The 1,153,433-nt window shown below is 42.3% G+C and overlaps 7 protein-coding genes, 2 long non-coding RNA genes and 1 other non-coding gene across 23 annotated transcripts; 4 read left to right on the top strand and 6 right to left on the bottom strand.

Annotated features, from left to right (window-relative positions):
• Positions 1-65,534: 65,534 nt before the first annotated feature.
• LOC101108663 (cytochrome b-c1 complex subunit 7) lies at positions 65,535-70,220 on the bottom strand. The gene is made up of 4 exons (XM_027973204.3): positions 70,189-70,220; positions 67,366-67,437; positions 66,368-66,534; positions 65,535-65,721 (listed from the first exon to the last, which is right to left on the bottom strand). The coding sequence occupies exons 1-4, from the start codon at positions 70,205-70,207 to the stop codon at positions 65,644-65,646; spliced, it is 336 nt and encodes a 111-aa protein (XP_027829005.1). The 5' UTR covers positions 70,208-70,220; the 3' UTR covers positions 65,535-65,643.
• A 129-nt stretch (positions 70,221-70,349) lies between these two features.
• On the top strand, positions 70,350-76,064 carry LOC114116394 (uncharacterized). 2 transcript variants are annotated; one of them, XR_009595006.1, is made up of 2 exons: positions 70,350-70,430; positions 73,015-76,064. It is a non-coding gene; the product is annotated as an uncharacterized LOC114116394 (long non-coding RNA). The 2 variants fall into 2 exon arrangements; XR_009595007.1 differs by having other exon boundaries at positions 73,012-76,064.
• A 251-nt stretch (positions 76,065-76,315) lies between these two features.
• MTERF3 (mitochondrial transcription termination factor 3) lies at positions 76,316-97,122 on the bottom strand. 2 transcript variants are annotated; one of them, XM_027973202.2, is made up of 8 exons: positions 96,924-97,122; positions 93,383-93,731; positions 91,736-91,888; positions 87,218-87,407; positions 82,626-82,773; positions 82,177-82,248; positions 80,638-80,799; positions 76,316-76,581 (listed from the first exon to the last, which is right to left on the bottom strand). In XM_027973202.2, exons 2-8 carry the CDS (start codon positions 93,714-93,716, stop codon positions 76,387-76,389), a joined length of 1,254 nt encoding a protein of 417 aa, XP_027829003.1. In that variant the 5' UTR covers positions 93,717-93,731; positions 96,924-97,122; the 3' UTR covers positions 76,316-76,386. The 2 variants fall into 2 exon arrangements, with proteins under 2 accessions (XP_027829003.1, XP_014953402.2); XM_015097916.3 differs by having other exon boundaries at positions 97,047-97,122.
• Positions 97,123-97,459: 337 nt separating this feature from the next.
• Positions 97,460-167,949, top strand: PTDSS1 (phosphatidylserine synthase 1). Of its 3 annotated transcripts, XM_027973201.3 has the most exons (13): positions 97,460-97,763; positions 112,161-112,252; positions 125,193-125,237; positions 127,929-128,053; positions 134,982-135,140; positions 138,847-138,998; positions 141,025-141,166; positions 143,879-143,991; positions 146,696-146,761; positions 155,431-155,530; positions 163,755-163,823; positions 164,825-164,894; positions 166,860-167,949. In XM_027973201.3, the coding sequence occupies exons 1-13, from the start codon at positions 97,585-97,587 to the stop codon at positions 166,967-166,969; spliced, it is 1,422 nt and encodes a 473-aa protein (XP_027829002.1). In that variant the 5' UTR covers positions 97,460-97,584; the 3' UTR covers positions 166,970-167,949. The 3 variants fall into 3 exon arrangements, with proteins under 3 accessions (XP_027829002.1, XP_042110391.1, XP_060249479.1); XM_042254457.2 differs by lacking the exon at positions 112,161-112,252 and having other exon boundaries at positions 97,657-97,763; XM_060393496.1 differs by lacking the exons at positions 97,460-97,763; positions 112,161-112,252 and adding an exon at positions 122,671-122,746.
• A 123,769-nt stretch (positions 167,950-291,718) lies between these two features.
• LOC121820315 (selenocysteine insertion sequence-binding protein 2-like) lies at positions 291,719-292,818 on the bottom strand. The gene has a single exon (XM_042254064.2). It carries the CDS (start codon positions 292,816-292,818, stop codon positions 291,820-291,822), a length of 999 nt encoding a protein of 332 aa, XP_042109998.1. The 3' UTR covers positions 291,719-291,819.
• A 33,479-nt stretch (positions 292,819-326,297) lies between these two features.
• LOC132657196 (uncharacterized) lies at positions 326,298-348,959 on the bottom strand. The gene is made up of 3 exons (XR_009595005.1): positions 348,761-348,959; positions 341,606-341,818; positions 326,298-340,384 (listed from the first exon to the last, which is right to left on the bottom strand). It is a non-coding gene; the product is annotated as an uncharacterized LOC132657196 (long non-coding RNA).
• Positions 348,960-349,282: 323 nt separating this feature from the next.
• SDC2 (syndecan 2) lies at positions 349,283-471,101 on the top strand. 2 transcript variants are annotated; one of them, XM_060393495.1, is made up of 6 exons: positions 350,917-353,419; positions 353,698-353,780; positions 451,606-451,717; positions 459,558-459,694; positions 467,434-467,569; positions 468,684-471,101. In XM_060393495.1, the coding sequence occupies exons 3-6, from the start codon at positions 451,633-451,635 to the stop codon at positions 468,845-468,847; spliced, it is 522 nt and encodes a 173-aa protein (XP_060249478.1). In that variant the 5' UTR covers positions 350,917-353,419; positions 353,698-353,780; positions 451,606-451,632; the 3' UTR covers positions 468,848-471,101. The 2 variants fall into 2 exon arrangements, with proteins under 2 accessions (XP_014953400.1, XP_060249478.1); XM_015097914.4 differs by lacking the exons at positions 350,917-353,419; positions 353,698-353,780 and adding an exon at positions 349,283-349,793.
• LOC121820380 (large ribosomal subunit protein eL39-like) lies at positions 424,928-432,909 on the bottom strand. The gene is made up of 2 exons (XM_042254557.1): positions 432,898-432,909; positions 424,928-425,080 (listed from the first exon to the last, which is right to left on the bottom strand). The coding sequence occupies exons 1-2, from the start codon at positions 432,907-432,909 to the stop codon at positions 424,928-424,930; spliced, it is 165 nt and encodes a 54-aa protein (XP_042110491.1).
• Positions 471,102-505,633: 34,532 nt separating the features above from the next.
• CPQ (carboxypeptidase Q) lies at positions 505,634-1,080,918 on the top strand. Of its 9 annotated transcripts, none has more exons than XM_042254454.1 (9): positions 505,634-505,991; positions 607,098-607,146; positions 637,149-637,614; positions 703,531-703,738; positions 771,459-771,666; positions 888,438-888,549; positions 955,911-956,002; positions 998,224-998,425; positions 1,080,378-1,080,918. In XM_042254454.1, exons 3-9 carry the CDS (start codon positions 637,149-637,151, stop codon positions 1,080,539-1,080,541), a joined length of 1,452 nt encoding a protein of 483 aa, XP_042110388.1. In that variant the 5' UTR covers positions 505,634-505,991; positions 607,098-607,146; the 3' UTR covers positions 1,080,542-1,080,918. The 9 variants fall into 9 exon arrangements, with proteins under 9 accessions (XP_042110388.1, XP_060249475.1, XP_042110385.1 ...); XM_060393492.1 differs by lacking the exon at positions 607,098-607,146 and adding an exon at positions 636,891-636,937 and having other exon boundaries at positions 505,634-506,152; XM_042254451.1 differs by having other exon boundaries at positions 505,634-506,152.
• On the bottom strand, positions 720,240-720,311 carry TRNAC-ACA (transfer RNA cysteine (anticodon ACA)). The gene has a single exon. It is a non-coding gene; the product is annotated as a tRNA-Cys (tRNA).
• Positions 1,080,919-1,153,433: the final 72,515 nt, after the last annotated feature.

Below are 1,153,433 nucleotides of genomic sequence, written 5' to 3'. Positions count from 1 at the left end.
CCCGGTCTTCTCCCTCCCCTCCCCCCTCCCGCCCCCCATCCCGCACCACCACCAACTCGGTCGCCTCCACTTGGCTGGGAGCGTGCAGCCCCGGGAGGAGGCAAGCGGCGGCGGCGCCCCCCAGGGACAGCTCCGAGCAGGCGTCTCTGCAGCCGACTGCGCGTCGACTCCGGGCGGTGGTACCTTCCTTTCCCGGCCCCAGCCTCGGGGCCAGTCGATCGCTCCCCCTCAATGGCTAGCCCAGGGGCCAGGGAAGCCTCTCGCCGCGCACGCCTCTACGCCGGGCGTAGGGCTCAGCCCAGAACAGCCCCGTTCTCTCGCTGGGGTTACCGCTTTCCACAAAGACCAGGCGTCTGTTCTCGACCCTCGAGGTCACGCAAAGGCCACGAGTCTTTAGAGTCTGGATGGATGCTGAGAGCTGCCGCGCTCTTGTGCAGGCCCCAGCCTCTCTCCTCGCAGTCCCCAGCCTCTTCGGACGCTGGGTTTAGGCGACTCTTTTCTCCTCCAGCTGTACCCCCGGTCCTCTCCCCTCCGGAGGCTTGGCCCCCGCCTCCAGTGCGTCCCCATTTTCCCCTCTCTTCTTTCCCTTCCGCCTTCCATACTTCCTCCTTCCCCAAGTTCCGTCTGCATTCCAATCCCTCTTTCTCCAGCCTGCTTTTCTTCCCACACTGCCCTCCCATCTCTCTTTGCCTTCCCACCCTCTCCCTCCTCGGACCCCCCCCCCTTCCCTTTCAGTGGACCCCTCCCTTTGCAACTCTGCCCCAATCTGTTTCTCTTCAGCTCAGCCTCGCCCCGTCACGAGTTTCCTTTATCTGTCCCCAGATTCCCCGTGCCTGTCTTCTCCACCCACTGCCTCACTCATTCCCGGGCCTGAAATCGAGGCGGAGCGGCTGCCTCTCACGCGCTGGTCTCCGTGCCCCTGGAGCGCTGTGGACGTCGAGTTTCCCCGTGCGTTTACTGGGTGCTCCCGGCACCAACCATAACATGCTCTTGAATCGCCCCAGCCTCTATGGGAGGTTGCCCTTCCATTTTTCCACTTTCACAGATTTAAACAATGAGACTGAGAGGGGATAAATGACTTTTCCAAGGACGCTCCGCCAGAAGGATGTGCGGCCAGAAACAGAATCTGAGAGCGCGGGCTCCAGACCCAGTGCTGGTCCCATTCCTGGGCCGATGTCCCTACTTCCTTCTTGCTTTTTCCTTTTCTTAATGGTTTTACTTGCTGTCAGATGATTTCCTCGCCCACACCGCATTGTGTACGTGTGTGCGCGCGCGCGTGTTCCCAGTCTTCATACTCGCCACCCTCTCACTTTCTTCCCCCTTCTCCCTTTTGCTATTTCATTCCTTCTTCTGTCCCTGCAGAGACCAGTCACCTGACTGCGTAAAGAGGGAGTCTTGCTTCCTTGCTTCCTTCGTTCCCAAACTTCCTTAAGGTCTGGACACTGGCCTCCCGAGGTAATGGCAAACACCCAAGAGAACCTGTTTCCTTTCATCTTCAACACGATCTTATGAGGACAGGGTTGTATCATCCCCATTTTACAGCTAATGGAACTGAGGATGAAGTTCACACTGCTCCAGAACCTGAGTTCTTGGCTATGGGCTAAGGAACCGGCCAGTCTCCTCTCAGTCTCTGTTGCGGATGTTCCTCCTGGCTCTATCACAGGCCTACGTATGACCCAGTTTTTATTTCCAAGATTATCAAGTTCTGAGACTTTAGACTCAAAGATGCCTTACCATCACCTTTTCTTCCTTCCTTTCTCTGTGCTTCCAAATATTTTTTTACAAACTTAACATAAAAGGAAGTGGAACTGAACAAAACAAATTGTTTTTCAGATTATTGCCACTACAACAGACTTTCAAAATGTGCTTGCCATTATGGGCCCCTTGTAACCTGCCTCTGTCTTTTATGTACTTACGATTGCCACACAGGGATAGATGTTATGTCATATCCACCCCTTGTCACTTAACGTTCCGTCCAAAGCATGTCTGCTCATCCTTCTTTACATTTTTTGGTTTGATTTTGTTTTATTGCCAAGGCCATTTCCTTGGACATCTTTCTTCCGTGTCCTTTCTGTCTCCTCTGCAGGTCTTCACCAGCCCTCCGCCTCCCTGCACATGCCACCTCTCCCAAACCACAGACTAAAACCCCTTGTTTCCCACTTGAAGAGAAAGCATTTCCCCTTCTGCCTGCTGCTTGTATTCTCCCGTGTCAACCCAGAGAGGCCTCCTCCTTGCGGTCTCTCTCCATCCCTTCCCTCGGGGAAACAAACACTTGTGGTTTGGGTTATCAGTGTTTTAATTTCTATCAGTATGGAGTCTGATTAGTGGTGATTCATGGTTTCAGATCCCCCCAGTCAGTAAGAAGGCTTCCTGCCTGCAGCTGCTGTCCTGTATGTTCTCTCTTCTTTTTGCTCATGGCAATTATTATCTGCCACAAGTTATCAGTAAACAGGAACCAAAGTCATCAGCCTATCGTACCTTAGGAGCACTGGACGGAGTCATGGGTAAGAGGATACAACACCAGGACAGGGACCACATAGGATGTGGTCTGTTCTCCTGGCAGGATTCCGCTGGTGCAGATATTATCCTCCTTCATTGCTATCAGACTCAGGTCCAAGCAAAGAAGGTGTTGGCTCTCCTTTGCCTGAAAGTTCTTCTAATGACACTGATGAGCAGATGGACAAACGCAGTGAACAGGGCCCAAGGTCACAAGCCAGTCGGGGATCTACTCACAACTAGGAGGGAGGCAAGTCTTTCTGACTCTTAATCCAGTGCTTTCCCTATATTAAAAAACTTTTCACATCTCAAGTATTATGACAACGATCCTTAGTAAGGGATAAAGCTGTACCTCTTCTTCCCTCGTGGATATGTTTCAAATAAGAATTTCAATATTAGCAAGGCCGCACAGAGGCCTTTGCTCTGTGTATGTGTGTTTATGTGTCGTAAAAAATAAAGATATGAGAACAAACTATGATGATCTGTCTCTAGACCTTCTCAGAACATTTTGAGAACTTGAAACAATGTTGTAGAATTTTTCAGTCCAGTCTTAGATTCTCTTGTAATTTCTTCAGCTGTTTCTTGTCCAGTCTTGGATTCTCTTGTAATTTCTTTAGCTGTTTCTTCTATGAGGAACAGCAAAAAGGGGGAGAGGTTCTTGAACTGAAATGAGAAGTTCTGGTATAAGCACCTTTCACAGCTTAATATTCTTTTCATGGTTAGATTTTTTTTCCCCCCCAAAGAGAAGGGAATACCATCTGCTGTGCAATATGGTGTATCCTGCCCCCCTGTGGACACTGAGGGAGTTACCGGTGGTGAATCAAAACTGCTGGACCTGGTGAAGTTTTCAGGGGCTTGCAAGGCAAGCAAGGGATAGTGACATCTACATTAACACTAGCTTGAGAAATTAGAGGGTCCTTTATTAGGTGTGTGAAGCCTTCGGCAACAAAACATCCATAAATAAAGATCTACCTGCCCAGAGATACAGAATCAAAGCAAACAGAATTGCCCTGTTACTATCTGAAAATTATGGTGTTGTCTTTAAAGCATTATTTCATACTAACCCAGAGAGAGAAGATTCTCTTAAGTAAATAGCTCATCTTAGGGTAGGGGAAGGATGGAGTGGGAATTTGGAGTTAGCAGATACAAACTAGGGACATATATAGAGAGAATGGATAAACAAGGTCCTACTATATAGCGCAGGGAACTACATTCAATATCCTGTGGTAAACCATAATGGAAAAGGATATAAAAAAGAATGTGTATAACTGAATCACTTTACTGTATAGCAGGGATTAACACAACATTGTAAATCAACTATATTCAATTAAAATAAATAATACATTAATTTTAAAACAGCTCATATCTTGCATTGTGCCATTTTTTCATTAGACTGTCACTTGAAAAGCAGCTTCTATGACAGAAGTGACAGAAAGATTAACTCTTTAGTATGGGTCCTGCGTGCTTAGCCGCTCAGTCATGTCCGACTCTGCGACCCTGTGGACTGCAGCCCACCAGGTTCCTCTGTCCATGGGGATTCTCCGGGCTAGAATACTCCAGTGAGTTACCAGCTCCTCCTCCAGGGGGTCAAACCCACGTCTTCTGCGTCTCCTGCTTTGCAGGTGGATTCTTTACCCGTTGAGCCATCGGGGAAGGGGGCCTACCCACAGGGGAAGTAGACATTCTGTAAAGTCTCCTGAAATATATTCTAGGAGGATAGTCTAACACCTGAAATGTGCACAAATGAAATAATTTCTTTAGTTTGTGGTACTGTTATCATAATGTCCCAGTTAAACAAGTGGGGATCAGGTACGATCCCCATTCATATTTCACTACCACTATTATACTATTCCGAATAAACTGACACTGATAATCTGAGAACAGTGACTAGTTGATACCTGTATGGTCCAAGAGAAACAAGACTTAAGACTGGCAGGGTTTTGATTGAAGGAAAGCTAAGGACGAAAAGACCCAGGGCAGTGGGTTTAAAATTCTCTTCCTTTGAGCTCCGAGAGCTTTCAGCAAGAGGCGTGAGGAGGAAACCTACCACTGAGGCCCCGGCGCCCCGCATTTCCACAAGCTGAGCATCCCTGCTCTGTGTTTCTGACCTTTCCTGACTTCATCTTCAGGCAACAGTCCCTCAGAAAAGAAAAAAGAAAATACTCAGAGTACTGAGCAACCTTTCTCAAAGGAGGTCAAGGGTGAAAAGTCAACAGAATCCTGAGCAACAGGAAGAAAGAGGAAAAGTGGTGGAGAAGGCAAAAGAGGGGAAAAAAAAAAAAAAGCCCCTTAGGAAATGGTGCACATGAAGATCAAATGCTCTTGCACAATTTAGCCTTAGAGGTAGCAGCCCCCGATTGCCCCTGCTTTCCCCAGTGCGATATGGAGACCTATTGTGCCACTGGGTCTGTCTGCTTTGGCAATCGTCTGTCACTTCAGAGGGAGGTAAAAATGCATCCGTCTGGGGTTTTTATGTAGGCTGCATACAGCTAATTATGCAAATTCTTATTACAGATGCATGTGTGTGTATGCTGTGCTCCGTCACTACAATTGTGTCTGATTCTTTGCAACTCCATGGACCATAGCCCACCAGGCTCCTCTGTGCATGGGATTTGCCAGGCAAGAATCCTGGAGTGGGTTGCCATTCCCTTCTGCAGGGGATCTTCCTGACCCAGGGATCCAACCTGAGTCTCCTGAGTCTCCTGCTGAGCCATTGGGGAACCCTGTATGTAAATATGGTGACCATTAATTACTCAGCCGTTTGGATTTTTTAAATGTAAAATAATTCTCTGGAAATTTTATTATTTCTCAATTTGTATACTTTTGCTCTGGAATTACATTTTAAAACTTCAATCTAACCAGCTCTCATATTCTCTTAAGAATTTCTTTTGTTAAGTTGCTTCTCTAAAAAAGCTTAATTTGTTTGACATAGTGATCTTTTACTGTATTTCACTGTGAATTTGTGGCAACACTTTTCTTCTATAATGATTCGACATGTTTCATGTTTGTCCAAATCATCTAGATTAAAAACACATTGCAGTTTGCTAATAAGTATTGGGATACTTAAACTGAGCAGACAAAATGCCTTCTCAAATGAGCATCTAGTATGCTTCTGAGAGTAAAGATGATTAAACTCTAGAAATGATTTGATCTTTGCCAAATCTTGCATAGAAAATTACAATTACATAGGAAATTGTCTTTCCTATTTAGGATCAGACTTGGTTTTAAAAATCACTACCAACTTTGTCAACATTAAAATAGGAGCAATAAAGATGTGAAATTTCACACAAGGGATCTACAATATTTGGATAATTATAAGCATATGGCTACTTTACATGAGATCTCTATTAAAAGTGTATTTACTAGGGCTCTGGGAAGACAGAGGTTCTCAAATTCAGGGTTTATTTACATGTGCTGAGAATGTCATGTTTACTATCAATGTATCATAATCTATTCTTGCTTCAGAACTCTAAGCAGAATTAGCTAAATGATCACAGTATCTGTTGTTTATTGCTCTGTTTTCTGTTTGTTAATATCCCAGGCTTTACTTGTAAAAGAAATGGCAAACGACAATTAACTTGGGGAATGTTCTCAATCATTATAGAAACAATTCCATATATTTTGTTAGAATTTAGGGCAGGAACCTATACTAGTGGATTCAGTAGATCTGAATCTACTATTCAGTAGATTCTAGTGGAATAGAAAGGGTTAGTGGAACAACGATTTGATTTCCTGTTCTTTTTGAAGACACTTCAATGTATCCATTCCTAGGAATCACTAAAAACAAAGACAAATTTGTTGTTTACGCATTTAGAATTAATTAAATGAACACTTTAAATGTGAAAAATGGTTGAAACTTTATTTGGAAATTGATAAATATGAGATTTAAGAGTTTGAAATGTCACCACAAGCCCTACTTTTCCTTGAAAAGCTTTCCTCCATGACTTTGCTTCTCAACTTCTAAGATGATGAAATGCCACAGCTACAGCTTATAATGAATTGGTCTTTAAAAACAGAGTCAGAAAGTAGAATAGTGGTTGCTAGAGGCTGGGGGGAGGGGGGAATGGGGAGTTAGTGTTTAATGGGTACAAAGTTTCAATTTGAGAAGATGAAAAAGTTCTGGAGTTGGATAATCATAGCGGTTGCACAATAACGTGAATATATTAAATGCCACTGAATTGTACACTTAAAAATGGCTAAAATGGTCCCTTTTAAAGTGTAGTTTACCACAAAAAAAAAAAAAAGAAATACAAAGATTTAATAAAACACAATTCAAGAAATGCCTATTTGTAAAACAATATGCTTAAGGGCAGAACTTTCTAGACAGCTTTGTAGACAAGTTTGGCTTTTAATACCTTTACACGGAACATATCAATATGCATAACCAGGAGTGGATTTATGCCTAACTACACAAATGTCAATGGAAAATTGCATTAGTCTTCGGGGGCTTCCCAGTTGGCACTGGTGGTAAAGAACCCACTTGCCAAAGCAAGAGACATAACAGGACGCGGGATCGATCTCTGGGTCTGGAAGGGCATGGCAAGCCACTCCAGTATTCTTGCCTGGAGAATTCAAAGGACAGAGCAGCCTGGTAGGCTGCAAACGACTCAGACATGACTCAGCAACCAAACAACACTAGTCCTTTCAGAATTAAAATCCATCCCTTCTTCACCTCTCCAAAACACAGGGCAACTGTGCAAAATCCCTTTTCTTCACATGATTATTTTTTCCCTTGAATAAGACCATTTCACTTTGCCTTCAGTTATGTCCACTCCCGCCTCCTTCAGACTTTCAACCACTGCCCCTTTCACCCTGAGCTCTTGCTACTCGGCTCAGCACTCAGCTGTCACCTGTCCCCACTCCTGGGTCCCAAGTCTCTCTTTATAACACCCCCCCCACCACCTCCTCTTTCTCCCTGCCTTGTGTTTCACTCCTGTTCACTTCATCATTGTTTCTAGTCTCCTTGAACTAGCTGCCATTGGGAACTGCAGCCCATTTTAAAACTTTCCTTTCACATTGATCCTAATTAAAGCACCAGTTAGGATATTTGGTGCTTATATCTTTCTGTTTTAGAGGGAATTTGTATTTTCCTCTTTAAGAACAACCAAAAAAACCTACCCCTTGAGACTAATCTCTTTCCTTTCCTGTTTATTTACACGTATGTCCCTTAAGAGATTTATTTTCCCACAGTGGTCCTGAAAGGGTGGGAGGGGGGGACCCTATCTCCTCCATGAGGGTTTTATTATTTGATATTTGTTAAAACAGAGCATCAGTAAATATGGACTGCTTCCTTGTGAAGTATATTTTTACAATTGGGTGGAACAAACAGGACAATTCCCTTGCTGCATTTTTTTGTCAAGGTTCAAATGGCTGTTGAGGATTGTCTGACCCTCTGTTAGAAGTCAGTTCATGTTTTAGCAAAATTAGACAGTGCTCGACTGGCCAAGAATATCAGTGTAGAAGTGTAACACAGTAATACCTGAAATTATGGTTTTCATTGCTGAAGGTCTCTTTTACAAGCATCTTCGATTCTCCTGGCATTCAAGCCTCCTACTGCAGGCTAGCCCTAACCTTTCTCCCATTACTCCTGGCAGTTCTATTGACACCTGGTGTCCTGGAACCTTTGACCCCGCCTGTGTATCCTCACCACTGACTTCCTGCACAGGCATGGGCCTCACCTGGAAGGCTGGCTTGTCTGCATCCTCTCCTCATCTGCTCTTAGCAGTAACAGTTACAGTTCCATGGTGCCCACTTCCACCCAGCACCTGCTGTGGCCTGATGTGGACTGTGGGGGTGTGGATGTGAAGGGCAAAGAAAGAAACATGCTTGGATGATTTTATCAGCTTCCCTGCCTTGCATGCTCCTTGACCACCTACTCATACACAGGCACACACACACTCACACCTCTTCTGAGAGTAAGAAGCATTGGTTGGGCTTCCTGTTATAGAGGTGATAATATTCTAGGGCCATATATATCACAGACCTTTTCCAGAAAAACCACAAGGAGGATAGTTCGAGTCTTTGAGAAACTCCCAAGTACATGACAAGGAGAAACACAGAAAGTCAGATTCGAGGAAAACCTGAGAGGTCACTTATTTCAATGGGCCCCAAATAGGTGCAGGTACCACTAGGTGTTGCTAGTGGTAAAGAACCCACCTGCCAATGCAGGAGACATAAGAGGCACGGGTTCTATCCCTGGGTTGGGAAGATCCCCTGGAGAAGGGCATGGCAACCCACTCCAGTATTCTTGTCTTGCCTGGAGAATCCCATGGACAGAGCAGCCTGGCAGGCTATGGTCCACAGGGTCGCAAAGAGTCGGACACGACTGAAGCGACTTAGCATGCGTGCAAATAGGTGGTGTATAATAATGGTACAGCTTGCCCAGGCACAGATCCTGGCTCTCCTATTGCAGGTCTACAGCCTTAGCACGTAGACCTTGGCAAAACCTCTCCTGGGCTTGCCTTCCACAGCTATGGCATGGGGGCCAACATAGCAGCTCACCGGCAGATCTGCAGTGAATTGTGCATGTAAAATACTTGGAATAGAGATCAGCACATAGAAACATCTTCACTGTTAGCAACATTATTATTTTACAGGCTAGAAAAAGAGGCTGAGGTGTATCCTGAACAGGGTCTCATGGTTGGTGGCAGCTGGGTTGCAAAACCACGTCCTCCTAACTCCTGTTCAGCCAGGTAAGAGAAAGAGGGCTGCCCCTTCGTCAGACTCAACATGATTCGAAGGGCTGATCTGTTTAGATCAGAAAGAGGACTGATCGGAGTGTAGAGAGCCTTATTAATGCCTTCTAATCACTTTCCAGGCATGCTGGATTAAAAACAAATGGGATTTTAATATTGTGACCCAATTCCAAATGCTCGAGATTACAATGTTTTACAAACTGTGGGTTGTAACACATTAGTGGGTTATCACATCAGAGTCATGAGTCATGGCCTGCAGCTTTTTTTCACTGAAAGCACAGAATGGAATGAGATAGAATAAAATACAATAGGATAGGAAATACCAGTATGTCTTATGCTACATAGTACAAATATTCTCTTGGAAAACTGTTGTTCAAAGGGTGTGTGTGTGTGTGTTTGTGTGTGTTGTGGGTTGACTCTGTAAAAATCTGGGGGAGCCACTGGGTCTTTGTTGCTATGCAAGGGCTTTACCTAGCTGCCGCAGGCAGTGGGGGTCCGGGTTGGGGGCTACTCTTCATCATGTGCTTGGACTTCTCATTGAAGGGGCTTCTCGTTTGGAGCACAGGCTCTAGGCGCGCGGGCTTCAGTCTTTGCAGCACACAGGCTCAGGACTTTTGGCTCGAGGGCCTTAGGGTGCACCGGCTTCAGGAGTTGTGGCCCACGGGCTTAGCTGCTCCGCGGCATGTGGAATCTTCCTGGACCAGGGATCGAACCCACGTCTCCTGCACTGGTAGGCAGATCCTTATCTACTGCCCCAACAGGGAAGTCCAACATTCTTAAAAGTACTTTTATTAGAAAGGATTCCATAATACTTTTTAGCAAGGCATACAGCTATTCCTTTGGAATAAATGCCCTATTCTACTAGTTTCTTTGCCTGAGTGCTCACTTACTTCAGTGTCATTCATTCCAGGCAAAAGAACAGGAGAACAGAGGAGTCACGTATTGAGGAGGGTGGGGGGCAGTTTCCAGGGAAGGGCAGGGGCTGCTCACGGTGGTCATTCTCCAGAAAACCATCTGGGACCAGCCCTGACCGCAGCATCCAAGTTTCCAGCAAGACGGGTTGCATTGGCCATGTGATTAATGGCCAAAAAAAAACATTAGAGGCCATCAGTTCGAATGCAAGGAGGATTAAAAGCTGGAGTCAGTGTCTCCCAGGACAGAGCTCACCCAAGGAAGCCCATTAAACAAGCAGATGTTTCCTTAAAGGTTGTCTGCAAAATGTGCAAACTGACAAAATGTTTACAGAATCCCTAGGACTCCACCAGCTAGGCTTACCTTTTAACAAATTGTTCTGATGACTCTACAATTAGCACAGTCCTGGGGTTATCTTTCTTACGTGGCTGCAGATGAAAGCAAACCGATAACTGAGGCCAATTAATTCAAGCTGCCATTCTCCCCCACCCCTGAACACACACACAGACACAAAAACTGGAAGAGATCTTCACAGCGACTGTCCAAAGGATTATTTCATTCGAGACTCTTTTATAAACTCAGATACATAGGCAGCAAACTTAACCTGGTTGTTCCTGGCTCTTTCCCTGCATGCCTGTGTGCTAAGTGCTTGCTTAGTTGTTCAGTCATGTCCAACCCTTTGTGACCCCATGGACTGTAAACCTACCAGGCTCCTCTGTCCATGGGATTCTGCAGGCAAGAACATTGGAGTGGGTTGCATGCCCTCCTCCAGGGGATCTTCCCGACCCAAGGATCAAACCCACGTCTCTTACATCTCTTGCACTGGCAGGCAGGTTCTTTACCATTAGCACCTCCTGGGAAACCCAGCTCTCTCTCTGGCTCCCATCAAATCCCTGTTTCTGAAGTCCATTCATTTAGAAAAACGGAATACTCGCTTGCCCTATCCTTCTCTGTTTCTCCTTGCCATCTTGTCTTCAATGTGGTTATCATCCCTTGCTCCCTGGCTCCCCACAGCACTCAGGATGCCACGTATGCTAGGCACGCTACACTGCAGGTGTAGAGAAGTTACACAGCCACAAGGCCCAGAAGGTGACTGATAAAGTAAGTTTAGAGGTCTTTGTCCTCGAGCGGTACCCCCCTGGAGCCCACCTCTAAGGCCTTTTCACTGGTGCTCTCTCTTCCATCCTCCTAGCTTCTGCCCTGTTTCCTCACCACCACCACCACCACCCGTCCTTTCTCTTGTAGATTGTCCTGGGAATCTCAAAATCCCACTGCTTTATTATATAAATCAGATCAGCTCCTGTCTCCTCCCTCACTGCTGCTCAAAAGAAATGAGGCCCATGAACACGCCTTGCAAAGCAACAATCAACCAGGAGAGCCTGCCTCCAGCCGTTACATATCAGAGCCTGCAAACAGGTTGGAATTTACAGCTTCATTTTCTTTTGCTTTCCAGCTTTCTGTTTTGAATTGGGCTACATTCTTGGGGAAGGCATCCTTACCTCGGCCTGAAATATGTAATCTTTAAATGCAGAAGTGGTACTCATTTCGTAAAAAGTTTGTTTCTAATATTTAATAGCATTTTCCCTCTTCTCACTATTATAGACATGTCAAAAACTTTCTTGACTCAGAAACTGATTTTTAAAACCTGTGACAGTCTTCCTGACCCAGGAGTCGAACCTGGGTCTCCCACATTGCAGGCGGATCCTTTACCAACTGAGCTATCAGGGAAGCCATGTAAATCTGAGGTGGATGATAAATCTGTATTTTACTATGTTTTAATATTTTTACTATTTCACTATTTCTAGTATGACCTGCCTGATGTTCCAATAAGGTCTCGTCTCTTTTAAATATTCAAGTAATCATTTGCTGTTAACAGAGTCCCAGTTACTCCTGTTCTCTCCTCTTACTTCCTTGCCACCTCCAGTTGAATGGTTTGAGAACCTCAGAGACTTAACTGAGTCCAAGGAGCCAGCCTTTCCCTCTTTCTCCAAAATTTAGCTCTTAAACGTTTGGGTTCTCTGGCTAAAGCTTTGATGTTTGTGCTCCAGCTCTGTTCTCAACTCTGCCTTTCTAACAAGATGTCAAAGTCAAGAGTGACTCCCAGACTCAAATGTACACTGACCCTCCCTCTCTCCTTTCTGTGCCTTCTCCTCAAGGATTTTTGGGATCCTTTCCATCATGGACTTTAGTTGAGACCACCTCAATCCATCAGAAAGATTCTAATCAGAAAACAAGTGCTCTGAAGTCTTGATTTCTTCTCCTCCTACGGTAACTCTTGCTTATTCCCCATCCTGCTCCCAAATCACCAGATCTACGAAGGAGCATTGGGAAAAGCATCTCTGCTCGGCCACAAAAAATCCGATTACACTTGCCCCTCTGCCCAAGGCCAATGAGCACTCACATATCTGAGGACTGTCCATGTGACTTTATGCAAAAAATAAGATATGCTCCAAAGTGACAGACCAAACAAGTGATAAACAAGTTCTCTTGCTGGACAAAGCAGTCATAATAAAAGTTATAATTTAAATTCCCTCTCATCACACTATGTTTTAAAAAATCATGTATTTGTAAATAGGTCTCCCCATTAAAGTCTTTATTGTTGTTCTTCCTATAGGGCAGGTTATAGCTTACATGAGAGTTTTGGGGAGAGATTCCTAATAAAAGTAATTTGAGGTTCAAATACCAATGTTGGCATCTGTGAGATATAATGCATGCGTCTGACACTTAATAAAACTCTGTAAATGTTGTAAATTGCCTTCCCAAACCATTCCTTTAGTCGCTGTTAACATCTTTGGAATTTTGGTGATCATACGCTGAATCTCTTTATGTTTAAAACCTAATTCAAGTGATAAACCTGAAAGAAAGTAGAGTTGGTATGAATCACGAGTAAAAATAGTTGTTTTGGTAATATGCCAGAGGACACATTGATTCTTTCAAAGTTTAAAACAAGGACATTAAAATCTGGAGATGTCTGTGCTAATGCCCTTAAGGAATCATAGCTTCCTGCTTCTGCGGTAACTTGAATTTTAAACCCCTCTCTTGAGGATAAGCTACTCACAGTCTGATGACTATCACGGAGATCCCAAAAGCAGCTATTATAATCACAAGATAGAGGAACTGTACCCACAGGAGGCCTGGTCAGGTTATCAGTACGGACCCTACACCACGTGCGTGCTAGGTCACTTCAGTCGTGTCCGACTCTGTGTGACTCCATGGACTATAGCCCGCCAAGCTCCTCTGTCCATGGGATTCTCCAGGCAAGAATTCTGGAATGGGTTGCCATGCCCTCCTCCAGGGATCTTCCCAACCCAGGGATCGAACCCATGTCTCTTACATCTCCTGCATTGGCAGGTGGGTTCTTTACCACTAGCGCCACCTGGAAAGCCCCCCTACACCACACAGAATGGCAATAAAAATTTCAAAGTACTTTCTGAGCCTCTGCTCCCCAGCACGCTCACCCCAGACGTATCGAGAGGTGTAGAACCGAGGTTGGGCCAGCCCTGGTACTCGACCCGTCCCCCCTCACCTCGGTGATTGGTCTGCAGTTGAAGAAAGATGAGTGCTGAGCCAATCAGGATCTACACCCAGATTTCTCTAAGAGAACTTAGGAAGGAGGATCGCTTTACGCTACACGGGCAAAGCTGAAAAGATGTCATCAAAGAACTGCCAGCAACTCTGGTTCCCGTCCTCCAGAGAAAACTAGCTCTCTGGAGTAGAGAATGGAGCCCACATCCCAGAGAGGTGAGGGTGAGAGGAGAGCCTTGAGAGGAGGAGTCTCTAGAGCCACCATCTGTAGTTCACCCCTGCCCTCTTCAGCTGAAGCTAGTTTCAGCCTGTCACTTGCAATCAAAAGAGTTTTGAGTAACTGGAAAGTTGCTTCCAGCTACTGAGGTCCCCAGACGCAAGCCCAAGGCTAACATGGTCAGATGTTCACTTCTATGAGTCATAGCAAGAGTGCATTCTGACGGATCCTAATTGCCGGGTGCACTTGCTCCGGCTGGGTTTCTGGCATTTGCATTTGACTTTTCTGGATTCATTTTCTCTTTCCTCAATTTCTCCATGAGTCGGTGGCCCTCAGGAGAAATACTGTTTCTGCTCCTCCTATAGAGAAGTACAATCCATTTCCTTCTATGAATATGATCAAAAAGAGAAAAAGAAACATCTCTCAAGTCAAAAGGAAAGACAGGAGTGTCAGCTCCATGTGAACAGGAGGAGTCTGCCAGAGGTTCCTCCTTAGGGAGGGACTTGTCCTACCCAGGCGCGTCGGCTGGCTAGCTTTGAGAGCTTGTTGTTGATTAATCACTGTCAGGTCTGACTCTTTATGATCCATGGACTGCAGCACGCCAGGCCTCCCTGTCCTTCGCCATCTCCCAGAGTCGGCTCAAACTCACGTCCGTTGAGTCAGTGATGCCATCCAACCATCTCATCGTCTGTTGTCCCCTTCTCCTCCTGCCTTCGGTCTTTCCCAGCATCAGGTTCTTTTCCAATGAGTCAGCTCTTCACATCAGGCAGCCACAGTATTGGAGCTTCAACTTCAGCATCAGTCCTTCCAATGAGTATTCAGGGTTGATTTTCTTTAGGATGAACTGATTTGATCTCCTTGCAGTCCAAAGGACTCTCAAGAGTCTTCTCCAACAGTTCGAAAATATCAATATTTTTGGTGCTCAGCCAACTTTCATATCTGTACATGACCACAGGAAAAAACCATAGCTTTGACTAGACGGATCTTTGTCTGCAGAGTGACGTCTCTGCTTTTTAATATGCTGTCTGCGTTTGTCATAGTTTTTCTTGCAAGGAGAGCTTATAGGGCCCCGATTTATGCAGGCCTTGTCATGGATGCCTGTGTACTCGTATACCTGTCACCCGGATGCCATGCAACGAATATGTGCAGAGTGAATGGGAGCATGATCAGGTAGAGAATGATGGAAGGAGAAGGGTGTCTTTCACCCTCCAGACTGCGTTGTTCTCTTCCTTTCTTCCAGAAGCACTGTTTACATTCCAGTCCTCACCCTACTGCACAGCAGTTCCCTTTCCTATATATTTATCCCCCATAAGACAATGAAGAGCCCAGGGCAAAGGGGCGCCTATGGAACACAGAGGAAAGTAGTGTTTCAAAAGTTATTAATTGAATGGTGGGTGAATGAACAGAGAGTCTGAGTTACGGATTTTCTAAATGTATTTTTATCATTTTCTAAACCATAACAGCTACCAGCGTTTCCAAGTGAAGGCTACCAGCATTTCCAAGTTGGCCCTGAGACCAACTTTTATGGCCCTGTTGAGACTCAGTTATAAATTCAGTCTGTTTACACACAATGAAAAATTGTGGACCAAAAGCTTCGGATCACACGCCTTAGCAATCTTTGCAGTGTTCGTTTGCTTAACAAGCGCCTTCTCCATAAACCTACTGTGGGTCAGGTGGATTCAAAAATACGCCCAACAGAAGGGTCCTGATGGCTGTGTTGATCCCCGTGGGGACCCCCTGGAGAGAGAGGCTCTGTGGACAGTGCTGGACACCAGAGGCCTGATGGAATGCTGGCTCTTCAGGGCCAGGGAAAGGATGAATCTTTCAAGGTGAATGAAGAGGCAGATCTCAGAAGTGCTTCCCCCTGAAATTATTTCAAAGACTTACTCAGCTTCCATAGAAAGCCACGTGCTTCTCACGCCCAGAATCACTATTTGTCCTTATGTCTGGAATTATCAGTGCCTTCTTGTTGTCGTTTAGTCCCTAAATCATGTCTGACTCTTTGTGACCCCGTAGACTGTAGCCCACCAGGCTTCTCTGTCCATGGGATTCTCCAGGCAAGAATACTGGAGTGGGTTGCCATTTCAAAACTTCTCCGGGGTGGAAGGGCGGGGATCTTTCTGACCCACCTGTCTTGCATTGGTAGGTGGATCCTTTCCCACTGAGCCACCAGTTAGTTCCCTGAAAACCATTTAAACCAGCCTCCTGGTTTCTTGTTCATCTTGAGATCAGGCAGGAAGGAGTCAAGGAAATCCTGCCTTATTTAACTGTTAGTGGCCTTACTTCAAAACAGTGAGCCAATTATCAACTCTGAAATGGATCTAAAATACTTAGTTTTACTTCACGGGGTCATACCTGTTAAGTTCTCTCTGATCAGAGCTGCAGCGACTCCAGAAACCAGGCTGATGGTGCCCTCTGGTGATCAAACAGCGACATGAGCCTTTGAAATTCTGGAAGCTGGGGTAGGGGGAGGAAATTAATTAATGCCCCCCCCTCCCTCCCCCCCCCCCACCCCGGAGAGGAACTGTCTTCAATACACCCTGATAGTCCTGTTCTTGTCTGAGATGGGGAGAGTCCAGCACCGCTGCCCTGGAAACGTGGCCTGGTAGCCCAACATCATCTTGGGGGTTTGCTGGCCGGGAGGTCAAACCCAGCCTCTTGTTACATTAATTAGTTACCATTAACATAGAATGTCACTCTCCTCCCCTGCCCTGGAAAGAACAATGTTCCACGGACCCACACTCAGCATGTCCCTATTATCCCAGCTGAGACAAGGCTGAGGAGAACCTGTAGCTTAGATGCATTGGGTGTTGGGTATAAAGTGATTAAAGAGGCAAGCACTGAGCCTGGGGTGGGGAGGGGTTGGGGCAGAAAGAACCACAGAGAGGCCAAAGCCTGTGCTCTGGCCTGCATGCGTCTGCACGATGGGGAATCCAGTGCCCAGCCTGACTTCCTCCCAATCAGCAGGGATGCAACCCGTCAAAATGTACCTATGATCCTCCCACCTTCTCCCCAGAGTGGCCCAGTCCAGTTCAGTTCAGTTCAGTTGCTCAGTCGTGTCCGACTCTTTGCGACCCCATGAATCGCAGCACACCAGGCCTCTCTGTCCATCACCAACTCCCAGAGTTCACTCAGACTCACGTCCATCGAGTCAGTGATGCCATCCAGCCATCTCATCCTGGGTCGTCCCCTTCTCCTCCTGCCCCCAAATCCCTCCCAGCATCAGAGTCTTTTCCAATGAGTCAACTCTTCACATGAGGTGGCCAAAGTACTGGAGTTTCAGCTTTAGCATCATTCCTTCCAAAGAAATCCCAGGGCTGATCTCCTTCAGAATGGACTGGTTGGATCTCCTTGCAATCCAAGGGACTCTCAAGAGTCTTCTCCAACACCACAGTTCAAAAGCATCAGTTCTTCGGTGATCAGCCTTCTTCACAGTCCAACTCTCACATCCATACATGACCACTGGAAAAACCATAGCCTTGACTAGATGGACCTTAGTCGGCAAAGTAATGTCTCTGCACCCAGCCAGCAGCAAATGCAGCACGTGAACTTGGCTCAAAGGAAGTGGGTGCCCTTAGAATGGGCCTCCATTCTGGCACTGGGCATCTCTATGGCAACCACCAGAGGATGGATCCCGCCCATCCAACTGTTCCAAAAATCGTGACAGTGGGCTCTAATGTTCCAAGGGATGAGGAAGTAGTTTTTCTTCTGATCAAGTAGCTTCTGGAATGCTTAGAGAAATGAAGGAATCGCGTGACTCTATAGGCATTTTTAACCAAAGATGAATTTTTATGAAACTTGAATGGGACATAGGCTGAAATTGTCTAGGATCAAAGCCTAGAGAATTCTGGATTGTTAGAAACAAAACAATAATCAACCTGACTGTCCTTTTCTGGAAATGAAATTAATGATGATGATAATAATATCATTGAGTTTTGAGTGAAAATATAAGTGCTTTTAATACATTATTCATTATTGAATGTGCCAAGCATGGGATATACAACAGTGGGCATGTCTTTGTGAAATTTACATGCTAGTCAGGGGAGGCAGACAATAACCAAGTACATAAGGAAAGGACATTTCAAATCATGATAAGAGTTACATAAACAATAAAGCATAGTAGTGTGATAAAGGTGGTCAGGAATGGCCATTTTTGATGGGGTGGTCAGAAACGAGCTCTTTGTGGAGAGGATATTTTCTCTGAATCCTAAATGAGGAAAAGAAACTCGCCACACAAATCTGATGGGAGAGGCCTCTGGGCCAAGGAAACAGCACGTGCTAAGGCCCGGAGGTGGGAAGAAGTTTGGCATGTCTGGGAAACAGAAAGACAGAATCCTTCTAACTGCTCATGACATATTGTTGTTTCTTGTTGTTCTTATTTTGCAGATGAGAAAAAGCTAGAGAGATAAGTAGCTCCAGACCCTGTAGCTCAAGAGATGGAGCTGGGACCCCAGTTGGGCTTTTCCCCCAAGAGACCAGCCCTCTTGAGGGAAGGCATGCTGTTCTTCATGGGAGAGGGCCAGGGGCCGAAGCCCTGGGATGGCATTGATGTCCCAATTCCCCCAGCTTCCCATGTACCTAGTGACCTCACTGCTTTTTTGTGAAATGTTCACCTTCTCTTCTCCTTGAGGCTCCTTCCCTACGGCTCTTCTCTTTCCCAACTCAGGGGCAGCTCCAGGAAAGAAGGGATCCTGCATTCATTTTTCAAAGCCACTGAGATGAATGGGCTAAGAGGTACAGAGCGATGTGTGAGACAGCAGAGGAAATCTGACCCGCTGCACCCCTTTCAGGAGAAGAAACTTTAGCGTGAGAGGAGGTCATTTAGTCCATCCTTCTGCCACAGAGCAGGTGGAGGGCGTGGGCGGGGAGCGGGGACTCAGACAGCTTCAGGCAGATAAAGACCTGGTCCTACTATAAGAAGCGGGGCTAAATATCTCTTCACAGATGGAACTTGCTGATTGTATAGGGGAAAGTCTATAAATGCAAAAAAATTATCGACAAATAAATACACTCAACTAAATTTCCAGTAGAAATACAGCGAAGCCAATCCTGTGTTCATGTGTATTGACTGAAATGGAAATATCCTCCCCTGCACGCTTTTAACTTGCCCTTTGAGTTTTCCCCTGAGCTTGGGGCATCCCTTGGAACAGTAATCAATTCAGTCACTCAATTGAGTCTGACTCTTTGTGACCCCATGGACTGCAACACTCTAGGCTTACCTGTCCATCATCAACTCCTGGAATTTATTCAAATTCATGTCCATTGAGTCGGTGACACCATCCAACCATCTCATCCTCTGTCGTCCCCTTCCCCTCCCACCTTCAATCTTTCCCAGCATCAGTGCCTTTTCCAATGAGTCAGCTCTTCTCATGAGGTGGCCAAAGTATTGGAGTTTCAGCTTCAGCATCAGTCCTTCCAATGAATATTCAGGACTGATTTCCTTTAGGATTGATTTTATTGGAATTGTAATAGTAGTAGCTAACTTAACTGAAGGCTTATAATATGTCAGACTTTGGCCCCAAATACTTCATGGTAAATTTTGAAGCAGGTCTAGTTATTATCATTCTACATATTTTAGTGAACAAAGTCTTACTTAGCTCTTACTCTGCATCAGGTACCATTGTAGTCCTTTCCACATATTTCTTCACTTAATCCTCATTGTGCGCTTATGTGGTAGGTATTACTAACTCCATTTTATGGATGTGAAAACTGAGGCTAAAGGCAATTAGGATGAGGCTTATTTAACTTATATGCAGAGTACATCATGAGAAACGCTGGGCTGCAAAAAGCACAAGCTGCAATCAAGATTGCCGGGAGAAATATCATTAACCTCATATATGCAGATGACACCACCCTTATGGCAGAAAGTGAAGAGGAACTCAAAAGCTTCTTGATGAAAGTGAAAGGGGAGAGTGAAAAAGTTGGCTTAAATCTCAACATTCAGAAAACGAAGATCATGGCATCTGGTCCCGTCACTTCATGGGCAATAGATGGGGAAACAGTGGAAACAGTGTCAGACTTTATTTTGGGGGGCTCCAAAATCACTGCAGATGGTGATTGCAGCCATGAAATTAAAAGACGCTTACTCCTTGGAAGGAAAGTTATGACCAACCTAGACAGCATTTCAAAACCAGAGACGTTACTTTGCCAGCAAAGTTCCATCTAGTCAAGGCTATGGTTTTTCCTGTGGCCATGTATGGATGTGAGAGTTGGACTGTGAAGAAAGCTGAGTGCCGAATAATTGATGCTTTTGTTGGAGAAGACTCTTGGGAGTCCCTTGGACTGCAAGGAGATCCAACCAGTCCATTCTAAAGGTGATCAGTCCTGTGTGTTCACCGGAAAGACTGATGCGAAAGCTGAAACTCCAGTACTTTGGCCACCTCATTCGAAGAGTTGACTCATTGGAAAAGACCCTCATGCTGGGAGGGATTGGGGGCAGGAGGAGAAGAGGATGACAGAGGATGAGATGGCTGGATGGCATCACTGACTCAATGGACATGAGTTTGAGTGAACTCCGGGAGTTGGTGATGGACAGGGAGGCCTGGCGTGCTGCGATTCATGAGGTCACAAAGAGTCGGACACAACTGAGAGACTGAACTGAACTGAGCTAAGTAACTTGTCTGGGTCATAGACCTAGTAACTGAGAGAAGCCAGTTCAAGTTCAAGCTGCCTTCAGAGACTTCATCCTGAGTCTATTTACAGCTGTTAAGGGGAGTTTTTCATCTAACAGACTGATAGGGTAGGAGGGCGGATTCTCACCCACCATCCCGCAGCCTGCAGTTGCCTGCCACCAGCTCCACCCGGCAGAGGGCAGTAGGAGCCTGACCCCAACCCTGCCTCCCCCCAGGGCAGGAAAACATTTCTTGCCTAAAGGTTCTCCCAGGAAGGGAGGCTCCCAGCCCTGCCCTGGTCTCTCCACACCTCTCAAATTCACCTACACCTTCAAATGAGCTTTTTTCACATCTGATCTTCCCACATCCCTGTCACAGTCTCCTGCCTCAGCCCAGCAACCTCAGAGCTGCCAGAGACTTCCTCCTGGAATCCTCCAACCCTCCCACCGCCGTGAAAGGCTCCCCTGACTGCAGAGAGAGACCCGCAAGGCCCACCCAGGTCCGGCTCCCACTTGCCTCTGCAGGCCTGTCCTCACCCTCCCCGGGGGACCTTGGCTCCTCTTGTGCCCAAGTACTTTGTTCCCTTCTGTATTTCTGCCTTTCCTTTTCTTAAATCTAGTGTGCTTGGCCCCAGTCTCTTTTCTCCCTTCTGCACTGAGTGAGAGTGAAGTCGCTCAGTCGTGTCCTACTGTTTGCGACCCCATGGACTGTAGCCTACCAGGCTCCTCAGTTCATGGGATTCTCCAGGCAAGAGTACTGGAGTGGGTTGCCATTTCCTTCTCCAGGGGATCTTCCTGACCCAGGGATCAAATCCAGGTCTCCCATGTAGTCAGACACTTTACCCTCTGAGCCACCAGGGAAGCATTGTTTACTCAACAGAAAATGATAAGGAATTCCTGGGTGGTTCAGTGGTTAGGACTCCACGCTTTCACTGCCCAGGGCCTGCTTTCAGTCCCTGGTTGGGAGACTGAGATCCCACAAGCCGGGTGGGGCAGCCGATACCTGTGTGCTTATGTGTGGCGGTGGTGGTGGTTTGGTTGCTAAGTCGTGTCCAACTCTTGCCACCCTATGGACTGTAGCCCTTCTGGCTGCTCTGTCCATGGCATTTCTCATTCAAGAATACTGGAGTGGGTTGATATATACGGGTGTATATATAAACACATATACACCAGTGAAGCCCATATATATGGGCTTCCTCGTGGCTCAGGGGTAAAGAATCCGCCTGCAATGCAGGAGATGCGGGTTTGATCCCTGAGTAGGAAAGATGCCTTAGAGGAAGGCATGGCAATTCACTCCAGTACTCTTGCCTGGAGAATCCCATGGACAGAGGAGCCTGGTGGTCTGCAGTCCACAGGGCTGCAGAGAGTTGGACATGACTGAAATGACTGGGCGTGTGTGTGTGTGTATATATACACACAGTGATAAATGATAAAGGCATTTTCTAGGTACCAGCCACTACTTTTTAGGGGTTTTTAAGTATTTATTTCTATTATTTATTTGTTTGATTGCACCACATCTTAGCATGCGGGATGTAGTTCCCTGACTAGCGCTCAAACCCTGGTCCCCTGCATTGGGAGCCCAGAGTCTGAGCCACTGGACCACCTGGCAAGTCCACTGAGCATCATTCTGACTTGTATCATCTTACTTCTCACCTATAGGATGTATACGATTATCACCCCCACTTTTCAGATAACATTCCCAACCATAGTGGCAGAGCCTGGATTTGAGCTTTCTCTAGGACACCAGTGTCGTAGCTCATAACCCTCTTGTCACACAGTCCCCAGGGCTGCTTCCAGCACAAAATGCTCTGAGGTTCTCCTCTGTGACGATGTACCCAGCGCCCCTGCAGAGTTAATACATTTCTTCCACTTCTCTTATATGCACGCCTAGAAAAACGTTGTCCTGGGGGCACTCTCTCCCTCGGTAACTGCTGCTTGCTTTGACCCCCAAGCTTAACTGGAACTTAATGGTCATTCAATGATGCTGGCCAAGCTCATTGGTCAAATGAAGACGCAGGACTCCGGACGGCTGGGTCCATTGCTGGTCACGCTGCTGGTGCCAAGTTGCGCTCAGGCTCAGGTTTCTGGTTCTTGGTGGTGGCTCCTCCTTGCTGGGTCACTGCCTCACCTGCCCAGACCTCTCTGCAGACGTGCAGATGGCAGCTACATTTGGACAGTTCTTGTCTCTGAGGCATAGAATGTGGCCATGAGAATTTTTTTTTATTAATTCTCAAAAAATTTTCCTTTCTTCCAAAAGCATCCATCATCTGTCACTGGTGTAATGATGGGCACCTGCAATTCTATTTAAAACATTTCTACCTTAATGTCTTTCTCTATATAAAGGCAAATACCTTACAGGAAAGGGTAAGAGACGAAGCTTTTTCAAGCTGGTCACAGGGTGAATTTTATGCTGAACACAGCTGCCTAATGAGCAGAGACAATGGTCCCACGTCATGGGGGCAGGGGCAGGAGTGGCTCCTAACAGGAAGGAATACCCAGAAGGGAGAAAAGCAGGTTGACTCGAGAAATGACAACTAAAGCAAGGATTCCAGAAGCACCCAGCGTCCACGGACAAGACTCTGCAGTGGCTTAGGGGAGATTGGTGGATTGATAAACTCACCAGCTTCAGCCATTTGAAGTATCTGGGGTTTCCAAAGACAAATACTTCATAGTAGGTATGTAGACAATTATAATTGTGCACTGCACTCTGGACCCTGCTTCCCTAAAACAGAAGGTGCCTCAGTATATTTCCCCAGAATTGCTCCAAGACCCCTTCTGTCTCTCCCGCTCCTCTAATCCTTGCCCCCACTGCCTTGCTGATATCACATCTCTTTTGGCCTCCACAGCTTGGTTCCTGCTCCAGAATCCCGGCTCTTGGATTTGCTACCCCAGCTTCCCCTCCTGGCTCCTTGAGGATGTAATTCTGAGTCTCTGTTCTCCAACTGGACATGTCCCCAGTTTTGACATTGGCTCAGCTTTGCAAGATCTGCTCAAGCCAGGCAGGCCCCGGCTCCCATCACTCACCCCTGGGCGAGGCGGGATCTTGTCCTGATGGATGACGGCCAGGAATCCTGAAGTGGACTTGACCAACCCTCTGAAACAGGAGGCGGTAAGCTAGACGGGCAACATGGTGCCACCCGGTGACTCAAAGCAGCCCCAAGGTTCTTTCAAGATCAGGGTCCCGTCGGATAAATAATTCGGCTGTTTTATGTTGACTCTGGCTGAATATAGGGGAATCTGAAATGATTGATCACAGTGATTTTATTTACACACCCATGCATGCGTACATGCCCCCACATACATGCACACACAGGCATTTTGAGATTTTCATGGCAATCTCTAAGATAATATGCCTTTACACATGTGTGGGCCCTCATGTGGATGCACTGTCTTCTGATTTAGCATTTGACAGCCTGGTGCAGGGAGAGACGCCCGTAGAGAATGCAGGGTTGTTGTTCCCAGGTGGGGAGGTAGTGAGCTGCTGTGGGTTCCCTGTCTTGACTCCCAGCACTGAGCTTCTGTCCTCTCCATCTTATAGCAGCTGGGAATTGGGAACCAGGGAATAAAACTCCTCTGTTGGTCTTCCTCGATGGGGGCATCGGAGCCTGATGTTGGCTTAGAATTACTGGGGGATATATTAAAATTCCCATCATCCAGGCTGCACTCCAAACCATTAATATCAGAATCTTCAATGATGAAATTCAGTCATCAGTACTTGGAAACCACCCAGATGATTCCAGTAGGTAACCAAGGATGAGGACCACTACTGTCAAGAAAACTATGTTTCAGGTTATCATCGTCATTACTAACATCATCTCCATCCTCATTTATTTAACTTCTTGCCACATTTTCCCTGGTGACTTGGTAAAGAACCCGTCTACAATGCAGGAGGCGCAGGTTCAATCCCTGGGTCAGGAAAGTCCCCTGGAAGAGGGCATGGCACCCCACTCCACGATTCTTGCCTGAAGAATCCCCATGGACAGAAGAGCCTGGCGAGTGGTCCATGGGGTCGCAATGAGTCAGATATGACTAAATCAACTGAACATGCACACACGCAGACACAGCTTCTCCCAAGGCTGCATATTTTGAATCAAAAAAATCACTTGGCCAAGAATAATGCACTAAGGATTTTTTCAATTCCATCATTAATTAGCTGTGTAACCTTAACTAACACCACAGTTACTAATGGTATGGATGCTGCTGATGATAACAGCTTACCTGGATTGAGTCCTTACTGTGTGCTAGAAACTGTGCTGAGAACTTTATATACTTTAGTTCACTTAACGCTCACCTAGGAAAGCATTAGTTTATAGGAGAAAAAACTGAGGCTGAGAGAGGTTAAAATCAATTGCCCAAGGTCATAGAATGCTGGAGACGTGGGTTTGATCCTTGGGTAGGGAGGATCCCTTGGAGAAGGAAATGGCAGCCCACTCCAGTATTCTTGCCTAGGAAACCCCATGGAGAGAGGGGCCTGTACAGCCCATGGGGTTGCAAGAGTTGGACAAGACTTAGTGACTAAACCACAACACAGAATAAGTAGCAGAACCAAGATTCAAATTCAAGTTGCCATACGCAGAAGCTCGCACTCTTAACTGCTTTTCAATGCCTCCCTCAGTAACTTGCCCTGATTACAGAACCGGTGAAGCTGAGAATGCAAGCTTCCCTTCCACGTCTGCCCAACTTCAAAGCTCACCCTTTAACTAGGACAGCGCACTACTCGTGGCATTGACACAAAAGTTAAGTCAGGTTGGTGTCTCTCCTCCTGACCTACTCTCTTTCCTGAAAGAAATATGGATGAAAAGAAAAAACCATGTTCATGGCTAGAGAGAATTAAATGACCTAATCCAATGAAAAGGGTCCCTGCATTGAACTACAATTCAGGGGACAAGCAAGTGAATCTCCATCTAAAAGTTCAGGGATTTCCATATATAAGAAGAAAAACACACGTCATAGGTAAGATTTAAGACCAGAAATTGTAGGTTTGCAGGCTGGTAAATTTTACTCACACTATATTCCATGTGGCAATAGCAAACCAAGTCTCTGATTTCTTTCATTTCTTTAAAGGCTGTAAAAAGGGTATATACATTTGCAAAAATTTCACGTGATAGACAAACACAGGCCCTGTCCCATAGTAGAAATTAGGTTGTGTTTTCAGATCTCCCCAGAAATAGGTACATAGGAATGCCTAAACACATCAGGCAGTTTCATTTCAAGATGTTTTGGTATCCTGGGTCAGAATCTCACAGGAATGTACATTCAGATAGCTCCTGGGAAGCTTCGAGGACCTCTAAGGCAAGGTCTGAAATTGATTAGAGAAATATATTCCAGGGACATGTTTTGTATGGCCTTCCTGGAGGAGACTGTCATCACTCTTGGGTGAGACCCGGGAGGTCACAGTAATTCACACTTGACAACAGGACCTGGTAGGTAGGACTGGGCGAGAAGCCCACAGTCATCCCAGTGGTATGTGACTGAGGGATGGGTGTCTCTCCCCTTGCAACCAGGTGAAGAAAGCGCTTTCAAAACCCGCTCGCCCAGGACATTTCCCTACGGACTTATTCTAAGCAGGGCAGAGCGCGGAGGAGGAGGTAGGAGAGAGTCCACTGGTCTCAGACCACATCAGCCGCCTGTAACGTGAAAAGTGATGGAGGGAGATTTTTTTAAAAAAGGAGGGATGTACAAGAGAGAAAAAGGATGAGAGAGAGAAAAAGATGTCTGTTTCATTCAGGAGCTTCACTACCACAATCAGAAGGAGAGGTTGCCAAAACTAGGGGTCCCCAACCCCAAGAACATGGGCCATGCAGCAGGAGGTAAGCAGCGGGCAACAGAGCAAAGCTTCATCTGTGTTTATAGCCACTCCCCACTGCTCACAATACCACCTGGGCTCTGCTTCCCGCTCCGTGAACTCAATAAATGTAACATGCTTGAATCATCCTGAAACCCCCATCTTCCATGAAGTCGGTCCCTGATGCCAAAAAGGTTGGGGACCCGTGGCCTAAAGTAATGAAACAGAAACATTCAAGCTGTTCTCCATTTAAGCCAAAAATCAGATTGGTCTCTCTTGTTCATTCATGGGTTCATTGACACATTCAACCAATACCAAGCCCCCACGTTGGAGGTACAGTAGCAAACGAAAGCCCCGTCGTATGACTCATTTGAAAAGACCCTGATGCTGGGAAAGATTGAGGGCAGGAGGAGAAGAGGACGACAGAGGATGAGATGGTTGGATGGCATCACCGACTCAATGGACGTGAGTTTGAATAGACTCCGGAAGTTGGTGATGGACAGGGAGGCCTAGCATGCTGCAGTTCATGGGGTGGCAAAGAGTCGGACACGACTGAGCGACTGAAATGACCAACTGACGATGATTACAGTCTATCGGGGGAGATGGACAATAAACAAAATAACCAAATGAACACATGCTATTCAGTTCAGCCTCTCAGTCGTGTCTGACTCTTTCGACCCCATGGACCGCAGCATGCAGGCCTCCCTGTCCATCACCAACTCCAGGAGTTTACCCAAACTCATGTCCATTGAGTCGGTGAGGCCATCCAACCATCTCATCCTCTGTCATCCCCTTCTTCTCCTGCCTTCAATCCTTCCCAGCATGAGGGTCTTTTCCAATGAGTCAACTCTTTGCACCAGGTATCATAAGTTTATCATAAGTTTATGATAGGTATCATAAGTTTAAAAAAACAGAACAAGAATAAAGCATTGGGAGGGGGTGCCAGCAGGGCAATCTGAGGACATGAATTTTGATCAGAGCCCTGAGCTGGTGAGTATCCCTGCTCTGCCAGAGACAGCTCTTCAGGCAGAAGGAACCATGAGGGCAAAGGCTGGGAGGTGTGAAAGCCTTGGCTCATTGGAAGCAAGTCCTCACAGTCAGGACCTTCTGGACCAGCTCAGGGAAGCGGGCCACCTGTATCTGAAACTCAGGCTTCTCTGAGTTCTTCCTGCACTGTCCCTATCTAGAGCCCATCCGTGCATATAATGATGACTTGATGTCCCGAAGACACGATTGACTGGCAGCTAGGTAGTGCTGACCGACCTGTGGACGGGCCCCATCATCACGTGATCGATTAACACCACAGATTAACATGTATTTATAAGCTGTGCATATATTTGTACATGTGCCTTATTTTTGTGGTATATTTTCCAAGAAATATGCCATAGAGGTTTAACATACTGGGAAATGGTCACTTTATTTTACTCCAGACATCTCAGTATAGTACAAATGATGACAGAAAGATTCATTTGTTTATGCTTGTTTTTTGTCTTGATACTAGGGGATAACCAAGAAAACATAGTTTTTAGCATTTGTATCTCTCCTTCATTTCACTGGAGGGGAGCCCCCGGGCCTTGTAATAATCTGGTGGACCTGCCTATCCCCTGCTGAGCTTAGCTCAGAATAATGCCTGGTAAACCCAACACAAAAGTGAAAGTGTTTGTTACTCAGTCATGTCCAATTCTTTGGGACCCCATGGACTACAGCCCACCAGGCTCCTCTGTCCATGGGATTCTCCAGGCAAGAATACTGGAGTGGGTTGCTGCGTCCTCCTCCAGGGGATCTTCCTGACCCAGGGATGGAACCCACATCTCTTGTGTCTCCTGCACTGGCAGGCGAGTTCTTTACCACTAGCGCCACCTGGGAAGCAACATGATTCCTGGGAAACAGCCCCACAATGCCATTCAGAGCTCCCTCGTAACATCTTCATTCCTCTTGATAACATGTTGGCTTTTTCCTGAAAGGACAGCTCGTCTTCCTTTTCTTTTGCATAATCATAAACTGCCACAACCTTTTCCAAGGATTATAAACTGCCACAACCTTTTCCAAGAGCCCAAGGCAGGTCCTCTTCAGCATAAGGATCTCTATGCTCAGCCACCGCCACTGTTTCTCGTTGTAACATTCTGGGAGAGGAAGTGGAGGGGGCGTTTCAGATATGCTGCACGTATGTTTGTACACAGCAGATATTTGTACATGTTTGTGCTGTCGGGGGGGGGGGGGCTTCCCAGTTGGTGGTAGTGGTAAAGAACTCACCTACCAATGCAGGAGACCTGGGTTCAATCCCTGGGTCGAGAAGACCCCCATGGAGGAGGGCATGGCAAGCCATTCCAGTATTCTTGCCTGGAGAATCCCATCGACAGCAGAGCCTGATGGGCTACAGTCCATGGGGTTGCAAAGAGTCGGACACAACTAAAGCGACTTACCATCCATGCAGGTGCTATGTAGTCAAATACATAAAGTGTATAGAGTGTCTAATGCTGTGTGTACATTTTAAAAGTATGAGGCTCACTTTTTATTCAATGCAATATAAAGATTAAATCAAATGTTGAATTTTTTAAAATAAAAATTTAAAGATATTAATATCTTGATAATTTATAATATCTGTAACTCCTCTTGCTGAGTGACTCTTAATGACTTTTACATAAATTGTAATATATTAAATTACCATTGAAAATCAACTGATATAAATATTGAATAATAATATCAATGTGATCAAATTTTTCAAAACATCATTCTCACAGTCATTTTTCCAACAAAAATATAACAGTTGGAAAGTAAAGTAATTTCTTAAAATTATTTGTAGTGAATTTAACTTTTTATTTTAACTCAATATGAGAAAGTAGCTTTAGCTGCTAGATATTCGTTTGATATTGCACTAATAGGCTTTTTTTTTCCAGCACTTGACCTAATTACTGGTGGAATAATTTTTGTAAAAGAGATTTATAAACAATAAACAGATTTTTATTAAGTTAACTCTTTGCATTTAATTCTCAAAGACAACGGCTCTAAGGGGCAAACACAAACAATATTCACAAGGCAGCTAATCTCAGCCAACAAGCACATATAGGCCACCTCTCCAAATGCAATTCCAAGATGGTGCAGTCAGTTGAGAGGAAGACCTCCAATCACAGCCATCTCATCACCATAGTTTTGTAGCACTAATCTTCCATACATTTTGTGCATTTTCCATGAAGTCAATGTCAAAGGTGCTGGTATCCAAGAAAACCCATGGAGAGAAATTAAACAGGATAAAGATTTTGTCAAATAGAGTTGACCTTTGGAGGGCCACAAAGGACTGTACTGTGTTGTTTTTTTTGACACCCAAGAACCAGTGTTCACCCCCCGAGGTGCCCCACTGCCCTGCTAAGAAGCATGTGCCCTAAATTGTGAGCTCCTCAGTCATAAGGTCTGGGTCCTTTTCGTCCCTGTATTCCATCCTCAGCAGAGAGAATTTCATAGAGTTGATACTGTTTAAGTATTTGATGAGTGAGGGAAGGAGAGAGGAAGGTAATGACTGAGTTAGTGAAACAACCTGTGCTCAGACGCTCAGGCATATCCAGCTCTTTGCAACCCCACTAACTGTAGCCCATCAGGCTCCTCTGTTCATGGATTCTCCAGGTAAGAATACTGGAGTGAGTTGCCATTTCCTTCTCCAGGGGATCTTCCCAACCCAGGGGTCAAACCCCCGTCTCCTGCATTGGCAAGTGGACTCTTCACCACCGGTGCCACCTGGGAAACCTAGTGAAACAATAAATATTGTTAATCTGAGACGGTTGTACACTGGAGTCCTCAGTGGAAGAATGATGAAGGAAAAGAAAGAAAAAGAGGACATTCTTGGAAGGAGAAGCAGGGAAGGAGGGGCATGGGGTGGTTTTCAAGTAAGTGAGAGGAGATCTGGGCCTGAGGGTGATAAAGCTCTGTGTTGGAGAGGCAGCGTGGCCTGGCAAGAAAAGCAAGCATCTCAAAATGAAAGCTCTTTGCTTCACTTCCAAATCTAACATTGATTGGCTAAGATTTTAAGCAATTTAGTAGCCTCTGTCTCAGTTTTCCAACTTTCAAAATGGCGAAGATAAACGTGTTTCTTATAGAAATGATCAGAAGTAAATAAGATGTCAAAAGCTCTGCAAAGGGAAAGTAAGTATAAAATATTGAGCCTGAGGCGTGGAGAGAGATGGAGGGGCCAGGCTATGACAAGCCTCAAATGCCACGTGGAGATGCAGAATGGACCAAGGGGAGCACCGCTGCTACAGGTGATTGGAAAGAGCAAGAAGACTGACGTTTACTGAGTGGCTGTTCTGTGTTAAGCATGTATCCCTTACCTTACGTAATCTCCTGAGCCAATCTGTAAAGTAGATCCCGATATTGTCATTTTGCAGCTGAGAACACGAAGGCTCAGGAATATTAAAGCTGTTAGACTATTAAAGCTGATACAATTGTTGACGGATTGGGTAACGGCTGCCAGGGGAAAGGAAGGAACAAGGAATGATTCCTAGGTTTTTGCTTTATCACCAGAAGAATAATATTGCTACTTACTGAAACTGGGAACACTTGGCAGGACGAGGTAGGGGCAAGTTTAAAACTTGGTGTGGACATGTTGAGTTAGACATGGCTCGGAGACATTCAGATGGAGGAAAGTGGGACGTTGGAATTTTCCATGTGAAGCTCGAAAGAGAGGTTAGAGTTGGAGCTGTAATGTGGGGACTCATCAGTATAAATGTGTTTCCTTCTTTAAAACCATGTTACTGAGACTACCGAAGGAGTTATGGGTAGAGAGGGAAAGAAGAATGATGTTAGGAGAATGCCGCATGTAGAGGTTGGGAAGAAAGAACAAGCGGAAGCACGTGGTGCCCTGGTAACCGCGTGAGTCGAGTGTTTTGAGAAGGAAGGGGTCACCAACTGGGACAGATGCTGCGGAGAGGGAGAAGATGAAGACTGAAGGTGGACCTCGGTGGCAGCACGGAGGTGACTGGCAACTTTGTCCGGAGGGATCTCAGGGTAGTGATGGTAATACTGTGCTGTGCACAGTCGCGCAGTCATGTCCGATTATTTGCGACCCCATGGACTGCAGCCCACCAGGCTCCTCTGTCCTTGGGGACTCTCCAGGGAAGAATACTGGAGTGAGTTGCCATGCCCTCCTCCAGGGGAACATTCGCAGCCCAGGAATTGAACCGGGGTCTCCTGCTTTGCAGGTGGATTCTTTACCAGCTGAGCTACTAGGGAAGCCCAGTGATGGTAATAGACTCCCTAAAATTGGGAGAGAATTGAGGAAAGTGTGAGATGAGCAAGAAGCAGTGAGTGTAAACATTCCTTTGCAAATTTTTTGCCAGGGAAGGAAAAGGGGCTGTATGCAGAAGGGGAGGTTGGGTGAACAGAGAGTTTTTTAAAATGTGGAAGATGTTACAGAATGTTGATATGCAGAAGGGAATGATGAACCGGAGAAAGGTTGATGAACCAGGAAACCGAGGGGAGACGTAGCATGAGTGGAGGGGCTCCGCATGAGATTAGAAACAAAAAAACCAACAAAATTGATCTTTCATATCGAGAGGGAAGGCAGGACATGTGGGTCAATGTACAGACAGGTTGTTCCTGTGGCAGACAGAGGAAGCAGTTCTCTTCTGATTGCTTCTAATTTCACTTCTATTTTCACTTCTATTTTCACTGTTGTGGAAGTAGAGGCCCTCACAAAGAGTGAGGGAGGGAAAGGGGGGACAGTTGTTTAAGGAAAGAAGGAAAGTATGAAATAGTTGTCTTGGGAAAGAAAGAATGAATTGACGAGAGAAAGAAGGTAGGCTCACGAGCTGGTGCAGAGGGCCTACTGGAGACTTATGTGTCATGAGTTTAAAGAAGGAAAAGTCAGCTTGTGCCTCTTCCCCCAGGTGAGTTAACTGCTGGGGTGCAGGCACGGCAGAGTTGTCAGAGAGTTGGACTTGATTAGAGCTGAGATGTTTCCAGTGTCATGGAGCAATTGCACGAACAAGAATTTGAGGGCACATGTAAGAGAGCGGGGCTTCCCTGGTGGTGCTAGAGGTAAAGAACCCGCCTGCCAAGGCAGTAGACAGAGGAGACTTGGGTTTGATCCCTGGGCCGGGAAGACTCCCCTGGAGGAGAGCATGGCAACCCACTCCAGTACTCTTGCCCAGCAAATCCCATGGACAGAGGAGCCTGGCGCACTACAGTCCATGGGGTCGCAAAGAGTCGGACACAGCTGAAGCAACTTAGCACGCAGGTAAGAGAGTAACTACCATCACAGACTACAGAATCCGAGCTGGGTAAAGAGGGAAACAAGCAGGTTGGGAGGGAAGAGAGGCAGTGGTAAGGGACAGTGAAAAAGTGGTAAAGTCAGTGGGTTTGAGATGCGGATAAGAATAAAGAAATGTTGGTGTGGGAGTACTAATGGAAGGGATGAATGTGGGATGCTGGAAATCACAATCTTGAAGGTGGTGCAGTTACTGAGAATGGCAAGATTTAGGATAAGACCACGGGAGTAGGTAGTTAACAGGGGCTGCAAGAAAAAGGTATGGGAAATGACGAGGTCACAGGACTGAGGCCAGAGTATTGAGTGGATTATCTCTATGGATGCTGAGGCCACCAAATGTGATGACAGTGGGGAAGACTCAGAAATGCAGCTTCAGGGATCCTGGCACAGTGTTTCGTGATCCTCATGATGTTCAGTCTTCATGTAGGAATCCCCATCTCTGCAGCTGTGCTGAGTTTCCATTCCTCGCAACCATAAAGCCATAACGAGTTCACCAGGAGCTCCTCCTATTTTCCACTAAAAAAATAAAATAAAATTGACTTTCTATTTTATCTCCCCTGAATTATGCTGACTAGAGCTAGCAGGAGAGATAAGATGAGGTTGGGTCCTAAGGTAGACAAGCAGAGGAGAAGACTGAACACATTTCAATTTATTTATTTTTGATAGTAGACTGGATCAGGTTGCTCTAGAATTACTCTGAACTTGGAGAGTTTTAAGATACTTGAAATCTCCTTTATTACATACTCTAACCATGGTGGATATAGGCTGTGCTTGACACATGCAGGTCAATCAACCACATTTTGCTTTTTAAATTCTACTTTTAAACTTTGATCTTTGTCTTCAGTTCAGTTCAATTCAGTCGCTCAGTTGTGCCCGACTCTTTGCGACCCCATGAATCACAGCACACCAGGCCTCCCTGTCCATTACCAACTCTCGGAGTTCACTCAAACTCATGTCCATCAAGTCGGTGACGCCATCCAGCCATCTCATCCTCTGTTGTCCCCCTCTCCTCCTGCCCACAATCCCTCCCAGCATCAGAGTCTTTTCCAATGAGTCAACTCTTCGCATGAGGTGGCCAAAGTACTGGAGTTTCAGCTTTAGCCTCATTCCTTCCAAAGAACACCCAGGACTGATTTTTTAGATCCCTAAATATCCTTTTTTGCAAAGGAACCACAAAAAGTTTCCAGTCAGCTCATACTGGGTTCTATTGATTCTTGGACAAGATTTATGATGAGTTATAACTCAATTGAATCACTTAGAAAAAAATCATTTTCAAAAAAAAAAAAAAGAAGGAATAAATGAGAAAATATACACAATGATGTCATTTGACAGATTTTGTTTCACCGAGACTCACTGGCACATCATTGAGTGGGCCTGAAATTTCCAACAGCCCCTATGTTTGGGCTGCCTTTGATAGAGGGGAACCTGCAGGGAGACATAGCTGTAGCTGTCCTTCCAAAACGCAAAGAGATCATGCTCAGAAACGAATTCCTACAATGGTTGCTTAATGTGTGGCAGATGTGCCTCACAAGCTGGAATAACATCCAAATGCTGGTCTTTTCCCTGTTTCTCTGCAGAAAGACCATGTAACAGAAATGGATCTATCTGGTGAATTATCACTAATGTTCTCTAGATGCTTTGGTGTCCCTGTGGGTTGGCCCAGATAACTTGGAAACAGCTGCTGCCCAACAGAACACATGGAAGAGACAAACAAGTGCAGCACATCCCAAGACAAAAACAAAATCCTCAAGGACGTCCCCAAGCCTGTCATGTCATCCAAAGGCACTTGGCATATGGAATTCTTGCTTTCCTGCCCAGTGATAGCACCAGCAGTTTGGGAGAGGTATTAGAACCCAAGGCTCCTGTGGCTGTCTGCCTTTTCCTCATCAAGGAGTCATAAAGGGATTCTGGACATAAGCCAGAAAACTTGCCTACACATTCCCAAGTCCTAGAACTAACCACACTAAAACCTACAGCTCTGTGAACCAAAGCACTAGCAGCCCCAGCCCAAAACAAATCCTGGCACGAAGAAGCTCTGTTTGGTGAGTTATTTTCAGAATGGGTGCTTAATGCCACACTGCATGTACGTATGTGCATGTTTAAGCTCTTTTAGGTCCTGAGGCTTTCTATGAAAGAGGGGAGGGAGGCAGGAAGACTAACCTCAGTTCCTGGGTGAGAAACTGAGATGTGAAAAATAGAAGTAAATATCTGTATTAATTAGAAGAAAACTAACACCTGATGGAGAGTTCCTTAAAGGTGCAGACTGTATCTTACTTATCTTTGAGGTGTTTTGAGGATTAAGAACTAGTATATGACTTGAATGCAAATTGCATGTTGGAGGAATTTTGGTTGAAATTAAATGTGTTATACCTACAATGCTGCAGGTACATATAGTGTCTTATATGATCCTGGAAACTATCCTATCAGATAGATGTAGTCCCTCCCATTTTATAGATAGGAAAGCAAACTCAGAGAGGTTCAATAACTATTTTGAGGTCACGCACAACTGGTAGAGTACAGTCTGTAAATATCAAGTCTTGACTTCTCCTCTCCTGATCATTCTTGTAAATTAGCAATTTTACTAAACCCTGCTCAAGGCAAGCCTTGACCGCAGCACTTAAAGTGTGTTTGTCTGTCTGTCTTTGCACCCAGAACATGAATTTCATGAAGGCAGGAACTTTTCTTAGGTGGTATGTTTAAAGGAGAACAGTATACCCTGGGGCTGGTGTCTTATTTGCCTTTGTATCCTTATTGTCTGGCTCAAGTCTTGGCCTGTTGTAGATAATTATATAAGTAGGTGGGAGGTGGGAAGGAAGATTCAAGAGGGAGGGGACATATGTATACCTATGGCTGATTCATGTTGGTGTTTGGCAGAAACCAACAAAATTCTGTAAAGCAATTATCCTTCAATTAAAAAACAAATTTAAAATTAAAAAATAAATAGACACATAAAAATAAATAAAATTAAGACATAATGTAAGTAATAAAAACTTGAGTAAATCAATAAGCAAATTGACTGTGAGTCTAAACTAATCTGCTGCTGCTGCTTCTGCTAAGTCGCTTCAGTCGTGTCCGACTCTGTGCAACCCCAGAGACTGCAGCCCATCAGGTGCTCCTGCCCCTGGGATTCTCCAGGCAAGAACACTGGAGTGGATTGCCATTTCCTTCTCTAATGCATGAAAGTGAAAAGTGAAAGTGAAGTCGCTCAGTCGTGTCCGGCTCTTTGCAACCCCATGGACTGCAGCCCACCAGGCTCCTCCATCCATAGGATTTTCCAGGCAAGAGTACTGGAGTGGGGTGCCATTGCCTTCTCCGCCAAACTAACCTACACAGGAACAAACATGGACATGACCTACATTAGTTAGTTCCAAACATGGAATTAACCTACACATGGACATGATCTGCATTCAGGAATTTTCATACATATTATTTAATGACTGTGAGTCTCACCGTGAAAACGATTTCTCAGTGATTACTTCTTCCATCCCTTTGACCATGTATTGTGGAGACATGACTGGAAAGAAGCAGGCTCTTTTGGGAACAGAACTCTCAAAGCTTTAGCACAAAAGAGCTCTTGAAGGAGACCTCCAAGTATGACTAGGCCTGGTGATGGGGTCTTGTCATCCTCTCTCCAACCATCTGCCACCTACTTTGCCATTGCGGGTGTCCCAGAGGACCTGTGGCCCTCCACCCCTGATCCCACATCAGTATTATCCAATCTCTGGCCTTTTTGTCTTTGTTCACATGGACCCCTTTGCACTGGATTCTTTTTTTCCTGCTCCATCCTCCGCCTACCTACCCCCAACTCCTATTTAACACTTATGACTCAGTTTAGATGCTATCTCTTTTCAGAGGCTTTCCTGGATTTCTTTCCAGGCTGGCAAATACAGCTTTACTTGGTATTCTCATGTGTTCTCCTGATCACATTTCTGCCTTCTACTAGGCTATGAGTTTCTCAGGGGCACAAAACTGTGGCTTGCTCATCTTTGTCTCACCATATCAGTGGGAGCTTAGAAAAGAAGAAAAAAAAAAGAGAGGGAGAGAGAGGTTTTCCATAGCTGAGGAATTTGGGACAGTGAAACATAAGGAAAGAGGGTAGCAGTTTCCAAAAGTGGAAGACTACTTAAAGAAAGACTAAACTGGCTGGAACATTTCCAAATATCAGAGAAAAGAATGCAGTTACAATAGGACCAACAGAGGGACAGAGACAGGAGGGAACAGAATGAACTTTCTTGGCGTTTGCTGCCTGTAGCAAGGGAACAGGCCAGAGCAGAAGCAATCTGATTCTCTAGGTATAGACATTGCTGGGGTTTTTGTTTTCGTTACTTCAGTGATTCTTACGGCGTCTGCTGGACTTTTTATAAGTTTAAATGGCTGAGCCAGCTTTGCATATTGCACATATTCTGTAGAAATGAATATTTATGCTGAGTTAGTTGGACAAATACACAACTCATTGGAGTTTCTTTCCCCAAAGCTCTCAAAGTGAAAGAAACGTCAAATCCATGTATAATGGGGTTTGCTGAACCTTCATCCCACGCCTCTGCCAACGCGGGACTAGGAGAAAAGCGATTCCATGTCTGTTAGGTGGTTAAAAAGTAGTTGCATAAAATCATCACTGCGTATCATTTTCATAGGGCCCCAATTCGCTCACACCAAGTAATTCTAGAGTTAGGAACCTTTCCAGAGAATTCCTGAGGCACTATACCGGGATAAAATCTGGCCCATTGTGAATATAAAATGGCAATTTTATTTAAACAGTTGTAGCTCCTTGGGTCTCTTCTGGCTGACTCTAATACTGCTCCTTGTCTATATACTTTGGACACATTTTCACTTTCCTCTAGAAAGAGTTTTATTGCTTAATCATCTTCCTCTTGCCGCCTCTCCCTTCTAGCTGAGTTCTGTATTGGAACAATGGAATAATGTTGGCTTGGGGGCCTGTTGATGAATTTCATAGCAAAGCTATCACTAATAATCCCTAATGTATGTTCCTACCTTTGGCACAATGACCAAGCCTCTTAACCTTCCTACGCCATCATATTTCCAGCTGTAAAGTTCAGTTGATAAGTCTTAATGCCTCAAGTTTCTCAAATGCTACATAGCCTATCATTTCTTTGCCCAGAGTGAGTAATGACTTTCAACAGCCAAATCTAAAAGGCTGACTTCAGTTACTGTCCCACCTGTGACACTTCTCTGGCAAACATGGGCTAATAAAATGCACATGACCTGGAAAATCTGTAGTCCTTTTTTTGCAAGGTATTTCTAGTTTATGACCATGAATTGAACTGATTACTCATTGGCCAAATAATCTCATCATCAGATTTAGCCATCAGGATGAATGTGAACCTCATCCAATAATAGGTTATAATTTAGTTTTTGACTAGAGAGAAAAAATAGATTGATTTATGCAGCCAGGAAACAGGTGTTGGGTATGTGTGATGTGCCAGGCATGGTGAAGGGTGGTAAAGGTATTGGTTGGTTATATTTTCCCTAATTGGTGAGAATGAGCTAACCAAAAAGGAAAAGTCTCTTAGAGTTATGGGTAAAGCGGTTCCCATGACAGTGGGTGTTGACAAGGATGCTTACTGGAGCCCAGTGGGTAGTGTCTGAGCAAGGACTCCATCCTGGTTCCACTCGTCTGGTACCAGCTCCGGATGGCCACGATCTTATCCTTTGTCTCTACTAATCCTTTGGCCAGAGTAAAGGACAAAACCCACCTCTTTGGACACAAGTGGTGTCCATGGTAGGGATGGCACAGCTGCTGAGCCTAGATTTGGAAATTTCCTTTACAGTCTGTCCTAAGAATACCCCTCAAGTAATCATTTTGTCTTTGCAACCAATTGTCTTGAAACAGAAGCCAGTGTTTACTGCCTTGGTGGTTACCCCATTCTGTCCCTTCTTCAGCTCATCTTCAATGCCACTCACTATGAGATCTAATCATATTACTTTATGGCTCAGACAGCTTTTTTTATTTTTTATTTTTTTTGGCTCCTATGTATCCACCATGTCAAGTGCAAACAATTCAAACTGTTCATGTGAACTGAGGTCATTTCTACCTCTTTAATGAAATATATTACAGTGAGAAACCATAGCTAACCTTTACTGACAGCCTCATATGCACCTGCTGCTGCTGCTAAGTCACTTCAGTCGTGTCCGACTCTGTGCGACCCCACAGACGGCAGCCCACCAGGCTCCCCCGTCCCTGGGATTCTCCAGGCAAGAACACTGGAGCAGGTGTTCTTCTCACTTTCATTTCCTTCTCCAATGCATGAAAGTGAAAAGTGAAAGTGAAGTCGCTCAGTCGTGTCCGACTCTTTGCTACCCCATGGACTGTAGCCTTCCAGGCTCCTCCACCCATGGGATTTCCCAGGCAAGAGTACTGGAGTGGGCTGGCATTGCCAGTGTGCTAAATGTTTAACTCATTTTGTCCCCGTAACAAGAGTATGAAATTTATATAGCTATTAGCCCAGTTTACAGATGAGCAAAATAAAGCCCAAAGAAGGGTAGTCACTGGCCCACAGTCAGCTGTCTCAGGGCAGAATTGGAAGTCAGACCTAGACCTGCCTGCTTGACCTCAAGCCTTCTCTGCTTGCTGCCTCTTGGCAGACTAACAGTGACCCCCTTCCTCCTCACCCCCATCTTAACAGGGTGGCCCAGGGCAAGAGGACAGGTGGGCATCCCCTGAAACCGTGTCCCTTTCCTCACAGTTCTTGACGTAGGCAGAGACCTGCAGACCAGCTTGCCAGCTGAAGGCCAGAGTCCTGAGGGACACAAGAGCAGGCCCCTTGGTTCTGAGAGACGCCAACAGCTCCCTCGCCCACCACCCTGAGACAGGACAGGGCGTCATAGACGTGTGGAGTCATGCTGGCAGACGCCTCCTTTGGACAAAGTAGAGGAGGCGTCCTGTGTGTCTTCGAGTTCATTTCCGCAGAGGTCTCATCTTCCTCCCCCGCTGTGCCCACTTCTTCAGTGCCGCTCACTGTGGGATCCGGTCACATCACCCCTCAAAGGGCTTCTCTGGCCACTATAGGTGCCCATACGTGGCAACCCCACGCCACATGGCGTGACCTCTGCCTCTGTGGGGTCCACGGCACCCCACCCAGGTTCTGTCAGCTCGAGGATTTTGTTTCATGACCCCGACGGCCGCTAAATCCCTTGAGGACCCACGCAGCGGCCTGTTTTTTTTTGGCCCCGGGAGCCCGACCATGCGGTGAAGGGTTGAGCTCCATCCTCAGCTCTCTGAGCGGCTTTCCTTTGCACCAACCCACCAGCCACACCTCAGCCCAAAGCAGAGTGAACAAAGCCCCCCGTCTGTGTGGCCAAAGCCCCGGGTTTGCGCCACCAGCAGAGCATTCGTGTTGCAGACGACAGAGTGCCTCTCTGGCCCCTGCTATCTGACCCCTGGCCATCCTCCCAGCCACGCCTCGGGGTTTGATCCGCTCCAGCCTCACCAGCCTCCTGCCACTTTTCCAAACCAAGCCCATTTCCCGCCTCAGCGCTTGGTACACTCTGGAGAGTCTCTTCCCCCGCTTTCTTCAGGCCATCTCAAGGGTCCCCTCCTCAGACAGGCTGCCCCCAGGCACCCTACCAAAATCGCAACCCCGACCCCCTTCTCCGGTCCCAGTTCCTCCACAGCACTGACCCCTGCCTACCAAATCATCACTCCCCTCTTCGTCTGTGATTGCTGTCACCTCCAGTAAAACATAGGTTCCTTGAGGACGGGAATTTTGTCTCTCGCCTCTCAGAACAGTGCCTGACACGCAATAAGCGCCTAATGCATGTCTGTTGGATGAATGAATGACTTCCCTAAGGGACTGTGAGGGCCGCCAGAGCCGGCAGTGTGTCCCACTCACTCTAACCTCCAGCGCCTAGACGGTGGGCCCAGGACAGACCACGAGCCCGTTACTGACTTATGATGCGGATTAGAGGTACGTGGTGCAGAAAAGCACCGGGCCTTTCCTGAGTGCCCCGTGACAGACCCCTGCCATGTGCCTTGGGCGCAGGGCTTTGTTTCCTGCTCACGACATCCTGAGGTGGCTGCGCCTCCACTCGATGGGGCAGGAGACGCAGTGTCAGAGCAGAGGCCGTGTGTCCCCCGTCATGGCTAGTGAGGAGCAGAGCTGGGATTCGAACCCAGCTCTCATACCAAGCCTCTATTTCTTCCTTCGTCTTGCCTCTCCTGAGACCCTGGCTACATTCAAACAAATGGATATTTGATTCATATATAGTCCTGTAATTAATGAAGTAAGTCAAAGCGGAAAATTCAGAAAACTTTTTTCTAAGGAAGTTATTTTACCGTCTCTGACTTTGAAATGTATTTTTCCCACAGGTCAGTGATATTTTCAGCTTTCAAGAGGAAATAGAATGCAAGTGATTATGATAACAAACACAACAGGCATTGAAACCGATTGTGAATATAACGTGCTGGATAAAGCATAGCAATTGTGAGGCATAAGTTATTGTTATTGCCTTCAAATTAGCCACATCTTTCTCAGAAAAATTAATTAACTTGCTCTTGTGGCTCTTCTGCCTCAAACTCAACATAAATTTATTGCTCAAAAAAAAAAAAAAAAAAAAGGACAGAGCCCAAGGGGTTTTCAAATACACTCCACTCCCCAGGTCTCAGTGGAAGACTTCCTTTTCTTATAGGTGAGCTTGGGGCGTTTGGGCTGTGCCTTGCTGGGGTGTGAGCAAGAATGCAATACCAGACAGAACTCTTGCTCGAACTGTTCAGAGAGGACCGTTTGGAGACTGGGGGCATATTTTGCAAGAGGAGTGAAGCTTGGAATGATTTTATAAAATTACTGATTTTTAAATGTTTTGCATTTTCCTAAGTCTGAAGTCAGTACCATTGCCAAATGACGCCGTTATCCCAGCAGTTGTCGTCCGTGTGCTCAGAGTCAGTTAAGGACATGTCAGGAGCCAACCAATCTGCCTGTAGACATCTAGAGGCACTGGTTTGCACTGCTTTGACTCAATAAAGGTTTTGCAGAGTGATCATCCTGTCAATTAAAATGAAACAGCACAAAATGTAACAAAGGTTGCCCCTTTTGCTTAAGAGCTAACTTGTCTTGGCGGCGTTAAATACAACCTGTGTACTGTTGACTTGTCAGTTACATTGCCAGTCCCAAACCCTCACGTGGACTCCAGATCCATGTGTCAGTATCTCCATTTAGATGCCTAATAGGCATCTGAGAACTCACACATCTCTGCACTTAACTGGCCCTTCATCTCACCCGTCAAAACCAGCTTCTACCGCTGTCTGCCTCATCTCAGCAGGGGCAACTCTATGTTCCCAATGGCTCAAAACAAAAATCCTAGAGTCATCCTTGACCTCTCCCTTCTCTCACACAAGGCATCTGGTCTACCAGAGAGCCTACTGACTTTGAAGTGAAGTGAAGTCGCTCAGTCATGTCCGACTCTTTGCGACCCCATGGACTGTAGCCTACCAGGCTTCTCCGTCCATGGGATTCTCCAGGCAAGAATACTGGAGTGGGTTACCATTTCCTTCTCCAGGGGATCTTCCCGACCCAAGGATCAAACCCGGGTCTCCTGCATTGGAGGCAGACGCTTTAACCTCTGAGCCACCAGGGAAGCCCACCTTTGAAATATACCCCGTCTGGCCCCTTCTCCCCACTTTCACTCCACCACTGGTGCTGCCCATCCTCATGGTTCATGTAAACCTCAGCAGTTGTCTCCTAACTGATGCCCCTGTTTCTGCCCCTTGTACCCCACACCCCAGCATAGTCTCCAAAGTGATTTTTTTAAACAAATGTCAGATCATGTTGTTCTACTACTCAAAACTCTCCAGCGGTCCCCCCATCACTCAGAAGATAAGTCAAATTCCTAATATGACTCTGGTGCCTTTATTACTTCCCTAGGTCTTCTGTAACAAATTGCCACAAACTGATCACTTAAAAAACAACAGAAATTAGTCCTTACCGTTCTAGAGGCCGTATGCTGAAGTCAAGGTGTCGGCAGGGCTGTGCTGCCTCTGGAAGCTCTAGGAGATAATACACTCCTTGCCTCATCCAGTTTTCAGTGCCTGCCAGTGGTCCCTGGCTTGTGACTCGTCTGTCACTCCTATGTCTTTCCATCACCTTGTCCTTGGTATATCTGCCTTATAAGGATATGTGCAATTGCATACAAAGCCCACGTGGTTAGTCCAAGATAACACTGCAGCTACAGAATCACTGTGGATGGTGAGTGCCTCCATGAAATTAAAAGATGCTCGCTCCTTGGAAGAAAAGCTATGACAAACCTAGACAGCATATTAAAAAGCAGAGGTATCACTTTGCTGACAGAAGGTCCATATAGTCAAAGCTATGGCTTTTCCAGTAGTCATGTGTGGCTGTGAGGGTTGGACCATAAAGACGCTGAGCACCAAAACTGATGCTTTCGAACTGTGATGCTGGAGAAGACTCTTGAGATTCCCTTGGACAGCAAGGAGATCAAACCAGTCAATCCTAAAGGAAATCAACCCTGAATATTCATTAGAAGGACTGATGCTGAAGCTGAAGCTCCAATACTTTGGCCACCTGATGCGAAGAGTCAACTCACTCGAAAAGACCCTGATGCTGGGAAAGGTTGAAGGTAAAAGGAGAAACGGATGGCAGAGGATGAGATGGTTAGATAGCATCACTGACTCAAAGGACATGAATCTGAGCAAACTCCGGGAGATAATGGAGGACAGAGGAGGCGGACACGCTCCAGTCCCTGGGGCCACAGAGAGTCGGACACAACTGAGCGACTGAACAAGTCAAGATCCTTAATCATATTTTTGTCATAGAAAGCACTATTCACGCTTTTGACAATAAGAGAATATTCACAGGACCCAGGGGTTAGGACACAGACATATATTCTGGGGGCCATCATTCAATCGCTGTGGGTCCTGCATAACCTGCCCTTGACTCCTCCCTGGCCTCATCTCCTGCTTCTACATACTCACTGGCCTCCTTGCTGCGCCTTATGTGTTGCTGTTGTTGTTTAGTCACTAAGTCGTGTCTGATTCTTTTGCAACCCCATGGGCTGTAGCCTGCCAGGCTCCTCTGTCCATGGGATTTCCCAGGCAAGAATAGTGGAGTAGGTTGCCATTTCCCTCTCCAGGGGAATCTTCCTGACTCAGGGATAGACCCCACATCTCCTATATTGGCAGGCGAATTCTTTCCCACTGAGTCACCAGGGAAGCTCAAGTTCATTTCTGCCACGGCCCCTTTGCATTTGCTGTTCCCTCTGCGGGAATGCTGGCTCTCCCACCTCAGGTTTTAACTCAACATTCATCTTCTCAGTAAGGTCTTCCCTGGACACCTATGTAAAATTCAAATGCCTCCTAGCATTTCATTTACCTCTTCTCTGCTTTACTTTTTCTCCTTAGCACTTATATTGCAGATTTTCCCATTTTATCTAACTTATTATCAGTTTCACATAACTATCTATTGTCTGTCTTCCCCCATCAGGATGGAAATAACCCAAGGGCAGGGGCTTCCGTCTGCCTCATTCACTGGCACGTCCCCAGCACCTAGAACAGTGCCTTGCTTGGAGTCTTTCAGTGAATATTTGTTGAAGGAATAAACGACTGAGCACTTAGCTACTCGCTACACACTGTGCAAAGGGTCATCACCTCATTCTAATCCTCACAACAATACAAGGTACAAACTGTTATCCCCACCTGCAGAGGGAGAAACGGAAGCTTCCAAATTTAGTAAGGCACCCAAGACCACACAGCCATTTGAAACCTAGCCTGGATTCAAACCTGCCTGTCTGACCCTAAGCCTGTGTGCACAGTGGCTACAAATACCACTGAACTAGCTTGCTAGGGCTGCCATAACAAAGCACCACAGACCATGTGGCTTAAAACACAGAAACATATTCTCACAGTTCTGGAGGCTACAAGTCTGAAAGCAAGATATCGGCGGTGTTGGTTTCTTCAGAGATCGCTCTCCTTGGCATGCAGATGGCTCTCCCCTTGCTGTGTCTCCGTATAATCTTCCTGGTATGCATGTCTCTCCTGATTTCCTTTTCTTATAGGGACACTCAGTCAAACGATAGATGACATCACTCTAGTGGCAGAAAGTGAAGAGGAACTAAAGATCCTCTTGATGAGGGTGAAGGAGGAGAGTGAAAAAGCTGGCTTAAAATTCGACTTTCAAAAAAACTACGATCATGGCATCTGGGCCATCACTTCATGGGGAACAGATGGGGAAAAAGTGGAAACAGCGACAGATTTTATTGTCTTGGGCTGCAAAATAACTGCAGATTGTGACGGCAGCCATGAAATTAAAAAATACTTGCTCCTTGGAAGAAAAGCTATGACCAACCTAGACAGCATATTAAAAAGCAGAGATGTCATTTTGCCGACAGATGACAAAGCTATGGTTTTTCCAGTATTCATGTACGCATGTAAGAGCTGGACCATAAAGAAGGCTGAACACTGAAGAATTGATGCTTTCAAATTGGGGCGCTAAAGAAAACTCTTGAGAGTCCCTTGGACAGCAAGGAGATCAAACCAGTTAATTTTAAAGAAAATCAACCCTGAATATTCATTAGAAAGACTGATGCTGAAGATGAAGCTCCAATACTTTGGCCACCTGATGCAAAGAGCCGACTCACTGGAAAAGACCCTGATGCTGGGAAAGATTGAAGGCCAAAGGAGAAAGGGGTGGCAGAGGATGAGATGGTTAGATAGCATCACTGATGCAATGGACATGGATCTGAGCAAACTCTGGGAGATAGTGGAGGACAGAGGAGGCTGGCATGCAGCAGTCCATGGGGTTGCAAAGAGAGCTGGGCACGACTTAGTGACTGAACAACAGTCAAATTGGACTAGGGCACTTTCTTAGGACCTCATTTTGGAAGCCCTGTCTTCAAATAAAGTTTCATGCTGAGGTGCTGGGGATGAAGACTGCAATGTGTGAATCTGGGGCACACAGTTCAGCCCATAGAGCCACTTCTCCATCAGACAGTCACAAAAGAAAGGGCTCCCCTATTCTTAAATCTTTGATCCATACTTCATTTCTCTCTGACATCTTTAATCTTCTGATCTTGAGTGGCTCCTTCTGTTTCACCCACAAAAACATATAAATCCATTTAATTTTTAAAAATCCTGAGGTTTTCCATCCCCTTCAAGTTCATATCCACTCTCCACTGCCAAACTTCAAAAATATCCTCTTTTTTCATCACTTAAAATCATTCTCCTCTCTGGGGAGGGAGGTGGGAGGGGGGTTCATGTTTGGGAACGCATGTAAGAATTAAAGATTTTAAAATTTAAAAAATAAAAAACTAAATGAGTTAAAAAAAAAATAATTCTCCTCTCAACACCATTGGTATTGCTTTTGCTGAAGTCACAAAGCCCAGGCCAGTGGCTGCTTTCAAGCTTCCTACCCCTTCACCCACCTTTGCGCAGGGCCCAGAGGCCACTGGCTCTCACCTCATGCCCTGTGTTCATCTCTGACAAGAGGATGCTCCTTGGCTGCAAAAGGGAAAAGCAACTCGGGGGTAATTTCCGATTGTTGGAATAAGAGGTGATGTTTTCAGGGTTTGGTATTCAGGGTTACTACTTAGAACTAGGCCTTCCCTGGTGGCTCAGATGGTAAAGAAACCGTCTGCAAAGCAGGAGACCTGGGTTCTATTCCTGGGTCAGGAAGACCCCCTGGAGAAGAGAATGGCAACCCACTCCAGTATTCTTGCCTGGAGAATCCCATGGACAGGGGAGCCTGGTGGGCTACAGTCCACGGGGCCGTAAAGAGTGGGACAGGACTGAGTGACTAACACTATCATTTAGGACTAACCCTAAATATAGGTTACCATGGCATAGTGGGGACACATTGATACTACTTGCTCACTGTTTATCTGAAACTCAAATTTGTTTGTTACATGGCAGTTCCATAAATATTGAATTTAGGTGAATGGCCTCTCCTGACTTTGCACCTTCAGCAACATCTACTAGTCACAGTGGTGATCTGGGGAGTGAGGATAGCAAGGTGGTGCCCAAAATGGGCAAGGATTTGAGGAAAGGAGAACATACATAAGAGACTGTAAGTTCAGCTGACTAGGAGAGAGGTAAGCCCACCTAGCAAATTCCCAGAGATCTGGAAAAAAGATGCACCAAGGTACCTACCTTATGAAAAAGAAGTTCAAGCCAGTTGATTTCAATATGAAAGGAAGCAATCATTCATATCATCTGTAACATAACTGAGAATACTTCAGCCAAGACAGAGTGATATATATGTACCCAACATGACTTCAGCGACTGGCTAACAAGAAAGCACTCTGGGAATATCCCACCAGGAATACAGTTAGCCTTTGGAAGATCCTGTGAAAGATCTGGCAGGTGTTCACGCGCTGTAGAACTGTCTCTAAACAGTGCTACGTCCACGTTAGTGGAAAGAGCTACTGCAGAAGTTTCAACGCTACCATCAGGTTTGCAAACTAGCATTACGAATGTGATAAAATATGGAGAGAGTAACATGGAAACTGACATTCCCATAGGTAAAATAGATAGCCAATGGGAATCTGCTGTATGGCTCAGGGAACTCAAACAGGGGCTCTGTGACTGTCTGGGGGGGCGGTGGGGAGGGAGATAGGAGGGAGGCTCAAGAGGGAGGGGACATACGTATACCTATGGCTGATTCATGATGATGTTTGACAGAAAACACAAAATTCTGTAAAGCAATTGTCCTTCAATTAAAAAATAAATTTTTTAAAATGTATGGGAAAAAATATCTCACTACAGACGTGAGTGGTGCTAAAGATATGGGAATTGGCTTGAAATGCTGTACAGGCACCTTGTATTGAGTGGGACGTCAGATCCAGGATCCAGCAGATCCTTGGAAGGGCCTGTTTCACTCACCTCCTACTGACCCCACTGGCTATAGAGATGGCCAAACAGGTGACACTTGGCACTGGCCAGGTAAGATGAACAGCAGTTTATTAATCATGTATACTCACAGCCTGGGAGGAGGACCCTGAATGCCACATGAAGTCATGAGGGCACTGTACTCAGGAACTGAGTGAATAACCAGGGACTGTGGGAGGCAAGCTTTGCAGTATCAAGGTGTGTGTGTGTGTGGTGGTGGTCCCTGGCTCCCTTTGGAGATGCAGCTGACCTGTTTGAATAATTCTGTGGGCTTGCAGGGAACTGGAGCCTTCTGTTCAGGGATGAGCAAGGACTGTGCTGGTTCCTGTGATGAGGTTTGTTTGGCCGGTGGGTCTTACCTCCAGGAGCCATGTGGGAAGGGGAACCTGTAGTTAGGCCATTCAAAGCCCTCCTGATTTTACAAGAGCTGTCAAAGCAGCACAAAATATGGGGCCTTGATTTTAGACAGCAGGGCTCCCCCGGGCCCCGGCTCCCCTTGGTCCCACATGTTCCTTCTTCAAGGAGGATTCATCCCTGTAGCCTAAAGCTGGTCCCACCACCATGTCATGTCTCCCCGAGACGAACATGACATGCAAAGTATTGTTGGACATCTAGGACGCCACCAAACTTGAAAGAAAAGGTTGAAAGTATGACTTTTGCTTCACTGGCTAATAAATGCATGTGGCATCTTCTGAGGATTGCTGTTTCCATTGTACCGTACCTCCTGAGGAAGACAGCTTGTGGGAGAAACTATAATACTTCTCATGTACCTCTCGTCTTCAGACTTCTATTCAAATCGTGAAAGGTCAACTGTGGCCCTAGTGGTCTAGAGGCTTGGAAATGCCCAGGGGGCTGACCCTAGGGAAGCACAAGCAACCCCTTCACATCTATTCTCAGCACCCTTCTCCCCTCACTCACACTCACTCTCCCATGTGTCTGTCCCTAGGGCTCTCTGTGGATTTTCTCAGGAGCACTAGCGCCTGGTCTACTCTGGAGCATCAGATTTACTTTCCTACCTGTGTGGTGAACATTTCCACATGACATCATTAATTAATTAATCCAACCATTTATCAGACATTTAGTGGGTAATAAGTGTTCTAGATACAAACATACCTGAGGCATCTTGCTGTCTCCATGGAGTCTACACTTGAGTGAGGGGTGTCGTCCAGGCACATAAACTCAACAGTTCCAACATATTATTACCATCTTCTATCCTCAGATTGATTCTTCCTTTTCCAACTAAAGACATCACCATCCCACTGCCTGCTAAACCTTACAGCTCCAAAGTCATATCTGTTTCCTCTCTTCACCATCCTCACACGTCCCACTGAGCCAACAGCATAACAATATAATTGCAATAAATAAACGACTTTGTTACAGCCCCTTAACCTCCATCTCCAAGCTTACTACTCTAAGCTTAAGTTATTGCTCTTAAGGTGCCTTTTAAGCATAGATTATTGTCTACAAAGGGTTGTACTTTCTGCTTTATGCATATTGGCTATTTATCTTTAAAAGATCTTTTTAATCAAGGTTCTCCTGATGTTTAAGGTGAAATGTCTAAAACTTCAAAGAGTCTGAAAACTCCTTTGTCTAAAAGACCACAACAAGCCATCAAATACGGTCTGGTTTTTTAAGGCCAGATCTGAAGTGGGGAAAGAAACATCTCCGCTGCTGAGAAAGATGCTGATAGTGCTGTTCAGAAAGGGACCCAGAGGACTCCAGTTTTAAACAAACTGTAATAACAAGACACTGTCAGCCAAAAGAGAAAGCTGATCCCCCGACGTGAAGGGTGCCAGCGATATACCACCTTCCTCCGCTCAGCGAGGCTGCTGACGCCCGATGACGCACCTCCCACCCGCTTTGTGGCAGAGCCGATCAGTTCCCTTTGAATGAAATCTTTATTCAGTTCAACCGCTTCAACACTCCTGGGGGAAGGGAGAGAGGACAAGAGAACGATTCCAGAAACAATGGAGCCCCAAACGCCAAGTTTCTGTTCTTGTTACTGTTCAGGTTTTGGCCCCGGGAAGACGGTCTCAATTCCATGTTTTTCGTTAAGCTGGTTTGTTTGGCAAAATCCACTGATAAATACAAAACTCTGAGGTCAGTCTCACCTTACTCGGAAAAGGGGGGAGCTGGGAAGAAGGTCAGCTTTCTGTGGTCGAGGAGACTCTGGAAGCCACTGAGCTGCTGTTGACAACGGGAGGCAAAGATATGGGCCAGATAATTTTTTCTTTACAAATGTGTGAATCTAGAACTTTTTTTTACCCCCTCTTTACAAACCCAACATACAAACGATCCTTTGTTGAAGGCTTCATACCAGAGCCCGGGTGGGGGAGGGGAAGACAGGGCGGATGTGTGGGTAGAGTGAACCGGGTGGAATCCATAGATAGAGGTCAAGATGTGGTTTTTTTAGGGAATAAACGCCCAAACTGATCCCTGCCTCTTCTCCCTTATTTTCTTATCCTCAGCTACTCATAGGCAGTCATGTCTTGCCCCGTATAAAGGCAAGACGGTGAGGGAAGTGGGAGAGGGCAAGGGCTTGCGTACCCGCAGAGCAGGTGGTCAGTCTGGGAGAGTCAATAGCGGCTTCTTGGGATCCAGACTTGTTTCCCTGGTGTTGTGCCCCCCTCCGCCCCTCCCCTGGGCCCCTGCAGCCACTTTGCTGCTGCTGCTGCTGCTGCTGCTAAGTCGCTTCAGTTGTGTCCGACTCTGTGCGACCCCATAGATGGCAGCCCACCAGGCTCCACCGTCCCTGGGATTCTCCAGGCAAGAACACTGGAGTGCAGCCACTTTACTCCAGGTCAATAACATTAGCCATTTTTCTCTTCCCAGTATTGTCAGCTGCTCTCGCATAAAAACAGAGTCTAAATGTGAAGAGGAATCCATTTCAATGCTGGAAATTGAAAGGCCAAGGTAAATAATTTTGTGTCAACACTTGTCAAATCATAATAAGTGCCATGCTTTAAGTGCTTCCTAAGTGCTAAGCACAACTCATTGGAAAAGACCCTGATGCTGGGAAAGATTGAAGGCAGGAGAAGGGGACGACAGAGGATGAGATGATTGGATGGCATCACTGACGCGATGGACATGAGTTTGAGTAAGCTCTGGGAGTTGGTGATGGACAGGGAAGCCTGGCGTGCTGTAGTCCATGGGGTCACCAAGATTCAGACACGACTGAGCGACTGAGCACCATTCTGCATGCTTACCTACTTATCACACAGTCTTATGAGATGGGTAATATTATCATCATCTCATATTATATAAGTGGGGAGATAGGCTGAGAGGCTTAGCAGCTGGTCTGAGGTCACACAGCTGGAATCTGAACCCAGGCAGTCTGACTTCAGAGCCTGTGCTCTTTAACCGCCCCCCACACAGACCTGGCCTGTCTCCAGTATGTGACTAGTGGCAAGTAACCTAGACAACACTCCCCCCTGTCCCCCACCACACACACACACACCCACTTATTTCCATGGATAAAGGACAGCAAAGCAGGGTTGTCCAGAAGGACAAAGATAATCACAGTAGGAGAGGGTAGCAGCCGCACTGATTCCCTGAACCGGCTGAGATTACAGGTCTCACTGTGCTGGGCCAGGTGCATGCCCCTCCATGCCAGGATGCCAGCCAAGCACTCAGAGAGGGCTGAGCAGGGCCTCACCACTGTGTTGCTAGTGATGGGTGCTTATCCTGGTGGGAGGGAAGGCAAAGCTAGTAAACTGCCCTCCACTGTGAAGGAGACTGATGTGCTAATACTGGCATTTATATATATATGAAGTAGACATGTTGCATGTCATCCAGTGACCCACCAAAGATATGTAGCTTGGATTCAGTCTGTGGACTAGAAAATAAACATCATGATGGGCATAACACAGCCAAAGGTCTCCGGGTTGGTGTCTTCGTCAGTTCGGGCTGCTCTGTACAGACAGAGAGGCCTAGGCAACAAGCATTTAGCTCTCACAGACAGGATGTCCAAGATCAAGGTACCAGCAGGACAACGTCTGGTGAGAAATCGCTTCCTGGTTTGTAGACAGCTGTTTTCTCATATCCTCACATGGCAGAGAGCCAAAAAAAGAGGAAGCGCTCTTGTATGTTTTCTATAAAGGCACTGATTGCATCTTGGTGGTTCCACCCTCATGACCTAATTACCTTCCAAAGGCTCCATCCAAATACCATCACATTGCGGATTGGTGTTTCAACATATGGATTTGGGGGGAGGGGGGACACGAACATATGGTCTCTAACAGATGCCATTCTATAAGTCTGCATCAGCATCGTTAAAAATTACGCACACGCACACAAGGCACAGTCCTGAATTGATTCAGAGAGAGCTCTGGCTCACTGATGAGCACCTCTACCCAGGCCTCATGCAGCCGGAAACTGTCTCGTTGTGTTCAGCGTGTCACCCTTGTCTCCCCACTATTCCTCTGCCTGGAATATAGAAGTGCTCAACTTGTTGCTGTTGTTCAGTCACCCGGTCGGATCCGACTCTTTGTGACCCCATGGTCTGCAGCACCAGGCCTCCCTGTCCCCCATCTTCTCCCGGCGTTTGCCCAAATTCAGGTCCATTGCATCAGTGATACCATCTAGCCATCTCATTCTCTGATGTCCTCTTCTCCCCTCAGTCTTTCCCAGCATCAGGGTCTTTTCCAATGAGTCAGCTCTTGGCATCAGATGACCAAAATGCTGGAGCTTCAGCTTCTGCATCAGTCTTTCCAATGAGTATTCAGGGTTGATTTCCTTTAAGATTGACTGGTTCGATCTCCTCACTGTCCAAGGGACTCTCAGGAGTCTTCTCCAGCACCACAGTTTGGAAGCATCAATTCTTTGGTGCTCTGCCTTCTGTATGGTCCAGATCTCACAACTGTTCATGACCACCAGGAAGATCACAGCCTTGACTATATGGACCTTTGTCAGTAGAGTAATGTCTCTGCTTCGCAACACACTGTCTAGGCTTGCCATGGCTTTCCTGCCAAGCAGCACTCGTCTTCTTATTTCATGGCTGCAGTCACCATCTGCAGTGATTTTAGAGCCCAAGAAGAGGAAATCTGTCACTATTTCCACCTTTTCCCCTTCTGTTTGCCATGAAGTAATGGGGCCAGATATCATGATCTTGGTTTTTTCATATTTAGTTTTAAGCCAGTTTTTTTCACTCAGCTGCTACTGCTGCTGCTGCTAAGTCACTTCAGTTGTGTCCGACTCTGTGCGACCCCATAGGTGGCAGCCCACCAGGCTCCACCGTCCCTGGGATTCTCCAGGGAAGAACACTGGAGTGGGTTGCCATTTCCTTCTCCAATGCATGAAAGTGAAAAGTGAAAGTGAAGTTGCTCAGTCGTGTCCAACTCTTAGCGACCCCATGGACTGCAGCCTACCAGGCTCCTCTGTCCATGGGATTTTCCAGGCAAGAGTACTGGAGTGGGGTGCCATTCACTCAGCTAGAACTGTTAAATTCAGTTACACAGATTGTCCTGTTTCTCCATGTAATTAAGGTCCATCTATACCTTCTCCCCAAAACTTCCAGTGCGTTCATACCTCACTTAGTGGCCCCTAGATTCTGACCACACTAAACCACCTCTGTTGACTCACAGCAGAGATGGCTACAACTTGCAGTTATTGCCAGTATTTTCATAATTGAAAGGAAGCAAAAGTTCCAGAGTAAAGATCATACTGGGTCAAGAAGAATGTAAAGATTTTCCAGACTATCAGAGAGAAATCTAAAAATACTAATATCTCTATATTTTGTTTAACTCAGTCACAACTCCTCCATTTAAAAAACAAATGTGTCCAGTGAAAGAATCTCTTCAAATATTTAAACAGCTGCCTTCATCCATCTCTCTACTCTCAAGCCCCTATCTTAAATCTCTGGACCAAAGTCCACAGATCCTTTCCTCCTAGGAATGATGAAGCTATGGAATTAAGGTTATAAATTCAGTCAAGCTCCAGGACCAAGTTCCAAGTTGAGGTGTTAAGGTCTAATGTTGATATTTTGCTTTTTAAGTCAACCAAGTCATAATTTGAAACAGTTGTTCATCGGCAAATCAATTTTCTTACTTTTTTCCTGATCTTCAGATAACAGTCTCAACAATTAAAAGTTTAAAATGGGGGTCAGTGAGCTAAGCTATGTTTTTAGGTCTCAATACTCAAGTTCGTTAACTCACAAAATCTTATACCAAAATTTCAATGTGAATTGGAAAGAAAAGCAACTGGGAGGAAAAAAAAAAAAAAAAGAACAATGAACCATTGCCCAAAAATGTCTGTTCCTTCTTTTGGCTCACGCATTTGTGCTGTGAATGTTTGAGTAAGGTAAAGACATAAGGTCCTCCCTCTAACCCCGGAGACCAGTTCCAGCCATGAGTCAGCATGTTCTCTGTCTTCTCAATCAATTTCCAGTAGGAAGCTCTCCCTCTGAGAAAAGGCATCTGATTGTGTTGCTTCTATGCCAAGTTCTGCTGACCAAGTTAAGTCACTGAGTCTTGCAGTTTTCCAGCTAAGGGCGTTAAGGTTTGACCCTTGCTTTGGAAGGCAATTTAGGACTTATTCTTTCTGTCATCGGCAAACTTCCAGGGAAGTACCACAAAAGCAACTTTTTCCTAGTTGGGTATTGAACATCATTCGAATGGTGGCAAAAAAAAAAAAAAAAAACAAAACAATGGCTTATATTCTGAGAGCTCTGCCAGCAAGTGAGATCCAAAATACTTTATAGATGATAACAGTGACACAAGACATATTGAAGGGTGAGAGAGTTCCAAGATTTAAATTAGAATAGTGCTTTCTGGTGAGATGCATGCTATTAAGAACTAAAAGAGAGGTGAAGAAATGAAGTTAAGGATTGGAGAATCATAAATATCTTACTTACGAAGAAATGAAGAGAGAGAAGGCATTACTGTCAGGGGAGGTTTGGAATTTTGCTTTTTCGTATGGGAAATACATACATGTTTGAAATTGGTGATCCTTAAGCAGAGGTGCCCAGATGATTCTGAGGAGTTTTTTTTTTTTAACATACTAAATCAGAATCTCTGCAGCAGTGATGGGTGAGGGTTAGATATGGATTGTGGAAAAAGCACTTCAGGTAGTTCTGACATACACTCTGGTTAAGAAAGCTTGTACCGCATACATGTCTTTCTTCCTTTATTTCTAAACTACAGCTTAATTTTTCCAGTGCCGTTATATTAAAAAAAAAAGCTCAGATTATAAAAGAAATTCATTGAAAATTTGGAAAACATGGAAAAGTACATTTAAAACGTCTAAAATCTCCTCTAAGCCTGTTTTGGGCTTCACTTCAGTGCTCGGGCTTCTCATTGCGGTAGCCTCTCTTGTTTCAGAGCACAGGCTCTAGGCACGTGGGCTCAGCAGTTGTGGCTCACAGACTTCGTTGCTCCATGGGGTGTGGAATCTTCCGGGACCAGGGTTCAAACCTGTGTCCCTTGCATTGGCAGGTGGATTCTTATCCACTGCACCACCAGGGAAGTCTTGGCATATTGTCAATATCCCATGTACTTAGGTTACCTTTGAGAATATCACGGAGTCAATAAAATTCCAACAGCCATTCCCTACATTGTTGGACAGCGATGCTATCCATAAGCTTGGAATTAACATCCATGTATATAAATCTCTATATTTTTGTCTATTTCCTTCCCCCCCCTCCCCATTCTGAGATGTACCTGAGATTACCCAGAATCACTGCGGCAAATGGCACGTCCTTTGAAAGACTCTTGGAATCTGCTGACTTTGGGAAAGATCTTGTCTAACCTGCACACCCACCAGGAGTATATTTAAGTGAGAGTGACTCTGGTTTTTTGTTTGTACACTTTTAAAACAGATTGTGTGACTTCGATTTCAAGTTTTTTATTATAATAATAAAGTTCTTTTGGAGAATGGCAGCCTGATAAAGGACCCCAGTGTACTTAAATGAGCTGCCTGAAGAAGAAAGACCGAAGAACTCACTGAGTTCGTGTTACGCCCCCCTCAGGCCTCCAGCCCAGGCTCCTCTTCCTCCAGGATGATGCTCCTGGTGACTGGTTCATTCCTGCAGCGTACACATGGTGGCGTGTCCACATCAGGGCCCCCAGCATCCGAGCATGCTCTTGGCGAGTCTCAGGAGGTAATCCTCAAGTGTGAGTCCTGGTGGAAGGCAAAGCCCTTCCTCTTGTTACCAGAGCTTTAGAAGCAATGCACCCTCTTCTAGCAGTTGGCATGCGGTGTCTGATCTGGGCTCCACCAACTGGATGTTCCACCTCAAGCAAGATTTTGTCTTTTGGGGACAACACAGGCACAGAGCTAGAAATTAACCAGGCCAGCAGCAGGGTCCAGCAGCTGCAGTGGCCAGTGCAGGGCTTCAGCTTCATCCTAGGGCAGGACGGGGCACTGTGTGTCCTTGAGTTCATCCATCCTTTTCTGGAGGCTTCTCTCTTGCCTTCTGTGATAGGCTGAATAACAGCCTGCATCCCCAGAAATATCCTGTAAATCCTTGACAGCTGTGAATATGTTACTTTCCATGACAAAAGGGACTTTGCAGATGTGACTCAGTTAAGAATCTTGAGATGGTGAGATTGTCCTGGACTATCTGGGTGGGCCCAGTGTAATCAACAAAGATTCTTTATAAGAAAAGGTGAGGGAGAGGGCATTCGTGATGGGAGAAGGCCATTAGCTGATGGCAGCAGGGATTGGAGGGATGGAGCCACAAGCCAGGCAATGCTGGCAGCCCTGACAAGCTGGAAGAATAAATGAACAGAATCTCCCACAGAATCTGCAGAAGGAATCAGCCTTGCTGACCCCTTGATTTTAACTCCCTCAGACTTATGGGCTTCTGACCTCCAGAATGGTAAAACAGTAGATTTGGCTTGTTTCAAGCTAAGTTTGCCCTGATTTGTTACAGCTGCAGTAGGGAACTCATACACCTCATACACCTTCCATTGATTTCATGATATTCTCCAGATGAGATGTCTTTTGAATTCAGCCACAATCCATTCCAGTTGCTTATCACCCCCCCTCAGCATGGGGTTGGATCCATGCTCCATGCTTCCACGTCATCCCCTGCTTTCCTTGATGAAGCCCTGCTCACTCCGAGTGGTGACACTCTACCAGCTGGGCTGCCTCCCTCTCCTGACTGCAAACTCAACAAGCAGGGAAGTTGAGTGTGCTCCATCTTTGGACCCCAGCATCTGGGACAATCTGTGAATAAATGTTAGTAAAATGAACAGATCAGACCTTAACTGTATGTAAACATGTGCCAAAAAGGTGAAAGCACCTTGTTGTCATTTAGTCAATTAGTTGTGTCCAACTCTTTTGTGACCCCATGGACTGTAGCCTGCCAGGCTCCTCTGTCCATGGGATTAGCCCAGGCAAGAACGCTGCAGTGGGCTGCCATTTCCTTCTCCAGGGGATTGTCCCCACCCAGTGATGGAAACTGTGTCTCCTGCATTGGCAGGAGGATTCTTTACCACTGAGCCACCAGGGAAGCCCTGAGAAGTATAAAAAAAAATAAATCATTTGAATAGATGGAGAAATATTTCACAGTAAGCTCCTTTTCTATGTGTGTGTGATCCCATGGTCTGCAGCCTTCCAGGCTCCTCTGTCCATGGGATTCTTCAGGCAGGAATACTGGAGCAGGTTGTCATTTCCTCCTCCAGGGGATCTTCCCGACCCAGGGATCGAACCCATGGATCTTATGTCTCCTGCAATGGTAGGCAGATTCTTTACCACTGTGCCACCAGGAAAGCCCTCCTTTTCTGTAGACAATGGACATTATTTAAAAATGGTATACTTATCTGAAAGTGAAATTCTGCTCTGATTTATGACAAGAGTTTTAAAAAGCTGACTTTCATGTGAACATGAAATACTAAACATACAATATGTTAGCGAAATCTCTTGGACAGAACTGAAAGCAGAGCAAATGTAATCAATTTATGATATTACTAAAGCCTAAGGGGAAATGAAATGTCCGTTTCAGGAACACTGGGCGTGTCCATGTTTCTCACACTTCAGTATTATTGTAGGACACTCCAGCGGCTCTTTGCAAAACCTTGATGGTCTGCTAAACCTGGCTTTATCCAGTCTGGTGTGAAACACACATTTAAGACACTTGGGCTTACGAGAGCTCTCTCCCTCGCATGACAGGGAGTTTTAAAGGATTTTCTCCCCTCCCCACCCCCACTGTGTTCCCTAAATTTTTTAAGCCCTTGGACTCTATCCTACAAAAATGTAAAAGCACAAGTGCACACAGATATTCGCTGCAGCTCTATTTGTAACAGCATTCCCTTGGAAGCAACCCAAATGTCAATCACCTGGAAAGTGGTTGAATAAATTACGGGACATCCATAATCTGGAGGGCTGTGCATTCCTTAAAAAGAATGAGGTAGTTTTATACACAGAGTACCTGCTTTAAAATCATAGTTCACTGCTCTGCTCAAAACCCTCCGGGCCTTCCAGTTGTATTTACATAAAATCCAAACTTCTTCCCCGGGAAGGCGCTAGTCGTAACAAACCTGCTTCCCAGTGCAGGAGATGTGAGACGTGGGTTTGATGCCTGGGTCAGGGAGAGCTCCTGGAGAAGGGTATGGTGATCTGTTCCAGAATTCTTGCCTGGAGAATCCCACAGACAGAGGAGCCTGGAGGGTGATAGTCCATGGGGTCACATAGAGTCAGACATGACTGAAGCGACTTAGCGCACCCAGGGATAAAGCACCCCACGTAGGCACTGTGCCTGCCTCTCTGACCTCGGGGTTTTCTCTCCCTTCTCCACTGGGATTCAGTGTGATGGCCTTCTCCAGCAGCGTCCCCTTACTGGCTCCCTGCCACCACAGGTCCTTTGCATTTGGTGTTTTCTCAGCTAGGAACGCTTTGCACTTGACCTATGTCTCTCAGCTTTAGTTACACAGTAAAACCATCTGCATTCCAGGCCACATCCCAAACCGATCAATTCAGATTTTAGGGAGTGGTACCCAGGCAACACAGTGGTTTTGGTTTGGGTTGCTTATTTGTTTTTAAGCTTCCCAGGTGGTCTCCGGCACAGAGACCCAGGGTGAGTTCCCCTGGTGGCTTCTCTCCAACATTCAGGACACAGTTTAAATGTCACTTCCTCAGAGAAAAAATGATTGCACTACTTTTAAAGCTAGATAACTGGTAGAGTTTAAAAAGAAAAAGAAAAGCAAAGGACAAGTACAAAATGACATCGAATTTGTAAACACAAAGACGGCAAGTATGAGATGGCATACCCCGAAAAGACAGCAGAGCAATATAAAAGCAGATGGAATTTAAATTTCAGCTTGCCCACTGGCTAACTGTGATCCTATAGCCATTACTGGCTCTCTATGAGCCTGTATGAAAAGCAGATAATCATACCCACCTTGAAGAGTTTTTTTAAGGAATAACAAGACCACATCTGGCACATACTGAACACTAGGTAAATAGTATTAGCCATGATTAAGTAACAAACGGTTTGTTGAAGCAGTAATGTCTCAGAATTTTAAAAAATATAGAAAATGTCAAATGTCTGGGGATCAGAGAGGGCTTCTCCAAGTAAGTGGAATTTTACTTTTGTCTTAAAATAAAGCTAGAATTTGGCAAGCAGAGAGAATGGTGAGGGTTTCAAGCGGCACCCCCAGGAGCGACAAAGGTTAGAAGCAGAATTTTGCAGAGTGCGTTTGGCGAGAGGGAGTTAAACAAAAAGAAAGAGTTTGCCCAGAAAGACAGTGCAGCCCCATGTCAGGGTGGGTGAACGTTCTGTTTTCTGTCATACAGCATCTTTTTAGCACTGGCATTTCCCTGAATTAAATTGTGTGGAAGAGTATGTCTCTGATTGGAAGCAGATCCATCAGGCATAGAGGCAGAGAGGGGGCGGCAGGAGACACTGCCTTCGACAGGAGCTTGTGTGATCTCTTGGATGCTGACTCTGGGCTATGAATTGGCCAACCTCAAGAAAGCAGGCTTGTAAGTTTTCCCAGGGACAGACCACAGACTAGTTCTGCTGCCGGTGGTGCTCCCAAGGGAAACCTCGACTACCCTCAGGGCGTGGGAGACCAGCTCTGTGTGAGTCAAGGTTCTCAGCTGCAGGTCAGGCTCCTGCAACCAAGGGATATTCAACGAAGGATCTACTGAAAAAGGACAGGCAAGGTTAAGGGACCAACAAGAGATGGATGTGGGGAGGAAGAGAGCTGCGGGAGTCCTCCGTGGGACGGCCGACCGGCAGCCCAGCAGGAGTGAGCTGGGGGAACAGACACCCCAGTCCCTCTGCTTGTCTGTCCTCTTCTGCAGGTAACTTCCCATTGGCCGATCCCAAGTGAGAAGCCAGAGGACAAGGCGTCCGTAGATGCAGGCCATACACGTCAGTCTCTGGGGCGCAGAGTGGGATGGAGATGTGCAGAGAGTGGATCTGGAATATCCAGCAGGGGAAACAATCTTACAGAAAACAAGTGCACAGAAGGGGCTGATGACCGGCTCGCATCCGATGCTGGGAAAGGTTGAAGGCAAAGGAAGGGAGCGGCAGAGGATGAAATGGTTACAGCATCTTTGACTCACGGGTATGAATTTGAGCAAACTCCGAGAGATGCTGAAGGACAGGGAAGCCTGGCGTGCTGCAGTCCATGGGGGTCGCAGAGAGTGGACACGACTTAGCGACTGAACAAGAACAACCCTCCAGGGATCCCCCTTAGTGGGTCTCCTCCTCCTGTGTCTCTACCTCCCACCTCCACCCCTGCGCATGAGCTTGATCATCCAGCCTTACCAACTGGACCTCCTGCTGCTGCTGCTAAGTCACTTCAGTCGTGTCTGACTCTGTGCGACTCCATAGACGGCAGCCCAGCAGGCTCCCCCGTCCCTGGGATTCTCCAGGCAAGAACACTGGACCTCCTAGTATCTCTCAAAAATATACTCAGCTCACACCATATACCCAACTCCACAAGGATTAAAGATTTATGGTTTTACTTCTCGCAGCTAATAGTACTAGATGAAAAACCTCACTGGATATTTATATAACCATGGAGTAAAGCAAGGACTTCTCAGACATGACCTTAAAGGCAAAACCACAGAGGAGAAGACTGATAGACTGTACTACATAAAAATTAGAAGCTTCCATTCAACAAATCCCACTATAAACGAAGTTGAAAAGGCATCCAAAAAATAACCAGAACAACATTCAAACAACAGAATAAGAAAGTATCTTTTTAGCAAATTTGAATAAAAGGAGTACTGTCTAAATATATAAAGATCTCATGCAAACCGACCCAAATTGGGCAGGGACGGGGGAAAGCAGGGGAACCAAGAAGAAAACTAAACAAATAAAGAAAATGCTGTGAAAATAAAAATAGATGCATAGGCAAAGAACATGAACATGATAAAGGAGGAAAAACAACTTGGTAATAGCATATGGAAGCATGTTTAACTACTCAATCCAAGAAACACACATTTAAACAAGAAACCCTTTCTCCACCCAAATTCACCAAGATTGTTCTTAATGAAATACTTGGTACAGGCAGGCGTGCACTGAAAAGAACCCTCATGATTGCTTACTTGTTGTTGTTGTTTAGTCGATAAGTTGTGTCAGACTTTTGTGACCCCATGGACTGTAGCCTCTGTCCTTGGGATTTCCCAGGCAAGAATACCGGGGTGGGTTGCCATTTCCTTCTTCAGGGGAACTTCCCAACCCAGGGATTGAACCCACAACTCCTGCATTGCCAGGCTGCTACTTTGCCACTGAGCCACCAGAGAAAGTACAAATTATTACAGTCTTAAAAAAGCAAATTGGCAGTTCAGGATTGAGAAACTTTTAACATTCATCCCCCTTAACCTCACTTGAAAAATTTTGGGGATTTTTACTTGCTGGAATCTACTCAAACACTCTCCTGCTCACAAAGTACAAGCACCTCAATACGGCGTGCAGCTTCCAGGCTCCACCACCCTCACCTCCCAGACGCCACTCCGTAAGTGTGAAGTCTCTTTCCTTGGCAGACGCCCTGCTTTGCACTTTCCCATTTGCCTTCCTCCACTTAGCTTGGCTGGCTGTGCTCACTCTTTTGGATTCCGCTAAGTTGTCAGTGGGTGTTCTCTGATCACCTGCCAAATTGACTTAGTTTTCCCTTTTCCACGTATCCGTAACACCCAATGTAGTTTTACAAGTAATTTACACACTTGTTTACATATATTACATATTTATACATCTATTTACATGTCAATCTCCACCATCTTGGTTTCTCCCTTTGTATCTCCTGTACTGGTGATTTTCAAGTAGAGGCAATTCTGTCACCCAGAGGAACATTTAACAAATGTCTAGAGACATTTTGGGTGGCCAGAACTGGAGGAAAATGACGATGCTACTGAACACTCTACAACATACAGGAAAGCCCCACAACAAACAATTCTCCAGCCCAAAATGTCAACAGCGCCAATGTTCAAAAAGTCCATCCTACACCTAGCTTCTGCCTAGCATGAGACACAGAAAGCACACACCAAATATATATATATGTGTTGTTTTTTAGTTGCCCAGTTGTGTCTGACTCTTTGCGATCCCACGGACTGCAGCACGCCAGCCCTCTCTGTCCTTCACCATCTTCCAAAGTTTGCCCAAGTTCATGTCCACTGCATCAGTGATGCCTTCCAGCCATCTCATCCTTTGATGCCTTTTTCTCCTTCTGCCCTCAATCTTTCCCAGCATCAGGGACTTTTCAAATGAGTCAGCTGTTTGCATCATGTGACCAAAATACTGGAGCTTCGGCTTCTCTGTCAGTCCTACCAGTGAATATTCAGGATTGATTTCCCTTAGGACTGACTGGTTTGATCTCCTTGCTGTCCAAGGGACTCTCAGGAGTCTTCTCCAGCACCACAGTTTGGAAGCATCAATTCTCTCGCACTCTGCCTTCTTTATGGTCCAGCTCTCACAACTATACGAGACCACCAGGAAGACCACAGCCTTACCATACGGACCTTGGTTGGCAGGGTAACGTCTGCTTTCCAGCACAATGTTTGTTTCTCATTGCTTTCCTGTCGAGAAGTAATCGTCTTCTGATCTCATGGCTGCAGTCACCATCTGCAGTGACTTTAGAGCCCAAGAGGAAAGCTGTCACTGCTTCCACTGTTTCCCCTTCTATTTGCCATGAAGTAATGGGGCCAGATGCCATGATCTCAGTTTTAATATTTAGGCTAACGCTGGCTCTTTCACTCTCTTCCTTCACCCTCATCAAGAGGCTCTTTAGTTCCTCTTCACTTTCTGCCATCAGAGTGGTATCATCTGCATATCTGAGGTTGTTGATGTTTCTCCCTCCTGTCTTGATTCCAGCTTGTAACTCATCCAGCCCAGCATTTCTCATCATGTACTCAGCGTATAGGTTAAACAAACAGGGTGACAGCAGACAGCCGGGTGGTACTCAATTCCAATCAGTTGTTTCGTACAGGGTTCTAATTGTTGCTTCTTTATTTTATATATATATATATATATATATTTTTTTTAATGTATATGTGTGTATAATGAACAAGCCCAATTTCTTCTTCCATACAATGGTTGTAATTATATCCACGTCAGAAGGTTGCAGGGAGGATTAGAAGACAACACACGAACAGTGTCTGCTACAAGACTGATACTCCATCAATCAATATTAGTTCATCATAACAATAAGTGCATAAATTAAAAATACAGACGAGGATGTTTTGTTCCTAAAATAATGACTCATTTCATAAACTGCTTCATTTTGTAGCTGAGATGTCCATCTTTAAAGGATAATGACTGCCTAAATAGTTGGCATCTAGTTTCTAGTTTACTGGCACACCATGTTTTAAATGTATGTATAAGGAATTAGAAGCTGAGTCTTGTAAAACAAATAATTATCTTTTCTGACTTATAGATACAATTTCATAGGCATGTATAAAAATTTTCTTTAAAATAGAATACTAATAGAACAATGATTCAATTGAATAATAGCAGAAATTTCACAGGGATTTATTTTGAAATTACATTTTTGGCATTTATGCCAAAATAGGCAAGTGTATTAAAATACAAAGTTAAGCAAATAATACATTTTTTTTCAACTGTAGGTGAGATATAGTCAGAATCCAGAATAACACTTTAAATAGTTTGTCATAATATATAACCCACTCAAATACTAACAAGCTTTCTGTAATCTATGCTAAAAATTAACCTTTTAACAATTCAGTTCTTCCTCCTTGCTCAATTGTTAACACATACAAAGAAATTTCTTAGCAAAATATAGTTCAGAGGCACCATCTGACCTGAGATCTCAGCTTATAACATGTTGTGGCTTTTATGTTTTTTTATGTTGTGGCTTTTAATATGAACACCAGTATAACCAGAATTTAAACAAATTATGGCAAATAAAATATATGTATTTTAACATCTTTAGACTTTATTAAGTGTTCCTTATACAGTCATCTGGTATGTTTAAAGAGTGAGCAATCATATAAAAGGAAATATGGTCAAAACTGATTGAAGTAATAAAATCCTGAAACTAAATAACATCTCATAATTCATTACTCTCATATATTAGATTTCATTACATCAGTATATAGCTTAGTAGTAAATTCTCCTGATGGCCATAAACCTCATAAGGTGTTGTCATCCTGAAAAATGAAGGGGAAGGAGTGGGGGTACACAGTGGATAAACCTTCAGCAGTGGCGGTGCTGGGTCCCTTTAAGTCAAGTTGTAGCGCATCGCCACCTAGTGGCTGAATCTAGTACCTCACTCTAATAAAGGAATCTTTTGCCCTTTAAAGTGAAACGTTTGTCAAAATTTTCTTTCTGTAACAAAAATATATGTCGAATGTACATACCCACTTCTGATTGTTTCAGGAATTTTAACTACAGGCACCCTTCCTTTATTAGGTTTCACATATATATATTTTTTACAAATGGGAGGTTTGTGGCAACCCTGCGTGCTGCACGTTTATTGGTGCCAATTTCCAAACGCGTTTGGAACTCATGTCTTTGTGACATTTTGGCAATTCTTGGAACATTGCAAACTCATTGTATTTGTTATGGTGATCAGTAATTTCTGATGTTATTAGTATAAGTTGCTGAAGGCTTAGATGATAGGATTTTTTAGCAAGAAAGTATCTTTTAGTTAAAGTACATATATTGGTTTTTTAAAGCACAGTGTTACTACAGTTAATTGTACAGTTGTAATTCTTACATGCACTGGGAAACCAAAAACTGTGACTCACTTGATTATAGTATTTGCTTTATTCTGGTGGTCTGGACTTGAACTCACTGTATCTCTGAGGCATGCCTCTAAATACAAAAATTGTTTTTCACACTTGTTCAAGGTAAAATCCCAGTTAGAGATGGTCTACCATACACAGCACTGGCTTGTGGAACACTGTAGACTGCAGGTTCCACGATTCCTTTCCCTACTTGCTGTGGTTCTGTGTTCTCACTTTCAGCGAAGTAAGCATTTTAGAATTTAGGGGTGGGAATGATGACATTATAGAATGGTTCTAAAATGTAACTGGACTATAGCTTTACTTTTAAATATCATTACTATCCAACGCTTACAACAGATCTTTTTTTTTTTTTTGGCTGCACCCGTAAGCGTGTAGAATCTTAGGTTCCCTGACCAAGGACTGAACCTGTGCCCCCTGCAATCAATGGAAACACGGCATCTTAACCACTGGACTGCCAGGGGAGTCCCACAATAGACTTTAATGGTCGTTTCCTAAGTGGAAAAGCCACTGGGAGCTGGAAAGTGTCTCGCCTTTGTCCACTTTTTATTTTCTGATATCACATTCCTGGCAAACTAGGAGGTGCATCCTCTCTCCTTTTGTTCAGTAACTTTCGAAGTCTGAAAGCCAGTCTGTGCGCTGTTTATATATGTTATGCTAAGTCGCTTCTGTCGTGTCTGACTCTGTGATCTTATGGACTGTAGCCCGCCAGGATCCTCTGTCCACGGGGATTCTCCAGGAAAGAATACTGGATGGCGTGGGTTGCCATTTCCTTCTCCAGGGGACCTTCCCAACCCAGGGATTGAACCCACATTGCTTATGTCTCCTGCACTGGTAAGGATTCTTTACGACCAGCCCCACGTGGGAAGCCCCGTGCTATTTACTTCAGATAAAACAACGTCCCTGGTGTTTGTTTCTTGCTCCAGCCCATTCTTGCAAGGAAGGCCCTGCTGGGGCTTTGAGATATCTTGCTAATCTACAGTAGCAACATAAATTGAGTAGTTATTCAGAATAAGGTTTAGAACTCCAAAACTCCAACAATAATTATATTTATTTAAAGTAATACATTTACAGCCCAAATAGTTCTACACTGTACGTTTCAGGTTTAACCAACTTCATAAAAATACTTGAGAACAGCTGAATTATTTCTTTGCCCATTCTTCTCTCTCTTTTCTTTCCCGAATAACCTCTTTCAGATACGGTTCAAGGTAGAATTTATCCTAAAGAATGAACAAAAGAAAAATATTATATGCCATCATCACATACTGATATATCCCAAATATTCAACAGGTATTAAACAACAAAAGAAATCTACAAAACTTATTTCCAACTTAAGAAAATATATTCTCAAGCAGACTAAAAACTGTCTGCTTTTCATTTATGTAAAATGCCACAAAAATACTGTAATAAGCCGTTCTGATAGGTTATCAGAGGGTCTGTCAAAGAGAAAGGAATGAGAGCCCACAAGTCTGGCCTAGTTTCAATGCAGCCCAAGGGGTGAGGATTGCTTCAGAGTCCTTTCCAGGAGCCAGAAAGCCACTAAATGGGCCGATCACATAAACACCCTTTCTTCAGGCGAGCAGAGTGCAGAAGGAGAGCATGGCCAGGGAGGGAGAAGACCCGGATTCTACTCCTGTATCTCTGTCTCAGGGATGGGTTTAGTGATCCGGAAAGTCACTTCATCGCTAGATCTCAATGCGTTTATCTCGAAAACAGAGCTAACATTTGCTCTAAGCCCATGAGACTGTCGTAAGGATGGAGATCTGACACGACTTTTAAGAACTCTGAAGCACTATACAATCAATGTCGTTTCTAATATTCAGCCCTTAATGGCCAGCATTATCAAATACACAAAAACTGTCCCACCTCCTCATATTTTGTCCACTGCTCTTTAGGCAGGATCTGCTGCCTCATGCTGAGGTCCAGTGCTCTCTTAATGCGAAACACTCTGTCATTATAAAGGTTCTCAGGAAGCCTTCTTATGGCTTCTTTTACATCGTCATTCTCATGTATTGTGTCATCTCGCATTAAGCCTATGGTAAAAAACAAAGTTAGAATGAATATGCATCTTGAAAATAACTTTTTAAAAAATAAGTAAAATTTTGACTTATAACTTAAGTCATTAACTTGGGTGATATATCCAGAAATAATTATGATGGAAACTCAATGCTATTTCACATACAATAATGGGTTATTTAATGGATTATTTCTTAAATGGTACTGTGGAAACAATGAGTCTTTAAAATATATTTCCACAAAGTTCACATTTTATCTACAGTAATTTTAAAAACATTTAAAATGTCGACTGTGTTTTTAAACACTTATCAATAAACCACATCTCTACCTTATTATAGTTTGTAATTCTGAGCTCAAGGAATTAAAGAACCTTAAAATGACAGTGTACTAAGGAACCATTAGCATTTAATGGTGCTTCCATCAGGCTTCAGTTACAAAAGATGAAGTTCACCACAAAGTATAAAGTTCTAAATAAAGTTCAGAATCAACTAACTGTAAAGACAGCAGACAATTTTAACATTTGAAAAATCTCTACTTTCAAAGTTCACATAACTTAAATTTTAAAATGCTAAGGAGAGGAGCTGAGAGAGGGAACATATAATAAGGAAAATGTTCTGCTCTCATATTTCAAGAACATAAATCATGTCCACCTCATACATTTGGGACAATTCCATCCCTCTCTTCTCAATAATAAAAAGGAAATGGATTTAACAATAAAATGACTTAATTTTAAAATTTAAGGTACACAGGTACGAATAGTTCATGTATTCTGAGGATCCATACTAACTCCTACAAAAGCACTATACTCAGAAGAAGAAGAAAACAAAATAAGAAGCACAAATACTCACCCAGTTTATTGAACCCGGCAGCGTTGTAATACCATTTTCGAATACCCTCCAGCCACTTGCTTGATGCTGAAACTGATAAGTCAGACTATTAATTGCTAATAATCCTACTTCCTATGCAAACACAGGAAGGAATTTCTTTTAAAAGCATATACTCTATATATTGTAGGTAAAAACTGCTTACCTTGTCTATCAACAAAAGTGACTGCAGGTAAAAACTGGACAGTAAGGAAAAAGGATAAACTCAAACACCTGAAAGACCTATAGGTATGATTACAGTCCCTCACTATCTGCAAGGGACTGATTTCAGGATCCCCCTCAGATACCAAACTCCAAGAGGCTCAAGTCTCCCATATAAAACAGTACAGTGTTTGCATATAATCCAAGCATGTTTTCCTATTTTAAATTTTCTCTGGGCTGTGCTTAGTTGCTCAGTTGTGTATGACTCTTTGCAACCCTATATGGATTGTAGCCCGCCAGGCTCCTCTGTCCCTCAGATTTTCCAGGAAAGAATACTGGAGGGGTTTGCCATTTCCTCCTCCAGGCAATCTTCCCAACCCAGGGATCAAACCCACATCTCTTGAGTCTCCAGAGGGATTCTTTACTACCACTGCCACCTTAATACAATGTAAGAGCGATGTAAATAGGAGTAAATACAAAATAAATGCTATATAAATAGATGGCTGAGAGCAGCAAGTTCAAGTTTTGTTTTTTTTGAACTTTGTGAAATTTTTTCTTCAAAATATTTTCCATCAGGAGGTTGGCTGAATTCTCCAGTGTGGAACCAGTGGATACAGAGGGCCAACTGTACTGCCACTCCAGCTTTTCAAAGTCAAGCATCCCATTCCATCATGTCCCCTTGCTGCTGTTAGAATTAAAGGAGTGGGGGACGGAAAAGAAACTCCATCATTTGCAATTTCAGAAACAGGTTACAGGAAATAACTCTTTTAATAACTTTTCAAGGGAGCTGGAGTTGTATGAAAAGATGAGATTTCAGGATACACTAGCAGATTAAATGACCCCCATCTTCCAAAACTTTTATTTTACATTACTTTTATTTCACTTGGCTACTCTCTTTAAAAATGTATGTATTTCTGGGAGGGTTTTGATCCCATATGGACTAGTAAAAAAAGCACATTTCCCTCTTCCCCAGCAGCTAACTTTCCTTGGAGGGAATGAATATTTCAAAGCGTATGAGGAGAAACAGGTAATGTTAAAACTCTTTCCGAAACAGAACTGAGCTTGATGGGTTACCCAGTAGGAGTTAAAGGCAACATGACAGTGTCTGATGTTTACAGGAGAGATGTGGTACAGAGAGGGAGGTATGGAAAGTTTAAATTTTCTTTTAAAATTTTGTCTTAGGGATAGTCCCTAACCAAGGAAGGAAAACAAACTCTCTTTTGATTCAACCTCTTAGACATCACAGCTTTGGTAACTCTCTTTGGAAATTAAGCACCAGGTGTATAATGTTGCTTCTAAAATAACAACAAATCGTCAACAATCTACAGACACATTTGTAGGAGAGAATTACTTGAAAACATATTTACCAGTGATGGTAATAATGTTTAATATCCACTGAACACTTACTGTGTGCCAGGCACTATTCTATTTGTTTTACTCCCATGCCTGAGTTACTTACAACCCGCAAGTCCTTGCAAAAGAGCAATAAGTATTACATGAATTATCCCATCCAAGATCAGAGGCAGCCAGTGATGGAGCTGAGGCCAGGTCTATGTAGTTTGCAAACACAGCACTGAAGCACAATGTCTTCAGTAGTTGTCTAGTTAAGGAAATAATGAATTTTTAAATGTCTCCGCCACTCCCCAAAAGCTCAATGTCATTTAGGTTAACGAATTGTTCTGGCAATCTGGTGTTTCCTAATAGCTTCACAACTGTTGGGGGTACCGAAATAGGGAACAACGTTTTTTAAAAAAGCTAGGAGGTATGTGTGTGTTCACTCGCCTGCGACTCTGCGACCCCATGGACTGTAGCCCATCAGCCTCCACTGTCTATGAAATTTTTCAGGCAATACTGAAGAGGGTTGCCATTTCCTACTCCACAGGATCTTTCCCCACCCGGGGTTCCAACCCGCGTCTCCTGCACTGGCAGGCGGGTTAGGGACTGACAAAAAAGGGGGGGTGGGGAAGGAGCGGGGAGAGGACTGTATTTTTTCACGTTGTTTAAATATTCCAGTAATATCTGCGTTCTATTCCATAATAAACACATCTGTTCCAATACCTAGAATAGATGCAAATGTCTCCAAATCCAAAGACCAAGTGGATGTTCCAGATAAGCCAAGGTTATTAAACTGAAGCTTCGCCGTAACCCTCACTCACTCAGCTGCCTCTAAATTCCGTTTGAGAAGCGCGAGAGAGGTTCAGCGAGGCTTCCAATCCTGTTTCCTCCGGCCACTTCGCCTCAGTTATTTTACCGCCTACAAGGAAAACTGACACTGTCCTCCTCGCGCTGACAGAACGGACCTAGCTAACGCACACGACAGCGCCTGGCTCACAGTAAACGCTCGGTTCACTTCGGTTGAGAGCCACTATCTCCTGGTGCCCTTGAACTTCTTCTAAGGTCGAGAGGAGAAGGGCTCAGAGCTCGAGCATCCGGAGCGCCAGGGCTATGGGGGCCACCGCGGACAACTTCACCAACAGCCGGCCCTGGAGACGGAATGGGGGTGGGCCCAAGGTGGGCTGGAGCCGCCTCCTTCCCTCCCGCCATAAACCTGCCCTTTTAGACCGAGCACAGGGAGAGGAGCAAGTTGCTGCAAGTATAAAAGGTTCAGCGCAGCGATGCCCGCCAGGCAGGCCGCCCGTGACTTACCAGCTGGCCGGCCCGCCATGTTGACCTGACACAGAAGCGTTGCCTCCTGGGTAAGTCCTAGAGGTCGAGCAGGGCCCAGGGCGCAGGCGCGTTGCGTCACGTCGTGCGGCGCGTAGGGCGGGGAGACGCTCGCGCAGGCGCAGTTCTGGCGGCCAGCCTTTGGCCTCTGAGGACGTACACCTGTCGGTCACGATTATGCTAATCTCGTAGGCGTGGAACCGCGACACGTTCCCTGCGACAAGGTGGGAAAAAACATTAGGCGAGGAATTAGAACTAGAGAAGGAAATGGCAACCTGCTCCAGTATTCTCGCTTAAAGAATCCCATGGACAGAGGTCCATAGGATCGCAAAGAGTCGGACAAGACTGAAGCGATTTAGCACGTACGCAGGCAAGGAATTAGAACACCAGATCTTTAGCCTGGCTTCTGTTAGTGACGATCTCTGAGAGGTTGGGCAGTAATAACTGCGCCCTTTGTGTCAAGCAACACGCTAAGCGTTTTATGGACTTATTTTAATTTCATTCTAAACCTATAAGATAAATACGGTGATTGTACCCATTTTAGAGAAGAGGAAACTGAAGCTCTGAAAGGTTGCGTAAATTGTCTAAGGGCACTTAAACTAGGAGGAATCCAGATTCACCTTCCAGAATCTGAGACTCTAGATAAAATGTCGTTCAGTTGCTAAATCCTGACTCTTTTGCAACCCCATGGGCTAAAGCCCAGTCAGGCTCCTCTGTGCCTGGAAGTTCCCAGGCAAGAATACTGGAATGGGTTGCCATTTCCTTCTCCACAGGATTTTCTTGACCCAGGGATCGAACCTGTGTCTCCTGCATTGGCAGCCAGATTCTCTACCACTGAGCCACCAGGGAAGCCCCAAAGATACAACTTTGGCACTCCGCGATCCTAGGGCCATATGCTACACCACTGACCCAGGGGAAACTAACCCTCTCTCACCTTCAGTTTCTCCAGGTGAAGTTCTACATCAAGCCATTTCAGTGATAGTCTTGTTGAGAAGAACAATTTAATACTAAATTTGAACTGTAGCAGAATTTTAATGCAATTTTAAGGTAAAAGTACATTTTAAAGGTTTCAGTCCAACTTAAGTCTAAAGTGTAAAAAACTAGGGACAGCAGGATCACAAATTGTTGAGGTAGAAGAATTTTACTTAAGGTTGCAGAACAGAATAGTTGGTTAATTTGTGGGTGAGACAGGCCCAGGGGACAAGTCAGACCATCTCTTTACACCTTTTATCAAAATAAACTCCAGGTGTATTAAAGAGATTTAAAAGTATTAAAACAACAACAACAACAAAATACCCTAGAGACAAAACAGTCGGGTTTGTTTACGATGTTTGATGCTTACTGAGTTACTGATGAACTTCTGCACCAATACTGTCTTGGGCTGCTCAGTGTATGGTAACAAATCATAGACTGGGTAGCTTAAAAAACAAATTTACTTTCTTACAGTTCTTTCCAGTTAGAAGCATAAGATGAAGGCACCAGAATGGTCAGTTTCAGTTGAGAGCTCTTTTCCTGGGGCTTGTATAGGGTGCCTTTCTTACTGTGTCCTCACGTGGTGGAGAGAGCAAGCTCTTTTGTATCCCTTACAAGGACATTGATACCTTCATTTAAACATATTATCTCCCAAAGTTTTGCAGTTTGGGCGGGATGGGGGGGGGGGTGGGTGGTGGTGGGAGGACACAATTTGGTTCATTGCAACTACCCACCAGAAACTACTTGTTTTCTTCTGTCCTAAGCTGAGATTTGGGGCAGTATAGAATGCCATCTAATTGTAAATTTGAAAGGTTTAGTGGTCTTAGTCACAATCCAGATCTAAAATCTTGTTGGCTTCTACCTTTTTTTTTTTTTTCCTCTGTGACACCACAATTTCTCCTATTACTCAGCACTATATGCCATACTAAAAAGCTAATGAATGCCTGTTCCCAGACTAGATTAGCCAAAGTGAAGTTTGGAAGATAGGAAGACATGCAGTACATTTGTAGCTGGTAAATTGCCTTACAAGAACTTAGTAAATTGTTCTCCCTTCTTCCCTACCCTTCAAGTTTGTTTGCTGCTTAGAGGGTGAAGGTGGCAAGAGAAGGAAAACCTTTTCAAGGGATTATACCCAGGACTGTCACAAAATCCAGCCCCTAAAGAGAAGGCAATGGCACCCTACTCCAGTACTCTTGCCTGGAATATCCCTTGGACAGAGGAGCCTGGTAGGCTGCAGTCCATGGGGTCGCTAAGAGTCGGATATGACTGAGTGACTTCACTTTCACTTTTCACTTTCATGTGTTGGAGAAGGAAATGGCAACCCACTCCAGTGTTCTTGCCTGGAGAATCCCAGGGGCGGGGGAGCCTGGTGGGCTGCCGTCTATGAGGTCGCACAGAGTCGGACACGACTGAAGTGACTTAGCAGCAAAGGTATTAGGATGATCACAAGCTGGAATCAAGATTTCCTGGAGAAATGTCAACAACCTCAGATATGCAGATGATACTATAATGACAGAAAGTGAAGAGGAACTAAAGAATCTCTTGATGGGGGTCAAAGTGGAGAGTGAAAAGTTGGCTTAAAACTCAAGATTCGGAAAACTGAGATCATGGCATCTGGTCCCATTACTTCATGGTGAATAGAAGAGGAAAAAGTGGAAGCAGTGACAGATTTTATTTTCTTGGGCTTCAAAATCACTGTGGATGGTGATTGCAGCCATGAAATTAAAAGATGCCTGCTCCTTGTCAGGAAAGTTATGACAAACTTAGACAGCATATTTAAAAGTATCCCTTTGCTGATAAAGGTCCATATAGTCAAAGTTTTGTTTTTTCCAGTAGTCATGTGTTGACAGAAGAGCTGGACCATAAAGAAGGCTGAGTGCTGAAAACCTGATGCTTTCAAACTGTGGTGCTGGAGAAGACTCGAGAGTCCCTTGGGCAGCAAGGAGATCAAATCCTCAAGGAAATCAATCCTGAATATTCACTGGAAGGATTGTTGCTGAAGCTCCAATACTCTGACCACCTGATGGGAAGAGCCGACTCACTGGAAAAGGCTCTGATGCTGGGAAAGATTGAAGGCAAAAGGAAAAGGGGGCAACAGAGGACTCTGCTTAGATAGTGTCCAACTCTGGTTAGATAGCATCAGCAACTCAATGGACATGAATTTGAGCAAACTCTGGGAGACACTGGAGGACAGAGGAGCCTGGTGCACTGCAGTCCGTGGGGTTGCCAAGTCAGACACGACTTGTGGCTAAACAGTAGGTATTAAGCCTAGAAAGCCTGGACATTTGCTGATAGCCATTAGAACTGATTAAAACATTTTTTATTTTCCTTCTGGCATATGGCAGGATTGCACTTCTCCATCCCTAAAGATAGGCATGCCTGTGTGATCCTTTGACAAAGAAAAATGTGAGAAAATTTTAACAGCAATTTTTCACATTCCTTTCCCCTTCCATAGATGGGCTACATTCCAGACATGATTGAAGCTCCAACCTCCATCACTCAGATAATGTGGAACAGAAACTATTTGGCCCCAAGTTGGACACGTGTGAGATTAAAAACGTCTCTGGTTCTAAATCATATGTGGCTTTAGGGTTGTTCATTACAGCAGTATAGCTAGCCTGTTCTGAGTGGGTAGTTAACTAAGGCAAAATGAAGTTCTGAGCCTTAGAAAGACCAGGCAGTTTGGTTCCATGCTATGCCTCCTGGCTGAACCTTCTTCCACGTTCCCTGTTTACTTTTTATAATTTATTGTTGGTTGCACTGGGTCTTCATTTCTGCAAGTGGGCAGCAATGCTCTAGTTATGGAGAGCATGGGCTTCTCGTTGTGTGGGCTTCTTTTGCTGCAGAGCACAGGTTCTACAGCTCCTGGGCTATAGACCGTGGGCTTAGTAGTTGTGGCGCATGGGCTTAATTGCTCCACCACATATATCTTCCCAGACCAGGGACTGAACCTGTGTTCCCTGCATTAGCTTTAGCAGGCAGACTCACCCACTGTACCACCAGGGAAGTCCCTGTGTTCCCTGTTTATTGAGCTCATCTGTTAGAGAACTCCATGAAGACATGTATCTATGCCACACTCACCACTGTATTCTAATCTGTTGAGGGAATGAGTAAAATAGATTAATAGGAAGACCCCGACCAATTACGAGATAGTTTCTCAGTTTTAGGACATCTAGCACACAGAACCCCAGTGCACAACTAACTATCCCTAAAGTTAGTTGCTTTAAAACACCGGTGCTCCTAGTTCTGCTCCATGTGGACCTGCTGGGCCTCTTCACTCCCTTCTGTGGTGCTCAGGGGTTAGAGCTGGGTCATCCCAGTGCACCTTCCACCTCGTTTTCCCACTAGAATCATCAGACTTTTTCCATCCTGGCTCAGGGTTCCAGGGGGACAAGCACAGATGTACACGTGTTCCATGAACCAGAGTGACCAGAATGTGCCGCCTGAGTCAGCGTGGGAGCAGACTACAACGGGAGTGCAGATACAAGTGTGGCTTCCTGGGGGCCACCAGCGTCAACAGTCTCGTGATCCTAAGGCAGATATCTGAAGCCATGATGCCTCATCTCACAAATAATCAGACCCTGTGCCCAGGATCACGTGTCTAGATGGGAAACAGGAAAAAATAGTATCATTTCATGCTAAATCTTTATACCCTGGCCATAAGACAAAGGTTTGTTATGTGGCCTTTTACTACATCTCATTGCTGTCTTTCAAACGATTTTCCTATCCCTTTTTCTTTCCAGATTCTCAGTAGCCAACTGTGGGCAACTTTCAATATTTTTCTTTGCTCAGGAACATAACGGTGCAGACAAACCAAAATCGAATCTGTTCTCTGGCAAGATGTAAGAGAGTAGTAGTTACTAGATGGATAATATGGCATGCTCTGAACTCCTAACAGGTAAACAACCCACTCAAAAAAATGGGCCAAAGAACTAAATAGACATTTCTCCAAAGACATACAGATGGCTAACAAACACATGAAAAGATGCTCAACATCACTCATTATCAGAGAAATGTAAATCAAGACCACAATGAGGTACCATTTCACACCAGTGAGAATGGCTGCGATCCAAAAGTGTACAAGCAATAAATGCTGGAGAGGGTGTGGAGAAAAGGGAACCCTCTTACACTGTTGGTGGGAATGCAAACTAGAATAGCCACTATGGAGAACAGTGTGGAGATTCCTTAAAAAAACTGGAAATAGAACTGCCTTAGGACCCAGCAATCCCACTGCCGGGCACACACACCGAGGAAACCAGAATTGAAAGAGACACGTGTACCTCAATGTTCATTGCAGCACTGCTTATAATAGCCAGGACATGGAAGCAACCTAGATGTCCATCAGCAGATGAATGGATAAGAAAGCTGTGGTACATATACACAATGGAGTATTACTCCGCCGTTAAAAAGAATACATTTGAATCAGTTCTAATGGGGTAGATGAAACGAGCTGATTATACAGAGTGAAGTAAGCCAGAAAGAAAAACACCAATACAGCATACTAACGCATATATATGGAATTTAGAAAGATGGTAACGATAACCCTGTATGCGAGACAGCAAAAGAGACACAGATGTATAGAACAGACTTTTGGACTCTGCGGGAGAGGGAGAGGGTGGATGATTTGGGAGAATGGCATTGAAATGTGTATAATGTCACGTAAAAAACAAATCGCCATTCTAGGTTCGATGCAGGATAACAGGATGCTTGGGGCTGGTGCACTGGGATGACCCAGAGAGATGGTATGGGGAGGGAGGTGGAAGGGGGGTTCAGGATTGGGAACTCATGTACACCCGTGGTGGATTCATGTTGATGTATGGCAAAACCAATATAGTATTGTAAAGTCAAGTAAAATTAAAAAAAAACAACAACAACAACAAAGAAAATAGAGCTATCTTGTGATGAAATTATTTTAAAAGACCTTGAAAACAAGAAGGAAAATTCTCCACTGTTCCCACCTTTCCCAGGACAGCACACCAGCCTGGTAAACAGCCTCCCTTTCTCTAAGCTTGCTGTATTTTAGGTCTCTTTCCCAAGAAGGAAGGAAATGGTTGAGTCAAATGTGAGTTGAGTCACCAGAAACTTGGAAGAAGCATCTATCAGAAGTGTCCTCAAATTTATAATAGAGGTCTGAAGCTTTTATTTGAAAATATATTTATTCATATATACATTCACTTTACATTATTACATTTTAACATTCATCAAAAACTAAAGAGTTTTTAAGAATTTCTCGAAGTCTTGTACTGATGCCTTGGCCATCCCTTCACAAAATATTCCATCAGGCACAGATACCAATTTGTCTAAAGAGATGTAGTTAGGTTTTGTGGGGTCATACTGTGCTCTTCCTAAATAGGCAAGAAACAAATGTCTTTCTTTGACTTTAAACAACCTTGTATTAAATACCTAGAAAAGAAAAAAAGAATTAAAAAATATAGAATTAACCACATGTTCAATAAATATGGTAAATGCTAGAGTGTTTAAACCCTTTGGCTTCTACTAAGAAATTATGATTAAAAATTAGGAACTCAAAACTAAATTCAGAACAATTCTAAAATAATGAAGTGCTGCACTGTAGGCAAAGGCCAGATTTATTTGGAGAGACCGGAGGAGCTGCTTAAAAAGCAAACCCGAAGGTCCCACCCCAAATCTACTACATCAGAAACTTTGAGAGTGGGGCCTACAAGTCCTCCAAGTGATTCTGATGCTTGCCAAGCTGGAGAACCCAAGTAAGAGATGGTGCTTTATGGCATGAAAAATTGTGTAAGATTTCACAATCTGCGAAGCTTCCCTATTTCCCTTTCTTTCTTTTTAAATTCCTGTTGCTCCCTCTGACTGGTATTAAAATGAAATGAACCTGGACTTCAGGGGAGCAACTTAACTGCTTTGGAGTTAAAACTCCTGAGGAATGGGGTAAAAGTATAGTGTGCTAACTCAACACGAGATTGGCTTGCTTCTGGAACATCTTTTTCTCTCTCGGCAGAAACAAATTATGCGCTACTCTGCCTTCATTGTGGTAACTATTCTGATTATCGTATTATTATTGCTCAAAAGACATAAGAAGCGTTTAGGTGTTTCTTATATATGACACGTCCAGTCACTCTCAGCTTACACAACATACAGACAAGACCACACATGACTCTGAAGCTCCCAAACTATTATTCATTTCCTAAATATAATAACGCTTTGAGGCAATTATACAGCTTACGACTAGATAACTATATTAGTTTCCCAGTGGTTCAAAGTGAATTCATTATCATCGATTTAGATTTGTATGATCTTTCAAGTCCCAAAGTCACTGCTGAAGTTTCTTTCTCTCTCTCGATCCCCTTCTGCCCTAACATGGACTTCAGCTCTGCCTTCACAGAAACCCATAAGGAAAGAGGAGAAACAAGGGATAAGCCTCGTTCCTGAAAGTGATTTCTTCCTTGTTATTACTCTCACTGCTTTTGTTACCTTTTACCTTCCATGGTCACTGCTCTGAAATGACTAAATTAACCCTAGTTTTAAAGTTAGAAGTGCTTCTCCATTTTTAATTAATCATAAAATTATGTACCAACCAGAACGGTCATTTGCATGAGAAAATGGTTTCATACTACTAAGATTTTAAAGCACCAGCCAAAACTCTTACGCCTACATCAGTTCCCTCACAGTCCTAGCTGTCAGTTTAGCCCATGTTTCCATTAATGAAGCTTTTCTTTTTTTAAAGGGAAAAAAAAAAAAAACCCTACATATGAGTCTGAGAATCCTCCCAATGTGGAAGCCACACATCTATAACCGGGCTTCTCAGAAGCTAGGATCTGGGGTACCTAACAACAACAAAAAAAATCTGTGTTTTTAAACAACTGATTTTGATATCTCTGCTACTGCTAAGTCGATTCAGTCGTGTCCGACTCTGTGCGACCCCGTAGACGGCAGCCCACCAGGCTCCCCTGTCCCTGGGATTCTCCAGACAAGAACACTGGAGTGGGTTGCTATTTCCTTCTCCAGTGCATTAAAGTGAAAAGTGAAAGTAAAGTCGCTTAGTCATGCTCGACTCTTAGCGACCCCATGGACTGCAGCCTACCAGGCTCCTTCGTCCATGGGATTTTCCAGGCAAGAGTACTGGAGTGGGCTGCCATTGCCTTCTCCGTTGATGTATCTAGTCAAGCTAATATTTTTCTCTACTTGCAAAATTTCTGTCCATTGTTAAACCCAACTCATTCTACTGACAACTCAAATGTCACTCCTTAGAGTAGCAGTAGATCTCAGGAGAGCATGGGTTTTCAAACTGACTGCCAGAGTTCTAATCCGAGCTCTGGCCCCTGTTACCTGGGTAACCTTAGACAAGCTACTGATCTCTTTATGCTTAATTTCTTCATTTGGGAAGTAGGGACAATAATACTACCTACCTTATATGGGCTGCTGTGAAGATTAAATGAATTAATACAAGTAAAGCAGTACAGCCAGAGCTGGCACATAGTAAATAAGCAAACAATAGCTGTTGTTATTTCTAAGATCTTCCTGCCTCTCCTAAATTAAATCAATAGCTGTATATGGTATCTGGCTAAGACTCTAACATAATGTAAAGCAATTTACATTCTAAAAACCTGTCTTCCACACTAGATTATAAGCTCCATGAGAATACAGACCATGACTCACTGATTTTTACATCCTCAAATCACCTTCTCTTATCATGCTCTAGTCTCACGGAATTATCTATCAACCAAGTGGAAAACTGTTATTGCTTTTTAGTTGAAGATTACTTACTTTATGATGGTTCCATAAAGCCAAATTTGCACCCCTGCAGGCTTCTAACGCTTCTTATAATGAATACTCATGCATTTGATGAAACAAAAATTCTCTATTAAGGGCCCATTCACAGTGAAATACGATAGGTAAATAAATGTTGTTTGTGAGGAAACTGTACCTAATGCAGGCTAGTTCTGAGAGTTGTATTAAAGTCATGTTTCATTGCCCACCTTTTCATTGAGAACACATGTAGCAAATGGAGGAATCACTTTAATGCAATTCAATCTTTCATTTATCCACTGAATACTTACTGAGTGTCTATTCACATGCCAAATAGGAAAGAAGGATGACTTTCATTCATTTGTTCAACAGATATCTATCCAGTACCTACTAATTGGTCCCCTCTAATTCCAGGTGCAGGGAATTAAGCAGTGTATAAATCAGACAAGATCTGCTTTCAAAGAAACATTCTTCTGAACAAGCAGATAATGTCACTCACCAGCTAAAGAACAGGAAAGTCTGATCAGCTTAGAAAACATAATTATGGCTTTGGCATGATGACTAACTGGAGCTAAGAACTACATGCTTTGATAAGAGATCATTACAACATGGCTTGTTAACTAATGGATTTAGGCAGACTGTGAATAAAATACATTTAGAATGGAAAAAAATCTTTAAGTGATCTATTTCCATGTGAATAGAGAAGCACACAGGAGAGAACAAGTTAGATTCCAACAGGCTGAATGAAGATAAGGTAAAAACCAGAGAAACAGATTCATCGCTTATTTTTCCTCCAGAGATGTATATGGATACCCTTCTCTCTCACAAGTAATCCCACTATTACATTTGCTAGATTGTGGTCTCGATACAAAGATGGGCAAAAAGAAATATGGCCTTATATGACCCAGCAATCCCACTGCTGGGCATACACACCGAGGAAATCAGAATTGAAAGAGACACGTGTACCCCAATGTTCACTGCAGCACTGTTTACAATAGCTTGGACATGGAAGCAACCTAGATGCCCATCGGCAGACGAATGGATAAGCAAGCTGTGGTACATATACACAATTGAATATTACTCAGCTATTAAAGAGAATGCATTTGCATCAGTTCTAATGAGGTGGATGAAACTGGAGCCTATTATACAGAGAGAAGTAAATCAGAAAGAAAAACACCAATACAGTATATTAACGCATATATATGGAATTTAGAAAGATGGTAATGATGACCCTATATGCAAGACAGCAAGAGAGACACAGATATATAGAACAGACTCTTGGACTCTGTGGGAGAAGGCAAGGGTGGGATGATTTGAGAGAATAGCACTGAAACGTGTATTACCATATGTGAAATAGGTTACCAGTCCAGGTTCTATGCATGAGACAGGGTGCTCAGGGCTGGTGCACTGGGATGCCCCTGAAGGATGGGATGGGGAGGGAGGAGGGAGGGAGGTTCAGGATGGTGAACACATGTACACCCGTGGCTGATTCATGTCAATATATGGCAAAAACCACTACAATATTATAAAATAATTAGCCTCCGATTAAAATAAATTAAAAAAAAAAAAGAAATATGGTCTTAATACAGCTCTCCGAACTGGACTGTGTTTGGTCTGATTCTTTCACAAACAGCACGGGCTTTTCACAAGCTGAGAGCACGGTGTGCTTGCGGGAGTTCTGGACGAGGGGTGACGGCAGCTCTCCAGGACCGAGAGCTGGGAGCGCCTCACCTGCGGGAACCTGACCATGAGGTGGTGGGGCACGAGCATCACGTTGTGCACGTAGTCAAAAGTCTCGGTCAGTTTCCTTTTATTTGCAGTTAGCATCTTCGGGATCTTGGTGATCATGTGTTGAATTTCATTCTGCTGAAAACCTAGTTCCAGCTGAAAAACCTAAAAGAAAGCAGAGTTGTGATGGAGCACGAAAGTCACTGCTTGCTGTTGTTCAGTCCCTAAGTTGAGTCCAGCTCTTTAGAGACCCCGTGGACTGCGGCCCGCCAGGCTCCTCTGTCCATACGATTTCCCAGGCAAGAATACCGGAGATCTTCCCGACCCAGCGATCAAACCTGTGTCTCCTGCATTGGCAGGTGGATTCTTTACCACTGAGCTACCAGGGAAGCCCATGAATCGCCAACACCAATAGTTATTTTGGTAACATGTCAGAGGACACATTAATTCTTTCAAAATTTAAGGACATTAAAATCCGGAGATGGCTATGCCAGTGCCAGTAAGGGTTCGTGACTGCTTGCTTCTGGGGTAGCCTGAATTTTAAACCTCTCTCTTGAGGGTGAGCTACTCACAGCCTGATGACCATTACGAAGCTCACCAAAGCAGCCATCATAATTACAAGATAGAGGAACAGTGGCCACAGGAGGCCTGGTCAGGTTATCTGTATGGACCCTACACCACACAGACTGGCAGGAAGATTATCAAAGTGCTTTCTGAGCCTCTGCTCCCAAGCACACTCCTAATCATGTCACCTGGAAATGCTAAATGTTAAAATTCCAAACAGAGATGATTGAAAAAAAAAAAAAACAACTCCAATGTGGGATAGGTCGGTCCTCTGTGTGCATTCATAGTATCCTATGGTTCCCCACCATCCATCGCTCTCATCACTTTGCAGGCGATCCCTTCCACTGGACTGTAAACTCCACAACGGCAGGAACTGTCTCCCCAGAAAAGAACATGGGCAGTTGCTCAATACAAATTTCTTCAACAGCTGAGTATCGAACACCTTAGGCACCTCAGCAAATAGGCCTTATATAATAATTTCAAATCCCGTGACCACTGTGAGACACTAACAAGTCAGCTGCCCCTGGTTCTACACAGCAGTAGCGTGTCTGGTGTGTTCTCTGATGGAACTAGAGCTGGGTCCTGGCACAGCAATGTGCTGGCACTACCCTCTGCAAAGAAGCTCCCAGACGCTGCCGCTCGTCTCCCACCCAGGGGACAACGACACAGACCCTCATCCTGGGCAAAGGAAGTGGCTTCCAGGTCCCACCCAGATACCTAACCTGCTCCTCTAGGATTACGGTACCAATGTCTGCAAGGCAACTGACTCATGTAACACCTGCTCAATATGTGAAAAAATTATAAACTAAAATAAACCACCTGCAGTATATTTATCATACTATTTCCTAGGTCCACCTTCTTAGAAATCCATTCTTTTACAATCTGGTTTTCTTTAAGATGATGAGAGCAAAACCCATTACCTTCAGAGGACTTAAACACTTCAGAAGCAGGTTTCTCCAAAACTTACTGCTGTCCTACCTTCAGGTTTTCCTTCACAGGCTCCAGACTTCCAGTTAGTAGCCGTGGGAGACGAATTACCAGATCTCTAGTCTACAGTTATAAAACAATCTATTATTAATATACATGCATCTATATGTTTGGAAAAAACAAGGCGTAAGTAGGATATAAAAGTAAAATTTTAAATATGACCCAGGAGAGAAATGCTAAGGAGCCCAGAAATACAAATACTTATTACTGTTTGAGGAAAAAAACAAATGCCCAAAATAATAGTTAAGGAAGCCACTTGATGGAATTATCATAAAATGATATAGCAATATCATTAACCTAGTAAGGTAATCCATTCTTGTACAGAAAATACCAGGCATTGATAGAATGCATACAGGCCAGGCATCAGTTAGAAACATGAGCTTCAACAGTTACTAAATGTAGCTGACATGGAAGCATATGAATTCTCCAGTTCTCTTTACCTTCTTCACACTAAGTTCAAGCTCTTTCTGAAAAAATCCCAGTCTGTTATCCAATCTCTCCACTGAAAAACTCAGAAGGAATGGTGCATTTCTGACCATCTGTGCAATATCCGCCTTACTGAAATTTTTTGACTGTAGATAAGCCACCCTAGAGAAACAAAATACATGCACATATCGTAAATATTTACTAGTGTCTTGCTACCTTCGAAAGTAACTGTTTTTGAAGCATTCACAAACCAAAAAAAAAAAAAAGTTTAAGCAAACACATTCTATATAATGACCCAAATATGGTCAAACTAAATGGCTTTCCAGGCGGCACACTGGCAAACAATCGCCCGCCAATGCAGGTGATGTTAGAAACTCGGGTTCAATCCCTGGGTCGGAAAGATCCTCTGGAGAAGGAAATGGCAACCCAGTCCAATATTCTTGCCTGGAGAATTCCATGGCCAGAGGAGTCTGGCGGACTATGGTCCATGGGGTTGCAAAGAATTGGATATGACTGAGCAAGCATGCACACGTGGTTAAAACAAAACAAGTACCCATCCAGCTTTTCCATTTATAATTAGAAACAGAAAATATTTCTGAAATCCACTAACAAACAGATTTGCTTTTCAGTTAATCTGACTTGTTTTATTGGTTGGTTAAAAAAAGAAAAGAGCTTCTGTTTTAGAATTTTTTTGCTAAGAATAGAAAACAGAAATTAAGAGATTCAGAACTCTTTTTACAAAGAAAAATCAAAGCATGCGGCTAAGACTGGAAAGAAGAATTTTTTTTTGGCTGTCTCATTGTCTCATGGCTTTAGGGTCTTAGTTCTCTGAAGGGAGCTAAGCAGTGGACACACAGAGTCCTAAACTGTCAGATAATTCTTAGAATGTATTTTCATAAATAATTTTCACTATAGTCTTTCAGTATGTATTTTGTTAACAACTGAGAAATTTCCTGCTGTTTCTGGGAACCAAAATAAGGCAGTAAAGTCCAGAAAGTATGACTATAAAGTAACATTATTGATTTTAAAATCTATAAGCATTAGTGAAAGCCATTTTAAATGCCTAAAATATTCTAGGACATTATTTTGTTAGATTCTTATCAGAAAAACAAACAAACCCCTGTAAGCTAGGTAAATTTCTCACATTGCATTTGAAGAAACACAGATTAAGAGAAGTTAAATAACTTGTTTTAGGCCACTAGCTAATTAATGACAGAGCTGAAATTTGAACTTAGGCATGCCTAACCCTCATGACTATGATATCTTTATACCATGTGTCAGAACTTATATTTTACACTAAATGACTATTACTCCTTTAAACCAGGCCCTTAGAGGAGATGAGAGAAAAAAAATTGATAAAACTACACAAAAATTTAAATGCAAGGCAAAAAAAAAAAAAAAAAAAAATCACCAACCAAGTCAGACAAGTGACAGTTTGGGAAAAATATTTACAACATGTCATAGAGAAAGAACTAATTTTGTTAATACGTTAAAAAATGCTTACCAAAAAAAAAGAAAAAGGCCCAATTAAAAATGGTAAAGGACACATTATAATTTATAGAAAAGGAAATGTAAACAGACATTCAACATATGAAAAGATCCTTCAAACATCTGATGGTCTAAACATTATTTCCAAAACTACAAGGTAATGTTTTTATCAATACAATGAACTGAAATTATAAAGCTCAATGACACTGTATTATAAAGATAATAAGGAAGCTGGCACACGTGCACACTGTTGGTGGGAGTGTAAATTGGAAAGCCTACATGAGGGGCATGGCAACCCACTCCAGTACTCTTGCCTGGAGAATCCCATGGAGGGAGGAGCCTGGTAGGCTACAGTCCATGGGGTCGCAAAGAGTCGGACATGACTGAGCGACTTCACGACGAAGATAACATGAAGGGCAATCTATCTATTAAAATTATAAATGCATATACCCTTTGACCTAGCAATTCTACTTCTAGAAATGTGTTCTACAGATATATACCAATATGTGTGAAATGATTTCTATAAAAGGGGAGTCACTGCAGCTTCTCTGTGACAGTAAAGACTAGAAAATAACCACTGTGTTTACCAAAAGGGGACTAGACAGATCTGTAGCATGAACCAAAAAAGGGTTAAAAAGAATAGGAAGAGCCAATAAAAAACTATCTCCGAAATAGAGTTAAGAATGTGAGGTGCAGCATAGTTGTATAAATACTACCAACTGTGTGTGTGTGCGCTCTTGTGTATGAGTGCATATAGACATACATGCTGGTGTATGATAAAATATTCTTAGCTAGTTGATAAAAAAAATTGGTAATAGTACCTGCCTATGTAGACAGGTCTTGCAAGGCTGATGAGGAATAGGAATAAGTAGGCTGGAAAGGACAATTACGATTTTTTTTTTTTCTTTTTTTTGGTCACAGGAGAGACCAATATCTGATTAAAAAACACTATTGAAACTGTTATCTACTGTGATAACTTTTCCCATAAAAAATTAAGATACAAGGCCCAGCCAAAAAAAAAAATTCTAATAACTTAAATGTATACCATTCATTTGATTCTTAAAAATAATCAACCAACTCTTTAATGTTTCAAATTCTCTTCATTGAAAAGCAAACAAGTGTATGCAGTCAGTGCAATCACAGAAATTCTAGAAAATAAATCTGTACATACCAGAGCCAGAAGCTAAGTTCAAAAACAGATTATACCTTCGCCTCTTCCAGGAGAAGCTTACTTTTTTTTGTATCACATTTTAAGTTTATGTGGTAAATTACCTATTAAAAAATTCCAAGTAATTCTTTTAAAAAATGTTCCAATTTAATTTGACAGCCAGGTTTAGGACCCATTAGACTATACTCTGTATATGAAAATAATCTTTGTTATTCTCATATGTGTATGTATGATCTTGAGCAAGTTAACTTAACCTCCTTTTAAATGTATGCCTCCTTCATGGAATTAAAAGTAGGGAGGCAGTACAGTATAGTAGCGAGGACTCTGAAGTTAGTTAGACTAAGTGGATCTGAATCTCAGCTTTGCCACTTAGACTGGCTGGAGTATCTAGGGCAAATTATTTAACCTCTCTCTGCCTCTCCCAAGGATATAAATAATAGTGCATTGGGCAGCCTCTGACATGGTTCCCAGTGATCTCCACCTCTTGGTATGTACTCTTCCTTGGACTGCATCCTGAGCGAAAGGGCAAGCTGGTTTTTACAGGGGGAGAGGAGGAGTGTTCCAGTCAGGGGCAGAGCTGGCCACATCAGACTGAGTCCCCTAGAACCATTTCCCTTCCTTCCGACCTCTGAACTGTAACAGCCTGTCTGTGTTACACCAGACTATAAGTCACATGAAAGGAGAGAGGACATCTAAGTGCCTTGCTTATATAGTAAGGGCTCAAATTATTAAAGAATAATTATGTAAGAAATACGTTTTTTTGTTGTTGTTCTGTGTTTTCCTAACTCAGAGACCTTCAAGGAACTACGGAGCTCTCCAAAACTGGTGTGAGAACAGTCTGGGTGAGAAGATGAGAGGCAGATTAGTTAGGAGAAGGTTGCAGCATTCTTCATGTGAGACGACGGGGACCCGAGGTCAAGTATTCAAAGGGAAGATTAAGATTTGAGAGCGATACAAATAGAACCAACAGACCTTGGTTATTTCTTAGATGTGGATGACAAAAGACCCGAAGTCCAAGTCAATATCAGTACTTCCGATTTGGGCAGCAGAGTGAATAGTGCTCTCATGCAGTGGGTCTGGGAAAACCTGATTTAGGTGAGAGGTCAGAGTGTCGATAAATCCAAGATGTGAACTTAAAAGACCCAGACTCTGTCTTACTCTCTGTGATGTTGCCAATGCCCAGCAGGATTCTCACCTCATAGGTCAACAGTACCTGACTGTATCAATTCTCACAAATTCAATAAATTCCTTGAATACTGAGTAAAGTATACAGATATTTATGAGTGCTATTTTTTTTAAAAAAAGGAAAAACCAAAATAGCCAACTGACAGAAGCAACTAAGCAAATTATACAGTATTTGCCAAAAGAAGGTTAAATATCTACCATCCAACATCGGCCAGAAACAACAATAGAAAACATCAGGCTTTCATACCTTCCATTCATACCTTAAGGTGTGCTCTCAGATAATTCAGCCATTTGTTAATGGATTAAAAAAAAACTTATCCCAGTTTCCAAAGAGAAACAGCAAAGTAGTGGCTTAGCAATAAATTGAAAGCATAAAAATAATAATAGGTAGCTGAACAAAAGAAGTTATTTACATACTTAATTTTTTATTTATTTGGCTGCGCCAGGTCTTAATTGAGGCTCATGGGATCTCTGACCTTCACTACAGCATGCGGGATCTTTAGCGGCATCCCTTGGGGTCCAGTTCCCTGACCAGGGATCAAATCCAGGTCCCCTGCACTGGGAGCATGGAGTCTCGGCCTCTGGACCACAGGGAAGTCCCTAGATACTTAATTCTGATCAAAGAAGGTCCATAACAAAAAGTCTCATTCACATTCATTACGTTAGCAGATCCTTGTGCTGCTGAGACTTAAGAGAAAAACTTACGAATGTTATTTCTTCACAGCCCCTTCTTGGGTTATGTGAAAATCAATCTAACAGCCCTACCTGGTCTTCAGATTTTCAAGGTCTTCAGAGAAAATAGCATAGTTTTTTGTCAGGAATGGTCCCAGCTGGGTGTCCTCTATGCCCAAATCTTTAAGAAACAGGAGCATTTGCTTAATGTCTTTTTCAAAATCCAGTCGCAGGAGGAGGTTGGCTGCATCGGGATGTTTTTCTATCTTGGATAAATCCACTCCTGGAATAAATGACAAACCCTGTGTGAAGATACCTGTCTGGCTGAGTCATTAAATGTCATGTATAGAAACAGAAAAATTACTGATGAAGGCAAATGACCTGTTCAAAGGAGACCTGAATCAGGCCAACAGAAACTTCTAATTTGGTTGCAGAAATAAAAATACATTAAAAGCTAGTATTTCTTTCAAAGTCATGTATAAAGGAAAACAGTGCATTTGGGGCTAAATTTCCATCCATCGTCATCATCATCTTTATCTAAGGGTTCTTGGATACTATTGCAGGTGCTTATGAGCCCTTACTGATCTCCATGGTAACTGCTTCACTGATCATTCTGCAGGGTAACAAGCCCCATGAACTGCTACTTTCTTTGAAGTTTATCATTTTAGTTATAAGCATTATTTTAAAAATTGGCGTATGAATCCCTACATAGGAAGAACAAAAGCGAACCCTATATCTTACTCAATTTACTCATACTTCTTTATTTATACTGTCTTTAGCATAAAGACAGGAGACTCGAAGGAACTCATTTAACAGCTCATGAAATATACAGTTCTCAAGTAACAACGAAGCAGAAAGGACACCACCTTCCACCTTCACAAGGTCTCAGAATCTGAGGTAGTCTAAGCAAATGAGACAAGAGACAGGAGAGGAAGTCAGAAGGGGGAGAAAGCAAGTTATTGGACTTTGGTTATGGATATAATTAGATGTCCATCTCAATTAAGCAAGGAATCAAAGTAACTTTTGATTCAAAATTCTCATGAAAACTGAGCATTTTATTCTCTGATTTTTTTATCTGATTAAAAAAAAATCAAACGTGAATAGGAAAGGCCTATTCCTTATCGTAAACATGAGATAATAAGGTATAATTTTGTTTAGATATTCTTCTTTTTCTTTTTAAAATTTTATATTCTTAAAAATATATCTTCAGGTTAAAAACTCTCAAACTGTTTTTAAGATGTAACTTTACAGTCTTAATAGATCCAAATATAATTCTAAACGCAAACTTCTTGACATTAAACAGGCATTGATATGATGATAAGTAACAGAAAAATAGATTATACAAACACACACACACAGAGAATGAAGACTAAAAACAGATCCAAGATGAACTAAAAATCTAGTGTTCAAATAATAACATTTAAAATCAGTGGGGGAAAAGATGGACTGTTCATTAAAACACAATGTGACATCTAGCTATGTATTTGAAAAATAATTACTAATTCCTTCTCTAGCTGATACAAAAATTAATTTCAGATCGATTAAGACTCTAAATATACACTAACTCTAAAATTACTACAAGAAAGAAAACACAGACTTAAAGAAAGTAGTAATAAGTTTGACTACACTAAGACATCAGACAGACCCATTGCATGGCTTTCTGTAATATATGCATTTGTTTAGAAAAAGGTGAAGAAGCTCCTCAACAAACTGGCGATGGTGGTTACCTTCGTAACGCGCAACTGGAGGTGGAGAGGAAGTTAGGTTCTTTCTCCTTAATAGCTACAGTTTTAATAACTAGATGTAATTCTTCTATAGTATAATTTTAAAAATCGTACTAACAGAAAAAGATTTTAAATTACTGGGTGGGTGGATAAATAGGATAGAAACTATCTTATTTATTTACTTGCTAAACTATCTTATTTAAACAAAGTTCTAAAAATTTGTGATAAATGTGGGAAGGTATGCTTTAAAAATCACATCAAGGGTTTGGACTTCAGTTTAACTCAGTATTGCAGCTGACGTGTGCTCAAGTGCCTCGCTCAGCATGAGCTGTCACGCCCTGACTGTGCTGAAACCAAATTCCTCAAAAGCTGCTTCTTAACAGCAAAAGGAGGGCAGAGTCTCACCAGGAGGGCACATTGCTGTCAGCACAAATCACGTGGGCTGACTCAACGATTTCATTAACTTGAAAAAAAATAGTCACTGATGCCTCTTAGGGACCAGGCAATTTCTGCGGATATAAAGAATGAATAATACATGATGCTAACTTCTAGGTGACCACAGCCCTAAGTTGGCTTTCACCCATCAGTTCAGTTTGGTTACACACACTCTGTGTATCAGCCAGCATCTGGCAGGTAACAGAGGTTGCCCGAGCAAGTTCAAATGAAAAAACTTTAATGAAGGGACTCTGTACAGTGGTGTGAGTGGTTACAGGAATAAACAAGGGCACCCCTAGTGCTAAAGAGACAGGGAGGAAAGGAGTCTCCTGTGAACCCAGAGGGAGCTGCAAGCTATTAAGCAAGGGCTGCTCTCGGTAGGAGCTGTCGCCATGGAGCAAGGCAGTTACATGACCCAAGACAGGGAGGGGACACAGAAAAAATGCTCCCACCTGCCGTCCCCCTCCTCCTGCATGTGCCTCCCACAGCTAAAGCTGCTCAGAAGCCAGCTGGCAAAGGAGCCCGAGCACAGAGGTGAGCCTCCTGGGACACAGAACAAGCAGAGAAAGGCAGAAAACAGATCTGAGAAGCAGAGAAGAACCAGGACACTTGGGTCCTCAAAAACACTGTACAGCGGCTTCCTGGGTGGCTCAGTGGTAAAGAACCCGTCTGCCAAGGCAGGAGACGTGGGCTGGATCCCTGAGTCGGGAAGATCCCCTGGAAAAGGAAATGGCAACCCACTTCAATTAAAAAAAAAAAAAAAAAAAAAACTATTTAACAATGGGACTGTGGTTCCTTCTAGGGCACTGTCTTTTAAGTTACTGCCAGGACGTGCTGTTGAAGGATCAGCATATAGATGAAGGAATGGCTTAAACATATTTCAGAACTCTAAGTATACTGACGATTATTCAAAGGCAGGGGCCACATGCCCTTTCCGTGGGACCTCTCCCAAGGCTGAGGACGTCCTAGGCTTCCCTGCTTGCAACGGATGTCATCTTTCTCTCTCGTTTGAGCCCACAGAAGACTTTTATTTGTATCTCTTATGTGGAATTTATCACTGTACCTTTCGTTTTTGGATTTCCATCATTGTTTAGATGCTTCTTAAGACCTGAAGCTTCTTGAGAACGAAGGCCATTCCCTATACATCTGAGTAATTGTACAGGGACATATGTGTAAACAATTATAAAGGTGTTCTTAGTGTCCAGACTGAGGTAAGCAGGGGGGATGCCTAGAGGAGAGTCACTCTGTCTGAAGGGTCAGAGAAGACATTTGGGAAGTCACTTGAACTTCAGTTAAGTTTTCCACTTGTCAGACCTGGCCAAACAAAAAGGAGGGGAGTGGCAGGCAAGTGGAGCTGAAGGGGTGAGCAAGGGCCAGGCCAGGAAGAGCTCAGAGGATTGCAAGTAGGTCACTGACACAGTCAGATCCACATTTTAGAAACAGCACTAATATTAGAGAGATTACCAGGGAACACTGCTCCAAGGAGGACTATCACGTTAAGAAGCTCCTAACTTTTTCCGGAAAACGAAGGCAGTGACCAAGACATGAGAGAAACAGATGGGTCTGTGACAATCCCGAGCCTATCCTGTTCCTCTCAATCCCTCAATTCATTATCTGGGAATGTAGAATAAGAGAAACACCAGATGCAGAGATAACGGGAAAAGCAGAAAGTTGCAATAAGGTGTTAGGTTTAAAAATAAAAGAGGACTCATCAAAGTTTGCAGGGAGATCTCTTGGCTGCCTTCAATGCTAGGTGCATCCTACTAGTCAACAAGCTAAGATAGTTACAGAGCACACCTAAAGATGCCATCCAAAGCAGAACAGTGGGCTCCAGAGAAAGGTCAGGGGAGTAGGAAAATGGAAGGAAAATCATCTGAGAGGGTTAGGAAAAACTGTCCTGAGCAGCCACTGGAAGATGTCTGAAAGTTCAAAGAAAACTAAAGAATTCAAAGAAGGGAATCAAACAAAAAACAAAGCAATTACTAACTCCAAGAAAATGAAAGGTTGTACAGGAAGAAAAACAATCATAGCACACTTCCTAGAGAGCAGTGAGCAATATTTAGAATTATAATGGGATCAGTGACTAATGATTTATTTTTAAAATTGTTAATATAGCCTATTGGGAGAATTGAAGAGAATGAAGGGGAAGAGGATGTGTGTGCAAGAGATTAACTGATATCTAAAACTAATTAAACAAGCAACAGCACTACAAGTGATTACATGGGCATTTAGAGATTAAATACCAACAGAACGAGCTGTAAAAGCAGATAGTCCAGGATGCAGGTCAGGAGAGATGAAGCTGGGAGTACGGTTTTTCACTGGAAGCCTTTTCACACTATTTGACTTTTAGGCATGTGCATGTACTTTGATAAAGATAGAAATGCTAATTTTAAAAGGCAAAAAAAAAAAACCCCACACAAAAAAAAAAACTGTGTGGGTTACTTAGACTTACCCAGAAGCACTAATTTCCTCAGAGTCTCGGAATGATCCACATAATCTCGAAGTGTGACTGAAGATGGGGGCAATGGAGGGCCTGCGATAATCTGAACAGCCTCTTCGTCAGAGATCGGCTGCAATGGGGACAACGGAGGCACATCGTCCAGTCCTTTGCGGCCAGGATGTAGGAGAGAAGCAAGTTAGCTTTCTAATCTGTATACTTAAACGTTCTTTCTACAAAGGCAGTCTCTTGCCTAGTTTGCTTCTTTTTAAATCTTGGCGTCATTTCTGAGTTAAACATCTAAAAATTCCATATATTTTCTCCCTTCTAAGAGGTAAGGTTAAGACTATTTAGATAACAACTACTATTCCTCCAAAGTAAGGAATGTGTTGAAGTCCAGGACAAAATTCCTTTCCTTCACTGTAATCAACAGGTATGAATGCTTAATGACCTATAGTACTTCTGAGAAAGATTGAGTCTACTACCATAGCTTGTTAACTTGGCCAAAAGTACAACATACTCTACCAGCCTGAACTGTATGGGTTAAAGTCTTCATATCCTCAAATGTCATTTTGATCGGATCTTTTCTCCTCCAAGTTATTCTCAAATATGTTTGTAAGAGGATTTCTACGATTCTGTTTTCATCAACTGCAATCCTTTGCCACAAAGTGACCCTCTCTAGTACAGCCTTGAGTCTGAGGTTTTGTTACGGCCCTAGCAGTAAAGAACCTGCCTGCCAAGGCAGAAGACACAAGAGACACGGGTTCGATCCCTGGGTTGGGAAGATCCCCTGGAGGAGGGCATGGCAGCCCACTCCAGTATTCTTGCCTGGAGAAGCCTATGGACAGAGGAGCCTGGCGGGCTACAGTCCATGGGGTCGCCAAGAGCTGGACATGCTGAAGTGACTTAGCATGCAGGCACCCAAGTCAAACACAGTATCAAAGACCCTGGGAACTGTAACCCACCTGGGGCTAAGGAATCAGAGCCTTGACTTTATGTTCTATTTTTCTGTCTCCAATCTCTACCCTTTCTCATTTCTCACAGCCAGTCTCCCCTCGCAGCCCTCATCCCCCAGCTCGCTTGTGTTTATAATCTACTTCACATTATCTCATCTGTAGTGAAGTATTTATTCCTTGCATAGGAATATTCCTAGAATGGGACGCACAGGCAGAAGAGTGACTAAAGAAATTTACACGAGGGAGTTTTTGGGGTGTTCTAGTTGATCTTTTGGTTCTATTTGTTGACTGTGGTGGCTGCTACAGAGCTTAAAGCATGATGTCAAGATGCATAAAACTGTATACTCAAAAAGGATGACTTTCACTTGAGCAAAATTATACCCTGATTAGGTATACAGAATAGGGTAAACTAGATCCTAATAAACCTTTTAGAAATATCTAAATAAAGAACATAGAAAGCAAGGGCTATTGGCATAGCCATAAAACAATCTTAAACATATTAATCTAAAAACTTTTTCCTTAGTAAGTCAGAGGACTGATAAAAGCAGATTATTGCATAATAGAAGCAAATGAATAGAAGTGGATCGTCCTTTTTCTTTCCTGACACAAAGTATGACTTGAAATTGGCTAACAAAATATAAACAGGTAGCTTGTTCAAACTACCAAGGTGAGGCAAAGGGGAGTCTTCTGAAAGTTGAAAAAGTACCTTCTAGGGACAGCTCAGGATCAAGGCCAGGCATCTTTTGCGTCTTCTGTGGCAGCTCATTCACGGAAGGAAGCAAAGTGCTTTGGGCACAATTAATCTCTCGCCTACTTGAGTTGGTGGACTGGGAACTATTCCACGTGGAGGAAGTCCTGTAAGTCCTAAAACCCCACTGGAGAAAGCAATCCTCAGAGGACACACGGGGATGAGCAAAAATGCCACACAACAATGCTTTCCCTGGCCTCTGAAAACCTTTTCTGAGTTGCAGAGCAGTCATGAAGCTACTCAACTTAATTGAGTTGAGCCATCTGGGTATCTGTTGGGCTGACAGCGCCATTTTTCTTAGAGTTGCCTACAAAAGAAATACATAACCATCAAAAAAGAGAAATTTATTTCACTTAAACATTTAATACAGTATTCAAACCACAAAAAGGTAAAACCGGAAATTATTTTTGCTGCTTAAAAGGTGTTTATTACTTTAGATGACTAAAGCGGTCAGATGTTTTCAAGCATGGGAAAAGCAAAAAACAAGGCAGTTTCAGTTACAAGCCAAAAGACAGAAACTTCCGAAATGAAAAGATAAAGATATGCTTTACAATTTAAAAGCAGAAAGCAAAATCAGTGGCATGAGAAAAACATTTAAAACAAACATCTGTAAATATTAAAATTACAGCTGAATCTGCTAACTTAATATTTAAAGAAAACAAGGTTATGCAATTAAGTGCTCTTGAAATTTGATTTGAAGGACATCTGAGAAGCAGATTGATGATCAAAATAACACTGAATTATTCAGATGCATTTTATGTATGTACATTAGTCACAAAAACAAGAAGAATTCTACTTAGTCTTCAATGAATCATCAAAATATTATCATTGTAGAAGGTCATTTCTTGCTTTATTCTCAGGGTGGAGCACTATTGATTATTTCATAGGTAAAGCTGCTCCTCAAAAGAGAATTAAACAAAACCAAATTCTGTTGGACTGCAGGAACAAAGAAAAAGACTTTCAAAATGGAGGTGGGGGGTGGGGTTCAAACTAATAAGCAAAATGAAAGATAGAAATGTATTACAAGCAATCAGCACTGGATATATGTATATTTTGACTGAAAAAGTGGTTGTTTATAAAGAGATTTTTTTAATCAGGAAATGACTTTTATATTTAGCCAGCTTAATTAAAGGGTAAATGATGCATTTTTTATATAATAAGACAATCCATTAAAATATAGCATAGAGTCCAGGATGTGGAGAATGCCCAACATGTTAGCCATATAATAATCATTATATTCACTGATTACACAACCAAACATAAATGAGTTCGGACTTAATTGCTGCATACAACTTTTTGATTTGTTTCTCTCCATACTGAATTTCAGCTTGTTTTATGTTTGGAATTAGACCAAATAAATGCTTCAGGGTCTAAGCTCTTCTTAGAGATGTGCAGTTTAGGAAAGTCTCCTGAAAGTAATATATACAAGTGAAATGTCTCTCTGTCATTCTGAAATGATTTTAGAGAGGAAAAATGTAATTACAGCAGCCTTATGAGTGATTTTTGTTAAACTCTGGTGGGAAATGAGCCTCCAAATCTGTCGTGTTTTTCCTCAGAGCTGCAACATCCATTCTCTGCACAGCAGTCACATGAGGGCATTCAGCTGGAAGCCAGAAGACCATAATTCTGCTACTGGAAGATAAGTTTCTCAAGGTGGTTCAGCACGACTGGCCCATGATGGAGGATTCAATAACCATTCTTTAAAAGGCAAGTTTTTAAAAGGTTATGGGTACAATAAGATGATTCTTGAGCTCTAAAATGTTCTGACTTCTCAGTTTGTCCAAGCATTCTGTCCTCCTTCAAACTTCTGAAATCTCCGATTCAAAGTCTCTAGAGCCAGGCTCAAATCAAAACTCTACCCAAAAGAGGGGAGAGGGTGAGATGTATGGAAAGAGCAACATGGCAACTTACATTACCATTTGTAAAATAGCCAATTGGGAATTTGCTGTATGGCTCAGGAAACTCAAACAGGGGGTCTGTATCAACCTGGAGGGGTGGGATGGGGCAGGAGATAGGAGGGAAGTTCAGGAGGGAGGAAATGTATGTATACTTATGGCTGATTCATGTTGAGGTTTGAAAGAAAACAAAATTCTGTAAAGCAATTATCCTTCAAAAAAAAAAAAAAAAACTCCCCCCACATCAGAACGATCAGCTTTTGCATTCTATCCATATTCATTATACGGTCTTTATACAAACAATGGCACCCCACTCCAGTACTCTTGCCTGGAAAATCCCATGGATGGAGGAGCCTGGTGGGCTGCAGTTCATGGGGTCGCTAAGAGTCGGACAGGACTGAAGCGACTTAGCAGCAGCAGCAGCAGCAGCAGCGTACAAACAACTAACGTTTATCCTTCTGTTTTTCTTTACAAGTGCACTGTCTTTGCTACATCATCATTTCATTGCCATGTATACTTCTAACAATTGACTATTGTTCGTTCACGAGAGCAGGGCTCTCTGTCTTTATGCCTGCATGCACCGTCCCAATCTCTGCATCCCCCGGCCCAGAGTCTCGCACTGCTCCCGCGTTTTCTGGGCAGAAATGAATCGGTTGCAACTACGGTGAACTCATTTGCTTACAAAATACTTAAAATCTGGTAAAGGCGTCTGCGTCAAAAGCCAAAAGCCTTAAGTAAAATTTGAAGTCCACTCTGGTTATGTTTGTGGTTATGTATGGATGTGAGAGTTGGACTGTGAAGAAGGCTGAGCACCGAAGAATTGATGCTTTTGAACTGTGGTGTTGGAGAAGACTCTTGAGAGTCCCTTGGACTGCAAGGAGATCCAACCAGTCCATTCTGAAGGAGATTAGCCCTGGGATTTCTTTGGAAGGAATGATGCTAAAGTTGAAACTCCAGTACTTTGGCCACCTTATGCGAAGAGTTGCCTCATTGGAAAAGACTCTGATGCTGGGAGGGATTGGGGGCAGGAGAAGGGGACGACCCAGGATGAGATGGCCGGATGGCATCACGGACTCGATGGACGTGAGTCTGAGTGAACTCCGGGAGTTGGTGATGGACAGGGAGGCCTGGCGTGCTGCGATTCATGGGGTCGCAAAGAGTCGGACACGACTGAGCGACTGAACTGAACACATATAGACTAGTTCTCCACTGTACACCTTAGTAGTTTCATTGGCGCTTAAATACATTCGACGAGGGTGCAAGATTTCGACCTCTGGGAGGCTTAGATCAGGAGATTGAAAGATGGGGAAGAGGACGGCTTGGGAATCAGGGGCCTCGGGAACACGACCTGACCCCCCACCCCCCCCCGACCCCCCACCCCCCCCCGACCCCCCACCCCCCCCCCCGACCATTCTACCAGGTCCGTTTTAGGTTCCCCCAAAACCAACTTCCGGAGGAAGCCCCCCTCACCACGTAGACCTCCTTCCGCGTGTCCCCCCCGCCCCATCACCCAGCGCCCCCACCGACCGGGCAAAGCGCGCTAAACACACCAGCGTCGCGGCGCGCCCTTCTCACCCGCCAAGAGAAAAAACAACATCGCTTACCCTCCGCGGGGCCGCGAAGGCCTACGGGGCCACGCGGTTCAGGGGCCCGGCCTAGAGCCGAGAAGGAGTAGGGTGGTGGGGGCCGGACCTGGAGCCCCCGGGCAGGGAACGCGCCCCCTTTACCTGTGGCAAGGCCTTCGCCGCCCGCCCAGCCGGACCCCGCGGGCCGCCCCTCGGCGCCGCTCTGCCAGCCGGCGCTAGCTCTCCCGTCGGCCCACGTGGGCTGCGGCCGGAGTGGGCCAGACCATCGGCGCGGCTGCGCGGGTGGGGAGAGGGCGGCGCGCGGCGGAGTGGACAGAGCTGGCCGCAGGGGGCACACGGTCTCCCTCCCCTGTGGGCGCCGCAGACCCTTGCGATGGGCTTGGGAAGGCGCCGCACGTCTCTACGGACGCCCCTCCCGGGATCCCGGGCCGGGCGAGCCGCCTCCACCCGCAGCCCGAGGCCGCGTGGACCACGCCGGCCCCGCCCTCCTGCGCCGGCCCCGCCTCCCCCGCGCCGGCCCCGCCCGCGGCTCGCCCCGCCCGAGCTGCTCACCCAACCCGGCCCCGGCGTCCGCCCGGCAGCCCGCCCGCCCGCTGCGGCTCGTCCGGCCCCCGCTCCCCGACCCCAGGCTCCCAGCCTCCGCGGGCCGGGGCCGCGCCGCGGGACCGGGAGGCGGGCCATGGCGTCCTGCGTGGGGAGCCGGACCCTGAGTAAAGATGATGTGAACTACAAGATGCATTTCCGGATGATCAACGAGCAGCAAGTGGAGGACATCACCATCGACTTCTTCTACCGGCCGCACACCATCACTCTGCTCAGCTTCACCATCGTCAGCCTCATGTACTTCGCCTTCACCAGGTGCGGGGCGGCCCAGGCGCGCCCGAGGGCGAAGGGGAAGGGGCTGGCTGGGGACGCGGCGGGGCTGGGGGCGGGGAGAGCCATGGCCGGGAGAGGAAGCGGGCTCGTTCTGCTCCGCGCGCGGGCTCGCCCGCCGGCGGCTCTGTCCCCGAACACACCCAGCTTCGCTCCCCTACTGCTCCTCGGGGACCGGCGCTCGTCCCTTCCCTGCGACCCACGCCCATCCTCCACCCACCCTCACGCCTGTCCTCATACCGCCTCTCCCTATGCAGCGCCTCGGGCCACCCCGGGAACACGCGTGGCCCGGCTGGCGCGATCGCCCTCCCTCCCTCCTCCCTGGCTCCCAGCATCGCTCTCCTCTCCACGCATCACGACACCGGCCCCCTCCTCTCGGGCCTCCGTCCCCGCCTAGCACACCGCATGATTCATCTGGTAGGCACCACTTACAGCACATGTCCCCGCTGCAAACACCCCAGTCTACGGGCGTCTTTCACGCGCCATGCCCAGGCCCAGGACGTAACCCAGACCTTCCCCGCCGAACTCCTCCAGGGTTCAGCACTACCTGCCCACAAAAATGCACTCCACTGTGCGTTGTACGCCAGTCGTCTCGCATAACCCTTCCTGCAGCCCCAAACACGACCGCCTGTACCACAACACAAACTGCCAGCCATGCGCACACACATCACAGCCAACATTCCAGTACTGCCACACAGACACCAGCCCATTACACAACACACGGTGCCGGCTCTGTTCTGTTCTTATCCCGGCATACATGCTGAAATGAGACATTGTCAGGCCACTGTAGCAATGCCCCGTGCCTTGTAGATGATATGGAAAGGGTTAAATAAAACACGCACACCACACACACTATAGCACAACTCTCTTAACGCCTGAAAACATACATGCACACTCACTCAAAGCACTTCTGATGTACACCTGTGCCTAGGAGCTACCCCGTCCAACTCTTGTTGGCCCATGGCTTATAGCTACCTCACTGAACATGAGGTCCCTCAGCCCCAAGCCAAGGAACTGATTCATGCCTAAAGGACAGGTATACCTTGGGTCCTACTTAATAAGGGTTCATATTTTCTGAATGAACCTCTTTAACGAAAAAAATGTGTGTTTATACCAACCATGCTTAAGCACTAACCTAGAGATGTGGAGTTTTGGAGGCAGACTAGTGGTCGCAAGACTATTTGTGTGACCTTGGTTAAGTTGTTTAGCCTTTCTCTGAGCCTCAAGATTCTCCTCTGTATAATTGGGATAAAATAGGTCCTTACCTTATATGGAGTTAGAGAATTAAATGAACATGTGTGAATGTATTTAACAGAGTACCTGGCACATGATGCATAGTTAATGTCAGTGCAGTTCAGTTCAGTCATGTCTGACTCTTCGCGACCCCGTGGACTGCAGCACGCCAGGCCTGCCTGTCCATCACCAACTTCCGGAATTTACTCAAACTCAGGCCCAGTTCAGTTCAGTCATGTCTGACTCTTTGCGACCCCCCGGACTGCAGCACGCCGGGCGTCCCTGTCCATCACCAACTCCTGGAATTTACTCAAACTCAGGCCCACTGAGTCAGTGATGCCATCCAACCATCTCATCCTCTGTCATCCCCTTCTTCTCCTGCCCCCAATCCCTCCCAGCATCAGAGTCTTTTCCAATGAGTCAACTCTTCGTATGAGGTGGCCAAAGTACTGGAGTTTCAGCTTCAGCATCATTCCTTCCAAAGAAATCCCAGGGCTGATCTCCTTCAGAATGGACTGGTTGGATCTCCTTGCAGTCCAAGGGACTCTCAAGAGTCTTCTCCAACACCACAGTTCAAAAGCATCAATTCTTTGGTGCTCAGCTTTCTTTATAGTTCAACTCTCACATCCATACATGACCACTGGATAAACCAAAGCTTTGACTAGACCTTTCTTCTCTCCTAATATATTTATCCAACAATCAGTGGTTTTCAGCCCATCCACAGAAACTGTACGGGAGTATATTTGGTGACCTCAGCATTGAGGGAACTTCTGATATTTAGCAGGTGGGGGTTAAGGATGCTAAATGTGTAAACGCCAGGGATAGCATTTAAGACAAAGAATTGTCCCTGACTCACAGGCACACGTGAGCACTTACACACTTGTATGCATGGCAAGTGCCAATGGTATCTCCCTTGAGAATCAATGCAACTTTTTCAGATTTTCATAAAACTGATAATGTCCTCGTACATCACACTTGTTCCTTTCCTCCACAATCCATTTAACTCTCGGTTCTTATTTTGTAAGTGTTTATCTATTTGTGTGAATCTATCTAAAGGCACAAAGCATATGAAACAATTAATGATTGAGGGAAACAGCTACTTTTATGGTAAAATATTCTGTGAATTCTCTGCTGTGGAGTAAGGACAGATATTTTCAGAGTATCCAACTAAGAATAAGCTTTGGAGAGAAGTCTTGTCCCTAATTATGGTTATCCTCAAATACTTATCATGTCATTTGATTTTACCACCTAGTATCTGTGTCTGTGTGGCCACTTAATATTGCTTAGCCCTTGCTTGCTTATCAGTACATAGGGTGAAAATATTTAGTAATACCTGATAGGATTTCATTTTAAATATTCATCTTTTTAGATAATCTGTATTTAGCTTGTGGGTGCTAAGTCTTGGTGACTCTATGGACTGTAGCCCACCAGTCTTCTCCGTCCATGGGATTCTCCAGGCAAGAATACTGTAGTGGATTGCTATTGCCTGCTCCAGGGGATCTTCCCGACTCAGAGACTGAACCCATGACTCAGGTCTCCTGCTTTGTCGTTGGGTTCTTGACTCAACGCATAATGAATAGCAATTGCTCAGTAAACGTTAACTATTATTATTACATCATTTCATTATGTGCTGCTGCCTTGTAAATTAGATTTTTCATTGAGTGAGGGTGTGGTGCGCTCTATAATTAAGAAAAAGAATAAAGACTTTGGAAGAATGGACAATGCTTTGCCTGGAGAACATATATGCCTGATTCATATTAACTTCAGTTTTACTTTGTCTCATGTGGGTTGGCAAGGATGGAGTTAGTACAGGAGTTTCTTTGGAAATTGGAAAAGTAATTACGCTATTTTACTTGAAATAATAAGAAGCAAGAATGAGCAGTGTGTTTCAACCTTGTACCTTATTATTCTAGGCCCTTTCAGAACAGATTTCTCTTCCTCTTTTCTAATATAGAAAGTCACATTCTTTTGGAAGTTCCCTTTTGCAGCATGTCCTGCCAAAGCATTCAGTAAATCACAGCAGTGAAAGTATAAGAAATGAGTGTGAATTTTAACAGCTTGTCAAAAGTAATAGAAAAGGCATAATCTGAACTGTAGGTTATGGTCTTTTCCAAAATTGATTATGATTTTACTTCTCCCACTAATTTCACAGAGACAGAAATCATACATTAAAGAACTACTTCAGAACAAGTTCCATGTTATATGAAATCATAAGCACCATTAGTACAATTAGTACTTATTGTCTTACTCATTTTTTGTAGTGATTTGTGACCCTTTAAACTGAGACATTACAGTGATCACTCTGTCTTCTTCCATAAAGATTGAAAGTAATGACTTCTTAAATGAAGATTAATCATTTTGTGCTCTTTTGCAGTAAGAACCTTATTTTACAACAGGGTTTGAGTTGGTGACTGTTCAGTGCAGTTCTTTCCGTAAAACTTTAAAAATATGTCTTAAAGTTTGTTCTTCAAAAACCAGTAGTTGAAGAGAGCCAGGGGTAGAATACTTTCCCGGTGTCAGATTACCAGTATGCATGAAACACTACCTGGGTCATGACACATGGTGCAGAGACACAGCAAGAATTTGGGATTGCAAGGGTTAGGTGCCTTACACAGAAGTCCAAGACAAGTTTGTATTCGTCCAGTAGTGCTTTTGTTAAATGGCAACTAGGCCAACTCACTGTTGAATCATGGCGTTTCAGTCTCTAGTCCCTATCACTGTCATTCACAGTAAAGCCAGATGCTATTGAATCCTGCTGCCTAAGATCGGAAAAAGCTCACTTTGCCACATTTTAAGGTAACCAGTTTTAGAAATCAAATGCCTCAGCGTATGTCTTATAAAAGTGTATTCAGCCAACGTGGGGCGAGGAGAACATTTGTCTTAAGGTCTGAGCTTGCCTTTCACAGGTTGGTAAACTTGGACATGTTGAATAGCCTTAGTTTCAGACACTTGGGCTTTCGATTTGAAAATGCCAAAATTTACTAGATCTCATTGGTAACAGGTTGCTCTCTCCTCAGGAGGCGCCTGGCAGTAAAATAGTGAAATCATTCTCTCCAGTGACACTTGTCCAGCAAAAGTCATCACTTGCCCAGAAGAGATTGCCTTGCTGCAGCTTCCTGTTCAGAAGGGGTCATCCACTCACCTGGGCTAGTTTTTCTCCTTAATGTGGGACTGAGGAGGCGGATGAGGGCAGGCACATGGCCAGACTTTTGATTGATTGATTTCTACTTGTTCGTGATAGTGATTTTCACTTCATTTCCCTTAGCGGCTCTGGAGCTCCAGCTTTTCTCCACCTTCTGTGTCTCTTCCCTCCTGGAGACCTGCCAGCCTTCCCTGTTTTTTCCCTTTAGACCATATCAATTCCCATTAGAAACTGTCTCCTGATACTGCTGATTCAGTTGTCTCGAGCCTATTTCCTTTAGGTACAGCGTGTTCTGTCTTCCCCAATAACAGAAGGCCTTGGCTGTCCTTGTTCTCGGACACCAGCAACGTTAAGTGATTGTCCACGGCAGCTGTGTGCTGGGTGACACCAGCCTTGGAGGCAGAGGCGTGTCCTGTGTTAGGCCCCCTCTAAAGAGGTCCAGTTAACCCTCTTAACATTTCTCTTCCTCACTTCCTATGTAAATCACGGGTTTTTTATTGGATTAAAATAAGCGCCTGTTTACATCCTTTCTTGTCCTTATTTCTGGTGTTTTATGTCCTTAATTGGAGAAGGAAATGGCAACCCACTCCAGTGTTCTTGCCTAGAGAATCCTGTGGACAGAGGAGCCTGGTGGGCTGCTGTCCATAGCGTCGTGCAGAGTCGGGCATGGCTGAAGCGACTTAGCATGCATGCGTGCGTGCATGTCCTTGGTAAGATTATTCATTTCTCGAAAGGGAAAATATGTCATATTTCTTTGGGGTCTTTGTGTGTACCCCAAAGATACACACATATATATTTCCTTGTGTCATATTTCTTTGGGGTAATGTATATCATGGGGTAATGTATGTAATATATATTTCTCTGGGGTAAATAAGCACCTGGGTGACACACAGAGCTACGTGGTTTAGCTGACGCTTACCTTGGAGACGTGCACGCCTAGTACTGCTGCCTAGTGTCTAGCACTTTATATATAGTTCTGTTACCAATGACAGTGCAGTTTGTCTTGTGATAGAATCCCTCTCGCCCCAGATTTCCGTAGGGATGTTCACAAGCTTTTTAGGGTCAACAAATGTGAAAGCCGAAGACTCGTTCAGGCAGCAAGGACTGCTTCCTGAGCCCTCGGTTGCACTCAGTGTGGTCAGCAGCCCATGTTCTGCCCAGCCCAGGTCTCCGGCATCCTGGAGTTCATCTAGCTTATCTTCTACCAGGTCCAGCCAGGCCTCAGTAGCGTTCAGAGCTGTCCTCCTCTGCCATGCCCAGGCTTTAGCTCACAGACCCCAGCTCTTTGGCAGAAGACACGCCCAGGCCTTGACTGCCCTTCCCTTCAGACCGTCCTCCACACTGCTTTCCTCACGACCTTTTAAAGTCAAGATCTTGATCCCGTTCGTCTACTTACAGTCTTTCCCTAGATCTCTATCACCTGTCGGGAGTGCCTGCTGGCCCCTGAGGGCCTTCATTATAGGGCCTTACACCTGCCTCCACTGTACACAGCACACGCTGCCGGCCCAGGCAGCCCCACACCTGGTGCCAGGCTGGTACCTCCCTCTGACTTGAGAGTGCCTTCTGCCTGCCCACGAGCCCATGGCATCCCTGGCAACCTTCCCGATGGTCCCTTCCCAGACCCCTTTCTTGGTGGTTCCTGGAAGCTCAGAGGAAGAAGTGTTTATGTACAGTTAAGTCTCCTACATATGAATGGGTTCCTCCAAGGATGCATTCATAAGTCCAGTTTGTTCAGAAGTCCAGAATTCGCCAAGATACCCAGCTAACGCAATTGGATAGCAGGCTGCAGTTTCACTCAGGCCTGATGTTGATGGAATGCACATTTCACATCTCTGGACGTTCAAAACTTGAAGGTTCATAGGTATGGGACTTACTATACTTCCAAATGTCTTTTATTAGTATTTCTCTCTCCTATTGTAATATTTGTTTTTATATTAATTTATTGAGGGCAGATATCTTAATCATTGCAGAATACACACCCAGTAAAATGCTAAATGAGTCAAATATAAAAAATCATTTATACAATATGAATTTTAAAAAAATATCACTCTTCTCTGTCAGTTGCTATTTCAGCTCTAATTCTCGAAAAGAATTCTTTAACATTTTACAAAATGAAATGAATGTGGTCTTCAAAGCTAATGTCAAAGTTAGTTAACATTGGTCCACTTTGTAACTCAAGACTGAGTTTTCCATTGGGAGAGAGGCTCCTTAACAGTGCGTAGCCTCCTGAACATGACCCTATCTTTGTGTCTCAGTTTCAGAGATTCCTATTAAAGAGATGGAAAGGAGAAGATGGCAGGGGGAGAGGGGACAACCAACTCCGCATTTAGGAGTCAGGGTTAAGGATTCCTTACCTTCTTGGCCCCAGGAAGACAGCCATGGTTAAAGATTGGCTAGAGTGGAAAGTTAGCTTGTTGTCCCTGGTCTTTTTCTCACTGCCTGCAACCTGTTCAAGTTTAAAAATCCGAGGCCAAAGCTTTTAGTGTTCAAACCTTTGTTAAAAAAAATGTTAGGGCTTTCCTTTCACTTGTCCTGCTTTTCGGGTTCTGTCTTTGGTAGTTGTTGTTTAATCACTAAGTCATGCCCTACTCTTTTGCAACCCCATGGACCGTAGCCCGCCAGGCTCCTCTGTCCATGGGATTTCCCAGGCAAGAATGCTGGAGTGGGTTGCCATTTCTTCCTCCAGGGAATCTTCCCGACCCAGGGATCGAATCCATGTCTCTTGCATTGCAGACAGATTTTCACCACTGAGTCACTGGGGAAGCTTCTCTCTTGGGTAGTTACCTGCACTAAAACAGGGTGGCATGAGGTTTTTCAGCCCCTGGCTAGTCAGCACCGAGGCAGGAGAATCACCTGCAGGGGGCCTCTGGGCCTGGGCCGTGGTACCTCCTCGCGTTTCCTGGGTCACGCATCTGCTCCATCCTGGCCTCTTCCTCTCTCTGGCACCCACCACGTTGAGAAGGCCTGCTCTGTGCCAGGCCTTGTGCTGGGCGCTGGAGCTGCTGCAGATGAAAGAGAAGGGATCTTAAATGACAATTTTCCTGTAGTCTGTCCATTTGGTGTTTTTGCTGTGTATGGTCAGGGCTACCCCAGCTTGCTGCTGGAACACCTCCTAAATTTAGCAGAGCAAGGGGAAAAGAACTTTGCCTTCCTGAGCTCTATGGGTCAGTGTAGCAATCTTGACCTCCAGCCAGCATTCCAGAAGCCCGGGCACCTACTTCATTCTGCCTCTGTTTGTTGTAACTGTGGGCAAGATAAAGCAGGAGCTTTATTTTCCTCATCCTTTAAGTAATGGAGAACCGTGGAGTGGTTCAACCAAATGGCAGCTGGGAAAGGTCTTTGGAAAGTTCAGTGGCTCCAAGACCGAGGTGCCTGTTGTTAGGAGTCTCAGAGGACCTAGCAAAGAGGTCAGGGCGCTGCTACAGCCTTGGAGTTCTAAGTCTGAAGCCCTCTTATTTTTTGTTGCCATAAAGCAAAATGTCTTAGTTGAGCAAGAATTCTGAGACCAGCAAAAGTCAAGATGGGGCTCTGGCAGCCCTGACTGCAGATTACAAGCTTCCCTGGGAAGTGGGACCCATATTGCCCCCCTGGCAAAGCCTGAGGAGATTGGTACCAACTCCACAAACAGGGGTCAATCTTGTGTGAACGATTGGGGTGGGTTTTTTAGGTTTAGGGGGTTTTGTTGTGTTAATCAGAGGCTGTTCCAGCAAATTAAAAACTTTTGTCTCAGGCCAAAGTTATACTAAGATAGTTATTTAATTTTTGTGTCTTAGTGTGTTTTTCATCACGATTCTCTCAAAGAATCAGGACTATGTCTGTTCATCTTTGTCCACAACGATAGGTGTTGGTTAGCTGAGGGAATGAGTAGGCAGAAATTACAAATTAATAACTGACAGGCCATCTGTGCCAGGCACTGTTCTAAGTCCCTCACATGTGTTAAGTTATTTTATCCTCACAGCAACCCATTGAGATGGAACTGTTACTCTCCTGTGATATACTGAGGAGGAAACCAAGGCACAGAGAGGCTGGATAATTTGCCCGAGGTCACACAGGCTGATAGTGTGAATTCAGAATTCGGGCCCAGGCTGTTTGGCCACAAACCTGTCCTCCTTGTCACTGCACCGAACAGCCTCCTAAAGGGGAAAACACTTAGCCTTTGGGGTCAGTAAAATGCAGATTGTGATCATTTCCCCCTTCAAGGGTGTTAGGAAGATTAAGAGAACTAACATGCAGAAGGCAGCTGTAGCTAGCCTTCTGAGAGGCACAGACCCAGTGGATGTCAGGAGATAGATGCTTCTCGTCCTCTGATGGAAGGTCTCTGGAATCCGTAGTGTGGTCTTTGTAGCCTTTGCCGCCAAGTTGCTTTTCATGATTAACTATGGAAAATGTCCGTATTCCTTGGCGTGTGGTTAGGTCTCTGGATGACAGGGAGCTGAGGGTCTCACAAAGTGGCCCCGATCGGCTAGTGGGGAGGCTGGTGGGCGGGGGGCAGTCTCCTCAGTCACCCATTCCGTTCTTTCGATGCACCCACCTTTTGTAGGCACTGTGCGGGTGCCCTCTCTGCTCTCAGGAAACTCAGAAGGCCTAGTGGGGACCCCTGGTCTGATCTGACTCAGATTTCTTCTTTCGCTCACCGGCCTACCCTTTGGTCTGTGATCACAGGAGTGTGATCTTCCTGTACACATGTTTTCAGTTTTACCAAAGAGCTTGCTGTCCGTCTTTGATACTTTTTTTTTTTTCTAATTAGGCAAATATAAAATGGCCAACTTTTCAGGCTCGCTGCTATTTTATTCAGAGTTAATCGGCCTTTTTTTCTTTTCTTTTTTTAACTCCCCAAACTAGGCCATTCTTTGATCCCATCTTTCTAGTAAGATTGCTCAGAATTTACACATTTGCAGCTTCATTGTTGATCGCCGATCTCAAGTTCTTACAAATTTAATGTTGATGTATAATCCACTTTTTGGAAAGTAATATATTACATTGCTTAAAATCCAAGATATTCCACTGGGTTTATGGTGAGAAGTCTCCCCCAACTCTTCATTTATTCTCCTTGGATAAAACAGAGTGACCGTTTCTTGGGTGGATTTCCAGACACCCTGTGGAGCTCGGAGCACAAGTTAGAAGTTACGTATACCTACGCGTGCTCTTTGTTTTGCACAAAAAGTTGCTTACTATACTCCTGTTCTGCAAATTGCTTTGTTTACTTCATGATCTCTTAAATTACTCTGTACCAGTTAATTAAAAGCATCTTCATTGTTTTTATGGCTGCCTACTTTGCTGACAAAGGTCTGTCTAGTCAGAGCTATGGTTTTTCCAGTAGTCATGTATGGATGTGAGAGTTGGACTGTAAGAAAGCTGAGCACCAAAGAATTGATGCTTTTGAACTGTGATGTTGGAGAAGACTCTTGAGAGTTCCTTGGACTGCAAGGAGATCCAACTGGTCCATCCTAAAGCAGATCAGTCCTGAATATTCATTGGAAGGACTAATACTGAAGCGCCAATGCTTTGGCTACCGGATATGAAGAGCAGACTCATTGGAAAAGACCCTGATGCTGGGAAAGATTGAAGGCAGGAGAAGGGGAGGACAGAGGGTAAGATGGTTGTATGGCATCACCAGCTCTATGGACATGAGTTTGAGCAAGCTCCGGGAGTTGTTGATGGACAGGGAAACCTGATGTGCTGCAGTCCATGGGCTTGCAAAGAGTCAGACACGACTGAGGGACTGAACAGCAACAAGTACTTGCTTGTGAGCCAGAGCCGTAATTTTTTAACATCTCCTTTAGTTGTTTCCTTGCTTTGCTAAAACATACAATGCTGTGGTGAGCAGCCTTGTACATATGTCATTTTTGCATAAATGAGGGTATATCTGTGAGATATATTCTCATACATGGAATTGCTGAGTCACAGAGTATATGCATTTTAAATTCATGTGTTGTCAAAGGCCCCCCATAAAGGTAGTGTGTGAGAATACCTGTTTATCAATTTCTTGCCTTTTTCCATAAGGTAAGGAAGAATCATGTTAGTCACTCAGTTGTATTCGACTCTTTGCATCCTTGTGGACTGAAAGCCCACCAGGCTCCTCTGTCCATGGGATTCTCCAGGCAAGAATACTGGAATGGGTTGCCTTTCCCTTCTCCAGGGGATCTCCCTGACTCAGAGATTGAACCTGGGTCTCCTGCATTGCAGGCAGATTCTTTACCATATGAGCCATCAGGGATAAAGCAGATAAAAGTGGTCTTTGTATTGTTCCAGTGTGTCCATATCTTGCCATGAACATGATTGAGCATCTTTTTTTTTACTTGCCTGAGAGCTACTGGATTTTTTTGCTCAGTGAACTGTCTCTTCATATCCTTTGTCCACTCTTCTATTTGTTTTTCTCTGTCCATTTGTTGTTCTTTCTGTTAATTGATTTGGTAGGGAGAGCTTTGTAATTAGGCGAGTTAACCCTTTGCCTTCATATGAGTTGCAAATATTTTTTCCAAGTTTACCTATCACTTTTCCTTGGACTTTGTTACTGATTTCTTTGTCATGCAAATTTGTCAGCTTTCTCCTTTGTGACCTCAGGGGTCTGTATCAGGCTTTAGAAAGGCCTTCCCCACCCTGAGGTTGTGGTGTCTTTCACTTTTCACTGTCATGCGTTGGAGAAGGAAATGGCAGCCCACGCCAGTGTTCTTGCCTGGAGGATCCCAGGGACAGGAGAGCCTGGTGGGCTGCTGTCCATGGGGTCGCACAGAGTCCGACACGACTGAAGCGACTTAGCCGCAGCAGCATAGGGTTTTTTTTGGTTCTACCATCATTTTTTTTCTAGAATTTTGTTTTGTTTTTACTTTTAGTTGTTTGAGTCATCTAGAATGTATTTTGGTACGAGGCATGAGTTATGAGGCTCTATCTTCTTTTCCTCGGCCACAGTTGCTCATTTTAGCCTCGCTTTTATTTTGTGACTTACCAATTGCATGCCCAGTCCACCTCTCGTATACCATCCCTGTGCATCTCCGATGAGTCAATCCGATGAGTGGGATTTAGGATGACAGGTAAGTTTTCATAAGGCAGTTTGGCAAAGGGGAAAGATCACTATCTTCAGAGTCTAGCAGGCCTGGTTTGGAAGCTGGCTCTGCAACTTCTTAGCTCCACAATCTTGAGAAAGTTACTGAACCTATGTGACCTTTGTTACCTCATCTGTAAGATGTGGTTGATAACAGCCCATATTGCAGATGGATTGTGACAATTAGAGATAACGTGTAGAAACTGCCTGTTCAGTGCCTGACGCACAGCAGAGCCTTGATAGACAGGACCTGTTACCCTGGCTGTCGTCGTTAGCAGTATCAGTAGTGTGACTTGGTCTGAATGAGGACGTTCTGTCCCCGCCCCCGCTGTGTGTAGCCATTCTTCAGTAAAAGCTAATGTTCCTGGGAATTGGATACAGTGCTCCCCTACATAAGCCAAAGGACATGGCAAGTGCCCTAGGATGATCAGCCTGGCATTTTAAAGTTGTGTTTATAACCTCTGGGCAAATGTGGAATTGTTAGGATGACTATTAAAATAAGATTGCACTTTGCTACAAGAAGTCTATCCTACTGTAAAGAATGGTTTTGTAATCAGATTTCTGAATCTAACCACCAAGTGTTGTTTGTCTAGGATGAGTTCAGTGCTGTTTGGCTATGTGATGGTCTAGGAAACATTTAAGACCCGTATGACATCTTATTTCAGAACCTTATGTCCGGTCTTGTCATAACTCTGGAAATAACTTCATGGGGTGCAGAAACTTCACGGTCTAAACAGGAGTTGGTACTTAAGTTAACACTTTTAAACCACCACCCAGGACTCAGTCCTCACTGAGGTAATAATTCCTTCATCCCATACCTTTTCATGTGCGTATTCTCATACTCAAGATCTTTTTTTTTATGCAAACTTGGTTTTCTTCTAAGATTCTTTTTTGACCTTCTTCTTTTAGTAACATTCAATCTTCATTTAACATTTGTCTTTTGAAAACTTTCACTGTAGACAGTCCTCCTCCAGATAAACCCAGTTTCTTTGATAATTTTTAAATGTATTGCAACCAGTTTCATCATCTCGAAACTATGCCATTCCATTGTGTTTCTTCTCATATTTTCTCTTACTTATCCTACTTCTTTCTAAACTGGAACACTGAACTTCCCTTTCCCAAGCGTCTCGAAAATTATCAATCCTTCAGAAAATCTTCCAGTTGTTTTTCTGTTTTCCTACTTTTGTTTGCTTCTCTGAGCCCCAGATATGTTACTAGAATCTTTTTTGTTAATGTAAACTGTTAAAACCTAACATTTTCACCGTCAACGGTAAGAAAACTTCCATTTTGGGGATTTTTGTTGTTTAGACGCTAAATCATGTCAGACTCTTTTGCAGCCCTGTACTGTAGCCCACCAGGCTCCTCTGTCCATGGGATTTCCCAGGCAGGAATGCTGGAGTGGGTTGTCATTTCCTTCTCCAGGGATCTTTCCAACCCAGGAATTGGACCTGTATCGCCTATGTTGGCAGGTGGATTCTTTACAACTGAGCCACCAGGGAAGCCTTTGGGGAATTTTACTTCATTGTAAAACAGTAAGTTTTCTTCCATAATAATCAGTCCAGAAATATAATGAGGGCCTTCTGTGTCCCCAGGCTCTGTGGATACAGGTGTGAATAATTCCCTGCCTTTAGGAGTTTACTTTCTGCAGAGAAGACAGATAACATATAAACCAACAGATGTAATCATTTCTGTTTACTGGGGTTATGGAGGAGTTCTACACAGTAACACATGAGGAATGACCAGGCTGGAGCAGGGCGGAGCAGCTTGTCTCCTTCTTTACAATTCTTATGTTTAGAATTTAAATACAAGTTTAACTCTGGTCTTTTGTTTCCTCTTTATTTTTCCTGTAACATTTTTTACTAGTGCTTTCTGGTGGCGTTCCACTGCCCCGTTTTGTTCATCCCTTGGATAGCCAACCGCCCATATTTGACATGTGACTACATAATCTCATTGCCTCGTGTCCTTTCTCCTTGTTTTTTGAGATAATTTTTATTTAATTTATTTTTGGCTGTGCTGGGTCTTCGTGTGGGCTTTTCTCTAGTTGCGACAAATGAGGGCCACTCTCTAGTTGTGGTGCTTGGGTTTCCCCGTTGCAGTGGCTTCTGTTGTGGAGTATGGGCTCTGGGGCGTGCAGGTTTCATAATCTTATGCTTCCTTTCTGATTCCTGAACAGTTTTCTGCCACAGCTTCTGTAGTGAAGGTCATCTTTGTGTGTGTGTGTGCTCAGTCAAGTCTGAGTCTCTCAGACCCCATGGACTGTGTAGCCCACCAGGCTCCTCTGTCCGTGGGATTTCCCAGGCAAGAATGGTGCAAGTTGCCATTTCCTTCTCTAGAGGATCTTCCTGATCCAAGGATTGAACACGTGTCTCCAGCGTCTCCTGCATTGACAGGTGGATTCTTTACCACTGAGCTGCTTGGGAAGCCCCTTTGTAAAAGAATGATGATTCTCAAATGCTTGTCTGCGTGGAACGTGTGTTGGGGTGTAAGGTTGACAATGCTTTTATCATAAGAACTGGACTTTACTATGAGAGCTGTACTATTTTAGGAAATACCATACTGCTGCTGCTGCTGAGTCGCTTCAGTCGTGTCTGACTCTGTGCGACCCCATAGACAGCAGCCCACCAGGCTCCCCTGTCCCTGGACTGGGTTGCCATTTCCTTCTCCAGTGCATGAAAGTGAAAAGTGAAAGTGAAGTTGTTCAGTCATGTCTGACTCTGTGCGACCTCATGGACTGCAGCCTACCAGGCTCCTCCATCCATGGGATTTTCCAGGCAAGAGTACTGGAGTGCGGTGCCATTGCCTTCTCCGAGGAAATACCATAGTGAATAGTAAATAGTGAATGTAATGGCTTAGCTCAGCAAAATAAAGTTAGCAATCCCCAGGGTTTTAGGACATGGAGCTCGTACTCCTTCTAGACTGACTGTAGATTCAAAAATAACACTCAGTGTTCCTTTTCTGTTTTCAGGGATGACTCTGTCCCAGAAGACAACATCTGGAGGGGCATCCTCTCTGTAATTTTCTTCTTTCTTATCATCAGTGTATTAGCTTTCCCCAATGGTAAGTGATGTAATGCTTTATCACATTTCTCCCCTCCGTTGTGTCCTTGTTGGTATTTTTGAGATGCATGTCATCTAGAAGATGAAACTAGAGGGTGGAATTAAAAAAAAGAATCTGAACGTTGCGTGGTGACTCGGGGAGCAGGCTCTGGAGGCAGACTGCCCATTCCTAGCTCTGTCTCCTCTGTCCTCCTTTAAGACATTTCTGTCTGAAATGGAGAGAAGTACAGCGGTAACAGCAAACTGAATTAATACCATAAAATACTCTGAACAGTGGCTGACGAATCATAAGCGCTCGGTGAATGTCAACTGTTGTTCTTCTTACTGTTTTTGGTATTATCAGCCAAGTTGTAAAATATGCAGTTACTGCTCATTTACTCCTTTTTGCTAAGGATGGGGTCAGTGCTTTAATGAATATTACTTAAATAACTTGCTGTCTTTAACTGGAAACTTTTCTGGGATATGAATTTCCATTATCAGGTTAAAAAAAATGATTATTGTGACATTTTCCTCTTTCAGTGTTATGGAGTGAGGCAAAAGCCTTGGTTTAAAAACTATAATTTCATATTCTGCCACACTTAAGATTCACCCCTTTCCTCTGAATGGTCCCTAACAAGTTATATTATTATTTTTTTATTCTGCTTCAGTACTTCCTCCCTGGAATATTCTTTACTTATTCTCTGCAGGTGATTTTCTAAATATTCACTTTTTGTATCCTGTTTCTTTAACATTCAGGGTATTTTGTAACTGTTGCCGTCTTTTTTCGCCAGTTGTGCTCCATGAGCCCTGCTCAGGTTTTAAATATCATGATTTAAGATGTGCTTCTTCTCCATCCTCCTATCTATTCAGTAGAGTATAATCTATAATATACTGAGCTCCTTATGAACGTTACCAATGCTACCTGGAGCTGCACCCTGGTGATAGGATTCCAATACCAATTCCATTGTGTGTGTGGGTATGGAGGGGTGGTGTCCATTGCTGAACATCAGCTGGGCATCCTGCAGTTCTACTCAATTTGACACTGTCTGCCTGGGGATAGATTGGATTCCGCAGGTTAAGTTCCAACCAGCTGCTCCTGCCTCCACTGAGTCACAAGTCCAGGGTGTCCCCTGTGCCTCTGACCCAATGCCTGAAGATCAGAGGTTCCCTTGACCTCCTCTTCAGGTGTGATTAATTTGCTAGAACAGCTCCGGAGACCAGTTTACTCTCAGATAACTGAGAATATTAACCGACAGCCAGATGTAGAGATGCTTGGTGGAAAGGGGGGAGCCTTTTCCTTGCTTTCTCGGGGCGCCATTTGCACCAGATTTCCACGTGCTCACCAACCCAGAAGCTTTCTGAGCTCTATCCTTTTAGGTTTCATCACGTTGGTAATGACTGATTAAATCTTTCAGTTCAGTTCAGTTCAGTCGCTCAGTCGTGTCCGACTCTTTGCGACCCCATGAATCGCAGCACGCCAGGCCTCCCTGTCCATCACCATCTCCCGGAGTTCACTCAGACTCACGTCCATCGAGTCCGTGATGCCATCCAGCCATCTCATCGTGGGTCATCCCGTTCTCCTCCTGCCCCCAATCTCTCCCAGCATCAAAGTCTTTTCCAATGAGTCAACTCTTAGCATGAGGTGGCCAAAGTACTGGAGCTTCAGCTTTAGCATCATTCCTTCCAAAGAAATCCCAGGGTTGATCTCCTTCAGAACGGACTGGTTGGATCTCCTTGCAGTCCAAGGGACTCTCAAGAGTCTTCTCCAACACCACAGTTCAAAAGCATCAATTCTTCGGTGCTCAGCCTTCTTCACAGTCCAACTCTCACATCCATACATGACCACAGGAAAAACCATAGCCTTGACTAGGTGGACCTTAGTCAGCAAAGTAATGTCTCTGCTCTTGAATATGCTATCTAGGTTGGTCATAACTTTTCTTCCAAGGAGTAAGCGTCTTTTAATTTCATGGCTGCAGTCACCATCTGCAGTGATTTTGGAGCCCCCCAAAATAAAGTCTGACACTGTTTCCACTGTTTCCCCAACTATTTCCCATGAAGTGATGGGACCAGATGCCATGATCTTCGTTTTCTGAATGTTGAGCTTTAAGCCAACTTTTTCACTTTCCTCTTTCACTTTCATCAAGAGGCTTTTTAGCTCCTCTTCACTTTCTGCCATAAGGGTGGTGTCATCTGCATACATGACTACTGGAAAAACCATAGCCTCGACTAGACCGTTGCCCATTGGTAATTGATTTGCCCGCCAGCCCCTCCCCCATCGCCAGAGGTCAGGGCAGGACTGAAGGGTTCCTATCTCTAATCACCTTATTGGCTCCACTGGCCTCCTTCCTGAGCCGCTTCATTAAGGTAGCAAAAGACTCTTACACTTAGGAAATTCCTGGAGTTTAGAACTCAGTTCCAGAAAGGGGACAAAGATCAAATACTTGCTTCTTATAGATCACAGTACTCAAGAAAGTCCCCTGCATACGAGTTCTGTTCCAGAATGCATTCGTATGTCCAGTTTGTTCGTAAATTCAACAACGTTGGGTATCCAACTAATACATTCGGCCACATAGTACATTGCTATAATAGATTTATTATTTGTTATTTGTGTTATTCACACAAATAACATTTAAAAAAACAAACCCAAAAGATAAAGCATTGTTGGTCTCAGAGTACAGTACTTTGAAAAGTACGGTGTGTTAGTCGCTCAGTTGTGTCCGACCCTTTGCAATCCCATGGACTATAGCTCTCCAGGCTCCCCTGTCCATGGAATTCTCCAGGCTGGAATTCTGGAGTGGGCTGCCACGCCCTTCTCCAGGGGATCTTCCTGACCCAGGGATTGAACCTGGTCAAATTCTTTACCATCTGAGCAAATTCTTGACCATCTGAGCCCCGAAGGGAGCCTGAGAAGTGCAGTCGCACCAGCTATACCGGGGTTCTGGACACCTTGGGCTTGAAATAAAGACACTGGACCGCTGTACTCTATACCATGAAAGTGAAAGGAAAGTGAAAGTGAAAGTTGCTCAGTCCTGTCTGACTCTTCGTGACCCCATGGACTGTGTAGTCCATGGCATTCTCCAGGCCAGAAGACTGGAGTGGGTAGCCTTTCCCTTCTCCAGGGTGTCTTCCCAACCCAGGGATTGAACCGGGGTCTCCCAACGTTGCAGGCGATTCTTTACCACCTGAGCCACAAGGGAAGCCCAAGGAGACTGGAGTGGGTAGCCTATCCCTTCTCCAGCGGATCTTCCCCACTCAGGAATCGAACCAGGGTCTCCTGCGTTGCAGGCGGAGTCTTTGCCAACTGAGCTCTGAGGGAAGCCCACTCTATACAGCAAAGTACACAAAAGCACAAGCACTTGTAGAGGATGCATGCACGTGAGAGTGCACACCAGACGCACGAACTAACTTGCGTGATTGGACACACACATGCACGTTCGCACCGTTGAATGTTTACAGCTTGAAGGTCCATATGTAGGGGTCTTACTGTGTAATAATGGCAAGTCTTCCAGGTTTTGCAAAATGCTGCCAGTGGAATTTTGTTCTGTATTATTATTTCTTTTCATGAGCATTTTCTTTTTCCACATTTTTTATATTTATTTGTGTGTGCTGAGTCTTAGTTGGGGCATGCAGAATTTTTAGTTGTACCTTTCAAACTCTTAGTTTCGACATGTGGGAATCTAGTTCCCCGAACGGAGATTGAACCTGGGCCCTCGGCATTGGAACCGTGGAATCTTAGCCCCTGGACCACCAAGGAATTCCCTGTTCTGTAATTTTGTGGGTTCTGCTGGTATCGTAATAATCCAACCAGTAAAACCATGATTCTGAATCCTTCGGGGAGTGGATAATTCTAGATGACCAAGTTATTTGGCAGCTGAGTCTAGTTCTCCAACCCCTCAAGCTTTTAGATTTTTACTTTTATTTTTGTGTTTTTAGTGAAAACCTTTCAAGATATGAAAACCTGTGTCTTAGTGTAGGCTGCTGTGATAGAATACCGTGGACTCAGTGGCTTACACAGAAGATTTCATCCTGTAGCAGCTGTGAACCTGTCAAGCCAAGCAAGCTCCGTGCTTACAGAATACGAGAGTCAGCCAGGTGCAGAGCAGACACTGCCAGTCCCAAAAGAAGAGACTGGGAGGAAGGAAGGGGGGACAAATTCTAGGCCAAAACTTAGGAAGGCAAACTGAGATTTCAGGGTTTGGGAATAATGCTCCTGGACTTGACGCTCTGCCGTCCAGACCCCCCTGGGGCAGCGGTCTGCCCCCGCAGCTTGCCCAGTCGGGGTTGAATCCCCGAGACTCCAGCAGACTCTTCTCCCTGGCCCTACTGGGCATCGGTCTTGCCCTTTGAAACCAAGGTGGAGGCCATCCTGATCCTGTCCCCGCCATGGCCCTGATGGATGATCTCTGAGCCACCTTGGGGTCCCTCTTCCTATGTCTAAAAGATAGCAAATGTTCACAGTCAAGTAGCTCTGTGGTTTGGCCCTGAAGGATCCAGAAAGGCCAACCGTCTTCACCCTCAGGGTTAGAATTTCAACATGTGAATTTGGGGGGATGCAAACCTTCCGTCCACAACACCTGCATACCTTACGTGGATAATGACCAAACATGATTTGGCCTTTCCTTGGTGGTGAAAGTTCTTTAAATACGTAGTGATTGCAGCATGGAGAGAAGATGTTCAGGATACAGATAGGTCATGGAATGAAGGGGAATTGGCCCAGCTGTGATATCTACATCCTAGGAAACATCCCCAGTGTTACAGCTTCTCAAATTATTTGTCTTACTTTCTTTTTCCTCCCGCTTTCAACACACAAGGGCTTCGCAGGTGGCATTAGTGGCAAAGAACCTGCCTGCCAATGAAGGAGACATAAGAGACTCTAATTTGATCCCTGGGTCAGGAAGATCCCCTGGAGGAGGTCATGGCAACCCATATCAGTATTCTTGCCCGGAGAATCCCCATGGAGAGAGGAGCCTGGTGGGCTGCAGTCCAAAGGGCCACAAAGAGTCAGACATGACTGAAGCGACTTAGCACGCATGTAGGCCCCAGCACACAACATCTCAAGAGTTTAGGATTAGGGACAGCTTGGACTTCACGGAGCCCATCTTCTCTTTCAAGGGCGCTGTGCCGTCGTGCAGCTTAAGTGGCCACTTGGGGCATCGAGCATTTTCTACACAGTGGTGGTCCCCCTGAGCTCTGGAACCTGGTCTTAACAAAGGTGGCCTAAGAATATAGCCCAGAGTAGATAGTAAACTGCATCTTGGGTTTGCTGCCAACACAAGGTCTCCGGGTGCCTGAGCCCCAAGGGAAGATGAACAGGTGACAGTTCAGCTGGTGGCTCCTGACACTCCCTCAGCCCCTGCCTGCTGTGTCGTGTGTAGACCAGTGGCTTACTTCCCAGCCATCGTTTGATGCCAGGACCGCTGTTGGTCTGTACCCTCTCTTCCTGTTTCTTATCTCATTTGTCCCCCACCATCTTTTTTTTTTTTTTTCTTCTTCTAATTTTTATTTTAAATCAGTCAGAACACCGTATGTGCTCAGGAAACTAATCAATCCAGAGATGTGTCTGTTCCCCCAGCCTCCTGTTCTCCTTGGCTGGGTGTTAATTCCTGCGTGTTTTTTCACAGCTTCGCAGGTTTCTTTTCTGCTTTTTTAGAAACATTTAGGCTTGCTAATTCTAAGAGCTGTGCTGGAAGTTTAGGGATTCCCAGACTCAGCCCTCCATAGCTGCGATTTTACAGCCTTCCCTGCTGGGGGACTCCAGCAGGCACTGGGGCTGTGGTGCTTTCCTTAAGGTCCCCAAAGCCCTGGACGGTGGGGACTGCATCTGTCGGATGTGACATTTCGAATGCTTTCTGCTCTTTTCCCTCGTGAAGACCTGTCGTCTTCAATGTCCGCGTCACCGGTTCAGTCTCTCATGGTGGGCCTGGGCTTCTGTTTTCCCTTTTGGAAAGATAAAGGCTGTTTGTTTTCATGCTTTCCCTGGCTCCCCTGACTGTGTGATAACACGCAAAGCAGGGAGGACCCGCAGGGTCCTGCTTGGTTTACGGCTGATCCCAAGGCCGGCCAGTCACTCCTGGACCACCCTCAGCCGCTGCCGCCAGCCTGGGGTTAGGGCCCAGCCCTGCACGGTCTTGTGCTCAGCAGAGCCCTGGTCTTGTCTCACACGCGGCCCATCATGGGGTGCCTCATCTCTGTCTCCTGTGTGTGTCTCTCTCTCTGTTTCTCCTTCTCTCTGCCAGTCACTGGCTCTTCTTTCTCCCAGGAGCACTGTCTCAGGGCCTTGGTTGGCCTGTGTCTGGGATGCTTGGACTCCACGTCCGCAGCGGGGAGGCTGTGCCTTTCCTTCTCTGGTGATCAGACCCTTCGCCCACAAAAAGGACAGAGACCTTCAGAATTCTGCGCAAGAAGGGTTAGGATGTCAGGGAAGCCGTGCTTGGAGGGACTGTCTCGCAGCCACGTGTACTGAGCGAGGCCACTATTGTCTGCCTTGTTCTCTAAAGAGCCAGTTACTCTACGTCAGATCAGTAAAACCCTAAGTTTCCACATTAAAGAATGCTGTCCTTGAATATTTTTTTGAATCAGGAGGTGGCATGGAGTTGATGGGACTGGGGACCTGGTTGGCCCTCCTGGGAAAGGGTCCCCCCTGGCATGTGACTGGCCCCTACCCCCAGCTGGCATTCAGACGCCAGCCTTTGTGGGAGCTGTTCCGCTGGATGGATGAAACTCCATTTCTCTGAGTGGTGTGGACATGCCTCTTCCCATTCCAGTCTTGCCACCTCGTCTTCCACTCTCCCCACCCTTGGCGCAAATTCTCGAATTAAGTATTGGAATGAATGGGAGGAACGGAGCCCAGCGTCTGCCTTCTCCTTGAAAGGCAGTTTTGGGGAAGTGCCCACAGTGGATGGCATTCCCAGAATGGCTCTGTTTTGGCAGAGTCACATGCATTTCTCCTTGACCTAGTAAAGGTTGCCCTAAATGTTTACGAATCAGCCTGAATTTGGTTATCTCCCTATGTCTTGTGTGTGTGATCACGTTCACGTATGCTCTGTGTGCCAGGACTGGTCTGCTCCTACAGGAGGGGGCCCTGTGGTTCTTCGGGAACAGAGTCCAGATGACAAAGACCCTTGACTTTCTCCATAAGGTCTATAACAGCTGGTATGCTTTTGGCCTCAAATAATAGGAGATGTCTTTCAAAGTGGCTTAAAGAATAAATAAAACGTTTGCTTTCTTGCATCCACGAGAGGTTCTGCGAGAGAGTGGTTTAGGGTTGGCTAATTGAGCAGCTCGGTGACACGTGAAGACCCGGGCTCTCTGCCTGTCTTGTGGCCTTGGGACAGCTGCGGCCCTGCTGGCGTGCGGCTGTGGGCGGTGTCCAGCCGCAGAGGGGCCCCTGTCTTCCCCTGAATCTTAGAGTGAAGAGGGCTTTTCTAGAAAGCCTGCAGCGCACGTGCCCCCCATCTACTTTGGTTAGGCTTAGGCCCCACCCAACTCTGCCCCTGGCTGACCTGAGGACAGGCATTTGGTGGTTGGAGGACCTCCCAGGCACATTCATAGATCTCCTGTAGATCTCCGCTGGCTGGAAGAGTGGAAGAGAACCAGGATTGCCTCCATCAGCTTAGAATTTACCGCTGGGGTTCATGGAGGAGGAGTGGAGGAGACTCAGGCAAACTTTTTCATTTGACAGTCGACAGAGTGAGTGACGGGGTGGGTTCCAGAGTTCCTTCCTTGCATTTGATAAACGCACAAGGAGAGACACCCCAGGGGGAGACCCGGGAGGGAGAGGGTGTGTTACCTATACCCACTTCTTTTCTGTCACCTTTTCTCCCATTCTCTCTCTTCTGGTTTCCTTGAAGAAAACATTTTAAATACCGCCTCCACCTCCTTAGAGCAACTGGCCCTCCCATGGAAGTGTAATTTTAACTATGCCACTGTGGCATTGGAGTGTAATTATAACCGCGTCACGGTCACCGGAGTGAAATTTAGAAACCCGCTGCCTCTCCAGCTGGCTGTGAGATTCCTTTCAACAGGTGACTTCTGTGTGCCTTTCCAACTTTGGAGGGCCTCCTTTACGCTCCTCCCCTTCCACCCTACCCGACCCCAGCCACCCCAGCCTTATCCTGGGCCCCCGTTGCCCAGCCCACGGTGGTCTTCTCAACAGATACGTGGTGAATTAAGTAATGAATCTGTCAGGAAAGAAGTTCACAGAATTAGCCCTCTCTTGTCCTCTTCTCATATGCAAGAGGAGCACCGTTGAGCTCTTCTTCAGGGTATTTTGAAGAGGGTGAGATCTCTAGGATGTCTTGATTTTTCCGAGTTTACATTTCTATTTGTCCTCATCTGATTTCTCTGAGCTTAGATAGTGCGAATCACATCTCCTTGAGGCATGAAGGCGATCCAGAAGATTCATTGTCTCCTAAATTGAAAGAAGGAAAAAATGGTATAATCTCCTCCCATTCTCTGTCTTCTGCCCCACGCCTTTTTTTGTTTTTTTGTTTTTTTTGATAGAAAAATTATTTCTTAGGTTTGAAATTTGCTGAGAGATCGTTTTTTTCCCCACCTTTTCTGGGTTTTTCCTAGAGGAATTTAAACTTTAAACTAGTACTAATCAAATATCTTGCAATTTCCTTTGTCAATTACACCCGATAAAGCTGAAAACGAGGTAATAAAGAGAGAAGGCAGATTGCGAGGCTCCCAGGCACAGTCCTTCCGCTGCTGGAAAGGCAGCTTCTGACTTGGGTTAAAAGGATTCTCGCTCCCTCGGGTTGGTTCGTGGAGCTCAGATGTTCGTGGATGTGACCATAGGTTGCTGGCAATTCAAGCTGTGATCTTATGTTTTGATTTCCGAGGAAGTGTTTTAAACGCGTGCTCTCCGGCGGCAAAGATGTTTGGTTTCTGTTTTCTTTTGAAATCAAACTGGCTCTTAATATCTGATTGAAAATGAGGTATTCCAGTCATAGGGACTGATAAGAAAGTAAAACATGTAGATTTCATAATGTGTCTTGTGCGAAAACCACCTTCCTAAATCAAACCAGCACTGGTTTCTCCATCACCACCCCGAGACGCCTGCCCTGTCTCTCCTGCGTAATTGAACTGAGGACCCAGACTTTTCCAGGCAGCTTTTACGAAATCAGAAATAAAGTATAGACAAGAAGTCCTGCCACCTCCCCCTCCACCGCCCCCGGCCATGAGATGGGCCACCCCTCCTGGGTGTCCTGGCTGTAACACTGAGCAGAGGAAGACCACCGAGAAAATAGTTTGTGGGGGGGTGAGATCTGTGGGCAGGTATTGGGATGAGGTGAAGGATCCAGGATGGCTCTGCCCACCTGGGCAGGTGGATGCTGGAGGAGGTGTGGTTTTAGAGGTGACTTGATTGGCATAGCCAAGTGTGCGTGAACACCAATGAGTGTAAGTATCAAGGCTCATCCATCCTATAGGAAACCGCCAGCCTCATCCTCCATCTTTTAAAAGGCAAAATAGTATTTTTAGCAATATTACTGTCTCTGATAGTGAAGAGTCTACTGTTTGTGAGTCATACTGCTGGCATCTACTTCTGAAAATACTACACAAAAGCATTCAGAGTTTCTTCTTAGAAAGAAGAGGTGGTGTTGGACAACTGAAATAAGGCCTGGTTTAAAGTTAGCTCCTGAAAGATCACCTAACATTCCAGGCTGGCCTTATATCTCACCTTTTGTAGGTAAAAGGCCCTGGTGGTCTATTCCCGCCTACCTAGTTCAGGACAGAGCTCCTTGGGGCTCCTCTGTTTCTCTTCTGAGACTCCCCCGCATCAGATTTCTGAAGTTTTCCTCAGATCAATGCAAGGAAGAAAGGGCAGTTTTTAAAATCGTATTTTATGAGAAACATTTATGATGTAATATTATGGTATATAGGTGGGATATTGGAGAACAGAGGGAAAAATTCCATAGCCGTAAATCAAGATAAGGCTTTAAAAAACCGAACTGCAGTGCAGTAAGATGGACATTCTCTTTCCAGGCCCTGGGACATGTCTGTATCAGGAATGACAGCCAGATAGAGAGACATAAGTCTTGTGCTGAAGCAGTTGCACGTTGGGTTGCAGAGAGCTTAAGGCCCCATCAACCCTGCATTCCTCAACCACCCTATCCTCTTACTTACTCTGAAATTGTCCTCCTTCGGGTTAGCCAGAAGAAGGGGCTGAGTTCTGCTTTCAGAAGGCCACTCGTAGAGTAACCACAGGCTGACGATAACTTTGGAGGCCTTTCTGCTGGTCAGTGTGCGGGGTCTTGTATCAGTTCCCTGCCCTCTCATCCTTCCCATCTTTCCAGACCTTATCAGTTCCACATCGAAGCAGCGCTAAGCTCCATTCACTAGCTTGTTTCTCTCTGCCCCTTTCCTGGCCCCGAGACAGTCCTGGCTCAGACCCTCCACTCTGTGCCTCCTCCCCAGCCCCGGTCTCCCGAGCTGGCCCAGTTCTGACAGTTGATGGAACGGTACCATGAATTCTGCAAACCTGAAGTGGAGTCCTGGAGAGGTGTGGCCGTGAGTGAGTTCCTTATGCCCTGATGCCTTTATCTGTAGAAAGGGAACGATGGTGATCCTTGCATCACCTGCCAGGAGGACTAAGAGGTGGTGTGTCTCATCCCCCGGCCTGCTACCCAGTAAGGGTTAAGGAAAACACTGCTGACTGTTATGAGTCAGGAGTTCTCTTGAGAATAACACTCTGTGGTTTCAAAGTGTCAATCCGGCATGGAATTCTGTTGCAAGCCAAATAATAGATTCAGTTTCACCTTGTAAAAGGAAATCATAGAGAAAGCTGGAGTCCCCTGTTCGGTCTGAAAGGTTAATTCAGTAGTTTGGATGGAGTAACGCTTGCAAACCAGACTGCTACTGAAAGACAAGTCATTCCTGGTGACAAGTGAAGCTATTACCTAGCATCCGTGAAGAAGAGCATTTGAAGGAGAAACTTAACTTAAAAGATGACAAATGTAACTATCAATTTTCCGATAATTTGCAAATAAAGTTAACCAGGTTGTGTTACCTGGAAGAGGATTCTGGTTTATGCTTCACTTTGCCTTTTTTGAGAAAAAAAGCAGCTGATTAAAAAGAATACAGGCATCCCTTGCAATCCGAATCTTTGCTGTCAGAACTCAGAAATCAAACAGAGTTATTAACCTGTTATTAAATTCCTCAGTATCTGAGCTCTCGCTGCTTGCCATCCAAAACTCAGACACCATATTCACTTGGATGAATCAGAGTCCCTCACAATCTTAACTTCAAAACTCTCAACATGTAAACCCAGAATCTGAGCCAGTATTCCTCATGTGAATTTGGTTCATCCAAAGAAAGCAGTTAGAGTATGTTTCAGTGTAGCCTTTTTAAGAAGAAATAGGCCATTTGGAATGAGTTACAGAATAAAAATTACAATGTAATGTTTGCTTCAGAGAGGATTCCAGGTCACAAGCAACAGAAGCTGACTCTGCTGATGGAAGAGCCTGTTCTAGGATGTTAACTGGCTGGAGGAATCCTGGGAGGGTTAGGAAGCCAGGCCCCGCCCCTCCTGGCTAACCTCTGAGCTGGCCCGTCACCCAGACCTGGTCCATGAGTGAGCCTTGACCGGAGTCTGTGCCACTGTTGCGTCTGCAGTGCATACTAGATGGAGCCGCCTCTGCTGTGGCGTGTCTTCACCAGCGTGAGGGGTGCCGCCTCCCACCACTGACCCTGGCGCCAGGACCACAGGGATGGAGCGGGGAAAGCAGCGCTCAGCATACTTCCCTCTACTGTCCCCAGCCCCTGACGTTCCCTGGCACAGGTGCAGCTATAGGATCGGGACCCAGTTATAAAGAAGGCTGGGCTGCAAGTTCTGGCCTCTCTCCTGGAGATAAGGAATCATACCACTGGAAATCCTCCAAATGCAGGAAGGCCTGGGCAGCCCCAAACTAGGTCAGGGGCCCTCTAGAACAGTGGTCAGTATTTGCCAGCTGTAACCCTTCAGTTAGTGGTAAATCAGTTTAGTGGATCAAGGCCCAGATTACTTGCATTCATTTTGTTACTTTTTTTTTCTTTTTAATGAGATAAAATAGAAGGCAACGTATTGTTGTTTCACGTGTAGTAAGTTTCATCCTGTGAAATTTTGGCTTCCGTTTTGTGAAATCTGTATCTGTGTATCTGAACTGGTGAGAGGTGTTTTGTTACCAGAGGTCAGGATCAAAGGCCCCCGCACCAGCATGTACCCGGGCTCCAAGGGTTTGCTCTCAGGGTCACTCCCCATCGCAGTTGTTTTCCAAGCATGGTGTTTCTCCCTTTTATTGTTGGTCCGTCACAGTCTTGTCTGTGTGTGTGTGTGTCTCTCATACACACACACCCCCTCCAAGCACGATGTTTCTCTCTTTTATTGGTGGTCCATCACAGTCTTGTTGGTCTGTCTGTCTCTCTCACACACACACACATACACACTCCAAGCATGGTGTTTCTCTCTTTTATTGTTGATCCATCACAGTCCTGTCTGTCTGTCACATACACATACACACACACACACACACACTCCAAGTACAGTGTTTCTCTTTTTTATTGTTGGTCTATCACGGTCTTGTCTGTCTGACTGTCTGTCTCTCTCTGTCACACACACACAGGATGTCCAGAATGGAGCTGTGAAATTTCTTGTTAAGATCCAGTAAGTATTACATGCAGTGAAAGGCTGGTCTGGTGACCTACTCACTGTCATTGTGTCTGTGGGAAATTATCATCTGATTCTGAAGACAAAGCTTTAAGGGAAAAAAAAAAAAGCCTCTGTTGTAATTCATGCCTGTTACAATTGTGGGGACAGTTCTTTCAACCTAGACTTTGACCTCCCAGAGTTTTCCTAGAAAAAAGTTTTGACAGTAGAGAGGGTTTTTTTAACTCCCTAACTCTGTGGGAATCAGCCGCACTATCTTTATTTTGGTCTTGGTTTGAAAGCCGTCTGATCTGACCTTCTAATGTTATCTCCGCAGGTCCCTTTACCCGGCCTCATCCGGCCTTGTGGCGAATGGTCTTCGGTGAGTTACACATTAGTCAGTTTCAAAATCCATTCTACTCTCAACAGATCTTTTTTTCCTATATGTTAGAGCAGTTTTTCTTACCGCTCTACTGTTAAAGCTTAGTGTTCCTGGTACCAGTTTGTTATTAAAATGCTTTGCCATGAAATGATGTGCTGGTGATAGCAGAAATTCTTGTACACAGGAACTGTTTCAATCCCTCCGCCCCCACCCCGACCCCGCTCCCCACCCCCGCCCCGCCCAGCCTCCCAACACTGCTGTCCATTAACGCACAGGATCTGATGGGAGGGAGTGCGCCTTGTTCTTCCTGATGGTGCTGTTCGTTAGTGAAGCTCACGTGCATTGTATAAGCGTGTTTGCCTCATCAGCATCCAGGAGGGAACAAAACCCCAGCAATCTCCCTGGTGTTGCAAGTGGGAAAGAACTCAGAAAAGGAGAGGTCTTAGCAGAGAGCCCGGATTTGAACTACAGATTAGTGATGAGCGTCACATTCACCTGTTGGGTCTCTTACGACGTTTACTTGATCTCTAGTCCAAAGAGTGAAACCACCCAAGTGGATTTAAATCTAATCTTCAAAACTTTGGGGCTTGGCTTCATCTTACCTAAGTAATCATCCAAAAAAAATTATTCAGGGTTCAGAAAGGGCAATCTTATGTAAAGGGGCCCTTACAATGGAGATTATGCTCGTCTGTTTATTTTTCACCCTTCAGAGGTCATAAGTAAGTCTCTCTGAATTCAGTGGTGAGTCTCGGTCGTGCGCTCAGCGGGTGTTCACCGAGTCCTGAGTGGGTGGCTCCTGGGGGGGGAGGGAGGGCAGCTGTAGCCAGCACACTGGGAAGCAAATCAGTAATCTGAGCAGAGCAGATGTCTCCAAGTAGCAGGAAGTTTATTAAAACCACAAGAAGCGACATTGACTAAGTAGCTGCTTTCACTTGGAGGTGATGGGAGGCGCAAAGGAAGTGTGCTTATGCAGAAACCTGCCTGCAAAGAAGGATCCAGGCAAAGATACTAGAGGCAGGCCAGACCAGGAGAGGCAGAGCTGGGCATAGGTGGGACTGCACGGCTTGGGAAGGGCCGGGGGATGCCACGGGAGGGTTTCTTTCTTTTTTTTTTTTTTTTGCAGGTAGATACGTGACTCATTTCCGTTTCTTAAAAGATAGCTCTGGTTGTATTATACTTACAGCTCATGGACTTAATATGGCCACTTAAAAGTTGTGAGTCATTTTCAGCTAGATGGCTACATCTTGTTTTTCTAATTTCATATGGTCCATTCTAGGTAATGAGCAGTTTCATTTCTTCCCTGGAGTCCTGGAACCCTTTGATAACCTGATGAGAACTATAGACCCTTTCCCAGTGTACACACACACACACACACACACACACAGAGGCACACATACAGTTTTGCATATAATATTCAGGCCTTCAGGGATGTTGAAGCCCAGCTGTGAACTCTTGTTCACAGAGGGCCTCCTGGTCCACACTTTCTTTGTATCCCAAAATAATTATTTCAAAAAGGTCATAATGAGAAGGTGTTGTGGGAGGTATTTGCAGTCAAAGTCTGTAAAAGTAGCTGGTACATAATAATACAGAAGAAGGCTATCTTACAGACTTGTCTAAAAACGCATGCACCCTGGGCCTGGGATACACGACCAAGTCAGCTGAGTGTTCTCAGCCAGCCCCCGCCCCGAGGACCAGGAGAGGCCCCGTCCACCAGCCCACGCTGTAGCCGCCTCGGAGGATTCCATTCCAGCCACAGATACTCTCTCCTCTGGAGCGGCTCCCTGGGGACCAGTGCCAGCCCACTTTGGATGGGGTGCTGTGGTCCAAGGTCGTTTGTATCACAGCGTCTAGATGTCCTCCACAAGCATTTTCATCCCAGCAGATTCTGAAAGAAGAGGGAAAGTAAAAGGGAAAGCCATTGGTGGCTGGTTCTCAATCTTTCTAAAATATCTTTGCAGGCTTTTGCCTTCTTACGGTAGATTATTGACTTTCTTTTTTAAATGACATGGGGGCGATTATTAGGCTACCACTTACAATATGATATGACCGTATCATAATGCCCACAGGGGTTAATGTGGGGTGTAAGTGGGGGGATGAGTGACCTTGGGCCACTTCTCACCCCTCAAACCCCAAACCGGGCCATCTGCTAGGCCTTCCTTGCCTGCCTCCAGTCCAGTCTCCATGCAAGTGGCCAGAGGCCATCTCCTGAAATGTTCCCCAGGTCACCTCATTTTCCTCTTTGGATCCCATAAGGGGCTCCTTCTTTGACTTCAGGTCAAGTCTGCGGTCTTCGCAGTAGCCCTGAGCCTGGCCGTCCCTTCCTAGCGGCCTCACTCCCTTCCCGTCTCTGCCAGCTCCCAGCCACGCACGGGCTGCGGACCTCTTTCCAGGAACCCCCCTGCTCGCCTCTGCCTGCCTTCCCAGCCCGAGTGCAGTGTCCTCTCGTCCACCCCCTTGCCGGTCGTCTGCCACCCCTCCAGCTCCCAGCATCAGCACCCCTTTCTCAGAGGGGGTTTACTCCACCCTTCGGTCTAGATGAGGACCGAGTGTCAAATTCTCATCGAAGGAAAGGCCAGCGTGTTGCGTGAGGGGTCTCCACAGCCCACATTTCAGCACCAGTGTCTGCTTGGGGCCGTCGAGCATCTTGCCGTCTCCCTTCCCGGACCTGAGGGTGTTTCCTGTTTCCTGCAGGGCTCAGTGTGCTCTACTTCCTGTTCCTGGTGTTTCTCCTCTTCCTGAACTTCGAGCAGGTTAAATCCCTGATGTACTGGCTAGACCCGAACCTTCGCTATGCCACGAGGGAAGCGGATGTCATGGTACGTACTTAACCGATATGTGTTGGAGAAGCTGGTTGACCCCTTGGGTGTAGGAGGTAATGTTGGCTTCACATCTTAAATTGGTGCTACATAGACATTTTCCCCTTATTTCCTACATAGATAACCTCGGCTCCATGTCTCTGGGTGGGCTGGTGTGGTGCCTGGTTCCACGACGAGTGATCCAGGCCAGGGATGTGAATCCTCTCTCAGCCCAAAGAGGGTGGTGGGAAGAGATGAACGGTACCATCAGCCATAGGTGGGAACTCTGCCCCTGACACTTGTAAGCTGTGGGGCCTTGGGCTGTGGACCTGTAGCCTGTCCCCTCTTTTGTAAAGTGACATAATACTTACCTTGGATGTTTACTGTGACCTAAACGAAGGCCTAGCATGGTGCTTCACACCATGGTGCCGTCCTCCAGTGGTGGCAGCTCAGCTCCGTCAGTGTCTCTCGCAGACCCTCTGCCCCCCGACTCCAGCCCTGATGCCCCGATCCTTCCCCCCTGCTTGCCATGAAGGGGCCAAGTTGTAATGAGGGAAGCCATTTCATTCATTACTTTTATGAAGCCACAATAAATAATTTTGTCCTTGGCTAAAATGACTAATGTGCTTTGGCTTTTAGTGAAGAGATTATTTTATACTGTAATACTGTTCCTTTTCCAATTTTTAAAAGGCCTGATGTTTAGTACAGGTTGAAGAACTGCCTAGCGACAGTCAGAAAAGAAGAACAGACATTTAGGCCATAGGTGGGTCCTTGTTTAACAAGCAGGAATGGGGTACAGAGGGAGTTAGCTCAGAGTCTAAAAAGTGATCATTCTAGCATCGCTGAGATTGGTCAGACTCTTCTTGGAATGGTATTTCCAAATTGTGTCTTTAACTTTTATGAAAGGACGTGTTAAAAGACAAAAATAAGAAGGCCAAAAATTATTTGAAAGTCTCAAGGAGCAAAGTCTGCCTTGAGATCCTTCCTCTAAGGGAAGAGAAAGGCACAGGGTGACTGCCAGTTTCTAACGATGCTGATCATAACAGTCAGGGTGAGGTTGACACCAGTTGTTTTGATTGTGGATTATCTGCTCGGCCAGGCCGAGCTGGGTGCTTTATAGATAGTGCTTTACATATAGTGTGTATGTTCATATCCCCATTTTACCAAGGAGGAAATAGAAGCTTAAAATAAGATCCAGCTGGGTCCAAAACCTATACTTCTCCTTAGGACAGTGCCTCAGACATATAGTTACAATAACGAGTGTTTGATGCTCCCAGGTGTCTTATGAAACGGAGACTAGGAGAAGGATATCCCAGGTTATAGTTATTACCCGCCATGAGTTTCTTGAGTCAGAATGGTCATATGATGAACTAACTTCCAGGTAGATTTGCTGGCGTGTCAGGCTTCTTCTCACAGTGGGTCGGGGAGAGGAAATCTCATAACACTCTGACATCCACCTTCCTTAGGAACTTAACATCACAGGGACATCCAGTTGTCATGTCACTAATTACAATCCCCCAAAGAGCTGACACTGGCATTTAAAATCTAGTTTCCAAGGACCGGCTAATTCTCTCTCAGCAAACAAAGCAAAGCCAGAGGCAGTTTTCAGCTTCTAGAATTCCAGCTGGTGCTAGCCTGGCCTTAGTCCTCTCCATCTCTAACTCCTCGTCACTTTTTACTTCCTTAAAGTAAGCTTTTACAGTTCTGAGGACTTGTTCCTTGCTGGCTGTAGAGACACGCATTCCTTTTTTAGGACTTGTGGTGAGGAGAAGTGTCTTTATGTAAGACAGAAGCCTCTAGTCCCTGGTTCCCTGGGCCTTCTGCCCTCCCCATTCCCTCAGCCACCACTGGTTCCTAATCCTGATACCTGGCTCATCCATGGCAGGCGCCACATGTTGGAATGCAGACACCCCTTCCCCCTGAAAATTAATATTATAACTTGGGGTTGGGAGGGTAGTCATTGAAATCCTATGAGAGACAGTCTTTTATGTAATTTTCTGAAAAGTTTACTATGTTTCTAAATATTTGTTCTGTTCAAAAATATGTGATCTAAGGTTCAGACAGGCTTTCAAGCGCATCTAATTTATAGACTGGATCATCTGGAGCAGCAGTCTGTTGTTTAGTAAATACTCCCTGGGTCTTTTCTATGTGCTGGACGCCATGCTGGTGGTAGTGGGGGAAAGGCACCCCCCACCCCCCACCTGCGTGTCCTCTCAGGGCCTAGAATCTACAAGAAGGCAAATTAAACAAATTAATTGCTGGCTCTTTTCCTTAGAGAATTGTTTAAGATAACTTTGATAAGTTTTAAACATTTTATCAGCACATGCCTAATCTTGTTTCATCCCACCCTCTCACTTCCCCTAACACACACACATCTTATTATCAGACATCAGTATTTAAATATATGGATTTTTAAAAACGTAACCACAATGCCATTTTTAGTTGCTTAAAGTTAACAGTATGCAGTGTTCACATCTCTTCCCCAGTTGTCTCATAAAGGTTTCTTTCTTCTTTTCTTTAATGGTTGACTTGTTTGAATTAGGATCCAGACAAGGTCTCCATGTTGCCTTTGTTGCAGCTCTTGTGTCTCTTAATCTGCAGTCCCTCCATGCTTTGGTTTAACATCAGTGTTTATTTGTCAAAGAAACCATATTGTTTATCCCACAGAGCCTCTCACTTCTGGATTTTGCAGCTTGCATTCCCAGGGTATCATTAATGCATCCCTCTGTCTCCCTGTCTTTCCTCTAAACTGGAAGTTAGATGTAGAGGCTGGATGGGATCCAGATTCCAGGCAGGTTTCCATGGCAGGGCTGCTCATAGGCGGTGCCATGTACCGCACTGGGCCTCACAGTGTCCAGGGGTCTCTCTTTTATGATGTTCAGCTTGATCATAGGGTCAGCATCAATTGTATGATGCCCTATCAATCACCTGTATGATCTGGGAGGAGAAAAGTGGAATATGAGCCGAACATTGTAATACGTTGAAAGTGAAAGTCTCTCAGTCACGTCCAACTCTTTGCGACCCCATGGACTATATAGTCCATGGAATTCTCCAGGTCAGAATACTGGAGTGGGTAGCTGTTCCCTTCTCCAGGGGATCTTCCCAACTCAGGAATTGAATCCAGGTCTCCTGCATTGCAGGCAGATTCCTCACCAGCTGAGCCACCAGAGAAGCCCAAGAATACTGGAGTGGGTAGCCTATCCCTTCTCCAGGGCATCTTCCTGACCCAGGAATTGAACCAGGGTCTCCTGCATTGCAGGTGGATTCTTCACCAGCTGAGCTACCAGGGAAGCCCAGTACATTGAAATATTCACCTAATTCTCAAAATGCTAAATGTGAAAAAGATGTGTCATAGAATCAAGAAAGTGTAATGATTTCAGTACACAGTGCAGTGGGATAAATAAAAAGATCTGGGTGCTATTAGAACTTGTTTACTCTGAGAGGTCAAGGAACGCCTCTGTAAGAGCTGATGTTTATTCTTGTTGTTCAATCATTAAGTTGTGTCCTACTCTTGCGACCCCCTGGAATGCAGTACACCAGGCTCCTCTGTCCTCCACTATCTCCCGGAGTTTGCTCAAATTCTTGTCCATTGAGTTGGTGATGCTGTCTAAGCTTACAACCTGAAAGTGAGTGGGAATTAGCCAAGCAAAGTGGGAAAATAGGGGGCCGAGGCCATTATTCAGGAAGAAGGATCAGTCTGCATGGAGTCCCCAGCTGGGGACCTGGGATGAGTCAAGAGTAAAGGAGAGAAGGAATGAGAGGCAGAGGAGGGCCGTTCCGGAGGCTGGGAGGTGTGGACAGGAGGTAGGGTTACTTTGTGAATGTAGTTAAGAGACCCTGAAGGTTTATAAGCAGAGGAGGTACCTGATCTCAACTGATAAGTGGGTCGGTAAACATCAAGCCCCATCTCCAGTCTGGTTTTGAAAATGGGGGAAAGAAGAGTGTACAATATCAGCTGACTTCTTCCTGGTTAAAGCTCAGCGGAGCAGATGGCTTTAGACCCAGGCCACGTGGCAGTACTAATCCCTTGCCCCAAATTAGGTTTCTGCTCCGCTGTCCCATTGGACATCCACGGGCTTCCTCCCACAGGGCAGAACCTGACTCACAAACATTTCTCCAACGGTGAGGGGCCTGACGGGACCCTGTGCTGTCTGTATTCGAGTCATTTCCCAAGAGGGGGCCCTAAAGAGGGTGGGTATACGTGTTCTTTCTGCTTCCACGGTTACCAGCTTCCCCAGGGAGGAGTGAGCGACAGAGCAGGGCAGGAGGCCCAAGATCCTCCCACACTGGAAAGGCTGCCCTTCCAAACACACACACACACACACCCAATCACGCACACACCCCCAAACACACCCCCTCAAATATCCCCAAGCACACACTCCCATACACTCACACACCTCCAAACATGCTCAACCCCCAAACATGGACATACCTCCAAACACACACATACATCCAAACATGCACACACACACCCTCAACATGCTCACACCTCCAAACATACATATCCCCAAACATCACACATCTCCAAACACACACACCCCCAAACATGCACACCTCCAAACATACACACACATACACCGAAACATGCACACACCTCCAAACACACACACCCCCAGACACACACATCGCATCCCCAAATATGGACACACTCCCAAACACACACACCCAAAGCCACACACACCCGAACACACACACATTCCCAAACACGCACACGCCCCCAAACACACACATGCTCCCAAGAGCACACAAACCCAAAACTGTCTGATTTATGATCTGCAAAATCGTTTCATTTATAGAGAACTGATTTCAGAGAGACCCGTTAAAAGCTTTGCAGTCTTAAACTGGAGGTGGGTAGTCAGAGTGTCAGCTATACACTTTATAGTTTTAGAAAGCTATCGCAAGCAAGAAATAACAATGGCATTGAGTTGGAAGAAAAAACACATTGGGAGGTAAAGTGTTTGGTCTAGTGTTGGGCAAAGAGCGGAGAGGTGGAGCCGTCCAGACCAGTGGCGGGTCGGCTGGGAGGGCGGGCTCCGTGCTCCCCCTGCTCCCTCCTCCCTGCAGGGCCCTCGGAGTCCTCACTGCACGCCTCTTCCTGCCGCTTCCAGGGCTGTGACTGTGTGTGCTCCCCACCTGCCTTAAACCGCGGCGCCCGGTGTCCCTCCCACGACCAGGACCTCGACCTCAGGATCTTCCAGATGTGACCGCTGGCACATTTGTTCCTAATGATTATTTGATAATATGATAGTTATACACTAGCAGACACACTTAGCTCTTTGTGGTGCCTTCAGAGTACCTTCCCGTTTGTTGAAGCACAGAAATATTCTCCTAGAGAGTAGAAAGGCCTCCAAAGTGGTCTTCAATCCATGATTGCCCTCAGAGCAGCCTTCTGAAGATGGAACTCAGCCCTCTCTTATCTAACCCTCCACCGCGCGCTGCAGCATAAGTAAGAGGATAGGGCGGCTGCGGAAACGGGAGTTGACCGGGCCTTGAACCCTCCTTAACCTAATGAGTAACTGCTTTAGGCCGAGGGTGTCTCTGTCCTTCTGTGATTCCTGTGACAGGCACGTGCTCCAGGGCCTGGAAAGAGAATTGTCATCTCATGGCAGTGCTGTTTGGCTTTTTAAAAGCCTTATCTTGACTTGAAGTGAAGTCGCTCAGTCCTGTCCGACTCTTTGTGACCCCATGGACTGTAGCCTATCAGGCTCCTCGTCCATGGGATTTTCCAGGCAAGAGTGCTGGAGTGGATTGCCATTTCCTTCTCCAGGGGACTTTCCCGACCCAGGAATCGAACCCGGGTCTCCCGCATTGCGGGCAGATGCTTTACCTATCTTGACTTACCCCTGTTGATTTTTTTCCCCTCTTTTTTCCTAGATTTTCCACTTACACATCATCATCCCATATTAGAAAAAAAAATAGTTTTTAAAAATGTCCTTTCAGCTTTGCAAATTAGAGTGCATTTGTTCTGAGAAAGCTTCAGAAATCTGAGGCTGTGGGTTTCAGAAGAGAGAGAGGGGCACCCCGGTACTGTTTTTGCTCCTTTAGAGAGTATTGTTTCTAGGATTTGGAAATATTATACTTTACAGGAACTCCACCAGCTGACTGAAATCTTACTCCTTCCTATCTGATTAATTTGGGAAAAGCGAATGCGAAATGTAGACCTCTCTGAGAAGTGTTGTCATATGATAACTGCTTTCATAATAAATACAGAAATCAAAGGGAATTGATTTGAAAGGTTTTCAAAACATATTAAAAAGAAAAAGATATTAGAGATGGAACCTAAATTCTTGAAAGCTTTATAGTGTTTAAATATTTCGATTATGCAATATTATACATTGTTGGGTAGAGGAGTGATTCTGCTTTCTTCTAATTTCTGAAGTTGGATATTTCAGCTTTTCTTCTTTCCTAATAAAAACATTTAAGAGTGTGTATTTTCCTCTAACTTCTGCGTACTAGTATCTCATCATTTTGATGTGTAGTATCTTCATTATCATTTAATACTGAGTGTATTTTAAATTTCTATTATGACTTCTTTTTAACTCCATGATATTTAGAGGTGTGTTTTAAAATTTCCAAACCTATTTGGTTTCTGTTTATTCTTTATTTATTAGGATTCTGTGTTTTTGTTACTGATTTTAACACAGTTGCCCTGTGGGCAAGTGACATGGGCTCTGTGATGCCACTCCTTTAAGATGGGTTAAGCCTTTGTAAAATGATTTTATTTCCCACTTTATTTAAGCTTTTGCAATTCAGAACAAAGCAATTCTAGTGTATAAACTCTCATTCTTGTCCATTTTTCCTCAAACATCTTCAGTTACTAAAACTTTTTATTGGGCAGGACACATATTAGTTGTCAAGATCACATCAGTTGTTTTCATTTTATTGTCCAGACCCTGAAGCAAGTTGATTTCTAGAGCATTACTAATTATTTCCGTTTTATCTTAAACAGGAGTATGCTGTGAACTGCCATGTCATCACCTGGGAGAGGATTATCAGCCACTTTGATATATTTGCCTTTGGACATTTTTGGGGCTGGGCCATGAAGGCCCTGCTGATCCGAAGTTATGGTCTCTGCTGGACAATCAGTATCACCTGGGAGCTGACCGAGGTAAGAAGGGGGCGTGGGCTGCTGTCTAGATGCTATAGTAGAGACAGTTTGTAAGTAGGAGGGAGACAGTCCGTCAGTTAGCAGTCACGTAATCTGTTCTCCAGCTCCTGTAGCATGAAACTATTTAAATCCCAAGGGATATTTTAAGCCTTTGTCAAACACACAGAGAAGCTCCTTGTCAGCTTCAGGCCTGCTCTATCTTACAAGCCTTAAAGAGAAACAACTGGGATCAAGCTAAAGAATGTAGTTAAAATCCCAAACAACACAATTCAGTGGTAATGAGGACTTCCGCTGAGAAGTTAACAGGCGCTCCACCCACTAACTAGTTTCCAGTTTGAGATAAATAGAATTGTGGTGTTTGGATCTTTATGAGTGCATCTAGGACGCTTTGTAGCCGAAAATGAATTCCCAGTAGAGCTCAGCTATCTCAGTAATCAAAAGTTTATCTCATTTACTGAACTGAAGAGATATATTCTTGAAAAACTATTAGTGAAGTGACATTCGGGGAACTGGTTCATTTATTGTTCAGTTATTATATTCTTAATCATTCCCAGGGAACAGAATTTGGCTATGTGCACAGTTATTTCTTGATTATGATTATTCATCAGTGATTGTGCACAGGCCCGTCATTGCCCTGATCGTAACTTAGCGAGGGTACCGGTTAGATAGTCACTTCTATTAACATGCCTTTCGCAGCCCCGGAGGCTGGAAGCCTGAGTTCGGGGTGTCCGCCTGGCTCACTGCTTCCTAGCCTGTCCCGGGCTTCTCCTCGCTGCTGGTGGTTTGCTGGCTGCCTCTGGTGTTCCCTGGCTTATAGATCACCTCAGTGTCCACCTTCGTGCCCACGTGGCCTTCTCCCCGTGTGGCTTCACGCGGCGTTCTTTCTGTGACACTAGTCACACTGGATTAGGGGCCCGCCCTCCTCCAGGATGACCCCAGCTTGCTAATTACAGCTGCAGTGACTGCATTTACAAATAAGCTCACTTTATGAGGCCCTGGAGGTCAGGACCTCCACCGTATGGGCCTTAAGGGGGCCACGATTCAGTGCGTAACGGTGCCTGCCACTGTTTGTATGTCATCCAGAATCTTCCCCGTGGCCTGGAAGGGTGGCGTGTACCCCAGTGTAACAGTGGAAACGAGCTCCGAGCCGAGAGTGGATCCAGGGATTGCTTGTCCGTGAGCACGCCCGTGTCTCTGCCCCTGTACCTCACACTCGCTCTCCGACTTGTAGGCGTCCTTAGGACCTCACCGCCGTGTGACCTGTGCGAGGCACTCGGCCTTCCTCACCTCCTTGGCCTCCTGCCCTTCCCTTCCTTTGTTCTCTGGCATCCTGTCATCCCCAAGTCCTGACACCTCTTCTCTAGACACCTCTCCAGGTCATCCCTCTGCTCCCACTTGTATCTAATCTACTCTCTTCCTAGCTGAATTTCCTGTCTGCTCCTGCAGCACTGTCTATTTCAAAGTGATCCTTATAGACTGCAACCCCATCACATGCTTCTCCTACAAACTCTTCCCTGTTTGTCCATTGCTCTTAAAGCAAAATCAGGATGGGGGGCCAGGGCTCTGAACAGCCTGCGAAGGCCAGTGTTAGGGTGTTAGCTGGCCCTGCTTCCCTGAGACCTCTCACCTGCCCTCTGCTTCCTGCCCTGCCCAGTTGCTGTGTCCTTACCTCCCAGGAAGCCCTCCTTTGAGTTCTTCCCTCTGTGCCCTGCATCCTCCGCTGGCCGGGCTCACGTTGGTGCCCCTGCAAGTAGAGCACAGCCCTTCTCCAGCCCTTCTCCTCTGAAACACTCGGCCCATGTTAGATACATGACAGGTGTCTCTTTTCTGCTAAACCTCATGCCTCCAGAGGGCAGGGCCCACGTCTGCCCAGTCCCAGACCCCAGGGCTCTGCCTTACACGGGCAGACGCCCCCAGATCCATAGTGAGTGAGTGAAGGTGACTCTTTTCCAGCTCCCCCGACTCCTCTCTTTCTGGGCCGTCTCACCCCTGAACCCGGCACTCCCAGGAAAGGCTCCTCAGGTGGATGCCAGTGCTCCACATCCACTCCCCGGCAGAGTTCTGTTTCAGCAGGTCTGTGTCATGGGCTTCTGCAGAAGTTTCTCTCTGCCTCATGTGAGTTAATGCTCCATGTCATGGCTCGGACCTCAGAGTCAGTCCCAGGCGGTGCGCCACCTGCCAGGGCTCAGCCCACAGCCCCTCACCCTCACACACAGTAGCTGTTCTGTATCTTCTCAGCAGCAGGCGCATCAGGAAGACAGAATCCCTGTATTTGTGTGGTTTTGCAGTCTGTGAAAGGGCTTTCTACATGGCACTAGTGAAAAGATCCCACCTGCCAATGCAGGAGATGTAAGAGATGTGGGTTCGATCCCTGGGTTGGGAAGATCCCCTGGAGGCAAACAGGACAACCCACTCCAGTGTTCTTGCCTAGAGTCCCACGGACAGAAGAGCCTGGTGGGCTATAGTCCTCAGGGTCGCCCAGAGTTGGATAAGACTGAAGTGACTTAGCACACCTGGGTGCAGTTTATGAAATGCTTTCGTGAATAGTTCTAATTTGTAGCATTTATTTTATTACTTCAGAGGTTTACAGTTATGGGGTTGCCTCTTTCCAGGCATTATCTTTATAATTTCAGACCCTCTTAAAAGCGAGTCTTCACACAGTACATTGCGCTGCTCTGGACACAGCAAACAGGTCCTTTGTTTTGGACAGAACTATTTCTGTAAAAGACTTCCGTTCCACCCTTGATCTCACTGTGCCTCTTTTCTGGAATATCTTCACTTTCTTGTCCATCTCTTGAAACCAGTCACTACTGTCCTTAACCACCCCACTCCAGCCTGTCTCCCTTGCAGAAATCTGCCACAGTTGCCATCTCTCAGAATGCATCTCTTCAGTGTCTCTGCGGTTCCCATTTATGTCCCCATTGTAACACTTGCCACAGCTTACGTGATTCTGGGGTTCCGAATACGTGTCTGGTTCTGAATAAAACTGGCTTGAGATCAAGGACCTTGGTCCGTTTTGTCTCACCACCTTGTATCGCTACATTGTGCTGCTGCTGCTGCTGCTGCTGCTGCTGCTGCTGCTGCTGCTGCTGCTAAGTCGCTTCAGTTGTGTCCGACTCTGTGCAACCCCATAGATGGCAGCCCACCAGGCTCCCCTGTCCCTGGGATATTGCTACGTTGTAGGCACTTAATGAAAGGTCATCACTGCAAATCGGTTAGTGTGATATTTCCTGTTAAGCTAATTTACAGCTTACTGTTTTATTCAAATATCTGTAGACCGTTTCTGAAATAGACAGCTTAAATTCTCAAGCTGCTAGTTTCGAGGATTCTGCCAGTGCTCTGTAGGCAGTTGAGAAAACTTTGCTCCCTTCCTTCTCCAGGGTCCAAGTTACATTGTCATGAGCCAAGGTGATTTATTGGTAGTATTTTTCAAGATGGGTCATCATTTCTTTAAAACCCTTTGTTAAAAATAAATTTAAAAAGGCGCTGTTTGGATTAGCAGTATTTGCAAACTGTCATGAAATAAAGAATAAGAGCCTGGTTACAGAACTTGGTTTTATTTGTTTTTTTTTTTTTAATACATTCAGTGAAACCTAAAATGTCAAGTTTGAACGAAAGAGCATACTGTTAAAAGGAATGTTATCTTTCAGGATGGTGCCCCAGGTCTGTTTTATTTTTCACAACCGTCATCTCTCTTGTTTCCCAGCTTTTCTTCATGCATCTTCTCCCCAATTTTGCCGAGTGCTGGTGGGACCAAGTCATCCTGGACATCCTGCTGTGCAACGGGGGTGGCATCTGGCTGGGCATGGTCGTCTGCCGGTTTTTAGAGATGCGGACTTACCACTGGGCAAGTTTCAAGTGAGTCGTCCTCCTCCGGGCCCTGCGTCACCATTTCTCATGATGTGAACTTAACTGCTCAGTATCCCACAGCATGAGTGCGTTCTCTGATGACGAGGAGTAAATTATACATTGGTCACTGGAGCTCAAAAATGGTTCTAAACCCAGTTTCGGGCACTGATCCGGAAAACGCTGAATCATTTATGAGTTTCTCAAATCCACCCCCTCTTTTTATATCCTTATTCCCCAGCCTGCATTCCGACTCCCACGGCTGGATTGATGACTGCCCTGTCCCCAGGTTAACCCCTCTAAGCCTTCCGCCACCATTGCCTGAGAGATGGTCTCAGGACCATCAGAGCTATCACGTCATTCCCCTGTGATGGTCTCTCATGGGCCTGAGGACAAAGTCCACAGGCTTAGTGATTATAAGTAACCTATGTATTACGTGTCAAATTAATTTGGGCAGATGGTATAAGGGGAAGATTTCACAGTGTACTGGATCTGATTAACCAGTTTACTCCATCCCCTTCGCGAGTAGTCCTTTCTTTGGTCACTGACTTGAAAGGACTTTTTAATATATTTTGAGCAGTATATAATGTAACAAAATCTGTAGCAGTGCTGGATTTTGCTCTCAGCAACCTTCATACACAGTATCTCATTTGAGCCTTACATCAACCCTAGGGGTAGACACACCACCATTCTTTGCATTTTAGGGATGACAGTACTGTGGTTTCAGTTTGGTAATTTGCCCGAGGACATTCACCTAGCAAGCTGAGTCTGAATTTGCATCAGGCTGCCTGGTTCCTTAAACACTCTGTTATGCTTCCCTAATTTTGTACATTTATACTCAAATTCAGCTTGAGAATCATTCTGTCAAGTTCCCAAGACATATGCACAACAAATGAACAAAAAAGGCCCCCTGGTTTCAAGTTACGTTAAACATGAAGGACTACAGATCAGGTTGGATTAACCTCTTCACCCCGTTAAGTGTCCAGGTCTCCATCACATCGTATCTTTATCCCCATCTTTCTCTACCTCTTTCCGTGAAGTTTCACCATTTTCTAGTACAGGCCCTTCCTCATTCTTGTTGATTTTGGGAATAGACTCTATTTCTTTGTTGGCCTTGTGCTGCAAGCCTTCTTGAAGGAGGTTTTCTCACCGCAGGCTTGTTGATGGGCAGGTGAGTGGGTAAAGAAACAAACCTGGGTTCCCTTACTACCCCTTCTATCCCCCTCCCCACTTCAAGAATGAAAGGCCTGGTCTGTTTGTCCTTGCGCCTTCAGCATCTGAAACAGTGTCCAAGACCTGAAGGTCCTCGACATAATGTTCTTGTTGAATTAAAAACTCTTTACCATTAATTAAATGCTTGGATTTCGGCTCCCCTGGTTTCTCCCACGAGGGGACCAGAATCTGCCCCCAGCTCTGAGGCTTAGGAGGTGCGCCGGCATCAGCCAGTCCGTGTCTTGGAGCCTCAGTAGTCTCGTTTGGTGGACTGCTTGTTTCTATCACTGGAATATAAAATTTTTAATTGAGTGATTTCTAGGATGAAACTCAAGAAAGGTTAAAAAAGTCATGGTTCATCACCTGAAACTTAACCGACACAGCTATAGGGCCAGGAGCCGCTACGGGTCACCTCCTGAACAGAGCATGTTCTGTGTTTTACCTTGCGCCCCCAGGCTGGGGTGGGGGCGGTGAGCCACGGTGGGAGTTGCCTCATTGCACCGTCCTCACCCTTCCTGGCCTGGCTCCAAGTTGCTGTCTTCAGTGTCCCTCTGCATCTCTTGTCACCAGCTCACAGACTGTGGCCTGTGATGGCCCTGCAGTGGCCTGGCCTTTGCGTCGTACCTGTCCCTGCCGAGGCTCCCCGCCAGGTGTGACGCTCTCGGCGCCTCACCTGTGAACAGAGGCCGCTGTTGGACAGATGCTCAAACAGGAAGGGGTCTTTTGTTCTGGGTACTGGTTGTAAAATAGTCAGTGCAGTTTTTTTTTCTTTTTTGTCCTTTCTTATCTCTTTGAATTTTCAGCAGAACTGTTTCTCTCCTTTCAGGGACATCCACACCACCACCGGGAAGATCAAAAGAGCCGTGCTACAGTTCACTCCTGCCAGCTGGACCTACGTGCGGTGGTTTGACCCCAAGTCTTCATTTCAGAGAGTGGCTGGAATATACCTTTTCATGATCATCTGGCAGGTAATTTTTTTTTCAGATGCTCAGAAGTAGGAAAAAAAACAAAACCAAAATAAAAACCATCCATTGATTTAGGGTTCATGCTAGTTGACATTGCTTATCAGCTCCATGCGTTAAAAGATGTACTGTTCTACAGCTGACATACAGAATAATTCAACAGTGATGCTGTTACATTTAAGGTCTTGTTTCATTGTGAAGATGTTTTAAAATACGGATCATTGAATTGCAAATTGGAAACAGATTAAAATTCCCTGTAAAAACCTTGTGCTCAGCATCTATCACCCAGTGAGTTAGGCATTGGATTGCTTTCTATCCATAGAACGGTCTTTTCAGGACCAAAGTAACAAATGTAAGGCTTTTTTTTTGAATAGTCCAGACTCAGTGTTTGAGTGCTAAGATGATGCCTCAGCTGTTACCACTTTAGGTAATTGGTGAAGCGCTAAATAAAGAAGCTCGCTGAGGGGACTGGAGCCCCTTGGGGACCTGGGTCCTCTGGCGTGGTATCAGCAGTGGGGAGAGGCCCTCCTTCCAAGCAGACTGACATGATGCAGACAGCCTGGGGTCCCGGAAAGAGATTACCAAACAACTCTTTCCTGGAGGCAGCCTTTTTTATTGACTCTCCTGTTCACAGGTTAATTGTTCCACAGCTTTGGGAGAGTAGCTAAGGAAAACTAGTTTTCACCTGAATTGTCTTCCAGAATCTTCAGACATTATATTTTGAACATATGAACAACATATTCCCAACACAAGGAGAAAATTGGCTTGTGTCACTTGAAAGATAGTCTTTGTCCACAGAAGGATGTGGATGAGTAGGTATATAGTCACCATGGTTTGGGGAAGTCAGTGGATAAAATGGGCATAGGGACTTCCCTGGCAGTCCACTAGTCGGGACTTCACCTTCCAGTGGAAGGGGTTGCAGGTTCAATCCCCAGCCAGGGAGCGAAGATCCCTTATACCTCGAGGCCAAAAAACTAAAACATGAAAAACAGTAGCAATATTGTAACAAATTTAATAAAGACTTTAAAATGATTTCCATCAAAAAAACTTTTTAAAAAGGAGGGGGGTTATATAAGTGGATGACGGTCAAGTTTTCCCTCCTGGGGCAGTGCCAGGGCAGGGAGAGGTTCCCTTTGATTGTGAGTACCTCGGAAGGATTTGGATTTTCCTAGGATGGCAGAATTCCATGGCCCTCTGTTCCCTGGACCGTGAGCGCTATGCAGGGGTCAGTTTCCTATACGTGGTGATGATGAGTGAACCGTTCTTATTTTATATCCTTAAAATCAGCACTGCTGCTGCTAAGTCACTTCAGTCGTGTCCGACTCTGTGTGGCCCCATAGACGGAAGCCCACTAGGCTCCCCCGTCCCTGGGATTCTCCAGGCAAGAACACTGGAGTGGGTTGCCGTTTCCTTCTCCAGTGCATGAAAAGTGAAAGTGAAGTCACTCAGTCATGTCTGACTCTTCGCAACCCCATGGACTGCAGCCTACTAGGCTCCTCCGCCCATGGGATTTTCCAGGCAAGAGTACTGGAGTGGGGTGCCATTGCCTTCTCTGAAAATCAGCACTATGATCCTCCAATTAAAAATAAATTTTTAAAAAACCCAGTACTGTGGGGAGAGATGCACATTTTAGGTCACTGAAGTGAACCTGCTGGTCATGTGATGTACGTTTTTCTTTTTCTTAATAACTGTGTTAATCTTGGCCGTCCTGGGTCTCTGCTGCTGCACGGGCTCTAGTTGCGGTGAGGGGGTCTGCTCTCCATTGCGGTGCTTGGGCTTCTCGTTGCGGGGCCTTTTCTAGTTGCGGAGAACAGGCTCTAGGTGCACCGACTTCAGCAGCTGCAACACGTGGGCTGAATGGTTGTGGTGCCCAGGCTCAGTTGCCCCGTGGCATGCCGGACCTTCCCAGACTAGGGGTTGAACCCGTGTCTCCAGCATTGGCAGGCGGATTCTTTTCCACTATCACCAGGGAAGTACTCATGTGCTCTTAAAGTAGTGACCTTTCCTAATCTCTGCTGCTCACTTCATCTGGAGGGGACAGGAGGGGCCTCTGGCCATGGAGCACGGATTTCCTGATAGACACGTTTTGTGCCGCCAGGATGGGTCACGTGTTGGCACTGGGTGCTGCCCTCAAGGGAGCAGTCTCACTGCCAGGTGAAGCCTGGACCAGCCCCCACACCCACTTTTAAGAGCTTTTCAGCCTTTCGTCAAAGATCTGCTTGGTTCCCGGCACAAGCTGAATGAGCCCATAGTCATCTCTCAGTCACGCACAGCATCTCAAGCTTTTTTTGGCTATTAAAGAGCCTGCTTCCCTGCTGTCAGATGTCTTTTTGACCTGGCCTGATTTCTGTCCAGCTGCGAAGGTGTTCCTCAGCACAGATTTGTTTTCCTGATTTTGCTCTGGAAGCATCTCCCTCCCAACTGTCCCAGCAGCTCATGCCTGTGAGCCAGGTCACAGTCACATGAACCTGGAAACACGCTGAATGGCCGATGCCCCTCTCAGCACCCAGCACCTCCCCTGGACCCCTGCTTGGTTGGTGCCCATGTTGTCCTGGCTGTACCTGGGCTTAAATAGCAAACCCTTAAGAGACCCGATATATTTTCTGGAGATGCTTTGAACATTCCAGTTATTTTTAGCTATAGAGTGTCCATTGAAGGACTAGATGCTCATGACTTAGCTCGAAGCACCAGGTTGACTCACGCCTCCTTCTTTTGCAGCTGACCGAGTTGAATACCTTCTTCCTGAAACATATCTTTGTGTTCCAAGCCAGTCATCCATTAAGCTGGTGTCGAATTCTCTTTATTGGTGGCATCACGGCTCCCACAGTAAGGTAATTCTGTGTTAGCCTGACAGTCATTTGAACATGTTGACCTGCTTTGCAGGTCATTTTGCCCATCATTTCTCCTGTGTAGCATTAAGGAGGTCATATAAACTAGCAGATTTTCCATGAGAATGTCATTCTAGACAATTGTACTTCCAAGGGAACAGAAAGACTTATATATCCAGAACATGAGGAAAACATTCTGCTTCTCCAACCTCAGTAACATGAAGACTGACACCACCCCATTACATTCAGACCCCTTATGATCTTCCCAGCTGTTCTTTTCCCCTGTGCTTGGTCACCAAGCTGTGTCTTTATGACTCCACAGACTGTCGCCCGCCAGGCTCCTCTGTCCGTGGGGCTTCTCCAGGCAAGAGTACTGGAGTGGGTTGCCGTTTCCTTCTCCAGGGGATCTTCCTGACCCAGGGATCCAACCTGTATCTCCTGCATTGGCAGGCAGATTCTTTACCACTGAGCCACCTGGGAAGCCCTTTTTGCCCCTGTAGCATCCTATTTAAAACAAAATGAGGAAGAGACATACTGAGGTATTTTTCATGAGATTATCAAAAAATGCAAACATTTTTATGGTGGATTGAAGTCATAAATTTTGTTATTTTTAGAGTGAAACTTTATTAGTTCCATTAGAGCCAGTTAAGTTAATTTCCTTTTTCAAATGTCTTTCCTGTGGTCCTCCAGGATAGCAGGGACAAGCTTGGGTGTTCATCCTCCAGGGAAGCTGTCCTTGCCCTGGAGTCACGATTCATGAAGGACCCTAGAGATGAGGTGCTGTTCACAGACTGGAGTCCCCCACAGGGACCCATCCCAGTGAACTGCAGAGTGAAACACTTCGATCTGTTTTGTTGTTCCTGTTTGCAAAGAGCGATTAGGATTTTATAACTAGTATGGCGTCTCCGCATTATCAGTAGAACAATTGTTCTACATTGTTTCAGTAGAAACACCCAAAGTCTGTGCACCGCTGATTCAAAGTAAACTTCTTTGGGAACTGTGGGATAATCTAATTAATTATTTTTAATGTGTGAGTGAACTACACAAGTAGAGGGTCTTGTTTGCCAAGGAGAGTGGGTGTTTTCCTTGGTCAGACATAGCCCTCACCCCCAGCTAGCACTTCTGATTGTCCTTATTCATTATTACAAATATATATTAATGTATACAGGAAGGTAACAGTTGGTACACCGCAGCCCTTAGGCACTTTATGGACTAGTGATCTGCTGAAATAGTTATCTCATGAATGCAGTTTTCCTTTTTGTGGGTTGGCACTTCCTTATCATAGTTAAAATTTGATTTAATCTGAGGCTTACTGTTATTTTCAGGAAAGATTAGCAGCAGTTCCTTCATAAAATTAGGAGCAATCAACAAATAAGTGGGGAAAGAAATCTCTTAGAAAACAGAACAGCAAATCACATGTGATTTATCATGAAATTTCCTTATTGTTAAATATTTCACAGCAAAAACTAGAGACTCAAGCAGAAACTAAAAATCCAGTGTTTGGGCTCTTTGAGAGCTCCTTAAAATTTTTGCCAAACTCTACGGGTTTTCAAACAATTCTTTCTTTTGTTTAAAAATTAGCCACTTCCTCTGTTCCTACATCACTTGAGGCTAAGGAGATGGTTGACAGGCATCTTGGAAAGATGGAAATGCTAATGGATTTTAGGTTCCAATGAGTCAATGGCAGGTCCAGAAAGAAGCGAAAACTCAGGCTTCAGTATCAATCATATATACTTACCAGGTCTCTCTTTTCCTCTTTTTTGGTTAGACTTTCATATGACTCTGCTTTGAGAAGATATTTGAGTGAATATTCTTTTAGTCTAATATAATGTGCAGTATAAGGGCATGGATGCAGTTAGTAAAGTAGCTGAACTGGTAAAAGCAAGTTAGGTAATGAAAATGTGAAGTTAGAGGAAAACCTGAATTCTTTACAGCTAGAATTCTTCACTTTGGGGTACAGAGCCGATAGTTCATGAATGAGCTTTGGGCATTCGTGAACCCTCTGAAGTTTAATGCAGAATTTTGTGTGCATGTTTCATGTGTGAAAAGATTAGCATTGAAATTATTTCAATTTTATGTGCCTTTATCATAGCTTTCCTCAGACCCTCAAAGGGGAGTCTGTAACCCCAGCCCTTACCCCGCTGGTTCAGATGTCACCTCCCCAGGGATGGGTCGAGTTTCAGGGGCAGCTCTAAGACTCCCAGCCTGTGTTGTCCTATAGGCAGCCTCTCCCACATGTGGCTACTGAGCACTGGGCGTGTAGCCAGTCACCTTGAAATATTTCTGAGAGCCAAAATGTGTAGCTTTCCTGCCTGGTTACAGTCAGCAGCCTTTGTCCTGGAGAGAGCCAGAGGAGACAGTGTAGCTGAGCTTCTGGAACTGCCTCCATGGAGAGAGGCTGAAGCGCCCACCTGGGGTGACTTTGGCTCGGGAGTGTGGGAGTCTGCCTCTGAATCAAGACTGCCTCTGCCAATAATCTGGCTCTTTAAACCACCTCCCTCCATCCCAGTCCAAATTCTTAGCCTCTTACAGGAAGGTTTCAGCAGGCACTGGCTTCCTATTCCTTTGGATAGAACTAGACCAGGCGGCTCGAGTATGTGGAACAAGGCAGACAATTTTTATATTCACACTGTCAGAGTGAGTGAGTTCTGTATTGGCTTGCTGGTCTTCCAGAGGCTGTCAGTGAATTCTACCTTTGTTCTTTCAGACAGTACTACGCTTACCTCACCGACACGCAGTGCAAACGCGTGGGAACACAGTGCTGGGTGTTTGGGTGAGTAATCTGTTATCATTTGAAACCACTTATGTCTGTAGATTTCTTGAGTTCTTTCTTGACCCTGCATTAAGTGACTTTCCGTGCAGTTTTATTTCTGTGTGTCTTTCGCTTTTAACATTCCTGTTTCTGATTTAAATTTAGACTAGTTAACTGGCAAGTTATAGAAAGAGGATGTAGAAATTATTTTTTTTAAAGACAGTAGGAAATCAAAAGATATTTTCCACATAGAATTGGAGGCCTTGTTTCCTGAAATAAATAAGGAAATGAATTGTTTGAATTCCCTCTGAAATCGATAGTAAGTTTGGGACAACGTCTTGTGATGGGCTTGACCACGCTTCATGTTACTTTCACACCAGAAAGGGTCTGGTTTTATTGTCCCAAAGAAAACTAACACGTAGCCACATGGTCACAATTTATCATCTTATTATAGATACAAATGCTGTATCTGAATTTATAATTACTTAAATGACTTGAAAGAAAGCATAGATTATCCAGTTTCACCCCCAGTATTAAACGTGAAATGCTGTTCAGTAACTCAGGTAATTGCTTCCTCTGTACAACACCATCCACATCTCACCATGCTGTCTAGCAGTAGAAGTTCCAGAGACGTCCAGCACGTGTGTGTGTGAAGTTCAGTCACTCAAGGAGCCTAAATTCAGGACCTAATCTAGATTTTAAACTGAGCATAAAGAAAATCTGATGAAAACCACAACAAATTTTTAAACGGAATTTTTTTTCCATGTAATGCATATTGATAATGTAGAAAAGAATAAAGATCATCCAAAGACATCGACTTTTTAGAGATACTTGCTGCTTACGTTACATTGTCATTTCTTCCAAACGTGTGTGTGTGTGTGTCCAGCTCTCGTGTGTGTGTGTGTGTGTGTGTGTGTGTGTGTGTGTGTCCAGCTCTCACCCAGATTCTGGAAGGGTTACTCAAGTTTCCCACCGCCTTCTTTCAAAAGACAAAAGGCCTTTGTCACTGTTTCTGGCAAACTCTGTGATGTAAGCTGATTTTCCTACCCAAAGTAGCTTAAAGGGTAATAGGATGTATTCAGTTTCCATTGTTGACTGCTCTGGTGGGAGAGAGAATCTACATTTACCAGACTCCTTACATACTTTTGTCGCAGGAAGGCAGGTTGCCTTCTTACTGTCTTGTCTGAGGACTGGGGATCTTCTCTGCCTTTGAGCTCTTCCTCTGTCCCATGCATCTTCTTTCCATGTGCATTTTTCTTTTCACATTTATAAGTCCTTGCCACAGTCTTATTCTGCTGTGACTAGAGAACTCTGTCTAGTCACCTGTTGAGGAAAAAGGAGATGGTGGATCAGAGAGACAGGCAGTTCTCCCTAATCTGGTATCTTGAAAGTTTAATCCCTGTGGTGGGAGAAATAGCCAAGAGCTAGGCCAATGAGTGGGAGCAAACGCAGAAAAGCTGCCCCTTACTGGAAAATGGTGAAAGAGGGTCAAATGCAAATGATCTGAAATAAATGCGAGGTCATTTGGCTGATTTAGGATGCTCTGTTGAGAATCAAGGACTCCCAGAATGGTGATGTCAAGGTCAGTGGACCTTGAGATTAGTGGGCTGTGCTGAAAAACAGCAAGTCCCTCTTCATAAATCGTGCAGGGTGGACCCACCTGGAGTGTGAACGGGCAGGAGCAGCCTCTGTCTGGTCGGCATGGTGGGCCCGTGATGGTGCAGCAGGAGGCCTGGCCTCAAGTCTCTTCTCTGGTGTTTGCCTCTCGGGGGCCACCACCTCCCATCTTTTTTTCTTTCCTTCCTCCGGCTTCCCTGCCACCTTCGTTTTTTTGGTTTCTTTCATCTTCTATCAAAACAGCAAACACCGAAATGTCTGACTTCCTTTAACAACTTTGTTTTCATCACTAAGTCCTGTCTAACTCTTTAGTGACCCATGGACTGTATAGCCCACCAGGCTCCTCTGTCCATGGGATTCTCCAGGAAAGAATACTGGAATGGGTCACCATGTCCTTCTCCAGGGGATCTTCTTGACCCAGGAACTGAACATGTGTCTCTTGCACTGGCAGGTGGGTTCTTTATCACTGAGCCACCAGAGAAACCCCTTCTTTAACAGCTGGTTGATGCTTTATAGTTTTCTTTTCACTAACTTTGGGATGACTTTCACTCTATCACAGTATGGAGATGCAAGGGAACAGAGGTGAAGCCCATGTAGTGGGCACTTTTCTCCTTTGTAAGTGTTACACCCTCAAAAAGCTGGCATTAATTGTCACTAGATGTAATGAAATACAGACCTTCAATGTGGGCTCCACAGTTGTGCCATGGAGCTGAACTTACAGCCTTTGGTCCCTAAACATCCTAGGCCCAACTGAGACAGGACTCCATCCATCCGGAGAATGGGAACCCATGGGGAGAAGTCGACGTGGGAGAACCTCTTCTGGTTACTACATCTTTGTGGGTGTCAGGGCCAGATCGAGGTGGACAGATGGCCCAGGTGTGCACGTGAAACTGTCTTCATCTTCACCTTTCTCCCCCTCCCCTCCCCATTATAATTGAGTTTCTGTGCCTCCAAAGGAGAGCATTGGGCTGGTTGATGAAGAAAAGAGGTTGGATCCCTTGGCCCTGGAAGGAAGGCTTCCAAGCTGTGGCTGTAACAGGAGTGAGCAGTCACCTTTCCTCCTCTGGCAAGTCCTTGGGTTGGGTCTCCAGGGGTTGGGTCAGAGCTGCTGGTCCCCAGGGCCCAGGCCTGGAGCCCGGCTGCTTCCGAACTGCCTCTCACCACACTAGCTTCCTCTCCCGAGTTGTCCCAGCCCTGCTGTGACCTGAGACAGTAAGCGTCTGCCTCTGCTCCTCTGCACATCGCGCTGTCCAAGGGCAGCTCCACGTCGGCACGTCCTTCTCCACCCTCGCCTCTCCCGTCTTCTCTGTGGCGTCTGCCATCTCTAGACTGTTTCCTTCCTCCTATAGCAGCTGCCCTGCAGGTTTTCTTCCTCCGTTGCTGCTGCGTCTCAGTCTCCTTTGCTGGCTTCCCTGCCACCCCTCTCCCCTCCACAACTTCTTGTAATTATGCTTCAGTTCTTCCAGGCTTCTTCTTAAGGGTAGACACAGCATGCAGCTCAGTGTCCTTACAGGAGGAGGGAGTGTTTGGAGGGAACGGACAACTGGAGGAAGCCTTTCCTGCCTCCTCCACCTTCCCCAGCACTCCCAGGCCACCATCATCTTCCTGCCGACCGTTGCTCACAGCCTCTCATACTGCCTTCCCTCTGGTCCACATGCATCTCTGTTTCCCACCCTCAGCCCTCACATTGCAAGGGCAGCATCCTTGCCAGGTTCCCATTTCCTGTTTCCAGTGTCTTCTCCTTCATCCCATCCTCCTCCAGACTGACCACCCTTTGTCCTGCTGCTCCCTGCTCCCTTGCTCAGAAACACCTACTGACAAGCCCCAGTCTTCTGCAATAGTCACAAATCTTTTTCAGCAACTGAATCCTTTTTCTCCAATGATATCTTCCTCCAAACCCTGATATACAGCAAAACAACTGAGCAGGATCGTTCTGGGCGTGTCACCCAGGACCCTCCGCCCCCTTCTCCCCCTCTTCATCCTGCCCCGGGGCTTCTTAGGAAGTCCAGATGTTCCATGGAGCACAACTGAAAGAGTTCTCTACCTCCTTAAGGCCCAGCTCAGCGCTCACTTCCTCCCCAAACCGGAACCGGAACTCATCTGAACCGGAACTGGAACCACCTCCTGAAGTTCTGCAGTGGCTCCTGGCTCCCTGTGGGACTGTATCATAGTTGTGTAGCTTGTATACATGGCTTGTTTCCACTGGTAGAGAGTCAGCTCCTGGCCGCTGGAGAGTGACCTATCCGCGCCCCAAGCTCTCGCGGCCAAGTGTTTTGTGCAGCTGCAGGGCTGCATCTGTAGGATGCACACAGGCTGTGGCATCTTGAGAATCCAGGAGCAACCTGTGCTACAGATAGAAGAGTCTCTGCTCGAGGTTGACTTGTCTATGCAGCTCACACACACCAGGCTGAGCGCTTTTGTGCCCCAGTTTCAATAAGACCGTGACACATTCTTGTTGTATCCACCGAGGATTTCCTGATGCCGGGTTCTGCGTTAAGGTCATTTTTATTTATGAGTGGCCAGCCTCACACCAGGCAGAGGCACCTCAGGCAGCCCAAAGTTGATTTGACTCCTGCCCGTGAGAACCTGCTGGTCATAGCAAACACTCTCTACCAACAACCCAAGAGAAGACTACATGACCATCACCAGATGGTAAACACTGAAATCAGATTGATTATGTTCTTTATAGCCAAAGATGGAGAAACTCTATACAGTCAGCAAAAACAAGACTGGGAGCTGATTGTGGCTCAGATCAGGAAGTCCTTATTGCCAAATTCAGACTTAAATTGAAGAAAGTAGGGAAAACCACTAGACCATTCAGACATGACCTAAATCAAATCCCTTATGATTATACAGTGGAAGTGACAAAAGGATTCAAGGGATTAGATACGATATACAGAGTGCCTGAAGAACTGTGGATGGAGGTTTGTGATACTGTATAGGAGGCAGTGATCAAAACCATCCCAGAGAAAAAGAAATGCAAAAAGGCAAAATGGTTGTCTGAGGAGGCCTCACAAATAGCTGAGAAAAGAAGAGAGGGTAAAGGCAAAGGAGAAAAGGAAAGCTATATCCATTTGAATGCAGAGTTCCACAGAAGAGCAAGGAGAGATAAGAAAGCCTTCCTCAGTGATCAATGCAGAGAAATAGAGGAAAACAAAAGAATGGGAAAGACTAGAGATCTCTTCAAGAAAATTACAGATACCAAGGGAACATTTCATGCAAAGATGGGCACAATAAAGGAGAGAAACAGTATGGACCTAACAGAAGCAGAAAATATTAAGAAGAGGTGGCAAATAGATGGGGAAACAATGGAAACAGTGTGAGACTTTATTTTGGGGGGCTCCAAAATCACCGCAGATAGTGACTGCATGAAATAAAAGACATTTGCTCCTTGGAAGAAAAGCTAAGACCAACCTAGACGGCATGTTAAAAAGCATAGACATTACTTTGCTAACAAAGGTCTATCTAGTCAAAGCTATGGTTTTTCCAGTAGTTATGTATGTATGTGAGAGTTGGACTATAAAGAAAGCTGAGCACTGAAGAATTGATGCTTTTGAACTGTGGTGTTGGAGAAGACTCTTGAGAGTCCCTTGGACTGCAAGGAGATCCAACCAGTCCATCCTAAAGGAAAGTGAAGTTGCTCAGTCGTGTCCAACTCTTTGTGACCCTGTGGACTGTAGCCCAACAGGCTCCTCAGTCCATGGAATTCTCTAGGCAAAAATATTGGAGTTGGTTGCCATTTCCTTCTCCAGTCCTAAAGGAAATCAGTCCTGAATATTCATTGGAAGGACTGATGCTGAAGCTGAAACCCCAATATTTTGGCCTCCTGATGTGAAGAAGTGACTCATTGGAAAAGACCCTAATGCTGGGAAAGACTGAAGGCAGGAAAAGGGGATAGCAGAGAATGAGATGATTGGATGACATGACCGACTCGATGGACATGAGTTTGAGCAAGCTCCGGTAGTTGGTGATGGACAGGGAAGCCTGGTGTGCTGCAATCATGGAGTCACAGAGAGTCAGATACGACTGAGTGACTGAGCTGAACTGAACATGCTCCTTCACGATAAGGACAGCAACAAGCATGAAGGGGAGGGAGAGTCCTGGGTTCTATCCAGCCACAGATTGGCCGCCTTGCTCAGCCTGGTCAAGATCCAAGATTGAAATTGGCTCTAAGTTGAGGGCAATACCATGGAGGGGCTGCCCAGGGTGAGGTGGTTGGTGTTGCCTCAGCTGCCAGGCTTCATAGAGGCTCCCACAGTACCCAGGCCTCTGGCCTCAAGCCCCAGGCCGACAGCAATTTGAGCCCGTAAGGAAGTGGTGTTGACCTCCCATGAGGGTGTTACGTTTCAGGACTCCCTCTAAGGGCCAGCATTGCTGGGTATGGGGTCTGTGAATGGCTGGGGTGATGCATCCCTGTTCCCGCTGCTCCCCACATCCCACATCTCCAGGTCCTCACCTCCACGGTCTCCTCACAGCAGTTCTCTTCCAGCCGCCAAAATGAGTCTCCACAAAATGAAACTAGTTCAGCCTTCTGCTGCAACGCCCCCAGGATTCTCAGGTCCCTCAGACTGAAAGCCGAGCTCTGGGGTGGCCTTCGAGACCCATGTCACCTCGTGACCTCACGCTGCCCCTCCGCCTCCGTCCTGACCCCCCTCCCCCACCCAGTCTCTACTCAAGGTCACCTCCATGGACAACAGTTTAGCTAAGATTCCTCAGCATGTGGGGACCAAGTCATCCTGAAGTTCCTGACTGCAAAGCACTGGTCTTGAGAGCAAATTTCAGGCCGTTATGAAGTCACCTGAGTGAGTCATGACCAGCATTTTTCTGACAATGAAATAGGGTAGGAAAATGTCAGCAAGGGGACAGTTGTTTTGTGTGTGTTGGGGCAGGTTGTTTGTGTGTGGGAGGGGGAACAAAATGAAAATTGTGTTTCCTGCCGTGGGACTCAGGTCACAGAAGTCTGAGAAACACAGCTCTAATCAGCTGGTCACCGAACTCTCCAAGGGCGCCTCGGTCAGATGACTATTTAGAAGCCTGTCACAGTAAAGCCCGCTGTTCTGTCCGCTCAGGGCGGGTGGGCAGACTTCCTTCCGGTTGCAGTCCCTCAGGCGGGCTTGCTTTCTGTGTCCGCCCACAGGAGCGCTTCCCGAAGCTGCTTTGCTGCCCCCTAGTGTCGGCTGGTGGTCTCGATCTCAGGATGACACCGACCTCAGCCCTGCTCCCTCTGGCCTCCCACGATGCTGGGCTGAAATGCGGCTTTCTCACAAGGGCTGTGCTTTATTGGGCCGGGGTGTGTGTGTGAGTGTGTGTGAGAGTCGTCTTTAAAGATTCAGGCAACCACTCCTAAACCTTGTTCGGTTTGTCCCAGGGGACAAGACCACCCCAGACTCACTAGAGATCCATACTGGAGACTTCCTGCTTTGGTGGTTCTGACTCCAGGTGTTTAGCTGTTTAGAGCTGTCCATCCATTTGACGGTGGCAGTGACCTCTGTGTCTGCACTGGGGAGGGGTCCTGGGGTCTTCCGGGCCCCTTCCTGCCTGATTTCAGAGATTATGCCTGCAAAAGGACAAGTCCCTGATTGTCTCGCTTCCTTCCTGAGCAAGGAATAGCTAGCGTGGCTTTGTCAGAAATCGCTGTTTCTGGGCAGTCACTGGGATGAAGGGATGAGCTGTGGTACCCCACCTCCTTAGTTCTTACCTTCAATTTCTGAACCATAATAAAGGCCTGATTTTAATATTCATAAATGAAATTCTATAATACAAGATTTGCTTTTTTCTTTGATGTTTTAACTCAGGAGTAAAACATGAAAGTTTTTTAAACATTTTTTTATTTAGCAAAATTCCTTACGGATGCAGAGAATAAAGGGTTTTTATTGTCAGCAGAACTGGACATATTAAATCTGGAAATTCCTAGATGGCTGGGAGGGAATGTGATCACTGCCTTCAAGTTACTGAAAGCCTCACCTGGAGGCTCACACTCCCCTGTATGACTGTAGAGGGCAGAGTTAGGACTGGGGTGGGAGGAGGCAGCTACCCGCTGGAGATAAGGAACAACTTCCCCAAAGCTAAAGAGACTGAAAGAGCAGAAGAAGTTGCCCACAGAGGTGGTGGATTTCCTGTCTCTGTCAGGGTCTCAACCAAGGGGGTGTCTGTCCACCTGTCGTGATGGCTCTGACCGAGATGACATCAAGTGGCCTGTGGCTATGAAAATGTACACACTGAGATTGTGGTCTGTGAGGAAGGAAGATGTGAAAAATAACTTATTTCCAGGGAGGAATAAAGGGATGAATAAGCAGAGCACAGAGGGCTTTTAGGGTAGTGAAACTATTCCTTCTGACCCTCTAATGGTAGATGTATGTACACTAAGTCGCTTCAGTTGTGCCCAACTCTTTGCAACTGTAGTCCATGGGATTCTCCCGGCAAGAATACTGGAGTGGGTTACCATGCCCTTCTCCAGGGGATCTTCCCAACCCAGGGACTGAACTTGCATCTCTTACGTCTCCTGCCTTGGCAAGCAGGTTCTTTACCACTAGCACCACCTGGGAAGCCCAGTGGTGGATACGTTACACTTTGAACATCTATGCAAACCCATAGAATGTACACCACCCTCAGAGTGAACTCTGAGGTAACCTGTGGACTTTGGGTGACTGTGTTCATCATTTGTGACAGATGTGCTGCCCTGGTGGGGGATATTCATAGTGGGGAAAGCTGTGCGTGCGTGAGGGCAGAGAATGGTCAGAAATCTGTACCTTTGCCTCAAGTTTACTATGAGCCTGAAAAACTGCTCTAAAAAAATAATCTGAAAAAAAGAAGAGAAGAATAACAGTAAAATAGCTTGTTTAAATTAAATCTATATATATATATATATATATATAATACATATAATATGTATTGTCTCTAAAGAAAGCACAGTAGACTAGAACACTGTCATTTTGTAGGGGACTTCCTTCCAGTGTTTGGAGCAGAAATCTTTTGACCTGTTGAACTTTCTGATGGAATTATGCATGTTTCTGGTAATGTGTTACATTCTGATAAGATGAGTTTGTTATTTAACCTCTTGTTCTGTGTCACAGGGTCATTGGTTTCCTGGAAGCTATTGTCTGCATAAAATTTGGACAAGATCTCTTCTCTAAGACCCAAATACTCTATGTTGTGCTTTGGCTTCTTTGCGTGGTAAGTCATTACTTTTCTACCTTGAAGTGCTAAACTCCCCATGGTCTCTTCTAAAACAAAACAAGACCCTCTTGTGCACCAAGGTTTCTTAGACATTTATAGACAAGACATACTACTTGTAAGTAGCCCAAAATTAGCCATGGGATGAAGTTCAAGAACAAATACATAGGACCACATGGCACCCCAAATTGGTCCCCTTTGTAGGTCTGATCACATGCCCCCAGCAGGTACATTATACTCTCATTTGTTTCACTTGTGAGCATTCGCCTGCGTTTGCTGAGAATGTCAGGTCTGCCTCGAAGGGACGATAGTTACTGTACCCTGTAATGTGTGTATTACCAAGTGTTTATATACAAAATGACAGACTGTGGTTTACAGGCCATGTAAGGGGAGGGGGTTTGGAGGTAATCAGGCCACGCAATTTCTTTTCCCCAGGCCAATGTTAGATAGGCCATGCTTGTGTTGGGTGTGTTTTCCTCTCTGAAGGGAAGAGTCCTGGGGGCCTCCAGCTTCATTGTCCCAGGACTTTTCCCTCATCTGTCAAATGAAACAGGATCTTACCTAAAAATTTTTAAAATTTAAAATTCTGTGATTGCCCTTCTTAATTTGTTTTGTTACTCTGGAGAAAAGTCTTATTTTACATTTAAGATTCTTTGCTTTTACTTACTTAGTCTAGAAAATTAACTCGGGCTTTTAAAAATGTTTATTATTATCACATAAATTTCAAACATGTCAAGTAGATAAGGTCGCTCCACCTTCACGTACGCATCACCCAGATTTAGCAGTTACCCACCAATGGCTGATCTTGTGTTCTTCTGTTCCACACGCACCATCCCTACCCCAGCTTACTAGAAGCAGGTCCACTTTTCCTATTTCAGGATGTCTCTCTAAAAAGACAGGAAGGCTTTTCTTTTTATGACATTATCACACTGGAAAAAGAATTCATGCCTTCATACTGTTAAGCAGCTGATCAGTGTTCACATTTCTCATGTTTCCTTCAAGTTTGTATTTTCTAACAGATTATTTGAATCAGCATCTACTCATTGCAGTTGGTTTGCATGCCTCTTTTAATCTACATGTTTCTCTCCATCTCTAGCACTCTCTGCTTTGCAGTTTATTTGCTGAAGAAACAGAATCTTTTGTTCTGTAGGTTTTCCCCTCATCTGGTTTTACTGATGCCATCCTTACTGTCATTTATCAGATTTCTTTGTCTTCTGTATTTTCGATAAATTGGTAGCTGGATCTAGAGGCTTAATCAGATTCCAGTCTTTTTTTGTTTGTTTGTTTGTTTTTTCCTTTTGGCAGGACTGAACTTTGTATTTTTTAAGTGTTTTTATTGTCTTTCATGGTGTCTATTTTTAGGATTACTTGTTAGAAATCCTAACTGTGCCAAGGTACCTTAAGCCTGTGCATTGAACAGTGAAAGGGGAGAAGGATCTCTTTTGTCCTCAAACTCCAGAATTCATGCTCAGGTGTATTTTTTCTGTCACAGTGAGACAAGATGTAAGGATTGGTTCCTAGTCAGACGGGCCAGGAAATGTTACCCTTTGCTCCTCACGTTTCTCTCTGGCACGGGCACCCTGGCTCTGTGAATTGTAGCGGGTACTCATGGCGGGCAGGGGTGGGCACAACCCTCACCTGGCGCCAACGGGACCACAGGCAAGTTAAGGCCAGCGAGACTCCTGAGATGTGGACAGAAGGTGCTTTTTATCACAGCCTATTGCAGGGCCTCCTCCAGGGGCATCAGTCGCCAGAAGAGTCTCCCCACGGCCGGCTGTGTCCAGTGAGCTGTCTCCGGGCCCCTCCAGTCTCTAACTTTTAGAGGCTTTCACTGTGTTTTACTGATTAGACACTTAGCATCCCCCTCCTTAGGTTGGTGAATTTTGATGCACCTTGTTGTCTATGCGATGGTAACTGTATTGAGGACACGACCCGTTTCTCAGTCTCTCCATCCCTTAGCGTGGTCCCTTGTAAGTCCGTCACGTGGCCGAGTGCTCCTCAGAGCTGCCCTAATGTGGAGCCGCACAGGTAGGTGACTGCAAAGATGAGATTTATTCATGCTTACCATGCACCAGGCACTGCTGGAAGCACTTTTCACACATTGTGTATTTGAGCTTTACACTTTGAGGGGAAGTACTTTGTTATCCTCTTTCCCAGATAAAGGCACAGAGAGGTCCCCTTAACTTTCCTAAGGTCGTCCTGGCCGAGCCAGGGCTCAAACCCAGAGAGTCTGGCTAGAGATATCCCACTCCCCCCTCCACGGGGGTCCCCCTCGGAAGCCCTCGAAGGGCATGTGGGAGTTACCTCTGCCAACTACTGATGCTCAGATATCATCTTGGTGTGTGCGCACAGAGCTGGAGGAGCTCTGGAGAGAGCAGCCGACAAGCTGGGGTGCAGCTCAGCCGATCAGGTGTGCTCGGGGTCACCCGGGATCACAGTGCATGGGTCCTCCCATTCCACGGGCGCCCAGCCGAAGCCCCGAGGCGAGGCGGCCGCCGCCTCCCGACGTCACCTCTTCGAGTCAGCCATCAGGTTCCCTGCCATGTGACCCAGCTCCACCCCATCCTCTCCCATCTTCTCCATCCTGTCCTTCAGATCCGTTCTCCACTCTGCTGCCAAGGCGGTCTTCCAGAATTCAGAATTCAGGTCGGAATCCCTTCCTCCCCGCTTAGAATCCGTCCCGATTGCTGGGGCTTGAGAGGGCCCAAGAGAACAGTATTCCCCCCCCCCCCCCCCCCCCCCCCCCCCCCCCGGTTCAGAGCAGTTAGGAGACAGGCAGGAAGAACGAGGGCTGTGGAGTCAGAAGCAGCCGCTTTATGACTGAGAGCCCACGTTCTCAGTCTCCACGTCCGATGCCAACGAGGGCCTTCCAATTGCGAGCCCCAGGAGCAGACACACTTTCCTCTCCAGCCTCAGAAAAGCCGGCCTCCCCAGGCTGAGAAAGGAAATGGCTGGCTTGCTCATCCCTGTTCCCCAGTCAGTTAAGACACACCGCCCCCTGGGGAAGGGGTGAGGGAAAGCGCAGGGTTACCCCTGGAAGCTCCCTCTGGGGGGCAGAAAGGGTGGGAAGGAAGACGGGTCCCCAGCGCACACCCAGCAGCGGAAATGCGAAGTCGTGCCCGCGTGTTCGGGCCGTCACTGCCTGGATGGTTCTCACACCCAGCCCTGCAGCCCCCCTTCCTCAGGCTCCACCAACCTGTTCCCGGTTACCGAACACCTCAGCGCATCGTCCTTCCAGACCTGTCCTGCCTGCACCCGAGAGGTTTCCTTTGCCCACGCTGAGTGCTTTGTCCTGCCTTTTCCTCCACCTGGCGAACCTTAATGCCAAGACCAACCTTCCATCTGCGCCCCGCGTGCACTACACTCCGGCCTGCAAGGCAGACAAGAGGACCCCCTCCTGGGGGGAACCGTCCCATTCTGTACATACCTCCTCAAGCTCTGGCCCCAGCGTGACATTTTCTGTGGTGGTTATGTCGGTCTCCTCAACCTGGCACTTCCTGCTGCTCACAGAGAATAAGTCTCCATCGTCCTTCGGTCCCACAGACGCTAGCACAGCGCCTGAGGCACGGGAAACACTCATCAAATGCGGGGAGACGAGGGGGATGAGGTCCAGAGACGGAGACCAGGGGACCCAGACACGTATGATGAGACAGGCAGGTGTGAAGACGAAGCGCCCCCGCGCGCGAGGCACGGGAAGATGGCGGCCTGTTTGAGGAGCCAGGGCGAGAGCAAGGCGCAGGACGAGGGGGCGGGACGTGTCTGCCTGGGACCGGCCCTGTGTGTCGGCGGAAATTCAGGGATTTTTCGGTGGAAAGACTGCCTCGTGGAGTAGCCGGAGGCCGGGAGAGCGTGGAAGGGAGGGGACGGAGGAGGGCCGAGCCTGAGGGTGTCGCTGGGAGCTCAGGGGAACCTGTCCCAGGCAGTGGCATTGAGGGTGCAGAGAAAGGGCGGCAGGAAGCCGGCCGAGCAGGCGTCCCCTGGGCAGAGCTGGGGAGGGCGGCTCCGGCTTTCCGGTTTGGGCCACTGGTGGCTTCCAGCACTAGTGACAGGTTGAGGCGCATCCGAGAAGCTCGTTGAAAGGAGGTGTGTTAAGGTGTGAGGGGCCATTAGACTTTGTAGGTGAAGGTGTCTTGTGTCATTGGAAGTTCTGGTCTGTCCAGGAGCTCTGGAAAGACTCAGCGATGGAGACGCAGGAGTCAGGAGGCGTCCATGCTTGGGGTAAATGGTAGGAGACATCGGCTTGGTAAGAGTCGGGGGCCATAGTGAGGGGAGGAGAAGCCACATTCTAGACGCTGGGCCGGGGACGAGAAACCGCCACAGGAAAGAGGACTTTGCAGATAAGTAGAATCCCCCAGTTAGTGTTGTCAGTGACGAGTGCCCTGGAAGGGGAGCTGGCCTGAAGAGAAACCTCTGGCTGGGATGATTAGGAGTCCCCACAGCCTTGCACATTCATCAGTTAGAGAAAAAGAGTGGAAATAAAGTGTGGGTTTAATAAATATTAAAAAATGTGTGTGCCCGGCACATTTTATAATCACGGTTTTTTATTAAAGATCAAGATTGGTCTCAGCCTTAGGGGGCAAACATTTTTCAGTAAGAGAACACAGTTTACGCCATGTCTGCACGCTAAGAGAAACAAAGCCCCCAATTATTTGCCTTGATTGGGAAGAGAGTATACGCAGAATTTGTGATGAATGTAGAAATAAAGGCCCCGTATGCTGGTTGATAAGCTGCCACAGCACCAGTTGTCTAATGAGTCTGGGTGGATTTGAATGCTGGTAACCATAATATGGAAGCCACACCTGAGTCTGTGTGGTGCCTTGGCTCTTAGCCCTCACGTTTTTTCTTTTTTCTTTTTTTCTTCTCTTTCTTTAAACAAAATCTGCACAATTGCTATTTAAATGCCAGGCCTTGACATTTTAAGTGGGTACTTGCCTAGATTTCCAGAGGTGTGATTGCAAACCCATAAATTACAAGCTTTTGTCTCCTGGGACAAGTGTGAAAAGGGCCTCTTGTACCCAGGTGAAGTGGTAAATGTGGCTACCACAGCAGGTCCTCTGCATGGCTCGTGATGATAAGCATCTGCCACGCAGCACCTGCCAGTGTTTGCCTGCCCTCCTACAAAGCAAGGTCTGCCCAGCTGTCTGCTCCTGGAGCAGCCCCAAGCTGCCAGACTGCCCTCCAGGGCAGGAGAGAAAGCTTGGGGAAGACGAGCCCCGCACGCCTGCCCTCTGGTGGGCGAGATGCGCAATGACGACCCTCGCAGCACAGTCACCGACTGGTCCCTGGAGGTGGACCCCCACCTCCCTCCCCTCCTTGTGCAACCTAGGCTGTCCTGCTCTCTCCCCCAAGGAGCTGACATACTTAGTTTTACGTGCTACAGATCCCCTAGTCTTTCCGCTCTTGCCATGCCGTGAAAACGGTACATTTAATGATGCTGTATATTAGAAATCTGAATAAGTACTGGACTGTGTTAAAGATTAGAAGTCGTTTTTTCATTTTATAATTTTAGTATATTCATTCATGGCTTAATTTTTCGATGGGGAGATACGAGCTTTCTTAAATTAAAAAAACACCCTAATATACACCAGTTTCAGTAAGGATTTAATTTTTAAAAAATGAACTAGTGGGTCTTCTTATATTTCGTGTTATCTCTCCGCCATTCCACTATTCCCACTTCACTGGCATGGAAGGACCAGGGGAGCACTCAGACTCCTTTCTTTTTCGACCCGTAAGGTGACTCCGTGCACCCAGCAGACACTCTGTGAATGTCACTGACCCGGAGGAACTGGACCCGGGCTATGCTACAGGCCGCCCGTGACGAGAAGGCGCAGCCCTTCGTTCCCCTGCAGTCCGGGCTCCATCCTCCGGACTGCGGGCTGGGCACACTGGCTCCTCCCATGATGCCTTTCTTCCCCCAGGAACGGGTAAATGGACAGATAAATAATGGATAGCGCTCTAAAGACATGTAGACCTGAAATTCGCATTTATTTTGATAGACACCCCTAAAGTTTGATCCAGGTATGTAAAGAAACCTGTGTTCCGGTTTCAGTCTTGCCACCCTCTAGCTGTGCATCTTTAAGAAGGTCATTCACCTCTCTGAGCTTTATTCCTCTGCTGTGAGATGAGGATTAATACTTCTAGATTTAAAGTTATGACTCTTAGGAAGAACTGAAATTATTCAAGAAGTGAAGATTACAGCATAATTTCACAACTATTCCCATGACTGAGTCAAGGGGACAGGTCCCCAGCAGGAAACGCAGTGGAAGAGATGGAGGTTAGACCTTGAGGAGGATGTTCTGTCAGTGGGTTCCCAAAGTAAGGAATTCTGAAGAAACAGAACAGCAGAAGCGCTGAGGAATTGATGCCTTCAAACTGTGGTGTTGGAGAAGACTCTTGAGAGTCCCCTGGACAGCAGGAGATCCAACCAGTCCATCCTAAGGGAAATCAGTCCTGAATGTTCATTGGAAGGACTGATGCTGAAGCTGAAACTCCAATACTTTGGTGACCTGATGCAAAGAGCTGACTTGTTGGAAAAGACCCTGATGCTAGAAATGATTGAAGGCAGGAGGAGAAGGGGATGACAGAGGATGAGATGGTTGGATGGCATCACCGACTCAATGGACATGAGTTTGAGTAAGCTCCAGGAGATGGTGAAGGACAGGGAAGCCTGGGCATGCTGCAGTCTGTGGGATCACAAAGAGTTGGACACGACTGCGCAGCTGAGCACCACCACATAACAGCAGAACGGGCACTTGTTTGCTTGGTTTTGGCGACTCCCTCATGGTCACAAGGGGAAGCTGAGGCCCGGCTGGGGTCCTTTCCTGTCCTGTCACATGGTGTAGTCCAGGCAGCCAGGAACTTCCCCCAACTTTCAGTTTTTTGACACATTTTTAAACTCTAGATTTTTAGGTGCTATTTTTTCCCTTAAATTAGAGCATAATTTAGGGTATAGGGGGGCTGGTGGGGCACACCAGGGGGAGTGGAGGTGATGCCAGCCTCTGGGTAACCATGGACTATGCCTGTGTCTTTTCACACAGTCTCACAAGACAACTTGACTTTCTCTTTATTTTCCTATCTACCTAACAGAAAAACAGAAGCAGCCAGAACTGGGGTTGCAGTGGGGCCGCTGAGACTAAACAGCAGTGCCACGCCTAGGGCAGTGGTGTCCTGCTGGGCCCTGCCACCTCCACGTGGGCCTGTGTCCTCAGGGTCCCCCTGCACCACTGTGACCCTACACGGAAGGAGAACTGCTTTTTCATTCAGAAACCCTCTTCCTGGGCTTCCCTGGTGGTCCAGTGGTTACAAATCCACCTGGCAATGCAGGGGACGCTGGTTCGATCCTGGTCAGGGGAAGATCCCACCTGCAGTGGGGCAGTCAGCCCCTGCACCCCAACTCCGAGCCCACGTGCCCTAGAGCTCATGCTCTACAGCAAGAGAAGCCAGCATAATGAGAAGCCTGCACACCGCAACGGAGAGGGGCCCCCGCTTGGCACAACTAGAAAAAGTCTGCATGCAGTAAGGAAGGCCCAGAGGAACCAAAAAATAAATATTAACCAAAAAAATCCTGTTTCCCTCAGAAGGTGACCGGCTGAGTCCTCCTAACTGACTCCAGTGATGGGGGCCAAGGTGCAGAGGATGGACTGTGAGAATCAGACCCTCAAAAGAGGTACAAGATAGAGGCCCATACGTGCTCTTGGCCAGAAGCCACAGAGCTGCTCAGAAAATGCACCTACCTGATCCCACACCTGGAAGAGATCTTCATTCTGACGGCAGAGTCACAGTGATAACCACGGAAAGTGAAGTGACGTGAAAGTCGCTCAGTCGTGTCCGACTCTTTGCGACCCCATGCACAATACAGTTCATGGAATTCTCCAGGCCAGAATACTGGAGTGGGTAGCCTTTCCCTTCTCCAGGGGATCGTCCCAACCCAGGGATCGAACCCAGGCCTCCCACATTGCAGGCTGATTCTTCACTTTACCAGCTGAGTTATCAGGGAAGCCCAGCCAACCACGGAGACACTGGTAACCGAGCGGTCTTCCCCGCTGCCTCCCGGGGTCGTCGCTGCCGCACCCAGCCGTGCTGTAACCGGCATCCTGGGGCAGGAGGCAGAAACTCCTCAAGACGCCATGTGTGAATTCCCATCGAAATCCTAACGTTCAGGAAAACGGAATTTTGGGTTGCACCCTCACTCTAAAACTGTTCTGTGCTTGTTTTTCTCTTCCAGGCTTTCACCACCTTCCTGTGCCTGTACGGCATGGTTTGGTATGCAGAGCACTATGGTCACCGAGAAAAGGTATAGAAGGGAAGGTAGAGATGGCTTTTTGTGTCTGATCACGCCCTCCTTGGCACTGTTGCCGGGAGCACAGTCACGGAGGATGGGGCGTGGCCGGCAGATGGGGCGTGGCCGGCAGAGCGTGGGCAGGGCATCAGCCCCCCGCCCCCCAAACACAGCCGGTTCAGAATTCACTTCCTATAATTTCCGTTCTTGCTTGGGACTGCCCTGTTCAATAGCTCCCGTACTTTTATCCTTATTTCTTAAGAGGGTTAAAACTTCTAAAATTATTTGTTAATTCTTTTTGTTTGTTTTTAATTGCGGGGCAAGCCCTGGACTAGTTTTTGCAAAGCTGGGTCTTTCACCCTGTGCAGGCCTCCTCCTGCGTCCCAGCCTGGGGCTCCCTTGCTGAAACTCTCGCCCTGCTTACTTCGTTTGCATGCATGTGTGCGGGCATGCTCAGCCACTCGGTTGTGTCCTACTCTTTGAGACCCCATGGACTGTAGCCCGCCAGGCTCCTCTGTCTGGGGGATTTTCCAGGCAAGACAGATGGAGGGGGTTGCCATTTTAGTCCTCCAGGGGATCTTCCTGAGCCAGGGATTGAACCCGAGTCTCCAGTGCTTCCCGCGTTAGCAGGCGGATTCTTTACCACTGAGCCACCTGGGAATCCCTCCTTTCCTAGTAGAGGGGGATTAAGGTAGAGGATTGATGTGAGTGGGCTTAAAACGCAATAGCAGTCTCGTCAACTGGGATTTTTTTTTTTTTTTTTTTTAGTGAAAATAGCAGCTTTCATCCTCTATTTATCCTTTTAGCCTAAGGAGCTAAAGGCACTTTCTGGAAGATCTGTTCTGCATCACTTGGGAGTAGCCTTGCTCTTAGGGCTGAGAGCCTGAGCACCAGGCGGTCCCGCCCTTGCTGGTGGGGGTCCCTAGCCCCAGAGAGGCCGGGGTGGAGCACCCTTCCTTGTTTGCTCTCCCCCTGGGAGCAATCCATCCCACCGCTAAGCCTGCCTCTCTCCCTAGACCTACTCAGAGTGTGAAGATGGCGCCTACACTCCGGACGTCTCCTGGCCTCACGGGAAAGGTTCAAAAGGTATTTCTCGCCCTCTTTCTCCTGCTTATTGCTCAAAGCTCCCAAAGTCCAGTAAAGGGATTTCTAATCAGAATTTATCCTCTGAATACTGATAAATATCTGGAGCCCTAAATGGTCTCCAACCTACTCACTTGCATGTCTCCTGTCACTTATTAAAAAACAAGCAAAAAAAAAAAAAAAAAAGAAGCAATGTACTCATAGGTTCTGCCCAAGAAACTTGGCTTCATAAGAAGAGGCACCATGTGGTTCTGCCTCTTCTGAGATAGGAGGACAGAGCGAGACCTCACTGTCTCAGCCATCCTGATGGAGATGTTCCTTCCCTTGGCTTTCATTGTGAGTGAGAGGGGTTAGGAAGAGTTGTGTACCAGGAGAGAAGCCTTTCAAAAAAGAGGCGGATCTGCTTGATCGCGTTGATTCAAGAGACAGACCATCGTCAGAGGGATTTCAGCAGTGTAGTCAGGGATCTCCCACTGGCCTTTCCCCAAAGAGCATCCTGGAAAGATCCGGGGCCACCTGGTTATTTTTAAAGAATTTGGCTTGTAGAAAAATGATCCCAAGGAGGCTCCACTAGACAGTACTTGCTCGTCAGTTATGAACTGATCATGGGACTTGACTAAAAGGAGAGAAGCAAACACCAGAGACCTTGAATGTCAGCTGTAAGACTGGCTCAGCAAAGCGGGGGTGAGGGAGGGACAGCTCTGCTGAGTCACTCTCCTGAGTTCTTCCGGGTGAGGCTCAGCACAGCTCTCCCTGGGAAAACGCTGCAGAGTGCTGGTCACCCTGCTGGGGGCGGTTTCTCCTGAAACTGTGGAATGCGGATGGAGGTGGGCACAGGGTTTCTCCCCACGGGGCGGCTCCCTTATTCAGACCCAACCCCGCCCCCGCGCCCCCCCCCCCCCCCCCCCCAGCCCAGAGATGAGTCCATGGCACTTCCAGGTTCTGCAGTGACGAGACTACAAGATATAAGCGGTGGTAGAGATATATTTAAATGAAAGGTAGGCCAATGGTTTAGAAAACAAACAAAACCTGAGCGCTGGAGCAGAGAATCTTGGCTCCACTTCTAGGCCAGAGGTGGTCCACGTGCCCAACTCTGGGGCAGAGCCAGCCTCCTGCCAGGAAGTTCTGATGACCTTCCAGACCTTACACACCCCCTGCCCAGAATGCCCACCCCCACCCCACCTCCACTGCCCTGGCCCCACCGTCCAGCTGGCTGGGAACCTGCTGATTGCTCAGCACTCAGCCCATGTAGACGCCTTTCTCTGAGCTCCCACACAACGGAGCGTGACAAAGGATGCCGGCCCTGTAGACCCTGAGCCTCTCGAGGGCCTGCGGCGTCTTCCCGGGTGACTTCCGGCTGCCCGTCCTGAGTGGTGGGAGGCCTCCAGGTCAGACCCCAGAAGTCGTGTAATAGCTTTCACACCTGTCAAGTCAAGAATTCGTTCCAGTTTAGGGATTTAGAAACTACGGTTTGCAGCTGACCAAGGTGGGGGAAACTTCACTGGTGCACCCTTTGGTTGCGAAGGTAGATTCGACACCAACGTGTTGTAAGTTTTCACGGGGTCTCCTCTGCTCTGACGTGATCTGTGCTCTCACTTCTGGCCCCCATCGCCATGGACCACAATCCACCCTGCGGGGATGTAAAACATCCTCAGGACACCCAGGCCCTAGCTGTGCTGGTTAGCCGAGGCCCGGGGCTTCCATCAGTCAAGTCAGTCAGTTCAGTGGCTCAGTCGTGTCCGACTCTGCGAACCCATGGACTGCAGCACGCCAGGCCTGTTGATTCAAACTCGCGTCCACTGGGGTGTCTATGTGTTGGTTTATTAGCAAGGCCACTAGATGGCGCCGGAGGATCAGTGGAGGAGCAGCGGGCGGCCCTGGCAGGGAGAGCTGGGGCAGAGGGGCAGAGCCTGGGCCCGCATCCCGCAACGATGCTGAGGGCTGACGTGTCCGATTCCTCTCGACCAGGTTCTGAAGACGGCCCCCCCAAGCATCCAGGCAACAGCGAGAGCCATTCTTCCAGGAGAAGGAATCGACATTCCAAATCAAAAGTCACCAACGGAGTAGGAAAGAAATGAAAAGACCCTGGTTCATAATAATCCAAGATGTGTCCAGGGAGTGCCTAGAACTGGGAGGGGACGGAATCGGCTGGACTTGCCGGGAGGAGGGAGGTCGAAAGGCACAGCGTGATCGGGAAGGAACGGGGGCTGGAGGGGGGGGGGGTCGTTATTTGAGAGCGTGGGTCTTGTCTCCCACAGACCCGGCCCCGCGGGGCAGACGATTGCGGGCGGGGGTCGGGCCTTTGGGGGTCCCTGGTAACTTCAGCACTTGGCCGCTGGTAGCAGGACGGGAGACTGTAGCTCTCTACTCAATTGCCGGAGCAGCTTTATGCTTCCTGTGTTGTGGGTGCGGTTTAAACATCTTCACTGAGACAGGGCATCCCACCGGGACAGTTGATGGACAGGTCACCACCGTTTTCTTGCCCTTCCACTTGACTGACTGGTTTTAAGCCCACCCTACTTGTGTGTGTTTTATTTCCTTACTGCTTGTTTTTTAAGTCGGGATGCTTATATAAGCCTTCAGAAGCCACTGCTGAAGTTGAATTGGAGGAGGGCTCCCCTTCTCTCCTAGAGGAAAAAAAGTGGGGAGCTTTGGTGTTACATTTAGCAACCTCCTCCGCCTTTTAGGACCTGAAACCACATGTGACAGGTAGAAACAAACCTGCGGAAAGGTTAGCTCCCCACATAGGATCCTGGGCGTTAGACCAGAACGTTCCCGTTCCCTCTCCAGCGTCACTGGTCCAGACTTAGCCACAGCGCACTGGCGGGAACCTGCCCGGAGGCAGTGCTCGCGCGACCCCTCCCCCAGCCAGGTGCCTTTTCCATTTTCTTTGTTTTCTTTCATGGTGTGTTGCTGACATTGTCTTTTAGTCCCATGTGAGGTGCTGGTGAGTATTCCCTTTCATCCGTGCCATGCTCTAGACCACTGACCCTGATAGTTCACCACCTCTGATGGATCCCTGTTTTAAATAAAATGGTTCGCGTTAAAACCCATCAAATTTGGCCTCCGTTAAGTGCTCATTTCTTTGCATCTTATTGATACTTTTCACTGTTTGTAAGCAATCGCTGTTTTTCAAGTGGCTTTAGGATTCTGTGAATATGTTTGTGTTTTATGTAATGAGAAGAAAAGAGAAAATATATATATGTATTTTAGAGGGCTTACAGACACATGTTCCTTTTCCTAAACTTCCCAAGGGATCAATAGGAAAGGAACAAGATAGTCATTGTTGTCTTTTGCGTGTGTGCGCTAGGGGAATGGTTACATCAGCCAACTTGGATTGATTTTTCTAATAAGTGACCAGTACCCAGTTGATTTTCTCATAAACTCGCTGAAACCAATCGCTTTGTTCCTTCCTTTCACAGAGCGCAAAGGTTTCGATGCCTTTTCCTTCTTTAAGGAAATCTTTAGCCATAGCCGTCATGTTTTTTCTGCAAAGAATTCCGGAGTGGAGGGGTTAAATGAATCATTCAAAGCTCAGGTCACTTCCTGTGCCCTGGGCCTCTGGCAGCCACTCGGTTGAGAGCCCACGCAGACTTGCTCCAGAGAAGTGTCGCCAGCCGCTGGGCTAGCGCGGGGGGCTGCGGGGGTCGCCGTGCCGGCCGCAACTCTGAGCGTGCACGTGCTCTTAGAACAGCAGCCACATCCTTCCGATTAAAGTCCCAAAGAGAAGCCAAGAGGCGCCCGCTCTGTAGACCCGTTTGCGCTTCCATCACTGTCTTAAACAGGCACCGTGTAACACTTGTCTTACTTCGGAAGTTAGGTGAGTGTGTTTTGTTTGGCTTCTCTGAGAGCTTGAAGGTACAGAATGTGTATCCTGGACATAGTGTTCAGTTCCACTTCCTCGTGCTGGACCACGTCCCTGAGCATCTCCAGGTTCATCTGACCAGTAGCTGGTCCAGCTAAGGAAGGGGTTGCTTCTCTAAGGCTGCTCTCAAGGAGGCCCTGCCCAGTGTGGGTGACCTGGAAGCGCGGAACACACATGAGACATTGTTCCTCCATGGCCTTGTGCAGAATGGCCAGGAAAGTTCCCAGATGCTTTCCACACCCTTTCTTTGCCATGAAACTTCTGTTTCCCCTTTCAGTAAGAGCTCTTACTACAGTGGTTCCAAAACCAGTGCTTCCCTTGGCCAGCCAGAACCACAACTGCCGCTCCTCCTAGAAGCTCTGACTCTACTTTTTCCACCCGTTTCTAGGAAAGTAGGCTTCACCTTGATGGAAAGAGATCTGAGTTGTCATGTAATATCAGAAACAATTCAGTTGCAAGCGATCTCACCTTTGTCATTTACAAAATGCCCTGTTATAAGACACCATTGTTTTGGAGGTGATCCTCATAGAATGCTGTGTGTATATTTCTCTGTAAGTAGCATCACATCAAATGTTTCGTTGTTCTTTTTGTTTGTTTGTTTGTTTGTTTGTGTTTCGTTGTTCTTGTTCAGTGTCTTAAGTCATGTCTGACTCTTTGAGACTCCATGGACTGTAGTCCGCCAGGCTCCTCTGTCCATGGAACTCTCCAGGCAAGAATACTGGAGTGTGTGGCTATTTCCTCCTCCAGGGGATCTTGCCGACCCGGGGACTGAATGTGTGTTCCCAGCATCTCAAGCGTATTCTTTACCACTGAGCCACCAGGGAAGCCCCAAGTGTTTTTGTCGTTTTCCTCTTTGTCATTCTTAAAGGTCTTTCTATGGCCTATCCCTGCTCTTCCTGTGTCTGTTTTCACCATTTGTAAAAGCCTTGGGCAGATCGCTCCCACAGCAGTGCTAAGACAGTTCATTGACCTGTTTTATGCATTTTGATGATAAAAGACAAAACGCCAGTCTTATTTTCACTATGATCACTTCTGTAGCGAGTTCATGAGAAAAGTACTCACCTAGGGGAAATAAAGTTCTTTACCAAAGACATCAGGCTCAGCCCTCCTGGTGTCCCCCTGAAGCCAGTCCGCATCGTCTTTAAGTGATACCTCCCTTTGTCAGGGATCTCCCTGTGGAGTCAGACCCTTGGGTTGTCTTATTTGTTGGTAATAGTGCACTTGGTCAGGCCCTTACAGGAGAAAGCTAAATGCAGGGTGGAAAAGAAATATTTAACCACTAGAAACCAGAGGAACTGCGCACTCTAAACAGGGGCATTAACTCTGGTGCTCTGTGCTGTGTGAATTATGCTCAGTGACCGCGGCAGCCCACTGCATGTCCACCAGGTGGGCTTCATGTACAGAGTTCTTACTGCTGTGAGAACCAGGGATGCCCCAGCTAGGTGACTGTGGTCCTTAATGTAGTGCCCACTTTTATGATTGAAGTCAGCTTATGAGGAGAGCTGAGACTTCTGTTCTTTAGTGTTTTATCCAAGGGCATCTCTTGCCTTCATTGTGCGTGTATGTTGCGAGGGTTGTATTATTGGGTTCTTTGCCAGTTTCAGCATTAGTAATGGCTGCAACTGAAGGGCTGAAGACTCTCGTGGCTTGGCCACAATAAGTTTTTACAGCATTTCACTTTATCAGTTCATTCTAAACCTGATACCAGGACCATCACAGGTGAAGGTTACCAGATTTTTTAATTGAACTCTGATATTATCTTTGATGCAGTAAATACAGCTTTTTAAATTTTACTATCATCTGTGAATTTAAAGAACTCATTAATGTCTACCAAAGAAGAAGGAAATCGTTGGGGGTGTGTGTGTGTTTATTCAGTGTGTGGGAATGCTGAAATGTAAAACTCTTCCTTGTCTCCTGTATTTACTAAAGACTGCCTTTAATCCCTTTCAGAGATTCATCTGCGGTTCTGTCCACCTTGACATTTCCTTTCTTCCATCCCCTTCTCATAAACCCGGAGAGGACAGGAACATCATTCAGAAAATAGAATTTGCCTCAGAGTTTTGCTTTTCCAGCTGATGCAACCCACCAGCCAACCTCCTTAGCCATTCTGGGCTCAGGCTTGAACCTCTTGGGCCCCAGGTATTAATTTTGTTTGTTTTGTTATCCGAATGCTCTGGAAACATTGCCTGCAAATTGTGGGCACTGATAACGCCCCAAATGGCAGAAAGGTTTTCTTCCATGTGCCTGGCCTCCTGCCCTCCCTGCCCCCCACCCTGCACACGATCTCCCCAGGCCCTCAGATATCAGTATCCCTCTGTGGGACACACTTTTCTAGATGCTGAGTCAAGGGGCCTCATGTGTAGCTTTACAACCACAGGAAATAAGGTTTATTTGCCTTTCAGAGAGGAAGGGTAGATGAACCTGAGACCAGGACCTAAAATATTGTATCCTCATGTATGAAGTCTACCTACAGTAGCCTTAACTACAGTTGTTGAACTGCAGGCAGGGTTTGTGTAATAGTCCATCCTGGAAAATCTGGACTGTAAACCTTGCTGTTCCCACCCGCCTGACTCCTCAGTCTCATCAATCCAACTACATCCATCCCAAGGCGATTAGAGATATTATGGGTGCAACCCGGGAAAATCTTAGGAAGATTCCCCAGGTTTCAGAAGGCCTAGAATCCTCTCCCTTCTCTTAGTCTGGATGAAATCCAGGCCAGGAGCTGGGGGGGGGGGGGGGGGAGAGTTCACTAAGGCCACTGCTCACAAATCTTCCAGACACAGGCATGCAGGGGACTGGGATCCTTCCAAAGACCTCTGGACAGGGGCTCTTGGAACCCCCCCTTCTTCCTGTGTGTCTCCTGAGTGGCCACCACAGCACTCAGCTGGCTTTCTAGAGAGCTGAGTACCAGCGCAGCCCTTGCAGTTCCAGGAGAAAGGGGCGCCTGAGACACCTGCCCCTCCCACTTCCCTGCCCGTGCCCCTGTGATTGTGTTCTTCCATCCTCTGAGTTTGCTGTTATTCCTGTTTTCCAGAGTTGTGGGGCCTAAGGACTTGACCAAGAGCACCCTCAGAAGTGTCAGATCAGCCCAGAGACTAACGCAGTCTCTCCCACTCCAGGCTCCTTAGTCTCGTGTGCATGTCTTAAGCCCTATTACCAGCCCTGAGCCTGCACCCATGCCCCCCGCCCGCTTCCCTCCCAGCCGGCCTCAACAAAAGGATGATGAGAAGCCCCGGGTGGCACCCACGCCTTTGCCTCCCCTGCTCCAGGGTTCCCTGCGTAGTGGTGTTCAAACCTCCAGGCCACGACAGATGTTGACCCTCGGTGTGGTTTCAGCTGGTTGCATGCTAGGTGGAAGGGATGACCGGAGTCACATGCTCCTTGAAGCAGGGTCCTCTCGCCATGTGGGTTCTTTTCGCTGATGTTTTGATGCATTCTGCAAACCGTTGGAAGGCAATTCTTCCTGTGTGTAGCGGCTCCCTCTGCCCTCAGGAATTTGATTTACAACCTGGCCAGGCCATAAACCTCAGCTCTTCTGAAAAACGGCGAAGTATGGGAAAGAATGTAAACTATAAATACTGAATTCCTATGGTCAGCAATAATGTAATGGCCTGGCTTGTTGTGTTTTGTGTTTTTTTCTTTAAATACGGCATCCATATGGCTTTCATTTCTAAGGGGCTAGGTTCACCACCACCCACTCCCCATCATCACCATCACATATTTCCTAGGGAACAAAGATAACCGTGAAATGTTCCACTGGGATAGGGTGTTTTTTCCACAATGAGAAGAAGCACTTTCCCATGTGATGACTCACTGGTCCAGGGTGGACATGCCGCTCTTCACTGAGAGGTTCGGGACCCTAGGTCACAGCGCGACATCACCACAGTCCAGTCGCTCTGCTCCAAACCATCGCCTGTTGTTGTCACTTAGCAAACCCCACCCCCAGTGTTGACCTTCTAGGAGGAGGCTTTCCTGTAAGATTGTTGAAGTCCTCGCTCTGTCCCTCTGACCAGTCTAGGTTGGCTCACTCACTGGAAGCAGACGTCTCACTTCCACTTGCGCCACTGCTGGTGCCGTCATCAAAGACAGCTTCAAACTCATCCCGAAGACCAGCCAGTGGCTGGGTTTGAATTTTCGTTCCATCAGTGGGTCAGCTCCTGGTTTAAATTTCACATGCAGGGCAGAAGCAGCTCCTTGCTCTGCTGAGGCAGGACAGAGCCGCTGGTCACTGCATAAATTCCTGCTGCCCTCCTCTGCAGAATCCAGTGCCTCAGAGGGCTGTGCTGGTCCTCAGCATTTCTGCCTTTAAACGCAACCATGTCCCCAGTACAAAAGGATGGGTGAAAGCTGAGAAAACACCCAGGTCCCAAGCTACTGTTAGAACAGCCCTAGTCTACCATAGCATCTATTAAAGTCAATGGGATTGTGTTTTCTTTGGTCAGGAAGTGTGCTAATAGCAGAGGAGGGTGTGTGAGAAAATGATGCTCGAGCTCACAGGGGTGTCTACCCACAGAAATATATAGGTTTGCACGCACCTTTTCACCCCCACGCTCGCCTTCATGCCTTCTCTCCATTTTCTTTGGGTCGTATTTGATACATAAAATGCCAAGCCCAAATCTAGCATGGAACCTGTCAGGCCACACATAGGGTGTGGAGGAGAGGGCCAGAGTTCTCAGAAATGTCCAAGGGGAGGTTGCTTACATTTTGACCACCAGGATAACCTCAGATGCAGTTCTATTCCTCAAAGTTGTGTCTCTGCCAGAAGGTACTATGTATGTACCTCTAAGTAATTTCAACAGAAATCAAAGATAAGCCCAGCAGTGATGGTCATAGAATACTTGCGTGTCAACTGATGGTTACTTTTGTGTGTCACTGACTGGGCTAAGGGCTGCCCAGACGGCTAGTGAAATGGTATTCTGGGATGTGTTTTTGGTGATGGTGTCTCTGAAAGAGACTGGCATTTGAATCCATAGACGGAGTAAAGCAGCTTTACCTGATGTGGGTGGGTGGGCCTCACGCAATCTGTTCAGGGCCTGAATAGAACAGAAACACAGAGAAAGGGTGAATTTGCTCTCTGTCTGCTTGATGTGAGGCATCCTTCTTCTTCCCTTGGACATTCCTGCTCCTAGTTCTCAGCTTTCAAACTCAGACTAGAATTTATACCCCCCTGCCCCATGCATAGTGAGGCCTTTGAACTTGAACTGAATCACAGCACCAGCTTTCCTGGTTCTCCAGCTTGCAGACAGCAGGTTGTGGGGCTTGTAGGCCTCCGTAGCTGTGATAGCCAGTTCCTATAATAGCTCTCCTCATATATGGAGACATATATATATATATATATCCTGTTGGTTCTGTTTCTCTGGAGAACCTAATACCGCCAGCCTATATTTGGACTAAGGTTTGTAAGTCAAACTTATAAAAAGAAATGAGATAGTTGGAGTTGTAGAGTAAAGAATGCTCCAAAATGTGAATGCTGACCTGTAAATCAACTTGGATTGTCAACTGGTTTTCCAGATAATGTTGCTGTGAACAGCAGAATTGCCTTTTAAGTTTAGACTAGTGGTGTACACACAACTTCTTGAATGCTGCTGTGAAGATGGCCAGGGTTGTGAACCTTTCCCAGAGGTGTGTAATAAGGTTGGCCAAAGAAAAAAAACAAAAAGTTGACATCGTACCCTGGACTCATTGCCTCAACCTTTCGCACTTGCCCTAACCCAGTCCTTGACTGTTAAAACATCTTTGCCATTAAGGCCATACCACCATGAACACACCTGATGTCGTCTGAAAAATCACTGCAAACAGTTGTATCTCCTTTGAGAAAATCCTCTACTGAGTAGCTGCTCAGGCTGGGAGAGGGAAAAAGAATGTTCAGTTTTTCCAAATAAATTTCTTCATATTTAGTGTGTTGGCATCACCCAACTGCTCTGTTGTTGAGATGCTAATGTGACTGGCAGATAGTGGTTTTGTCCTACATGACAAAATCAGTTCAGGTCAGTCGTTCAGTCGTGTCCGACTCTGCGACCCATGAATCGCAGCACGCCAGGCCTCCCTGTCCATCACCAACTCCCAGAGTTCACTCAGACTCATGTCCATCGAGTCAGTGATGCCATCCAGCCATCTCATCCTCTGTCATCCCCTTCTCCTCCTGCCCCCAATCCCTCCCAGCATCAGAGTTCTTTTCCAATGAGTCAACTCTTCGCATGAGGTGGCCAAAGTACTGGAGTTTCAGCTTTAGCATCAGTGCTTCCAAAGAACACACAGGACTGATCTCCTTTAGAATGGGCTGGTTGGATCTCCTTGCAGTCCAAGGGACTCTCCAGAGTCTTTTCCTACACCACAGTTCAAAAGCATCAATTCTTCGGCACTCAGCTTTCTCCACAGTCCAACTCTCACATCCATACATGACCACAGGAAAAACCATAGCCTTGACTAGACGGACCTTAGTCAGCAAAGTAATGTCTCTGCTTTTGAATATACTATCTAGGTTGGTCATAACTTTTCTTCCAAGGAGTAAGCGTCTTTTAATTTCATGGCTGCAATCGCCATCTGCAGTCATTTTGGAGCCCAAAAATATAAAGTCTGACACTGTTTCCCCATCTATTTGCCATGAAGTGATGGGACCAGATGCCGTGTTCTTCGTTTTCTGAATGTTGAGCTTTAAGCCAGCTTTTTCACTCTCTTTCACTTTCGTCAAGAGGCTTTTTAGTTCCTCTTCACTTTCTGCCATTAGGGTGGTGTCATCTGCATATCTGAGGTTATTGATATTTCTCCTGGCAATCTTGATTCCAGCTTGTACTTCTTCCAGCCCAGCGTTTCTCATGATGTACTCTGCATATAAGTTAAATACACACATGACAAAATAATTAATAGTAAAAATGAATGCTAACTATTTGCTGAACACCATGCTTGGTGCTCGCCATGGTTCATCCACCCCTCCAAGCTTATGGGACAAGAGACAGGAGAGGCCTTCCAGAGAGAAGCAGTGGGGCCAGTACCCAATGAGCTAGGAGTCTGGAGCCCATACTCCTTGGCATCTCAGGGATCAGCATGGGGCAACCCAGCCATGTGTCCAGCATCAGCTCTTACCCCCTGCACCCAGGGTGCCCCATCCCCCCACTGATAGCACTGTGGGATCCCTGCCACTCCCAATGCCCACCAAGCACACTGTGCTTTCAGGCTGTGCAGCATCTGTGACGCACCAGGAACGTCTGCCTCTGCACTCTGCCTGATCGTTTCATGGTCCTGCAAAGCTCAGCTCAGATGCTCTGTGCTCTGTGCAGCTCCCCCGATCCCCGACGTGCACGGCCACGCTCCTTCCCTGTGTGCTGTGTCCGCCTCGGAGTAGGGGGCTCTCTCCAGTCTCCCAGGCTCAGTCCAGGCTCCCAACAGTGTCTATCGCCAATGCCTGACCCACGGCAGGTGCTCAGAAAATTCTGTGAATGAGCCTGAGAGTGAGCGGGTTTGTGGGCCAGGGGCCACAGACCACCCCTTCCAGGATGGACCCGCAGTGTGTGACTGCTCCATTTCTAGTTTCACGGGAATCCTGTACAGAGTCTTCTGGTTCAGGTGCATCTTGGCCTGCCTTTGAGTCTGCAGTTCTGCTGCCTCCACTGTTTAATTTTTCTTCAAGAGGACTTTTTGGCTCACTGAAAAATTGAGCAGAAGATAGAGTTCCCAGGTACCCCTGCCCCTCCTTATGCATAGCCTCCCCCGTTATCAGCGTCCCCCACCAGAGTGGGACGTTTGTTACACTTGATGACCTGCACTAACACATCAGGATCACCCAGAGTCCAGTTTACCTTTCCGTTCACTCTCGGTGGTGTACACTGTGTGGGTTTAGACAGGCGTGTAATTCCCACCATTTTAGCATCATACAGAGTATTTCCACTGCCGTTGGTGGTGTGGATCCAGGTAGAAACTGGCCAGCATTCTGAATCTGCCTTGCAGCCTGCTGGGATGCTCAGTTTAGACAACATATAAAGTTTCCTGGATGCAGGACAAACCCAGGCCTATGGAAAGAGCAGCAAGGTTAAAGTATGTGATACTTTGAGCAGTGACGAAGGCATAACCAGGGAGCTGACGTGTTTGCTCCAACACCAAGAATTCCAGGACAATTTGTTATTCAACCGAAGCCAGTGTAGTTGCTACGAAAAATAAGCCTGGGAACATACCTTTTCCTTCTTTTTGTCTTTTTACATACCCTTTCTATTCTCTAGGGCTGTGGTGAAGACGTCAAAAACAATAGCTGATGCTGTTTGCTATTCTCTTTCTTGCAAGAGAATAAGAGGCAGGGCTCTGGTCAAAACATGGCTCTTATATGCTAAAGGTATCAGCTTCCTGAAAGGGTTTGACAAATGCTAACATACTCTAAGAAACCGTCGTTGGACAGGCTTAGGAAAATCCTAGGTTTTATCAGGAATTATTTTTGCCAGATTAAGCCTAGTCTGAAGGCATCAATTACCTTCTTTCTTTTTCTTAAAGTTTTATTAAATAGAAGGGAAATAAAAACTTGGCTTGTCTGATTTGCCAAAACCCAAGTAGTTACAGGACTAGTATCCCAGAACCTCATAGGCAGGTGTTAGAATGGGCTAAGAATTCTCTGTCAGCTTGTTTCAGCACTGGTGGTATTCTGGAGAAGAAAATGGCAACCCACTCCAGTATTTTTGCCTGGAGAATTCCATGGACAGGGAGCCTGGCAGGCTACAGTCTATGGGGTCACAAGAGTTGGACACGACTGAGTGACTAAGCACACACAGAAAAATCCTCTGTGCTCTGACCATTCATTTCTCCCTCCAGGATTTCAGGCAACATTGGACCTTTTTTTATTGTCCCCATAGTTTTTGCCTTTTCCAGAATGTCGTATAGTTGGAATCATTCAGTATATAGCCTTCTCAGATTGACTCCTTTCACTTGCACTGAAGATTCCTTCATGGCTTGATAGCTCATTTATTTTTTAGGGCTGACTACCATTCTGTCATCTGAATGGGCCACAGTTTGCTTATCCACTCACCTACTTGAAGACATCTTGGTTGCTTCAGTTTGGGTAATGATGAGTAAAGCTGCTATAAACATTTGTGTGTGGTTTTTTATACAGACATACATTTTCAGCTCCTGTGAGTAAATCCCAGCAGGGCAGTTGCTAGATCATATGGTAAGAATGTATTTAATGTTATGAGAAGCCACCAAACTGTCTCCCAAGATAGCTGTACCATTTTGCATTTCTACCAAAAATGAATGAAAGCTCCTGTTGGCCTCCTTGCCAGCATTTGGTGGTGTCTGTGTTCTGGATTTTGGCCATTCTGATGTAGGGATATGTAGTGACACCTTGTTTAAATTCTCATTTCCCTCCAGACATGATAGACCTGCCTCCACTTCTTCAGCTAGCGTTTTTATCTTTGTGCCGACACCCTGGCATTTTGGAGGGCTGCCTTGCTTCCTTTTTTTTTTTTTTTTTTTCTCTTTAAACTTCCACCAACAGTGGAAATTGGTAGAGCCCCTTTGGAGTGTTAATCAGAAAATACCTTATTTTCAAGTTTCTTAGAACATATTTCCTTTGAAGGTGATGACTAGGGATCACTTTTTGATTCTCAACATGCAGGGGAGGGGTGCAGACTATAGGTACCAAAGGCACCCACTCTCCTGCTTAGGATTTGTTTTGATATTGTAAACTCCAGAAGAATGGTCTGATTCTCTCCTTTGGATCCTGGTTCATCCATATAACTTAAAGCTCAGAAAGTTTTGTGGGGCGCTCCATTTGGGGATTCAGAATTGTAGAGCTCTTTTAGAAAAAACTAATATATAAAGCTCTTACTACCAGTATTTGATTTTTAAAAAAGCAAATGCCAAGCACTGTTTATAATAGCCAGGACATGGAAATAACCTAGATGTCCATCAGCAGATGAATGGATAAGAAAGCTGTGGTACATATACACAATGGAGTTTTACTCAGCCATTAAAAAGAATACATTTGAATCAGTTCTGATGAGATGGATGAAACTGGAGCCGATTATACAGAGTGAAGTAAGCCAGAAAGAAAAACACCAATACAGTATACTGACACATATATACGAAATTTAGAAAGATGGTAATGATGACCCTGGATGCGAGACAGCAAAAGAGACACAGATGTATAGAACGGACTTTTGGACTCTGAGGGAGAGGGAGAGGATGGGATGATTTGGGAGAATGGCACTGAAACATGTATACTATCATGTAAGAAACGAAGTGCCAGTCTATGTTCGATACAGGATACAGGATGCTTGGGGCTGGTGCATGGGGATGATCCAGAGTGATGATATGGGGTGGGAGGTGGGAGGGGATTCAGGATTGGGAGCTTGTATACACCCGTGGTGGATTCATGTCAATGTATGGCAAAAGCAATACAGTATTGTAAAGTAAAATAAAGTAAAAATTTAAAAAAAAAAAAAAAAAAAAAGCAAATGCCATATGGCCCCAGCTCTAGGTTACCTCCTGGGGCAGGAGGCTTGGAACAGGCCAGGTGAAAGAGGGCTGGAAAGTGGAGGCATCACCAACTTTGCAGTAAACCTATCTCCACTGGAGCCAGTACGACCTGTGCTTCACCTGCTGGGGGAAATAAACCACATCTTGGATTCTTCCGGTTAACTGCTCAAACTGCCGTTATCAGCAGGAAACGTAGCCTTTCCCCCTGCAGCTTTTTCCCACCCACTTAAGCACTCTAAGAACATTCGGGGATTTGTTCTACTCCGTGAGTCAGAGAACTGAGCGATTCCATCAGTCGTGGAACAGTCTGATTCAGGTGCCCCGCCGCACAGAGCAACTGTCCACTGGGCCAGGACCCCTTGTCAGGCCCCATCCCATAGTCACAGTGTCCCCACGTGGGCAACCAGCTGGCACCACCATACCATCCCCAGAGCAGGAGACTGGGCCAGCACCAGGGAGTCCATTGAATGTTCAAGCCTCAGATCCAGCCTTTCCCCAGACCCAGCTCTTGTTCCTTGGGGGCCCGGTTCGCCAGCCAGGCCCCTCCTGTTCTCTCATGGATGAGCTTCTGTTGGGGCCTCAGCATCCATCACCACCAGGGGCAACCTAATCCATCCGGAGATTCCCCCAAAACCAAGAGTGGAGCTCCTGGGCCCCTCTCCTGCCCACTCTGCAGCCCTGGCTCCTCCCGCTGGCAACAGCTTGCCAACAGAGGGTGTTGCCAGCGGGTGCCTTGCCAGGTCACAGAAGCGGTCCCCCACTTCTGTGGTCCAGTCCTGTGGTTCTCTCTCCATAAGGAGCTGCCTGGATCTGACACAGAGGCGTTCCTGCTCCCGTGTAAGCTGCTTCTTTCCTGATGGAGCCACAGCACCTCTGGTTTTCAGATGGTGACCACGGTGTTCGTGGGGGTTCTTTCCGGAGCCACAGAGTCTGGGCTGCCAGCAACTGCATCTGCTGTGTGTCTAGGAAAGATGTCCGTCCTTCCGTATCTTGCCGTGCCTGGTAACTGCTTTAATGAAGAAGGAGCTGCAGCGAAAAGGCACTTCTGTTGGTGACTCTCCCCCAGGTTGAAATAATTATCTTTCATCCTGCTAACTTTAGCCTCCTGGGACCAGTTAGTTTGGGGAACTGTTTTTGCTTTTGAACGCAAATGTTCTTCCCCCTTGCATCTGCTCCCCACAAGCTTTCCAAACACGCAATGGCAGACCAGTGAGTTAGAGTGTTTTATCCCCTGAAGAAAGCGCTTATGTGGTTTTTGAATATATGTTTCCTCAAGAAAACCGCCCCCATGTGGACCATCCGCCTTTTGTGAAGAGGCATCTAGGTGAACCTGACTTCCCTCCAGGGTTAACTGAGCCAAAAAAGAATCACTCGCTTGGCTGCAGGGAGAGGGCAACCTCTGTTCTGCAAAGTTACCATCCCCATAACCAGCCAGCCAAGCCCTTCTGCTGGTTGAAGCCAGTAGACAGGTTTTATTAAAAGATGATGAGGAAATGACCCAGAAGCACACATTTTCACCTCTTTTCCAGTCCAAAGAGAGTTGCTCCCAGGTGCTGTTTCTGCAGTCCAACTTCTGACTTGCAAACTGTTCAAGAAGGAGGTGGTGGGCTGGATGGCTCAGAGCCCGCATGATGTAAGTTTCATGTTGTAACACATACATGTGCAGACAGAGGAATCAGACATTTGGAGGAGGGGCTCAGGGTCAGCCAATGGTTGTACCCCTATAGTTCATATGTCAAGGCACCAAGGTCCCCCTCATACCGATCAAGGTGCCCACTATCCAAAAAACAAAGCAAAACAAAATCAGTGTTGGTGAGGAATGTGGAAACCATTTTTGTGCACTGTTGGTGGGAATGTAAAATGGTGTAACTGCTGGAAAACAGCATGCTGGATCCTCCAAAAAGTGAAAATAGAATTACCATATGATCCAGTTAATTACACTTCTGGGTATATATCCAAAAACTGAAAGCAGACTCATAGAGATACTTGTACATCCATGTTCACAGAAGCACTATTCACAATGGCTAAGATACAGAGGTATCCCAAGAGTCCACTGACAGATGAATGGGTAAGCAAAATCTTGGTATGTACATATGGTGAAATACTCAGTTCAGTTCAGTCACTCAGTCATGTCCGACTCTTTGGGACCCCATGGTCTGCAGCACTCCAGGCCTCCCTGTCCATCGCCAACTCTGGGAGTTTACTCAAACTCATGTGCATTGAGTCGGTGATACCATCCAGCCATCTCATCCTCTGTCGTCCCCTTCTCCTCTCACCTTCAATCTTTCCCAGCTTCAGGGTCTTTTCAAATGAGTCAGCTCTTCGCATCAGGTGGCCAAAGTATTGGGAGTTTCAGCTTCAGCATCAGTTCTTCCAATGAATATTGAATTTCCTTTAGGATGGACTGGTTGGATCTCCTTCCAGTCCAAGGGACTGTCAAGAGTCTTCTCCAACATCACAGTTCAAAAGCATCAATTCTTTGGCACTCAGCTTTCTTTATAGTCCAACTCTCACATCCATACATGACTACTGGAAAACCATAGCCTTAACTAAAAGGAAGGAATCCTGGACTTCTCTGGTGGCGCATTAGATAAAAATCTGCCTGCCAATGCAAGGGACAAAGGTTCAATCCCTGGTCCAGGAAGATTCCACTTTAGAGCCCAGGAGTCACAACTATCGAGCCCTCCTGCTGCAATTACTGAAGCCCACATACCTGGAGTCTGTGCTTTGCAACAAGAGAAGTCACTGCAATGAGATGCTTTCGCACGACAACAAATAGTAGCCCCTGCTCGCTGCAAGTAGAGAAAGCCAGCGTACAGCAATGAAGACCCAGTGCAGCCCAAAATAAAATATATAAACATTTTTTTTAAGAGGAAGGAATCCTGCATTATGCTGAATGCAATAATGCAGTCACTAAGGGATGAATATTCTGTATGAGTCCACTTACCCGAGGTACTTAGAGTAGACAAAACCATAGTGACAGAGAGTCGAATGGTGGTTGCCAGGGACTTGGGGGAGGAGAAGATGGAGAATCGTTGTTTAATAGGAGCAGAATTTCAGTTTTACAACATAAAGGGTTGTGGGGGTGAATGAATGACAGTGATGTTAACAGAACATTATGAGTGTATTTTCAACCACTAATCTGTACCCTTGATGACTAAGATGGTAAATTTTATCTGTATTTTACCACAATTTAGAAAAACAATTGGATTTTTAAAAAAAAGACACCTAGGCCCAGAGTAGTGAAGCCACTTGCCAGGGTCACACAGCTGGCTGCACCAGGGCCAGGCTTCAGGCTGCCTCCAGAACCCTGCTGCAACTTTCCTGCCCAGGACACCTTATCCTCCCACAAGTCACCGAAGAAGAAGATGAACCGTGTGTGGCTTGTGCAGCTGCCCAGGTGCATGCATTTAGGGGACTTATCCTTTATACCAAACTCCTTTTCCCCTCGCCCCATCACTTTTCTCACCTTCGGAATTTCTCACCTTCAGAATCCGACTCCACTCTCTGAAGGCTTCTATCACTAACAGGTTTAGAATTTTAAAGCACATGTACAAAAATAGAGTGCACAAAGTGCACTGAGGACGCTGATGAAAAGGTGGCAAAACTCCCATAAAATTAGAGTATTCCGAGCGGCCAAAGCCTGGGGTGGTCTGAGGAGCTTGGGAAGTGCTGAGAACAACTTTTCAAATGACGGTGGGGAGAGCTTTTGAAAGTCATATACGCAAGGCAAAGAGGGAAAGCAAAAGAACAGTGTCTCCTGTTTGGAAAAAGAGTTCCATCTGACGATGTCCTTCTCTGCTGCAGGTCCTTTTGAGATGTCTATTAACTCTTTATTATGTCAAATTAAGTTTATCTAAGTCAAGTTCAGGCCCTCCTGCACATACCCCCACCCCATCTCTGTACTTCAGCCATTCTGACCTATTTTCCTTACTTGAATATTCATCATGTCTTCCCCATCATATCCTGTTCCCCACTATTTCTCTAGCAAATTCACCCACATCCTTATATTCTCAAACAACACTTGGGCAGGAAGACCTTTGTTGACACTCAGCCTAGATTATCTGCTCCATTGCACCATCCCTCTCCTTTTGTAAATCTTAGTTCTTGTTCAACAGCTGTCTTCCCTGCCAAAGTTATTAACTTCCAGATTATTTTTGGTTTGTCCACTCTCAGATACCCAACACTTACCACAACAGCACTCAGAAAATATGTTTTGGATGAAAGAATTCTTCAATGAGTAGATCATATAGAAGACACGACAAGTCAATACAGGCATGACAAAGAAATGAAGGGAGGGAGAGATATGGTTAGCCAGAAAAGAACTGAATGAAGTGAGGGATGCTCCAGCTAGGTTTAGAAGAAAATGATATGAATTAGAGGAAATCCAGGAAGTCAATGAAAACATGAAAGTCTGAGGCAGGGTAGTTAGGAATCTGCCTTGACTAAAAGGCTGAGTGATTTATATTTCATTTATATAGTCTCCATCAACAGAATGATATTCAGCCTGGAAAAGACAGAGTATGCATTAGTAGGAGGGAACAGAAGCCCGAGATGGCACCTAACTGTGTTAAAAATGTCATCTCTAGGTAAATGTCATGTAAATATCATGGTGCTGAATTTCAGAGCTGTTGTGGGTTAAACCTGGAGAAAAAAAGAAAGTGTCATTTAAGAGAGAGGAGGAAAACTGTCGATGCACAAGCTTGGTATAAAAGCACAATAAATTCTAGAGTAGGTTATTAAAGATGCCCTGTGTCCATACGTTTTGAGGAACACATTAATCACTGGGCATTAACAGAAGTTCAATAAACAAGCCATGCAAGCTAATGTGTCCTATTTCCACAGGATTACAAGATTGGGAGATCAAGGGAATATCACAAATGAGGAAAAAACAGCATAAATCCCACCTAAGATAAAAAAAGAGATTTAAAAGAAATTTTAAAAACCACCTCACCTTTGAGAAACCAGGGTGCTAGTATAGTTCCTTTTTGAGAGTCACCATGCACGTTAGCTCATTAAAGACTCTGAGAAGGTCTGTAGCAAAGAACATATTTAATATTATCCCCTGAAGCAAATGGTCTACAGAACACACTTGGAGAAGAATGTTTTGGACAAATTTCAGCAAAGTAATTTGTTAAGGTTTTTTTTTTTTCTTTTTCTTTTTTTAGTATCAGCTCTGAAGGAGGTGGAGAAATGTGGATTTAAAAATACCTGTTGGGATCAGAGCCAGGTAGACACCTGTACCTGAAGAGCATTAATTAACTGATTAATAGCCACCTGCGAAGGGTCTCGAATGAAATGTCTCAAGACTCTGCCCTGTCTCCTGAAATGTTCAACATTTTATCACAACATGGAAAATCTACTTCTAAATTTTTATTTATTTATTTATTATTTTTGGCTGAGCTATACAGTCCCTGGAATTCTCCAGGCCAGAATATTGGAGTGGGTAGCCCTTCCCTTCTCCAGGGGATCTTCCCAACCCAGGAATCAAACTGGGCTGTATAACCTTGGACAAATTTCTCAAGATCTCTTAGCCTCAAAGCGCTTTGATAAGAAATCATCTTCCCCATTTTGTGGGGTTATTTTGATGGTCCTGGAGCAGGGTGGGTGGTCACTGCATGCTTCTCTTCTCTTTCTCCCATGTGAAGAAGGGCAGTTGGAGAAACTAGAAAGGTGATTTATTGGGTATAGATCCAACAGAGAGACTGAACCAGTGGGGAAATCCCCCCAAAGGAGGTAGATTTGGCTGATGAAAAGTAAGAACTCCATAAGAACCAAAGCTGGAAAACAAAGATATGGGCTTGGCTAGCTTTAGGTTGGCCATGGCACCACCACAGATTCTGTGTAAGAGATTTCTGCTTTGGGTGGGTGATAGGATTAGGTGACTCCCAAGATACCTTCCAGCTCTAGAGTCCATGATTCTGTCTCAGTAGACTGTTGATTGTTCTCTTCTATATGCAGTCAGTTCATAGATATTCAGCTTCCACTCATATATATACTTATTTAAAGTATATATCTAGAGCATCATATACAGATACTTATTTAAAATCATTCTTTGGTCATTCCCTGCGGATGAGCTCTTTCTTGTTTTAGGGCCTCTTTAAAGCCTAGTTTAGAGATTTGTCCTTATTGGGAACTTAATAAATGGTGAAGGACTATTAAGAGAGATCAGTGGTGGTCTGATGACCACACACTCACACTTCAGACTCATACAGGCATGTGTTCAAATCTTGGCTCTATTTCTTGCCGTGTGACCTTGAGCAAGTTTCTCTCTGGGCCCCCATTTCCTCATCTATAAAATAGAGATAGTAATAATAGCTGTAAGAGATCAAATGAATAGGATATTCTAATTTCTTAGGAAAACAGTGTCTTCCATTTTTGTAGTTGCTGTCAGAGTGAACTTAAACCTCTTTGTTGCTGTTGTTCAGTTGCTCAGTCATGTCCGACTTTGTGACCCCATGAACTGCAGCATGCCTGGCTTCCCTGTCCTTCACCATCACCTGGAGCTTGCTCAAACTCATGTCCAGTGAGTCGATGATGCCATCCAACCATTTCGTCCACCTACATAGGACTAGTAGAGAGATTTTCCAATTACACAGTAAGCAACTTATGGATGAATTGGTTCCTTCCTTTACATACTTATTTAAAAATATTTTCTTGTAAACAATGTTCTTGGCTATCATGCCTTTTCTAAAACCAGCTTGAACATCAGGGAGTTCACGGTTCACCTATTGCTGAAGCCTGGCTTGGAGAATTTTAAGCATTACTTTACTAGCATGTGAGATGAATGCAATTGTGCGGTAGTTTGAGCATTCTTTGGCATTGCCTTTCTTTGGGATTGGAATGAAAACTGACCTTTTCCAGTCCTGTGGCCACTGCTGAGTTTTCCAAATTTGCTGGTATATTGAGTGCAGCACTTTCACAGCATCATCTTTCAGGATTTGAAACAGCTCAACTCGAATTCCATCACCTCCACTAGCTGTGTTTGTAGTGATGCTTTCTGAGGCCCACTTGACTTCACATTCCAAGATCTCTGGCTCTAGATGAGTGATGACACCATTGTGATTATCTTGGTCATGAAGATCTTTTTTGTACAGTTCTTCTGTGTATTCTTGCCACCTCTTCTTAATATCTTCTGCTTTGGTTCAGTTCAGTTCAGTTCAGTCGCTCAGTCATGTCCGACTCTTTGCAACCCCATGAATCGCAGCATACCAGGCCTCCCTGTCCATCACCAACTCCCAGAGTTCACTCAGACTCACGGCCATCAAGTCCGTGATGCCATCCAGCCATCTCATCCTCTGTCGTCCCCTTCTCCTCCTGCCCCCAGTCCCTCGCAGCATCAAAGTCTTTTCCAATGAGTCAACTCTTCACACGAGGTGACAAAGTACTGGAGTTTCAGCTTTAGCGTCATTCCTTCCAAAGAAATCCCAGGGCTGATCTCCTTCAGAATGGACTGGTTGGATCTCCTTGCAGTCCAAGGGACTCTCCAGAGTCTTCTCCAACACCACAGTTCAAAAGCATCAATTCTTTGGCGCTCAGCCTTCTTCACAGTCCAACTCTCACATCCATACATGACCACAGGAAAAACCATAGCCTTGACTAGACGGACCTTAGTCAGCAAAGTAATGTTTCTGCTTTTGAATATGCTGTCTAGGTTGGTCATAACTTTTCTTCCAAGGAGTAAGCGTCTTTTAATTTCATGGCTGCAGTCACCATCTGCAGTGATTTTGGAGCCCCCCAAAATAAAGTCTGACACTGTTTCCACTGTTTCCCCATCTATTTCCCATGAAGTAATGGGACCAGATGCCATGATCTTCGTTTTCTGAATGTTGAGCTTTAAGCCAACTTTTTCACTTTCCTCTTTCACTTTCATCAAGAGGCTCTTTTGTTCCTCTTCACTTTCTGCCATAAGGGTGGTATCATCTGCATATCTGAGGTTCTTGATATTTCTCCTGGCAATCTTGATTCTAGCTTGTGTTTCTTCCAGTCCAGCATTTCTCATGATGCTTCTGTTAAGTCCATACCATTTCTGTCCTTTATTGAACCCATCTTTGCATGAAATGTTCCCTTGGTATCTCTAATTTTCTTGAAGAGATCTCTAGTCTTTCCCATTCTGTTCTTTTGCTCTATTTCTATCAGCCATGTGGAATTCCAGGATGAAGGAAGGTTGTGTTAAGCAAGTAAGAGAAGGCCATGAGCCTGGAGAAGGTGAGTGGGATGGGGGTATAACTGGAGAGAAGGAGTGTGATGGTGGGCTTGACCTCACAGAACCTTGTTGATCACAGAATGAATCCTGGATTTCTTCTCTAACACAATAGGAATCCATTGAGGAGTTTTACACTAAGGAGTGACGTTAGCTGATTTGTATATCTAGAAGATCATTCTGGAGGTTAGATGGAAAGTGGATTGGAGAGGGCAAAGGGTGGAGTGGTGAGTGGAATCTTGCAGATGATGCTTTAGACCAAGGTAGAGACAGAAGAGATGGAGAGAAAGCAGGGTCAGACATACTTGGGACACATGAAGGTTCATAACAGCACTATTCACCATGACCGACAGGTGGAAATGGACCAAATGCCTAGAAACTGTTGAATGGATAAACAAATATGGTGTGACCACATAACCCTGCAGTGCAGGAGCTGTAGAAGACCTGGGTTTGATCCCTGGGTGGGGAGGACCCCCTGGAGGAGGGCATGGCTACCCACTCCAGTATTCTCGCCTGAATAATTCCATGGACAGAGGAGACTGGCGGGCAACAGCCCATAGAGTCACAAAGAATTGGACACGACTGAAGCAACTTAACACACACACACGCACATGCGTCCATATGGTAGAATATTGTTCAGCCATAAAAAGGTTGAAGTTCTGATACAACGTGGATAAACGTAAAAAGCATTATGTTGAATATAAGAAGCTGGTCACAAAAGACCCCATATCATATGATTCTATTCATATGAAAGTCCAGAACAGGAAAATTTACAGAAGTAGATCGGTGGTTGCCTAGGGCTAGGGGGAGAGGGTGATAGGAAGAGAGGAGAAATGGGGAGGGTCTTTTTGAGATGGTGAAAATATTCTAAAATTAATTGTGATGATGATTACACATATCTGGGAATATACAAAAAGCCATTGAGTTGCATACTTTAAATGCATGAGTTATACGGCACATGAATCATATCTCAATAAAGATGTTTGATATAAAAGACCCCCCACTTGGGAGGATGACATACTGGTTTGGAAAAGGAGGCACAGCCTCTCGTCTCTACTTACTCTGCTTCATTTGCCTTCCTCTCTGTGCACAAGGACCTTTGCCAACAAAGGTCTGTCTAGTCAAAACTATGGTTTTTCCAGTAGTCATGTATGGATGTGAGAGTTGGACTATAAAGAAAGCTGAGCACTGAAGAACTAATGCTTTTGAACTGTGGTGTTAGAGAAGACTCTTGAGAGTCCCTTGGACTGCAAGGAGATCCAACCAGTCCATCCTAAAGGAGATCAGTTCCGAATATTCATTGGAAGGACTGATGTTGAAGCTGAAACTCCAATAGTTTGGCCACCTGCTGCGAAGAACTGACTCATTGGAAAAGACCCTGATGCTGGGAAAGATTGAAGGTGAGAGGAGAAGGGGACGACAGAGGATGAGATGGTTGGATGGCATCACTGACTAGATAGACATGAGTTTGAGTAAACTCCAGGAGTTGGTGATGGACACGGAGGCCTGGCGTGCTGTAGTCCATGGGGTCGCAAAGAGTCGGACACGGCTGAGTGACTGAATTGAACTGAACCGTGCTCAAGGAAAAGGGGGCTGACCTAGGGCTTACTCTGTGTTCTACCCAGCCCAGTGACTGGACAATAGAAATCTCTGTAGCCCCAGATATGATCCTCTGGATGGAGAATCATTGTCTAGTGTGGGTCAGTGGCAGGGAAGCGGAGTTCCCCAGTACTTACAGGCAGGTCCGCCCCTTAGCAGGGCCATATGGGATGAGTAGCTCCCATCCTCGGAGGTCATAGGAGATGATTCTCAGATTTTTCAGACAGAGCTACCATGTAATGCACACCTTCCATGTGCCACATGCAGTGTTAACTGCTGTCATATCCCTAATGCCACTTAATCCCTTATCTATACTGTGAAAAAGCTTCTGCTGACTAAAAGAAAGCATTCTCCATTGGGCTCAACTTGTGGTTTATGCACAAGGTCACGTCAAGGCCACCACTGGTAAAAATCATCTCCCCAAGGGTAGGAAGGGGCCTCCTTGAAATGCGATTGCCAGCCACAAAGTCTGGGTTACAGAAGGCGGTGTTTTCCGGTCACTGAAACACAGGGCTCAGAGTCCCTTCTGGTTAGTGAGCTGCACTGGCCAACAAGAAGTATTTCTGAAAAACACTTTAGAACCCATCTGATGGAAGAGAATCTGTTAGAAATAATATTTGGCTCTTAAATAGTGATCTGTGAATTGCCTGTTTAAAAGTCCTTCTTGGCCTTTATTAAATCTGATGTTACTCTTTAGAAAGAATGATTGGTAACCCCTGAGGCTGAAGGTGGGGAGCGAGACACAGGGAAAAATTCGTCTTCTTTAACTTCAGCAGTGTCTACGGAGTAGGCAGAATCCAAATCCAAACCATATTTTCCAAAAATATTTTTCCTCTTAATTCTTAAATCCATGTGTACTATATGAGAAATCTAATCCGTATGTTTCTTACTCATTTACACTTTACTCATCAAAGCGTTTCCTCTGAAGAATTATTTGATGTCCAAGGAGACTTTAGAGACATTTTTCTTTTCAACAAGGCTTTGTTCTTAGAAATAAAGAAGTTGCTGCATTTATGCATGCAAAGAATAAATGAACTTGAACCCCAGAAAGGTTAAACTTTGTTTCAAGTAGATTCTATATTCAGAAGAAACAATTTGAGAAATGAGCTTTCTCTTTTAAATTTTTTAAGGGCGGGGGTGGGGGAGAGCCTCCAAACGGATGCTTGGGATTTCATGCCAGTTTCCTCTTCAGCTGTTGCTAAGTGCCCTTAGATAAAATCCACCTTTATCTCTGAGGTAGTCTTTGACTTTTTGTTAGAAGAGGCTGCGTCTAACTTGATCTCTGTCTCAATCTGTGACAGAATGTGCCCAGAGGAAGGCAAGGGTATGCTGAAATTCCGAGTACATGTTTGAAAGAACAAAGCTCTTGAAAAATGTGCCATGGAACTACGAGGCAGGACCACCACCTAACCCTTCTGTTAGGACGAGGAGCAACCCTGGAGGGAGACGAAAAGAAGTTTCTGGTTCCAAGAAGGCATCGGTAACCCAGAAACCTGGATGTCAAGGCAGGGCATGGCTTTGAAGGGAAGAAGCTGAGTCTGTTGTGTCTGAAGTTCTGGAAGAACTGCCATCTAGGCTCCTGGTGCTCTCTGGAGAGTGGTCAGTGCTGAATCAGAGGACTAGCCTCGTGATGAGGGACTGAAAGCCATGGATGGACCTCCAGAAAAGGAAGCTGGGAAGCCCACTGAACGCTGGACCTTTGGGACAAGTGCCTTGCATTTCTTACAATACGATAGGGGTGCATCTCAGTGGGGGCTCTGCAGCCTCTGAGGCAGAGTGTGGGAAAACAGAAGGGAGGCTTTGGGCTGTCCCAGTGATTGGAGGAGGCCACCCACCTTCCACAGGCACAAAGGGTATACAGGGATACAAGATGTCCTACCATGCAGTAGACAGCTCTGCTCAATGTATATGAACTTGTAGATAGATTTTTCACTTAAATGAATATCCAATGGGATATTTAGAAGTCAAGAGGAACCCAGAGTAATTTTTTGGTCTCTGAGCTTAGAATCTAACTACAGTTTCCAAATATGCATATACATTTTGCTCCAATTAAATTGATGCTCAGTTTCACAAAAATGGAATCATGTAGATAAAACATTGTACTTTGCTTTGCTGGAACTGAACAGTTGTTGCATTTCAGAAAATCACATCTCTGATGGCAATAATTTGCTAGAATTTGAGTTAGTTCTCTGCATTAATAGCAACTCCATCAAAGGTGATTCTGCCTATGTATTCAAGCACCTGATTACTTTGTCTTCAAGTACTCATGTCCAGCCATAAGTTGAAATACATTTTTCCCCCCAAATAGATTCATTTCTCTTATCCTTCACATTAGAGTTAGGCCATTGTATTGCTTTTTAAAATTATTCCTATAGATAAGTTGTATTATCTATAACTTTCATTCCAAGAGAATAAAGGAGGTGTATGTTAAAAACAGTTAAGATGATAAGTGTGTATTACGTTTTATGTATTCTTTACCAAAATTTAAAAAAAGAACATGAAATGAATGTTTATATTATTCATTTAACCCAGTTTAGTTCAGTCGCTCAGTCCTGTCTAACTCTTTGCGACCCCATGGACTACAGCATGCCAGGCCTCCCTGCCCATCACCAACTCCTGGAGTTTACTCAAACTCATGTCCATTGAGTCGGTGATACCATCCAACCATCTCATCCTCTGTCGTCCCTTTCTCCTCCCACCTTCAATCTTTCCCAGCATCAGGGTATTTTCCAATGAGTCAGTTCTTCGCAGCAGGTGGCCAAACTATTGGAGTTTCAGCTTCAACATCAGTCCTTCCAATGAATATTCAGGACTGATTTCCTTTAGGATGGACTGGTTGGATCTCCTTGGAATCCAAGGGACACCCAAGAGTCTTCTCCAACACCACAGTTCAAAAGCATCAATTCTTTGGCACTCAGCTTTCTTTATAGTCCAACTCTCACATCCATAAATGACCACAGGAAAAACCATAGGCTTGACTAGATGGACCTTTGTTGGCAAAGTAATGTCTCTGCTTTTTAATATGCTGTCTAGGTAGGTCATAGCTTTTCTTCCAAGGAGCAAGCGTCTTTTAATTTCATGGCTGCAGTCACCATCTGCAGTGATTTTGAAGCCTCAAAAAATAAAGTCTGACACTGTTTCCCCATCTATTTCCCATGAAGTAATGGGACCAGATGCCATGATCTTAGTTTTCTGAATGCTGAGTATATCCCAGTATAGTATCCCAGTTGAGTATTTAACCCAGTATATCCCCAAATGCTATCATTTCAACATATAATTGAAATATAAACTTAAATTAATCAATAGAACAACTGTCAATGAGATATTTTATATATTCTTTCTTATACAAAGTCTTTGAAATCTGTGTATATTTTATTCCTACAGCAACTCTCAAGCCAGACTGGCCACACTCCTGGTACTCAATGGCCACATGTGGGTAGTGGTTACCATACTGGACAGTGAAGTCCTAGAGAACAGCTAACACTTGCTGAGCAGACTCTAAGTGCCAGGTACTGCTGTGAACACTTCAGATGGAATGGCTCATTTAATCCTTATAACGGCTCTATGAGATAGACACAATGACTGTCCTCATTGCATGTGAACAAACTGAAGCTCAGAAAGCCTGAGTCGCTGGCCCGAGGTCACACACCATTATGACCTCAAGCAGAAAGCTAAATGCAGGCATTCTGGCTTCCAAGCCCTGCCTTAACCAATGCTGTGGACACCGTGGTAGGACTTTCCCCTCAGACTCCTTTTCTGACCTTGGGGCGTCTCCACTGCCCTGGCAACCTTGGGGCAGCAGGAACCTGGCTGGCCCACCAGGCAGGCTGGTCTTCCTGGCCACTCCTGACAAGCATGGCAGAAGTGTGGGCCAGCCCTTCTGAGAAGCAGACAGTTTCCCCTGCAACCTTTTCATTTGTATCTAGATTTCCACGCAGAGAAATGGTGGGTCTGGCAAAGGAAGACAAATTTCATACGATATCACTTATACATGGAGTCTAAAATATGATATAAATGAACTTATTTACAAAACAGAAATAGACTCACAGGCATAGAAAACAAACTTACGGCTACCAGAGGGAGAGGAGGGAAGGGATAAATTAGGGGTTTGGGATTAACAGACACACACTGCTGTATATAAAACAGAAAAAAAAAATAGATAAACAACAAAGGTCCTACTATATAGCACAGGGAACTATATTCAATATCTTGTAACAAATTACAGTGGAAAAGAATATGAAAAAAATATATCTATGTGAAATTAAATCAGTTTGTACAGCAGCAGCTGTACACCAGCAACTGATACAACATTGTAAATCAACTATTCTTCAGTTTAGAAAAACAACAAAAAAAGTAGTGGGTCTGGGCAAATGGAGTCTGGACAAAGCACAGATGCGGCAGAAGATTGTCCCAACTCATGCATCTAATAAAGACTTGCTCCCAAGACCTTGCTGGTGAATTGTCTGCATTCCAGTAACTTTTTCTCCTGGGTTTTCCTTAATAAGGACAGATTTCTTCACTTCCTGGGACTCCCTCAAGATTATACTGACAACTTCCCCATTAATTATCGAATTATGCCCCGTCACAAAATGATTACATTTGCTTCCTACCTAAACACCTCCTCTCATTGATGAAAAGTCTCGTTTAAACTAATATCCTTTAACTTGCTTCATTTCAACACCTCCGTAGAGGCTACTAACAAGCTGACTCCTTGCCCAGCTGGTCCCTCCGCCCTTCCTTCTGTTCTCTGTTCCAAGACCAATTTAGATCTGGCGGAACAGGAAAGGGGAGGACTCACCCTCTGAATCGGAAGCTTGGCTGGAACCTTCTTGAGGGATGAGGACACTTAGCACACGACCTTGAGTCTGAACCCCCCTCAAGAGGGAGACTCCACCCGCTGCTTCCAGAAGCAGGAAAATTGCCTGAGAGTTCGGCCACTGGGGTAAAACGGCCTCCCAGCTTAATGAGTCAGGTAATTATACCCAGGTTCCCTTTACAGGGGCCTCTTAATTATTATTTAATAAAGAGATGATTCCAGGCTGTGACCTGTGAGGCTGGTGGCTTGATAACCATCTCGCTGGAGGCGTGCCTCCCCTCAGACGTTGTCCTTTTCTGGCAGGGAGATGGGGTGCTTTCAAAGGACCCCTCAGGCCTGCTTTTGAGAATATCACGTGCCAAGAAACTCCTCTTCCTGGCACTGTCTTCTCTGGGGTGGTCAGATGGGCCCCTTCCCTGGAGTGCTCTGAATCAGGTCAGTCTGTTCCTCTGAGTAACCCTGATCTCATTTTGTTGGCAGCAGGCAGCAGCCTGAGGCCCTGCTGCCCGCTCACGCCAGAGCCACCGGAAGCAGGAAGAGCTCCCTGAGCTCGGGGTGTGAGCCAGACTTCGTCCCAAGTGCTTCTGAGGCCTGCTCATACATCTCTCCCCATTTTACAGATCAGGAAACTGAGGCTCACTGGGGTTATGCACACTGTGCAAGGCCATACAACATATGGAACTGGGAGAGCAAGGATTTGAACCCACATCTCTATGGCTCCAGAGCAGAAAGGCTTAATTCCTGTACCATACCACTTGGTGTTAGCTGGCCAGAGAGAAAATTATCTGGATCATGTTTTTCAAGGCCAGAACTTTGGAGGAGTATCTAAGGACATCCATTGTCATCACTATTGATGGTGCATCATGCTCTTGGTCCCTGACCAGGGACCTATACTGCAATCATGGTTTCCCTGCCCCATCTCAGTATATGAGACCAGGGACGATGGGCTTCTCATTCTGGCCAGACCCCCAGGATGTCTTCCCTGGAAGTTTACAAAACTGGAATTAAAGAAAAGAGATGCTTTATCCACCCCGGTGGCATCAGCAACTAGGTAGATGTGAGCTCCAAGTGCCCAGGGGTCATGGTCCAGGCTTGTGTAAAAACGCAAAGACAATGCTGACAACACATAAAGAGAAAAGTTTCCAGTTATATTCAAGCCCCTGATTCAAATTCTTGGGACACAACCTGTGTATTTCCTGCAATTCAGCTCTGTAAATCATTAAAGTTCCACTGAAGTTTCTATCACTTGTAATAAAACTGTTCTAACACACCATGCTCTGGAATTTGGTCTACTGTGGACAACAGGGAGCTTCTTAAGTGTTTTGACGTGTGCGGCAGAGTGGCAGCTGTGGCCTGGTAGAGAGGCAGGCGTGGGAGGGCCACGCAGTGAACAGGAAGACCACATGGAGCTTCTTGCAATGCAGGCAGCAACTGAGAGATGACTAGAGGCAGAATCAAAGTGACTGGGGATGGGGTCAATAGACACTTAGCTGGGAGAAGTTTTTAGATTTGATGATTGATTAAAATTGGGGAGATGATGCTGGAGATGCCCAAGATGATTCTGAAATGGATGGTGATGCCACTAGCTGAAAGGGAAACGCAGGAGGCAGAGTGAGCCTGGGGGAGGTGAATGGTGACATCAGAGGTAACAGGCTTGGCCGTGGAGAGCTGACTGGTGTCCAGCTGCCTGTGGCTCTGTTACGCTGCGTGATATGTTCTGGCCCTGAGACAAAGGTGTGCTCTGGCAATCACCTGCTGGTCACAGCCTCAGTCCTGACTCACCCGTCCTGACCTGTGCAACACCCCCCTGTCCATCCGTCTCTCAGTTCCCAGTCATCAGTGGTTCTATTTTTGTCTTCACATCACCCTGCAGACTTGTCAGAACTGGTATTGTCTTCCATAGATCCTGGGCTTTTTTCCATGGGATTCTGTTCTTCCTGCTGCTCTATTGAATTGAGCCACCTTGGATGACTCCCTGCCTAGAGTGGAGGGGAGAGATAGCTAGCACTGTTAAAAACAAACAAAGGAATCATGCTGTAGGAAACTGACTCCAGCCAATTTGACTGCTTATAATTATTTGGTGTGTGTGTGTGTGTGTGTGTGTGTGTGTGTGTGTGTGTGTGTGTGTAGGGTATCTATAGCTTACCATAGTTAAAGGGAGCTGAGGATTATATTGATAGATCTCCTCTACGAGGACTGCCCAGCTAAGGGGTTGATTGCATTGGGTAGGTTGCACTGAAAGCAAGACTCAGACCAAATTCTTCTATACAAATATGTGCCAGTCATAAAACAGGCACGACAAACACGCACAATCTTTTTTCCTAAATTCAATGAAATCTTTGCTGTCTGTCTGACACACACCTTGTACAATGAGACAACATTCTAGTGACAGAATTCATCTGGGCTTCTAGTCAGAATCAGGCAACAGCCTTATTTGTTAAGTGTGGCTCACAGATTAGGTGGAGTCTTAGGCTTGGCGAGCCAGTATGAAGGTTGTAAGCCCTTGAATTTGCAAGATTCTTCACCCTGCTCATGTAAGCATAGGGTGCCCATATTATATTTCTAAATAGTCACCATATCTTTTTCAACATTCATGTAATGAATGAAAATTATTTCTAATTGAACAAACTCTCTACTGAGATTGGAAGATAAAGATTGCTGAGATCTACCCAGAAATAAACCCATGTATAGACGGCCTTCTAGTATTTAACAAGGAAGCTAAGAAGAGTCAATGGAGAAAGGAGAGTTGCTCCAATAAATGGTGATGGGGATCTTCACGTGCAGAAGAATAGAATTGAATCCCTATCTTACACCACTCACGGAAGTGAACTCAAAATGGATTAAAGACTTGAACATAAGACACGCAACCATGAAACTGACAGAATAAAACACAAGGAGAAAGCCCCTGATGTTGGTCTTGGCAAAGGTTTTTTTGGTTATGACACTAAAAGCACAAGTAACCAAAGCAAAAACAACCAAGTGAGAGGACATCAAACTAAAACCTTCTCGCACAAAAAAGGGGAGAATCACCAAGATAAAGAGCAGAGCAGGAGAAAACATCTGCAAACCAAATATGGAACAGGAGAAAATATTTGCAAGCCATCTCTCTGATGAGGTGTTCATATCCAAAATATAGAAGGAACTCATACAACTCGATAGCAAAAAAAAAAAAAAAAAACACCCAAACACTCCAATTTAAAAATAGGAAAAGGGCTTGAATAGACATTTTTCCAAAGAAGATATACAAATGGTCAACAGGTACATGAAAAAATGCTCAACATCACTAATCACCAGATAAATGGAAATCAAACCATAACAAGATATCACCTCACACCTGTTAGAACGGCTATCATTAAAAGACAATGGATAACTTTTGGCAAGGGAGTGAAAAAAAGGGAACCCTTGTACACTGTTGGTGGGAATGCAAATTTGCACAGTCACTACGGAAAACAATACAGGGATACCTCAAAAAATTAAAAATATAACTACCATATGATCCTGAAATCTCCTTTCTGAGTATAAATCCAAAGAAAATGAAAACGTCATCTCTAAGAGATATTTGTGCACCTGTGTTTATTGCAACATTATTCACAGTAGTCAATACTTGGAAACAACCTAAGTGTCCATATTAAAAAAATGTTATATATAACATGACACATTATATTGACTATGCTAAAGCCTTTGACTGTGTGGATCATGACAAACTGTGGAAAATTCTTTAAAAATGGTAATACCAGACCAGCTTACCTGCCTCCTGAGAAACCCGTATGCAGGTTAAGAATCAACAGTTAGAACCGGACATGAAACAGCGGAGTGATTCTGAATTGGGAGAGGACTGCGTCAAGGCTGTATATCATCACCCTGCTTATTTAACTTATATCCAGAACACCATGCGAAATGCCGGGCGGGATGAAGCACAAGCTGGAATCAAGATTGCCAGGAGAAATATCAGTAACCTTGGCTATACAAATGACACCATCCTAATGGCAGAAAGTGAAGAGGAACTAAAGAGCCTCTTGATGGGGGTGAAATAGAAGAGTGAAAAAGCTGGCTTAAAGCTCAACATTCGAAAAAGTAACATCATGGCACCTGGTCCCATTACTTCATGGCAAATAGATGGGGAAATTCTCAACATCACTAATCACCAGAGAAATAGAAATCAAACTGAAACAAGATATCAGGAAATAGTCACTGTGGATCGTGACTCCAGTCATGAAATTAAAAGACACTTGCTCCTTGGAAGAAAAGCTATGACAAACCTAGACAGTGTATTAAAAAGCAGACACATCACTTTGCTTACAAAAGTCCATATACTCAAAGCTATGGTTTTTCCAGCAATCATGTACAGATGTGAAAGTTGGACCATAAAGGAGGCTGAACACTGAAGAACTGATGCTTTCAAACTGTGGTATTGGAAAAGACTCTTGAGAGTCCTTTGGACAGGAATGAGCTCAAACCTGTCAGTCCTAAAGAAAATCAACCCTAGATATTCACTGAAAGGACTGATGCTGGAGCTGAAGCTCCATTACTTTGGCCACCTTATGCAAAGAGCCAACTCACTGGAAAAGACCTTGATGCTGGGAAAGATTGAGGGGAGGAGGAGAAGGGGGCGACAGGGGATGAGATGGCTGGATGGCATCACAGACTCAATGGACATAAGTTTGAGTGAGCTCTGGCACATAGTGAAGGACAAGGAAACCTGGCGTGCTACAGTCCATGAGGTCACAAAGAGTCGGACGCATCTAAGAGACGGAACAACAACAATAGTGTAATATAATGCATTATAGTAATATCATATAACATTCTATATTATATACACACAAACAGATATATTATGTATACACACACACACAAACAATATTTGCCCATTAAAAGGGAAGGAACTCTTGCCTTTGCAACAATATGAATAGATCTTGAGGACATTATGCTAAGTGAAGTAAGTCAGATACAGAAAGACATATTTGATGTTTTCAGTTATATTGGGAATCTAAAAAAGCCAAACTCCTAAAAGTAGAGAATAGAATGGTGGTTGCCAGGGGCTGGGGGTGAGGGAGGTAAGAGATGTTGGTCAAAGGTACCAGCAATAAGATGAATAAATTCGGGGGATACAATGCACAGTAGGGTGACTATAATTAATGACATTGTATTAAATATTTGAAAAGTAATTAACCTCTAATTAAAATAAAAAAAGTTTAACAACAAAAAAAAGAAAGCTAATAGAGTAGATTTAAAATTTCATCACCACAAAAAAATGATAATTATATGAGGTGATGAAAGTGTTAATTACCTTTATTGTAGTGATCATTTTGTAGTATATACATGTATCAAATCATCCCACTGCACACCTCATACTTACACATATTATAAATATCTCAGTAAAGCTGGAATTGAAAAAAAGATGGCTGAAGCTCTGGTAGAAGTTACCTCTGGAGTGTGACATCCAATTAGCATCTATCAAAACTTATAAAAACTCTGGAATGTGTAGTCCTGAGCAGGGTACTTCGAATATTAACAAATTGCTCCTAGAATGTAGATTAAAAATAACACATGCATCTCTCTGTCTAGGCTGAAGTATTTGAAATTAAATTGTATGGCATATAATTCATGCCATATACCACCTCAGAACCTTTGCAGAAGCATTCACCGTGGGTGATGTCTTCATCACCTTCTCACTGATTTGCCTGGGTAACTCTTACTCGATCTTCACGATTTAGAATAGCTGTCACCTCCTCCACAAAGCCCTCCCTGATCCTCCCTATCCCTACCAAGGCAGAACTGAATGACTCTCATGTCTCTCATACCATCTGGGCTAACTTTTCATCACTGAGAATCAACTGGTCTTTCCCCATCACTTGATGATAATCCACAGTCCTTTTATCCCTAGTCCCAAGCAGAATATCTGGCCATTAGCACAGGCCCAGTTTGCTTGTAAAATTGAATTTAACTCACACAAGAAACCAATTTTCTTCTTCTGTTTCATTGCTTCCCATCCATGTGTTTGGAAAAGGAATTACCGGTGATGATTTGTTGGATACATAACTGATGAGAAGGAAATAAATGAGACGCAGTCCTGGATAGACCATAAGTATGAGAATAATTTGAAAGTGACCAAACATAGAATCATTTTTAGTTTGTTTTACTTTAAATGCTCCAAGTCTTCACAGAGTTTGCACTTAAGGTGGGCTCTGGAGCTTCTGCTGGCTGATCTCTGATATTTATCCTGAAGAGAGAAAGCAATCAGAAGTCTTATTCACTGGATGCTTTCCTAGAAGTCCTGCAATTCCTAGTGGAGAGAAGGTCGGTGAGGTGTTCTCTGCCAGACAGAAAGCCTGCCAGGAGACTGCTGACCCCATTTTATCCAAATACACAGACTTGGACTTGACATTTGCAAAGTGCGGCTACACAAATGGTGGTAAAATGATGCCCCACCTATTCAACCCGCATCAAAGTGGCTAAATGGGGTTTTCAATGGTAGAAAATAGACTCGGCAGAATACTTAGATACAGCCATTTATTCCCAGAAACTCTTTCCCTTGCAGCTATAGATGTGTAATTTTAAATCAGAGCAAGCCTGTGTCTCATTGGACTTTTTGTTTTGTTTAAATAGTGAAGAAGGAGAAAGGATGATGTGGAATTTGCGCATTCGAAAAATGTCAGGTTTACCCTCTTGGAACTGTTGTCCCCAGAGGCCCCTGGAAAGGGACTGGAGGCCAGGAAGGGGCGCGATTCCTGTTTCTCTTGCACATCCCTATCCACAGCTCCGACCTTCTCCCCACCTCAACCCCCTTTCCCGAGTCACCACGAAGTCACCCCAGAATCAGCAGTCTGGGCAGGAAATCAACTCAGGACAGTTCTAACACGAAGTGGAAAAACTGCGGTTCTGGGAAGGAGATTGGGCAGCAGCCACTGAGGAAGCCGGCTGGCATTCAGGTGGAGGACTGGTCAGGGATGCGTGGCCTGGGGCTCGTTATCCTTCCTTGTGGGGAGCAAGGGCTTCTCTGAAGAGCACTTGGATATAAGTTCTTTTAATGCAGGTCATTCTGTGAATAAACTCTGGTGTATCTGTGTTCTTGGCTCTTAAAGTTCGTCACTCAGTTGTGTCTCTTTGCAACCCCACAGACGGTAGCCCGCCAGGCTCCTCTGTCCATGGGGATTCTCCAGGCAAGAATACCAGAGTGGGTTGCCATCCCCTCCTCCAGGGGAATCTTCCCAACCCAGGGATTGAACCCAGGTCTCCCGCATTGCAGGTGGATTCTTTACTGTCTGAGCCTCCAGGGAAGGATGCTGGTTTAAACCTAACCTGTGGCCCCCTTCGGCTATTTGTTGGATACTAGGAAGCTGCTTGACCTCTGTGAACCTCAGCTTATCCAGCTACAAACCCTCTTGCAGGGCTCTCATAAGAATGAAACGAGGCTATACAATTGCTGACATTTATGGAATGCTTACTCTGTACAAAGCATGTGTTGAGATCTACATGAAGGGTGATTCTATAAAACAGATATCATCCCTGTTTCATAGACGAGGAAACTGAGCTGAGAAAGCTTGACTAACTGGAGCCACACTGCTATCAAACAGAGAAGCTGGCATTCAACACTGAGTCGTCTAGCCCCTGTTACTCTCAACCACTCTGCTCTAAGGGTTCATTGGATGGTTGGCGAAATGTTTTGCACAGTTTGAAACAGAGTGAACTCTCAGAGTAGGATTAACTATGATGCCATAGCGATGATGTTAAAAGAGAGCTGACTTCAAACTAAGCTGAATCTGGAGGCAGACCATGGAGTGACTTGCTCGTTGTTGTGATTACCCATGTGATGGTCCTTACTTGACAGCCTAGGGATAAGCCCCCACAGCTCTGTCAGCATCCTTTTTAAGTAGAATCTCACATACAGCTGGCTCAGGGTTTTTTAAAATGTTATCAATCTGTCTTCCGTGTCCTCTAGTTCAGTGATAAAGCAGCACCTACTGTCTTAAGTCAGGTTCCTTGGGGGGAGGGGGGAAACAACAACCCATAAGCAGAAAATTGATAGGCAAGTGCTCTAGGGATCATCGACTATGGGGAATGAAGGCTGAAGGCCTGAGCAGAGAAGAGAATTGCACTGCAGTGCAGTCCCAACAAAGACCTCAGCCTATCCCACTGGGACCACTGGGGCCAAGATGGTCTGTGGTGGGCAGAAATCTAGGATAGTACAAAGATGACTGCCCTGCGGTGTACATGTGGCTTCCCAGGTGGCGCTAGTGGTAAAGAACCTGCCAGCCAGTGCAGGAGACACCAGAGACACGGGTTTGATCCCTGGGTCGGGAAGGTCCCTGGAGGCAACCCACTCCAGATTCTTCCTGCCTGGAGAATCCCATGGACAGAGGAGCCTGGAGGGCTACAGAGCATGGGGTCACAAAGAGTTGGACACGACTGAAGAGACTTAGCACGCAGCACGCAATGTACAGGCCTCATGCGATTCCTTTACCTTGAGTACAGGCAGGAGATGTGAATAGGGTGGCCTGTCACACCCACGGCTAGGCTGCTAATCAGTTGACTTGGAGTTATTATAAAGGAAGAGTATCTGGGTGGGGCCTAATCAGGTGAGGCCCTAAATGGATCTGAGCCCTTCCAGAAGCCATTCCAAGCATGAGAGGGAATAAAGGAAGGGCTGCATTGCAAGAGGCAGCAGGAAGGCCCTAGAAAGCTGAGAATGGTCCCTGGTCAGCCCAGGAAATGGGAGAGCCATCTTAGAGTCACAAGAAACTAGTTCCGCCAGCTCCTGATGGGACTGGGAAGAAGACAGTGACACCTCAGATGAGACCACAACCTCTGGCTGGCACCTTGGGTTCAGCCTGGTGAGACCTGAGCAGAAGATCCAGCTGTGCCGTGCTTGAACTTCTCACCCGCGAGATGACAAAGGGGTGTGGTTTATGCTTTATTATTTTAGTTTAATTTTTTCTTTTGAGATAGTTGTAAATTCATGTTGTAAGAAACAGTACAGAGAGATGCTGTGTACTGTTTACACAGTTTCTCCCAAGGGTAACATCGTGAAAATTTATAGTACAAAATCACAACCAGAATACAGACAATGAGACAGTCAAGACACAGAGCAACACCATCACTGCAAAGATGCCCCATGTAGGCCTCTTACAGCCAGTGCCCCTTGCCTCCTGCATCCCCTTCTTCGGTTTATCTTTAACTTTCTGCAGCCACTAGTCCGTTCTCTATGCCTGTAATTTTGTCATTTCAAGAATGTTGTATGGATGTAGTAATACAATGTGCAACATTTTGGAATTGGATTTTTTTCGCTTAGCATCATTCCTTGGAGATTTATCCAAGCTGTTGTGCGTACCAATTTAAGTCTTTTTTACTGCAACGTATTCTATGAATGTACCACTGTGTGTTTAGCCATTTACCTGTTAAAGACTATTTTGGTGGTTTACAGTTTGGAGCTGCTACCAGAAAACCTGCTTTGAGCGTTTGTGTACAGCTTTTTGTTTGAACATGTTTCCATTTCTCTGTGATAAATACCTAGGATTGAAACTCTGGGTTGTACGCTTATTGTACAACCTTTTTGGCACCAGGGACCAGTTTCCTGGAAGACAATTTTTCCCCAGACTGAGTGAAGGGGATGGTTCAAGTGGTAATGCCAGTGATGTGGAGTGGTAGATGAAGCTGTGTGGCCTGGTTCCTAACAGGCCTCGGACCACTCTGCTTCCATGGACCATGGTGGGTTGGGAACTCCTGATTTAAGGAATGGCCAAATTTTTCTAAAGTAGCTAAACAATTTTGCCTTTCCACTAGCAATGTATGAGTGATCAAGTTTAATGCCATCACAACTGTTTAGATTTTCTGATAGATGTATGGTGATAACTCATTGTGCTTTTAATTTACATCTCCCTAATGGCTAGTGATGTTGAGGCTCTTTTCACAGGGTTATTTACTATCTCTATATCCTCTTCAGTTGGAGAAGGAAAAGGCCACCCACTCCAGTATTCTGGCCTGGAGAATTCCATGGACTGTACAGTCCATGGGGTCGCAAAGAGTTGGACACGACTGAGTGACTTTAAATGTAAATGTATCCTCTTCAGTAAAATGTCCCTTCATGCCTTTCCCCTCAAATCTAATTGGATTGTTTTTCTTTTATCATTTAGTTTTAAATTTTGAGAGATCTTTACATATTTTAGATACTAGTCCTTTGTTGGAAAAATGGTTTGCAAAAATTTTCTCACTGTCTGAAAATTATCTTTTCATTCTCTAACAGAATATTTGCAAAGCAAATTTTAAAATTTTGATGAAACAATTTTTTTTTATTGGTTATGCTATTGATGGCAAGTCTAAGAATTCTTTGCTTAGCCTTGGATCCCCCAAATTCTTTCTGAGGTTTTCTTTTCTGAAAGTTTCATAGTTTTACACTTTGCATTTAAGGTCATGATCCTTTTAAGTTAATTTTTTAATAAGATGTCAGATTTAAGTTGAGATTCATTAAAAAAAACAGCGTTCTTCCATTGAACTATTTTTGTAATTTTGAAAAAAACTAGTTGGGCCTATTTGTGTGAATCTGTTTCTGGATTCTTGATTCTATTCCACTGATTTACATGTTTCTCTCTCTCTGTAAATATCACAGCTCTGTCTTGAAATCAGGTGGGCTGATTCCTTCCATTATATTCTTTTACAGTACAATTTTAGCTATTTTAGTTCATCTGCATTTCCAAATAAATTTTAGAATAATTTTATCTATATGTATAAAAAAAAATCTTACTGGGATTTTGATAAGAATTGCATTAAACCTGCATAGAAATTTGGGAGAATTGACCTCTTAATTATGTTGAACCTTCCAATCCATGAACATACTATGTCTCCATCTATTTAGATTTTTGATTTCTTTCAACATTGTTTTGTTGTTTTTAGCATAGAAGTTCTGTAGATGTTTTGTTAGATTTACACTTAAGTATTTCCCTTTTTTTCTTTTTTTGAGTAATTGTAAGTGGCATTGTATTTTGAGCTTCGATGTGCACCTATTCATTGATGTATAGAGATACAATTACCTTATTATATACAATTGTGCATATAGAAAACAAATGTATACAATTTTTGTATGTTTGTCTTATATCTTGCAACTTTGCTGAACTCAGTGATTTGCTCTAGGAGTTGGGTTGTTTTTGTTTGTTTATTTATAGATTCCATGGGATTTACTACAGTCAACCATGTCATTTGCAAATAGGGACAGTTTTATATCTTCCTTTCTGGTCTGTATGCATTTTAATTCCTTTTTGGGCTATTCATTTGGTTAGAACTTCCAATACTATATTGAGTAAGAGTAGTGGAAACAAACATCCCCTACCTTGTTCTTAATCTTGGCAGAGAAGGCGTTCAGTCTTTCACCATTAGGTGTAATATGAGACTAGATACTTTTCAACAAGCTGAGAAAGTTGCCCTCTATTCTTATTTTCTTCTGAGAGTTTTATCATGAATACATGCTGAATTTCGGTAAAAAATTTTTGCATCAACTGATAAGACCATGTAGTTTTTCTTCTTTAGCTATTAATATGATGGATCACAATGATTGATTTTCAAGATTGAACAGCCTTGCATTCTTTGAATAAACCTCCTCTGGGAAGGTGAGGAAGACCACTGGGAATGCTTTGTTGAATTTTAAGCCTCTTAAGAACAAATGGTGAGGCTTTCACCAGGCAATTAAGGAGGGAAAGAACTTCCATGGCGAGGTATTACAGTTACAAAGGCACTGAGGCATGAAACTGGCTTCTTCGAAAAAATGCAAATATATCAGAATGTCTGGAGTGTTGAGACCCAGAGGAAGAATGGCAGGAATGAGACTAAGCTGTAAGCAGAGCGCAGTTTCAAGGCTTTGTAGGCTGTGCTGTGGACAGTGGCCTTTCACTGAAGGTGATGGAAATCACTATGAGGCTGGACATAGGGAATGATCCTGTGAAGTTTCCCTTTTGGAAACCCCATGAAAAGGGAGCTGGAGGACTGAGCCTGGAGAACCTGGTGAATCAATAGGAAGAATCCTGGAACGGAAGGATGGAGTCTCGCAGCACCACTAACACTGAACGTACCATCTTCTGTCTTCAAATGCTTCTCCTCAGAGCCCCTGACTCTCCTTAGCCACTTGCCCAAGGTCATCTCAGACTCTTTCCTTTCATCTTCTACAATTGATTGGTTGACAGAGCCTCTGCGTCCTCATTTCTTCTGTTCCTTTGCTCTACTCACTGCCACCAATTCAGTAAACCTGTAGTATTCCTTTACCGCTCACTGGCCTCCTATGTCTGCATTTCCTCCATCTCCAGTTCATTCTCCTGGGGTAGGAAATGGCAACCCACTCCAGTGTTCTTGCCTGGAAAATCCTATGGACAGAGGAGCCTGGAGGACTACAGTCCATGGGGTTGCAAAGGGTAGGACATGACTGAGCACACACAAAATTCATTCTCTGTCCTTACCTCTGCTTTCATCTTTAAAATTCTCTAGTCAGATCGCTTCTATTTCTCTATAAAAACTTCAGAAAGGGGTCGCTTGGTTTGGATCAAATGGAACAGACTCCTGGCTGCCTGGGGGCATGGACTGGGGTCTTAGGGGAACTGCTTTGGAAGGTATTTAAGAGAAATCTCATGTGAGTTGTCAGGGGGGCTACAGTGCCAAGAGCCGCCTCTACAGCACAGAGCACTGATGCCTAAAAACATGCCCTCTCTTCAGCATGCCTGACCTCTGCCAAACTGCTCATTTTTTTTCTTGTGGCCTCCCTCTCAAGCAAGCTGGTTAATGACAGGCACACAGAGACACTCAATAGGTACTTGGTGAACTGAACTGAATTGAACATAGTTCAGCCAGCTTCCACTGTTTCTGCATCTATTTGCCATGAAGTGATGGGACCGGATGCCATGATCTTCGTTTTCTGAATGTTGAGCTTTAAGCCAACTTTTTCACTCTCCTCTTTCACTTGCATCAAGAGGCTCTTTAGTTCCTTTTCACTTTCTGCCATAAGGGTGGTGTCATCTCCATATCTGAGGTTATTGATATTTCTCCCAGCAATCTTGACTCCAGCTTGTGTTTCTTCCAGTCCAGCGTTTCTCATGATGTACTTTGCATAGAAGTTAAATAAGCAGGGTGACAATATACAGCCTTGATGTACTCCTTTTCCTATTTGGAACTAGTCTGTTATTCCATGTCCTGCATACAGATTTCTCAAGAGGCAGGTCAGGTGGTTTGGTATTCCCATCTCTCTCAGAATTTTCCACAGTTTATTGTGATCTACACAGTCAAAGGCTTTGGCACAGTCAGTGAAGCAGAAATAGAATAGAATGTTTTTCTGCAACTCTCTTGCTTTTTTGATGATCCAGCGGATGTTGTTAATTTGATCTCTGGTTCCTCTGCCTTTTCTAAAACCAGCTTGAACATCTGGAAGCTCACGGTTCACGTATTGCTAAAGCCTGGCTTAGAAAATTTTGAGCATTAATTTACTAGCGTGTGAGATGAGTGCCATTGTGTGGTAGTTTGAGCATTCTTTTATTTTGGGGGGGCTCCAAAATCACTGAAGATGGTGACTGCAGCCATGAAATTAAAAGATGCTTACTCCTTGGAAGGAAAGTTATGACCAACCTAGATAGCATATTCAAAAGCAGAGACATTACTTTATCAACAAAGGTCCGTCTAGTCAAGGCTATGGTTTTTCCAATGGTCATGTATGGATGTGAGAGTTGGACTGTGAAGAAGGCTGAGCGCCAAAGAATTGATTTGTTTGAACTGTGGTGTTGGAGAAGACTCTTGAGAGTCCCTTGGACTGCAAGGAGATCCAATCAGTCCATCCTAAAGGAGATCAGTCCTGGGTGTTCATTGGAAGGACTGATGCTAAAGCTGAAACTCCGATACTTTGGCCACCTCATGCGAAGAGTTGACTCATTAGAAAAGACCGTGATGCTGGGAGGGGTTGGGGGCAGGAGGAAAAGGGAACGACAGAGGATGAGATGGCTGAATGGCATCACCGACTCGATGGACATGAGTTTGAGTAGACTCTGGGAGTTGGTGATGGACAGGGAGGCCTGGCGTGCTGTGATTCATGGGGTCGCAAAGAGTCGGACACGACTGAGTGACTGAACTGAACTGAACTGAACTGAACAGCCAGCTTATTGCTTTACTATTATTTGCAATTTAATCTGTGTTTCTGGGACTTTTCTTTCCCCCTGCTCTTACTTACCTCAATGTTAGAAAATCTCTCCTTTTTCTGTGCTTTCCTGTGCTTGGCTTGGAGACAAAGGAAGCAGGTGCCCTAGGGTCCTAGCTACCCAAGACTGCTGGCTGCTGTGTCTGTACACCAGGGTCGTCCTGCCAGGCTGTCAGGGCACATTTTGCTGTGAATTATGACAGTCTTTGGGGGCAGGGATTGAGCTGTCTTTGTGATAAGGGTTGGGGCATGACACTCCAGTCCCTGCCAGTCCAAGGACAGAGAGTATTTATTTAGTAAATGAGTGTTAATATTTGGTTACATGCAAAGCCCCCAGGGAGTCATTCCAAGAACACAAATGGACATCCCAGGCTTCAACTTCCCTGATCCAGTCTATCACCATCCCCAGCCCCCACCACACTCCTGAATGCTCAAGATGGAATTCTTGGCCTTCCTTCATTATCTTCCTTTCTGATCTGTTGCCTAAGTCCTCTCTGGGCCTCTTTTATGGCCCTATGCTGCCCAGGCATCCACTCTTGGCATTGTTGCTGCCTGACGCCTCCCTCTTCCTGTCCCAGGTCATTTGTTCAAACTTGTGGTGTCTCCACTTATAATAGCTATTAAGGAATTCTTCCCCAGTCCCCACCCTCTCTGCTCTTGAGTACTATCTACTCACCTCTTGACCATGATGACCTTCTGGTCTTGGGTCATCTTATCTTCAGTGTCAGGAACAATGGTGGTGGTGTCAACAGTGAGAAGAGCGGCCTCAGGGTGGTCCAAGTGGTTGCAAGGATGCGCTGGAGGCTTGGCTGAAGGACAGGAGGCCTGCACAGTGGAGAATTCTAAGAATTATCTCTGGGAAGGAATACAAAGACACAATGGCAGCTTTTCATGACATCCTATAAAAATCAAGTCTCTGTTAATATTTCACCCAGTCTTGTAAGACTGGTGGTAGTAAAAGAAGCTTTATGTAGATAAGGTGGCTGGATCTCACAGCCACAAGTCCCAGGGAACAGCTGCCTCTTTAATTTCTTGCCCAAGCCCTGCCCACAGTGTGACTCTCTATTTAGTCCATCCAATGAGACCATATTGAAAAACAGACACCCTTAACCAGCGCACTTAGACTTCAGAGGACCCAGGCTCCCTGGCTGTGTGATCCCATAGCATCAGCAATTTCCATCCTCAAATATTGTAAATGATCACTTGGAGCATTAATAAGCATACATGGCTGTCACTAGTCTGCCTTCCCTGGTCTGTCTGTATGTCACTCGTCCCCATAACCTACATCATAGCTCAGTGACTGCCAGAGATTGATGCTCAACAAATATCTGTTAAATGAATGAAAGAATAGGTAGATGACTGACTAAATGAATAAATGAATGAATGAATTTGGCTCACAGTTCAAGGACAGCAAAAGAGAAAACAGACCCAGAAAGCTACTTACAACTAAGGAATCTGGCTTACACAGTGTAACTTACCCATCTCCAGCTTGTGTTCCTCTCCAGGGTCTCCCTGCCTAGCTTCTGGCATAACCCCACACCTCTCCCTTCCCACCTAGTGCACTCTAGCCCAGCTAGACCTCAAGATAGATGCACCGGGCAAGGGGAACAGGAATTCCCCCCATGGTGGATAAGTTGAGTCTGAATCCACCCTCTAAGATTCTAGATTCCTGTATGAAGGCCTACATCTTCTCGGGATGACATGTCTCCTCCTTTAGGGGGTGTGTACTTCCTCTAGGCCAGAAGGGTAAAGAGCTTTCACCTCCCTTGGCGATGTTCATCAGTTTCTCCTAAAGTACTCTATTGAGAATTAGCAAGAAAGTGTAGGTGATCCTTTAACAGTGTCTGCCATGGCTGTGGCCAGGAGGAGAGAGAGTTTCTATGGTGCATATTTGCCTATGGCCTCAGCAGGACAACCTGCTTTATACAGCAAAGAAATCTAAGAGCCACAATTAGGGGCATCGTTTCATACTTATCCTTTAAGGAGTTAAAGTTTCCCTTGTCAGCCTTCATAGGTACGATTCCTCTACAGGAATTTGTGCTAAGTCGCTTCAATCACACCCAGCTCTTTGCGACCCCATGGACTGTAGCCTACCACGCTCCTCTTTCCGTGGGATTCTCCAGGCAAGAATACTGGAGTGGACTGCCATGCCCTCCTCCAGGGGAATCTTCCCAGGCCAGGGATCAAACCCGAGTCTCTTATGTCTCCTGTACTGGCAGGCAGGATCTTTGCCACTAGCGCCACCTGGGAAGCTTGGTGAGGGACATTTTGTGTGTCCTTTTCTGTTGTAATTTTTTTCCTTCTGAGATGTAACAGAAGCTGAAGGAAGCAACTGCAACAGGATAGTATTTCTTAAACCCAGTTCTGTCGTTATTATTTTTGTAAATTTTATCATTTTATTATGAGCCTTTAATGGGATGCTCCTGGGCTTCCCTCATAGCTCAGTTGGTAAAGAATCCACCTGCAATGCAGGAGACCCCAGTTTGATTCCTGGGTCGGGAAGATCCACTGGAGAAGAGAAAGGCTACCCACTCCAGTATTCCTGGGCTTCCTTTGTGGCTCAGCTGGTAAAGAATCTGCCTGCAATGCACAAGACCTGGATTTGATCCCTGGATTGGGAAGATCCTCTGGAGAAGGGAAAGGCTACCCACTGCAGTATTCTGGCCTAGAGAATTCCATGGACTGTATAGTCCACAGGGTTGCAAAGAGTTGGACAGGACTGAGCACCTTTCACTTTCATTCTCTTTGGCAAGCATCATCCCTGAGCTCTGTCAATGGTGATGGCTAAACCAGGGACAGGGTACTCATGGGGCCTCTTGTCCTCCTTGGGTCTGAACCACACATTCCGATGGGCCCCAAAGGGAGTCTGGCTCAGCATCTACACCAGCACTCGCGAGATTGAAGCTCTTGTTGGGAAACCAAGAAGCAAGGGCAATTGCTGGGCTCCTTGATTAGTAAGAAGTATCTCCAGAGCATGCACCCACTAGGCCTGTGAGTGATGGCAGCCGGGGAAGGGCCTGAGTGGGTTTAGGTGGGTTCTTGGATTGAAGCAACACAAATTTATTGAGCAGAGGAGGCAGAGGACAGCCTTTGTCTCACAAGCCCCTGGCAGTGAGCTACAGAGCCAGAGCAAAACAATAAAATGTCATGAAGAGCAGAAACCAAAGGCGGGGAGACAGACAGCTGTGCAGAGGAGGGGAAGGAGCTGGCAGGAACAAGATGGAGAGGTGGCTGAGACTGAGCGTGTGTGTCCAGTGAAGTCGAACATTTTCTTTGCAGATTCAAATTACCTTGTGAATTTTTTTCTAGTACTTTCTCATATCTCTGGGAGCAAATATGTGCATGGGGCATGTCTAAAACGGTTGTATTTAAAGCAGTTTTTGAAGAAGCAGGTAGAGATAAGCTTCTAACTTTTAAACAGGGGAAGGGAGGGTTTTTTTCCCTGACTCAGTAATGTGGCAGAGCGAGTAGCAACACACCTCTTCACTCAGAATGTCTCAGCTTCCCTTCCCACATTGTCTCCAGCTGTTTCTCAGATAGGACTTTTTTTTTCATTTTTATTTTATATTAGAATGTCTCAGTGGAAACTTTCCTATTTCTTTTCGTGGGACTTCCCTGGTGGCTCAAATGGTAAAGAATCCTCCTGCAATGCAGGAGACCCAGGTTCAATCCCTGGGTCAGGAAGACCCCCTGGAGAAGGGAATAACAACCCACTCCAGGATTCTTGCCTGGAGAATTCCATGGACAGAGGAGCCTAACGGGCTGCAGTCCATGGGGTCGCAAAGAGTCAGACACGACTGAGCAACTAACACACACACACAATATAGCTGATTTACAATGTTATGTTGATTTCAGGTGTACAGCAAAGTTTATACATACACAAATTTTTTTCAGGTTCTTTTCCCATATAGGTTATTGCAGAATACTGAGCAGAGTTCCTTGTGTTGTATATTAAGTCCTTGTTGCTTAGGAGTCTTTAATGTTTCCCTTTCTCGGTGGGCAACATACCTGACTTGAAAGTAAAGGACAGCATCCTGTAAAATGGGTAAAGACTGAATATCTACAAGTGTTTATTTTCTTATTGTTTAAAAAAATCATTTTACTAAGAAGTTGAAGAGACACAAAACTCTGTGGATGATTTTAAAAGTGCACTGATATGAATGGAGAAGAGAAAGCTCATTCTGCCTCTTCAGTCATCCCACTAGTGTCTGACACAGAAGATTGTTTTTTTCCTTTCATTCTTGATATTTCCATTAAATAATGGAATTTATTAATTAATAATTTAATAAACCATGATAACAATAGCAGTATATAATATCTGTAGTGATCATGTAATTTATTATCCAAAATGGGGCTTTTGAGAGTGAAAGGGAGTGCTAACAATCTTTAATCCAGGATAAGATGCTGGGAAAGACTGAGGGCAGGAGGAGAAGGGGACAACAGAGGATGAGATGGTTGGATGGCATCACCGACTCAATGGACATGAGTTTGGGTAAACTCCGGGGGCTGGTGATGGACAGGGAAGCCTGGCGGGCTGGGGTTCATGGGGTCGCAAAGAGTCAGATATGACTGAGCGACTGAACTAAACTGAACTGAATTGAACTGAAGAAGCTTAATCTTATATCCTGACATATGTTCACCCTAATAACAGAAATAGCACAGATTCTAGAGTTAGACCCAGATTTCAGTTCCAATTCCCCGCGTACCTGCCTGCCACGTGAGTGCAGACATGCTTTTCACCTCCGAAGCCCCTCTTTGTTCGTTTGATATTAATACTTACCTTGCAAGAGTGTTCCAAGGGTTAAGTGAGATAGTATATGTGAAGTCAGCCAGCCTGGCACAGGGCTGGTATCCCAAATGCACACATGTTCTTTGCTTCCTAGCACTATTCCAGAGTTAGTGAATTTGTCCCTTTCCTCATTTAGTCATGCCCTCCTGAGTGAATTGGACAAGTGTGTTTTTTTTTTGGTTTTTGGCCATGCCACACAGCATGTGGAATCTGGGATCTTAGTTCCCTGAACTGGGATTGAACCCACACCCCATGCATTGGAAGCATGGAGTCTTGACCATTGGACCACCAGGGATATCCCAGACAAGCGTGTATTGAACAAAAGCAACACATCTCCACAAGGGATGTTATGGAAACTTGTGGAGGTTGTATATCTGCCACTGTTGGCATTGAGCAGGAGGTGTCAAAGACACTAGACATCTTGAGATATGCAGAAAAATCCTGGACAACAAAGGCTTGTCCTTCAAACTCTCTGGACCTCTTAGTGTCCCAGTGGACATTCATTTTGGTAAAAAAAGAAAAAAATCTCTTCATAAATCTGAGCTTAGAGACCAATTTTATTTTACACATAAATGCACAGCATTTTTCACAGAGTTTCAATATGCATTAGATTTTCCAGGAACGTTATCAGCAGTGTAAATTAAGGGAAGGCCTGAAAGATGATGCTGTGAAAGTGCTGCACTCAACATGCCAGCAAATTTGGAAAACTCAGCAGTGGCCACAGGACTGGAAAAGGTCAGTTTTCATTCCAATCCCAAAGAAAGGCAATGCCAAAGAATGCTCAAATTACCACACAATTGTACTCATCTCACATGTTAGTAAATTAATGCTCAAAATTCTCCAAGCCAGGCTTCAGCAGTACCTGAACCATAAACTTCCAGATGTTCAAGGTGGTTTTAGAAAAGGCAGAGGAACTAGAGATCAAATTGCCAACCTCCGATGGATCATGGAAAAAGCAAGAGAGTTCCAGAAAAACATCTATTTCTGCTTTATTGACTAGCCAAAGGCTTTGATTCTGTGGATCACAATAAACTGGGGAAAATTCTTCAAGAGATGGGAAGACCAGACCACCTGACCTGCCTCTTGAGAAATCTGTATGCAGGTCAGGAAGCAACAGCTAGAAATGGACATGGAACAACAGACTGGTTCCAAACAGGAAAAGGAGTATGTCAAGGCTGTATATTGTCACCCTATTTATTTAACTTCTATGCAGAGTACATCATGAGAAACGCTGGGCTAGAAGAAACACAAGCTGGAATCAAGATTGCCGGGAGAAACATCAATAACCTCAGATATGCAGATGACACCACCCTTATGGCAGAAAGTGAGGAGGAACTAAAAAGCCTCTTGATGAAGGTGAAAGAGGAGAGTGAAAAAGTTGGCTTAAAGCTCAACATTCAGAAAACGAAGATCATGGCATCTGGTCCCATCACTTCATGGCAAATAGATGGGGAAACAGTGGAAACAGTGTCAGACTTTATTTTGGGGGGCTCCAAAATCAGTGCAGATGGTGATTGCAGCCATGAAATTAAAAGACGCTTACTCCTTGGAAGGAAAGTTATGACCAACCTAGATAGCTTATTGAAAAGCAGAGACATTACTTTGCCAACAAAGGTCCGTTTAGTCAAGGCTATGGTTTTTCCTGTGGTCATGTATGGATATGAGAGTTGGACTGTGGAGAAAGCTGAGTGCCGAAGAATTGATGCTTTTGAACTGTGGTGTTGGAGAAGACTCTGGAGAGTCCCTTGGACTGCAAGGAGATCCAACCAGTCCATCCTAAAGGAGATCAGTCCTGGGTGTTCATTGGAAGGACTGATACTGAAGCTGAAGCTCCAGTACTTTGGCCACCTCATGCGGAGAGTTGACTCATTGGAAACGACCCTGATGCTGGGAGGGATTGGAGGCAGGAGGAAAAGGGAACGACAGAGGATGGGATGGCTGGATGGCATCATGGACTCGATGGGCATGAGTTTGGGTGAACTCCGGGAGTTGGTGATGGACAGGGAGGTCTGGCATACTGTGATTCATGGGGTCTCAAAGAGTCGGACATGACTGAGCAACTGAACGGAACTGAACGCTTTGTTCAGAATTTTACCAAGAGTTTCTCACCATCTCAGGAACTCCTGTTACTAGTAGCAATACATCTGCAGTGGACTGCAATGGTAAAATGGCGAAGATTATGTCAGTCACTAATACAACACAACTGTCTTCAGCTGCAGGGGATTCCCCATAGAGGAATTAGCATCTGACTTCATGTCTGCTGGCATGGCCAAGCTTGAAAATTTACATAATGAAATCACATTTTTTCTTACAAATTATTTTTCTTTTCACTTTTTTCATTTTTATTTTATTTCTTTTTGATAACAGGACATTGTATTCACCAGGGCTTCCCTGGTAGCTCAGTGGTAAAGAATCTGTCAGCAGTAAAAAAATCTGCCTGCAATGCAGGAGATGTGGGTTTGAGCACTGGATGGGGAAGATCCCCTGGAGGAGGGCATGGCAACCCACTCCAGTATTCTTACCTGGGAAATTGCATGGACAGAGGAGCTTAGTGGGGTATAGTCCACGGGGTCACAGAAGAGTTGGACATGACTTAGTGACTAAACAGCAACACTTGTATTCACAGCAGAAACTGGTAGATGCCCACCAAAAGGCAAATTCTCCTCTGTCTCCTGGGCCCCCAACTAGACTTGATTTCCCAGCCACCCTTGCAGTTAGCTGTGGTCATGTGACTGAGTTCCAACCAAAGGCCTCTGAGAAATGATGCACAACACTTCCAGGCCTGGCCAGTGAAAACCTCGTGCACTCACCCCTCCATGTCTGCTTCTGCTCACCACCAACTGTTTACCTGCCCAGTCCTATGATAGGAACTAGAAATAAATTTCTGTTGTATTTAAGCCATTAAATATCAGGTCTATTTGTTTTAGCAGTTGGAGAACCTTAACTAAGTCAATGTGGTTTTCTTTTTTTAATACTCATACATGGATTTCATGTTAAGATAGTAACGAGGGCATTATAAAATATTAGCTATAAAAGGGGCCTTAGGTTTAATAGAGTTGAGAGCCACTAACCTAGATTGTGGAAGGCTTTCTAAGAACTATAAACTGAAGAACACATTGACCAAATTCATGAAGTCCAACATAGAGTGTGTACAACTACAGACACACACGTGTGCAGTTAATCACTAATTCCAGGCAGTGTGTAATGAGAACAACTGAATTATACAGATCAGTAACCTCCAACTTTTTTCATTTTGCAACTTCATTAGCTAAAAACTTTGTGAGCAAGCACACTCTCTATATATCTTCATTTTTCATAGATTTCAAGACACTATCAACTGTATATCACATTTTACATCCCATGAAGAGAGAAAAATATTTTTGCAAATTAAATTGGGACATAAAGCTTTTTTTAGGCATCAGTTGTAAAATACATCCTAATATGAAGATGTTAAAATGTGAACCAATGAAGATCTTAGAATTGCTGAAAATTGGTCATATACTTCTAAATGAATATATTAAGTCCATTTAAAAATAGTCACAAAAATTGGTATTTAAAAGGCTGAAATTTATAAGCAAAATTTTCGCTACTTTCATGTTGTACACCAAAGGATTGCCATAGGCACCCCACTTTGAAAACCACAGACATAGGTCCTTTGTGGGTTCCAAAGAGAGAGGGTTCCTATTGGCCATGCCTGTGAGGCTCTGGAAAAGTGGAGCAGAGTCTAAATGGAAGATGCTTCCAAGTACAGAACAGAGGTGTTTGGGGGACCAAGAATGGACCTCGGGTCTGGAAGTGACTGAGATTCTGAGCTTCCGTGTTAGAGCTAATGACAGAAATACTGCAGCCAGGAGAGGAACCTAGTCTTGGGAGAAACGATAAATAACTCAAGGGGAAAAGAGGCTGTCCAAGGAGGCCCACCTTGAACAGAGTGAGCAAAGGATAGCTGGGCTCTGGATTTCACGTCTGCGTGGGAGAAGAATTTCAGTAGGTGCCATGTAAGTTGGATCTGGTAAGCCAGGTGTGGATTTCCTGCGCCCAAATCTCCTCACTACTGACTGTCACAGCGCCTGAAATTTCTCCTTTGAAAATTAATCTTTGTCAGATAAAGGACTGGAGGCCCCAATTAAACTACAATTCCCCTAATGAAAGTAAGGTCTTTATTTCTTGTGAGTTAATATTTCAAAGGGAACAGGTTGCTGAGAGGAAAACGGTTTAGAAATACAGTGGGAAAGCTGGAGGTGAGAGAGAGTAGTAACCCAAAGTGGAGAAAATGTACTAACAGGAGAGATGGGAGGCTATGGCACCTACTGAAGGAAATTTTATGTTCACAATCTGCTTATGGAGTCTTGGATTCTGCACTGAATTTTATATAAATAAATTACAAAACATATAATTAACATAAACATATATATATATTAATCACTTTATGAGAAGATGCACATCCATATATACTGCAATCATATATAACACACACACAATGTATAATATAATTATATGTAATATATGTCTTTATAAGTATTTTGATCATATACATATTCCTGAATTTTTTTCTTCTGTGAAAACGCACATACATATATTTGATACATAATAATTATTATATATAATTATATTCAATTGAATAATAAAAAGAATAGCATCATTATTATATTAGAATTATAATTATGTGTCATGTACTATGTTTTCTTACAGGGTGGTTTCTAGCAAGAGAAAAATGATGAGAAAACTCAGAAATAGCCATTTTTAACATTTTCTCAGCCTAAAAGCAAGAGAAGAAATCATAAGTGAAAAGTCCCATTAGGTTTGAATAGATAATTTCAAAATTCTGTAACAAAGGGAAAGTACCACCAAAACCAAGACTAAAAGGCAAACAGAAGAATACATTTCCAGTAAATACAACAAAGGCTTGCTCTCTTTGCTGCATAAAGGGCTCAAGCAATTCAATGAGGGAAATGCAAAAACCCTAAACATAAGCAAGGATGCATACAGACAGTCTGAAAAAGAAGAACTCTCATTAGTCGGTGGATACAAGGTCCGTGAGGAAGGGACCATGTCTGTGTGTTCACCATTGGAGCCCCAGGCCCTGGTCAGTGCTGTGTCACCTGTTAAGTAAATATTTGTTGAATGATTGATTTAATGAATGAACTCATTAATATAAGAAAAAGTCAATCTTGTGCTAATCAAAAGCATGAGAATTAAATTTTTTTGTCCATAACTAGAACAAATATTTTTTAAATGGAGGAATATCCAAAGAATATCTAAAGGAATATCCAAAGTAATTAATATCTGTTGGATCATTGAAAAAGCAAGAAAGTTCCAGAAAAACATCAATTTCTGCTTTATCGACTATGCCAAAGCCTTTGATCATGTGGACCACAACAAACTGTAGAAAATTTTTAAAGAGATGGGAATACCAGACCACCTGACCTGCCTCTTAAGAAATCTGTATGATGATGTGATCACTAATCTAGAGCCAGACATCTTGGAAAGTGAAGTCAAGTGGGCCTTAGAAAGCATCACTACAAACAAAGCTAGTGAAGGTGATGGAATTCCAGTGGAGCTGTTTCAAATCCTGAAAGATGATGCTGTGAAAGTGCTACACTCAACATGCCAGCAATTTGGAAAACTCAGCAGTGGCCACAGGACTGGAAAAGGTCAGTTTTCATTCCAATCCCAAAGAAAGGCAATGCCAAAGAATGCTCAAACTACCGCACAATTGCACTCATCTCACACGCTAGTAAAGTAATGCTCAAAATTCTCCAAGCCAGGCTTCAGCAATATGTGAACCGTGAACTTCCTGATGTTCAAGCTGGTTTTAGAAAAGGCAGAGGAACAAAAGATCAAATTGCCAACATCCGCTGGATCATGGAAAAAGCAAGAGAGTTCCAGAAAAACATCTATTTCTGCTTTATTGACTATGCCAAAGCCTCTGACTGTGTGAATCACAATAAACTGTGGAAAATTTTGAAAGAGATGGGAATACCAGACCATGTAACCTGCCTCTTGAGAAATCTGTATGCAGGTCAGGAAACAACAGTTAGAACTGGACATGAAACAACAGACTGGTTCCAAATAGGAAAAGGAATACGTCAAGGCTGTATATTGTCACCCTGCTTATTTAACTTCTATGCAGAGTACATCATGAGAAACTCTGGACTGGAAGAAACACAAGCTGGAATCAAGATTGCTGGGAGAAATATCAATAACCTCAGATATGCAGATGACACCACCTTTATGGCAGAAAGTGAAGAGGAGCTAAAAAGCCTCTTGATGAAGGTGAAAGAGGAGAGTGAAAAAGTTGGCTTAAAGCTCAGCATTCAGAAAATAAAGATCATGGCATCTAGTCCCATCACTTCATGGGAAATAGATGGGGAAACAGTGGAAACAGTGTCAGACTTTATTTTGGGGGGCTCCAAAATCAGTGCAGATGGTGATTGCAGCCATGAAATTAAAAGACGCTTACTCCTTGGAAGGAAAGTTATGACTAACCTAGATAGCATATTCAAAAGCAGAGACATTAGTTTGCCGACTAAGGTCCACCTAGTTAAGGCTATGGTTTTTCCTGTGGTCATGCATGGAAGTGAGAGTTAGACTGTGAAGAAGGCTGAGCGCCGAAGAACTGATGTTTTGAACTGTGGTGTTGGAGAAGACTCTTGAGAGTCCCTTGGACTGCAAGGAGATCCAACCAATCCATTCTGAAGGAGATCAGCCCTGGGATCTCTTTGGAAGGGATGATGCTAAAGCTGAAGCTCCAGTACTTTGGCCACCTCATGCGAAGAGTTGACTCATTGGAAAAGACTTGGATGCTTGGAGGGATTGGGGGCAGGAGGAGAAGGTGACGACTGAGGATGAGATGGCCGGATGGCATCACGAACTTGATGGACGTGAGTCTGAGTGATCTCCGGGAGATGGTGATGGACAGGGAGGCCTGGCGTGCTGCAATTCATGGGGTCGCAAAGAGTCAGACACGACTGAGTGACTGAACTGAACTGAACTGATGCAGGTCAGGAAGCAACAGTTAGAACTGAACATGGAACAACAGACTGGTTCCAAATCGGGCAAGGAATATGTCAAGGCTGTATACTGTCACCCTGCTTATTTAACCTCTATGCAGAGCACATCATGAGAAACACTGGGCTGGATGAAGCACAAGCTGGAATCTCAAGATTGTGGGGAGAAATATCAATAACCTCAGATATGCAGATGATACCACCCTTATGGCAGAAAGCAAAGAAGAACTAAAGAGCCTCTTGATGAAAGTGAAAGAGGAGAGTGAAAAAGTTGGCTTAAAGCTCAACATTCAGAAAACAAAGATCAAGGCATCTGGCCCCATCACTTCATGAGAAATAGATGGGGAAACAGTGGAAACTGTGAGAGACTTTATTCTCTTGGGCTGCAAAATCACTGTAGATGGTGACTGCAGCCATGAAATTAAAAGACGCCTGCTCTTTAGAAGAAAAGTTGTGACCAACCTAGATAGCATATTAAAAAGCAGAGACATTACTTTGCCAATAAAGGTCCATCTAGTCAAAGCTGTGGTTTTTTCAGTAGTCATGTATAGATGTGAGAGTTGGACTATAAAGAAAGCTGAGTGCTGAAGAATTGATGCTTTTGAACTGTGGTGTTGGAGAAGACTCTTGAGAGTCCCTTGGACTGCAAGGAGATCCAACCAGTCCATCCTAAAGAAAATCAGTCCTGAATATTCATTGGAAGGACTGATACTGAAGCTGAAACTGCAATACTTTGGCCACCTGATGCAAAGGAATGACTCTGGTAAAGACCCTGATGCTGGGAAAGATCGAAGGCCAGAGGAGAAGGGGACAACAGAGGATGAGATGGTTGGATGGCATCACCGACTCGATGGACATGAGTTTGGGTGAACTCCGGAAGTTGGTGATGGACAGGGAGGCCTGGCGTGCTGTGGTTCATGGGGTTCACAAAGAGTTGGACAGGACTGAGTGATTGAACTGAACTGAACTGAATGTAATTAAGTATAATGAAAAGGACTTTCTCATGGGAATCAACGGTATGACTCAAAAGGAAAGCAGTTTGTCAACAACATTAACCTTGATGTGTCAGAACTTTTCACTGCTCACCTCCTTCTTTTTTCTAAACTCTTCTAGTATTTAATTACTTTATTTAGGTTGCATGGGGTCTTCATTGCTGTGCACAGGCTTTCTCTAGTTGAGGCAAGTGGCTCTGTGCTCTATTGTGGTGCATGGGCTTCTCATTGCTGTGGCATCTCTTGTTATAGAACAGAGGCTCTAGGCGTGTGGGCATTAGTAGCTGCAGCACGTGGCCAGCAGTGGTGGCTCTTGGGCTCAAAAGTGTGGCACATGAGTTTAGCTGCTTCGCAGCATACAGAATCTTCCCAGACCAGGAGTCCAACTCCAGTCCCCTGCATTGGCAGGCGGATTCTTTACCATTGAGCCATCAGGGAAGTCTTCACCTACTTCTTATGCATGGCAAAAACATACCTCCCCACCCGGCTTCCCCTCCTTGGAGTCAGAACTCGCTGTGAACCTAGTTCTGCCCACTGGGTTATGGGCAGAGGTGATGATGTGAGTCACTTCTGGACGGAAGCAGTTAGCAACATGCCCCTGAAGATGTGATCATGGAAGAGGCCCCGCTGAGAAGGTGGAGCCGAAAGACTGAACAGCCTGGACTGCAGAAGGAAGACAGCAGCTTCAGAGAGTAACCTGAACTGAAAGATGATGTGTGGGACTAGGAGCTAAACTCTTAATCACATTTTGTTAGGTCATCGAGACATGAGGGCTGCTTTTCCTGTGGCACACCTAGCTTATTTGATTAATATGTTTATTTCATTCTGTTCACGTGAATATCTATTGAGCTAAGCACCTACTATAAGACAGACCCAGAAATTCCATTTATGAAGAAAGAGAAAATCATCCTAAATAAGGAAAAAGATATTTATATATGAAGATGCTCATTGTAAGGTTATTTTAAAACCAACATTCCCATAATAGAACAGCAACTCTCAAAAGGAAAATGTATCACACGCACTTAGTAGATATTTATAAAGAAGTAATACATGGGAAAATATCTGCGACTGTCATTCTCTTAAATTTCCTATGCATATTGAAAAACCAGATTGAAAGAAAAAACACGAAAAATGTTGAAGTGTGGTTTTGTTGAGTTGTGAAAATTAAGATCATTTTTCCTCTTTATTTCTTTCTACAACAGTAGAAATTTTCTAAGTATTTAAAAATAAAATGGTATTAATTTTCATAATGAAAAGCAGCCATCCTCTCCTAATGTTTAGTTTGATAACAAATCGGTATTTGTGTTGTATCTTATTGCTAAGATTTTATTTTAAAAAACTTTGGAAACAAACCTTTCCCAAGTTACTCTAAAATCCAAATGGTGGATGATCTTTATATTTTTTGCTACCATTTATTTGTAGAAATGCAGACATTTCAAATTTTAAGGAAAATTTTTCTATCTATTCATCTTTTTAAAGACATTGCAAACTCCTTATTGATGTTTTTAAAACAGAATCTGATCTTGAGCAAGATCCTCCTCCTCTCTGGAACCCATTGTCTTTGTCTGAACAACAGAAGGCTGGGTCTAATAATCTCTTAGACTCCTGCCAACTCTAGAAGCCTAAGATTCTATATTCAAGTGAAATAAGTAGTTAATAATTTCAGATGGCAGAGGTGTCATTCAAGCAGGTTTTGAAAAAACATTTGTCTCATCAGTTGTGTGAACAGGTATCTATGGAAACAATTTATATTTGCATTCAAGGGAGATAATCATGTATGAATTTATCTCCATATTATCTTCACAAAGATAAGCTGTACTGGGGCAAAGCTTCTAATAGTATGTACTAGTAGATACAGCTTTAGACCTGTTTGGTTGAATCAAGTAAAAATCAGGTTGAGATACCATCAGAGTTTCCAAGACTGGACGGTTTCACTTGAAAATAAGCTATAGGGATCCAGAAAGTCACAGTATTCAGTAGACACAATTTTCTGAAGCTTGAGAAAAACACTCTTGGAAGATGGCAGAACTAACCAAGAAAACATGGAAAGCAGAAGAGAAAAACTAGAAGCAACCAGTATCATTTTTTCTTCAACCTGAGTCATTTTAAAAAATTATTTATTCTTGATGGAAGGATAATTGCTTTATAGTACTGCACTGGTTAACTGGGTCATTTTAAACCAATGATTAGCTGCTCATCTCTGAGCCCGAGCTTCTTCTGCATGTAGAAAAGGAGAGACCTTAACCAGAAGATGTCTAAGATTCCTTGCAGCTCTAATATTAACAGTGACTGAGCTAGCATTTAGTATTTTTGTTATCATGTGATGTCTTTCAGCACCAGATGAAGAACCCAAAATCCAGGTTATGTGTTCTATGCTTTGATATTGTCTAATAAGGAGCACTGGTATCTTCCAGTTAACAGTTCTCAACTCCTCTACCTGTATTATTCAGGACTCTGGACACCAGTGACAAAACCTGAACATGATTTAGCTTAACTGGAAAGGGGGAGCCTTGGCTCGTGTAAACACATCGCTGAAAGAATGTGGGTCAGGTGACAAAGGACAATGGATTCAGAAACTCAAACTCTGTCCAGACTCTCCCAGCCCTTTGGTGTCGAGGGCTATGTGTATCATGTCCCCTTTATCATGAGTGTTGTGACTATGGGCAGCTCTGGGTCCTAAGCTTAGGACCAGAAAGAAAAACTAGCTCTCCAAGTAAATCAGGTAGAGACACTGATCACACAGCTTGGGTTACTGCCCAATGCCTGAGTTGATTATCATGCCCAGAGGTGGGAAATATGATGATCTGGCTCAGCATTTGCCCAGTCTTTGCTGTCAAGAAGATTTGAGTCTGTAATTAGGAGTTGAAGGAAAAGATGCTGAACAGAAAAATTTAGCTGGTGTACTTGTTTTCTGCTTCTTGTATGTAGCAAGTTATCACAACCATAACGGCTTAAAACAGTTCCATCTGTGAGTTCACAGAGCTGTAAGTCAGAGGGCTGTGCTTGGCATGACTGGATTCTCTACTCAGGATTTCACAAAGCTAGAAGGCCTTCACAAGGTTTTGTTCCCCTTGGAAGCATGAGGTCATCTTCTGAAGCCATGTGGTTTTAGCAGTATTCAGTTCCTTGTGGGTGTGGGACTGAGGTCCTCGTTTCCTTGCTGGCTGCTCTCAGCTCCTAAAAGCTTCTCACCTACCTTGCCGCATGGCCCCCACCATCCTCAAAGCCAGCCAGAGCTGAATCTGTCTCACTCTCCCAGTCTTTTTCACCAGAAAGAGCCCAATCCTTTTTAGGAGTTAATTTGATTAGTTCAGCCTTGCCCCAGGATCATCTCCCTATTTTAAAGTCAATTGATTTAACGCCTTAATTATATATGCAAAATCCCTTTGCTGGAGTACCTACCTTAGTGTCTGAGTAGGAGAAGGCAGCAGAGGGTGGGATAAGAGGGTGGGATAAGAGGGTGGGAATTGGGGACCATCTTAAAATTGTCCCAACTACCACTGTTACCTGAGCTTAGGAATATTAAATCAATCTTGAGCAGACCTATTCCAAAAGGCCAATCATTCCAAGACTTGAGTTTACTCGTGTAAGCAATTAGTCTGATAAATGAATTAGTTGCCCAAGAGTTGGGTAAACTCAAGCCTTGAACTCTTAGGCAACTAATTCATTTATCAGGCTAGTTGCTTGACTTGTATATAATGAAATGATTGAATATATTTGTTATTATTAATCTGATTCTCAATTTTAGGAAGATGGAGTGTAAACTAAAAGCAGAGATTGCTTAGTTTAAAGCACATTTTAAACACTTTCTGCATGCTCTTGCCCTGTGATCCCCTAAACTCAATTCAGTTCCCTGTTGTACATTCTTATGGGGCCCTATTCCTTTCACTTGCGATGCTCTTCACTGCTTATTCAACACCAGCCCTCTAGACTACATATTGATAGCATTAGTGCCTGGCGCACAGAATAAATATTTCTAAAACAAAGAGGACAGGTTTCACATCATACCTCGGGTGGACTTGTGGGCTTAGGGCCGTGCCAGCACACATGGTAAGCGTTCCATCAAAAAGGACTTCCCTGGTAGGCCAGTGGTTAAGAATCCGCCTTGCAATGCAGGGGGGATGCTGGTTCGATCCCTGGTCAGGGAACTAAGATCCCACATGCCGCAGAGCAACTAAGCCTGCATGTCACAACTACTGAACCCAAGCACCACACTGATGAGTTTGGACTTGAACAACGGGAACCAATGAGAGTTTTTGAATGGGGAGTGGCGTTAGCTGTGTGCATGCATGCGAAGTCATTTCAGTCACTTCTGACTCACTGGTTAGCTGTGCATTCTCAAGCAAATATTTTGTCATTTGGAACCTCAGGTTTCTGGTGAGAGGAGTTAGGTTGCCCAAGGACAAAGAGACGTGCACATCCTCTGAATGTCGTAATTCATTGCATAACTGTATGAAAGTCACGGCATTTTGCCTTCACCTTTCTGCACTCCTCAAAAGGCAAGACAACCTGCTAAGAGACCAACTCTGTGAAGCTCATTTCACTTCTGTTTATTTAAGCGGGACTACTCTTGTGACTGCCTCTTGAGAAACCTGTATGCAGATCAGGAAGCAAAAGTTAGAACTGGACATGGAACAACAGACTGGTTCCAAATAGGAAAAGGAGTACATCAAGGCTGTATAATGTCACCCTGCTTATTTAACTTATATGCAGAGTACATCGTGAGAAATGCTGGGCTGGAAGAAGCACAAGCTGGAATCAAGATTGCCAGGAGAAATATCAATAACCTCAGATATGCAGATGACACCACCCTTATGGCAGAAATTGAAGAACTAAAGAGCCTCTTGAAGAAAGTGAAAGAGGAGAGTGAAAAAGTTGGCTTAAAACATTCAGAAAACTAAGATCATGGCATCTGGTCCCATCATTTCATGGCAAATAGATGGCGAAACAGTGGAAACAGTGTCAGACCTTATTTTTGGGGGGCTCCAAAATCACTGCAGATGGTGATTGCAGCCATGAAATTAAAAGATGCTTACTCCTTGGAAGGAAAGTTATGACCAACCTAGATAGCATATTGAAAAGCAGAGACATTACTTTGCCAACAAAGGTTCACCTAGTCGAGGCTATGGTTTTTCCAGTGGTCATGTATGGATGTAAGAGTTGGACTGTGAAGAAAGCTGAGTGCCGAAGAATTGATGCTTTTGAACTGTGATGTTGGAGAAGACTCTGGAGAGTCCCTTGGACTGCAAGGAGATCCAACCAGTCCATCCTAGAGGAAATCAGTCCTGGGTGTTCATTGGAGGGATTGATGCTGAAGCTGAAACACCAATATTTTGGCCACCTCATGCGAAGAGTTGACTCACTGGAAAAGACCCTGATGCTGGGAGGGATTGGGGGCAGGAGGAGAAGGGGACAACAGAAGATGAGATGGCTGGATGGCATCACCGACTCGATGGACATGAGTCTGAGTGAACTTTGGGAGTTGCTGATGGACAGGGAGGCCTGGCGTGCTGTGATTCATGGGGTCGCAAAGAGTCGGACACAGCTGAGTGACTGAACTGAACTGAACTGAACCCTTGTGACTGAGTAGTTCTTTCTAACCCTGTGTTGTTTCTGCCTGGGCAGAGGAAGTATCCAAATGTGGAGGGGATTTGAAATCCTTTATTATGGGGAAAGTCTCCCATCTGCTTTGCAACTTTACTTCTAGGCAATAAGCAGAGATTCCTTTCTAGCTTGTTAATATTCATTCCAAAAACTATTGAAGGAGATGAAAGCTTGAGTTTAAATTTGTCAAGTATGTTTTAGCAGCAAAAAAAAAAAAAAAAAAAAGAAAGAAAGAAAGAAAGAAAAGACAATTGAAACACAGACACACACAGACAGACACACACTCACGCAGGCTTGCTGCTGTTGTTGTTGTCATCCCATCCTGAGGATTACTTGGTTTAGAAAGCTGATAATGCACTAAACACTTCCTATAAAATGTCCTAGCCGGGGAGTGAGCTATGTGATAAGGATCCCATATATGGGAGTGTGACTAAGCTCTGAGAGAAAATACGGCAGAGATGGCTGGCTACAAATCTGGGATAATTCCTTGAGAAGGAAAAAAAAAGAAGGAAGGGTAACAAAACCCGCGGTGCACAGGAAATGCCTGGCTCGCGGAGGGCGAGCACGTTTGTGTGGGAAAAACACACAGCTTGACCAGCGCCAGCTCCCAGCAGAAAGATGTTTTCAAAATACTGTCTCCCCAACTTTCAGATGTCTAAGAGGCTCTTTGGGGACTTTTGAAAAAGACCTTGGCCCTTCAGGTCGGGACATTTTTGAACAGCCTTTCTCACAGGCTTAGCTCTGTGTTCCTTGCAAACTGCTAAATCCCTCAACCTCTAGATTTTGTTTTGAAGTCATAAATTTCTCTCCAGGCATCTTGGTTTTCAGAAACCAGCAGGGCATGTTTCATTTGTGAACAACTGGAAGAAAGCAACTTTACTGCCAACATTCTTTTTTTAAGATTTTTTTTTAAACTTTCATTGCCTTTTAATTTTACATAAAGGTATGCCCTGTCTGCCAGATGTTGGAAAGTGCAATGGAATTAATGTAGCTTAATCCTCAGAATCGCACTGGTTTGCTAGTCTAAAAATACCTCAACCGGCTAAAATGCTGGGCTGAATTTGCAAAATATAAACGAGAAGAGATAGATGTAATGCCCCTCATTTAGCTTCAAAAATTCAGCTGCACGAGTGCATTTAGGAAGTTATCTACCTGTAAGTCCACTCATCCTAGCCCCATTTCCCTGCAGACCAGACCACTGGAGGTGGTTTCAGTGGGGTTTGGATTATAGCCCCAGCCCTGACCCTTGCAGATGTGTATGTTTGGGGCAAGCCACTTCACTGAACCTCAGGGTTCTCACCTGAAAAATGAAAAAAAAAAATAAATCTTTTCCCAGAGATGGGCAAACATGAAATGAGATCGCAAATTAAAGCATTGATCACTAAGTTCTCACCAAATAAATGCCTGTTGTTATTAGATCATCAGCCTCACCCTATAGCTCAAACAGTAAAAAATCTGCCTGCAATGCAGGACACCAGGGTTCGATCCCTGGATTGGGAGGATCCTCTGGAGAAGGGAATGGCAATCCACTCCAGTATTCTTGCCTGGAGAATTCCATGGACAGAGAAGCCTGGTTGGCTACAGTGCATGGGGTTGCAAAGAGTCAGATATGACTGAGTGACTAACACACACACACACACACACACACACGCACACGCACACTCTACATGGGAACCACTTTGGAGGATACCAATCAGTGGGCCCCACTCAGCTTTTGGTATTTCTGCTATAAGCCACATTTGTAAGGGTCAGTACATTGAAAATGTTAACGCTAAAGCAAGTTTCATCAGAATAACTTAATACACACAATCTGCTACCCACTCCAGTATCCTGGCCTGGAGAATTACACGGACTGTAGAGTCCTTGGGGTCGCAAAGAGTCGGAAATGACTGAGCTACGTTCATTTTCACTTTCACAATCTGAAGAACATTATTTTTTCAATAAAGTTCATTACTATTTCAATAATTATTTCACTACTATTTCAATAATTGACTATATATTTTTTCCTTAGTGAAGCAAGTAAGGATTTATTAGGAAGGAAAAAAAGTACAGTACATGTGGATAGACACATGGATGGGCTCAGACAGAGTCACTGAGTGGAACCCTCGTGGCAGTTTGAATCACTTATGTGGGACCTTTTTTCTGGGCTTCCTTTGACCAGTCATTCTGATTTGCCTGGATCCATCCATGTTTGGTATATCTCAGGATCCTCCCACGTGCACACACATCTCTCTCTTTTTTTTTAACCTTAAGCTTTTTCTTTTGTCTTGAGATATAGCTGATTAGCAATGTTGTAGTAGTTTCAGGCAAGCAGTGAAGGGACTCAGCCATACGTATACAGGTATCTATTCTGCCCCAAACCCCTCTCCCATCCAGGCTGCCACATAATGTGGAGCAGAGTTCCATGTGCTATATAATAGGTCTTTGTTGGTTATCCATTTTAAATATAGCAATGTGTCCATGACCTTCCCAAAGTCAAGTTCATTTTCTAAGTCTGTGGTGTGCACACATCTCTTAGCCAAGACGGATCCAACCGCAAAGGTCTGTGGGTTGATTATACATGTTTTTTACTGTTTCAGTTGACATCTCTGTATCAATCTTTCTTGTAAGTCCCAGGTTGAATGTCAAGGTCACTGCCCTCTTCCCTCACCTCCTTGGGAGGCTGGTAGCTCAAAGCAGCTCATGACCCAGGTAGAGTTGCCATCAATCCTCTTCGTGTCTGCTTTCTTATTCCTGCTCACATTAATGTGCTAATTTTAATCTCTTTCCTTTTCTCCTGGGCTCACTCACTCCCTCTCTCTCTGATACTTAGAGTCATAAAGTTTTCAGACGACTGTTACTGCTACTGCTTTGCCTCTTTATAGGGACTGTTTGGGTTCAAATCCTCTGTTACTTAAATCTTTTGACCTCTGTGCCTCCATTTCCCTACCAGTAAAATGACTTGGAGCATGAAAAGACCTGCTTCTGACAGTGTTATGGAGATCCACCTGTGCTGTGTTCGAGGCCACAAGGCTCAATGAAAAGAGTGAGAGCTTTAGACCTGGAGGCGCCTGCCTTCAAATCTCAGTTCAACCATTTTTCAATTGTGTGGACGTGAACAGTACCTTCATGTCTCTTGGCCTGATTTCTCATTTGGAACATAAAGCAGCAGTCTGTTGTTGCTTGCCCCATATCCATTTCCCATTTTCTTCAACCAATAAAAGCCTGATTGCGTTTGGAGCTGAAATATGCTCAGATAAAAATTTTTCATTTCCACTCTCCCCTCTGATACTGGCTATGAACTGGAAGTAGAAGCCACCGAGGACAGTGGATGGAAGGTTATTCTAAAAGAATAGCCTGGGCTGCTGTGAGCTTCTGCCTTTGCCTTTCCTCTTCTCGTCCCCCCAGAATCTGAACACAATGCCTGGAGGGACAGCAAGCGGCCCCATAACCCCAACGTGCTAAACGTGAGGATGAAGACTATACACTAGGGAGGGCTGAACAGAAAGAGGGAGAGCCCTTCTCTGATCACCTCACAGGGTTCCCAGCAAGTGCTGGGCTGCCCACTCCCAGGCTTGCAAAACAAGTTACCATTCAAATAGATCCCCATCTTTTAAGTTTTTATTGGTCAGTTTGTCTGTTATTTGGAGTCAGACTCTTCTCAAAATGGACATCCACAAGAACTAAAGTGATACTTGCTTCCCAGGATCCTTGTGAGAATAAAATAGGTTCAGTGTACAAAGCGTTTAGGGCTTTGGCATCTGGGCACACGGAAGACTTCTAATAACTGCCCATTCCTTTCCTGCTTCCCATCATCACATTTTGCATTCTCCTTGGTACACAGAATTACCAGAGCTATTTGGGGACCATCTCGGATGTTTTGCTCTTAATGTGCCCCTAAGTATGAGTTGCCCAACTGAACGTGATCCCACAGTCAGATGGTCACTTCCTAAAGCGCAAATGTTTCTAGGCCACCTTCCTGGAACAGAATCCCAGGACAAGGGATGCTAATGGTCAGGCATTCTCTGCACTAATGCAGGGCATTTATGATAAAGTCCACCCCCATATTTCAGTACTGACATCTTTACTAAGAAAAGGGCCTGAAAACCACTGTCCTATTGGGTACCTTTATAGGGCTTCCCTGGTGGCTCAGTGGTAAAGAACCTGCCTGCCAGTGCAGGAGACACAAAGCTGTGGGTTCAGTCGCTTGGTTGGGAAGATCCCCTGAAGGACCCAGTCTAGTATTCTTGCCTGGAGAATCCCATGGACAGAGGAGCCTGGTGGGCTACATTTCCTGGAGTCACAAAGACTCGAACACGACTGAAGTGACTCAGCATGTATACATATGTTTAGCTTTAAAAAGAAAAGGTATGAGGGACAACATATGGCAGCTTTCTTCAAATATCGCTTGGGTCCTGGGGAGACTCTGCCAAGTATTTAGCTGTGTGGACTTGGAAACAGCAGCTTCTGGAAACCCTTCCAGTTCTAGGTAAGATGCATTGTGGGTCCTGGGCTTTGAAAGGATGAGCAAAGTATAACTGAGCAAGTGTTTAGTGAATTGATTAATTAATTAAAGAGTTAAGTGTTTAGCCCTGATGTTTTTATGAGTAAATGTAGCTTAACTCCCAATATCCAATTCATTGGTGAGAATGTGCCTTTGTGTGAAATGGGGGTCACTTGGCTTTGGAGTCATTTGAAATCCAGCCTCTCTCTAATGAGCCCCTGTCTAAGAAAGTCCAGAGAAAACTATCTTGAAGGGGCAAGACCTGCAGCTATCCCCATCCCAATTTCAAAGGCAATGGTTATACAACTGAAATTAATAAGGCCAGAAAACTGATTCATGCAAAAATAATTTTTTTCTTAGCCAATTGTTTTATTTCAACTGAGTTGGTATCACACATTCTTGGCATCCCCTCCAAGAAGTCTCCTCCAAAAGTCGACTCATTGGAAAAGACCCTGATGCTGGGAAAGATGGAAGGCTTTCAAAAGGGGAAGGGAGCAGCAGAAAATGAGATGGTTGGATAGCATCACCAGCTCAATGGACAAGAATCTGAGCACACTCAGGGACATAGTGGAGGACAGAGGAGCCTGGTGTGCTGCAGTCCATGAGGTCCCAAAGAGTCGGACATGACTTAGCAACCGAACAACCAAAACAACAACAACAGACAAGAAGTCTACACAATAAGCCAGAAACATATGAAATGCAGCCTTTGCTCTCAGAAATGTTATATTGACTGTACTTAAAGTTATTAAATCTTGAATGTATGGAAGAGAAAATGTCATAATGACACCAGTGGAGAAGAGAAAGCACGCACAAAATCTCCTAACATGAAGACAGCATGTTGAGAATCGAAGCAAGAGGGAATTGTTCATTACTTGTATCTGGGTTTTATGCCATAGTGAAAAGCACTTGGCTACTACAGTTGGTTTTATGTACACCTCCTCTATAACTACCTAAGCACTCCATTGGGCAAAAATTTAATCAAATATCTTGGTTTCTAGTAAGTACATTTGAGGCAAGCATCAGTGACCAAAATAAGAAAATCTGAAGTATTTCTACCTACTTGGACACAATAAATGTTCACTTCTCAAATTCAGGTTGAAAAGGAAGGAATTCTCTCATGGAAACAAGGGAATGAGTTCTCTCATTTTTTATATTTTGGCTTAACACATTCATTTTATCAAGGACTCAGCATTAAGTTTGAAGTTCCAAAGCACCAGAACTTGTTTTTGAGGTGATATTGGAAAGCAGCATCACATTTTTTTTAATGCACTTTCTCCACTATCCATAAAAGTGAGTTGAAACTTTCCCCATCACTCTGCATTTCTACAACCTGCCTTAAATTTGCCTTTCTATTCAAATTTTGTCAAATTTCAAGTAAAATCCTCTTTTATAAATTATGAGAAATTTTGAAAAATGAAATTAAGCTACAGGACTCTGGCAATGAGGGAAATGATGAGGTTCAACTGTATGCTTTCATTATGACTTATTTTGATCCTCTAAAAAACCTTGCCTTTTCCCCTTTTTAAATTTTTTAAAAATTAAAAGAGGTATACAATTTTAAGAAGTTACACTCTATAGTTACTGTAAGACTTTGACTATGTTCCCTAGGTTTTACAATACATCCTTGTAGCCTGTCTCAGTAGGTTGTACCTCCTATTGCCCCACCCTTATATTTCTCCTTCCCCATGGTAACCATGAGTTTGTTCACTGAATCTGTGGGTCTGTTTCTTTTTGTTTTATTCACTGAAAAGTGAAAGAGAAGTCACTTAGTTGTGTCTGGCTCTTTGCAACCCCATGGACAATAACCTACTAGGTTCCTCTGTTCATGGGATTCTCCAGGCAAGAATATTGGAGTGGGTTGCCATTTCCTCCTCCAGGTAGCTTGTTTGGTTTTTTTTTTTAGGTTTCACATATAAGTGATATCATACAGTATTTGTCTTTCACTGTATACACATTTCACTTAGCATCATGCCTTCCAAGCCCTCCATGTTGCTGCAAATAGCAAAATTTCATTTTTAATGGTTAAATAGTGTTTCACTGTGTGTGTATATATGTGTATATATATTATATGTAATACACACATAACATATACATTATATGTATAACATTTATGCATAACATATACATTATATGTGTGTATATGTGTGTATGTGTGTATATGTGTGTATATGTGTGTATGTGTGTATGTGTGTGTATGTGTGTATGTGTGTGTATGCGTGTGTATATGTGTGTATGTGTGTGTATGCGTGTGTATGTGTGTATGTGTGTATGTGTGTGTATGTGTGTATGTGTGTGTGTGTATGTGTGTGTATGTGTATATGTGTGTATGTGTGTATATGTGTGTGTATGTGTGTATGTGTGTGTATGTGTGTATGTGTGTATATACACACGTATAATGTATATGTTATATGTCATCCAGTCCCATTGCTGCTACTGCTTAGTCTCTTCAGTCGTGTCCACCTCTGTGCAACCCCATAGACGGCAGCCCACCAGGCTCCACCGTCCCTGGGATTCTCCAGGCAAGAACACTGGAGTGGGTTGCCATTTCCTTCTCCAAGTCCCATTACTTCATGGCAAATAGATGGGGAAACAGTGGAAACAGTGGCAGACTGTGGCCTTATTTTTTTGGGCTCCAAAATCACTGCAGATAGTGACAGCAGCCATGAAATTAAAAGACGCTTACTCCTTGGAAATAAAGTTATGACCACCCTAGACAGCATATTAGAAAGCAGAGACATTACTTTGCCAACAAAGATCCATCTAGTCAAGGCTATGTTTTTTCCAGTAGTCATGTATGGATGTGAGAGTTGGACTGTGAAGAAAGCTGAGCACCAAAGAATTGATGCTTTTGAACTGTGGTATTGGAGAAGACTCTTGAGAGTCTCTTGGACTTCAAGGATATCCAACCAGTCCATCTTAAAGGAGATCAGTCCTGGGTGTTCATTGGAAGGACTGATGCTAAAGCTGAAACTCCAATACTTTGGCCACCTCATGCAAACAGTTGACTCATTTGAAAAGACCCTGATGTTGGGAAAGATTGAAGGCAGGAAGAGAAGGGGACAACAGAGGATGAGATCGTTGGATGGCATCACTGACTCAATGGTCATGAGTTTGAGTAAACTCCGGGAGTTGGTGATGGACAGGGAGGGCTGGCGTGCTGCAGCCCATGGGGTCACAAAGAGTCGAACATGCCTGAGTGACTGAACTGAACTGATATGTATATACACGCACCTATGTATTTATGTATAGGCTTCCCAGGTGGCTCAGTGTTAAAGAATCTGCCTGTCAATGCAGGAGCCGCAGGGGATGTGAGTTTGATTCCTGAATTGGGAAGATTCCCCAGGAGGAGGAAATGGCAACCTGCTCCAGCATTCTTGCCAGGATAATCCAATGGGCAGAGGAGCCTGGTGAGCTAGAGCATGGAGGGCTACAGTCCATGGGGTCGCAAAGGTCATACACAGGTTGTTTCCATACTTGGCAATTGTAAATAATGCTGCTCTGAACACTGGGGTGCATGCATCTTTTCAAATTAGTGTTTTCATTTTTTTTCAGAGTACACGCAAGAGTGAAATTACTGGGTCTATGACTTAAAAATTGGCAGTTCTATTTTCAGTTTTTTGAGAACTCTTCATATTGTTCTATACTGTGACTGCACCAATTTACATTCCAACCAACAGTGTACAAGAGTTCCCTTTTCTCCACTTCCTTGCCAATGTTTGTCATTTGTGTTCTTTTTGATGAAAGGCATTCTGACAGGTGTGAGATGATACCTCATTGTGATTTCAATTTGCATTTCCCTGCAGATTAGTGATGTTGAGCATTTATTCATGTGATTATTGGCCATCTGCATTTTCTCTTTGGAAAAATGTCTATTCAGTTCTTCTGCCCATTTTTTTAATTGGGTTGTTTGGGTTTTTTGATGCTGTTCTATGAGCTGTTTATATATGTTGGATCCCTTTGCAAATATGTTCTCCCATTCATTAGGTTGTCTTTTCACATTGTTACTGGTTTCATTGCTGTATAAAAGCTTTTAAGTTTAATTAGGTCACATTTGTTTATTTTTGCTTTTATTTCCTATTCCTTAGGAGATAGATCCAAAAAATATTGCTGTAATTTATGTCAAAGAGTTTTCTGCCTATGTTTTCCTTTAGGAGTTTTAATGGTATCCAGTCTTGGCCACCTTATGCAAAGAGCTGACTCATTGGAAAAGACTCTGATGCTGGGAGGGACTGGGGGCAGGAGGAGAAGGGGACAACAGAGGATGAGATGGTTGGATGGTGTCACTGCCTCGATGGATGTGAGTCTGAGTGAACTCCGGGAGTTGGTGATGGACAGGGAGGCCTGGCGTGCTGCGATTCATGGGGTCGCAAAGAGTCGGACACGACTGAGCAACTGAACTGAACTGAACTGAGCTGAGTCTTACATTTAGGTCTTTAATTCACTTTGAGTTTATTTTTGTATCTGGTGTTAGACTATGTTCTAATGTTCCAATTTTATTCTTTTACATGGGGCTGTTCAGTTTCCCCAGCACTACCTGTTGAACAGACTGTCTTTTCTCCATTGTATATTTTTGCCTTCTTTGTTGTAGACTAATTGACCATAAGTGCATAGGTTTATTTCTGTACTCTATCCTGTTCCACTGATGTGTCTGTTTTTGTGGCAGTACCATACTCTTTTGATTACTCTATCATTGTAGTATAGTCTGAAGCTAGGAAGCATGATTCCTCCAGCTCTGTTCTTCTTTCTGTTCTTTTTGTGTTTTTCTCTTTCTTTTTGTGTTTTCATACAAACTGTGAAATGTTTTTTTCTAGTTCTATGAAAAATGCCACTGGTTATTTTGATAGAGATTGCATTGAATCTGTAGATTGCCTTGGGTAGTATGGTCATTTTAACAATACTGATTCTTCCAATCCAAGAACACAGTGTATCTTTCCATCTGATTGCATCATCATCAGTTTCTTTCATGAGTGTCGTACATTTTTTGGAGCACAGGTCTTTTGCCTTCTTAGGTAGGTTTATTCCTAGATATTTCATTCTTTTTGATGTGATGATAAATGGGACTGTCTCCTTAATACCTCTTTGTGATATTTCATTGTCAGTGTATAGAAATGCAACAGATTTCTTTTTTTTTTTTAATTGGAGGATAGTTGCTTTACAATATTGTGATGGTCTCTGCTGTACATCAATGTGAGTCAGTTATAATTATATATATATATATATGTGTGTATTACATCCCTCTTGTGCCTCCCCACCCCACACCATTCCACCCCTCTTGGTCATCACAGGGTGCCAGACTGGACTCCCTGTGTTACACAGCAGCTTCCCACTGGTTATTCGTTTTACACATGATGTACATCAAAGCAACTTTATCAACTTGTCCTGCCCTCTCCTTCCCACGCTGTGTCTCCCAGTCCATTCTCTACATCTGCATCTCCATTTCTTCTCTGTAAATAGGTTCATCAGGACTATTAATATTTTTCTAGATTCCATATATATGCATTAATATATGTTATTTGTTTTCCTCTTTCTGACTTACTTAACTTTGTATAACAAACTGTAGGTTCATTCAAAAAAAGACACCCCATATCCAAGGACAAAGGAGAAGCCACATGGAGATGGTAGGAGGGGCATAATCAAGATAAAATCAATCCCATACCCACCTGGTGGGAGACCGATAAACTGGAGAACAATAATGCCAAAGAAGTTCTCTCACTGTTGCAAAGGCTCTAGGCCTCACATCAGACTTCCCAATCCGAGGATCCAGCAAAGGTTTGGAAATTCCCAGGGAATCTGACTTTAAAGGGCAGCAGGATTTGATTACAGAACTTGCACAGGACTGGGGGAAACAGAGACCCTTGGAGGGCATAAACAAAACCTCATGCCCACCAGGACCCAGGGGAAAGCAGTCACCCCACAAAAGACTGAGCCAGACCTGCCTATGAGTGTTTGAGGGTCTCTTATGGAGGTGTGGGTCAGCAGTGGCCTGACGCAGGGACGGGGCACTGGCAGCAGCAGTTTTGGGAGTGTGCACATTATTGGCATAAGTCCTTTTGGAGGTCACCAGTAGCCTTACTATAGAGCCTGTAGACTCTAGGACCAGGTCACCTGACGGTCACCTGACGGTCACCTGTCCAGGCCAAACAACTAACAGGGAGGGAGCACAGCAAGCAAATGGATTAAAGATTTACTGAGCATGGCCTTGCTCACCAGAGCAAGACTCAGTTTTCTCCACAGCCAGTCCCTCCTATCAGGAAGCTTGCACAAGCCTCTTATCCTCATCCATCAGAATGCAGACAGAAGAAACAAGAACTGTAATCCCACAACATCCAGAACTAAACCCCAATCACAGGAAACTAATCAAAATGATCACATGGATCAGAGCCTTGTGTAGCTCAGTGAAGCTATGAGCCATGCCATGCAGGACCGCCCAAGATAGATGAGCCATGGTGGAGAGTTCTGACAAAGCATGGTCTACTGGAGAAGGGAATAGTAAACCACCTTGGTATTCTTGCCTTGAGAACCTGATGAACAGTATGAAAAGGCAAAAAGACATGACTTAGGAAGATGAGTCCGCCAGGTCAGTACATATCCAATATGCTACTGGGGTAGAGTTGAGAAATAACTCTAGAAAGAATGAACAGACTGGGGCAAAGCAGAAATAACAGTCAGTTGTAGATATGTCTGGAGGTGAAAGTAAAATCCAGTGTTATAAAGAACAATACAACAATATCACATAGGAACCTGAAATGTTAGGTCCATGAATCAAGGTAAATTGGACATGATCAAGCAGGAGATGGAAAGAATGAACATCAACATCTTAGGAACCCACTCCAGTACTCTTGCCTGGAAAATCCCATGGATGGAGGAGCCTGGTAGGCTGCAGTCCACAGGGTCGCACAGAGTCGGGCACAACTAAAGCGACTTAGCAGTAGCAGCAAAATGGGTAGGAATGGGTGAATCTAATTCAGATGACCATTATATCTACTACTGTAGACAAAATTCCCTTAGAAGAAATGGAGTAGCACTTGTAGTCAAAAAAGAGTTCTAAATGCAGTAGTTGGGTACAGTCTCAAAAATGACAGAACGATCTTGGTTCATTTCCTAGGCAAACCATTCAACATCACAGTAATCCAAGTCTATGCCCCAACTACTGATACTGAAGAAGCTGAAGTTGACTGTTCCCGTGAAGACTTCCAAGACATTCCAGAACTAACACCAAAAAAAGATGTCCTTTTCATCATAAGGGATTGGAATGTAAAAATATGAAATCAAGAGATACCTGGAGTAACAGGCAAGCTTGACCTTGGAATATAAAATGAAGTAGAACAAAGGCTAACAGAGTTTGGCCAAGAGAACATACTGGTCATAGCAAACAGCCTCTTCCAATAACACAAAGACAGTTTTACACATGGACGTCAGATGGTCAATACTGAAATCAGATTGGTTGTATTCTTTGCAGCCAAAGGTGGAGAAGCTCTATACAGTCAGCTAAACAAGACCTGGAGCTGAATGTGGCTCAGATCATGAGCTCCTTATTGCAAAATTCAGGCTTAAATGGAATAAAGTAGTGAAAACCACTAGACCATTCAGGTATGACCTAAGTAAAATCCCTTATGATTATACAGTGGAGGTTACATATAGATTCAAGGGGTTAGATCTGGTAGACAGAGTGCTTGAAGACCTATGGACAAAGGTTTGTAACATTATACCGGAGGCAGTGATCAAAAAAATCCCCAAGGAAAAGAAATGCAAGAAGGCAAAATGGTTGTCTGAGAGGGCCTTACTTACAAATAGCTAAGAAAAGAAGAGAAGTGAAAGGCAGAGAAGAAAGGGAAAGATATACTCAACTGGGGGGTCCCACTTGCCAAGGAGACATAAGAGATGCAGGTTCTTTCCCTCAGGGAGGGGAGAGATAAGAAAGCCTTCTCAAGTGCACAATGCAAAGAAATAGAGGAAAGCTATAGAATGGGAAAGACTAGAGATCTTTTCAAGAAAATTAGAGATACCCAGGGAGCATTTCATGCAAAGATGGGCTCAATAAAGGACAGAGATGGAAGAGACCTAACAGAGGCAGAGGAGGTTAAGAAGAGGTGGCAAGAATACACAGAAGAACTATACCAAAAATTCATAATGACCTGAGTAAACATGACGGTGTGGTCACTCACCTAGAACCATCCTGGAATGTGAAGTCAAATGGGCCTGAGGAAGCATTACTACAAACAAAGCTAGTGGAAGTGATAGAATTCCAGCTGAGCTACTTTAAACCCTGAAAGATAATGCTGTTAAAATGCTACACTCAATATGCCAGCAAATTTGGAAAACTCAGCAGTGGCCACAGGGCTGGAAAAGATCAGTTTTCATCCCAATCTCAAAATATACAATGGCAAAGAATGTTAAAACTTCTGCACAATTGCACTCATTTCATATGTTAGCAAGGTCATGATTAAAATCCTTCAAGGTAGTCTTCAGCAGTACATGAACTTCCAGATGTACAAAGAAGATTTAGAAAAGGTAAAGGAAACAGAGATCAAATTGTCAACATTTATTGGATCATAGGGAAAGCAAGGGAATTCCAAGAAACCTCTACTTATGCTTCATTGTCTGTGCTAAAACCTTTGATTGTGTGAATCACAAAAAATCATGGAAAACTCTTAAAGAGATGGGAATACCAGACTACATTACCTGTCTCCTGAGAAACCTGTGCAGGTCAAGAAACAAGAGTTAGAACTAGACATGGAACAACTGACTGGTTCAAAATTGGGAAAAGACTCTGTCAAGACTGTATATTATCATCCTGCTTATTTAACTTGTATGCAGAGTACATCATGTGAAATGCTGGGCTGGATGACTCACAAGCTGGAATCAAGATTGTTGGGAGAAATATCAATAACCTCAGATATGCAGATGATACCACCCCCATGGCAGAAAGTAAAGAGGAATTAAAGAACCTCTTGATGAAGGTCAAAGAGGAGAGTGAAAAAACTGGCTTAAAACTTGACTTTCAAAAAACTAAGATCATGGCATCTGGTCCCATCACTTCAAGGCAAATAGATGGTGAACAAGTGGAAACAGTGACAGATTTTCTTTTCTTGGGCTCCAAAATCACTGTGGATGGTGACTGCAGTCATGAAATTAAAAGACACTTTCTCCTTGGAAGAAAAGCAATGACAAATCTAGACTGCATATTAAAAAGCAGAGACATCCCTTTGCTGACAAATATTCATATAGTCAAAGCTATGGGTTTTCCAGTATCCATGTATGGACTTGAGAGTTGGACCATAAAAAAGGCTGAGTGTTGAAGAACTGATGCTTTTGAATTGTGGTGCTGGAGAAGATGCTTGAGCATCTCTTGGACTGCAAGGAGATCAAACCAGTCAATCCTAAAGGAAATCAACCTTGAGTATTCACTGGAAGGACTTATGCTGAAGCTGAAGCTCCAATACTTTGGCCACCTGATGTGAAGAGCCGACTCATTGGAAAAGACCCTGATGCTGAGAAAGACTGAGGACAGAAGGAGGAGGAGGCTATAGAAGATGAGATGGTTGGATGATGTCACCAACTTAACGGACGTGACTTTAAGTACATCCTGACATGGGGTGGCAGACTTATTGACTGAACAGCAACAACAAAGTTTCATCCACATCACTACAACTGACTTAAATTCGTTCATTTTTATGGCTGAGTAATATTCCATCGTATATATGCATCACATCTTCCTTATCCATTCTTCTGTTGATGGGCATCTAGGTTGCTTTCATGTCTTGGCTATCGCAAACAAAACATGCTGCAATGAACATTGGGGTGCATGTGTATTTCTGAATTGTTTTTCAGGGTATATGTCCAGTAGTGGGATTGCTGGGTCACATGGTAGTTTTATTGCTACTTAAGCAATTTCCGTACTATTCCCCATAATGGCTGTACCAATTTACATTCCCACCAACAATGCAGTAGAGTTCCCTTTTCTCCATATCCTCTCCAGCATTTATCGTTTGTAGCTTTTTTGATGATGGCCATTCTGATTGGTGTGAGGTGATATCTCCTTGTAGTTTTGCTTTACCTTTCTTTAATAATGAGCAGTGTTGAGCATCTTTTCATGTGTTTATTTGCCATCCTATGTATTATTTGGAAAGATGTATGTTTAGGTCTTCTGCCCATTTTTGAATTGGGCTGTTTGTTTTTCTGATATTGAGCTATATGAGCTGCTTATGCATTTTGGAGATTAATCCTTTGTCAGTTGCTCCTTTGGCAATTATTTTCTCCCATTCTGAGGGTTGTCCTTTAACCTTATTTACTTTGCGTTGCAAAAGCTTTTAAGTTTAATTAGGTCCCACTTGTTTATTTTTATTTCCATTACTCTAGGAGGTGAGTCAAAGGAGACCTTGCTGTGACTTATGTCAAAGAGTGTTTTGCCTATGTTGTAGCTATAGGCTTTATAGTTTCTGGCCTTACATTTAAGTCTTTAATCCATTTTGAACTTATTTTTGTATTTAGTGTTAGGAAGTGCCCTAATTTCATCCTTTTACACATGACTGTCCAGTTATCCTGGCACTACTTAATGAAGAGACTGTATTTTCTCCATTTTATATTGTTTCCTCCTTTGTCAAATATAAGTTTTCCATAGGTGTGTGGGTTTATCTCTGGGCTATCTTGTTCATTGGTCTATATTTCCATTTTTGTGCTGATACCATCCTGTCTGGATGACTGTAGCTTTGAAGTATAGTTTGAAGTCAGGAAGGCTGATTCCTCCAGTTTCATTTTTCTTTCTCATGATTGCTTTGGCTATGCAAGGTCTTTTGTGTTTCCATACAAACTGTGAATTTTTCTGTTCTAGTACTGTGAAAAATACCATTGGTAGTTTGATAGGGATTGCATTGATTCAGTGGATTGCTTTGGGTAGTATACTCATTTTTACAATATTGATTCTTCCAATCCAAAAACATGGTATATCTCTCCATCAGTTTGTGTCAACTTTGATTTCTTTCATCAGTGTCATATAGTTTTTTGCACACAGGTCAAATTTCTATATATGAATTTTGTATCATGCAATTTTACCAAATTCATTGATGAGCTCTAATAGTCTTTTGGTGGCATCTTTAGGATTTTCTATCGAGTTGGTCAAAAAGTTAGTTTAGGTTTTTCCATAAGATAGTACAGAAAAACTTGAACAAACTTTTTGGCCAAACCAATGTATATATATAGTATCATGTCATCTGCAAACAGTGACAATTTTACTTCTTTATTTTTTTCTTCTAATTTGGATTCATTTTATTTCTTTTTCTTGTCTGATTGCTTTGGCTAGGACTTCAAAAATGATGTTGAATAAAGTTGGTGAGATGGGCGTCCTTGTCTTATTCCTAATCTTAGGGAAAATGCTTTCAGCTTTTCATTGTTATCGTGTTAGCAGTAGGCTTGTCATACATGGCCTTTATTATGTTGAGGCATGTTTCCTCTGTGCTGCTTTCTGGAGAGAGATTTTTTTTTTTTCATATGTGTATGTTAAATTTTATCAAAAGCTTTTCCTGCATCTATTGAGAGGACCATATGGTTTTTATTCTTTAGTTTGTTAATGTGGTATATCACCTTGATTGATTTGTGGGTTTTGAAAAATCCTTGCCTCCCCAGGATAAATCCCACTAGATTATGGTGCATGATCCTTTTGATATATTGCTGGATTCTGTTTGCTAGTATTTTGTTGAGGATTTTTGCATCTATGTTCATTAGTGATATTGGCCTGTAATATTTTTTTGCGATATCTTTGTCTGGTTTTGGTATCAGGGTGATGGTGGCCTCACAGAATGAGTTCAGAGGGATTCACTGCCCTGCAAGGTTTTGAAACAGTTTCAGAAAGATAGGTGTTAACTCTTCTCTAAATGTTTAATAGAATTCACTTGTGAAGTCATCGGTCCTAGCTGTAAAAGCCCTATAGTTTGTATGTTTAATTTTCTTTAAATCTTGTAAGAATGGGAAGCAAGCCTCCTTTTGGGGAAGGCAGGAGGAAGTCATGTGAAAATGAGTTGGTTCCTCAATACACGTCGGAGCCTCTGCCAGTTTGGCAGTGTGTGACCAGGACATTGCAAGGGAAGCAGTGGAGAGTGGGGCCTAAGGAGGAGCCAGGTCCCCATACTTAGGGTTTGTCAGACAGCAGCAGAGGTCTTGTGTTCACCTCTAAAGGCCACATTTTAATCCAGGCATTTCAAAACCAGAGAGCCTCCAGGGAGACCCAAGGGCAGAATCCTGAGGTGCTGAGGTGTAACATCTATTCATCCTACAGCTGCTTAAAGGAGAACCTGATGTCCACTGTGAAGAGATTCCCCAGCAAGGGCAGAATGGCTGCCTCAATGCTTGAAGCTTTGTCACTCATGAGGGGCAGCAAGGTCAGATTTAGCATCCAACAGCAGCTCCATCAGAGTGGAAGATACAGAAAGTTGGTCTCAGATGGCTGGAGGAAGTCATGGAGAGGATGTAACCACTGGTTGACCCCCAAGCTGCACCCAGGAAATAGAGGCTCCTCATTCCCTCACCTGTCCTTGGAATGTACGTTCCCACAGGGAGCTCTCCCAGGGACCTGGCTTTGAGAGAGTAAGATGTTGCTGAGGCCATCTGGATGGGATATGTGACTGAGCCCAGTAAGTGCTTCATATAAACTTTAAGATTCTAGTGGGCAAGTGCTGAGATCTAATCATCATATAGCTGCCCCAGTAGTGAGAAGCCAACAAGCTTCCTAAGTAAGTTCCCTTGTTTATTAAACCTGCTACCTTGCAGTCTGAAGTAATCTGCTCGGTCTTTCCTCTCTCCTCCTTATGTGTATGCAGGGGCCAGTTTGTGAACTAACACACATCAAAATGAAGAAGCCTGTTCTGACATGGAGAACTGCCCCCAAATGAGAGGACTGGCCTCATCTGAGGGTCTGGAGGTCATCCTAATAATGACTGATGGCTGTAAATCTCTTTAAAATCTACAACAAACTCTCATATGTATCATCTCAGTTGAGAGGTATGATCCTTGTTTACTAAGGAGAAAATAGAAACGCTGAGAGACCGAATGACTTTTAAAAAGTCGTAGAATCATCTTAGAGCCTCTGAGTTAGAAGAGACAAAGAATGTTATTCAGACAGAAAAGGTATTTGAGATGCAAAGACCGATTTGAGACTCAAATCAATTCTCCTAGCCTCCTTGTCCATGCCTGCAGATTATGTCCCATTTCCTTTCAGCTTGTTTTTTGTTTGTTTATTTTCTGGGAATTTTCAAATTCTGTCTGGGGGTCTTGCTGTGTCATTCTTCACCCCTCTTTTCTCCACCCTCAACCACAGCTTAACAAGATGTTTAAACTTGAGTGAATTTCTTAAACTCTCCAAGCCTCAGTTTCACCATTTACCCACTGGAGGTGATGGCAGGATTCATCTCTTAGGCTTCATGCTATGAATTAAATGAGACGATGCATATACATCTCTGGACACAGAATTAACACCCAATGGATTTTCAGCTTGATTTTTACCTTTGCCACACCTAGTCCCTGGAGAAGGAAATGACAATCCACTCCAGTATTCTTGCCTGGAAATCCCCATGGATAAAGGAGCCTGGAGAGCTACCGTCCACGGGGGTCGCAAAGAGCCTGACACAATGATACAGAATTAGCGCCCAGGGGGTTTTCAAGTAGATTTTACCTCTGCCAGCACCCTGTCCAGGCCTTTGTAATTCCTCACTGGGAACCATTTACGACTGCCTCCTAACCGGCTTTCCCACACCTGTTTGTGCCCTGTCCAGTTGATTCTCCATACTGTAGATGAGGAGCCTTCCTAAAATTCAAATCTAATCATGTCGCTTCCTGGCTTAAAACTTGCAGTGGCTTCTGCTGATTTTTAGATAAAGGCCAAGACCTGCAACAAGGCCCACAACCCGGAGTGCGGTCTGGGCCCTGTGTGCCTCTCTGGCTTCACCTCATGGCAACCTCCTCTCGTTCAACACTGACCACTCCAGGCTCCTTCTCTCACCATCTAGGCTCTTTCTCCCCTCAGGGCCTAGAATGTTCTTCCACACCTTCAGGAAGCCCGATAGCCTCCTGCCACCCTCCACACTCTCAGCACCCCATTTCCATCCCTTGGTGGCACTAGGCCCACCACAGCTGTGTATCTGTGAGTATTTCACTGCAGTGTGTCACAGTGTGTCTTGAGGACCTTGCTCACCGGTGTTTCTCAGCATCGAGTATGGGGCCTGTCATTTAGCAGATGCTCAAAGAACATTGAGTGTGTACGGTTGCGAGAGCTGGACCATAAAGGAGGCAGACTGCCAAAGAATTGATGCCTTCGAATCGTGATTCTGGAGAAGACTCTTGAAAGTCCCTTAGACTGCAAGGAGATCAGACCAGTTGATCTTAAAGGAAATCAACCCTGAATACTCATTGGAAGGACTGATGCTGAAGCTGAAGCTCCAATATTTTGGCCATTTGATGCAAATTGCTGACTCATTGGAAAAGACCCTGATGCTGGGGAAGACTGAGGGCAGAAGAGGATGAGATGGCTGGATGGCATCACTGATGCAGTGGGCATGGACTTGGGCAAACTCTGGAAGATGGTGACGGAGAGGGAGACTGACGTGCTGTAGTCCATGGGGCTGCAAAGAATGGGGCATGACTGGGCAACTGAACAGCAACACGAAGAATGTGAACTGACTGGAGAAAGGCTTTGAAGCAGGCCCTTCCATACAGATTTCTGTGAGGCTTAAGCTAGAAGGTAGGACTCGATTTACTCCAAGAGCCCTTCCTTCTCTGGAATTGGATGATTCCACATGACTGAGCAACTTCACTTTCACTTTCCACTTTCATGCATTGGAGAAGGAAATGGCAACCCACTCCAGTGTTCTTGCCTGGAGAATCTCAGGGATGGGGGAGCCTGGTGGGCTGCCATCTATGGGGTCGCACAGACTTGGACACGACTGAAGTGACTTAGCAGCAGCAGCAGCAACAACAGCATGCTACCTTGTACATTTCCCTCCCTCCCCTCTCCAGACATTGTCACCTTTAGATGAGCTCACAGGAGTCTGTCAACAAATCCTTGCAAACGTATAAACAAATGATTCAGAGCAGTAGAAAACAAGCCTTGAACTGTATTCTGTGCAAATTCTCATCTTGACATTATTTTTACTCCCCCACAGAATGTGAAAAATATCAACTCTTGTCATTGTTGGGGAGAATGCCCATTGGTACCAACCATTTCTACAGTCCCTCTGGCAGTATCTTATGAAACTCAAGATGGTCAAACTTGATAACTCAGAAATTTTATTCCTTAGTAGACATCTGAGAAACTCCTGCACTTCTGCCCAGCACAAAGAATGACTGGCATAGCAAACATACAAGCATAATCACCTAATTTCCATCAACAGAAAGAAGAACAAATAATCTGTAATATAGTCATACAGTGGGATACACTAGACCAGTAAAAGAAATAAGTAAACCAGAACTTCATGCGTTAGCATGGTATCTTTTTAAAAAAGTTTAATAATGAAAGCAAATCTCAGGAGAATATACACCAAACAATTCTATTTAAGGAAATTTTAATTTAAGTAAGTGAAACCACCAAATGTGTTGTGTAGGGATTCTTAACAATGTAATAAAAAATATAAGGACCTCAGACAGAATGGTAAACAGTAGAGCCCATGTAGGGCTGCCTCCAGAATGGAGAGAGTTGAAGGTGATATGAACACGGGTACCCAAGGGGCTTCAACAAGCCTGCTACTATCTTATTTCTTAAGAGGGACAGTTGGTAAACTGCTTGTCATTATAACAGTATCTCTGTCGTTTTGTAACATATCTGAACTATTTTATAATAAAAAACACTTTAAATATATTTGAAGTTACTGATTCAACTTAAAACAAGAGCAGCCACTCTGGGTTTTATTGGGCTCCTATGCATGTGTCTGGCTGGTGGTAAAGGGTTCCTTCTTCCCTTCCTGAGATGAGAGGTGCCAGGTAAATTCTAAGCTTTCTTGCTGTCTGTGACCCTAGGACCCTCTCTCCCCGGGCATATTCTCAGAGGACACTAGTGAGTATTAGGGCCAAAAATTTGAAAGATGTTTGCCTTTAGCCTGGGGACCAGGTACAAGATCCTTTTTGCTCCTTTCAGGATGTAGCAAGAGAAAGGGCTGAAAAGAAAGAATGGAGCAAATAGATCAGAATTTAGCTCTAAAGTAGGCATTATTATGGACTTTCCCAGTGACTCAGTGTTAAATAATCCTTCTGCAATGGATGAGATGCAGGAGACATGGGTTCGATCCCTGGGTCGGGAATATACTCTGGAGGAGAGCATGGCTACCCACTCCAGTAGTCTTGCATGGAGAATGCCAAGGACAGAGGAGCCTGGTGGGCTACAGTCCATAGGGTCACAAAGAGCGGGACATGACTGAAGAGACTGGGCACAGGCATTTTTATAGATGAATCTTTACTCTTCTGGCCAGAAGGAAGGCCAAGCCTTTTGGTATTGACATCAGATGTGCAAATAAAAACAGTTTATTCCTCCCAAGAAAGCCCATGGCAAAAGCTGCATGGCCTCCTGTTCCCCTCCACACCACGTACTACACACCTGTCTTTCAGCATTGCTCAGAGGTAGGGGTAAGAGGGATGTCATCCTACATTAACAGGACATTTTATTTGTCTCCTGCTGATAAACTCTATAAAATGATGTCAATGCAATATCTGCTTCTGAATCTACCATCTTACTGGCTCTTTGCTCCTTCTACGAAAGAGCGTAGGGAGATTATAGAGTCACCAGGGAAAGTCAGACAGGGCCAGTGATGAGAGCAGAAGGGCCCTGAGCTATGACTCTGGCCCTGGAAGGGTGCTTCTGTCCTCCTGAACTCCAGGTCACACCAACATTTCTTACCAAAAACACCTTAGACACAGCTCTCGGTTTTCCCTACTATCCTAACTCAACACCTAAAACAGGTCAAATCCACTACATTGTGGGCAAACACGTCATAATTAAGGCTTGGGAAAGATGCTCTTAGCGTGTCTGGTTTATCCTCAGGGCTAAGACTGCAGGAACCCCTTCTTTGACCTGCCTTCCTGCCTTGGATGACCTCAGTGGTTGTGGGATCCACTTCAAGCCCTGCCTTCCATCCTGAGGTAATTGTAGCCTCTGAAAAATAGTATCTCACAGTGAAAATCAAGTTTGTGATTGCTGTGATATAAATCAATACAAATGCAAGTTTGTGTTGCTGTAAGCTTTCATCTTACTTTCTGTCTCAGGGCAGCCCTAATTCAAAGGCAAGCGGGTAGCAAAGGGTGAAGACTGGCAAGGGGATAGAGAAAGAATTGGGGGGTTGCAGGGCAGCAGGGAGGGAGTCAGGGGCTGCAGGACAGAGGGGCCGGGCCCAGCGTTTAAAGTCACCCTGCCCCCCTACTCACTGTGTGAGGTGCTCCTGTGACTGGCCTGTAGCCTGCCTCTCCTCTCCTCTCTCTCGCTCTCACTCCGTCTCTCTCTGTCTCTCTCTCTCTCTCTCTCACACACACACACACACACTCCTATGAGGGTAGGCTCTGAGCCGACACTGCCTGAATTCAGATCCTGGCTATGCCACTCAGGACCCTGATGACCTGGGCCATGTTATCAAGCCATTGGAGGCCTCAGTTTCCGCCTTCTTTCCCAATAGTCTCTGCCTTGAACACATTGCCGGGAGGATGAAATGAGTTGATATGAGTCACATACTTAGTACTGGCACAGAGTAACTCTGACACTGGTGTTTTGTCAATCAAACTAGAGGGTAAGGGAAGGGCAAGGGAAGGGATAAACTGAGAGACTGAGACTGACATACACGCTACTATATATAAAACAGATAACTAATAAGGCCATGGTGTATAGCATAGTGAACCCTACCCAGTACTCTACAATGATCTACATGGGAAAAGAATCGAAAAAAAAGTGAATATATATACATGTGTGTGTATAACTGATTCACTTTGCTGTATACCTGGGACTTCTTTGGAAGGAATGATGCTAAAGCTAAAACTCCAGTACTTTGGCCACCTTATGCGAAGAGTTGATTCATTGGAAAAGACCCTGATGCTGGGAGGGATTGGGGGCAGGAGGAGAAGGGAACGATAGAGGATGAGATGGCTGGATGGCATCACTGACTCGATGGACATGAGTCTGAGTGAACTCTGGGAGTTGGTGATGGACAGGGAGGCCTGGCGTGCTGTGATTCATGGGGTCGCAAAGAGTCGGACACAACTGAGCGACTGAACTGAACTGAACTGATACCTGAAATTAACACAACATTGTAAATCAACTATGCTGCAATACAAATTAAAAGAAAAAACAGCTGTGAAATTTCCCATTCCTCATCCTCTCCCTACTTGTCCAGCCTCAACTCGCCCCTGTAAAACTCTTGAAGACCCAGGCGCCTTCAGACTGCTGTCCCCAGCTCTCCCCTAAGCAGTGAGCAAGGTTGGGAGGCCAGGGACTCAACCATAAGGGTTCAGAATAACCACTATTGTGCTGGAGGACAGCCCAAGGCCCCTCTTGCCTCAGCCCTAATTCAAAAGCAGGTGGGTAGCAAAGGGTGAAGACTGGCCAGGGGCTAGAGAAAGAGTTTGGGGGTTGCAGGGAGTTTGGGGGTCACGTTTTCTCCGTCTTGCTCAGGGCCACTGAGGAGGAGGGGACATGTGGCAGCCCTTGATTGTTGGTGGGGCCTCTGGTTCCATCAGCCTGCCTTTGAGTGGTGCTGGTTAGACACCGTCCTACTCTCCCTCTCTGCTGTTAGACGGGGATTATAAAAATCGCAGCGTCTCACACTCTTCCTTTCTCTGCCCTGCAGCCCTGATCAGGACTCTTGCCACATGTGCCTGGAAATACTGACAATGTTTGTGAAATGATTAACACGTGCCTGGTTGTGGGCTAAATAGGGCTTTTCAGGTGGCGCGAGTAGTAAAGAACCCACTTGCCAATGCAGGAGACATAAGAGAGGCAGGTTCGATCCCTGGAGGAGAGCGCTTTCTTGCCTGGAGAATCCCATGGACAGGGGAGCCTGGAGGGCTACAGTCCATGGGGTCAAACCAAGTCAGGCACAACTGAATTAACTTAGCATGCACACACGTGGGCTAAATGCTAAACTTTAATCCCCCCAAGAACTCCTTGAGGTGGGTACTACTACCAAACGCATTTTTCAGGGAAGGTCAAACACAGGCCAGGGAGTTTAAGTGACGTGACCAGCTCTTACCTTCCCTTAGACACTTCATACTCAGCCCTGAACTGGCTTGATTCTTGCACCTTATCTGTTCAGGGACCTCTCAGATGTTGAGGGAGGGTGTGGCTCTGGTCCTCTTCTCTTCCATATGGGTTTCCTGAAAGCACGTAAAGTGTCTAACTCAGGGCTGAGTATCGAGTAAGCTGTTAACGAACGGTAGCTATTATTATTACATAATATTTATTGAACTTGCTGTATTAGGCCCTGGAAGTGGGCCAAGAAAATAGGATACAATTCCTGTCCTCCAAGTGCTTATGTTCTAGCATGGGATGGGTGAGTTGGGGAAAAGACACTGGTACCAGAGTAAATTGCAGATGCTTTTGGTAACTGCTGAGAGGCAGCCTGGACTGAGATCATTCGGGAGACATCTTGGAGGAGGAGGAAGGATGGAGAACATTTCAGAAAGAACAGAGGTTGTCTAGGACAGGATGCAGAGACTCCATTCTCAGAACCGCGGCAAGACAAGGGTCAGCATTGGGGAGGTCTCGCAGGTTTGGAACTCACCCCTGTGATCAGAATCACTGGGTGTCCAGGCCTGCCGATGACAGGACGCAACGTGTGGCTGTGCCAGGAGCAGGACTGGAAGTCTGCCTGTGCAGTGGGGTCTAATGGCTGCATTTCATCATGCGGAAGTCTCAGAGTTTATTTAACCATTCATTTTTTGTTAGGCTTTTAGCTTGTTTCTCAATGCCCCCCTATTATAAATAAGGCAGAGAGGCAAGATAGTAATAGACATGGAACTGATCATCAAAGAGGCCTGTGTTTGAATTCTTTCTCTGCCCCTTGTAAGCAATGTGACCACAGGCAAGTTACCTAATCTCTTGAAGCCTCAGTGTCATTATCTATAACATTAAAATGATAATGCTACCTAACTCACTGCATTGCTATGAATCCGGGGAAACCACATTTAAGTGACAGATACTATCTCTATATATTTGACTGCTTATCATGTGATTATTAGGTGCCTGACTCTGTTCTTAACAAGGCAGTTGTGAGGATCCTATGCCTTTTTAAGAAGGCCTTGTCACTAAGATCCTGGTGCTCCATATAAGTGAAACCAGCAGGGTCTTGTCCAAGGTTACGAGGCAGAAGGAGGACGGTACTCAATGTTGATAATCATGCGCCAGGGGCTTTCCGGGGGCACTGGTGGTAACGAACCTTCCTGCCAATTCAGGAGACACAAGAGATGCAGGTTCGATCCTTGGCTTGGGAAGATCCTCTGGAGGAGGGCACGGCAACCCACTCCAGTATTCTTGCCTGGCGGGCTCCTGTCGGTGGTGTTCCAAAGAGTTGGACAGAACTGAAGTGACTTAGCACGCACGCACACACGCCCTCATGGGCAGAGCCCACTTCCTCAGCACCCCTCTGCTCTCCTGCTCAGTAAGTGCTAGCTGGTACTGCATTTATCACCGTCATGCTGCTGTGGGCACTGTGACAGATTTGGGAGAGGCTGAGGGCGGCTCTCAGTCACTTTCAGATTTTTAAGCTCCTGGTAGAAATGAGAAAATGTCCAACAGGGCTTTTTACCATGTGGTGCATTTTAGGTGTTTATATTTCTCACATTCACAGTAGTAAATGTTTATTTTAAAACATGTAAAAATTCAACAATAGACCTAAGAGATAAGCCCTCGGACTGAATTTCCCTCCAAGGATGCACTGAAGCTTCGGTGTCCCTAACACGCAACCCAGAACCTCCCCCAGAGAAGCAGTGTTGGGGTCAGGAGCTGGTTGGACGGGGTTGCTTATCTTCGAGTTATGGGAGACGACCCCCGCCGTCGCTGCTGCTGAGCAGTCTTCCGCAAGGCTGGTTTGTGGTGAAGATGAACAGGAGAGTGACTGGAGGGGACTTGGCATGCAAAGTAAATGCTAAACATTCATTGTATAAATGTTAGCATTTTAGGATCCTGGAAATAATGCCATCCATTTATTTACAAATACCCACTTTCGTAGCAGGCAGTTATGTTAGATTCCAAGCAGCTTTTCTAAATTTTTTTTGAGAAATTGCCATCCTGTTTGTTCTTAGGGACCAATGCTGAAACCACTACCACCATCCCCCTCCTTCCTTCCAAATGAGAGTATAGACTAGAACTCAGTATTTATTAAACAAATGCTATTTGCAAAGTCCTGCGCTTGGAGTTGTAGCAACAGCAGTGACATTAACCGCGGCATTTACTGAGTGCATCATCGGCCGGGGCCGAGGCTCAGTGCTTCCCACACATAGTTCTTACTTAATCCTCAGGACAGCCTTATGAGGTCAGTGTGTTATTATCATCATGATTTTTCAGATGAGGAAAAGGAGCCTCACAGAGGAGGTCTATCAGATTCTACGTCTGTTGGCTTATTGTTGGGACTCTGCTCTTACTGAAAGGCCCAAGTTACAGGTCAGACTGTCCCTTTGCAATTAAGCTTTGACATCTGTAAAATGGGACTAGATTATTTCTAAGATCACTTCAAAATTCTAGCTTTCTGTCAGATAGTAGACATTTCATATAATCTGGACATTTTTCTTTCAAATTGTACTTTCCTGTGGATTTTTTCTTAATTTTCTTTTTTTTTTAAGCTTGTAAGCTAGAGAGAAAAATGTATACATCTTGATGAATGAACGGAATGAACACCCACTTGTAACCAGCACCTAGAAAAGATTCATAGGCTTCTATTTCAATTTCAGAGATCTTACGTCATTAATTCACTCATCTAGTCAATATTCACTGAGCACCTACACTGTGCGAAAAAGGTGATGCAGAGTCAAGAGAACGAGAAGACGTGCCACAAACTGGGAGAAGATATTTGCAAAAGACACATCTGATCAAGCACTTGTGTCCAAAATATAAAAAGAACTCTTAAAACTCAATAAGAAAACAAACAACCTGACTAAAAGATGATTCAAAAGCCTTAAGAGCTACCTCATCAACACACATATATATATATATATATATACACACACACATCAAGCGAACATGTAAAAAGATGCTCCATATCCTATCTCATCAGGGAAATAGAAATTAACACAGCGAGATATCACTACATACCTATTAGAACAGAGAAAATCCAGAACACTATCAGTACCAGATGCTGGTGGGGATGTAGAATAATAGGAATTCTCACCCACTGCTGGTGGAAATGCAAAAAGATACAGTCACTGTGTAAGACAATTTGGCAGTTTCTCACAAAACTAAGCATATGCTCTTACCATATAAGCCAGCACCACATTCCCAGGTATTTACCCAAAGGAGCTGAAAACTTAGGTCTACATGAAAGCTTCCACACAGATATTTATAGCACCTTTATTCATCATTTTCAAAACATGGAAGAAACCAAGATGTCCCTCAGTAGGTGAATGGATAAACTGAATTCAGATGATTCAGTGCTAAAAAGAAAGGAACAATAAAGCCATGAATAGACATGGAGGAACTTTAAATGCATATTACTAAGTGAAAGAAGCCCATCTGAAAAGCTACATACTGTTTGATTTCAATCATATGACATTCTGAAAAAAGGCAAAACTATGGAGGCAGTAAAAAAAAAAATCAGTGGTTGTCAGGGAGGTGGATAAACAGGTGGAACACAAAGGTTTTGGGGGCAATGAAACTATTCAGCGTGATGCTGTAATGGAGAATGCATGTCACTGTATTTTCCTTACAACACACAGAATCAACATCACCAAGACTGAATCTGAATATAAACTGTGGACTTTGGCTCCTAGTGATGTGTCAGGGTGGGTTCACGGATGGTAATGAATGTACCGCTCTGCTGCTGGATGTTGATAATAATGGGGGATTGGGGCCAGGGCATATGGAACTCTCCACTCCTGGCTCTGTTTTGCTGTGAACATGAAACTGCTCTACAAAATAAAGTCTATTTTTAAAGATTATGCAGAGTGGAAATTGTCATGAGGAGCCCCTAGTTTTAGCCTTGCCACTATAAAACCTGGGACAGACTACTCAATCCTTTCTGGAAAATAAAGAAATAAGACTTGATAAGATCAATGCCCCCCTTTAACTCTAGATCTTGTACCAGAAAAATTATATTTAAGAACTTAAATCATTCCATAAAGCACTTTGGTTTCACTTGAACTGAATCCCTCTTCATATTTAATTTTCTCCTGTGACTCCATCAAGATCAATTAAACAGAGCATGCTGTGTGCTGTGCTTAGTTGCTCAGTCTTGTCTGACTCTTTGTGACCCCTTGGACTACAGCCCTCCAGGCTCCTCCGTCCATGGGGATTCTCTGGGCAAGAATCCTGGAGTGCGTTGCTATGCCCTCCTCCAGGGGATCTTCCCAACCTAGGGATCAAACCCAGGTCTCCCACATTGCAGGTGGATTCTTTACTGTCTGAGCCACCAGGGAAGCCCAAGAATACTGGCGTGGGTTGCCATGCCCTCATCCAAGGGATCTTCCCAACACAGGGATCAAACCCAGATCTCCTGCATTGCAGGCAGATTCTTTGCCAGCTGAGCCACCAGGGAAGCCCAAGAATACTGGAGTGGGTAGTCGATCCCTTCTCCAGGGGATCTTCCTGAGCCGGGGATCTTCCTGAACCAGGAATCCAAAGAAGGCCTCCTGCATTGCAGGTGGATTCTTACCAGCTGAGCTACCAGAGAAGGTAATCATATCTAAAACCTTCCTACATTTGTTAATAGTACACAGAGCACAGACTCCAAACAGAACTGTGAAGAAAGCAAGCCTCCTGTTGCTGCCCCTCAGCTCCCCTTCCCTTCTCTTCCATCTCCCTGGAGCCTAGGTTTCTTGGGCTCTTCTTCCCGCTTTAGAGAGACTTGCTGTCAGGAAGGGCCCTCTGTAGCTCTGTAGTTCTCTAGTTCTCCCTGACATGCTTGCTTCTCCTGGATCGTGAGGAATCACCATGGCTCCTTCAGTTGTGCCCTGAGTCCTCAGACCCAGATCTGTGATAGCATCAGAGGTGCAGGCCTCTGTTTCCACACCCAGCTCCCTGACAGGACTCTAAGCCTCATTACAATAAGAACCATCTCTTCCTCGGAGCACGGGCTCCGTTTATATGTGTGAATAAAGTCCCTTCCCATCAAACATTGCTGAGAAAGTCTGCTTTGTCCACCTCCTATGGGGATACATTTTCTCCTCATGATTCGCGGATCCTGTGTTTTCAATTTTCCCACTCACTGAAACGTGTTTGTAACCTCACTTGTGTTTCTGCAGTCATTCAAGGACACGTGCAGAACAAAAGTGCACACCTGTGTCAGATGGTCTTTGTTCAGGTGTGAGTTTTGTGCTGTGAGTTCAATGTGAATGAAGCAACACTATGTGCTCAGTAAGGCGTCAACAGTATATATCCATAAGGTCACGTATTGTCAGCTGATGAAAAAGTGACCAGAGCCCGCAGGAACCTAACCCTCCTTTTCCGCTAGGTGCTCATATCAGTTCAGTTCAGTCGCTCAGTCGTGTCCGACTCTTTGCGACCCCATGAATCGCAGCACGCCAGCCCTCCCTGTCCATCACCATCTCCCGGAGTTCACTCAGACTCACATCCATCGAGTCAGCGATGCCATCCAGCCATCTCATCCTCGGTCGTCCCCTTCTCCTCCTGCCCCCAATCCCTCCCAGCATCAGAGTCTTTTCCAATGAGTCAACTCTTCTCATGAGGTGGCCAAGTACTGGAGTTTCAGCTTTAGCATCATTCCTTCCAAAGAAATCCCAGGGCTGATCTCCTTCAGAATGGACTGGTTGGATCTCCTTGCAGTCCAAGGGACCCTCAAGAGTCTTCTCCAACACCACAGCTCAAAAGCATCAATTCTTCGGTGCTCAGCCTTCTTCACAGTCCAACTCTCACATCCATACATGACCACTGGAAAAACCATAGCCTTGACTAGATGGACCTTAGTCGGCAAAGTAATGTCTCTGCTTTTGAATATACTATCTAGGTTGGTCATAACTTTTCTTCCAAGGAGTAAGTGTCTTTTAGTTTCATGGCTGCAGTCACCATCTGCAGTGATTTTGGAGCTCCTAAAAAGTAAAGTCTGACACTGTTTCCACTGTTTCCCCATCTATTTCCTATGAAGTGATGGGGCCAGATGCCATGATCTTCATTTTCTGAATGTTGAGCTTTAAGCCAACTTTTTCACTCTCCTCTTTCACTTTCATCAAGAGGCTTTTTAGTTCCTCTTCACTTTCTGCCATAAGGGTGGTGTCATCTGCATATCTGAGGTTATTGATCATATCAGTATTTGCTAATTCAGCACTTATAGTGACTTTATAGAACTACTATGAATAATAACATTCAAGTGTATTTGCTTTTTTTTACAGGGAGAAAAGTATTGACTCTCTTTATAGGAGTTCTCTGACCATCACAAACAAGTGAGTTTATTTGGCCAACAAACAAGGTGGAACGCATGACCAGTCCCCAGGTCCCTGAACTCATGGTCCTCCACTGAGTGCACATGGTTTACAACATTCTGTCCAGCTGTCCCTAGAACATTTTCCAGAAAAGTAAAAAGAACAACCAAATGTCTTGCTGCTCCCTTTCCAGCATGTGATTTCACTGTGGGAAATCTAGACTTTGCAATAAAGGAAAGGCCAATTGTTTTCAACACTTAACTCTATTAGAAACATCATTAATAAATAATCAGCTTTTTAAACAACTTACCATGAGAAAAACAAAATATAAATTCTTACCCAGTCCTCAGACCTTCAACACTCTAAATTCAGATTCTTTATTAAAGATTAAAAGGCAATTTATGTATTAAAATATGAATTGTACTGAAGCTCTGCACTGAAGATTAATATTGAGCAAAACAACTTTCTACTGCTCAGTAAAAGTGAAGAAAAAAGTATCAAAATTTAGCACTTAGAACTTGAATCTTGGGTCCACAAACTTCAAAAGATTTTTTTCCCCCTCAAAAGACATAATGAATGAAGGCCATAACTTTAAAAACAAATAGGAAAAATAAAAATTATAAACACAGATATTGTAATAATTCAACCAAGCAGTTAAGTTTCCAGAGGCTGCTTAAACACAGCTTGGTGGCTTAAAATAACTTGGTAGAGAGAAATTTATTCTTTCCCAGTCCTAGACGCCAGAAAACAAAGCAGACTCACTGGGCTGAGATCAGTGTGTCAGCAGGACCATACTCCCTCTAGAGGAGAAATTGTTCTTTGTCTTTTCCAGCTTCTGATGAGCAATGCATTCCTTGGCTTTCGACCTCATCATTTTGTGGTCACCTTGTTTTCTTTTATGTGTGTGTCAAATCTCATCCTATCTCTTTCTTACCAGGATTTATTGGATATTGGTCCACCCAGATAATCCTAGATTTTATCCCCATCTCAAATTCTTTAACTTAATCAAAACTGCCAAGTGGTTGTTGTTGTTGTTTTTCTGTATAAAATGGCATCTACAAGTTCCAGGGATTGAACCCGGGTCAATCCCTGGGTCGGGAAGATCTCCTGGAGAAGGAAATGGCAGCCTACTCCAGTATTCCTGCCTGGAAAATCCCATGGATGGAGGAGCCTAGTAGGCTACAGTCCATGGGGTCAGAGAGAGTCGGACATGACTGAGCTACTTCACTTTCTTTCTGGGTGGCAATGGTGGCTCAGACAGTAAAGCATCTGTCTACAATGCTGGAGACCCGTGTTCAATCCCTGGGTTGGGAAGATCCCCTGGAGAAGGAAATGGCAGCCCACTCCAGGATTATTGCCTGGAAAATCTCATGAATGGAGGAGCCTGGTAGGCTACAGTCCATGGGGTCCCAAAGAGTCAGACACGACTGAGTCACGTCACTTAGAAGATTCCAGGGATTAGGAGATTCAGTTCAGTTTAGTCGCTCAGTCATGTCCGACTCTTTGCGACCCCATGAATCGCAGCACGCCAGCCCTCCCTGTCCATCACCATCTCCCGGAGTTCACTCAGACTCACGTCCATCGAGTCAGCGATGCCATCCAGCCATCTCATTGTCGGTCGTCCCCTTCTCCTCCTGCCCCCAATCTCTCCCAGCATCAGAGTCTTTTCCAATGAGTCAACTCTTCTCATGAGGTGGCCAAAGTACTGGAGTTTCAGCTTTAGCATCATTCCTTCCAAAAGAAATCCCAGGGCTGATCTCCTTCAGAATGGACTGGTTGGATCTCCTTGCAGTCCAAGGGACCCTCAAGAGTCTTCTCCCACACCACAGTTCAAAAGCATCAATTCTTCGGTGCTCAGCCTTCTTCACAGTCCAACTCTCACATCCATACATGACCACTGGAAAAACAGTAGCCTTGACTAGATGGACCTTAGTCGGCAAAGTAATGTCTCTGCTTTTGAATATACTATCTAGGTTGGTCATAACTTTTCTTCCAAGGAGTAAGCGTCTTTTAGTTTCATGGCTGCAGTCACCATCTGCAGTGATTTTGGAGCCCAGAAAAATAAAGTCTGACACTGTTTCTACTGTTTCTCCATCTATTTCCCATGAAGTGATGGGGCCAGATGCCATGATCTTTGTTTTCTGAATGCTGAGCTTTAAGCCAGCTTTTTCACTCCTCTTTCACTTTCATCAAGAGGCTTTTTAGCTCCTCTTCACTTTCTGCCATAAGGGTGGTGTCATCTGCATATCTGAGGTTATTGATATTTCTCCCAGCAATCTTGATTCCAGCTTGTGTTTCTTCCAACCCAGCGTTTCTCATGATGTACTCTGCATAGAAGTTAAATAAGCAGGGTGACAATATACAGCTTTGACGTACTCCTTTTCCTATTTGGAACCAGTCTGTTGTTCCATGTCCAGTTCTAACTGTTGTTTCCTGACCTGCATACAGATTTCTCAAGAGGCAGGTCAGGTGGTCTGGTATTCCTATCTCTTGAAGAATTTTCCACAGTTTATTGTGATCCACACAATCAAAGGCTTTGGCATAGTCAATAAAGCAGAAATAGATACTTTTCTGGAACTTTCTTGCTTTTTCTATGATCCAGCAGATGTTGGCAATTTGATGTCTGGTTCCTCTGCCTTTTCTAAAACCAGCTTGAACATCAGGGTGTTCATGGTTCACATATTGCTGAAGTCTGGCTTGGAGAATTTTGAGCATTACTTTACTAGCGTGTGAGATGAGTGCAATTGTGTGGTAGTTTGAGCATTCTTTGGCATTGCTTTTCTTTGGAATTGGAATGAAAACTGACCTTTTCCAGTCCTGTGGCCACTGCTGAGTTTTCCAAACTTGCTGGCATATTGAGTGCAGCACTTTCACAGCATCATCTTTCAGTATTAGAAAGAGCTCAACTGGAATTCCATCACCTCCATTAGCTTTGCTGGTAGTGATGTTTTCTAAGGCCCACTTGATTTCACATTCCAAGATGTCTGGCTCTAGATTAGTGATCACATCATCGAGGGCAGGGGCGGTGACCTTGAGGAGCCACCCCAAGCCCGAGGCCAGGGGCGGCAGCTGGGAGGAGCCACCCGAGGAGTGCTGGCTGCGCAGGCACCAGAGGGCCTAGAGGAGCTATCCCACATTGAAGGTCAGAAACGGTGGCGGTAAGGAGATACCCCTCATCCAAGGTAAGGAACAGTGGCTGTGCTTTGTTGGAGAAGCCGTGAAGGGATATCCCACGCCAAGGTAAGAGAAACCCAAGTAAGATGGTAAGTTGCAATAGGGCATCAGAGGGCAGACACACTGAAACCATACTCACAGAAAACTAGTCAATCTAATCACACTAGGACACAGCCTTGTCTAACTCAATGAAACCAAGCAATGCTTGCAGGGCAACCCAAGACGGGTGGGTCATGGTGGAGAGGCCTGACAGTATGTGGTCCACTGGAGAAGGGAATGGCAAGCCACTTCAGTATTCTTGCCTTGAGAACCCCATGAACAGTATGAAAATGCAAAATGATAGGATACCAAAGAGGAACTCCCCAGGTCATTAGGTGCCCAATATGCTACTGGAGATCAGTGGAGAAATAACTTCAGAGAGAATGAAGGGATGGAGCCAAAGTAAAAACAATACCCAGTTGTGGGTGTGACTGGTGATAGCAAGATCCGATGCTGTAAAGAGCAATATTGCATAGGAACCTGGAATGTCAGGTCCATGAATTAAGGCAAATTGGAAGTGGTCAAACAAGAGATGGCAAGGGTGAACGTCAACATTCTAGGAATCAGCGAACTAAAATGGACTGGAATGGGTGAATTTAACTCAGATGACCATTACATCTACTACTGCGGGCAGGAATCCCCCAGAAGAAATGGAGTAGCCGTCGTGGTCAACAAAAGAGTCCGAAATACAGTACTTGGATGCAATCTCAAAAACGACAGAATGATCTCTGTTTGTCTCCAAGGCAAACCATTCAGTATCACAGTTATCCAAGTCTATGCCCCAACCAGTAACGCTGAAGAAACTGAAGTTGAACGGTTTTATGAAGACCTACAAGACCTTTTAGAACTAACACCCCAAAAAGATGTCCTTTTCATTATAGGGGACTGGAATGCAAAAGTAGGAAGTCAAGAAACACCTGGAGTAACAGGCAAATTTGGCCTTGGAATGTGGAATGAAGCAGGGCAAAGACTAATAGAGTTTTGCCAAGAAAATGCACTGGTCATAGCAAACACCCTCTTCCAACAACACAAGAGAAGACTCTACACATGGACATCACCAGATGGTCAACACCGAAATCAGACTGATTATATTCTTTGCAGCCAAAGATGGAGAAGCTCTATACAGTCAACAAAAACAAGACCGGGAGCTGACTGTGGCTCAGATCATGAACTCCTTATTACCAAATTCAGACTGAAATTGAAGAAAGTAGGAAAACCGCTAGACCATTCAGGTATGACCTAAGTCAAGTCCCTTATGATTATACAGTGGAAGTGAGAAATAGATTTAAGGGTCTAGATCTGATAGATAGAGTGCCTGATGAACTATGGAATGAGGTTCGTGACACTGTACAGGAGATAGGGATCAAGACCATCCCCATGGAAAAGAAATGCAAAAAAGCAAAATGGCTATCTGGGGAGGCCTTACAAATAGCTGTGAAAAGAAGAGAGGCGAAAAGCAAAGGAGAAAAGGAAAGATATAAGCATCTGAATGCAGAGTTCCAAAAAATAGCAAGAAGAGATGAGAAAGCCTTCTTCAGCGATCAATGCAAAGAAATCAAGGAAAACAACAGAATGGGAAAGACTAGAGATCTCTTCAAGAAAATTAGAGATACCAAGGGAACATTTCATGCAAAGATGGGCTCGATAAAGGACAGAAATGGTCTGGACCTAACAGAAGCAGAAGATATTAAGAAGAGGTGGCAAGAATACATGGAAGAACTGTACAAAAAAGATCTTCACGACCCAGATAATCATGATTAGGAGATTAGGACATACGTATCTCTTCAGATGGGGCATTACTTAGCTTGCCACATGCAGTAAACCTAATAATTCTATCTATGTACTTGTGACATAACCTAATGAAAAAGAGAGGTGCCTGTGAGAACACCCCCTCTGTTCCTGAGACCCCCACACTTCATAGTCAGTTGAGATTTATTTTTTTATGATAACAATGATGATAACTTTCTCAAGCACCAGCCATGTGCCTACTCCTGTTCTAAGTATCCAAGCCTTGCCCCACAGAATCCTCACAATGACCCTACATGGTAGGACAGCCATGCTTTCACATTTTACAGGTGTGGAAATGGAGGAGGCTAAATCCATCAAAATAAGACCTAGTTTCCCCTACAGTCAGTCTTTCCCATGAGGAAGCTTCCATAAGCCTCTTATCCTTATCAGAGGACAGACAGAATGAAAACCACAGTTCCAGAAAACTAATCAAACTGATTACATGGACCACAGACTTATCTAACTCAACTGGGTGTTATTTTTGCTTTGGCTCTGTCTCTTTATTCTTTCTAGAGTTATTTCTCCACTGATCTCCAGTAGCATATTAGGCACCTAACGACCTGGGGAATTAATCTTTCAGTGTCCTATCTTTTTGCCTTGTCATACTGTTCATGGGATTCTCAAGGCAAGAATACTGAAGTGGTTTGCCATTCCCTTCTCCAGTGGACCACGTTTTGTCAGAACTCTCCACCATGACCCATCCATCTTGGGTGGCAAAAACAACACCCAGTTGTGGATGTGACTGGTGATGGAAGCAAGGTCCGATCCTGTAAAGAGCAATATTGCATAGGAACCTGGAATGTCAGGTCCATGAATTAAGGCAAATTGGAAGTGGTCAAACAAGAGATGGCAAGGGTGAACGTCAACATTCTAGGAATCAGTGAACTAAAATGGACTGGAATGGGTAAATTAACTCAAATGACCATTATATCTACTACTGCGGGCAGAAATCCCTCAGAAGAAATGGAGTAGCCATCATGGTCAACAAAAGAGTCTGAAATGCAGTACTTGGATGCAATCTCAAAAACGACAGAATGATCTCTGTTTGTCTCCTAGGCAAACCATTCAGTATCACAGTAATCCAAGTCTATGCCCCAAACAGTAATGCTGATGAAGCTGAAGTTGAATGGTTCTATGAAGACCTACAAGACCTTTTAGAACTAACACCCCAAAAAGATGTCCTTTTCATTATAGGGGACTGGAATGCAAAAGTAGGAAGTCAAGAAACACCTGGAGTAACAGGCAAATTTGGCCTTGGAGTACAAAATGAAGCAGGGCGAAGACTAATAGAGTTTTGCCAAGAAAATGCACTGGTCATAGCAAACACCCTCTTCCAACAACACAAGAGAAGACTCTACACATGGACATCACCAGATGGTCAACACCAAAATCAGACTGATTATATTCTTTGCAGCCAAAGATGGAGAAGCTCTATAAAGTCAGCAAAAACAAGACCGGGAGCTGACTGTGGCTCAGATCATGAACTCCTTATTGCCAAATTCAGACTTGAATTGGAAAAAGTAGGGAAAACCACTAGACCATTCAGGTATGACCTAAGTCAAGTCCCTTATGATTATACAGTGGAAGTGACAAATAGATTTAAGGGACTAGATCTGATGGACAGAACCTCCTCTATGGATGGAGGTTCGTGACACTGCACAGGAGACAGGGATCAAGACCATCCCCATGGAAAAGAAATGCAAAAAAGCAAAATGGCTGTCTGAAGAGGCCTTACAAATAGCTATGAAAAGAAAAGAAGCCAAAAGCAAAGGAGAAAAGGAAAGATATACCCATTTGAATGCAGAGTTCCAAAGAATAGCAAGGAGAGATAAGAAAGCCTTCCTCAGTGATCAATGCAAAGAAATAGAGGAAAACAGTAGAATGGGAAAGACTAGAGATCTCTTCAAGAAAATTAGAGATATCATGGGAACATTTCATGCAAAGATGGGCTCAATGAAGGACAGAAATGGTATGGACCTGATAGAAGCAGAGGATATTAAGAAGAGGTGGCAAGAATACACAGAAGAACTGTACAAAAAAGATCTTCATTACCCAGATAATCATGAAGGTGTGATCACTCACCTAGAGCCAGACATCCTGGTATGTGAAGTCAAGCGGGCCTTAGGAAGCATCACTACAAACAAAGCTAGTGGAGGTGATGGAATTCCAGTTGAGCTGTTTCAAATCCTGAAAGATGATGCTGTGAAAGTGCTGCACTCAATATGCCAGCAAATTTGGAAAACTCAGCAGTGGCCACAGGACTGGAAAAGGTCAGTTTTCACTCCAATCCCAAAGAAAGATAATGCCAAAGAATGCTCAAACTACCGCACAATTGCACTCATCTTACTTCCCCTCATAGCTCAGTTGGCAAATCATTTGCCTTTAATGAAGGAGACCTGGGTTCAATTCCTGGGTCGGGAAGATCCCCTGGAGAAGGAAATAGCAATGCACTCCAATATTCTTGCCTGGAGAATCCCATGGACAGAGAAGCCTGACAGGCTACAGTCCATGGGATCTCAAGAGTCAGACACAACTTAGCCACTAAACCACCACCACCACCACGCACTAGTGAAGTAATGCTCAAAATTCTCCAAGCCAGGCTTTAACAATATATGAACCATGAACTTCCAGATGTTCAAGCTGGATTTAGAAAAGGCAGAAGAACCAGAGATCAAATTGCCAACATCTGCTGGATCATGGAAAAAGCAAGAGAGTTCCAGAAAAACTATTTCTGCTTTACTGACTATGCCAAAGCCTTTGACTGTGTGGATCACAATAAACTGTGGAAAATTCTGAAAGAGATGGGAATACCAGACCACCCAACCTGCCTCTTGAGAAATCTGTATGCAGGTCAGGAAGCAACAGTTAGAACTGGACATGGAACAACAGACTGGTTCCAAATAGGAAAAGGAGTACGTCACGGCTGTATATTGTCACCCTGCTTATTTAACTTATATGCAGAGTATGTCATGAGAAATGCAGGACTGGATGAAGCACAAGCTGGAATCCAGATTGCTGGAAGAAATATCAATAACCTCAAATATGCAGATGACACCACCCTTATGGTAGAAAGTGAAGAGGAACTAAAGAGCCTCTTGATGAAAGTGAAAGAGGAGAGTGAAAAAGTTGCCTTAAAGCTCAACATTCAGAAAACGAAGATCATGGCATCTGGTCCCATCACTTCATGGCAAATAGATGGGGAAACAGTGGGAGACTTTATTTTTGGGGGCTCCAGAATCACTGCAGATGGTGACTGCAGCCATGAAATTAAAAGATGCTTACTCCTTGGAATGAAAGTTATGACCAATGTAGTCAGCATATTAAAAAGCAGAGACATTACTTTACCAACCAAGGTCCATCTAGTCAAGGCTATGGTTTTTCCAGTGGTCTTGTATGGATGTGAGAGTTGGACTATAAAGAAAGCCGAGTGCCACAAAATTGATGCTTTTGAATTGTGGTATTGAAGAAGGCTCTTGAGAGTCCCTTGTACTGCAAGGAGATCCAACCAGTCCATCCTAAAGGAAATTCAATATTCTTTGGAAGAACTGATGCTGAAGCTGAAACTCCAATACTTTGGCCACCTGATGTGAAGAGCTGACTCATTTGAAAAGACCCTGAAGCTGGGAAAGATTGAAGGCGGGAAGAGAAGGGGATGACAGAGGATGAGATGGTTGGATGGCATCACCGACTCAATGGAAATGAGTTTGAGTAAACTCCAGGAGTTGGTGATGGACAGGGAAGCCTAGTGTGCTGCGGTCCATGGGGTCACAAAGAGTTGATACGACTGAGCAACTGGACTGAACTGAACTGAAATCCATGTTAACTGAGGCACAACCAACCTTCAAAACTGAGAGTGTCCAGTTCCCACAACTCTGTCTCTGGTTGATTGGGAGTGCACCACACCTGACTCCCTGGAGAAGAACATCCCTTGAGCAGGAGCAGGAGCCGCTGCTGCAGGTGTTCCAAGACTGCTTGGTGTTACACAACTGGCTTGTGGGCTCTGGCTCCATGACCTCCACATTACCCTAAAATATAACACTGTACTTGGAGAATAAGAATATCCCTTTGTGTCATAATGATAGCGTAGCTATTCAGAATATTTTAAGTTTACATGAGCATGCAGGCAAATCTTACTTTCTTACAGGTGGAGCTGATCTAACACATTCACTCCCTTTGATTTTGGATCCCGTGCTGTGCTTTGCTTAGTCGCTTAGTCATGACCGACTCTTTGCGATGCTGTGGACTGTACCCTTTCCCTTATCCAGGGGATCTTCCCCACCCAGTATCGAACCCAGGTCTCCCACGTTGCAGGCAGATTCTTTGCCGCCTGAGCTACTTGTCCTGGAGTAGGCTGTCTCCTAGCTTGTGCTCACGCTGCTCTTCTCTGCTCAGTTCCCATCTCCTTTCTGGTCATCTGGCATCACACAGTGAGCACCTAGTATATGCAGGGTATTGGGCTCAGTGCTGCCCATATAAAGGCAATTAAACAGGAATCCTCCCAACAGCAGATTCTAGAGCCAATTTATTCCAACACTCTTCAAACTGGTTAGAGCTAGTCACTGGTTTATTTATTCCATTCAACAAATATTTATTGGGCATCTTCTTTGTGCCAGGCATGAAGGGAGTGAAAAATAAAAAAGGTATCTAACCAGCCTTAGAGAGGGTAACTAATACTTCCAGGAGGAATTACGAAGCTTAAAGATGGATAGGAATTGTCTAGATTCATTTCCAGGGAGTAGAGTAACTCTGCAAGGCTGGGTGTGAGGGGACCAAGGAAAAAGTGGCAATGGATAAGGGTGAGGGGTTAGGGTCAGAACTTGGAGGGGCTTGAAAGCTATGTCAAGATTTCTAGACTTTATCCCAAGGGGGAAAATGAGCTCTTGAAGATGTTTTATTTTTTAATAAATAAAAGGTTTGTTTACATTACGAGAAGCATACAGACTCCATACAATACATGCCGACAGAAGTAAAAAGAGTACATTGTGTATCTCCCACTACAAGTTCACGCAGGATGCAGCATGCTTGGGGCTGGTGCATGGGGATGACCCAGAGAGATGTTATGGGGAGGGAGGTGGGAGGGGGTTCATGTTTGGGAACGCATGTAAGAATTAAAGATTTTAAAATTTAAAAAATAAAAAACTAAAAAAAAAAAAAAAAAAGAGTTAGTGCCCTAAGTATATAATGCATATAAAAAGAAGGAAAACAATAAAAACTTTAAAAAAATTGGCGGAGATTATATCAATGTCAATCTCTTGGTTGTGATACTGTACAAAAATCACCTACAACATTACCATTGGAAGACATTAAGTGACAGGTATTACTATTGCTATTATTTCTCACAACAGTATGTGAATCTACAAAGATCTCAGAACAAAATTTTTTTTTAAGGCACACACATACAAAAAAAAAGTCAAAGAGATCTTCTTGGGAAGGAAAATACTGATGTAGTAAAACAGCACAATGGAACCGCTGGTAGCTTCTGAACACCAATGAGAGCAGCCCGTCCAGTGGAGCTTTGGATGCAACTAAAGGTTCAGCTGTGGGTCTGTAACCCACATTTTCACTGCAAAAAACAAACAAACAAACAAAAAACCCTGAGAATGCTTAGAGCATTGATACATGAAGGAAAAAATGGAATGACTCAGATGGCAATAAAATTCTAAGAAAAGTAAGACTGTGTGGTTAGGGAAAGAGGTGGCTGCTGGTCGATGATTCATAAGTGGGTTTAGATGTCCCTAACACCCACCTTACCAGCAAATAAGTTTATGTTCTTTCATTGGCTATTGTAGGATACAGTACTCCCTAGAGTCTTCCTTGCCTGCAGGAGCCTCCAGTGATGTTTCTAGCAATGTTCCTTGGATCCTAATGAATACGTGATATAAACTGCATAGCGAAATTAAACCCACATATGGAGTAGGACATGCTCAGGTCCTGATCCTCAACTCATAAGATGAAACATGCCATCACTAACAGGTTAGAACTTATCAGCCTCTTGAAAGGTTTTTAACAATAGGAGTAATGTAATCAAATGTGTCATCTAGAAGATCTCTTCGGCAGCAGGACAGACAATTTATTTGGGAGGGGGGTGAAAGTTCAAAGGAGAAACAGGAACTTCCACTAAAGGGGCAGTGGCAATAGAGAGGAGACAGACTCCAGAATTATTTAGGAAGCAAAAAAAAAAAAAAAAAATTGCTATCTTAATCATAAGAAATTCCCATTACAGGTTGGCTCTTGAATCTGCTGGGATCAAATTCGGCTGTAAAGCAGAATGTTCAATAGTAGTGGTTTAAACAGGATTGATGTTTATTTTTCTCATAAAAAGAAGTCTGGAGACTTCAGTTCAGATGTGATCTGGTGGCTCCAGAGTCATCAGGGTGTCAAGTTCCTCCTGTTCTGATCTACATTGCTAGTACATAGCTTCTGTCTTTAAAATTACATTTTGGTCCAAGATGGTGGCCAGAGCCCATCTAACTGGTCCACATCACTGCTGGTGGAAAGAAAAAGGGAGAAAACTGAACCATCAACTTCCACAGAGCATTCCCAGGACGTCCACATCCATCAATGTTTACATCTCATTGGCCAAAACCAATGGCTACACCTACGAAAGAGGATGATAGGGAAATAATATATTCTAGCCCTGCTATCATTACCAGTATATATGGAGTGGATATCTGATGAATACTTAACAATCTTTGTCACAGCCATCAATTAAATGAGACACAGAGAAGGCCAGAATATCCTAGTCCTCCACGGGATGAGTCACAGAATTTGGTGGACGCTGTTATGTCTTCCAGGTATCCTTCCAAGAAGGACTTTTTGTCTCAACTGCAGGGAGCGTTTTCGACAGAGAGCTTTCATCTGTTAGACTCTTCTGAGAGCCTTTGCACCCAAGGAGCCTAGACAGCCTACACGTAACGACCACTGCTACATGAATATGAAGGCACGTCCACCTTCATCCAACTGAGGACAACTCAGAAGGACCATGCTAGCTCCACATCCTTCCTTGGAGTTGGCCAAGGCTATCGTTGAGTTACATGGTACCATGAATTTTCAAGCTAGAAACTAAACTCCCCAAAGAAATGACTAAGTTCCTGTTTCTTGCCACAAATTTCTCTCTTTTTTCCCCTCAGAAGGGACTCCTACTTTCTTGCCCTCCCTTCCACAGCATGCAGGCCATGTTCACTCTTTAATAAACATCCTGTGTGCCACGCTCTATATCAGAGTCTGCTTCCCAAGCAGGTCAATGTGGCAAGGAGGGAGGGTACATCTGCTGAAGGTGTCAGAAACTCCAGAAGGAGGCGAAACGTTCGCATTTATTGAAAGCAGAATAGGCTAGAGAGACGGAGACATGCTGCTGTGCACAGAGCCCCTTGTTCTATTTCCTACTTGCCTTTCACGGCTGCCAATGCATCTTCTACGTCCTTTCCAATGTGTAACTATCTGTCTAGGTTTGGATAACCAGATCCTCAAACTTGTTAAAACTGTGCGTGAAGAAAGGAAAATGGCCATTGGGTGAGAGCTGAGTCTCCCTGGAAAGGAAGTGTCTGAGCCGGCTCATGGACTGCCACCATCATTAGTGACACTTAGAGCCTTTTTTTTTTCTTTCTTGGATCTTGACTAGGCTCCAGAAAAGTGAGATGGGACTCAAAACGCAATAAATAAGAGAGGGAAAAATTACTCTACTTTTGAGGCATTTTTCTCTCTAACTCAGAAGCCAACTTTCCTTGCTCTATCTGGGGGTTTACAGAATCTGGCCTAAAACAGTCTGTCATTACAGACACCCCTTCCTCTGGCTTTCCGGGTGACCGAGATGGTAAAGAATACACTTGCAAAGCAGGAGACCCAGGTTCGATCCCTGGGTCAGGAAGACCCCTTGGAGAATGGAAAGGCTACTCACTCCAGTATTCTGGCCTGGAGAATTCCATGGACAGAGGAGTCTGGTCGTGGGGTCGCAGAGTCTGACACAACTGAGTGACTAACACTTTTACTTTCCTCACTTCCTCTGGGGTTCCGTCTGCCCATTTGTGAAAGCTGGTCTGCACAAATGTTCACTTAGAAAGAGAGCACCTGAGCACCCAGTCGTGTGTGAGGGGTGCTCATGAAACATGGAGAAAAATCACAGACGGGCCAGCACCACGTCATCACCCAGCTCTCAGGCAGGCGGCCCTTCCCGCGGAGCCCCGCCTCCTCACCGGTGCGGATGAGGACCTGCAAACACTACCTATGCGCCTAACACTCCGTGGTCAGAAATGCTTTTCCGCTTTCAGGACTCGGAGCGAACATTATTCACATCGGGCCTCTGAGTACACCCACTTCTGGGAAAAAAGAGAAACGCGGCAAGAAAAGGACACTCTGCCATCGTTTCTTCCTGGAGTTTAGATTCTGGGTTAGGAAGCAGCAGCTGCTAGCAGCACAAGCCTGTGCCCTATGTGGCTTTTGAGGTTTGCACACTCACAGATCTCTCTGTCTCTTCCCATTTGTCTCTGTCAACAACTGACACTGCAGTCTTTATTCAAAAATTGAATTTGAGATGGCACCTTTTCTCACAAAAGCACTTCTCAGGACAGGGTGAGCAAGCGGTCCACAGCAGTTTTCTCCTGGTTTTTTATTTTATTTTAAAATTTTTAAAAAACATTGGGCTTTTTTGTTGTATTCATTTATTTATGGCTGCATTGGGTCTTAGTTGTGGCATGCAGGCTTCTCACCCCACATCATAAGGAATCTTTGTTCCCAGATCAGGGATCGAACCCATACCCCCTGCATCTGGAAGGCAGATTTTTAACCACTGGACCACCAGGAAAGTCCTTCTTTGGGTTTATTTTAGTGAAAAGTGCAAGGAAAAGATTCTCTCTGTTTGAAAAACCCAAACTAAGCTCACACAAATCTGTAAATAAAATTTCTTAGCTTCCAGGGTCTGATATTAATGTTTGTTGTATGAATACGTGAAACAGTGAATGAAAGAAGTAAGGAAATGAATGACAATTACTGAGTGAATAAATGGAAGTGAGCTCAAGAAGCCTGCTGGTACGAGGATAAATTCAGCTCATGAAAGGTGTAACACAGGAATGCTGGGAGGAGGTGGAGGGAGCAATCACATCGGGTGAGATCCGTGAGGCTCAAACTGGCTGTATCTGGCAGAGTCGCCAGGAGGGTTCACAAATCCTGGAGTCCAACCTGTTAAATAAGAGTCTTTGGGGGTGGGCTCTGGCAATGGTGTTTTCAAAAGCTCCTTAGGAGATGCCAATGTTCAGCCAGAATTGAGAACACTGGGAGAGGAGGACCAGAAAGGGATTCACCAAGGAAACAGTTTTTGAAAACAACCTTTAAGGATGGAGAGAGTTTTTTTTTAACTTTTTATTTTATAGTGGGGTGTAGCCAATGAATGATGTTGTGATAGTTTCCAGTGAACAGTGAAAGGACTCAGCCATATATATGTATCCACAAGATACATGTACCCCAACCCCAGCCATACATGTATCCATTCTCCCCCAAACACCCCTCCCATGCAGGCTGCCACATAACATTGAGCAGAGTTCCATGTGCTATACATTAGGTCCTTGATGGTCATCCATTTTAAATGCAGTGTTGTATACATGTCCATCTCAAACTCCCTAGCTATCACTTCCCCAAGGATGGATGGGGAAGATGGAGTTTTGACTTGTAAAAATGAGCAGGAACCAGGGAAGATGTCCTGATCTCCTTTCCCTCCCAACTGCAGTTTCAGACAGTCTAATTGAATCGTCTAATTCAGACAGATATTGGCAACTGGTAATGATGCACCTAGGCAGTGAAATGGCTTTCTCCCCTCTGGACCATCTAAGAGCCTGGTCACTAGGTTCTGAGGGACTCAGGGGAGGGGCTGAACACTGAGTATCCCGGCCTGAGGGATCGCCCATCCCAGGGAATGTCTGTATCCATTGGTATATCCCAACTCAAGAGCTGTATAGGGAGGTTGAGGCCATTTCCTCCTTGAGGTTGGTGTCTCATAAAAAAGATGGAAAATGCAAAGTCTCCCTTCCTGAGGTGCCTTCGCAGGGATGGGACAACCTATCACTGGTTCCACTGCCAGCTCCTGTGGCAGGGACCCAGAATGCCTGCCACTGCTCGTGAAAGTGATGCTACAGAAGGTTCTTAGCAGCTATACCCAAGCCCCAAGGGATAGACAAAGAAAAACAATACATTTAGGCTAACAGCTAGGGAGAGAGAAAGAACAAACAAAGCAATCAGAACATAAAAAATAAAGACATAAAATGTTGGAGCTACTGGAGAAGATAGTCTACAAACTATACACAAATATAATAATAAAAAGAGAAGCTGTGGAGACTAAAGAAAAACCTTGAGAAGACAGCCTGTCATGCAAACAGACAAACGTGATTTTTCAGATCAAAACAAACTGAATTAAGAAAAGAGTAGTTGAGATTCACCTCAGGGCCTGGAGGATCAAGCAGAAGAAACAACCTAAACCACAGAAACGATGGCTTCTGTCAGGGAAAACAGCAACTCCAGCTGGAGGAGGAACAGCTGGAGAAGAGGCAACAATTAAACAATGATGCAAGACAATTTCCTACAGATGAAGAAAGATTCATACCTGTCTTGCAAGTTTTCACCAGATACTACACCCACGTATATCTTGGTCAATTTCCAAATTCCAAAGGTAAAGCAATCAATATTTCAGTTCACAGGTGAAAAGAATGAGAAAGGAAAATCACATTGGCCTTTAACTCTGCTGCACTAAAAACTAGAAAAACATTTATAGACTTTGGAGAAAAAAAGGATTGCCACCTAGGATTCCTTTGCTGGCCAAGTTAGTCTTTATCGATCATCAAGAAAGAAAGATATTTGGGGTGTGCAAGAATTCAGAGAACATATTATTCCCATAGCCTTTCTGGAGGAAATACTAAAGAAAGGGCTCTAATTAAAAAACAAATGAATCATAACAGAGAACTCAAGATCAGGAAAAAAGAGTGAGTAAAAGGAAAGAGTCGTGAGCTATGATGCTTGCTATTTATATAAATATATGTAATATATCAATCTATCACTGTAGGTTGCCTGAGGATGTGTAATATAAATTCCAAATAAGGACTCTTGAAATAGGCAATGAATGTTCCCAGGAAATTCTAATAATAATAATAATCTGCAATGAAGAGTTCTTCTGTATCTTAGCAAAGCCTAGAAGTGGGAGAAGGATGAAGCAGCAAAGCAAAAGCACTTATATCTCCTTTGGAGAAGGAAGAGGAGGGAGAGAGGAAGATTAAAGCCTTCTAAAGGAGAACCAGTAAACATGAAAGATGAGTGAACTAAATAGGAAAGAAAATCACATAAGATGCTATTGATTAAATCCAAAGGCTTGTTCAGACAAAGTTCAGTAGAACTGATAAACCCTTTCCTAGTCTCTTTAAAGAAAGACAGAACAAAGAAATAAACAAGAACACCTGAAGCTCACATCATGGTATGTCAATTACACCTCAGTGAAAAAACAGACAAAATTGAAAGTGAAAAAAAGTCATCATCATAGATACAGAAGAGATTAAAATAAGTTTAAGAATGCATTACATGTTATTCTATGACAATAAATTGGAAGATCTAGAAGAAATTACCAAAATTAATCCAAGTAAAAACTTGAGTAACAGTTTTAGTGGGAGAGAAGAGAAAGGTTGTTAAAGATCAGCCATTAACAAGGGTATCAGGACATATGGTTTAACAGCTCAGTTTTCCAGTCTTCAAAGAATAGATAATATCAGTATTAATTAATTTATTCTAGACCATGGAAAAATTGAAAGCTTCGCAGTTTATTTTATGAAGCAAACATGATTTTAATGCTAAAATCTGATAAAGATAGTTCAAAAAAGGAAACTGTAGGCCAGTCTTATTTCTAAATAAATATTAACAAATAGAATTTATCAATCTGGCAAAAAATAGCACACTGTAACCAAGCAGATTTATTCTAGGATTACAAAGCACAACATAAAGAAATCTATCAACATGAATATTTCCATCAATAAGTTAAAAATGAAAAACCATATCCTATCAATAGTTCCTGAAAAGGCATTTGATAAAGTTGAGCAGCCATCATTATTAAAACTTTAAGGAAAATAAGAATGAAAGGGTAGTTGTTGGATATAATTGTCTCTTTATCAAAAATCAGTGGTCCATATCATTCTTATTGGCCAAATACCAAAGGCATTTCAAAAAGTCAAAACCAGACAAAAATACCTACTGTTGCCAATTGTAACTCAACATTTTCTTTGAGATTCAGAGATTCAAACAAAGCGTGGTAAGGTAAGAAAATGAAGGACTGAGGCTGAAGCTCCAATATTTTGACCACCTGATGCAAAGATCCAACTCACTGGAAAAGACTCTGGTGCTGGGAAAGATTGAGGGCAGGAGGAGAAGGGCACGACAAAGGCTGAGATGGTTGGATGGCACCACCAACTCAATGCACATGAGTTGAGCAAACTCTGGGAGCTGGTGAAGGAATGGGAAACCTGGCAAGCTGCAGTTCACAGGGGCACAAAGGGTCGGACATGACTTAGCGACTGAACCACAGCAAAGAAAATGAAGAGATTAGCACAAGCATGTGCAAGAGGAAATAAAGTATTGGAATGTTTCTTTTTGCTCACAATTCTGTCTCCGCATTTCAGATTTATGCCTGTTATTAGTGTTCCTGTTTAACATTGCCTTGAAGGTTTTTAAAAATAAAATAAGAACATAAAATAAATATAACAACCAGCACCCCACAAGCCCCCCATCCTCCCCACTCCTAGTCTCCTCCAACACAAAGGTGGAAACCATCTATTATCTTGACTAATACCATACTTTGCCTTCAGTAGGTTTGGTTTTTAGCTGAATAAAATGTGCTTAGAATTTCCATGGACAACAAATGTTCAGAAGATAAGAAAAATAGGGGGAAAAGTAACAATAAGAGGTGTCTAACTCTATGGGATATCAGAGCACTCCAAAAAGCCATTGTAATCAAACCACTGTCTGCAGGAAGAGACCAACAGTGAGAGGGACAGAATTTGGATGAAAAAATCAATCCTGGTACATGTGAGCATCTAATACATGACAAAGTTGGTAAGTCAAGTCACCAGGGAAAGAATAAATTATTTAATATGTGATACTAGTCCAGCTTGCTAGAACAAGTTAAATCCTATCCTATGCCATATCCACAAACAAATTTTAGACGTACATAGGACTTATTATATTTCTATGAAGTAAAACAATAATTAGCTTAGAAGAAAATCTAGGTAAATAGATTGGGAAATCTTGGTAAATAGGTTGGGAAATCTTATCAGGACGGGAAACTCAGAACCTCTGAAAGAAAGACATATTCCACTTATTTAAATTGAAAATGCTGCTAGGATAATAGATTTGGAGGGGAAAGTTTTACAGATAACTTGATAAATGATAAATAATGACACTATAAAAAGAGCTCCTACAAATTGCCCAATTAGAAAAATGGGCAAAGAGTATGATAGATAATTCGTAGAAAAGTAAATCCAAATTCTCAATAAACTTGAAAAGGTGCTCATGCTCACCAGTAGTCCACAGACTGCAAATTAAGTTTACAGCGAAATATCACTTTACAAAGATCTGAATGGAAAATATTAAAACAAGAGTGATAGAGACTGTTGCTAGCAGGGGTGTGGGTATTCTCCATACTTTACTGTTGAAAATATGACGGGCCATTTTGAAAGCAATGTGGAAATACATGATAAATTTTAAAATACACATGCTTTTCAAACCTGGAATCTATTCTGTAGAAGCAAGAACATCAGCACATAAAGATACATGAGTAATAAAATTTATTGCTTCACTGTTTATAGGGACAGAAACTTAAAACAAAAATATCTTATCAAGAGAAAGATAAATAATGGATAAATTATGAAAGAGTATCATCAAGGATTATTATGTAGCCAATACAAACAATGAATTAGAACCAGAGGACAGGGATGTCCACAAGATATTTTTGAATGAGAATTGGAATATGTACAAAATCCAGGACCTAATTTTTCCAGAGAAAGCAATGAACTACCCAAAACCCTACATAGAGGTTCTATCAGTTTATTATCCATCTACCTTTCTATCTAATCTCTCTATGTATTGTGTATATATTATCTTATATCATTATACGACAGTGTAGAAAGTTAAAAGGTTATTAGCATCTGGTCATCTGGGGGTAGGGGATTGGGGCACAGAGTTGGCGGGGTGAATACTTGAGAGGACTAAGAAGCGGGACATTGCAGGGAATCTATGGATGGGAGTGAATAGCTGCGCTCATCTCTCATGGGGATTTCGAGGGTTCTGGGTATACCCAAAGCTCAGACTCCAAGGATGCTGGTGGGGGCTGTCTTGGGGGATACTACGGCCAGACTCTCCTTGGAGCATGTGGGTGTGGGAGGTATCACAGAGCAGGTCTCCCGTCCCTCTCAGCACCTGACCTGGTGAGATCACAACACGATGAACACCAAGCACACCCTGGGGCACCCCTGGTCTGGGATGTGCAAGACCTCATGCTGTGTTCAGGGTGATTGCTCCTGCTGGTCTCCTGCCCAGGGCACCCTGGTAACCATGGGATTACTGTGTGTACGGAACCCAATAACCCTGGGGCCCTTAGGACCCAGTCTGGTTAGGCAAAATCCTATTGAAGTCCACAACTACTTATTAAAAATAAACCCTAATTTTCACTTACATCTCATAAAAAACATTCAGGGATCCAATTCCTATTCCATATCAACCATCTCAAACTACCCTATTTTTGGGTTTTACTTTGAGACGATAAAAATGCTGCAAAGCTAGGTAAGGTGGGTGGTTCCACCGCAGGGTGAATGTAACTAAATGCCACTTAATTTTTTCACTTTAAAAGCATTAATTTTATGTTATGCGAATTTCACCTCAATAAATCATTTAAGGGGGAAAAAAAGATGCCCTTTCTCTCCCAGCCGAAAATTGCTTTTGTTATCTTATTCTCAGCTCTACCAAAAACATTCCTCAAAACCCAGTCCACAAACCCGTCCAATTTATTCCCTTCTCTCTTCCCTCCTGTTTCTAGTTCTGTTTGCATTCATCCCCCATCCTCTATCTCAAATCCCAGGAGACAGGCTGGAAAACATGAATTCTGCACGGGGGATGGGGGGGGGGCTGTTGAGAAAAGAGGGGAGCTGAGGGGAAAAAGATACATTTTCTTTTAACAGGTGGTGGTACTGACCAGGCTCAGCTGGTATTACTCATTAGTAAGTGTGCCTCTTTCACCTATGGGAGTTTAAGGTAATTTGGGTAGCAGCCACCCTCAGCAGCTTGTCTTCCCACACCCTGAGTCACTGCCCCTGCCTGTCAGGACAGCTGTTCTCAGCCCCTCCCGCCCCCCGTAACTGGGTGCCCCCATCTAAAAGTTACTTTTGGAAGGGGATAGGGAACCTCCCTTGTTGGTGGGAGGGAGTCAGGTTGGGAGAGCTCTGCTGGGCAGCATGCAGTCTTGCAAAACAGGTAGCTTTGTTTACTTTTCTCCATTTCATTTGCAAAATTGTACCCTTTACTAAAACAGCCTTGGGACTCAAACACAACAAAGACAGGCACAGTAAGATGGCATTTCATTAAAATACAGAAATACAAGTAGTCAACATCTTGATGGAGCAGTAGAAATCACCACAATTAGCAAACATCCAAGCAGCCACTGCCACTTGGCTGCTCAGCCACTGAGAGGGCAGGAGACGGGCGTGTCCAGCTCAGCCCTTCACCCTGCTCATCCCGGGCAAGGCGGAAAGGCAGGAGCAGGCCAGTCTGCAGCGTCTGGGCCTCCAAGGCTCCAAAAGCCACCCTCCAGCCCCTGCCTTAAATGAAGGTGGGCTTCCTGTGCTTTTATGGGTCAACTGTGGTTTTAGGGAATCAATCTGATCATATTACTAATACCAAAAAACACTTGGAAAGTCATTATGGTACAGCAGAAAGAGCTTCCTACTCCCACTCCACCCTCCCCACACTATTTAATTTTTCTTTAAGTCAAATTAAGTGTGAAGTGAAAGTCACTCAGTCATGTCTGACCCCATGGTGGATACAGTCCATGGAATTCTCCAGGCCAGAATACTGGAGTGGGTAGCCATTCCCTTCTCCGGGGGATCTTCCCAACCCAGGGATTTCAAATCCTGGCTCTGTCCCTTACCAGCTGTGTTGAACTTGTACAAATCACGTCAATTCTGGAGGCTTTTGTTTGCTCATCTCTGGGCAAGGTCAGAGTGATATCACTGGTTTACTAGGAGTCTCAGTTCAGTGGGGACATAAACATGAAATGGTTTATTTTTCCTGAAATTGCTTCCAAACTCTCCACTCCACCCCCAACACCGCCCCAATCCGCCAACCCCTCCGACATTTCTCACTGGGTAGCAGCTCCTCTGAATGACGAGTCAGCCCAATTCCATGTATTTCAGTTGCTTTTTATCATTAAGGGGTTATATTCAGTCCTTAAGATTCTGCTTTGTTCGTTTTAAAATTTCAGTCTTCTATCCATTTCAAATACTTCTATCCATTTCAAATACCTCTTAAAATTGCCAGACGAAATGCAGGATGCCCGTTAAATTAAGAGTTTTAGATAAATAAGTTTTTAATATATGTACTTCTCATTTTGCTTGTTAAATCTGGGAACCCTCCCTCAAGCACAGGCTTTAGAGAGGTGGTTCTCAACCCAGGCCATTCATTAAAAATTTCAATGCCTGTGTTCCATTCCAGATCAGTTAAGTCGGCATATCTGGGCATACCATGAGGTTTGTTTTTTTCTTTTAAGTTTCCCCAGGGTTGAGACTATTCCAGGGTTTTGCAGGGTGGTCTGGCTTCCTCTGGTTCTACCAACATCTCCCACTTCCCAGCATGCTTTGCTTTGGTTTTTGGACGTAGAGAAAGGTGAGGCCAGTCTCATTTTATTAGACTACTGATTGTAAACTAGTAACCCTCTCCACTGGTCACCACGGTGCTTCCATTTGGCACCAACAGGCTGTTTGTTCCCAGTGCATGCTGCTGCTGCTGCTGCTAAGTCACTTCAGTCGTGTCCAACTCTGTGCGATCCCTTAGATGGCAGCCCACCAGGCTCCTCTGTCCCCAGGATTCTCCAGGCAAGAATACTGGAGTGGGTTGCCATTTCCTTCTTCAGTGCATGAGAGTGAAAAGTGAAAGTGAAGTCACTCGTCATGTCCGACTCTTGGCAACCCCATGACTGTATGTAGGTGGGAGTCCAAATATGGGCTCTCCTGTGAAGCACATTTTGTTGGTTCTCTGGAGGGCCTGTGTGTGTGTGTGTGTGTGTGTGTGTGTGGGTCTTCCTTCTGTGTGCCCCTTGGTGTAGTTGTGGAGGTGGTTTAGTGTCCAAGTCATGCCGACTCTTCTGGGAGCCCGTGGACTGTAGCCCGCCAGGGTCCTCTGTCCATGGGATTTCCTAGGCAAGAATACTGGAGTGGGTCACCATTTCCTTCTCTGCTCCCTGGTATAGAGATCAGGTTTTATTTGCTTCTCCAAATCAGCTCTCTGCCGGAAGTAACTTCCACCCCCAACAATTTCTTGCTGCTTGCTGCCCAGCACCATGTTACACTCATAATAACTCAGGCTTGTTGAGGTTTTATAAGTGCCCAGCCCTGTGCTCAGCTATTTCAAATGTTATCTTGCTTTAATCCTAGAAATAGGGTGAATTCCCGACTTTTCAGATAAGTAAATATTAACTAGGAGAGTTTAAGTAATTTGCTGTAGGTCATACAGCTAATAAAAATCAGAGCTCAAACTTGGCTCCAATATCTTGCCTTTACCACTATAATTTAGGAATACTCCTATTGTAATGCGATTTATTAAACTTATCTTGCTGTCTACTACACAGCAGGCACTTAGTAGATATTAGTTCTCTTCCTAGATAACCTCATACTCGAAATCTATCATCATTGAGTACAATTTTATGCCTTTCAGTTCATGTTACTCGGAAACAATTTAAAGCTTTGTTTCTTCATCCCCATATAGTAATCTATTAACTAATTTACTCTTTTAAAACATATAGTATATGCCAGGTTCTGTGCTAGCACCAAGATAGAGAGTAAGAAAACTTTAGCATTCATTTCTTGTGGCTGCTGCTACAAATTACCACAAACTTGGTCACTTAACAGAAATTTATTCACTCACAGTTCTGGAAGCTGGGAGACTGAAATCAAGGACCACGTTCCCTCTGAAGATTCTAGGGGACCATCTCCTTGCCTCTTGCAGTTTATGGTGAATCAAGGTATTCCTTGGATTGTGGCTGCATCACCCAATCTCTGCCTTGGTCTTCACATGACCCTCTCCCTGTGTTTAATATGTTTCATACTTTTCATTGATTCTAGGACTTACCCATATAATCCAGGATGATTTCACACACCCTAATGGCAGAAAGTGAAGAGGAATTAAAGTCCCTCTTAATAAAGATGAAAGAGGACAATGAAAAAAATTGGCTTAAAACTCTATGTTCAAAAACTAAGATTCATGGCATCTGGTCCTACCCCCTACTGGCAAATAGATGGGGAAAAAAATAGAAACAGTGGCAGATTTTATTTTCTTGAGCCCCAAAATCACTGCAGATGGTGACTGCAGCCATGAAATTAAAAGACTCTTGCTCCTTGGAAGAAAAGCTATGACAAACCTAGACAGCATATTAAAAAGCAGAGACATCACTTTGCCAACAAATGTCCATATAGTCAAAGCTATGGTTTTTCCAGTAGTCATGTACCGATGCAAGAGTTGGGCCGTAAAGAAGGCTGAGTGTCAAAGAATTGATGCTTTTGAACTGTGGTGTTGGCGAAGACTCTTGACAGTCCCTTGGATTGCAAAGAGATCCAACCAGTCCATTCTAAAGGAAATCAGTCCTGAATATTCTCTGGAAGGACTGATGCTGAAGCTGAAGCTCCAATACTTTGGCCATCTGATGACAAGAGCAGACTCCTTGGAAAAATCCCCGATGCTGAGAAAGATTGATGGCAGGAAGAGAAGGGGATGACAGAGGGTGAGATGGTTGGATGGGATCACCAACTCAATGGACATGAGTTCGATCAAGCTCCAGGAGATGGTGTAGGACAGGGAAACCTGCTGTGCTTCAGTTCATGGGAATGCAAAGAGTCAGACAAGATTTAGTGACTGACCAACAATGACTCATCTCAAGGTCTTGAATTTAATTACATCTGCAAAGACTCTTTTTACAAAAAAGGTCACAGTCACAGTTTTCATGAGTTAGGAGGTAGCCATATTTTTGGGGGGGGGTGGAGGGTACTATTTAACGATACAAAATTATAATGGCGCTTCCCAAGTGGCGCTAGTGATAAAGAACCTGCCTGCCAATGGAGGAGACTTAAGAGATGTGGGTTTGATCCCTGGGTCGGGAAGATCCCCTGGAGGGGGACATGGCCATCCACTCCAGTATTCTTGCCTAGAGAATCCCACAGACAGAGGAGCTTGAAGCCTAAGTCCATAGGGGTGCAAAGAGTCAGACATGACTGAAATGACTTAGCACACACAGCACAAAATTATAATGTGGTGTGTTGGAGAGAACTTGAGTTTGGTCTTTGGAGTGAAAAAAAATACATATATCAAATTCCACCCAAGGCATTAACTCAGGCAAATTACTCATATTTTCTAACATGCCAGTTCAGGTCTTCTGAGAAACGGTTGGAATTAGATGTGCAAGAGGCTTGCTTATTGGAGGACATCCCTGTGGGATTCCTCAGGGATCCTTACTTGTAGTTTCACCAGATGGACTGTTCTGCATGATATATCTAGCTGCAAGGGAGTCTAGGAAGAATATATTAACTTCCCCATCTTTATATTGTACAGATAGGCAAGAGGTAGAGGGGATTTTGAGTATCTGATACATAATACCTAGATAATACAATGCCTGAACCATACAATATTGGTGTTCACAGTGCCTGTGGCATGACATTTGGAAGCTTCAGTTCCTATCATGGAAGAAAAGTACCTAAATTGGCCTAAATCTTTGTTTGAGGAGGAGGGAAGGGTCATCATGGTGATGTTTGGAAGTGTACTGGTTTGCCAGATGAACGAGGACATTTCAGGCAGAAGATGTGCATATGTAAAGATGAAGATCTGTGGGTCAGAAAGGCCTGCTGAAGAAATGGTCAGCAGTTTGGGAAAGTTAGACTTTCATCATACCAGCACTTGATATTTTCTGTTTTCTTTTTCTTCTATATAATTGCCATTTGAATGAGTATGAAGTGATATCTCATTGTGGTTTTAATTTGAATTTCTCTCATGATTAGTGATGTTGAGACTCTTTTTATGCATTTATTGGCCACTTGTACATTTTCTTTAGAAAAATGTCTGTTCAAGTCCTTGCCCATTTTTTAATCTGGTTGTTTTGTTGTTGGATTGCAAGACTTCTTTATATATTCTGGATATTGATCTCTTATCAGACTGATAATTTGCAAATATTATTTTCCATTCCATGAGTTGTCTTTTACTCTGCTGATACTGTCTTTTGATGCAGAAAAGTTTTATATTTTGATGAAGTCCGATTTTTAATTGCTTTTTTCCCTTGTTGCCTAGGTGCTTAGCATCATACCCAAGAAATCATCACTAAATCTAATATCATGAAATCTAAATCCCTATGTTTTCTTCAAAGAATTTTCTAGTTTTAGTTCTTATACTTAGGGCCTTGATCCATTTTGAATTAATTTTTATATGTGTTGAAAGATAAGAGCCCAACTTCATATTTTAAGAGTGGGCTATCAAGTTTTGAGCACTTCATTTTAAATAAATTTAGATATATGGAGAAATTCACTGCAATGCCTTTAATTTTCTTTTTCCCTGAAGATTGGTACAAACTTCATCAGAGTCTGTGGGATGACATTTGGAAACCATAGTCTAAAGGAGAGACAGTGATGGCCTGAACCGGAGCTGCAGAGTGGTGTTGATGGAGAGGCCCAGTGTGGGAGATGCGGAATCAATAGAGTATCATGCTCTTTGTTGATAATGTTTGGGCATTTTTCAAACATCCTAATTTCCAAATATAAACTTCAATATATTTGTGGAAAGATGGTATAGTTGTTGTTCAAATTCCAGCTCTGCCCTTACTATATGACCCCTCATCCATAAAATGACATTAACAGTAATACCTCCTTATAAAATTGGCAGGAGGATTAAGTCACTGAATATTTGTAAAACCCTTAGAAGAGTGCCTGACATATGGTAAGTGCTGCTTAAATAAAAAACTACCAACTAGAAGTTTCTGGGGTCCCTGATGGACCACTAAAATTTATCCCCTTTCCAGACACACATCTGCCTCCTTCCTCTCCTGACCCATGGCAGAGTCTGCTGGGAAGGCAGTCGGTTGACTCTCCCTAACTTCTACAACATAGACTGATCTCTGGGGACCAAGAATAAATAGTTGGCCTGTTATTGATTAGACCTTGAGGTCACTCTTTCCAGTGACTATTGATCTATTTAGAACACTATGCAGTCACTGATTTACAGAACAGCATCCTGAGCATGCAGAAGAAGACACCCCGCCTAGAATGGCAAAGTTAATGGAACATTGCTCTGGCTGGGCAGAATCCTTCAGGTGATGCCAGCATTTAAAATCATACAAGGATCTATCTTAAATGCTCGGTCATTGTCTTTTTCTTAATCATACACTCAATGATTCAATATATCGTGATGTTTATTACATTGTGATTTATAGCAAGGGAAGATTGGAAATGGCTTATGTGTCCAACACCAGGGGACCAGTAAATAAATTAAAGGCAGCTGCATGACAGCTCTCAACAGATAAGATCCACGTTCCCACCAATAGGATCCCTGGGCCGCCCTGGATTCTGTACACACTGCATCCTAGTTATCAAACTCTCCTTCAGTTCTGTGTGGTCACCTTGTATCTATCCAGTAATTTCCCCCGCTTTGCTTAAGAAGGAAGAGCTAGTTTCTGTTGCGTGTAAATGAAAGAACTTTCATACCATACCCTAATTGCTTTAGGGACACGCATCTTATATCCTCAAGTAGACGTTAGCTCTTCGATGCTAAGGACTGTTTTCTCTGTACCTCTCCGAGTTCCAGGAATAGCAGGAAAGCAAACGCTGTGGATTTCCCTCAAGTAGGTGGGAGGCCTGAGGGGGAACCTAACAAAGTACTCCTGGATGGTCGGCATGGTCGCTGGGAGGCTTAAGGTGTGGGGAAAATGACGAGAAATAAGGGCCACCTCCCATCTAATCAGTATCGGACGAGGGCTTTTCAAGAACAAAGCTAGCTTTTAAGAGGAGAAAAAGTCTGTTATATAAAAACATTCTCTTTGCTGCTAGTCCTTAACCTGCAGGCCCAGCTCACGGAGAGGGTGATCAGCCCCTCGGGCCCTGAGCTGAATCCCGCACTATCTAATTAGAAAGGGTCCCGGGGACATTTCAAGGGGCCTTTCTGAAGTCAGGCTTATACCTGCTTCCAAACTGAACCCTCCCAATCAGGTTTTCCTTTTCTTTTTTTTTTTAAATTTTGTGATGTGGACCATTTTAAAATACTTTACTGAATTTGTTACAATATTGTTTCTGTTTTATGTTTTGGTTTTTTGGCCTTGAGGCATGTAGGATCTTAGCTCCCCAACCGGGGATCCCCCGCCACAGGCCCTGCATTGGAAGGCGAAGTTTTAACCATTGGACCACCAGGGAAGTCCCTTTTATCTTTCTTTTTTTTGGAAGAAAACAATTTCATAGATGATGTCTACTGTGCAATGAAGTTTTTGTACAGTATCTATCCCTCCTCAAATGAAGTACATCTCGACAGGGGTAAACCACATGGCCACTGGCCTGAGCTCGGTGGCCTGCCCCTCCTGTGCGCCTGTCTCTGTCTCTTTCTGTCCCTGATTTCCTCTTGGGTCTCGACTCTGCTCCCTTCAGCAGGAATGACAGTGCTCAAATTCCTTCCTGGCATCATCGCCAGTCTAACACTCACCTCTTCTGCTTAGATGTGTGTCCCCCAGAAAGCCTTCTCAGATCCCACTCCAACCCCCACCTGCCTTCTCCCCTTCCCCATCTCTGAGTCCACTCCCCACACCCCTGGCTAACACACTGCCCCTGTTCACACTCTTCCCAGCACTTTCACACTGAAGAGCAGCAGTCTGCTTGCCCGTCTCTCCGCTAAACTGCATGGAGACTGCATGAGGCCAGGGACTGGGTCTTACCCCCCACTGCAGTCACCGCATTGGCGCCTGGTATAGAGTTCACTCATTCACTCAGCGATGAAGACCGAATCCTGTGTGCCAAGCACTGGGAGCAAATGATGAGCTGAAATACAATGCCTGTGCTTACGGAACTGCTCATCTAGCTCAGAAGGCAGAGGTGAATCAAAGAGACACAAGTAAATATTATGAAACATCTCTGAGGTGCTAAGCTCTGTGCTAGATACAGGACACAATTCTACACTGTGATCAGAGTGGAAGAATACATCTGTGATACAATGGAGAAATGCACAGTGCCACGAGGCTCATGATAGGGGACTTGACCTTGTCCAGGTGGGTGGTCAGGGAGGGAATCTCCTGAGGAAATGACCCTCTTAACTTCTTATGCCTGTGCTTTGGACACAGTAAGAGGGATGTGTGTGTGTCTAGATTTACATGCCAATCTAGATATAAAACCAGAGCTAGAACTGGAGATGATAGAGGGATATCCCGAGATGGGAGGGTGAGCAGCAGGTAGCTAGGCAAAGAGGAAGGAGTCTTCGTGGGGTATGCACAGCAGGTTCAAAGGCTCCGAGGTGGAAGGGATTGTAGGGTGTCCGAGGCCCTGGCCGGCATGTAGCCCCCAATACAGACATGGAGGCAGATGGCTGCAGAGACCGAAGTCAGTAAGTCTGCATCGGACGGCCACTGCAGCCGCAGCACACTCACTACTGGAACATGGCCTCCATGTCTACCTGCCACACTGGCTGGGGTGGTTCCTCTTTCAAGCAGGGGTACACCTCCCTGCTCTCAGCCTTTGCTTCCCCTTCCAGCTTGCTGATTACCTGCTGATTTATTCCAGTTGGTTCATGGATGTGGCCTCTCAGGGTTCAGGCCCACCTGCACAGTCTCACTGGTACTTCCTACGCACACAGCTCTCTCCTCACACCCTGCTGTCTACTGCCTCGTGAATCCCCTTGTCACACAATCTGCTAGGCAGAGTGACATCAGGGAGCCAGACTCTGTTATAAAGGTACTGTGAAAAGGCATGCAGGTGGCTTAAGCCACATTCCTTAAATAGTACCAAAAAAAAAAAAAAAAAGAGGCCCAATCATTTTCTAATTTTGCTCTTAAAATTTTCTCTCCTATCTTATGTAAAGCTGAAGAAATCTTTAAGATGATAACTTGAATTTCCTTGAAGGAGTTAATGTAAGGCTTGTAAACCTATCTGTGCTGTTGGAACAAACTAGGGAGATTCCCTTTAGTTTGTTTTTCTCTTTTCACATGTCTCTTTGACGGATCAAATAATATCCAGATGTTGGAGCGTGCTAAGTTGCTTCAGTTGTGTCTGACTCTTTGTGACTCTGTGGACCATAGCCTGCCAGGCTCCTCTGTCCATGGGGATTCTCTAGTCAAGAATACTGGAGCGGGTTGCCGTGCCCTCCTCCAGGGGATCTTCTCAACCCAAAGATGGAACCCATGTCTCATGTCTCCCGTACTGGCAGGCAGATTCTTTCCCACTAGTGCCGCCTAATTGGCTCTAACTACTTTTTGCTTTTCCTTTGCAACTCATGGGCTCCTGGGACAATTCATTAAGATTCTGTGTATGACCCAACTCCCCACGCCTCACCATGTAGGAAGCTCAGGAAGGGACAGCACAAGAGAGGGAAGACAACAAAATCAAAGCGTGAGAGACCTCCATGACAGTTGTTCATCAAAGGAAACTGGACAGTGAGAAAAGCGCCTGGGCCACTCGCCTTGGGGTGTCGGAAGGCTTGCTTCTGCCATAGGGCCCTCCCTGGGGGACAGTGATCAAGTGACAGCTGGGCAAAGATGAGATGGCTTCAACCTAGGATGAGTTTGCAAGCAGAGAGAGGGAAATCACGGCCATCTTCGGTCAAGGAATGAAGACATGGAATGATGACGGCCAGAAAGGGGCTTCTCCAAGCCAGAGACATCACTAAGCAGTTGGCCGCCTAAGGAGTTCTTGTAAGGTATCTTGGATCTTTAAGAAGATATTCTGTAATTAGAGGCCAGGCTAAAATGACGCCACTGAAGAGACTGGTATCTTCACTTTTCTTGTGGATGTATTTTTCTGTCATAAAAAGTGGCATATATAGAGGAAAAGCATAGACACAAATAATGTGATCCCATCACCCACAGCCTGTGGATATTTCCCTAAAGTCTGCATTAATCTGCGCATGTAAAAGTACCCTCAAACTTTCCCCCAAATTAGGAAATCTCATGGCATAGTCTATCTTCTAACTTGCTTTTCCTTGCTTCAAAATGTATAACGATGTATAATATCAATATATATAGATTTGTATGACGTTTTATGATAAAACAGTACTCAATTATATAAATTTTGAGCAATTTCATTCCCTCCAGCTTAGAAATTTGTCTTTTTGCATTTTTTAATCATTATAAACAATGTTACAATGAAGTCTTTGCCAACGAAACTCAGTACATAGCCATGATGATTATCTCAGGGTAAATTCCTACAAGTAGAATTGCTGGAACAAATGGCATATTTTTAAAGAATTTGAATAGGATTACAGAGTACCCTTATAAAGATCATGCCAATTTATATTCCTGGGTCCTGTCGGCAATGTAAAAGCATTCCCATTTTCTCCCATTCTCAGTAAAGTGTATCTTACAAGATGTTAATTCAGGAGAATGCTGGCAATACTAATTAGGCAGTGAAGAGAAGTAAGCATCAAAACTTGTTCACCCCAGTCTCCTTCCATCGTGAGCTTCCTCACGCTCCTCTGTTCTGTCTCCTTGTTTTCTCCTTGGCATGATTTGGGTACCCATCTCTCTCCTGCTTTAAGTCTTAACAGGTTTGAAGGTACGGAACATGTCTGATTCGATTTATATTTTTCTGTACTCTTAGGGCCTAGCACAGAGTTTTGTTGGTAATAGATTTGTTAAATATTTGTTCAATAAGGTAGGTTAATTGAATTAAAATGCATGATTTCGATCCAAAATAGCTCAAGAGACAAAGTGACACAGTGTAGAAAAATAGCTTTCGGTAAAATTATGAAAAGAGTGAAAATGAGGGTTTTATCTTGACATCCGAAAGCTGCTTAGCAAGAATCTGTACTCTTGGGTTCCTAAAAGAATCCTTGCCAATGTCGCCCACAGTCAACAGGCTCATTTAGTTAGTCATTCATTTATTCAGACAGTTACTAGGGACCTGTCAAGCACCAAGCACGTCAGTGAAATGAACCCAGTGGCTGCACTCAGGGATTTTGCTGTGGAGCTGGAGAGCTGAAACATACACATTGATTCCACGAGAGATGATGAGTACCCATGACGTGCCAGGCCCCAGGGATACAGAAATAAATAATATCTCAACCATGACCTCTAAGAGCTTATGATCCCGTGGAGCAGAGAAACTGGAGAGAAATAATTTCACCATGGCGTGATGAGGGCTCTGCCTGCCATAGCAGTGCACCAGCAGAAGGCACCAGTGTGTGGGAGGAAAAGAGTGAGCTTCAGGATCAGGCAGACCTACATTTGAATTTCTAATCCGCTTTCCAGTTCTGGGACCTTGGGCAAGCCACTTCCAGCTTCAGTTTCCTTACACCAGGTTTTCTAGGAAACAATGTGTGTGAAAGGCCTTCAGTATCTGTAGGTGGTAAGTGATTGTGGTTAGCAGGATGAGGGAGAGGAGCGGGTGCTAGGATTGAACCGGGCGGGATAAAAGGGACATTACTGGGCACAAAACGTGGAGAAGAACCTTTCAAGGAAAAGGAACAGCATGTGCAAAGTGGAAGCATGAAAACCACTTGTCCATTTGGAAAATCACGGTTGTTTAGTGATGTTGTACCAAACAACACAGAACAAGGAAGGCCGGGGAGTAAGGAGCAGGAACTGAGCAAAAGACAGATCACCGCATGGCTGCGTATGTCCTAGTGAGAAGCCTGGGTGGTATCTTCTGTAGTTGATATGTCCAGTACAGCAGCCACTAGCCCCATGTGACCCTGTAACTGTATGTGAATGACAGACATTGAAAGCAGACTGCCAGTTACCAGAGGGAAAAGAGGGGGGAAGGATAGCGTAGCAGTTTGGGATTAGCAGATACAAGCTACTACATATGAAATAGATAACCAACAAGGACATACTATATACCACCAGGAACTATACTAAATAACTTGTAGAACCTTATATGAAAGTATACGCAGTACCTTATATGAAAAAGAATATAGTTTGTTCCAGAACACACGCTGAAGCTCCCAGCTGGAAGTCCGAAACAAGCTAGGCAGCCACCACAAATGGGCTGGTGTTGGCAGACAAGATCACAATGGCCCTGCAGTAGCACACAGGGTGGAGACTGGCACCAGCAGCTGCAGTGGGAAAAAATAACAGCCCAGAAGAATATATGATCCACCCTGTGCAAGAACTCAAGATCCTAGAAGTTCAGTTCCTAAAAGTGTTTTCTGCACAGAATGGGCAAATTGCAATCACCGTTGATGAATAATTAAAGAAATAAAGCTTTTGACAGAGGATGAAATTGTTGGATGGCATCACCAACTCGATGGACGTGAGTCTGAGCAAACTCCGGGAGGTGGTGAAGGACAGGGAAGCCTGGGGCGCTGCAGTCCATGGGGTCGCAAAGACTCAGACACAAATCAGTGCACGATAACAAAGCTTTCGACATTCGGAGTTTTTAGAAAAGTGTCAATATCTGAGATGCAGAATTTTATATCTTTGGCTTCTTTAAAGTTAGCAATACAGACAACATAAAACTCTATTTTTTTTGGTCTGTATTTTGTCAGGCAATATAGACAAAAAAAAAAAAAAAAAAAAGAACTCTAATCTTCCAATTTAAAAAAATTCACATTGGGCTTCCCTAGTGGCTCAGTGATTAAAAAAAGATTTGTCTGCCAGTGCAGGAGACATGGCTTTGATCCCTGATCCAGAAAGATCCCACATGCTGCAGAGCAACTGAGCCTGTGGGCCGCAACTACTGAACCTATGCTCTAGTGCCCAGGAGCCTCAACCACTGAGCCCACATGCCACAGCCACTGGGGCCCGCGTGCCTTAGAGCCCATGCCCCACAGCCAGAGAAGCCACTGCAATAAGCCTGTGCGCCACAGCTAGATAGTGGCCCCACTCTGCAGCCAGAGAAAGCCCGCACAGCAACAAAGACCTAGCATGGCAAAAAATAAATAACTATTGAAAAGAATATATATATTATATATATATATGTATAACTGAATTCCTTTGCTGTGTACCAGAAACTAATCAACACTGTAAATCAACTACACTTCAGTCAGACTGTGAATCAACTATTCAGTTCAGTTCAGTTCAGTCGCTCAGTCGTGTCCGACTCTTTGCAACCCCGTGGACTTCAGCATGCCTGGCCTCCCTGTCCATCACCAACTGTTGGAGATTACTCAAACTCATGTCCATTGAGTCAGTGATGCCATCCAGCCATCTCATCCTCTGTCATCCCCTTCTCCTCCCACCTTCAATCTTTCCCAGCATCAGGGTCTTTTCTAATGAGTCAGTTCTTTGTATCAGGTGGTCAAGGTACTGGGGTTTCAGCTTCAGCATCAGTCCTTCCAATGAATATTCAGGACTGATCTCCTTTAGGATGGACTGGTTGGATCTCCTTGCAGTTTAAGCAACTCTCAAGAGTCTTCTCCAACACCACAGTTCAAAAGCATCAATTCTTTGGTGCTCAGCTTTCTTTATATTCCAACCCTCACATCCATAAATTTAAAAAATGAACCGAAATAAATAAATGTAACTGATTAAGTATGAAATAAAATGTAAAATTCAGTTCCTCAGTCACACAAGTCACCTTTCAATACTCACACTTCATCCCAACATTCATGTGAAGCTAGTGGCTATCATGTTAGACAGTTCAGATAGAGAACATTTCCGTCATCAGAGACATTCATATTGAACAGCGCTTCTCTAGAAGTCAGCAGACCAGAAGTATTGGTCTCATCTAGGGGCTTGTTAGAAATGCAGACTCTCAGATCTCCACACCAAGTGAAGTGGAATCTGCATTTCACAAGATGCACCCCGTCCCCTACCCTATCCCAGGTGATTCGTATTGCACATAGACGTTTAAGAAGCACGCTCTCTAGAACGCAGAGCCACTGAATGGGTTAGGAAGAGACAACATGGTCAAACTCACAATGTTTTTCTTTATACCTTCTGTTCAACATCCCCCCATTTCCCCGACCCCCACCCCTCCAGCAACCACCATTCTACTCTCTACCTCTATGAGTAGAGACAGAATTGTCCTGTGCCCATCAATAGCAGGTTCATGCATGTTGTAGCAAAGGTCAGGATTTTCTTTTTTGAGGCTGAATATCATACATCTATCTCTCTCACATTTTCTTTATCCACTCACCCATTGAGGGATGCTCGAGTTGTTTCCATTCTTAGCTGTCGTGAACAGTGATATAGTGAACATGGAAATGCAGGTGCCTCTTGGTGGTGGTTTAGTTGCTAAGTCGTGTCCAACTCTTGTGACCCCATGGACTGTAGCCTGCCAGGCTCCTCTGTTCATTGGATTCTCCAGGCAAGAGTACTGGAGTGGGTTGCCATTTCCTTCTCCAGCAGGTACGTCTTTGAGATGTTAATTTTATTCCTTTCAGATATACAGTACTCAGAAGGGAGTTGCTGGACCATACAATAGCTACATTTTTAATTCTTTGAGGTACCTCCATACCACTTTCCATAACGGTGAACCAACGTACATTCCCACACATTGTTCAGGTGTTCCTGTTTCTCCGCATCCTTTCCAGTATTTATCTTTGGTGTTTTGATAACAGCCATCCTAACAGGTCTGAGATGATATGTCATTGTGGTCTGAATTTGCATTTCCTTGATGACTAGTGATATTGAGCATCTTTTCATATGTCTGTTGGCCACTGGTATGTCATCTCTGGAAAATGTCTAGTCGGGTCCTTTGCTCATTTCTTTAATTGGGTTATGTGTTTTCTTGCTATTGGTTATTCCTTGTATATTTTGGATGTTAACCTTTTATCCGATATATGGTTGGCAAATATTTTTCCTATTTCCACAGGTTATCTCTTCATTCTATTCATTGTTCCCTTTGCTATGCAGAAGCTTTTTTATTTCACTTTTAGAACAAACTTAAAGACCTCAGTTTAAGGATGAGTTCACCAAGCAGTCTACGAACTGCCTCTAACCATCCTGGCACAAGAGTATTCAAGCACCATCCTTCAACTATGTTTTCTTTAGGGAAACCATCAACTTGGGACACAGGAGATTTAAGCATCCTGTCCTGTGTGCTGATCTTCAATCCTTGGTGGCTCTTGAACTGTCAGGACTTCATATTTCGATTTAGATTTTTCTTTCTTTTTCTTATTCTTTCTTGAGGCTTCATTTTGCTCAGGATTGCCACCTTGTGATGCTTTGGACTTTTCAGTAAGATGGACAACGTGTTTCTCTTTGTAGGGAGGCTCCAAAGATAAAACTTCAGAAGATGGCATGCTATCATTTTTAGGATCTCTTGTACACGAAGAGGGACTGGTAACAGCATTATCGGTTACAGACTCAGTCCAGTGTTGTTGGGGCTGCTTTTGTATCTTTGGTATCTCACTGTTCTCTGGACTCTGCAGTTCAGGAAAATCCAACCTGGTAAATCCAAACTCAGGCTTGGAGGCAGATCCACTCTTTTCAATGATTCTGGATTTCCTGTCTGTTCGTTTATAATAACCATCTGATTTCAAACTATTCTCAGCATGAATGGACACACGAGGTGAACCTTTGACTGATTTTAAATCAGATGATACAGGTCCATCAGTCTTCTTACTGTCAAACTTTTGTTCATCATAGGTTTTCTTCTTAAACACAGCTTTTGTGTCTTGTGGGAGAGGGCACGTGTGCTCACTTCGTGGCTTCACTCTTTGAAAACCTCCAAAACAACTGGGTTGGCTGTCATCATATGGGGAGCCAGGCACTGGGCAAACATTTTGTGGTGACTGCAGGGTGTAGGGAGAGTAGGCATATGGATGAAGAGGGATCTCAGCAGAGAAATATTGAGATGGAAAAGCTGAAGCTCCAAAAGCCATATCATCAGTATAGAGTTTCTGTTCAGGCACTGCTAGTTCTTGGACACACGGATAGTATGAGGTGGCTGCACAGCTGGGGAAAACCCGTGCTTCTGAAGACTCTGACCATCCCACATTGAGCCCAGCAAATTTGGGGACAAATGGTTTGACATCTGCTGACAACTTGATGCCATGGCGGGGCGGCTTTCGGCCCATTTGTCTATTTTTGCTTTTGTTTTATATGCTTTGGGGGGTCATTAAAAAAATTAAAAAATTATTGTCCAGACCCATGTTTCCCCTACGTTTTCTTCTAGCAATTTTACAGTTTCAGAACTTAAGTTTTTAACTCATTCTTGAGTTGACTTTTGCATATGGAGAGAGATGAGAGTCCAATTTCATTTTTATACATATTGATATCTGGTTTCCCCAGGACCATTTACTGAAGAGACTATCCTTTCCACATTGCGTATTCTTGGCACCATCATTAAAGATTGTCTGGTCATATATATGGGGGTTTATTTCTAGGTTCTCTTTTTCTGTTCCATTGGTCTATATGTCTTTTTTATGTCAGAAACCATATTGTTTTGATCACTGTAGGTTTGTAAAATAATTTTAAACCAGAAGGTGTGATGCCTCCAGCTTTGTTCTTCTTTCTCAAAACTGCTTCAACTATTCAGGGTCTTTTGTGATTAGAATTTTTTTTTTTCTATTTCTGTGAAAAATAACACTGGAGTGTTGATAGGAATTGCATTGAAATCTGTAGATTACTTTGGGTAGTATGGGCAGTTTAACAATATTAATTCTTCCAGTTCATGAACACAGAATATCTTTCCAATGATGTGTGTCTTCAGTTCCTTTCATCAATGTTTTTCAAACCTCCATTTTAGAAGTTTATTCTTGAATGAGGATACAGAAAAGAAAGCAAGACCAGCAGAAGAGAGACTGGTTAGGAGACACTAGCAATAGAGCTACTGTTGCTGCTTTTGAGTAAATTTTTAAAAGGCAATTTTTCTTCATCGAAGCAGCCTAGACAGGCCTGGTGAGCAGAGTGCAGGCTACATTTAAGCCTTGCTTCGGCCCAGGCAACCTTGTGCAGTGAGCCAAGTGCATGATCATATGAGGAAGCATCTTGGCAGTTGTCCAGGTGAGTGATGCGGGAAGCCTGAAGTACATAGCTTTAGGATATTGATCAACAGCAACAAGCAGCACTATATGTAGCGTTGCTTTGTAACAAGCCATGTGTGTTTTACACATACAAAGCAGAGGTAGTGGCAGTTGTGAGAAAATAAGGATCTGCACCACAAGGACCAGTAAGGAGGGCTGGCCTCTTCACATCACGTGCTAACGGGCAATCCTGCCCTGTAGAGCGCCTGCTTAATTTCACATCAGGAAAGTGATTAATTTCCTTAGACCAATGCTGTTATTTCTTGTGTATAATACCCATAATTTGAGATTTGAACACAATTCCAGTAAATTATACTAATCACAGAAAAACTTCATTAAGCTAATATAGGTTTATTCAAAAGAGTGCCATTTTAAGCAATCAGTATTCTCAAGTTGAAACGTACATACTTGTTTTACAATAAAGGAGATTGTATACTTCAAAACTTTGTTCATTGGAAGCCTGGTTTTTCTAAAGTAATCTGAGTTTTAGAAAATGTTAACTCATTTGGGGAATGGTCACCTTTTAAACTGTGGGACATAATGCTGAAAAAGATTAAAACAAACAAACCTACAAGTAGCCTTATATGGAAAAAATCTTTAAAACTCAGTTCTCCCTAGTCTGAATACTTCTGGATTCCTCAGACAAGGCAAAGTCTTCTTTGTGCCCTTTGCAATGGCTTTATATAACATGAGTTGAGGCAGAAAAAATGTCTACCATTTGCTACAAGAGTGTCGTACACAACGCATAATTATATTGGTCAGAGTTCCTGCAGGCATTTGATTGACATACTCAGCCAGGCTATCAGAGGACTGTTGAATAAAAGGATCATTCACAGCTGTGTAGGTGGGCTGAAGGGAATCAATGGGGACTGTAGCAGCATGCTGCAGAGAAGGCAATGGCACCCCACTCCAGTACTCTTGCCTGGAAAATCCCATGGACGGAGGAGCCTGGTAGGCTGCAGTCCATGGGGTCTCAAAGAGTTGGACATGACTGAGCGACTTCACTTTCACTTTTCATTTTCATGCATTGGAGAAGGAAATGGCAACCCACTCCAGTGTTCTTGCCTGAAGAATCCCAGGGATGGGAGAGCCTGGTGGGCTGCCATCTATGGGGTCACAGAGAATCAGACAGACTGAAGCGACTTAGCAGCAGCAGCAGCATGCTGGGTCTAGCAACAGCTGAGAGCTGTTACCAACCTAGGCTGGAAGGGGGAAAGGGAGAAGGTATTTTTTGAAACTCTGCCAGTGAAGGCTGACCGTAAGGAGCCCTGGCCTTTGATAGAAAGATGCAACTAACTTACCCAACCTGGAAGGAAGGAAAATGTGGGAATAAATGTCCCAGCCTCACACATCCCTTCTCCAGGCACTTCATGTTGGCCAAACCTAAGAGGAAGCCAAATGGTAAGAGAGTCTAATGCTGCAGTCCCTTCAGGAAAGCCTCCCCAAACAAAAAGCTACATAGAGAAGGGTGAAGCATGAACAAACAATACCCAGCACTCACTTCAAAACCACAGACACAGTTAAATACTTATTTTACATGTTCATAATACCTTATGGTTAGCAAAGAATTTCAAATATCCTTCAAATATGCACCTCAGAGCAAATACTCCATATATATTTATTAAGTCAATGAGATATATTATTTTCAATTGATCTATTTTTTCTTATTCCTAATAATTAGGTTTCTTTTATATTTTTTATTATGGAAAAATATTCATAATTTACCATTTTAGCTATTTTAAGTGGCCTATGTGCATTCATGATGTTGTATAACTACCATAATTACCCAGTGCCAAAAGTTTTTCATTATCCCAAATGGAAACCCCATGCTACAAGTTTATTTTTAAAGTGACGGACTTCTGTGCAAAAATTTGTGGAAGATAATTTGTATATAAGAGCTATTAAATGGTGTGACAATTTTCCTGTTAGAAAAGGATAAAGGATAAAAAAATAACCCAAGTTTCAATATGGCTCTGTCTAGAAAATCCCATGGACGGTGGAGCCTGGTGGGCTGCAGTCCATGGGGTCGCTACAAGTCGGACACGACTGAGCAACTTCCCTTTCACTTTTCACTTTGATGCATTGGGGAAGGAAATGGCAACCCACTCCAGTGTTCTTGCCTGGAGAATCCCAGGGACGGGGGAGTCTGCTGGGCTTCCGTCTATGGGGTTGCATGGAATTGGACATGACTGAAACGACTTAGCAGCAGCAGCAGCATAGATACATAGTGAAATACATGGAGTTACTATGTTGGTACAGGTGTAATTGCAGTTTGGGACCATGAATTTTAAATCATTATAACTCAACTCAAATATATCTTTATTAATCAAAATAGTAACCAATACAATAACACCTTTTTTGCCAGTGAGAAATAAGTTTATCCCTGTAGCATGAAAATCCACGCTTTGGGATTCAACAGCTCTTAGAAAGCATTTTCTGCCTCCTGCTGATTATGGAAGCGTTTTCTCTACAGAAAGGTATCGAGATGCTTGAGGAAGTGGTAGTCGTTTGGTGAGAGGTCAGGTGAGTATGGCGGATGAGGCCAAACTTCGTAGCCTGATTCGTTCAACTTTCAAAGTGTTGGTTGTGTGATGTGCAGTAGGGCGTTGTCATGGAGAAGAATTGGGCCCTTTCTGTTGACGAATGCTGGCTGCAGGCGTTGTAGTTTACAGGGCATCTCATTGATTTGCTGAGCATGCTTTTCAGATGGAATAGTTTTCCTGGAATTCAGAAGGCTGTAGTGAATCAGACCGGAAGCAGACCAATGACCGCTGACCTTTTCTTGGTGCAAGATTGGCTTTGTGAAGTGCTTTGGAGCTTTTTCTCAGTCCAACAACTGAGCTGGTCATTGCCGGTTGTTGTATAAAATCCACTTGTTGTTGCATAAAATCCACTTGTTGTTGCATATCACAACCCAATCGAGAAATGGTTCATTGTTGTTGCACAGAATAAGAGAAGACAACTCACCAAAATATTTTTTTTCTGATTTTGTCAGCTCATAAGGCACCCACTTATCGAGCTTTTTTCACCTTTCCACCTTGCTTCAAATGCCGAATGACCATAGCAAGGTCAACAATGAGTTCTTTGGTGACCTCTTGTGTCATTGTAAGAGGATCTGTCTCGATGATCCTCTCAACTGGTTGTTGTCAACTTCTGACAGCTGCCAACTGCGCTCCTCACCTTCAAGGCTCTCGTCTCCTTTGCAAAACTTCTTGAACCACCACTGCACTGTTTGTTCTTTAGCAGCTTCTGAGCCAAACGTGTTGTTGATGTTGCAAGTTGTCTCCACTGTTTCACAACCCATTTTGAACTCAAATAAGAAAATCACTCAAATTTGCTTTTTGTCTAACATTTCCCTAGTCTAAAATAAGTACAAAATTAATAGCAAGTAATAAGTCATTAGCAAAAAAAATAGTGAGAAACGCACATTAAAATAATGTATAACATAACCACATATATTTTAAAAAGGTATTCAATGTCAAAGGCAAATTCAGTTCACTTCAGTCGCTCAGTCGTGTCCGACACTTTGAGACCCCATGAATCGCAGCATGCCAGGCCTCCCTGTCCATCACCAACTCCCGGAGTTCACTCAGACATCCAGCCATCTCATCCTCTGTCGTCCCCTTCTCCTCCTGCCCCCAATCCCTCCCAGAATCAGAGTCTTTTCCATTACTTTGCCAATAAAGGTCCGTCTAGTCAAGGCTATGGTTTTTCCAGTAGTCATGTATAGATGTGACAGTTGGACTGTGAAGAAAGCTGAGTGCCAAAGAATTGATGCTTTTGAATTGTGGTGTTGGAGAAGACTCTTGAGAATCCGTTGGACTGCAAGGAGATCCAACCAGTCCATTCTGAAGATCAGCCCTGGGATTTCTTTTGGAAGGAATGATGCTAAAGCTGAAACTTCAATACTTTGGCCACCTCATGCGAAGAGTTGACTTATTGGAAAAGACTCTGATGCTGGGAGGGATTGGGGGCAGGAGGAGAAGGGGATGACAGAGGATGAGATGGCTGGATGGCATCACAGACTCGATGGACGTGAATCTAACAATGCAAAAACTGCGATTACTTTTGCACCAACCTAACACACAGAAATATTGGGTTTCTCTCATAGCTCAGCTGGTAAAGAATCTGCCTGTAATGCAGGAGATCTGGGTTCGATTCCTGGGTTGGGAAGATCCCCTGGAGAAGGACATGGCAACCCACTCCAGTATTCTTGCCTGGAGAATCCATGGACAGAGGAACCTGGCAGGCTACAGTCCATGGGGCTGCAAGAGTTAGACACGACTTAGCCACTAAACCACCACCAATACACAAAACTGACACGTCGACTATAGTTAATTCAAATATAGGACCTGGATATTTAAGGAAACAACTTCCTGTTGACCACCTTTATGATCAAACTGGCCAGAAAGTCGATCAGTGTGACTGTTCGGATGTTAATGCCTTCTGAGAGCACCTCCTTTTTCCTTTTCCAATGAGGAAATAGTCATTTTTGATTCTCAAAACTTGCCAATGAGGCCAAAACAAATTCCTGAAGGAGTTTTGAGCAGGCGTAATTTCACAGTCAGAGTCTGATGCTGGGAGGGATTGGGGGCAGGAGGAGAAGGGGATGACAGAGGATGAGATGGCTGGATGGCACCACTGACTCGATGGACGTGAGTTTGAGTGAACTCCGGGAGTTGGTGATGGACAGGGAGGCCTGGCGTGCTTCGATTCATGGGGTCGCAAAGTGTCGGACACGACTGAGCGACTGAACTGAACTCAACTGAATTTCACAATCGCAGCTGGCCTGTTAGTGGCAGGTACTAGGTCCAGTACTGCGTCGGCCATTGACTAGCTGCGCATTGCAGAGCTCGCCCACCTCACCTCCCTTATCTGTAAAACAGCGGGTCTGGACTTTGAGCCCTAAAGCATCTTGTGACTCTAGCCTCTGTCCAAAAACTTCTGAAGCTTTCACTGAAAAAGTCTCACAGTCTAAAGACAGCAAATATCTAAACACATGGTATTTACCTTTGTGATGAAATAGCCAATGTGGAATTTGACCCTTTTGACCAATCATGGAGGTGAAAGTCAACATTCTGTGCATGTAAAGCCAGTGGAGAAATAAGTAAGCCAGATTCACTGACTAATGTACTTTTTAATGGGTATTTTAATGACAAGGAGAAGCTGGTTCTGACCTTTTATCTGAAGCACAGTTCTCCCAATGGTGCTGGCAGACTGGCACTGATCCATCCCCACCTGGTCTCCTTGGTAACCAAGGGCCTAGATCTGTGAGATGCTTGCAGGACATCTGGCCAGGATTAAGGCGCAGACAACCATGATAAGAGATCAAGCCCGTAGCCCCGGCCTTTGAGGACCCCTTGCTAATTAGGGCTGGGGTGTGGAGCATTGCTGGCAGTCAGGTTGGTACATTGGTTGAGAAGGTAGGAATCAGACTGCTCGGGACTGAATACCAACCTGTCTCTCACTAATGGTGGAACCTTGGGCTAGTTTTAATTTGCCTCTCTAGGCCTTCATTTTCTTACTTGTAAAAGGAGTTTATTAAAAGTACCTTCCTCGTGTGGTTGTCAGTATTAAATGCATTTAAATACTGAAAGTTCCTAAGCAAGGGCTCAACATGAATTAGCCAGCAGTAGTAATAGTGAGGAGCTTCCCTGGTGGCTTAGATGGTAAATACTCTGCCTGCAGTGTGAGAGGTCTGTGTTTGATCCCTGGGTTGGGAAGAGCCCCTGGAAATGGCATCCCACTCCAGTATTCATGCCTGGAGAATCCCATGGACAGAGAAGCCTAGCAAGCTGCAGTCCATGGGGTTGCAAAGAGTCAGACTAACACACACACAGTTACAATGAGATGATTATACAACACCGATAAGAAAAACAGAGCTTTTCTGAGATGACCACATCCAGTATTGTTGTAGGGAGATCCTAGCAAAGGTGGTGGGGCTATAAAAAGACAGCTGGAAAAGTCTCTGGTCTGTTATTTAACAAATACACAGTTAGACTGGGCTTCCCTGGTGGCTCAGTGGTAAAGAATCCACCTGCCAAAGCAGGAGACATGAGTTCGGTCCCTGGGTTGGGAAGATTTCCTGAAGGAGGAAATAGCAACCCACTCCAGGATTCTTGTCTGGGAAATCTCCTGGACAGAGGAGCTTGGTGGGCTACAGTTCATGGGGTCTCAAAGAATCTGATACGACTGAGCATGCACGCACACACACACACACACACAGACATACACACATATGCACACAAGGTTAGACTATCAGGGCAGGGTTATTTGAACAGCAGGAGAAGATCGTGAAGGTTGAAATCGATGGCTTTGGCAACAGACAGATCTGAGTTAGGATCCTAGCCCTGCAGGTTACTAGCTGTGTAAATTTAATTTAATCTGACCCTTACTCTCCTCAAACATACAACGGGCAGAATCTACCTCAGAGGGTGTGTTGATGATGAAGTGGATAAAGTATGAAAAGTGCTCAGCACCCTTCCTAGGTCCCATCCTGCTCCATCTGGTCCAGTGGTTTCCCATATCACTCCCATATCTCCCATACACTTATTCATTCATTTCATCTGTCAAACATTTTCTAAGACTAGCTTTCTGTCTATTACCAAACCTGACCCCAGGAATTCCAAAATGATTGAGATGAGGTTCATGCTTCTGAATATCTAAACAGCATAAATGTCCTCCTAAATATCCTAATGTCCCAGTCTCATCTGGAAATGAATCACAGATCTGCCCAGTCACAGGAGAGTCACCTCAGAGAGCCCCAGGCACTGGTGTGAGATTATGGAGGAGGAGAAGTCAGGAGAAGGGTGAGGAGGTCAGGACTAAAGGAGGCATCTGGAAGGTGGCTGGGGAGAGGTAGTGTGGTCTCGGGGTGAGGGGTGCAGGCCCATTTCAAAGGCTGCCTTCAGCATCCCAGATCTCCTCCCATGAACTCATACAACATGGGTAAAGTTGCTTCATCCCTCCCTGGCTCAGCATCCTGGGCTGTAAAATGGTGAAATGAAGCTTCCTCGGCTGTAAAATGGTGAGGTGATAATATTTAAGAATAGTGGCTCAGACAGTAAAGAATCTGCCTGCAATGCAGGAGACCCAGGTTCAATCCCTGGATCGGGAAGATCCCTTGGAGAAGGAAATGGCTACCCACTCCAGCATTCTTGCCTGGAGAATTCCTTGGACAGAGGAACCTGGTGAGCTACAGTCTATGGGGTCTCAAAGAGTCGGACTAACACTTTCAAGAATTAAATGAGTTGAAACCTGATGAAGCATGCACCTTGTATTAAAAATTATTGTTATGGTGTGGGTGAGAGAAAGGGAGAATTTTTCATGCACTAAGATATCAGAAGCTTTTCTTTGTTTTTTAAACTGGACATTGTCCACATAATGCTGCCACTGCACCCCTTGAAGTTGACAAGGGTGGATCCTTAGTTTATCCCCAAAGAACCCAGTCTCACTCGTGGCTTATCAAAAATAGTGGGGCTCCCAAAGGCCTGGGTGCATGCGTGAGTGCTAAGTTGCTTCGGTCGTGTCCAACACTGTGCGACCCTCTAGACTGTATAGTCTGCCAGGCTGCTCTGTCCATGGAATTTTCCAGACAGGTTGTCATGCCCTCCTCTAGGGGACCTTCCGGGCCCAGGGATCAGACCTGCATCTCCCGCGGTTCCTGCATTGGCAGCTGAGTTCTTTACCACTAGCGCCACCTGGGAAGCTCAAAGGCCTGGGGGAGGTACTTATTTACCTGCACTTGGGGCCACTTTGCAGTAAGAGCTGGCTCATTATTATGTGGGAGCCTGGAAACCCCTTCTCTTTGGTCACCTACCCTCCCACAACCACTTTCACCCCTAGGGTCCCAGCTCCATCCTGTCATTGGCCCTGAGTGGGAGCTAGTGAATGGCATCTCTCAGGGCTCCACTCAGGTCCATGACTGAGGTCCTGTTTGCCCATGTTTTGAAATTCTTCAGGAAGGGCACCCACTGCATAAGTCAGACTCTTTCTCTTTAAAAAATATTTATTTGTGTTATTTCTTTGGCTGCACCAGTTCTCAGTGGCAGCTCACAGCATCTTTGATCTTCATTGCAGCATGCAGAGTCTTTAGTTGTGGCGGGAAGGATTTATCTAGTTCCTTGACCAGGGTCCGAACCCCAGACCCCCTGCATTGGGAGCATGGAGTCTTCACCAATGAACGGCCAGGGAAGTACAAGTCAGGCTCTTTCAAGCTAAAACCAATCTCTTCCCAGAGGATAATTTGTATTTTATACTAAAGACCCCTTCCCTGCTAAGGGAGAACAGGGAGGGACAATAGGGATGAAAGCATTTACCCTACATAAAATATTAATGTCCCTACTCGATCCTCCACACTGAAGTCTGGCAGAGAGACCGTTTCGTGGCTTGCTCTAATTATAAGTTCATCCAATGCCAAGCTTAAGCCCCCAAGGTCTAATTTAGGAGGGTTAAGGGTTTAGTGGAGGCTTTGCATTGCTGAAGAGCAGCTGGAGAGGAGCATTGCCTTGTGCCCCAACTAGGATTCTGATTTCCAGCAGCATCCAAAGAAAGTCCCATCGTCCCCGAGACTCAGTGGCCAGCACGGGCTCAGTATGTCACCACAAAGCTCATCACCGGATGCGTTTGGCTTCCCTGCCCAAGTTCGGGAGAGCTCTCTTCTCGTTTGACGGTCTGGAGACAACTAAGGCTGTCTTCATCTTCTGTGCTGCTGGCTCGTTTCTGTCTGGGAAGAGCAGACGCTGCTAGGGCTTCCCTTTGCCCTTGACAGCGGTGAAGGAGCCCCGTGGACTGATCCTTCCCATCATAGGTAAGGACCAGTAGTTTACAAGAATTTAAACAGCAAGCAGCATTTCTTGAACAACTAACGAACACAGTGCAAATGGCTTGGTCCAGTGAGAGAAGAGAGATGAGAATGCCAATCACCGTAAAAGGAGAAAAGACCGGAGGGAAGAGGTATATAGACCCTGGAGCTGACAGAGCCAGAAGCAGCTTCCCCAAATCAGGCGCAAATTGTCTCAGAAGTAAGGTGTAATTCATAGAGCATCTGTATGGGATATTGCACTTATTTCAATTAATTCTCTCACCAGAGTCACTGATAAGTACCGAAACCAGGGTTTGAATCTAGGTTGGTTTGAACCCAAATCCATTTCGCTGCATCCTGCTGTTAAGGAACCAGGGAGGCCTGGGCAGGTGGCTTGGGTGATGGGACCTCAGGCCAAGAGAATCACCTCCTCAGCAGAGGGAAATCTCTGTGGGGTCGAAGTCAGACTGAAAAGGCCTGTGTAGAAATCCCTTCCTAGGTCTGAAGCAGACACAAGGCATTGCTTGTTGCTGGGCCCTGAAGGGGCCTTAGAATTGTTCTCAGCGGCACATAGCAGGACCACTGTGGATCAGATTCGGAACATATCTGCCACATAGAAGAAGAGAATGGATCTGGAGGAGACAGAGTAGGTCTAAAGGAATCTCACAGAGCCAGAGGCTCAGGAAGGATGACTTGAATTGTCTCCAGTTGCATAAGGAGGGAAAAGTTAATAAAATTCCACTGCTAAAAAGTTGAGGCTAATGCTTACCCAAGGAAAAGGAAGCGAGGTCAGGATGACTTCTTTTTTTTTTTTTCTCTAGTCTCATGCTAAAATTTCACCAATACTGCGGGTAAACACTTGTTGACTACCCCCAAATTCAGACTCCAGAATGGTACTGAAAGCTTAGGAAGGAGTGCCCCAAATTGGGCCTGGGCAAAGAAAACTTAAGAGCAGAACAGATTCATACCAGCTGCTTGCTTTGCTTTCTCTAATTAAAGCACTCTCCAGTTAAGGAGAAATGTTAAAGGCTACCCAGCTTTGGTTGAAACATGTATGTTGGACTGAACTAACTTGAGACATTACTCTGACTCAGCCAGACTTTGATTAAAAACCTGCATCATTTTCTGCCTCAAGTTTTTGAGCACTAGGTTGATGTCTGAAACCCCAAAAAAGGTTAATCTCCACACTCCATTAAGAGGAACAACGATTTCTCAGGTAGTTTTTTCTTTTTTTTTCCTGCCTGCAATATCTTTGTAATATTCTTCCAAGGGCTCCTGTGGGCTTAATATATATGACATTCAAAAAATAATAGTAAATGAATTTCTATCCATTTCACTGAGGGAGTTTTTCTCTCCATTTGTAACCTTTTTTTTTTTTTTTTTTTTAATGATTATCTTTGCCTTGCAGGAAACAGAAGTAGAGGTGATTTGGGGCCATCTGTGTAATTCTGGGATCAGCTCTCTGTGATCAAAATGGAAACAAATCCCAGATGAGAGCCCCAACTGTTTGAGAAGAACATAGCAAAGCCCAGTGTTCCTGACCAAGTTGTCACATACAGAGCAGAGCTATGGATGAGAGCTGTACAACACCTGTTGCCTGGGTAACCATCCATCCACTGAGCCAGCCCTGAGTCATAAGTGGGGTGGGGAGGAGGTCTGCTAGGATAGAGAGCAGTGCGAACTCTTCTCTTCCTTCCCCACCTCCATACATGGCCTAAGGATGCCACACAAGGTTAACAGGAACCTGCGTGTGTGTGTGCTCAGTGGCTAAGTCGTGTCTGACTCCGTGATCCCATGGACTGTAGCCTGCCAAGCTCCTCTGTCCATGGGATTTCCCAGGCAAGAATAGCAGAGTGGGTTGCCATTCCCTTCTCCAGGGGACCTTCCTGATGTACCTCCAGCGTTTCCTGCATTGGCAGGCAGATTCTTTACCACTGAGCCACCTCGGAAGCCCCCGTAGAAACGTTCTAGATCTGTATCCCTAAAGACCTAAAGACCCCTCTTCCCCTAACCCTCATTCAAAGATTCATGGACCTCCGTTAGTCTCATCACAAAAGCTCTCCAGATTCTTTTTTTTTTTTAATAATATATATATTTTAAACTTTATTTTTAACAGCAAAACATTTTGTATTGGGGTATAGTTAATCAACAATGTTGTGATAGTTTCAGGCGAACAATAAAGGGACTCAGCCACACATATACATATACCCTTTTTCCCCCAACCCCTCTTCCATCCAGGCTGGCATATGACACTGAAAAGCTCCCCAGGCTCTAATCAGTGCTAGCGCATTATCAGTGCTAAGCAACACTGCTCAAATGCTGGTCCTCTACCGGTGCCACATCGTCTGCACACCAGCACCTGGCTCCCAGGCTGCACTTTGAGTAGCATTAGAGCACTGATGCCTTAGAACCACTATGGCAGCCCACCAGACTCACACACTTACCTGCAGGGACGGGAAAACCTACTGTGTGGTCTTCCTTTCATGCATTTCATCACATCCTTGATACTACACACAAATTTAGAGAGAAAAATTAATAAATATGCCTTTGCTGAGTAATTAGTTCCAGTTCTCTAAAAACACCCTTAAGTATATTCCCCAAAGAATTGAAAATAGGTATTCAAACAAAAACTTGTACACAAATGTTCATAACAGCACTATTCACCATAGCCAAAAGTTGGAAACAACTTAAATATCCATTAATAGCTGAATGGATAAACAAATTTGGTATATCCACACAATGGAATATTATTCAGCCATAAAAAGGAATGAAATACTGATATATATCATGACATGGATGAACCCTGAAAGGGTTTCCCTGGTGGCTCAGTGGTAAAGAATCCACCAGCCAGCACAGGAGCTGGAGGAGACGTGGGTTTGATCCCTGGGTCAAGAAGAGCCCCTTGAGGAAACGGCAATTCACTCCAGTATTCTTGCTGAGAAAATCCAAAAGACAGAGGAACCAGGCAGACTCCATGGGGCTGCAAAGAGTCATATACGACTTAATGGCTGAGCACAAAACATGTATTGTGCAAGCACAAACCTTGACAATATTATCCTAAGTGAAAAACTAGGCACAAAAGGTCACATATTGTATAATTTCATTTATATGAAATATCCAGAAAGGTACATACGTATAGAAAGGAGGTCAGAGGTTGCCAAAGACAGAGATGTCATCTGAATTTTACCTCAATTAAAAAGGAGTATGTATAAAAGAAAGGTGGAAAGAAAATGTATAAAAAAGAAAAACAAATAAAAAGTATTCCCCAGAGTTGCACCACCCAAAATCCAACACTCTTCTCACTTTCTTCCAGTTTATGTTCCACAGAATTCATATTGCTTTTATAATTTACATTCTGTTTTCATATTTAATGTTATTTCCAAAGTATCGCCTATGGTCTATATAGGCAATATAGAGCTTAAATGCTGGGTAAAGCTCTTTGATACTTATTTTTAAATTGCTTCTTAATATTATTGTTTTAATTTATATACAGATATCTGCAGTATATGAAAATATATATTTATGTACATCATTGCCAGCACTGACTAATCTCCTAAAAGATAAAAAAAGGGAATAGTGTATGGTTGTTTTAATACTATTTCATTTGCTTGTTAGTAGGCAAATAGATGGGGAAACAGTAGAAACAGTGTCAGACTTAATTTTGGGGGGCTCCAAAATCACTGCAGATGGTGACTGCAGCCATGAAATTAAAAGATGCTTACTCCTTGGAAGAAAAGCTATGATCAACCTAGATAGCATATTCAAAAGCAGAGACATTACTTTGCCGACTAAGGTCCGTCTAGTCAAGGCTATGGTTTTTCCTGTGGTCATGTATGGATGTGAGAGTTGGACTGTGAAGAAGGCTGAGCGCCGAAGAATTGATGCTTTTGAGCTGTGGTGTTGGAGAAGACTCTTGAGGGTCTCTTGGACTGCAGGGAGATCCAGCCAGTCCATTCTGAAGATCAGCCCTGGGATTTCTTTGGAAGGAATGATGCTGAAGCTGAAACTCCAGTACTTTGGCCACCTCATGGGAAGAGTTGACTCATTGGAAAAGACTCTGATGCTGGGAGGGATTGGGGGCAGGAGGAGAAGGGGATGACCGACGAGATGGGTGGCAAAGAGTTGGACATGACTGAGCGACTGAACTGAACTGAACTGAACTGAAGCTTGTCGTCCTACATCTTTCTTTTTCAAATAATACATGTTTAGTAGAGACTTCTTTGTTTTGTCTTTGTCCGAGTAGAGAATAGCTAATTATTATTGTTTAGGGGAGAAGTTAATAGTAAAGACTTTAAAAGACTGGAGTAGACTAAATTAGACACAGTCGTCCCTAAAGAAGGAACTAAAGAATTGGAAGATTGATACGATCAAATAACCTGGAATGCAAGACTGAACAGAGAGAAAATATGCAAGACAAGCGCATATAAGATAAAAGTTTACAATCCTGGTGAAAATCAAGTAGGTTACATCTGTGAAGGATCTGACCTTGCATGAGCGAGGAAGGTGGTTAAACACTCTGCAAGACTATTGTCTTCCAGAATGATGCTGGAAGAGCTACGTTCCAGCCCTGAGAGATGCTGCCAGAGAATCACAGAAAGAACACAGAAGAGCATCAGGACAGATCCTGAGATGCAGTCTGTTCAGTCTCACACGTGCTTAGCTGGTTACACCTCAGGGTATGGAGCGGGGGATAGTGCCAACAAAAGCTGTGACTGTGGAGGCCACGTAGTCTGTCTTTTCCAGGAATTGATCGATACTAAATTCCAGGCCTGAAACTAAGAAATAACAGCAACATAAAATTTTTAATTTAATCTGGAGTTTTATAGTATTGAGATGCTACTCACACGGAAATGTGGCAAAAAGCCACCAGGGTCACACTAAATTACTGAGCCTTGTTAATGAGTAGCTGAGGATGGGACATAGGCCCACCATGTCACTGGCTGGCTTTGGACCCTTGCTCAGAGCCTTGCTGATCCTTAGCTTTTTCTCCTTCCTAAGCCTCAGCTTGGTCTCCTTGCTAAGCATCCCTTTTCAGGAATGCAAAGAGTAGCTGAAAAGAACAGTAATTTTAGCATTACAATGACCACGGCCCAACCTTAGTCTTGTCTCTGCTATTCTTTAGTAAATCCAGGGGAGAATCTCACAAATTAACAAGGACTACTGAGGGTGGTGGTCTGTGAAGATGCAGAAAAGAGGACCCTCTCTTTTCCATTTTTGAGTAAAAACAACAGGAAAAATGGGTTCAACTTTAGTGTGCCCAGGGAGAAACTGTGATTGAAAGTGACAAAATTTGTTGAAATCCTGAATGCATGACAGAGGAACTTCACCTTTGGTGAGAAGAAGCTATGTTCTCAGTGGTCATATCTCAGTCCTTTGAGGCTGAATTGTGATATACAGCAGGAGTTTCTCACTTTCTGTAGCTCAGAGTATGATATCCTGCAAGCCAATTCTGCCTTTCAACCAGAGCAACTCTGCTCACAATCATTTATATATTGGAGTTGTATTAATATACTGCTTGAAAACACAGTCCTACTTAAACTCAAAATCTTTTGCACAGAAAGGGAAACAATAAACAAAGCAAAAAGACAATCCACAGATTGGGAGAAAATATCTGCAAATTATGTGACCAATAAAGGATTAGTCTCCAAAATTTACAAACAGCTTAGGCCAATAACAGCATCAAACAGCCTACTCAAAAAATGGGCAGAAGACCTGAACAGACATTTTTCCAAAGACGACATACATATGGCCAACAGGCACATGAAAAGATGTTCGACATCAGTAGTTATTAGAGAGATGCAAATCAGATCTACAATGAGATATCACCTCTCACCAGTCAGAAAGGCTATCATCAAAAAATCCACAAACACCAAATACTGGAGAGTGTGAGAAGAGAAGGGAATCTTCCTAGACTGTTGGAGGGGATGTAAATTGGTACAGCCACTGTGGAGAACGCTATGGAAGTTCCTTAAAAAAACCTGAAAGGACGCATGCACCCCTGCGTTCACTGCAGCACCGTTTATAATAACCAAGACATGGAAGCCACCTAAATGTCTACCGACAGAGGAATGGATACTGAAGATGTGATACATATAGACAATGGCATATTACTCAGCCGTTAGAAAGAACGAAATAATGCCATTTGCAGCAACATGGACAGACTTAGAGAGTGTCATAGTGAAGTCAGATAGAGAAGGAGAAATAGCGTACGGCATTCCTTATAGGTGGAATCTAAAAAGAAATGACCCAAATGAACTTACTTACAAAACAAAAAGAGACTAACAGACTTAGAAAACAAATTTATGGTTGCTGGGGGGAAGGGAAGGGATAGTTAGGGAGTTTTGGAAGATCATGGACACACTACTATATTTAAAATGGATAACCAACAAGGACCTACAGTATAGCACATGAAACTCTACTCAATGTTATGTGCCAGCCTCGATGGGAGGGAGATTTGGGGGAGAGTGGATACGTGGATATGTATGGCTGAGACCCTTTGTTGTTTATCTGAAACTACCATAACATTGTTAATTGGCTATACCCCAATACGAAATAAAAAGTTTAAGATTTGGAAAAAAAAACGATTCAATTAGAAAATTTAGTTAAGTAAATCTTGGGGAAGAAATAAACACAATGATACAGGTAACTTAAAAATAAAAAGATGGGTAAGGTAGACCACGCAAACACTAATGAAAAGAGAGCTAGAACGGCTGCATTAATAACAGACAAAGTAAATTTCAGTTCCCACGGATAAAGATAGACACCACACCACAACAGAAGTGTCATTCACAAGGTAGACTCAAGCCTAAATGTGCACGCAACTAGCAACAGTTTCAAAACACACGAAAAAAAAGCATATAGTACTAAAAGGAGAAATGGAAAAATCCACAGTTACAGCTTTAATATTCTTCTCTCAGGACTTGATAGAATAAATAGAAAATCCATAAGGATATATGAATTGAACATACAATCAACCAACTACATCAAATTGGTGTAACATCAGCTCTAAGAAATACTGATCCCTGGGCCCCACCCCAGACCAATGACATCAAAATCTCTAGAGGGTGAAGTCCATGCAAGGGTATTTTTGCAAAGCAACCTCAGTGCTTTTGCTGTATAGCCACCATTGAGAACTACTCTTTGAAGTACTGAAAAAGTGATAGAAAATTATCTGGGGGCACAGATGAATTGCCAGGGCCCTGTCTTCAAGGAGGGTGTCACTGGGTTTGAAGAATATGCTTGAATTTATCTCGTGGGAAAGGATTAGGAGGAAAGGCCTTCAGGCATGGGAACAACATGCACCAAGCCACAGAGATATGAGAGGGTATTTAGGGAATGAAGTACAAAGTATATCTATTGTGCCACCTTACACACACACACAGACACATACACACACATGCTTGCACATATACATACATATACATATACATATATATATACATATATATATATATATATTAGCCGCTCAGTTTTGTCTTTTTGCGACCCCATGGACTGTAGCCCGCCAGGCTCCTCTGTCCATGGGATTCTCTAGGCAAAAATACTGGAGTGGGTTGCCATTGTAATTCGAATGCTTATTTCCTACTGTTAGGGTGAACAAATGACCTAAACTTTCACAAAACTCTACATGGAGAAGGGATAGAAAATATTTGAAGATAGGTTCTCACTGCGTAGGAGAAATCTGGGGAGTGAAAATTACTAAAAATCATTTGTTTGTATCTCAATTTACATACAAGGATTTAAATAGTGTGGTAGACTGAAATACTCAATCCATAAGTGAGAGTCGTTCAGTCACGTCCAACTCTTTGCAACCCCGTGGACTGTAGACTGTCAGGAGCCTCTGTCCATGGACGTCTCCAGGCCAGAATACTGGAGCGGGTAGCCATTCTCTTCTTCAGGGGATCTTCCCAACCCAGGGATGGAACCCAGGTCTCCCCCATTGCAGGCGGATTCTTTACCCTCTGAGCCACCAGGGAAGCTCTAAATCCATAAAGCCCACTGGAATAGAATGGTTTTGTGTTCAGCCTGGGCGGGTTTGGCTTTTCCTTTTGCTCCCTCTCTAGCTCTCTAGTCTCACTTCTGTCCAGTCTCCCTCTGCCCCCGTACCACCTTGTAGTTTATTCTTTAACAGCAGAAAGAACACTGGACTGAGTCACCTCCATACTTCTTGCTTCTGTGCCTTTGCTTATGCCGTGCTCCTTGCCAGGATGGTCTCACTCTCTGCTCCCCAGCCCACCCTGGTTAATCCTCTACTCTTCAACTCAGGTATCACCTCTTCTAGGAAGACTTCCTTGAATGGAAGTGCTTTGGTTGGCTCTTAAAGATCCTTTAAGATCCTCATTTGTAAATTCAGAATACTTTGCATTTTTCTGCATTGTCTTTGGATATGCAGTAAAATTTTATAATTTTATTTCTTAATTTTGAAGCACAGATCTGAAGGAGGTTCAAAAAGCTTATGTCATTTCTGAGTCTCCCGGGAGCAGCTGGAATCCTCTATTGTGGTTATTTTGCAAGAAGCAGATTTGAAAGATTGTAGCAAACAGACATTTGTTTGTCTTGGGTATTCCAGAAAACATTGAGGAAGGCCTTAGAAAACAAAACTCTAAGCTGCGGCAGGTGGTGTTATTTCAGAGAAGAAATTAGGCATTAATGAGGTTGGTAACACTAGACCCTGATGTCTATCTCCTCTTCGTGTTGGGAAGTTGTTGGAGGGATGCCAGAGTGCTCCATGGACACATTCTAGGCTTTCTAAGAAACATAAAATTGAATCCCCAGAGGCCCTTTAATGTAGGGTGAGGTTTGTCGGCTGTAAAGTTTTTTAACTGGAAGTGAAAACCTCAGGTAAACATTCATTCTCTCTCCCCCTGTGGCAGGGGACAGAAAGAGAGAGCACAAAAGTCTTGACAGAGTAAGGAAATTAACCTGGCATGGTGATGGTGATGAGAGTTTTCATGATGGGACATTATAACTCTCCTTTGGGACAGAACCGCCTATTGCCCTGCTTAATGATCTGACTGTGTAAGAACAAGACTATGTTTGATAAGATGTTACGTGAAAATAAAAGTAAGCTACAGAATACTACGCGAAGAGCCGACTCATTGGAAAAGACCCTAATGCTGGGAAAAGATTGAAGGCAGGAGGAGAAGGGGATGACAGAGGGTGAGATGGTTAATTGGGGCTTCCCTTGTAGCCCAGTTGGTAAAGAATCTGCCTGCAGTGCAGGAGACCCAGGTTCGATCCCTGGGTTGGGAAGATCCCCTGGAGAAGGAAATGGCAACCCACTCCAGTATCATTGCCTGGAAAATCTCATGGACAGAGAAGCCTGGTGCCTGCTGCAGTGCATGGGGTCACAGAGCCGGCCAAGACTGAGCGACTAACACACGCACAAATCAATGGACATGAGACTGAGCGAGCTCCTGGAGATGGTGAAGGACAGGGAAGTTTGGCTTTCTGCAGTCTATGGGCTCACAAAGAGTTGAACATGACTTAGCAAGTGAACAACAGGCTACTAAGGTCTTCCCAGGTGACTCAGTGGTAAAGAATCCACCTGCCAGAGCAGGAGATGCAGATTCAGTTCCTGGGTCAGGAAGATCCCCTGGAGAAGGAAACGGCAACCCACTCTGGTATTCTTGCCTGGGAAAGCCCACGGACAGAGGAGCCTAGCGGGCTACAGTCCACGGGGTTGCAAAAGAGTCGGACAAGACTGAGCAACTAAACACCAGCAACAGATTATTATACTTGATGTTGTCCTAACTCTATTTAAAACAGGGACAAATGCTTTACAAAAACAATTGTGGGGAATGTCATCAACTTTTCAACAGTGATCGTCTATGGCTCTTGAGACTACAGGTAATTTTAAAAGATTCTTTTCCATAATGGTTTATTAGAAGATAGTGAATACAGTTCTCTATACTATGCAGTGGGACCTTGCTGTGTGTCCCTTCTTTATATAACAGCTTACATGTGCCAGCCCCAACTTCCCACTCCATCCCTCCTCCAGCCCCCTCCCCCTGGAGAACCGCAAATCTGTTCTTTACAGGTAATTGTTTTTGCTTGCTTGCAGTTTTTGGTATTTTATCTATTTTTTTGTACTGAGCACATATTACATTTATAGTACAGAAGCAGTGAGCTTTATTCAATAATAGTAAATTAAAAGATGAGACTGTGTGCAGGAAGAGGGCACGAGCTGGACCTGAGAATCAGATCAGTCAAGCCGTGAACTTGCCGAGTGAAGATGTGGACATGGTTGTTCCTTATTCTTTGCCAGTTTGACAAATGGAAAAGGTAATAACTCAGTGTTTTTAATTTTTCTTATTTTAATACCAGTATTATTGAATCCTTCTCTTTTGGAAAAAAAAAAAAAACCGAGAAAGCACTTTGGGAGTCTGCCACACAGTATGATACCATCAAAAGGGCACCCACAGTATTCTCTGTATATACCAAATTCACATTTCTATCATCAGGGAGTTTTCCTTCAAAACTGGCTGAGCTTCCAACGAATGCATAACTAAGGTTTATAGGACTCTGTGTTCTACCAGGGACTCTGTTAGCCTCATGCAGAAAATACAAACTCAGAGTGAGCCCATGGGTGGTAGGGGAGGTGGGTGGGCTTTGGAGAAAAACTGACAATACAAAGAGGAGAAGGCAGGCCCGTGGCTACACTTTTCATACACAACTGGTACCCAGGTACCTCCATGCCAGCCTTTATGTGCCACCCCTGGGCTGGGGCCAACCCTCTGCCACCTGGAGGAACCTGGTAACAACACTGTCCACCTATCAGAAGTGGGGTCGGTCACTGACAAAGAGTCAGGGCTTGATTAGAAAGTGACAAGCAAGGAGGAGGTGAATCAAACCTCACAGGTATTTCTGTGGCTCCTGCTCTCTGGTGCAGACCCATTGAGAGTTTGTCCAGGAAGCCGAAAGAATCATTCTGTTTCTCAGAATCACAGTGAAGTGTCACTCCGGGGATTCCCCTGAAAGTCCTCGCCTCATTTTGAGCCATGACTTGTTGACGTTCATGCCTATGGAAAGAGTTAATGTTAATATCTGTTAGGATCTCTCTACATAGACGAGCCACTGAGAAAATGTTCCTGAGCTTCGGGATGCTGTTATCATACCTGGTATCATCATTACCGTCATTACTGACTTTCACTAAATCGATTGTGTAATCTTCATAGCATTTGATGACTATCCTTTGCTGAATCAATTTTCTGAACAAAATCTTCCTAGTCTGACTGTGTAACTGAATGAGGTTTTAGAACACAGCAAGCATGAGCTTGATGGCAGGTTTAGCAGGGTGTGGGAAATGAAAAACAGGAATACTTACAATTAGACAATGACCAGTGACAACTATTATTTACATAACAAACACTCAGTGATACCAATAGCATTAATGACTAATATTTGAATTAATTCTGTATTTTAAATTCTCATGTAGTGAAACCAACTCTGTGTGTGTGTGTGTGTGTATACAGCGCTATGCATTTTAATATTTGTAGGGATTCTCCTATCCACCAGCACATCAGGGTACAAAACAAATCCATCGCTTCAGAAAAGTCCCTCCTGTTGCTCCTTTGCAGTCACACTCTCCCCATCCTTACCCCTGGATACCGGTCTGTTCTGTATAACTACAGTATTGTCCTTTGCTCTGGGTTGCTTCAGTCGTGTCTGAGTCTGCGATGCGATGGACTGTAGCCTGCTGGGCTCCTCTATCCATGGGATTCTCCAGGCAAGAATACTGGAGTAGGTTGCCATTTCCTTCTCCAATAATACTGTAGGTGGTTGCCATTTCCTCCTCCAGGGGATCTTCTGGACCCAGAGATGGAACCCACATCTCTATGTCTCCTGCGTTGGCAGGCGAGTTCTTTACCAGTAGCGCCACCTGGGAAGGTCTTACGGTCTTTTAGAGACTGTCATATAAGTGGAATCATACAGTATATAACTTTTTGAGATTCTCTTTCATACAGAATAATGCTTTTGAGATCCATGCAAGTCACTGCATATATTAGCAGCTGGCTCGTTTTTGTTGCTAAGTACTCCACTGCACGCCTGTGTCACAGTTGAGGCATCATTTGCGGAAGGACATTTGGGTTGTTTCCAGTTTGGGGAAATTAAGAATAGGGCTTCTCTAAATATTTGTGTACAGATTTCTGTATGAACACAAGTTTTTATTTCTCTAAGGTAAATGCCTAGGAGTGAGATTGCTGAGTTATATGGTCTATATTTAAAATTACGGGAAAGTTTCAGAGTAGTTGTACTATTTTGCATTTCCATCAACTATGAAGGAGAGTTCCAGCTGTTTTCCATTCTTAGCAGCACTCTGAGTGGTCAGTAATTCACCGTTCTACTAGGCATCTACTGATTTCTCATTGTGACCTCAATTTGCATTTCCGTGATGGTTAATAATATTGAACTTCTTTCCTCATGCTTCCTGGCCATCCTTGTATCCCCTTTAGTGAAGTATCTGTTCATCTTTTATCTGTATTTTAGTTGGTTTGTTTTCTTACTGTTGAGTTTTGAGGGGTTTTTAAATATATTTTGGATCTAAATCATTTGTAGAAAATTTAATTAGCCAATATTTACTCCCAGTTTGTTAGCCCCTCTTTTCATCCTCTTAACAAACAGTATATCTCACAGACAAAAAGGTTTTAATTTTGATGAACTTTAACTTATGGTTGTATTCTTTTATGAATCATGCTTTTGTGTCATCTCTAAGAACTAACCCCAAGTTAAACAAATATTTCCTCCTGTGTTTTCTTCTAAAAGTTTTATAGTGTTAGATCTATGATCTATTTTGAGTTAGGTTTTGTATAAGGTGTGGTGTTAGGTCAAATTTCTCTTTTTTTTTGCCTATGGATGTCCAAATGTTCCAACATATTTGTTGAAAAGACCATCCTTTCTCCATTGAACTGCTTTTGGGCCTTTGTCAAAAATCAATTGACTATATTTGTGTGGGTCTATTTCTGGGTTCTTTATTCTCTTCCATTGACCTATGTGTCTATATCCCTTTACCAGTACCTCCACTGTCTTGATATCTATAGCTTTACAGTAACTCTTAAAATCAAGTAGTGTGATTCCTCCAACTTTATTCTTCTTTCTCAAAATTTCATCAGCTACTTTTCAATGAGATTTGCTATGAATCCAACACCATGCCAAGCACCTTATGTGAATGATCTCATTTAAGCTTCACAAAAAACCTTTGAGGAACTGCGTCAGTTCAAGTCTGCCAAGAAGCAGATGTCAAGGTGGATTTAAAAGTTCAAAAGATTTATTGGGGGCAATTTATATAGAGGATGAAGGGGTGAGGGAGCAGGGGTAACAGGGAAAGATTTCAGGTCATGATGCTGTGAAAGGCCTGACACTGTGAAAGGAGCAGATCAGGAAGGAGGCTGAAGCAGGAGGAGACGCAGACTGTAGCACCGCCTGGAGAAAATCTCAGCCAAGCTTACAGGGAACAATCGAGAACAAAACTTTCCCACTAGAGGAGCCCCATGTTGAGCAGCGATCTCCAGGCTCTTGTACCGGACCCCTACCCGACGTGCTAACCTGTCAGCTGGAAGCAGCCTGAGGAATGTCTGGCTTCTCTATAAATGCTGCAGAGGACTTAAAACTTGGAGAGATCTGATTCTAACTCTTAGTATTTCCCCAAATGCAAATTTCATCTCATGATTAAATTTAATGGTAACATTACAAACAAAATAATTTGAATCCCGCCCCACCTGCTCAAAAATGAAGATCTCACTGTTAAGAGTTGGAAACTCTATGACATTTTTCTGCTCTGGCAAGATCCAAATATTAGTAGAACTCAATATATAGTGCATTTCCAGTGGCTTTGAGATCCACTTCCCCGGCCACAGACACAGAACTGGACCTGGAATCTATTTCTTGCCCTGGTTCCTCATTAATTGATCTTTTTTTCCCCTTAAGAACATTACCCCTTTCTCTTCTTCCTTTCTTATCTCTCCGTGTAAATTTCTTCAAAGATCAATGTCAACATCCACTCATATCCTCCTATCTGGTCAACAGGAGCCAGCTGTCTTCTGTTTTATTAAAAACCACATTCAGAATCTCTTTAATCAATGTGCTTATTTAACATCTGTAATAAAATGCTAAGAAATGAAAAAGCTTCTGTACGATGTTTATCATTGGCAAAACTTTCACTGCACTTTGATACTTTAGGGTGCCCTGTTAAAGCATTCAAGATATTTCCATTTGTACAAGACATTTTTAGTGAGATTTAAACGTGTATACTGACCAGCAGCTGGCAAATCAAGACATTTTCTCCACTGATTTTTCACCAATCTTTCTATCCTTAGGAAAAGAAACAGAAATGTGAAAGGCGTTTTTAATAACAGCAATGATAACATCGATGTAACTCCCATTTTACAGATTAGCAAAGTGTGGACCTGAAAGTTAAAGTGACATCTAAAGCAGAGATTGTGATGAAAATCCAAGTTTCATGACTCAAAACATGTTCTCTCTTCTCTATACATGCATGTCTGTATATAGCATCATAATTTGTAAACAGAGAAGACAAACAAACCTTTAAAAAGTAAATAGTTGACAGAAGGTTTGGAGTGTTTGTGAGCATGGAACATGCTAGGCATCACATGTTTATGTAGGAGCTCAGCCACTCACGCTAACGAGAGAATAACCTCAAGAAGTTTCAGAAACAGTTGGATGAATGAACGAATGATTGAGGGCCTGCCTCAAACCCAAGCAAAGCCGCCACTGCCAGCATCGGGGTCCAGAGGGTGACCACGGAGTCCCACCCATTTCAGATCATCTCTTCTGTTCATGATGTCACATTTTCCTCCCATTTGCCTTAAAATAGGCAAGCCTCTGCTAAGAGGCAGTGAATGGAGAGGTTTTCCCCCAGCCCTGGACAAAATGCACTTTCCCCCTCTGGGAAGGCATGGAAATGAGGGGTCAACCTTTTCCAGAGAGCGCATCTAGGTGAAGTAAGTTCACGCAGAGCATCCTCCTTCTACCCTGCTCGCTGTGACCACCACCCCATCACTTAACTCACCCCATTGTCTACATGTTTGTCTCCGGCATCGCTGAGTGAGCAATGTGATTTCAGAAGCACACTCAACCACCTTTATACCCTACAGCACCCATCACAGTGGGCTTCCCTGGTAGCTCAGCTGGTAAAGAATCCGCCTGCAATGCAAGGACAACCCGGTTCTATCCCTGGGTGGGGAAGATGCCCCTGGAAAAGGGATAGGCTACCCACTCCAGTATTCTTGCCTAGAGAATCCTCATGGACAGAGGAGCCTAGCAGGCTACAGTCTATAGGGTTGCAAAGAGTTGGACATGACTGAGCAACTCAGCACAGCACACAGCGCCCATCACAGCTCCTGATATAGTTGACACTCCTTAAGCAACGGTCCAGATGAAGGAATGAGAAATAAATGATCAGTGTCAGAGCTAGGTTTTCTAGTACTCTGATGAGGAAGAGGAGGAAGATAAAATGATGATGATGACACTAATGATATCAGTTAACATTTATCAGCACTTATTATATACCAGGCACTCTGCCACATGTTTCACACACACAATCTAATCGAATTCTCACATCAACCTTTACAAGGTCGCAATTTCCACTGATCACATACACATCCTAGGAAGCTGGGGCTTATTAGGGTTGAATAATCTGCTTAGGACCACACAATGAGTATATGGCAGAATTATGTCTGTTGGGCTCCAGGGAGAGTAGCCTTAACTTTTATGTTATTCTGCTGGTCATACTGTCCAATCCAGAAAATGAATGCATGGTCCCAACCATGGTGTTTCAGAGAGGACAGGAAAGATTCCCTGAAAGATCTGGGAACCAAGTCACCTTTGCAAAGGGGAAAAAAAAAACAATTTAGTGGAAGTTAGGGCTCCATCTTCAAGGAGCTTACAGCCATAATAAGGAGATGAGATCAACATACATATTATATTAATGAGATGACCCAGACACATGAAACCGACTGTTTTGATATCCACCCATTTATCTAGACAGCCATACCTCTACCAGTTGGTACATGCATCCTGTATGCCGCATACTATGCTAAATGCTTTACGTGCGTGCTTGCATGCTTAGTCGCTTGAGTCGTGTCTGACTCTCTGCGACCCCATGGACCATGGCCTGCCAGGATCCCCTGTCCATGGGATTCTCCAGGCAAGAACACTGGAGTGGGTTGCCATTTCCTTCTCCAAATCTTTACATCTACTTTTAAAACAATCCTTCCAAAAACTTTTAGAAAGTAGATATTATCTTCAATTATAGATGTTCTGGTTAGGAAAAGTAAGCAATTTGTGCTAGACCACAGAACTAAGACCAAATGGTGGATTTGAGTTTCTGAGCCAGGTCACAGGACTGCAGACCCAAGATGACAAGCTGCATCCTCCGAGTACTCTGAACCAGGAATGGTAGCGATCTGGCAGTTACCCCATTAAAGCAGAATGTGTTTCCAAAATGGAGACATCTTGATGAAAAATGAGGATTCTTAGCAAAGACTTGTCGATCTTGTATAAACAGTTGTTTTCCAGATTGGCTAATCATTCAGCCAGGATCTTATGTACGTAGGGAGCAGATAGATATTTTATCTTCTGCTCAAAGGTGATAGGTCTGTATAAGGGCCACATGAGGCATCCTGAGTAATGGGGTGATGGAACATGAAGGGGATAGAAGTCCTATAGCCCAAAGACTCTGGAAGCCTGAAGAGCAGCAGGTCTGCAGTTAACGAGGGAATGATGAAGGCCAAGTCCACAATTTCACCCAGAACTGCCTCTGTTTAAGGATGTGGAAGAATCATGTCTTGGAGACTTATTCTTGGAGGTTATTCCGCTTATTTTGTTATTCTGCTTACATAAGCAGAATATTGTCTAGTAAAAGAACTAACATTTTGGAGCACTTAATATATGTACCAGTATCCCAAGCAAGTTTTACAAGATTTCTAATTAAGTTTTGCATGAATTATACCTCATTAAATTCTCACAACTAGCTATTAGGCAGTTGGCTCTCAAGAAAATAAAAAAGGATTGAAATAATGAATACTATATGTATTAATCTGTGCCTTGGGTTAATTTAACTTAACAATTTGTTTGGAGCTATTTCCAGATGCGCATATACTGATCTACTACCTTCTTTTAAATGGATACACATTATTCTATAGTATTGAGGTACCCTAATTTATAGAACTATTCTCTTGTCGTTGAATGTTTACGACATTTCTGTTCTCTTTATGCAAGCAACAATCCAATGAATGTTTTTGTTCATACAACCTTGTATACATTGCCAATATTTCTATGGGATAGACACCATCGTAGAGTGTCACTGTTCTTTTTTAAAAATGAAATACCCAAACTTTATTCACTGTTGAGTTGAAGAAACAACTCTAACTTCTGATCTAAATTGGCTTTTGAAAGATTCTTTTTCTGTTTTAATATAAAGTTGAAAAATATTTTTTTCAAGATAGGAGGCATAAATTATAGGCCTCCTATTTGGATAATAGACCAAAAAGCTACTCACAATCATAAAAGAGCTTTAAAATTCTATTCTGTGCTTCAGCATGAGGCAAATAGAAATTTTCAGAATAATGAATATAATTTGGGGTGTTTTGATGTCAAGTTTAGGCTTTACATTTTATAGTAATGCTTTCCATTACTCCTATTTTCAAGCGTTTTTTTGTAGATTTGTTCTCTTATACAAATTTGGGGGGAAATGTACTAGTGACTCCTCACGTATTTTTTTTAAAAAACATATTTTGCCTCTGTACATACTTTGACTCAGCTACCATTCCTAAATCCCTGAATTTGTCATTTCAGAATTAGAATGCCGCAGTAGTGGTAGTGGAGTGGGAGGTATAAACTATTGGGAATAAGACAGGTTCAAAGATGTATTGTATGAAACAGGGAATATAACCACTATTTTGTAATAACTGTGACTGGAAAGTAATCTTTAAAAATTGTATACAAATTAAAAAAATAAATAAAGATGAGGAAAAGAAAAAGAAATGCAGTTGGTGGCTAGAATCCTTAGGAGGTGAAGAAATAAGCGAGACTACAATGTTGCCTGTGGGGTCCTCCTCCTGTGAAGATGGCTTCTACACCCTGAAAGCATTACAGATAAGCTACTCAAATGTGCATCAACAGACGAATGGATAAACAAAGTGAAATATATACTTACAGCGGAATATTATTCAGTCTTAAAAAGGAAGGAGAGTCTGACACATGCTGCATCTTGAATGAACCTGTCAGACATTTTGTTAATTAAAATAGACCAGTCACAAAAATACACAATCGCTATGATTCCACTTACACGAGGCATCTAGAGTAGTTAAACTCAGAATGTAGAATGGAGGCTGCCAGTGGCAGAGTGCGGAGGAAATGGAGAGCTACTGTTTAATGGGTGTAGAGTTTCAGTTTTGTGAGATGAAAAAGTTCTGGATATCTCTTTCACAACAATGTGAATATACTCAACACTGCTAACTGTATGCATACTTAAAAATGATGAAGATGGTAAATTTTATGTGTATTTTATCACAACTTAAAAAATTATAGATGCGGACTTCCCTGGCGGTTCAGTGGTTGGGAACCTGCCTTGCAGGGCAGGGGGTGCAGGTCTGAACCCTGGTCGGGAAACTAAGATCCTACACGCTGCGGAGCAACTAAACTTGAGTGCTGCGACTGGAGAGTTTGTGCGCTGCAAGGAAAGACCCTGCCTGACGCAGCAAAGATCCTCTGCGCCGCTACCAAGACGCGAGACAGCCAAATAAATAAATATTTAAAATTTTAAAAATTAAACACTTTAAAAAATTTACAATGATTTAATCCAAATAAGGCATCTGCTAGACTCTGAGGCACCTACTCTCTAGTGCTCACATTTAAAGTTGCATTTTTAAACTTAGTTACAGGAGTTGGTGTAGCCTAGACCCCAACACGTTGACCTCAAAAATGTCAAGTGGCTAAAACATACTGAAAGATCATTTGTCTCACAAAACAGTCACTGGCAGGTGGTAAGTAATTGTTAGTTAAATGAATGAATGAGTGAAAGTGGCTTATAAGATGTGTATGAAAGTGAAAGTGGCTCAGTTGTGTCTCTTTTCGACCCCGTGGACTATACCGTCCATGGAATTCTCCAGGAAAGAATACTGGAGTGGGTAGCCTATCCCTTCTCCAGGGGATTTTCCCAACCCAGGAATCAAACCAGGGTCTCCTGCATTGCAGGCAGATTCTTTACCAGCTGAGCTACCAGGGATAAGATGTGTATACAAGCCCCAATACCAAGTATGAATCTCAGTTTATTAACTCAGATGTGAAAGAAATGAGAGTTTCTTCTTCCAGAGTTAAAATTGCTTGCATGCTAATCAGTTGTGTCCGACTCTTCGTGACCTTGTGACTGCAACCTGCCAAGCTGCTCTGTCCATAAGATTTCCCAGGCAAGAATATTGGAGTCAGCTGTCATTTCCTCCTCCAGGGGATCTTCCTGACCCAGAGATAGAACCTGCGTCTCCTGCACTGGCAGACGAATTCCTTACCATTGAGCCACCTATAATTAAAATTAAAATATATTAAATCTTCCTTCTGCCAGGCTAGGTGGCCAAAGATAAACCTGAGGCTGCTCTTTGCACACTGTGGCAGTATGCTTGTGCTCAGCCGCTAAACCGTGTTCAGCAGTTTTGTGACCTCATAGACTGCAGCCCCCCAGGCCCTTCTGTCCATGGGATTTTCCAGGCAAGAATATTGGAGTAGGTTGCCAGTTCCTTCTCCAGGGGTAGGCAGAATAACCACCTTCAAAGATGTCCACACCCTAATCCCCAGAATGTATGAATATGCTCAGTTCAGTTCAGTTCAGTTGCTCAGTCGTGTCCAACTCTTTGAGACCCCATGAATCGCAGCACACCAGGCCTCCCTGTCCATCACCAACTCCCGGAGTTCACTCAGACTCACATCCATCGAGTCAGTGATGCCATCCAGCCATCTCATCCTCTGTTGTCCCCTTTTCCTCCTGCCTCCAATCCCTCCCAGCATCAGAGTCTTTTCCAATGAGTCAACTCTTTGCATGAGGTGGCCAAAGGACTGGAGTTTCAGCTTCAGCATCATTCCCTCCAAAGAAATCTTCAGCAAAAGTACTTTGCAGATACGATGAAATAAGGGAAGATTATCCTGGATTATCTGGGGGGCCAAATGTAGGCACTAGGGGTTCTTATAATTGAAAGAGGGAGGCTGGAGAGTCAGAGTGAGAGAGAGATGTACCAATGCTACTCTGATGGCTTTGAAGAAAGACGAAGGGGCCACAAACCAGGGGATGTAGGAGCCTTCTAGAAGCTGGAAAAGGCCAGGAAGCAGATTCTCCCCAGGTCCTCCAGGAGGAACTCAGGCCAGCTGATACCTTGATTTTAGCCCCATGAAACCCACTTCAAACTTGTGATCTCTCAACTGTAAAGTCATAAATGTGCATTGTTTTAAGCCACTAAGTTTGTGATAAGTTGTTTTAGCAGCAATAAGAAACTCATACACACCATCCTCACTTTGCTGGCATGGTAGCTAAATTCTGGAAAGGGGAGGCAACAGTATGCAGAAAGGTTGTATAGAGCACAAGGACTCAGATTAGAAAGCGTCTGGATTCAAAACTCAGATCAGTCACCTGTTTGGCTTATAACCTGATTGAAGTTACATAACTTTTCCAAGAACGGCTACTTTCTCACCTGTAAATTAATACTCTCCTCTGTAAACTAAGATCAGTACCACTTCTTTGGGCTATTGCGAAGAATGAATGTGTTCATTTAGGTGGAGGACTTAGCACAGGGTCTGGCATGCAGTAAACACTATATCACTTTAGCTGTTATTGTGATTACTATTACTATTATCATTTGGTCTTGGGTCTTAATTGGTCCATGCTGGTTCCTGCCAAGTGAACCCTAGACCCAAGTCTGTCTGTGTTTCAGTTAATTCTCTTCCAGAATGTTCTGCCCACTCTGGAAACATGATGCTGATTCCCATACCAATCTGAAACAGGGACCCTCACCCAGATCCCTTGGAATCCTTTTTATCTGCTGGTTGGTGTGCTTGGCCCCCTTGCTTCTGCTTGGGCTCAAACTAAACCCTCTCCCCTGCAACCTCATCCAGAGGATTGCCCTTGTGCAATGGAAGCCACTTTGCCCAGAGTGAAGATGCCCTCATCCAAGGTCAGAGCTCAAGGGAAGGGTGTAAAAGTTTTGCTCATCTGTCTGAAGGCAGGACAGACTCTGCAATACACTTTACGCTCCAAAGCTTGAAGAGGACTGGATGCAACCCACCTCTTTCCCCTGCACTCCCCACCCTACAGACACCTCCCGCGAGAACTCCTTCAGTCTATCACTTGCAGACCTCCCGCGAGAACTCCTTCAGTCTATCTCTTGCACGTGAAGTGCATCTTCGGCTCTGGTTCTAGGAAACTTCATCCGAAATGTGCCCTAAGTTCTTGAGACACATAATAGGGGCTGTTTAGGGCACATGATAGGTGACCTGAATGAGAGATGATAATAAGAGGATGTGGGACTGCAGAGGAAGGAAAGATTTGGGCCGGAGGAGCAAGGAAGGAGATCCACCCAGTCCATCCGAAAGGAAATCAGTCCTGAATATTCATTGGAAGGACTGATGCTGAAGCTGAAACTCCAATACTTTGGCCACATGATGCGAAGAGCTGACTCATTGGCAAAGACCCTGCTGCTGGGAAAGATTGAAGGCAGGAGGAGAAGGGGACGACTGAGGATGAGATGGTTGGATGGCATCATCCACTCAACGGACATGATTTTGAACAAGCTCCGAGTTGGTGATGGACAGGGAGGCCTGGCGTGCTGCAGCCCATGAGGTCCCAAGGAGTCAGACGCGACTGAGAGACTGAACTGAACTGAACTGAGCAGGGAAGGTGTCGCAGGTGGCCTGGGCCGACATTCCAGCTGTACGTACCTCATCAAAAAAGCATCCTTTTAGACCGGGCTTTGTTGTCGGCCACCTTCAGATGTCATTGTGTCCTATGCACACAGAATGCGTGATGCTATTTTCAACTCAACCTTAGTTGTTACAAAGTCATTTTTTTTTCTTCAAAAGTAATGATGCTTCTAGCCCTTAAGTTTCTCCTTAGGTCCTCTATGTTAAAGATAAGACTTAAAAGCTCAAATATTTTTTGTACCTGGAAACCAAATACAAAGTTTCCAAGACAAGTAAAATTATGTTTATAGTTTTTCCTGAATGGATTTTTTGAAAAACAAATAAACCATTAAAATTTGAAACATTTCACCAATTTATACTATGATCTTGTTATTGTCCCTTTAGGTGACATACTTATATGTAAGCATTTATTGCCATTGTGTCTCAGAAAGTCAAGATTTTACTTCGTTACATTTTCTGGGGTTTGCATGTTTCTGCTCCTTCCTGACATTCCCCACTATCTAAGACAACTCCTGCCCCCATTTCAACTCTTCTCTGTCACACTTGCCATACAAATGCCTCTCACGTGCATGCTAAGTCACTTCAGTTGTGTTCGACTCTTTGCGAGCCTATGGACTGTAACCTGCCAAGCTCCTCTGTCGAAGGGATTTTCCAGGCAAAAATATTGCAGTGGTTTGCCATGCTCGCCTCCAGACCCAGGGATTGAATGCATGTCTCTTGTGTCTCCTGCATCTACAGGTGGGTTCCTTACCACTAGTGCCATCTGGGAAGCCCCTGACATAAGCCTTTTTAAAATTTTTAAACAAAAGAACCATGGCCAATGGCAAGCCATTCTGGGAGTGATAAGAATATCATATGAATTCCCTGAGAAAGACGTTGACTATATGTTCCATTGGAGCCACAGATAACAAACCTAAAGGACAGTGAGCAACAAGGTCCTACTGTAGCACAGAGAACTATATTCAGTATCTCATGATAAACCATAATGGGAAAAAATTATTTTTAAAAACAATGTATATACATATACATGTATAGCTGAATCATTTTGCTGAGCCACAGAAATGAACACAACATTGTAAACCAACCTCACTCAATAAAAAAATCTAAATTAAAAAGTCTGAAGGACAGCGTCTTTCCCAACACATAAAAGTGTTCAATGAAAGGAAAAATCAACAATGGCCAATCATCCACCATTGAACAGGACAAGAAAAATGGTAAACAGTGACTCTCCACCACCCATCTGCTTCTCTGTCCCCTTCTTTCTTATGCATTGGCACCTTATCTTTTCTGGACTGTTGCCAGGGACCAAATGCGACCCAAACTGAACGGTGGGAACCGGCTCTGAGCTGATTCAGTTTGGGAACACAGCCCCTCCTCCAGTCCTGCTGGGACCCCCTGGAGAGCCGGGCCCTGCCAGGGTGGCGGAAATGCTGCATGTCCTCCCCTGGACCAGACGTGCCGGCCCATGAAAGGGGGACTCAGAAGGGCCTCCGTACCTGCCCTTTGTCTGTGTCTCACTCAGAAACACACTCACAGGTATGCCTGGACACTGGCGAATGGAGAGTCTCCAATGTAATTCTTTGATCTTTGCTTGAATGACAAAAACGACGCTTTTACTTCTTCCCATTTCTTTCTTTAAAATATACATTAACATATGCTTTGGGGCTTTTGTGTAGTTTATTTTTTTCAGTAGGTCTTTGCTTTCCTGTTTTTAGTTCTAAACCAAGAATGGAGATAGACCAGGATCCAGATGCCTTCTGAATCACTTCAAGGGCAAATAAGGAATTGCACTCATAAACACAGCATGTAGTAGTTAATCATACTGAAGTATTTTTATTTCTAACAAAAGCCTTGTAAAATGTCATCTCCATTTAATACAGTAACAAAAGCAGATGAAAAATAGAGTGATTTGGTCAAAACTCATCAGATTATGGCAGAGGCAAAGCAAGAAACCAAGAACTCTTTGATCCGAACCCAAAGAGCTTGTGTAACTTCCAGTTTAATGGGGCGAAAGTTGTGAGGACACATCTTTGAACATAAAACAAAAACAGAAATATAACTTCTAGCTCATTTACTAATTCTCAGAGAATGCAGCCTCCAGTTTTAGAGTTTGAAAGTCTATTTCAGCATTTGAATGGTTTTAGCACCAACCTCAATTAGGGCTTTCTTTAGATTGCTATTTGCGGCATTCCTTTATAAGATCCTTTTCTAAATAAAAGAAAATCAGTGTTAACATATCATCCCCCTATCCCCACCCCTAAATGTGTATTGCTGTTTCTTATTGTCCATAAAAGCAATAAAGCTATCATCAACAACTTCCACCTTCGTGACTCACTCCTTGGGTACCTGTCTTGAGAACACTAAAGCTGTGTGGAAGAACCATAACTCAAATGGTCCCTTAGAAAGAAGTACTACCTTTCAGTCTATGACAAAGAATCTGCAGTGAGAATGTTAAATGCAAGCACATTGAGAGGTATTTAGAGGAAAACATCACCAGGGAAGAACACGAGAAAATAGCAGAAAGAGATGAAATAATTTATGGCCTTTCTCCAAATTATCAAGTTGGGGTAAGTTTTCTGGATTTTATCCATTTCTTTACAAATATGAAGATACTTACGGCTTTTATTGCTAGGTAAAATATCTATCCAAGAATACGATCTTGTATTTGAATTGTAAGAAGGGCTTTCTTACTCTGTTTTCTGCACATGATTGGCTAAAATGGAACTATTGTCTACTTAATTATTTCTGCCCCTTGTTTCCCTGTTATTTAAAGAAGTTTCAAGATTTGAGAATTAGCTTTAAACTCATAGTTTGCAAATCATTTTTTGGCATTTGCTGGTGCTGTTACTGTGTAAAACAAGTATTATTTCTAACTCTATTCGTGTATTTATTCCCTCCCTTTGGAGGGCAAAAATAAATTGACTTAGACTTAAATAAAATTAAATGGATGTAATATTTTTCAGGGTTTCCCTAGTGGCTCAAACAGTGAAGAATCTGCCTGCAATGCAGGAGACCCAGGTTTGGTCCATGGGTTGGGAAGATCCCCTGGAGAAGGGAATGGCAACCCACTCCAGTATTCTTGCCTGGAGAATCCCACGGACAGAGGAGCCTGGAGGGCTATAGTTCATGGGTTCACAAAGAGTTGGACATGACTGAGTAACTAACACTTTCACTACTTCTCAATATTTTTCAATTAAAAAAAGATAAATATTCTCTATGCTATTAATGATCCCTGCCATCCCCGCATCAGTGCTCTCTTTTATTGTCCAAAAGGGAAGCAAATGTTTTATAGGTCAGTGAAAGTTTTAATGGACAAGTGTTCAAAACCTTTATCTATAATTCTAATTTAAACTAATTTGAGTTTATGACCTTTAGGGAGATTTGTGATCCATGTGCAGATTATTATTACAATAAATTATTTTCCAGTAGGGTTCAATATAAAGGAAATGAGCATGATTCTATGACTAGGCAGAGGAGAAATTTTCTAAGAAAAACAACCAAGGGTTGGAATGAGAAATTTTTTCCCAGTGATATCTTAAAATGTGAGTCAGATACTAATTTGTCCTGGGCGATTTAGTTGAAGCATCTCTGGGGGCTGAGTGATGAATTATGTGACTCTGAAGGCTCTTTCCATTCCTGCAATGTGATGATAAATTTGGGCATTGCATTAGATTTGTGTTCTTTCAAATGGGTGACATGGCTTTCTCTTTGTTGACTCCAATGAGAAAAATACCTGCTGTGAGATTTTTCTTCTTAGGCTTTCTGTCACTTTTCCTATTTGAAAACAATGACGATGGATACAATTATCTATAAAAGGAAACAAAGTGAAATTGAATCCCTACCTCATACCAAATACAAAAATCAGTTATATATGGATTGAAGATTATTTGTCAAATGCAAAACCTTAAAACATTTTGAGTTTTCTAGGTGACTGACCATTGAGCTTTTAAATACATCAACCTGTAATGGCCATCAAATAAAAGCTTGAGCTATTCAACTACAGTAAAACATAGAACTGTGGTTCATCAAAAAGACTTTTCAAAAGTGAAAAGATAAGACTGAGGGAAGGTATCTGAAACATATATAAAAGATAATATTGTTATTAAGGTATACAAAGAACTCCGTCAAGTTAATAAGAAAACGACAAATAATCCAATAGAAAAGCAGGAAAAAGAAATGAAGAGTCACTTCACAGAAGAGGTAATGTACATGGCCAATGCGAATCAAGACTATGAGACAGCATTTTATACCCATTTAATTGGCAAAAATTTAGCAATCTGACAATGCCAAATATTGGAAAGGATGTGAATCGAATGTAAATCGCTACATCCATTCTGGAAAATAGTTTGGCATCATCCCGTAAAGTCATGTCTCAGGACGCTGCAATTCTACTCCGAGGCATGTACTTGTGCAACTACCCAAACACTCATATTTTGGGGAATTAAAAAAAGGATATTCACTGTAGCCAAATAGATAAGTTATTCTGTGACAGTCACCCAATAGAATGAATGAACTACATCCACGACAACATGGGTGAGTTTTAGTTACATAATATTGAGTGAGAAAAGTAAGTCTGAAATATTAGAAAACAAAGCAAAATGAAACCACATATTGTTTAAAAATAACATTAACAGTAATAAAGAAAATTTAGGATAATTGTTTCTGGAGTTGAGGAAGATAGCACATGGGTAGGTTTAACTTAGGGATCACTGTAGATCTTACATTGAATGGCAGGTTCTTAGATTTTCATTAAATAATTGTTAATAAAAAATAACTGAAAAGAAAAGATAGTTATGCTCAAAGAGGAGAGTGTGAACCAAGTATTATGATTAACTAGGTTTTATATATAAGGTCTCCCTAAGCTTCCAAAAGAAATAAAAATAAGACTAATGTTTTCATAATTGGATTATTTGTGTTTTTGTATTTCAAGTCTTATAAAATATCTATGAACCTCCATTCATAGATTCTATACTACTTAACCGTGTGTACATCCACCTTCTCGCACTTTATCTCTTCTTAGTGTTTCCTTTTTGGGTTGCAGTTGAAAAAATGAGCAAAAAAAAATGCTTTAATGTTTTTCTCAAAAATCAGTGAGCCTAGAAAAATGACTTTCTAGACTTTTATCTTTACACCCAACAGCACATGAGTGCACATCTCCCCTAATTAACAGCAGCGACTTCAGAGTTCGGTGAGGTTTTCACTTTTGCCTACGGGGCCACTTTTTCCTTAATCAGTCTTGCTAGGGGGTAATACTTTTATCAATCTTTTCAAAGAACTGACTTTTTAATTTATTTTCTTTCAGTTCAGTTCAGTCACTCAGTCGTGTCCGACTCTTTGCGACGCCATGAATCGCAGCACACCAGGCCTCCCTGTCCATCACCAACTCCCAGAGTTCACTCAGACTCACGTCCATCGAGTCAGTGATGCCATCCAGCCATCTCATCCTCTGTGGTCCCCTTCTCCTCCTGCCCCCAATCCCTCCCAGCATCAGAGTCTTTTCCAATGAGTCAACTCTTCCCATGAGGTGGCCAAAGTACTGGAGTTTTAGCTTTAGCATCATTCCTTCCAAAGAAATCCCAGGACTAATCTCCTTCAGAACGGACTGGTTGGATCTCCTTGCAGTCCAAGGGACTCTCAAGAGTCTTCTCCAACACCACAGTTCAAAAGCATCAATTCTTCGGCGCTCAGCCTTCTTCACAGTCCAACTCTCACATCCATACATGACTACTGGAAAAACCATAGCCTTGACTAGTCGGACCTTAGTCGGCAAAGCAATGTCTCTGCTTTTGAATATGCTATCTAGGTTGGTCATCACTTTCCTTCCAAGGAGCAAGCATCTTTTAATTTCATGGCTGCAGTCACCATCTGCAGTGATTTTGGAGCCCCCCAAAATAAAGTCTGACAGTGTTTCCACTGTTTCCCCATCTATTTGCCATGAAGTGATGGGACCAGATGCCATGATCTTCGTTTTCTGAATGTTGAGCTTTAAGCCAACTTTTTCACTCTCCTCTTCCACATTCATCAAGAGGCTTTTAGTTCCTCTTCGCTTTCTGCCATAAGGGTGGTATCATCTGCATATTTGAGGTTATTGATATTTCTCCTGGCAATCTTATTTTCTTTACGGTTTGTCTATTTTCTATGTTGTTAATCCTGACTTTACTAGTTTCCTTCTTTCTACCCATTTGAGGTTATTCTGCTTTTCAAGTTGAAAATTTAGGGAGTTGATTTAAAACCTTTCTTTGTTTCTAGCATAAGTATTTAAAGTTATACACTTCTTGGGACTTCCCTGGTGGTCCAGTGGTTACGAAACCACACTTCCACTGTAGAGGTCACGGGTTCAATCCCTGGCATGAGAACTAAGATCTCTACCTGCTGCACAGCACAGCCAAAAAATAGAAGAAAAAAAAATCAAGTTATGCATTTATCTCTAAACGCTGTTTAGTTATATTTTACAAACTTTAATATTTTCATTCACTCAAAAAATCTTTCTACTGTATCTTATGATTTCTTCTTTGACCTATCGGTTATTTAAAATTAGTTCAGTTTCCAAATGTTTGAGCCTTTTCTAAGTATCTTATTGTTATTACTTTTAAATTTTTATTAGCTTCTAATTAGTTTCTACTGTGGCCAGAGTACATATTCTGCATGATTTAAATTGCTTCTGAAACTTATAGATGCTTATTTTGTGTGACAGATTATGGTGTACCTTGGTGGATATATCTTGAGAAGAATGTACATTCTGCAGGGGCTGGGTATGGTGTTCTGTAAATGTTAATAAGGTTAAGTGGAGAGATAGGCTTGTTCATATCTTCCATGTCCTTATTGATTTTTAAAATCTATGTATCCTGTCAATTACTGAGAGCATTAAAATACCCAGCTACGATTGTCTTCCTTAGTTCTGCCAGTTTCACTTCATGCCTTTTGAAGCTCTGGTTCTAGCTGCATACATATTCAGGATTATATGTTTTCCTGATGAACTGACATTTTAACACTATGAAAAGTCTTTTAAAATCCTTCGTAATATTTTTTGTCTTGATGTCTATTTTGTCTGGTATTAGTACTGCTACGTTTGATTTCTTAGGCTTACTGTTTACCAGGAATGTTTTTCCCATTTTTAAAATTACAACCTAGTTGGGGCTCAGTCAGTTCAGTTCAGTCACTCAGTCGTGTCTGACTCTTTGCAACCCCATGAATCGCAGCACGCCAGGCCTCTCTGTCCATCATCAACTCCCGGAGTTCACTCAAACTCAAGTCCATTGAGTCAGTGATGCCATCCAGCCATCTCATCCTCTGTCGTCCCCTTTTCCTCCTGCCCCCAATCCCTCCCAGCATCAGAGTCTTTTCCAATGAGTCAACTCTTCTCATGAGGTGGCCAAAGTACTGGAGTTTCAGCTTTAGCATCATTCCCTCCAAAGAACACCCAGGGCTGATCTCCTTTAGAATGGAGTGGTTGGATCTCCTTGCAGTCCAAGGGACTCTCAAGAGTCTTCTCCAACACCACAGTTCAAAAGCATCAGTTCTTCAGTGCCCAGCTTTCTTCACAGTCCAACTCTCACATCCATATATATGGGGCTATACATCTATAAATGCATTCCGAGCCTTACTTTATTTTTCATAAAGCAGTCTACTTTATTTGTTTATGGCCATGTCATGGGGCATGTGGGATCTTACTTCCCGGATCAGGTATCAAACCCATACCATCTGCAGTGGAAGGAAGGAGCCTTAAGCACTGCACCGCCAGGAAAGCCCCAAGTCTTACTTTTTCATCCAGGCTGATTTCTGCTTTTAAGTGATATGTGTAGTCAATCTGCATTTAATACAGGTATTGCTACAACTGGGTTTAAATGTACCATCTTGCCCATTTTATTTCATTTGCCTCAAATGTGAGATAAGGTGACTAAACATTCTGGAAAACAACTCAGTTCCAGGCACATCCTAAAAAGTTTGGTTACCCTCAGGTCACAATATGGATCCTCACCTTATCAACATCTAATTCTAATTACTATTCTACCACTTCATATAAAAAGTCAGAGCCTTAGCACCCATGCCATTCTTTTTGCTATTTCGCTCATGGATTTTATTAACACTAAGAACACATTATAAATTTTAGACTAGAATTGTAATTTTTTTTTACTGTAAACAATCAAATTTTTTTTTTTAAATCAAGAGAAAAAAGATTTAAAAATGTATACAGTTGACCCTTGAGCAACATAGATTTGAACAGCATGGGTCCACTTATACACAGAGTTTTTTTCCCCAGTAACTATTACAGTCACACGATCTGTGGTTGGTTGAATCTGTGGACGCAGAGCTACAGATATGGAGTGTTGAGTATGGGGCTTGAGCATCCACAGTATTAATATATTTTGGTGGTGGTTTAGTCGCTAAATTGTGTCCAACTCTTGAGACCCCATGGACTCTAGCCTGCCAGGCTCCTCTGTCCATGGAATTCTCCAGGCAAGAATACTGGAGTGGGTTTCTGTTTCCTTCTTCAAGGGACCTTCCAGACCCAGGAACAGAACACAGGTCTCCAGCCTTGCAGATTCTTTTTTTTTTTTTTTTTTTCCTATCTTACAGTCTCTCTCTCTCTTTTTTTTTATTCTTTACCAAGTGAGCTATGAGGGATGATCCTTGGTATATTTTGGTGGGTCCTAAAACCAGTTCCCCCATAGATGCTGCAGGATGACTGTACGCATCTTTACCATTCCCTGTATGCCTTCATTCCTGCCTGTAGATTTAGCTTCCATTTGGTACCATTTCCTTTCAACATGAAGAATTTCCTTTAATATTTCTTACAGTGCATATCTGCTGGCAATAAGTCCTCTCAGCTTTTGCTTATTTGATCATTTCTATTTCATCTTCATTTTTCAAAGATACTTTTACTAGATAAAGAATTCTGGGTTGACAGTTATTTTTTCCCCTTCTAGCACTTTAAAGATAATTTTTCACTGTCTTCTGGCCACCAAAGTTGCAGAAAACTCAGTCAGTAATTTCTGTTTTTATTCCCCTGAGCCTAATGTGTCTTTTAATCTTGACTTCTTAAAGATTTTATCTTTATCATTGTTTTCCATCAACTTGACTAGAATGTGCCTAGGTGAGGTTTGTTTTGTATTCATCTCACACACTATTTGTTGAGCTTCTTGACTCTAACTTTGGAAAGATCTCAGCCACTGTTTCTTCAAATATTTTTTCTGGCCCGTTCTGTCTCTCTCTCGCTTTGTCTTTTCTTCCCCTCTTCTCTCGCCTCCCCTCCTGTTTCCTCTCTTCTGTCCTTTTCTCTTTTCAGACACTAATGCATAGGATTTTCCAGGCAAGAGTGCTGGAGTGGATTGCCATTTCTCTCTCCAGGGGATCTTCCCAACCCAGGAATGGAACCCAGGTCTCCCGCATTGCAGGCAGACGCGTACCGTCTCAGCCACTGGGGAAGGCAGTATATATATATATATATATATATACATTAGACTACTTGATATTGTCCCACAAGTTAAAGAGACTCTGTTCATTTTTACTTTTCTGATATTTAACTTTCTGTTCTAGAATCTTCATCTAACTCTTCTTTTATAATTTCCATTTATGTGCTAATATTCCTTATTTGTTTAATCCTTTTTTTAATGTATTTATTTTTAAATAGAGGATGCTTGCTTTACAATATTGTGTTGGTTTCTACCAAACATCAACGTGAATCAGTTATAGGTTTATCCATGTCCCCTCCTACTGAACATCCCTCCCCTGTTTAATTTTTACATCCATTTTTTCCTTCAAGCCCTTGACATATTTATAGTAGTTATTTGAAAGTCTTTATTGGCTAAATATAACATCTTGGCCACCTCAGGGTTAATTTTTATTGAGCACCGTTTTTTCCCCCCTTAATTATTGGTCATATTTTTCTGTTTCTTTGCATGTCAAGTAATTATCAAAGATATTCTGGATATTGTGAGGAACACCTTGTCAGAGTCTGGATTATTTTGCCTTCCATCAAAGAGTATTGAGTTTTTTTCTGGCAGGCGGTTACAGTAGTGGTAGATTTTCATGTCAGGCTTGGTTTTATGCTCTTTAGGGTAGGTCTATTTTGATTTTATCTTTAGTCCTAAGGAATGGCTGGAACTTACTCTTAATACATGGTCTTACTCTGATTTTCAACTGAATGCAGTGATGTTTGCCTACTCTGGCTGGTCCAGGCACCCACATCAGCCAGCACTGTGCAATCTTCCTTATCTCTATTCTGCTCTTAGCTTCACAATAGCTGTGTCCTACTAGGCTGCTAGCCCTCTCCAAGCACGTATGATGCATCCCCACCAGAGCTCCGGGGTCACCTTTGCCTAGCAACTTCCTTACCAGGACTCTGCTCACAAATGCAGCCTTCCGCAGCCCCAGTCTTTCATCCCTCCTCCTCAACTCAGCCAGACTGCTATTGGTCTTTCCCTTCCTGAACTACAGGCCAAAAATTAACCCCAGGAAGAAAACTAGGGTAGCCATAGACATCCTTTGTGTATTTCCCTTCTCTCAAGAACCACAATCCTGTACTTCCTGTTAAGCAATGCTTTGAAACAGCAACCTCATTTGTTTCGCCCAAATTTATAGTTGTTTATGATGGAGGGGGGAGCAAACCCAGTAGCAGTGACTCCATTCTGGTCAGAAGGAGAGGTGACATGACTTGATTCTTATAAGCTTTCATTCTGTTTTTATAAAACTTTGAATTTTTTATAGTGTTGCAAAGGAAATTGAATTATGACTTATAGTCACAGCTCAGAGATCTAATTTCTCATGCTTTTGCAAAGCTGTCACATCCCAACTGCTCTAAGGTTTTTTTTTCCTCTCAGTTGTCAGGATATTTTTCTGGGACACTTGTGACCTTTCCTTCTACCTGATGTTTTCCTTCTCATGTCAAACTTAGGCTCACTACCCACAAAGTTTCTTATTGATATCTTCTGGAATATCCACCTCAAAATTTAAATTCTAAAAATCCTAAACCCTTTGAAAAAATCCAGCATTCAGTCATTATTTGTGCATTATAAAAATGATTCCAGAATCTGTGCATTATAAAAATAGATTCCAGAATCTATTTTCAGTCTAAGCCATATTTGGGCAAAAGATCTCTAATACGTGATTTTTCTTACTTTTATGTATGTTGAAATTTTGTATAATAAAATGTTATAGCAAAAACAAAAAGAAAATTCCAAAAGTTCATCATTAGTTCTCTCTCATCTGTCCTAAAACTATTTCCTTCAAAACTAAGTGATGCTCTTAGTTCCAAGTCTAGGATTTGATGGGTGAGTATCTCTCCAAGATAATTCTCATTACTCTATAAGCATCAATCACTTTCCTGTTATCCTTAATCTTGTCTGAGCTTGACTATTTCATTTAATCTCTCCTAATTAAATAGCTCCTAAATCTGCAGGCATTTTTGCTACTTTCCTCTAGAACCTTCAAATGGCCTTTTATGTCTCATTTTAAAGCACAGTAACCCCAGCTGCATCTGGTTCTCCAGGAGAGCATTCTAGACAAGAAGATAAACATCACCTAGTAAGAAGGTGCTGAGTCCACACCTCGAGTCTTCTTTAGCTTGATACACATAAAAATCTTCTAATTATGTTCTCTAATGACAATACAAGTCATTTGACACTCGGTATTAAAAAATAGTTTAAAAAATCTGCAAATAAGAAAACCAAAATGTACAATAGAAAACAAAACTGGAAACTTCCTCAGTGAGATATTTATAAATTTTTGCTTAAGCCTTTAAACAGCTAGCAAGTAACTAGTGTTTCCAATTCCTGACTAAGAAGAATTTATGGAAGAAATTTCAGAAGATTCAAAAAAAAAGTTCTAGACATGCTGGTCTGGGAATCCTGCCTCTAAAACTTAAAAGCTGAGTCAATTTGAGCAAATGAGGGGAACTCTCAGAGTCACAGTTTCTAGTCTGTTATATGAAGACATTTCGTGGTTTGCACGAAGTTTTCCCTGAGATGTCCACCTTGCAAAGAACACTTGCTCTTTAAACCTTCTCTGTTCTCACTAAATGGGTTTCAAATCCTAGATCTGTCTGACTCCATAGCCCATTCTAGCTACTCTGCCATAATTTCAGTAGTGTATTTCATTTCAGAAAATATAAAAGATAGGGCTTCCCAGGTGGCTCAGTGGTAAAAGAATCCTCTTGCCAACGCAGGAGATGGAGTAGATGCAGGTTTGATCCCTGGGTTGGGAAGATCCCTTGGAGTAGGAAATAGTAACCCACGCCAGTATTTTGCCTGGAAAATCCATGGACAGAGGAGCCTGGCGGACTATAGCCCAGGGGTTGCAAAGAGTCAGACATGCCTGAGCCACTGTGCATGCACACAAAAATAAAGAAAGAGAGACTTCCCTGGTGCTCCAGTGGCTAAGAAATCACCTTGCAATGCAGGAGTTACAGGTCTGAGGGAATTAAAACCCCACGTGTGGTGGAGCAACTAAGCCCACGCCCAACAACTAGACAATTTGTTACTGCAACAGAAGATCCCTCATGACCCAGCAAAGATCCCGTGTGCCACAACTGAGACCCCAGGGCAGACAGATAAATAAACAGATAAGTAAATATTAAAAATAAATACAAAATAGCTTAGGAGGGTCCATCCACAGTGATTTTGGAGCCCAAGAAAATAAAACCGTGGGCTTTTCTCTTCCCCTTCCATTTTTTCCCCTCGACTCATTGGAAAAGACTTTGATGCTGGGAGGGATGGGGGTAGGAGAAGAAGAAGACAACCAAGGATGAGATGACTGGATGGCATCACCAACTCGATGGATGCGAGTCTGAGTGAACTCCAGGAGTTGGTGATGGATAGGGAGGCCTGGCGTGCTGTGATTCATGGGGTCGCAAAGAGTCGGACATGACTGAGCGACTGAACTGAACTGAACTGATGTGCCGTGAAGGGATGGGGTAGGATGCCAGTGTCTTAGTTTTTTGGATGTTAAGTTTTAAGCTGGCTTTTTCACTCTCTTCTTTCACCTCATCAAGAAGCTCTTTAGTTTTTCTTCACTTTCTGTCATTAGCGTGGTATCATCTGCATATCTGAGGTTGTTGATATTTCTCCTGGCAGTCTTGATTCCAGCCTGTGATTCATCCACCCTGGCTTTTCACATAATACACTCTGCAGAGAAGTTAAATAAGCAGGGTGACAATATACAGCCTTGTTGTACTCTTTCCTCAATTTTGAATAAGTCTGCCATTTCACGTCTGGTTCTAACCATTGTTTCTTGATCTGCATACAGATTTCTCAGGAGACAAGTCAGGTGGTCTGATATTCCTACCTCTTTAAGAATTTTCCAGAGTTTATTGTGACCCATACAGTCGAAGGCTTTAGCATAGTCAATGAAGCAAAAGTAGATGTTTTTCTGGAATTTCCTTGCTTTCTCCATGATCCAAAAAATGTTAGCAATTTGACCTCTGGTTCTTCTGCCTTTTCTAAATCCAGCTTGTACATCTGAAAGTTCTCAGTTCATGTACTGTTGAAGCCTAGTTTGAAGGATTTTGAGCATTACTTTGCTAGCATGTGAAATGAGCACAATTGTATGGTAGTTTGAGCATTCTTTGGCATTGCTTTTCTTTGGGATTGGAATGAAAACCGACATTTTCCAGTCCTGTGGCCACTGCTGAATTTTCCAAATTTGCAGACCCACTGAGTGCAGCACTTTAATAGTATCATCTTTTAGGATTTGAAATAGATCAGCTGGAATTCCAGCACCTCTACTAGCTTTGTTTGTAGTAATGCTTCCTAAGGCCCACTTGACTGCACATTCTTGGATGTCTGGTTCTAGGTGAGTGATCGCACCATCATGGTTGTCTGGGTCATTAATGACCTTTTTGTAGCCTGAGTGAGGAAAATACATTAGATCTCACACCTGAAAATAAAACTGAGAAGAAAATTCACCTGAGAAAACAGATGAAAATACAAGTTTAAAAAAAATAAGTGCACTTAAAGAGCTCAAATGCATCTGCAAATAAATAATAAAAATTAATACTAAAAATATGATTTCCTAATAAAAAATAAGAAGGTGAAAAATAATCACTGCTAAGATCTAAAATGTATTTATTTATTATAATATAGGCTTTGTGTTTAGATGATTTTGCACAACTGTAGGCTAATGTGTTTGAGCACGCTTAAGGTAAACAAAGCTAAACTGTTATGTTCAGTAAGCTAGGTGTATTAAATACATTTTTGACTTATGACATTTTCAATTTACAATGGTTTTTATCAGCACATAGCCCTATCATAAGCTGAGGAAGATCTGTATTAGCAAATAATAGCAAGTTCTCAAAAACTGATAGACTAAAAGCAAGTAAGTTTTGTTAAAGGAATGTGGAAGTGGCTTGCTATTAAAAAAAAAAACAACTCACTCTCAGGGAACATCAGCACAATTTATTACATCAACTAGCTAAAGGACAGAACCCATAGAATCTTAGCAATAAATCTTGGAACAGAAGGGCTTTCATCAAATTCAACAACTATTCCTAATAAAAACTTATAATAAGTAATGAAACATTTCATCTGCTAAAAACTACCTGCAAACCAACCACAAGTATTATTTTAAATGCTAAGATACACTAAATTATTTTCCTTAAAATCAGGAGCTAGATTGGAATGCCCTGTTATCACCCTCATTGTTTATAACTTCTGTTGTTAAATAACTGGCATAAATATTAGAAAAGATAATAAAACCACACTTTTTGCTGATGATATAATTGTATGCCTAGAAATCCAAGAGACTCTATTAAAAAGATATGAGAGTAACTAAGACTGAACTGAACTGAACTGAAAGAATTTTAAAAGATGGTAGTATACAAAATGTAAGACAAAGCAGTTTTCCTCTAGCAATAACTTCCTTGATGAAATAGGAGAAACACTATAACAGTGCTCGAATATATATTAATATGGGACTATCTATAAAAAGAAGCTCACATGATCTATAAAGATCTATAAGAAACTATAAAATCTTATCAAAAATGGAAAGATCTTAACAAAGTTGAATATAAAATTTTCTGGTTTGAAATAACTTAATATCATAAAAACATAAATTGTCTCAAAGCCAATAATAAATTTAGTTCAATCCCAAATAGAATTCTAAAATGGTTTAACTGTCTAAAATATTCTTAGAATTTATATGGATGAAAAAACACCCAAAGATATCCAAGAAAAGTATGGAAAAGAAGAAAACAATGTGTAGTTAGAGAGTAGGAAGATTGGTTTTGGAAATATCAGAAGGCACTGTATTATCAAGGTAGTCAAATGATTATGGTATGACATGGAAACAGACAAATCAGTTGTTAGGATAGTTAATTGGAAATAGATTATAGTATATATAAAAATATACGTAAGATGGATTAATACCACCGTTGTAGATTGATGTATTTAGAGCAATTATGCAAGAGCTCATATAAGAAAAAAAAGCATGTTACCATGTAGAAAAATGGGAAAAGGGATACAAACAGATAATATACATAAGACCAACTCCAAATATAACAAATACAAACAATGCTTTAGCGACTTCCCTGACAGTCAGTGGTTAAGACTGCCTTCCAATGGAGGGGGTGCAAGTTTGATTCCTGCTCAGGGAGCTAAATGGAGAAGGCAATGGCACCCCACTCCAGAGCTCTTGCCTGGAAAATCCCATGGACAGAGGAGCCTGGTAGGCTGCAGTCCATGGGGTGGCTAAGAGTTGGACATGACTAAGTGACTTCACTTTCACTTTTCATTTTCATGCATTGGAGAAGGAAATGGCAACCCACTCCAGTGTTCTTGCCTGGAGAATCCCAGGGACGGGGGAGCCTGGTGGGCTGCCGTCTATGGGGTCGCACAGTCAGACAGGACTGAAGAGACAGCAGCAGTAGCAGCAGCAGCAGCAGGGAGCTAAAATCCCACATGCCTTGAGGACAAAAAAAAAGAAACAAGATTGTAACAAGTTCAACAAAGACTTTAAAAATGGTCAACATCAAAAAACAACAACAACTACTTTCTGGGTCATCCCCATGCACCAGCCCCAAGCATGCTGCATCCTGCGTCAGACATAGACTGGCGATTCAATTCACATGATAGTATACATGTTAGAATGTCATTCTCCCAAATCATCCCACCCTCTCCCTCTCCCTCTGAGTCCAAAAGTCCATTATACACATCGGGAGGTGGGAGGGGGGTTCATGTTTGGGAATGCATGTAAGAATTAAAGATTTTAAAATTTAAAAATAAAAAACTAAAATTAAAATTAAAAAAAAAAAAGAAAAAAAAAACAAAAACAAAAACAAAACAACAACAACAACAACAACAACTTAAAAAAAAAAGATGCCCTAAAGTACTGCTAAGTCGCTTCAGTTGTGTCCGACTCTGTGCTACCCCATAGACGGCAGCCCACCAGGCTGCCCGTCCCTGGGATTCTCCAGGCAAGAACACTGGAGTGGGTTGCCATTTCCTTCTCCAATGCATGAAAGTGAAAAGTAAAGTGAAGTCGCTCAGTCGTATCTGACTCTTAGCGACCTCATGGACTGAAGCCTACCAGGCTCCTCTGTCCATAGGATTTTCCAGGCAAGAGTACTGGAGTGGGGTGCCCTTGCCTTCTCCGCCTAAAGTACTAGTACTAGTACTCAGCAAAATGCACCTAACACTAGCAATAAGCTGTCATTTCCTACTTATTAAATGGCCAAGAAGAAAGTTAACATCTATTGCTGGCTGCAACGCGGAGAAAGAAAAAGCATACTCTCAAACATCCCTAGCGGAAATGTGAAAACTTTCTGTTGTGAAACTGTCAAACAACATCTCATAAAATTAAAAATATTTATACTTTCCAACCCAACAGTCCCGCTCTTAGGAATCTAGCCTCCAGAAAGAAAATCATCATGAATTAAGGAAATATATAAATGGTATTTCCCCGTAAGATTGTTTTTAGGAAACCACTGGAAACAGATTGAATGCCTTATTACAGGGAAATGACTGAATCAAGTGTGAAATACCCATACCAAAGGAAATATGCAGCCATTAAAAAATTAGTGAAAGTTCTGTCACGTGACTTGGAGGAATTTCTACAAGATGAAGGAGGTGTTTAATGTGATCTTTTTTGCAAAACAAGTAAGAACAAAATTAACCAAATACTTACGTGTGTGTCACGTATTTGTGTAGGTTCCTATATAGGGTTATACGAGTTGGGAGGGAAAGGACATTCAGACTGGGCTGTTCACATAAGCCACCTTGGGCTGTTGGTGTTGGGGGGTGGTGAGTGAGCAGGTGGCAAGAGGTGCTTTCACAATGCACACTGGACTGAAATCTGCAGAGAACGTCTCTTCCTCTGTGATGGGGGCATTGCTAACAGCTACAAAAAAAAAGAGCAAACATTAGACATACTGAATTTTGACGTTATGATACAGTATATTTTTTTCCTTCCCAGAAACAGTTTGCTTATTTCTATCTGAATTCAAAAGAGTAAGGGTTTTTTTGTTTAACAATTCAATTCTCTTTACTTCTTTAGAATCTACAATTTAAAATTTTACACTCCCTCTCTGAGTTTTCATGTAGGTTTAAATTTGTTATGGTGCACATTTTTCTAAAGGTAGAATGCTGGATTCTCGTTTACTATGCCCTTATTGACGCTATTTTTTGGTTTGTTTGTTTTGTACTTTTAGACACAACAGAACATATTTATATGAGCAAATTTTATTAATATTCAAATATTCTATCCTAGGTTATAATTAACAGGTGAGAATTAAGTGTCTTAAAAGTCTCTTTATTTGGTTGAGGGGGCATCAGGGAAGGCTACCTGGAGGAGGTGTTGTGACGCACAGTAAGCCTTCAAATGTTTGCCAGTGAGGACCCTTCTAAACTGACACTGAACGGTCAAGTAAGAATTAGCCAGAGAACTGGGAGAACGGATAGGTTATTTCAGACAGAGGAAACACTAATAATGACAAGGGCATTTATTGGAAACTATGTACAAAATAACTCAATAACTGCTGTGATGCATGAGCCTACAGATTCCGCACATTAACCTGACTATTTCCAATCTACAGATGAGGAAACTGAGACTTAGAGTCAATGGGCTGTTGGGTGTCAAGGCCTCTTAAAGCACAATAAAGGGTGGAATTATGAGTCAAACTCCAGTCTGTGTGTTGCCGAACTCTGAAGCTATTATTCACTGTAGGGTACTAACAGCAGGTATAAAATGCAAGATTCTGTCACCTGAGTGAGTTAACAGCTCACCCAGGCGTGACCACACTGCCTGTTCCACATTTCACTACCTGAAAGAATTTGGTAACGTTTCACATCTGGATGTTTGTGCACTTTGCCAGCTAGACCTTTTAGAAATATGTTCAATGAAGCAATTGCCAGTGTTAGCCTGCAGGTGGTCCCAATATTGATACTATTCTATTCAAAGAAATATTTATGTATTCTATTCTGCTTTCAGAATATTTAATATACCTAACTCTAGGTAATTCAATGATGTAAATACCTCTTTCCTAATTTTTTTTCTGAAAATCTAAATAACTTTTATGGTAGGTTGTCTTCACGAAACCTGTTCTTTACTCATATATGTATAAAGCAGTCAATGGCAAGGATTCCATTCTATTCCAAGTGAAGGAAACATAGTCAAAGCTCTCATTTTCAGCTCTGTCTTTGTCTGAGATCATTTGTTTACCAGGAACAGAAATCCTCTAAAACTAGCTAAGGAAAAATGAGGATTTTACCTTAAAGACTTGACTTTACCAGAGTATTTTGTAGATTCCCAAAGGAATCGAGTTGATTTGGATCTCAAAAAGAGGCTAGGAAAGGAACTGGAAAAAAATCAGGAATCTTACATTGTTCTGGGGTCATGTGTTCTCTGATTCTCTCCTCTCTGTTCACCTGCTTTATTCTTTCGACTGCAGATCAGCCCCTTCTGTTTCAGCACACAAGAACCCTATCTGGTTTTGGATAACTCCCAAGTCAATGTACAATTGAGTTAGACTCTAAGTTCCCTAGTTTAAATGATCTGAAGGGTGAATCTGGCCCACTAATAAATTGCCTTCTCCAACATCCAGCCCTGGTCTGCATAATTGTGAGCAAGCGGATGTGGGCTTTTTAGTATATGGTATGTAGGGTTCCCATCCAGGGTCTTAGAGAAGATGGATCTCTAAGAATAGTGGGGGGAGAGGGGCGGTAGAGCTTGCTGCCGTTAAAGTAATAGTCTATGCAGACAGTAGTAACAAGAGGAATACCATTTTACATCAGATCAACCAAGATTAGATATTCCTGTCCAATTGGAATACAAGTGCAGTGCAAATAATTTGAAGATACCTTTATGGAACCTTTCTAATTTCACATATATAGCTCTTGGGAAAATGTTGCTTGATGCCCAAGAATGATATATTCTATAAATAATGTTTTCTTTATTTCATATCTGATTTTAGGGTGAAATTTGACATGGACCTTGTCACAGACTTGTGACTTGAGGATAACTCTCAGTTTAAAATGTGTTACTGTAACATATTTTAAGAAAATTCATGTGCCTACCCCACAAGGACCAGGCATGTGCAGGCGACCCATGTATATTTGTCAAATGAATGGATGCCAATTTTGCCAGTCTTTCAAGAACCATGCCATTCTGTTCTGTTCAGTTCAGTTCAGTTCAGTTCAGTCGCTCAGTCGTGTCCAACTCTTTGTGACCCCATGAATCGCAGCACGCCAGGCCTCCCTGTCCATCACCAACTCCCGGAGTTCACTCAGACTCACGCCCATCGAGTCAGTGATGCCATCCAGCCATCTCATCCTCTGTCATCCCCTTCTCCTCCTGCCCCCAATCCTTCCCAGCATTAGAGTCTTTTCCAATGAGTCAACTCTTCGCATGAGGTGGCCAAAGTACTGGAGTTTCAGCTTCAGCATCATTCCTTCCAAAAGAAATCCCAGGGCTGATCTTTAGAATGGACTGGTTGGATCTCCTTGCAGTCCAACGGACTCTCAAGAGTCTTCTCCAACACCACAGTTCAAAAGCATCAATTCTTCGGCGCTCAGCCTTCTTCACAGTCCAACTCTCACATCCATACATGACCACTGGAAAAACCATAGCCTTGACTAGTCGGACCTTAGTCAGCAAAGTAATGTCTCTGCTTTTAATATGCTGTTTAGGTTGGTCATAACTTTCCTTCCAAGGCTAGGGAAGCCAAAAAGAGTGTTCTTCCTTCTGTGTTATTCAGGGGATAATTTATGTACTCTATGATTTGACTTTCCTGCTTGTGTCCTGCTGCCCAAAATGAGACCATTTTGTTCAACATTAGCACAGACTCAAATTATGAAACTCAAATCAGCCAACATCTCTGGCAAAGGCTTGACAGAGGTGAACAGGGAGAACAGTGTGAAGACTGAGGCTAAGAATAGATTTTCTTGGATGGCCTGTGGATATTCATCACGGCCTCCACTCACTTGCCGTTATTAGCACTGGTAATATCTGGCTGGCTAGATTTCATCATAGTCTCAGGTTCTATTCTCTTCTGGGTGAATTTAGTCAGGGCTGATGCTACTAAATGGATTTCTAACCCAGAGCCTTGGGAACATTCCAGGGGCTGCTGAGTGGAAGAACCAGCAGGTAGCATTTTTTTTCCCCTCTGCAGTTTCTTGCTCTGACAGTTCCCCCTGGAACATAACACCTGCTAGTCCACAGTTATCATAGGATAGATACGTAGATACAAAATAGGTTCTCATTTTTATCTTTTATGATTCTGAGCCTTAGTCTCTGCATTCTGTTTTTTTTGGTTATATTTTCTTTCGAGATTCTTGAGAAAGGGCATTTATTTTTAGCAATCAGTGAAGCTATTTGAAAAGTGATTGGTTTTGCTACTGTATTTGCTGTGCCCCTCAAAGCACAGTCCTGAAATAAGGACTTGAAAACAGAGGTTAGAGAGGAGCCTCTGGCTCTAGTCGCAAGCTAGACATAACTGTATTTGATACAGTGCACCAAATTCTACTGAATTTTAGTCCGTTATCAGTTTAAAAATATTTCAAATAGGTAAAAGCACAGATAGGTGACTATCCGTAGTGATAGTCAAACTCATAGATTGAGTGATCGTGTCCCACCACGTGTGCTTCCCTGACAGCTCAGACGGCACAGAATTTGCCTGCAATGCAGGAGACCTATGTTCAATTCTCGGGTTGGGAAAATCCCATGGAGAAGGGAATGGCTACCCACTCCAGTATTCTTGCCTGGAAAATTCCATGGACAGAGAAACCTGGAAGCTACAGTCCATGGCGTCGCAAAGAGTTGGACTGAGCAAATTTCACCTTCCAAGAAATCCTTATCTCCAAGGTGATGGTACTAGGTGGTGCGGCTTTTGGGGAGGTGCTTGGGTAATGAGAGCATAGCTCGCGTGGATAGGACTTGCACCCTTACAAGAGGCTCCAGAGAATTCTTTCTACTACATGAGGACGCAGTGAAAAGACAACTGTCTCTAAACCAGGAAGCCTCTTCTCACCAGAAACTGCAGCTGCCAGCGCCTTGATCTTGGACTTCCAGCCTCCAAGTGCGAGAAATAAATTTTTGTTGTTTATAAGCCTCCTAACCTATGACATTTTTCTTAAAGCAGCTCAAATAAACTAAGACACAGGTCTTCACCATTTTCAAGTTTAGACATGTGTCTAACATTGGGGACAACCCTGCTCCCACTCAGCCGGGTGAATTGTTTTGTAGCCAGCTCTTATGTAAGTGCTTTCACAGTCTGTGATTTTCCCACGGTCAGATTATCCTTTCGGCCACACCTGTTCATGCACTTAAGCACCAAGTCTTAAATATTTGTTATCATGTACCTGATATTATGTGACTCTCAAAATAGTTGCTGTCGTTCAGTCACTACATTGTGTCCGACTCTTTGCAACTCCATGGATTGCAGCATGCCAGGCTTCCCTGTCCTGCACTATCTCCTGGAGTTTGCTCAGATTCATGTCTATTGTGTCGGTGATGCCATCCAACCATCTCATCCTCTGCTGTCCCCTTCTCCTTTTGCCCTCAATCTTTCCCAGCATCAGGGTCTTTCCCAATGAGTCGGCTCTTTGCATCAGGTGGCCAAAGTATTGGAGCTTCAGCATCAGTCCTTCCAATGAATGTTCAGGGTTGACTTCCTTTAGGATTGACTGGTTTGATCTCCTTGCAGTCCAAGGGACTCTCAAGAGTCTTCTCCAGCATCACAATTTGAAGGCCTCAGTTCTTCGGTGTTCAGCCTTCTTTATGGTCCAGCTCTCACATCCATACATGACTACTGGAAAACCGTAAAACAGTACCATCTCCTTATTACATAAATTCTCCTACAGATGATTTATTAAAAAAATACCAAGTCACTGAGAGTCTCAAAAATGCCAAGAGATCTGGGGTATGTCATCAGTTGCATAGATGCATTCCTTTCACAGATGCATCTGCTAATTCATTTTTACCAGTCTGCCTAAGCTGAAACAGACAGCAGTCTCCATGCTCATTAGGTGGATGACCCAATAAACATCAGTAGCTGTGACAGCCAGTCGAGAAGTGCTTTTTCCTCTTTCACTAAAATTCTAGTTTATTTGATGGGTTCTTAACTGTTGGGGAGATGGGAGGAGTGGCCTTGCCCAAAGCCTGGAGAGCAGACTGGGTCTCTTTTGGGAATAGAGATGACGTTTCTCTTATATTGTTCATTGTCCTTTGGAAACTCGTTGTAGAAGCTCTCCATCTCAAGAAATTCTTCAACCCATGGATGAATTCTATGGAACCCACAGGTTCTGAAACCCGGAGACTGGGGTTTGAGTCTCCCTACTTGGAAGCTGCTGACTCTGCATGTTTAGCCAGACCCTTTTCTGTGGGGGGTGGTGGGAGTGGGGGCAGGAGGGGATGGGATACGGGGTATTGGTGAGGGGAGCTAAGAATACTTTCATCCAGGTTACAGGATGACAGTGGCCCTTGGACTGGCAGCCTGGCAGAAGTAGGAATGGCCACATTCAGCTGTGTTCAAACCACAGAGAATCCACCTTAAAACACCGTCACAGTTCATTCTCCCCAAAACCAAGCAAGACCCAGTCCCACATCGATCCGCCAGGTACCAGCTCAGTTTCTGTGGAAGTTACAGCTCCCAGTCTCCTGATATTTTTCTGTTCTGTCCACTCTTCCATTTTTCCAAACTACCTCTTGGATGCCAACCCCTTAGATTTGCCTGTTGGGAGCCTGGTAGTTGGGACTTTTAAACCAAAGAAGTGGACCTCTCAGACTCAGTGCTTTTAACGTTTCCTCCGGCTCTCTAAATTTCTTTCTCTGAGACTTCTTCCATGAAATGTTACTAAGACATTGTAATTCTCACTTAGAGCATGAGTCTAATTTATTCCAAGTTCAAAAATTTTCACTGTCTAGTATCTGTGCGTGCTCAGGTGTGTCTGACTCTTTGTGACCCTTTGGGCTGTAGCCCCCCAGGCTCCTGGGTCCATGGGATGTTTCAGGCAAGAAAACTGGAGTGGGTTTCCATTTCCTCTTCCAAGGGATCCTCCCCACCCAGGGATGGAACATGCATTTCTTGTGTCTCCTGCAGTGCAGGCAGGCAGATACTTTTGCAGTTTTAGATCAAAGTTTATCCAAGAAATATCTATTGTGTATTTTATGAAGCAGGAATGAGAATACAGTGGTGAACAAGATAGAAAGTTCCCTGGTTTCCTAGAGCAGCCATTCTAGGAGCAGAATGGTTCCATAATTCATTCACTTCAGAAGTCAGAGGGAAAAATAATGCTAGAAATAGGAAAGAACTATGCAGTTTGCCATGTTGTATAGTGTCCTATAGACCCGGAATTGAAAAAAAGACTTCACAACAAAATGTTTCAGATCGATTACTTCCATCCAGGAAATAATACTATTTTTTGCAAACTAGAAATTACTTTATCCCTCTTTTCTTTAAAGTTCTCTTAAATCGGTGATTATTCAAGGTCTCCATCCAATTCTCATCAAATTGCCCTATTTGTAGCTTCCTATTTCTGTGCTGAAATGGAGCCTATAAAATACCTCAGGGGCTTAAACTGTGTGAGGCAAAATGGTACTTAAGTCTTTAGTTGAAATTACAAGCTTTGAAAGTGTTGCATTTTTAATTTATGGGAGTATTCCTCCACTTCCTTTTTTTGGGGGGGGTGGTTAGGGAGAGTGGGAAATACTCAATATACGTTTACTATATTGACTGTCTTCTCTTTTAAACACAATTTTCATGAACTGGAGACTTAGAAACACTTCATACTGCTTGCATCTGTAAACTTCGTGGCTTCCCGCCCCCCACCCCGAGCAGTTTCTTACCGCTAGTCCAATTGTCGCAGGCAGAAAAGCTATTAATAAATACATATCTCGTTTTTCACCGATCTTTCTTCCAGAAAAGTGCAAGTGAAAAGGAAATAGAGAAGAAGGAGTACGGAGGAGGAGAGAGGAAAAGGAGGGAGAGACTAGGGGAGAAAGAAGCCAGAGAATGAAGGCGTAGCAGAGCGCTGGAGCATGGACTGAGGACGAGCGGACCCGGCGCAGCCGCGGCGCGGAGCCGCCTGTGGCCACTGGTCCCCGGAGCTGCCAATCCGGGCGTAATCCTGGAGGAATTTCTCCCGGGTTTCGCTGGGAGTCACACTGCCGCCTCCTCTCCTCGGGCGGCCCGGAGGAGTCCGGAGAAGCCGGCTGGGGAGGGAAGAGGGAGGGAGCGGGAGGAGGAAGGGAGTGGGGGGTGGAGGAGGAGGAGGACCCGGGGAGGGAGGCGGCGGCGCGGGAGGAGGAGGAGGCGGAGGAGGGGCGCCGCGGCTGAGCCACTAGCCCGGCTCGGACGCGCTACTCTCCAGATACTCCGGGAGCTGCAGCCGTGCGGATCGCGCGCCCCCGCCGCTCTGCCCCCAAACTTCAGCTGCAGCTACATTCCAAGCCATCTAATTTATTCCTCAAAAGAATCAGAAACGGAGCAGCGACACAGGGAAGGAGTCCGCGGAGGAGTAAAACCACAGCAGAGCAACAAGAGCCTCCGAGCCGCCTCCCCCGCCCGGAGCCACAATCCGGCCTCGGGAGTGAAGGAGCCAACAAGTGAGAAGGCGCCGCGGTCCCGGGGCGCAGCCGGAGGAAGCGGGCGCTCCGGAGCCCCGAGCCCCCCGAGTCCCGTCGAGTCCCCCGAACCGCGGTCGCTGCGGCAGCTCTGCTCCTGATCTTTCTGCGCGAGCAGCGCCGGGCGCTGGGCGAGAAGCTTCGTGTTCTCCCTCGTTGCAAGCGGGCAGCTGGGAGCCACCGGTCCCGGAGGAATATGCGGCGCGCTTGGATCCTGCTCACCTGGGTCTTGGTGGCCTGCGTGTCCGCCGAGTCGGTGAGTTGGGCCGGGCGGGGGTCGCGCGCCGTTTAAGGTGCGGAGGCCGAGCCGAGTCCGCAGACCCCGCGGAGAATCGGGGAGCGCCCCCTGGGGGATGCCCCCCCACCCAGTCCCCCGCTGCCAGACGTATAGCTGGGGATCCCCCGGGGATCTAAGGGATAAATGCGCTCCACGCCTTCTCCCCTTTCCCTTTCCGCAGAAAAGCGCCTCTCGCTGAAGTTACCCCGAGGTACCCCGGGATGAGAGCGAAGGTATTGCCGTTTTGTCGAACCGCGGAGGCCGCTGAAGACGTTCCCAACTTATTCACCCTCCCGAGGGTCTTGCTGCGTCGCCGAGAAGGACCGATGGGGAAGGGGGACGGGAGAGAGGAAGCGTGCATAGGGCTTCGAGGGAACTGGTCCCCCCCGCGCGCTCCCCGAGACTCGGGGACGGCCTGGAAACTTTGGGGGTCCTTTCCTCCATGCACCCTCCCCCCGCGCCACCCCCCCCCCCCGTCCCCCGCGCCAGCTTCCCTACTGGATTGAATGCAGGTTCTGGGAAGATGGGGCTAAGCTTTTTAAGAAACCCGCGAAGTGTCCGGAGAGGAAAGTTTGCAAAAAAGTTCTTTTGTTTGATGTTCCCAGTGGCTGGGGTGAGGGAGCAGACACTACGGGATAACGCGACCCGCGGAGGCGCGCAGTCCTGGGTCCTGCTGGGGGCGCGGGGGGAGTGCGTGGAAAATGCACCCGAAAATGCCGGGGTGCGGACCCTGGACTCCCATTTCTGCCGACCCGTTCTGCTTGAGGGTCCAGGGGGCTCGCGGGCCATCAGGGGCCGGAGGGCATCTCTGTATGGATCGCGTTCGAGCGCGGCAGCTGGGCGAGACGGGGGTGCGGATGGCACTGCACTCGGCCTCGGGCCGCCTGGCCGCTCGCAGCCTGAAGCTTCCAGCCTGACGCGCTCGCTCTCGCGGACCCCGGCCGGGGTGCCCCCAGGCCCGGGGGAGTCTCTTCTCTGGCTCCGGCTGCGGGCAACCCAGCCTCCCTCCCCGGCCTTGGTGGTGGGAACTGGGTTTCCCCTCCTCTGGCTCGAGGGTTGGAGCTGGTTTCCCTACGACGCCCAGTGAGCGCCCTCTACAGGGAAATGCCTCCTGGGCTTGCCCTTGTGCCTGGCGGCCCCTACCTGGTCGCCCCGAGCTTTGTCCGGCTGGGTGGAACCCCGAAACACCCGCGAGCCCGTCTGCAGCCTCAGCGCGGTCCGGGGCCTCGGGTAGGGAGGACAGCTGTTTCTACCCTCCTCTCGTTCCCCATACCTCCTCCCTTGGCTACTTATCAACGTGTCCATTTCTAATAAATCGGACCGTCCCTTCCAAGACAAATCATGTCATCTTTAGGGGTGGTTTTGTAAGGTTTTTTTCCCCCTTTCGCCTTTGGCGTGTTATTCTTCCCTTCTCTCCCGGCCCCCTCCTTTTTTTTTTTTTTTCCTTTTAAATTGATACGATTTAGGATTGGGGAACCTCTTTGGCACCGAGCAGCCGATGTGGCATTTATCATGTGTGCGGAGGGGCTCTGGGTGTGCTAGCAGGTCGCCAAACGTTACGCGGAGATTGGAGAGCGTAGACTGAACACATTTGGGTGCTCCGGCTGGCTGTAGAGCTCCGAGCATTTCTCTTTGACATACTATCGTTTTTATCCGTTGGGATTGGTAATCTCCCAGCCAGTTATGAACTTTGGCTCTTTGCACAGATTCTCTGTTTCTTTCAGAAAATCATTACTGTTCATCTTGTTGCAAAACAGGGCAAAGGGAGAACTCTATCTAAAGATTTTCTAGTGAAGCCTGCGTGAAAAGCTGTGCGGGGCTAAGGAGGTCCCTTTTTGCTGAGTCCTGTTTGGAGATTTGCTAGAAAGTGTTACTATTTGAGGATTCTACAGGAAGAATATTTCCCTGGGTTTTTTCTTAAATCCAACAGTGATTCATAAGGAAGCTTTTTGGCTGAACGATACCTGTCTTCTCCGGTGACACCCTCCCCCCTGCCCCAACTCTTTGGGGTTCTAGTATTTCTCATTTCCAGCCAGAATTGGATGCTTTCCAAATGAGGTGTTTCACCGTGGTAGATACCATTTTCAGGAATTGGAATATCATTCAAAAGGGTGATTAGAGATTTTTAAAATGTCAACTGTAGCATGAATGAAGACTGTAGCAGAGAGTCTGTGAGGGAGGCAATTTTTCTCAAAAGCAGCTGTTTTAAGGCCCAGAAAGGCCAGTAGTTCATTTAAATTACTTTTCAGTCTCTATTTGTTTCAAGTATAGCCACATAAATGGAAAACTTCATTTTTCAACATTTTAGCCATTCTAGTACATTATTTCCAGTACTTTTCATTTTAATGGGAAAACTGCAACTGTTTTCCAGGGAGTCAGAAATAGTGATCATCTGGACTCAGAGCCTCTCTTTTTTTTGGAAGGAAAAGTGTCCGCAGTGCATTCTTGAGTTTTATACCAAGTTCAAGGGGGAAAAGAAAACGAGATTCTCAGCAACTAAGGCTCAAGGCTATCTGTCTGTGGAAGGGAACCAGTGCCCCTTGGTTTCTGCATGCTGGAAACAGCAGGGAGAGCCTGGTCATGGCCGTGCAGTTATACTTCCCACTGACCATGCGAGGGGAAAGACTGACGGAGTGTGGCAGTAGTGATATGCTGCCGTTTTTCTATCAATTTTTTACATGATTGTTTATCTTTAGAAATAATACATTGCAGATTGCTATAAACACGTAATGTGAACTGGAGATATGTTTAAGAAAAGGAAGTGTTTTGAACTAGTGGAATTTTATACCCATGCTTAGATGTGTGTAAATTAAAAGAAATTGTCAAATCATCTGGACCCATGCATTACCTCTCATGTATTATGAAAGGCAGGCATTGGAAAGTTTGCATTCGAAGGAAAAATTAAATTGGAACCATATAACCTTTTGCAGTTCCTTGAAAAAATAAATTTTGGCTGCTCTAGTAATGTAGCTAATTATACTTGCTAGGGAATCTTAGAGGAACAAGGGCTCTTTCTCTGTTAGTTGGATTTTAGCAGTAGGTAGATGTCTCTTAGGAAGGAAAGATCTTATTAAGATCAGGCCTGTGGAAGAATGGGTGTCCAGAGGAATCTGAGTACACCTTCCAAGTCCTACTTCTGGGACCTGGAACATGTAATTTTGATGGTGCTTGCCATTTGAGGGACTGTGTAACATGATTACAAATGTGGCATCTTGAATAATCACTAGTTTGAAAAAGATTTCAAAAGATCATCTTTTTTTTTTTCCTGGGCAGAACTAGTCCTCAAGTCTCCAGAAGCCCCCCCAGTGACCTCACTGGCCAACTTAAGGGGCCAGGAGTCTACTCAAGTTGGCAAAGCCCAAGGTTGACCCAACCACACAGAGCCTGGCCAGCTCTGTCATTAAGGTTTATAGGGAGTCCGGTTAAGTCACTGTGCTATCGGGCTGTCTGCTGGCAAGAATCTTGGGTCACAAGAGGAATGTCATCTGAGATTAGATTCTCACGAGATTGTCTCTCCTCCACTGCCAAAACTCAAACCAGAAGATCTTGCCCATCGTTTTCTTCTTCGTAAGACAGAAGACCTGCTGTTCATGCCGCTGTCGAAGGTACATTCATGTATTTCAAAACCACCTGATTCTTTCATGCACCAGGAGCCAAATAAAGTTTTAGAGAAAAGCAGGAAGTAATGAAGAAGAACTGACTTGTTTTTGCAGAAAACAAGCTACTCTTTTTTAGTCGCCTCTGCCAGTACCCTCATCTTAATTCTAGACTTTTAGATTTGAATCTTGAAGTCAGGTCCCTGATGTATTCATAGTTGTTGATTTTGTGACCAGTTGACCACTGAATGCACTGACATGTTGTTCATTCCATGATATTTATTCAGCATCTACTAAGTGTTTGGCGTAAAGGCGTGAGGAAACCAGGCAGCCCCTCTGTCTTCTTGGAGCTCATGTGTTGGTGATCCAGGTAGCATTCCTTTTCACATTTTTCTTGGAAAAAAAAAAAAAAAGGGGGGGGGCCTTGCCAACATGTAAAGCTGACCTGGTGGCTCAGTGGTAAAGAATCCACCTGCCAGTGCAAGAGACTCCAGTTCAATCCCTGGGTCAGGAAGATCCCCTGGAGGAGGAAATGGCAGCCCACTCCAGTATTCTTGCCTGGGGAATCCCATGGACAGAGGAGCCTGGCAGGCTACAGCCTGTGGGGTCGCAAAGAGTCAGACACGATTTAGCAACTGAACAAGCCAGCATGTTTCCCATGTTAGCAGCCATGTCAGTGCCCTTCCTGGCCCAAACATTTATCCTGTTGGATTTGTTTACAGGATAAATCAAGCAACACCGGCTCTTTGATTTATCCTGTGCCGCGTTGTGTTTCCCTTGTCACCCTGGTGTGGCGTCTAAGTACCTCTGCCTTTCCAGGTGGCACTGGAGGTAAAGAACCTGCCTGCCAGTGCAGGAGACATAAGAGACCTGGTTTGATCCCTGGGTTGGAAAGATCCGCTGGAGGAGGGCATGGCAGCCCACTGTAGTATTCTTGCCTGGAAAGTCCCATGGGCAGAAGAGCCTGGTGGGCTACAGTCCATAGAGTCGCAAAGAGTCGGATGCAACTGAAACCAGTTAGCAGAGCGCATGGCACAGCTAGCCACCACCCCGGCCCACCCCTCTCCATCACGCCTCCCCACCCTCGCCCACTGGCCTCGCTTTCATGAATGCGCCCTGGACATTGCCACCTGTTCAGTGTTTCTCCTTTTGAATTCTGTTGATTCATATCCCATGCTCCCAGGGAGCCTTTTGTGATTGATCTAGCCATATTTTTTTCTTTCTGTAAGGCAGACTGACAATCCGAATCACTGAAAGTATGTAAAAAATAAAGATTTCAGGGCCTTCTAACAATCAGAAGCCTAAAAGGGGTTGGGTAATCTGTATTTTTATGAAGCATCTCAGATGATGCTAATAAAGTAGCCACAGTTGGTAACCACAGGTCCAGTCATACACTTTACCCCTTCTTACAAGCTATTTTGTATTAGTCCTGAAGCTCCCCCTGGGTAAGAACCTATGACCCTGAGGGCCAAGATAGAGACAAAAGATTTGGGATGGGGAGATGTTGGTACTTGGCTGCTTACTTCCTGTTAGGACTTGGACAAGATACTAAATATTTGAGTCACTTAAAAAAATACATATATGTGCATATGAATTACACTTGAGAATGCCTCTATAACAGGACTGTTGCGAGGGTAAAATGAGGGAGCATGGGAATGGTACCTAAGGTACAGAAAATAACAGTATTTATCTTTTTTTCTGTCTTGGACTCTGTTTTCTTGGCTATGAAATGAGAGAGCCATATTTGATGTTCTTGAAGCCCCTGAGCCCTCTGGGGGCATGGAGATTGGCCCCATCTGAGGAGAGGGCCCTTGTTGCCATAACTTTGACCCCTGCAGTAAACGCCTGCTGATGCTCCATATTTAAGCGCAGGTGCCCATGGCCTGGGAAGTTGGAGTCTGTTAGACCTGCTGACGCTCAGCTTTGCTGTGGCCCCTGAAGATGGTGTGGTCTGGAATCAACTGAATCCCCCAGCCCCAGAAGAGGACCTGGGCTAGTTTCCTGCAAGTTTTGACTCTCTCGACCTCCAGTTTCATCAACATTGTAGTGTTGGTGTGAAGAATAAACAAGTCCAGGGCTTCCCATCCGTATATATTCCTGGTTCCTTCCCTGTCTGTGTTGGTATCCTTCAGTTGGATCAAGTTTCTAGCAGGTCAGAAAGAGAGAGTTACAGTGGCATCATGTGCTTGAGTGCCCCTGGGCATCTAGAATGAGATGGCATGGGAGGTGAGGCATGTTGGGGATCTGTGAGTAGAGATAGGAGGCATTTTGATTCTTTAAGAGTAGAAATGCATGGAAGAATTTCTGGGGTGATTGCCTAGAGGGGTGATTGGCTCTGAGTAAGAAAGGATTCTTGAAATAGATGGTGTATGTCTGTTTTTCCTCTGTTGTCTTAAAGAGTTGATGAGACTGGGGGAAGGCCTTAAAGCCACTGGAAAATTCTCCATTTGAATCAGCAGAGTGAGGCCAACTGGTATACCTGTCAGTGCTAGGGCGAGCCAGGGCATGGTCTTAGACTCCAAGCTATAGAAAAATGTTATTAAAAATGAGATATGTTTTCACATTTCTCTCCTCTGCTGTTGAATCTGTTCTGTGAGAAATGTCGCAAAGATGCAGTTGTGTCCTTTATAAAGCATTTTGATGTTTATTGTCTTTTCTTATGATTATACATGCACGTGAAATATGAATAGTACAGATGTTTAAGGAGAATGGACAATTAATAGAGTTTAGTCTCATGGTAAGAATGACACATAGAACAAGATACCCAGTGAAAGGAAAATTATTTTTTAAAAGTTCTTATCAAAAAAGAGTAAGTTAAAAATTGTGTTTTTGTACAATTTATTGTTAAGTATAAAGGCAATAAAAGTAAACGTATAATGTTGAAGGCAAAGGTGATGTTTTGCACACCCGTAATTAGCAATCATAATCCCTGTGGGACTTCAGCTTTCCCATCTATAAAATGATGAGATGAGCTAGAAGAACTTTCTGTCTTTTATATTTATCTTTTTCTATGTGCTTCAGGGTATAATTGGAGCAGTGTTAAGATTAACCTAATCAATAAGTGATTATTAAGCTCCTGCCAAATATTTACTATTCTATTACTGGAGCAAGGAACTTACTCATGTTACGGAAAAGCAAGTCATTTCTACTAGCTGGTGGTAATCAGTTAACTTGAGCTAGGTATTCATCATGTACTGGGATTATATACACCACTCTAAATATTCAGGATCTAATGTTTAGTGTTTTCCCATGTATGTTCTCATATAAGCCAGTGTATTATAGCCTCAAGAGCAGTTAATGTGATAGAACTCACTTTCATTCTAGAGGGAAGACAGCATGCCTTGTTGATGCAATTTGGAGGGCTTTTTGAAGCATAAACCACCGCAGGGATCTCAGGCTACTCTTTTGGTTTCTGGCCTTGACCTTCATTTGCAGAGATGGGCCTTTAACTGCCTTCCCTGTGGGTTCTTTCTATAGCGCTGGAGCCCAGCGTCAGTGCTGTGAAGACAAGACTCAATGAGCAGAAGGTAGAGTGGCTCAGAGCCTGCGCGTTGGAGTTAAGACGTGCCTGGGTTAGAATCCACTTACTGTGTCACCTTGGGCAGGTTTCTTAACCTCTCTGTGCTTAGCTTCCCCATCCGTAAAGTGGAATATCCTAAAATAGGGTTTTAGGACTATGTAAGACAGAATACATTGGAACTTTTAGCACAGTAGCGTATCTACACTCTATGTCACATGTTGCTGCTGCTGCTAAGTCGCTTCAGTCGTGTTTGACTCTGTGCGACCCCATAGACGGCAGCCTACCAGGCTCCCCCGTCCCTGGGATTCTCCAGGCAAGAACACTGGAGTGGGTTAGTCACTAGTATTCTAATTCCTGGTTTTCCGCTTCTAAAGTGTGGGGATTTGACATACTATATGGGCTCATCTGATAAGTTCAAGTCCAGAGAGCAGCCCAGAATAGGTATGATAGAACGGTTTTTCATAGCTGGGTTCTTTCTCGGACTTGGGGAGGCCTAGCTCTACCCTGAGATATTGGGGACATTTTTGTATTGATATACTCGAGATACTGTGGGTTAGGTTCTAGGCCACCGCAATAAAGCAAGTATTGCAATAAAGCAAATATCACAATAAAGCAAACCACATGAATTCTTTGGTTTCCCAGCGCATATAAAAGTATGTTTATACTATACTGTATTCTGTTATGTTAAAAAAAATAAATGTACATTATCTCAATCAAAAATACTGCTAAAAATGCTGACCATCATCTAAGGCTTCAGCAAACTCTAATCTTTTTGCCGGTGGAGGGTCTTGCCTTGATGTTGACGGCTGCTGACTGATCAGGGTGGTGGTTACCAAGGGCTGGGGCGGCTGTGGCAGTTTCTTAAATTAGACAACAGTCAAGTCTGCCACGTAGATGAACTCTTCCTCTCACGATTTCTGTGTAGAATTTGGTGCTGTGTGATAATTTTACTCACAGTAGCAGTTCTTTCAAAACTGGAGTCAGTCCTTGCATACTTTGATGCTGCTTTATCAACTTAGTTTATGTCATATCCTAATCTTTTGTTTTCATTTCAGAAAGCTCTTTGAAAGATCAAAAAGATCTATGAAGCTATTCATAGCGTCTTCAGGAGTAGATTCCATCTCAAGAAACCGCTTTCTTTGCTTATCCATGAGAAGCAACTCCTCATCCATTGAAGTTTTATCATGAGATTGCAGCAGTTCGTTCACATTATCAGGCTGTGCTTCTAATTCTAGTTCTTTTGCTATTTTCTTCCCATCTGCAGTTACTTCCTCCACTGAAGTCTTGAACCCCTCAAAGTCATCCCCTCCAAGGGTTGGAGTCAGTTTCTTCCAAATGCCTGTGAATGTTTATATTTTAATTCTTCCCATGAATCCCAGATGTTCTTAATGGCATCTAGAATGGTTAATCCTTTCCAGAAGGTTTTCAGTTTACTTTGCCCAGATACATTAGAAGAATCACTATTGATAGCCTTACGAAACGTATTTCTTAAATAGTAAAAGTTGAAATGATCCATGAGCTGCAAAATGAATGTTGTGTTTGCAGACAGGAAAACAGCCTTCATCTCTTCTCTCAGCAATCACCAGGTGGATTGTTAGTGAACAGTAACGTTTTGAAAGGAATTTTTTTTTTTTTCTGAGCAGTACGTCTCAACAGTGGGCTTAAGATATTAAGTAAACCATGTTGTAAACAGAGGTGCTGTCATCCAGGCTTTGTTGTTCCTTTGACAGAGCACAGGCGGAGTAAATTTAGCATAATTCTGAAAGGTCCTAGGATTTTTGGATTGATAAATGAACACTGGCTTCAACTTCAAGTCACAAGCTTTATTAGCCCCCACCAAGAGAGTCCTTTGAACTTGGAAGTCAGGCATTGACTTCTCCTCTGTAGCTATGAAAGTCCTAGATGATATCCTCTTCCAATAGAAGGCTGTTTCATCTACACTGAAAATCTGTTTAGTGTCGCCACTTTGATGAATTATCTTAGCTAGATATTCTGAATGGCTTGCTGGAGCTTCTACATCAGCACTTGCTTCTCACCTTGTACTTTCATGTTACAGAGATGGTTTCTTTCCTTAAACCTTAAGAACCAACCTCTGCTAGCCACAACCTTTTCTTCCACGGCTTCCTCACTTCTCTCAATCTCTGCAGAATTGAAGAGAGTCAGGGCCTTGCTCTGGATTAAGCTTTGGCTTAAGGGAATGTTATGTCTGGTTTGATCATGAAACTTTTTCTATATCAGTGATGAGGCTGTTTTACTTTGTTCAGATTTGTGTGTTCACCTGAGTAGCGCTTCCATTTCCTTCAAGAACTTTTCCTTTGCATTCGTAACTGCAACTGTTGGGCACAAAAGGCCTGGCTTTTGGCTTCTCTCAGCTCTAGACGTGCCTTCCTCACTAAGCTTACTCATGTCTAGCTTTTGATTTAAACTGAGAGACTCTTCCTTTTACTTGAACATGTAGAGGCCACTGTAGGGTTACTAACTGGCCCAACTTCAATATCATGTGTCTCAGGGAGCACGGAGGCCAAAGGAGAGGGAGAGAGACAGGGAACGGCTGGCTGGTGGAGTGGTTAGAATACATACAGCATTTGTTAAGTTTGTTGTCTTAAATGGGCAAAATTCATCCCCCAAACAATTACAATAGTAACATCAAAGATCACTGATCACCATAACAAATACAGTAATAATGAAAAAGTTTTCAAAATGTGAAACAAAGCCACAAAGTGAGCAAATGCTGGTTGGAAAATGGCACAGACAGACTTGTGAGATGCAGGGTTGCCTCAAACCCTTAATTTCTAAAAAATGCGGTATCTTTGAAGCACCATGAAATGAAGTATGCCTGTGCTCAGCCTTTTCTGTAAATGTGGGCAATATGAGAGAATGTGTCATTGATTATTTCTGGCCCATGATAAGTTTCTGCAGTAATTTCATCTCTACAACTCTCTCCAAAGGAAATAATTGTAGTTGGGTAAATGTATTTATTGAAGCCTTACTTATGATAGTTAAAAAACTAGAAACACCCTTAGTGTATAATACTAGAGGAATGGTTAAACAAAAGATTCTGAGTTACACATTAAATATCATATAGACATTAAAAATGGATTTGAAGAATGTTTATAACTTGGAAAATGTTTATAATAGAAAAAAATCTGATGTACAGCTGTATATAGACAACTGTGTAAATCAACTTCGATTAAAAAGCTGTACAGTAAAACCCTGATTATCTTGAATAAATCTGTATATATCTATACACATATGTGATGGTAGTCGTGGCTTAGTTGCGAAGTCGCATCCGACTCCTGCGACCCACGGACTGTAGCCTGCCAGGCTCCTCTGTCCATGGGATCCTCCAGGCAAGAATATTGGAGTAGGTTGCCATTTCCTTCTCCAGGGTATATACTGTGTATTTATGCATCCACAAATCTATGCATATAATGAAATTGCATAGAACTAAATGAACACAGACATAAACACAAATGAATGCAGGTAGAACTGGGGAAATCTGAATAGGAATGGTTGATTGTATCAATGTCAGTATGCTTGCTGTGATGTTTACTTTAATTTTATAAAATGTTACCATTGGGGGAAATTGGGTAAAGGGTACAAGAGAAGTTTCTATATTATTTCTTACAGTTTCAGGTGAATCTCAACAAAAAATTGAATCTCAATTTCAGGTGAATCGGAACAAAAAATGTGAATCTCAGTCAAAAAATTGTATTAAAAAAGTGGCACCAGATCTAGGTGGTTTTACAAACAAGTTCTGCTGATCCTTCAAGGAACAGATAATTATTCCAAAGCTTAGAGAATGACAGAAGACTGTTCTTTCTCATTTCATGAGGTTAGAATTATGTCAGAAGCAGATAAGCTAAGCACAGGAAAACAAGTGTTTAGGCCAGTTTTAATTGTGATCATAGATGCCAAAATTTAAAACAGAATGTTATCAAATTGAGTACAGAAGCTTACTGAAAGAATAATAATGAGTTCAAGTAGGGTTTATCCAAGGAATGCATCAACATCAGAAGAGCAGTGCAGTCATTGACAGTTTAAGGGGGATAATGATATGATCATCTCAACAAATGCAAAAGAGCATCTGGTAAAAGTTTCAGTTCAGTTCAGTTCAGTTGCTCAGTCGTGTCCGACTCTTTGTGACCGCATGAATCGCAGCACAGATAAAAGTTTACAAAAATGTTAATGTAAGGGTCTAATATCTGGTTAAGTGAAGACTTTCTGTAGAAGGCTTGGTACATCTGTGCTGAAGGCTCAGTTCATTTGACATGTTTAGGAACCAGAGGGACCACTGTTTACTGAGTTGTTAGGCAACGGTCTGCCTGCGTGAATGACAGGTGTGTGACATCGCAGTAAGTGTGGGTCATAACATATATAGATCCAACTCACATGCAGTTGTATTCCTAGTGCTGCCACGCTTCACTTGCGCGCCCACCCTAATCAAGATAACACAGGGGATGATATTGCAGGTTTTGGAATCAAGTATACTGCGGTTCGGTTCCTGGTATTACCACCTGAAAGCCATATGACCTTGGGGCACAGTTGCTTATCATTTCTGAGCTCGTTTTTTTTTTTTTTTTATTCCAGTGTAAAATCGGGAATTATAGTATTTTGCCTTTGGGTTAATTTTCAAGACTCACCTCTATAGTGACTGAACACTTCCAACAAAAAAAACTAACCCATAGTAGATGTTTTAAACTCATTTGGTTCTTTCCTTTCAGCGTTAAGTTTTGTGATTCTGGAATGTATTATATATGCATCAATACGTATGCATGTTCCTTGTTTCTCGCTTGCATTCCGACCCTTGGCACCAAGGGACATACATTTTCACACGATTTATGACCAGTTTGTTTTTCACGAAGCAGGGTGTGATGTGGCAGTTTTTTTTAAATTTCCTGCATCATCCGTTTCCTGGATTATATTGAGGTGAAGCTCAAAATAGACGTGCATGCAGGTTGGAAATTTAGTTAAGACTTGAAATATCTGACCTAGTACCTGGGATTGTAACTGTAAAATGCTTCAAGGTGTCAACATTGGAATCCTATTGTAAACACTGATTCATCTGTTAGGTGCACTAATGAATTAAAATCTTAACTTTATTTATGTCTCACCTCTAACTCTTTAGCTAAGAGTAGGGAGTATTTTTTAAATTTTAATTTCATGGCTGCAATCACCATCTGCAGTGATTTTGGAGCCCAGAAAAATAAAGTCAGCCACTGTTTCCACAGTTTCCCCATCTATTTGCCATGAAATCAAAAGATGCTTACTCCTTGGAAGGAAAGTTATGACCATTCTAGACAGCATATTGAAAAGCAGAGACATTTCTTTGTCAACAAAGGTCCGTCTAGTCAAAGCTATTGTTTTTCCACTAGTCATGTATGGATGTGAGAATTGGACTGTGAAGAAGGCTGAGCGCCGAAGAATTGATGCTTTTGAACTGTGGTGTTGGAGAAGACTCTTGAGAGTCCCTTGGACTGCAAGGAGATCCAACCAGTCCATCCTAGAGGAAATCAGTCCTGAATATTCATTGGAAGGACTGATGCTGAAGCTGAAACTCCAGTACTTTGGCCACCTGCTGAGAAGAACTGACTCATTTGGAAAGATCCTGATGCTGGAAAGATTGAGGGTAGGAGGAGAAGGGGACGACAGAGGATAAGATGGTTGGATGGCATCACTGACTCAATGGACATGGGTTTGGGTGGACTCTGGGAGTTGGTGATGATGGACAGGGAGGCCTGGCGTGCTGCAGTTCATGGGGTTGCAAAGAGCCAGACATGACTGAGCGACTGAACTGAACTGAGCTGAAGGGAGTATTTTAATTGTATTTGAGTTGATTAGGTTTTGTAGTTGTCCTGATTAATTATTGGATGAAGATTTATATTTGGTAAGGCAGTTGTTGTTGTTTAGTCATTTGACTCTGTGACCCCATGGACTGTAGCCCACCAAGCTCCTCTGTCCATGGGATTTTCGAGGCAAGAATACTCGAGTGGGTTTCCTTCTGCACGATCTTCCCAACCCAGAGATTGAATCTGTGGCTTCTGCCCTGTCTCCTACATTGTAGGCGGATTCTTTACTGCTGAACCACTGGGTAAGCTGTGGTAAGTTAATTCATGTTACTGCATATCAAACAGGTGCAAAGCTCTTGTCTCGTGAGTTAAAAAGAAATGACATGATACCTACCTTCAAGCCACTATTATCTATCTTTTGATTATTCAGGGCAATTGCAGATGGGTTGGGCCCATATTTAACATATGCGCTCTCTGTAAACTGTCTATCACTTTGTTTTTGTCTGAATCTCTTTTGGCATATCTAGCAATCACAATTGCCTGAGAACTACAGTTGAGAAGGGTAAAAAGAACCGCTTATAGAAGAGAAGTCACTGCTTTCCCAGGCAAACAAAAAGTCTTCCCTAAAGTGGGACCGTGTCTTAGAGAGAAAACCAGAATTAGACGCTGGGTTTTGATCCTTCTTTCTTTTCCTCCATCTGCTCTGCAAGGAAAGACTTCTGAATATTAAAATGTACAAAAGGCACAAAGAGCAAGAAATTGTTTAGAACCTGAGTAGTCTATTGATATTTATATCAGGGGAGAAACAAGTCTTACGTTTCATCCAATTTAATTCTCCACACTCTGTAAGCTTTGGAATCTTAAAGATTAGACCTAGATCTTATATTATGTTTGAAGAGTTGATGAAAAGGTCATAGTTGATGAATGAAAGAGGTATAAAAGTGTTGGGATGATTTTCAGTGTGTTCTTTTCGGATTCTGCCTTTTCAGGATGTAACAGTGGATTTGGGGGCTGGAATTGACTTGTCCAAGATCACATAGTTAGCTAGTGGTAGACGTATAAATTGGGCACAGGCTATCTCATTTATTGCTGTTTTTCTTCTTACCATAACACATTTCCTATCTGGCTCCTTCTTCCTCATTCCCTACACTAATGACTAGCACTTAATACACTGACTTCTGGCCATGTTTGATGAATAAATGAAGTTCCAAGTAGAATGTACATTATTTGTTATATACGCTGCATCAACGTGGTTCATGTGTTTTTGTGCAAAATGAATATTTAAAGTGATGTTTAGATCGTTTCTGAATTTCTAGCCAGAAAGGTGCTCCTGCTAACTCCTTTATTGTCTGTGAACCTTTGGGCTCATTTGGGGAGGAGGGCAGAGAGCACTGAGATCCGGAAGACCCATAGAGATCAGGGACTGAAATCAAATTGATTTGTAAATCTTGGGAAGATCGTAGGCAGAGATAAAAGCTTCTTGGAGATTAGAATAAAAACTAGAAGCAAAATCCTCATGAATTAATACCACATTTTATTTGAGTAGCAAACTGCTGTTACAGGTTGAGGAGAACATTCTTTGGATTTTTAGACTAAAATTCTGTCAGTGCCTTCAGGGAAAAGAGTCTGTGCAACTGAGTGCCCAAGTAGAAGTGCTTTTTCCAGTGTTGGGTGAAGGTTTATCTTCTGACATCTTTTCTCTTGAATACTAATGTTGTAAATCTTAGTGTAATAATTTAAATACGTTTGAGCCCTAGTTTTTCAGAAAATAAGTCTGTGGGATGATATTTTGAAGAAATGAATTTTGTTAAAAGACAACAGCATGAGACATTACCACCCTGATCTCCTCTGTGCTCAGAACTCTAATCGGCACTTCCCATTTATTGCCTATAATTGGTGGTATTACTTGCCACGGCTGTATTTTAGGTGACTGAGCAGAAGTCAGATCCTCCATTTTTCTGCCTTTAGATAGTCCTGGTTTGATACTATACTCTTTCAAGAGAGCAGTGAGGGTTTAATCACTTTTTAATGCAGTCTCTGATGGGTGCAGCCCCCATTAGTGATGGGTCAGACCCTTCATTTGCATTGTTGAGCTAATAGTCTAGGTCAACCATTTCCTAATTTCTTTACCAATATTCAGCATCTTACCTTGAAAGCTTTTCTCCACAAGCTTCAGTCTGGTAATAGAAACTCTTTAAATGCCAGATCTGTTGGTACCTGGCTGCAGGGCTTTCAGCAGGTTACTTAGTTTTCTCATCTATGAAAAGGGGATGAGTCACAGTGGCCGTTCATCGAGATGCTGTGAGGATTAATGAGCACTTAGGAGAGGGCCTGGCGTGGACTTGGCGCTGGTCTCTGGCTGACGTGCATTGAAATGGATGGCTAATAAGATATGTTGATCAAAGAACCGTTTTTGAGGTTTTAAAACCTGAGGCTGAGAAAAATGATGGTGCTGCTGACCAGATAGGAAAGACAAAAGGAGAGGCTGACTTTTTCTTTCTTTCTTTTTTTTTGTGGCTGTTGTGTTTTGGTGATAAGAAGAGGTGTCTTTCCTCTTCAGCTCCTAGTCTTCTGTGAAGAACAAGTTCAGAATCAGTGATTCTCAGTCTTTCCTGGACATTAAACTCACCTAGGGAGCTTTTCAAAGCTTTCTGTGCCTGGGCCCCACTCAGGACCAATTAAACCAGAACCCCAGCCAGCTGGGAAAGCTCCCCAGGTGATTCTCACTTCTAGAAGATTTGAGAACTACGGTTCTGGATGCTTGTTTGATCTTCGCCCAACTCCTAGGAAAGACTGAGGGCAAGAGGAGAAGGGAGCGACAGAGGATGAGATGGTTGGATAGCATCACTGACTCAGTGGACATGAGTTTGAGCCAACTCGGGGAGATGGTGAAGGACAGGGAAGCCTGGTGTGCTGCAGTCCATGGGGTTGCAAAGAGTCAGACATGACTTAGCGACTGAACAACAGTAACAGCTTTGAAGGAAGTCTGGCACGCAAGATTTTGTCCTCTTAAACCCCCTGTCCACTGCATGTGACCAGCCACGTGGAACACAGTGGCTTCCCAGGACAGATCTGCTGCTGGGCACAGCCTAAGCTGCATACAATTGGGAAATACTCACACCCTCCCAGGGCTTCCCTTGTGGCTCAGCTGATAAAGAATCCACCTGCAATGTGGGAGTCCTAGGTTCGATCCCAGGGTTGGGAGGATTCCCCTGGAGAAGGGAAAGGTTACCCACTCCAGTATTCTGGCCTGGATAATTCCAAAGAGTCGGACATCACTGAACAACTTTTACTTTTCATGCTCTCCCAGGCTTTTCAAAACTTTTCTACCCTGCTCTTCAACATCTCTTTCTGCTGGTTCACACTCCTGATAATTATGTTGGTAGATTAGGATACGTGTGAGAACTCTTTAGACAAAAGATTATACGTGTATAAATTAAATTTGTCCGAGGACGTCTTTAAAAATTTGAAATATATCCCTCGCCTTTTGAAAACTCTCCTCGGTGGAATGAAGGGTGCCTGTCTTTTTGGTCTGGTTGCAGAAAAGCATGTTTGGTCAGCTTGTTAGATTTGCCTGAGTTCAGGCTTTGAGCAGAGAGATGGTGTGTTTGACTGATTGGAAATGTATTCTAGGGCTTGTGTGAATGTACTGGTCATGTGTAAGCCGTCTACACGTGTCTTAAATGATGGCCCTCTTATTGTAACTGCACTTCAGCTTTTTGGACCTGGTTCAAGTTGAATTAATTCCATGGAACTAGAATGTTTCCGGTTAGAGCTGGGAAGAGAGAATGCTTTAGGCTGTCCTGTGAATAAGACATCCGAGTTGTCTTTAGTTCTTGCTTAAGTAAAAAAGCAGCAGCCCATTATCCACTCTATTCATAGTTTACTTTGTTCAGATAGCTAATTCGGGAGCATGTTTGCCCTCGCTCAACTCTAAAACACAGTTTTCCATCCCTTGAATAAAAGGGGGTATCTTTAATTGACTCCGGGGGAAAAAAACCTTGTTTAAGAATTCTGGAGTTCTCAAAGCTTTTAAAAACGGCTCCGCAGGATAACATTAAAATGCTGACCCTTTAGAAACTGCCATTCAACATGGATCTGTCCTACAGTACAGTTGCAAAGAAGTAGTATTCTGAGCAAGCTGTTAAAGTGAGCTGTTTGCTATGATTCATAGGCTTTTAAACCTGATGAGTCTGTAATAGCCAGAATAAAATTCAGCGTTATTACTGTTTATTATTTTGGTCAGAACAGGGTTAAGTGTGTCCTTAGAAAAATACTAACCTTCACAGAGACTAGTCTTAGAAATTTAGGAAGCGGACATGTGAGTTCTTCTCCCCTCCCCCAGTGCAGGGCATGGCAACCCACTCCAGGATTCTTGCCTGGAGAATCCCGTGGACAGAGGAGCCTGGCGGGCTACAGTCCATGGGATCACACAGAGTTGGACACGACTGAAGCGACTTCGCGCACACACACCCGCAGTGTATCCTGATAGATGTTCCAGAGCACCGATAGAATAAAACTGGCAGATAAAGGCATTTGCTCTTAGTGGAAATTTTGGTCTCTTGGAGGCATTATTAACTCTAGCATTTGCTCAGGGGGTCTCAAAGTGGACAGATCAGAACTTCTGTGTCACCAAGGAACGTGTTAGACATGCGGGTTCTGGGCCTAACGCCAGGCCAACTGAATCAAGTCTGTGGGTGGGATCCAGCAATCTGAGTTTCTAAAAGCCCCTCAGGTGAGGTCTGTGGCTCACTAGAGTTTGAGAACTCCTGAGAAATGGTTCTTGTCCCTAACAGTCCAGGCGCCACTAAAGGAGGGCTCCTGGGGGAGCCCACATGTCAGTGGGCTTTTGTTTTGTGTCGCTGTTTGTTTTCAGCTGCCGTGGTGATTCTGCTGTGCAGCCAGGCTTGTAGACCACTGTTTTAGGGTGTCACTACCAAAAATGTGGGCCCTGTTTTGGCAGCCTGAGCATCACCTGGGAGCTCATTAGAAATCCAGAACCCCAAACCCCACCTGAGACTGCTGACTTCTAATTTGCATTTTAACAAGACTCCCAGTGACTCATAGGCACATTATAGTTGGTGAAACACTACTTTATAGAAATAGTGAGTTCCCTTTATAGAAGTCAGCCCCTAGAATGCCCTTAATTTACAGTTCTGTTGAGGAGACAGAATAGCTGCTTCGGCTTCCATCTGATGTTGACTCAGGGAATCAGGCAGTGGTTGGGAAGAAAGGGATGGCTTGGTAGATCCTCCTGGGACTGTTAGGCTTAACGATAGCCCGTAGCCATAGCCATAGCCATTTAAGCCATAGCCATAGACATTTAAGCAGTGAAGACACGGTCAGGTGCGAGTAACAAAAATCCTAGCTTGGATCGGCATGAGGAATAAAAAGGAAGTTTTCGGCTGAGATAATGCAGAAGCCCAGGAGTAGTTTTGCCTTCAGTCTGAGCTGCATCCAGAAGCTAAAGTATCAGGTCTCTCAGTACAACTTTCCTTTCTTAGGTTTAACTCCCAGGACTTACACTGATTAAGGTAGCAGCTCAGCTGTTGTTAAAAAGAGATCCCCAAATATACTGTCTTAAAATAGCTGTTTTATTTCCTTTTGACATAACAATCCAAAGACAGGGCTGCTGGGATGGTTCTGCTGTTTTCACATGCAGCTCTCGTCTGTGGCTCCAAGGTGGCTGCTTCATCTTTACTGTCTCCCAGCCAGGAGAAAGGGTCAAGGAGAAGATGGGCCCATTCCTCTTTTTTTTTTTTTTTTTTCTTTCAGCCATACCCTACAGCATGTGGGACCTTAATTCCTCAACCAGGGATTGAACCAGCGCCCCCTGCGTTGGAAGGTGGAGTCTTAACTGTTGGACTGCCAGGGAAGTCCCTGTCCATTACTCTTAAGGCCATAGCCTGGAAGTGTATGCATCACTTCCACCTATTAATACACCCCATTGGTCAGAGTGTACAAAATGCAATGCAGCTTGGGTAATGTAGTTTCTCCACGGGCAGCCACATGCCTGGTGAAAATCTGGGGAGGTTGTATTACTAAAGACAGGAAGATTTTAGATATCGATGACAACTTGAAGAGACCACTCCCCTTGCGGTGGCAAGATGGGTCTGGCAACTCCAGGTTAGCAAGCAGCCCATCTTCTCAGCAGTTGTGGTAGAAAGAGCTTCTCTTTGCCAGTTATTCTACTAAGAATCTGAGAAGAGCTTGTCATTGACTCTTGATTGGCTTGACCTGACTGTGTCTGGCCTGGGCCACAAGCATCATCCCTGGAACTATAAGTGGAGGAAGAGACTGAATCCCTTAGATGGTGCTGGGAAAGGCTTGGCTCTCCAGATAAAAACGGGGGGACTGTTAACCTGAGGGGGGAGAATGAACGCTGTCAGAGTGGGACACTTCGTCTTCCCTTCCCTGTGCCCTGGCTCTTAACTATAATCACTTTTCTTTCCTCTTTCAAGCCTGATCTTCACCTTACTTTATTTTTCCAGAATAAGATGTTTGGCACACACAACATTTGGCCTTGGGGCTTACACTCCTGAGACCATGTCTTGGAAGTGGGCTCATATCTTGCAGAGGGAGAGGGGGTCATAACTGGGAAGGGGTCCTAACTGGGAAGTGGAGGTTTGTAACTTGGATGTAGGTTCAGGCATTGCCCTTTATCCATGTGAAAACTCCTATATCCATCTATTTAGTGACCAGTTGAATAGCAGATGTATTACAGAGTAAACTTACACTTTTAACTGGCATTTGGACCTAGACAGGAAAGGGAAGTGGAGAACTTGGGGGTGCTAAAGCCAGGGGTGGGGGAGTGTTTACCGTCAACTTAGTTGTGTATGGAATATCTGAAGATTATTGGCACGTTAGATAAAAGACATTTTAAGAGCAAATGTATTTGATGAGTTTAATAAACATAAGAGACTACAGCAATGTACTTTTGATGTTTTATTTTAGTGATTGGTAAATATTAATAAAGGAGAAGATAAATTTGTTTATCTTTGACTGGTAAATGCTTTTTTAAAAACATTCTAAATAGTTTGCATCTTTAACAGCGAAAGATTGTATAAACAGAGGTCTTTAGTACATCAAACAGTGATGAATGTTATAAAAATGATGAATTATGCTGTTTACCTCTCATTCTCAAGGTTTTGTTTCCTTTAATATGTATATTTTAGTAACTTATTCATTGCACAAAAGATCTGAGGTGGTTTCCAAGACTGCAAACTTTTCCACAAACTTTAAAAGAAATGGTATAAGTGGTTGAAGTATATGCAACAGGAGCATTTTTAAAGCATATACTATGTTTAAAAACAGTTGTAACAGTTAAATGATAGAAAAATAATGCATAATATTCAAAATTACATGCAGTTTCCAAGCCTCTCAACTGAATGCTTATTGTCCTTTTTAATAAAAATATGGATTGCAGGCATATCTGATATAAATGAGTTAAAATTTCATTTGCCCATAACTTGGTATATTACGTTAATAAGATTTATCCAAAACACTATTGTTGGTTTAATAAACATTAAGAGATGCCTCCTAGTGTTTGCTGTTTTTCTCCTTGGGCATTCACTGCTCTTGTGAGCCTTTACCAGACTGCTTTTGTAGTTTTTTGCCTTGAGGTAGAAATAGAGACAGAAAACCCAGAAGATTCAAACCAGTTCCATATCATAAACTATTTGCAGATGTGTTTAGTATTCATTCAGAAAAGCCTTTTAGTTAATTTCATATAAAACTACTCTCCTTTAGCATCTCCATGTGTGAGAGCTTGTATTTATTTTACTGGAAAATTTAAAAACAAAAATATTTTTCTGGAAAGCATCATCATCTTACAAGCACCAGGAAGACATAATGTGATGGCTTACATCTGACCCTTTGCCTTCTTAGATCTTTCATTGTTTTGGACAGTTAGGAATGAAAAGGGTGGTAGCTTCCAAGGAGACAGATTTTGATTGAATAAACGAAAGCCCTTTCGGAAAGGTAAGCAGGGATGGAATAGGCCACTTCAGAAGTAGTGAGGCCCCAGCCTAGAAGTAAGTGAGCATGTGCTTGGATGGCCGTTTGGGATCTTTAGAAGAGATTCAGAGCATCAGGTGGCTGGGAGGTTAGTTGACCTTTATTGCTTCCTTCTAACCTTAGATTCTGTTGTTCTTATAATATTTTAAAGTTAGACACTGAGCAACTTAAAATAGACTTCCTTTCCTAATAACTTGGTTTTAGACTACACATTGTTTCCTTAGTTAAAGGACCAATTTTCTGTCCAACTTATAATTGGACAGATTTCAATTGGCCAACTGTAGGGGACAGGGAAACTACTGAAATGTGCCATTGCCTCAAACTTCAAGGGACCTTGACAGGTGCTTAAAACAGGCAGAATGGCCAGCTTGATTGCCTAATGTGAGCCAGAGAGGTGTGTACCTGGGGGATGAGCAAACTCAAGTCACAGAGAGGGGCCAGGACTTGAGGGCGAAGGAAGAGTCCCCAAAGGACGAGAAGCAGCTGGCCTCCAAGCCAGCATGGAGGATGTTGGGGAAAGGAGCCACCGTCCCAGTGTGTCCCAGCGGCGGGAGGTCAGCTGAGCTGCCCAACCATTCACTCCTCCATCACTTTGTGACACACAGCCAAGGTTCTTTGCTTAGACCGGATGAGACAGTCATGCTCATGATCACCCATGACCCATGGGCTGTGAAAGTCGCTCAGTCGTGTCCGACTCTTTGTGACCCCATGGACTGTAGACCACAGAATTCTCTAGGCCAGAATACTGGAATGGGTAGCCTCTTCCTTCTCCAGGGGGGTCGTCCCAACCCAGGGGGTTGAACCCAGGTCTCCCGCATTGCAGGCGGATTCTTTACCCGCTGAGCCACCAGGGAGGCCCTTATGACTTTCCTTAAAGGCTTAAGCTACTATTGTGAAAAACACCCCCGAAACAAATGATGGGCTGCAGGTTAGGAACTAACAGGAGGTCGGTAGGTTGGGAACTGTTTCTCTACCTCTTCACTGTTGTCCACAGAGCACCTGCTTCGTGTTTTCTTGTTTACTCTGCGTGAAGCAAGACTGCTGGCCAGGTAGCCACAAGACTCAGGTTCCTGTAAGCTGGCCTTTCTCTGCCGGTAACCAGCAGTGACCCCTGGCACATCTCTTGGCCTCTTCTGTCTCATTTTCCCTATTTCTAAAATCCATGATCTCTGCCACCGAACGTGCTATAGCTCTATAATGGCTGCACTTTTTTTTTTTAAAGGAAATACTTTTTTTTTTCTCCTTTCTGCCTACTGCCTTGGAATAAAGTTTTCAAAATTCCAGTCCACATTGTGACATGGTACTCTACTCTCTTCTCCTTTGTCAGCTGAGTACATTGGTTCCAGTTGTCATTTAGAATGCTATAATCTTCATGACTAACCATTTCCTCTCTCAGAGACGCCACTCCATCTAGCTGCTGTCGCTCAGATTTCTTCATCCCAGATAGGAGGATGGAGTTTGCTTCTGAATATGGGAAATAGAAATTTTTTGGAGTATGAGGTGAAATTCTCGCAGTAGGGAGAATGTGGTCCACCTGCTGGAGGCAGGAAACAGCTGCAGTGTGAAGGCCAGCTGTCCTTTTTCTGTGGATCAGAGTTCCCAGCAGATTTCTTTCCTCATTTTTAGGCTCTGAGTATTACACACTACATGTACAGTTTTGTTGTCCTGGAATCTAACAGTTCTGTTGAAAACTGGCAAGCAAATGTACTCTGGAAAGTTCCTGAGGCTTCGAGTAGCTCAAGTATGGTATTCGGCGGGGGGGGGGGGGGGGGGGGGGCCGGGGGCGCAGGGAGGGGGGTCCCAAGGACTGACTGAATCTCCTCTTCCAAAGGTGGTGGACATTTCACCCGGTACGATTCAGCCACAGATTTTCAAATTTGAATATCTCCCAAATGCCTGTGAAGTTGATGGCCAGAATTATTATGAAAAATGCTGCCCAACTGTGATCACGACACACCCACTGATTTACAGTTCATTAGTCCCAGGACTGCCCAGAGATGCCTTTCCAGGTGGATGGGTCTCCTTGCTCAAGTACTGTCCTCACGCTGCCTGGATTAGAACCATCTTGGGGGAGGGAAGGGGTGGTTTATTAAAAGTGCACTTTCTTGGCTCCCACCCTCGACACTGCATTTTAATGTCTAAATACTGACGTTATAGAATAACTGCTCTAGGCTGGAGAACTAGAAAGCTTGGAAGGACTTTCTGTGGACTCCACCTCTCTGCTAATAACCTTTTCGGTGTGTTGATTTCTGGTCTGTGTGGTTTAGTCGTTAAGTCATGCCTGACTCTTGTGATCCCACGGACTCTAGGCCGCCAGACTCCTCTGTCCGTAGGATTTTCCAGGCAAGAATACTGTAGTGGGTTGCCATTTCCTTCTCCGGGGGATCTTCCTCACCCAGGGATCGAACCCAGGTTCCCTGAATTGCAGGCAGATTGTTTACTGACTGAGCTACCAGGGAAGGCCTGGTCTGAGGTCCTCAGAAAGAGGGAATTTGACACTGAACTCAGGATCAAAACATACCTTGCATTATCTGAAAACAATTTATTATTCAAAAAAATCATTTGCTTGGCCATGCATCACTGGCAAACAGTCTTTCTTTTTGCTCTTAGTAGTTAATGTACATGTATTTGTGTGTATATATATGTATATATAATTTAATAGCTTTAAGATATAACTCTTATACCACAAAGTCACCCATTTAATGTTTACAGCACAGTCTAGTGATTTTGGTATTTTCACAATTGGCAACATTTGCCACAATTTGATTTTAGAACATTTTTCATCACCCCAAAAGGAAACCCTCTCATTCCATCAACAGTCACCTTTCATTCCACCCCCACTAAGTCCTAGGTAACCACTAATCTGCCTTCTGTCTTTATAGATTTATAGTTTTGTCTTTATAGATTTATAGTTTTGTCTGTTCTGGATGTTTTGTGTAAGTGAAGTTATATAATATGTGGTCTTTTGTGACCAGTTTCTTTCACTTAGCATGATATTCTCAAGGTTCATCCATGTTGGTGCACAGATGAGTACTTAATTTCTCTTCCTTGCCAAATAATATTTTGTCATATGGATGTACCAAATTTTTTTTACCCATTCATCAGTTGATGGACATTTGGATTGTTTCAACTTTGGGGCATTTATGAACAGTACTGTGGGGCTAGTGGCTCAGATGGTAAAGAATCGGCCTGCAATGTGGGAGACCTGGGTTTGATCCCTGGGTCAGGAAGATCCCCTGGAGAAGGAAATGGCAACCCACTCCAATATTCTTGCCTGGAGAATCTCATGGACAGAGAGGCTGGGTGGTCTACAGTCCATAGAGTTGCACAGTCGGACATGAGTGAAGTGACTGAGCAGGATGAACAATACTGTTCTGAAAATTTATGTACAGGTTTGTGTGTGGACATATGGTTTTGTTTCTCTTGGCTATATACATAGGAGTGCAATTGCCAGGTCATATGGTAACTCTATGTTTAACATTTTGAGAAACTGCCAAACTGCTTTCCAAAGTAGCTGGAATATTTTATATTTCCACCAGCAGTGCACGAGGGTTCTCAGCATCCTTGCTAACACTTGGTATTATCTGGCCTTTGATCATAGTCCTTCTAGTGAGGGTGTCATGGTACCTCATTGTGGTTTTCCTTCTACCTAATGACTAATGATGTTGAGCATCTTTCTGTGTTCCTACTAACCACTTGTATTTCCCTTTGGAATATGTCTGTTTAAATCTCTGCCCACTTTAAAATTGGGTTATTTCTCTTATTACTGAGATTTGAGTGTTCTTTATATGTTCTAACTGCAGGTCCTTTATCAGATACTCAGTTTGTAAACATTTTCTCCCATTCTGTGGATTGTCTTTTCATTCTCTTGGTAGTGTACTTCAAAGCACAGAAGTTGTAATTTTTATTAAGTCATGTTTATTTTTCTTTTGTTGCCATATATGAGGAGCCCTTTCCTCACTTTATTCCTATGTGTTTTAAGAATTTTCTGTTTTTAGGTCTTACATTTAGGTTTGTAATCCATTTTAAGTCAATTATTAATTTTTGCATCTGTTATGAAGTAGGGGGTACAGCTTTTTTTTTGCATGTGGTTACTAGGTATCCCAACATATTTTGTTAAAAAGAATATTCTTTCCTCCATTGAATTGTCTTGGCACCCTTGTTGAAAATTACCATAATGACTAGTAGACCATAAATGTAAGGATTTATTTCCAAACTCTTGATTTTACTCCATTTATCTATATGATCTATATGCAGTATTTTATGGACAAATTTATCTATGTAAATTTACATATATTTATCTGTTAAATATATTTCAGTCAGTTCAGTCACTCAGTCATGTCCGACTCTTTGCGACCCCATGAATAGCAGCACGCCAGGCTTCCCTGTCCAACACCATCTCCCAGAGTTCACTCAGACTCACGTCCATCAAGTCCGTGATGCCATCCAGCCATCTCATCCTCGGTTGTCCCCTTCTCCTCCTGCCCCCAATCCCTCCCAGCATCAGAGTCTTTTCCAATGAGTCAACTCTTCGCATGAGATGTCCAATGTACTGGAGCTTCAGCTTTAGCATAATTTCTTCCAAAGAAATCCCAGGGTTGATCTCCTTAAATATATTTAATATCCATTAAATATATCTATTAAGTTCAGTCTCTCAGTCATGTCTGACTCTTTGTGACCCCAAGGACGGTAGCCTGCCAGGCTTCTCTGTCCATGGAATTCTCTAGGCAAGAGTACTGGAATGGGTTGCCATTTCCTTCTCCAGGGGATCTTCCTGACTGGGAGATCAAATCTGGGTCTCCTGCATTGCAGAAGGATTCTTTATTCTCTGAGCCTCCTACCTGGTGGCTCCCTGTGTGTGCCTGGCCACCCCTTAAACAATGGTACGTTTTATCATTGTTGCCTACATGTGTAACTATAAGAATAAAGGTATATCCTACTGTTGATTTCATATTTTGTTAGTAATTCTGGTGAGAAGAGGCTAGGAAGCACATAAGAAGGGGGATTGAAGTGACCAGTGCTCTTCATTTAATGGTATGAAAAGCCTAGTCACGTGCTCTGAGGATATTTCTTCGTTATTTTAATATTTAATGATAAAATATGTGGCATAGAAAGAGTAAGAAACAAAAATTTGCTGTGACACCGTGTGGTAATAGTTAGGAAGATGGCCTTACCTTGAGAGCAGTTACCTTGCAGATAAATAGTTGAAACTTCTTTCAGAAATGTCTAACTTTTGTTCTTGGGTTCATGCGAATATTAGAGATACAGGCTTTTAACTGTTCACAGCTGGTGCATGAATATAGTGGTAATAATAATTAGGAACAATACAGTTCACCTCTTAAGTTGTTAATTTTAATCCACTGAAGTTTTTTGATCTGAAGTCTGGCAGCGTCTTCCAGTGGGAACATTTGGAGGGGTTCCATCCTAGTTTTCGGTCAGGAAGTATGCGTGTCTGCCTTGTCTTGCTAATTTGTTACAATGATTTCCATGGTTTGACTTTCATGTCTTCCACCTAAAAGCACACACAAAAAACCAGCCCACACTCAACAAAACCCTTACTGTATACAGGGCCCTTGAGCAGGTGCGGCAGGCACCAGGAGCCTGGATCAAGGATATCTGCGGAGCTTGTGGCCTCAGGTGTGGCCCCTTACCTGATGGAGATGGGAGCCTTGTTAGCAGAGGAAAAGTGAGTTTGAATTACGAGCTTGTGAATGGAGGCCAAACCCCAATGTGGTTGACACTCATTACTTCCTTGGGATGAAAAGAATGCTTCCAATTCCCTAGCTAGTAGAAGCAATCGTAAAGCTGATTTTATAAGTTATTTATTCCTCCCACCTTGCTTTTTGTCAAGTCTTCAAATTCCACAGTATTAAGACAAGTTTCTGGAGGCATTCACTCTCCATGACTCCATTTAGGGAAATTTTTCTAAGTGATAAATATTTATTAGCGAGTAAGTATGGATTTCCCTGGCTGTCCAGTGGTCGATTCTGCATTTCCACTGCAGAGAATGTGGGTTCAGTCCCTGGTCAGGGAACTAAGATCCCACATGCTGCATGGCACAGCTAAAAAAAGAGGGGGGAAAGAGAGAGAGAATAAGTATTAAAAAAACGTGTATTCTTGAACAGTGATTTCAATGGAAGTAGTATTCTGAGAAATTTTAAAGCAACAACAAAACAGATTTCATATGAGAACATGTAATTATATCAGATTGTTAAAAGATACCTCTTTCACCTTGGATACCTCGGGGAGAAAAAAAATCTTAAATTGACATTGCATATGTGAAAGAAATGTAAATCCTAATTTTGGTTATTTTTAGAAGTTAGTAGTAGAACATTAATTACATGAACAAATTTATAGCTTCTCATAATTCACACTGACCCCTGGTTTGGCCGAGGCGGCCCACTCTTGTGTTCTGGAACTAAGTGATTTCTCCTAGCACATCCTCTTTGCTTTTCCCACAAGACTTCCTGGAATAAGACAGCGTTCGCCAGGTAGAGTTGATATAAGAATCCTGCCTAGATAACTTTGTGATGACAACCTTTTTTGCTTTTAAAAGTATGCATTGTAAAAAACTCCCTTGAATCTACAAATAAAACCCATTTTATGAAGCTAGGTTGTTATTCACATTGTATTTCCAGGAAAGCAAATTGGAATTAGTTTTCATTTCAGAGCGCCGTGAAAGTGAAGTGCAGCAAGTCAGAGAGCCGCAGGAGAGGTTGTGACCTTGTGGAAACACCAGGTCAGTATTGGGAATTAGTGTGAGATCCCCAAATGCAGCAATTTCTAAGTGGGTGATTTTTGTCATTTTATTCACTTTTGCTAGCTCATGAAAAATTGTCAGAGTGAACAGAGGGACAGCATTAATTCCCTGAATAAGGAACCCTTACCTCCCTACCCCTCAAAGACTGTTTTTTCATCCCAGCCTATTTGCAGGTGATCAGTGTGCGGACACTGTATGTGCTTACGTCTTCTAAGTATTTGCTTCTGGAGAACCAGCTTGAAAAAGCAAAACAGAAAAATCCATTGGCATTTTGAGAGTTGAATCCACAGAAGATGTTGTTTGCAATGTGCTGAAAACATAAGGTTCAAACAGCCGGAACAGGCCTGGTGCCAGGCAGTTTTACTGTGAGAGAAAGAGGAGGTCTGAAGCAGTCCTTTTAGGATTATCTCCAACTCAGCAGCTGCTGTCTGAGTTTGATTATGCACATCCTGCTCCGGGAGACCTGCCTTAACCCTGGGCCCCTGGGGAACCTCAGGCCTCTCTTTTAAACAAAAGGCTCTTCCCCTGGACACCCAAGGGCAAAAGCCAAAACAATATGGAGGTTAAAAGAAAGTGGAGCTTTTAAAGACTGGATTTGAGCGAACAGTCTAGGAAGGAAACTTGAGTGCAGAAGTTTGGAGTTTGCAAGAGCCTTTTAAGACCCTCTGATTTTACAGATGAAGGAGCAGAGGCTTGGGGAGGTTAAGTGACTTGCCCAGAGAGAACCAGTCAGAACTGAAATCCAGATCTCCTTGCCACCCTCCTACCCCCCAACCCTCCCCACCCTACCGGCCCCACCAGCCCGGATTTGTATAGGATCACATGCTTTAAAGATGGGATTCTCACACCCGTATAAATGACGCATTGTATATTTTTGAAAATTGAGCCGAAAGAGAAGAAATGTTGAAAGAGCATTGGAGTTAGGAGCTGACCAGGTGTATTCAGATTTTTCTTTCAAGCAGCAGAGTTTCCTCAGTGTGTAAATAAGTGGACCAGTAAATAGATTATTCCAGTAAGTTCTGCGTAAGATTTTTAAAGGTCAGTTCAGTTCAGTCGCTCAGTTGTGTCCGACTCCTTGAGACCTCGTGAGCTGCAGCACGCCAGGCCTCCCTGTCCATCACTAACTCCCAGAGTTTACCCAAAGTCGTGTCCATTGAGTCGATGATGCCATCCAACCATCTCATCCTCTGTCATCACCTTCTCCTCCTGCCTTCAGTCTTTCCCAGCATCAGGATCTTTTCAAATGAGTCGGTTTTTAAAGGTAGAACCAGGCATATTGGAGAGGTGTTGGGAGGGAAAAGTTGAATCTAGGAAGATGGTTCTGAAAACTAGGAAGGATGTTTGGGTAAGGAACTCTTATTCAATGATTGTGGTATCTGGAGCTGGGCTACAGCCTCTGAGGATTTATGATCTCCAGTCTGGTGAAGGTAGGTGGGCTTCCATTATCTGTGTTGAAGAATGCCTGTGGGATCCTTGAGCCTAAGGCTGTCCAGGTAACTAAAGGCTTTGTCAGAGAAGATAGCTGCCTAGAGTTCTTGGAGAAGAATGCGTGGTTGGTTGTTTTACATTTGTGTTGGGAAGTGAGAATTGCCCCCTGCCCTATGGTTGAAATAAGATGACATTTTCTTCCTTTTAAAGTTTCAGAAGCTAATTTCTTACAGAAAGTAATACTGAAATCCAGGAATATTACTAAAATGTGGATACTTTCTCTTCTTGCCTGGTTAAAGGACTGAGCTGGTAGAGTTTTGTTCGGTATAACGGCACTGGGTAACATTGTTGACCTAAAAGGGTTTTGATTAAACGAGAGAGAAAAATCAGAACAATCTTATTCACTAACATGCCAGTCGGATTTGCAGCCTATTTTTATACTTTTTAATAGTGGAATTTTTATTCTCCTTTTAAGGTTATATTGAGTGTGAGCTGAGTATCCTTTTCTACACGCCACCATCCTTTCTGTGAAACCTAAGAGAAAAAGACTACATTTAGGATACCCTGAGATACACTGGGATGTGTTTCTTTGCACTTAATTTTCTTTCTAGGATTTTGGTGACATCTGTAGCTGAAAATAAAAGGAGCGATGGGTGATCCGGAGCATGTCTCAAACAGGCAAATGTGAGAGTCTTCCTTTGGAGCTATGCCTTAGGAATGTCTTTTATTTAGTGGCCTAATTAGGACAGGCCTGTGTCGGTTTATTGATTGACAAGCTTTTGAAGTACCTGTTGCCTGCAAGTGTGAATTTTTAAAGCAGTTACCTGATTTTCTTTTTTTCCCCTCTGACTGTTAGGGCATAAGAAGACGCTGTATATTATTTTCCTTGTTCTTCACCAAAGACAAAGTTTTGAGTTCTTTGGGAAAAGAAGTTTATCCGAAGGTCATGAGTCCTTTCCTCCTTTGTTTCCCTTAATTGATAGCAGCAGCTCTTTGTCCCATTGGGATACATTGTCTTAATGCTATTCTTATGCTGTAATGATATTAAAGGAGGCAGCTGAAGTGATTTTCTCTGTAGGCAATTGTTCCGTTTATGATATATTATAAAACTTTTTGAAGAGCTATTTATACGTGTAAGAGAGGGGAAGTAGCTTAAGGATCTATGATCTTTGAGATAGTTACTAATCTATCTAATTGGATCTTTAGAGCAAAATGGGCAGTTTGTGGATGTGTAGTGTAAGATGAATTCTGTATAAGTACTACCTCTGAATTGTCAGCTTGCCCAGAAGTGACATTCCTCAGCTGGGAACTCTCTCTGGGTTGTTGTTCAGTTGCTAAGTCACGTCCGATGATTTGTGACCCCATGCCAGCCTTCCTTGTCCTTTACTATCCCCCAGAGTTTGCTCAAACCCATGTCCATTGAGTCTGTGATGCCATCCAACCATCTCATCCTCTGTCACCCTCTTCGCCTCCTTTCTCGGGGAAGGGTGTGTGTATATATATATGTATATATATATATATATGTCTATTTCTGGATTATTTTCTCACAAGTGAAGTGTCTTTCCCACCTGCTGCTCTTTGCCTGGGGTTGGAATTTTTCCCTTTTACTGCTTGTCACTTGGCCTTTGAATGGAAATGTGTCCTCCCTTTCAGAGTCAGAAGATTGTGTAATTCATCAGGAGAAATTTCTCCGAAGACTTATTAATTCAGTTGCTCCATGGCAAACTCCACACACTACAATGATAAACTTCTGAATTTGAAATCTCTTAAAAATTTTTTTCTTCCCAAAATGTGTACAATGAATTTCTGAGCTGCTAAAAATCCCACCTTGTGTTGGACTGTCATTCTCTGTGATCTCGTTTTAGAGGATTTGGCTGCTTCAGCTAAACCACATTAACATGAAACTCAGTCTTTTGAAGTGTAGAAGCTGTGTGGGAAGAATAATGGGAGATCCTAGGTTTCCTTGAAGAAGAAAGAGGGATGTATGGGGAATATACATGAATGTCCCTTTCCCCAGGCCTCAGATGGTAAAGAATCCGCCAGCAATGTGGGAGACCTGGGTTTGATCCCTGGGTTGGGAAGATCCTCCGAGGAAGGAACTGGCTACCCACTCCAGTATTCTTGCCTGGGAAATCCCAAGGACAGAGGAGCCTGGTGGGCTAGAGTCCATGGGGTCACAAAGAGTCGGACACGACTAAGTGACTAACACACACACACACACTCAACCATGTTTGGAAATGTGACTTAGTAATTTTGGTTGGGAGTAAAGCTTGTTCCCGGTGCCTTGGGCCTCTTCCAGTCCTAGGTATTGTTGGAGAGGAACCTTTCATTCTTGGCGTTCTGGGGGAGATTTACGTCTGTAAGCCGGATAAAAATACGTGGCAAGGTGATTAGTTTAATTGGCCCACTAGTATAATTATTCAGTAGGAGGTGACTGTGGGATGGCTATTCTAGTCCAAAATGCCTGGGAGGAAGGGGGAGGAGACTCACTGAAAACAGCAGCAACCTTACAAAACGCTGGTTTAAATGTGCATTTAATAGCAAATTATCCTGTCACTTTAAGAAGGATGGAGGGATTCTTAACCAAGTGGGATTAGAATCCAATCCCCCCCGGCTCCCCCCAAAAGAGAGGTGGGCTTTTTTTTGCAAGGATAAGTGTGGGGGAATTCTGTGAACAATCTCTCTCCCCTTAAGTAGTACCGGGGGTAACAGGATTTAGTGGATGTAAACTCGCCCCAACCCTCAGCTAGTCATCCTTCCCCCAGGTGTTGCGACAGGCAGGGTGGCCGCAAGCTGGTGTGGCCCCAAGAGTGGGGGTGTCTTGGCTTCTTTCAGAAAAAGCCCAGTGGAAGGGAATGTGGTAAAGCGGCGTGTTTTTCTTTCACATCAAAGGGCAGGGAATGTTGTGCAGACAGTGAGCTAAGGAGGAGGGAGCAGCCCTTTCGGTGCGCGCTTTGGGAAAGTATGTGTGGAACGTGGTGGTTCAGGGACCAGGGCCCTCCTCCACCCCCCAGAGGGTCCAGGTGCCTGCCTGGTTGCTGTGTTCCTGGAGCCCAGTGACCGGAGGCTGAAATTGCAGCCAGATGAACTGAAAATAAAATTGATGGCTTTATTGGACATTCTTTTTGTGAGATTTAACTTTCTAATGTGCACGTTTATCACTCTGGGGATGGCATTATCCGTGGTTGACCTTTTGTTTGGGGGAGCTGCCACTCGCTGACTGCTGCTCCCTTCAGCTCTGCTTTGATTCCTCTCCACATCTGCTGAACATGTGAGATAAATACATATATATGTGTGTGTGTGTGTATGCATGTATATACTTTTTCCTCTGAAGCACACTGACAACTGGCTAGAAAGATTTAATGAAAATCAGTCAGAACTAATTTTAGCTAGCTATTCCAGTTTAGGGTCCCGGCTCTCCTGGTTTCTTTTCAAATGTAGACATTATGGCTTCCTACAAGTTGCTGGGGGGAGCATGGGGCAGCATGGGGAAGGCTCTTTGGGCAGGAGGCTGGGGGTCTTTGGCTTATTTCCAACCCGCTCCACACTGCCCCCCTTTAATGATTTGGGGGTGGCTGGGAATCATAAGCCTGCAAGGCTTGTTATCAATGTGCTCAGTAATATTTAAAAATCTTCCTTCCTTCCCTTCCTCCTTTCCAGTAGGCATCAGAGCACGGCTGTGGTTACACCTAATAAACCTCAAAGACTTCCCTGGACTGTTTAATGGGACCTCATGGCATGGCAACCCACTCCAGTGTTCTTGCCTGGAGAATCCCCATGGACAGAGGAGCCTGGTGGGCTGCAGTCCGTGGGGTCACAGAGAGTGGGACACGACTGAGCACGCACGTGGTGGAGTGTCATGCGCCCTTCCATGGGTGGTGGGTGAATTCTTATTTTGAAAAGATGTGACGACTGAGGACTTTGCAATTATTACAGTCTTTCATGGGATCAGAATTTGAGGGAGACAAGACTTAGGCCGTTATGTAACAGGTCATCGGAGCTTCCACATGAGCGTTGGGGGTGCTGGAGGCGTTGAGTCACAAACATAAAATTGCAGTCTGTGTTTCCGCTTGCTCCAGAGAAGTGGCTGGAATGCCTGCTCTCCTTCAGGAGAATCCCGGTCAGGATGTCACCGTCTCCCCAAGTGCTCCCGAGTGTTGGTGGCTGCCCACTCCCTCTCCCTATGACATCCTCGGTCTCATCTTTGGCCAATCTGGAGGCAGGAAGTAGTGGGACTTCCGGTTTGGGTGTGGGGTCACTAGGGCAGGAGGCGGCCTTGTCGTGGACGTGGTCATCCTCTTACCTTGGCGTTGATGCAGCCTGCTTTCTGCAGCAGCTCCACGCTCAGCCTCCCACCTGTGCTTGGTGAATACTGCTCGGCCTTGCTGCTGCAACACTGGATGGTCGACTTAGGTCCCTGGACAGATTCCTTGTCAGAACACCCTTCCCAGTAGAGGGAGGCTGCACCCTCCTGCCCCTGTGTCCTGGTGGGACTGCACTACCTCTGAGCTGCTTAGGAGATAGGGACAAGGTTCTTGCCCTGGGATCTGAAAGTCAGGCCCTGTTGCTCTAGTCTTTTCCTTCTCCTTAAAGCTTCCTTATGACAAAATCTTCCAACCCTCCAGGCAGGTTTGCTGAACTCAAACAGTAGGTAATGCTTAGAAGCGTTGAGACTCTCCTCCTCCAAGATCATGCCTTACGACAAACTGGATTCCCAGGTCTTTATTGATTTCTGGGGGTTTCCCTTGATAGTTGCATGCCCCCCTCTCCTCAGGAAAAAAGCATTATTTGGCCTTACTTTGGCCATAAATAGAATCAGAATGAGACAAGGAACTCATGTAACTGAAAGGGTGGTCATCACAGTGCTTCCAGAGGGGAGGACTCAGGATGTTTGCATATCTCTTATCAGTATACAGAGCTTTATTAAATTTTATAAACTTACCAAGATCACTCATCATGGTAACTCTGTGGGGTGGGCATCATTGACCTTGTTTCACAGGGAAGGAAAGTAGTCACCCCTTGAGGTTGGAGGAGAGGTTTAGCAAAACTAAGCATTTGATCCAAAGTAAAGCATCCAGTGGTAGAGATGGTCTTGGCTCTTGGACTTGACTGGTAGTGGTTTGCCCTGGAGTATGTCTCTGTGATTTGGGCCTGGCCAAAGTGGCTTCGTACCGATTACTGTAATAGGTCTAAATTGATTAGATTTCAGTAAATATGTACTGATCATCTATGATTCAAGATTTAAACATAGGAATCTTTAATGGCAGACTTGAAGTTTTGTAGGGAATGAAGCATCAAAAATCATTTTACAGAGGCAAAAGAAAAAAGTTACAAGTTTACATGCTTGATGTACAGACCGAAACCACCCTGTTATTACTTAACAATATGTGTTTCTCGTTTTGCCTGGTGTGGCCAATAAATGCAGAAATTTCTTTACTCTCTTCTTTGCATTAAAAAAGTGGAACAAATGTCTCTAGCCTGTTTTCAATGCTATGAGGGAGAGAGAGGAACTTCTTTCTAGATTATAGGAGTGCCAAGGGAATGGTCTCCTATTAACAGTGGATAGATTGTGCCTGGAGACCGGTGGAAATGCCATCCCCATTGAGGGGAGGAGAGTAAACAGTTGAGCAAAAAGTGAGGAAAGGTCTTTCCCATTTCTTTTTGAGTACGAAGGGCCTTTGTAAGACCTTGGGGTATATCACAAAGACAAAATGGTCAAGCCAGGGAATCCAGAATTGGATTCTACATTGATTCCCCTGCATGTCACCGTGGGTTTCACTTGGCTCTGTTGACCCATCCATAAAACTGGTATGGTGATACAGCTTCGAGGGAGGCTTGGAAGGTACTCACAAGGTCCTGGATCTGCAGGGGTGAAGGTTGGGAGCTGGCCACCAGCCTGGAGGAGAGAGGCAGGTGTCCTCTGGAAGGTGATGACTCCATGCAACTGTCTTTCTGATGTCTGCGTGGCTCCAGTTCCTAATACTTGGCTCTATGTTCACGTGTCAGAGTCACACTTTGTTTTCCATGACTCCTGTTAATTTTTGGCACGGACGCTAGCACGGTGATTGACCCATAATGGGTGCTCAGCAAATACTGGTTGAGCGAATGTATCCCAAGGGGAAGAGGGACGATGTGCCTATTCACAGGTGGGAAGAGACCATGCCTGCAGACAAGTTTCGAGCTTCTTTATTTCTGCCTCTGGAGTGTCTGAATGCATGCTTCATAGCATTGGAGGCAGTGCTGCCATGCCATAAATAACCCCAGAATTGGTCTTTGTTTCCCACTGCGTTGCCCAGGTCACGGCTTGTCAGGAACAGGTACCAAGGGAGGTTCCGCCCTTCTCCCGCCTCTGCTGGGTGCTTTCTGCCTAAGCTAGCCACCCATTCTCAGGGCTATGTTTGTCCTTCTCACAGAGAAATCTGATCATGGCACTCTCCTTACTAGTAAGTGCCCTCAGTGGCTCCCTGTCACCCCCAGTAAAGCCCATACTCCTTGCGCCCTCTGACCTGGTCCTTCTACTGTGTTGGATATCAGGACCCCCTTGGGCAGCCCTGCAGGCTGTTTGAGGGTGAAAGGCAGTGGAGGGGGGTGGTGTTGATCTACCAGATGGAGTTAGATCTGCTGGGTTTAACCGGGGAGTTTTAAAACCTGCTCTGAGTTGGTCTCCAAATGAGCTGAAAATCAGTATATTTGGCACACATCAGTACAGTACACTAAGAAAAAGGCGTTGGATGTTTGGAATAGGTGCAATAGTTCATGTTAAGGGACAGAGAAAAATCACGATGCTAAAGGATCTTTGCATATAGTCTTCAAAGACCTATTTGATAAAAAGTGTTTTCAACTGACCCTGTAGTTTATTTGGAAGAATATATATATGTTGTATAGGTGCATGTGTATCTACACTTGCATATATATTTTTATTTGGAAAATAAATGAGACAGAGACTTGTATTATGGAGATTGAAAATTACTGTAAAGCTATAATAATAAAAGAGGATGACGTGGGTGTAAAAATGTACAAACAACCAAACAAAATAGCACCTCTCAAAAATTTTCAGTGTGTGGAATAACAATTATATGGTAAGTCCTTGGGAGAAGGTACTGGTTATCTGGTAAAGGAGGTTGTGAAGTTGGATACTTAAAAAAAAAAAAACCCACACAACCTATTTAGATCTTTGCCTCAGGTCATCACCAAAATACCATTCTTGTGCATTGGGTTATGTATTTTTAAAACCCTAAACCAAAAAAATAGTGAAGGATATTTGATCTCTGAGTAAGGGTGTCTTTTTAAGGCTGAAAGCAAGAAGCAGTGGTTGCTCAATTAGGTACATAAAATTATTACTTATACTGAGGAATTATCAAATGACCAGTGATCACTAGTACCAAAAAATGCAAGCCCAACAAGTGTGCATTCTTCTAACATCGTATCAGGCAAGACTTAGAAAATGCAGAGACTTCAGGACTCATTCAGTTCAGTTCAGTTGCTCAGTCGTGTCTGACTCTTTGCGACCCCATGAATCGCAGCACACCAGGCCTCCCTGTCCATCACCAACTCCCGGAGTTCACTCAAACTCATGTCCATCGAGTCCGTGATGACATCCAGCCATCTCATCCTCTGTCATCCCCTTCTCCTCCTGCCCCCAATCCCTCCCAGCATCAGAGTCTTTTCCAATGAGTCAACTCTTCGCATGAGGTGGCCAAAGTACTGGAGTTTCAGCTTTAGCGTCATTCCTTCCAAAGAAATCCCAGGGCTGATCTCCTTCAGAATGGACTGATTGGATCTCCTTGCAGTCCAGGGGACTCTCAAGAGTCTTCTCCAACACCACAGTTCAAAAGCATCAGTTCTTCGGTGCTCAGCTTTCTTCACAGTCCAACTCTCATATCCATACATGACCACAGGAAAAACCATAGCCTTGACTAAATGGACCTTTGTTGGCAAAGTAATGTCTCTGCTTTTCAATATGCTATCTAGGTTGGTCATAACTTTTCTTCCATGAGTAAGTGTCTTTTAATTTCATGGCTGCAATCACCATCTACAGTGATTTTGGAGCCCCAAAAATAAAGTCTAACACTGTTTCCACTGTTTCCGTATCTGTTTGCCATGAAGTGATGGGACCAGATGCCATGATCTTTGTTCTCTGAATGTTGAGCTTTAAGCCAACTTTTTCACTCTCCTCTTTCACTTTCATCAAGAGGCTTTTAGTTCCTCTTCACTTTCTGTCATAAGGGTGGTGTCATCTGCATATCTGAGGTTATTGATATTTCTCCCGGCAATCTTGATTCCAGCTTGTGCTTCTTCCAGCCCAGCGTTTCTCATGATGTACTCAGTACTCATTAGAATGCGCTTAGACATCCTTTCAGGAAAGAAATGTAGTTTAAAAGAGTCTAGATAATTTAAAGTGGTTTGGATTTTATATATACTGGGGGAATATTTCTACTTAAAGACTAATGTAAATTATTTAAACGTGGAAACCTCTAGTTTTATAACCTTGGTTTTTCATTTTAGTTTTGTGGTTGCTTTTTAAATAACAAAGGCCCTTTGGACTTTGAGTTGTCCAAAAGAGAGATACCTGCACTTTAATGCTTTTAATCATATACTATTCCATATAAAATAGGGCAGAGAGATTAAACCATCAGGGAAAGCATAACTTATTCAGGGGTTTTGTGACCCTTAATATTCTAGAAGACCATAGTGAGGCATTATATGTAAAAGACAAGTCAGCCTAGACTCCAGTTTCTGAACTGTTCACATTGTAAGTCACAGAGTGACTTGGAGTACACTGCTTTAGCTCTCTGGGTCTTAACATCCTCATCTGTAAAATGGGAGAGTTGCGTTAACTCACAGTTTCCCAGCTAGGATGCTGCGGCATAGCTGTGCTGAGATTTTGATGTGTCTGAGCCCTCGGGGCCACTGAACAGAGCCTGTGGTGGAGGCCACAGACCTGTCACCTCCAGCTAAGAATAGCCACTTCTTTCTCCCAGTGGGTTGTGCAAATACTACCCAAAATCACACTTAACTGCATCAAACCCGGATGAAGCAAGTTGTTCTACTTTTAGATTCAAGAGGTAAAAGCTAGGTGGGGAAGGAGATAATTTCAGATATCACGATGAACCACTCATCCTTTTGACTATTCAGTAGTGTGTTTAAAAATAAACAGAGGAAAATACATCAGAATGTTATCAGTGATTGTTTTTGGTGGTGGGCTTATGGATAATTTTTTCTCTTATTTCTAATATTCCGTGTCTTTCAAATTTGCTGTGTTAAGAATGGGTTAAGTTTAAAATGAGAATAGTCAACTAAAAACAAAGTCTCCCTGTAGCCATCGTCATATTCCAAAATTTCATGAGTACAGGGGGCCACTGTGGTTATCAGTGTTATGATTCTGACAAAAATAAAATGCCAAACCCAGGACCCATTTCTCTTTATGTAAATGTCCTGGAGGATTTTCATCCCAGGGTTTCTTGCTTGGGCCCGTTTATGCTGTGAGGAGTAACCTTTGAGCAGAGGCCTGCTGTTGAGGGAGTTAGAAGCCTTCTCTTTACTCAAGGGTCGCCTACCCCAAAAGTCATCTTCTTCCCCAAATGCTTTCTGCCCTTTCTCCCGTCCCTGAGACCCCTAGAATTACTGAGTAATTCTTCTCTCTTTGTTCTTCTTGATCCCCAGTGGGTATATAGTTAGATGTCCCTTGTGCCCGCTCAGCTAAGCAATGGAGATTCTGTTTTTAACTTGTCCTCTCTAAGGCAGCCCTTCTAGGTTCTTTGTCATTATTATTATTTTTTCCTCCCCCAGCTCCCTCCTGCTTATTTACATCTTTCTGATAATGAGTTGCCTGGAACTTTCTGACCTGATAGTTTAAACCACACCAGAGATTGTGGGCTTTTTTTTTTTTGCCTCTGGTTGGCTTTGCTTTACTTTGAGGAAAAAACAATATAGACATTAAAGGTGTTTAAACCCTATTTTCTCTGGCTTCTTAAAAAAGCATTTTTGATTGACTCCAAACATTTTAGTTCTCTGAAAAGTGTGATTGTTTTGTCTAAATGTTGGAGGTGGCAGGCCCATGGGTCATGAGAAGTGCCATTATAATTCTTCAGCATAATTTTAGAATGATTAATAGGGAGGCTACTGGGGCATATAGTAATGACTCATAAAAGTCAGAATACGCTATAATACTATATGTATTAAGACTGTACTAAATATTGATTCCTTCCTCTTATATAACACTTTAGTGTCTTACAGGGTGCCTTGACCTTCTGAACAGAGATAATAAACTAAGGTATTCAGTAATAGAAATTTCCAATTGGTGGAATGCTAGTAAAGGACGTTGTAATTATATATTTGATTTTTATACCAATGTTGTTTTCCTTGAGAGATGCCTCTGCAGTCTGAGCCATTGTCACAAATGTTGAGTGTTTCCTGATTATACAGCACCATACTCTGCATTGCAGCTGATAGCATCATTAGTCATTGGCCATGGGCCGTAGCTCAGACTTACAAGATGTCAGAGTTAGTGGGGACCTTGAGGTCATCCAATCCAGTGCTTCCCAGTCATTTTCACTTCATAGAACACATTGAAAAGGTTTATACACTCACTGCGGGGATACAAATGGCTGCTTTTGGCTGGAGGTGTGGTTCTGGGGCCTCCACTGTGGGCTCTGTACAGATGCCCCGAGGGCCTGGGGGCATCAGAAGCCTGGCACAGCTGGGCCAGCACATGCCAGTTGGGGAACTGCGATCTAATCCAACCCTCCCATTTTACAAATGAGACATCTGTGTTTACACATCAAGACCTAGAGAGGTAAAACAGCTTGTTCAAGGTCACACAGTGAATTAGTGATGTTATAGTAGATAGAATTGGAGCATTTCCGAGTCTGAAATGGCTTCTCTTTTACATAGAATGATCTTTTTCAGGATCGTTAAGGACCATAAAGACCTTTTACAGGGCATGTTTTCCCAAAAGGTTTATTATCTCTTTGCCCTATTTTATAAAAGAGAAGTACATGCTTAAGAGTAGTAAATCATACATATATTTCAACAATCCAAAGAATAAAATGTTGTTTAAAAAAAACAGTAAAATGAAAGTTGCGAAACTGGAAACGGCACAGTATATATAAAAATCACCAAAACCATTTTAAAATATTTTATTTACACAAATCAAGAGTGTACTCAGTGTTTAAAAACTGTAAGTTTGGGAGTTGTCTTGCTTTTGAAATTCAAGAGATAAAAGTACGATGGAAAAGGAGATGAAAAATGTTAATCACAGTGAACTGCCGTCACCTCCATCCTTACATTTAAGCCCTTTAAGAATACTAAGTAGCTGTGGTTCTCTGGGGTAGTTTTAGGATTCGGTTCTGGTAGCTTCTGAGTTCTCCTTCCCCCCCATGGTATGACTCACTGATTCTAGTATCATCACAGCTTAGTTCAGACTTACATACGTCCATGTGTGTGCCAGTGAGGATGGTATTGGAACAGGGCATCTAGTTTTCAGTTCCAGGACTGAACTACAAACTCTGTGCCAGTTTAGGACAGTTTATGGCATGCTAGAATCTTGACATCAGATGGATTTGTTCCATCATTACCTCAAGATGTGTAAGTCTAGACCAGCATCACCTACCATTTACAACTGTGTCTTAATCTCTGTCTCCTTTTTCTCATCTATACAGTGGGGAAATCATGGTACCTGTCTGCTAACTTTGGGCACCGGTTAAATACTTTTTATAAATGCAAAGACTCAAGAATAACATCTGGCACATAGCAAGCCCACAATAAATGTTAGCTACTGCTATTATTTGCCACCATGATTGTCTTGGGGTAAGGGGCAGGCGAGGCCTTCTGACGTGGGTAAGAGCTATAATTCTACCATCAGTTTCAGACTAACACCTTTTATAAAGGTAGCAATCACCTAACTGAGTTCTTGCAGCACCAGGGAGTGTGAATCTTGCCAGGTACCTCCAACAGGCTCCTTTTGAGGGGGGGTTTTGTTGGACTTTCTCCTTTAGAAGAAAGATAAAGAAAGCTTGCCTCCTGGGACATGGGGAAAATGTATTTCCTCCCATATTTAACATTAAGTTCTGGTCATTATTTTGTAGACTGTTGTGGAATAGGAAGGAGAGATAAAGATCCCAGCTTTTGACTTTCCTAAGACTTGCAGCTAACCAGTATCTTCAGCGTGGTACTTTCTGAGCCATGCGCTCCTCCAGATGGTGTGGGGGGAAGGGCTAGAGCTTTGAATTCAGACAAGCTGGCTTTGGCTTCTGGCCACATGTGACTGAGCTCGTCCCGGCTGTGCCTTCACCTTCTCTGGTAGTCCTCCAGGTGGGAGCCAACTGCTACAGGTGTACGAGCTATCAGGGATGCGGAGTAAGAGGCGAGCGAGGTGCCTGGCACGTAGCCCGTTTGCCATGAATGTGCCTTGTCTCTTCTGAGTTCATTGTTGCCAGAATTGTGGTTTCATTTTTTAACTTTATTACTTGCATCTTTGGGCAGTCTTGTGTGGTAGCCCAGGGCTGTTTCTCACCAGTGGCCTTTCCATGGTGACTTTCAGCTAATGGTCCTCAAGCTCCTCGTCCTCTGCCTTCTTCCCCCACTAACTTTTAAGCATCATCCTGAGTTTCTTCAACCCCTTTAGTTTTGTCACCCAAGTTGTCAGTCCCTTCATCATAGTTGCTAGCCTCACTGCGCTTCTTGCTGTCTCACTGTCCTACCCCTTCACCCATAGGATTGCCAGATAAAATACAGGATGCTCAGTTAAATACAATTTCGGATAAATACCTAATTTTTTTTAACATGAGTATGCCCCTTGCCCTATGTGGGACATATTTATACTAAAAAGTATTCATTATGTGAAATTCAAATTTGACTGAGCATCTCTTATTTATGACTCTGGCAACCCTATGAATATCTGTTACCAGTTACACTGCTGTGGCATATTTTGGCTTTAAGAATGCCAATAGGAAAAAGAGAGGCTTCCCAGGTACCTCCTGAGGCTGCGTTTTGACTGCCTTGAAAAGAAAATGCCCAACGGTTAGGAGAATCTGACAGTTGGTAGGAAGCTCTGTGATGTCAGTGCAGGGGATACATATCCACTTTGATTTGGCAGATTGATACGATATTAAAAAAAAATGGTCATTTAGCAGTTCAGCGTTATGTCAGGCAGTTTTATGAAACGCAGAAATGGCTTTTTCATGCAGCTCAAAGGCATGATGTTGAAATGGAAAACCCAAACAGGAATGATCTGTGTTCATCAACTGTGAACACTTAAGGAAATGTCCATGGGGAATACCCAGTCATCAGATGACATGGACTTACCCTACAAAGAATCTAATTTATGGGTGAGAAATTTGAAAACTAAATGGCTTACGCCAACTTTTCTTTTTCTTCTCTTTGTTTCTTCCCTTTCACTTCTCTCCTGAAAGACAGAACTAGAGCTGTGGACAAGAATAATCATGGGAAGGTTGGTTATTGGCTGAGTGCTCCCAGGTAGAGGTTTCGCTGGTGGCTCTGTGATACTTGTTGAGTATCCTCTGGGTGTGGGTGGTCATCGTATTTCCTGAGTGCCTTGTGTGTGCCTGTAGGGCTGCAGGGCTGTAGGTGCCAGGGCTGCAGCAGCAAGTGGCCTAGGCCCAGTTCCAGCTTCATGGAGCTTGTGCTCCATCAGTGGGGGCACCTTGAGAAATACAAAGATGTGCCAGGTTGGGAGGAAATCCTGGCCTCCAGGAGCCCGATGAGGATTGGCTCATGTGTGCTTTCCCTCTGTTCAGTCAGAGAAAGGGTACGTCGTTGGCCAGAGCACTGGAAACCTGTCTGGGCACTGTTGTTCGGAAAGCTCATCAAACCTCAGGTCCCTCATTGGGGAATTTTACGCCAGAATCTTCAGTCCAACCTGACGGCGGCAGGCTGTAATAAAATAGCTAGTCAACCAGCCAGTCGATCTGTCTTCTCAAAATAACGAAGGGATCTTCCATGTTTTGTCAGATAGCATGCCTGCTAACACTGGCACATTAGCGGTACCTTCATAGTTGTCTACTGTTATGAAAAATGGTGGAACTTGGTTCATTCTAATGACCTTATGATACATTTGAGGGGACTGAAAAGATTGTACTGTGATAGGTGTTTCTTGCTTACCAGGAGAATTTAGAAATGGTGCAGAATAAGAGAGAAGACTGGTGGTTCTGGAAGTTCTCAATTTTTTTTTTTAAGATAAGAGAAAAAGCCTGATTTTAAAGCCCTTGGAGTCTGAACTGTTGCCTGTATTCTAGAAGCTTCTTGGACTGCTTGAGAACCTCAGCCTGAAGTTTTTACAGGACCTCACAGTGTCCAGATATTTCAGAGCTGTCACAGAGTTCTCCATAAATTCTGGAAGCAATATACTTAAGGAATAAATGCCTGCTGTGGAGTACTCTTTAAGGCTCCTTTCTCTGTGACAGTAATGAGGTGGTTATCAAAAAGACTGCCTAGAAATCAGTGGTTTTAGGTGTTCAGGGAAGTCAATCTAATAACTTTTCTTCTGAAAGATTTTTGCTTTGGGATATTTTGTTTATTTTGTACTGGTTTCAAATGCTATTTTAATGAGCCTAGTATTTTGTAGTGGGCCTATAACCTAGCCATGAATTTTAAGGATAATTTAGGGGGAAAAAGTTCATTCTTCTATTCCTTAAGGGCTAATATACTTAAAAATATCTGTCAGCTTTGTCTTTAAAATCTTTTTATTTACAAGTGACCCCTGACTTTAAGCCTAATTGGTTTCCGAACGTTTAGTCTTGAGGCCTGGCCATAACACAAACTCTTGTTTCCTGTAGGCTGTGTTGAATGTAAAGCTTATGTGATGTATTGGGCTTCCCTTTCTGGAAATCTGCTTTATAGTGTCAAAAATAACAAAATGGATATGAAAATATATCAGAAATTAAATTGTCCTTTTTAAAAGACAAATGTTTATTAAATATTTTAGATGAAAGATAGTTTAAAAAAAAAGAAAGCTTTGCTGTAAATAAATGTTACTTTGGGGAAATTTTCCTGCCTAGGTTGGATTGATTGAAGTTGTTAGTTCAGTTTCCCTTAAGCAAATATAGGTATTTTTGCCACTGCTTCAAGTTCCTTAAAATTGTATTATATAATGGAATGGTCTGCCTGAGATTCTCTTGTGCATGAAAATTGATAGAAATGCCGCTAAGTTTCTTAATTGCTGAAACCTGAAGGAGGGGCAGTTGCTGCAGCAACTTCTGTAGCCACCGGTACTCCGATATTTCAGAAGGATCTTCTTTGCTGAGCTGTGAATGAAATATTAAGAATTCATTCAAGTCTTCAGAATGAGCAATTGCTGGAGAAATTCATTTGCCCTAAGTACAGTTAGAGCAGACAGCTAGCTGGATGTGTGCCGTCCCTAGGAGCATCAGCCGTGCCAGTTCACTGACCGAGGTGTTGACTTTTGGGGGTCTGATTGCCATCAGTTTTGTTACCCTTGTGAGGATCTTATAAGAGGAGAGCCAGTTGCAAATTGAGCTGTCTTTGGGGTTTGTTGCCTGGCCATTATTAGGATGTTCTCCTTTAATCTATGTGTGTTTGTGTCTCAAAACAGTGAGCAAAACCAAAGTTTTGGCTAAGAGAACAAATTTATGCTGTAATCATTTGTTGGTTTTTCTTTTCAATAAGAAAACAAAGCAGGGCTTGGCATTACTTGTAAATAACCAGCACTGGCCATAGAATTTCATATTGGAGTTCTTTCAGAAGTGACATTAAAGGAGGATCTTTTATCTCCCATGTTGTCAAAGATGAAACACATCTAAATGTGAATGAGATGATATTAAAGCATTTTCTGCAAACATCTTGGGCACTTCTTTTTTTCTTACAGATCGTCTCATTTGGTTTTGTGCTTTGTAGAGTTGCATACACGGTAAATTACTTAAGAATGTGTGGATGTGTTGACTCTTACTTTCTGGTTGAATTTTTGTTTTTAAAAAATTACTGAATTATGTTAAGAAAGGAAGAAAACCATTCATCTTGCATGATTGCTCATGGTCAAGGAAGCATGAATCTATAAATCATTGTGTTAAGTGTGGTAGTTATTTGCCTAGCACCAGACCACAGGGATCAAAGGAAGACAAGAGGAATGACCTGTACTCCTCTTAAAGTCTCCTGACCACTTATTAGTGATTAAAAGGCAATAAGACATGAGTTTAATGAGGTTTTCACTACCAGTGCATTCTACCCTCATTTTTTTCGTTCATCCTGTTTGCTTGTGTTAGATAACATTTCTGGTCTTCTTAGTCTTGTGGGTTACTCCCCTCCTCAGATTTTCTAGTTTTCTAAAGTGTCCTTTTTGGATCAAGGTCTATTTTAACAGTTTCCTACCCTTTGGGAGGGCTTCCCAGGTAGCTCAACTGGTAAAGAATCTGCCTGCAATGCCAGAGACCTCAGTTCAATTGCTGGGTGGGGAAATTCCCCTGGAGAAGGGTTAGGCTACCCACTCCAGTATTCTTGGGCATCCCTGGTAACTAAACTGGTAAAGAATCCACCTTCAATGCGGGAAACCTGGGTTTGATCCCTGAATTGGGAAGATTCTGGTAAAGAATCCGCCTGCAACATGGAAGACCTGGATTCAATCCCTGGGTGGGGAAGATTCCCTGGAGGAGGGCATGGCAATCCGCTCGGGTATTCGTGCCTGGAGAATCCCCATGGACAGAGGAGCCTGGCGGGCTACAGTTCACGGGGTGGCAAAGTTCCAGACACGACTGAGTGACTTGAGCACAGCAGCACAGCACGATTTGGGACGTCATTTGAGAGGAACAGACAGAAGCAGTTCGGACTAATTAACATGGCTGGGAAAATAGGGCCATATTGACAGGAAGAGTTCCAGAAGAAATGCTTCTAAAACAAGTCATTATATTTAGCTTCATGAAGATAATTCGATCAGGCTTCCAGGAAGTGCTAAGGAGTAGGAAGAAAAGTATGTTCATTATGAACAGCACCTCTTATCTACGTGCTTCTGATGTCTATTTAGAATCTCAAGATGGTGGAGGAAGGAGACGGGAAGCCGCTCCAGGTGCGGCGGTGAGTGCCTCGACGACTCAGAAGTCTGCTGCTCTCGGCAGGTCCCCGGTGCCCCTGCCTGCCTTGGAGGTCACCCTTATGGAGACAGTGGCTGCCCAGAACACCGCCCCCAGCCAGACACACACACAGAGCTTTATTTAAACTTTGGTGGTTTGTGGAAGTCAGGATCTGAAAGGCTTTATCAATTGCTTATTCATTCTGTAGTGGCTTTCTCTTTGCAGATGAAGAGGCTACCCTCCTGGCCTTCGTGAAAATAGGTTTTCCTCCTGCCCTGAAACAGAAGCTTTAAAATATAAACTGATAAAGGCAAGGCGTTTTACCAGGAAAATTTCAGTTCACACAGGCCCAGTGAGTTATTAAGTCCCATACTCTCCTTGAGTGGTAGGGCATAGAAGAGAGCCTTGGGAAGCATTTTCTTACATTTTTTTTTTTTTTAATTGCAAGTTCATCTCTGTTTCTCTGAAAAGTGAAAGTGAAAGTTGCTCAGTCATGTCCAACTCTTTGTGACCCCATGGGCTATATAGAGTCCATGGAATTCTCCAGCAGAATACTGGAGTGGGTAGCCTTTCCCTTCTCTGGGGGATCTTCCCAACCCAGGGGTTGAACCAGGTCTCCCACATTGCAGGCAGATTCTTTACCAGCTGAGCCTCCAGGGAAGCCCTTAAGAAAGAGACTTAAAACTCACATTTGAGGAGACTGTGTTCCAGTCTCTGAGGTACTTTGATTCAAAAGGTATTTATTATTAAAAAAAAAGCACATATGTACAATGGGTTATTACTCAGTTTTAAATAGAGGAAATTCTGAGACCTGCTCCATGGATGAACTTTGACGAGATTATGCTGGGTGAAATAAGCCAGTCGCGAAAGACAAGTGTTAAGTGTTGTACGATTCCACTTTCATTTATGCGAGGCACCTAGAGCGGCCAGATTTCTGGACACAGAAAGAAGGTAGAAGGGTGGTGGCCCAGCGGCTGAGGGCAGGAGAAATGGGGATTTGTGTAATGGGTACAGAGTTTCAGTTTTGCAAGATGAAGAGCGTGGATGGTAGTGATGGGTGTAAGACACAGTGACTGTAAACACTCCTGAACTGTACAGCTGAGAATGGCTCACGTGATATATTTTATGTTCTGCATATTTTCCTATGATTTTTAAAGATATTTATTTATCTGGTTTTTGGGTGCCCATTATACTCCAGTGACTGACACAAGTGTCCCCAGGTTTAGGGGAGCTTTGCAGGTCAGTGGGAGGTGAGGGTATGATGGCTGCTGGACTGGGGGTGCACTTACATCTTGGTAAAGGATGCTTTGGCCCTAAACTCAGGTGAACCTGCACCGAGCCCTGAAAAAGGATCTCACCTGCTTCTCTGTGATGCCCATTTCTGCCTGGCTTCGCCTCCCAACACATGGTGTAGCTTGTTGCTGTGTCCCCAGAGCCCGTGCCTTCAGGATCCCTTGAACCAGTTTTCTCCTTTAACTGGTTTGCTTTCTGCTCCATTCCAAAATCCAGCTCTGCCCTTCCTCCTTGGCCTCCGTTTTTGAATCACCTGTTTGGTGTGTGAGGCTCTCCAATTTTATAGCCCATATCATTTTCCTCCTTTGGACTGTCCATTCAGGGAGGACATGGGCTCTGTGGCCCTCTGACCTGGGCAGCACCCAGCACAGTAAAATGCACTTAATGAATGTTTTGGATGAGGATGAGCCTCTGAAGTTGGAAGCTGACGTTGTTGATGCCTATTTAATTGAAGGTTACTAATGCCTCTTTAACAGTGAAGGATAGTCTTTCTTCCGTTTCTACCAGAGACCAACAAGCTGTCAGGTTTTCCAGTGGTCCCATAGGGTCGCAGAGTCAGACACCATGGAAGCGGCTTAGCACACACGCGGTCTTAGCATATGTCCTGGGTTTTCATACCTGATTTTCTGGCTTAATTATTAATAGCTCCCCTCTTTCCCTCTCTGAAGTGCCCTGGTTGAACGATAAATTTTATTGCTACTGTGGTTAAAAGGAGGAACTTGTGGAGAAAATCAGTTATTAAGGAAAAATGGGGAGCAGAGGAATGCAACTTGAAGCTGCTAGATATTCAGGAGGTGAGGAATTTGAGAAATAGCTGCAGTCTGGCATGTTAGGGGGTTCTTTGGATGGAAAAAAGTATTTGACTCTTAAATTATAAGCATGCTAGTTAAATTATAAAGCATATGCTAGTCTAATATGTTAGAATTTGAAAGTCTTGAGGGCTGTATGGGATCAAAGGAGGATTTATTTTAATTAGTCACATTATAGAATCCTTTAGTGCAGGTTAACAGGTTAATATGTTTACTTAGGGCTTCAAACATTTTTATGGCTAATGGCAAAAGAGTTCAGTATAAGGTACAGATGTGTGTATGTGTCTTGCATTTGTTTCTTGTCGTCTCTTAAAATTCTGTTTTTTCTGTGAGTATGTATTTGACTTAGATAATTGTATAGTGGATATTCGTTATTGATTGACCCTAGCTATTTAAAAAAGCCAAGATGATAATGAAGGAAACTAGGTAGGACCATAGTAATATCTTTATAATTATTAAGGGAGCATCTTGTAATCTGAGGAAAATAAGTGGTTGTTTTTTTTTTTAATTGAATATCATTTAGGACTTTTTTATGTTGCAGTTTTTAATTTAAACAAATTTGAGCTGACTTTCTGTCAAGGAGGTGTCTTTGTTTATTAAACAGAAAGACTAGCTGTAAGATGCTTTCAGGATTGGTTTTCTAGCAGCCCAACAATTTTAGCATCATCTTGTTTATTTCCATTTTTCCACTCTGGCATCTGCTTCTGCCTGAGCCTAGAGTTCCCCTTGCTGTGGACAGTCATATTATTTGAGGGTTTTTTTTTTTTTTAATTGAGACAATGTGTACTTTAAAATATATTTTAAAACTTTTCAAAACCTACCCAGTAATATTGCCTTACATTTTGAAAAGCTTTATAATTTTACAAAGGATATTCGCATCCATGTATTGGAATAACACTTTTCTTGGGTGGGGAAATTATCATTCGCATTATATTTTGCATATGATGAAACGGAGTGAGAGACTTACTCAAGGTGTTATAGCTGAAGAAATGAACCTGAACCCAGGTCTCCTGACTTTGTGTCCTTCGCTCTGCCAGAAGGATCCTTCTCGTTTCTTCCTGTCTAGTTATTGCCAAACATAGTTTTCCTCCAATTTTCTTTCCTTGGAGGCTTAATTTGAGGTTGGGCCACACTATTGTTAGGAAAGAAAGAACCTGCGAGCCTTTGGACTGATTGGACATGGTTTCTCCATCAGCAAAGTGACTTGACGGATATAAAGTCATCCCTGTCCTACAGGTGTACCCAGGAGAGGTCAAGGAGCATCAGTTCAATTTTCCTTTCAACAGCTCTGCCTCAATTGCCCGTCCCATCCCATTCTGATCATAACGATTTTTCCTCTGTGTTCCTAAGCTCTTGCCCTTCCTGCTTGCTGACTGTCCTCTCAGTCCCAACCTCAAAAACTGGGTGAACTGCTGCTGCTTTTTTCTCTATTTATTCTGGTCATCACTGCCTCTCTCCTGAGCTCCTCTAGTACCTTGACTTTCTCTCATAGCACTTACTACACACTGCTTTGCGCTCTAGCTATTTGTCTTTATTATATACCTTCCCACAAGACTGTGCTGAGTCCTCAAGGGTAATAACCATTTCTCGTTCATCTTGGTGTCCCCTCCGCCCTTAGCACGGTGCCACATATCTGAGAAGCTTTGCAGTTAATTTTTTTGAATAAATGAGTGGATTTAGGAATGGTTATGCCCACTCATGGACTTTCCCAGTGCCTCAGCGGTAAAGAATCCGCCTGCAATGCAGGATACACAGGTTCGATCCCTGGATCAGGAAGATCCCCTGGAGGAGGCCATGGCAACCCACTCCTGTATTGTTGCCTGGAGTATCCCGTGGACAGAGGAGCCTGGCGGGCTACAGTCCATGGGGTCACAGAGAGTCAGACACAACTCAAATGACTTCGCACGCTTGCACACATGCCTACTCATAAGATTTGAGGATTGAAGCTTTTTGAAACACATGCATATTCTAGGGCGGTTAATTATTGGTATAATTATTACCCGAGTTGTGCATAACTTAAAAAAGTAATTGTATATTTTTATGCAGTAGGTTATCATGTGGAGTTTTACGCCTGCACTACTTTTTATGGGCCTGTTTAATTAAATGGCGCAGGGGTTTTTGAGACGCTGCTGGGAGGAGGGGGAGGGGCCGAGCTGAGGTCTTTTCCAGAAGCTCCGTGATCTGGCTCTTCGCACTGTCGGTATATCCTGTTAGGCTAAGCCCTAGCACAGCTGTCTCCACCTGACTGGGTTTGCTCTGGTAGCTGGCATCCATTGCATTAGCTGAGAGAGCAGGTTTAAAGACTTTAACTCTTCTCTGCCTGGGCTCTGTTTCAGAAATATTTTGGGGGCGTTTCGGAAAGTAGAAACTCAACAGACAAGATTTTGGTGGTTTTGAGAGTTCTTTCTTTTAATGTTTACATATTTACATTCATTCCATGTTCTTCCAATTCTGTAGAACCAGGACTGGGCTAATCACTAGTATTTTAAGGACTAAGTGTTAGTCACTCAGTTGTGTCCGACTCTTTGCGACCCCATGCACCGTAGCCCGCCAGGCTCCTCCATCCATGGGATTCTCCGGGCAAGAATCCTGGAGTGGGTTGCCATTTCCTCCTTCAGGGGATCTTCCTGACCCAGGGATGAAACCCAGGTCTCCCACATTGCAGGCAGATTTTTTACTGTCTGAGCCACCACTGAAGCCCATTTTAAGGACTAGGTAGTTCAGATGTGTGAAGTTAGAGAAAAATTCACTTGAGAGAGGCTCATGGAGCTTCTGGAAAAGACCTCGACTCTGCCCCTCCCCCTCCTCCCAGCAGCGTCTCGAAAACCCCTATGCCATTTAATTAAACAGGCCCATAAAGTAGTGCAGGCTTGAGAGAGATCAGAATAGATCAGTCCATGTTGGGGAAGGAAGGGCTTTGAGGTAGACCTCTTGAAATAGGTAACATTTAAGTAGGTGGAGAATATTTTCATGTAGAGATAAGAAACAGAACAAAGTCTTAGGTGAGAATGAACACGTAAATATTAGGAAGGAGGCAGGCAAGGAGAATCTCACCCAGGCTTCAGTGAAAGATGATTTGTGAACAATGGTTCGCAAACTGTGGGTGCATAAGAAATGTCCACGAGCTCTGTAAGCAGGCTCATTCCTGCACCTTACTCTGAAATTCGGTCAGTTCAGCGTGTTCTGAGGTTTGGGGTGTGGCCTGGGCATCTACATTTCTGACAAACGTCCTGCTGACCATGAGCTCCCCAGAGTGCTGGGACCCCCTGCTTTGTGGAGTAAACAGGATACCCTGATAGGGTAGCAGGGATGACATTTGGCATCCCTTCCATTTTTGGATGGGATTTTGTGACTTAAGGTGGGGAGACCAGAGCTCTGGCTGGAGGAGTGGTTCTGGGGCTGCTGAGTTATCCTGGTGAGGTGGTACAAGCTGTGAGGGGACAGGGAGAGGGGAAGATCAGCAATTAAAGGGCAGCTTGCAAAGAAAGTATTAGCTGAAGAAGGAGTTTGCCCTTCTGTAGACTGCTCAGACAGAGAAGGCAATGGCATCACACTCCAGTACTCTTGCCTGGAAAATCCCATGGACGGAGGAGCCTGGTAGGCTGCAGTCCATGGGGTCGCTAAGAGTCGGACACGACTGAGCGACTTCACTTTCACTTTCCACTTTCATGGATTGGAGAAGGAAATGGCAACCGACTCCAGTGTTCTTGCCTGGAAAATCCCAGGGATGGGGGAGCCTGGTGGACTGCCGTCTATGTGGTCGCACAGAGTCGGACATGACTGAAGTGACTCAGCAGCAGCAGACTGCTCAGAAATTGCAGAGGAATTTTCCACTTCCATGATCTATCGCATTTTTTAGAAAGGAAAGCCTTTACATCCACCCCTTGAAGGGTCCAACAGTGGTCCCTCACAGAGTCCAAAATAGCCTAAGGTCAGAGAGTGGTCCGCTTTGACTAGGAGTCCTTGGGTAAACTGGACTTTTAGGTTCCTGGATGGAACCTAAGGATTTCATGAATCAGCTGCCAGAGACTGTAGAATTTTTTGTGGACAGACCAGTTTCAGGGTGTGGTGAGGGTCCACACTCTTTCTTATGTTCTCAGAGGAGCCCTTACTAGCATTTCAGTTCAGATCAGTTGCTCAGTCATGTCTGACTCTTTGCGACCCCATGAATCGCAGCACGCCAGGCCTCCCTGTCCATCACCAACTCCCAGAGTTTACCCAAACTCATGTCCATTCAGTCGGTGATGCCATCCAACCATCTCAACCTCTGTCGACCCCTTCTTCTCCTGCCCCCAATCCCTCCCAGCATCAGACTCTTTTCCAATGAGTCAACTCTTCACATGAGGTGGCCAAAGTACTGGAGTTTCAGCTTCAGCATCAGTCCTTCCAATGAACACCCAGGACTGATTTCCTTTAGGATGGACTGGTTGGATCTCCTTGCAGTCCAAGGGACTCTCGAGAGTCTTCTCCAGCACCACAGTTCAAAAGCATCAACTCTTCAGCGCTCAGCTTTCTTTATAGTCCAACTCTCACATCCATATATGACTACTGGAAAACCATAGCCTTGACTAGACAGACCTTTGCTGGCAAAGTAATGTCCCTGCTTTTGAATATACTATCTAGGTTGGTCATCACTTTCCTTCCAAGGAGTAATCATCTTTTAATTTCATGACTGCATTCACCATCTGCAGTGATTTTGGAGCCCCCCAAAAATAAAGTCTGACACTGTTTCCACTGTTTCTCCATCTATTTCCCATAAAGTGATGGGACCAGATGCCATGACCTTAGATTCATTTAGGGCAAGCTAATTTAGTAGAAGGAAATGGCAACCTACTCCAGTATTCTCGCCTGGAGAATCCTATGGACAGAGGAGCCTGGCAGGCTACAGTCCACGGGGTCACAAAGAGTTGAACACGACCGAGTGACACGCAATGACATGAGTTTAGTCCTTGGGCTTCCCAGGTGGCACTGGTGGTAAAGAACCTGCTGCCAAAGCAAGAGATGTTAGAGACACGGCTTTGATCCCTACCTGCATCAGGAAGATCCCCTAGGGGAGGGCATGGCAAGCCACTCCAGTATTCTTGCCTGGGAAGTTCCATGGATAGAGGAGCCTGGCGGGCTACTGTTCATAGGGTTGCAAAGAGTTAGCCACAACTGAAACGACTTAGCACAGCATAGCACAGCAATTTAGTACTTGACTGATTGGCTGGCCTGCTGTCTCTCTCTTCTCTGTTTTAAAAATCTGAAACAAATTCCTGTTAGTGAAAAAATCAGCCAATTAAAGAACACAGAGGGCTCCAGTTCAGAGAATGGAGTGATGGAGGAGACACGGACCTCCCAACAGAAGACCCTTTCTTTTGTGTGATGGGAATGCCATCCTCATAGTAAACTGGAGGAAAAAAGAAATGGGGCCAATTTTTGTAGAATGTACGATGGAGTTTTCTGTTCCTCAGTGGTCTCAGCTAAAAGTACAAAGAAAGGGAGGTGAATTATTAGTTATTGCCATCAAGTTTGGAGCTGAGAAAGAAGGCTGGTGTGTGAAACAGGACTATGTGTGAATGGATTTCTCAAGTGTTTCATTAAAGATTTGTCAGAATGGTTAGTCCTCTAACCATCTAGAGTCCCTTACCTCTGATTCCTTATGTGAAATTACAAAATGCTTCTGGGAAGAGGGCTTGCACACGCCTTTTGTTTGAATTTCCATATATTGATTAATGGGCCCAGCCGTGCATCCTGCTGTGAATTCCCGCTGTTGATGGGAGCCCTCACAGAAAGCAGAGCTCTTCTGAACCAGCACTTTCCACGCAGACCACAGGCTGCTATATTGGGTGTGACCATTTTTTAAAAAGCCGCTGTGCTAGAATGAAAACGGACCATTTCTAAATGGCCTATTGATTCGCAAAACCTTTTTGTGTGAGGTTGAATGGTCTCATATCCGAGTTGAGTGGAAAGCGCGGGCTATTTTCAATTTATTATTGTGTCTCAAAGGCTTGAGTTGATGGCGTTTAGGCAGTGATGTCCCATCCCCCGCCCCCCCGCCAACCCCCTGTTGAAAGTTCCACTCACATCCGATACCTCGGATGTACATTTGAAAATCTGGTTCAGTAGCTTATCCTATAAAAGTCTCCCACAGCCACACTTACAGTGTGAGTCACAGTTGGTAAATAAGGATCCAGGAGGCCTAATTATGACTCAGGCTCACCCATAAACTTGGGGACCACCTCCCCAGCAACGCTTTCCACCATTATTTAGGGAAGAAGCTGCTGGCAGTTGTTAGGGTTTGCCTTCATTCGCTGTATCACAGTATTTAATCGTGAGGTTAGTCTGGACTCTGCATAAAATTTGCACATGGCAATAAATGGTATCAGGGTGTACCTAGATAAAGGAGTTTTCACCCCCCTGCTGATATAGGATATCGAAGTGGCTCTTATGTAAAACTATGGGGTCTGAATTTAAAGGATACTTTGTCTTGATGGCTGACCTGACTTGGGTGGTCCCTGGTTTGGCTTTTTATGCAAAGTTTTAGACAGGTTTCATAGATGTTACAATAGCAGCAACAATAATAATAAAGGTAGTTGAGATGCCCACGCTTTGTCTTTCCCCAGACATGAAAGGTCAAGGAGGAAGAAAGTTCTAAGGATCACAGATGCTTTTTGCTGCAGACTGCAGTGTGATCCATCTTGATAGAAGGATTCTACTCACCTTCAGGCAATCTTCCCTGTAGGGAGCGAGCTGCCATCCTTTCTCTGTTCTTAGCCTATATTTTACCCCATCATCTCAATGCTTCCTTTTTTTTCTTCTTGAAGTGACAGGAATATTCATGAAAGGTGAGGAACTGCTGGAAGTAACCATGACCTGAAATGGACCAATGAAATTGCTGGTCTGAGCCCTCTGTTTAAATTGTCAGTTTTAATGGGTGAGAATCTGCTTTGCCGTGAGCGCAAAACAGGGAATTTGCAGCTTTGAGGGCATGCGCTTCACTCCTCTTGATGTTGATTTTGGTGGTGAGTAGGACCACAGCAACAGAAAAAGCTCTGATCCCCAACTTTAGAGCCTCCTAGACGAGAGTGTGCGCATAGAATAGACATCATGCCATGCGTTTTTGCAGCATATTATGTGTGGGGTGAAATTTCTTCTTATCACTGTTCTAGCAAATTGAACTCAAATGTGTCTGTGTACCTTTTATCTCTATCTGTCAGAAGCATTTCTTGGGTAGTCTGAGTGTAGGCATCCAAAAATGGAGTGTTGAAAGAACACTCTTAAACTGAAATTGAGATCCTTAGTTCTTCAGGTAAACTTAGGGAAGAGTGTTGTATGAAAACAGTTGGCATAGCAGTGTTTCTAAAATGTTCTCCTGTTTTTCTCCTTTTCATTCATTTTCCTCCCAGGAGGAGATCTTGATATGGGGAAAAAGCAAACAAATTCCCCCCCCCCCGCCCCGGCAATGTTTACATATGTTTCCTGCTCTTGAATCACAGTCCCCCTAAACAGCTGGGAGGCTTGAGGGTCTCCTGCCAATGTGGGATACCCGAATAACAAAAGTCTTATCTGTTAGTATTATCTAACTCAGAAAAATGGAGCTGAAGTCTATTTGAGAGCTGTCCAGCAACTGCTGTGAACTGAGCAGCCTTTTTAGAAATGAGTGGCTTATGAGATGTTGGGAAAGGGGGGTTCAACCCTAATAACAGTAACTCTAGGAAGCGTTAATACAGCTTGTAGATAGAACCATTGTCTTCACAAGTAGGCCCGTTGGAACCAATAATTCGGGGAATGTTTATTAATTGGCCCTTTGTTTCCCCTTAGTTGGTGTGTCTTCGGGGACAACATGGTTTTAAAAGACCTTAAATCAGTTTTTCTTCTAAAGGCTATAGTAATAACTTCTGTATGTTTGCATACCCTGAAATGCCTTACTATAGAAATTCGATAAGTACTGAATATTACTCAAGAATTTTATAGTTTTAAATTTAATGAACATTGTTTAAAACAAAACTTATTTCTTTAGGTTGAACCAGAGCCTAAAAACTGTTGTAGTGATTAACTGTCTTAGTCTTTTAACTCAAAGAATAGAGTTAGAAGAACTTTTCTGATTCATTGGGTTTGAAATCCAGCTCCCTTTTGAGACTTCTCTCTTGCATTTTGGTGTGAAATTTTACACTTGGGCCTCTGGGGTTTCTGTAGTAGTGTATAGTCCCTCCAAATATGGGCAGCTTAGATAGGCTGGGACCTCTTGGCTCACATGAAAATTTGAACCCCCAGCCCTTGTCAGTGATCTCATATTTACAAGTGTGTATAATGTAAAATGTAAGAATTAAAATCAAAGTGGAAGATGGGATAGTTGCCCCAGTCTAAGTGTAGGATTTTTGATTGAATCTAGCGATAATTCAGTTCAAGCAGTTGATGGAGAATGCTAACAGTCATTCCCAGAGAGAGAAAAATTCTACTGAAGAAGAAAGCTTGATGGCCATTGATACTATCATTATTGGCACACTTTGTAAGCTGTGCAGTGAGGAGGGAGTTTTGATGCCCCCCCCCCACATTGTGCACGTGTAGCACCTCCATTGACTTGGGCCAACCAACAAACAGACCCCTAGAACCCTGGAGAAGTAACTTAGCCCCAAACAAGACCCCTGACCTCCCTTCTCCAGACATGCCTCATTAAAAGCTAAAGTGCTCCACTGAAGTATATTACAAGGATTCTTATTTAAACTAGCCAGTCATAACAATTCCAGTAGTCATGTATGGATGTAAGAACTGGACTATAAAGAAAGCTGAGCGCTGAAGAATTGATGCTTTTGAACTGTGGTGTTGGAGAAGACTCTTGAGAGTCCCTTGGACTCCCAGGAGATCCAACCAGTCCATCCTAAAGGAAATCAGTCCTGGGTGTTCATCAGAAGGACTGATGCTGAAGCTGAAACTCCAATACTTTGGCCACCTGATGCAAAGAACTGATTCATTTGAAAAGACCCTGATGCTGGGAAAGACTGAAGCAGAAAGGGAAGGGGGGACGACAGAGGATGAGATGATTGGATGGCATCACCGACTTGATGGACATGAATTTGAGTAAGCTCCGGGAGTTGGTGATGGATAGGGAAGCCTGGCAAGCTGCAGTCCATGGAGTCGAAAAGAGTCAGACACAACTGAGCGACTGAACTAAACCGAATTGAACTGAATTATAACGATCCATTGCCCTTTTCTAACTATTCCTCATCAGTATTTGGAGGTCCCAGGAACCTTTTGTGTGGGTCCTGATTCTGGAGTTGCAGGAGTCAAATTGCTTCTTGTTGATGAGTGACCTGATCATTTTTCTAGTCCTAGTATCATCAGCTGGAGAAGGCAATGGCACCCCCCTTCAGTACTCTTGCCTGGAATATCCCATGGACGGAGGAGCCTGGTGGCCTGCAGTCCATGGGGTCGCTAAGAGTCGGACACGACTGAGCGACTTCACTTTCACTTTTCACTTTCATGCATTGGAGAAGAAAATGGCAACCCACTCCAGTGTTCTTGCCTGGAGAATCCCAGGGACGGGGGAGCCTGGTGGGCTGCCGTCTATGTGGTTGCACAGAGTCGGACACGACTGAAGCGACTTAGCAGCAGCAGCAGTATCATCAGCTCCTGGTTCCTACCCACTATCTCCATGATCATCGGTCTGGAAAGGTCCTTGGGTTGCACATAACTCACAGGCTGCTATTGAGGAAGACTTGAAACTTGTCTCCTGCCAGCCAAGTCCCACCTGAGCAGGGCTGCTGGCAATAGGAGGTGACTGTCCCCAGGGAGCTCCAACTTGCTTCTAGCCCTTTGGCCCATTAACTCATCCCATGGGGGAGGTATTCTTCGGCCCACGCCCAGGCAGGTGGTGTAGGTACATAGAAGATACCTTCTACGTGCTTGCTCTGGGTTCCTACAAACCCCCATAAATTCGCCTCTCACCCACTAAATGGGATTAAGGGAGAACCTGCTTAAGAGATAAGAATCTTATCTTATTTCTTGATAAGAATAATTTTTCTTCTCAAACCCATCTCTACATAGGACATTAGGAAAGTCACTTCATCAGTAAAAAATTACTAGTAACTAATGCTATGCACTGCTTATTTGAGTGCCAAGCAGCTGTCCTAAGCGCTCTGTGTCTGTTCAGTTGTGGAATCCTCCCTGCCTTCATGTGAGGCGGGTATACTGTTACCCAGCCCAAGTCACAGATGAGTTAACCAGAGAGACCCGGGGCAGATAAGTCACTTGCCCGAAGTCACCAGGAAGGAACCAGGAAGTAGCCTAACCTATCCAGCCCCAAGGCTTTGTCCTTAAGCTCTTGTACTGCTCATCACCAGTGCAAGCTAGTTTCAGGATGGGTCATTTTGGGTTCTAATGGGCTTTTCGAATGGTTGACTCTGCTTGTTTATGAGAGCAGGCAGATCGTTTTGAGACTCTATGGAGAGACAGATACCAAGGAAGAAACCAGTTATAGAAAAAGTTAACTAGCTCAGCGAGCTTGCCAGGCCCTCTGCTCTGAGACTTCAATCTCTCCACTCTGATTCCACCCCTGCCCCTACCATGAACTCAGGTGCCAGAGTCTCTTGTGCCCACTTCCTTTTTCTTAGAATATGTTTTCTCAGATATCTCCATTTCCATCAGTTCCCCTCTTCCTCCTTCCTCTTCCTTGAACAAGATCAGCCTGAGTTCACTCTTGGGGGGCAGGGTGAGTGCCCCATGAATCAGGGACTTGATCGGCAGTGTGAGGGACCAGTTCTTGCTGCCTTCTTGGAGGACTTGATGAGTCCTGGTTTGGGAAAAGGAACAAACTTCAGCATTCTTTAGCAGAAGCCTTGAAACATTGGTGTGTATTTGACCTGCCCCTGACTTGATGGTGTTCTTCTCCAGCTGGGCTTGGCTTAAAGCCTTACTTCACCCAGACTTTGTTCAAGCTGATGTCTCAGTCTCCACGTGAAATAAGGAATGAAATACAGATTCTAGTGTCTAATGTTAAACTCTAACTTGTTTTTACTCATGAGTTCCATCTTGAGACTCTCTTCTACCCAGAGGTCCCGAAGGCCTTCTTTCCCTCTTTCGTTTTGATATATTAAAGTTCTTAGATTATATTCCATGTTATTGATCTTGGCACATATGGGTTTCAAAACTGAAAGGGAAGTAAATGGTGTGGTGTTGTTGCCATGCATTTGTTTGAATTCTATCCAGCGTCTAAAAGGAAGGCGTTCTATCCAGCCGCTGTTTTTTGACTTAAGATCAGTTTGCACTTTGCCTTTTAAAAAATGGATTGTTTCATTCAGTACATTTGGTGCTTGTGTACCTAGGCATTTATTCTGACTCAATATCATTGTCAAGTCCTAACTTTTACTTAGGACAACATTTTCTAATATTCTTACTTATAGGCACTCTTTCTCTGCTTTCAACGCTAAAAGGGACAAAGGTTTTAGGTTTTTGTTCCTAACTCTTAACATACAATTAAAAGTATTTTTATACTGTTTTGAAGGCTGTCTATTTTGTTCTGTGGTTCTGTTGTTCTGTAGAAGGGATACTTTACAATCCTTCAGTGTGTACTTAGTTAGCTTTTCCTAGAGTGGTCTCCCCTCCCCCATCCCACGTTGGAAGGGAATGATGAAATTCCTGGGGCTTCTTGAGGCTTCTTGCCTTTGTCAGCCGGTAATGCTTCTCCAATTCATTAAGCTTATAAGAGTTTTCTGGTATTGAATGGAAAAATCTTGTAAGTATTTCAGTAATTTCAAAATTGCTATTTTATAGTCAGACTGATGAAGAGAAAAAAGCAATTTTAGGTTTGAAGTTAATACGTAATGAAAATTTCACATTTTAAAATGATGCAAAAATCTGACACCTTTATTTTACAAAAGTTAACACCTTTATTTTACATTGAGGGAGAAATTGCTAAAAGACATAAAATAAGTTTCATTTGATAAATATTTGTAAGGAAAAAAATGTGTTTTACGAGGCTTACTTTTTAAATAGACTCAATCCCTTTAAAACCAGTATTAATTTCGGAAAATACTAATTACAGGCATTCAATTTTGATAACGAATCTGTAAGTATGCTATACTCATGGATTGTTTTAGAATGTACTTTTATAAAATTTTATACTGTTTTATTATTTTGATTTTTAAAACATATTTTTTTGAAGATTCCTGTAGCAGTTTTAGCTGCAAATGACCTAGAAGTTACACTGTATAATATGAAAATAGCCTAAACTGTGTGTGTGTGTGTGTGTGTGTGTCTACTGAGTCATTCCTCTTGCTAAATTTGATTGCTTTAATCTCTTCCTTTTAGGAAGAGATAAGGGTCATGGGAAGTTGTAGAGATAAGCAAGCCTTACACCAACATCAGTTTTAGAGCACCCTGCTTTTTTTTTTTTCTTGCTTGCTATTTTTTGGCAGCAAGAACTGCACACACAAAGAACGAAGTAGATGATAGAGTCATTTATCCATCGTAAAGAACCACAAATGTATTTTTTTCTTTATGCTTTATTGCTCTACTTTAGAATATTGCCTTCAAACCATGAAAGCCACTTGTACTTACTTATGTCTAATTATATACAAGGATTGGTAAGCTTTCTGTCTAGTTTGGCGCCAAGTTCTCTGTGTAATAAGATTATTGATTGATGACATACAATTCTGGATTAATACCAGAGATATTTTTCCTGAGGAAGTTTACATGGTGGTAGTTAAGATTCTAGTATATTGAAATATAATATATGGTGTATTGAAATATATGAATAGCTGAAGAGCAGGCTATCCATCCATAAAAGGTCAGAGTGTAGGTTAACATCTGAATTTTAATTAGGTCTTAAGTTTTGTAAATATCATTTCTTTCAGTGAAGCACAAGTATGAGAATATTACCCTTAAAGTGTGTTATACCCACCTGGGAAGCCTCCCACCTTTGGGCACATGTTTCCTAATTTGATGTTAAAAGGAGAAAATAGAATTTATGCAAATCATGGTTTATGTTCCAACATTTAATTTAAAATAACCAGTAATCTTATAATGCCGATGATTTTCTAAACACTTTACAGAGCGACTTCACATGCTTTACCTAATGTATTCCTCACCGGATGCTGGGAGATAGGTCTTGGTACCTTCCTTTGACACACTGACCGAGGCAGAGGTTGGCACCCACTTGTTTTTGATCTGGAACTTGGGACTAGGAAGCACTCATCTGATTTGGGATCCAGTCCACTTTCTATCGTTGCTACATGGAGCTTTTTGGGGTTTTGTTATTTCCTCTTGTTTAATGTTAAGGTATGGACACACCATTACCTGCCTGCTGCACGTCTGGCCTCTGCCTGCTTCTCTGCCCCATCTCCTCATGTTGCCTGCTCTCCTGTCACCCAGTAGAGTGGGCAGATTTCAGCTTCTCCTGTGGGCCACTTCCTTGCTCCAGGGACTTTTGCATAAACTGCTCTTTCTTGTATTATTTTTACATTTTGGCCACACTGAGCAGCATATGGGATTTTAGTTCCCCGACCAGGGATTGAACCCTGCCCCCTGCCCCCTGCAGTGGAAGCACAGAGTCTTTAACTGCTGGACCGCTAGGGTTGTTGTTGTTCAGTTGCTCGCTCAGTCGTGTCTGACTCTTTGCGACCCCGTGGACTGCAGCATGCCAGGCTTCCCTGTCCATCACCAACTTCCGGAGCTTGCTCAAACTTGTGTCCATCGAGTCGGTGATGCCATCCAACCATCTCATCCTCTGTTGGCCCCTTCTCCTCCTGCCCTCAATCTTTCCTAGCCTCAGTGTCTTTTCCAATGAGTCAGTTCTTCACATCAGGTGGCTGAAGTATTGGATGCCCAAGGAAGTCCCAGAGACTATTATTTCTGTGTGAAACCTTCTTCCTGTCTGTTTCTCTTTTCTTTCTTCCTTTAGTTAAGGCCTGTCCACCCTCAGCTCTCAGAGCAGTCCCCTTTGACCACTCCTCCCCCACCCCCAGCACACACACAGGCACGCACACTCTCGTGGCTCTGCTCACCTCCCCTGGGAACGCTTATTTCTCCAATCTGTTTTCGTGGCATTTGATTGACTCTCATTAGACCAAGCTCCAGAGGGATGGGGCTCTGTTCAGTTTTGCACCTTGTGTTATAAAGGGGGGGCGTACGACCTCCTTGTGGGGTCTTGAGGGATCATCACAAATGGCCGCAGAGGTTACCCCCCAGAAAGGCATATGAAATTAAAGGCGTTATCACACTCACAGGTCCTGGGAGAGGGAGGCCCAGCGTGCGGCGCGGGGGGGCTGTGTTCGAGGAGCTCCAGGGAGCACACTCAGCGGGGCAGGTGGGGGCGGGGATGACCCTGGTCGGGTGCCTTCACTGGGTTCAGGTGGGGAATACAAGCACGGGAGGTGAACTCACTGGTGTGTTTGAATGTCACTAGCTCACAACTGGGGGAGGGCAGGAAGGGGGACGTGTGGTAGGGCCAGCTTTATTGCACTGGGGCAACTGGTCATCTGCACGAGGTGTTGACAGCCTGTCTGTGGTGATTTTGAGGCAAAGGAAAATAAGAAGTTGGAAAAATTTACACGCATTATATTCTCAGCCTTTAGTATGGTGCCTAGCACTTCAGAGGTTTCATATTCCTGGATGGGGAGGTGGATGGATGGTTAATACAGACTTTGTTTTGTCTCCTTTCTTAGGCCACTAGAATCGGGGGGCGCTCATGGGATTCAGTTAGCATTCATTAAGAGTAGCTGATGTGGGAATTCCCTGGCAATCCAGTGATTAGGACTTGGGCCTTTCACTGCGGTGGCCTGGGTTCAATCCCTGTTCAAGGAACTAAGATTCCGTAAGCTACAAATCAGGCCAAAAAAAAAAAAAAAAAAAGAGTATCTGTTATGGCACTCAAGTAGATTTGAATAACTTAGAAATGTTTTGTTTAGTTCAAAGTCCAATCAGTTCACCAGTGTCTACTGAGTATGAGCCAGGGTGTGAAGTGTTGTAGCTTTCTGGTCTTCTTTATGTCTCCATTGTAGCATGTACTCATAGTTTATAGAGCAATGAGAATGATTCAGGTAGTTGAAAGAAGCCACCAGGTAAACGTGCACAGCTAATAAATACTGATATTTATTTAAGGGAGCTGCGTAAACATTTAAACGCAAAATGTATGTCACTGGAGGAATTTAATAAAGTCAGCGAGATTAACATTTTTTCCCTCTGGTGTATAATACTTCAGAGTCTTGAAAGTTTTCAGAAAATGTGGCTACTTCTCAGTTACTCCTGACAACACTTACTCTTCAGATTTAATAGCATTTTCTGCACCAATGTCCTTCCTTTGTTCATCTCTCAAACTCCCTTGATTGACCCTGCACGTTGAGGCATCCATACAAATCCACAGGCTTAACTTATTTGCCTGCTGTAGAGAAGGTTCGAGTTAGTATAAATTTTCTCTTGGTCTAAGAATAGTATATTTCCAGCTTGAGCTGTAATAAATTGTTAAACTTTTAGTGAAAGCTGGACCTCTCAACTTCCTCTTGAGCTTGGTTGTTAAACCATAGTTTGTTTGCAGTGAATTCTCAGAATATCACACAAACACGTATGTTCAAATATGATTAAGTGACATACTTGGAAGTCCGAGTATGAACTGGAAAATTTATGGTTTGGATTATTTTTGTAAGGTAAGTTCAGATTTTTCATCATTAGATTTCCCTCTTTGGGGATGATCATTTGAGAAGTTTAACTACATATAAGCCAGGTTTAAGAAATTTTATTATGTTTAAAAGAGAAAAAACTAAACATGGAAATGATTCTTCCTCTTTGGCCACACTACTGCCCTCATGCTGTGGATCTTAACTTTCAACCAGTTTTAAGACTGGATCAGTTGAACATTTTGTCCTATGTGTGGTCACTCCATACCTTTATATAAGGATGGTGATTCTTGCTAAACAGTATTTCTATCTCTTTGATACTTGCCCCAAGCCCAAGAACACAATACCTCTGTTGTATAGTAGGAAAGTCCTAGAATACCAGGCTGGATTTTTTTTTTCGGCTGGCCGGGGCAGGGTGGGGGGATGTTTTTTTAAAGAAGATACACAAGTGCAAGAGGAAGGTAAGTATGTTAAACTGATCCTGAGGATAAATGTCAGGGCGTGTCTGAACCGTGTCTACACTCAGTGTACTTTGTAAATAAAGCCCATAATTGGTACGCATGAGTAGTTAGCAGTTCTAATTGCATGAAACCCATCTGAGAAGGATCCATTCTGTTCTTGGCGGTTGAGGAGATTGTAAGTGTAGGGTAGAGCTGTGTGTCATTTAGAAATGGTTTGCTAGGGCTCAGACATGCTGCTTTTCTGGTGGGTGGAGATGGGGAAAGAGGAAAATAGCTGGATTTGTCTTGATTCTTGGGAAAGAAGAGGATTTATGATTCAGGCTCAAGGCTTTGGTAACTAGGAACAATGCCCAAGCAAAAGATATAGCGAATGGTGGCTTCATGGCAAGAAGCTGAAAGACCTTCATTGATAAGGATGTTGCCTGTTTAGGCGCCTGTGTTGGTTGTTGTCTTCAGTTGATACCTTGACATGTATGGAGGAAATCTTTTCAAAGTGAACCCAATGACAACGTATTTCTGAATGTTACCTTTTAAAATAAGCTTTGAATTCTGATGACTAAATTCCTGACACCTAGTGGGTGCTATGAAATATTTATTGGAAGAATGAATGTGATTTTTAAATGGAGTAAGTTCAGTCCCTCAGTTGTGTCCGACTCTTTGAGACCCCATGAATTGCAGCATGCCAGGCCTCCCTGTCCATCACCAACTTCCGGAGTTCACTCAGATTCACGTCCATCGAGTCAGTGATGCCATTCAGCCATCTCTTCCTCTGTTGTCCCCTTCTCTTCCTGCCCCCAATCCCTCCCAGCATCAGAGTCTTTTCCAATGAGTCAACTCTTCTCATGAGGTGGCCAGAGTACTGGAGTTTCAGCTTTAGTATCATTCCTTCCAAAGAAATTCCAGGGCTGATCTCCTTCAGAATGGACTGGTTGGAAAAGCAGAGACTTTACTTTGCCCACAAAGGTCTGTCTAGTCAAGGCTGTGGTTTTTCCAGTAGTCATGTATGGATGTGAGAGTTGGACTATAAAGAAAGCTGAGCGCTGAAGAATTGATGCTTTTGAACTGTGGTGTTGGAGAAGACTCTTGAGAGTCCCTTGGACTGCAAGAAGATCCAACCAGTCCATCCTAAAGGAGATCAGTCCTGAATATTCATTGGAAGGATTGATGCGGAAGCTGAAACTCCAATTCTTTGGCTACATGATGCGAAGAACTGACTCATTAGAAAAGACCCTGATGGTGGGAAAGATTGAAGGCAGGAGGAGAAGGGGACGACAGAGGATGAGATGATTGGATGGCATCACCGACTCGATGGACATGAGTTTGAGTAAGCTCCGGGAGTTGGTGATGGACAGGAAAGCCTGGCGTGCTGCAGTCCATAGGGTTGCAAAGTGTCAGACGTGACTGAGCGACTGAATTGAATTGAACTGAAGTCCATATCAATCAAATATCCATGTCTGAATCATTTCCGTAAATCATGTGAAATTTTTTATTCTTCTGTGTACTAAACTAAGTGATACATATTAATTAAGCACCTCACTAGAAAACTCTTAAATCATATATTGTCTTAAATCTCACCTATAAAGATAATTTCCAGATTATTTCATGGGTTGCTAGTGAACGAACTGGTTTATTTTTTGACTGTTTTGCATGACTTATTGGACTTGGGAAGTAAGTCTACTCATGGTAGTTTAACGACTAAGTTATCTTCTTTATACACAGTTCTGATCTATGTGCTTGTCACGTGGGGTCTCCTCCCCAAAGAATGATGATGGAAGCATGCTTACTGTATTTGGTACAAGGTTCAGTGGTGACTAGATGGGATGTAATGTGAAAGAAGAGAGTCAAGGCTGAATGGTCAAGAAGGATGTGAGACTTGAGGTAGGCCTAAAAGATACAGGATTTTGAAGGCTAGTGAAAGTGAGTCGCTCAGTCGTGTCCAACTCTTTGCAGCCCCACAGACTATACAGTCCATGGAATTCTCCAGGCCAGAATACTGGAGTGGGTAGCCTTTCCTTTCTCCAGGGGATCATCCCAACCCAGGGATTGAACCCAGGTTTCCCGCATTGCAGGTGGATTCTTTACCGGCTGAGCCAAGGGAGAAGAAGGGAAGGGATTGCTGGAGAATCCCCCCTAACTTGGAAATGGAATTGAGTGTGAAACAGTGAGGAGGGCGACCGACTTGGGGCTTTTATAATAGATGGGAGATGAGGAGGGGTTGGGTGCCAGTTGGAGCATTTGGAATTTAATAAGATAAATAATAAGGAACTATTGAACATTTCTGAAAAGGGAAGTGGAGGAATGAAACTGGGGTTTTAAAGATAAGCTTGACTTGGTATGTTTATGAGTACTTCTCATGACATTAGCATAACTTGCAGTTTCCATAGCCCTAATGACCAGTAATAATTTAGTGATTAAACTTTTCTGAGTATTAGGTTTTTGTCTCCATTTTTATGTCTCTTTAAGTCAGAGTACAGATAAGTAAGTTCAGTCCCTACCCTGCAGGAGGAGAGGTAGAGGAAACTCAAGAGATCTTCAGCCAGATTCTAGCCAAGCTGGAATTAATCCAGGAATAGTAAGTCAACTTTGCTCTTCTAGCTACTACTGACCTTCCTAATGTGAAATGAATTGTAAATTCTTGGGGAAATGAAAACACCTAAGTCATAGTTTCTGAGTTGTATTCATCTTGATCTCAAAGATGACGAAATACTGAAAATTGGTACTCTCCTTAAGTGTTCATCTGATGTGGTAACAGCTTTTTTGAGATATAATTCACATGCTCTACAGTTCATCCATCTAAAAAGTATACAACTCAGGGGTTTTCAGTGTGTTCAGAGTTGTGCAGCCATCACCACACTCTAATTTTAGAACTTTTTCATCAAGCCCCTGAATGAAGACCAATATCCATTAGCAGTCACTTCCCTCCTGCTCCTAAGCCCCACGCCATTCTCACCTCATCTCTCATGCCTCCCAGCTCTAGGCAACCACTAACCAACCTTCTGTCTCTATAGTCCAGTTGATATTTATTTAAACTAGTAGTTTACAGAATGTTACCACAGATTTTGGCATCAGAAGACCTGGGTTCAAACCCCAGCTTCCTAGTACAATGACCTTCAGAAAAAAATCAGCTTTGTAAGTCTGTTTTCATGCTTTTAAAACATGAAAGCTACTTCACAGCTTTTTGTTAAGATTAAAGGATGTTTATATAAAAGTATTAAGTGAGGTATGCCTTCCACAGGAGGTATATAACTGAATTATTAAAGGGTTTCAAATATTGATCCTTTAAAGTAGTTGGTGAAGCATAATACAATGCGTAAAATTGTCTAGATACAAAAGGACAGAGTTTCTGTTTTTAAGGCTATAGTTTTATTGTCGGTGTGACTTTAGCGTTTGACTTTTAAGATGGAAGAGTGCTTCTGGATTTCCCTATAGAACCAAATATAGTGCTACTTAAAGCTATTTTTGGATCACAGACTCCTTGGAGAATTTGATGAAGGCTGTACACATACGCTTGATTTCATTTCTTTTAAAAATCAGAAGGCTGATGGATCCTTTAAAACTATCCACATACTCTCTACATAGTATATTAAGAGCCCATAGTCTTTTAAAAGAGAGAGAAAATAGCTCTTCAAAGCTAGAGTGAGCAGTGCCACCCACACACTGGCAGGAAAATACAACCTTTAACTTGAAGGGTATTTGTTGATCTCCTAGTTTTTAATGTCCACGTCAAAGTGTGCCCAGTAAGTGTTTGGCCCAGCAAAGGGGACTTTCTTCTAGGCACAGAAATGTACACACATCTCACGCAGAGAAGAAATGGAGGGTAGTGTCCCTGAAAGTCATTGCTGGGGAGAGGAAGAAAAAACGAGAGCATCTATCATATTGTAAGCAGTGCCTGCTCACCCACCCCCTGGGCCTGCCCATTTTAGAACCCTTGTATAAACAAGCGCTGATTCCCACTGGTCCGCGGGGATGCGGGAATTCACAACAGCCTTACTGTACGTGAGCGAGATGGCCTTGATTGAGGTTATACTCCAGATAGCTGCTGCTTGATACCGCTCCACTCTTGTTTGTTTCATCGCGGTTCTGTGACCCCATGGTGTGGCATCCCTCAGTAGATTTAACAAAGTTCTTATCATATCAAAACAGCAGATTTCTTCCTTATCGTATCTATTTTCCCAGTTCCTTCCCTTAGCTGGAAATGTTTATTATTGTGGGAAAATATGTAGGTACCAGCAGTGAAAGGATCTGACTAAGAACAAAGTCCAGAAGGTTGTGATGGGGAGAAAAGATGAGCTGAAAGCGAAATGAGTACTGGTGAACACAGCACAGCCAGGAGGCCCTGACAAATAGGAAGACCACTTGCTGTCCAGCCTTTGCATCATAGTCCCCTACCAGATGTGTTTTCCATAAATCTTTTCTCCAGTCTGTGGCTTCTCTTCTCGTTTTCTTGACTGTATAGCTTGCAGGGTAGACGTTTTCAATTTTAATGAATTATTATCGATTATGTCTTCCATGGATTATGCTTTTGGTATTGTCTCTAAATAGTCATTCTCATACCCAAAGTCATTTAGATTTTCTCCAATGGGATCTTCCAGGAGTTTTGCGTTTGACATTTAGGTCTATAATCCATTCTGGGTTAATTTCTCTGAAGCATGAAAGTCTGTGTCTAGACTTTTTTTTGGCGTGTGGATCTTCCCAGGTGGCGCTAGGGGTAAAGAACTCATCTGACAGTGCAGGAGACCTAAGAGATGCAGGTTTTATCCCTGGGTCAGGAAGATCCCCTGGAGGAGGTTATGGTAGCCCACTCCAGTTTTCTTGCCTGGAGAATTCCATGGACAGAGGAGCCTGGTGGGCTACCATCCATAGGGTCGTAAGGAGTTGGACACGAGTGAAGTGACTTAGCACGAGTCCAGCACCATTTGTCAAAAGGCTGCTTTTTCTCCGTTGTACTCCCTCTGCCTCTTTGTTAAAAATCAGTTGGCTACACGGTTGACCTTTGAATTATGCCGGTTCACCTATATGTGGGTTCGTTTTTTTTTTTTTTTAATAGTAAATATTACAGTCCTACATGATCCATGGTAGGTTGAATGGCTGGCATGATAGACAGATGGGGAGGATACAGGCAACAGTGGATACAGAGAACAAACTATAAGTTGTGTGTGGATTTTCAACTGCAAGGAAGGTTGTCACCCCTAAACCCCTGCACTGTTCAAGGGTCAGCTGTACTTCTGCATCTGTTTCTGGGCCACAACCTGTTAGTGACTTAAAGTGACAGAGGTGGTACGGTTACTGAACTGCCCTGCCTCCCTTCCTTGCTCTTGGCAGGACTTCTGCAGGCGATGGTCAGCCAGGGGAGCCAGAGGGCAGGGGGCTGACATGGCGGCCCCCCCACCACCCCGTGATCTTAGGAGCTCTGGGAGTTTCCAAGGAAAAAACTCTTTGTTGCTGGGGTAAAAGGGAAAGGTTCTGTAATAGAATAAAAGTGAATCTAACGCTTGTTTCCTGCTGTTCATCAGGTTCCCCATTCATAACACTTTCATTCTTACTGATAAGATAATTAGAGCAAAATTCTCTGTAACTACTAGAACCAGGGATTCCTTTGAAACAAATATAATTGGTAATCCTCACCTTCAATTCTTCATTCTAGGGCAACCTAAAATACAATTAGGGCTGTTTTCAAGCAGAGCTGTTGTGTTTAAATTACCCCACTTCTCTCACTCTCTGTATCTACAGGCTGATCTCAATTCCAGATTTCCCACTTGGGGACTTGGATGGTTCTGCTATTTGGTGATAAGTTAGTAAATGTAAGAAAGAAATTCACTATGAAATTCTATTCTTTTATTTTTCTTTTCATTTGCCCCGCAAATATCACTTAACTTTGTGGCTTCAGACCATCATTTTCACATGCCCGCATCATTTCTAATCTCTTTTTCTGGCTCTGAGCCCTTTTCTTTTTCACTGTTCTGATCACCTGGTAGACGTTTTCCTTGAACGCTCTGTTGGTATCCCAAACACCAAAACCAGCATTGTCTGGTCTTCTCCCAAACGTACCTTTCTCATTGCTTTTCTATAAATGGTGTTGGCAAGATGTCTCTGCTGCCAAGCCTTACTGAAATTTCCAATCTTGAGACCTTGTAAACCCCTCCTTTGTCCCTATTTCATTATTTGGCTCTAGAGTAGCCTTCCTGATAGCTTTCCATCAAGGCTTCCCAGCTCTTCCTAATCCACCCTTCTAAGGATCTCACTTCCTGCTCCCAAACTTTCAAGTATGCCAGCATTTTGGTTGTTCTTTCACAATTCCCAGTTCAAAGTTTGGGCATCCTGGGCTGGCACTCGATATCTTCAGTTTCCTGGTTTTAAAACCTAACTTTTCTCTTATTTCTACTACATTTCCTCATGCTCTTTTCTACCTGAGCATTCTTTCTGTGTCCCACCCCATTTCATATAAATATCTTGTACTTTTTTCCTTTTGTGTCTTCATTCTCTTCTAAGCTACTGGGCCTCAGACTTCAGTGGGCATTAGAGCCACCTGGTAGTCTGGTTGCAGCACAAATCACTGAGTGCCACCCCCCGAGTTTCTGTTTCAATAGGTCTGGGGTGCAGTCTAAGAATTTATGGTTCTAACAAATAGCATCATGCTAAATGCTGGGCCCAATGAAGCACAAGCTGGAATCAAGATTGCCGGGAGAAATATCAACAACCTCAGATATGCAGATGACACCACCCTTATGGCAGAAAGTGAAGAAGGACTAAAGAGCCTCTTGATGAAAGTGAAAGTGGAGAGTGAAAAAGTTGGCTTAAAGCTCAGCATTCAGAAACTAAGATCATGGCATCTGGTCCCATCACTTCATGGCAAATAGATGGGGAAACAATGGAAACAGTGAAAGACTTTATATTTTGGGGCTCCAAAATCACTGCAGATGGTGACTGCAGCCATGAAATTAAAAGATGCTTGCTCCTTGGAAGAAAAGCTATGACCAACCTAGACAGCATATTAAAAAGCAGAGACGTCACTTTGCCAACAAAGGTCCGTCTAGTCAAAGCTATGGTTTTTCCAGTGGTCCTGTATGGATATGAGAGTTGGACTATAAAGAAGATTGAGCACCGAAGAATTGATGCTTTTGAACTGTGGTATTGGAGAAGACTCTTGAGAGTCCTTTGGACTGCAAGGAGATCAAACCAGTCAATCCTTAAGGAAATCAGGCCTGAATATTCATTGGCAGGACTGATGCTGAAGCTGAAACTCCAATACTTTGGCCACCTGATGTGAAGAACTGACTCATTTGAAAAGACCCTGATGCTGGGAAAGATTGAAGGTAGGAGGAGAAGGAGATGATAGAGGATGAGATGGCTGGATGCCATCACCAACTTGATATACCTGGGCAGAAAAAGATACCTATCCCATTGCTTGCTAATTTATCAAAGTTTGTGAAGTAAAGAATGGACATAGAATGACTAAAATGCAATGGAAGGCATGAAGTCAGTTTTGAGATATGAGTTTGAGTAAGCTCTGAGAGTTGGTGATGGACAGGGAGGCCTGGCGTGCTGCAGTCAATGCGGTCGCAAAGAGCTGGACACGACTGAGCGACTGAACTGATGAACTGAGCAAATAACCGGGTGATGTTGATGGTATAGAACTCCACCTTGGACCTTGAGTACTGCTCTTCAAAGCAATTTTCAAAGCTGACACGGAAGTATTACAGTCCATATTTAATACATTTGGGTTAAATTTAGCTCATAAGGTTGTCCGTTACCCACATCTGTGCACTGGAGTTCGTGTACAGCAGTGCTAAAATGGAGTTTTGAACTTAAAAATGTGTATAATTTAAGCTCTTACTCTGTGCCAGCTGACAGGCCCTTTGCCTGTAAAAGCACTGTTGAATTAAGGGTTATACTTCTGTTTCCTCTCTACATGCTACATGAGGATACTTGTCATCTTGACTCGTGGGCCACAGTTGGCCTTGCTCTGTCATTACAGACCAGCAGGCTCTCCAGCCAGTCAACTGCCAATTACCAAACTACAGGGCTGTGCCCTGAAAGTAATGCCAGCACCTCGGTTGTTTTCTGTTCCCAGGCCTGGGTACAGCCTTGTAGCTTGGTGGCTTGGTAATTACACCCTTTTAAAGACTCAGGTGTCCCCATGTGTCCTGATGAGAAGGCTATACATTTCAGTCTTATTTTTAAATGTAGGGATCTATCCTTGTCCCATTGGAAAATGGATGTGTAGGCCGCCTGTACCAACAGCAGGGGGTAGGAAAGAGCAGGTAGGAAGGTGGTGTGGGCTCCAGCTTCTTAGAGCCACTTCTGCGCTTTTCACTTTTCAAGGGCAAGTCCAAGGGTGCGTGAGTTTGAGGAGGGTGTCTGGAAGATAACGAGAACCTAAAAGAAGACTTTTCACTCGTCTTCTCATTATAGTTACATTCTCTGGGTATAGCCTGCAGTCCTTTAAACTTCTAGCCTGTGGCCTGGCCTCACGCAGGGAAGTAAAGGACCTCTTTGGGGCTTCTTTTGTAAAGTATTCTGAAGGGAAAGTGTGAAGAGTGCTTGCTGCTGAGTCAATGTGCCTAAGATGTAGTTACCTCTGGACTTTTAATATCTAACCCCAAACAAAACCTCCTGAGGAAATGTCTTCTGATTGTAGGTATCTTTTCCTGTGGTTCGTCTTAGAAGTTTTCTCATTTCTGTGTAGTTAGGTGATGAGGTTGACCTTGCTGGTGCTTTGCAAAGTGCCTTGCCCATTGCTTTGGGAGTTGAACTTTGTGATCCTTTAGAAAACTGACTTCATGCCTTCTGTTGCATTTTAGTCATTCTGTGTCCATTCTTTACTTCACAAACTTTGATAAATTAGCAAGCAGTGGGATAGGTATCTTTTTCTGCCCAGGTATATTTATTTATTCTTTAAAGTGGTACATTGAGGAAAGGAAAGTAGTTTTTAGGAAAATTGTAATGCATTAAACATGTACAATAAAGGCATAAAGCATATCAAGTATTTTAATTACACTTTTTAAAAATGAATATTGTATAACTGAATTATTGTATGAATGAATAGTGTACACTAATGTACTGAGGTCTTATTTCTGAAGTTTTTTTAGAAATAAGATTACTGTTTAATAATAGTCTGGTTAAGTGTATACATTCGCTGTCTGTAAGTTCAATTTTTAAAAAATTCTTAGAATGTTTTTCCAGAGGTGAAAGTTATATTAGAGATGCCCAATCTCTTATTTCATAGGTAAGTGCAGTGAGGTCCTTTGTTTCTTGTTAGATAAGAAACGGAATCTCTTTGGGTTTCCCCAGTGGCTCAGCAGTAAAGAATCTGCCTACGATGCAGGGGATGTGGGTTCGATCCCTGGGTTGGGAAGATCTCCTGAAGGAGGGCTTGGCAACCCACTCTAGTATTCTTGCCTGGAGAATCCCATGGACAGGGAAGCATGGCCGGCTACAGTCCATGGGGTTGCAAAGAGTTGGACACGACTTAGCATGCACATGCACACATGTAATGAGGTCCTGATAAATCACACTGATTTCTGAAACCACCCTGAGTCCGACTTTATCTTTTATTCAGTTGCTATCTCAGGGTCCTGTGGGGTTGTCATACTGAAAAGAATCGTCTGTGTTTCTCTATGTGGAGGAAATAAGCTTAGGTTGAGTCTTGGTTTAGTAGTGTTTTGGATAAACAGAGCGCACATGAGCCCCAGCACTGGTCTTGTGTGGTCTCGCTTGTTGCGGTAGGGACAGGGTAGGCAGTGGTCTGTGATGCCAGCACCGGCAACACTGCTGTAACTGCAGGGTTGACAGTGTTGCCTTGTGGCTGTCTCAGTCTCCCTGACTCCCACTGTAGCCCCGTCACACATCCACATAGATTGGGAAAAGCTACCTTTCCTTCCACCAGCCCTGCCCTAGGTGTGTCTGATCAAACAGGCCTCATAGATAACGGTCATGAAGAAACTGAAGACTTTTGGAGTGAAATGGTGTTTCCCTTGGGGGTGCAAAGGGAAGGGTGGAAGACTGGGGGATCAATGACCCAGAGTGTTGTGGAGTTGGAGTTCTGCAGCCAGTTTAAATACCTGAGTTGTCACTCGCTGGAAGACTCGTACTGTAAGTGGAGAATGCCATATGCGTGATGCTCTGGAGATCTGGGCTTGAGTCTGCCTTCTTTTCTGCCCCTTACATCACTTATTAGCTGTGTGATCTTCAGTAGGATTCTAGACTCACATTTTTTAATATACTTTTTAAAGACATTTATATTTTATATTATAGTTGATTAACAATATTGTGATAGTTTTAGGTGGACAGCAAAGTGGTTCAGTTGTATATACACACGCATCTGTCCTTTTTCAAATTCTTTTCCCATTTAATTGTTAACATAAAATTGAGCAGAGTTCCCTGTGCTACCTATAGTAGGATATTGTACCTCTTTTTTTTAATTTTTAAAATTTATGTAATTTTAATGGAAGGATAATTGCTTTATAGTGTTCTGTTGGTTTCTGCAAAACAGCAACATCAAGCAGCCATAGGTATACGTATGTCCCCTCCCTCGTGAACCTCCCTCCCCATCCCACCCCTTTAGATTGTTACAGAGCCCGGGTTTGAGTTCCCCGTAGAGTCACTTTTCTTTTTTTTCAAACAAAAGATCTTATATATTTATTACCAAGCCAGCTCACTAATACAGAAACACTGAAGCAAAGAGACACATCATTTTCCCAGTAAAGCACATTTGGCTGTCGAGACAGTAGTGATGTTTTCACAGCGATATGGTAAGATGCCGGTGACCTTGATACAGCATCTATATGTGTGCCAGCTCAGGTGAGCGACTCCTTACAGACCCAGCTCGGTTCTTCTCCAGTGTCTCCTCTTGGAGCTGTACCTGATTCTGTTATACATTATTATCCAATCCGTTGGGGCGTTCGGACAGTTCTGCTTTTGTTTCTTGGCCATGAATTGCTTGATCCTGAAAGTCTTATGAGAAGACTTGGTGAGAACAGAGAGAAGTGAGAGCATCTCATGACGGAGAAAAAAAGAGAGCACCCCTTTTGCTGTTGATGGTGCCCACTGCCTGGTCTCCCTCATCTGGGTGCCAGGAGCGTTAACTGCCTCACCTGGCTGTGGGAAGCCATCACTGGATGATGTGGAGATATGGCATAAAGCAGTGAAATGAAATGTCTAGTGTTTTATCATGGTAATTATCCTGGTTATAGTGTTTATTATATTGGTTGACTTTATTGTGGGTTTCTTAGATGCTTTCTCTTAAAGAAATTGGGAATTTTAATTTGAAAGCACAGTTCATGTAAAAGCATTAGAGTTGACTTTGGTAAATTCATGAACTTAAACACTTAAACTCTCTCTCAGCCTTTAATTATTGTTTGATTGTTTAAGAGCATTTAATTTGTCCTAATGCTATGGCGTTATAGAACCATTAATAGTGTTATGGCTTTGGAAGCAAAGGCTGCAGCTAATTCCTTAGAATGATAAGAAATATTGTGAAAGGGTTTTGAGTTATTCTACTCACAATATTTCTGGGAAAATAATTAAGTATGAACCATTACAGATTTTATTTGGGCATGTTTTACATGTCTAAAGAAGCTTTTATAATAACCATTGTAGTTATTTGGTTCATGTGAAAATAAGCTGATAAGCATATGTAACATAACAGAAAATATTTTTGCTCGTCTTAGTTTCCCTAAGATGTTAGTGGTCTTTTGTTTTAAGTCATTCTGACCTTGCAATTTGAGAAGCTTGGGCATTATTTTCATATGTTAATTCCATGGTAAGCATTTATATTTAAGGAAGGGTGTGTGTACGTGTTTATGTATGTATGCTCAAGTATATCTTTATTTCTGTCTACACAGTGAAACTTTTATAGTAAGCTATCATGGCTATAACAGTTTCTATTAAGTGTCATTAAAGTCTGACTAAGGGAATTCTGGTAGCAAAAAGATAGGGAGAATTCTCATTTCTCAGTTGCAGTTTGAAGAGAAAATGATTTCATAATGACTTCTTATGAAAGTCTTAAGTTTTGGCATGTTCTGCCATCTTTATTTTGATCAAGTGTTCACAAGGGTAATTTAGTAGTCATAGATATTTTTTTCCTAAACTTACTTTTTCCATAAAAGCCTCATTACCCAACTATACTCTGAGAAGTAGAGCGAGAGTAACATCTCTTGAGTACTGACTGTGTGCCAGGCACTGTTACATATGCAGGTGGCATTATACCGTTGCAGAGGTATACTCTTCACTTTTTAGGAGGGGAAACTCCTGTGAACTCTTGCTCGGCTTCAAACCTAGGTCTGCACATCTGTAGTTTTCCCACTGCTTCCTTTTGTGCACGCTCAGTCGTGTCCAACTTTTCGCTACCCCATGGACTGCAAAGGCTGCCAGGCTCCTCTGTCCATGGAATTTTCCTGGCAAGGTTAATGGAGTGGGTTGCTATTTCCTACTCCAGGGGATCTTCCTGACTCAGGCATCGGACCTACGTCTCTTGTGTTTCCTGCATTGGCAGGCAGATTCTTTACCACTGCGCCGCTATTGCCCACTCTTTATCTAATACTCTAGTAAAGGTGGTTCTAAACTTGAAGGAGTTTTCTTTGTCAACTTTTCCTTGAAGGAGTTTTCTGACCATAGCTCAGGCTGCCATTTTGGAAAAGTGGGTCTCTTCTGAGTTTTCTCGGTTTTGCTTTGTCTTAAAAGTTATATGAGGTAGGGCCTAGGTAAACCCGATCTGCAGCAAACCCTGTGGGTTTTTCATCTCTTACTCAGAAGTACTTAATTACTCTTGGCACATCCTATAGTGAAAGAATGTATCTTGTGGGGGTGGAAAATGAAATGGTAACTATAATGAATAAAATTGTTGGCCAGTCACAAGTTGGTTTAAACAAAAGTGGGGAGGAAGCAGTTCAAAAGAATTTGCTTTTCATAATGTACCTTTAAAACATAATCAGAATTTGTTGAAGATACTAAGCAATCGTCCAGTTGCTAAAACGGTTGGATGAGAACTTGGTGATAAAGCCCTGAAGCTCTGTCTGTATCAGCTAGACAGGCAAGGTGGCTGGAGAGGTGATGCCTGTGGGTCAGCTAGACAGGCAGGGTGGCTGGAGAGGTGATGTCTGTGGGTCAGCTAGACAGGCAAGGTGGCTGGAGAGGTGATGCCTGTGGGTCAGCTAGACAGGCAGGGTGGCTGGAGAGGTGATGTCTGTGGGTCAGCTAGACAGGCAGGGTGGCTGGAGAGGTGATGTCTGTGGGTCAGCCAGACAGGCAAGGTGGCTGGAGAGGTGATGCCTGTGGGTCAGCTAGACAGGCAAGGTGGCTGGAGAGGTGATGCCTGTGGGTCAGCTAGACAGGCAAGGTGGCTGGAGAGGTGATGTCTGTGGGTCAGACAGGCTCAATGACTTGCCTGAGGCAAAACCTGGAGGTGGAAGTCTCACTTGGTGTTCTTGATTCGTAGGTGGGAAATAAACACCACAGAGATTGAGTTAGAGGCATCTTTTCTTGTATCTGCAAGTTTGAAGAATGTGAACTGGTTTGGTACTGTAAATTGAGCATGAGTCTGTTGAAGCCAGGAGCTAGTTGGTGTAAACCGTGTGGAGAACCATGGCTTAGGCGGCCAGTTTGGAAAAGTGGGTCTTTATTCCTAAGGAAAAAATAGGGGAAAGTTAATTCATTCAATAAACATGTCCTGAATATTTTCTGTGCTTAGTAGGGAAGCAGGTGATGAGGGAAACTCTTTGTCTGTGGGGATAGGAAGACATAAGTCAGAGAATAATAGAAATGAGAGTCACGAGGAGTAATGAAGTCATTCCGTGATCAGGGAACGGTGAGGAGTTACATGCGGCTGTTGCTTAGGTGGAATGTTCTTCTATGTTCACTCCCCCTTCTTCCTTCTTATTAACTAAGCCTAGAGATCCTTTCCTCCATGAAGGTCTTTCCTGACCCCCTATCCCAAGACTAGGTTAGATTTCCTTGTTGTGGGGACCTAAAGTTCAGTATAGCATCCCTAGCAGACATCTGCCCCATGGATGATAGCTTACTCTTACCTGACTTTAAGCTCCTGTGATAGAAACAGCCATGTAGACACAGTACCCTTCAGTAGGTTCTTAAGTATTTGCTAAATGAAGCTATAAATGTTGGAATGTAGTTGGGGAGGGCCCTGTAATAATAATAGGTATTCGTTGAATGCTCATTATGTGCCAGGCAAGGCTGAGTCCAGGCTCTTAACCAGCATCCCATGCTGCCCTGAGCCTTTTTGTGAAAGGGAACATCTGATTACTGGTGGTCTCCAGGGATGTTGCCCTTCTAGATAATAGAGGATCTCAGTGATATGTTGGAGATGGAGTCTTCCATTTGTAAAAACATCTGCTCTAAAGACATCTATCTAGAAAAATTTAAATGATTCTGTTCTATTTAATATATGCTTGGCTTAGAGCAGAAAACAAAACATACAAACAAAACACAGAAGACACAGGCCCTACCTTGAGGAGCTTATATTCTGCTGAGCATAGACATAAAAGTTAAAATAATTTTGGCTAGAGAAAAGTAAGTGAAAAAAGTTAAAAAGGTGACCTGGTAGACCTATGCTATCCACGATGGCGGCTGCATACCTTTGAACGCTGAGTAAGTGAATCACGGCCACTCCCCACTGTGAAGAGCTGAAAATGTAAGATGCACACTGCAGTTTAGAGACTTAGTATGAAAAGAAAATTATCAATATCCCATTTTTTACATTGATTACATCTTAAATAAATTGTTTATGTTTTTAGTTGCTAAGTCGTGTCCAATTCTTCTGTGACCCCATGGACTATATAGCCTGCCAGGCACCTCTGTCCGTGGGATTCTCCAGGCAAGAATATTGGAATGGGTTGCCATTTCCTTCTCCAGGGGATCTTCCCGACCCGGGGATTGAACCTGTGTCTCCTGAATTGCAAGCAGATTCTTTACCACTGAGCTGCCAGGGAAGCCAGTTGTTTACGTATTGGGGTAAATAAAACATAATAAATAAATGACAGGTTAAATATGCTAGACACCATGGACAAATATTGTCTATTCCATGTATTATATGAGGAATAAGCAGATTCCAAAGACAGAAAGTAGAATGTTGTTCCCAGGGGCTGGAGGGGCAGGAAATGGGGAATTATTGTTTGATGGCTAGAGAATTTCAGTTTGGGATGATGAAAAGGGTCTGGGGATGGAAGGTAGTCATAGTTACTTGACAGTGTGAGGTACTTAATGCCGCTGAACTATACACTCCCCACGTGGTTAAAATGGTGAAATTTATGTCCGTTTTAATCACAGTTTTTAAAAAGCCAAACAGATAAATTTAATTGGAAAAATTTCACTGCTAAAAATTTAAAAATTACTCATGTGGTTTGCATTATAGTCTTTTCGGAGTGTGTTGGGATAAAGAGTGGTGGGTAAGACGGTCATGAAAGGCCTTTTTTGAAAAGATTTGCTAAAAGAAAGATGAGTCCTCTGAAATGAGAAGGAATTGACCGCAAAGAAGCCTGAGGGAGAGTTTCAGGCAGACAAAGAGCTAGTGCAACGATCCTGTGGTGGAAACAAGTGGGAGTGCTTGTTGTGGGGGGCGCGAGTGAGATAAGGACAGAGCAGATCCTGCAGCCTTACAGGCCATGGTGAAGAGTTCAGGTACTCCTTCTGCTCAATTTGAGAACAGAAACAATGCAATTAAAAAATGCAAATTATGTATAGATGAAACCATACAAAGTTGCTGATGTTTTTGACCTACAAAATGGTAATTTCCTCTCATCAGACCTCATAGTGGGATTTGTTTCACCCGGGATGTGCCCTTTCTGCAAGCGAAGAATGCACTTAGATTGTTTCTAATTACTTATTCTTTGGTGGCTTCCTCGGAGGACAGCGCCCCGTCCCGTTGTCTTGCAGAGCACACAGGGCCTGACAACACGTCTGTGTGGAAACGGAAGAAAACCTAGATGATCACAAGCTGACGCTGTCACAAGGAATGAAAAACAATCCTGGAGGCAGTCTCTGGAATGTTTCCTATTTGATAAACCTTTGTCTTGGTCAGCTTGGTGATTCTTGGAACCTGGAAGAAGAGATAATAGTATCATTAGTACCTTTGCATCTCTTGTCTCTATCAAGTCACTGGGGGCATTTATTATTATCGCACAGGGGAACTTTTCCTTCTGGAAAGGCCTTGGCTCAGGACAGGTAAATGGAAGGGTTGACCTTCCCCGTAGCTGGGGAGGGTTGTAGGAAAGGCAAGTTGGGGTGCTTTAACCTTGTATTAAAGGCCATCAGCGCCGGCCCAGGTCGTATCTCAGCCGTGCTTTGCTTCCCGAGGCCACCAAGGTGGTCTTGAGGTGTGTTATTACCGCCTCTCCTGGAGCAGGGACCCGGAGACAAGGAGAGGTGAGCCCACCAGAGGTGCTGCAGGCCAAATCTTTTCCTTAATCATCTTTGGTTCCAGAGCCCCTGGTGGAAAATGTTTGTTCATGTTAAAGAGGAAGATGGTTAATACCTAAAATCTTTCATTTTCTGGAAACAGTCTCTGGCCTTGGAAACCTCTCTGGCCACCTGCTGGGGACCACTGAGTCCAGCTAGGGATAAAGATTACTGCCTTGGGCCTTGGGGCATCTCAGGTGGTAGAGAGGGAAGAGGGGAGTGCAGATTCCTTGGGCTGTGTGGGGCGTTAAAAGTTGTCTGTTCTTTGTCTTCTGAGCCCCCGCTTTTGCACAGCTCTTTGAGGTTCCGCAACTCCCCCTTGGTCCTGCCTGTGAGGGGGATTTCCTCTTCTGTGAAAACTTTTCCTCCTTCAGGACTCCCTCCCTCCCTTGGGGCAGAAGCTCAAGGCCCAGGGAGCAGAAGGAGGGGTTAGATGAATGCAGAGAATAGCACGGAAGCAGATGCACTAACTCGTGTTACATAGATAGCCACTGGAAATTGGCTGCATGACTCAGGGAACTCCACCTGAACCTGATGCTCTGTAACAACCTAGAGGGGTGGGAGGGAGGTTCAAGAGGGAGGAGACATTTGTGCCCTTACGTCTGATTCATGTTGATGTATGGCAGAAATCAACCAATGTTGTAAAGCAATCACCAATCAATTAAAAATCAATAAATATAATTTTTTAAAAGTTGTCTGGATGTGTTGTGCTCTCCTGGGATGACTGGACATCTTTTCCTGGTAGCCTAGGTGCTGTGCAAGCTAATGTTCTAAACACAGTGGAGGCATGTGATGTCATTTTTGATGTCTGAGCCACAAAGCAGGAATCTGTCCCGTAATTTCCAGCAGATCTCTCAGCTCTGCATACTGTGATCTGTTTCTGTGGGTCACTGTTGTGTCATCTTTGCTTACTGTCAAATGGTCAGCTAACAGAAGTCATGAGCTGCGTTCATTCACCACTTTCTAACCACACGAGGAACTCCATATTCGGGTAGCTCATATGAAGGTGGAGTTGTGTTTAGGGGAGTTACAGAGCCTTTCCTTTGTTCTTCGGTCCTGATAAGCTTGTTTGGTTTGTTTTATATAAAGGTTATCCAGATCACTGTGACCCCCTGGCTTCATTATGACATAGATTAAGAAAGTTGTGTGGCTCCCCAGATTGGCCTGAGTTTGAGTAACAGTCTTTTTTTTTTTTTTTTTTTAATCAATAAAGTGGTAGCTGATCTGCCTAAAAGAGAAAATCTACACAATTATAAATAATCATCCATTGGGTTTTTATTTTCCAGTTTACAGTGCTGGTTCGCAGGTTGCCTCTCTTTAATTTTCCCATAAAATCCGGGAGACAGGTGTTGTTTTTTTCTCATTTTACCCAAAAGGAGATGAACTAAGCCTCTGAGTTTCTGTCTGGGTGCACTGATTTCAGGTTGGAATCTCATAAGCCCCTTCTAACTCCCGTGTTGCCTAACTGTCTGGAGCATGGCCCAATGGACTATAAAAATCCATTCATTTAATATAAGGGGAGGAATCTGTCACCCATCAAGTTTCATTTCTGATTCTCTCCCTAGAGGTATCACTGGCACGTCCTGCTTGCTCCGTCTCCAAGCTCATCAAATCTCAAACCACTGCTGTGGGAACCCCATGCCTGCTTCTGCCTGTATTTCTGATTCAGTGAAGGACTCTACCCCTCATTCCAGTCCTAGGTGTTAGGGTTGTATGTGAGTGATGGTGAACTCACCATGTGATCACTAAAGCTCAGGATTCTTCAGCTATAAAATGGGGCTAATTAATACCTGCCCTATGTTGTGAATATTTGGGGGTCTCATCCGTTTAAATTTGGTACACAAATGCACTGTAAGGATAGCAACCACTACTGTCATTTTAAAAAGTCATTAGATCCTCTTACCCCTCATGTGATCAGTTGTCAGGTCCTACAGGTTCTACCCACATTAATGCCATCCAGTCTGTCTACCTGAGACTTCTTACATAATTGCTGCCATAATTTGACTCATCAACCGTGGCTCCAGTCCAGCCCCTCTAATCCATCACCTGCACTAGATCTAACCTGATATTTCCCAAAGCACAAATGTGAACTTCTCCTTTAAGCCCCTCATTTACTTACAGAATAAAAATTCTTTAGTTTCTCCCCAAAGACCCTTCATGACCTGCCCCTTTACACAGCCTCCTCTCACTATCATTCCTGTTCCTGGACGCACATGCTGCCCTCCATAGTGTGGAACTAAGACTCCTCTGAATAACCTCCCATCCAGTCTTGGTCCCCTAAAAGCTGGCATTCTCTTCCTTCAGTTTCCCTTCTTCCCTCCAGCCCCTTAAACCTCCCCCAACCCCCTCCCCGTGCCTAGCTGGTATCATCTCACCTTCAGCCTCATGGTCTCAGTACTTCCCATAGCATCCTGCATACAGTAGGTGCTCAAGAAGTGAACAAATTATCTCTTGGTTTCAGTGGATACAGGGTGGCCAGGCACCTTTAGCCCTGGGTCTTCTCAACTTGACGGCATCTCTGAGGATTTGGCAAGGCTGGACCACAGACTGGATCTTTAGGAAAGACCCTGGATGGGTAGCTGAGCCATGAGGAGACCTGGAGTCTGCCCTTGGGAACTTGGGGTGAAGAGAAAGGAGGTCACTGTCACCACAATTCATCCACTTTATCAGCCTACATATGATTCACGTGTATATAGCTGTAGACTGCCCTGGTAGCTCAGCTGGTAAAGAATCCACCTGAAATTCAGGAGACCCTGGTTCAATTCCTGGGTCGGGAAGATCCCCTGGAGAAGGGAATGGCTATTCACTCCAATATCCTTGGGATTCCCTTGTGGCTCAAATGGTAAAGAATCTGCCTGCAATGCGGGAGACCTAAGTTCTAATCCCTGGGTTGGGAAGATTTCCCTGGAGGAGGAGGGCATGGAAACCTGCTCCAGTATTCTTGCCTGGACAATCCCCATGGACAGAGGAGTCTAGCAGGCTGCAGTCCACGGGGCTGCAAAGAGTCAGACACCACTGAGCGACTAAGCACAGCATAGCACGTATACAGCAGCAGCCATCTCACCAGGAATTTATCCAGAGTTGTCACTTCACTACTCAGAGTTTACTCCAGAATTGTCCCTAAATATTCCTGGCAGAAGCAGCCGTCCACATCCTCCCCCTACCCTCAGCAACAACCAGCTGGGAGCGATCAGCCATGGTTACCGTGTCCATTAGCCGAAAAGTAACAAAGCCGGGCCTCTTGGCCCTGCAGGCTGTAGGCTCTTACCCTGTTGTGACTGAGATCACTCCTGTCCAGAGTCATCTAACAGCTTTCCACAGAAGATTGTGAGGTGTTAGTCTTATTGTTTTGTGAGAAAGACATTGAACACTTCTGTCCATATGTTATGATCTGGAAAATTCAAGAACCACCTAGAACTTACTGCATTACATGTTATGTTTGAAACCTCTGGAAATCCAAGCCTCTCTCCCACTGTGGGGATTTGCTTTGCCCCTTCCTCAGAAAGATGCAAAGCCTGCTAAATGTGTTCCTGAGCGGGTTTTGACATCTTTGAGTTACTGTTGTTCAGTTGCTCAGTCGTGTCTGATTCTTTGCGACCCTGTGGACTGCAGCATGCCAGGTTTCCCTAACTTCACTATCTCCCAGAGTCTGCATGCTCAGATATATAGAAGTGCCTGAAAAAGGACCCCACAATCTACCTGCTGTGAGTCTTAGAAATGCAAACCTGTCTTGAGAGAGAAGGCTATGACCAGGGGAAAGGATTTATTCTCTAAGACTCTGGTTGCTCTCTTTATTGGTTGGTCTGTTTTAGCCAACTTTTTACTGAAGCCCAGTGCCTTCAGGAAAGGACACAAACCAGAAGTGTACAGCTTGAATTTGCAAATCACCCTTTTCATATATTAATATATAATAATTTCTAAGACTCAGTGCCACCAGCAATTTCTTGTTGAATTAAATGGAGGGAAGGTGAGGATGGAAATGGGAAGTTCTGAATCCTTTTCCCTTGACACAGCTGTTTGATAACTTTCCTGTCACTTATGTGCTCAAGGAGGTAGTTTTGTTTTCCTGGTGCTAATATTTGAGCCACTCACAGCCTGGAATTTTTGCCTCCAATTTGGTTTCTTTTGCCTTTTGAATGATGAATCCCATGAAGCCCCCCACCCCGTGTATGAAAATGCCCTGCTCCTGTCTTTGTGTGTTGGATACTTGTTTGTCCAAAGAAAGGACACCTAAGAGTTTATCTGCACACCTGGCTCTGATAAGGGAGTTCCAATCTAAGGTGTATTCCCCCCCCCCTTATTCTGAAGATGCCTCTCTTATCCCCATGTCTTTCCCTTCTCTGTCTTCAGAGGTGGAAATTCTTTAGGTCTGTAGTTTATCTCTCAAATTCACGACCTTCTTTTCTTCTGGAAGATTTATCTGATCACCTCCCCTCTTCCCATGTGGCCCTTTGTGGATCCAGTTAGTTGAAGCAGCTTAACACAGGCTGTTGTACTTTTCAGTGAAGTTCAATCCACTCGTCCTTCCAGTTAGGAAAACATCCCTTTCTTGACCCATTAGTGATGAACTGTTTACGTTATGATCAGCCTCGGTGTCATATGAAATGTTTTCGGCTGGAATTGTCTCCCCCATTACCCCAAAACTTTTTAATTATGAAAATTCTTAAATATACGTAAAAGTTGAAAGACTGTCCTCCACCTGAATTCAGTAATTGGAAGTCATATTTGCTTTATTTGTGTGTAGATTTTGGAGGGTTATGCTATTGATAGTAAAATTTATCCATCAGGATATTTCATCCATGAGTACTTCAGTATGCACTCCCTGTGAGTAAGGACAGTATTTTATATGAAAACAGTCTTACCCAAGAGAGTTAATTCTAGGTCCATACTATCTTCTAATATCCAGTCCACATTCAAATTTCCCCAGTTGTCCTAAGAATGTCTTTTATAATTTTTTTCAAAACCAGGCTATACAAGAGTTTTTATTTCCTGTAGTTTATTGGTGCGTCAGAGACCCTCTGGGTGATTGTGATGGCTCAGGGGACAGAACAATGTTGCAGTCGTGTAGACATTTCTCCAGGAGAAGATTGCATTTACCTGTCTATTTCCTTACTTGCTTCATGCAGCAGTGGAGGCAACAGTGAATTAATAAGCATGAATGCAGACACCCATCACTGCTGTGAATGGACCACTCATCACTCCTAGAAGTCCAGAAGGTCTCATTTTCTTCATGTAGCTAATTGTATCTGCCGTTGCTTCAATGCAGCCGTGTACACACATTTTTAGCACCGAGGAACCATCTCGTGTGTGCTGGTTTGCCAAAAACGTGTGTTGTTATTCTGGAAGGGAGCATAGCTCAGGAGAGATATATGGGCAAGAATTCTCCAGAAATTTGGATTTCATGATAATTAATAGAGTCTATTTTGGGGGAGTTCATTTTAAGATGTACAGAATAATTGAACAGATACTATGTAGGTTCATGTATCTCCCAGCACTCTGTCATTTCCCTTATTGTTGCGCCCATTGGTTGTAATTAATGAACCAATATTGATACATTATCATTACTTATAGTCCACAGTTTGCATGAAGGTTCACACTTCGTGTTGTATATTCCTATGGGTTTTCAAAAAATGCTTATTTATTTACTTATTTATTCTTATTTATTTACTTATTTATTCTTATTTATTTACTTATGCAGGATCTTTAGTTGTGGTTTGCGAACTCTTAGTTGTTCCATGTGGGGTTTGGTTCCCTGACCAGGGATTGAACCCACATCCCTTGCATTGGGAGTGCAGTCTTAGCCACTGGACCACCAGGGAAGTCCTCATTCTATGGGTTTTGACAAATGCATCATATCAAGTATTAACAATTACAGTTCTCCACAGGATAGTTTCACTGCCCTAAAAATTCCCTGTGTTCCACCTGTTCATCCATTCCTCCTTCTCCCTGAAAATCTGACCTTTTTACTGTCTCTAGTTTTGGCTCTTCCAGAATGTCATAGTTTAAATCATACACTGTGTAGCCTTTTCAGACAGACTTTTGTCACTTAGTAATATGCATATATGTTTCCTCCACGTCCTTTAGTGGCTTGCTAGCTCATTTTAGCTTATCACTGAATATTATTCCATTGTTTGGCTGTATCACACTTTGTTTATCCATTCACTTTCTTTAGTCATTACTGTTATTCTTAAACAGATAATAGAACTTTTTGGCACATATTAGGTATTTGGTTAATTAGTAGTTATTAAATGGCTTAGATTGAATCCTTACTTTTTTTCTGATAGGTGTGTAGTACAAAGGGAGTGTTGTGATGGAAAAGGCAATTCTGTGTTAGGAACTGATTTCTGCTAATGTGCAGTTATCGTTTAAGGATAGAGCATTTAACCCCACAGCCGCTTAGCCCAGCAACTAACTGCAGACAACTTTGATATGCCCAGGCTTCTAACAACAGTTTAAAAATTCTCCCTAGCATTGCAGTGTCCCATATAGTAGCCACCAGTCACATGTGGCTATTTCCATTTGAATTGATTAACAATGAAATAAAAAATTCAGTGCCTCTGTTGCACCAGCCATATTTCAACCGCTTGATAACTATATGTGTCTAGCGGCTTCCACATTGGACAAAGCACATCTAGAGCATTGTCATCATCACAGATAGTTTTGTCGAACAGCCCTGATCTAGAGCATTCAAATAGAAGGATGGGATTGAAGTGAGTTGACCAGGCCGATTCTGGTTTCTCTTTAAGGCTTAGCTGTTTTGTGCTGCAGCAGTTTTACAATGGAAGAGAGGAAGGCCAGAGATTTGTCTGCTGGAGCAAAGTTGCTTAAAATAACTTACTAGGGATAAAAAGGCTGCCCAGGGCAGTGAAGCTGTGAAATCCTCCTTGTGTGACAACCCCAGGAGGCCCAGCTTGACAAAGGGTTAGGCCCTTGATCAGCTAGTGTTAAGGACTTTTACAGAACCCTGAGTTCTTGCTTATTTAGTTTGGTGAAAAAGCAGGGGCTTTCTCTAATTTGAGGGGTTGGGGTGGGTGTGGAAAGGGAGTTAAACTTCTCAACTAATAAGCTTGCAAATTGTACACGCATCCCTGAGTAAAATCCTGTGGTCCTTGAATTCCAGGAATGTGAATCTTGACCGAATATCACATATTTGCCACAGAAATTGTAGTTCTCTCCCTTGAAATTGAAATTACTCTTATTTGGGAGCAAAAGCAAATGGCAGTTTTCTTGTGTGTTTTTTTCCTTCTTTTTTGCTAGCTCTTGGATTTGCTCAGATCTAATTTCATTCACACGGTAAGTGCCATGCTGACACAAAGTATTATGGGTTGTCAGTCTGCTTGGATCTCAGTTCTGTATTCGTTTTATGTATGGCATTTTACTGAAGTCTTCAGGTTTTTTTCTTCTATGTTGAAGTCCAGATAACAGACATTATATGAAATTGTGCTTTTCCTTAATGCCTAATCTCGAAATTGGCTGTTGATGCTGGTGAGGGTTTTTAATAGAATTTTCAACGGAAAGCACCAAATTGCTCTGTTTGCACAGTGCAGCTTTAAATGTTGACTTTTCACCTTTTGGCATGCTCAGGCTTCTAAGGGGCCTCATGTGGAAAGGCAAATTTGACAGAATAATATATCAACCAGAATTCCTGTGAAAAGGCTTAAAATATTCTGGTATTTGGACGTCCAGTCAGGATGTGACCACTTGGAATCATGACTGTCTATAAACACAGGCTTACAATTGATAGTTTCTCTAAGAATAGGCACAGAGAAAATAGTATATTATCTTGCAAATGAAGAACTGGAAATGCCAGACCTCAAATGAAGATGGATTTCCCTTTAATCTTTCAGCTAGTGTCACCTGCTAAACAACTCTCAGAAAAGTTGCTGAGATTTAGTCAGTATTTAATAATTATTGCATTTGTTCAATTGACTTTGCTTTAAAAACGAACACATCAGCCCTCGAATAAAAGGCAGGGTAATGGATGGATTTCTTATATTTACTATGGTTTTCAGTTAATTTTAAAAAGTATATTTTAATTCAGACACTGTTTCATGTTAGCAAAGTCTTGAGAAATTGATTATGGTTTCTTCACATGGGGTTGTTTTCTTAAAAGCCATGCAAGGGGAAAGAATCAATATTAGAGCTTTCTGAGTGGCAGCTTTATACAGAGCCCCCCCAGCACGATTGATTACAGCTGTTTTTGTAAAGGATTTAAAAAGAACAATCTGTATTAAAAACCTCCTTCTTTGCTATGAGCTTGAACAGTTCCAAGCGGGTTTCCATGGGGGCTGCGCTGCAGTGTGACCACTTGAAGGGCTTGTGGCCGCACTGGCGAGCCAGGGCAGGCGGTGAGAAAGGCTATTAGGTGAGGGGGTGTCGGAGTGCGTGCCAAAGAGGTTACCGTGGCAGCTGCAATCATTCAGCCGAATTCCTCAGCCTCCGAAGCAGGAGAGGCAAGAAGCAAGTGACTTTTCTACCAGTGGTGTGTAAAGCAGCCGGAAAAGAGAGATGAAAGTCAGTCTCTGTTCCAAAGCATTGGCCAAAGGCAGGGATGTTCAGGCCAAGTAAGGAGGCATAGAAACAGATAGTCCCCAGTTTCCACACCCCCAACTGCTGCCTGGAGGCCAGTGAGGAGTGGACGCGTCTTCCATGGGCCTCTTACACCGAGCACCAGGAGTGAGCTCTAATCAGGCTGCCCGCTGCTGTTGTCCCAGTTAAATAATAAACTCCACTCTGTGGGCAGAGGCACTGCGTGGCGGCAGGGTGCCTGGAGCAGTCACATCTATCCCAAACTAGTCCCATCTTGAACGGCTGTGACAGGAACAAAGTGAGAGACTGGGAATGTGGGCTGGGCTCCCCAGTCTACTTCTCAGGAAGACCTGTGCTCTTTCGGAAATGAAGATGTAACAAGCAGCCCTGGGTGGCTGTCATCTGAGAAGGTGGGGCGTTTTGCATAGACCTTGCCATGGGTTGCTGTGCAGAAGGCATTTGCAGGCCTAGGGTGGCCCATTAATTTGGGAAGAAGTCAAAATCCTGGGGAATGTGGGGATTTTTAGAAAATATTGTTACATTTAGTACCCATGAGCGCTAAATCTCCCCATAGGCCTTTGGTATGGCTTGCTTTAGAACTGATAGAATCAGTTGGTAAGCAGCCTTTGTTACTGGATTTACTTGGGGAAAAAAATTCCTTGAGATGATCTGATATGTTTTTGACTCCCAGCGATTGATATTTGCTTTTCTTTATCTCCTGTATTTTTAGAAAATGAAGTGCTATTTCTCTTATGAAATGTGCTTATGAATGTGTGTTCCAACTGAGACTTTTAATTATCACTAGGGAATTACCATGAATCGGCCTCACTTGGATGCACAAAATAATAATGATGGGCTCTTTTCAAAAAAATATATTCTCGAAAGCATTTCTTAAATATTATTTTTTAATTGCGCATGTAATTTTACCATCTTGCAGGCTCCCCTTTTCCCTTCATCTTCCATACCCTTGTATCGTAAGAGTATAGGATTCCATCAGCAGGATGTTGGAATGTCTCCATAGATGCTGATCAGAAAGACAGAAGGCAGCGCTGGGTGGTGGGGATTAGGTTACCTTTTGGATTTTTGAAGTTTTTTCCCCACATGTTAGTTTGAGCTGTCTACACACCTTCTTTCCTCTTCCTTTGGTAAGATTGTAAATATTACCTTCAGATAAATAACTCATAAACAACACTCGACAACACCAACATGAGTGCTTTCTCAAATGCATTTGCAGAAGAGATGGCACAGGTCACGTGACTATAAACGTACTCCCTGTGAAACAGGTGCTTTTGTCTGGGAGCTCAGGTTTCATTTCTTGTGGAATTTTATACGGGATCCACAGTGGATTTCATAATCAGTCTCTAATACCTTTAAATCTTTGCCTGCTTCCTTTGTTAAGGAAATCATTTCTTTAAAGGCTGCTTGGCCTTCCTTGTTAATTGGTTGAAGAGTTTGATCAGGAACAATTCCTTTCTATGACAAAAAGAAATACAGGGCCAGAGGCTATGAGTCTTGAGCAGAATCAGGATGTTTTTCTGGGAGATAATCAAGAATGTGATTAGCTTCAGCTCCCAATAGAGCCACCACTGTGACTTGGCACTTGGTATTAAAAATCCACCCTTCAGAACAGTTTGACTTCAGTTTTGAAATCTGTGGTCTCATCACCTTTGGAGGTATCTCCTTCTGTCTAGCTTTGTTCCTTTTATTTAGATAAGTGCCGTCACATTTTCAGTCTTCCAGGGTAAGGAAGTAGTCACATGTCATTTTCTTCATCGAAAAAGTCTCCTAGATCAGGTAGTCACCTTGGCAACCCAAGGCTTTCTAGAATCAGCAAAAGGAGAGAGAGAACAAGAGGCTCTCCTTACAGACAGACAACATCGATGTAACAGAGTGAAGTGAAGTGAAACTTGCTCCATCATTTCCGACTCTTTGCGACCCCGTGGACCGTGCAGTCCATGGAATTCTCCAGGCCAGAATTCTGGAGTGGGTAGCCTTTCCCTTCACAGGATCTTCCCAACCCAGGGATCGAACCCAGGTCCCTTGCATTGGAGGCGATTCTTTACCAGCTGAGCCACCAGGGAAGCCCAAGAATAGTGAATTGGGTAGCCTATCCCTTCTCCAGTGGATCTTCCTGACCCAGGAATTGAACCGGGGTCTCCTGCATTGCAGGCCAATTCTTTACCAACTGAGCTATCAGGGAATGTAACAGAATGTGCCCTGAAAACCGGGAGCAACTCAAAACATCTTTAGGGCTCACTGGCACATCAGCCCTGGAGTGTGTCCCCAGGCACAGTGCTTCCAGGTCAGATAGTGGCCACTGCAGGTGGGGACTAGACAGGAAGGAAGATTGTTGACTGGGGCACCAACAGCCACACCTAGACGTGAAGTGTCTTCCCTGCTTTAAATAACCCAGAAGCAAAGTGTAACTAATGAGATGGGTAATGAGACCCAGGGCATTTTAGAACCTAGAATCTTGTGATTAAATATCCATTTTGCTAGACCTCTTGCCTTTATGGCTTTAGATAAACTGGATCAGGAGTGACCAAAGCACTGTGGTGTGATTCTGGGGCACTTTCCTGAAGTGTGCACTTTTTTTTTTAAAATGTTTGTCACTTATAGACCTGTATACTTCCATGACGCTTTCTTTAGGCTCTTTCTACGTGTATGTAGCTGTCTGTTTAAATATATTAGCTGTTAAAAGTACTGTTGATGTTTGGAAGCTGGTTCCTGGCCATTTCCATTGTTTGTGGCTTTAGCAGCGTATGTATGTTGGGAAAATATAACAGTAATTAGGAACAAGATCATTCACAAGCCACCAGCCTCACCAATTAACTCTTCATTTTTCTATTGATTTGAGATTTTGAGAGTTGTAATATTAGAAAATATTAAAGCAATATATACTTTTTAAATACAGTGTGTTGTCCAAACATTCTTCCTCATTGTTCTGTGGAATATGATTTTTAATGGCTATGTTGAGAAAATTAATGTATGAGACATAATTGACATAGCTATCCTTTTGTAGGTGTATTTACATTGTCTCAGTGGTTTTGCCTTAATTCAGAAGTAAACATTCCGCCTCTCCTTCTTTTTAGAGTATTTCCTTAGGATAATTCCTGAGAGTAGAAATATCTGATCAGATGGTAGAAAAGATTTTATATCTTCTTAAAACACATTGCCAGTGTACTTCCCAAAGGGCTCATGCCCATTTCTGTAAGTTGGCATCTTTCACACAGAACTCCTCTTTACAGGCCTGAAGGAAAGTGTCCGTATCAATGTTCAATCTCAGTGCTAGCTTAGACCTGAAATAGGCTCAGTTGGAAATTCCATCCACCAACCGCCCCTCATCTCTTGAGAGTAAGTTTATTCTCCAGCATTAGCTGGAGCCTGGCAGGGTGTGGTCTACCCTTTGGACCTGAGGTCTTTCCCATTTTCCTGTCCCATAGGCATCCTGGGGCACTCTGTCAGCTCCCGTATAGTGTAGAGAATATATGTGGCTATGCCTCGGGGCTTAAAATTGTAGCAGTTGAAAATCCTTTAGAGTGAATTATTAAATCTAAACCAGAGCCTTTTGGCTTCCTGTGCTTGACTTGGAGTCTGTTCCATTATGGTAGTTTTTACAAAACACTTCTGAATGAGAAATACATTCCAAATTTCTTTTCCCCCCACCTCTCCTGCCAAACGCCACCAGGAAACAGAATCTGGTTACTTCAGTTAGAATATATTAATCCTGACCCTCTCCAGCCCTTGGGACTTTTCAGGTTAGGCCCACATGGCTTCTATTTTTACTCTAGTCTAAACTGTGGTCATATGGATGGCAAAATAAATACTAGAATATTTTAGTTCGGGAGGGAGAGAGGCAGCAGTGCTTATAATAACATGGCAGCAAACCTCTCTCTTCCCTCTGCTTGATATTCCAAAAAAGGAAGAAAGCGCCACTCAGAGCACATCTGTAAGTCATGAACATTTTCCTTTTGTGTGTCATGCATATTCAACATAACCCCCCTCCCCACACGGCCCAGGCGTTGCTTTAATATCCATTGCTCTGTAAGATCCCTAGTTTTGGTGCCGACAAATTTAATTCAAGACCCAGGTAACTTCCCTTCTCTCTTTGGACCAAGAATGCAAACCCTTTATCACAAAGAGAAGTGCAAAGTGGTGGTGTGTTCTGCTCTTGTCCCCCACTGCCCACCCCTCACCCCCACCTCCTTTTTCACGTCCATGTCCCTGAAGAGGAAGACTGGTTGTGTTTACATTTGAAAAGACCCTGATGCTGGGAAAGATTGAAGGCAGGAGAAGAAGGGGACGACAGAGGATGAGATGGTTGGATGATATCACTGACTCAATGGACATGAGTTTGAGTGAACTCCGGGAGTTGGTTATGGACAGGGAGGCCTGGCATGCTACAGTCCATGGGGTCGCAAAGAGTTGGACACGACTGAGCTACTGAACTGAACTGAATCCTGGGAAGAAAATTAAATTGAATTTCACAATATAGATATTCCAAAACTCAAAATTTACAAAAGGACATAAAGTGAAAACGCTCTCCAGGTGAGAGATTTTGCATTTAGTTAGTTGACCCTGTCATTTTCTCTAGGTGACAAAGCATAAAGTATGTCAAGAATTTAGGTGCAAGGCTTAGATTTCTTTCAGCTCAGCTTTTCTTCGTGAGACGGTGGCCTATAGAGACTGAGGGCTGTGCAACAGGGGGCTTTGTAGAGTGATATGGCTGTGATACGATTATTGGCAAGGGAGCAGATTCTTGCATATTGGCAAGGAAGTGTCTGTAATCAGGGCCGTTTGTTGTTACCAAGGCATAGTTTAAAGAGAAATGGGACCGACGCCCTGAATCCTGCCTGTTCTATGTTGTAATGCTTGGGGGTGGGGGCGGGGATGCAGAGGAGAATTGCATCCTTCAGTTAAATAAGCATGCAGGGCCTTCTGGGTCCTCCTGTTTGAGATATTGGTTTAAATTTACCCACCAAACCATTTACTGAGCCAGGACCATACTGTAGACTCAATAGACAAACCCTATAGGAAGAAAAATAATGTTGAAGCAGCTTCTCCAACGTACCTATGGTGAGACATCTTTTGTGACAATGATATGGATTCTGTTGAATCATTAATATACATTGAGATGAGCCAAGAAATCCTTTGGTCAGATTCTTTTGCTATTCTTTTTCTTAACATGCTGATTGTTGGGCTGAGCATTTTATTAGAGAAAGATTTTGTTTGTGCGTTGTTGGCTAGAAAATCGAAATGCTTTGACCCACATTCTGTTCTTTTTTTAAACAAAGAAGAGAATTTCGACTGTGAAGTACACTAACTCAGTGTTACTTTTTGAAACACTTTTGAGCCATTCCAGTGTACTCCAGAGACTAGTGTTGTGCCCGGCTCCTTGGAGGTATTCTTAAAGAGTTGGCGAATTCTTCTCAAGTCATCCTTATCTTTCTGTTAGTCCTCCTCACAATATAAGGCTAAATTCCAGATTCCCCCTTTCATAAGGAGACCTTGTAAGAGCTCATGGATTGAGTTTTCCCCGATGTGTTTTAACCAGGTAACTTGTTTCAAATATGTGGTGATTTTCTTTCACCCAGTGGCTTTAAGCTTGCTTTCAGCCTTTCAGAAAAATGCGACCTCTCCTATTTGTTGAACCTTTACCCATATGCTGGCTCTAAAGCAATAGGAGATACAGAAAACACCAGACCTGCTCCTGGTTCCTCAGCCTCTCCAAGTAATGTACATTCTAAGGGGTGGGGTAAGATTATCGCATTCAACAGGAAAATCTGCCATGACTAGTAAATTCTGAATGAGTGGTTCAGACCTGCAGGATTGTAAGTAGTTACTTGTAGGAATTCTGTCATCTCCCATGCTTTGGTTTGTTTCAAAAGGTTGATGGAACTAGTTGTATTCTTTCACAGTCGCTGATGATTTGACTCTCTTAGAGTTTATTTTTTGATGTGACATTTTTATGAGCAGCCCAGTCATCTTTTTGCTTCATACTTCACACCCAAATGTGATTCTGCCTTCATAAACCTGATATTTTTCTGTCCAGAATTGGGTTTATTTTCCTAATAGACACAAGTAAATAATTTATACTAAATTCCCACTTAATAGAAATGCATGCTGATAAAAATGCATGTTTCTTAAAGTTAGAGGCTAGCTTTTTATGTAATTAAGGACCAGCGTAGGTGTTTGAAGCAGGTCTGAGCTTAAAGACCTTTCTTAAGGATTTCTTAAGTAGGAATTTAAGAATCTGCTTTCATGTGTGACAGCTTTTGTATGAGTTACGATAGTAGAGTAAGTCTAAGCCATTGTTAGACAGCAGAGCATTTTATGTAAACAAGTCCTTAGAATAAGTGCTTGGTAAATACAGTAGCACTTGCCTGTAAATATATAATGCAGTCATATCTCACACATGTTCAGGGACCACAGTATGCTTCCCAACAGTAAACATAGGTTTCTTTTCTTCCATTACATCTTTGATTTGGGTGGGACACCTAACAGAGATGAAGATGTTACTAAAAATGAATGAGTGACAGTTGGCATCCTTCACAGGGGCAGTGTACAGGATGTTAGGCAGAGAACAAATTGTTAAGCTAGAATTCTAACTCTTCACACAGACTTTTCCCCGTCTATAATGCCAAAAACACTAGTTCTGAAAGATGTGAAATAGATTTTCAGGGCATGTGGGGAGAATTTCCATGGCCAAAGTTTGAAAGTGTTGGATCAAGCAGAGTTCAACAAGACTCTTGTATTACAGTTCTTCTCAGGGCCTTTATTATGATTACGTGTGAATTACAAGGCAGGGTGGTGAGGGGTGGGTAGTGGGCAGGCCCAGCAAGGCCAACACTCTCAGTGAGCACACACTTTGACGCCCTGACTTGGACATGAATCCTTATTCTCCACTTCTGAGCTGTCTGTCTTTGGACAAGCCTCAGTTCCTTGGTCTGTAGTGGAGATTGTTGAGATGATTAGATTTGCCAGTGCTTATAAAACACTTAACACAGAATGCCTGGCACATAATAAACACTTAGCAGTTAGCTACAGTTAATCCTTTTGAACCCCAGGCTGACTAGCTCTGATAGCTTCGTGTTGTGGGGCATTATAGTTCAATAGCAAGAGCCCAGAATTTAGGTGGCAAATGTTTTGGGCTCCAGTTTGACCACCAACTAGACTGGATGATTTTTAAGTGACTTTATCACTGTGGTATTCTGTGTCTTCACTTTTGAAAGAAATAGGTCATCTGGATGCCTATAATGTCCAGTCAAGCTCTAAGATTATATGTTCCCATGGGCTCTACCTAAGCCAGAGTTGGCAAGATCATCTTAAGGGCAAGTATATCATCCCTGTGGGACTATGTAGGAGAAAATTTTAATTATTATTTCATTTACAGTGTGTGTTCAACTAGTAATAAAATAGGTTATTAAGTCATCTCTGGAAAAATAAGCTAGAGTTACAGCCAGTGTCGTGCTTTGTAATCACCATGAAAATAAATAAGCATTTGAGTCTTTGAGGCCAAGTCAGGACTGAATGTGCCTTTATGCTAAAACTAAGAAACATCATCCAGGTGCTTGTTTTCTATGAGGTGATTCAGAGTGTCATAACAGGCCACACAAACATTTAACTTTTAAGTCTGAAGGCTAATTTTCTGAAGTTTGGGTTTGGGGTGGTGGTATCCATAAATAGGCTTTCTACTTTCTGACTTTGCTATCAGCCTAAGTTTCCACCATGTGTGCGTGCAAGCTAAATCACTGCAGTTGTGTCCAACTCTTTGCAACCCTATGCACTGTAGCCCGCCTGGCTCCTCTGTCCATGGGATTCTCCAGGCAAGAATACTGGAGTGGGTTGCCATGCCCTCCTCCAGGGGATCTTCTCAAACCAGGGATCCAACTCACGTCTCCTGCAGCTCCTGCATTGCAGGTGGATTCTTTACCACTGAGCCACCAGGGAAGCCCCAGTTTCCACCATAAGGTGAATTTAACACCTACTGCTTTGAGCTTTAATTATCTTGACCACTGTTTATTGGTTGCACGATTTAGAGGACATCCATCTAGTATATAAAGCAGTGTATCTTTTAAGGAAGACCTCGGATTTCTAAATAACAGATTTCCACCCCAGCAGTTGGAAACATGAGATTTGCCGGATGTAAGCTTTACCTCATAATTAAAAAAACCAGCAAGTAGATTTATTCAGTTGCCATCTCACACATTTTCTTTGCTGAGACAATGGGAAGATTCGTGATATTTCTTATTTTGAGATTAGTGCACTTGGGGTCTTCTATGCACCAAATCAGCATTTTCTCTGTTCATTTTTATTACAGACATCATATATGTTTGGGCTGAACTGTTTTGTCAGAATATTGGTTTTCATCATCTTCAAATACGCGAGCCCCTCAATTTTCTGACCTTGGAGGAGTTTATTTCCTCTTAGAGGTTTTGTATAAAGTAAATGGATGTCACCAGGTCTGAGTGGAGATTTTTTGTTGTCTTTGATTTGTGTGTGTGTGTGTGTGTGTGTGTGTGTCATGGAACCTGGGGTTTGGGTGGAGGAAGTGGCAGTAACTGACTGGAAATGCAGGTGAGGTTGTGTAGTGGAAGAATGCCTTTCAAGGCCAAGGAGTTTTTATTTTAATCCAGTGGAAGATAGGGAGCCAAGAAAGGGTTTTTTATATTAGCAGGGGAGCAATGTGGTCATGTTTAAGAATGGTTCCTTGGCAGATGATGGATTCAAAGACAAAGCCCTGAGGGGTGGCTGAGGAAGGAAGCCTTTGTAACGGTCCAGGCCCAGCATGGCACGGTTGCTGCAGTTTGAAGGGCAGGGAGGAAGCGATAGAGTTGGGAGACAAAGGCAGATTTTACCAGCCTTCAGGCATTACCTCCTCTGTGGAGGTTACTCGGGGCTCGGTTTCCATGGCTGAACCTCCGTTGTGTCCTGCGGTTGCTTTTCCTCTTCATTGTACCTCGGTGCTTTCCACATCTTCCCTCTGCTCTCCCACAGCATGTCTCGAGTCAGCTGAGGGGAGAAGGGTCTGAAAGACCAGCTTTGGTTTTCTTCCAGCTTGTACTCTGAGCCCTGTTAGCCAACAGTATTGACGCTGCCCCTCGGTCACGGCCAGTCCCCAGTGAGACAAATTCGATAGGAAGTCCTGCCATCGAGCTGGGCCTCTGCAAATTTCCTCCCCATTGGTTTCCTTCATCCAGGGGCTCTGTCTCATCGAATGCAAGAGTGTTCCGTGTGTCTTGGGGTTTTCTGCTTAGTGAGGCAAATCACAGTTGGCTGGTGTAGAAGCCATAGTCTTGAGTCACCCCTTTTCTTGGCTTTTGGAAAGATGCGTGTCTTGCCCCCAGGGGATGTGAGTGCAGAATTCATTTCCCTTTCTGGGCATGTTAACTGCAGCAATCCTTTCTGCACAGAGTGTGGAGTCTTCACCAAAGGAATTGTCATGTTTGCAAAGAATTTTTTGTTAAGAGGAAAAGACAGTGGAGGTTTTCTTTGAGCGTTATCTGCTACCGTGGGAAAAGAAGCCTGCTTATATGAGATCAGACTATGGAAGGTTGTGTGTGTGTGTATGTGTGTTTGTGTGTGTGCGCACGCGCATATGCTAAGCTGCTTTAGTTGTATCTGACTCTTTGGAACCCTATGGACTGTACCCACCAGTCCATGTACCCATCTCTGTCCATGGGATTCTCCAGGCAAGAATACTGGAGTGGGTTGCCATGCCCTCCTCCAGGGGATCTTCTCAACCCAGGGATCAAATGTGCAGCTCCTGCGACTCCTGCATTGGATTTTTTTTACTGCTGAGCCACCAGTGAAGCTCTCTATGGAAGGACAGATATTGGCAATTCCTCTTAGGTGCTTGGTGCCCCTGATGTCAGAGGAGGAGATAACTTTTAGTGTGATGTCATAATTATTGGTACCACATCAGACAATGGAGGAACAAATCCTTTTAGCTGCCCTCGAGCACATTAAACATCCCATCAGCCCCAGGACTGCCCTGGAGCCTCGCAGAGCCTGAGGGGCTGAGGGGCTGCCAGCTTCTTTAGATGTGTCCTGAGCCCAAGTCTTGTAGCAGTTCAGGTCCCACAGCCTCCTCCTAAGGAGCTGGTTGTCATAGAGAAGTGAGTTGCTTGTCAAGCCAGCCTGTGTGGTTGAGTCGTGAGGTGGCCACAGTCCTCTGGGAGACGTGTTTTGGCCCATCTGCCTGTGCGTGTGACAGACGTGCCCGTCTAGCAACTGGGTCACCTAATGAATAGACTTGCAGTTTACAAGTAGGGATTAAATATTTCACATGGCCCGTGCCACCTCCAACTTCTTTGACAGAGCCAAGAGGAAAAAATCATTCAGTGTTGAGAAAAGGCAAACAGGTTTCTGCTTTTAAGTTCAAGGTTGCGCAAATAGGTCCCTGTCCATGTGTACAGTTTGGGACTGATGGTCTCCGAGGCTTCGGATGGAAAGATATCAACTGTAGGAGTCCCCCAGGACTCGTGACATGTGTTAACTCTGAAGCCTGAGTCAAAGGCCAGTTTGTTTTAGGTAATCTCAGTCAGCAAATATTTATTGAATCCCCATGCCTTCCGAGAGGGCCAGAGAGCTTAGGTCATTGAGGCCCTGCCTTCTCCAAGTGTGCTCTGCTGAGGGGCCACAGGACAATGCACACCAGACAATAACACCGAGCCTTTGTCTTCAATTGTTCACAGGCTAAAAATCTAAAATAGTAGTTTCTAACAAGGGGACGTGGAAGGTCTGAAAAAACAGAGCCTGTTTTGTAGACTGGACTTGAGAGAAAGAATGAGAGGGCTCTGCCAGTGGAGTTCATAGGACAAAGTTTAATACACACAGGACAGCAAACGGCCCAAGCGCTGTTTGCTGAGCACTTGCTGCCCCCCAGATGGTGTGATTGTGGGGGGTGGGGTGAACTGAGGACGTATGAAGCACAGTCCTTGCCCTTGTAGGAGCTAAGAGACTGCCAGGGTCAGTGACGCCGATGGTGGGGCTGTGGAACCCACGGCTCCTGATACTGTAGGTTCACGAGCTTTGGGAAGCCCGGCCTGGACTGGTGAAAGCCTTGGAGACTGCTATCATGAAGCATGGCCTCAGAGGGCAGAGTTAAGCTCTGACTGTTCTAGGAAAATTCAAGCACACTCTTGTCTCAGGGTGGTCATTCAGTGCCTGCCGGCCAGGCTACTGGGAAACCAGGGCCTCATTAAGGTGTCAGTTCTCAGAACGTGCCGATGTGGCCGCTTGAGCAAAGCAGGCATCCATACCTTCACGGTAGTCGTCACTGAGGCCTGGAGGACACCGGCTTGGGTTTAGGACACCAGCTTGGGTTTAGGACACCAGCTTGGGTTTAGGATACTTCGGTCTCTACAATCAGCTGTCAAAACCCGAGAGAAGAAAGTGGTGCTGTGATGGGGTGGCCCCGGCGTCCTCCGTGGAAGGTTCCAGTCCAGTGACTGCTGGAGCAGAAGAAGGCTTTATTTTATCAATAAAAGGAAATCTGATGAAAGCCACTGTAATGAGGGAAACATTTTTTTGTCATTCCTGTTAAAAACAAACATTCCATTTGATTTTTAAAATATAGGACAATAATGAGTGCTGCCTTTTCCCAAACACGAGGGGTTTTTAGAGGCTTACAGGCTGCTGTATTTGTTTCTGGGCTGTCATGAGATACTGGTGGTAAAATATCAATTTACTGAAACCATTTAAGAAAAATTATACATCTACTCAGCCTCCACTTCATGCAAATGACTCTCTTGACAGGATTAGATTGAATTTTAATACTAAAACTCTTACTGAAGAGCTAAGAAGCTGTGGAACTGGTCAACTTAGCGAATGATCCCTTTCCCTATTCAGTGTGTGATTTGCTGTTACCCAGTGCCAGGAATATAAAAAGAATGTGCTCCTGTGGGTTTATCTGCATTTGTCATTAAGGCTCCACTAAGCCTGTGGGCCCCAGATGCGGCTCGCGGTGGGCTTGCCCTGGTCCACAGCCTCGCAGGCCCTGCTCCTGGCGGGGTGTGGTGCTGGCCTCTGCATGGCCCCCGAGAGCTCCTGGCCATACTGGTGCCTCTCTGAGTGTGGCCAGGCCTGTAAATGTCTAAGGGACCTTGACACATCCCTGGGAGATGATTTTTCCCAAGCACCCTAATGCATCCCCAAGGAAGTCTTAAATGAGTTGACTGTCTTGCAGCTTTTCCAGTCAAGGAGCCTCACGGTGACTTTGGGAAAGCAGATGGCTCCAGCTAGCACTGGGGCCACTGGCACTCAGACAGCTTTAGTAGGAAGTGAGGAAATAAGCCCGTGATAGGTGCTTCTGAGGCATCTTCTGAGGATCCACCGGGTTAGGTTTCCCTCAGGAGCATTGTCTGTGGTCAGCCCTTGACGTCATGTGACTTGTCAGGGTGTGCCGAGGAAAGGTAGGGACAAAAATCAGTTTAAAGGAACAGGAGAGAGGGACAGGTAGTCACTGAGGTATAAGCCTGAACAGTGAGATGAATGAATAAACTCTTTCCTAATTTCTCACCATCCTGAACCCCCTCTCTCTCCTTTCTCAGCGGGCAGAGCTGACATCTGATAAAGACATGTACCTCGACAACAGCTCCATTGAAGAAGCTTCAGGAGTATATCCTATTGACGATGATGACTATGCTTCTGCATCAGGCTCGGGTAAGGCTAGCTACATCCACACTCATCTCTGATCTCTGTGTTTGTGTATGCATGTGCACACACACACAACACACTCTTACACACACACACTCTTACACACACATACACTCACACTCTATTGGAACGTGCTTCAGGGAAGCAAGCAGGAGGCATAACTGTTAAGGGCACACTCAGTGCCTGGGTGTGAATTCTAGCTCCCAGCTACTTGAACTGTGAGATCTTGGAAACATATTTAATTTGGCTGAACCTCAGTTTCCTCATTTATAGAATGGAAGATGATAATAATCCCTCCCACATCGGGTTGTCATGCATCTTAAGGGGTTGATACATCTGTAACTCTTAGAGATTGCTGCTTGGCGTGTAGTCAGTGTTCTGTCAACATTATCAGAGTGATGTCATGAAAACCACCCTCAAATACTAGTTTCATAAAACTGCCAACCCTACCTTAAAGCTTATAGATGAGACCGAGAAGAGTTATGCTTGCTTACTACTAGTGTATTGCTCAGAAGTAGGAGGGAGAATGCAGTAGCCAAGTAAAATGATTGTACACTGATATCTTCAACTCCTGTGGTGTATCAGTTATCTATTACTTCAGTAATGCCTTGTGACAAACCATCCCAAAGGGTAGTGGCTAAAAACAACAGTCATTTTGCTTAGCTCCTTATTGTTCAGGGTGGCAATCTAGGTGGCCTGACTGGGCTCTTTCCCATGTCAGTGGTCAGCTGCAGGTTGAGTGTGCTCATCTTGCTGGGCTCTGTCATATCTGTGGGCAGCCGGGCGGACGTGGCTCTGGTCACTATGGGCTCTCTTTCTCCAGAAGGCCAGCCATTTGTCCACAGGGAGGAGACAGAGATCCCAAGATAGCAAGTAGGAGTGTGCAAAGGCTCTTGAAGTCAAGGCTTAGAATGGGCACAATTTCACTACCATGTTTGATAGGTCAAAGCCAGTCGTAGGCCCAACCCAGACTCTGCTTCCTAGTGAAGGGAGCCGTAGGGTTGTCACAGTGCAGAGGAAAACACTACAAGAAAGAGAAAAGATTTGATCATTTTGCAATCAGTTTCCCATACCTGGGACATATTTCACCTGTGCCAGGATTGGCTCCCAGGAAACTGAGAAAGAGGAGGAGCTTGTGCATGTATTAATGATCAGATCAGGAAGGTGAGGTCAGCAGCATCCTAGGCAAGTCTTATCCAGGATCTTCCTTGATTTGAGTTTCATTTTACATTCAACATTTGGTAAAAGTCTGTGTAGTCAAAGCCATGGTTTTTCCAGTAGTCATGTACAGATGTGAGTGTTAGACCATAAAGAAGGCTGAGCATCAAAGAATTGCTACTTTCACACCATGGTGCTGAAGACTCTTGGGAGTCCCTTGGATATCAAGGAGATCAAACAAGTCAATCGTAAAGAAAATCAACCCTGAATATTGATGCTGAAGCTGAAGTTCCAGTACTTTGGCCACCTGATGTGAAGAGCCAATTAATTGGAAAAGACCCTGATGCTGGGAAAGATTGAGGGCAGGAGGAGAAGGGGATGACAGAGGATGAGATGGTTGGGTTGGTCCATTGGACCGACTCAATGGACATGAGTTTGAGCAAACTCTGGGAGATAGTGAAGGACAGGGAAGCCTGGTGTGCTGCTGTGCATGGGATTGCAAAGAGTCAGACCTGAGTTAGCAACTGAATAAATGCCGAATGTAGATGTCTCACAATCAGATCAGCGTGGGCTTCAGGATAACCCAGAGCAAATTAAAATTGTGTCTTTGGGAGAGATCTAGCTATATAAGAATGAGTATCTTAGGTTGGAAAATGCAAGTCTGAGAAAGACAAGAAGGGTAGTGGCCGACCTAGTTAACAGTGAGCTTACAATGCAGTCCTCTTGTAAAAATAGCCCTAGTTATTCTGGGGAGAGTGATATATATCACACACGCAGGATGAGTGTGAAAAGTTGTTCTCTGTAGCCCACAACTCTATTAATATTGTTCGCTCATGGCACCTCTTTTTTTTGTTAACACCTCAAAAGTGCTTTGTAACTGTCTTCTTCAAAATGTCTCAGGAAATATACCTATACATACATTTTGGTCCTCATTTCACAGATCTTAGAATCTGAGAGTTGTTAGAGACTTGTAGAGGTTGTCCAAGTTATTTTTCTGATTTCTGCTAAGATTGTCCTGAAATTTAATATAAAGAATGCAGATTCAGTCCTGCTCCTCTGGAAGCCCCCCATGTCCCCCATCCAGATGAAAGGGGATTGAAGTGGTAGTTTGAAATCCTGAACCACTCATCAGACAGATCGAGCTCAGACTTAAATGTGGGCCCACATTGCCTCTGCCTCGGCTGCAACCTTGGGCAGATCATTGCTGCAAAGAAGTGTATCGTTCTGGATTTTGGAAACCTCCTTGCACTATACTGGGGATGTTGGTTTTCAGCTTAAAGGTAGCAGAAGATATAACTAAAATTTGTAAAGCCCTTTACTTATTACTTATTTACTGCATGTCAGACACTGTTCCTAGTCTTATAACATCTCTATAAAGACAGATTCTGTTACCTCTGTTTTTCACATGAAAAATTCTAAGGCCTGAGGAGATTGAATCGCTTGCCTCAGATCACACTGTTTAAAGGAAATGGAGCTGGGATAGGGGCTAGGAAGCCGGGCTTGGGAGTGTGTTCCCTTCACTCCTTTGCTCTACTGCCTCCCTGTGTCCTGAAACCCCACTCTAGGACAGGGAGACCCTGCCTCGGTGATGCACAGTCCCTGGTGGAAACTGGGGTCTCCTGGGTTTTGGCCAGTGTTCCCTCTGCTCTCAGTGCTGTCATGCTGTTCAGTAGAGGAGCACAGGGCCTGCAGGAATGTCCCAAGACCCAGAGGGTACCTCCCCGGGGAGAAGATATATCATCCTCTTACTATACATGTGGACTCAGGGGTGGGCATTGACAGACATGAAAACTTCAACCATCCGCTTAAACGTTTCATGGACATTCACTGTGTGCCAGATGCTCGGCCATATTCTTTGGACACACAGAGATGAAAAACTGGGTCTCTGTACTCAAGGAACCAAGAGTCAGATGAGAAAAATGTAGAAATGAGAAAAAATATAATTGTTACACCATGTCATGGATGATATAGCATAAGAAGGTGCTATACAACAAAAGTGTAAGAGCTAAATGCAGAGTTCTGGATAAAGGTGGCGGATTGAAGGTATATACCTTCCAATACCCAGCTAAACTGCCCGTAAATGAATTGGGCCTAAACTCGTGAAGACAAATGGAACGGTATAGGAGCCAAAGGCCACAGTGTTCTGAAAGCTGGGAGGCAGATGGGCTTGTAGTAACAGACTTGGCAGGCATGAGAAAGCTGAGTTAGCCAGCTGTGGGGTGCGGACGGGGCAGGGATGGGAGAGCAAAGAAGCAAACTAATTTACACGGCAGAGTCCCCACAGGGCCCTAGAATTCACGCCACTAGATGGAGGGTGAAGATGGTACTGAACTCAGGATGACTGACTGAAAGTTTATGAACTAAGTAGATTTCCCACCTGAAACTATCACAACATTGTTAATCAACTATACTTCAATACACAATAAAAGGTTAAAAAAAAGAAAGTAAGTAGATTCCCTAGTTCCTTCCCATCAGAATGCAGCAAAGGGATTGATGCTCCTGATCTGAGAAGAAAACTGGAGGTTTGTTATCTGGAGAGGAAAAACAGAGGGGTCTTTGGACTGGAAATGTATCAGGCACATTTGGGGATGGGGGCCCCACATTGAAAACAGGGAGAGCGAGTTCTTAGATTAATGCTTAGGTTAATGCAGAGATTTTTCCAGTTGTCTTCTCGCAGTCAGTTCCCAGAACTTGGCCTTCACCCTCTCTAGGGACTTGAACCAACTCAAAGGAAATAAGTCTAAAATACTGACATTGGCATTTAACAGACTTCTGTGTGCTCAGTTTCTAGTCAGCTGCTCAACCTTTCCCTCTTAAATATGAGAAGATAACCAAGGCTCCCTAGACATTTATAGGAGAGCTGTAAATGTCTGAAAGATCAAGACCTTCCTATACCTCCAAATTGGAAGAGAACAGAAACTCACAGTGAGAACTTAGAGAAAAACTTATTAAATTTGGAGAGATAAGGTGCTTTAATGTTGAAACAAGAAGAGGATACTATAAAAAAAGAACATTGTGAGAGTGCAAGAGTCCTTGGAGAGTGAAACTGTCATGTCAGAAATGAACAGCTCATTAGGAAATGAGATGATATGCAGATATTTATTCAATTCATTCAACTAGTGTTTAATAATGACCCATAACATGGGGAAATAGACACCATTCATAAAATCTAACGATGCTTTCTCTGATGAAATAATCGTATTTATTCCTTCCTATACTCTCTATTTCCCAATTTCATCTGTGAAAAAAAAATGCATTATATTTTTAAAAGATTTATTTCTTCAGGAAGTAGAAGAAAATGTAATTATTTTTTTTTAAAGAAGAGACTCAGTGAACAGTGGAAGCAGATTAAAATAGTTCCATGATGGAGAAAGAGGGGATGACACTGATTTTAGGAATGAGAGTTTAAGCAGGAGAGTTTCCAAGGTGGAAACAGGCTTTGGGCTCAAGGTTAAGCTGTTTCAGGCACAGAGGACAGTGAGAGCTGAAAGTCAGGGGTGAAGGGGATGTGATCAATGGGGTTCCCAGATTTCTGGTTTGGGCAAGAGGGTCAATCTTTTTAATAAAGATGATAAATACAGTGGAAGAGCCACCTGAGGTGGGTCACTCATCTAGTTTAAGAAGTGCTAACTTGAGAGAATTTTCTACTTTATAAAATCTCTTCTTTCACAACAAATTCTCCAAACTCCTAATTTGGCGATTCGTATTGGTAACTATTGTAAGCCAAGAGTCTCGAAAACCCTTAATTGAAAATTTTTCCTTTCTCATTGAATTTTTTTCCTAAGAAGCAAATCAGTCATATTATGTATAAAATTTTGATGGAAAATCAGGGAAGCTGATATGAGAGAGCAGTGTATTTGGACCCATCATTATTAATGACTTACATTTACGTAACATTTTATGTACACAGAATGCTTTCAAATATATATATATAATGTTTGCACCTCTGAGAATTAGTTGTTAACTCCATTTTACTGATGAAGAAACTAACTCAAGCATTATTTGTCCAAGGTCACAGAGATAATAAATGCCAGAATAAGTACTAAGTTTGTTTAATGCCAAATCCCATATTTATTTCAATATACTCTTCACCATTTTTTTTCTGAATAATGAGTGTACATGCTGGAGGAAATCAATATATTAAAATATTTAAAATGAGTCATATTCATAGCTTTGCACTTTTCCTAGTATCTTACCTCATATTTTTTGAACTGCTTGTTATTTTAACATGATTCCATGCAGAGTCTGGGGCTATTCATCATTTTTTCCTGTCTGAGGAAGCAGGTTAGTTTGAGTTACAGACTTTGAATTTTTTAAGTTGTTACAAGTTTGACAAATGATCAACTTAAAAAGAATGTTGTATTTGAATGTGAACAATTCTCAAGTGTTATTTTTGTAAAAAGGCAAAATGAACAAACAAAAAGACATAGTGCCAGTTGGAAGTCAGTGGTTAGTCCTTACCGCACAGATACTGGGCCAGCCCCTGGGGGTGTTGGGATTTTGTTAGACACTCTTGTGGGGAGCCAATCAAATGCAGTCCCTCAGCCATAGGAAGCTTGTGATAAGTGCAGTCTTAGGGTAAGACAGGTGGTGCTAAATAAGCAGGTGATGAAGACTCTAATGTGGAAGGAAGCCCTTCTCCAAGGAATGACATTTGTGCTAACGTCTAGAGGTGAGGTTTAGAAATTAACTAGGCAGAGACTTCTGGCCGAAGATCAGGGGACCACAGCTGGAGTCTAGGGGATAACAGGATAAATGATGCTGAAGGAAACTGAAAGAAAGGTAGGCCAGGACCGGACTACACAAGAAGAGGTGGCGGCATTTCATATTCACCTTGAGAGCAGTGGAGTGCCACTGGTACAGTTTTAAACGGGAGAGTGATGGGGTTGCAGCCCGTCTGTGCACAGAGGACTGGAAGGAAATGAGGAAGAAGGGAGGTATGGTGATTATGGAAAGACTGGATGGCGATGGAAGCCCAGGAACCCTAGAAAGGTGTTAAGAGTGGAGACGTAAAAAGAAGGTAAAATCCATAGAACTGGGTATAGATTCAGTGTGGTGGTGAGGAAGAGGGGAGGGAGCCAGAGCTGTGATTTACAGGAACAAAAGGTTCCACTAACTGCCAGATAACATGAGGAGAAAAGACTGCGTTTGTAGAGGGACAGGCAGGGAAATCATGAGTTCTAGTTTTTAAAAATTTTATTGACGTGTAGTTGATTTATAATATCGTATTCATTTCTGCTGTATGACAGTGATTCAGTTGTGTATATTTTTTCAATATTCTTTTCCATTATGGTTTATCACAGGATATTGAATATAGCTCCCTGTGTTATGCAATATGACTTTGTTGTTTATACATTCTATGTATGATAATTTGCGTCTGTTAATCCCAAACTTCCAATCCTTCCCTCCTTACCGCCTCTCCCCTGGCAACCGCAGGTCTGTTTCATGAGTTCTATTTGAACGTGACCGAGATGTATTTACTACCTTTGAGTCATTCATGTGAAAATGCCAAGTAGGCTGGTGGATATGTAGGTCTAAATTTTGGAGGAGTGGTAGAAGGGAACCACTTGGGTTAGTTTGGGTTTCATTTGTATTTAGATGTAACAGAAGCCATGGGTGAGAGAGAAAGTGTAGAGTAAGGTGCAGCCTAGGGCTCAGCCTTAAGGAACTTTTCATATTTTGTGTCCAGGTAGAAGACAATGAATCTGCAAACGAGACTTAGAAATAGCCAGAGAGGTGAGAGGAAAGCCAGGAAGTCAGAGTCATAGAAACCCAAAGGTAGTGCATCAGAAAGGAGGTGAGAGTTGACAAGCGTCCAGTAATACTAGGAGGTTCAATTAGATGAGGACCACTCTGGAAAATGCCACTGGATACAGTACGTGAAGGGGAATGGTGACCTTAAGAAAACAGTGCCAGCAGTGCGATGACCGGGAACAGTTGACTAGGGGGAGTAGAGCAGAGAGTGGAATAGGTGGTGTGGGAAGGAGCTGGTGAGTCTGCACAACCCCACTGAGAAAGTCTGGCTATAAATGGGGGAGGAAGTGCAGCAGCTCACTCACATACAGGGTCGGTGTTCCCTTTTCTTTGTTGTTGTGATGGAAAATGGAAAATATAGCATGTTTCAGCATCAAAGGGAAGCAATCTCTTGAGGAGAGGAGACTGAACACACAAGCAAAAGAAGGGCTACTTGAGGGTCTTCCCTGGTGGTCCAGCAGTTAAGAATCCACCTTGCAACGCAAGGGACATCGGTTCGATCCCTGATTGGGGAACTAAGACCCCACGTGCCATGGAGCTGCTAAACCCATGCACTGCAACCGGAGAGCCCGGGTGCACCAACTGCTGAGCCCACAGGCCACTCCTGGAGAGTCTGTGTGCCACAATGAAACATCCCTCATGCCACAACTAAGACCTGATGCAGCCAAATAAATAAATTGTTTTTAAAAGGGCTACTCGAGAACATTCGGGATAATAATAATATAGAAAAAAACGCCAGACTCCCCACAGATCCACTTTGAAGTCACTTTTTCAGACTCTGAAGACTGCAGGAAGGTTTATGCTAAGTTCCTGAGGAGTAGGTATTGTGAAAAAACATGGCTCTGTCATTATCAACTTTAGACCATGTAGCCAGATACTGTAGAATTCTGTGTCATGACTCATGTGCTTAGCTCATCTTTGCTTATTCTCCCAGGAGCTGATGAGGATGGAGAGAGTCCAGAGCTGACCACGTCTCGGCCCATTCCAAAGATACCATTCACTAGTACTGCTCCGAGAGTGGAAACCACAACACTGAGCAAGATACAGGACAAGATCCCTGCTCAGACAAAGGTGTGTTTTATTTCACATCGCGTCATCAGGTTATGGTCAATGTGCCTTTTTAAAAAATTGTACAGAATGTTCCTTTTAAGAGGCACCTTTTAAAACTGTGTAAGGACAACTGGTCTTTTCATTATATTGTAAATGGCTCCTCCTTATTCTTCATGATCGTTTTGACATTTGCCAGTTACTGTTTTTTTGTTGTTGTTAAATAGGCTTTGTTTTTCAAAGCAGTTTTAGATTCACAGCAGAATTGAGTGGGAAGCACAGAGAGTTCCTGTATACCACCTGCCCCGACACATGTTCAACTGCCCCCCCCCCCACCATCAACATCCTGTAACAGAGAGGTACACTTGTTACAACTGATGAATCCATTCAGTTCAGTTCAGTGGCTCAGTTGTGTCCAATTCTTTGCGACCCCATGGACTGCAGCACGCCAGGCTTCCCTCCTGGAGTTTACTCAAACTCATGTCCATCGCGTCAGTGATGCCATCCAACCATCTCATCCTCTGTCGTCCCCTTCTCCTCCCGCCTTTGATCTTTCCCAGCATCAGGGTCTTTTCCAATGAGTGGTTCTTCGCATCAGATGGCCAAAGTATTGGAGTTTCAGCTTCAGCATCAGTCCTTCCAATGAACATTCAGGACTGATTTCCATTAGGATGGACTGGTTGGATCTCCTTGCAGTCCAAGGGACTCTCAAGAGTCTTCTCCAACACCACAGCTCAAAAGCATCAATTCTTCAGCGCTCAGCTTTCTTTACAGTCCAACTCTCAGATCCATACATGACTACTGGAAAAACCATAGCTTTGACTAGACGGACCTTTGTTGGTAAAACAATGTCTCTGCTTTTTAATATGCTGTCTAGGTTTGTCATAGCTTTTCTTCCAAGGAGGAAGAATCTACATTGGCTGGTCATAATCTCCTAGAATCCAGAGTTTAATTTAGGGTTTGCTCACTGTGATGTATTACCTTGTATGGGTTCTGACACATTTCTAATGGGCATGTATCCACCATTAGTGTAGCCTACCGAATAACTGCACTGTCCTAAAAGTCCTCTCTCCCCTACATGTTTGTTCCTCCTGCCCTCCCAGCCCCTGGAAACCACTGATTTCTTTTTACTGTCTCCGTAGTTTGTGCCTTTCCAAAATGTTGCATAGTTAGACTCACGTAGTGTGTAGTCTTTTCCGATTGGCTTCTTTCACTTAGTAATATGCATTTACAGTTCCGCCATGTCTTTTCATAGCCTAATGGCTATTTCTACCCATTATTTTTATCACCCGGGCCTAGCTTACAAACAAATCTTTTTTACAGGGTGCTTCTTCTTAAGGAACTCACAGCCCAGTTAGGAAGCAAAACCTTTTCAGTTTATGTGACATACATTAGGAAAATTTGTTTTTATTTCATAAAGAATTGGTTGTGAGTTAAAACCATTGTAAACTTTACATCTGCTGAAATAGGTTATGGACTAAGAAGACTCCAGGTACTAATCTCAGTAAGTATTTTCCCAAAGTCTTTTCAGGCCCACCACCAGTGGTATGTAAACTTCAGCTCTTCCAATGATAATGATGAACGTGGGTACATATCTATATTCATTTTGAGAGCTGTCTTATTAAGAAATAAGATCTTTGGCCTTAAAACAGAGCAAAGGTTTCTAATGGAAACTAGGGGACTGGTGATTTTGGCTTTATTAGCATGGTATTGCAGTTAGCTGACCAGCTACTACTAGGTAAGCTTCTTACGTTGGAAAATGCATGCTATAGTCTAAAGAAGGCTGAAGTTTCAAATCCTGCTGTTGTTGTTCAGTTGCTCAGTCATGTCTGACTCTTTGCTACCCCATGCACTGCAGCACGCCAGGCCTCCCTATCCCTTCACCATCTCCCAGATCTTGCTCAAACTCATGTCCATTGAATCAGTAATGCTATCCAACCACCTAACCCTCTGTCGTCCCCTTCTTTTCCTGCCTTCAATCTTTCCCAGCATCAGGGTCTTTTCTAATGAGTCTGCTCTTTGTATCAGGTGGCTAAACTATTGGAGTTTCAGCCTCAGCATCAGTCCTTCAAATGAATATCCAGGGTTTATTTCCTTTAGGGTTGACTGGCTTGATCTCCTTGAAGTCTAAGGGACTCTCAAGAATCTTCTCCAATACCACAGTTTGAAACTATCAATTCTTCGGCCCTCACCCTTCTTTATGGTCCAACTCTCACATCCATACATGACTACTGAAAAAACCATAGCTTTGACTAAATGGACCTTTGTTGGCAAAGTAATGTCTCAAGTCCTAGATCTGGTCAAGTGTCTTAGCTTCTCTGACCCATTTCTCTTGGGTCCTTGGGAAGATTAAATGTGGGGGCATGCAGCATGGCACCTGAGACTCAGTAAGCACTCTGTAAGCCTTCATGGAAGTTGGTTAGAGCAGTAGAGACTGGGGCAGTTCCCCAAGGGAAAGTGTGGAGTAGCAGGGGCAGGAGACTGCAGACAGTGGAGGATACCATGCTGCTTAGGAGAGCTTGGAATCACAAGTGTCCCTGCTTGGTGCTCACCCGTCTGTTGGTTAGAAATGAAATGCTGCCAAGGTTTAACAGCAGACAGGATGTGGAAGACTGTGTCATGAAGGTAGGGACAGGCTGTCTCCGGAGTGAGAAGTGCCCCCTCTGCAGGTAGGACTGCGCATGGGCTTCCAGCCCGATGACGCTCCTCCCTTTCCCACAGTGCACTTGTTCTTCCCTTCCCCTACCCACAGTGCACTTGTTCTTCCCCTCCCCTTCCCACAGTGCGCTTGTTCTTCCCCTTCCCACAGTGCGCTTGTTCTTCCCTTCCCCAGCTAACTTCCTGCCCACGCCACTCCCCACACAAGCACATAGGCTGGGGAGGAACAGGGCTGGCTAGGTTTCTTCAGATGTGGAGCAGCCAGGACAGTCCTCTCCAGCCTGGAGTGCTCTCTGTTGGATGGAGAAGGGCCTGTTTCCGTTAGCGGTAGACCAACTCCACAGGCCAAGCGCTAGAAGGAGGAGCTGTGAGCCGTGAGGCAGACCCATCTGGCTCTCTGCATGGTAGCTGCTCCAGAAATGGATTCGGTAGAATGAATGAAAAGAAAAAGGGAGAAGAGAAGTGAAAAGCAATTGGTGCAGCTGAGGGTAGGTCATCCAGGGTGGCCGCTGAAAGATGCGTCTGACTCCGCTGCACGTATATGTGACCAGTTGTCGTGACTGAATCCCCTGAGGTCAGGAACCGTTAGGACTCACTAGCTTGAGACACGGAGAAGACAATGGCACCCCACTCCAGTACTCTTGCCTGGAAAATCCCATGGACGGAGGAGCCTGGTAGGCTGCAGTCCATGGGATCGGGAAGAGTCGGACACGACTGAGCGACCTCACTTTCACTTTTCACTTTCATGTATTGGAGAAGGAAATGGCAACCCACTCCAGTGTTCATGCCTGGAGAATCCCAGGGACAGCGGAGCCTGGTGGGCTGCTGTCTATGGGGTAGCACAGAGTTGGACGCTACTGAAGCGACTTAGCAGCAGGAGCAGCAGCTTGAGACAAGAAACTCAGTTTTGGCTTTTTGTGGTAGAGTTTTTATCCTCAGGAAAACCTAATTTGACATAGAGCTGTCTGGTCAGTTGACAACAATAGGTTGAAAATTGATGTAAGCTTTAAAAAATTGGCTTTAAGGGAGTGTCAGATTGAAATAGAAAAGATAGATGTTTGGCAGATGAGCTCAGAAATGAAGGACCCCAAAACATTTTAATGTATTCTTGGTATCATTTGGTTTTGATGTAGTAATAATAAAAGTTCATCCATTTGTGGGAGGTTTATTGAGTGCTACTCATTGTGTTGAACACTTTTTGCAGTACTTATCATGATAATATTAATATTAGTGATTAAATGTTCTATTTTGTAATTACATGGCACAGCTAAATTAAACATTGCCTTTCCGATACCATTAATACAGACTTTGCTTTTGAGTGGGCGTCACAGTGGCATTGATGTCACTATTATAGATATTCTGTCCAGTTTGTTGTAAATTTATGTGACTAAAATAAAAAGAATACAGGCATCTGTTCAAGCAGAGCATTGCTTGTAACCTTTTACTCCGTTACATTTTCATGGTATCCAAAGAACTAGACATGGTTATGACAGATCTTTAATTGACTTCATCTAATCATCCATGCTGCCTTTTCATAATTTCACTTTGCACATGTATATGAGAGTCCAAGCATTTCAGATTAGTTCTGTACTATAGAAAGTATTCGTATTAGTCAAACTCTTCCTTTCCTACAATAAAACTTGTAAATTTAAAGAGTAACTGTTCCATCCAGAGCACTTAGAAGCTTATGCACTCATTCCTGTGAGTAGTGTGGTAGCCCCAGTTCTGTGGAGACCTCCTGTCCCCCAACCTGCAGACCCCCTGAAATGCAGGCTCATTCCTGGCTGTTGGATCAGAAGCTGAGTAAAATGGAAATGTTAACTCTCTCAAAGGATTTTAGGGACTGAAGAGACCTGAGGGGAACTCATGTGATCTGTCATATAAATGAGACGAAGATGACATGGATGAATTAAATTCCATCTCTAATGTCACAGTAGCTACTTGCCTTCACCTCATTCACCACCAGAACTCACTTCTTTCCCTCATCACAAGCCTGGGTATCAACCTCCTAGAGTTTTCTCTTCTCTTTCCTAGCTCTCCCTTAACTGCTAATGAGCAGTGAAAAGTCTCCTAGATTAGAATCCAGATAATTCATTTTCTCATCTATTGAGTTGTCTGTCCTTCTACCAGGCATCCAATTAACGATGGGCTTTCCATGAGAAGAGTGGAGGAATTGAGGCAGAATACTGTCAATAAGCTTTTCTCTTAGCTTTCCCTTGGTACAGGAAAGCCAGGGGAGACCTTATTTTCTTCTCTCACAATAATGTAGCTGCTGCCGCTAAGTTGCTTCAGTCATGTCCGACTCTGTGCGACCCCACAGACAGCAGCCCACCAGGCTTCCCTGTCCCTGGGATTCTCCAGGCAAGAATACTGGAGTGGGTTGCCATTGCCTTCTCCAATGCATGAAAGTGAAAAGTGAAAGTGAAGCCGTGTCTGACTCTTCACAACCCCATGGAACGCAGCCTACCCGGCTCCTCCATCCATGGGATTTTCCAGGCAAGAGTACTGGAGCGGGGTGCCATTGCCTTCTCCACACAATAACGTAGAGAATAGTGAAATTTGGAGTGCATGTTGTACAGCAGTGAAATGATCATTTTCCTGTAGCCTCTGCTTTTTGTAAGTCATGGCAGGTTGAGGGTTAAGTCAGTACAGGGTTTTCGTGTGGCTTAGGAAAATAAGACGGGCATTCTTTATCGTGCTTTATTATACGTCATCTTCAGTGGAAACCAGTCTAGTGCTCTGTCCACTGAGGCAAGGCCCACTGACCTGGAGCTCAGATGGATACACCTAGTGATCCTTCTTGGAAACACTAATGACCTTAAGGCACCCCAGAAAGGTGAGGTCCCTATGTTTTTTAACCCTCTAGGCTAAATAGCTAGTGGCCATATTGGATGAATGCTGGCCTTCAAAAAGCCATCAGGCATTTAACTAGGCCACAGCTTAGAATCCTAATGAAGGTGGTTGGCTGCTCTTTGGAAGAGTAGTAAAGCTAAAAAATATTTTTGTCTACAGTAAGAGACCAGGGGAATTGACAGTGTTTTTCGTCAGTAGTGTTGGCCAGTAAGAACTTGAGCCTGATAGAGAAGAAACAACTCGTTTGAACTGTGCTTATCTAATTCAGTGGTTCTTAAACGGTAGAATTATCTGGAGAACTTTAAATAAGTACCAACAATAAGCAGTGCCAGTTTTACTCAGTCCAGAACAATGAAACAGTCTCTAGTGGTGGTCTTTTACATATATATGTATTTTTTTTTCTTTAACTTTTCAGGTGATTTCAGATTTCAGTGTAATCTTAGGTCATTTGTACACAATGGCCAACATTGGTGCTGAAGGTTAGAAAGCCAACAGATGATTTATGTGATGGTATAATGGGCTATAAAATGTTCTGGGGTTTTTGAGAGCTGGAAGATCAGGGCTTTGTGAAGGACAAATGGACAATGAAAGAAGTGAAATTTTTGTATTGGAGTTAGAAGTGTATGAACCGAGGCACAGATGTTAGGAATCAGTTTTGGTAAGTAAGTGGTAATAGAGATGGCTTGTCAGGGCTTCCTACTAGAGATTAAGGAGTGGCCTTGGGAGATGGATTGGAAGCCACCCAACGCATGCAGTTGGGTATGATGTGGTAAAGACCTAGATAAGGCCTCAGGAATGAGAATCCATGGAAGACATTGAATTTGAAGGAATGGTGAAAGGCAAATTGAAAGGACTATATATATATGTGTGTGTATATATATATATATATATATATATAGACTTCCCTGGTGGCGCAGACGGTAAAGTGTCTGTCTACAATGTGGGAGACCCGGGTTCCATCCCTGGGTTGGGAAGATCCCCTGGAGAAGGAAATGGCAATCCACTCCAGGACTATTGCCTGGAAAATCTCTTGGACAGAGGAGCCTGGTAAGCTACAGTCCATGGGGTCGCAAAGTCAGACACGACTGAGCAACTTCACTATCACTATATATAAATACATATATACACACGCACATATATATATGATATATGAGGTATCACTTAGTCATGTCCACCTCTTTGCGACCCTGTGGACTGTAGCCAGGCAGGCTCCTGTGTCCATGTAATTCTTCAGGCAGGAATACTGGAGTACGTTGCCATGCCCTCTTTCAGGAGATCTTCCCAACCCAGGGATTGAACCCAGGTCTCCCACATGGCAGGCAGATTTTTTACCATCTGAGCCACCACCAGGCAAGCCCATTGAAAGGACTGTGACATACCAAAACATATAACTTGAAATGTGCCAAAATAACTTTGGGGGCCCAAGAAAATAGTAGTTACTATTGATGAAAATGGGGGAGAGGGTCAATCTATTATGATGGTACAGCCAAGGATGAGGGTCCTGTAGGGTGCTGGTAGGTAGGAATAACGCTGCCTGGAGGTGAGATGGTGAGAACTGTAGAATACTCAAGAAACTGAGAGTGCCCTTCACTGGACAGATAGAAAAAGGGAGGTCCAGAAAAATAGCGGATCAGGGCCACACAGGAGCTCCTTACAGAACCCAGACCGCCCTGAAGTCTAGATTCTAATCCAGGGTGTGGTGAAGGTGTAAGAGTGAATAAGTAGTGGGGATCCTTATAGACGAAACCTGTTGGCTGTGCCCCCCAGAGCAGGCAGAGCCCTGGGGGAACACTCAGGGAGAATGCCTGCAGGGAAGCTACCATCGCTTTACCCCAGGTCGCAGAAAGGTGATGAAGGAGTGAGTTGAATTGGGTAATGTTGTTGGGTTGCAGCAGCCAGAAGGGGATGGTGGCCGGAAGACTGAAGAGTGGTAAGAAGGCTAGAGATCCTTGTGAAATGTCAGCTTGGAGAATAACCATGCCATTAGGGTTATTGCAAACTCAGTAAGTTGTCCATCTTGCCTGTACATGTGACGGGTGTTGTATAAAACCATGAACAATGCAGGTCCACCATAGGACTCACCCATTGGTATGCACATCACACAAAGGGACTATTTCATTTATTTTCTAAACCCACTGTTTGGAAAAAAAAAAAAAAACTTGGGAAAGTACTTACTATTTCTTTCTTCCAGCACATTAAAAGATTTTTATAATCTTTCTTTTCTTTCTTTTTTTTTTTTTTGCCTATACCAGTCACCTGAAGAAATTGATAAGGAAAAAGTTCACCTCCCTGACTCAGAAAGGAAAATGGACCCAGCTGAAGAGGATACAAATGTATATACTGAGAAGCACTCAGACAATCTGTTTAAACGAACAGAAGTCCTGGCAGGTCAGTAGCCGGGTGGAGGGTCCTTAAATAGGCTTCTTTTTGTCTGAGTGATGTTCAGAAGTATCAGCGGAGTTTGCCGGATGTTACCTTACTATTGAAAACCATCTTGAGCGCCTGTCTCATTTCAGAGCGAGTGAGGCAAGGGTTAGGCAGAGGTTGTCTCTGTTTTCTGTCAGCTCCCTCAGCCTACCCCTTGGCCCGCCATTTGAGTTGGGGTGGGGAGAGGCAAGAAGAAAGTTAAGGCCTAAATTGGTCTAGAACAACTGGGTGTCAGGTATGGCAGAATGTGAAGCTCAGTCAGGCTTGATCCAAGACCTCCTGATCTCAAGATAAATTTAAGAGAAGAGAAGGTTCTCTATGGAGAGGGCCGTTGATACAGTGTCTACGGCACAGAAGGATGTTGTCTCTAATCATCAATAAAGTATTAACCTTTGATTTTAAAGGGGAAGATTTGCAAGATTTTACAACACAGTCCTTTTTAAAAATGTTTATTTTATTGAAGTCTATTTGATTTACAATGTTGTGTTAGTTTCTGATGTACAGCAAAGTGATTCAGTTATACATATAATAGTTTACATCTGCTAATCCCAAGCTCCCATTCTAGCCCTCCCCCACCCCCACCCCTCCCTTAGCAACCACAGATCTGACCTCTACCTTTGTAGAACACTTGATCCTTGAGAGGAAAGTCCCAAATCCAAGATGACAAAGGAAATTTGCATGCTTTTTTCACAGTTCCCTTTGCAAAATTTAAGTCAGTTATATCATGTTTTGTGTTTTCATTGAAAAAGCAATTAGAAGATTAGATTACAAAAATGTGAATGCTGAAAAGGCTTAAGAGTTTTAATGTACGGAACTAGTTGAGGTCACAGCCAGATTTTTTCTTATTGAGGCTTTTGGGTGATATTATTAATACTAATCAAAGGAAGTATTATACCTCTTGAAGAATGTCAGCTTTGCTTAATTACCTGGTTGCTTCACTAATCCAGTTTTTTTTAGTTTTGGGGTTTTCAAATTAAGCTTTTTATGAAAGTGTCGATAAATTGGCCTTAACAAAGCTGATTTCTACCATCCTTGAATCTCTTCTATAAGTAATTTTCCTTTTGGTGTGTTTCAGCTGTCATTGCTGGCGGAGTTATCGGCTTTCTCTTTGCAATTTTCCTTATCCTGCTGTTGGTGTATCGCATGAGAAAGAAGGATGAAGGAAGTTATGATCTTGGAGAACGCAAACCATCCAGTGCTGCTTATCAGAAGGCACCTACTAAGGAGTTTTATGCGTGAAAACTCCCATTTAGTGTCTCTATTTATGAGATCACTGAACTTTTAAAAATAAAGCTTTTGCATAGAATAATGAAGATCTTTGTTTTTTGTTTGTTTGTTTTTTTCATTAAAGAGCCATTCTGGCACTTTAATGATAAAAATCCCATTGTATTTAAATCTTTTCATGTATTTCTTTAGAACAACATAAAATTCAAACTTAACATCTGCAGTGTTCTGTGAATAGCAGTGGCAAAATATTATGTTATAAAAACGCTCAATGTACATGGAATCAGTTTAAATTTCTATGCGCAAATATGAAAAGAGTGTTTTTATCCGATGGTTCGAAGATGAAAGCTATTTCATTTGTGTCAGCATGTCTCAGAGTGACCTTATCAAGTTGGTCTTACTTTGTTAATTTATCTGTTGTTCCCCTCTCCTCTGCTCGCCCTTGAAAACGAAACAAAACTCTATGCCTTTTGTAGCTGTTACGGTGCAATTTGTCTTTGGGTAATTCAGATAATGGTAACTTAGTGTATATGTGATTTTCAAATATGTAAACTTTAACCTCCACTTTGTATAAATTTTTAAGTGTCAGACTATCCATTTTACACTTGCTTTATTTTTCATTACCTGTAGCTTCAGGCAGATTTGCAACAGCAAATTAATGTGTAAAATTGGATTATCACCACAAAACTGTTTAGTCATGTCTATCCATTCAGATCTTCTTTTGAGAGGATTTGATGTGAGTTACTGACAAGCCTCAGCAAACCCAAAGATGCTAACAGTATTTTGAGAAGTTGCTGCAGATTCCTTTGGCCACTGTATTTGCTAATTTCTTGCAATTTGAAGGTACGAGTAGGGACTTAAGGAAAAAATCAGTTTTTGTTCTTACAAATGCATTTAAGTTGTAAACGTCTTTTTAAGCCTTTGAAGTGCCTATGATTCTATGTAACTCGTTGCAGACTGGTGTTAATGAGTATATATAACAGTTAAAAGAAAAGTTGGTATTTTATAAGCACAGACAATTCTAATGGTAACTTTTGTAGTCTTACAAATAGACATAAATTGTAATTTGGGAATATAAAAACTACTGAATAAATCATGTGGCCTAATATTGAAAATGTCACTGTTATAAATTTTGTACATTTTCGATCAAATGTACACTTCCCCTTTGCTAATGACCGTCTGCTCTCAAGGATGTTGTGGGTTTGATTTCTGAGTGTTCCACGGTGTCTGTAAATCAAAACCAAAGAGCTCATTTGATGAGGCTGTTTATTATCAGATTCGCTTCTGAATTGGCCAGAGGAAATCTGAATGTATCATCCTGTGTGTGTTTGGATGTAGATATTGGAAGGCTGCCAGGGAGGGAATTGTGAGTTTCACAACCTTTATAGAGATAGCTGATGGCAATATTGAGATGGATACCTGCTCTGGCAAATAACTTTTAGGACTATAATTTCCAAAGAACTAAAGAGGGCTTTCCTGATGTCAGTATCTATGGTTTAGTCCTCTGGATTGTTTTACCTTTGAAACTGTGCTCCGAATCTCTCCTGAAGTTTAACCGAAGAAGTAATAGATGGAATACCATAGTTCACACTATGGGGAAGAAGAGTCCCTCAGGGAGGTTCTAGGCGTTAAAAGGAGGGCTTCACTGCTTAGGAATGAGGTTGCCAGAGAGCAGTGATGCCTAAGGAAGAGATGGAAATGGGAGGGTACCCTGGTGCCCTGGCTGGGGACTTCCTTCTAACTGAACATTTCCTTTTTCTGTTTTACCACCAATTTTGTTTTAAAGTGTGAGCTGCCAAAGTAGGAAGAAGACAGCAAAAATAGCAACCTTTCCAACATATAATTTGCTTTTAACGAAGTATGAATACTTGCTTCATTTGGAGAACATTCCCTGGAATTGCCACAGAACTCAAAAAAAAAAAAAAAAAATTTGATGCAGCACTCAGAACAGTGTTTACTTAAATTCTTAATGGCCTTAATTCTCAAAGTCCTGTCCCATCACTTACAGAATCAGTCTACTGCAGAGTGATTAAAAGGAAGTGATAGCACTTTCTAAAGCTGCACAATGTCCCTCGGTTATGGAGGTTATGAGTGTAGTGGGTATACCTCTAACTGTGCAAAGCATAGCAAAGTTCAGTTTGTAGAATATTAACTGCTTGGAATATTCATGTCAGGAAAAGGAAATTTCTGGCAAATATTTTGTCACTGCTGTAAAGCAAAATATTTGTTAAAGTGCCAAAATAAAGTCTGTCATGCTGAAAGTAAAAAATCATTGTATAGACTGACATCCAGTTTTCTTCAACTCTACGTTTTCTGCTCAGTTTTTGTTTTTTGGTTTTTTTAAGATTCAGTAAATACTACTATGAAAAGTGTTAGTAATGATTACCAAGTTCAGGAAAATTTTGGTAAAATATAAATATTAAAGCCAATGTGAAAATTTCCTGTTTCCTTAACCACATCTAAATGATTTCCTGTGTGTGAATATGGCTTTCTTTGAGAAGCTTGCAGTATTCACACTGTCCCATTTTGAGCATATGTGGGTAATGGTATGAGCTCATTTTAAGAAAAGTTTCACCTGCAAGTGCCTAGTACCTGAACTTCAGGATTAGGACATGGTTAATAAAGTTGAATTTAGGTTAGACAAGATTATAGAAATTACCATCTATTAACATGAAACTTAATACTTTCGGATCAGATGTTTAAGGAATTATATTTTGGTAATTTTTTGGGGGGGGGGCAAGTAAAAGACAATATACACTTCCTTATTAAGGATATAGCCTGTTTGTCTAGGGTCTAGGAGACAGCTAAATAAGGAGAACAAAATTAATTTACCTTCGTTGCCCTAAAAAACCAAAGGGTACAGTAACTTTGTAGTTTTTAGGAATTTATTTCTTCAATATCTCAGATATTTTGAAACCGTAAGGAAAATTTTTAAGTGAGGAGCAAAAATATAAAACAAAAAATATTGCAGGATTAATTTTAAAATCCTACATGCTTGCTCAGTTGTGTCTGACTCTGCAACCCTTTGGATTGTAGCCTGCCAGGCTCCTCTGTCCATGGGGATTTTTCAGACAAGAATACTGGAGTGGGTTGCCATTTCCTTCTCCAGGGGATCTTCCCGACCCAGAGATGGAACCCACATCTCCTGCATTGCAGGCAGATTCTTTACTGTTGAGCTATCAGGGAAGCCCTAATTTTACAATAAGGATATTCTTTACAGCTTTATTATAATTACATAATGAAATGCTTGGAAAAGTGTATTAAAATGTATTTGGTTTTAAAAGGCAATGACTAAGCAAAACGACCTCTAACTTGAGTTTTTTAAGTTCTAAGCCTCTGGCAGACAACAGTGAGACCCTCAGAGGTTTCCAATTAAAATAAATCAAACCAGCTGATAAATAGATTTATCTAAGTAATCACTAAGGTTTTCTTCAATACCCAAAGAGATCCAATCAGTCCATTCTGAAGGAGATCAGCCCTGGGATTTCTTTGGAAGGAATGATGCTAAAGCTGAAACTCCAGTACTTTGGCCACCTCATGCGAAGAGTTGACTCACTGGAAAAGACTCTGATGCTGGGAGGGATTGGGGGCAGGAGGAGAAGGGGACGACTGAGGATGAGATGGCTGGATGGCATCACGGACTTGATGGACGTGAGTCTGAGTGAACTCTGGGAGATGGTGATGGACAGGGAGGCCTGGTGTGCTGCGATTCATGGGGTCGCAAAGAGTCGGACACGACTGAGCAACTGAACTGAACTGAACTGAATATTTTATGACCGTAGTGAAATCAGAGGTTTGTTCATTTCTTGGGAATTAGACTTAGTTGGCGTTGAAAACTTGAAAAAGGATAAAACAGCTATCTGCCATTATTGGTTGAGTCACTTAGTCACGTCCGACTCTTTGCGACCCCATAGACTGCAGCACGCCAGTCTTCCCTGTCTTTTACCAACTTCCAGAGCTTGCTCAAACTTATGTCCATTGAGGCCATCCAACCATCTCATCCTCTGTTGGCCCCTTCTCCTCCTGCCCTCAATCTTTCCCAGCATCAGGGTCTTTTCCAATGAGTCAGTTCTTCGCATCAGATGGCCAAACAATTGAAGTTTCAGCTTAAGCGTTAGTCCTTCCAATGAATATTCAGGATTGATTTCCTTAAGGATTGACTGGTTTGATCTCCTTGCAGTCCATGGGACTTTCAAGAGTCTTCAACACCACAATTCAAAAGCATCAATTCTTCAGCGTTCAACTTTCTTTATCGTCCAACTCTCACATCCATACATGACTACTGGAAAAACCATAGCTTTGACTAGATGGACCTTTGTTGGCAAAGTAATGTTTCGGCCATATAGAACTGATAAAACAATCAGAATGAATTTTGCTCCACTCTGTTTCCTAACTCTGAGAAACTTCACTCTTATTTATGGTTCTAGGATTTCATTCCTTTTTGTTTATCTGCTGCATATGGTTTTTAGCAGAGCTTTTTCTGACCAAGAAATCGTGGTGACTGTGGGAAAATTGGTTTCCTGTGAATTAGCTGGAAGGGTGTAACCTGAGCAACTGTCCTAACCCATAAATAGCAGAGTGAAGCTTTAGGCTTTGGTGCTTCAGATGTGCTGAGTGCAAGACTCATTCATGCCAATTGCCTCAACAAAATAGCACACATAAGCCACAAATGCTATGTGCAAGGCATCGGAGGTTTAATCAACAGATATTTGCCTAGTGACTTGTCCTGGGCTCCTTCCTAGAAGCTGGGGGTATAGTGGTGAACTAGGTAAACAGAAATCCTTCTCTCATGGAGTTTGGAGAGAGCTGCATAAGAGAAACAAAATTCATGGATAAAATCAACAAGTAGAAATGATCACTTGGTGGTAGTATTTCCACAATGGACCTGACACAGGCTGATGTAAGGGACTGAGGGCTTATTTCAGCCCAGGTGGACTAGGAATGCTGTGGTCACCATCTCAAAGTCTCAGCAGCTTAAAACAGGAAACATGGTGCTCATGCCACCAGCCCATGGGTTGGCAGAGAGAGCGACTCTGAACAATCGTCATCTTTACTCCAGGCCTCGGGCCAGTGGAGGAGCCATGATGTGGAACGCTGCCAGTCTCGTGGCAGAAGAAAAGTCATGGTGAAACACACAGTGGTTCTTGGGCATCCCCCCAGGGGCAATGTATATCACTTCACCCGTGTTTCATTGGGCAAAGCAAATCACATGGCCACAACCAGCTCCCCAGGTGCAGAGAAGTACAGTCCCACTCTGTGCCCCTAAGGACAGAGGTGGGCTATTTGCGAACAGCTGTAATCACTACCACCTGGTCAGGAACGCTCTCCAGGAGAGTAGGGCCTGAATGATATGGAGCCAAACGTGCTCACGTTAGGATGGACATCCAGGCTGTGGGATGCCTTTCAGAGGGACAGGGCTCGGCATGTTGGAGGCACAGTGGGAAGGCCAGCGGTGTCTGAGCAAGTGCACAGGTGTAGAAGAGGGGGGATAAGAGTGCTGAGATGCGTAACTACCTCCTGCTTAGTCTCCTTTCTTCCACCTTTGGTCCCTTCTATTTTAGTTCCCGTGAAGAATCTCGGCTGGTCTCTTTACGATATAAATTATTTATGTCACTTGCTTCAGTGGCTCCTGTGTTACTGAGAGTAACATCCTGACTCCTTATATTTGCCCTCCAGATCTTTAGGAACTGAACCCTGGACAATGGATGTAAGGAGGCAGGGCGGAGGCTGGGTGGGTGGGTAACCATGGCCAGTTCAAAGGTCATGATCATTACCTAGCAGAGAAATGACGGTGGCTTGGCCTAAGGTGGTAATAGTGGAGACTCAGAAGCCTGGAGAGGGACTGCTGGGGAGGTGGAATCAATGGCTCTTGCTAAAAGATTGGAAGGAACAGAGAGGAAAGGAAGGAATAAGAGGTCACTCATATTTCTGACTGAGCTGGGTGATCTGCATTTTGAGAAGGAGAGACTATCAGGGGGAATTGGCTATTAAAACAAGATCTCTTTGGACCATGTTAAGTTAGAACTGTTAGACACCCACGTGGAAGTGTCTGGTGAACAACTGAATGTAAGAATCTGGAGCCCAGAGAAGGGGTCTGAGCTGGAGATGTAAATTTAGCAGCAGTGTCCATTATTGCCTGTTTGTACTCTGACTCACTTCCTTCTCTTCCCTGCTCTGCTCTGCATGGAAATTGGAGTGGGGGTGACCCATGCAAGCTATGTTCCCCAAATTTCCCTGCCAACTGACTTCTGAGAAAGTCTGACCAGTGTTGGCAGAAGGCTAAAGATCAAGAGGAAGGGAAAAGCCAGAGTACTTTCCCCTCTCCCTGCTTTGAGCAGCATCTCCAGCTTTAATGCATCTCCTCTATTGTTTGGGTTCCACTGGTCCGACTCTCCTCTGAGTACCACCCCCCACCACCCCCACACTGTTCCCAAACTCTCATAAACCCCACTTTGCCCTCCTTGTCTCTCCAGCCTCAAGAGGGTCACAGCTTCCTGCTGTTGCTCTTCTCTGGGTTATCTGATTCTCCCCGGTTTGCCCGCACAGCTTTTCCAATGTCTTTGTCAGTAATTCCCTGGATTAAATTTCCTCTGTTTTGTTACCCCTCAGGGGTTCTTTTTTCCTTCCTGGCCCCCGACTGATGACACAGGAGTGAGCAGCATGCAGACGGTGGTACTAAAGCCGTGGGACTAGATGAGATCATTGGAGAGGTGGACAGTGGAGCGGGAGGAAGGCCCTAGGCCTGCCTACTCACACAGTCCTTTGCAGATGAGCCACTACCAGATTCGCTCTAGCGCTGGTCACAGGACTGGATTTTCATTTTGGCAGATGCTTAGCAGGAAATCCCCATAATGCTTGATAGGGTGCTCATTTTTGAGCACATTAATAAGCATGTTAAAGTTCTACTTCTACCAGGTCATTAATAACATACACGATGGACTGTTGTTAAAACTGAAAAAAGTCATGGGGAGGTAGTAAGAATTATCTGAATATTCAGGAAATATCTCTGTCTTCTGTGTTTACAATAGGAAAATACCAGTACACTAAACAGTAATTCTACTTGTAACCTTGTCCTGGGATCATTGAAAGCAGAGCTTTATTTGTTCCTTAATTACATTCTGCTCAGGTAAATACCAGAGTAATCTGGCATTTCCTCTGCCCAGACCAATTGCAACAAAAACTGATAAAGATGGTAGAAAATGTAGATGAGTTTGGCTGCCTGTCAGACCCAGAACTTGGAGATTAGGGAAGATTTCCTTTTCTGATCACCCCATATCTCCATCCTCTCCTCTTTTTTTCCTTCTTTTTCTCATCCAGTTCACTGTTTCACATGTAAAATAAAGATGATAACATACACTGCATGACCTGTTGTGGGAATCCAGTGAGGCACAGGTGGTGAGGTAATGCACTTAATGCACTTTCTGGTATGGTTCTGGTAGAACCTCGTTTCAGGATCATTTATTCATCCCTTCACCAACTGCTTCCTGGGCACCCACTCTGTACCAGACACACAGGTCCAGCCCTGGGAATACAGGAGCCAATGAAACAAAGTTCCCGTTCTTAAGTAACTTACATTCTAGCGGGAAGAGATAGACCATAAATATGTAATGTGTCAAAAAAAAAGTGATGTGTGAGCAGAGAAGAAGGAGGGGAGGGACTGAGTTATGGTGAGTGTGGTAGGAGGCCTGGAGCACTGGGGAACATTCTAGGCAGAAGGAGCAGTAAATGCCAAGACCTAGTGTATAGCCAAGGAGCAAGTGGGTTAGAGACAAGTGATGGGCTATCAGAGAAGGGCCCACATGCCAGATGATATGTGGATGGCCGTGTAGCTGAACCAAGGAGCGACGTTACCTCTCCTGTGCTTACAATTCATTCTCAAAACTTAGGAGGCATCAGAATCAGCAGGAGAGCTTGTTGAAACAGATTTCTGGACACTGCCTCCAGAACTTCTGACTCTAAAGCTGAGGAGAACTCAAGAACTCTCATTCCCAACAACTTCCCAGCTGCAGCTGCTGCTGCTAGTCCCAAGGACCCCACTTTGAGAACCACTGCTTCAAACAGGTTGCTTTGATTATGGTGTTGAGAACAGATTGGTTGTGGATGATGAAAGTGAAAGTGAAGTTGCTCAGTCATGTCCGACTCTTTGCGACCCCGTGGACTGTAGCCCACCAGGCTCCTCTGTCCATGGGATTCTCCAGGCTGGAGTGGGTTGCCATTTCCTTCTCCAGGGGATCTTCCCAAGCTAGGGATCAAACCCAGGTCTCCCACATTGCAGACAGACATTTTAACCTCTGAGCCACCAGGGAAGCCTGGTGGTGGATCTGGGCAAAAACACAAGCGGGAAGACTAGTGAGCCGGTTTCAGTCCTCAAGAAGACACGACCATCACAGATGGCAGTGGCGAGAGCAGTGGATTTTGGAGAGCCAAAAACAAGATGCTTTAGTCACATCTGACTCTTCTGTGACCCCATGGACTGTAGCCCACCAGGCTCCTCTGTCCATGGAGTTCTCCAGGTAAGAATACTGGAGTGGGTTGTCATTCCCTTCTCCAGGGGATCTTTCCAACCCAGGGATTGAGCCCAGGTTTCCCACATTGCAGGCAGAGTCTTTACTATCTGAGCCACAGGCTGTTGCAGTCCTCGACAACCATAGAGAGACAACCATATTGGAAGGCAGTGGCGAGAAGTGCTGGCCACATGTTATGTGCCTGCTTTGGCTTCAGTTTTCATTGTACTGAGGGACTAGATCAGGTGTGATTCATTTTGCTGCTTCCCAGCCTGAGCACACCTAGGCCAGTTCTGGAGAGCCACGGTGGCCAAGTCTGAAAATCCAGATGAATACATAAGTGGTTTATTGACCTTATATTTTAATACCTGATTACATTAGACAATTCACATTTCCATACTTTATGGCCACCCCGTATTTTGAAAGTGTGGCCAACAGCAATTACTAACAAGCCCTGGGTGACACTCTTCTCCCAGATGGCTGCAAGCTCCTGACTTTTCCCTTTTTCTTGAGAGATCAGGAACCACTGTCATGATCCAGTCCCCAGCCAACCCACTCCTCCCTCCTCACTCCTACAACTTTCAGCTTGTACCTTTGTCAAGCCTCATGTTACGTATCTGCTTATGCTTCAGTTCTCAGTGTGTTGAGGGACTAGATCAGGTTCGATCCATTTTGCTGCTTCCCACCCTGAGTACCTCGGCCTGCTCCTAGCCTTGGATAATGGACACACACCCATATCATCAGCTCTATTACTAGCTCTTACAAAATTCCTCCCTGAAATGTAGTAAGGCACCATATGTTTGGGACATTCAGCCAAGCCAAACCAAACCAAACAATCTATATCACGTCAAAAATCTAAACAGAATCCAAGCAAGTAGGTGTTCACAGATATTTGTTAAGACCTTGGACTTGAACATCCCCCCACTTAAAACACGGAATGTGCTCTTGATGGGTTAATGGTATTCTTGCAGATACACTTTATCATTTTGTAGATAAATATTTATCATTTATACGGGGAGCTGATTTGTGTTTTCTCCCTTTGTTCTCCCAATATTTCCGTTATGGTGCCACATAATCACCAAGCTGGATCCATGCTGTCCTGAGATCAAAAACTACCCTTTTTATGACCTCCCCTCCCATTTATGTGAAGGAGGCTGGGCTGTAAGCACGGTATGAAAAAAATTCTTATATGCCATCTTGATTGCTAACATCTGTTCAAATTTCCATTCATAAATTTAAAATTCAGGCTTCTGCAACCATCTGTTTTCTTGCAACAATTTGAAAAGAAGAAAAGCCCAAGGCAGATGTGCAGGTGGGAGAGAAGCTTTCGCCTGGCTCGGCCAACTTCGCCGAGTTTCAGCTTTGCTTTCTTTCACCGCCTCAGCAGAGGAAAAGTGTGACTGTCATTCCTGCTGGGAGGCATTTCAGCCCCTGTGCCACAGTCTCCTGTCGTACCGGAACAAGGGATTAGGAATTGAGCAAGGTGTTCTTTTTCTCCACACTTCTCTTTTCAGTTCATTTAATCATGTTAACCCCATATTCTGGACAACTTGTAAAAAAATGCATTTATTTATTTATTTTGGCCTCAAGGTTTGTGGGATCTTAGTTACCTAACCAGGGCTCAATCGAACCCGCGCCCTTGGTGGTGAAATCCCAGAGCCCCAGCCACTGGACCCCATCCCCTAAAAAATGTTTTTTGTTCATTTTGTCATTTCTTTCCGGTGCCCTCTCTGTCACTCCTTGTCTCTCTCTCTCTCTTACACACGCACACAAACACTATGGATGGAGTGCCCATTTTATGAACAAGAGGACAGGTACTGAACGCTTCCTAGTGATCTGCTCTGATCAAGAGGAAACTCAGTGAAACTTCTGCCTGGCAGAAGCTGGAGAACTGGAACCCATTGCTTGCCCAGATCCTGGGCGATTTTGTAGCTTGCTGGGCCACTGGGCCTCTCATGAGGAATTTCTCCGAGGATGACTTTGGCATGGTTAATGGATATGATTTGGCAGCTGTAGGACCCAGATGTCAAGCTAGGCAATGGCCCTTTCTGATTTTGCTCTTGGCATTGTTATCGATGTCTAGGGGACTGGGCTGCTTCTAACGCCGCTTGGCTTTATTCCATCAGTGCTGTTGCAGCAACTGTGAAATGCCTTTGAAAGCTGACATGACATTTTGGAGGCCTGCTGGGCTACAGTACTCTTTTAAATGCAACCTAGCCCCGGACTCACTTTTAGCTTTATCTAAATTTTTTTTTCTAGTTTATCTTGAGAAATAAGCCGTCAGCAAACCACATGCAAAGTCTATTTCACATTCTTCTGTGCCTCTCTGAAAACCTCAGCAGTATGAGCAAGGATCCACCCATCCCAAACCCTAGTTTAACAGTCCTGTACGTAAGCTGGTGGTTTGTGGGATCTTCTTGCTGGGCTCTATGTACTTATTTTCATTCTACTCTGACATTGCTTTTATATATAGCTCATGACTGATCTCACTGTGTGACCTGGGATGAATCATTTAACCATTGTGACAACTTCTTGAAAAAAGTGCCATAAGAGTAGAGAGAAACTTGCCTCCATTAGGCTTGCTGGTGGAGATGGTGGGGAAGATGTTTGCATGTGTGGGGAAGGGCCAGGCCAGCATGATGGACACACAGATTCTCAGCTTGCAAGTTACCCGTGATTCTGAACAGCTGTTGTCACCCCATCAGAGGAGTCCTGGCCGCTGATCTCACCCTCCACCCCTGCCGTCGGTGGAAGCCTCGAGCAGTTTCTGCCTCCCCCTTTGGTTCTCAGAATCGCTGCCATGTCTACTCCCTGGACTCCTCAGGACTCAACAGTGAGACTCATTCAGAGACAGGGTTGCCAGCCTCAGTTTACAACTTCGTGTCAGAGTGAAACGAGCCCAGAGCAGAAACAGCAAATGTCCAGCTTCAGGGCCCCTCTTCCTATATCTCCGTTCATGGAAGACATTATTAACTGATCCTCGTCTGCTAAGGACAACCTCAGAGTTCTTCTCTAGACAGCACTCACTGCCCTGTGCAGCAGCTAGTCACTGATTAGAATCGAGTTGGGAGATAAAACCTCTTCACCATCCCTTGCCCAGAGGGACACTGGTCTTGAGGCCATAGTTGTTATGAATCAGCTGTGTCATTAAATAAGTTTGGAATATTTAAAAAGGTTGGCCTAGGACCAAACAATTTGCAGTACTGTTTTGGTGGGAAATATATTAGAACTGAAAATATCGGCTTGCAAGTGAACTTTTGGAAAGCAACTGGCATATACATGTGCTTCCCTGGTGAGTCAGTGGTAAGGAATCCACCTGCAGTGTTCAAGATGCGGGCTCCAACCCTGGGTCCAGAAGACCCCCTGGAGAAGGAAATGGCAACCCACTCCAGTATTCGTGCCTGGGAAATCCAATGGACAGAGGAGCTTTGTGGGCTACAGTCCATGGGGGCACAAAGAGTTGGACACAACTTAGAGACTAATCCACCACCACCACATAAATGTACCAGCGCAACTCCTGCACTTTGGTTATGTGGTGGCAAGAACGGCCACATGGGTTGAGGTTGAGAACTGGGACTGCCTAGTTCTAATCCTGTCCCCGCCTCTCGCTGGCTGTGTGACTTTATACAGCTTAACCTCTCTGGGGCTCAATTCTTTCAACTATAAAATGGGGAAGGTAATAGAATTACCCTTCTCATAAGATTATGATGATGATGAAAAATGTTTTATTTGGGACTTCCTTGGTGGTACAATGGATAAGAATCTGCCTACCAGTGCAAGGGACACAGGTTCAGTCCCTGGTCTGGGAAAATTCCACATGGGCAGTTAAACCCACACATCATAACTACTGAAGCCCAAGCGCCTAGACCCTGTGCTCTGCAACAAGAGACGCCAGCACAGTGAGAAGCCCACACTGCAATCAGGAGAAAGCCCACGTGCAGCAACAAAGACCCAGTGCAACCAAAATAAATGAATAAACCATTTTTTAATGTGTTAAAAATGTATTATTTGTAAAGTCTTTAGAAAAGTGCCTAGCATACAGAAGGTGCAATAGAAGAGTTCATGAGTTAAAATAAATGCCACACCCCAATCTAAACTGGGAGACTCTGTTTCTTTTCTGTGTTTTTCTTTTCTGCCTAGGGATTGTCTGGCTATATTAGTCCATTTTAATACCATATGGAAGCATTTCAGTTACCTCACCTGTAAAATTGGAATTAGTGCCCAGCTGCAGAAGGATATTGGGAGTACTAAATGAGTCAATACATTTGTAAAGTGTTAAATAGGCTTTTCAGGTGGCTCAGTGGTAAAGAATCCAAGTGCCAAACAGAAGACTTGGGTTCTCCTGTAAACCGAGAACTTGGGTTTTGTTCTCTTTAGGAAACGAAAAATGGGATGATTGCAAGTTTTGTAGTTGTATAAATGAGGGGCTATGTGTACCTATTAATAACCCATTCAGCTCTCAGTTTTTGTTTAGTTGCTAAGTAGTGCTCAATCCTTTGCAACCCCACAGACTGTAGCTCCCCAGGCTCCTCTGTCTGTGGGACTTCCCAGACAAGAGTACTGGAGTGAGTTGCCACTTCCTTCTCCAGGGGATCTTCCTGACCCAGGGATCTAACCTGCCTGGCAGGTGGATTCTTTACCACTGAGCCAACTGGGAAGCCCATTTAACATTTTGCAAATGTATTAACTCATTTAGTACACGCAACATCCTTCTGCAGTTGGGCATTAGTTCCAATTTTACAGATGATTTAAGTGAAATGCTTCTAAATAGTGTTAAAATGGACTGATACAGCCAGATACACCCTTAAGCACCTCTCAGACACATAGAACAGAGGTGATCACCCCATTTCAGAGACAAGCAGATGCTTCGAGGACTTTGCCCAATGTCTTCTGTAATATCAACACATCCCAGCTGATAAAAATGTGAGTTATTCAAGGCTGTATACACTGATCCATTGACTCTTTCCAGCTAATTCTTTTATTTAAATTTCACTTTAGAAATATCTTTTACTATCACAGAAAGAGGGCATGGACATTATTATATATTAGAAAATAAAGACAAACAAAAATAGAATAAAATGCCACTCAGCGAGTACCAGTACTAAGGTTAGCATTTATGCTTCTAGAACTTTCCTTGTATTTCTTTGTGTGTATGTGAAAGGAGATCACGTTATGCATACTACTTATTCTATGCTGCTGCTGCTGCTAAGTCGCTTCAGTCGTGTCCGACTCTATGCGATCCCATAGACAGCAGCCCACCAGGCTCCGCCGACCCTGGGATTCTCCAGGCAAGAACACTGGAGTGGGTTGCCATTTCCTTCTCCAGTGCATGAAAATGAAAAGTGAAAGTTAAGTCGCTCAGTTGTGTCCGACTCCTAGCAATCCCATGGACTGCAGCCTACCAGGCTCCTCTGCCCAAGGGATTTCCCAGGCAAGAGTACTGGAGTGGGGTGCCATCGCCTTCTCCACTTGTTCTATGTAACCTGCTCTTTTTCCCCCTGGTGAACGATGTCCATTTTTCCATTTCAGCACGTTTCATCTCATCTAATAACAAACCATATTTACATTACCCAGTCATCTCCAAAGTGTGCTTTGTTGCTGTTTATCCAAATTTGAATCCCATCCAAGACCATGTTTGCATCTGCTTGTCATATCCCATAAGACTCTCTTAACCCATCCCTGTTTTCATGACAAAGTTTCTTTGAAGAGACTGGCCCAGTTGCGCTGCCTCCTTGACCTTTGCTTTCTTCAATTTGGGAATGATCCTAAATTTACAGAAACATTGCAGCACAAATTATCTGGTTTTTCTTTTTTTCTGAAGCATGTGAGAGTGAGTTGCTAACATGATGCCCCATCACATCCAGACATTTAAGTATTTCCTATATATATATATTTAAAAAAAAGACATTCCCCTGCATGACCACAATGCCACTAGCAAATCAGGAAATCAACACTAATATATCACTACCAGCTAATCTTCAGATCCTCTTCAAGTTTCTTTAATTACCCCAGTAAAGCTTTTCAGATGAGGGATTCAGTCTGGAATAACATGTGAAGTTTTGGTGTCATTTTAGTCTCCTTTGATACAGAACATTTTTCCATCTTTCCTTGACTTTCATGACCTTGACATTTGCGGAGATTTGAGGCTTTTGTAGAACATCCCTCCACACAGATTTGCCTGATGTGTCTTCCTGATTAAATTCAGGCTGTGTGTCTTTGACAGAAATATCATAGAACTGATGCCGCCTCCCATCAGGTGTCAAAAGACTTAGATTTGCCCCATTACTGATGATGTCAGGGCTCAGTGGTAAAGAATCTGCCTGCAATGCAGGAGATGCAAGAGACATGGTTTCGATCCCTGGGTCGGGAAGATCCCCTACAGGAGGAAATGGCAACCCACTCCAGTATTCCTGCCTAGAGAATCCCATGGATAGAAGAGCGTGGCGGGCTGTAGTCCCTGGGGTTGCAAAGAGTCGGATGTGACTGAGTGATGAAGCATGACGCAGCATGATGAGGCTAACATTGACCATTACGCTGGTATCTGCCTCCCAGGCATCTTTCCCTTTGTAATTTGTCAGAACCTTATGGGGATTTATTTTGAGATTAGGGAAATATCTCATTATGCTATTGCTTTTAAAAAATATTTGTTTATTTGACTGCACCAGGTCTTAGCTGCAGCATATGGAATCTAGTTCCTCAAGCAGGGATTGATCCCGGGCCCCCTGCATTGAGGATCGATCCCGGGCCCCCAATGCATCTCAACCTTGTTGAGAGCATTGGACCACCAGGGAAGTCCCTATACTATTTCTTATCATACCTTAAAATTTTTTATTTATTTACATCAGTATTGATTCATGGATTCCTACTTTAATGGGTCGCAATCTGTAACTATCTTTATTTATTTTCATATTTAGTATTATTCCATATTTGGCTAGTGGGAGTCCCTTTAAACTGGCTTCGGTGTCTTTTTGATGTGACATGGCTCTAAATTCTTTGCTCACTTTTCAACTTTCTGGAACAAAAAGAGGTTTCAGAGTGATCTTGTACTTTTTGTAGCCCAGTTCTGGAATCAGCCGTTTATCCAAGGATCCCTGATGTTTTTAAAGTGCAGAACAGTGTTTAGAAATCACAATCTAGACACTTTGGATGTTCACTGATATTGGGGTATCACTACTCCCGGATCCTCTCATCCTCCCAGCGCACAGAAATAAGGGATGTGTATTTGTGTGTGTACACATTTACATTTTGAAAATCTATTTATCATCTCTCTGTTTACTCTCTATATATCTGTATTGCAAATAGTGTGTTCACATCATCATCTTCAACTCTAATCCAACACACAGGGTTCATACTAGTTTTCCTTTTTCTGTATTTGTAATTTCCTTCTCCAACCGTGAGGCATCTACCTTTCCTTGTCCTTAATATATCTTCTTATTTAATCAACCCACTTCTATGTAACCAATCTTTCATTTGTCCTCCTTATACCACCTGGGCTCCAGTACCCCACACTGGGCTGACCTACCACATGGATGCTCTATTCACCCAGCTCAAGCCCTGACACTTCATACCACCACCCCCTGCTTCTGTCTGGGCATCCTCCTCACCCCACTGGGGCTCCCACTCCATACCAGCACCGCCTCCCAACACCCAGTGTGGACGTCTTCCTCACTCTGCTCAGGCTTCACTGTCTTTCACTGAGTAGCACCCCTGTGAGGAAGAGACACCCTCCTCACTTTGGCCATGACACCCCACACGGGGTCACACTCCCACATGGAGCCTCGCCTCTCCCCACTCAGCCTTCAACTCCTCACTCAGGCAGCTCAACCACTTAAACGCCCTCCTCACCCTTCTCAGGCCAAGCTACCTCGTGCCAGGCTTGGCCCTGTGTGGATACCCTTCTCCTGCCACGCAGACACTATCGTCCTCCTCTGGGCCACCACAGCTCACCAACCCCCTAGGTTCCCAACGCACATGCACACACACCTTACTTGCTCAGCTCCATCTAATGGGTTTTGCACAAGTTTCTCAGGAAGAAGAAAGGAAGGGAAAGAAGAGGAGGAAAAGAGGCCATAGTTGACTCTGGTGGATGAGACTGCTAGCATCCTCTCCCACCAGTGATCGAGACCCTGGATCCATGCCTACTGATCCACGTTTAGTAGTAATTCCACAAATACCATGAATTCCTTTTCTCTGTTTTTTTTTTTTTTTTTTTTGTTTTTTTGAGAGAGAGAGAGAGACATAGAGAGAAAGAGAGGAAGCGAGCCAGGAAGAGGTTTCTATTGTTCTTTCCCAATGGATTTGGTGAAGAGAAATGTCAGTTTGCTAATAATTAGTAGGGAACTGATTAGTTTGCAAAGGAAACCATAACAAAGTACCTCAGACTGAGTGACTTAACTCAGTTTCTCACTGTTCTGAAGACTAGGAGTTCAAGATCGATGTGTCCACAAGGTTGGTTTCTTCCGAAGCCTCTTTCTTTGGCTGAGAGATGGCCATGTCCTAATCACTTCTTCCAATAAGGACACCAAACCTATTGGATTAGGGCCCACCCTAATGACTGCCTTTTAACTTAATTACCTCTTTGAAGATTCTATCTTCAAATACAGTTACATTCTGAGGCACTGGAGATTAGGACTTCAGTAAGAATTTTGAGGAGACACAATTGAGTCCACAATAAGGACATACTCCAATAAGGCTAAAAGTCTTCATAAGGCTAAAAGTGACCAGAGTGCCTTATGCAATAAAGATGTTAAATATTTCCATATTCTTATGATTATTAAACTTTTTATTTTGTATTGGGGCATAGCCAATAATAATGTTGTCATAGTTTCAGGTGGACAGCAAAGGGACTCAGCCATACATGTACATGTATCTATCCTCCCCCAAACTTCCTCCCATTGAGGCTTCCACATAACATTGAGCAGAATTCCCGAAGCAATACAGTAGGTCTTTGTTGGTTATGCATTTTAGATAGAACAGTGTACACACCCATCCCAAACTCCTTAACTGTCCCTTCCCCCATCCTTCCCTCCAGCAACCATTATTTTGTGCTCTAGGGCTGTGAGTCTGTTTCTACTTTGTAAATAATTTCATTCGTATTATGTCTTTTTAGATTTGGATGTAAAGGATGTCATTCTATGATTTTGTTTCTCTGACTAACTTCACTCTGTTTTGACATTCTCTGGGTCCATTCATGTTGTTGCAAATAACACTATTTTGTTCTTTTACATGGCTGTGTAATATTCCATTGTATATAAGTATCACATCTTCCTTATCCATTCTTCTGTAGATGGACATTTAGGTTGCTTCCATAAAACGTCCTTATTTGAATGACTAACCTCTTCATGAAAGTTTATTATTCTATTTTCCCATCAAAAATTCCTACTAACAAATCTGGGGGAAATAGTCTGAATAACTTTGGTGGATGACAGAGGAAGCTTTTGTTGTTGTTGTTTGGATTTTGGCAGGAGTTGCGGCACATAGCTTGCGGGGTCTTATAAGCCCCGACCAGGGATCAAACCCATGCCCCCTGCTGTGGAAGCTCAGAGTCTTAACCACTGGACCACCCTAGAGAAAATTTTGACCTTTGGGTTTCCTGAATAGCATAAATTAAAGCCAAAGGCACCAGCATGAAAGAAGGGGAACATGTGTTAAGGGGCTCTGGAAGGTTTGCTCCAGGGCCCATGGGAAAAAACAAAATGACAAAAGTAGTTCTTGCTTATGGAGAGATGTCAGGCTCAGGGGTCCTGGGCCAGGCACAGAGGCTGGAGATACGGGTCCACAGGATACGAAGGCTGCAGCCCAGGGCTTTTGGAGGAACTAAGTTCAGGGTGAGACTGAAATAGAAGGCCAGGCTCAATGGACCGTGAAGTGTCAATCCAAAGAGATCTGGGTACCAGACCACAGGACAGAAATAGAGATGAGCAACCAGGGAAGAGGGTTAGAGTGGAGGGTACACAGTGGAACCTAGAGCAATTTTCTGAACCTCTGGGACATAACTAGGAACTGTCTTTAGCTCCCCGAAGTCTCAGTCATGGTGAGCTTAGCCCTTACAACCAAATCATATACTCTATGAATTAGGACTCTCTGGGAAGCAAACAGCAGAAACACTAAGTAAAATAAGCTTAAATATTAATAAAAAAAAGGAATTATTTGTGCATGTAGCTGAAAGGGGCAAATCTACTTTCAGAAACAACTACATCTTGGGGTTCATGTGGTAACAGTACTTTCCGCTTGGCATCTGCTCAACTCTGCTTCCCTCTTTGGTTTGACTGCATTTTTAAAACTACATGAAAAGGGCTAGGAAAGATGTTTTCAAATAGATCATCTTCCACTTTCCTTTATCTGTCCAGAAGAATCCACCCTCTTTCTTCCAGTGTCTGCAGCACATTTTAAGGAAGACTCTAGTTCAGTTTGAGTCAAATATCCATTAACAAACCAGTCACATGGTCAGGAAGACAGCGTACTCTGAGTTCATTCCGGGTGTGGTGGGAGCAGGCACACGTGTACCAGAATCATGTGGAAGGAGAGAGCAATGGATCTCTAGAAGAGTAGCAAAGTGCTCTTACCAGAGAAATAGACTATGGATGCATGGAGAGGGGTGGGACGAACCACACAACCATTCCAGGCTGCTCTACCCAAACCAAGGGTGATAGATTTTACAAATTCCAGTCATCTCCTGTCCTGAAGTATCTGTGTGCTAGAATTATCTCTATCATGTCCAGGAATGACCTTGGAAGACTGGGTCTGAGGACTCTTAATGTTCTTGCTATGGCACTGGCCTCCTTCTGAGTCAGGCCCTTTCTCTATATGCTAAACTAGCGTCTTCTCTCATCCACTTTTAACAAATTAATTAATTAATTGGCTGCCCTGGGTCTTCATTGCCAATCTCATCCACCTTTGTTCATCATTTTAGTGTCCACAAAGAGATTGGTAAGAGTTACACTGACTCGAGCCCAGGTAGTGGGCAAAGTGTGTCCCGGGTTGGCCAAGCAAAGAAATGAAGCTTCAGGTCTCTGATGAGATAGTCCTTGCCAGAGAGACCTAGCAACATTTTCTGCCTCTAGTAGAAAATGTTATAATATACTCACAGATAAGGCAGATAGCATTGACCTGCTTCTCATTGCACTTTCTTCATTCTATCTAGCTATCGGTTATCTTCTGTCAGCGATTTCACTTGTATACACTCACCATGTGCCAGGTGTCATTTTAAGTGCTTTTTACAAACACCAGCTTCTTTATTCCACATAATTTTCATATCCTAACATTTTGTGTCAGAGTTGAGGAAATAATTTTTCTTCTGCAGGTTTATGAAAATCCTCAAATTGATCCTAAACATTTGAAAGTAATCCATAATTAAAATGAACAATGAGAAACTTGTTCAGTCACTAAGCCATGTCTGATTCTTTGCAACCCCATGGACTGCAGCACGCCAAGCTTCCCTGTCCTTCAGCATCTCCCAGAGTTTACTGAAACTCACTTCCATTGAGTTAGTGATGCCACCCAACCATCTCATCCTCTGTTGCCCTCTTCTATTCCTGCCCTCAATCTTTCCCAGCATAAGAAACTTACCTCAGAGCAGATCAAGGTTACCTCCCTCCTCCACCAAAAAAAAAAAAAAAAAAGAAGAAGAAGAAAATGTTAAATAAGTAAAGAAGAAACAGTTAGAACTGGACATGGAACAACAGACTGGTTCCAAATCAGGAAAGAAGTACATCAAGGCTCTATATTGTCACCCTGCAGAGTACATCATGCGAAATGCTGGGTTGGATGAAGCACAAGTTAGAATCAAGATTGCCAGGAGAAATATCAATAACCTCAGATACGCAGATGACACCACCCTTATGGCAGAAAGCAAAGAAGAATTAAATAGCGTCTTGATGAAAGTGAAAGAGGAGAATGAAAAAGTTGGCTTAAAACTCAGCATTCAGAAAACTAAGATCATGGCATCTGGTTCCATCACTTCATGGCAAATTGACAGGGAAATAATGAAAACAGTGAGAGACTTTTATTTTGGGGGCTCCAAAATCACTGCAAATGGTGACTTCAGCCATGAAATTAAAAGATGCTTCTTCCTTGGAAGAAAAGCTATGACCAATCTAGACAGCCTATTAAAAAGCAGAGACATTACTTTACCAACAAAGGCCCATCTAATCAGAGCTATGTTTTTTCCAGTCATCATGTATGGATGTGAGAGTCGGACTATAAAGCAAGCTGAGTGCCGAAGAATTGATGCTTTTGAACTGTGGTGTTGAAGACTTGAGAGTCCCTTGGACTGCAAGATCAAACCAGTTAATCCTCAAGGAAATCAGTCCTGAATATTCACTGGAAGGACTGATATTGAAGCTGAAGCTCCAATACTTCGGCTACCTGATGTGAAGAACTGACTCGTTGGAAAAGACCCTGATGCTGGGAAAGACTGAAGGCGGGAGAAGGGGACAACAGATGACGAGATGGTTGGATGGCATCACAGACTCAATGGACATGAGTTTGAGTAAACTCCAGGAGTTGGTGATGGACAGAGAAGCCTGGTGTGCTGCAGTCCATGGGGTCACAAAAAGTTGGACATGAGTGACTGAACTGAACTGAAATACGTAGTCCTTGGGTCTTCTGAAAATTAAAATTTCAGACAGTCCTCTGAACTATCTTAATGTGACATAAATAAATGGAATTCAATCTTCTAGGTACTAGATACTATGGTAAAAAAAATGACAAAAAAAAAAAAAATCTGTGTGCTTCATTGCTTGGTGGTGTCTGACTCTTCGTGACCCCAGGGACTCTAGCTTACCAGGCTCCTCTGTCCATGGGATTCTCCAGGCAAGAATACAGGAGTGAGTTGCCAGGCCCTCCTCCAGGAGATCCTCCCAACCCAGGGATCATTCGAACCCAGGTCTCTTGCACTGGTTTCTTTACTGTCTCAGCCACCAGGGAAGTCCTTGTAAAAAATATACTTACTTATTTGTTCTTAGCGAATGAGTCACAGTTCCTGCTCTCATGAAACTTACTCTCTAGTGAATAATAGTGAAATGTGGCAGAGACTGATAACTGTCTCCCTGTTTATTCCATCCTTCTTCATATTAATAACAGAATCCCCAGAAGTCTTAGCTGTGCTTGTGGTGGGCAAGTGTGAAACTACTTTCCCTAGCACCTGTGTAACTAAATGAGGCCATGAAATTATATCTGGGGTAATTAGATGTGAGCAGAAGTGTGTGACTCGCAAGAGTTGACCGAAGAATCTCCTTCCTCTCACATCTATTGTCTCCCTTCCCATGGAGGGAAATGTGCAGATACGGTGCTGGGGTCTACCTTCAACCATGGGTAAGAACCACACTCAAGCAGCCTATCTCAAAATCAGATCCCTGTAAGAGAAATAAATCTTAGAGGAAATGACTTAAGTAACTCTGATTTCCATTATTCCAAGGATGGTACAAAGCTCTACTATTGTAGATACAGAAGATAAAGGGTTAAGTCATTACCACTTTATAGCATTGAACCTTAATTTTCTTGATTGAGAAGGGCTGCTTGAGGATGTTGAAGAAAAAATTAAAAGAAATCTGCATTCCTGGATGTCCACATGGAGCTCAGCCTCCAAACCATTTTGACTTCAGGCTCATTTTGAACAATATGAGAGAGAACTGAATATCATATTATTTGAGTTTCTATGCTTTTTGCTGTCTCATATTCAGCAGCTTGGCCTTTTGCCTATCTAATTTATGCCAACAGGAGAACGAGCATTGCCATGGGACTCAAGAGAGCCGGGTTCAAAGAGGTTTTTGATGTTGGGCCAGTTGGTCTCAATCTGAGAAGATAAATAAGAATAGCTTGGGGGTTGTCCTCGTCACAGGGCTTTGGCCAAGGGAGCCCATCTGGGCAGAACAGTGGTTACACACTCAGGGGGAACATCTGTAAACCAATGCCAGGAGCTGCTTTTCCCACCTGCCTCCTGCCCTGCTTTGTCCTAGATCCTTGTGGGGCAAATACCCCTCTTATTTACGAGCCAAAAATTCAACCTGCCGAGGAGTAAAGTGAACATGTAAAAGAGCTGTCAGAGCAAACACATACCATTCTGCTGACTTTCTCTGGAAGACACATCTTTCCTCAAAGACAGAAAGTTGTCGTTGCCGGCAGAGAGGGTGTTAGTGGTCATCTTAGGGGAATGCTGTATTCTGGGTTCTACTCAATTTTTGTTTCTCTCCAATATGTTGACTTGGCAGCCCCAAAGTCAAACCACTGATCTCCCTCCTCATACCTCTTATCAATAGCCATGGCACGTTGTAGATAGCTAGCATCGGTGCCCAAAATGCAAAGCCCATGGAGAACATCACGTGCAAGTCTTGTAATCACAAGGTGGGGGAGATACCAATCTATATTTTATGGATGAGAAAGCTGATGTCTAGAGAATTTTAAATAACTTTAAAAAGGCCACAAAGATATTAAGTGATTGGCTCCACAATTGAAGTTCTTTCTATAGACTACTTTCCATGTAGTCTCTAAATATTGAGTAAAAATGTCCTCTATGGTAGATTGAACTGGTTTTTAAAATACTTTGAGACTATGCCAATATCATTCTTTTTAATTTAGTTTATTTACTTGGCTGTGCTAGGTGTTAGCTGTGGCATGTGGGAGTCCAGTTTCCTGACCAGGAATCGAACCTGGACTCCCGGCATTGGGAGCACAGAGTCTCAGCCTCTGGACCAGCAGGGAAGTCCCCTGGATTGAACTACTGACCCCAGTTTTCACTTCTCCTTGTATCTACATTCTTTACAAGTGAGTTGATTGTTTCTCTCGCTAGAGGCACAGGGTACTGCCCTGCCTCTTTACTCTGGACTCAGCTGTACGACTTGCTCTGGCCAATGGAATGTGGGTGGACATCATTATGCCCCTGTTCAGAGCCTTGGCCTTCAGAGACATCACAGTTTCTGCCTTCCCTCTGGGACTTCTGTCATTGCCATGGAAAGAAGATGCCCTGGATGGTCAACTGCACCAAGGAGGATAAGAAGCCCCCATAGGCAGTGCTTCCCCAGGGCCCAGAATTAACACACCTGGATCAGATGTGGAGCTCAACCTACAGCAAGGGACTGAGCCCGGCAGACTTGCAGAGCAGAGCAGCCAGCTGAGCCTAGCCTAGAATGGGCCTGGCCAGCCTGAAGACATGAGCAAAAATAAATGAGCTGTTTTAGACACTGAGATGATTTGTTATACATCAATAGCTGGCTGAGACAATCTCTTAGAACACTTTTTATCCACTGTAGACATTTTTGCACTGTCCTGAAACTGGGATGAGAGAGGTAATTATTCTGCTTGTAAAAGTTCCCTGTAGCTTCTAGGATAAAGTCCACCCTCTAGCTGATCTCCAGTCTTGGTTCTTATCCTTGCCTGACTGTCCACTTTATCACCTCTACACACTCGCCATGCTGGGTCCCCACGTTGCTCATTGTTTCACACCTTCATGTCTTTTGTGTATTCAGCAGCCTCTCCCTGGAATGCCCTGACTCCTCTGCCTAATTAATTCCAATCATTTTTTCAAGATGAAGCAAAACATCACCTAATTCGGGAAGCTTTCTTGGCCCTCCAGTATGATTTAGATGCTTCCTTAGGTATGTTCACCTTTAATCTAGCCTTTGTCACACTCGAAACCATCTTTTCACATGCTTGCCTCTTCCACCTGCCTCTAATCTCCTTGAGAGCAGAGACAGTGTTTCATTTGTCTTTGATTCTTGGAATCCATCACAATACTAGGCTGAGGACAACCCCCACAGGGAATGAATACTAAGAAAAAACATAAATATCAAGCAATCACTTAAAACATTCTCAAACTAAGAAATCCTTCTGTATTTAAGAGGAGGCTCTTTTTCCTCAATAGGGGAAGGATTTTAACTGTACATGATCCCCCAGGCCCTATACCAAGTACTTAAGGGCTGCCACTATGTTTTTTTAAAAAATTTAATTGTCAGGAAATGCACATAACACAAAATTTGCCATCTTAAACATTTTTAGGTGTGCAGTTCAGTGGCACTAGGCACATTCACATTGTTTTGCTACCATCATCATTGTTTATCTACAGAACTCTCTTTCTCTTGCAAATCTGAAATTTTGTACCCTGTAAACAATAATTCCTCATTCTCCCTTAACTCCAGTCCCTAGCAACTACCATCCACTTTCTGTCTCTATGAGTTTGACTATTACAGATACTCCTTATAAGTGGAATTATCAGTCATTGTCCTTTTATGACTAGTTTATTCAGCATAATGTCCTTGAAGTTCATCCTTAAAGCATACATCAAATTTTCCTCATTTCTGAGCCTGAATAATATTTCAGATTTAGCTTTTTTTGGCTAATATTTTAGAAAATCCTAATCTACCATTATGTCTTAAAGGTAAAGTGACATCTCATGGACAATGAGACCAAGAGAAAAAAAAAACCCAACTGGATTTGGTCCTGCAATTCTGGGAAAACTAAACTGTTAATCAGATAATTGCAGAATAGCACATTCAAAATAAATATCAAGCAATTCCTTTGAAATTCTGGTGTTGGAAAACAGGGCCACCACCTGGTATATTCTACATTTATTTGGTTTTGGGGAGTGCAATTTGGCTGCAGTTCACTATAATTAAGAACAGTATTATAATGGAATTTAGCTCAACTCATATATTGGCTTTGACTTATGTGACACATGTTATCATTTGGATTTGTTACGTGAGCCAAAAGCTTTATTTCAAACATGGTTTCTACCATAGTGGTGTTCTCTGCTGGGAATGGAGGAATGGTTTTGAAGTATAACCCATTCTCTTATATTTAATTTATTTCTTTTGCTGGCAATGCCACACGATATGCAGGATATTAGTTCCTGACTAGGGATCAAACCTGTGCCTCCTGCAGGGGAAGCATGGAGTCTTAACCACTGGACTGCCAGGGAAGTTCCTATACTTAATTTTACCTCTTGGTTCTTACATGGCTCTGCAAGTCAATTTAATTCACCATCATGGTTATCCTGGCCAGTTCAGTCTTAACTATTACTAGGACTTACAACATGAATATTTATTGAGTGCCTACTGTATGTCAGACAGGGTTCTCAATGCTGGAAATACAATAGGTAAAAAGGAAAACTATCTGCCCTTGAGGAATTTTCAGACATCATATAATAAACATGCTAAGTAAATACTATTACATAGTATGTTGGAAAATCTCATGCATGCGGAAAAATTGCAGAGCAGGCTAAGGGTGGATGGGGCTGGTTATAGTACTAACTAGGTGACAGTGACGTGAAAGTGAAAGTTGGCTCAGTCGTGTCAGACTCTTTGCTACCCCATGGGCTATATAGTCCATGGAATTCTCCAGGCCAGAATATTGGAGTGGGTAGCCCTTCCTTTCTCCAGAGGATCTTCCCAACCCAGTTCTCTCACATTGCAGGCAGATTCTTTACCAGCGGACCATGCAAGGGATGCCCAAGAATACTGGAGCGGGTAGCCTATCCCTTTTCCAGGGGATCATTCCGACTCAGGAATCGAACCAGGGTCTCCTGCATTGCAGGCGGATTCTTTACCAACTGAACTATCAGGAAATCCCATACGGTAGGTAGTCAGGGTAAACCTTATAGAGAAGATGAGATGTGACCCAAAACCTGAAGGACATGGCTGAGGATGAGCTGGTGAATTCTAGGAAGAGGAGCAGCTAGAGCAAAGTTCCTAATGCGGGAGTGTTTAAGGAGTGGCAACAAAGAAAGCTGTCTGGTGGAGAAGGCTAACCCTGGGGAGGAGGAGAAGAAGTGAGGATGGAGGCTACACCACGCAGCATCTTGTAGGCTGTTATTAGCACCTTGACTCTCTGGATACAATGGGAAGTTGCTGGAGAGTTTTAAACAGGATGACATTATCTGACTTTCACTGTTAAAAGTTCTATTTCAGTGTTTAAATTTAAAATGCTTTAATTATGGTAAAAAGCATGGAACATAAAATATATGACATATACACTTAAAGCATACAGTTCAGTAGTGTTGGGTGCATTTCCAGGGTTGTGCAAATCTCCAGACCTTTTGCATACTGCAAAACTGAAAACTATACCCATTAGACAACTCTCCATTTCCCCTTTCTGCTAGGCCCAGGCAACCATCATTCTACTGTTTCTATGAATTTGACTACTTTAGTTACTTCATATAAGTGGAATCTTATGAATATTTGTCTTCTTGTGAGTGGCTTGGGCTTCCCTGGTGGCTCAGTGGTAAAGGATCTGCCTGCAAGTGCAGGAGATGTGGGTTCAATCCCTGGGCCAAGAAGATCCCCTAAAGGAAGAAATGACAACCCATTCCAGTATTCTTGCCTGGAAAATTCCATGGACAGAGGAGCCTGGTGAGCTCCAGTCCATGGGGCCACAAACTTAGCATAATGTCCTCAAGATTCATCCACATTCTAACATTTGATAGGATTTCTTTCCTTTTTAAGACTGAATAATACCCATTGGATCTATATACTGAATTTTGTTTATTCATTCATCCACTGATGAAAATATGGATTGCTTCCACTTCTTGGCTCTTGTGAACAATGCTGCTATGAACATGGATGAGCAAATATCTCTTTGAGACTCTACTTTCAATTCTTTTGGCTATCCCAGAAGTAGGATACCTGGAACCTATGATAATCCTATTTTTACAGTTTTGAGCATTTTTCTTTTTTTTAAATTTAATTTTTTGCCACTTTAAAAATTTTTTTAATTGAAGGATAATTGCTTTACAGAATTTTGTGGTCAAACATCGATAAGAATCAGCCATAGGTACACCCATGTCCCCTCCCTCCTCTCTCCCTCCCCATCCCACCCTTCTAGATTATCACAGAGCCCTTCTATAGTGACTGCACCATTTTACATTCCAACTAACAGGGTGCTACTGTTCCAATTTCTTCATAACCTTGCCAACACTTGTTATTTTCTATTTTTGGTTTTGTTGCTGGCTGCACTTTGTGGCATTTGGGATCTTAGTTCTCTGAGGGATCGAATCCATGACCCTGCAGTGGGAGCTTGGAGTTTTAACCACTGAACCTCCATTGAAGTTCCTGTCTTTTTTTTTTTTAAACAGTAGTCATCCTAATGGGTATGAGATGATATCTCATTGTGGTTTTGATTTATATTTCTCTAATGATTGGTGAGCATCTTTTTATATGCTTATTGACTATTGTATGTTATCTTTGAAGAAATGTCTATTCAAGTTCTTTGCCTATTTTTAATTCAGCTATCTGGGGGTTTTTTGTTGTTGAGCTATAGGAGTTCTTTTGATATTTTGAGTATGAGCCTCTTATCAGATACATGATTTGCGAGTATTTTTTCCTGTTTTTAGGGGGAAATTTTCACTCAGTTGATTGTGTCCTTTGAAGCACGGAAGTTTTAAATTTTGGTGAAGTCCATTTAACATATTTTTACTGTTGTTGCCTATGCTTTTGGTGTCATATCCAAGAAATCATTGCCAAACCCAATGTCATGGAATTTCTTTCCAAGGTCTTCTTCTAAGAGTTTCGTAGTTTTAGGTCTTATGTTTTAGGTATTCAATCCATTTTGAGTTAATTTTTGTATATGCTATAAGGTAAGAGTGGAATTTTATGCATTTGCATGTGGATGTTCAGGTTCCCAGAACCATTTGTTGAAGAGACTATCCTTTCTTTATTGAGTAGTCTTGGCATCCTTGGCAAAGAACATTTGGCCATATACATGAGGATTTATTTCTAGGCTCTCTGTTCTAAGCCATTGGTCTATATGTCTGTGTCCATGCCGTCAAATGTAAAGGAGTCAGATAGAAAATAATATAAATTGTATGAGTCCATTTATATAAAATTCCAAAATGATTTAATCTATGGTGTTAGAAGTAAGGGGGTATCCTTGTGGGTAGGTAACAACTGTAAGGGGCATGAAGGGGTTTTAGTGGTACTGGTAATATTATTTATTGATCTTCATGCTGATTTATACAGGTATGTTCACATGAAAAGTCACTGAGTTATACACAGGTATTTAGCATTCATAATTATCAGACTCTTTATACTGTTTAGTATAATCTTAATTAAAAGTGGTTGCCTAGAAACAGAGAAGTATGATAAAAATCCATTGATTCTATACTGCTTTTAATTATAATGACACTCATTTTCCCTCACTGGATTTACAGTAGACAAGTTAAAGGAATAGATATATGTTTCAGCCTTTCATATTCAGGGAGACCTCTTTTTCACATACCTGGAGAGTAGTTAGAAGTGAGTGATGAAAGGGAATAAGTAATGCTTCTTATTGCATTCTTTGAAGAATCAACATAACATTAGCTTTTGTTAGCTGACAGATAGCATTGGATTATAACACCTTCTCTAATTGCAGTATTCTGATGATGCCAACTTTGACAAAAAACACCTTTTTTTTTTCATAATGCCAAGTTGATCAGGACCCACCAAAATAAGGACCCACAGTTATTCCTGCAAACCCACGTCAAGGGAAAAAGAAGGTGTAGACCTCTCTTCAGTAGTATGCATATTAGAACTTCCCAATCTGTGTGCCTTGGTGCACTTTGTGTTGGGAATGAATTACATGTGTATGGAGGCCGGATTCTACTTAACCTTCAAGAGTGGTTAAGCCAGGCCTAAAGTGGAAGAAATTACTGGGCTGGTCATTCCTACAATGAGATACCTCGTTCTTCAAATCCATTGTTTACTATAGATATTTTCCCTGTGCAGTAATGTACAAAGGGTTGGAAAGTCAGTAATGAGAAAGATAATAAGAGACTCCTAGCACAGTGAGGCAATGGCAACCCACTCCAGTACTCTTGCCTGGACAATCCCATGGACATGGATTTTGAGCCTACATGGCTCCCATGGGGAGCCTGGTAGGTTACAGTCCCTGGGGTTGCGAAGAGTTGGACACGACTGAGCAACTTCACTTTCAGTTTTCACTTTCATGCATTGGAGAAGGAAATGGCAACCCACTCCACTATTCTTGCCTGGAGAATCCCAGGGACGGGGGAGCCTGGTGGGATGCCGTCTATGGGGTCGCACAGAGTTGGACACGACTGATGTGATTTAGCAGCAGCAGCAGCACAGTAAAGAGTTCCACTTATAAACAGAGAATTATTTCTAAATTCTGGTAGTAACTGAGCTTTCTGGATGGGCTAGAGGAGTCTCTAGGGAAGAAAAACAAGGTATAGTGGTTTCCAGGGAAAGCTCTGGAGTTCAAGTACTTGTTTTTGAATGATGGCTCTATCATTAACCAATTGCTTTGAAAAGTACTTGAAAAACAAAATGACACAGCCCTGTGCCTCATTTTCTTCATCTATGATTCATAGAAACCTACTTCAGAGAGTCATATCAAAATTAAATTCCATTAGCTCAGTGCTCAGCATATAGTAAGTGATCAAGAAATATTAGCTATTGCTAACACTGACTGCCACTGTGTACCATTTATTGAGTACCAGGCTTGAATGCCAGACTTGCAAGGAATTTTTATAAAGTTTATTCAATCTAATCCTCAAAGTAGGTTTATTATTTCCTATTTTATAGATAAGAAAATTAATGCAGAGAGAGGCTAAACGACTTGTCCATGGCTAACAGCTAACAAATGGCAGAGCCAGACTTTAACTTCTAGGTCACGTAAACTCATGGTCTTTCAATGTTTTTGCTAATATACTCTCTGGGACATTAAAAAAAATTACTTATATAATTTTCATTAAAATTATAATAGTTACAAAGAATATAATTTCCAGCATTGTGAATACCGACATTTCAAAATAAAACTGTTATATCACTCTTCGTATCCAATGGCATTTAAATTTCACAGTGATTGGCTACTCACCATAGTCCATTTAAAAATACTTGAAAAAACTTAAAATAGTTATTAATTTCACACAGTTCCTTTCCTTCCATGAACTTATTTTTCCATCTCAATCCCCTTATTCCAGGATTTTATCCCCCAGTTTTTATGATTCAAAGTATTTTTTGGCTTCCGTATCTGTCATAATTCTTTACATTAATAAATACACATAAATTTCCTGTGACCATAAGGTCTTGTGTTAAAATTTTTTTCTAAATTTAATTATCATTATATTTACCAGTAGTTCAAAATTCATTAAAACATATTATGAATTCACTAATTGTTGAATATGGGCTTCCCTGATGGCTCAGTTGGTAAAGAATCTGCCTGCAATGCAGGTGGCCCTGGCTCAGTTCTTTGGTTGGAAAGATCCACTGGAGAAGGGATAGGCTATCTGCTCCAGTATTCTTGTGCCTCCCTTGTGACTCAGCTGGTAAAGAATCCGCCTGCAATGTGGGAGACCTGCGTTCGATCCCTGGGTTGGGAAGATCCCCTGGAGAAGGAAGTCTATCCACTCCAGGATGCTGGCCTGGAGAATTCCATGAACTGTATAGTCCATGGGGTTGCAAAGAGTCGGACACCACTGAGAAACTTTCACTTCACAACTCTTGAATATAAATGTAAGATACTGGAATGAGATAGATGGGGGTCATGTAGATCTGTAGAACTCTGATTAAGGGCATTATCAAAATGTCCCTTAGCTTGCTCAGGGACATCTCTTCCCTCAGGACATTGCCTTTTTAGGGTGATGAGGGATATACGAGAGGAATTCTTTCTTGAGCTTCTGGATCTTAAGCCTCTTCACGCCTGTCTGCCTCTTGGAAAGTCCTTCATCACTGAGATGACTACACATTCCAGTTTATGCCTGTTATTCTGGTGTAAGTATTAACAGAAACCCTGTCACTCTCTTAAGTATCTCCGTTTGGAGGATAATATTGATCGCCCCATCAAGTACCCCTTGTGGTTCCTCAAGTGAACATTATTCAGATCTGAAGACCACTCTTATAAACCAAGGTACCTGACTTTCTTTTCTCCTATTAAATTGTAAAAATATTCATTGCACACTTATGTTCCATGTACTATATTTGTTACTCTGACATATCTTGTCATCTGTATATACCCCTTTTTCTACCCCTCTTTTTTAACAGATAAGAAAACTGCAAACCCAGAGAGCTTAAATGACCTGTCACAGGTAGTAAGTGACTAAACCAGAACTCATGCCTTGCTCCCTCTTTCTAAACCTGTGCTTATAATCAGGTGTAATCTGTGGGTCTCCAGCCTTGTGTTCATTCCCATCCCTCAGGCATGGGGGTCCCACCTTGTTGAAACTTGGATTGTAGTTTAGGTCTGCCAAACTGCCCTTTTGCCCAAATCTCCACATCAAACACTTCCTACCAGGCTCCCTTTTACAGTTCTCAGCACTTTCTCTTCATCCCTTTCTTGATTCTGTTCACCAGCATCTCTTCTCTAGGTGACCGCACAGTGTCCAATCCATTTAGCAAAGGAATACAGAGCAATCTCTCCAAATGTTAGCATTCTGCTCACCTTCCTAAGCCAATGTGGTGCTTCCCATAAAGATGAAGTTTGAACCTCTTAAGATTTCCCAGGCCTTTCTTCTCAAATGTACATGTCAGCCCTACTGAACTTTCTCCTTTTTCTTTTCCAACCTCACCCACTTTGCCTGTATTTGTGCCACACATATACCCATCTCCCAAACCCATCTTCTATTCATTCTTGGGGCTTCCCTGGTGGCTTAGATGGTAAAGAATCTGCCTGCAATGCAGGAGACCTGAGTTCAATCTCTTGGTGGGGAAGATCCCCTAGAGAAGGGAATGGCAACCCACTCTAGTATTCTTGCCTGGGAAATCCCATGGACAGAGGAGCCTGGTGGGCTATAGTTCATGGAGTCACAGAGAGTCAGACCTGACTGAGCAACTAACATTCATACTTGAGATCTTAGTTAGATCTCCAGGCAGCGTGGTTGGACTTTGTGAGCCACTCTCTGTCCCACTAACTTGGTGTCCTTCCAGTGGTGTGTTGGAGCCAACTGAAACAGTCTCTCAAAGCTGATTATTCACATCATTTCCCAAGTTCAGCATTGCATGACATCACGTTGGCATCTTGAAACTGGTGACAGTGGAAGTGGTGCAAATCAGGGTCTTTTATTTTTTTTTCAACTGATTAGTCAACATTTATCAGAACAACACTGTGCCCCTCCTATATTTTCATAATGCTTAGAACACCATTTACTTTATATGTCAGATACTGTTCTTATTGATGAGGCTATAAAGGTGGGCAAATAAGATAATCCTTACCATCATGGAGCTGACAATGCTGAAAGGGGGAGATTGACCTTAGTCAGATATCCACATAAATTAAACTAAAAATAATAATTACGTTAAGACCAAAAAATGCTTTAAAAATCTACAATAGGTGAGGCTTCCCTGGTGGTCCAGTGGTTAAGAATTCGCCTCCCAATGCAGGGGACATGAGTTCTATTGCTGGTTGGGGAACTAAGATCCCACATGCCCTGGGGCAACTAAGCCTGCATGTGACTAGAGAGTCCATGTGTCACAGGAGAGAAGCCTGTGTACTGCAATGAAGACCTGGCACAGCCAAAACATAAATAAGTAAAATAAAATGGAAAGAACATACATGAAAAAAAAATCTGTGATAGGATATTTGACCTAGTCCAGGAAGGTTTTCCTGAGCTAAAATCAGATGAAGGATAAGTGTAGGTTTAGGAAGGAGCAAGATGAAGGAGCATTCCAGGTCCAGGAAACAACATGTGCTACGGTTGGAGGGAGCATGACCCTCAGGATCAAGGGAAAGAGGACAAGTGTGGCAAGTGGGAGCTTGGTGGGAGATGCAGCTGCAGAGTTAAGGTTACACAGGGCTTTGCAAGCCTCACCAAAGAGTGTTGTCTTTATCCTAAGAGTGGTGGAAAGTCACTGAAGTGTTTTGAGTAGGTAAAGCACATCGAACAAGTGGAAAATCAGCATAGTGTGGCACTTCAGAAATCAGCTTTGCAGCCAGGTTGCCTAGCTCGAAAGGCTGACTCTGTGACTTACTAGCAGTTTACTAGTAACTTCTCTGTGCCTCAGTTTCCTCATGAATTGCTGCTGCTGCTGCTGCTGCTGCTGCCTAGTTGCTTCAGTCATGCCCGACTCTTTGTGACCCCGTAGATGGCAGCCCACCAGGCTCCCCCGTCCCTGGGATTCTCCAGGCAAGAGCACTGGAGTGGGTTGCCATTTCCTTCTCCAATTCATGAAAGTGAAAGGTGAAAGTGAAGTCGCTCAGTCGTGTCCGAATCTTCACGACCCCATGGACTGCAGCCTACTAGGCTCCTCTGTCCATGGGATTTTCCAGGCAAGAGTACTGGAATGGGGTGCCATTACCTTCTCCGTTCCTCATGGGTTAAATGGTGATAAAACCTAATCTACAGGCTGTTTATCAGGTTGTAAAGCTCTTAGAACAGCACATTCAGTTCAGTTCAGTCACTCAGTCATGTCTGACTCTTTGCGACCCCATGAATCGCAGCACGCCAGGCCTCCCTGTCCATCTCCATCTCCCGGAGTTCACTCAGACTCACGTCCATCGAGTCAGTGATGCCATCCAGCCATCTCATCATCTGTCGTCCCCTTCTCCTCCTGCCCCCAATCCCTCCCAGCATCAGAGTCTTTTCCAATGAGTCAACTCTTCACATGAGGTAGCCAAAGTACTGGAGTTTCAGCTTCAGTATCATTCCCTCCAAAGAAGTCCCAGCACCAATCCCTCCTTCAGAATGGACTGCAGTCCAAGAGACTCTCAAGAGTCTTCTCCAACACCACAGTTCAAAAGCATCAATTCTTCAGCACTCAGCTCATCATAAATGCTAATGAAAATGCTTGTTCAATTAAACAAACAAAAATATCTTTGGTAAGACAACTGAATGTTGTGGGAGGGCTGTGGTCTAATAGGGGATGCAGATAAAAACAAATCATTATAAAATAGCATGGAGTAAGCACAAAACATAGCGGTAACACAAAGATGAAGATGAACTTGGTTTCCAGTTATTAGGAGCAGAGTCAAGAGCATAAAGGATGTTCCAGTTGGAGAGAGCAGCACTAAGAGGGGTGGAGATTCACAAATGTCACTGACTTGGATGCAGTGCTTAAAGCTTAAAGCCAGACATCAATAAAAACCAATGAGGGGGATGGGGGTGCAACGGTGGGGGTTGAAATTCCTGGTGGTCCCACAGCTAGTGCTCTAATAGTGGGGCCAAGGAACTAAGATCCTGCAGGCTGCCTATACACAACAACAATAAAAACACCCCCCTCCCCAAACAACAACGAGGGGAGAAATGTTGTGGTAGAGGAACTAAGATGTGATTAACTTCAACTCCAAAGCAAATGCAGAGGCTTTATGGAGGAGGGCTCCCATTAAGGTTGACGGCATAGGCCTGAACAGGTCATAGTGCGAACTCTGCATCTCACTAGTTTGTGATTTTGACGTCTCTAATTCTTAATGTCCTCATCTGTAAAGTGGGAATAATAATAATAACAATAATAACTCATAGAGTTAATGCATTAAAGTTACAGTTTATGCATTAAAGTCACAGTTAATGCATTAAAGTCTTAGCATAAAGTATCCAATAAATGTGAAGCTATTATTATTATTATATTATGAGTTGAAATTTGAGTGAGAAGAACTTCGATTGGCACTAAAGGAATAAAAGGTCTCAAAGTCAGAAAGCATGTGACACATCTGAAGAATAGCAAGTCAAAGGGCACTTTAAAATATGGTCATCAGGGCCAATCTATGAACAGTTTTTACTGGTCCATGATGAGATAAATATAGAAATTGAGAGCAAACACTTAGAAATTAAAAGAATACAAAAATAAATTGACAGTAATTTTATATTTGTATACCTGCATCCGATCCCATCACTTCATGGCAAATAGATGGGGAAACAGTGGAAAACAGTGGCTGACTTTTTCTAGGATCCAAAATCACTGCAGATGGTGATTGCAGCCATGAAATTAAAAGACGCTCACTCCTTGGAAGGAAAGTTATGACCAACCTGAACAGCATATTGAAAAGCAGAGACTTTACTTTGCCAACAAAGGTCCGTCTAGTCAAGGCTATGGTTCTTCCAGTGGTCATGTGTGGATGTGAGAGTTGGACTGTAAAGAAAGCAGAGCGCAGAAGAATTAATGCTTTTGAACTGTGGTGTTGGAGAAGACTCTTGAGAGTCCCTTGGACTGCAAAGAGATCCAACCAGTCCATCCTAAAGGAGATCAGTCCTGGGTGTTCATTGGAAGGACAGACGTTGAAGCTCAAACTCCAATACTTTGGCCACCTGATGTGAAGAGCTGACTCACTGGAAAAGACCCTGATGCTGGGAAAGATTGGGGGCAGGAGGAGAAGGGGATGACAGAGGATGAGATGGTTGGATGGGATCATCAACTCAATGGACATGGGTTTGGGTGGACTCTGGGAGTTGGTGATGGACAGGGAGGCCTGGCATGCTGCAGTTCGTGGGGTCACAAAGAGTTGGACACAACTGAGCAACTGAACCGAACTGAATTGAAAATATCCGTAATGAAAATTGAGACTTGGAGTTTTTATGTTTTTTTTTTTTCTTTTTTTTCACTTTTCTAGCAAGTTTTACGGAGAAGGCAATGGCACCCCACTCCAGTACTCTTGCCTGGAAAATCCCATGGATGGAGGAGCCTGGTGGGCTGCAGTCCATGGGGTTGCTAAGAGTCAGACACCACTGAGAGATGTTACTTTCACTTTTCACTTTCATGCATTGGGGAAGGCAATGGCAACCCACTCCAGTGTTCTTGCCTGGAGAATCCTGGGGACAGGGGAGCCTGGTGGGCTGCCGTCTATGGGGTTGCACAGAGTCGGACACGACTGAAGCGACTTAGCAGCAGCAGCAGCAGCAGCAGCAGCAGCAGCAGCAGCAGCAGCAGCAAGTCTTAAATTGTATCTTACAAAAGTGACAGTGCATGACTTATTGGAAATAATAAATAAATAAATAATAAACTATCTTTACCTCAGATAATTTGAGAAAAAGTAATACTGCAGAGCTGGAGATAGCAACATAGAGATGATCCTGGTGGGCCAGGGTCACCTTTGAGGAACTATTTTGAATGTCTGAGTTCACACTTTATTCAACGGGCAACGGGGTTACTAAAAGTTTAGACAGATTGTTAACCGAGGGTTAAGTGTAGCGAGGTAAATGGACACTGCAAATTTTGTACTTTTTAAAGTTCCCAGGGAGCATGTGTTTTTCTTGTTGTTAAAGAGGAGACCTGAATTGCTCCGTGTCTCACAAATATAACTGTTTTTATTTGACAAGAGTGTGGTTATACAAAGGAATTCAAATTTATCAAAACAGAAAAGGTTGAAAATACGTGAGCACACATTGTGTGACCAGTGATGCGAATGGCTCCTTGATACAAAAAGCTACGCCAGGTAGTCAGATGAATCTGCTTTCTCCAGCACCCTCATATAATTAACGCATCAACCGAAGAGGCAGGACTCTGCCGCATCTCTCCCAGCTGGGGTCTTCTCGTCCATCTTCTTCACCCTCGGCTCTCCAACAACCCTGCGGGGTAGGATGGGACAATAACTCTCTAATCACCCGGTAGCCGTGGGAGGCGTTGGACAGCCCACCTATCCCAGGGTTTCCAGACTCTGCCCTCATCCAGGTGCTGAGACAGCCAAAACTTCAACCTTTTCCTTTCAGCTCCTCAACCCCTTTCTTCGCTACCCGCCCGGCCACTCCTGCAAGCATACGACACCTCAGGTGAGCCCTTTGGCCACCTGAAGTCACATCTCAGGTAGGCCCTTTGGTCACTTGCGCTCTTGAAACCCCCTCGTGGCTCCGAGGTTCAAGGCCGTGGGCACCCGCGAGGCCTGAGAGCGACGTTCTGGCCGAAGGACTCCAAATAGAGACGCCAGACTGCGGGGGCCCAGGACACTGTGGAGCCAGATCCAGAAGGTGAGGGGACAGCCGGTAGCCCGCGGCCCTCAGGTCGCTTGAGTCGCAGCGAGGCCGTGGTCGGGCGTCGTGGAGGCGGCGCTTGGCCCCCCGCCCGCCTGCAGGCGCCCGGTGTCCCCGGCCGCTGCGCCCCGCCTTCTCGCCGCAGAAACCCCGGCAGCTGCCAGGACCAGGTGGGGGGTGGGCCGCGTCGCGGGTGTGGCCGCCGCCACTTGAAGGCTGGGCTCTGAACCTGGCCCTGGGCACGGCCACCCCCGCCGCCGCCGCCGGCGCCGCCATAGCTCCAGCGGCCGACCAGGTGCGTGCGCCGCCCGCCCGCCCCAGTCAGCCAACGGCTGAGCTGGCTTCCCCGGGAAGGCGAGCCGAGGCGGGTGGCCGACCCCAGAGTGAGGGGAACTTTCCGAGTAGCTCTTTCGTGGGAGCGACTGACATACGGGGTGGGGAAGCCGCCGGGAGACCGGTCTGGCCTGTGGCTTCCGCAGCAAAGGCCCAGACATGAGGAAATCGAATGAGGGCGCCGGGATGGAGGAGGATGCTGGGCGCAGAGGGCGGGAGCCAGGCATCATGGCTCCTTTTTCCTCTCGTCCTGGGACGCGGGAGGGAGTGCTCCGGCCCCAAGCTGCCGAGCTGCTTGCCTTGCCTGCATCTGGAAGCAATTCCTAATTCTCCCTTTTATCGGGAGCTCCTTTGTGGTTCTTTTCACCTTTTATTTTGTACTTTCATTTTTGGTGTGCAATTCTAGGCTCCACGCCGGCTCTTAAGTTCCACGGGACAGAGCCCCTGTTGGACTTGTCAGGTCCTCAGTGTGGTGCAGACGGTAAAGCGTCTGCCTGCAATGTGGGAGACCCAGGTTCGATTCCTGGGTTGGGAAGGTCCCCCAGAGAAGGAAATGGCAACCCACTCCAGTACTCTTGCCTGGGAAATCCCATGATGGAGGAGCCTGGTAGGCTACAGTCCATGGGGTCCCAAAGAATGGGACACGACTGAGCGACTTCACTTTCTTTTTCTTTCAGTAGTACTCAGTGAGGAATTGAGCAAAAAAGTGAGTTCCTATGGAGAACTGGTGAATTAACGTCAGTGAATGAATATGCTTGAAATAGATCTGAATGAAGGAATACATGAATGGATATAAATACACACAACGTGGAGGCAGTGGAGACAGAGGCTGACAAATCTTTATCTTCTGGTAGTTTTCCAAAGGCTATATAGATGTTGCACTCATAAACGGGCTATATAGATGTTGCACTCATAAACGCAGTCATTCTGATTGTGACTGTTTGAAAGTTCTATGCTGTATTAAAATAATCCGCAGGAGCACCCCTTCATTTTCCATTTTAGGTAGATTTTCCTTTATGCATTGCTTAAAGTGAAGTACGTCTAGGCTTCTTCTTCTGGGTTTTTTTTTTTTTTTTTGCTTCTATTTTATTTTCTGACTTTGCAGAATCAGTGTCACTATAATTTTTTTTTTACATATTGTGTACTTTATAATATTTTTAAATGTATTTATGAAAGATAAGTGAATCTGAAGGCAGTACCACGTGACTCTGCTTTTAGTAATTTGTAAAACCAGACATTTCTTTGAATTCAGGATTGTGGAGGATCTTGTTTGCTTTCCCAAGACAGGTGCTGGCTGGTTTGTGGGTGACTGAAGAAGGCTGCCTATAGTTAAGAGAGGAAAAGAGAGACATTTATCTGTGTGCAGATACTTTGGAAGTGACACAGGTGAAGACTGCTTTAACTCAATTGGTCACTGCTTCAGTTCCAGGTTTCCAGGCCTGGGTTTCAGAAAACCTGGATGACTTTAGACTTGTTCCTTTATCTCTTTAGGTCTGTTTCTTAATCTTTGAAATGCAGGAGGTTCGGTAGGACCCCTTCCTGAGATAGACTTCCAGGATTCTCTTTTATTAGGTAAAAGGTGAAATTGCAGATGATTTTAGGAAAGCTTAACTCACTTTAGCTGCTCTGCTTGGGATTCTGTAGAATATTGGCCCCACTGTCTTATCTGCAAATTACAACTCATTCCTCACCTTCTTCACATCTGCTGCAGAAGGGCCTGGGAGTTTAAGATGAGAATTATAGACTCTGGGCAGGAGGGGAGAAAGGAGGGCAAAACAGTTGTGTGCATTGCCACAGGCCCCCGTCCTGGGTCTAACTTGTTTTCAATGCACTCAGCCTGACAATGCCATATATTTTCAGTATATCTAGGGAATCATCACTATTAATTTGCCTGCATTTGAGATTAGTTATCATAGATCACAACATTTTGGAAGTGAAAGGACCTTAGAGATCTTTAAAAGGCTCTTAAAAAGTCATTTTACATATATATTAAAATATTTCTTGCATGCTACATTTCACAAAGTCCCAAATGTGTTAAGTAAAATAAAATTAACGTTACCTACTTCTGTTCTTTCAAGTCTCTTGGGAGAAGTGAAGTCAGATGTGGTGCTTGGTGAAAAAAAAAACACAACTTTTTTGACTCTGTTCTCAAAGATCCAGTTGTTGGGTCACATATGATTCCGACATGGAATGTAACAGAAATGATATTTATGGGCCAATGACCACTCACCAAGCACTGTTACATTTAACCTTTTTACTTGTTTTGCCCCATTTCATCCTTGCTGTAAACTTAAGTGCTGCATGCCTTGTAATCCCTATTCCACCTTCCAAAAATAGAAACAGTGCTTTGAAAATGGGAAGGTCAGGTATTCAAAACACAAACAGATGGAGGCAGGGTTTCTCCCAGAAATGTAGACAATCCCTGCTAGGAAAATCTGTGTAACATTGGAGAATGTGGTCTCTGTGTGTGTTCCAGGATATATATTAAACTCTCGGGCATTGTGGATAAGGGTATTTAGAATGGGAGCTCAGGAGGGGGATAATTGAGACTGAATTACAGAGAATTGGTATAGCATTTTGAAAATTATTGAGTTCCATTGCTACTCTGGAAGACTCACATTTTTACATAGGTGCACATACATCTTAATGTTAAATGTGCTCATATTTAATAATCCAGGGAGTATAAAAAGGATCAATCACATCAAGAGATATATGGATGAGTGGCACCTATGGACATCAAACTGAGTACAGTGTTGTTTCTTGGGCTAATTTTCCGATCCTTGATAAGTTGCTACCTCCCAACTTCCTTCTTTATAAGAGTGACAACTCCTAATGCAAAATACAATGCCTACCTTGCTGTAATCTAGGGGCAGGAATGCAGGATGAGTTTCTAAAACTCTTATAATTAATTGACAAGAGCAAAAGAGGAAAAGAGAGGCCCATAAAGTAAGTGGTAAATTATTTTGTTTCTTCGTCAGTCGAGTTTCATAGAAGGCAGAGACCAGTTGCAGCTGCTTGAAAAACTAAGAGTGATGCCAGTTTGATTTAGCTCAGGAGGCTGAAACTTTCTGCCCTGAAGGCTGGTGTGATGGAATAGACCTTCCCATTGCTCACAATATTATGAAAAAAACATTAAAGCAACAATTTTTATTACTTGCCCTGGAGCTAGAGCTTTAAAATGTACTTTCTTCTCCCCCTGCCCTCCCTAAACCACTTAGGTTTTTTAAAACAAACAACCCATTTATGTGTTTGCTACATTAGATTATTAGTCCTTTCCTTTATTTTTGGGCTCTGTGTCTTTATTGCAGCTAAGATGAAGGACTGGTTTGCTTCTGTGGAATTTTTCTTTAGTTATTATTTTATAACTCTGTGTGTGTTAATTTCAGTAACCGTTTATTGAGTGCGTACTGTGTGCCAGATAAAGATGAATGAGATCCCAAGTTTATGGAGGGAAGTGAGCCATCCACAAATAATTGCAGCACAGGGTGATGTGGAAGTAGTGGCCACTCATTCTCCCAGGAGAGAGGTTTGGTCAGAATTTAGGAAGACTTCACAGAGCAGGTGAATTTTGAACTGGATTTTGAAGCCTAAAGGCCAAAAGGAGGGAGAAAAGTGTTCTGAGCACAGAGAACAGGATGGGCAAAGAAAAGGAGGCAGTGTGAGCATAGCACTGCCAGGGAGAGACATGGATTGGGTGGGTCTTGTAAGGCTGGGGCCAGAGAAAGAAGGTCCTTGAATGTCATGTTATTTCAACTTTATCACAGCCTAGAAAATTTTATTTAAGAGTTTTAAAGCTAATTTTTAAAAGGGGGAGTGCTATAATTGGACTTTCTCTAGAAAATAACTCCCGCAATAATATTTTGGGGAAACTAGAGATGGAAAGCTGGGAGTCCAGAGGAAAATGAGGATGCTGGTGCTATAGTCCAAAGGAAATAGGATAAGGGTCTAAACTAGCATAGGTTTGAGAGATTATCAGCAGATAGGCAGAGCAGGGTTTAATGACTAGCCGGATATGGGAAGTAAGGTTGACGATAATTCTGAGGTTTTGGTATTGCTTACTTAGGTAGATGCAGATGCCACTAATGAGGGTAATAAACATCAGATGAGGAAGAGGTTTGGGGAGGAAGACAGTGAGTAGAGACAACTCACAGATGTGAGAACATGTAGGAATATCCTTGATGTAGACCCTTGACTAGTGACTATAGTACTGTGACATCATATAGCCAAGACTGGTCAAATTTTATGACAGATCCGCAGTCTAAATAGACAAATCAATTCAATAAATCATGTGAAAAGAAGGAAAAAACACATTAGACTTTACTAATGATGTTTATATTTCAGGTGAGTTTCTTAGAACTCTAATTCTTTTGTAACTTCTACTGAAAAAAAAAAAGATACTCAAACAATCAGGGGTTATTAAAAATTATCAAGAAAACCAAACTAGAGTGACACAGAGGGGAGTGGTTGAAACGAACAATGATAAGCAAATGGTTGGAGTGTAGCAGAGAGGACAGATTGCTCAAGACACAGGTATAGGCAGATTTGGAATACAGAGATGACATTTGAGCTGGCTCTTCCAAATAGTGTATTTCTTTAGTGGTAAGAATATCACAAGCTTTGGTTTCTCATCTGTTCAACTTGTTCAGTTCAGTTCAGTCACTCAGTCCTGTCCGACTCTTTGTGACCCCATAAACTGCAGCACACCAGGCTTCCCTGTCCTTCACCAACTCCCGGAGCTTGCTCAAACTCATGTCCATTGAGTCGGTGATGCCATCCAGCCATCTCATCCTCTGTTGTCCCCTTCTTCTCCCACATTCAATATTTCTTGTCTTTTCCAAGGAGTCATTCTTTGCACCAAGTGGCCAAAGTATTGGAGTTTCAACTTCAGCATCAATCCTTACAATGAATATTCAGGACTGATTTCCTTTAGGATGGACTGGTTGGATCTCTTTGCAGTCCAAGGGACTCTTCAAGAGTCTTCTCCAACACCACAGTTCAAAGGCATCAATTCTTTGGTGCTCAGCTTTCTTTATAGTCCAACTCTCCATCCTTACATGACTACTAGAAAAACCATTGCCTTGACTAGATGGACCTTTGTTGGCAAAGTAATGTCTGCTTTTTAATATGTTTTCTAGGTTGGTCATAGCTTTTCTTCCAAGGAGCAAGCATCTCTTAATTCAGCTTGTTAGGGAGAGACAAACAGGTGATTGTTTAGAGGTACTGTGCAGAGGGTTTATTCTTATTTTGCAGATAAAGTGTTGGAAAACTTTGAACTAAGAGAAGAAAAACAGAGTAAGATAAAATGAGAAGGGTAATAATTAGGAGGAATTTCCAGAACATTTAATGAATTCTATGAGAATTGCTAACAAAGAAAAAGTTAGATTGATGTAGTATTCTCTTAGGGTCATGGCATTAGACTTGCTTGGAAAAAAGGATAAATTAGCATAGAACCTTATATATTAGAAAGAATTTTTACATTTGATTGTTACATGAACCCTCAGAAGCATGTGCAGCCAGGCACTATTATCTTTCTTTTATAAACTAAAAATCTTGATGTGAAAGAGGCTGTAGTTTGTCTCAGATCCTATAACTGGCAAGCACTCCAGGCCTTCTGAATTTCAGCCCATTGCTCTATCCATTGTTTTGGAATCTTGCTTGCCTGGGAACCTTGATGTGTTACAGTATGTCCCTTCCACTCCCACCATGTCCATCATGTAAAAATAAGAATAAAGCAGATGATATTTGAGGGTCAAGAAAACCAAGATCAGGGAGAGAGGCAGTGATGGAAAGGCTCCTTACCACCAGCTGTGCTACATGCAGTAGAAATGGTCACGCAGTCTCTAGAGAATATCTGGGAAACTCAAACAATACTTAAAATGTAATAGGAGAGTCTACAGTATGAAACAATTTTATGATTAAATCTTCCAAGAGGCAAATAACCCTTTAATTAAGTGGCATGTTAATGGCCACTAGGATCTGGTAAACGCAGAGATCCTTCCCTAGAGCCTCCAGAAGAAATGCAGTCCTGCCAATACATTGATTTTAGCTGGTAAGTCCAGTGTTGGATTTCTGACCTACAGAGCTATAAGCATTTGTTTTGTTTAAGCCACCAAGTTTTGGGGTCTTTGTTACAGCCAGCAGTAGAAAACCAGTGCGTTGTCCTATAGATTTGTTATAGGGTTAAGGAATGTAAGCATTTAGGAGAGGCCTTCTCAGTCAATACTAGCTACTGTCATTATTATTTTTTTCACTGGTACTTTCTCTTCTGTTTTTGCCTTTTTGTAATAGCCGTCCTGCGTTTACCCCTGGATTGTTGGAAATCACTCCCCCTCCTTCCCTGAGACTGTGACCTTAGGAGTTCCTCACTCCCAGGGTAGCCGTTATTCAGTCTCCAGCAATTTGTTAGAATTACCATTCAGGTATTCCTACATTTTATGGGTTCAGTGGCTTCTGCTCCAGATAAGCCAGAGCTGGGCTGTGACTCTCTGGATTTGCCTATCTCTGTAGACTTCAGGATGGTGGTTTGCTTTTTACCCTCACTTCTCTGTTCTAAGGGGAGTGGTTGTCAGTTTGTTCAGTTCTATTTCCTCCTATAAGGACAGGAGTAATGAAAGAAGTGAAAACAGTGCTCTCAGTACCCTATAGCTGTAATGAGCTCCTCTGTTCTTAAGAGAATTCCATCTCTATACTGGATCCCTTTCTGTTCTTTGGTTTTCAACTCAGTTTCATTCCAAAGAATGCTTTCTGGATTTTCTCATAGATTGAGACGCCATTAACCAAAATAGAAAACCCAGAAAGGATTCTGTGATGTATCTGAAATACAGGGTACAAACAGGCTCAAAACCTGGGGAGATTAACCTTAACTCTTCCCTATTCCTCATCCTCCCAGATTTAAAGTCACCAAATGCTGTGTGTCTACCTTTGATAGCACCTGAAATGTTCTGTTTTTTAATTGTCCCCGTCCTTTCTATCCCCTTCATGGATCACAGCCTTGTAAGGGCAAAGGGGATTAACTCAATGAAGTTATGTGCCATCCCATGCAGGGCTACCCAGGACAGATGGGGTCATAGTGAAGAGTTCTGACAAAACGTGGTCCACTGGAGAAGGAAATGACAGCCTACTCCAGTATTCTTGCCTGGAGAACCCCATGAACAGTATGAAAAGGCAAAAAGATATGACACTGGAAGATGAGCCCACCAGGTCAGAAGGTGTCCAGTGTGCTGCTGGGGAAGAGCAGAGGGCAATTACTAATAGCTCCAGAAAGAATGAATGGCTGAGCCAAAGCAGAAATGATGGTTAGCTGTGGATGTGTCTGGTAGTGAAAGCAAAACCCGATGCTCCAAAGAACAACATTGCATAGGAACCTGGAATGTTAATTCCAGGTCCATTAATTAAGGTAAATTGGATGTGATCAAGCAGGAGATGGCAGGATTGAATATTGACATCTAAGGAATCAGTGAACTAAAATGGACAGAATAGGCAAATTTAATTCAGATGATCATTATATCCACTCTGTGGACAAGAATCCCTTAGAAGAAATGGAGTATCCCTCATAGTCAACAGAAGTATCTGAAAGGCAGTGCTTGGGTGCAACCTCAAAAATGACAGAATAATCTCGGTTTGTTTCCAAGGCAAACTATTCAGTATCACAGTAATCCAAGTCTATATCCCAGTCACTGATGCTGAAGAAGCTGGAGTTGACCGCTTCTGTGAAGACCTACAATACCTTCTGGAACTAATACCAAAAAGAAAAGAGTTTCTTGATGCTTTTGAGTTGTGGTCCCAGAGAAGACTTTTGAGAGACCCTTATCTTTAAGGAGATAAACCAGTCCATCCTAAAGGAAATCAACCCTGAATATTCATTGGAAGGACTGATGCTGAAGCTGAAGTGTCAATACTTTGGCCACCTGATGCTAAGAACTGACTCATTGGAAAAGACACTGATGTTGGGAAAGATTGAGGGCAGGAGGAGAAGAGGGCAACAGAAGATGAGATGGTTAGATAGCATCATCAACTCAGTGGACATGAATTTGAGCAAATTCTGGGAGATAGTAGATGACAGAGCAATCTGATGTGGTGCAGTTCATGGAGTTGCAAAGATTTGGATGTGACTTTAGCGACTGACCAAGAACAGCAATCCTTTCCTATCATGGCTCTAGTCATATCCTTTATTGTTTCTTGCCTTGGACGGGCAGAGTCTTTAAATCATCCACACTGCTTCAAGAGTTGGATCATAGGCCAGATCATATTATTTTCCTTCTCGGAAGACCTACACTTTGAGAAATTACCTGTGAAATAAAGTAGAAACTCCTAATGTGACATTTAAGGTTCTTAAAGATTTGGCATTAAAATGTATTTCTCAGTGCATTCCTAGTGCCTTCACTTACTGTATTAGTTCTCTAGGCCTGTCATAACAAAATACCACTGACTGTGTAGCTTAAGCAGTAGAAATTTATTTTCTCATAGTTATAGAAGTTGAAAATCCAAGATCAACGTGTCAACAGGTTTGGTTTCTTCTGAAACTTCTCTCTTTGGCTTGCAGATGTTCATCTTCTTGCTGTTTCCTCATATGGTCATTTTTTTTTCTGTTCATGTGCACCTTGGTGTCTCTATATGTCCAAATTTCCACTTCAGTCAGGTTATATTGGCCCACCTCCCCCAGTGCCCTCATTTAAACTTAATTACCTCTTTAAAGTCCCCATCTCCGAATAGCATCACATTCTGAGGCACTGGGTTGTAGGGCTTAAGCATATTAACGGGGTGTGGCACAGTTCAGCCCATAACACCTGTAAGACCCCTCCGAGTATTACTCTATATGTGTATATTGGATTGCATCATGGGGGCACATCTTGACGTGGGAAGATTTGAAAGATACTGATTCCTGGGTCCCACCTAACTGTGGGTTCTGAACCGCTCTGTCTGAAATGGGACTGGGAATACGTTTGTTGTAGGCATGTGTATGTTTCAGGTTCCCCCTAGTGCTTTATAAAACTGCAGCTTTTTATACCCCAGACTTTTCAAAATAAGTAAGTTCTGGAGAACATGTTATAAATGTTCACATCTTTGCTCACGGTTGTTCTTTAACTAGAAAGACCCTTCCTACTATACAGCTGTGAAAATTCATCTATCCTGCAAGGCTGAGCTGAAATACCATCTTCTCTGTTATTACTTCCTTGTTCTCTCCTGTGATAATCCTGCACAACTTTATTATTACAGTTGACCCTTGAACAACTTGGGGATTAGGGGCACGAACCCCATAGCAGTCAGAAATCTGAGAATAACTTTACAGTTAGCCCCACCTATCTGTAGTCCTCAGATTCAACCAACATTTGATCCTGCAGTACTGCGGTATTTATTGAAAAAAATCCAGATGTGAGTGGGCACACACTGTTCAAATCCATGTTGTTCAAGGGTCAACTGTACTTTATTGTTAATACTTTAGAATCAGTTTCCTGTTTTTTGTGTGTGTCCTAGTCATTTGCCTTCATCTTTCACCAGCTTCCTAAGGCCTATGCCTAGGATGACCTATTCTTTATTTCTGTATATCTGAAACAGTTGTAGTTGCTCTGAGCACAGTAGGTAACCAGTCACTGTCTGTAGTATGAATAAATGAACTCATTAATAAATGCTACTAATTTCTTTTTCTTTAAGTGGGTTTTAAAAAACTGGACTATTGTTGCTTTACAATTTGATAAGCTTGTTTGTTTTATCCAGTGCTCTCCACTGGATAAAAAGTCATAAGAAAATTATTAGCTTTACAATGTAAAACTAATGGCAGATTTTACTCTGGAATTGGGTATCCTTAACATGGTACCAGAACAATATTCTTCCCACTTAGTGTGTATTTCCCACTTAGAACTTTGAACATGTAAAAATTTTTCCTATAGAAGGTGTTTGATAATAGGAAGAGAATATAGTGAAGGCATCGTAACAATTTGTGATAATGGCAAATTTTTCTTTTTGCATTGCATTTTCAAGGCAGAGTGTGGATGGTTCAATTCTTACAGATGAATGGATTTCCCAGCATCCGCTTGTATATCCTTGTTTATCCTCCCAATCAAGAACTGATTCCTTTTAGGGGGGATATGTTAAGGTGGAAATCTATTAGCTGAGCTAATAATAAGCTGTGCTTTTCTGGGTCAGTGAATAACAGAAACAGTTCTTGAAATAATTACATCAGCTAAGATCCAGTTTCCGAGTAGGGATCAAGAGTCCGACTTATCCTTTGTCAGTCTTCTCAAAACTACTAAAACTTCTAGAGATGGAGTAATTGCCTCTTAAATAATAGCTCCAAAGCCTTTTTTGAACCAGAGCAGGCAGTAACAGGGATTGGCAGGGGAAGGACTGATGTCTACGCATGAGGGGAAAAATGACTCTGCCTTGAAAAAACAGATGAGCCTTTGGATGTGGAAATTTACAAGACTCAGAGAGCCCTGAAACATCTTTAGAAGCTGAGCCCAGCTGAATAATGGGAGGCTGTGTGCTGGCTTGGCATAGGAGCCTGTCTGGCACAAACTCCACTGTAAACAACTCTTCAAACATTTGCATCTGCATACATGACATTGGATTCTCAAAATGTCCAATTAAACACTTTTCAATAAAAGAAACGTTTGCTTCCTCAGTTGACCTGGTGTCAGCCTGGCCTGTCTGGTGGGGAAGGAGTTGCAGCTGTTGAATGCCCTTCGTTTCTGGACCCAGTCATGTCCTGTGGTTAGGACTCAGTGCTTTCATTGCCATGGCCTGGGTTCTATCCCTGATCAGGGAACTAAGATGCACAAGCTGAGTAGTGCAGCCAAAAAAAAAAAAAAGAAAAAAAGAGTCTTCTTGAAAGCTGTGGAAACTGTGCCAACCTGTGGGCCATGGGATTAGGTTAGGTGACTAGAGGGAAACACTGAGGCCATGAGTGCATTTCAAACTCAAGAAAACCTACTCAGTGCTGTAGTTGTTTTGTCCTTTGAGCTTGAAAAATTGTAAAAGTGATAATAGTAGCTGAGAAAGTGAAAAAGGGCACTGGTGATTTTTTAAAAAAATATTCTCTTGAGAGCTATAAGAGAACTATATATAATTCAGTTTTTCAACATTTCAGCGAATATATATTGAATAAGTGTTAATGGTGTGTAAGTATGTGTGTCTGTAGTGTATGCGTTTCCCTGTCTGTGCTGACAGACATGGAACTGCTCAAATTGTGACTGGTATAGCAGTGAAGCTTCTGGACACATGACACAGATGCACAAAGGGAGAGAGGAAGGGAATAAGAGAGAAGAATCAAATTTAGATTATTCTTTAGAAAAGTGGGCATGTATAAGGAAGTGAAAAGCAAGTGACCTTGAGTAAATTTTTCAGTGCTATTAGCTCAGTTTCAGAGAAAGCAATGGCAACCCACTCCAGTACTCTTGCCTGGAAAATCCCATGGATGGAGGAGCCTGGTGGGCTGCGGTCCATGGGGTCGCTAAGAGTTGGACATGACTGAGCGACTTCACTTTCACTTTTCACTTTCCTGCATTGGAGAGGGAAATGGCAACTCACTCCAGTACTCTTGCATGGAGAATCCCAGGGTCAGTGGAGCCTGGTGGGCTGCTGTCTATGGGACTGCAGAGTCTGACATGACTGAAGTGACTTAGCAGCAGCAGCAGCAACTTCAGTATCCTAGTCTTTAAAATAGGGAATATAATATCAAGAACATCAAAGTTTATTGTCAGAATTAATTAAAATGATCTATATAAACTGCTTACAGGCTTTCCAGGTGGCCCATTGATAAAGAATCCTTCTCCAAATGCAGGAGATGTGGGTTCAATCCCTGAGTCAGGAAGATCCCCTGGAGGAGGAAATGGCAACCCACTCCAATATTCTTGGCTGGAATATTCCATAGACAGAGAAGCCTGGTGGTTTATAGTCCATGGGGTTGCAAAGAGTCGGACACACGGAAGCAATTGAGCACATATGCAAACTGTTCACGGTGGCACTTGCCACATTGTGAATGCTCAGTCAATGTTAGCAAATGATGAAATATTGATAACTTTTTGGACAGAGAAGATTGAAGCATTCCTATATGGTGAAGGGAAGGAGCCAAGAAGAGGGAAAAAACTGGATAGCTGGTGTGTGGCTGTACCACATTGAGTCCATCTTGTCAGCTCTATTTTAGATCCACAGTTCTAACCCCTACCCCTCTTTCTGTGAGGCTGAGCTTTAGCTTAATTGACAAGGAATTCACTCAAGCCAGATATGTTCCCCATCAACGTTTACCCATGTCTTCTGGTATGAAAACTGGAAGCCTGCCTTATGCTTACACAGATGGTTACTGGTCATGAGATCCCCGGGGAGGGAAAAAATCCCCCATCCCCACTGGTGTGGTCATGCTTCTCACTCGATAGTTGGATTCTGTTTTTAGCTTTGGCCCTTTTAGATCCCCCGTACCCCTTTCCATGGTGCAAAGTGCAACTGCAAACGCCTCCAGATCATCCCATCTGCCTGATCCTTCCTGTGTGTAGGTTACCATAGTAAACTTCATAATTGCACTTAATGGCACTGCCTGCTTTGTTTTCTGGTCTCAAAGTTCCTGGTCAGTTTGGAGGATATTCTTCAGTGTCTCTGCCTCTCAGTAATTGCTACAATATGGACAGAGAATTTGGCTTTGGAAAGGAGGGTGCATAGTTCTTTCACTGAGATGGGAGCTGAGAAGAATTGTGTAGATAAAGGGATGGAAAAGTTTTGGGTTGAGGATGAAGAAAGCCAAGTCATCTCATGGTCATAATATCATATTCTCAGTTATGTAGAAGAGGAGAGCTTTTGCTGAGCATGAGGGGAGTAGAGGTTGAATCTGGGGCTTAAGGAGAGTGGAAAAACTTTGTAGCAGCTGCTGTGGGGAATTTGATAGGAGTCAGTTGAAGATAAATATAAGGGTTGCTGAGCAATGCAAGGGACCCAGCTGAGATCAGACAGCCTTAGTTCATAGTGGAGATATTTGCCATGGTTAAGAAAATGTTGATGATAATATCATGGAGCACATGCAGTTTTGAAGAATTGGCAGCTTAGATGAAGAGGAAAGGCAAAGGTGTTATAAGGTGCTAATGAAAGCATTCTTGGAATCATTAACCACCAGGTGATGTTGTGAGCCAAGATTAATCTGAAATGGTAAGTTGGGTAGACAGAAATACAGTCAGACTGGAGGCAAGGAGATCCTTGGACTGGAGGCAAGGAGACCTTTGGACTGCAAGGAGATCCAACCAGTCCATTCTGAAGGAGATCAGCCCTGGGATTTCTTTGGAAGGAATGATGCTGAAGCTGAAACTCCAGTACTTTGGCCACCTCATGCGAAGAGTTGACTCACTGGAAAAGACTCTGATGCTGGGAGGGATTAGGGGCAGGAGGAGAAGGGGACGACAGAGGATGAGATGGCTGGATGGCATCACTGACTTGATGGACGTGAGTCTGAGTGAACTCTGGGAGTTGGTGATGGACAGGGAGGCCTGGCATGCTGCAATTCATGGGGTCGCAGAGTTGGACACGACTGAGCGACTGAACTGAGGACTGAGGAAGCAAGGAAGTGTCTTAGTTAGCTCCAGCTGCTGTAACAAAGTGCCATAGAGAGGGTGGCTTATGCATGGCAGAAATTTACTTCTCACAGTCTGGAGGCTAGAAGTCTGAGATCAAGGTGCCAGAATGGTCAGGTTCTGCTGAGGACCCTCTTCTGGGTTGTAGACTGCCACTTTCTCATCGTATCCTCACATGGCAAAAATAGAAGGTGCCCCTCTTACAAGGGAACAAATCCCATTCATGAGGACTATATCCTTATGACCTAATTAACTATCAAAGGCCCCACTTGCTGATACTGTCACATTATTATGGTGGTATTATATGCATTTTATGGTGATACATTCAGTCTATTGCAGGAGGCTCTTCACTTAGCTGGTATCAGTCTAGCTCCTGCTCTGCCACACATGTGCTGAGTGGTGGGGATACAAGGATGAAGAAAACACAATTCTCTTTAAAAGCTCAAAAGCATTTATTGAGCTTCTGCTGTATACTGGGCAGATCATACATAGGACATTGGTTTTTCCCTTGAAAAGCTTTAAGACTGGTGACATAATCTAGATAATTTTGATTGAGAATTTTGATTCAGAAATGGTAAACTTCAAAGGAGATAAGCAGAGGGTGCTAGAAAATTGTAGAAGAATACATGCAACACATTCTGTGAGAAGAGGAACCAGGTCAGGAAAAGCACTCAGGAAAAAACTGTGCCTGAGTTGACTCAAAAAGACTGAAGGAGAGTGAAGGTGGAGAAAAAGCAGAGTGAGGGAATTGCAGATAAGAAAAGGTTTCAGAAAGAAGGTGATCTTTGAGATGTGTGATGTATGATACTACTGCTAAAGTAGAAAAATAAAAGACCAGAATTACAGTGGTGACATTTTTGTTGGCAGGGAGAAAAGGAAGGATGTCAGAGGATAGAATGATAAGATTTAGTGACATTGAATATGTGGGAGAATGAATAGATGAGACTGAACGATAGGACAATTATGTTTACATTAACAGAAAGGGGGCAAATCCTCTTTCTGGGTTAGAGAAGATTCTGGGGAAGGTGATGAGTTTGGAGATTTTGAATCAGAACATCTGGTTAGAAGTGAAAGCAATGTGACTAAAATGATACTAAACCAAAAGGAGAGATCTGTAACTTTCGTAACTGGAAAGTTCAGAGATACTTTTGGTATCTCTGATACCTGGTGTTAGTCATGGCAGGATTCAGGTTACAAATGATGTGATATGGACCAATCTCTAGCCCTGTTGTCTCTGTCTTTTGGCTTAGCTTGTCCTGTTTAGCTTCATTTTGCAGACAGGTTCTCAGTATACAATAGGCAAAATGGGTACCTATAGCTATAGATTCCCATCCTGACATTCCCAGTGGACACAACGTTTCTTTTTTCGGAGTTTAATACGTGAAGACTTTATTTTACCTTTTCTCAATTATAATTTAAAAAATGTAAATTATTTCAAATGTTCAGTATTCAGTGTAGTCTGATTGAGGGACAACTATAATTGTCTTCCAATCATTTGAAGTTAAAGACATTTGTATTTTCCAAATTTATTTTATTTCCATCAATCTAGGAAACTTTTAAACATCTTTCTACCAAGTTTCTTGAATTTTTACCCCTTTATTTATTTATGCTGTTCTAATCACACCTCATATCAGATTTTTCTGTTAATTTCCCCTAATCAGAAGACTCAAGAAAATCCTCCCTTTAAAATAATTGCATTTACATTGTCATTTGTCATTGCATTTATTGCAATCAATGCAATTAAAAAGTAATTCAACCAATATTATTTGAGCATCTTTTTGATTTTAGACTGAAATATGGAGGAAATCAAAATACATAGTTACATAAAATAAAGCTGTCTGTTTTCAAGACAGTCACGGTCTAGTGTCAGAGACAAACATCCGAACATAACACTCGGATGATCAGCAGTGATCCTCAGGAGGAATATGAGCAGAAGGCTCCGATGCCCACAGAGCTGAGAGGCTCGCTTCTGGCCCAAGAGCGAGGCCCCAAGGGCTGTGCAAAGATAGGGTAAAGGCAATGCAGGGGCCAGTTGGTGTGCAGGATTAGAGAGAGAAGGAAGAAGGGAAGGCTGCCCACCAAGTTCTGAGAATTTATATGTGGAAGGATAGTGTGTTCTATCATGAATGGGAATCTAGAAAGACATTAAGGAGAAGAGGTTGTAAATTTAGTTAGGCTTTGAAGGTATCCACAAGTTGAGATGCCTCCCAGGTGCGTTTGGAATGTAGGTCTGGTCCAAGAAAACAAACACAGGGTTTGGGATTAGGTGCAAAGAGACATTGAATATGGTTAAGTTGGGTGAGAAAAGCATTTGGGTAGGAGAATAATAGCAGCAAACTCAGTAGATCTCAGAGAGATCTAATGTCAGCACAAAAGGAACATTTAGAAAACAAATCCCAGTGATAGATGCGTGTCTGAGTTCCCATCTTTTAATTGCAAGGAGAGGCTCTTCTTCCTCCCTCCCGTCCTTCCTTCCTTTATTTTTACACTTAAAAAAATGAATTGTTCACCCATTTCTCCCAGTCTTAAACCCTTGCCTGTATCTGTGAGCCTGTTTTCTTTTTAGCTTAATTTTTTAAGATTCCACTTAAAAAATTAAGTGGAATGGCATTTATCTTTGTCTGACTTATTTCACTTGGCATAATGCCCTCATTTTTGTCTAAATTTCTAGTTGTATATTTCTGTTATGTTTCTCACCCTGGAGAAGTGGCTGTCTGTAGGGATGTCCTATGTGTTTCAGCAGTATACTCCTCTCTCAACCCAAAGGCCAGGGACCAGCTGGTTCCAGGCTAGGTTCTGCTTTGTGTTTGTGAACTCGGTTCTCCAGCATGCTGAATTGCAGCTTACTTGCTTCTGGTGTCTGGCTTCCTGGTGGGAGGGGCCAGTCCTTGCCCACTAGTGGGCAGACCTGGGCCTGGGTGCTCTGGTGGACAGGGCCACATCAAGGAGTGTGTCTAGAGGTGACTGTGAGTTCAGAAAGTCTTTTGGTAGCCTGTCTGCTGATAAGTGGGTCTGTGTTCCAGCACTGTTGGTTGTTTGGCCTGAGGCATCCCAGCACTGGAACCTACAGGTGTTCATTGGGGCCAGGTCTTGGTGCCAAAATGCTGGCCTCCTGATACCTCCACCACCAGTGTTCTTGTCCATAAGTGAGTCATAGCCATCCCCTGCCTCCCCAGGAAACCTGCTAAGACCAGCAGGTAGGTCTGGCCTAGGCTTGTATGAAGTTCTGGGTCCTGGTGCCCATGAGACCTTGTGTGCGCTCTCCAAGAGTGGAGTCTCTATGTCCCCCAGTCCTGTGGATCTCCTGCACTCGTGCCCTGCTAGCCTTCAATGCCAAATGCCTCGGGGGCTGCTGCTTCTGATGCCAGACCCCCTGACAAGGGAGCCTGTCATGGGACTCAGAGCTCTCACTCCTATGGGAGAACTTCTATGATATAATTATTCTCCAGTTTATGGGTCTGCCCTGGGGAGATGGGGGGATGGAATTTGATTATATCACTAGTGCATTGCTCTACGGAGAAGGAAATGGCACCCTACTACAGTACTCTTGCCTGGAAAATCCCATGGATGGAGAAGCCTGGTAGGCTACAGTCCATGGGGTCGCGAAGAGTCAGACACGACTGAGTGACTTCACTTTCACTTTTCACTCTCATGCATTGGAGAAGGAAATGGCAACCCACTCCAGTGTTCTTGCCTCGAGAATTCCAGGGACAGAGGAGCCTGGTGGGCTGCTGTCAATGGAGTCGCATGGGGTTGGACATGACTGTAGTGATTTAGCAGCAGCAGCATTGCTCTAACCCTCTTGTTGTGTTCCTTCTTATGTCTTTTGATATATAATATCCTTTTTGGCAGGTCTTCATCTTTTTTGTCAGTGGTTGTTCAGCAGTTAGTTGTGATTTGGTGTGCTCAAGAGTGAAGGTGAGCTCAAAGTCCTACTCCACCATTTTTTCCTTCTGACAATTTGGTATAATGCCCTTGAAGACCATGCATTTTGTTGAAAATGCTAAGGTTTCACTCTTTTTTTTTTTTTTTAATGGCTGGAGTATTCCATTGCGTATATATTGCAGTTTCTTTGTCCATTTACCCATGGATAGACAGTTGTTGCCAGTATATTGGCTAATATAAATAATGCTGCAATGAGTGCATAATTGTTTTGTTTTCTTCAAATAAATACTCAGAAGTGGAATTGCTGGATCATATGATTCGTTTTATTTTTAATTTTTTGAGGAACCTATTTGCCATAGGTTCAGCAACGGAATGCAGCAATTGCATTCCTCTCAGCAGTGCACACAGGTTTCCTTTTCTCCACATCCTTGCTAACACTTGTCATTCTAGTTGTTTTGATAGCAGCCATTCTAACCGGCATGAGGTGGTATCTCATTATGGCTTTGATTTGCGTTTCCCTGATGATTAGTATAAAGGCAAAAACAACACCCCATTGTGGATGTGACGTGTTGGAAGTGAAGTCCGATGCTGTGAAGAGCAATATTGCACAGGAACCTGGAATGTTAGGTCAAAGAATCAAGGCAAGTTGGAAGTGGTCAAACAGGAGATGGCAAGAGTGAGCATCAACATTTTAAGAATCAGTGAACTCAAATGGGCCGGAATGGGTGAATTTAACTCAGATGACCGTTATATCTACTACCGTGGGCAAGAATCTCATAGAAGAAATGGCATAGCCCTCATAGTCAACAAAAGAGTTCAAAATGCAGTACTTGGATGCAATCTCAAAAATGACAGAAAGATCTCTGTTCATTTCCAAGGCAAACGATTCAGTATCACAGTTATCCAAGTCTATGCCCCAATCAGTAATGCTAAAGAAGCTGAAGTTGAACGGTTCTATGAAGACCTACAAGACCTTCTAGAACTAACACACAAAGAAGATGTCCTTTTCATTACAGAGGACGTGAATGCAAAAGTAGGAAGTCAAGAGATACCTGGAGTAACAGGCAAATGTGGCCTTGGAGTATAAAGTGAAGCAGGTCAAAGGCTAACAGAGTCCTGCCAAGAGAACGCACTGGTCATAGCAAACACCCTCTTCCAACAACACAAGAAAAGACTCTACACATAGACATCACCAGATGGTCAATACCGAAATCAGATTGATTATATTCTTTGCAGCCAAAGATGGAGAAGCTCTATACTGGCAGCAAAAATAAGACTGACTGTGGCTCAGATCATGAACTCCTTATTGCCAAATTCAGACTTAAATTGAAGAAAGTAGGGACAGCCACTAGACCATTCAGGTATGACCTAAATCAAATCCCTTATAATTATACAGTGGAAGTAACAAATAGATTCAAGGAATTAGATCTGATAGAGTTGGCGGGGTCCAGACCTGGTGGATCCAGGGTAATTCGAAGGGGAGGCAGAATCGGTATCCTAGGAAAAAACTTATTTAATTACAGGTATATAGAGAGATTAGAAACAGATAGTGTAGTAGGAAATATTAGTAGAGAAAAAGATGCTGAATAACTTGGTTTACGTGGGATACCAATAAAATTCCAAGACAAGGAATTTGCACCGTCTACATTGGGCCACTGGCGCCACTTGAATATTGGAAGGTGCCCCTCCTTGGGCTCCTTTTCGCATGGAACTTAAAAGCCGGGGCAAGTAAGTAGACATGGCGGGCAGCCATGCTCCAGATAGGAATTCAGCCAGAAAAACGGGGAGCAAGAAAGAAATGACACAAGGGAATCAGTCTTTCCAGAAACTGATCCGATTTCTTTATTTTTGAGGTTTGCTTATATACCTTTTGTTATACATAGGGATGAATACAGAGTCACCTGGGAGTCAGCAGTCCTGACCTTTATCAAAATCAGGTGCTTCACATAAATGTATAAAAAAAGGTCGTAGGGGTTTTACATCATCTTCTGGCCATGAGGCCTGTTTATATTTTATGATCCTTTCTTTCTGATTACCAAAAAACTTATTTTTTCCAAAGGTGTTTTTTCTTAAACCAGGCGCCACCCTCTGAAGGTAGCAGATAAAGTTGCATTCCTATAGGGTGAGGGTGTAGTGGGTTACAACTAAGAAAGGAATTTATTTAACCTAAGGTTAACATGATTAATCTTAAAGGTTAATACTTATTTCTCCTATATGCTAGTTATATTCATTATAAGGGCAGGGAATATGGAGATTTAGCAGCAAACATCAGCCCAACAAATGAAAACCCTTCACCAATGTTCCCCTCAAGATCTATTTAGTCTTAAGATAGTGATAAAGTTACATTTTTGCATAGCAAGGACACAGTGATTTATAACAAAGTACAGTGATCTATAAAAAAAGAGAAAACTCATTAACTCAAAAGGTTTAGTATTGCTAACATCAAAAACTACTATATTTCCTTTTCTATATTCCAAATACATTAATATATTCCCAGGTGCCTAGGGATACGGAGGCCTGGCGGCAACCATTGACTCAACAATGAGAAAAGCTCTATGCTAATTAAGATTTTCAAAATAGTCCAAACTCTCTGTGCTGTTTATGGTTGAGAGGTAGTAAACAATCATGTACATAGTGGCAGGAGTATGGATAATCCTGTCACACAAACTAGGCTGCCAGCAGAGAGGTTTGACCTGAGACACCCTTGTCACGCCCAGGAATTTTTATTGACTGGAGCTGCAAGTTTACACCTTCTCCGAGAGAACCGGTGGGGAACAGCCCCTCATAAAGTCAGAGGTGTAGGTGAGAGCATGAAACAGTAAAGTAGGTAGACTCTGGTTTTGGGAGTAGATGCTCGGGAACAGGGGGTTTCCTGAGGTTCGATCCTGCCTTTGCGCATGCCGAAGCCTCCTTCCCCATGACCTTTGCCATGGGTGGAGTTCCTCACGCTGGCTCCCAGCACAGAGTGCCTGAAGAACTATGGACGGATGTTGGTGACGTTGTATAGGAGGCAGAGATCAAGACCATCCACAAGGAAAAGAAATGCAAAAAGGCAAACTGGTTGTATGAGGAGGCCTTACAAATAGCTGAGAAAAGAAGAGAAGCAAAAGGCAAAGGAGAAAAGGAAAGATATATCTATTTGAATGCAGAGTTCCAAAGAATATCAAGGAGAGATAAGTAAGCCTGCCTCAGTGATCATTGCAGAGAAATAGCAGAAAACAATAGTATGGGAAAGACTAGAGACCCCTTCAAGAAAACTAGAGATACCAGCGGAATATTTCCTGCAAAGATGTGCACAATAAAGGACAGAAATGGTATGGACCTAACAGAAGCAGAAGATACTAAGAAGAGGTGGCAAGAATATATAAACAAACTATACAGAAAAGATCTTTGTGACCCAGATAACCACAATGGTGTGCTCACTCACCTAGAGCCAGACATCCAGGAATGTGAAGTCAAGTGGACCTTATGAAGCATCACTATGAATAAAGCTAGTGGAAGTGATGGAATTCCAGTTGAGCTATTTCAAATCCTAAAAGATGATGCTGTGAAAGTGCTGCACTCAATATGCCAGCAAATTTGGAAAACTCAGCAGTGGCCACAGGCCTGGAAAAGGTCAGTTTTCGTTCCAATCCCTAAGAAAGGCAATGCCAAAGAATATTCAAAGTACCGCACAATTGCACTCATCTCACACGCTAGCAAAGTAATGCTCAAAATTCTCCAAGCCAGGCTTCAATAGTATGTGGAATGTGAACTTCCAGATATTCAAGCTGGTTTTAGAAAAGGCAGAGGAACCAGAGATCAAATTGCCAACATCCGTTGGATTATTGAAAAAGCAAGAGAGTTCCAGAAAAACATCCTTCTGCTTTATTGATTACGCCAAAGCCTTTGACTGTGTGGATCACAATAAACTGTGGAAAATTCCGAAAGAGATGAGAATACCAGAGCACCTGACCTCTCTCCTGAGAAATCTGTATGCAGATCAAGATGAAACAGTTAGAGCTGGACATGGAACAACAGGTTCCAAATCATGAAAGGAGTATGCCAATGCTGTATATTGTCACCCTGCTTATTTAACTTATATGCAGAGTACATCATGTGAAATGACAGCTGGATGAAGCACAAGCTGGAATCAAGATTGCCCAGAAGAAATATCAGTAACCTCAGATATGCAGATGATACCACCCTTATGGCAGAAAGCAAAGAGGAAGTAAAGAGCCTCTTGATGAAAGTGAAAGAAGAGAGTGAAAAAGCTGGCTTAAAACTCAACATTCAGAAAACTAAGATCATGGCTTCCAGTCTCATCACTTCATGGCAAATAGACGCGTAAACAATGGAAACAGTGAGAGACTATTTTTGGGGGCTCCCAAATCCCTGCAGGTGGTGACTACAGCCATGAAATTAAAAGACGCTTGTTCCTTGGAAGAAAATCTATGACCAACCTAGGCAGTATATTAAAAAGCAGAGACGTTACTTTGCCAACAAAGTTCCATCTAGTCAGAGCTATGATTTTTCCAGTGGTCGTGTATGGATTTGAGAGTTGGACTATAAAGAAAGCCGAACACTGAAAGATTGATGCTTTTAAACTGTGGTGTTGGAGAAGACTCTTGAGAGTTCCTTGGACTGCAAGGAGATCCAACCAGTCTATCCTAAAGGAAATCAGTCCTGAATATTCATTGGAAGGACTAATGCTGAAGCTGAAGCTCCAGTACTTTGGCCACTTGATGCGATGAACTGACTCATTGGAAAAGATGCTGATGCTGGGAAGGATAGAAGAAAGGAGAAGAAGGGGATGACAGAGGATGAGATGGTTGGATGGCATCACTGACTCAATGGATATGAGTTTGAGTAAGCTCCAGGAGTTGGTGATGGATAGGGCAGCCTGGCATGCTGCAGTACATGGGGTCGCACAGTGCTGGACATGACTGAGTGACTGAACTGAACTGATGATTGATAATGTAGAGCATCTTTTTGTGTACCTATAGGCTGAACTGTGGCCACTTCATATGAAGAGTTGACTCATTGGAAAAGACTCTGATGCTGGGAGGGATTGGGGGCAGGAGGAGAAGGGGACAACAGAGGATGAGATGGCTAGATGGCATCACAGACTCGATGGACACAAGTCTGAGTGAACTCCAGGAGATGGTGATGGACAGGGGGGCCTGGCGTGCTGCGATTCATGGGGTCGCAAAGAGTCGGACACGACTGAGCGACTGAACTGAACTGAACTGAACTGAACTGATAGGCTGATCTGTGGTGTTGGAGAAGACTCTTGAGAGTCCTTTGGACTGCAAGGAGATCCAACCAGTCCATTCTATAGGAGTTCAGTCCTGGATGTTCTTTGGAAGGAATGATGCTAAAGTCCAGTACTTTGGCTACCTCATGAGAAGAGTTGACTCATTGGAAAAGACTCTGATGCTAGGAGGGATTGGGGGCAGGAGGAGAAGGGGACAACAGAGGATGAGATGGCTGGATGGCATCACCAACTTGATGGACGTGAGTTTGAGTGAACTCTGGGAGTTGGTGATGGACAGGGAGGCCTGGCATGCTGCAATTCATGGGGTCACAAAGAGTTGGACACGACTGAGCGACTGAACTGAACTGAGGCTTCTTGCATGTCTTATTTGGAAAATATTTATTCAGATCTTGTAACTATTTTTTAATTGGAATCTTTTTTTCATAGTTATTAGGTTATATGAGTTATTTATATATTTTGCATATTTAGCCCTATGATTTGCAAATATTTTCTCCTATTCAGTAGATAGAATTTTCATTTTGTTGATGATAGTTCTAGTGTTAATTTTTTGGGGAGACTGTTTTCCACGGTGGGTGCACCAGTGTGCATCTGTACTTTGCTGTATAGAAGCTTTCAGTTTTATATAGTCCCACTTGTTTATTTTTGCTTTGGTGTCAGATTCGAAAAATCATTGCTAAGACTTACGCCGAGGAGCTTACTGTCTATGTTTTCCTTTAGGATTTTATGATTTCAAGTATTATATACAAGTTTTTAATTTATTTTGGGCAATTCTTTTTGTGTGGTGAAGATAGTGGTTCAGTTTCATTCTTTTGCATGTGGCTGTCCTATCTTCCCAACGCCATTTATTAAAGAAACCAACCTTTCCTCATTGTATGTTTTTGACTCTTTTGTTATAAATTAATGATCATGTATGCCTGGGTTGATTTCTGAGCTCTCTATTCTGTTCCATTGATCTATGTGTCTGTTTTTATGCAAATGCCACACTGTTTTAATTACTATAGTTTTATAGTATGGTTTGAAATCAAGGAGCATGATGCCAGGTTTGTTCTTCATTCTCAAGATTTCTGTGGCTATTTGGTGTCTTTTGTGGTTCTGTACACATTTTAGGATCATTTGTTCTATTTCTGTGAAAGATACCCTTGAAATTTTGGTAGGGATTACACTGAATCTGTTTATTGCTTTCAGTAGCATGAACATTCTAATAGAATTAATTCTTTGATTGCATGAACACAGAATATCTATTTATTTGTATCTTTCTTAGTTTCTTTCATTAATGTCTTTTATTTTCAGTGCATATGTCTTTCATCTCCTTGGTTAGATTTGTTTCTAGGCATTCTATTCTTTTTGATGCAGTTGTAAGTGGGATATCTTTCTGATATTTCATTATTAGTGTATAGAAATGTGGTAGATTTGTGTGTGTGATTTTATATTTTACAAATTTACTGTGTTTGTTTATTCTAGCCGTTGGTTTGATGGAGTCTTTACGATTTTCTATATATCTACAAAGAGTGACAGTTTTACTACTTTTTTTCTAATTTGAATGCTTTTTATTTCTTTTTCTTGCCTTATTTCTATGAGTAGGACTGCCAGTAATAATTTTTACTTGCAACATCTGTATGTTTTAAAATCTGTTTTATTATTATTCGTGTATGGTGAGGCCAACAGATCAGGAAATGATTGCCAGTGACTTGTGTTTGCTCACAGTTCCCAGGAGGGAATGTGCCAATGCTGCTCATGGTTCCCAGAAGGAAGGGCATGCCATGCCATGCATGGTCACATAAGGAAGCATCAGGATTGGTTAAGAGGTAAAAGGAATGAGGGGGAAACATGGGCAAAAGACTTGATTGTAGTTTTGGCAGGAAAGAATGGGTTAGACTGGGTAGGCAGGCTTAGTGTTGGCTAATATGAATAATTTCAATGGACTGTCAGATATTGGAACTGTCGCAAGTTGGTTGGTACCTGGCCCTGGGTTGATTAGGGCAGGGAAAAATTGGTTTGGCCTGTGAGAGTTAGATAAAAGAAGTGATTGAACAGTATGGGTTTTAGATTGGTTGATTGTATATGAAAGGGATGTTCATTAAGAATTCACTAACCCTGGTGGGCTGCAGTCCATGGGGTCGCTAAGAGTCAGATACAACTGAGCGTCTTTACTTTTACGTTTCACTTTCATGCATTGGAGAAGGAAATGGCAACCCACTCCAGTGTTCTTGCCTGGAGAATCCCAGGGACAGGGGAGCCTGGTGGGCTGCCATCTATGGGGTCACACAGAGTTGGACACGACTGAAGTGACTTAGCAGCAGCAGCAGCAACCCTGGGAGGGGTAGTTCTCCCAGTCTGTGAGATCCAAGATGCCAGAGCTTCAAGAATATAGACAATAAGAAAATACAGTTGTTATTTTACAATATCAATATCAGTGAAGATTCTGATTGGCCTTGCTTGGGTCATCCTATCTCTGTAGTTTGGGTATGGAGTGTGGAAAGGAATGGTACTGTGATTGACAGCCAGTCTGGACCAGAGGATAAACTTAAAGCCAAAGAAAACAAAAAGGAGGAAGCTCTGCTGGGGAGCCAGGAACTATAGTTACCATAGTGCCCTGCAAGGCGCCTGCAGCCATTGTGGTGGAGCTGAGCAACTTGCAATTCAAATATGGCTCTGGGCTTCCAGACTTCAGACAGGTTAGGGGGTTGTCTTTGTCTTAGCAGCTCTCATTGCACAACATGCACTGTTCCCTGGCTTGAGGCCTTTCCTTTATCTTGGGCTTCTATAAGTCTATAGAGTTCCTGAAACTCAATGAGTACATGTATGTTTTCTAGTCCCTTTGACTAGGTACCAATGTTCTCCTCAATGCTTACAACAGAAATCTTAGCTTTTTCTTCTTGACGCCTTTCCTTTCCCCTCTCTCAAGTCATCTATCTTCTTCTGAATCTCTTCTAGATTTATCCCTTTCTTATGCATATTTTGCTGCCGACTTTCTAGTGAGGGTCTTCATCAGTTTTCTAGTCTCTTCTTTTTAGTCCATCTTTCTTCATATTGTCAGATTTATCTCACTGGGGGAAAATCAGCTCCTACTCCTGGGGATAAACCACCCCCCCGACGCTGGACTGGAAGAAACACAAGCTGGAATCAAGATTGCCGGGAGAAATATCAATAACCTCAGATATGCAGATAACACTACCCTTATGGCAGAAAGTGAAGAGGAACTAAAAAGCCTCTTGATGAAAGTAAAAGAGGATAGTGAAAAAGTTGGCTTAAGGCTCAACATTCAGAAAACGAAGATCATGGCATCCGGTCCCATCACTCCATGGGAAATAGATGGAGAAACAGTGGAAACAGTGTCAGACTTTATTTTTTGGGGGCTCCAAAATCACTGCAGATGATGATTGCAGCCATGAAATTAATAGACGCTTACTCCTTGGAAGAAAAGTTGTGACCAACCTAGATAGCATATTCAAAAGCAGAGACATTACTTTGCCGACTAAGGTCTGTCTAGTCAAGGCTATGGTTTTTCCAGTCATGTATGGATGTGAGAGTTGGACTGTGAAGAAGGCTGAGCACCAAAGAATTGATGCTTTTGAACTGTGGTGTTGGAGAAGATTCTTGAGAGTCCCTTGGACTGCAAGGAGATCCAACCAGTCCATTCTGAAGGAGATCAACCCTGGGATTCTTTGGAAGGAATGATCCTAAAGCTGAAGCTCCAGTACTTTGGCCACCTCACGTGAAGAGTTGGCTTATTGGAAAAGACTTTGATGCTGGGAGGGATTGGGGGCAGGAGAAGAAGGGGATGACCGAGGATGAGATGGCTGGATGACATCACTGACTCAATGAACGCGAGTCTGAGTAAACTCCGGGAGTTGGTGATGGACAGGGAGGCTTGGCGTGCTGCGATTCATGGGGTCGAAAGAGTTGGACATGACTGAGCGACTGAACTGAAATGAACTGAACTGAACCAACAAGTTACTTTAACATTATATAGAGAGAATGGTGCAAACACAGCACAAGGGTGAATGTCTGAAGATTGAAATTCAAGTCACCTCTTCTGCATTTCATCAAAGATATTTTATGGCTTAAATGAGAAAATGCTTGCTTGAAAAATCTTTATAAACTGTAATGTTCAGATGATAGTGGTTTCTTTCTTTCTCTTTCTGTGCTGTATGAATTCTAAGTCTTTTCCAAACTCTAATTTTCAGCCTTTTCTCCTCTTTTTAAGTGAATTCCTCTCTGTCTCCACATTTAGCCCACATTTGGTTGTATCTTTCTGTATGTTGCTAAACCTGAAATGCTCTTCTCTTTGCTCTTCTGACAACTAAGTCTTAACCACTTTTTTTTTTTAAAAGACCTGACTAAAGTCCTGCCTCTTTTATGAAGTCTTTTTAATATTCAGGTCACCCATATTCTCTTTTTTTTCTTATACTTCATTTTTCACTATTGATCATTTACTTTTTAATTTTTGCTTATCTTTTAGTCTATATAATTGTTTTATACTTCTGAGGGCAGGAATCCTAACTTTAACTACTTTTGTATTGTGCATAGTTCTGGTCGTATAGTTTTAAATAAATGACTGATAATTAATTGTTAATTGGGAGAAAGTGCTAATCTGCAATAATTGCACTTTGGATATGCTTAGTGAGCTTCTCTTTTCCCCACAGGAAGAAATAATTGTGGATTGATTAGACTGACAGATGCAGAAACAGCTTAGTCCAACTTAACAAACCCTTATTGAGTTCTGGAACATATGGCAAGTGCTGAATAAATGTTCACTTATTCAATCAACAAATATTTGTTGAGTATCTACTATTTCCCCACACCATGTGAGTTATTGTAATACATGTATACTATTAGACATTCAGACACTGAGAATCCAAGCGTGAATCTGACATGGTCCTCATCGTCAATTTGCTTTACTTCAGTGACCAATGATGACACTGTTGGATGATTGTAAGTCATTTTAGAAAAGTAAATAGTATGCTGTGGACACAAAAAGAAGGGAGCAATTCATTCTGACTTGAATAGTTCAGGAAAGGATTCACAGAGGAGAAAACATTCAGAGAAAAAAATGAAGTGGGCAGGGAGGTAGCTTTGACACTCATGTTTGCTATGTGACAGTTTTGTACTTTACACAGTGTGTTGTTAAAAATTAGCATGCTGGGAGTTTCCACTTCTGGGAAGATGGAGTAGATGTACTTTTTTCTATTTATCCTACTAACTACCACTAAAAAACTTATCTGTTTGTCTGTCTACCTACCTACCTACTCCAACAAAATAAGATTCTGAAAGGTGGACAGAAGGTAGGCCAGCTGCAGATGTTGGGACCTGAGTCCCTTGGGTTTTCTTTTTGTGTCATGTATCTCAGACTTGGAGCTGAAAAAGCTGGCAACTTGGAAATGCCAGTGAGTACAGAAAACAAACAAACTAACCAACAGAAACCGCCCCCCGCCCTTCCACAGAAGTCTGTTCTCTCTAGTTGAAGAATCAGGAAAGAGAGAATCTAATAAGAGAGAAAACTTTTAGAAAATAATCACTCTATTCTAGTCAAACGTTACAGAAAAAAATGTAGCCCGTTGTGACCCATGCCAACAAAGACTGAGTGGATGGATACCTTAGACTTCCCTCCTAAGACTGTCGCAGGCTATCCCAACATGCCTACCAGGTGGTGGTCATGGAAGACCAAACAGGGAACCAGGACTTTCATGCCCACCAGCCACTAAGGAGCCTCCCCACCCTGAACTCCATCTGTAGAGTACATAGAGATCATGTGGGGAGCCGGGGCTGTGGCCCATTTGGCAATAATGTACTCCTCCCCTTCTCTGCTGGCATGGTGTCAGAGGAGATATTCTGAAGGGTCAGCGCCTTCACCATTGCCAGCAGTAATGAGACCATCTCACTACGTAGTGTAGACTATGTGGAAAATCTGAAACTCCCATCCTCATTCAGAATTCACAGGAGACCCCTCTCTGAGTGTCAGTGGAGGCCACGTGGGAAACCTGGACTGCTGTCTCCAATGGCAGTGTTGGGCTGCAGCATCTCCAGCCCCCTTCTACTGCTAGGGTACCAGAAAAAAAAAAGAACAAACAGTTAAAACAGAAGGTTTAAAAAAGATGCAGCCCTGGTGGCCCAAATGGTAAAGAATCTGCCTGTAATGCAGGAGACCTGTGTTCAGTCACTGATTCAGGAAGATCCCCCGGAGAAGGAAAAGGCAGCCCACTCCAGTATTCTTACCTGAAGAATTCCATGGACAGAGGAGCCTGGCAGGCTACGGTCCACGAGGTTGCAAAAAGTCGGACATGACTGAGCGACAGACTTTCACTTTCAAGGAATAACCAGCCTGGTTCCAACAGTCTTGACAGCCACCTCACCCCTAAAGGGAGATTATTATTATTATTATTTTTGTCACCTGGATGATATGGGATGGAAAATAAAGCAATATTTCAGGAGCTTCCAAGGTAAGGAGATGCCAGGGAAAAAAAGCAAATGGCACATGTGGGAGGACACACCCAAACGGTAGAGACAGGATGACCCAAGTAAAGCCAGTCAGACATAGCATTACTGTGATGTGCTGTGCTGTGTGTTTAGTTGCTCAGTACCAAATGGCAAAAAAGTCTATAAAAACAAGAAAACTACAGACAAATGTCCCTCCTTTACACATAGACAGAAAATCCTTAACACAATATTAACAAATAGAATTCAGCAACACAGAAAAAGAACTTTATTCCAAGGATTGCAAGACTGATTCAGCATTTGAAAATCAATCAGCATTGTGATGGCTGGAGCTATTAGGAATACAATTATAGAAGCATACAATTTACAGTATGTGCAAACCTAAAGTGTGAGTGTGCTAGTGAAAAGCATGTGCAAGAATGTCTTAGCAGAGTAGAAGTAATTCTTCTTTTTCAGTGTTTCTAATGTTTCATAGTACATTGTGAGAGCTATACAGTAGTGTAACATGGCATTTGTAATATTATTTAGCCCTTAACTTGCCAAGAAGAATATACTCTATTGGGATATATAGCTTCACTATACTACTAACCACTGTTTGTCATATCCATGTGAATTATGTAAAACAAAAGATAAACAAATGGTCTAGCTAAGGTTTGGCAGCTGCAGCAAGGAACCTATCAATTTGAAGTTTGTTGTAATGGATTGCATTTAAAAGTAATTCTAAGTGCTTGAAATGAATAAAAAAATCTATAACTCATTTCCAAAAATTGGAAGAATAAAGAAAATAAAGGTCTTGCCAACTTTCCCTTGATTTGTCTTTATGAAGTATATGGAAGTTTAGCATTTTAGATTCTTTCCTAATTATCAGTTAATTTTTCTGATCTAGTTAAAACAACTAAGTTTTAACTAGAGTGGTAATTCACCACTATGATATTTAGGAATCTGGCAGAAAAAGAGATTCAATCACATCTTATGGTTTAAAGGAATTCTTACAGATTTAGGTGTAATAGATTTTTGCTTTAATACAACCAGATAATTGTCTTTCTGTTCAATGTCCAATTGTTGTTGATCAGTTGCTAAGTTGTGTCCAATTCTTTGAGACCTTGTGGACTGTAGCACACCACCCTCCTTTGTCCTCCACTGTCTCCCGGGGTTTGCTCAACATCCAATATCAGCTTCAATTCAGTTCAGTCACTCAGTCATGTCCGATTCTTTGCGACCCCATGAACTGCAGCATGCCAGGCCTCCCTGTCCATCACTAACTCCCGGAGTTCACCCAAACCCATGTCCATTGAGTGGATGATGCCGTCCAACCATCTCATCCTCTGTCGTCCCCTTCTCCTCCTGCCCTCAGTCTTTCCCATCATTAGGGCCTTTGAGTCAGCTCTTCACATCAGGTGGCCAATATACTGGAGTTTCAGCTTCAACATCAGTCCTTCTAATGAACACCCAGGACTGATCTCCTTTAGGATGGACTGGATGGATCTCTTTGCAGTCCAAGGGACTCTAAAGAGGCTTCTCCAACACCACAGTTCAAAAGCATCAATTCTTTGGCACTCAGCTTTCTTCACAGTCCAACTCTCACATCCATACATGACCACTGGAAAAACCATAGCCTTGACTAGATGGACCTTTGTTGGCAAAGTAATGTCTCTGCTTTTTAATATGCTGTCTAGGGTGGTCATAACTTTCCTTCCAAGTAGTAAGTGTCTTTTAATTTCGTGGCTGCAGTCACCATCTGCAGTGATTTTGGAGCCCAGAAAAATAAAGTCTGACACTGTTTCCACTGTTTCCCCATCTATTTGCCATGAAGTGATGAGACTGGATGCCATGATCTTAGTTTTCTGAATGTTGAGCTTTAAGCCAACTTTTTAACTCTCCTCTTTCACTTTCATCAAGAGACCTTTTAGTTCCTCTTCACTTTCTGCCATAAGGGAGGTATCATCTGCATATCTGAGGTTATTGATATTTCTCCTGGCAGTCTTGATTCCAGCTTGTGTTTCTTCCAGCTTAGCATTTCTCATGATGTACTCTGCATAGAAGTTAAATAAGCAGGGTGACAATATACAGCCTTGATGTACTCCTTTTCCTATTTGGAACCAGTCTGTTGTTTCATGTCCAGTTCTAACTGTTGCTTCCTGACCTGCATACAGGTTTCTCAAGGGCCAGGTCAGGTGGCCTGGTATTCCCATCTCTTTCTATGTAATAAAAATGAATCCAAGAGTCAAAAAGGAGGCAAAATAAAGCTTCATGGACATCTGAAACCATTTGTGAAAGCTGCTATATTAAATATCATAAAGCAGCTAGTTAACAACTCCGGATGCCTCGTCAGGACTGCACCACTGTGTCACTCCTGGACCTTGTGATGATGTCCTCTGGGGTCATGTATTACACAGTCAGCTCAGTTCTGTGTAGCAGCCCTAACACCTACCTGGTGCCTGATAATCTTCTAGGTAGTGGGGATACAGCAGTGAACTAAACAGGTGAAATCTCTGCCCTCAAAGAGTTTCCATTCTAGACTGGGAATATGGACTATAAGCTAAATGGATAAGTTAATTTTATACTATGTTTAGAAGTGATATGTTCTATGCAGAAAATAAACTGAGGGAGGAAGAGAAGGACTGGTAGAGTCAGGGAGGCACTGGAATTTTGAATCTGGTGGTCAAGGAAAAAGTGAATTTTGAGCACAGCCTTGAAGGCACTGTGTTCCTTCTGGGTAAGAGTGTTCCAAACAGTGAGAACAGTTAGTACAGAAGTTCTAAGGTGCGGACTTTGTTCTTTAGCAAGGAGACCAGAGTGACTGGAGCTGGGGGAGAGAGTGGGAGTAAGGAGGTCTGAAAGTAGCAGGAGCCTGCGGGTATCTGAGCGAGATGGGGCGCAATTTGAGGGCTTTCAGCAGGGGAACATCCTGTTTGACAGCTAATGTTGGCTTGAGTACCATATTGCCTTGCTAGTAAGGAAGCAGCTTAAATACCACAGTGAAGCAACTTAGCCATAAAATGCTGTTAGGGCTGCAACTGGGGAAAAGGGTGGTTAGACTGAAAAAAAGGAAAACCCCCAAACCACACACACACAATACCCGTTGAGACTTTTTTATTACTTTTAAGATAGTGGAGATGGAGGAATTGGAGATAGTCCTATAATAAAAACAATCTTGTATCTCAAATAATTGTTGAATTAGAAACAATGAAACTGATCACAGATCTATTTTAGTAGGTAGTACAATAATATGCCAGCCATTTCCACGGTATCTTAAAATTTTCAACATTGCAAAATACCCCAGATACCTGTTTCAGGTTGGATTCCTCACACTGGAAAAACCTGTTGAAAACCGAAAAGGTTTTGAAGAGGAAGGAGCCTGAGATGTAGAAGGGGCCGAAATGCATGAATTTTCTGAACTTTTTGTCCTTTCTTTAATGATGTTATGTTTAATACACTTTTGTGGTTTTATGTTTATTGTTTTTTTTTTAATTTTTTTTATTTTTTTTATTTTTAGTTTTTTATTTTTTAAATTTTAAAATCTTTAATTCTTACATGCATTCCCAAACATGAACCCCCCTCCCACCTCCCTCCCCATAACATCTTTCTGGGTCATCCCCATGCACCAGCCCCAAGCATGCTGCATCCTGCGTCAGACATAGACTGGCGATTCAATTCACATGATAGTATACATGTTACAATGTCATTCTCCCAAATCATCCCACCCTCTCCTTCTCCCTCTGAGTCCAAAAGTCCGTTATACACATCTGTGTCTCTTTCCCTGTCTTGCATACAGGGTCGTCATTGCCATCTTCCTAAATTCCATATATATGTGTTAGTATACTGTATTGGTGTTTTTCTTTCTGGCTTACTTCACTCTGTATAATCGGCTCCAGATTCATCCATCTCATCAGAACTGATTCAAATGAATTCTTTTTAACAGCTGAGTAATACTCCATTGTGTATATGTACCACAGCTTTCTTATCCATTCATCTGCTGATGGACATCTAGGTTGTTTCCATGTCCTGGCTATTATAAACAGTGCTGCGATGAACATTGGGGTACATGTGTCTCTTTCAATTCTGGTTTCCTCGGTGTGTATGCCCAGAAGTGGGATTGCTGGGTCATAAGGTAGTTCTATTTGCAATTTTTTAAGGAATCTCCACACTGTTCTCCATAGTGGCTGTACTAGTTTGCATTCCCACCAACAGTGTAGAAGGGTTCCCTTTTCTCCACACCCTCTCCAGCATTTATTGCTTGCAGATTTTTGGATCGCAGCCATTCTGACTGGTGTGAAGTGGTACCTCATTGTGGTTTTGATTTGCATTTCTCTAATAATGAGTGATGTTGAGCATCTTTTCATGTGTTTGTTAGCCATCCGTATGTCTTCTTTGGAGAAATGTCTATTTAGTTCTTTGGCCCATTTTTTGATAGGGTCGTTTATTTTTCTGGAGTTGAGCTGCAGAAGTTGCTTGTATATTTTTGAGATTAACTAGATCACTTTCTAACACCGCACACAAAAATAAACTCAAAATGGATTAAAGATCTAAATGTAAGATCAGAAACTATAAAACTCCTAGAGGAGAACATAGGCAAAACACTCTCAGACATAAATCACAGCAGGATCCTCTATGATCCACCTCCCAGAATGCTGGAAATAAAAGCAAAAATAAACAAATGGGATCTAATTAAAATTAAAAGCTTCTGCACAACAAAGGAAAATATAAGCAAGGTGAAAAGACAGCCTTCTGAATGGGAGAAAATAATAGCAAATGAAGCAACTATGTTTATTGTTTAATCAATATACTCCTTTATATCTCATTAAAGTCAGATCTACATGGCTGGGACTTCCCTGGTGGTCCACTGGCTAAGACACCAAGCTCCCAATGCAGGGGACTTGGGTTTGATCCCTGGTCTGGGAAATAGATCCCACATGCCACAGTTGAGTTTGCATGCTGCAACTAAAGATCCTGCATGCTGCAAAGATCACGATCCCACCTGCCACAACCGAGACATGGTGCAGCCAAATTAAAAAAAAAAAAGATCTATGTGGCTGAATAGTATTGTTTTGTAGTCTCTAATGTGTAAGACTTCATCACCTATAACCCAAATTAGTGGTACTAAGGCTGTAAGTTTCCTGAAGAAATGTTTGTGGAGACTAAGATAATGAAAAACTACCTGTCTTACTTGGCTAAGAATTATTGCATTGGATTCACATTTCTCTAGATAAAAATCTGTCAGCATGTCCATGACAGGCACATATTTTCGGGTTGAAACTTGGCATGGCAGTTCCAAAGAAGAAAGAGATTCAAACAAAACGTGAAGAAAATCTTACTATTGTTTGAAGAAGGAGACATTCCCTTTGTACCCTGATACAGCTACATCCCACAGAAGTGGGAATGTTGATTTTTATTTTGTTTCTAGTAAAATAAGGAGTGCCTTTGAAAACAGTTTATCTTCAGATGTAAAGGTGGAAAAACACCTTTTGATGTTTGGCAACAGATTTGCTTAAGAATAGAAATGGTTTAGAGGGCTTTTTAAAAAGAAGTAGTATTGTCTACTTTTTTTTCCCTCCTGGCTATCATAATCACATTGAAAACTGAAACACTGATACCCCTAAGGGTGCAATTTATCTGGCCTGTCCCTGGAACAAAACAAGAATACCCGCAAAGGTGACACCCTCTTTAGAAAAATAAAGAGACACTAAGTGCATATTTGTTGAGAACTTGAGAAGATACATGACAGATAAAAGAAAACATATAAAAAAGGCTTTAAGTTTTTATAGTTTTTGAGGCAATATGTGCAAGTGGAACACCACTCAAAAAGAGTATGTAGTGAAATGTCAGATTCCCCCTTCCTTCTGCCCTGAGCCACTGGGTTACTCTTCACAGATGCAACCCCTGCTCGCACAGGAACCCCTTGTTATCATGTCTTGGGTATTCTTCAGGAGACAGTTCTTCTTCTTCTTCTTTTTTTTATTGTAGTTAAATGGTAGTTTATTATGCATTTTATTCTGTGCCTCATTTTTTTTTTTCCTGACATTTCATCTTTAGGCTGATCAATGTTTGTTCAGAGAGAGCACTTCATTCTTTTTAATAGTTTCATGTTTTACCTGAACAGATGTGCCATAACGTATTTAGTCTCCTATAAACAGGCATTTAGGCTTTTCTACACTTTTACTGTTATAAACTATATAACAGTAAATATCCTTGTGGACTTCCCTGGTGGCTCAGATGGTAAAGAATCTCCTTCAGTGCAGGAGACCAAGTTCGATCTCTGGGTCTGGAAGCTTCCCTGGAGAAGGAAATGTCAACCCACTCCAGTATTCTTGCCGGGAGAACTCCACGGACATAGGAGCCTGACCATACGGTCGCAAAGAGTCAGACACGAATGAATGACTAACACACACACACACACACACACACACACACACACACACACCCTTGTGTGTAGGTCTTTTTGCTTGAGTATATTTGTAGGATAATTTCTAGAGGAGGAATTCTTATGTTAAAAAGTGCATGCTCTCTATAGAAATTGTACACCCCCAGCAGCAATAGATAACTGTGCCTATTTCCCTATCTCCTTGTTACCACCATGTAAAAACCTTAAGATATTTGGCAGTCTGATGGAGGGAAATTGTACCCTGTATTGGTTTTTATCTCATTGTAAATGATGTTGAACATTTTTTCCAAACTTTAAAAGTGATTTGTATTTTCTGTGATCTGTCCATTCATGTCTTTTAATTCTTTTTAAAAGCATTATTACAAACAAAATGAAAGGACAGTCTACAGAATGGGAGACAATATTTGCAAATAGTGTGCCGGGGTCCAGCCCCGGTGGATCCAGGGAATTCGAAGGGTGGACGGCGTCGGTGTGGAAAGACTTGTTTATTTATTAATGAAAGATTAGATTAAGAAACTATAGTGTAGTAAGAAGATTAAGTGGAGAAAGAGGGCTGAATAGCTTGGTTTACGCGGAAGGCCAATAAAATTCCAGACAAGGAATTTGCATAATATCTAAGGGCAAGTAAGTAGACCTGGTGAGCCTCCGCGCTCCAGGTGGAAATTCAACCTGAAATTAAAGTAAAGAGCAGAGAGAGGGAGAGAGAGGAGAAGAAAGAGAGAGAGAGACACGGGGGGAGCCAGAGTGCCAAGAAACCAGGCCGGGAGACTAGTTAGAGAAGCTGGTCCAAGAAGCTGGCCCCTGGAGCTGGCCCCCGTCTTTTGTTGTTCAGAAGGCCTTTTATACTTTTGATAAAACACAGAGATCAATGGGTAACACAAGATTATGTAGCGTTCGCAGCTCAGGCTCTTTCTATACATCATTTGGTATACAAAAGGTCTCAGGTGATTTACATTATCTTCTGGCCAAGAGGCTTGTTAACACTTTTGGCTCTCTTCCTTAATGAATGTTAATCTTGTTTCCCCTGAAGTGTTTTTCTTTAATCTACATCTCCTTGAAGCATTAACATTAAAGTTACATCTCTATAGAACAAAGGTGCAGTGGGACACAACAAAGAAGGTACTTAACTCAAAGATCTAATGTTGCTAACACAAGGTCTACTACTTGTTTTTCTAACTATATCTACAACTAAAGGATGTGAAAATTTGGCAGCAAATATTGACTCAACAAATGAAACCTTTAATCAGTCCTATTCTAAAGATTTTGACTCCTCGGAAGCTCCTACATTCGTAGGATGTTTTAAGCTTCCTGTGCCTCCTGCGGTCAGGAGGCCTCAAACAATCACATGCGCAGCTGTAGGAGTCCTGCAGGCAGGCTAGAAAGCCATCAGAGGAGTATTTGGATTGAAACACTCTTTCAAATGCAGAAGACTAAAGCCCTGAATTGACTTTTCCAGCAGATTTTGTTGGGGTACATGCTTAGGAATTTCCAGAGGGTCCCTGAAGTCTGAGCATGCCTTGCGTATGTCAGCTTCCTTCCTCATGACCTTGTCACGGGCGGGATTCCTCACACTGGCTCCCGGCAATAGTGTACCTGTCAAAGGATGAATCTCCAAAATATTCAAACAGCTCATACAGCTCAGTGTCAAAAAGAGCAAGCAATCCAATTAAAAAAAAAAAAAACAAAAACAGGCAGAAGATCTGAATAGACATTTCTCCAAAGAAGATATGTACATGGCCAAAAAGCACATGAAAAAATACTCGGCATCACTGTGTATTAGAGAAATGCAGGTCAGAATGACAGTGGGGAATCACCTCACACTGGTCTGAATGGCCATCATCAAAACATCTACAAACAGTAAATGCTGGAGAGGGTGTGGAGAAAAGGGAACCCTCCTTTATTGTTAGCAGAAATGAAAATTGGTACAACCATTGTGGAGAGCAGAATGGTTCCTTAGAAAGGAACAGAGGTTCCTTAAAAAACTAAAACTAGAACCACCATATGATCCAGCAATCCTATTCCTGGGCATTTACCTGGAGAAAGCCATGATCCAGAAGAATACATGAACCCCAGTGTTTATTGCAGCACTATTTACAATAGCCAAGACATGAAAGTGAAGTTGCTCAGTTGTGTCTGACTCTTTGCGACCCCGTGGACTGTAGCCCACCAGGCTCCTCCGTCCATGAGATTCTCCAGGCAAGAAAACGGGAGTGGGTTGCCATTTCTTTCTCCAAGAGATCTTCCCGACCCAGGGATCGAACCCAGGTCTCCTGCATTGCAGGCAGAGGCTTTAACCTCTGAGCCACCAGGGAATCCCTTGGAAGCAGTCTAAATGTCTGTCATCAGAGGAACAGATAAAAAAGATATGGTACCTTTATATAATAAACTATTTCTCAGCCATAAAAAAAGAATGAAATAATGCCATTTATAGCAACATGGATGGAACCTAAAGATTGTCATACTAAGTGAAGTAAGACAGACAAATACCATATGATATCACTCACATGTGGAATCTAGTTAAAGAAAAAAGATAGAAATGAACTTAATTACAAAACAGAAACAGACTTACAGACACTGAAAATAAACTTATGGTTATCAAAGGGGAGAGGTGAAGGGGAGGGAAAAATCAGGAGCTTGGGACGAACACACAGATGCTACTGTATATGAGATAAATAACCAGCAAGGACCTGCTAAATGGTACAGAACTCTACTCAGTATTCTGTATATGAGAAAAGAATCTAAAAAAGAATGAATGCATGTATATCTGTAACTGAATAACTTTGCTGCACATCTGAAACTAACACAACATTGCAAATCAACTGTATGCCAATAAAATTAAATATTTTTAAAAAGCTTTATTGTACTTTACTTATTGACTTGTGAGAATCCTTAATGCATTTATGACTATGTTTTCTCTAAGAGTTTTATAGTTTCTGGTCTTACATTTAGGTCTTTAATCCATTTTGAGTTTGTCTTTGTGTATGGTGTTAGAAAGTGTTCTAATTTCATTCTTTTACATGTAGCTGTCCACTTTTCCCAGCACCACTTATTGAAGAGACTGTCTTTTCTCCATTGTATATTATTTCCTCCTTTGTCAAAGATAAGGTGCCCATAGGTGCATGAGTTTAACTCCAGGCTTTCTATCTTGTTCTGTCACTTGTCTGAAAAGCTTTTGACTTCTCAATCAATTTTGAATGAGATCCTTGCCAAGTAGAGTAATCTTAGCTTTATATTTTTCCGTTTCAGAACTTTAAATATATCCTACCATTCCATTTTGGCCTGCAGACTTTCTTCCAAAAGATCAGCTATTAATCTTATGGGGTTTCCCTTGTATGTTGCTTGTTGTTTTTCCTTGCTGCTTTTAATATTCTTTCTTTGTGTTTAATCTTTGTTAGTTGTGTCTCGGCATGTTTCTTCTTGGATTTATCCTGTATGGGACTCTCTGCACTTCTTGGACTTGATTGACTATTTCCTTTCCCTTATTGGAGAAGTTTTCAACTATAATTTCTTCAAAAATTTTCTCAAACCCTTTCTTTTTCTCTTCTTCTGGGGTTCAAATGTTGGTGAGTTTAATATTGTCCAGAGGTCCCTGAGAATGGCCTCGGTTCTTCTCCCTCTTTTTCCTTTATTCTGCTCTTCAGCTATGATTTCGACCATTCTATCTTTCAGCGGACTTACCATTCTTCTGCCTCAGTTATTCTGCTATTGATTCCTTCTAGAGTACTTTTAATTTCAGTAATTATGTTGTTCTGCTCAGTTTGTTTATTTCTTCTAGGTCCATGTTAAATGTGTTAATTGATTCTTCTGTTTTCTCCATTCTGTTTTTGAGGTTTTAGATCATCTTTACTCTCATTACTCTGAATAACTTTCAGACAGTGTTGCCTATTTCCTCATCGTTTATTTGGTCTTGTCAGTTTTTACCTGGTTCCTTCTTTTGTTGCGTATTTCTCTGTCTTGTCAATTTTTTCTGCTTGTGGTCTCCTTTTCTCAGGCTGCAGTGTTGCATTCCTTCTTCTTTTTGGCTTCTGCCCTCAGTGGATGAGATTGTTCTAGTGAGTTGTGTAAGCTTTGTGTGGGGAGGGACTTGCACCTGTGTTCCTGGTGGGAGGAGGTAAGGTTGTTTTTTCTCCTCTGATGGACAGTGCCGTGTCAGTTGGTATGTTTTGGGGTGTCTGTGGGAAGCCTGTCTGCTGATGACTGGGTTTCTGTCTTTGTCTTGCTTATTGTTTGGTTGAGGCATTCTGCAGTGGGTGTTGCTGACAGTCGGGTGACGCCTGGTCTTGGGTACAGGTGGAGGCCTTCGTGGGAGTTCTCACTAATTAATACTCCCTGGGGTCAGGCGTTCTCTGGCAGCCTAATGTCCTAGACTCAGCATTCCCACTCCAAAGGCTCAGGCCAGTCTGTGGCAGGGAAACCGAGATTCCACAAGCTGTTTGTTACGGCAATAAAGGGGTTTAAAGCAAATACACAAAAATAAAAAATAAAACAAAACAAGAATGAAAAAACAAACCCCAGACAAATGATAAATACAAAATCAGACAAATAATAACAAAAACAAAGGAACACACACACACAGAAACAAAACCAAAATAGTCCAAAGAAAGGAAAGTACAAGAGAGTGACCTGGTGAGCAAAGGAAAGCAAAAAATTTATTGACCAATTAAAAATGAAACAAAATAAAACATAAACCAGAAAATAAGACCAAAGCAGAGTGCCAACTGGAGAATAAAGCAAGGAAAACAAAACAAACTAACAAGCATGCTGAGATAAAGACAGAAAAGGAAGGAAAAAATATAGAAAAGCAAAGTTAAGCAGAAGTGTATAAAAAAGATGTATATATATTAAAGAATATCTACAGCAGGAAAAGAACAAGAAAAACAAGCAAAACTAATAAAAAAGATAAAAAACTGCACAGAAGTTCAAAAAGCCAACTTAGAGGTAGAAGTATATAAAGGAAATAAAAACTGTGATTTAATAAAAAGTTCTCAAAAGCTTAAATAAAGTTAAGAATAATAATAAAATCGACAACTATAGCAACAGAGGAAAGAAAAAAAGAAGAACAAAAATCCAGAAACAACTACAGAGTGAATCAAAAGACAAGAATAATACTAAATGTTCTTCTCGGATATCAGCTATCAGCTTCCTTTCCCTCAAAACTGAGTCACAGTCTACCGTCCCCTCCCTAGATTGCCCTCCAGGACTGGGCTGGTCTCTATACCTGCTGTGGGGACAGCTCAGACTCTAATCCGGCCCTTCCCCTGCATGTTCTTGCCTCCACTGTCCACTGCTGCCAGAGCTAGGGTGTTTTCTTTTGTGGTAACTCTCATTGTCCTTTTATATGTTCCATAGACACAGAGTCTGCCTAGTTGATTGCATGGATTTAATCTGCTGCTCGTACAGCTGGTGAAACGGTTCTCGATCCTCTTCCTTAACCTCCCTGACCCTGGAGTTCAATTGTAGTTTTATCCCCAACTCTGTGGTAAAGAACCTGCCTGCAATGCAGGAGACCGGGGATTGATGCCTGGGTTGGGAAGATCCCCGGGAGGAGGAAATGGCAACCTGCTTCAGTATTCTTACCTGGAGAATCCCATGGACAGAGGAGCCTGGTGGGTTGCGGTCCATGGGGTCACAAACAGTCAGACACGACTGAAGCGACGTAGCATGCAGGCATGCATTGGAGAAGGAAATGGCAACCCACTCTAGTGTTCTTGCCTAGAGAATCCCATGGACAGAGGAGCTTGGTGGGCTGCTGTCCATGGGGTCGCACAGAGTCGGACAAGACTGAAGCGACTTACATGCATGCGTGCAAGCAGCCAGCACTGCCACTTTCGAGGGTGCTCCCGAGGCTGCCCTGGAGGACGGGTCTACCTCAGTGGGGGCCAGGTGTGACCGTGGTGCAGCTTCTTGGATCACTGGGACCCCTGCACTGCCAGGTATGCAAGGAAGCTGGTAGCCACGGGCACAGGAGATTTGGCCCTCTAGCCTCTGGCACCTCTGCCCCAATGAGACCTGAGAGTATGCCCCATGAGAGTATGGAGGTGACAGCTGCTTGGACAGTGGGGACTCTGGCGGCTCCAAGTGTGCAGGGCCACCAGCAGCCTCAGGGGCAGGAGCTATGGCACCATTAGAGTCTTTTTCTAGCTTCTGGCAGCTGGTGTTACAGGGCTGCCTTGGTTCAATAGCCCTCCAAACTGGTGAGAAAACTGTGATCTCAAAAGAGTTCTCAGTGTACCATTCCTGGGTTTCTTATTGTCCTGAATGCCGCCAATTGGAGGAGGAAATGGCAACCCACTCCAGTTCTCTTGTCTGGAGAATTCCATGGACAGAGGAGCCTTGTGGGCTACAGTCCATGGGGTCCCAAAGAGTCAGACATGACTGAGTGATTAACACACACACTGCCACCAATTCTGACTGACTACACTAAACTTTCTTGTCTTGGAGTTCCTGCCAAGGATCAAGCCATTCTGCCTTTGTGCCACCATTTGAATGAACATCAGCCCCTAAGTAAAAGCTTTTTGTAGTCTATAGAGGTGGTCATTTAATTTTCTTTATTATATTATTAATATGCAAAATTATTTAATCAATTTTAATTATAAAATTACTCCTTTATTCTGGGAATAAACTCTCCTTGGTAATGGCATGATATATTTTAATATGATCCTGGATTCTGTTTGCAATATTTGTCTAATGTTTTTAAAATGAAATATTTATGAATATTCAAATATTCATAAAATGAATTTGAACTGTAGTTTTGTTTTTTCTACACTATCTTTATTGGAGGTTTATATCTTCATAAACACAATTTTGAGGCTTTTCTTCTTTTCCTATGCTCTGAAACACTAAATGGCATTGGGCTTATCTGCTTCTTAAGGATTTGGCAGAATTTCTCTTGTAAAACAAACTGTGTGTTGAAATATTTTTGTAGGAGTAAATGTTTGACAATTTGTCCTACTTTTTTTATGGACGTTAGTCTGTTAAATTTTCATTCCTATCTGGGGTAGATTTCTTAGTAAATAATCTGTTTCATCTTAGTTCTCAAATTTACTCACATTGAGTGACCAAAATTGTGTTTTAGGATTTTAATTTCTTATGCTTTGTCATTTTCTCATCATTGTTTCTTTCCTTCTAACTAAAAAAAAAAAAAAAAAAAGTATGCAAATCAAAGGTTTTCTATTGTATTCGCCACTCCCTCTTCACCCAAGAAACAGTTCTTGGATTTCAGGTTTCTCAAGAGGCAGTCAGGTGGTCTGGTATTCCCATCTCTTTCAGAATTTTCCACAGTTTATTGTGATCCACACAGTCAGAGGCTTTGGCATAGTCAATAAAGCAGAAATAGATGTTTTCTGGAACTCTCTTGCTTCAATCCACATAGTTCTTTTTTTAATCATTATTTTCTAGATATCCTGCATCTTCTGTTTTTTAGAAATTAATTTCTGTATGTGTTTGGCTGTATCCGGCCTTAGTTGCAGCATGTGGGAATCCTCACTGAGTCATACAGGACCTTTGGTTGCAGTGTGTGGACTCTGCTTGTGTCACGTGGGCTCAGCAGCTGTGGCTCACCGGCTCCAGAACACACAGGCTTCAGTAGCTGTGGTGCCCGGCTTAGCTGCTCTGCAGCACTGGGATTGTAATTCCTCAACTTCTTGCATCCCCTGCATTGCAAGGCGGATTCTTAACCACTGGACCACCAGGGAGGTCCCTCTACAGCTTCAATTTTGGTATCATCTTTGAAATATGATATCAGTTACATCATATTTGGAAGCAGAGAAAACTTTAGCAATATAAGTTTATTCATTTATATTGAAGTGTAATTGACTTACAATGTTGAACCAATATCTGCTGTACAGCAAAATGACTCGTTTATACACATTTATACACTTTTTAGTATTTTTTTTCCATTATGACTTATCACAGGATGTTGAATGTAGTTCCCTGTGCTATACATTAGAACATTGTTGCTTACCCATTCTGACTATGAGAGTTTGCATCTACAGCCCCAGACTCCCAATCCATCCCTCTCCCCCTCCCTCCCCCTTGGCACCACAAGTCTGTTCTCTATGAGTCTGTTTCTCTATAAGTCTGTTTGTGGATAGATTCACTCATACCATGTTTTAGATTCCGCATATAACTGGTATCATACGGTATTTGTCTTTTTCTGACTTACTTCACTTAGTATGGTAATCTCTAGTTTCATTCATGTTGGGGCAGACGGCTTTTTTTTCTGGCTGAGTAGTATTCCATTGAATATATGCACCACAGCTTCTTTATCTGTTTGTCTGTAGATGGACATTTAGGTGGCTTCCATGTTTGTGAACAGCGCTGCTATGAACATAGGGGTGCGTGTGTCTTTTTGAACTATAGTTTATCTAGGTATATTCCCAGTAGTTGGATTGCTGAATCACATGGTAATTCTATTTTTATTTTTATGAGAAACTTTCATTCTGTTTTCCATAGTGGCTATACCAGCTTACATTCCCACCTATAGTGTAAGAGGGTTCTAAAAGTTAACAGAATTTTAAGATATCTCATGGTAGAATTTTTTTATGTTCTAGTTTTGTTATTTTAAAGTTTTATTGCATTGTGATCACAGATATTTATACTGTTTCTACTTTTTTGGAACTTGCTAAAGTTTTCTTTGTTTCCAGATAGTCAGTTTTGTAAATGTATCTTGGGAACTTGAAAGAAGGTATGTTCTCTATTTTCTGAGCATATCACTTAGCGGTACATTATTTTATTTATGTTTTCTAAATTCTGAGATATATTCCGTCTGTTCTGTCATGTACATGAAAGAAAAGAATCAAAATTTCCTGTTGCTGAGATTATATTTTCTAGTTTAAAACTTCTATTTTTTAAATATATTTTGCTTTATGGATAGCAATGCTATATTGATGGATACTTAGATATTTGTAGCAATTAATCTTCATATTGGATTGTACTATTTAACATTATAAAGCTTTTTTCAGTTAATGTATTTTACTTTGCATTCAAACTTATCTGATATTAATATCATGAACCTTGCTTTCTTTTTATTTGCTATTGCTTTTTAGAGCCTTTGCTCTTCCTTTTATCGTCAACCTTTTTCACCGAATCTAAAGGTCTCCTCTTATATGCCGCAGATAGTTGGATTTTGCTTTGAGAGTCAGTCTAATGGTCCCTTTTTTCTGTTAATGGTTAAGTTTAAGTTATATGTGTTTATGGAAATAAATGTTTGCTTTTAGTTCTGTCATCTTTTTGTTTGTTTTTAAATTTACAATATGAATTAAATACAGTTTAGTTGGGTGAACTGCCTTGTTGGGTTGTGTGTGTACTTTATGGTAATTTGGAAGATTTGTACTTTTGTTCTAGTAGTTACCCTTATGATCATCTTTACATATTTCTCTCTTTTCTCCCTGTGAACATTGATGAATGTGGCTATTTCCACTTCTTTCTACTACCTTCACCACCAAATTCATAGTGTTATATTTCTTTTTATCTCTTTAAATATAATTCTACATTTAAATATGTTATATACATTTAAAACATTTAATTCTAAAGCTTGATTTGTCAGTTTTAAAAGATATCTTTTGACCTCTAGTATATCAAAATATTTTCATCAATGAATAACTGAAAACTGTCAGCAGATCTAATGATTGCTTAATCGATAAAGACGTGTTATCTCAATAACAAATGTCCAGAGATAGGATAGTTCTAGTATCTCAGTAGTGTCTTTAAGGACCTTGGGTTTTTGCATCTTTCCACTTTGCATTCCTTGGCATGTAGACTGTATCTTCATGGTTATCTCTTTTTGGTTCCATTACAGGGATGGAGTAGCTATGAAGCTGAGGCAAGAGATGGAAAAACAGTGCTGTTTTGCCTTCTCACATTTCTTCACAAGAGCAAAGAAACAAATGTTTCCTCATCCCTCATTGGCTAGAACTGAACCACATGTTCATGCTAAGGCATTAACTGTTAAGGCAAACAGACTACAAAGCCTGGCTTAGACCGTTCCTCAAAACTGAGGGGAGCCCCCTCTAGCTCTGCTGAAGAAGCAGCTGGGGAGAATAGACTTGTGCAGGTGGGACCTACACATTGGCGTCTGCTATCCCTGCTTCCTTAAGATGGGAAACCAGCAGAAGTAGATCATCACTAACTTTCTTGTTGCTTTGCTCTTTTACTTGTTAATAAACTTTTCTGCATGTTATGGCTTATAACACAGTAATTCTATCCTATAATCATAATCTCTCTATTTGTTTTGTTCTTAGTTATAGTGAATTCAGTACTGCTGTTAGTCATTTTTTGTTGGAATTTTTTTCATTTATTTCTTGATTAGCTGAGGTTAATATACTAGCGGTTTCTTCTAAGGATGGTGAAGAGGAGAGAGAGAATCAATTTGGGTCCTTCCATGCTCAAAAAATGTTTGTCAGCTGTCGTTATACTTCAGCAACAGTTCTTTTGGATACAAAATGCTTGGTCTTGATGTATTTCCTTGAGAATTTTTCTCCAGATCGGGAAATAAATATGGATTGAATCCTGTCTGTTTCATTGTTTTGATTATGTGCTTTGGAGACAATGTCTATGCATATGTTTGATTCCATTTTTTGAATTCCATATATTTCATTTTTGCTGTAATTGTTTGAAAATTATAATTTTGTTGTAAATAGTTTTAACTTGTATTTGCATTTCATTCTGATCACTGTTCTCATTTGTGTCCTTCCTGATCCTTACTCTTTTTAGCGGTCTCTTTGGGCTGTCTCTAAAATGATTTTCATTTCTCTGATGATTTTATTTTTCTCTTCTATTGATGAATTCCATCAATACATAATTAATCTCTTTCTATTGACTTGGTTTATTTAACTTAAGCTCTTGTATATTTACACTGAGTTTTTGTTTTATAGGGGCATTTGCTTATTTTTGATTTTGTGAAGTTTTGTCTGGCCACATTTTTCATCTGTTCTGTCCCAATATTTTTTTAAGTCACTTTTTTTCTCCTTTGTGACTTTTATGTAATTTTTAAATTTTATGTGGCTGTGCTGCATGGCTTGCTGGATCTTAAGTTTTCTGACCAGGATCGAACCTCCCTGGCAGTGAAAGCTCTGAGTCCTAACCACTGGACCACCAGAGGTTTCCCTTCCCTCACTTTTTATGGTCCTCTTTAAATGAGGCATGTTCGTCCCATGTCAGTTATTTGTGTAAGGTTTGTAAGGGAGAGGGACGACTGCTGTGTTCCAGGCTAGTAGCAGATGTCCCTGGGACATGGGACTTTGTTGGAGAGTATGGTCTTTTAGCTTCTACTTTCTTCCTCAGTGCTTCATCATCAGCTTTCTGAAAATACGGCTTGTATGTTTGACTTGTTACCTGTTCCCAGCTACCTGCTTTCTTCTGTGCTAACTCTGGTCCAGAAAATCTGCTGCTACTTCATGTCTCTACTATCATCATTCCAAACAAGGGGTTGCTGCTTCTTTCCATCAGGTTGGGCAGTTTGGAAAACTGTCCTCGGCTGGGTTTGTCTCAGATCAGTAGCCACCAGTGCTCTCTTCTGACATCTTCGTGCAGCCCTGTTTGAGCTGTGACACAGGTTTATATGTCTAATGTAAGGAAAATGTGGTATGCGCGCCTCTTTTGAACGCTATAGTTGTTGACTTGTTCAGACTCTTGCGGTCTCTCCTGATAATGGCAGGGATTAGGAAAAGCTGACCTAGGGTTGCAAAATCACTGCAGATGGTGACTTGCAGCCGTGAAATTAAAAGTTGCTTGCTTGCTCATTGGAAGAAAAGCTATGAGCAACCTAGACAGCATAGTAAAGAGCAGAGGCATTACTTTGCCAACAAAGGCCCATCTAGTCAAAGCTATGGTTTTTCCAGTAGTCATGTATGGATGTGAGAGTTGGACTATAAAGAAAGCTGAGCGCCAAAGAATTGATGCTTCTGAACTGTGGTGTAGGAGAAGACTCTTGAGAGTCTCTTGGACAGCAAGGATATCAAACCAGTCCATCCTAAAGGAAATCAGTCCTGAATATTCATTGGAAGGACTGAGGCTGAAGCTGAAACGCCAATACTTTGATCACATGATGTGAAGAACTAACTCATTGGAAAAGACTCTGACATTGGGAAAGATTGAAGACAGGAGGAGAAGGGGATGACAGAGGATGAGATAGTTGGATCGCATCACCGACTCAATGGACATAAGTTTGAGTAAACTCTGGGAGTTGGTGATGGACAGGGAGGCCTGGCGTGCTGCAGTCCATGGGGTCACAAAGAGTCAGACATGACTGAGCAACTGAACTGAACTGAACTGAACTAGCCTTGATACACAAACTGGGACATCAGTCAACTCTCTGCAGATTTTGGACTTGTTAGCCCCAAAATGGTGTGAACCAATATCTTATAATAAATCTTTGTTTTTCTGGAGAACCCTGGCTAATACACACAGGGTATGGAGACTGACTAAATATAGGAGCCACAGATGAGTTAAAGATGACTTAAAATTTGGGATTAAGAATTGTGGAGAATAATAACTGTAGTAATAGAAATGGGGAAATTGAAAATAGGAAGTCAGTTTTGAGGGAGAATTGGTTTGGTTTTGGTTTAGTTGACTCTGAAGTGAAATTGGAGATGCAAGTGAAGTTATTTTGAGTGGCTGCAGTAAGGTAGGCAGCTGTTTGGTTAGTCTGGGTATGGCGTCTTGGAATCATCTGCAAGTGGGAGAACAGAAGTCACTTGAGAGAGCAAAGTCCATAGGGCAGTGAGATAGAGGAGCCTGGTGGGCTGCAGTCCACGGGGTTGCAAAGAGTCTGGCACAACCGGCAGAGTTGGACACAACTGACCGACTTACACTTACTTACTTACTACTAGTTACCAGTATTCCTCAAAATGTTTATAATTTGATTGAGGACTTAAGAACTACATTTGAACAATAATACAAGTTTTAAAAGTTAGTTTAAAAAGTGGAACATTTTGGTAACTAGTATAAGAATTAGTTTACTTGGAGAAATGCCTTTTTTGAGATGATGTTCGATAAGTTTGGGCAAGAGTTGTTAGGCTCCAAGGCCTGGCAGGTCCTCAAGTTTCTGCAAGAACGAATTTAAAAAGCAGGAGGATCAAGAGGGTCATTGATGGTGGTATGAGAGATGGCTTTAGGGAGAGGAAAGCCAAAAGAGGATTTTTTTTCGTGTGAAATTCTCTGTTTTCTGAAATGTGACCCTTTCTTATTCTCTATATATATCAGTAATAACCATAAAAATCACAATAAAAGTTTGTTGAGTCGATTTCCTTTGGAAACCAGTAAAGGAGCTGGGATTTATAAAAACACACACTTCATGTGATTAAATTCAAGACAGTGATGTTGTTGATAAGTCCTGTAATTTTGGAGAAGGGCAAGGACTCTCTGGTTTGAGTTGTCTCTGGGAAATGGATCTTGAAGTGAATCTGAAAGGCTGGATGCAATATGACCGACAAGGAGAGCATTCCGTCGGTGACTGTGACGTTGGTAAAGGCAGGAATGTACCTAAGACAGGCTTGAAACAACACATGAATGGTCTGGTCTGGCTGGATTCCTTCAGGCTTTCAGTGGGAGTACAAGACTGCAGATTTGCTTGTAAATGAATATAAGGACTGCCCTGAATAAAGTTGTTGTTGGTTTTTTTTTGCCTCTCTATGCCTTGTGGGATCCTAGTTCCTCCACCAGTGATCAAACCCATACCCCCTGCAGTGGAAGCTTGGAGTCCTAAGCACCAGACCAGCAGGGAAGTACTGAAGTTGTAGTTCTTAGTAAAGGATGAGCCTTCCATAGCCTGTGAGGTTGTTTTTTTTTTTTTTTTTAACTGTACTTCACAGTGAGAGCCACCATTCATTTTGTTGTGAGACTTGGCCTTAATACTGTCAAAAATACAGAGAGGGAGCCGCTAGAGATGGGAAAACCAGGATAGGTTGGGGTCACTGGGGCTCAACTAGGAAAAAATTTTGAGAAGCATGACTTGACCTATAAAGTCCCAAAGCTGAGAGAGGTCAAGGAGAAGAGCCTTTCGGCAATTTGGAATTCCTGATGTGTAATAACACATCTCAGCAGTGGGCGTGTGGCGGGATGGAGGGCAGTGACAGGCATGTGGCAGAGAGTTAGGAGGAGGCGGGTGGTGAGGAAAGAGCCATACTGGTAATGAGTGGGAGGGACAGAACGGGTGGCAGTCCAAGCAGGTGGTCCCCTCAGATAACTGACCAGGCAGAGAGGACTTCAGCATCAGGTAAGAGCCTGGAAGGAGAGAGCTTAGGGACAGGGACTAGAAATGTAAGAGTGAGCGGCCCCATGAAATGCTAAGGTGGACAGGATCTGGACAAGTCGGGCTAAGTGTAATTGACAGGAAGAGGGACATTCTCCCTCTGGGTGTCTCCTTCAGGGGGCGCTTCTGTTAGTGAGAATTCCAGGGAAGGGGAGAGCAGAGCTCTGACTCCCACAGCCAGTGAAGTATGGGGTCAGGGACTTCTGGGCTCCACTGTATGGAAGGGGTTTGGTCTTTTGTGAGCTGTGGTTCTGGTAGAGAATAGAAACCAAGGAAGAGACTAAGGGAAAATATGGGGTGAATTTATTTGATTACTTAAAGTTTTGATGCAAGATTAATTGAGTTTTAAAAAAAAGCATTTGCAGAGAGAGCAGGCAGAAGAAGCGGGCCATGATGTATAAACAAGCATCTCTGGGGGCCAGGATGGCACAAATGACTGAAGGGGGCAGGTCATGGACTGGAGAGCTCCTGCCCAGGCTCTGGGGGGAACCACTACCCAGCCTCTGCAGCTGTCACTGTGCGGGGGTGCATGGCCGGTGTGGCCCTTCCTGGGAGATCTGGAGTTTATGTGAGCCCTCTGGATGAATTGGCACTTGTTTCCAATTTTTTAAAAAAAATGCTGTGTAACTCAAACCAAAATGCCCATTGGCAGTTTTGGGGCCTTGGCCATCAGTTTGTCAGCCCTGTTAAATGAGAGCCGAGGAAGCCCTTGGTGTGGGACTTTTGGTTTTTTTACTGGTTGGCTTTCATTTGGGACCACCACTTAACGATGGAGAGTAGGGACATGTTTCTTCATCAGGTTCAGTTGAGTGGCGTTCTTCTGACTCCACTGACAGACGGACAACATTTAAAAACAGTTGTCACTGAGGCACTAGACTTTCAACATCCTTTGAAAGAATCTATAACCACAGCTTCACATTTGTACTCCACTAAGTACTGGTTCCAAATAGGAAAAGGAGTACATCAAGGCTGTATATTGTCACCCTGCTTATTTAACTTATATGCAGAGTACATCATGAGAAACACTGGGCTGGAAGAAGCACACGCTGGAATCAAGATTGCCGGGAGAAATATTAATAACCTCAGATATGCAGATGACACCACCCTTATGGCAGAAAGTGAAGAGGAACTAAAAAGCCTCTTGATGAAAGTGAAAGAAGAGAGTGAAAAAGTTGGCTTAAAGCTCAACATTCAGAAAACGAAGATCATGGCATCTGGTCCCATCACTTCATGGGCAATAGATGGGGAAACAGTGGAAACAGTGTCAGACTTTATTTTTCTGGGCTCCAAAATCACTGCAGATGGTGATTGCAGCCATGAAATTAAAAGACACTTACTCCTTGGAAGAAAAGTTATGACAACCTAGATAGCATATTGAAAAGAAGAGACATTACTTTGTCAACAAAGGTCTATCTAGTCAAGGCTATGATTTTTCCAGTAGTCATGTATGGATGTGAGAGTTGGACTGTGAAGAAAGCTGAGTGCCAAAGAATTGATGCTTTTGAACTGTGGTGTTGGAGAAGACTCTTGAGAGTCTCTTGGACTGCAAGGAGATCCAACCAGTCCATCCTAAAGGAGATCAGTCCTGGGTGTTCTTTGGAAGGACTGATGCTGAAGCTGAAACTCCAGTACTTTGGCCACCTCATGTGAAGAGTTGACTCATTGGAAAAGACTCTGATGCTGGGAGGGATTAGGGGCAGGAGGAGAAGGGGATGACAGAGGATGAGATGGTTGGATGGTGTCACTGCCTTGATGGACGTGAGTCTAAGTGAACTCTGGGAGTTGATGATGGATAGGGAGGCCTGATGTGCTGCGATTCATGGGGTCACAAAGAGTCGGACATGACTGAGTGACTGAACTGAACTGAACTGAAGTTCAGTTAAAATTTGAAAGGCATGGTACCAATATCAAAGGCAGAACTTCTGTTGCATTGTATTGAGTGGAATGCAATGTCACTTCTCCTGTCACTTGGAATTGGTAACAAGGGCCCATGTATCAGCACCCCTTATTGTAAAGTGAGATGCGAATAAGTGGAGTCAGACATTTCTCCCAGAACTCAGTAAGAGGTGGCCAGACTGTTCTCATTCCGAACTGTTACCTCATACCTCCCCCATCCTTTCTCAGCTGAGGAAAGAAAGCGTGGGGTAGAGAGGAGAAAGAAGGCATTGTTACAGTCGTGAGATGCTGACCAAAGGTCCATGCGTGGCAGTGTTTCCCTCCTTTCCCCACGGGGCCTTCCTGAGGACCTCCAAGCCCTATGACAGGGGGGCTGCCGGATGAGAGCCTGGGGGTGTCCCGGGAGCCTGGCTTCTCTCGCTGGCTTTTAGATGGTGGGTGACATGGGGCAACAGAGGCCACTCTTGATGCTACCATCAGCATGGAGTGGAGCTAAGCATGGGGAAGGAAGGAGAGAGACCGACACGGCTCTCCGAAGTGTAGGGCTATATGTGAATTTGGAAATTGGTGGCTGCTTCTTGCCTGGTCCTGGAGTCTGCCAAAGCTGATAAAGAAGGCTCCAGAGGGTAAGGCGTGTAAGAAGGCAGAGGGGGTCTCCCGCCCCACCTAGAAGGTCCTGAAGGGGGATTTCCATGGTTCCTGTGGCTCCGCAGAGGAAGCAGAGAATGCAGGCTGGGAGGCCTGGGTTTGGGGATGATAAGGTGACATCTAGTTCAGGGGCTGGGGCAGATCCTGGGGGGTGTGGACTGACGGCTGAGACAACAGGAGACATACCGCCCAGCTCTCTGAGAGCATTCTCTGTCACAGACGGAGATGGAGCAGCGCGTTTCCCCAAGTAAACCACACTCACCTTCTGGGTAAAAACCTGCCAAATCCGTGATGACCTCCAGCGGCTGAGAGAACCGGACTCGGCCAGAGTGGACACGCGAATACACTCTCGTGACCGCCCGCCTCTCACCGGCAGCTGGCCTGAGAGCTCGAGCCCTGCCACCTCACAGGTCTCCCTCTCTGCTCCAAAGCACTGGCCGACTGAAGCCTGGAAGGTGGGGAGGGGAGGAGGTGCCCTGGGCGCTGAGCAGGTCTCTCTACCTGGAGGGTGAGGACGGGAGAGGAGCAGACCCTTGGAGGCCCCTGTTCCTCCAAGCCCAGACCTGCCCTGAAGCAGGGCTGCCCCCGGGGGGTGGAAGGAGGGGAGCTTGAAACTGGGTGAGAAACAGGAGTCCAGGAAATAAATGGGTTTGTGTCTTAAAAACTGCACTGAGACTCTTCTAATAACTGAAAATGATCCGAAAATTCTGGAGTCTGTCCAGATGTTACTAAGGGACGATAAGGTATATGGTGCTTTTTGGCACAACTCACAGGAAAGACTGGGGAAAAATAAAACCGTTTCAAGTTCGTGTTTCGTTGAATGCAGACCATACAATTACCTGGTTATATGCAATAGAGTAGAAAGGATACAGATATTAAACTCAGGCTGACTTGGGTTTGGGTCCTTGCTCAGCCACTTACTTTCCACATGATTTCTGGCAAATTACTTTCTGCACAGTTTCCTTAACTGTGAAATGCGGATGGGTTGTAGCAAACACCTCCCAGGGATTTGAGGGAAGATTGAATGAAATAAGTTCTAGGAAGTGTCTAGTGTGATGGCTGCAGCATGGATCCTTGAAAATGGGAGTGATCATTACTGTAACTCAAGACAGACGTGATAAGTCAAGGACTAATGGCCAGTGTAGCTGTCACCTGTCATTTACTGCAGTTAGACGTGTTAAATCTGCTAAGCATTTGATGTTTTCTAAATCCCAAACTTTCTTTTTCAGTAAAAGCAGCAGCAGTTTGAAAGCATTTTTCTGCTTGATTTGCAAGTTTAAACATATCTAACTGGAATCTAATTCTATGAAAACCATGAAAAAAGGGTCTCTTGTCCTGATCAGAAACACAAGGAAGCTCCAAAGAAGAGACCCGAGGCAGGGCTTCTGTCAGCCTCCAAATGTGCCACACACGTTTCACTGGGAAAACGCTCTGAATGACATGCTCTCAGCCTCGGGAGCGCGTTCCTCGGCAACCTTGGCAGAGGGGATTTTTATGCTGCCAGCCAGGGCCCTGCCACTTGGGGCTGGCTTGAGTGCCTTTGCTCCTACCAATTCCTTTTCCCCCATCTGAGGAACTTTTGTACGCTGATGGTCACTGTATCTCTTCCCTTGTACTCACTGGCCCTGACCCAGGCTTCCTCCCCTCTTCTCCCAGCTCAGCGGTGCAGGGGGAGGTTTGCTTTGAGAAGGTCCCCGCTTTGGCACTGCCATCCCACCTGGCTCCTCATCTCTCTCTTTACTTTGCCTGGAGCCTAGATTCCTTGTGACCCACTGAACACTGATGGAGCAGCTCTAGTCCCTTGCTGCCAGAAGGAGGGCAAGTTGCAGAGCTGCCCAGTTAACAAGAAGACTCCTTCTGCCTGCGAATGGTCGATTCTTTCCCTTCCCCTCCCTTTCCTTCTCTCCTCACTCATACAGTAAACAAGTGTCTTTTCTGAGATCTCTTTTGTGCCACTTTTTTTTTCTTCACATTTTTGTGCTTTTTGGGGGGATGATTACAGTGTATAAATTGGCCCTCAAATGTAGTCCTGAAGTGCTGTCCAGCATTCCAAGTGCAAGAAGGCTGTGATGTGCCTTACATGGAAGGCAAGGATAGATACGCTTTGTTAGATAAGCTTTGTTCAGGCATGAGTTACAGTGCTATGGGCTGTACGTTCGATGTTAATGCATCACTAGGTGTTATGCCCCTAACACCTGGTGGCTCAGATGGTAAAGTGTCTGCCTACAGTGCGGGAGCCCTGGGTTCGATCCCCGCGTTGGGAAGATCCCCTGGAGAAGGAAATGGCAACCCACTCCAGTACTCTTGCCTGGAAAATTACATGGATGGAGTAACCTCGTAGGCTCCAGTCCATGGGATTGCCAAGAGTCGGACACGACTGAGCAACTTCACTGACTGACTGAGGTGTTATATATGGTGTCTTTAAAAGAAACACATGAAACAAAGTTAAGTATTGATAAGTTGCCCGAAACCTTATAACCAGAGGACGAGGAACCTAACCCTGTATTTCCCTAGGAGCCTCAGTTTAGTATTCTATAGTTCAGTGCTTGTGGTGACTTTATAGAGTATAACTACCATGAATAATGAGACTTGATTGTACATACTTTTCTGGCAAAGGTGATAGAAAATATCTCCTTGCCATCTAAGTTTGGCTAGACACACAGCCATCTTTCTAAGCCGTGTTGTCAGTTTGCCACACGCCGCCCCTAATGCTGTACAGGCTTTGCTTCCTCATGTCGTAAAATCCCATACCCAATATCGTACATAGTACCTGAAGTGGCTGATGCTCAGTAAATACGGAGTGAATGAATGAGTTAACAAATGGTAAGTGAATGCTTCATATCCATAAAATAAACTAGTTTATTATTCCACATCTTAAGAAATACAAGAATGGACATGGGAATCAATAATTTCTTTAAGTAAGCCATTAAACTTTTAAGTTGCCTTCTAGTTGATTATATACTGTTTGTTAAGCACTGGCTGTTGGGATTTTCTGAATGGAATTTTACAGTTTGTTATATAGATTGTTTGTTTCCCTTAGTCCTGTCTGATAAGATTAAGGTCCGTCTTGGGTAAGAATGCAGTGTTGACTTCCTAAGAGCGCTTTAGTAAACGGAGAGATTATCAGCCACCAATGTCACTTCCTTGTCATCTGTTTCACTGTTGGGTTCAGAGATCAAGAATCACCAGCTTAGAGAGGTAGATTATGTAAGGGATTCTGGTCCATGAAGAGCCTTATAAATGCCTGGGGACCTATAAACGTGGATGATTTTGTTTCATTTATTTATCTATTCAGCAAGGATTTTGAACAAGTATTTTGGTGATGTAATTTGTAGTGTAAAAATGTGACTTCCCGGTGATTGCAGCTATTCTGTGGCATATTGGAAAATAGTCCTATTTAGAAAGCAATATATTTTATAATTTATTCCTTAAATATGCATTGATCATCTGTTATGTCCAGGCACATGGGTTATAGCAGCAGACAAAGCCTCTGTCCTTTGAAGTTTCCATTCTTCCAGGAGAAGCAGATAGTGAACAATAGATCAGTGCTTTTTCCTTTGGCCTTGTTCCTAACCCAGCCACTCTCTCACATCATGAATTTTATTGTCCCCATATTATTATCTGAAATTATCCTGCTTTGTGGGAGTCTATTTGTTCATTGTCTGTCTGCCTTCATAGGTATATCGCTCCAAAAGAGTGCACACCTTGCTTGTCTTTTCTGTTAACTAAATCTTCATCACCTACAACAGTGTTTGGTCTGATCAGTTCAGTTCAGTTGCTCAGTTGTGTCCGACTCTTTGCAACCCCATGAATCGCATGCCAGGCCTCCCTGTCCATCACCAACTCCCGGAGTTCACCCAAACTCATGTCCATAGAGTCAGTGATGCCATTCAGCCATCTCATCCTCTGTCGTCCCCGTCTCCTCCTGCCCCCAATCCCTCCCAGCATCAGAGTCTTTTTTTTTTTTTTTACAAGTCAAAAATTTTTATTGAGATATTGTCGATGTACCAAAATTTGCTATTTGCTATGTTAATAATCCAATGAGTCAACTCTTCGCATGAGGTGGCCAAAGTATTGGAGTTTCAGCTTTAGTATCAGTCCTTCCAAAGAACACCCAGGGCTGATCTCCTTCAGAATGGACTGGTTGGATCTCCTTGCAGTCCAAGAGACTCTCAGGAGTCATCTCCAGCACCACAGTTCAAAAGCATCAATTCTTCGGTGCTCAGCTTTCTTCACAGTCCGACTCTCACATCCATACATGACTACTGGAAAAACCATAGCCTTGACTAGACAGACCTTTGTTGGCAAAGTAATGTTTTTGCTTTTGAATATGCTGTCTAGGTTGGTCATAACTTTCCTTCCAAGGAGTAAGCGTCTTTTCATTTCATGGCTGCAGTCACTATCTGCAGTAATTTTGGAGCCCCCCAAAATAAAGTCTGACACTGTTTCCACTGTTTCCCCATCTGTTTCCCATGAAGTGATGGGACCAGATGCCATGATCTTCATTTTCTGAATGCTGAGCTTTAAGCCAACTTTTTCACTCTAATAGTAGCTATTTAGTAAATGTTTCTCTATACTACATGATGGCTCAGATGGTAAAGAGTCTGCCTGCAATGAAGGAGACCTGGATTCAATCCCTGGACCAGGAAGATTCTGTGCAGAAGGGAATGGCAACCCACTCCAGTATTCTTGTCTGGAGAATCCTGTGGACAGAGGAGCCTGGCGGGCTACAGTCCATAGTCTCAGAGTTAGACACTGAGCAACTAACACTAATAAATGTTTGGTCATATTTATTTGTAGTTGTGGTAATGTTATGAAGTGTATTCTGTGAGATTTTGACTTAGCGCAAGGAATCAGGAATGTCTTTAAGAAAATACTGATTGAATTGAAGAAGTAAGAATTAACCAAAGGGGACAAGGAGGGTGTATTTTCCAGGCAGAGGAATCGGGACACAGCATGGCATGATGGAGTGTGTGAGATTAAGTCAACATATCTAGAGTTCAAGGGTAGGAGAATGCATAAGAGCCTACAGAGGTAGGAGAGGGCAGGACATCAGGGATTTCAGGCTGTGTGAAGAGATTTAAAGTTTTATCCTACGAGCAGTGGGAAGCACTGAAGAACTATAAACAGGAAATCAGTCTTGTTGCTCTATAGATTGGAGGGAGACAAATCAGTGTGACCTTTTGTGGTTTTGAAGATGAGCCATTCAGTTTTGGAAATCTTGAAGTCAAAGTTCCTGTAAAACATCTCTAGTTGGAGATGTCAAATAGACAGTTGTGTATACATATTATTGGGTTTAGAGAAGAGGTCTGAGATGATTATACACATTTGCATAAAAACACACTGGTGGCTCAATGGTAAAGAATCCGCCTGCAATGCAGGAGATGTGAATTTCATTCCTCGGTTGGGACGATCCCATAGAGAAGGAAATGGCAACCCACTCCAGTATTAGAGAATTCCATGGACAGAGAAGCCTGGTGTGCAGTCCATGGGGTCACAAGAGTCAGACACCACTCAGTGACTAACAAGCAAACAAAAAACTGTAGATGCTATTTGAGGTCGAGGGTATTGATCAATGGCTAGAGAGAGAGTATAGACTTTAAAAAAAAAAAGAGAGAGAGCTTTATTTAATGAGTCGTGAGGAACTTCACCTTTAAAAAAATTTATTTATTTTATTTGGCTGAGCCGGTTCTTAGTTGCCCCATGTGGGTTCTTAAACTGATATATTCAAATTTTTAGCTGTGGTATGTGGGATCTAGTCCCCTGACCAGGGATCAAACCTGGGCCCCCTGCGTTGGGAGTTTAGAGTCTTGGCCACTTGACCACCAGGGAAGTCCCAAGGAACTTCAACTTTTAAAGATTTGACAAAAAGGATGAACAGGGAAGAATCTTAAAAGTGGCAGGGGCTGAAATTTTATGTTTTCATCAATTTCTGTTTCCTCTATAGACAGTTTTGTTGTCAGTTGCCCAAAGAGAGTTACATCCACCTTAAGCCTAATTTCTCTACTGAAATTCAACTTAATTTATTATGTTCTAATTATTCATTTTCTTGTCCATTCCTTCTACTGTCCTTGAGAACTGGGACTTTGTTTTTTAAAACCATGCTTGAAACCCTAGCATCCAGCACACCGACAACCTGCTGCTGCTGCTGCTGCTAAGTCACTTCAGTCGTGTCTGACTCTGTGTGACCCCAGAGATGGCAGCCCACCAGGCTGCCCCGTCCCTGGCATTTTCCAGGCAAGAACACTGGAGTGGGTTGCCATGTCCTTCTCCAGTGCATGAACGTGAAGGTTTGTGTTTGTCACAAAACAGATGTCTGTGTTTGAGTGGGAATAAGGATCCTCCTTAGGAAAGATGAGTGAGGACAGAAAGCAGGGCTTTCTTACATAGCTTCTCTGGCTGGCAACCATAGACGATCTTAAGAATTTTGTCTAAAAATGTGCAATGGTGACTTTCAGGTATCAGGAAATATATGGGACCATTTCTAGGGGTAGAGGAGTTCAAATGCTTCATCTGTGATGTCTTTGCGTGGATTTGTTCCTATCCCAAGGCCTGTGGCTGCTAGAAGCTGCTGCGTCACAGTTTGGTATCCACCAACAGGCCTCTATTCTCTTTTCTATTGCTTTTTTTTTTCGGTCGTGTCCTGCTGCTTGTGGGATCTTAGTTCCCCTGCCAAGGATCAAACCCATGCCCTCTGCTGTGGAAGCCTGGAGTCCTGAATGACAGGGAATTCCTCCATCTCTTTCTTAATTGTGTACTGCCACTTCCCCTAACTTTTTATGAATCCTTCTTTTTCCTTTGCTGGAAGAATCCAGGAACATGTTTCACAATTATAGGCATTATTTTTATTGTTCCGTTGCTCAGTCATGTCCAATTCTTTGTAACTCCATGGACTGCAGCATGCCAGGCTTCCCTGTCCATCACCAACTCCTGGAGTTGACTCAAATGCATGTCCATAGAGTCGGTAATTCCATTCAACCATCTCATCCTCTGTTATCCCCTTCTCTTCCTGCCTTCAATCTTGCCCAGCATCAGGATCTTTCCTGATGAGTCAGTTCTTTGCATCAGGTGGCCAAAATATTGGAACTTCAGCATCAGTCCTCCCAGTGAATATTCAGGACTGATTTCCTTTAGGATGGACTGGTTTGATGTCCTAGCAGTCCAAGGGACTCTCAAGAGTCTTCTCCAACACCACAGTTGGAAGGCATCAGTTCTTTGGCCCTCAGCCTTCTTTATAGTCCAGCTCTCACATCCATACATGACTACTGGAAAAACCATAGCTTTGACTAGATGGGCCTTTGTTGGCAAAGTAATGTCTCTGCTCTTTAATATGCTGTCTAGGTTGGTCATAGCTTTTCTTCCAAGGAGCAAGCGTCTTTTAATTTTATGGCTGCAGTCACCTGCAGTAATTTTGGACACAAGAAAATAGTCTTTCACTGTTTCAGTGTTTCCCCATCTATATGCCGTGATGTGGTAGGACCAGATGCCATGATCTGAGTTTTCTGAACGTTGAGTTTTAAGCCAGCTTTTCCACTCTCCTATTTCACCTTTATCAAGAGGCTCTTTAGTTCTTCTTTACTTTCTGCCATTAGAGTGATATCATCTGCATATCTAAGGTTGTTGATATTTCTCCCTGCAATCTTAATTCCAGATTGTGGTTGATCTAGCCCACATTTCAGATGATGTACTCTGCATATAAGTTAAATAAACAGGGTGACAATATACAGCCTTGACACAATTTCCCAATTTTGAACCAGTCTGTTGTTCCATGTTCTTTTCTGATTGTTGCTTCTTGACCTGTATACAGGTTTCTCAGGAGGCAGATAAGGTGGTCTGGTATTCTCATCTCTTTAAGAATTGTCCACAGTTTGTTGTGATCCACACAGTCAAGGGCTTTAGCGTAGTCAATAAAGCAGAAGTAGATGTTTTTCTGGAACTCTCTTGCTTTTTCTGTGATCCAACGGATGTTGGCAATTTGATCTCTGGTTCCTCTGCTTTTTCTAAATCCAGCTTGTACATCTGGAAGTTCTCAGTTCACATACTCATGAAGCCTAGCTTGGAGGATTTTGAGCATGACATTGCTAGCACTTGCTGCTGCTGCTGCTGCTATGTTGCTTCAGTCATGTCCGACTCTGTGCGACCCCATAGACGGCAGGCCACCAGGCTCCCCCAAATGAGTGCAATTGTGCAGTAGTTTGAATATTCTTCAGCGTTGGCCTTCTTTGGTATTGGAATGAAAGCTGACCTTTTCCAGGCATTATTTTTACTAAAGATTTAATATTTTTGTATGGTTAGTGACCCTTGTCTCCATTCTTTATTCTGAAATGCATTACTTCATTTCATATAATTTTTACTTTTGGTAATGGGGTTTCTATTTTCTCTTTGATAATGGATCTGATAATGATAATATGATCAGTGTGTGAAGGTCAGTGGTCCATCCTGTCCTCGCATTATTCCACTCCTGTGGGGGTGTCTGTGCTGGCATAGCCTCTCATGCCCATGTTTGGGGACTGATTCTTTTTCCTGGGCTGAAGCAACAGCTGTAATATTGAAACCTTGCTGTCAGCTAGTGATCCGGCCCTTGATGCCTGGACTCTGCTTTAATTCATGATCTTTGCTACCTGAGTTTTCTTTTCTCAAGACTTAAACTGTTTGTTCTTGACCTGTGGAATTTTATGCTTACTTGATCTGTGGAATTTTTCTTAAGTCCCTAGTTTTGAACCAGTGACTCTGTTCTTTTAAGCCAGCTCTGTGTTTTTCAGCTTCTGCCTGTTATATTTCTTGTCTCCAGGATGACTTGGATGACTGGGCACTTTGTTAGCTTTGGGCAAGGGCATCAGCCTGACCTGCATGTGACTGGAGACGAGTAGTGCTTAGCTTTGGAGGGTTGGGGTGAGTGCATGGAGGGTGTCAGGGCAGAGAGTCTTGGGGAAACAGGGGCTGCTTTGGTGAGGGGCTTTCATCAAAATAAATTTCACTGATTTCAAATCAAGATGAATATGAAATTCTGTCTACATGAGTGAAGACCAATTTTTTTTAAAACATTTGAAGGCATACATTTAAGATGACAGTGTAATGTTAAAAATGGAAAGTTATGATTTATAAGCAGTAGTATAATTTTGAATAGCATGACCTTTTTCATTGACACTAACTTGCTTTGCATCTTCAGGTTTCATTATATTAATACTGTGAGTAAAACCCAGAAAACTTATAGAGGAAGAAATGATTTTTTTAATTGATTTTTTAAAAAATTCAGTAGTCATTACTTAATCCCTTTTACATGATTGCAGATTTTAAATTGCAGTAATGATCTTGCTACTCAATTAGCCTATTTCTTACAATTGTAACCTTCTATATTTGTGAGTAGCCACAAATATAGGAGAAAACCAATAATAAAAACCTTTGAGTTCAACAAAAACATGCTCCACACAGTCCATGAGTTCACCCTGTAAAACTAGAATGGCATTTCCTTTTTTTGTAATAGGCCTGGAACTTATCTGAGTTAGTTATGTCTATGGCATTTTATTTATTTTTTTCCTGGAAATATATAGTTTTTACTTTTGACCTAGGAAACAAAACAAAAGATGATGGCCTTAAAAATAGCCCTGTACAAAGTTGCTGGCCTGAAAACGTAATTGAGAGAGACATTGAGGAGATCAGTGCTGTTCAGAAGGAATTTCTGTGATAACAGACATGATTGTACTATTCCCTACAGTGGCCACTGGCCATGTGGCTATAAGGAACTGAATATAAATTTTTATTTCATTTTGACTTAAATAATCACATGTGGATAGTGGCTCCTATCTTAGATGACATAAGGAACTGAATATAAATTTTTATTTCATTTTAACTTAAATAGTCACATGTGGATAGTGGCTCCTATCTTAGATGACACAGTTCTAGGTCATTGTATTGGTTTCCTATTGCTGCAATTAAAAAAATTATTATAAAGTTAGCGGGGTAAGCACATGATTGCATTTTCTTATGGTTCTGTGGGTTAGAAGTCTGGCAGAGGTGACAGTGACCTAAAATCAAGGTGCTTGCAAGGCTGCTTTCTTTTCTGGAGACTCTAGGGTAGAGTCCATCTCCTTGCTCTTTCTGTTTTTTGGCAGTGGCCCACATTCCTGGGTTCATGGTCCCTTTCCTTCATTTTAATGCAGTGTTACATATCTCTGTCCCTTTCTTCCATAGTCACATCTCCCTCTGACTCGCCTGTCTCTCTCTTCCACTTTTAAAGACCCTTGTGATTACACTGGATTCACCTGGATAATCCAGCCCACTCTCCCTGTTTTAAAGTCAGATGGTTGGCAACCCTAATTCCCCATTTCCATGTAACCTAACATATTCATAGGTTTAGAGATTAAGAGTTGGACATCTTTAGGAGGACTTTATTCTGAATTCCACATCATCTTGTAAATATGGAGCCATTTAGGGAAAGGGCAAGCTAAGCCCTGTACATCTTTTTCATCTTTTATTTGTTGAGCCTATACCTGTTTTTCATTCACTGCTGTTTGAAGTTCTCATAATGATTTGAAAACAGTAGAAATTTAAGTTTAAAAGGAAGCTTATACCTAGATATAAGGTATAAGGTTATTGGACTAAGGATTCCTAGTCCAATCTTCTATCCCATACAGTATTATCCTCTTCTATAGAATCTGTGGTTCATTTGAAGGTGAACGTGAAAGTTGCTCACTTGTGTCTGACTCTTTGCCACCCCATGGGCTATACAGTCCATGGAATTCTCCAGGCCAGAATGCTGGAGTGGGTAGCCTTTTTCTTCTCCGGGGGATCTTCCCAACCCAGGAATTGAACCCAGGTCTCCCTCATTGCGAGTGGATTCTTCACCAGCTGAGCCACAAGGGAAGCCCAAGAATACTGGAGTGGGTAGCCTATCCCTTCTCCAGCGGATCTTAGCTTCTGTCATTAGTTTCCTATGAAGGGTACGCCACACTTAGGAACAAAATCTGTCTCAGTGTTGTATACCTTTAATTGTTTTGTCATCCTATCAGCTGGCCTTTTAGTCTCCACACAGTAGCACTCTGGTTTTGACTTTTGGAACAGTGTTGATATACTTTTCCTATGGTGTTACAATCTCAAGAAATGGTGCTACCCCTCAACAGGTGTCTGAGCAGAAAGTTTCAGAGTTCTCTCTGTTTACCACCATTAAAGATCCTAAAACGTATAGCTCCGAAAATACTTCTCATATATTCCATTTTCTTCATTGTGGTAATTAATTATACTTTTCAGTCCTGGAATTTAAAGTTTCTAATAGTTTTCATTTCTTCGCTTAGAGTCTCATTTATTAACTAAGAGTACTTTTTCTTGAATTCTCTGAGCATCTATATTTCCTTGAACATGTTTATAATAATTATTTAAGAGTTTCTATAAATTCAGCACCTGGGCCATGTTGGAGTCAGTTTCTATTGCTTACTCATTTCTTAACTGTGGCCCACCTTTTCCTTTCTCTTTGCAGATCTAGCAATTTTTGATTGCATGCTAGATATTGCAGGAGATACATTTTAGATGTTATATGATCTGTCATTGTCCTCTGAAGAGTATTTTTTCTTTTTAGAAGGCATTTGCATTTTTTTAAGAAGACATATAATCACTTTGAGCTTGGATAAGCTTGGGTTATGCTTTGCTAGAATGGTCCTATGGAAAGCTCTAGGTGTTCCCAAAGCCTAACTTACTGAGACTCATATAAATACTCAGTTTCCTGTGAAGATCTTGTTTAGGCTTAGTTTTAGGCTTTTCTTGTTAAGGTCTAGAGTAGTCTGTACTCTAGGGCATTGTTTGTCAATATTTTAAAAATGATTACCCACTAAGGGGACGTTTGAGACATTTTCACTCCCTCCCCCATCTTTAACCCTGCTCCCACCTCCCTTACTCCTCTTGTGACGTTTTAACAATATATCTGTTTATGAGCTGTGTAATAGGTAAGCTATTTTTCACTTTCCTTCTCTCCCTGGCATTAATTTTCACCCTTTTGATGCTGTCACTCTTGCTGAGCATACAGGTTCTAGGGTGTGGACCCTGTTCATGAGATGAAGCCTTTTTGGTCTTTCTCCTGGGTGCCAAGGGGTTTCACGAGGTGAAAATGAGATTTTTTCCTCTTTGGCTATGTCAGAACACCAGGATTTTCCATCAAGCCTCAAGCTCTGGTTTTGCTTTTTTTTTCAACCCTCCAGCAGCCACTCTCTGGGAAGCTCTCGGTAGTCTCAGCCCTCAGCGGGGGACTTGCAGGGACACCCACAGTGACTTCCCAGGCTGTTCGTTGTTCGACTTGCTCCTCTCCATTGCCCTTCCTGGCGGATTCCAGCTCTTCAAACTCGGAACTCAGCTTTCCCAGTTCAGAGAGCCTGCTGTGCTCTGCGTGGATTCTAGCTCCCCTTGCTGCTTTTGATAAATTGTTCCTAGGCAAAGAGCTGGGCAGTTGGGGTCACCTTGTGAGTTTTTTTCTCTCAGAGATTACAGTCTTGCTCTGAAAGATGTTGTCAGTGTCTGAAAATCATTGCCCTCATTCGGTTTTATGGTTCTGTGGGAACGGTGGAAGTGTTAGTCCTAAATGAGTAACTCCTGTCTCGGACTCCTATTGGAAGCAGAAATCCTTCCTCTGCTTCTTTCAGAACCCATCCATCACTAGCACAGGTGATAATCACCCAAGATTGAAACAGCAGCCTTTTAACTGTTCTGGTCTCCTTACCTTCAGCCTCCATACAATCTCCAGAGGGAACTCTGTAAAACACCCATCTGCTCTGTAATTTCACTGGTGGAAATCCTCCTTAGGAATTCTATTACCCTTGGGATAAAGTTCAGACTCTCTAAAGTGACTCAGAGTCCTCCCTCTTTGATTCATCCCCTGCCTTCCTCTCCAGCCTTGGGTTTCGTTGCTCTGTCTTGAACCCTTGTGTGGGTCACGCTGATCTCCCCTAGTTGTCAGATGTGCAGCGGTGTTACTTCCCTTTGCACATTTACTTTTCTGTGTCTGGAATCCCCACATCTTGACTTCCCACTTACTTGGCTATCTCCTGCTCTTTAAGTTGCAACACAGACATTTTTCTTGGAAGGCCTATACAAGCTTCCTGCTATATGAAAGTAGAGCATTCCTATGAAACCTATGAAACCAAAATGATGTAAAGTGCAAAACATATCTTGCTAACGGATGTACAGAGTAAACTGAGATACAAGTATAAAGTCAAGAGCTACCTGGAATAACAGGCAAGTTTGGCCTTGGAGTACAAAATGATGCAGGGCAAAGGCTAACAGAGCTTTTCCAGGGAGTGCACTGGTCATAGCAAACACCCTCTTCCAACAACACAAGAGACAACTCTACACATGGACATCACCAGATGGTCAATACTGAAGTCAGACTGATTATATTCTTTGCAGCTGAGATGGAGAAGCTCTATACAGTCAGAAAAAACAGGACCAGGAGCTGACTGTGGCTCAAATCATGAACTCCTTATTGCCAAATTCAGACTTAAATTGAAGAAAGTAGGGAAAATCACTAGACTATTCAGATATGACCTAAATCAAAGCCCTTATGATTACACAGTGGAAGTGACAAATAGATTCAAGGGATTAGATTTGATAGACAGAATGCCTGGTGAACTATGGATGGAGGTTTGTGGCATTGTACAGGAGGCAGCGATTAAAATCATTCCCAAGAAAAAGAAATGCAAAAGGCAAAATGGTTGTCTGAGGAAGCCTTACAAATAGCTGAGAAAAGAGAAGTTAAAGGCAAAGGAGAAAAGGAAAGATATGCCCATTTGAATGCAGAGTTCCAAAGAATAGCAAGGAGAGATAAGAAAACCTTTCTAAGTGATCAGTGCAAAGAAATAGAGGGAAACAGTAGAAGGGAAAGACTAGAGATCTCTTTAAGAAAATTAGAGATACCAAGGGATGTTTCATGCAGAGATGGGTACAATAAAGAACAGAAATGGTATGGACCTAACAGAAGCAGAAGATATTAAGAAGAGGTGGCAAGAATATATAAACAAACTAAACAGAAAAGATCTTCATGACCCAGATAACCACAATGGTGTGCTCACTCACCTAGAGCCAGACATCCAGGAATGCAAAGTCAAGTGGACCTTAGGAAGCATCACTATGAATAAAACTAGTGGAAGGGATGGAATTCCAATTGAGCTGTTTCAAATCCTAAAAGATGATGCTATGAAAGTGCTGCACTCATTATGCCAGCAAATTTGGAAAACTCAGCAGTGGCCACAGGCCTGGAAAAGGTCAGTTTTCATTCCAATCTCAAAGAAAGGCAATGCCAAAGAATGTTCAAACTACTGCACAATTGCACTCATCTCACGTGCTAGCAAAGTAATTCTCAAAATTCTCCAAGTGAGACTTCAATAGTATGTGAACTGAGAACTTCTGGATGTTCAAGCTGGACTTAGAAAAGGCAGAGGAATGAGAGATCAAATTGTCAACATTGGCTGGATCATTGAAAAAGCAAGAGAGTTCCAGCAAAACATCTACTTCTGCTTTATTGACTATGCCAAAGCCTTTGACTGTGTGGATCACAATAAACTGTGGAAAATTCTGAAAGAGATGGGAATACCAGACCACCTAAATTGCCTCCTGAGAAATCTGTATGCAGGTCAAGAAGCAAGAGTTAGAATTGGACATGGAACAAGAGACTGGTTCAAAATTGAGAAAGGAGTATGTCAAGGCTGTATATTGTCACCCTGCTTATTTAACTTACATGCAGAGTACATCATGGTGAAATGCCGGACTAGATGAAGCACAAGCTGGAATCAAGATTGCCGGGAAAAACATCAATAACCTCAGATATGCAGATAACACCGCCCTATGGCAAAAAGTGGAGAAGAACTAAAGAGCCTCTTGATGAAGGTGAAAGAGGAGTGTGAAAAAGCTGGCTTAAAACTCAGCATTCAAAAAAATGAAGATCATGGCATCTGGTCCCACCACTTTATGGCATATCATTGGGGAAACAATGGAAACAGTGAAAGACTATTTTCTTGGGCTCCAAAATCATTGCAGATGGTGACTGCAATTAAAAGATGCTTGTTCTTTGGAAGAAAAGCTATTGACAAACCTATACAGCAATTAAAAAGCAGAGACATTGTTTTGCCGACAAAGGCTCGTCTAGTCCAACTACTGGTTTTTCCAGTGGTCATGTATGGATGTGAGAGTTGGATCATAAAAAAAAGCTGAGTGCCATAGAATTGATGCTTTTGCACTGTGGTGTTGGAGAAGACTCTCAAGAGTCTCTTGGACTACAAGGATATCAAACCAGTCAATCCTAAAGGAAATCAGTCCTGAATATTCATTGGAAGGACTGATACTGAAACTGAAGCTCCAATACTTTGGCCGACTCATTGGAAGAGACCATGATGCTGAGGAAGACTGAGGGCAAGAGAAGGGGGTGACAGAGGCTGAGATGGTTGGATGGCATCACTGACTCAATGGGCATGAGTTTGAGCCAACTCCAGGTGATAGTGAAGGACAGGGAAGCCTGGTGTGCCGCGGGTCATGGGGTTGCAAATACTCAAACACGACTTAGAGACTGAACAGCAATGTGTGCGTGTACCTTGAGGCAACACTTTGCTCACCCAGGGTGAAAACAGTCATACTGGGCCTAGGATTGGAGACACTTGTCTTATTGCTGCCTTATACATCCTGAATATTTGTACATCCTGGTTTCACATTTCCTAAACATTTTCCTATGAAAATTTTCATTATAGGTAGGACAGTATTTTCTAGCTGTGCCTATTTTTTCAAGGATGAGAATTCTAAAAAATATTTTTTATTATGAAAAATTTCAAAATATCATCTAATAATGAATATCCATATATACATCATCTGGATTTAATAATTGTCAACATTTTACCACATTTGCTGTATCATTTTTGTTTTATTGCTAGTGTTTATCATCCTTACATATTTCTCTAAAAATATGGCTCTTTCTTGCAGTGCCATATACTATTATTGGTCTTATTAAACTGAGCTAGAATTCCTTAATATCATATAATACGTTGTCCATATTCAAATTTCTTGCTTGTCTTCAAAGTATCTTTTGTAGCTGGTTTGTTCAGTTCAGGATCTAATCAAGGCCAATACATTTCATTTCATTCTTATGTCTCTTTAAGCCTCTTTGATCTTAGAACAGTTCTTCCTTATCCTTACTTTTATATGTGTGTGTGTCTTTGTGTGAACACATGACATTGGCTTGTTAAAGAGACAAGCCAGTTGGCTTACACCCTGACTCATTTCCTGAATTTGTCTGCTTTTTCAGGATGGATTTTGATGCTTTATTTGATGTTGAACATCTCCTTGGGTCTGAATATTGGCAGTTGGGAGACCCTGTACACAGAGGGCCCCAGATAATAAGGAGGATAGACTAAAAAGGCAGTAGGGTATTCCGTGTTCCTGTGTTTTGCTTCCTGGCAGAGCTGATAGACTCATATGAACACACAGCACCATAGTCCTTTCAGAAAGAACCAGCAAGACTTTTCGTTTTGCTAGGCCATTAGCACAGAGCTTGAGGATATAATGATCCAATTGGACATATATATTGAATAGCATATCTTGAGTAGAACAAGTTAAGACAAAGAGACAGGAAGATGAAACTAAAACTATGAGAAGGCCATAGGAAATTACCAGCAGCCTGACAGCTTGGGTTTGTTCTCTGCTGAAGTCTGCCCATCTCTCTCGGTTGTAGCAGGGAACCAAATTTGGAATAGACAACTGCAGAGGATGAAGTGTCTTGGGAGAAGCTGATGACAGACCTTAGGAGATTAGGCTTGGGAAGAGGAACACAGCCAAAGAAGGAAGTGTAGTATAGGGAGGCAAACAGTGAGAGGGTCCAGCTCACCTCTTTTCTCCTTCCCCCCAAAGACTGGTGCTATGAGAAAGGCTCTAAAATCTTTCTGATCTTAAAGGTGTTTTGGAAAATTACTCAGTCCTTATTAGCGTTCTTAACTTACGCAGGGGAACTGACACTTGAATGGTATCGTGTGGGAAGATTTAAAAACAACAAATACCTAGGTCCCACCCTCAGAAATTCTGATGTAATGAGTCTCAGATGTGGGCATGGCAACAGACTTTTTAAAGACTCCCCAGGTGATTCTAATGTGCATCTAGGTTTGAGACCTACTGACCTAGAGCAATAGACCATATATGCATTATCTTTTTTTTTAAAAGACATCCAATCATCTTTCCCACCTCCATTAAGCTGTATGGAATTCTAATGCATAAAAAAAGATAATAGTGGATTTTCTTTACTTAAGGTGTTTGTGAAATCTTGCTCATCGGACATCATTTGCCATCTGCATTACTAACTTTTTTCCAAGCTCTCATTTCCTCCCTATAGCAGCATCTTCATAGAACTAAGTGCCAAAGAGGAAGACTATTCAGAAACATCACCCATCTAGAGTTTACTGGATTTTAGCCATCTAGATCTGGATTTGAACGCTACTTGTTAACTGTGTGACTTTAGACAACTACACCTAAACTCTCTGACCCTCATTTCCTTTACCTCTTAATTGGAGATGATACCTATCTCACACGTTGTTAATAAAAAAGAAAGTTTGATATAAGCTAGTGTACTCTCAATAGAGGTTAGCTCCTTGGGTACTTCAGGCTTTCCTTGAGGCCACTGTAAACTTTCAGGTTTGTTCTGGCAAGGAACTGATGGTTTGGCTTAATCCAGGAAACTTCAGTTGCCTTTGTATTGAACTTGCATTGTCGGATGAACACAGATCCGCTCTATCCATGACAGGTCAGAAGTTCTTGATTGACTTGTAGCCTCATGGGAACAGACAGAGTGGGGGGGGCGGAGTTGTTCCTGTTGAATGATGAAGGAGAAGCCAGGAACTTCCATGAAATGTCTCAGGAAATACTCTGTAACTTCGTAAACTGAATGAACTGAGATAATCATTGGAGAGGGAGGCAGGTGCAAGCCTATTTTCATGAGAATGAAAGCAGTATGAGGGTCTAGAAATGGTGGTGATGGATGGGCTGGAGTTTGATGTGGGAAGGAGTTCTCTGTGGGCCAGACAGAGATGTAGGTTCATAGATGAGGGAGGACTTTTTTTGATTCAAGAAAATTTTTTTTTTTTTAATGACAATGGAATTTTAAGCAAGTATGTAAAAACATGAACGTATTCTTTCCCATTTTGCTATCCCAATATAGTTAAACAAAACTCCCAGGTAATACAGACACCTCAGTGTTTTTCATTGTGCATATGCTGAGAAGTGTAACTGAGCGATATGAATTTAACGTGCTCCTCCTTCTCCTTCTTCCTACCCAGACTTTTGTTAAGTTGTGAAATGGCTGGAGGTGTTCAGGAAGATGACAAAGGAGAAGTCAGAGGCTAGGAGAATTACAAAACTAGATGATCTGTAATTGAATAATGTTGAGTAGAATACACAAATCAAAAGTGTCTAAAATCTGTTTAAAGAAAACTCATTCAGGTTTGGCCCTATCTCAGTGACATTGAACTAATGTTTCAAGTCTCAGCATGGCTAAATGTGGTATTTCCTGTTTATCTTCCACAAGCTGGCATTGATTTCCACATCGTGTTTCCTGCACACCCCCGACCTCTACAGAATGAAAAATGCTTTCCTAGTTTCCTCAGCACTCACAATGAAGAACCTTCAGAGTTCTTTTATTTCTGGCCTCTGACTAAGCGGAGGAATAGCATCCTGTTACAGTAGGTGTTTGAGCAAATTAGGATGTTTGGTGGGCTCACTGTGGATTATCTTTAGTCCATTAAAATTTTTTTTTAAAATTATTGACAGGTTATTATCCGAAATAGGTGAGTTTGGTTGCTAACCCATTTTAATGTAGTATTGTAGTTTTTATTTCCATTCTTAACAGACAGATGAGGGGAAAAAAAAAACAACACACTTCTAAGAAGTAAGAAGTAGAAAATGTTCATCTGGAATGATAAAACCTTTTGGTAATTTGAAATTGAAACCAAGGCAGTTTCTGGCACACTGTGAGCTGGGGCCTCCTCTCTGGGGCCCCGTCTCCTATCATCTGGCGCGCCTCTGCTCACATCCAGGCGCTGCCTAGGGGCCCCGTGTGGCTCTGGGATTACAGTTTACTTGCCCATAGTGTCCTATAAGAGCACCTCCTGCAAGGCTAAGATCTTATTATTATTTTTTTTTTAGCATTTCTCCTTCCCAAGAAAATTATTATTATTTTTTTAATGCTTCAGGGTAAACAAGCTATCTGAGGAATGAATTTGATAAAGATAGCTCAGTTTAAGTTCTGTGTGACATCAATGATAGGGCTCAGTGTTTTCAGCCTGCTGTGAGTGTATTCATTTCAAGAGAAGTTCCCTATAAACCCCAACTAATGCATCCATCTGTCCACAAAGGCATTTCAGGATTTCATTATAGATTTTAATGACAGGGGCAGAATGGTGTACAGTCATTTATACAGACTTCCTCAAATCTCAACGCAAGATTTATGTTTCAAACCTATTTTAAAGATAGGGCTTACTTAAATTTTAACTTAATGTCACTTAATTCCCTTTTAGTTATACCTCCCCATTGCCAGGACATTTAAAAGTCCCCTCCCTTCCTACCAAAGATAGGAAGTTGGTGACCTCTCAGTTTCTACCCACTTAGGCGAAGCTTGTAGAGTATAGGGATTTCAATTCTTCCCTTTGCATTCAGTTAACAATTGACTCCCTTGATTATGATCCTGACTTTTCAGTGTGAGGCACATCTTTATTTCCCTTTCACTAGTTTTAACAACGAACTTTTTCACTCCATTGTTACTTAATGAAGACATGGATAATAGTGAATACATGATTCAGACAGTTCTTAGAACAGCCCTGGTCAATAGAAATAGCATGTGAGCTCCATCCTTAATTTTGAATTTTGTATTAGCCACAATAAAAAATGAAAAGAAACAGGTGAAATACATTTTTAGTAATATATTTTATTTAATCCAGTATAAAATATTATTTCACTGTGCAATCAACATAGAAAGTGAAGTATCTCATACTCGTCCCCCCCGCCCCTGCCCCACCACCTGTACATAGTCTTTGAAATCTAGGATGTAGTTTTATATTTTATAGCACATCTCAGTTTGCAATAGCCACATTTCAAGTGCTCAGTAGCTAAATGTAGCTAGTGACTATATTGTTTTTAGACTTCAAAAGTTTCTGAGTAAGAAAGACTACTGAATTGTGAGCTTAGGTTTAGTTTTAACTAGACTGTATTCTTTGTGAAAAATGTTTGTCTAAACTGATGATTTTTATTCCTAAATCTTCCCTGATGTTCTCCACTTCAGTAATCGTCACTGGCAGGTTTGCTCTGTATGTTTTTATAGGTAGGGCACTGTGCACCTCCAAGAGCTACTGATTACAATGCACATGGCTGTTTGCAGTCGCGCTGTGTCAGTAACACTGCCTAATTGTCCATGCCAGAAAGGGAGTTTGTAATACTTTATCTCCTCCACCCTCCTTGCCCATCTTCTCCAGTCTCTCTTTCACCGAGTGATGTTGGTTCTGCCTCCACAATACATCTAGACTCTGACTTCAGCTCTCAGTCTCTGCTACCACCTCTTTAAAGAGACTGCTACCAACTGGACTAACGCAGTGGCTGCTGACTGGTTCCCCACGTCCACTTTGGATGTTCTCCGGTCCTTTCTCCATGTTGCAACCTGTGTTGGAAAAGGCAAGTCTGAGCAGGCCTCTCTCCCTCTGAAAATCTTCTAACAACCTCCCGTGCTTTTAGGATAGAGTCCAAAATCCTCTGGTGGCCCACAGGGTTCTCTGAGGCTCCTACCCATCTACTCTTCCTTCCGTCTTTGTCTTGCATTGCTCCTCTCTTCCTTACTAGGACTTTCACACACTTTTCAACTTTTACTTCCAGGGCTTGTTGCCTCTGCCTTTGCCTGGCTAACTTATTTTTGCCATTTCAGGCCAAATAGGACTTCCTTGGGTTGCCTTCTTTCCTTCCTTGACTCTTGGGTTCCCATTATGTTTTCATAGTACCACTCTGTCTCCTTCAACATTGATCAGAGTTTTATGATTATTTGTGTAATTTTAGTGTATTATCTGGGTTGGCCAGTGTAAGAGTCACGATGAAAGAGCGCACTCTCTCCCTTGTTCATGACCTTTGTATCTTTGGTACCAGCCCTGGGCCCGGCATATTGCAAGCCTTCAGTAAATTCCAGCTGAACCTGTAAATGGCTCAGCCTGTTGTTTCTGGCAGTTTGGGAGCTTTAGGAGGCTTCTTGAGGTTGAAGAACCTCATGTTGATATGACTACAGTGTTCTACCTTCTGTTTTCCTGTGAACATCTTAGAGTGTATCCTTTATGAAGCTACTTCTTCGGCAAATTGCTGATAGATTTGGGAAAATTCCACTGGGCATTGAGATAATGACCGCAGTATCACCAAATTTGTATTGTAGAATAAGCGTACTTTTACCACCAACCTCCCCGTCCTCATACCAGCTCACATGGTTGTGGAATTTCTATGTCATAGGTATGTGCATGTTCAAATTGACCATATAATTCCAAATTGTTTTCCAGAGTGTAGGAATTCTTTGTTTGCTCTATGTTATCTGCCATACTTATCAGACTTTTGTGTTTTTGCCAGTATTGTGGTGTAAATGATGTTTTATGGTTTAAATTTATAATTTCCTAATTTCTAATGAAAATCTAATGAACTTTTAATTTTTTTAAATTCACCATTCCTGTTTTCCTTTCTCTAAAATGACTTTTGCCTTTTTTTGTTTGATTGTTCATCTTTTCCTCATTGGTTTTTTGAGATTTTTCTATATTCTAGGTCCTAATGCTTGATGATATTCGTATTGCTAGTGTTTTCTCCCAGTTTGTTGCTTTTTACCTCCTATGTCATTCTATATGGTCTTTTCACAAATCAAGATTATTAATTTTAATATAGTAAATTAGCCAATCTTTTCCTTTATGGTTCTGCTTTCTAAAATCTCATTTAAGTACACTCCACATTATTCCAAAGTTACGAATCTGTCTTTAGCTTCCTTTATTTTGATCAATAGTATTTTTGTTATCTTTCAGTTCTATGTATTTTCTAATTTTAATTCTTCTGTAACCTCTGGGTAATTTAGAATTTTGTTTCTGAATTTCAAGTATATAATTTCCTTTTATAGTTCTTCTAGCTACTGATACTTAATTTAGCTATTTACTTTCAGATAACATTGTGAGCTAAGAGAATGTGAAATTTGTTGAGATCTCTTTTATGGTCTGATTAATGGTCTTTTATGGTATGGTTAATTTTTATAAGCCATGTGTGCTTAAAAAGAAGGTGTATTCTCAAATTGTTGAATGAGTTGTATCATAGGTGCTCAGTAGATCAAGTTGTTGAATGAATTGTATCGTAGGTGCTCAGTAGATCGAGTTGGTTGTGTAGTTCAGATTTCTGTGTCCTTATTGATTTTATTGCTGTTGTTGTTTTGCATGTCAGTTACTGAGAGAGTATGTTAAAATCTTCCATTGTTATGTGGATTTACACTTTCTTTTTAGTTCAGACTCTTTTTTCTCTATATACCTTTGAATCTATGCGATTAAGTGCATATACATGTAAAACTGTTACATATTCCTGGTGAACTGAACATTTTTATTAATGATTATATCAGTAATCCTTTTGCCTTTAAATCTGTTTTGTCTGATATTGATATAGCTTTACCAGTTTTTTCTTGATGACTGTGTTTGCTGTATTTTTTCATAAACTTTAAATTTGTGTTAAGCCTTATATATGGCCCTTACAAATAACTTAAAGTTGTATTTTCGTTTTTAGTCCAGTCTGACACTATTTGTCTTTTAACCAGACAGTCAGGTTCATTTACACTGATTGTGATTAATGTTATACAGGCATACCTTGGAGATATTTGGGGTTTGATTCCAGACCACTCAATAAAGCAAATATCCCAATAAAATGGGTCATATGAAGTTTTTGGCCTTCCAGTATATATAAAAGTTAGGTTTATGCCATACTGTTGTCTGTTAAATATGTGATACTAGCGTTATATCTTTGGAGAAGGAAATGGCAACCCACTCCAGTATTCTTGCCTGGAGAATCCCAGGGACGGAGGAGCCTGGTGGGCTGCCGTTTATGGGATCGCAGAGAGTCAGACATGACTGAAGCAACTTACCAGCAGCAGCAGCAGCAGCCGCGTTATATCTCCAAAAACAGTGAAAAAAAGAAAACAAAGCCAAAAAACAACAATGACAAAAAAATGTACCTATTTTAGTTAAAAATTACTTTATTGCTAAAAAATGCTAACCATCTTCTGAGCCTTCGTCAGATTGTAATCTTTTTTCCCTTTCAATATTTCTGTATGTATCTGGCTGTGCCAGGTTTTAGTTGTAGTGTGCTGGGTCTTCGCTGCAGCATGAGAACTCTTAGTTAAGGCATGTGGCATCTAGTTCTCTTGACTAGGCTAGAACCTGGGCCCCCTGCATTGGGAGCACAGAGTCTTAGCCACTGAACCACCAGGGAAGTCCCATCATTAGGTAACCTTTCTGCAGGTGGAGGGTCTTGCCTCATTGTTGATGGCAACTGACTGATCAGGTTGGTGTTGGTGGTTGCTTGAAGGCTAGGGTGGCCATAGCAATTTCTTAAAATAAGGCAATGATTGATGCTTCCTTTTAGGAGTGATTTCTCTGCAGCATACAATGCTGTTTGATAGAATTTACTGACAGTAGAACTTCTTTCAAAATTGCAGTCAATCCTCTCAAATCCTGCCACTGCTTTATCAACTTGGTTGATTTAATATTCTAAGTTCTTTGTTGTCATTTCAACAATCTTCACAGTATCTTCACCAAGAATAGATGCCATCTCAAGAAACCCCTTTGCCCACCCGAAAGAAGCAGGTTCTCACCTGTGAAACTTTTGTCATGAGACTGCCAACAATTTGTTCACATCTTCAGGCTCCACTTCTAATTCTAATTCTGTTTCTCTTGCTGTTTCTACCACATCTGCAGTTACTTCCTCCACCTAAGTCTTAGGCCCCTCAAAGTCATTCCATGAGCACTGTAATCAACTTCTTCCAAATTTTTTGAATGTTGATATTTTGACCTCTTCCCATGAATCATGAATGTTCTTAATGGCATCTAGAGTGGTAATCCTTTCCAGAAGGTTTTCAGTTTACTTTGCTTAGATCCACCAGAGGAATATCCATGGAAGCTATAACATTACAAAATATATTTCTTAGATAGTAAGACTTGAAAGTGGAAACGACTCCTTGACCCATGGGCTGCAGAGTGGTTTTTGTGTTAGCAGAAATGAAAACAACGTTAATCTCATTATACACCTCCATCAGAACTCCTGGATGACCAGGTGCATTGTCAATGAGCAGTAATATTTTGAAAGGAATCTTTTTTTTTTTTTTCCTGAGCAGTGGGTCTCAACAGGGGGCTTAAAATATTCAGTGAGCCATATTGTGAACAGATGTGCTGTCATCCCGGCTTTATTGGTCCATTTATAGTGCACAGGCAGGATAAATTAAGCATAATTCTTAAGGGCCCTGGAAATTTTGAAATGGTCGTTTAAACTTCATTCAGCTTCAAGTCATCAGCTTCATTAGCCCCTAACAAGAGAGTCAGACTGTCCTTTGAAGCTTTTAAGTGAGGCACTGACTTCTCTTCTCTAGCTATGCAAGTCCCGGATGGCATCTGCTTCTTACAGAAGGCTGTTCCATCTATATGGAAATCTGTTGTTTAGTGTAGCCACTTTCGTTAATTATCTCAACCAGAACTTCTGGATAACTCCTGTAGCTTCTACAACAGTATTTGCTGCTTCACCTGGTACTTTTATGTTACAGGCTTCTTTCCATAAAGCTCAAGAACCAACCTCTGCTAGCTTCATACTTTTCTTCTGCAACTTGGTCACCTCTGCAGTCTTCACAGAATTCGAGAGTTAGAGTCTTGCTCCGGATTAGTTTTTGGCTTAAGGAAATGTGGCCGATCTATCCAGATCACTCAAACTTTGTTCTTTCTTCACTAAGCCTATTTCACTTTCCTATCATTGGTATGGTCACTGGAGTAGCACTTTTATTTCTTTCAAGAGCTTTTCCTTTGCATTCATTCACAACTCGGCCGACTGTATGGTTCAGGAGGCTGGCTTTTGGCCTCTCTTGGCTTTTGATGTGCCTTCCTCACAAAGTGTAATAACCATTTCTAGCTTTTGATTTACAGTGAGAGATGTGCAGCTCTTTCTTTTACTCAAACAAATGCTTAGAGGCCATCATAGGGCTCCTAATTTGCCTAATTTCAGTATTGCTGTGTCTTAGGCCCAAGGAAAGGGAGAGAGTCTGGAGTGGTCAGAACACACACAACATTTATTAAGTTTGTCATTTTATGTAGGTGCAGTTTGTGGTGTCCCAAAACAATTATAACGGTGACTTCAAAGGTCACTATCAGGTCACCATAACAAATAATAACGAAAAAATCTGAAGTGTTAGGAGAATTACCAAAACGTGACACAGAGGTTTGAAGTAAGTGCTGTTGGAAAAAAACGGTCCTGATAGAGTTTACTTGATGCAAGGTTCCCAGAGACCTTCAATTTTTAAAAATACAGTATCTGCGAGGTACAGAAAAGTGAAGCACAATGAAATGAGGTATGCCTGTATTTGAATTTATTCCTTCCATCTTGTAATTATTTGAACTGAAGTGTTGATGTGTATTGTGTCACAGTCTTCGGCTGAAAGATGTTCCACGTCACTGAATAACTCAACCACCTATGTTGGATTATCCCTACGACCCCAACATGGTAGAGACTTGGGATTAAATGGCAACAGAACACAATGCAGGAACTGGAGACAGTGTAAGGCCAGTGGTAGGAAAGGAGACGTTCACCTTCATCAGTGTTTGAACAACTCTCATATGCACATGAAAGAGGAAATAAAACATTAGCAGCAAGTGACAGAGCTAGAACAAACGCTTGGAATAATATACTTTGTTCATTGAACAGCTGTTAAGTTCCATATACATTGCTAAGCACTTTTCACATATAATTTACTTCACACAACAAACCACTAAGGTAGGGAGTTACTGCTTTCATTTTACAGGTGGGGAAACTGAGGATCAGGGAGCTTAGAGAAGATGCCCAAGGTCAAACAACTGGTAAATGGCAGAACTGGGAATTGTGTTCAATCCTGTATGGCTCTACAACTCTTGTTTTTTTTCATTAAGTGATATCACAGGGAGTTGAACAGGTAAATAGCAAATAAGAGAAGACCTGTCTTTTAACTAAACTTGATCAAGAGCTTAAGGACCTATCATTTGGGGGAAGTGAGCATCCCATCTTTAGCCGTTTCCAAGCAGAGAGAAGGTGCTCATGTGTCAAGGCTGTGGCAGTGGCAGTTTTGCTTTGAGTGGGAAGTTGATGGAACAGATGCTTGGATTAGATGACCGATAAGGTCTATCAAGCTCAGTTTCCATCACCTTACTGAACCTGTGCCAAAGCTTAACAAGTGTATGCCTCTCAAAACTCTCCCTCCCTTTTTTTGAGAGGAGCCACAATGTGAACCTGTCCTTTCTTCATTCAGGCTGCTCACTCGCCGCAGTGTTACATGATGTGCACAGGTGGTGGCTTAATAAAATGTTATTTGGTGATGACTTGATGAAAGTCGACTTGGCCTGTTTAGATAGGAGAAGAACAGGTCATGTGTATTTTATAGAGTGAAAACACGAGTGCAGCATAAGGTTCATTAATTTGGCATGCTGGAGCCAAGAGATGCAAGAGCCGAGAGACTGCATTTAACATCAGCCTCCTCACTTGAAAAACTGTCAACAATCAAGCAGTACTTTACTTTTAAGTTCAGTGTTTTAAAAATGAAATATTATTTTATAGGTAGGTTTTTTACAAGTAGCCAGAATTGGGGGGAAAAAAGGTCTGTCCTCTGTTTCTTGCTTTCTTGCTACATTCTGCCTTGTGAAGGCCAAGAGCCCATTAAAAAAATAGGAAATTAGTTGATTTCTGTCAGCAGTTTTATCAGGCTGCCTGTCCTGTAGTCTTTCTTCTGTACACCTTATTTTCTTTATCCTCACTGTCACTCCATCAGTAACCACTTCTTTTAAAGCCTTGCCAAAAGCAAATTTCTTCCAGATGCTTCTATTGACCTATGCTTCTGCTTGTACCGGAACCTCTCAAAGTGTCCAGTAGTGGCAGCCGAAGTAGATGAGAAGGGATTTTGTTTTTTCGATAGTCCTTTTAAAATGTGTAAAAGCAGTGTCACAGCTACCTGTATGCTATACCAGGCCTCTGAGCGGGGTAGGAAAAGTCTCATTGTGGTCTTTTGTGAAGACACTGAGGCATAAGGAGGTTATGAATTGTAAATAGTTAGCAGTGTTAGTATCTTTTAGCCCCTTGGCTCTTACAGTCAAATGCTGCATTCCGAATTATTTCCCACCAGTTTCTGACTCTTGGTGTTTAAGCCATGACATGGCTGATACCTGGGGCTTGAGGTATTTACAGTTTGCTGAGCTCCTTGTTGCAAAGGGCCAACCAAGGGCTACCCAAGGCGTGGGAAGAGGCATGGCTGTTAAAGCCTACTAGCATGCGAACACACTTTGAGGAGGGCCTCCCACTGGGGTGAAGGTGCTGCCATCTGCCTGTGTGAGACTAAAGCCACCCCCCAAGATCCTTACTTTCAGAATTCGGCCGTGTGACTCTTAGGTGTGGACCATTCTGATTTCATCTAGTTGCCCACACTGACTTTGGATTGTCTGTGGGTAGCCAGAGATGTGCAGTGTGAAGCTTCGTGGGAACTGGGAACCTAGGGCTTGGGTTCTGAAACTTCCTGAGATTGGACTCATTACTTTTGTTGCCCTGGCCTCAGCCTTCTCATGTGACTGTTGTGCCAGACCAGTGATTCTTCGAAGATGGTCCTTGGATCACATATCTCAGAACTTCTAGTGGGGGAGCTTGTTAAAAGTCAAGATTCCTGAACTCCATCCAGGCCAACAGGATTGGAGCCTCTGGGGGAAGGGACGCAAGTGGCTTCCTTTTAACTCCTTTTAACAAGCTGAGCAAGTATGTGCGCTGAGGTTTGGTCACCTGAGACAGCCTATGATTTTCTGGGTGAGAAGATGAAGAAGGATAGCAATTGTAAATTTAATTTTGGCAGAGATTTTGTTACTTCTTTTTTGCGCATAAAACTTTTTTGACATACAAAAGCTGAACATATTTAATGTACTCAACTTGGTGCATTTGGAGATAAGCACACACTTGTGAGACCATCAGTGCAGTCAGTGACATGAACACATCTGTCACCTACAAGTTTTCCACTTCCTCCCTCCTTTCCCTCTTCATTCTTCCCTCTCTTCCTTGTGATAAGAACACAACATTAGATCTACTCCTCAACAAATTTTTAAGTATGTAATACAGTACTGTTAACTGTGGGCACTAAGTTGTACTTGTACAGTAGATCTCTAGGACTTATTCACCTTGCATAACTAAAACTTTGTCTCCTTGAGCCAACATTGCCTTATTTCTCCCTCCTCCCAGCCCCTGGTAACCACTGTTCTACACTCTGCTTCTATGAGTTTGACTATTTTAGAGTCCTCATATAAGTAGGATCATGCAGTATTTATTCTTCTGTGTCTAGCTTATTTCACTTAGTAGAATGTCTTTCAGGTTTATTTATATTGCTGCAAATGGCAGGATTTCCTTTTTTATAAGGCTAAATAATACTATATTGAGTGTAAATACTGCATTGTATTTGTCCATGGACATTTAGTTTGTTTCCATATCTTGGCTATTGTGAAAAATGCTGCAGTGAACCTGAGAATGCAGATATCTCTTTGAGATTCTGATTTTAGTTCTTTTTTCAGATAAATACCCAGAGGTGGAATTGTTGAGTCATGTGGTAGTTCTATTTTTAGTTTTTTGAGGAAACTCCATACTATTTTCCATGGTGGCTGCACCAATTTACTTTCCCACCAATAGTATATCAAGGCTGTCTTTTCTACACATCCTTGATAACATTTGTTATCTTTGTCTTTTCGATGATAGCCATCCAACATTCAGAAAACTAAGATCATGGCATCCAGTCCTATCACTTCATGGCAAATAGATGGGAAAACAGTGGAAAAGGTGGCAGACTTTATTGTTTTGGGGTTCCAAAATCGCTGCAGATGGTGACTTGCAGCCATGAAATTAAAAGATGCTTGCTTGCTCCTTTGGAGAAGGCAGTGGCACCCCACTCCAGTACTCTTGCCTGGGAAATCCCATGGACAGAAGAGCCTGGTAAGCCACAGTCCATGGGGTCGCTAAGAGTCAGACACGACTGAGCGACTTCACTTTCACTTTTCACTTTCCTGCGTTGGAAAAGGAAATGGCAACCCACTCCAGTGTTCTTGCCTGGAGAATCCCAGGGACAGAGGAGCCTGGTGGGCTGCTTTCTATGGGGTAGCACAGAGTTGGACACGACTGATGTGACTTAGCAGCAGCATCAGCAGCTTGCTCCTTGGAAGAAAAGCTATGACCAACCTAGACAGCATAGTAGAAAGCAGAGACATTACTTTGCCAACAAAGGTCCATCTAGTCAAAGCTATGGTTTTTTCCAGTAGTCGTGTATGGATGTGAGAGTTGGACTATAAAGAAAGCTGAACACCAAAGAATTGATGCTTTTGAACTGTGGTGTTGGAGAAGACTCTTGAGAGACTCTTGGACAGTAAGGACATCAAACCAGTCCATCCTAAAGGAAATCAGTCCTGAATATTCATTGGAAGGACTGATGCTGAAGCTGAAATTCCAATACTTTGGCCACATGATGCAGAGAACTAACTCATTGGAAAAGACCCTGATGCTGGGAAAGACTGAAGGCAGGAGGGGAAGGGGACAACAGAGGATGAGATGGTTGGATGGCATCACCGACTCAATGGACATAAGTTTGAGTAAACCCTGGGAGTTGGTTATGGACAGGGAAGCCTGGCGTGCTGCAGTCTATGGGGTCTCAAAGAGCTGGACACAACTGAGCCACTGAATTGAACTGAATCCTAACAGGTGTGAGGTGACATCTCATTTTGGGTTTGACTTACATTTCCCTGATGATTAGTGATGTTCAGCACTTTTTCATGTACCTGTTGGTTATAACTGAATGCTCTTCTTTCATGTCAAAGACTCTAGTTGTTTTAAATTTGCCAGAAATCAACTAATTAGTATGTGATGACAATATATTATTTTCATTATTTGTGTCTGTGTTTCCTAACTTACAGTCTGCTTTGGTCCTGTTTCTTTCCTGCATAACTGCAGTAACCTTCAGTCTCTTCCTAAAGATGGATTTGTCTGAGGATATTTTGGTCTGTAAAATAACAAACTCAAAGAAGTCCCTCACACAATTGATGTTATTTCTTTGTGTTATAAAACACTTAATTTCTCAACAGATTTTACTAGAGCTTTTCAAGTACTGCATCTTACCGTATCTTTGTAGTTTTATCTACCAATTTTTCACCCTCATCCATCCATCCATCTACTGATCTATCCATGGATCCATCCATCCATCCAGGAATCATTTGGTTCTCAAACTAGCATATGTAGCTGATTACCTAGAGTTAGTCATCCTGTTAATTTTTTTTAAATATGAAATAGTTTTACTCCATCGTTGGAGTATTTTACGCCATCATTGGATATAGGGACAATCTTATTCATATAAAATATGCTAAATCATTAAATCAAAAGCATTTATTAGTAAAAAAAGCAAGCACTGGATTTAGTTTGGCTTTTTGAGTTTTTTATTTCATAGTTTTTGTATTTATTTTTACTGTTTGCTACTTACTGCTATTAGAAAATTGAAAAAAGTACAAAAGAAAAGATGAAGAAAATGATTTTCCACAAATGACCTCTAATAGCCAAAGCAATCTTGAGGAAGAAAAATGGAGCTGGAGGACTTCAAACTATAGTATAAAGTTATAGTAATGAAGACAGTGTGGTACTGGTACAAAGACAGACTTATAGGTCAATGGAATAGGACAGAAAGTCCAGAAATAAACTCCTGCATTGATGGTCAATTAATCGACGACAAAGGAGGCTAGAATGGAAAAAAGAGAGTCTTTTTAATAAATGGTGCTGGGAAGACTAGACAGCTATATCTAAAAGAATGAAATTAGAACATTCTCTAATGCCATATACAAAAATAGGCTCAAAATGGATTGAAGACTTAAAGGTAAAATTCTTAGAGGAAAACATAGACAGAATGCTCTTTGACATAAATTGCAGCAATATCTTTTTGGATGCAATTCCCAGAGTAATGAAAATAAAAACAAAAATAAACAAATGGAACCTAGTGGAACTTACCCAAAAGCTTTTGTACAGCAAAGGAAACTGTAAAAAAAAATACACAGAAAGCCAGCACCCAAAATGGGAGAAAATATTTGCAAACAATGCAACCGACAAGGGCTTTATCTCCAAAATGTACAAACAGTTCATTCAGCTCAAAGTCAAAAAAAGCAAACAACCCAATCAAAAAATGGGCAGAAGATATAAATGGACATTTCTCCAAAGAAGACATATAGATGGCCAAAAGACATATGAAAAGATAATCAACATCATTAATTATTAGAAAAATACAAATCAAAACTACAATTAGGTATCACCTCACACCAGTCAGAATAGCCATCATCAAAAAGTCTACAAACAAGTGCTGGAGAGGGTGTGGGGAAAACGGAGTCCTTCTACACTGTTGATGGGACTGTAAATTGGTACAACTATTATGGAGAACAATAAGGATTTTCCTTAAAAAACTAAAATAGAGCTACCACATGATCCAGAAGAAGCCATAATTTGAAAAGACACATATACCCCTATGTCCAGCACTACTTACAATAGCCAGGACACAGAGGCAACCTAAATGTCTACTGACATGAATGGATAAAGAAGATGTAGTACCTATATACAACAGAATATTTGTTGTTATTCTTTAGTTGCTAAGTTGTGTCCAACTCTTTTGCAACCCCACTGACTGTAGCCTGTCAGGCTCCTCTGTCCACGGGATTTCCCAGACAAGAATACTGGAGTGGGTTGCCATTTCCTTCTCCAGGGGAATCTTGCTGACCCAGGGATAAAACCCCATCTCCTGCATTGGCAGGCAGATTCCTTACTACTGAGCTACCAGGGAAGCCCCACAGAATTACTTAGCTATAAAAAAAAATGAAATGATGCCATTTGCATCAACATGGATAGATCTAGAAATTACCATACTGTGTGAAAAAAGTTAAACCAGAAAGACAGATATCATATGATTATTTATATGTGGGATCTAAAAAAATGATACAAATGAACTGATTTACAGACTTAGAAAACAAACTTATGGTTATCAAAGGGAAAGGTGGGGTGGGGGAAGGGATAAATTAGGAAGTTGGGATGTAACATATATACACTGCTGCTGCTGCTAAGTCGCTTCAGTTGTGTCCGACTCTGTGTGACCCCATAGACGGCAGCCCACCAGGCTCCCCCGTCCCTGGGATTCTCCAGGCAAGAACACTGGAGTGGGTTGCCATTGCCTTCTCCAATGCATGAAAGTGAAAAGTGAAAGGAAAGTCACTCAGTCGTGTCCGACTCTTAGCGACCCCATGGACTGCAGCCTACCAGGCTCCTCCATCCATGGGATTTTCCAGGCAAGAGTACTGGAGTGGGGTGCCATTGCCTTCTCCACTACTATATATTAAAAAAAAAAAAGATCCTAAAAGATGATGCTATGAAAGTATGGCACTCAATATGCCAGCAAATTTTGAAAACTCAACAGTGGCCACAGGACTGGAAAACATCAGTTTTCATTCCAATCCCAAAGAAAGGCAATGCCAAAGAATATTCAAACTACCACACAATTGCACTCATCTCACACACTAGCAAAGTAATGCTCAAAATTCTCCAAGCCAGGCTTTAATAGTATGTAAACCAAGAACTTCCAGATGTTCAAGCTGGATTTAGAAAAGGCAGAGGAACCAGAGATCAAATTGCCAACATCCTTTGGATCACAGAAAAAGCAAGAGAGTTCCAGAAAAGTATCTACTTCAGCTTTATTGATTATTCCAAAGCCTTTGACTGTGTAGATCATAACAGACTGTGGACAATTCTTCAATTGGGAATATCAGAGGCCCTTAACGGCCTCCTGAGAAATATCAATAACTTGATATGCAAACGACACCACCCTTATGGAAGAACGTGAAGAGGAACTAAAGAGCCTCTTGATGAAAGGGAAAGAGGAGAGTGAAAAAGCTGGCTTAAAACTCAACATTCACAAAATGAAGATCATGGAATCCTGTCCCATCACTTCATGGCAAATAGATGGGGAAACAGTGAAAACAGTGACAGACTATTTCCTTAGGCTCCAAAATCACTGCAGATGGTGACTGCAGCCATGTAATTAAAAGACACTTGTTCCTTGGAAGAAATGTATGACCAACCTAGACAGCATATTAAAAAACAGAGACATTACTTTGCTGACAAAGGTCCATGTAGTGAAAACTATGGTTTTTCCATTAGTCATGTATGAATGCGAGACTTGGACCAAAATGAAAGCCTAGCACTGAAGAATTGATGCTTTTGAACTGTGGTGTTGGAGAAGACTCTTGAGAGTCCCTTGGACTGCAAAGAGATCCACCCAGTCCATCCTAAAGGAGATCAGTCCTGAATGTTCATTGGAAGGACTGATGCTGAAGCTGAAACTCCAATACTTTGGCCGCCTGATGTGAAGAAACTGACTTATTGGAAAAGACCCTGATGTTGGAAAAGACTGAAGGCAGGAGGTGGAGGGGACGACAGAGGATGAGATGGTTGGATGGCATCACCGACTCGATGGACATGAGTTTGAGTGAGCTCCGGGAGTTGGTGATGGACAGGGAGGCCTGGCGTGCTGCAGTCCATGAGGTTGCAAAGAGTCGGACACGAGTGAGCGACTGAACTGAACTGATATATAAAATAGATAATCAGCAAGGACCTATCGCATGGCAGAAGACAATCTTTTAGATAGGCTTCAAAAATTTTTTTTGTGTGCTTTATAGTTTTTACAATGTTGTTTTTGTTTCTGCCATATAACAATGTGTATCAGTCATAATTATACATATATCCCCTTTCTTTAGAGCCTCCCTCCCCTCTCCCAATCCCACCCCTCTAGGTCATCACAGAGTGCCAGCCTGGGCTCCCCATGTTATAAAGCAGCCTCTCACCAGCCATCCACTTTACACATGACACTGTATGTATACTGATACCACTTTCTCCATTCATTTCACTCTCTCCCTCAGCCACTGTGTCACAAGTCCATTCTCTACATCTGCATCTCCATTCCTTCACTGCAGATAGGTTCATCAGTACCATTTTCTAGATTGCACGTGCATCCGTGTTAAGTCGCTTCAGTCGTGTCTGACTCTTTACAACCCAATGGACTGTGGCCGCCAGGCTCCTCTGTCCATGAGATAATCTAAGCAAGAATATTGGAGTGGATTGCCATGCTCCTCCAGGGGATCTTCCAGACCCAGTGACGGAACCCAGGTCTCCCGCATCTCCTGCATTGGCAGGTGGAGTCTTTAGCACTAGAACCATATGGGAAGCCCCTAGATTCCATATATATGCTTTAATATATGATGTTTTGGAGAAGGGAATGGCAACCCACTCCAGTATTCTTGCCTGGAAAATTCCATGGACAAAGGAGCCTGGCAGTCAGTCTACAGTCCATGGTGTTTCAAAGAGTCGGACAGGACTAAGCGACTTTCACTCACTTACTCATCTGTTGTTTTTCTCTGTCTTACTTCACTCTGCATAACAGGCTCTATCTGAAGAAGAATATATATATATATATGTATATATATACCTAAATCACTTTGCTGTATATCTGAAACTAACACAACCCTGTAAATCAACTGTATTCCAATATAAAATAAAAATTAAAAAACCTTCCAGGGCTTCCCTGGTGGTCCAGTGATTTAAGAATACACATTGCAATGCAGGGTATATCAGTTCCATCCCTAACCCAGGGAAAGCCCACCTGCTGAGGAACAACTAAACCCATGTGCCACAACTGCTGAGCCTGCACTGGAACGACCACAAGCTGCAGCTCCTGCAGCCCACGCTCCTAGAGCCCGCGCTTTGCAACAAGAAGCCAGCACCTGAGCAGCCCACACACTGCAACTGGAGAGTGGCCCCTGCTCTCTGCAACTAGGGAAAGTCCAGGCGCAACAAAGAAGACCCGGCACAGCCAAAAAAATAATGGAAAATAAACAAATTAAAAGAAAACCCTTCCAGTTACAAAATACTTGAGTCATGGTCATGAGATGTACAGCTTGAGGAGTATAGTTAATACCTACGTAATGTCTTTATATGGTGACAGATGGTTACTAGACTTATCATGGTGATCGTTCTGAAATGTATAGACAGATAGAATCACTATATTGGGCACCAGAAACTCACATAGTGTTCAGGTATATATTATACTTCATCAAATAAATAAGCTCATAGAAACAGAAATCACATCTGTGACTACCAGAGACTAGGAGGAGAAGGAGTTGGATAAAGGCAGGGAAAAGGTGCAGACGTCCAGGTATAAGATAAGTAAGTGCTATGGATGTAATATACATCATCAGCATAAGTAACACTGCTGTATCTGTATTTGAAAGTGATGAGTAAATCCTAAGAATTCTTATCATGAGGAAAGATATATTTTCTTTTTATTTGTATCTGTATTAGATGATCGGAGAAGGCAATGGCACCCCACTCCAGTACTCTTGCCTGGAAAATCCCATGGACGGAGGAGCCTGGTAGGCTGCAGTCCATGGCGTCACGAAGAGTTGGACACTTACTGAGCGACTTCCCTTTCCCTTTTCACTTTCATGCATTGGAGAAGGAAATGGCAACCCACTCCAGTGTTCTTGCCTGGAGAATCCCAGGGATGGTGGAGCCTGGTGGGCTGCCATCTGTGGGGTCGCACAGAGTCGGACACGACTGAAGCGACTTAGCAGCAGCATATTAGATGATAGGTTTTCACTAAACTTCTTGTGATAACCATTTCATGGTGTGTATGGTGTCAAATCATTATGCTTAAACTTATTACAGTGCTTTATGTCAATTATATTTCAGTAAAACTGGAAGAGAAAAAGCCCCAAAGATGTTTTTATCCAATAATAACATAAAATTTAGAATTCCCTATATGTTACTTTAGAAATAAAGGTTTGTTGCAGCAGATTGCCATGCTATAAACTACCTTGATTCTGCTTGTGGAGCACCAGGGTCCTCCGTGAAGTAGCGGAGCCTGTGTTGCTATGGTTTCTTTCTTTCTGGTTTGCCTTTTTGAAGCTTCTCTGTTTGAAGCATTCTTACTCATTGTTCAAGACTCAGTGGCTCTGTCACCGTCTCTGTGAAGCTGTCTCTGACACATATGGACCCAGTGAAGTGCTCTTTCCTGTGTATTTTCCCTGTTACTTGGGATATTTGTCTATACTTTCTAATAATTCATATTGAACATAATAATAAACACTGGGTTAGAAATATCCCCTGGAGGAGGGCAAGGCAACCCACTCTGGTATTCTGACTTGGAAAATCCCCATGGATAGAGGAGCCTGGTGGGCTACAGTCCATGGGTTCAAAAAGAGTTGGACATGCCTGAGGGACTAGACGTATTATTGTTTCTGTCTCCCTTACTAGGTTATGTTTCATTCTACTTTATATCTAAGTGCTTCTATAGCACAAAGTGATGTTCAATAATTTATGTTAAATGAAAATTTTCTTTTGTCCAAGATATTTGTTCTTCAAGAAATGTATCCTTCTTACCTTATTCTGTAATACCTAGATCACGGGACCTTATGTGTACCCACTTAGCCATAACAGACTGGCTAAATGATCTGACTTCTTTCTTCGCTCTGGGAAATAGCTCCCCCTGCCAAAGAGCAGTCAAGAAAAATTCATTTATTGAGTGTGATGTGACGATGGCTATTTGAAAAGCTTGAAACCACCTTTTTAGTGTAAAAGACTTGTGTCTGTCTCAAGTCTAGATTAGGGCCAGTGTTTGGTTATCTCAGTGAGTAAGGATCAGTTCAGTTGAGTTCAGTCGCTCAGTCGTGTCCGACTCTTTGCAACCCCATGAATCGCAGCACACCAGGCCTCCCTGTCCATCACCAACTCCTGAGTTCACTCAGACTTACGTCCATCAAGTCAGTGATGCCATCCAGCCATCTCATCCTCTGTCGTCCCCTTCTCCTCCAGCCCCCAATTCCTCCCAGCATCAGGGTCTTTTCCAATGAGTCAGCTCTTCGCATGAGGTGGCCAAAGTACTGGAGTTTCAGCTTTAGCATCATTCCTTCCAAAGAAATCCCAGGGCTGATCTCCTTCAGAATGGACTGGTTGGATCTCCTTGCAGTCCAAGGGACTCTCAAGAGTCTTCTCCAACAGCACAGTTCGAAAGCATCAATTCTTCAGTGCTCAGCCTTCTTCACAGTCCAACTCTCACATCCATACATGACCACTGGAAAAACCATAGCCTTGACTAGACGGACCTTAGTCAGCAAAGTAATGTCTCTGCTTTTCAATATGCTATCTAGGTTGGTCATAACTTTTCTTCCAAGGAGCAAGTGTCTTTTAATTTCATGGCTGCAGGCACCATCTGCACTGATTTTGGAGCCCCCCAAAATAAAGTCTGACACTGTTTCCACTGTTTCCCCATCTATTTGCCGTGAAGTGATGGGACCGGATGCCATAATCTTTGTTTTCTGAATGTTGATCTTTCAGCCAACTTTTTCACTCTCCACTTTCACTTTCATCAAGAGGCTTTTAGTTCCTCTTCACTTTCTGCCATAAGGGTGGTGTCATCTGCATATCTGAGGTTATTGATATTCCTCCCGTCAATCTTGATTCCAGCTTGTGCTTCTTCCAGTCCAGTGTTTCTCATGATGTACTCTGCATATAAGTTAAATAAGCAGGGTGACAATATACAGCCTTGATGTACTCCTTTTCCTATTTGGAACCAGTCTGTTGTTCGTGTTCAGTTCTAACTGTTGCTTCCTGACTGCATACAGATTTCTCAAGAGGCAGGTCAGGTGTCTGGTATTCCCATCTCTTTCAGAATTTTCCACAGTTTATTGTGATCCACACAGTCAAAGGCTTTGGCATAGTCAAGAAAGCAGAAATAGATGTTTTTCTGGAACTCTCTTGCTTTTTCCATGACCCAGCTGATGTTGGAAATTTGATCTCTGGTTCCTCTGCCTTTTCTAAAAACAGCTTGAACATCAGGAAGTTCACGGTTCACGTATTGCTGAAGCCTGGCTTGGAGAATTTTGACCATTACTTTACCAGCATGTGAGATAAGTGCAATTGTGCAGTAGTTTGAGCATTCTTTTGCATTGCCTTTCTTTGGGATTGGAATGAAAACTGACCTTTTCCAGTCCTGTGGCCACTGCTGAGTTTTCCAAATTTGTTGGCATATTGAGTGCAGCACTTTCACAGCATCATCTTTCAGGATTTGAAATAGCTCAACTGGAATGCCATCACCTCTACTAGCTTTGTTTTTAGTGATGCTTTCTAAGGCCCACTTGACTTCGCATTCCAGGATGTCTGGCTCTAGGTGAGTGATCACACCATCATGATTATTGTCATTGTGAAGATCTTTTTTGTACAGTTCTTCTGTGTATTCTTGCCACCTCTTCTTAATATCTTCTGCTTTTGTTAGGTCCAGACCATTTCTGTCCTTTATCAAGCCCATCTTTGCATGAAATGTTCCCTTGGTATGTCTAATTTTCTTGGAGAGATCTCTAGTCTTTCCCATTCTATTGTTTTCCTCTATTTCTTTGCATTGATCACTGAAGACGGCTTTCTTATCTCTTCTTGCTATTCTCTGGAACTCGGCATTCAGATGTTTATATCTTTCAGTTTTTCCTTTGCTTTTTGCCTCTCTTCTTTTCACAGCTATTTGTAAGACCTCCCCAGACAGCCATTTTGCTTTTTTGCATTTCTTTTCCATGGGGATGGTCTTGATCCCTGTCTCCTGTACAGTGTCACAAACCTCATTCCATAGTTCATCAGGCACTCTATCTATCAGATCTAGGCCCTTAAATCTATTTCTCACTTCCACTGTATAATAATAAGGGATTTGATTTAGGTCATACCTGAATGGTCTAGCGGTTTTCCCTACTTTCTTCAATTTGAGTCTGAATTTGGTAATAAGGAGTTCATGATCTGAGCCACAGTCAGCTCCTGGTCTTGTTTTTGTTGACTGTATAGAGCTTCTCCATCTTTGGCTGCAAAGAATATAATCAGTCTGATTTTGGTGTTGACCATCTGGTGATGTCCATGTGTAGAGTCTTCTCTTGTGTTGTTGGAAGAGGGTGTTTGCTATGAGCAGTGCATTTTCTTGGCAAAACTCTATTAGTCTTTGCCATGCTTCATTCTGCATTCCAAGGGCAAATTTGCCTGTTACTCCAGGTATTTCTTGACTTCCTACTTTTGCATTCCAGTCCCCTGTAGTGAAAAGGACATCTTTTTTTGGGTGTTAGTTCTAAAAGATCTTGTAGGTCTTCATAGAACCGTTCAACTTCAGCTTCTTCAGCGTTACTGGTTGGGGCATAGACGTGGATAACTGTGATATTGAATGGTTTGCCTTGGAAACGAACAGAGATCATTCTGTCATTTTTGAGATTGCATCCAAGTACTGCATTTCGGACTCTTCTGTTGACCATGATGGCTACTCCATTTCTTCTGAGGGATTCCTGCCTGCAGTAGTAGATATAATGGTCATCTGAGTTAAATTCACCCATTCCAGTCCATTTTAGTTCGCTGATTCCTAGAATGTCAACATTCACTCTTGCCATCTCCTGTTTGACCATTTCCAATTTGCCTTGATTAATGGACCCGACATTCCAGGTTCCTATGCAGTATTGCTCTTTACAGCATCGGATCTTTCTTCTGTCACCAGTCCCATCCACAGCTGGGTATTGTTTTTGCTTTGGCTCCATCCCTTCATTCTTTCTGGAGTTATTTCTCCACTGATCTCCAGTAGCATATTGGGTACCTACTGACCTGGGGAGTTCCTCATTCAGTACCCTATCATTTTGCCTTTTCATACTGTTCTTGGGGTTCTCAAGGCAAGAATACTGAAGTGGTTTGCCATTCCCTTCTCCAGTGGACCACATTCTGTCAGACCTCTCCACCATGACCCACCTGTCTTGCGTTGCCCTGCAGGGATGGCTTAGTTTCATTGAATTAGACAAGGCTGTGGTCCTAGTGTGATTAGATTGACTAGTTTTCTGTGAGTATGGTTTCAGTGTGTTTGCCTTCTGATGCCCTCTTGCAACACTTACCATCTTACTTGGGTTTCTCTTACCTTGGGAGTGCGGTATCTCTTCACGGCTGCTCCAGCAAAGCGCAGCCGCTGCTCCTTACCTTGGACGAGGGGTATCTTCTCACTGCCGCCTTTCCTGACCTTCAACGTGGGATAGCTCCTCTAGGCCCTCCTGTGCCCTCGCAGCCACCACTCCTTGGACATAGGGTTGCTCCTCCCAGCCGCCACCCCTGGCCTCGGGTGCAGAGAAATTCATAATCTTGTATTCTGACCTGAAAGTTGCTGAGATGATTTGTCAGTAAACAATGCAGACCTTCTAGGATTAGAAGGAAGAGGCAGGAAGGCCACAGTTTGGAAGGGGTGCTCTGCTGCCAGCATGGAATTCAGGAAGGAGCCTTAGTTCAGGTCTGATGAAGAGCTTGAGAATGAAGGAAACGCAAGGGCGTGGCAGTCAAGAAAGTCTCTTAGTGCTGGCGGTTAGCTCTGGTGTGAGAGAACAGGGCTTTACACTGTTGGTGAGTACAGAAGTGTAAACTGGTACAGCCTTTCTAGAGTGTGGTTTTACAGTGCGTGTTCAACATCTTAAGGGTGTTTACATTTACTTTTCTTACAAATTATACTTCTAAGGATTTCTCTTAGTGGAATCATATGAGAAGAGTACCAAGATGTTTGTATAAAGATACTTATTTGAAATCAGCCTAAAGCTCCAAAAATAGGGAACTGATTAAATATATTGATTCATCTATACACGGGAATGTTACATAGGCATTTAAATAATGATGTAGGCTTATATTTACTAAAAAGGAAAGAGGTACATGGTATATTAAAAGAAAGCTGTCCAAGAAACCATAAGTGACTATGATTATTCTTTATAAAACATACATACTCGTGTATATATGGACCAAGCGATGGGGCTTCCTTAGTAGCTCAGATGGTAAAGCGTCTCCCTGCAATGCAAGAGACCTGGGTTTGATCCCTGGGTCGGGAAGATCCCCTGGAGAAGGAAATGGCAACCCACTCCAGTATTCTTGGCTGGAGAATTCCATGGATTTTAGCCTACCAGGCTCCAGGCTACAGTCCATGGGATCGCAAAGAGTCGGACATGACTGAGCGACTTCACTTCACTTCACTTAAACACTAAAACATTTTTTTCTTTTAATTTAGTGTTATAATTTTCTACAGAGAGCATATAATGCTTGACTTATAAAGAGAACAATTTTTAAAATATTGTTACCTACAGAAGGATAGTTCATTCAGATTTGTATTTTCTGGATTAAATGAATAGTGCTTGGAATAGAATAAAGGTATCACTGTGTTCAGCCCTCTTTGTGGCCCCAGGGACTGTAGCCGCCAGGCTCCTCTGTCCATGGGAATCTTCAGGCAAGAATACTGGAGTGGTTTGCCATTTCTTCCTCCAGAGGATCTTCCTGACCCAGGGATCAAATTCAGGTCTCCAGCATCTCCTGCATTGCAGGCGGACTCTTTACCCCTTGTGCCACCTGGTTTTAGCGAATTAAATGAGTGTATGAAAGGCCAAACAACTTTACTTCCAGCTTGGCAATGGTAGGTAACGATGGAAAGATTTTTCTAAATTCTATTCTTTCATCTTCTTCCAGTGAAACTGTTTCTGAGGGACAGCTGCTTTTAGTTTTTCTTGAGATCTTTTCTCCTTCCATGGATTTCGCTTCTCAGACTCTCATTTATGAGGTTATATACCTTCCTTGGTGTGAGGTTGTGCCCCTTTCTTTTTCTGAATGTTGCTGGTGTATTATATTTCTGGCTGGTCGTTCATTATTTTTGTTCATTTCATTAAAGGTTTTGAGAGTCAGGTTTCATGGTCCCGTGTCATTTCATGATTTTAACCTGTGGGTCCGTCTAGAAGCTATTAGGTCTAGAAAATTCTTCCTCTCTAAAATTTGGCAAGTATTTATCTATTCTGCTTCAAAAATATGTTTTAAGTTAATTCTAAAATCTTTTTGAAATCTATTGTTGTATGGTTTGAAGTGAGACCATACATTTTTTTTTCTTCCAAAACACTTGTCCAGTTTTACAGAAATTATTGAGCAACCCATTTTATTCCATATAGACTTGTGATATGTACTTTTTCATATATTAAGTTATAATATATATAAGTATTTCATGCCTGTTTTTTGTTGTTGTTGTTTCATTGTTTTGTCTGTTGATTCTGACACTGGTATTATACTGTTCTAATTTTAAAATACAATTTAATATCTAGTTTGAGTACATTTCCACTGATGTTACTGTTTTCATGCATACTACTCAATGCTTGGCATTATGCCAAAAATATAAATTTATTTGGAAATAATTGACATTTTTCATTATTTAGTGTGCCCTCTTGAACATGTTGGTTTAATTTTCTCCTCTGTTTCATCTCTCAGGGTTTTCCTTAAGTAATTTGCAGTTTGCAGCTGTGAATTTGAAATTTGCAGTTTGTGAATTAGACCTTTCCCTCATTACATTTTCTAACTGGTTATTATATAGGAAGTTACTATATAGGAAACTGAATCTTGAATATATATTTTATAATTAACCAATTTGTTGAGTGTTAGTTGTTATAATTTTGCTTTTTGATTCTCTTATTTTTCTAGGAAACAATCATCTAATGCAGAAAATTATAACTCCTATCCTATTTTCAAATATTTATGTATCTTTCTTTTTGAATGTTAGCAATGATCCTGGACATCTTTTACCTTCTTCCAGATTTTAATGAGAGCAATTTTAGTAATTTGCTGCTAAAAGGGATTGACATTTGGTCTAGGGGAGATTAAGAAATATACGTTGCTTCCTAGCTCACTAGGAGGCTTAAAAATTTAAAAAAGTGTTGAATTTTATCAAATGATCTTTTGTCCTTTTTGATAATCTTGGGCTCTTTCTCGTTTGACCTAGTGATATAATAGTGTTATATTAATATACTTTCTAATATTAAATAATACTTGCATTCCTGAGGTAATCCCTACTTGATTATGCTTGCTTATTGTTTTAATATACTTAAATTCACTGGTCTCTTATTTAGGATTTTCACAACTGTATCTGTAAATGAACTGTTTCTGGAGTATCATTAGTTGAAGTATTTTCTAGAAGGAATATTACAAGGGGGAAAAAAGTTTCATGGTCAAACACATTTAAGAAAGACAGATTAAAACACTTAAAGAACTGTCTTTGCTTCTGGCCTCTCAGAGACTTTAATATGCTAATTAATACGTGCTGTAAATTTCTGAGAGAGTGTTTTCCAAACTAATGCATAGACTTTTCCCCTTAGAAACTTAGACACTAATATCCACGGAGCCCTCTTTAGAATATACTACTTATTTTCAAAATTTAGCGTTAGAGTTATGTTAACATCTCAAAGTGAATTGGGATAACCTTTCATAATTTTATATGCTCTGGAATAGATTATACAATATAGATATTAATTAGTTTCTTGAAAACTTTCAAAGCCTTGCCCATAGCATTGTCTTGGCCTGGAACCAGTCTCACAAATTATCTCTTGATAACATTAGCAGTGTTTTCCATGAATACTCAACTTTCTTATTCCACTGAATCAATTTTATTAATTCATATTTCTATAAAATGGTTCATATTATTGAGATTTCTAAACTGGTTAAAATGTAAATGTGTAGAATTTTTGTTAATTGATAAGACACGTTCTTATTTGTTGGTAAACACAATGGAAAGAAATGATCTATGCCAAATATTTGAAATATAGTATATAGCACTTCATAAATGCTGAATTCTTTTTTCCCCCTACTTTCCTTCTAATTTTGTTTCTTTCTTTTTTATTTAGTTTGTCATAACTTCCTCAATTTAAAAGCTTTCCCTGCCCAGATAATCACTCCTTCTACTTATCTATTTGTCCGCCTATCCATCTATTTATTTTATTGGTTTTCTGCTTAGATTGTTGTTTTATTTTTCCTATGTTTCTTACAGTTGTTTTGCTTTTTCTTTTTGTCTAGTTTCTTAAGTGACTGAAAAGTTTATTTAAACAAAATTCTTGACTAGTGATAAAAATAAGCCTATTAATTTAATTTTAAAATAGTTGTGTATTTTGGGTCCTTTATGCACATAGTACAGTATTCAAAGTTTACTAAAAGACTTGCAAAGAAAACTGAGTCTCCTTCCTTCCCCTGGCCCAGTCATCTACTCATCAGTCCCCAACTACAGTTCCCAATTCCTTGTGTTTGTTCCAGAGCTACTCTTAAATGGCTTTGTCAGGAATGAATACCTTTATGCTTAGTTTTTATTTTTGTTAGGTTTAAAAAAGACCTGCTTTTTAAGGAAAATTTTATTGGCATATAGTAAATTTAAATTAAATCAAAATTTAAATTAAAAGATGCTTTCTTCTTAGAAGGAAAGCTATGACAAACCTGCTGCTGCTACTGCTAAGTCGCTTCAGTCGTGTCCGACTCCGTGCGACCCCATAGACGGCAGCCCACCTGGCTCCGCCGTCCCTGGGATTCTCCAGGCAAGAACACTGGAGTGGGTTGCCGTTGCCTTCTCCAATGCATGAAAGTGAAACGTGAAAGTCAAGTTACTCAGTCGTGTCTGACTCTTAGCGACCCCATGAACTGCAGCCTACCAGGCTCCTCCATCCATGGGATTTTCCAGGCAAGAGGACTGGAGTGGGGGTGCCATTGCCTTCTCCAGACACAGTGTATTAAAAAGCAGAGACATCACTTTCCCAACAGAGATCCTTACAGTCAAAGCTTTAGTTTCTCCAGTAGTAGTGTATGGATGTGAGAGTTAGACCATAAAGAAGGCTGAATGCCGAAGAATTGATGCTTTCGAACTGTGGTGCTGGAGAAGACTCTTGAGAGTCCCCTGGACAGCAAAGCAATCAAACCAGGCAATCCGAAAGGAAATCAATCCTGACTATTCATTGGAAAGACTGATGTTGAAGCCTCAATACTTTGGCCACCTGATGTGAAGAGACAACTCTTTGGAAAAGACCCTGATGCTGGGAAAGAAGGCAAAAGGAGAAGAGGGCAGCAGGGGATGAGTTGGTTAGATAGATCACTGATTCAATGGACATGAATTTGAGCAAACTCCAGGAGATAATGAAGAGCAGGGAAGCCTGGCATGCTGCAGTCCATGGGGTTGCAAAGAGTCAGACACAACTTAGTGACTGAACAACAACAAAAACAGATAGTTGATTTACTATATTGTGTTAGTTCCAAGTGTACAGCAAAGTGAATCAGTTATACATATACATATATCCACTCTTTTTTAGATGCTTTCACTATGTAGGCCACCATAGAGTATTCTTTATCTTATTTTATTTTTTTAACTTTTTATTTTATATTGGAGTATAGCTGATTAATAGTGTTGTGATAATTTTAGGTGGACATCAAAGGGATTCCACCATCTATATACATATATCAGTTCTCTTCCAAAACTCCCCTGCCATCTGGGCTACTGTATAACATTGAACAGAGTTCCCTGTGCTAAACAGTAGGTCCTTATAAGTTATCTGTTTTATGTATAGTAGTGTGTAGATGATCTTCCAATTTATCCCTTCCCCGCTTACCACCTGATAACCATAAGTTTGTTTCCTACATCTGTAACTCTATTTCTATTTTGTAGAGGACCTACTTTTAATTTAATTTCTCATTTAATACAGTAATAGGACTGTGGCTTTAAAACTTCTTCACAAGATGTTAAATTATTTATTCATTTCTATTTTTATTGCATTGTGATTAATGTAGTTTATACTCTGTACTCTTTGAACAGTTGTGACATACATCATGTGATCAATTACATGGTCAATTTTTATAAATATTTCATGGATATTTTAGGTTGTATTGTCTTTAGAGGCCCAAAGTATATAATTATTAATCAAAACATTTTTTGTTTGTTGTTATTTAGTTGACCTATTATTATAGAGAGTAGTGAATTGCTTTCTTTTTCAAATTTAACTTTTGTCAATTTTTATTTTTATTTCTGATAATTTTTGTGTTTTATATTTTATGTATATAAAGCTTAATTATTCTTATATATTTATTTAAGAGTCTAACTTTTGCTTCTTTAAAAAAATTCTAAAATAATACCTGAGAGAGTCATTTCCTAGGCAGGTTGATAAGAAGTCCAGGGGTCCCCAAGGAGAGAGGGGTCTAGAATTCTCAAGGAGGAAGAAAGGACAAACTTTTTTCCCTCTACATTCCTTAGGATTATATAACAATAATGTATCCTGCTTGAGGACAGTCTCTGGAAAAAACCTGGCTAATCCTGTTATCTTAAAATGTAAATTATGGGAGTAGGTCTAGTGAGGTCTTTACAACCTCCAGACATTCTTTTGATTCATTGTAATAACTAATTGGAGAGTATATAACTCCATTGCTAACACTAGCAAGGGGGTACTCCTTCTGCACCCTTCTGATGTCTATGTCAGAAGCTTTCTCTATCCCTTTTATACTTTACTAAAACTCTATTGCACAAAAGCTCTGAGTGATCAAGCCTTGTCTTTGGCCCCAGATTGAATTCTTCTCCTCCAGAGGCCAGGAATCCCGGCATCTTTTCATGATCAGCAACAACCTTTCATACCTATACCTGGAAATAAGAATTCAAGGAATAGAGAAGGACATCAGATGAAAAGTAAAATATTTTTTCAAATTCCCCACCTACAATGTCACACTTAAATTGTACTTATTTTTATTTTTCTAAGTGGTTACTTCCATAAGTCTTAATCTCATATAAATCTTATATAAATCTTATAGGTTTATATCTTTCATTCTTAATTTATTAACTTAATATTACATATTGACTTTTCAATATAAAAGATTAAGATTTAAGTTATTTACACAAACTTTACCTCTCCTCAAATTCCTAATTTTAATGCTTTATTAACCTTTACAATTTAAAAAAGCAGTTAAACTGTAACTTCTTGATTCATACATTTTAAACATTTTTTTAATGCTGTTATTTATGATTTGGAAATTAATCTCCCAGTTTAACATCTTTTGTGCCTCTCTTTTTCTGCCATCCAATTATGCTATCGCTTTTGTTTGGAGAAAGCTTAGAGCATTTTGTTCTCTAGTTATAATGACCCTTCCATACTTTGTCTATAGATTGAAAGTTAAAAGTTGATAGATGGCATTTTAATATAATAAGTCATATAAATATTCACTGTATATTTGGTAGGAATATTGAATATGTAGAGAAGATAGTGCAGTTCAACATATATGCCCCTTGAAGGTGAATGTTCCAAAGACAAGGCTAAATGGATTCTTTCTCTTTTAATATGTCATCTATTACTCAGACTCATTCAATGATTTAACTTGTTTCATATGTGGACCATTCTTAGAAAACGATTTTGCTTTTTCTTTTTAGAATTTCTGATTGTCTTTTTTCCTAAAAGAAGCACATGCCACTCTAACCATATAGAATATATGGCAACTGATAGTCATGGTATTTTTGAATACTTTAGTTTATATTGACATAATTTTTAGGTCTGTCTATAGCTAGCACCCTAGAATTTTTCTTAATTTCACTTCTGGATTTGTTCCACTTATTCCTTACATCCTATATTTTATTCTGTAGTTATTATTTTATTACCTGCTTATTTTTATTCCATTTTCCCCCCTTGTAGTTCATACTCAAATGATTTTTTTTTTTTTCAGAAAAGGTATATCAGAGATAAACTTTCTAGGTCCAAGTTTTTCTGAAAATATTTTTGTTTTGACCTAATGCTTGACTGATATTTTGCTAGGTATAGAATTCTAGATTTAAAATAACTTCTTAGCAATTTGAAAGTATTGCTTCTTTGCTTTTTCATTTGTCTTTTAGCATGTACCATTCCTGATAAAAGTGTGAGGTCAAGTGGATTCTCTTTACTTTCTAGGTAATCTGAGTTATTCCTTCTGGAAGCTCTAAGATTTTCTTTATAACATCAGTATTGTGCTTTTGTCAAAAGTGACTAAGAATTGTTTTTCTACTCTTCCTAGTGAACATTCCTGGATTCTTTTAACCTAAAGACAGATATCTTCAAGTTTGAAAGTTTTTTATTCTATTCTTTTTTTCAGATATTTTCTGCTTTTATTTTCTTTTGCAGTTTTTTGAAACTGGCATTTCAGAGGTCTCATGGGAAGGAAGAGTTATTTGTAAGTAATTGGTCTGCTTCCTCATATGGAAATAAAGCTCACTGTAATTTTTTTTTCAATGTTAAATGTGCTTTTTTCTAGTTAATAGTTTTTGTCTTGAATTCCTTTGTGTTTTGTATGTACAGTACCGTTTCCCTTTCATTTTTTTTCTACTTTTGGCTGATATAGCTTTATTCAGCCTCATTTTCTTTTAATTTGTTGATTGTAAGCAGTGTTGAGTTGGATTAATACTCACTAATAGTATTTTAAAATGGTGACTTTCCTATTAATCAGTTCTTAATTTTGATTAGACCCTACAGGCAGAATATGTGTAAGTAGTATTTTCAGCAAGTGTGTGTATGTCATATTTGCTAAACATATTCACATCTGAAGATGCTGTTCTGCTGCTTTGGGATGAGCATAGTAACTTGCCCTGGTGTATATTCTTTGGGCACAGCTTTTTTCTGTAAAATCTGTGTGTAAATGTGTACCCCTTTGTTCCTATGTTTTCAGTGGGGAAGTCTGAGACCAACCTTTTGCTTCTTTCCATCCTTTTCCCTCTCTATTTCCCTTTGTGGCAGTTGTTTTGTTGCCTGGATCTGGGGGGTGTGTGTGTGTATGTGTGTGTGTATGTGTGTGTTGTGTGTTTTCAGGGTGAAATTCAGAAAATTTTCTAGGTATGATTTTCCGCAATGATTTTGAACAGTCTTTTTCTTTCATCGACCCCTCTAAAGTTGAGACAAATTTTGTTTGTTTATTGCTTTTAATCTTTTTTTTTTTCCATTTAGCAAACATATAGGTGGTGTTGAATGTATATTCTGTGTTCATCCTACTTGTCATCTTCCTTTGTGTAGTTTTTTGTTTCTCTGTATTCTGGCAGAATTTTTCAAACTTTTTCCTCTGTATTTTTGTTGTGTACATGGTCTAACAAGCAGCAGTTTCAACATCTCCCAGGAGCTTGTTAGGAGTGCAGAATTTGGGTTCCCCTCCAGAACTGCTGAGTCAGAATTTATATTTAAGAAGGGCCCTAAGGGATCCACGTGTACTTGAAATTTTGAAAAGTGCTACTCTATCACAAATTCCATTTTATGCAATGTCATTCTATTCTTCATTGTTGTTAATATGTTTTAAAATCCCCAATTGCATTTTGGGTTTCTAATATCTTCCTATTTTAGCCAAGTCTTTTGGCAGTTTATTCTCTAATTATTGTGTTCTGATTTTGCTTGATAGAGATGGTGACCTTTTACATCTTTATGAAGAGGACAAAATAAGATTTAATTTTTCACTTGTAGAAAACTTTTTTTAGTTTCTCTTTCTTTTAGGTTTTAGGACATTATTTTTTCTTTTGCTGAAGGCTTTTTGGTTTTCATAAGCCCATTATTGGCTCTTTTCCTACTTTATTTATTCCTGAATTATACGAAATCTAGCCAGGATTTGTTCTTATTAATAAAAGAAATAGGTGAATTATTTTTCACTCTACTTACTGTTCACATTGTTTGGCTCAGATATAATGTAAAAATTTAATTTCATGTTTTCTTTATTTCTTATTTTTATATCTAGCAGGCATTCACCTATCAAGGATTTAGATGGATTACAGTTAATATCCTCTTAATACAGCTCTTGCAATTTTTGAAACTATAAGGTTACATGTTATTTGCAGTTTTTAAAATAGTGTAAAACATTAAATACTCTTAATGTGTCATCCCAGAATGTGAACTCTTCCTGTCTTTGTCCCTATTTATGATGCTTTTTCTAAAAGAACTGCGCTTTCACCTATATTCATTATGTTGCTAAGTTAGGAGAGCTGAGGTCTCTTAGCAAAGTAGTCTAGACAGAGCCAGTAGACAGGAAGCTGTCCTATGAGAACTTCTGACCACTGCAGCTCTTGTATTCTAATATTTGGTGCTGGCTTTTGAGATGGTAGAGATCTTTTCCTTTGTTCTCTGGACCATCCTTCGTCTGGATTTAAAGATGAAGCCTGTGATGCATAGTCTAAGGACACTCTTCCTAACCCATTCCTACTGAGGCTTCATTCAATGGAATTTTGATACCCATAGTGATTGATTATCCCTTCTGATCTTTGGTTTCTGTACTTTACCAGCTATTACATGTGTTTGTGTTTGGGTTTGTGTTTGTGTTTGGGTTTACCAGCTATTATATGTGTTTTTATAATAAGAAGTGAGGAGAAGCCCTGTTAAGTACATCTAGCTTACTACCATGCTAAGGAGACCAGTCATTAGCCTGTTACTGAATTTTGATGAACTAGGGATCTCAAGTGGCTTTTGGTTTTCTCTTTAGTTATTATTATTTTTATTATTAAGTTTTCTTGTTTTTATGTTTATTTTTGTGTTTTTAATTCATCCTCAGAGGCTGGATTCTCTTTCACTTAACTCATCTTGGGTGATCTCTCAACTTTTTCCCTCGAACCTTTTTTTGAGTCTTCTTATTGGTTCTACATCCTGGTTTATCACTTGCACGGATGAGTATCTTAGGTACTGAATCACCAATTAGACCATGAGCTTCTTTCTTGAAGATCAAAATTGTCTTGAAAGTGAAAGTCTCTCAGGCGTGTCCAACTCCTTGTGACCCCGTGGACTATACAGTCCATGGAATTCTCCAGGTCAGAATACTGGAGTGGGTAGCCTTTCCCTTCTCCAGGGGATCTTCCCAACCCAGGGATCAAACCCAGGTCTCCCGCATTGCAGGCGGATGCTGTACCAGCTGAGCCACCAGTTTAACTTTTTTAAGTTAAGACTTAAAAAATGTCTTCACTGTATTTCCCATTCAGTGGATGTTCAACATTTATTTACTGATAAACTTCATGAAGGGCCGATAGCTTCTACTCCTCTTTCTTCCACCAAAGCTTGAAAAAGGACAAAGTGGGATTATGTTTTCTAAGGAGACTCTGGAACCCAGACACCTACTATGCAGGCCTTACCCCCTTGCTTTCTGATCTCCTGGTGGGGGAAGCATGTGCTGCCTCACCTGTCTCCTGGGACCAAGCCAGTAAGCGTGATGCTCCGGGGCTGTGGGGGATGGCCTGCCTCCCCCTGCTTCGTCCCTGTCCTGCCTTTAATCTGCCTTCATGAAGCTCAGCTTATTCTCTTGTTTCCTTTCTTTTCTTTCCCCTGAACCTCCAGTGAGAGAAGAGATTTTAGTATTAGAAAAATGGGCTGTTGAATTCCAAAGTCAGAAATAGACCACATAAATATGTATGAACCATTAAAACCCTTCTTTGAAGTGTGATTTCCTGACTAATGGATGCTTCTGGCTTGATTTTTTTTTTTTTTTTTTTTTTGCACTCAGTTAAGCCCTATTCAGACCAACTTTTTCTGGATGAACTTAAGAACCTTACGATTAGTATCCATTAGCATTTCCATAACATTTAGTATTATAGTAATCATAGCTTCTGAAATTTCTGTATCATATTTTTTGTGGCGATTTATGGTCATTATTTTACTTGATACTCTCAACAATGCTGAAGGATGTAGGGAGTCTATCCTCATTCCTGTTCTATAGATGAGAAGACTGAGGTGCAGAAGGTTTAAGTGACTCGTCCAGAGTCCTGCAGCAAGTAAGGTGGCAGCATGGGGACCCGAAGCTAGGTCTCTGGCGAGGATGACACGGGTGTGCTTCCTATCGCTGTTAGTAAAGAAAGCGATCGCTGAGTGTTTACAGCAGACCAGCCACTGTGTTGGCTTCCCTGATGGCTCAGTTGGTAAAGAATCCACCTGCAATGCAGGAATCTGGGGTTCGATCCCTGGGTTGGGAACACCACCTGGAGAAGGAAATGGCAACCCACTCCACTATCCTTGCCTGGGAAACCCCATGGACAGAGGAGCCTGGTGGGCTACAGTCCACGGGGTCACAAGAGTCAGACACGACTTCGAGACTGAATCACCACCACCAACAACCACTGTGTTAGAGTTTTTATATTCATGATGTCATTTTTTTTTACCTTTGGTGTGGACCACTTTTAAAGTCTTTATTGAATTTGTTACAGTATTGATTCTGTTTTATGGTCTGATTTTTTTGGCCCCGAGGCATGTGGGATCTTAGCTTCCCAACCAGGGATCGAAGCTGCATCCCTTGCGTTGGAAGGTGAAGACCTAACCACTAGACCACCAGGGGAGTCCTTTCATGGTGCTACTTAATACTCTTCCTAGCACAGCAGATCCAGCCATGTTATCCCCCCAGTTGCACACAAGGGAACCGCAGCTTAGACAGGTTAGGCAACTTGACCAAGGTCACACAGCTCACACTGATAGGGCTGCACTTTGAGCCTAGGTTTCTCTGGTTTCATAACCCAAGCTCTTAGCTACTTGGCTCCCTCTTAGCTTTATATTGGACACAGCCAGTGAGGATGTTCAACACAGCCTAGCTTTTAAAAGGCTGCGCCGTTTCTAATGATTTCCTGAGCTATGATTACAAATTTCATTCTCCTCCCTATGACCCTTACAAACCTGGGATTTATTTTCGGGGTAGGATTGGGAGAGCTGTGTGTATAAGAGGGGCAGAGAAAGTGACAGGAACTAGCATGTACTGAACACTGGTTTTATGCCCAGAGGCTGTTGGCAACCTGTGTCACTTTTGAGAACTCTAGAAATCTGATGTTACCATTCCCATACTGTGAAGGAGGAAACATAGGTTCAGAGAGGTGAAAGAACTTTCTGCAAGCTTATGAGTGGAGGAGTCAGGATTTTTTTCCCAGGTCTGTCAATGGCGATGCTCTCATGGCTAATGGGAGGGAGCAATATTTCTCAGGGCCCAAAGGAGGACTTTAACCAACTGAGAAGAATTTAGCCCCTGCTGGTTATAAGCATTATAATCAATATTCTGGAGCCCTGTAAATTATCCTATGAAGGAACTCAGAGAAGCCAAAGAGAATAAAAATTGGCGAGTTTTAGGCTACAGTGCTTAGCTTCTATCATGCTGCCAGCGGGTCTTTGACTGAAATACATAAGAACTGGGACTTAAGCTGCAAAAACACATTGGTAAACATCATAATGACACACACATTCAGGAAAATGATGTTTTTAATTTTAAATGCTATGCAGCCTTCCCTTATATAGTCAGTGCTGGGAAGCTGTGGTGTACCAGGAAATGATTTACATTTTAGCCTTAGGGCAAAAATATGGAACTTGTAATTATGTCAGAGAGAGGCACAGTCTTCTAACAAGAAAAACTAAAGCTATAAAAGTCTCAGGTTGTGTGTTGATTAAACTGTTGTGTGGCTGAGCATTTTGTCTGAGACGTCTTAGGAAATACGCAGCTGTTTCAGGTGAAAACCTCCCTTCTGAGTCTCTAATGGTCTAGTGACAAAGTGAGGAGGTCGTAGGTGACAAGCGTTTTCCTGTTCTTTCTAAAGCCTTTTTGGTGTGAGGTGGTTTCGAGCAAGGAGGCCTGGCCAGGCTGGGTTTTCGGCTCATGGGAGGAAGGCTGCATGTCTGGGAGGAAGGCTTGACATGCCTAGGCTGGCCTGAAGCCTGTGATGCCATCACATGCAGATAAACTGCCTTGCAGACTCGTCGCCCTCCGATGTGACTTCACCGCCTCCAGGGGCCAGAGCTCTCTGCACCATCCACTCCTCTCAGCACCCCACATATTCCTCTCCCAGAAGCCTTACATTGACTTCCTCAATGGGATCCCCCTCTGTAGGGTCTGTAGGGTGACCAGGGGTGTGACTGCCCTACCCTAGGGAACTAGAGTGAAGGGACAAAGAGGTAGGAGAAATCACTCAGGGCGGAGAAGTTTTCTGTTTTCTGTGCTCCTTCTCCGTGAGAGAGGCACCCTGCAGCAGGGGTTCAGAGAATCAGCTCTGCAGTCACAAATTTGGGTGCAGATTGCGACTCTGTCCCTCATTCACTGTGTGACCCCACCATTTATCCTTTCTAAGCCTCTCTTTCATCTATAATACTATGCTATTGATACCTAGCTTCCAGAGTTGTGAGAATTAAATGAGATACTGCTACTGCTAAGTCACTTCAGTCGTGTCTGACTCTGTGAGACCCCATAGACAGCAGCCCACCAGGCTCCCCCGTCCCTGGGATTCTCCAGGCAAGAACACTGGAGTGGGTTGCCATTTCCTTCTCCAATGCATGAAAGTGAAAAGTGAAAGTAAAGTCGCTCAGTCATGTCTGATCCTCAGCGACCCCATGGACTGCAGCCTTCCAGGCTCTTCCATCCATGGGATTTTCCAGGCAAGAGTACTGGAGTGGGGTGCCATGTGATATTAAGTCCCTATGACTTGAGAAGGAGTAGATATTATTTGGGGTTTCCCCGGTGGCTCAGCTGGTAAAGAATCCACCTGCAATGTGTGGGAGACCTGGGTTTGAACCCTGGGTTGGGAAGATCCCCTGGAGAAGGGAACGACTAGCACTTATGCCTGTATTCTGGCCTGGAGAATTCCATGGATTGTATAGTCCATGGGGTAGCAAACAGTTGGACATGGTTGAACAGCTTTCACTTTCAGATATTATTTTAACTGTTACCTCTACTAATAGTATCAAATCTTATCAGGGCTCCATCTCTTTACTCTTTGTGTGATATTAATATATTCATCACCACTGCTATCCTAACCCTCTCCTGTATAGACCACAGTAAACTAGCTTAGCTAGGCCTTTTGTTGTTGTTTAGTCACTGAGTCGTGTCCTTCTCTTTTGCAACTCCATGGACTATGGCCTGACAGGCTCTTCTGTCCATGGAATTTCCCAGGCAAGAATACTGGGGTGGGTTGCCATTTCCTTCTCCAGGGGATCTTCCTGAGCCAGGGATCAGGGATTAAATCCTGCAGTGGCAGGCAGATTCTTTACCGCTGAGCCATCAGGGAAGCCCCTAGCTAGGCTTTTAAACAAATGGAATTTATCAGCTGCAACGCCCCCATGCACCCCTTGCTTAATAGTAGTGAAGGTATGGGTGTGTGTATATCTGGGAGAAGAGACTTGCCAAAAAACCTCCCCCTAGAGTACACTATCACATGCTCTCATGGCTTTATTGGAAGTCTATCAGGATGTTTATAATATATTATTTTTAGCTAGAGTTTATTTTTCTGGGGAAATAATTTCATGTTTTAGAATTGACAGTTATTTTGTACAACTGGTTGATGGCCACAAAACTCTAGGTTCTTATCTTTAATGTTTGATTTCAAGATACTGTGAGGTGTCCCTGAAAGATAATGGACATGGAGGTCAGATCTGGGTTCAGGTTTCACCTGTGAAATGTACCAGCCATGAGAGCCTTAATTTTCCTCATGTGTGAATATAAATAACATCTACATCATGGGATTAAAAGGAAAAAAAGCAAATAATAAAGTATCTATCACATTACATAATGCCTAAATAGCCTCTCAATAAAAGCTGCTGCTGCTGCTGCTGAGTTGCTTCAGTCATGTCTGGCTCTGTGCGACCCCAGAGACGGCAGCCCACCAGGCTCCCCTGTCCCTGGTATTCTCCAGGCAAGAACACTGAAGTGAGCTGCCATTTCCTTCTCCAGTGCATGAAAGTGAAAAGTGAAAGTGAAGTTGCTCAGTTGTGTCCGACCCTTAGCGACCCCATGGACTGCGGCCCACCAGGCTCCTCCGTCCATGGGATTTTCCAGGCAAGAGTATTGGAGTGGGTTGCCACTTCCCTCTTCACAATAAAAGCTAGTGGTTATTATTTTGGGCAGATCCAAACAGTGAGATCCAAACAGTGGTTATTATTTTGGGCAGATCCAAACATCCTGTTAATAAAATCTAATGGCTTCCACTTTTTATTCGTGAGCTCTGTGTTCTGCAGAGATGTCTCAGAGACATCTTTCTCACACAAAGGAAGGTGACGGAAGGACTAAGGAAACTATCCAGGATCCTTGCCTCTTCAAAAGAAGCTCTGTTTATATCTCTTCTATATATAGGGGCTCTGCATAAGATTTTTTTTTTTAAGGAAAAATGCTTAAAAAATGAGCCCAAGTTATCAGTTTCTTCATTATGAATCTTACTTCGTGTTGTATCTTAGAAATCTTTTTGTAACCGAGGTCACAAATATTTTTTATATAGAAGTTATATAGTTTTAAGTTTTAAATTTAGATCTGTGATCCATCTTGAGTCAATTTTTATATATGGTGAAAGTTTTGGGTGTTTGTTAGGGCTGTTATAACAAAGTGCTGCAGACTGAGTGGCTTAAACAATTCATTTATTTTCTTACAATTTTGGAGGCCAGAAGCCTAAGGTTGGAGTATCAACAGGGTTACTTTTCCTGAGGCCTTTCCCCTTGGGTTCTGGGTGGCTGTTTTCACCTTCACATAGTCCTTCCCTTATGTATATCTGAGTTCTGACTTCTTCTAATAAGGACATGAGTCACGCTGTATTATGGGTCACCCATATGACCGAATTTTAAATTAACCCTCTAAAAACCTTCTCTCTAAGTAACAGTCACATTCTGAAGTACTGCAAATTAGGACTTGAACTTTTTAAAAAATATTTATTTATTTGATGTGCTGGGTCTTAGTTGTGTCATGTGAGATCTTTTGTTGTGGCACACAGACTCCGTTTGTGGCATGTGGACTCAGTAATTGTAGTATGCGGGCTTGTTGCTCCTCAGCATATGGAATTTTAGTTCCTTGACCAGGTATCGAACCCATGTCCTCTGCATTGCATGGTTCATTGCACTGGACCACCAGGGAAGTCCCCAACATATGAATTGAGAGGGGAACATAATTGAACTCATGATATATGTATTGAAGTGAGATTTTTCTTCTGTTTTGTATAGGTATTTAATTGTTTTAGCAACAGTTTTGTGAAAAGAACCTCCTCTCTTTCCTGAAGTGCCTCTGGGTCTTGGTTGAAAAGCAGTTGTTTATATAAATGTGAGTTGATCTCTGTAGTCTTTGTTCTGCTCTATTGATCATTTGTACTCCAGTACCATGCTATCTTGATTACATTAGCTTTATAATAAGTTTTGGGGAAAAATTGATAAATTGGGCTTTTTCAAAATTGAAAACTTCTGTTCTGCAAAAGACACTGTTAAGAAAATGAAAAGACAAATCAAAGATGGGGAAAATATATATATATATTTGGAAGTCATAGATCTGATACAGAACTGATATCCAGAATATATAAAGAGCTATGAGATCTGACTAATAAGAAAATAACCCAATAAAAAATAGGCAAAGGATTTGAATATATACTTCATCAAAAAAGATATGTAGTTGGCAAATAAGCACATGAAAATATACTCAGAATTGTTAGTCACTAGAGAAATATAAAATAAAACTACAAAGCCACCATTAGGAAAATAAGAAAAGACTGACCATGCCAAGTATGGCAAAGATATGAAAGAACTAGAGTTCTCATATACTATTAGTGGGAATGTAAAATGGCACAATCACTTTGAAAAACAGGCTCCACCAGAAAATTACTAGAGCTAATCAGTGAATATAGTAAAGTTGCAGGGTATAAAATCAACACACAGAAATCACTTGCACTCCTATACACTAATAATGAGAAAATAGAAAAAGAGATTAAGGAAACAATTCCATTCACCATTGCAATGAAAAGAATAAAATACTTAGGAATATATCTACCTAAAGAAACTAAAGACTTATATAGAGAAAACTATAAAACACTGGTGAAAGAAATCAAAGAGGACGCTAATAGATGGAGAAATATACCATGTTCATGGATCAGAAGAATCAATATAGTGAAAATGAATATACTACCCAAAGCAATCTATAGATTCAATGCAATCCCTATCAAGCTACCAGCGGTATTTTTCACAGAGCTAGAACAAATAATTTCACAATTTGTATGGAAATACAAAAAAACTCAAATAGCCAAAGCAATCTTGAGAAAGAAGAATGGAACTGGAGGAATCAACTTGCCTGACTTCAGGCTCTACTACAATTTGGCATTTTTTAAAAAAAGTTGAACATACATTCATGGTCCAGTCGTTCCATTACTAGGGCATATATTCATACAAAGAGTTTGCACAAATATTTATACTAGTTCTATTTGTCATTGCCCCAAACTGGAGACCACTGAAATATCTATCAACACTTGAATGGATACATTAACTGCAGTATATCCATAATAATGAAATTTTACTCAGCAATAAAAAGAAATGACCTTACATGTTACAATGTGGCTGGATCTCAAAATAGCTATGATGGGTCATAGAAGCCAGCCATAAGAATACATACTATATACTTCCATTTATATAAAATTCTACTAAATGCAAACTAATGTTTATTAATGGAAAGCAGATCAGTGGTTTCCTTGGGCTAGGGTAAAAGGGTTCAACGTGGAGTAGAAGGGAGGGATTGTCAAGCAGAGGGCGTGAAGAAACTTTTGAGAGTTTGAAAGAATATGTTCATTATCTTAATTGTGATGGTCCCATGAGTTTAAACATATGTCAAAACTCATCAAATTGTGTATTTTAAATATACAGTGTTACTATATGTTAATTATACTTCAATAAAGCTGCTTTAAAAAGTGGCTGAAAACATTTGGACTAATGGTATGAAGACTCAAAAAATAAGGTGAAAAATACAAGAATATTAGCCATCAGCTTTCAGGCCTATTAGAATTTCCACTATCCCAGTAGCATTTGGGCAACTCTTTTCTTGTATGCTTTAGGAAATATCCAGTCCAGCCAGTGAGGAGACCGAGAGGAGATTCCTTACAGTGTTGGCAGACCAGATATTTCAGCATGGAACCACAAAATACCTTGGCAAATTGAGAAAGGTTGAGCTTTTTTTCATAGAGTTCAGTACCTTTGAATTAAATGCACATTCAAGTCTGGTTCTAGTAGCTAGAGGTTACTTTTTTTTAATCCACAATTTGTTATCCCCACTGGGTGTGGAATTCAGTAAAACCAGCCTTTGCACATGCCTTTATGAAAGTCTGTACTTAGATATGTTTGGAACAAGAGAGAAAAGTAACTAGAGGCAGATTTGCTTCAGTCTGGACATAGTTGTTTGGCTGACCTTTTTACACTGGTTTTCTGGATTGATTAGACTTTATTAACTGATAGGGTTTCAGGGGTGATAACTCGGACACAGTCATTCTGCTCTGGGCTTGAACTTAGTACACACATTCCTGGTGGTTAAGCCACATATTTTTTGCTTTGGAGTTAGGCATTGGAATATAATTGCTGAAATAGTTGCATGGGTTCTACGGTGCAGAAACCAGAATGTCTCCTGACATTGGCTAAGAGGTATTGATAATTTGGGTCTCTTCTTGTTCCCATCTCTAAAAGAAAGATTCCACCAAAGTTCAGAGCACCTTATACATTTTGAAGTTGTGATATTGCATGGGAATGATTGGTGTCTGTGGGACTCTTAAGAGTGAAGACTAAACTTACAGTGTTCTCATTACTCTATGGAATAGAACCTGGGAAAAAACCCTACTATCAGACACGGACATTTCCACCTAACATTCATTTTCAACCAGGGAATAGCAAGTACCGTGGCATTGTATAGTCACTTGCATTTAAACACCCTATTTCTTTCACAAGTCCATAAACATGTTCCACATAATAGCATTAGTACCATTGAGACTATACAGTAGGAGCTTGAAAGTAGGACACATTTAATCTTTGCAGCTTCTCTTTTCAGTGTGCTAAGCACTTGGTTAAATTAAAATTCCAAGCAGTACTATTCAGAGACAGCATGGGGTGGGACTCTCATTTCTGGCCAGCATTCCTCAAGCACATAGAGCCCAGGCATTGTATTTAGCGCTAAGGGACACTGAACCACAGCTGTTGCCTTCAGTGAGCCTTCAGCCTAGAGACAGAGGTTGAGAAACAGGCGATTTATGATGCAGAGTGATACGTACCATGGAGAAAGTACTTGGAACAGAGTAGCACTGGGACCTATAGGAGGATCATCCAACCCAAACTTATCAAGTCAGGCAAGGCTTTTCAAAAGTTGAGTCAAAGTTACCCCTTCAGAGAAGCAGTGGAAAAGCTTCTGCATTTTAGTACTCAAGTGACAATGAGCAAATCGCTCAGATTGCGTAAGCACATCACCTGATGTTCTCTGAACCTCTGTTTTGGAAGTAATTATTATTATTTCCTTCCGTGATTGAGGAAGAGGATTAAATCAGATAATATACATGAAAGCACAGAGCCCAGTCACGTGCTGAGGCAAGGGTCAATACTGGTTTTCTTACTCCCTTTATCTCCCGCTTCCGCCTGCATCCTGTGAGGAACTTGATCACAGAGTGGTCAGTTCTGGAGGATTTTCAGCCGTCATCTCTCTCACTTGTCATTTACCTTCCTGCTTCCAATTCACCAGGGGCTTTTCCTTCTGATGCTGGTCTGGACCATCTCGTGGATGGCAGGAGGTCTCTCCTGTCCTCCCGGTGACACCTCGTGAGGGGAAGCGGTTGGCCTCTGAGCAAGTGGTGACGGCAGAGGGAAGATGAGAAATAAACAAATGAAGCACCGTGGGCTGGGCTGAACAGAACACTGGGGGGCAGGCGGGTGGCCGGCAGCCCTCACCTGTGCAGAGCCTGAGAGATGGCCTTCGTGACTGGGTGGAGGGAACAGAGGCCTGGATGCCGGTCTCCGGGGAGGACAAACAGAAAGTAAAATCATCTTCGAGTATATCTCAAGTTTACTCTGCATCTATGCATCTTGCAAGTAGTACAATATTCCAGCTCTTGGTTAGGCCTTAACTGCCGTAAAAGCGAACAGTACAACTGTGTTGGGTGGGCGTTCTCACTGATGAGCGGGTCTTCCTGACACAGACATGCTGCCGAGAAGTCTGTACCACTGGCTCCTCTACTTCCACCGCACTGCGTTTTTCTCTTGTTCATCTCTCTGTGTACTCCTCATCTGAAGACGTCTTTGCTTTTTCCAAACCCAAACCACCGTCTGCTGTTGCAGATCCACCTAACCTTCAGGCTTGTTTTTCTGCCCAGCTGTCACAACAAACTTCCCCTCATCTGCTACTAAACGTATCCGACACTGCTGTGCAGGCTGCGAGCTGCCGACTCATTACCTGGGGGCTTTCCAGGCGAAGCTGATGTTATCCAAAACTTCTCATCTGTTTCAAAGGGTACAATTTCCTACATCCTCTGGAGGGAAATCACACACACTGCTTTTAGGAAACAGGCCGATCCTTCACAGATTGAGCAGACCTCTAGGCAATTATGGGCGATTATTCCCGACTCCATGTTTCCTCACCTCATTTCCCATAACAATGACTTAAGTGACCTGACTATTTAGACTTTTCATCTTTTGAGTCAGATATGGGGAATAAATCACCAAAACCCAGACAAGCTGCGGTACCTTTTATTTCTCTGTCCTCCCAAGCCTTTTTTTTTTTTTTTTTGTCTCTCCCCAGAGGTAACAATTCTCTTTTTCTTTTTATTTTCTTCTGCAGTTTTTATCTGGAATCCGAGAATCTTTTCTTTAAGTCTGTGTTCATTATCCTTTAAATCATACAGTCTCCTGATAAGCATGATTATCTTTTAATAAGTTCCTTTCTGGATTTAGAAATTTCCTGTTAAGAAAAGTTACTTTCAGCTGGTGTTCCATGCCTCTTTAAGGTTTTTTTCTCCTCCCTTCTCACCTCTGGACTGAGATATATTTTCCCCACTGTTGTCGTTCCACACTCCAAACTCATCTCTGAGTGTCTCCCTAATTCCTTTTTTTATTTTTTAAAATTGGCTTTTTAATTTCCTGCTGTCAAACATCTGCTGTATCACCTTGATTTCTCCACTTTGTAGAAAACTTGTTTTATGAGTGTTCTTTCTCCCCAGGATAATTTGGCAGGCTGTGCTCTGATGGAGTGCTACCAGGGTTTTATTTTACATTGACTGATTAAGCACTTTGAGTAATTGTTTTAGCTCCATTACTGTGAATCTGTTTGGCTTAACTCTTTTCTTTTGCCGCCTCTGATTAATGTGTGACCACTGGGACAGGGAGGGCTCAGCGCATTCATCTCCCCTTGACACCACTGAGAGGTGCAGGAGCCTTAAGCAACGGGTGCTGAGTGCTCCCATTGCAAGAGGAGGGAGCATGCACAGTTGTCAAATGAGCACGCATGTGCGGGTGTGTGTGTGTGTGTGTGTGTGTGTGTGTGTGTGTGTGTGTGCTGTCTCATGTTTGCTGATGGTGCTGTGTGGCAGCCATCTCATAGCAGAGAGCAAATGTTAGGATTTGGGGAAAAGAGTATCTGCAGATCAGGTTTTAAAACTGAATGGTGAGTTTCTGTTCACAGTGAGTGCATAGCTAGATGGTATTTTCTTTTTAAGCTCATGAAACTTAACAGCTGTTTAGTGACGCCCACAGTTTCATCCAGGTCTGTCTGACAGGTTTAATAGCAAATTTTGCAGTTAGTGACTTGCTGAACAGGGCTCCCTGGCTTGGGCTGTAATAAGAACTGTGTTTGCAGCACGATTCAGTGAGTCTTTCAGCTTTTGTGTTTATAGAATGGGGTGTCGGGGGGCTGGCTAAAGCGAGGGAAACAAAAAGGCATGTTCCAAAGGAAATTACTTACATCTCTACCAGAGTGCTCCTTGGAACTTATTATTAACCAGTTCAGGGGAAGAGAGATGGGGGAAAACATGCTGTTTAGCAGTAAAACCCCACTAGTACAGTCAGCTTACTGTAACCCTGTATTAGCAAGTCGTAATTAAATCTATATATCTCTAGCTTTATAGTTTGCTGCAGCAGAGTCTCTGGAAGCCTTCTGCATTTTGTCTGATTCAAGAAGGGCCATATTCTCTGCCGTGCCTTGTAGTAGTTTTTATTAACATCACCAGATCGAAGACAAATGCTTCACTGGTTTTACTGACAGAAACAAAGCATTTCCTGTTATTTCTTTTACTTTGGGGGTCCAAGTTCTAGAAAACTAGGACTTTATGAGACTAAAATCCCATGGCGTTTTCTCCTTTTCTTCAGTTCTCTCGGATCACAGGACCTCAGAAATACTTCCACCTATGATTACCTGCTTTGCATTTGGCTCCCCAAAGGGTATGGGCTGCATTCTTCATGACTTGTTCTGTATTTTTGTTGACTGTATGTGCTTGGCATGGCTGCTGATTGCAGATATGTGCACATGTGGCAGAGTCACTGATCATGGACCCCTGTTCTCAAAGGGATCCACCCTCATTGTCAGTCCAGCATCCTTCACTAACAAAGGGACCAAGAGCTGTCTCATTATCTATTTGAAGTTTCTGTACAGACTTTGCAAGCCAAGAAGATAAAGTTTGTCCTAGAGTTCATGGTTGATTAATTTATTGGCATTTTAATCGTATTGTTTCCCCGAAGCAACATGTAAGGAAGCTTCATATTTATTGCTTTTAGTCTCAGCATGATGTAGGTCAAAAGTCAGTTACATTCAGCTATATGACAAAGATGCCTGTTTTTGAACAGTAGGAATTAAGGCTTTGTTATTTTATATAGTCAAGAAAGAGATAAAGAAATCTGGGAAAAAATTGGTAAAGTGAGCCCAAACAATTTTCTTAAAATTTCTCAAAACTGCACACTGGTAAGCAATAAAATGTCAAGGGACAAAAAGGAGTTAACTCTGTGGCTCATCGTGATGGGCTGTGAAGGGATAAGAGAGAGAAGGTCACTTGACATTTGTAGAGAGGGGCTCTGGGTGTTCAGTGTGGCCAGTGAAAGGAGAGAGGTCTGTTGGTAGATGTCTTAGCAGGTTGCCATCCCCACACCTCCCAACCCAGAGCTCCTGGGATTGCCTCTGCAAATGGGACTGCCACTCAGTGATGGGACCAGATTCCATGATCTTAGTTTTCTGAATGTTGAGCCTTAAGCCAGCTTTTTCACTCTCCTCTTTCACTTTCATCAAGAGGCTCTTTATTTCTTCTTCACTTTCTGCCATAAGGGTGGTGTCATCTGCATATCTGAGGTGATTGATATTTCTCCCGGCAGTCTTGATTCCAGCTTGTGCTTCCTTGCCCAGCGTTTCTCATGATTTACTCTGCCTATAGGTTAAATAAGCAGGGTGACAATATACAGCCTTGACGTACTCCTTTTCCTATTTGGCACCAGTCTGTTGTTCCATGTCCAGTTCTAACTGTTGCTTCCTGACCTGCATATAGATTTCTCAAGAGGCAGGTCAGGTGGTCTGTATTCCCATCTCTTTCAGAATTTTCCACAGTTTATTGTGATCCACACAGTCAAAGGCTTTGGCATAGTCAATAAAGCAGAGATAGATATTTTTTTCTGGAACTCTCTTGCTTTTCCGGTATCCAGCGGGTGTTGGCAACTTGATCTCTGGTTCCTCTGCCTTTTCTAAAACCAGCTTGAACATCAGGAAGTTCATGGTTCATGTATTGCTGAAGCCTGGCTTGCAGAATTTTGAGCATTACTTTACTAGCATGTGAGATGAGTGCAATTGTGCGGTAGTTTGAGCATTCTTTTGCATTGCCTTTCTTTGGGATTGGAATGAAAACTGACCTTTTCCAATCCTGTGGCCACTGCTGAGTTTTCCAAGTTTGCTGACATATTGAGTGCAGCGCTTTCACTGCATCATCTTTTAGGATTTGAAATAGCTCAACTGGAATTCCATCACCTCCACTAGCTTTGTTTGTAGTGATACTTTCTAAGGTCCACTTGACTTCGGCTGGTGGGAGGAGGCAAAATGGTAGAAGGCAATTTATTCAAGTGCTAGTACGGAGTATAAAGAAAGTGTGACTGATATTAAATATTTAAGAAAATCCATAATAGAATGTTAGAGCTGGAATGTAACCCTTTATTTTACATGTAAAGAGAGACTTCAGATCAATTGTTTAAGGTCATGCATCTAGAGAGGGACAGCCAGGACTAAGTCTCAGGTCACTTGACTCCCTTTATGAAAGAAAGTTGCAAATATGCTAGAGTTTAAAGGAGCAAACTTATGGCTGATGCAGGAAAAGTAATCATTAAACTGATGAATCGGAGCTGTATACTTCTGTTGTGAAATATAACTGCTTGTTTGATGAACTTATTTTTCTATAAATATTTACTGACAGATATTGTGATATTTGGGCTTCCCAGGAGGCACTAATGATGAAGAACCTGCCTGACAGTGCAGGAGACATAAGAGATATGGGTTCAATCCCCAGATTGGGAAGATCCCCTGGAGGAGGGCATGGCAACCCACTCCAGTATTCTTGCCTGGAGACTCCCATGGAGAGAGGAGCCTGGTGGGCTACAGTCCAGGGTTGCAGAGTTGGATACAACTGAGGTGACTTAGGACACACATTGTGCAATTTGCTTAGTATAAAAAACATATAGAACACATTCCTTCCAGCGAATTTTCTTGATGAATTTTATAAAAGTGAAATATTACTGCTGTTAAGTGATGTATACTCCAACAGGGTGACAGACGCAAAGACATAGAGCATACAGTGCACTCCTGAAAAGGTAGCAAATGATTCTGCCTGGAGCTGGACCTCGGTTTTGATCATGAGTTCTCCAGGAGGAGAAGAGATGAAAAGGCGTTTTTGGCAGAGGAAACAGCAGGAGCAGAATTAGTGAGGTGTAAAGAGTTTTTCCTGACTTAAAGGAATGGCAAATGTTCATTAGGGCTTGCAACATCAGGGTGGGAGAACACCAGGAAACAACTGTCAAGAAAGCCACATCCAGAACACCGAACAGTAAACCGGGCAACAGACGCTTTAAGCCCAATCATTCAGTTTGGCTCCTAGATAAAGCTGATGGCAGCATGGAACACAGATTACAAAGGGACCTGAGTTTAAGGCAGTGAGATATGTGAGGAAGGGTTTCACAAGAAGGGTAATGAGGTTCTGAGCTAGGGAAGTGATGGTAAACTGGAAAAGAGGGAAATGGGTCGAGAAAGAATCTGAAGGTGGAGTTACATGACCTGTTGTCTGTTCACCTGTTTCCCCAAGGAAGAGGGAAGAATTCAACAACACAGTGTAGTTTCTAACTTGCTGACCCAGGGTGCGGAACAGGAGCAGGTTTGGAAGGGAAGATTCTGAGTTTGGTCCTGGAAATTTAGAACTTAGTTGCATGTGGGAAGTCTAGGTAGACCATATGCTAGGTCCTAGGCTTTGCTTATGTTCCTGAGTTCAAGGTTGTACTGCTTGTCACATGACAGGCCCATGAATCAAAAAAGAGTTGTTGGGGCAAGGAATAGTGACTTTAGTTGGAAAGCTAGGAGACTGAGACAGTGGTGGACTAGTGTCCCAAAGAACCATCTTACCTGAGTTAGAATTCAGGCTGCTTTTGTGCTAAAAATGGAGGAGGTGTTATTGGTTGTTGCAAACTTCTTGGTGTGGGAATCCTTTGTTCTTGCAGCTGTCCTCTTAGGTCAGGTCAGGATGTTCCTGTAAACGTCCAACAAGACACATGTTATTCTGCAACTTTTTATCTCTATATGAATGGAAAAGCATTAAACCTTTAAAGCTAAGAACCTGGAGAATGGGCTATCTTGTATATTTCAGGCTATAGGCAACATTCTTAACTTGAAGCAAAAGCATAGAATACAAAGGTTAAAGTAAAAGAAAAGATCCAATATAGTGTCAGATTTATTCTTCCTTATTATACTAGTAAAGTAATGCTTAAAATTCTCCAAGCCAGGCTTCAGCAGTACGTGAACCGTAAACTTCCAGATGTTCAAGCTGGTTTTAGAAAAGGCAGAGGAACCAGAGATCAAATTGCCAACATCCACTGGATTATTGAAAAAGCAAGAGAGTTCCAGAAAAACATCTATTTCTGCTTTATTGACTATGCCAAAGACTTTGACTGTGTGGATCACAATATACTGTGGAAAATTCTGAAAGAGATGGGAATACCAGATCACCTGACCTGCCTCTTGAGAAAACCTGTATGCAGGTCAGGAAGCAACAGTTAGAATTGGACATGAAACAACAGACTGGTTCCAAAATAGGAAAAGGAGTACATCAAGGCTGTATATTGTCACCCTGCTTATTTAACCTATAGGCAGAGTACATCATGAGAAATGCTGGGCTGAAGGAAGCACAAGCTGGAATCAAGACTGCCGGGAGAAATATCAATCACCTCAGATATGCAGATGACACCACCCTTATGGCAGAAAGTGAAGAACTAAAGAGCCTCTTGACGAAAGTGAAAGAAGAGAGTGATAAAGTTGGCTTAAAGCTCAACATTCAGAAAATGAAGATCATGGCATCTGTTCCCTTCACTTCATGGCAAATAGATGCGGAAACAGTGGCTGACTTTATTTTGGTGGACTCCAAAATCACTGCAGATGGTGACTGCAGCCATGAAATTAAAAGATGCTTACTCCTTGGAAGGAAAGTTGTGACCAGCCTGGACAGCATATTAAAAAGCAGAGACATTACTTTGTCAACAAAGGTCCATCTAGTCAAGGCTATGGTTTTTCCAGTAGTCATGTACAGATATGAGAGTTGGACTATAAAGAAAGCTGAGCACCAAAGAATTGATGCTTTTGAACTGTGGTGTTGGAGAAGACTCTTGAGAGTCCCTTGGACTGCAAAGAGATCCATCCAGTCCATCCTAAAGGAGATCAGTCCTGGGTGTTCATTGGAAGGACTGATGTTGAAGCTGAAACTCCAATACTTTGGCCACCTGATGCGAAGAGCTGACTCATTTGAAAAGACCCTGATGCTGGTCAAGACTGAGGGCAGGAGGAGAAGGGGACAACAGAGGATGAGAGGTTGGATGGCATCACCGACTTGATGGACATGGGTTTGGGTGGACTCCGGGAGTTAGTGATGGACAGGGAGGCCTGGCATGCTGCGATTCATGGGGTCGCAAAGAGTCGAATAGGACTGAGCAACTGAACTGAACTGATTACACTTATGGTGTTAATTAGTATGAATAATATATTTAATTACGGATCCCCAAGAAGGCCTGAAAGTACTATAGCAGTTAGAAATATAAGGTGAAAGTGAAAGTTGCTCAGTCATGTCTGTCACTTTGCAACCCCATAGACTATAGATTCCATGGAATTCTCCAGGCCAGAATACTGGAGTGGGTAGCCTTTCCATTCTCCAGGGAATCTTCCCAACACAGGGATTGAACCCAGATCTCCCACATAGCAGCTGAGCCACAGGGAAGCCCAAGAATACTGGAGTGGGTAGCCTTTTCCTTCTCCAGCAGATCTTCCCAACCCAGGAATCGAACTGGGGTCTCCTGCATTGCAGCAGATTCTTTACCAACTGTCGACATCTGTAAATAACAGAAAATCCAATTAACAGTGGCTGTAACAAATGTAGTTTGTTTTTCTCACATAACGGACAGATTGGTGGTGCTGATGTTGGTTTAACTGCTCAGTGATATCAGGACAGTACTCTTGGAGTTACCATTTTGGTTACAAAGTAGCTGATGCAGCTCTAATATTATGGCCATTTTCTTGACAACTGCTTCTGTTTGGGTTATCTTTGAGTAGAAGTGGATCTTAGGGTCTTCTCTGGTTAAAAAGTAAGCAGGAAGAGTGAGGAAGAGAATTGTTGAATTCACTTAAATCACTAGTCGCTATCCTATTAGATGCAGTGCCTCTTAAAAAAAAGCAAAACAAGTAATTTATAATGCCTGCTTTATTATCCTGAGTAAAGCATCACAAATAATATGCTTTTGCATATTTTCAGGTAAATCACTGTGCTATCCTAACTGTAATATAAAGAGGCCGTTAAAGAAAAATAATTGATAATAAAGTACTTCAAAACATACCTTCCTAGGCATGACTGCACTAGGTGACGTAATGACATGTTCAGATGCTTACATAGTGAACGTGACCGCAATGAATGCAGACAGGTCCAGAGTTGATGGTGTCTCCAATACCAGGAGCAGTGCAGTCACTGGTGTTTCACTGAAATGATGAACTGCTCTTAGTAAAATCCTGAAAAAGCACAGTATGGTCCTCCCTTGATATACATGGTGGTTGCTTCTTGAAAAAGTCAGCTTACATTAAAACTGCAAAAAAAAAAACAGTTTTGCATGTATCTGTATGTACAATAGAGTTTGGGTCAAGGTTCAAATAATAGGTTTTCACATTAAAATAAAAATCTGTGTAGAATATAGGAGAGTTCTTAGTAGACAGGATTTCCCTCCACAGAGCTGTATGTCTAGTGTCCCTGGCCTCTGCCAACTAATTACTAGTAGGACCACCTACATCTTTATGACAACCAAATACGCTCTCCCCTACCCACCACATTTACAAAATATAAGACTGGTGCCATCCATATGAAGGGCAAAAAGCCTAGATTAATGGGGCTGGACACTTTGCACCCCAAATAAAATCCAGTTTTGTTTAGCAAGAAAAGGGAGGGATGGATATTAAATAAGTAATTAACAGAGTCTACTTAGGAACTGAGTCTTGCTAATTTTTATATCTTTTCCAAATTCTTGTACAGCTCCTGGCAGATAGTAAGTTCTCAATGAGCTTTCTTGAAGGACTGAATGATTAGATATAAGCTATGGAAAGCAGTTGAGTTTAGTTCAGTTGCTCAGTCATGTCCAGCTCTTTGTGGCTCCATGAACTGTAGCACGCAGGCCTCCCTGTCCGTCACCAACTCCTGGAGTTCACCCAAACCCATGTCCGCTGAGTTGGTGATGCCATCCAACCATCTCATCCTCTGTTGTCCCCTTCTCCTCCCGCCCTCAATCTTTCCCAGCATCAGGGTCTTTTCAAGTGAGTCAGCTCTTCACATCAGGTGGCCAAAGTATTGGTGTTTCAGCTTCAGCATCAGTTCTTCCAATGAACACTCAGGACTAATCTCCTTTAGGATGGACTGTTTGGATCTCCTTGCAGTCCAAGGGACTCTCAACAGTCTTCTCCAACACCACAGTTCAAAAGCATCAGTTCTTTGGTGCTCAGCTTTCTTTATAGTCCAACTCTGTCACCCATACATGACCACTGGAAAAACTATAGCCTTGACTAGATGGACCTTTGTTGGCAAAGTAATGTCTCTGCTTTTTAATATGCTGTCTAGGTTGGTCTTGTTTTAACTTTGAATTTAATAAAGGAAAGAATCTTCCTTAAGATGGTTAAAGGGCTAATTATTATAAATCTAGGAGCATTAGTGGGAGTCAGGAAGTAAATTTTGATGTGCCAGTTTATAAGCTAGTATTTAACAATTATGGCCATTGCATCTGCTACACATGCTAGGCTGAAGACAAAGAGTTAAATTTATGTCAGTGAATCCTGTTCAGCAATATAGGTTTAGGGAAAATATCTAAGTCTTTATATAAGTAGTATATGCAGTCTTTAGAAGAAAAAGTGACACAATAAAAAAAATCAATAAAAATCTCAGTCTCTAAATCTTACTTTTCCTGTCTTTCAGCACATTCTGTTTTCATTGTGTCCTTTTCCACTTCACTTAGTCTATTCATTGTGGCATTTCTATCATAGCCTGAGACATTTTCAAACAATAATATTTCAGGGAAAAGATTTAGAAATAGAAGCAAGGATTTTGTTTTGTTTCCTCAAAATATAAACCTATTATTAGAGAGAATGTAATTCACAGCAGAAGCAAAGTTGGTTTTGCTTAAGTTTCCTTCCAAATTTAAGTAGAAAAGAATGAAAATGACATTTCAATTTTATCTCTTTTTGTGAAAAAGATAATCTGTAACTATGGCTCATGAAGGCAATATATGAAAAGAAATGCCTTTTTTCAAACAGTGCTCCAAAGGTTCCTTTGAATATGTAACTTTCTAAATTCAAAGACCTGATACAGCATGAGTTCTTTAAAATAGTTGCTCCAGATTTTGAAGAGTATAACGTTTAATATTTCTACAGTTGGAATTCAAGTAGAGGAACAATGGCTTCAAACTTTTGTGTACAAAAATAATATTTTAAAAAATGTGTTTCAGTTCAAGTTTAGACATTTCGAGTGTCCTGTAATTTGCTCAAGAGTGTGCTGGATTTTTTTTTTTTCCAATCGGGTTATTAGTATTAGGGATATTAAATAAAATCTTGAGTGTCTTTGTAAATGAATTATTTGACAAACACATGTTTTGTAAGCATGGGCTATTTTTCCCTCTGTGAAAATTCCAAAGAATAACCCACATAGGTAATAAGTAGTGGCTTGATTGGGGATTTTGAGGAACTACATGCTGTCCTTGTCCTGATGTGGAGTCCGTGTGGATTCTTTGTGCTAAGGAGCAGGTCGTACTGAAGATCAGAAAGAAAACTATCCTTCCTTCCTTCCTTCTTCCGTCCCTCCCTCCCTCCACCCCTCCCTCCATCCCTGCCTCCATTACTTTTCCTACACGTGTGGTGGGAACTGTTTATTAATCCCCCGTTACAGTGCCCTGGGGACTTCTGTCCCGTATACTCTGAAGCTCCACACAGAAGACCTTTTTAGTTAGACCTTGAGGAATAATTCCTTTCTATCACTGCTGTATCTTCCACAGCAGTGGAAGTGCTGTATCTTCCATACTTATCCAACTACTTGCTATTTTTTCCTTAGCCCAAGTTTTGTAAAGCCCCTCTGTCTTTGCATTCTTTGTTCTGCTTTCCTTCAGGGCCACGCTGGCCTTTTTCACACACTATCAGGAAACTCCTCCTAATCGCCCCTCCACTTTGTTTGCACAGAACCTTGTAACCATCTCAGTTATTGGGCTTTCACATTATCGGTCTCTTTATTGTACTTGATGGCTGTTTGAGTATGAGTATTTTCTTAAACATTTGTGTCTTTGGTGCTTAGTAGGTAAGGTGCTCAATACATTCTTGTTAAATGGCTGGAGAAATGAAGCTTCATTTACAATTATAATGGGGAAATATTTGAGATAAGTGATTCTATTTATTTTTATTGATCACCATAGAATTATTTTCTCCCTTTGCAGACTACAGAAAAATACTATAGCTTGCTTAATTTTATTCGACTGAATGACTGTATAGGGACCTTTTCTGTCTCTGAGCCATGGCAGACTGACAGCCTCTCAGATCAGCAAACCTTCCTGGTGATCCTCTACGGAAATTTACTGAGGTCAGTGTGGTGCCAGTGTTTTGTGGTTCAAATGAACCACAAGCGTTCAGCTTTAGTGACTGTATCTTTCATGATTTTAGCCAATCCTCTTTTCTCCTAGGTAAAGCATTTACATGTTTATAATTTACTGTGTAAAACCGTATTTTGATTTTCCAAAAATTAGCTCTGAGCTACTAGGGTTATCCTCTTGTACGAGTGTGAAAAGATTTGGCAAGTAAATCTATATTTATGTTTTCCAAACCCTTCTTGATTTTATGCAACAAAGTATTTCTAATTTTGGCCTGTGTATATTCACACTGGGGTGGGCTGTGTTTTAGTCTTTTCCTGCAAATAAACTGGGGTCTTTGGCCATCCTTCTCATTTGGATTGACTCCAGTTCTAGAATGAATGTTTTGTTGTATGGCGATCCTAAATCTGCGAATTAGGAACAAATTTCTTCAAGTTGTTTTTGATTATTGGCTTTTATTTAGTCTTACTCTGTTTGTATATTTCACTATTTTAATCCTTTATTTCTTGCTAGGACTGTACAAATATATCAGATTTGTACAAATTGTGTATCAGATTTGTATAAATTATATATAGTCCTTGTGTTTTTAAATTATATATGATATTTTTGTTTTTTTTTCTTGAGTGGAATGTGATATAGAAATATCTTGGTCCATTTTTCTTACCTCCCCAAATATAGACTGTTGGTTATAATTATTTCTGCTAGTTATTAGTGAGGACATATCTTAGTTGGGCTAATGTACCTTTCTAAAAACAATAATAATGAAATAAACTATAATACTTCTGTAGTGCTCCATTGGAGAGATATATAATTATGCATTCTAGCCAAGTATTGCATTGGTAATTTTCTGATTATGTTACAGAGGAGCACTAGGTTTAGAATCAACTAACATGTATTTAGTGTTTACTTATGTCAAGTATTCTAGGTGATTTCTTGTGTAATGCATTGTTTTGTGCCTTTGATCTTAGAAGATTTTATACTCAGGGAAAAACTGATCCATTGGGAAAAAAAAAGTTAAATTACTTTTAAAAATAAGCATTTATTGCATTTGTGGGATTTAAAGAAACAGTGAAGTTAAGGTACTCAGAACAATACTCAAAGATACTGAATTATGTTTTAAAGTAATTATATCATTTTTAATGTCAAAATTTAGTTAACTGACCATGTTAAAAAGCGTTAAGAATTATTATCAAAATGATGTATTACCTGTTAATTCAGTTGACATATATGCAAAAAGATGTAAAGATGATAGACTCAGGCCCCGTTATTTTCTGGACAGCCAGGATTGACAGATGATGTTCTGGTGGCCCTCTGATAGGGATGCCATTCATTTTTTTCTGCTTCTGTAGCCATTGCTTGGGGAGAAGGAAATGGCAGCTTACTCCAGCATTCTTGCCTAGAGAATCCCATGGACAGAGGAGCCTGGTGGGCTGCTGTCCACAGGGTCGCACAGAGTCAGATACGGCTGAAGCGACTTAGCATGCATACTTGCATTGCAGAAGGAAATGGCGACCCACTCCAGAATTCTTGCCTGGAGAATCCCAGGGACAGAGGAGCCTGGTGGGCTGCCATCTATGGGGTTGCACAGAGTCAGACACGACTGAAGCGACTTAGCAGCAGCAGCGGCAGCCATTTCTTGAGCCTGTCTTGAGATATTGTGTCTTTTCTGTAGCTTTTCATGGTCCCCTTTGTTCTTCTCTTTGTTCTGGTGCTACTGTATATACATATATTTTATTATGTGTATTTGCTTCTCAGACTGCCTTTAGGTATCCTTCACTGAATTTCTATTATATGTTAATGCATATAATTTTCTATAAGAAAGTGAAAGTGACTCAGTCTTGTCCGACTCTGTGACTGCACAGACTATACAGTCAGTGGAATTCTCCAGGCCAGAATACTGAAGTGGGTAGCCTTTCCTTTCTCCAGCAGATCTTCCCAAACCCAGGGATCAAACCCAGGTCTCCCGCATTGCAGGTGGATTCTTTACCAGCTGAGCCACAAGGGAAGCTCAAGAATACTGGAATGGGTAGCCCATCCCTTCCCCAGCAGACCGTCTGACCCAGGAATCTAACCAGGGTCTCCTGCAATGCAGGCAGATTCTTTACCAACTGAGCTATCAGGGAGGCCCTTCCTATAAGAAAACTATTCTTAATCCTTTAGGAAGTATGTGCTAGTTGGACCACTTACCTGGTTGATTGTAGTTGCTGGCTTGTCAGCTGCCTGGGAATTACATCAGAGGCCTTGATTAACTTTCTATAAAAGGAGGGTATGGATTAAGTTAACTGGTATCTCTACAGTGTTATTGTAATATGTTATTGTAATATGACTCTAATCCATCACTAGACATGTATTATGAAATCATTAATTAATGTTTGCAGAAGGCTTAGAGAATTTTTTAATAAGAAGTAGATACTTGTGGTTAGTGCTAATTAAAAGATAACTTATTAACCTCTTTTTTCTTTTCTTATAAATTGCTTTTAACACAGCATCAGTATAGTACCTGTAGAAATGTAAAAACCTACGTGTTGACCCTTGAACAAGGAGGGGTATTGGTTCCAGGACCCACGGTGGACCCTGAAGTCCCACAGTCAGCCCTCTGGATCCATGGTTCTGCATGCACAGATTCAATCAACCCTGGACCTTGTACTACTGTAGTATTTATTGGAAAAAAAAATCTGCCTATTTGTGGACCTGGGAAGTTCACACCAGATCAACTGTAGTTCAGGGGTCAACTGTAGTTATAATGAAAGAGAAGCAGCAGCCATGTATAGTTTTTATAATTTTTCAAAATAATTTCAAATATGATATCAAGTTTTTAATTCCTATAGCTTCTTTGTGAAGGAGGCAAAGACAAGTACTCTCGTACTCTAGGGAGCCTGAGACCTAGGGAGATTAAAGGATTATTAACTTCTTCATAAAATGTATTGAGTGCCTATGTATGGATATAATGATGAAATGATGAATAATTTACCCTACTTGACTTTGAGAGCAGGAGAGACAGATTTATAAACAAATATATTAGTTAATAATACAGTTAATTATGGGCTTCCCTGATCGCTCAGATGGTAAACAATCTGCCTGCAGTGCAGGAAACCCAAATTCAAACCCTGGGTTGGGAAGACTCACTGAAGATGGGAATGGCAACCCACTCCAGTATTCTAGACTGGAGAAATCCATGGACAGAGGAGCCTGGCAGGCTACAGTCCATGGAGTTGCAAAGAGTTGGACATGACTGAGCAGCACACACACACACACACACACACACACACACACACACACAGTTAATTATGGTAGACACACAAAAATGATGCATGTACCTCTGGGGTATTGTTTGGCAAGGCTCCATAGAAGAGGTGATTTTTAATGTATTCTCATTAAAGAGTGAATATAGACATTTGACAGAAAGGGAGCAGGGTGAAGAAAAGGTCCTTGCAATAAAAGGGAATGAACATAAGTAGAGACTCAGAGTTATGAAAGGACCTGGGTATTTGAAGAACAGGGTACAGTTCAGTGTAGGTAGAATATTGCTAATTATAAATATAAATGTTATATAAAGTAAAAATTTCTAATAGCCATATTAAAAAGTAAAAAAGAGATAGGTGAGATTAGTAATAATCCAATATATCTGAAATATTTATGTTGTTTTCTCATACTTAAGTATGAAGTAGGTTTTAAAGATCAAATCAGGTATATGTTTTACATGTACAAACATCTCAGTGTAGTCTAGCCACAGTTCAGGTGCTCAGGTTCTCAAAGCTTAGGAGTGTACGTGTGGCGGTGCATGTGGGAGACAGAGAGAGGGAGAGAGAAGAAATGAGAATGAGAATGAAACTGTGTGCACTCTAGAGGGGCAGGTGGAGAGATGAGCTTGAAGTGGTTGTTGGAACCGTATTTTGAGAGGCCTTGTATGCTGTCTGTCTGAATCTGGAATTTATTCTTATAGTAGTTTGTGACTGTGCTTCTCAAACTATCTGTCATGAAGGACCAGATTCTTAAATTTAGAATTTGTTTCGGACTGATACTTTTGCAAAATATCATAGTGAATTAGAAAAACAAAATGAGTTATACAAAGGGAAGTACCATTTTTAGTTACTAGATTTGACAAATATACCATTGTTCCGTCAGTTATCTATAAAGGACTCTGAGCTAGTGCTGTTCAGTGGAACTTTCTATGATGATAGAATGTTCTCGCTGTGCTGCCCAATGCAATATCCACTAGTGACATGTGGGTACTGAGCATTTGAAATGCAGCTAGTGTGACTGAGAAGCTGATTATTTAATTTAATTTAATTTAAATTGTAATCACATTAGACTATTAGCTACTGTGCTGCACAGCACTTAATGTGTTTACTCTGTTTCTTTTCGATTGCGCTCCGTCTTTGCTGCCGCTCTCTGACTTTCTCTAGTGGTGCCCAGGCTTCTCATTGCAGTGGCTTCTCTTGTTGAGGAGCACAGGGTCGAGGGTGCTTGGGCCTAAGTAGTTTCAGCATGCAGGCTCAGTAGTTGCAGCTGGTGGCTCTTGAGCACAGGCTTAGTAGTTGTGGAGTCGTCGTGGTACATGGGCTCAGTTCCCCTGCAGCACGTGGGATGTTCCCTGACCAGGGATAGAACCCGTGCCCCCTGCATTTCAAGGTGGATCCTTAATCACTAGACTACCAAGGAGGCCTTGAATATGTTTATTCTTAATCTTTGTATTTATATTTTGTGGAAAAACACCTGTGGACTCACATTGGTCCACAAACCATACTTTGAGTAGCACCGTCTACATTATGGTCTCTAGAGCTAGAAAGCCTTTGTGTGTCTTTGGAAAGTTACTTAATCTCTCACTATCTCAGGATCCTCAATTCTAATATGAAGGTAATAATAAGAAACTGTCTCATAGGGTTGTGAGGATTAAAGGATGTGGAGGGGATAGGGTTAGGGAGAGGATCAAGAAAAGGTAACATGTGAAAGGGCCTCAAAGGATGAGTTCCATAGGCCTTTCAGGTAGAGGGAACTCTGAAGTGGATTTGGACCATACTCTGTTTAGAAGAAGGGCTTTCCAGGGGGCACTAGTGGTAAAGAATCTGCCTGCCAATGCAGGAGATGCAAGAGATGTGGGTTCGATCCCTGGGTCAGAAAGATCCCCTGGAGAAGCGAATGGGAACCCACTCCAATCCCATAGACAGAGGAGCCTGGTAGGGGGGTGGCTACAGTCCATGGGGTTGCAAAGAGGTGGGCACAACGGAGCACTACCACTGTTCAGAAAAAGGGGTAGCAGATAACATTGCCCTTGCCCTGTCGGAAAGATCCCCTGGAGAAGCGAATGGCAACCCACTCCAATCCCATAGACAGAGGAGCCTGGGGCTGGGGGGGGGGGGGGGGCGCTACAATCCATGGGGTTGCAAAGAGTTGGGCACAACTGAGCACTACCACTGTTCAGAAAAAGGGGTAGCAGATAACACTGCCCTCGCACTGTTGGAAAGATCTCCTGGACAAGCGAATGGCAACCCACTCCAATCCCATAGACAGAGGAGCCTGGGGCTGAGGGGGGGAGGCTACAGTCCATGGGGCTGTAAAGAGTTGGGCACAACTGAGCACCACCACTGTTCAGAAAAAGGGGTAGCAGATAACACTGCCCTCACCCTGTCACTCGGCTTCCCTGGTGGCTCCGTCGGTACAGAATCTGCCTGCGATGCAGGAGGCCTGGGTGGGGAAGATCCCCTGGAGGAGGGCATGGCAACCTACTCCAGTATTCTTGCCTGGAGAATCCCATGGACAGAGGAGCCTGCCAAGCGGCAGTTCATGGGGTCACAAAGAGTCAGACATGATTGAGCACAGCACAGCACATTCCTATCACCGTTAACCACTATTTCTCCCTCTCTTTCCTAGGTATCTTCTTATTATAATCTTTTGGCAGATTTTAAACTGATTTCTAGGTAATATGTGATTTTGTGGTTTTAATAAATGCTACGCTATCAATAAGGACAACTGCTGTCTCTTTCCTTCATTCCTGGGAGTTATGAATTTGATGGAAACTGGGTATCGGTTGAGAAGGGAAGGGGAATCCTATTTGAAAAGCAGTCCCTGGGTTATGGGCAGGTAGTTGTGAGATTCTTTTCTCCTAACACGCATTTCTTCCTTACACAGATGATTTTAGGAAGAAAACTGACTGGAAAAACAATGAAGTTCCTTCTCTTCATATTATTCAGTGTTGTTCACCTTTTATCCCTGGCCTCTGGGAAAGCTATATATGGGAATGGCCCCTCTCAGAGGACTTTACAAGAAGTCAAAGAAGAAATAGCCCGCTATGGAGATGTTGCTAAATCAATCATCAACCTTAGTGTTTATGGTAAAGCCCAGAACAGATCCTATGAGCGACTGGCACTTCTGGTTGATACTGTTGGGCCCAGACTAAGCGGCTCCAAGAACCTAGAAAAAGCCATCGAGATCATGCAGCAAAACCTGAAGGGAGATGGGCTGGAGAATGTCCACCTGGAGCCTGTCAAAATACCCCACTGGGAGAGGGGAGAGGAGTCTGCTGTGATGCTGGAGCCGAGGATTCACAAGATGGCTATTTTGGGTCTTGGCAGCAGCATTGGAACGCCCCCAGAAGGTATGATTTGCTTTTTCAAGTCAATTTGCTGTGTTCATTATAAAACTACTGCCATGTGACATACCTGATTATAGTGTACATGGTTCACATTATAATTGGGTGATAAAAAGAAAGAATCATTTTCCATTTCATTGGCTTCATGAGTTCTGTACTCATACTCTTTTTCTCCCTTCCCTTTCTCCCCCCCACCTTTTCTGAAAGTGTCACTTTTTAAAATGAAGCATCTGCTATTGGTCCATGATACTTATGAACTGAATCACTTAATAATTTCTATCTAGTATAACATTAGTATCATTTTGTAGAGAATGCGATATATATAAATAGATCGCAAAAGCTGTGATTTCTTTCAAGTGGCCTCAATGAACAGAACTTCTTAGAATTAATGAAATAGAGGATAGAGCCTTGCACATTGAATTGATTTGAAGTAATTATTTTAACAGAACCCAAGGCCTCTAATGTGAAGAGTTGTTAGGATGGTGTTCCATCTACTTAACAGCACTCTGGCTCAGCTTCATCAGACAATATAAACGCTTAGATCAGTAATGTATAAGTAGTCAACAGTGAGCCACTGATCAGTAATGGACTCTTCATGGACTATGCATGTATTCATGGACTGTTTTCCTATGGCAAAGTAACTATAGTAGAGTTGATGCACCAACCCTCCACACAGTTAAGAATCTGCACAGAACTTACAGTCATCCCTCCATATATGGTTTGGTTCTTCTGTATCCGTGAGTTTCTGCATCTGCATATTCAACCAACTACAGATCATAGTACTACAGTAGTACTGTTGTATTTGCTATTGAAAAAAAATCTATGTGTAAGTGGACCTGTACAGTTAAAACCTGTGTTGTTCAAGGGTTAACTGTAAGTGATAAAAAAAAAAAGTTGAGCTTTTCTAAAAACTTTATAAAAACCTTTGACCTTCTCTAATGCCAAGAGAAACATCCAGTAGAGAAGCAGATGGTCAGCTTTTAAAAAGCATCTTCATGGTAATGATAACCCTGTATGTGAGACAGCAAAAGAGATACAGATGTATAGAATAGTCTTTCGGACTCTGTGGGAGAGGGTGAGAGTGGGATGATTTGGGAGAATGGCATTGAAACATGTATAATATCATATGTGAAATGAATCGCCAGTCTAGGTTTGATGTATGATACAGGATGCTTGGGGCTGGTGCTCTAGGCTGACTCAGAGGGATGGTATGGGGAGGGAGGTGGGAGGGGGCTTCAGGATGGGGAACACGTGTACACCTGTGGCAGATTCATGTTGATGTATGGCAAAACCAATACAATATTGTAAAGTAATTAGCCTCCAGTGAAAATAAAGAAATAAAATAAGTTAAAAAAATAAAAAATAAAAACCATCTTCATTGAGATATCAGGACTTCCCTGGTGGTCCATCCAGTGGTTAAGACCCCTCCATTTCTACTGCAGAGAGCACAGGTTTGATCCCTGGATGGGGAGTTAAGGTCCTGCATGCCACTGGGCACAGCAAAAAAAAAAAAATCTTTATTGAGATATAATTCCCATATCATAATTACTCACCCATTTACACTTTAGTAGTTTTCAATATATTCACAGAACCAGCACAGTCTTAACTGAAGAACATTTCATCGCCCCCTGAAGAAACTTTATACTCATCAGCAGCCATGCTTCATCCCTTTCCTGCCGCCATCCTAAGCCCCAGGCAACCACTGATTTATTTCCTGTCTTTATGGATTTGCCTTTTCTGGATAATTCAGATGAAAGAAATAATACACTAGTATTTTCTTTTGTCACTGAATTTTTTCACATAGCATGTATTTCAGAGTCATCCACGTTGTAGCATGCATCAATACTTGATTCATTTTTATTGTTGAAAAATTTTCCATTTTATAGATATACCATATTTTATTTATCCATAGATCAACTGATGAACCTTTTTTCCCCACCTTTCAGCTATTAAGAATAATGCTATAAACATTCATGTGGAAGTTTTTTGTATGTACTTTATTTCTCTTGAGTATATACCAAAGAGTGAAATTCCTTGTGTATATGATAATTTTTTGTTTAACTTTCAGAGGAATTGCCAAGCTGTTTTCCAAACTGACCACACCATTTTTCATTTTCATTTTCACTCACGTGTTCTAATTTTTATACCTATGTGTCAGAACTTGTTTTCTGTCTTTTTGGTTACAGCTGTTCTAGTGGGTATGAAGTGATATTCATTGTGGTTTCCATTTGCACTTCTCCAATGGCTAATGATTTTGAGCTCCTTTCCATGTTCTTGTCTGCCATTTGTGTGTGTTTTTCAGAGAAATATATATTTGAAGCCTTTGTCCAGTTTTTTTTTTAAGTTACTTGTTTATTATTGACTGTACTGGGTTTTTGCCACTGTGTGTGGGCTTTCTTTAGTTGCAGCGAGTGGGAACTCCTCTCTGGCTGCAGTGCCTGGGCATCTCATTGCAGTGGCTTCTCTTATTACAGAGCATGGGCTCTAGGCACGTGGGCTCAGCAGTTGTGGCCATGGGCTCAGTTGCTCTTTGGCATGTGGAATCTTCCTGGATCAGGGATTGAACCTGTGTCCCCTACATTGGCAGGTGGATTCTCAACCACTGGACCACCAGGGGTATCATTTTGCCCAGTTTTTAATTGTGCTAGTTGAATTTTTATTATTGAATTGCATAAGCTGTTCATGTATTCTAGATGCAAGTCTCTTATCAGTGTGATTTACTAATGTTCTTCCCCATTCTATGGATTGTTTTTTTGTGTGTGTGTTTTTAAACTTTCTTGATGGTTGTACTTCCTGCAGAAATGTCTTTAATTCTGAATTAGTACAATGTCTCTAATTGTTTTCTGTTGATTGTACTTTTACTGTTATATTTAAAAAACCATTGCCTAAACCAGGTCACAAAGATTTATTCCTGTTTTATTCTTAGTTTTATTTATTCTTCTAAGAGTTCTGTAACTTTTGCTCTTACATTTAGGTTTGTGAGTTAATTTTAGATGTGAGGTAGGAGTCCAACTTTGTTCTTTTGCTGTGGTTATTCATTTGTCTTAGCATTACCTGTTGAAAAGACTATTTTTTCCCCATTGAATTGGATACATTTCATTTATTGATTTTCAGATGTTAAACCAACCTTACATTCCTGGGATAAATCCCAGTTGGTTATGGTGTAGAAAGCCTGGTGTGCTGCAGTCCATGGGGTCTCAAAGAGTCGGACATGACTGAGCGACTGAACAACAGCTCATTACCCTGCTGTGTCCAAAGTATGTTCTCTAGGTCCGTGTCTCTATTCCTGCCCTGCAAATTCATACGATTCTTTTTTTAATTTATTTTTAATTGACAGATAATTACTTTACAATATTGTATTGGTTTCTGCCGTACATCAACATGAATCAGCCATAGATATACATATATCCCCTCTCTTCCACCTACCACCCCATCCCTCCCCTCTAGATCATCTCAGAGTACCAGTTTGAGCTCCCTGATTCATACAGCTAATTTTCACTGGCTATCTATTTTTCTACTTTATATATGGTGGTGTATATATTTACTCTCATCAGATTCTTGATTCATTTTTTGTTTTATTACTTCTGACACTTTGAATTTGTCATTTCATTGTTCTCTGGCCTCCATTGTATCTGATGAGAAGTTAGCTGTTCACATTACTGGAATTCCCTTGTACAGACATACCTTGGAGATATTGTGGTTTGGTTCTGGACCTCTGCAATAAAGTGAATATTGCAAGAAAGTGAGTCACATGATTTTTTTTGTTTGTTTCCTAGTACATATAAAAGTTTATATTTATACTATACTGTAGTCCATTAAGCGGGTAATATCAGTATGTCTAAAAAATGTACATGCTTTAATTAAAAAATAATGCTGTTTGGAAAATGGCACCAATGGACTTGCTCAACACAGGATTGCCATAAACCTTCAATTTGTTAAAAAGAAAAACACAGTAACCAAGAAGGACAGTAAAATGAGGTACGCTTCTATGTGACAAGTCATTTTGCTGTTACTGATTTCAAGATTTTTGTCTTTGTTACCAGTTTTTAGTGTTTTGATTTTGATGTATCTAGGTGGGAATCTCTTTCCTTTTATCTTGATTAGAGGTTGTTGAACTTCACTTATAGATTAATATCTTTCATCAATTTGGAAAATTTCCAACTTTTTTTTTCTATACATATATTTTCTACCCTCTTTTTGCTTTTTTCTCCTTCTGGTACTTCGGTTATGAGTATGTTGGGGCACTTAATGATGTCCCGTACTTCTCTGAGGCTCTGCCCATTTTCTTCTTCTCTTTCCCCCCTCTCTCTTTTCTTCAGATTGCATAATCTGTATCAATCTATTACTAAATTCATTCTTTCTTCTGATAGCTTAAATATACTACTGAGTCCCTCTACTGAATTTTTCTTTTCAGTTATTTTACTTTTCAACTCCACAATTTCCTTTTGGTCTTTTGTCTCATTTCTGTCTTTTGATTGGTATTCTCCATTTGATGAAACATTGTCATCATACCTTCCTTTAATTCTTTAAGTACAGTTTCCTTTGGTTCCTTGAGCATGTTTATAATAGCTGCTTTGAAGTCTATGTCTGTGACAACTAACCCTCTCCAGGCAGTTTCTCTTGCCTGCTTTTTTTGTGTGTGTATTGGTCACACTTGCCTATTTCTTTTCATGTCCCGTTTATTTTTGTTGTTGTTTAAAACTGATTTTAAATAATGTATTTTAGCAATTCTGAGTACTGATTCTTGTCCCTTCTCTACTGCCCACTGGAGATTGATGTTTTTATTGTTTTGTCCTTTATTAGCTTAATAAGGTAGTTTTACTAACTTTGTGAAGTCCCTTTCTCCCATAGTGTACAGATTCTGATGTCCCTATTCACAGTGCTTTTATTTTTCCTTTAGTCGGGCTCTCTAGGTGTCATCCTGAGGTCTATACAAGCCACTTACTGGTCAAAGGTTGTGGTTAGGTCCCCTTAGCCAGTTATATTTTTACCCCTTATTGTTGGATGTTTATGTTGTTTAAGGGCTGTTATTAAAACTAAAGAATTTATGTTTTTGCCCCGGGTTCAGTCAGGGCCTAGTAGCTTGAACATCTCTTCTCCAATCAGTCTTGAGAGGTCACAGCCTTGGACATGTACATAGTGTTCCAGCTTGCGAGGATGCGTATGATTTTAATATTAAGCCCAGTTTAATAATATTTTCCCCTGTGTCAGAATAGCTTATTTTACAGCCAGTATTTGGTTAGAGGTTGCACTTAAGCCTCTTGTGCCAGTAGGGCCTCTGCCCTTTGTTGAGGGATCTGTGTGCAGCTTGGAAAATGTTTTCAATCTGACCCATGTCCAGTTTCAATTGTTTCTAAGTAGGAACATGTGCATATAGCCTTCCCAAGCCCCAGGGTTTATTGTGATCCAGGGAGGGCTTTTCTTGGTTGTTGTTTCTCCTGGGTTTGTTGTTGTTGTTGTTGTTGTTGTTGCTGTGAAGTTCTGATTGTTCTTCCATTTGGCTTGTTGCTAGCAGTATCATGAAACTCTCAGTATCATGAAGTATCAGTATCTCCCAAGCTCTCCATCATTTGCAACAGCATCCTCAGGTATGGAATTGTCTGTTTTCTGTTCCAAATAAAATCACCATCCTGATTAAGAACCTCATGCCTGGTTAAGAACTTCATCCACTTGGCTTACCTCTTCCCTGGGAGTTCCCAGGATCTCAGCACAGAGATTGTGGCCTGCTTCCCTGGAGTGACATCCCTGGGAGGTGCTAGAAGGGAGGGGTGGTAGCTACTGGTCTTTTCAGCTTGCCTGTCCCACCATGGGACCTCTTCCTGTGAGCAAGCTAAGATAGCTGTGGTCAGGTTCCAGTCTTCTCATGGCTGTTTCCACCATTAATATCATTGGCATAGAGTTTCTACCAGACAGGTAGAGGCTGGGTAGAGAAATGGGGTGAAGTGACCAGAATACAGTTTCTATAACATGGAACTGGGGATGTGAGAAAGAAGCAGGTCATTGCCAAAAGCTACAGACTCATAATTCTAACTTAGATTTATTAATAGTGTATTTTCTTGAATGAGTGTTTTTCTACTTGCTATATGCCCTTAGGACAATGTTGAGAGACTTTAAGTGATTTTTTAAAAAGATTTTTTCCCAGTTAAATGTTTCACAGGGAAGAAGAGCTGCCAAGTTTCTCACTCCAACATTCTGGATATACCACTGGGATGGCTAGTTGTGATCTCTCTGAGGCTGTATGAATAATTGGTAGAGTCCTCTAAGGCTTTAGAGAACCCTCCACTCGGGTTCTATATTGTCAACTAGGAGTTTGCTTAATTGCCTTCTGTTATCGCTCATCTATACCAGTGTGTGTGTGTGTGTGTGTGTGTGTGTATACGTATATATTTTCTCTTTAACCCTCATAACTGTCTTTAAAGGTCTACAGGTTTTTGTTTGTTTTGTTTTGAACAAATGAGAAAAACAGACTACAAAATGTTGGACAGTCTGCCCAGGGTTACACAACTAGTGAGAGGCCAAGTTCAGGCATGAACAAGTGTCAAATTCTGGAGTTTGTGCTTTTAGTCATTAGACTATATTGCCTCACATACAAATAACAATGTTATTTTCACTTCTAAGATTTCCTTTTTTATCCATTTGACTGAAGCTGATCTGTCTCAAGAGTTGCTGGTACCTGTACTATGATGATACCAGTGTCTGTACCTTATTTTGGATATTTCTTCTCATTTCTCTTTCTTTTCTATACTCATTTCTTGTATTTTAGCTGGGCCTGCTCTTCTCTGGCTCTCTGACTGGGAAAACTAAGCCAAGTTACTGATTACTGCTGGGGCCTTAAAAACCCAAGGGGAAGTGAATTTTACTCATTGGAGTCTACTGTGGTGTTCTAAGACTCACTTTCACCCCATGCCCTCTTCCATGGAGCTCAAGGTACATAAACAATTGTCTAGCAACTGATCTATTTTAAGCTCTGAGAAGACTGGAGAGTTAGGCTGGATCAGGTGTGGGAAAATTCCCAGAGGAGATAGGGTAAGGTCTGCATAAAAGGACCTCTAGGTGCAGATATTATGGTGCAGAGCTCATCTCCCTGGAAGCCCATGCTGTATCCTTGGTTTAGCTACCTAGCTGTGTGACCTTGGCCCAGTCATTTAATCTCTATGGCCTTAATTTTGTCACATATAAAATGAAAAATGGCTGACGTATAAGTCTATAACATCTTTCTAGATTAGAAAGGCTGTTTTTTTTTTTTTTTTCTGAGAATCCAGAAGGGATGGGTGAAGATGATCAGAATATTAAAAGAGAAGTATTCTAGGCACATGCTATGGAGCAGATTCCTTATATAACTGGAGCTAATGTTTTTAAGCTTTCCATCTCTAGACTTGAGTATTATAGCATTTATTAATTTGTGTGTCTGGGTTAAGACTGTGAGCTATCTGTGGAAAACTGGAGGAAGATTTTCTACTTGGATTTCTCAGAACTACTGGTTGTCTTGCAAACCCAGAAATTGAGCATCCTGTCTCTCCAGTGTTTCTCATCTTCATTAATATCATTGCCAACCACCCAGGTGCTCAGACTCAGAGCCTCAAAATTTTGCTAATATCAGATATGGTATCTTACTTTCATGTTTTTGTCACCTGCCAGTTCAGTTCAGTTCAGTCACTCAGTCGTGTCCAACTCTTTGTGACCCCATGAACTGCAGCACGCCAGGCCTCCCTGTCCATCACTAACTCCCAGAGTTTACTCAAACTCATGTCCATCAAGTCGGTGATGCCATCCAGCCATCTCATCCTCTGTTGTCCCCTTCTCCTCCCACCTTCAGTCTTTCCCAGCATCAAGGTCTTTTCAAATGAGTCAGTTCTTTGCAGCAGGTGGCCAGAGTATTGGAGTTTCAGCTTCAGCATCAGTCCTTCCAATGAATATTCAGGACTAATTTCCTTTAGACAGACTGGTTGGATCTCCTTGCAGTCCAAGGGACTCTTTTCCAACACCGTATTCCAAAAGCATCAATTCTTTGGTGCTCAGCCTTCTGTATAGTCCAACTCTTATATCCATACATGGCTACTGGAAAAACCATAGGCTTGACTAGATGGACCTTTGTTGGCAAAGTAATGTCTCTGCTTTTGAATATGCTATCTAGGTTGGTCATAACTTTTCTTCCAAGGAGCAAGTATCTTTTAATTTCATGGCTGCAGTCACCATCTGCAGTGATTTTGGAGCCCCCAAATAAAGTCTGACACTATTTCCACTGTTTCCCCATCTATTTGCCATGAAGTGATGGGACCAGATGCCATGATCTTCATTTTCTGAATGTTGAGCTTTAAACCAACTTTTTCACTCTCCTCTTTCACTTTCATCAAGAGACTTTTAGTTCCTCTTCACTTTCTGCCATAAGGGTGATGTCATCTGCATATCTGAGGTTATTGATATTTGTCCCGGCAGTCTTGATTCCAGCTTGTGCTTCATCCAGCCCAGTGTTTCTCATAATGTACTCTGCATAGAAGTTAAATAAGCAGGGTGACAATATATAGCCTTGACATACTCCTTTTCCTATTTGGAACCAGTCTGTTTTTCCATGCCAGGAATGCCCTTATTTAAGGATTCAGCTTTAATGTCTCCTCTTCTATGGAGATTTTTTCTGTGCTTACTCATCCCCAAAGAAGTTTTGACAACTTCCTCTTTTCTCCTTTTTTTGTACCCTATACTTGTGTGTGTCATCAGCATTTCTCTACATGTAATAAGCCTCTTAGAATTAGAGATCTCAGTTCTAGTGGTTCTTGACTGGGGATAATTTTGCTCCTTTGGGGAAATTTGGCAACGTCTGGACACATGACTGAGAGGCAGTGCCTTTAATGGGTAGAGGTCAGGAATACTGCTAAACATCTCACAGTGTACAGAACAAGCGTCCCTTTACCCCACATCAAATAGTCATCCATTCTAAAGTGCCAGTAGTGCCAAAGTTGATAAACTCTGTCTTAGCTCTTAACATAGTAACTCATATACAGAAAAGTTTTGAGAAATATTTGTTGAATGAATCTTTCCATTTATCTCACTCCAGCATTCAGTTGGTCACCAAGACTGAAATGTCTCCATTTCATGACTCCACTTTTCTATTTTCAGGGTTCTCCTGCCTACAGTGTTATAATCACTTCCTAACTGATTTTCCTGACTCTGGTCTCATTTTAATCAGTTTCCATACTGCTGATTCAGTTGTCTTTGTGAAATAGAGATCTCATTGTGTCACTCCCTTACCTAAATGCTTTTCATTTTTCACAGTATAGTTTAGATCCTTATGACCTTTTAAAAAGTGACCCCAGGCTGTGTTTCTAGGCTTGTGTCTAGTTTCTCCCAAGCCATCCACCTTGTGCTTCAGCCACATGATCCTAACTGCTCTTGCCTGGACATATTCATTCCTCCTTGATTTAAAAGCTGCTGCCTGGATCTCTGCTAACCCAACCCTAGTCCTAACCCAATCCAACCCTTCTCTGTTTAGAGAATTCCTACCCATTTTAAAGACTCATTTAAGGTGGCTCTCTTCTCTAAGTCTTTCTTGAACCCAAACCTGAATAAATGTAATTGTTCTTTCATCTTCATTCTCATAGCACATTATTTGCCTGTATTATGCAGTGATCACAGTTCACTATAGACTGGTTCCAAATAGGAAAAGGTGTACATCAAGGCTGTATATTGTCACCCTGCTTATTCAACTTCTGTGCAGAGTACATCATGAGAAACGCTGGACTGGAAGAAGCACAAGCTGGAATCAAGATTGCCAGGAGAAATATCAATAACCTCAGATATGCAGATGACACCACCCTTATGGCAGAAAGTGAAGAGGAACTAAAAAGTCTCTTGATGAAAGTGAAAGAGGAGAGTGAAAAAGTTGGCTTAAAGCTCAATATTCAGAAAATGAAGATCATGGCATCTGGTCCCATCACTTCATGGCAAATAGATGGGGAAACAGTGGAAACAATGTCAGACTTTATTTTTTTGGACTCCAGAATCACTGCAGATGGTGATTGCAGCCATGAAATTAAAAGACACTTGCTCCTTGGAAGAAAAGTTATGACCAACCTAGATAGCATATTCAAAAGCAGAGACATTACTTTGCCGACTAAGATCCGTCTAGTCAAGGCTATGGTTTTTCCAGCGGTCACGTATGGATGTGAGAGTTGGACTGTGAAGAAGGCAGAGCGCCAAAGAATTGATGCTTTTGAACTGTGGTGTTGGAGAAGACTCTTGAGAGTCCCTTGGCCTGCAAGGAGATCCAACCCGTCCATTCTGAAGGAGATCAACCCTGGGATTTCCTTGGAAGGAATGATGCTGAAGCTGAAACTCCAGTACTTTGGCCACCAGATGCGAAGAGTTGACTCATTGGAAAAGACTCTGACGCTGGGAGGGATTGGGGGCAGGAGGAGAAGGGGACAACAGAGGATGAGATGGCTGGATGGCATCACCGACTCGATGGACGTGAGTTTGAGTGAACTCCAGGAGTTGGTGATGGACAGGGAGGCCTGGCGTGCTGCGATTCATGGGGTCGCAAAGAGTCGGACACGACTGAGTGACTGAACTGAACTGAACTGATAATTAGTTGTTTACGTGATTATCTCTTGAGAAATTGTGACCTACTCCAGGGAAATGCACATCTTCATTATCTTTGTATCTCCTTCAGCACTACACCAAGTAATGTAATACTAATGCATATTAACTAGATATTGATTTGATGAGTAGATTGTGATAAATATTACAGATTTTAAAAAGATATTTAAAGTTTGCTTTGCATCTGAGGTAAAGGCACAAAGGAAAGAGGAGGATAAATGAACACCAATCAAATCACGGTGAGGTTGTTTACCCGTGGATTCTTTTTGAAAATTTTAGCAACATGGATCAGAAAGCCTGGAAAGCTACAGCATAATCTTATACCAAATTCTCACCACATTAATCTTATGGGAATTTAAAATAGCCCTCCTGCACACTCCCAGCACATCCATCAAATGAAGGCCTTCTACATTTGATCCATTTCTTAGTGAGGTGCTAACTGATTTATAACCAAGAACTTAAAATCAGATAATAAGTTATTTGCACCTGTCCACTTTTCTTCCTTTGGCATCATCAGGAAAAGAGCATTTTCACTGTTTTTTTTTTTTTTTAAGTTAGTTAGTTAGTTAGTTTGTTTGTTTTGTCAGGACTTAATGTTTGTCTGATACCTGATGCAATATGGGCAGAAATGCTCTCAAGAGCCTATGTCTACCTATGGTACTTGGAATTTGGAGGTGCGGGGTCAGCTGAAGGATCTGATTCTAAAGTGTCCCAAGTTGCAAATTCGTTCTTCAGCGTCACATCAGGATTGGGAATGAGAAAAAAGGGGGTAAAGGAACTCACATTTATTGAGAGCCCATCTGTTATACATGAGTCATCGGGCAGATTCTGTAACTTATGTTGTCTCTTGGGATAGGTGTTGTTCACTCTTTACACATTGCAGGCTCTGGGAGGTTTAGCACTTTGTCCAAGTAACACAGCATATAATATGTGGCAGTCATGTCTCAAGTCATACCTTCTCAGTGGCCTTCCCTCTTCATCTTGCCTCTTGGTGGATCTTTCTGCCAACACTTTGCAGGTGTATCTGTTTTCCTCTTGGTTGTTTCCTCAAGAATAGGGACACTATATCTGTCTCCTATGTGCCTTAACACTCTCACACAAACATAACTTAAAAAGCACAAACCACAAGATGAAAACATCCCTGAATTTGATAGCATCAGGATTAAAAATTACTATTCAATAAAAGATACCATGAACAAAGCTGTTAGGCAGATGGAGAAATGGGAGAAGATATTAACACTGTCTAAAATTGTTATTAGATTACATGTAGGCTATGAACTACTGGAAATCAACAAGAAAAAGGCAGTAACCCTATTAGAAAAATGGACTAAGGCTCTGAATAAACAGTTTAAAGAAGAGGAAGCCTGCAAGTTGACAAGTCTATTAAGAGATCTTAACTTATTAGTAATCAGATCAATGCAAGTTTTAAAAATAATGAAATAATTTTACAGCTGAGATGTAAAAAATATATTGGTAGTGCTGTGGTGACATAGGAACCCTTATATATTGATTGGTGGGCATGAAGCATGGTGCCACCATTCTGGAGAGCAAACTGGTAATATTTAGTTCACTTAAATATATTTTCATACCCAGTGAGCAAGTAATTCACTTCCTTAGTATATTTCTCAAAGACATTTTCACACAGGTACACATATGTACTACCTAAGGGGATGAATGCAGGATGATTACTGTAGCCTTGTTTCTGGGGGTAAGGCTCATCTGGAGGTCCATCACTGGGAGAGTAGACAGTGAAATGTGGTAGATGCCCCCCCCCCAGGGTATGCTATACAGAAGTTGGAAGCAACAAACTGAACTATATATATATAGTTTATATATATATATCTCAACATAGATGTATTATATTGTTATATCTTACATGTATAAAGCTGTGTAATAAAATAAAAAATAGAATGGCATACCTAATATAGTTGCATACATAAAATATAGTTTTTCATGTATGCAAAATTATAGTTCACATTTTACAAGAAGACATACATGCAAAAAATATCTTTAGAATAGTTACCTACCCAGGACATGGGTTGGAATTAGGAATGAAGAATGGGGGTAAAATAGAACTGGTTCAGTTCAGTTCAGTCGCTAACTTGTGTCTGACTTTTGCGATCCCATGGACTGCAGCGCGCCATGCTTCCCTGTCCATCACCATCTCCCAGACCTTGCTGAAACTAATGTCTATTGAGTCAGTGATGCCATCCAACCATCTCATCCTCTATCGTCCCCTTCTCCTGCTGCCTTCAATCTTTCCCAGCATCAAGGTCTTTTCCAATGAGTCAGTTCTTTGCATCGTGGCAAAGTGTTTGAATTTCAACTGCAGTATCAGTCCTTCCAATGAATATTCAGGACTAATTTCCTTAAGGATTGACTGGTTGGATCTCCTTGCAGTCCAAGGGACTCTCAAGAATCTTTGCCAACACCACAGTTCAGAAGTTCAATTCTTTGGCACTCAACTTTTTTTTTCTGGTCCATCTCTCACATCCACACATGACCACTGGAAAAGCCATAGCTTCGACTAGATGGACATTCATCGGCAAAGTAATGCTTTTTTTTTTAAAATGTTTATTTTTACTTTATTTTACTTTACAATACTGTATTGGTTTTGCCATACATTGACATGAATCCACCACGGGTGTACATGTGTTCCCAAACATGAACCCCTCCCACCTCCCTCCCCGTAACATCTCTCTGGGTCATCACCGTGCACCAGCCCCAAGCATGCTGTACCCTGCATCGGACATAGACTGGCAATTCGATTCTTACATGATAGTATACATGTTACAATGCCATTCTCCCAAATCATCCCACCCTCTCCCTCTCCCTCACAGTCCAAAAGTCCGTTATACATATCTGTGTCTTTTTTGCTGTCTTGCATATAGGGTCGTCATTGCCATCTTTCTAAATTCCATATATATGTGTTAGTATACTGTATTGGTGTTTTTCTTTCTGGCTTACTTCACTCAGTATAATCGGCTCCAGTTTCATCCATCTCATCAGAAATGATTCAAATGTATTCTTTTTAACGGCTGAGTAATACTCCATCATGTACCTGTACCACAGCTTTCTTATCCATTCATCTGCTGATGGACATCTAGGTTGTTTCCATGTCCTGGCTATTATAAACAGTGCTGCGATGAACATTGGGGTACATGTGTCTCTTTCAATTCTGGTTTCCTCGGTGTGTATGCCCAGCAGTGGGATTGCTGGGTCATAAGGTAGTTCTATTTGCAATTTTTTGAGGAATCTCCACACTGTTCTCCAAAGTGGCTGTACTAGTTTGCATTCCCACCAACAGTGTAGGAGGGTTCCCTTTTCTCCACACCCTCTCCAGCATTTATTGCTTGCAGATTTTTGGATCGCAGCCATTCTGACTGGTGTGAAGTGGTACCTCATTGTGGTTTTGATTTGCATTTCTCTAATAATGGGTGATGTTGAGCATCTTTTCATGTGTTTGTTAGCCATCCGTATGTCTTCTTTGGAGAAATGTCTATTTAGTTCTTTGGCCCATTTTTTGATTGGGTCGTTTACTTTTCTGGAGTTGAGCTGCATAAGTTGCTTGTATATTTTTGAGGTTAGGTGTTTGTCAGTTGCTTCATTTGCTATTATTTTCTCCCACTCAGAAGGCTGTCTTTTCACCTTGCTTATATTTCCTTTGTTGTGCAGAAGCTTTTAATTTTAATTAGATCCCATTTGTTTATTTTTGCTTTTATTTCCAGAATTCTGGGAGGTGGATCATAGAGGATCCTGCTGTGATTTATGTCGGAGAGTGTTTTGCCTATATTCTCCTCTAGGAGTTTTATAGTTTCTGGTCTTACATTTAGATCTTTAATCCATTTTGAGTTTATTTTTGTGTGCGGTGTTAGAAAGTGATCTAGTTTCATTCTTTTACAAGTGGTTGACCAGTTTTCCCAGCACAACTTGTTAAAGAGATTGTCTTTACTCCATTGTATATTCTTGCCTCCTTTGTCAAAGATAAGGTGTCCATATGTGTGTGGATTTATCTCTGGGCTTTCTATTTTTGTCTCTGCTTTTTAATATGCTGTCTAGGTTAGTCAACGGAGAAGGCAATGGCACCCCACTCCAGTACTCTTGCCTGGAAAATCCCATGGATGGAGGAGCCTGGTGGGCTGCAGTCCATGGGGTTGCTGAGAGTTGGACACGACTGAGCGACTTCACTTTCACTTTTCACTTTCATGCACTGGAGAAGGAAATGGCAACCCACTCCAGTGTTCTTGCCTGGAGGATCCCAGGGACGGGGGAGCCTGGTGGGCTGCCGTCTATGGGGTCACACAGAGTCGGACACAACTGAAGCGACTTAGCAGCAGGTTAGTCATAGCTTTCCTTCCAAGGAGCTAGCATCTTTTAATTTCACGACTGCAGTCACCATCTGCAGTGATTTTGGAGCCCAAGAAAATAAAGTTTCTCACTGTTTCCATTGTTTCCCTTTCTGTTTGCCATGAAGTGATGGGACCAGATGCCATGATCTGAGTTTTCTGAATGTTGAGCTTTAAGCCAACTTTTTCACTCTCCTCTTTCACTTTCATCAAGAGGTTCTTTAGTTCCTATTCACTTTCTGCCATAAGGGTGGTATCAACTGCATATCTGAGGTTATTGATATTTCTCCTGGCAATCTTGATTCCAGCTTGTGCTTCATCCAGTCCTGCATTTCTCATGATGTACTCTGCATATAAGTTAAATAAGCAGGGTGACAATATACATCCTTGATGTACTCCTTTCCTAATTTGGAACCAGAAATAACTCCAAAAAGAATGAAGAGATGAAACCAAAGTGAAAACAACACCCAGCTGTGAATGTGACTGGTGATGGAAGTAAAGTCTGATCCTGTAAAGAACAATATTGCATAGAAACCTGGAATGTTAGGTCCATGAATCAAGGTAAATTGGAAGTGGTCAAACAGGAGATGGCAAGAGTGAACATTGACATTTTAGGAATCGGTGAACTAAAATGGACTGGAATCAGTGAATTTAATTCAGATGGCCGTTATATCTACTACTGTGGGCAAGAATCCCTTAGAAGAAATGGAGTAATCCTCATAGTCAACAAAAGAGTCCAAAATGAAGTACTTGGGTGCAATTACTTTTTGCCTTTTCATACTGTTCATGGAGTTCTCAAAGCAAGAATATTGAAGTGGTTTGCCATTCCCTTCTCCAGTGGACTTCGTTTTGTTAGAACGCTCCGCTATGAGCCATCCTTGGGTGGCCCTACAGGGCATGGCTCATAGTTTCATTGAGTTAGGCTGTGGTCCATGTGATCAGTTTGCTTAGTTTTCTGTGATTATGGTTTTCTTTCTGTCTTTTCTGTGATGGATGTGTGGGGCCATGCTCAGTAAATCTTTAATCCAATTTTCTTTCGACTGGTGGGGCTGTGTTCCCTTCCTGTTGTTTGGCCTGAGGCCAAATTATAGTAGGGATAATGAGGACAATGGTGACCTCCATTGAAGGGACTTGTGCACATGCTATTGTATTCAGTGCCCCTGACCCCGCAGCAGGCCACTGTCAACCCATGCCTCCGTCAGAGACTCCTGGACACTCCCAGGCAAGTCTGGCTCAGTCTCTCGTGTGGACACGGTTCCTTTCTCCTGGGTCCTGGTGCACACGCGGTTTTGTTTGTGCCCTCCAAGAGTCTGTTTCCCCAGTCCTGTGGAAGTTCTGTAATCAAATCCCACTGGCCTCCAAAGTAAAATTCCCTGGGGGTTCTCAGTCTCTTTACCAGGTTGGGAAATAGAATAAATAAATTAAAAACAAGCAAATAAGACATTTGCCTTGAAGAGGCCAATGAGGATGGTATACTATAAGCTAAGGAGTATAATTAGCCCAGCACTTTGATCCACCTGGCTGTCCATGAGCCATGAGGTTAAGGTAGACATCTGGGTAATTTGTCATTTTCTCCAAGAGGAAAGGAAACCATTTCTCTTTTACTTTTTAAACGTTATCTAGCTACCTCTTCATCCATAATCTTATGGCAATCACTTAGATTTATGTTTACACAATGTAAAATCTTTACTTTTTACTTATATGTTTTTAGTTTGGATATAATATACAATATTTGTCATTTTTATCTTTTAACTTTCAAAACTTCTGAAAGCAGGGATGATGTCTTCTTTTACATTTGCTTTGTGTGCCTTTAGCATAGTCAGACCCTTAGGTCACATTAGTTTAATTTTTTGGGAAAATCTTCTAGGAAGAAGGTTTCTTTTAAAATCTGAATGTATGGATGGTGTTCCCTAGAGACTTGATGATGAAATAATGTAGGTTGATGATACCCAGGTATCCTTCCTAAAAAACACCCTTTTTCAGCTCACATTTCCTCCTGTCCTTTCCTTTAACGAATCTCTGACTCCCTTTTACTAATGGACGGTATCACTGGTTAATAACTATAGGTTTTTAATAATTGGTGTTGTGGATGAACCCAAGAAATGTGTTCAATAATCAAAAGACTACAGTTAGTATTGAATTACATCATGAAGCACTAGGAAATTTAGGTGTTTCTTCTCAACAGTTGTGAATCTTTATTTCTCTTTCTCTTTGTATCCCTGTTGTTTGTGCTCCGTCTCTCTCTTCCTTGTTTCTTTCTCTGTGCCTCTCTGAACTAACCATCGCTGCCCTTCTCTCTTATTATTCTCTTTATTTCTTGCTTTCTTTCTTTTTATTTTTTGCTTTGGACTCTGTCTTTTTATTTCGTCTCTTTTCATTTCCTGCTTCCTAGTTTCTGGTTCATTGCCTCACGAACAGGGTGGTCCAAGGCTGATGTCTTTGCAGCTCCATAAGGTTATTGCTTTCGATACAACTGGAACGTCTATCTTTTTCTTAGTCTCTAACGGTCCTCTTTGACAGCCTCATTGTGTTCTTAGAATTATAGTCACTTGAAGCAAGTTGGTGAGCACGTGTTTTGTACTCTTACAGCAGTAGAGGGAAAATTTGTGATGTGTTTCACACTGAAAGGCTTCCCTGATGGCTTAGATGGTAAAGAATCCACCTGCAATGCAGGAAACCCAGGGTCAATCCCTGGGCCGGGAAGATCCTCTGAAGAAGGGAATGGCTACCCAGTATTCTTGCCTGGAGATTTCCATGGACAGAGGAGCCTGGTGGGCTATAGTCCATGAAGTCTCAAAGAGTTGGACATGACTGAGTAACTGACACTTTCATTTTCACGTTGAAAATGGTTTCCTCAGAATCAGTGTCATTTTGATGGCTGTTGGGAAAACACATCAGTGATATCGATTAGCTGAAGGTACTTTGATTTCTCCAGGGTCACTCAATAGGCCAAGGCTTGTGGGACTCCTCACATTCTTGATTTTCTTTGTCAGAAAAAACACTTGCATGTACATTTTCCAAGAAGTTTAAGAATTTTGCATCATCAAATTGAAACTTTTTTTTGAGGAAACATTAAGATTTTTTTCTTTAGAAATAAATGGCTGAGATGTTTTAGATAGACTACTGGTAAATACATTGGAGCCTCAATGCCTGATTGACAAAGTGGGTGATAAACAAACCTCTGGGACCAGATGACATTCACCTAGTGTTTTCAAAGAAAGTTGAGGGTAAAACTGTCAAAACTTGTTTGAAAATGAAAGTGAAGTTACTCAGTTGTGTCCAACTCTTTGCGATCCCATGGACTGTATCCTATCAGGCTCCTCCGTCCATGTGATTTTCCAGGCAAGAGTGCTGAAGTGGATTGCTGTTTCCTTCTCCAGGGGATCTTCCCGACCCAGGAATCGAACCCAGGTCTCCCGCATTGTAGGCAGACGCTTTACTGTCTGAGCCACCAGGGAAGCCCTCTGTGTCGTCTCCTCTGTGGCTCAGCCGTTTCCTCTGTGACTCAGTTCAGTTCAGTTCAGGTCAGTTGCTCAGTCATGTCCGACTCTTTGCGACCCCATGAATTGCAGCATGCCAGGCCTCCCTGTCCATCACCAACTCCCGGAGTTCAATCAGACTCACGTCCATCGAGTCCGTGATGCCATCCAGCCATCTCATCCTCTGTTGTCCCCTTCTCCTCCTGCCCCCAATCTCTCCCAGCGTCAGAGTCTTTTCCAATGAGTCAACTCTTCGCATGAGGTATCCAAAGTACTGGAGCTTCAGCTTTAGCATCATTCCTTCCAAAGAAATCCCAGGGCTGATCTCCTTCAGAATGGACGGGTTGGATCTCCTTGTAGCCCAAGGGACACTCAAGAGTCTTCTCCAACACCACAGTTCAAACACATCAATTCTTCAGCGCTCTGCCTTCTTCACAGTCCAACTCTCACATCCATACATGACCACTGGAAAAACCATAGCCTTGACTAGACAGACCTTAGTCGGCAAAGTAATGTCTCTGCTTTTGAATATACTATCTAGGTTGGTCATAACTTTTCTTCCAAGGAGTAAGTGTCTTTTAATTTCATGGCTGCAGTCACCATCTGCAGTGATTTTGGAGCCCCCCCAAATAAAGTCTGACACTGTTTCTACTGTTTCCCCATCTATTTCCCATGAAGTGATGGGACCGGATGCCATGATCTGAGTTTTCTGAATGTTGAGCTTTAAGCCAACTTTTTCACTCTCCTCTTTCAGACGGTCTAAATAATGGTGAAAACCTAAGATAGGACCAGATCAGATTTATAACTGGTGGGAACTGCTGTGAACTTATAAATAGGGAAATTTTTGGATAAACATTTTTCAGAAAACATTCTCTTGGCTCTGTGACAAATAGATGAGAAAGGAGAAAGATCACAGGGAGTTCAGATTTGAGGGACTAACAGTTTGGATAATGATTTCATAAATGGAGACATGTATATATATTGGTCAGCCTGTGTGGCTTGTGGGATCTTAGTTCCCCAACCAGGGATTGAACCTGGGCCCCTGTAGTGAAAGTGCCAAGTCCTAACCACTGGACTTCCAGGGGATTCCTCCATGAATATTAAATATATATCTATGAATACATTTCAGAGAAGGCGATGGCACCCCACTCCAGTACTCTTGCCTGGAAAATCCCGTAGACAGAGGAGCCTGGTAGGCTGCGGTCCATGGTGTTGCGAAGAGTCGGGCACGACCAAGTGACTTCCCTTTCACTTTTCACTTGCAGGCATTGGAAAAGGAAATGGCAATCCACTCCAGTGTTCTTGCCTGGAGAATCCCAGGGATGGGGGAGCCTGGTGGGCTACTGTCTATGGGGTCACACAGAGTCAGACACAACTGAAGTGACTTAGCAGTAGCAGCATGAATACATTTTGGATACAAGAGATCAGGAATGGGAGGAATTAAAGATTATAGAACTTTCAAGTCTGAATTAATAGAAAAACGATAACCACAGAGAAAGAAGAGAATTAGGGAAGGAAGTAGACTGAAGACAGTTGAAATTGGGTTAGTTTTTAATACACTGACCTTTTGAGGGTGATTCCATAGAAAACTTTCATGTTCTCTTATAGAACATTCCCAAATGCCACAAAATGTTAGCAGTGGACCAGGGTGGTCACTAATCTCACCAATGCGACATTTCTTGTTTTCCTTAGTTAAATTCTACAAACAACTGAATTCTCTACTGATACTGCCATAACAGTGATTCATGTTTACTTATCTGTCAAGTCAATGTACTGTGAGCTTAATTCAGACAAGAGCTGTGTAGAATGTCTTCCTCTCCAGGCCCCAAGGTTGCATCTCTCACGTGGCAGGTGCACACTACCTGGTTGTGTGTTGGCCCCCTCTGTATGCCCAGCACAGCATTAGGTGGCAAATATACCGAGATGCGTCAAACAAGGAGACAACGCTGGTGTAAATAAGATGGCAACATAGAGAAGCTGCATGTGTGGATTAACCAACCCTGCAGACGGACATGACATTGAAGGATGAAGGATTCCCTGGGGCCAGGAAGGAAAAAGAGATATTCCTAAGACAGGAAAGAAGACAAGCAAAGCCATGAGGGTGTGCAAGTGTCCGATGAACTTGCCTGATGACTGGAGGAGCATGTTTATGGAGAGAAGAAGGGGATATGATAGGGCTGGGAAGGTGCAAAGGTAGACTGCAAAAATCCTTGCTAAGGTCATCTTGTGCATTCTTACCTTTCTTAGGACAGAAATTATTTCTAGGGTAAGGAAAGAAGGGAAGGGGAGATTAGATGGTATCCAAATTGGTATCTCCTAGTCAAGCATAAAGAACTAGCTATGAAGAGTTTTGAGTTTTAATCATTGTTACTATATCGTGTGACCAGGACAGTTAAAAAATTTGTCCGAATGATTTGGGGTCAATTACTTTGGTATTTATAATTATTGCTAGTAATTGTGTAATATGTATTTGATATGAGAATTCTTGACAGTTTTTAAAGTATGATATCTAGGTTTTTGGTTTTAAAAAATCAAATGCACCAAACAACAGCTCATAGTTTCTTGATCATCCCAGATCAACGAAATAATTTCCAGTCTTGCCTTCACGGGCAGCTGCTAACCTCGTCGTCTACTACGTTCACCTCCTTCTTTATGCTGCCATTTTGTAATCTCTGTCGCTCAGTCTTGTTATGATCCAAATGACTTTAAAGCTAATGTACCTTTTAGTGAAAGAATGCTTTGCAAAGTGTGTGTGTGTGTTTTTTTAAAGTTCAGACTTCCATATTGTGCTGCCCCTGAACCTTACTCTTCAAGTGGATTTTCTCTACTTAATTTGGTGAAATTACCACAAAACATCCAGGACTTTGCTGAGAAGGCTCTTGGCTGTCTCTCTCAGTTCATGGAACAGGACATTTGTTCTTGGACTGTATTTAATGCATTATTTTCATCCCAAAGAGCATTTATTCAGCACTCATCTTTGGGTAGATTAGTGCTATACCTGGTCTAAACAACTAAATAGCTAATGATGTACCAGCAGGAAGTACCAGTTTCATACAGTTCTTTAAAATAATATTTTCTCGATTTTAAAAAGTAATGCATTTCTTTTCAAATGTAGAAATTCAAAAACTAAAGAAAAACACCAGTAGGAATACAAAATAACATGAAATCATATTGCCCAAAGGTAAGAACTAAGAACATTTTGATCTATATACACCTTCTATTTTTTTCTTCATTTGAATGTTTATATGCATTTAAATACATTGTGAACATTTCTACACTTTTTAATGACTGTGCAGTATAATTGTTCAGAACATGGCTTTGAGGTTGTCTCCTGATTTGATTGCTAATTGGCAATGTGACCTTTATCAAATTTTTTAACCTTCAAAAGGCTCTGTTGTAGTTTCTGCAGAAACGTGATAATAATGGTGTTTACCTCACAGGGTTGCAATCAGGGCAAAGTGAGATAATACATATAAAGCATTCAATGCATGACACATAGCGTTTTATTACTTGAGTCCTTTATTACTGATATTTCAGTTGTTTGTAGGGATTTTTTGTTTTCTGCATGAAATATTTGCTAAGCTACACGACACAGTTGGTGTCATCAGATTTCTTACTGTGCAGCTATTGATTTGTGTGTCTAGTTCCATTATAAAGAAAGAACTGCTGAGCCAGCTCTCACCCCATTGCAGGTTGTCCCTGTGGGAGTTTTTCCGTGGGTTTCTGACACTTGGGACTTCTCTCCGTTGTCTTCATATGGCATTGGTTGTACCACATGGGCTTCCCTGGTAGCTCAGCTAGTAAAGAATCCGCCTGCAATGCAGGAGACACTAGTGCGATTCCAGGGTTGGGGAGATCCACAGGAGAAGGGGTAGGCTACCTTCTCCAGTATTCTTGGGCTTCCCTGGTGGCTTAGCTGGTAAAGAATTTGCCTGCAGTGTGGGAGACCTGGGTTCAATCCGTGGGTTGGGAAGATCCCCTGGAGGAGGGAAAGGCTACCCACTCCAGTATTCTGGCCTGGAAAATTCCAGATTGCAGAGTTGGACACCACTGAGCAACTTTCATTTTTACTTTCTTTTTATACCACATGACCTCACTTGGTTGACATGAGGTTTATGCAGTGGGTGATGCTCTCTCATGCCCTCCACAGTAGGACTTGGTAGGAGTGAAACCTGGGAAGATGGGGCTGGTAACAGAAGTGTGGTTGGCCTTCCACGTGGGTCTCAAGGCTGGATCTGAGTCATGCTGTCATAGGATTTTATGTGTGGCCGCCAGAGCCCCTGTATTTCAGGGTACCGAAGTCTAGGGATGAAACCAAGTTGGAATTTAAGGAGCAGAGTCAGGTATCACCAGCACAAGGTAGGATGGACAAGGAAATGAAGCTCACATATCTTTAATGAATTTTGGTGCTACTTTGGCTGGAGGTACTAATTCAGTGGTGTGTTTGTCTGCTTGTATCTTGGTGATGTCTTGGAGGCTCATGCTGCTCCTCCTCCACTCCAAATTTATATATTTATTGAAAGTATAATACAAATGAGGTAATATTAAAGTTTAAAAAATTTTAAAAGTTTGACTCTAGCAAAATGCTCTGGGACAGCAGAAATTCCAAGTGCTCCTGGAGTATGAGTTGCTACCTTTTGAGAGGTGTTATGCAAATGAGCAAATCCTATATGAAGTTAAAGAACATTCACATAATGCTGTGTTTATACATTTATATATAGTAAAGGTTTAAACACACGTGTAATCTGAAAATTACATTTAGATAATAAGCATTATCTCTGGAGAAAAAAAGAGAATGAGATGGGGGAGGTAAAACATTACAGATTTGTGCTCTATGGATATTTATTTAAGGAAAAAAAAAGAACTGAAGCAGAGATGACAAAATATTAAGATGTAAAGAGGATGAAGTATGTCTATACTGTATCTAATTTTCATATGATTAACATACTTTGTGATTTACTAGAATGGGGAAGAGGAACTTAATACATGGTCACAAACAAAGAGAAATTCCAGCAAGACAAATGAAATTAAGCCTTTCCTGAGCCATGATCTCTATTCCCTTTGTTAGAGAAAACCACTTAGCTGTTGACAGTCTGTGATTGAGAAGTATACTGTGTATTCATTCCCTGTCTACCTGCACACTTAATGCCCTTGCTCTGAACTAAATATATCTTGGGATCATTTATCCTGTAATTTCTGACAGTTTCTTTTCAAGAAACTTTTGCTTCATGAAAGTAGGTGCAACTCTAGTTTCTTCTTTATTATGGACACCTAGTTGATGTACAACTATGGATGATGGATGGTGACTGCAGTCATGAAATTAAAAGACACTTGCTTCTTGGAAGAAAAGTAATGGCAAACCTAGATAGTCTATTAAAAAGCAGAGACATTACTTTGCCAACAAAGGTCCATATAGTCAAAGCTATGGTTTTTCCAGTAATCATGTATGGATGTGAGAGTTGGGCCATAAGAAAAGGTTGAGCCCTGAAAAACTGATGCTTTCAAATTGTGGTGCTGGAGAGAAGATTCCTGAGAATCCCTTGGATAACAAGGAGATCCAACCAGTCAATCCTAAAGGAAAATCAACCCTGAATATTCACCAGAGGGACTGATACTGAAGCTCCAATACTTTGGCCACCTGATGAGAAAAGCTGACTCGTTGGAAAGGACCCTGATACTGGGAAAGACTGAAGGCAGAAGGAGAAGGGGACAACAGAGGATGAGACTGTTGGATGGCATCACTGGCTCAATGGACATGGGTTTGAGCAAACTCTGGGAGATGGTGAAGGACAGGAAAGCCTGGCTTACTGAAGTCCATGACGTTGCAAAAAGTCAGACACAGCTGAGCAACTGAATAACAGCAACGCTGATATACAATATTATATGTTACAAACGTATAATACAGTGAATCACAAATTTTAAAGTTTATATTCCATTTATATTATAAAATATAGGCTATATTTCCCATGCTGTACTATATAGCCTTTTAGTTTATTTTGTGTCTAATAGTTTGTGCATCCTACTCCCCTACCCCTATATTTCCCCTCCTCCCTTCCCTCTCCCCACTGATAACCATTAATTTGTTCTCTGTAGCTGTGAGTCTGCTGCTTTTTTATCTTCACTAGTTTGTTGTATTTTTTAGTTTCCACATGTAAGTAATACCATACAATATTGGTCTTTCTCTGTCTGACTTACTTCATTTAGTATGTGTGTGCTGTGTGCTTAGGCGTTCAGTCGTGCCCAACTCTTTTGGACCCCATGATCTATATCTGCCAGGCTCCTCTGTCCATGGGGATTCTCCAGGCAAGAATACTGGAGTGGGTTGCCATGCGCTCCTCCAGGGGATCTTCCCAACCCACGGGTTGAACCCACGTCTGCTGCAGTGCAGATGTATTCTTTACCGTTTGAGCCACCAGAGAAGCCCAAGAATACTGGAGTGGGTAGCCTATCCCTTCTCCAGGGGAACTTCCCAACCCAGCAATCAAACCAGGGTCTTCTGCATTGCAGGCGGATTATTTACCAGCTGAGCTACCAGGGAAGCCCTCGTTTAGTGTAACAGTCTCCAAATCCATCCATGTTACCACAAATGGAAAAATTTCATTCTTTGTTATACTTGAGTAGTATCATATAGATATCATATATATATATACACACCACACACACGCACACATATATACACCACAACCATAGTTTTTATTGTTGTTGTTTTTTTAAATTCAACTTTAGAATCACTGATCTAGAATACATGGGATGAGTTTTAGATGCTAAATTGTAGATTGTGCTCAGACCCAAAGCAACCATGAAATCAAAATATATTTATATGCAGATTTGAAAGTTTCTTTTTGCATTTTATTTTGTCAGAGAGTTGAATGTATTAAGCTGGAGACCAGAGACAGTGTCAAGGTGAACATCTGTGAGGGGGTTCACACTCCTCAAGGAAAAGTGTGCTTTTTATGGCCTTGGGCAAAGTTGGAGTTTGGTACTGTTGTTAATTTTACAGATCACTCTATTGAGACCGTGACTGCATCTTGGGGTTACTCTTGAATCCGGACAACGTTAATTTTGTCCTCATTAGTATTCTATTCAGTTTTACCAAACTAAATGTTTATCAGTTAGTGATTTTTAGTAAGGTTGTTAAGATTGTAACAATATAGTTTTATTTTAAGAAAATAGAGGAAAAAATAACACCTTTTAAATTACCTGTGTCTTTTTATGAGCTAAAGAAAAATAAAACTATGAAGTGGGTCTTGGTAGCTGAGCTGTAGCCGCTAGGTGTCTGGCCTGGCTTTGGGAGAATTTGTTAGGGGATCACACTGAGCTTGGATACACAGAGCATGGGAAGTCCCTTATCCTTGTCATCACAGAATTTGGCGTACAGTTCTCTCCTCTCAAGGATGGAGGCTTCTAACATCTCTGATATTGTTTTCTATTCCTGGCCCCTCTTAGAGAAATCCAATGTATTTTTGCTAAAATTCTCTAGAATTTTAGTTGGGAACTTCAGAGGGCAAACTTCTCATGCAAAGCTTGTGGAAGGAAAGGTGCACTTTTTATCTAATTATAGTCCAAACATCCCCTAAACTCACCAGGTTACTCCTTTGTGGTGCCTATAAAATATGGAAAGGACAGGAGCTTAGAAGATATAAATGGAAGTCTGTGGTCCTTGTGCTTTTCCAGGGTCTCATGGTGGCCAAGATTCTTAACTTTGAGCCTTAGTTTCCTCATCTTCTAATGGGGCCAACAGGACCTACTTCAGAAGTGTTTAAAATACCTGACGGCCAGTGTGTTCTTGCTGTAGATCTATCAGACATCTGGGAAGGTTGTCTCTGATACTTAGCAGCTGAACATCAAAAAGGACTGTTTTATGGAGTTGCTGTAAGGGTAAAATAAGATCACCCATGTGCGTGTACTTAGAAAATATAAGTAATAAATCTGTGCTGTTAAGGCAAAATGAATGCATTCAGTTCAGTTCAGTTCAGTTGCTCAGTCGTGTCCGATTCTTTGCGACCCCATGAATCGCAGCACGCCAGGCCTCCCTATCCAACACCATCTCTCGGAGTTCACTCAGACTCACGTCCATCGAGTCCGTGATGCCATCCAGCCATCTCATCCTCTGTCGTCCCCTTCTCCTCCTGACCCCAATCCCTCCCAGCATCAGAGTCTTTTCCAATGAGTCAACTCTTCGCGTGAGGTGGCCAAAGTACTGGAGCTTCAGCTTTAGCATCATTCCTTCCAAAGAAATCCCAGGGCTGATCTCCTTCAGAATGGACTGGTTGGATCTCCTTGCAGTCTAAGGGACTCTCAAGAGTCTTCTCCAACACCACAGTTCAAAAGCATCAATTCTTCGGTGCTCAGCCTTCTTCACAGTCCAACTCTCACATCCATACATGACCTCAGGAAAAACCACAGACTTGAACAGACGGAGCTTAGTTGGCAAAGTAATGTCTGCTTTTGAATATACTATCTAGTTTGGTCATAAATTTTCTTCCAAGGAGTAAGTGTCTTTTAATTTCATGGCTGCAGTCACCATCTGCAATGATTTTGGAGCCCCCAAAAATAAAGTCTGACACTGTTTCCACTGTTTCCCCATCTATTTCCCATGAAGTGATGGGACAAGGTGCCATGAGCTTTGTTTTGTGAATGTTGAGCTTTAAGCCAACTTTTTCGCTCTCCTCTTTCACTTTCAGCAGTTTGACCAAACAATTCTTCAATGAGAATAAATAATTATTGCCCCACCACTCCATTTATTTAAAAAGTAGTTTCCTACATAGTTAAACATATGCTTATTATTTGATGTTGTTGTTTAGTCATGAATTCCTCTCTCACTCTTTGCGACCCTATGAAATAACTCATTAAGCTCCTCTGTCCATGGGATTTCCCAGGCAAAAAAAGTGGAGTGGGTTGCCATTTCTTTCTCCAATGCTTATTATACAACCCAGCAATTCCATTCCTAGGTATTTACCTAAGAGGAATGGAAAAAGATGCCCATACAATGGCTTTCCTGTGAATATTCATCTGAATTGTATCCATAACAGCTGAAAACTTGCAGTGGCTCACATGTTCAGCACCAGGAGAAGTGGATAAACATATGTTGTGCATCCATGCAGTGGAGTACTACTCAGCAATACAATGGGAGGATGCCAGGTGGATACCACAACACAGATAAATCTCAAAGCTGTATGCTGAGTGAGAAAAGACAATCCAAAACATTTCATATCTGTGGTGCCATTTATATAAAATCCTGTAAAGGCAAAAGGTTAGTGGCAGAAAGATTAGTGATGGCCAGGGGTCCAGAATGGCAGAAGCGATAGACTGAAGAAGGCAGGAGGGAGCTTTTTGTAGTGATGAAAATAGTCTATATCTTGATTGTGGTGAACAATTCCATAATTATATATGTTTGTTAAAACTCACTAGACTGTATACTAAAAACTGGCCTATTTTGTTTTATATAAATTATGCCTTATAACAAGTTGATTAAAAAATTGAAGTAGTTAAAAATACTTTTCTCATGAAAAATAGAAAACATAGTGTTGAAATAGAGAGGAGGAACATTCTATTACAAATCAAGATAGACCCCTTTTACAGTTGATATATTTCAGTTTCTGCCTTTAAGTAATACATTTCCCAGCCTCATTTTTCTTGCATTGAGCATTAGTCTCTAGTAATATGAAACTTGCTGAGAAGTCCTCCATATATACTGTACTGTTTTGCTCTCTGCTGTCATTTGCTTATGCTAAACATTTGGGTGGACTTGCTCCCTTTCTGTCCTCGCCTGGGGCTCCCACTTCCTCTCTCCTTCACCTGGCTGACTCCCACCTACCCTTGAAGATCTGGTTTGGAATTCACTTTCTCCAGCAGGCTTTCCATGATTTTCCCCTCACCTCTAAATATGGGACACCCTTGAGTATCCTCATATATTAGCTGTATCACAACATTTTCCAGATTACATTATAATTAGGTCTTTATGGACTTGACTTCCCTACAAGATAATAATCTTTTAGAGGTTGGGCACTATAGCTTAAATGCTTTTTATCCCCGGAGCCCAGTGTGTTGCTAATGTCTCTGAAGGAAAATAAATGAATGAATGAATGGAAGTGTATCAGGGAATTGTGGTGAGGCAGTGTGAGATTGTGAAAAGTTTGGAAAAGAGGGAAGATCTAATTGAAACCCAATCTCTCAGTGGTTAGAATAACTTTGGACAAGTTGTTTAATGTATCAGTTTTAGCTTTCTCGTGTAAGAAATGAGGGAAATAGTCCTATCTACTGAATAGGCTCCCTGAGAGACATGAATAAGATGTATTGGTGAAAGCACTCTATGGAGTGACACAGTTTGCACACATGAGTTATTTTGTATCATTGGAAGGAAGTAATTTCTCAGCTCTGGGATATAGTGATACAAAATCAAATCAAATAGGTAAAGTCTGTTCACCGTCGATGATTTAAGATTGAGTTCAGTCAGCATTACGTTGATTTGTTTATCCGACTCCTTGTGGCATTAGTTAGAACTTCCTCTGCTTGTGAGAGACATCCATAGTCTTGTCAGATCCATTCACTCTGTTATTTCACACTGAAGCAACTGCCAACCAGTGTGTAAAATTTTTGAAGGCAGAGCTCTTCTTATTTATCTCTGTGTCCTTCTTAGTGCTTAACAGAAAGCAGTGCACCCAGACATGTGAAAATGATAAACCAAGTAGTGCTTACTATAGAATAAAGAAGTCTAGAGAAATGTTATCCAGTTTTCTTTAAGAAGGCTAAATTTCAAAATCAAGTTGCAGTTGCATCTCCTTTTCAGAGTCTGTTCATGAGTCAGATAATTTGGGGTAACCACAGAAACTCTCCAAGTTGCTGCCAAGTTGAAGCTAATAAAAATCTTCTGGATCTTTGGATATTTACCGATGCCTTCAGTTGGAACTTCATAAGACTAATGATGGAGAAGGAAATGGCAACTCACTCCAGTATTCTTGCCTGGGGAATTCCATGGACATAGGAGCCTGGTGGGCTACAAAGAGTCCATTGGGTCACAAAGAGTCAGATATGACTGGAATGAGTGACTAAGACTAATGAATTCGTTGTATTTAAGATCCATTTCAAAAACTAAAAAAAAATAAAAATTAAAAAAAAAGAAAAAAAAATATCCATTTCCCATAACTTTTAAAATCTACCATACAATATCTGTGTGGCATTCCTTTCAGCATTTCATAGAGATTTTCACTTTAAAAATAATATTTTACCTTGGTTGGAGAAATAATGGGGACTAGGTCTTATTTGTAGGTAATAGATCAAGCACTAGGCACTTGATCTGCTCTAATTGGATAGATACATCGTTAATTTTAGTTTCTATTAACCTAATTAATATTGCTTGGAACAAAATGGGAGAAAAACTAATTAGATGTATAAATTTTGAGGTACATTAAGACTTTAACCCCCTTCACAGATTGTAGCCTTGTTGTGGCAAAGGGGTTTACATAACTTAATGAAGCTATAAGCCATGCTGTGCAGGGCCACCCAAGACGGATGGGTCATAGTGAAGAAGTCTGACAAAACGTGGTCCACCTGAGGTCATAGTGAAATGGCAAACCACTCCAGTATTCTTGCTGTGAGAATCCCATGAACAGTATGAAAAGGCAAAAAGATATAACATCAGAGGATGAACTGCCCAGATTAGAAGGTGTCCAATATGTTACTAGGAAAGAGTGGAGGGCAAATTACTAATATTTACAGAAAGAATGAAGTGGCTGGGCCAAAGCAGAAATGACCCTCAGTTGTGGATGTGTCTGGTGGTCAAAAGAAAGTCTAGTGCTATAAAGGACAATGTTTCGTAGGAACCTGGAATGTTAGGTCCCTGAATCAAGGTAAATTGGACTTGATCAATCAGGAGATGGCAAGATTGAAGATCTAAATCTTAAAAATCAGTGAACTATAATGAATGGGAATGGGTAAATATAATTCAGATGACCATTGTATCTGCTACTGTGGGCAAGAATTCCTTAGAAGAAATGAAGTAGCCCTCATAGTCAACAAAAGAGCAGAGATGCAGTACTTGGGTGCAACCTCAAAAATGATGGAATGATTTTGGTTTGTTTCCGAGACAAACCATTCAGTATCACAGTAATCCAAGCCTATTCTCCAACCACTGATGCTGAAGAAGCTGAAGTGTGCTGGTTCTATGAAGACTTACAAGAGCTTCTAGAACTAACACCAAGAAAAGGTGTCCTTTCATCATAGGGGATTAGAATGCAGAAGTGTGAAGTCAAGAGATACCTTGAATAACAGCCAAGTTTGACTTTGGAGTACAAAATGAATCAGGGCAAAGACTAACGGAGTTTTGTCAAGAGAACATGCTGGTCATAGCAAACACCCTTTTCCAACAACCCAAAGGACCACTCTATGTGAACATCACCAGATGGTCAATATAAAAATCTGAATGATTACATTCTTTGCAGCTGAAGAAGGAGAGGCTCTATACAGTCAGCAAAAGGAAGACTGGAAGCTGACTGTGGCTCTTATTGTCAAATTCAGACTTAAATTGAAAAAAGTAGGGAAAACTACTAGGCCATTCAGGTATGACCTAAATCACATCCCTTATGATTACACAGTGGAAGTGACAAATAGATTCAAGGGATTAGATCTGGTAGACAGAGTGCCTGAAAAACTATGGATGGAATTTGTAACACTGTACAGGAGACAGTGACCAAAACAATCACTAAGAAAAAGAAATACAAGAAGGCAAAGTGGTTGTCTGAAGAGGTTTTACAAATAGCTGATGAAAGAAGAGAAGTGAAAGGCAAGGGAGAAAGGGAAAGATAAACCCAACTGAATGCAGAGTTCCAGAGAATAGCAAGGAAAGATAAGAAGGCCTTCTTAAATGAACAATGCAAAGAAGTAGAGGAGAAGAATAGAATGAGAAAGACTAAAGATCTCTTCAAGAAAATTGACGATATCAAGGGAACATTTCATGCAAGGATGGGCATGATAAAGATATAAATAGTAAGGACCTAACAGAGCAGAAGAGATTAAGAAAAGGTGGCAAGAATACACAAAAGGTCTTAATGACCTGAATAACCGCAGTGGTGTGGTCGCTCACCTAGAGCTGAATATCCTGGAGTGTGAAGTCAAGTGGACCTTAGGAAGCATTACTACGAACAAAGCTAGTGGAGGTGAAGGAATTCAAGCTGAGCTATTTAAACCAAAAGGATGATGCTGTTCAAGTGCTGCACTCAATATATTAACAAGACTCTTGAGAGTCCCTTGGACAGCAAAGAGATGAAATCAGTCAACCCTAAAGGAAATCAACCCAGAATATTTATTGGAAGGCCTGATGCTGAGGTTCCAATACTTTGGCCACATGATGTGAAGAGTTGACTCATTAGAAAAGACCCTCATGCTGGGAAAGATTGAGGGCAAGAGGAGAAGGGGGTGGCAGAGGATGAGATGGTTAGATAGCATCGCTGACTCTATGGACATAAATTTGTCCAAATGCCAGGAGATAGTGGAGAAGAGAGGAGCCTAGTGTGCTGCAGTTCATGGGGTCGCATAGAGTTGGACACTACTTAGCGACTGAGCAACAGCAACAGTTCATCAAAATAATATTGTAGATGATATGACTATTTTCAGACACAGATGGAAATAAGTGAAGTTGACAAGAATATGTGAGAGATTCTGGAATATTTTACTGGTAAAGTTCTACAAATATTAAATTTATGAGATAACATTATAGTAGAAGGCAAAAAATTCTCTATATTATTGACATTTTTAATAAGTGAATTTCCATTTCAAGGTGATTTAAACCTATGTTCTATTTTGGTAGGCAATTTAAAATAATTTAATGATTTGTTAGCTTAACTTTTCAAATATGCCAAGGGGCACTAACTTCTTGAGGCATTTATAGATATTTATCCAAATGTGTTCTTGGTCAGGATATGAAAATATTTGGGGAATAAATCCAGTACTTGTTCATATTTACTTTACACAAATCAGAATTTCCCATGAGTGACTGTATAAATTGGGGGAAGTGGAAAGAAAGAGGAACTTGAATATAGACCAAATATTTGTTTATAGTCTTTATTTAGAAATCTGCCTTAGTGATTCTGATAGTTGGGATATTAACCCAATAATTCCTTTTCTTTGTAGATTATTATTTTCATATAAAATTATATATGCTTACAAGGCAATTCTCTTTGGTATGCTCAAAGAGAAATACTACATTTTTACCAAGTGGGTTATCTTCAGTATTCTAATATAGCAGAACAGTTGTCCCTTGGTACCTGTGAAGTATTGTTTCCAGGACCCTCATTGGATATAAAAATCTGGGATGCCCAGGTCCCTTCTATAAAATGGCATGGTATTTGCATATACCATGATGCTTGCTCCTTAGAAGAAAAGCTATGACAAACCTAGACAGCATGTTGAAAAGCAGAGACATTACTTTGCCAACAAAGGTCTGTCTAGTCAAAGCTATGGTTTTTCCAGTGGTCGTGTATGGATGTGACAGTTGGACCATAAAGAAGGCCGAGCACCAAAGAACTGATGCTTTTGAATTGTAGTGTTGGAGAAGATTCTTGAGAGTCCCTTGAACAGCAGGGAAATCAAACCAGTCAATCCTAAAGGAAATCAGTCCTGAATATTGACTGGAAAGACTGATGCTGAAGCTGAAGCTCCAATTCTTTGGCCACCTGATGCGAAGAGCCGATTCATTATAAAAGGCCCTGATGCTGGGAAAGATTGAAGGCAGGAGAAGGGGACGACAGAGGAAGAGATGGTTGGATGGCATCACTGACTCAATGGACAGGAGTTTGAGCAAGCTCCGGGAGACGGTGAAGGACAGGGAAGCCTGTCGTGCTGCATCAGTGGGGTCGCAAAGAGTCTGATACAACTGAGTGACTGAACAACTGCAACAACAATTTGCATATAACCTACCCACATCCTCCCATATACTTTACATTATCTCTAGATTATTTATAACACCCAATACAATGTAAAGTGAAAGTGAAAGTGAAAGTAAGGTCGCTCAGTTGTGTCTGACTCTTTGCGACCCCATGGACTGTAGCCTATCAGGCTCCTCCGTCCATGGGATTTTCCAGGCAAGAGTGCTGGAGTGGATTGCCATTTCCTTCTCCAGGGGATCTTCCTGACCCAGGAATCGAACCTGGGTCTCCCGCATTGCAGGCAGATGCTTTACCGTCTGAGCCACCAGGGAAGCCTTAATACAATGTAAGTGCTACGTAAATAGTTGCCAGCACATGGCAAATTCATGTTTTGCATTTTGGAACTTGATTGCTTTTTTTAAAAAATATTTTTTGTCTGTGGTTGGTTGAGTCCATAGATGCAGAACCTGCAAATACAGAGGGCTTTATTTTAGCATAGCTTTTTGGCACAGATATTTTCCTGTTCATACCCTCCCCCACCTCCAGGGGTTGGGGGGAAAAGGCTGCATTATAACTTCTCAGAAGTTTGCAAGCTTTCAAGATGGTTTGGCATCCTTACCTTTATATGCCATAGGAAAAATGTTTCTCAGCCATTCATCTTTAATTATATTTAAATTTACATTAATTTTTAAAAGGATTAAAAGCACCTTCCAAAATGATGTGCCTATTTACTAAACAGCATGGATTAATTTATAGCTGTTTATTGAAAAAAATGTGGTTGGTCTAGGTCTCTTGCCTCATGCATAATAAAGAACTTCTCTTTTTGAAAGTAATTACTATAAAATATTGCTGGAGGGATCGAAATGTTAGTGTGATTGGGAAGTAGTATCTTTGCGCATAGGCAGACTGTTTTGAATATCTCAGATGCAAACATAAAACTGGAATAGTATTGTCAAGGTCAAGGAATGAGAGGCATGGTTAGAAGAGATCCTTAGATAATGGAGTCTTTGAGAACAGAAATGGGTTTCCTTGCTCTTCCTTGATCTTCTGTGAAGTGCCTCAGTGTTGGTGCAGCACCAGCCACATAAGAGGGAAGGATGCTGTTGCTACTAAACCGGACAAAAGAGAAAAAAGAATCTTAGAAAATACTGAGTCCCCACCAAGGTTGTCCTCTCAAGCTGAGCAGATGTCTGGATTTTTAGCCGTATGTTATTGCTTGTCTTTATCAAAACAGAAACAACACATCCATTTTTAAGAAAGTCAAAATGTTTGAAGTCTAGGTTGACAGTGATTTGGGCCCTCACTCAGACTGAGAGGCTTCTTCCGGTGGCTTTGGTCCTGTGTTTGATACCGTAGATTAGTGCAGAAAGTTGCATTTATAAACTAAGTGGTGATTTAGTTTTGTTCTTCCCCCACCGGAAAGACAGGAAAAAGTCCAAACACTTAAGCGTTGGTGGCGGGTGGAGGCCTTCTAGAATTTGGCTCCAACCTAAGCATAACTTTGGCATAGTCAATAAAGCAGAAATAGATGTTTTTTCTGGAACTCTCTTGCTTTTTTGATGATCCAGTGGATGTTGGAAATTTGATCTCTGGTTCCTCTGCCTTTTCTAGAACCAGCTTGAACATCTGGAAGTTCACGGTTCACGTATTGCTGAAGCCTGGCTTGGAGAATTTTGAGCATTACTTTACTAGCCTATGAGATGAGTGCAATTGTGTAGTAGTTTGAGCATTCTTTGGCATTGTCTTTCCTTGGGATTGGAATGAAAACTGACCTTTTCCAGTCCTGTGGCCAGGGCTGAGTTTTCCAAATTTGCTGGCATATTGAGTGCAGCACTTTCACAGCATCATCTTTCAGGATTTGAAATAGCTCCACTGGAATGCCATCACATCCACTAGCTTTGTTTGTAGTGATGCTATCTAAGGCCCACTTGACTTCACATTCCAGGATGTCTGGCTCTAGGTGAGTGACACCATTGTGATTATTGTGGCTGTGAAGATCTTTTTTGTACAGTTCTTCTGTGTATTCTTGCCACCTCTCCTTAATATCTTCTGCTTCTGTTAGGTCCATACCATTTCTGTCCTTTATCAAGCCCATCTTTGCATGAAATGTTCCCTTGGTATCTCTAATTTTCTTGAAGAGATCTCTAGTCTTTCCCATTCTGTTGTTTGCCTCTATTTCTTTGCATTGATTGCTGAGGAAGGCTTTCTTATCTCTTCTTGCTATTCTTTGGAACTCTGCATTCAGATGCTTATATCTTTCCTTTTCTCCTTTGCTTTTCACTTCTCTTCTTTTCACAGCTATTTGTAAGCCCTCCCCAGACAGCCATTTTGCTTTTTTGCATTTCTTTTCCATGGGGATGGTCTTGATCCCTGTGTCCTGTACAGTGTCACAAACCTCCGTCCATGGTTCATCAGGCACTCTATCTATCAGATCTAGGCCCTTAAATCTATTTCTCACTTCCACTGTATAATCATAAGGGATTTGATTTAGGTCATACCTGAATGGTCTAACAGTTTTCCCTACTTTCTTCAATTTGAGTCTGAATTTGGCAATAAGCAGTGCATGATCTGAGCCACAGTCAGCTCCTGGTCTTGTTTTTGTTGACTGTATAGAGCCTCTCCATCTTTGGCTGCAAAGAATATAATCAGTCTGATTTCGGTGTTGACCATCTGGTGATGTCCATGTGTAGAATCTTCTCTTATGTTGTTGGAAGAGGGTGTTTGCTATGAGCAGTGCATTTTCTTGGCAAAACTCTATTAGTCTTTGCCCTGCTTCATTCTGTATTCCAAGGCCAAATTTGCCTGTTACTCCAGGTGTTTCTCGACTTCCTATTTTTGTAATCCAGTCCCATATAATGAAAAGGGTATTTTTTTGGGGTGTTAGTTCTAAAAGGTCTTGTAGGTCTTCATAGAACCGTTCAACTTCAGCTTCTTCAGCGTTACTGGTTGGGGCTTAGACTTGGATTACTGTGATATTGAATGGATCACAAGCCTTTGACTGTGTGGATCACAATAAACTGTGGAAAATTCTGAAAGAGATGGGAATACCAGACCACCTGACCTGATCCTTGAGAAACCTATATGCAGGTCACGAAGCAACAGTTAGAATTGGACATGGAACAACAGACTGGTTTCAAACAGGAAAAGGAGTACGTAAAGGCTTATTTAACTTATATGCAGAGTACATCATGAGAAACGCTGGGCTGGAAGAAGCACAAGCTGGAATCAAGATTGCCAGGAGAAATATCAATAACCTCAGATATGCAGATGACACCACCCTTATGGCAGAAAGTGAAGAACAACTAAAGAGCCTCTTGATGAAAGTGAAAGAGGAGAGTGAAAAAGTTGGCTTAAAGCTCAACATTCAGAAAACAAAGATCATGGCATCTGGTCCCATCACTTCATGGGAAATAGACGGGGAAACAGTGGAAGCAGTGTCAGACTTTATTTTCTTGGGCTCCAAAATCACTGCAGATGGTGACTGCAGCCATGAAATTAAAAGACGCTTACTCCTTGGAAGAAAAGTTATGACCAACCTAGATAGCATATTCAAAAGCAGAGACATTACTTTGCCAACAAAGGTCCGTCTAGTCAAGGCTATGGTTTTTCCTGTGGTCATGTATGGATGTGAGAGTTGGACTGTGAAGAAAGCTGAGTGCTGAAGAATTGATGCTTTTGAAGTGTGGTGTTGGAGAAGACTCTTGAGAGTCCCTTGGACTGCAAGGAGATCCAACCAGTCCATTCTAAAGGAGATCAGCCCTGGGATTTCTTTGGAAGGAATGATGCTAAAGCTGAAACTTCAGTACTTTGGCCACCTCATGTGAAGTGTTGACTCATTGGAAAAGACTCTGATGCTGGGAGGGATTGGGGTCAGGAGGAGGAGGAGACAACCCAGTATGAGATGGCTGGATGGCATCACCGACTCGATGGACTGAGTCTGAGTGAACTCCGGGAGCTGGTGATGGACAGGGAGGCCTGGCGTGCTGCGATTCATGGGGTCACAAAGAGTTGGACATGACTGAGCGACTGAACTAAGCATAACTTTTACTGCTTTGCAACTTGAACCTCAACTTTCCATTCATGTATTTAGTTGAGATATTCTAGGCATCTCTGGTGGGAAGGAGAGAACAAGCTAAATCTGGAAGAGGGCAAGGCCTGGGAGCTGATGCAGAGGTTGACACTCAGATCACTGAGTTTAGGGTGGCATGGAGACTTTGGGTGCTGCTCACTCCTGATATTCTTTCTAAGATGAGGGAACAGTGCTTGTCCAGGTGACTGTGTTTGGATAATGAGACATTTCTCGATGCTGGGCTGTCAGTATACTCTTAGGTCAGGCCATGTTCTGTGAACTGATTTATTCATTTCCAGAAGGAGGAGCCAATCTGAAAAGATATGTAGGAATTAGTGAGAAACTCAGGCTATCAGACTGTCACCAGAAATGTCTTCTATTTATTTATTTTTTTCTTTTAAGTACTTCTTGAATCATTTTGGTCATTATTCTGTCTATTTACCTAAATCAAGGATGAGACCATGAATAAACAGAATTTCACTTAAATTAGCCTCTATGTTTTTTTTCTAAATGTACAGAAAATCAATCTGTTTCCTTAAGCCTTCCCCCAAACTCCCTCAATGGGATACAGGGACTCTATCAATTAGATTAGGGATTATGAGTCCTGCAAAGGCAACACAGCATTTTTTTGGAAACAACATATTTTTCACTCGGAAGACTAGAAGTTGGAAAGTCAAAGGCTTTTGGCACAATACTGTGAAGGGACTCTGGATGGATAAATGTTCCTGGAGAGTTTTCACTCCAACTTAAGAAAATTTGGCTCCATTGAAGGAAGCAGTCTATTTGCTTTCATAAGATTAGTTTTTAGGGCTATCTAAGGGCTAATGAATAAATAAACTAATCTAAATCTAGATATTTGTATTTTATTAAATTTTGCTCTCAATATATAACGTCTCTCAATAAATTATTTTGAAACCTTATTATTCTTTTATTCATTGAGTAAACTTTTATTGAACACATACTATATTCCAGTCAGGTGTTGGTAGTGTTGTTATAGAGATGAGTAATATACAGTTGGTGGCATCAGTTCTGGGGTAACAGTGCTCAGTGGCTTAAAACATACTCTTGCTGTCTGGTCCATCTTTGTACCTGTTGACATATACCCAAAGGATCTGAAGTTATGGCCACATAAAAATCTTCACAGAGATGTTTATAACAGCTTTATTTAAGGCTGTAAAATTCAAAATCAACCATGATTTTCTTCAGTATATAAGTAGATAAATAAACTGTGTTCAGTTCAGTTCAGTCACTCAGTAGTGTCCGACTCTGCGACCCCATGAATCGTAGCACGCCAGGCCTCCCTGTCCATCACCAACTCCCGAGTTCACTCAAACTCACATCCATCGAGTCGGTGATGCCATCCAGCCATCTCATCCTCTGTTGTCCCCTTCTCCTCCTGCCACCAATCCCTCCCAGCATCAGAGTCTTTTCCAATGAGTCAACTCTTCGCATGAGGTGGCCAAAGTACTGGAGTTTCAGCTTTAGCATCATTCCTTCCAAAGAAATCCAGGGCTGATCTCCTTTAGAATGGACTGGTTGGATCTCCTTGCAGTCCAAGGGACTCTCAAGAGTCTTCTCCAACACCACACTTCAAAAGCATCAATTCTTCGGCACTCAGCTTTCTTCACAGTCCAACTCTCACATCCATACATGACCACAGGAAAAACCATAGCCTTGACTGGACGGACCTTTGTTGGCAAAGTAGTGTCTCTGCTTTTGAATATGCTATCTAGGTTGGTCATAACTTTTCTTCCAAGGAGTAAGCGTCTTTTAATTTCATGGCTGCAGTCACCATCTGCAGTGATTTTGGAGCCCCTAAAAATAAAGTCTGACACTGTTTCCACTGTTTCCCCATCTATTTCCCATGAAGTGATGTTACTTATAGACAAATATTCAGGCCTAAAAAGGAAAGCGCTATCAAGCCATAAGAAAACATGGAGGACGTTTAAATGAATACAATTAAATGAAAGAAGCCAATCTAAAACGGCTAAACTTTGTATGATTCCAACTATGTGACATTCTGGATGAATAGGCAGAGCACATTTAGGGCAATGAAATGATTCTGTACAATACTATAATGGTGATACATGTCATTATACATTCATCCAAACTCATAGAATGTATATGACCAAGAATGAACCCCAATGTAAACCATGGGTTTCAATAATGATGTATCAATGTAGATTGATCAGTTGTAGCAAATGTAACACTGTGGTGTGGGATGTTGATAGTGCGGAAGGTATTTGTGTGTAGGGGGTAGTGAGTATATGGGAATTCCCTGTTTTTTACCCTCAATTTTGCTGTGAACCTAAAACTTGTCTAAAAATAAGTTTTATTAATTAAAAATATATATTGAAAAGAAAGAGGCCATTAAAGTCTATAATCAGAAATGTCCCAATGGGGAAGCTCTCCTATATGTGGGAAACACAGAGCCTAGTGTAGGGTTGAGCTCACATATTCAATCAACATATAGAGAGCTTAACTATGGAGGAATGGTCCTAGAAGACCAAACAGTAAATGAAGAATATTGTCCCTTCTCTCAGGACATTTCAATAAATACTTGTCATTTGAGTTGCAACCATCCTGCATCTTTTTTTTTTTCCTAATTGTTGAGGTCAAAGAATGTCTGGATTCACAAACTTGCAAGTGATAGAAAATCCCATTTGGCTTAAGGAGATTTCCAATTGGCTTAAGTAAGTGTATCAGCTCAAGTGACCAATTGTAGGGCTGACTTCACATAGCTTCTGGATTCTGGCACTGCCCTCCTTCATCTTCAGCATCTGTGAGGTGTGATGCTCCTCCACAGCTCCAGGTTCTCTCAGACCCCACAACGTATTATACTGGCCAGGTAAAGAGAAAGTGTCTCTTCCAGTGGTCCCCATGGGAAAGACAGATACCCTAGGAACAAGTCAGCTTTAAGAGTCACTGGTTACATGTCCCCTCTGAGTCCAGTGCTATGGTCTTGATGATGGGATATGCTGACTACTTTAGGCCAAGCAAACCCACCTTTAGGTTTAAATGAGGGACTGATCCCACCTAAATCATATGGCTGGGAATGGGCAGCCTTCACCTACTCTCAAATAGAGGAGAGATGGTTGGTTGCTGGGTAGCAAACAACAGATGGCCACCACAGAGGATATCTCGTGATACCTCCCAAGTATGTGATGATGTTTTTCTCCAATATTCTGAATTCAGTACATGTTTGCTAGATTGAATTAAATTGACCATATTTTTCATGATCTATTTTAGCAGAATAAAGAGGCTCTCAAGTCATTCATCCCCAACAACCTGAATTCAACAAAATGATTGGGAAGGTTTTGATGAGTTTCTGAAGAGCTACCAATTAATGAAAACCAGGCATTCATTTAACACCATTAATAGTTTATTAATTGATACCAGAAACTTAAGCAGAAGTGCTATGGTAATAGAAACATTAATGCAACAGGAACCCATGGCTTCTTTGGTTCCCAAGAATTCATGTGGCCCATTTATAATCCGTGAACCATTTCTAAGAAGCTACTATTCTAGACAACCTCATGATGAAAAAGTAAAACTTTAAGACTTTCCATTATATTTTAGGGCAGACGTTTTAAAGAAAAGAAAGCAGCAGATACTGTCTGTATTCAATATAATAAACCTTAGAGATGAGAGGTAATAATTCTTCGGTTTAAAAGATTTATAAGAAACTAATAACAGGAAAAACCTGTTGTCTGGATTTACTCTAGCAGGATTTCATATGTACACACTTCGGCTGGATTTCACACAGAACGCTTCAACTTGCTTTATTTCAGATAAGTCTTACGTTCATATCTGTAACTATCACTGTCCCTGTTTACTGAGGTGAAAACGGAAACTTAACCTAGGCCCCAGAGTTTGGTATATTGTAGATGAAAAATTCCAGACATATCTGATTCCAGACATATCAAAAAAGGTAGATTGAGAGCAACTGTCTTTCTGGTGATTGAATCCTCATCCAGCTAATCAGCAATATGTATTTATAAGATGCCTAACTACTGGACACATGAAATGTCTTGGAGGCCATATCTATAAAGACTTAAGCATATTATCTTTTTTTTTTAGTTTTTTATTTTTTAAATTTTAAAATCTTTAATTCTTACATGCGTTCCCAAACATGAACCCCCCTCCCACCTCCCTCCCCATAACATCTCTCTAGCTGCCACATAGATTATAATCCACAGACATAGAAAAATCATTGATGAGTGGCCCTTAAATATATAACTTTATCTATTACCTCTTCATTTAACCTATTTCCAGTGTTCATAAGACTATCTCTTCAAATAAGTTTACTTGATGGTCACTTCAGTAAAGATTCAATTTTAATAAAAATACTGAATAAACATTTACATAGTTCTTACAATGTGCCAGCCACTGTTTTAAATGTTTTGCTTTAACTCTTGATTCTCTCAGAAGCTCTATGAATAAATACTTTTAATATCCTCATTAAATATACAGTTTTAAATTTACTTATTTATGTTTGCATTTTATTTGTTTTCTACCTTATTACCAAAAGACTTTGAGGGGACTTCAAAACTACACTGAAAATAAGTGAAGAAAGTAAACAGGTGCAATCAAATAAAATAATGCCAGGATTAATATTATAGAAAAAGTACATATCATAAAGTTTGTGCAGTTGCTAGGGATCACCATAAGTTTAGCTACAAAGTGCCTGGCAAACAAAGCAAAGGAAGAAACATAATCAGATACAAGATTCACAGTGTCCATAGTAGGAAACAAGCCAGTGTCCATAGTAGGAAAATAAGCCAGGAAGTGCAACTTTCTATAAGAAAAGTATTTTGCGGCCCATCATGAAGAAAATGCCACGTGATATAGTAATGGCCGAGTCCATTTTACCACAGATACAACTGTGGGGACTTTGTTTCTTCCTCCATATCCATTTCACCCTCTGCTTTTAATATTCTCCCCTCTGTCTCTTCCTCCCCTCTTTTCTTTTCTCCTTCTCCTCTCTCTGTCCTTTTTTAATAACAGCTTTTTTGAGAGTATTAATAAAATCACTTAACATTCAATTTGGCTCAGTCTCTGTGGGGTCTCTGGGTCCTGGTGCACACAAGGTTTGTTTGAGCCCTCCGCGTGTCTCTGCTGGGTATGGGGCTTGATTCTAAACATGATTTTGCCCCTCCTACTGTCTTCCTGGGGCTTCTCTTTTGCCCTTGGACGTGAGGTATCTTTTTTTTTTTTTTTTTTTTTTTGGTGGGATCCAACATTCTCTTGTTGATGGTTGTTCAGCAGCAAGTTGTAATTTTGGAGTTCTTGCAGGATAAGATGAGTGCACATCCTTTTGCTCCGCCATCTTAGTCTGGAGTGTCACCTGTGGGGTACGGGTTGGCAGTGGTCTGCTGCAGGGGCAGGGGCTCTGGGTGCAGCAGACCTGGGTATGGTATAAGCCCTCGTGGAGGAGGTAGCTATTAACCCCACCATAGAGCCGCCAGAACTTACCCAGAACTGGGGAATCAGACTCTTTCAGGGCACAAACGAAACTTTATGTGCACCAGGACCCAGAAGAAAGGAGCAGTGACCCCACAAGAGACTGCCCCAGACTTGCCCGTGAGTGTCCAGGAGTCTCTGGTGGAGGCGTGGGTCGGTGGTGGTCTGGTGCAGGGTCGGGGGCACTGAGTGCAGCAGTGCGTGCATGGGACCTGTTGAAGGAGGTCACCATTATCTTCATTGCCTCCACTGTAGTTTGGCCTCGAGTCAAGCAACAGGAGGGGAACACAGCCCATCAAGAGAAAATTAGATTAAACATTTACTGAGCATGGCCCCACCCATCAGAACAAGATCCCCCTCAGTCAGTTTCTCCCATCAGGAAACTTCCATAAGCCTCTTATCCTTATCCATCAGAGGGCAGACAGAATGAAAACCGCAACCACGGAAAACTAACCAAATTCATCACATGGACCACAGCCTTGTCTTAACTCAATGAAACTATGAACCATGCCATGTAGGTCCACCCAAGATGGATGGGCCATGGTGGAGAGTTCTGACAAAACGTGGTCCACTGGAGAAGGGAATGGCAAACCACTTCAGTATTCTTGCCTTGAGAACCCCATGAACAGTATGAAAAGGCAAAAGATAGGACACTGAAAGATGAATTCCCCAGGTCAGTGCTACTGGAGATCGGTAGAGAAATAACTCCAGAAAGAAGGAAGAGATGGACCAAAGAAAAACCAGCACCAGTTGTGGATGTGACTGGTGATGGAAATAAAGTCCAATGCTGTAAAGAGCAACATTGCATAGGCACCTGGAATGTTAGGTCCAAGAATCAAGGTAAATTGGAAGTGGTCAAACAGGAGGTGATAAGAGTGAACATCAACACTTTAGGAATCAGTGAACTAAAATTCACTGGAATGGGTGAATTTAACTCAGATGACCATTGTATCTACTATTGTGAACAAGAATCCCTTAGAAGAATGGGGTAGCCATCATAGTCAACAAAAGAGTCCAAAATGCAGTACTTGGATGCCATCTCAAAAATGACAGAATGATCTCTGTTTGTTTCCAAGGCAAACCATTCAATATCACAGTAATCCAAGTCTATGCCCCAACCAGTAATGCTGAAGAAGCTGAAGTTGAATGGTTCATGAAGTCCTACAAGACCTTCTAGAACTAACACCCCCAAAAGGTGTCCTTTTCATTATAGAGGACTGAAATTCAAAAGTACGAAGTCAGGAGATACCTGGAGTAACAGGCAAATGTGGCCTTGGAGTACAAAATGAAGCAGGGCAAAGGCTAATGCAGTTTCGCCAAGAGAATGCACTGGTCATAGCAAACATCCTCTTCCAACAACACAAGAGAAGACTCTACAGATGGACATCACCAGATGGTTAATACCAAAATCAGATTGATTCTATTCTTTGGAGCCAAACATGGAGAATCTCTATACTGTCAGCAAAAACAAGACCTGGAGCTGACTGTGGCTCAGATCATGAACTCCTTACTGCCAAATTCAGACTTAAATTGAAGAAAGCAGGGAAAACCACCAGACCATTCAGGTATGACCTAAATCAAATCCCTTTCACTTATACAGTGGAAGTAACAAATAGATTCAAGGGATTAGATCTGATAGAGTGCCTGAAGAACTATGGATGGAGGTTTGTGACATTGTACAGGAGGCAGTGATCAAGACCATCCCCAAGAAAAAGAAATGCAAAGAGGCAAAATGGTTTTCTGAGGAGGCCTTACAAATAGCTCAGAAAAGCAGAGAAGCTAAAGGCAAAGGAGAAAAGGAAAAATATACTCATTGGAATGCAGAGTTCCGAAGAATAGCAAGGAGTGATAAGAAAGCTTTCCTCAGTGATCAATGCAAAGAAACAGAGGAAAACAATAGAATGGGAGGACTAGAGATCTCTTCAGGAAAATTAAAGATACCAAGGGAACATTTCATGCAAAGACAGGCACAATAAAGGACAGAAATGGTCTGGACTTAACAGAAGCAAAAGATATTAAGAAGAGGTGGCAAGAATACACAGAATAACTATACATAGAAGCTCTTCATGACCCAGATAACCACGATGGTGTGATCACTCACCTAGAGCCAGACATCCTGGAATGCAAAGTCAAGTGGGCCTTAGGAAGCATCACTACGAACAAAGCTAGTGGAGGTGACAGAATTCCAGTTGAGCTATTTCAAATCCTGAAAGATGATGCTGTGAAAGTGCTGCACTCATTATGCCAGCAAATTTGGAAAACTCAGCAGTGGCCACAGAACTAGAAAAGGTCAGTTTTCCTTCCGATCCCAAAGAAAGGCAATGCCAATGAGTGATCAAACTACTGCACAATTGCACTCATCTCACACACTAACAAAGTAATGCTCAAAGTAATACTAACAAAGTAATATCCAAGCCAGGCTTCAGCAATACATGGACCATGACCTTCCAGATGTTCAAGCTGGATTTAGAAAAGGCAGAGGAACCAGAGATTAAATTGCCAACATTTATTGGATCATCAAAAAAGCAAGAGTTCCAGAAAAACATCTCCTGCTTTATTGACTGTGCCAAAATCTTTGACTGTTTGGATCACAACAAACTGTGGAAAATTCTTAAAGAGTTGGGGATACCAGACCACCTGACCTGTCTCCTGAGAAATCTGTATTCAGGTCAAGAAGCAACAATGAGAAGTGGACATGGAGGAACAGACTGGTTCCAAATTGGGAAAGGAGTATGTCAAGGCTGTATATTGTCACCCTGATTATTTAACTTATATGTGGAGTATGTCATGTGAAATGTGGGGCTGGATCAAGCACAAGCTGGAATCAAGATTGTCAGGAGAAATATCAATAACCTTAGATACACAGATGATACCACCCTTATGGCAGAAAGTGAGGAAAAACTAAAGAGCCTGTTGATGAAAGTGAGAGAGGAATGTGAAAAAGTTGTCTTAAAACTCAACATTCAGAAAACTAAGATCATGGCATCTGGTCCTATCGCTTCATGGCAAATAGACAGGGAAACAATGGAAACAGTGAGAGCTTTTATTGTTTTGGGCTCCAAAATCTCTGCAGATGGTGACTGTAGCCATGAAATTAAAAGATGCTTGCTCCTTGGAAGAAATCCTATGATCAACCCAGACAGCTTATTAAAAAGTAGAGACATTACTTTGTCAACAAAGTCAAAGCTATGGTTTTTCAGAAGTCATGTATGGATGTGAGAGTTGGACTATAAAGAAAGCTGAGCATTGAAGAATTGAATCTTTTTTCACTTTGTTGTTGGAGAAGACTCTTGAGAGTCTCTTGGATTGCAAGGAGATCCAACCAGTCTATCCTAAAGTAATCAGTCCTGAATATTCATTGAAGCTGAAAGTCTAGTACTTTGGCCACCCGATGTGAAGAACTGACTCACTGGAAAAGACTCTGATGCTGGGAAAAATTGAAGGTGAGAGGAAAAGAGGATTACAGAGGATGAAATGGTTGGATGACATCACTGACTTGATGCACATGAATTTGAGCAAGCTCCAGGAGTTGGCGATGGACAGGAAAGTCTGGCATGCTGCAATCCGTGGGGTCACAAAAGAGTTGCACATGACTGAGCGACTGAACTGAACTAACATTCAATTTACTCATTTAAAGTGTACCATTCAGTGAATTTTATTATATTTGGAGTAATGTGATCATCACCACAATATATTTTAGAATGTTTCATTGCGTTCAGGACAGGCACTCCCATTAGCAGTCATTCCTCATTGACAGCCCCTAGCTGGTGGGCTGCAGTCCATGGGATCGCTAAGAATCGGACACGACTGAGCAACTTCACCTTTAGTTTTCACTTTCATGCATTGGAGAAGGAAATGGCAACCCACCCCAGTGATCTTGCCTGGGGAATCCCAGGGACGGGGGAGCCTGGTGGGCTGCCGTCTCTGCGGTCGCAGAGTCGGACATGACTGATGCTACTTAGCGGCAGCAGCAGCAGCAGCAGCAGAAACCACTAATCTGCTTTCTCTATGGATTAGCCTATTCTAGATATTTTATATGAGTGGAATCATACAAAGTGAGATATTTGTTATTGGATTTTTCTACGTGTTCTAATGCTTTTGAGGTTCATCCATGTTTTGGCATGCATCAGTACTTCATTCCTTTTTATTGCCAAATAATATTTTGTTGTATCAATATACTGTGTGCTGTGCTGTGCTGAATCGTTCAGTCATGTCCAACTCTCTGCAGCCCCATGGACTGTAGCCCTCTGTGCTCCTCTCTCCATGGGGATTCTGCAGGCAAGAATACTGGAGTAGATTGCCATGCCCTCCTCCAGGGGATGTTCCTGACCTAGCAATTGAACAGGGATCTCCTGCATTGGAGGTGAATTCTTTACCAGCTGAGCTGCCAGGGAAGCCCTACTACTATTACTGTCAGTATGCTACTTTTTGAGAAATCCTTGTATCAGTTGCTTAACTGTGGTATAGCCTTCCAAAGGCTATACCATTTTTCATCCACATCAGCAATGAATGAGCTTCTGTTCTTCCATATCCTCACTAGCACTGGTATTGTGTTTGGATTTTGTCCATTTTAATAGGTGTGCAGTGTTATCTCATTGTTTTAGCTTACAGTTCCCTAATGATACATGATACTGAACATTTTTTTCAGTATGCTCACTTCCACCTATATGTCTTCTTTGGTAAGATGTCTCTTCAGATCGATTGCCCATTTTGCAATTGGGTTGTTGGACAACCTATATATTTTTAAAGTTGCAAACTCAGTGTATATGCTTATAGTGGCATTACTGTGTACCATATTCACAGGAGAACAAGACATAGGCTATAGGAAAAGAATAGCATTTCCATTCTGCAATTCCCTCAACTAGGGTGAATTTTCAAAATATTTCAAACTTGTAGAAAACTGTTCCTTAGTAAGATTTAATACTTATAAAATTTGGGGCATATCTGCTTCATAGTCACAGACACAAACACATTCATATACACTTTTTAAAATAAAGAATAAATAATTTTTTATACAGTTGAAGCTCCTTTTGTACTTCTCACCAATTCCTTTCTCTTTTCTTTCTTCTCCCAAGTATAATAACTATTCTGAAGGTTATGCTTATTTCTCCCCTACATGTACTTATTCTTTTGCTTTATATGTACATGTCATAGACGACACATGCGATTTCATTCTGTGTGTTTTTAAATGACACATTAATCAAACAAATTGGTCTGAGAATGCTGCTTTTAAAAGCTTTCTTTTTATGATTTATCCATGTTGATACGGGCTTCCCTGGTAGCTCAGACAGTAAAGAAACTGCTTGCAATTCAGGAGACCTGGGTTTGATCCTTGGATCGAGATGATCTCCTGGCGAAGGAAGTGGCTACCCACACCAGTATTCTTGCCTGAAGAATTTCATGGACAGAGGAGCCTGGTGGGCTGCAATCCATGGGGTTGCAGAGTTGAACGTGACTGAGCAACTGATGCTTTGATTTTCATGTTGGTACATATGGATCCAGTTCGTCCAGTTCAACAATTGTGTATTCTTTTGAATGAATATATAAGAATTTATATGTTTTCCCTATTTATGGACACTTTTGTTCATTATTTATACTTTTATTGTGTTATTTATGCTTTTATTCAGTTAAAAATAATGCTACAGTATCTTTGTGTATCTCACACAATGCACATGTGTGAGAGTTTCTTTAATTTCTTTGAAGTCAATGTTAATACTTCAGTGTGAAATTGTTGGGGCAACCCACTCCAGTGTTCTTGCCTGGAGAATCCCAGGGACGGGGGAGCCTGGTGGGCTGCCGTCTATGGGGTTGCACAGAGTCAGACATGACTGAAGTGGCTTAACAGCAGCAGCAGGATTTCTTGAACTTTACTTGAAATTGCTAAATTTCTCTACAGCATGTTCATGTCAGTTTACACCACCATTAGCAATGTATGAAGGTTGCATTGTCCTTACATCCTTGTCAACCCACGGTATTGCCAGACTTTTAAACTTTTCTTTTAATGGATGTAAAATATTATTTCACTGTAGAATAATTGGAGGCTAAATGCCTTTTGGTTTATTGGTCTCTTGCATTTCTACTTTATACACATTGCTTATTTATATTTGTTGACCATTTTCCTGTTTAATTTTTCTTATAGATTTTCCCGAGTTCTTTATATAGTTTGGAAACTAATCCTCTGTTAGTTGTATGAAGAGCAAATATCTTCTCCAAGTCTGCGCCACTTTAACTCTGTTCACTGTGTGTTTTTCAGACATGAGTTTTTATATGATTATATTTCACTGTATTGAAATTTAATAAACATTTCATTGCAGTTTGCACTTTGTGTCTTTTAAAAATTCCTTTCCAAGACTTCCTTGTTGGTCCAGTGGCTACGACTCTGTGCTCCAGCGTAGGGGGCCTGGGTTTGATTCACGATCAGGGAACTAGATCCCGCATGCTGCAGCTAAGAGTTTGCGTGCCACAACTAAGTCTTGGTGCAGCAAAACAGATAAATAAATAAAGTATTAACAATTCCTTTCCTACTCTGATATCATAAATATTAGTATAATTTCTTCAAACATTTTAAAATTGTGATGAAAAACACATAATGTACAACTTGGTACCTTAGCCATTTCTAAGCGTACAGTTCAGTAGTGGTAGTACATGTACATTATTGTGAGACAGATGTGCAGAACTATTTATCTTGCAAATCTGAAAACCTATGCCCATTAAACAATAATTCCCTTTTTTTTCCTCTTCTAGCCCCTGATAACCACCATTCTACCTTCAATTTCTATGAAGTTGATCATTGTCATATAAGTAAAATTATATACTACTTTTTGTGTGTGTGATGGTTTTATTTCACTTAGCATAATGTACCAAGGTAAGCTATGTAGCGTGAGATAACATTTCCTTCCTTTTTGAGGCTGAATACTATTCCATTACATGTATATACCACATTTTGTTCATCTGTTCATCTCTTGATGGATATTTAGGTTGCTTCCACCTCTTGACTATTGTGAATAGTACTAGCATGAACATGAGTGTTCAAATATCTCTTAGAGACCATGCTTTCAATCCTTTGAATATATTCCCACGTGTGGAATTTCTGGATCATATGATAGCTCTGTTTTTAATTTTTTGAGGAATGGTGATGTGTTTGCAAAGAACTGACACATTTGAAAAGACCCTGATGCTAGGAAAGATTGAGAGCAGGAGGAGAAGAGGATGACAGAGGATGAGATGGTTGGATGGCATCACCGACTCAATGGACATAGGTTTGGGTGGACTCCGGGAGTTGGTGATGGACAGGGATGCCTGGCGTGCTGCAGTTCATGGGGTTGCAAAGAGTCAGACACTACTGAGCGACTGAAATGAACTGAATTGAACTGAAGAGTGCACAGGAGTTCTAGTTTCTCCATATCCTATGAACGCTTGTTATCTTTTGTTATTGTGACAGTAGCCATCTTAAGGAATGTGAGGTAATATCTCATTGTGTTTTTGTGTATTCATGTCTTTCCCCATTTTTTAACCAGTTAATCAGGTTAACTTTGTGTTCTGTTGTTGTTGTTGAGTTATAGGATACTTTTATGTATTCTGGATATTACCCAATTATGAATTGCAAATATTTTCTCCCATTCTATAGGTTGCCTTTTCGCTCTATTGACTGTGTCCTTTGATACACAGAAATTGTGTAAGTTTGAAGTAGTCCCAGTTGTCTATTTTTGTTTTTGTTCCCTGCCCTTTTGGTAACATACCCTAGAAATCATTGCCCAGTCTAATGTAATCAAGCTTTCCTTCTGTTTTCTTTTAGGAGTTTTATAGTTTCAAGTCTATGTTTAGTTCTTTAATCCATTTTGAGTTAAGTTTTGTATAAGGTGTAAGATAAACTTTCAATTTCTCTTTCACATGTGGATATCTAGTTTTCCCAACATCAGCTGTTCAAGTTGTCTTGACATCCTTGTCAAAGATCAGTTGACTGTATCTGCGAGGGTTTTATCCTTGGGCTCTCTATTCTATTTCATTGGCCTGTTTATCTAGTTCTATGCCAGTATCACCAGTATGACCAATCTAGATAGCATATTCAGAAGCAGAGACATTACTTTGCCGACTAAGGTCCATCTAGTCAAGGCTATGGTTTTTCCTTGTGGTCATGTATGGATGTGAGAGTTGGACTGTGAAGAAGGCTGAATGCTGAAGAATTGATGCTTTTGAACTGTGGTGTTAGAGAAGACTCTTGAGAGTCCCTTGAACTGCAAGGAGATCCAGCCAGTCCATTCTGAAGGAGATCAGCCCTGGGATTTCTTTGAGAGGAATGATGCTAAAGCTGAAACTCCAGTACTTTGGCCACCTCATGTGAAGAGTTGACTCATTGGTAAAGACTCTGATGCTGGGAGGGATTGGGGGCAGGAGGAGAAGGGGACGACAGAGGATGAGATGGCTGGATGGCATCACCGACTCCATGGACATGAGTTTAGGTGAACTCCGGGAGTTGGTGATGGACAGGGAGGCCTGGCGTGCTGCGATTCATGGGGTCACAAAGAGTTGGACATGACTGAGCGACTGAACTGATCTGTGTTAAATTTCAAAAGATTTTCATGTCTTTGATCTCTCTATAACTTATTTTTCTATATATTAGAAGGTCGAGGGTAATTTAATGGTATTCCAGGATCTTTCATAGAATGAGTTATCATTTCTCCACTGATTAGAGTGTTGTATTCTTTGTCATCTTGTATCATATACCAAACTTTCATCACTGGGTGGGTCTATTTCTGGACTCTATTCTTTTCCATTAGTTTCTCTTTCCAAGTAGTAGTACTACATTTTTTCATTATGTAAGCTCTATAATAAGTCATACTATCTAGCAATACCCTCTCTATGTTTTGTTGTTATTGAGATGTTCCAGGCTATTTTTGGCTTCCATTCTCAATATGGGCACAAGAATGGATTTTTTTCTGTAATATATTCACAATTTTTCACATTAATTTCTGTCGCCATTAGTAATAACATGATTTTCTCTGTTACATTTTAAGCATCAGGATCTCCTTGGTATGTAGGATGTTTTAATTTGTGTATATTGATTGTGTAAACAGTGTGACTATTTTCTCTAATATTTTGTCTATGGATTTTTCTCAGATTATCTACAGATGATTATGTCATTCTCAAATAAAGACATCTTGTTCTTTCCTTCCAGTGTTTAAGTATTTGCTCTATTTCCTTGTCTTGCTTCATTGGTTAAGATGTCTAGTATATTGCTGAATAGAAGTTGTGAGAACAACCTTGTTTTAATCTTATCTAATGCTTGAAACATGAAGTTACAAGGTCATCAGCACCTTGGATACAGTCCTACATGATCTTGAAAAATAGAAGATGGATTACCACTGTTCACACTTAAAACCTCTCAATTATTTCCAACTAATTAATAAATTCCTGAATTCCTTAAAGTGGCCCTCAAGATTCTTCCCAAATTGGTTCATTCTACCCATCCAGCTTCATTCTGTATCACTCTACTGCTCTCCCTGGTCCTCGTTCACTTCCTTGGATGTCATCTCGCTTCAGAGCTTTTGCGTATGCTATTTGGTCAGCTGGGACTATTTTATTTTTCCCTTTCCACTCCTGCTCCACCTGCTTAATGTCTGTTCATCTCATAGGTTCTTAACTAAATGTTTCCTTTTCTTAGAAGATTTTCAAAATCCTTTCAGACCAGATCAAGTCCCAAGGACTCCAATTGCAGAGCATCATGTATTAAATTGTAATTATAATATGTTTGCTGGTTTTGATGGTTACCGACCCTACCCACTAGAATGTAATCTTCATTTAGTGAAACCACCATATCATTGATTGTATCTTTAGCACTTTGGAATGGCCTAGCATATTGGAAGGGCATAAATACATTTATTGAATAAACAAATTATTGTAGGTGAACATCTCTTTTAAATTGAAATATAGGGACTTCCCTAGTGGTCCAGTGGTTAAGACTCCATGCTTCTGCTGCATGGAGTGTGGGTTCAATTCTTGGAGAACTAAGATCCCACATGACATGGGACGACCAAAAAATATGTATATATATACACACCTCTCCCACTCTAACATCACTTATTTAAGTTGAGTCTAGTTTGATTCAGTTATGTGCTGAATCAGATAGATATTTGGCCGAGCATGGACAGATGGGTTATTTGTAAAACAGGAAGGAATAGGGTAGAGGATATAGGGAATAAGTGAATTTGGGTATCCCAAAGGCAACATAAGATCTTTGAATATTTGAAAAGTTAATGGTACTTATTCATTTGTGAGGCTTCAGAACATTTTCGCTTTTCTTTTCCACTTTCTAAGTCCAGGGATTTGTGGAACAGAATCAGTTGTTGGGCACCTTCGAAGATTATTGGCCACCTGAGGAGAGAGTCCTAGAAAGCTTATCAGTACATGCTTACTTAAGTTAATTGGGAGGGAATCTATGTGGGATGGGGTGAGAAGAGAATGGATTCGGAGTCAGTCTGACCTAAATATATTCAAATTCTGCCACTTTGTAGTTTGATAAGATCTTTAAACTTTCCTGTACCTTCCTGAAACTTCATATTTTTTCACCTATTAAATGTGGTTAATGCCTTTATGCTTAAATCACTCCTGCTTAAACTGTATGGTGATAGCTTTTAATTATAATTGTAATGGGATTGACATTGATAGCTGAGTTTATGTCCTTCCAGTCAATGGACTTTAATAAACGGCATCCTGGAAATTTTCTCATGTAATGCATATGATTCTGATATTTCAATCATGTCTCTAGAACCTTCTTTTAGAGGCAGATTGCTGTATCAAACTAATCATGAACCTGAGCCAGGTTTCTTATTATTGAGAGCAGATATTCTGTTTGGTTACAGTATTTTTTTCCTAACTTTTACTTCTCTAAGAAGAGCATAAGACAGTTAACATTTCAAAACATAGCTTTACAAAAATCCCATTTTGGAATGCCAGATTGTTACAGAGTTATTTTATATCTCTAATATAATACTACAATAACATTATTTTATACTTGGTACAAACATAACCACACCAGTTTCTATCATTTTTGCCCTTGATTTTTGAGGATAGAATTTAGAAAATGCATTCAGCTATGAAACATTGAAATCTCCTGAAAGTATATAGAGTTATTTAACTGCGCAACAGGGCTTCTTGTTTCTTTGGAAGTAACATCAGGTGGGTTAGCTAACTGAGCTGCCAAGACTGTATTTTAATGATCTCTAGGGCTTATCTCCTACTTAAAATTCTTTGTCATTTAGTCTATGTGTGTTAAATCACTGACGCTTACTAAATTCTTCTTCAGATTTGTTTTCTTTCTACTGTTTGGTGTTTGATCGCTTTGATGTTTGATAGGAGGAAGACAGTAGTTATCTAATTTTCACTGAACAGTCTTCCCTAAGGCATTAAATATATTTATTCTATATCTTATCTGTCATCAGCTGCAGATTGTAAAATACCGATAGAAACTTGGAATTCAAGGCTCCTACATCACTCAGCTCTTCCTCAGTAATGCATGATAATACACAACTCCCAAATCTCTGTGGCTTGCACCCACTAAATTTCGTGTCATATGCATGCATGCATGCTAAGTTGCTTCGGTCATGTCCAATTCTTTGCAACCCTATGGACTATAGCCCATCAGGTTCCTCTGTCCACGGGATTCTCCAGGCAAGAATACTGGAGTGGGTTGCCATGCCCTCCTCCAGGGATTTTCTGACCCACCGCGTCTTGAACCCACATCTCTATCTCTTCTGCTTTGGCAGGTGGGTTCTTTACCACAAGTGCCACCTGGGAAGTTCCAAGGTTTATGTCATATATATATAACATAAATATATAAACATAAACTTTTAAAATAATATATTTAAAATATATTTATATATGCATTATATATTTTATATATATGTTTATATAATATGTATGTTAAGTTGGTAATGCCTTTGTTTCTACCTCAGATATCTTTTTTCACCCCAGGATTCAGGCTGAACGAAAAACCTATCTGGGACACTCCATTCTTGTGGCTGAAAGTAAAGGGCTCTCCAAAGGCAGTCAGAACTTAACAATGGCTCTTACATTTCCCACCCAGCTGTGACCACACACCGTGGCCACTCACATTCCATTGGCCAGAACAAGTCTCATGGCAAACCCAGTGTTCCAAGAGATACCCTGCAGTTTACAAGGCAATTGATGAGTAAGTGGTCATTTTTTTAATAGAGAAGCGTAGAGGAAATCATCACATTTAGCACAGATGTAATTTTAGATAGGGCTACTGGCATCTTTTTCTGTTTTGGCCTGTTCTTCTGATGCTGCTTAAAAATGTCCCTTCCCTCCTCCTCTCTGCCATCACTCCTTCTGTGCTTATTGCTGCCAAGTAGACCCATGAAACCTACTCAACTTCTTTGCCCAGCCTGACTTGAGTTCTTTATGATATGCTGCCTAAGTTATCTATTTAGTCTAAATTGACAAGAAGTCACACAGCCTCTGGAGCTGTATGACCTGAGAAAGACTAGCTCTGCTCCGAGCCAAGAGGCTTCCTCTTTGTTGAAGTCATACCCACTATTTTTGTTTTACTTCTGGTAATCATTTGAAATGAAATTTTATATAAATCATATATTTATTGCTTATACTTATTCTATGTATGTCCAGACCCCTTGCATATGTACTCTTGTCTTATAATGCTTTGTAATACACAGAATAATTTTTGCCTCTATCATCTTATACAGTGCTCCCACGAATCCTGGTGGTATCAATATTGTGATTCTCATGTTATAGGCTGGGGAAAGTTGGGCAACTTGTTCCAGATCAAAGGCTAGTGAGCCTTGTAGCCAATATATAATGATGGAGACTTCTTATTACTGATAAAGAAATACCCCATTTAAAGTATATCGTAAAGAATAACATATATATAATGTAATATATAAACACTCTGTAAAAATGTTTTAGAGTAAGATGCTTGTTTTACCAATAGGATTCACATTATTTAGATGGAGAAAGAAAAATATCATATGGTATCACTTACATGTGAAATTTTTATCTATAAAACAGAAGTAGAAAACAATTTTATGGTTAACAAGGGATAAGGGGAGAGGGATAAATTGAGAGATTGGAATTGACAGACACACTAGTATAGTATATGTAAAATAGATAACTAATAGAAGGCCTACTGCATAGCACAAGAAACTCTGTAATGACCTATATGGGAAAAGAATCTAAAAAAGTGAGATATGCAGGACTGATTTATTTTGCTGTTCTAGCACAATATTGTAAGTCAACTATACTTCAATAGAAATTAAACAAACAGAAATTTTCAAAATTGTCTTCATTTTGAATGATTTGATCACTAAATTTCAGTTGATATACAACTTTCCCCAGGAAAATCGTTATGTAGATGGGGCAGTACAGACAGTGGAGTGCAAAACTCCAAGTCAGTCTCCCCATCGCAGTGAAAGCCGTCCCTTCCACACTATTGCCCAAAGTCGGTTCACTGTTCTTTTTCTCTACTGCCCCGCGCTACTCCAAGCCACTGTCACCTCTCAGGCAGAATGTGGCGGTGGTGCAAGCCCGCCTCCTTACCTCCTCCAATGCTCCATCACCCTGGGCCCAGTGATGTTTTCTAAATGTAAATCTGAATTTGCCTGACTTCTCGATCCCCACCCAAATGCCTTCCATAGTACAGCTACAGGGCTCCCGTGTGATGTTGCCTACATACCGCCCATCTCCTCTCATGCTATCCTCTCCCTTACTGTCTCAGTTCAGTTCAATTCAGTTGCTCAGTCGTGTCCGACTCTTTGTGACCCCATGAATCGCAGCACGCCAGGCCTCCCTGTCCATCACCAACTCCCAGAGTTCACTCACACTCACGTCCATCAAGTCAGTGATGCCATCCAGCCATCTCATCCTCTGTCGTCCCCTTCTCCTCCTGCCCCCAATCCCTCCCAGCATCAGAGTCTTTTCCAATGAGTCAGCTCTTCGCATGAGGTGGCCAAAGTACTGGAGTTTCAGCTTTAGCATCATTCCTTCCAAAGAACACCCAGGGCTGATCTCCTTCAGAATGGACTGGTTGGATCTCCTTGCAGTCCAAGGGACCCTCAGGAGTCTTCTCCAACACCACAGTTCAAAAGCATCAATTCTTCAGCGTTCTGCCTTCTTCACAGTCCAACTCTCACATCCATACATGACTACTGGAAAAACCACAACCTGACTAGACGGACCTTAGTCAGCAAAGTAATGTCTCTGCTTTTGAATATACTATCTAGGTTGGTCATAACTTTTCTTCCAAGGAGTAAGCGTCTTTTAATTTCATGGCTGCAGTCACCATCTGCAGTGATTTTGGAGCCCCCCAAAATAAAGTCTGACATTGTTTCCACTGTTTCCCCATCTATTTCCCATGAAGTAATGGGACTGGATGCCATGATCTTTGTTTTCTGAATGTTGAGCTTTAAGCCAACTTTTTCCCTCTCCTCTTTCACTTTCATCAAGAGGCTTTTTAGTTCCTCTTCACTTTCTGCCATAAGGGTGGTGTCATCTGCATATCTGAGGTATTGATATTTCTCCCAGCAATCTTGATTCCAGCTTGTGCTTCTTCCAGCCCAGCGTTTCTCATGATAACTCTGCATAGAAGTTAAATAAGCAGGGTGACAATATACAGCCTTGAGATGCTCCTTTTCCTATTTGGAACCAGTCTGTTGTTCCATGTCCATACTGGAATCACAATACTCTCCTCCCTTCCACCTCACTGCAGCCTCCCTGCCAATGTCCCGTAGTCCCTCAACACTGATTCCTGGGATCGCAAGGACTTCCCTGGTGGCTCAGATGGTAGAGAATGTGTTTGCAGTGCAGAAGACGTGGGTTTGATCTCGTGAAGTTTCCCTGGAGAAGGAAATGGCAACCCACTCCAGTATTCTTGCCTGGGAAATACTATGGACAGAGGAGCCAGGCGGACTATGGGGTCACAAAGAGTCAGACACGACTGAGCAACTAACAACACACCTTCTCAGCAAAGCTAAGATGAATCCTGTTTTAGTCTATAGAAACTCACCTCTCTATCTCCACTATCACTGAGGCCTGTGGATTTTATTCCTTACATACCACTGGAAGCTGACCAAGGTGCACAGTATCTTGCAGCTGCTCACTTTACCAGACGTATTAGATAACTGGTTTTGGCGAAAGCCCTCACTCACCCACACCCATCCCCATTACAAGGAAATACCAGGGGCTGGGGAGAAGGCTACCATTTCAGACATGTTTCAAACCAACCATGTTTCAAAGCAACTGTGTTTCAAACACAGTGCACCTCATGTTCTAGGCTATGAATGCTCCCTTTGATAATCACTAAGGTTGATCAAGGTGCCTAATTGTGTGACTGCCTTGCCTGCTGTGGAAGCAGTTTGGATTCTAAGTGATCAGATTGCTAAGGACTGGTCTGTGCTGTATACTGTGGCTAAGGGTGTTGCTGAGTTGGGTCTCTGGACAACCTGAGTGGCCTATATTACATGTTGATTAAAAATAGTGGTCCTGGGGTAGGTACCTCTCCGGCAAAAGACAAAACGTGCAAACTCTGTATTTTAGAGGTCAAGGTAGACCAGCTGCTTTGCTTGTGGCCCATCCTCAAGTGTTAGTGTGGAAAGACAGCTTGTGGCATGCTGTGATGTTGAACAAACGAAATGGTGAGAATTTATTGTGTCCTTGGATTGTGATGAAGTCAGGTCTGGGCTCACTTGCAAGGCGGACAGACAAGGTTTGATTGGAGCCGGCTCTCGGAGGCCAGTGTGGATAGGGCGATTCTGTTACTGGAGCAGTGTTTTGACTCTTGCTCTTCTAACTTTCACTCAGATAATAGCTTCAGTTCAGTTCAGTTGCTCAGTCATGTCCAACTTTTTGCGACCCCATGGACTGCAGCACGCCAGACCTCCCTGTCTATCACCAACTCCCAGAGTTTACTCAAACTCATGTCCATTGAGTCGGTGATGCCATCCAACCGTCTCATCCTCTGTCGTCCCTTCTCCTCCCACCTTCAATCTTTCCGAGCATCAGTGTCTTTTCCAGTGAGTCAGTTCTTCACATCAGTTGGCCAAAGTATTGGAGTTTCAGCTTCAGCATCAGTCCTTCCAATGAATATTCAGGACTGATTTCATTTAGGATGGCCTGGTTGGATCTCCTTGCAGTCCAAGGGACTCTCAAGAGTCTTCTCCAACACAACAGTTCAAAAACATCAATTCTTTCGTGCTCACCTTTACCTATAGTCCAACTCTCACATCCATACATGACTCCTGGAAAAGCCATAGCTTTGACTAGATGGACCTTTGTTGGCAAAGTAATATCTCTGCCTTTTAATATGCTGTCTAGGTTGGTCATAACTTTCCTTCCAAGGAGTAAATGTCTTTTAATTTCACTACTGCAGTCACCATCTGTAGTGATTTTGGAACCCCTAAAAATAAAGTCTGCCACTGTTTCCACTGTTTCCCCATCTGTTTGCCATGAAGTAATGGGACTGGATGCTGTGATCTTAGTGTTCTGAATATTGAGCTTTAAGCCAACTTTTTCATAAGATAATAGCTTAGTTTAACCATATTTTCCTGAAAATTATTTCAAGGAGACTCTTCTACTTGTCTTCTTAGAACTGAAAGAATGATAGGGGTCCATAAATATCTTGGTTAACAATTAGAAGATTTTAGAGTGTCCCACTATCTGTTTTGTGGGACCTGGCAGGAAGTCTATTCACTGAATTTGAATAGATGTTTCACCTATTTTGGGGTTCCCTTCTTTGTTCTTTACCTGGGAATGCCCTTTTCTTTATTTTCAGCCTACTGAAATCTTTTAAGTCCCACTTAAAGTTTTATCTTATTGGGACACTTACAAGATTTCCCCCTATCAGAATTGATATGGATTTATGTTACTTTTTTCATGAAATTTTACTCTGTACTTTCAGCACTTGTGACATCCTGTGCTTTTTAAAGTTATTATTTACCTATTTTTCTTCCCCAGATTATACAACTTTTGAGGACAGAAATGGAACTTAAATTTCCTATTATCCCCAATGCTCAACACAAATCCCACCCAGTAGGAGGGCTATAAATTTTTTCAATAACTTTGAATCTTTAATGCTTATTCTTCCATGAAAAGGTTGGTGCATAATCATTATCATCTTCTCCCCCAAAAGATGGATGCTCAGAAAGGACTGTTCTGAAGTTCTTTTTATTTGCCTTGTCATGAGTTTGCAATTTCCTTACCACTTCAGGCCAAAACATCAGATTTCCAAGAACAGCTCTTATCCTTGTTTTCTGTAATTGAATTCAGGAAAACCAACCATTCCATTGGACCTAGTAGCCTTGTATAGCACACTTGGTATAAGATTACGTGGTGAAGAGTGAGACACTAGGCTTTCTTTTAGGTGGGGCTGGAGTAATTCTTATTTGGGGTTAAGTCTTTTGAAATCAGAATCCATTTCCTGAGATTTCCCACTTTGAATTGAGCCCCAGAGACATGTTTTTCTGTCTGTAATCTTTTCCTTTTAATAATAGAAAACATTATGAAATTCTCACGTCACTATCTTCCTACTCTTAACTGTTCTTGGGAGGAATCAGGGCAGAAGAGACTGAGATTTATGTCTCTGTATCAAATTTTCCATAGAATAAATGATCCCAGCCAGCGCCACAGCAGTCAGCGTCTGTCGTCTCTGCAAGAAAACTGCCGCACTAGCTATGCACAGGGTGAGGCGTTTAAAAAAATAAGTGAATCAATTTTGAAAATGAGAAATGGAGGACTAGAAGTGGAGAATAGAAGGGAACCTGAGGCTTTTTATCCTAGTTTTATAATATAATCAGCTTTAGCTAAGAGAATCACGTTATAATATGAATACTTTTACCTTCAGTCTTACGTTTCCTTCAGAATTAACTACCACCATGCTTTTCATCACTCTAAGAGTGTGATGGCTCTTGTCCTAGAGTAGAACATCCCTCACAGCTCCCCCGTGAGAAGACTGGGACCTAGTGTGATAACAGTGCTCTGATGTATGAACAAGATGAAGGAAAAATAAAGGATAACTTTAGGCAGCTTTTTATATACTTACTTATGTTTCTTATTCCTCTTCAGATGAACATCCAGAGCTTTTCTTTTGATATGTTTTACATTTCAAAAGAAGATAGCAGTGATGTTACTAGGAAGAGCATGACCCTTGGATTCAGATGACCGATAATTCAAGTTTTCGTTTCAGCACCTCGTAGCTGTGTAAATTTATGTCTATGCACTTCGTGTTCCTAAAGACTACTTTGCAGAGTTGCTGTGAACACTGGTTTAAACTCAAATATCACTATTATGATTTCATCAATTATACTCACTTACAGAAATATATAAGTTCCTTGGAAGTATACATTTTAAGGGAGTGATCATGGATGGGCCATTATTACACTTTTATTATTTGGTTTCTCTTTATTTCATTCTGTATATGCATGTGTACATGTGTGCATTTGTGTCTATGAGTGTCTATGAGTAAATTTCACATATTACCTGTCAGGTACCACTTAAGGCATTTTGATAATATTAATGAATAAGGCAGACAAGAATTTCTACCCTAACCCCCCCACCCCCACCCTATGGAGCTTACATTACTGTAGTAGAAACAGCTGGAAGCTGACAACTGCTATTGAAAAATTAAGCTAGGAAAGAGAGATGGGGGTTGGGAGTGGGTTACAATTATTAATAAGGAGTTCAGGACACCTGACAATGGTTTTATGTTTGAGGTTTTCATATACTAGTTTTAAGAACGAGGGCATGAAAAGAAGGGAGCAGAGAGGAGAGAAAAGAATAGCAGCCTGCTGACTTGTAGGAGAGCAGAAGGATTTCCTTTGTGTAACGTGTCAAAACGCAACTAATATGGAAGAGTGAGGTTTTCCAGACGGCCTGGTTTCATTTTATTCATTTTGAGCAAAAAATAAGTATTGTTGTACACACCCTGACTTCCCAGACAGTGGGTACTGAATACAGGCTGCTCTAGGAGGCCCTGTCATGATGGCCATGTCTGTTCCTGCCCCGGTGCCATTCTACACAGTAGCCACTATTTACATGTGGCTATCTACATTTGAGTATAAGTTGATTAAAAGAAATGGCATTCAAAATTCAGTTTCTGAGTCCCATTAGTCACATTTAAAGTGTTCGGGGGACCCCGCTGGTAGTCCAGTGGCTAAGACTCTGCAATCCCAATGCGGAGGGCCTGGGTTTGATCCCTGGTCGGGGAACTAGATCCCACATGCCCCAGCTAAGAGTTTCTCTGCTGCATTTAAGAGCCTGCCTGCCAAAATGTAGACCAAAACTCCTGCCACAACCAAGACCTGGTGCAGCCAAGTAAACGCATAAATAACGTGCCATAGCCACGTGTCTAATGGCCGCCGTTAGCCCAGACACAGAACATTTCTGATACTGCAAAAATGTCAGTAAGTGCATATTTGTTATGTTTCATGTTCCTGTCTCTGACATTGCCTTTTTTCCCCCTGTGGTACTGCTATCGGCTTCCAAACCTATCTCTTCTTTTTGATACATTGTTTCCCATAGTTCATAGGTTTAAGCACTAGATTTAGAATTTTATATAAATAAGGGTAACTAAGCTTTAGGAGCAGAAGAGCTTCCTTATGTTCAAGTGCCTGAGTTTTTATACTTGGGGTTTATATTTCTGTTCTGACTGCCTCAAGGCCTTTTTCGCTTGGTTATTGTTGTGCAGCTGTGCTCTGGGTGGTCAGAGAGTCAGACTGCTGAGTTATTGTGGGAGAAGTGCTTTCAAACTTTAAAGATAAAATTGTGCTTCTATGGAAATGCTTCAGATCCAGTCAATGGCCCCGTATTTGGAGCAGTGCCATTTGAGGGAAGCTTATTGACTGGCTGCCTACACACACGCTGAGCACTATGTTAGGCCCAGGAGATACAAACCAAGGTAAACACAGACCCAGACCCTGAAGAGTTCCTGGTTTAGGTGGTATTGTCAATCATAAATAAGCAAAGTTTCATTGTCTCTTAGGCATTCCTGGTGGCTCCGTGGTAAAAAAAATCTGCCTGATAATGAAGGAGCCCTGGGTTTGATCCCTGAGCTGAGAAGATCCCCTGGAGAAGGAAATGGCAACCCACTCCAGTATTCTTGCCAGGGAAATCCCATGGACAGAGGAGCCTGGAGGGCTGCATTCCATGGGGTTGTGTAGAGTCAGGCATGACTGAGCAACTAAACAACAACATTGTCTAGTGCCTGGGTATGTCCAGGAGACTGAAAGTCAAGAGTTGAGTGGCTCACTCACTAGCCAGCCTTCCCTAAGGTAGGGGGAGGGGGTGACACAAAGAAGCCAGAGGCCTCGAGAATGCTCCCTAAAGTGATGATTCTTTTTTTTTTTTCCTATGTCTTATCTAAATTTTATTTTTATTGGAGTATAGTTGACAGAGGATGAGATGGCTGGGTGGCGTCACCGACTCAATGGACATGAGTTTGAGTAATCTCCGGCAGTTGGTGACAGACAGAGGCCTGGCGTGCTGCAGTCCATGGGGTTGCAGAGTCGGACACGACTGAGCAACTGAGCTGAACTGAACTGAATAGCTGGTTTACAAGGTTGCGCTAGTTTCAAAGCCTGTCTGTCTGTATAGACACGGGCTCCCTCTCATGTGTACAGTAAAGTGAATCAGTCATACATATTCACATATCTACTCTTTCTTAGATTCTTTCCTGATACAGGTTGTTGCAGAATACTGTGTACACTTTGAGGGAGTGATTCTTAAACAGCCTCTGAGGGATAAATAGGTGTTAGTCACGTGACAAAGTCGGGAGCATGGGGTCAACAAGACATATCTACCGTAGTGTGAACAAAGACACTGAGAAATGAACTGCTGTGGTGAGAGTGGGAACTTTTAACTTTAGTATTGACCTGCTTTAAAATAAAAGGGAGCCCGTGTCTATACAGACAGACAGGCTTTGACGGTTCCTTTGGAGTGATAGGTAATGGGCAGAGGGGGCAGGGGGCAGGGGCCAGGGAGATGGTGGCACAGGCTGCTCTGACTTTTCTGCAGTCCGAGTCCTTCACCCTGGCGGCTCTCTGGAAGTTCAAGTTGAGGGAGCTGGGCTGGAGGCTGGGACACTAGCAGTGGCGAGGTGAAGGAGGAGGAACTCATGGTCCAAACAGAAGGGCACCAGAGTGATGTGAGAGGCGTAATGTGGCGGAGCAGAGGCCCTGCTTTCAGGTGATACTTAAGGAGTAAGAGTCTCAGCATCTGAGGACTGGTGGGACCTGGAGGATGAAGGAGACAGAGGAATTGGAGATGACCCTAAGCTTTCAGGAAAGCGGGTTAATTTGAAGACTTCTTGCAAGGTCTTGGTGACAGGTTTTGACCTATAGCTGCTTCTAGTGTTCTGCACTGGCAACTGATGTCTAGGTTAGGTTTTGGCTCATTAGGACTCTGTCACTCACATTTGTTAAAAGAACTTGAACCATAGACCCTAGTGAAATACTCCCCTTGTATGATTTTAATTTTGCAGTGGCCAATGAAAATTTATAGAAACTTGGCTTCATTTCTAGTGGCTCCAATCCAGATACCAAAATTACCCCATTGCTGGGACACCCCTTGGGTGGACCATTGAATCTGTTATTCATTAGAAACAGCTGAAAAGCATCAACAAAATTCCTGTGACATGCCAACAATAACGCCAGTCAAATTTCAAGGTAATTCCAGGTTTCAAAAAGTTATGAATCTCAAACTCCGTCTAGCCAAGCCTTTATTTGTATTCTTACACATAATTATCATGTGAAAAAGCTAGTGGCTTCCTTACTCTTCATAATTGTACATTGCTTTCCTTAGATTATGAATTAAGTTCTGAGTTCTGAATGTTGGTGGAGACATACTTATAGATATGTAGTCAGTCACTTTAAAGTGATGGTACAGATTCAGTCTGGATGGTGGAACCAGAAGCAGAGAGCAGCCAGCTCAAAGGGTCCATTGTGGTGGGGCCCGTGTTGAAAGCAAGAATTCTCTCATACCTGCAGTGTGTTTAAAAAGGATTTTCCAAGTAACAGTTACTATTTTAATGACATGTTAAGCTTCCAGAAGAACTTGATTCTCTAGTTTGCAAGATTAAAGAAATATGCCAAATCCATGTTGATACTTGGGTTTTTACTGCCATATTTCATGACTGCCTGGCTAAAGCTATAAAACAGTAGGCGCCTGCCTCTTTACTTTAGATAGTTATATTTAGCTACTGCATCTGGCCTTTGTTGCTAAATACTTTTTTTCTTGTCACTGTAACTACTCCATCAAATTGAATCCTCAGTGGTCTGGCAGTTTTTGAATGACTTCTCAGAAGCTGTGAAACCTGTCCTAATCAGGAAGATCTGGGCAAGACTGGTGGTGTGAAAAAAGATGTCACATCTTTCTAAATGAGACAAGAGGACTATAGAATAGTTACATAGCATCTTCAGAATTTTTAGGTGAAGAATAGTGATAGTTTGGTAATGAACAAGTCCTATAAATCGAGACATGGGCAGTTTTCACATTCTTTAAAAAGATTCAGTACAAAGAAGGAAAGAAAACAAGCTGACTTTTTGTGGCTCTTGGGAGAAGTTACATTAACTATTTGTTAAAAATTGGAAGTATGAAAATCATTGGTTCCTAAGAATATTTTTTTTTATAAACTGCCATCCTTTGTATGACGTCAATGAATGTTGTTTAGCCACATATCAAAATAGTTTTATGAAAAGATAAATATGTGTTTCATTAATCCCAAGGGAAGCTCTCTAAAATGTGTTTTTTAAATAAATAATTAGTGTCATTTTGTGAAACTCATGACCTGTTAGGGTGGGAAAGAGACAAAAAAAAAGACATCTTTGCAAGCAATTTGTGATTTAATAGCAGCTGGTCAAGCGAGTTGAAAAACCTAATGAGTCGTATATTAAATGTTTTGAACGCTTTTTCTCTTTCTTGGGAAACTGGCTAACCCCCACAGTCTTTCTCCCATAGCAAATGGCTCTGAAACTTTGATCTTTGCAAACCGGTTTGCCAGATGTAGTGGATAGAGCATGTGTGACCTTTTGTGTGCCAGTTCAACCTGGCTGATCGGAAACCAGGCGTTAATCTTGCATGACTTTTATTTGTAGGCATTACTGCGGAAGTTCTGGTGGTGACCTCTTTCGATGAACTGCAGAGAAGGGGGCCAGACGCAGAAGGGAAGATCGTCGTTTACAATCAACCTTATACCAACTATTCCGCAGCAGTGCAGTACCGCATGGAGGGGGCGGTAGAAGCTGCCAAAGTGGGGGCTTTGGCATCCCTCATTCGATCCGTGGCTTCCTTCTCCATCTACAGGTTGGTCATCAAGTTCATTTGAAATGCTTTAAAAAACCAGGGTTTTCCATCAAAGAGAAGCCCTTACAAAATAAAAACAAACTAGTCCAGTGAAAATACTGATTGTTTACGGAATTTTCCCCCATTACACATTTGGTTATTTGTTTGTAGTATCTTCTTTGGCTTTTTCAGGATTCCAAGCATCATTGGTGCATTCCTTTAAAAAGTTTTCTACATCCACGATGATCCCATAACATTCCTTATATAACCAGTATGTTTTATGTATTTTCATTGGAGGGAGAACTGAATTCACGTCTGCATTTCATCAAAGATTCCTAATGACTTCAGAGGAAGCCAGGCTTTTTTCCATTGTTGCTGCTGCTGCTGCTGCTGCTAAGTCACTTCAGTCATGTCTGACTCTGTGCTACCCCAGAGACGGCAGCCCACCAGGTTCCCCTGTCCCTGGGATTCTCCAGGCAAGAACACTAGAGTGGTTTGCCATTTCCTTCTCCAATGCATGAAAGTGAAAAGTGAAAGTGAAGTTGCTCAGTCATGTCCGACTCCTAGTGACCCCATGGACTGCAGCCTACCAGGCTCCTCCGTCCATGGGATTTTTCCAGGCAAGAGTACTGGAGTGGGGTGCCATTGCCTTCTCCGTCCATTGTTGCTAGAGAAGTGAACTACAAATAAAGTGGGTAACATGATGGGGGCCATCTATGGTGTAGTGGAAATCGTTGAGGCAGCAGAGGACCTTGGATATAGACCTGGTTCTGCTTCTAAAGAACTAAGAGGCCTTGGGAATGTTCTTTTTTTAATTGAAGTATAGTTGACTTACAGTATTGTATTAGTTTCAGACGTACAGCAAAATGAGTCAGTGTTTTTGCAGATCACACTCCGTAAGTTATTACAAGATAATGCCTATAATTCCTTGTGCTATACAATATATTTTTGTTCCTTCTTTATTTTATACATAGTAGTTTATACCTATTAATCTCATACCACCTTGGAGTGTTCTTAAATCTCCTAGGGCCTCAGGATTCTACTCTATTAATTGGTGATAATTAACGACAATACTTTCACAAAATTATTTTAAGATTGAGGTCAACTTATGAAAGATACTCAGTTTTCTCTAAAGGTCTATTTTGAGGGCAATGGAAGCTTTGTCTTTTTCTTTGTATTTCCGATTGAGGTATTTGCAAAGCACTTTATTGACCCTCAGCCCTAGGAAGAAATTTAGCATTGCAGTAGATAAAAGTTCTAAAAACTGACCTGGAGACATTGGGCCAATTTAACAGCTGCATAAGGTAGTGTCATATATCAAGAATAAAATATTTGAGAAACATGGAGAAAAGAAACACCATTTCAGTCTTGTAGCTCGGTCTGTTTAAGATGAAAGAAACATGCAAAAGTAATTGCAAACAGAGTTTATTTGGGTCTCAAGACTAGATCCTTAGTATCTTTTGTAAAGGAAGACTTCTGTATTCTGCACAATTGTTCTTTGGCACTGGAGTCACAGCTGCTTGACCTCAATTAGCACCCTATGTCCTTGAAAATAACTGAGGAGACATCAGAGCCCAGTCAGAGTTGTTCAAAAGTGCGCAGAAAAGGAAAGGGAGATTTTTCTTTTACAGGGATAAGATATCTTCCCAGGGGAGGAAGTTGGGGCATGCTAAAACCACTTGTTACAGGTTTTAAGAGAGAAAACCTAGTTACAGTGATGTCATAGTGCTTAAAATAATGCTCTTTGTAGAGTCCTTAAAAGTTTGGTGACTAGTGAAATACTGATTGAGCCATATTGTTTCGGATGGTTGGTCTTCCCAGGCAGGAAGTCCTGAGATGGCCAGCTCACTTCCCAGAATACTTCAGTCACTCCTTAGAATAACATACTTAGCAGCTTGTGGCCATTCACCATGGTTTCACTGGTCGTGAGACCTAAATTATGGGGCTAGTCTGTTGCTTTGTGAAACTGGGTAAATGCCAGAAACATTTATTTATAAAAACTACTACTCATAAGACTAAAAAATTTCCAGATGATTTAATGCACAGCAATTTGCCCGAGTTCACTGGCCTTTTTTTTTTTTTTTCCCTGTTACAACGAAGACATCTGGAAACTCAGGCTGTAACCTAGATGCACCAGAAGAAATTTGTCCAGCAAAATTAGCCTGTGTCATTAGTCTCTAAGATTTGGGGTTGCCAACATGTAGTGTGTATTCAAAAGGCATTTTGCTTAATATTTCTAGATCTAGACTGATTATAATTTTTCATTAATTTTATGGCCAGCCATATTTCAATGGCCTCTTAACTTTTATAACTCTATATTTTCAACATTTATAAATGCAAAATAACATTGCTGTTTATGTAGAACTTTAGACTCTTTCCCATATGTTGTCTTTCATCTTATTCGTTCTGATAACAATCCAATGGACCAAGACGATGCCTTATTATCCCCATTTTACAGAGAAATAAAAGTTCAGAGAATTCAACATGTTAACATGTTTAAGTGTTGCTTCTTGAAAAGTGAAAATCAAAGAGAAGCAAACTCTCTCTCTGTCCCCACTTTGAGCTAATTGTTTTTTAGAAACCAGTTTTTTTTATATAGAGTATTCTGTATTCCAGTCTGTAATTCTTTATCACTCATTTGCTCTCCAGACCATCTTAACTTAGCTCTTCCTGATACTGAAATGGAACTTGCTAAGGTCACAAATAGCTGCCTAATTGAATACAGTGGACATTTTTCAGGCTGTCCTCTTATTTTACCACTCTGAAGTGTTTCTTACTATTGACTGCTTTTTTTTAAAATATAAATTTATTTATTTTAACTGGAGGTTAATTACTTTACAATATTGTATTGGTTTTGCCATATATCAACATGAATCTGCCGCAGGTATACACATGTTCCCCATCCTGAACCCCCATCCCTCCTCCCTCCCTGTACCATCCCTCTGGGTCGTCCCAGTATGCCAGCCCCAAGCATCCTGTATCATGCATCAAACCTGGACTGGCGATTTGTTTTATATATGATATTATACATGTTTCAATGCCATTCTCCCAAATCATCCCACCCTCTCCCTCTCCCTCACAGTCCAAAAGACTGTTCCATACATCTGTGTCTCTTTTGCTGTCTTGCATACTGGGTTATCGTTACCATCTTTCTAAATTCCATATATATGCGTTAGTACACTGTATTGGTGTTTTTCTTTCTGGCTTACTTCACTCTGTATAATAGGCTTCAGTTTCATCCATCTCATTAGAAATTATTCAAATGTATTCTTTTTAATGGCTGAGTAATACCCCATTGTGTATATGTACCACAGCTTTCTTATCCATTCATCTGCTGATGGACATCTGGGTTGCTTCCATGTCCTGGCTATTATAAACAGTGCTGCGATGAACATTGGGGTACATGTGTCTCTTTCATTTCTGGTTTCCTCAGTGTGTGTGCCCAGCAGTGGGACTGCTGCTTTCTTTCAGTCTTTAGCATCTGTAACTTCTTTCTCATATTCTTCTTCTTGCTCCTTCCCTCTTTCCCGCTTTCCTTTTTCCTTTCCTGTTTCTCTGGCTTCTCGCTATGAGTATTCTACCCGAGCCATCCCATCCTGCTTCTGGCTTCAGCCAGCACCTGTGCAATGGCCCTTTCCAAACTCACCTCTCCTGTCCACACCACTGCCTGAACTCTAGGTCCGCATGTCCAAGTACCTGCTGATTCATCTTTTGGGTGCTCCATAGCTATCTCAGTTTCTTTCTTTTTCAAAATTGAACTCATTCTTTCACATTTTTCTCCTGCATTTTCTATCTCAGTGCCATCTCTTCTGCCTTCTAAAGTTAGATGGTTCGTGATCATTTTTTCCTCTTCCCCTACCCATCATTTCTAGTAGCTACTACATCTCCTAGGTTCTGCTCTTTGTCTGTCATTTTAGCAAATACATATTGTCAGGAATCACTAAGACTTCCCCAATGCAGCCCATTTCCTCAAAGTTTCATGACTTTGCAAATGCTTTCTCCTCTGCAACCTTCTATTCCCTTTCTCACTGTCTCACACTGTCCTTCAAGATTCATTTTAAGCACTTCTTCTGAGGAGCCCTTCCCAATATCCAGCTTCAGCTCAGGTGAGCTGCCTCTTTTGGGTATCCCATGTCAGGCTATGCATACTCTGTATCATATTGCCTTGGAGGTAGTTTGAGTTCATGCTTTGATATGGTAGATCAAGTGTTGTAAGGCTTCCCTGATAGTTCAGATGGTAAAGAATCTGCCTGCAATCCAGGAGACCCCAGTTCTTTTCCTGGGTTGGAAAGACCCCCTGGAGAAGGGATAGGCTACCCACTCCAGTATTCCTGGGCTTCCCTTGTGGCTCAGCTGGTAAAGAATCCACCTGCAGTGCAGGAGACCTGGGTTTGATCCCTGGATCAGGAAAATCCCCTGGAAAAGGGAAATGGCACCCACTCCAGTATTCTGGCCTGGAGAATTCCATGGACTGTACAGTCCACGGGATGGCAAAGAGTCGGACACAACTGAGCAACTTTCACTTTCACTTCAAGTGTTGTTGTAACAAACAAATTAGCCACTTAACACAATAGGAATTTCTTTCTTGTTCACATGATAGTTCCAAGAGAGTGTTCAGCAGATGGCCTTTTGCTCCCATCTTGTGGCTCCGTCACCTCTAAGAAATCAGAGTCCTTGGCAGGGTCCCTAGCATCCAACTGGCAAATAAGGAGATGGAGAGAGAAAGTCAATAATCAAAGGCGAGGCTTTCTGTGGTCAGGCCTGGGTATGATATACCTCATTGCTCACATTCTATGTCCACAATGCGGAGTTATGTGGAGGCCGGGAAATTTGGTCTGTTTTCATGCTCACCATGAAAGGAAAACGAGTTTGGTGAACAACTGTACAGTCTTCTCCAACTGTCTGACTCTACACTAGACTGTAAGTTCCAGGATAACATGGATTAAACACTTTACCTTGGTATCCTCATCATCTTGTATAATATTTGATATATAGTGGCCACTCAGGAAATGACTATTGGAGGAATCAACTTGTCTGAGTTTATGTGATCAGTTATGGTAGATTGCTCTTACAACAAATCAGGTGACCCAGTCCCTAGGGCTCTCTGATCAAACTGTGTATCCTCTGTATAGTGAATTTAAAATAACTTGAACTTTTAGGGCACTTTGCTCTGTATTTGGAGGAGAATATCCAGATGCCAATATGCCAGGTTATATCTTTTTCTGTCTCCCTTAGCCCTATGCCAGTGGGTTATACTGGATTCTGTTTAGGAATAGTGTAGAAGTCAGTAACTCTGGAGAACAGAATAGAAGCTGTCATTTGTTTCTGCTTGATTTAAAAATTAGAGAATCTCCTAAAGGACAGGCAATGTGTTTTACCAACATCTTGACTTAACATCTGTCAGTAGAGTTAGCAGTATGTGTCAGCTGTTTTGGAAGTACAACGGTCACATGGTTACATGAAAGAGGTCCTCAAAAGGCAGCCCATTACTTGCTGCAGCATTATCTATGGGCTTTTTGTCATTATTTCTCTGTGTTCCCATTATTAGTGTCTTTGTGTTCAAACTGACTTCAAAGAGAAGATTTGTCCTTCATTGATGCTTTTATAATGACTTTTCTCTTGTTCAGTATTAAGTATCAAGTGGGGACTATCTAATAGGGATTCTCATTAGATCTGTTTTAGTTTTCTTGTGTGTAAAATACAGTTTGCCTTGTCATAGGAAGATATTTATGATAAAAGTAATTGTAAGAGACTTAAGCTCTGCAGAGAAGAGCTGCTCTGTGGAACCACTTGCCTCATGTTATTTCTCAAATTAATCATATTTTTTAGTAAATGATTATTGAGAGCTTACCTGTTACTCAGAATTTGTCAGGCACTACGGTTGCTCAGATGAATTAGACATGTTTTTGGTTCCTTGGAAATTTCTATCTGGCTAAAAGAGAGGAAAGTAAGCTTAAAATATTTATGATTAATGTAATATATTTTTTATTTCATGCTGAATGCATGATTGGGAGAAGGGACCAAGATAAGAAATTGACATTTATTAAGCATACTTTGTTTATACTTCTTAGAAGCCTTAAAAATTTTGTTTTGATTACTTCTTTATACAACTTATAGAAATAGGTATTATTATTGTTATTTTATGGAGGGAGAAACAGGTTCAGAAGGGCTATGTAACTAGTCAAATTACACAGCTAATGAAAGAACCAGGAGTCATACTCAGAGAGGCTCTGGCTCTGAAGTCAGTGCACTTTGGATTCAACCAGCAGCGTGGAGAGTTAAAGCTCTAGAAGTCTAGGAGAGGCAGCAGCGGTCTCATGGGGGCTGGCTCGGTGGAGAAGGTGGGCTTGGGGTACTCAGTGAAAAGGCTGAGCTTGAGCAAGAGGTCTGATGGGTGCTGGCTCGGTGGAGAAGGTGGGCTTGGGGTACTCAGTGAAAAGGCTGAGCTTGAGCAAGAGGTCTGATGGGTGCTGGCTCCGTGGACAAGGTGGGCTTGGGGTACTCAGTGAAAAGGCTGAGCTTGAGCAAGAGGTCTGATGGGGGCTGGCTCCGTGGAGAATGTGGGGTTGGGGTACTCAGTGAAAAGGCTGAGCTTGAACAAGAGGTCTGATGGGGGCTGGCTCCATGGAGAATGTGGCTTGGGGTACTCAGTGAAAAGGCTGAGCCTGAGCAAGAGGTCTGATAGGGGCTGGCTCTGTGGAGAATGTGGGCTTGGGGTACTCAGTGAAAAGGCTGAGCTTGAGCAAGTGATCAGAGCTGGAAAGACTTTCTGTACATTATCAAGGCAGGAAAGTGGGAGTGTCTGATCGCTAGCTGAGATTTAAGTAGACCAGCTGGACTGGAACAGGGCTTCATGAGAGATCAGGGAAATGTTATTTTGAGGTGAGAGGAAGAGACCAGCTTTAGGAAGAATCTAAAGTACCTGGTTAAGGAGTTTTAAGTTTAATGTGGAATAAATGGGAAATCACTGATTGTGTTATAGTTGGAGGTGACGTTTTAGAGCATTGTTTCTCTAAGAGTGGTCCCTGGAACCTCATCAACCTCAGTTCAGTTGCTCAGTTGTGTCCGACTCTTTGCGACCCCATGGACTGCAGCACGGCAGGGCTCTCTGTCCATCACCAGCTCCCAGAGTTTACTCAAACTCATGTCTACTGCGACGGTGATGCCATCCAACCATCTCATCCATCTCATCCTCTGTCCTCCCCTTCTCCTGCTCATCAGCCTCACCTAGGAACTATTGATATGCAAATTGTTAGGCTCCACTTGAGATCCATTAAATTAAAAAATGCTTGGGGGTGCGGTATGTGATTTAAACAGCCCTCCAGGTGATTCTGAATTTGTTAAAGTTTGGGAACTACTGTTTTAGATCATTTTGGTGACCATAGATGATGTGCTTTGCGACCGTAAGGACACTGATCTCCGAATGCAGATGTGAAGTAACGAGGACATGGCTGGTGGGAGTGGAGAAGAAGAGGCAGCAGAAGGGTGCTGGGCTGTGCCTGGCAGGTTGTGCAACTGCTCAACTGTGACACTGAAGCAAAAGCCCCGAGACAGCAGCAGCCATCAGCAGTTTATAGGATAGAAGATTTTACAGCTCGGAAGCAGAGTCCTGGAGTGGCACCCACTGCGTATGGCAGATAGCAGGCAGGGTATGGCAGCAGTTTTTGCTTCTTGGGGTAGAGAAGGGGAGGGGGAAGGGACGTCAGGTTGGCTCACTGGTTATCAGACAGACCATCAGTGGGGTAGGAGGCAAATGTAGGCAAGCCCGACTCTGATTAAGCTTTATGATTAAGAGAATTAGATAGTCATGAGGGTGCATGTTGGTGAAGCCGGGACTGGTTGAGCAGGGGATGTACAGAGTGCAAGAGAACAGCCATCTTGAGTGGCCTGATCATACAGAAGGGTAATGAAAAAAATATCAAAACTTAAGGACAGGTTGCATTTGAAGGGAGGAAAGACGAGGAGTCAAAGTCAACATTAAGTCAAGGATTGAAAACCAAGGGTTGAATCTGCATTCAGTCCAGCCCAATATTTTAAAGTCATGAGCTTTATGTAAAAATAGGTGTTTGTGCAGGTGACGTCTTGTATTTCTGTAAGGTAAACTGCAGCCTCGTGGGTTAGCGCCAACTCCTTTTGGTTGATGGCCTGTGCCTTCCTCGGTCTGCCTCAGTTTCCATTTCCCTTTGCCCAGCTTGGGGACTGAAGAATGATGAGAGACTCGGGGGGTCAAGAAGGGGAGCCCATAGAGAGGCAACAGAGTCAATTGGGTTTCTAGATCTTTTGAACTTGAGGCGGCTGTGAGATTGTCTCATTAATCTGGTTTTCATATTTTGTAAGAAAAACAGTTAAGCATTTCCATTTCTCTATTATCTACTTTTTGGATCACCCAAGGCAGTTTAAAATTCTAGGCTGGCTTCCTTGCAGTGCAGTACACCTTGGGACTTCTGCCTCCTGCTCTCTCAATGTGTGAGCTCAAGAATGCAAAATAATTTTTATATTATACCAAGCAAAATATAATTGAGAAAGAAACTCTACTGAGGCCAAATTGTCTATTGTACTCCCATTGCCAAATATACATTTTTTTTCCTAGTTATTTTCTCCATTGCCCCAGATAATTGAACACAGACTATAAGTTTTAATCAGCTAAGGAAGCAAAAAGGCTCTGCTTTCTCTTTATTGTGAGAAGTGCGTCATCATACTGGGGAAGAATTCATTGAGGTGGGAATGAGCTGATGAGAGAACTTGGCTTTGTAACTACCACTGGTTTATGTTTTATATCACTTGGCATTTGTGTACTGTATTGATAGAGTATAGTGAAGAGGAGGAACAGAAGCAATCCAATTTGAAGATGACTAAGAGCTGATTAAACATTCAACTGGAGAGAAATATGAGTGAATCCAGGTGATGTTTATGGAGTGTCAGAGAGGGAGAATGTTGGACCATCTGGCAAGAGAGCTGTGAGGAAGTATATAAATCAGTGCCTATAATGATACTTAATTAATACAGAGTCGATAAGTGGCATAATTGAAGCAATGGTCTGGCTACATTGTAGCATTTAATAGCTTCAAAGAGGGTTCTGATTAAAACCATTACAATTTATAAAACATTCTTCATCTTAAGAAAGCATCTTGATGAGATTTAACATGAACAGTTTTGTAATCAGAGGACCAGTTTCAAACATTCATAGCAGAGGTGAAATGTCTTAAGAGGTCTATTTCGGATGATTATTAAAAGCCCGTGTATTCTCAAGAGAGTAAAAAAAGCTTGTCTTCCTCCCTTTGTTTTTTAATGGGAGAAAAATTAATGCTGCTACTTTATACTTAGACTGTCTTGGATTTTCGATGTCCTGGTGGTTTGCTTCTTTGGCATGACCTTAGCATAATTAGCTATCAAGCTTGATTTAAGTTGTTTTGAAGTATTTTTGCAGCCTAGGGGGCATATGTGCCACTGGTGATTACAAAATAAAGAGAGTATCACCATGACTCATATGGTGCAACTGGACCAACCTCGATTAGTAGGTGCTTTTTCTTCCTGCTTTTGTGTTTGCTCGTTCACTCTGAGGCCCCTAAGAGATGCATGGTAATCAAGCAGAATGCCAGTCCTCATCGTTTATGCAGGTGGAGGCCACAGTGCTCCCGAGGGGGAAACCCACACTGAACACTGCATTTTTTCTTCTCATCATCCTTTTTTTTTCATGTCTCTCTGATTTTTGAAAGGCAGATCTTTTGTTTAGAAAGCCTTTGTTAGAAATTCCAAAATGTCCTTTCATCACTGAGTTCTTATTACTGCTTTGGGTAGTGTGACAGGCAGGCATATTATCTGGTAGTGGGTAGACTCAGATGATGTGCTCTCTAGAGGACTCCAGCCCCAGTTCTGGAGTCACAGTGGGTTTGGGTCTTTATTCAGTCTCTTGACAGGGTGTGACCTTGGCATCCTGGGTAACTCTCTGAACCTCAGTTTCATCTTGTATAATGGGGGAAATTGTACCTTCTTCTGAGCATTTTGTGAGGTTTAAATGAAATTCTATAATTGCCTGACACAAAGTAAGTTTTGGATACATGTAATATACTATTATTATATAATTTTGCTAAGTAATGAATGGATATACTCACTGAATAAAAAAGGAAGGGAGGGAAACATGGAGAGAGAGAGGGAAGGAAGAAGAAAGAGAAGAGAAGGAAGGAAGGAAGACAGGTAGGAAAGAGGGAGAGAAGAGAGAAAGGAGAACTTAACTTACTCAATATCGCTGTTGTGATTGCTGCTATCTGATCGGGAGATGCCTAACATTGTATTGCCATTTTGATCTCCATCTGTTTGGTTTGTTCCAACTCTGTTAGGGTTGTGTGTTTACTAATCTGCTTCTCTTTCTGGATTGGAAGTTCTCTTGGGGACATAGTCCATGTCTTATTCATCTCAGTGTCTCTGGGGCTGGGCACAATGCCTGGCACACAGTATTGCTGGAATGAATGAATAAAAAGTGTTAGAGGGAGCCTATTAGGTTTGCTAACATGTAAATTCAAGATGTCACCATTTCATATTCATAAAAGTGGAATAATAATAGAGATGAGGTAATTAACCTGAGTTGCTACTTATCAAACATAGAATCTCTAGAATCTGAAAGGAGACTATACAGTTATGTAAATTTTGGTAAAGAATTGCAAACTGCTGTTACTTGGGTGCTTTGTGAGGCTGCTATAATTAATGGTCTGTTTGCATTCCCAGTACAGACTGTCATTTTTCATCTGCTTGTAACCTTGATATAAAGATTTATTCTTGGCTGATATTTTGCATTCATAATTTTAAAATATTTGTAAATGTTCATCTTCTATTTTCCAGCTTTCTGATTACAGAAAGCATAAGCTTAAGAACCATATCACTATGGCATGTTTCTCTGAATCCCTAGTGGTAAAAAGAAATTAATGCATTTTGAATTCAGATTTCAGGATTATGACAATGTTGTTTGCTTATACAGTGCCCTTTGAAAAATGTCTAGTGTAGCATATGAACCGAAATAATCCCCAGTAGCCTCAAGTCTGCTTTTTACTATTGCCTGCGCTTCTGTTCCCTTTCTCACATCAAAGCTGAAGACCGTTCCAAAAGTCCTCTTGAGTCCAAAGGACCCTTTGGCATCTCTAGCCCCCTGGAGAAAGTACTGATCAGAAGGTACTACCAGGAGGACTGTGTGTGTGTGTTAAGTCACTTCAGTCATGTCTGACTTTTTGCAACCTGATGAACTATATGTCCCTCCAGGCTCCTCTGTCCATGGGATTTCCCAGGCAAGAATACTGGAGTGGGTTGCCATCCCCTCCTCCAGGGGATCTTCCCGACCCAGGGACGGAACCCACATCTCTTATGTCTCCTGCATTGATGGGTTCCATAGATGGGTTCTTTGCCGCTCGTGCCACCAGAGAAGCTCACCTCGAGGGTTGGAGATGAACAAAGTAACAATATAGAGCATGGGATTTGGAGTCAGACAGACCTAGATTCAAAGGCAGGTTTAGCCACTTAGAGGTTGTGTGAATTTACATACATGGTTTAATGTGAGAACCTCTTTGCTCATCTGTAACATGGCGAGAATACTCTCTCATAGCGTTGTTGAGAGAACTGTATGGGATCAAGCGTTCAGTGTAGAGACCCTGGCACGTGAGAAGCAATCAGTGAATTTTGTGACTGACATCTTATCTTTCTCATGGTTGTTATCATCATCACTGTCTTCCTTGGGTAATGACAGCACTAAGCAGGTGGGTCGACATGAACTGAAACACTTTAAAAAGCAGCAACTCCAGAACTCTCCTTGGTGTGGGCACCAAAGACCTTGGTTCTGTGTGTCTCTTGATTTCAGGAGCCCACTCTTGTAGTCTCCCTCACTCTTTGGCTTAAAACTCTGTTCTCTTTTTATCCCCTTTGACCTCACTTTCAGTGCTCCACACCACTATAGTGCCAAAGATACAGTGTCTCAGACCGATCAGTGGCCAGACCACAGATGAAGCGACTCATATCAGTACCAGGGATCAGACCCCCGATCTTGGTAACTAACTGCTCTCCATCTCTCTCTCTCTACTTGTTCAGTATGTGTTTCTCCATGAGAATATACATTCCACAAGGACAGGACTGCATCTTTCTTGTATATCATTATACTCTCAGTACACATGACTAGTTACTCAAGAACTGTTTATTGATACAAGTTGTGGTTAGCACATTTGCTTTTTTACACAGAAGGTCCTGGGATCCATCCGAGTGGAACCCGCTCCTGGGAGTATGTCTTTTGGACTTCTCTGGTGGCTCAGATGATAAAGAATCTGCCTGCAATGTGGGAGACCCGAGTTTGATCCCTGAGTTGGGAAGATCCCCTGAGAAGGGAATGGCAACCCACTCCAGTATTCTTGCCTGGAGAATCCCATGGACGGAGGAGCCTGGTGGGCTATAGTCCATAGGTTTGCAAAGAGTCAGACATGACTACGTGACTAACACTTTCACTTTTTCACAGTTACTATTAAAAAATTATAAAAAAAAATTATCTAAGATAAAAAGAATGGAGAACCAACTATAAATGGATATATACTGACTCATGTCTATTTTCTGAAGCCACATTCTAAAGCATCACAGATGTTTTTCCCCAATTTTGTTTTTTGGTAAAATATCAGTCTGTGGTAAAATTGAAAGACTATTAGATGACTCATATACTCTTGGTAAGAAATTGCTGAACTTTTTCCTGAAGAGATGGTATCTTTCGTGTTGCCACCTGCCATGTGTAAGAGTTCAGCTTGCTCCACTTTCTCACTGAAAAATGATGTTTTCAGTCTGTTTAATTTTAGCCATTTTCCTGATGACTAATGATGTTGAACACACATTCACATGTTGGTTGGCCATTTCCAAATTTTCCTTTGTGAACAGTCTGCTTAAGTCTTTTCTCTATTTTATAATTGGGTTGTTTTTAAATTATTCCATAATAGGAATTCTCTGTATATTCTAAATGAAAGTCCACTAGTTTTGCAAATATTTTCTCTCAGTTGGTGTCTCACCTATAGTTTTGTTTTTATGTTAAACAGTGCCTTTTGATGAGAAGTTTTAAATGTTGGTGGATTTTAACTTATCAAGTTTTTCAGTTGCTTTCTGTGTCCACTCATACACCCTTCACCTACATTCATGACTTAATTTTTACCACATTTGTTCTCTTTCACCTTTTAATCAATTTAAAATGAGGTAGGTACAGCCACAGAGCATTTAAATCATAAATATATGAGCATGTACTTCATAAGAACAAGGAACTTCTGTAACATAAGGCAGTATTGTTGTCATACTTAGGAAATTTAACATAGTTGTATAAATATTATATAATGTAAATTCCATTGATATTCAGATCTCGTTATCCCCAACTCTCAATAATTAATGTCCCTGCTTTCTAAAAAGTTCTAGAACCCAATCAAGGATATGGCATTACATTTAGGGGTCATGTATCTTTCGTCTCCTTAAACCTGGAATTGTTCCCTAGTCTTTTTATCACTTTGACATATTTGAGGATAAGGGCAGTTGTTTTGCAAAGTGTCCCTCAGTTTGGAGTTAGTTATTTCCCCATTATTAAATTCAAATTAAATATTTTTGGCAAGAATTCTAAATGGATATGTGGTGTACCCCCTATTGCATTATATAAAGAAATGAGTAATAACAGTTTTCCTTAATAGTGAGGCTAAGTTTGATCACTTGTCTAAGGCAGTATCTCTGGATTTCTTCATTAGAGAGGTTCTCCTTTGTAGGATAAATAAATACATTGTAATTATGGGGAGATGCTTTGAGACTTTGTGAATTTTATATTCTCCATTAAATTTTCATCCAATGAAAATTTAGCATGTGTTGATGATCCTTGCCTGCATCAGATATTACATTGCCAGTTACAAATCTATTCCTAATTCAGTGATTCCTATTATATATATTTTTTAACTGGCACTTTTTTGTAAAGAAGAGCTTTCACTGTTTTGATTGTTTCTGATTATCACTTCATGGATTTTTTAAAAGGAATGTACTAAAATTTATTACTGTCATTCTTGTTGATAAAGCATCAACAATTTCAAAGCCCTTAAGTGTCAAAGCTAATATTTTATGATAAGCTCGAATATTGGAAACATTAACAGGAATTCCCTTTTTTTTCCTTTTAATCCAAAGGAACCCAAACTATCCTAGGTAGTCAGCTAATTAGCAGGGTGTAATCAATACCATCCATTTCCTCTGAACTTTGTCATTAACAGCATGCACTCTGGAGTAATGACTCTGGAAATATTTTTAGAGTTTATCATTACCAGTGTGTAATATGTGAATGAAGATCCTCACCCCATCCATAATTGCTGTTAATTATTAAAATAAGCAAAGATCTCAGATCCAAAGTCTGGAGAAAGCAATGGTACCCCACTCCAGTACTCTTGCCTGGAAAATCCCATGGACAGAGGAGCCTGGTGGGCTGCAGTCCACGGGGTCGCGAAGAGTCGGACATGACTGAGCGACTTCACTTTCACTTTTCACTTTCCTGCATTGGAGAAGGAAATGGCAACCCACTCCAGTGTTCTTGCCTGGAGAATCCCAGGGACAGGGGAGCCTGGTGGGCTGCCGTCTGGGGGGTCGCACAGACTCGGACACGACTGAAGTGACTTAGCAGCAGCAGCAGCTGCTTCTCCAGAGTTTTGTTTTCTTTGTTAACCTTTTTCTTTTCACTTTTTTGCTGTGTGGTGCTGATGTTCAGGAGTGTGTCTAAAGAGTTCTTTCCAGAAGAAATGTGTCTCAGTGTGGGTTTGCAGAGGCCTGCGCGGATGCCTGTTTGGGTGGAGTTTACCTAGTGTCTGTGGTGGGCTGCAGAAAACTGGAAGTTATCCACCCACTGCATCTTCCCCACGTCATCAGTGCTTGCGAAGGGGTGACCGACTTTGGCCAGTGAGTCAGCAGGTATTAGTTTAATAGCTCAATGAAAGTCTGTTTCCACACTGGTTGCCCCTCTAAAAATTAAATATTTGACATCTAGGAGAAAATGATTTTGGACATTTACCAACTTGATTCATTCAATAAACATTCATCAGGTGTCTTTTATATTCCAGGCCAGGAAGGACCCAAGTTTTGTAGGGCTAGGCACTTATATAATTTGAGAGTCTCTTTAAGGAAAAGAACACAAAATCGCAAAAAAATTTAGATATAAAATCAATATTTACTTAGTTAGAATAGCAAATTGTCAAAAGTTACAAATTTAAGAAATCTGCCAAATACTATAAACATTACAAAAATTTTTAAAAAATTCTATTTTTTTAAAATAAGTATCTGTCAAGTGTCTATATTTTTCCTGTGTTTTTTTCTTACATAGTCTGATTGGTCTTTATATTTTCTATAGAGAGAATAAAAAGAAAATTCAGATTTTCCTTTACCATGGTTGAAATTTAGATTTTATTAGTGATAGTTTGGGGAAGTTTATTTCAGCTTGACAGATTTTTGTTTGCAATATATGCATTTTTAAGGCTGTCAGATTTCAGAAAGTTGCTATCAAGTTATTTTCACATATGAGCTTAAGGACATTACGGATGCTCTTGAGTACAGTGACAATGAATTGACAGCAGTCTTTGGATACATATTATGACTTTCTGTTACCTTTATATTTGTCACTATTTTGTGTCCAGTCAAGAAATGTCAGTGTTTTTCTAAGGTGATTTATCATTCATTATTTGTATTATTAAATAATCTAAGAGACTATTCATCATGAATACTTAAAGCACATCTCTTTCTCCCAGTAAAACATGGCTTTTCTATGTCTTTTTTTCTGGTATTTATTGCCAGACTGGTCAGAACAGATATGTTATATATGCTAACATGTGATTTGATCTGTTGACTCAAATAAAACATGTGACTTCATACAGCAACGCACTGTTTGCAGTACAACCATAGGCTTGTGCCCTATGAACATAGGGTTTCTGACAAATTGCATTTTGCATGACTTGCTCAAAAAAGAAAATTAAAACATAAAATTAGGAGGTGTCTTCATAATAGCATACCCTGAATTCCAGAATCTTTCCATGTTCTTTCCATGTTAAGTAGGTGCCCATAGGAATGGAACCCTTCAGTTGCAGTTTTGCACGCCTGATAACTGGAAGGAATTTTGAGTGACCAGCTTCTGAACCTCTACCACTCGCTCCTTACTTTCATCGCCAGGTGTTGCAGGAGCGGTTCTCAGCACCATGTGACCTCTGGCCCCGCCCTTTGTATTATGACGCCACTAGCCCTGGGAGCCTCTCTCATACCAGGTGGAGATTATGACTGTGAATCCTGTACATGCATCCCCAGTCAACTTCCTCAGAATATCTAGATTCATTCTGATATTGTCTAACATGATGGGAGGTATGACAGAAATAGAGTCGGAGTGTATCAGTGAAGTCGCTCAGTCATGTCCGACTCTTTGCGACCCCATGGACTGTAGCCTACAACACTCCTCCGTCCGTGAGATTTTCCAGGCAAGAGTACTGGAGTGGGTTGCCATTTCCTTCTCCAGAGGATCTTCCCAACCCAGGGATTGAACCTGGGTCTCCCGCATTGTAGGCAGATGCTTTACCATCTGAGCCACCAGGGAAGTCTTTAGGAGAGTTAATACTGTGAAGTGCATGGACCTGAGCTGGGCTTCTAGTGAGGCCTCCACAGGTGGAGCCGGTAACACCATGCTCACCTTCCTCCTCCTCCTCTTCCTCATTTCTGTATGTGTTTTAGTGGTCTTTTCAGTTTTTGGTGGTTTGGCACTTGCAATTCTTTATAAGCAGCTTCTTCCTATTTCTATTCCATTTCCCTTTTAGGACCAAGATTTCAAAATAGTACAGCTGGATGAGCCCTGAAAGAACGTCTAGTCCACCCCTTCATTTTAGAGTTGAGGAGTAGTGACCTTGGGGCTGAAGGTCACCCCTTCCTTTTAGAGATGAGCAGTAGTGACCTTGGGGCTGAAGGTCACCCCTTCCTTTTAGAGATAAGCAGTAGTGACCTTGGGGCTGAAGGTCACCCCTTCCTTTTAAAGATGATCAGTAGTGACCTTGGGGCTGAAGGTAACTCAGCCATGGTAGAACAGGGACAACGTGTCTTTTAGCTCCTGATCACATTTCTTTTCTCTCGTGTCTCCCTGGGTAAATCTCTATCAGCTATCCGCAGCCTCCCTGGATTGAGTCAATTAACTTAGGCATACATTGACTTAATCTCTGTGGGATTCCTCCCCCCACCCCAATGGATATTTTTAAGAGTTAGCATGCACAATGTGCTTCTGAAATGCCACCTAATAGGGTTGCCTTGCTCATTTTGATAGGACTTTCAGCAAAGTGCTCTATATCAGGAACACTCTCACAGAAAATGGGAACTCACCTGGCAAAGAAGTAAGCTTTCCACGGACTTGGTGTTTTCTTCCCTCCGCAGGGGAAGAGTCTATATGTCAGCTACCTGGTCTTCCTCTGGGGTTTTGTTTTTAATCTCCAGGGAGGTGAGGCTGACAAAATCTCATCTGTTCTCTTGCTAAGGAAAGAAGCTGTGAAATAGATCTTCACTGCTTACGTGCCTTATGTCGCTTAGCACCAGCTGTATCCATAACACCACAGTGAATTTAAAATACTGCTCCTTTAAATAATTGTTACAAGGGACTCTGAGGCTCATAAATAGCCCAAATAGGCATTGTGAAAGTATACTGATTTTTTTTTTGTTTTTGTTTTTGTTTTTTTTTTTTTTACTTTATTTTACTTTACTGTATTGGTTTTGCCATACATTGATATGAATCCACCACGGGTGTATGGATTTATTCCTCTAAGAAAAAACTTAAGTTCATGAATGTATGTCCAAATACTGCTTATTAATGATGTGGGTTTTTCTGCTATAAGTTCTAGGAATCTGTTAATTCAAAGTGGGGAAAGGAAATGAGCTAACGTATATTCAATAGCTTTTAAGCACTGAGTACTTTATGTTAAATCTCAGCTGAACCCTTGGGTTGCAGGGGACTTTAGACTCGTTTTACATTTGAGTAACTTGGTCGAGATTGTATCCTAGGACATTTTGAGAAAATTTCTTTGATCATCTGTTTGCCAGCTTAAGAACTGACAGTGTTGATGTAACTAAACTGGAAATAGAGGAAGTAATGTATTGATAAGAGTTTTTGTAAAATCACTTTGGTAAAAGTGGAAAAGAGATCAAGTGATATGTTCCAGTTGAGAAGATCGGGTCAAGAGAATGAAAGAAGGAAAATTGCCAACAAATGTATGAACACCAGCATTAACAATAGTGAAGAGGCTTTTGCAGTCCTAGGCCCTTTTCCTTTGGAAGGTAGGTTTTGAAAGACATCTTTGTATTTCTGTGAGGCTCTTCCTTTCGCTCCTCCTACTTCTCTTTATTTAGTACCTTCTTGTGGCTCCTAAATGAGATTCCCTGTTACCTGTCAGACTAAAAGGCAGAGGCACAAGCTGTACCCTCCTGGCAGCTGGTTATATCTTCGCTTCCAGAGCTTTGCCCTGTGGCAGCTTCAGTCCATTACCATCATCCCTTTTGCACATATTGGCAGCTCCCCAAGACCTGGGGAGGAGGAAAAAAACCAGATCTGTAGATATGCAAAGCTCAAAATCAAGAGTTAGTTGATGAATCACTCCTCCACTTGCCCTTGCCTGTTACTGAATCCTGTTCAGCTGGGATGGAAAAGAGCATTGGCCATGCACTCCCAACCAGATCAGATTTCTCTGCTGCCATCTCTTCCCTTCTTAACTAAAAACAAAACACCACACAACAATCAGACCCCAAAAGGAAAATGACACTGGATGAGTGTGATGGTGGCTTGTACTGCTTCCTATATTGTGTGTTCCATCATCTTTGCCTTAACAAGTACGATTGGAAGTGGCCCTTTTTCTTCTTTTCCTACCTTCTGGCATGAGATTTATAGGTGAAGATAAAAATGCTCTGGCTCTTCAAGGAAGAGCTCCTTTTGTGCTCTCCTGCTCTGCTCGAATCCCATTTCCTTGCCCTCTTCTCGCTCCTGCTGACTTGCTTACTCTCTCTCTCTACCTCCCTCTCTCCTTCAATCAGGGCTTAGAGAAATCTTTCACTCTTCTTTTGACAAGTGTCAGATAGACAGTATGAGCTCATTTAAGCTGAACTGTCTGGGGGAAGCTAAATTTGTTGAGGAGAACAATAATTTGGATGACAAGTGCCAGGACACACCAGATGGCTCAACAGGAGAAACTCTTATCAGGCTCCCAGCTCACGTTCCAGGTGGCCTGTCTATCTCTCCCTCCCCTATTCTTATTTGTTCACGGCTGACCCAAACGGAAACTTTGAAATACAAATGCAGTTCTCCTTGGAAGTTGCGAAGGAAAAGACGTGATAGTGACTCAGCCTAGCAAGTCTACAACTCCCTCCCCTTATATGTGCTTATTACTGCTGATGCTCCACAGAACCCTTTGGGCGCATATTTGAAGAAGCCTCAGTTGTGAGCCCTGCTAGTTGTTTAATAAACAGGCTTATTATCCAAGCTGAAAAAACTTTGACGTTTTGGACAATCACCCACCTTGGCTACATTTGACATGTCTTAATATAGGCTCTTCCGTATAGCTCAGACGGTAAAGAATCTGCCTGCAACGCAGGAGACCCAGGTTTGATCCCTGGGACAAGAAGATCCTCTGGAGAAGGGAATGGCAGTCCACTCCAGTATTCTTGCCTGGAGAATCCCATGGACAGAGGAACCTAGCAGGCTACAGCCCATGGGATTGCAAAGAGCTGGACATGACCGAGCGACTAACACTACTACTCTTAAATATTCTTCCCCATTTGCCTCCCAGTTGGACTGATCTTTTTGTGGGGAAGGGGGTGGAGGACGACTCTCACTTGCCAGACAGGGAACCTATAGACATAATTGTCATTGGAAGTTATTTAGTGGAAGGTAAGATTTTTTTTGGTCCATGTAAAACCTCCTAAAATTCAAGGCCAGGGCACCATGACAGGCTGTAATCTATGAATCATTAAATTCTTAACATACCCTGAGAACAGGAAGAGAGAGATCAACCTTTGTAGACACAGGTGGAATTTCTCCTCTGAACACTGGTAATTCATGTGACATTTGCTGTTTGCTTATGTTTGCAGTGAAATTCTTTCCCTCAACCTTGCACTGTGCTGTTACTGGTCACTTAGGAGGCCTTCTGAGAGAATAACACAAATTTATGTTCCAAGTACACAAACAAAGCAGGTGTTTTTAATGCTGGGCATCAATATTTTTTTGGTCAATACTTGGTTCACATGAGAACCTTTATTTTTTCCAGCCTGTAAGCTTTGGCTCTGGATTTACATGTTTTGGAGGTTTGATGTTGTTGCTAATTCAGTGATGAAATTTATTCATAGAAAAGGATTATTGTGAGCAAAGAAATGACGTACCAAATAGTGTAGACAACCCAGGATACATGTGCTTGGTATTAGGAATTGCACAGTTGGGCAAAGCCAATTGATGGCAATGGCATATTTACTTGGAGGTTGGCGTTTCATTAATAACTTAAAATGGGAATCAGAGAAAAAGACGTCTGAGCTGCCTTATCTAGCTGTTACAACCCCCACCTGGCAAGATAGCATGTTGTACTTCTGCTCTTCTCTCCAAGAACTCTTGGGACTTTCGCACATGAATATTATTGAATACTATTTTTCAAGAGGAGTTTTAGGTTTACAACAAGACTGAGAGGGGGATACAGAGATTTCACATGTACTCACTGCCCCCATACATACATAACCCACCCCACAAACAGCGTCACTCCCCAGAATGGCAAAAATGTTCACCCAGGATTAGCCTACAGTGACACATCATTATTGCCCAAAATCCAGAGTTTACCTTAGGGTTTGCGCCTTTCTTTTTGGCTGTCCTGTCTTTGTTGTGGTGGAGTGTGGCGGGGGGGGGGGGGGGGGGGGGGGGGGGGGGGGGCTTCTCTCCAGTGGCAGTGCAAGGGCTTCTCTTGTTGTGGAGCATGGGCTTACTTGCCCTGTGGCGTGTGGGATCTTAGTTCCCCAAGCAGAGATTGAACCCATGTTCCCTGCACTGGAAGGTGGATTCTCAACCGCTGGACCATCAGGGAATTCCCTAGGGTTCACTCTTGATATTGTACATCCTATGGGTTTGAACAAATGCATAGTGACAGATATCCACCATTAGAGTAGTATACAGAATATCTTCACTGCTCTACAGATCCTCTGTGCTCTGCCTGTTCATCTCTCTTTGCCCTTGCCTCTGGCAACCGTGATCTTTTTAGTATCTCCATAGTTTTGCCTCTTCCAGAATGTCTTAGCGTTGGAATCATACCCCATATAGCACTTTCAGACTGGCTTCTTTAATAATATGCACTTAAGTTTTCCCCATGTCTTTTCATGGCTCAGTAGCTTATCCCTTTTTAGTGCTAAATATTATTTCATTGTCTGAATGTTTCGCAGTTTGTTTATCCATTCACCTATTGACGGAGATCTTGGTTGTTTCCAAGTTTGGGCAGTTATGAATAAAGCTGCTGTAAACATTTGTGTACAAGTTTCTGTATGAATATATATTTTTAACTCTTTTGGGTAAATACCTAGGAGTGTGATTTGTGGATTGTGTATTAAGAGTATATTTAGTTTTGTAAAGAAAGAAAGAAAATGAAGTTGGTCAGTTGTGTCCAGCTCTTTGCGGCCCCATGGACTGTAGCCTGCCAGGCTCCTCTGTCCATGGAATCTTCCAGACAAGAATATTAGAGTGGGTTGCCATTTCTGTTTGAATCATTTTTGCATTTCCCCCAGCAGTGAATGAAGGTTCTTGTTGTTCCACATCCTTGCCAGATGTGGTGTTGTCAGTATTTTAGATTTTAGCCATTCTGATAGGCTTATACTGGGCCTCCCGATGGCTCAGTGGTAAAGCATCCACCTGCCAATGCAGGTTCGATCCCTGGGTTAGGAAGATCCCTGGAGAAGGAAATGGCAACCCATCCCAGTATTCTTGCCTGGGAAATCCCAAGGATAGAAGGAGCTAGATGGGCTATAGTCCATAGGGTTACAAAAGAGTCGGACATGACTTAGGGACTAAACAATAACAAATAGGCTTATAGTGGTATCTCATTGTTTTAATTTGCATTTCCCTGATGACATATGATGAGTAGAATCTTTTCATATATTTATATCCTATCTGTATATCTGAGGTGTCTGTTAAGGTCTTTGGTTCATTTTTAAATTGAGTTGTTTGTTTTTTTTATTGTTGAGTGTTAGGAATTCTTTGTATGTTTTGGATAACAATCCTTCATCAGATGTCTTTTTTTCCCAATCTATGTCTTGTCTTCTAATTCTCTTAGTATTATCTTTCATAGAACAGAATGTTTAATTTTAATGTAGTCAAGCTTATCAATTATTTCTTTCATGCATCACATCTTTGATGTTGTATCTAAAAAACATCAGTATAACCAAAGTCGTGTAGGTTTTCTCCTATGTTATCTTCTAGGACTTCTAGAATTTTGCACTTTATGTTTAAGAGCCGTTTTGAGCTAACTTTTGTGAGGGGCATAAGATGTGTGTCTAGATGCTTTTTGTTGGTTTTTTGCATGTGGATGTGTTCTAGCTCCTTTTGTTGAGACTATCTGTTCCATTGTGTTGCTATTGCTTCTGTGTCAAAGATCACTTACCTATATGTATGAGATGAGACTGTTTCTGGGCTTCTGATTTATTCCATGGGTCTATTTGTCTGTTCTTTCACTAACACCACAGTGTTTGATTACTGTAACTTTGCAGTAAGTCTTGAAATTGAGTAGTGTCAGTCTTTCAACTTTGTTCTCCTTTAATATTGTGTTAGGTATTCTTGAAACTTTATTTTTGACAAATGTAGATTTCTGGGTTTTAAGGACATGCCAGATTAGCAGATGTAGGACTGCTAGAGGATATTTTTGACACTAAGAGAAGAGACCAAAACTAAAGTGTAGCCACAAAGTTGGATTTCCATACCCATAATGATAGAAATTCATAGGGATAACATTGAGTCACCCAGAAAAATTATATTGTGACTCTTTTTTGGAAGTAACAGATTAGGGGAACTAACCTTTATTTAGTATAAGAAATTGGCTCACACAGTTATGGAGGCTGATAAGTCCCAAGACCTGCAAGCTGGAGATCTGCTGATGGCGTAATCCCAGTCCACGTCCAAGGGGCCGAGAACCAGGAGGGCCAGTAATACAGTTCCAACTCAAGGACTGCAGGCCTGAGACACAGGAGGAGCCATTGTTTCAGTCTGAGATGAAGGCAGGAGAAAACTGATGTCTCAGTTTGAAGGCAATCAGGTAGGAAGAATTCTCTATCACTTGCAGAAAGCCATCATTTTATTTCATTCAGACCTTCAACTGATTGGGTGGGACCCCTTCATATTAATCTGATCCAGAAACACCCTCACAAAAATACCCAGAATAATGTTTGATCAAATATCTGGTACTTTGTGGTTCAGGCAAGTTAACACATAAAATTAACTACCTCAGCCATTTCCCGTCAGTTACATTAAGATGTCTTCCTATCTCTAGACAACAAGTGAATGCTGAGAAAAGGGAACTGATGGCATCATGTCATGAGCCCGAGGATCCAAGGCAAAGATGGTAAATTCAGTCCTGATAGGAGAATTCTTCGTTCTGGGAAATAAATAAGCTTCTAAATTATGTAATTCATTCATTCTGTCTTTTTTTTTTTTTTTCCATTGCAGCCTCAATTCATATACTGCTTCCTCAGGGGGCTGTCCCTAGACACTGCCTAAAGTAGTCCTTGTAGCTGCTCTCATTTATTCATTCACAAAAGTTTATTGAGAGCCTATCCCATGAAAGGCATTGGGAATTCAACAATGACTGTAGTTAAGAGACAAGGTCACCACCCTTGTGCATCTTACCCACTAATGGACCCAAATGGAAACAAATGAACAAATAAAGAATGTAATTTCTGATAGTATTAAATGCAATAACAAATACAATAGATTAATGCAGTAGAGTGTAGACTTGGCCACAGTCGTGGTTACAGTAGCTCCGCTGGTCGGGGAAGACGTTTCTATAAGATCACATTCATCTTGTATTTGAGTGATGACAAGAAGCTGTCCATTCAGAGACCTGGAGGAAGAGACTCTTGGTCAGAGGTAACAGTTAGTTAGATAGCACAACAGGGAGAATCATTTGACATGTTTTAAGTATCTAACAGGAGCTGATGTGCCTAGAACAGCGGGAGCAAGAGGGAGAGAGGTAGGAAGTAGCTGGCAGAGAGATCAGCAGGGCTACGTCTTCATAAAAGGGGTCGTATAAGCCTTGGTTTGGAGCTTACATTTTACTCTAATGGAAATGGGTTTTTAGTGGAAGAGCAATACAATCTGGGCTTCCCTTGTGGCTCAGCTGGTAAAGAACCCACCTGCAGTGTGGGAGACCTGGGTTCGATCCCTGGGTTGGGAAGATCTCCAGAGAAGGAAAAGGCTATCCTCTCCAGTATGCTGGCCTGAAGAATTCCAAGGGGTTGCTAAGAGTTGGACACGACCGAGCAACTTTCACTTTCAGTACAATCTGTGCTTTAGAAAATGACTGGCCTCAGGGTGGGACACACAGATTGTAGGGAAAAGGAATGGAAGAAAGAAGCCCACACATTTAGGAGGCTGTTTCAAGGGGTATTGTGATACCTGGATTGTGCTCATGGCAGTGGGGATGGCCAGCTGTGGTCAGATTTGGCTGTTGAGGAAGCAGAGTCTTCAGGACTTGCTGATGGATTGGATGCAGGAGGTGAAGAAAATAAAAGATTCAAAGGTGAATGCTAGGTTTTATTTTCTAAGTGGCATTTGTCTTGATTTGAAATTATCTTGCTTATTCATTTGTATATTTTCCTGTTTGTCTCCTCCTGCCAGGCTACAGGTACAGTGAGAGAAGCAACCTTGCTTATATCATCAGGTGCTAAGGAATTGCTTAGCCTCAACATCTAGGACAGCGACATGGCTTGAATGTGTGTGTGAATCAATTATCGATGGAGTATTTTGTATGAACCAGGCCTGTCCTAAAGCTGAAGTATAGAGAACAAGAAAGTTCTGCATTTCTGTAGTCTGCATTCTGGCGGAGGCGATAGACAACAAACATGTGAAACCAGTTGTTTCAGATTCTGATAAGTGCTATGTTGTTCTTGTTCTTGCTGTTCAGTTGCTAAGTCATGTCTGACTGTGTGTGACCCCATGAACTGAAGCACACCTGGCTTCCTGGCCTTCACTGTCTCCCAGAATTTGCTCCAGACTCATGTCCACTGAGTCATTGATGATGCCATCCAGCCATCTCATCCTCTTTCACTGAGCTGAGAAAATGATAAATAGTTTATCTCTTGTTCTCCATGTGTTCACTAGATGGTAATTTCCGCGGAAGTAAGGTCTAGGTCTTATATTCTATGTATAGTGTCAAGCAGATAATCTGTCCCTAGGAAATACAAATAGGCTGGTCATGCCTGGAAGCCCCCCTTGGTTCCTAGTGTGCCTTAGGCACCTGTTTTGTTACCTGTGCAAGTGGACAGCTAACAAAAGTGGCCAAGCCTCTCCTTTCTCATGTAGGTCAGCAGTGCCTAGACCCATGGGTCTCTGCCTGGACAGGCCTTGTAAATTAACTGTTCCCCTGGCTTTGGTTGTCACTAAGCATGGACAGTCCACCCATGGACTCACACAGGCACAGCCTTGCTGCAAATTTAGCTGAAGATCGTGCCTCAAGGTCAGTAGGGAAGAATTAAGTCTGTAAGGAAGATACACTCAGGCCAATAAGCATGGAGTGCCAGAAATCAGTGCCCAGAGGGAGCTAAGAGCATCCACATGTTTATTAAAAAACAAAAAAACACCTCCTCCTCCCCTACTAAAGGAACATATTTAGAGCTCCTCTGACGAAATTGTTTCCTCCATGGTATCTGCTTTGAACAGAAGATTTTCAAAAGAGCTTTGTTTGACCTTAAGCAATCTTTTCCTCAGATAAGGATGCATGATCAGGGGAAAATTTTCACTGTTTGTTGGTCAGCTATGAAAATGAAAAATGAAAAATCTTCCCCGACTGGAGTAATCTCAAAATGCTCTGGTAGCATGACATTTTCCAGTTGTCCATTTATAAGCAACTGTAAACACTTTAGCCAGAACAGACTTTTTGGTTGTTAGGTAGTCTCTAAATATTTGTTCATCCTTCCTGTTTACTCATTCTCCACTAGGAACCATTCCTAAGGCTTTGCCTTCTTGTTATTTAATGCTTTTTCTGTCTCTGTGTTCTTCATAACTCAAGATCACTAACCCATTTTGTAATTTTAGGAGGAAATATTGATCAGAAGGCAGACTGGGAAGAGGTGAGTCATGGCAATTCTTATGCTGTGAAAGTGTGAGCTTAGCATAATGCTAACCAGACAGTGGAAGCTCGATTCATGATTCATTGGTTTGATGGCTTCAATGGATGGTGCCCTGCAGAGTGAATGTCTGTTTTCTTGCTAAGCACTATGGCCAGAGTGTCCTCATCTGGTTTAGATCATAGACAAATGTAGAGCACTGACCGCATATGGACACTCTGCTAGAAGTGAGGCAGGATACTGAGATCCACCTGACACACTGCTGTCCTTTGGGGCCTCAGTTTTGAGTGCAGGAAAGAAGTGTGCACGAGCACTGTCTCTCCAAGAAGCATGTACCTACTAATAAGTTAATAAGGGAAATATGAAGTCTTACGAGAAATAGTATGTGATCAGAGAACTTCCAAATGTTCAAGCTAGATTTAGAAAAGGCAGAGGAACCAGAGATCAAATTGCCAACACCACTGGATCATAGAAAAAGCAAGAGAATCCCAGAAAAACATCTACTTCTGCTTTATTGACTATGCTAAAACCATTGATTATGTGGATCACAAAAAACTGTGGAAAATTCTTAAAGACATAGGAATACCAGACCACCTTACCTGCCTCCTGAGAAATCTGTATGCAGGTCAAGAAGCAACAGTTAGAACAGGACATGGAACAACAGACTGGTTCCAAATTGGGAAAGGAGTATGTCAAGGCTGTATATTGTCACCCTGCTTATTTGACTTCTATGTAGAGTACATCATGCAAAATGCCAGCCTGGATGAAGTACAAGCTAGAATCAAGATTGCCGGGAGAAATATCAATAACCTCAGATATGCAGATGACATTACCCTAATGACAGAGAAGAGGAACTAAAGAGCCTCTTGATGAAAGTGAAAGAGAAGGGTGAAAAGCTGGCTTAAAACTCAACATTCAAAAAACAGATCATGGCATCCAGTCCCATCACTTCATGGCAAATAGATGAGGAAACAATGGAAACAGTGACAGATTTTATTTTCTTGGGCTCTAAAATCTCTGCAGATGGTGACTGCAGCCATGAAATTAAAAGATGCTTGCTCCTTGGAAGAAAAGCTATAACAAATTTAGACAGCATATTAAAAAGCAGACACTACTTTGCGGACAAAGGTCCATCTAGTCAAAGCTATGGTTTTTCCAGTATGGATGTGAGAGCTGTACGTAAAGAAGGCTGAGTGCCAAAGAATTGATGCTTTTGAATTGTGGTGTTGGAGAAGACTCTTGAGGGTGCCTTAGACTGCAAGGAGATCAAACCTGTTCGTCCTAAAGGAAATCAATCCTGAATATTCATTGGAAGGACTGATGCTGAAACTGAAGCTCCAGTACTTTGGCCACCTGCTGCCAAGAGCTGACTCATTGGAAAAGACCCTGATGCTGGGAAAGATTGAAAGCAGGAGGAGAAGGGGATGACAGAGGATGAGAGGGTTGGATGGCATCACCGACTCAATGTACATCAGTTTGAGCAAGCTCCGGGAGATGGTGAAGCACAAAGAAGCCTGGCGTGCTGCAGTCCATGGGGCTGTGAAGAGCTGGACATGACTGAGTAACCGAACAACAATGAGAAATAGAGGAGACAGATGATAATACTTTAGGGTAATCCAGGCCTTACTAGGGATCCTTCTGTAAATTTTCTACCAGATTTTAATTTTGAGTATTTTTCTTGGATTGTTAGTTCTCTCTAACTTGTGGCAAACCATATCAAGACTGGTATGTGTGCCTGTGTTCATTTTTATCAGATAATCTTCCATCCGTTTTGAGTTTATGCTTTGTTTCCACTTATTTAAATCCTGAGTTATTTACACAATAGTGTTAAATATCCTGAATGCTACTCTTATTTTTCCCACCCAAATGAAAATTGCTAATGCAAAATTGTATTAACAAAATGAGTATAACTGAAATCGCCATTCCTAGGGTAGTTAATGAGATCTCCCACTCTTTCTGTCCTTCCACAGGCTTCTTTCCTTCTATCCTATCAAGGCAAATAGGTTACTGACTCACTAATTTTCCAGCTGTTGTGAATGTTTAGTTTTGTGTTTAGAAATATTTTAAAATAAATTTATATAAACTACTAAATTGCTTTTATTTTCATTTTCTCTTAATTGTCATTTATGTTCTTCTAACTCTTTGTATGCCTACTAATTTTCATGCAAATACCATGCATTAAGAAAAAAAAAAAAACTATAGAGGCTTCATAGGTTAACTAACTATGGTTAACTAACCAAGTTAAGGGACTGATCTTCTTAATTCAGCTGCAGACTAAGCTGCATCAGGATAGGTTGCAATTTTGTTACAACTCAGACTCTATAGGTTTCTCCCTGTTCTAAGCATGGCTCCCTAGGGCTTTCCATCGAAAGCCTGGTATATCTCTGAATCCTTAGTCCCAAGAGAATGCAGAATTTCTGACATGCTTTTGAGAAGTTTTGACTTAATTCTCTACTTTTATGCCATGTGCAACTTCATAATCTGCCAAGTTGATGGGGAGACCAGCTCTGTGGTCAAGTCGCTCATAAGGCCAGTCTTGTCATGGAAGTCCCAGTGGCTGCCAGCGGACCTGCTGCTGTCCCTGTCCCAGTGCTCTCTGCTGCCTGCGTGGACCCTGAGCTTGTCCTCTAGACCCTCTAGCCGGAGCCAGCTCACGAGCAGCAGATGTCCCCCGTAGGTAGCTGCTTATACTTAGGTCGCCTCCGAAATCTTCCTCTCTTTCTGGAATTTTACTTTTCAGTCCTCTTTGCTTCAGTAATGCTTTCATATCTTAAACATATGATTTTTGTCATTTATTTTATTTTTCTTATTGCTTGTAGTGAGAAAGTTGGCCTTCTATGAGTAATTCATTATACCCATGGCTTCTATGAAAAACTCATTATACCCAGAATTAGAATTTCTCCCTACGTTTTTTTTTTTAAACTCCTACAGATGATTTCATAGCATGATATACTAACTTCTACAGTTTATTTAGCCATCACCCTGTTTATGGACATGCTGATTCTTTCCAGGTTTTCACTGTTGCAGTCTTGTAATTGAAATTAAAGTATATCCATCTTTGTGTACTTTAAAGTGTATGGCAATTACTAATATCTGGAACTTCTGGACTGACAAATATGGATTTTTAATTTTGATAGCGATTACCAAATTGTTCTCCAAAACTATTTAAATTAGATTCTTCGGGGCTTCCTTTCAACTAGATCAATACTTTTTAGGTCTGCCTTTGACCTAGTACCAAATAATTCTACTAGGAACATGGAGAGGTCTACAGACTCTGTTCCAGAGACACTGAGCGCACTGTGGGCCCTGCCGCTCTGGCCCTGATGGTCTCCTGAGGGCACATTCAGATCTTTTACAATGTGTTGGATGATGATGCAGTGGTTTACAGCACTTCAGCACATTCTCTGAGACACCAGTGGAGTGAAACCTGAGGAGACAGAAAACAAAAGCAAATCACTGAGAATAGCATATTTCCAATACAGGCAATTCCCCAGTTGACAAGCTTAGCTATTACTGCACTGAGAGGATACTGGTGACTGCTTTAAAGTCGTGGGACCTGCTCGTTATTCATATCAGTGGCTTTCTTCATGTGCTTGCTATAAAATCAGTCTTTTGGCTGGTTCACTCAGTGCATGTGAATACCTTTTCAGATTCCCTCACGCTCCTTGGCCCAGTAGCGATTCCTTTGCTTGCCAAGGCACAGGGAGTGAGAAGGTAGCTTTTTCTAAGCATTTATTTGTATTGAGCGGTGGGAAGCGTGAGAGCCGGTAAGCGTGGTGTGCACAAGTGTGCTTGGTCTCTAGGACTTCTCCAGTTCATAGGGTGGGTCGGCTGGGATAGTGACCTTGGGCCTCCTTTCACTCCAGGGTAGAACTAAACTCTTGGATGAATAGATGGGAGGTAGGGATAAGTCTCAGGGCTCTGGACACTTAACCTAAAATTCTAAAGAGAAATTCCTTATTCCTTTTTCCTTTACGGTAGCTTAGCTTTAGGCAGTATTCATAAGCTCTCTGTTATACTAAAATAAGAAACTGTAGTGCTTATTTTCAAAACCAGTAAATGGATTTTAAATGTGAGGTTTTCTAGTAATACATGCTGGTTTCTTTTGAATTTAAAAATTTTGAATTTTGATTTATGGTGTCATTTTAATTCTTTGAATATAGCAGAGGAAGGGTCAGAAATAAAACAGCCTCTTTTCTGGACTCATTTATTTATTCACTCTTCATTAAGCAGTTATTTAACTTCCTCCTAAATATTAGACATCGGGCTTTGCATTAGTGATAGACAAATGAATAAGCTGGTGATACTTTTGTTGGTGGTATGCCATGAAAATTGTCTAGATTGAATTCTAAGCCAGCATGAGCACTTTAGAATATAGAAAATAGAAATCAAACAGAAATACTCCATTTAGAATAAAAATTATACAGCCAGTTGTCTAAGAAAGTGCTCTGCTTGTTACCAGTAATTCAGAATCTTATGACTAACACTGAGCAGAAAATTGGGAAGAACAATGAAAGAGGCAAGAAGTTAATGGAATGGGGACAGAGTTGAGAGGACAGAATTTAAACAGAAGGAGGAAAAGCAACAAGGATTGAAGAAGGTTGTTTAGGTCACTAAGCTTACAAGATCTTCTATTTCCCAATCAGTACCTTGTGACCCTGAAGACATAAGGACATGAATACAGTATACTAATGCATATATATGGAATTTAGAAAGATGGTAATGATGACCCTATATGCGAGATAGCAAAAGAGACACAGTTGTATAGAACAGTGTTTTGGACTCTGTGGGAGAAGGCAAGGGTGGGATGATTTGAGAGAATAGCATTGAAACATGTATGTTATCATATGTGAAACAGATTGCCAGTCCAGGTTCGATGCATGAGACCGGGTGCTCAGGGCTGGTGCACTGGGATGACCCAGAGGAATGGGATGGGGAGGGAGGTGGGAAGGGGGGTTCAGGATAGGGAACACATGTTCCCATGGCTAATTCATGTCAATGTATGGCAAAAACCACTGCAATATTGTAAATTAATTAGCTTCCAATTAAAATAAATAAATTTTCAATAAAAGGACATGATGAGGAAGGATATCACTGGGCTGTGATACATTCTTCACCATCTCACTTCCCTTAGCTGATTCTGGCATCAGAGCTGACACAGAGCACATGCTGAAGAGTGTATGAAGATACATCTTAAACAGGTGTGTGTGTTCTTAAGAAAACCTGAGGTTTAAATTCAGACTTACTTACTTTCCAAAAATTAGATGATTACCCAGAATGCCTGGCACCCAGTGCTACCAAACTGGGGATGTACAGGACAACACTGGTCCAGCCTCTGAGACCAAGAAGCCACGAGAGGGCAGGCTGGAATACAGCCAACCATGATATAAGATAGGATATGATGAAGACTTTACAAGAAATGCAAACAAACTATTGTGGGCATTCAGAGGAAAATGCACTTCTGGTTTTTGGATAATTGACTAGAGAGAGAATAAGGAAGGCAAAGAATCAGAGAAGCCTTCATGAAGGAAAGAGTACTTTGACTTACCATGGAAGATGGCTTGAACGTCAACGAGTTATAGATCTCAACAGGGCTGGAGGATATGGACATTATGCGTGAGATAACAGCAGCTTTGGGTTTAGAACAAAGCTTTAGGAGTTATGATGACTATTGTTATATTGTTGGGTGGAGGTGGGGATGGAGGATGCAGAGAAACAATATGCTTTGGGGTCACACAGATATGTCTTCGATCTTTTCTACTCATAAATGTGGGACTATGCCCATGTTACTTAATCTTTCTGAATCTCAGTTCTCTCATCTTAAAAATAGGGACTGTAATATTTGTTTCTTTTGTGTGTTTGATTTTCTTTTTCCTGAAGATTTGTCATAATCTATGTAAACTCTTTGGCTATCAGGAAATGGTAGCAAATATTATGGTTAAGTAGTTAGGTTGTCTCAATTTGGGGCCATGGTATTAGATAAGACCAGAAAAGTATTCTGTGATCAAATTTTGGTTGGTCTAAAGGAGCTAGTTTGAGGATATGGACTTTAATTTACATATAGATATCGGAGAGCCATTGAAAATGTTTGACTAGGAAGCAGTTAAAGTTTAGAACTGGAAATTTTATTCTGACAGCAGTGCTGATGCCAGATTCCTTGTGGAGATGAAATGTGAAAGATTAGAGCAATTAATGGAGAATGATGTCAGACCCTACTAGTCACACCTGAATATCTGTTCTTTCCCCCTTCAATTTTTAGCTGTAAGGATGGCAAAGTTTTAGCTGTAAAATAAAGACTCTTTTCCCAACTTTCCTTGTGGTTATGTGGGGCTGTAAGATTATGTTCTGGCCAGAAGTGTCTATCAGGCAGTAGCATGCCTAAAAGATTGCAAGCACACATCCTTCACTTCCGTCGCTTCTTTGATTCTGCTACTGAGATAATCTGCCTTCTTGGTAGGTCTAGATGCTCATTTGGATCCTAGGAATACTGGAAAAGGTGAAATAGCAGGAGTCTGAGTCCCAGAAGACTTCATGGGCCACAACTGTCATATCAGTGGTAAACTAAATTCTGCCAGACTTCCACATGAGAGAGGATTAAACTATCTTATTGAAATCATTGAAAATTTGGCATTCTGTTACTTGCAATAGCATGTAATCCTAGCCAACTCGGAGCTGGAGGGGAAAGTGAATAGGAGTTTGCTTTCTAGGAGTCCAAGCCAATGGCAATTGTGGGAATATAGGGGAGCATGTTTGGGGTTCAGTCCAGATGGAGATGTCAGATGATTACCGTATGTAAAATAGGTAGCCAATGGGAATTTGCTGTATAAGTCAGGGAACTCAAACTTGGGCTATGTTATAACCGAGAAGGGTAGGATGGGAAGGGAGGTGGGAGGGATATTCAAATGGGAAAGGACATGGGTAACCTATGGCTGACTCATGTTGATGTTTGATAGAAACCAACATAATACTGTAAAGCAACTCTCCTTCAATTAAAGTTAAATAAATGTTTTTAAAAAGGAAAAAAAAAACAAAACCAAACAATGTTTGAAGCCTGGAAGAGTGGTCAGAGTTGGGGGTATTGACTTGAAGTGGGAAACAGGCCTCGAAATAGTTCTGATAATTGATTATATGGGAGGGGATGAAAATTCCAAGGGAAAAGAGTGTAGGAAGTGTGTAAAATGAGTGCAAAAAACTGAAGGCTGACACTGGATGAAAGCTCTGTTCACAGATGGTGGGGGAAGGGTTAGGCAGAAGCAGCATACTGAGGCTGAAGGTTAAAGGAAGAATCGAGACTAGATTGGAAATGTTTATTTCTTTTGCAAATGGTGAGAAATGTGGGAGAGGAACAGGAATTCCCAGGTTCCTCATAGTCAAGAATGTACTGATTAGATGTGTTTATTTGTTAATGAATAAAATGCTGTTTTGTTGAATGTTTCAAGGGGAGGCCTTTCACTGCAGCCCACCAAGTTATTTTCTGTTTTTAAGACTTGGTTACAACTTTGGTAAGCTCTTCTCAGGTGGGCAACTGCATCCCAAAGAGTCTCAGTGGATCGTCTTGGTTGGAAAGTTACTTAATGGCTTTTAAAGCAGTGAGCAGATGATCATACTGCGTAAGCAACAAACCATGAACACTGAGAACTCATGATGTCTTAGTTTTGGCATCAAATGAAATGAATAACAAATTGTATTTCACACATTGTAATGAGATGCATAATTGTTAGTGGTCTCCAGGACAACAGGTCATATAGTAACTGGCTGTAATTGGTGGTAGCCAGTATTACCTTTGTCTCGACATACCAGGTGTTTATGGGAATAGCTGTAAGTGGGATAATGTTGAGCAATGTGAGGGACAGGATGGCTTGTGCCAAGAGGAAAGGTTGAGAAGTGGGCACCTTTCCCCTCCTATTTTTGTAATCAGCTTGTGCTAGAGGTGGGGGCCTAGAGTGTCTCGCCCCTAGTCAAGCCTACCAAAGGACCTAGTGGGTCTACTTGTCTGGTATCCATGTGCCAGGACTGGCCGTGTTCTCTCAGTTGGAGAAGACGGAAGATACTGCCATCTTTGGCTGCATGATTTCCTGCAAGTGCTTTGAGACTTTATGTACCTGAAGCTTTACTTCCTTTTAGCAGATTTTGGACCATAGAAACTTCAGAAACTATGATTACCTGCACTCATCCAGACTCTAAAGGGGAAGGTCTGTGTATGTAAAGGTTATAGGACTCTTTGTGAGACAGAGTTTTGCTTTAAGGAGCAGTATACAAAATAGCAAAATAGCTAGTGTTCTGTGATATGGAAGACAAAACTTTGCAGAGTTATGAATGAACCATAAGAGACCCCAAAGGGTCACAAACCATGATAACAAAATATCACATTCTCTTGGTATATCATCCAAATCCAGAGGAGTGCCTCAATAAATACTTGTTAAATGAATTTTGGGTAAATATTCTTATTTCAGGAATATTTTAAAATTGCATCCTAGATCTATGTGTCCTCCGTGTTTTCACCTATAAGGAAATGAACACCAGTAGCTAATTGGAGTGGTAGGGTGAGGGATAAGGCAAAGAATGGCACAGCACTGAGAGGCAGCATGTCTTCCCCACAGAACAAAGGTACTGGCAAAACTGTGGTTCAAATTTCAGTTCCTTTAATTACTAGTTGTGTGCTATTGAGCCAGAGTTTGACCAGAGTTTCTCCGTTTAATAAAATGTAACAATACTGGTTCCAAATCGGGAAAGGAGTACATCAAGGCTGTATAGGATCACCCTGCTTATTTAACTTATATGCAGAGTAAGGCTGCATATATGCCAGGCTGGATGAAGCACAAGCTGGAATCAAGATTGCCTGGAGAAATATCAATAACCTCAGATATGTAGATGACACCACATTTATAGCAGAAAGCAAAGGAGAACTAAAGACCCTCTTGATGAACGTGAAAGAGGAGAGAGAAAAAGTTGGCTTAAAACTCAACATTCAGAAAACCAAGATCATGGAATCCAACCCCATCACTTCATGGCAAATAGATGGGAAAAGAATGGAAACAGTGACAGACTTTATTTTTTGGGCTCCAAAATCACTGCAGAGGGTGACTGTAGCCATGAAATTAAAAGACACTTGCTCCTTCAAAAAAAAAGCTATGACCAACCTAGACAGCATATTAAAAAGCAGAGACGTTACTTTGCCAACAAAACTCCATCTAGTCAAACCTCTGGTTTTTCCAGTAGTCATGTGTGGATGTGAGAGTTGGACTATAAAGAAAGCTGAGCACCGAAGAACTGATGCTTTTGAACTGTGGTGTTGGAGAAGACTCTTGTGGGTCCCTTGGACTGCAAAGGGATCCAATCAGTCCATCCTAAAGGAACTCAGTCAGGAATATTCATTGAAAGGACTGATGCTGAAGCTGAAACTCAAATACTTTGGCCACCTGCTGTGAAGAACTGACTCATTTGAAAAGACCCTGATGCTGGGAAAGATTGAAGGTGGGAGGTGAAAGGGACAACAGAGGATAAGATGGTTGGATGGCATCACCGACTCTATGATATGCATTTGAGTCAACTCCAGGAGTTGGTGATGGGCAGGGAAGCCTGGAGTGCTGCAGTCCTTGTGGTCTCAAAGAGTCGGACACGACTAAACGACTGAATTGAACTGAACTGAACTGAGCAATACTTGCCTTACATGATTGTTGTGAAAGTAAATAAAAGTTATGAGGACCTGCTTAGTAAGTTCTCAGTACAATGCAAATGTCAGATGTTATTACTGATACTAACAACAGTGTAATAAACTACTAATAATTGTAGCAACAGTGTAATAAACTGCTAATAATTGTAGCACTGCCACGGAGTAGGATCGGTGGAGGAAGGCATGAGAGCAAAGCTTGGGTGGAGTGTGTGGGTTTTGGGCCTCTGGATATGTAGGAAGGCAAGTGGCTCCAAAAAGTAGAATAATAATGATGGTTGCGATTTTAAATTACAGTGGGCTAGAAATTTTGTATAAACTGTTCTGAAGACTCACCAACACTCTGAGCTAGATATTACCTGCATTTTACAGATGAGAAACCTGAGGCCGAGCCTGCTTTGAAAGCTGCTTTAAGTTACACTGTTAGTGTCAGTGGTGGACTTGACCCTGGTTGTTCTGGTTCATATGTTGACCCTGCCTCTCCAGGATTCTCCATGGAATCAACAGTTCCCTGAATGATAGCTAAGCTCTGTCTAGTTTGAAGGCTTTCAAAGGCCAGCTTTCACTCAGCAAGACTGTGAGTCTGTCTGGAGTAGAGAGGCAGATATTGAGGGTAAGCCACCAGGGCAAGCTAGGTCTGTCTTTGCAGAAAGGAACAGAGAAAGAGGCTCTGCTAGACCTGACTTAGCTTTGAGCAGCACATAGATGATGTGCTGAGATATTCAGGTATCCCTTTCATTAACAAGTGCATGTGAGAGGAGCCCAGCAGGACCCTTCTTAGTGTGTGCAGTCAATACGCTGCCCTGTGGAGGGTGGCCATTTACTGGATTCCTATTCCACTCAACTTCAGTTCATTTAACTTTGGAGGGCTTGCAACCTGCCTTTGCCTCCTAAGCTGCACTTTCTCTCGAGTTGTTGTGTGACCGATGCTTGTCAGACTTAGTTAGAAACTCGATGGTATTGATTTTAAGTATACCCATAGGGTTTGAGAACAGTTAGAGAGAGTACAGATGAGGAGAGGTTAAGTATTTCCTAAACTCAAGTTGTCGATATTAGGCTCATCATCCTCTAGTAAGGGACGTAATCATGGATACAATAATGTGTATTTTTGTGTATCCATCAAACATTTATTAAAAATGCACTGTGCGTTATGGTACGTACTAAATGCTATGCATACAGAGATAAAGATGTAAACAATGCTTGTCCTAGAGAGTGAAATAGAGAGACTGAGGGTGGCATTCAGGTTAGTCTTGGAAATAAATGCTCAATAAGCTCTTGCAAAAATGTGGAATTTCTTTTTTCCTTAGAGGACAAGGATTGCATTTGTTTTATTCAAAGATGTAGCCTGTCTTCATTACCTTAGCACAGAATTTGGTTTAGCTGAGTGCCCAAGACATTTTGTGAAGTGACTTAATATTTTTAATATAGTATTATTGTAATATAATTTATTATAGTATTAATATTTCTAATTGTATGATCAAGTGGCCAGAATGAGTTAATGTAACCCATGAGTTCTTTTTACTCCCTTTAGTGAGCTTGAAACTTTGGGTTGCCAAAGTCAACCTGGTAGCCAAATGTTTAAATTCTGGTAATTAATGATTGTGCTTAGTCACAGGTTTGGTGAATGATTTATTTTTAATAAAAGCAGAAGACCCAGGACAAGCTCAGCAAATCTGTTGGCAGTTTTAAGACATTGCACCAGATTGCTTAGGAAAATTTCTCAGTAAATGAGACCTATTAGATTATATAGTATTCTTATAGAACAACTAGGAAAATAACAAAAAATTACATCTATCTTGGTATTTAATAGCAGAAATTACATGAAAAGGGGGATGATTATGGGAAATTTATATGTTACTTGGTGACTTTTTATGATTTGAAAGAGTAATAGATATTATTATAATTTTTCACAGAAGTTTAATTGTAGTTCTAAAGTAGAAATAATAGTTTCTGTTTGATTACTATTTTTTGGAGTTAAGTTCCATCTATTTTTGGATGATTTTAGTTACCCCTGCCTTTAAAATTAAAACTATAAATTTAAGGCTAAATACCTCAAAATAGTGTTTATGAAATGGATTAAATCATATGGAATGTTCCAGTGCAATCTGAAACCATAGCAAGAAGTACAGGTTTGATGTTTGAAAAGTGTTTCAATCAGTGATGGATTTGTAATTATTGGGGGCTGATTCCTGAATCTTTAGGCCTAGGCCTTAGGAATGCATTATCCAAATGTTTATAAAATGCCATTTTACTAATGTCCTGCTTATACTTTGACTTTGTGGTTAAATGTATATATATATATATATGTTTGCCTACCCTGGTGGCTCAGAGATTAAAGCGCCTGCCCGCGATGTGGGAGACCCGGGTTCAATCCCTGGGTAGGGAAGATCCCCTGGAGAAGGAAATGGCAACTCAGTCCAATATTCTTGCCTGTGAAATACCACAGACAAAGGAGCCTGGTGGGCCATAATCCATGGGGTCGCAAAAGAGTCAGAAATGACTTAGTGACTAAACAACCACAACAAGGCCATATTAAAGCTTATATGTTATATTTAGGTTCAGAGGATAAAAAACTTTTATCTTTTCATCTATTTTTGAGTCATATATTGCTGCATAAATTTACATATATACTATTGGGGTTAGAATATATGCACACTATTGAAATATGTCTTAACCATTTTCTTGTGTCGCTAGAGATTCATCAAAATATGATGTTTAATGGCTGTATAGCCATTTGTGATGATTTTACCATCCTTTATTTGATTTTTCCTATCTTTTAAGGGGGTTTCCCAGGTGGTGCTAGTGGTAAAGAACCCTTTCATGGTGCCAGTCTTAGTCTCCTGGCGCTTCGCATCTACCTTTTGTCTTCCCTGAGTCCCTCTTAGCTCGCTATGGTATTTGTAGAGTTGAGAACAGTGGTCATAAAGACCCTCATTGAGATCAGGGGAGAATGTATGGATAAAGTGAGAATGTCTACAGAAAATATAAGAAAATACCAAACAGAAATCACAGAGCTGAAGAATACAATGTACGCTCAGTTGCTTCAGTTGTGTCTGACTCTTTGTGACTCTGTGGACTGTAGCTTGCCAGGCTCCTTGGCCCATGGGATTTTTCCAGCAAGAATATTGGCATAGGTTGCCATGTCCTTCTCCAGGGGATTGTCCCGACCCAGGGATCGAACCTGTGTCTCCTGAATCTCCTGCATTGCGGGTGGATTCTTTACTGCTGAGCCACCATGGAAGCTCTGAAGAATACAATAAAATTTCTAAGGGAGGTTTAATAACCAATACCAGATCAAACAGAAAAAGAGATCAGTGAACTTGAAGACAGGGCACTGGAATTTATTGTCAGAGCAGCAAAAAGAAAAGAAAGAATGAAAAAGAGTGAAGACAGCTTAAGGGATTTATGGGACACTATCAAGAGGACTCTTGATGGTGGTCCTATGATGTAAATATTGCACCAGAAAGAGAAGAAAGAGAGAAAAGGGCAGAAAGCTTATTCAAACAAATAATGATCAAAAACCTCTGTAGCCTGGAGAAAGATACTGACATCCAGACACAAGAATCCCAGAGATTCTTGTAAAAGAATCTAAAAAGACCCACACTGGGACACATTATTATTATTACACTGTTAAAGTTAGCACCAAAGTGAGAACCTTAAAAGCAGCAAGAGGAAAAACAGCTTTTTAGGCACAAGGGAAACCCTATAAGAGACTAAAGGCATATTTTTCAGCAGAAACTTTGCAGACCACAAGGCCTAGCATGATATATTCAATATTTGGGAAGAAAAAGCCTATCAGCCAAGATTACACTCCCTGGCAAGGTTGTCCTTCATAAATGAAGCAGAGATAGAGTTTCAAGACAAGCAAAAGCTGAAGGATTCATCACCACTAGATCAGCCTTACTAGAAGTATTGAAGAGAATTCTCCAAGATGAAATTAAAGGATGCTAATTAGTAACAGGAAAACATAAGAAAATATAAATCTCACTGGTAAAGGTAAATACACAGTTAAATTTAGAATACTGTAATGTTGTAATGGTGATAGGCAAATCACTTATAAATACTTTATAAAGGTTAAAAGACCAAAATTGTAAAATAACTATAATTACAACAATTGGCTAATATATGTGCGTGCTAAGTCACTTCAGTTGTGTCCGGCTGTTTGAGACCCCTGTAGCCTGCCAGGCTCCTCTGTGCATGGGATTCTCCAGGTAAGAATACTGGAGTCGGTTGCCAAGCCCTCCTCCAGGGGATCTTCCCAACCCACGGATTATCTCCTTCATCTCCTGCATTTGCAGGTAGGTTCCTTACCACTAACGCCACCTGGGGAGCCCTGGTTAATGTATACACAAGGAAAAGAGATATGAATTGTGACAGAAAACATAAAATGTTAGGGGGAGAGTAAAAACATAGAACTTTAGTATGTGTTTGAAGTAAAGATTTAAAATAGGCTGTTATAAAGCATATAATGTATGTAAGCCTCAGCTTTGGTACTGCCCCAAAGCTGAAACCTATAGTAGATACATAGAAAATCAAGAAAATGATTCTAACCATACTATTAATAAAAATTATCAAATCACAAAGGAATAGAACAAAAGAAGAAAGAAAAGAATTACTAAACAGCCAGAAAATAATCCACAAAATGGCAAATAATAAGCATACTTGTAAATAATTACTTTAAATGTAAATAGACTAAGCTCTTTAATTAAATTAAAATTATTCAGTGACTGAATGGAAAAAAAAAAAACAAAGCAAAAAAGATCTGACTATATGCTGCCTAAAAAAGATTCACTTTAACTTTAATAAAGTGAAGGTGAAGGAGTAGAAATATATCCCATTTAATGTAAACCAAAAGAAAGCAAAGGTAGCAATACAGATATCAGACAATATAGACTTTAAGCCAAGGATTATAATGAGACAAATAGACAAAAATCAATTGCATCTCTATACACTAATGAGACACTTTCAGAAAAAGAAAATAAAATAATTCCATTTAAAATTGCATAGAAAATGATAAAATGTCTAGAAATAAATATAACCAAGGAGGTAAATACCTATTCTTGGAAAACTATAAGACATTGATGAAAGAAAGACACAAATGAAAAGATATTCTGTACTTTATAGACTAAAGGAATTAATATTGTTAAAATGCTCATTCTTTACAAAGCAGTCCCTCAAAATTTCAATGGAACTTTTCATGTAAATAGAAAACAAATAATTCCTTGATTGGAAGCACTAAAGACCCTTAATAACCAAAGCAACCCTGGGAAATAATATAGATAATAATAATATATCCTATAATAGGATAATTTAATATACAAAAGGATAATTTTTTTTCAACAAATGATATTGGGAAAACTGGATAGCCATATGCAAAAGAATGAAGCTGGGTCCCTTTCTTATACCACATATATAAAATCAACTAAAATGGATTAAAGGATTGAACACAAGACCTAAGTCCATAAACTTCTTACTTGGAAACACAGGCAGTAAGCTCCTTGGACTTGGCAATTTTTTTTTTTTAATTTGATTAGAAAAAAAAGCAAAAATAAGTAAGCTGGACTATATCAAACTAAAAATCTTCTACACAGTAAAGGATACCACCAGCAACATGAAAAGGCAGCTTACTGAATGGGAGAAAATATTTGCAAATTGTATATCTGTTAAGGGTTAATACGCAAAGTATGTATAGCTGATACAACTCATAGTCAAAAAAATGTGATTAAAAAATGGGCATAGAAACTGAATAGTCATCTTTCTGAAGAAGACATACATATGGTCAACAGGGAAATGCAAATCAAAACCACAATGAGGTATTGCTGGAGTATCATCAAATTGAAAAAAGATAATGAATGTTGGTGAGTATATGAAGAAAAAGGAACCCTTATTCACTGTTGATAGGAATGTAAATTGGTACAACCACTATGGAAAGCAGTATGGATATTCCTTAAAAATTTTAAAATAGAACTACTATATGATCCAGCAAATCCACTTTTAGGTATAAATGAAAACAATATCAAAGAGATATCTGCAACCCCATGTTCAATGCAGTAATATTCACAGTAGACAAAATAATAAGCATTATATGCATCTGTCGGCAGATAAATGGATAAAGATGCTGATACATATGTGTGTGTGTGTGTGTGAAAAAGGTGAAAGTCGCTCAGTCATGTCCGACTCTTTGCAACTGCACGAACTGTACAGTCCATGGAATTCTCCAGGCCAGAATACGGGAGTGGGTAGCCATCCCCTTCTCCAGGGGATCTTCCTAACCCAGGGATCGAGCCCAGGTCTCCCCATTGCAGGCAAATCCTTTACCAACTGAGCCACCAGGGAAGCCCAAGAATACTAGAGTGGGTATCCTATCTCTTCAGGGGATCTTCCTGACCCAGGAATCAAACCGCGATCTCCTGCACTGCAGGCAGATTCTTTACTAGCTGAATTGCCAGGGAAGCCCGCGTATGAATATGCATGTGCAATAGAATCCTATTTGGCCATGAAAGAGGAAAATCTTGCCATTTGTGACAACACAAATCGACGCTGAGGGTTTTATGCTAAGTGAAATAAGCTAGACCAAAAAAAACATATACTGCACGGCATCACTCACACATGGAACCGTAAGAAAGGTCTAACTGGTACAAACAGAAAGTAGAAAATTGATTACCAGGGCCTGGGTGTGTGGGGGTGAAGGAGGATAGGGAAAGGTCAGGAAAAGTCTTCAGATTTTCAGCTGCAAGATGAATAAGGTCTGAGGACCTGATGTAAAACATGGTGACTGTAATTGATAACACTGTACAGTCGACCCTTCAAGAACTCTGGGGTTAGGGCTACCAACTCTATGTGCTATCGAAAATCTGCATATAAGTTTATAGCTGGCCCTCCATATCTGTAGTTCCCCATTTGAGGATTCAACCAACCCCAGATTGTGTAGTACGGTAGGACATATTTATTGAAAAATAATCCATGATATAAGTGGACCTGGACATTCAAACCAATGTTGTTCAAGGGCCAATGATATTATATAGTTGAAATTTGCTAAGAAAGCAGAAATTAAAATGTTCTCACCAAAAAGGAAAAAAAAAAAAGATAAATATGTGAGTTGACAGGTGTTTGAATTAACTCAAGGGGGAAATTCTTTCACAATGTATACATAAATCAATCATTCTGTACAATTTAAATATCTTACAATTTCATATGTCAATTATATCTCAAAGAGGCTGAAATTTTAAATAAAACTATCATTTTTAAAATTTATTTTTTATTGAAGTATACTTGAATTACAATGTTGTGTTAATTACTGCTCTATAACAAATTGACTCAGTTATACTAAATACACACACACACATATATATATTATATATATATTCTTTTCCATTATGGCTTATCACAGGATATTGATATAGTTCCCAGTGCTGTAACAGTAAGACGTTGTTTATCCATTCTGTATATACCAGTTTGCATCTATTAATCCCAAACTCCAAATTATACTCTCTCCCACTGCCCTCTTCCTTGGCAATGACCAGTCTATTTTCTATGTCCCTGAATTTAAAAATTATCATTTTAATTAATGGAATTGTAAGGGCTGTTTCATTTTAATTAATGGAATTGTAAGGGCTGTTTGTTTTCATAGTACAACTTAGCCTATTGTGATTGATACATTTATCACACGTATTCAGATTTGGAATCTGGTTTAGAACTTGTGATCATCAAATGGATCCATATTTACCTTCATTTTATTGAATTATGTGCCAGATCGCTGTAAATACCTTCAGATTCTCAAACAGTTGGGGAATATTTCTCCCTACACTTCTGTTTTTAAGGTGTTCCTTTGACTGACTTCAGGTATATTTAATAACTCATGTCACATACAAATAGAAGGATTCATACTTTTTGTTCTTACAATATTTATGTTTAGCTTTGCCCATATTTTTCTGTCACTATGGCAAATACCAATAGCAAATTTAACATAAAAATTTGTTTTTTAAGGCTAAATTTTGTAGTTGTATAAAAATGAGAAAGTTCACAGGCAAAAAATTTCCCCTGCCATCTAAACTTATTTCTTTTATCTATATTTTCTTCTATTCCTTGGGTATAACTTCTATATTACTTATCATAGTTTATATAGAACTTGGCATTTTCTCTATATCAACAATTTTCATGTGGTTTTATATGTTTTGTAATTAATGTTTTAATGGCTGCAAAAGACTCCATTGAAATTGAACACCATAATTTATATTGTAATTTCCTTATTACTGAACTGTTAGGTTGCTCTCATTTTAAAAAAGAAATACTATGGCCGATTCATGTCAATGTGTGGCAAAAAGCACTACAATATTATAAATTAATTAGCCTCCAATTGAAATAAATTAATTAAAATAATTTTAAAAATAAAATTCACAATCTTAAAAAAGAGAGAAATAACTGTTGGTAAGTCATTTTCTACAAATACACTAGGATATATACATCTAATTAGCATTATTGTGTAAATACCTTTTAAGACTAAACACGTATTCTAACAGTTGCCATTGATGCAGATATTTCTGATACCTATCTTGAAATTCTTTAGAGCCAATTAGTTAGCCATGCATTAACAGCATTTTAATTATTTTGTAACATTCATTCATTTTGTTCATAATATTATTTCATAATATTTTGACTATTTCAAAAAATAAAAATTTTAAATATTAAATTTTGCTTCCACTTTTAGACCATTTGGAAGACTGCCAAATTCTCTGAAAGTGGTTTTTGAAGAAAAAGTTCCAAAAATGTTTAGAGCAATGGGCAATCACTGCATTCATTCTGCAGCCAGCCTCCCATAGTGACAGCTTTAACAGTCCTTTTGATACATGAGTTTCAGTAAGTTTGTCACCGTATCAAGTTCATAATGCTATAGTCACACTCTGTAGAAAACTAACGTTGTTACAAATGTCAGATCATTGAGAGTAAGGACTGATTTTTTCACAGCACTTCTGTTACTATCTTGTATATGTACCTGTGTATATTTGGGACAGATTCTCGGGAAATGAATACTCTGTTAAAAAGTTAGTTTTTCAATTGATAGGTGCTATCTTTGAATAAATTCTTTCTGCTAGTGAAGTCTCAAACTCTTCAACACTATCCACATCATCTAGGAATTTGTTAGAAATGCAGATGCCACTGCCTCACTCTGGACCTATTAGAAATTCTGGTTCTTGGGTCCAACAGTTTGTGTTTCAGCAAGTCCTCTATGTGATTCTGACGCAGATTCATGATAAATAAATAGTAGTAAAGTTGCCTGGGGAAAATAAAGTTCAAGAATATGATACTATGACGAGAGAAGTTGGTGTCAGAGGCCATAGGTTAATAAAATTCAGTAAATGTTTTCTGAGCATGTATTATAGACTGAAATTTGAAAATTGTGCTGTAACATCAAGTGAAAGTGAAGTGTTAATCGCTCCATCATGTCTGGCTCTTTGTAACTCCATGGACTATAGCTCACCAGGCTCCTCTGTCCATTAAATTGTCCAGGTAAGAATTCTGGAGTGGATAGCCATTCCCTTCTCCAGGGATCTTCCTGACCCAGGGATCAAACCTGGGTCTCCTGCATTACAGGCAGCTTCTTAACTGTCTACGCCACCAGGGAAGCCCCAACATTGAGTATGTTGCAGAGAAGAAGCCAGTTCTGATTTCATGTTGGAAGCTATTTCTTTGACTTGCCTTTTGTTGCTTTTGTTATTACAGTCATACATAAGGTCCTGGCTCTAAGGACCCTGCACTTCTGCCTGACTGTAAAGGGCCTTTGTTCAGCTCATAGAGAGATAATCTGACCCTGCCCGCCCGTGAATAGCTACAACAAAAAGAAGAGATTAATACACCTCTTCCAAAGACTGGCCATTTGTGGAGATATTTTGCAAGACAGAAAACACTTTCACTTTACTCCCCTCTCCCTCTCTCTTCTGTCTTTCGACTTTAGTTCCTCATTGCTTCTTTCTCCCTGACTCTACGAAAGAATCTGGTATCCAGACCCTAACGATATAGTTACTGTGAGGCATTAGTCTGCCATCTTCTCGGTAAGCTGGCTTTCTGAATAAAGTCATATTCCTTGCCTCAACACCTAGTCTCTCCGATTCATTGGCCTGTCATGGTGAGCAGAGTGAGCTTGGACTTGGTAACAAGCACCCAAAAGCAAAACTGATCTTGTCTTTGTTTTCATGGAGCTGATGGTCTAAAAGAGATAAAATGTATAATGGATGTAAAATGTGTAAATAAATGCAATGATCTCTTGTACTTTAATGTAGAAATATATGCAGTATATGAGTGGTGATGATAAATACTGTTTATAAGCTACATATTACCAGCGAGGCCCAGTGCAAGTGTATAATCACAGTGTATAATCTCTTTTGGTCTTCCCATCAGAAGGAATATAAAAGCTTAAAACATTCTGTATGGCTTGAATAGGTTCCCTTGAATCTGGAAAAAATAAATTTTTTGTCTCAAAGTTCACTGTTTCTTATCCAGAGAACTTGAGCTATTCATGAAATCTGTATTTGTCAATTCATTTCAGAAATGGGTATATGGGCACCTATCTCAGAATTGAGATTAAAAATAAGGTAATTCATGAAATTGTTTAGCTCAGTGTATGTCTTACTATACAATAGATAGTAATTATTGCTGTTAACTAATTAACATCATCAAGATTATTATCATTGTTACTAGTGTGGTGTATGGCCGTATAATACAGATTCTTTACAGTTAAAGAGGATGGACTTGAGACAGAATTACCAGGGTTCAATTCTAGCTTTGTCAGCTTCTAGCTGTGAGACTGTGGACTTTGCCTCTCTATGCTTTAATTTTGTCATCTGTAAAGCGGGGACAATACAAGTCCTTACTTGATGGGGTTGTGGTGGTGGTGTGGTTTAGCCACTAAGTCATGCCCAACTCTTGCAACCCTGTGGACTATATCCACCAGGCTCCTCTGTTCATGGGATTTCCCAGGTAAGAATACTAGAGTGGGTTGCCATTTCCTTCTCCAGAGGATCTTCCCAACCCAGGGATCGAACCCGCATCTCTTGCATTACAGGCAAACTGTTTACCAACTGAGCTACCAGGGAAGCCCTCATAGGGTTGTAGTGACTGGTAAATGAATTAAAGCATATAAAACACTCAGCACACAGCCAGCCCCATAGCAAGTGCTTAGTAAGTGCTATTATTATCATTAACATCTTTGGAACATTCTATGAACCACTCTGTTGGAGAATTTGACTTCTGTTCATGGTATTTGTGATTTTGATGGAAGGATTTATGTTTTAAGGGTCCATGGAACAGAAAGATCACCTTTCCTTAAATCTGTAGGGTTCATAGCTCCATTGCTTATTTGAGTAAAGGTCTTTTCATGGTGCCTAAAATAGGGGGAAAATGTTGATACTAAAGTAAAGCTTTAAAAAAGGCCAAGAGAAGGAAAAACTTTAAGTCCAAGGGCAAGACATCCATTTTTATTTCATGGAAATGCATTGTTTAAGCACACTTACTGAGAATGATGCACGGATGCTGTTTGTAGACATAATTTTCCTCTTTTGAAGTGACTAAGTGCTGACTTTCTGTCTGTGCCAGAATCCTTTTCAGAATTAATTCTATGCCCTTCTGTATCACTGTGGGATGGAGACCTCATGAATGACTTTCCTAAAGGTAGAAGACATGTACCTGTTGACTCAGAGGCTGAGAAGATGTACACAAGCAGGAATAAACAGTTGAAACACTACCAGATATATAGGAAGAGCCCTTGAACTCAAGTGCGATTGACGTCAAGAAAATATTAACTTTGTCGTTCTGCCTAGATGGCGTGTCGATGGACTGGCACTGCAGCAGGATTCAGCTGCAAGAATTTCCTATAATTGATGGTGGAAGAAAAAATGTCAACATATATTTTTCTATTATTCTGCCACAGGTGCTGAAATGCCCATGACGTAGAATTTCAAGGATTCAGATTGCTACTGTGATAGCTTCAGGTTTTGCTTCCAGGTTTTTTTCTTTAACAGACTGTGACACAGACTTCTAAGGATTTAATTCTGTTTATTGTTAATACTGCAGTTCACATGATTTCAGTCTAACAAGATGACTAATTTCTCAAAGAATCAAGTGACTATTAACTCAATTGACTTCAATCCAAATTCATATTCAATCTTTATCATACTTTTATTTAACATTATTTTATCTATATGTTTCTGTGTGTAGCTTTTGGCCATTTATTTGCAGTGTAGCTCATTTATTTTCTTGCCACCTCTCCTGAAATTCCTCTGCTGGACTGTTTCTAGATTTTCACATTTATACACAGAGACATAGAGAACATCTTATTATAATTTTTTAAATTTTATAATATTTCCATGGAGTTTGTTCTCCATAGCAGAATAACTGAAAAAAATAAGAATTTTTAAAGTTATTGTTACATATTGGGATATCACACTATAGAAATATCAAACTAATTTGCAGTACCATCAGCGTGGGATATATGCATGCTTCCACCTTGTCTATACGATATTGGATTTTATTTTAATTTATGTATGCAGTGGCTTTAAAAATAGAAGTAACAAAGTTTACCATCTTAACCATTTTAAGTGTACAATTCAGTGGTATTAAATATATTCATAATGTTCTGGAGCCATCAAATCACTCATCTCTGAAACTCTTTTCATCTTGTAAAACTGAAACTCAGTACCAACTAAACAATAGCTCCCCTCTCCCAGCCGCTGGAAACCCCCATTCTACTTTCTGTCTCTGTGATTTTGACTAGTTTCAGTACCTCATAGTAGTGGATTTACATGGTATTTGCCTTTTTTTGACTGCCTTACTTCACTTAGCGTAATCCTCTCAATATTCATCCACATTGTAACATATGTTGGAGAAGGCAATGGCATCCCACTCCAGTACTCTTGCCTGGAAAATCACATGGATGGAGGAGCCTGGTAGGCTGCAGTCCATGGGGTCGCTAAGAGTCGGACACGACTGAGCGACTTCACTTTCACTTTTCACTTTCATGCCTTGGAGAAGGAAATGGCAACCCACTCCAGTGTTCTTGCCTTGAGAATCCCAGAGACGAGGAGCCTGGTAGGCTGCCATCTATGGGGTCATCACAACTGAGCGTCAGCAGCAGCAGCAGTAGCAGCCAGTGGTATCATGTTGATCTTGCACAACTCCTCCAACTATCCCTCCCTTTCCTCTTCCCCCTGGTAATGTTAAGTCCTTCTCTAAGTCTGTGAGCCTGTTTCTATTTTGTAAATGAGTTCATTTGTATCATTTCTTTTTAGATTCCACATATAAGACATACTATATGATATTTCTCTTTGTCTGCCTTACTTCACATTCAGTGTGACCATCTCTAGGCCCATTCATATTGCTGCAAATGGCCTTATTGCATTCTTTTTAATGGCTGAGTAATATTTCATTGCGTGTATGTACCACATCTTCCTTATCCATTCCTCTGTTGATGGACATTTAGGTTGCTTCCATGTCCTAGCTATTGTAAACTATACTGCAAAGAACATTGCATGCATCCTTTTGGACCATGTTTTTTTCAGGATATTTTCTCAGAAGTGGGATTGCATGGTCATATGATGGTTCTATTTTTAGTTTTCTAAGAAACCTCCATACTATTCTTCATAGTGGCCATACCAATTTACATTCCCACCAACAGTGTAAGAGGGTTCTGTCCTCTCCTCACCCTCTCCAGCATTTATTGTTTGTGGATTTTTTGATGATAGACATTTTGTTTGGTATGTGATGATATTTCATTGTAGTTCTGACTTGCATTTCCCTAATGATTAGTGATATGGAACATCTTTTTATGTACCTCTTGGCCATCTGTGTGTCTTCTTTGGAGAAATGTCTATTTAGGTCTTCTTCCCAAATTTTTAGTTGGATTGTTTGTTTTGATGATATTAACCTCATGAGCTGTTTGTAAATTTTACAGACTAGTCCCCTGTCAGTCCATCATTTGCAAGTATTTTCTCCCAATCTGTGGGTTGTCTTTTGTATGTTTATGGCTTCCTTTGCTGTGCAAAAGCTTTTGAGTTTAAATAGGTCCCATGTGTTTATTTCTTATTTCCATTTTTCTGGGAGATGGATCAAAAAAGATATTGGTGTGATTTATGTCAGAGAGTGTTCTGCCTATGTTTTCCTCTAGGAGTTGTAGAATGTCCCGTCTCACATTTAGGCCTTTAATCTACTTTGAGCTTGATTTTGTATATGGTGTTAAAGAATGATCTAATTTCATATTTTTACATGTAGCTGTCCAGTTTTTCCAGCACCATTTGTCGAAGAGACAATCTTTCCACCATTGTATAGTCATGCCACCTCTGTCATAGATTAATGGACCGTAGGTGGGTGAGTTTATTTCTGTGTTTTCTGAACTGTCTCATTGATCTGTATTTCTTTTTGTACCAGTGCCATACTGTTTTGACTACTGTCACTTTGTAGTGTAGGCTGAAGTCAGGGAGCCTGATTCCTCCAGCTCTGTTTTTCTTCCTCAAGATTGCTTTGGCTATTGGGGGTTTTTTGTGTTTCCATAGAAATTTTAAGATTCTTTTTTCTAGTTCCATGAAAAATGTTTTTGGTGATTTGATAGGGAATGCATTGAATCTGTAGATGAATATATAATTTTTATGCTTATTGACCATTTATATATCTTTGTTTAAATATGTGTTCAAATCCTTAGCCCATTATGGAATTATGTTGTTTGCTTTTTTGTGTTCGAGTTTTCAGAGTCCTCTGTTTATTCTAGATATTAATCTGTTATCAGAGATATGATTTGTAAACATTTTCTTTCATTCTGTAGATTGCCTTTTTAACCCGTTGATACTGTCTTCTGATGCAAAATTTTCTAATATGCATGAAGTCTAATTTGTCTATTTTTGTTGTTGTTTTTTGTACCTTCAGTGTCATACGCAAGAAATCATTGCCAAATCCAGTATCAAGAAACTTTTGCCATGTTTTCTCCTTAGAGTTTTATAGCTTTAGGCACTACATTTAAATTTTTGATTCATTTTGAGTTAGTTTCTGTGTGTGATGTTAAGTAAGAGTCTAACTTCATTCCTTTGCAAGTGGATATCCAATTTTCCCAGCACCATTTATTGTAAAGACTGCCCTTTCTCCATTGAATGGTCTTTGCACACTTGTCCAAAACCCCATATATTCAAAGGTTTATTGCTAGGCTCTCATTGGTCTACATGCCTGTCTTTATGCAAGCATAACACAAGGAGATCCAACCAGTCCATTCTGAAGGAGATCAGCCCTGGGATTTCTTTGGAAGGAATGATGCTAAAGCTGAAACTCCAGTACTTTGGCCACCTCATGTGAAGAGTTGACTCATTGGAAAAGACCCTGATGCTGGGAGGGATTGGGGGCAGGAGGAGAAGGGGACGACAGAGGATGAGATGGCTGGGTGGCATCACTGACTCGATGGACGTGGGTCTGAGTGAACTCCGGGAGTTGGTGATGGGCAGGGAGGCCTGGCGTGCTACGATTCATGGGGTTGCAAAGAGTCGGACATAACTGAGTGACTGAACTGAACTGAACTGAACAGAACACTGTTTTGATTATGTTGATTTTGAAGTAAGTTTTAAAATCAGGAAACATGAGCCCTTCAGCTTTGATCTTATTTTTCAGGATTGTTTTAGCTATTAAGGCTCACTGAGATGCCATATAAACTTTTGGATGAATTTTTCTATTTCTTCTCAAAACATCCTTGGAATTTTGATAGGGATTGCATTGAATCTGCTGATGACTTTGGTAGTATTGACATATTAACCATCTTAAGTCTCCTAACCCATGAAGAGAGTTTCCCTGGTGGCTCAGTGGAAAAGAATCCACCTGCCAGTGCAAGAGGTGCAGGCTCAGTCCCTGGGTTGTGCAGGTCTCCTGGAGAAGGAAATGGCAACCCACTCCAGTATTCTTGCCTGGGAAATCCTGAGAACAAAGGAGCCTGGCAGGCTACAGTCCACGGAGTCCCTGAAGAGTTGGATACTACTTAAGGACTAAACAGTTCATGACCATACACTGTGTTTTCATTTATTTATGTGTTCTTTAATTCTTTCAACATTGTTTTCATTGTATAAGTCTTTCACCTCCATGGTTAGTTAATTCCTAAGTATTCTATTTTTTTATGTTACTGTAAATGCAATTGCTTTTAAATTTCTTTTTCATCTTGCTCACTGTTTATGTATAGAAATGCAACAGATTTTTGCATGTTGGCTTTGTATCCTGCTACTTTTCTGAATTCATTATTACTTCTAATAGTTCTGTGTGTATGTGTGTGTGGGGGGATCTTTAGGGTTTTCTGCATATAATATTATCTGTAGACAGAAATAATTTTACCTCTTTGTTTGTAACTTAGATGCCTTTTATTTATTTATTTTTTCTTGCCTGGTTGCTTTCACCATTGCACGTGTTCTTTTGCCTTGTTCCTGATCTTAGTGAAAAAATTTTGTCTTTCACCATTGAGTATGATGTTGGCTGTGGGTTTTGCATACATGGCTTTAGTTATGCTGAAATTGTTTCCTTCTATTCTAATTTACTAAGTGTTTTTTATCATCAAAGGGTTTTGACATTTCTTACATGTTTTTTTCTTTATCAGATGAGGTGATCATGTATATTACACTGATCAAATTTGTTTGCCTTACCATCCTTGCATTCTAGAAGTAAACTGCGCTTGGTCATGGCGTATATTCCTTTTATTATGCTGCTGAATTTTGTTTACTAGTATTTTGTTGAGGATTTTTACATCAAATATTAAGGGATATTTGTGGTAGCTTTCTTTCCTCGTAGTGTCTTTACCTGGCTTTTGTATCAGGGTAATGCTGGCTTCATAGAATGAACTAGGAAGCATTCTCTCTTCTTAAATTGTATTGGAAATATTTTGAGAAGTATTGGTATTAGTTCTTTAAATGGTTGGTAGAATCCACTACTGAAGCCATCAGTCAGAAGACATTTTTGATTACTGATTTAATTTCCTTACTAGTTATAGATTCATTCAAATTTTCTATGTTTTCACGATTCAGTCTTGGTTAGTTCCGTGTTTGTAGCGATTTGTCAATTTCATCCAGGTTACCCAGTTTGTTAACGTATACGTATAACTCTCTTAAAATTCTTTTTAATTTTGTGCAATTGATAGGAATGTCCTGACTTTCATTTTGTGTGTTGTATTTATTTTTTCACTCATCTCTAAATATTTTATAGTTTCCCTTGTGAGTTCTTTGAGCCAATGGTTGGTTAAGAGTCTGCCATGTACTTTTCAGAAATATGTAAATTTTCAAGTTTTCTGATATTTGTTTCTAACTTTATTTTGTTGTGGTCAGGGAACATACTTTGCATATGTGTCTTTTTAGATATATTGAGAATTAGATTTTGGCCTAACATTTGGTCTATCCTGGAAAACATTTCATGTAGATTTGAGAAGAAACTGAATGCTGTTTTTGTTAGGAAGAGTAGTCTATATATGTCTGTTAGATCTGGTTGGTTTATTGCATTGTTTAAGTCCTTTATTTTCTTACTCATTTTCTGAGTGGTTGTTCACCATTACTGAGAGTTGAATATTGAAGTCTATGACTATTATTTTAGAAACATCCATTTCTACTTTCCAATTCTGTCAGTGTTTGTTTCATATACATTTATAGTCTATTATTAGATGCATAAGTATTTATAATTCTTATGCCTTCTTCCTGTATCAAACCTTTTATTAATAAACAATATCCTTTTTTTTCCTCTTGTAAAGTTTTTTGATTCAAAGTCTATTTTGTGTGATGTTAGTATAGCCACTACTGTTCCCTTCTGGTTACTATTTGTATGGAATATCTTCGTCCATTCTTTCACTTTCAATATGTTTGCATCTTTGACTTCAAAGCAAGTCTCATGCAGATAGCAGATGGTTGGATCACTTAAAAAAATCAGTTTTGCCAATATCTGTCTTTTGATTAGAAAGCTTAATCCATTTACATTTAAACTAATTTTGATAATTAGTGACTTCTGTCATTTTGCTACTTGCTTCCTTTTTACCTTTTAGCATTTTTGTTTCTCATTTCCTGTATTACTATCTTCTTTTGTGTTTAGTTGATTATTTTCTAGTGGAATGTTTACATTTCTTTCTCATTTCCTTTTGTTTGTATTCTAGAGCTATTTTCTTTGTGGTTACCATGGGGATTACATTTAACATCCTAAAGTTATGACACTCTAATTTGAATTTAGATTAGCTTAATTTTAGTAACATACAAAAACTGTTCCTTTACAGCTCTTTCCCCAACCCTTTTGGTTGTTGATGTTACAGGATTACATCTCCATATATTATGTGCCCCAATACATAAACTAATTATTTTCGATGAATTGCTCTCTTAAATCATGTAGAAAACTAAAAGTGGAGCTACAATCTGTTTTTATAATAAAAAATAGCTCTTATAATTGCCTATTTATCTTTACTGAGATCTTTATTTCTTTCTATAGCTTCGAGTTATAGTGTCCTTTTATTTTAACCTATGGGATTCTTTTGATCAGTTCTTAAAGAGCAGGTTTATTCTATCATATTCCAAGAATCTTCTGCAATGGCTTATTTCAGTAATTTTAGTTTGAACTTATTTATTTGATATGGAGCTTATGTTTTTAAAAGGGAAGCTTGCATGTAAGAATTAAAGATTTTAAAATTAAAAAAATAAAAAACTAAAAAAAAAAAAAATAGTCAATGTACTGACTTTTCTACCTTGGTTGTTGCAAGTTTTGGGAATATCAGTTCAGTTCAGTCACTCAGTCATGTCCGAATCTTTGCGAACCCATGAAGCGCACCATGCCAGGCTTCCCTGTCCATCCCCAACTTCCGGAGTCCACCTAAACCCATGTCCATTGAGTCGGTGATGCCATCCAACCATCTCATCCTCTGTCATCCCCTTCTCCTCCTGTCCTCAATCTTTCCCAGCACCAGGGTCTTTTCCAGTGAGTCAGCTCTTCACATCAGGTGGCCAAAGTGTTGGAGTTTCAGCTTCAACATCATTCCTTCCAATGAACACCCAGGACTGGTCTCCTTTAGGATGGACTGACTGGTTAGATCACCTTGCAGTCCAAGGGACTCTCAAGAGTCTTCTCCAACACCACATTTCAAAAGCATTAGTTCTCCAGGGCTCAGCTTTCTTCACAGTCCAACTCTCACATCCATACATGACCACTGGAAAACCATAGCCTTGACTAGATGGACCTTTGTTGACAAAGTAATGTCTCTGCTTTTGAATATACTGTCTAGGTTGGTCATAACCTTCCTTTCAAGGAGTAAACATCTTTTAATTTCATGGCTGCAATCACTATCTGCAGTGATTTTGGATCCTAGAAAAATAAAGTCAGCCACTCCTTCCACTGTTTCCCCATCTATTTCCTATGAAGTGCTGGGACCAGATGCCATGATCTTCGTTTTCTGAATGTTGAGCCTTAAGCCAACTTTTTCACTCTCCTCTTTCACTTTCATCAAGAAGCTCTTTAGTTCTTCTTCACTTTCTGCCATAAGGCTGGTGTCATCTGCATATCTGAGGTTATTGATAATTCTCCCGGCAATCTTGATTCCAGCTTGTGCTTCTTCCAGCCCAGCATTTCTCATGATGTACTCTGTATAGAAGTTAAATAAGAAGGGTGACAATATATAACCTTGATGTATTCCTTTTCCTATTTGGAACCAGTCTATTGTTCCATGTCCAGCTCTAACTGTTGCTTCCTGACGTGCACACAGATTTCTCAAGAGGCAGGTCAGGTGGTCTGGTATTCCCATCTCTTTCAGCATTTTCCACAGTTTATTGTGATCCACACAGTCAAAGGCTTTGGCATAGTCAAGAAAGCAGAAATAGATGTTTTTCTGGAACTCTCTTGCTTTTTCCATGATCCAGCAGATGTTGGCAATTTGATCTTTGGTTCCTCTGCCTTTTCTAAAACCAGCTTGAACATCTACAAGTTCACAGTTCACGTATTGCTGAAGTCTGGCTTGGAGAATTTTAAGCATTCCTTTACTAGCGTGTGAGATGAGTGCAATTGTGCAGTAGTTTGAACATTCTTTGGCGTTGCCCTTCTTTGGGATTGGAATGAAAACTGATCTTTTCCGGTCCTGTGGCCACTGCTGAGTTTTCCAAATTTGCTGGCATATGGAGTGCAGCACTTTCACAGCATCATCTTTCAGGATTTGAATATATTTGGCTGCAAATAAAAATAAATCTGACTTTTACTCAGGATTCTTTGGAAAAAGAGACCCAATAAGGTATATATAAACTGTTCAACAAATACATAGAGCACATATGTATTTGTTGAGCACTTTAAAATATGGTAGCAAATATAAATACTTAAAATACGGTAGAAGCTACAAGTTCTTGCTGTATAAAGAATCATTCGACATGGTCTAGACTCTTGAGTAACTCATATCTACTATGGGATGTTTAGGCATGTGAATATAACAGTGTCATAAGGGCTATAAACAGAAGTATTGAGGGAGAAGCAGGAGTACATAGGGGAACGAGTCTGGAACTCTGCCTTGGTGGTATTCAGACACATTTATAGAAAAAGGGCCAGCCGAACTGATCACTGAAGGAAAATGCCCAGGCGTTTTCTTCGTCCTCCTTTAAGGATAGTGAATCAACTTTTTGCTCAGATAAGACTATGAGATGATAAAAGTGTTACACTTAAGTGTCACGTAAGCTTGGGAATGCTTAGTCAAACATGTTTCTTAGCTATGATGCTTCTCAGAGCTATCAGTAAACTAATGTGCTTTGTGACTCCTCAAAGCAGGGAAATAGTGCTCAACGTCTCATGACTGTATTTGCCCATGGGATCTTTTGCCCCTTACCAGGTTTCTTCGGCCTGGTATTCTGTGGAAAACACCCTGAGAACATGGCTCTAGTGTTTCCTTTGGTGCTTAGCTGATACTTTGTTGTTGTTTTTTTTTTTAACTTTTAAATTTAAAAATTAGTTTACTAATATAGTGCTAGTTTCAGATGTACAGCAAAGTAATTCAGATTCATAGTAATTCAGGTTTTTTGTTTGTTTGTTTTACAGATTCTATTCTATGTTACTTCAAGATATTGGGTAAAACTCCCTGTGCCATGTAATAAATTACTTGTTGCCAGCTATTTTATATATAGTAGTTTGTATCTGTTAATCCCATATCCCTAATTTGTCCCAATAAGCTTGTTCTCTATGTCTGTGAATCTGTTTCTGTTTTGTATATGTATATTCAGTTTTGTATTACTTTTTGCATTCCACATATGAATGACATCATACAGTCCGTGTCTTTCTCTGATTTATTTTGCTAGGTGCAATAGTCTCTAGGTCCACCTGTGTTGGTACAAATGGCAGTATTTCATTCTTTTTTATGACTGATATTCTACTACTACTACTACACACACACACGCACACACACATACACACATATGCACACACACACACACCACATTTTCTGAAGCCAGTGGTCTGTTGGTGAGCACTTGGGTTGCTTCCATATGTTAGCTACTGTAGATACTGCTGCTGTGAACATTGGGTGCGTGTATCTTTTCAGATTAGTGCTTTTGTTTTTCTGGATATATACTTAGGGGTGGTGTTGCTGAATCATATGGTAGTTCTATTTGTAGCTTTTTAGGGAACCTCCATGCTGTTTTCCGTGGTGGGTACAGCAATTTTACATTTCCACCAACAGTGTATGATAATTTCCCATTCTCCACATCCTCCCCAACATTTGTTATTTGTAAACTTTTTGATGACAGCTATTCTGACCTGTGTGTGGCTTTGATTTTCATTTCTCTAATAATTTCATTTCTCTAATAAAAGTGATTCCTTTCCTCTTTTCTTCTTGCTGAGCCTGGCTAAAGATTCATTAATTTTATTTATCTGTAAAAAAAAAAAAAAAAAAAAAAAAAAAACCTAAAATAACAGTTCTCTGTTAATTTAGGAGAAAAAGTTACCTATTGTGGTCTTGAAGGGGTATTTTTACGTGGGAGTGTCCCTGTGTAGACTGTGTTTTATCCAGTGTCTTTGGCATGAGGGCTGATTTTGATATAGATACCAGCCACATCTTTCCTCAAGGCGTGCTGGCTCTGTCCCCTTGATAGGGAGCGTGGTTGGTGTTGGAGGGTGTAAAACCCATGCAATGTGTGAGGTGGAGCTTTGTCTGCTCTGTAGCTATCCCTGGCCTGTCGAGGGTGGGGTATGCTCCCCATATGTTATAGCAGAAGTCCCGAGGGTTGGGCTTAAGTAGTCTGTTCCCTCTCAGTGTGTGTTTTGCCCCGAAGGACAGGAGTATTGAAGTGAGTGAGGCTTCCGTGCTTGCAGAGATCTGATGCACTGCCCGTGTAGGCATGCGCAGCACCACTTAGACACAACCCCAGGTGTGTTCCTCCCTTGTTGCAGTCTCTAGCGTAAGGGCATCTAGTGCTGTGTGATCTAGGGCGAGGCTGGGGTGTGCTGTGGGCAGGGGTGGAGCAGTCGCTAGGCTGGAGCCGGGGGTTGGGGCACCTTGGCTAGAGGAATGGCAGCGGCTGTACTGCTGTCAGCGACCTGGGCTGCCTCTGCAGGTTGAGTTAGCACCAACACTGGAGCTGCGGCCCCACACCCCCAGAGCCCCTGCCCCAGAGCCTCCTGTGCGTCCCTGGATTGGGTCTTCCCTCAGGGCCTGTCTGCTCCAGATCCAGTGCCAAGACGTCGTATGGAGTGGGCAGAGTGGGGTGTTGCCCCACTTGGATTCTGCAGCACGGTGAGGTGGCAGCCACGGTGCAGGGCTCTCTCTACCCTGTTCGTTAGTAAGCCAGCACCTGCACGCTCTTTGTGAGTGGAGTCGAGACTTCTCCAGCCCTTCTCCAGTTCCTGCGGTTCTCCCTGAAGCCAAGAGGGCTTGTCTCCTCCATGTAAGACTCCAAGACTGAGCTGCTCAGCTGTGGCTCAACCTAATCCAGCCCCAGGTCCAGGGTCTGCCTGTGCAGACCCTTCTTTCAGATCCTAAGGGTGGAAGTCCTGACCCTATGTCCTCTTTCCATCCTACCCAGATATGTGGAGATCTTCCCTACAGCTTCTGCTGTAGAGTTCTGCCAGTCTCCAATTAGTTTTCCGTGGGAATTGTTCCACATGTAGATGTGTTTGTGGGGGGAGGTGAGCTCCACGTCCTCCTGCTCTGTCATCTTGCTCTGACCTTGTATGACTATCTGATGCTTTGTTTTAAAAATATTTTCTTCATGTCAAGAAAGAAATCAACCATTCCTTACCCCCTGACCCCAGAGTTCTAATCAAGAATGGATAATAAATAATTCAAATGTCTTTATCTTATTTCCCTTATGACAAAATGTGCTGTCTAGTTTGTTTTGGCTTTTATAACAAAAATACCATAGACTTATACACAACCAACAGTTATTTCTTACAGTTTTGCAGGCTGGAAAGTCCAAGATCATGGTGCCGGCAGATTCAGTGTCTGATGAGCACCCACTTCTTAGACAGTGTTTAGTCACTATAACTTCATATGATGGAAGGAGTGACGGATCTTTCTGGAGCCTCTTTTCTAAGTGTACTAATCCCTCTAAGGTGGGCTATATCCTCATGACTCAATCACTTGCCAGAGGCCCCACTTCCTAATACCATCACCATGAAGGTTAGAATTCCAACATATGAATTTTGCAGGGACATGAACATTCATCTATAGCATGTGCTATGAGTTATGTTTTCAGTTCTGTTCTAATAGGAGGGTGTTTGGGCTCTGAGGGTAATGAGAGACTGACATAGTTTAACAGTGTTAATAATAGAAACGGCATATTTCTTACTGAGAAGACAGCGATCTTGGGTTAGATGACCTTTAAATACTTTCCAGTCCAGTTAATCAAAACTGGTTCCCATTGAGACTTAAACTAAAAGCAACATTTAATTAGTAAAATGGACAGAACATTTCATTGGTTAAGGTTACCATCTTCATTTATAAAATGATTTTTATGTTGCTTTATATCTTTATCATTATTATTTTTACTAAATGAAGTATCTATTGTAACATTTTTATTATTCCAAGGTGGGTTTTCATCTTACTTAATACACAAGTACGTCTTTCTTTTAGAGATTGTAAAGATTCAAGGAGAAAATAAGAAAACAAATTAAGATGATGAAATGACTAAATATTAGCAGAAAATTGTAACTTACATAGAAGAACAAGATCAGAAAGGAAAAAAGGGAACAAATACATGTTTTGATGTTAAGGTTACAAAATATCTAAAAATAACAAAACTAGTATTTATACAATACTTCTAGATGACAAAATCTTGTGTAAACTTTTTAGATATCTTGAATTCTATTTTATATTAATTTTACAGGCAGTACCTCCTTATATCTTTAATTTTCTTTATATTTTTTGTCTTAGAAAGAAGCCAAAACCTTCGTATATGCTGTGAATGTTAAAAAAAAAAATCACTTGGTTTTATTCCACTAAGCACTTTGACCATCTTCTCTCTGTCTCGCACATGTGGAGCTGGCTGGGTTCCTCTGTTTTGGAAGCAGGCACAGCTCTCTGATGCTGTCGGTTACAGTCTCCTTAATAAGATCTTTCAGTGAATATAATATTAATAGGCTGGTTGAGTTTTGCTCATGTGGTATCTGTCATCAGTATGGACTAGAATTCAACACTTTGACTTTTTCTTCTCTTTTTTCCTGCCATTTCAACTGAATTATAAAAATTAGAAATGAAATTTAGTCCTACTTTCTCCCTCTTAATCAAGATTTTCTTTTGCTTTCCTTTTCTTTAACCTGTGGGAGTTGAAACTATGTTAGTGTTTCCTTTTTGGGAAATTATGGTGTAAATGAATCCTTTTGCTTTTGTATTCTTAATGGCAGTATAAATGCCTGAGATCAGTTTACTCTTGTTGTTGTTAATAACAGTAGAAAAGTCTGAGATGAATTTACTGTTAAAGTGCTAAATCTAAAAAAATTAATAAAGTCAACTGTAATTTTTGCAAGAAAGTTATTTTCAAACTGATTTTTAAAACAAACAGAATTTGTTGTTTAATCACTAAGTCGTGTTTGATTATGTGACCCCATGGACTATAGCTTGCCAGGCTCCTCTGTCCATGGGATTTTCCAGGCAAGGATACTGGAGTGGGTTGCCATTTCCTCCAGGGGATCTTTCTGACCCAGGGATTGAACCTGCATCTCTGGCATTAACAACCGAATTCTTTACTACTGATCCACCAGGGAAGCAAATAAACAGAATAGATGCTCTTTTAACCTTCCTAATAAGGAAGTTTAAAAAAAACACTCTCATAAAAACAAAAGACGATAGCTTCAAAAGCTCCCAGTCCTCACAATCATTTCCACCTCTTTTTTCAGGAAACAGTCCAAGACTTCACTGTGTTGTGAATAATTTTTACTTTAGTCAATGTCTCCATGCCCCTGTGGAAAGCTACCTGTTCCTTAGTAAGGATACATAATTTTCCTTTTGTAGGATATTTAACATCATAAGATGACACCCACTTTCAACAGTTGATTTGAACTTTGCAAATTTTGAAGTACTTGGAAACACAGTGTACCTTGTATTTTCTATAAAGAGCTAGTCAGAAGTGACTAGCATAAGGGAGTTTAACTGATGTATGGCAGTCAGGTGGGAAATATCAAACCTACTTGTTTAAACCTTGCACTTATTTTATGTAGATAAAAGACAATATTCAACCTACTTCAAATTGTATCACTTTACACCACACCCACAAGAAATTTAGTAGAATTTGAGAAGCTGATTTGAAACTTAGTTTCCATATTCATTTTACACTTTGGGATTACCCTCTTGCAAGCTCAGAGAGCAGCAGGCTTTGTTTTCATACATCTCATAAACCAGAGTCATGAAAGCATAGTTTTTGAATGAACTTTTTCCCCTGAAGAGAAATCTGGAAGCTTAGATTTTTATTTTGATATTTTATATTAAAAGTTTTATTAGGATACATTCACAAACCATATAATTTACTTTTTAACACATACAGTTTTTTTAGTATATTCAAAGATCCATCACTGTCTAATTTTAGAACATATTTATCATCCTGATAAGAAATCCCATATCAGCATTCACTCCCCATTTCCTCTCCTTTCCAGCAGCACAAGACAACCTAAAATTTGCTTCCTACATCTATGAATTTGCCTTTTCTGAACATTTCTTGCAAATGGAATATTATGATACAGTAGGTCTCCTACGTGTAAACAAGTTTTGTCCTGAGTGCATATTTATAAGTCTAATTTGTTTATAAGTCCAACAAAGTTATTCTAGGTACCCGACTAAATAAGCTGATAAACAGTATGTAATAGACTTTATAATACTTTCCACACAGATAACACATAAAAAAACAAATACAAAAAATAAAGAAAGCATTCTTAATCTTATCGTATAGTACCTTGAAAGTTACAGTAGTACAGAATAACAGCTGGCATCCAGAGGCTGGCATCCAGAGAACAGTTACTGACCGGAGGAGGAAGAAGCGGTGGGAGATGGTGGAGCTGAAAGAGTCATCAGCAATAGGAGAGAGGGCGAGCTGCAAGTTCACTCCCATCCCGGGCTTGAAATAAAGATACTGTACTACACAGTTAAGTACCCCAAAGCACACCACTTACAGAGAATGCACACACATGACGAGGTACGCCAGACATGTGAACTAACTTATGTGGTGAGACATGCAAACACGTGTTCACGCCTTTGAACGTTTGCCACTTGAAGGTTCGTATGTAGGGGACTAACTGTGGTGGTGTGTGATTGGCTTCAGGATAATGCTTTCAAGGTCCATTCATGCTGTAGCACACTTCAGAACAATTGCTGTTTATTGCTGAATAGTATTTCATGGTATAGATATAGTGTATTGGAATATCCCCTCATCAGCTGATGGGCATTAGGTTTGTTTCTGACCTTGGCCTCTTCTGAATAATACTGGAAACATTTGTGTGCTCATTTTTGTGTGAACACATATTTTCATTTCTTTTGAGTTTATACCTAGTAGTAGAACTGTGGGTTATATGGTAACTAAATGTTTAACTTTTTGAGGAACTGTCAAATTGACTATGCCATTTTATATTCAATACCAGCTATGTACAAGGACTGAGTCTTCCGCATTACTGCCAGCGTTTGTTTTCACCTTTCTATTCGTTCATAGCCATCCTATGCAAAGCGGCACTTCGTTGTAGTTCTGACCTGCATTTCCCTTATAGCTAGTGGTGTGCGGCATCTTTCCAGAGGCTTTTTATGCATTTGTGTATCTTATTTGTTGAACTGTCTATTCAATTTCTTCACGCAGTTTTAAATTGGCTAGTCTTTTATTATTGAGCTTTTAAGAGTGATTAATATATTTTAGACACAAGCGCCTTCTCAGATATTTGATTTGTAAAATTTTTCTCCCATTCTGTGTTTTGTGTTCTTCACTTTTTGGTGGTGCCGTTTGAAGTACAAAAGTTTAATGATTTGATGATTCAATTTATCTCTTTTTTCTTTTGTTGCTTATGACTTCAATGTTGTATCTAAGAAACAATTTCCTTACCTATGATTGTGAAGTTTTATAGTTTTAGCTCTTACATTTGGGTCTATGATTCCTTCATATTTTGTGTGATGTAGGGGTGCAATTTCATTATTTTTCATGCAGGTATCTGGTTGGTCCCAGCACCATTTGTGGAAATACTTTTCATCCCCAATGAATTACTTCAACCCTCCTGTTGAAAATGAATTGACCGTTCTTAAAAACTTTACTTCTCAATTCTATTTTATTAATCATTATATCTACCTTTATACCAGTACTATCCTTTTAATTACCATAGATTTGTAATGTATTTTTGAATATGAAAGTGTGAATCCACCAATTTTGTTCCACTTTTTCAACTTGTGCCGGTTATTTTGAGTCCCTTGCTTTTCCATATGAATTTTGGAATCAACTTGTAAATTTCATCAAAAAAGGCAGCTAGAGTTTTGATAGGGATTGCGCTGAGTCTGTAATAAATTGGGGGACTATTGCCATCTTAAGAGGGCTTCCCTGGTGGCGCCTGCAGTGCAGGAGATGCAGGCTCAATCCCTGGCTCAGGAAGGTCCCCTGGAGGAGGGCGTGGCAACCCACTCCAGTATTCCTGCCTGGAGAATCCCATGGGCTGAGGAGCCTGGCAGGCTGCGTTCTGTGGGGGCGAAAAGATTTGTACACAACTGAAGCGACTGAGTACGGCACGCACACAGCATCTTAAGAATGTGAAGGCTTCCAGTCCATAAACATAGGGCACTTTTCATTTGGATCTTCTTTATCTCAACATTTTGCAGTTTTCATTGTGTAAATCTCACACACCTTTTGTTAAATTTATTTGTAGTATTTTATTCCTTTTGTTGCTAATGAAAAAGCGATTGTTCATTTTCCGACTGCTCATTGCTGTGCTGTGCTGTGCTTACTCACGTAGTCATGTCCAGCTCTTTGCGACCCCATGGACGGCAGCCTGCCAGGCTCCTCTGTCCATGGGGTTCTCCAGGCAAGAATACTGGGGTGGGTTGCCATGCCCTCCTCCAGGGGATCTTCCCAACCCAGGGATCGAACTCAGGTGTCCCTCGTTTCTACTATATTGCTACTCTATTATATTGTTTATCACTACTGTACAATTGACTTTTGTATATTGATATTAAATCCTGCAACCTTGCTGTACTTGCTCATTAGTTCTAGTAGTTTTTTTGTGTGTGATTCCTTATGATTTTCTATATATTTGACCATCTGTGAACAGTTTTACTTCTTTTTTCCAATCTAGATTTTTTTAATTTCTTTTTCTTGTCTGATTTTTCTAGCTAGAACCTCTAGTCCAATGTTGAATAGAAGTGCTCAGAGCAGACATCTTAGTCTTGTTCTTTGATCTCAGGGAGAAAGTATTTCATCTTCTACCACTTAAGATGTTTGCTATGGGTTTTTCATAGATAGCTTTTATTGGGTTGAAGAAGTTACCTTCCATTTTTAGTTTGTTGAGTGTTTTTATTGTCAAAGGGGATTAGATTTTGTCCAAGGCTTAGTCAGCATCTATTGAGATGATCATGTGATTTTTATCTTTGTTTACATTATTATAATGTACTACATTGATTGACTTTTTGATATTAAATCAATTGCATTCCTGAATAAAGTCCTCTTGGTCATGGTGTTTTCATATGTTGCTGTATCAGTTTGTTTTAGTTTCTTCTTCTTTTTTTTTTTTTTTTTGCATTTATACTTATAAGCTATTTTGGCCTGTAGTTTTCTTTCCTAGCAGTGTCTATCTCTGGTTTTGTTATTAGTAGTGGTGGCCTTGTAGAATGAGTTGGAAAGCGTTCCATTCCCTTGTATTTTTTGAAGACTTTGCAAGGGATTGGTATTAATCTTTAAATGTTCTTATTTTGAGTGTTTTTTACAGCTTCCTTTTCATTTATGCTTTGTTATTTGTAAATTGCACATGGGGCTTGTAAATGGGGCCAGAGAGCTGGTGTCTATGCTGCTCATCTCCTGTAGGACAATTGTCAGTGACAATACAAAACGTTAACTAAAACTGCTGAGTCTTCTTTCTGTCTACTTCCACTAAACAGTGCTGAATACTCCACCACCAGAGCACATGCTTAATTACAGAAATAAATTAGAAGCATTTTATATCTTGAATTCAGTACCACAGTTGGGAAATGCCATTTTCCTCAGTAGAGCTATGGGTGTATGCCCAGTTCACTGTACCTGGATTAAGACCTCTTACCTGCAACTTAGTGCCAATTTGTTTGGAAACATTATTTAAAAGAGCCTATTAAGAAGTGTTACACTGACCTCCTTTCGAGTCAGAGAGCCTGAGAACAAGGAGAGTTTGTTGGATCCTAGACATCACGTAAGGTAATATGAATAATAAATATTTAGATTGTCTTCCTACATGTTTCAAAATACTTTCAGTCATTAATCACTCTACCAAGTCAGTGGGGAAAATTAACACTGAAGAAATAATAATAATAACAACTAATGTTTACTAAGTAATTCCTATGTGCCAAGCACTTTTAAATCCTTTACCTAAGCTATCTCTTTTATTCCTCGTAGCAATCTTGTGAGGTCAGTGCTAATATTCTCCACATTTCAGATGTGGAAGCTCAGAAACAGAGAGATGATCCAAGTTGCTTGGTGTCAGGCAGGCAGAGAGTTGGCAGAACCAGGATCTGACCTGAGTTATGTAACTCCATAGCTTTCCCTAAACCAGAAGTCAGAGTGGATCAGGCATATTCTGGAACAGGGATTCAGATTCAGGCTTTGGTTTATAAGTTTTAGATTTAAAAGTCATTGTCTCTCTCTTCTGAAGGATAAAATTTCCAGCCAACACTTAAGAAATGTCTATAAAGAATGTGCTTAGATGCTCTTAAGGACTTGAGCTCACACAGTCTTTCTCTGCAAGATTAATGCAATAGATAAATTAGTATGATAAATATTTAACATTTATCGAGTGCTTACTATATTCTAGGGTAAGTGATATGTTTGTATAAATTAAGTAAATTTGCTAAATAACTATGGAGTGGATATTATAATTACCATCTTCAGTCACAGATGAAGCCACTGAAGCAAAGATGTATAACTTTAGTGCGTGCATACTCAGTCGCTTCAGTCGTGTCTGACTCTTTGTGGCCCTAGCGACCATCACCCGCCAGGCTCCTCTATCCTTGGGATTCTCCAAGTGAGAATACTGGAGTGGGTTGCCATGCCCTCCTCCAGGGGATCTACCTAACCCAGGAATCCAACCTGGGTCTCCTGCATTGCAGGCAGATTCTTTACCCGCTGAGCCACCAGGGAAGTCTGATGTGTAACTTGACCAAGGCCCATTAGTAGTACGTGGCACAGTCCAGATTTGAATCCAGGGTCTCTATTCTTAATCACTTTGCCATGCAGTTTCTCTAGTCATCACCTAATACATGGTCACGAGAGTATAGTCACACCAAGAAGGCAGTGGTAAGACTGTATCACCATGTTTGTGCACGTGAAGACTGAGGTCACTTCTCCAGGAGAGAAATGTGTTATGGCTAAAAGGAGGAGAGAGGCTTTTCTCTGACTATGAGACAACCTGAAGCAAGTATGGAAATATTAAAATAAATTTTAATTTGAATAAGAAGGCTCTTAGCTTGTGCTTCCACAGAAGACAGGGATAGACTGATGGGATACGGGGAGCATTCAGGAGCCTTTTTCTTGTAGTGGTGATGTCACTGGACCTGGGTTTATTTGGCACTTTTCCTTATGGAAACACAAACATTTCTTCCAACATTGTTCTATGGTTTTCCTGCAGAGCGTTCTACCCTTATGCAGGGCATTCTCCTCTTACACAGGGCTACATTGCAGACCTCTGTGTTCGGCTGGGAAGACAGCAGCACTCAAGCCAGACCAGAGAACCAGGTGCATCTACGCCAGTTTGTGGGTCCTCTGGTCTGTAGCTGTGATAGAGTTTCATCTCCTCGAACACATGTGTTCACCTCTTGGTCTTAAAGACACTGAATTTGAAGCAATTTACAACTTTTTAAAGGATTATTCAAATTATCAAAATACATTTTATAGACTGTTTTCAATGAAATTATTATTAAACCAGTTTCTAAGTTATTTTTACCAAAAAAAAAAAATTTACCTTCACATCAAAAGCAAGTAAACCAATATTGCCCACCCTTTCCGTTCCTCACATACAAACAAAGACCAGTGAAAATCAAATGTCAAATACAGGGGCTTTAAAAAAATACATTTGGTCCATTTCCACTATCAAGGTAACCTGGTGACTTCTTTTCTCAAGCCCTCACACAGGTATTCAGGAATACCAGAATGGTGTGCCAAAGATCCCAACAGCTTGTATTACGGTGGAAGACGCAGAGATGATGTCAAGAATGGCTTCTCACGGGAACAGAATTGTCATTCAACTGAAGATGGGGGCAAAGAGCTATCCAGATGCTGATTCCTTCAACACGGTGGCGGAGATCACTGGGAGCAAGTATCCGGAGCAGGTGAGATGGACTGTCTGGGAACAGGATGTTGTGGTCAAGTTTCAGTTTTTAGAAACGGTTTAGGAAAGAGAGCACGAATCTGCAGAGCTGATCCTCACACACACACACACACACACACACACACACACACACACACAGAGCTGATACACACACACACACACACACACACACACACACACAGACCTTCCCTGGTGGTTCAGATGGTAAAGAATCTACCTGCAATGCAAGAGACCCAAGTTCGATCCCTGGGTAAGGATGGTCTCCTGGAGAAGGAAATGGCAACCTACTCCAGTATTCTTGCCTGGGAAATCCCATGCACCAAGGAGCCTGGAGGGCTACAGTCCATGGGGTTGCAAAGAATGACTGAGCAGCTAACACACACACACACACACACACACACACTCACACACATTTTCCCTATTAAAAGTTTACTACATTGAATGAACAAGGGCAGGACTAACTGAAGGGCAAAACATGACCCGCTCTGTGGAAGTTCGACTCTGAATAGCTGAGGGCAGTATTTGTCTATTTGTGTCGTATTTCTTCCATTTGGAACCAGCTTGGCATTTGAGATCATGCCAATAGTTGATAGTATGCTTATTGTGTGACTTGTCTTACTTCATCTTTTCAAAGCTCTGTGAAGTAGGTCTATTTTCTCCATTTTACAGATGAGGAAAAATAATCTAGAAGGAAACTCACTTGCCTAAGGTCCATACAGCTAGTAAATGGCTGAGAAGGGACTCAAACCCAGGACCTTGTGAATATTAAACCAAACTGTAGACCACAGTTTATGTGAAATCTTTAGAGGTTTTTTTTGTTTGTTTGTTTGTTTGTTTGTTTTTTTGAAAATCAAATAGTCCTAGATACATATTCAAACTCTATACTAGCTAAAGATCAAATAACTTCAGCAAGTTACTTATTCTCTAAGTCTAAGAGAATTTATCTACAAAGAAGGGGAAGAACAGGATTATTGTGAGGACTAGATTAGATAATGCACATCCAATAGCCTCCTGATACAGTGTTTGTCATGTCACAGGAACCCACTGAATGTCATGTTTTCTTCCTATGACATCAAATGTACAAAAAAAACGGCTTTTATAAGGTTTCTGGTATGAATCTTATTTATTAGCAGGTATTGGAATTCTGAAAATAGCCCCTAAAATAAAGCTGTTTGGAAAGTTTAGACTTGTATTTTGTTTAAGGAGATCAGAGGGGTGAAAGAACAAGTGCACAGTGATGGAGAAACTTCTGCATGTGTCCTAGCTTGGGGCCTCTCTCAGACTTAAGGGCTGTACTGCAGTACAGATTCGTTTTAAGTTCAGAACCCTTTTCTCTCTTCCTAAATGAACTGCTCCCAGGGCTGGGGCATTGATCAACCCTGGGGTTATAAGCCACAGATATAGTGGAAAAGCAAGATCTCAGTAGGACCAGGGGAGTCAGACAGCCATAGCGAAATTATGGTTTTAAGTGTTGAGAAAAGAAACAAGCCCCTTGTCTCTTCAGAAAACAGAGGCAATAAAAGAGCCAAGAGTCCAGGTTCCAGGAACCGAGTAGTCAAGACCCCCTTGGAGTGTAATCCTTACTGTCAGTACTTCCAGGACAAAATGTTGCTATGTTAAGGTTGTTAGTCCAGGTGGGAGGGGTTTAGGATTATATTTTTATCAGCTATCCAGATGCGCACGCTGGTTCTAGCCTAAGTACGGGTGGCAAGGTGAGAGTGAGTTATCAGAACTGTAGTCTGAAATGGCCAGTGGGTGTCAGGGTCTGTGGCTAAAGCATTAAAACAGAGGCCTTCTTGGGCAGCAGCAGCAGGAAGATTGAGGTGGTGCTGGCTGAGAGCTTCCCAGGAGCCAGTGGCATCTTCCTGCTGCGTGCGCTCACTCTGCTCCTCAGCCCTGCAGGACTGTTTTTCAATCAGTTTTATTGAGGTATAGTTCACATAAAATAAGCTTACCAAATTAAGTGTACATTTCCATGAGTGTTGAAAAAATGCACCCAGTAACATAACCCAAAGCATAATGGAGAATATTTTCCTGACCCTAAATGTTCCCTTGGGCCCCCTTACAGTCCATCTCCTCCTCAACTCCTCTGTCCCCGAGGGACCATGATCTGCTTCCTGAAACTATAGCTCTTTCTTCTCTGGGATTTCATGGAGATAGAATCATGCACGTGGAGTCTTTCACACTGGATTTATTCACTGAGCATAATGCTTTTCAGGTTTATCCATGTTGTATCTGCTGCTCATTCCTTTATTCTGCTGAGTAATATTTCATTGTGAGGCTAGACCACAGTGTGTTTATCCATTCACCAAGGATGATGGACATTTTGGTGGTTTCTGATTTTTGACTGTTATGAATAAAGCTTTTGTGAACTTTCTTGCATAAATCTTCTGGCCATATGTTTTCCTTCTTTATAAACAACAAGTGCCTAGGAGTGGAATTGCAAGGCTTGACTGAATCTTAGCATCCTAATCTCTGTCAAGATGGTTCAGTCTGTATTCTATGGGGTAACACCTTCTCCAGGTGTGTGATGGACAATTGCAGAGAGGTCCTAGGAATCAGGATTTTACCTCAATCATAGTATTGCATAGCATTCCAAGAGTTAGTTATAAATATTTTGTTACCTAGATGTAAAGGATGGAAGATTAGCAAAAGGTCTCCCACAGAGAAGTCACAGCATTACCTGCCCGAAAGGAATGTGCGTGAGCGCTTTGCAGTGATGTCCACGTGGCTGTGTGTGTGGGGTTGGGGGGGGGGGGGGGGGCCGGGAAGAGTCTGTCTTGCAGTCTGCCTGGAACCACAGAGAGGGTCTAGGCTATGAAGGGAAGCCGGAAGCGTGTGTTTCCCCTCTAGGGGTTAGGCAGCTTAATGAGCATGAGTAAGCACAGTACATCCCTTACAAGCCTCCCTCATTCCACCACCTGACGCCACTGTTAGACCGCCATCTCCCACCAGAGCTTGTTGCAGATGCTATGAGCCTCCTGTTTACTTTCTTTCTTTTTTTCCCTAATGCCTATCCCAGAATTTGGCAAGCAGTGGCTTCTCCATACATATTTTATTTCAGTGAAATGAGGAGAAAAATTTTAAAAAAAGAAGAAAATGAATGGATGATTTTCTTAATCTCTATTCTGTTTAAATCCAAAAGTTTTCCTGCCTATTTAGAACATTGGTTGTCCATGGGCATGTTGGACATCATCCCCAAATGCATTTCTATGTGGCTAAACTCGAGTTCATCAACCCCCTCACACCTGACACCTCATCTTAATTTCTTGTCTCTGTTAAAGGAACCCTATTTACTTATGAGCACAGTTCAGAGACTTCAAATTATTTTTCATTCTCTCCTCTCTATTACTGACCTACCGTTAAGAACCATATCCTATTCAGTCTACTTTCAACCTATTTTAAAAAACAATCTATTCCTGCTTTGTCTTTATGTTGTTATTGTTCTAATTCAGGCCCTTGAAATTTCCCCCCTGACTTTCTTTTCTTCTGTTCTTTTTCTGCTTCTGCATTTTTGCAATGCAGTTCAATTATGTTTTAAAATGCCAGTCTCATAGTGGAGTTTCCAAGCTGTCAGGTCCCTGTCCTGTCCCCTAAAAGATAAAAGTTATGATAAAGGTAAATGCTGGGACTTTGATGGCCCTCCACTGGTTAAGACTTCACCTTCCCATGCAGGAGGTGCAGGTACTGTCCCTGGTTGGGGAGGGATGCCTCGCAGCCAAAAAACCAAAATATAAAACAGAAGCAATATTGTAATGAATTCAATTCAGATTTGGAATCGAACTGGGGTCTCCTGCATTGCAGGTGGATTCTTTACCAACTGAGCTATCAGGAAAGCTCCCCCCACCCCCCCAAAAAAATAAAAGTAAAATAAAGGTAAACGCTGAAGTGAGTGATCAGAGGTGAGGAAGACAGAGGAAAAGCGATCACATTGGGAAAAGTTTAGGGAAGTTGAGTAGGAGGCAGTTATGGTTAAATTATATAGTACTATTCATAAACGAGTGGAAAATTAGAATGAAGAAGGGGAAAAGGAGATGTATGGCAGAGATCCCAGACCACCTAGACACATTCTTCCACTGGCTAGTGAGGGAGTTCAGCTCTCCTAAACTCTGAAAAACTTTTCTAAAATGATTTAACTTTATTTTTAATTTTAATAAAGTTTTAATTTAAATTAGTATGTTGACAATGACATAAATATTGGTCTTGATCATTTATGTTGACCTACTTATCCCTGACATATCCTTGATACCTTGCTTCTTATTAACGCCTGTGAACAATGCTGAGCAAATAGTGCTGAGCAAACCAGTCACAGTGGATATTATTGCTAAAAATGAAGAGGATGTGTTTTGAAACCACCATTATTCTGCCTGCAGCCAAGCATTGTGGGTGACCTGAAAGTGGTCTAACAACCGGGCAGTGGCCGATACTCTTCGACGCTGACACCCACCTTATATCTCATACATGCACAGCACCTTGATGAAAAGAAAGCATGTAACACATAAAGAATCCTTCTGATTTGGCCCAAGATCTATGGACAACATGTTGTGAATTTTGGCTCTGGAAAAGTGTATGTGTGATTAACAAAGCATTAGTTTCAGAACCCTGTTACATAGTTCAGATATAAGCCTTGACTGAATTAATCACAGGCTTTAAAAAATGCCAATTAACAAATACTTTATTGGGTCTCAATATATGAAAAGGCAGAATAAGGGTATTATAGACACAAATCCTACCCACTTCCTAAAAACCCCACAAGACGGCTCCTCCAGGCCTGAAATCCTCTCTCCACTCTTCCCTCTTCTGAAACTGCTCCTCTGTGATTTGGGCGTGTTGTGCAGGGCTCAGCAGACCTGAAAACTTTGAGGGGGTGCATTTCACTGGCAAAAAGCAGGTCGCTGGGAGCTCTGACATTAGGCCGTTTTTTAAAATACTAATTTTTATTGAAATATAGTTGTTTTAGAATGTTGTGTTAGTTTCTACTGTGCAACAAAGTGTATCATTATATATATAATTTATTTTTATGAATTTCCTTTCCATTTCAGTTCAATTCAGTCACTCAGTCGTCTCTGACTCTTTGCGACCCCATGGACTGCAGTACGCCAGGCTTCCCTGTCCATCACCAACTCCCAGAGCTTGCTCAAACTCATGTCCATCGAGTCAGTGATGCCATCCAACCATCTCATCCTCTGTCATCCCCTTTTCCTCCTGCCTTCAGTCTTTCCCAGCATCAGGGTCTTTTCCAATGAGTAACTTCTTCGCATCAGGTGGCCACAGTACTGGAGTTTCAGCTTCAGCATCAGTCCTTCCAATGAATATTCAGGGTTGATTTCCTTTACAATTGACTAGTTGGATCTCCTTGCAGTGCAAGGGACTCTCAAGAGTCTTCTCCAATACCACAGTTCAAACCCATCAATTCTTCAGCTCTCAGCTTTCTTTATAGTCATACATCCATACATGACTACTGGAAAAACCATAGCTTTGACTAGACGGACCTTTATTGGCAAAGTAATATCTCTGCTTTTTACTATGCTGTCTAGGTTGGTCATAGCTTTTCTTCCAAGGAGCAATCATCTTTTAATTTCATGGCTGTAGTCACCATCTGCAGTAATTTTGGAGCCCCTCCCTCAAAATAAAGTCTCTTTATTTTTTGGAACTCAAAAGAAATAAGGTCTCTCACTGTTTCCATTGTTTCCCCATCTATTTGCCATGAAGTTTCCCCATCTACATGCCATAAATGAAAATGCCTTTCCATTTAATTACCACAGAGCGTTGAGTAGAATTTCCTGTGCTGCACAGTAGATTCCTCATGAGTTATCTGTTTTAAATATAGTAGTGTATACATGTCAATCCCAATCTCCTAATTCATCCTACCCTCCCCCCACTTGGCATTTACAAGTCCGTGTCTCTATTTCTGCTCTTCAAATAAGCCTATCTGTATCATCCTTCTAAATTCTGCATATGCATGGTATTATCTGATATTTTTTTTTCTCCTTCTGACGTACTTCAGTCTGTATGAAGTCTCTAGGTCCATCTGTGTCTCTGCAAACTGGCACAATTTTATTGCTTTTTAGGGCTGAGTCCATTGTATATTTGTACCCCATCTTCTTTACCTATTCCTCTATTGATAGACACTGACGTTGCTTCCATATCCTAGCTATTGTGTTAATAAATAGTGCTGCAGTGAACATTGGGGTGCATAGATCTTTTGGAATTACGATTTTCTCCCAGTGTCTGCCCAGGAGTGGGATTGCTGGGTCATATGGTAGTTCTATTTATAGATTTTTTTTAAAAGAATCTCAGTACTGTTCTCCATAGTGGCTGTACCAATTTACATTCCCACCAACCATGTAGGAGGGTTCCCTTTTCTCCACATCTTCTCCAGCATAAAGTTTTTGGAAATTTTTTGATGATGGCCATTCTGACCGGTGTGAGATGATGCCTCATGGTAGTTTTGTTTTGCATTTCTCTAATAGTTAGTGATGTTGAACATTTCTTTCATGTGTTTTCTGGCCATCTGTGTGACATTAGGCCTTTGAACGCCTTTCTGTCAGACAGCTTTTCCCCCAGGAAATCATGTATTTGTGTGGCCCATCCATGGTTGAAAATGAATCTGAAAGGGTGGGAATGAGAGCTCCTTGACTTCTGAGCTGATCCTCCCTGGCCCTAGAATAGCCACGTTATTCTACTCACATTTATTAAAGAGCAGATGTGCATTGGAAAATTCTTAGGAAACTTATTGCCATTATGAATAGGTTTTATTTTTTAGTAAGTCAATAGAGGGTATCACACCTATTAGAAGAGTCTTACACAAGTGAGACAGACAGGTGAGGCTCTTAGCAATCAGCAGGCATTCCCTGATCTGCAGATGGGGAAACTGAATCTGAGTGACTTTGTCCAAGGAGACACAACAGATGTGTGATAGGTCACATCTGGAAGGTGACTACAGGTTTCCCGACTCCCATTTCTTTCTACCTCAAAGATACTCCATTGTGCCGGGGTGCATTTTAGCTGGACAGATAGTGTGTAAATCTGTGGGATTTTGTCGATTCATGATTCAAGTCATGCTGTGCCTGCTAAGTCATTATTTGCGTCTTTTTCTCATGCTGTGTCTTCTGACATCACTTTTCTGGGCACGAGCAACTCTCAGACATACTGTCCGTTGCTGTTTTGCAGTTTCCTTAGCGCACCCGTGAGAGTTGTTACTTGGAAACCCAGCTGTGCTTGGTCCATTCCTGCTACTCATCATCTCTCCGCTGAGTTTGATTTGGGTCTCAGCCTCTTTAGCTCCCTGTCCCTTTGGAAGAGGAGCTGATAGACACAGCACTTCTTTGGTGTCAGTGACACTTTCTGATGCCCTCTTCCCCTGTGGCCCTATTCATACAGCTTTACCCTCACCAACCAGGTAATCAGGTGTTTCTGTTTTAGCAAAAGACCAGAGATGAAGACAAGATAGACCTACTACCAATCTCATCATCTAAAAAGCACTTTTTATTTGGAAATAATTTTCAGCCCCCAAGAAGTTGTAAAAATAGTGCAGGAAGCTTGGGTGGGGTATATCCTTGTTCAGCTTCCCCAGTGATGATATCTTAGAGAACAGTGGCACAGAAACCCAATGAGGAGACGCTCTGAAGATGCTCCCAAGAGTGAGCCTGTCTCCTGGAAAGCAGCGGCTGCCCGTGAGCAACCTCTGTGGAGCCCCCAGTGTAGGTGGGACCCCGTGCTAGCATCTCCCCACACAGTCCTTTCCCAGGCTTCATTTATGATCCTTCCAGGGTCTCCCACTCAAACAAGCAAACAAGAAGGAGGGTTGTGCTCAAACTGACATGACTGGGACCTGGGACCAGGGCCACAGGGCAGCTATGGGGGAGACTCTACGGGAGATCAAGAGCAGAGTCTCTTGAGCTGGCCTAAGGCTGGCTGGTTGCTATTGTTCCTCAGTGATCTCCTAGGCCTTATTCTGAGGTCTTGCTTAGTAAATGCAGTATTTTTCAAAAGTTAATACATTCAAGAATTCTTCTGAGGGAATTGCATGTAAAGAAGTATGTTTGGGTTTTTTTTTTTTTTTTTTTTTTTTTGGTTAATAATATCCAAACCCATTTCAGTAAAGCCTTGATGGGGGGGTGGTTAGTCTAAGCCTTTTTCCAACAGCAGTTATTTTCAGGGATTCAAAGGACAATTTCATTTTCATATGCCGGTATTATTTCAAATATAATGCCGCACTGTGCAGGCTAGCGGGAAATGTTGGAATGAAAGCTCTCGTCTGTTCACTGGACAGTTTGCTTTTTCTTTTGTTTAGTGTGGGACAGAGTTTCTCAGCGTCATCACTATTGATATTTGAGGCCAGATAGTTCTTTGTTGTGGGAGGCCATGGTTTACATTGTGGAATATTTAGCAGCGTTCCCCGTCTGTCCCCTACTCCCCAGCCGAGACCATCAAAGATGTCTCTAGGCACTGCTAGATGTCCCCTGAGGGACAGAGGTCACTGCACATGGAGGGTCACTGGTGTGGACTGATGCAAAGAGCCCACTGGGTGGGAGTTGCCAGGCCTTGTTTCTGGTTTTATTTCTGCCACAAATAACCTGAGCGACTTTGGGCCACTTAATCCTTCAAAGACAGAATGGGGGACTTTGTCTGGAAAAGCTCAAAGGTCATTTCCAGCCTTAAAATTCCATTCTTAAAAAAGAAAAATACCTGGAGATTATCAGGAGCTTGACAGTGCAGACTGTATGCTCTCAGATGCTCAGACACAGTGGGAGCCCTTTCAATGTTTCACAGAGGAGGGGTGTTGGTAGGTGTTCTTTTCTTTCTTTTTTTAAAGAAAACATTCTGTGTTCAAATACAGTTAGGAACTCTTCTATTGAGAAAAGTTAAGCAAACACCCCACTTTTTTTTCTGAAGAACTCCTTAAGCCTTTAATGTGCTGATGTGCACTGGAGATCTCTAACAGGTCGTTCTGCAATAATCCCCAAACTTTCTGAGAAACAGGAGAAAAGAGGAGTAAGATCTATCGGATAGTTTATATTTTGGTGTTTTTTATATTCTTCCCCCTTTCAACCATTCATTCATTCATTCGGCACACATTTATGGAATATGCGGTGTGTGTCAGGCACTAGGGTTACAGCAGCAGCATTGAGTGGGCAGCATGGCACCGTGGCTAGAAATGTAGCTTGTAGAGTTCACATCCTGCCTCTGACATTTTGTTGGTAGGTTATTTTGCCTCTCTGACCCTCAGTGAGTGTTAGCCTTCTTTGGAGAGGGCAGAGCTTATGCAGGAGTAAGGGACTGAAAATCAGGAGGGACTAACCACAGAAGCCTGGCGTGCCCCTCGGAGGGCTGGGCTTTGTCCTGTTAGTAGCACGGAGGGGCTGAAAGGTATGGTTAGCAGTAGATTTTTCACTTTGACTCACTCTACCCACTGTATGTATTTGAGGGACAAAATACTGAAATTCAGCCAGGAAATCAGCTGGATGTGAACAGAGACAGTTGAAATACTGTTAGAAAAGAAGAGATGGATTCAGGAAATATTTAAGAAATAAAATTGGCAAGAGTTGTTAAAGTTTGGAGAGAAGGAAAAGTGCAGTGTGGGTGACTTGGAGAATTTGTTCATTTGATATATTAATTAGCCCTCAGTAATTTGTGAGGTTTCATGGTAGAGACAGGGAGTTAAACAAGGAAGTGCAGTAACAGGTGCTAAGTGCTATAATATGGTAGCCAAGTGGTATGGTGGGGAGAACCACCCTGGTCAAGGAGGCCAAGGAAGGTTTTCTGGTGAGATCCAACTTATTCCTACAGCAGAACAGTTAACCATGAAGGGTTAACCATGCAAAAGTTTATGGGGATGTAGTTGGGATGGGGAATATTCCAAGAAGAAGGAGTAGCATATGTGAAAGTCCAAAGAGTAATGTTATTCTTTTTTAAGGAGTGTAATGCGACCTCCTGTAATTTCCCAATCAATTTGATAATGAACTTTGTATTCATGGAGCTAAGGCATAAAATAACCTAAAGAAAAAGGCTTGGCCTATTTCCTGTATGTGTGTTTTTAAAAATACATGATGGAAAAGCTTAGCAATCCCTTTGGAAACTGCCTTAACACTGATGCTGTCAAGACCCCTGCTGAAGGAATAAACAAAACCTGATTGACCTGATGGACAAACTCATTCCATACATAATTGAAAGTTAGAGGCTGTGCAGCAAAAGCAGCTTTCCTTTCATCTGAATACATAGTCTGGTGATTTGTAAAACCTTCTTAATGGGTACAGCAAGTTATTCTGCCTGGGTGGGAGCCTTTTTACTCACTTAAGCAGCTGTTTAAACTTTCATAAGCAAAGTAATTATTAAATCTTTCATGAACATATTGGTTGGAACATTTGTTCGCATCTTAACCTTGAGTTGGAAAGTTTTGAGGGCTGGGGTTAAAGAGTTTTAAACTGGGAAATTTCATTCTTTTTTTCTTTCTTATTATAAACTTTTTATGGCTTAGAACCAGCCAACCTAAATCATGGTAGGAAAAAATGCGTGTGTGGCAAGCGTAAGACATTTCATTGTTTATTTTTCAAATTTCTGAAATGTGCTCATAGCTGTGCATGCCTCTGGGCTCATAAAGACAGCCAATGGAAATAGCTCAAGCCAGACAGGCTGTTTTAGATAGATAGCCACCCAGGTAGACAAGGTAAGCCTGGAAGAGCTCTTTTACCTGGACTCAGTAAGTCAACCTGGAGTGCAAAATGGTGCTTAAAAGCAGGAAGGTGCCATCTGTCATGGGTCTGAATACCTTTCCCTTGTTAATAATGGAGTCATTTCATAATAATCATATGATGAATAATAATACACATTAATGGAGTACTGAAAATGTGATGGGCAGTATTCTACATACTTCTCATGTATTATCTCCTTGATCTTCATTATGACCTTGTCAAATAATCAGTGCTGTTATCCCCATGTTACATATGAAGAAACTGAGGAGGCTTAGGGAGTTCACAGAGTTCAGAAGCTTCTGAGTGGCAGACATGAGTTTAACCCAAGTCTGTCCCAAGTCTGTTCCCAGAACCCATGCTCTGAACAATTCATGGTCCTATACTTCTGTTCTAGTTTCTGCAAGATAGCTGTTTAAAAAGTTTCCTCTCTTTAACCTGGAATGAAAAGAAAATCAGGACAACTGTCAGTATCACAGTGAACAACAACACAGTCTGAGGCCGAGAGGACAGGAAAGGTGATAAAGGGGCTCTTGTGTGGTGACTGATAAGTAAACAAGGCAGTAAATTCTGGAAGCCAGACTATGCTCACTGCATCCTGCCTGGTTCAGTAATCATACAGTACCTCACAGTTTGCAGTGGACTCTCACCTGTATTATTCCATTTCATCCTACCCACAGGACTGGTGGTTACAACTCCTACTTTAAAGATAAGGAAGCTGAGATTCAGAGTAACAAACTTGACTAAAGTCAGACACTTATCTAGTTAAGTGGGAGATGAGAGTCCTCTATAACTTAATTTTAAGTTTGATTCCTCTGTAACTTAACTATTTTAGTCAGTGCCCAGGTCTTTAGTTTTATATAGGATAAAATAAATAATGTCCTAAAAAGCAACTTAAAAATCAAAGTGTTTAAATAAATAATTAGAATGCAGTAAGAGCAGATCATCACCATGGAAAAGAAATGCAAAAAAGCAAAATGGCTGTCTGAGAAGGCCTTACAAATACCTGTGAAAAGAAGAGAAGTGAAAAGCAAAGGAGAAAAGGAAAGATACAAGCATCTGAATGTAGAGTTCCAAAGAATAGCAAGAAGAGATAAGAAAGCCTTCCTCAGCGATCAATGCAAAGAAATAGAGGAAAACAACAGAATGGGAAAGACTAGAGATCTCTTCAAGAAAATTAGAGATACCAAGGGAACATTTCATGCAAAGATGGACTCGATAAAGGACAGAAATGGTATGGACCTAACAGAAGCAGAAGATATTAAGAAGTGGCAAGAACACACAGAAGAACTGTACAAAAAAGATCTTCACGACCAAGATAATCATGATGGTGTGACCACTCACCTAGAGCCAGACATCCTGGAATGTGAAGTCAAGTGGGCCTTAGAAAGCATCACTACGAACAAAACGAGTGGAGGTAATGGAGTTCCAGTTGAGCTATTTCAAATCCTAAAAGATGATGCTGTGAAAGTGCTGCACTCAATATACCAGCACATTTGGAAAACTCAACAGTGGCCACAGGATTGGAAAAGGTCAGTTTTCATTCCAATCCCAAAGAAAGGCAATGCCAAAGAATGCTCAAACTACTGCACAATTGCACTCATCTCACACGCTAGTAAAGGAATGCTCAAAATTCTCCAAGCCAGGCTTCAGCAATACATGAACCGTGAACTTTCTGATGTTCAAGCTGGTTTTAGAAAAGGCAGAGGAACCAAAGATCAAATTGTCAACATCCGCTGTATCATGGAAAAAGCAAGAGAGTTCCAGAAAAACATCTATTTCTGCTTTATTGACTATGCCAAAGGCTTTGACTGTGTGGGTCACAATAATCTGTGGAAAATTCTGAGAGAGATGGGAATACCAGACCACCTGGCCTGCCTCTTGAGAAACCTATATGCAGGTCAGGAAGCAACAATTAGAACTGGACATGAAACAACAGACTGGTTCCAAATAGGAAAAGGAATACATCAAGGCTATATATTGTCACCCTGCTTGTTTAACTTCTATGCAGAGTACATCATGAGAAACGCTGGGCTGGAAGAAGCACAAGCTGGAATCAAGATTGCCAGGAGAAATATCAATAACCTCAGATATGCAGATGACACCACCCTTATGGCAGAAAGTGAAGAGGAACTAAAAAGCCTCTTGATGAAAGTGAAAGAGGAGAGTGAAAAAGTTGGCTTAAAGCTCAACATTCAGAAAACGAAGATCATGGCATCTGGTCCCATCACTTCATGGAAAATAGATGGGGAAAAAGTGGAAACAGTGTCAGACTTTATTTTGGGGGGCTCCAAAATCACTGCAGATGGTGACTGCAGCCATGAAATTAAAAGACGGTTACTCCTTGAAAGAAAAGTTATGACCAACCTAGATAGCATATTGAAAAGCAGAGACATTACTTTGCCAACAAAGGTCCGTTTAGTCAAGGCTATTGTTTTTCCTGTGGTCATGTATGGATGTGAGAGTTGGACTGTGAAGAAGGCTGAGCGCCGAAGAATTGATGCTTTTGAACAGTGATTGGAGAAGACTCTTGAGAGTCTCTTGGACTGCAAGGAGATCCAACCAGTTCATCCTAAAGGAAATCAGTCCTGAATATTGGAAGGACTGATGCTGAAGCTGAAACTCCAGTACTTTGGCCACCTCATGCAAAGAGTTGACTCATTGGAAAGGACTCTGATGCTGGGAGGGATTGGGGGCAGGAGGAGAAGGGGACGACAGAGGATGAGATGGCTGGATGGCATCACGGACTTGATGGACGCGAGTCTGAGTGAACTCCAGGAGTTGGTGATGGACAGGGAGGCCTGGCGTGCTGCCATTCATGGGGTCGCGAAGAGTTGGACATGACTGAGCGACTGAACTGAAGAGCAGTCTTGGTGGCTTTAAAATCTGCCCGCACTTTCTTTGATCTCCTTTCAAAAGATGGAGCTGGACTCTATTCCGTACATGTAGTCTAAACTTGGTGTCTTACTTTGTTTTAACTGGAGGATAACTGCTTTCCAGTGTTGTGTTAGTTTCTGCTGTATGACGGTGTGAGCCAGTCATCATGATATATATGTCCGGTCCCTCTTAAGCGTCTCTCCCCTCTCCCATCCTGCCCCTCTAGGCTGTCAGAAGGCACCTGGCCGGGCTCCCTGTTTTGCATGGCAGCCTCCCACTCCTTATCTGTTTGAGCGCAGGCTGGGCTCCCTGTTTCGCATGGCGGCCTCCCACTCGCTCCCTGTTCTGCACATGGCAGTGCATATATGTTAGTGCTACTTTCCTCACTCATCCTGCCCTCTGCTTCTCCCACTGGGTCCACAGTCTGTTCTCTGCATCTGCTTCTTCACTCCTTCCCCACAGATAGGTTCTTCGGTACTGCTTTTCTAGATTCCACATATATGATATTTGTTTTCCTTTTTCTGACTTCTCTCTATGTTACAGGCTCTAGGCTCTTCCACCTCACTACCACTGACTCAAATTTGTTCCTTTCATGGCTGAGCAATATTCCATTGTGTGTGTGTATATATATATACATATATATATATATATATACCACATCTTCTTTATCCGTTCATCTGTCGACAGACATCTAGGTTGCTTCCATGTCCTAGCTATTGTAAATAGTGCTGCAGTGAGCATTAGGGTACAGGTATCTTTTTGAACTGTGGTTTTCTCAGGGTATATGGACTTAACAGAAACAGAAGAGGTTAAGAAGATGTGGCAAGAATACACAGAAGAGCTATACAAAAAAGGTCTTTATGCCAGATAACCAAGATGGTATGGTTATTCACCAGAGCCAGAAACCCTGGAGTATTAAGTGAAGTAGGCCTTAGGAAGCATCACTATGAACAAAGCTTGTGGAAAGGAAGGAATTCCAGCTGAGCTATTTAAAATCCTAAAAGATGATACTGTTAAAGTACTGCACTCAGTATGTCAGCAAATTTGGAAAACTCAGCAATGGTCACAGGACTGAAAAAGGTTAGTTTTCATTACAATCCCAAAGAAGGGCAGTGCCAAGAATGTTCAAACTACCATATGATTGTACTCATTTCAAATGCTAGCAAGTTTATAAAAAATCCTTCAAGCTAGACTTCAGCAGTACATGTACTGAGAACATCCAGATGTTCAAGATGGGTTTCAAAGAGGCAGCGGAACTAGAAATCAAGTTGCCAACATTGACTGGATCATGGAGCTAGCCAGGGAATACCAGAAAAACATCTACTTATGCTTCATTGACTATGCTAAAGCCTTTAATAGTGTGGATCATAAAAATCTGTGGAAAATTCTTTAAGAGATTGGAGTACCAGACTGTTACTTGTATCCTAAGAAACCTGTATGTGGGTCAAGAAGCAGCAGTTAAAACTGGATGTGGAACAACGGACTTGTTCAAAATTGGGAAAGTAGTATAACAAGGCTGTATAATGTCAACCTGCTTATTTAACTTTTATTCAGAGTACATCATGCAAAATGCTGGGCTGGATGAATCACTAGCTGGGGTCAAGTTTTCCAGGATAAATATCAACAACATCAGATATGCAGGTGATACCACACTAATGGCAGAAAGTGAAAAGGAACTGAAGATCCTCTTGATGAAGGTGCAAGAGGAGAATGAAAAAGCTGGCTTGAAATTTAATATTCAGAAAACTAAGATCCTGGCATCCAGTCTCATTGCTTCATGGCAAATAGAAGGGGAAAACATGAAAGCAGTACAGATTTTGTTTTCTTGGGCTCCAAAATCACTGTGAACAGTGACTGCAGCCATGAAATCAAAAGAATCCTGCTCCTCAGAAAGAAAGCTATGACATACCTGGACAGCATGTTAAAAAGCAGAGACATCACTTTGCCAGATGAGGTTCATATAGTCAAAATTATGGTTTTTCCAGTAGTCATGTTTGGATGTGAGAATTGGATCTTAAAGAAGGCTGAGCACCAAAGAATTGATGCTTCTGAACTGTGGTGCTAGAGAAGATTCTTGAGAGTTCCTTGGACTGCAAGGAGATGAAACCAGTCAATTCTAAAGGAAATCAACCCTGAATATTCATTGGAAAGACTGATGCTGAAGCTGAAGCTCCAGTTCTTGAGCCACCTGATGTAAAGAGCCAACTCATTGGAAAAGACCCTGATTCTGGAAAAGATTGAAGGCAACAAGAAAGGGGCATGATAGGATGAGATGGTTAGATAGCATTACTGACTCAGTGGACATGAATTTGAATGAACTCCAGGTGAAAGTGGAAGACAGAGAAACCTGGCATGCCGTAGTTCATGGGGTTGCAAAGTGTCAGACACGACTTAGAGACTGAAAAACAACAATGGTAGTTTTATTCCTAGAATCTCCGTGCTCTCTCACTAATGGTTGTATCAACATACGTTCCTACCAACAGTGCAAGAACATTCTGTCTTCTCCTCTTCCTCGTCAGCATTTATTGTTTGTAGATTTTTTGATGATGGTCATTCCGACTGGTGTGAGGTGATACTTCATTGTAGTTTTGATTTGCATTTCTCCAATAATGAGCAATGTTGAACATCTTTTCATGTGCTTATTGGACATCTTTCTTTGGAGAAATGTCTGTTTTTGTTTTTGTTTTGATTGGGCTATTTGTTTTTCTGATATTGAGCTATATGAGCTGCATATATTTTTTGGAGATTAATCCTTTGTCAGTTGCTTCTTTTGCAATGATTTTCTCCATCCTGAGGACTGTCTTTTAATCTTGTTTACTGTTTCTGTTGCTGTGCAAAGGCTTTTAAGTTTAATTAGGTACACTTTGTTTATTTTTATTTTTATTTCCATTACTCTAGGAGATGGGTCAAAGAAGATCTTGCTGTGATTTATAAAATGTCAGAATGTACTACCTATGTTTTCCTTTAAGAGCTTTATAGTTTCTGGCCTTACATTTATATCTTCAATCCATTTAGAGTTTATGTTTGTATATGTTGTTAGGAAGTATTCTAATTTCATTCTTTTACATGAAGCTATACAGTTTTCCCAGCATCACTTATTGAAGAGGTTGTCTTTTCTCCATTGTATATTCTTGCCTCCTTTGTCAAGGATAAGTTGTCCATAGGTGCTTGGATTTATCTCTGGGTTGTCTGTCTTGTTCTATTGGTCTATATTTCTGTTTTTAAGCAAATACCATACTGTCTTGATGACTGCAGTTTTGTAGTATAGTCTGAGGTCAGGAAGTTTGATTCCTCCAGCTCTGTTTTTCTTTCTCAAGATTGTCTTGGCTTTTTGGGATCTTCTGGGTTTCCATACAAATTATGAAATTTTTTGTTCTAGTTCTATGGAAAAATGCCATTGGTAGTTTAATGGGGATTGCATTGAATCTGTAGATTGTTTTTGGTAGTGTAGCCATTTTCACAATATTTATTCTTCAAATCAAAGAACATGGTATATCTCTCCCTCTGTGTTCTCTTTGATTTCTTTCATCAGTGTTTTATTTTTTTTTTTCACATGATAGTATACATGTTAGAATGGCATTCTCCCAAATCATCCCACCCTCTCCCTCTCCCTCTGAGTCCAAAAGTCCGTTATACACATCTGTGTCTCTTTCCCTGTCTTGCATACAGGGTCGTCATTGCCATCTTCCTAAATTCCATATATATGTGTTAGTATACTGTATTGGTGTTTTTCTTTCTGGCTTACTTCACTCTGTATAATCGGCTCCAGTTTCATCCATCTCAACAGAACTGATTCAAATGAATTCTTTTTAACGGCTGAGTAATACTCCATTGTGTATATGTACCACAGCTTTCTTATCCATTCATCTGCTGATGGACATCTACGTTGTTTCCATGTCCTGGCTATTATAAACAGTGCTGCGATGAACGTTGGGGTACATGTGTCTCTTTCAATTCTGGTTTCCTCGGTGTGTATGCCCAGAAGTGGGATTGCTGGGTCATAAGGTAGTTCTATTTGCAATTTTTTAAGGAATCTCCACACTGTTCTCCATAGTGGCTGTACTAGTTTGCATTCCCACCAACAGTGTAGGAGGGTTCCCTTTTCTCCACACCCTCTCCAGCATTTATTGCTTGCAGATTTTTGTATCGCAGCCATTCTGACTGGTGTGAAGTGGTACCTCATTGTGGTTTTGATTTGCATTTCTCTAATAATGAGTGATGTTGAGCATCTTTTCATGTGTTTGTTAGCCATCCGTATGTCTTCTTTGGAGAAATGTCTATTTAGTTCTTTGGCCCATTTTTTGATTGGGTCGTTTATTTTTCTGGAGTTGAGCTGCAGAAGTTGCTTGTATATTTTTGAGATTAGTTGTTTGTCAGTTGCTTCATTTGCTATTATTTTCTCCCACTCAGAAGGCTGTCTTTTCACCTTGCTTATATTTTCCTTTGTTGTGCAGAAGCTTTTAATTTTAATTAGATCCCATTTGTTTATTTTTGCTTTTATTTCCAGAATTCTGGGAGGTGGATCATAGAGGATCCTGCTGTGATTTATGTCGGAGAGTGTTTTGCCTATGTTCTCCTCTAGGAGTTTTATAGTTTCTGATCTTACATTTAGATCTTTAATCCATTTTGAGTTTATTTTTGTGTGTGGTGTTAGAAAGTGATCTAGTTTCATTCTTTTACAAGTGGTTGACCAGTTTTCCCAGCACCACTTGTTAAAGAGATTGTCTTTACTCCATTGTATATTCTTGCCTCCTTTGTCAAAGATAAGGTGTCCATATGTGTGTGGATTTATCTCTGGGCTTTCTATTTTGTTCCATTGATCTATATGTCTGTCTTTGTGCCAGTACCATACTGTCTTGATGACTGTGGCTTTGTAGTAGAGCCTGAAGTCAGGCAAGTTGATTCCTCCAGTTCCATTCTTCTTTCTCAAGATTGCTTTGGCTATTCGAGGTTTTTTGTATTTCCATACAAATCTTGAAATGATTTGTTCTAGCTCTGTGAAAAATGTGGCTGGTAGCTTGATAGGGATTGCATTGAATTTGTAAATTGCTTTGGGTAGTATACTCATTTTCACTATATTGATTCTTCCAATCCATGAACATGGTATATTTCTCCATCTATTAGTGTCCTCTTTGATTTCTTTCATCAGTGTTTTATAGTTTTCTATATATAGGTCTTTAATTTCTTTAGGTAGATATATTCCTAAGTATTTTATTCTTTTTGTTGCAATGGTGAATGGAATTGTTTCCTTAATTTCTTTTTCTACTTTCTCATTATTCGTGTATAGGAATGCAAGTGATTTCTGTGTGTTGATTTTATATCCTGCAACTTTACTATATTCATTGATGAGCTCTAGTAATTTTCTGGTGGAGTCTTTAGGGTTTTCCATGTAGAGGATCATGTCATCTGCAAACAGTGAGAGTTTTACTTCTTCTTTTCCAATTTGGATTCCTTTTATTTCTTTTTCTGCTCTGATTGCTGTGGCCAAAACTTCCAGAACTATGTTGAATAGTAGCGGTGAAAGTGGACACCCTTGTCTTGTTCCTGACTTTAGGGGAAATGCTTTCAATTTTTCACCATTGAGGATAATGTTTGCTGTGGGTTTGTCATAGATAGCTTTTATTATGTTGAGGTATGTTCCTTCTATTCCTGCTTTCTGGAGAGTTTTTATCATAAATGGATGTTGAATTTTGTCAAAGGCCTTCTCTGCATCTATTGAGATAATCATATGGTCTTTATTTTCAATTTGTTAATGTGGTGAATTACATTGATTGATTTGTGGATATTGAAGAATCCTTGCATCCCTGGGATAAAGCCCACTTGGTCATGGTGTATGATCTTTTTAATGTGTTGTTGGATTCTGATTGCTAGAATTTTGTTGAGGATTTTTGCATCTATGTTCATCAGAGATATTGGCCTGTAGTTTTCTTTTTTTGTGACATCCTTGTCAGGTTTTGGTATTAGGGTGATGGTGGCCTCATAGAATGAGTTTGGAAGTTTACCTTCCTCTGCAATTTTCTGGAAGAGTTTGAGTAGGATAGGTGTTAGCTCTTCTCGAAATTTTTGGTAGAATTCAGCTGTGAAGCCATCTGGACCTGGGCTTTTGTTTGCTGGAAGATTTCTGATTACAGTATCAATTTCCGTGCTTGTGATGGGTCTGTTAAGATTTTCTATTTCTTCCTGGTTCAGTTTTGGAAAATTGTACTTTTCTAAGAATTTGTCCATTTCTTCCACGTTGTCCATTTTATTGGCATACAACTGCTGATAGTAGTCTCTTATGATCCTTTGTATTTCTGTGTTGTCTGTTGTGATCTCTCCATTTTCATTTCTAATTTTATTGATTTGATTTTTCTCTCTTTGCTTCTTGATGAGTCTGGCTAATGGTTTGTCAATTTTATTTATCCTTTCAAAGAACCAGCTTTTGGCTTTGTTGATTTTTGCTATGGTCTCTTTTGTTTCTTTTGCATTGATTTCTGCCCTAATTTTTAAGATTTCTTTCCTTCTACTAACTCTGGGGTTCTCCAACTCTTCCTTTTCTAGTTGCTTTAGTTGTAGAGTTAGGTTATTTATTTGACTTTTTCTTGTTTCTTGAGGTATGCCTGTATTGCTATGAACTTTCCTCTTAGCACTGCTTTTATAGTGTCCCACAGGTTTTGGGTTGTTGTGTTTTCATTTTCATTAGTTTCTATGCATATTTTGATTTCTTTTTTGATTTCTTCTGTGATTTGTTGGTTATTCAGAAGTGTGTTGTTCAACCTCCATATGTTGGAATTTTTAATAGTTTTTCTCCTGTAATTGAGATCTAATCTTAATGCATTATGGTCAGAAAAGATGCTTGGAATGATTTCGATTTTTTTGAATTTATCAAGTTTAGATTTATGGCCCAGGATGTGATCTATCCTGGAGAAGGTTCCATGAGCACTTGAAAAAAAGGTGAAATTCATTGTTTTGGGGTGAAATGTCCTATAGCTATCAATTAGGTCTAACTGATCTAATGTATCATTTAAAGTTTGCGTTTCTTTGTTAATTTTCTGTTTAGTTGATCTGTCCATAGGTGTGAGTGGGGTATTAAAGTCTCCCACTATTATTGTGTTATTGTTGATTTCCCCTTTCATACTTGTTAGCATTTGTCTTACATATTGTGGTGCTCCTATATTGGGTGCATATATATTTATAATTGTTATATCTTCTTCTTGGATTGTTCCTTTGATCATCAGTGTTTTATAGTTTTCTGCATACAGGTCTTTTGTCTCTTTCAGTTCAGTTTAATTCAGTTCAGTTACTCAGTCATGTCTGACTTTTTGTGACCCCATGAATCGCAGCACACTGGGCCTCACTGTCCATCACCAGCTCTCGGAGTTCACCCAAACTCTTGTCCATCAAGTCGGTGATGCCATCCAGCCATGTCATGCTGGGTCGTCCCCTTCTCCTCCTGCCCCCAATCCCTCCCAGCATCAGAGTCTTTTCCAATGAGTCAACTCTTCGCATGAGCTGGGCAAAGTATTGGAGTTTCAGCTTTAGCATCATTCTTTCCAAAGAACACCCTCGACTGATCTCCTTTAGAATGGACTGGTTGGATCTCCTTGCAGTCCAAGGGACCCTCAAGAGTCTTCTCCAACACTACAGTTCAAAAGCATCAATTCTTCAGCACTCAGCTTTCTTCACAGTCCAACTCTCAGATCCATACATGACCACTGGAAAAACCACAGCCTTGACTAGACAGACCTTTATTGGTAAAGTAATGTCTCTGCTTTTCAATATGCTATCTAGGTTGGTCATGACTTTTCTTCCAAGGAGTAAGTGTCTTTTAATTTCATGGCTGCAGTCACCATCTGCTGTGATTTTGGAGCCCCCAAAAATAAAATCTGACACTGTTTCCACTTTTTCCCCATCCATTTCCCATGAAGTGATGGGACCGGATGCCATGATCTTAGTGTTCTGAATGTTGAGCTTTAAGCCAACTTTTTCACTCTCCTCTTTCACTTTCATCAAGAGGCTTTTTAGTTCCTTTTCACTTTCTGCCATAAGGGTGGTGTCATCTGCATATCTGAGGTATTGATATTTCTCCCAGCAATCTTGATTCCAGCTTGTGCTTCTTCCAGCCCAGCGTTTCTCATGATGTACTCTGCATAGAAGTTAAATAAGCAGGGTGACAATAAACAGCCTTAATGTACTCCTTTTCCTATTTGGAACCAGTCTGTTGTTCCATGTTTAGGTACGTTTATTCCTTGGTACTTTATTCTTTTTGTTGCTATAGTGAGTGGGATTTTTTTTCCCCTTAATTTCTCGTTTTTTCATTGTTAGTGTATAAGAATGCAAGAAATTTATGTATATTAATTTTATATCCTGTGACTTTACTACATTTATTGAATAGCTCTACTAATTTTCTAGTGACATCTTTAGAATTTTCTATGTATAGTATCATATCATCTGCAAACAGTGAGGATTCTACTTCTCTTCCAATCTGGATTCCTTTTATTTGTTTTTCTTCTCTGATTGCTGTAGCTAAAACTTCCAAAACTATATTGAATAGTAGTGTTAAGGGTGGGCACCCTTGTCTTGTTCCTGATCTTAGAGGAAGCACTTTGAGTTTTTCACAATGTTTTATGTAGGTTTTTTGTATATGGCCTTTATTATGGTGAGGTAGGTTCCTTCTATGTTGATTTTTCTGGAGAGTTTTCTTCATAAATGGGTGTTGAATTTTGTCAAAAGCTTTCTCTGCATCTTTTGAGATAGCTGTTATCTTTCGGTTTGTTAATATGGTATATCATATTGACTGATATGTATATATTGAAGAATCTTTGCATTCTTGGGATAAACCCTACTTAAATGGTGTATGATCCTTTTAATGTGGTTGGATTCTCTTTGCTAGAATTTGTTGAGGATTTTTGCATCTATATTCATCATTGATATTGGACTGTCATTTTCTTTTTTTGTGCTATCTGTTTTTCATTTTAGGAATGAATTTGTAATGAATAGAGTGTGGCAGAAATGATTGGTGTGATGTCTGCAGTTAGAACATAGAAAATAATGTGACTTTCTCCTTGTTATTTCTCACATCACTCACTCTGGGAGAAGCCAGCTGCCATGTTGTAAGGATACTCAAGCAGCCCTGGGGATAGATCCACTTAGTGAAGAATTGTAGCTTTCTGTACCAGCCAACACAAATCAGCCAGCAAGTAGATCCAGCAGCTCTAGTCAAGCCATCAGATGACCGCAACACTGGCCAACATCTTGATCGCAATGTTATACGAGACTCTGAGCCAGCACCACCCACTAAGTCACTTCCAAATTGTTGACCCACAAAAATTGTATGATATAATAAATATCAATTGCTTTAAGCCATTAGGTTTTGGAGTATGTTAATATAGCAATCAAAGAATATAAGAAACACAGAGAACAGTAACTGAGTCTGAGCTATCAGCAAAAGTGACTACTGAAGATGAGAGTGATGAGTAGGGATTTAATAGGTAGAGCAAGAATTTATCGGGAAGCATCCTGTGCAAAGAGAAAATGTGTGTGAAAAAGCTTAAACACTGCAAGGCACATTTTAGAAACTGCAAGTGAAGAACAAAACAAAATTCACAACTCACAAATCATAGCATTTGGAGTATAAGAATCTTGCTAAGAACTTATTATAGTGTATGATAATTCAGTAACTAATGTTCCTGAAAGTGACTTGAGTCTACAAGAAAGTAGCAAATGTAATATTGAAGAAGATAGGAAAGTAAAACATTGAAGTATTTACTTCAAAAATTAAAAAGTACTGTATAAATCCTAAGTGAAGGGGATAGTTTGGGCTATCCAAAATAGCCACCTCCCTATGTTGTAGCCTCTCTAGTGTCTGGGTCTGTGTTTTGAAAACTTTAGGCTTAAATGTAGGGCCAAGAAATAGCTAATGAAGAACACCTGGATTTTCCCCAGGATTTCACCCTACCAGTTCTGCTACAACAATCAGGTAGAAATTAACATTTTATAACCAAATACGTGTTTTGCTTGGCGTCATGCTAACGAGCTGAAATTTTATAAAAGGGAATAGCTCAAATTGACTTGTTATTCTATGCTTATCTTATCAATTGACTATTTATTGAGTGCTATTCATGTGTTACCCGCTCTGACAGGCTCATAAAGCAAAGCTTTATGTTTGTGTTGCAGAAATCTCTTTGAATCCCAGGTCCAGCTCGACTGTTTTCTAGAGTTAATAGCAGCTCCTGGTAGAAAGACTCCGTTTATTGTTTAAGTTGGACTTTAATATAAAATTAATACCTACTTATTTGAAAAATAGAGAAAAATGAGAAGAATTTCACTCAGAAGCGCAGTAACTCAGAAAATTGCTCTCAACATCTTGCTGCTTTTTCTTCCCTGTATTTTCTTCTCTGAACAATTTTATAGTTATATTTTATAAATGTTGTCAGATTAAATTTTTGTTTGACATCAGGCAAAATATCCCTTGAAATAGAAATGTTAGTATCCCAGTTATTCAAACAAATGGTGCTTTATAATTAACCTGTTATTAGATGTTTTGGTTATGCATGAATCTTTCAGTGAAAACGATGTTATAGCTAAATAAGGATTCAGCTAGGGAATATTGAAGTTGTCTTTTGAACTGTTCATGGGCTTTGCTAAAATGGAGTAATTTTAAATAATAACCAATGGGAAGCTTAGCAAAGGGTTAACAGGATTTCTCTCTCTGCCAAAAGAACTGCCTTTGGAAAGTTCTAAGATGACAATAAAGCTGTGTGCCGAAAGTGCCATCATAGTTATACCATTAGTTAAGTTAAACACGGATGATTGGAGGAAGAATGTTATTATTCTGTGCATATATATTCTTGACTCTTAATTTAAGGTTAAAGTAACTTAATTTAATGTCATGTGAATTTTTAGCAGCAATTATGGCCAGTTAATGCATGTTCTTCCTTAGCCATGCTTCATCCCTTAGCAAAATTACAATATTTCATTCCAGAGTTATTCTGACCAGTTTTATAAGTAGCACTTTCTCCCATTTCCCTCAGTGTTTATATCAGAAGACTTTTGAGTTTATACTATAAACCACCATTTGTGTATTTTCATAATAAGCCTCCAAGAATTGGGATTGGATTTGAGGGCACAAGACGCAATGCAACACAGGGTACTGGGCCCAGGCTTTCTTTTTTTTAATCCTTCAGGGGATATTGGGTAGACAATAGTGATGCCATCTTAACATGTTTTTTCTGATCTTTCTCATCTCCATCTGTCTGGTGTACCACCACTCAACCAATATGCCATTATGCTTATTCCTTAAGTATCCCTCTGTGTACCATCAATTTTAAAAAGTCAATGAGCCCCTACTTCCTGTAAGATAATAGCTAACACTTCTTAAACCTTTCAGGTAAAGTTTAGTGTCTACAAGCTATTATACTGGTCATACCTGTTCTCTCAGGTGATCTGTGTTCTGGAAGTCCAGAAGATTCTCTGTTCCGTGTGTTCTGTGTCACTTCCAAGTCTCTTCGCCTTCTCCATACCAACCTCCTTTTCTGTATCCACCACTGAAATCTTACCACTCATTCTAGCTCAATATTTAATTGAGTGATTGAATAACATTAATTTATTTAATAAATATTTACAGAACACCAGTTGCATGCCAAACACTGTTCGAGGACCAGCTCAAGTGTCAAAATGCCTTTCTAATTAGGATGTGCTGTGTGCTGTGCTCAGTCGCTTCAGTCATGTCTGACTCTTTGCAACCCCATGGACTGTAGCCCGACAGGCTTCTCTATCCATGGAATTCTTCAGGCAAGAGTACTGGAATGGGTTGCCATGCCCTCCTCCAGGGAATCTTCCCAGCCCAGAAATCAAATCCATGTCTCTGGAGTCTCCTGCATTGCAGGCAGTTTCTTTACCCACTGAGCCACCTGGGAAGCCCTTCTAATTAGCATCAGTTCAGTTCAGTTCAGTCGCTCAGTTGTGTCTGACTCTTTGCAACCCCATAGACTGCAGTATGCCAGGCCTCCCTGTCCAACAGCAACTCCCGGAGTTTACTCAAACTAATGTCCATTGAGTTGGTGATGCCATCCAACCATCTCATCCTCTGTCGACCCCTTCTGCTCCAGCCTTTAATCTTTCCCAGCACTAGGGTCTTTTCAAATGAGTCAGTTCTTCACATCAGGTGGCCAAAGTACGGGAATTTCAGCTTCAGCATCAGTCCTTCCAATATTCAGAACTGATTTCCTTTAGGATGGACTGGTTGGATCTCCTTGCAGTCCAATGGACTCTGGTGTCTTCTCCAACATCACAGTTCAAAAGCATCAATTCTTTGGTGCTCAGCTTTCTTTATAGTCCTTTACAGTCCTCTCACATCCATACATGACTACTGGAAAAACCACAGCCTTGAATAGATGGACCTTTGTCGGCAAAAGAATGTCTCTGCCTTTTAATATGCTGTTTGCTGCTGCTCCTGCTGCTAAGCCACTTCAGTTGTGTCCGACTCTGTGCGACCACATAGACAGCAGCCCACCAAGTTCCTCTGTCCCTGGGATTCTCTAGGCAAGAATACTGGAGTGGGTTGCCAATTCTTTCTCCAAATATGCTGTCTAGGTTGGTCATAACTTTTCTTCCAAGTAGCAAGTGTCTTTTAATTTCATGATTGTAGTCACCATCTGCAGTGATTTTGGAGCCCCCCCCCGCCCCCCCCCCCACAAAATAAAGTCTGTCACTGTTTCCATTGTTTCCCCATCTATTTGCCATGAAGTGATGGGACCAGATGCCATGATCTTAGTTTTCTGAATGTTGAGTTTTAAGCCAGGTTTTTCACTCTCCTCTTTCACTTTCGTCAAGAGGCTCTTTAGTTTTTCTTCGCTTTCTGCCGTAAGTGTGGTGTCATTTGCATATCTGAGGTTATTAATATTTCTCCTGGCAATCTTGAGTCCAGCTTGTGCTTCATCCAGCCCAGCATTTCTCATGATATACTCTGCACAGAAGTTAAATAAGCAGGGTGACAATATACAGCCTTGACGTATTCCTTTTCCTATTTGGAACCAGTCTGTTGTTCCATGTCCAGTTCTAACTGTTGCTTCCTAACCTGCATACAGATTTCTCAGGAGGCAGGTCAGATGGTCTGGTATTCCCATCTCTTGAAGAATTTTCCACAGTTTGGGGTGATCCGCACAGTCAAAGACTTTGGCATAGTCAATAAAGCAGATAGATATTTTTCTAGAACTCTTGCTTTTTCAATGATCTAGCAGATGTTGGCAATTTGATCTCTGGTTCCTCTGCCTTTTCTAAATCCAGCTTGAACATCTGGAAGTTCACGGTTCACATACTGTTGAAGCCTGGCTTGGAGAATTTTGAGCATTACTTTGCTAGCTAATTAGGATAGTTACTCTCAGAAAAGCCCAAAGAAGCCTTTCCAGTTAGGATAGTTATTCTCAGCCATACACAGTGTTTCTGTCTTCGGAACTTTTCTTGTTTTTTTTTTTTTTATATTTCTCTTTTGTCACAAATCTGAATCTCATTGCTATGTATATAGTAGACTCTCAAAAATTCTTTTTGAAATAAAGAAATGAATGGGTAGATGAATTAATGAACAAAGAAAAGTTTTGACTTCTTTAGTAAGAGAACCTAACGACTAAAATAAAATGGTTAAACTAGGATAGAAATTGAAGATTGTTAGGGGTTTCAAGTCTATGAAACACTCCTATGTGGTTTCCACACTGGATCATTTCAACAGAGAAAGGAATGCCTGAAATCCTTATCTTCTGGTTTCTAGATCAATCCTTTCTTTCAAGCATGTTACCACATTCTATATTCTAGAAGTCAAAAGCAGCCTTATAGTTTGTCATTGGTTTTCATTATAAGACCTAGTGTTTTAGGAACATCACTAAATAGGAAAGGGGCTTTCCCTGATAGCCTGGTTGATTAAGAATCCACCTGCAATGCAGGAGACCCCAGTTGGATTCCTGGGTCAGGAAGATCCACTGGAGAAGGGATAGGCTACCCACTCCAGTATTCTTGGGCTTCCTCATGATTCAGCTGGTAAAGAATCTGCCTGCAATGCCAGAGACCTGGGTTCGATCCCTGGATTGGGAAGATCCCCTGGAGAAGGGAGAGGTTACCCATTCCAGTATTCTGGCCTGAAGAAGTCCATGGACTGTATAGTCATGGGGGTTGTAAAGAGTCAGACATGACTGAGCCACTTTCAGTTTCACTAAATAGGAATATTCTACTTTCAGTGGGCCAGTAACCTATTTTAGCTTTAAAAAAGGGAAGATGTTAACCTGAGTCATAAGAAAAACATAGACGATTAAATAATTTGGAAAACCCATTTATTTTGAGCAATGAGTAAGAACTAGGTGGCTTGGTTAGTTCCTAATAGAAGTGAGACATCAAAAGAATCATCATAACAATCAGCTCGTGTTTACCATCCATCAGGTTCCTCATTACCTGTCCAGTGTTTCATTTCTCCCCTAAAGAAGTCTATGAATCAGGTACTTTTCTCCTCTGATCTTTGTTCTAGTCTTTTTCCTCTCCATTTGTCCATTATACCACCACTCAGCCAATTTTCCTCAAGTATGCCTTTAGGCTTTAAAGAGATCCGGCAACTTGTCCATGCCCACTAGATTAATAACCATGATGGGGAGGCAGATTAAACCTTAGCTCTATGCATGATGGATGAGACTATGGGATTGATTTTTTTTTTTTTTTGCAGGAAGCTATTGAAATCACAGAAAGGCAAAATCTTGAACAGTTCTACTGTTTCTAGTAGTTGATGGTTTCATTTTAGTCTGTACACCATACCAAAGCAGAGTAGATGAGACTCTCCTTAAGATGATTATTCTGTCATAATCTACAGTTACTCTGAATTTTGTTTTCTTATATTTCAGTTAAAGAAACAAAAAAATAAGTAGTGGGCTTCCAATAAGGAACTAGAACTTGAGAAAGGCGTGCCTGCCCAGGATCCCTCCCTTTGGGAATGTTCCCTCTTCCAAAATTTGTGCTTCCGGTAGGCCACCAGCTTCTACTGCAATACAAAGAATTACAAACCTGAGCAGAGACACGGAGGGAACGAGGAGGCTGGGGCTGAATCACCCATGACTTGCCCTACACAGTTCAGGATCTCTGGGCCTGAGGTTTTCCTTCTGCAAAATGGGGTTCATATGCCTCACTGAGTGGTTTGAATATTCAGTGAGATACTGTCCATGAAAGCTTAGGCACAGAGTTGTTATTCAATGAATGCTGTTTACCACACTTTGAGATTAGTAGTCTTTGGAATAATTCTTTTTCCCTCAAAGGAAGAAAAGCAAAAGTAGATGCTTTCTCCTAAGGAGACAGCATACACAGAATTATTAATGGTGCTTGAGAAGAACATCCAACCATTCACATGATGAGTTAACAAATGATGCTGAGGGTGATTGTGAACTGTGGGATGTCACACTGCTGTTTTGTTAGAGTACTGCTGGTAAAACTCACAGTGCTCGGCTCTCACAAAATCAGTGGTCTCTTGGGAGGTTGGAGGTTTGATGCGGGACATGGAGGGAGTAAGAAGGATGATAGTCTGTAAAGAAGTAGCCATCTAGGCATCCAGTTGCCAAGCCTCACCATTTTAATGAATGAGGAGGCTCCAGCATATTAATCAACATTCAGCTATGGGTGGTAAGAACTTCAAAAGCAAAACAGTGCAGATTGGATTTGATAATAAGAATATAGAGAATTATAAATGAGATGTCCAGGAGGCATCTGTGTTAAGGAAACCTAGGATCAAGACTTTGTTATTTTAGCCGATGAAAGGTTCTGGGCAATTTTAGGGTCCTGCTGGCTGGTGGAACACTGATGTGAAATGTTGGGGGAGTTTTGATCAAATGTGTACCTTTGATCTTTAGTATAGGGGCCTGGAGAGAGTATTAGAAGCCATAGGTGCAGCTACATAGCTATTTAAAGTGACCTTTTGTTATATTATTTAAGTTTGAACAGTTGCCAATTTACCAGCCATTGTACAAAAAGTAGGTCACTTGGAATTTTGAGCATATTTCCAATAGATATGAGGCTGAAAATGGTTGTTTAATTCGTATTCTAGCATTTAGATGTAACAGAACAAGGTTCTAGGGTAACAGAAAGTGTGAGCGAACAGGATGATGGAAAAGGAGAATTTCCTCTCTCATCTAGAAACTTTGGGCCAATTCTTGGCCAAAATAAAGAAAAAAAAAAAAAGAGAGAGAGAGAGAGAGAGAGAGAGAGAGATGTCATCTTTGATACACCCTCTTTTTTGTCCTCTTCTTCCAGTTCCTGTTAACTTTTCTCCCACATAGTGCCCCCTTGTTGCAAGACAACCCAATGAAATAGGCATTATTCTAATGATGTAACTAAGAAATATGAGACTAAGAAGAGTTTCTGTAACTTGCTAATGTCCATATAATAATGGGGAAAGTCAGCTTCATAATCAAGTCTGTCTGGCTCTGAAACTCACTAACTCTAACAGTTTTGGCTTGGAATGTTTGAGCTAATAGACCACCATTAACAAAATAAAGGATTATAGAAGAAATATGAGATGGAGCATGGTATGGACAAAGGAAAGGTGAGCTTGGCTTTAGATATGTAGATTTTGAGCTGCCCTAGGATAGCTACGTCCTGCTGTCTGGTCCCAAGAGAAGTCTCGGTTTGTTGCCCAGTGGCGGCAATGGGCATACTTGGAGTGATTCATTTGCTGCAGAAGAGCGAAAGATAAATAGGTGGATATATTGACAGAGACAGCTAGGTAGATACGTAGGTAGATGAACAGATGTTTATTGGTGAGGTGAGTGTTTGGAAATTGAGAAGTGTTTGCAGTCACTAGTCAGTATTCCTATTGCTTAGCAACTTTATTTCCTCATGGAGCTATGACAAATAGAACTTTCATATTTATTTTTTGTGCCTAAGGGCTGATAGTGCTGCCTATGAATGATGCATGAGTGACAGTTTTGTATTATGAACATTGCTCTGACTCTTGGAATCAGAGAATCTCAAGGCTGGAAAGAAACCTGATATTGTCTCTTGGGTTTGCTCCATATGCAGACTTTGTTTTACATCTGCGTGAGATCCTTACTGACACATCCCAGTTCTTTAGATGGCTCTCCCTACACCTCCCTGTTGAGGTGAAACCTTCCTACCCATGAGCAGATATTCACCAGTTGTTTCTAGTTCTATTCACAGAAGACAGATCCCAGTATCTCTTCCACATGAGAGCTCATCACATATCTGGAAGCAGCCTCCCTGCCTCTCCTGACTTTCTCTTTGCTAGGCTGAGTTTCTCCTCCAGCTCTTCAGTGGTTCTTTGGGGGACATGTTCCTTTAGGGAAGATGTTGGCCCAGGATCTGGGCATGCACTCCGCAGATGGCCTCCAGTATCGCCCCATTCGGGGATTGTTTCACAGGCAGAGAGCCTTTCATCCAGGGTCATTCCCTGTCCTGAAGTGGTCCACATCCAATGACTGATTCGTACGAAGGTATGAAAGCCCAGTTATTTTGGTCCAATGTGTGACAATTCTGGCAAGCCAGTTTAGTCCTGGAGCTTCCAGTGGGGCCAGGTGAGGCCATGGTTGGGCTGCATTACGCCTTGACTTCTCCACCCGTTCCTTCCTGCATCCTTCCTCTCTTGTCCTCAGGTCTGCATCCCAGGGATGTAAACAGTCTGCAGGCCAGAGTGCGGTGCAGTCTGCCTTCTGCGACACCCTATCTCTGATGGGTGGTTTCATGAACCGTGGTTCTCATGGTTCTCACTTTGTTCACAGACCTAGATACCTTGGTAGGGCTTCCAGAATGGATGGGTACATAGGATAATCTCCTATCTGACCATTAAGCTTTTGACTCTGAAGAATATTTTAAATTTAGTTTCATTGACATGAATGCAATGTGTAGAGCTGATATAGTAGAAAAAAAGTTTTTCAGCCAAGGTACCCCGCTCAAATGTATGGCTGTAGACAAGGCTGACTTGTGAGTAGTTCATTCTGAGAAATTATCTCAAGGAATAGAAGTGGAAGACTGGAAACAGCAAAGGAGGGAAAGCCTGTCCAGTGGTTCATCAGTGAGCAACTCACCACCATGGGCACCTGGGGTACACCCTCTCTGTGACCCTCTGAGAAGCAGGGCAGAGTTTTCTGCCAGAAGATGAAAGGAGAGCATTTCTCCACCAGCTCCTGATCCCCACCGGTCAAGACTTTCCCTGTAAGGTGCCCACTCCCTTGCTGGTCCAGGCTTGCCCACGCCCTGAGACTACTGGGAGAGGGCCTGTGACTTTCCCAGGAGGCACACACTGAAGGCTCTGGGCAGAAAGTGAGAGATGCCCAGTGCAGCTGAGGCAAAATTCTGTCCAGTTACACCTGCACGGAACTGGCCACTGCAGCAATCATAGGTCTGAAAAGTTGGGCCGAGACGTGAGACAAGGCTCAAGAGGGGACCAGTCTATGGTGGTAGTCACAAACATGGTGTGGTCCCAGGATTTTCTTTGTGTGTGGGTTTTAAGAAGGACTGAGTGCACTGGACTGGATTTACTCCTAACAAGTTCGTAGAACAGTTGTCAAGCTTTTTTTGCTCTGATCATAAGAGGCAGAGAGAATTTCTAATGAATTGGAAGTAGTGAAGTGGTTGCTGACTCATGAGTAGAATTCTGAACTTGGCTAGCCAAGTGTCGAGAGCAAACTATCACAGAGAGACGTTACAGAAGCCCCCATTTAAAGGCCCATATATTTGGCGTGCTTGTTTACCAACAGCAGACATGTGTTGCTAAGTATTTTGACAGTGGTTTTCTAAGAGTTCCTTTGATGTCTTTGATTTAACTGCCCGGTGTCCACTACATTTTGAATGTTGCAGAGTTTTGACTCCGATGATGTTAAGCCAGGTAGTGCTTTATAATTAAATCAGGGTGAGGAGTGAGGGGTTGGGGAGGTAGCTTGGGATCCAAATGAAGCTCATCTTCTTTCTCTGTGTGAACTGAGGCCCTGTTTCAGCATCACTTCCTGTGGAGGTGCTGCTGTCCCTTGTGAGTGACTCAGCTCTGAACGGGTTAGTCACAGTGATGGCCGTCATTTCGTCCCTGCAATTCTTCATCAGCAGCTTCCTAATGAGCTCATCTTTGGGGTGTCAAGTGGCAGAGCTATGGGCTTTTTTCAGGAGATTTGAGAGATGTAGTCAGACAGCCAATTAGCATTTTTATTTACTTTGGGAGAGCTGTGAGTCCCAAGACCTGCATAAGATTGTCCTGGTAATACTTGTACTGTCTGAAAAAGCATGTCAAAAATTTCATACTTGTCATCTCAGGAACCTGGCAGTAACAGGACTGAGCAGGCCAGGACTGAGAGCCTGGTGACAAAGGAGAGGCTGATGAGAGCTACACATCCACAACTTGAGATATCCAAGAGCGGGGAAGATCAGCAGAGGTGAAGAGAGACAGCCTGGGTTAAGTTCAGGAAGCTCATCTCAGAACCGAGAAGCTAGTCAGGACTCTGAGTGGAAAGAGAGGGATGGGGCCCCAAGCCAGAGTGCCTAGGAAATCAGATGTCAGGCTGTGGAACAGATGTCCAGCGATGGTGAATACTTTTTCTGTGTCCCTTATTACATTCATGTCAGGTGCTGTTCTATTCATTTTGTGCATGTATGTAATTTCACTCCCGAAATAAGTCTATGAGGTAGGTGTGTGTATTATGGTATGAGGAAAGGATGATCATTCAAACCTATTTAGCAGATGAGACAACTGAGGCACAAAGTGGTCCAAAAGCTTCTCCAGTGTCACATAGCTCTTAAGTAGCTGAGCCTGGCTTCAAACCCAGGTTTTCCCCCAAATTTATGCTCTTCTGAGTATTGCTCATGCTTACATAGCTGCTTCTGAGGCAGAGCTTCTTGTATATCACAACTTTCCTTGATGAGAAGCCAAGAGTGAGTATGCGGGAGGTGAGGAGATGGGCGTACCAGACTCACGTTCTCTATGCCTTTTCAGATCCATCTGGCCCAACCACATCATGCACTCACAGCCCAGGGAATCATCCAGCCATCCACCCTGGGAGATCTGGGTTCTTGCCCTTGCTTGTCTCTGTGCTGCTGGCCAGCTAGTCTTAGAGTTTCTGGCTCTTTCTTGCTGCCACTTCAAAACCTGGATGAGATACCAAACCACGGGCCCTGGTATGCAGCTCTAAGAGCATCAGAAGAACCTAGGGGTTATGATCCAGACATTCAGGAGGGTTAGCTCCCTGTCGGGTGAGACTTGACCAGAGGAATGCAAGCATCAGGGACACGTGGCTTGGTATATCCCGTCACCTGCTGTGCCATCAATGAGGTATAGCATTTTCCTGCTAGAACATCCAGAGAAGTCCCTTGTGTCAAGTGGATTCACCTGCCTGAGAACTTGGGTCTCTCTGTGGCTTATCTTGAAGCAACAGTCTGACTTTACTTGGCAGTGCTTGGCATCCTTCCTGGTCCTCCTTTCCTTCTTTATAACTCTTCCTCTTCTGGGTTTACTGCCTTCCCAGCCCCCTGCCCGCCCACTCCAGCCCCGTCTTCCCCACGCCGCCCCCCACCCCCTACCGCCACCGTAGTTATTAAAGCCAATCTAAGAAAGTAGGCCTGGGCTAAAAAGTGGAAACAGAGAAGTGGGCAATGTCTCAGCAATACTTCATTGTTCAGTGGCAAAGAGGACATTGATTCTTTGAAAAACACATTTAGAATAAAGTGCAAGTTGATATTACAACTAGGAAGTGTCAGTACTTAGCAAGTTAATTTCACCAAATGTGAACAAGTACAAAGGAGGAGGGGTGCTTAGGAGTGAAGAACATCTCAGGTATGCTGTCTCTGATTAGGTTAATTGGAGATCACACTTGTTTCACCGCCTCTTATACCTGTCTCCTTCTCCTCTTCATGTTGCCAACAGTAGAAATAGCCAGCATTTTCTAAACTCCTGTGTGTATATGTGCTGTGTCATGTCTGACTCTCTGTGGCTGCATGCACTGTAGCCTGCCAGGCTCCTCTGTCCATGGAATTTTCCAGGCAAGAATAATGGAGTGGATTGCCATTTCCTTCTCCAGGGGATCTTTCTGACCCAGGAACTGAACCTGAGTCTCTTGTGTCTCCTGCATTATCAGGTGGATTTTTTTACCAATCTAAACTCCTGACACCATGCAAAATGGTGAAGAATGTTTCATTTATTCCTTTGAGGTAGAAAAGCGAGACTCAGAGAAGTGCCTATGGAGCAGCTAATGAATGCTGAAGCCCCTAGGGCTGCCAGACTCTGAAGGCTGTGCTCAAAACTGATACCTTCCACTGCCTTCTGCAAAGTTCCTCATCAAAGCAAGTTCTTTGGAGCAGGGAAGAGCCACATGGAGAGAAAATATGGCATGAGAGCATCTTATTCCCTTTGTTCTAATTTGCTCCAGAAGCAACTTCTGATGGAGCCAGCTGCTTGTGTTTGGAGTGTCCTTGCCTCCCAGGAAGAAGTGCCTGTTCCTGGGTAGCAGACTGTTGATACATCTCAAGCCAAGAAGAGATACCATTGTAAAATAGTAAATGGGCCCTCTGGCTCCTGGACCATGCGTATAAGATTTGGATTGGCATGAACCTGTCCTCTAAGTCTGCCTGGCAAAGCCAAACCCTGAGTGAAGTGACCTTTTGAAGGTCACCCAGCCCAGAGCAGCCAGCAGAATTCCTCCTTAATAAATTTCTTGATAGGTGTCCTTAGGGGAGCCAAGTTTTATTTAAACATTCCTTTGACTTGAAAGTTCTTACCTCCCAGCTTTCCCTCCTTGCTACATCCCCAGTTTTGTGTTTTTTGCACAAATAGGACCACATTTGCCATGGAAGCAAGTCATGATACAGGTGGAAACACAAATTGCGTTTCATATTTGACTTTGAGATGTCTCGCCACTTTTTACCCTTCTAGTAATGTTTCTGTTGTTGTTACTTAGTTTTCCTTTGTTTGTGTCATTTATTGTTGTTTAAATAATGGAGACAAAGGCCCGTGTTGAAAGTCTTGAGATCTGGGACCTGATTGCAGTTCTGCCTTACCAGCTGGGGGTGACTCTCATCTAGTCCTTAAGGGACTCAGTTCATTCACCTGCAGAATGGGAGAGTTGGGTGAGAGTATTTATTCCCAAACCATGCTGAACATAGAATCACCACTGATACTTTTTAAAAAGGACCCCATCTTAGGCCTATTCACAATTCCGGTAGAGGGAAGAGAAAGCAGAATGACGAAGGAGCAGAGGCCCAGAATCCATAATTGCAACAAGCTCCCGAGGCCATTCGGATGCACAGTTCAGGAGCCGCTTTATGCAGCATTGCCAGTAGCACAGCTCCAGGGCTGCCATCTGCCTGTGCGGGCTCCGTGGGCCCTGTTCCCGGGGAGTAGAATGTGACTGCTGCCCTTGGAGCTGTGTGACACAGCAACGCTATGGGAGCGGATGACTGCAGACGGTCATCTCCAAGCATGGATACTCTGACTTTGTGTTATCTGAGTGGAGTTAGGTGTTGAATAGACAGCAACTCGGAAGCGTATCTTTCCCCACAGAGGCACAGTAGCTATGACGCTAGGATAGGACAGTGGATGGAAGCTTAAGAACAGCTAATGAACACCGCCTCGCAGGAAGCCGGTTATCAGATTATTGCCTGCGTCACGCCTGGCACCCATCTGAAATGAGGGACAGAAAGCAGGGCATCGAAGGGCAGCCTGGCTCAGGGTTCATCAGGCAGAGTTGAGTTGAGCAAGAGGAGTAAGGCTTTCTCCCAGCTAACACAAGCTTGTCGTTGCCAATTTCTCCTCTTTATGGGCTTTGTTTTCCCTTTCAGTTCAGTCACTCAGTCATGTGCGACTCACTGCACGCCAGGCTTCCCTATCCATCACCCACTCCTGGAGCTTGCCCAAATTCATGTCCATCAAGTCGGTGATGCCATCCACCCATCTCATCCTCTGTCATCCCCTTCTCCTCCTGCCTTCAAATTTCCCAGCATCAAGGTCTTTTCCAATGAGTCAGCTCTTTGCATTAAGGTGGCCAAAATATTGGAGTTTTAGCTTCAGCATCAGTCCTTCCAGTGAATATTCAGGCTGATTTCCTTTAGGATGGACTGATTGGAGCTCCTTACAGTCTAAGGGACTCTCAAGAGTCTTCTCCAGCATCACAGTTGAAAAGCATCAATTCTTTGGCTCTCGGCCTTCTTTACGATCCAACTCTCATATCCATACATGACTACTGGAAAAACCATAGCTTTGACTAGATGGACCTTTGTCAGCAAAGTAATGTCTCTGCTTTTTAATATGCTGTCTAGGTTGGTCATAGCTTTTCTTCCAAAGAGCAAGCTTTTGGAAGCTTATTTCATGGTTGTAGTCACCATCTGCAGTGATTTTGGAGTCCAAGAAAATAAAGTCTGTCACTGTTTCCATTGTTTCCCCATCTATTTGCCATGAAGTGATGGGACCAGATGCCATGATCTTAGTTTTTGGAATGTTCAGTTTTAAGCCAGCTTTTTCACTCTCCTCTTTCATTTTCTTCAAGTGGCTCCTTAGTTCCTCTTCACTTTCTGCCATTAGGGTGGTGTCATCTGCAAATCTGAGGTTATTGATATTTCTCCGTTTAATCCTGATTCCAGCTTGTGCTTAATCCAGCCCAACATTTGCGTTATGGACTCTGCATGTAAGTTAAATAAGCAGGGTGATAATATACAGTCTTGATGTACTCCTTTCCCAATTTGGAACCAGACTGAGGTTCCATGTCCAGTTCTAACTGTTTTTTCTTGACCTGCATACAGATTTCTTAGGAGGCAGGTAAAGTGGTCTGATATTCCCATCTCTTGAAGAATTCTCCAGTTTGTTGTGATCCACGCAGTCAAACGCTTTGGCCTAGTCAATAAAGCAGAAGTAGATGTTTTTCTGGAACTCTCTTGCTTTTTCGATGTTCCAGTGGATGGTGGCAATTTGATCTCTGATTCCTCTGACTTTTCTAAATCCAGCTTGAACATCTGGAAGTTCATGGTTCATATACTGTTGAAGCCTGGCTTGGAGAATTTTGAGCATTACTTTGCTAGTGTATGAGATGAGTGCAGTCGTGTGGTAATTTGAGTATTCTTTGGCATTGCCTTTCTTTGGGATTGGAATGAAAACTGACTTTTTCCAGTCCTGTAGCCACTGTTGAGTTTTCCAAATTTGCTGGCATATTGAGTGCAGCACTTTCACAGCATCATCTTTTAGGATTTGAAATAGCTCAGTTGGAATTCCATCACTTCCACTAGCTTTGTTTGTAGTGAGACTTCCTAGGCCCACTTGACTTTGCATTCCAGGATGCCTGGCTCTAGGTGAGTGATCACACCATCATGCTTATCTGGGTTGTGAAGATCTTTTTGTATAGTTCTTCTGTGTATTCTTGCCACCTCTTCTTAATATCTTCTGCTTCTGTTAGGTCCATACTGTTTCTGTTCTTTATTGTGCCCATCTTTGTATGAAATGTTCCCTTGGTATCTCTAACTTTCTTGAAGAGATCTCTAGTCTTTCCCACTCCATTGTTTCCTCAATTTCTTTGCATTGCTTTCCCTTTACATATTTTAAAGTCCCCTTTGAAAAAATGATCCAGCCATTTCTTAACCAAGTTAAAAAAAAGAGATTTGTTCACATTTAAGCCTGTACAAAGATATCACAGTAGCTGGCAGAAGTCAGGTTATGTTGGTAAATAATTGAGTACTCTAGTTTAAAGTTAAAATTCTGGGGGGGGGTGGGGAAATGTTGAGATTCAGTTTTGATTAGATTAAATGTTATAAATGAATTTTTTTTTTCTCCTCGCAAGCCAGTAAAATGTTTCTGAGATGGCTTGAGTTATGTCCATTGTCTAGAAGAGTATTTTTCTTAATTTGCATGAGGCACTTCTCAGCAATGCTGATTTCTGCCAAATCTCTGGCTAATTCTGATTCGATGGATATGAGGAGATACCTGGGCTGTGCCTTATCATGAACCTCCAGGGCCCGTATTTTGAGATTGCTCTCCTGACAATGAGAGGAAGGATGATGACCTCTGTCTCAGAATAGAGCCTCTTTGCATTTCTAGGGAATTGTATATACTAACTCCTTGGAGCCTCAGTTTCTTTCATGGAATATAAATAGATACTTTCTCCTAATAAAATCACAGGTCTCAGAAAAATACTTCAAAATAAACTGAGATAAAAGAGATGATGGTGCCAATTACTTAGAAAAGAAATCTACGTGAGTAAAAGTCTATTTCATGGGCTTCTGTAAACTCACCCCCTGTATCCACCATTGGGCACAGGAATATGTGTACGGAGGTACCCAGGAAGCCTGGTGTTTCACGTGGATGTCCAGATTTCACAGGCTGTTATTGGTAAAGGGACATTATTCTGCCAAGGAAGAAGGCATGGGCACAGCAGAGTAGATGAGTGAAGAGTCTCCAATATGATTTGCACCAGAGAGCATTTTATTTCCCCTGTGCTTGGAATCCTCTTCTCCTTCATGATATTATCACCTCTGAGGGCTTAAGAATGTAGGCAGGTGTAATGATCCAGCTTTTCACCAGAATCTGTACACAGAGGTGTACAGGTGTTCGCCTCGTTTGTTTTGGTTTGTTTTACTTTCAGTTCTACGTGAATTCGCTTTTTCTCAGATGTTAAAACTTCAAATGTCCTTTTATGATTTTGTTTATATTGCAGTAATATTTATTTTTTAGTGATGAGAACTGTATGGCATGTTAGCAAATGCAGCTCCAACTTATGTAAAATAGACATACTGCAGTTCCTTTTGACCCATGTGCAAGGAATGTACACGCTGGTGAGACTCATGCACTTTTTCCTCTTTGTAAAATAATTTTTGACGAGGCTCTGAAATTGTACATATAGATTCGAATTTGGCTTTGGGAGAAGAGATGCTGTAAAAAATGAGAAATCCTCAACTATCTATGCTAAGGGGTGGAAACAAATGGATGTTATATTTGCTGTTTTGAGAATTAAAAGGCTATGATGGCCTGGCAACATAATATAATAAAGAAAATTGAGTCCTGGATGGTAAGTAATGGACTTTATTTTCCAAAATGAACACAGCTCAAGTACTTACAAAGTGGGCAGTAAAGGATAAGGACCCAGTGTGTTTATTCTGATCATGGTACATTTATCACTGAATTAAGCCATCGGGGAAAAACAAAACAAAACAAAACAAAGAACCCCTCTGACTTTTCTTTTTCTGTATATGCTCATGTCCTCAAATTCCAACATTTCTCACTGAAAGGGGGCATGTATGCAAACCTCATCTTTTTCTTTCATTAATGATGATTTCAGATTAAACCCTTTGGTGCTAGGAGCTGACATTTTCCAAAGACGCCTGTGAAGTCCAGGGGGCAAGGGGCCCTTGTTGAGGCAAGCTGGAGTCCTCCCGACTCCATGGAGTCATTGTGGAGATGTACTTTAGTTAAACTAGCTGACAGCCCCCAAATGGAAGACTACAGCATGACGTAGTGTTGTGATTGCATTGTGTGAAAAAAGCAAGTGACTTTCTAAGTCATGAATAGGATGAATCATATTCATATGCAGATGTATTAGCCTCTTGACGCTGGAAGTGTGGGTTTATAGACAGGAAACCATTGCTGGCAGTGGGTGGACCACTGGGGCTGAGAGGAGGTTAAAGGTCATTTAACTAAAGCAGCTAAAACATATTCAGACATAGATTTTATCCTAATTTTTCATATCTCTATCGGAGTGAAGTTCATCCTTAGTACTGAATAGGAAGTTACAGTCAATGGTAGTTCATTCTTACTTACACATATAGCCCAACTTTTTTTTTTTTTGGTAATTATGTTGAATGTTTCCCTTTGACAAGGGAGTAGACTGTTAGGTATGTCCTATAAGTTGTCTTGCATCCATTTTATAAAAAAGAAACAGGAATGAGGAAGAGAGGAAAGCTGAGACTGGCTGGCATTCAGAGCATTTGTTTCTTCAGAGGGAACGTGTAATACCATACACTAAGCACATAGGTACTTTGGGGGTTTTGGTTTTTGATTGTTTGTTTTGTCCCCACCCCACCTCCAAATCTTAAGGTAATTTCTATGACCTTGGCCAAGGACCCTTCCTCCGGATTAATGACAGCATTGACTGTGCCCCAGGCTGGCCACTCTGCACAGCTGGCTCTCCGTCCCCAGCTGCTGCCTAGGGCTTAGTCTCATCAGTTCAGTTCAGTCGCTCAGTCGTGTCCAACTCTTTGCGACCCCATGAATCTCAGCACGCCAGGCCTCCCTGTCCATCACCAACTCCCAGAGTTCACTCAGACTCACGTCCATCGAGTCAGTGATGCCATCCAGCCATCTCATCCTCTGTCGTCCCCTTCTCCTCCTGCCCCCAATCCCTCCCAGCATCAGAGTCTTTTCCAATGAGTCAACTCTTCGCATGAGGTGGCCAAAGTACTGGAATTTCAGCTTTAGCATCATTCCTTCCAAAGAACACCCAGGACTGATCTCCTTCAGAATGGACTGGTTGGATCTCCTTGCAGTCCAAGGGACTCTCAAGAGTCTTCTCCAACACCACATTTCAAAAGCATCAATTCTTCGGCACTCAGCCTTCTTCACAGTCCAACTCTCCCATCCATACATGACCGCAGGAAAAACCGTAGGCTTGACTCTGCTCTGAAATTCCGTTAGTATCACACAAGGTGTTTCCTTGGCTTTCATTTTAAGAATCCCTTACTTTCATTCCCTGATCTCAGTCGGCTGGCATGGAAAAACAAGAGACAAACAGAAACTGCGTATAGAAGGAGATCCTAAAACTTCCCTCGTGTCTGCTCATAGCTGAAGTTCTGGATTCTGGTGGATGGAAAGGCTTGAACCTAGAGTCACTCTGTTCAGGAGTGACTGAAGTTCAGGCTTCATAGCAGGAGTTCAGGCTCTGCAGACTCATTCCTGTACCGACTTTCACGAAGTCTGCCTCTTGGCCGTAATGCAGCCATCCTGGAGGAAACTGGCCGTTTCTGCGTGGATTTCTGGCAGGGCTGCTCAGAGCTTTGCTTTCCACACTAACTCCATCGCATTATTCTAGTGTTTCCCATTTCCCATACCTGGTCTCCAGTTTCTCAAAGCTGGCTGTACTTGCAGGGGCCACTTGCTTCTCTTAGAGTCTATAGTAAGGGCCTTGCTTATTAACTGCAGGGTCTTTCTATTACACATCAGTGTACACACTTTGCTGCTATTGTTTGTACTGTCTACAGTAGAATTTCCTTTTCTTGCTCCTGGTAGTGCATTACAGGCAAGCATGAAATGTAAAGTGCTTACTTAAATAAAAAGAAAAATCTCAAATTGATAATTGATTTACCTTCCTATAGTTTTATAGTTTGTGACATTTCTCAACCTTGCTAGTTATTTCATTAGATCCACACAAGATCTAGTCTTCTGGTTAAGGATTTTAAGTAGATACAACTACATACCCAAGAAACTGTATTTACTCTTCCTGTTGGTCATACTAAAACTGTTTCTTTCCTTAAGTATATGGCCCACAAGGGTGTGAAATAACTACAAGAAACTGTTTTTGTACACTCTACATCCCTTAGTATTTTTACAAATATATGATAGGGATGTGCATTATTTTTCTTCATACAGGAAGGTTAAATAAAGCACTATGTCAATCTGCTTTAAAAAAAAGAAAGAAAGAAATCTACATGAGTAAAAATCTATTTCAGGGCTTCTGTAAACTCACCCACTACATCCACCATTGGGCACAGGAATATGTGTTCGGAAGGTACCCTAATCTGACCTAGTTTGCTTCGAAGCCTTTGAAACATTTCTAGAATATCAAATTGGCAAGACTGCTGTTAGTTACGCATATGCGCTCAGTCAACTCTTTACAGCCCCATGGACAGTAGCCCGCCAGGCTTCTCTGTCCCAGCGAATTCCCTAGGCAAGAATACTAAAGCGGGTTGCCATTTCCTACTCCAAGGGATCTTCCTGTCCCAGGGATCGAACTCATGTCTCTTGCATCTCCTGCGCTGGCAGGCAGATTCTTTACCACGGCACCACCTGGCTATTAGTTATATCTCTATGCTATTAGAAATTAGGATCTGCCAAACTAATATAGAAGAATTTGCCAAGGCAGATTGACAGAAGGAGCTCAATAGATGAAAACAAATATGGACCAAAGAATTATATATATATATATATATATATAAAACATAAAATATATACTAATATATATATTTCTATACTTTATATAGAACTATATGTAATTCTATATATAGAACTATATATATAGTATATGGCCAATATGCACACTGTATTTTATACTTTTGATATATTTTGATCCTATTCAGGTAATGTATTAATCAAAGTCTAGCTGCTGTAACAAACTCCACAATATAGTGACTCAAATATCAAAAAGATTTATTTATGGCTCATGCAGCAGGCCTGTCATGAGTGGTCCATGTCTCCTGAGTCCCTCTGCTTCCTGTTGTCATTCAGGCCACAGTTTCCTTCCATTTTGTTGCTCTTTCATAACCCAGGGCAGTTGTCATCATCCTTATTGCAGCAGCTGACTTGTCAGCTGGAAAAAAGATAAGAAAATGTGGAATATCTTAAGGTTCAGACCTAAACGTGGCCCATGTCACTTCCATTCACAAGCCATTGACAAGCTTCAAAGCAGCACCATGCTTAAGTGCAAGGGAGGCTGGGAAGTGCAGGTTCGCTGAGTAGCAACACACCCAGCTATGCCTCTATTATTAATGCTCTAGAAGTAGGGGGGAGACAGCAATGGCACCCCACTCCAATACTCTTGCCTGGAAAATCCCATGGACGGAGGAGCCTGGAAGGCTGCAGCCCATGGGGTCGCTGAGGGTCGGACACAACTGAGCGACTTCACTTTTGCTTTTCACTTTCATAAATTGGAGAAGGAAATGGCAACCCACTCCAGCGTTCTTGCCTTGAGAATCCCAGGGACGGGGGAGCTTGGTGGGCTCTATGGGGTCACACAGAGTCGGACACGACTGAAGTGACTTAGTAGTAGAAGTAGGGGAGAATAGAGTTGGTGACTCTCTAGCAGTATCTGCCAGAGAAAAGGTATATGGTACTTTGAAAGTGGGGCCAGTCACTGCACTTCCTGGCTTCACTAATTGGCTGCTGTGCTGAGTATTCCCTTTCCTTGGATGTGCTATTCCCAGCCTGTCTAAAACGTCACTCCTAGCATCCGGCCACGCCTGTTTGTTCTTCTGGGCCATGTGGATGCTGGCATTCCTTTTTCTCAGCCTTAGGGTTTTTCTCCTATATCCTGTGCACCTCAGGGGAAAAGACTTGTTGAGTCATGTCGAACAGCCACTAAATGTGCTGTTAGTTGGAAAATGTTGGTAAAAGCCCTGGTCTGGACTGTCTTCCATTTGCTTCTCTGACAGTTGTGACACAATGAATCTCAAGCGTGACTCTGGTCACGTAATCAGAGGCTCTGAAACATTACCGACATTTTCTTAAGGATCATCCAAGCAGAAGAGGAGTTCACAAATTTTCAACATTTTTACCAATGGTTCCCAAGATTCCACCTGCCCCTGTGCTCCTTTGTTCTATATGAGCTGCTTATTGAATTTCTCTCTCTCTCTCTCACTCCCTCTCTGTTGAGGGTGGGGACAAAATTCAGGGAGAGAATGCTCTAACCTGACAGTGTATTTCAGAATTCTTAGAGTTGGTTCCTCATTATTTTGTGATGTATAGCACTATTCATAGTGGGAAGGTCTTATAATTAGAGGCCTTGGGATGTTCTAAAGATGAAACTACTCTGCTGCCGTGCACCTTGTGTGATTAGTGACTTAGACCGGAGGCTGGCAAGTGACAGACGTTGCTAAGGATGACGGAAGCAGACCGATGTGAGCGCGAGCTGCTGCCAGGGTGGGTACCTTGGTTCGGCAAGTGACCTGCCCTCACCATGGGAACTGGATCCCTGTGAGAGTGTGGTGTGACTCCAATGAGATGAGATTAGTTCAAAGAGGAATCTGAAGGCAGGTTGAGTTGAGAAACTATTCAGGAAGCTCAGATTACTAAAGGCAAAAGCACTCATGTGTATCAGTGGAGAATGGGAGATAGATTACTTTCCCAACAGCTAGCTGATATGGTCACTAAAGATTGTCTTACTGGAAAAAATTATACAGCCATTCTCTTTTCAGTTTTTACACACACACATACACGCACATATACACACTGCATAAACACATATATTTCGTGAGAGGGGCAGTTTGTTTTATTTTTGTAGCAGAATTTAATAGCCTCTTATGTGCTCCAGGAGACCCAGGCTGCCAGCCATGTTCCCACAGCATTCTGGAATTTTTCCTCTATCAGCCTGCCCTGATCCCCACGTGCCTTTAGTGATTCTCTGGTGCCTCCCCAACTGCATTTCCATAACTTGGTGCATGTTCCATCTTGGACTTCGTGTTTTGCCACTTGTGTTGGCCATGTATAGTATGTGACGTGACCCATTTTGTGTCCAGCAGCGAATGTGGCTAGGAGGCTGCCTGTGATGCGCACTGTGCCTTCAGTGAGGGGAAAGCTGTGATGGGAATGGATTTGTGATGGAGAAAGAGGCCTTCATTTCTCAGCCTCTTTTCCCATGGATATAAAACTTTGTTATGGTAAACCGAGCCTCTGATATCATATACAACTGCTGGCATTCTAGATTGTTTTAATGGCCACTCCCTAGTGCTTAATACTAAGCATTACCATCTGTTTCTTTCTTAATTATAAATGCAACAGGAATTCACAATTACATCAGTGACAGTGGAAATAAGATGGAGTTAGAGGCCTTGTACTTAACACAAGGCAGCCTTCCTCTTCATGCTTTTCTTCTGTGGCAGGCATCGGTCAGAGAGGAGAATTCCTCCGTGGTTTCTCTCTGTTTCCTTCTCAACGTGGGTACCATGAGCATATTACGCTTTAAATTCTGCTATTTTCTTTTAGTGAGAGAATGAGATGTTTATTTTGTCCATGGGGCTGGGGATGTGTGGGCAGATCTTTCTCACAGTATTGGAAGCCAGGGGTTTGCTTGTCTTGCTGTTGTTGGCCTGTGTTTTTGTGAGAAGAGAGATGAGTTGTATTAGCCCAATGCCATGAGTCACAGCCATCCCCCAGAGAAGCGATGGGAGTGGACATCTGAGGAGCTTTGATCAGCCCACTAGTAGCCAGTTTGCCTGACCCTGAAAAAACAAGGGAACATTTGTGGAGGGAGCTCAAGTAGAAACTGCAGAGAGATTCAGCTCTGCATGGCTCAGCCTTTTATTTTTAATTAAATGGAAAAATCACCAAGTTTTAGACTCATGATATTTTAGAAATAAAAGAAATCCTTAGAAGCCACCTCAGTCAAAGTCCTGGCCACTCTGCCTTTGCCATGTGGTTCCCGACCAGGATGGGCTTGCGCCTTGGAGTCGGAAGAGCAGGGTTTGAACCCGGAGCCACCAGGCTGTGCTCTGCGTTCTTTTCACTAAGTTCTCGGGGTCTCTGGGCTCTTCACCTGTACCAGTGGCTACATGATGCTTCTCGTGAAGCCTACCATTTGGGTTATATGAGAGAGGATGTGTACATCCTAGCCCATTTCTTCCCTTCTTTCCATTCGTATTTATGACAGATGCAGACAGGTACAAAGAAGCTGAGCGCCTCGTCCAGGGTTGTACATTGAGGTAACGGCAGACCTAGAACTGGGAGGAAAGTTTCTAAGGCTTTTTCTCACTAGGTCACATCTAGACCTCTGGCTGCCTTTCCCTTCCTTGTCGTCCACTGTACTTTTATACAATGATGACCTTAATCACCATCACTTGTGTGGTGCTTTTTAAATTTGTAAAGTCCTTTTTAAAATGAATGTGTGTGCATGTGTACTAAGTCACTTCAGTTGTGTCCGACTCTTTGTGACCTCATGGATGATAGCCCACCAGGTTCCTCTGTCCATGGATTCTCCAGGCAAGAATTCTGGAGAGGGTTGCCATGCCCTCCTCCAGGGGATCTTCCCAACCCAGGGATCAAACCCAGGTCTCTAATGTTTCCTGCTTTGGCAGGTGTGTTCTTTAACCACTAGTGCCACCTGGGAAGCCCTTTAAAATTAACGTTCCTATTTAAAGACCCTGATGCTGGGAAAGATTGAAGGCGGAAAGAGAAGGGGACGACAGGGGCTGAGACGGTTGGATGGCATCGCCGACTCAATGGACATGAGTTTGAGTAAACTCCAGGAGTTGGTGATGGACAGGGAGGCCTGGCATGCTGCAGTCCATGGGGTCACAAAGAGTCGGACATGACTGAGCGGCTGAACTGAACTGAACTGATTTAATTTGCAGTTGGTAAAGTATTGTTCCAATCATGTCACCACTTCTTACTTTACAGTTGGGGAAAGTGATACTCGCAAAGACCAAGCACTTTGTTGGGGTCTCACTGAGGACCGACTGAGGGCTTGAGCCCAGGTCTGAGCAGCTTCATTGTGTGGGCCTCGCTCTGTGCTCAGTGGACGCTCGTGCCGTGCCAGCAGCTGGAGGAGAGGACTGAGAGATGGGACAAACAGGAATCCACGGCATTAGCTATAACTGAGTGGCCGCAGTCAGGAGTTTTTAGGATGAGGATGCTGCAAGAAGACCAAAGTGATTTTCTGGAGTTATATTAATATTTTAGTGATCCATGTGCTTTCGAGCCATCAGACTCGATCGGTACATAGAGAGATCAAGCTTAAGACAGCAGGCTTCCACTGGGAGTAATTATAAAACCAAACCGAATGTACGAGACAACAACCAGGAAGGGCCCTTGCTCCAACATGTGAATGAGTCGACTGCTCCTCCAAAAATGCAGCTCGTAAATGAGGAGACGGTCTGAGCCATTTGTTCTTGCCAAGTGCAGGTTCAGGCCAGCAAGGACAAGGCTGGTGCATGTTCTCCAGAGGGCACATGGCAGCTGAGCAGGAGCGGCGTCTGTGGGCCTTGGCTTGCCCCCTTGTCGCGGTGCCGGATCCACGTGAGGAGCCCCTCTGCACTCCCCCAGCCCCCCACGCTGCGTGTTCTGTCTGTCCCCCACACTGCGGTCAGGGTTAGGGGTCCTTGGTGAGAGGGACCCGCGGTGAGTTGCACTTCCATCCGGCCTCTCGCGTTTAAGGCTCATGCCCCACCACCCCTATCCTGCTGCCACTGAGCCATCCAGGCCCACCATATAATAATCAGGCTTACTGAGAAGCAGTTCTTTCCGGCAATACAATGAAATCTTTAAATCTCAGAAACCCTTCTAATGGCCATATGTAGAAAACCATGCACATTTGAAAAATGTAAATATTGACATTCTGAGGTTTTCCTGTGAAACCTAATGCAGTCTGATTTTCTCATTATTTCTGCTCTTTCTGTGGGCATTTTCCCGAATGGAGGTTAATAGAGCAGCACAGGGGCAGCATTATTCAAAAGGGCACAGCAGGGACTGGCCAGAGTCAGCCAGGCCCGGGCCGAGGCTTGGCTCTGCTGCCTAACTGTGACGACCTAGGAGTTTTCTGAGCCTCACTTTCCCCACCTGTAAGGTGACAGTGATGCTCCCTCCTGCCCGCTGTTGCTGCCAGGATCAAAGGAGCTGCCCCATGCAAAGTGCTATAATTCAAGAACAGCATTTTGCTTGATCTTGCTCCCCAGAACCAGGTGAGTGGCTCATTTGTGATGTTTTTTCCTCATTAGGAATCTTTAGCTAGACAAAGGTCATTCGAGATTCTTTTTAACATTTGAAATGCATTCATTGTATGGGGAAGATTAAAAAATATTCTTTTTAAAGCTTGGTACCTCACTTTAGAAGTCAAGTCTTATAACATCAGTGTTTTCACTCCAGGTTACTTTCATTCCTTATTCTTTCACTGCAAGGAAGGCAGCTAGAAAGGCATTCTTTCTGTTAGCTTGCAAATTAATGTGAAAATACCCTGTATGTGCCAGGGTCATCTCTGGGAGCATATTGTTTGTTTTAATATAGCCTTTTAATGTCAGAAAAATCTCAAATTTCCAATATAATAATAATAACTAAAAATGCTTATTGAAAAGTATATTAAATGATAAGGATATTTTTGAGGACTTGGGGACATGTCAAGAGGTTACTATTTTCTCATAAATGTATGACATCAGGCATGTGCCAAATTCATGACTTTATGTAGGATTTTCTTTAGGGTTTTATAGAAATAATGCTAAAATAAAGAAATTCAGTGAATTCGTCGGCCAGCTCTTTGAAGGAAACAGCAGAATCTGACCTACCTCGAAGGAGCACTAAGAGAAACAATCAGTTATATTGCTGCAAACTTAGAATCTTTAGTCTCAGAAATCAAATCTGCCTCAGCTACACAGAATGATTCCATATGCTCTCCTCTGACACCTCCTCTCTGTCTGTAAAACGGGCTGTTCTTAAGGCCCCAAGTGCTGGTAAAGAATCCACCTGCAATGCAGGAGACCCCGGTTCGACTCCTGGGTCGAGAAGATCCCCTAGAGGAGGGCGTGGCAGCCCACTCCAGTATTCTTGCCTGGAGGATCCCCATGGACAGAGGAGCCTGGCAGGCTATAGTCCATGGGGTCGCAAAGAGTCAGGCACGCCTGAGCGACCAAGCACAGCATGAGGCCCACGTGAGTAAGACACGGTGAGACAGGAGTGCTCTGAGGAGGAGTGCCTGCAAGCCATGCCCCGTACAGATGGTTCATCTGATCATGACATTCTGACCGTGAGAGGCCAGGACCCACTGACGACTCCTCCGCTTTCCTCTTGCTCCTCTCCTCCAGCCACACACACACAAGCTACCATTACTTTCCCGTATGAAGAGGACTCTGTTTTAAACCCTCCTATTCTACTAAGCATGCAGAAGCACTGAGCAAGGCAATCAGGCAACCGCATGTAGCTCCAGATGTACCTTGCATATGGGGCCATTGTCCACGCTGCTTGTAGGGCTGGCAGCATTTTAAAGAATGGTTACAACACATATGGTCCCTTGCTTTTCACTCTGGCTTTCAAAGTCTTGCTGAGCCAACCACGTCATCCTTATGGTGTGTCCAGAAGAGCAAATATCTATCTGCTCTCAAGTTGTGAACGCCTGTGCTCCTCTAGCACAAAGTGATGGATAAATTGATTCCAGATTAGAGGGAGGGGCAGCTGGCTTTGCCCTACCCATGCAAGGGAAGGCGGCCCTGCCCATGTGCCGGTGGGGTGTCAGAAGAGGAAATTAAATGGATAAGACTGTCTTCTCTTAACTCAGGACTCTAGACTCGCATCTGTTCCATGCTTTCAGGCTTTATGGGACAATACTTCGCCATTCCTTTTCTAGTCAAGACTCTAGTTGTGATTTCAGGTTGGAGAGTAAACCGTCTATATTCTGTAAATGTACTGTTTTCCACCTAAGGAAAAAAAAAAAAATTCCTCACCAACTAAAATTCCAAAGAGGCAATTCAAGGGATTTTTTTTGGTAGTCTAACTATTTATAAATTATTATTAGTCAGTCTAAAGTCTTGCTGATTGCTGAAAACTTTACCGAAACAACCACAACCACAGTATTATGATCATTGAGATCTAAGTCATTAAGTTATTACTTTGCTGTTTACACTACCCGCATGCCCTTGAACACCACTGAAAAGAACTTGTGAAATAATGCTTCCTAAATACCTGTTGGATTTACAAAGTGATTACGAATGGCTTTTCAAGAAAATTATTTTTATTCCTTTCATTGTATTCAAGCTTCTCTACATAATTGTGCCATGCGTGTGTTGGGGGATTGTGGTGGTAAGTTTGGGTGCATAGCCAAAACAAATTTAGTTGCTTTTCAATAAACAAATTATATTAGTGCTGCTTTCATTTGGACTTCCCAGGTGGCATTAGTGGTAAAGAACTCGCCTGCCAGTGCAGGAGATCGGTCCAGTCCCTCGTTCAGGAAGATCCCCTAGAGGAGGGCATGGCACCCCACTCCAGTATTCTTGCCTGGAGAATCCCATGCACAGAGGAGCCTGTTGGGCCACAGTCCATAGGCTTGCAAAGAGTCGGACACGACTGAGCGACTTCACTTTCACTTTCACTTTCACTTTTGATTTTGATTAGCTTTGTGAAAGAAGATACCATCCCAAGGACTGCATAGCTTTGAAAAGTCAGCCATAGTTACTCACTACAACCTAGACAAGAGGGAAAAAATAGTTTTGGTTTATTCCTTGAATGCCCACATCACAGAGCAGTCTATAGCAATGGTTGTGAGATGGAGAAGCGACTAGAGTAGGGCCCAAAACAGAACTCTGGAATCATCTTGTGGTACTTTCAGCAGGTATTGCTGGTAGGAAATTAATAGATATAGACACTGCGAGGTTAGCTGGCATTTTATCTATACTCTGAACAGCTTTAGGAAATATAATTGACTTGTGCTCAGAAATCTGAAATACAATTTCTGCAATAGTAATTTTCCCTGCAGCTTTGGCATTTTATTTTCCATTAAACTCCTTCGTTTTCAGTGAGGGGAACAAAGCCCTAGTTCTGCTTTGTCATTTTGGTATGATTTATTTTTAAATTATAGTAAGGGATTTTGGGGTTAGAATTCCACCAGGCTACTTTCAAGCTGAGTTTGCTGACTCCAGCCAGCCATAAACCAGCCCCACGACCAGCGTACAAAACAGGAAGTGGCATGATGGGTGCCAGGAGTAAGGTGATTGCTCAGATGGAATAACACTTGGCAAATTGGAGGAATTTGTTGATGTAAGCCTGACTCGTGGGTTAGAGACTGACTTGTGGGATGCGTTTCTGCCAATTGTGGTCCATTGTGCATTCAGAAATGGGAAAAAATTACTTACTGCAGCTGGCTCTTTGGCATTGAAATCATGGATGGAATAATCTGAGGGATATCTTCTAAATTATCAGAAAAGATGGATTGTGACACAGGAGGCTGGTGTCCTGGGTTATCTGCTCTACCTGCCTTACATAATGCACAAGAGAACTAAAGAGCCAGAAACAACTGAGTGGGCCTTAGCACTGATTTGCCCAACGAGAAGTGAAACTAGCAAAGATCTTTCCTTCTTGCCATTGCAGGAGCCTCTGTTTTCTAAGAGTCAAGGTTTAAGAAGGTTCTTTTCTGGTATCCCTCCTGTGTGCAAGGCTCTTTGGACATCGGGGAGGTGGAGACAAGCCCACTGAAGTGTTGATAGCATCCTGTTCTAGGAGCATGCGACTTGTGTACCTAGAAGTCCACTGCTGACAGACTGAACACTAAAATAGCTAAAGTTGGTCTTTGGAAGCGTCCCTGTGACTGAACATACGCTTTCTTTTTCATTCATGGATTTGTGAATATTCTAAAAAAAAAAAATTATATTGATTTGCAAAAGAAGAAATAAGAGAAAACACACCACCCACCCATGTAGACAAAATGGGTTACTCTCAACATTGATAAATTGTAAATCACTCACTAGAGTTTTCTGTACTTGTTTCTCACTGAATGCTCCCTTCCCAGAAAACATCAGTTTGACTCTGATGTCTTCCATCTCTGTGCTGCCAGTGTTGAGGGGGGATCGTGAAGATTCCTCTCTCGAGGGTCCCACCTCTCAGCTCTGTAACTTGCCACGTCTGTTCTGTATCTCATGATGCTTGGGTCCAAATGTCCTATTGGCCTCAACCTTCCCTTTGGATTTTAAGGGACAACTGTGGTTGGACGGCTAGTATTTTGGCCCACTGAGCATCTGCTTCCTCTTTTTCTGGAAATGCCTTAGTTACTTGGGAGAACTTTCTGTCCCACTTTGCATGCAGGCTAAGTAACATCAAAAATAAGCTTCTCCACTCTACTCTGCCTATAGGTGGTCACATGATTCAAATGAGAAGAGATCAGCAGATCCTGCTGCCTGTCTGGGAGCTGCCTGCTTCCTGTCCTTTGGGAAGCCCAGCTGGGTAGCTAGCTATACCTAAGATTCTGTGAGCTGCCCCATATTTTTCCAATAAATCCCTTTATTTTGTCCCAGTTGGCCAAAGTCAGCTATTGTTTGCTGACAAAATATACATATTGACCTTCAGTGCCAATTGATGTCACAGTAGTGTACAGCATGTTGAAAACATATTGTAGATTGTTGCCTACAGTTCAGAACATTTTAGAATTCAATAGGATCTTGGATATGAATTTAAATAATGTTCCCTCTTATGCTGTTTTATTTCTCCCAAGAGTTTTAGAAACTTGTGGGTTTAACATGGAGAATTAGAGCAGAAATTATGGAAATTTGTGACCATTATCTTCTTTTTAAGCAAAGTTTTTATTTCAGGACAGTTTTAAATTTACAGGATGATTGTGAAAATAGTGCAGAATTCCCATATAGCCCACGCCCCCAGTTTCCCATTTTTAACATCTTATATTAATATGGTACATTTGCCATAACTTGTGAACCAATATTGATGTTGACCCACGCTTTATTCATGTTTCTTCTTACCCCTGATGTCCTTCTTCTGTTCTATGATCTTATCCAGAAATCCATGCTACGTTCAGACGGCTCACCTCTTACACTCCTCCTGGTTTGACTGTTTTTGATGTCCCTTACAGTTTAAGAGTGCTGATCAGATATTTTTATAGAATGTCCCTCAATTGGGATTTGTCTAATATTTGCTAATGATTAGATCAGAGTGATATATTTTGGGGAGGAAGACCACAGAGGTATAAAGTGCCATTCTCATCACACGATATCAAGGGTACACATCAACAATATGAGATTACCTTTGAAGTTGACTTCATTTGACAGTTTTCTTCACCTTAAAGTTTTCCCTTTACATGTTGTATTCTTTGGAAGGAAATAATATGTGCATCCCACACTTAAAGAGTTGAAGAGTCAGGCTGTACCTCTTAAAGGGTGGAACACCTATATAAATTATTTGTAATTTTTATGCACAGATTTGACTATTTTTATTTGTCTATTTACTTGTTTATTCGATTGTTTATGTTACAATGGTTACATAGATATTTATTCTACCCTTCAGGTTATAATTCAGTGAAAAGTGAAAGTGTTAGTCGCTTAGTTGTGTTACTCTTTGTGACCCCATGGACTGTAACCTGCCAGACTCCTCTGTCCATGGGGATTCTCCAGACAAGAATGCCGGAGTGGGTTACCATGCCCTTCTCCAGGGGATCTTCCCAACCCAGGGACTGAACCCAGGTCTCCCACATTGTAGGCAGATTCTTTACATTTGAGCCACGAATTGAATACTAGTTTATTTTCTTGCTCATATTGTTGCATCTGTGGCCACTGGGAGCTTTTTCATTTGGCTCCTGTATCCCTTTGACATACTCCCATTATTGTTGCATGGGTTGTTGTTTTCTTGTTTTTATGCACTTCCTTGCTTTCTGACACTACAAGATGCTCTAGGCTAATCTTGCATGTTTCTGCCCCAGTTTGAAAATCAGCCATTTTTCCAAGGAACCTTAGTTCTTTTTCTAGGAGACTGTCATGAAAAACAAAGATCTGGCCCTGGGTATGCCTGCTACTCTATAGTAATAAGTAAATGTCATTGGTTCTAGGTCCTCTCAGCTGACAGAGCAAGGAGATATGTTTATAATACCAACCCATCTGTATATACATATCTGTAAATATTTCTGTATATAACCATCTGTATCTATTGCTATGGACTTACTTGGTGACTCAGTGGTAAGGAATTTGCCTGCCTGTGCAGGAGATGCAGATTCAATACTTGGGTTGGGAAGATCCCCTGGAGATGAAAATGGCGACCCACAGCAGTACTCATGTCTGGGAAACACCATGGACAGAGGAGCCTGGTGGGCTGCAACATGGGGGCACAAAAGAGTTGGACATGACTTAGCAACTCAACAACATCCATGGATATATTAAACTAAACTTGAATTCATCCTGACATCTCTAGCTCTAATCCTTTACCGCATTATAGCCTTATCCTCTGGCTTTTCTATAACCTCTCACCCAACAATGAGAAAGCTGGCTCCCATCACCCCCCTTCCCTTGAATTCCAGTGTGTGCATTTTATTGCTTCAGCACTGTTAACTCATACTCCTGCAGGAAACAATTTTATCAGCTAACTAGTGTACGGTGCTTATAGTTTCATTTTTTGTCATGCAGCTGCTCTGTTTTCCCAGCATCGTTTCTTAAAGAAGCCATCTTTTCCCCATTATGTACTTCTGTCACCTTTGTTTTGGTTAATTTTTCCAGTCCCTAACCATGCTATATCTTTCCATTGTGCGTGTTGTCTTCAGTTTCTGTCATCAGTTCTTATGGTTTCCAGAGTACAGGTCTTGCACCTCCTTTACTCCTGGGTATTTTATGCTCTTTGATGCAATTGTGAAGGGAGTTATTTTCTTAATTTCTCTTTTTGATAGTTTGTTGTTAAAATATAGAAACACAACAAATTTCTGTATATTAGTTTTGCATCCTGCAACTTTACTGAATTCATTATTAGTTCTAATAGATTCTATTGAAGTTTTTAGGCTGTTTTATTTATAGTATTATGTCATTGGCAAACAGTGACAGTTTTATTATTTCTTTCTTTTCAATTTGGATTCCTTTTATTTCTTTTATTGTCTGATTGCTGTGGCTAGGACATCCAATACCATTTTTGAATAAAAGTGGCAAGAGTGGACATCCTTATCTTCTTCTCTTAGGGGAACTGGCTTTAGCGTCATACCATTGACTATGATATTGGCTATACATTTGTCACAGATTACTTTTCTTATGTTGAGCTATGTTCCCTCTCTACCCACTTTGTTAAGAATTTTTATTATAAAGGGAAGCTGAATTTTGTCAAAAGCTTTTTATGCATCTATTGAGATGAACAGATGGTTTTTACCCTTTATTTTGTTAACGTAGTGTGTAACATTGATCAGGATATTCAGTTATCCTTGCATCTCTGGGATAAACCTCACTTGATCATGGTGTATGATCCTTTTAATATATTGTTAAATTCAGTTTGCTGATATTTTGTTGAGGATTTTTGCATCCATGTTTATCTATGATATTGATCTGCAAGTTTTTTGGTTTTTTTTTTTCCTTTGAGTGTGTCTGGTTTTGGAATGAAGATGATGCTGGCCTAGTCGAATAAGTTCAGAGCATTCCTTCCTCATCAGTTTTTTGGAGTAGTTTGAGAAGCACAAGTATTAATCCTTAAATGCTTGGTAGAATTCTCCTGTGAGTGGTTTTGATTACTGATTCAATTTAATTACTGTAGTTGATCTATTCAGATTTTCTGTTTCTTTGTGATTCAGTATTGGAAAATTGTATGTTTCTAGGAATTTATCCATTTCTTTTAGGTTGTCCTTTGTTACTTTATAACTATCTTAATAATAGGATCCTCTGTATTTCTGTGGTGTCAGTTTGAACCTCTCTTCTTTCTATTCTGGCTTTATATATTTGGGTCTTTTCATCTTCCATTGATCTTTAAAGTTGTTTATTTGACTCTATCTCATTTATTTTTGCTTTGATCTTTAATACTTCTTTCCTTATACTAACTTTGAGCTTTGTTCTTTTTCTGGTTCCTTTAGAAAAAGATTGGATTGCTTATTTTACCTGTTTCTTGAGGTAGGTCTCAGTTCAGTTCAGTTCAATCACTTAGTCATGTCCAACTCTTTGCGACCCCATGAATCACAGCACGCCAGGCCTCCCTGTCCATCACCAACTCCCGGAGTTCACTCAGATTCACGTCCATCGAGTCAGTGATGCCATCCAGCCATCTCATCCTCTGTCGTCCCTTCTCCTCCTGCCCTCAATCCCTCCCAGCATCAGGGTCTTTTCCAATGAGTCAACTCTTCCCATGAGGTGGCCAAAGTACTGGAGTTTCAGCTTTAGCATCATTCCTTCCAAAGAAATCCCAGGGCTGATCTCCTTCAGGATGGACTGGTTGGATCTCCTTGCAGTCCAAGGGACTCTCAAGAGTCTTCTCCAACACCACAGTTCAAAAGCATCAATTCTTCAGTGCTCACCTTTCTTCACAGTCCAACTCTCACATCCATACATGACCACTGGAAAAACCATAGCCTTGACTAGATGGACCTTTGTTGGCAAAGTAATGTCTCTGCTTTTGAATATGCAATCTAGGTTGATCATAACTTTTCTTCCAAGGAGTAAGCGTCTTTTAATTTCATGGCTGCAGTCACCATCTGCAGTGATTTTGGAGCCCAAACAAATAAAGTCTGACACTGTTTCTACTGTTTCCCTATCTATTTCCCATGAAGTGATGGGACAAGGTGCCATGATCTTCGTTTTCTGAATGTTGAGCTTTAAGCCAACTTTTTCACTTTCCTCTTTCACTTTCATCAAGAGGCTTTTTAGTTCCTCTTCACTTTCTGCCATAAGGGTGGTGACATCTGCATATGTGAGGTTATTGGTATTTCTCCTGGCAGTCTTGACTCCAGCTTGTGCTTCCTCCAGCCCAGCATTTCTCATGATGTACTCTGCAGGTCTAGATCACTATAAACTTCCCTCTTAGAATTGCTTTTCCTATGCCCAGTAGATTTTGGTACATTATGTTTCCATTTTCATTTGTCTCCAATTATGTTTTTTTATTTCTTTGATTTCCTCTGTAATTTCTTTAATAGCCAATTATTTTTCTTTGTAGCATATTACTTACCTTCCACTTGGCTACTTATTTTTAAGTTTTCCTTGTAGTTAATTTCTAGTCTCATATTGTTCTCATTAGAAAGGATGCTTGGCATGATTTCAGTCTTGTTATGTTTACTGAGACTTGTTTTGTGGCTTAGCATGTAATGTAGCCTGGAGAATGTTCCAAATGCACCTGAAAAAAAAATGTTTATTTTACAGTTTTTTTGCATGGATTGGTATATATATATAATAAATCCTTATGCTGTAATGTATAGGTTAAGGTCAGCATTTCCTTACCATTTGACTCCTGAATAATCTGATCATTGATGTAAGTAGGGTGTTAAAGTCTTCTACTATTTATCCCTTTATGTCTGTTAATATTTGTTTTATGTATTTTGGTGAACCATGTATGTTGGGTACTTATATATTTTCAAGTGTTATATCTTGTTGGACTGGTCCTTTTATCAGTATGTTCTTGCCTGGATAATCCCAGGAATGGGGGAGCCTGGTGGGCTGCCATCTCTGGGGTCACACAGAGTCGGACATGACTGAAGTGACTTAGCAGCAGCAATGCCCTTCTTTATCTCTTTTACAGTCTTTGTTTTAAAGTTTATTTTTTCTGATAAGCTCCAGCTTTCTTTTCATTTGCATGAAATACCATTTTCCATCTCCTAACTTTTAGTCTGTGTATGTCTTTAAATGTGAAGTCAGTCTCTTGGAAGCAGCATATATGTAAGTCTTATTTTGTCTCCACTCACTTACTCTTTGTCTTTAGATTGGAACACTTAGTTCATTTACATTTCCAGTAATTTGTTGTCGGTATGTAATTATTGCCACTTTGTTCATTGTTTTCTGATTGTTTTTGTAGTTCCCTGCTGTATTTTTTCTTCTCTTGCTCTCTTCCCTTGTTATTTGATAACTAGATTTAGTGTGACATTTGGATTTCTTTCTCTTTACTTTTGTGTATCTATTATAGATTTTTGGTTTACACTAAACATGAAAGGTCCGTCTAGTCAAGGCTATGGTTTTTCCAGTGGTCATGTATGGATGTGAGAGTTGGACTGTGAAGAAAGCTGAGCGCCGAAGAATTGATGCTTTTGAACTGTAGTGTCAGAGAAGACTCTTGAGAGTCCCTTGGACTGCAAGGAGATCCAACCAATCTATCCTAAAGGAGATCAGTCCTGGGTGTTCATTGGAAGGACTGATGTTGAAGCTGAAACTCCAATACTGTGGCCACCTGATGCAAAGAGCTGACTCATTTGAAAAGACCCTGATGCTGGGAAAGATTGAAGGCAGGAGGAGAAGGGGATGACAGAGGATGAGATGGCTGGATGGCATCACCGACTCAATGGACATGGGTTTGGGTGGACTCCGGGAGTTGGTGACGGACAGGAAAGCCTGGCGTGCTGCGGTTCACGGAGTCGCAAAGAGTCGGACACGACTGAGCGACTGAACTGAAACATGAGAAATGTGTGTATTTTTTAAGTTTATGATCTCTTAGGCTTGAATATATTTTAAGAGACCTATACTTTCATTGCCCCCTATGTTTCATGTTTTTTGACATCATATTTTATATCTTTTAATTTTATGTTAACTGTTAGTTGTTCCGCGTTTTCCTTTATAGTTGGCCCTACATATCCACAGATTAAGTCAACCATGAAACTGGTAAAACTGTACATTTTCTATTGAAAAAAACCTACATATAAGTGGACCTGTATAGTTCAAACCCATGTTGTTCAAGGGTGAACTGTAGATAATTTTACTGTTTTAATTTTTTTTAACCTATCTACTAACTTTATGATTGGGTGATCCACTGCCCTTACTATATGTTTGCCTTTACCAGTGAGATATTTACTTTTATGATTTTCTTATTTCTAAATGTGGCCTATTCCTTTCCACTTAGAAAAGTCACTTTTACATGTTTTTAAGGCTGGTTTAGTGGTGATAAATTCTTTTAACTTTTGCTAGTTTGTAAAACAGTATCTCTTTCAATTCTGAATGATAACCTTGCTGGGTAGAATATTCTTGGTTCTAGGTTTGCCTTTCATAATTTTAAATATATTGTGCATCTCCCTTCTGGCCTGCAAGGTTTCTATTGAAAAGTCAACCAATTGTCTTTTGGGAGTTACCTTATATGCAACTAGTCACTTTTCTCTTGATGCTTTTAAGATTCTCTCTTTCTCATTAATTTTTAACATTTAAATTACTGGGTGTGTTGGTGTGTGCCTCTTTGAGATTTTCTTGTTTGGGACTGTCTGTGCTTTCTGAACCTGGAAGTTTTCATCTCTTATTACTTCAGATAATTTGTCTGTACCTTTCTCTCTTTCCTTTTCTTCTCAGACCACTATAATGTGAATAGTAGTCTCAGAGGACCCTTAAATGATCCTCATACAATATATATATGCATATATTTTTCTTTTTTCTCTTCCACTTGAGTGATTTCCACTACCTTGTCTTCTGGATTGCTGATCTACTCTTCTGTATCATCTAGTCTACTGTTGATTCCTTCTAGTATATTTTTCATTTCAGTTATTGTATTCTTCAGCTCTGACTGACAGTCATTATATTCTTCAGGTTCTTTTCTGGAGTTCCTAATCTGTTGTAGTTCTCCCTGTACTCATCCATTTTTCTCCCAAGATCAGTGAGCATCTTTATAAACATTGCCTTCAACTCTTTATTGGGTAGTTTGCCTATCTTTGTTGCATTTGGTTCTTTTTTTCTGAGGTTTTTCTCTTGTTCCTTTGTTTGGAACATATTTCTCTGTTTTGCCTAATTGTGTATGTTTATTTCTATGTTCTAGGTAAATCTGTTATGTTTTCTGATCTTGGAGAAATGATCTTGTTTTGCCTAATTCTATGTGTTTATGTCTTTGTATTAGGTAAATCTGTTATGTTTCCTGATCCTGGAGAAATAATCTTATGGAGGAGACATCCTCTGGGACCCAGCATCATACTTCCTTCTGGTCATCAGAACAGATCCTCCTGGGATGTTTCTTATGTGGCTGCATGGGTCCTTCTCTTGTGGGGCCAGATACCGTAGGCATGCTGGTAGTGAGGCTATGAGGCTCTGACTTACGTAGCTGCTGCGTGTCTGCTGGGCGAGGCCAGCTCCTAGCATGACTGGCTGTGTGGGCCAGCCATGTGTGGTTGCTGGTGAGTAGAAAGGCCCCCTCAATATTAGACTGGAAGGAGCATTTCAAAATTATACTTGCCAGTGCCAGTATCAGCACAGTAGAATGAGATCCGAAAAAAAAGTCTTCTGCCTGTGTCTTAGTCCCCACAGGGAGTCTCAGTTGCCTCTCGCCTCTCCAGAAGAGACTCCAAGACCAACCCAGGTGCCTTTCAGGTTACGTCCTCTGCATTGGGACTTGGAGTGTATGAGCTTTTTCACATGTCCTTTAAGAGGAGAGTTTCTGTTTCTTATACAACCCCAGCTCTCCTGAAGATAAGCCCTGCTGGTTTTCAAAGTCGGATGTTCTGGGACTTCATTTTTCTTGGTACAAAACCCTGGGTTGGGGAGTCCAAAGCAAGGCTCAGACTTTTGCTCCTTAGGGAATGCTGCTTCTCCTACCCACCTCCTTGTGTTTCCTTCCTTATATCTTTAGTCTTAGGAAGTGTTTCCTGCTAGCCTTATGGTTGTTCTCATGAAAAGCTGCTCTCTGAGGAGTTGTCATTTTGGTGTGCCCAAGGAAGGTGATTCAGGGTATTCCCACTCTGCCATCTTGATTCCTTCCCAGTCACACAATTTTAAAACATAATCTTTTTAAAATTGTGTTTTATGTTTATCCAAGGAATAAACATATAGTTTAAAATGTCAAATAGTACTGAAAAGATTGTAATACAAAAGGCTTTATAATATATAAAAAAAAAAATAGCAGTCCTTCATCTGACTCCATCTTGACCTGTTTCTCAAGAGCAGCACAGTGACCACTCAGCTGTTTGTATCCATAATTCTGAATAATGTGCTTATAACTTCTACTGAGGTATCAGCTTTAAACATTATCCATTGATTTCCTAATATTTTAGGTTAGGATTTAACTTTTATTTCACCTCCTTCCTGTTACCAGTTTCTTTATAACATAGTAACTTCACAACTTTTTAAAATTAAATCAGTATTTAGTTTTGGATTATTTAATTTCTTATTAATTAAAAAATCCTGGAATTGATCATTAATTTTTGTACCTATCACTGTCTTCTGGTCTAAATTTTTTTCCCACATGTTCAAACTTATTATTAATTTTCAGTCTTTCTTACCACTCATCCTCACCTCCCAGGATCCTCTCTTTTCTGAAATACTTCCTTGAGAATAAGTATGTAAGTGCCAGGAACAAGGACGTTGGTACTTGGGAACTGGATATAAAAGGAAAGTGAGGGTTCTGTTGTTTTATAGGAGGCTCTCAGTTAATCTCCCCATTCTCAGATTGGTGCCTTATCCTGCATGGGTCACTGAGTTTCAAGCCTTTGCCTCTGTGAGACTTACACTTCAGTTTGCTGGCGTTGGGAGAATACACATAAAAATCTGTCACAGTTTTATGCCCCCAAACTATGCTGCCTCTAAGAAGTATTCTTGGGTGACCTGGAAGAATTGTGGGAAATTGAGAATGCAAGAACTGTGGAAATTTCCAAAAGAGCTGCTGCTGCTGCTGCTGCTGCTAAATTGCTTCAGTCATGTCCGACTCTGTGCGACCCCATAGATGGCAGCTAGAGTTTTCTAATTAGATGGAGGCATCACTCGTATTTTAATATAATTTCCTGCAGATTTGCTGTGATGTACATGTGTGTGTGCTCAGTTGCTTCAGTCGTGTCTGCCTCTGTGATGCTATGACTGTAGCCTGCCAGGCTCCTCTGTCCATGGGATTCTCCAAGGCAAGAACACTGGAGTGGATTACCATCCATGCCCTCCTCCAGGGAGGTCTTCCTGACCCAGGGATCCGGTGACGTCTCCTGTGTCTTCTGCATCGCAGGCGGATTCTTTGCTGCTGGTCCACCTGGGTAGCCCTTGGTATGATGTAGTTGCAGCCTAATCTTTAGAACGAGTCATTTCATCAATGACTGACAAGTCCGGTTAGGATTAAGACAAGAGAGCCACATGAGGTAATTGAGAATATGGGCTCTGGAGTTAGACACAACCAAGTTTGAATCTTAGCTCCTTCACTGACCAAATGGGTAAGTCATTAGCTTCTCTGAGCCTCAGTATCTCCACATTAAAGCTGAGATAAAAAGGATACTCATGGTTGTTGTATGAGGGTTGGGTAAGGATAAAACAAGATAATGCGTATAAAACACTTAGCATAATACTTGACATGTGGTAAGCTTTCAATAAGTATTACCTATACTTGTTGTTAGCTGTCATGACAACTAATAGAATGTCAATCAAGTATTCGATCGTTGTCTAAAATTACTTGGTAATGTTTAGGAAAAAAATTGGGGGTGGGGGAGTAAAAAATTTACCAGTCTAAATAAGCAGCGTACTTTCTTCACTGAGCCCCGTTAAATTGAAAGATTGTGTTCCAGCAGCCAAGGAAAAGAGCAGCTCCACGAATCATTTCTTATGATCTAAAGTCCATTAGCTACTCCATTTAGCTGTTAATGTTGTGAGGCCGTTGGTGTAAATAAATGTGTTATTTGGTAATGGACTTGTTTTCTTAACAATTATAATATATTGTTCTCTCCAAATGCTATCATTTAACTCTGGCATTCTGCTAATTAGTCAGCAAGTCAGCCTTCAGTGTTGTTACAGTATCTCATCCCCTTACCACACTTTTATATTAAAATATATTTAGTTGGTGTTATGGGCTAAATTCTGTGCCCTCCCCCCAACCCCTGCCCAAAGACACTGAAGCTCTGACATCTAGTACTTTGGAAAGTGACCGTATTTAGAGATTGGGTCTTTAAAGAGGTGATTAAGCTAAAATGAGGCCTTTAGAGTGAGCCCTAATCTAATTGATGTCCTTCTAAGAAGAAATTGGGGCACAGAGAGACCAGGGGTGTGTGATCACAGAGGAACAGTCATGTGAAGAGGTAAAAGGAGACCATCTTGCAAGCCAAGGAGACTGGCCTCAGGAGGAATCCAACCTGTTGGTACCTTGATTTTACACTCTCAGCCTGTGAGAAAACTTGAGAAAAAAAAAAATTTCCATTAAGCCCCCTACTCTGTGGTATTATGTTATGGCAGCCCTAGCTGACTGACACGGCTGGCACTGAGGAGAAAAATTCACTCCGGAATTTCTGATTTTATTTTATTCCTTGTAGTTTATAAAGCAGTTGTCACACACATCATTTGAATCTTGCCCAGCCCTTAAAATAAGTGTTATTATTTACTCCATTTTACAGATGAAGTGCTTGGGCCTTCAGAGAATCTATGCAAACACAGGCGGCAGGCGGAAGTGAGGCTTTTCCTTTTAAGCCTCCTCCTCTTTCCCGTCACCATGAGTGTACACTGTGCGTCTGTCTCTTCCCAGTGTAGTTCATATACTGGATTTGTTGCTAGAGAGTTTTGACAGGTTAACTCTGGCGGGGTATCACTGGTGACTGCAGATCACTGCCTAATGCTGGGATGAGGAAAATAGCAAACTTGCCAAACCTGGAAAGAAGATTTTTATTTATTACTCAGCTTCCAGAATCCAGTGCCTTTAAATTTTCTATCATTGTTCCACTGAAAGTGAAGAGTGGAATATTGACATACCCTTTTTTAAATCTATTTTTTAACTGGTGGAAAATTGCTTTACAATTTTGTGTTAGGTTTTCTTGTACACAAATAAGGCATAAATATATATATATCTTCCCTCCTAAGCTTCCCTCCTGCCCCTCCATCCGAACCCCTCTAGGTTATCACAGAGCTCCAGGCTAGACCCCCTGTGTTATTTAGTGACTTCCCACTAACTGTTATATATATGCTTGTTTTTCTCTTTCTGACATATTTCACTCTGTATAAGAGGCTCTGCATTCATCCACCTCACTACAACTGATGCAGATGGGTTCCTTTTTTATGGCTGAGTCATACTCGGTGGCATAATTGCCCCACAGGTTCTTTATTCATTCGTCTGTCAGGGGCCATCTCGGTGGCTCCCAGGTTCTGGCTGTTGTGAGTAGTGCTGCGGTGAACAGTGGGGCGCATGTGTCTTTTAGAGTTGTGGTTTTCTCAGGGTTTATGCTCAGTAGTGGGATTGCTAGGTCACGTGGTAGACTTATTCCTAGTCTTTTAAGGAAACTCCATCCTGCTTTCCATAATGGCTGTATCAGTTTACATTCCTAGGAAGAGTGCAGAAGGGTACCCTTCTCTCCACATCCCCTCCAGCATTTATTGTTTGTAGATTTTTTTGAGGATGGCCATTCTGACTGGTGTGAGGTGATACCTCTCATTGTGGTTTTGATTTGCATTTCTCTAATAATCAGCGATGTTGAGCATCTTTTCACATGTTTGTTGGCCACCTCTGTGTCTTCTTTGGAGAAGTGTCTGTATCGGTCTTCTGCCCATTTTTTGATTGGCTTGTTTGTTTTTCTGATATTGAGCTGTATGAGCCACCTATATATTTTGGAGATTAACCCTTTGTCAGTTGCTTCTTTTGCAATTATTTTTTCCCATTCTTAGTTGCCTTTTCATTGTTCTGTTTCTGTTTGGATTTGAAGCCTTTCTGTGGGTAGATCAACTCTTAGTTGTTCATTTGTTCCACAGCTATGTGTCGAGCATCTGTTGGGAGGCCCGAGTTTGGACATGAGCTTTTGAAGTAGGATGTCATGTGTGTGGATGGAGGGGTGTGGCTTGAATAGAAAACTATGGCCCTTGAGTCAGGGAGGTTTCTCCTTTCTCTGAGATTACACGGTCACTTCTTTGCTGTGTTGAGAGTATACCTCCCCCCACCCCAAAATTAAGCTTCCAACATTCTCCTTCATTCTCAGAAAGATTTCTACAGCAATTTGAAGAAGTGTGCCTCAAAATAATATAGTAAATAATCTGATATTATTGGTCTTATACAATCTTAGTTTGCTGTCATAGTCATTCATAATTAAAGTTATTATAACTGTTTGCTCATGTGTGGAAATATCTTGGGAGAGAAGGTGAGTAGATAGGACATTTAAGTAACAACTTTGATTAGTGATTTCATCTCTATTATTTTTATACAACAATTTAAAAGGAGCTTGTGCATATTATTTATTTATTTTTTAACTAAAAATCTTACTTCAAGAAATGGAGACTGCTTCTATTTACTCCCTAACAGTAGCAGCTATTTTTTTCAAGCATATTTTTAAAATTAAACTAAAATTTTAAATTTCAGAGACCTTTGTTTTTCTTGTGAGACAACACAAAGTATGTAACTTTAATTCTCTGGCCATCTAATTAGAAAGATGTTTCCTAACTGTCATCAGTATTGGAATTGGTCCAAAGCCCATGTTTATAAAACAGTAACTATGACAACCCATTTTCCTAAGAAGGATCAACCCTTAATACTTTCCCAACTGTCTGTTTTACAAGATGACATAAGTAGTGAGTTTGGTGGGAAAAACACAACAACTTTGAATGATAATCAAAATGCTTTTGCAAACAGAGGCTTTAAATCTGTTTGTTCAGCAGCATGTGATTCGGACAGTGGGAGTTCATCAGACAGCAAGGATTAACCCCCTAATTTGTTTCTCTTTTTCCTTTTGGAAAGGGCTAGACTGCTATGAATCCCATGTACTCAACCTGAGCTGCCAAACAGGATTGGAGACTGACTAGCGGCTGTAACAGGAGGCAGGGATAACTTTATTGTTTTCCTGTTCTGCATGAGTCTTTGCAACAGGGTTTTGTTTTAAAAGAATTAAAAATTTATTACAACTTTTGATTCAATGTCTCTCTGAACCTGAAAGGCTTTTAGATATTGCATGCTTAAATAGGACAGTAGAACATGCTTAAATCTGATTAAATAGGACAATATGGAACCTCCCTGGTGGTCCAGTGGTTAAGACTCTGCGCTTCTAATGCCGGGACCCTGGGTTCAGTCCCTGGTAAGGGTACTAGATCCATGTACTGCAACTAAAGATCCTGCATGCCCCAATTATGACCTGGCACAGCCAAACAAATAAATAGATAAAATTTAAAAAATAAGACAGTGTTACTTACCTATCATAATTTCCACCAAATTCCTTATAGTTACCTCCAGTGCAGAGACTCCTTTTAAAAAATGAATACTTAGTGTTGTGTTAGTCACTCAATCGTGTCTGACTCTGAGACTCCATGAATTGTAGCCTGCCAGGATCCTCTGTCCATGGAATTCTCCAGACAAGAATACTAGAGTGGGTTGCCATTCCCTTCTCCAGGGGATCTTCCCAACCCAGGAATTGAACCCGGGTCTCCTGCATTTCACATGGATTCTTTACCATCTGAGCCACCAGGAAAGCCTGTGAATGCTTACCATAATGTGCTTGAAAAGCCAATGTCTTTGAATGAATGCATTCATGGGTGGTGTTGATTAGATTACCTCAAGGTATGCAGAGGGCTCAGAGTGCCCTAGGCAGGGTCAGAACAATCCTTTGGTGCTTGATTAGATGATTCATCCCGTAGGATTAGCTGACCTCCAAAATCAAGGTAGTGGCAGGGCTGTGCAGTTGAGACCACTCCTTAACATCGACCCTCCCTTCAGTCCATTCCCATATGTCTCAATGAGAATAAACTCCCTGTAGGGATAGGACCTGCCTCTACCACAGCGGCTCCATGTTTCCTTGGGCCAGAACTAGGTAGAAGGTAGCAGGCTGCAAACTGTCGATATCTCCATGAGCCATTGCCACTGAATGCTGAAGTTATCTTAGCCAAGACTCAGCTACAAAGATAAGAACTTCTCAGTCAAGATCATAGCAGCCCTCTTAGTGGCAGAAGGCACACTTAACCAGATTGATGTTCTTTTAGTCTTTATTCTCTTGGCCTCTGTTATCCTCACTTGATTTTTTAAAAATATCATCTCTCTGGAATCAGAATTCTAATATGGAGGTTAAAAGAAATGCATTAAATATTAAATTGACCACTGGACTGGAAGAAACACAAGCTAGAATCAAGATTGCCGGGAGAAATATCAATAACCTCAGATATGCAGATGACACCACCCTATGGCAGAAAGTGAAGAAGAACTAAAAAGCCTCTTGATGAAAGTGAAAATGGAGCATGAAAAAGTTGGCTTAAAGCTCAACATTCAGAAAATGAAGATCATGGCATCCGGTCCCATCACTTCATGGCAAATAGATAGGGAAACAGTGGAAACAGTGTCAGACTTTATTTTTTGGGGCTCCAAAATCACTGCAGATGGTGACTGTAGCCATGAAATTAAAAGATGGTTACTCCTTGGAAGAAAAGTTATGACCAACCTAGATAGCATATTCAGAAGCAGAGACCTTACTTTGCGACTAAGGTCCGTCTAGTCAAGGCTATGGTTTTTCCAGTGGTCATGTATGGATGTGAGAGTTGGACTGTGAAGAAGGCTGAGCGCCGAAGAATTGATGCTTTTGAACTGTGGTGTTGGAGAAGACCCTTGGACTGCAAGGAGATGTAACCAATCCATCCTAAAGGAGATCAGTCCTGGGTGTTCTTTGGAAGGAATGATGCTAAAGCTGAAACTCCAGTACTTTGGCCACCTCATGCGAAGATTTGACTCATTGGAAAAGACTCTGATGCTGGGAGGGGTTGGTGGCAGGAGGAGAAGGGGATGACAGAGGGTGAGATGGCTAGAATGCATCACTGACTCAATGGATGTGAGTCTGAGTGAACTCCAGGAGTTGGTGATGGACAGGAGGCCTGGTGTGCTGTGATCCATGGGGTCACAAAGAGTCAGACATGACTGAGCAACTGAACTGAACTGAAGATTATGAAGCAATGAAGTGTAAGAAAATGGTATAAAATATGAACTTGAATCATCAGTGGCTATACAGTTAAGCACATGGTGGTCTAGGCATCCAGAGAGAGTGTCTTTTTGATGTCCCCGAGTTAACTATCAACCAAAGAGGACAAGAGTCAATGGATAAACCTCTCTAATGGATAAACCTCTCAGCTGTGCTCATGAAGTGCTTCCTTCTCCTCTTACACTGGCACTGCTCTTCCATCAGAATCATGCAACTGGATCCTGGAACCCAGCCAACAGGAATAATTGAGTCTCCTTCTTCAACTTCTGTTTCTCTTTCCTTCAAATGTTATTTCCCATGGCTCCAGTATTAACTTTGTTTTTTTTTTTCTGTTGTCCCCAGTAACATACTTTTGTTGGTCCATTCATCCATCTGTGCATCTATCCATCCATCTTTGCATCTGTTCCTCCATCTAATCATCCACCCCTCCATCATTTGTCAAGTATACAAGGCATATTCTCAAAGCTTTATTTCTCTGGGAAGCTTAGGAAGCCAATGAAAGGTTAGATGCTCTATTTGTAGTTTGATTCTTCAAAAGCAGAACCTATAATAAAGAATTGGAGAGTGCTTGAGAGTTCCAGGAAAACATCTATTTCTGCTTTATTGACTACACCAAAGCCTTTGACTGTGTGGATCACAATAAACTGTGGAAAATTCTGAGAGAGATGGGAATACCAGACCACCTAACCTGCCTCTTGAGAAATCTGTGTGCAGGTCAGGAAGCAACAGTTAGAACTGGACATGGAACAACGGACTGGTTCCAAATAGGAAAAGGAGTACATCAAGGCTATATATTGTCACCCTGCTTATTTAACTTCTGTGCAGAGTACATCATGAGAAACACTGGACTGGAAGAAACACAAGCTAGAATCAAGATTGCCGGGAGAAATATCAATAACCTCAGATATGCAGATGACACCAGCCTTATGGCAGAAAGTGAAGAGGAACTAAAAAGCCTCTTGGTGAAAGTGAAAGAGGAGAGTGAAAAAGTTGGCTTAAAGCTCAACATTCAGAAAACGAAGATCATGGCATCGGGTCCCATCACTTCATGGGAAATAGACGGGAAACAGTAGAAACAGTGTCAAACTTTATTTTGGGGGGCTCCAAAATCAGTGCAGATGGTGACTGCAGCCATGAAATTAAAAGACACCTACTCTTTGGAAGAAAATTTATGACCAACCTAGATAGTATATTCAAAAGCAGAGACATTACTTTGCCAACAAAGGTCCGTCTAGTCAAGGCTATGGTTTTTCCTGTGGTCATGTATGGATGTGAGAGTTGGACTGTGAAAAAGGCTGAGCACCGAAGAATTGATGCTTTTGAACTGTGGTGTTGGAGAAGACTCTTGAGGGTCCCTTGGACTGCAAGGAGATCCAACCAGTCCGTTCTGAAGGAGATCAGCCCTGGGATTTCTTTGGAAGGAATGATGCTAAAGCTGAAACTCCAGTACTTTGGCCACCTCATGCCAAGAGTTGACTCATTGAAAAAGACTCTGATGCTGGGAGGGATTGGTGGCAGGAGGAGAAGGGGACGACCCAGGATGAGATGGCTGGATGGCATCATGGATTCAATGGACGTGAGTCTGAGTGAACTCCGGGAGATGGTGATGGACAGGGAGGCCTGGCGTGCTGTGATTCATGGGGTCGCAAAGAGTCAGACACGACTGAGCGACTGAACTGAACTGCACTGGTAGCTTATTTGATAGGTGACTCAAGGAAGCCAAAGTGAAGTAAAGGAGAAAGAAAGAGGAAAAAATAATAAAGGATGCATTAGACATGGGTAACTGAGATGCAGGTAATTGCCATGGACAAGTGGGCTCAGTTCTGCTGAGAATATTTTAAGAAACTTTGTAGAGCACACTTCAGAATTGTCCCACTGAAAGATGGGAAAGCTGAGAGATTTATCCATTGACTCTTGCCCTCATCGATTGAGAATCACCTTGGGGGCATTAAATCCCTGACATGTTTCAGGACTCCCTCCTAGTAGACTTTTAATGCCAGACAAAGTCGTGGGTATAAAAGCAGAGAAGCGAGGTATGAAGAGGTTCTATTCACCAAGGCTGCAGGTGAGCCCAGAGGTGGGCCCAGAGGCCGTGGGGTGAGGTCCCCATAGTATCTACATCCATCCTAACTGCCTGAAATAGAAATGTATGAGACTTTTCCATTTTCCAGTTAAAGTTTACCAGAGTGGGTATTTACTCTATTTCATGTACAGAAACACAGCCCTATGTTTAGAACTGGACTTATTCATTTCCTGAATATATATAGCTTCCCTTTTCTCTACAACCTCTTTTCAGCAGATTTATGCAGACAAGAAAAATATTGCAACTGAAAGCACCACTGCAAATTTCCCTGTGCTGATATTAATCATGCCCATTTGATTTATTATCTATCATTTGAAAAGAATATTTCACAACTATCATGCAATGATTTTTTTTTACAAAGAATGATTACATCTATGTAGCATAACTCTTTTAATGGCTAATGCAGTTTGTTTTATTACCCATTCACTCTCCAATTATTGTGTGTTAGTAAGCAGACACTAACATGGAAAGCTGGGAGAGAAATATCTGATCCAGCCCACCTTTCAGAGAAGGAGAGATGGATATAAAACCAGACTAGACACAATGACTGATTGCTATACGCTCAGTTTGGTGGGCTTAATTTACCAGGTACCACTGAATTAATTAAATTTAAAGAAACGTCCATGGTTATTAATACTTCCAAGTATCAGAGAAAAGATTTTTACTAATCTTTTATAACTGAATTGTCCATGTCATTTTTTTATAATGCAGCTTCCCCTTTTGTTTAATTTTTTCTACACTATACATCACTGGGCTGAGGACAAACATAATTGTAACTAATATAGGGGAAATATTATTGAAATGCTTGAAAGAAATTCATTTGGAATTAATATCTCAGAACAAGTGCCCATAAACTCTGACAGAAATTAGTAATTAACCTTCTTTTTGTAATCGTTTATGGCTGCTGTATAGAGCATGAACACGTTTTATATAACATGTTATTTATAACATGCTTATCAAGCACGTACCAAGTTATATCAGAAATTTCTCTGTCTCTCCGCTTATTCAAATCTTGTCCAGTGTTTAAGGCACAGACATAATTTCTCTTTCTATCGTGACTTTTCTTCAATCTCTTCTAATTCAGTGCTTCTTATATTGGGATGCAGTTGGGGAGCTGTTAAAATTTCTCCCCGCCCTGGGCTACCCTCAAGATTATTTAAATCAGAGCTGCTAGGGGTAGGATTCAGGTTTCTCGATATTTAAAAGCTCAGGTGGTTACAACGTGCAGCCAAGATGGAGAACCACCATCCTACCTGCGTGGCTTTGCTGCCTTCTCTGAAGACCCAGAAAACCTTGATTATAACTCTTAGAGTCAGTTATAATTGCCCCTCGTTGTCTGGATCAAAGTACTTTGAGGATGGACTAACCCAGCCACTCTTTCAGTTCCCAGATACCACTGACAGCATTCTGGTTGTCCAGCTTGAATACCCCCAGTGGCAGGGAACTTATTCCCCACTGCAGGCTAATCCATCTTTGGATAGTTTCAGTTCAGTCACTCAGTCTTGTTTGACTCTTTGCGACCCCATGGACTGCAGCATGCCAGGCCTCCCTGTCCATCACCAACTCCCGAAGCTTGCTCAAAGTCATGTCCATCAAGTCGGTGATGCCATCGACCCATCTCATCCTGTGTCGTCCCCTCCACCTCCTGCATCTTTGGACGGCTCTAAACAGTTGAGATCCAAGTCCATCTCTTTGTAGCTTCACACTGTTTTTCCTCTTTCTACCACTTTTGGGGGAAAAAAAAAATCTTCCCCCAGTTTTTTTTTTTTTTAATGTTTAAATAATGCATTCAAAAAAATTTAAGGAATGCCTACTACGTATGGGACACTGGTTACCTCTTTGGAAGTAAAAGTACAGATTCTTAGGAAGATTTGAAAGTCAGTTTTCATTTCTATAAATGAATTGTTTTGTTTTAATATGCCACATTTCTTATATAAAAATCTGTCTAGGCTAGAACACTAAAAGACCACGTGGGCTTAAGCTACAACATGAGAAATTTCTGTTATGACTATAAAACTTTGGGAACAGTTTACCATGTGAGGCTGTGGAATCTTTTCTTGAAACTTTAAATAGGACATACTTTCATGTGACTCTGTTTATATACTGCCTTGAGGGCTGAGGGCAGAGTCTTGGGTCCCTTCTCAGAGTTCCTTCTGGGTCATTCTATGTCTCTAAATGAAACCAGGCTAAATGATTAAGATAGCTGACTTTTGATACTTTGGGGAGAGGGAAAGATGGTCCAGATTGCCTCCCCTTTGGTTATTCCCCATGATGCCAGCAGCCAGCTGGGGTCTCCCAGGAGAACCTTGCTCCAAAAGTGCTTGATCATGCCAGTTCCCTAATACTGAAGGTTTTTCTGGAAACAAAGCACATTAAAGGCTGGTCTGGGTCACACTAACCGTAAATGGGTTCCCAAGGCTTTTTCAAGCCTTTCAAGAGGAAGGCAGGCTGCTGAGACCTGGAGTTCTGCAGGCTCCATTCCTGTTGTGTGGATCCCAAGGAATGGTGTTGGAAGATGTCAGGAGAATGGTACCCACGGAGGTGTTGTGAGGTGGCATTGGCACCAGGGCACAGTGGAGATGAGCAGCCATGAAGGAACCAGTGCTGGAGAAGTGTTGAAACTCTATGCCGCCCCATCAGAGGGAAAGTCGGGTCCCGGGAACGTTTTCGTGGGTACCAGAACAAGGTGCCACTTCCCCCAAGTTAGAAACATGTCAGAGAGGCCTTTTATACTCCAGACACCAACCTAGCTAAGATGTTTCCACCATCATCTTCTCTTTGACCTTGGGTTCTTATTTCCTTCAAATAAACCCAGCCCCAAGATGATCTGAATTCCTTCTAACTGAGTTTCTCAGTGCCATGAAATTTGCACTCCGGTGATGAATTCTGGCTTATTCCTCCACCCTGCTCTGCCCTATCCCATGATAACATCATGCCAGGACATAGCTGCTCCCTCTGCAACCACATCGACCTTAGAACAGACACAGGCACTGAAAATATGCAGGGCCGGTCCAGCAAGCACTGTATAGCTCGAGTTCATCATGATGTTTTACAACCAACTCATTACTCAACTCATTTTGTGGGTTGACCGTACCCATCTCTTATCCTCAAGGAATAAGAGGAAGTGTTTTCTAACATCCTAAGACTCCTAAGGGGGTGAGGGGAGAGTGCTCTTTGAGTTCCAGACCCTGGGCATTATGCACTAATAACCTTCCCTCCTTTGTGCTTTTGAAAAGAACATAAACCAAAGCAATTAAATTAAATGGAGTTAACATTGCCATGGTAGCATAAATCAGTTGTCAGGAAATTCAATATTCAGGGGTTAACGTTCCTTTCGTATGCGCTGTCTAGTGCCTGCCTACTTTGAATTAGGAATTAGCCAAAAATTAGGTCTTGGTTTAAGATAGGATTGCACGAGAGAGAAAGAGAGGTGCTGGCCTGCGTGGAGCTGCAGAGACACAGCCTGGTGATTTGCGGGTGAAGCGTGTTTATCAGATGTTGACCTTATGGCCGGCTACAGGCCTCTTAATCAGGTTCTTCTGACGTCGTTATTCTGAACAGGCGGGCACGGTTAAGCAGTTTCCCTCTGTGCTCGATGGTTCCCGAGCAGAAAGCACACAGCCGCATGTTTATTTATTTTTTTTTTAGTTTTTATTTTTTAAATTTTAATATCTTTAATTCTTACATGCGTTCCCAAACATGAACCCCCCTCCCACCTCCCTCCCCATAACATCTCTCTGGGTCATCCCCATGCACCAGCCCCAAGCATGCTGCATCCTGCATCAGACATAGACTGGCGATTCAATTCTTACATGATAGTATACATGTTAGAATGTCATTCTCCCAAATCATCCCACCCTCTCCCTCTCCCTCTGAGTCCAAAGGTCCGTTATACACATCTGTGTCTCTTTCCCTGTCTTGCATACAGGGTTGTCATTGCCATCTTCCTAAATTCCATATATATGTGTTAGTATACTGTATTGGTGTTTTTCTTTCTGGCTTACTTCACTCTGTATAATCGGCTCCAGTTTCATCCATCTCATCAGAACTGATTCAAATGAATTCTTTTTTTACGGCTGAGTAATACTCCATTGTGTATATGTACCACAGCTTTCTTATCCATTCATCTGCTGATGGACATCTACGTTGTTTCCATGTCCTGGCTATTATAAACAGTGCTGCGATGAACATTGGGGTACATGTGTCTCTTTCAATTCTGGTTTCCTCGGTGTGTATGCCCAGCAGTGGGATTGCTGGGTCATAAGGTAGTTCTATTTGCAATTTTTTAAGGAATCTCCACACTGTTCTCCATAGTGGCTGTACTAGTTTGCATTCCCACCAACAGTGTAGGAGGGTTCCCTTTTCTCCACACCCTCTCCAGCATTTATTGCTTGCAGATTTTTGGATCGCAGCCATTCTGACTGGTGTGAAGTGGTACCTCATTGTGGTTTTGATTTGCATTTCTCTAATAATGAGTGATGTTGAGCATCTTTTCATGTGTTTGTTAGCCATCCGTATGTCTTCTTTGGAGAAATGTCTATTTAGTTCTTTGGCCCATTTTTTGATTGGGTCGTTTATTTTTCTGGAATTGAGCTGTAGGAGTTGCTTGTATATTTTTGAGATTAGTTGTTTGTCAGTTGCTTCATTTGCTATTATTTTCTCCCATTCAGAAGGCTGTCTTTTCACCTTGCTTATATTTTCCTTTGTTGTGCAGAAGCTTTTAATTTTAATTAGATCCCATTTGTTTATTTTTGCTTTTATTTCCAGAATTCTGGGAGGTGGATCATAGAGGATCCTGCTGTGATTTATGTCTGAGAGTGTTTTGCCTATGTTCTCCTCTAGGAGTTTTATAGTTTCTGATCTTACATTTAGATCTTTAATCCATTTTGAGTTTATTTTTGTGTGTGGTGTTAGAAAGTGATCTAGTTTCATTCTTTTACAAGTGGTTGACCAGTTTTCCCAGCACCACTTGTTAAAGAGATTGTCTTTACTCCATTGTATATTCTTGCCTCCTTTGTCAAAGATAAGGTGTCCATATGTGTGTGGATTTATCTCTGGGCTTTCTATTTTGTTCCATTGATCTATATGTCTGTCTTTGTGCCAGTACCATACTGTCTTGGTGACTGTGGCTTTGTAGTAGAGCCTGAAGTCAGGCAAGTTGATTCCTCCAGTTCCATTCTTCTTTCTCAAGATTGCTTTGGCTATTCGAGGTTTTTTGTATTTCCATACAAATTTTGAAATTATTTGTTCTAGTTCTGTGAAAAATGTGGCTGGTAGCTTGATAGGGATTGCATTGAATTTGTAAATTGCTTTGGGTAGTATACTCATTTTCACTATATTGATTCTTCCGATCCATGAACATGGTATATTTCTCCATCTATTAGTGTCGGTAAACTTCCAAACTCATTCTATGAGGCCACCATCACCCTAATACCAAAACCTGACAAAGATGTCACAAAAAAAAGAAAACTACAGGCCAATATCACTGATGAACATAGATGCAAAAATCCTCAACAAAATTCTAGCAATCAGAATCCAACAACACATTAAAAAGATCATACACCATGACCAAGTGGGCTTTATCCCAGGGATGCAAGGATTCTTCAATATCCGCAAATCAATCAATGTAATTCACCACATTAACAAATTGAAAAATAAAAACCATATGATTATCTCAATAGATGCAGAGAAGGCCTTTGACAAAATTCAACATCCATTTATGATAAAAACTCTCCAGAAAGCAGGAATAGAAGGAACATACCTCAACATAATAAAAGCTATTTATGACAAACCCACAGGAAACATTATCCTCAATGGTGAAAAATTGAAAGCATTTCCCCTAAAGTCAGGAACAAGACAAGGGTGTCCACTTTCACCGCTACTATTCAACATAGTTCTGGAAGTTTTGGCCACAGCAATCAGAGCAGCCGCATGTTTAGACTGCAGCCGCCCGGGCTGTGCTCTGAAGAGCCGCCAGGCCCTCCGTGTCAGCGACTCTCCCGCTGAAAAGCAGAAGTCTCTTCACTTGGTTTGTGGACTGAAAACTGCTTGCAAGATGGGCTCCTGAAGACCTGGAGGAAGGCAGATGATACTCCATATCTGAAGGCATCAAGTAAGAAGAAACAATTTGCTTGGACTGGTGTCTGATTTTTAATTTGAGGAGTCCAGGGCCCGAAGGCTTTCTGCACAGTCTGAAAACAAACAAAACCCAAACTCTTCAGTCCAGGTCACTTTCAAGGAACTGTGAATGACTTAAAAACCTGTATTTTTCCTATACTCGGAAATGGCAACCCACTCCAGTACTCTTGCCTGGAGAATCCCAGGGACGGGGGAGCCTGGTGGGCTGCTCTCTATGGGGTTGCACAGAGTCGGACACAACTGAAGTGACTTAGCAAGTATTCCCAGTGAGAGAACGCTCTCCCCTTCCACCCTCATTCTGGGGCATGACTTTTTCTTTCTTTCTTTTTTTTTTAAGATCCAACTGTATTTTTTTTTAATTTATTTATTTTAATTGGAGGCCAATTACTCCACAGTACTGTAGTGGTTTCTGACACACACCGACACGAATCAGCCATGAGTGTACATGTGTCCCCCATCCTGAACCCCCCTCCCACCTGCCTCCCCATCCCAACCCCCAGAGCCATCCCAGTGCACTGGCCTTGAGTGCCCTGCTCCATGCATGGAACTTGGACTGGTGATCTGTTTCACATATGGTAGCATACATGTTTCAATGCTATTCTCTCAAATCATCCCACCCTCACCTTCTCCCACAGATGGGGCATGACTTTCTAAGCAAGTGTTAGCAAACATTTATCTTAGAGCCTGAGCAGACTTTTGAATGGTGGAAGATCGTTCTGACAAGTGAGTGATAGCTTAAAATCCCAGGTGCTTGCTTTCTTTGTTAATTGGAGAAGGATAGGGGAGTAAGATGTCCCAAGGAGAACCTTTCCAAGGCAAAGAAATAAAATGTGTAACACTCATTTGGTTCCCACGAGGAAGGCCTTACTGAAGCAACCTATTGTGTTGGGTGGAAGGAATGCGGCAAGTAGGATTTTTTTTTCCGTAGAAGTTGTTCAATTATAATATATCCTTATTAAGGAACGCTCTGCAGGGATTGAGAACAGTGAAACTATATGTACTGACATAGAAAGCTCACCAAATACATGGGTCTGGGAAAACAATTCTGTTTTGAATCCTACTCCTAGTTAACTTGTGTTTTGCATAGTATTTTTAAAATTTATTTTAATTGGAGGAGAATTATTTTACAACATTGTGATGGTTTTTGCCATACATCAGTATGAATCAGCCATCGGTATACATGTGCCCCCTCCATCCTGAAGCCCCCCTCCCACCACCCCCACCACCCTACCCGCCCAGGTTGTCACTGAGGACCGGCTTTGGGTTCCCTGCTTCATATACCAAACTTGAACTGGTTGTAGGATGTTTTGCTTTCTTTGAACATGGCATGTCATGCTGTAAAGAGGTTGTGCCCCGGGCTATTTTGACCTGCTTAACAAGAGGAAACAAAAATGTTCTTCTTTCTAGGCTTTCTTGTATGCTCCTCGAATGTCAGTTTCTCAGTTCAGATCCTAGAGAATTGGAATGCAGTCCCTTCTCAGGTTATCCTGCTGTGGCTTATTTCAGAAACCCAAGTGGATATTCCTGCCGTTTTCTTCAGCCTGGTTCAAAGCTTGGCTTCTCTCCAGCTCTGACTCCCTGAAACATGCTTAATTTTTTCTTACATCTGCCTTTACACCCTAGGGCTTGGGTTGAAAATGTGCTTTCAGTCTTTTCTTTTATTTTCAGGAGTGTGTATATAAACACTCAAGTGGATTGTGCTCAAATATTATCACTTGTGCTTGCTCCCAGCTGAAAGCATCCACTGAAAAACGTAGGCAGAGAATTCACTTTAGGTCTGTGTTTCAGAGACAAAAGTTTCTTCACAAGTTGCTTTGAAAACAGCCTTTTCTGTGTGCTGAGAACTCAAGGGGTGCTGTGTTCAGGTCAGGAGGTAAGTCAAGAAACATCCCCAGCTAGAGTGCTCAAAAACCAAGAGGAGGGCACTGATCCTTCCCAAACTTCACTGCTACGAGATCAAGAGGGAGACACAGGTTTCCTGAAACGTATTCAAAAACTGTAGAGGTTTCTATGACAACAGAAATGAACAGGGGAAATACAGTGTTATCTTCTCTCCTTAAGATCCCTCAGCTTCACATGAGCCCAAGATCAAGAAATTGAATTCATCAAGTCACAGAGCAAAGAGGGACATGTACTTCTTTTAGCCCAGCAGATGTCTAGCAATTGGAACTCCTTAGATCTTCACTGGATGAGGACTTAAGAGAACTGTTACATTTTTAAAATACACAGTGATTTTCTTTTTGGACATAATGAAATGTTAATCCTGTTCACTTGTGCAGAGTTTGTTCAGAATAGAAAATCTCTCTCACCTCCTGGTCCCCCATTGAAGTCCATAGAATTGCTGTTTCAGAGATTGGATTCTTTGCTTAGCTGTTTCTAAAGTGTAAGTCGGACCCTCACAAACACAATTACCAAAAAGTTCTATCTCTGGCAGTAAACGATGGTATTCTTTGGGGACTTTCAGTTTCACTGGAGGCATAACTTGCATGCAGCCATTTCCCAGGGGTTAGAGGCAAAGCCATCACTGCCCTCCTGGTTCCCAATGATGACTTTTCAAGTGTGCAGAGTGCAGGGGACCATGCCGGCTCCCTTCACAGGACCACAGTGGATGTGTCGTCTGACCACCTGGCCAAAGGGTAGGAATGGAGATCGGCATCGCTGGCTGCTGGACAGTTAGAATGTCAGACAGATTTATTTCTCCTTGGACTTGTGTCCGTCAGTCCCGAGGGAGGAGGGAGATGCTTGTCCCCTAGAAAGACGTTCACATGGCAGGACTGACATCAGCCTGCTTTGCGTCAGCTCCCTGAGGGTGGTCCCCAAGCAGTAATGAGCGTCCAGGGCAGAGGGACAAGAGGGAAACCAGGAGTGCACTTTCCCCCATTTTTGTCAGTGGCTGTGTGCTCACCAAAGGTCACAGACACACTCTCTCCCCCTCTTCCCTCAAAGGACTCATCAAAGCAGTGATCACAATGTTGGCTAGGAGGTGACCAACTTTCACTTATAGAGTATTCCAGGGATCAAGGCTATTCACCGACATTCAGCAACTGCTGGTCTGACCTTTTTGCCTTATCGCCATGCTGGCTTCAAACACGAAATAAGTAAAAACGACTTCATTGTCAGCTTCTTTTCTTTTTACTTCTCTTTAGCTTCTCTTTTGTGCCACAAAGAACACACGCATCCCCTGCTTATCTGAAGATGTTTTGGCAAAAGTGAAGTTTTGGTCCTAGAGTTTTACGGTAACCCCAGAGAAATTGCCATGCAGTTTCCACAAAACTGTTGTGGTTTTTTTTGTTGTTGTTGTTCATTTTTATTATAGTCCCACTTTTTCCTTTGCTTCTGTTTTATCTCCCAACTTGTGATCGCCTTCCCTGGCGGCTCAGATGGTAAAGAAAGTGCCTGCCGTGCAGAAGACCCAGATTCGATCCCTGGGTCAGGAAGATCTCCTGGAGAAGGAAATGGCAACCCACTCCAGTATTTTTGCCTGGAGATTCCCATAGACAGAGGAGCCTGGAGGGCTACAGTCTATGGGATTGCAAAGAGTCGGACACGCCTGAGGAAGTAACACTTTACTTCTGTGATCGCCTAGACTGGTTGACGCTCAGCCTTCAAAGAAGGAGTAGGCACGTCAGGAAAAGTGCAGAGGAGGCTGCCGTGGGCTTAGCCTGCTTCGGTTGGTCCTCCCTTTCTTTGGGGCCCCTGTCTCAAGCTCAGACACCTGTTCCAGAACTTTGTGTCACTGAGCCCTGGGATTAACCTTAGAACTACTGATCTTCCCTCTCCTTGACCCCACACACCCTGTTCTCCAAGTTCCAAAGAGAGTCCTGTGAGCAGAACTGCTCCAAATAGAAATGCCTCATTTGCTAGAGCTGAGAGGAGAAGAGGGACCAGGCTACATCTTGGTATGATGAAAGATCTTAGACCTTGATTTCATACATCAAGGTCTTTCTGGTGTGAGTTTAGTCCCCTTGCCTTGAAATGATATTTATGGATCTCTGTGGACTCTTTCCCTCCAGCCAATTAGTAACTTCCCTGGAGAGGAAACTTGAGATTTTTTTTAAATTATTATTCTGTATTTTTTTAATGTCCTACTCCCTAATTGGTCTCAATGTTTCTTTTTTTAAAGCTTATTTTGAATTCTAGAAAAATTCAAACATTTTAGAAAACCACACACACACACACACACACACACACACACACACAGAAAAGGCAAGCCCCCTGTGGATACAGAGGGGTGACTGTCCTGTCTTGGTCAAGCTCCCCTTTGGTCCTGCTTTTCCAAAGAACTGTTCACCTACTTGATAAAGTAATTGCCTGTGCCTTGACTCCAGCGAGTACAAATGGCCTGAGGAGCCTCTCCCTGGTAAGGGTTCATCTGTGATGCCAGGTTTCATCTGTTCACCATCATTTGTGCAGTGTCTAGGAGGGAGCTTATTTCTAAATAGGTCTGCAGTGAGTGCTGGTTCAGTGTTTGTCTGTGGCGAAAGGAGGTGTCTGTAGAATAAGGGTTTAATGCTGTGACTCTGAATGCCTGGGAGAGGGTGTTATGGCCTTTTCTGAAAATCTTCTCACCCCTCTCCAGCAACCTCTGAATTATCGCTGATTGCTGATTGATTTATTCTTTACAAATTGCCAAGAGATAAAAGAGATGATTTTTGCCCACTCGTTCAGGCTGTAGAGTCCTTCCACGTGGCTTCGTGAGGCCCACTGAATGTTTGCAGAGAGCCACCAAAACACTCTTGCCACAGGGAATCGGCAATTTGAAAAGTGTGGTGGATGTCACGCTCTTCTGCCGTCTGTCTCTGGGAATTAGCTTGGATCTGGCTTTGCCTAGGCCCCAGCAAAGTCACGAATACCAGACTGGGTGAGAAAACGCCAAGTGTCACTGGGAGGTGACGTCCCCCCGATGCTGCTGTGCTGGCCAGCCAGCGCCACCTGTTCTTGCTCTGCCTGCAAGTGAACGCGCCCTCCTGGAAGGAGTGAGGGGCCAGGGTGAAACGGAAAGTGTGCTGTGCCATCAGCAGAGGCTTCTTGTGAATGTCTGTCAACCTTATTTATTCAAGAGTCATTTACTGAATAAGCAGCCTTTCCTGGGTAGGGTCAGCGGTAAAAAAGACACCTAACAATGCAGGACACACAAGAAACAGGTTCAATCCCTGGGTCAGGAAGACCCCCTGTAGAAGGGATTGGAAACCCGCTCCAGTCTTCTTGCTTGGAGAATCCCATGAACAGAGGAGCCTGGCAGGCTACAGTCCATGGGTTCGCACAGAGTCAGACCCGACTCAGCAACGAACACTTTCAAGCCGCTGACAAGACATCCTCCAAGTTGCTTTTATTCAGTGGAGGAGACAGAAAGCTGGTCTTCTCAAGGTAGTAGCTACATGCTAAAAGTAGAGGAAGCGTGGTGGCAGGGGTGGAGGGAAGACTAGGAGGACACTAAACTCAGCTTGGGATGGTGGTCAGCGATGGCTTCGGGGGGCAGTAACCTCATCTGGTTAAGATGAATAGCTACATGGCAAGGCGGGAGGATTTAAAGTAGTGTCTTTAAATCGTTGCTCTTTGCTAAGTACCAGTGATGATAATGTGGCGTTGGTGGTGTTGATGATGATAGAGGGGCGGGGAAATGGCCTGACAACTAGAGAGTCCTGATTTCAAATCCTAGCCCTTCTGTTCTTAGCTCTGTGATCTCAGACAAGTCACCCAGCCTTACTGCGCCCCATCTGTGAAATGAGACTGCTGATGTGTACTTCTAGGAGGGCTGGAATGATTACAGGAATGTTTTCAAGCAGCCTAACACAGTGCCTCGTACACAGGAGGTTCAGGAAGAAGTTTCAGGGGCAAGGAGGTTGAAATGAGCATTCAGTAAAAAGGCAGCAAGCGTAGGAGAAGCTAGCAGTGGGTGTGGTTGGTGGATGTGGAGGGAAGAGCCCTGAATCTGGGGAACCTAAGTTCTCACTCAGCGTCTGTCAGTGGGGACCGAGGTGCCCTTGGGAGTGTCTTCTCTGGCACCCTCTGGGGTCTCGCATCCTTGCTGAGAGGCCCATCCACAATCAGAAATTTTTAAGTGAGGGGAACATAAACCAAGGGACCCAGGATGAAGGACCACAGAGAGATCACTGGGTGATGTGATGATGCCGGAGGCTTCGTGGAGGAGAAGAGCCTTGAGCTGGTTGCTGCAGGTCAGGTGGGCTTTAGACAGGAAGGGCACATTGAGGAGGGCACTCAAGGCAGGGGCTCGCTGGAGCAGAAAGGGCCCAGTCACACATCAGTGCGGCGGCTGCACCCTTCACCTCCTCACCTCTAGGGCAGCCTTGCTCCTGGAAGAATGGTTCATACAGATCTCGACTTTGACTCAGGAGTGTCTTTCTTTGATAGTCAGGGCTGGTTCTGGCAAAATTATTAAGTTATTGAAGTTCATCTTCAATGAAGATCATTCATTTTCCTGTCAGCAATGGAAAATGGACCCAACCTGTGGGTCCCTGTCAGCTCGGCTCAACAATCGTCCTTTGCAAACCTGCAAAGTATGCCCTTCTTTAGTTATTCTCTCTGCTCTCAGAAGTATGTCTGTAATCACGGGATGTCAAAGCTTAAAGGGAGCTTAGAGTTCATTATCGGAGAAGGCAATGGCACCCCACTCCAGTACTCTTGCCTGGGAAATCCTATGGACGGAGGAGCCTGGTAGGTTGCAGTCCATGGAGTCGCTAAGAGTCGGACACGACTGAGCAACTTCACTTTCACTTTTCACTTTCATGCGTTGGAGAAGGAAATGGCAACCCACTCCAGTGTTCTTGCCTGGAGAATCCCAGGGACGGGGGAGCCTGGTGGGCTGCCGTCTCTGGGGTCGCACAGAGTCGAACACGACTGAAGTGACTTAGCAGCAGCAGCAGAGTTCATTATCATCTACCCCCCGTTGTTTTTTTTTTTCCCCCATTGTTTTTATGAAGGGATGTGGCCCAATGTTAAGTATTTAGGGACAGAGCCAGATCTTTGTGATCTCCCGTTCTGTTCTTTTCCTTCCAATCTGTAGCCTGTGCACCATGCATTCTGATTAGGGCCTCAGCACCCATGTATGAATCAGAACTTTTGGAGTTTCAAGTTTCAGAAACTTGGAGAGACTGGTTTAATGAGGGGACAATGTCTTGGCTTTTGTAACTAAAGCACTTTTGTGGGGCTGAATACAGGTTTCTAGCATGTGTCCAGTGTTACCCTCTCCTTCACAAGGCTCTACTTTTTCGGTATACTTCATTCCTCGGCAAACTGAAAAATGGTGTCCTGAAGGCCTTAATAGCATCCAGGCTTATGTTCTATCATTTTAGAGAATTGTGGTGCTGGAGAAGATTCTTGAGTCCCTCAGACTGCAAGGAGATCAAACCAGTCAATCCTAAAGGAAATCAACCCTGACTGTTCATTGGAAGGATTGATGCAGAAGCTGAAACTCTAATACTTTGACCACCTAATACAAAGAGCCAACTCATTGAAAAAGACCGTTATGCTGGGAAAGATTGAAGACAAGAGGAGTAAGGAGCATCAGTGGGTGAAATGGTTAGATAGCATCACTCAATGAACGTGAATTTGAGCAAACTCCAGGAGATAGTAAAGGACAGGGAGGCCTGGTGTGCTGCAGCCCATGGGGTCACAATGAGTCGGACATGGCTTCGCAACTGAACAACAGCAAAGAGAAGTGGAGAAAACTTTTCTTCTGGCAAAAGTCCTGGAGAAAGCTTGCATCTGTTTGACTGGAGTCATTTGCCTCCTTTCATTGTGTTGAAGGGCTGCAGACCTGTTGTTGTCAGCACTAGCTAGGGTGCTCACGACTAGAACCAGGGTTTGTGGTCTCTTTCACCCGAACTGTGGACTGAGTGTGGAGAAGAGCTGGTTCCCAGGACAAATCCAAGTTTCTGTTTTCAAAAGAAAAGGAAATGGATGTTGAGCCAGTGTGTGTGAACTGACTCTCACATCACCCACACAGCCTATCACTGGGCGATAAAGCTTTAAGCTTCGTATCCTTGGTAGAGTTTGCCTTCTGGTGAAGGACTGTCAGTGGCTTAGTGTGTATAACATGGGAATTTTGTGTCCCGTGGAAAGGCCCAGGGAAAGGGGTTGGAGAAGATGAAGAGGTTGGATTTCAGGATCTCCTGAAATCATAGCACAAAGAAACTGTCTACTCTGTCCACTTAAAAATCTTATCTTGATGGTAGCCCAGGCAATCAGAGATTCCCTGAGATTAAAAGGTCTGCACTAGTTAACCACCTGTGGGTAACTGACAGCTGGCTGTCCATCACCATGTACTGCTTACCTTTCTAATGAGTATGGCCAGTGTCTGATGAGCCCAAGTCGAGCAGTGAAAACCAGAGAGTGGTAATCTTATGTGCTGGTTTACTCTTTCTCGCCTTTTCATGGTCTTTTAAGTGTACTTCTCACGTGCTTGGAGAAAACCCTGAGCCTTGTTAAGAAGGAAGGACCTGCATTCTCTCATCCTAATGCCTTGTGCCAGTGGGTACATATTAGAAGAAGGTAGGGATGATGAGCAGTCAGAAGGTAGCGTTGTTCAGTGTGGTGGGATGGACGAGTGCAGTATTTCTGGGCAGAATTGAATAGAATTTTGCCTAAGATCTTTTAGAAATTGTTTTCAAGTTTGTTTTAATTCCTAATGTTCTCTTATATGATTTCTGACTCATTTGCCTAATGGTATCATTTGTGTTTAAAAAAAGAACACTAAGCCTTCATTATTTACTTTTCCTGATGCTTTTCAAATACCACAGAATTCTGTAAAGCCATCAGAAAGACAGAGGGGGTCAAAATGAAACATTCATCTTCATGGCTTTGGCAAAGAATTCTTGAGATAATTCAGCACAGAGGAGCCAGTGCAGGTCTCTGATAGCTGTACCTAATGCTAATTAACTCACGTAATCTCTTGCCTGACAACAATTAGTAGAAATACGCTATATATCTAAATATTCCAAAGATCTCAAGAGATCTTCGGAAAATATTTCAAAACATTTAGAAACAGCGGAAGTTCGAAAAGCAAAATACCCCTAAATATGTGCAATAAGAGACTATGGTTTGTATTCTTTCTCATAATTATATCAGTGGCCCCTAGCAAAGAGATTTGTGAAAGGGAAATTCCCAGTGATAAATCAACAACTTCATCTTTACACTGGATATTCATCTTGGATATCCATTGCTTCAAGTCATTAGTCACTGAGTCCTGTCTGACTCTCTGCAGCTCCACAGACTGTAGTCCTCCTGGTTCCTCCATCCATGGGATTCTCCAGGCAAGAATATTAGAGTGCGTTGCCATTTCCTTCTCCTGGGTATCTTCCTGACCCAGGGATTGAACCCTGGTCTCCTGCATTGCAGGCAGATTCTTTACCGTCTGAGCCACCAGGGTAAAGCAAAACAGGGTGTCTATTTTGTATTGTCACATCTGTGGATGCAGCGATGTGTGGTTTCTTTTGGTTTCTTCCCTCTCTCCTTCCTTCCTTGGTTCCCTCATTCCCTCTCTTTTCCCTTTTCTTTCTCCCTTCCAGTATTTGATGGATCCCTTCTCTGTGTCCTTGTCCCTTCAGATACAGAGGTGACTAAGACTCAGTCCCTGTCCTCAGAGCTTGCATTTCAGTGAGAGATGCACATGAGTAACTTCACGGGAAACGTCAGTAGAGTATAAAACTATTATGATGGAGGAAGTACACAGTGTGTGTGGACCATTAAAGAAGAGGAGCACTTAACCCAAGCTAACCCAAGCTCAGGGAACCAGGAAAAGCTTCTCAGAGGAAGTGAGTTTGGAAGGACAACTTGAGTTAACCAGACCTGGTCTTCCATGGCTGAGTGGAAGCCTGAGGGGAGCCTGGCCCTGGGTTTAATCTCCCTCCTGGGCTCAGACAGGTGTTGGGGGCCACCCCCAGTCTCAGCTGCCGAGATGGCATTCAGTCTAGAGATCATCATCTGAGAGCCAAAGGGCTTAGCCACGGAGTTCACAGTGCAGAGAAGCATCCAGACCTTGGGTACCAAGAGAGGAGATAGTCATCCTCAGTCTCTCAGGCCTTGGAGAGACCGGTGCACGTGCATGAGAGTGGCTAGGTGCCATCCTCAGGCCCAGAGGTCATGGCTCAGCTCAGCCTGAAGAGGGCCTCAGCCGTGGGCACTGCCCAGGCCCGCCCAGTTGTTGCCTGCCCCTGTAGTCACTGGGGCCACCATCACCCACACCTCCAGGCATCCCCTGTGGAGTTACACTAGCAGGGCTTTACTCTTTCCCTTTTATTACTTAACTCTGTAGAACCTAGCTTTGCTTCTGGGAAATCCTTTACGTCTAAGGTTCACTGGACTAGAGTGTCAGCATTTCTTATCAGCACCTACCGTGTAGCTGGCACTGGGCTGGGGACCAGGGATATAGACATGAAAGGACCTGATGTGGTCCTTTAGCTCTACATTTAAACCATTATTTTTTCTGGTACTCATAAATTCATTTTGCTCAAATACATGCAAACTTGCCTCTTAGAAATAAGTAACACAGTACAAAAATATAGAGGCCAAAACCTTCGTGTTTCCTTCTTCCTCTAATTCTAGCTTCTTTCACCCATGTTAACCACTGATAACCTTTCTTGGGTGTATTCCTAGTTCTTTTTCTAGGCATGTATGCATGCATGCTAAGTTGGCTCCAGTCGTTTTCAACTCTTTGCCACGCTATGGACTATAGCCCCCCTGGGCTCCTCTGTCCCTGGGATTCTCTGGGCAAGAATACTGTCCATATATAATTGTGTCAGTTGGGCTCACGGCAGGAAACAGATGGAGCCATCAAATTAGGATCCTTTGAGTTTAATAAAGGGACAATTTACAAAGCGTGAGGAGGATGAGGGGAAGCCACAGGAGACAGTATTTACTAGTTCGAACCTGAAAGGGCACCGAGAGGGAGTGTCAGGGATACCTGGACACGGGGGACGTGCGGCAGACAGGACCCTCTGATGGTGCCGAGACCTTTGGTGGAGAGATGCGGCCGCACGTCCAGGGAGGTACGTGTCTGGGAAGAAGCACACGGATTGCCCTCTTTTCAGTCCCTCCACTCTCCTACTAAAGCTCCCCACCGCCCCTGCCATCGACTGAACCCTATGGGAAGCCTGGGGCACGGGGCAGGAAAATGGATTGATGTCATCCATCTAGGTCAGCCTCCTTGGCCAGAGAACAGGATGGAGCATGGGTTAGAGGGCCAAACAGAAGTGATTCAATACAAATATATACTTACCACATAGTTATATGAGCTTTTAACATCTTTGCTAACTTGTTCCAGAAATGGGAGTGTCCCGTGGTGTTCTGACTTGCTCTTTTGTTAACCTAAACAATTTGTCTTGATCTTTTCCTATCAGAAGGTACAGATCTAATTAACTTATTTTAATGGCTGTGTACTATTTCATGAGGTGCTGTATCAGAATTTTAAATATTTTATATATGTCATAGGTGAGGGGTGTAACAGAATATGTGCCACCTATGTACATTAGGAAGCCTAAGAACGATTATAATGAAACGAGTATGTATAATGAAACGATCTCAATCTAAGATCTCATATAAGGAAGCCTAACAATGAAACGATCATCTGTTAAATGAAACAATCTCAGCCTCCGGTCACTAGTCCCATTGACTACCTTGGGCTTTACTCCTGGACTCTCTGTGTCCCCTCACCCTGCAAATGCTAGTCTGGACTTTCTGTGTTAATCCTTTTATGTTTTTTCTTAAATAATTTTCCCATATATGTATCTCTAAACAGTATATCCTATAATTTTGCTTTTTAAAAAGCTTTACAAGACTATTTTAATTGTATGTAGTCTTCCAGAATTTGTTTAAAAATAAATAGCATACATTTTGCTGTATGCAGCCGTGCTTCATTTATTTTCACATTTTATAATATTCCATTGTGTGACTGCCACAACTTACCTTCCCATTTGACTGCTGATGGACTTTTGGGTTGGTTCCAGTTTTTACTGTTTCAAACAGTGTGGCTTATGAACTTTTTTTTGCCCATGTCTCCTGGTATGTACATGCAAAAGTTGCTCTAGGGCATATACCTAGCAGTGGAATTTCTGGATCAAGGGGTTTACTCATATTCAGCTCTGCTAGGTGATGCCAAATTGTTTTCAGTGGGATTGGGCCAATTTACATTCCCACCAGAAGTACGTAAGGGTCTTGTTGTTCCCTGTCCTCCCCGTTGCTGGATGATTTCAGATGTCTTAATTTTTTCAGGGATGCCAAATGAAAGTTTAATGAGAGTCTGACTCTGTTATCATAATAAATATTTTTAACAGGCTATCCTAAAACATGAATTCTACTTTTCTCAGTAAAATTGTTTCCCTTTCCTTCCCTATTTGATTTGCCTCATTGTTCCCTGTTACCCAGTTTGATATTAATTCATTGAAACGAATATGCCAAATCAGTTTTAAGTTCTTCTCAACTCTAATAATTGGAGAAGGTAATGGCAACCCACTCCAGTCTTCTTGCCTGGAGAATCCCATGGACAGAGAAGCCTGGTGGGCTATAGTTCATGGGGTTGCGAAGAGTCGGACACAACCAAGTGACTGAGCATGCAGACAACTCTAAAATGAATGTGACCTGATAGGGCTCCACATAAAATTATGGTTCATGAGCTGAAGGTCAGGGTTCATCCCATGAGAAGGACTTAGCTCATGAAGAGGGAAGAAAGCCAACAGTTCTCCATGGTACCCTTTTACCGACCTCAGACCACCTTGATTTTCACAGCAAACTAGACAATGTGCTCTTGGAAAGGAACTGCGTCTCCCTCCATCTCTCTCTCTCCCTCTCTTCTATTTTACCTTTCTCATGGATTCATTAATGATCAGCTAAAGTCCTAGTGGAAAAGACAAACTAAATCCCTGAGTAACTTCCAGATCGGGTGCTGTGGAGGGGCTAGATGGCTTCCGGAGTACCAGGAGGAAATTGAATGACTTCTGTATTCTTGAGCCCACCTCAGTTCCTGGGATGAGGTAGGCTGCACTGAGCATTTGCTGAATGAATGAATGAATCCTATAAAGAGTTTTCAGTTCTTCATTCATTTTCATTTAGGGCTTCCCAGAAGGCAATGGCAACCCACTCCAGTCAGTACTCTTGCCTGGAAAATCTCATGGACAGAGGAGCCTGGTAGGTTGCAGTCCATGGGGTCGCTAAGAGTAGGACATGACTGAGCAACTTCCCTTTCCCTTTTCACTTTCATGCGTTGGAGAAGGAAATGGCAACCCACTCCAGTGTTCTTGCCTGGAGAATCCCAGGGACAGGGGAGCCTGGTGGGCTGCCGTCTATGGGGTCGCACTAAGTTGGACACGACTGGAGTGACTTAGCAGCAGCAGGTAGCTCTAGTGGTAAAGACTCCACCTGCCAGTGCAGGAGACATAAGAGATATGGGTTCGATCCCTGGGTCGGGAAGACTCCCTGAAGGACGAAATGACAACCTGCTCCAGTATTCTTGCCTGGAGAATTCCATGGACAGAAGAGCTTGGTGGGCTACAGTCCATGAGGTCACAAAGAGTTGGACACCACTGAGTGGCTAAGCACACTGTCATTTAGGAAGAACTGCATGAAGTTGAATTCCTTATCAACTAGTCCACCTTTAATTGCTGGAGTTAGTCTTTTGTAATTTAATATTCAGAACACCTCGTATTATCTCTTGTTCTTTTCGGAGATGATAACGATTCTATCAATTTATTTTACTTAAACCTTTGCATTCTTTCAAGCACTCTGTCCTCTTTCCCCAAATCTTGGGAACTGGCATTAGCTCCTTATAATGCACCAGCCTGCTTTTCCCCCTTTTCATACAAGTAAGAGCTTGTAATCACCCAGCGTTTCTCTGACCTAGAAAGGCTGAGAAATTCACATTAATAAAAACACAGGGACTTTACCAAATTGCTCTCAGCCCTCTCGCATAGAAGTCCGTCTGGTGCTTGGTAATTAGCTGGATGGAATGTGGGTAATGGATGGAGTGCGGAGCTGCCACTGCTGCAGACGGGCTCATGGAACTTTGCAATCAGGAAGCGCATTTGTGGGCCAGGGGAGAACTGCTTTTAACAAGCTGCTGGGATTGGCTGAACTCCTGCTGGCCTTGCACTCTCACTATTATAACCTTGATACCTTTCTCGTGTGTACACTTTATTTGCATTCCAGACCCAGCTGAATTTGCCGGGGTCCCTAGTTTCTTTAACCATTTGTCTTGGCTGGCTTGCATGCAAATCAGACCTGTTCAGACTTTCAGCTGCCTATTACTCCCCCAGTTTACACTCTGTAATGATTTCGTTCTCTTTAGGCTTTTTTCCGTAGCATGGCAGTGCACCTGAATGCTGGACAATATGGTTGCTATGAGTATTAGCGGTAATACTAATGAATATATTAATTACACTAATATTAATATAATGCTGATTAAGCATCAGCACAGGTTTGAGAGGATGGGGTGATCGAGATGCTTGCAACTGAGAGTTTCCTGGCCAGCCCACTGTGGGACTCTGGAGAATTTGCCAAGCCACTCCAGGTTCCCCACCCGACTCCTGCCAGAGGTGACATTTTCCTTTTGCTGCTAGGAACATAACTGAGATCCATGGTTCTACTGGAGCAAAAGTGTGCAGTACTCCTCCATGCCCAAGGAGGGCAAACACAATTTCACACCTGGGCACATCCTGTTCATTGAGATGTCGAATTCTCATGCCTATGGATCAAATATAAGCATTTTAATATTTTAAAGTATGCAAATGTAAGAACACTGAACTGATAAAAAGAGAGAATAAGGCAGCTCAGTTTTTTAATTTTATTTTATTTTATTTTTTTAAATTTTGACATCTTTAATTCTTACATGCGTTCCCAAACATGAACCCCCCTCCCACCTCCCTCCCCATAACATCTCTCTGGGTCATCCCCATGCACCAGCCCCAAGCATGCTGTATCCTGCGTCAGACATAGACTGGCGATTCGATTCTTACATGATAGTATACATGTTAGAATGCCATTCTCCCAAATCATCCCACCCTTTCCCTCTCCCTCTGAGTCCAAAAGTCTGTTATACACATCTGTGTCTTTTTTGCTGTCTTGCATACAGGGTCATCATTGCCATCTTTCTAAATTCCATATATATGTGTTAGTATACTGTATTGGTGTTTTTCTTTCTGGCTTACTTCACTCTGTATAATCAGCTCCAGTTTCATCCATCTCATCAGAACTGATTCAAATGAATTCTTTTTAATGGCTGAGTAGTACTCCATTGTGTATATGTACCACAGCTTTCTTATCCATTCATCTAAGGCAGCTCACTTTTAAAGATGAAGATGCTTATCCATTCAAGCTTCTATCGAAATATTGGGTTTTTTTGATGGTGATGTTTATATATTAGAATACTTTATTGTGCTTATCCTTTCTCCTTTCCTTTTCTCTAGAGAAGACAGCTTGTTTTGCAATGTCTAAAAAATGTACAGCTCCATGTTGATTTATAATTTGAGAGAGAATCTGGCTATTCTTGTTAGGAGAACCTGATATGGACTTTTCAAAAACTGCCTAACTTGATTTCACAAGTAAATCAGAAAAAGCAATTATTTGGTATATTTTCTTCTCTCTCTCTTTAATTTGGTACATTTTCTATATTTCATTCTCTTCTTTCATCCCTTTAAGGAAGGAGCCGAGTGGTTTCTTTCTCTCTCTTTCTTTTTCTTTCTCCCACCTCTAGGTTTCTCCTCCTCTCTCCCTTCTTTGTTTCCTTCCTTCCTCATCAAGCCTTACTGTCTTAGGCTGAACTTCAATAGTTGTTTTTTGTTTTTTTTTTTTTAATAGAAATTGCTCCCCTCATGGCTCAAACAGTAAAGAATCTGCCTGCAATGCTGGAGACCTGGGTTTGATCCCTCGGTCAGGAAGATCCTCTTGAGAAGGGCATGGCAACCCACTCCAGTATTCTTGCCTGGAGAATCCCATGGACTGAGAACCCTGGCGGGCTACAGTCCATAGGGTCACAAAGAGTCAGACACGACTAAGTGACTTAACACTTGCCAAAGTGTTAAGTCTTGCCAAAAGCTATGTGTAGGAAGGAATACTACCAAGTCAGCATTGTTGGAGCCAAGTTCTCAGGATGGCAAGCTCTGCCCGTTTGCCTCCTTTGGTCCCAGTACGATTTGTAGAGTTAGGTTCTCTGTTTGAGGCTGGAATGAGGTGCAAGGATGAGGCAAATGAAAGGGACACTGGGGGTGTAGGAGAGAGAAGCCAGAGCTCAACCAGTTCACAGCTCCTCCAGCTGACACAGAGATTCACCACCAATAGCAGGCTCATGACTTAGTCCCACAACCTGAGTCGAATATCTTGCACTGGTCTTCAAACTTCAGCATGCACAGGAATCACCTGGGTGACTAATAAAAATGTAGACTTCGCAAACCCATGATCAGATTCAGTAGGTCTAGGATGGGACCCAGGAATCTGCATTTGTACCGATGTCACAGATGATTCTGATGCTAGTGGTCTGAGGACCATACTTAGAGAAACACCAACTTGGTACCTCTTATCTTTTCCCTTCTGCTCTTTTTCTGCTTCAGGAAATGACTTTGAATATGATTATTATAGTGTCACCACTTGAACCACAAGAAATTCCTGTGATGTAACCTTTATCTAACCTAGTTGAACTCTATCTGAGAGGGCGTTAAGTGTATTTACTGGAGATTTACTTTCTGGAAGACTCTCACCAGACCCTGGTAGCTCAGCTGGTAAAGAATCCACCTCCAATGCAGGAGACCCCACTTCAATTCCTGGGTTGGAAAGATCCCCTGGAAAAGGGATAGGCAACCCATTCCTGTCTTCTTGGGTTTCCCTGGTGGCTTAGTCAGTAAAGAATCTGCCTGTAATGTGAGAGACCTGGGTTCGATCCCTGGGTTGGAAAGATCCCCTGGAGAAAGGAACGGCTACCCACTCCAGTATTCTGGCCTGGAAAATTCCATAGACAGAGGAACCTGGCAGGCTACAGTCCGTGGGATTGCAAAGAGTTGGACACAATTGAGTAACTTTCACTTTCACCAGACCCATGAACTGTCTTCCAGTTCGAGTAGACTGAAAGCTGCTGTCTTCAATTGAAAGATGCTAGCCTTCCAGACCTACCCAAATTCTGTTCCTTTGGAAAACCCTCTAGTACTCCGGTGTAGAATAAGAGAAACTTGTAGGATGGAATTTCAAATACAAGAGCTGAACAACCTGAAAGTAAATTATCGAAAATGTGAGGGCTTCCCTCGTGGTCGAGTGGTTAAGTATCCACCCGCCAATGCAGGGAACACAGATTGGGTCCCTGATCCAGGAAGATTCCACACGCCACAGAGCAATTAAGCCCCTGTGCCACAACTGCTGAGCCTGCGTGCCGTAGAGCCCACGCTCCATAACAAGGGAAGTCAGCACCGCAAACAAAGAGTAGCCCCCGCTCTCCGCTCTCCGCAGTTAAAGAAAGCCCATGCGTGCAGCCATGAAAACGCAGCACAGCCAGAAATAAATAAATAAATGGCAATAGATGAGTTTTTTTTTTAATTGAAAGTTTTCCCATATCATGGTTTGACCTATTTTCATGAATCTATAAAACACTGAAATAATACAAATAATTGATAATTGACTACCGTGAGCCAGGCTTTGTCTTAAATGATTCGCATGTTCAGCTAATCCTCATAATAACCACTACTTTAAGTATTATTATCGTTATTCTTCTTTTATAGATAAAAAACCCAAAGCACAAGGAAGTTAGGGAACTGGTACAACTAGAGCATAGCAGTTCCGGTCCTCTCGGTTTGTGTAAGTTAAAATGAAACTGTTACGGAAACTCTAGGAATCTGAAGAAGCCTTCTTTATCAAAAGGAAGAAAATAAACATATAGAGGGCATTAAAGACCTACAGCGCAACCACTAGTGAGAAGTGTTGTAGCCCTTTTTTTTTATCAGGTTTTTCAGAAATGTGTCTAGGCTGCAGATACAGTAGCTGCGGCCTTTAATGCATGTTGGGGTTAATTCCAGAACTTTTATTGTCACTCAGGATTTGACAGTGTAATAGCTATTTGTGTCACTAGGTCTTTTAGGCTGGAAAGTTCTGTACATTAGTAACTGGTAAAGATCTTATTGCAGAAATTACTGTCATGATCTTGGAAACTCTAACTTAACCCACATTGATCACAATATGTTTCTGGCATGGTCAAAAATTTTCTTCTGGTTCAAGTAGCTTTATAAAGCGTATTTAAGGGCTGGCTCCAATCTCTCTGTAGTTACACAGCCCTTCTGTTAGTTCTGCCAAAATCCCTTTTAAGTTGTGTGTGTGTGTGTGTGTGTGTGTGTGTGTGTGTGTGTGTTCTGGAAAGAAGAGCTAGGAAGACAATTGGCTTTGAATTCTCTGTATGATCAAAATGCCCCCCTGGCCCCACCAGTCCAGTGCTGAGGGTGGGATCATGAACATTCATGCCCAGTTTTGCATTCTATGACCCTTGCTCTAGAAGCGCAGGTCTCCAGGCCTCCCTTCAAAGTCCCTTCCGGCAGTTCTAGGAGTTCCCCTTGGTACCTGCCTTGTTCCCAGTCCCGCTTGTTCATGACCACCTGTTTCTGTTTCCTTGTTCATGTATCTGTAGGTGAAGAAGTTTGAATATATAATCTGTGATAGAAAGGAACAGAGTCCTATGCTTTATCATTTCTTTCTGAAGAGAGGCTTTATACAAAGAGGACTGGTACAAAAATTCCTTCTTATAGAGGTGTAGAGTTTTTCATATGTCAACCAGCTGTAACCTTTTGAAGGTTTAATGAAATCAGCAAATATAATCCAAAGTACAAGAGTAGATATGAATCAAGTCTATTATTGTGGAACAAATGGCATTAATTTTCAGTGCACATGTGGACCTGAGTTTTAAAATATTTGTTTGAAAAATGTCAAGCTGCTCATTGTTTTAGAATATTTGAGCAGCTTTCCAGTATGCTCTTTTTAAACAGTTGTACTTCTGAAAGGTTACAGTGTTCCCATATTTATTCTTCAACTTTAAAAATTCTTCCAGTGGCAGAGGGTAGTGGGGAAATACCTTAAATTCCTATTTTTAATGGTTTAATGGACTGCATTTCCTAGAGGGTATAAAAATTCTCCTTCACTTTCAACAGTAGCCTCAGGCTAGGGACTCACTTTATACCCCATGCTTGTCATTCTGTCACTGTGTGGAGAAGTTCACTTTAGTGGTCCCCAGCCCCAGAGGTTATAGAATTAGATTGCTTAAAGCTAATGTCTAGTCAAGGCTATGGTTTTTCCAGTGGTCATGTATGGATGTGAGAGTTGGACTATAAAGAAAGATGAGCGCCGAAGAATTGATGCTTTTGAACCGTGGTGCTGGAGAAAACTCTTGAGAGTCCCTTGGACTGCAAAGAGGTCCAACCAGTCCATCCTAAAGGAGATCAGTCCTGGGTGTTCATTGGAAGGACTCATGCTAAAGCTGAAACTCCAGTACTTTGGCCATCTCATGCGAAGAGTTGACTTATTGGAAAAGACCCTGATGCTGGGAGGGATTGGGGGCAGGAGGAGAAGGGGACGACAGAGGATGAGATGGTTGGATGGCGTCACTGACTTGGTGGACATGGGTTTGGGTAGACTCTGGGAGTTGGTGATGGACAGGGAGGCCTGGCGTGCTGCAGCTCATGGGGTCACAAAGAGTCGGACACGACTGAGCGACTGAACTGAACTGAAAGCTAATGGAGAAGCTAGTATCACCTGTGTTTAGTGTCAGCGCCCCCCAGGAAGGAAAGGGCTCAAGGGAGATCTAATACTCACTGAGCACTCTAAGGACACTGGGGATTAGAGAATAATCAGGAGAAGGCAGTGGCACCCCACTCCAGTACTCTTGCCTGGAAAATCCCATGGATGGAGGAGCCTGGTAGGCTGCAGTCCATGGGGTTGCTAAGAGTTGGACACGACTGAGCAACTTCACTTACACTTTTCACTTTCATGCGTTGGAGAAGGAAATGGCAACCCACTCCATTGTTCTTGCCTGGAGAATCCCAGGGACAGGGGAGCCTGGTGGGCTGCCATCTATGGGGTCGCACTAAGTCAGACACGACTGAAGTGACTTAGCAGCAGCAGCAGCAGAGAATAAACAAGGCAGCCATGGTCCCCACCCTCCTAGAGGTCATGATGGTAATTTAGCAGAGGTCAGTGTGGGTAGAGAACACAGACGTCTCTGAGTGGGTACAAGGAGGCCCTTGAGGATGTTGGGGGAAAATGTAAAACTTAGGTTTATCTCGTTTCAAATTTCTATTGCTGTGGGTGTTTCATAATGCACATAGTGTGCCGGTGTTGTGAGCCATTTTTTTATAATACACTTAATTATTTCATATACATATACAGATCTGCTTTAGGACTGCTTCTGTTCTGTTCCTCTGATCTTAGCTGATATCTTTAAGAAAGATTGACAACTGTATTTTAAAAATCTATCTAGTCAGGAAATCGATTTAATCAGAACGCTCCATCCCACAAATGATTTGATTGAGCTTGCTTTTTCTTTTTTCCTCAAGATGAAAGAGGCCCCAGCAGCATGGTTATCTTTTGCACTTAAATCCAGTTTAGCGTCCCTTTCAAGTTAGATTTGAAATTGGAGGAACTTACATTTCTCAAAGGTAATCTGTTGTAATGGTACGATAGTCCATAAAACCCAAAACATAACCCTCCTCGCTAACTTGTTCACTTGTCCCCGTTTCATCCAGTTTGCACCGCATGAATTCTTCCTTAACTGATTTCCCCATGTTCCAAAACTGCGTCCTCTTCTTGAGGAAGTTCTCCACACCATTAGTTCGCTTTCACATTCCCCTGAGTTTGCTCTCTGCCCATCTCTTGTGAGGCTGAACTGCAGTCAGCCCAGGTGACTCCCAGGGGACTTGCCTTGAGCCGCGGCTGCTCGCTGGATGCGCTGCAGCGGCCCAGGGGCGCACTGCCTGGTTGGCGCCCCCAGTGCTGCAGACCACAGGCCCCGAGGCTGCTTTCAGTGATGTTGCCTTTCCCACTGACCATGAAGGGGTCTGTGTCTGCTTTGATCTTCTGTTTATCCGGCTCCTCTTCCATTTGATTCCATCTTCAGTGCCCATCCCTTCCCCAGTTTTCCCTTGTAGATAGATTTTTTCCCCCCTAAAAAAAAAAAAAAAATCCTTCCCTATTGGTTCCCTTCGACAAGACTTCTATGACAAGTAGGCATTTGCGTTACTTTGATTTCCAAAACAAAATTATTTGATGAATGTCTCTGACTAGAAAAATAATCCTAGAAAATCTCACTTCAGTTTGCTATATCACACCTTTCCTGTGACTTCTAGATCTAATATGTTGCATTTCCCCTACTTGAAAGAGAATTATTGTCATTTCCAGATGGATCTGTTTATGAGCATTTAAGTAATTTCTAGTAATTATCAGCATGTCCATTCATAATTCCCAAATTCAAATTAAACCAGTATTTCTGGTACTTCAAATATTTCCTAAATGTGGTTCCCTGATTCACTGTTCTGCTAAATGGTGACAAGTTGTTGTGAAAAAAGATTTAACCACTCAAATTCATTCCAACCCCTGGATCTTTGCATCAGCTGTTGCCTTTGGCTGGAGTTTCCTTTCCCAGATCTTCGTGTGGCCAGCTCTTACCATTCAGTTTTCAGTCAAACTCTGCTTCCTTGGAGAGGTATTTTTCTGGCCAACGAGCCCCTCACCATTCTTTACACATCATGCGATTTTATTATTTCACAGCATGTGTCACTGCCTGGGGTTATCTCTGTGCACTTGGTCATCACCTGTCCTTCAACTGGAATGTGATTTCAGAAGGCCAGAGGACTTATCCATCAAGCTCATTGCTCTATCCTCACCACATATGCACTATGACGTCTAACAGTGGATTAATAAATGCTTGCAGAGTACATGGATAAAACATTTTGGAAATGGTGGGTAAAGCTAAACAGGTTTCTCTAAAGTGATATAGCATTTTCTAACTATATTTAGATATATGGGACAGATAATTGTGGGAACATAGAAGGGATGGGATATGCCCAGACTAACCTGGGGGGCGATGAGGACCTGTGGGTGGAGGGTGTGTCGTTTGCTTTTTCGCTTTACAGAGATTTCTAGCCCCTGTACTTTTAAGATTGTATTATAGAGCAGGTTTAAGGATAAACCAAGATGAACACCATAGGATGTCGGGGCCCCTCCCTCCCATCTCCCTCTCTCTGTGGCCCCTCATGTATCACCATCCAGTGCAACTCACCTTTTTGAATAGGTTTTTGAGCCAAGCCAGGTCAAAGGTAAACTTCTCTCATGTCTGATTTACCTATGTTACTTTGATTTAGAAGCTGATTTTGAGATAATGATTTGTAGCCCTGGACGCAGAGCTGGTTCCTCTTGACACATGGCGTGAGCTCCAACAGCTCTGTCCATAAGGAATCCCAAGGCTCTCCTAGGGAGAAGCCTCAGGCAGGGCAGGCACTTAGTGCTTTAGGGCTCCTGTCTGGCCTAGAAGACAACTGGGCGCCCACAGTCCGATGTTTCTCTCTTACTGTTGTTTTGTTTTCTTTTTAAATTGCTGAATATTTCACGGATACTGCAATAGTATAAATATAAAACAAAAATAAACAAACTGTGGTGCTAGGGTACCATGCTGTTAGGCTTTACGTATGTGGGCAGTGGAGCAGGAGTAAATGAAGTAGCATGCTCATTTTCTGCTCAAATTAATCTTTGGGTAACAACCTGGAATTTATTATTCCAAATGCCATTGTCTGTGTACACAGATCTGCTGACCCCATCACGTCTCTAATCAGAAGTATCATGGATTTTATTTTTTTCATAGAGAATCACCAATTTATATTTCACATTCTGGACTGAAGCTTTTCTGTTGTTTTCTAATGTTATCAATTAAAATTGAAGGAAGTTGTGCATCATGTTTAATTGTTCAATAATTTTGCATCCTATTCAAAAATAAGGTTGGTCTATAATTTACTTTATTGTACTGTCCCTGTCTTTTTTTGGTTTCAGTGTAACACTTTGATAAATGAGTTGGCTAAGTTTGAGGATATTCTATTTCTTTTGATTGGGTGAAACTCACCTGTAAAACCTCTTGAGTCTGGTGGCTTAGTTTGTGTGTGTGAGACGGAGGGTGCTTTCTGATTCTTGATTGACTTTCTTAATGTTTATTGATATTTCCAGGTTTTCTATTTCTTCTTAGGTCAGTTTTGGTGATTTTTCTTTTTCTAGAAAATTAATCCTTTGATCACCCTAAGCATAATTTTTTAAAAATTGTTATACAGTCTTTCCACAAATTAATCTGGAGTGGAGGTTTTATTTTCAGTTGCTGATTTGTGGACACTTTTAGCACTCTGTTCCTCTGTGTGTTTTGAAACTTGGGTTTGCTAGCTCTTTCTGAGTTTTAAAATTCAGTTTGTGTTGTTGTTTGCACTGTGTTCTCTCCCTCTGGGTTCAGTTCTCTCTCTCTCAAGGTTGTGTGGTTGCTTTCACTTGGCTGAGGACATTGCCAGTCGAGAACCAGGCTTCGTTATGTTGTATCAGCCGCTCTTGCCAATGGTGATAACAAGGATCACATATCCTGTTACAAGGCCAGCTTGATTCAGTGCCTGGTTCTCAATAATATCTTAGTTCATTTCTCCGTCGTAGGCGCAACTATTTCATAAAGCTTCACCTCTTGGCAGGTTTCTTTTGTTTTCAGCCTCCTCTCTTGAACTCAGCCCTCTTGCTTGCTTTCACACAGTTAGCCTGGCTTAGGTTTCCCTTTCTCCAGTGAAGGGATTTTATATTTTTTTCTGCCTACAGGAACAGAAAGCCCAGCAGTCATGGCTGGCTTCTACATCTGGAGCCTTGCAGGTCCCCTGGCTTCAAACTCACTCACTGCCTTGTGATTCTAATCCATTTCTAGTCCACAGGAGATGTTTATCTGGTTTTTGGAAGCAAATTATAACCTTTTGATTTTCTCTTTTTATAATTTCATTTCTAATTGCTACATGTTTGGGACAAAGGTTCATGAAGATGTGAATTTGCTGACCAGAAGTCTTATAGTTAACTTTTTAAGTATGACTTTAATGCTGGTCCTAATTTCTTGTTCATAGCTCTATATGGTTCTGACCATCAAAGAATGCATTGAAGGTTAATTTTTTTTAATGTTTATACTCAGTGTTTATACTCATCATTGAGAGGAAGACAGTTACATTATCCATTATGCATAGTAGAAAGTAAACTTCTTTAATAGGTTTATGTGATTAAATTGTATAAGTCAAAGTAATCAATTGGAAATTTGTTTTCATTGTATATTGATCACAACAACTAATATCTTTCTCTGTAAGGGTCTGAACTATTTTGATTATGAGTCACATTCTATTACTAAATAGAAGCAAATCAACCATTGATGTGTTGGTTCTCTACCATATTTCAGGTCCTTTGAGAAACATACACAAAGGACCTAACTCCCGCTAGGAGAGCACAGTGTTTCTCAGCTGAGGGATGGGGCTGTGGGCGCACCCTCCCCTCTCTCCGGGAGAGGTGCACCAGATCAGGGGTGGGAGCCTTTTTATTTTTGAAGTCTGCACACTCTTCCCCCTTCCCAGGCCCCTACCACCAGGGGAGGGTAGTTTATTCTTTGCCCCCCAGTTGCTTGAGAATACCGTCAAGAGATCCGTTTGTACTAAAGACAGACACCATTTCATCAGGACAGCCTGCTAACAACTAAACATGTAATGAAACCCTAGGATGACTGATTAGGAAACTAGGTGGATGGAGCCTGCACTGGCTGCCTGGCACGAGTCCCTTTCCTCGTGCTTGTGAGTACATCAATGCTGGGGATATTTGTTAATGTTCACTTTTAGATCCATGGAAATGGGAGCCCAGAGAGCCCAAGCAGCTTACTGAAAGCTCCTTGTAAATGACACAGTGTGACATGTGTGCCTGCTAAGTCGCTTCAGTCGTGCCCGACTCTTTGCAACTCTGTGGACTGCAGCCCACCAGGCTCCCCCGTCCATGAGATTCTCCAGGCAAGATTACTGGAGTGGGTTGCCATGCCCTTCTCCAGGGATCGTCCTGACCCAGGGTTCAAGCCCACGTCTCCTACACCTCCTGCACTGACGGGTGGCTTCTTTACCACTAGCACCACCTGGGAAGCCTGGTGGGCGCCAGAGGTGCGCTTTAAATCCTACCCTTCTACCTCTAGAGCCCATGGTCTTAACTACTCTGTTGAAAGAAGAGGGGCAAAGTCAATGTTGAAACCTGCTGTACCTCATCGCAGTTTACTGGAGGAACATATGGACATTGAAATTCATAAACTGTTAAAGTATAGAGTTGAATGAGATAAAACAATGCTCCTTTGATAAGCCATTGAGTTATTTCTTTGATCTTCAGACAATGCTACCCTTAAATTTGTCTACAATAGCATAAACTATTGATATCTGCCCTTTGTCATCCCCTCCCCATTCTCGGTGATTTTTTTTACCTTCCCTACAGAGAGTATGCTCAAATGTGATGTCAGGATATGCTTTTTGTTCCCAGCATAAGCTTCTCAGTTCTACATGAAATATGCCAGGCTTTTGATGCTTCCTCCAAGACTCTATTCTAGACTCTCCTAAGAAGAAAGCTATTGTGTAGCCAGTCTTACTAGCTCTGTAAATGCAATTGACAGTGGAATCATTCATTCAATTAGCCATTGCCAGGGCAAAACTCACCTCTGGTACATGGGCAGCGTCAGTTCAAACACCTGAATTTATTTTCACCCAGTGCTACCTGGTTACCTAGTAACTGCAGAGTTATTTAGAGAAGCCTGTGTGTTTGTGATTGCTTGAGCTCTAACTTTCCCCCTCAACCCCCCACTGCCTTTGCAACCTACTGTTGAAATGAAAATGTAACTTAGCTACTTCATGGCATATGGATGTTTTCAGATGGAAGAAGTTCATGCTGTTTTAAATTAAGCTCACCAAACAACATTTTTAGAATATTTGTCATATTTCTAAATAACATGTGCTTGTGATTGATACTCTCTGTAATTTAAACTGGCAGCACATAGTACCCAAAACCTGTGCCTGTGGCAGTGGGCTGTGTGAAACCCGCTTATGTGCTCCAGCCCCCCAAGTGAGGCTTTCCTCAAGAGAATTGTTTGCAGCATTTGAGGTCGTCTTGAAATAATTATGGTGTAATCAATATTGGCAACCATTTAGGTGTTCTTGCTCTGTGCCAGGGACCATGACAGTGATGAACACGTTATTTCATCTCATTTAATTCTCACAATACACTTTCAAGGTTTGTATTATTCCTACTTTACAGCTAGGGAAGCAAGGTTTAGAGAGGTTAAAGAACTCAGCCATGTCACATGAATCGGGATAAATTGTTTAAAAAATTCTTTAGATTATGTGTTAAAGCTAAACATAGCAGATTAATTTTAGCATAGTCAAGTAAAAGGTAATGTGTTAAAGAAAAGCAATCAAAAGTAGGCTATGTACCATTCATATGAAGCAGGCAGAGGGATGTGATGGGAATAACCCTTGGCTGTGGGTCAGAAGTTCTGGGTTCTATTTGCAAGCCCTGCCACTTGGGCAAATTACTTCCCTGTGTAAAAGCAGGGTGTTGGCCATGATCTCCTAAGGTTATTTTTACTCTAGTAGAGTGTGGATGTAGGAGCCTGACAAGGAGTCCAGAGACAGATAGGTTTCTTAATCTGTGTAATTCTAAGCAGTTAAAGAGTCCAAGTAAATTCTGTGAACTATCAGGAAGGTTCCTGCAGTTTCTTTATAATACACACAAAAAGTTATGTCATCTATACATTACAAGTTTGATTGCCACGTCTCCAAAATCCAGTGGAATTGGAGAAGGTTCAGAATGAACCATCAAAATGATATAATGAGACCCTTATAATGAGTGCAGCAATCTTTATACCTTGCAAAGAAAAAATAATAATTCATTTAGAAATGTCTGCCAAGTCATAATTTTTATGTATTATGTACTTGAGAAGATAATCTTAGGGCAGATAAAGGGAAATACAACTTGGGGTTGATAGACTGATGGGATTTTTTACCCATGGATGCAAAACATGAAAATGACTTTGATAACATTTAATTGAATGAAGAGGTGATGGTCCGTCATGAATTAGTAAAGGAAACTGTAAAAGGTGGAGCTTCCCCCAAAGGATGGCGTTGAGAGAGATCATATTACTCTGCCCTCCCACAGGACGCCCCTAGGTTCCAGTGGAAGTTGATGCAGCAGGAAGGCAAACTTGAAATCATAAAAAGTTTTCTTTTTTCAGTACAGCACATTTCCTTAATAATAAATGTCACTAGCAATATAATTTCAATTTTTATTTTCAGCCCAGTCAAAAAAAAAGCATAATAGAAATTTATTGTAGAAAAATAAGTAGCATCATGGGAATTGCTGAATAATGGCCAGGATAAGTCCATTTTTCCTTTGCGAATCATTGAATCTTGGGGTTGACACTGCCTTTAGAGATTATCCAGCTCAGTGCCCACCTGCCACTCCCACCTCAGGTCAGGAATCCATCTTTACCTGACAGGTGTTCCTTCTGCTTCTGCCTGGTTCTTCTTCTTTTTGTGGATGAAGCGTTTAGCCCTCTGAAGCCTTCTCTTCATCAGTGTAACATATTCAGTTGCTCTTCAACCAATGTGATGTCCACATCCTCTCTAATCCCAACAGCTCTTCTCTGGCCACAGTCCTTTCCCCTAGAAGATCTGCTTAGGTATTTAGGTGGGGAAAAAAGGGGAGGAAAAATTGTTTGATTGATTAGAATAAAGTGAGAGTCAGAATACCATATTTTTAATCAACAAACCCTAAATTTTACTAACATTTTTTCATAGTTGAGACACCCTCTTGGCTCAATATGCTGATGCCCACATGAATGCTCTGGTTGTCCCCAAATGATCTGTGATCAACCCACCATCAAAATGTGCAAGGCGCACCTTCATATTCATCCTGCTGAATTATCTTGTTGGCAATAAGCTATTATTTCTGTCTCAGGATATTTTTGGATCTTGATTTGACCCAACATATTGATTCATCTTATACTTCTATCTTCCTAAAATTCATAAGCATATCTTTAAGATATTGATGAAAACATTGAATCTGATTATGCTGACATTAAGAATTTGGTGCAAATTATGTGACTTGTATTGATGCTTATATTTCTCTTTATCTTGCTCTAGTTCTGTATTCTATTAAAATATACTGATTGTGCTACCAAATACAAGTTAAATTAATAAATACTTATCTTATTAGCATTTTGATTTTTCAGAAAAAAAGGACAACTCAGGAGAAAGAGTCCATCTTCCTCCCTCCCCCTCTTCCTTTCTTTCCCCAAAGTATATGATTAACTATTCAAACCACATGGCTATAATCAACATTTAACTGATGAGAATATAACCTCATGACAAGTCAAAATACTTAGGGGATCATGGATGGCCTCATCAGATTTGACATTAAGAAATCTAGGGCTACAATGGGATAATAATGTCCCAATATCCATTTATGGAGAAAGTGAACATTCTTTTATCACGATGTTACTTTAGTCTAATTAATTGCATTTTGGAGAGACAAAAGCTAAACTATTCATTATCTTTTTGTGGCCTCTGATAAGTTTTGAAAATTACCTTGTATTCTCATTAGTTTCTTTTCTCGATAGGCACTCCTCATGGACTCTTGGTCCCTCGGGCCCATTTTTATTCCTTTCTGTCTAGCAGGTCTGCCTTTACCAAACATTATGACATTCAAACTGCTCCTACTTCTTATCCTTGAAGTGAAGTGGAGTCGCTCAGTCGTGTCCGACTCTTTGCGACCCCATGGACTATAGCCTATCAGGCTCCTCCATCCGTGGGATTTTCCAGGCAAGAGTACTGGAGTGGGTTGCATTTCCTTCTCCAGGGGATCTTCCCTACCCAGGGATCAAACCCAGGTCTCCTGCATTGTGGGCAGATGCTTTATCCTCTAAGCCACCAGGGCAGCTCTTTTATCCTTGAAGGTCACTTTAAAAAGGACAGAGGACAAGTTTTTGGGTTGTGCAAAGCACAGCCATGCTTCAAAGGTTAACTTTGGACTTAGAAGAATTCACTTCCTGGCAATTCCTTTTGAGCTGTGATGCACAAACATACGGTTAACCCACTTTTTAGCTATAGTGACTTTTGATTCTTGTGAGACTAAAATTGTCACTTCTCTTCTTCATGTAGATGTGTAATTTGCCTGTGAATATTGAAGTTGAGCTTCAGTTTATTGTATTTTGAATGGAAAGAGAGAGTTTTTCAGTTTGGGTAAATATATGTAGTGTATACTTTTCCCTGGATCTCATAGCGTATATATTAGGTACAATGCTAGATAAGAGGTCTATTCTGGGTTTTTTCCCTAGGACATGAAACTGAAATCAAAAATAAGACAGAATCAGGATTAATGGGCAAAGTAATATTCTTTTGCACAAGGATGCAAGAATATAAAATGTTTAATATTTTCAACATCTTTCTCCTAAAACAAAATCTACCAATGGAAATCTGACTTCTTTCTGGAGTCTTAATATAGAGATTATTGACTCCTATGACCTGGCTGATAGAATGTGAGGTCAAGTATGATGAGAGGACTAAAAGACCAGGAAGGGCTACCCTTGAGCAGCAAGCCTGTGGCTTGGCTCCTTGACACTCTGTCCTGAAGTTAAAAACTAGGTCATCAAAATGTTCTGAAAAGTCCTCTATTGGGAATTCCCTGGCAGTCCATTGGTTAGGACTCTATGCCTCCACTGCAGGGGTCACAGGTTTGATCCCTGGTCAGGGAACTAAGATCCCACAGGCTGCATGATACAGCTATAAAGAAAAAAAAATGATGTCCTCTATCTGGGTAGCTATAACATGATTTGATGGTCTTTTGTTTAAGCTATACTTTATGCATCAAAATTAAGCTTGTCTTAAGTGCTGGTGTCATAGGAAGCCATGGAGCTACCCCTGAGTTCACTACAAAGTTTTAGGACTTGGGATGGTTGACTTCTGATTCTTTCTTACCACTGTGGTCCAAAGATACAGCAGGCAGGAGCCAACAGAATTACTTAGATGTTTGAGGCAGGAATATTTTAGGTAACTTTTCTTTAAATTACACAGGCTATCATGTCTGGGTATTTCCAGTGCCTCCTTCCCACTTCTGAGCTTACCTAGTCTTAGCACCATCCACGAGGACCTCTAGCTTGTGCACATCAGAACATGGAGAAACATCTTCTCTTAACTTTTGCCAGGTGAACCTCAGCAACCTGCCACAAGCCTGAGTTCATGTCTTGATCTGGGTTTACATCTCTTTTCTTCCTCTGCCTTTCTCCAAGTTTCTTTGCCAACCTCTTCCCTTCTGATTGGGCTTCTCTGGTGGCTCAGCTGGTAAAGAATCTACCCGCAGTGTGAGAGACCTGGGTTTGACCCCTGGGTTGGAAAAAATCCCCTGGAGAAGGGAATGGCTACCCACTCCAGTATTCTGGCCTGGAAAATTCCGTGGACTGTATAATCCATGGGTTGCAAGGAGTCGGACACGACTGAGCGACTTTCACTTTTACACTTTCCCTTCTGATCTGTTCTCTTCATCTTCTGTTTTGTGCTGTCATTCCTTTCCTCCCCCTCTCTCCTTCCTTCCGTAATTCTTTCCTTCCTTTCCCAGTCATCACAATTAAAGCAAGTAAAAATCCCTCATCCTCAGGCTAAATTTCTTTCTGTTAAGGAAAAAGTACACAGAAGTAAATGTGTATACTAATCCATGCTGACTTGACTTTCTCTTTATGGGAACTGGCGGTAGAGAAGGAATTATTGTATAACCTGTCAAGGACTGTGCTTTTCAAAATGACAGTACTCATTTGAATAGGTAAATCTTGGCCTGTTATTTAGTTTTGTCTCATGGCTCAGAACGGGAAGTTTTATAGACTGAGCCTTTCAGCTCATCTTGTAGACCAGCTTCTGTAGGGAGTGTTCAGAATATCCGAGAAGGTTCAGTGACTGAGAAAGTTTCCACAACCAATAGACAAACAAGCATCAAAAGCAGTACTCTAAGCTGCAAAGGCTTCTGGGATTTTAGAAACCATTAGGGGACAAGAAGAATCTTTTAGCTTATAGATCTAAATGGCAAAAAAAAAAAAAAAGTTTCTTTAGGTAGGAAGCACCTTAGCCTCCATTTTCTATAATGAAAGTGATGTACCGCTATTAGCTTGTCTAAATCAAACCATGAAAGTGTCTGTAGGATTTCAAAGTACCATGGGCCTCTGTTCTTTCTATTTCTAGTCCTATATACCATGCCTAACAAAATTCTGGAACACAGTGGTCAGTGAATGGTTGTAATAAGAGTGAAGTTTTATCCGGGCACAGTACTAATATCATAGTTGGATTCAATCACAGGAAAGATGGTCATCGAGGTATAAGTTGCCTAAAGCCTCTGTCTCTCACGCCTCCCCTGAGAAGGTTCAAGTGCAATGTTGTAAGTCAGCTTTTCTACTCCTCCCATCCTCTGAAGTGAGGCAGCTTATCCTGTAGTTGCTTAGACCAAGGGAGGAGGCGTGCAGGAGCATAGTTCTTTCACTTGAAAGAATATCATCTTTAGTTGCAACCAGTCCTGACTTCTGGATAAAACTCAATCACCTCCGCTTAATTGGAATGATTTCCTTCCATAGAGTCTCTGCTGTGCCCCATCCACAAATCAATGTTTAATCAATTTCAGCCATTTCTTTCAAATACACTGCAACCACATTTTCTAAATCTACTGGAGACTTGGTTTCTGTGAATCACAGATAAATTAGGCCCATCTTGGTTTTCCCTCCAACATCAGCTCACAGAATTCAACTAGAAATAGGCATGATCTTCATTTTCTGAGGCGAGTGTGAGGGCCCTGCCTGGGTAAGGGGTTCCTGTAGGATGGAAAGAGACCCTTTCAGAAGCAGCTCTGTGATGCATGAGCATTTGGACAGATGGAACATTTTATTGTGACCCACAAGCTATCAACACCCAAAAGCTTCATTAAACAAGGTTTGATGATAAGAAACCAAGTCAAGAGGAGATAAGTTGTTTGCTGGGTTATTTCTGAACACCCTATGTGTCAGGAGCCCCATTTTATTCTGCAAACCACCTGGTCTGTTCATTGGGGAGAATAATATCTGTTCAAACATTGTCCCCTTTGTCTGTTCTAGGCAATAGCATGAAACATTCAGCAACTGCCCTCTGAAAGCCAAGTCTTTGTCTCTGACAGGAAATATGAAACAGATTTCTTGAGAGGTGCCTACCCACCTGTATTTAGATTCTAAATTTTGGGAAGATTGTGGTAGCCACAGTAGCTGGGACATGCTAAGCAAAAAGTCTGTTGAGGTTATGGAGACTTTTCAAAGCACAGTTTCCCCCTTTAAAGTGGTTTGAATAAAACAAGAACTCTTGAAAACTGTCATAGACTTTGGACAAGATGGGACCTTGAAAGATTTTATTTATTCCTGTGTCCTATTTTAGAAACCCTCCAAGGAATGGAGTTTTCCATAACCTTTTCCCTGTTGCCTATTTTTTTTAACTTCTACAAAATCCTTCCATCAGAAAATTCTTGTTCGGTTCTATGACCCTAAATGCTCACTGCTGCAGCCCAGACCTGTTCCTTTGCTCCATCTTCTGCTGCTCATATCTGCCACAGAGGGTCCCATCACAGCTGAAGCCCATTATTAGATCACTTCTTGGCTTCTCCTTTAAGGCTAAGTAATGAGAAGGTTTTCCTTCTCTTTTTGTAGGTCATATTTTTCAACTATTTAATGAATTTTGTTGAAAATTTGATCGGGGATTTCCTATGTCTGGGAATGCATTAGTCCTTGAACTCTGTAGCCCTAATACTCCTCCCTGCTAGCTCTTTAAATACACAAAATGAAATGAGACAAAGAGAATGAAGCAGCTGCAAACAAAACAAAACATCGCAAAACTAAAAAGTAAAACCACCAGATTTGTCATTCTGGCTTTTGATTGAGCAAAACATTTATAAAATGAAGCATGCTTCGGAGAGGTTAGCATCTCATTTATTGAAGATTGATCAACAAGAACTTGGTCAGGTTTAGATAAATGCTTATACAACTCACAGTTTAAAATGCAGACTGTGAAAATCTAGGCACACCAAAATGGCAAGGATGAGACAGTACTGGCCCCCCTTTTTTTAAAGGTAATTACATGGTTATTATTGTAAAGAAATATAAATATATATTTTAGCTTTTATTCTAATTTTTAATATAAATTTATTTATTTTAATTGGAGGCAAATTACGTTACAATATTGTATTGGTTTTGCCACACATCAACATGAATCCACCACAGGTGTATACGTGTTCCTTATCTTGAACCCCCCTCCCACCTCCCTCCCTGGACCATCCCTCTGGGTCATCCTAGCGCACCAGCCCCAAGCATCCTGTATCCTGCATCAAACCTGGACTGGCGATTCATTTCATGTTTGAAATTATACATGTTTCAATGCCATTCTCCTAAATCATCCCACCCTCTCCCTCTCCCACAGAGTCTAAAAGACTGTTCTATACATCTGTGTCTCTTTTGCTGTCTCGCATACAGGGTTATCATTACCATCTTTCTAAATTCTATATATATGCATTAGTATACTGTATTGGTGTTTTTCTTTCTGGCTTACTTCACTCTGTATAATAGTACTGGCCCTTTATTCATACAGTTGGCTCTCTGGGTCTGCAGGTTCCATATTCACAGAAATCAACCAACTGCAGATCAAAACTATTTGGGGAAAAAAATTCCAAAACGCCAAGCTTGAATTTACTGCAAGTTGGCAACTACTGGTATTTGCATAGCATTTATGTTGTACTAGGCATTATAAGTAATCTAGAGATGATTTTAATGTCTATGAGAGGTTGTGCATAAGTTATCTGCATGTACTATACCATTTTATATAAGGGACTTGAGCATCCATGGATTTTGGTATTTGCTGGGGGCCCTGCAACCAAAGAGAAAATGTTAGTAGCTCAGTCATATGCAACTCGTTGCAATCCCATGGACTATAGCTCCTCTGTCTGTAGAATTCTCCAGGCAAGAATAATGGAGTGGGTAGCCATTCCCTTCTCCAGGGTATCTTCCCGACCCAGGGATCAAACTCAGGTCTCCTGAATTGCAAGTAGATTCTTTACCATCTGAGCCACCAGGAAGCCCAACAAGCTGAATTTAGAAAAAGCAAAGGAACCAGACATCAAACTGCAAACATCTGCTGGATCATGGAAAAAGCAAGGCAATTCCAGAAAAAATATCTACTTCTGCTTCATTGGCTATGCTAAAGCCTTTGACTGTGTGGATCACAACAAACTGTGGAAAATTCTTAAAGAGATGGGAATACCAGACCATCTTACCTGCCTCCTCAGAAACCTATATGCGGATCAAGAAGCAACAGTTAGAACCGGACATGGAAAAACAGACTGGTTCAAAATTAGGAAAGGAGTATGTCAAGGCTGTATATTGTCACCCTGCTTATTTAACTTCTATGCAGAGTACATCCTGTGAAATGCTGAGCTGAATTAAGAATAAACTGGAATCAAGATTGCTGGGAGAAATATCAATAACCTCAGATATGCAGGTGACACCACCCTAATGGCAGAAAGCGAAGAGAAACTAAAGAGCCTCTTGAAGAAGGTAAAAGAGAAGAGTGAAAAAGCTGGCTTAAAACTCAACACTCAAAAAACTAAGATCATGGCATCCCATCCCTCCACTTCCTGGCAAATAGATGGAAAAACAATGGAAACAGTGACAGACTCTATTTTCTTGGGCTCCAAAATCACTGCAGATCGTGACAGAGCCATGGAATTAAGACACTTGCTCCTTGGAAAACAGGCTACGATAAATCTAGACAGGGTATTTAAAAACAGAGACATCACTTTGCCAACAAAGGTTATTATAGTCAAAGCTATGGTTTTTCCAGTAGTCATGTATGAATGTGAGAGTTGGACCATAGTGAAGACTGAACACTGAAGAATTGATGCTTTTGAATCAATTCAAAAGCTGGAGAAGACTCTTGAGAGTCCCTTGGACTTCGAAGAGATCAAACCAGTCAATCCTAAAGGAAATCAACCCTGAATATTCATTGGAAGGGCTGATGGTAAAGCTGAAGCTCCAATATTTTGGCCACTTGATGGGAAGGGCAACTCGTTGGAAAAGACCCTCATGCTGGGAAAGATTGAGGGTCGAAGGAGAAGGGGATGACAGAGGATGAGATGGTTGGATGACATCACTGACTCAGTGAACGTGAGTTTGAGTAAACTCCTGGCCATAGTGAAGGACAGGGAAGCCTGTGTTGCTGCAGTCCATGGGGTTACAAAGAGCTGGACACAGCTGGGCAACTGAACAACAGCTGGAACCAAACACTCTGAATATACTGAGGGAGAGATGACTGTTATCTGCTGCATATCTGTAACTTTGAAGATCATTGAGTCATTATATTTCAATAGCTTTCAATATGCTACTAGATACAATAATCTTAGGTTTTACAATTAGAGTTGATCTCTAGTGGACTTTTAGAAAGTAATGCAAACTTTTTTCATGCTTTAGTGACAAAATTATGATTGTAAGTAAATATAGACATTTTCCATATTTTTCTTTGCAACAGCTGAAATGAATGAGATAAATCTGACCTTTAGTGTTTGTTTCAACTCACTTTAAGAACTATCTTTAATAACTCTTGCTATGGTTTAACACAGCACACATACCAAAGACTCTATTTAGCATGTATATGCAGTCTAAAGGAGGATGAGAGGGTTACATGTCTTCTCAGTTTCAGAGATAGAACACCACCAGTGCCTGCGAAGCCCACTGTCTGCCCTCTCTGATGGTCTCTTCCTCTCTGCCTGAACCTCATCTGATATAAACACTCTCCTAAGTTTCATTTACTATGACTTTGCTTTTTCTTCACAATTATATCATACTTTTTATGCAGTGCAAAAGATTACTTAACTCACTGAATTTTGCAGTTTGTGTTAGGGAATCATACTCTTCTATTTCTTCTTCAATTTATTTTCTTCTTTCTTTTCCTTTCATATTTCTGTTCTTGTGTTCATTTATAAATGTAGCTATAGGTAATTTTAGCTACTTTATAATATTCCACTGTATGACTGTATCATAGCTTATTCATTTCACTGTTGTTGGATATTAGAGTTGGCTCTAGTTTGAAAGAAGGGTCCTGGATGCAGGCGTATTTGCTCCCTGCTTCCCAGCAGCACCAGTCGTCATCTGCACCCCTGCGTCACGAGGTGGGCTCTCAGGGCTTCTGCCCTGCTCTCAGTTTTTCCTATCAGCACCTAATGGAATCTTGTGGAAAAGATCTGGAAAACGGATACCTAGAGCGCTTATATAGGAGGTTCCCAGGGTTTCTAAACTCTCATGTTAACTCACACTCACCCTTGAAGAATTTGTCAGCATTTCATTGTCTTTATTCCTGCTTTTATGCCTGTTAGCTCTCTCTCTACTCTCTGCTAAAGGAAGACTGTATCCCACCTCTCCTTAGATGAGCTCCTTATCCTCTGGAATTCAGTTCCTCTGACTGAATGACAATCTGAGACCTCTGACGGGCTTTTAAAAAGTTACAATTTTCGAGGTTATCCCGATTTCTCATTAAGGTGGGGGCAGAATTCTCCGAGGCTGTCTATGATTTAGGAGGAAGCAGACTGATTTTTCTTCCTCTTCTTGCCACCACCATGCTCTATCCCCTTTCTCTGCCTGATTTTTCTTTGTAGTACTTGAAACTATCATTATATTTATGTATTGCCCATCTCCCTCACGAGCACATAAATTCCATTAAGGCAGAATATTTGTTTTATCCATTTCTATGTCTCTGGCTCTTAATAGACACTCAATTAAAATTGTTGGAGAAGTGCAGGCAGGAAAGCCCAAAGAGCAGGACCTTTTCTCCAGTATTTTGCACCTACCTGTTTTCATAAGAATGTACTTTCTCTGAAGTTCCTCTCTCCCTCGTTCTGCCATGTTTTTCATATGTCCCATTCCAGCTATGTTCTTATTCATCTTTTAATCAAGCAAATCTGATTGCCTTCAGTACCTCCATATGCCCTAATAACAGAGAAGTGGGGACCTGTCCCTGGGCTGCTATCTGTCTACCCCTGATTTACTGTCTTTGCTCTCAGACCCACAGCTGGCCTGCAAGTGTTTCTGCACCACTGCCAGTCTAATTCTTCATCCTGGCAGGCTGTCATCCAGGGTATCTCTGCCCTGCTGCAGAAGGCCCTCCCCGCTCCCACCCTAAGGCCAATTCTTTGGTGGACAGGACTAATGTGTGCCTCACAAATGGCCAACTCTGTATTTCAGAGCATTGCGGTTCCCATCCTGCCCTCATGTTTGTTTTGTTGTGGCTGTTCTTGGCTCCTGCTGAGGGTTTTAATCATTTTTAGTCATTACTGCCTTTAGAAGAGACGGTGGTGAGAAGGAAGTTGGAGGGCGGGGAATTGGTCAGTGCTCTGCTTGCCTTGGTGAGCAGCACACAAGAGGGGTCGATGGGTGGGAGCCCCACTTCTCTGTTGGTTCTAGGCCATGTTATTGCTTGAGGGGCTCCACTTCTGGCAACAGAACCAGTGCATTCTCCTATCTTTTATAAAGTGATCCTTTTTCATAAATCTGGAGTTTACTGTGTCTCAGAGTTGTGTGTTTTTGTTTTGTTTGCTTAAATCAGATCCAAATGTGTTACAGCTGATATTCATTTCTGCCTGACCCTGGCACAAGATGTAGTGACTTTGTTATGTGTTACTGGGTTATCCTTTGTGAGACTGCACTAAGCAATGCTAAACAGACACCACGTTAACTGAGACCCCCTGCACTGCTATTTTCCAGGTATAGGTTGAAGCTTTTATGATTAGGAAAATTCAAGTTTGTTAAACATGTCGCTGAATTTGAAGTAGTTTTCTGTCATCACCTAGTTTTTGAATCAGTTAATATTAAAATTACTGTCTCTTGATGATCCCCAGTATATTCTTTTCTGTAAGAAAAAAAAAATTAAAACAAATAATAATCCAAATAGTTTGTAATCATTCTTCCATATCACTGTGCCAAAGTCCTTATCCTGTGAGATAACATTTACTCCCCTATCATTCAAAAACACTTCCATCTTTGAACTATTAGTTTAAGTAATAATTCTGGATTGGAGAACAGAGATATTTCAGAAAACAGAAAGAAGTATGATTGTAAAAGCAACCTCAATTATTCCAAGATCTGAAGCTTAAAACAATAGCTGCCTTGATTTACTGACTGATGTATTATATGAGAAAAAGTTGATTAAAACAGATTTTGACACTTTTTATCCACTGGAACTTGAACTTCATTGGGAAAATGGTTCTGAGAGGGTAAGCATGTTGACTAATTGGCTTGTTCATCCCACAGGGGATTATACCACTTTCTGAACCAGAATTTCCTGCTATTGCAACATGTTTTTTCTTTATTCTTTTTTTTTCCTTAGAAGCAATCCATTTGGGTTCATTACATGGCCATTTGTTAGTCTGGGGCATTGTGCTTGTTTGTGACCACAGTGAAGTCATAGTAAGTCAGGACTATCTGTATACACAGAGTCAATGGGAGATCCTGCAGCTGCTCAGGGAAGACGGCCATGCTATGGGTCACTCTGACATTTGAAACCCCAAATCATGCTTTCCCAAAGTCCTGGGGCACTTTCATGTTGATCATCAAGAAGATTTGTTTGAGTTTGGTTTGCTTATTTACTGTATGCTATTCATAGGATCAGACTGTTGAACTTGGTTTTTTAAGCTTTTTATTGAAGTGTAATATTCTCAGTATTGAAGTGTAAAATTCTCAAGCTGGAATTAAGATTGCTGGGAGAAATGTCCACAGCCTCAGATATGTAGATGATACCACTCTAATGGCAAAAAGCAAAGAGCCTTTTGATGAGGGTGACAGAGGAGAATGAAAAACTGACTTAAAATTCAGCATTCAAAAATCTAAGATCATGGCATCCAGTCCCATCACTTCATGGCAAACAGAAGGGGAAAAATGTGAAAACAGTGACAGATTTTATTTTATTAGGCTCCAAAATTACCAGAGGCAGTGACTGCAGTCATGAAATAAAAGGTTCTTGCTCCTTGGAAGAAAAGCTATGACAAACCTAGACAGTGTATTAAAAAGCAGAGACATCATTTTGTTGACAAAGGTCCATATGGTCAAAGCTATGGTGGTTTTTGTTTGTTTGTTTGTTTTTTGGTGGTTTTTCCACCGAAGCATCAATTCTTCAGTGCTTAGCTTTCTTTCCAGTCCAACTCTCACATCCATACATGACTACTGGAAAAACCATAGCCTTGACTAGATGGATTTGACTAGATCTGGTTAACTAGACTAGTCAACCACAGGCTTGACTAGTATTTATACTCACACTCGATATATGAGAGTTCCAGTTAGTCCACTTCCTCACTAATATTTTCTATCTTTTTCATTTTAGCTATTTCAGTGGATATGTATTGTGGTTTAACATATATTTCCTTGTTGATAATGAACCTGAGTGACTTTCATTAGTGATTTGTGTATCTATCTTTGAGAATTGTCTGTTCAAGTTTTTTTTCCCATTTTTCTATCATTTCACTCTCCTTTTAGTTACAGTTTCATAGGGGTTCTTTATATAATCAGAATATGGGACTTTGTTGAAAATATGTTTTATAAATATTTTCTTCTCTGTGGGTTGCCTTTTCACTCTTGTAATGAGATCTTTTGATGAACAAATATTCCTAATATTTTTAAAGTCCAGTTTATTATTTTTTCATTTTATAGTTTGCACTTTTCTTATCCAGTTTAAGAAATCTTTGCATACTCTAAGTTGACAAAGCTCTTTTCTGCTTTCCTCCAACATCTTTATTTAAATTTGTAATTCATCTGACTTGCTATTCATATATTGTATAATCCAGAGATCAATATATAATTTCCATGTAGATATCCTGTTAGCCCAGCATCATTTTATTTGGTTTTTAACTTGTTTAAAATATATCTGTGAAATTTAGTTTTACTGAGATATTTTTATATTTTTCTAGTGATAATTATTAATGATTCTCAGAAAATAATTTAAATCTATGATGGTGTAAAATTTATAATATAATCTATAAATTTATTTAGCATGTAAGTTGAGATATTTCTTGAAAGTTATTCTGTTAAATTAGACTCTAGTTTGTAATACCGGCATATTTATTCAACACTAGAGTGATTTATAATGCACAAACACAATAATTAAAAACAAATTAATTGTTCTTGCTTTTTCATTTAAATTCAATTCAACACATGTTTATTATTTGTCTGCTAGAATTTGGGACAACTGAGAATATGGTTGAAGTTTTGAGCTCTATCTGCATGTCATTTAGGTTTCAAGCCATATAATAAACTTGTCAAACATCCATCAGTAATAAATAATTTTTCTTTAGCATTCAAAATTATATTAATAGAAGTACAAGATGAGAAGTTTTATTCATATTAAGATGACCTTATACCCCTTATGTAATACCTCTATACCAAGTTTTCCATTAGCAATGACACAGTTCTTTTAAAAAGTAAAAATAGAAAACAAAAATATAAAACTTCTTTTCTGTATTTGGAATGCCTGTGAATGCTTCTTCTTTGATGTCATTTCTGCTTGGTTTTTATTTCTCTTTTTATTATTTGTTCTAGGTTGTACTGGTCAGTGGACATCTGGACAGCTGGGATGTCGGGCAGGGTGCCATGGATGATGGTGGTGGAGCCTTTATATCATGGGAAGCCCTCTCGCTTATTAAAGATCTTGGTAAATATTTAGAAAGTAGTTAACCAATGTGTGAGGTTGTCAGTGGTGATGTTTAACTCAACACACAAAATGCTCAACAGATTAGTTGCTGTGGAATGTTCAAAGATGCTCCTGAGGTCTGTATGTTTTTTGTCAGTTGATTCCCAGAAAAGAACTAATTTGTCCCCATAAAGAATGAAATTTTTATTCAAGTGTCCACCAGACAGCCAAAGTATCAAATATAATCAGCCACTGGGGAAAATGAACAAGGTAATAAAACTGCAGCAAATGCAACCGCATCAGCTAGAGACTATGTAAGGAAACCATAAACAAGTGGAAAGAAAAATCAGTAGCTCACCCACTTCCTTTTCCTTGTTTAAAGACATCACCTAGCTGCTTGGATAGCTTTGCTGCACTCATCCTTCCATATCTGGAGTCAAGGCGAGCAAAGTAGGCCTGGAGGAATGATTCTTTTCACCACAGTGAGGAATCCAGCATGAAAAACTGGACCTTGCAGGTTAAACTAGACATGGGGGGAAAATGGATAGGCATACAAAGCAAGAACTAATTGTGAAAATAGTTTATTTTGATGACCCTATTTGCAAACAAAAAACATACATTTGCTTTTTGTGGGCTGGTCAAGAGGTGGATTTTAAGTGAGGTTAGAAACAATCAATCTGTAATGACAGTTCCATATCTGAATCAGACTAGTGGTGGTTTGGAAAATGCCTCATCAGCAGAATGTTTCCACTGTGACTGTAGAGTTTTAAATGTCATAGAGATCAGAGCACTCCCTTTGGTGAAAGCATTCCATTGCTTACTTAAATACCCATGTGTTCAAATCTAAGCTTTGCCTCTGACTTTTAATGAACCCTTGAAAGTGAAAGAGGAGACTGAAAAAGTTGGCTTAAGGCTCAACATTAAGAAAACTAAGATTATGGCATCTGGTCCCATCACTTCATGGCAAATAGATGGGGAAACAGTGGAAACAGTGGCTGACTATTTTTCTGGGCTCCAAGATCACTGCAGATGGTGCTTGCAGCCATGAAAATAAAAGACACTTACTCCTTGGAAGAAAAGTTATGACCAACCTAAATAGTATATTGAAAAGCAGAGATATTACTTTGCCAACAAAGGTCCGTCTAGTCAAGGCTATGGTTTTTCCAGTATTCATGTTTGGATGTGAGAGTTGGACTGTGAAGAAAGCTGAGTGTGCCGAAGATCGATGCTTTTGAACTGTGGTGTTGGAGAAGACTCTTGAGAGTCCCTTGGACTGCAAGGAGATCCGACCAGTCCATCCTAAAGGAGATCAGTCCTGAGTATTCATTGGAAGGACTGATGCTGAAGCTGTACTTTGTACAGCTTTGTACTGTACTCCAGTACTTTGGCCACCTCATCCGAAGAGTTGACTCATTGGAAAAGACTCTGATGCTGGGAGGGATTGGGGGCAGAAGGAGAAGGGGACGACAGAAGATGAGATGTCTGGATGGCATCACCAACTCGATGGACATGAGTTTGAGTGAACTCTGGGAATTGGTGATGGACAGGGAGGCCTGGCGTGCTGCGATTCATGGGGTCACAAAGTCGGACACAACTGAGTGACTGAACTGAACTGGACTGAACCCTAAATCAGCTCTTTAAATGATTTTTTATCTTTTTGGGGGGACTTGAGCCCTGTTTTTTTTTATTAACTAATTTATTTTAATCGGAGAATAATGATAATATTGTGATGGTTTTTGCCATACCTCAACATGAATTGGCCACAGGTATACAATTGTTCATCTTAACAATAGACTACTGAAATTGTCTTGATTGGGGCAAATCTTTAGTGTATAATTTTGATTTATATCTTACTTGTGTTTTAAAATGGAAAAATGGAAAGGTGACTGTGCAATTTCTTTACTTCTAATTAGACCAGTGTCTCACAACCCTGGCATTATTGCTATTTGGGGGCAGATAATTGCCTTTTTTTTAATTGAAATATAGTTTATTTACAATGTTGTGCCCATCTCTGGTGTACTACAAAGTGACTCAGTTATACATATATATGCATTCTTCTTTTGTATTCTTTTCCAATATGGTTTAATCACAGGTCATTTTTCTTAAATGAACTAATTAATAACTTTATATTGTTTATACTTTAAACATCATTACCATACTGAGCACCTACTATGTGAAATCATTCTGTGAAAGCTGAGCATATTACATACTCTCTGTTCTTAAGACCCTTAGAATATAATTGAAGACATTCATTTGCACCTACACACATAGTTACAAATATAAAATATCAAGTCTGCTTTTAGAACTGGGTAATATTTGAAAGATAAATTGTCCAGCAAATAAAAACAGAAACACGCATTCCTTCAGAGATCTGGGAAACTCCACATGTAAATTCTTTCCTCTTCTTCCTTAAAAAAAAATATACCCTTGGCTATCTGCCCTTAATTTCATCCCAGAATGAAGTGGGTTCGAGAGATGAGGCAGGCAACTATCAAAAATTTTCCTCTCCATGGGGCATAGATATTTATATTGGAAGTTAATTTTAATTCAGTGTGTTCCAACCAGCTTGGAGGCACAATGGTAGTGTAAAGAGAGAACTAGACCCATCTCCATTAGATTTTTAGGTCACTCTGTGCCACAGACTGCTTTCTTGGCCTGGGGCAGGTCATTTGGACTCTCTGGATTTGTTTTCTTCATCTCACTTCAGCTGTTAGCCTCCAGAGTGTTTTACCTGCTCTTGTTGTTGTACAGCCACTCAGTCATGTCATGCTCTTTGTGACTCCATGGACTGCAGCACGCCAGTCTTTCCTTGTCCCTCACAATCTCCCGGAGTTTGCTCAGATTCATGTCCATTGAGTCAGTGATGCCATCCAACCTCACCTTATTCTCTGTCTCTCCCTTCCCCTTCTTCCCTCAATCTTTCCCAGCATCAGGATCTTTTCTAGTGAAACAATTTTTCCCATCAGGTGGCCAGAGTACTGGAGCTTCAGCATCTGTCCTCACACTGAATATTCAGGGTTGATTTCCAAAAGGATTGACTGGTTTAATCTTGCTCTCCAAGGGACTCTCAAGAATCTTCTCCAGCACTACATTTCAAAAGCATCAGTTCTTCAGCGCTCAGCCTTCTTTATGGTCCAACTCTTACATCTGTACATGACTACTGGAAATGCTATAGCTTTTGACTATGCGGTCCTTCATCAGCAAAGTGATGTCTCTGCTTTTTAATATGCTGTCTAGGTTTGTCATAGCTTTTCTTCCAAGGAGCAAGCATCTTTTAATTTCATGGCCACAATCACCATCTACAGTGATTTTGGAGCCCAAGAAAATAAAGGCTGCAACTATTTCCATTTTTCTCCATCTATTTGCCATGAAGTGATGGGACCAGATGCTATGATATTAATTTTTTGAATGCTGAATTTTAAGCCAGCTTTTTCACTCTCCTCTTTCAATTTCATTAAGAGGCTCGTCACTTCCTCTTCACTTTCTGCCGTTAGACTGTTATTATCTGCATATCTGAGATTTTGGTATTTCTCCCTGCATTCTTGATTCCAGCTTGTGATTTATCCAGCCCAACATTTTTCATGATGTACTCTGCATATAAACTAAATAAACAAGGTGACAGTATATAGCCTTGATGTACCCCTTTCCTAATTTTAAACCAGTCCTTTGTTTCATGGTGGATTCTAGCAGTTGCTTCTTGACTTGCATACAGATTCCTCAGGAGGCAGATAAGGTGGTCTGGTATTCTCTTCTGTTTAAGAATTTTGCACAATTTGTTGTGAGCCACACAGTCAAAGGCTTTAGCATAGTCAATGAAGCAGAATTAGATGTTTTTCTGGAATTCTCTTGCTTTTTCTGTGATCCAATGGATGTTTGCAATTCTATCTCTGGTTCCTCTGCCTTTTCTAAATCCAGCTTGTACATCTGGAAGTTCTCAGTTCACGTACTGTTGAAGCCTAGCTTGAAGGTATTTTAGCATTACCTTGCTAGCATGTGAAATTAGCACAATTTTATGGTAGTTTGGACATTCTTTGGCATTGCCCTTCTTTGGGATTGGAATGAAAACTGACCTTTTCCTATGATCACTGCTGAGTTTTCCAAATTTCCTGGCATAATGAGTGAAGCCCTTTCAGAGCAGCTGTCTTTTAGGATTTGAAATAGCCCAGCTGGAATTCCATCACCTCCACTAACTTTGTAGTAATACTTTCTAATGCCCACTTGACCTCACATACCAGGATGTCTGACTCTAGGTGGGTGACCACACCATCACGGTTATCTGGGTCATTAAGACCTTTTTTGTATAATTCTGCTGTGTATTCTTGCCACCTCTTCTTAATCTCTTCTGCTTCTGTTAGGTCCATACCATTCCTGTCCTTTATTGTGCCCATCTTTACATGAAATGTTCCCTGGTATGTCTAATTTTCTTGAAGAAATCTCTAGTCTTTCCCATTCTCCTGTTTTCCTCTATCTCTTTGCACTGTTCACTTAAAAAGGCTTTCTTCTCTCTCCTTGCTATTCTTTGGAACTCTGAATTCAGTTGGATATATCCTTCCCTTTCTCCTTTGCCTTTTGCTTCCCTTCTTTTCTCAGCTATTTGTAAGGCCACCTCAAACAATTTTGCCTTCTTGCTTTTCTCTTTCTTTGAAATGATTTTGGTCACTGCCCCTGTACAATGTTATGAACCTCCATCCATGGTTCTTCAGGCACTCCATCAGATCTAATCCTTTGAATCTGTTACTTCCACTGTATAATTATAAGGGATTTGATTTTGGTCATACCTGAATGGCCTAGTGGTTTTCCCTACTTTCTTCAGTTTAAGTCTGAATTTTGCAATAAGGAGCTCATGCTCTGAGCCACAGTCAGCTCCAGGTTTTGTTTTTGCTGACTGTATAGAGCTTCTCCATCTTCAGCTGCAAAGAATATAACAATCTGATTTTGGTATTGACCATCTTATAATGTTCCTGCATAGAGTCATCCCTTGTGTAGTTGGAAGAGAGTGTTTGCTACAACAGTGTGTTCTTTTGGGAAAACTCTGTTAGCCTTTGTCCTACTTCATTTTGTACTCCAAAACCAAACTTGCTTGGTACTCCAGATATCTCGTGACTTCCTACTTTTGCATTGCCATCTGCTATGATGAAAAGGACATCTTTTTTTGGTGTTGGTTGTAGAAGGTCTTGTAGGTCTTCATAGAACTGTTCAACTTCAGCTTCTTTGCAGTCAGTGATGGAGGCATAGACTTGGATCACTGTGATGTTGAATAGTTTGCCTTGGAAGTGAACTGAGATCATACTATTGTTTTTGAGACTGCACCCAAGTACTGCATTTCAGACTCTTCTGTTGAGTATGAGGGCTACTCCATTTCTTCTAAGGGATTCTTGCCCACAGTAGTAGACATAATGGTATTCTGAGTTAAATTTGCCCGTTCCTATCCATTTTAGTTCACTGATTACTAAAATGTCAATGTTCACTCTTGCCATCTCCTATTAGTGTCTTTTCTAGGCTTGAATCTTACTTCCTTCATCATGGGACTCTAAATCACTGTTAATTGAGTTGAATTCAGTTGCATGAATAGCATGCAATGGTGAATTGAATTATCTTTCTCCAGCTTTGAAACTACACTGACTTCATTTGCTTTTGAAAGTAGTAGTAAGTCTCCTTCAATTCAGGATTTAACTCTTCTATAGATATCTGAAAACCTATGTAAATATATGAATACAGCTCTAAAGAGTAACATTTCTTTTGAGTAGGTGTTAAGAGACAGCATGCTATACTGTTAAAACAACACTATGGAGCCAGACTGCCTGGGTTCAAATCCCATCTCAGCAACTCACTAACATGTGGCCGTCAGTAAGTTACTTTCCCTTTCTGTGCTTATTTTCTTACCTGTGAAATGGAAATAATAATAGTTCCTATCTCACAAGGTTGCTCTGAAAATGAAATAATCTATTTATATAATGTACTTAAAACAGAGCCTAACCCATCCCCAAAACTCAATAAATTAACTTTTATTATTTAATAAGCATGATCTAACAGTACTGTATTTTTTACTTAAGGGATTTTTTTTTTTTTTTTTGTCTTAAACCTCTCATCTGCTCAGTGATTGCCCTGCCTCCTAACTTAATATGTTAATTGTAACTCTAGGGCCAGATGCTATGATATCCCTAAATATCCTTTTCATTTACTGTTAAAGTCACTGTCCATTGTATTATGGAAATCCATTGACCTCTTCAGTTTTCCACTTTCATAGTAATTTTTCAAGAGTCTAAATTTCTCCTGGTCATCTTCTGCTTCCACTTTCTGCTTAAGTTGAATGCCCAGAATCCACACTACATCTCATATTCTGCAATTGCGCCTACTGAGTCTTACTCTTTAATTTTAAAATTAAAATTAGACTGTTGATTTCTGTTTATAGATTACCTATGTGTTTTAATATGAAGAACTAGGTCTAACATGTGACTGATGCCTTCTAGATGAAAATTACTGATTTACTTGAATGAGAGCTAGCACTTTGGGCTAGAGGCCAAGAAATGGGTTCATAATTATGTTACTTAATTACATTGAGTCCAGGCTATTTAGTTGGTGAAATATGAAAGCTCTATGGCAATCTGTTTTTCCAAGAAAAGTGAGACTTCTTTTGGCTGCTGTCCCTTGGACAATATGTCATGCAGAATGCATGTCAAAGTCCCTCAGTGGGGCTTGTTAATTTGAAGTGTTGGTCTAGTGGGACTTTCTGATATTTAGGCATATTGTTCTAAGATTCATTCTTCATGTCTCTTCTCTTACTACTTTTATAGATTCACTCTTTTGCCCAAGTCATCAGCTAAAACCAGATTCAATTAATCTAACAGAAGAGATATTTGTACTTCGCAAATGTAATCAGTCATTTCTGAGTAACTGTCAACAGAAGGCTATTTGCTATGAAATGCTATTGAATACTTTTTTGTGTTTGTGGTTTACTGGACTTGAAACTCAATGTTTATTTGAAATGTCATTTCCTGGAATGTTCTGGTGTCAGTGGACAAAGCCTATGGCCAAAGAAGTTATGCTTCAAAATGTTCATTTGGCACTTGAATAATAGACCACCATCCATCCCCAAATTCTTCCAACTTTACCATTTTCCATTAAGTTAGAATTTTTAATTTTCAGGCCTAAACAAAGGGAAAAAATTACAGTACTACCTGGTTGTTGAAATGTTGGATATAAGTGAAACATCTTTTTAGAGAAATTTTAATGTGAGTATCTTGACTGTAATTTTTATAGAGTTTGAAGTCTGTGTGTTAGAAAATATTTTATTCATATTTCATTGAGTCAACAAATATTTAATATACTGATTGAATGTCAGTGTGCCAGATACCTTGCAACAAAGAGGAATGAGACACAATCCTTGAAGTCTTTGAAGTAAGAGAGACATTTAGTTTAAAAATTGCAATGAAATTGTTATAAACACTTTAACTGAAATATGTGCAAATTACTTCAGGCAGCTGGTAAAGAAAGGGACCAGCATGGCTTGTCTGGGTCAAGGCACCTTCACAAAGGTGATATTTGAGCTTTCTTTTATAAAGATAAATAGAAATTCTTGAAGCAAAGGGGGCACAATGAAGGATTCCCAGCAGATTATAGAGCTTCCAGTGCTGTGCATCGTTAAAAATGAGGAGGAAACTGTTGACAGTTAACAGTCATGGGACTGTGGGGAGAAGGGAAGATTTGCAGAATTGCCAGAGATGCTCTTTTTACCTCTTATACATATATACCATTAGATTTTTTAGTAGTGAAGCTGTGTTACTTTATTAAGGAAAAAAACCCTCAAAATTTAAAAAAAAAAAATTCTTGGTATTGCCATCACTAAAAATAGTCTGCTAACAGGAACTACAGAGCAGAGGTATGAAGTAGGAAGAATCACACATGAGTCACCAAGCCTTCCAGGCCCAGAAGTATACACAGCCAAATGCATGCCAAGGCTTTGGTGTAGTTAGAGCTTTATGGAATTATTTCTAATGCAGCAGGTTGCCTCTTAGAGGTGGGGACCCATCGAGGAAAAGGGTTTTCTTCTCGCAGGCCCTGGTCAAGCCTCCCTTGGAAAAGCCTCAGGAAGTTCAATCCAGAATATCTGAGTTAGGGATATGAAAAACTTCCAAGAGAGGGACACCTGAAGGGTAGAGCCAGTGACAGAGAAAGCCTGAAGCCAGCTCAGGACTAGCCCACATCTAGAAAGAAGAGCCCATTGGAAAGAATCTTCTCTTATGGTCAGATAAGTTTGGGAAACTCCCTCTTGGTAATTTCATTATTCATTAAAACACATTTGTTGGGAGAGTCTTCCATGACTCAAGTGTGCTTTGGAAGCCTTGCTCTGGGCCATTGCCAGTGTTGGCAGAAGTGAGGAAGAATCCAAGAATGCTTGCTGAGGTACAGTTCATGGAACTGAGTACAAATGGCCGTGGATTTATTTTCATTCTAGATTTTGTGGGTTGTCTTTGGGCTCTTGTGTTTGCCAGAATATTGACAAGACATAAGCATGTAATGGTTCCTGAATTGGCATGGGGGAGATTATTCTTTTATTATGTCTTGAAGAGCATTTGTACCCACCCAAGTGCAAATTTAACCTAATACATAACTTTATTTCTGTACTATCTGAGCCTATTTTATTAAGATGAATGTAGTATTATTGGAAATGTTTGACATATGCTGAAGGCTCTCTCTGCCAGGTTTTTCTGTGGCTCCAAGTACATTAGAATTTGTTAGGATTTATTTTTTCTAGGAGGAATTTTTATCTTAAAACATTCCACAATGTTTAAATTCCCTCCTCCCATTCTAGATGCTGTTCCTCTGCAATTATTTTGTGAACACAATTATTTAGGAAACTTACAGCCCTGGGAAAGATTTCCTATTATACCTCAATCCCTTTAGGAAATAATATGTCTGCTTCTGGAACTCTCCATTAACTTGGAAAAAAATTAACTTAGAAAAAAATGTTTTCCCCAACATTACACTTTATTAATTTGAATTTTAATGTACAGATGGTTGTTTGCCTTTTTTTTCTGAACAAATTTTGGTCTTGATATTTTATGATTATATTTAGTGATGCAAATACCTAGAACAATGGAAGAAGTAAAAACGGATTTGCTTGCTTTTTCTCTTTTTTGTGTAAAATCTAAAAGTAGATTTATAGTAAGGGGACATTTATGGCTCATTCTCATGATCTTTAGAGGATGGTACTCTCATTTTTATTCAGCTGGTTATTTCCTCTAGTGGCAGGTTATGTAATGTCTGGCTTTACCTTAACACTTGTGGCGGATACATATTTTTGCAGCTGGGAATTGCTGAGAACTTTTCTTAAGGTTTGAACACATTGATAAGTCTCAGTAAAACACTTTGCATCTTTATATCTCATTCAGATAACATAAACATTTCCACTGGTGTGTGTAAAGAGATGTAACTGTGTAGATTGATCTTCCAAATGTGTCATGAGATAAAGTAAGATTTATTAAAAATGAATCACTTAGAAGGTATCCTACCTTTTAGTTTGGATGTGATAGGGGAGACTCTGTAGTCCTTTTCAAGCCTTAGACTACATTAATATTGCTGTTATTATTTTATCAGTTAGCTAAAATATACCATTTCTTTGTAAAAATAGACAAGACCTTGGCCCAGTGACATTCAGCATAATGACTAATTCCTCACTGTCTGACAGAATCTGGAGGGGTGGCAGATGAATGCTGTGAGAGGAAGGGTCTCGGGGGGCCCCTCTGGAGCATACTCAGCTTCTCCCACATCTAATTTGATTTGGCCTGTATGCCTTAGAAAGCTAAGAAATGTGGTGTTGGTAAAGGAAATGGAAGCTTTGAAAGTTGCTGCTATTTATCCTGGAGAAGAACAGCTATGGAAAAACAATAATGGTATCCTTAGCACCCGAGTGGATTTCTTCCCACTCAAGAATGGGATCCATATAAGCCCAGGGCAGGGCTGTCTCAAAAATGGAGGCTACCTCATTAAAACAGTGTCATCACAGTGTTGCACAGCTTGGCTCACAAGGAGATCTCCTCCTTCAGTAGTAAATGTTGAACACCCACTTCATGGTCAACAAATAAAAGGGATAGGACACAGATCCTTCCATCAAAGAGATCATAGTCAGGAACTGGTAGCTTCACATGGACAGAGATTTGAGTCAAGCCTTGAATGGGTGGGAGACAGGAGAAGAAAAGACAAAATTAGAGCTCAGGAAAGTCCATGGTTTTGAGGAGTGGAGGACGCTTTTGTAAATCTAGAGCAATAGGTGAGTGAGGAGTGGTGGGAAATTAGGGTCAGTTTGTAAAAAGGCATTGGACACAAAGCTCAGCTTTGGAGTTGGTGTTCTAGGCAGTAGGAGCCACTGAAGATTTTAAGCATGGGATTGACTTCTTCTAAAGATACTGGGTAGGCTGTGGGATGAATAGAATGGAGACACAGGAAAGTAGAGTCAGGGAGATTCCAGCTATACAGAGCCTGGAAAACCAGAGTTTGGGAGTTACTAAGCAAAGTTTATTTGCCATGTAGCTGACAAGCCAGCTTCTACCTCTCTATGCTAAATATACCAAAGAGGAAGTGCTGGGGTTTCCAAGGATGCTGTGTTCTTTGCCGACACACTTCTCTGCATCCTGCTTAATGCTACATTTTGTGAAAGCTGAGGTCTACTGAGCTTAGAATGAATTCCATTCCAGTAAGTGTGCCTAAAAACAGAAGTCTGCAGACCAAGAAACAAGGAAATATATTATGAACCTCTGCTTGGACCTTGGGAGATAAGGATTTAGTTTAGTTCATTTTTAGGCACCACCAACCCTGTGAACATCCTCAAAATCAAGCTCTAGGGATGGAGAGTTTCTACTGGGTGTGTGCCAGAAATGATAAGTATTAAATTAAGTTGACTATTATAAGATTACTTATTTGTGATCCTGCTAATGCCATCCTCATATTGGATAAATCATTGCTAATGAACTGATGCCCAGTCCATGTTCTTGTTTGACCTCAACATCTCCAGACTGTACCATGTGACCCAGATTCCATGGGCTTTTTAGCCCATGAAATCCTCCTTCCTTAACCCACAAATAACTCAGAATCTGTAGGCAAATGAGAGGCAGCATGGATATATACCCTCCTTGTTGGAGTATTGAGGGTTCAAATCCTTCTATGCTATTTAGTAGCTGTATTATGTTGGACAAATTTATTTAACCTTTAAATCTCCATTTCCTCTTCCTTACCATGGTAACAGCTTATCTTGAATTGTTAGAGGATAATTTGAAATAATTTAGATAGTATCTGCCCCCTCAACTAGATCATCGGTAATAATAACTATGATTATTAGATGCTAATTGCCAAAGCAAAGGTGGATATTCTAGCAGAGGGTATAATCTTAGGATTGACTTTGTCTCTCAAGGCTTGATGTCTGTATTCTTTGCACAGTTGGGGTTGGCTGGGGTCATCCCTAAAGCAGAGAAGCCTCATAATGAAAGAACAGTAGTTGGCTCCAATGAGCCCAATTCACATACCATCACCCCAGGATAGCCCGCATCCATGAGCATATATAAGGCTAATCTATAAGGCTGATTCTCTCCTCATTGCTGTAGAGAAGGGCACTAAATAGATGCTTCAAAAATGTGACACAGAATTAAAGTAACATGCACAGCATATGGGAATGGAAAGAGCTCCATCTTTTTTTGTGTCCTTTTAGCTTTCTGCCAATATCCTTAAGCTAGTAATACCGTATTTACAAAGACTTATAATAGCTACCAGGGAAGCCCTGTATAATATCCCTGAAGAAAAATAAAATAGTAAAATCAGGAAATAGCTGTTGAGAGCAACATAATCTACTACAAAGTAAATTGAAATATAGAAAAAACTTAAAGTGGGGAAAACAAAGAATCAAATCTAGTTCTTACTCTTATAACTAAATTCTCAAGAATATTTCTGCTTTTTAATATAATAAAAAAATCCTGCACTTTCCGGTCATTCTCAGAGGATCATCATGCATAGAAAACTAAGGAAAATGACCACTGATGCTTGAATTATTGTTCTTTCTCTGTAATAATGGCATCTTTTAAAAGAAATACATTTAAACCGTAATTGAAAGTATTCCAAGTTATGGCTTTGATTAATGTGTATAGGAAAACATGTCAGGAACTGATTTAAAGGCTGTATTTTTGTTCTCATCACCATAGACCATATATCCACTTAGCCATCCCATATTCAGTTGTTTCAGGCAGCACTTTAGAACAAGGGAAGATTTCATGAAGTGATTCATACTAGAATTACTCCTTTTTAAAATTTATTTATTTTAATTGGAGGCTAATAACTATACAATATTGTATTTGTTTTGCCATACATCAACATGAATCTGCCATGGGTGTACAGGTGTTCCCCATCCTGAACCCCCTCCCACCTCCCTCCCCATACCATCCCTCTGGGTCATCCCAGTGGACCAGCCCCAAGCTTTTGAATCTTTGCTTTTTGGTATTTGTTATCAATTTTGTACCTTTAAGAACCCAATCTTCAGTACCCATTTTTACTTGGGAGCGAGATTACTGGCTTGACTGCTCTCTCCCCTTTGGACTCTCCTTTTTCTCCACTAGGTCGCCTCTGTCTCCTCCCTCCCCATTCTCTTCTCTACCCAACTCTGTGAATCTCTGTGTGTTTCAGATGGTGGAGAACACTTAGGGAACTGATTACTGGCTGGATCTGTCTGTCTCCTTTTGATTCCCCCCTTTTATCCTCCTGGGCACCTCTGTCTCCTTCCTCCCTCTTCTTTTCCCTGTATAACTCCATGAACATCTCTGTGTGGTCCAGACTGAGGAGTGCACATAAGGAAGTGATTACTGGCTAGCTTGCTCTCTCTTCTTTTGATTCCACCTTATCTCATTCGGTTCACCTCTAACTCCCTTCTCCCTCTTCTCTTCTCCATGTAACTCTGTGAACCTCTCTGAGTGACCCTCATTGTGGAGAAACTTTTCATCTTTAACCTAGATGTCTTATCAACAGTGCTGTATAGAAGGAGAAGTGTTGAGACTACTGTAAAAATAAGACTGAAAACCAGAAGCAGGAGGCTTAAGTCCAAATCCTGAGAACACCAGAGAACTGACTCCAGGGAACATTAATTGACAGGAGCTCATCAAATGCCTCCATACCTACACTGAAACCAGCAATTAGAATTAGTCTTTTTATGAAAGATATAAGTGTGAATTCATCCTTTATAGTTGAATAATTTTAGGTGGAATCATTTGAGTATCATTTTAGCCACAAATAAAATAAAGAGCAGAATTTTTGAACTTTATGTGTTGCAAAAGAAACCAGTGGTTAAATTAATAAAACATGAGTTTTTGGTAAAAATGGAAAACATATATCAAAAGAGGCCCATATGTTTTCACTTAATATTAATATAATAAACAGACATAAATTAAACAACATACCAGCAAACATTAATTGAACATCTAGGAGAAAAGAGGAGAGAATTAATACATGAGGAATATTTCCTGTGCACCAGTTACATCACATGACCTTTTTCAATCCTCAAAAGAGCCCTTTGATGTATATATCATTATGCCTGGAAGGTACACTGGACTAAAGGCTAGATATAGCCTTTAGTTCCTTAGCAAGAAAATAGATGACAATATGCTTGCAGGACTGTTACATAAATCAAACACAATGTAAGCAAATGCATATCTATCAGACTTGTAAAGATGAAAACTCCATGCCACAGATGTTGAAGAACACTGAGATGGCGATGCTGCCACTGATGGTGGCCATCTCACCGACTTGGAATTCAAACGGAGCGCTTCAGTGGAGAAGTGATTTGGGAGGTAGGGAGACAAGGCAACCTTAAAGCGGTGGTAGTAAGAAAAAGCTTCAGTGATGTCCTACAGCGTTTTATAATGGTAGCATCATTTTACTAATTACAAATGTATAACATTCCTCTTTCTAAGAGTCAACAGTAACAGTGGATATTCTTGCTTTAGGAACGTAAATGAAGGAGAATCAAGTGAGATTTCTCATCCAGGTCTCCTTAGATTGATGTGAAGAAGAGAGGAGATGCTCCTTGACTTCAGGATGAAATAATAATGGCATTTAGCTTGCTAGAGCACTGTGTCCCAAGCTCTGAGCAACGTGTGGGGTATGCAGTTCTCACCGAGTCTGGAAGGTAGAAATTACTATTATTCCTTTTACAGATGAGGGGCCTAAAGCTGAAGCTGGTTACAATTTCTGCAAAAGTAGAAAATCTCTTATTTCTTTTTCTTAATGTTTTTCTTTTTTTCTTTGCCCCCTCATTTTTAAACAAATAATTCAAATATTTGGAAACTGACATAAGATAATAAACACCAACAATCCTCCACCCAGATCTCATAAATGTTAACAATTTCAAATATTTGTTTCCAAACCTTAGTTTAAAAGAAGTTAAACATATATAGCTTTTATTAGGAGAAGGCAATGGCACCCCACTCCAATACTCTTGCCTGGAAAATCGCATGGATGGAGGAGCCTGGTAGGCTGCAGTCCATGGGGTCACTAAGAGTCAGACATGACTGAGTGACTTCACTTTCATTTTCACTTTCATGCATTGGAGAAGGAAATGGCAACCCACTCCAGTGTTCTTGCCTGGAGAACCCCAGGGATGGGAGAGCCTAGTGGGCTGCCGTCTATGGGGTCGCACTAAGTCAGACACGACTGAAGTGACTTAGCAGCAGCAGCAGCAGCTTTTATTATGTTGAGGTATGTTCCTTCTATTCCTGCTTTCTGGAGAGTTTTTATCATAAATGGATGTTGAATTTTGTCAAAGGCTTTCTCTGCATCTGTTGAGATAATCATATGGCTTTTATTTTTCAATTTGTTAATGTGGTGTATTACATTGATTGACTTGCAGATATTGAAGAATCCTTGCATCCCTAGGATAAAGCCCACTTGGTCATGGTGTATGATCTTTTTAATGTATTGTTGGATTCTGATTGCTAGAATTTTGTTAAGGATTTTTGCATCTATGTTCATCAGTGATATTGGCCTGTAATTTTCTTTTTTTGTGGCATCTTTGTCAGGTTTTGGTATTAGGGTGATGGTGGCCTCATAGAATGAGTTTGGAAGTTTACCTTCCTCAGCAATTTTCTGGAAGAGTTTGAATAGGATAGGTGTGAGCTCTTCCCTAAATTTTTGGTAAAATTCAGCTGTGAAGCCATCTGGACCTGGGCTTTTGTTTGCTGGAAGATTTCTGATTACAGTTTCAATTTCTGTGCTTGTGATGGGTCTGTTAAGATTTTCTATTTCTTCCTGGTTCAATTTTGGAAAGTTGTACTTTTCTAGGAATTTATCCATTTCTTCCAGGTTGTCCATTTTATTGGCATATAATTGCTGATAGTAGTCTCTTATGATCCTTTCTATTTCCGTGTTGTCTGTTGTGATCATACCTCAACATAATAAAAGCTATATATGACAAACCCATAGCAAACATTATCCTCAACGGTGAAAAATTGAAAGCATTTCCCCTAAAGTCAGGAACAAGACAAGGGTACCCACTTTCACTGCTACTATTCAACATAGTTTTGGAAGTTTTGGCCATGACAGCCAGAGCAGAAAAAGAAATAAAAGGAATCCAAATTGGAAAAGAAGTAAAACTCTCACCATTTGCAGATGACATGATCCTCTACATAGAAAACCCTAAAGACTCCACCAGAAAATTACTAGAGCTAATCTATGAATATAGTAAAGTTGCAGGATATAACGTGAACACACAGAAATCACTTGCATTCCTACACACTAATAATGAGAAAACAGAGAAAGTAAGGAAACAATTCCATTCACCATTGCAACGAAAAGAATAAAATACTTAGGAATATATCTACCTAAAGAAACTAAAGACCTATATATAGAAAACTATAAAACGCTGGTGAAAGAAATCAAAGAGGACACTAATAAATGGAGAAATAGACCATGTTCATGGATTGGAAGAATCGATATAGTGAAAATGAGTATACTACCCAAAGCAATCTATAGATTCCATGCGATCCCTATCAAGCTACCAATGGTATTTTTCACAGAACTAGAACAAATAATTTCACAATTTGTATGGAAATCCAAAAAAACCTTCAATAGCCAAAGCAATCTTGAGAAAGAAGAATGGAACTGGAGGAATCAACCTGCCTGACTTCAGGCTCTACTACAAAGCCACAGTCATCAAGACAGTATGATGCTGGCACAAAGACAGAAATATAGATCAATGGAACAAAATAGAAAGCCCAGAGATAAATCCACACACCTATGGACACCTTATCTTTGACAAAGGAGGCAAGAATATACAATGGAGAAAAGACAATCTCTTTAAAAAGTGGTGCTGGGAAAACTGGTCAACCACTTGTAAAAGAATGAAACTAGAACACTTTCTAACACCATACACAAAAATAAACTCAAAATGGATTAAAGATCTAAATGTAAGACCAGAAACTATAAAACTCTTAGAGGAGAACATAGGCAAAACACTCTCCGACATAAATCACAGCAGGATCCTCTATGACCCACCTCCCAGAATATTGGAAATAAAAGCAAAAAGTAAACAAATGGGACCTAATTAAAATTAAAAGCTTCTGCACAACAAAGGAAACTATAACCAAGGTGAAAAGACAGCCTTCAGAATAGGAGAAGATAATAGCAAATGAAGCAACTGACAAACAACTAATCTCCAAAATATACAAGCAACTCCTACAGCTCAATTCCAGAAAAATAAATGACCCAATCAAAAAATGGGCCAAAGAACTAGATAGACAATTCTCCAAAGAAGACATACAGATGGCTAACAAACACATGAAAAGATGCTCAACATCACTCATTATCAGAGAAATACAAATCAAAACCACAATGAGGTACCATTTCACACCAGTCAGAATGGCTGCAATCCAAAAGTCAACAAGCAATAAATGCTGGAGAGGGTGTGGAGAAAAGGGAACCCTCTTACACTGTTGGTGGGAATGCAAAGTAGTACAGCCACTATGGAGAACAGTGTCGAGATTCCTTAAAAAACAGGAAATAGAACTGCCTTATGACCCAGCAATCCCACTTCTGGGCATACACACCAAGGAAACCAGAATTGAAAGAGACACATGTACCCCAATGTTCATCACAGCACTGTTTATAATAGCCAGGATATGGAAACAACCTAGGTGTCCATCAGCAAATGAATGGATAAGAAAGCTGTGGTACATATACACAATGGAGTATTACTCAGCCATTAAAAAGAATGCATTTGAATCAGTTCTAATGAGGTGGATGAAACTGGAGCCGATTATACAGAGTGAAGTATGCCAGAAAGAAAAACACCAATACAGTATACTAACACACATATATGAAATTTAGAAAGATGGTAATGATAACCCTGTATGTGAGACAGCAAAATAGACACAGATGTTTAGAACAGTCTTTTGGACTCTGTGGGAGAGGGCAAGGAGGGGATGATTTGGGAGAATGGCATTGAAACATGTATAATATCATATAAGAAACGAATTGCCAGTCCGGGTTCGATGCAGGATATAGGATGCTTGGGGCTGGTGCACTGAGATGACCCAGAGGGACAGTATGGGGAGGGTGGTAGGAGGGGGGTTCAGGATGGGGAACACGTATACACCCATGGCGGATTCATGTTGATGTATGGCAAAACCAATACAGTATTGTAAAGTAATTAGCCTCCAATTAAAATATTTAAAAAATTATACTGTCATTAAAAAAAAGAAGCTAAACATTACCAGTATAGTTGAAACCTGTTTTGCACCTCTCCACAATCCATCCTTTCTCCCCTGCAGTTGTCATGCTCTGATTGTTATAACATTATTCTGTAAGTGTGTTTATCCAAAATCAGTATCATATAGTTATTGTTATTTTGAATTTACATAAATGGTTTTATTCTCTTCCATATGCCGATTTATTGTGTTTTATTTATTTATTCTATCTTCTTCAGGTGACTGTTTAGTCCACTAATATTCAGCCTTTCTTATAATATTCACATTTAAGGCCATACATCTCTTGCTAATCTCTGGTTTAGCTACTTTCCACCAGTTTTGAAATAGTGTCTTAATGGCCATGAAATCTAAACATGTTAGAATTTTCATTATGATTTCTTCTTTGACTACTTAGTCATTACAGCTTTAAGTTTCTAAAAATATTAGTTATAGAGTTCTAATTTTGTTAGAAAGTGGTTGTTAAACATGGATTATGTAATACTGATTCTTTGGTATTTTTTGAGAGAAAATATTGGTTTATTACTCAGTCAAATTTTAAAACCTGTGTCCTTTTGACTTACAAGGAGTATATGTCCTCATTTTCCTGAGGATAGCATTCTACATATGCATTCAGTAGAGAAAATATATTAATTGTGCTCTTTACTGTATTATTACTAGTTTTTAATCTGATTGCACTATCAGTTTTTGAGAGCAATATAATAAAATCCCCCACTAAGATTGTGATTTTATAAATTTCTCCTTGAATTTCTGTCAGCTTAATTAGCTTTGTATAGTTTGAAGCTTTGTTGCTGTGTCTGGTTGAGTCTAAAGATCTTCTCATCCTTAATAATGTTTTTTCCCTATAAGTCTATTTTATATTAGTACGTATCATGACTATCTCTCTTTTGGTTACTCTTTTCCTAAGTTTAATTTTGATTAATCTAGGTCATTGTGTTTCATTTGATTCTGTTACAAACAGCATATAATTAGATTTTTAAATATTCAATCTCACAATCCCTGTCAGTTAACAGGGATGTTTATTCTGCCTATCTTTATTGCTGTTACCTATTTTGTTGTTGTTGCTCAGTTGCTAAGTCATGTCAACTTTATAATTTTCAATTCTTCCTCCAATTCTCTTCTTATGAGTTAATGCTATGAATTAAAAATGATTTTTAAAATGCATAGTTTCTAAGCATTTATACATATTTATTGAAAGTTATGACCAACCTAGACAGCATATTAAAAAGCAGAGACATTACTTTGTCAACAAAGATCTGTCTAGTCAAGGCTATCTTTTCCCAGTAGTCATGTATGGATGTGAGAGTTGGACTATAAAGAAAGCTGAGCACCAAAGAATTGATGCTTTTGAACTGTGGTATTGGAGAAGACTCTTGAGAGTCCCTTGGACTGCAAGGAAATCAGTCCTGGGTGCTCACTGGAAGGACTGATGTTGAAGCTGAAACTCCAATACTTTGGCCACCTGATGCAAAGAGCTGACTCATTGGAAAAGACCCTGATACTGGGAAAGATTGAAGACAGGAGGAAAAGAGGACGACAGAGGATGAGATGGTTGGATGGCATCACTGACTCAATGAACATGAGTTTGAGTAAACTCTGGGAGTTCGTGATGGACAGGGAGGCTTGGGGTACTGTGGTTCATGGGGTCGCAGAGAGTCAGACATGACTTAGCAACTGAACTGAACTGATACATATTTATATGAGAAGGGGTCCTTTTGGCATCACCTTGAGCAGCCAGAAGTTCTCTAGTTCTTTTCAAAGAAAGCAGAACACTTTTCATTCACCCTAATGCTTGGCATCTGGAAATGAGAACAACTGGAAAACCAGGATGGTGAGCTGTCTATGGCATTTACTGTCATGGAATAATGAGAAAGGGACAAGGAGAAAAGAATGGAGAGCCAAGGCCAAAGTCCCCTATCATTTTACCATCCAGCTTCCTTTGTGTTTTCATCTTTATTTGCATGCTTTGCAAGATCTTGAAAACAAACCTCTTAACTAATGATGATTTATTTTCAAATTTTGTTTTTCATTAAATTTTTTAACATCCACACTTTTATCATGGGCTGACCAGTGTTACTCTTATTAAGCTGATATTCTTCCAACCAAGAGCAAAAAAAAAAAAAAAAATAGTCAGTTTAATTTACACAGGGAACCATTTCACATATAAAGGTGTAATTTTTTGTTCTGTGATTTTAGAAATTGGTTTATAGACCCTCTCATGGAAACACTGACATAAAGGCACTGATAGAGCCCTAGAAAGAGAACAATCATTCTTGCTTACCTCCTTCTCTCCCAAGGTCTGGCTGTTGCTGGCTGGTCCAGAAACTGCATCTGAAGTCCCTGCTAACCCTCTTCTCAGCATCTACAGAGGTTGGAGATACAGTTCCTAAATGGTCTGAGCACAGGTGTTTAATAGTTTTCAGAGGATGCTATTTGGACTAGCAGGAAGACTATCACACAAAATCCTCTCATTGCCACCCTTAATAAATGACCCCAATTTTCATATCAGATTATAAAGTCCTCGGACATCTAATCAAATGTGTTCTTATCAGTGATTCTGCCGGCTTTTATAAATGCAACTTATATAATCACCCTCATTTAAAGGTTTTCACTGTGGGTTTTTGTTTATTTTTTCAGAATAGTACCTTAGAAAAATCTATTTGATTTTTCTTGGTAATTATTAAGCAGTCTTCTCCATCCCCCCATCTTGCAGCCCCCAACACCCATCACTGAAGAAGAAACAAATCCCTCATTCCAAATCTAAGCCATGCATGACACTCACACCTGAGCTTACTCAGAAGCTGCCCTGTTATTGAAGGACAGTGGGCAAAGCCCTAGTCACTGGAGAGCCTGAGGCGACAGTGGGAGGGTGAATCAGGAAGCCACCAGGAGGAGCAGCCATTTCTTTGTTGCTTTATGTAGTTAGAGAGCATAATTTTGGAATGGACTTGCTAGAGGGATAAACAATACAGCTTTATTATCCAAACTGGCGAATCACACTTCTAGCCTCATAATTTGCCTGATTTACTTCTAAGTACTGTTCTTTATTTTCATAATGAAGAAAGGCCATTAAGTGAGGGATGGGTACACTAGTGAGGACAAAAGAATCCACCTGCAATGAGGGAGACCTGGGTTTGATCCCTGGGTTGGGAAGATCCCCTGAAGAAGGGAACGGCTACCCACTCCAGTATTCTGGCCTGGAGAATTCCATGGACTATATAGTCCATGGGGTCGCAAAGAGCCAGACACAACTGAGCAAATTTCACTTTGTGTGTGTGCTTAGTCACTCAGTTGTGTCCAGCTCTTTGTGACCCCAAGGACTATGGCCCGCCAGGCTCCTCTGTCCATGGGAATTCTCCAGGCAAGAATGCTAGAGTGGGCTGCTGTGCCTTCCTCCAGAGAATCTTCCCAACCCAGGGATTGATCCCAGGTTTCCCAGATTGCAGGCGGATTCTTTACCATCTGAGCCACCAGGGAAGCCCATTGAGGACACTTAGGAGTACATATTTAAATCTAGGGAACATGAATAAAGAGAATAGAATAGAAAGTGATGTTGGTCACTGTTGGTCAATGGCCTGGAAGGAGTGGGCATAGGTCTCAGAGTGTGTCTTCGAGAGTATGCTGTGTGACATCTACAGCAGGTCCCTACATCGGCCATACTGTTTCATCTCTTCTCCTTCACCTCATCTCCAATACATTACATGTGCCTGTTGTTTCCATAGTCAGGTTTGAGCTCCTTAAGCATGACTTAATCTTTGCATGTTCCGCCCCCAACACAAGATAATATTAATAGTAGTGTTTGTCAGATTCAGCAGAACTGATCCACTGAAATATTTTGGGCCAGGAAAGTGAAAAGGGAAGCTTGATTTGGCAGGTATAGGAGTCAATCCGCAGAGACCCTAGGTCTCTTACAGAAACACTGGGTCTCTTACAGAAACACAGGGCAGGTAAGTAAGCCAGCTGTGACTAAAGGGGTAAAAAAGAAGAAAAGATGGTAGAGGTACAACCCAGCAGAAGCATAGCCTGGTTGAGGGAGCCAGCGCAGATTGAAGGAATGATGTTTGGGTGCATATTGTAAAGTCAGATGGGAAGTCCACATCTAAGTTTGGTTGATCTGAGTGCCATCATTACACTGTCTCTGGATTTTAGCTTTTTGGTAATCACTTAGCCTTTATTTCAGAGAAGGCAATGGCAACCCACTCCAGTACTCTTGCCTGGAAAATCCCATGGACAGAGGAGCACGGTAGGCTGCAGTCCATGGGGTAGCTAAGAGTCAGACACGACTGAGCGACTTCACTTTCACCTTTCACTTTCATGCATTGGAGAAGGAAATGGCAACCCACTCCAGTGTTCTTGCCTGGAGAATCCCAGGGACGGGGGAGCCTGGTGGGCTGCCGTCTCTGGGGTCGCACAGAGTCGGACACGACTAAAGCAACTTAGTAGCAGCACAGCAGTAGCCTTTATTTAATAATTTAGTCATTTTTTCTTTTGTCCTTCCTAAGCTACATCTTAACCATCACATTGGTATTAACTCAGAACACTTCTTCTAACCTCGGCAGTCTCCCAGGGGAGCCACATTCAGTCCTTTTGCTGTACACATCAGGGTGATGGTTACTGGAGGCTGGGGTGGCTTTGGCAATTTCTTAAAATAACAATCAAATTTGCCTCATTGATCGGCTCATCCTTTCCCTTTCATGAATGATTCCTCTGAAAGTGAAAGTCGCTCAGTTGTGTCTGACTCTTTGCAACCCTATGGACCTATACAGCCCATGGAATTCTCTGGGACAGGATACTGGAGTAGGTAGCCTTTCCATTCTCCAGGGGATCTTCCCAACCCAGGGATTGAACCCAGGTGTCCCACAGTGAAGGCATATTCTTTACCAGCTGAGCCACAAGGGAAGCCCTAGAGCATGCAATATCATTTGATAGGATTTTACTCACAGTAGAACTTCTTTCAAAATTGGAATCAATCTCTCAAACCCTGCCACCACTATCAACTCGGTTTATGTCATATTCTAAACCCTTTGTTGTCATTGCAACAGTCTTCCCAGCATCTTTATCAGGAGTTGATTTCATCTCAAGAAAGCTATTCAGTACTTTCTTTGACCATTCATAACAAGCTACTCTTCATCTGTTCAAGTTTTATCATGAGATTATAGCAATTCAGTCATATCTTCAGGCTCCACTTCTAATTCCAATTATCAAGTTGATATTCTACAACCAAGAGCAAGACTCTAACCAGCAAAAATATTATGGCTCATTGAAGGTCTAGATCATGGTTAGTGTTTTTTGGCAATAAAGTACTTTTTTATATATCTGAACATCTATTAAATAGATTTTCTCTTGTAGATATTCTTTTTACAAACACTTTTAAGTATAGTTAGTAAAGTAGTATGGCCAATAAAGTTTGTAGATATTTTTTAAAAGAGTTTGGGATAAAATATACACATTGAAAAATTTTTAAATATGGAAGTACTTTTTAATAAAAAAATAAAGTGACAGTTATTTCCTCTTATGGAAGAAGATAGATTTTATTGAATAATTTTTTCAAGTGGGAAGATTAGTTGTGGTCACTTCATAATTCTCCAAATGCTATAAAAAGTAACTTAATGGCATGAAGTGAATTCCCATGATGGGAGTTGTCCTGTCATTGTGAATTGTGGTGATCATCTTTGAAGTAATTTTTCTTTCCACACTGTCTGTCAGCAACTATGTAGAGTTTGTTTTAGACTCAAAAATGTGTGAGATGAGTTGATCTACATCCAAGCGATTCAAACATTTTTGGTTGTTGTTTTTGGATCTGGTTGCTGTTCACTAGTTCAGTTGTGGGGTAGTTTTGTTATGTTTAGCTGTCCTGAAATTTTATGTTAATATGCAGTTTTTACATGCTCTTCTCCCTCCCCGACTTCATTTACTGGAAGATGCCTAGAGAAGAGAGGGAATCTTTTATCTTTCCTCAGTGATACTAACTTCATTATATTCACTTTTTCAAATAATTCATATACCTACTATTCTACACAAGTCTCATTTCTAGAATGTTATATGTATTATTTAAGACTGATCAGCATTTGCTCCTGTTTACTGCATACACCTCCAGGGTTTCTGTTTTCTTTTCAAGTCTTTCAGACTGGGAAAAAATGTGCTGTTTGTGAGCAGATGATTTAATTTCAATAGATGCCTTTTTATTTCTCTCTCCCCATGACTTTTTGCTTGAAACCGTGAGAAACGCGAGTACAGATGCTGTTTCCCAATTCTGACCAAACCTTGGTTGTTGACCTGACAAACTTGGGGAGATTTGTCTCCTGTGACTCGGTGGAGGAAGCAGTCATATTCGCAGTTAAAATCTTATGAGACATCATCAAGAAAAAGGAAACTTGGTCATTCTGCTTCTTGTTCAGACAGCCGGCAATTTTAAAAAGCAATTCCTCGCTAAGGAGGAGGAGATAAAAATGATCAAACAGAAACGCCTCCTCCTTCAGTTAAGTATGAACTGAGGATGCTGCGTAGTACTAATGAAATCAAAGTCTTAGAGGCTTTCCCTTGATGAGTGTGTGTATATTTTTATTTGGTGCTTATTTTTATTTGGTCTTCAAAAATGTATTTTTCTCATGTATTTATCCTCCTTAAGATAAACACATCTAGATCAAACTGGTTTTCTTGCAAAATGCTTGTTTTATATAAGAGCCTACTTAAAATGTCCTGTTTGCCCTGGCTGTGTTGAGATGAAGACAAGATTTTTATCCACTGTGTGAATTCCCCCTGCTACAGATAGGGCCCGGCCTTGCATCTCCCACAGCCATCCCTTCAGGCCCCTGCGCTGCCAGGCGGCAGAGGTGACCCCCGTCACGGTGACACCGCACAGGGGAGCCGGCCCTCTGCAGACCCCAGCTCTGAGGCACCAAATGAAAAGTGCCGCAGTGGCCACTGAACACGTTGTTTGTGAGGAAGCATCTTCTTCAAGGGGAAATGATTCTGAAGAAAGCAGTGGGCGCGGCCAGTTTTACAGGGTATGACTGGTGAAGCATGTCTTCCTGTCAAAAGCGAGTGCCGCAGAAAAGCAAAGAAAGCAACTGTGAGCTGGATTTCCTCAAACCCCAGCAATCGTGGGCAGTGGGTCCTGGGAGGAGAGGAACAGGGAGCCTCAGCACCTCCGTGTGAAACCACCCAGACTCCTTCCTTCTGTTAAGGGGTTCCAGCGGTCTCAACCGTGCTAAACCATAATCGGACATTTTCCTACCTGTGGGTCTTGGTTCTCGGTTTGACCCTGGACCTTTTAGCCAGAAGTGGAGCCCCTGTATCTTTGAGAATCACAGGATCGTAGTTGCTAGAGCTGGAAGCAGATCTCAGAGATCATCCAGTGGAATAATCCGTTCGTAGGGATAAAGTAGAATGTGGCTCATGCAGGGATACAGAGCACAGAGTGTGTCGCAGGCCAGGTTTTCTGACTTGTGGCCCTGGGCAGGCTGTAGTACACTCACCAGCTGAATCTCATTGCTCTCCAGGATGCATGTTCTACTTCTTGGAATGGGCCGCTGCGGCCCCCAGGAGCCCTCCTCACTTCCACCTGGACACCTCTGCTGACGCCGTGTGTCCTTTCCTCCAGCTCCTCTAGTCAAACTCACCACCTCCCGAAGCACACAATCCATCCTATTTCCAAAGTGAAGGCTCTACAGCTCTTCCCATCTAAACAAACCTCTCCTCTCCCTGGACTCCTTCACCCCATTTTTACCCTCTGTTTCATGTTTCCTCTTGGAGGAGGCAATGGCACCCCACTCCAGTACTCTTGCCTGGAGAATCCCAGGGACTGGGGGGCCTGGTGGGCTGCCGTCTGTGGGTCGCAGAGTCGGATGCGACCGAAGTGACTTAGCAGCAGCAGCAGCATGCTTGCTTGTTCTCAGCTTCCTAATCAGACCACACTCTCTGATGTCTGAGTTTTTTTCTTCTGCACTGTAGTCCTCCCACTCCTCCCACTCGGCTGAGAACACAGCGGCCTCGCTGCTGTCAGTGGGTGGATTGAACAGTCTCCTGTCGGGCAGGTAGAGGCAGGGAGAAACACACCACACAGAAGTCACTTGCACTCAAGTTCAGGTCCTCTTCAGAATCAATCTCCACTGGTCAAACATTTCTAGCATCTGTATCAGCAGCCATTATTTATTTATTCATTTTAATTGGAGGATAATTGCTTTATAATATGATGATTTCTGCCATGCATCAACATGAATTGGCCATAGGTATACATGTGTTCCCCCACATCCTGAATATCCCTCCCACCTCCCCCCAACCCTATCCCTCTAGGTTGTCCCAGAGCACTGGCATTGAGTACCCTGCTTCATGCATCAAACTTGGTCATTTATTTTACATATGGTAAACATCTATGTTTCAATGCTAGTCTGTCAAATCATCCCACCTTCTCCTCCTCCCACTGAGTCCAAAAGTCTGTTCTTTACACCTGTATCTCCTTTGCTGCCCTGCATGTGGGATCGCCAATACCATCTTTCTAAATTCCATATATATGTGTTAATATACAGTATTTGTCTTTCTCTTTCTGACTTACTTCACTCTGTATAATAGGCTCTAGGTTCATCCACCTCATTAGAACTGACTCAGACACGTTCCTTTGTATAGCTGAGTAATATCCCATTGTATATTTGTACCACAACTTCCTTATCCATTCATCTGCCGGTGGACATCTGGGTTGCTTCCATGTCCTCGCTATTGTAACTAGTGCATCAGTAGTCATTTTTATGTATCCCTTCCCTCCAGAGACAGTTCCAAAAAGAGCTAGTTCCTATTCTTGTTGAGATGGAAGTCTCCCAACAGCCTTGCCAATAGTATAGTCTGCCGCCCGTAGTTTCATCTAAAGCTCTTCTTTGAGAAGGGGCAGAAGCCACAGGAGGGCTATTATGGTAGATGGTCAACACAGGTATCTACTGACTGCTGACTGGGGAGCCCTAGGAAACCTGCAGGATCCTTATGATAGAAAGATTTTGCATGGAAACTAATAAAGACCATAGTTATCCTAAGCAAAAGTCCTGTGAATCATAGTGCAATTCAGAGACATGCTTTCTACCTCCTTTTTAAAACCCCTCTGGAAACAAGAGCCCTGCAGTTTAAGGCCAGGAAAAGAAAGGACACAAGGTCAGCTCCAGGATCTCCTGTCATCTGTTTATTCTTTTCTCATTCTAGTCTGTATTCACCGTGTTCAGCTTTCGGTACACTCAAAGCATGGGGCCTTGATTTTAGAAAGGGGTCCTCAGAGGCAGGCAGCCAGACATGTAGCAACATGGAAGGAGCCCTGGATGACAAATAGAAAGACCGATGTTTGAGGCCTGACTGTACCACTTACTGGTTTAAAAAAATGATGCTCAAAAAATAGCCTCTTACCAATCCCAGCTTCAGTCTTGCCTGTTAAATATGAGTAAGAATCCCTGCCCTACATCTAGATATTCTCCGCACATAGAATTTCCTGGCGTTTCCTTCACTACCAGATTATCAACTACACGAGGGCAGGCCCCGTGTGTGTCTGGTTTACCGCTGTACCTCCAGAACTCGGTCCACAGTGGGGTATGTGCCATAGTCAGTGGTTGGCTGATGCAGTGACAGGAAGAGTTAAAAGCAGTTGTGAGCTGTTATATGATTCCTGTTATCTATGACCTTCCTGTCCTGGCTCTGTAGAGAATGGTAGTTTTTAGTTTGGGTTCCCATTTTCTACTCTCCATGACTGAGAAGGTAAAGACTCAGCAAATCTGACGACCCACACTGACCCTCGGCTGTAAGCGAGGCCCATCAAAAGTTCATGATATTTCTCTGTAGCGTCTTCCCTGGTCTCACAGTACCTGGCACACAACGTGGAGGCGTTTGACCTTCTCTCGGGTCTGTTCTGCGTCCCGTGATGCATGGGTGCGGGTGATCATAGACAGCGGGGTGACCTTCTCTGCTTATCACCGCTGACCGGCTCTCCTGCAGTTCTCTTCTTTGGTCTTTGATGTATGAGTATTTTTAGCGGCAGAGATAAGCTTCTCATAGTGCGGCACTAAATGCATTTCCTGCCTGAGGGTGTACACGTGTTGGCGGAGGAGGCTCTAGCTTATCCAAGCGAGCTCTTATTTTAAAGCCTCCCTACAGGTGGGCTCTGACGGCCTCTGGCACCAGACAGGTCTGCATGTGAACGTTTCATGTAGCTGATAGTCTGGTAAAGAAGGGAAATGTTAAAGAAACAATTTCATGTATAAAGAACACCTAGTTGTAGGGTAGGTATTAACAAATGGGGAAACTGAGGCTGAGAGAGACAGGAAGCTTGGCTCAAAGTTTTTGAGACAGTAAATAACACAGTCAGGCCTCCTTACTATAAAATAACAGTCATGCCTTGAACAAGAGATGTTGTGATGACTCAGTAAGGAAATATGTCTGAAACTAGTGAGCCCAGAATCTGGTCCAGAGTAAATATTTAGTGAAGGTGAGTTTCCACTCACTTCCTTTCCCTTCATTTTCTTTTCTATAAATTAACCTGAATGAAAAGGGGCAGAATTAGACTTCATCCTGGAGTGGCTCACCTAGAGCACTCACTCTCAACTCATATTTATCTTTCAGATTGCTTGGAAACCCATGTTCCCTGTTAACACCAATTGCAGGGAGTAACCTGACCTTCATTTGCTGACAGAGACACAAACAGGCAGAACACGGTGATGAATATCTCACTTTGGGCAGGAATTGAATGCTGCCTGTGGGGCAGGCTGGCTCTGGCACCTGCACTGACTGTACATCATCCCTGGAAATTAACCCATCTTCACCACAGTCCCTGAGGTGGAAACGAGGGTCTGTCCACTGGGCGTCACCTTCAAATGGAAAGGACAGATAGCTAGCACTGTATATATATGGTGCATCTGCAGTCACACCAACACAAATGTTTTCAGATATTCTGTTGCATGAGTGGGTTTGTATACGCATTATTATGTTTCTTGATAAGAGTTGAATGGAAGCTAATAGTTTTCTCTGAACATATAGTGATTACTAAGGTCAGGAGTCAATGTCCTGTTTCACATCCACTCTTGCTCACTTTATTACAGCCTTACGCACCATTAGGCATGTTGGTATAAAAAGATAATGATACGGACCCTGGTCCTTACAAGTACAACAGATGCAGTCCTTTATAAATTTCGAAAGCGTTATTAATCATAAAAAATAGATGATTTTAATTCAAAGGAATGGTAGCTATATGTAGAAATAGGTTACATATCGACAAAGTTTTGTTCTCTTTTTTTAAGGCAATAATACCTTAAACAGTAAAGACAGTTTAGTCTTTACTGTTAAATCTATTAATTCAAACAGTATATAGCAGTATAGATATTAGCTCATATACATATGAGCTAAGCCATAGCATGTATGTAAAATTTTATGTAAGATATTTGTATATATAAGTGAAGTCGCTCAGTCGTATCCAACTCTTTGTGATCCCGTGGACTGTAGCCCACCAGGCTCCTTCATCCATGGGATTCTCCAGGCAAGAATCCTGGAGTGGGTTGCCATTTCCTTCTCAATAATTACACATTTATGTGTGGAAACAAATGATAAATGCCTCTTCATAAAGTTAATATATTTAGTTTCTACGATTATGTATTAGTTCATAGCATATCCAGAAGAAGAGCAGGGACTACCTCAAATATTTCAAGCAGGAAGCGATTCAATTTAGGAAATATGAGCCTATGACAGAAAGTTAATGTTTACCAAACTTTGCAGTGTTCTCTCATCCTCTTTTGCTATGAGGTTGGGAACTTATGATGGTCAAAGGACTATGGAGGAGAGTGAATTAATTTCCCGGGGCAAAAATGGTTAAGCGCTTGTAGGCCTCTTCCAACACTTACTGCCCCTGGGAGCAACCCTGGAAGCTATATAAAAAGATGGAAGAATCCTGGTTGTCTTGAGTCACCAGATGGAAGAGAGCTCTTATCAACCTGTGTTTGGACTTTGCATGAGCATAAGTCAACTTTTACCAGACTAACTCAAAGAGATTTGAGAGTGTTGTCTGTGAAGTATCTACAATGATTGCCTTGCAAATAAAGGGACTTTCCCTCTCTCAGGGCAGCCTAGGAAAGGGAATATCAGGGATGCAGCTACTGATATTCAGAAAATCTTGAAGCACAGAAACTACTGGAAACTTTCACCAATGATTTCAGTTGTCCCCAGCCCCAAAGTGAGTGGTTTTTAGGAAGATACTATGAAGCTGTTGGCAAAAGATCGCATATTCTATCTATCAAGGCTGAAGTGACTATGCAGCTCAAAAGAACAATAGTGGTTTCTATTTCTCTTTTGTCTTTGAAATCTCACGTGAATGAAGCTCACTGTTTTCATCTTACCTCATAACACTGGTGGCATGGATTCCTGGAATTGTAGCTCCTGGATTTCCCATCCCTCTACTACCAGGGAGAGTAGTGAAGGAGAAAATGGTTTTGAGTTGCAGAAAACAATTCGGCATACACAGGTAACCCAGTTATCAGGGTCATGATAGGTCTCAGTTTGTCTGGAACAGTCCCAACCTATTCCTGTCGATGCAGAGTAACTATTGATAGTGCCCTGTTTCAATCAAAAAACTCCCAGTTTGGACACCAAAGTACATGGCTGGTGGTGGCTTAGTTGCTAAGTTACGTTTGACTCTTGCGACCCCGTGGCCTGGAGCCTGCCAGGCTCCTGTGTCCATGGGATTCTCCAGACAAGAATACTGGAGTGGGTTGCCATTTCCTTCTCCAGGGGATCTTTCTGACCCAGGAATCAAACCCTGGTCTCTTGCATCATAGATTCTTTACCTACTGAACTATGAGGGTACATGGCTATCTTCCTATTATTAACATGGTGAAAATATTTTGTATCCTCTGCAGATGCTTATTGAAGATCTACTAAGTGCTAATCATTGTACTAAGCACTGGGGACATGGATAAACAAAGGCACACATGATTCTGATCTTCATGGAGTTAGAATCTGATTTGGTGAATGATGTGGGTGTAAACAGAGCAATACTATAAGGATGGAGCAGGGTAGATATATTTGAAAGAGGCTGAGAAATTAAACTAAGCAGTCTTGATAACTAACCTGCATAGGCTCTTAAGTCGGAGAAGGCAATGGCACCCTACTCCAGTACTCTTGCCTGGAAAATCCCATGGATGGAGGAGCCTGGTGGGCTGCAGTCCATGGGGTCGCTAAGAGTCGGACACAACTAAATGACTTCACTTTCACTTTTCACTTTCATGCATTGGAGAAGGAAATGGCAACCCACTCCAGTATTCTTGCCTGGAGAATCCCAGGGACAGAAGAGCCTAGTGGGCTGCCGTCTATGGGGTCGCACAGAGTCGGACACGACTGAAGCAACTTAGCAGCAAGCTCTTGAGTCAGACTCTCTGTATTTGAAAACCAACTGTACCACTTATTGGCTATTTTAACTTGGGAAGTTAACCAACTAATCTTGGCCTCATTGGCTAATCTGTAAAATGGGATTAATAATAAATTGTTGTTAAAACTAAATGAGATAACTTAGAAAGCTTAGGAGTGTTTATCATACAGTAAACACTCCATAAATATTTGTTATGATCACAATAACAAAGAAGAAGGAGGAGGAGGGGGCAGAGGAGGAGTAGGTTCTTCTGTAATGAGTGGATATGCCAGAAGTATCTGAGAAACTCACAGGTTTTTGACTTTGGAGTCTTGATAGATGGTTGTGTAAAACAGAAAATGTGAAGAACCAGTTCCTAGTTTCCTTGATCTTTTCTTATATCTTTTTTTTTTTCACATTAATTATCTCATGCTTTTATTTTGGAAAGGCATTTTTCTTTTCTTTTCTTTTTTTTTTAAATTTTAAAATCTTTAATTCTTACATGCATTCCCAAACATGAACCCCCTCCCACCTCCCTCCCCATAACATCTTTCTGGGTCATCCCCATGCACCAGCCCCAAGCATGCTGCATCCTGCGTCAGACATAGACTGGCGATTCAATTCACATGATAGTATACATGTTAGAATGTCATTCTCCCAAATCATCCCACCCTCTCCCTCTCCCTCTGAGTCCAAAAGTCCGTTATGCACATCTGTGTCTCTTTCCCTGTCTTGCATACAGGGTCGTCATTGCCATCTTCCTAAATTCCATATATATGTGTTAGTATACTGTATTGGTGTTTTTCTTTCTGGCTTACTTCACTCTGTATAATCGGCTCCAGTTTCATCCATCTCATCAGAACTGATTCAAATGAATTCTTTTAACGGCTGAGTAATACTCCATTGTGTATATGTACCACAGCTTTCTTATCCATTCATCTGCTGATGGACATCTAGGTTGTTTCCATCCACCTCCCAGAATGCTGGAAATAAAAGCAAAAATAAACAAATGGGATCTAATTAAAATTAAAAGCTTCTGCACAACAAAGGAAAATATAAGCAAGGTGAAAAGACAGCCTTCTGAATGGGAGAAAATAATAGCAAATGAAGCAACTGACAAACAACTCATCTCAAAAATATACAAGCAACTTCTGCAGCTCAACTCCAGAAAAATAAACAACCCAATCAAAAATGGGCCAAAGAACTAAATAGACATTTCTCCAAAGAAGACATACGGATGGCTAACAAACACATGAAAAGATGCTCAACATCACTCATTATTAGAGAAATGCAAATCAAAACCACAATGAGGTACCACTTCACACCAGTCAGAATGGCTGCGATCCAAAAATCTGCAAGCAATAAATGCTGGAGAGGGTGTGGAGAAAAGGGAACCCTCCTACACTGTTGGTGGGAATGCAAACTAGTACAGCCACTATGGAGAACAGTGTGGAGATTCCTTAAAAATTGCAAATAGAACTACCTTATGACCCAGCAATCCCACTTCTGGGCATACACACCGAGGAAACCAGAATTGAAAGAGACACATGTACCCCAATGTTCATCTTATATCTTTTTAATCTCTTTCATTTATTTCTAATATAATATTTGTTGTTTCCTTCTTTATATCAACTTTGGGGTTCATTTGTTCTTCTTTTTATAGCTCCGTAAGGTATAAAGTTAGGTTGTTTGAGACTTCTCTTGTTTCTTGAGGTAAGCATTTATTGCTGTGAACTTCTCCCTTATAATGACTTTTGTTGCATTCCATAAATTTGGTACGTTGCATTTTTATTTTTATTTGACAAACCTTTAGCTAGACACATCAAGAAAAAAAAGAGAAGACTCAAATAAATAAAATCAGAAATGAAAGAGATGTTACAACTAATACCCCAGAAATACAAAGGATCATTATAGACTAATATGAACAATTATTCACCAACAAATTGGAAACCCAGAAGAAGTGGATAAAAATCTAGATGCATACAACCTACTAAGACTGAATCATGATGAAAAAGAAAATCTAAACATACCAATTACTGAAAAGGAGATTGAATCAGTAATTAAAAACCTCCCAACAAACAAAATTCCACGATCAACTGCCTTCACTAGTGAATGCTACCAAACATTCAAAGAAGAATTAATACCAATCCTTCTAAAAATCTTCCAAAAGCAGAACAAAAGGGAACTCTTCCAAATGCATTTTATCAGGTCAACATTACGCTGGTAGCAAAAATTAGCACACATGCATTCTTGATAAACACAGATGCAAAAATCTTCAACAAAATATTAACAAACAGAATTCAACAATACACTAAAAGAGTTATACACTGTGATCAAATGGGATTTATTTTAGGGATGTAAGGATGGGTCAATATCCAGAAATCAGCCAATGTGATAGACCACATTACTAAAATGAGGATAAACATTATATGATCAACTCAATAGGTGCATAAAAAATATTTAACAAAATTCAACATCTATTTGTGATAAAAACTCTCTCACAAAGGGAGTACAGAGGGAAAAAACTTCAACATCATGAAAGCCATATATTACAAGCCCACAACTAATATCACTGAACAGCTGAACACTTTCCTTCTAAGATCAGGAAAAAAATAAGGATGTTCACTCTTCTCACTTCTAATGAAAATTTTATTTTTATTGGAATTCCCATTCACAGCATTCAGACTGGAAAGATAAAAGATATTCAGATTGAAAAGGAAGAAATAAAACTGTCACTGTTTGCAGATGACATGATACTATGTATGGAAACCCTAAAGACCATCAAATTTAAAAAAAAAAAAACTGTTAAAACTAACAAATTCAACAAGTTGTGAAATACAATATCAATACTCAAAAATCTGTTTCATTTTTATACACTAATAATTAACTATCAAGAAAAGCAAAGATTTATAATTTATAAATTTATAATTGCATCAAGAAGAATAAAGCACCTCGGAATAAATTTAACCAAGGAAATGAAAGACCTGTATATCAAAAATTACAAGATGTTAATGAAAGATGTTGAAGAAGACACAAAGAAATGGAAAGATATTCCATGCTTAAGTAATGGAAGAATTAAAATTGTTAAAATGTCCATACCACCTAAAGCAATCTACAGATTCAATGCAATCCCTATCAAAATTCCAATGGCAATTTTCACAAAAATAGAACAAGCAATTCTAAAATTTGTATGAAATCACAAAAAGACCCCAAATAGCCAAAGCAATCTTAAGAAAGAAAAACAAAGCTGGTGACATCATGCTTCCTGGTTTAAAACAATATTACAAAGCTATAGTAATCAAAATAGAATGGTTTTGGCATAAAAACAGGTACATAGATCAATGGAACAGAATAAAGAGCCCAGAAATAAACCCACATACATATGATCAATTAAATTATGACAGAGGTACCAAGAATATACAATGGAGAAAGGACAATTTCTTGTTAGGAAAACTGGACAGTCAAATGAAAAAGAATAAAACTGATCACTATCTTACAGTTACATATGCAAAATTTAGGTTGAAATGGACTAAAGACTTAAATGAAAGCCCTGAAACCAATAAATACCTAGGAGAAAACCTCAGTAGTAAGCTGCTTGACATAAGTCTTGGCAATGATTTTTGAACTCTGATACCAAAGCAAAAGAACAAGAGCAAAGATATGCAAGTGGGACTATATCAACCTGCAAAGCTTCTGCACAGTAAAGGAAACCATCATCAAAATGACAAAGCTGCCTACTTAGAGGGAGAAAATATTTTTAAATCCTCTATCTGATTGTTGTTCAGATAAGGTCCAACTTTATGGTCCAACTCTCACATCTATACATGACCACTGGAAACACCACTGCTTTGACGATATAGACCTTTGTTGGCAAAGTAATGTCTGCTTTTTAATACACTGTCTAGGTTTGTCATAGCTTTTTTCCAAGGGGCAAGCATCTTTTAATTCCACGGCTGCAGTCACCATCTGTAGTGATTTTGGAGCCCAAGAAAACAAAAGTCTGTCACTGTTTCCATTGTTCCCCCATCTATTTGCCATGAAGTGATAGGATCAGATCCCATGACCTTCATTTTTTGAATGTTGAGTTTTAAGCCAGCTTTTGCACTCTCCTCTTTCACCTTCATCAAGAGGCTCTTTAGTTCCTCTTCACTTTCTGCTATAAGGGTGGTGTCATCTGCATATCTGAGGTTATTAATATTTCTCCTGGCAATCTACCTGTTGGGGGCTAATATTCAAAATAGATAAAACATTTATACAACTCAATAGCTTAAAAAAAAAAAAAAAACAAACCACCCGAACAACCCAGAAGATCCAAATAGGCTTTTTTTCTGAAGAAGACAATAGATTGCCAACAGGTACAAGATCATCAGGGAGATACAAATCAGTACCCCAAAGATATCATCCCACAACTGTTAGAATGGCTCTTCTCAAAAAGACTAGAAATAATAAATGTCGGCAATGATGTAGAGAAAAGGGAACTCTCATGCATGCTGGTGGGAATGTAAATTGATACAAGTCACTATGGAAAATGGTATGGAGGTTCTGCCAAAAAATTAAAACTGGAAATCCCATATGATCCAGCAATTACACTTCTGGGTATTTGTCCAAAGACAATGAAAACACTAACTTGAAAATATGTATGTATCCCCAAGTTCATTGCAGCATTATTTACAATAGTCAGGATATGGAGACAACCTAAATGTTCACTTCCCTGATGGATGGATGAGAAAAGAGACAATTACGTGTGTGTGTGTGTGTGTGTGTGTGTGTATCACACATATACATACACTTCCTTGGTGGCTCAATGGTAAAGAATCCATCTGAAATTCAGATGTGGGTTCTATTCCTTGGCTGGGAAGATCCCCTGGAGGAGGAAATGCCAACCCACTCCACTATTCTTTCCTGGAAAATCCCATGGATGGAAGGAGCCCTGGAGGCTATAGTCCATGGGGTTGCCAAAAGAGTCAGACATGACCTAGTGACTAAACAACAACAAAATCTGTCTCTCTATCTATACACAGTAACCAATAACAACAAAATCTGCTACATATATACATGCACATATATGTGTGTGTATCACACAGACAATGAAATATTATCCAACCATAAAATAGAGAAGAAGGGAGAAGGGAGAACCCACTCCAGTAGTCTTGCCTGGAGAATCCCAGGGACAGAGGAGCCTGGTGGGCTACAGTCCATCGGGTTGCAAAGAGTCAGACATGAGTAAGCAAATAACAAACACATAAAATAGAAGGAAATCTTGTCATTTGCAAGCATGGATGGACCTTGAGGCATTATGCTAAGCGAAAACAGTCAGACATAGAAAGATAAATACCGTATGACCTTTCTTATATATAGAATATGAAACCAAATAAATAAATGAAAGAAAACAAGCTCTTAAAAATAGTAAATGCAGGGGAAACATTTATGTGAGGGAAATAATGCATACAGTTTGGATATATTACTAAAAGAGTTGATACAGGAAAAGCCAATTTAAGTGGGGGAAAATAAAAGTTTGTGTTGAGTTTAAGGGACCTGTTGGTTATCCAAATGACAGTGTCTTATAAGAAGCTGAATATCTAAATCTGGGCTTAGATAGAGTTCTGAGTTGGAACCTAGATTTATGAGTTTTTAGGATCTTAAATGGTGGTTGGAACCAAGGAAATATGGGAGATCAAACAGTATTCAGCGTGAGACAAGAAAGAGCCATTACTTGATATCTGGGATAAGCCAATATTTGAAGGTCAGAGGATAAAGACCCTTGAAAAAGACAAGAAGGAATATAGCCAGATAGGTAGAAGAGAATCAGCGATAGGTGTGGACGAAGAGCAAGATGGGTGTCAGTGTTGAGTGCCAAACACGACTCGAGAGGGCAAGAACCGAAATGAGTGCTATGGATACAAAAAGGAGGGTCTCTTTGTGATTTTAGAAAAAAGTAAGTTCAACGGAGTAGGGAAAGTAGAAGTCTGATCACAGAGTAGCAGTGAGGATGAGAAGAGAGAATGTGGAGATAATTCTTTTCCTCAGGACACTTGACTGTGAAGGAGAAAAAAGTGTCAGGTAGTGGCTGGAGCCTCTTTAAAAAAAAACAAAAACAAACAGCTTATGGGATCATTTGGCCCCCGGGTTGCAAAAGAATTTGCAGACCAGGAAAGGTTTTTAAATTACATAACCTTCAAAGTTCTTTCCACCTCAGTGTTTATTATTCCATGATTCTCTACTTAATAATTTCCATGGTTCAGCTTTTATTTTCACAGGGTGATACCTGTACACAAATCATAAAATCTGTCTTATCCTAACAAATTTAAATTAGAATTCAATTTGATCTTATGAGTCTTTTGGGATATATATCTTCAAACATAAATCCATACCTACTATATTTATTAACAGGGCTCTCAATTTTTTAGCATCACAACATTTAATTCCTTTACAACCTACCTCTTTAATGGGTTACTTTTTACAACCAGTTGCTTATGCTTATTTTCAGTTTATCTTTTTGACTTATTTTTCATGCGTATGTTTCCAGCTTTTTGCAAAGAATAATTATTAAATCATTAGATCATAACATTGGATGAGGTTTACTGAATGATAATTCTTTTCAAAGACTTTAACATTTTCCCCCAGAGCTCTAGTTGGATTATTGACTAGAATAAAGCAGTTAGTTTGCTACTAGTGGGATAAGGTAGACTAAGCATCTGGAAATGTTCTACCAGGAGGAGCCAATGGCCTTGTTTTTAAAAGGTCCCAGGTTTCCCATCACTCACCTCCAGTCTTGCTAGGGCATAAGAGAATCAGAATTTATGACTGCATCGTTATTCAAGACTGCTGCCTTTTATCTGAGATATTCTGTTTGGAAAGTCTCTTCAAATGTTTTCTTAGCCTCAGGGGAAAAATTTCTCCCACAGATACCTCAGTTTTGATCAAGAGCATTCAGAAATCCCCTTTTAGTTTTTTCTCTACCAATTAAGTTCCTCTTAAACTCATAAACGAGGTTCCACTGGTTTATTAGAAAGCTCATGTTAGTTTGAAGAGTCAAAGTTGCTCGTATGGACAGACCCTAGGGAACTAGGGAAATATTATTTTCCTCTGAAGAGTTCAAGGCATATAATTTAATTTTCCTCTGGTATTGACCAAGCTTATATTTTTGCTGACTTCATATGTAACAATGTCGCAAATCTCCATCCATAGCTCTTCAGGCACTCTTTTAATGTCATGACTGCAGTCACCATCTGCAGTGATTTTGGAGCCCAAAAAAATAAAGTCTACCACTGTTTCCATTGTTTCCCCATCTATTTGCCATAAAGTGATAGGACCAGATGCGATGATATTAGTTTCCTGAATGTTGAGTTTTAAGCCAACTTTTTCACTCTCCTCTTTCACTTGCATCAAGAGGTTCTTTAGTTCTTTGCTTTCTACCACAAGGGTGGTGTCATCTGCATATCTGAAGTTATTGATATTTCTCCTGGCAGTCTTGATTCCAGCTTGTGCTTCATCAAGCCTGGCATTTTGCATGATGTACTCTGCATATAAGTTAAATAAGCAGGGTGACAATATACAGCCTTGACGTACTCCTTTTCCTATTTGGAATCAGTCTGTTGTTCCATGTCCAGTTCTAACTGTTGCTTCCTGACCTGCATACAGATTTCTCAGGAAAAAGGTCAGGTGGTCTAGTATTTCCATCTCTTTAAGAATTTTCCACAGTTTATTGTGATCCACACAGTCAAAGGCTTTGGCATAGTCAATAAAGTAGAGGACATGTTTATCTGGAACTCTCTTGCTTTTTTGATGATCCAGCTGATGTTGGCAATTTGATCTCTGGTTCCTCTGCCTTTTCTAAATCCATCTTGAACATCTGGAAGTTCACAGTTCACATATTGTTGGAGCGTGGCTTGGAGAATTTTGAGCATTACTTAGCTAGTGTGTGAGATGAGTGCAATTGTGCAGTAGTTTGAATGTTCTTTGGCATTGCCCTTCTTTGGGATTGGAATGAAAACTGACCTTTTCCAATCCTGTGGCCACTGCTGAGTTTTCCAAATTTGTTGGCATATTGAGTGCAGCACTTTCACAGCATCATCTTTTAGGATTTGAAATATCTCAGCTGGAATTCCATCACCTCCACTAGCTTTGTTTGAGGTGATGCTTCCTAAGGCCCACTTGACTTTACATTCCAAGATGTCTGACTATAAAGAAAGCTGAGTGCTGAAGAATTGATGCTTTTGAACTGTGGTATTGGAGAAGACTCTTGAGAGTCCCTTGGACAGCAAGGAGATCATCCAGTCCATCCTAAAGAAAATAAGCCCTGAATATTCATTGGAAGGACTGATGCTGAAGCTGAAACTCCAATACTTTGGCCACCTGATGTGAAGAACTGACTCATTGGGAAAGACCCTGATGCTGGGAAAGATTGAAGGCGGGAGGAGAAGGGTACGACAGAGGATGAGATGGTTGGATAACATCACCGACTCAGTGGTCATTAGTTTGAGCAAGCTCCATGAGTTGGTGATGGACAGGGATGCCTGGCATGTTGCAGTCCATGGGGTCACAAAGAGTCAGACAAACTGAGCAACTGAACTGAACTGACATATGTAATGCAGCCGATCCCATTTCAGTTAGGGACTGGTCTCTGTTGTTCCCATTTAGTTAGAAACTTCCGAATCGTTTTAATCATTTTATTTTTCATGCAGATGTGTAATGCCTTTTCATAATTACAGTATTAAAATATTCTATTTCTTAACTCCAAATAGGATTAGTTGAAAGATACATCTTTGCATTAAGAAATTTTCATGAGAAAAAAAATTTTGAATGTGTATGTTGATCATAATTCTATTTTAAAAACATTAAATGTTGGAGAATATGCTCTTGTAATTGAAAAGTTCTGGTATTAATGATCATTTCACTTGACTGAGACTTTCCATCTGAGGGACTCATCATTAGTTAATATTCATCCATCTATTCTTCATGCATCCGTTCAACCTGCAGTTATTGAGAGCATTTGGGTCTTAAAGCTCTGGCTAAGCAATGGATGATGAACGCTACCTGGGGATAATCAGAGTTTTGAATTTGTAAAATCAAGTCATTTACCATAGGTCTTAAGCTATTATATTTCTTAAAAGTGTATTCAACACCTTTCTCTCAATATTTTAAAATCCAAATTGAGAAGAGTAGAAATGCTGTGGTGGCTTTCTCACGTTATCTCCATCACCTCCGTTCCTCTGCTTATACCTTTCCTTCAGTCTTATATTGTCTTTTGTTGTCTAGCAACCTGAGTTTATATCCATTAGGAGCATGCCATGCTACCCTAGTCATCACAGGGTGGCAACATTATGGTGGAAAAGATTTGAAAGTAAGAAATAAGTATGTTTAAAATCTTCAAAAATAAAAGAATGAATAGCATCCATTGAAAAAGAACAAATAGCTTACGAAATAATAACTAAATAGTAGAAACTAGAGTGAAACTAAATGTCCAGATACAAAAACAGAACCAATTATAACTATTGGAAATAAAGTGTATAGTCATTCAGATTAAAAAAAAAAATCTCAACAGAAGGAATAGTCAAAGAGAGACTATGGTTTGGAACAGGTAAATTAGAAAACAATCAAATTGCATAAAAGAGAAAAAAGAAAATTGAAAATATTAAAGATTTTAAAATATAACAAATTCTAGTGTACATTAGTAAATAGTCCCAGTAGGAGAAAACAGATAGCAAATGGCTGAATATTTTCTGTAATTAAGGCAAGACATGAGTATTCGTAGTCACAAAATTTCAAAGAATGCCAAGCAATATTACATTTTTAAAACTTCTTGTGTTTATGTTATAGTGAAGCTAAAGAATGTCAAGGACAAAATGTTTACTTTTCTAAATGAGGAGACATGAAATAATACTGAAGCTCTCCTGGTTACCGGAGGTTTCTTCTGACATTCTCCTATGATGACGCTTTCTTTTATATTAGTTGTTTGCTTACAGTCAGTCATGTAGTCATTGTGCTCTCCTCCAGCTGTTTTAGTTTGCTGCTGTTCTTTACTATTTATTAGGCAATCCAAAAACTGTTTTTATTAAGAAACTTTCAATAGTTAATAAATAAGAGTAGTCCATGGAACAAAGGATAGGCTTAAAGCAGCATGTAATCATACTAGAGTAACGATGGCTTCTGTTTATAGAATGTTTACTATTTATGAGGCAGTTTTACAAGACCTTTCTCATATAATCTCCATTCATGATATCCACATGAAGCTAGCACTACTGTACCATCCTCATCCTCCAGATGAGAACCCTGGGTTTTAGTTACAGAAGCTGAGTCACTTGTCCAAGGTCGTGTAGCTTTGACTAGTACTGTCAGTGAGATATCCTAGATTTTAACAGAGTCAGTCTAATACTAAGCCCCTTTTTTATGAAAAAGAGAAGCCTTTAGGAAAACTACTGGCTATCTCTCTCAGCAGCCTTTCTCCTGTGGTGGTTGTATTCTAGAACATTGACATTGATGACTTCTGATCTCCAGACAAGTGATTGGTTGGTTTATAGATGGTTCACTTTTTCAGATCCACATATGGCCAAGATCATCCAGGCTAGATAAGCATAAGTACTCTCTCAGCCAGTCTAGTTATCCCTGTGATATATATTTCTGGAGAACCCTTTATAGCACTTACTTGCCTTTTGTAGATTCTAACAAAAGGGCATTTCCTCTCTACTCTTTTGTATTTCTCTTGAAAGCAGGCACTGGTTCTACTTCTGAGTTTTATAAAGTTTAGGTGAGAAGACAAGTTGAGCTTTCCATTCGGGTTGGAGGAGAGGTATCCACAGAAGACCAGCAAGGCTAGGGCTCATTAATAAGTCAAAGAGTTGACTGGTCTTATAGTTTATTTAATAGGTCTGTCTTTGATTCTCAGCTCTGCAAGCTGAAAGCTCTATGATTATGGACACCTCAATGAAATTCTCTTATCTTAGCTATTATATCAGTAAAATTAATGTAATCATTTAGGCACTGAATTTTTGGAGGGATCAACTGAGAAATCAGTGTTAAAACCATTTGAGCCACCTCAGAGCACTGTATACAGTTTAGTTGTTACTAACCTGAAGTTTTTGTTTTAGGTGAATGTATTTGTCTGCAATTCTTTGACTTTACTTCCTATGACTCTACCCACTGTACAGACTTATACACTCCTTCAGGTGTTCTCCCTGAAGCCCGAGAGCCTTGGCCTTTGCTTCAGTGGTAACCAGCTTTGCTGTATTATGAGACCCCAGCACTAAGTTCCCACCTATAGCTTACCTCTCTCATTTCCCAGGTGGCCTCGTGCTATATAACTTGGTCTGAAGGTATCTGTGTGCTTTGTCAAGTGAATTTGGTAACTAAAGTATTTGGTAAGGACCTGGATGCATATTGATAACTTCTGCTTGGTAGGGGCCTTTAAAATTACACTCTTCCTCATGATGCCAAACCAAGTGGGGGTGGTGGGGAAGAATTCTAGTTGTTAGCAGGGACATAGATGCAGCATTTACCTTAAACCTTATCACTCGGTGAGATATTTTGTTGATGATCATCATCACCATTATCTAGGATATGTGCACCTGTCTCTATTACTCAGGCTTAGGAAGGAATTTTGGCATGTTGAGCAGCATTGAATTTATAATATTAGAGAGAGAATTACATTTTGAATTTAACTATTCTGACATCTTTTTCTTTAAGTCTCCTAATTCATTTTTATTATGTGATATCCAAAACCATCCTTTGAAATGTTAACAGGAAGACTGAGGATTAAGAAGGACAGATAGTAAAATCACAGAATTGAATTCACAATACATGAAAGAATTCCAATAAAATTATAGCCAATAATATCCCTAATATAAATATCCCTAATATAAAGTGTTCACAATAAAGAAATGAGCCAAGAACCATAATATATAATTCACAAAAATGTAGTAGCAATCAAATACATGTAATTCAAAACAATGAAATAACACTTTTACCTTTTAAATTAGTTATTAAAAAAAAAAAGAATACTGGGGCTTCTCTGTTGGCTCAGCGGTAAGAATCCAGCCACCAATGCCAGAGACATGGGTTTGATCCCTGATGTGGGAAGATCCCACATGCTACAAAACAGCTAAGCCCATGTGCCGCAGCTACTCAGCCCATGTGCCCTAGAGCCCGTGCTCCTCAACCAGAGCAGCCACTGTGTGAGAAGTCCGCTCACTGCAACAGGAGAGCAATCCCCCATCTCTGCACCCAGAGGAAAGCGCTCACTGCAACAAAGACCCAGCACAACCAAAAATAAGTAAGATTCTATTTTAAAGAAGAGTACTAGCAAGAACACAACAGAAAGACATTTTTATACCTGTGTGCTGCTGCTACTGCTAAGTCATTTCAGTCGTGTCCGACTCTGTGCGACCCCATAGACGGCAGCCCACCAGGCTCTGCTGTCCCTAGGATTCTCCAGGCAAGAACACTGGAATGGGTTGCCATTTCCTTCTCCAATGCATGAAAGTGAAAAGTGAAAGAGAAGTCTCTCAATCGTGTCCGACTCTTAGCAACCCCATGGACTGCAGCCTACCAGGCTCCTCCGTCCATGGGATTTTCCAGGCAAGAGTGCTGGAGTGGGTTGCCATTGCCTTCTCCAATACACTGTGTATAGGAGTATAATTTGATACTAACTGGTTGGAAAGCAATTTGGCAATATATCTCAAGAGGTAAAATTACCCTTTGACTAATTCTGCTTCTCATAATCTATCCTCAAAAAATTCAAATATCTGGAAAGGCTTTTGTTGAAACTAGTCATTACAATATTATGTTTAATAGTCATTACAATATTATGTTTAATATTAAACGTTGGAAATAAATGAAAAGTATAACAAGTGAAGAACAGTTAACTTATGCTTCACCCTTATAATTAAATATTTTGAAATAGAAATAGAAATTTACAGAGATAACACAGATTAACATCCAGGTTGTAATGTAAAGTGAAAAATCTATATGTGTAATGGATCAACTTAAACCAATTTAAAAGCATAGAAGGGACTTCCCTAAGGTCCAGTGGCTAAGACTCCAGGTTCTCAATGCATGGGGCCCGGGTTTGATCCCTGGTCAGGGAACTAGATCCCACATGCCGCAAGTAAGAGTTCTCATGCCACAACTCAAAGATCCCCCAAGTGGGAACAAAGACTGAAGATCCTGCGTGCTGCAACTAAGACCCAGCACAGCCAAATAAGTATATGAAAGTGTTATTGTTATGGTTGTTCAGTTGCTGTCGTGTCTGACTCTTGGTGACCCCATGGACTGCAGCATGCCAGGCATCCCTGTCCTTCACTGTCTCCCGGAGTTTGCTCAGACTCATGTCCATTGAGTCAGTGATGCTATCTAATCATCTCATCTTCTGCCACCCTCTTTTCCTATTGCCTTCAATCTTTACCAGCATCAAGGTATTTTCCAATTAGTCAACTCTTTGCATCAAGTGGCCAAAGTATTGGAGCTTTAGCTTCAGTATCAGTCCTCTCAATGAATACTCAGAGTTGATTTTCTTTAGGATTGACTGACTTGATCTCCTTGCAGTCCAAGGGACTTCTCAAGAGTCTTCTCCAGCACCGTAATTTGAAAGCATGAATTCTTTGGCCCTCAGCCTTCTTTATGGACCAACTCTCACATCTACACATGACTACCAGAAAAGCTATAGCTTTGCCTATAAAGACCTCTGTCAGCAAAGTGATGTCTTTGCTCTATAACTGTATATCACTACATATAAATGGTACTGATTACAAATGAACCTTATCTATTCATTGAAGAGGTTATCAGTGTAATAGGATGAAAACTAAATGTCCGTCTAGTCAAGGCTGTGGTTTTTCCAGTGGTCATGTATGGATGTTGAGAGTTGGACTGTGAAGAAAGCTAAGTGCCGAAGAATTGATGCTTTTGAACTGTGGTGTTGGAGAAGACTCCTGAGAGTCCCTTGGACTACAAGGGGATCCAACCAGTCCATTCTAAAGGAGATCAGTCCTGGGTGTTCTTTGGAAGAAATGATGCTAAAGTTGAAACTCCAGTACTTTGGCCACCTCATGCAAAGAGTTGACTCATTGGAAAAGACTCTGATGCTGGGAGGGATTGGGGGCAGGAGGAGAGGGACGACAGAGGATGAGATGGCTGGATGGCATCACCAACTCGATGGACTTGAGTTTGAGTGAACTCCGGGAGATGGTGATGGACAGGGAGGCCTGGCGTGCTGTGATTCATGGGGTCACAAAGAGTCGGACACGACTGAGCGACTGAACTGAACTGAACTTAAATAGAGTTGTGGTTTGTTTGTTTGTTTGTTCTGAATATAAAATCTCAGTTTTTCGTCCTTCAAGGCTAATCTTCCCACTCTGGAAATATTGATCTCCACGTGCATACAGTGTTGCACTGAATAATGGGAACCTTAAAATTTTTTAAATTGCCCATTTCATATGCTCCATAAATAACCATCAATATCCCAAGTACCCTCCTCAGTTTAGAATCCTGAAAAAGTCCTCAAAAGTGTATGATGATGGAAGTATAGTCTAAACAAGCCCAGTGGTACCCTAACAGAGGCCTTTAGTTTCAGGCAGCTGAGTCTGTCACCTGGTCTGAAATCCTTGTACCTGTGGTTTTTTGAAGGATTATTCATAATTATTCATAATTATCAGAAGGATTATTCATAATTGTCAGAAGGAAGCAATTTTGAAACCAGGAAAACCGTTACAGTTTGCAGAAGGGATAGAAGTAAGATTGAATAGGAGTGAAAGATTCTAAAAGTAGAGTTGCCTTTTCTGCATCTCTTCTGTGTACCTGTCCTGCTGTTCCTTAGGTTTATTCAAATCTGACCCAGAAAAAGGTGTCAGGAGCTGGACTCCCGCGGTCTCATAGGCTCTGTTACTCTACCACAACTGTTACCGTCCATGACTAGGGTGGCAAGGAATTGCTCTGCAAGGGACATGAAAGGACTTTATGCAATGTACATTTGTTGCCTTCTAAACATTTGTCCTGTTGGGAAAAAATTCCAGCTCAGATTTCTTAGACCAAATGGCAGTTCAGCCCAATGTAGCTGCTTCTACCCTACATGCGTCGATTATAACTGTGTCTCTCCCTTTCTTAGAACCGCTGGGAACAAACAGGAAAATGTAATAACAACAAAATATTTATTAAAATGCAAATATCATGACGGGTTCCTTGATGCGAGGCAGCCTGGGAGGACCCAGGTGCACAGGGAACCAACTTATCTGGTCACAGAGCAGCAGCGCCTGGAAACTGACAGGCTCTGAAGGGAGCCTTTTGTTACCTGACCTCGGCAGCAGGTTGCCAGCTCATTCTCCTGCATGAAATAGTTGAAACTTGCCTTTCAACTAACCAGAGAGATAGAATCTTTTTCCCTTTGGCAACCTAAGTAAATTAGAAAAAAAAAAAAAAAAGCCACTGCAAAATAGCAGGAAAGCATGAAAAGGGCTTTATGGAGAAACATGAAAGAAAACCAGAGGAAAGCTTATTCAGCCTTGGTCATTAAAAAGCACACTCCTGCGCACAACCCTGTCTCCCCACCCCCACCACCCCCTGCACCAAAGTTGGTTTGAAGAGTTTCTTCTGTAGAGGAACAGATGTACCCCAAGTACCCCGATGTCTGTAACAGCTGGTTCTGGAATGAGAGGAGCTTCTCTCAAGAGAGGCAGACCTCCTGTTTCATTTGGAGTTTGGACACAACAGTTTTCTGTGTGGCTTCATTTTTGGCATCTGACTGTTTTGACAGAAGCTGTGTGGTGTTTTTTCAGCCAGATCTTTGAGAGCTAGTGTCTTCCCATGATGCCCTGGCAGCTGATGACAGCAGGCCCACCCTGCAGAAATGCCGCAGGTATTGCCTAGGATAAAATGATACACAAAGGCTACTGAGAACTTGTTTGCCTCCTGACTCATGTGTTGTTTTCCTTACAGAGGCTGTTTTCAAAGCCTACTGTGTCTGCAGCCAGGTCATGGAAGATAACAATTAGCACACCAAACTGGGAGTCACAATGAGGCTGTCTGACACTGTCCTTAGAAAAATCCTTCTCTTGCTCAACAGCCAAGGCAAAGAACTATTTCTAAATGACAAATGTGTACACATTTTCAAAAAGGATTGTGATTTCTCAGGCAGCCAGAATACAGTTATGCTTTACAGTCTAAGGTGATCTAATTCTTGAAATAAGCTTCATTCTGGGCAGTGACATGCATTTTCTAGATGGGAGGAAAAAATGTTACTGCTTATAATAAAGAACAGGCTGTTTTTCTTATTTGGGAACCTCAGGGGGATGAAGCAAGTTTTAATACCATAAAGAAGTGGGCTGCAAAACACTGGGATAAGTCTTGTTTATTTAACATTTAATGCCCGTGGTCTGTTAGGTGCTAGAGAGAGTCACTGAGGTGCCATTATTTAATGCTGGAACAGTTAAACAGTCTGACTTAGATTAGGCAGTTGACTCAAAGTAATCCAGGTCCAAGGCTCAAAAATGAATACATCAACATGGTTAGCACACAGAGCGTTTGAACCAATGTGTGGCTGGGTGATGGGGCGCTGAGTCATACTCCCTCCTTAGGTCCTTGTGAAGTCCGGGCCTTGAGGAAGAGGTCTAGCATCTCTATGTTTTAAAAAAATCCCTCTATTGCCAGTTGTCATTTGAAGAATATAAAGACAAAATTATGTGCCCAGAGCAAATTGGTGCCTTGTGCCACTGATTTCCCAGCGCACAGAAATAGATTTAAGCAAGTAGTGAGTCAGGCCGAGGAGAACTGGGAAGCTGGATCAATAGCCCAGCAGACTCTGTAATAATGTGTTGGTTTATACTTGGGCATTTTAGACTGTTCGCTTACACAAATGTATATACATGTACCTTCAGTTTGCAGCCAGCATGGGCCTAGTGCCAAGAGATTAGCTCTTGGCCTTGACTGGGTTCCTCATTTTCCAGTTTGGTGACTGGATGAGAGCATAGTTTTCTTATTAGAGTCTTGAGTGTGTATCAGTGATATAATGTTATCATCCTCATCAGGTATCTATGCCCCTTACCTTAGGGCTCTTCCCCATGTGAGTCAACCCTGGCCCACCAGGCTCATTGAGGGCCCCCTGGGCAGGCTAAATCCATGGGCTCTGAGTCAGAAGGGCCTGGGTTCAAGTGCTGCTTCTGCCAATATTATATATATGACCATGAGTGAGTTGCTTCATTCATCTTCCTAAGCTTCAGTTTCCTAGTCTGTAAACTAGGAATAGTGATAATACCTGTGTCCTTGTGTTACTCTGAGGATCAGTTGAGAAAAATGAAAGAAACACACACAGTGCTTAACAGACTGTAAAACTGCCTTAGCACGTTGCAAGTACTCAGTAAATGGTAGCTTCCTTTTGACCTGACTTCATTAGCAAACATCTCTATCCTCTAGTTAGTCTTCTCCTGTCTACATCAGGGTGAGCGTGACACCATGGAAGTCTGCCTGGTTTGTATTTCAGGTATACCAATGTAGCAATTTGAAGTTTATATAGAATACACTCCAAAAAAGTCACTACAAAGTATTGGTGATATTCCCTGTGCTGTACAGTGTGTGTGTGCACCCAGTCGCTCAGTCATGGCTGACTCTGCAACCCCATGGACTGCAGCCCACCAGCCTTATTGGTCCATTATAGCCTTACTTACTTACTTACTTACTTCTTCACATGCTGACTTGGTGGCTCCACCGTCCAGGCTGTGGTCCTGGCTTGGGGTGCAGCCAGTCCTGTGCACAAGGTCTCTTGACTGTCCAGGGTGCTAGCCGCAGTCAGCCAGCTGCTCAGGCCCCCACAGATCGCCCCTGGGCACTTGTTCACCATCTGCAAGGCTCCGTGCTGGCTTGCAGCAACTGCAGCATACCAGTCTTCAGAGAGCCAGGCCAGATGGCACCTACATGTCGGGACTCTTGGAGTCTCTGTTTGACAAATTCCAGCATTCTTTCTACCCGGTCCCGACACTTTCCGCCTCATCTCCTCCATGTCACATCTGATTTCTCCTTATCTTAGGGGATGGATGCAGAGTCTCAGGAGTGACTGTGGCTTGCTGACAGCCGCTCCAGCCTGGGTGGTGTTGGCAGGAGGGGCTGGGAGGAACAGAGGAAGGCATCCACATCTTGAGTTTGTGACAGTGTTGTTTATGGTCAGCAGTTTTTATTTAAGGAATTATTTATCTACTGAGGGGAAAAAAGATGTTCTTTATTCTGTATGAAAAGAAACACAGGTTACCATTTGATTTTCATCTCTTGAAATGGGACTTGAGAATGAATGTCTGTATCATATCTATATCACTATATCCTACTCATTTGCTTTCTTGATTTCCTTAAATCTCAATTAGTTTTCTTTCTTCCTTTCTTTTATTCTTTTGTTTGTTCATTCATTCGTCTGCTCATCCATCCATTAAACCAGGTGAGAGATCTGGCCCGCTAAATGACAGAAGGTGACACTTTTCTCAGAGCGCGGCATACAGTGTATAGTGGAGAACAGCGATGTGATGGCTCAGAGCCTACGGCACACAACGTGATCTTTCTGTATCGTTTCTATGATTTCTGCAGGCAGCTGGTTGGTGGTGTTTAATTGGCTGTTATGCTTTGTGTCTGTCTTTGTACCACTTCTTTCCTTCCCTACACTTTGCATTTATCTCAATCTTTGTTTTTCTGAGGAAGGTTGCTCTGGAAGCTTAAGGGATTTGAAGGTTAGGGACCTAATAGAAATGAATGAAGTGAAGTGTTAATCACTCAGTCATGTCCAACTCTTTGTGACCCCATGGGCTGTAGCCCGCCAGGCTCCTCTGTCCATGGGATTGTCCTGGCAAGAATACTAGAATGGGTTGCCATTCTCTTCTCCAGGGGATCTTCCTGACCTAAGGGTTGAACCCAGGTCTTCTGCATTGCAGGCAGATTCTTTACCATCTGAGCCACCAGAAGACATGTAAGCAGGCCCTGTTCTCCACAATGGTGATGCCGGCAACCTAACACTGATGACTCCGTCCTCGGTGGACTCAGTGAAACATACACTAGTTTGGTTATCTCCACATCGTACTGAAGTTCAGGTCCCTATGGTTTCCCTATGGCTTCGGTATTTGTCCTAAGTTATTTTTGTCTTATTTGTCAGAGAATATTCCTACTGTAAGAGAGCCTGAGTCAGGGTGGTCTAGTAGAGAAGGTGCAGACACTGGGTTCATATCTAGCCCCTGGTTCTTACCTGCCCTGTGACATAGTGCAAGTCATTTGTGTTCTTTTAGCCTCATTTCTAATCTGTTACTTGGGGATAACAGCCCCAGGTATCATCATACTCCTGGGTACTGTAGGATTGCTATGAAAATGAAGTAAGATCCTGTCTGGAAAGAAGTTAGCACAAAGTCCAGCTCAATGGCTAACATCCAGTCTACCCTGCTCTCCTCTCCTCACCTCCCCGTTTCACCAGCTCACAGCTAGTCAGCCGTTTCTAAGACAGGAGCAGTGGGGCTGTAAATACTTACTTTGATAAAGTCACTCTCCGCCACTCCACTCTTTGATCACCTTCTGCCTCCCCTCCAAGTGGTCCTAAACTCAAGGACCAGGTCCTAAGCTCAAGGGAAGGCGGTAGCATGATGTGGTTAAGAGCATGGAAAGGGCACCAGACAGCTCTACCTTGGAATCCCAGCTCTGCGAGTTACCGACTGTGTAATAAATACACACCATGACTGTCTAATGAAATCTCCTTCACAAAGACAGTGAAATCTTGATGATTAAAGAAATAATTTTTCTTGCAAAGAACTTAAAGCTCCTAGAATACCTTATGAGTGTTTCTTTTCCAATAGGTTTTATTACTGACAGTAAAAATATATTTACATTTGGAGTTTATGACGGTAGTATTTTCTGATTTTTGCAGAGCCCTCTGTTTTTTGTGTGCAGAGAAAGGATCTTGTCTAACTTATCTAAGCTAGGCTTCTAATTTTTTAGATTTCATTCGAATATTTCTGGAGCTCAGGTCCCCAAAATGCAAGAAACTCTTCAGCACCTCACCCAGAAGTTAAAGTATTCTCTCTGTCACCTATTTACTTTGAGTCCGTGATGGTTTTTGGACCCAACACTTTATAAGACTTCTGTCACTCCTGTCGCTATAAATCTCAGTACTCGAATCTCAGTTCAGTTTCTGCATGGCTCAGTGTCTTGCTCATCTCTATTGGCCTAGAAAGGGTCCTTCTCTGCACTGGTCCCAGCCCTCACCCGCTCTGACCAAACGCATTTACCCAGCCAACTATCTATAGTCGTATTCTTGCCACCCTGTCTCTTGAAACTGAATGCTTTTAGATGGATTTGAAGACCCTTAACATGGACCTCTGAGTAACGGGGCAGACACAGTGGCTTTGTTAGAGTATATTATTTTCTGACATGAGAGCTTCAGCTAATAAAGACCAAAGGCAGAGGTTGCACAGGGCGGGTCAGCTCTTTCCATGTAGCTAACTGCTTGGGAAGGCAGTAGCATGATGTGGTTAAGATCATAGTATGGGCATCAGACAGCCCCACATTAGAATCCCAGCTCTGCTGGTTACCGACTGTGTAGTATTGGGCAAGTGACAATTTTTCTGTCTCTTGGTTTCATTATTTGTAAAAGAGGAAGGCACTATTACTTGCTTTGCAGAACTAAATGAAATCATGTTTCTGAAATTATATGATACAGCGTCTGACAACGTCTCGGCAGTGTCTGGTAGGGTACTGAGTGCCCATCCATCTTGGCCCCCTCTTCCCGCATCTTGTGCTGAATGTTGGCCATCTCTGTAATCACATGGATGATGCTGTCATTGCTTTTACTCCTACATCATTGCTCTCCCCCAGTTCTTTTCTTCATTACCTTTCTTCCGTATCTCCCAATTCTACCCTTGAACCTAGTTAAGTCACCATCCAGAGCAATGATAACTTAATTTTTAAAAATCGATTTTCTTTAAACAGATTGAAAGTACCTACAACAATGATTGATGGTGATGGCAATGATGATAAGAATAAGGTGGGAATTTCTTACTCACTTTGTCTTTTTGATTGTAAGTTTCAAAGAGCATGACTGTCTTTTTCAGTCCTAAACTCCTTGTTCCTGGACCAAGAATAGTTGTTAAATTAAGGAGTCTGATATTTCAAGCAGCTTTGACTATGCCATCTTCTTAATTTCTGCACAGTCAGTCCAGGTGAGTATTTGTTGATTTATATGTTCACCTGTTCTAACACAGAATTAGTTTCCTCTTTTATGGCATGGAATTCTTAAACACATGTTTGTACATCCAAAGATGGACCGTGCTGTGTTTTAGTAAGCATTATATATACACATTAAATATCAATGACAGGAAATAATGTTCTTGAAATGTCAGTGTCTACAAAGGGAAAAAGAATTCTAATAGTTTGATTTTAAGGTTTGAGGACAAGGGGTCCTGGGAAAAGCTCCGAGATTGGAGGCATCGCATTCCTTCCCACACTAAGCACATAACTCTGCATGGGTTTGGTTTCATTTCAGAAGCAAAGTGTCCACAGACTCTGAACATGCCCTGGGCGCTTGGCCCTGGGATGGAGCCGCTAAATTTGGAGAGTCTTTCTAAGACGACAATCCCCTGATCTCCAGTACATTTTTACGAGTGCCTATAACTACTTTAACAGAATATATAAAATCTCTCCCTTACCCTAATGGCTTTTATATGTAAGATGTGACATGATGACCTGGAAAAGCAAGAGGCCCACGAGGTCCGATAATCCATTACCTTGGCAACGTGGCATGCATAGATTATGCAGCATTGATTTCATGGAAACACTCTGAGTTTTCTCTAAGTTTTCTTTCATCTGGAGAATATAAATAAGTTCACACTTTTCATAATTGAGAAATGAAAGTGTTTGAGATAAACAACATATCTTCTGTAAGGCCAAATACTTCTCTTGAGAAAATGTCAGCCTCACATCCCTGTGGGTGGAGCTCAGTATTTGCAAAGTCATCAATGATAATATTCTAGATCTAACGGAGATGGCAAAGATTCCAGTCTGTTTCCATGTTCCAAACCTGTCCAAGCCCAGCCTGTTTTCCAGGCTTTACTCTCCCTTAAGCAAATGTAACTGATAACGGATTTAATGTTTAAAACTGTCTTGTGTCCAAAAGTTCTTTTTGCAGTCTAGTCTGTATCTGTCTTGTTTCAGTTTAAAACAACTTCCACTAGATGTGCTAATCCATTCATCAGAAATACGTGTAGTTGACCAGGGACTGGTTTGTGGAGGTCAAGAGCAGGAAGTATTAATACATTCGTCATGATTAATTGCCAAATGGGTAAAACAGAAAATAATTGCTTTGGAGCTCAGAGGAAGAAGAGAGTGGAACTGGAGGTCTTAGAACTGAATTCTAAAAGACGGTTGGGATATAGGTAAATCAAGAAGGAAAAGAAAGGGCAAAGGGGATGGGATAAATGGTGTGAGGAAAAGCACAGAAGCAGGAAGAACATGAAGAGACCAGTTTCCTGGAAATGAGACTTTGGGAAGGGGAGAAGTAGAGGCAAGTCTGGAGGGGCAGATTGGAACCCATCTGTGTAGGCTCTTGAATGCCATACTAACTAACAGGACTGTTCAGTTCAGTCACTCAGTCGTGTCCGACTCTTTGCGACCCCATGAATCGCAGCACACCAGGCCTCCCTGACCATCACCATCTCCCAGAGTCACTCAAACTCAAGTCCATCGAGTCGGTGATGCCATCCAGCCATCTCATCCTCTGTCATCCCCTCTCCTCCTGCCCCCAATCCCTCCCAGCATCAGAGTCTTTTCCAATGAGTCAACTCTTTGCATGAGGTGGCCAAAGTACTGGAGTTTCAGCTTTAGCATCATTCCTTCCAAAGAAATCCCAGGGTTAATCTCCTTCAGAATGGACTGGTTGGATCTCCCTGCAGTCCAAGGGACTCTCAAGAGTCTTCTCCAACACCACAGTTCAAAACCATCAATTCTTTGGCGCCCAGCCTTCTTCACAGTCCAACTCTCACATCCATACATGACCACTGGAAAACCATAGCCTTAACTAGACGGACCTTAGTCGGCAAAGTAATGTCTCTGCTTTTGAATATGCTATCTAGGTAGGTAATAACTTTTCTTCCAAGGAGTAAGCGTCTTTTAATTTCATGGCTGCAATCACCATCTGCAGTGATTTTGGAACCCAAAAAAATAAAGTCTGACACTGTTTCCACTGTTTCCCCATCTATTTCCCATGAAGTGATGGGACCAGCTGCCATGATCTTCATTTTCTGAATGTTGAGCTTTAAGCCAACTTTTTCACTCTCCTCTTTCACTTGCATCAAGAGGCTTTTTAGTTCCTCTTCACTTTTTGCCATAAGGCTGGTGTCATCTGCATATCTGAGGTTATTGATATTTCTCCCGGCAATCTTGATTCCAGCTTGTGTTTCTTCCAGTCCAGCGTTTCTCATGATGTACTCTGCATAGAAGTTAAATAAGCAGGGTGACAATATACAGCCTTGATGTACTCCTTTTCCTATTTGGAACCAGTCTGTGGTTCCATGTCCAGTTCTAACTGTTGCTTCCTGACCTGCATACAGGTTTCTCAAGAGGCAGGTCAGGTGGTCTGGTATTCCCCTCTCTTTCAGAATTTTCCACACTTTATTGTGATCCACACAGTCGAAGGCTTTGGCATAGTCAGTAAAGCAGAAATAGATGTTTTTCTGGAACTCTCTTGCTTTTTCCATGATCCAGCGGATGTTGACAATTTGATCTCTGGTTCCTCTGCCTTTCCTAAAACCAGCTTGAACATCAGGAAGTGCACGGTTCATGTATTGCTGAAGCCTGGCTTGGAGAATTTTGAGCATTCCTTTACTAGCATGTGAGATGAGTGCAATTGTGCGATAGTCTGAGCATTCTTTGGCATTGCCTTTCTTTGGGATTGGAATGAAAACTGACCTTTTCCAGTCCTGTGGCCACTGCTGAGTTTTCCAAATTTGCTGACATATTGAGTGCAGCACTTTCACAGCATCATCTTTCAGGATTTGAAATAGCTCCGCTGGAACTCCATCACCTCCACTAGCTTTGTTCATAGTGATACTTTCTAAGGCCCACTTGACTTCACATTCCAGGATGTCTGGCTCTAGGTGAGTGATCACACCATTGTGATTATCTTGGTCGTGAAGATCTTTTTTGTACAGTTCTTCTGTGTATTCTTGCCACTTCTTCTTAATATCTTCTGCTTCTATTAGGTCCATACCATTTTTGTCCTTTATCAACCGACTGCACTATAAACCAGTGGCCATCAGAGCAAGGTGCTGTGTAGGACCATTATTTGGGTACAGGAAAATATTTATTCTCTGTCTAAAACGAGACATTAATCCTTGCTAATATTTATCGCACATGTAGACAATTTATATGTGTCATTTACTCATTAATATGCATATGTGGTGATGCATCCTCAAATGTCTTACTGGAAGCGATGCCTGTTCGAAAAAGTATGGAGGCAGGCTCCTTCTTTAGATGACGAATGATTAAAGATTTTCATTTAATCAGTGACATATTCAAAGCAGTATTTTAAGAAGATAAATCTGGCAGCAGTTCTACAGAGAGAAGAAGCAGTTAGTTGGCGACCGCAGCAATTCAGAGGACTTAAATAATGGTGGCCATGGTGGGAATGGAAAGAAGGTGGGGAGTTCCAGGGACACATTGATAATCTTGTTCCTTTCACAGTGAGATTTTCCCTTAGCAAGAGCAGTCAGCAGTCACTTTTGCTAAAGAAGATGAGTTTTTTGTTGTTGTTATTCAAAATGGATTGCAAAAATTTATTGATACGACCAAACATGTTGTGGTCTGAAAACTGAAACTTAAATAGAAACAAGAATAAGAATTATGATTAATTATTGGTCGAAAACAAGTTTAGATAACTTTACAGATCATTTTATACACAAAGAAATCTTTAAAAATATAGGTAGCATCCGCTCCTCTCCACCATAATCCTAAAAATGAGCATTTGGAAGAGTAAACAGGGGCGGCTTAATGATGGTGCTTCATTATATAATAAAACGCCTATGCTTTATATCTGCTGCTTGGTGTTGAAAAAGGATTCCAGAAAGCTTCCCTCTCAGTAGTTTGCTGGAGATGCATTATTTGTTGATAATCCTTGACTGAAATACAGATACTCTCATGCTTCCTCACACAGCACCATCTTCACAAGAAATACAATTTAGAGCACCATATTGGCGAATGTAAATTTGTAAGAGAGGTAGGTTTTGGTACTTGTGCTTTATTTACCATAATTTTTTTTAAAAATTGCACTATTTGTTTAACTTCCCCATTTGATGTTGTTGCAAGGTAGAACTCCTAACAAAAGCGTGATTCAAAGTTCTAATCTATCATTAAGCAGGCTTCTCGATTTCTCCTTGTAGATAAGAACCCTCTAAATAATGATAGGGAAAAAGAAATTGTATGTTTTAAAATGCCAGCTAGATCAGGCTTGTGATCCCTACAAGACATAACATCATCTTAGAAATATTTTGATGAAAGAGCTGTATGATCAGGCATTTTAAACAAGAAAAACAAATTCATATATTTTAACTCTAGTCAGGCATCAGATATAAACTTAACATTTGTCTCAGTCAAGTTGAACTCCACTGCAGATTGTGTGTGTATGTGTGTGTGTGTCTGTGTGTAATTATTTTGGCTGAAAATGAGTACAATGTAGTATAGAAAATATATATACAACATATTGACAGACATAAAAATTAGAAGTAAGATTAAAATTTCCACATTAAGTAGAAGTGAATATTTTCATACACTGCTGGTGGGAATATATATTGATAAGCTTTCTTTAGGGCATTACAGATATGTTTCAAGAGCCTTAAAAATTAAAAATATTTATAGTATTTAGACTAATTATTTCTACTTTTAAAAACTTGCCCTAAGGAAAAATCTTAAATATGCAGCAATAAGAGACTAGGTAAAAAGTTTAAGAATTACTTTCTTGAAAATTATTGATTATAATAATAGCCATATATGTCAAGGTTTTTAAGTGGTAAAAGTAGAATAAAATCAAATATAAAAATCACTCTTTGTAAATGTATACAAATACAAGCATATAAAAGTTATAAGGAAATACCATATGCTTATAGGTTCTGTTTTCTAATTTTTATTGTTTTTCATATTTTAAGGATATATTGTTTATAATCATAAAGAAATTGAAGTGAAAATTAGAGTTATCAAAGTCTAAAATGTAAATACCTATAATTTAATACAACTAGCTGACAGAATGATTTCTGTGACCATAATATATTTATTCTATATTTAGTGACTTGATCAGCAAGAGCTATGGAGTAATACTTTTGACTGTTAATAGATCCACCTGTGGTACAAAAGTAGGTAAATGTATTAGTAACTGAAGCAGATGCAGAAGTTGAAGCGCATGTTAACCAGGCTACTGGGGTGGTTTCACCTGTGTTATTTGGACTTTGGTTTCACAGCAAAAGTACAGCTTAACTTTCTGAACTAAGGAGTAGCTAGCATGCTTTAGATTAAATGAAAAGACAGTAGCTACATATACACTTATGTAAATATGTTTATTCACTCATTCAGTCAGTCAGTAAATAGTTATTCAGCACTTGCTGCATGTCAGGGACTGGGTCAGGATTATGAAAAAGAGAAACAAGTAAGTCTCAGAAAATTAATGATCTGGTGGGGAGATCAACATGTAAGTGTGGCTGAAAATTGACAGAGAAGTCCGTAGGAAGTTCTAGAAGAACTCTAAGAAAGGAACAGCCAGCTTTTCCCTAGAGTTAGGGGTTCCATCTTAGATAAAGTAAATGTTAGCAATGGACTTTGTCAAATGAATAAGCGCTTGCCAGGTGGAAAAGTTGAAGGAGCATTCTAGATAGGAAGAAGAGCATCAATCTACAAAGGACCAGAAATCTGAGACAGCATGGCATCTCGGGTCAGGGACAAGTAGGGAATATGTGGCTGGAGCTCAGAGTGAGAGGTAAAAGCAGGATGGAAAGAGTGGAAAACTGGATAAGGGCCAGAAACGGCCTTCACACCCTGGTGGCCACAGCGTTTCTACTTCAGCAGTGATTAATCATGATTTTCCTGGCTAATAGAATCCTAATCTTTATAATGAGGTAGGACTGTTCCCTTTGAATTATGGAAATTATAACTATTATGACCTGCTCCACAAACACAGGTTATAAATATGATCACATCCTTCAATCTTCTTTGCCATTAATCATCCAAACCTCCATAGACCTTATTAGCACAAAGTCTATTATCTCCTCCAGAGGTTCCTGAGCCTGGACTCAAGACAAATGGGTCATTTCTTCTCCAGAAACCTGTGGTTGGATCCACTTGTGACTGCTATTCTTTCTGCCTGCTGCACGGCACTGTTCACAGTCTTAAGTTACAGTGGTGCCCATTTTGGGAAACAAGGTTACAACGCCCCTTGCTGATATTCCCATCCTCAGCTGTTGTTCTCTAAATCATAACCTCTACTAGAGTGGCTGGATCTGGAGGAGCTTCTGGACTTGGCCACACGCTAGTCTAAAATTCACCTTTCCCCTCAGTCTTACTCCACTGTGTTGAGCCCAGGACAATAACAACCCAGATTCCTCTCTTCATCAAGGTCATTTTGTTTTAGTGGTTTCCAGGACCTTCCCTGCCCTGGGGCCTTTAGCTATGGTCACCCTGACCAAAGCTATGATTTTCCCAGGGGTCATGTATGGATCTGAGAGTTGGACCTTAAAGAAGGCAGAGTGCCGAAGAATTGATGGTTTCGGACTGTGTTGCTGGAGAAGACCCTTGAGAGTCCCTTGGACAGCCAGGATGTCAAACCAGTCAATCCAAAAGGAGATCAACCCTGACTATTCATTAGAAGGACTGATGTTGAAGCTGAAGCTCCAGTACTTTGGTCGCCTGATGCGAAGAGCCGACTCATTGGAAAAGACCTTGATGCTGGGAAAGATTGAGGGCAAGAGGAGAAGGGGATGACAGAGAATGAGATGGTTGGATGGCATCACCAACTCAATGGACATGAGTTTGAGCAAGCTCCAGAACAGTGCAGGATAGGGAAGGCCATGGGGTTGCAAGGATTCGGACACGCCTTAGTGACTGAAGAACAGCAGCACTCTGCCTCAACAGTTCCCTCAGCCCCAGTCCTCCACCCAAGGAAGCAGCAGTCGGAGCACTGGCTTTCCTCCCAGAAGGCTCCTTTCACACTCTGATTTATCTCCTGCCTGGTATCCAGGTTGTTCCGTCAGAGAGCTCAAGAGGCAGTAACCAGCAAGAGTTTTACAAGTTTGTTGCCCTGCCCCAGTGCCCCCCCAAAGTGCCTAATTGCTTTATATTTACATGACTATGAAAGATACCAAGTGATTCTTCTGAGAACAAAAGATCTTCTTCCGAGTGGTTTTCTGTTCCTGCCTATAAAGAGTAGTCACAATTTACTTGACAAAAATAATGAATCTTTATGTAACCATGCCCCCTGTTTTAAAAAAATCAGTGTAATGTTTTCATATATAATGAGCTAAGTAAGTTGGCCAAAATTGAAATAGGTCTCAACCCCCAAACCTATATGCTTAACCACTGTGTTCACTGCCTCATCTCACTCAGCTTATGTGCTAATATAACATAGGCTGCCTTGGTGGCTCAGGTGGTAAGAATCCACCGGCACTGCAGGAAACCTGGGTTCAGTCCCTGGGTTGGGGAAAGTCCCCTGGAGGAGGGCAGGGCATCCCACTCCAATATTCTTGCCTGGAGAATCCCCATGGACAGAGGAGCCTGGTGGGCTACAGTCCATGGGGTCGCAAAGAGTCAGACACGACTGAGGGACTAAGCACAGCACATATCATTATTTACTGTTTAATTTAGATACTACACTTATACTAGCCGAGTTTATTACAGAATTGTGTAATAGATGCAATCATGGCTGACTCTTTGCAACCCCATGGACTGCAGCCCTCTAGGCTCTTCCATGCATGGGATTTTCCAGGCAAGAATACTGGAATAGGTTGCCATTTCCTCCTCCAAAGAATCTTCTTGACCCAAGGATCAAACCCGAGTGTCTTGCATTGGCAGACTTATTCTTTACCACTGAGAATTAGACATCTCTAAGTGCAGATATTGAATTGTTGATAAAGAGGAGCTGGACAACAAGTATTTATGATCTAAAACTATATATATGTATAAATTGAGTATATTTACTATAAGAGAAAAATGTGTTTTCTCTGCAAAATTTGGGCTTCCCAGGTGCTGTTAGTGGTAAAGAACCTGCCTGCCAGTGTAGGAGACACAGATATGATCCCTGGGTTGGGAAGACCCCCTGGAGGTGGGAATGGCAAAGCACTCTAGTATTCAGGCCTGGAGAATCCTATGGACAGAGGAGCCTAGAGGGCTACAGCCCATGGGATCGCAAAGAGTTGGACATGACTGAAGTGACTTAGCATGCATGCATGCTGAAAAATTAAGTCTCAGAACAGAGAAGAGTACTTACATAGTTTTGGTAGGATTGAAGAGGAGTAGTAAACAGGCGTTTGGGTTAATACACTTTGTTTATAAATAGTGTTCTTTAGAATTCATAATTTGGAGAATCTCTCTACAGGGGTGGATTAATCTAATTTTGGCTCACTCCTCATCCAAGTGTAGGACAGTCAGTTGACCTTTCCGATTTATCAGTTTTACTCTCAACCTTCTTATCTTTAAATTTGATAACAACAAAAAATAAACTCCTACCAGATTATCTTCACCCTTTCTCATAGACACTGTTTTCCCGGGAGCGTTATCACTCTCCTCAATGAAATGAAAGTGAGTGCATGGATGTCATATTTCATAAACAAAGGCAAAATTCTGACGTATTATCCATAGTCTATGTTCTTTTAAAGGATAACTGTAATCTCATATAATGTTTCTTATACTCTCTAAAGTTCTTTTTTTTTTTTTTTAAATTTTTTTTTTATTTTTAAGTTTTTTATTTTTTAAATTTTAAAATCTTTAATTCTTACATGCATTCCCAAACATGAACCCCCTCCCACCTCCCTCCCCATAACATCTTTCTGGGTCATCCCCATGCACCAGCCCCAAGCATGCTGCATCCTGCGTCAGACATAGACTGGCGATTCAATTCACATGATAGTATACATGTTAGAATGTCATTCTCCCAAATCATCCCACCTCTCCTCTCCCTCTGAGTCCAAAAGTCCGTTATACACATCTGTGTCTCTTTCCCTGTCTTGCATACAGGGTCGTCATTGCCATCTTCCTAAATTCCATATATATGTGTTAGTATACTGTATTGGTGTTTTTCTTTCTGGCTTACTTCACTCTGTATAATCGGCTCCAGTTTCATCCATCTCATCAGAACTGATTCAAATGAATTTTTTTTAATGGCTGAGTAATACTCCATTGTGTATATGTACCACAGCTTTCTTATCCATTCATCTGCTGATGGACATCTAGGTTGTTTCCATGTCCTGGCTATTATAAACAGTGCTGCGATGAACATTGGGGTACATGTGTCTCTTTCAATTCTGGTTTCCTCGGTGTGTATGCCCAGAAGTGGGATTGCTGGGTCATAAGGTAGTTCTATTTGCAATTTTTAAGGAATCTCCACACTGTTCTCCATAGTGGCTGTACTAGTTTGCATTCCCACCAACAGTGTAGGAGGGTTCCCTTTCTCCACACCCTCTCCAGCATTTATTGCTTGCAGATTTTTGGATCACAGCCATTCTGACTGGTGTGAAGTGGTACCTCATTGTGGTTTTGATTTGCATTTCTCTAATAATGAGTGATGTTGAGCATCTTTTCATGTGTTTGTTAGCCATCCGTATGTCTTCTTTGGAGAAATGTCTATTTAGTTCTTTGGCCCATTTTTTGATTGGGTCGTTTATTTTTCTGGAGTTGAGCTGCAGAAGTTGCTTGTATATTTTTGAGATTAGTTGTTTGTCAGTTGCTTCATTTGCTATTATTTTCTCCCATTCAGAAGGCTGTCTTTTCACCTTGCTTATATTTTCCTTTGTTGTGCAGAAGCTTTTAATTTTAATTAGATCCCATTTGTTTATTTTTGCTTTTATTTCCAGCATTCTGGGAGGTGGATCATAGAGGATCCTGCTGTGATTTATGTCTGAGAGTGTTTTGCCTATGTTCTCCTCTAGGAGTTTTATAGTTTCTGATCTTACATTTAGATCTTTAATCCATTTTGAGTTTATTTTTGTGTGCGGTGTTAGAAAGTGATCTAGTTTCATTCTTTTACAAGTGGTTGACCAGTTTTCCCAGCACCACTTGTTAAAGAGATTGTCTTTACTCCATTGTATATTCTTGCCTCCTTTGTCAAAGATAAGGTGTCCATATGTGTGTGGATTTATCTCTGGGCTTTCTATTTTGTTCCATTGATCTATATGTCTGTCTTTGTGCCAGTACCATACTGTCTTGATGACTGTGGCTTTGTAGTAGAGCCTGAAGTCAGGCAAGTTGATTCCTCCAGTTCCATTCTTCTTTCTCAAGATTGCTTTGGCTATTCGAGGTTTTTGTATTTCCATACAAATCTTGAAATTATTTGTTCTAGTTCTGTGAAAATGTGCCTGGTAGCTTGATAGGGATTGCATTGAATTTGTAAATTGCTTTGGGTAGTATACTCATTTTCACTATATTGATTCTTCCAATCCATGAACATGGTATATTTCTCCATCTATTAGTGTCCTCTTTGATTTCTTTCATCAGTGTTTTATAGTTTTCTATATATAGGTCTTTAGTTTCTTTAGGTAGATATATGCCTAAGTATTTTATTCTTTTCGTTGCAATGGTGAATGGAATTGTTTCCTTAATTTCTTTTTCTACTTTCTCATTATTCGTGTATAGGAATGCAAGGGATTTCTGTGTGTTGATTTTATATCCTGCAACTTTACTATATTCATTGATTAGCTCTAGTAATTTTCTGGTGGAGTCTTTAGGGTTTTCCATGTAGAGGATCATGTCATCTGCAAACAGTGAGAGTTTTACTTCTTCTTTTCCAATCTGGATTCCTTTTATTTCTTTTTCTGCTCTGATTGCTGTGGCCAAAACTTCCAGAACTATGTTGAATAGTAGCGGTGAAAGTGGACACCCTTGTCTTGTTCCTGACTTTAGGGGAAATGCTTTCAATTTTTCACCATTGAGGATAATGTTTGCTGTGGGTTTGTCATAGATAGCTTTTATTATGTTGAGATATGTTCCTTCTATTCCTGCTTTCTGGAGAGTTTTTATCATAAATGGATGTTGAATTTTTTCAAAGGCCTTCTCTGCATCTATTGAGATAATCATATGGTTCCAGGAGGTCAGGAGATCTCTGGGCAGTTTTGTTATATTGATGGGGGAACTAATTGCTTATCTTCTGACAAAACCTCAATGAGACACGACTCCAAGCCTGCTCCGCCTAGAGTCCTTTCTGTCAGCTCAAAGACTCTTTTCCTGTGCTTGCCTTAGTCTGGTGCTGTGAACCCCTGAGCCAGGGCCAGAGCTGTGAGCTAGGATTCCTACGTTACCCTGGTTTTGCTACAAGATGAGAGCCCTGCCTTTGACCTTGAATCACTTTGTTATGTTGCTGTCAATATTATTGCTTTATTATTGTTGTTATTTTTGTTACTTCATACACTTAAAATTCCCAGCTTTTAAAACCAGTTTGAATTTGAGATACACAATAAATTCTGTTATTTAAAATGATAAATATAGACATCACTTATATCAATTTCACTCAGCTTTCCGATTTATTGTGTGTGTGTGTGTGTGTGTGTGTGTGTGTGTGTGTGTGTACTTTATCCAGAAACTAAAAATTCTGATTGTCTTGTTTTTAAAGTGAGGAAACAACTTCTGTTTATTTGGAGGTAGACATGCTCTGTGTTGGAATGAGGGCATATTCCATGCTGAAAGAGATTATGTGTTTTTCCACAAGCTAGATGAAACTTGTATCTTCCCCTTGGCTGCGAGTGTATTCTGTGTAAACAAAGATGTTCTGCGGCTCCTAGGGAAGAGGAACGAGGAAGATGCCTCTTCCTGGTACTCTCACAGGTACCTCCTGGAAATCACTGGCACAGGCTAAAGTTCGTGGAGTGATGTAAAAAGAAGCTAATACATGATTCTTGAAAGCCTACTGTGTGCCAGGAACTGTGCTTCATATTTACTTAAATGCCTGGTCTCATTTAATTTTCTTAACAAGGCCATAAGGCAATTACTCTTTTCCTTACTGTGTAGATGAAGAAACTGAGGCTCAGAAAGATTAGACAACTCCCCTGAAGTCACAGAGCTAGAAGGGGCAGAGCAGGGACCCCGAGTTTATTGAGATCCCAGGGCCAACACCTCTCTGTGCCCCGCACTGCCTGTCTGTGGACTCAGGTGGCCTGGGAGCTCGAACTCCAGGCTAGAGTCAGGGTCTGGGGCTGAGTGAAGGCCCTTTCTCTTAGGTCCTAGGGGCAATTAGAAAGTCAGAGCAGAAAAGAGACTTTGCAGCTCAGTCGGTATCTGCTTAACCGCCGGTTTCCTAACCTCTTCTGTTGGGCCTTCACCTTGATTGCGGAGTAGAATGGGGACTGAATTTCTCCAGGACTGAGTGGGGGTGGGGGTCTCTTTGTCTCCTCAGGGCCAGCTGTGCACTAGCTAGGCTGCTGGTGTTTGCAGGTTTTAGCATCCCTTACTACAAACAGATCACTTTTTTGTTATCTTAATGGAACATCACTGGCCACCTGGCTGATTTGAAATGTGAGGGAGACTAATCCTATACAGCAATGATTTGCAAGTTAGAACACCAAGTCTATGGGGATATACAGAGCATTTGCTTTGAAAAATTAATTTTTCTCTAATTCGTGCTAAACTGTCACTTGATCCTTATTTAGAGAATTCCATCATTTTAATAATTTGGTACTGTTTTGCTGGTAAAGGCAGATATATGTAAACAGAAAGATTTTTTCCCCTTTTCTATGGGTTTTAAAAAATGTTCAGAATTTTCATTTGCAGCACTTTATCCTTTTTTCTTTTACTGTTTTCTATGTTGCAAGCAAAATGTCATTTGGTTTAAATTGACATTAAGCATATTTCTATTTGAGGAGCCAGTGACTGTAATCTTTAGATAGACTGATTAGGTTTCTTTCTCCAGCAACAGTTTGTGCTATGAAGATGAGTAGGCAGTTTGACTCTGTGGAGCAGGCAGTGGGCCCTTCAGGATTCTTTTTCAGCAGGGTTCTTTGTCAGTCCCTGCTGAAAAAGTCTTCAAACGACTTTGGAAGATTGTCTGTACGGAGTATTTAGATGCTCCTTCTCTCTATGGGTAAAAGCATATGCTCTGTGCCTGGCTATCCATTGGGTAGTTTTATAATTTGTTCACTGAGTGTCTGCCATATGCCAGATACAGAGTGTCTTACATACAGCATCATATCTCATTTCATCCTCACAACCACCCTGGGAAATTGTTATGTTATGAACATGTAATATTCCCTCCACTCTTCAGATAAGGAAGCTGAAGTTCAGGTGGAGAAATATCTCAGTGGTTACATACCTGGTGCCTGTTGATAGCAGAGCTCAGCAGATCTGTCCACATTTTTCAACTGTAATACTTTGCCTGGAAAATGAACTAGCAGGAAAGTTTTAGGAGATGAGGCTGGGATAGTGTTAGAGAACTTTGACTTTTACTCTTAAGACACCACACCTTGGATTTATTTATTCATTTGGTACCTATTTCAGTTCAGTTCAGTTCAGTCGCTCAGTTGTGTCCGACTATTTGCGACCCCATGAACCATAGCACACCAGGCCTCCCTGTCCATCACCAACTCCCGGAATCCACCCAAACCCATGTCCATCAAGTTGGTGATGCCATCTAACCATCTCATCCTCTGTCATCCCCTTCTCCTCCTACCCTCATTCTTTCCCAGCATCAGGGTCTTTTCAAATGAGTCAGCTCTTTGCATCAGGTGGCCAAAGTATTGGAGTTTCAGCTTCAACATCAGCCCTTCATATGAACACCCAGGACTGATCTCCTTAAGGATGGACTGGTTGGATCTCCTTGCAGTCCAAGGGACTCTCAAGAGTCTTCTTCAGCACTACGGTTCAAAAGCATAAATTTTTCAGCACTCAGCCTTCTTTATGGTCCAACTCTCACATCCATACATGACCACTGGAAAACCATAGCCTTGACTAGACAGACCTTAGTCGGCAAAGTAATGTCTCTGCTTTTGAATATGCTGTCTAGCTTGGTCATAACTTTCCTTCCAATGAGCAAGTGTCTTTTAATTTCATGGCTGCAATCACCATCTGCAGTGATTTGGGAGCCCAGAAAAACAAAGTCAGCCACTGTTTCCACTGTTTACCCGTCTATTTGCTGTGAAGTGATGGGACCGGATGCCATGATCTTTGTTTTCTGAATGTTGAGCTTTAAGCCAACTTTTCACTCTCCTCTTTCATTTTCATCAAGAGGCTCTTTAGTTCCTCTTCACTTTCTGCCATAAGGGTGGTGTCATCTGCATATCTGAGGTTATTGATGTTTCTCCCAGCAATCTTGATTCCAGCTTGTGCTTCCTCCAGCCCAGCATTTCTCATGATGTACTCTGCATAGAAGTTAAATAAGCAGGTGACAATATACAGCCTTGACATACTCCTTTTCCTATTTGGAACCAGTCTGTTGTTCCATGTCCAGTTCTAACTGTTGCTTCCTGACCTGCATACAGGTTTCTCAAGAGGCAGGTCAGGTGGTCTGGTATTCCCATCTCTTGAAGAATTTTCCATGGTTTATTGTGGTATTCAATGACTGCAGGATGTAAGTTTGTATTTCCCGAGTCAATGAATGCAGCATTGTGTTTTCTTCATGATCATTCATTACTAAGGGTAGCATGGGCAGTTGGTTATACTCGTGTATTTAAGAAGCAACCCCTTCCGTACCTTATCTTGAAGTAGAGACTAATCACAGGGTTTCAGTTAATCATGGGAAGGAAGGCCTCAGGATCTGCCTAGAGTCTTCCTAACTACGTCTTCTGGATGAACTCTAATAGCCCAGTGAACTTGGCCATCAATTGTGTCCTACTGAGTACATTGTCCAGTTAAAAATATGAACAGAGGCTCTCACTCCCTGGGCTGCAGACAGCATTCATCACAATCCCTTTCATCATTAACCTGCCCTGGAGATTGGCCCTGAGGGTCCTCCTTTGCTGGGTCTGCCACACCGTGAATCAGGCAGCCACACCAGCAAGAGATGAAAGGGCATACCTCTGATTCCCTCCTGCTTCCCTCCTGCAGAATTCAGATGAGAGGCCCTGCCTTTTTTTTTTTTAATTCAAAATCAAATGAAGAATCACTTGTTTTATTATCATTCCCAGGGCTGCGTCCGAAGAGAACCCTGCGTTTGGTGCTCTGGACCGCGGAGGAGCAAGGTGGAATCGGTTCCTCCCAGTATTATCAGCTGCACAAGGTAGGAGAGCAGCCACGGACTGCTGGGCACTTGCACGTGTAAGATCAGTGTAAATACACCAAAAGCACTGACGCTGTTGGTTTGAAAATTCCCTCTATTGTCCTGAAGACTCAACAGTACTCTGTGGTAGGCTGACCCTGGCAAACACCTCTTGCAGAAATCTTCGTCATTCAGCCCCATAAAGGAGAACCCCCTGGTGAGCTGAGGGATCTCCTATGTCTACGTTAGTCTGTGGCATTAGGAAGAGTCCACTTGCTATGTAGCCATTTTTGTCGACTCTCCAGTCCTGCCATGCTCATGTGTGCCAGAGAAGCAGTGACAGGCTCACGGTCCCTGTTCCTCTTGAGCCCACCCTCATGCCCCAAGGTCCCAAGTGCTGGTGTTTGAAAGCCACATCCTGAGACCTCGAGTCAGCCAGGATAATGGCCGTGGGAATGGCAGCAAGCAAAGGTCTCAGACCTGGGAATGTGGAGGGCAGTGTGGTTTGACACTGACCAAAATAAGGCGACAGTGAAGCTTGAGGCAAGAAGGTGATAGTGGAAAATCATATATAGAAATACAAGACCACATTTAAGACAGGGAACAGGGCTCTCAAGGCAAAAGAAATAAAAGCAAAAATAAACAAATGAGACCTAATCAAGCTTAAAAGCTTTTGCACAGCAAAAGATACCATAAAGAAAACAAAAAGGCAGTCAGTGGAATGGGAGAAAATGTTTGCAAATGACTTGATCAACAAAGATCTAATATCCAAAATGTACAAACAACCCAATCAAAAATGAGCAAAGACCTTATAAGACATTTCTCCAAAGAAGACATACAGATGGCCAAAAGACACCTGAAAAGTGGCTCAACATCACTAATTATTAGAGAAATACAGATCAAACCCACAATGAGGTATCACTTCACATCAGTCAGAATGGACATCATTACAATGGCTGCAAATAATACATTCTGAAAGAAAAGGGAACCCTCATAACCTGTTGGTGGGAATGTGACTTGGTGCAGCCACTTCAGAAAACAGTATGGAGGTTCCTTAAAAAATGAAAACTAGAACTACCGTATGACCCAGGAATCCCACACCTGGGCCTATATCTGGGAAGGATAAAAACCCTTAATCTGAAAAGGTACATGCACCCCAGTGTTCATGGCAGCACTAATTTATAATAACCAAGACATGAAAAGAACCCAAGTGCCAGTCAACAGACTTATGATGTGGTGTGTGTGTATATATATATATACGTACATACATACATACAGTGGGGTATTATTACTCAGTCATAAAAAATTGACATTTGCAGCAACATGAATGGACCTAGAGAATATCAGACTAAGTGAAGTAGGTTAGACAGAGAAGGATAAATATTTTATGATATCACTTATATGTGAAATCTGAAATAATGCAAATGAATGTATATACAAAACAGAAACAGAACCACAGACATAGAAAACAAATTTACAGTTACCAAAGGGGAAAGGGAGTCAGGGTGGCGGGGGATAAATTAGGAGTATGGCATTATCACATACAAACTACTATATAAAATAGATAAGCAATGAGAACTTACTATATAACAGAAGATGTACAGAATCTTGTAATAACCTATAATGGAAAATATTCTGAAAAAATATGTATACATGACTGAATCACTTTGCTATACACCTAAAATTAAAGCAATACTATAAATGAACTAAACTTAATTTTAAAAAAATTGAGGGGCAGGGAGATTAATATCCAGAACAACCTTTGAGAAAGGGGAGAAGGGGCAAAATGTACAAGCACAAATCAAATGTTGGTTTAAAGAGGAATTCCCCAGTCAGTGACTGCTGAGCAGTGGTGGCTGGGCAGAGGAGCGGAATCTGGTCTGCTGGACTGTTCTCCCTGCATCTGCAGGCTAAAAGGAACACGTCTTGTAAATTTCAGTTATCTAAATCAGAGAGAAGTCTGCTGTTTTCCGAGTTGTGTTTGTATCCTTTTTGATCACTTGACAGAGTCAGTCTCTGTTACCCTATTTCAGTTATGCAGAGCTTAAGAATAAGTTCAAGGTCACAAATTTGGTCACTAAATATTGTTACTTTCTGTACAAAGGAAGGCCATGCCTTTTGCCCAACTCTTTCTCTACTTCAGTTCTTAAGGCCTCAAGTATTCATGGAGAATGAGGTTATTTCAGATTATGTCCTTTGGTTGGTGGGTCAGTAGCATCATCTTTTCTCCATTGTAGTAGGAGAGATCAGACTAAAAAATCAGAGATCTGATCTTGTAGGACAGGATCAGACAGGAAGTCATTCTAAATCCAGCAACATTCGTTTCATATTCTCTGAGAATCTACCGTCTCAGGCACCATATTAGGCGTTAGGTTTACTGTCATTAAGAAGCCTCACCCTGACCTTACTGAGACAGCTATCAAAAGAACGGCACCGACCACTGAGCTTCAACCACAATAAAATGTGTTAAGAGTGTTCTGATAAAAAATAAATCAGCGATGGCAGAGACAGAAAATCCACATAACCTGGGCTTCAGGAGCCGTCACAATGGACTACATGAGAGAAATGACATCTAAGCAGAGACTGAGGACTAAGCAGAAGCCAGGTAAGGGAAAGGCGTTGGCAGAGAGGAAGTGAGTCCAGAGCAGTGGGACCTCCATGCACCAAGGCTGGAGGTACAGAGGTCACTGAACACAGCAGAAACTGAGAGGCATTCAGAGTGGCTGCCACATCAAATGCAAGGTGCCCCACGGGAGGAGCAAAGAAGAGAGAGAAAAAGGAGCCTGGATGAGAAGGTGCAAACCACATTTCGAAGTTGGCACTTTATCCAGAGGACAAGGGAGTAATTAAATTATTTTTAAGAAGGCGCGTTTAGAATCTATACATCTTGGCCTCTATTAAAAACAAAACACCTAAAGGAACTCTTTTGAAGCTCTGTCATTCTCTACTTCAAGAAAAAAAAAAAAGATGTATTAATAAAACTGCAGTGGCTCCAGCTTGAAATTTCCTCAACCACTGAAATTCCTTAGATCTGAAAAAAAAAAATTTATTTCTCTGAAGATTTTGAGTTTTGCTGTAGTCTACTACATGGATAAAATTAGAAATTACTTGATTTTAAACTTCTAAGAGGTTGGCAGGTATGAACACACACACACACACACACACACACACACACACATATATGAATATATACTCAAAGGACATGCAATGAAGCTGTTTTATCTTGGAAACATCCATGTTGCCTTCTTACAGATGTGTCTATATACTGGTGGCTGGTCTGAATTGCAATTTCAGGGATTGAAAGAAGAAATTCCAGAAAGAGAAAACATAGGCCTTTTGTTTTAGGATAACTCTTTATCTCTCCTTTAAAAAGACATTCTGTGTGTTTTACAAGACACAACCAATTCTGAAGGACTTAATTCTATATTCTTATGATTAGCATATGGATCTAAGAATTGTCAAGAGCAAATGATTTCTGGGTGGCTGAGTTTAACTTTAAAATAACTATAACAAGGACCTCATCCTTGAGGAGTAAGTGAGTTTGAGTGAGTAGTCAGGAGGGAGAAAAAAAGGAAAGCCACTCCCCTTCATACTGATGAGAACTGCCTGACAAATACCCTTGGCATCGGTTTGAGTGATAACAAACAAGAACAGAACTTTAATTGGGTAATTATAAAAAGAAAAGATTTGAACTTTTAAAATAACTATGCTAGCATTTTTATGATATAGTTATGGTTATTAATGATCTATATCAAGGATCAGTAAGTTATGGCCTGTGGACTAAATCCATATGTTTACGTACAGACCTCAAGATAAGAATGTTTTTATATGTTTTAACTGATTATGTGACTGAGATTGTATGTAGCCTGCAACTCCCAAAATAATAAGTATCTGGCCCTTTACAGAAACGGTTCATTGATCCTTAATTTATATGATAAAAATCATAAAATATTTTCATGTTATTTCCATATAATAATTTATTTATAACTTTGTATGACCTAAATGATAATTTTATACATTTTATTTGGAGCCAGTTAAGTGTTTTGCAGAAAGATATTATTTCAATAACATAAATTACATTACCACTCTTTTTTTATGCGTTCTTATTTGGTGTAGAGTTTTACCATAAAGTTAGCTAGACTTTCATAGCATTAATTATAAAGAAAACCAGTATGCAAAAAATTTCTTCTTTTTGTAGTTTGTAAAAAATTATTATTTCTTCTTTTTTGTTGCCCTGAATATATTCTTTTTTTATCATTATAGAATCTTTTCAACAGTAAAAGTTCTATAAATATTACTTTAAGGGATATGTATATAAGCTAAACTTTCATGGGAATAAAATTAATATTACCATTTATTATCCTTTTCTTAGGAAATATATCTTTGTTTATAATTAATATATTCATAGAAAAATATATAAAATTAAAATGATTTAAAATCATATGCTTAAACTTATTACCTAATTTTCAAAATTGTATTCAGATTAATAGCTGCCTTTATTTCATAATTATGCTTTCTTATAAAGTATTAGTTCAATTATTATAATAATTGCTAGCCTTACTTAATTGTCATGAAATATGTGAGGCTATCTGTGGTTTGCATATAAATTTTGAAACGAAAATCGAACTTTATTGTGATATCTAAAACACTTTGCAAGGAAGCAGATTCCAACTGAAAAATGTCTATGAGCATTTTAGCAAGCATTACTAATAAATACTCAAACAGGAAATACTGAGTTTTTCGCTATATTTTGGAGTCAACTTCAATAGAAATCATTCCTGGTGTCCATCCAGCATGCCCATAACAATTCATAGCATAAAGTCCCATAAGGACTGCAGAGCTGTGTACATAATATTCTCTCTCTCTTTTTTTTTTTTAATGGCAAAAACACCACAGTATTATAAGGTAATTGGCCTCCAATTAAAACAAATGAATTAATTTTTAAAAGTTATTTCCCTTATTTTGATAAACTGTAAACTTTTCTCTCCTAGTGTGGAGATCCTTTCCGCAGGCTCCTTACATTGTCGCATGAACTTGAGAATTATTTAAATGTATATTGTTCGTACTTTATTGATTCATTTAAAAGTAACACATTTTTCAGGAGCTTCCCTGGTGGCTCAGTGGTAAAGAATCCGCTGGCCAATGCAAGAAGACTCCAGAGACAGAGGTTCTATCCGTGGTTTGGGAAGATTCCCTGGAGAGGGAAATGGAGACCTGCTCCAGTATTCTTGCCTGGAAAACTCCGTAGACAGAGGAGCCTGGTGGGCTACAGTGGATCAGGTCGCAAGGAGTTGAACATGGCTGTGACTCAGCACACTCACACAGTGTGAGGTTGCTCCTGTGACAGAGTAGTGAAGTCCCATCAGTTGGCCAGTGAGGAATTTTTCCAGGTCCTCTAACTATTTTGGAGTACTGATAGGGGCATAGTAGGGGTGAGGCTGGTGAATTTCTTGGTGGGATTAGGCGGCCATTGGATGTTTAGGTGAAGGGGCCACCCCTCCTTACCCTCAGCTAACTTCCTGCTTAATGGATGGCTTCACAAAAGAGGCAGATGGGACTTAGCAACTAAACAATAACAATACGTTTTTCCTGCTGTTTTATTGAGGAATAATTAGCACTCAGTGATAAAATGTGCAGCTATGCTGTCTAACTGTCTCATCCTCTGCTGTACTCTTCTCCTCTTGCCCTCAATCTTTCCCAGAATCAGGGTCTTTTCCAATGAGTTCGCACTTCGTATCAGGTGGCCAAACTATTGGAGCTTCAGCTTCAGTCTATCCTTCCAATGAATATTCAGGACTGATTTCCTTTAGGATGGATTGGTTGGATTTCCTTGCAGTCCAAGGACTCTCAAGAGTCTTCTCCATCACCACAATTCAAAAGCATCAGCTCTTCAGTGCTCAGCTTTCTTTATGGTCCAACTCTCATATCCATACATGACTACTAGAAAAGCCACAGTTTTTACTATATGGACCTTTGTCAGAAAAATGATGTCTCTCCTTTTTAATATTTTGTCTAGCTTTGTCATATCTTTTCTTCCAAGGAGCAAGCAGCTTTTAGTTTTGTGGCTGCAGTCACTGTCCGCAGTGATTTTGGAGCCCAAGAAAATAAAATCTGTTACTGCTTCCACTTTTTCCCCATCTATTTGCAATGAAATGATGGGACCAGATGCCGTGATCTTGTTTTCCAAATGTTGAGTATTAAGCCAGCTTTTTCACTTTCCTCTTTCACCTTCATCAAGAGGCTCTTTTAGTTCCTCTTCACTCTCTGCCATTAAAGTGGTATCATCCACATATCTGAGGTTATTGATATTTCTCCCAGCAGTCTTGATTCCAGCTTGTGCTTCATCCAGCCCAGCGTTTCTCATGATGTACTCTGCATATGAGTTAAATAAGCAGGGTGACATTATACAGCCTTGGCGTACTCCTTTCCCAATTTTGTACCAGTCCTTTGTTCCATGGTCGGTTCTAACTGTTGCTCCTTGATCTGTATACAGATTTCTCAGGAGGCAGGTAAGGTGCTCTGGTATTCCCATCTCTTTAAGAAGTTTCCACAGTTTGTTATGATCCACAAAATCAAAGGCTTTGGTGTAGTCAAGGAAATAGAAGTAGATGTTTTTCTGGAATTCCCTTGCTTTTTCTATGATCCAGTGTATGTTGGCAATTTAATCTCTGGTTCCTCTGCCTTTTCTGAATCCAACTGGTACAGCTGGAATTTCTCAATTCACATACTGTTGAAGCCTGGCTTGAAGGATTTTGAGCATTACCTTGCTTGTAGTCCTATTGCCACTGCTGATTTTTCCAAATTTGCTGACATATTAAGTGCAGCGCTTTAACAGCATCATCTTTTAGAATTTGAAATAACTCAGCTGGAATTCCATCACATCCACTAGCTTTGTTTGTAGTAATTCTTCCTAAGGCCCACTTGACTTCACACTCCAAAATGTCGGGCTCTAGGTGAGTGACCACACCTTCATGGTTTTCTGGGTTATTAACACCTTTTTTATAGTTCTTCTGTATATTCTTGCCGCCTCTTCTTAATCTTGTCTGCTTCTGTTAGGTCTTTGCTGTTTCTGCCCTTTATTGTGCCCATCTTTGCATGCAATATTCCCTTGGCATCTCCAATTTTCTTGAAGTATCTCTAGTCTTTCTCATTCTATTGTTTTCCTCTATTCCTTTGCATTGTTCACTTAAGAAGGCTTTCTTATCTCTCCCTGCTATTTTCTGGAACTCTGCATCCAGTTGTAAATATCTTTCCCTTTCTCCTTTGCCTTTTGCTTCCCTTTTTTCTTAGCTATTTGTGGCCTCCTCAGACAGCCACTTTGCTTTCTTGTATTTCTCTTTCTTGGGGATGGCTTTGGTCACCCCATCCTGTACAATGTTACGAACCTCCATCCATAGTTCTTTGGACACTCTGTCTGCCAAATCTAATCCCTTGAATCTATTCATTACCTCCACTGTATAATCATGAAGGATTTGATTTAGGTCATATCTGAAAAGTCTAGTGACTTTCTCTTCTTTCTTCAATTTAAGCCTGAATTTTGCAATAAGGAGCTCATGATCTGAGCCTCAGTCAGCTCCAGATCTTGTCTTTGCTGTCTGTATAGAGCTTTTCCATCTTTGGCTGCAAAGAATATAATCAACCTGATTTTGGTATTGACCATCTGGTGATGTTCACGTGTAGAGTTGTCTCTTGCGTTGTTGGAAGAGAGTGTTTGCAGTGACCAGTGTTCTCTTGGCAAAACTCGGTTAGCCTTCGCCATGCTTCATTTTGCACTTGAAGGCCAAACTTGCCCATTACTCCAAGTATCTCTTTACTTCCTACTTTTGCATTCCAATCCCCTGTGATGAAATGGATATCTATTTTTAGTATTAGTTCTAAAAGATCTTGTAGGTCTTCATAGAACCATTTGACTTCAGCTTCTTCGGCATTAGTGGTTGGGGCATAGACTTGGATTACTGTGATGTTGAATGGTCTGCCTTGGAAATGAACCAAGATCATTCTGTCATTTTTGAGATTACACCCAAGTACTTCAATTCAGACTCTTTTATTGCCGATGAGGGCTGCTGCATTTCTTCTAAGGAATTCTTGCCTACAATAGTAGATATAATGATCATCTGAATTAAATTCACCCATTCCCATGCATTTTAGTTCACTGATTACTAAAATGGTGATGTCCACTCTTGCCATCTCCTGCTTGATCACGTCCAAGTTCCCTATTGTGTGAGTAGTATATAGCACAACTTCTTCATCCATTCTCCTACTTCCGGTCATTTGGGTTGCTCCTAGCTTTAGCTATTGTAAATAAGGCTGACGTGAATTTTTGGACAAATCTTTAGGTGAAGATATGCATTTCTTTTCTCTTCTAGGAGTAGAATTGCTGACTCATGTGAGAGATGAATGTCTACCTTTGTTAGAAACTGTCAAAGTGGCAGGGGGTTATACCATTTGGCATTCTCACCAGCAACATACAAGAGTCCTAACTGCTCCCCCATCCTACCCAATATATGGTAGTATTTGGTAGACTTCTTATTTCTGACCATTCTTGTGGGAATAATAATTTTATGAGATACAGTTCTGAAAAGTCCCAGGAAAAGTTCTGACCCCACTTCTAGTGGCCATCATTGTTTCACCCTTTCCTGCTTCCTTGCCGCCTTCATTCTTTGTTCTGTCTTGTGATTTACCAAGATCAAAGGCCTTTTTACCCAGCGTGAAGTTTGTGGAGCTATTCATGGTTGGAGTGACCTTATTTCAATTTGGGGGAACACGGGAGAGCAGGTTATAGAAATGCCCTCCTCTCATGACCACAGCTGACTCCATAGAGACAGACCTCACAGCAGGGTGGAGCTGCTGGAACTCAGCTGGAGCCAAACGGGGCCTGATGCTCCATCAGGTTTGTGAAGGGAGATTTCCCTTATGTCCCCGAAAGAGTTTATTCTAGAAAGTGGGAAAAGAATGTCAGAAAATGCTTTGAGTTATTCTTTGTTGATAAAATTATTATTTTAAAAAAATATGAACAGATTTTTTTTTTTGGTTGAATTCAGCTTGCATTCACTGAGAAAGGAAGGTCACCACACGTAGAGGATATTATTGTGCTTTAGTGATTTTTAAGAGTTTACTTATCAGAGTGGAATTTAACTTTGGAGTTAAAAAACATTGCAGATGATTTTATTGAATTTTCACGTCAATGAGTCAAATGAGTGTTGTCCAGATGCCATTTGCCTAATCTGCTTTTCATGGGAACAATGTTACTTTCTTCTCTACTCTTAAAAGGAGAGCAGGATGTCATTTCTCATGTCCTGAAACATACAAAGGAGGAAAAACACCCTAGACTAGTTTCAACTCTATTGCTGGCATTTTTAAATCTTTTCCATTTTAAGCAAAAATATGATCTGGCATAATTATAATGAGTAAGGTAATCTGGCCTTGAAAAAGCCTCATTACACAAAGTAATCAAATAAAATAGATTGATATGTTCTATTCTGGCATGAAAAATATTTTAACCTTTTCCTGATTTATTGCACAAACTACTGGCAATTGAATTACTGGGATTATGAACACTGCTGTGTTCTGGTAGTCATTAATAAGGGCAATATTTTAAACAGGCTTTATTAAATGAGGGATGGGATGTATGATCATTCTAAATACATTAGTTTATCCTAACTCTAGCCAACTCTAAAACAGAAAAAGTTAAAATGAATATGTATAATATTTTGTCAGAATTTCTGGTGTTGCCACGCTGAGGAACAAAATTTCCTCTTTACTTATGTAAATATATAAAAATGCCAGCTTCTTTTAGTAGTAAAGTTCTTGCCAACTTCCCAACCCACGCTGGGTTCATGTTTCACTCTAAAATAAAAGATACTTGGAAATGCTTTTGAGAATTCTTCAATGTTATTTGGGCAAATGGATTTACTTTGGCATTTTTATTTCACCAACCCTATTGCTTCCATGTAATGTTGATTTAGCTAGGGTGACACTGCTAGAGAGAAAACAGTGTTGTACTCATCTGCAGCTCTGGTTATAAAAACAATAGACCTGATAGGCTCATTCAGCCTGCTTGTGTCTGGACTGGGTCTCCAGAATGGCATTTCTTATATTGTTAATGTTCCGTGCAGTATAGATGTACTAATCAGAGGTTATGGTTTCAGTCATTACTGCTGGGCTTCGATGCATCCATGTTTCTCTTTCAGGATCTAGGCATTTGCATTAGTCTGTCAAGCACATCACAAAATTGGTTTAAATTTCATTTCTCTTAGTGTCTTCTTGGTCTGGAGTCCCATGTAGTTCCAACATTCACATAATTTCTACAGCAAGCCTGAGAGCTCTTTGGGGTCTTATTCGAATTTGTGAATTTTATTTTATATTTTAAGGAAAGTGCTGTCTTTTGCATTTGTTTGCTTTCTCCTGAGAACTCCATTATGACTCTGGGACTTTAGCATATTCTGTATTGTATTTATATAGATGTTATGTCAGCCTGGGCAGAGATGTCAAAATATTTCCTTTGGTTTTAGGACAATCACATTACAGCACCTTGTCAAAGAACATGAGTAGGCTTGGACTCACCTCTTTCTTTTGACTCTTCAGAAGGTATACTTCTTAGCTAAGCTTTTAGTATTTTTTTCCATATAGAAGAAAAGAAGTCGTTTAAAGTAAAAAGACTACCTTAGACAACTAGAATGGAATCTTTGAGCTTGCCTACAGTCATGGGGCGATATTTACCATATTTATCATATGACCTTATGTCACAGGTCACAGTGAAGTCTGGCTTGAGTATTGGTTTTGCCCCAACATGTAAAGAACCACATCCTGACTTCTCTACTATGACTACTAATCCAAATAAGGCAACCACCTGTCAAAGTTGGTTCCAAGAACACTGTGCCAAATCCCCAAGGTTTATTGTGAATTCTTGTGGTTGGCATCTTACCTCATTTGTTCTCCATTTGTGAAACCATGACTGACTTCAGTTTGTACCCAGCCTGTTTTACTAGCTTACTAGAGGTTGCCTAGTAGTCACAAATAGCTTCTGCCTCTATTGCTAACCAGGTCGTGATTCGACCCGGAAGAACTCACAGCATATTTAGTGCATGAACTTCCTAAGAAATCAGGTTGGCATACAAGGATACACAAATCTGAATGTCACGCTTAGGCTCCCAAGTGACTTATGCATCACAAGAGCCTTTGGTGTTAAATTGTCGCATCCCATGCACAAGTTACAGAGTCCAACAAACCACTTTTGAACCACCAGCACTATTTTAATTCACCTAGGAATGTCATCTTCCCTTTGTCTTCTAAAGTGAGGGTTGGTCAGCTTTTCTTAAGGATCAAGTAGTAAATACTTTAGGTTTTCAGGCCATATCACCTCTCTATTCAACTCAGTCTTTACAGGTCCAAAGTAGTCATGGACAATACTAGACAAATGACTTTTCCAATAAAATATAAGAAGGAGAAGGAGAAAAAGGAGAGGAGGAAGAAGAGAGAAGAGGGGAGGAGAAAGGGCAGAAGGAAGGGAGGAGAAGGAGGCGGTCAGATATGACGTGCTGGCCATAGTATGATGATTCCTGTTATTGGGCAGAAGTTTAGAGAACTTTCTTCCAAATCTTTTTTCAATTTCATAATCACGCCTTTTGGAGAAAGAGGTTTGTAGCACATGATGATATTCTAACATTTAGAGTGTCTTTAGCTAACATTTAGATTTTAATATGACTGTTATTTGTATGCTCAGCACTCAAGAGGTTGCAGTTTTTCCCCTTAGATATTTGGCCAACAGAATGCTCCATTGCCAGGTCAGTCTGTCTCATTAGTCATAGCCCAGTGAGGCACACAACAAGTATAGTACGCTGATTGGATGACAGGGTTAACATACTTCCTCAATATTTCCTAAAGAAGAGCAGAAGGTTTTATTAAGATAACTAAATACAATAACATTTGAAAATATATTTTAAATGGCATTTTTAAAATGTAGAAGCATCTTTGAAAGAAATGAACACTCTAATGTGTAATATCTTGGCAATTTTCTACTAATCCATAGCGATTGTCATTCACTGTTTAACCACATCCTAGTTTTATCCATAGATTTGCCTGCTGTGTCTTTTTAAATCTGAATTATTATGTGAGAGAGAAGCTCTTCCCAGGAAACCCCAAGCACCTCATGTCGTTCGGTAATTAGTAGCCCTTCTAAAGGGAGAAGGAAATGGCAACCCACTCCAGGATTCTTGCCTAGAGAATCCCGTGGACAGAGGAGCCTGGCGGGCTGCGGTCTATGGGGTCGTACAGAGTCGGACACAACTGAAGTGACTTAGCAGCAGCAGCAGCAGCCCTTCTAGAAGCTAGGACAAACGTAGACAGCATATTAAAAATCAGGGACATAACTTTCTTGACAAAGGTCCATATCAATTCAGGTCAGTTCAGTCACTCAGTCATGTACGACTCTTTGCACCCCCATGAAATGCAGCACGCCAGGCCTCCCTGTCCATCACCATCTCCCGGAGTTCACTCAGACTCACATCCATCAAGTCAGTGATGCCATCCAGCCATCTCATCCTCTGTCGTCCCCTTCTCCTCCTACCCCCAATCCCTCCCAGCATCAGAGTCTTTTCCAATGAGTCAACTCTTCGCATGAGGTGGCCAAAGTACTGGAGTTTCAGCTTCAGCATCATTCCCTCCAAAGAAATCCCAGGGCTGATCTCCTTCAGAATGGACTGGTTGGATCTCCTTGCAGTCCAAGGGACTCTTAAGAGTCTTCTCCAACACCACAGTTCAAAAGCAGCAATTCTTTGGCACTCAGCTTTCTTCACAGTCCAACTCTCACATCCATACATGACCACTGGAAAAACCATAGCCTTGACTAGACGGACCTTAGTCGGCAAAGAAATGTCTCTGCTTTTGAATATGCTGTTCAGGTTGGTCATAACTTTCCTTCCAAGGAGTAAGCGTCTTTTAATTTCATGGCTGCAATCACCATCTGCAGTGATTTTGGAGCCCCCCAAAATAAAGTCTGACACTGTTTCCACTGTTTCCCCATCTATTTCCCATGAAGTGATGGGACCAGCTGCCATGATCTTCATTTTCTGAATGTTGAGCTTTAAGCCAACTTTTTCACTCTCCTCTTTCACTTTCATCAAGAGGCTTTTTAGTTCCTCTTCACTTTCTGCCATAAGGCTGGTGTCATCTGCATATCTGAGGTTATTGACATTTCTCCTGGCAATCTTGATTCCAGCTTGTGTTTCTTCCAGTCCAGCGTTTCTCATGATGTACTCTGCACAGAAGTTAAATAAGCAGGGTGACAATATACAGCCTTGACGTACTCCTTTTCCTATTTGGAACCAGTCTGTTTTTGCATGTCCAGTTCTAACTGTTGCTTCCTGACCTGCATACAGATTTCTCAAGAGGCAGGTCAGGTGGTCTGGTATTCCCATCTCTTGAAGAATTTTCCACAGTTTATTGTGATCCACACAGTCAAAGCTTTGGCATAGTCAGTAAAGCAGAAATAGATGTTTTTCTGGAACTCTCTTGCTTTTTCCATGATCCATCGGATGTTGGAAATTTGATCTCTGGTTCCTCTGCCTTTTCTGAAACCAGCTTGAACATCAGGAAGTTCATGGTTCACGTATTGCTGAAGCCTGGCTTGGAGAATTTTGAGCATAGTCAAAGCTATGGTTTTTCCAGTACTCATGTGCAAATGTGAGAGCTGGACCATAAGGAAAGCTGAGCACCAAAGACCTGCTGTTTTTGAACTGTGGTGTTGGAGAAGACTCTTAAGAGTGCCTTGGACTGCAAGGAAATCAAACCAGTCAATCCTAAAGGAAATCAACCCTTAAAATTCATTGGAAGGACTGATGCTAAAGCTGAAGTTCCAATAGTTTGGCCACCTGATGTGAAGAGCAGACTCATTGGAAAAGCCCCTGATGCTGGGAAAGATTGAGGGCAGGAGGAGAAGGGGGTAACAGAGGATGAAATGGTTGGATCGCATTACAGACTCAACAGACAGGAGTTGGCACAAATGCCAAGAGATAGTGAAGGTCAAGGAAGCCTGGCGTGCTGCAGTGCATGGAGTCACAAAGAGATGAACGCGACTTAGTGACTGAACAACACAACAAGTCTTTCTAGAAGTTTGTCCTCCACTCTGGTTGCTGCAGTTTTTGTGTACTTCTGCTAGAATAATACATAACCATTGAAAAATGATCTGTCGATGATGGTTTGAGGACTGAATAGGCAGAACCAAGCTAGCAGGGCTGCCAGCAAGGTCAGTGCTGGAAAGCAGATACTGGATGTTGAGTTTACTTGGTACTCTGAGAAGGAGTGTCCAGAAGTCACAGTAGGTAGTCCTGAAACTGCGTTACTTTCAGGACTAGAGATCAAACAGGGAACTGAGAAGTAGAATCGTGGGACACAGCTGAGAGCACAGCCTGAGTATTGCCCATAGTCCTTTGTCTTTCTCTCTGGAACTCATCCCAGTAGGTCATTCCCATAAGTGTTAACCCAAGTCCTGTGTTGTCTTAAAGATACCACTTGTCCCCTGATAGAGTAGATTATGGTCTGGTTTTCTAGCTTGCTTATCTGTTAGGATACAGCTATAATCTATTTGTGTTAAAAGCATATTATACCTTTATGTATAATTTTTTCCAAACTAAACAATTAGAACTCTCATTCCTTATTTTCTTTCAGAAGATCTCACTCTTGCATCTTCTTATCAAATGCTTGTACTGCATTTAAAATTATTCATTCCGGAAGCTGAGGTTACCCCTAGCAACCAGCAGTTTGCCTAAACTGCTTTGGTTTCAGAGTTCTCTTAAAGGAGCATTCTCAGAATCAATTGCTCAAGAGCTTTTATACCCCACACAGCACAACATATATAGACAACAATTTGAAATTTTGAAACTTAGCAAGACCTTTCAATGGAGGTTTAAGTTGGTTTCATAACATGAGTGTTCTTAAGACTAGACAGAATATTCATTACTAGTTAAAAAAAGACTATAATTTACTTTTAGAAATTTCTATAGTTTCATTTAATGAAACTCATCCTCATGAAAGTGCACATGATCCTATGTTCAGTTCAGTTCAGTTCAGTCACTCAGTCGTGTGCGACTCTTTGCGACCCCATGAATCAGCACTCCAGGCCTCCCTGTTCATCACCAACTCCCAGAGTTCACTCAAACTCATGTCCATTGAGTCGGTGATGCCATCCAGCCATCTCATCCTCTGTCGTTCCCTTCTCCTCCTACCCCCAATCCCTCCCAGCATCAGGGTCTTTTCCAATGAGTCAACTCTTCGCATGAGGTGGCCAAAGTACTGGAGTTTCAGCTTCAGCATCAGTCCTTCCAAAGAAATCCCAGGACTGATCTCCTTTAGGATGGACTGGTTGGATCTCATTGCAGTCCAAGGGACTCTCAAGAGTCTTCTCCAACACCACACTTCAAAAGCATCAATTCTTCGGCACTCAGCTTTCTTCACAGTCCAACTCTCACATCCATACATGACCACTGGAAAAACCATAGCCTTAACTAGACGGACCTTTGTTGGCAAAGTAACGTCTCTGCTTTTCAATATGCTATCTAGGTTTGTCCTAACTTTATTTCCCAGGAGTAAGTGTGCTTTCATTTCATGGCTGCAATCACCATCTGCAGTGATTTTGGAGCCCCCAAAAGGTAAAGTCTGACACTGTTTACACTGTTTCTGTATCTATTTCCCATGAAGTGATGGGACCAGATGCCATGATCTTCGTTTTCTGAATGTTGAGCTTTAAGCCAACTTTTCACTCTCCTCTTTCACTTTCATCAAGAGGCTTTTTCGTTCCTCTTCACTTTCTGCCATAAGGCTGGTGTCATCTGCATATCTGAGGTTATTGGTATTTTTCCTGGAAATCTTGATTCCAGCTTGTGCTTCTTCCAGTCCAGCGTTTCTCATGATGTACTCTGCATAGAAGTTAAATAAGCAGGGTGACAATATACAGCCTTGACGTACTCCTTTCCTCATGAAAGTACAGATGATCCTATGTTAAATACTTGTAAATTTGCATTTCAGGAAACTCTGCAGGTATTCACTAACACCTGGGGATTGTATGGCGCACCTCCAAGCCTGTCACTGGCATGACTGTGTGGTATTTTCCCCTCCAAAGCTCTGGAAGACTTTATTATGCCCCACAGAACTAAATGGGAGACAATGAAACTGTTTTATCCTTTGAATTGAATAGGAAAGGTCAAAGGGAAAAGAATGCAATAGTAGAGGAGGAAAGTGCTTTTTGAAAATTGTTCAATTTTTCCATATAAGAGAAAATACTTTGTTCCTTTTAATAGACCTGGAAATGCAACACTAGAGATTTTTTTGGTTAGACTTATAGAGAGAAAAGAAACAATCAAGAATCTTGAGAGATCCCATTTCCCAAACAAATAGGTACTATGTTCTTACTATTTACAAGACGTTATTATAATCACTTGCGTCTGTATGATCATTTATAAATCTGAACACTTTTTCATAGACACTGGTAATAGTAATGACCCTGGCAGTTGCCAGGCCATGTACTGCTTTCCTTATTTGATATTTGAAAAAATAAGGCTCAAGAGGAGTTAAAAAAAAAAAAACCATGTTACACAGCATGGATATGCACTCCAGAGCCTGAACCTGAACCTAGCTTTTCTGTCTCTGGACTTGAGCCATAGTGATTTCTCTGTGTACTTATAAATAGGATTTACATACATTTGCGGTCTATAGGGTCACACAAGAGTCGGACATGACTGAAGTGACTTAGCAGCAGCAGCAGCACGTGTACATTTATCTGCTTGTCATAGTCTGAAGCATATACATACCAATTTATTAGGCATGCTGGACACAAAAGCTTTAGCCTAGTCAGTGAAGCAAAAGTAGATGCTTTTCTGGAATTCCCTTGCTGGCTCTATGATCCAGCGAAAGTTGGGAATTTGATCTCTGGTTCCTCTGCCTTTTCTAAACATAGCTTATACATCTGAATGTTCTCGGCTCATGTATTGCTGAAGCTTATCTTGAAAGATTTTGAACATAACCTTGCTAACATGTGAAATAAGCAAAATTGTACAGTAGTTTGAACATTCTTTGGCATTGCCCTTCTTTGGGATTGGAATGAAAACTGACCTTTTCCTGTCCGGTGGCCACTGCTGACTTTTCCAAATTTTCTGACATATTGACTACAGCAATTTATCAGCATCATCTTTTAGGATGTGAAATAGCTCAGCTAGATTTCCATCACATCCACTAGCTTTGTTTGTAATAGTGCTTCAGAAGGCCCACTTGACTTCACACTCCAGGATGTCTGGCTCTAGGTGAGTGACCACACCATCATGGTTATCTGGGTCTTCAAGACAGTTTTTGTATAGTTCTGTGTATTCTTGCCATTTCTTCTTAATCTCTTCTGCGCCTGTTGGGTCCTTAACATTTCTGTCCTTTATCATGCCCATTCTTGCACGAAATGTTCCCTTTAGAGCTCCAGTGTTCTTGAAGAGATCTCTGTCTTTCCCGTAAGGAATATGACAAGGCTGTATATCGTCACCCTGTTTATTTAACTTATATGTAGAGTATATTGTATGAAATCCCAGGCTGCTTGAATCACAAGCTAGAATCAAGATTGCCAGGAGAAATATCAGCAACCTCAGATATGCAGGTGATACCAATCTAATAGCAGAAAGCAAAGAGGAACTAAAGAACTTTTTGGTGAGTGTGAAAGAGGAGAGTGAAAAAGCTGGCTTACTACCCAACAGTCAAAAAACGAAGAACATAGCATCTGGTCCCATTACTTCATGGCAAACAGAAGGGGGAGAAGTGGAAGAAGTGACAGATTTTATTTTCTTGGGCTCCAAAATCACTGCTGGTGGTAACTGCAACCGTGAAATTAAAAGACACTTGCTCCTTGGAAGAAAAGCCATGAGAAAACCTAGTCAGTGTATTAAAAAGCAGAGACATCACTTTGCCAGCAAAGGTCCATATAGTCAAAGCTATTGTTTTTTCAGTAGTCATGTACCGATGTGAGAACTGGACCATAAAGAAGGCTGAGTGCCAAAGAATTGATGCTTTTGAACTGTGGTTCTGAAGAAGACCCTGGAGAGTCCCCTGGACCAGGAAATTCTAAAGGAAATCAACCCTGAATATTCATTGGAAAGACTGATGCTGAAGCTGAAGCTCCAGTACTTTGACCATCTGATGCAAGGAGTCGATTCATTGGAAAAGACCCTGATGCTGGGAAAGATTGAAGGCAAATGGAGAAGAGGGCAGCAGAGGATGAGATTGGTTATATAGCATCACTGACTCAATGAACCTGAATCTGAGCAAACTCCAGGAGATAGTGAGGGATAGGGAAGGCGGGCGTGCTACAGTCCTTGGGGTCACAAAGAGTCGGACGTGACTTAGAGACTGAACAACAGCAATGCTGGGTGCAATAACACATGAATGGATGAATGGAGAAGTCACTTCTAAATGCTTAGTTTAAAACACATATAGCACAGAATCATATTTTACTATATTTTAGAGTATAAAGGTCAAGAAATACTGTATAATCATGCAGCCATTGGCTGTCACCAATAATTCTCAATGTTTTATATTTACACTTTCTCTAAAGACTGTAAAAATAAATATACTTATTTGTTCCTGAGGTTAATTATCTAAATCCTGTTACAATGATATAAAAAATTTTAATATTCACTGTAATTTGCTTTTAGTTTGGGGCATTTTCTAAGTAATGTTTTAGCTAGACAATAGATAAAATTAAAAAAAAAAAAACATGCAACGAGTACTCTTAGTGATATGAAAGTCTTCACACTAATAAAAGTTGAAATCATTTCACTGTTTAAAAGATTGACTTCAGATCAGAGGCTGACCTGGGTACCACCTTAGGACATCTTCCAAACATTTCTCCAAAGAAGACATACAGATGGGCAACAAAAACATGAAAAGATGCTTGACATCACTAGCTATTATAGAAATGCATATCAAAACTGCACTGAGATATCACCTCATACTGGTCAGAATTTTCATCACCATAAAATCTAAAAACAGTAAAATCCTGGAGAGGATATGGAGAAAAGGGAACTGTCCTGCACTGTTGGTAAGAATGGAAGTACAGCCACTGTGGAGAACAGTACGGTGTTTCCTTAAAAAACGAAAAATAGAACCACCATGTGACCCAGAAATCCCACTCCTGAGCAAATACCCAGAGACAACCATAATTCAAAATGACACATGCGCCCCCGTGTTCATTGCAGCGCTGTTTACAATAGCCAGGACATGGAAGCAACCTAAATGTCCATCACCGGAGGAGTGATAAGGAAGATGCGGAGCACATATACAGGGGAATGTTACTCAGCCATAGAAACAAACAAAACCGCGCCATTTGTAGAGATGTGAATGGACCTAGAATCTGTCATGCAGAGTGAAGTGAGTCCAAAAGAGAAAAACAAATATCATATTTTAGCACATATGTGTGGAATCTGCCTCTAATCTTGAAAGAAAGGAAAATGAGATGAAAACTCTGATCCTTGAGAGACGGATATAGTATATATATTTATCTGTTTACATCTTTTGTATACGTGTTGAGCTTAGACACCTAGGAAAATATACTGAAACTCTCCACAAATGGAGTTCAGCTTACTTGCTCCAAGATAGCTGTGCCTGGAACGCTAAGTAAGGAGGATACACCAGGATGGAGCCCTGCTTATGTTATTTTTACACATTTCCAAGGGCAGAGATTTCACTGTGTCAGTATTTTTTTTAGCATTACCAGACAATAAGCATATTGCAGGCCGTGTCCACTTAGCAATGTCTTAGTTTAAGGATGTAACTTAGAATAGCAGAGGAGCAGTTATAATAGAAGTTAGCCATGAGATCTCCATTAGGTCTCCAAAAGTTAGTGTGCCTTAAGCCTTCCCTGCCTTAGTAATCTCTGTGTAAAACACCAAGGAAGGAAAGACAAATTGTGGGGTGGGGGATGAATTGTGCATTGTGAAAGAGGAATTTAAACATTTACAAACTAAACTCAAAGAACAAATTCTTTTTTTTTTTTTAGTTTTTATTTTTTTTAATGTTTTATTTTTAGTTTTATTTTTTTTTTAATTTTAAAATCTTTAATTCTTACATGCGTTCCCAAACATGAACCCCCTCCCACCTCCCTCCCCACAACATCTCTCTGGGTCATCCCCATGCACCAGCCCCAAGCATGCTGCACCCTACGTCAGACATGGACTGGCGATTCAATTCTTACATGATAGTATACATGTTAGAATTCCCATTCTCCCAAATCCTCCCACCCTCTCCCTCTCCCTCTGAGTCCAAAAGTCTGTTATACACATCTGTGTCTTTTTTCCTGTTTTGCATACAGGGTCGTCATTGCCATCTTCCTAAATTCCATATATATGTGTTAGTATACTGTATTGGTGTTTTTCTTTCTGGCTTACTTCACTCTGTATAATTGGCTCCAGTTTCATCCATCTCATCAGAACTGATTCAAATGAATTCTTTTTAACGGTTGAGTAATACTCCATTGTGTATATGTACCACAGCTTTCTTATCCATTCATCTGCTGATGGACATCTAGGTTGCTTCCATGTCCTGGCTATTATAAACAGTGCTGCAATGAACATTGGGGTACATGTGTCTCTTTCAATTCTGGTTTCCTCGGTGTGTATGCCCAGAAGTGGGATTGCTGGGTCATAAGGTAGTTCTATTTGCAATTTTTAAGGAATCTCCACACTGTTCTCCATAGTGGCTGTACTAGTTTGCATTCCCACCAACAGTGTAGGAGGGTTCCCTTTTCTCCACACCCTCTCCAGCATTTATTGCTTGCAGATTTTTGGATCGCAGCCATTCTGACTGGTGTGAAGTGGTACCTCATTGTGGTTTTGATTTGCATTTCTCTAATAATGAGTGATGTTGAGCATCTTTTCATGTGTTTGTTAGCCATCCGTATGTCTTCTTTGGAGAAATGTCTATTTAGTTCTTTGGCCCATTTTTTGATTGGGTCGTTTATTTTTCTGGAGTTGAGCTGCATAAGTTGCTTGTATATTTTTGAGATTAGTTGTTTGTCAGTTGCTTCATTTGCTATTATTTTCTCCCATTCAGAAGGCTGTCTTTTCACCTTGCTTATATTTACCATTGCAACGAAAAGAATAAAATACTTAGGAATATATCTACCTAAAGAAACTAAAGACCTATATATAGAAAACTATAAAACACTGATGAAAGAAATCAAAGAGGACACTAATAGATGGAGAAATATACCATGTTCATGGATTGGAAGAATCAATATAGTGAAAATGAGTATACTACCCAAAGCAATTTACAAATTCAATGCAATCCCTGTCAAGCTACCAGCCACATTTTTCACAGAACTAGAACAAATAATTTCAAGATTTGTATGGAAATACAAAAAACCTCGAATAGCCAAAGCAATCTTGAGAAAGAAGAATGGAACGGGAGGAATCAACTTGCCTGACTTCAGGCTCTACTACAAAGCCACAGTCATCAAGACAGTATGGTACTGGCACAAAGACAGACATATAGATCAATGGAACAAAATAGAAAGCCCAGAGATAAATCCACACACATATGGACACCTTATCTTTGACAAAGGAGGCAAGAATATACAATGGAGTAAAGATAATCTCTTTAACAAGTGGTGCTGGGAAAACTGGTCAACCACTTGTAAAAGAATGAAACTAGATCACTTTCTAACACCGTACACAAAAATAAACTCAAAATGGATTAAAGATCTAAATGTAAGATCAGAAACTATAAAACTCCTAGAGGAGAACATAGGCAAAACACTCTCCGACATAAATCACAGCAGGATCCTCTATGATCCACCTCCCAGAATTCTGGAAATAAAAGCAAAAATAAACAAATGGGATCTAATTAAAATTAAAAGCTTCTGCACAACAAAGTTTTTTATTTTTTAAATTTTAAAATCTTTACACTTATTCTGTTTGTTCATTTATTTTGTTTTTAAGTAAGGGGGAATCTAATTTATTCTCTCCTTGGTGGGGAGATAAAATAATTTATACCTTCCGTATGTTCTTTTCTTCATAATTGAGACCTCAGTTTGTTACTGCTTTTGGCAAACTGTTTTCTGAACATGAGGCAAATTGTACCTGCCAGAATAGATTGGTGTTTGCTCTTCTTCACTGAAAGGTGCCTGACCAAGAGCTGCCTCTCTTGAGTAGTTCAGTCTGCCAGAGTCTAATACAACAGCAGTGGAAAGGAAAGTGAAAGGAAGGATATGTTCAAGAGTGTATCACATCTTTGGAATCTAAACTACTAAGTCTATTGGCTTGCAGAACTGGACATGGAACAACAGACTGGTTCCAAATAGGAAAAGGAGTGTGTCAAGGCTGTATATTGTCACCCTGCTTATTTAACTTCTATGCAGAGTACATCATGAGAAACGCTGGACTGGAAGAAACACAAGCTGGAATCAAGATTTCCAGGAGAAATATCAATAACCTCAGATGACACCACCCTTATGGCAGAAAGTGAAGAGGAACTAAAAAGCCTCTTGATGCAAGTGAAAGAGGAGAGTGAAAAAGTTGGCTTAAAGCTCAACATTCAGAAAACGAAGATCATGGCATCTGGTCCCATCACTTCATGGGAAATAGATGGGAAACAGTGGAAACAGTGTCAGACTTTATTTTGGGGGCTCCAAAATCAGTGCAGATGGTGACTGCAGCCACGAAATTAAAAGACACTTACTCCTTGGAAGAAAAGTTATGACCAACCTAGATAGTATATTCAAAAGCAGAGACATTACTTTGCCAACAAATGTCCGTCTAGTCAAGGCTGTGGTTTTTCCAGTGGTCATGTATGGATGTGAGAGTTGGACTGTGAAGAAAGCTGAGTGCTGAAGAATTGCTGCTTTTGAACTGTGGTGTTGGAGAAGACTCTTGAGAGTCCCTTGGACTGCAAGGAGATCCAGCCAGTCCATCCTAAAGGAGATCAGCCCTGGGTGTTCTTTGGAAGGACTGATGCTGAAGCTGAAACTCCAGTACTTTGGCTACCTCATGTGAAGAGTTGACTCACTGGAAAAGACTCTGATGCTGGGAGGGATTGGGGACAGGAGGAAAAGGGGACGACAGAGAATGAGATGGCTGGATGGCACCACCGACTCGATGGATGTGAGTTTGAGTGAACTCCGGGAGTTGGTGATGGACAGGAAGGCCTGGCATGCTGCGATTCATGGGGTCGCGAAGAGTTGGACACGACTGAGTGACTGAACTGAACTGAACTGAGAGCTTGGCAGAAATACTGGCCACCCATGTGATTTTTATCTTCACACTCATTTAGGCAATTACCTTGACATGGGACACAGTAGTGATGGTTTCCATTGAAAGGCTCTATTTAAACATCTTTTTTTCTGAATCACTGAGATGAGAATGGAGCAAATGAAGATGGAAAAAATAATCGCTGATATATAAGGTTTCTACTTCCAGTTCTCTTAAACTGTGTTAATGCCTAATTAATGACATTCCTATTGTACAAAAATATTGAGAATGCAAATATAAATTTCCCAGCTAATTATTTCATTATATTGAAGTGACACATGTGAAGTAGTAGCTTAATGTGGTTTTCATAAGAACCAGCAGTTGTGGACTTTCACTTAAAATTTTCAAGTGGAATGAAATGCACTTTTTTCATGACTACTGTAAGTAAAAAGTGCCTTCTTATATTTATATGTATAGTCCTACCTTATTTTAGCAAATATTTATCATTGAAGTAGGGTAGTGAGGTTTATGTGAGTAAATTATTACTGACAGTGAAACCCAAGGAATGTAAAGGGATATGGCTACCAACAGCTGCAAGAATCTGGACTATTCCTCTTTTTCAAAACACAGCTCCAGCAGTTGATGTACAAATAGTGGTGGAAGAGAGGTCCTTTTACATAAAAACAGCAGCAAAAAAACCCTCAACCACTCACAGATCTTCAGCTAGAACAACAGAATATCAAATCCTGTAGTCTCAAATTTAAGCTGTAAAATAATGGTGGGGCCTGAGAGAGGGGAGAGAAAACTGGAGAGGCACTTGGTAGGGTTGATTGGAAGAGATTTGATTCTCCATTTATTTGATTTAAGGGTTATCAGTTTTAAGGAGTGCAATTAGAAATAATAAAGCTTTTTCAGGAAAAAAAAAAATATACATGTGTGTGTTCTCAATCCTTTCCAACTCATTGTCACCCCACGGACTCTAGCCCGCCAGGCTCCTCTGTCCATGGGATTCTGTGGGCAAGAATACTGGAGTGCATTGCCATTTGCTCCTCCACGGGATCTTCCTGACCCAGGGATCAAACCCACCTCTTTTGCATTGGCAGGCAGATTCTTTACTGCGCTACCTGGGAAACCCCTCAGGAAAAGTGAAACTACTTTAAATGTACAGTTTTTAAGAACTGACAATAGAGTACAGTATCTCACACTTTTGTAGTTCTCACCAAGTCTAAAGATGGCTCTGGATACATTTTGGCTCTGAGCAATTAGGCCTCAAGTCTGGTGGGAGGCCACGTGGTGTAACCTGTGCTACTCATCTTGATGAGGGGCTCGGGATGGCCTCTTATGGTTGACAGTTCAGTTATGAGGCATATTGAATATAGGATTTCCTCTGTATTTTCAGTTGGGCTAAGGTTGTTTTTTTCTTCCATTTAAGAATTTTAATATTTCTGAAAGTCATACAACTTCTTTTGAAAGTCTAAGGAAGTTGTCAACAAATTGTTCCATACCTGAGTAGAGGCCTCCATGATGTATGTTTGCTAACACCCATCTTTGCTAACCCTGAACACTCTAGGATTTAGCCTGAACATCTGGCAATTTCTACTGCCTTTCATTGTTTGCCTCATACACATAAATCAATCTTCTGTATACATGAAACTTATGAGGAATTTTAGTCAATAATGAGGGGCTAAAATTTAAAATTTAGGGATCTGTGTTGATACTAATGCAAATAACCAAAGCATAAAATGAAATCTCAGAGACCCTTTGTGTGTGATGATGCTTGTTCATAGATAATGACAGCTAATAAATGGCATAATTTGTTTATTTGCCTGGAATTTGGCAAGTATCTTATGGAATGTATCAACAACAAACTGTTAGTCACTCAGTAGTATTCGACTCTTTGTGACCCCACAGACTGTAGCCCGCCAGGCTCTTCTGACCTTGGGATTCTCCAAGCAAGAATACTGGAGTGGGTTGCCATTCCCTTCTCCAGGGGATCTTCCCAACCCAGGGGTCAAACTGGGTCTCCTGCATGGTAGGTGGATTCTTTGCCATCTGAGCCACTAGGGAAGCCCCAGCAATCAATAACAAGGTGCATTCCAATTTCCAAAATGCTAAAATAGGAGAAAAATGTGATTCTTATAATCATGGAAATTTGGTGTTTATCTGTTGACTTTTACAGTGGTAGAAATAGGAGGTACAAAAAAAAAAAAAGCTAATATTCAAGTAGCTTCTTGGTTCCTAATTTACCTTAGATAGTCCACTTTCCACCCATTGTCCTGCCATAATTATTAACCTTATGCTCTTAAAGGAATTATTGGTTTGGGTGATCCTTTATATGACTGTTCTATGTATTGGACACTTGTTGGTCACACCAATAGTGACAAGTTTCAGGAGAACTGAATAGCTTGATATACAATATATCAATAAATACGTATAATAAATTCATATAATCTTCAGGAAAACCTTGTTAAATCAGTTGTTCCTTTGCTGAAGAGGGTACAAAGCTCAGTGAGATTAAGTGGGCTGCCAAGCTCATTCAACTTTATGTTACAGAACCAAGACTCCAATCCAGATGTCCAGGGCCAAAGAATTCTAGTGACTTTAATAATAATAACAGGAGGAATATTATCATCATCATCATCACATTAATAGTAAAGCTATCAGTTACCCATTGGAGGTTGGTGACTATTGTTTGTTTCATTGACCACTTTGGCAATCTGGTGAAGACTATGGACATCTTTTCAAGAACTATTTTTTAAAGCATAAAATAAAATGCATAGTATTACAAGGATATGAATTTTATTAAAATAGAGTTATCAAAATTTTAAACTAAATATGTGATATTTTTATATTTTTAAATGCATAAAATAAGATCTTACACTATTATCTATTATTGTAGTTTCAAAGAAGTGGTGAGCATAAGCATTTATTTTGAGATTTCTACAAGTCTAACATGATATGAAAATATCTGTGATGTCTACTGGTGACAAAGTGGCAGGTTTTGCTTATACTACTGTGATTTGTTACTTTCATTCATAATTGAAGGAAATTCTAAATTTCAATTAGAGGATATTGAAAATAAAAATATACTTTTTTCCCACTCAAGTGGGACCACCTCCAAATTTATGAACTCCCAAGGGATTCTAGGTTAAGAACTCTTGGTTTCAATAAATTGGCAAAATAACTATTAACCCCATCATACAACTAAATAAACTGAGGCCCAGAATATTCAGTAATGTGCCTAATATTTTTCACCCAATAGCCAAGAAGAGTGTCAAGTGATATTAGCATCTGTGCATCACCTCCTTTGACTCCCCAAATGGCAGTCACTATTGAGATGGGAACTCAATAGCATCCACCCCTCTCTGAGACAGATGACCCCATCAGGATTAAAATCACTTGCACCTTCTTCAAACACCAATGATATCCTTGGTGAAGATTGCAGATAACCAAAGAGAAATTTGGGGCAAGGTCTCTGTGCCTGACTGTTTTTATTCAACTTTCCTCCAAGCATTTTTAGTGTTCAGTCTCCCCCTGAGTGGTCCCCAGGTGGCTTTTCAGAATGATCATTGTTTCCGATGTATTTGATGCTATTTTCTACCGTAGCTGTTTTCCTTTTCTACCTTTAGGTGATTACTGCTATTGCTTATTACTATTCTCAGATGAGGGAAATTGTTTTTCTACACCTCCCCTAGCTCAATATAGATACTTATTTGGATTTTGTTCTGTAATTGCTGTAATTCCTTAGCCTCTTTTTATCTAAACTATACCTATTAAATTATCTTAACTCTTCTCAAAGCTAAATTGCCTCATCTGTTTATTATTTTTCCTTCATTTTGTCTGAATACTTTAAAACTTACGAAGTATGTGAGGCAATTGTTAGAGCTCTAAGTAGTCCCAGGATGCATTTCTTAGTTTCTGTAATTGAGTCTTACCAATTACACCGTGTATTATTGGCCTTACGTTGTACTAACTCTAGCATAACAAACCTTAAGATTTCTTTTAAAAATTATTTAATATTTTAAAAATTCTATGTGCATGCCCCCTTGGCAGTTCAGCTGGTAACTGCTCATTCTTCCTCTTCCTGTTGATGGTGGCCTTTTTATTTTGACAAATCTTGCACATTAGGATTTCTCATCTTTGATGGTGAAATGATCATGACATAGGGTCTGCTAATGTCTTTTAGCACTGTTTTCACCTGAGAGAGAGATTACTTTGGCCTCACAGCTTTGTGAATAAGATTATCTTCATATTCAATTATTAAAGGACTCTTAGAACTTTCATTTGCAGTTAGGTAATTGAAGAGCATTTTTTATTGCTATTAGTTTATATAGCCTTATAGGAAGGATTTATTTTTAGCCCTTATAACAGATGTTGTAAAACTTTATATATTTGAAAAGCTTTATAAAATATACCCCCTCATGGATCACAGCCTTGACATGGTGAAGGGGCTTGCGTAACTCAAGCTATAAGCTATGCTGTGCAGGGCCACCCAAGATAGATGGGTCATAGTGAAGAGTTCTGGCAAAGCGTGGTCCACTGGAGAAAGAAGTGGCAAACGACTCCAGTATTCTTGACTAGAGAACCCCGTGGACAGTATGAAAAGGCAAAGACATATGACACTGGAAGATGAGCACCCTGGTCAGAAGGTGTCCAATATGCTACTAGAGAAAAGTAGAGGGCAATTACTAATAGCTTCAGAAAGAATGAAGCCTCTAGGCCAAAGTGGAAATGATGCTCAGCTATGGATGTGCCCAATACTGTAAAGAACCATGTTGCAAAGAAGCCTGCAATGTTAGGTCCATGAATCAAGGTAAATTGGATGTGGTCAAGCAGGAGATGGCAAGAGTGAGTATCAACATCTTAGGAATCAGTGAATTAAAATGGATAGGAATGGGGGATTTTAATTCAGGTGACCATTGTAACTATTACTGTGGACAAGAATCTCTTAAAAGAAATGGAGTAGCCCTCAGAGTCAACAAAAGAGTCCAAAGTGCAATACTTGGGTGTAACGTCAAAAACTGTAGAATGATATTGATTCATTTCCAAGGCAAGTCATTCAGCAAAACAGTAATCGAACGCTATGCCCCAACCACCAATGCCTAAGAAGCTGAAATTGACCAGTTCTATGAAGACCTACAACATCTTCTAGAGCTAACACCAAAAAAAGATGTCCTTTTAATCATAGGGGGTTAGAATGCAAAAGTAGGAAGTCAAGAGGTACCCAGAATAATAGACAACTTTGACTTTCCAGTATAAAATGAAGCAGGGCAGTGTCTAACAGAATTTTGTCAGGAGAACATGCTGGTCACAGCAAACACCCTTTTCAACAACCCAAGAGATGACTATACACGTGAACATCACCAAATATCAATGACCAAATTGACCAAATGGTCAATACCAAAATCAGATTGATTGTGTTCTTTGCAGCCAGAGATGGAAAAACTCTATACAGTCAGTGAAAACAAGACTTAGAACTGACTGTGGCTCAAATCATAAGCTCCTTATTGCAAAACTCAAGGTTAAATTAAGCAGAATCCCTATGGACAGGGGACCCTGGTGGGCTATAATCCATAAGGTCACAAAGAGCCAGACACAACTGAAGCAACTTAGCATGCACACACACACAGGAAAAACAACTAGACCATTCAGGTATGACCTAAATCATATCCCTTATGATTATACAGTGAAGATGACAAATAGATTCAAGGGATTAGATCTGGTCGAGAGAATGCCTGAAGAACTATGTTAGGTTTGTAACACTGTACAGGAGGCAGTGACCAAAACCATCTGAAAGAAAAAGAAATGCAAGAAGGCAAAGTGATTGTCTGAGGAAGCTTTACAAATAGCTGAGGAAAGAAGAGAAGTGAAAGGCAAGGGAGAAAGGGAAAGATATAGACAGCTGAATGCAGAGTTCCAGAGAATAGCAAGGGGAGATAAGAAGGCCTGCTTAAATGAACAATGCAAAGAAATAGAGAAAAACAATAGACTGGGGAAGACTAGAGATCTCTTCAAGAAAACTGGAGATATCTAGGGAATATTTCATGCAAGGATGGGCACGATAAAGGACAGAAACGGTAAGGACCTAACAGAAGCAGAAAAGATTAAGAAGAGGTGGCACGAATACACAGAAGAACTTTACAAAAAGGATTTTAATGACCCGGATAACCACAATGATGTGATCACTCACCTAGAGCTGGACATCCTAGAGGTGAAGTCAAGTAGGCCTTAGGAAGCATTACTACAAACAAAGCTAGTAGAGGTGACCGAATTCCAGTTGAGCTATTTCAAGTCATAAAAAATGATGTTGTTCAAATGCTACACAAAGGTCAGCAAGTTAGGAAAACTCAGCAGTGGCCACAGGACTGGAAAAAAAATTTCATTCCAATCCTAAAGAAGGCCAATGTCAAAGAATGTTGAGACTACCATACTTTTGCCCTCATTTCACATGCTAGCAAGGTTATGCTCAAATCCTTCAAGCTAGGCTTCAGTGGTGCTTGAACTGACAAATTCCAGATGTACCTGCTGGGTTTAGAAGAGTCAGAGGAACCAGAGATCAAATTGGCAACACTTGTAGGATCCTGGAGAAAGCAAGGGAGTTTCAGAAAAACATCTACTTCTGCTTCATTGACTAAGCTAAAGCCTCTGACTGTGTGGATCACAATTGTGGAAAATTCTTTAAGAGATGGAAGTACCAGACTACCTTACCTGTCTCCTGAAAAACCTATATGCAAGTCAAGAAACAAACAGTTCCAGACGTGGAACAATTCAAAATTGGGAAAGAAGTATGACTTATATGAAGAGTACATCATGCGAAAGACCAGACTGGATGAGTCACAAGCTAGGGGAGTTGCTAGAATCAAGAGTGCCAGGGGTAATATCAACAACCTCAACGATACCACTCCAATGGTAGAAAGTGAAGAGAAACTAAAGAGCCTCTTGAGGGTGAAAGAGAAGAGTGAAGAAACTCAGCATTCAAAAAACTGAGATCATGGTCTGGTCCCATCACTTCACAGCAAATAGAAGGGGAAAAAGTGGAAGAAGTAACAGATTTTATTTTCTTGGGCTTCAAAGTCACTTTGGATGGTGACTGCAGCCATGAAATTAAGACATTTGTTCCTTGGAAGGAGAGCTATGACAAAACCTAGACAGCATATTAAAAAGCAGAGACATCACTTTGCCAACAAAGGTCCATATAATCAAAGCTATGGTTTTTCCAGTAGTCATGTACAGATCTGGGAGTTGGACCAGAAAGAAGGTTGAGTGCTGAAGAATTGATGCTTTTGAATTGTGATGTTGGAGAAGACTCCTGAAAGTCCCTTGGACTGCAAGGAGATCAAACCTGTCAATCCTAAAGGAAATTGACCCTAATTATTCATTAGTAGAACTGATGCTGAAGCTGAAGCTCCAGTACTTTGGCCACCTGATGGGAAGAGCAAACTCACTGGAAAACACCCTGATGCTGGGAAAGATTGAGGGCAAAAGGAGAAGTGGGCAGCAGAGGATAAAATGCTTAAACAGCATCAGGGACTCGATGGACATGAATTTTTACAAACTCTGAAAGATAGTAGAGGACAGAGGAGTCTGGCATGTTGCCGTCCCTGGGTTCACGAAGACTGAAGGCGGACTAGAACTGAACAAGGCTGAATAATCCAGGTGAGAGATAATAGTAACATGGACCAGTGGATGGGGTGAGAAGTTGTTAGCCTCCAGGGATATTTTTAAGGGAAGAGCCAATAGAATCTGATGGTGAATTGTATATAGAATGTGAGAGAAAGGCGACCAGTGTGACCCCACAGTTGGAAGCCTGAGCAACTCGAATGGGAGGAGTTGTTAGAAGGATCTGAGGAGGTGAAAAGGAGCTTAGTTTTGGACATGTTAAGTTTGAGCTATCAGACATCCACATGGAGAGGTCAAATACACAGCTCAGTAAAAAAGACTAGAATTTAGGGGAGAAGTCTAAAGGTAGTCATGGTTGTGGAGTTTTCTCCATATAAATGCTCCCTCTGTATCAACAGTACTACTTTCCTTCTCTCAGTACCTCTGCCTCCCGTCCATTGGAAGCCCAGCTTCCATGATTTCAACAGAGGGATGCTATCTTTGCCCTCCAGCAGATATAAGAGCCTTTAGTCCCCAGGACTATGGGCTTCCCTGGTGGCTCAGCCATAAAGAATAACCTCCCAGTGCAGGAGACATGGATTCGATCCCTGGGTGAAGAAGTTCCCCTGGAGTAGGAAATGGCAACCCACTCCAGTATTCTTGCCTGGAAAATCCCATAGACAGAGGAGCCTGGTGGGCTACAGTCCATAGGGTCTCAAAGAGTCGGACACGACTGAGTGACTGGACAAGTCTCTTGAGTTAGCATTCTCCAAGGTCTCCTTCATCGCATCCTTATGAGACTCATTGGAAGTCACTCTATCTGGGCTGTTCTCTCCCCATTCCTGATTCAGTTTCCATCTCTCCTTTTCTTCCCCCAAGGCCCTTATAGCCACCGGCCCCTTAAGGCATTGGATGCTCCACCACTCCATTCAACAAGTCAGTTGATTCTGTTTGATTGAGATGGTTTTGTTCAGCCTTCTTTGAGGTTCAATTCAATCGTCTATGGACAACTTGAGGCTACTTTAATCATAAAACCAAATAACTAGTAACTCTTGCCCCCAGATTCTTCCTGACCAAGATCATTTCTTTCATTCTTTTGGTGAAGAATTCTGGAAATTCAACTAAGCAAGTAATTGGGCTTTTCAGCATATCTGAAGGTGCTTTTTGAGAATGTTTTTTAGATTTGCTCCTAAACCCATGTCAGCAGAGGAGGGATGGTCTAACACATGGGGAAGATTACAACCAAACTTTTTAATTTTTTAATGATAAAAATTCAAACTTTTCCACATATCCAAGTTATATGTAAACATATGAATCTTCTTTGAATTGATAATATAGAATATCCACTCATTCAATAATTATTTATTGAGAACCTGTTACATGTTCTTGGTGTTTCAGGTACCCTGTCATTAAGGTGTTCCCTGTAATTAGGGAGCCTCAGTTCAGTTCAGATGCTCAGTTGTGTCCGACTCTTTGTGACCCCATGGACTGGAGCACGCCAGGCCTCCCTGTCCATCACCAGCTCTTGGAGTGTCTACCCAAACTCATGTCCATTGAGTCAGTGATGCCATCCAACTATCTCATCCTCTGTTGTCCCCTTCTCCTCCCACCTTCTATCTTTCCCAGCATCAGGGTCTTCTCAAATGAGTCAGTTCTTCACATCAGGTGGCAAAAGTATTGGAGTTTCAGCTTCAACATCAGTCCTTCCAATGAATACTTAGGACTGATCTCCTTTAGGATGGACTGGTTGGATCTCTTTGCAGTCCAAGGGACTCTCAAGAGTCCTCTCCAACACCACAGTTCAAAAGCATCAATTCTTCGGCGCTCAGCTTTCTTTATAGTCCAACTCTCACATCCATACGTGACTACTGGAAAAACCATAGCCTTGACTAGATGGACCTTTGTTGGCAAAGTAATGTCTCTGCTCTTTAATATGCTGTCTAGATTGGCCTTTCCAAGGGGCAAGCATCTTTTAATTCCATGGTTGCAGACACCATCTGCACTGATTTTGGAGCCCCCAGAAATAAAGTCTGCTGCTATTTCCACTGTTTTCCCATCTGTTTGCCATGAAGTGATGGGACCGGATGCTATGACCTTAGTTTTCTGAATGTTCAGCTTTAAGCCAACTTTTTCACTCTCCTCTTTCACTTTCATCAAAAGACTCTTCATTTCATTTCAGTTCAGTCGCTCAGTCGTGTCCAACTCTTTGTGACCCCATGAATCACAGCACACCAGGCCTCCCTGTCCATCACCAACTCCCGGAGTTCACTCAGACTCACGTCCATCAAGTTAGTGATGCCATCCAACCATCTCATCCTCTGTCATCCCCTTCTCCTCCTGCCCCCAATCCCTCCCAGCATCGGAGTCTTTTCCAGTGAGTCAACTCTTTGCATGAGGTGGCCAAAGTACTGGAGTTTCAGCTTCAGCATCATTCCCTCCAAAGAAATCCCAGGGCTGATCTCCTTCAGAATGGACTGGTTGGATCTCCTTGCAGTCTTCTCCAACACCACAGTTCAAAAGCATCAATTCTTCGGCACTCAGCTTTCTTCACAGTCCAACTCTCACATCCATACATGACCACTGGAAAAAACCATAGCCTTGACTAGACGGACCTTAGTCGGCAAAGTAATGTCTCTGCTTTTGAATATGCTATCTAGGTTGGTCATAACTTTTCTTCCAAGGCGTAAGCGTCTTTTCATTTCATGGCTGCAGTCACCATCTGCAGTGATTTTGGAGCCCAGAAAAATAAAGTCTGACACTGTTTCCACTGTTTCCCATCTATTTCCCATGAAGTAATGGGACCAGAGGCCACAATCTTCGTTTTCTGAATGTTGAGCTTTAAGCCAACTTTTTCACTCTCCTCTTTCACTTTCATCAAGAGACTTTTTACTTCCTCTTCACTTTCTGCCTTATATGCTTCCAACTATCACATAGGATGTTCTTATACTAAAAACTTCAAATTTAACTGAGTATCCTGCATCTTATCTGATCACTCAGGTTGTAGTCACATGACAGCGTGCCTGGGCTGGGTGATCAAAGATGGTCCTACTTATGGAAGTTGGGACTGGACTGACTGTCATCTAGGCTGATCTTCCCATGTGGTACCCCAGGCTTCCTTACATGTCAGTCTTAGGGCAACAACAGGTCAAGGTGGCAGCTATAAGCCTTCTTTTGGCCCATACTCTGAAGTCACAAATGGTCACTTTTGCCAGAGTCTCTTGGTCAAAGAAAGGCGAGGGACCAGCTTACATTCAGAGCATGGGGGGAGAGATTTATACCTCCTGATGAAAGGAATGTCACATTCACATTAGAAAAGGAAATATATACAGGGAATGGGAGGGTTTGTAGCCATTAAATAATCAATCATAAGTACTAAACATAATAGAGAAGTCCCTGCCATCACGGTCCAAACTCTATTCTAAGAAGAGGCTAGGAAAAAAAGCCCTCTTAACTGTTTTTGACCACCTCAACATCTAAAGATCAGAAGGATGAGGAAACTAGCCAGGAGACCAAGGAGGCTCATCCAGTGATGCATGAGGAGAGCAAAGAGTCTAAGGCCCCGGAAGCCAAGGGAATAGTGTTGGCAGGAATCAGCAAGTGACCAGCTCAGCTCCGCCAAATATTTGCAGTTTAATGCTAAGTGATCTCAATCTTGGAATTTTCACTAACTTCTACAAAAATTCTAGGGGGGACAATTGATATTTGAGAGTGGGTTAGGAAAAGGAGGCACAGTTAATAATTATACCGTGACAGACAGACTGCCCAGAGCAAATAGCGAACATCCAATCGGTCATCCAATTTGGTTTCTGCCTCAGTAACTGTTAAATAAATACAGGTTGCTTCCTAAAGAAACAGCTTTACTGAAGTGTGACTTAATATTTTGCTTTTGGATTTAATTGAGGATCAATATTTAGGAAGCAGTGTTATGAAAGGAGTTTCTGCCTCTTTTATAAAAACTGCTATTGGAGACTCTTTCATAATTTTGTTCAATGTTCCTCATAGAAAGAACCATGTGGCAATTCCTCTCAGAATTGATTGCTGGCAAAACTGTTAAAAAGAGGATAATCTGGAGCTGAAGTAAGTTCTCCAAGGAACTGGTGATATCCTTTCTTTTCCTAAGTAGTGAGAGCTTTGTAGCACGTTGCTTTTTCCTCTTACCTTGGCGGCACTAGCTAAGTTACATCTCCAAGTTGCTGTTGGGATATCATGTCAGATTTTCCCAGTTGTGACCTTATTTCTCCTCACATATTTCTTGAGCACCCACCATGTACTGAGCTCTGTTATTTAAGCTAGAGGTGTGGTAGAGATCCACACAGATTCAATCCCTGCCTTCAGGGCACTTTTTTGGTTCTCAAGTTTACAGTACTTTAAAAATATGATATTAGTGTCTTATAAGTTCTAAGTTCAGTCACTCAGTTTTGTCCGACTCTATGCGACCCCACGGACTGCAGGACACCTGGCTTCCCTGTCCATCACCGACTCCCGGAGCTTAATCAAATTCATGTCAATAGAGTCGGTGATGCTATCCAATCATCTCATCCTCCGTTGTCCCCTTCTGCTCCCGCCTTCAATCTTTCCCAGCATTGGGGTCTTTTCCAATAAGTCGGTTCTTCACATCAGGTGGCCAAATTATTAGAGTTTCAGCTTCAGCACCAGACCTTCCAATGAACATTCAGAACTGATTTCATTTAGGATGGACTGGTTGGATCTCCTTGAAGTCCAAGGGACTCTCAAGGGTCTCATCCAACACCACAGTTCAAAAGCATCAATTCTGTCAATTAGTGTCTTATAGGAAGACTTTAGTGTCTATAGGAATTCTTTCAGGAGCAACGTGGGTATAAAAAACAAATTGAATAAAATGTAACAGTGCAGCGCATTAGGTAGGGGTCTAGTGTGTTAGAAACAGAAGGCGAGGGGAGAGGCAGAGTGTGAAGCCTTGAGTAGGGCCAGAGCCTGAAGCTTATATTTGGGTACCGTTGTCTTTCATGAGGTTTCAGACCCTCCATTTTGCTTCTGAGAGAAAAGAAGGCATGTTTAAAAAATAAAATTACTTTTAAAGCTGTGTTTAGCATCTTTACTAATATTAGTAAAGAGTGCTTGATCAAATAAAGCATTTAAGGATATTATCATAATCCAAACAGGCTCTAAGTGCTTATCTACTGGCTGTGGAAAAAGGAGAATTAGTGGTTAACAATGCCTTAATATGATACACCATTGGATCAAATAAATATTTCAGTTTCACATTATAAAGTAGCCTATTTTTGCAGGACATGAAAATAAGCACTATTATTTTTTAAAAGAAATAACCTGTCTACACATAAGAAAAGGAACCCCTTATCAGTTGTAACCTTGAATAGGGATTTAAAGAAGCTGCTGGGGGCTTTCCAGCCAAGAGAAGGGGACTGATTTGAAGTCAACTCAAAAGCTCTGTCTTGGCTGATAAGACCCCGCTGTCCAAAACAAGAAACACGTCTCTGTGCCTATTAAGCATGTAACAGTGTCAGAGAAGAAAGGTCAGACGAAGGAAGGGATCCTCTTTTAAACGATTTAGTTCTTACACCTTGATGGCAGCATGGCAGGCACAAGAGGAGCCAGGCAGGGAAAAGCCACGCGAGGGAGGAGGTCGAGAGAGGGACGGAGAATGAAAGAGGCAGAGCAGCTGCTTTCATAAAGCCAGCTGTGTTGGAGATTTCTCTTTACAGCTGCGTATTGAAATGTGTATGAAGCGAGCAATGCAAAACACTTGGGCAATACATTATGTTAAAGGAATCAAAATTGAATTGCGGGGACTCTGAGTCCCACTGATTTCAGCTATTGATTATGTTGCTTCAACATGCAGGAATAAAATTAAAAGCTGAGACAGACAACGAGCTGCCATGTAAGCTCTTAAGCCTGTCTACCAAATACTCTGGTTACTGGGTCGTTTTTATTCCGCAAAGAAATGTGAATACAGTCATAGTTCCAGTATAATATAAATAAAATTCTTACTTCTTTTCGCCTATGTTTATGCTATATCTTTCAGCCTTCCAACTCACTGTTGTTACCGTAGTGACATTTATAGAGGGATCATGTGTTTTCCATAAGTTTAAGGGCTATACATACATGGGCCTTAACCAGCTCAAGAGAATTCACTGAGATCTGGAGTGCTTGGAGCAACATTGTGAAAATTGGATTGCCTGAAAACACAGGTTTGACTGACAGGAGAAACCTTCTTTGCACACACAGAGAATGATGGGGTTGGAAAGGGGTCTCTGCAAGCCATTTATTCTGTGCCATCTCCAGGCAGCATGGTGGCTAAACTGCAATAGGTGTCTGCGATTTTAGTACCAGTGTAACTTACCCAAGACTGCCCCTTCTCCCGAGCCACAGCCAGTTTAACTGTCAAATAAAAATAACGTATGGTCCTCCACCTTGTCATCCTCTTTCCTGACTCTCCCCGCTGGGTCCTTAAGGTTATTCAAAGCTGAGTGCTGGCAACTGCCAGAAATAAAAGTCTGAACCTCAGGGTAGACATGACCAGAAGGGGAAACCTCTTCTTGGTTTTGCCCAGCAGGGAGAAACCTCTTCCTATCACCCCGTCATGACAGGTGTTTGACCTAAAGCTTCATGCAGCACTGCCCTACCCCATTTATATACCCTTTGAAATGGGAATCCCAGGGTCACTGGCTGCGCTGGAGAAGATGGCTGTAGCAACTCAGAGCATGGTCTCATAGGATGATTCCTTCTGAGAACTTGTTTTGAGTTTACCACCTGCCCAAACAGTGTCACCACCATCATCTGCAAAATATTAACTTTTACTGGAGCAGGGATGTGGTACCAAGACTGATTGCCCTGTGTTGGGGGCGGTGTTGGAGGGGGGTGCATTTACTTCTTTGAAGATTGAACTAAGGAGGCTAAATGATTAATTCAAATAATTAGGAGTCTCTTTTTCTCATCATTTGATTTTGGGGATTACGATTTTCGTTCAAAACTAAAAACAGGTTGCCTAGGTTATGAGAAAATAAAAGCTTTAAAACAAAAAAAGATGCCAAGTTTGGGAGGAGAGGAGATGTCGAGCTTGGGTCTATGTTTCTGAAGAAGATTTATCTTGAGTTTTATAAAGGCAAAAAACACAAACATCACCCTTGTGTTTATGTTAGGAAGTAAGCATTTGAAAATATGCAATATGTATTTTAAGCACTGTTCTACTTTTTAATCTTGCGTTGCACCCAAAGAATGCTAATGGTTACCAAATTGTTCTTTGGCAGAGTAAGCTGACCCTTAAAAAAAGAAAAGAAGTGATAGGATGTGATTCTAGCACAAAACAAACGTATGAATCTTCAACCCTAAGCAGATATTAACTACTCGAGCAACCCCAATCTAGGAGGCTAGCCAGCAGCTTTTCTCTGCATTGCATTATGTCCATTACAGGGCAATGAAGGACAGTTTCCATGACTCTTAAGAAAGAAGTGTTTCTCCTCATTAAGAGAGCAGGGCAAGGAGTTTACATGTAGTATCTGAGCTTGTCACTGAGCTTCTCAGCCTCCCCATCTATACATTTGCCTCAATCGGTGCTGGTTATCTCAGCAATAAAGCATTCAGTCTCCAGAAGGGAGGTTTCTCCCTACATCCTGTAAGTAGGAGGATGGATATTTGGTTTTGTGTGCAGAAATCGGTTGAGTGAAACCAGCATGGGTCTGCACCACTGTCACTAGCTATAATCAGCTTTCCAGATCGACACTGAGTGTGTCCCCAGTGACCCATAGCATAGTGAGGGACACGGATGTTTGTGACAACACATTCCTGAGAAGCAGCAGTTGTAACAGCCCTGTGACCTGGCTTATTCATCCCGGTTTCTTTGTGCAGAGACATTTTGTTTTCCCAGCTCTTTGGCCATGTGCTAACGATTAGACAATGATGCCAGCAATGAGGAGGAAAAGCAGTGTCATGGATGGTGGGTGGTTTGTTTTCTTAGTTCCTTGTTGAAAACATATGGAAATGTTTATATATAAATAGACAACAATGGACTGCTGCCGTCATGTTAGCAACGGCTAGTAAAATCCTCCATGAATAGAAATGTAGCACGTCTCCACCGACGACAGAATTCTGATTTACTGAAATCTGCACATCCTGTCTAATTCGGGTTGGAAAAGATATTTTATTATTTTAGGCTTTTTATTCCTGGTTGGTAGGAAATGGTGGAGCAAGGGTTTTGTTTTTGTTTTTGTTTTCAATCTTCTCTTTGCCTAATCAAATTACTTTGTTAGCAGCGACAATAAATTCTGTCCAAACAGATTTCGTATTGTGATCATGCAAGAATATTTTAAACTCTGTACATTTGTTTGACTACAGTCTTTGCATTTATTAATTAAAAGCAAGGACCTGTGTGGCCTGACAATTGGAAGTAAGCATGAGCAGACAGAGTATTGGAGAGGCTGAGCCCACAGGCTTGGGGAAGCAGACCTTTGGGCTTGAATTCTGACCACTCCACTCACTAGCTAGGTAAGCTTGGGGAAGTTAGTTAACCTGGCCAGACCTCAGTTGCTTCATCTGTGAAATGAGAAATAAAATAGCACTTACAGAATGATTATAAGCATTACCTGGGCTAAGCTATAAGGCATGACACACAGTGTCTGGCACATTGGAAGCACTGCAAAAATGATACCGGTTATCATTATATGCTAACAGAATGGTTTATATGGAGGCCTTTCTTGAAAACCTGAGAAGTCTAGATCTTTCGTGGTAAGACCAGTACTGCGGTGCCACCATTATCCCTATTTCACAGCAGACGAACCTGAGAAGTCACACAGACTGCCCAGAGTCACAGAGCTCGTGGCTGGTCAGTCTGCAGATTAAACTCAGACTGAATAGTCCCAGGGCCCATACTTGCTATCACTGTGCTAAACCTGTTGCCACATAGCATCTGACACCTCTGAAAGTGCCCTGATTTAAATTTTTCTCAACATTCCTATCAGCATCCTGGCATTGCATGGTACCATTCACAGATGGTGGGATACCCTAGCCCTTGTTCATTTGTAGAGGGTCAAGAAGCCCTTCATGCATATTGTTTAAGGAGCTTGGACAAGTTCAACTCACACAACCACTTTCACTGTGGTCCACAAAGATTTTTTTCTTTGAAGACCCTCAAAGTTCCATGTGCCCAGGCTCATTGTTCAAGCTTGGGTGCGTGCTCAGTCGCTTCAGTTGACCCCATGGACTGTGGCCCACTAGGCTCCTCTGTGCATGGGATTCTCCAAGTAAGAATACTGGAGTGGGTCACTGTGCTCCTCCAGGAGATCTTCTCAACCCCGGGCTTGAACCAGCACCTCTTACATCTTCTGCACTGGCAGGCGTGTTCTTTACCACTGTCTAAGCCTAGAAAAAGGCATTTGTTCCAGCCTACAGATGGAGATGCTAAAGGTCAAGGCATCATGACTTGGGGACAGAGAGAGAGGCCAGACACTCCTCTCGGCAGTCCAGCAGGTCGGTTCTTGAGCCAGGAGTAGAGCTGAGTGGGTCCAGGGCTGGGCACGCCTCACCAGGTGGATGCCCAAATCACTACCTAGCTCTACTTTCAACTAAAAAGTATATAGTCAGGAGCAAATTGGGTAATTTTCTTATTGGAAGGATGGAAGTGTGTGAGAAGCATGGGAACCCTCACAGACATTACCTAACTCTGTCTTTATTTAAAGATAAATTGTGCTATTTCTTTTCTCATTTTTATAGGGGAGGAAGAGAATTTGGGGTGGGAGCAGTGGGCACATAAGGGGACAGGATTAACCCTGCCGAATTCATGTCAACTTGTTGACCAGCACCAATGTGCTAGCTGAAAGAACCCTGAATGTAATACATTAATGCAAATATTTTTGCATGTTATTAACTCTTAATGATGCTACCTTCTTGCAGTAGCCACAGCTGAAAGCAGAGAAAAGTGTTTTGTTTTGTTTTGTTTTGTTTTAATCAAAATTGCCTTGGGTCTTTCTCTAAAAATCACCATGAAGACAGAAATTGCTTAGAAGTGAAAGTGGAAATACCAACAGACTTCTGCTTTGTCAACCTTATCATCAATGACAACAGAATAGGTATCCCAGGACCACAAAGTTCAGTCCTATAAATGTTAGAAATGTCCTTCTTTAGAACCCACCACTGTTCTTGCTGTTGTAACAACAGTGCCCATCCACGGCAATAGGAAATCATTACAAAAAGTATCTGTTTTACAAAAGAAAAAAATAGTTATGCAACCCTGAAATTGTTATGCAAGTGAAAAATCATTCTAATTCAAAACAGGTGTAACTCCATGCTAGCTATAGCATTGTGGAGTTTTGGAAAGCATAGTATTTCGGACCCAGCTCTCTCATTTGCCAACTATGTGACTTTGAGCAAGTCACCTAACCTCTCTGATCCTCAGTTCCTTTTCCATAAACCACTATCAATGATAAAACTGCCCTGTCTACTTTATGGGTTATGGAAGAAGATCAAAGGAGATTGCAAACATGAAAGCCCTCTGAAAGCAATGTAAAAATGTCATTATTGATTTTTACTAGGTGAGTAATGACGATGCCAGCTTGAGAATAACTCGACCAAGGTAGTATTTGGTCAGTCTTGAAGAAAAGAATGGTTCCTGAGAAATAGATGGCCAGGCCACTTTAAACTTGAAAGAACCTTAAACTTGAAAATCTTTGGGCTGGGTGGCAATTGAGCTGTGCAATCTGGTGAGGGCCTCTTCTAGGCTCTTGCTGTGACAATATTGGCTACATGAAATCACTGTGCTTTCTCACCAGACTTTATTTGGGAAAAGTTTACACACTAGCCTCCTGGCAGAACTGCTGGGGTTTAGAGTTCTACAGTTGTACCCCAGAGAGAGCAGCATTTCAGTGGCATTCTAATACCTCCCTCCCTGGGGACTCAACAGATGGCACAACAACAGAATCAGAAACCCAAGACAAACCTGTTGGTTTGATGCTTTTAAGCCATTGCAGAATCCGCAATTAAAATAAGACAGAATGTCCATCAAGAGGAAAGAGGTGCAGCGAAATAGGCCCACAGAGCGTACCTATTTTTGGCCTGAACGTGGCTAATGCTATCTGGAGATCCCTACTGTAGAAAAGGAACTGTATCTGGTACAAATTAAGCTGTTAAGAAAATTAATTGAAAGAATATTATTGATAATAGCAATAATTGAGTAATTTTAATATGGAGCTTTATGTTGATTTTCATAGAATTTAAAGAAAATCTTTCCAAGTCAACTCAAATTTGGCAGATCCCAGGATGAGTAAGTTTGCATCTCAGAACTGTTAGTAATATGCAGACCAGACCCCAAGTCCAGCAGGGCCTCATGTGTTTTGGCAAGAACTCGTGAGGAGATAAAGTCTCTGATTGTTGTTTTTTCAGTAACTCCCAAAGAGAAAGCAGAGTGCAGCAGATATGAACCAAACACTTATCTCTTTTGTTTAGGCAAATAGTTCCAACTACAGCCTCGTGATGGAGTCGGACCTGGGAACCTTCTTACCCTCTGGGCTGAAGTTCACTGGCTCTGACTCGGCCAGGATCATCATGGAGGAGGTCATGAGCCTGCTGAAGCCCATCAACATCACACAGGTCCTGAAGGCTGGAGATGGGACGGACATTAACTTCTGGATCCAAGATGGAGTGCCTGGTAAGAGCAGAAGATGAAGCTGGGGTTCTTTGTGTACTGCCAGCGATTTAAAACAAAGTTTCTGTTCTAACAAACACGCCACAACAGATACTGGTAGTTCAATTAATACATGGACACCCTTAGCTTTTGTCTACAAGAGATAATCTGATGATTTCCAATATTGGGATAATAATACTCCTTTATATTTGTTTATCCATCTGTCTTCTCTTTCTAAAGTACAAGTTCCTCTCTCCAAAAAATTCTGATTTAATGACTCTGGGATGGGGCCTAGAAATTGGTTTGGTGTTTTTAAAAACAGGTATGTGGTGATTGTAACACAAATGATCTCCTGACCAAAATTTATGAAATAGAGTAGAAGATAGTTCAGTTCAATTCAGTCACTCAGTCGTGCCCGACTCTTTGCGACCCCATGGACTGCAACATTCCAGGCCTCCCTATCCATCACCAACTCCTGGAGTTTACTCAGACTCATGTCCATCAAGTCAGTGATGCCATCCAACCATCTCATTCTCTGTCATCCCCTTCTCCTCCCTCAATCTTTACCAGCATCAGGGTCTTTTCAAATGAGTCTGCTCTTCGCATCAGGTGGCCAAAGTATTGAGTTTCAGCTTCAACATCCGTCCTTCCAATGAACACCCAGGACTGATCGATCTCCTTTAGGATGGACTGGTTGGATCTCCTTGCAGTCTAAGGGACTCTTAAGAGTCTTCTCCAACACCGCAGTTCAAAAGCATCAATTCTTCAGTGCTCAGCTTTCTTTACAGTCCAACACTCACATCCATACATGACTAATGAAAAAAACATAGCCTTGACTAGATGGACCTTTGTTGGCAAAGTAATATCTCTGCTTTTTAATATGCTGTCTAGGTTGGTCATAACTTTCCTTCCAAGAGTAAGCATCTTTTAATTTCATGGCTGCAGTCACCATCTGCAGTGATTTTGGAGCCCAAAAAATAAAGTCAGCCACTGTTTCCAGTTTCCCCATCTATTTGCCATGAAGTGATGGGACCGGATGCCATGATCTTCATTTTCTGAATGTTGAGCTTTAAGCCAACTTTTTCACTCTCCACTTTCACTTTCATCAAGAGGCTTTTTAGTTCCTCTTCACTTTCTGCCGTAAGGGTGGTGTCATCTGCATATCTGAGGTGACTGTTATTTACTACTACTGATATCCTTCTAGTTCTAGTCCTGTGCTGCAGAAACTTCTCTGACCCAAATAATCCCCTACCCAAAACCAAAGTATCTGGAATTTTACCACTAAAGATTTATTCTCTGAGGTTGGGAACATTTTGTTAATCATTTTTTCCTAATGCAAAGACTGCTTTAAGCGGTTGGACAGACAAGTCCTGGGCAGGTATGAAATTATGTAGTAGGACTAGACATGGGATAGTTACAGGACAAGAAAGAAGACAAACAAATTTCCTTCATAAATTTGCTGAGACTGGCCATGGGAGAGGGTTATTGATGATATTAGACCTCTGATCACAGAGGTTGTTCCCTCAACACCATTATATCCATAACCAAAAACACTGTTAAAAAATCTATTTGTGTATTATTCTGTACTTGTATTATGCAAACAGGAAGTCTAGCTTTTGAATAGTCTTAAAAATTATTTTCCAGAACCATTTTTATAGCTACAAAATATTTCACAATTTTTTAAAAGTCTCTCAAGATCCACCCCACTCTAGCCTTTTTTTTTTTTTCAGCCTGCAAAATAGACTTTGTCAGTAGCATCAGTTCAGCTCAGTTCAATCACTCAGTCGTGTCTGACTCTTTGCAGCCCCATGAATTGCAGCACGCCAGGCCTCCCTGTCCATCACCAACTCCTGGAGTTTACCCAAACTCATGTGCATCAAGTCAGTGATGCCATCCAGCCATCTCATCCTCTGTCGTCCCCTTCTCCTCCTGCCCCCAATCCCTCCCAGCATCAGGGTCTTTTCCAATGAGTCAACACTTTGCATGAGGTGGCCAAAGTATTGGAGTTTCAGCCTCAGCCTCATTCCTTCCAATGAACACCCAGGACTGATCTTCTTTAGGATGGACCAGTTGGATCTCCTTGCAGTCCAAGGGACTCTCGAGAGTCTTCTCCAACACCACAGTTCAAAAGTATCAATTCTTCGGCGCTCAGCTTTCTTCACAGTCCAACTGTCACATCCATACGTGACCACTGGAAAAACCATACTGTATGTATTTAAGGTTTTTTTAAAGTTCATTCTTTAGCTATTATAGATTAAAGCATATTTTAGATGTTAAGGTTGGTAATAGTCTTTTATAACTAAAAAGAGAAGGAGTTTTTCTTTATTGTAAGACAAGGACCTAAATTCTCTCCAGTGGTTTGTGTATATTTTAACCACATTTTGAAATGACTTAAAACAGCATTTCCATTTTCAGTGCTGTGGTTCATCTGTACAGAACCGAGACTCTCTCCATATATGTGCTTTTAATCATGATCAAGGTCTACGGGAAGGATGTTTGCCCTTTGAATTGTATAAAATGTTTTTGCTTGAATTTTAGATTTTTCTTGACCCATGAATTTTCCAGAAAGAATCTTCTTAAAATTTCAGAAAAGCTTGTAAGTTTGCTGGGTGGTAAGAAGTGAGAAAAAACCCTGACAGGTTGTGGGTGAATTAGCGTGAAGACTGGAGGTGGTAAAAAGGGAGGGGAGGGGTGGAGCTGAAACCAAAGACAGAAGGAGAACAAAGACATGTGTGCTCCCTCGTGCCAGGTACTTGCTGCCTTTGTTGCACTGGATGATTGAGAATCAGTTCTAGCATTATTCCTTCCATGTTGATATTCCATAAGAATGGTTCTGTTTGGGATGAACAAGTTGATTTGATTGTCTTCACAAAGGTAAGGAGGGCTTCCCGTCTTGCCACGGAGTAGTGGGGAATTTGAACCCCACTGTGATTACTTAAGAACTCATGTGAGTTATAATTTACTCAGCATTTAAAAAACTAAGATCGTGGCATCCAGTCCCATCACTTCACGACAAATAGAAAGGGGAAAAGTAGAAGAAGCAACAGATTTTATTATCTTGGGCTCCACAGTCACTGCTGATGGTGACTGCAGACATGAAATTAAGACACTTGCTCTTTGGAAGGAAAGCTACGACAAACCTGAAAAAGAAAGTGAAAGTGTTAACTGCTCAGTTGTGTTCAACTCTTTGCCATCCCATGTGCTGTGGCCTGCCAGGCTCCTCTGTCCATGGGATTCTCCAGGCAAGAATACGAGAATGGGTAGCCATTCCCTCCTCCAGGGGATCTTCCGGAACCAGGGATCGAACTCGGGTTTCCTCCATTACAGGCAGTTTCTTTACCATCTGAGCCACCAGGGAAGCCTCTAGACAGCATATTAAAAAGCAGAGACATCACTTTGCCAGCAAAGGTCCATATTGTCAAAGCTATGGTTTTTCCCAGTAGTCATGTATAGATATGAGATTTGGACCATAAAGAAGGCTGAGCGCCAAAGAATTGATGCTTTCCAACAGCAGTGCTAGAAAAGATTCTTGGATCCCTTGGACTGCAAGGAGATCAAACCAGTCAGTCCTAAAGGACATCAACCCTGAATATTCATTGGAAGGACAGATACTGAAGCTGAAACTCCAATACTTTGGCCACCTGATGTGAAGAGCTGACTCATTATAAAAGACTCTGATGTTGGGAAAGATTGAAGCCAAAAGAAGAAGGCAGCAGAGGATGAAGATGGTTAGATAGCATCAATCTATCTAAATGGTTATATAGATTCACAACTCAATGGACATGAATTTGAACAAACCCAAGGATATAGTGAAGGACAGACAGGCCTGGTATGCTGCAGTTCATGGGGTCGCAGAGTGGGATAAAACTTAGTGACTGAATGACTTAGTGATTGAACAAAAACAATACAATTTACTTAACTCCTGCTAGCTGTCAGACACCCAGTTAGGGTTTTTGCAGACACTGTCTTTTTGCTCTAGATGACCATCCTAAGAGTTAGATACAGTTATTCCTGTTCTGAAGATGAAGAAGCAGACTCAGAGGGACTGAATGACTTGCCCAAGTCTATCTGGCTCTTAAGTGCGGAAGTCACCCTGAGAACAGGCCACTTTGGTTTCAAGGCTGGTGGCCCCTTTCCCACAATATGCAACAACACAGGGAGTCTGGAATGCTGAGATGGTCTTCCAGATCTATGACAGTGTCTGAAATGTTTATCTTGCTCGGCTCTTGCTTATGCAAAGGATTTCAGTTCATTCCTGCTCCAGAATAACTTACCCCTGGGGAAAGGAGTCTGTTATTGTAAATAACTACTTATTTCTTCTCACATTCTTTGTTCCACTCCTCTCTCTATCAGGAAGGTTTATGTAAACTTGGTAGCTCATTTAGACTGCAACTTATGTTTCCTGGAATTCTTTTTCATTCCGTTTAGAGTATTGTAAGATGGAACCAAATTATTGCTGTTTTCCCCTATTATTATTGAGCTGTCTTCTGGTGTTTCAAGTTTGAGCTCTTCCTGGAAGAAATAATGGAACTGTTTATAACTCTTGTTACCCATCGAAAATTTTAGGAACTTTAGAAAAAAAGATAAAGAACCATAGTTAATCTGAAAAAGAAAATTAAAGTATATTAGTTGTGTACTTGGAATTCTTGAAGACATGGCAAGTTACAGTGAGTTAAACCTAAAAATGGGACTCAAAATACTAATTTAGTTATGATTGAAATAACTGTTCAGCTCACTTTTGAAAAATTAATGAGAAATATTTCCAAACTCTGTTCATCCTTTCTTCTTTCTATTTTTCTTCCTTTTCTTCCATTGAACTAATAAATATTTATTGGGCCCTTTCAAGTTATTGGCCTATCACATTTCTGTAGTGTGATGACTGAGCCCCACTTTTTAAATGGTTTTTATATACTCTGTATCAAAATACTAATTAAGAGCACAGATAGGATTAAAATTCAACATGATTTTCATTAATTATAGAAGTCAAATGGATAAATTTATGAAATGATCATCTTTGGAGAGGTGATAGGATATCCTTCATCCATCTAGGTGATGTCCATGATGAACAGAATAATTATCAACATAAACATAAGGCTTTGGGTTGGAGGAAAGTTTTAAAAAAAATCTTAGATCTATGTCTCACATAAACTCTCTGTCCTAGACATCTTCATACTTCAGCCACCACCCTCTTCTATATTTCTTCCTATTTTCTCTCCAAATCCTAAATGCTCTCTAAGGCTCACTCCATATTCATCTGTGTCTGGGAATCCTTCTTTAACACAGCCTGGTGCTCTATTGCTTTCCTGAATTTCTAAAACACTTCTGTAATCCCGAGTATGGCACTCGAGACGCACACTAACATTGCACTGGGTTACTAGGAATTTCCCTTCATCCTGCCTCCTGTACTCAATGATCAGTTCTTTGAGGTCAAGGGTTTCTATTTCTTTGCATCCTCTTTAGCTATTAGTTTAACTGTGGGAAACATTTAAATTCTTGTAAATATCACAAGAGAAAAAAAAAACATAGAAGTAATTGTTTTCTCAACAAGCTTTGGGTCCTTCAGCTTAAAAGTGTGGTTAAATTAAAAGATGCTGGGGAAAAAAAGACATACAGATGGAAGGGATGACATAAATTAAGAAGGTTAGAGTAATTAGGATTATTTACCTTAAAGGAGTAAAGACTGAGAGAAGATGTTGATTAGTATTTTCTAGTCCATTAGTGATTTTTATACCTAAAATCGTAAACAGTTATTCCCTGACTCTCTTTGAAAGATAATATGAGCATCAAAAGTGTCCAAGATGCATTTAGGTGAGTCTCTATTGATTCCAGATAGCAGAGAGGCTTTCAATCTTAAATTTTTGCCTGATTTTCCAATTATGAGGTCTGAGTTAGAGTGACAGGAATCTATTTCATTCTGAACATGTCAGTAATAAGATATAATTCATGGTGCTCAGATGTCCATAATGCATCCAGCTTGAACACTTTTCTTTAGAAACTCTTCTATAAAATGTACATTAATGAAAAAGTTAAATACTCTGTTAAGGTGACCTGAGGGAGTGAGCGCATCATGACTGCACATCTTCCAATAAGAGTTTCTTCCTCTGCTTCAGAAGCTGAGAAGCAGTCTTTTGCTGATGATCTCGGCAAGTGGTAGACAGTCTGCTGGGAAGGATCAGGGAGTGTGTTCTGGGTTCACCACTTTGAACTGCCTGTGCCATCTTGGGCAAATGATGTAAGTTTTCTCAGCCTCACACAGTTATTATTAAGCATTCTTTCTGTATAACTTTTTAAATGATTCATTTATTTATTATTATTTTTGGCTGCACTGGGTCTTCATTGCTGCGTGCAGGCTTTCGCTAGTTGCGGCAAGTGGGGGCTCCTCTCCAGTCGCGATGTACTGGCTTCTATGTGCAGTGGCTTCTCTTATTACAGAGCACAGACTCCAGGGCGCACAGGCTTCCGTAGTTGCCGCCCACCAGCAAAGTCGTTGCGGTGCACGGGTTTAGTTGCTCCGCAGCACGTGGAATCTTCCCCGACCAGGGGTTGAGCTGGTGTCCCCTGCACTGTAAGGCAGATTCTGAACCACAGGACCACCAGAGAAAACCAGACTATTCTTATCCTGCTGTATGGCACTTGGGAATCCATAGTAAAGGAGACAGACAGCTCCACAGTCTCTACAGTCTAGTGAGTGAGACTTGATTATCTCATATGTAAAATGGGTATGGTCACCACCAAGCCCCCATATATGTTCCTCCTCCTTCTCTGTCCTCTCTCTCATTGACCAGGACCACCTTCCAGAAACCACACAACCATCCAGGACACAGAGCCAAATGCTCTCAAGTCCTGTTTACTCCAAATTCCTCTTATTTTTAAAGCCCACTCCCTCCTCTCTACCCCACAAACCTTATCCCAGCAGTACTCACTGATTTTCCTGCGGCAGCCTGCCGCTAGCATCTCAGCCTGCATTCTTGGTTCCCTTCCATCTAATTGGCTCACTTCTTCCAAAGTGAACTTTCTAGATTAAAAATCAGACTATCAGTTGGGTTGCCCTTGGCTGCAAAATAACACAGAAGCTGCAACTTCTGTTAGAACACACTCTCTAATCCTTCCCAGCACACTGTCTACCACTTGCCAAGATCAGAAGCAAAAGACTGCTTCTCAGCTTCTGAAGCAGAGGAAGAAACTCTTATTGGAAGATGTGCAGTCATGATGGGCCCACTCCCTCAGGTCACCTTAACAGAATATTTAGAACAGTAGTAAGGGGATTTTTTTAATTTACTTTAAAAAAGAGCTCTGGAGTAGGTGGTTACAGAATGCTTAATTTAGTCATCAGTCATACCAGATATCTTGGTTCTTCACATCTTTCCACTGTCCCATCACCAGCATGACTTCTGTCTTCAGGCTTGTCCCCTCGTGGCCCCAAGATGGCTGCAGTTGTTGCAGGCAATAGATTCTCACACACTGTACGGCAGTGGAAGCGTGAATGTCCATAATGGCTGGCCCTTATAACAGTGAGGCAGTCTCATCCAGAAGCTTTAAAGCCAATTGTTCCTCAATTTCATTGGCCAAAATTGTAACATGTTGGTGGCAGTAAAGTGGAATTACCAAAACTGTATTATATTGATTAAATTTTACTTCCTGGGTCTAGGGTGGAGCCCAGTCTTCCCTGAAAATGTAGCCTCCTGATGCGTGAGAATAACTGGATTCTGTAGGAAGATCAGGGTTCCCACTTGTGAGCGGTGGAGAGTAGCCGCATATTTAATCATCTCTCCCTGCTTAAAATCCTTCATCGCCTCCCATTGTTTTCTGTGGCAGGTCTTTGCTTAGCCTGAGATTCAAGGCCCTTCTGCTTTCACCCTGGGCGGCTGTGCAGCCTCCCCTCTTATGGCCACCCCATTTTTCTGTCCATCTCTTATTTATACAAGTCTCACTCACCGAGATTCCAGTGCACCCTGTACTCTCATTTTCCTTGCCACTGGCCCTGCCTGTTCTGTCTTCTTCACCAGCGAATTCCTACTCGTCCATGATTCAGCACCCTGTTCTCTTCTCACAAACCTTCTTTAATCCCTAGCTGGCTGGGTGAGTAAACCCTGGCTGTGTTCTCATAACCCCCTGTTCACCTCTCCTCATGGCAGTTACCCTTTTAGAGCTGTGATTGCAAATTCCTCATCAGTTCCAGCATCTAAGGAGTGCCTGGCCCTGAATTGATTACATTTTACTTCCTGGGTCTAGGGTGGAGCCCAGACCAAACGGCCTGAATGGCCTGAATCAAATGCTGAATCAGTATCATCTACGTTTGTAGGAAGAGTGTGATGTTGTACAAGAGGTTTGTAAACTGAAATGCCATAAGTTGTGACTACTGTAGTGATAACTTTGCTTCATCAAGCTGTCCTGTTATGTATTGTTTTTAAAATCACATTTTAATTTCTTTCATTTTTTAAGAATAGTTCAGACTCCATAGTGTAGTACCAAATATTCAGATTACTCAGAATTTCTCATATTTTCCATTTTGCTTCTTTCTGATACCTTAGATGGCATTAAGCAGAACTAAATTAAAATGTTTTATTTCTACATTTCCAAAGGCCTTTCTTCTAAAATTTTCCAAGAAAGGAGAAGATGAGGGCACAAGTAGGAATGTACAGTAAATTGAAGGTTCAGCCTCTGGGCCCAGGGCTCATATGTTTTCCAGTCCCAGATGGAACAGTGCAATATAGTAGTTCTGTGTCCCCTGCTGTCCCTAATGAAAAGATGCCTCCTTTATGGTTAAAAAAATAAAACAAAAAAAAACAGCTCTAGTGATGTGTGACTGGAGAAGGCAATGGCACCCCACTCCAGTACTCTTGCCTGGAGAATCCCATGGACGGAGGAGCCTGGTGGGCTGCAGTCCATGGGGTTGCTATGAGTCAGACACAACTGAGCGACTTCACTTTCACTTTTCACTTTCACCCATTGGAGAAGGAAATGGCAACCCACTCCAGTGTTCTTGCCTGGAGAATCCCAGGGACGGGGGAGCTGGTGGGCTGCCGTCTGTGGGGTCGCACAGAGTTGGACACGACTGAAGCGACTTAGCAGCAGCAGTGATGTGTGACAGAGTGATGCTGCATGGTGAGTAGACTTCACACCACTGGGAACATGAAAAGGACACTCCCTGGTTTGTTACTATAACCCTCTACATAGTCCAGCGGTTTCACTCCATCAGCAAGCCTGTCTTGAGTGCCGACTGTAAAACCAGGCACTCTGGACACTGAGGCTAGAGCCTGAGAAAGACCAGCTATCTGCCCTTGTGGAGTTTACAATGTAATGAGGGGTACGGAGAGGGCAATAGGAAGAGACAAAATGTAACCAATCCAGAATGGAAACAAACAAACATTAGGGAGTGATAAGGGTAATACAGAGAATTATAGCAGCAGTATCACAAGAGAAGAGACAATTCCCCTGATTTTCCAGGAAGAATAGAATTCTGAGGGGTAGAGAGGGGGTGCATTCCACATGAAAAGATGAGGGTACACATGACTGCAGAGGTGAAAAAGTTTAGCGGGTTCTTAAAGTGATGAGTAGTCTGGTTTGGCCACCTCTTCAGGGATCACAGGCTTCCCTGGTGGCTCAGATGATAACACATCTTCCTGCAATGTGGGAGACCTGGATTTGATCCCTGGGTCAAGAAGATCCCCTGGAGAAGGAAGTGGCAACCCACTCCAGTATTCTTGCCTGGAGAATTCCATGACAGAAGAGCCTGGTGGGCTACAGTCCACGGGGTGGCAAAGAGTCAGACATGACTGATCAGCTAACACCACTAGTACTCAGGGATCAGAGCCTTGTCACAGCGAACGGTCTTGCATAACTCAATGAAGCTATGAGCCATATAGTGCAGGGCCCACCCAGGACAGATGGGTCATAGTGAAGAGTTCTGGCAAAATGTGCTTCACTGGGGAAGGAAATGGCAACCCCTTCCAGTATTCTTGCCTGGAGAACCCCGTGAATAATATAAAAAGGCAAAAAGATATGACACTGGAAGATGAGCCCCCCAGGTAGGAATGTGTCCAAGATGCTGGGGAGGAGCAGAGGGCAATTACTAGCAGCTCTAGTAAGAATGAAGGGACTGGTTGAAAGAAGAAACAGTACTCAGTTGTGGCTGTGTCTGGTGGTGAAAGCAAAATCTGATGCTCTCAAGAGCAATATTGCGTAGGAATCTAGAATGTTAGGTAAACTGAATCAAGGTAAACTGGATATGGTCAAGCAGGAGATGGCAAGAGTGAACACTGATACTTAAATGGATGGGAATCAGAGAATTTAATTCAAATGACTATTGTAACTACTACTGTGGGCAAGAATTCCTTAGAAGAAATGGAGTAGCCCTCATAGTCAACAGTAGAGTCCAAAATACAGTACTTGGGTGAAAGCTCAAAAACGACAGAATAGTTTCAGTTCGTTTCGAAGTCAAGCCGTTCAACATCACAGTAATCCATGTCTATGTCACAATCACTAACGCTGAAGAAGCTGAAATTGACCAGTTCTATGAAGACCTACAATGGCACCCCACTCCAGTACTCTTGCCTGGAAAATCCCATGGACAGAGGAGCCTGGTAGGCTGCAGTCTGTGGGGTTGCTAAGAGTTGGACACGACTGAGCAACTTCACTTTCACTTTTCACTTTCATGCATTGGAGAAGGAAATGGCAACCCACTCCAGTGTTCTTGCCTGGAGAATCCCAGGGATGGGGGAGCCTGGTGGGCTGCCATCTATGGGGTCACACAGAGTCAGACACGACTGCAGTGACTTCGCAGCAGCAGCAGCCTGAAGACCTACAAGACCTTCTAGAACTAACACCAAAAAAAGATGTCCTTTTCATCATAGGGAATTGGAATGCAAAAGTAGGTAATCAAGAGGTACATGGAATTGCATGCAGGTTTGGCCTTCCAATAGAAAATGAAGCAGGACAAAATCTAACAGAGTTTTGTCAAGAGAACATGCTGGTCACAACAAACACCCTTTTTCAACAGCACAGAAGATGACTCTACACAGGGACATCAACAAATGATCAATACTGAAATCAGATTGATATGTTCTTTGCAGCCAAAGATGGAGAAGCTCTATACAGTCAGTAAAAACAAGACTTGGAGCTGACTGGCTCAAATCATCAGCTCCTTATTGCAAAACTCAGGCTTAAACTGAAGAAAGTAGAGAAAACCACTAGACCATCCAGTGAAAGTGAAAGTGAAATTCTCTCAGTTGTGTCCAACTCTTCATGACCACAGGAACTATACAGTCCATGGAATTCTCTAGTCCAGAATACTGGAGTGGGTAGTCTTTCCCTTCTCCAGGGGATCTTCCCAACCCAGGGATCGAACCCAGGTCTCCCACATTGCAGGTTAATTCTTTACCAACTGAGCCATAAAGGAAGTCCTGACCATCCAGGTATGACCTAAATCAAATTCTTTGTGATTATACAGTGGAGGTGATGAATAGATTCAATGGATTAGATCTGGTAGAAAGAGTGCCTGAAGAACTATGAGTAGAGATTTGTAACACTGTACAGGAGGCAGTGGCCAAAACCATCCCAAAGAAAAAGAAATGCAAGAAGACAAAGTGGTTGTCTGAGGAGGCTTTACAAATAGCTGAAGAAAGAAGAGAAGCGAAAGGCAAGGGAGAAAGGGGAAAATATACCCAACTGAATGCAGAGTTCCAGAGAATGGCAAGGGGAGGTAAGAAGACCTTCTTAAATAATGAAAAAAAAATAGATGAAAACAATAGACTGGGGAAGACTGGAGATGTCTTCAAGAAAATTAAAGATATCAAGGAAACATTTCATGCAAAAATAGGCATGATAAAGGACAGAAATGGTAATGACCTAATAGAAGCAAAAAAAAGATTAAGAAGAGGTGGCAAGAATACACGAAATAACTGTACAAGAAAAGGTCATAATGATCCGGATAACCATGATGGTGTGGTCACTCACCTTGAACTAGACATCCAGGAGTGTGAAGTTAAGTGGGCCTTAGGAAATATTACTATGACCAAAACTAGTGGAGGGGATGGAAATCCAGCTGAGTTATTTAAAATCCTAAAAGACGATGCTGTTCAAGTGCTGTGCTCAGTATGTCAGCAAATTAGGAAAACTCAGCAGTGGCCACAGGACTGGGAAAGGTCAGTTTTCATTTCAATCCCAAAGAAGGGCAACGCCAAACAAAGTTCAAAGTGCTCGACAAGTGCAGTCACTTCACATGCTAGCAAAGTTAAACTCAAAATCCTTCAAGCCAGGTTTCAGCAGTTCCAGAGGCACAAACTGGATTTTGAAGAGGAACCAGAGATAAAATTGTCAACATTTGTTGAATCATAGAAAAAGCAAAGGAATTCCAGGAAAACATATACTTCAGCTTCAGTGACTATGCTAAAGCTTTAGACTGTGTGGATCACAAGAAACTATGGAAAATTCTTTTAAGAGCTGGGAATAACAGACCACCTTACCTGTGTCCCCTAAAAAACCTGTACACAGGTCAAGAAGCAACCGTTAGAACCAGACATGGAACAACTAGTTCAAAACTGGGAAAGGAGTATGTCATGGCTCTGTATTGTCACCTTGCTTATTCAACTTATATTCAGAGTACATCATGCAAAATGCTGGGCTGGATGAAGCACAAGCTGGAATCAAGATTGTTTGGAGAAATATCAACAACCTCAGATATGCAGATGATACCACTCTAATAGCAGAAATTGAAGAGGAACTAAAGAGCCTCTTGATGAGAGTGAAAGAGAAGAGTAAAAAAGCTGGCTTGAAACTCAATATTCAAAAAAACTAAGATCATGGCATCTGGTCCCATCACTTCATGGCATATAGATGGGAAAACCAGATTTTATTTTCTTCAGCTGCAAAATCACTGCAGATGGTGACTGCAGCAATGAAATTAGAAGACACTTGCTCCTTGGAAGAAAAGCTACTGACCAATCTACACGGTGTATCAAAAAGCAGAGATACCACTTTGCTAACAAAGGTCCATATAGCCAAAGCAATGGTTTTTCCAGTGACATGTATGGATCTGAGAGTTGGACCATAAAGAAGGCTGAGCCCCTAAGAATTGATATTTTTGAACTGTGGTGCTGGAGAAGACTCTTGAGAGTCTGTTGGATAGCAAGGAGGTCAAACCAGTCAATTCTAAAGGAAATCAACCCTGAATATTCATTGAAAGGACTGATGCTAAAGCTGAAGCTCCAGTGCTTTGGCTACCTGATGCAAAGAGCCAATTCTTTGGATACGGACCTGATGCTGAGAAAGACTGAAGGCAAAAGGAGAAGGGGCCAGTGGTAGATGAGATGGTTAGATAGCATTACTGACTCAAAGGACATGAATTTGTACAAACTCAGGAGATAGTGGAAGACAGAGGTAGCCTGGCATGCTGCAGTCCTTGGGGTTGTAAAGAGTCAGACGTGACTTAGCGACTAACAACAACTGGTTTGGCCACAGTTTAGTTTAATATAGGGAAATAGAGCTAAAACTAAAAAGGTCTCTTGGGACCCCAGTTTGACCCTGTCTGTCATTTAGGAATTTGGGACAGCCAGAAAGTTTTGAAAGTTTAGAACAGGAGGGAGACGAGGTAGGGCTCAATTCCAGCCCCTGAAAAGGCACCATCTAACCCATAGCATCGTCCTTGGGAGACTCAGAACAAATACCAGTACATCTCACGGGTTGGTCTGCATGTCCTCTAGCAATTTCTTGCTAAAATTGCACTGTTTGGGACGTTTTGCTACTTGACGGACTATCCTATTGGAAAGACATAGAGAGTAGTCCCATAAAACATTGCACCATGATTGGCAGTGGTAGCTGGGGTTCTTAGATGTTAACAATGAAGTCTGACTATAATTGGACATAATCGGCCTGTTGAATCTCCTTTGAGTCAAACAAACCTTCGAGTACAGTGACAGCTCATCTATTTCTTTTGAGCTCTACTAAAAATATGCTTATCAATTTAATTACTTTAATAAGCATAGGATTATGGAAACAACAGAAAAACATCACAATGCAAGAGATATTGGTAAAATTGATTTTCTGATTGAATAAAGTCTTTTGACTATAGAAGTGAATTCTATCTCAGTTATGTATGATAGATTCCTTAGATTATGTAATTTCATTGGCTTAAGATCCTTCCTTTTTTTTTTTTTTTTTTTGCTCAGTATTAAAATTCAAAAATGACTACTTAACCTGATATTTTTGTACATTCCCCTCATGGGGATTTCTAACAGTTAATGAAGTCTCTCTATTATCTCATTTTTATAAGAAAGTGTGAGATTGCATAATTCTAGGTAACTAAACTTTCTTTTCCAATATGACATTTGCTATCTTAATTGTCCTTCCAGTTCGTACTGCATAAGTCAAACATGGGTGAGCTCTGTGAAATCTGTTGGTTGTGGATCTTTGTGATGTGATGAGCTGTTGGCTGTAATAGGACTAGTTATGAAGTACATCCTCAGAATTCTTTCTTTTCTTCTTTCTTCCTCCTTCCTTCCTCTTTCCTTCCTTTCCCTTCCCCTCCTTCCTCTCTTCCTCTGTCCCTCCTTCTCCTCCTTCTCTCTCTCTTCCTTCTTCCCCACTCTCTTCATTCCTCCTTTCCCCTCTCTTCCTTCATTCTTTCTCTCTCTCTGTCTTTCTTTCTTGTTGCAATGGCTGCAATAACTTCCCAACAATTGAGAGAACAGAATTGTATGTAAAGATGGGCCTAGCTTTCATTAGGGCTTTCATCACCCAAAACTAAGCAGTTGTGAATAATGTATACCTACCTGAAAATGTTTGCTGGACACATATTTACCAAAAGTCCACATTTTTGGAAGAAATGTTTTATTAAGTATTATTGATACCATATTTAAAGCATGAAGGGCCTCATAGATATCATTTTAATATCTTTAGTCAATGCTATAGTGCAAAGCGCAAATGGAAGAGTCAGTAATTCCTCACTCACTATTCCTGATAGAGGATTTGACCTGAGATATCCAATTATCTGACATAATTGTAGTCACTTGGCATGTTAACTTCAGTGGCTTTAATTTTTCATTTTGTGTTGATGTAGACCCAGATATGTGTTCAGGTTATAGTTGTGGTTCACAACCCCAGCTGAGCTTTAAAATCACCTGTTGCTGCTACTGCTGCTGCTGCTGCTAAGTCGCTTCAGTCGTGTCTGACTCTGCGATCCCATAGACAGCAGCTCACAAGGCTTCCATGTCCCTGGGATTCTCCAGGCAACAACACTGGAGTGGGTTGCCATTTCCTCCTCCAATGCATGAAAGTGAAAAGTGAAAGTGAAGTCGCTCAGTCGTGTCCAACTCGTAGCGACCCCATGGACTGCAGCCCACCAGGCTCCTCCGCCCATGGGATTTTCCAGGCAAGAGGACTGGAGTGGAATGCCATTGCCTGGCGACTTTTAAAAACATATCGGCACTTGGGCCCTACCCCAAAGACTGAGATTTTATTGGTCTGGCTGCGGGGCCACAGCAGTTGCACAAGTTCAGGGAGAACCATTGACCAAGAACACCATCGTGTTCCACACTGAAGGGGCCCGCTGCGCTTGTGCAGACTTGGGGCCTAGAGAGAGCGCTGGAGAGCACTGGTTCCAGAAGCCACCTAGGGGGTTTCAATATGCAGCCAGAATTGAGAACCATTTTGAGGTAGAGCATAGCCTAGGCCTCAAGAGCATGGGTTTAGAAGCCATGTAGAAATGGATTCAAAATCTTGCTTTGCTCTCTAGCTGTGTGACCTTAAGAAAGTCATTTCACCTTTTGAAACTTCAACTTCTTCATAAATAAAATGGTGATAATGATACCATCTCGTGAGATTATATTGAAAAAAAATAAAGACAATCCAAAAGCAATGCTTGGCACGAAGTTAACTGTCAAGAAGCCACTGTTATTATTTCAGTATTAAAGCATAATTTCTGTATTAGTCCAGACTCCTTCAGTACTCAGTGACAGAAGTCCAACTCCGAAGACCTGAGACAGAAATGGAGACTCTGAGCACACCACAGGAAGAGGAGGGCTGGATCTGGTCTCACGGACTCAGGCCTTAGGATGCTCTTAGAGCATGTATCCTCTCTCTCTCTGGTGCTTATTCCACCTTCTTTCATGCTGCCTCCATTCTCTCAAGCCAGCTGTCTCCTTAGGGGCTAAGCTATGACCTTAGGCAGCTTAAAGCTCAAAGGCTTAGATCTTTACAGCCTCTTTAGCACAGAAGAGTCGAGTAACTCATCACCTCCAACTCAGCTGAGAAAATCACAGTGGCCCAGCCTGGCTCCTTTGCTCATCCTTGTGGTCAAGATGCGCTGTCCTTAGAGTGGGGAGAACCAGTGATATGCAGATAGACAAACACAGAAACCACCTTTATTTTCACTGTTAAGACCTGATTCAAATATGTAAAACACATAAAAGCTCTGCTATCTAAGATCTATTAGCAGATGGAAGGACAACAATGAAGTCCCAGAAGCAATTAAAAAAAAAAAATACCCTGAATTTATAACACCTAATCCCTCAGATCTTCATGACTGAAGATGAGTTTAGGGCAAAAAAGAAAAAGCATTCCTTCGCCCTTTCTGGCTCAGCTTACCTGAGACACTCAGGCAAAAAAGTACATGCAAAGCTGGATAAATTGGTGCCACACTCGCAGCAACCCACGTGGTCTAACACCGAAAGTGCTCTCTGCGGCCACTGCCACCCAGAGGTCTCTCCTTCCTTCCACAAATGGGAAAACTTAGCAGACTTGTTCATAGGAGCACACTCTACAAATGCTCTCTGTATTTATCCAAGAAGTCAATGAGGAAGAATGACCCAGAAGACACAGCCACACTCTAACATTTGCGTTGTTCTAACCACTTACCTAACATTTGTGTTAGAGAGGCAGCAAATGTCTAGAGCAACAGGCTTTGTAGCTTTTCATCTCTGTGCCTTTGACAAGTCATTTAACTTCTGTGAGCTCCAGATTCCTGATCTGTGAGGTGAGGGCAATAATATTGCACAGGACTATTGTGAGAATGAAATGCATTTGATAAGTGATAATGTATTTGAAAGTCAATTACACCCTACACAGTTGATCTTCAATAAGTGGTTTCAGTGTTTGGGGTATAGTTTTATACTTTAAAGAATTACTGAAGAGACCTCGCTATGAACATGCTCTTATGTGTTTAGACCCGGTAGAGAGGATGACCTGAATATTCTAGGAAATATTGCAGAAGATGCAGGAGTATTATTGGTATTCACTGACCTTGGGGTCTTAGCATGCTTACTTTGTGGTTGTGCAAATGAGGGATGAAAACTGCTGACATTCACCACAAGTGACCCTGGTACTTGACTGGTTCAACAGCATTATCTAGGAAAGCACCTGACTCACCTCATTACAACATGGTGAACATTGCGGAGAAGGAAGCAAAGAAGGAAAAAGCCATATGTTAATACCGTTAGTAGCTCTTCTATGTCAAATGATACTTTGGGGATTTTGAGGCCTCTTTACCATTTCTATTCAGCCAAAGTAAATTGATTATGGGTTGATAAAAGTTGGTGGGAGGATTATATAAGTGAATGTGTAAAAGCCAACTGGCTCATGGCCAAGGACACAGATGGCACTCTCACTGACTCTCTTGGGCAACATCAAGTTCTAGATTCTGTACTGTGAACCAAGTAGGTATCCTTTGTTGGCAAGGAGCCTCATCACAGACAATTGATATTCAGATAGTATGCAGCAAAAAATATAGACAGTGTGCATCTTCTCTGACCTAAAAAAATGGGAGAATTACATTTCTAAGCTTCTTCTAGTGTTGACGTCTTAACCCAAAGCCCATATTTTTCCAGAAGTGAAAATTCCTTTTGATAATAAAACAGAGGTATTTTAAATGAAAGAGAACTGAGATTACATCTACCTTTTAGGAGCAAGAGATTAAATAGCACAGAATTGCCTATATCAAACAAACATGAATAAAGGTCAGCTAAGGATTTTAAATTGTTCAGAAGAATGGTACTTCAACATCACTAAAACGTAGGGAGCAAATTGATGAGGATATCTCAGCAGTAAAGAGACGTATTTTCTTAATATTTTTTACTGTCTGGTCTTGGTACAATTTTATCTCAATTTCTGCTAATACAGCCATATAAATGCCTGATTTATACAGCTTAGGTATCCCATGGCAACATGAGCTTGTGCTTCTGTCTTTCATTTCCTTCCTATCCCTCCCCTTCTTTTCTTCTTGAGAGTAGCCAGAAGAGGGTTCCTATTTTCAACTGTTGAATCTGTTTATGAAAATTGCAACTAAACAGCTTAGCACAATTAAGCAGGGATCCTCATTCATCAAACCTTCATTTTTCTAAGACTTTCAGCCTGTCAGTCACCAAAAAGGCATCTGTTAAGTGGAAGCTGTATTTCTAGTCTGCTGGCATGCCACATCTGGTGACGATTACAGGGGCACATACGGTGCCATTCATGTCATGGCCTGTGCTTCCCTGTGCCTCGGGTCACAAGCCCTCAGAGACATTTGCAAGTGTGTGCTTTTTAACTGTCCTGGAACTAAAGGGTTTAATTTTGCCTGATAATGTGTTTATGTATCTTGTAAAGGAACTAATCATTCCCTTTTGCTTTCCCTTATGGGGTGTGTGTGTGTGTGTGTGTGTGTGTGGGTGGGTGTGTGTGTGTGTGGGTGTGTATCTGCACCAAAAAAGAACCATGCCATTTAATAAGTATAAAGACCTTTTTCTACATAACCACCCACTTTTCTTGTATACTGCTGCTTTACTTTTTTTATTCATTCTTTTGTTAAATAGCACATTTTCTGGCTTTTCTTGGATTTTATCTGTTCTTTGGATACTACTTAATTCTGATTTCATTTATATTCTTAGTTAAGAGTTGGGTCAGATTTTTCAAAATATGATCCATGTGTTTATAAATCATTGGGATTCCCTCTGGAGTTATGCTGTCTTTCTTTCGGCCCTCTAGTTGACCTGAGAGCATGTAGCCTTTTTCATTCTATAAACAGTATTATTCAAGAAGTATCTAGAACCTAGAGAAGAGAAGCTGGATTTATAAGTCCTCCATCTAGGTATTTTATCGGTCTAAGCCTAGCACCTGGAATATTTGGCAATGTCCAAAGTATTGACCTTTTTTTCCTGCTTTCACTCAACTGTTTAGCGTTGGGTATGCATGACTATAGGAATACTAATTTTGTTTTCATTTAAGACATAGGTACTTTTGGACATTGTACCTCTTATTAATATTATGAACAATGAAATGAATCCTAGCAGAAGAGGTACCTCAAAGTTATTTAATGGCTGAAAGAGAATTAGAAGAGAAAGAAGTTCAGACTGAGATTAAAGCCAGTGGTAGTTTCATCCATGGTGGATAACAGTGTTTCTTAATTTTTAAATATCAAGTATGTTGTAATGCTTAACTATCACTGTTATCTAAATGAATTACCACCATATTGGAGAAGGCTGGAAGCATCCCACAGATTCTTTAGTGCTTATTGAAGAGGAGCAGCTCAAGGAGTTTTGAGAGTTCTACAGAAGAGAGAAAGCTCTTACATCCAAGGTACCACATCCTTCAAGTGGGGAAAGCAGGATGCAAGAGCATGCCTCTTCTCCAGCATTAAATTTTGCACCAGTTTGCTATTAAACACAAGGATTTGTGAAGGAAGTGATTCTAATTGCTTGGCACTTCAAAAACTTGCTCTACTGTTCAGTGGGTTAGAAATAGTTTGAAAATTTGATTGCATTATAAGTCATGCAAATTTACCTGTAATAAATTTTTGCTGTACACCTAAATAATGTATTATTCAAATGCAACAATAGAATTCTCAGAGGGGAAAAGGAAGCTAATATTTATTGAAGATCTGCAAGGTATTACATTCATTGTTTTATCTTCTCCTCTTAATATCCATGAGAAGATACTGCTATCTCTGTTCTGCAGATGAGGAAACAAGCCAGGACTGCCTAGGAGCATTCTCCTAACTTGTATGAGGTGTAGCACAATCTGACATCAGCTCTGCATGACTGCAAAACCTGTTTCCATCTCTGCTATTTTTACATCCCTGGGATTTTGTTGAAAACAGCAAAGAGTGGCAGCTTCTTAGTTCACTTAGGCTTTGCAATCAGTGTAGCCTGACTTGCCAAAGACACACACCCAACTTCAAACCTACAAATCAACTTGAGGCTTGATTAATCTGGGTTTGAGTCTAAATTAGATCAAATAACGCTGTATCCAGTCTCTAGTTTCTACTTTATAGCCAGCTCAAAATGTCTCAAGACTCATACTGTTCCAGGGAACAGGAAGACTGTCATCTTATATTAAGTATATGCTGTGCTGTCTCATATTCATTAAATGTATGGCACCTAAATTAAGAATCCTTCAGGTTGGCTCTTGAACTGATATGGGAAGAGCCCATTTTGAGATGTTTCTACACAAAAAGAAAGCTACCACTGTGTACTCTTTCCAGCCCTCTTAAAATAAGAGGAACCTAGTTTCTATGGAAGTTTTTAGTAAACCTCATTGCTTGACAATTAGTCAGATGTCTTAAATACGGCTTTCCCTCCTTCTTTATTTTTCCACTTATGATTATATGTTAAAGCTCTTTGGCTGTTGTTTGCCCCCCAGGTGGTGGTAAATGACCATTACTGCTAACAGGCACAGGCGCGTGCTAACAACTGCCTCATACATATTCAACAGGGGCACTCTGTGCGAAGGGCTGGGAAATTAGGTAACTTGCCAAGTCTTTCCACATCTAATATCTATGATAATGGCTGCAAATTACATGGGACAGAAGGAATGGCCTTGCACTGTGAAAAAATGAGGGAATCAAGATAGCCTCTGGCCCCTGGCTTGGGCAGGCAGCTGCCTCTGGAGTCCACCTTTCCTGGCCCAGAGAGCCGAGGTCACCCTCAGCCTAATGAGCTTTCAGCCCTGCCTAACGAACAGTCCTTTCTCAGCAAGTCCTTACCACCCTCCCTGCAAAGTAGCAGGCTCTTCTCTTTATTTTAATCTTTTGTTATCATGGTAATTAGCATTACATCTTGAATAGTAAATTAAGAAATCCAAAACAGAATTTTAAATTTTAAAAGCTTTTCCTCTAGGAATCCAGTTGCATTAATTTTGTGGACGGGAGGTAAGTTAAATTGGCCAAGTTTGTGCATTCATTACCTCATTCTAATCCTCCGCATCACAAATGCAAAAGGCTGTCATTAAGTTTGAGAACTGACAAGAACTGGGATTTCTCAATATCAGTGTTGAAAGATGAATTTGAAAAGATCTCACTAAAAAACACAAAAGGTTATTGCTAGCGTGGGATATTTTATATTCATAGTCTGTAGCTGGTTTTAAAAATACCTATTTGCAGTACCTGATTGAGAAAGAAGTTATACATTTAGAGCACTTTATCAAATTTTAAATGGAAATAGTTATTATTTTGTTCTGGTGAGATGCAATCACAATTTATAAGATAATATCAGAAGTTTCTTTTCTCATCAAAAGATATTTGACTTCCAGTTATTAAACATTTTACATCCAAACAGAAGTTAAAGAGAGAAAAAGGAAGAAAATTACCTCTGTTCGCCTATTTTCTTCATAATATAATTTTAAAAGAGAAAGTACTTACTTCTTTAACAATATTTCATACTTTGTGTTTGCCCTAAAATTACTGATGACAAAGAAGAAATGGTAGTGATGAAAGGAGTGGTAATAAATTTCAGGTAAGTATATTTAATTTTCACACAACTATTTGCCAAGCTGAGATTAGGGTTAAAAAAAATGTAAATATTTTGCCTTTGATCAATGGAATTTTAATTTTATAAATGGCCATATACCTTGATGTGTACATCTGTAGCGCATTTTAAACATCTGTGTTCAAGATGACCATTTGGGAAAAGGAAGCTAAAAGGTTCATTGATTTCTCTTAATACCTGTTTTCTGGTTCTGTATACTGTATTCAGATCCCAAATGAAACTTTTGTAAAGAGAAATTTTATACAAGTTGGTTACCTTAGTTTAAACTCTGTTACCTAGAATGGCATTTTAAAAACCAGAATGTGATTTGCTGTGAGTTTCTAAACGTTATACAATTGTTGAAGAACTGAAACTTCACTGGTTTCAGCCGTGAAAATGAGAATAATTGAGACTGAAATGCTGGACAGGCTGATGATGGTCTCAGCTCTGTTACCAGGCCCCTCACTCCCTTGTGTTGCTTTTATTAGTCAGGAGAGATCGCTGCATTCAGACCCAGGGCTTGGTCTGCTTTAGGGTAACAGAGTGGTTTGTCACATGATTTTCATCCCACTTGATTAGCTTTAGCCATAGATAGCTTTAAAAGCTTGATTAAAACTAACTACATATACAGGAAGAAAATAAATAGGTTGCCTAAAGCATAGCTATAAAAAATATGAAGTCCAAGCTATGCTTGAAATAACTTTTATAGGTGAGCCTTCTATTAAAAAATATAATAATCTACAACGTTACACTCCTAAGGTTCCCAGGCAGCCGTTGCTAATAAGAAAATTACATTGCTTCTGCATCCCCTTGCTGTATATTTGCTTCTTTCCTAAAAGCACAGGCCTAGAAGCGATTTTAATGATCCAGAATATATCCTAAGGCCCCATTTCAATCAAGACCAGACCTAAAGCCGCAGATTCTGCTAACATCAAAATAGTCGCTAGTTCTTGCTATTAATACAGGGAATACCTGCCTGCCCCATGAGCATAAGAACAGCAGTTTTGTTGTAAGAGGATCTGAAAACCCTCTGGATCCCTTTATGCTGAAGATCTCTTTATTTTGTAGTCAATAAAAACTAAGAGGGCCACTTCTGACATTTTTGTTTGGTGACTCCTGAATTAAACATTTGCAGCTTTTTCCTTTTCAGCACTATTCCTAACAAGGAGAGGATAATGGTTCGGGGTGTTGACCCTTTCTTTAACTTTGAGTGGTTTTTGCAAACACGTGCTTACCCTGGACCAGTAGTATTCAAACAGTGCAATTAGGAAGCTCTCTGAAAGCTTATTAAAAGTGCAGATTCCTGAGTTTTATATCTGAAACAGTATTGCAGTAAGTCTGTGGTGGGACCTGGAAGCTTCATTTTTTTTAAAGTTCTCCTGATGATTAATAAGTAGAACATAGGCTGTCTGGGAACCATCCTTTGATGAAGAAGATGGTTTCTGACTTTTTACCCACAAGTCCAAAACAACAGGTATCTACTGTAGCTACCTGAGAATTAGATGACCTGGGCAGTGTTTTCCTAGGTTTATTGACGTTACCAGGTTCAGACCCAAAGGCTAGTTTGCCTGAACGCCATTTAGTGGCTGCTGAGAGCGCCCTGGGGTGGGAAGACCTGGGTTAGTTCCAGGGCCCTGTTGATGAAGCTTTGGCAGCGTTGAGTGACTTATTATCATGACTCAGTTTTCTAGTAGATGAGTGGAGATAATTAGCTTTGCCTTCTACCCACCTAATACCAAGGCTCTGACAAACGTTGAGGACAAGTTGTAAAAAGAAGCTAATCCCTATGTGGTAGTGTAGTTACATAAGTAACAGATTTCCAGAAACCAGACACCCGTGGAAAAGCTATCCTTTTCCTTAAGTTTTATAATATTTTCCCTCAGTTTTAGATGATGGTTTGTAAAACTATTTCCTCAGAGACTTTGCCCATAACTTTCAACTTTACCTTCGTCCTGTCTCAGTTCATTTCTGTAAAGGTATTGAGATGTCAGATTACATGTCACGTTCCTAAACCACCCTCTGACTGGGGCCCTTGGAAATCTTACATTTCCCATGCTCAGAAGCTAGGAGGTCAGCCATATTTGACTCACCAAAAATAACAAACAGCTGCTGAGCTAGCCCGAGATGGTGTATGATAAAAAGTCTGATTAAACCACAAAGCCTTCCCAATCAAGAGTCAGTGTATGGATGCCTCTATACAGGACTTCATGCAGAAGAGAAGAGGCCGACTGGGGGAAAGCTCTCAAGTGGTTCTTTGGAACTGGAATTTTTGCAGGGAAGCCTCCTTGCCTCCTCACTAGGGGAGCCTCTCTCGTTTTGCCCACTTCATCCTTTCCAGACACTGCGTGAACTTCACTTCAGAGCAGTGTGCTGCAAGAGTTCTGTCACCTCTGCTTTGTCGACCCAGGGAGATGCCTGTGATGGAACCAGGCGAGTTGATCACTTGTTGCAATGAGGGAGGGCACATCCCATGAGGAACCTTGAGGCATCTCAGTCAGAGAATGTTAGAAAGGACTTGGGAGATTCAGGGTTTGGTGAGGAGAGGGTTTGGGAAGGTCCAAGGAAGTGTGAGTAAACTCCAGGGGTTGGTGCTGGACAGGGAGGCCTGGCATGCTGCAGTCCATGGGGTCGGTTGTAAAGAGTCAGACAGGACTGAGCGACTGAACTGAAGGAAGCAGAGCTTTCCTCTAACTTGCTTGCCTTCTGGAAGAGGGACAGTTCAGTGACTGGGTATCTTCAGTCTCATGTGTTGGAAGCAGACCAAATGCATTTTACTCATTTTAATGAGTAAAGAAGGAACAGTCACTCATATTACTCAGAAAAGGAGCTGTTTCATATTTTGTGGTTTGCAGAGTAACTTTGTTTTGGTCTGGACTTACACAGAACAATGAAGTGGCTTGTTTTTGACTCACTTTGTCAGTCGCAGAATGCTCTTGTCTGACGCTGGCGTTCTGCGAGGTTCTTGATGTGTCCAGCAGGAGAACGAGATGGCCCAGCTTCTTTAACAGCCCTGCCACCTACCTGTAAGGGTCACATCAGTTTCTGAATGCCAGGGGCTGCTTCTGCTTATTCTGATCAAGTGACCTTGTATAAAAATCGGTTTTAGAGCAGCATGATTTATTTTGTTGTGAATGTTTCAAGTTCTCTTTGTAGATACTTTGTTGTCGGGTTTTTTTTTTTTAATTAATATTCAGCTTTGCCATTGTTTATGATTGGTTTATCTGATCTCAAGTTGTCTGCCCCTGCTATTTAGGAACTTAGGCATTAGGGACATTTAGGGACTGAGGAACAGTAAGTAGAGTGAGGAGAGGTTCCTCCCCATGAAGCTGTAAATCAGTAGGAAAATGATAAGGAGGAGCAAGGAAAGATACAACTGAGGCCAAAGTCTACTCAAGTCTGGAACAGATGAGTGGACAGATGGGTGCTTCTGCTGCTGCTGCTAAGTCGCTTCAGTCGTGTCCGACTCTGTGCGACCCCATAGATGGAAGCCCACCAGGCTTCCCCATCCCTGGGATTCTCCAGGCAAGAACACTGGAGTGGGTTGCCATTTCCTTCTCCAGTGCATGAAAGTGAAAAGTGAAAGTGAAGTCGCTCAGTCGTATCTGACTCAGCGACCCCACGGACTGTAGCCTGCCAGGCTCCTCCATCCATGGGATTTTCCAGGCAAGAGTACTGGAGTGGGGTGCCATTGCCTTCTCTGGACAGATGGGTGGGTGGATATAAAATACCAAGCCCATCTGAACTCCTTGCCAGACATGTTGCAGTTATCCTAAATACCTCTAGAACCAATAACCAACAAGGCATATGATTCCTCCCATTTTATTATTTGTTTATGTGTGTACACATATCCATACATACATATTCCACATGGTATTGACACATAATACTGAAATTATGGGCTACTAAAATTATGGGGAAAAGCAACTAATGTTTCACAAGATTTTCTTAACTAAGGGGAACACAAGTAGGATGAAGACTCAGTAAAAAATCTATTTGCAACGTCTCCCGCATTGCAGGTGGATTCTTTACCAGCTGAGCCAGAAGGGAAGCCCAAGAATACTGGAGTGGGTAGCCTATCCCTTCTCCAGGGGATCTTCTTGACCCAGGAATTGAACCAGGGTCTTCTGTATTACAGGCAGATTCTTTACCAACTGAGCTATCAGGGAAGCCTGTTTTAATCCCCATTACCTTTGAAATCTGTCAGAAGTCTCTTACTAGCTGTGGTTATCACAACCTCAGCATCATACAGTTTGAAGCCTATGAAGTGTTCATTTTCATACAAACATAGAAGAGAGTCAGGGTTTGAGGGGTGCATTCCTTTCCAAAAGACACTCCTGTGGAAACACTCGGTGGAGAGGCAGCCTTCCTTTAGAGGTGTGGTAAAGAGCCCAGAGGTGCCTCGTGAGTGCTATAGATGACTATAGAGGCTGGGCTCTCACTCAGCGTTTAGGACCCTGGGCACAGGACAGTGGTCCCTCTTCTCTTCCGGATTCTTTGTAAGGACTAACCTACTGAGAGGTTAAACCACCAACCAGAATTTGAAATCTCTAAGGGAAACAAATGGCATGTGATTTCTTTTCCTCCTACTTTAAAGCCTTGTCATAGCCAGTATCTAGAGCCTGTGGCACCGTAAGGTCTGAGGCTTTATTAAATAAAGGTAGGGAGGGCCCTTAGCTAGCTCCTCCTACTACTCTTGGAGTATGTGAAAATCCCCGTGCTCTCCTTTTTTTTTTTTTTTTTTTTTCCTCTCTCGTTTCAAATTGAGCATTCCACAAAGAACAAAATTCTTCTCTGATAACTCTTATAAAACATTTTGTGCTTGGCTCTCCAGGGATTAAGAATTGGACACATGATTCTCCGTTCATTTCTCAAGTGTCAAGGGAGAATGGAGTTTAAAGGCTCCAGTTCCCTCGCAGGTTACCCTGTCTATCCAGATGAATTAGTATTCAGCACAGCTTTGGGGAAATCTCAGATGATTTGCAGGTTTGCAAATTGTTCTGACTCATAATGAAATCTCAGGCTGAGGAAATCACTAAATAGTTCATGGGCATGAGCTTTTCTCCAGATGTCTGGACACCTTGGATCAATTCCTTCGTGTGCCTTCTTTGCCTCTGAACAACCAAGGGGTGCTTGAAAGTCACGTACACACTAACTTGGTGCCCCTGCAGACTCAAGACCTCCGACCTTAGCTAAACCCTTGATGAGGCCTCATACTTCGGCAACATGTCCTCAGTCACTTCCTCTCCCAAACCATCTCCACTGACATTCTCCTGTGCTCCATTTGCTCCCTCGCTCAGCAAAGAGCCATCCAATATCCATCCTTTCTCGTTCTCCCTTTTGGATACAGTAGGGTATATGTCTTCTTATCTCAGGCTACATTCTGGGCCCTATATCCTTGTATGCCCTCAAGCACCTCAAACTGAAAATTAGAGTTTCTATTCAATAGCTTTGGCTTCCCAGGTGGTTCAGTTGTAAGAATTCTCCTGCCAAGCTGGAATCACAGGTTCGATCCCTGGGTCAGGAAGATCCTCTGGAGAATGGCATGGCAACCCACTCCAGTATTCTTGCCTGGAGAATCCCATGGACAGAGGAGCCAGGTGGGCTGCAGTTCATAGAATCTCAAAGAGTCAGACATGATTAGCAACTAAACAACAACAGCAAATTCTATAGCCTGAGTCCTCTTTGTTCCCTGAAAGATTTCCCTTAAGAGTATAAAATATCCTCAAGTCTTTAGCATTAAGAAAAAAGCATAAACACGTTTACATGACTCCATGACCTTCCAGCTCTTTCTTTTCTTTGCATCACAGCTCCTGTCCTCCCTTTCATTCCTTTTCACAGTATAGACTGAACTCCACCTGAAGCAGTCCACCAGGACTGCCCTTCCCAGGACTCAAAGGTCTTCCTTTTGCCCAAATCAAATGGGCCCATGTTAGTCCTTTCTTAACTTGATCCTTCTGAAGCATCAACACTGTCAAACACCGTCAAACACCGTCCACATCTTGCAGCTCTTTACTTCCTTAACTTCTTTGCACTTCTCTTCCCCAGTTTTGCGCCTCCTTTTCCCTCCTCCTTTTCAAGCTTCTGTCCTTGCACTGGCTTCTTCAGTGTTAGTTTGTATATGGTATCATCCTTAAACTCTTATTCAACTCACTGTTCCTAGAAGATAACTCTATAGATCCCCAAATCTGTATGTCCAGGTGTTGAAATCCATATAGCCACTGTTACCACTCGGGTGCCCCGTGTGCTTTGTCAGTCAGTCATGTCCAGCTCTTTGCGACCCCATGGGGTGTAGCCCACCAAGCTCCTCTGTCCATGGGGATTCTCCAGCCAAGAATACTGGAGTGGGTTGCCATGCCCTCCTCCAGGGGATCTTCTCAGACCAAGGATCGGACCCAGGTCTCCCGCATTGCAGGTGGATTCTTTACCCTCTGAGCCACCAGGGAAGCCTTTCAGTGCCCTGTAGGTTCTTAACTCCACATGTCTGAAGCTGAACTTTTCTCACTCTCACTGCTGCCCATCTTTAGGAAGAGCAGAGAGTCATCCTAGTCACCCAGACCTGCAGGCTTTGTACTGACGTTGCCCTCTCTTCCTCAGTCAGCCGTATCCATTCAACCAGTCCCTGAGATACACCAGTTCCACCTTCTAAATGTAGCCTCTTCTCTGTCCATTGTGCTTTAAGTTACAGTACTCAAATCCCTCATTACTACGTTATTTCTACCCATTTTCCTAAAATGTCACTTCCCATTGCTTTCTAGGCAAACTCTAGAGCAAGACATACAAGGTCTTTCATGACCTGACACCAGTCAAATTCTCTAGCCTGGGCTCTTACCAGGTTTCCATGTGGACCTCCACTCTGGCCATAATATCCTACTCAAAGTTCCTTCAGTGAAAGTGAAGTCGCTCAGTCGTGTCTGACTCTTTGTGACCCCATGGACTGTAGCCTACCAGGCTCCTCCATCTGTGGAATTTTCCAGGCAAGAGTACTGGAGTGGGTTGCCATTTCCTTCTCCAGGGGATCTTCCCAACCCAGGGATTGAACATGGGTCTTCCACATTGCAGGCAGACACTTTAACGTCTGAGCCACCTGGGAAACCCACAAAGTTCCTTAAAAACACCAAATTATTTCACAGTTCCTCCTGTCATATACTGCTACTTCTGCTTCTAACTGTCTTCCTTTTTAATCCTCCCAGCTAATTTCTAATTTTAGGCCCAGCTCAGATAGCTTCTTTACATGCTCATTCAGGAAATGCTGGCAATTATTATAGTTGCTGCTTTTGTCATTATGCCTCCATTTAGCATGTAAGGCTGTTTGGTGCCCCTCCTGTTGATTCTTTTCATAGTAAACCTGTAACACAGCATTAAGCATACTATTATCTGTACGTTGTAATCAGCTACCTGTTTTCCTCACCACCTACTTCTGAACTTCAAGCATCTCACTTTACTTATCCATTCTACTTTCTTTCACTCACACTACCTACCTGGACCCTACAGCATTGGAGTTTGCTATCCCTATTTAAAATAACAAAGACCATCCATAGTTTTCTAGTGAAATTCTTGTGATGCTGATAATGATTACATGTATTGAGTTCTTACTACATGCTAGGCACTTTCTAAGTGTTTTATATATATTGTTAATTCCATTTTATGGGTGAAGGAACTAGAGATGAGAGAAGAAAGTACCTTAGCCAAATGATACACCTTATAAATAGTGAAGTTGGGGTTTGAACACATGGAATAGTAGTCCAGAGTACAAAAAGAAAGGAGAAATATCTTCCATGTCCTGATACTAACCTTAGTCTATCCTATTATTCTGTGAGAGAGAAAGCCTGGAAACTCAACTCAAATATTCATTATATATCTAATTTCTAATTGAATTATTAGGTTGGTGCAAAAGTAATTGCAGTTTTGTATTGTTGAAGTTAGCTGATTGATATCAGGATCCATTCTTAAATAAATGTGGTTATGTTATACATCATTTTAATGTGCATTTCTTGCCTTATGTTTTTTGATAATGGCTTCTTACTTGCTGTTTATTTTATATTTATTTTAGTCTAGGGAGCTGATGTTAGACAAAAAGCAGATTCAAGAGATTTTCTTACTCAAATTCAAAATGGGTGGTAAAGCAGTAGAGACAACTCTCAACATCAACAATGTGTTTGGCCCAGGAACTGCTAACGAACGTACAGTGCAGTGGTGGTTCAAGAAGTTTTGCAAAGGAGGTGAGAGCCTTGACGATGAGGAACATAGTGGCTGGCTGTCAGGAGTTGACAACAACCAGCTGAGAGCAATCATCTTGATCTTGACATTGATCTTCTTACAACTACACGAGAAGTTGCTGAAGAATTCAGTGTTGACCATTCTACAGAAATTAGGCATTTGAAGCAAATAGGAAAAGTGAAAATCTCAGTACGTGGGTGTCTCATGAATTGACTGCAAATCAAAAAAAAAGAAAAAAAGTCATTTTGAAGTGTTGTCTTCTCTTATTCTACACGACAACAACGAACAATTTCTTGATCAGATTCTGACATGCAACCAAAAGTGGATTTTACACAGCAGCCAGTGATGACCAGCTCAATGGCTGGACTGAGAAGAAGCTCCAAAGCACTTCCCAAAGCCAAACTTGCACCAAAAAGAGAGTCATGGTCACTGTTTGGTGGTCTGCTGCTGGTCTGATCCGCTACAGCTTTCTGAATCCTGGTGAAACCATCACATCTGAGAAGTACCCTCAACAAATTGACGAGGTGCACCAAAATCTGCAACACCTGCAGCCAGACTTGGTCAACAGGAAAGGCGCAGTTTTTCTCTGTGACTTCGCTGGACCGCACGTCACACCACCAGTGCGTCCAAAGTTGAACGAATCGGGCTACCAAGTTTTGCATCATCAGCCATATTCACCTGACCTCTTGCCAACTGACTACCACCTCTTAAAGCATGTCAACAATGTTTTGCAAGGAAAATGCTTCCACAACCAGCAGGAGGTAGAAAATGCTTTCCAAGAGTTCACTGAACCTTGAAGCATGGATTTTTACATTATAGAAATACACAAACTTATTTCTCATTGGAAAAAATGCATTGATTGTAATGGTTCCTATTTTGATTAATAAAGATGTGTTTGAGTCTAGTTATAATGATTTAAAATTCACTGCGATCCGAAACTGCAATTACGGTTGCGCCAACCCAATAGGTCTTTGAATAAAATACACTTCTCTCAAGTTTATTACCTAGACATGTAAATAATATACAGACATACCAAAACAACTAGGGAAAATATTATAAATGGTAGAACTTACAAATGATATGAAAATTAAGTAATGAGAAAGATTAAGCCTGGTTGAGAAAAACTCAGGAAAGCCTTTTTTAGAAGAGGTGGCATCTCATATGCTCCTGAAAAGTTGGGTCCTAGTGGGTGAAGATGACCAGGGCTGAAGAATGTATGGCATTTGAAGAGTGGTTGCAGGGAAAAGAACAACCACCTCTTATTACTTGACTTTATGACAGAGGAGTGAAACAAAAGCAGGAGGCTTCAGCAGTCTCTCTCCCTCCGGAGAAAGGAGGGGTAGAGGTAGAAGACAGTCACTCCTGGTTCAGAACCCATTGGTCGCTACCATGCAGGGGTCTCTGGAAGCAAGGAAGTATGCCCCAAAGCTTTAGACTGATGCATGCTTCCTTCCCAGAGCTCATGCATTCGCATATCACCTGGTCTAAGTGTGCCTACTTCCCTGGACAATAAGGTGAGCTGATTTTTTTAATGGTATCTTAACACCCCAGGAGAAAATTGAGCTATCCTGAGGCCTTAAAACTGAACCTTGTGCTTCTAGTCTTGAAAAGTTGTTGGTTCCTAGAAAGCAGCACAGTGAGCCTTTCTGTTCTACTCTGTGGATTTCTCAGGAGATCCTTGCAAGGATTTTTGCTCAGTGAGTCTGATCCCTTTTTTGTTTAACACAGAATTATTTTTCTGCATGCATTTTCTTAGGGAAAATAGGTAATAGCCATAGGAAATCTGACACTTTGGTTAGTCAGTCACTAAGTCATGTCCAACTCTTTGTGACCCCATGGACTGCATCACACCAGGCTTCCCTGTCCATCACCAATTCCCGGAGCTTGCTCAATCTCATGTCCATCGAGTCAGTGATTTCATCCAACCATCTCATCTTCTGCCGTCCCCTTCTCCTCCCAACTTCAATCTTTCCCAGCATCAGGATCTTTTCCAAGGACTCAGTTCTTTGCATCAGGTAGCCAAAATATTGGAGCTTCAGCATCAGCATCAGTCCTTCCAATGAATATTCAGGGTTGATTTCCTGAAGCCGGTAGCAGCCAGCTCTGACATGACTACTTGGTGACTCACTTCTTCTAATGTATGAATACACAAAGAGTCATTTTGAAATCCTTGCTATTTGATGCCTTGCATATGGAAAATGCTTAAGAAGTTGCATTTGTGATTCAGTGTACACATACGCACTTGACTGGAATCCCCATTTTCCAGTCCTACCCTCTGTCAGGAACCAGTGGATGCCAGGCCCCTGTAACTGACACAGAATCCAGTGGCCTTTTATCAGTCAGAGCTGTAATACTGGCAGCTACAATGAACAGCCCCAGCTCGGGGACTTAACAAATAAATGCTTTGTTGTTACCCAGGTCACGGTCCAGTGGGCTGAGTGTTTGGGAGGGGACGCTGTGCACCACACAGTCTTCAGGTTCTCCGACTCCTCCCCTCTACTGGCCTCGCTGTGCCCTCAAACCTTCGAAGTCCTCCACTGAAACCTCTGTGTCTATTCAGGGAGAGGGGGATGAGGAAGGGAGGGAAGGGGAGAAGGGAGGAAGGAAGGAGGGACTTGGAAGATGACAGGAGAGGAGTTTGGAGCCAGGCCCTGGAAGTAATACAGGGTTTTGGGGTGTGGGGGGGGTTCTTTTTGGCCACACTACAAGGCTTATGGGATCTTAGTTCCCCAATCAGGGATCAAACCCACGCCCTCTGCAGTGGCAGCACAGCGTCTTAACCACTGGACCACTAGAAAAGTCCTGGAAGTAGTACATATCACCTCTGCCCTACATCCCATTGCCCAGAGCACATTACGCAGCCCTGGCTAGATACAAGGAAACTGGGAAATGTAGCCTTCTTGTGTTCAGGAGAGAAATAAAGTGGCTTGGTGAACACGTAGTATTATCTCTATCACAGTCCTTATCCTCTTCATTATTCTGGTTATTATGCATATTTTGAAAGTTTCAAAGTTGCCTTCCCCTACTCTCAGATATCCATAGGTTGGTGAAGAACACTGGGAATACACAAATAATACAGGCTTCTCAACTTTGCCCTCCCTACTTTTTCCTTGATCATAGCTTTCTGCAGCTGCTTCCGATTTAGTTCAGTTCAAACACACTGAGGTTCTACCATGAGTCGGCCCCTGTCCTAGGTCATGATGAGTACATCGCGAACAAGACTGCTCTTAAGATGCTCAGTCTGTTGGGGGCCAGCCTTACCATGTCATGTTCTAACATCAACTCCAAAAGTCTTTCTCCAGAGACATTCTCCTTCTCAGACTGCTTCTAAGTCCTTCAGAGAGAAGGCATAGTCCCCTCTCCACATCAGCTCTAGACAGCAACTCTTTATAGAAAGCCTACTTGTTCTTCCAGAGATTCTCTGTTTCCAAAGGTTCAAAACCTTCTACAAATGTCCCTGGGATTAATTTTGAGAGATAAGTATAGGGAACACAAGCCAGTGCCGTGCCCCTGCTTATAGCTAAGATTCTGTTTCAACAGCTGTGTCCTGAGGCATGACACAAATCCACTGTGTTCGCTGGTACAAGGTGAGCCCTCACACTTCTCTGTGTGGCTCTGGATGTCCCAGGCTGGCATCACAGGCCTCTGGAGGAAGCTTGCTCTGAGGTAGAGAGAAGAGTTGGCAGGAATCCCAAGTTCCCCTTCTCATGTCCTCCCATAAGGAAAAAGGGGACTTTATGCAAATCAGTTCCCACAGACAGCCACTGAAATCTCATGATTCCTCAAGGAAGACGTGGGTGTGGGTGTGTGTGGGTGTGGGTGTGTGTGTGTCTACAAAATTCAGGGGGAAATTTTGTGGAGGAGACTGCCTTAGGGTGTTAAATATAAGTTTAATTTAGCACAGCAAGCAAGCATCTTTTTAAATCAAATTTTAAAAACATTCTAAATGCCAGATTTCCTAAGATGAATTCTCTGGAAGAAGTCCTAAAACAACTTCTTTGATCACTTCCTATCATACTTGAGAGAGAAAAGTGGTGTTTTTGTTGTTTATTTGGTTGGTGGGTTCAATTCCATCCTTGTTCATTTTGGTTATAACAAATCTTAAAATATGGTTTTGGGTTTTTTTCTGAGCAAGTATTCTCATAGTGTTAAGTTTTCACCACCCCTGAAATGTTGTAAGAGTAATTCTAGTTACCCTCAAGGAAAAGATCAAAGGAGGGAAGAACATGTTAATGAGACATAATGATTCAAAACCTTTTCAACTGTTGTTCCCAAGTTGGTGGAACTTCCCAGACATATCTCTAAGGAATGAATATTTTGGATTTTGCTTTAGCATGGATGAAGAAGCATCTCCAGGCAATATCCTCCTCAAGATTTTCTAAAGTCACTTACCCAACATTATTATAGATTCCCCAGAGTTAGAAACTTATTAGAGAATTGAGTGAGCTGGTATCTCAAGTGAGGTTGCTTGTCCAGTCCTCTGATATTAGCTGGCTATATACTCACATGACCAGGACAACACTTTATTTGTGATAAGTTGTACAGCAGTGAACTTACATTGCTCTTTCATAGGCATAGAGAAGACACAAGCAGGGTTACTGTTGTAAAGAAGCTTAAAACCCAGAGGTGGACCCTAGAAGCAGGAACCCCATTTGGAACTCCATGAGAAGCAGCCTTATTCACTGCTGAATACCTAGTGCCTAAGTAGGACTTGGCATGTAGTGGCTCCTTTAGGCGTATTTGTTAAATGAATGGAGATGAGACAACATAGAGAGAGTTGAAGGAGTTCAGCATGAATAGCAGCAATCCATGAAAATGGTAGGGTTGAGCAGAGCCATGAAGAGTTATAGGCTTCGAGTGGATAGAGGAGAGTCAGATGGGCACACTGAGCCAGGAGACGAGAAAAGAGAAGCAGAGAAGAGGGAATGATCACAGTGCAGTGGGGAAATGGGCTTAACTCAGGTCAGAGAATCACACAGTGACGTGATAGAAACCAGGCAGACCAGGCATGCAAGTATGGACTTTGTCACACCATTTGGGTTTCTATCGAGTTCTTCAAGAAAACTAGAGATACCAAGGGAACATTTCATGCAAAGATGGGCTCAATAAAGGACAGAAATGGTATGGTCCTAACAGAAGCAGAAGATATTAAGAAGAGGTGGCAAGAATACACAGAAGAACTGTACAAAAAAGATCTTCATGACCCAGATAATCATGATGGTGTGATCACTAATCTAGAGCCAGACATCCTGGAATGTGAAGTCAAGTGGGCCTTAGAAAGCATCACTATGAACAAAGCTAGTGGAGGTGATGGAATTCCAGTTGAGCTCTTTCAAATCCTGAAAGATGATGCTGTGAAAGTGCTGCACTCAATATGCCAGCAAATTTGGAAAACTCAGCAGTGGCCACAGGACTGGAAAAGGTCAGTTTTCATTCCAATCCCAAAGAAAGGCAATGCCAAAGAATGCTCAAACTACCGCACAATTGCACTCATCTCACATGCTAGCTAAGTAATGCTCAAAATTCTCCAAGCCATGCTTCAGCAATGTGTGAACTGTGAAATTCCAGATATTCAAACTGGTTTTAGAAAAGGCAGAGGAACCAGAGATCAAATTGTCACCATCCGCTGGATCATGGAAAAAGCCAGAGAGTTCCAGAAAAACATCTATTTCTGCTTTATTGACTATGCCAAAGCCTTTGACTGTGTGGATCACAATAAACCATGGAAAATTCTTCAAGAGATGGGAGTACCAGACCACCTGACCTGCCTCTTGAGAAACCTATATGCAGGTCAGGAAGCAACAGTTAGAACTGGACATGGAACCACAGACTGGTTCCAAATAGGAAAAGGAGTACGTCAAGGCTGTATATTGTCGCCCTGCTTATTTAACTTCTATGCAGAGTACATCATGAGAAATGCTGGGCTGGAAGAAACACAAGCTGGAATCAAGATTGCTGGGAGAAATATCAATAACCTCAGATATGCAGATGACACCACCCTTATGGCAGAAAGTGAAGAGGAACTAAAAAAGCCTCTTGATGAAAGTGAAAGAGAGAGTGAAAAAGTTGGCTTAAAGCTCAACATTCAGAAAACGAAGATCATGGCATCCAGTCCCATCACTTTATGGCAAGTAGATGGGGAAGCAGTGGAAACAGTGTCAGACTTTATTTTTCTGGGCTCCAAAATCACTGCAGATGGTGACTGCAGCCAAGAAATTAAAAGATGCTTACTCCTTGGAAGAAAAGTTATGACCAACCTAGATAGCGTATTGAAAAGCAGAGGCAAAGGTCCGTCTAGTGAAGGCTATGGTTTTCCAGTAGTCATGTATGGATGTGAGAGTTGGACTGTGAAGAAAGCTGAGTGCTGAAAAAGTGATGCTTTTGAAGTGTGGTATTGGAGAAGACTCTTGAGAGTCCCTTGGACTGCAATGAGATCCAACCAGTCCATTCTAAAGGAGATCAGTCCTGGGTGTTCATTGGAAGGACTGATGCTGAAACAAATTCCAATACTTTGGCCACCTCATGCGAAGAGTTGACTCATTGGAAAAGACTCTGATGCTGGAAGGAATTGGGGGCAGGAGAAGAAGGGGATGACAGAAGGGGATGAGATGGCTGGATGGCATCACAGACTCGATGGACATGAGTTTGAGTGAACTCCAGGAGTTGGTGATGGACAGGGAGGCCTGGCATGCTGCGATTCATGGGGTCGCAAAGAGGTGGACACGACTGAGCGACTGAACTGAACTGAACTGAACTGATTTGAACTGCCATTTATTCAATAACCTAATTTAAGATCTATAATTTGGGGATAATACTAAAATATATATTAATTAAAAATCAAGAAGATACAACAGGTGAAAAGTTATAAACTTTAACTATTTAAGAGATGGCATTATTTTTATTATTATTGTTTCTGGGTGACCTTTTGATTGTGGAGGTGCTCTTAGAATGCAGAAAATGGTTCATAGAATGGCCTAGAATGTGTTCCTGGGAAGAAATAGATAAAAAGATGAAATCTATTGACTTCTTATTGAATAATTTCAAAATAGGACAAGTGAGAAAAAAACTTTAAACGTGACTATAGTTAAAAGTTAAATTTGTGTAATTAATTTAAATTACTATCAATTGGATATATTCATTTCACAAAGGTATATGCAGGAAGTAAAGATCCATTGATTCACTGAGTCAGTGAAGGAACTCGGTTAGAATAATACCCAAGCGCACTTGTATTGTTCAAGAATGTTCAACAAAGCTTGATTGTTGCTGATGTTTTGGGGAATATATAGCACTCCGTATCTTTAGAGAACTTGACAAACATCGATTTAAACTTCTTTTCAAATACATTTTCAAATTAAAGTCATTGTTTCCAAGTATGCCTAGAAGCAAAAAGCAAGATCCAGTGGTTGTGAGTGAAAGAAATTATTGAAGAGGCAGAAGTGAAAACTACATATTCACAGCGTAGAGACAGTTTCAGATGATGGCATTGTCTTGAAACAAATTTGGACAGTAAGCTCCTCCCACAGTTAGTTGTGTGGAAGTTTCTGCAAATGCACACACTCCTTTCTTACTCTCCGTTCAAAGCAGACATCATTAATCAATCACACATTCTTTCCAGCTGAGTCTTGGTTTGGCCATTAGTTCTTTTCACCATTTAAGGTTTTAGAAGCCAGTATCCACTTGGAGAAGGAGATGGCAACCTGCTTCAGAATTCTTGCCTGGAGAATCCCATGGACAGAAGAGCTTGGCCAGCCCTAGTCCGTGGGGTTGCAAAGAGACAGACATGACTAAGCGCCTAACACACCACTAGGTCAGAGCTGACACAGACAAAAGGAAAACTGCTTACTATCCTGGAGTGAGGGATGGCTCCACAAAGTTGCAAATACAGGACCCCCCTTATCACTGTTAATGGCCCGGAAGTGTATAAGCACATATGATTAAAATGCATAGATGCAGGACTGATATGAAAGCCGCTCTCAGCTTCCCTTCTCACATCTTGCTTGCTTCATTTATTTGGCTCTTCTTTATTTATTTATTGGACTAATGACTCTGCTACCCCCAATCCCCTTCGGTTTACTTATAGCTCACCTTATACTGAGTGCTTAGGAGAGAAAAGGTATAATGAGACCATTTCCTGCTCTGGAAGCATATACAGTACTGTATACTTAGACAAGGTCAAGCTATGTGAACCAGACAAATCCTGCTCCCTTTTAAAATGTGATCACTTGAGCTTTTTGTTTGTTTTTAAAATGAAAAAGCGCTCAAACTAAAAAAAAAAAGTAAAAAAAGGATGTGTTTCATTCTGGGTTTTCAAAGCTACTGCTGATTTCAAGAAAGCTGCTGGATAATTTCTTGTTAGCTCAATCTGATAGAAGCTAGAAGATAAGAATACCTTAGAAACCAAAACACCTAATTACTAAACTACCCTTGTCCAACCAGCAGTATGTTTGGGTTAAGCTTCCCTTTTCCAGAAACATGGAGAGGAACAGGAAAGAGGTTCTGTGCTGGGAGAATCAGGTGAGGACCAGAGCGATTTGTGTCCGGCAGGAAGGTTGTGCGTGTTGCTATCTCTCTTCTGCTCACGCAATGGAAGGCCAAGGCGGCTGCTGTGCAACACTGAGAGTCAGGGTCCTTTCACCCTCCTCCTTTTACTCTCAGTGTTGGAGTCAGATTTTGGAAGTTTTATTAGAAATGTGGTTTGAGGTCAGAAAAGCCTGAGTTCAGGTATTAGCTTGTGACTTGAGGCAAGTTCTGAACCTGAGTCTCAGCTTCCTCATCTCTAAAATGAGGAAATTGAAAGTAGTTCCTCACTGTTTTTGTGAGGACTAGAGATTAGATGGTCTAATAAAGTTCCCAGAACTATGCCTAAACATGTTCCGGGCTGAATAAACATTATCTGTTATTATTTAACTATTATCACTAGGAATAAACATTATCTGGTGGTAGTTTAGTCGCTCAGTTGCATCTGACTCTTTGTGACCCCATGGACTGTAGCCCACCAGGCTCCTCTGCCCATGGGATTCTCCACTCAAGAATACTGGAATGGGCTGCCATGCACTCCTCCAGGGGATCTTCCTGGCCCAGGGATCAAACTCACATCTCTTATATTTCCTGAACTGGCAGGTGAGTTCTTTACCACTGAGCCACCAGGGAGGTCCAAATATCATCTATTATTATATTATTATCACTGGTAATGTTTAGCTAACTGTGTCAGTTTCCTGTCACCCCTGTAATAGACCACCACAAACTTGACTTAAAACAACACAGATTTGTCCTCTTACAGTCTTGGGGGTTGCAAGTCAGAAGTCAGTTTCATGGGGCTACAGTTAAGGGGTTAGCAGGGATGGTTCCTTCTAGAGGGTGTGAGGGAAAACCCGGTTCCTTATCTTTTTTGTCCCCCAGTATTGCTACCTTGTGGCCCCTCCCTGCATTCTCGGAGTGCATCATTCTGATCTCTGCCTTCCTCACTCCATTACCACCTTCTCTGACTCCTTCTAAGTCCGTCTTATAAGGACCCTTGTGATTACATTGTATCTACCCAGATAATCCAGAATAATCTTCCCATCTTAAGATTCTTAATTTGGTCACATCTGCAAATTTCCCTTTTGTCATATAGACAGTCAGGGACTTCCCTGGTGGTCCAATAGTTAAGCATCCACCTTCCAATGCAGGGAACATGGGTTTGATCCCTGGTTGGGGAGCTGATATCCCACATGCCATGGGGCATCTCAGCCCACGTTCTGAGCCTGCATACGCTCTGGAGCCTGCATGCCGCAACCAGAGTAGCTTGCAGGCCACAACAAAAAGCCCACATACTGCAACTAAGACCTGACCCAGCCAAACAAGTAAAATAAGATAAGATTAACCAGTAAATAAAAGAATATTCACCGGAGAAGGCAATGGCAACCCACTCCAGCACTCTTGCCTGGAAAATCCCATGGACGGAGGAGCCTGGTGGGCTGCAGTCCATGGGGTCACGAAGAGTCGGACACGACTGAGCGACTTCACTGTCACTTTTCACTTTCATGCATTGGAGAAGGAAATGGCAACCCACTCCAGCATTCTTGCCTGGAGAATCCCAGGGACAGCGAAGCCTGGTGGGCTGCCGTCTATAGGGTCGCACAGAGTCAGACACGACTGAAGTGACTTAGCAGCAGCAGCAAAAGAACATTCACAGGTTTGGGGGTCTGGAATTGTGGACATCTTTGGGAGCCATTTTTCAGCTTCCCACATGGATCAGATTTGTGAACAACATTGTGATAATTTGCTTCATGTCTCTATGATGCAAAGCGGTGAGTAGAAGCTCGGAGGACATGAGTACTTGAGATACTAACCAAACACATCATTTAGAAATCTCAAGAACTTCTTCTGAAACATCCACTGTCTCCTTCTATCTTATCTCTACTTACTCAGGCAGGAAGATGTAATTAAATTTGTAGAAGAGCAGCGTGATCCTCAAACATAGATAGACTTGGGTTCACCATCCAACTCTGCAACCTGGTGGCTGGCTGGGTTACCTTGGAAAATTACACGATTGCCCCCAAAGCATCCCTGAGGCAGGGATTTGAGGCAGGTAGCTTATTTGAAAGGTGATCCCAGAAGCACTGATGGGGAGTGAGGAAATGAGTCTAGGAATGGAAGAAAGTTAACAAGCATCATGGTCTTGGGCAGGTTACTCTTGTGGGCCACTTGGGTGCACTTTGGGTTCTGGGAGACGGTATAAAACTTACCTCAGAGATGCCTAACCTGGGAGGGGGTTCTTCATTGACCAAGTGCTGACCCAGAGGTACTGTCCCCAGGACTCCCCGCCTGCTCAGGTCGCCCACAACTGATGAGAAAGGCTGTGTGCACTGGGGCTATGAATGTGGTACAGACCACATCTGCTGGCATGACCACTCTGAACTTCAGCCCCTCCTCTGAAAACTGAGGACAGCAGTTCACTCAGCAGGGATTTTGTGAAAATCCGCAATCACGTGGTGAACCTCCTAATAGTATGCCCCGCATATGTTCATTCCTCAATAACTGGCAGCTCTTCAATAAGGATGACATCAAATATCCCCCTCTTAGTTTCTGCAGATGAAATTCATTCACACTTGGAAAGATCACTCAACACTTAAAAAAGATCACTCAACATTTCTGAGCCCAAATTTTTTGTCTTCTAAAATCAGGGAGGGAAGTAAACTAAGCAATCTATTGTATTTTCCCAGGATTAATAATTCAGGTCTTCACAGATTGGTTTCCTGTGTCCTTTGACACTAGAACTTTCCTCTGGCCTCTGTGTGTGTGACTGTGACCTGACCTGGGCTGATTCGGCCATCTGTGACCCTTAGGTTCTTCTTGGTAAATCATGGTAGCCCCTGAAGAAATTTTGAGGTAAGAGTTTCCTACTTAGCTGACGGCTTCACTACTAGGTCATTCTTATGCCCAGATGGAGCAAGTATGGGGATGATTTCAAATAATTTCTGCCAGTCCACCTCTGAATATAATGTAGTATTTAAATTTCAATAATAAGAGCGCATTTCTAAGATTCACCATGCTGCATCACTGACTACTAACTTCATCAATTAAAAGAAGCATTTCTGACTTTTGGTATAATAATTGGCACAGCACTGCTAGTGATTTGAGACACAGAAAGCAGACACCTGTGGGAGCTAATAGGAAAGACCAGCCCGTGCTGTGCTTTCTTTGTTAGAATGCAGCACATTCCAGCACCCGGTTATAGCTTACCCTGAGAAATGGCCACACAGTATCACATGGCACATGCTGATAATTTTTGTCTGTCTTTGTTCAGTAGTAAAACATACTTAACAGAAAACTCACCCTTTTAACCCATTTTAAGTGTACTCTTCTGTGATATTATGTCCATTCACATTGTTACCCATCACCATGCCTTCCATCTCCAGGACTTTTTCATCTTCTCAATCTAAAACTTTGAACTCTATACCCAGAAAACAATATTAACAATAACTCCACTTCCCAAAGTGGAAATAACCATTCCCCTGACTTCCCTGGTGGCTCAGATGGTAAAGCATCTGCCTACAATGCGGGAGACCCAGGTTCAGTCCCTGGGTTGGGAAGATCCTCTGGAGAAGGCAATGGCAACCCACTCCAGTACTCTTGCCTGGAAAATCCCTTGGACAGAGAAGCCTGTAGGCTACAGTCCATGGGGTCGCAAAGAGTTGGACATGACTGAGTGACTTCACTTCACTTTTTGTCTCTATGAATTTGACCAGTCTACATTTCTCATATATGTGGAATCATACAATGTTTTTCCTGCATTATTTTACTTAGCATGATGTCTTCATGTTGTAGCATGTGTCAGAATTTCATTTCTTTTTAAGGCTGAATAATTTTCCATTGTATGTATATACCATGTTTTATTTATTTGTTTATCGAAATGTTCATTCAGTGAACATTTGAATTGGTTCCACCTTTTGGCTACTATAAGTGATGCTGCTATGAACATGGGTGTATAAATATATGCTGAAGTATTTTAAAGTAAAAACTAGAGACATAAAAATCTATTGCTTTCAATAGGAACCTAAAGAGCTAGTCAGATAACACAAAGAAAATATTGCCTAATCCTTAGTATTATTGTAGCTTAAAGCACTTTTAACTTCTTCACTACCTTAGTAATACTGAAAGCACTGGTCTTAAGGGTCTTCAAAATAAGATTTTAGAAGGAAACAGTTTGAAAATCTTGATTTGGTATTGTAAGACTGATTCTCTACTTCGTCTCCAAAATAGCTTTTAAAATACCATTCACACAATGGTTATTTAATTTCCTGCACGGTATGTTCATTCTACCAAATTCACATAAATTTCCACAACTCTTCATTACTTCTGCTTGGTTTCCAAGATGCAATTGCATAAAACCTTGTATTCCATGACCTCAGCATTTTCATCAGTGATGCTGATACTTGCCTTCTTATTCCTCACTGCTGGGATGGTGCAGTGCTTTACACATTCGTATTAACCTTTCTCTGCAAGACCATGCCTGTGGGGAGCCCCTGCCTTGAATTCTGATGGTGGCCGCAAGTGAGCCAAGTTGGTTACACATTGGTAGAGACTGGAGATTGTATTCTGTGCAGGAGGGACTGTTTGTTTTCCTAATTTATATGTGCGAGGCACTGTGCTTACTTTGAGGGCCCTTGCTTGCAGGAAACCCTTGCCTAGACTTTACTGACAGGGCCCTTACTTACAGACAGCCCTTGCCTTGACTTGTGGCTCTTTCTTTGATATGCTGGGAAAGCGGGCTTCCTATTGATGAGTTCCTGATTCTGCCTCTATCTCTTGTCCAGTGGTAGACTGCCAGGTCTTGGAAAAGTTGGCCTTGGACTTTGATCACACATTCATTAGCACATTTTTATTGAGTACCTACTGTGTGTCATGCACTCTGCTGGATATTTAGGTGACCTTGGCGAATGAAACAAAGTTCCCTGTCTCGTGGTACTCAGATTCTGGAGCTGTTCCTGATGCTAGCCACAAACCACGTGTGGCTACTTAAACAAAATTTAAATTTAAATTAATTAAAATTAAGTAAAATTTAAAATTCAATTCTAAGTACATTTGAAGTGCTCGATAGCCACAGATGGCAGGTGGCTACTGTACTGAACAGTACAGATGTATGACATTTCCATCATGAGGTAGGAAAGGGGAATATTAAATAAACTATAGAATGTTTGAAGATAGTAAGTGGTATGGGGTAAAGAAAAGTAGAGAACAGTGTGGGGAATGAGGTGGATGGAGACATACTAAGCAGATAAGTGAGAGGGAAGCCTCCCAGCGGACTGAACAGCCAGAGCAACATACTGGTTCAGGAATCTACGTGGCACATTTCTGGACCTTCACAGAGACCTGAGTGCCTGAGGCTGAAGGAGCAAGGGAGGAAGCGGGCCAAAGGTATGAGGGTCTAGGGAACATAGGGCTTTGAAGAATGTTAACGATTTTCACTTTTACTCAGAGAGAAATGGGGAAACCATTGCAGGATCTTGAGCAAAATGACATGATCTGTCATATTGGGATGGTATCGCACTGGCGTCTGTATTGAGAATAGACCAAAAGAGAGAACTATGAGCAGGCGATCACAGTAGTCCAGATGAGAGGTGACTGGAGCTTGGAGCAGGGTGTGGCAGCAGACGTAGTGAGAAATGGTCATATTCTGGATATATTTTAAGTGTAAAGCCAGCATGGTTTCCTGACAGATTGCAAGACTCAAAGGTGATTCCAAAACGCTGCAAGGTTTTTGGCGTAAGCAGTTGGAAGAGGGGGTTGGCATAAAGTGGAATGTGGAAGGCTGTGACTAGAATGGATTTTGGAAAGAAGACAGCAGTTTATTTTGGTAGATGTGCACATTTGAGATGCCTGTTAGGCATCCAAGTGGAAATGTCAAGTAAAGAGTATAAAACTAAGAAAGAGGTGTGGGCTGGAGAAGCCATTTGGGAGTCATCAGCAGTCTAGCCGTGGCTTGGGTGGATCAGATGGGAATGAGTGTAGAGAAGAGAAGAGGCTCTGAGACTGAGCCTTGGCAACCCCAGCATATAAGAGGTTGGGATAAGATCAAGGAAGGAATCAGCATATATTTTCAATATGTAAAATTTCTGTATCAAGCTAACAAACTATTAGACAAAAATGGTTTTTTTTCCCATGACAAATACATACAAATACAGTTCATAAGAACCTGGAAAACTAGGTTCAGGTTTAGAACTCTTGACTCTGGAGTTCTACACCATAACTTGGTGGCAGAGGGAAAGGGCCTGTAGCCCACACTCCGTGATTGAGGACAGAAGCAGAAGAGGGCATCAGAGAATGAGATGGATGGGTGGCATCACCGATGCAATGGTCATGGACCTGGGCAAACTTCGGGAGATGATGAGAGACAGGGAGGCCTGGCCTGCTGCCGTCCATGGGGTTGCAAAGAGTCAGACATGATTGGGCAACTGAACAACATAAGCCTGAATGGTTCACCTTTGGTAACAGGCAGGAAGACAGAGCACGGGGGTACTGATGCTGATGAGGAAGTAGCTGTGGGGGTGGGAGTGGGGGATGTTCTCATCTTATTGATCAGCGCTCATTTCTAGAAGACCCCTGATTAAGAATACCTTGCCAGAATGCTGTTTCAGGTCTAAGCTGACTTTCTTGTTGCTAATTCTATTTAAGGGCTCACTAACGATTCACTGTTTTCTTAGAGTATTAAAAATCCCAACCTTGTATAGCTCTTTTACTTGCATAATTCCCCATGAGGAACTCGAAGCACTGAGATGCAATATTTTGTCAAGAGATCACACAGTTAATAAGCAGTAGAAACAATTCTGCTGCCATTTCCTTCTGATTCATGATATACCAAAAAGCCCCCACTGGCCTTTGGAATATATTTCTTGATGTAGGAGTCTGGGAGTCTCTAAATAAGAATTTAGATTTTTAAGGGCTTGAAGGAATTATTCCAATAAGAAAATCAATAAAAGAACTGGAAAGATGAATAAGAACAGAACAACTTATTTCTTCCCATAAATTTTACTTTTGTAGTGTCAAAACATACAGTACAGCTCTTTTCAAACACTGAAACCTCTGCCATGCTGTGCCCTTTCTGAAGGGCAGTCCCTTTCTGCACAGCCCGGTGATATCCTACCCCGATCAGAAGGAAGGCTGTGGGGAGGAGCCTTGTGTGAGGTAAGGCTCCTTTCCTCATTTGTACAAAGAGAATAAAAACCACTTTGTGTTACTCATAGAGACTTGATTAAAATCAGCTTTAAAACATACCCTGAAGCATTTTCATCTTCATAGAATAGAAAGAGTTAAATACAGCCAATTGCGTATTATTTAAAGCAATACTTTGTAATCCAAGCTCAGGTCAGCTTCCGCTTCACCTGGAGAGAGAGAGGAACTTGTAACTGGGGACATGCCACCGTGTTTGCAAGGACTTCAGCCTTTGTCTCAGTCTCCCTTTCCATGTCTCTTCTGCCACTGTCCTTGTTGACTCCCAGCTTCCAAGGCTGTGTCATCACCATTCAACCTCTCCATCATTCAGAACTGCTCTCCTTCAGGCATCGTGAATCGGAAAACCACCTTCACTGATCAACACTGTCTCGTGCACTTAGTCGCTCAGTCGTGTCTGACTCTTTGTGATCCCATGGAGTGTAGCCCCCCAGGCTCCTCTGTCCATGGGATTCTCCAGGCAAGAATACTGGAGTGGGTTACCATTTCCTCCTCCAGGGGATCTTCCTGACTCAGGGATCAAATCTGGGTCTCCTGCATTGCAGGCAGATTCTTTACTGTCTGAGCTACCAGTCAAATGTCTTATGCCTCCTGGACTTGCTCCTCTTCTTCCTGACAGCCAGAACCTTGACCCCTCTGTGATCTCCATCGGCCCTGCGCTCTCATCCCTATCCTCTAGCCATGACCACTGGGAGTGTGCTCTCAGTGAGCACCGTACGCTTCCATCCTCCATGCCCTGCCAGTCCCAAGCCTGGCTAATGGTCTCCATCGGTAAGCCATGATGCATAACTCTCAAAATGTGTCCATTCATCTCAGGAAAAGCCCCTTCCTAATTCTCTGTAGCATCCTGTTCTGAGCTTTGTCTATGCTCCTCAAGCCCCAGCCCTCGCTTTTTGTCCCCTTCACTGAGGGTCTCTCTTCCAGCTGTACTGAGATGTGAGGACATCCACTGGGAGCACTCACATACCGCGCCCATCACAGCTTCACTCCGAGCTCCAGCTTCTCTCTGAAGCTGCCCAAGGCAGCATCTCCATGAAACCATGCTGTCCTTTACCCCGCTCCTTTCTTGTTCTATACCTTTTTTTACTGAAATACAATTGACATACAGTAAAATGCACTCACTTTGATAAGTTTTGATAGTCTTGAATACCTTGGTAACCACCACCCAAAGTTAAGATGCATTTCCAGATAGGTTCTTCATTCTCCTTTCCAGACAACTCCCAACCTCACCCCATCCCCAGAGACAACCACTGTTCTGACTTCTATTATCCAAGTGCGGTTCTGCCTGTGCCTGAACTTCGTGTAAATGGAATACGCGCAGGGAGTTGGGTCACCCATCGCTCTGTCGTGTGTTTGAGGCCCATCCATGCTGTTGTGCTTGTCAGTGATTGATTCTTTTTTACTGATGAGCACTTTCCATCCACAATCTGTTTATCCATTTTCTTGTTAAGTATACATTTAGCTTTTTTCAGGGCTTATTTTTTTTTTGTATTTATGCAGAAAACTACTAGGTACATTCTTTTTATTTTATTTTTTATTGGGGTATAGTTTCTTTACAATATATTCTTATACAAATGTTCTATGTGGATACATGCATTTTCTTCCTTAGGGAAATATCTAGAAGGGCAGCTGTGTTTAACTTTGGAAGAAACTGCCTGTTTTCCTAAATGGTTTTACCATTTCCCATTCTTTATATTCACACCTGATGCGAAGAGCTGGCTCGTTGGAAGAGACTCTGATGCTGGGAAAGGTTGAAGGCAGGAGAAGAGGGTGGCAGAGGATGAGATGGTCAGTTGGCATCAGCGACTCAATGTACATGAAACTGAGCAAATTCTGGGAGATAATAAAGGACAGGGAAGCCTAGTGTGCTGCAGTCCATGGGATCGTAAGGAGTCAGACGCGACCTAGTGACTGAATGACATTCCTGCCAGCTGTGGACGACAGTTCCAGTTGCTCCACATCTGTCTCTTCTTTTCGTGTCCTCGTTCTTGCTTTTCTTTGACACGTGGCCCTGAATCATTAGAGCATCTTACCTCTGTTCCACTCGAGCTTCTTAAGGACTGCAGCTGTGCTTCGATGGGCTTTGCGCACGCCAGTGCAGCCTTCCTTAGAGCTGGCTCTCTCTAAATCTATACAAAACAGGAGAAAATGGAACCCTGAGCGAGGCAGGGGCTCTGGGGATTCTGTACACACAGCCCAAGAGGCCCAACAAAATCAATATGATCCAGCTCTCCTGGCCGTGTCTTACAATACTGCAGCTTGAATGCAGGGCTCCCGCGGCCATTTGTTACAGTCTTCAGGAAGGGCTTTTTATCAGATTCATAGCGGCAAGTGATACAAATTATTGGATTTCTTTTCCAACATAAAAAATAGCTATTTGCAGCCTTTTGAAGCTGGGTAAATGAGCCATTGATCTTACCTATAGAGCACTGCAGGGTATTTTTATCCTGTCTTCACTTCCAATATTCTATGACCGGAGCTCGCCTCTCCAGCCAAGCTGTTCTAATCGGTATTCCCCGGGCATACCCTGCCTACACCCTACTCCTTGCCTTTTCCCATATTATGGGGGAAATGCTTACATGGAATGCCCTGTCTTTTTCCCTCCTAGAAGTTACATCTTCAAGGCCTGGCATATGCCAATATCTCTATGATGCTTTGCCCACCACTTTACCCTTCGGTAACTATTCTCTCTTGTGAATCATTATAACCGTCCCAGTGGAGGGTGATAGCCCCCATCCTGGCTTCCAGGGGCTCTAGGTTAATAGGGGCATCCCAGGACCCCTACATGACAAGTGTACTCCAAATGTCTGTGGCCAGCATTCCAGGGGGCCAGCTGCTATGCAGAATCTCTTTTTTTATATCCTTTGCTCAAAAGGATCCGCTCCACTTCTAGCCGGAACTGTCTGCCTCCTGCCATCATCTTGAAACGATAAATTGCCTCAGACCAGGTTTCGTCACTCACCAGTCAGTCGAAAGCTTGAGTTGCATTTCAGAGCGTGTGTCAAAGCATTCAGTGCTGCAGGCATGTGGAGAGGCAGCAAGTGGCATAGCTCCCCACCCCATCCGCACAGGCTGCTCACTTTCCAAGCGAGACGCAGAAACAGTTGGCTGAAACTTGGTAAATATCCTGACCAGGACGGGGTTGGGGGCGCTTATAAGCCTCCGGGTGTTCTTGTCTCTGTTCCCTCTCACTCTCTCGCAAAACAAACCAGCACCTTCTCTGTCTCCTCGTAGACTCTGGGCAGTCTCCCAGACATCTTCCTGAAAGACAGGCTGGACGAAAGAATCTTCTCTTTCAATTCCCTTTGTCTTTATTCAACTCCAGAAAGAGCCTTCATTTTAAATACTGGACAGCGTGAGCAGGAGTACTCAGGGATATTACCTTCCCAAGCTTCCTTCATTCTGCCCTTCTGATCATCCCTTCACCAGGCTAGGCTGCTTCATTTTGTCCTCACCTCCTAGTTCCTACAAAGCATGCTTGTTCATTCAAAAATATGTAATGCTACTTTAAATTGTTTAATTTTTCACTAAACACTATTATTGTCATTGCCCTGTCACTAAGTTATCACCAACTCTTTGCAGCCCCGTGAACTGCAGCAGGCCAGGCTTCCCTGTCCTTCACTGTCTCCCAGAGTCTGCTCATGTCCATTGAGTCGATGATGCCATCCAATCATCTCATCCTCTGTTGCCACCTTCTCCTCCTGTCCTCAATCTTTCCCAGCATCAGGGTCTTTTCCAGTGAGTCTGCTCTTTGCATCAGTTAACATTATGGTAGGGGTTCAAGTCGAATGAAAGCCAGGATACAAACAGTGCCTACTTCTAGAGCTTATGTTTACTAGGAGACATAGATATACAGAGAGACAACTACAAAAAAGTGTCCTGACTGGCATCCAGGGCACTGGAGGGACACAGAGAAGGAGCACTTTGTCCAAGCTCAGGACGTCTGGGAAGGCTTTGAAAAAGAGCTGACCTTTAAGCGAGTAACACTTACCTAGACGTCAGCTGGAAGACATGAGCATGGGAGAGGGAGGGGTGCTTCATGTAATAAAGGCCATATGTGGGAACAAGTGGAACCTGTGAGAGTGGGGTACAGCAAGGAACCGAGAGAAATTTGATGGTTTGGATCACAGGATGCAGGAGAGATCATGAAAACTGAAGCCGAAAAGGCAGTTGTGGGCATGATCCTAACACGCCTTGCCTGTACATTCGGATGAGTAGGGATGTCTCGTAGCAAAGGGGAATCATTCAAAGGCTCATAGAGGAGAGAGAGGTCACCCCTTTAGTGGCTGCAAAGGTCACTCTGGTGAAAGCTTTGACAGCGTGGATTGGAGAGATGAAGCCGGAGCAGCAGGCGGGCCAGATGAGCAGGACAGGGGCTCAGCCAGAGGAGCGGCGGGGAGACTGGAGAAGGCAGTGGGCTAGAGACATTGAGAGAGCTGGGGGAGAAGGAAGGGTAAAGGGCGAGGCCAGGAACGGGTTAGAGAGCCCAGGAGAGGGGAGGGCTGAGGAAAGCAAGGAGAGCAGAGGAAGAGGAATATACAGAGGAGACTGAACGGGGGCGGCAGGGAGGGGGCAAACCTGCGGACGGATCACCCTAACAGGAGGCAATGGTGAGTCTTTCAAGAGACGGATGGCCAACCTGGTCTGATGTCCCAGGAAGAAACCCTTAAACCCACTGGAGTTACCGCCCAGACAGGCTGCAATTTCAGGGGAACGGTGGAGGTAAAGTAGACTGAGCAGTGAGGCGGAAGTGAGGAAACAGAGATGGCAAGACAGGAAACTCTCTAGAGGACTGGCTATAAAGGGAGGAGATAGAAAGAGCAGTAGCTAGAAGGGGGTGTGGGGTAAAAGAATGGGCGGTATTGTAAGGTGGGAGAACCAGAAACAGGGCTGGAACGTGCTTTAGAATGAGCAAGGAAGGTGAAAACACGGAATCTGTGCTGAGAAGCAGTTGTAGGATAGAAAGCAAATAAGAGAGAAAATAGCAAATGAGGGAATATAGGCCCTGTGTCCACTCGATAACAACAAAGTTCTACAAGAGTAGGCTGAGTCCCCAATTTGCCAAAGGGCTGAAGAATCTGATTCCACACGGCAGCAGGGTGGGCTGGTCCCGGGGCAGACCCTGCGGCGCGTTAGAAGCTGAGGCTACCCAATCTCTGTGCCCGAAGTCGGGATAAACATCCCCACCTCGTCAGTGCAAGGAGCTAAGATGCAGAAGTGCTTAAAACAGTGCCTGGCACATGCAGGCAAGTGCTAATGAAATGTTAGCCGGAATCATCTAAGGAAGCCTAACTTTCCAAGGAAGGGACTCACCTAGTGGCTTCTCACCTGGGCTACTAATGAGTCTGAAAAAAACATCCTGTTCTCTAGACTGTAGAAAATCAGACCCGTCCTAAAGAGCTGGGTTCCTCAAGTCTGTGAGTCGGCTCCACTCAGAGGGGCAGGAGATGTGCCCATTGGGAAGGCAGTGTGAGCGTAGCCCAGAAATCTCCTGTAGACTCTACCCCGTTTCTTTCCAAAGCCTTTCCTCTGATTTTCAGATGAGATTTCTCTGTTCAGGAGGGATGCCAGTGCTGGGAATCTCATAGAACTCCCAACCCCAGACACCAGGGCTGTGTAATTGCAGTGGCAGAGATTTGAATTGTTTTTTTTTTTGAAGAGACCACGTACTGTTTGTCTGTCAAATCATCTGTGTGTGGGTGGAACTGAAATTGTGGGAGATGAAGAATGTGAGAGTGTGGTCCAGAGTAACTGGCGTATGGTTGGTGATTCTTAAGTGTTGGTTTCCTTTCTGGAAGGTACGGAGACTGTGTTCTTGGAGGGCAGCATGACCAGGTATAAGTCAGATGGGTTCAGTTCACTCCAGTCGCTCAGTCGTGTCCGACTCCTTGCGACCCCATGGGCTGCCGCACGCCAGGCTTCCCCATCCATCACCATATTCCCGGAGCTTGCTCAAACTCATGTCCGTTGAGTCGGTGATGCCATCCAACCCTCTTGTCCTCTGTCATCCCCTTCCCCTCCCGCCTTCAATCTTCCCCAGCATCAGGGTCTTTTCCAATGAGTCCGTTCTTTGCATCAGGTGGCCAAAGTATTGGAGTTTCAGCTTCAGCATCTGTCCTTCCAGTGAATATTCAGGACTGAATTTCCTTTAGGATTGACTAGTTGGATCTCCTTGAAGTCCAAGGGACTCTGAAGAGTCTTCTCCAACACCACAGTTAAAAGGCATCAGTTCTCCAGTGCTCAGCTTTCTTTATAGTCCAGCTCTCATATCCATACGTGACTACCGGAAAAACCATAGCCTTGACTAGACAGACCTTTACTGGCAAAGTAATGTCTCTGCTTTTTAATATGCTGTCTAGGTTGGTCATAGCTTTTCTTCCAAGGAGCAAGCGTCTTTTAATTTAATGGCCGCAGGCACCATCTGCAGTGGGATTTGCCCTCAAATTTTGACTCTACTGTTGAGCAGCTAGATGAACTTGGGTTATTTACATCTTCTTGAACTCTTTTGCTCATCTGGGAATGAAGACTGATAATACCCACTGCATCAGTGTGAGTTTGGGATAGAGACAGAGAAGATGGAAGTACCTGGCACACAGTAAGCTGTGTTTTTTCTTTGCCTTTCCTTGTGTGACTGTTTTAACTGCTGGGTAAACATGTTTACTCTCACAGATCTGCTATATTTCCCCACATCTACTCAGTATATCAAGTATTTAGTCATTCCGCCTCCTGATGCCTAGATCTCAGGGCGTGGAGTTTATACCATCACTAAACCCGCCATTGTCTTGTTAGATACAGACAGACCTTTGTGTGACTACAATAGAGACATTATTGCCAGTTGTCAGTATAGAGATAATGCTCTCCTCACTCTCCAGTGAAATATCTGCAGGTGTTCCTTCCCCCTTATTGAACATTTTGCAATTGCTTTTAAAAACAATGCCCTCCTCTCCCTGACCTGCCTCTTCTCCCTCCCAGCCTCCTAAACCCCACCTCATTTCCCTGTATTGTTTGCTTAATGGGCACTTTAACGAGTGTAGCGTTTCCATTTTGAAATGCAGGGAACCCAAGACAGAAATTGGATTTCTTCCTGGACAGTTTCCATCCCTTCCCCTCGTTTACAGCTTTCTCCTTTGTTTTTCATTCTGCAACACAGCTCAACTTTGCTGAACCAGAAAGGGGTAGAAGGAGGTGTGAGAGGGAGACAACCCGCCTTCTCCTTGCTGCAGGAAGAGCTTATTAGCGACCTGCTCTCTAGAAGAGACCAAGTGCTCTAAAGATACTCCAGGCACCTCTTCTGTTTCCACAAAAGCCCAAGGCCTGAGTATACCGTGCATGACAGAATCTAATTACAGAGACAATTACAGTTACCTGGACTGCCCAACTGTTGTGTTTCGTAATCAAAAGCAATACTGGCAGGTGTGAATCTGAGCCTGCTGAAAACTCAGGGAAACTACTGAACGCTTACCAACCTGAAGCAATTTTATTCTAGCCAGTGGGCCTGTGTGGCTCAGCCTTTGTGTTAGCAGAAAGTTAGGGGATCTGGGGAATATACCAGGGCGCTCCTGCCAACACACAGACATCAGTCCCCCTGTAGGAGTGTCCTCGGCTGAGTAAAGTACTCATGATTTTGAAACTGGACTTCGCAGCAATTTCAGAAAGCTCTGTGCCAGTTTTGAATTTGTTCTCTTTAAATAGTGGATCAGTACCTGACTTCAACAGCCTTCATTTGGCATTCGATAAGGAGAAATTGATTTTTCTCCGGGCCCGCACAGGCTGTAGATATTCGGTGAGCACAGAGTGTGCTGAGCTGGATGAAGGTGTGTATTCATTCCCTTCGCCACCTGCTTCGTATTCATTCTGGCGCAGAACTACAAATTGGCTCTCTTCCGCATCTCAGCCAGCTCTAGTTAATTTATGTCTCTACGTCTCTGCCACAGCACGCTAAGGAAATAGAGTTTTCCATTTTCGAAATCAGGTTTACTAAAAATGAAGCAGCATGGCAATAATTGTTCTTTTTTTTAATAGTTAAAGAAATTCCAAGTGGAAAGCAAGAAACAGGTTCCGCAAGAGGAAGAAAAATCAGGGCGCAGAAACAGTTCAAAAGAGAGAGGCAAATAGCACAGAAAAGTGGGAGAGGTCAATGGGGATGCATCGGAAAGGGAGAAAGCGTCAAGGAAGGAGCAGAAGGGAAGACAGGAGACAGGAAAAGAAATGATGTGGACCTGAGAAATGGACTCAACAAAGGAATAGAAAAAGTAAAGGCCAAAGTAAGGATTAAGGAGAAAAACGTCAGAGCCAGTGAGGGCTCTAGAACTGCAGGTTACTGGGAGGATGTGGGCAGAGCTAGGAGTCCCTAGTGGGTTAGGTGTCTGAATGCCTTAGGACACGTGAGGGTCAGGGAGACCGCCCCCCTGCAGATGCTAACTCAGACTTGGAAATCAGAGCCAAGAAGACTCATTAACTGTGTTTGGCCAGCCTGTGATGGGCAATGGAATTTACTGATACATATTTCAACTGAATTTTCTAACCAAGTTCTTAAATAAACAGTCACCAGATGTAACTGAAAAAGCAGAATAAGGCTTTCGATAGTGAGCATTTCTATAGGAAAATCTGAAAATCCTCTGTGTTGCTTTTTCCAAAGTTTTTAGTCATGTGTGGTTTTTAACCCTGGCTAGTATGGTAGCAACTGTGCCAATGCTGGACTGTGTGGATCCCTCTGGTGTTTACTTTTAACATCCTCCAGGGTAGGGAGAGTGGCCAACACCTGTGGTGGCTAGAGAAGCCCCTTGGCAGGAAAGTTAACTCCAGCAGTAACAAAGGGACCTTTCAGAGACTTGGTGTATAATGCGACCACCAGAAACTTCTTTCCCCAAAGTTGGGAAATCCAGAGCAGGTCTTCTCAGCCAGCCCACATTTGCAAAACCAGAACTGTCAGAGGACGGAGAAATGGCAGGAGGCCTGAGAGAAATCTCAAGAAGGTGTCATTTGGCCGATGGCTTCAGATCCAGGGTCTGGAAACTTGGCATCACCTCCTGGTCTTGCTGTGGATCCCGTGTTGGCAACTGGATATTCTGTTGAGTCTAAGAACTGATGCTCTCCAGTAGCCTGTGGATAATTTTCCATGTTGAGCAGACACCTTCTGTTATAGTTGGAACTAAAAGTCCTCTTCGTTTATGTGTTTCTTAGATTAAGTGTCTGATTCCACGATTTTTACCAATGAGTGGGAAAAGTAGCAACAATAATTGAGACTGGTTTATATTTGTCAGTAAGCTAGTCTTTCGATACCCTCTGATATTTTAATATCGTTGGGTATCTATAGTTAGATTTCTCTACAAATTCATGAAGCCCTGTCATGCTCAAGTGTTGCTGAGAAGCTATTCTTGTCCTGTTCTTGTCCCCCAGTTCCTTTCCAGAGGAACATCATTACCTCCAGGCATGCAGAGTTATGGTTAATGGTCAATTCATTGAACACATATGATTTAGCTAACCATTTGCCTGGGACTTTTCTGGCTTGAGCCCTGGAAGCCTTGCATTCCAAGAAACCCCTCAGTCCCAGGCAAACCAGGACGATTGATCACCCAATCATCTTCCATATTCTGACAGAGCCTGAAGAGACCCTAGAAATCACAGTGATTCCTACTCAATGATTCCTTTTGAAGTGCTGGTTAAAACTGAGTCCTCTTTACCAATTTACTTTCTGATTCACACATTCCTCGGATCGGAGGAGATAATTAAATACCGTGACCAAATCTGTAATTGTCAGCACTCAAGAATAAAATTAAACAAAAGATACTGCTGTTTAATTTTATAAAAAGAATTGTTTAATCCAGATTGGGATTTTGAAAACTAGTCAAAGACATAAAGTGAATCGCAAATCATTATTCTCCATCTGGATACTGTTTGGTACCTCAAAGAAATCATTTCTAAAATGATATCATTTCAGGAAGCTTAAAGAATGAAATACAATGAACATGCCATCATTCTATCAAGTTACACCTTTTTTTGGGGGGGTGGGGATGTTCACAATAATGTGAAGGGATAGAAGACCAACCTGGAAGCCAACAGATGAGGTTCTGATCCTGGCACAAGTCACTAAAGGATCACTGACCCCAGACAAATAATTCCTCCCCCGGTCCAAGCATTTTCACATTTCAAAATGAAAGTGTGGATAAGAACTCTTTATGGAATAGCTAGCAGAAGAGAAGCATTAGAAGTCGGGAGACTTGTACTGCAGTCTTCACACTGCATTTACAACCATGTGGCCTTCCTTGGAGGCTCAGACCTTAAAGAATTCACCTGCAATGCAGGAGACCTGGGTTTGATCCCTGGGTTGGGGAGGTCCTCTGGAGGAGGGCATGAAAACCCACTCCAGTATCCTTGCCTGAAGAATCCCCATGGCCAGAGGAGCCTGGCAGGCTACAGTCCACTGGGTTGTAAAGAGTTGGACAGGACTGAGCAACTAAGCATACACACAGCCTTAGACAATGAGCTAGCCTCAGTTTTATCATATATAAAGTGGAAAGTCATTAATAAACTATATAGCAGGGTTCTTGTGAAGCCTGAGTGATAATGCAAAAGCAAGGACAAATGTCGCATTCTATTGCCATGCAGTATCCTTTTGGTCCTAAGGTAGCATCTAACATGGGTCACAATGTGGTGCAAGTGTTGTTAAATTTTTAAATGTGAGCCCAGTGTGGCCCATCACCTGCTCTGTGTGTGTGTGTGTGTGTGTGTGTGTGTGTGCGTGTGCGTGTGTATAGAGAGAGAGAGAGGGAGTCAATCATATTAACCAGCCATGCTCATTCTGTACATTTATACTCTGTGGTTGATTTCATGATACAACAGCAGAGTTGAATAGTTGTGTTGCCACAGAAACAGTATCACGCACCCAGTCTAAAATATTTAGCCTCTAGTTCTTGACAGACTCAATGGACATGAGTTTGGGTAAACTCTGGGAGTTGATGTTGGACAAGGAAGCCTGGCGTGCTGCAATTCATGGGGTCGCAAAGAGTCGGACACGACTGAGTGACTGAACTGAACTGAACTGAGCTCTTTACAAGAATACTTGGCTAACCCTGATTTAGCAGAAAGGTTTCAAGATTGGTGTTCCAGGGTCCAGGATTCTCTTGGGTTCCATGTCACTGAAGGATATCATGCAAGTGATTTAGTCTCTGGTTCTCATACTCTTCAAAAGTGCATGTGTGTGTGCCAAGCTGCTTCAGTCGTGTCTGACTCTTTGCAACCCTACGGACTGTAGCCCTCCAGGCTCCTCTGTCCATGGGCTTCTCCAGGCAAGAATACTGGAGTGGAGTGCCATGCCCTCCTCCAGTGGATCTTTCCAACCCAGGGATTGACCCAGTGTCTCTCTCATCTCTTATGTCTTCTGTATCAGCAAGCAAGTTCCTTACCACTAACACCACCTGGGAAACCAACTCCTCCAAAGAGGGAAATACAGATCCAACCCCATTTTTCCTCTTAGAAGTTTTAAGGTAGATAAGAGAACAAGTATGTTGATATTTTTATGAAGGAAATATGATTTAAATTCAAGTATTATTCATAAGATGGGCCTCCCTTGTAGCTCAGTTGGTAAAGAATCTGCTTGCAGTACAGGAGACCCAGGTTGAATCCCTGGGTAGTGAAGATCCCCCGGAGAAGGAAATGGTAACCCACTCCAGTAACCTTGCCTGGAAAATCTCATGGACTCAGGAGTCTGGTGGGCTACAGTCCATGGGGTCACAAAGAGTCGGGCACGACTGAGTGACTAACACTTACTATTATTCATAGGGTAGATGCCCTTAGATGATTCGGAAGCAATAACTGGTGTGTTATTACTCAGTGATATTAGTTGTCTCATGTACATCGTGGGGGGTTACTTAGATCAGTGATAGCATACAAACCCCTGTACCGTTGTAACACATCAAAAGCTACAGTAACACACCAGAATCTGATTTAATCAATAGTATCCTGTCAAGAGAGAGCATTTTAATTGCTGCTTTATCCCTTTATTCGCTGAAGACTTTCACTAAACATTTACAAGACATAAACTTCAGATCATGCCAGCATCTCTGCTGAGGTCGCCTGAGAGCTGGCCATGTTAATCCAGGACCAAGAAAGAAAAAGGACTATTCCCAAAACAGAACAGTGGTGGTGGGGTAAAGACCCAGAGAGGAGCTCCCTAAAGGAACAACTCTTAACATGTCTCAAAGCAGCCAGCTAAGTCTTAGCCAAGTCACCCCTACTCTTTGAAAGTACCATTGGCTCAGGCGCAGCCCATTTACACACTCTACATACAAATCTCTAGATTTATGGCAGAGATAAATTAGTGAGCAATCATATGCTCTATAAAAGAAGTCTTTACTTCACAAGCAGATTCGCTGCTGTGCCCCTTTAACTGCCAGTGGTGCAGTTCTAATAAAATCTCATTGTTAGAACAGCAGCACACATGCGCTTTTTCATTGCTAACCTAGATGGAAATATGAAGAGCAGGGCGTGCTTAAGTCCCCTTAGATCTTAATGCAGCTTTTGTCAAGGTCCTTTGTTCTCAGGCTAGGAGCTTACTGTTACTTATTACTTACAATTGGCTGGGAAAGATGGAGGTGCGTGATTCTTTAATACAACAACAATGAAACAGTATCATGTGCTTTCACTGATTAACCTACTCTGATTATCTGCATGAGATTCCAAAAAAGTGAAGAACAAGTCGTACAGGAATAAGCTACCTGGCCCTTTGAAGACAAGTCATCATAATATTAGAAATAGCACTAGTATTGAATAATATCATATGCCAAGCAGTATTTTAACTCATTCAGTTCAGTTCAGTCCAGTCACTCAGTCGTATCCAAATCCCTGCGACTCCATGGACTGAAGCGTGCCAGGCCTCCCTGTCTATCACCGACTCCCAGAGCTTACTCAAACCATGTCCATTGAGTTGGTGATGGTATCCAACCATCTTATCCTCTGCGATCCCCTTCTCCTCCCGTTCTATCTTTCCTAGTCTCAGGGTCTTCTCCAATGAGTCAGTTCTTTGCATCAGGTGGACAAAGTATTAGAGTTTCAGCTTCAGCATCAGTCCTTCCAATGAATACCCAGGACTGATCTCCTTTAGGATTGACTGGTTTGATCTTGTAATCCAAGTGACTCTCAAGAGCCTTCGCCAACACCACAGTTCAAAAGCATCAATTCTTCAGCACTCAGCTTTCTGTACAGTCCAACTCTCACATCCATACATGACTACTGGAAAAACTGTAGCTTTGACTTGATGGACCTATGTCAGCAAAGTAATGTCTCTGCTTTTTAATATGCTGTCTAGGTTGGTCACAGCTTTTCTTCCAAGGAGCAAGCGCCTTTTAATTTCATGGCTGCAGTCTCTATCTGCAGTGATTCTGAAGCCCCAAAAAATAAACTCTGACACTGTTTCCATTGTTTCCCCACCTATTTGCCATGAAGTGATGGGACCAGTTGCCATGATCTTTGTTTTCTGAATGTTGAGTTTTAAGCCAACTTTTTCACTGTCCTCTTTCACTTTCATCAAGAGGCTCTATAGTTCTTCTTTGCTTTCTGCCATAAGGGTGGTGTCATCTGCATATCTAAGGTCATTGATATTTCTCCCAGCAATCTTTTTTTTCCCTCCCAGCAATCTTGATCCCAGCTTGTGCTTCATCCAGCCCAGCATTTCACATGATGTATTCTGCATATAAGGTAAATAGACAGTCTTGATGGACTCCTTTCCCAATTTGGAACCAGTCCATTGTTCCATGTCCAGTTCTAAGTATTGCTTCTTCACCTGCATACAGATTTATCAAGAGGCAGGTCATGTGATCTGATATTCCCATCTCTTGAAGAATTTTCCACACTTTATTGTGATCCACACAGTCAAAGGCTTTGGCATAGTCAATAAAGCAGAAGTAGATATTTTTCTGGAACTCTTGTTTTTTTTGATGATCCAACAGATGCTGGCAATTTTATCTCCGGTTCGTCTGCCTTTTCTAAAACCAGCTTGAACATCTGGAAGTTCATGGTTCATGTATTGCTGAAGCCTGGCTTGAAGAATTTTGAGCATTACTTTACTAGTGTGTGAGATGAGTGCAATTGTGCGGTAGTTTGAGCATTCTTTGGCATTGCCTTTCTTTGGGATTGGAATGAAAACTGACCTTTTCCAGTCCTGTGGCCACTGCTGAGTTTTCCAAATTTGCTGGCATATTGAGTACAGCACTTTCACAGCATCATCTTTCAGGATTTGAAACAGCTCAACTGGAATTCCATCACCTCCACTAGCTTTGTTTGTACTGATGCTCCCTAACGCCCACTTGACTTCACTTTCCAGGGTGTCTGACTCTAGGTGCGTGATCATACCATCGTGGTTATCTGGGTCGTGAAGATCTTTTTTGTACAGTTCTTCTGTGTATTCTTGCCACCTCTTCTTAATACTTTCTGCCTCTGTTAGATCCATAACATTTCTGCACTTTATTATGCCCATCTTTGCATGAAAAGTTCCCTTGGTATCTCTAATTTATCTTGAAGAGATCTCTAGTTTTTCCCATTCTATTGTTTTCCTCTATTTCTTTGCATTGTTCACTGAGGAAGGCTTTCTTATCTCTCCTTGGTATTCTTTGGAACTCTGCATTCAGATGGGTATATATTTCCTTTTCTCCTTTGCCTTTAGCTTCTCTTCTTTTCTCAGCTATTTGTAAGGCCTCCTCAGACAACCATCTTGCCTTCTTGCATTTCTTTTTCTTGGGGATGATCTTCATCACTGCCTCCTGTACAATGTCATGAATCTCCATCCATAGTTCTTCAGGCACTCTATCAGATCTAATCCCTTGAATCTATTTGTCACTTCCACGGTATAATCTTAAGGGATTTGATTTAGGTCATACCTGAGTGGTCTAATGGTTTTCCCTACTTTCTTCAATTTAAGTTTACATTTGGCAATAAGGAGTTCATAATCTGAGCTACAGTCAGCTCCCAGTCTTGTTTTTGCTGACTGTGTAGAGCTTCTCCATCTTGGGCTATAAAGAATATAATCAATCTGATTTCAGTATTGACCATCTGGTGATATCCATGTGTAGAGTCTTCTAACTTGTTAGCTAGCTCATTGAAACTCAAAGAAACCAAAAAGCTAGGTTATTACCATTCCTATATTATAGATGGGAAAATTAAGGCACAGAGAAGTAAAATACCCTTCCCCGCCTCACAGGCTGATACATGCAGTCAAGGTTCGCACTCAGAGAGGCTGGCTTTATAATTTGTGCTATTGATCACTGTGCTATATTGACAAGTAACTGTCAGATGCTGAAATGTAGGAGCCTGTGACATATTTTATACCTTCAAGAAGCTGTAAGTATATCTACTTCAAGCCATAGGAGAGAAACTTAGACTTGCCCTTGCCATTAAAAAAAAGAAGAAACTAGCAAACTAGACAAATATATCAGACAACTAGTTCACCCACTATACAACAAGGTGGTGAGGACTGTGATCCCTGGATTAAAGAAAGCCAAAGATGACCTCTGTCACTGCTCTCGTTTTCTGTCATGAGGCAGGAAGGGAACACCCAAGCACAACCCAGTGGACTCATTGAGTTTCAGAGATGGGAGCTCAGGGAGTCTGGGGGAGCTGTGTTTTGTAGGACAGAGTACTAGAGCAAGGAGCGACGCAGAAAAGTGGCTCCAGAAATCTGCATAAGGGTCCCCTTGAGTCTTTTGCTGCATACTAAGCTGAGCATGCATAGAATAAAATTCCACAAGAATCAGCAGAGAACAGCTATCAGGAAGCTGAAGGCTGAACAATTCCCAGAGACCACTGGGCTGGGAAAATTTTACATTTTGATCAGCCAAAAACTGGATCAAGCTTGTTGAATATGTGGTACATTCAATGGAAGAACAAAGAAGAAGTGACACAAATGCAAAGCGACAAGATTGTAGACTAAAATTCAAGCATATCAGTAATTACATAAACATAAACAGGCCAAACCCTTTAGTTAGAGGACAGAGATTGTCAAGCTGAACAAAAAATTAGACTTACATATATGCTATTTGCAGAAAGCACACTTTAAAGACACAAGTAGGTTAAAAGTAAGGGGATGAATAAAAGATATACAGTAAATTCTGAACATGTGAAGACCATACTAACTGTCCTATCCATAAAAATAACTGTCAAAATAAAGAATGTTATTGTAGAAAAGGGACATCTTGTAATCATAAAATAGTCTATTCATCAGTAAGGCGTACAAGTCTTAAATGTGAATGCACTCAATTACAGAGCTTCGAAAATACATGAAAAAAAAAAAAAGACAACAGAACTGAAAGAAGAGCCAAATAGACAGTTATGGTTGGAAATGTCAACGCTCATTTTTTAATGTTAGAAAAATTAGATAGGAAGTCAGTATGGGTATGGAAGGCTCAAACACACTATCAGCCCACATGATCAAATTGATATTATGGGATAATGAATTCAGTAATAACAGAATGTATGTTCTTATTTTAAATAGCACGTGGAGCATATACCATGATCGAGTATATGCTGAGTCATTAAAAGCAATCTCAATGAATTTAAAGGAACTGAAATCATATTTGCTGACTGACCACCATGGAATTAAATAAGAAGTCAAAAGCAGTAAGGTATTAAGAAAATACTCAAATATATAAAAATTAAACAGCATGCGTGGGTCAAAGAAGAAATCACATGGAAAATTAGAAATTGTTTAGGATCTTCCTGATAATAATACAACATATCAAAATATGTGGGATGAAGCTCAAGTAGTGCTTTATGGTACAAAATGGTAAGCTGATTCTAAAATCTATGCAGAAATGCTGTGGACCTAGGCTACAGAACAATTTTGAGAAAGAAAAAAAAATGTTGGAGGACTTAGTCTATCTGATTTTTAAATTACCCTGTCTACAGCAATTAGAGCAGTGTGGTATATTGGCATAAGAATAGACAAACAGATCAATAGCAGAGCAGAGAATCCAAAAACGGATATATATATCTACATCATCACATAAAGTTTAAAAAACACTACATTCACAAAGAATATACATAAATGCCCAATAATTGCATCAAAAGGTGCTTGACACTATTAGTCATCTTAGAAATCAAAGATGAGACTTTCCTACATATTCAATGGCCAATAAAAATAAAACAAACAAAAAACTACGCGACAGTATAGGCGAACTCCGAAATCATCATGTCAGACAGAAGAAGCCAGACACTAAACCTGCATACTGTGTAATTCCATTCATGTGACATTTTAGGAAAGACGTGTGTAATCTATAGTGCCTGGAAACAAATCTGTGGTTGCCTGATGCTAAAGGTAGGAAGGAATGAACTACAAGGGGAACTTTTAGTAGCGGTGGAAATGCTCTACAGCTTGACTGCGGCGGGAGTTACACAGGTGTGTACATTTGTCAGAATTGAAGAACGTACACTTAAAATGGGTATATTTTATAATACACAGATTATATATAAAAGAAGTTAAATATTTGTTGCATAAACAATATTAGCACTTACTATTGTCTAACTCTTTCCCAAAGTTATACAGCACATTGAATTCCTTCAGTTAATACGAGTAGTAGGAGATTAGCATGGGTTGTCTTGGTCTGATTGAATATTATAATTGAAGTTGACCTGTTTATCCACTGAGCTCCTACAGAACTTTGGATCTCATGTTTTCGTTCTTGGTGTGCCTGTCTTAGCTCCCTTAGTTGAGCCTCATAAGGCACAGGGGCTTGGTAGAATTGTAACTGTTCTTTGTTTAAAACTTGCCCCGAAGCTCATTTTACGAATGTAGTTAATGCTGAATGAATGCATTACTGGAGACCAACTGGGTTGGGCCACTTTGGAAGGTCCCAAGTTCCCTGTCAATAGAGGAGTTTAAGAGAAGACTGAGTGACTCTCCATTAAAAATGCTGCAAGGCGACTCAAACGTCAGATGGTGGCTGGACTAGAGAAGTTCTCTCCCACCTCTGATCTGTGTAAAAACAAAGCTTCCAGGATGAGGTGTTTCCCCACAGAGAGAAGAGAGTCTAAACATTAAGAGGGATAGTAGCCATCCTGACAGTCCACTGACCACAGGGAGAGTGGGGTTCCCCCCGAGACAACAGAGTGGGATCCAGTGTCTGTTACCAAGCAAGTGAGGTTTAATTACAAGCAAGAGAAGGGTCTAATTCTGAAATGTACAAATGTGATATTCATTATGAAATCTAATAGGAATTTCAAAAAACACAGATTCATGTGAGAAGTTCCCTGGAAAGAAAAGATGGTGCTGATGTGGGCATGGATCACCTGAAGATGGGGAGGATGGAAGATTTATAGAACTGCCCTTTCACCTGACTCTGTGAGGGCAAGACTCCTCACTCCTATGGACCTTCATCCTTAAGATGAAGGAACGGATTCAGCACAACAGAAAAAGTTATGCACATCCTCTCATCAGACCCCTTTGCTTAAAATTGTCATTGAAATCTTTAAGTCTAAGTTCATTCATCTGCAAAAATTCTATAAAAATAATTATAGAATCTTCGTGAAGATTCGATAAGACCTTGCATGTTTAGTTAGGTCTATTGCATATAGAAAGTACTTAGTGAGTCCTGGCTATGAAAATGGTTATGAATTATTATCTTTCTCATCATTAAATAATATGTCATCATACCCTGCCAATACTCCAGAGACAATAAGTAGGAGTACCATGTCCAGTCTGTACCATGCCCAGAGTGAACCAGCCTGTGCCGCCCTCTAACATCCTCTAATCCTTTCTGCATTAAAATCAGAAACCTGGGAAGAATGAGCTTTCTCCTTTTTAAGTTTCATCTGCAGAGTCCTAAGCAGCTTTGGATGTGATATACTTTATTTTCCAGTCAACCTCATTTCTACAGAGATGTATTCTACTAAATTAAAGGTTCTATGAAATTCCATGAGAGCAGACGTCTGTAAGTTATGTCCATCAGTGTTTACCCAGGGCCTAGCAAGATACTTGGCACTCAGTAGGTGCTCATCAGGTATCAGATGAATGAATGTGATCTCCTTTCCAAAAGCCTTGCATACACATCATGTCTGACACAGCCCCAAGTGCTGTGGGGTTATGCAGCAATAAAGTCAAGATTCCTACTTTGTGTCACTCTAATCATATTGAGTAGTCATTTAACATGTCTACGGCAGCTGAAGATTGGTCTTCAGCTGTATGAAATTGTCAAGAAATAATTCATGCTTCGTGTTCCAAGTCCCTCTTAATAATGAGGTCTTCTTACCAGCTTAATTAGTTAGTAAAGGACAGCATTCTTTCCTTTGCACCTTTTCTCAAGAATTCTGAAGACTCTAAGAAAAGTGACTCAGAAAGTGAACCAACTAACTCGACTCCTGGTGTTACTTATAAACTCTGCTCTGGAAATTATTTCAGGGTCTGTAGCAGCACATCTCAAGCACCATTCACCTTGCCCATAAATCTGGAGTCTGAGTAGAAAGGATGGGACAGCTAAGGACATGTCTCACAAAGGAGCATTAGCTTCCTTTTTCATCATCAGCCTTTTTTAAAAGAATACGCAGAAATGTATAAATTGTGGTTTATCTCACAACAGGAGCATTTAATCAAATGTACTGTAATTATATATTGGGTGGCTACTGAGAATAATCACTGTTTCTTCATGATAAGAATGGCCCTAAGAATTACATTGAGGGTGAACCATAATACCACTGGGAATTCAGCTACATTTAAATGTTAAATTTACACCTCAGCCTTATAAATTCCCTATAAATTGATGACTATGGGCCAGGATCTTTTCATGAGCATTGGCGTTTAATGGATATTCCTTGAATTGATGTTTTACTTTAAGTGAAACGTGCTTGCATTAAAAGCCTATTCATTTCCCAGTCTCCTTCTTATACATTTGTTTCCTTTGTTTTGGAATCCACAAAGCTTTTGATGTTTAGCTCATTTTTCCCCCTCACTGCATAATGATTTTTAGAAGGTTATACTTTTAAAGGTTTTGTGTTTTTTAAAAAGAGCATCCCTTTAGCAGATAGTCAATTAATGGGGCCGCATTTAACTGCCAAACGGGAGCCAGCCAGGTGACCAAGAAAGAAAAAGGCTATTGGTGTAAATAAAAGAGCGTATTAGAATAACTGAGCCAGTATTCGCCAAATTGTTCACCAGTGTCAGCCTCTAAGTTTACTTGCTCTGTCTTCAAGGGTTTGAGGCAGGACTATTCACCGTGTTTCTATTTTCCTTGTAGTTCTTTCCCCAGAAGCTGGTGTGAAAATTTGACTATATTTTGCAGTTGTATTCAAGTGGTCTGTGATCTTTTTGAAACCAATTGACTTACGCAAAAGTGTGGACATACTTATTTTGGATAAATCCATGCTATCTGACATATAAACAAACAATAAAGAATCGAAAGGAGTCTAGAGGTGCTCCCTCCCAGATCAATTTTCCTCATTGGCCTGGGCTGCCTGTAAACTGATTCACAAGGTACCATTCTCCTTTTTCTGGACTTTGATTGTGTATTTTTCGCTAGTGGTGGTGTTGCTCAGTGGCCCAGTCATGTGCTACTCTTTGTACACCATGGACTGTAGCACGCCAGGCCTCTCTGTCCCTCATCATCTCTCAAAGTTTGCCCAACTTTATGTCCATTTCATTGGTGATGCCATCCAGCAATCTCATCCTCTGACACCCTCTTCTCCTTCTGCCCTCAATCTTTCCCAGCATCAGGGACTTTTCCGATGAGTCAGCTGTTCGCATCTGATGACTAAAATACTGGAGTTTCAGCTTCAGCATCAGTCCCTCCAACGAGCATTCAAGGTTGATTACCCCTAAGACTGACTGGTTTGATGTCCTTGCTGCCCAAGGGACTTTCGGGAGTCTTCTCTAGCATCACATTTAGTGTTACTTTTTATTATTTTTAATGCTGCTATCTTTTTAGATGATATTTTTTTTTTAGTAGTAAAGCTTTCTTCTGTATATTTCCTATTTTCTGTTGTACAACTTCCCATGACCTTCACACTATGATATCCAAAAATGAAAAAGCCCATCTTGGTAGAGACTCTTGGTCCCTCCAGCCCAGAATTCTACTGCTGACAATAGCCCCCAAAGCCATTTTGTGGAGGACTTGGCTGCCCACCTTGCCATGACCTCTAAAATTTGGAGTGCATACTCTAAAATAATGTCATAACTCTTTGTAACCCAACATAGCTTGATCAGCTCTGAATTTAGTTAGATCCCTTTCAGTTCAGTTCAGTTCAGTTGCTCAGTTGTGTCTGACTCTTTGCGACCCCATGAATTGCAGCACGCCAGAACTCCCTGTCCATCACCAACTCCCAGAGTTCACTCAAACTCATGTCCATTGAGTCAGTGATGCCATCCAGACATCTCATCCTCTGTCGTCCCCTTCTCCTCCTGCCCCCAATCCCTCCCAGCATCAGAGTCTTTTCCAATGAGTCAACTCTTCACATGAGGTGGCCAAAGTACTGGAGTTTCAGCTTTAGCATCATTCCTTCCAAAGAAATCCCAGGGCTGATCTCCTTCAGAATGGACTGGTTGGATCTCCTTGCAGTCCAAAGGATTCTCAAGAGTCTTCAACACCACAGTTCAAAAGCATCAATTCTTCGGGTCTCAGCTTTCTTCACAGTCCAACTCTCACATCCATACATGACTACTGGAAAAACCATAGCCTAGACTAGACAGACCTTTGTTGGCAAAGTAATGTCTCTGCTTTTGAATATGCTATCTGGGTTGGTCATAACTTTCCTTCCAAGGAGTTAGAGTCTTTTAATTTCATGGCTGCAATCACCATCTGTAGTGATTTTGGAGCCCAAAAAGATAAAGTCTGACACTGTTTCCACTGTTTCCCCATCTATTTGCCATGAAGTGATGGGACCAGATGCCATGATCTTAGGTTTCTGAATGTTGAGCTTTAAGCCAACTTTTTCACTCTCCTCTTTCACTTTTATCTAGGGACAATTTTAGCCTGGGTAGGGGCAGGCAGGAGAGGGGACATGGAGATCCACAATGTAACTGGAAGGGCTAGTGTGGGTTCTCAAAACTGATTCCAATTCCCAGTAGTGACACCAATCCTCAGGTGGGCTGCCTTGAACAGTGAGAAAGACCCAGCTGCTCCTGTTCTTCGTCTCATAGCCGGTTAGATCCCTATGCACGGCAAAACATTCCCTTCGGTCCTACAGCAAGCGTAACCTTTTGATTGTCAGCATAGTTTTATCAAAGTTTCTTTGAATGAGTAAAATACCCCCCTTCTCCTTTTTTGTAACTTTTTAAAAACCTATTTAAAGATTGTAAAAATAATACAACTCTTCCTTTTATGAAAACTATGACCTCTTTTTCCTGATAGACTATAGGGAAGTGCTTTAGTGCTTTAATATTAATAACAAACATTTTTTTTTAAGTAAGTTTTACAAATCCACCAACCTGGCCATGTGGCAGTGAGTATCACTAATCAGAGGTTTGTAGTCTCCCTTGCAGCCTCTCTCATGAATGGACATCTTCCTATTGACCTGTTGTCCTCCAAAACAGTAGTCATTTACAATGGCTGTCTCCAGCTGCCGCATGTCCCCAGCATTCCTGCAATACCCCTGCCAGCCAGCCTTCCAGAATCATTCATATTCAGTACAGGAAGTAAGTCTACACATGTCCATGCAATACTCCCAACTTCTCTCATTCCTTTGTGTCTTCTTGCCAACAGAATGGAGGTGGCACGCAGAAACAAAGGTTTCTATCTACCAACAGCTGTCTTCCACTGCACATGCAGCTTTGTAACCTTTATATATCTGTACCCAGAAATCAAAATCTTTCCATTTGAACACAACTGTAGAAAACCAGGATGATTTTAAGACTTTCATTATAAACTCCACCCTGGCACCAATTTTTAGAGTCTTTCCAACTCTGAAGACTCGTGTGCATTGAATATTCTCACAGTGTACTCTGTCAGAGACAGTTTTTACTGATGTTTTCTTAGGAGCATCGTTCTCAGGTATGGAGAGAACCGCAGAAAGGCATTTACGAGAGTCGCACTGACTCAGACAGGTGGGAGCTTTATTGACATCAGGCCATGAAAGAAGAATGGGCAATCATTTCTATATGGACAAAGGGGGATTAATAAATTAGGACTGATGAGTAAACCCGAGTGACGTTCAAAATTACACCTCCCAGAAGAAGTGTCAATATTAGTTTGAGTTGCAAAACAAGGTAGATGCAGAGAGTGATATTCTTTATAGCTACATATGGAAGCTGTGGCCACACATGCACAAATATAAAATTACAAACTCCAAGATAAGGAACCAATCATATATGAATGTGGTTGTACTTTTAAGGTTTCTAGGCAAGTGGTATTAAATTATAGTTTTCCGAAGGGCAAAATCATGACTCATGGGGAAGGTACGAGGCAAGTCAGGAGAGAAATTAGGATATTAAGAGGTGGGTGGTAGATGCTGAAGACAAGTCCAATTTTATACACACACACACACACACACACACACACGTGTTTTTCTATGTATAGAGAGAGACACATATTGATATATATGCATACATTTACATTAATATGTGTGTGTCTGTGTATAAAATTTGCTTTTCTTTTCCCCCCAACAGTCTTCATAACTGGGGACCATACAGGGAGAAGGCAGAAGACCAGCCCTTATGTTGGTGACCACCTTGCCCAGTGCTTTTAGAGTAATCATGGATAAAATCAGACTGGATCCATGAGTCACTGAACTTTGGAGAAGAAACATGAATGTGATTATTCCTTTAAGGTTTAAGGTTGCAGATGGGTGGTATTAACTTATAACTTTCTAAAAGGTAAAATCATGATTCACATGCAAATGAAAAATGAACGCATGTCATGACCAAGATTTTATTCAATTCATTCATTAATATGAGAATCAGTAAGATATTCACACTAATTCAAAGAACTTTTGAGAAACTGAGTGTGTGTGATTTAATAAATATTAACCTAAGATTCCCTAGATAAAAACTTGTTAACTGGTTAATGTTTTAGAGGCCAATAAACTGTAACCTGCAGAACTAACTGTTCTATGGGACAGAAATAATTTTCAACTCTACTAGACTAAATATCTATGAGTTAACATAAAACATCACTAAGTCTGGGACCTTTAATCAGTAGTAAGCAACGAGTCAAACCAAGTACATCGTCCTAGATAGGATGGACTTCACGTGGACTTTGTCCCCGAATGACATTGGAAGTATACGCTACCCACCTTTCTGCTTTATTTTCAAATTGTGGATAATTTCCATAACAGTGGTGAAAAGTAAAGGAGCATATTGAGTAGTACAGAATAGTGTTTAGATCTCAGCTTATATGAGAAATATCCCATGTTTTTGGTAACAAGAATCTTCTTATCTTTCACCAAGGCAGCAAGTGAGAGGAGAATCCCCAGAAAATAGGATTTACTTAGCAAAATTACTATAGAGTCAGAGAATGCAGTCAGTATATATCTCTACTTTTGCCCCATTAGATGTTTAATAATTCATTCATTTATCCATTCAGTGATCCAACAAACAGTTACTGAGCGCTTACTACCTGCCAGGCATTGGGAATTAGAGTGAAAAAGACAAAGCCCTTGCTCTTACTTTCTAATGGGAAAGCCAGGCAGCAAATAATGAAATCATTATAAGACTAACATAGATTTAGGTAGCAGAAATTGCTATGAAAAGTGAGGGGAAAGAAGCAGGGTAAGGGTGTAATGAATGATCAGAGGGGGGAGGGGTGGGTTTTAGATGGGATGGTGTTTAGCTCCTGGGAGGACTGGCAGGCCCTGCAGGGTATGGCCCAGCAGGAACAGAGGACTTAGTGTAAGGAGAGGTTCTGCCATCCATCTTCTGACGAGTAGTCCCAGGCTGCCTGCGCCCATTGTCGGAACGTGGTTGAGCCTTCACTCTAGCTCATGGCCCAAGATACCTCCAGCTTGAATTTCCATCTTCTTGTCATGAAGCAAAATAGGGATGGGGGACTAGTGCTGAGAGTGGAGCAAACCACACACACACAGTTCTCCACCAGGGAAAATAAAAACTCTTACAGGTGTCCTGGGATAGGGCAGGGAGAGAAGGCGCAGGAAACTGGTTAGGAGCAGAGTGTTCAGGTCAGAGATACCTGGATTTGAATCCTGTCTCTATCACTTACTACCATGGGACTCCAGTTATTTAAGTCAATTTTCCATGTGTCAGTGAGGCATGATAGTCATTCCCTCATGGCGTCACTTGGAAAATTAAATGAAATAAACTCCAAAAAGCCCTAGACACACTGGAAGTCCTCAACAAATAGTATTGTTCCTGTCATTCCTGCAGTTTGGGAGAGCCTGTAGTGCTATCTTCATGTAGCAGTAATTAATTAGTCTTATTACAGCCATACAGTTCTTCAGCGTTATGGGAAGATGGATCATTATCATAGAGTTTGCTACTGCTAAGTCGCTTCAGTCATGTCTGACTCTGTGCGACCCCATAGACGGCAGCCCACCAGGCTCCCCTGTCCCTGGGATTCTCCACTCCAACACTGGAGTGGGTTGCCATTTCCTTCTCACAGAGGAACTGGAGGTCCTCCAGATATGTGGGTATTGACCTTTGATCTGTGGTCAAAATTATCCTAGCCACCAATTCAAGTTTTCCAAAGAGATGGAAGGAGGAAGGTCTTAGTGACACTTGAAACCTTTTAGCACATGCTTGGAAATTCCTGGGTGAGAATTTAGAAAGTAAAATTATAATCCTTTTCATGGAGTTTTGATCTGGGATGTTTTTCCAGTTCTGCTCCTGTCCTGTCATTTCCTTTGTTTTACTGTTCTTTTCTTTTGTAAGTTGCTTCTCCTCTGGAGTGCTAGGGGTTAGGAAGCTATTAATTACCTGTACCTCACTCTAATTTTCAATGAAATTTAATATAGTAAGGATAAAACTGCCCCCTTTGAAAAGAGAGATTAAATGTCTGCAAATTTCACAAACTGATTTTCTAATTGTTTTGGTAATAATGTTTCTTCATCTGATAATGTTGCTGAAAGAAATAATTTTAATTAAACTTTAAATGTAATTGTATATTTTATCCAAGAGACTAACTATTCTTGCAGGGAATAAGTTAAGGCCATAACATTCTTCTCTAACCCCATAATTATTATGATCAGGAAATGTCTGTAATACATTACACTGTAATTAAATTGCATACCCCAGACTGTTCAAGATCTGTTTATAAAGGAGAAATGGATTTTCCACAGCTGCTTGCCTGTGAGTGCATCCTTCATGAAACATTGCGGCAGTCAATGTATGCCCGGAAGTAACAGACGAATTGAAACTCTGAAAGCTTTCAAATGCCTTTCAGAAACTTCTCATAACATGAATTGCTTAATTTGTGTACATGAAAACCCACTGATTACATATGAATGAGTCAACCTACGATAAGAGGGGGCCATGAGAATCTTTGTGTATTTACCACCCATCTCTTCAGAAATTAGCACGTATTCATTTAACCTTGTTCCAATATCCTGCCTGGACCACGGTCATTGATGGGATCGCTCTGTGAAGACTGGAATCTGCTGTGAGCAATGAGGGGCAGGTCAGGTATTTCTTACAATATTCACTGGACCATCTTCACCCAGTCACACAGCTGGAAAAAATTTAGTGAGATGAAAGTTTACAGAAAGGGATTCAGAGAGGAGAGAGAAGCGGGGAGAGCCAGAGGAGAAGAGAAAATAATCCAAACCCAGGTCATGGCAGGGTCACATAGAATAGACCTCACAGCCCAACTGGTTCTTCTTGAAGAATGATCATCAGGCTTCCCTGGTGGCTCTTGATAGAAGCCTCCTGCCAACGCAGAAGACATGGGTTTGATTCCTGGACCGGGAAGATCCCACATGCCACAAAGCACCTAAGCCCATGAGCCACAACTGCTGAGTCTGTGCTCTAGAGTCCAGGAGCCAGCATTACGAAGCCTGTGCACCCTAGAGCTCATGCTTTGCAACAAGAGAAGCCACCACAATGAGGAGCCCGCGCATCACAGCTGGGGAGGAGCACACCCCCCCCTCAGCCCCGCTTTGCTGCAACTAGAGGAAAGCCCACCCGGCAACAAAGACCCAGTGCAGCCAAAACTAAATAAATAAAAATTTTAAAAAACACATCAGAACCTTGATTTATTAAATGAGAGATTTAAATCCTTCAAGTTGTATTTAATCGGTCATGCTGTTGTGGATATGTTGGGTCAACCTTGTGGATACATAATACCTATAACAATGTATTACCTGAGTGCCTAGTCATCCTCACCAGCATCTTGAACTTGGGTATCATCAGCCCTGATTCGTTCATGAATGAGGAAAACTGAGGCTGGGTGGCCTTGCATGATTTGCCTGAATTCACTCAAGTTTAAATTTGAACCCAGTCATACCTGATGCTAACCCCTATGTTCTCTCAGCTGTATCTCCCTGTCTAGGTCCAGTTCCTTGACTGATAAGCTCAAGGACATATCTTCACATCCTTATATTCCAAACTTCCATCAGAACTAACTTCCTAAAGGTGAACTACCCTGAGCCTGCTGTAGTTTATTTCCAAGGGGTGAATGTTGGCCTTCAGAGCAGACTCCTTCCTACCAGCTTTCTATTTCTAAAAACCATATACAATGGAATATTACTCAGACTTAAAAAGAAACGCACTTGAGTCAGTTCTAGTGAAGTGGATGAACCTACACAGGGTGAAGTCAGAAAGAGAAAAACAAATATTATATATTAACTCATAATATATGGAATCTAGAAAGATGGTACTGATGAACCTATTTGGAGGGCAGCAATGCAGACAAAGACATAGAGACTAGATGAATGGACATGGAGCAGGGGTAGGAAGAAGAGGGTGGGATACATGGAGAGAGTAAAATGGAAACATATATGTTACCATATGTGAAATAGATAGCCAGTGCGAATTTGCTGTGTGACTCAGGGGATTCAGAGCGGGGCTCTGCAACAGCCTAGAGGGGTGGGATGGGGAGGGTAGTAGGAGGGAGGTTCCAGAGGGAGGGACAGGTGTACCTATGGCTGATTCATGTTGATGTTTGGCAGAAACCAACACAATCGTTTGTTCAGTACCTCAGTCGTATCCAACTCTGTGTCCACGGACTGCAGCACGCCAAGCTTCCCTGTCCATCACCATCTCCCAGAGCTTGCTCAAACTCATGTCCATTGAGCCGGTGATGCCATCCAACCATCTCATCCTCTGTCGTTCCCTTCTCCTCCTGCCTTCAATCTTTCCCAGCATTAGAGTCTTTTCCAATGAATCGGCTCCTTGTATCAGGTGGCCAAAGTATTAAATGTTCAGCTTCAACATCAGTCCTTCCAGTGAATATTCAGGACTGATTTCCTTTAGTATTGACTGGTTGGATCTCCTTGCAGTTCAAGGGTCTCTCAAGAGTCTTCTCCAACACCATAGTTCAAAAGCATCAATTCTTTGGCGCTCAGCCTTCTTTATGGTCCAACTCTCACATCCATACATGACTGCAGGAAAAGCCATATCTTTGACTATATGGACCTTGTTGGCACAGTAATGTCTTTGCTTTTTAATATGCTGTCTAGGTTTATCACAGATTTTCTTCCAAGGAGCAGGCTGCAGTCACTGTCCACAGTGATTTTGGAGCCCAAGAAAATAAAATCTATCACTGTTTCCATTGTTTCAATTATCCTTCAGCTAAAAATAAATTTAATTGAAAAAAAAAATCATTTTTTAAAAAAAAAAGAAAAAAAAATTTGATGATTCCCTGTTCAGAACTCACATACCTGTCAAAGACACTGTGCCATTTACCCCTAAGGATAGTTAAGATTTCCCCCGTTGCCCCCACCCTGTATTGTCAGGTGCTCTCAGAAACTGAAATGCAGGCTGTCCCTCCGTGCTGGTCTTTCCGAGCAGTGGTTGTGACTGATAAAACGCCTCCTTGGAACCACAGAGACAAAGCTGCAAGGCTGCCAGCAGGCCGGCTCTCATATCTCCTGTGGTTATCAGTGTTCTCATTGGTGGTACCAGATCTTCTGGAACTGTTTCAGTTTTGTAAAATGTTCATGGGAACATTGATGGTCTCTGAGGAAATGCTTTCCTTAAGTCACCAGTTTCTAAAGGGAGGCAGCCAAGTTCCCAGCCATCTGGCAGTCAGTTTCTTTCAGTCTGAGACAGAAATGGAATTTCAGAGGGCATGCACAAATATTTCTTGCATCTATTTTTTCAGTAAGGAATTTGGAGCCTTAGTCTGTCACCCACCATGCCGAGTCTTTAGGAAACTAAATGGGGGCAAACCAGCCCTGAGCGAGCCGTAGTCTGCCTGTTGGAGTTAAATGTCCTTTCCTGTTTCTGCAGGCTCACAATTGTGACTGACCTATCTAGCTTCAGTGACTTTCATTCTGTGAAATCCTTGATGCCCTCCTTAACACATCCATGAATAAGACATCCACCCCAAGTTAACTGGGATCCAGAGAGCATGTGCTTCTCACCAGCTTTAACTAGATCCAAAATGTCATGATCTCTGTTAAACTGCTTCTTTTTCCTACCAGAGTAAACACGCCGATTTGTCTCTCCTGGGTTGTGCTGTGAGTTCATGGCACAAGTTGTCTTCTAGTTTAAAAATGGACTGCTGCCCTTTTCACTGTTTGGGGGTTTGGCTATCTTTGTCCATACACTGGTCAGAGAATTTCAGAGGCTGGGGTATCATCATCTGGCCCTGATCTTTGTCACTTGTCCCCCAAATTGTACCTTCTCCCCAACCGTCTCCTCATCACCACAGTCATTCACGCAGTTCCAGCTCCACATTTTTCTGGAATGTCTCCCTAAGGTGCAGCTCCAGTCTCCCCATCTTCTTGCCTGTTGCCCCCCCAGTCGCTCCCCATTTAAGGACTACATTCAGTCTATTTTCAGCCTTATTTAGGACTTTCCATGGATAAATCAGTTGCCAGCTTTATCTGCCTGAAATTAACCCACATCACCCAAACTGGAATGCTCCCATGTTCTGTTCACCTCTCTGCTGACATCCTAAGTGCTTGGGCTAGATACTCTTTCACTACTCCATATCAGTCCTCACCTTTCTCTACCCGATACTGTGCCCTGGGAGGCGAACTCTTACGGACTACCCTCTGGCTTATGATTGGGTTTGGCCAAGGGAGCCCAGTCGGCTATGAGAGGCACCAGCGGGGACTAATTCGCTGGCTTCTTTAGACCCACACAGCTCCTCTGGTGGCCCTCTCCAGCAGATGGAACCGTAGCTATCGCTGCTTTCTTCTGTGCCTCTGAGGCTGAGAGGTGGTGATGGCCTTCCTTGCAGCTCCTTTAGCATCCCTTACTAGTTTCATTTAACCCTGACCACTCTTTGTAAATAATCCTTTCATTAAATTTTCCCAGTTTTCTCCTTGGAGTGTCCCATCTGTTTCCTACAAAGGCTCTAACTGTCACAGCACCCTCAAGCCTCAGTTCACATATAAAATTTGCTGATTTCATTCATTCGCTTTGCAAATATACATTCATCATCTATTTGCTATTACATTTTAGGCTTTTTGTGGTTGTTCAGTTGCTAAGTCGTGTTCAACTCTTTGCGAGCCCATGGACTGAAGCCCGCCAGGCCTGCCTGTCCCTCACTATCTCCCGAAGTCTGCCCAAGTTCACGTCCATTGAGTCGGTGATGCCATCCAACCATCTCACCTTCTGCCGACCCCTTCTCCTGTCGCCTTCAATCTTTCCCAGCAACGGGGTCTGTTCCAGTGAGTCAGCAGTTCACATCAGGTGGCCAAAGTATTGGAGCTTCAGCTTCAGCTGGTGACAGAGTAGAGAACAAAACAGTGTTCTTGCCTTCAGGAAACTTACAACATAGTGGAGAAAACAAATGTGAAACAGGCAATTCTAAGAAAGAATAGTGACGATTCCAACAGAAGAAGTACGGGGAGCACACAGCGAGGGTACCTAACATAGGGCTCAGGAAAGGTCATTCAACTACTTGAAGTATCCACTGTTTTTTGTCCTTCCGCCACAGCATTCAGTACATTCTGATTGTGTTGTTATTACTTGTGGACACATTTTTGCTGCCTCTACTGCAGAATAAGCTTTTGAGAGCAGAGACTGTCTTTCTCACCTTTATATCTTAGCCCACTGCTAGAATGTTGTAGGAACTCAAGTACTTGTCCAGTTGAATTGGATAGAACCTTCTGAACACTTATGAACCTCAGCTCCAGCCCCACACTGAAGGGTGTACATCATTAGGCTGGATAATGGTGAGACTCCGCCCTTTCAGAGCTGTTTGAGAAACAGAAAAGATGTTTTATTAGCTTAGAAAGCAAAAAATCACTGAACAGGAAGAAACCTCCTCCACACTGGTGAAGGGTTCAATAGGTGTTATCAGCTTAATACACCCTGTTTTGGATATTTGCCGACAGGTATTGGAATCTTTAATTGTCAGAGTTGAGAGCTGAGCTTTCTTTTATGTATTTACTTTGCTTCAGTGGCTTGTGTTAGGTTTGATAGCATCATAGTTGAACTCAGTGTGAAATACGAATGAATACAGAGAAATTCGTATCTTACTCCAGAGCACGGAGTTTGGGAAGATAAGCACAGGAAAACCTTGGTACAAAGTTTTTAAAACTTGGGTTGGTGGAAAGAAAAGCTGGATAGCATTCTGAGGCAATAGAGGGCTCAAGAACAATGAGACTGTCCACTGCACAGACCAGGAAGGAGAGGAATGGGAGAAGAGAACGAGGGCAATGTGGTAGACCAGAAGCTCCTAGACACATCATGCCACCCCCGTCCCCCCAAAAAATAATTGTTGGGTAAAATGATGACTGTCTTCCTATAATACATGGCTTAGTAAGGCAAAGTAAGGGAATTCCTCAGAGGTGAAAGATGAAGTGAGAATCTGTAAGAAGTGAGTAAACTCCAGAGCCTTTGTCTGAGGGTATCTTTGCCCATCCTTGTTCTCCTAGAGCATGAATTTTAAAGAGCAGTGAGTGCTTCTGGGACAGGAGACAAAACTTAGGATCCTAGTGTCCTTTATTGATTAACCTTAGATAAATATGTAAGCTATGGAGATATCAATCATTTGAGATCTCCAGTGAGAGAACTGATATAAAGTGTGTAACTTCCAAACAAGAAGAGTTGGGGAGGTGGCGGGGGAATAATAGGGGGGGGGGGGAATTTACACAAGGAGAGCAAGAAAGGAAAGGAAAAAACAACAGAAAACAAATAAACAAATAGAAAGCAAACATTGAGATGGTATAAATGAGTCCAAGTTAATAATAATCGGAATCTACATTAATGAATTATAACCTCCAGTTAAAACCAAAGATTATTAGACTAGTTTTTAAAATTGAACTTTATTCATAAGAGAATTCCCTAAAAATATAAGGACAGAGGCAGACTGCAAATAAATTGATGGGAAAAGGCACGAAAAGAATGAGGTAAGGAAACGAGGTTGTTATTAAATATTAGGAAAACTAGACTTCAAGACAAAAAGCATTACTACAAATGGCAAGGATGACCACATATTAATAAAGATGTTCAATTTATTAATACCAGAAAGATGTGATTCCAAGTTTCTGTGCTCCTACATGCATAAACTTTCAGTCCAGTTCAGTTCAGTTGCTCAGTCATGTCCAACTCTTTGCAACCCATTGAATCACAGCACACCAGGCCTCGCTGTCCATCACCAACTCCCGGAGTTCACTCAGACTCACGTCCATTGAGTCGGTGATGCCATCCAGACATCTCATCCTCTGTCATCCCCTTCTCCTCCTGCCCCCAATCCCTCCCAGCATCAGACTCTTCCAATGAGTCAACTCTTCGCATGAGGTGGCCAAAGTACTGGAGTTTCAGCTTTAGCATCATACCTTCCAAAGAAATCCCAGGGTTGATCTCCTTCAGAATGGACTGGTTGGATCTCCTTGCAGTCCAAGGGACTCTCAAGAGTCTTCTCCAACACCACAGTTCAAAAGCATCAATTCTTCAGTGCTCAGCCTTCTTCACAGTCCAACTCTCACATCCATACATGACCACATGAAAAACCATAGCCTTGACTAGATGGAACTTAGTCGGCAAAGTAATGTCTCTGCTTTTGAATATGCTATCTAGGTTGGTCATAACTTTTCTTCTAAGGAGTAAGCATGTTTTAATTTCATGGCTGCAATCACCATCTGCAGTGATTTTGGAGCCCCAAAAAATAAAGTCTGACACTGTTTCCACTGTTTCCCATCTATTTCCCATGAGGTGATGGGACCAGATGCCATGATCTTCGTTTTCTGGATGTTGAGCTTTAAGCCAACTTTTTCACTCTCCTCTTTCACTTTCATCAAGAGGCTTTTTAGTTCCTCTTCACTTTCTGCCGTAAGGGTGGTGTCATCTGCATATCTGAGGTTATTGATATTTCTCCAGGCAATCTTGATTCCAGCTTGTGTTTCTTCCAGTCCAGCATTTTTCATGATGTACTCTGCATAGAAGTTAAATAAGCAGGGTGACAATATACAACCTTGACGTACTCCTTTTCCTATTTGGAACCAGTCTGTTGTTCCATGTCCAGTTCTAACTGTTGCTTCCTGACCTGCATACAGATTTCTCAAGAGGCAGGTCAGGTGGTCTGGTATTCTCATCTCTTGAAGAATTTTCCAGTTTATTGTGATCCACACAGTCAAAGGCTTTGGCATAGTCAATAAAGCAGAAATAGATGTTTTTCTGGAATTCTCTTGCTTTTTCCATGATCCAGCAGATTCTGGCAATTTGATCTCTGGTTCCTCTGCCTTTTCTAAAACCAGCTTGAACATCTGGAAGTTCACAGTTCACATAGTGCTGAAGCCTGGCTTGGAGAATTTTGAGCATTACTTTACTAGCATGTGAGATGAGTGCAATTGTGCGGTAGTTTGAGCATTCTTTGGCATTGCCTTTCTTTGGGATTGGAATGAAAACTGACCTTTTCCAGTCCTGTGGCCACTGCTGAGTTTTCCAAATTTGCTGGCATATTGAGTGCAGCACTTTCACAGCATCATCTTTTAGAGTTTGAAATAGCTCACTGGAATTCCATCACCTCCACTAGCTTTGTTCATAATGATGCTTTCTAGGGCCCACTTGACTTCACATTCCAGGATGTCTGGCTCTAGGTGAGTGATCACACCATTGTGATTATCTTGGTCGTGAAGATAATTTTTGTACAGTTCTTCTGTGTATTCTTGCCACCTCTTCTAATATCTTCTGCTTCTATTAGGTCCATACCATTTCTGTCCTTTATCGAGCCCATCTTTGCATGAAATGTTCCCTTGGTATCTCTAATTTTCTTGAAGAAATCTCTAGTCTTTCCCATTCTATTGTTTTCCTCTATTTCTTTGCATTGATCGCTGAGGAAGGCTTTCTTATCTCTCCTTGCTATTCTTTGGAACTCTGCATTCATATGCTTATATCTTTCCTTTTCTCCTTTGCAAAATCAATTCTGATTCTAAGTGGATGAAAAATTTAAAAATGAAAAGCAAAACTTTAAAAGTTTTAGACTAGGACCCTAGGAACTATTTTTTGTGATATAAAGGTAAGGAAGGATTTCTTAAACAACAGAAAAAAGTAAAAATCATAAAGGAAAGTGTTCATAAATTCAACTATATTAAGAGTAAGAGTATCTAGTCATCTAAATGCATGCTAAACAGAATGAAAAGAGTCACAAGCTGGGAAATGATTTATATAAACTGACCACCAACAAAAGGTTAGTATCTAAAATATATCAAGAACTCCTACAAACCAATAAGAAAAGGCAAATCGATTGAAAATAGGCAAGGGGCATGAACAGGCATTTCATGGAAAAGAAATGACCAAAAAATGCATATATGAAAACATAATCTCATTAATAATTTTAAAAATTAAAATCATATGAGATAATATTTCACATCCACTAGATAAGCAGAAACTAACAACACTGAGTGCTAAAGAAGATGTGAGGCAAGAGGAAGACTCATATACTAACAAAGGGAGGATAAACCGAAAAGGAATAAATTTTGGAAATACGTGATGAAATTAAACATACGCATGCTCTCTAGCCCAACAATTACACCCCTACGTTTGGAGCCTGGAGGGTGTTGATTATATTTATTTGGAAAAACTATGAAGAAAAACAAGGAGTGGCTAACACACAGCAGAACAGGATAGTGGGTCCCTCTGGAGAGAGGAAGGATCCATGGGGTTGTGAGAAGGAGCTCATAAAATGGGCTTTATAGGTAATGGTGATGCCTTTTTTGCATTGAATCATGGGCATATGTGAACTTTTATATTGTCACCCTTTATAATATACATTTTTGTTCTATACAATCTTATGTATGTATGGTATATATTTTAATAAAATGGTAAGTAAATAAATAATTAGGCCTGAGGCGAAAGAACCTGCAGAGTGGGCCCAGTAGGTTCTGAAGGATGACTAGGAGGTGTGAAGATTCCCTGAGGCTCTGATCCATAACTAAACTAGATGAACGCCTCACTAGAGTGAGAAAGTGAAAGTCGCTCAGCTGTCTCCGACTCTTTGCGACCCCATGGACTATACGGTCCATGGAATTCTCCAGGCCAGAGTACTGGAGTAGGCAGCCTTTCCCTTCTCCAGGGGATCTTCCCAACCCAGGGATCAAACCCAGGTCTACCGCATTGTAGGCAGATTCTTTACCAGCTGAGCTACCATTCCCTGAGGCTCTGATCCATGACCAAACTAGAAAAAGACCTCACTGGAGTAAGAAGAAAGTTCTTAAGGGTGGTAGAGACTCCTGTTGGTGGGGCTTGCTGGGAAATTTCATGGGAAGTGACTGAATGACTTGAGAAAAAAATCTTGAGCAAAGGAGTACTGACTTTCTTTTGTATCCAGGGATGTACATAATTTGCACTCTGCTGATACAAAAAAAAAAAAAAAACATATATTGTCCTTTTATAAATAGAGGGGACATTTGCATCACTTGCTTTTCAAATAAAGTTTATTTTCCTTCCCATAGCAGGAAGTTCAGAATTAGGCAATGTAGAGCTTACTCGGTGGGCTTGCAATATTTTCTAAACCCAGTCTCTTTCTGTGTTTCCACCTTGCCATTTTTAGTGTGGAGGCTTTTTGCCCCCTGCAGTTCTAAACTTCTCATCTCTTTGAATTCAGCACGAGGGCATTTCCTGACTCTTGTCAACCAAGTTAAGACTTTCCTAGAACTCTCCCATGCCTGCCACTCATATCAGAGTTGTCAGAATGATGCCATACTGCCATTTCCTGCTGCAAGGGAGGCTGGGAATGTCATTATTTTGCCATCACAGCCTATCCAATAGGAGCAAGGAAGAGGGCCAGTGGTATCTGAACAGCTATTCAGCAATGTCTGTCAAAATACTTCATTAAGAGTTCTTCCTCTTTTCTCCCCAGGAGCCAGTCTGCTTGATGACCTGTATAAATATTTCTCCTTCCATCACTCCCATGGAGACACCATGACCGTCATGGATCCAAAGCAGATGAATGTTGCTGCCGCTGTTTGGGCCGTCGTCTCTTACGTCGTTGCAGACTTGGAAGAAATGCTGCCCAGGTCTTAGCAAGAAAGAGAGAGGGCACTTTTGTCCTTTCTGGCCAGGAATCCTGGGTCTGCAGCTTTAGGAAGCTCCTCTTCACCCGACAACTTTATTAATCATTTACAAAGCACAACAATTTTTCTTAATTTCTGACATTATCTTTCTTGATACTTTCCAAATTCTGTTTTCCTAGTGTAAAGAATAATCCCACATAGAATCAAATCAAATCCCACCCCCACATAGAATCAAAATATGGTAGAGATCCCACTGGGGGCATTTCTTTATACCACTTACTAAAAATATTGTTTCTATTTCACAAGTAAATACTGGATAAAGCTTTGGAAGACCTCTGGCTTTTATGCATGTATTTATGAACATTAAATCAAATATAGTAACACCAATTTTTTGTTCTAAGTTATTCATTGAAAGGTAGAGGAATACACAATTGTAGTATGGTCTTAATTGAACATATGCAGGCATCTGACTTTCTAATTTATATACTTTGATATTATTAGAATTTTTTAATGAGGTATGAAATTTTTTAATTAATAGAAAAAAATGTTACCACTTGAGGAAAAAAATCAAGTATGTACAATCCAATTTCCTTATTAAAGATCTACCATGAGCAAATGATAATATTATTTTACATTTATGTTTTATATATTTCATATAATATATCTATGAAGTTGGAGCTTATTCATATTTTGCTGATAACAAAACTGAGGCTCATAGGGGAAGACTCTGTGCTACCACTGCAGAGTGTATGGGTTCAACCCCTGGTCAGGGAACTAAGATCCCATATGCAGTGCAGCGTGGTCAAAAAGAAAAAATATTGAGGCTCATAGAAGCTAAATCATATTCATAGAGCAAAACACTTATCCTCATCTAGTCTGAGAATAATCTCTACTATTCTTTCACACACAATGTCCAATATTCAATTTAAAAAATTACAAGACACACCCCAAAATACAAGAAAAACTCATTGTAAAGAGTTAAAGCAATTAAGAAAACCAGACAAAGCAGCATCATATTTCCAGATACTGGAAATATCAGAGAGCAACGTTAACATAACTATGGTTAATATGTTAAAATCTAGTAGGAAAATGGGACTATATACATGAACAGAAGGAGAATTTCAACAGAAAGATGAAAACTATAAAACAGAATCAAATGCAAATACTAAAATAAAATATACAACATCAGAGATGGGTAATTTCCTTTTTGGGCTCATCAGCAGACTGGATAAGGCTGAGAAAAGAATCAATGACCTTGACAATAGGTCAATAAAAATGATCCAAACTAAAACAGGAAGAGAAGGAAAAGTGAAGGAAGGCAAACACCAGAATGAATCACCCCAGAGTGTGATCTAATATGTATATGGCCTAATATACATGTAATTTGTTATCAAATGGTCTAATATACACATAACTAAATTCTTGGAAGGAAAAAACAAAGTATCAGTTTTATTAATGGTAATAATTTAAAAGATCTTTCATTCCTGGCAAGGTAGCGGACTGGTCCTTACACTGAACACAAAATGCTGGATGACGTCTGAGAAACACATTTTAAAACATATGAATTAACTGATTAAAAGATAAAGACCATGAGACCGAAAATTAAATGAAGACATGAACCAAGGTGATAGAGAGCACATTGAGCTTTCTTTTGAACTTAAATTCTGTTTTCACTTTAGTGGCTTGGGGACTCAGCAAATTCCATAGCCTGCCATATTAGGGATACTAGACAACCTCAATGAAACTGAGACCCCCAAGGGACTACGCAGGTTTGATACCTTATCCAGAAAGATCCCACCTTGCCGCACTACTAAGCGCATGCGCCACAGCTATTGAGCCTGTGCCCTAGAGCCCAGGAGCTAGAGTCCCCGCGCTGCAATGGCTGAAGCCTGAGCCTAGAGCCTGCGCTTCACAAGACAAGCCGCTGCAGTGAGGAGCCTGCGCCCCGCAGCAAGGAGCCTGCGCCCCGCAGCAAGGAGTGGCCCCGCTCATCGCAAGCAGAGAAAAGCCCGAGCAGCAAAGAGTACTCAGCGCAGCCAAAAATAAGTAAGTAAATAAAATTATACATTAAAAATAACTCTGAGAACCATAAGAAACATTACCGTTTTAAGTGCTGAGTGGAGAGTCCAGAGAAATTCCCACAGGTTAAGTTACAATAACTATTAACTCCCAGTAAAAAATAAAATAAAATAAAATAGGAATCATAGCATTCTGAGCAAGAGCAGTACAAAAAAGAAAACAGCAAAATTAATTCACAATATCCTTTGATACTGGAATGTTTAAATTGATTTTCAAATCTATGTCTATAATGTTTAAGGAAGTAAAGAGAAGGGATTGAAAGTAGAAGAGAAAGCAAAGGGATATAATAAGTGACCAAGTGTATTGTAAAAAAAAAAAAATTGAACTTCTATTTCTACTGAAAACAAATAGAACTTCTATTCTATAAAGTGTAAACTATAGTAAATGAAATTTAAAAATTAGAGGACCAGCATAACTGCAGATAAGAGAATTCATGAACTTAAAGAAAATAGTGAAGAAATTAATGATAATTCAGCATCAAAAGAAAAAGATATGGAAAATATGAATGAGGTTAAAAATATGAAAGCTAGTGTTATATGGTCTAGTTTATGTTTAATCAGGGCTCCAGAAAAGAGGAAGACAGAATCCTCTGAATAATAAATGAAAATTTTCCAGAAATAAATATACCAGTCCACAGAATCTAGAAACCCAATGAATCCTAAAAAGAATAAACAAGAAATCTGCAATGACATGTTATAGAGAAACTACAGACCACAAAAGATACAGGGAAAAGTCATGTAAAATCCTAAATCCATTTATGATAAAAATTAAAGAGGACATCCTTACCTGATGAAAAACTCCTACCAAAAAAAGAAAAAGTTAAAATATCACAATTACCAAGCACTTTCCTTTAATATAAAGAATAAGGCATGAGTGCTTACTGGAGTCATCTGTAGTCAATGGTTTCTTAGATGTCCTGGCCACTATAGAAAGGCAGGGAGGGCAAAGTCAATGAGAAAAAGCAAGAAACTTTTTATCTATAGATAAACATGATTGACTATGTAGAAAATTCAAAGGAACCTACAAAAAAAATCAAAACTAAAAACAAAGTTTAGAAGTTTTAGAGAAAAAATTAACAGATATAATGAGAAGCATGTTCATACATATGCTTAGAAAATGCCACCAAATCTATATTATTTATATTAGTATCTAATAATATAAGATATCTAGAAACAAATTTTACAAAAAGATGTGCAAGTTTCTTTTAGGGAGAAAATCGTAAAACTCCATTCATATATTTTAGTGAAAGTGTTAGTCGTCCCCAACTCTTTGTAGCCCCATGGACTGTAGCCCACCAGGCTCCTCTGTCCATGGAATTCTCCAGGCAAAAATACTGGAGTGGGTTCTCATTCCTGTCTCCAGGGAATCCTCCCCACCCAAGGATCGAACTCCAGTCTCCTGCACTGCAGGCAGATTCTTTACTGTCTGGCCCACCAGGGAAGCCCTCATGTATATTAAGACAGAACTAAATTATTAGATAAATATGCCATGTTTAAGTTTTGGAAGACTCAGTAGTAAAGATGTCTATTCTCCCCAAATTTATCTATAGAATCAATGCAATCTCAATCAAAATTCACAATAGGATTTTTTTGGTTTGAGTTCTTAATTTTGGTTTGTTTGTTGTTTTTTTTGTTTACAACCTGATTTTAAAGTGTAATCGGATGACAAAAGACTAACAATAGCCAGCATTCCTGAAAAAGAAAGTGAAAGTAAAGGATCAAAGTAGCCATCAATGTGATTTCCAAACATTTTTATTTTCTTTCTTGGCAAGATTGTACCCTCTTGACCCCTGTAATTTAGTACTACCATGTGCTTTTGACAAAGAAATAGGAGCAGCAGTGGTTACCTCTGGATGAAAATTTTAAGACCTAGTGCATGATTTTGGTAGGCTCTTTCTTCCCCCACCATAATTAAGGACAATGTTCCCAAGAGTGCCTGCTCCAGGAACCTCTTTCCTGAGTGATAATGAGGCATGACCCAATTTCCAGTCTACCCATTATGGACATGATGTATGCACAAGAGATAAATCTTTATTATATACAGATATGGATAATTTGTGAGGTTTTATTATCATAGCTTTCTCTGACTCCTTATCGGATGTAGTATTTCAGATGACATGGCATTAGCACACGGGTAGAGAAATAGACCAATGGAACAGAACAGAGAGTCTAGATCCAGAGCCGCACATTCATGAAGACTTGGTTTATGGCCAGGTTGGTAGAGAAGATCAGCAAAAGAGACAAAGAAAAGACTTCTCAGACAATTCTAGAACAGTTGTCTAAAAAGTCAACAATTCGATTCCCACTTCATACCTCTTCTGTAGCATCTTGTTGAGAATAGATTGAAACAAGTGATTAAAGCACTTGCCTGATTTAAAGGCACAATCCCCTGAGAAATATCTGAAAGCACCAAAAAGCGTGCACAGGGCATAGCAGCTTCAGTAAATGTCCTCTGACTAGGGGACATCAGCTCCTTCAATCTGATGGCAAATCCATTTCTCAGTTTCCATTCCTCTGTTCTCTTCTTTGAGGAAATGACAGAAATAAGATGAAAAGTCACATCGTAGAGCCGTGTCAAGAGAGAGCTAACCTGAACACCAGCAGGAAAGTCCTGGCGTTCTCTTGAGGCTTAGGCAGGATATATGGGAAGCTGCCAGTGAGGGAGGTCTCCACAGTTGTGCTTTAGGTGGTCCCATTTGTGTCCCATTCGTATCCCATCTTCACAAAAGGAAACAGAAGCCATAAATGGAGACCTGGGCTGGAAGTTGCTACAAGGTTGCCAGCTCCTACCCCGGAGGCCCTCCAGAGACACAGGAGGATCTCTTGACTGAATACTGGTCAGGCAGTTTACAAAGTGGTGTCTTCCACCTCACTCCAAAATCCAGGCGTCCTCAGATTCATGCTGGATTGAGAAATATACCACATCCTCCTTCTTTAGCCAGGCTTTGTGAGGTGGAATTCTGAGAGCATTATTCTAGGCTTATTTTGTCTAACTCCTAGAACTAACCTCTCTGAGTGCTCTATTGATGCCCCATTAATTACGAGGCTTTCCTCTCTGACTGGAGGAACAAACCATCAGATGATTTCTGAGCCCTCTCTTCTATTCCTTTTAGCTGGCTGCTTCCCCAGCCTCTGATGGTTTTCTCCTATGCATGCATGGATCCGCGCTCAGCTGGGAAGGGCTGGGGGCCCCCCCCCCCGAAGCTCTCCAGCGTCTCACTGTGCGAGGCGCTCCCTCCCTGAGACTGTGTCCTGAGAGTTCGCACTGCCGGGGCCTCCCTGGACGTTCGGATTCCGCTCTTCGACCCACTGTGGTTCCCGGCTCTACTTAGGCTTTCCTTTCCTGAAGTGCGACCGGGAGCTCCTCAAGGTGAACCAGTGTCATTTAGGACTATTTCAGTCACTTTCTGTATCTCGGGCATGATTGCCCTTCATTTCCTGATGTGTAGTGTCTTAAAAACTATTGTTTTTATATTTTATTTGAATTTTTAATTACTTCATACCTAAAACTAAGTCTAATCCCTGTTACCCCTGCTTGGTCAGAAATGAGTGTCAAGTCATTAGTTTTTATCCAGTGTATACACGCATTTCCTTTTTACATTTTGAACCATTCTTTTCTCACTGCTTGATTCCAATTTGGAAAAATAGTTTCTTAGAGATTTCACAAATTGTCCAAAGACTGAACTAAAATTCATGGCATCTCTGCATTATCAGAGTCCAAAGATAATCTAATGGTTTACCTGGTAATTATCTTTAGCTTCAGGATGATTTTCTAGAAAGACTATATCATATACATGGATATATACATTTACATATATATATTTGCATATAGTATATAATATTATATATAAATAGAGCGCAAGAGGTGGTGCAGTGGTAAAAATCCACCTGCCAATGCAGGAGGTATGAGAGACCTGGGTTCAGTCCCTGAGTTGGGAAGATCCCCTGGAGTAGGAAATGGCAAACCACTCCAGTATTCTTACCTGGATAATCCTACAGACAGAGGAGGCTGGTGGGCTACAGGCTATCGGGTCGCAAAGAGTTGGATATGATGGAGCTCAGCAAAGGACTGATGGCCACCTGATGCAAAGAAGTCACTCACTGGAAGAGACCCTGATGCTGGGAAAGTTTGAAGGCAGGAGGAGAAGGGGATGACAGAGGATGAGATGGTTGGATAGCATCATTGACTCAACGGACACAAGTTTGAATAAACTCCAGGAGTTGATGATGGACAAGAGAGGCCGGTATGCTGCAGTCCATGGGATCACAAAGAGCTGAACACAACTGAGCAACTGAACTGAACTGAGCACAGCAGCAGAATAAATATCTTACACTATATATTTAATATACAAGTATATTCCCTTCATGGATTATTGCCTTGTCATGGTGAAGGGGCTTGCTTAGCTCAATGAAGCTATGATCCATGCTGTGCAAGGCCACCCAAGACAGATGGGTCATAGTGAAGAATTTTGATAAGACACAGTTCACAGGAGAAGGAAATGGCAACCCACTCCAGTATTCTTGCCTGGAGAACCCCACGAACAGTTTAAAAAGGTAAAAAAAAAAAAAAACATGACACCAGAACAAGAGCCCCCCAGGTCAGAAGGTGTCCACTATTGCTACTGGAGAAGAGCAGAGGGCAATTACCAATAGCTCCAGTAAGAATGAAGCAGCTTGGCCAAAGTGGAAATGATGCTCAGCTGTGGATGTGTCTGGTGGTGAAAGTATAGTCCGATGCTGTAAAGAACAGTATTACATAGGAACTTGGATGATTAGGTCCATGAGTCAAAGTAAATTGGATGTACTCAAGCAGGAAATGGCAAGATTGAACATCAACATCTTAGGAATTGGTGAACTAAAATTGATGGGATGGGAGAATTTAATTCAGATGACCATTATATCTACTCCCATGGACAGGAATACCTTAGAAGAAGTGGAGTAGCCTCCAGAGTCAATAAAAGAGTCTGAAATGCAGTACTTGGGTGCAAACTCAAAAACAACAGAATGATATTGGTTTGTTTCCAAGACAAACCATCTAACATCACAGCAAGTCCAAGTCAGTGCCCCAACCACTGACACCAAAGAAGCTGAAGTTGACCAGTTCAATGAATACCTACAGCATCTTCTAGCATTAACATGAAAAATAGATGTTCTTTTCATCATAGGGGATGGAATACAAAAGTAGAAAGTCAAGAGGTACTCAGAATAACAGGCAAGTTTGGCCTTAGAGTACAAAATGAAGCAGGGCAAAGGCTAACAGTTTTGTCAAGAGAACATGCTGGTCACAGCAAATGCCCTTTTCAACAACCCGAGATGACTTCACATGGTCATCACCAAATGGTCAATACCAAAATCAGATTGATATGTTCTTTGCAGGTAAAGATGAAGAAGCTCTAAAGAATCAGTTAAAAGAAGACCTGGAGCTGACTGTGGCTCAGGTCATCAGCTCCTTATTGCAAAACTCGGGCTTAAATTAAAGAAAGCCACTCAGCCATTCAGGTATGACCTAGATCGAATCCCTTATGATTATAAGTGGAAGTGACAAATAAATAGAAGCGATTAGATCTGGTAGAAAGAGTGCCTGAAGAACTATGAACAGAGGTTCATAAAAGTGTACAGGAGGCAGTGACCAAACCATCCCAAAGAAAAAGAAATGCAAGAAGGCAAGTGGTTGTCTGAGGAGGCTTTACAAATAGCTGAGGAAAGAAGAGAAGCAAAAGGCAAGGGTAGAGAGTGCAGAGTTCCAGAGAACAGCAAGGGGAAATACAAAGGCCTTCTTAAATGAACAGTGCAAAGAAATAGAGGAAAACAACAGACTGGGAAAGACTAGAGATCTCGTCAAGAAAGTTGGAAATATCAAGGAAATATTTCATGCAAGGATGGACACAATAAAGGACATAAATGGTAAGGACCTAACAGAAGCAGAAGAGATTAAGAAAAGGTGGCAAGAATATATAGAAGAACTATACAAAAAGGGTCTTAATGGCCCAAATAACCATGATGGTGTGGTCACTCACCTAGAGCTGGACATCCTGGAGTGTGAAGTAAAGAGCTGAACATCTTGGGTCTTAGGAAGCATTACTATGAACAAAACTAGAGGAGGGGACTGATTCCAGCTGAGCTATTTAAAATCCTAAAAGATGATGCTGTTTCAAGTGCTGTGCTCACTATGTCAGCAAATTAGGAAAACTCAGCAGTGGCCACAGGACTGGGAAAGTCAGTTTTCTTTCCAACCCCAAAGAAGAGCAATGCCAAAGAATGTTGAGACTACCATACAATTGCACTCATTTCACATGCTAGCAGGGCCTCCCTGGTAGGTCAGCTGATAAAGAATCTTCCTGCAATGCAGGAGACCCCGTTTCTATTCCCAGGTCAGGAAGATCCGCTGGAGAAGGGAAAGGCTACCCATTCCAGTATTCTTGAACTTCCCTGGTGGCTCAGCTGGTAAAGAATCTGCCTGCAATGTGGGAGACCTGAGTTCGATCCCTGGGTTGGGAACATACCCTGGAGAAGGGATAGGTCATTCACTCCAGTATTCTTGGGCTTCCCTGGTGACTCAGCTGGTATAGAATCCACCTGCAATGCGGGAGACCTGGGTTCAATCCCTGGGTTGGGAGGATCCCCTGGGGAAGGGAACAGCTACCTATTCCAGTATTCTGGCCTGGAAAATTCCATGGACTGTATAATCTGTTGTGTCACAAAGAGTCGGACATGACTGAGCAATTTTCACTTTCACTTTTTCACATGCTAGCAAGGTTATGCTCAAAATCCTTCAAGCTAGGCTTCAGCAGTTCATGAACCAAGAACTTCCAGGTGCACATGCTGGGTTTCAAAGAGGCAGAGGAACCAGAGATCAAATTGTCAACATCTGTTGGATCATAGAAAAAGCAACAGAATTCCAGAAAAAAACATCTGCTTCATTGACTATATTAAAGCCTTTGACTGTGTGGATCACAACAAACTGTGGAAATTTTTTAAAGAGATGGGAATACCAGACCACCTTACCTGTCTCCTGAGAAGCTGGTATGCAGATCAGGAAGCAACAGAACCTGACATGGAACAACAGACTGGTTCAGACTTGGGAAAGAAATACAATAAGGCTGCATACTGTCACCCTGCTTATTTAACTTCTGGGCAGAAATACATCATGTGAAATGCTGGGCTCAGTGAATCACAAGCTGTAATTAAGATTGCTAGGAGAAATATCAACAACCTCAAATATGCAGATGGTACCACTCTAATGGCAGAAAGTGAAGAGTAACTAAAGAACTTCTTGATGTAGGTGAAAGAGGAGGGAGAAAAAGCTGGCTTGAAACTCAACGTTAAAAAAAAAGATCATGGCATCTGGTTCCATCACTTAATGGCAAATAGAAGGGGCAAAGTGGAAGCAATGACAGATTTTTACTTTGCTGGGCTCCCAAATCACGGCAGACCCCCAAATCACTCCAAATAATTGCAGCCATGAACTAAAAGACACTTGTTCCTTAAGGAAAGCTATGACAAACCTAGATAGCATATTAAGAAGCATTAGCATCACTTTGCCAGCAAAGATCCATACAGTCAAAGCCATGGTTTTTCCAGTAGTTGTTCTTTCATTTGTACAGTATTTCTCTGCCTTTTTCATTATTATTTTTTTAAAGCCTATTGTCTTTCAGGCTTCAAGGTTTAATTCTTTCTTCCTTTTGTTTTCTGCTGAAAAATTGATGCTTTCAAACTGTGGTGCTGGAGAAGACTCTTGAGAGTCCCTTGGACTGCAAGGAGATCAAACCTGTCAATCCTAAAGGAAATCAGTCCTGAATATTCATTGAGAGGACTGATTCTGAAGCTAAAGTTCCAAAACTTTGGTCACCTGATGCAAAGAGCTAACTCATTGGAAAAGACCCTGATGCTGGAGAAGAATTGAGGGCAGGAGGAGAAGGGAGTGGCAGAGGAGGAGATGGCTGGATGGCATCACTCTCTCAATGGACATGGGTTTGAGCAAACTCTGGGAGATAGTGGAAGACAGAGGAGCTTGGCATGCTGCAGTTCATGGGGTTGAAAAGAGTCAAATATGACTTCGTGACTGAACAACAATAGTATATATATATATTTTAAATAATATATAAGTACACATAAAGTGGGGGTGGTTTAGTCGCTAAGTCATGTCTGACTCTTGTGATCTCATGGGCGGTAGCCCGTCAGGCTCCTCTGGCCATCGGATTTTCCAGGCAAGAATACTGGAGAGGGTTGACATTTCCTTCTCCAAGGGATCTTCCTGACATAGGAATTGAACCCGGGTCTCCTTCATTGCAGGCAGATTCTTTACTGACTAACCTACCAGGGTATTCTCTATATTTAAAGTACATAGTTATTATATAAACTCATAAGCTGCTAGCTGCCTCCTTGTTGCTCCCTAAAATGGGATGTTTATGTCCTGTTGGACCAGTGTCTCCGTTTCCTTCAAGATCACCAGAGAGGGACACTCATGGGCCCCACCTCCCTTTGACTTGGAGTTGCTATGCCTTCTGCTTGTCGCCCTGGGTAGCATCTTTAGATCTCCCTCCCAGATGGTGGAACTCAAATACATCCCATTTTGTGTTCTCCACTCTCTGCCACCACCATCCTCCCCACTCACTCTAGAATTTTAAGTTTTGAAGCAACTTTGAAAAAGAGTTATATTCTAGCTTCAAGTTGCCACCAGCTGGCAAGACTCCACCCAACCTCACCAAATGCCTCCTGAGTCTGCACCCGCCGTCCCTCTAGGAAAGGCAGCTTTTGCTCCAACCCCACCTTCTGCACAGGGTTTGGAGGCGTACCTTCACCTCCTATATCCTAGAGATGGATCTTATCCCATCCTTTCCCCATAAGGTTTTCTAGTTCCCTGGGGAAAAAAATAATAATTGCACATGCCAACTAAAAGCACGCCCTCATTGGGTGCTCTGCTGCTGGCTTACTGGAGGAGAAGGGAGGGGCTGGGTCAGGGGACAGTGTGAGTGTGTGCAGTGGGCAGTGTGTCAGCGGGTGGGGTGAGAAGTAGTAGTGATAGCATAGGAGTTGCAGAGAGCTGCATGGGGTTGGGGAAACACGTGGTGGATGAGGAATTAGGAGGAGAGGGGTCTAAAGAGTTTCTTCTCATGATAACTCCACTTGCACGTCGTAATCACTAAGGTCTCCCAGGCAGCCAGGTAGCTTAGCACGTGCTGTTGAATCACTATGGCTACAGGCATTTTCAAGTACAATTCTCTTGTTTTCCATAAATTGTAAGAGGCCCTGTTCATCTACTAAGAAACAGCATTTCATTTTGAGTGGTGGCCTAGTTCCTATGCACACAGCAGCTTTCCAATTTGACTTTAGGGTCAAGATGCTTTTCTGATTCGTTTGACTGAGTAGACTTAAGTGCAAATTGAGCAGAGAAACCCATTTAAATATTGTACAATGTGAAAAGGGTGAATTCTATAACAGAAAAAGGAGTGGATTAGAGGAAAAGGAGGTCGATTGCCGAATTTGCCCTTGACATTGTTAAAGATGTGGTTTTCAGGGTTCTGGCATTTCTGTGAATGATTTGGAATTGAAGTTCCCCAGAGTGCCCCAACTTCCTCACAATAATTACATTAATGACACCAAGAGTGTTTTGAAAATCCTCAGGTGCCTCCACTGTGTACATTTCAGTGCCACACAGACCTATTTGCCCAGTATGCTTCCCTTGTAATAATTTGAGATGCTTCTCACTTACCTTGAGTAAATATCAAAGAGATCTTGATATCTATATCTGTCTCATGAAATATACATCCTCTCTAACTGTGCCCAAATGATTAATTTACTGCTATGTGATGATTAGCATAAAAATCTCATCACGACACGAGATAGAAATGTTATCAACTAATTGCCATTTGAAGTGAAGAATGTTTTTGCAGAGAAATTAATGATGCATACTTACTTCTCAATTCTCAGTTAAACCAGAAAACCCAAGACTGTTTTTGAAGCAGAAAGGAATTACTTTTGAAGTCTTTCTTTCTTTCTTTCTTTCTTTCTTTTTTTTGCCTTTTTGCTTTCCCTTTAGATGATCAGCAGTTCAGTAACGGAATGGTGACAAGCATGGTTAATGGGGTTTTGTACACAAGATGAGACGGGTGAACTCAGTTCTCAGCAAATCAGGTCTTCCAACCAATCAATTACACCATTTCAGGTAAAGGTCTTTTCCCCGGATGTTAGAGCCTCCCCCTGGTCCTGAAACTTGACAGAGAAACATTCATATATATGCAGCATATCCTAAATATGTCCAAGTTCCTTGGATGTTCTTATTTGATGTTATAAGAATCTGATGTTATTATCACTGGTGGCCATTCCAGATCTGCCCAAGCCACACATCAACGAGTCTGATGGCACCTCAGAAAGCCTCACTTTATCTTCCAGATTTAAAGAACATTTAGTTGTGACTCAGATCTTGATGATAAAGTCACACCCTAATCCAACTAGTTCTCTTAATTCTAAGGACCAACCAGTCTATCCTCAAGATTGTGAATGTTCCCATGTTCACCTTGTCATCCAAATCATATCATGATTATCACTAATGCCCAGCCTGGGCCAGTTATGTTGCTGGGAACTTTAAGTGTATTTTCTCAGTGAACCCTCACCCAATGCAGTGAGGTCAGCTCTATTTTAATTCCCATTTTAGAGATGAGAAATCCTGGATATATAACTCACAATTGACTTTTCCAAGATCATGGAGCTGAAAAAATGTGGCTAACATCTAGAAAATTCAAACCCCAAAGTCCCACTCAGACAAACATAAACCCTCTGGATGGTGACCCCTCTAGACTTCACTACATGGACAGATCCAGTCTAACTGGTTTATTTTCATTTTGAGAACTAGAAAGTGGGGCTTGAACAGTGCCACGCTTTGGCCCAAGAAAGAGGGGCCCTGCATATCACAAACTCACACAAACAACAAATTTCTTGAGAGATATAAGGGTGTTCCTGTCACCAGCTATCTGACACTCAAGGCAGGCACAGCAAGACTCTTGGGCCTAAGCATCCACCTCCAGGCAACGCCGTGTTGGCTCCAAAGAAACACTGCCACTCAAGTCCTACCTTTGAGAGACAACTGTATCCAAATGCTGTGAACATAGATGCTGCCTCAGAGCAAGAGGAGGTGAGGAAACAAGTACCCCAGAAGAAAAGAAATTCTTTCACTTGTCAAATCTTTCCTCTCAGACAGCAAGAAGGCAATCAGTTCAGTTTAGTTCAGTAGCTCAGTCGTGTCCGACTCTTTGTGACCCATTGAATCACAGCACGCCAGGCCTCCCTGTCCATCACCAACTCCCGGAGTTCACTCAGACTCACGTCCATTGAGTTGGTGATGCCATCCAGCCATCTCATCTTCTGTCGTCCCCTTCTCCTCCTGCCCCCAATCCCTCCCAGCATCAGGGTCTTTTCCAATGAGTCAACTCTTTGCATGAGGTGGCCAAAGTACTGGAGTTTCAGCTTTAGCATCATTCCTTCCAAAGAACACCCAGGGCTGATCTCCTTTAGGATGGACTGGTTGGATCTCCTTGCAGTCCAAGGGACTCTCAAGAGTCTTCTCCAACACCACAGTTCAAAGGCATCAATTCTTCGGCGCTCAGCCTTCTTCACAGTCCAACTCTCATATCCATATATGACCACAGGAAAAACCATAGCCTTGACTAGACAGACCTTTGTAGGCAAAGTAATGTCTCTGCTTTTGAATATGCTATGTAGGTATGTCATAATCCTTCCAAGGAGTAAGCGTCTTTTAATTTCATGGCTGCAGTCACCATCTGCAGTGATTTTGGAGCCCAAAAAATAAAATCTGACACTGTTTCCACTGTTTCCCCATCTATTTGCCATGAAGTGATGGGACCAGATGCCATGATCTTCGTTTTCTGAATGTTGAGCTTTAAGCCAACTTTTTCACTCTCCTCTTTCACTTTCATCAAGAGATTTTTAGAAAGCAGTAGTTCTTTTATAATTAGGTGTTTCCCAGAAGTGTGGGGCACCCATTGTCTTGATTCTCGTCATGTTCCAATCTGTGGTTCTGAAAGTACTCATGAATAAGCTGGGTATTCACAACAATTGTACATGGTGGCACATGGCATTATTTAATATTTTCAATGTTATTTAATATTAATATCCATTACTTAGATTAGCAACTTGATGGACATTTCATGCTAGAACTGCAAATAGTTTTATATTTGTAAAATTATCAACATTCCATAAACTTTGAAATTTAAAAAGAAAATGTTTTAATATTTTTATTTTAAAATTTTGAGATTTATTCAGTATAATTTATATTTCTCTTTTACTTAACAGTTATTATTTTTAATTGTGGTAGAATATACATATATATTAAGGCCGTCTAGTCAAACCTATGGTTTTTCCATAGTCATGTATGTGTGTGAGAGTTGGACATAAAGCTGAGCACTGAAGAACTGAGCTTTTGAACTGTGGTGCTGGAGAAGACTCTTGAGAGTCCCTTGGACTGCAAGGAGATCCAACCAGTCCATCCTAAAGGAAATCAGTCCTGAATATTCATTGGGGGGACTGATGCTGAAGCTCAAGCTCCAATACTTTGGCCACCTGATGTGAAGAACTGACTCATTGGAAAAGACCCTGATGCTGGGAAAGGTTGAAGGCAGGAGGAGAAGGGGACGACAAAGGATGAGATGGTTGGATGGCATCACCGACTCCATGGTCATGAGTTTGAACAAGCTCTGGGAGTTGGTGATGGACAGGGAAGCCTGTGTACTGCAGTCCATGGGGTCACAAAGAGTTGGACACGACTGAGCAACTGAACTGAACTGAACTGAACTGATATATAAGATGAAGTTCACAATCTTAATAATTTTGAAATGTACAATTCAGTGACATTAAGTACATGCACATTATTTTTGGCAGTCATCATCACCATCCATCTCCAGGGCTCTTTTCATTTTGTAAAACAGTAACATCCATGACTGTCTGCCCCGAGCCCCTGGCAGCTGCCTTTCTACTTTCCCTCTCTCTGGATCTGACTACTCTGCACTGCACTGTGCTTAGTCATTCAATCATGTCCAACTCTTTGCGACCCCATGAACTGTAGCCCCCCAGGCTCCTCTGTCCTTGGAGATTCTCCAGGCAAGAATACTGGAGTGGGTGGCCATTCCCTTCTCCAGGGGATCTTCCGAACACAGGGATCAAACCCAGGTTTCCCATATTGCAGGTGAATTCTTTACCAGCTGAGCCACCAGGGAAGCCCAAGAATAACGGAGTGGGTAGCCTATCCCTTCTCCAGGGGATCTTCCCAACTCAGTAACTGAACTGGGGTCTCCTGCATTGCAGGCAGATGCTTTATGAGCTGAGCTATCTAGGTCCCCTATATAAGTGAAATCATATCACATCTGTCCTGTGACTGGAGTTTCACTTTTCCTCAAGTTTCATCCATGATGTAGGATGTGTCAGAATTTCCTTCCTTTTTAAGGCTGAAAACTTTTTCATTATATCTCATACCACATTGTGCTTATCTATTTATCCATTGCAGTTAATCCATTCCTAGATTGTTCCCACTTCTTGGCTATTGGTTATTTCTTATGAACATGAGTGTATAAATGTCTTTTCCAGATCCTGCTTAAATTCAGAAGTAAAATTGCTGGGTCATATGGCACCTCTATTTTCCATTTTCTGAAAAAACACAATACTGTTTTCTACAGTGCCTACACCATCTTACACTCTCACCAACAGTGCACAAGAGGTCTGATTTCTCTACTTCCTTATCAACAGTCGTTATCTTCCTGTTTCTTCCCCTGTATTTTGGGGGATCTTTTTGTGGGGTGTTGTTTTTGTTTGTTTTTTGTAGCCCTCCTAATGCATGTGAAGTGGTATCTTATCGTCTTGATTTGCATTTCCCTACAGAGTAGTGATGCTGAGCATCTTTTCAGGTACTTGCTGGTTATTTGTATATATCTTCTTAGAGAAATAGCTTCTCAAGTCCTCCCCCCGCTTTTTAATCAGGTCACTTTTTGTCACTGAGTTGCAGAAGTTCCTTATATATTCTGGATGTGTGTCCATGCTAAGTCACTTCAGTTGTGTCTGACTCTTCGGGACGCTATAGACTGCAGCCTTCCAGGCTCCTCTGTCCATGGGATTCTCCAGGCAAGAGTACTTGAGTGAGTTGCCATGCCCTCCTCCAGGGGATCTTCTTGACCTAGGGATTGAGCCTGCAGTTCTTACATTTCCTGCATTGGCAGGCAGCTTCTTTACCACTAGGGCCACCTGGGAAGCCCATATTCTGGATATTAGCCCCTTACCCTCACTTCATACTTTATCACTGGAGAAGGAAATGGCAACTCACTCCAGTGTTCTTACCTGGAGAATCCCATGGACAGAGGAGCCTGGCGGGCCGTGGTCCATGGGGTCGCAGAGTCAGACACGACTGAAGTGACTGAACACTGAGCACCAGCCCCTTACCAGAGATGTGATTTGAAAGCATTTTCTCTCATTCCATGAGTTACCATTTCACTCTGTTGATTGCATCCTTTGATGCAGAGGATTTTTTAATTTTTATGTGATTCTGTTTTACTTTCGTTGCATGTCCCTTTGGCGTCTTATAAGCCACTGCCAAATCTAGTGTCATGAGGCTTTCCCCCTATGTTCTCCTCAGAGAATTTTATAGTTTTAACATTTACTTTTAGGCCTTTGATCCATTTTGTGTTAATTTTTGTATACGGTATAAGATGAACATCCAACATCATTCTTTAGAATGTGGATATCCAGGGTTTTCAACAGCATTTATTGAAAAAAACTGTCTTTTCCCCATTGAATGGTCTTGGCACACTTCTCAAAAATAATTTGCCACATAAAATGAAGTATTCGTTTCTAAGGTCTTTCTTCTATTCCATTGATCTATATGTCTATCTTTATTACACACCACACTTACTATAACTTTATGAGTTTTAAAACAACAAGCATAAGACTTCCAACTTTGTTCTTTTTTAAGATTTTTTTTTAAACTATTTGAGATCCTTTGAGATTCCATATGAATTTTTGGATATATTTTCTATTTCTGCAAAGATTCACTATTGGGATTTTGATAGGGATTGCATTGAATCTGTCAATCACTTTGAATAATACTGACATCTTAACAGTATTCAGTCTTCCAATCTACAAATAAGGAATGCTCTCTTAGCTTGGGCTGCTATAACAACTTACCTTGGATTGAGTAACTTACACAGCAGACATTTCTTTCTCATGGCTCCGGATGCTAGGAAGGCCAGGATCAAGGTGCCATCTGATTCAGTCCTTGCTGAAGGCCCTCTTCCATACACAGTCACCTTCACAATACGTGCTCACATGATCTTTCCTTGGTGTGTGCTCATGGAGAGATCTCAGGCCTCTTCCTCTTTTTATGAGGGCAATAATCTCACCACAAGGGCCCCACCTTCATGGGCTAATCTAACCCTAATTATTCCCCAAAAGCCCTAATTCCAAATATCATCCATTGAAGACTAGAGCTTCAAAATATGGGTTTGGGGAGAACACAAACATTCAGTCCACAGCAAGTGCCTTTATATCTATTTGTGACAATTTCTTTCAGCGACAATTTGTTGTTTTCAGTGTACAGGACTTTTACCTCTTTGGTTAAGTTTATTCCTAAGTATTTGATTCTTTTTGATGCTATTATAAATGGAATTGTTCTCTTAATTCCCTTTGCAAATGGTTCATTGTTAGTATAGAGAAATGAGGCTCATGGAATTTTCCTGGTGGTCCAGCGGTTAGGACTCCAAGCTCCCAGTGCAGGGGGCCTGGGTTTGATCCCTGGTTGGGGAACTAGATTCCACATGCCACAACTAAAGATCCTGCCTGCTGCAACTAAGATCCAGTGCAGCCAAAAAATAAATAAAAATAAATGTTTAAAAAATGCAGCTGATTTGTATATGTTATCTTGTGCACTGAGACTTCACTGAATTTGTTTATTGCTTCTAACAGTTTGTGGGATCTTTGGCTTTTTCTACATATAATATCATGTTATCTATGAACAGAGATAATTTTACTTCTTCCTTTCCAATTTGAATGCTTTTTATCTTTTTCTTGGCTAGTTGCCCTGGCTTTAGTAGTTAACTTTCAACATTTTAGAAGAGCAGTCACTTTTCTGAAAATGTATACAAATATTTTAATTGCTTACATTTACTTTAATTTACATTTTTATTAAATGTATTCAAATTTTCTAGACTTTGAACACAAGTGCATTTAATTTTTTCATCCTGTAGAACATTTTTTTCAGCAGAGTGCAAATTATGTGAAAATCTGGATTATAAGAACACAATTCATGATTTTGCCAAATTGAAGGCAATAAAAATACAGTTTTTTGAATACATGTATAATAAATTTCAAATTATATATGTCTAGCCCAATAACAGAACACCCAGGCATGGATGATAATTAAATTCAACCATTTTTTATATTTTTCTGACTTTTTGTCATTATGTGTGTATAGTTTTCAAAACAGGATGCTACAACACATTTAGTTTAAGAGTTTGATGGTTTCATTTATAATGCTTAAATATTAAGCATATCTAAAAGTTTCTCACAGTCAAGAAGCCCAAGAATAGCTAGCCCAAGCTGGCCTCCTGCTCTGTGCTCTTCGCCCAGAGCCTCACAATGTTTGATGGGGGCTAACTTGGACTTGAAAGTGAGAATACAGTAGCCGTCTCATGGATGGAAGTCACTCTGATGCTGTAACTGCCTCTCTATACCACAGCCAGGATGATATTAAAGATTTATAAACCTGATTATGCACTCCGTTGCCTGGAGACCTCTGGTAACTCCTCTTTGCACTTGAGATAAAATTCATAGTATGGAGGCCCTGCGTGTCCTAGCGCGCCATGTCTTCCTTCCCCATCTGTGCGCGCGCTGCTTTTTCTCTCTTCACTCTGGCCAAGTTGCCTTTTATTCCGGTTCAGCCCGCACAGCCCCACCCCCGGACCCCAAGACCTCTCCAGGTGCACTTCCTTCTCCCTGTGACGCCCTCCTCACCCCTTTCCTGTCTAGTTAACTCCTGCTTGTCCATTGGACTCTCCCTAAGATGCCTTCTTCCAAGAAGCCTCCTTTGAATCTTTGGACTAGGTAAATCCTAATAACAACAAAACTAAAAATTATTTTGATGAGCATATATAAACTTATTGACCGTTCACTCTCGAATAGGCCGAGACTTAAGCGCTTCACACGTACGCACCCTTTTCATTCTTCCAAAAGCCCTCCCCTCCATTTTTACAAAAAGAGAAACCAAGGCTTAGACAAGTTAAGTCACTTACCCACAGTCACATTATTAATGAGGTGAGGCAAGATTTTAATCAAGGCTGTCCAACCCCAGAGTTTATATATTTAATCTCAGTGGTTTTCTTTGTAAGGGCACTATTTTGTTGCTCATTCCACATGTTTATTCTGTTGGGTGCCAGGTACTGAGGGCTACTGTGGGCAGAGTGAAGAGTAACAAGACAGATAAGGCTCCTGGACTCAGGGAGCTTTGTTCCACTGGGGGACTGAGGCCAGAAAAAGTAAGAGGAAACAAATGAACAAGATCATTCCTATGGAGGAATCAAACAGGTTCCATGAGAGAGAGTCAGTGAGGAGAGCCTGCTCCTGAGAGGATGGGCTCAGACGGTCTCTCTCAAAGAAGGGACATTTGAGCTGAGTCCTGAAAGGTGATAGGGCAGGGCTAGCTAATTGTCCACCAAAATCCGGTCTACATTTTCTAACAGACCCCTTAAATCTTTGCTAGAGTATATCCTACAACCCTCCTTGTGATTAGAGGTAGCTACATGATTATGTTCTGGCGAATGGCTTAAAACCAGAAGTAGCATGAGAAACTTCCAGAAAGTCTCCTGACGAGAGTTGGCGGAGGTGGGTGTGCCCTTCTCCTCCCATCCTTTTTCTTCTTGGAAGGTTGAAGCAGCAGCACCAGACTTGAACCACGAAGTGAACTTGGGAAGCACACTCAGCAGAGACACAAACAGAAAGGACTATGGGTTCCTGAGACTGTGGAGTACCCTGTCGGGCCTGGGCTGACTCACTCAGATAAATTTTATGGCTATTGTACTTCCTACTGAAGGATGACTAGACTTTATGATTCTGAAGATTTAATACTGCTCTTTGGGAAGTGTGGACCACGGACTTTATGCAAAAGCTTTTAACCACTGTAGTGACTGACTAAACATCCTCAGGAAGTCACTATAGACCCCTTCAGCAGCTGCCCCTGACTCCCAGTCACAGGAAATGGCTGGTTTTCCTTTCTCTCTGGCTTGCCTTTGGAAGGCGTCCAGAAGGCGTTTGGCATGCCGGAAGGGCCACCCACTTGATCAGATGGCACCTGTCAAACTGATAGATAAAAACTGTCAAAATGCAGATCTCCGAGAATCCGAGAATTGCCTCCATGGCATATTTGCAATTTCACAAACACATTTCGAAGCTCAGATAAAGCTTTTGATGTCCCTGATCTTTGCACTTCCAAATGGTGGCTGAACAAACAGAAATCAGTCTTCTTTGAAAACCTTCAAAGTGGTGAAATTGCCTAAATCAGTTTGTGGATTATTCTCTGACTTCCAAAGGTCAAGGAAGGGTTTTTGTTTGTTCCTCCTTCCCGAAACATTTTCACATTCTCTCCTAGGTACTTTTGTTCTAGGAAATTGAAATCCATTATTTATCTGTTTGATACGCAAGTCTGAATTCCCAATAAGGCCTTGACCACCCTTTCCAAAAACTGAAAATGATTTTTTTTTTTCAGAAACAGTTGTATAAACATTCTATTAGGAAATAGTAAATAGAACTTTACCAGAATGGGGGTAAATGAGTAAGGGCAAGAACTGACTTTTTTGTCAACATAGTTAAAGCTCATGAAGTCACAAATGTGTTGTTACCTCCAGAAAATCCTGTGTAAAATCCAGATTTTATAAAATTCTGTGTGCTGAGGTTGTTAGGCTACACTTTGTATGAACTAGGACTTGATCATGGTAGCAAGAGGGATATATGATCTTGTACTTGTTTTTCAAGAATTTTTAACTTGGTCATCAGTGTGTAAGGGTGACCTTCACTGTAAGGATGACAGAATGGAAGTGACCATACATTGAGATGAGCTCAGAGACTGAGCCTTGGAGTCTTCACTGTCATTATGACCCTCTTTACCAGGATTCTGTAGATAGCTGACAGAAATATACTTTAACTTCACGCACAAAAAGGGGTGGGAGGGTGTGGGTATCAGATAGAATGCAAAGATACTGAGGTATGAGGTGAGCTCAAGGTCTTAGTATAGTGAAGCCTCAGGAATTGAACCGGAGTCTGACCCCTGCTTAGCAATAATTTCCAACCTTTTTCACCTTTCAAGTATTAGACAAAACAATGATATTTCTATGACCCCTGGGGATAAAATAATGAGAATACTTCACACAACAGGGAAGTGACTTACTCCTTGGCACTGATTAGCTGCCCAGATCCAGGCCTCTCTTTAGTCTTTCAATTACCAAGTTCTTAGGAAACAATCAGGCTTCCCTTTTGGCTCACCTGGTAAAGAATCCACCTGCAATGCAGGAGACCTGGGTTTGATCCCTGAGTTGGGAAGATCACCTGGAGAAGGGAAAGGTTACTCACTCCAGTATCCTGGCCTGGAGAATTCCATGGACTGTGTAGTCCATGGGGTCACAGAGAGTCAGACACGACTGAGCAACTTTCATTTTTCACTAGAAAACAGTCATGGCCAACATTTATAGAGTCCTGTTAAGGAAGGCACTGTTCTAAGCACTGTACACGGATTTCATTCATTCATGAAATCTTCACACAATCCTGTACGTTGGGTATTATATATTCCTACAATATGGACAGGAAAACTCAGGACTTAGAGGCTAAATCATGTGCCCAAGCTCACGTGGTCAGCAGTGGAAGCCATGTTGTAATTTACTTTGGCTGGAGTTTGCCCTTTACCCTAAACTAGGGTGCCTCTACTGAGCATCAAAGCTGTCTATAAAAGGAAATGAGTTGATTGGCTGAGCTTGAGTCAGGCACCCATCCCTGAACCAATCAGGGATAAGAAGGGCATAGGATCACACTGGAGAAAGCAACTTGGTGCCCCTACCACACCCAGGGAAGGATGCAGGAAGGGGCTAAACTTAGCTCAGGAGAGTTTTGCAGCTGCCCCTGAGGAACCTCTTCCTCCTCTCTTGCCTCCTCTCAGGGGCCCAAGGCTGACTTAGTTATTCTCTTCAGTTCACAACACATTACTGTCATCGTGTTTCTCTTTCTTTATTTCATCGTATCCCTCTTCTCCCCTTTGTTCTCCACCTGTCCTCAAAGGCAGCCACGCTACTCTGTTTGATAGAAATCATTTCATTTATATGTGTTCTTATATCATACATATTGTTTTGTGTGCATGCATTTTTAATTTACATATATGACATCAGGCTGTAGGGCCCATTCTTTGTCTTCCTTTTGCCATTCGGTCTTGTATTCAAAAGGCATGTAAAAGGTTGCCAGGCTGCCAGCATGCTGTTTCCGACAACAACACATACATATGGTCTGCACCATTTTACTATTCCCCCAACCCATGTCCAGCCCAGGCATGGACAAACGGGTTCTGTGGGTCAGTTCGCCCAACCTGGGAGCCCCCTCTTCTGGCGAGGCCCTTCCCTGCCTGCTGCAGAGTCCCTGCTCTGTGCCCTCACAGTCCACCATGCTCACCTCCGTCACGGCGGAGACCACGGAGCAGCTCAGCTAAAAGTGCAGAAATGGGGCCCAACTGCCTGGCTTCAGAATCCTGTCTTTTTCGCTTCCATCTATGTCACATAGCCTCTCACTATGTCAGCAAAATGATAACCACAGCTACTCATGGGATTGTTGTGAAGATTAAATGAGAAAAATCTATGAAAAGTGCTAAGAACGGTGCCTGGTACAAATTAAGTGCTATTTGTGCATATTATAATAACATTTGTGACATGTTTTGGAAAGGTCTGTTTACATGTCTGTCGCCACCACCAGATTATGAAATCCTCAAGGGCAAGGACCTTGGATTTTGATCTTCTGGGTGCCAGAGGCCCACACATTACATCAACCCAGGGCAGGCTCATTGGACACTCTGTCTTACTCATCCTCTGGTTTGACATGGCTGCAGGCTTTGTATCTAGAAACCAACTGGGTTGAAGAGGGACTAGATAGAACAGATTGGAGACGTGGCTTTAAAAGGGAGAATTTTCCCGGACTCTAAAGCTGTGTAATAGAAAATATAGCATAAGCTGCCACCAACAACCAAGAAGGTCAGCAGGTCACCCAAGACTGGTCTCTAGAGGACATCCTTACCCAGGTTGCTGTATGAACTCGCCTGGAGCATGGCCAGGAACCAGTTCTTGGTCATAAGCCAACATTTTCCGGCTTTGTGTATATTCACCTCAATGTCTTCATCTGTAAAATGGGACTAAGAGCCACTACTTCATTGAGTTGGCCTAGAATTATGTAAGGGAACCATTACCAACTGCTTAGAACCACGTCTGGCATGGCCTCAACTGGCAATAAATACTCTCTCTTCTTAGTGTCATTATCACCAAATCAGTTGTTCCTACAGAGCTGGGAGATGCCACATTCATTTTTTATCTTGTTTCAGGGTCTTGGAATTTTTGTTTATTTGTATGTTTGTTTTTGTATTTATTTACTTATTTGGCATTCTGGTGGGAACTGTGAACAGGTTGTCTGTTGGAAAGTTCTAGCCCTTTTTGCCTTAGCCTCAATGTTTGTGCCCTTGAATTCACAGGTGGATGATACAGCTTTCCATCTTAGAAATTGTCTTAATAACAATATCACTTTCGGGTTGAAAGTTCTCTGAAATCTCAGCTTCCAGCAACCCCCGGTCAGATATTCCCCAGAATATGGGAGGGCACCATTTACAATCACACAACACACTTAAATGGGAATGAACCTCGTTCCTTCTGTTGTTAAAATAAACAAATAAATAAAGGGGAAAAACAATGAAATCAAACCGAGGTCCAGCAGAACTGTCCTCAGAGTAACATAGGTTTTTGCCATGAGCTTTCTAAGCAACATTTAGCTGCTATTGGGCCACGGAAAGACTCTTTTTAACAATGCTTAATTTCATAGGTGGAAAGAAGCCTTCTGGTGAATTACTGGCTGCCCTACACTAGAGCCTTATCTGTAAGAACCATTAGCTACAAAAGAGAGGTTAATTATAAGGAGAACTCCATGGCCTGAGCTGAGGGGTTTTAGTGACACCCAGCGAAGGGGTCAATCAGGTGGCCACGGTTGGTGACAACGGTCCCCTCCCAGCAAAGGCTTTGTGGGGAGTCTGATGCCACATGCACCCTTCGGGCCTGTGCGCGGGCCTGGAGGCCTGGTCGTGTTTGGGTTCATTAGCTGTGGGGACCGTTGCCCACAGGGATCATTAACTACTGGTAGGGGGAAGCGGGCAGGAGCAAGATGAGCAGAATTACTCATTTCTTAAAATGAGGATCTTGGTAAAACTCTGAACAGACCTTGCCCCGGGGGCCGGCTCCCTGGTCCCTGGGATCAGTACGTTGATGGAGACAGCTTTTTCAACATCTTCCTCCCCACTCTCCTCTGTGCCCGGTGCTTCTGCCTTCAGCTGTGCCTGAAAACACACTCAGGTGGGAAGCACTTATTTCCAAGAAACTGCATGAGACATTTTCTTTCAGAAGCCCTTGGAAACTAAATTTTGTGTTTTGTCAAGAACATTGGATTTTGAGCCAGGAACTCAGTTCCCAACCCACTCACTCGTCCTCCAACATTCTGAGGACAAAGCAGAAGCCAGGACAGGCAAAATGTAGTAGCTCACTTCCCAAAGAACTATTTTAATAATATGTATACACACTTCAGAATCCACTGTGCTCATTACTAAGCACCTACTGCATGCCAGACCCTGTGCAACGGACTTTTCCTGATCTTGCTCCCCCATACCCAGAGCATCCGGACCTGCAAGCACGCATGATGCTCAGCAGTTCTGCTGACCACACACTGAGAGTCAGGCTCAGAGACCAGCAGGCTACCTGGTGAATGCAGAGCTGGCATCTTTATCCTTTGACCGCTGTTGGTCCTTTGCGGTTCTTCAACCCTGTTTCAACAGAATAACCCAGACAGGAACTTGCAATGTTCAAATTGTTGCCATAAGCATTCAGGGCTTAAGGGTAGGAATTTTCAAATGGCTCCCTCTGAGTATGAACACTCCGATCTCACCCACCCCATCTATGCTTCTGGACTTTTTTTTTTTTCTTAATATTCCTAACTTTTGAGTATGTGTGTAGGCAGACAAACCTTGTGACAAATACCTGGCCAGTCTGGAATGGTTGTATGGGTTGATGCTCCATGAATGCTACTGTGTTTTCAATATTGCTATGGATAAGTATTTTTTTATTCTAACACTTCCAAATCAAATTACCTTTTAAGAACACCCCCTTCACTGTGCTAGCGCTGGATGACATTTTACCATTTCGGACTTCTACTCTTCACGTCTTTTTGCAATTATGATAGTTATAAGACATTCTCCTGAATGGTGGTGTTGTCACAGGTTAATATAAATGAATGCATTCTACCACACTCTAGTTTCTTATCAACATTGAGCTTAAGCGTTTTTAATTTGCAGATACTTTATATTTAGCAATGTTTCTGAGGTGTTTCCGCTTGAGTTCATCCAAGGCAGTGAGCAAATGAGGGGCTGACGCTGTTGTGGAAGTGAGCAGATGGCTGTGACCAGGAGCAGGGTTTGTGGAGCCAGCTCTCCTGAGTCTGAGCTCCAGCTGTAGCATCATCGCTGTTATCGATATTGAGCAAGTGCCTTCACTCATCTGCATTTTATATTCTCTTCTGTAAAAATGAGATTAAAATTGCCCCTACCTCATAGGGTTCCTGTCAAGCATAAATTCATGTGAAGTGCTTTTAAAAAATGCCTGGAACATAGTAGCTCTATGTGTGTGATTGCTGTTATTATCACAATTATCATTATTCCCCAAGAAGCAAGGAGCAGGAGCTCAACGCTTTGGGAGGCAGCCACCATGACCAGGAATCGAGACTATGCATGTTCATTTCTGGAACCGAAGTGGTTAGAGCACAAGAGTGCTCAGTGACATATTCGTGCCTCCCCTCCCCTAATTCACCGATCAGACTGTGCCCTATGATGCGCATGCTTTTGAGATTATTCAGCTCTAATAAATAAAGAAACCTGTAGTTTACACACATAGACAAACTATCTTAAGATGTTTAAAGACAGATCAGTAGCTGTTAAGCAAGATGTGTGATCGTTGTCAGCAGAATTCACGGAACGTGTTAAGTTATAAGATAAGTAGTCAGCAGGTAGGACATGTGCACGTTAAACACAAATAGAGAAGGAGTGGAGGAAGCAAGAAATACCTAATATGTATAATGTACCTGAGTGTTAAATATTCATAATGTATTAAATACACATGAGATTAAATATCAAGAGTCATTAAATATACATGAGTATTTAGCATTCAAGTTCTCCTAATTTGAGAACCTACTAGTTACACTCCATGGGTCACATGTCTTCTGCCCAAAAAACTCAAATAGAGTTCATAACTGTTCATCAGGCTAATTGGCGTGTGACAGCAGAGGCCAGGGACACCACATCTCTCTAGGAGGACAAGTATGTGACATTGACCCAGGGCACCACCATGTGTGGCCCCTGTGTCAGGGATCCCCAACACCATTCTCAGATCTGATGATTTTCTAGGACCCATGGAACTCAGAAAAGCAGTTAAACTCTTGGTTACAGCTTACTATATAGCAAAACGATACGAGTTAAAATCAGCAAAGTAGAAAGGTGCATAGAACAGGCACAAGTTTCTAGCTGTCCTCTCCCAGTTGGACTGTACATGGATGATGCTTCATTCTCCTAGCAGCAATGTGTGATACCAAATACGAAGTGCTGCCAACCAGGAAACTCAACTGAGCCTTGGTGTCCAGGGTTTTTACTGGGGTTCAGTCACATAGGCACAGATTGCCCGTGGGAATGACTTAACTCCTCAGTTCCCAGCCCCCAGAAGTCCAGCTGATGGTGTGTGACCAAAAGCCCCTTCCGTTAATCACACTGTTAGCATAAACTATCTGGCAGGTTCCAAGACCCCAGGTAAACAAGACATTCTTATCAGGCAGGATATTTCAAGGGCTCAAGGATTACCTCCCAGGAGCTGATCAAGGGCCAGTCCTCTCTTTGGAATGAACAGAGCTTGAACACCCCGAGCCTGCTCAGTTAACCCTTTTCCAGCCACTCCTCTTGCTCAAACCTCAACTCTGGTCCAAGTAACCACACTACCAGCAGGGAGAGCTGAGTGCAGAGAGAGACACTGTGTACCTCAGGTAATGTGGTCCTTGCACCCCACTTGTACCCTGTCCTGAGTGAGTTAACTCACCCCATCTTTCTTGCTGTATGTTTTGAATGTATCTTAGTCGTTGTGACTTAAGTACTTTAATTTGTTCTATGAGTCTTTCTGGGATAGCCTGCCTGATGGTGTATTTAGAGGCTACAGAGGATGAGATGGCTGGATGGCATCACTGACTCGATGGATGTGAGTCTGGGTGAACTCCGGGAGTTGGTGATGGACAGGGAGGCCTGGCGTGCTGCAATTCATGGGGTCGCAAAGAGTCGGACACGACTGAGCGACTGAACTGAACTGAACCTCATGGACTTGGAGATAATCTTCCTACACGATATGTCTTGCCTTCATCATTTATTTGCAGTGGGTGGAGAGCTATGATCTATTAGTCAGCTGTTGTTGAGATATGCCACAGGAGCAAAGGCTTACAACAACTATGGTTTGTTATGAATTAGGAATGATAATGCAATCTCTACAAGTGGGATAAAGAGGGAAGAGAAAGATAAGAAGGCAAATTCATGAGCGAATTGGTATGACTGTGATCTCACTCATTGTCTCCAGACACTGTGGACCACAATTTGCCTCTAGCTCCTATTTATTGAATGCTCACTACAGACCAGGCACCATACTAAACACTTTGGTTAAATTTGCTTATCCTCACAGCAAGCCATGACAAATACCCTGTCCCTTCACCATCTTCCAGGTGAATAAAGGAAGGTACAAAGGAGCGCATGTGAGGTCATGCTGTCTGTCAGTGGAACCAAAACTCATATGTGAGCACAGTTTACGTTCATCACTCTGTAGACTGCCTAGGCTCTGAGACTGGTTTGTCTTGGTCTCAGCACCTAGCACAGAGTACACAGAACTCTTTCATTTGCAAGTGACAGAAACCCAAGCCAAAAGGTGAAAAGGAATATTTTTCACTCACAAGCCTGAAAATTTTAGGGACTAGAACTGAAACTGCTAGATCCGTGGACTCAACCAGGCAGGGGAATTTGCCTGCCCATTCGTCATCTCCCAGTTTTGTTTCTTAACTATTTCACTACTGTCAACTCGAAGTTAATATTCTTGTAGCTTGGCAATCAATGCTACGTGAGATTCTATTTCCCAAGAGCTCCAGCCACAGACCAGTGACTCCAAGTCACCCAATTTATCCAGTCCCTGAAGTAGGGCAGTGTCCAGCCTGGGTGGTGTACGTATCACCTGATTTTAGGTCAGTTCCGCTTGAACCACATGGATTGAAAATGAATAAGGACATTTTCCTAAAGAAAAAATGAGGTTGTTGTCAAAAGAAGAAGGAACATCTCTGGGCAGGCAAAAACAACAAATATTCTCAGAGGGTTCAATAAACGCTTGAATATATGGGTGGATGGATGAATGTTTGGATGGATGTGTGAATGAATACAAAAATGCAATGTCTGAGGCAAGGGTCTCTATAAGGAGAAACAAGAAAAAGGCTTTTTCCTATATCTTAACCGGAGAAGGCAATGGCACCCCACTCCAGTACTCTCGCCTGGAAAATCCCATGGACAGAGGAGCCTGGTGGGCTGCAGTCCATGGGGTTGCTACGAGTCAGACACAACTGAGCGACTTCACTTTCACTTTTCACTTTCATGCATTGGAGAAGGAAATGGCAACCCACTCCAGTGATCTTGCCTGGAGAATCCCAGGGACGAAGGAGCCTGATGGGCTGCCGTCTATGAGGTCGCACAGAGTCGGACACAACTGAAGTGACTTAGCAGTAGCAGCAGCAGCTATATCTCAACAGTGAGAGCAGTCCAGGCTAGAAAGTCCTTTGGTTCTCTTCCACAAAAGAGCCACCAGGAGATTTGAGGGAAGTGGTTGGGGGAAGACTATTGAAAAATACAGAGAACGAGAACACGGGGAGGAGTTTCTCTAGTGGAGGCCATTGCAGCTTTAATAGGACATCTGCCTCAAGCAGTGTGCGTTTCTGGTTGCTGCTTCCATTGGCATATCTCTTCTTCTTGGTGCAGTAAGAAGACCGCAGCTGTCAGGGGCTTTCGCAGCCCAGTGCACAAAGTGGCGTGACCCATCTGGAAGGCCCGGTCACCTCTGCTGGCACAAGCCAGCAGGGGCCTCTGGAAATATGAGCACGCTCCACGGGGAAGCTCAGAATCTCTAACTTTCGAACTCAGGCCATTCCTGTAGGTTGATTCCCTAGTTTTCAGCCTTGTTTGTGTCCCTGTGAGGCTGCCATTTGGAAAGGTGATTTTCAGAATGAGATTTGGCAGGGCAAATAGAGCTCCAGTTGGGAAAGTGCATCCACCCTGCAGAGAAGGTTATGAAAAAGGACAGGACGATAGATTCCAGCAGCAGGTTCAGGCAGAGGAAAAAAAAGAAAGAGCCACACACACCCTCACATACATAACCACCAGGCTGCCTTTGTGCACAGCATGAGCTCAAGGAGACCTCAGCATATTTCAGTCCCAAATCCTTGTCTAATTTTTCACCATGAGTTCCATTTAGGGAAAACATAATGCACATCTTACTACTTTGCCTGCACTTCAGTTTTGCCCTCAAGATTTATTAACCGATTTTTTATGTATTAACCCTTATAGTTGCTCTTGTGTGACAGCCTGTGTTCTAGAGCTAAGTGGACGTTTATGTCTTTTGTGTTTAAATCAAGGATTTGGGGGGAGTTTTATGCTTCCAAGAGCCTGAAGTTTCTTTTTCAACCTAGAAGCTTCTAAGGGTCACAGGCATCTGGGCTTCCAGGCTAGAGTGCTTAAGTCCAAGGTGCCTGTTGAGCAGTGGTGCAGCATGCTTTCAGCTCTGACAGGTACTGAGTTTGCCTGCCATCTGGAACCCGACATCCTGAACTTTCTCCTCCAGCATCAGGCCTTGCAGTGCCAAACTCAAGCCAATTAAGGTTGAATGGAAGAAAATGTTCTGATTCAGTTCAGTTCAGTTCAGTCGCTCAGTTGTGTCTGACTCTTTGCGACCCCATGAATTGCAGCACACCAGGCCTCCCTGTCCATCACCAACTCTTGGAGTTCACCTAAACTCTTGTCCGTTGAGTCGGTGATGCCATCCAGCCATCTCATCTCATCATCCCCTTCTCCTCCTGCCCTCAATACCTCCAAGCATCAGAGTCTTTTCCAATGAGTCAACTCTTTGCATGAGATGGCCAAAGTACTGGAGCTTCAGCTTTAACATCAGTCCCTCCAAAGAAATCCCAAGACTGATCTCCTTCAGAATGGACTGTTTGGATCTCCTTGCAGTCCAAGGAACTCTCAAGAGTCTTCTCCAACACCACAGTTCAAAAGCATCAATTCTTCAGCACTCAGCCTTCTTCACAGTCTAACTCTCACATCCATACATGACCACTGGAAAAATCACAGCCTTGACTAGATGGACCTTTGTTGGCAAAGTAATGTCTCTGCTTCTCAATATGCTATCTAGGTTGTCATAACTTTTCTTCCAAGGAGTAAGCGTCTTTTAATTTCATGGCTGCAATCACCATCTGCAGTGATTTTGGAGCCCAAAAAAATGAAGTCTGACACTGTTTCCACTGTTTCCCCATCTATTTCCCATGAAGTGATGGGACCGGATGCCATGATCTTTGCTTTCTGAATGTTGAGCTTTAAGCCAACTTTTTCAGTCTCCTCTTTCACTTTCATCAAGAGGCTTCTTAGTTCCTCTTCACTTTCTGCCATAAGGGTGGTGTCATCTGCATATCTGAGGTTACTGATATTTCTCCTGGCAATCTTGATTCCAGCTTGTGCGTCTTCCAGTCCAGCGTTTCTCATGATGTACTCTGCATAGAAGTTAAATAAGCAGGGTGACAATATACAGGCTTGATGTACTCCTTTTCCTATTTGGAACCAGTCTGTTGTTCCATGTCCAGCATGTTGTTCCTGACCTGAATATAGGTTTCTCAAGAGGCAAGTCAGGTGGTCTGGTATTCCCATCTCTTTCAGAATTTTCCACAGTTTATTGTGATCCACACAAGCCAGGCTTCAGCAATACATGAACTGTGAACTTCCAGATGTTCAAGCTGGTTTTAGAAAAGGCAGAGGAACCAGAGATCAAATTGCCAACATCCGCTGGATCATCGAAAAAGCAAGAGAGTTCCAGAGAAACATCTATTTCTGCTTTATTGACTATGCCAAAGCCTTTGACTGTGTGGATCACAATAAACTGTGGAAATGTTCTCATTAGAGAATGTGATTCGCCAGCCTAGAGTTAGACCAAACTTGAAATCTGAGGGAAGAGACAGCAAGGTGTGAGCCCGTTTACACTGGGCTAACAAGACATGAAGGCTGCTTTCTCACTGCGCTTCGGTCAGGCAGGCAAACAGAGGTCCGGCAGGAATCCCAGAGTCACGGTCACAGAATTCACTCCTATGGGCCCTGCTGGGGCCCTACCCCAGCCAGGTTCTCTGCCTCGGCCAGAGAGGATGTTTTTTTTAAGCTACTGAATAAAATAAAATCAAAGATGAGGTGAGATGGATGCAGCATAAACTTTACTCAGTGGCCAAAAAACAGAGAAGCAAGAAATAAGTTTACAAATCAGTGAAATCGCACCTGGCGACAGGGATTTAATTTTAAAGAGTAAGACAAAGGGAGGGGGAGGGAGGCTAATGATGGGGAAGCGTGTGCATTTTTCTACTGGGGAAGGGGCAGGGCTTTTTCCAGGAAGTGGTTGCCACCCCCTTTTAATCCTTTCCTGGGCCTTAAGGTCCAGTCCTGGTCACTGATAGGTGTGCCGTTTAATGTGCTCATGTAGTAAAATCAGCATATAATGAGACTCAAGGTCTGTTGGAGGTCAGATTCATCACCACCTTGACCCTGGCTGGTTCCATCTGGGTTTTTGTCTGTTCATTTATACCATCCTTTCTTGTCTGTGGACACTTTAACTTAAAGATTTATGTTGACTCTTGCTGAAGGGCTTCCCAGGTGGCTCAGCAGGTAAAGAATCCGCCTGCCAATGCAGGAGCCACAGAAGACATGGGTTCAATCCCTGGCTCAGGAAGATCCCCTGGAGGAGGAGATGGCAACCCACTCCAGTGTTCTTGCCTGGAAAATCCTATGGATGGAGGAGCCTGGTGGGCTATGGTCCATGGCATCACAAAAAGTCAAAGATGACTTAGTGACTAAGCATTCTTTTTGGCGAAAGGTGTGGGTTGGCAGGTTTTGAGCACAGACCTGGAGCGGCTCTGGCAACATCATCTCCTTAAGAACCAGAGGAAATGGAGCCAGTTTCATCTGAGAGGAACCTGAGCCCAGTGAGGCTGAGACATTCGGCCAATGGGGTGAGGAGCCCCGAAGTCAGACCTCCTCCCTCCAGCATGCTTCCCGGAGGGCTGGGTCTGAAGGTTCCTGCCTGAACTGAACACAATGATGGAGAAGCATCATCTTTCCTGAAGTATTTATGCTTTTCTTAAGTGCATTAATTTTCCACCTTGGCTATATGTTAGAACCAAGGGGGAAAGCTTAAAAAAAAACAAAAACAAAAAACAGAAAACTGAACATCTGGGCCCACCCAGCCCAATTAAATCAGGCCTGAACATCAGTATATTTTTTTTTTATTTTCCTGGGTAATTTTAATGCATGGATAACTTGAGAACCAAAGTATTTATCTGGGTTGAGGCAACAGGCTGCTGGCAGGTCAGGGAGGGGTCTCCCTGATGTATCTCACAGCAGAAGAGAAAGCATGATACCTGATGCTGGGTGGTGACTCGGACGAGCTTGCCCCTTGTGGGGGTGGTGGAGAGAGAAGAGGACGTGGGGACGGGCATCTAAAAAGTGTCTTCTGCCCTGAGAGACGGTTTCGGCCTCCTGAGCTCTGCCCGCCTGGATTCTTTGCACAGATAATCCCAAGCCCTTTCCCAGCATGCGGAGGGGTATTCTGCAAGATTTTCTGCCTCGCCTTATTTTATTACCAACCCATCTCCACTCGTTCCAGTTCTGAACAGATGTAATTAATGGCAACAAGGGCTTTCCAGTCTACAAAATCAATACAGAAATGGCTGAAATAGTGTCTTGATGACAGAAGGAAGGGACAGCTCCTTATACGTAATTCAACAGGCAGACAGGCTGCTATGTCCGTAACTGCTCCTTCACACATGCAAATCTGGGAGGTGATTTGATATATGATTTTAACTGGGCCTCTTTAGGAAAGGAGGTCATGTCTGAACTTGGCTCAGAGAAGCCTCCCTCCCCCCCACCCCCCGTTCACCTTAGTACCTAAGGTCGAACTAATATTTTTAGTTGAATACCAGGTTATATTTCTTCTCTGCCCCCAACCCACCCACCTCCACCATCATTTCATTTGAATTCAGCTCTCATAGTCCAAGTATCAATACTGACAACTCATCTGACTGTTTAAAATAATTTTTTTAAAGAAACACTTTCTCACATGCTGAAACAGATAACTCACTTTCTCAGACTTGATGATTTCCATGCATAACTTAGTCTTCAAAAGGATGGAGCCAGTAGCTCAGGGTGGTGAGAAGTCAGGTGGCAGCTGAGATTGGTTAAGGGCTAAAGCTTTGCTCAGACCTTTGGACTGGAGGGTTGGAAGCAGGAAGTGATACGTGATTTGAATTAATTCTTCATCGTTTTATTTTATTATTATTTTAATTAGGATTCAAATTTTATTCAAGAAGCTCTTTAATAAGAGAGGAAACTGCTAGGTCCTAAGGAACCAGGTGTCACCATTGAGGAGGCTTGTTCGTTACAGAAAGCAGTCAAGAGCTGCCCAAATCCTCCTCTACAGATGGAGCCATCCTCTCTCTGCCAAGCATCTTGCCCAAGAGGAATAAGTTTCAAGTAAAGTCAAAATTTGACTCATAACATTTCTTTATCCCTAAATAACTACATAATATCATTTCTTTCTTTATTATGTAACTGGATAGACTTTAGGAATTGCGCTTCCGGGTGAATCCAAACTGCCCTTGGCCACAGTGGCCAGCCTCTGCCTTGCAGTGCTTTGTCATTGAAAGCTCCTGGCTGACCTTGGTCAAGTCACCCCGTTTGTTGGACTCGCTTCCCTCTCTGGTACATGAGCCCCACGGGATGAGCGCTGGGACATTTCCACTCTGCCTTCTTCTGAGTCTCCACCTTTAATGCACATTTCCATGTAAGTGAGTGAAGAGAAGTAAAAGTGAAAGTCACTCGGTCATGTCCAACTGCTACCACATGGATTGTGCAGTCCATGGACTTCTCCAGGCCAGAATACTGGAGTGGATATCCTTTCCCTTCTCCAGGGGATTTTTCCAACACAGGCATCAATCCCAGGTCTCCCACATTGCAGGCAGATTCTTCACCAGCTGAGCCACCAGGGAAGCCCAAGAATACTGGAGTGGCTAGCCTATCCCTTCTCCATGGATCTTCCAGACCCAGGAATCGAACCAAGCTCCCCAGTATTGCAGGTACCAGCTGAGCTACCAGGGAAGCCCAATACCACCTTATCAAGTGGTGACCACTGGCATCCAGCTTACCAGGGAGCTTGACAAAATGCAGTCCTGGCTCCCACCTAGAACCTCTGACTTGAGTCTGTCTCCAGAGTTATTTGTGTAGTTATATACTTACTTTGTCTGTTTTGGTCACTGGTCTATCTTCAACTCCCAGAAAAGCTTTAGGAACAAAGTAGATGCTTAATAAGTATGTGTTCAGTAGATGAATGAATCAGCCTATTGCAGGCCCTTGGCAACGGCGGTTGGTTTAGAAACCTGACCAACACGACCGAAGCCATTCCCTTAGAGGCTGGATTCAAGTTCTAGGACTTTTCTTGAGAATAAGAAATTCCTTTGTGCCTGGAATCAACACAAGAACTGTGGGATGATTTTGCCCAAGACTAAAGCTAACAAGGAGGAGAGTGGAGACAAGAGATTGAGTGAGGGAGACCAGGGCCCATTGGCGTCCAGCTTCTGGATCCAGCTGTGATCTTGTCCCTGTGGAGAGACAATCAGTTGTTCTCTGTTAAGGCCATGCTGACCTGGGTGCTGTCACTCATGACTGAAAAAGACCTGCCTGACAAGCCCTGAGCTCCAGGCTTCATTGGTGATTTGCCATCAGCATCACAGGCTCAGTCTAGGCTGCAGCTTTCAAGAGGGGAGACCATCCTTCATTCTTTCCATATCTCTCCTGCTCCTCCTCTCTGCCCTTGGAACTTGAATGCATCACTAAAATTGTTATGACTGTTGTGAGAAATTTAATTTTGAAATGACTTAAGAATTTACAAATGCTTTTGTGCCTATTATCTCACTCAAAGCTCTCAACAACCTATAAGTCAGTGGAAGAACAGTCCAGTTCACAGATGGGGAAACTGACCCTGCAGGAGATGGAGGCACCAGCCTTGGCATCAGGTGGCTAATACCACAGCAAGGGCCAGCCAGGACGCTAACTCAGGTGCTCCAATCACAAAACCTTCACTTTCCCTCATTGTCTTTGTGCTTCTTTTTCATGAAAAAATAATAGACCTAATATTCAGTGATTTTACCCTAGTGGGTCCATGAACTCCAATCATGAAAATGAAAGTGTTAGTCCCTCAGTCGTATCTGACTCTTTGCGACCCCATGGACTGTAGCTCACCAGGCTCCTCCTTCCATGTAATTCTCCAGGCAAGAATACTGGAGTGGGTGGCCTTTCCCTTCTCCAGGGGATCTTCCCGACCCAGGGATCGAACCTGAGTTTCTGGCATTGCAGGCAGAGTCTTTACCATCTGAGAACCAGGGAAGACCAGAACTCCAGCCATCATGGACATTTAAGATTCCTTGGCCAGTCAGAATGTAGCCAAGCCCCACTACTGGACTTTGTCCATGGAGCACGTCTCTAGCAGGATAAAGCACAGACCCAGGAACTCAATGGGGCTTCGAGATACTTTAAGACAAGACATCAGCTGAGTTCATGTCATCCATCTTCCCAGCTGGTACATGCCACGTGGATCAGGTCTACAAGAATGGGATGGTTTTGTTACTGACCAGGGTTCTTGGCCTCCTTCATCAATAGAAATTGATCAGAGGCCAGACAAAAATTCAGGCGAGGCTTTACTGGGTCCCTACTGCAGCAGGGGGCAGCAAGAACAAACAACAGTTTCCCTTGCTGGCTTGCTCACTGAATGGGAGTGAGCTGGTTCCTGGTATGGGATGACAGAAGGGATGTGTCCAGGGGTTGGGCCAGAGGTGTGGCTTAGGTGGTCTGTCCACCCCTCTGGTGGTGCTGTGTGCAGGGGGGCATATGCAATTCCCTGCCTTTGCTTCTAATACCCTGCTTTTGCTCCCGGCTCTTCAGAAAGTGGCAGTGGGCTTTTTGGTCTTCTTGTTTCATTTTGTCCATAATTTGGCCCAGCTAACAAGCTCAAAGTTATTTTTAGTCCTTTATACTTTCTGTTGGAGAAGGAAATGGCAATCCATTCCAGTATTCTTGCCTGGAAAATCCTATGGATGGAGAAGCTTGACAGGCTACAGTCCATGGGGCCACAAAGAGTTGGACACAACTGAGCGACTCACACACACACACACACTTTCTGTGTATTTCGCTGCTGAGGGAGACCTTTGTCCAGGTGCAAGCATTGCAGTGACGGGTCCCAGGTCCCAGCCTGTTTCAACTGCGCCCTCATTGTGCTTCATGGAGAATGGCATATTTGAGAACTTGTGCCCAGACGACATTCCTAAGCCTAAGAGATGATTCTTCCTCAAGACGCCACTCCCGTTCACAGATAACTATGTTCGCTGTTCAGAAGCTGTGCCAACTTAAGCCTATCATTTATTTACTTATGTAGTTAGTTATCATTTATTTATTAGGCTTTTAAAAACTGTGTCCTTTATAAAATGACACTGGATACCAGCCAGGAATAAGATATCAATAAAAAAGCAAATATAAATATGATACTAATTTAAACTGTAGCGAGATAAAAAGATCTACCTAAAACACCACCCTGTTTGAGAAGGATCAGTTTAAAGTCACAAGTCAGAATATAAAGCTTGGCAACAAGAGGTTGTCCTTAAGGCGGTTAGGAATTCCAGAGAGTCCTTCATGGATTTGAAACTTGCCATGGAATCAGAGCAATACTCACAGAATATATCTTGAAATGATTAATAGTAGCAGGAATAATGGGGCTTCCCAGGTGGCACTAGTCATCAAGAACCCACCTGCCAATGCTGGAGACAGAAGACAGGAGGGTTTGATCCCTGGGTCGGGAAGATCCCTGGGGGAAGGCGTGGCAATACACTCCACTATTCTTCCCTGGAGAATCCTATGGACAGAGGAGCCTGGTGGGCTCCAATCCATAGGCTCGCACAGAGCTGGACATGACTGAAGCGACTTAGCAGCAACAGTAGGAATAATGATGGTTGTACATAGGTTATCTGAAATAATGAAAATTGCTTTTCAGTTAGCAAAAATTCACCCTCCACATATCATGTCATTTGATAGATCAGTCCTGATGGAAACCTGGAACTCCTCACAGATATTTCAGACACAACCCCACGTATTATCTGCTGATGCTCCAAATTACAGGCACTCAGAGTAAGGAAACATTGAGCCCAACTAGTCTGCTCTGCAGATGTTAACAGCAGCCTGTATTTGTGGAGCCAGGCTGAGAGCTACACACTTTATATTCATGATCTCGTTTGATCCTCACAATCTTCACCCTCAGTTGACTGGTGAGGAGACCAAGGCTTAGTACGATGATGTCACTCGTGGCCACTTAACTAGAAAGTGAGAGAGCCGGGCTCTGTGGCTTGAAGATGCTCCTGTCACAGCTCAAGGTCCCCATCTTACACAAGCCCGCATATTTTTCAAGCAGAGAGTCAAGGTAAAGACAGTTTTCGTGCCTTGGTAGCAGACAGTCCTAAAGAAGACAAGGGGAGACAGAAAGGACTTGCATTAACCAGCTGTGTGACCTTTTGAAAATCAAACTCCTACAGCCTCATTTTCACCTGCTGTAAAACAAGGTGCTTAGATTAAATGCTCTCTGAAGAATCATCCAGCACTAACACTCAATGATACTGTGAAGTCTGTCACGTCTGCTGACAGGCAAGTGTGACGGGAAGGGAAATTTTGCTATTAACAAAAAGAAAAGAAAAGAACAACCATAGCCCCTTGTGCATTTTAGAGAAACAGAAAAATCCCTCCCAGGCCCCTTATTAAGCCTTTGGTTTTAGCATATTTCTTATACAAGAGTCTTACAAGTCCTCTGGTGCCCCTCATTTACTGATGTCAGTGCTTCAGAATCCTTCTCAACACAATGCCCCAGGCAGCCAACAGATGATCAAAGTGGACATCCAAGATAAAATGCACTTTATATCCCTCCCACACAGGAGTTATCTGGGTTTTTTAGAAGAGTATGAACCTTACAGACGTGCCAAGGTTATGCTGTGGTCAAACGGTGGATGAGGGGCAGCCTCTTGAACAAGAGCAAGTCTGCTAAACACATTTGCAGGGACAAGATTAAAACGCATCCTCAGAGAGCCCACGCTGTGATGGTCCAGCAGACCTGACAGTCCCTTAACATAAACTCATTACTAGAGCTTAATTAACACCACCGAGGATAGGAATCAGTCCATTCCCTTTCAGCCACGAGACAGAGCAGCTTCTCAGGGAGAGGCCACACCCAGACCTTCAGATTCTCTCTGGGAGAAAGAATGCTGCTCTCAGAATGCCAACTCCCACAGGCTCATGCACGAAACACACCGATTCTCTTATCCATCTATTTCAAGTCTTTTTCCCTGGGGAGTGAAGATGAGCCTGTGGGATCAGGGCAGTGGGCTGTAAATAATGGTCGCAGGGAGAGATGGATGATGAGAGAGTGTGTGGGCAGGCTTCCGGCTGCTATCGCATCCCAGCTCTGCCTGCTTCGGTGACCACCCCACCTCTGCTCAGCGATGCCCCCAGGAAGGAGCGCGTGTCCTCCAGTCTTCTATTTTTGACTGCCGTTTGCCTATGCATTCTTGCTGCCCTTTCTCTGCGCAAAGCTGAATGATACAGCCATAGCCAAGGAAAAACACACCCTGCAAAGCCAGCTTTCTTCTCAAAAAACCAGACACTCCCATGAGACCCTTTGATGTGCTGCACGTGTTTTTTGATGAGAAAAGAAGAGGTATTTCTTGAGATCCCGGTTGGTGGTCAGTCAATGCCCGGGCACTGAGTAGCCTCTGAGTGACGGGCACAAGGGACACAAGACAAAACAGAGGGCCAGGTCTTAGTCCAGGGAGCCAGCGGTCTAGATGGGAAGCTGGTAAAGTGAATGATCACAGATGCTCACTGGAGTAACTGGGGCACAGACCAAGTGCTGTAGGATGGCAGTGGGCCACGGGAGCCTGCTTAATTACCCAATCCAGGCACTAAGCAATGAAGAGCACCTGTTCCCACAAACACACATATGCACAGAGCCTCGTCATGACAGCTACACCCTCAGCTTCACTGCTGCTCTGCATCAATCTCAGGCATCTCTCTGAGAGAGCACCCCTATCCAGAATAAGGCATGCTTTCTAACTTCCTGAAGGAGCAGCAGCAGCTGGTCAAACCGGGGGTCAAAGCAGTGAGGACCACAGCCGTCTCTCTGGCTGGTGAGCCCTCTGCACGTCCCATCTTCCCCTTGCTCCCCAGAAGCTCTCTGCAGCCACTAATCTTTGGTCTCCCTTACCCTTTCCTTGTGCTATTCAGGATTTTTTTTCCAATAGATTCCCAGATTGAGTTCAGATTCTGTTTCAAATCTCTGGTATGTTTCAGGTTTGCTGATTTGACACTGACCAGTGTAGGGCACAAAGGTGTCCAAGAGACAGCCCTGCCTTCAAGGTCGGCAGGGGACAAGCCCTCACCCTTCAAGAGTGAGAACACTCAGGTTCTGTTCTTTCTCACTGCCTGTGACTGATGGGTGCAGGAAGGGAAACCCCTCACCAGCCGCGACTAAGTGTGCCCAACAAGAAGCATGACTCTTGGCAGGAGACTGGACTTAGCAGCAGCAGCAGTGGCAGCCTTCTCTGGGTAAATACATGGCACCTGAAATCTGTGTGAAGTGTTGAAAGTAAATTGAAACAATAGAACACCAGCGGGAAGCAAATGCCAAAAGAAACTCAGGGACCAGAAAAATGTGATGGGCAGGAGGGTGCTGAGGAAGAGAATCAGAAGGCTAAGGGTGAGGAGTAAAGCGTTAGTTGCTCAGTCATGTGTGACTCTTTGCAACCCCATGAACTGTAGCCCACCATGGAATTCTCCAAGCAAGAATACTGGCATGGGTTGCCATTCCCTTATCTAGGGGTTCTTCCCAACCCAGGGATCGAATCCAGGTCTCCTGTACTGCAGGCATCTCCTGGGTGAGCATTAAACAAGGACAAAGAATTCAGTTTGATGAAGGTCACCTCAGCTTGTTGCCTCGACTCAGCGCGGCAAAGGAGGCTGCGTTGGCTATCTGCCTGCTCAAAGAGCGGGGCATCAGTGCATCCAACTTCAGCCTAACAGCAGGGTTACCTTGACAGTGTAACGTGGAGGCTAAGGCATGGCTTCTGAGTTAAATCACACACTCACTGCACGGCTTGAGCAAGTGGTCTTACTTCTCTAAGACTCAGTTTCCTTACCTGTGAAAAAATAGGGAGATGGGGAGAAGAGCCTGGTGATTTCTTGTACCAACTTGGTGGGACCGCAAGACCCAGACAGCCAGTCAAACACATTTGGTTGTTGCTATGAAGGTATTTTTTGGATTAGATGAATAATTAGATCAGTAGGCTGAGCAAAACAAACTGTCCTCCATAATGTGGGTGGGCCTCCTCCAATCAGCTAAAGGCCTTAAGGGGAAAAACTGACCTCCCCTTACACAAGAGTGATTTCTGCCAGCAGACAGCCTATGGACTTGAGCTGCAGCATCAGTGATTCCCTGGGTCTCCACCTGCTGGCCGATCTTGCAGTTTCTACTTATCAAGCCTCCACAATTGCATGAGCCAAGTCCTTAAAATCTCTCTATAGATGGGTAGATAGGCAGATAGATAGGTAGATATTATATAGTATATATACTGTATTATATATGTATTATATATATTATCTTCCATATGTATATAACACTATATATACATGTTATTTTTCATATACATATAAAACACTATATATATATGTATATGTACATACTTGTAGTGACTCAGATGGTAAAGAATCTGCCTACAATGCAGGAGACCCAGGTTCAGTCCCTGAGTTGGGAAGATCCCCTGGAGAAGGGCATAGCTACCGACTCCAGTATTCTAGCCTAGAGAATTCCATGGACAGAGGAACCTAGCGGGCTGCAGCCCGTGAGATCACAAACAGTCAGACACAACTGAGAGACTAACACTTTCACTTTAACTTTCATATGTACATGAAAGTGATCTTCCCAATCAGGGCGATCTTCCCAACCCAGGGATCAAACCAGCATCTCTTGTGTCTCCTGCATTGGCAGGCAGATTATTTACCAGTGGTGCCGCCTGGGAAGCCCCTATTTAAAACACACACACACATCCTATTGGTTCTGCTTCTCTGGAGGGAATAAGAAATTCTACTTTGTGAAGACATTTTGAAGTACTTAAGACAGTACCTGGTATCCTACAAGTGTTCAGCATTACCCGTAAAAGAACAGGGTCTGAGACCAGCAGCCTCCTCACAGCCCATGGAAGGCAGAAGCATTTCTGTCTTGGGCTGTCCACGGTGGAGTCAGGAGACCCGAGTACAGACCCCAGCTTTACCCCAGGCCTGCCCCCTCACTGCACAGAGAGGAGCTGGGGGAACTGGAGCTGGCCCCCAGACCCAAATCCACAGCGTGCCCCATTTTCCTTTGGTGAGTTACCCCACCTTGGGTAGCAGCATGGCCACTGAGAAGATGAAAGTAAGGACCTGCTTAGTTGAAGAGCTGCCTCATTTGAAAAGACCCTGATGGTGGGAAAGATTGAAGGTGGGAGGAGAAGGGGACGACAGAGGATGAGATGGCTGGATGGCTTCACCAACGCAATGGACATGAGTTTGAGTGAACTCCGGGAGTTGGTGATGGACAGGGAGGCCTGGCATGCTGCAGTCCATGGGGTCGCAAAGAGTCAGACATGACTGAGCGACTGAACTGAAGTCTCCCCCAAGGACTCTGGAGGCAGGTTTGCACCCCAGAGATGCTACTGCTGGAAGCAGAGTTCTCCTGACTTTTCCTTTCCCTACCTCCTCCTCAGCTCAGAAGAAGATATGCTGAGAGGTTACCCAGCTTGATCCACAAGTTGGTTGAAACCAGACCATCTTGTGATGGGCAAGTTTATACTTTCGTGCATTGCTTTCCTCTGGCTGCTGTGACAGATGACCACAAACTTGTTTTCAAACACCGAAATTGATTCTCACAGCCCTGGAGGCCAGAAGTCCTGAACCAAGGTGTCAGCACCACCTCCCTCCCTCCAGAGGTTCTAGAGGAAAATCCACTCTGTGCCTCTTCCAGCTTCCGGTGGCTGCCAACGTTCCTTGGCTGGCAGTTGCATCCCTCCAGCCTCTGCCTCCGTCTTTATATGCCTTCTTCTCCAGGAGTGTGATATCCCCCTCTGCCTTTCTCTTGTAAGGACCCTTGTGATGGCCTTCAGGGCCTGGATAACCCAGGTTCATCTCTTCATCTTCAGATTCTTGACTTATTCACATCTAATAATGCAAACATGCTTTTTCCAAACAGAGGAACCTTTAGAGTTTCCAGGAATCAGGACCTGATATCTCTGGCTTCCTGAGGGAGGAAGATGCCCTGAGCTCAGAGGAGTTCACCCCATCCCCCCGGGTAACAGGGAAAGTCAGCAAAAGCCACAGCCTCAAAGATAAGAAGAGTGTCCCCAGGGCATCTGAGCGAGCCCCTCCCAGACTCGGAGGATGGATGGAGCCTGTTTGCTGAGTGGAGACACCCTCTCCCTACACAAGACCGACTCTCGGATGCCTTCCAAGAGCTTAGCTTGTATTGAAAGAGGACTTGGCTGGGCTCATGCTTCTGGGGAAATGGGTGGAGAGAGCAAAGGCAGGTTGGCCCCAGCAGAGGTTTATACTGGCCCAGGGATTCATTTGGGGAAAACTGTCTCACTACTAGACCACTTACAAGGAGGACTCAGAGGCTCTTTTCCCCCTAATCTGTGGAGGTTTTCATGCCAACAAAAGCAGCTTAATTTTTTCGACATGGCCAACTTTTTCTCCCATGTCTAGCTCCACTCTTGAGAAGGAGAGAACCATCTATCTTCGTATCCAGCACGATCCTCAGCATGAGAACGGGGAGACTTGAATTATGAGGCTCCACGGACGATATCCAGCTTTGCTTTGTCCCAGGAATGGGCAACTGGCAAGAAAAGTCTAGCCCTCAGCTTGCTGGCTCTGGTCTTCCCTCTGACACCCCTGGTCTTACCTGAACTTGCTCTTTCCTTGCTTTTTCTCTGTAGCCATCCTCTGGCTCTACAGCTTTCATCTTTCCCTTCTCTCCCACCTGCCTCCTGCTTGTTTAGCCAGGGGCATGTGGACGTGGAAAACCGTAACCCTTCGACCTTCACTTTTGAGATAAGCTTTGGAAGGTGCCCAGCTGAGACGCTGTCAGTGCCCTGGCCATATCCCCTCCGCTTTCACCAGGGCCATACGCACCAGCCCAATCCTCCCTATGATGCTCACCCAAGGGCTCTTTCTGACTGCAAAAGTCCTTGTGCCTGCTGTGCCCACAGGAGCCCGCTGGGAGTCAGTGGTCACACAGCACGTGGGTAAAGGCCCGAAAGCAGCCACTGATCGTCTCTCCCTGTCCCCTGGGGCAGGACGACTCCAAAGCCCACACTCCACATTGGCCCACTGCGTTCCCGGTGGGATTAAGCTGTCTGTCCGCAGGGGTAACTTGCCAGGTGATGTCCCTTTACTGGGCTGTCTTCCTGTCTCATTCTCTCTTCCCCCTCTGCTTCCTGCAATCACCTCCCCGAGAACCTACTTGCTCTTGAAGGCTTGCTCTCCGCGTCTGCTCCAGGGAGCAGCCTCCGCTGAGACATCCTCTTGTCATCAGTCTGGGACTGCCTGCGTTTCCCACACACCGTGGGCAGGACGCCCTGGAGAAGCACACTTTCCATGCCACAGTGCCAGGCTCGCGCCCTGAAACCTGGCCCCTTTGGTCCCAGTGTGAGAAAACGGATGTGGCATTTTCATACTTACCATTCCTCCTGTTTGCTTATTATCTCATGTTGCACTCGAGTCCAGCTTCTCCCACAACAAACACACGTTCTTCCTTTCAGAGGCTATTCCAAGACCAGTTTATGGTAAACCTCAAGCTTTTCTTGCTATTTTGGCTTGTTTCTCAATTTTTGCTCATGTCTTTCTGTGTGTGAGAGTGTGTGTGTATATGTTCTGAGAGGAGACTGGTTAATGACGTCTAGAAAAATTCAAGTTGATCACTTGACCCCTTTCCTCTACTCTCAAGCCAAATATGAGCAAATGGCTCTTCTTGGGAACCTTCCATCATCTCTTGCCCGCACTACAACTCTGTCAAGTCAGAAACTGGGCTCCCTGACTCAGCCCCTTCCAGAGCTGTTAATATTTATTTTTCTGTATTTCTTCAGTTTGATTGGCATCCTTTGACACAGACAGCTTTGAACTACATCCAGCATGGCTCAGCCTCCTTGACCTGCTCCATCAGTGAAGAGACCCTGGCATCAGCTTTGCCCCACAGTGACAGAGGGCCTCGGGAATTATTGTCCCACTGCTGGGTGTCTCTCACCATGTGTGGCCATCAACTCCTGGCTAATAGTCATGCCTGCCCATGTGATTCAAAACCAAATATGAATAGCTATTTCAGTTGCTGATCATTTGATCAAACTCAGTGTTACCCTAACAGAATCCTTGACCTGGGTTTTAAATTGAGATCAGTGGTCAACACAACTCTGCAGTTCCAGCTCTCTGCTCCCCTGCAAGTTTGCCCATGATCATGAGGCTGTGGGTGAAGGGCAGGGGGCATGAGAGACAGTGCAAAGCACTGTGAGCTTTAACAGCACACAATGCTGGGCTAAATCTTGGTTCTATCACTTCCCCGTGTATTACCCTAGACAGGTTAGGCAGCCACTCTGAACCTCTGTTTCCCCAATGGCAAAATCAGGGTGATTTTGGAGTGTTGAGTGGAGATGAGAAGACATAATGTGCGTCTTATTTATGGGTCATTTACGGGAAGGAGAGTGTTGGAAACTTTCACTATAATGGTGGATTTGTTGCTTTCCCCTTGAAGTTTGGATAATGTGAACCTAACCCAATACAGGCCCAGAATCCACATGCAAAAGATGTGCACCTGGGCCTTCCCTGGCAGTCCAGTGGATAAGATTCCATGCTTCCACTGCAAGGGTCACAGGTTCAATCTCTGGTCAGGGAACTAAGATCCCAGCCAACACACACACATACATTTAATAAGAAGAAAACTAAAGCCAGCAGACTCCCCTATTTTATGTTTAACAAGACATCATTCTAGACCAGGGGTCAATGAAACAACCTGTGGACCAAATCTAGTCCACTACCTCTTTTTGTATAGCTCATTTTTTAATATTTTTACATGCCAATTTAAAACATAGAAGGGAGAATATTTTGTGACCAGGGAAAATTGTATGCAATTCAAATTTCAGTCTCTACAAATAAAGTTTTATTAGAATTCAGCCACACCCCTTCATTTGAGTGTGGTCTGTGATTGATTTTCATGCTGTAAAGAGAGTCATGGCAGCAGAGACCACACAGGCCAGAAAGCCTAAAATATTTTCCATGTGGCCCTTTAGAGAAAATGTTTTCTGACCTCTGATCTCTGATCCTGGATTATTTAAGATGTGTTAACTCTGAAGAATGTCTCCAAGTTGCCTCAGGTGACGGGAGTTCATTATAAGATTATAACCTTCCGTGGAAAGAGCTGAGGCAACAGTTAACCAGGTGCTGGCCCACAGCATCTGCCACCCCTGAGCTGATGCCCCCTCTGCATGAGGACCACGCCCTGTGGTTGCCCCCACAATCGACTTGAGGGCAGCATGAAGAGGCACCCAGCAAGGGCAATCTCCTGGCCTGAATTAGACTAGAAACTCTGTCACTGATATGCCAGGTCTTTCAAAAGGCTGGCCTGTTTTTACTTCTTTACCTCCTGCTGTCTGTTGGGTACAGTCCATCTGGTGCCGCATAAACATATTTGTCTCCTTGAGTGTCCTGAGCAGCCCTAGGAGGTCAGTGTCATCATCTCATTTTATGGGTGAATAATCTGAGACTGAGGAAGGTGAAACGCTGAGCCTGAGGTCACCCAGCTAAGAAGTGCGGAGTGAAGGTTTTAAATTGGGTTTTTCTGACTTCAAAAGCCCTTGGTTCTACCATTCACATATGAAATTCACTCATGAATTTCATTCTGAGAAATAGAAAGTAAAGCATTTGTATTTTAAGGTGAAGGCTGAGCTCTCGGCTGGTTTCTGCTTTCCGGGGGTACAGAGTGGGAGGTGCTGCCCCTCCTCTGTGAGCTGCAGTACTGTGGGGTAATCACACTTGAAAGGGCAAGTTGCTTGCACGGACCCTTATTGCACAACTACCAGTGTGTGCTGTGTCTCCCAAGATTCCAGGGACTAACTTCTCACACACTTGGGATTTGGAAACTTAAAGCTGAAAGTGAGTAACTCCGTCATCCTCCAAATTAGACTGAGTTGTGACTTATCCCATACCGTGAAAAGAATCATAAAGACTTGATTACCATGTACAAATTTCTGATTGGCTGAGAGAACATGTCAAAGGACAAATCACACTGTTGAGGAAGCGGTGAGGAGCCGGATGTCGACTTGGCGCCGACCCCTAGCGGCCATCCTGAGAAGTTGGGAAGCCACCATATGGCGGGAGACAGTGGACGCAGAGGAGAGGGCAGAGAGAATGTCCCAACATTCCAACAAAGAACCTGACATGAGACACTGCGTTTTATAGAGAAATTATTGTTTTTGGAAAGCAACCTAAAGCAAGATTCTGGGTCCTTAAGATAGGCTAATAGGATTTCTGTTTAAAAACACTGAAAGTCATCTTTTAGTACAGATGCTCCAAAACCACATGTAAAAATTAAATGTAAAAAATGAAAAGCACATTTTAATGCTATAAAACTTCATTTTTTAAATAAAACTGGAAAAAAGTTTTGTGATGTTTCTGAGATCCCATTTCAAACCCTACTAACTCCAAAATCAATCATTAAAATAAAGAAATTTACTGTGGGATTTACACAATAAATCTTCCTTTAGGGGGAAAAATGAAGTCAGTTCAGTTCAATTCAGTCACTCAGTCACGTCTGACTTTTTGTGACCCCATGGACTGCAGCATGCCAGGCTTCCCCATTCATCACCAACTCCCAGAGCTGGCTCGAACTCATGTCCATCAAGCCAACGATGCCATCCAACCATCTCATCCTCTGTCATCCCCTTCTCCCCCCTTCAATCATTCCCATCATCAGGGTCTTTTCCAATGAGTCAGTTCTTTGCACCAAGTGGCCAAAGTATTGGAGTTTCAGCTTCAACATCAGAACTTCCAATAGATATTCAGGACTGATTTCCTTTAGGATTGACTGGTTGGGTCTTCTTGCAGTCCAAGGGACTCTCAAGAGTCTTCTCCAACACCACAGTTCAAAAACATCAATTCTTCGCCACTCAGCTTTCTTTATAGTCCAACTCTCACATCCATACATGACTGCTGGAAAAACCAGATCTTTGACTAGACAGACCTTTGTTGGCAAAGTAATGTCTCTGCTTTTTAATATGCGGTCTAGGTTGGTCATAACTTTTCTTCCATGAAGTACAGAACCATGTATTAGGGAAGGGTTTAATCTATTTTTTTTAAGTAACATAAAATGTCAAACACAAATACCAAAAAATACCTTAAAAGATGAAAAAAACCCTAAAAAACAAATGACTAAATAAAACAAATGCTAAAGTAGACGTGATGGCCAGGCTTTCCATGTGGCACAGCAGTAAAGAACCCACCTACCAATGCAGGAGATGCTGGTTCTATCCCTGGGTCAGGAAGATCCCCTGAAGGAGGAAATGGCAACCAGTTCCAGTATTCTTGGCTTTATGGCCAGTATAGAATTCGACCAGAGACCAATTCAAGGACAGTTTCCTTCAGGGAGGATTTCTTTGTGGAGCTGCCAGACTCACAGAGGGACTCAGTGGAAGGAAGCGCCAGGGGGTCCAACATCAGGAAAACCAAGAATGAAGACATGAGTCTGTAAATGGCAGATGCCTCCAAAAGACAAGCATGGCATATAGTTAACTTATACCCTAAGATTTATATAATCAGGTTGGCAAAAAGGCAACTTTTGGGGAAACCTCATCAAGGAGATGGAAGCTCACCTTATCTTCTAGGCTGTGTCTTCAGTGGGCAAAACAAAAAGTCCCTCCAGAACTTGGTCAACCTACAAGAATGTACTGAGGACCTACCTGAATACTGTGGGAGACCAGACACAAGGCTTTTGAACTGTGGTGTTGGTGAAGACTCTTGAGAGTCCCTTGGACTGCAAGGAGATCCAACCAGCCAATCTTAAAGGAAATCAGTCCTGAATATTCATTGGAAGGACTGATGCTGAAGCTGAAACTCCAATCCTTTGGCCACCTGATGCAAAGAACTAACTCATTGGAAAAGACCCTGATGCTGGGAAGGATTGAAGGCAGGAGGAGAAGGGGATGACAGAGGATGAGATGGTTGGATGGCATCACCGACTCAATGGACATGAGTTCAAGCCAGCTCTGGGAGTTGGTGATGGACAGAGAAGCCTGGCGTGCTGCAGTCCATGGGGTTGCAAAGAGTCAGACACAACTGAGCGACTGAACTGAACTGAGACTCGGGGTGGGAAACTGTCAGAGAAGAGGAGACAGCAGGGCGGGGAGGGCAAGTCCTCTGTGGCACTAGCATGGCTTCCTTGTCAAAACTTGTTCTCCAGTTTGGAGAGGTCCACTGCGCTTTAAACTTGGAGGCATCCTGTGTCCATGGGCACCCCTCAAGAGGAACTAGAGGCCAGGCAAAAGGACCAAATTAACCCAGAAGTGCCCTGTCTTGCCAGTGCAGCCTGCATGGAAATGAAGAGAGAGGTTGATACAGTAGTTCCTGACAAGCCATTGCCTGGCGGGCCAGGCAAGGGATCACAGGGTACCCCCACTCTGAGACCCCCATCTTCTCTGTCGCCAGGCCCCAACCAGCCTTCTGAGATCCGAGGTTCTCCCCAGGGCTCAATCTGGTGCCCTTCGGGCAGTCTGACAGTGGCAGGCGCCCTCTACACTGCAGCTCCTGGACATCTGTGGCTGCAGAAATGCCCTTGCCAATCAGTGGTGCCCTTTGCCTGTGCCCACAGGCCTTCAGCTCTCTGCCTGCAATGCCACAGTGCTTCATCCTGAGCTTGCCAATCAGGCTCAGGTGTGGCTGACCTGGTCATGAGAGGCCAATACCTGGGCAGAGCAGGCAGAAATGAATTTGTTTGATAGCCACTGCCTTGAAGGTAACACTCATCCCTTTTCCAAAGCGTGCACATTGGCGACTTCTATGTGAAATTCATGGGGCATTATTTGGCAAGTCACATGCTGACATGTTTATCTTGTTAGCTGTCAGGATGAGTAAGTATGCACGTTGAGTGTCATCATTCAGCCTGCACAGAGAAACACTACTGCTCAAGAAATCTGGCACAATAAATACATTTCCTAACACGATTTGTCAGACTTACATTAATCCTTTGTTTTGAGCTTGTCGTAATTGACCTTAAATAGACCTACGATGACCCAGGGATGAGAGGCCATGAACTGCCTGCGCCATCTGCAGAGAAGTGTGGAGAAGCAGCTACCCAGCCTGCATCGTAGATTGTATTGATACTTGTCTCCTGGCATCTAATTACCCAGAAGACAGCCACCAGAAACCGTAGGTTCAAGCCTTGCCACCAAAGTAAGAAGAAAGCCAAGGTGTGGTTGAAGTAATTGCCACACATCTTAACAGTCCTGTCCACTTTTCCAGAGGTTAAACACAGCCCTGAAGTGAGTTCAAATGCTGGGAATGAGAACATGGATTCAAGGGAGACAAAAAATTGCAGGATATTGAAGGACTTCAGCGATGAGAAATGAATAAAATCGCCCCTAGCCTTCCCCGATGGACCAGCTCTGTTCTGGCTTCAGGCAGCAGATTAATTGCGGCTCATCTGTGACAGTTTAGGAGTCCTAAAAAGGGACAGCATCCTATACCCACTGGTAGGAATGTAAACTGGTGCAGCCACTGTGGAAAAAAGTACAGTGTTTACTTTAAAAACTAAAAATAAGGAGTTCCCTAGTGGCCTGGTAGTTGGGATTCCAGGCTTTCACTGTTGTGGCTGGGGTTCAACCCTTCATTGGGAAAATGAGATCCTGCAAGCCCCGTGACACAGCCAAAAAAAAAAAAAAAGAAAAGAAAAAACTGAAAATAGAGCTACCATATGATCCAGCAATCCCACTCTTAGGCATATATCTGGACAAAACTATAATTCAAAAATATACATGCACCCCCTATGCTCAAAGCAGCACTATTCACAATGGCCAAGACATAGAAGCAACCTAAATATCCACTGACGGAAGAGTGGATAAAGGAAGTGTGATATCTGTGTGTGTATATATCTATATCTGTATCTTTGTATCTATCTAATGGAATACTGGGCTTCCCCCGTGGCTCAGTGGTAAAGAATCCACCCGCAATGCAGGAGTGGCAGCAGACATAGGCTCAGTCCCTGGGTCGGGAAGATCCCCTGGAGGAGGGCATGGGAACCCACTCTAGTATTCTTGCCTGGAGAACCCCATGGACAGAGGAGCCTGGCGGGCTATGATCCATAAGGTCTCAAAAGTGACTCAGCATACACGCGCGCATAACAGAACATCACTCAGCCATAAAAGACAATGACATCATGCCACTCGCGGCAACGTAGATGGACCTAGAGCTTATCATACCAAGTGAAGTAAGTCAGAACAAGAAACACGAATACCATATGATTTCACTTATATCTGAAATCTAAAATATGACACAAACTCCGCTATGAAACAGGAACAGACTCACAAACATAGAGAACAGACTTGTAGTTGCCAAGGGGACATGGTAGGGGGGCGGGGGTAGTGATGGAGTGAGAGGCTGGGGTTAACAGATGCAAACTGTAATATATAGAATGGATACACAACATTGCCCTAAACACAGGAAACTTACTCAATATCCAATGATAAACCATAATGGAAAAGAATATATATATATATGAAGTGGAATAATTTTGGTATATAGCAGAAATTAATACAACATTATAAATCAACTATTCTTCAATAAAATAAAATTTAAAAATAAATAAATATACAAATAAAAGAGAGGGCAAGCCTCACCCTCTCCCATTTCCTAGGGGTACAGCTCCTCTGAGTCATTGGACCCAGGACTCTGTATTGTTAGGCCTGCACAGAGAAGGGCCTGATCTGCAGACTTGAAGTAATCCTGCCCATCCCAACCCCTCCACAGGAGAGTGAGCTTCTGGTCTTAGGACTGGCAACTCTGGAATCAAGTTCACAAAGGGCAAAACAGACATTGAAAACACTCTTTTATTTTTCCCAAAGGTTCTGTTTTATCTTCAAAGTGGCTCAGATGGTAGAGTCCACCTGCAATGCAGGAGACCTGGGTTCAGTCCCTACGTTGGGAAGATCCCCCTGGAGGAGGGAATGGCTAACCCCTCCAGTATTTCTTACCTGGAGAATTCCATGAATCAATTCTATGACTGAGCCTGGCAGGCTACAATCCATGGGTCCCAAAGAATCAGACACAACTGAGCAACTAACACTTCCAACACTTATAAAATATTTACACTGTGTGCTTGCTTTATTAAGATAAAAATCAAACCTTCTTCCCAACGGATTTTCTAAGGAAAAAAAAAAAAAAAAGGAAAAGTACCAGATTGTTTGGGCTTCCCAGGTGGCGCTAGTGGTAAAGAACCTGCCTACCAATGCAGGAGACTTAAGAGACACGGGTTTGATCCCTGGGGCAGGAAGATGCCCTGCAGAAGGAAATGGCAACCCACTCCAGCGTTCTTGCCTGGGAAATCCCAAGGACAAAGGAGCCTGGTGGGCTACAATCCATACGGTCGCAAAGAATTGGACAGGACTGAAGTGACTTAGCAGGCATGCACACACCGGCCTGCTTACCCTGAGGTTTTTCTGTCCTAACAACAGCTAGAATTTCTGGAGCACTTACTAAACACTAAGGGCTGTCCCAGAGCTTTACCTAAATCACATAAGCCTCATGCTTGCTCTCTGAGGGACCATCACAACCCACATTTTGCAGATGAGGAAGCTGAGGCTTCTCATCTGAGCTCTGGCTGTGTGAAATCTCACACAGCCAGAAAAAAAGCAGAGGTGGGGTTTGTGTTTAGTTTTGCCTGACTCCCCAAGCAGGTGCCCTTGACCATCATGAATCACAGCCTTCAGGCCTAAGGAGCACAGTTATGGACCAGAAGCTGATCATTCATTCTGATGGAGGACAGACTTTGAGTGACACTCCCACAGCAATGACAATAATAACAGCAACAGCAAACAATGTGTGTGCAAGGCCAGGCAGTGAGAGTGTGGAAGGACTAGAACCCAGCACTCCTTCCTGAAGCCAGAGCCCCACCCAGCCACTGCCCGGGAAGAAAGTCTAAGGGGGACAGAGCCAGGCCCCCACAGCAGGCCAGCCCGTCTTCTCTCGAGCACGTCAGGGAGCACTTTCGAGGAGCCATACACAGAGCTGCAGTAGTCCAGAAGACTCTGTGCCCACTGGGCGCCCTGGGTTTGTTCCTGTTCCGAAAAGGCGTGCACCTTCAAAGGGCACTTCTCAAAAGAAATGTCAGTGCATGCCTTCACCAGACACTTTTCCTCAAATTATACTTCCTTGCAGATTCCCTCTGAGAAAATAATGTGGGCAAATTCCTCTGGTCACCCTGAGAAAAGGAGGCACCATGAAGGGCCTTCTCAAGATGCTGGCTTGAATGTGTAGCTCAGTCAATGATGTGAAAGCCAAACGTTAACCAAGATGGCATCCAGTGAACAGGGAATATGCGTTCCTTGACTCAGGCCGTCGTTCAGCCGCTCATGCTTTGGTTCACGGGGTATTTGTTGAGCATCTACTAAGTGCCATGCCCTGTAGCAGATGCCTTACATACATTGGCATACGACATACTTGCTGCTTTTATGACTTCAGAGTCAAATAGGGAAAAATGACATAAATATCTGACTCCATTTAGAGAGCAGAGAAGATAGGAACTAATGAACTCATGGCAATAAATAACAAGAGCCCACAGTTGCTGAATATATCTGCGTGCCAGACACTGTGTGTACTAAACCATGTATCACCCTGTTCAAACCTTGTAAAGCCCTTAGGGCCAGTTAGCATCCTATTCTATAGCTAAGGATTCCAAGGCTCAGCAATATTAAGTCACTTGCCTAATGTCATACAACCGGGCATTTCAGACAAGCTTCTCAGAATCTGATCCAGAGCCATGACCTAAAGGAGCCCGGGTTGCAGTCCAGTGTGGCCAACAGAAGCCACAGGGCGACCTCTGACTCACAGAATTCCTGAGGGTTGAAGGTGTAAGGCCTGTGGGGTGTTTGCACCCACTTTAGTCATCAGCGCTGAATTTGAAGGTCTCTGCCTCTGTGCAGCAGGGTCTGGACAAAGTGCTTCTTTGTCTGCCTGTGGATTAGGTGACAGTCAGTCAGGCAAGGCTTTAGAGCAGTGACCTCTAGTAGGTTCTGAAGGAGCTGAACAAGTTTACCAGATGCTGTGTTGTGAGGGGTGAGGGGAGAAGGACAGATATTCTGGACGGGACAAGAACAATGTCAGCAGAGGTGGAAGCAGCTATGTTCAGCTGGAGGCGAGCAGGGGCCTCTGTGGGGAGAGTAAAAACAAGGGACAGAAAGAGTGGAAAAGTGGGGGGAGGACCAGATCTGGAGAACATGGAGGCCATGCTACCAAGTCACACTAGATCCTGAAGATGACAGAGACTGCAATGGAAAGGTCACTCTGCAATAGTGCTGAAGGTGGGATGGGGGAGACCCGAGTGGGAGCAGGAAGCCCAGTTATAATTGAACACTGTGGACACAGCACAAAGAGAAGGTCATTCATTCAGTCAGCCAATCAGTCAGCAAATATCAATATTTAAAGAGTGTCCATGGAATAGTTCTATGGTACCCCAGAGCATGTGCAAGTAGTCAAAACCATTCTCACAATACTTCCAAAAAACCATTCTCACAATACTTCCAAAACTGTACCTTTTCCACCCTCATTCTCTTACAAATGTCCCATGGGGGTTTCCAGAGTCTACATGACCAGGGAAGACTCAATATACTGAAGGCACTAGCAGGTATGAGGATCCCTTGACTTTTCATTAAGTCAGATTTAAAGAGATTTGCATCTGACTTAATAAAACAGGTGGCACTAGAGGTAAAGAGCCATCTGCCAATGTAGGAGACATAAGAGACCCAGGGTTCAATTGCTGGGTCAGGTCAATCCCTGGTCAGGTCAATCCCTGGGTTCAATCCACTGGAGAAGGGCATGGGCACTGATTCCAGTACTCTTGCCTGGTGGATTCCATGGACAGAGGAGCCTGGTGGGCTACAGTGCATGGTGTCGCAAAGAGTGGGGCACCACTGAGGCAACTTAGCATGTAACCAGAGAAGGCCTTGGGAAAATACAATCATTTGTTCATAAAAGTACTGACTTGTGTTAACATGTAATGGGTTTATTATTTTTGAATGAACTAATAAATATGGGGAAACAGTGGCTGACTATTTGGAGGGGGGAGGCCTCCAGAATCACTGCAGCCATGGAATTAAAAGACGCTTACTCCTTGGGAGGAAAGTTATGACCAAACTAGACAGCATATTAAAAAGCAGAGACATTACTTTGCCAACAAAGGTCCTTCTAGTCAAGGCTATGGTTTTTCCGGTAGTCATGTATGGATGTGAGAGTTGAACTCTAAAGAAAGCTGAGTGCCAAAGAATTGATGCTTTTGAACTGTGGTGTTGGAGAAGACTCTTGAGAGTTCCTTGGACTGCAAGGAGATCCAACCAGCCCATTCTAAAGGAAGTCAGACCTGGGTGTTCAGTGGAAGGACTGATGTTGAAGCTGAAACTCCAATACTTTGGCCACCTCATGCGAAGAGCTGACTCATTTGAAAATACCATGATGCTGGGAAAGATTGAAGGCAAGAGGAGAAGGGGACGACAGAGGATGAGATGGTTGGATGGCATCACCGACTCAATGGACATGAGTTTGAGCAAACTCCGGGAGTTGGTGATGGACAGGGAAGCCTGGCATGCTGTGGTCCATGGGGTCATGAAGAGTCAGACACTACTGAGTGATTGAACTGGACTGAATTGAATAAGTATTTAATTAAAAAATTTTTTCAATGTGGTACATACTGACAGATGACATAAAACACTAACAGATAAATACAAAATACTGACAGCCCATATAAAACACTAGGTAGTGCCCAGGACCAGAGGAAGAAAGCAGTGTGCAGGCCTTCGTCCCTGCCCTCGGAAGGCTGCGGTTCTACGTCAACAGAGACCCTTCAGGAAACCGAGGCTGTGTGCGGAATACAGAGCAGGTACTGGATGGAGGGTGGCAGGTGGTGGGGTGGCTGCTGTGTCCCTCCTGCTGCTGCTGCTGCTAAGTCGCTTCAGTCATGCCTGACTCTGTGCGACCCCATAGACAGCAGCCCACCAGGCTCCTCCATCCCTAGGATTCTCCAGGCAAGAATACTGGAGTGGGTTGCCGTGTCCTTCTCCAGCTGCATCCCTGACCGGGCAGCAAACTCACCCTCTTCTCTCACTCTCACTGAATGCCACTCTCCCCAAGGGCACCGTGTCCCATGAGGCCACTTGCCCCTCCCACACCCCTTGTGGTACAAGCAGAGCTGGAGTAGCAGCCAGCTTCGCCTCCTCCAGCCCCCTCCCTCCTTCCCACTCAGGCACTGATATTTTGTTGAAAGCTTCCCAGGACCAGTCAAGGATCATTTCCCAGGACAATCACATCATTTTTCTCATAGATGAGTTTTTCACACTTTCCTCCTCAAACGACTCTTCCCTCTTCTCACTCACAGCTTACTAATGCACCAAGAAAGTGGAAAAATCCAAAAAGAAGTTGCACGTTTTCCTAGCACCCATACACCCCCAGGGCCCCTGGCACTGCAGAGACACCCCTCCCCTCCCTTCCCCCCCCCCCCCCCTCCCCACCCCTCCCCCAGCCCTACCCCACCCCCGCTCCCGAGCCCTGCCCCCCACCCCATCCCAGCCCTGGCGCTGAGCCCTGCTCCCTCCTGAATCACCTCCAGGGGACTCTCTACCTGCCCCAGGGGGACCACTTGTTCCCAGCAGCAGTTTTCTCTTTCCTGCTTCATTTATTTTTCTCTCCTTCCTGGAACTTTCCCTTTGGCACACAAATATCATTTCTCCCATAAAACAAACAAACAAACAAACAAACTCCCTTTACCTCACATCCCCATCTCTTGTCCCATTTCTCAACTCTTTTACAGCAAAATTCTTCAAAAGTGTTGTCTCTCCTCCGGGTTTCCATGTCTTTCCTTCTCATTTATTCCTGAGCTCGTTCTGGTCACAACATTCCTCCCCCTTGAAACAGTGTCTTGGTCCTGAAGCCTCTGCATCCCTAAATCAGTTTGGCTCCATCCTCACCCTGTCTGCCTCTTTCAGTGCTTGTCTGCCCCCAGGGGACCGCATGCTCTTCTTCCAGACACTTTACCTGTCCTCCAGAGCACCACCCTCCCCGGCTCCCTTCCCTCAGGAGCTCCTCCTTCTTGGTCGCCTTTGCTGGACCCTCCTCATCTTCCTCAGTTCTCTTAGACACCCTGGGTTCAGTCATCAGATCTTTTCTCTTCTCTCGACTCTAATCACTCCATAGATGTTTTAGGTCTCCATGCTGTAAACACCATCTATGTGCTGCTGAATTCCAAACTTCTGTCTCCAGCTCAGACCACTCATCCTTATGAACCATGGACTTCTAAGTCCAAACTATTAACAGCCATCTCAGATATCTTGGCATCCAGAACTGAAGCCCTATTCCCACCTCCCAAAATCTATTTCTTGCCAAGTTTCTCTCTCATCTTCAGAAGTGGAAACTCCATCCTTCCAGAGCTCAGATCAAAAGTCTTGGATTAACCTTGAATCCTGTCCAGGGATGTTGAGTTATTCAGCCTCCCAGGATGTGGAAGAGGAAGATTGCTGCAGTTCTTTGAGCATCCTGTATCTCTCTGTTTTTGTTTACATATCTGCCACCCAGACTAGAAAGCAAATCCAGTACCTACCACAGAGTTGTGGTATGCTAGAAGTGCTTCATAAGTATATTTGGTCCTTTTGAAACCAAAGGGGCAAGGAGGAGATCACAAGATATAGGACTTTCACCTTATGAAAGAGCTGATTGTTAAAACCTTCTGAAGCAAAATCTGTTTTTTAATATTTATTTTTATTTGCTTATTTGGCTGTGCCAGGTCTTAGTCGGTTTCCCAGGTGGCTCAATGGTAAAGAATCTGCCCGCCAATGCAGGAGATGCAGATTCGATTCCTTGGTCTGGAAGGTCCCCTGGAGGAGGGCATTGCAATCCACTCCGGTATTCTTGCCTGGAAAAGTCCAAGGACAGAGGAGCCTGGTGGGCTACAGTTCATGGGGTCACAAAGAGTCAGACACAACTTAGTGGCTGAGCATCCGTGGTCTTAGTTGTGGCACGTGGGATCTAGTTCCCCGACCAGGGCTGGAACCCTGACCCCCTGCATTGGCAGGGTGGACGCTTAGCCCCTTGATCTCCAGGAAAGTCCTTGAAACCAAATGGCTACATCTCCTGCAGTGTGAACTGTGTCGTCTCAGCTCTGTGCAGTCACAGTTATCAAACTGCCACTTACTGAGTCATTAAAGAAGATAAAGAATGAGCTCCACCCTACACAGGTCAGTTATTTTCTCCCTGAGACTTCAGATCCAACTCCTTTTGAACCCACATGTCTTTATTGAGCAGCTACTACCTGCCAGACTCTGACATGCTGGGGACAGAGAGCTCACATCCCTCACCCTTTGTCTCAGGGAAGCCTGGGAAGCTGTCCCAGCAGAAGGATGGTGCTTCTCTTCTGAGAATAATTCCTTGGAAATGATTTCTTTTTCTGCAATTCGGAGAACATCTCTCCAAAACCCCAAATAAGCACAATTCTATGCTGAGTTTCTGTAAATGGGGCCAGCGCTGCCTTGTTAGTCAGGATTTGACCTTATTAAGCTGGGTCCCTGGTAGTTTTATTATTATTATTATTACAACAGAACTGGCTTACAGGGAATGCTTTCTTCCATGTGACATTGATCTCTTAAAGCCCAAGTCTAACACTCAGGCACTTGACATAATGAACATAATGACAAGCTTTGTCTTCCCATTGTCACTGCTGCTGCTGCTGCTTAGTCACTTCAGTCGTGTCTGACTCTGTGCAACCCTATGGATTGTAGCCTGCAAGGCTCCTCTGTCCCTGGGATTCTCCAGGCAAGAGTACTGGAGTGGGTTGCCATGCCCTCCTCCAGAGGATCTTCCCAACCCAGGGACTGAACCCAGGTCTCCTGCACTGCAGGCAGATTCTTTACCACTGAGCCACCAGGGAAGCCCTTTGTCACTGCTGCTGCTGCTAAGTCACTTCAGTCGTGTCCGACTCTGTGCGACCCCATAGACGGCCACACATCAGGCTCTGGCGTCCCTGGGATTCTCCAGGCAAGAACACTGGAGTGGGTTGCCATTTCCTTCTCCATTGCATGAAAGTGAAAAGTGAAAGTGAAGTCGCTCAGTCGTGTCCGACTCTTAGCGACCCCATGGACTGCAGCCCACCAGGCTCCTCTGTCCATGGGATTTTCCAGGCAAGAGTACTGGAGTGGGGTGCCATTGCCTTCTCTGGCCCTTTGTCACTAGTCACCATCAAATCCAGGCTGCTCATGACTCCCTAGAAATCAGAGAGACAACCCCCTCCCCTCCCCCACTGTACATCACTGGTCCAGCTTGGTTTAAAGGTATCAACTCATTCTCACTTATTCTCTCATGAACTCAAATTTATTACCACCCACATCTCAAAGAAAAAATTCAAAATTCCAAGTTTATCACCATCTTTATCAACATCCCAATTATTTTAGCTAAACCTATCTACCCACCATGTCTGCTCTTAAATCCTGAAATTTGAAAAAGGAATACCTTTCAGTGTATTAACTCCATTTATTCATTGTTTATTCACTCATTCATCATTCACGTGTCAGGCACATCACACACAGTCAAGCAGGCAGGCAGGCATGAGAAGCAAGAACCGCGATGCTGATGACAACTGCCAGCGTGGAGACGATACCAAGGTCAGCAGAACATCTGTTTTGTGCCACATTTTTCTCTCTATTTGACATAGTAAAAGCCGAGCTCTACAGAGCGCTTAGTTTTATGCCAGGGACCGTGCACAATTTAATTTTCCCCAGAACTGAACGTGATAGCCACTTAACATCTTTTTGCCTCGATTTCCTCATCTAGAAAGATTATGGAAGAGTTCTTAACTTGCTAGGCATAAACACCACACAATTTTCTTTCTTCAGTAACTGTAGGCAACTGCACGTGGCCACTTACAGTCATTTCACTGTTTGTTTTCTCCAGTTGAACTTGAGGTTATTTATTTTAAAGTGCCAGCTGCAAAGTTCTTCTCCTGCTGGCTCCCCAGTGCTGACTGCATGTGTGGCTCCTAGGGTTTGGGGCCATGGGCTGGGATGAGTCAGAATCTGCTTTCTCATCACCCGCCCTCTGATGTGTCTTGCAGGCGGGAAGAAGGAAGGGGGCGCGCCCCTCCTAGCTGACACCCATGGGGAGACAATTGTCTATTCCAACCACCAGAGTGCCAATCCAACTCCCTCTAGACATGGGCAGGGAAGGGGCGCCATACAAGCCCTGCTGACAAACCTCTTATCTCACACAACTCCTTAGACATCACGTGGTCACTTCTGAGATTCTTCTGGCAGAAGCCCCACTGCATTCCTCTTTGCCCCTTTCTGGGGAAGGACCCACTGAACCAAAGCTCCCATCTCATCCCTCCCAATCGTGGAGTTTGGGGGATAACTGCTGTTCCCCTCTCCACCTGACTGTGCCTTCTGGCATCCCAGTGCTCTGATGAGTTGGAGGAGCAGGCACACAAACCCACGCCAGGCTGTGTGGTGACCAAATCGTGAGGTCTGGCATGGTCTCTGATAGAGTATTGTTTGTGTTTTAGGCAAGCGAGGATTCCCTAAGAATTTTGGACATGGAGATGGCATGAGTAGATCTGTATTCTATTACAGACACTCTCAGAGCACAGTAGAGAATGGCAGGAGTGTGAGATGAGCAGCAGGACCACTAGGGAGGAGCCGATGGCATGCTTTCTAGCTTGAGATGTTTGCAAACATGGCCAGTCTTGATCAATCTTTCTTGCGTTATGACATGGCCTAAAAGCACTGCAACAAGCTTTGGGCAAGTTGATCTCATCTACCTATGGGTGGCTGTAATGGGTTGAATGTGTCCCATGAAGAGGTATGTCTAAGTCTTAGCTTTGAATGTGAAGCCTTATTTGGAGATAAGGTCTTTAAAGATGTGATCAAGGCAAGGTCATTAGTATTAGACTGAGCCCTAAATTCAGTGACTGGTGGCCTTGTAAGGACAAGTAGAATTGGAGACATAGATATGCACACAGAGCAGAAGGCCATGAAAGGAGAGAAGCAGGGTTGGAGTGATGAGCTACAAGGCAAGGAACTCCAAGGACTACTGGTAACCAGTAGACACTGGCAAAGACCAGAAGGGATTCTTCCACAGTCTCAGAGACAGCGTGGGCCTGATGACGCCTTGATTTCTAGAACTGTGAGACAATAAATTTTCATTGTTTTAAGCCACCAAGTTTGTGACATCCCTACAAAACAAATACAGGGGCAAAATAATGACAAAGCATTAGAGTCATCTAGACCTATCAGATGAGGAAGCTGAGGCCCAGAGACCTGACTTGGCTTTCAAATGTCCACAGAGAGTGCATGGCAAGGATGGTGTACTGGAAGGAACCAGATTCGTCCATCCCAGCTATCATTTCTGACACTTTTGTGACTGACCACTTTCGACTTCAGGTCCCCTGTCCCTGCCCAAATGCGTACTATACTTATATTAGTCAGCACAGGCTGCTATAACAAAATACCATAGACTGGGTTTATTTTATTTTAAATAATAAAAATTTATTTTCTCACAATTTGGAGCTGGAAAGCCTGAGATCAAGGTTCCAGCAGAGTTGGGTTCGTTGGTAGGGTCTCTCCTCCTGGCTTGCCTTTTCACTGTGTCTTCACTTGACCTCTCCTCCGTGTGTGCAGAGAGGCTGGCCTCTCTCTTCTTCTTTGGCCACAGACTATCAAATTAGGGCCCCACCCTCATCCAACCTAGTTTCCTCCTGTTCTAGGCTGTATCTCCAAATAAAGTCACATTGGGAGACAGGGCTTCACTGTGAATTTTGGGGGTTTCTTGTTCAATCTCCTACAAAGTACCATAGACTGGGTAGCTTATAAACAACAGATATTTATTTTGTCTTAGTTCTGGAGCCTGGAAGCCTGAGATGGGTGTGCTGACAAGGCTGAGTTCTGGTGAGAGCCCTCCTCTGGCTTCTCGTTGTATCTGAACATGGCCGAGAGCAGGGAGAAGCAGGCTCTCTGGGGATCCTTATGAAGGCACTAGGCTCACCCATCAGGGCTCTTCTAATCTTGAAACTTAAGTATTACTCGATCAGTCATGTCACACTCTTTGTGACCCTACGGACTGTAGCCTGCCAGGCTCCTCAGTCCATGGAACTCTCCAGACAAGACTACTGGAATGGGTAGCCATTCCCTTCTCCAGAGGATCTTCCTGACCCAGGGATCAAACCTGGGTATCCTATAGAATTGCAGGCAGACTCTTACCATCTGAACCACCGAATAGCCTCCAAAGGCCCCACCTTCTAAGACCATTACACTGGGATATGGCGTTTCAGTATAAGGATTTGAGGGGGACACAAACATTTAACCCATAACGGGGAGACATACTTCACTCCATAACAGTACGTAAGGCAAGTTTACATTATTTTCATGAGTCTCTTTCCTACTACCAGATTGCATGCTCCTCAAAGAAAGAAACCTTGGATTTTTACTAACTTGCTTTTTTTATACCCATTATAATACGTGGTCCTGGGTGAGCACTCAAAGAAAATTCAATGCCCTGATTAACTGAGTCATTTCTTTGTAAACTACCCAACTGTCTCAACTCTGTGGTCAGTTACCATCCTGTACAAATAGATATGTGAAAATATATATTGCAAAGTTCCCCTCTGTTAATGAGTATTTTATGAAAAGAAAATATTTCATGTCCAAATAAGTTTAGGGAGGTGCTAAATCATAAAGAGATAAACCTTTCCCTTTCTGTGAGGACTGCAAAGAGCTTTTACATGCTAATATTCGACTCTCCAAGATGAGTATTGATAGAAATTTCTCTTCCATCAGACCCACCCAACACCTGACTTGCACCGGGTGTCCCTCAGTTTCAGCTGTAGAATATTTTGGACTCCTAGTGGATTTCCATTTTGTTTTTAAGCAGAACATGAGCCAGAGTCATCCTCTCGTGAGCTGTACCAGCAGACCTGGAGATGCTGACAGGGTCCTAAATGTCACCATCTGCATATTAAAATCCCCAACTTCTCTCCATGCTACAGGGCCTCTGGTATCTATGACCAGAGCCCTTTCCCGAGTAGAACAGGCACAGGAAGTAGCTCACCTTGATGGTTCATGGTGGTCACCTAGGAGACCTGCTGTGCCTTTCCACTCTGAGTGCAGGCCCAAATAAATGAGACTCCTGTGCATCCTCGGAGAAGGCACTGGCACCCCACTCCAGTACTCTTGCCTGGAAAATCCCATGGATGGAGGAGCCTGATAGGCTGCAGTCCATGGGGTTGAGAAGAGTCGGACCTGACTGAGCGACTTCACTTTCACTTTTCACTTTCATGCATTGGAGAAGGAAATGGCACCCCACTCCAGTGTTCTTGCCTGGAGAATCCAAGGGACGGGGGAGCCTGGTGGGCTGCTGTCTATGGGGTCGCACAGAGTCGGGCACGACTGAAGAGACTTAGCAGCAGCAGCCTGTGCATCCTAGCTGAGCAGTGGGCCTCTCTCACCTGAGGTGGTGACCTTGGGGACATGGACACATTTGGAGCTTACCCCCTGCCCCTGCCAAAGTAGAGAGGAGGAAACAGGGCCCAGAGAGATGCTGTGACTTTTCCAACATCAGAGTCGATGTTTTTTTTTTTTTCTAACAACTATTTATTTTAATAAAAAAACACATAGTCATAACTTCAGAAGTTTGTTAGTTACTTATACAGCAACCTCTTATCTCCACCTTCCCTCCCATTTACTGATTCCCAGAAAACCAGTGCTTTTCTCTTAAGTCTTCACCTGTGTTAAAACTGTAACCCAACCACCAATCACTATAGGGTGCTGTGTTTTTTCTAACTGCTTCAGAAAGAAGTAGATCCTGTCGAGGGTGTTAGCTCAGGGGTGGGAAAGAAGGGGAGGGACAAAGGCAGTCGTCATTGCCGCTGAGACAGCCAGGGATCCCAGGGAGAGGCAGAGAACCTGTGCTTTCTCTTTCAAGTTCTCAACCACACTCATTCCCACCTTTCACTGGCTCCTGGAGGTCCTCTGAGTAGCTCGGCTGGGCATCCCCTAGGGGCTTTGGGAGAGAATCTTCCCTTCCCTGCCGAGACCCCTGATCCCCACTTCTGAAGCTCCCTCAGTGAGGAGAGTTCACAGCCAACAGTTACCCTGGAGAGGGAGCCGCAGACACCTCCTACCTTCTCTCAGGACTTCTCCGTTCCCAGCATTCAGCCTACAAGAGAGAGCCCATTGGCCCCCATTTGGGGATATTGTCATTAAACAGGAGACTCTACCCTGGGGATACAAGATGACAAACAACACTTGGTCCCTTGCTTAGACCAGCTCTCCATCCCTTGGGAGAGACCAAGAAAGTCTGGTGAAACTTGTTCTTCCCCATCCACCCCCACAAAGCATCCATGCCCTTTCCTATCAGCACACTGATTTCCAAAAAGGTAGGTGGAGGAACTTCTACCATGGACCTCCCCTCCTAAAAGAGGAACCAGACAGTTCTCCCCTGCTACCCAAAGTCACAGGAGCCAGGCAGGACCGAGCCCAGGGAACGAATGCTTTCCCCCACTTCTGAGTCTTGAGTGTCCCAAGGAGCCACCATAGGGTCCCTCCAGCACAGTGGTGGCATCCCGAGTGCCCAGTCCTGATAAAAGGTGACTCCCGGGCTCTCCTTTCCCAGGCCCCTGGGTCCCCCTGGCCTCCTGTCTTGTTCGTAGCCTTTGCTCCAACAGTCTTGCTCATTCTATGAGTGTCTCATCTGCTGCCCAACCAAACCCTCCCCACCACCCTTCTGCTGCTTAGAGTCACTTTCTCTTGTTTGCATTCAAGGAACCCTAAAGGATTAAAAAATAAAATAAAAAGAGGCACAGACAACCCTCAGCTCAGTTCAGTTCAGTCGCTCAGTCGTGTCCGACTCTTTGCAACCCCATGGACCGCATCATGCCAGGCCTCCCTGTCCATCACCAGCTCCCGAAGTTTACCCAAACTCATGTCCTTTGAGTCGATGATGCTGCCCAACCATCTCATCCTCTGTCGATAACCCTCAGCAGGTATGCAGATGCTCATGTCACCCCCAAGGGGAGGGAAAAGGCATACAGGAGACAGCAGGGACCGTGTGCACAGAGACCCAGGACGCCTGCGATAGTCCCTGCAGCCCGCCCGCGACCCACCCATTCTGCTGCTTGTGTGTGCCAGCCACAGTCAGGTGACCTCACTGAGCTTCCTCCCAGAACTGAGAGCTGACCCAGTGGATGCAACCACCCCCTCCTTCCATGTCTGAGCAAGGGTTCCCAGGGAGAGAGTGGGGTTCTTAGTGGTGACAGCGAAGCCAGGTGAAGGAGGGCATGGCTGGCAGCTTTGCATCCCCTGAGCTGTCTCTCCTGAGTGCCCAGGCGCAGACCTTCCACTGACCACGCCTTGAAGCTGTGGCCACTTTGAGTTCTGTCACCTTCCATCCCTTCACCTCAACCCTAGGTTGCTGAAAAGGTCCCCTTTTCACGTTTACCATTCTCTGTTTCCCACCAGGCCACGTCGACCCACATGTCAGTTTTATTGCTTTCATGGGGATGGTGCTTGCAATGTTCCGGATCAGTAATTTCCATAGAGATGCTAGGAAAACACAAATGCAAGAGAACAGTCTGACAAAAAGCTGGCCAAACAAAGGGAAGCGGGCCAATCGCACATTACAGTCTCAAGCCCCAAACTCCCAACTTATCTGGTGCCCCCCAGAGTCAGGGACAAAGGCAAGATAAGCCTGATGTTCCTGTGTGCCTGCCTCCTTTTTAATGAGGGCATTGGAAATGAGGTCTGGGAACCACTGGTTCAAGGTTTCAGCTGCTGGCTCCCAGACAAGGAAGGATCTTGGGGAAAAACATTATAATGTAATTGTGATGAAAATCTCTTTTCAATAGAAGATTTGCAGAACATTAAACACTATCCACAGACATTTTCAGAGAGTCCCTAGTGGCTGAGGACTAAAGCCTTTGAATCTGAGTTTTCCGCCATCCCCCACCCCCTGGGTCTACTTGAAACATCTCCTTCCACTTGGGATGCTGTGTTTGAGGTTTGGCAACGAGGTGGCATTTCCTTAAAAGGGAAAGAAAAAATACTTATTTGGGGGTTATGGCTCAGGTAGCCTGTGTTCCCAGAGGAAATGCAAGTCTTTGCAAGGAATGTTTGCCTCATTCAGTATAAATAATGTTGATTTGTTTATGTATTAACCCCTGTCTGGTGATTAATGAGCAAAAATATCTCTTCCGAGACTCAGAGCACACTGGATGCTTTTTAGTGGGCCAAGCTGAAGTAAATAAAGATGAAAAGAAGAGAGAAGCACTGTGACTCCAATGAAACACAGTCTTCTTAGTCAATCTGAAATTTGGATGACCCAGGCTGTTTTTAGGGAAAATATTATCTTTTTCACTGGTATTTTTCTTTCTTTCTTTTTCTATTTGCACATCATGACTCCTGGAAATTTTAAATTACTTCTTCATGTTTGGAAAAGTAAGTAATTATATAATTTAGTTTGGACATTGAATGATGCGGTAGGATGGATGATTTGGTGATTCCCTGATTTGATGGGAAAACCAGCTCAGGGACGCACTAAAGGACCTTAGGAAAGTTGTTTGCCCTGTAATCCTCAGTTTCTGCAGGGGTGAAGTCCACAGAAAATACTCATCTCACCTCCCAGGGACGTTATGCAAATCAAAGCAAATAAGGAATTGCAAGTGCTTCGGGAATTGCAAAGCATGTCACAGTTATAAGAGGGAAGGAACAGGAAGTCCAGGCTTGTGCACCCAGTGTGCACCAGGGATTTGCAAAATGACTCTGACACTGAGCCTGCTACCCCTCCAGTCTTGCCACTCCCACCCAGTCCTTCCACCAGCGGCAGGCAAAATGACATAAATCAGATCATGTCGTTCTCAGTTTAAAAGGTTTTCCCACAGCAATTGGAATTAGCATGATAAACAACAAAGATGAGCTGTGCAGTAAGTCCCCTACTTATGAATGATTCCATTCCGAGAGCATGTTCCTGAGACCAACAAAGTCAGCCTGGATACCCAAGTAACCCAATCGGCCATGTAGTACTGGACTGTAATAGATTTATAATACTTTTCACACAAATACATTAAAAACAAACACACAAAATAAACCAAAATATTTTTATTCTTACAGTAGAGTACCTTGAAAAGTAAAGTGGTACATGACAACAGCTGGCACACAAGGGCTGTCGTCAAGCAAACAGGCAAGAAGAGCTACTGACTGGAGGAGGGAGAAGAAGTGAGAGATGGGAGAGCTGAAGGATCCTCAGCAATAGAAGATGGAGGGCAAAGTGCAGTTTCGCTCACACTTGACATTGATGGCATAAGTTCTAGTTCCTTGCTGGAACCGGATCTACGTTGGCATCTTTCAAAGTTTGCAACTTGAAGGTTCATATGTAGGGGACTTACTATATAGTGCAGGGAACTGTATTCAATATTTTTTAATAACCCATAATGGAAAAGAATTGAAAAAAGAATATATACATATTTTTATACATGTGTATATAGGTATAAGTGTGTCACTTTGTTGCACACCTGAAACACATACAATATTGTAGCTCAACTATACTTCAATGAAAAAAATGAAAGAGTAGCAGGCAAACTCCCTGCAAGGGCCAGAGAGGCCCTGCATGGTCCTCCGCCTCCTCCAGGCGCAGCACCCACCATCCCGTCGCTGTAGTCACTCCGGGCTCCCTGCACCCTTTGGCCACGCTCAGCTCCTCTCTGTCTCAGGGCCCTGGCACATGTCAAGCTCTCTTTCTGGGAGGCTCTTGTCCTTTCTTCACCTGGTCAATCTTTTCCATCCTTTTCAGTTTACATGTTCTTTCTTCCCTCTCAGCCAGGACTACTGTGTTGACCAGATAGATTATAGAAGACAAAACTCCAGTGGATGCTGTTCATAGAAACCACAGTTTGCACAATAAGAAAGCACATGGGGACCTCAACCTCCTCCCCTAGTTCCACAATACCCTTGATTTGCACAGGGCACCTTCTCCTTCATAGCAACTTTCACATTTATCCTCATTTATTTGTTAAATGTCCATCTTCTCCGCTAGACCAGCAGGATAAGGGCCATGGCTCTCATTTTTGTTTTTTGTTGTTGTTGTTTTTTTTTTTGTTTTTTCAGAATCTTCAGTACCTAGAAGAGTGCCTGAACACAGAAGGCAGCCAATAAATGTGTTCAGACTGACTTTCTCCGAAGTATGTCGAAGCCACGTGGTGTCAATTCAATGGCACTGAGCGAGCATGAGCATTGAGGCTTGACAAGCACCTCCTCAGCTGCCCGTTGCCCGCCTCCAGTGCTGGGGTGGACCTGAAAGCTGAGAGATCCAGAAAAGCCCCAGGCCAAGTTCACAGGACTCCAGAGGAAGACGAGCTCCAAGGCAGTTGGGAAAACCGAGACCTGCCTTCTGCTGCTAAGACACACATCTCTGCCTGCTAGAGGGATTTAGCTTCTCTCTCCAGAAATGAATTATTGCAAGAAACTAAATGACAGCAGAGCCTGAAGTTCTAAAGATTCTGAATTTCGATCCTTCCCTATCACCGGCGAGCTGGTAATTACTGACGAGCGATTATAAAATGCGCTGTCCTTTATCCTTGCTAAGATGTTTTTAAATGAAGCAAAGCACTTTATAAGCTCTGAAGAATGGCTGCACTCTAAAGAATGGCTTTAACAATGGGAGGTAGCAGTTGATTATAAACCTCTTCAAGAATGTGGTCACCATTGCTTTCTTCTAACCCACTTCTTAGGATGCAGTTTATCTTTAGTCATAACTTGTTGATTAGCCACTCACAAAAGCCTTAGGAGCAGATGATAATGCCCACTCTGTACTTCACAGGATATTAAAATAAATACTAGCACATTCATGGAGAAGGCAATGGCACCCCACTCCAGTACTCTTGCCTGGAAAATCCCATGGACACAGGAGCCTGATAGGCTGCAGTCCATGGGATCGCGAAGAGTCGGACACGACTGAGCGACTTCACTTTCACGCATTGGAGGAGGAAATGGCAACCCACTCCAGTGTTCTTGCCTGGAGAATCCCAGGGACGGGGGAGCCTGTTGGGCTGCCGTCTATGAGGTCGCACAAAGTCGGACACAACTGAAGCGACTTAGCAGCAGCAGCAGCAGCACATTTAGGGCTGTTGTTTGGTGAGCCCTTACATATTCGCTGATTCTTGGAGCAAGCATTCATAAATGTCTTCTCTGCACCAGGGCTGTGTTATTTGTTAGAAGACATGTGTTTCCTGCCTTGGAAAACCTGGCCAGCTAGGGCAAGGGGTTGGGTAAGAAAGAGACCCAGTGTACAACTGGGGGAAGTCCATCTGATGGAGGTACCAATAGCAACCCTGGGTGGCACACCGGGAGGCTGATCAACCTGCCTGGGGGAGGAGAAGATTCTCAGGGACGCCTCTTGCAAGGCCGCCCTGGATCTGGCAGGTCGCAGAGAAACATCCATAAGGGAGGGGAGGGACGGGAGGCTTCTGGAGCTATTCCTAGGCAGTGGGAACTGACTGGATCCCTTCCATCCTTTAGTTATCTGCCTCAAAACTCTGAGCTTCCTGTCATCAGCCCTGGAAGAAGGACAAATGGGGGGAATGTTTGTGGAGCACTGGCCCTTCCTGGTCTCTGGGGCCCCTTCCTCCCAGCTGGGTTTGTTGGTAGGAGGCCTGTGGACAACAACATGAGTCCAAATTCCCACTGAACATGTAGAGGGCACTGGGCCCGGTGTGTTTTACTTCGATTTTTATAAACTTGTATATTCCAGAGGAAATGTCAGTCTTGGGTTTCTGACTTGTTTACATTCCTCAAAATGTCATTTTCTAGTCAAGATACCAGAAGGCTCTATAAACCCTTTTTTTAAATTCTCCCCAAAGGCTGGAATTTTTTTCATCTCCAATGTCCAGAGTGTGGTCTTCCAATCTGAACCTGAAAAAGGAGAGAGACTTTGAGTTAGACTGCTTCCCACTCCTGACACCTGGGCTTTCCCAGGGCTGCTGCAGGGACTGTGAAAGGTGGGAGGGGCCTGTGGAGGGCAGGAGGGGCCGCGACGGTGACTTTGAGCTGAGGACGCTCTGCTGCTGTTATCTCCACACGTGGTCAGGCAGGGACCAGCTTTGTCAACCTACTGAAGCTCCATGGAGCTTTGGAGGGGCAAATCGTTTAATCAAGATGTCTAGTTTAAAAGACAAGATGCAAGGAAACAAATGAGCTCACTCAACACTCCATGTTAAAAATGTGCAGACACTCAGGGATGAAGGGGAAATACAGGAGGAAAGATGAGCGTGTGGAGGTGGCCAGAAAGCTGAGAAGCAGGATTGTCTGCCGCTGTGTGGTGTGTCTCTTCTGATGCTGCAGTGGAATTCCCTTCGTCCTCCCCAGTCTGCAGTAAACTCACCTACACTCACAAGCGCCTGTATGAGAGGTCTGTTTGGGGGAAGCTAAGGGACATAACTGGTTGCACATCTGGGTTGAATAACCCAGGTAGGTGATGAGGCGCTTGCTGAACCGACTAGTTTTGTGGCTGCAGGAGCTCACAGCATAAGGTGACCACAACGCTGCGAGCTGCTCAGAAATTCCCATGACTCCTGAGAAAATAATCAGGCGTTCCGCGATCTGGAGGTTGAGGGTTTGAACAATGTCATCTAGCCCTTTAGAGGCAAAGGAACTCCAGCTAACATCTAGGTTTTTCACTTTTAATATCTCATTTGTTCACACTATAAGTAGATTACAATCATCCTCATTTTCCAAAGGAAAAGGTCAGAGGGGATAAGACATTTCCCTGAGTCCCACACCTAACAAGTAGCAGATACAGAATTTGAACCCAAGTCTTCAGCGGCAATTTTTGCTTACTGTTTTGTTTTGAAATGCCCAGGAAGTTGCAAAAAAGAGTTCAGAGAAGCCTCGTGTCCCCCAGCTTCTGCCACAATTTACATTCTCCCCACCACCCACTGAAACCAAGGATAAAGAATCGAACTACAGATTTGTGGCGAAAACAGGCTTTTTAGGTTTACAGACCATCAGGCACTGCCTCTCTTCCTGGGAACCTGAAAGTAACCATCAAAGAGGTTAGTTAAAGAAGGTCAAACCCTGGAGCAGTGGCCTGCAACCCCAGCTGCCCATTCAAATCACCTGGTGCCCTTTATAAAAATACCTGTGCCTACTCCAGCCTCCCAAGCTCTGATCTAACCAATAACACCCAGGACTTAAGAGTCAGAATTTCCCCAAGCCCTGAGGGGTTTGAAGCAGCCATTGTTGAGAACCGCTGCTGTAAAACTACCCACCGACTCATCAGACCCGGGTGTCAAGATACCCTCGCTCGTGAATCCCATCACTGTGGTCTGAGATACCTGTAAGAGCCGCCCGTGAAAGAGAGGCTTTTGGGGGCACCTGGCAGGGAGGGTTTCTCTGGTGTTTACTGCAAAGCTCTGTGGTCTTGCCACTCAGAGCTGTATCTCCCTTTCTGAAATAGCAAACCAGCTCCGGGCGCATCAAAGGAGATTGTCACTCCTCTGGCACTGGCTTTGTTTTCCCCTACAACTAAAGGAAGCACGTCCGCTTATCTCCAGAACGCTTTCCCAGAAAGCCCAGCCGCCTGCTGTGTGAGGTCACCGGTCCCCAATTTGCATCCATCACACCTTGTACGGAAGTAGGGAGGAATTGGCTTGCTTTGTTTTCCAGCACTAGGGAAACAGATTTCTTCTTAAGCTTCACACAATAAATTGTATTAAATCCTTTCAGCAGGGTTTCCATGGCTATGTGAAAGCAAAATCATACAGTAATTGTTTTAAATAATACAGCAAGGCGAGCTAGAGAGTACATCTTAATTTCTGTCATCTGTGCGACATTTCTGTTTGTATGGAAATGTTCCCAAGGCAGGAGAAAGGGTTCTGCATTCACTGGGAGTTGCTTGGCAAATGTAATGGAAGGTCAAATACAAACTGAAATAAACAGACCTACCAAATCCCTCAGCCCCTGCCCTGCCCATGTGAGCCCTGGGGCTGCTTTGCTTCTTTTAAGTGGGAATCAGGATAGTGTTTATCTCTTCACTGCTTGGGCACCAAACCCCATCCTCCCATTGCACAAGCCTGGCTCCTGCTTCCCTGGGGGAGAGTTGGAGGTATACCCCAGACAAAAGGGACACCTGGCAGGAACTGCTCCGCACTCCCGAGGATTGATTTATCCCCTGGTACCCGGATGCCCTCCAGGGTTGAGCCCTTCCAGAAGTCTTAACATAGGATCCACAGCAATATCGTGAGTAAGTCAGTCTTCAAAACTGACCCTCCTACATCTGGTCCAAGTCCCATGTACCAGTCTGCGACAAGTTGCCTCAACTCTCGAGATTCCATTTCTTCATCTATCAAGTGAGGGTAATGACAAACAGCAAAGGTTCTGAGTCTCAAATGAGGTCACGCATGGAAAAGGCTTGTCCTCCTACAAAGTGACAAAGAGTTAGGGCTCAATACATAGCATTCATTTTTAAATTGCTATTACCATTATCATAATTATTCTTCGACAGTAAAAAAAGCCCTCCTGATAATAAGGTGAAGCTGAGAGCTATTATCTGCCTGGTTGACAGCCGGGTTGAATGCCACAAGCACTACTGACCCCTTCCAGATGTCACGGAGGCTGCTGGATGCTGGAAAATCAAGGAGTTCTGGTCTCTCCAGGAGCTCCCGGACCAGGACCTCCCGGACCAGGACTGGGACCCTCACCCACTGATGCTGATGACCATTACATTCGGATTGTGTTTGGCCACGGCTGCTGCCAACATTG

Source organism: Ovis aries, chromosome 9, assembly GCF_016772045.2.
Source record: "Ovis aries strain OAR_USU_Benz2616 breed Rambouillet chromosome 9, ARS-UI_Ramb_v3.0, whole genome shotgun sequence".
NCBI lineage: Eukaryota > Metazoa > Chordata > Mammalia > Artiodactyla > Bovidae > Ovis > Ovis aries.
This window is presented reverse-complemented; position numbering and strand designations above follow the sequence as displayed.

What these genes read in the sequence shown, in the direction of transcription:
- CPQ (XM_042254452.1), top strand. Translation starts at nt 637,149, where the DNA reads ATGATTTTAGGAAGAAAACTGACTGGAAAAACAATGAAGTTCCTTCTC. An exon ending in AGTATTATCAGCTGCACAAG is followed by an intron (nt 956,003 to 998,223) that starts GTAGGAGAGCAG and finishes TCTTTTGTTTAG; the next exon opens with GCAAATAGTTCCAACTACAG. An exon ending in GATCCAAGATGGAGTGCCTG is followed by an intron (nt 998,426 to 1,080,377) that starts GTAAGAGCAGAA and finishes TTTTCTCCCCAG; the next exon opens with GAGCCAGTCTGCTTGATGAC.
- MTERF3 (XM_027973202.2), bottom strand. Translation starts at nt 93,716, where the DNA reads ATGGCGCTGTCAGCCCAACAGATACCCAGATGGCTCAACTCAATTAAG. An exon ending in TCCTGAGCTGTCCCTAGAAG is followed by an intron (nt 91,889 to 93,382) that starts GTACTTTTTCAA and finishes CTGGCCGCAAAG; the next exon opens with GACTGGACGATGTGCCTCCG. An exon ending in TTGAACTTAGTGTGAAGAAG is followed by an intron (nt 82,249 to 82,625) that starts GTAAAGAGAACT and finishes TTATAACTGTAG; the next exon opens with ACTAGAGATCTGGTAATTCG.
- LOC121820315 (XM_042254064.2), bottom strand. Translation starts at nt 292,818, where the DNA reads ATGGGCCGAAAGCCGCCCCGCCATGGCATCAAGTTGTCAGCAGATGTC.
- LOC101108663 (XM_027973204.3), bottom strand. An exon ending in TGCCGGGTTCAATAAACTGG is followed by an intron (nt 66,535 to 67,365) that starts GTGAGTATTTGT and finishes TTTTTACCATAG; the next exon opens with GCTTAATGCGAGATGACACA. An exon ending in AGTGGACAAAATATGAGGAG is followed by an intron (nt 65,722 to 66,367) that starts GTGGGACAGTTT and finishes TTCATTCTTTAG; the next exon opens with GATAAATTCTACCTTGAACC.
- SDC2 (XM_015097914.4), top strand. Translation starts at nt 349,734, where the DNA reads ATGCGGCGCGCTTGGATCCTGCTCACCTGGGTCTTGGTGGCCTGCGTG. An exon ending in CCTGCGTGTCCGCCGAGTCG is followed by an intron (nt 349,794 to 451,605) that starts GTGAGTTGGGCC and finishes CTCCTTTCTCAG; the next exon opens with CGGGCAGAGCTGACATCTGA. An exon ending in ACGAACAGAAGTCCTGGCAG is followed by an intron (nt 467,570 to 468,683) that starts GTCAGTAGCCGG and finishes GGTGTGTTTCAG; the next exon opens with CTGTCATTGCTGGCGGAGTT.
- PTDSS1 (XM_027973201.3), top strand. Translation starts at nt 97,585, where the DNA reads ATGGCGTCCTGCGTGGGGAGCCGGACCCTGAGTAAAGATGATGTGAAC. An exon ending in TGTATTAGCTTTCCCCAATG is followed by an intron (nt 112,253 to 125,192) that starts GTAAGTGATGTA and finishes TTATCTCCGCAG; the next exon opens with GTCCCTTTACCCGGCCTCAT. An exon ending in CGAGGGAAGCGGATGTCATG is followed by an intron (nt 128,054 to 134,981) that starts GTACGTACTTAA and finishes TATCTTAAACAG; the next exon opens with GAGTATGCTGTGAACTGCCA.